The sequence below is a fragment of the Pseudophryne corroboree genome, chromosome 10, assembly GCF_028390025.1.
Source record: "Pseudophryne corroboree isolate aPseCor3 chromosome 10, aPseCor3.hap2, whole genome shotgun sequence".
Taxonomy (NCBI): Eukaryota; Metazoa; Chordata; class Amphibia; order Anura; family Myobatrachidae; genus Pseudophryne; species Pseudophryne corroboree.
In genome coordinates this window covers 40,263,388-41,416,820 of record NC_086453.1, presented here as the reverse complement: position 1 = coordinate 41,416,820, position 1,153,433 = coordinate 40,263,388, and the positions used below count along the sequence as shown (strand labels likewise).

Genomic DNA, 1,153,433 nt, shown 5'->3' with positions numbered 1-1,153,433 from the left:
AATGGTGATTTCTTATAATATTAGAATTTCCTAATAATGGATCTGATTCTGAGTTGGGGGCAGTGGTAGCCAGGCCCAGTGACAGGAGGGGTCAAAGGGGACTCTCATACTGGCCCCCAAGGGTCAGAGGGGCCCCAAGGATCAGGGGCACAAAAAATGGGGCCTCAGCGCCTAAGAATGTGTTTTAAACTCTGCGCTCCAGGCCACCGACAAAAGAATAAAAAAACTATTAACATGCGCACCAACGCTCCCTCCCTCTGTGTGCATATACAATATATACTGTATATATATAAAATATGGGGGGGGGGGGGCAGAGATATCAGTGTACCGAGTCCCAAGATTTCTGTTGCCGCCCCTGGTGGTGGCTGCAGCCCGTGGTCTGTAGCTCAGACTACATATAGCGCGGGGGACGGAGGGGGTTAATACTCCTATATAAGCTGTATAGAACCTTTAGAGTGTGATATAAAATGTGTGCTGGCTCCCGGGAATCCGCAGCGCCGCAATGTGTATCTCAGCCATTGCTGCACGGGCTGGGAGACAGGTCTCCGCTTCTGCTTCCTATATGACCCACCCCCTGACTCTTGTGCAACAGGCCAATGGGAGTCTGGGGGCGGGATAAGTGGTAGGAGAAGCTGAGAGCTGTGTCCTGGCACGTGCAGCGGTGGCTGTGGTACACTGCTGATCCCCAGGGAGTGCCTGCACACCATGCTCCCCCCATTATGTACTGTATGGTCTTAGCCACAGCCCACGGGCAGCAGCCACCACTGGTTGGGAGTAAAGCAAGTAGTTGTGCACATGGACAAACCATGCTGCAATGCAAGGGATGTTGAAAACCAAACACACCTTGAACTTTGGGAATCTGAGTAGACCAAGTACTGAGTCAGGTCTTCCCTTGAGTATGGAACTCCGATTTAAAAACCAAATCTTGGGTTTTGGATTGCATGTATGTAAGTACCTCCCTCGTGATTTCAGGTGCCATGTCACTCAGGAGAGTGTATAGGGAGGTGGGCAAAATTGACTGGAAATAACTGGAACAGAGGTTCCCAAACTGTGTGCCGTGGCTCCCTCTGGTGCCTCGGGACAACTTGGGTTGGTGGTCCAGGACCAATTCAAATTATTCATGGTCAATATAATAGGCAAAACCAGTGCTGGTGGCTGCCAGTCATAAAACATGTGGTCAAACAGAAGCAAATCTTGTCCCTCATTCAAAAAAGTTTGGAATCCACTGAACTGGAAAGTAATGTTATTGACAATAATACTATAGGAACAAAATCAGGTCCACGATTTTTGCTGTTTTCATTGATTTTTAGAGATACAGTATTTAAAGAGACCCAGATTCAAAACCAAACCTAAAACACTTGAGAATGGATTTGCAAAACCAGTACACAGTGATGATTTAGAACCAGACCCAAAACCCAAATACGGGGTCTGCACACATCTCTAGTGCAAATACATTTATTATTTTGCATGCAGGGTTAATACAGGCTGCTTTTGCATGTAGCCCACAGATGCTGGACTGCTATTTTTTACAATTTGGAATTCAGTATTGGCACTCCAGATCCAAATCTAGAAATATGTGCATATTTTACATACCCCCACTTCTGTAACGCTGCCTATTGCCACCCCCACTCCGCCCCCAAATGGTCAGAGCTTGTCAATCAAGCTGCGGCGTATTGGGCACTGAGGGCGTTCTTGTAGAATGGGATCTGCACATTCACAGATCTCATACCATCAGAGATGTACATAAACCATCGGGGGAGTGGGGAATTGGGGGGTGGACTCAGAGGGAGGTGGGGCAAAGACAGGTAGGGCTGGTCCAAGTTTCGATGATGCGACCGATGGTGCGTCTAAAGACAATTCAAATGGAAATGCATCCTAAAGACGTTGAAAAGTAGCATCTCAGCTCTTTACAGATCAGAGGCAGTATTACCATAAAGACGTAGATACTGTGTGATGGCGCCAAAAGAGGCTGCCACCGCTTCTGTGACCACATTAAAATAAGGCTCAAAGGGGGCATTAGTTGCGGTAATTTACCGTGGGTTATTTTACCCCCCCCCCCCCCCGCCTCAGGTCTATCCAATGTGCCCTGAAGTGCAGCTATTATCAGGGAATTTTTTTTCAGAACCCCAGTAGGCTCAGAAAAAAGATCACTGATAATTAGTCAGTTTTCGGGAAGCCGGCAGCAAAAACACATGATGTAGGCCCATGAACTTATCCTGGATTCTGTTTTTTCTCCCAAAAACAGCAAATTTACGGGGCCTTTAAAACAGGCTGTAATTAAATTGTCCTAAAATGAATTGTGAAAAAGTAGTAATTTTTTTGCGCGACAAAATAAATATCGGGTCTAATTGAATTACCCCTTAAGGCTCTTATCCTGGATATCGCTGATTTTTCATGCACCACCTTATCATTTTGTTCTTATATTTCTTTGCTCTTTTTATTACTCCGGAACTGGAAGCAAGTGGGCGTAAAAGTAGAAGGAGAAAAGGGTGAAGAAGAAGAGGACGAAGAAGAAAAGGGCGAAGAAGAAGAAGAGGGGAAAAAAAGAGAAAAGCGAAGAAGAAGAGAATGAAGAAGAAGAAGGCGAGTAAGAGGTCGAAGAAGAAAAGGAAAAAGAAGAAGAAGAGGGAAAAAAAGAAAAAGAAGCAAAAAAAGTTTCCTTAGATTTTTCACACTACTACAAAATAAAGAAACCGGAAACATTGGTAGAAGATATATTATTGATCACTTAAGATCAGTGTGACTTTAATTAAAAATCACTTTCACACACGGCTAGTCAGGATGTCTGGATTATACATGGGGAAGCACATGAAAAAAATCCCTTAAAGGTTCTGTTGAAATGTAAATACAAATGTGCTGAGAATGTTATTTTTTAATAAGCATTCCATTGTCAAATGAAGCATATGGATAGTAATTGCCTATGTGGGTGGTTATTATTTCCAGCTTCTATAGGGCATATAAACGTCTAGATTCTGTTCCCGGCAATAAGAGTGCACCAGTGGGTGTAATTTCGGTGGGTGGAGGGGTATTTGCATGCACGACACGTAAGAACAGTATAGTAAGTCATGGGTGAGATACAAAGAACAAAATCAGTGTTCTGTAATAATTCAATTAAAATGAAGTGAAGACAAGAATAAGGTGACTTCATGTTTGAGACGTCTCACACACTAAATTGGGAGACCGGCTCCTGTGTATCTTAAGGTGACTACAAAGTGTATTGAAATGTCTGAGTTGTGTCCTTTCAGCTTTGTAAAAGTTAGTTTCTGCTGCACATATATTTCAGACCTAATATACTGGCTGCGGGATTCATACATTGTATGGGACAAAGAAAAATAAGGGTATTAAAGGTCTGATTCTGCATCGCATGCAATCTGCTAATGTTCACATACTTGTGCGATTATTTGCAACTGCACGTGTGAAATATTGTGACATCTACCACAGCATGTGTTACCCCAGTATATGCAAAAACGTGCTGCTACAACCGGGTCATACGGTGACAGAATTGTGGCGGAACAGTGATGGGCGCACCTGCAAGCGGTTGCGTTCCCAAACTCACAGCTGCAGGCATAGGAGGCTGATTCTGAGTCACATATAATGTGTCGCAGTTCCGGGTGCTTTCTGTAATTGTAAGTCCCATGCCAACATTTGCCCCCAGCCCTCCACTTCCAATAACAATCAGTATCACTATAATAAGCATCTGCCCCATCCTTAGTGCAGGAGATACTGAAATCGTACGGATCTCTGCGTATGCTGAGCTCACAATAGGACGCAACTCTGTGCACACGCCACGTCAAATGTATCCCAAATGCAAATGCCACAATACCGCCATACTGCCATCCAGTAATGCCCACCAGAAGTACTTTAAGGTGTGAATGTAGCCCCCGACATATGGGCAGCTTGCTAAAAATCGCTCAACAACAGGGTTGCCATCAGAAATTGTGGGGCCCGGGATTGAGCTCACAGACCAGCAACCAATCAGGAGCTGCCGCTGCAAATTCAAAATGCCACTGGCCCTGCCCCTCTATGACAGACTGCGGTTTGCTCAAATCCACACCGCTGCCACGCAGACCCCCTTTGCAGAGTCCCAGCAGTCCCCCCCTGATGGCAGCCCTGCAAGGGACAGGAAACACACGAAACAGTCCTGCTCCTTCACACACGCAGCTGCAATCACGGGGCTGTTGAATCATATTACAATGGTAACGTGAGCACGCACTCTATATACAGTAAGCTATACGCTAATACTCTGAAAATGCAAATCTCACATTAGGTGAGGAATAGCTCTCCATTACCACTGTAGTTAATAAACAGTTTTAAGCATCTCAGAAAATGCAGCTTCCAGTCACTGAAGTACCGCACCTGTGAAATCTGACGGTAGAAATAAATAAAATGTTAACGAGCAAAACGGCACATGTCACTGAGACCAGCTTAGTCATACTCGTTCCTTATATACTGTATCCTTCCTTACCAAAGCAATTTAAACCCATTTTGGACTTATCCATATGATTTCACACCAGGGCATATTCTATAGCCAGTTTTTGTGTTGAGATCTTGTTGATCTTTTGTTGATCTATATGTACTTACATTTGCCCTTTACTTTGCAAGCTATTTATTTTGCTAAACTGACTTTACTACCTAATTATTCTTTACTACTTATTTTAACAGTGAGAACAGTGTTTAAGAAGGTATTGACGGGTGTAATTAATCATATAGAGGGTAATTCAGAGTTGATCGCAGCAGCAAGTTTGTTACCAGTTGGGCAAAACCATGTACACTGCAGGTGGGGCAGATATAACATGTGCAGAGAGAGTTAGATTTGGGTGGGTTATATTGTTTCTGTGCAGGGTAAATACTGACTGCTTTATTTCTACACTGCAATTTAGATTTCAGTTTGAACACATCCCACCCAACTCTAACTCCTTCTGCACATGTTACATCTGCCCCCCCCTGCACTGCACATGGATTTGCCCAACTGCTAAGAAATTTGCTGCTGTGATCAACTCTGAATTAGGCCCATAGACCCTTAACCTGATTAAGGCCGCAAAGGGCCCCTGGGGATACCGCTGCTTGGGCGCACTTATCCCCCTATGTAATAGAAGCAGACATAAAAACAGCACAGAGTATCCCGTTGGGCCCTAGAGTCTGTATAGGACAACGCTGATCCTATAGACAGATGGTATATACGGGTGTGGATTGTTGGGGCGACAGTAACTAGGTCGACAGCCATTAGGTCGATCACTGTTGCTCGACAATGACTAGGTCAACACCTGAAACAGGTCAACACGCTCATTAGGGCAACATGGGAAAAGGGTGACATGAGATTTAAAAAAAAATGCCGGGTGTCGTTTTCTTCGTAAAGTGACCGGGAACCCCACGTCGACCTAATGCATGTCGACCAATAGTGGTCGACCTAATAAGTATCGACCTAAGTGACGTCGACCTAAAGACCGGATACCGGTATATATAAGTGGAGATGTAAATATCTCACTTATAATCACACTGTGAGATATCCTGGATTCCCGCTTGTCGTAGCGATGCAAGATGACCTACAATAGCAATGTATGGAAAAGAAAGTTAGTTGCTATGTGTTACGGTAACCCCGCCCCCTCTGGCGACCTCTGATTGGTTGTGTTATATCAGTGCTGATGTGATATGTAATAACTCCAACCGTTAGCCCCGTAATCAGATGGGGCAATACGTTATTAGTAAGCGGCCCACGCGGTCAGCTCTGCAGGTGAGAGATGCTGTAATTAGGGGGACATTTACTAAGCAGTGATAAGAGCAGAGAAGTGAGCCAGTGGAGAAGTTGCCCATGGCAACCAATCAGCACTGAAGTAACATCTATAATTTGCATACTATAAAATGATACAGAGCTGCTGATTGGTTGATGGGGAAATTTCTCCACTGGCTCACTTCTCCGCTCTTATCATTGCTTAGTAGATGTTCCCCTTAGTCACATATAGGACATGTTTTTCCTGGGGGAGATGTACAGTATTAAAGCTTGGAGAGAGATAAAGTAGACATAGATAAAATAGTAGCCAATCAGCTTCTAACTGTTCATTTGCAGGCTGTGTTTGAAGAATGACAGGAGCTGACTGGTCGGCACAGCACTTTATCTCTCTCTCCACTTTATCTCTCTCCAAGACTTGATAACTCTCCCCCACATTGAGGTTTCTCTCTCCGACAGTGATGGAGTTGCTGAGACGTCTCTGCCTCTCTCCATCGGTTCCCGCTTCTTTCCTGCTTCCCTCTCTCCACTCTCTCGCTCTGGGAGTGGTCTCTGCAGACCTGACAGTCTGCCAGCCACCATATTTCAGCCGGACAGAGAAAATGAATATTGATTTTATGTTTCTTTTATGCTGGTTAATGCTGCGGCATGCATAGGCTCTCACCTCAGCGTACTTGCCAGCAAACTTACAGCCATTAGGGATTTGGTACAGTGCAGGTTTTAACTCTATTTTCGAAATCTTCCAGGATCTGCTGTCTCTTTACATTGAGAAGTGTCTGGGATGAGGGTTCCGCAGGCGACATTGCGACCAGCAGCTGAGTTGTCTGGAACGAGCCCAGCTGCAAATAATCTGTGTATAATGGGCAATTGGAAGGGGTCACAGGGACAAACTTAAAGAGGAACTCGCCATAGACTTTTGTTTCACAACTGTTACTTTTTACCCGGTGTAACGGCGGATTTACCTGTTCCAGGGCTCACCAGATCTGACTCGCTTCCAGGCAACTACTAAAGTGCACATTGGTCAGATCACCCTTCCTTCTGTTAATAATGTATGATTTTGACCCCCACCCTACCCCTTAGCATGTACCAGGCAGAGATTCAGTTTATGACATCATAGTTTTTATAATACAGCAAGGGGGACATTTACTAAGCAGTGATAAGGGCGGAGAAGTGAGCCAGTGGAGAAGTTGCCCCATCTACCAATCAGCAGCTCTTTATCATTTTATAGTATGCAAATTACAGATGCCAACTTCTCCACTGGCTCACTTCTCCGCTCTTATCACTGCTTCATGAATAGACCCCAAAGTCCTGTTCAACAAGTCAAGAAAACTTTACCGAAAATGAAGCTTCTATCCCAGTTTATTAAAGCTTTGTTGCACATAAAATCCAGAATCTGTAATACATCTCTATGAAAGAAAATGTAATACATCCTTTCTACTTTTTTACAGATCTTCAGGTCTATTTATCAACTTACTGTATCCAGTGCTGTGGCAGCGACAAACTCGGGGAGTGCCCACAACTATGGCGGCTGTTCCTTCACAGAAGTTATGCAAGTGCTGCACGTGCCACCACCGTGACTTCTCAGAACAACCTCATGTGTCAGGAAGATGCAGCATCGGATCAATATTGGGAACATCGCATGGACCAGCAGACATCTGAGATTCCATAAAGCTACGGTACTCAAAATGTCCAACTAAGCCGCCAAGACCAGTGGATATGAGTCTCTGGCTTCGTCATGCCCTCAAAATTGCTGAGAAACTCCTCCATTTTCATCAACACTTCCCGTCACCGTCCTCAAGGGCTTACAGCCTCCCAACATAAGCCGTGCTGGTCGGTCAATAATGCATTTGATTACATATTGACTCCAATGATCAATAAAAATTAGCACCATTTCGTTTTATCCATAAGGGTAATGTTAGCCCTCAGCAGATTTACCCAGAGGTGTGTAATGTGGTATCTGTGGGTTCTGTTGCTGCTGATGTCTTCTGTTCCACCGGGTGTGGTTCATCAAATCGACAGTGTCTAGGTCGACAATGTTTAGGTCGACCACTATAGGTCGACAGTCACTAGGTCGACATGGAAGGTCGACAGGGTTTCTAGGTCGACATGTGCTAGGTCGACAGGTCTAAAGGTCGACATGAGGATTTTTTTTTTGGTGTCGTTTTCTTCGTAGAGTGACCGCTTCGCTCGCCATGCTTCGGGCGAGCGAAGCGGTCACTCTACGAAGAAAACGACCGCCATGCTTCGGGCGAGCGAAGCGGTCACTCTACGACGAAAACGACTGCTTCGCTCGGCACACTTTACCGTTCCAATTGTAGTCCACGTGGATCGTTAAGTATGAAAAAATAAAAAAAAATAAAAAAATGTGAAAAACTCATGTCGACCTTTAGACCTGCCGACCTAGCACATGTTGACCTAGAAACCCTGTCGACCTTCCATCCATGTCGACCTAGTGACTGTCGACCTATAGTGGTCGACCTAAACATTGTTGACCTAGACACTGTCGATCTTCAGACCGGATCCCGTTCCACCACCCAGGTCCAATCTGAGTGAACTCTGTGCAGGTAGCAGACAGGTGCTTACCTCACACAGGTCAACCAAGAACTCCGACCTATCTCGCCCAAGAAACAGCGCAGCCAAACAGGATGAGAACAGGGAAAACTCGGACAGGTCAATTGGATAAACAGAGAGAGAGAGAGATAGAGGAAAGAAATTGACAAAAGCCAATATAAGGGCAGTGCGAAGGTGATAAATGATATTAACAATTCTTCTGAGTAAATGTAACAGAAAAATTAAAACAAGGGGGGTCATTCCGAGTTGTTCGCTCAGTAATTTTCTTCGCATCGCAGCGATTTTCCGCTAACTGCGCATGTGCAATGTTCGCATTGCGACTGCGCCAAGTAAATTTGCTATGCAGTTAGGAATTTTACTCATGGCATTACGAGGTTTTTTCTTCGTTCTGGTGATCGGAGTGTGATTGACAGGAAGTGGGTGTTTCTGGGCGGAAACTGGCCGTTTTATGGGAGTGTGCGAAAAACCGCTACCGTTTCTGGGAAAAACGCGGGAGTGTCTGGAGAAACGGAGGAGTGTCTGGGCGAACGCTGGGAGTGTTTGTGACGTCAAACCAGGAACGACAAGCACTGAACTGATCGCACTGACAGAGTAAGTCTCGAGCTACTCAGAAAATGCACAGAGAAGTCTTTTCGCAATATTGCGAATCTTTCGTTCGCAATTTTGATAAGCTAAGATTCACTCCCAGTAGGCGGCGGCTTAGCGTGTGCAAAGCTGCTAAAAGCAGCTTGCGAGCGAACAACTTGGAATGAGGGCCAAGGTACTGTATTTAACGACATTATATAGACATATGCATAATGCAACTATTGTAACCTAACATTAATTAGCAATTATGAAAAGCCCTGGGCTAAACCCTAACTAACAGCAAAGCGTAACGCCAACAATTTTGACTAGCAATAATGGGGGTCATTCTGACCCGTTCGCACGCAGCGGTTCTTCGCTGCGGTGCGAATGGGTCGGGACTGCGGCTGTGCGGCGCCTGCAATGCGTACGTGCGTCGTTGCCTGGCGACGGTCGTCGCCGGGCAGCAACTGCGCCAGCGCTGAAAGTGATCGCAGCGGCGATCGCAAGAAGATTGATGGCGGGGAGGTGTTCTGGGGCGTCTACTCACCGTTTTCCAGGCTTGGAGATCCGAACGCAGGTGTGTCCCGGCGTTTGGAGGGCGGATGTCTGACGTCAATCCCGGGACTTTCGTCGCTGGATCCATCGCACAGGGTAAGTAGGTCTGACCCTGGTCTTGTTTTGCAGGAAACTTTTTTAGCATAGCAAGGCTGCACAAGCGATCGCAGCCCTGCTATGCTAAAATACACTCCCCCATAGGCGGCGTCTAGTTGATCGCATGAGCAGCAAAAAGTTGCTACATGCGATCTACTCGGAATGACCACCAATATACAATAACAGTGTCAATGGTACAGTAAGTGGCACAGACTATCTCAATCTACATAAAAATAGCGAATGTATGCCAATCACAAACTGCAGGCCTGGGACTGACTAAACAGGCAGCCCACCCACACTCCTCCGCCCCACACACACATATTCTGCTGTTGCATAGCTGGATGCATCTTGCAAATTGGCTTACACAGGGCTGTCACCAGGGGGAGACCGCTGGGACCTGAGTCCCGAGCCAAGACAGAAAGGGGGGCGGGTGGCAGAGTTCTGGATTGGCACCGTGCAATGAGCTGGTTACAGTTGGCGGACAGGCAGGTAGCCATGGAGAGACAGCGCTGGCGACATTTCAATTTGGCACTGACCAATTGGAGCTCACAGATCAGGAGCCACTGATTGGATGCTGGTCTGCAAGCTCTGATTAGCCCACGTGCGGCACCAAATTTGAAATTACATGCGGCACCAAATTTGAAAATGCCGTCGGCACTGTCAGCCAGCTGGCAGCCTGGTGTAGTGCCAATCCACACTGCTGCCACCCAGCCTCCCTCTCTGTCTAGGCCTGGGACTCCTGTCCCGGCAGTCCCCCCTGATGGTGGCCCTGTGTAAGACAATCTGCAAAACACATCAAGAAGCATACATATGCACCGGTAAAATCGGTGTCATAAGACACGCCCCAGTTTCCAGGAACACTGCCTGGCGCCACCGCCTCCCTGCCCCCCAAGCAGCGGCAGCCCGTCAATCACACAACTCACCCTACATATGCGCTGTATTGGTCCTGCGTATGCACAGTACCCCGTCCATCGGAGTTGTACCATCAGCTTTGCGTACAACTCTGAATCAGACCCGTAGTTGTGTCCTGCAGCCAAATAACCAGACACAGAGGATCACTATACAGAAAATCCTCGAGTACACAGGTTCTCAAACTCGGTCCTCAGGACCCCACATGGTGCACGTTTTGCAAGTCTCACAGAATCCCAAGTGAAATAATTAGCTACACCTGTGAACCTTTTAAAATGTGTCAGTGAGTAAGTAATACACCTGTGCTCCTGCTGGCTTACCTGCAAAACATGCACTGTGTGGGGTCCTGAGGACCGAGTTTGAGAACCTGTGCTCTAGTAGTACATGCTGACCATGGCCATCACTTAGCTAATTATATTGATGACCTGCTGTGTGTAAGTGGCGGCACACTGATCTCTTAACCCTGCACTGTGCAGAAAACGGATTTGGAGAACAGTGCTGTCACCAGGGGTGTAATTTGGGGTGTGCGGGATAGACCTTGGCTGCCGCCCACGCCCTCCTCCGGCTCATGGCACCTGCACCATATGGGGATAGACACTACAGATGTGGCCGCTGTCAGCTTACCCATGAGCAAGACACACGTGCGGCCGTATCGTGATTGAGTTTGGGCGTGCCAACGTGCAACCCGTTCGTGGGAGCGTATGCCCCCATTCAATCCTGTGGATCGCTTATGCATACACAGTGCAAACGCACAGGCATGCTAATCGCGGAAAATTATTTGCATTTGCCGGAGCTGGCGGCTAAGATAAGAGCGGATAGATGTGTACGCCTTCTCCCCTAGTGCCGTGGGAGCTGTTCTGCTGCTCAGAGCGTCTGAGCAGCAGCAAGTGAGCCGATGCAATGGGACCACCCACCCACCCCCTGGGGCGATTAGTTATGACGACTTAAGCGCCGTTCAGGGGGCGGGTTGTCGCGCCTGTAAATCATTACTCGGAGAGCAGTGATGCCGGTGAAGTCATACTGAATGTGCCACATACTGTAGTCTTCTAAAAGGAATAATGTGTTTTTTCCCACCCATAAGGATGTTATTTTCAACAGAACGTCTTTTGCACCAGCCAAAGCCCCTCTCCCAGCACAAACACCGCGTAATATGTACTTGGAGAAAATGAAAAGTGCAAACGAGACACATGAAATACAGACAGTCACTTGTTCGGTTCAGAAATGTGGCTTCATAGCGTAATGGAGTTCTCTTGGGCGCAGGTATAACAGCTACATGAGGTTCTTGAGTTTAATGGAACTATTTCCACTCTGAGATAACGAAAGCAGCTCCTCCCATCTTATTCCAGACACTTATCGGATCCCATGTCCTGGCAAGAGAAACTTAGTAAATTTGCAAGAAAATATTCATTTTCACTTTACGAATTTATGCGAAAAATATTTATCACATCCGCATTAAAACTACGGATTGTGATAAATATGGCCCATTATAAAATGGAAGCTGCTTAATCAAGTCAATAGTTCCCTTCAGGTGCATAAAAGGTGAACGTTTTCCCCCAGCACACCAAAAGGTATCAGCAATAAAACGTGAACACTACATGATAATAATAGATTCAGAGATCTTAGTTGCATATATTTGCAAAAATATGGTTAAGCTGCCAGGCCTTTGCAAGGCTTCTCTGATATTTGCGGTTTCCAATGCTACATGATAATAGCACCCCGCCCCCTGGGTCATATAATTGCTTATTGTTATGCTACATGATCATAACACATACAAAAATATATCTTAATTGAGATCCATCTAATGTGGAGTCCCCGCTAGAGCCTCCAAATGGCACTACAAGAACCAGCATGCCCTCCAACTGCTGATCCCATCTATGCCTCAGAACAGCAATATAAAATGATAGTTGCTCAATCAGGATCCGGTCAGCCGGGATCCCGATTGACTGACGGAGAGAATTCAAAACTTCGGGATGCAGCGGTCAGTATTCTGACCACCAGTATTCCGCCCGTCGGTATTTAAGTCCCGACCCCCTCAATCAATTCAATAAGACTTTTCAGGTGCCTGAAAGGGAAGGGTAATACTAAACAAGAAATGCACCAGAATGTGCCGGGCCTCAGCGTTTGGCTAAATAATCCGCACTTCTTCCATATACTGTATGCAACCTGCTTATATATTTCTTTCCCATAAGTGCATTGCCTTTAATGACTGATCCCTTACAGATAAGATGCTTACAGGGGTTCTGTATTGGCATCCCCGCTGGTCTGTCCCTTTGATGTGCTGCACGATGACACAGAGACACCTTGCAGAGCTGTGAGGCTATAGAGTCCCCAGCTAGTGGCGGTTAGTGCTGAGTGATGGTGTGGTCGGGCGGCTGTGGATATGAATTAGGTTCTGGGCTGCCCAAGACAAACCGCTTGCAAGCAGTCCTCGCTTGTAATTGCCATGCTGAGTATCAATTATGCCTAGTGAGGGCTATCTGTGTGTAATCACATCCACAGCGGTGACAGAGGCCGTAGATATATGCCGGTGACGCTACACCGTGTCCACTTCTGCTGTAATCATGGGGTGCTGATTAGGATGATTAGCGGCTGACTTTACAATGACATTGAGAACATTTAAGGACTTACATTGGCCTCAGTAAATGTACTAGGGAATCTGTCACTGCCAGGAGGCAGGTCTAGTGATAAGGAACAGGCAGATACATTTCTATAGGCTGTCAGACAGTAATTGGAGTCACATATATAGGACAGCAAGGAGAAATGCACCTCGGAAGACTCAGTTATTATTATTAACCAATGCAGGAAAGGGTAAAAGCATGGCAGCTATGGCGTTTGGCTGGGGTAGTTGACACAGTGATTTGCATTTCTGTCTAGTGTTCAGATCTGACTAGCAGTCCTGTATATATATTTACTGTAGTCCCTATGTTTGTGCGGCTGTCCTTACGGAGCTTTGCTTCCCTACAACAGTCTAAGGGAGGAGATGTACTAAGCAGTGATAAAAGTGGAGAAGTGAGCCAGTGGAGAAGTTTCCCATGGCAACCAATCAGCATTGATGTAACATTTATAATTTGCATACTATAAACACATACAGAGCAGCTGATTGGTTGCCATGGGCAATTTCTCCACTGGCTCACTTCTCCACGTTTATCACTGCTTAGTACATCTCCTCCTAAGAGCCTAATTCAGATCTGATCGCTGGGCTGCGTTTTTTTTCTGCCCTGCGATCAGATAGTCGCCTCCTACAGGGGGAGGATAAATTTGCTGTGCAAGTGTGTGATCGAAGCCGTTAGCAGAGCTGCACAAAAATCAGTTTGTTCAGTCTCTGCGCAGCCCAGGACTTACTCAGCCGCTGCGATTGTATCCTGCTGATCGGGGCCGGAGCTGACGTCAAACACCCTCCCTCAAATCGCCCGAGCCCATCTGCGTTTTTCTGGACACTCCCTGAAAACGGTCAGTTACCACCCACGAATGGCCTCTACCTGTCAATCACCTTGTGAACGCATGTGCGAATGGATTCCTCGCACCATCTCGTCACTGACCGGCGATGCCCATTGTAGCCGTCCGACGCACCGGCATATATGCATGCACAGTTCGGATCTGATCGCCAGCAGCGCTCAGATCTGAATTAGACCCTAAACCCACAGACCATACAGTAGCTGTCAATGGTTCCTCATTTTAAGGCCCGTCCGTGGATATGCCCCAATTTACACTATCTGACAGCTCCACAATGAGGGGCTCTTCAGAGTTGATCGCAGTGTCCCGAAAACCACATACGGGCAATTTTTAGGTACACTGCGCACACTGCCTCAGTGTGCCTGCGTGGCCAATCATTATGTGGGCGTCTAGGGGCGGCAACGTGGCGTTCAGGTGGAGGGCAGCGGGAAACGCAGGCATGCCATGGCCGTTTTTGGGGGCGGCCGATGAGGTCGCCTACATTTCTTGTGACCAGAAACATGGCAGCGGTGTCTTTGCCTACACAGCCATGCTGCGTAGGCGGGGGTCAACCTCTATTTGAGGTTTCTGCGATGCGATCGCAAATGCATACCTTCCAACTTTCCCGCATCTAGCGGAATAGTCATGTTTTCCAGGGATAGTCCTGCTTTACCACCCGCAGCCGGCAGTGTCCCGCGGCGTGCACGCGCGGGGGGGGGGGTAGTTGGGGGGAGCGCAGGAGATGAGGAGAATAGTACTGGGGAGAGCATGGGGTCAGTCCAGCATCTCTGAGAGTTCTGGGCATGTTCCCACAGTGACGCGATCGGGGGGGGGGGGGAATACAAGCCCCCCCTCCTTTACTAAGCTCCACCCCTTTTATGAAGCTCTGCCCCCTTTCTGGAGTGTGGGCGCCTTCGGCGTCTGAAGGGTCCCGCGTAGATGAGCCGCAAAGCTGGGAGGTATGCAAATGAACTGCGATTGCATCGTAGGGCGCAGCCACACATGCTAGGCGGCCTCACCCTTTGCTGGGCTGCTCCCAGCGTGTGATTTTAGTGGTCACAGATTTTGGTAAAATTGCAAAATTTGCGGCCAACTCTGAATAACCCCCTGAAATCCATCTTTTTCTGTATATTATATATGTTCTATACAGCTCTTACCATTTATGGTTAATCTGTCGTCTCTGTAAGTTTATATTCAATGAAAAGGAGTTTTTCAAACACAGTAATGTTTCCAATGATCACCTGCAGTATACATGATATGGGTTATGGTCATTATGTCGACAGCACTATTGGTCGGCAGTCATTAGGTCGACCACTATTGGTCGACATGGTGAATAGGTCGGCATGTACTAGGTCGACATGGAAACGGTCGACATGAATTTTTCACATTTCTTTTTTTCATTTTTTTAACTTTTTCATACTTGACGATCCACGTGGACTACAATTGGGAACGGTAACCTGTAACCTACTGCATGTCGACCAATGGTCGACCTAATGACTGTCGACCTAAGTGTGGTCGGCCTAGTGCCCCATACCCCATGATATGATGGGGGATGCAGTGGTATCAGGTCCACAGAATATTTGTGCTTCCAGTCTATGCATATACTGTACTGTATAATTATAAACTGTGAATCATCGATGGCTCAACAAGCAGAGTAGTAGGGAAATAGCAGAACGACAGATTTCTCTCCCAGGAGGAGGCCGCACGTGTCCACGTGAATATACTCAGAGACTTTCTAGGCTTCATTCAGAGTTGCACGCAATGGCATGTGCTGCTGCAGTCAGGGCTGTAGTGACCAAGGTACTGCAAAGGGGTGTGGTCTATTAATGGGGCGTGGCCACACCTCATACAAATATATATATTACACATGTAATGTCAAAGTAGGATAAATAAGGAACAGTATATCTTACAGAAAATACTGTATATCTACATTTCTCCATCATATCTCTCAATTACTTACTGTATTACAGTATCAAATAAGAAATATCCATACATGGTTTGATACACAACAATATAAGTTGCGGTGGGATATGTTTCCCTTTAAATGATTCATGCTTCATACTGTGGGTGGGATGTACTAAAGGGAAAATGCGGTAAAAAAACCCTTTTTTGGGGGGTTTTATTTCATTTTCGGATATGTACTAACCCCTGTCCGCCGCGTTTTCCCCCAAGAGGGTATCACCATCTTTGGATGGGGATACCCTATAGAAGCCTATGGGCTTCTTAATGCCTGCCGCTGCAACCCGCCGCCTCCGTCGCCCCCCGCCACAGACGCCAACCCCTTCCCCCCGGCATTACTTCTTCCAGGCAGCCCCGGTCAAGGAAGCTAAACTCCTCCTCCCCCTAGCAACACAGCCGGAGGTCCTTCCGGCTGCAGGGAGGAGGAGGAGGCGCCGGGAACAGCCTGCTGCTTGCTTCATGGCAGGTGAGCAGATGTAGACCCAGGGATGTGACGGAGACCTTCTCACAGGTATGTTAGTACATAATATGCGATCTACATCACTGCGATGGGTGGCGAGGGGCGGCGGTGTATATTAATACATCCCGCGCTGTAGCTCTTGTTTTTGTAAACCTGAAACACGTCTGTATCTTATAAAATAGACGAGGGTAACTGAAATATGTTTTATAGACAAATTGAGCAATAGCAACATCTTACAAGGAGAAGCCACAAGAATTTCTATCGTATTGCCAGGAAGGAATAACTATTTTGGGGAAGAACATTGGCGAGAGGGATGGACGCTATAGCTGTCCAGGCCAAATGTCAGACTTGTTTACGCCAAAAATATAATACTTGCACAACAGTTTGTTGCATAAGATGTTTGATGTATTTGGGTGGGGTGATGTTTTTTTGTCAAGAATGTAAAAAAGTATAGTGACAATCATTGTTATTTGCATTCTAACTAGACATGAGCGGGTTCGGTTCTCAGAGAACCGAACTCTACCGAACTTCACGTCTCAAGCCCAGATCTGAGTCAGGCTCGGGTTTTCCTGCCTGACTCGGAAACCCGAACGCAGCAAAACGTCATCATCCCGCTGTCGGATTCTCGCGGGATTTGGATTCCATATAAGGAGGCGCGCGTCGTGGGCCATTTTCACTCCAGTCTCGGAGAGAGTATAGAGAGGACGTGTCCTCAGTGTTCAGTGTCTGTGTGTTGGGGCGGGAAAGTGGGGTGGTAAGTGAAAGGCCGTCTTTTTGTATTGGCTCAATGGGCTCTTGCCCAAGGGCCCCAGGAGTATAAGGGCCTTAGACTGATAGCTGAGGGTCCTCTCTTTCCAGGGGTACCAGATTTTTGAAAATCAGCCCTGAGGAACTGGAGATATCTGACTTGAAAGCAGTGGTCCCCATCTGAGTCTTTTAATTGCTCTTCTCAGCCAGATATCTGGGGTTCTGTCTGACTTAGAATTTTCTGAGGGTATACTCCAAAAGCTGGGACTCTCCCCTTTTGGTGGCAGTTTGTCTCTACTATGCCCAGAACCAGAGATATCAGCCTTCCAGCAGCTGGTCCCTGCTCCAGCTACACACGCCTAATATGCAGTTTTAGATTTTTGTTGGTGAATTGCTCTGGCTCCTGAACTCTGATCCCCAAGTCCCCAGTCCTTCCTGAAAGGTGGGAGACTCTAGTTTTAATCCCATTCAAAGCTAATAAATATATTTTCAGAAACTTGAGATTTCTGCAGTCAAGCAAGCAGCCCTCCCACCGGAAAATAATAAATATTAAGCCCACTCCACTATCCACCCCTCCCCTACATATTAAACAACCTCTACCACCCTGGAAGTCATATACCAGGGCTTCTTCATTCAGCCAAATTGCCCCTTTCTACAGTTTAGCCCCATCTGTGCAGTAAAGGAGTAATTAGCAGAAATTACTGCTCCAGATCCTACATGCTGAGCGGAAGATAGAACACCGCCCGCAGGACAGTAAAGCTGCCGCTGGAGGATGGGTAGGGGCCCAGTGCATTGCTGTGCCCAGGGCCTACACTGCTGTTAAGATGGCCCTGGGTAAGTGTTGTCCAGTTCAGTGTAGTCACTCAGTGTATTGTGCTGCATCAGTCCAGCCAGTCACAGTGTTGGTGTTCTCTGCTGCCATATATCCAGTGTAGCTGTATAAAGTGGTGCTGTGTTGTGCAGACCAGTGGTAGTGTCCTGTCTCATCAGTCATTCCAGTGACGATATACGCTCCTGCTATATGTCCACTGCTGCAGTATAACAATTATAACAACAACCTGTTGTGCTGCATCAGACCAATGGTAGTGTCCTGTCTCATCAGTCATTCCAGTGACGATATACGCTGCTGCTATATGTCCACTGCTGCAGTATAATAATTATAACAACACCCTGTTGTGCTGCATCAGACCAGTGGTAGTGTCCTGTCTCATCAGTCATTCCAGTCATTCCTGTGCCGCATATTGGGGGTAATTCTGAGTTGATCGCAGCAGGAACTTTGTTAGCAGTTGGGCAAAACCATGTGCACTGCAGGGGAGGCAGATATAACATGTGCAGAGAGAGATAGATTTGGGTGTGGTGTGTTCAATCTGCAATCTAAATTGCAGTGTAAAAATAAAGCAGCCAGTATTTACCCTGCACAGAAACAAAATAACCCACCCAAATCTAATTATCTCTGCACATGTTATATCTGCCCCCCCCCCCTGCAGTGCACATGGTTTTGCCCAACTGCTAAAAACTTTCCTGCTGCGATCAACTTGGAATTACCCCCATTGTCTCATATAACTCCCAAAAAATAATGGTGAACAAAAATTTTGAGGAGAAAATAGGGAAAGATCAAGAACCACTTCCTCCTGGTGCTGAAGCTGCTGCCACTAGCCATGAAATAGACGATGAAATGCCATCAACGTTGTCTGCCAAGCCCGATGCCCAATGTGATAGTAGAGGGCATGTAAAACCAAAAAGCCAAAGTTCAGTAAATAGAACCAAAAAAAGAAATTTAAATTGTCTGAGGAGAAACGTAAACTTGCAAATATGCCATTTACGACACGGAGTGGCAAGGAACGGCTGAGGCCCTGGCCTATGTTCATGACTAGTGGTTCAGCTTCACATGACGATGGAAGCCCTCATCCTCCCGCTAGAAAAATTAAAAGAGTTAAGGTGGAAAAAGCACAGCAAAGAACTAGAGATGAGCGGGTTCGGTTTCTCTGAATCCGAACCCGCCCGAACTTCATGGTTTTTTTCACGGGTCCGAGCAGACTCGGATCCTCCCGCCTTGCTCGGTTAACCCAAGCGCGCCCGAACGTCATCATGACGCTGTCGGATTCTCGCGAGACTCGGATTCTATATAAGGAGCCGCGCGTCGCCGCCATTTTCACACGTGCATTGAGATTGATAGGGAGAGGACGTGGCTGGCGTCCTCTCCATTTAGATTAGAAGAGAGAGAGAGAGAGAGAGATTGACCTGATTTACTGGAGCTTAGGAGTACTGTAGAAGTGTAGAGAGTGCAGAGTTTACTAGTGACTGACCACAGTGACCACCAGACAGTGCAGTTTTGTTTTATTTAATATATCCGTTCTCTGCCTGAAAAAAACGATACACACAGTGACTCAGTCACATACCATATCTGTGTGCACTGCTCAGCCCAGTGTGCTGCATCATCTATGTATATATATCTGACTGTGCTCAGCTCACACAGCTTATAATTGTGGGGGAGACTGGGGAGCACTGCAGTGCCAGTTATAGGTTATAGCAGGAGCCAGGAGTACATATTATATTAAAATTAAACAGTGCACACTTTTGCTGCAGGAGTGCCACTGCCAGTGTGACTGACCAGTGACCTGACCACACTGACCACCAGTATAGTTAGTAGTATACTATATTGTGATTGCCTGAAAAAGTTAAACACTCGTCGTGTGACTTCACTTGTGTGGTGTTTTTTTTTTTATTCTGTAAAAAACTAATTCTGCTGACAGACAGTGTCCAGCAGGTCCGTCATTATATAATATATACCTATCCGGCTGCAGTAGTGATATATATATATTTTTTATATCATTATTTATCATCCAGTCGCAGCAGACACAATACGGTAGTTCACGGCTGTAGCTACCTCTGTGTCGGCACTCGGCAGTCCATCCATAATTGTATACCACCTACCCGTGGTTTTTTTTTCTTTCTTCTTTATACATACATACTACTACATCTCTTTATCAACCAGTCTATATTAGAAGCAGACACAGTACAGTACGGTAGTTCACGGCTGTAGCTACCTCTGTGTCGGCACTCGGCAGTCCGTCCATAATTGTATACCACCTACCCGAGGTTTTTTTTTCTTTCTTCTTTATACATACATACTACTACATCTCTTTATCAACCAGTCTATATTAGCAGCAGACACAGTACAGTACGGTAGTCCACGGCTGTAGCTACCTCTGTGTCGGCACTCGGCAGTCCGTCCATAATTGTATACCACCTACCCGTGGTTTTTTTTCTCTTTCTTCTTTATACATACATACTACTACATCTCTTTATCAACCAGTCTATATTAGCAGCAGACACAGTACAGTACAGTAGTCCACGGCTGTAGCTACCTCTGTGTCGGCACTCGGCAGTCCGTCCATAATTGTATACCACCTACCCGTGGTTTTTTTTTCTTTCTTCTTTATACATACATACTACTACATCTCTTTATCAACCAGTCTATATTAGCAGCAGACACAGTACAGTACGGTAGTTCACGGCTGTAGCTACCTCTGTGTCGGCACTCGGCAGTCCGTCCATAATTGTATACCACCTACCCGTGGTTTTTTTTTCTTTCTTCTTTATACATACATACTACTACATCTCTTTATCAACCAGTCTATATTAGCAGCAGACACAGTACAGTACGGTAGTCCACGGCTGTAGCTACCTCTGTGTCGGCACTCGGCAGTCCGTCCATAATTGTATACCACCTACCCGTGTGTTTTTTTTCTTTCTTCTTTATACATACATACTACTACATCTCTTTATCAACCAGTCTATATTAGCAGCAGACACAGTACAGTACGGTAGTCCACGGCTGTAGCTACCTCTGTGTCGGCACTCGGCAGTCCGTCCATAATTGTATACCACCTACCCGTGGTATTTTTTTTCTTTCTTCTTTATACATACTACATCTCATTATCAACCAGTCTATATTAGCAGCAGACACAGTACGGTAGTCCACGGCTGTAGCTACCTCTGTGTCGGCACTCGGCAGTCCATCCATAATTGTATACCACCTACCCGTGGTTTTTTTTTCTTTCTTCTTTATACATACTACATCTCATTATCATCCAGTCTATATTAGCAGCAGACACAGTACAGTACGGTAGTCCACGGCTGTAGCTACCTCTGTGTCGGCACTCGGCAGTCCATCCATAATTGTATACCACCTACCCGTGGTTTTTTTTTCTTTCTTCTTTATACATACATACTACATCGCTTTATCAACCAGTCTATATTAGCAGCAGACACAGTACGGTAGTTCACGGCTGTAGCTACCTCTGTGTCGGCACTCGGCAGTCCGTCCATAATTGTATACCACCTACCCGTGGTTTTTTTTTCTTTCTTCTTTATACATACATACTACTACATCTCTTTATCAACCAGTCTATATTAGCAGCAGACACAGTACAGTACGGTAGTCCACGGCTGTAGCTACCTCTGTGTCGGCACTCGGCAGTCCATCCATAATTGTATACTAGTATCCATCCATCTCCATTGTTTACCTGAGGTGCCTTTTAGTTGTGCCTATTAAAATATGGAGAACAAAAATGTTGAGGTTCCAAAATTAGGGAAAGATCAAGATCCACTTCCACCTCGTGCTGAAGCTGCTGCCACTAGTCATGGCCGAGACGATGAAATGCCAGCAACGTCGTCTGCCAAGGCCGATGCCCAATGTCATAGTACAAAGCATGTCAAATCCAAAACACCAAATATCAGTAAAAAAAGGACTCCAAAACCTAAAATAAAATTGTCGGAGGAGAAGCGTAAACTTGCCAATATGCCATTTACCACACGGAGTGGCAAGGAACGGCTGAGGCCCTGGCCTATGTTCATGGCTAGTGGTTCAGCTTCACATGAGGATGGAGGCACTCAGCCTCTCGCTAGAAAAATGAAAAGACTCAAGCTGGCAAAAGCATTAGCACCGCAAAGAACTGTGCGTTCTTCGAAATCCCAAATCCACAAGGAGAGTCCAATTGTGTCGGTTGCGATGCCTGACCTTCCCAACACTGGACGTGAAGAGCATGCGCCTTCCACCATTTGCACGCCCCCTGCAAGTGCTGGAAGGAGCACCCGCAGTCCAGTTCCTGATAGTCAGATTGAAGATGTCAGTGTTGAAGTACACCAGGATGAGGAGGATATGGGTGTTGCTGGCGCTGGGGAGGAAATTGACCAGGAGGATTCTGATGGTGAGGTGGTTTGTTTAAGTCAGGCACCCGGGGAGACACCTGTTGTCCGTGGGAGGAATATGGCCGTTGACATGCCTGGTGAAAATACCAAAAAAATCATCTCTTTGGTGTGGAACTATTTCAACAGAAATGCGGACAACAGGTGTCAAGCCGTGTGTTCCCTTTGTCAAGCTGTAATAAGTAGGGGTAAGGACGTTAACCACCTCGGAACATCCTCCCTTATACGTCACCTGCAGCGCATTCATAATAAGTCAGTGACAAGTTCAAAAACTTTGGGTGACAGCGGAAGCAGTCCACTGACCAGTAAATCCCTTCCTCTTGTAACCAAGCTCACGCAAACCACCCCACCAACTCCCTCAGTGTCAATTTCCTCCTTCCCCAGGAATGCCAATAGTCCTGCAGGCCATGTCACTGGCAATTCTGATGATTCCTCTCCTGCCTGGGATTCCTCCGATGCATCCTTGCGTGTAACGCCTACTGCTGCTGGCGCTGCTGTTGTTGCTGCTGGGAGTCGATGGTCATCCCAGAGGGGAAGTCGTAAGACCACTTTTACTACTTCCACCAAGCAATTGACTGTCCAACAGTCCTTTGCGAGGAAGATGAAATATCACAGCAGTCATCCTACTGCAAAGCGGATAACTGAGGCCTTGGCATCCTGGGTGGTGAGAAACGTGGTTCCGGTATCCATCATTACTGCAGAGCCAACTAGAGACTTGTTGGAGGTACTGTGTCCCCGGTACCAAATACCATCTAGGTTCCATTTCTCTAGGCAGGCGATACCGAAAATGTACACAGACCTCAGAAAAAGAGTCACCAGTGTCCTAAAAAATGCAGCTGTACCCAATGTCCACTTAACCACGGACATGTGGACAAGTGGAGCAGGGCAGGGTCAGGACTATATGACTGTGACAGCCCACTGGGTAGATGTATGGACTCCCGCCGCAAGAACAGCAGCGGCGGCACCAGTAGCAGCATCTCGCAAACGCCAACTCTTTCCTAGGCAGGCTACGCTTTGTATCACCGCTTTCCAGAATACGCACACAGCTGAAAACCTCTTACGGCAACTGAGGAAGATCATCGCGGAATGGCTTACCCCAATTGGACTCTCCTGTGGATTTGTGGCATCGGACAACGCCAGCAATATTGTGTGTGCATTAAATATGGGCAAATTCCAGCACGTCCCATGTTTTGCACATACCTTGAATTTGGTGGTGCAGAATTATTTAAAAAACAACAGGGGCGTGCAAGAGATGCTGTCGGTGGCCAGAAGAATTGCGGGACACTTTCGGCGTACAGGCACCACGTACAGAAGACTGGAGCACCACCAAAAACTACTGAACCTGCCCTGCCATCATCTGAAGCAAGAAGTGGTAACGAGGTGGAATTCAACCCTCTATATGCTTCAGAGGTTGGAGGAGCAGCAAAAGGCCATTCAAGCCTATACAATTGAGCACGATATAGGAGGTGGAATGCACCTGTCTCAAGCGCAGTGGAGAATGATTTCAACGTTGTGCAAGGTTCTGCTGCCCTTTGAACTTGCCACACGTGAAGTCAGTTCAGACACTGCCAGCCTGAGTCAGGTCATTCCCCTCATCAGGCTTTTGCAGAAGAAGCTGGAGACATTGAAGGAGGAGCTAACACGGAGCGATTCCGCTAGGCATGTGGGACTTGTGGATGGAGCCCTTAATTCGCTTAACAAGGATTCACGGGTGGTCAATCTGTTGAAATCAGAGCACTACATTTTGGCCACCATGCTCGATCCTAGATTTAAAGCCTACCTTGGATCTCTCTTTCCGGCAGACACAAGTCTGCTGGGGTTGAAAGACCTGCTGGTGAGAAAATTGTCAAGTCAAGCGGAACGCGACCTGTCAACATCTCCTCCTTCACATTCTCCCGCAACTGGGGGTGCGAGGAAAAGGCTCAGAATTCCGAGCCCACCCGCTGGCGGTGATGCAGGGCAGTCTGGAGCGACTGCTGATGCTGACATCTGGTCCGGACTGAAGGACCTGACAACGATTACGGACATGTCGTCTACTGTCACTGCATATGATTCTCTCCCCATTGAAAGAATGGTGGAGGATTATATGAGTGACCGCATCCAAGTAGGCACGTCACACAGTCCATACTTATACTGGCAGGAAAAAGAGGCAATTTGGAGGCCCTTGCACAAACTGGCTTTATTCTACCTAAGTTGCCCTCCCACAAGTGTGTACTCCGAAAGAGTGTTTAGTGCCGCCGCTCACCTTGTCAGCAATCGGCGTACGAGGTTACATCCAGAAAATGTGGAGAAGATGATGTTCATTAAAATGAATTATAATCAATTCCTCCGCGGAGACATTGACCAGCAGCAATTGCCTCCACAAAGTACACAGGGAGCTGAGATGGTGGATTCCAGTGGGGACGAATTGATAATCTGTGAGGAGGGGGATGTACACGGTGATATATCGGAGGATGATGATGAGGTGGACATCTTGCCTCTGTAGAGCCAGTTTGTGCAAGGAGAGATTAATTGCTTCTTTTTTGGGGGGGGTCCAAACCAACCCGTCATATCAGTCACAGTCGTGTGGCAGACCCTGTCACTGAAATGATGGGTTGGTTAAAGTGTGCATGTCCTGTTTTGTTTATACAACATAAGGGTGGGTGGGAGGGCCCAAGGACAATTCCATCTTGCACCTCTTTTTTCTTTTATTTTTCTTTGCGTCATGTGCTGTTTGGGGAGGGTTTTTTGGAAGGGACATCCTGCGTGACACTGCAGTGCCACTCCTAAATGGGCCCGGTGTTTGTGTCGGCCACTAGGGTCGCTTATCTTACTCACACAGTCAGCTACCTCATTGCGCCTCTTTTTTTCTTTGCGTCATGTGCTGTTTGGGGAGGGTTTTTTGGAAGGGCCATCCTGCGTGACACTGCAGTGCCACTCCTAAATGGGCCCGGTGTTTGTGTCGGCCACTAGGGTCGCTAATCTTACTCACACAGCTACCTCATTGCGCCTCTTTTTTTCTTTGCGTCATGTGCTGTTTGGGGAGGGTTTTTTGGAAGGGACATCCTGCGTGACACTGCAGTGCCACTCCTAGATGGGCCAGGTGTTTGTGTCGGCCACTAGGGTCGCTTAGCTTAGTCATCCAGCGACCTCGGTGCAAATTTTAGGACTAAAAATAATATTGTGAGGTGTGAGGTATTCAGAATAGACTGAAAATGAGTGGAAATTATGGTTTTTGAGGTTAATAATAATATGGGATCAAAATGACCCCCAAATTCTATGATTTAAGCTGTTTTTTAGGGTTTTTTGAAAAAAACACCCGAATCCAAAACACACCCGAATCCGACAAAAAAAATTCGGTGAGGTTTTGCCAAAACGCGGTCGAACCCTAAACACGGCCGCGGAACCGAACCCAAAACCAAAACACAAAACCCGAAAAATTTCAGGCGCTCATTACTACAAAGAACTGTGCGTTCTGAGATGGTATCACAAATCCCCAAGGAGAGTCCAAGTGTGTCGGCGGTTGCGATGCCTGACCTTCCCAACACTGGACGAGAAGAGGTGGCTCCTTCCATCATTTGCACGCCCCCTGCAAGTGCTGGAAGGAGCACCCACAGTCCAGTTCCTGATATTCAAATTGAAGATGCCACTGTTGAAGTACACCAAGATGACAATATGGGTGTTGCTGGCGCTGAGGAGGAAGTTGACGATGAGGATTCTGATGGTGATGTGGTTTGTTTAAGTCAGGCATCGGGGGAGACATCTATTGTCCTTGGGACGAAGAAGCCCATTGTGATGCCTGGGCAAACTACCAAAAGAGCCACCTCTTCGGTGTGGAATTATTTCTCCACAAATCCGGACAACAGGTGTCAAGCCATCTGTTGCCTCTGTCAATCTGTAATAAGTAGGGGTAAGGATGTTAACTACCTAGGAACATCCTCCCTTATACGTCACCTGCAGCGCATTCATCAGAAGTCAGTGTCAAGTTGTGAAACTTTGAGTAAGAGCATAAGCAGTCCACTGACACCTAAATCCCTTCTTCCTCCTGTACCCAAGCTCCTGCAAGCCACACCACCAACTCCCTCAACGTCAACTTCCTCCTCAGTCAGGAACGTCTGTAGTCCTGCAGGCCATGTCACTGTCAAGACTGAGGAGTCCTCTCCTAACCGGGATTCCTCCGTAGGATCCTTGAGTGGTACTCTTGCTGTTGCTGCCGCTGCTGTTGTTGCTGCTGGGAGTTGATCGTCATCCCAGAGGGGAAGTCGGAAGACCACTTGTACTACTTCCAGTAAGCAATTGACTGTCCAACAGTCCTTTGCGAGGAAGATGAAATATGACAGCAGTCATCCTTTTGCAAAGCGGATAACTGAGGCCTTGACAGCTATGTTGGTGTTAGAGGTGCGTCCGGTATCCACCATTAGTTCAGTGGCACTTAGAGATTTGATGGAGACAGTGTGTCCCCGGTATCAAATCCCATCTAGGTTCCACTTCTCTAGGCAGGCGATACCGAGAATCTACACAGACGTCAGAAAAAGATTCACCAGTGTCCTACAAAATGCGGTTATATCCAGAGTCCACTTAACCACGGACATGTGGAAAAGTGGAACAGGGCAGACTAAGGACTATATGACTGTAACAGCCCACTGGGTAGATGTATGGCCTCCTGCAGCAACAACAGCAGCGGCACCAGTAGCAGCATCTTGCAAACGCCTACTCGTTCCTAGGCAGGCTACGCTATGTATCACTGCTTTCCATAAGAGGCACACAGCTGACAACCTCTTACGGAAACTGAGGAACATCATCGCAGAATGGCTTACCCCAATTGGACTCTCTGGGGATTTGTAAAAATCGGACAACGCCACTAATATTGTGCGTGCATTACATCTGGGCAAATTCCAGCACGTCCCATGTTTTGCACATTCAATTAATTTGGTGGTGCAACATTTTTTTAAAAAAATGAGAGGAGTGTGCAGGAGATGATGTTGGTGGCCCCGAAAAATTGCGGGCCCCTTTCAGCATTATGTCACTGCGTGCCGAAGACTGGAGCGCCAGCAAACACTTCTGAACCTGCCCCGCCTTCAACTAAAGCAAGAGGTGGTAACGAGGTGGAATTCAACACTCTATATGCTTCAGAGGATGGAGGTGCAGCAAAAGGCCATCCTAGCCTATACATCCACCTACGATATAGGCAAGGGAGGGGTAATGCACCTGACTCAAGCGCAGTGGAGAATGATTTTCGTCTTGTGCAAGGTTCTCCAACCCTTCGAACTTGCCACACGTGAAGTCAGTTCAGACACTGCCAGCTTGAGTCAGGTCATTCCCCTCATCAGGCTTTTGCAGAAGCAGCTGGATAAATTGAAGGAGGAGCTAAGACAGAGCGATTCCGCAAAGTATGTGGGACTTGTGGATGGAGCCCTTCATTCGCTTTGCCAGGATTCAAGGGTGGTCAATCTGTTGAAATCAGAGCACTACATCTTGGCCACCGTGCTCGATCCTAGGTTTAAAGCCTACGTTATATCTCTCTTTCCAGCAGACACAAGTGTGCAAAGGTGCAAAGACCTGCTGGTTAGTAAATTGTCAACTCAAGCGGAACGTGACCCGTCAACAGCTCCTCCTTCAATTTCTCCCACCACTGGGGCTGCAAGGAAAAGGATAACATTTCCTAGCCCACCCGCTGGTGGTGATACAGGGAAGTCAGGAGCGATAGCTGACATCTGTCCGGACTGAAGAACCTGCCAACGATTACTGACATGTCGTCTACTGTTACTGCATATGATTCTGTCACCATTGAAAGAATGGTGGAGGATTATATGAGTGACAGCATCCAAGTAGGCATGTCAGACAGTCCGTACGTATACTGGCAGGAAAAAGAGGCATTTTGGAGGCCCTTGCACAAACTGGCTTTATTTTACCTAAGTTGCCCCCCCCCTCCAGTGTGTACTCTGAAAGAGTGTTTAGTGCAGCCGGTAACCTTGTCAGCGATCGGCGTAGGAGGTTACTTCCCCTAAATGTGGAGAAGATGATGTTCATCAAAATGAATTATAAATTCCTCCGGGAAGACCTTTACCAGCAATTACCTCTAGAAAGTACACAGGGACCTGTGATTGTGGATTCCAGTGGGGACGAATTAATACTCAGTGAGGAGGATGTACACGGTGAAAGGGGTGAGGAATCGGAGTATGATGATGAGATCGACATCATGCCTCTGTAGAGCCAGTTTGTGCAAGGAGAAATTGATTGCTTCTTTTTTGGTGGGGGCCCAAACAAACTAGAGATGTGCGGCTGGCACATTTCGTGTTTTGTGTTTTGGTTTTGGTTCTAATTCCATTTGCGTGTTTTGGTTTTGGCTTGGTTTTGCCAAAACCACCCATTCATGTTTTGGTTTTGGTTTTGGATCTGGATGATTTTTGGGGGGGAAACATAAAAACAGCTAAAATCACAGAATTTGGGGGTCATTTTGCTCTTACAGTATTATTAACCTCAATAACAATCATTTCCACTCATTTTCAGTCTATTCTGAACACCTCACACCTCACAATATTGTTTTTAGGCCTAAAAGTTGCACGGAGGTGACTGTATGACTAAGCTAAGCGACACAAGTGTGCGGCACAAACACCTGGCCCATCTAGGAGTGGCACTGCAGTTACAGACAGGATGGCACTATTCAAAAACTAGTCCCCAAACAGCACATAATGCAAAGAAAAAAAAAGAATTGCAATGAGGTAGTTGTATGACTAAGCCAAGCGACACAAACAATTAGGCCCATCTAGGCGTGGCACTGCAGTGGCAGACAGGAGGGCAGATATAAAAAAAAAGGCCCCAAACAGCACATGATGCAAAGAAGAAAAAGAGGTGCAATTAGGTAGCTGGATGGCCAAGCTAAACGACACAAGTGTGCGGCACAAACACCTGGCCCATCTTGGAGTGGCACTGCAGTTACAGACAGGATGGCACTTAAAAAAACTAGTCCCCAAACAGCACATGGGGGATAATTCTGAGTTGATCGCAGCAGGATTTTTGTTAGCAGTTGGGCAAAACCATGGGCACTGCAGGGGAGGCAGATATAACATGTGCAGAGAGAGTTAGATTTGGGTGGGCTATTTTGTTTCTGTGCAGGGTAAATACTGGCTGCTTTATTTTTACACTGCAATTTAGATTGCAGATTGAACACACCACACCCAAATCTAACTCTCTCTGCACATGTTATATCTGCCTCCCCTGCAGTGCACATGGTTTTGCCCAACTGCTAACAAAAATCCTGCTGCGATCAACTCAGAATTACCCCCATGATGCAAAGAAGAAAAAGAGGTGCAAGATGGAATTGTCCTTGGTACCCTCCCACCCACCCTTATGTTGTATAAACAGGATATGCACACTTTAACAAACCAATCATTTCAGCGACAGGGTCTGCCACACGACTGTGGCTGAAATGACTTCAGCCACAGTGGTTTGTTTGGGCCCCCACCAAAAACGAAGCAATCAATCTCTACTTGCACAAACTGGCTCTACAGAGGCAAGATGTCCACCTCATCATCATCCTCCGATTCCTCACCCCTTTCACCGTGTACATACTCCTCACCAAGTGTTAATTCATCCCCACTTGCAGGGAGAGTGCAAATGGTGGAAGGAGCCACCTCTTCCCGTCCAGTGTTGGGAAGGTCAGGCATCGCAACCGCCGACACACTTGGAATCTCCTTGGGGATTTGTGATACCATCTCAGAGCACACAGTTCTTTTCTGTGCTCTTTCCAGCTTAACTCTTTTAATTTTTCTAGCGGGAGGATGAGGGCTTCCATCGTCATGTGAAGCTGTACCACTAGCCATGAACATAGGCCAGGGCCTCAGCCGTTCCTTGCCACTCCGTGTCGTAAATGGCATATTGGCAAGTTTACGTTTCTCCTCAGATGATTTAAATTTCTTTTTTTGTTTTTTTTTACTGAACTTTGGCTTTTTGGATTTTACACGCCCTCTACTATCACATTGGGCATCGGGCTTGGCAGACGACGTTGATGGTATTTCATCGTCTATGTCATGGCTAGTGGCAGCAGCTTCAGCACTAGGAGGAAGTGGTTCTTCTTGATCTTTCCCTATTTTCTCCTCAAAATTTTTGTTCTCTATTATTTTTTGGGAGTTATAAGAGACAATATGCGTCACAGGAATGACTGGAATTACTGATGACACAGAACACAACCACTGGTCTGATGCAGCCCAACAGGTTGTTATAATTGTTATACTGCAGCAGTGGATATATAGCAGCAGCGTATATCGCCACTGGAATTACTGATGACACAGGACACACACTATCACTGGTCTGACGCAGCCCAACAGCTTTTTAATAATAATATAATTGTAAGTAATTTTTTATACTGCAGCAGTGGATATATATAGCAGCAGCGTATATCGTCACTGGAATTACTGATGACACAGGACACTACCACTGCTCTGATGCAGCCCAACAGGTTGTTATACTGTAGCAGTGGATATATATAGCAGCAGCGTATATCGTCACTGGAATTACTGATATATATTAGTGATGAGCGAGTTCGGTTTCTCTGAAACCGAACCCCCCCGAACTTCACCTTGTTTACACGGGTCCGAGGCAGGTTAGAACCTACCCGCCTTGCTCGGCTAACCCGAGCGCGCCCGAACGTCATCATCCCGCTGTCGGATTCTCGCGAGATTCGGATTCTATATAAGCAGCCGCGCGTCGCCGCCATTTTCTCACTCGTGCATTGGAGATGATAGGGAGAGGACGTGGCTGGCGTCCTCTCCGTTTATTGTAGAACTAGAAGTTGATTGGTTTATTGCTTTTGCTTGTGGGGAGGATTGGGGAGCAGCTGTTAGGAGGAGTACAGTGCAGAGTTTTGCTGATAAGTGACCACCAGTTTTATCTGTTCTCTGCCTGAAAAAAACGCTCAATACCATATCTGTGCTCAGTGTGCTGCATAATATATCTGTGCTGAGTGCTCACACTGCTTAATTGTGGGGACTGGGGAGCAGCTATAGCAGGAGTACAGTGCAGAGTTTTGCTGACAGTGACCACCAGTATACGTTGTCTGCCTGAAGAAAAACACTTCATATCTGTGCTCAGTGTGCTGCTTTATTGTGGGGACTGGGGACCACCAGTATAATTAATATTAGGAGGAGTACAGTGCAGAGTGCACTGCTGTACCTACCTCTGTGTCATCATCCATTAAGTATACTATCCATCTACATTCTATACCTGTGGTGCATTTTAGTTTTGCAGTTTGCTGACAGTGTCCACCAGTATACTATATATAGCAGTACGGTAGGCCACTGCTGTACCTACCTCTGTGTCGTCACTCGTCATCCATTAAGTATACTATCCATCTACATTCTATACCTGTGGTGCATTTTAGACAGTTTTGCAGTTTGCTGACAGTGTCCATCAGTATACTATATATATACTTATAGCAGTACGGTAGGCCACTGCTGTACCTACCTCTGTGTCGTCACTCGTCATCCATTAAGTATACTATCCATCTACATTCTATACCTGTGGTGCATTTTAGACAGTTTTGCAGTTTGCTGACAGTGTCCACCAGTATACTATATATATACTTATAGCAGTACGGTAGGCCACTGCTGTACCTACCTCTGTGTCGTCACTCATCATCCATTAAGTATACTATCCATCTACATTCTATACCTGTGGTGCATTTTAGACAGTTTTGCAGTTTGCTGACAGTGTCCACCAGTATACTATATAATATACTTATAGCAGTATGGTAGGCCACTGCTGTACCTACCTCTGTGTCGTCACTCGTCATCCATTAAGTATACTATCCATCTACATTCTATGCCTGTGGTGCATTTTAGACAGTTTTGCAGTTTGCTGACAGTGTCCACCAGTTTATTATATATATACTTATAGCAGTACGGTAGGCCACTGCTGTACCTACCTCTGTGTCGTCACTCGTCATCCATTAAGTATACTATCCATCTACATTCTATACCTGTGGTGCATTTTAGACAGTTTTGCAGTTTGCTGACAGTGTCCACCAGTTTATTATATATATACTTAAAGCAGTACGGTAGGCCACTGCTGTACCTACCTCTGTGTCGTCACTCGTCATCCATTAAGTATACTATCCATCTACATTCTATACCTGTGGTGCATTTTAGGCAGTTTTGCAGTTTGCTGACAGTGTCCACCAGTATACTATATAATATACTTATAGCAGTACGGTAGGCCACTGCTGTACCTACCTCTGTGTCGTCACTCGTCATCCATTAAGTATACTATCCATCTAAATTCTATACCTGTGGTGCATTTTAGACAGTTTTGCAGTTTGCTGACAGTGTCCACCAGTTTATTATATATATACTTATAGCAGTACGGTAGGCCACTGCTGTACCTACCTCTGTGTCGTCACTCGTCATCCATTAAGTATACTATCCATCTACATTCTATACCTGTGGTGCATTTTAGACAGTTTTGCAGTTTGCTGACAGTGTCCACCAGTTTATTAAATATATACTTATAGCAGTACGGTAGGCCACTGCTGTACCTACCTCTGTGTCGTCACTCGTCATCCATTAAGTATACTATCCATCTACATTCTATACCTGTGGTGCATTTTAGACAGTTTTGCAGTTTGCTGACAGTGTCCACCAGTTTATTATATATATACTTATAGCAGTACGGTAGGCCACTGCTGTACCTACCTCTGTGTCGTCACTCGTCATCCATTAAGTATACTATCCATCTACATTCTATACCTGTGGTGCATTTTAGACAGTTTTGCAGTTTGCTGACAGTGTCCACCAGTATACTATATAATATACTTATAGCAGTACGGTAGGCCACTGCTGTACCTACCTCTGTGTCATCACTCGTCATCCATTAAGTATACTATCCATCTACATTCTATACCTGTGGTGCATTTTAGACAGTTTTGCAGTTTGCTGACAGTGTCCACCAGTTTATTATATATATACTTATAGCAGTACGGTAGGCCACTGCTGTACCTACCTCTGTGTCGTCACTCGTAATCCTTTAAGTATACTATCCATCTACATTCTATACCTGTGGTGCATTTTAGACAGTTTTGCAGTTTGCTGACAGTGTCCACCAGTTTATTATATATATACTTATAGCAGTACGGTAGGCCACTGCTGTACCTACCTCTGTGTCGTCACTCGTCATCCATTAAGTATACTATCCATCTACATTCTATACCTGTGGTGCATTTTAGGCAGTTTTGCAGTTTGCTGACAGTGTCCACCAGTATACTATATAATATACTTATAGCAGTACGGTAGGCCACTGCTGTACCTACCTCTGTGTCGTCACTCGTCATCCATTAAGTATACTATCCATCTAAATTCTATACCTGTGGTGCATTTTAGACAGTTTTGCAGTTTGCTGACAGTGTCCACCAGTTTATTATATATATACTTATAGCAGTACGGTAGGCCACTGCTGTACCTACCTTTGTGTCGTCACTCGTCATCCATTAAGTATACTATCCATCTACATTCTATACCTGTGGTGCATTTTAGACAGTTTTGCAGTTTTCTGACAGTGTCCACCAGTTTATTATATATATACTTATAGCAGTACGGTAGGCCACTGCTGTACCTACCTCTGTGTCGTCACTCGTCATCCATTAAGTATACTATCCATCTACATTCTATACCTGTGGTGCATTTTAGACAGTTTTGCAGTTTGCTGACAGTGTCCACCAGTTTATTATATATATACTTATAGCAGTACGGTAGGCCACTGCTGTACCTACCTCTGTGTCGTCACTCGTTATCCATTAAGTATACTATCCATCTACATTCTATACCTGTGGTGCATTTTAGACAGTTTTGCAGTTTGCTGACAGTGTCCACCAGTATACTATATAATATACTTATAGCAGTACGGTAGGCCACTGCTGTACCTACCTCTGTGTCATCACTCGTCATCCATTAAGTATACTATCCATCTACATTCTATACCTGTGGTGCATTTTAGACAGTTTTGCAGTTTGCTGACAGTGTCCACCAGTATACTATATAATATACTTATAGCAGTACGGTAGGCCACTGCTGTACCTACCTCTGTGTCATCACTCGTCATCCATTAAGTATACTATCCATCTAAATTCTATACCTGTGGTGCATTTTAGACAGTTTTGCAGTTTGCTGACAGTGTCCACCAGTTTATTATATATATACTTATAGCAGTACGGTAGGCCACTGCTGTACCTACCTTTGTGTCGTCACTCGTCATCCATTAAGTATACTATCCATCTACATTCTATACCTGTGGTGCATTTTAGACAGTTTTGCAGTTTTCTGACAGTGTCCACCAGTTTATTATATATATACTTATAGCAGTACGGTAGGCCACTGCTGTACCTACCTCTGTGTCGTCACTCGTCATCCATTAAGTATACTATCCATCTACATTCTATACCTGTGGTGCATTTTAGACAGTTTTGCAGTTTGCTGACAGTGTCCACCAGTTTATTATATATATACTTATAGCAGTACGGTAGGCCACTGCTGTACCTACCTCTGTGTCGTCACTCGTTATCCATTAAGTATACTATCCATCTACATTCTATACCTGTGGTGCATTTTAGACAGTTTTGCAGTTTGCTGACAGTGTCCACCAGTATACTATATAATATACTTATAGCAGTACGGTAGGCCACTGCTGTACCTACCTCTGTGTCATCACTCGTCATCCATTAAGTATACTATCCATCTACATTCTATACCTGTGGTGCATTTTAGACAGTTTTGCAGTTTGCTGACAGTGTCCACCAGTATACTATATATATACTTATAGCAGTACGGTAGGCCACTGCTGTACCTACCTCTGTGTCGTCACTCGTCATCCATTAAGTATACTATCCATCTACATTCTATACCTGTGGTGCATTTTAGACAGTTTTGCAGTTTGCTGACAGTGTCCACCAGTATACTATATAATATACTTATAGCAGTATGGTAGGCCACTGCTGTACCTACCTCTGTGTCGTCACTCGTCATCCATTAAGTATACTATCCATCTACATTCTATGCCTGTGGTGCATTTTAGACAGTTTTGCAGTTTGCTGACAGTGTCCACCAGTTTATTATATATATACTTATAGCAGTACGGTAGGCCACTGCTGTACCTACCTCTGTGTCGTCACTCGTCATCCATTAAGTATACTATCCATCTACATTCTATACCTGTGGTGCATTTTAGACAGTTTTGCAGTTTGCTGACAGTGTCCACCAGTTTATTATATATATACTTAAAGCAGTACGGTAGGCCACTGCTGTACCTACCTCTGTGTCGTCACTCGTCATCCATTAAGTATACTATCCATCTACATTCTATACCTGTGGTGCATTTTAGGCAGTTTTGCAGTTTGCTGACAGTGTCCACCAGTATACTATATAATATACTTATAGCAGTACGGTAGGCCACTGCTGTACCTACCTCTGTGTCGTCACTCGTCATCCATTAAGTATACTATCCATCTAAATTCTATACCTGTGGTGCATTTTAGACAGTTTTGCAGTTTGCTGACAGTGTCCACCAGTTTATTATATATATACTTATAGCAGTACGGTAGGCCACTGCTGTACCTACCTCTGTGTCGTCACTCGTCATCCATTAAGTATACTATCCATCTACATTCTATACCTGTGGTGCATTTTAGACAGTTTTGCAGTTTGCTGACAGTGTCCACCAGTTTATTAAATATATACTTATAGCAGTACGGTAGGCCACTGCTGTACCTACCTCTGTGTCGTCACTCGTCATCCATTAAGTATACTATCCATCTACATTCTATACCTGTGGTGCATTTTAGACAGTTTTGCAGTTTGCTGACAGTGTCCACCAGTTTATTATATATATACTTATAGCAGTACGGTAGGCCACTGCTGTACCTACCTCTGTGTCGTCACTCGTCATCCATTAAGTATACTATCCATCTACATTCTATACCTGTGGTGCATTTTAGACAGTTTTGCAGTTTGCTGACAGTGTCCACCAGTATACTATATAATATACTTATAGCAGTACGGTAGGCCACTGCTGTACCTACCTCTGTGTCATCACTCGTCATCCATTAAGTATACTATCCATCTACATTCTATACCTGTGGTGCATTTTAGACAGTTTTGCAGTTTGCTGACAGTGTCCACCAGTTTATTATATATATACTTATAGCAGTACGGTAGGCCACTGCTGTACCTACCTCTGTGTCGTCACTCGTCATCCATTAAGTATACTATCCATCTACATTCTATACCTGTGGTGCATTTTAGACAGTTTTGCAGTTTGCTGACAGTGTCCACCAGTTTATTATATATATGCTTATAGCAGTACGGTAGGCCACTGCTGTACCTACCTTTGTGTCGTCACTCGTCATCCATTAAGTATACTATCCATCTACATTCTATACCTGTGGTGCATTTTAGACAGTTTTGCAGTTTGCTGACAGTGTCCACCAGTATACTATATATATACTTATAGCAGTACGGTAGGCCACTGCTGTACCTACCTCTGTGTCGTCACTCGTCATCCATTAAGTATACTATCCATCTACATTCTATACCTGTGGTGCATTTTATACAGTTTTGCAGTTTGCTGACAGTGTCCACCAGTATACTATATAATATACTTATAGCAGTATGGTAGGCCACTGCTGTACCTACCTCTGTGTCGTCACTCGTCATCCATTAAGTATACTATCCATCTACATTCTATGCCTGTGGTGCATTTTAGACAGTTTTGCAGTTTGCTGACAGTGTCCACCAGTTTATTATATATATACTTATAGCAGTACGGTAGGCCACTGCTGTACCTACCTCTGTGTCGTCACTCGTAATCCTTTAAGTATACTATCCATCTACATTCTATACCTGTGGTGCATTTTAGACAGTTTTGCAGTTTGCTGACAGTGTCCACCAGTTTATTATATATATACTTATAGCAGTACGGTAGGCCACTGCTGTACCTACCTCTGTGTCGTCACTCGTCATCCATTAAGTATACTATCCATCTACATTCTATACCTGTGGTGCATTTTAGGCAGTTTTGCAGTTTGCTGACAGTGTCCACCAGTATACTATATAATATACTTATAGCAGTACGGTAGGCCACTGCTGTACCTACAGTACCTCTGTGTCGTCACTCGTCATCCATTAAGTATACTATCCATCTAAATTCTATACCTGTGGTGCATTTTAGACAGTTTTGCAGTTTGCTGACAGTGTCCACCAGTTTATTATATATATACTTATAGCAGTACGGTAGGCCACTGCTGTACCTACCTTTGTGTCGTCACTCGTCATCCATTAAGTATACTATCCATCTACATTCTATACCTGTGGTGCATTTTAGACAGTTTTGCAGTTTTCTGACAGTGTCCACCAGTTTATTATATATATACTTATAGCAGTACGGTAGGCCACTGCTGTACCTACCTCTGTGTCGTCACTCGTCATCCATTAAGTATACTATCCATCTACATTCTATACCTGTGGTGCATTTTAGACAGTTTTGCAGTTTGCTGACAGTGTCCACCAGTTTATTATATATATACTTATAGCAGTACGGTAGGCCACTGCTGTACCTACCTCTGTGTCGTCACTCGTTATCCATTAAGTATACTATCCATCTACATTCTATACCTGTGGTGCATTTTAGACAGTTTTGCAGTTTGCTGACAGTGTTCACCAGTATACTATATAATATACTTATAGCAGTACGGTAGGCCACTGCTGTACCTACCTCTGTGTCATCACTCGTCATCCATTAAGTATACTATCCATCTACATTCTATACCTGTGGTGCATTTTAGACAGCTTTGCAGTTTGCTGACAGTGTCACCAGTTTATTATTTATATACTTATAGCAGTACGGTAGGCCACTGCTGTACCTACCTTTGTGTCGTCACTCGTCATCCATTAAGTATACTATCCATCTACATTCTATACCTGTGGTGCATTTTAGACAGTTTTGCAGTTTGCTGACAGTGTCCACCAGTATACTATATATATACTTATAGCAGCACGGTAGGCCACTGCTGTACCTACCTCTGTGTTGTCACTCGTCATCCATTAAGTATACTATCCATCTACATTCTATACCTGTGGTGCATTTTAGACAGTTTTGCAGTTTGCTGACAGTGTCCACCAGTTTATTATATATATACTTATAGCAGTACGGTAGGCCACTGCTGTACCTACCTCTGTGTCGTCACTCGTCATCCATTAAGTATACTATCCATCTACATTCTATACCTGTGGTGCATTTTAGACAGTTTTGCAGTTTGCTGACAGTGTCCACCAGTATACTGTTAGGCGCCGAGGGTCCGCTCGTCAGTGCGGCCCGGCGCCTAGCAACCAGGGACGCCGTACGCGGACAGCCGCCGGCTCCCTGGCAACGCTAGACGCCGGGCGCACGGAGCCGCACAGACCCTAGCAACGGGGACGCCACTGTCGGACCGCGTTCCCCGTTGCTGGGTCCAAAGTTAATTACCACACTTGTTTCCTGGCCGTGCAGTATGGCAGCTGCACGGCATGTTTGTAATTAGCCCTGTCTGGCACCTGATTGGAGGGCTTCCATTTAAAGGCACTCTCAGGACTTCTCACAGACGCCGGTAATAGCTTCCTGTTTGCTGTATCTGTTGCAGAGAGTGTTTCCAGTCCTGCTCTTTCCGGTCGTTCCTATCCTCAGTGGTCCAGTACTCGGAAGTTGTCATCTGTTCCTGGAGTCCTGACCGAGCACCTTTAACATCCTGTGGTGTCCGTGAGTCGCGGCGTAGCCGTGTGTTGCGGCTTGACCGCTTACTATTTATTATTTGTTATATTGAGTCTCGGAGCTTTTGCGGAGGATTCCGCTCCCACAAATCCACTCTGGTATCCAGCGGTGCTGGGTAGGAGTAACGGATTAGTGGATTTTGGTTGTCCTTTTCCCTGGCGGTTTGTCCGCACATACTTCTGGTTTAAGTTTAGTTAGCTTGTAGCCCCTGGCCTGGTTGTTTAGTTAGAGGGCCCCTTGTTATCACCCTGTCTCGGATTTCCCTTTGTCTCCCATTAAGACCTGAGGGGGCATCGGAGTTGGGCAGACATAATCCGCCCTTCAAACGCGGCTGCCATGGGCTCAAGCAACCATAGTCTCGCAGGGGATTTCTGATAACACGGGCGAGACAACGGAGTTAGGGCGCCATGGGTTACTAGGCTTTCCTGCTCCCGTAACCAGCATTCCCTTCCAGTACTCTTGCCTTTGTCATAAGATCTCCTCTGGTCAGAAGTACTGGAATCATAACATTATTACCGGCCACACCAAAACTTAAAATTAAACAAGGTTTGATTTTTTCCCTTATTTCAGTTTGGAAGATTTGTCGGCCTCATGAATCCCACTGGTTTAGGGCCAAATCCTGGCAAGCTTCTAGTTAGCCAGATTCAAGAACTTACTCAGATGGTTCAGGATCTTTCCCTTCGGGTGAAGTCGCAGGAAGATCTTTTACGGACTTCCCCGAGGGTCGTCCCTGAACCGAAAATGCATTTGCCTGACCGTTTTTCTGGTGATAGGAAGCAGTTTTTTAATTTTAAAGAGTCTTCTAAACTTTATTTTCGCTTAAGACCAATCTCCTCAGGTACGGAATCTCAGAAGGTCGGAATTATTATTTCTTTACTTCAGGGGGATCCCCAGACCTGGGCTTTTGGTTTAAGAACAGAGGCATCCGCCGAGAGTCAGTTGCGTGCTCTCAGACAGGGTAGGAATCCCGCAGAGATTTATTGTACGGAGTTTCGCCGTTGGTCGAACGACTGTGGCTGGAATGACCCCGCCCTGCGCAGTCAGTTTCGCCTCGGCTTATCTGAGTCTATAAAAGACAGTCTCCTTCAGTATCCCGCTCCTGAGACTCTCGATAAACTCATGGAGCTTTCTATTAAGATTGATCGTCGTCTCAGAGAGCGGAGGGCTGAAAAAGGAGCACCTGTCGGGTCTTCTCCTTGTGTTTTTTCCATTCCTGTGGACTTAGAGGAGCCCATGCAGATGGGTCTCTCCAAGCTGTCTCCTGAAGAAAGAACCAGAAGGCAAAATTCTGGTCTTTGTTTGTACTGTGGGGGTAAGGGACATTTTGCCCGTAATTGTCCGAACAAGTCGGGAAACGCCTCGACCAAGTGAATTGTGAGGGGGTTCACTTTGGTCTGCAGCTTATCTCCTCGAATAATTCCCTGTTAGTCCCAGCTAAAGTTTCCTTTGGCAGCCTCTGTTCTTCGGTGTCGGCTTTTGTTGACAGTGGAGCTGCAGGGAACTTTATGGACTTAACGTGGGCCAAGGCCTTAGGTATTCCTCAGTTAACCTTGGGTAGGCGTATCACCATGCATGGTTTAGATGGGAGTCCCTTGTCCAATGGGGTTATTTCCCTCTGTACACCCCCTGTTCTACTTTCGGTAGGAGCTCTTCATTCCGAAAAGATTGAATTTTTCCTTACCCATTGCCCTGCAGTTCCAGTGGTTCTGGGTCACCCTTGGCTGGCCTTTCATAATCCCATCATTGATTGGCAGTCAGGGGAGATCTCACAATGGGGTACCATCTGTAATAAGGAATGTATTACGTTTCCCATCAGAATAGCTGCTGCCATTCCCGAACCCATTCCTGTGGAATACCAGGATTTTGTTGATGTATTTTCCCAGGGCAATGCAGACATTCTGCCTCCCCATCGGCCTTATGATTGTGCTATTGAGCTAATTCCTGGTGCCACATTGCCAAAGGGAAGGTTATATGCATTGTCCGGACCAGAAACTGTGGCCATGAATGAGTATGTTAAAGAGAGCCTAGGGAAAGGATTTATCAGGCCATCTAAATCCCCGTTAAGTGCAGGCTTCTTCTTTGTGGAGAAGAAAGATGGATCACTCAGACCTTGCATTGACTTTAGAGCCTTGAATAAGATCTCAGTAAAAAATACTTACCCTTTGCCGCTGATTTCTGTCCTCTTTGATCAGCTACGTTCGGCTGTGATTTTTTTCTAAGATTGACCTGAGAGGAGCATATAACCTCATCCGAATCAAGTCAGGAGATGAGTGGAAAACGGCATTCAGTACTCAGTCGGGTCACTACGAGTATCTGGTTATGCCATTCGGCCTGTCTAACGCTCCTGCAGTTTTCCAGGATCTCATTAACGACGTGCTCCGTGATTTTCTTGGAAGATTCGTGGTCGTTTACTTAGACGATATCTTGATCTATTCTGACTCTATTGAACAACATGTTACCCAGGTGCGTCAGGTTCTTCAAAAATTACGTGAAAATAACCTATATGCCAAGCTGGAGAAGTGTGAATTTCATGTCACGGAGGTATCCTTTTTGGGGTACATTATTTCCCCTCGGGGATTCTGTATGGAACCAAAGAAGCTCCAAGCCATCCTTAGTTGGGCGCAACCCACCAACTTAAAAGCAATTCAGCGCTTTTTAGGGTTTGCGAATTATTATAGAAGATTTATTCATTCTTTTTCCGACCTGGTTGCTCCCATTGTGGCACTTACTAAGAAGGGAGCGGATCCAACCAGTTGGTCTCGTGAAGCTGAGTTATCTTTTCAGGCCTTGAAACAAGCCTTCGTCTCAGCCCCAGTCCTCAGACATCCCAACCCAGAATTGCCTTTCATTGTTGAGGTTGATGCCTCGGAGGTTGGAGTAGGGGCTATCCTGTCTCAGAAGGATCCGGACTCTCTAGAATTACATCCTTGTGCCTTTATGTCCAGGAAATTCTCATCTGCTGAATCCAACTACGATGTTGGTAACCGGGAATTACTGGCTATTAAATGGGCTTTCGAGGAGTGGAGGCATTGGCTTGAGGGAGCAACACATACCATTTCAGTTTTGACTGATCACAAAAATCTTCAGTACATCGAATCAGCTAAACGGCTGAATGCCCGGCAGGCTCGTTGGGCTTTATTTTTTACTCGTTTCAAGTTCATTATCACCTTCAGGCCAGGTTCCAAGAATACCAAGGCGGATGCCCTATCACGCAGTTTTCTTCCAGTTCATGATAACAGTCCTGTTACTCCCATACTTCCGTCTTCAGTCATTCGGGCAGGCCTCACACAAGATTTATTTACCCAGTTAAAGCAGTTTCAACATCAAGCTCCTGGAAATACTCCTGCTGGTCGTCTTTATGTCCCTGAGTTTTTGAGAGCAACTGTTTTGACTGAGTTTCATGATAGCAAAGTTGCCGGGCATCCGGGGATCTCTAAGACTTTGGAATTAGTCTCCCGCTCAGTATGGTGGCCTGGTCTTTCTAAAGACATTAAGGAGTTTGTTTTTTCTTGTCAGGTCTGTACACAGCATAAAGTTCCCCGTTCCTTGCCTATCGGGCAACTTATGCCCTTGAATGTTCCTCTCAGGCCATGGTCTCATATTTCCATGGATTTTGTGGTAGACCTCCCTCTGTCAGCCGGATGCCGAGTCATGTGGGTAGTAGTGGACCGTTTTAGCAAGATGGCCCATTTCATTGCTCTTCCCCGACTGCCATCTGCCCAGGGATTGGCAGTTTTGTTCCTCCGTCATGTATTCAGACTCCATGGGTTACCTACTGATATTGTTTCTGATCGGGGTCCACAATTCATTGCACAATTTTGGAAGTCTTTTTGTGCCTCATTAAAGATGAAATTGTCTTTGACGTCTGGCTACCATCCCCAATCCAACGGGCAGACTGAGCGAGTTAATCAATCATTAAAACAGTATTTGCGTTTGTACTCAGCCAAACTCCAAAATGATTGGTCTGAGTTTCTTCCTTTGGCGGAGTTTGCTTACAACAATTCCTGTCATTCCTCCACCAATGTGTCTCCATTCTTTACAGTTTTTGGTTTTCACCCCAGAGCTAATTCCTTTTTTCAACATTCCTCTGTCTCCTCGATAACCTTAACCTCTCATCTCAGACTCATTTGGAGAAAAGTGCACCTTGCTCTCAGAAAAGCGGCATTTCGGGAGAAAAATTTTTCTGACAGGCTCCGGCGGCCTTGCACTTTTAAGGTAGGAGATAGGGTATGGTTGTCGACTCGCAACATTAAAATTCGACAAACCTCAGCCAGATTGGGTCCCAAATTTATTGGACCATTTCATATTATTAAAAAAATCAATCCAGTTGCTTTCCGGTTACGTTTACCAAGAGCTCTCCGGATCGGAAATACGTTCCATTGCTCCTTGTTGAAACCATACGTTTCTTCCAGTAGATTTCCTCGAAAGATCTCTCAGGGGAAATCACCAGTAGATGTACAGGGTCATCAGGAGTTCTTGGTGGAGAAGGTTCTTGATTCCAAGTTGTCCCGGGGTCGGCTTTATTTTCTGGTACACTGGAGAGGTTATGGTCCAGAAGAAAGGTCTTGGGTCCTTGATAAGGATCTCCATGCCCCGAGGCTCAAGAGGGCATTTTTTCGAGAATTTCCTCGGAAACCTGGCTTTAGGGGTTCCTTGACCCATCCTCAAGGGGGGGGTACTGTTAGGCGCCGAGGGTCCGCTCGTCAGTGCGGCCCGGCGCCTAGCAACCAGGGACGCCGTACGCGGACAGCCGCCGGCTCCCTGGCAACGCTAGACGCCGGGCGCACGGAGCCGCACAGACCCTAGCAACGGGGACGCCACTGTCGGACCGCGTTCCCCGTTGCTGGGTCCAAAGTTAATTACCACACTTGTTTCCTGGCCGTGCAGTATGGCAGCTGCACGGCATGTTTGTAATTAGCCCTGTCTGGCACCTGATTGGAGGGCTTCCATTTAAAGGCACTCTCAGGACTTCTCACAGACGCCGGTAATAGCTTCCTGTTTGCTGTATCTGTTGCAGAGAGTGTTTCCAGTCCTGCTCTTTCCGGACGTTCCTGTCCTCAGTGGTCCAGTACTCGGAAGTTGTCATCTGTTCCTGGAGTCCTGACCGAGCACCATTAACATCCTGTGGTGTTCGTGAGTCGCGGCGTAGCCGTGTGTTGCGGCTTGACCGCTTACTATTTATTATTTGTTATATTGAGTCTCGGAGCTTTTGCAGAGGATTCCGCTCCCACAAATCCACTCTGGTATCCAGCGGTGCTGGGTAGGAGTAACGGATTAGTGGATTTTGGTTGTCCTTTTCCCTGGCGGTTTGTCCGCACATACTTCTGGTTTAAGTTTAGTTAGCTTGTAGCCCCTGGCCTGGTTGTTTAGTCAGAGGGCCCCTTGTTATCACCCTGTCTCGGATTTCCCTTTGTCTCCCATTAAGACCTGAGGGGGCATCGGAGTTGGACAGACATAATCCGCCCTTCAAACGCGGCTGCCATGGGCTCAAGCAACCATAGTCTCGCAGGGGATTTCTGATAACACGGGCGAGACAACGGAGTTAGGGCGCCAGGGGTTACTAGGCTTTCCTGCTCCCGTAACCAGCATTCCCTTCCAGTACTCTGGCCTTTGTCATAAGATCTCCTCTGGTCAGAAGTACTGGAATCATAACATATACTATATATATACTTATAGCAGTACGGTATGCCACTGCTGTACCTACCTCTGTGTCGTCATTCGTCATCCATTAAGTATACTATCCATCTACAATTTATACCTGTGGTGCATTTTAGACAGTTTTGCAGTTTGCTGACAGTGTCCACCAGTATACTATATATATACTTATAGCAGTACGGTAGGCCACTGCTGTACCTACCTCTGTGTCGTCACTCGTCATCCATTAAGTATACTATCCATCTACATTCTATACCTGTGGTGCATTTTAGACAGTTTTGCAGTTTGCTGACAGTGTCCACCAGTATACTATATATATACTTATAGCAGTACGGTATGCCACTGCTGTACCTACCTCTGTGTCGTCACTCGTCATCCATTAAGTATACTATCCATCTACATTCTATACCTGTGGTGCATTTTAGACAGTTTTGCAGTTTGCTGACAGTGTCCACCAGTATACTATATATATACTTATAGCAGTACGGTAGGCCACTGCTGTACCTACCTCTGTGTCGTCACTCGTCATCCATTAAGTATACTATCCATCTACATTCTATACCTGTGGTGCATTTTAGACAGTTTTGCAGTTTGCTGACAGTGTCCACCAGTTTATTATATATATACTTATAGCAGTACGGTAGGTCACTGCTGTACCTACCTCTGTGTCGTCACTCGTCATCCATTAAGTCTACTATCCATCTACATTCTATACCTGTGGTGCATTTTAGACAGTTTTGCAGTTTGCTGACAGTGTCCACCAGTTTATTATATATATACTTATAGCAGTACGGTAGGCCACTGCTGTACCTACCTCTGTGTCGTCACTCGTCATCCATTAAGTATACTATCCATCTACATTCTATACCTGTGGTGCATTTTAGACAGTTTTGCAGTTTGCTGACAGTGTCCACCAGTTTATTATATATATACTTATAGCAGTACGGTAGGCCACTGCTGTACCTACCTCTGTGTCGTCACTCGTCATCCATTAAGTATACTATCCATCTACATTCTATACCTGTGGTGCATTTTAGACAGTTTTGCAGTTTGCTGACAGTATCCACCAGTATACTATATAATATACTTATAGCAGTACGGTAGGCCACTGCTGTACCTACTTCTGTGTCATCACTCGTCATCCATTAAGTATACTATCCATCTACATTCTATACCTGTGGTGCATTTTAGACAGTTTTGCAGTTTGCTGACAGTGTCCACCAGTTTATTATATATATACTTATAGCAGTACGGTAGGCCACTGCTGTACCTACCTCTGTGTCGTCACTCGTCATCCATTAAGTATACTATCCATCTACATTCTATACCTGTGGTGCATTTTAGACAGTTTTGCAGTTTGCTGACAGTGTCCACCAGTTTATTATATATATACTTATAGCAGTACGGTAGGCCACTGCTGTACCTACCTCTGTGTCGTCACTCGTCATCCATTAAGTATACTATCCATCTACATTCTATACCTGTGGTGCATTTTAGACAGTTTTGCAGTTTGCTGACAGTGTCCACCAGTTTATTATATATATACTTATAGCAGTACGGTAGGCCACTGCTGGTGTACCTACCTTTGTGTCGTCACTCGTCATCCATTAGGTATACTATCCATCTACATTCTATACCTGTGGTGCATTTTAGACAGTTTTTCAGTTTGCTGACAGTGTCCACCAGTATACTATATATATACTTATAACAGTACGGTAGGCCACTGCTGTACCTACCTCTGTGTTGTCACATGTCATCCATTAAGTATACTATCCATCTACATTCTATACCTGTGGTGCATTTTAGACAGTTTTGCAGTTTGCTGACAGTGTCCACCAGTTTATTATATATATACTTATAGCAGTACGGTAGGCCACTGCTGTACCTACCTCTGTGTCGTCACTCGTCATCCATTAAGTATACTATCCATCTACATTCTATACCTGTGGTGCATTTTAGACAGTTTTGCAGTTTGCTGACAGTGTCCACCAGTATACTATATATATACTTATAGCAGTACGGTAGGCCACTGCTGTACCTACCTCTGTGTCGTCACTCGTCATCCATTAAGTATACTATCCATCTACATTCTATACCTGTGGTGCATTTTAGACAGTTTTGCAGTTTGCTGACAGTGTCCACCAGTATACTATATATATACTTATAGCAGTACGGTATGCCACTGCTGTACCTACCTCTGTGTCGTCACTCGTCATCCATTAAGTATACTATCCATCTACATTCTATACCTGTGGTGCATTTTAGACAGTTTTGCAGTTTGCTGACAGTGTCCACCAGTATACTATATATATACTTATAGCAGTACGGTAGGCCACTGCTGTACCTACCTCTGTGTCGTCACTCGTCATCCATTAAGTATACTATCCATCTACATTCTATACCTGTGGTGCATTTTAGACAGTTTTGCAGTTTGCTGACAGTGTCCACCAGTGTATTATATATATACTTATAGCAGTACGGTAGGCCACTGCTGTACCTACCTCTGTGTCGTCACTTGTCATCCATTAAGTCTACTATCCATCTACATTCTATACCTGTGGTGCATTTTAGACAGTTTTGCAGTTTGCTGACAGTGTCCACCAGTTTATTATATATATACTTATAGCAGTACGGTAGGCCACTGCTGTACCTACCTCTGTGTCGTCACTCGTCATCCATTAAGTATACTATCCATCTACATTCTATACCTGTGGTGCATTTTAGACAGTTTTGCAGTTTGCTGACAGTGTCCACCAGTTTATTATATATATACTTATAGCAGTACGGTAGGCCACTGCTGTACCTACCTCTGTGTCGTCACTCGTCATCCATTAAGTATACTATCCATCTACATTCTATACCTGTGGTTCATTTTAGACAGTTTTGCAGTTTGCTGATAGTGTCCATCAGTTTATTATATATATACTTATAGCAGTACGGTAGGCCACTGCTGTACCTACCTCTGTGTCGTCACTCGTCATCCATTAAGTATACTATCCATCTACATTCTATACCTGTGGTGCATTTTAGACAGTTTTGCAGTTTGCTGACAGTGTCCACCAGTTTATTATATATATACTTATAGCAGTACGGTAGGCCACTGCTGTACCTACCTCTGTGTCGTCACTCGTCATCCATTAAGTATACTATCCATCTACATTCTATACCTGTGGTGCATTTTAGACAGTTTTGCAGTTTGCTGACAGTGTCCACCAGTTTACTATATATATACTTATAGCAGTACAGTAGGCCACTGCTGTACCTACCGTTGTGTCGTCACTCGTCATCCATTAAGTATACTATCCATCTACATTCTATACCTGTGGTGCATTTTCGACAGTTTTGCAGTTTGCTGACAGTGTCCACCAGTATACTATATAATATACTTATAGCAGTACGGTAGGCCACTGCTGTACCTACCTCTGTGTCGTCACTCGTCATCCATTAAGTATACTATCCATCTACATTCTATACCTGTGGTGCATTTTAGACAGTTTTGCAGTTTGCTGACAGTGTCCACCAGTTTATTATATATATACTTATAGCAGTACGGTAGGCCACTGCTGTACCTACCTCTGTGTCGTCACTCGTCATCCATTAAGTATACTATCCATCTACATTCTATACCTGTGGTGCATTTTAGACAGTTTTGCAGTTTGCTGACAGTGTCCACCAGTATACTATATATATACTTATAGCAGTACGGTAGGCCACTGCTGTACCTACCTCTGTGTCGTCACTCGTCATCCATTAAGTATGCTATCCATCTACATTCTATACCTGTGGTGCATTTTAGACAGTTTTGCAGTTTGCTGACATTGTCCACCAGTATACTATATCTATACTTATAGCAGTACGGTAGGCCACTGCTGTACCTACCTCTGTGTCGTCACTCGTCATCCATTAAGTATACTATCCATCTACATTCTATACCTGTGGTGCATTTTGGTTTTGCGCAGTAAATATAGTAATAGGCCATTGCTATTGATACTGGCATATAATTCCACACATTAAAAAATGGAGAACAAAAATGTGGAGGTTAAAGGGAAAGATCAAGTTCCACTTCCACCTCGTGCTGAAGCTGCTGCCACTAGTCATGGCTGAGACGATGAAATGCCATCAACGTCGTCTGCCAAGGCCGATGCCCAATGTCATAATAGAGAGCATGTAAAATCCAAAAAACAAAAGTTCAGTAAAATGACCCAAAAATAAAAATTAAAAGCGTCTGAGGAGAAGCGTAAACTTGCCAATATGCCATTTGTGACACGGAGTGGCAAGGAACGGCTGAGGCCCTGGCCTATGTTCATGGCTAGTGGTTCAGCTTCACATGAGGATGGAAGCACTCAGCCTCTCGCTAGAAAAATGAAAAGACTTAAGCTGGCAAAAGCACAGCAAAGAACTGTGCGTTCTTCGAAATCCCAAATCCACAAGGAGAGTCCAATTGTGTCGGTTGCGATGCCTGACCTTCCCAACACTGGACGTGAAGAGCATGCGCCTTCCACCATTTGCACGCCCCCTGCAAGTGCTGGAAGGAGCACCCGCAGTCCAGTTCCTGATAGTCAGATTGAAGATGTCAGTGTTGAAGTACACCAGGATGAGGAGGATATGGGTGTTGCTGGCGCTGGGTAGGAAATTGACAAGGAGGATTCTGATGGTGAGGTGGTTTGTTTAAGTCAGGCACCCGGGGAGACACCTGTTGTCCGTGGGAGGAATATGGCCATTGACATGCCTGGTGAAAATACCAAAAAAATCAGCTCTTCAGTGTGGAAGTATTTCAACAGAAATGCGGACAACATTTGTCAAGCCGTGTGTTGCCTTTGTCAAGCTGTAATAAGTAGGGGTAAGGACGTTAACCACCTCGGAACATCCTCCCTTATACGTCACCAGCAGCGCATTCATCATAAGTCAGTGACAAGTTCAAAAACTTTGGGTGACAGCGGAAGCAGTCCACTGACCACTAAATCCCTTCCTCTTGTAACCAAGCTCCTGCAAACCACACCACCAACTCCCTCAGTGTCAATTTCCTCCTTACCCAGGAAAGCCAATAGTTCTGCAGGCCATGTCACTGGCAAGTCTGACGAGTCCTCTCCTGCCTGGGATTCCTCCGATGCATCCTTGAGTGTAACGCCTACTGCTGCTGGTGCTGCTGTTGTTGCTGCTGGGAGTCGATCGTCATCCAAGAGGGGAAGTCGGAAGACCACTTGTACTACTTCCAGTAAGCAATTGACTGTCCAACAGTCCTTTGCGAGGAAGATGAAATATCACAGCAGTCATCCTGCTGCAAAGCAGATAACTCAGGCCTTGGCAGCCTGGGCGGTGAGAAACGTGGTTCCGGTATCCATCGTTAATTAAGAGGGAGTTATAGACTTGATTGAGGTACTGTGTCCCCGGTACCAAATACCATCTAGGTTCCATTTCTCTAGGCAGGCGATACCGAAAATGTACACAGACCTCAGAAAAAGACTCACCAGTGTCCTAAAAAATGCAGTTTACCCAATGTCCACTTAACCACGGACATGTGGGCAAGTGGAGCAGGGCAGACTCAGGACTATATGACTGTGACAGCCCACTGGGTAGATGTATTGCCTCCCGCAGCAAGAACAGCAGCGGCGGCACCAGTAGCAGCATCTCGCAAACGCCAACTCGTTCCTAGGCAGGCGACGCTTTGTATCACCGCTTTCCAGAATAGGCACACAGCTGACAACCTCTTACGGCAACTGAGGAAGATCATCGCAGAATGGCTTACCCCAATTGGACTCTCCTGGGGATTTGTGACATCGGACAACGCCAGCAATATTGTGCGTGCATTACATCTGGGCCAATTCCAGCACGTCCCATGTTTTGCACATTCATTGAATTTGGTGGTGCAGAATTATTTAAAAAACGACAGGGGCGTGCAAGAGATGCTGTCGGTGGCCCGAAGAATTGCGGGCCACTTTCGGCATTCAGGCACCGCGTACAGAAGACTGGAGCACCACCAAACATTCCTGAACCTGCCCTGCCATCATCTGAAGCAAGAGGTGGTAACGAGGTGGAATTCAACCCTCTATATGCTTCAGAGGATGGAGGAGCAGCAAAAGGCCATTCAAGCCTATACATCTGCCCACGATATAGGCAAAGGAGGGGGAATGCACCTGACTCAAGCGCAGTGGAGAATGATTTCAACGTTGTGCAAGGTTCTGCAACCCTTTGAACTTGCCACACGTGAAGTCAGTTCAGACACTGCCAGCCTGAGTCAGGTCATTCCCCTCATCAGGCTTTTGCAGAAGAAGCTGGAGACATTGAAGGAGGAGCTAAAACAGAGCGATTCCGCTAGGCATGTGGGACTTGTGGATGAAGCCCTTAATTCGCTTAACCAGAATTCACGGGTGGTCAATCTGTGTTAGGGTCTCCTGCTCTGTGCTGCCACGTCGTCATGGCAACCGGGAGACAAGTGCTAGCGGAGTAACCTGAGCGTAGGTGATACTCCGGTTCGGGTCTTTTGCTGTGCAGTGGTTACAGGCTCTGTGCACGGCAGGGGATCCGGTGCTGGTTTTTGTGCTCACAGTCTGTGAGGTCTGAGTGGGGCATGGACAGCACCTGCTATATAAACCCTCTTCTCAGGTTAGGCAGATGCTGCTGAATCTTTGTTGGTTAGTCAGTTCCTGAAAGCTAGCTAGTACTGTGTAAACTTTGTATTTGTTTGTTGCTTACTGCAAATAGGCTTTGGGATTTGGTATTACACTCTGCCAATCCAGACCTAGCAGTAAGACTGGAGTCAGTCGTTTAACCTGCTGGGGTTCTTTTGCTACTCTGTGAACCTAGCAAGTTTGCGGCTGTATTCTCAGACTTGCCTGCCAAAATCCTTTCTCACTGTGCAAGGTGTTTAGGTGTCAGTTTAGTGGCAGTAAGCTGAACCAGTGCACTGCAAGTGAGGACTAGGATTGTGGAGACTCTCCTTGTGTCTATTATTCCATCTCTGACCAAAAAGTTTACTGCCACACCCGTTGGTAACCCTTTAGGTTTTGCTGTTGCCCTTAGCAACAGCATTTCGGGTTCTCTACGTATTAAATCACTACATCTCGCTTCTTTCCATCTGAGCATTCCTAATACTAGGGAGACACCCAGTTTCTTAGCCTTTGGGCTTCTCTGTTCACTTTGTGTTTATTTTGTTACCCTATCACCTTCTGTGTATGTAATGTCATATTCCCCAGTCTGTCTGTGAGTTCATTTGCTTTGCATCCCTCACCGTTCAGTCACCAGTACATTCCTGCTGGCACTGGTGTGCATAACAATCTGTTGAAATCAGAGCACTACATTTTGGCCACCGTGCTCGATCCTAGATTTAAAACCTACGTTGTATCTCTCTTTCCGGCAGACACAAGTCTGCAGAGGTTCAAAGACCTGCTGGTGAGAAAATTGTCAAGTCAAGCGGAACGTGACCCGTCAACATCTCCTCCTTCACATTCTCCCGCAACTGGGGGTGCGAGGAAAAGGCTAAGAATTCCTAGCCCACCCGCTGGCGGTGATGCAGGGCAGTCTGGAGCGAGTGCTGACATCTGGTCCGGACTGAAGGACCTGCCAACGATTACTGACATGTCGTCTACTGTCACTGCATATGATTCTCTCACCATTGAAAGAATGGTGGAGGATTATATGAGTGACCGCATCCAAGTAGGCACGTCAGACAGTCCGTACGTATACTGGCAGGAAAAAGAGGCAATTTGGAGGCCCTTGCAGAAACTGGCTTTATTCTACCTAAGTTGCCCTCCCTCCAGTGTGTACTCCGAAAGAGTGTTTAGTGCAGCCGCTCACCTTGTCAGCAATCGGCGTACGAGGTTACTTCCAGAAAATGTGGAGAAGATGATGTTCATTAAAATGAATTATAATCAATTCCTCCGTGGAGACATTCACCAGCAGCAATGGCCTCCACAAAGTACACGGGGACCTGAGATGGTGGATTCCAGTGGGGACAAATTAATAATCTGTGAGGAGGGGGATGTACACAGTAAAAGGGGTGAGGAATCGGAGGATGATGATGAGGTGGACATCTTGCCTCTGTAGAGCCAGTTTGTGCAAGGAGAGATTGATTGCTTCTTTTTTGGTGGGGGCCCAAACCAACCAGTCATTTCTGTCACAGTCGTGTGGCAGACCCTGTCACTGAAATGATGGGTTCGTTTATGAGCGCCGGAAATTTTTCGGGTTTTGTGTTTTGGTTTTGGGTTCGGTTCCGCGGCCGTGTTTTGGGTTCGACCGCGTTTTGGCAAAACCTCACCGAATTTTTTTTGTCGGATTCGGGTGTGTTTTGGATTCGGTTGTTTTTTTCAAAAAACCCTAAAAAACAGCTTAAATCATAGAATTTGGGGGTCATTTTGATCCCAAAGTATTATTAACCTCAAAAACCATAATTTACACTCATTTTCAGTCTATTCTGAATACCTCACACCTCACAATATTATTTTTAGTCCTAAAATTTGCACCGAGGTCGCTGTGTGAGTAAGATAAGCGACCCTAGTGGCCGACACAAACACCGGGCCCATCTAGGAGTGGCACTGCAGTGTCACGCAGGATGTCCCTTCCAAAAAACCCTCCCCAAACAGCACATGACGCAAAGAAAAAAAGAGGCGCAATGAGGTAGCTGACTGTGTGAGTAAGATAAGCGACCCTAGTGGCCGACACAAACACCGGGCCCATCTAGGAGTGGCACTGCAGTGTCCCGCAGGATGGCCCTTCCAAAAAACCCTCCCCAAACAGCACATGACGCAAAGAAAAAAAGAGGCGCAATGAGGTAGCTGACTGTGTGAGTAAGATAAGCGACCCTAGTGGCCGACACAAACACCGGGCCCATCTAGGAGTGGCACTGCAGTGTCACGCAGGATGTCCCTTCCAAAAAACCCTCCCCAAACAGCACATGACGCAAAGAAAAAAAGAGGCGCAATGAGGTAGCTGACTGTGTGAGTAAGATAAGCGACCCTAGTGGCCGACACAAACACCGGGCCCATCTAGGAGTGGCACTGCAGTGTCACGCAGGATGTCCCTTCCAAAAAACCCTCCCCAAACAGCACATGACGCAAAGAAAAAAAGAGGCGCAATGAGGTAGCTGACTGTGTGAGTAAGATAAGCGACCCTAGTGGCCGACACAAACACCGGGCCCATCTAGGAGTGGCACTGCAGTGTCACGCAGGATGGCCCTTCCAAAAAAACCTCCCCAAACAGCACATGACGCAAAGAAAAAAAGAGGCGCAATGAGGTAGCTGACTGTGTGAGTAAGATAAGCGACCCTAGTGGCCGACACAAACACCGGGCCCATCTATGAGTGGCACTGCAGTGTCACGCAGGATGTCCCTTCCAAATAACCCTCCCCAAACAGCACATGACGCAAAGAAAAAAAGAGGCGCAATGAGGTAGCTGACTGTGTGAGTAAGATAAGCGACCCTAGTGGCCGACACAAACACCGGGCCCATCTAGGAGTGGCACTGCAGTGTCACGCAGGATGTCCCTTCCAAAAAACCCTCCCCAAACAGCACATGACGCAAAGAAAAAAAGAGGCGCAATGAGGTAGCTGACTGTGTGAGTAAGATAAGCGACCCTAGTGGCCGACACAAACACCGGGCCCATCTAGGAGTGGCACTGCAGTGTCACGCAGGATGTCCCTTCCAAAAAACCCTCCCCAAACAGCACATGACGCAAAGAAAAATAAAAGAAAAAAGAGGTGCAAGATGGAATTGTCCTTGGGCCCTCCCACCCACCCTTATGTTGTATAAACAGGACATGCACACTTTAACCAACCCATCATTTCAGTGACAGGGTCTGCCACACGACTGTGACTGATATGACGGGTTGGTTTGGACCCCCCCCAAAAAAGAAGCAATTAATCTCTCCTTGCACAAACTGGCTCTACAGAGGCAAGATGTCCACCTCATCATCATCCTCCGATATATCACCGTGTACATCCCCCTCCTCACAGATTATCAATTCGTCCCCACTGGAATCCACCATCTCAGCTCCTTGTGTACTTTGTGGAGGCAATTGCTGCTGGTCAATGTCTCCGCGGAGGAATTGATTATAATTCATTTTAATGAACATCATCTTCTCCACATTTTCTGGATGTAACCTCGTACGCCGATTGCTGACAAGGTGAGCGGCGGCACTAAACACTCTTTCGGAGTACACACTTGTGGGAGGGCAACTTAGGTAGAATAAAGCCAGTTTGTGCAAGGGCCTCCAAATTGCCTCTTTTTCCTGCCAGTATAAGTACGGACTGTGTGACGTGCCTACTTGGATGCGGTCACTCATATAATCCTCCACCATTCTTTCAATGTTGAGAGAATCATATGCAGTGACAGTAGACGACATGTCCGTAATCGTTGTCAGGTCCTTCAGTCCGGACCAGATGTCAGCATAAGCAGTCGCTCCAGACTGCCCTGCATCACCGCCAGCGGGTGGGCTCGGAATTCTGAGCCTTTTCCTCGCACCCCCAGTTGCGGGAGAATGTGAAGGAGGAGATGTTGACAGGTCGCGTTCCGCTTGACTTGACAATTTTCTCACCAGCAGGTCTTTCAACCCCAGCAGACTTGTGTCTGCCGGAAAGAGAGATCCAAGGTAGGTTTTAAATCTAGGATCGAGCACGGTGGCCAAAATGTAGTGCTCTGATTTCAACAGATTGACCACCCGTGAATCCTTGTTAAGCAAATTAAGGGCTCCATCCACAAGTCCCACATGCCTAGCGGAATCGCTCCGTGTTAGCTCCTCCTTCAATGTCTCCAGCTTCTTCTGCAAAAGGCTGATGAGGGGAATGACCTGACTCAGGCTGGCAGTGTCTGAACTGACTTCACGTGTGGCAAGTTCAAAGGGCATCAGAACCTTGCACAACGTTGAAATCATTCTCCACTGCACTTGAGACAGGTGCATTCCACCTCCTATATCGTGCTCAATTGTATAGGCTTAAATGGCCTTTTGCTGCTCCTCCAACCTCTGAAGCATATAGAGGGTTGAATTCCACCTCGTTACCACTTCTTGCTTCAGATGATGGCAGGGCAGGTTCAGTAGTTTTTGGTGGTGCTCCAGTCTTCTGTACGTGGTGCCTGTACGCCGAAAGTGTCCCGCAATTCTTCTGGCCACCGACAGCATCTCTTGCACGCCCCTGTCGTTTTTTAAATAATTCTGCACCACCAAATTCAAGGTGTGTGCAAAACATGGGACGTGCTGGCATTTGCCCATATTTAATGCACACACAATATTGCTGGCGTTGTCCGATGCCACAAATCCACAGGAGAGTCCAATTGGGGTAAGCCATTCTGCGATGATCTTCCTCAGTTGCCGTAAGAGGTTTTTAGCTGTGTGCGTATTCTGGAAAGCGGTGATACAAAGCGTAGCCTGCCTAGGAAAGAGTTGGCGTTTGCGAGATGCTGCTACTGGTGCCGCCGCTGCTGTTCTTGCGGCGGGAGTCCATACATCTACCCAGTGGGCTGTCACAGTCATATAGTCCTGACCCTGCCCTGCTCCACTTGTCCACATGTCCGTGGTTAAGTGGACATTGGGTACAACTGCATTTTTTAGGACACTGGTGAGTCTTTTTCTGACGTCCGTGTACATTCTCGGTATCGCCTGCCTAGAGAAGTGGAACCTAGATGGTATTTGGTAACGGGGGCACACTGCCTCAATAAATTGTCTAGTTCCCTGTGAACTAACGGCGGATACCGGACGCACGTCTAACACCAACATAGTTGTCAAGGCCTCAGTTATCCGCTTTGCAGCAGGATGACTGCTGTGATATTTCATCTTCCTCGCAAAGGACTGTTGGACAGTCAATTGCTTACTGGAAGTAGTACAAGTGGGCTTACGACTTCCCCTCTGGGATGACCATCGACTCCCAGCAGCAATAACAGCAGCGCCAGCAGCAGTAGGCGTTACACGCAAGGATGCATCGGAGGAATCCCAGGCAGGAGAGGACTCGTCAGAATTGCCAGTGACATGGCCTGCAGGACTATTGGCATTCCTGGGGAAGGAGGAAATTGACACTGAGGGAGTTGGTGGGGTGGTTTGCGTGAGCTTGGTTACAAGAGGAAGGGATTTACTGGTCAGTGGACTGCTTCCGCTGTCGGCCAAAGTTTTTGAACTTGTCACTGACTTATTATGAATGCGCTGCAGGTGACGTATAAGGGAGGATGTTCCGAGGTGGTTAACGTCCTTACCCCTACTTATTACAGCTTGACAAAGGGAACACACGGCTTGACAAATGTTGTCCGCATTTCTGGTGAAATACTTCCACACCGAAGAGCTGATTTTTTTGGTATTTTCACCAGGCATGTCAACGGCCATATTCCTCCCACGGACAACAGGTGTCTCCCCGGGTGCCTGACTTAAACAAACCACCTCACCATCAGAATCCTCCTGGTCAATTTCCTCCCCAGCGCCAGCAACACCCATATCCTCCTCATCCTGGTGTACTTCAACACTGACATCTTCAATCTGACTATCAGGAACTGGACTGCGGGTGCTCCTTCCAGCACTTGCAGGGGGCGTGCAAATGGTGGAAGGCGCATGCTCTTCACGTCCAGTGTTGGGAAGGTCAGGCATCGCAACCGACACAATTGGACTCTCCTTGTGGATTTGGGATTTCGAAGAACGCACAGTTCTTTGCGGTGCTACTGCTTTTGCCAGCTTGAGTCTTTTCATTTTTCTAGCGAGAGGCTGAGTGCCTCCATCCTCATGTGAAGCTGAACCACTAGCCATGAACATAGGCCAGGGCCTCAGCCGTTCCTTGCCACTCCGTGTGGTAAATGGCATATTGGCAAGTTTACGCTTCTCCTCTGACAATTTTATTTTAGGTTTTGGAGTCCTTTTTTTACTGATATTTGGTGTTTTGGATTTGACATGCTCTGTACTATGCCATTGGGCATCGGCCTTGGCAGACGACGTTGCTGGCATTTCATCGTCTCGGCCATGACTAGTGGCAGCAGCTTCAGCACGAGGTGGAAGTGGATCTTGATCTTTCCCTAATTTTGGAACCTCAACATTTTTGTTCTCCATATTTTAATAGGCACAACTAAAAGGCACCTCAGGTAAACAATGGAGATGGATGGATACTAGTATACAATTATGGATGGACTGCCGAGTGCCGACACAGAGGTAGCTACAGCCGTGGACTACCGTACTGTACTGTGTCTGCTGCTAATATAGACTGGATGATAATGAGATGTAGTATGTATAAAGAAGAAAGAAAAAAAAAACCACGGGTAGGTGGTATACAATTATGGATGGACTGCCGAGTGCCGACACAGAGGTAGCTACAGCCGTGGACTACCGTACTGTGTCTGCTGCTAATATAGACTGGTTGATAAAGAGATGTAGTATGTATGTATAAAGAAGAAAGAAAAAAAAACCACGGGTAGGTGGTATACAATTATGGACGGACTGCCGAGTGCCGACACAGAGGTAGCTACAGCCGTGGACTACCGTACTGTGTCTGCTGCTAATATAGACTGGTTGATAAAGAGATGTAGTATGTATGTATAAAGAATAAAGAAAAAAAAACCATGGGTAGGTGGTATACAATTATGGATGGACTGCCGAGTGCCGACACAGAGGTAGCTACAGCCGTGGACTACCGTACTGTGTCTGCTGCTAATATAGACTGGTTGATAAAGCGATGTAGTATGTATGTATAAAGAAGAAAGAAAAAAAAACCACGGGTAGGTGGTATACAATTATGGATGGACTGCCGAGTGCCAACACAGAGGTAGCTACAGCCGTGGACTACCGTACTGTACTGTGTCTGCTGCTAATATAGACTGGATGATAATGAGATGTAGTATGTATAAAGAAGAAAGAAAAAAAAACCACGGGTAGGTGGTATACAATTATGGATGGACTGCCGAGTGCCGACACAGAGGTAGCTACAGCCGTGGACTACCGTACTGTGTCTGCTGCTAATATAGACTGGTTGATAATGAGATGTAGTATGTATAAAGAAGAAAGAAAAAAAATACCACGGGTAGGTGGTATACAATTATGGACGGACTGCCGAGTGCCGACACAGAGGTAGCTACAGCCGTGGACTACCGTACTGTACTGTGTCTGCTGCTAATATAGACTGGATGATAATGAGATGTAGTATGTATAAAGAAGAAAGAAAGAAAAAACCACGGGTAGGTGGTATACAATTATGGATGGACTGCCGAGTGCCGACACAGAGGTAGCTACAGCCGTGAACTACCGTACTGTGTCTGCTGCGACTGGATGATAAATAATGATATAAAAAATATATATATATCACTACTGCAGCCGGACAGGTATATATTATATAATGACGGACCTGCTGGACACTGTCTGTCAGCAGAATGAGTTTTTTATTTTATAGAATAAAAAAACACCACACAAGTCACACGACGTGTGTTTAACTTTTACAGGCAGACATTCACAATACAATATAGTATACTATATACTGGTGGTCAGGTCACTGGTCAGTCACACTGGCAGTGGCACTCCTGCAGAAAAAAAGAGTGCACTGTTTAATTTTAATATGTACTCCTGGCTCCTGCTATAACCTAAGTGCTCCCCAGTCTCCCCCACAATTAAGCTGTGTGAGCACAGTCAGATATTATACATAGATGATGCAGCAGCACACTGGGCTGAGCACAGATATGGTATGTGACTGAGTCACTGTGTATCGTTTTTTCAGGCAGAGAACGGATTATATTAAATAATATAAAACTGCACTGGTGGTCACTGGTCAGTCACTAGTATAACTAACTAATACTATCAGCAAAATTCTGCACTCTCTGTCTGAGTACTCCTCCTAAGCTCCAGTAAATGAAGTGTCACTGTCTCACTCTGTCACTAGTATAACTAACTAATACTATCAGCAAAATTCTGCACTCTCTGTCTGAGTACTCCTCCTAAGCTCCAGTAAATGAAGTGTCACTGTCTCACTCTCACTCTCCTATCTATTTCTTCTCTAAACGGAGAGGACGCCAGCCACGTCCTCTCACTATCAATCTCAATGCACGTGTAAAATGGCGGCGACGCGCGGCTCCTTATATAGAATCCGAGTCTCGCGATAGAATCCGAGCCTCGCGAGAATCCGACAGCGTCATGATGACGTTCGGGCGCGCTCGGGTTAACCGAGCAAGGCGGGAAGATCCGAGTCGCTCGGATCCGTGTAAAAAAAGCTGAAGTTCGGGCGGGTTCGGATTCCGAGGAACCGAACCCGCTCATCTCTAGTTCGTTAAAGTGTGCATGTCCTGTTTATACAACATAAGGGTGGGTGGGAGGGCCCAAGGACAATTCCATCTTGCACCTCTTTTTTCTTTCATTTTTCTTTGCATCATGTGCTGTTTGGGGACAATTATTTTGAAGGGCCATCCTGCCTGACACTGCAGTGCCACTCCTAGATGGGCCAGGTGTTTGTGTCGGCCACTTGTGTCGCTTAGCTTAGTCACACAGTGACCTTGGTGCGCCTCTTTTTTTCTTTGCATCATGTGCTGTTTGGGGACAATTTTTTTGAAGGGCCATCCTGCCTGACACTGCAGTGCCACTCCTAGATGGGCCAGGTGTTTGTGTCGGCCACTTGGGTCGCTTAGCTTAGTCACACAGCTACCTCATTGCGCTTCTTTTTTTCTTTGCATCATGTGCTGTTTGGGGAGTATTTTTTTGAAGTGCCATCCTGTCTGACACTGCAGTGCCACTCCTAGATGGGCCAGGTGTTTGTGTCGGCCACTTGTGTCGCTTAGCTTAGTCACACAGCGACCTTGGTGCGCCTCTTTTTTTCTTTGCATCATGTGCTGTTTGGGGAGTATTTTTTTGAAGGGCCATCCTGCCTGACACGGCAGTGCCACTCCTAGATGGGCCAGGTGTTTGTGTCCGCCACTTGCGTCGCTTAGCTTAGTCACACAGCGACCTTGGTGCGCCTCTTTTTTTCTTTGCATCATGTGCTGTTTGGGGACTATTTTTTTGAAGTGCCATCCTGTCTGACACTGCAGTGCCACTCCTAGATGGGCCAGGTGTTTGTGTCGGCCACTTGTGTCGCATAGCTTAGCCATCCAGCGACCTCGGTGCAAATTTTAGGACTAAAAATAATATTGTGAGGTGTGAGGTGTTCAGAATAGACTGAAAATGAGTGGAAATTATGGTTATTGAGGTTAATAATACTATGGGATCAACATGACCTCCAAATTATATGATTTAAGCTGTTTTTTAGGGTTTTTTGAAAAAAACACCAGAATCCAAAACACACCCGAATCCGACAAAAAATTTTCATTGAGGTTTTGCCAAAACGCGTCCGAATCCAAAACACGGCCGCGGAACCGAACCCAAAACCAAAACACAAAACCCGAAAAATTTCCGGTGCACATCACTAATTTTAACCTCTTGTTTTAAGTACTGTACGGTTATACAGTAGGTCTTCACCAATAACACCATGACTACAACCAGGGTCCTAGTACAGCATAGCTGCTATTACAGCTTGTATGTGCGCCGATTAGTACCGTGGCAGCTGCTGGGATTTGTAGACTTACTCTGTGATTTGCACTCTCTAAATAGTGTGAAACGTGTATCCGTTTCAAACTACAATTCCCGACAACCTTCAGAACTTCTCTTTGTGAGCCTGAGAGGGCCCCTGCTGTGAAAGATAGACATTACAAGAGCCAGGTGGGGGGATGGGGCAGTAACCAGACTTTCGCCCTGTCACCCACCACATCTGCCTCCACAGACTCTTACCGTGCCAAATGACTGACCTGTCCCTGCAGACACAGGCTGGTGGGAAGGGGCTCACTGTATGGCCCACTTTCAAGTACTCCATCTCACCTACCTGCTCTATGCCATTTGGGCCTCGAGGTCCTTGCAAGGGCAGCAATGCCCTTTGGACCTTGTTGGATGTTGCCCTATTGTTGCTGGTTGCGAATGGGCCCCCATAGCAGTTCAAGCTTCAGGGCCTCAAACATGTAGGTCCACCACTGCACAGTCCAGGTGTGTATCTCTGCTGAGTACCCTCATTAGACTCTTGTCAAGTTATTTTAGAACCAGAGAGACGAAGCCTGAATTGTGTTCCAGAGGGTTGACTCCAGGTAAGCGCTTCCTTTCTTCGCTTACCTCATCTTGTCAGTGCAGTGCGGTCAAACAGATGAACACGCGCCCATAAAAGTTTCTTTCCTCCAGGAAAAACCATAAATAATGGATCACTCAGAAAGCCTACGTTAGCATTAAAAACTGCTTACCCCTCACTCCCAGTCCATCAGTACCAGACTAACGAGCTTAATTAATTAAACGACTGATTCTCAATGCCATATCCAGCTTTAGACGTCCTGGCGTTTGCTGCTTTCTGAGATGTCTCTGTTTTGCACTCGCCTCTCAGGAGTGTGCTGCTTCCATACAGAGGCGCGGTGTCTGTCACTTGGATTATGCATACAAATAAGTGCGCCGTTTGTTTGGGGTTTTTAAGATTCATATATCTTGAAAGTAATTCACAGCCAATGCTTAGTGTGAATGAGATACCGGAGATTATTTGATTAGCCTATAGATCAACATTGAAATCCTTCCGTAAAATATAATCTGTGTGGCTGCAATAGCAAATGAATTTGTTTTGTTCCAATTACCGTGGGGGTATTTAATTTCTTTTCCTCATTCAAATTCATATTAACTCTTCTCTTCCCAAACAACCAGACTCTGTGGGTACTTTTCCATAAGCATTTAGGTTTGGCCGGCACTCTGAATGCAGCAGTTGTACACTGTGCGTTGGCTGCAGCATGAAGGGATGATCTCTATGGTAGATACAAAGACAGATTGTGGTTCAGTCATTTTGTGCAAAAGTGTCACTGTGTACTGACCCCAAAGTGACCTCTTGACAGTTGTACTCGCATGAACTGTTGTGGGGCTCAGAAGCACAGGGGTCCTGTCCAAGAGCAAAAATGTGCTTTACAGTGCTCACCGAGGTATGCGGTCAGCATCACTGGCGTCCAGGGAGGCCCACTCCGCACACATTACATCCATTTTATCACTTACCTATCCGGAGTCCAGCGTCGGGAGCTGCGATCGCGGCAGAAATCGCAGCCAAAATGGCCGCCGCACATGCGCGGTAGCCAAATCCGTACAGAGGAGGGGACCCACCCGGGGGGTGCACACGGGCCCCCTCCTCTGTTGAAACACCCCTGGTCAGCATACTGCTTGTCGGGATCCTGGCTGTCACAATACCGACGTCGGGATCCCGACTGGGCACCATACCACCGCACCACCGCTGGTATAGCGGCGAGGTAGGTGATTCCCCCTCTATGCGTGTCCACGACACCCAAAGAGGGAGAATAGAATCTGTGCTGAGGCCGCAGCATGGCAAGCGCAGCGAGCCTGCAAGGAGCTTTGTTGTGCTCGCTCAACTGCCGGCATTCCACCCCTTGGGGTGCGGAAACTGACCATCGGCATCCCGTGCGGTGGGATACCATACCGATCCTCTCACTAAATATGGATGCATAATTGCATACCGACTGTGGGCACCACAACCTTTTTGGTTGGGGAGCAGTGGCGCACCCAGGGGGGGTTTCCGAGCACCCAGAAACCCCCCTCCACTAAAGAAAAACATTTTTTTTTTTTTAGCTGCATGAGTATTATTAATGGCTGTCTAGCGTCCTCTGCAGCCTGCTGTCTTCCTGGTGGCACTTGTAAGTGCAATAAAAGTTTACTTTATTTTAATTATAATACATATATATCCATTTGCATACATATATACACATGTATATACGTACATACATACATATAAACACACACACACACATATGATATATATATATATATATACATGTGTATATATATGTGTACTGTATGTGTGTGTACATATATATATATATGTATGCATGTTTAATATGCTATGTATATGTGTATATGTATGTGTGTGTATGTATATATATATATATATGTATGTATATGTATATATATATATATGTGTAGATATATGTATATATATATATATATATATACACACACACACACACACACACACACACACAGACACACTAGTTTTACGGACCCAGCATATACTGGGTCACCTCAGTCCCCACCCCCGTGATTGGCTCCGCCCAGTTCTGGAAACCCCCCATGCAAATCCTGTGTTTGCCACTGGGGAGGGGGGCAAGATGTCATTTCATTTTGGCGCCCCTAATTTGCTGAATGTTTCCCCCTCAAGGGCAGTTGAGCCACCTACCTGATGACAGAGAAATCTATCTATCTATCTATCTATCTATCTATCTATCTATCTATCTATCTATCTATCTATCTATCTATCTATCTACCTTATTCAGGCAATAAGAAATACATTTCCGCCCAGATGCTTTAAAAATGACATCAGCTCTGATGGGAGCCGATCCTAACAATGTGTAAGCTAAAGTTATTGCATCAGGGATCACTTTACTTTATGCTGCAGACCTACTGCGTATGCGTGGTCATTAGACAGTGCATGTACAGTAACCGGAGAGGGAGCCGGACAATCCCTTTCATGCAGTAGCGGCTTTTGACCGGGGCGCCGCTGTCCCGAGGGCGCCACAGCCGTGGCAAGAGCCGCTACTAACTGGGGTGGCGGCGGTTAGGAAAAGGTCCTCTCAGCGAAGGGAAACTAGATGTGCAGTGAGGTAGCATCTGGTTTCCCTTCGCGGAAAGGACCTCTCCCTGCTACTGGTGCCTCCCATGCGGTGCGCCTGACGTCACGGCAGTTTAGAACAGCCATAGTAGCTAGAGGTCATAATTGACCTCTAGTGTCTGTGCGCTCCTATGGGAGAGACATCATCACGTCTCTCCCATAGATCTGAGGAGCGGAGCTGGGCTGGCTGCCGGAGACGGAGGGCAGCAGCGGTCAGGAAACAGGAACAGGGCTGGTGAGTATTCTTTATTTTTGTACTAGAGGCACAGCTACTGGTGGGCACAGTAATGGGGGCACAACTACTGGGGGCAAAACTACTGAGGGCGCGGTACTGGGGGCAAAACTACTCGGGGCACAGCTGCACGGGGCACAACATCTACTGGGGGCACAACAGCCATTGGGGGCACAACTCTACAGGGGGCAAAAGTACAGGGATGAAAACTGACCACGCCCCTTCCCTATGAAGCCACGCACCTGTATTTGCCGCACGCCTGCGGCGCGCACTAACCCTATTTCACCTGTCGGTGGGGGGTCGCCAAAGGAAACTTTCGCCCTGGGCGCCACAAGGTCTAGAACCAGCCCTGCTTTCCTTGTAAAATGTGCAATATGTAGCCCAGACACTACAATGGCTAACGCCAGGGAAATGGTTTCAGGGGATACTTATATTTTAAAGATATCCTGATTTCCCACAAAATGTGTATAATAAATATGTCCTAAAAATATAACGGTAACATGTGAGTGGCTTTCTGTAGAAGACGAAGAGACAGGATTCACTTATACACTCTGACTGAGGCTGTGAATGGATGGTAATGAGACTTTACAGGTCACATTTTCAGCTGAACCCAATTGGAAATGGGGGAGGTCAGGGGGTGCCTCGAGGAAACGGGGTGGAGGGCAAAGGGAAGCAGAGGGGAGGGACATATGAAGTGGGAGGTGAGAAGGGCACAAGGATGGGCCCAGAGGAGGGGCCAGCCCACAGTAAATAGCCACACACTATAGGGGTTGGAGTTGGGTGCAGAGGGAGCAGAACCCTGGAGGTGGGTGGAGAAGGTAGATGCTAGAATCAAGTGGGCTAAGGGACCTTTTCCGTCTGGGGGAGGAGTTACGATACAAGGGGGAGGAGCTACGCCAGCGGGATAGTTCCTCTACTATCCACGCCACCAACTATTACCTTTAGTAATCAGGTGGTGAGCGAAGCGGAGCGAGCCAATGAGCCCGAAGCGTGGCGAGCGAAGCGAGCCCGCGAGGGTACTTTTCGGGTACCCTGTTCGCCCGTAGCTCCTCCCCCTGGTGACGTTTCTCCTCCCCTAGATACGTCAGAAGGTCCCTTCTCCCACTCCGAAATAGAATCAACGGGGTGGAGAAGGGCTGTGGGGAGGGAGGAGGTGGAGTAGCCAGAAAGAGGATTATCTCTGTCCTGACACTGTCCATATTAATTGCACCACCTAGTGCTTTGGCTTTTGCCTCTCAAATATATATTTTTTGGGTGGGGGTGAGCTGCCCCCTTGCATCCCCCACAGGGCTCTAGGAGGTGCGTAACAGAGAGTCCCTGGGTGCATCTAACAAGCATAAAAGTAGGCATCTTAGAGAGGAACGCCCTTGGCTAACGTTACCGCTATGCTTCTTTGCATCACAAGAGAAATGAGCAATGGCATTAAACAAATCACATTGTGCCGCATTCTCTTATCTCAGCACAACGTTGGAAGGAATGGACCAAGACCTGCTTCCATGACGTTTTTCTAACTTCAGGACTGAGATGGGTGATCAAATAGCACTGCATCCGTTTCTGCAATTAATTCTGTAAATTGGGTTGTTGAGTAATGCATTGTAATTTACTGCAGACTGAATACTGACATCATTCACGGGGTCAGACCTGGACCATACAGCATGAGAAATAGTTTGCTTAATGTGCGATGCATCAGAACTGCCCTACTCTTAGTGACGTGCATTCCTCCAGATGTTTGCCTGATAACTCATGCTAAAAAGACCTCATGTAAATAGGCCCATTATGTACTTGTCACAGATAACACCACATAACTATTACTCTACATCACAGGCCAGGAACCTGCCATTCTCTAACAAATGTACAACTACAAACATGAGCAAACTCTTTCATTTTCTTCTGCATTCTATATAAATATTGTTATTTTGCATGATCTAGTGATGAGCGGGTTCGGTTTCTCGGAAACCGAACCCCCTCGAACTTCACGCTTTTTACACGGGTCCGAGGCAGACTCGGATCTTCCCGCCTTGCTCGGCTAACCCGAGCGCGCCCGAACGTCATCATACCGCTGTCGGATTCTCGCGAGGCTCGTATTCTATCGCGAGACTCGGATTCTATATAAGGAGCCGCGCGTCGCCGCCATTTTCACACGTGCATTGAGATTGATAGGGAGAGGACGTGGCTGGCGTCCTCTCCGTTTAGAATAGAAATAGATAGTGAGAGTGAGACACTTGATTTACTGGAGCTTAGGAGTACTCAGAGAGTGCAGAGTTTACTAGTGACTGACCAGTGACCACCAGAGCAGTTTTATTATTATTTAATATAATCCGTTCTCTGCCTGAAAAAAAACGATACACAGTGACACAGTATACCATATCTGTGCTCAGCCTCAGTGTGCTGCATCATCTATGTATATCTGACTGTGCTGAGTGCTCACTGCTCACACAGCTTAATTGTGGGGGAGACTGGGGAGCAGTTATAGCAGGAGTACATATATTTAACAGTGCACACTTTTGCTGCCAGAGTGCCACTGCCAGTGTGACTGACCAGTGACCAGTGACCACCAGTATATTGTGATTGTCTGCCTGAAAAAGTTAAACACTCGTCGTGTGGTGTTTTTATTCTATAAACGCATTCTGCTGACAGTGTCCCGCAGGTCCGTCATTATATAATATATACCTGTCCTGCAGTAGTGATATATATATATTTCTCTAACGTCCTAGTGGATGCTGGGGACTCCGTCAGGACCATGGGGAATAGCGGGCTCCGCAGGAGACAGGGCACATCTAAAAAAGCTTTTAGGTCACATGGTGCGTACTGGCTCCTCCCCCTATGACCCTCCTCCAAGCCTCAGTTAGGTTTTTGTGCCCGTCCGAGAGGGTGCAATCTAGGTGGCTCTCCTAAAGAGCTGTTTAGAAAAGTTTTTTTTTAGGTTTCAATCTCAGTGATTCCTGCTGGCAACAGGATCACTGCATCGAGGGACTTAGGGGAGAGATTTCCAACTCACCTGCGTGCAGGAGGATTGAAGTCTTAGGCTACTGGACACTTAGCTCCAGAGGGAGTCGGAACACAGGTCAGCCTGGGGTTCGTCCCGGAGCCGCGCCGCCGATCCCCCTTACAGACGCTGAAGAGACGGCAGAACGGAGGTCCGGAAAACAGGCGGCAGAAGACTCCACAGTCTTCATGAAGGTAGCGCACAGCACTGCAGCTGTGCGCCATTGTTGTCACACGGCTCACTGACTCAGTCACGGAGGGTGCAGGGCGCTGCTGGGGGCGCCCTGGGCAGCAATATAATTACCTTTAGTGGCAAAATAAATACATCACATATAGCCATTAAGGCTATATGTATGTATTTTAACCCAGGCCAGTTTCTTAAAAACCGGGAGAAAAAGCCCGCCGGAAAAGGGGCGGAGCTTATTCTCCTCAGCACTCAGCGCCATTTTCCTGCTCAGCTCCGCTGGTGAGGAAGGCTCCCAGGACTCTCCCCTGCACTGCACTACAGAAACAGGGTAACAAAGAGAAGGGGGGCATAAATTGGCGATATTTATATATTAAGAGCGCATATATAGTAAACAACACCTTCTAGGGTTGTTTATATACATTTATAGCGCTTTTGGTTAGAGATGAGCGCCTGAAATTTTTCGGGTTTTGTGTTTTGGTTTTGGGTTCGGTTCCGCGGCCGTGTTTTGGGTTCGAACGCGTTTTGGCAAAACCTCACCGAATTTTTTTTGTCGGATTCGGGTGTGTTTTGGATTCGGGTGTTTTTTTCCAAAAACACTAAAAAACAGCTTAAATCATAGAATTTGGGGGTCATTTTGATCCCAAAGTATTATTAACCTCAAAAACCATAATTTACACTCATTTTCAGTCTATTCTGAATACCTCACACCTCACAATATTATTTTTAGTCCTAAAATTTGCACCGAGGTCGCTGTGTGAGTAAGATAAGCGACCCTAGTGGCCGACACAAACACCGGGCCCATCTAGGAGTGGCACTGCAGTGTCACGCAGGATGTCCCTTCCAAAAAACCCTCCCCAAACAGCACATGACGCAAAGAAAAAAAGAGGCGCAATGAGGTAGCTGTGTGAGTAAGATTAGCGACCCTAGTGGCCGACACAAACACCGGGCCCATCTAGGAGTGGCACTGCAGTGTCACGCAGGATGGCCCTTCCAAAAAACCCTCCCCAAACAGCACATGACGCAAAGAAAAAAAGAGGCGCAATGAGGTAGCTGACTGTGTGAGTAAGATTAGCGACCCTAGTGGCCGACACAAACACCGGGCCCATCTAGGAGTGGCACTGCAGTGTCACGCAGGATGTCCCTTCCAAAAAAAACCTCCCCAATCAGCACATGATGCAAAGAAAAAGAAAAGAAAAAAGAGGTGCAAGATGGAATTGTCCTTGGGCCCTCCCACCCACCCTTATGTTGTATAAACAAAACAGGACATGCACACTTTAACCAACCCATCATTTCAGTGACAGGGTCTGCCACACGACTGTGACTGATATGACGGGTTGGTTTGGACCCCCCCCAAAAAAGAAGCAATTAATCTCTCCTTGCACAAACTGGCTCTACAGAGGCAAGATGTCCACCTCATCTTCACCCTCCGATATATCACCGTGTACATCCCCCTCCTCACAGATTATCAATTCGTCCCCACTGGAATCCACCATCTCAGCTCCCTGTGTACTTTGTGGAGGCAATTGCTGCTGGTCAATGTCTCCGCGGAGGAATTGATTATAATTCATTTTAATGAACATCATCTTCTCCACATTTTCTGGATGTAACCTCGTACGCCGATTGCTGACAAGGTGAGCGGCGGCACTAAACACTCTTTCGGAGTACACACTTGTGGGAGGGCAACTTAGGTAGAATAAAGCCAGTTTGTGCAAGGGCCTCCAAATTGCCTCTTTTTCCTGCCAGTATAAGTACGGACTGTGTGACGTGCCTACTTGGATGCGGTCACTCATATAATCCTCCACCATTCTATCAATGTTGAGAGAATCATATGCAGTGACAGTAGACGACATGTCCGTAATCGTTGTCAGGTCCTTCAGTCCGGACCAGATGTCAGCATCAGCAGTCGCTCCAGACTGCCCTGCATCACCGCCAGCGGGTGGGCTCGGAATTCTGAGCCTTTTCCTCGCACCCCCAGTTGCGGGAGAATGTGAAGGAGGAGATGTTGACAGGTCGCGTTCCGCTTGACTTGACAATTTTGTCACCAGCAGGTCTTTCAACCCCAGCAGACCTGTGTCTGCCGGAAAGAGAGATCCAAGGTAGGCTTTAAATCTAGGATCGAGCACGGTGGCCAAAATGTAGTGCTCTGATTTCAACAGATTGACCACCCGTGAATCCTTGTTAAGCGAATTAAGGGCTGCATCCACAAGTCCCACATGCCTAGCGGAATCGCTCCCTTTTAGCTCCTTCTTCAATGCCTCCAGCTTCTTCTGCAAAAGCCTGATGAGGGGAATGACCTGGCAAGTTCAAAGGGCATCAGAACCTTGCACAACGTTGAAATCATTCTCCACTGCGCTTGAGACAGGTGCATTCCATCTCCTATATCGTGCTCAATTGTATAGGCTTGAATGGCCTTTTGCTGCTCCTCCAACCTCTGAAGCATATAGAGGGTTGAATTCCACCTCGTTACCACTTCTTGCTTCAGATGATGGCAGGGCAGGTTCAGTAGTTTTTGGTGGTGCTCCAGTCTTCTGTACGTGGTGCCTGTACGCCGAAAGTGTCCCGCAATTTTTCTGGCCACCGACAGCATCTCTTGCACGCCCCTGTCGTTTTTTAAAAAATTCTGCACCACCAAATTCAAGGTATGTGCAAAACATGGGACGTGCTGGAATTTGCCCATATTTAATGCACACACAATATTGCTGGCGTTGTCCGATGCCACAAATCCACAGGAGAGTCCAATTGGGGTAAGCCATTCCGCGATGATCTTCCTCAGTTGCCGTAAGAGGTTTTCAGCTGTGTGCGTATTCTGGAAAGCGGTGATACAAAGCGTAGCCTGCCTAGGAAAGTGTTGGCGTTTGCGAGATGCTGCTACTGGTGCCGCCGCTGCTGTTCTTGCGGCGGGAGTCCATACATCTACCCAGTGGGCTGTCACAGTCATATAGTCCTGACCCTGCCCTGCTCCACTTGTCCACATGTCCGTGGTTAAGTGGACATTGGGTACAACTGCATTTTTTAGGACACTGGTGAGTCTTTTTCTGACGTCCGTGTACATTCTCGGTATCGCCTGCCTACAGAAGTGGAACCTAGATGGTATTTGGTAACGGGGGCACACTGCCTCAATAAATTGTCTAGTTCCCTGTGAACTAACGGCGGATACCGGACGCACGTCTAACACCAACATAGTTGTCAAGGACTCAGTTATCCGCTTTGCAGTAGGATGACTGCTGTGATATTTCATCTTCCTCGCAAAGGACTGTTGAACAGTCAATTGCTTACTGGAAGTAGTACAAGTGGGCTTACGACTTCCCCTCTGGGATGACCATCGACTCCCAGCGGCAACAACAGCAGCGCCAGCAGCAGTAGGCGTTACACGCAAGGATGCATCGGAGGAATCCCAGGCAGGAGAGGACTCGTCAGACTTGCCAGTGACATGGCCTGCAGGACTATTGGCATTCCTGGGGAAGGAGGAAATTGACACTGAGGGAGTTGGTGGGGTGGTTTGCGTGAGCTTGGTTACAAGAGGAAGGGATTTACTGGTCAGTGGACTGCTTCCGCTGTCACCCAAAGTTTTTGAACTTGTCACTGACTTATTATGAATGCGCTGCAGGTGACGTATAAGGGAGGATGTTCCGAGGTGGTTAACGTCCTTACCCCTACTTATTACAGCTTGACAAAGGGAACACACGGCTTGACACCTGTTGTCCGCATTTCTGGTGAAATACCTCCACACCGAAGAGCTGATTTTTTTTGGTATTTTCACCTGGCATGTCAACGGCCATATTCCTCCCACGGACAACAGGTGTCTCCCCGGGTGCCTGACTTAAACAAACCACCTCACCATCAGAATCCTCCTGGTCAATTTCCTCCCCAGCGCCAGCAACACCCATATCCTCCTCATCCTGGTGTACTTCAACACTGACATCTTCAATCTGACTATCAGGAACTGGACTGCGGGTGCTCCTTCCAGCACTTGCAGGGGGCGTGCAAATGGTGGAAGGCGCATGCTCTTCACGTCCAGTGTTGGGAAGGTCAGGCATCGCAACCGACACAATTGGACTCTCCTTGTGGATTTGGGATTTCAAAGAACGCACAGTTCTTTGCGGTGCTTTTGCCAGCTTGAGTCTTTTCAGTTTTCTAGCGAGAGGCTGAGTGCTTCCATCCTCATGTGAAGCTGAACCACTAGCCATGAACATAGGCCAGGGCCTCAGCCGTTCCTTGCCACTCCGTGTGGTAAATGGCATATTGGCAAGTTTACGCTTCTCCTCCGACAATTTTATTTTAGGTTTTGGAGTCCTTTTTTTACTGATATTTGGTGTTTTGGTTTTGACATGCTCTGTACTATGCCATTGGGCATCGGCCTTGGCAGACGACGTTGCTGGCATTTCATCGTCTCGGCCATGACTAGTGGCAGCAGCTTCAGCACGAGGTGGAAGTGGATCTTGATCTTTCCCTAATTTTGGAACCTCAACATTTTTGTTCTCCATATTTTAATAGGCACAACTAAAAGGCACCTCAGGTAAACAATGGAGATGGATGGATTGGATACTAGTATACAATTATGGACGGGCTGCCGAGTGCCGACACAGAGGTAGCCACAGCCGTGAACTACCGCACTGTACTGTGTCTGCTGCTAATATATAGACTGGTTGATAAAGAGATAGTATACTCGTAACTAGTATGTATGTATAAAGAAAGAAAAAAAAACCACGGTTAGGTGGTATATACAATTATGGACGGGCTGCCGAGTGCCGACACAGAGGTAGCCACAGCCGTGAACTACCGCACTGTACTGTGTCTGCTGCTAATATATAGACTGGTTGATAAAGAGATAGTATACTCGTAACTAGTATGTATGTATAAAGAAAGAAAAAAAAACCACGGTTAGGTGGTATATACAATTATGGACGGGCTGCCGAGTGCCGACACAGAGGTAGCCACAGCCGTGAACTACCGCACTGTACTGTGTCTGCTGCTAATATATAGACTGGTTGATAAAGAGATAGTATACTCGTAACTAGTATGTATGTATAAAGAAAGAAAAAAAAACCACGGTTAGGTGGTATATACAATTATGGACGGGCTGCCGAGTGCCGACACAGAGGTAGCCACAGCCGTGAACTACCGCACTGTACTGTGTCTGCTGCTAATATATAGACTGGTTGATAAAGAGATAGTATACTCGTAACTAGTATGTATGTATAAAGAAAGAAAAAAAAAACCACGGTTAGGTGGTATATACAATTATGGACGGGCTGCCGAGTGCCGACACAGAGGTAGCCACAGCCGTGAACTACCGCACTGTACTGTGTCTGCTGCTAATATATAGACTGGTTGATAAAGAGATAGTATACTCGTAACTAGTATGTATGTATAAAGAAAGAAAAAAAAACCACGGTTAGGTGGTATATACAATTATGGACGGGCTGCCGAGTGCCGACACAGAGGTAGCCACAGCCGTGAACTACCGCACTGTACTGTGTCTGCTGCTAATATAGACTGGTTGATAAAGAGATAGTATACTACTAATATTATATATACTGGTGGTCAGGTCACTGGTCACTAGTCACACTGGCAGTGGCACTCCTGCAGCAAAAGTGTGCACTGTTTAATTTTAATATAATATTATGTACTCCTGGCTCCTGCTATAACCTATAACTGGCACTGCAGTAGTGCTCCCCAGTCTCCCCCACAATTATAAGCTGTGTGAGCTGAGCAGTCAGACAGATATATAATATATATAGATGATGCAGCACACTGGCCTGAGCCTGAGCAGTGCACACAGATATGGTATGTGACTGACTGAGTCACTGTGTGTATCGCTTTTTTCAGGCAGAGAACGGATATATTAAATAAACTGCACTGTGTGTCTGGTGGTCACTCACTATATAATATATTATGTACTCCTGGCTCCTGCTATAACCTATAACTGGCACTGCAGTAGTGCTCCCCAGTCTCCCCCACAATTATAAGCTGTGTGAGCTGAGCAGTCAGACAGATATATAATATTATATATAGATAATAGATGATGCAGCACACTGGCCTGAGCCTGAGCAGTGCACACAGATATGGTATGTGACTGAGTCACTGTGTGCTGTGTATCGCTTTTTTCAGGCAGAGAACGGATTATAAATAAAAGTGGTGGTCAGTCACTGGTCACTATCAGCAAAACTCTGCACTGTACACTACTGAGTACTCCTAATGCTCCCCAAAATTAGTAAATCAAGTGTCTAAACGGAGAGGACGCCAGCCACGTCCTCTCCCTATCAATCTCAATGCACGTGTGAAAATGGCGGCGACGCGCGGCTCCTTATATAGAATCCGAGTCTCGCGATAGAATCCGAGCCTCGCGAGAATCCGACAGCGTCATGATGACGTTCGGGCGCGCTCGGGTTAACCGAGCAAGGCGGGAAGATCCGAGTCGCTCGGACCCGTGAAAAAAAACATGAAGTTCTGGCGGGTTCGGATTCAGAGAAACCGAACCCGCTCATCTCTACTTTTGGTGTGTGCTGGCAAACTCTCCCTCTGTCTCCCCAAAGGGCTAAGGGGTCCTGTCTTCGATTAGAGCATTCCCTGTGTGGCTGCTGTGTGTCGGTACGTGTGTGTCGACATGTATGAGGACGATGTTGGTGTGGAGGCAGAGCAATTGCCGATGATGGTAATGTCACCCCCTAGGGAGTCGACACCGGAATGGATGGCTTTAGTTATGGAATTACGTGATAATGTCAGCACACTACAAAAGTCAGTTGACGAAATAAGACGCCCGGCAAACCAGTTAGTACCGGTTCAGGCGTCTCAGACACCGTCAGGGGCTGTAAAACGTCCTTTACCTCAGTCAGTCGACACGGGTACCGACACAGATGAATCTAGTGTCGACGGTGAAGAAACAAACGTATTTTCCAATAGGGCCACACGTTATATGATCACGGCAATGAAGGAGGCTTTGCAGATCTCTGATACTGCTGGTACCTCAAAAAGGGGTATTATGTGGGGGGTGAAAAAACTACCTGTATTTTTCCCAGAATCAGAGGAATTGAATGATGTGTGTGATGAAGCGTGGGTTACCCCCGATAGAAAATTGCTAATTTCAAAGAAGTTATTGGCATTATACCCTTTCCCACCAGAGGTTAGGGCGCGCTGGGAAACACCCCCTAGGGTGGATAAGGCGCTCACACGTTTATCAAAGCAAGTGGCGTTGCCGTCTCCTGATACGGCCGCCCTCAAGGATCCAGCAGATAGGAGGCTGGAAACTACACTGAAGAGTATATACACACATACTGGTGTTATACTGCGACCGGCAATAGCCTCAGCCTGGATGTGCAGTGCTGGGGTAGTGTGGTTGGATTCTCTGACTGAAAATATTGAGACCCTGGATAGGGACAGTATTTTATTGACTCTAGAGCAATTAAAGGATGCTTTTCTTTATATGCGAGATGCTCAGAGGGATGTTTGTACTCTAGCATCAAGAGTAAGCGCGATGTCCATATCTGCCAGAAGAAGTTTATGGACGCGACAGTGGTCAGGTGATGCGGATTCCAAGAGGCATATGGAAGTATTGCCATATAAAGGAGAGGAATTGTTTGGGGTCGGTCTTTCGGACCTGGTGACCACGGCAACTGCCGGCAAATCCACCTTTTTACCTCAGACCCCTTCACAACAGAAAAAGACACCGTCTTTTCAGCCGCAGTCCTTTCACTCCTATAAAAAGCGACCAAAAGGACAGTCTTATCTGCCGAGAGGCAGAGGAAAGGGTAAGAAAGGGCAGCAAGCAGCCCCTGCCCAGGAACAGAAGCCCGCCCCGGCTTCTACAAAGTCATCAGCATGACGCTGGGGCTTTACAAGCGGACTCAGGAACGGTGGGGGGTCGACTCAAGATTTTCAGCAATCAATGGGCTCACTCACAAGTGGACCCGTGGGTCCTGCAGATAATATCTCAGGGTTACATGCTGGAGTTCGAAAGGTTTCCCCCTCGCCGGTTCCTAAAGTCTGCTTTACCAACGTCTCCCTCAGAAAGGACGTCGGTTTTGGAAGCCATTCACAAGCTGTATTCTCAGCAGGTGATAGTCAAGGTACCCCTCCTACAACAGGGAAAGGGGTATTATTCCACTCTATTTGTGGTACCGAAACCGGACGGTTCGGTAAGGCCTATTCTAAATCTGAAATCCTTGAACCTGTACATACAGAAATTCAAGTTCAAGATGGAGTCACTCAGGGCAGTGATAGCGAATCTGGAAGAAGGAGACTTCATGGTGTCCTTGGACATAAAAGATGCTTATCTACATGTCCCGATTTACCCCTCACACCAAGGGTATCTCAGGTTCGTGATACAAGACTGTCATTATCAGTTTCAAACACTGCCGTTTGGTTTGTCCACGGCCCCTCGGGTCTTTACCAAGGTAATGACCGAAATGATGGTTCTTCTACGAAGAAAAGGCGTATTAATTATCCCTTACTTGGACGATCTCCTGATAAGGGCAAAGTCCAGAGAACAGCTGGAAGTCGGTGTGGCGCTAACACAAGTAGTGCTTCAGCAACACGGGTGGATTCTAAATCTTCCAAAATCTCAATTGACCCCGACAACGCATCTGCTGTTCCTGGGTATGATTCTGGACACGGTTCAGAAAAAGGTATTTCTCCCGGAAGAGAAAGCAAGGGAGTTATCCGAACTTGTCAGGAACCTCCTAAAACCAGGAACTGTGTCAGTACATCAATGCACAAGAGTCCTGGGAAAGATGGTGGCTTCGTACGAAGCGATTCCATTCGGCAGATTCCATGCACGGACATTTCAGTGGGATCTGCTGGACAAATGGTCCGGATCGCATCTGCACATGCATCAGCGGATAACACTGTCACCGAGAACAAGGTTGTCTCTCCTGTGGTGGTTGCAGACTGCCCATCTGTTAGTGGGCCGCAGATTCGGCATACAGGACTGGGTCCTGGTGACTACGGATGCCAGCCTACGAGGTTGGGGAGCAGTCACAAAGGGAAGAAACTTCCAGGGCGTGTGGTCAAACCTGGAGACGTCTCTTCACATAAATATACTGGAGCTAAGAGCGATCTACAATGCTCTAAGTCTGGCAAAACCGCTGCTTCAGGGTCAGCCGGTGTTGATCCAGTCCGACAACATCACGGCAGTCGCCCACGTAAACCGACAAGGCGGCACGAGAAGCAGGAGTGCAATGGCAGAAGCTGCAAGGATTCTGCGCTGGGCGGAGAATCATGTCATAGCACTGTCAGCAGTGTTCATCCCGGGAGTGGACAACTGGGAAGCAGATTTCCTCAGCAGACACGACCTTCACCCGGGAGAGTGGGGACTTCATCCAGAAGTTTTCCACATGATTGTGAACCGTTGGGAAAAACCAAAGGTGGACATGATGGCGTCTCGCCTCAACAAAAAATTGGACAGGTATTGCGCCAGGTCAAGAGACCCTCAGGCAATAGCTGTGGACGCTCTGGTAACACCGTGGGTGTACCAGTCAGTGTATGTGTTCCCTCCTCTGCCTCTCATACCAAAGGTACTGAGAATTATACGGAAAAGAGGAGTAAGAACAATACTGGTGGCTCCGGACTGGCCAAGAAGAACTTGGTATCCGGAACTTCAAGAGATGCTCACGGAGGATCCGTGGCCTCTACCTCTAAGAAGGGATCTGCTTCAGCAGGGACCTTGTATGTTCCAAGACTTACCGCGTCTGCGTTTGACGGCATGGCGGTTGAACGCCGGATTCTAAAAGAAAAGGGCATTCCAGAGGAAGTTATTCCTACCTTGATTAAGGCTAGAAAGGAAGTGACTGTACAACATTATCACCGCATTTGGCGGAAATATGTTGCGTGGTGTGAGGCCAAGAAGGCTCCAACGGAAGAATTTCAATTGGGTCGATTCTTACATTTCCTGCAAGCAGGATTGTCTATGGGCCTAAAATTGGGGTCCATTAAAGTTCAAATTTCGGCCTTATCAATTTTCTTCCAGAAGGAATTGGCGTCAGTGCCTGAAGTACAAACTTTTGTCAAAGGTGTACTACATATACAACCCCCAATAGTGCCTCCAGTGGCACCGTGGGATTTGAACGTGGTTCTAAATTTTCTCAAATCTCATTGGTTTGAGCCTTTAAAATCGGTAGAATTAAAATACCTTACATGGAAGGTAACCATGCTGTTGGCCCTGGCTTCAGCCAGGAGAGTTTCAGAGTTGGCAGCTTTGTCATACAAGAGCCCATATCTGATATTCCATTCGGACAGGGCAGAATTGAGGACACGTCCTCAATTTCTCCCTAAGGTGGTTTCGGCATTTCACTTGAACCAGCCTATTGTGGTGCCTGCGGCTACTAGCGACTTGGAGGACTCCAAGTTACTGGACGTTGTCAGAGCATTAAAAATATATATTTCAAGGACAGCTGGAGTCAGAAAATCTGACTCGTTGTTTACATTGTATGCACCCAACAAGATGGGTGCTCCTGCGTCTAAACAGACGATTGCACGTTGGATCTGTAGCACAATCCAACTTGCACATTCTGTGGCAGGCGTGCCACAGCCTAAATCTGTAAAGGCCCACTCCACAAGGAAGGTGGGCTCATCTTGGGCGGCTGCCCGAGGGGTCTCGGCATTACAACTTTGCCGAGCAGCTACGTGGTCAGGGGAGAACACGTTTGTAAAATTTTACAAATTTGATACTCTGGCTAAAGAGGACCTGGAGTTTTCTCATTCGGTGCTGCAGAGTCATCCGCACTCTCCCGCCCATTTGGGAGCTTTGGTATAATCCCCATGGTCCTGACGGAGTCCCCAGCATCCACTAGGACGTTAGAGAAAATAAGAATTTACTTACCGATAATTCTATTTCTCATAGTCCGTAGTGGATGCTGGGCGCCCATCCCAAGTGCGGATTGTCTGCAATGCTTGTACATAGTTATTGTTACAAAATCGGGTTATTACTGTTGTTGTGAGCCATCTTTTCAGAGGCTACTTCGTTTTGTTATCATACTGTTAACTGGGTTCAGATCACAAGTTGTACGGTGTGATTGGTGTGGCTGGTATGAGTCTTACCCGGGATTCAAGATCCTTCCTTATTGTGTACGCTCGTCCGGGCACAGTACCTAACTGAGGCTTGGAGGAGGGTCATAGGGGGAGGAGCCAGTACGCACCATGTGACCTAAAAGCTTTTTTAGATGTGCCCTGTCTCCTGCGGAGCCCGCTATTCCCCATGGTCCTGACGGAGTCCCCAGCATCCACTACGGACTATGAGAAATAGAATTATCGGTAAGTAAATTCTTATTTTTTTATATCATTATCATCCAGTCTATACTAGCAGCAGACGCAGTACGGTAGTCCACGGCTGTAGCTACCTCTGTGTCGGCAGTCGCTCGTCCATAATTGTATACCTACCTGTGGTGGTTTTTTTTTTTTCTATCTTCTTCATACTAGTAGTTAACTTTAGGAGTCTGCAGTGCTGACAGTGTCCAGCAGGTCCGTCATTATATAATATATACCTGTCCGGCTGCAGTAGTGATATATATATATAGTTTTTATATCATTATCATCCAGTCTATATTAGCAGCAGACGCAGTACGGTAGTCCACGGCTGTAGCTACCTCTGTGTCGGCAGTCGCTCGTCCATCCATAATTGTATACCACCTACCTGTTGTGTTTTTTTTTTCTATCTTCTTGATACTAGTAGCTCACTTTAGGAGTCTGCAGTGCTGACAGTGTCCAGCAGGTCCGTCATTATATAATATATACCTGTCCGGCTGCAGTAGTGATATATATATATTTTTTATATCATTATCATCCAGTCTATATTAGCAGCAGACGCAGTACGGTAGTCCACGGCAGTAGCTACATCTGTGTCGGCAGTCGCTCGTCCATCCATAATTGTATACCACCTACCTGTTGTGTGTTTTTTTTTTCTATCTTCTTGATACTAGTAGCTTACTTTAGGAGTCTGCAGTGCTGACAGTGTCCAGCAGGTCCGTCATTATATAATATATACCTGTCCGGCTGCAGTAGTGATATATATATATTTTTTATATCATTATCATCCAGTCTATATTAGCAGCAGACGCAGTACGGTAGTCCACGGCTGTAGCTACCTCTGTGTCGGCAGTCGCTCGTCCATCCATAATTGTATACCACCTACCTGTGGTGTGTTTTTTTTTCTATCTTCTTGATACTAGTAGCTTACTTTAGGAGTCTGCAGTGCTGACAGTGTACAGCAGGTCCGTCATTATATAATATATACCTGTCCGGCTGCAGTAGTGATATATATATATTTTTTATATCATTATCATCCAGTCTATATTAGCAGCAGACGCAGTACGGTAGTCCACGGCTGTAGCTACCTCTGTGTCGGCAGTCGCTCGTCCATCCATAATTGTATACCACCTACCTGTGGTGTTTTTTTTTTCTATCTTCTTGATACTAGTAGCTTACTTTAGGAGTCTGCAGTGCTGACAGTGCCCAGCAGGTCCGTCATTATATAATATATACCTGTCCGGCTGCAGTAGTGATATATATATATATTTTTTATATCATTATCATCCAGTCTATATTAGCAGCAGACGCAGTACGGTAGTCCACGGCTGTAGCTACCTCTGTGTCGGCAGTCGCTCGTCCATCCATATTTGTATACCACCTACCTGTGGTGTTTTTTTTTTTTCTATCTTCTTGATACTAGTAGCTCACTTTAGGAGTCTGCAGTGCTGACAGTGTCCAGCAGGTCCGTCATTATATAATATATACCTGTCCGGCTGCAGTAGTGATATATATATATTTTTTATATCATTATCATCCAGTCTATATTAGCAGCAGACGCAGTATGGTAGTCCACGGCTGTAGCTACCTCTGTGTCGGCAGTCGCTCGTCCATCCATAATTGTATACCACCTACCTGTGGTGTTTTTTTTTTCTATCTTCTTGATACTAGTAGCTTACTTTAGGAGTCTGCAGTGCTGACAGTGTCCAGCAGGTCCGTCATTATATAATATATACCTGTCCGGCTGCAGTAGTGATATATATATATATTTTTTATATCATTATCATCCAGTCTATATTAGCAGCAGACGCAGTACGGTAGTCCACGGCTGTAGCTACCTCTGTGTCGGCAGTCGCTCGTCCATCCATAAGTATACTAGTATCCATCCATCTCCATTGTTTACCTGAGGTGCCTTTTAGTTGTGCCTATTAAAATATGGAGAACAAAAATGTTGAGGTTCCAAAAATAGGGAAAGATCAAGATCGACTTCCACCTCGTGCTGAAGCTGCTGCCACTAGTCATGGCCGAGACGATGAAATGCCATCAAAGTCGTCTGCCAAGGCCGATGCCCAATGTCATAGTACAGAGCATGTAAAATCCAAAACACCAAATATCAGTAAAAAAAGGACTCAAAAATCTAAAATAAAATTGTCGGAGGAGAAGCGTAAACTTGCCAATATGCCATTTACCACACGGAGTGGCAAGGAACGGCTGAGGCCCTGGCCTATGTTCATGGCTAGTGGTTCAGCTTCACATGAGGATGGAAGCACTCAGCCTCTCGCTAGAAAAATGAAAAGACTCAAGCTGGCAAAAGCACAGCAAAGAACTGTGCGTTTTTCGAAATCACAAATCCACAAGGAGAGTCCAATTGTGTCGTTTGCGATGCCTGACCTTCCCAACACTGGACGGGAAGAGCTTGCGCCTTCCACCATTTGCACGCCCCCTGCAAGTGCTGGAAGGAGCACCCGCAGTCCAGTTCCTGCTAGTCAGATTGAAGATGTCAGTGTTGAAGTACACCAGGATGAGGAGGATATGGGTGTTGCTGGCGCTGTCGAGGAAATTGACCAGGATGATTCTGATGGTGAGGTGGTTTGTTTAAGTCAGGCACCCGGGGAGACACCTGTTGTCCGTTGGAGGAATAGGGCCATTGACATGCCTGGTGAAAATACCCAAAAAATCAGCTCTTCGGTGTGGAAGTATTTCAACAGAAATGCGGACAACATTTGTCAAGCCATGTGTTGCCTTTGTCAAGCTGTAATAAGTAGGGGTAAGGACGTTAACCACCTCGGAACATCCTCCCTTATACGTCACCTGCAGCGCATTTATCATAAGTCAGTGACAAGTTCAAAAACTTTGGGCGACAGCGGAAGCAGTCCACTGACCAGTAAATCCCTTCCTCTTGTAACCAAGCTCACGCAAACCACCCCACCAACTCCCTCAGTGTCAATTTCCTCCTTCCCCAGGAATGCCAATAGTCCTGCAGGCCATGTCACTGGCAATTCTGACGAGTCCTCTCCTGCCTGGGATTCCTCCGATGCATCCTTGCATGTAACGCCTACAGCTGCTGGCGCTGCTGTTGTTGCTGCTGGGAGTCGATGGTCATCCCAGAGGGGAAGTCGTACTCGTAAGACCACTTTTACTACTTCCACCAAGCAATTGACTGTCCAACAGTCCGTTGCAAGGAAGATGAAATATCACAGCAGTCATCCTGCTGCAAAGCGGATAACTGAGGCCTTGGCATCCTGGGCGGTGAGAAACGTGGTTCCGGTATCCATCATTACTGCAGAGGCAACTAGAGACTTGTTGGAGGTACTGTGTCCCCGGTACCAAATACCATCTAGGTTCCATTTCTCTAGGCAGGCGATACCGAAAATGTACACAGACCTCAGAAAAAGACTCACCAGTGTCCTAAAAAATGCAGTTGTACCCAATGTCCACTTAACCACGGACATGTGGACAAGTGGAGCAGGGCAGGCTCAGAACTATATGACTGTGACAGCCCACTGGGTAGATGTATGGACTCCCGCCGCAAGAACAGCAGCGGCGGCACCAGTAGCAGCATCTCGCAAACGCCAACTCTTTCCTAGGCAGGCTACGCTTTGTATCACCGCTTTCCAGAATACGCACACAGCTAAAAACCTCTTACGGCAACTGAGGAAGATCATCGCAGAATGGCTTACCCCAATTGGACTCTCCTGTGGATTTGTGGCATCGGTCAACGCCAGCAATATTGTGTGTGCATTAAATATGGGCAAATGCCAGCACGTCCCATGTTTTGCACACACCTTGAATTTGGTGGTGCAGAATTATTTAAAAAACGAGAGGGGCGTGCAAGAGATGCTGTCGGTGGCCAGAAGAATTGCGGGACACTTTCGGCGTACAGGCACCACGTACAGAAGACTGGAGCACCACCAAAAACGCCTGAACCTGCCCTGCCATCATCTGAAGCAAGAAGTGGTAACGAGGTGGAATTCAACCCTCTATATGCTTCAGAGGTTGGAGGAGCAGCAAAAGGCCATTCAAGCCTATACAACTGAGCACGAAATAGGAGGTGGAATGCACCTGTCTCAAGCGCAGTGGAGAATGATTTCAACGTTGTGCAAGGTTCTGCAACCTTTTGAACTTGCCACACGTGAAGTCAGTTCAGACACTGCCAGCCTGAGTCAGGTCATTCCCCTCATCAGGCTTTTGCAGAATAAGCTGGAGACATTGAAGGAGGAGCTAACACAGAGCGATTCCGCTAGGCATGTGGGACTTGTGGATGGAGCCCTTAATTCGCTTAACAAGGATTCACGGGTGGTCAATCTGTTGAAATCAGAGCACTACATTTTGTCCACCGTGCTCGATCCTAGATTTAAAACCTACCTTGGATCTCTCTTTCCGGCAGACACAAGTCTGCTGGGGTTCAAAGAACTGCTGGTGACAAAATTGTCAAGTCAAGCGGAACGCGACCTGTCAACATCTCCTCCTTCACATTCTCCCGCAACTGGGGGTGCGAGGAAAAGGCTCAGAATTCCGAGCCCACCCGCTGGCGGTGATGCAGGGCAGTCTGGAGCGACTGCTGATGCTGACATCTGGTCCGGACTGAAGGACCTGACAACGATTACGGACATGTCGTCTACTGTCACTGCATATGATTCTCTCCCCATTGAAAGAATGGTGGAGGATTATATGAGTGACCGCATCCAAGTAGGCACGTCAGACAGTCCGTACTTATACTGGCAGGAGAAAGAGGCAATTTGGAGGCCCTTGCACAAACTGGCTTTATTCTACCTAAGTTGCCCTCCCACAAGTGTGTACTCCGAAAGAGTGTTTAGTGCCGCCGCTCACCTTGTTAGCAATCGGCGTACGAGGTTACATCCAGAAAATGTGGAGAAGATGATGTTCATTAAAATGAATTATAATCAATTCCTCCGTGGAGACATTGACCAGCAGCAATTGCCTCCACAAAGTACACAGGGAGCTGAGATGGTGGATTCCAGTGGGGACGAATTGATAATCTGTGAGGAGGGGGATGTACACGGTGATATATCGGAGGATGATGATGAGGTGGACATCTTGCCTCTGTAGAGCCAGTTTGTGCAAGGAGAGATTAATTGCTTCTTTTTTGGTGGGGGTCCAAACCAACCCGTCATTTCAGTCACAGTCGTGTGGCAGACCCTGTCACTATGGGTTGGTTAAAGTGTGCATGTCCTGTTTATACAACATAAGGGTGGGTGGGAGGGCCCAAGGACAATTCCATCTTGCACCTCTTTTTTCTTTCATTTTTCTTTGCGTCATGTGCTGTTTGGGGAGTAGTTTTTGGAAGGGCCATCCTGCGTGACACTGCAGTGCCACTCCTAGATGGGCCAGGTGTTTGTGTCGGCCACTTGGGTCGCTTATCTTAGTCACACAGCTACCTCATTGCGCCTCTTTTTTTCTTTGCGTCATGTGCTGTTTGGGGGGTGTTTTTTGGAAGGGCCATCCTGCGTGCAGTGCCACTCCTAGATGGGCCAGGTGTTTGTGTCGGCCACTTGGGTCGCTTATCTTAGTCACAAAGCTACCTCATTGCGCCTCTTTTTTTCTTTGCATCATGTGCTGTTTGGGGGGTGTTTTTTGGAAGGGCCATCCTGCGTGACACTGCAGTGCCACTCCTAGATGGGCCAGGTGTTTGTGTCGGCCACTTGGGTCGCTTATCTTAGTCACACAGCTACCTCATTGCGCCTCTTTTTTTCTTTGCGTCATGTGCTGTTTGGGGGGTGTTTTTTGGAAGGGCCATCCTGCGTGACACTGCAGTGCCACTCCTAGATGGGCCAGGTGTTTGTGTCGGCCACTTGGGTCGCTTATCTTAGTCACACAGCTACCTCATTGCGCCTCTTTTTTTCTTTGCATCATGTGCTGTTTGGGGGGTGTTTTTTGGAAGGGCCATCCTGCGTGACACTGCAGTGACACTCCTAGATGGGCCAGGTGTTTGTGTCGGCCACTAGGGTCTCTTATCTTAGTCACACAGCTACCTCATTGCGCCTCTTTTTTTTCTTCTTTGCGTCATGTGCTGTTTGGGGAGTAGTTTTTTGAAGGGCCATTCTGCGTGACATTGCAGTGCCACTCCTAGATGGGCCAGGTGTTTGTGTCGGCCACTTGGGTCGCTGAGCTTAGTCATCCAGCGACCTCGGTGCAAATTTTAGGACTAAAAATAATATTGTGAGGTGTGAGGTGTTCAGAATAGACTGAAAATGAGTGGAAATTATGGTTATTGAGGTTAATAATACTTTGGGATCAAAATGACCCCCAAATTCTATGATTTAAGCTGTTTTTAGGGTTTTTTGAAAAAAACACCCGAATCCAAAACACACCCGAATCCGACAAAAAAAATTCGGTGAGGTTTTGCCAAAACGCGTTCGAACCCAAAACACGGCCGCGGAACCGAACCCAAAACCAAAACACAAAACCCGAAAAATTTCCGGTGCTCATCACTAGCATGATCTAAGCAATTCCGCAGACTGAAAGATGGAGGGGTGTACAGTATGATTGGCCTAAAATATATGAACACGACCAATGGGAGTGCCTCAAGTTTGCTCATTGATATTTTCTTGAATTATTTATGGTTGGATGTGCACCTCCTTTTTAGGTACATGTTTGGTATAGAATAAAGCTTCCCAAACTCAGTCCTCAATGCACCCAAACGGTGCTGGCTTTAAGGATAACCTTGCTTTGACACAGGTGACTCAATTAGTACCTCTTGATTTAACCATCTGTGCTCAGCCACGGATATCCTTAAAACCTGGTCTGTTAGAGTGACTTGAGGACCAAGTTGGGAACCACTGGTATCGTATCAATGATATTTTGGACAATTAGTTGGCTTTTTATCTAAAGTGGAATGAAGAGTGCAGTCTCATACCACTTTTACACTCGCACTCCCGGGTCACTCCCGGGATGCTTCCCGGGATGCATCCCGGGATGCATTCCCGGGACTGACCCCTTTCACACTGCATTAAGACCTGGGATCGACCCGGGACAGCCCCATTTACACTGATCCCGGGATATCCCTGCAAATGCATTAGTATGTCATTAGAAATGGCCTTGGGCTCAGAAAAGATGACATCAGCTTTTCTGAGCCCAAGAAAGCTCCAATCCGAGTCCTTTTAACAGTCCCGGGATAGTGAATCCCGGGACGGACCCTTTCACACTACCCAGCTTCCCGGGACGGTCCCGGGACCAACCCTGCTTTTGACCTGGGATGAAATCCCGGGATGCTCGTCCCGGGAAATTGTCCCTGTACCCATTTACACTGAGAAGAATCCCGGGATGATGCGCGTTCACGTGCAATATCCCGGGATTTTTCTGCGAGTGTAAAAGGGGTATTAGTGGATCGACACTAGGGTAAAGGCAAACGCAGGGGAGTTTCTGGTTGCCTGGAAACCCCCCTTCTCTTAGCCACCTATAGTATATAATACAATTGCAAGAGTTGCCACCACAACATGCAGTTTAAGGGACAGAACAAAGCTGTGGTACATGGTAGCAGCTTCTTCTACCAGGTTTGTTGTGTTTGTGGATCTGACTACTCAATCAGTGCACTGGACCAGAGAGCATCTGCGATGAAGAAGAGAAAGGCGCCTTACCCTGAGGAGGGAGAATGTGTGCTTATAAAAGTGTAGTTGTCTCCTACTGGTTCTATTATGTAATTGTATTTATTTATTTTGTTTATTATGGGATGTTTAACCTTTCCTGACCATGCATGTTATTTATGTGAATGAACTATGTTTTATACAGCTGTACTATGAACTATCTATAATGTTATTTATTAATACTGTATCCCATACACTATCTAGTGTATTAAAAAAAGCTAATGTGTATATACAGTATATATATATCCAGGGTCGGTACTAGGTTCTTCTACCGCTTCCCCAGACTCTTGCACTTGCTCTACTGTTCCGCAGAGAAGAAGAAGGTGGATTGCATTCGGAAAAAAACCTCTGGAAATCCTGCAATTGCCATAGCAGGGGGCATTTTTATATTGTTTCTTTGTGTGGAAGAAGAGGGTGCAGGAGCAGGGAGAGGAGAAGGATGTCACTGACTTAATATTGCCCCTTTAATAAAAGTAAATAATATTACTGTCTTAATAAAATTAAGCAATAGTTGTTCCACTAATATATTTAATGTATGTGCCCACTGGACAGCTGCCCATGGGCCACTAAAATATAGGGGCCTTTGAGCAGGTATAGGATGGGCCATTGGCATTTGCCTCCTGGGCCGGTGCTTCTTGGGTGTCAGGTAGAGAATGCTGCCTGGCTGATCTGATTGTGATTTACACAAAGTGGCCAGGCAGCATTCTCTACCTGCCTCCCAGCCTGCAGCCAGGCAGTGAATGGCTGTTACCATGCTGATTGGTGTATGGATGGTTGGAGCAATCAACCAATCAGAGTGCAGCATTCTCTTCCTGCCTCTCAGCTTGCAGCCAGACAGTGAATGGCTGTTAGCATGCATATTGGTGGATGGCTGGAGTTATCCACCAATTAGAGTACTTACAGCCATTCATTGTACGGACGCTTGAGAAGAGACGCAGTCTGTGGCTTCCTGCTGCCTCCATGCCCCCACATTGCCAGATATGCCCACACATTGCCAGATACACCTGCTACCACGGTGCCAGATATGCCCTCATAGTGCCAGATATGCCCCCACGGTGCCAGATACACATATGCCCCTATAGTGCCAGATAAGCCCCCACATTCATATAGTCATAGTCCCCATCCCCCTCCCAGAACATAGCCGTAGTCCCCTCCCAGCTAATAGCCATAGCTCCCACCTCCCCAAGCAATAGCCGTAGTCCCCCCAGCACATAGCCGTAGTCTCCACCTCTCCCACACGGTCATACAGTAGTCCCCACCCCCCTCCCATCACATAACAATAGTTCCCTGCCAGCATAGATAGCCATAGTCCCAGAGCCGGCCCTAACCAATATGATGCCATAGGCAAGATTTTGGCTGGTGCCCCCTAGAACCCCTGCTAGTTCCGCCTCTGACACTGCACCCCATTCCCAGCACCATCACCCCTCACCCATAGCAGTCCTTATTTGAAGTTTTCCTACCCCTATATTTTAAATAGGAACAGTGTGCACATTCGGCGCACAGCCCACAAAGAGGTGTGTTTTTGCTGGCAAGGAGCATGGCCACACAATAGTACCCCCAATTCAAATTACACTACACAGTACTGCAACTTTATTCATATTTATTTATCACATGATAGTGTCCCTAATTCACGTTACATCATACAGTAGTACCACTATACCTTATATATATTACTCCGCAGAGTAGTACCCCTTATTCACATTACACCACACTGAATTGGTCCTTATTGACATTATACCACACCATATTGCTCTTTATTCACATTAGACCACACAGTAGTGCCCATAATGTCCCTTACACATATGCCGCACATTATTAATGCCCTGATACACGCAATGACACACATAGTGCCCCTTACACATTTGCTGTACATTATTAATGCATTTTACACATGACACACATGATGCCCCTTACACATATGCCGAAGACTACTGCACAACCAACCCACTCACACACAGCACTCACACTGCCTCTAACACTGTGACCTCTGCCTCTGCTTGGATACAGATGTGTCCTCATAAATCTTGCCTCAATGCTAACGTCGGGCGCCTTTTTTTGATGAAAATTCATTTTATTTGCATTGCTATGTGGCTATGATGCACAAGCAGCTTCTGCTGATTAAAATAATATGCAGCATTCCTATATACTGTGTGAGACTGTGGCTGTATCTGCATATGAAATGCTACACACAGAATATAAGCATGCCGCATATCATTTTAATCAGCAGAAGCTGCTGGTGCCCCTAGGCATTTGCCTAGTTTGCCTGTGCCTAGGGCCGGCTCTGCATAGTCCTCCTCCCTGCACATAGCCCCTCACCTCCCCAAGCACATAGCCATAGTCCCCATCCCCCTCCCAGCACATAGCTGTAGTCCGCCCTTAGCACATAGTAGTAGTCTCCCTCACTCCCAGCACATACATAGCCTGCCCACACAGCACATAGCCCTAGTCCCCATCCCCCTCCCAGCACATAGCTGTAGTCCGCCCTTAGCACATAGTAGTAGTCTCCCTCACTCCCAGCACATACATAGCCTGCCCACACAGCACATAGCCCTAGTCCCCATCCCCCTCCCAGCACATAGCTGTAGTCCGCCCTTAGCACATAGTAGTAGTCTCCCTCACTCCCAGCACATACATAGCCTCCCCACACAGCACATAGCCCTAGTCCCCATCCCCCTCCCAGCACATAGCTGTAGTCCGCCCTTAGCACATAGTAGTAGTCTCCCTCACTCCCAGCACATACATAGCCTCCCCACACAGCACATAGCCCTAGACCCCACCCCACAGCATCCCAGCACATAGCCGTAGTGTCTGGCAATACCTGTTGTGCCGAGCTGCCTGGGATGGAGGACGAGGATCACTCAGCAGACAGGAGCTGGCATCAAACTACTTGAAGAAACTGAAAATAAACTACATCTTCCAGCAGCCCTTGCCGTTGGGAGCTCCCGACTGTAAGGGTTGCTGGGAGATGTAGTTTATTTTCAGTTTCTTCCCTGTAGTGCATTGCAGTGCCGGACTCCAGTGCCAGCTCCTGCCTGCTGAGCGATCCACCACCCTCCATCCCAGGCAATGCACAGGCAGCTCGGCACAGCAGGTATTGCCAGACACTACGGCTTAAGGGATTCCACCCATTGGCCGAGGGTGTCACCGTCAGGTGGCACCCCCTGCTCAGCTGGCGCCCCTGGCGAGTGCCATCCTGGCCAATGGGTAGATACGCCCCTGCCTTCCGAGTCCAGGGCCACCTGGAGGAAGGTATGCCGGGGGGAGGCGGAGGCGGCAGGTTGCGGCGGTCGGCGATAATAAGCCCAATGGCTCCTATAGGGAATCGCCATCCAGAGATGGCGATACCCTGGACGGCGAAAACTCGGCGGTAGGGTCTTAGTATATTTGAAAATGCGGTAAAACCCCCGTTTTCGGGGCGTTTACCGCATTTTTCCTTTAGTACATACCGCCCTGTGTAAATTAGCCATTTGCAAAACCACCGGAAAACATGTTCATGTAGGTAAGTGCAGTAGGTGATTGTAAAATTGTCAGTGTCCTGCTTAGATGTTGCCCCAGGTGTTTTCTGCAGTCACGTTGCGGATGCAGATCGCCGTGTCAGTGACACTGAAACACTTCTCAGCGAGGCAGATAAAAAACTGAACGCTCTGTGGGAAAATGAAGGTATTTTGCAGCTACGAAACTGGCATATACCTCTGATATTTGTTTTTTTTTTTTAGTCCCTGTAGACCAAGCTGTTCAGCAATAGAAGCTACTTAGCTATGATGGGAATAATATATCACAGCTGGTTCTCTCTCTTACTCGCTGTGAGAGCCAGACCACTATCTCTTCAGTGGCCAACTCCTGCAACGAGCAGGAGCCACATTACAGATACATTGATCAAGGTCTGGCAGGGAACATCTCCAAATTTGTAGAGTAATTTAATGATAATCAGTCTAGTTTGAACTTTACTTGTGTTGTGAATAATAAAGCCATTAATATCTGGAAATGGCGGGGAACAATGGATCATCCATTCTGGCACTTACAGGAAGACCAGTTCGGGTGACACCATGATAGTAGATGATCGCTGCTCTTGGGACCTATTTACTGGTGGTGACCCAATCCAACAATTTCACAGAGTGTTTAAGTGTTTCTACCAGGAGAGAATGCTGGCTGGGAACAGGTGTACTGTATAAAACAAAAAATGTATCATTATCCCAATCCAGGGCTCCTAAAGAGCACTATGAAAACAATGTCGCCTAAAGGATTTAGAAAATGCAGTACTTTGTCTTCACTTTAACAGAGACTTTCAGGCAAATTCACCTATTGGTGCAAATTTTTTTACATTATAATTTTTTTATGGTTTGGACACACAGGAACATCTCAACAATTTGCAGGCTTTGGTCCAAGGTACAAATTATTAATATCAGTAACACAGTAACAAGCTACAAAGATGTGCATTTGACACCACAATCTCCCTGCATCAGTTTGATATGACCAATTTAGCATGACTACTTGTACTCCTACTGAGGATCCTGCTCCTTCTACTATGTATTGCTCAGTCTGTGGCTTCCTGCTGCCTCCATTCCCCTCCTCACATCATGTCACTGCCCCTGTCACATGCAGCCCTGTCCTCACTGACACATCACTCATCTCCTGATATACTCTGTGCTCCTGGGGTTCCTGCTCCTCCCACTATATAACTCTCAGTCTGTGGCTTCCTGCTGCCTCCATTCCTCTCCTCACATCATGTCACTGCCCCTGTCACATGCAGCCCTGTCCTCACTGACACATCACTCATCTCCTGATATACTCTGTGCTGCTGGGGACCCTGCTCCTTCCACTATATAACTCTCAGTCTGTGGCTTCCTGCTGCCTCCATTCCCTTCCTCACATCATGTCACTGCCCCTGTCACATGCAGCCCTGTCCTCACTGACACATCACTCATCTCCTGATATACTCTGTGCTGCTGGGGTTCCTGCTCCTCCGACTATATAACTCTCAGTCTGTGGCTTCCTGCTGCCTCCATTCCCTTCCTCTCATCGTAACACTTCCCTGACACATATAGCCCTGTCTTCACTGACACATCACTCATCTCCTGATATACTCTGTGTTGCTGGGGTTCTTGCTACTCCCACTATATAACTCTCAGTCTGTGGCTTCCTGCTGCCTCCATTCCCCTCCTCACATCATGTCACTGCCCCTGTCACATGCAGTCCTGTCCTCACTGACACATCGCTCATCTCCTGATATACTCTGTGCTGCTGGGGGATCCTGCGGCTCCCACTATATAACTCTGTCTGTGGCTTCCTGCTGCCTCCATTCCCCTCCTCTCATCATGTCACTGCCCCTGTCACATGCAGCCCTGTCCTCACTGACATCACTCATCTCCTGATATACTCTGTGCTGCTGGGTACCCTGCTCCTCCCACTATATAACTCTGTCTGTGGCTTCCTGCTGCCTCCATTCCCCTCCTCACATCATGTCATTGCCCCTGTCACATGCAGCCCTGTCCTCACTGACACATCGCTCATCTCCTGATATACTCTGTGCTGCTGGGGTTCCTGCTCCTCCGACTATATAACTCTCAGTCTGTGGCTTCCTGCTGCCTCCATTCCCTTCCTCTCATCGTAACACTTCCCTGACACATATAGCCCTGTCTTCACTGACACATCACTCATCTCCTGATATACTCTGTGCTGCTGGGGTTCTTGCTCCTCCCACTATATAACTCTCAGTCTGTGGCTTCCTGCTGCCTCCATTCCCATCCTCACATCATGTCACTGCCCCTGTCACATGCAGCCCTGTCCTCACTGACACATCACTCATCTCCTGATATACTCTGTGCTGCTGGGGGATCCTGCTGCTCCCACTATATAACTCTGTCTGTGGCTTCCTGCTGCCTCCATTCCCCTCCTCTCATCATGTCACTGCCCCTGTCACATGCAGCCCTGTCCTCACTGACACATCACTCATCTCCTGATATACTCTGTGCTGCTGGGGGATCCTGCTGCTCCCACTATATAACTCTGTCTGTGGCTTCCTGCTGCCTCCATTCCCCTCCTCACATCATGTCACTGCCCCTGTCACATGCAGCCCTGTCCTCACTGACTTCACTCATCTCCTGATATACTCTGTGCTGCTGGGGTCCATGCTCCTTCCACTATATAATTCTGTCTGTGGCTTCCTGCTGCCTCCATTCCCCTCCTCTCATCATGTCACTGCCCCTGTCACATGCAGCCCTGTCCTCACTGACACATCACTCATTTTCTGATATACTCTGTGCTGCTGGGGACCCTGCTCCTCCCACTATATAACTCAGTCTGTGGCTTCCTGCTGCCTCCATTCCCCTCCTCACATCATGTCATTGCTCCTGTCACATGCAGCCCTGTCCTCACTGACACATCACTCATCTCCTGATATACTCTGTGCTGCTGGGGACCCTGCTCCTCCCACTATATAACTCTCAGTCTGTGGCTTCCTGCTGCCTCCATTCCCCTCCTCACATCATGTCACTGCCCCTGTCACATGCAGCCCTGTCCTCACTGACACATCACTCATCTCCTGATATACTCTGTGCTGCTGGGGACCCCGCTCCTCTCACTATATAATTCTGTCTGTGGCTTCCTGCGGCCTCATTTCTCCGCCCTGTCCTCACTGACACATCACTCATCTCCTGATATACTCTGTGCTGCTAAAATAAAGTCCCAAAGAGTAAAGACGCTGTGATCAACAAAGGTGAACTCTGTGCAGAACTCAGGTGAAAGGGCTGCGCTGTCTGATCAGAACTGGTTCAGATAAAGATGGCCGGAGATGTAGAGCCAGAGTGAGGACCTTGAATAATACCCACTTTTTTTCTGCCTTATTAGGTGGGCAATAGGTCTGAGGGGATGCTAAAACTAGGCCCTTATAATAAGTAGTACATCCCAGAAGTGGTTAGACGAGTACTAGGCCTGGGAGAACGCTAGGCACTAGGCATTAATCAGTAGGACAGCCCTGACGTGATTAGGTGGGCACAGACCTATTGGATAACTGGACACTATGCCCCTGGGCTATAACATACAACATTTTTATAACCCTGTTTGCCTAATTAACATTGGTGCACATACAGTAGTTGGAGATTTAACAGCGAAAGGATCGTCCCTCAGATAAATATCAGTTTTACCTGAGTAGCTCCCTATTGATCCACAAACCTTGGAGCTAGTAATGGAACTGTAAATTGGTACCTTCTGGCCATAATAATTCTCCTGTAGCAAAAATGGACACCCAGATGCGGTATTTATGGGGTTCTTAAACTCCTGGAGGATTTGTACTGAATGCTGGAGCCTTCCTTTGTATATAGCATCGCTGAGGTACCATAACCTTCATGCATTGTATACATACGTACCGTATAGTCAAGTTAATGTCTCACTAGGAAATGGCAGATGAAATCCTCTATCTCTTGATGGGCAGGCTTGAGAAGTGAAGAGCCTAATGCATACCTCCCAACTTTTTAAAAGTCCAAAGAGAGCTTGGCGCGCGCGAAGCCCAAAAGGGGGCGTGGTCTATACAAAAGGGGTCGTGGCCTCACGGCAGAGGTACGATCGCGAGTCACGCCCCCCTTTTACCGTCACTGAGGGGCATGCCCAGCGCTCTGTGAGCTGTTGGCATGCCCCCTCTCCCTCTGTCACCTGTGAATAGACTAAGCAGAGCAGCAGTGACAGAAGCCTCCCAACTACCCCCCCCCCCCCTTCACTGCGGGACGCTGCGGCCCGCGGGTGGGACAGCGGGACAGTCCCAAAAACACGGGACTGTCCCGCGAAATTGGGAGGTATGCCTAATGTACAGCTTCCTAACTGATGGCTCTCACCGAGTAGCATTGGCATTCATATAAAGGGTGCAATGTGTGCGGAGCACACGCGCCCCTGGGACCCATGTTTAATGACAGTACTTACCTTTCTGCAGATCCCACTTGGAGCCTCCTCTGACAGGATAATACAGCTGGCCTCCTGTGACATCTCCTGACTCCCGTCGCCCGTCCACACAGTGCCGAAGAAGCAGCCATCAGATATCTCTATTGGCGCCGCCACTCAGTCTCCTCAGGTACCGGCAGCCACACATGAGCGACAGGTGCAGGCCCGGCTCCTGACCAGTTTCATCAGTCTGCACTGCAGCTGTAACATCTCTTTTCTTTTTCTCTCAGCTGCCTGCCACAAGCCGCCTCCTCTCCTGCTCAGACATGGGGATGTCAGGGGTTGTTTTTTTTTTGAGTCCCCATCGCATCAGTCATGGCTCCTCTGCAACTGCAGCCTGCTATCTAAGGGTAGCTCTGTGAGCGATATCTCGTGCAGTGGGGTATCACACACATGCGCATGGACACTGCTCCCACCATGCGCAAATCGATGCCTCGCAACTAACGCTCCACAGCCACTCTATACGTACAACTCTCACCACTTTTCCAAGAGAGCGCAAACACTTGTACCCTACAGGAGCCACAATCTGTCCCACAAATCTATGAGGTTTTTTTCTTGTGTGTGTAAAATTTGGGGGCATTTGCGCAGCTGGATTACACGTTTGCACTGATAATGCATCGTCACCTACAGTACTTACCTGCTTTTAGCTCTGGAGGAACTCTTTATTGAAGTCTTGTCGGGACAGCTCTGCGATATCAAACTGTCCCGGCAATGGGCCTAATTCAGACCTGTTCGCGCGCTGCGATCAGATAGTCGCCGCCCATAGGGGAGTGTATTTTCGCTTTGCAAGTGTGCGATCGCATGTGTAGCAGAGCTGTACAAACAGATCTTGTGCAGTCTCTGAGTTGCCCAGGACTTACTCAGCCGCTGCGATCACATCAGCCTGTCCGGGACCGGAATTGATGTCAGACACCCGCCCTGCAAACGCTTGGATACGCCTGCGTTTTTCCAAACACTCCCAGAAAATGGTCAGTTGCCACCCACAATCGCCTTCTTCCTGTCAATCTACTCGCGATCGACCGTGCAAATGGATTCTTCGCACAAACCCATGGCTGAGCGGCGATCCGCTTTGTACCTGTGCAACACACATGCGCAGTTCTGACCTCCTCGCAGCGCTGCAAAAAACGCTAGCGAGCGATCAGGTCTGAATTACCCCCAATGTCATCACTTCTGGGTGTATGATTAGGCTAATGTGATAGGCATGCGCGGCCATCGGGCTGCAGATGTGCTATAGTGCTCACTGATGTATCGCAGACTCCGGATCAGTGTGCAATATTGTCGCTATCAAACTACAATAGCTAACGCAATCTTAAGAAGCTGCTCTTTCCAGAGCTTGAGCTTCTAGAGCTTGGTACATGCGACCAGGGTGCCCGATTCAGAGAAGTACGCTATGGCAGCTGCAAGTGCAACGCAGCTGCAAGTGCAACGCAGCTACAGATATCAGCAAGTGGAGCTGCTGCTCAGAAGTGAAGAGACGCCCACCGGAGCTACCATAACTCATTCACAATTGTGTACACATACGCAGCCTATACGCAGGAACAAGGAACATCTGGCTGAAGGGTAGTCCTATGGCTACGCAGAGTGGACCCGGAAGTAGTCCTGCAGGCGCCATGTTTTTGAACGTTCGGGCTCGCAGCTGACATCAAATACACATCCTGAAAACGGCCACAACACGACTGCGTTTTAACAGCCACTCCCCATTAACACCATGTTAACACCCCCATTTGGTCACTTCCTGTTTGTGAAGAAGTCCTCATTGTGGGCAGGTTTGCAGCGGCACCTTGACACATGCGCAAAGCAAATTAAATACAACAACATCTTTAAACAAGCAGGGAAAAGAAAAACTGCGTATGTGAATAAAATGGAACAATATCTTACTGGGAGATGAAAGTGATCTCTGACTGTACTTTACTGTACTGAGTGACCCCGGTTTGGGATGGCCCGAGGACTTGGCTTCTAGTAGACTGGTGCAATGTTCATATGTAACTCCATATTTGTTGTACAGTCCGGATGGATTCATTCTACAAAGAAAAAAATTAGCCTAGGAATCTGTGGTGTAAAGGCGGCATAAAGAGGCACCAATGTGTAACCACAAGTTTTCCTGTCAAATAAAATCACAACCGTTAATCCAGTATCTGTATATTGTAGACGTAGACAAAAATCTATCTCTTTTTCAAGATGCAATCCCATTTAATCCATATGAAGTCATTTGGCAAATATTTTTGAAAACAGCGGCAGAGCAATATTTCCTAGTACAAGTGGGTCATAGGCGTAGCTACGGGATGCAGTCAGTTTACCTCCAATCAAAATCCCGACATTCAAAATCCCGACACCAATTGACCGATGGTCAAAATCCCGACAAGGTCAAAATCCCGACATGGACACAATGCCGACATTTAAAATAGCGATAAGGTCAAAATACCGACATGTAAAATGCCGACAGGTCAAAATACAGACATGAGTTTTTCATGATTTTTTTCATTGAAACCGACTTGTTCATACTTTACCATCCCAGTGGACCTGGAGGGGGAATATAATAGTGTGCCGAGCGCAGCGAGGCACCGTGCCCGAGGCATGGTGAGCGCAGCGAGCCATGCGAGGGGACGCGGTACACTTTATATGGTGTCCATGTTGATTTATGTCGACATACACACACAAAAACAACAAAAATGCATGTCGGTATTTTGACCTGTCGGCATTTTACATGTCGGTATTTTGACCTTGTCGGTATTTTAAATGTCAGTATTTTGTCCATGTCGGGATTTTGACCTTGTCGGGATTTTGACCATCGGTCAATTGGTGTCGGGATTTTGAACGTCGGGATTTTGATTGGAGGTATTTCATACCGATCCCGTAGCTACTTATGGGGAAGCTGAGCACCCAATCTAGCAGCGGACATCGTCTTAGACCAGAGATGATCCTGCCTAGTAACAGCAGTTTGATAGTAATAAATCTGCAGGATGCTGCTATAGGTATTACAGTTCAGGCCGAGCGTGGAACCTCGCATGTGACAAGGATAAACTGTCCTGGTCAGGATGTGGTTCTACACCAGAACTTCTGTATAGTTGCTGAATGTTACATAATACACAAAGGAAAATCTGCATTACTGTCTGAGGGAGGGGAGAGAGGGGAGGGGGGGGGGGGGGGGGCGCTAGTTGTCCAGTTTTAAACCTGGTTCTTTTGTTATTTGGAGACCAGAGATGTTCACAGATCTCCTCGCGCTCAACGGGTACGATTTTTCTGCCTTCAGAGCTGGTATCAAAAGTAGGCCAGTGTGTTGAGAATTTGTGCTTACGTTTGGAAAACCATCCTCAGACGCTTCTGTGAAATCCACAGTCCTGGAGGGTCTTTAATCAAATCTGAACAACATGGAAAAGGAGGAGTTTAATGCAGATCCCAAGGTTCTCCCTGGCTTTATTATGAGAGTATGATAATACACACCGCTGCACCTGCTCAGTGATATATATTAATGTGTGACTTGATATTAAAATAACAGTGATATAGGCTATAGTATAAGTGTAATGACCCGCTCTTCTTTACCATGGGAGTTTATGTATTCAAAAAAGCAGCTGGTAGGACACATTGTTTCAGCGAGAGGAAGGAAATTAAAAAGAAGAACCTGAGAGAGGGAGAGAATGAAAGAAAGACAGAGAGAAAGAAAGAAAGAAAGAAAGAAAGAAAGAAAGAAAGAAAGAAAGAAAGAAAGAAAGAAAGAAAGAAAGAAAAAAAGAAAGAAAGAGAGAGAGAAAAGAAAGAAAGAAAGAAAGAAAGAAAGAAAGAAAGAAAGAAAGAAAGAAAGAAAGAAAGAAAAAGAAAGAAAGTGGGAGTAGAAAGAAAGAAAGTGAGGAAGAGAGAGAGAGAGAGAGAGTAGAGAGAGAGAGAGAGTAGAGAGAGAGAGAGAGAAAGAGAGAGAGGTAGATAGAAGTAGAGGAGATAGAGGGAGAGAGGACAGATAGAGAAAGAGGAGGAGAGGGGAGAGAGAGAAAGGGTGAGAGAAGGAGAGGAGGGAGTGGGGTGAGGATGGGAGCAGGATCACCGCCGTAGGAAGGCTCTGAGACTCTGTATGCATTCCTACATTACACACGTACTGTAATAATAAATTGTGTGGGCAGCCCATGAAACTGAGTAATATACACATAGAGCAAGAGATATATTATTTTCATATCCTAATTGCATCCACAAATTTCCCCATTCAGATCCCCGTAGTTCCTCTTTTTTTTTTTTTTTTTGAAAATCAGTTAATTATTCAACTAACTTCTCCAGAGTGTGGCAGATCATCCCCTGCTTCCAATTACCCTTTGACATGCACCAATCAATAGACAGTATTTATGAAGCCCTCCAATCCCAGCCAAGGCAGACTCACTATGGCCACGGCACGCTGAAGGAGATGGATCTGTGACAGGGTTATACCTCAGGGGCCCTTTAGTGAAGTCCTTTTAGATTTGCGGCATGTGCAGATGGAGCAGCTATTGTTGTAAAAGAGCACAGAATATGAACTGTAGTTAAATATGTTCCCATAAAAACTGATCAGAGATCTGTCCCAATTTACAGTAGCAAGAAAGAAAGACCACTGAGACACCAAGCCGTGCAGCAAGGTAAGTCTCTCTATTGGCCCTTCCACTGGCCCTCACAACTTACTCTAAGAAATGAGGTGACCAGAAATGATACTCGACTCTGGAGCACAAGAACTCACAACCTAGTACCCAACAGCCGTGCGTGTCCACTGCTGCACCATAAAGCAACGTGACACAGAGGACCATCAATTCTTTCACCACCAATTACACAGAGCATTGCTGAACTGCGGAACCACCACCAACATCTGGATGGACTTGAACCCTTGATGGATAGGAGTCTCAGGGTCCCCTTACCCTTACACCAAAATTCTGTATATTCTTTTTTCAATTGCAAATGTTTTATTTTAAATTACACATATAACTCATTTGATATAATATCTGTTACCAGTGACCCATTTTGCTTGTACCCAACTGTCCCTAAAATGTGGCGACCATCTTCAGGCAATAACAGAAAATTGCATGTCGGTGAAAGTAAGACGCTCACATGTAGATTCATGAAGCGGTGAAAAGAGCGGAGAAGTGAGCCAGTGGAGAAGTTGCCCATGGCAACCAATCAGCTGCTACGTATAATTATATAGAATGCTCTTGATAAATATTACTTCAAAGCTGATTGGTTGCCATGGGCAACTTCTCCACTGACTCACTTCTCCACTCTTTTTACTGCTTCAAGAATCTACCCGACAATGGGGGTAATTCAGACCTGATCGTAGCAGCAAATTTGTTAGCAGTTGGGCAAAACCATGGGGGGTCAGCAACTTTTTGCTGCTCGTGCGATCAACTAGACGCCGCCTATGGGGGAGTGTATTTTAGCATAGCAGGGCTGCGATCGCTTGTGCAGCCCTGCTATGCTAAAAAAGTTTTGTGCAGAACAAAACCAGCCCTGCAGTTACTTACCTTGTGTGATGGATCCAGCGATGAAGGTCCCGGAATTGACGTCAGACAACCGCCCTCCAAATGCCTGGACATGCCTGCATTCGGATCTCCACGCCCGGAAAACGGTGAGTATCCGCTCCAGAACGCCTCCCCGCTGTCAATCTTCTTACGATCGCGCTAGCGATCACTTTCTTCTTTCTTCTAGTCGTTGCCCGGCGACGGCTGTCGCTGGGCAATGATGCACGTGCGCATTGCGGGTGCCGCGCATGCGCATTTCCAACCCGTTCGCACCGCAGCGATGAACCGCTGCGTGCGAACGGGTCGGAATGACCCCCCATGTGCAGTGCAGGGGGGGCAGATATAACATGTGCAGAGAGAGTTAGATTTGGGTGTGGTGTGTTCAATCTGCAATCTAAATTGCAGTGTAAAAATAAAGCAGCCGGTATTTACCCTGCACAGAAACAAAATAACTAGAGATGAGCGGGTTCGGTTTTACTCGGATTTACTTGGTTCTCAAAGCGGCATCTTATTGGCTCACGGACGTCACGTGTTTTGGATAGCCAATAAGAAACATCTGGATAAAACCGAACTGGCATTAATTCTGGCGTTACATTTGAACCCGCTCATCTCTAAAAATAACCCACCCAAATCTAACTCTCTCTGCACATGTTATAACCCAACTGCTAACAAATTTGCTGCTACGATCAGGTCTGAATTCCCCTATAAACTGAATACTGTAGATCTCTCAGCGTCCACTCTATTCTGTGTACAGGGAGGCAGGGTCGGACTGGCCTACAGGGGAACAGGGGAAACCACCGGTGGGCCCCACGGCCTGTTGGCCCTCCTCTTCCTCTAGGGATCAGCTTCCAGTCTCTATCCTAGTGCACTTGAATTATGCATTATACATATGTTACACTATACTTCACAAGAATATGTTTTATTATATATTTACCAAGGGGATCAGAACATGTACTCTGTAATGGTTAGCCAAACGTCTGTGGTGGCTGGCCACGCCCCCAGTGGAGCCTGGCCACACCCTTAAACATGGGCCCCTACAACATCATCCCCCCGGTGGGCCCTTCATGCCCCAGTCCGACACTGCAGGGAGGCTGTATGGCTGCAAAAATGCTTTATTTTTACATTCCTATAGGCAAAATAAGTGAAGTGAAAGAGAAATACCTGTATAATGGTGACAGAATATACTGATAACAAGGCCGCCAAGACAAACTGTGGGCCCAGGAAACACGGGGGTGTGTGGCCAAATTCTGGGAATGCCATCGCACACTTAGGTTCACATATGAGCAGTAATGGCAGTGGAGTTTCTATAATGAATGCAGTGTGTGTGTGGTACACACGGGCCCCTAGTTCCAGGGGGGGCCACAACACCCACGCTGCAGCCTTTTATTCAGTACTTACCTCTCCAGATTCAGGCGTCAACAAGGGCAGCATTGTGGCCATTTTTTCCTGCATTTTCCGCATGTGCATTAGGAAAATCGCCCAATAGACTCTAGCACTGGGCACCCTCCTCTCTTAATACGCCCCCAAGTAATGGTTTTACTAGACTTTTTAAGCATGCACAGTGGGAGAAAATGTCTCAGCTGCGCAATAATTGGCACTGCATTGCATTCACCTATGAAACAGGCCCTCTGTGACTCTCCTACTAACATAATTGCTGAAACAATTTCAATGTGATTGACACTCAGTGAGTGTGGTGACTGCAGCGGGATGACAACTGCACGAGAGAGGGAACTGGGATGACGGTTAACCCTGCGATTCCTCTAGGGGAGACGGAAGAGATTTTTCCTTGCTCATTCCAGACCCTGGCCATTTCAGACAACAGGCCCAACACACACAGCCAAACGGGAAACTACTGAATTAAATGCCAGAGGGGAAATGTATGCATTACATGGAAGTTGGTTTAAGCGTTAATTTTTTTTTTTTTGCCATGCATTAATAATACATAGCCACGGTCCAACCTGCATAATAGCCGTACAGTGCCACATTATCCCGCATTTTAAGATTCCTATCAGCCAACGCGTATCATTTCACAGGCAGACGTGCTGCTTACAGGAACAAGAGAGGACGAGGAGAAGCACACTGTAATAAGATAATTGTATCAATGGGAAAATGAATAAGATACAAAACAAAATCCATACACTGCATTCTCTGATCCCAGGACTGAGCCACCCCACCCCCCCCTTTTTCTTTTTTATCTCTGAAAGGCAAGACGGGACAGAGGGTTAAGGCGTCTGGCAGAGGATTGATCGCATCCTCCAACCGACCGTCCGTCTTCACAGAGAAAACTTTCAGGCCGCATGGGATCAATGGCATTATAAATTGGGGCATTGATTTCCTATAGTAATGGCAGAGGTGGTTACACACACAAGCCTGCAGCCAAGGCCTGTGTCCAGAGAATCTCTAAGTAGGCCGTCATTGACCCTGACAGACTGATGTCTCCCATCCTGTCAGATTTATGAGCGCATATATTTTTTATTGTGCTTGGATCCTATGCGATATCAGTAGCGGATCTTACAACGGGCAAGCAGGACTTTTGCCCGGGGCGCCGCCTTCCGGAGGGCGCCGCACCATGGCAAGATCCGCCACTGATGTGCTCTCCGCTGCCCGCTGTGTCCCCCGTCTGTGCCTCCTGTGAAGGGAACTAGACGCATAGCGTCTAGTTTCCCTTCGTGGAGAGGACCTTTGCTGAGCGGTGCGCGATGATGTCATCGCGCACCGCACAGCAAAGGTCCTCTCCACGAAGGGAACTAGACGCATAGCTTATAGTTTCCCTTCGTGGAGAGGACCTTTTGCTGTGCGGTGCACGATGACGTCATCGCGCACCGCTCAGCATTTAAGCGGCGCTACTACTGTACAGGGGGCCCCTGTATTAAGCCACGCCCCTTTTCGTGCCCGGGGCGCAGAGCGGGCTTGAACCTGCCCTGTGTGATATACATAGCTCTCAGTGGGGCAGATGTATTAAGCCTGATGAAGTGATAAAGCAGTGATAAGTGCAAGGTGATAACGCACCAGCCAATCAGCTCCAATATGTAAATTGACAGGAAGTGATTGGCTGGTGCATTACCACTTTCCACTTATCACTGCTTTATTACTGCTTTATCACTTCTTCAGGCTTAATACATCTGCTATTCTCTCTCTTTACCTCTCTCTCTCTTTCACTCTCTCTCTTTCACTCTCACTCTTTCTTCTCTCTTTCTTTTTCTCTTTCTCTCATCCCGCTGCCACAGACTGACGGCAGGCACCTTCTCTTTCTTCCGCTCTCAGAGACAATTATCTCTGACTCTCCGCCGTGACACACACGCACAGCTCTCTCCGACACATCCACCCTTTAGCACAGTCACAGCTGTCTCTCCATCTGCCGTCGTCCTACTGTGATCTACACGACTATCTGCGTCGCGACTCTCCCTGACAGTCACGGCGACATCGTTCTAGCGCGCTCATTGTGATCACATACAACTCTGTCCTCTATCCTCCTCCCGGCGCTCGCTTCCTGCCAATCAGCCGCGTTATCTCGCTGCGACATGCACAAGCCCGAATGACAGGCAAGAAGAATCAGGGGCGCAGATAGACAATGACAAAACCGTAAAAAAATAAAATAAAGTGCAGAGTAAAAACGTTGGGAATAAAAGACAAACACGGGGCTGTGTCTGAGGCGCTGGGAAAGGAAACAAGCCCATCAAAGTGTCAGTGTTACTGATGTGTAAGGCGGTGGAGAGAGGGGTAGAGAACCTGTTGAGAGGCACGAGATGCAGCAGATCTTCTCTTATCTGCAGTGTTTTGTGTCAGCTCATCCTGACGCTACTTATTCATGGGGAAAACAGTCAAATAAAGACACCAGATTTTATGCGTTCTAGTGTAAAGCTGGAAAACATTAAAGGTTTAAGGGGCCTATTCGTCACCGGGGGCCATCCGGATAACTACAGGGCTGTACACAACTCGTTGTGAGTTGTCGCAATGATGGCATTGGCTCCCGTGGGCAAGTTTTGAGTTTTCAGAGTTTGCTGAAGACTAGGCAGCCCCATCAGGCCTCTGATAATGAATGAGCTAATTACTAAAAACATGCGGAAACTAGCATTCCACAGGTGTAACGGGCCCATAACAGATGCTGACTAGGGTCCTAAGTGTAATACCACTCACCTATTTACTGCACCACAAAATACTGAATTTCCCATATATCGATTACCACGCTCACATGACATCGGCTGACATATCAGTCACCTGGTCATCATCCCTCACCTACGTACACATCAGTCACCTGATCCCCATCCCTCACCTGCTTACACATCAGTCACCTGATCCTCATCCCTCACCTACGTACACATCAGTCACCTGATCCCCATCCCTCACCTGCTTACACATCAGTCACCTGATCCTCATCCCTCACCTACGTACACATCAGTCACCTGATCCCCATCCCTCACCTACGTACACATCAGTCACCTGATCCCCATCCATTATCCACATACACATCAGTCACCTGATCCCCATTCCTCACCTACTTACACATCAGTCACCTGATCCTTATCCCTCACCTACGTACACATCAGTCACCTGATCCCCATCCCTCACCTACGTGCGTGTCAGTCACCTGATCCCCATCCCTCACCTACTTACACATCAGTCACCTGATTCCTATCCCTCACCTACTTACACATCAGTCACCTGATCCCTATCCCTCACCTACGTACACATCAGTCACCTGCTCCCCATCCCTCACCTACTTACACATCAGTCACCTGATCCCCATCCTTCACCTACGTAAACATCAGTCACCTGATCCCCATCCCTCAACTACGTACACATCAGTCACCTGATTCCTATCCCTCACCTACTTACACATTAGTCACCTGATACCTATCCCTCACCTACATACACATCAGTCACCTTATCCCCATCCCTCACCTACGTAAACATCAGTCACCTGATCCCCATCCCTCAACTACGTACACATCAGTCACCTGATCCCCATCCCTCAACTACGTACGTGTCAGTCACCTGATCCCCATCCCTCACCTACGTACACATCAGTCACCTGATCCCCATCCCTCACCTACTTACACATCAGTCACCTGATACCTATCCCTCACCTACATACACATCAGTTACCTGATCCCCATCCCTTACCTACATACACATCAGTCACCTGATCCCCATCCCTCAACTACGTACACATCAGTCACCTGATCCCCATCCCTCACCTACGTACGTGTCAGTCACCTGATCCCCATCCCTCACCTACGTACACATCAGTCACCTGATCCCCATCCCTCACCTACATACACATCAGTCACCTGACCCCCGTCCCTTATCCACATGCACATCAGTCACCTGATCCCCATCCCTCACCTACGTACGTGTCAGTCACCTGACCCCCATCCCTCACCTACTTACACATCAGTCAACCTGATCCCCATCCCTCACCTACTTACACATCAGTCACCTGATTCCCATCCCTCACCTACTTACACATCAGTCACCTGATCCCTATCCCTCACCTACTTACACATCAGTCACCTGATCCCCATCCCTTACCTAATTACACATCAGTCACCTGATTCCCATCCCTCACCTACTTACACATCAGTCACCTGATTCCCATCCCTCACCTACTTACACATCAGTCACCTGATCCCTATCCCTCACCTGCTTACACATCAGTCACCTGATCTCCATCCCTCACCTACTTACACATCAGTCACCTGATCCCCATCCCTTACCTACATACACATCAGTCACCTGATCTCCATTCCTCACCTACGTACACATCAGTCACCTGATCCCCATCCCTCACCTACTTACACATCAGTCACCTGATCCCCATCCCTCACCTACGTACACATCAGTCACCTGATCCCCATCCCTCACCTACGTACGCGTCAGTCACCTGATACCCATCCCTCACCTACTTACACATCAGTCACCTGATCCCCATCCCTCACCTACGTACACATCAGTCACCTGATTCCCATCCCTCACCTACTTACACATCAGTCACCTGATTCCCATCCCTCACCTACTTACACGTCACCTGATCCCTATCCCTCACCTGCTTACACATCAGTCACCTGATCCCCATCCCTTACCTACTTACACATCAGTCACCTGATCCCCATCCCTCACCTACTTACACATCAGTCACCTGATCCCCATCCCTCACCTACGTACACATCAGTCACCTGATCCCCATCCCTCACCTACGTACGCATCAGTCACCTGATACCCATCCCTCACCTACTTACACATCAGTCACCTGATCCCCATCCCTCACCTACGTACACATCAGTCACCTGATCCCCATCCCTCACCTACTTACACATCAGTCACCTGATTCCCATCCCTCACCTACTTATACATCAGTCACCTGATCCCTATCCCTCACCTACTTACACATCAGTCACCTGATCCCCATCCCTCAACTACGTACACATCAGTCACCTGCTCCCCATCCCTCACCTACTTACACATCAGTCACCTGATACCTATCCCTCACCTACATACACATCAGTCACCTGATCCCCATCCCTCACCTACGTACGCGTCAGTCACCTGATCCTCATCCCTCACCTACGTACACATCAGTCACCTGATCCCCATCCCTCACCTACTTACACATCAGTCACCTGATCATCATCCCTCACCTACGTACGCGTCAGTCACCTGATCCTCATCCCTCACCTGCATACACATCAGTCACCTGATCCCCATCCCTCACCTACTTACACATCAGTCACCTGATCCTCATCCCTCACCTACGTACACATCAGTCACCTGATCCCTATCCCTCACCTACTTACACATCAGTCACCTGATCCCCATCCCTTATCCACATACACATCAGTCACCTGATCCCCATCCCTCACCTACGTACACATCAGTCTCCTGATCCCCATCCCTTATCCACATACACATCAGTCACCTGATCCCCATCCCTCACCTACGTACGCGTCAGTCACCTGATCTCCATCCCTCACCTACGTACGCGTCAGTCACCTGATCCCCATCCCTCACCTATTTACACATCAGTCACCTGATCCTCATTCCTCACCTACATACACATCAGTCACCTGATCCCCATCCCTCACCTACTTACACATCAGTCACCTTATCCCTATCCCTCACCTACGTACACATCAGTCACCTGCTCCCCATCCCTCACCTACTTAGTACTTACACATCAGTCACCTGATTCCTATCCCTCACCTACTTACACATCAGTCACCTGTTCCCTATCCCTCACCTACGAACACATCAGTCACCTGCTCCCCATCCCTCACCTACTTACACATCAGTCACCTGATCCCCATCCCTCACCTACGTAAACATCAGTCACCTGATCCCCATCCCTCAACTACATACACATCAGTCACCTGATTCCTATCCCGCACCTACTTACACATTAGTCACCTGATACCTATCCCTCACCTACATACACATCAGTCACCTTATCCCCATCCCTCACCTACGTAAACATCAGTCACCTGATCCCCATCCCTCAACTACGTACACATCAGTCACCTGTTTCCCATCCCTCAACTACGTACGCGTCAGTCACCTGATCCCCATCCCTCACCTACGTACGTGTCAGTCACCTGATCCCCATCCCTCACCTACGTACACATCAGTCACCTGATCCCCATCCCTCACCTACGTACACATCAGTCACCTGATCCCCATCCCTCACCTACTTACACATCAGTCACCTGATCCCCATCCCTCACCTACATACATATCAGTCACCTGATCCCCATCCCTTACCTACATACACATCAGTCACCTGCTCCCCATCCCTTATCCACATGCACATCAGTCACCTGATCCCCATCCATCACCTACGTACGTGTCAGTCACCTGACCCCCATCCCTCACCTACGTGCGCGTCAGTCACCTGATCCCCATCCCTCACCTACATAAACATCAGTCACCTGATCCCCATCCCTTACCTATGTACACATCAGTCATCTGATCCCCATCCCTTACCTACATACACATCAGTCACCTGATCCCCATCCCTTATTCACATGCACATCAGTCATCTGATCCCCATCCCTCAACTACGTACACATCAGTCACCTGATCCCATCCCTCACCTACTTACACATCAGTCACCTGATCCCCATCCCTCACCTACTTACACATTAGTCACCTGATACCTATCCCTCACCTACATACACATCAGTCACCTTATCCCCATCCCTCACCTACGTAAACATCAGTCACCTGATCCCCATCCCTCACCTACATACACATCAGTCACCTGACCCCCGTCCCTTATCCACATGCACATCAGTCACCTGATCCCCATGCCTCACCTACGTACGTGTCAGTCACCTGATCCCCATCCCTCACCTACGTACACATCAGTCACCTGATCCCCATCCCTCACCTACTTACACATCAGTCACCTGATCCCCATCCCTCACCTACATACATATCAGTCACCTGATCCCCATCCCTTACCTACATACACATCAGTCACCTGCTCCCCATCCCTTATCCTCATGCACATCAGTCACCTGATCCCCATCCATCACCTACGTACGTGTCAGTCACCTGACCCCCATCCCTCACCTACGTGCGCGTCAGTCACCTGATCCCCATCCCTTACCTACGTACACATCAGTCACCTGATCCCCATCCCTCACCTACATAAACATCAGTCACCTGATCCCCATCCCTTACCTATGTACACATCAGTCATCTGATCCCCATCCCTTGCCTACATACACATCAGTCACCTGATCCCCATCCCTTATCCACATGCACATCAGTCATCTGATCCCCATCCCTAACCTACATGCACATCAGTCACATGATCCTCATTCCTTACCTACATGCACATCAATCACATGATCCTCATTCCTTACCTACATGCACATCAGTCACATGATCCTCATTCCTAACCCACATGCACATCAGTCACCTGATCCCCATCCCTCACCTACAAACATGTCAGTCACCTGATCCCCATCCCTCACCTACATACACATCAGTCACCTAATCCTCATCCCTTACCTACTTACACATCAGTCACCTGATCCCCATCCCTCACCTACATACACATCAGTCACCTAATCCTCATTCCTTACCTACATACACATCAGTCACCTGATCCCCATCCCTTACCCACGTGCACATCAGTCACCTGATCTCCATCCCTCACCTACATACACATCAGTCACCTGATCCCCATCCCTCACCTACTTACACATCAGTCACCTGATCCCCATCCCTCACCTACTTACACATCAGTCACCTGATCCCCATCCCTTACCTACATACACATCAGTCACCTGATCCCCATCCCTTACCCACATGCACATCAGTCACCTGATCTCCATCCCTCACCTACATACACATCAGTCACCTGATCCCCATCCCTCACTTACTTACACATCAGTCACCTGATCCCCATCCCTTACCCACATGCACATCAGTCACCTGATCTCCATCCCTCACCTACATACACATCAGTCACCTAATCCCCATTCCTCACCTATGTACACATCAGTCACTTGATCCCCATCCCTCACCTACATGCACATCAGTCACATGATCCTCATTCCTTACCTACATGCACATCAATCACATGATCCTCATTCCTTACCTACATGCACATCAGTCACATGATCCTTATGCCTCACCTACAGTATGTACACATCAGTCACCTGATCTTTTCTTGTCCCTGTCTCTCCAACAGTCCATAACCACTAGGACCATATTAATGTATAGGCACAGTGGGCAACTGTGAGCAGAAATAGTCTGGATTGGGGACATCTCTACCAGACTGGTGCCTCCAGACATTCTTGAGAGGCAGTAAAGAATGATACAGTATAATGCACAATTGGTGAAGGCAGCATCATTATCTACCTGCCTCCCAGCCAGCAGCCAGACAGTGAGTGGCAGGAGGGGTAAGTAATGACTGTTATTTTTTATTTATTCCCGTGAATGGGTGGGTAGTGGCACCAGTGCAATACCTTTCACAAGGTCTACAATGCTTTTAAGACAGCCCTGATAACCACCATAACTACTTGCCAAAACTTCCACTGTCCTCCATCTATACAAGTAACCATCATCTCTCAAACTGGTCATCATAACTTCAACTGTCCAAGTTTGGTACAAACGCCTCTTATATCACCAATGCCCACCATCACTCTCACTGCCTGTCTTTACCCTAACTATCACTGCAACTGGACATCCCCACTGCAGCTACTTTCATCACTCTAGCTTCCCATGACCACTGCCCATGCCCACTGCAGCTACCTTTCATCGCTTCATCTGCCTATGACCACTGCCATTCTCCACTTCAGTTACCTTTCATCACTCCAGCTGCCCATGACCACTGCTCATCCCCGCAGCAGTTACCTTTCATCGCTCCAGCTGCCCATCCCCACTGCAACTTCCTTTCATCACTCCAGCTGCAAATCCCCACTGCAGTTACCTTTCACCATTACAGCTGCCCATCCCCACTGCAACTACCTTTCATTACTCCAGCTACCCATCCCCACTGCAACTTCCTTTCATCACTCCAGCTGCCAATCCCCACTGCAGTTACCTTTCACCATTACAGCTGCCCATCCCCACTGCAACTACCTTTCATTACTCCAGCTACCCATCCCCACTGCAACTTCCTTTCATCACTCCAGCTGCCAATCCCCACTGCAGTTACCTTTCATCATTACAGCTGCCCATCCCCACTGCAACTACCTTTAATTACTCCAGCTACCCATCCCCACTGCAACTTCCTTTCATCATTACAGCTGCCAATCCCCACTGCAGTTACCTTTCACCATTACAGCTGCCCATCCCCACTGCAACTACCTTTCATTACTCCAGCTACTCATCCCCACTGCAACTTCCTTTCATCACTCCAGCTGCCAATCCCCACTGCAGTTACCTTTCATCATTACAGCTGCCAATCCCCACTGCAGTTACCTTTCATCATTACAGCTGCCCATCCCCACTGCAACTACCTTTCATTACTCCAGCTACCCATCCCCACTGCAACTTCCTTTCATCACTCCAGCTGCCAATCCCCACTGCAGTTACCATTCACTATTACAGCTGCCCATCCCCACTGCAACTACCTTTCATTACTCCAGCTACCCATCCCCACTGCAACTTCCTTTCATCACTCCAGCTGCCAATCCCCACTGCAGTTACCTTTCATCATTACAGCTGCCCATCCCCACTGCAACTTCCTTTCATTACTCCAGCTGCCCATCCCCACTGCAACTACATTTTATCACTCCAGCTGCCAATCCCCACTGCAGTTACCTTTCATTACACCAGCTGCCCATGACCAATGCCCATACTCACTGCAGTTATCATTCATCACTCCAGCTAACACTCTAAGTGGGAGATGTATAAAAAAATCACTAATACATTGTGAGCTCCTCCAGTCATCACTTGTGAACCAGCATTTTTGGTTGCCAATATACAGGATTACTTACCCAGCCCCATGTAGAGCTGTCCTGGCGGGGTGTATAGCTGGTGGTTGATGCATGTGGGCAATCCTATTGTTGCAGTAAAACCTCAGAAGACTATTTTAGATGGCGTCAGCTATAGAAGTCTGCAGCGGTGTATCTACTGTATAACGGGTGCAGGATGTGCAGTGCACACATCACACTCATATCTTCAACAATCACCTCTCCGGAGCCCCATGTCAGCAGCTCCAGCGAAAAACCCAGAAAAAATGGTGCGGTGGACATTTTCCCGCCATTTTGTGCATGAGCAGTAGAAAAAGTCTGTGGGCGGAATGTAATTAAGTCTGGGTTCGGCGACCATGCGGGATACCGGCCATACTCGTAAATATTTTAAAGGGGCAATCCAGGGCCGGTGCAAGGTCTCACTGCACCCTAGGCAAAACTTCAGCCTAGCGCCCCCAAACCTGCAATCCCCACCACCACCACCACCACCTCTCAGAGGGGAGATGCAGGTGGCATTGGTGCGCTGGGGTGAATTGCATCATTACTATTATACAGAGAAAAGGGACAACACTCGAGGACTTTTAAAGTGAAAAAGCCACGTAATTTGGTGACTTTGTTCACAATATACTTTCACTTTCGAATCGTTGAGGGATGACCATTCTTTCTGCCTATGTATACACGCTAGCAGACATGTTAGGATTTGTATAGGACCCTGAGGCTGTGGTTGAGGCCATGGGGGCGCCCCATGATGTTACATGTGTCAGCACGGAGGAATCGCTGTGACACTATGGTACAGCCTGATAGCGGCGGCTGCATCTGATTAAACCTGCAGCAGCAGCCATCGCATTGTAAAAGGTGAGGCCGCATACAGAGACATCCTTCAGTTTTTTGTTAGATAAGTTCAGTGGTGCCCTCCAGGGACTGGCGCCCCTAGGCAGCTGCCTAATGGTAGAACCGGCCCTGGGGCAATCATGTATCTTTGTAAATGTTTGCCCTTTTAAAAAAACTTCAGGGTTTGCCCAGTATCCCGCACGCCGCCGAACTCGGACTTCACAACTTGTGCATGCCCATGCTAATATACGCACATGCACATTTCAAGTACCAGGTCCAAAAGTGATTATATCGCAAGAAGGTAATATGCATACCGGTGACCCCAATTGCCGCTATGCCTTCGGTGAGACGGGAGATGATGGCAATATATTTGTACTGAATGATACATCACCGCCCTAAATGAGAATTCCACCACCATACACCGCTCCATTACCTTAACATCCAGAAAACAGCTGGCAATTGCTATTTCCAGCTTTGCAGCAAGAAGCCAGCGCAGGAGTTATTATTTTTTTGTTATTTTGTGCTTTGTATTACCACGCTTCCATATACAGTTCCCGCTGCCCCCAGCTTCCACGCCGGCTCACTCTTTAATCCCGTCCAGCACATGCAGTTCAAGAGAACTTCCACATAAATTGCTTTTTCTCCATTTCAGTCCGATCACACACACGCGCCGCACTCTGAAACATTTCTACCTCCCACCGAAAAATAGAAGTTTGACAGATGTACTGGCCGATCCTTTGAGATATGCAAAAATAGTTTATAAACGCTGTAACATTATTAATTCCGGAGTGCTTAGCATGTGAGGTTTTTTTTTTTCTTTTGCTAATTATCTAATAAACTGATTACAGAAATTCCTAATAATACATACTCATTTTACTTCGTAGTGTTTAAAACTCCAAAAGCTCTAGAGACGCCCGAAGGGCCTGTAATCCCTTTCAAGATATGTTCCTGTTCAAAACAGCTTAAAAGCAGCCAGTGAAAAACTCTAACTACAGTAAGAAGGAACTGGAACAGAAGAAAATGCAAGAGTGGAGGTATAAGGGGCTCTTCTGGTCAGGTACCCAATGGGTTAACAGACGGGGGGAAAAAGAAGAGAAATGCAATCAAATAAAGTGAGAGGGAGATAGAAGGTGCACTGATATTTTTCCCAGATATGAATGGCCAAGCAGTGAGCCCTGTCAAGGCTCTGCCGTAATCAGACGGGTACCTCACATACCGATACAGAGAGGTGTCAGTGTTACTCACAGTTCCAGATAAACTACAACCTTAACTGTGCTGCGGGGAGGGGGAGTCGGGGAGATAAACGCAAGGAAGGAATCAGAAGGAAAGAGGAAAAAATGTCAACCTGTTTGCCAAGCTCACAGTTTGCTGTCATTTACAATTTTGCCCTTAAAGCAGATGCACAATGCAGCCTTAGATGACATAGCAATTACATATTGGGCTTGCTAAATAATGAGACTGGCTATGGAGATGCTACCAATCTGAAGACAGAGGGAAGCACAGAAGCATTACCAGGAGTAAAATTATTTTGACATTTGTATACATCATTACAGTATTGATGCAGATTAAACACATGTTCAGTGCTGCTTGAGAAAGAAAAAAGACAACCCACGTTCACAGGGTGATAAAGAGAAGAAAATAGAAAGGGACATGTTTGTTTTCCTTCACAGCAGAATGAAAGGAAATGGAAAATGCTTCAATTCTATACAAACAGAGCTGGATGCCAGACATCTGAATCCAGACCAATCTGGCAAAAATAGGCTCAGCACATCACACCCTCCCCTAATGTTGTTTTATTTTCTGCACAGAGAAACTGAGATCATGGGGGTCGTGTAAGAGGTTCTGAGATTACAGAATCGTCGTCATTTTGGCGAGTTCACTGCTAAATTTAAAGTGATGATCAGTTATGACTTATAAGGCAGAACCATTGTTATAACTGGTTCTTATAACAGATAGTTGCTTTAAATTTAGCTGCGAACTTGGTGAAATCACTCCGATTCCGTAACATCAGAACCTATTACATTACCCTCACAATGTTGAAAAATAAGATTAATCTTTAAGGACAGTGTTAGGCGCTGAACCTAAAACTAATGTGTTTTAGGCAGAAACTAAGCTGTAGTATTTTGGCACAATCCAATGACACACCGTATACTGTATGCTACAAACATCATTGCTAAAGTACCAAAAGTCATGAGATAGGTGCTTTGTATTGTGTAGGATCCCCCATAGCCTGACAAAGTGCAGCAACGTGACATGGCAGCGATTCCACAAGTGATCGTAAAGGCCTCTGGAGTGATGTTGGACCATGCCGCCTGGGTAGCTTCCCACAGCTCCTTGATATTTGAACTGTAGGTGCAGGATCTTTAGTGCAAATGGACCTCTCCACCATGTCCAATAAATGCTTGATTGGGTTCATTTCGGGAAAATGTGGTGGTTACGCCATTTGTTGGAACTCTCCAGAATGCTCTTTGAACCAATTCTGGATAACTTGGGACCGATGACATGGTGCATTACCCTACTGGAATACTCCATCATTGTGGAGGTATATGAAGACCATGAAGAGCTGCAGATGATCATCAAGCAATGTTGTTACCATTCAATGATGTGTTCAGGAAGACCAGCAGACACAACCTAAAGCCAAGTGAACACAGCCCACCCCATTATGAAACCACCACCAGCCTGCACGTTCCTTGTTGACAACTGGGATCTGTGGTCTCATGGGGTCTGTGCCACACCCAAACCCTACCATCAATCCGAAACAACTAAAACCATGACTCACTCATCAAACCACGCCACCTGTTGCCAGTTCTTCAGGGTACAATTAGCGACATCACAATCCCAGATGAGGCACTGTGTTGAGTGTCGTAATGTTAACAGGGGCACTCTGGTGGGTCTTCTGCTCCTATATGCCTAAACAAAGCTGAACGGAACCAATGAATATGCATCTGGTACCTCCTGCATTGAATGTGATTGTGATTTGAGCCAATGTCACTTGTGTCACCATTTCTGGCCAGACGCCGCATGTCACGATCATTAAGCACCTGTAGTTGGCCACTGCACTATCCACAGTGGGTGGTAATGCCTTCTATGAGATGCATACTGTACGTAATGCCTTGAGTGAGGTATTCCTGGTACACACATCACCGTAGATCGAGGAATGTTGAATGACAGCAATGTCCCATCCGTCGGGCACTGTCATGCCCCGCACAAACTCTAATAACTCACATCACCTTGCTATGAGCAGCCCAGCTGGTTTTCAAACTGACTCACGAGATGTCAGAGTACAACTGATGCAGGCCTGTCCATTTCCAAGATATCACAGTACGGTGGCGCCGCCTACCATTACCTTTACGTACTGCTATATCATGACATTTAGCTTATTTGTGTGTCCTGCTGTCCACCTCCAATCTCAAACTTTCCAATGAGTCACTCCAATTAGTACCGCATGCAGTGGTTAATCTGGAACTAGACCCACATGCCAGAACCACACCTAAGTGACATATTGTATTAATACAATAAATACATTAGGATTAAAAACTCATACTTGATAAAAGACATATGAGTCATAGAATTCAGAGCCATACACAATGCTGATGTGCATAAAATTCAGAAAACCCTGCAACACATGCATTACCCAGCTAATATGCACATAGGTGATGTTGCGATTGGACAGACAGCATCAGAAACGAGGTAACAAATTGATGGAGGATGAATATAGGGGGTGTGGATCATTAGATCAACAGTATCTAGGTCGTCAATGTTTAGGTCGACCACTATAGGTCGACAGTCACTAGATCGACAGGGTCTGAAGTTCGACAGGGTTTCTAGGTCGACATGTGCTAGGTCGACAGGCCAAAAGGTCGACATGAGTTTTTCATGTTTTTTTGGGTGTGGTTTTCTCCGTACAGTGACCGGGAACCCCAATTAGTGCACCGTGTCCCCTTGCATGCTTCGGGCAAGGTGCCTCGCTCTGCTACCGCTTCGCTCGGCACAGATTACTGTTCCAATCGTAGTCCACGTGAATCGTTAAGTATGAAAAAGTTCAAAAAAAGAAGAAAAACGTGAAAAACTCATGTCAACCTTTTGACCTGTCGACCTAGTACATGTCGACCTAGAAACCCTGTCGACCTTCAGACCCTCTCGACCTAGTGACTGTCGACCTATAGTGGTCGACCTAAACATTGACGACCTAGACAGTGTCGATCTTCAGACCGGATCCCGAATATGGGGTGGCTAGAAGTAACACAAAAAAGAGGGGCTTGCTATGGGAGTGTTGCCAGCGTGCCAGTGAAAGCACAGCTTTTCCCAGATCAGGTCCATAGTATCTGAATAATGGTCTAAAAGCAGTCTCAGGTTAGGAATATACCACACCTTAACAGCATAGTTTATTACTGGAGTCAGTGGGGTCATTAGAAAAGACACAATGGCGGATCATTTGGACATGGAAAAAAAACATTTTCTCCTTGTGTGAGATAACATTTCCATACTGCACATGCACGCAAAAATATATACACATAGGTCCTCACTCAGCCATCATTAAAATGCATGAAATGGACTTAAACTATAGTACTATACACAATAATAGCTTAATACAAACTTGCAGTTTATGTGGCGGCTTTATTTACTCTTCTGAACATGAACCAACTTCTTGGTCATAAAAAGCTTTCCCCTTCCGCTATAAGAAAAACTCTTAAAAGTCCATTACTTTGCTACTTCACAGTAAAGTACAAAGCTTTTACAGTAGCTTCTTTCGTGATATATGGGGTGATGTATAAAACCGTGGAGAGACTAAGAGTAGAGAGATAAAGTACCAACCAATCAGATCCTGTCATTTTTCAAACACAGCCTGTACATGATAGTTAGAAACGGATTGGTCAGTACTTTATCTCTCTCCAAGGTTTGATACATCTCCTCCATTATATTATTGTACATCTATCCTGGTCATCTGTAGAGCAGAACTGAAAGGGGCAAGGCACATCTGTCTGGTGCACAAACAAGTCTACGGAGGCTTCACCCTTTCTGTATGCTGTGTGATAATATGGTCCTGTAAATTACTGCCAGAAGACCTTTCGTTCTACTCTACAAGTCAGTATCCATCTTTACCATTCAGCAATTTTGACTGCTAAATAAGTATTTAAACAACAGGAAAGGAGGGCGTCATTAATGAGGTGTTAGCTTTTCCACCACACCCGAGTAATATAACCAGTCCCAATTCCCCATTTACCAAACATTGCACTTAATCAGGAATCCCACTGAGTAACTAGAGCCAATGGCATTTCCAGTCTGCTGGTTTTACCCAGTGCAACTGCAGCTCACGGCTGTGTACTGCAACCCATTCCATTCTCTTTCTTCTTCATTTCTTCTTCATTATGAAGATATAAGAAGAGGACGGGATGGATTAAGCCCTCCAGCTGTATTAGCTGCAACATCCTGGCATCGTGCCTGACTTAAGTCTAACTCCCCTATCCAATTTATTACATGATGGTATATTAAAAGGAACTCGTCCACCAGTGGATTGTATCAGACAATTGTACTAGAGAGAAGAACAAGAAGAAAAAAGAAGAAAAAGAAGAAGAAGATATAAAACAAAAACACATAAACAAAGTTTATTTTTCCGGATTCTTCACCCAGAGTATCTAGTTAATATGTTAGCATTACTTACTAGCCATTAACTCCTTTCATGCCTTGTATGTTGCGATTTATTAATTGATATATTTACTTAGTTTGGTGTTACATGATTTAAATGTGTTTTACACTTTGTTTGTTATTAATACTTTAGAGATTTTCTTTTCAGGTTTGGTTTGCATCAGGAAATGTCCATGCATTATGGAAGGTGCATTTTCAAGTGAGAAGGCGGTTCTTAAATTCTTACATTTACATGTACTGTTGGAGCAGAGTTTATTGCAGTAAGACATGTGCCACAGTTAAAGGTTGGGTGGAGGATCTGTGACATGCTTTGACACATCTACCATTAGGTTAGCTGTAAACAGCACGAGCCCATCAGGTTAATTGCAAAAGAAGCAAAAAGGCATTCTGTGCACGGTGCTATTTCCAGTGCAATTACCTCTGCTCTACCTGTATTAGCTGCATTAGCATTGGTGAAATAATGAATGTGTTAGTGGGAATTGTCTAGAATAATGACATGAGACAGTAGTGACAGAACAAGGTTAATCTTAGGAGACACAGAAAGCAATCACTTCCACGCTGGTTTCCCTCTGGTCTGATTCATCCCCTCAGTGCAGTATTTGGTAGGCCCTCCAATACCACAAGTCGTATACTAGAAGATTGAGAAGTGTGATGTCAGAAGGTACTGCATCAGCTTCAGCACCATGGACAGAGCAATGTAACAGCAGGGGAATCTGTGCAGCCTCTCTGAGGATCAGCACCTTGGACAGAGCAATGTGACAGCAGGGGAATCTGTGCAGCCTCTCTGAGGATCAGCACCTTGGTCAGAGCAATGTAACAGCATGGGAACCTGTGCAGCCTCTCTGAGGATCAGCACCTTGGACAGAGCAATGTGACAGCAGGGGAACCTGTGCGGCCTCTCTGAGGATCAGCACCTTGGACAGAGCAATGTGACAGCATGGGAACCTGTGTGCAGCCTCTCTGAGGATCAGCACCTTGGACAGACCAATGTGACAGCAGGGGAACCTGTGCAGCCTCTCTGAGGATCAGCACCTTGGACAGAGCAATGTAACAGCATGGGAACCTGTGTGCAGCCTCTCTGAGGATCAGCACCTTGGACAGAGCAATGTAACAGCAGGGGAACCTGTGCAGCCTCTCTGAGGATCAGCACCTTGGACAGAGCAATGTGACAGCAGGGGAACCTGTGCAGCCTCTCTGAGGATCAGCACCTTGGACAGAGCAATGTGACAGCAGGGGAACCTGTGCAGCCTCTCTGAAGATCAGCATCTTGGACAGAGCAATCTAACAGCAGGGGAACATGTGCAGCCTCTCTGAGGATCAGCACCTTGGACAGAGCAATGTAACAGCATGGGAACCTGTGTGCAGCCTCTCTGAGGATCAGCACCTTGGACAGAGCAATGTAACAGCAGGGGAACCTGTGCAGCCTCTCTGAGGATCAGCACATTGGACAGAGCAATGTAACAGCAGGGGAACCTGTGCAGCCTCTCTGAGGATCAGCACCATGGACAGAGCAATGTGACAGCAGGGGAATCTGTGCAGCCTCTCTGAAGATCAGCACCATGGACAGAGCAATGTAACAGCAGGGGAACCTGTGCAGCCTCTCTGAAGATCAGCATCTTGGACAGAGCAATCTAACAGCAGGGGAACATGTGCAGCCTCTCTGAGGATCAGCACCTTGGACAGAGCAATGTAACAGCAGGGGAACCTGTGCAGCCTCTCTGAAGATCAGCATCTTGGACAGAGCAATCTAACAGCAGGGGAACATGTGCAGCCTCTCTAAGGATCAGCACCTTGGACAGAGCAATGTAACAGCAGGGGAACCTGTGCAGCCTCTCTGAAGATCAGCATCTTGGACAGAGCAATCTAACAGCAGGGGAACATGTGCAGCCTCTCTGAGGATCAGCACCTTGGACAGAGCAATGTAACAGCAGGGGAACCTGTGCAGCTTCTCTGAGGATCAGCACCTTGGACAGAGCTATGTGACAGCATGGGAACCTGTGCAGCCTATCTGAGGATCAGCACCTTGGACAGACCAATGTGACAGCAGGGGAACCTGTGCAGCCTCTCTGAGGATCAGCACCTTGGACAGAGCAATGTGACAGCAGGGGAACCTGTGCAGCTTCTCTGAGGATCAGCACCTTGGACAGAGCAATGTGACAGCAGGGGAACCTGTGCAGCCTCTCTGAGGATCAGCACCATGGACAGACCAATGTAACAGCAGGGGAACCTGTGCAGCCTCTCTGGGGATCAGCACCTTGGACAGACCAATGTGACAGCAGGGGAACCTGTGCAGCCTCTCTGAGGATCAGCACATTGGACAGAGCAATGTGACAGCAGGGGAACCTGTGCAGCTTCTCTGAGGATCAGCACCTTGGACAGAGCAATGTGACAGCAGGGGAACCTGTGCAGCCTCTCTGAGGATCAGCACCATGGACAGACCAATGTAACAGCAGGGGAACCGGGGAACCTGTGCAGCCTCTCTGGGGATCAGCACCTTGGACAGAGCAATGTAACAGCAGGGGAACCTGTGCAGCCTCTCTGAGGATCAGCACATTGGACAGAGCAATGTGACAGCAGGGGAACCTGTGCAGCCTCTCTGAGGATCAGCACCTTGGACAGACCAATGTGACAGCAGGGGAACCTGTGCAGCCTCTCTGAGGATCAGCACCTTGGACAGCTCCTGGTGTAGTTCCACATAAGAGGAGTCAGTTTTTCTACCCACTCTGCCACCAGTAGATATAAAGTGACAGATTAATTCACTAAGTAATAAAAAAAAGGAAAGTAAAGAGAACAAAGGAAAGTAAAGAAGGGTTATACTGTATGATATAAAAAAAAAACCCATCTATTAAAAATATCAAAACCATTAACATTTGTGCAGCTAATCGGATTTACAACATGAGGGGGTCACAAACATTTCTATCTGATTATCGCAACTCTTTTATGTCATGCATGCTTCTGGGTATTAAACTGTGCTATTAGAAATATTTATATAACACCTATAACTTCATATCAAACACCTACAGTGCTATAGTTATCTACAAGAGACCATATTACTCTTACTAATTCACACCGACTGTACAGCTGATAACATGCCTGACAGTTAATTAACAAAGTAGAATAATAGGGTCATATATATATATATATACATATATATATATATCCCAAATGTGAAGGCGGCACTCTGAGACTTCCATACAACACATAAGTATGTCTGTGAGTGCACACTAGCATGCATGTGTGAGTGTATGTGTGTGCGTGTGTGCGTGTGTGTGTGTGCGTGTGTGTGTGTGCGTGTGTGTGTGTGTGTGTGTGTGTGTATATATAGAGATATAGATAGATCGATATCTAGATATAGATATGAATGTATGTATGTATATATATATGTAAAGACTCCATTTGGCAGCACTCAGGAATAAACAGTCAATACAAGTTTTTGCCTTATCAACGTTTCAATGTCCTGTGTATATATATATATATATATATATATATATATATTTATATATATATATATACATATTAAAGTTTCATTATATTAGTCTAAGCATAGGTGTGCACAGGGGGGGTGCCTGGTGCGCACAGGCACCCCCTAATGTCTGGCACCCCGATCTCACATGCCTGATGCAGCGATCGCCGAGCAAGCTGATTACTGTCCCCTCTGCGCTGCACCCTGTCAGGAATGCATTACTGACTGGACGCCTGGGTTAATCAAGGGTGCCACTGACACAGGCTTTCAAATTCCCAGCTCCACCTCCATGTACAAAAACAGTGTGATGTGATGTGATTACGTCATGCTGCTCGCATGCCCACCCGTCACACCCGCCACATACACACCTCTCTCCTTGTATGCTATGCCAACGCCAGCCACTGATGAGGAGCAGCATGCAGCCAGCGTTCCTCTTAGGGCTTGTAGGGGAAAGAGAGGGGCAGCAAGACCAGGCTGAGGAGGAGCAGTGTAATTGCAGTGAGTGCCATCAGTGGTGTTTGTTTGGTGCACACCACAACATCTGACAATGTATCTGCTTTATTAGGATTGGTACAAAGATGGATATTTTATATGTGTTGACCATCAATAGATGGTACTCTACACGCCCAAAAGGCGGTGCTAGACACACCCCTCCGACGGTGCACCCCCTAATAAAATGTGCTGCGCACGCCAGTGAGTCTAAGAGAGGGCAAGTAATACTTCTTGTAGCAGTCTGGGTTATTATATCCAAGGCTAATGTATTTGGCAAATTTATAATATTTCCAGTTACCACACTCAGGGCAGGATTGGCCACTACATAAGCAAAACAAACTGACCAGGATAGGAGGTGGAGAGTGGTAGATCCCGAGGCCGCCCGCTGGTGAAATCTACTGTATGAATGACTACCAAGATATCACTGGCATTGACGACACTGACATCAAAACTTGTACCAGAACCGTGATATTGTGTTGTTTACAATCTATCAGGAGGTGGTTGGAATTTCACCATTAACGGTACACCTCCAATTCACTAGGGTGTTATTGAGGGTGAAGGTCACCTAACGTCTATGATATCACACTAGGAGCGCCTATTTTCATTTATTATTTTCAGATTTTGTGAAGGTCTGTTAGAACAGCAAACCACTTGGAAAAAAGGGCTGACACCCCGGAAAGAAAGGGGGAGTGTGTTGGAAGACTTACTTTGAACTCTTATATATTAACGGGACGTTCCTGCTGTAAATGTTTTGTGCCTGTTATCACTTTGATGATATCTATCTATCTATCTATCTATCTATCTATCTATCTATCAGATAGATCTATCTAAGCAAAATAAACTGACCAGGATAGGAGGTGGAGAGTGATAGATGCTGAGGCCGCCCGCTGGTGAAATCTACTGTATGAATGACTACCAAGATATCACTGCAATTGACGACACTAACATCGAAACTTGTACCAGAACCGTGATATTGTGTTGTTTACAATCTACTACATAAGCAAAATGGGCATCAAGGGATGGAGCACCACAGAAATTGTTCATTGCTGGATTTACCATGGACCATATGATGAAAAACTGCAAATGGTGATGCTGAACCAGGTTCCACAAAAAGGGGCTCCTGCAATAAATGAAATATATATATATATATATATATATATATACACAGTATATTTGCAATATATACAAAAATATAAATATAATAATAATAATACTACTACTACTACAGTAATAATAAAGCTTAATGATATACAAAAGTAAGATTAGTTTTGTGTATATGATCAAAGACTTTGCAATTAGAAAAAGTAGAAGAAAAGTTTTCAAATATAAAGTGGAAGTATATACAGTATGTATCCATGCTCATCGTGGCTACATCTGCTGCAGACGGGCATTCTCGGCGTGGATGTGCCTAGCCACCGAGCTGTGTATTTAGCCTTCCCATTCAGTGCGAATAAGTTGAGCGCGCACCTAAGATGCACACGCTGTAGGTGAGACTGCGTCGAGATGTAGCCACAACGAGCGTGGCTACATCTGTTTACAACAACAAACGTTATTTTTAATCGTACTGTAAGTTTCATTTAAAAAAATTACATTTTATTTTACAGTGTATTATTGTTGACCACACTAAGAAGATGTACAGTTCCATGCATGTGTGCCTTGATCAGTAAGTGCATTTAGTTGATCACACAGAAGCCGCATCAATATTAATTAGCTTTTTAAAAAAGTTTTTTTTATTTTCTTCCAAACTCCATATTCTCATACTTAAACAGATCGGGGGATTTTCAAAAACCTTTAAAAGAATTTAAATGTCACAAAAAAAAACCCAACAACACACACTCTGGAAGAGCTAAATATGTTTGTACCGAACAGCAAATAAACTACCTGGGGTGTGAATTTTGCAAAATCAAATTGTATTACCTAAAATTAGGTATGGCTGTAAATGTCACATGTTACTTCTTTAATGGCTTGAAATAAATCTATGTACCTGTGTATCGCTATTTAGCAGTAATTCAATAATATTATCAGGTGTATCCTGTGTCCAAAAGCCATTGTGTCCCAACCATCTCTGTCTTATCGGCCAATATTTTCCTCTCTGAAACTTATGTGATGTTGGAAGACAATATAATGGTCTGGGCGGGGGTTAGACAACCTGGGGCCTAATTCAGACCTGATCGCTGCTCTGCGTTTTCGCACAGCGGTCGATCAGGTCTGAACTTGCGCATGTGCCGGTGACGCAGTGTGCCAGCGCATGCCAGAGATGCGATCGGCATCTATGCCCAGTGATCGCCTCTGCCTGATTGACAGGCGGTCGCTGGGCAGGAGGGGGCATTTGGCCGGCGCTTTGGGGGCACGGTCCAGGCAATGCAGGCGTGCCTGGACTGTGTGGGGGGCAGGCCGCGGCGGGGGGCAGGCCGCGGCGGCTGCACAGCAACGGGTAGCCCCCTGCCAGCACGCAGGAGCTGCGCTGGTAGGAAGCTATTCATCAAGTACAAAAGCATTGCCGCTGCGCGATGCTTTTGTACTTGTGCGGTGAAGGGGGGGGGGGGTAGGGCCAGACATGCGGGGCGGACTAGCATGTCAGGTTGTCTGATCGTAGCTGTGCACGGCTACGATCAGGTCTGAATTAGGCCCTTGGATCTCTCAATTATGTTGTGGGTTGTCAAAGACTATCTGATTAAGAAGAATTAAAATATGTTTATGGAGGTTGATGGTTTTTAAGGACATTCATTATTAAAAAGCAAACTGTCCTGAAAGATGTTTAACCAACTGTAACATATAAACCGACAACTCACTCAGGGGTCTATTCATGAAGCAGTGAAATCTGTGGAGAAGTGAGCCAGTGGAGAAGAGCCAATCAGCACTGAAGTAACATTTATAATTTGCATACTATAAAATTATACAGAGAAGCTGATTGGTTGCCATGGGCAACTTCTCCAGTGGCTCACTTCTCCACTCTTTTCACTGCTTCATGAATAAACCCCTAAAGGCTTAATTCAGACCTGATCACTTTGTGCGAAATTGCAAGGTGAGTGATTATCGAACGACTGCGCATGCGTACGGATCGTAATTTTTTTTATTGCTAGGCGAACTCAGGTTGATTGACAGGAAGAGGACGTTTGTGGGTGGTAACTGGACGTTATCTGGTAGCGTCAGGGAAAACGCAGGCGTGCCCAAGCATTCTCAGGGCGGGTGTGTGACGTCAGCTCCGGGCCCCGATCAGCCTGTTTGTATCGCACTGTAGGACTAAGTCCTGGGCTACGCACAGACTGAAAAAAATCATTCGATGGTGAGTGAGTTGCGAACGGATTTGCAGCTGACCGCCATTTGCAAAGCTTTTCGCATGGCGTACGCAGACTTGCACGGGGCAGATTTTCACTCTGTCTAAGCGGCATCTATCCGATCGCAAACCTCTGCAAATGAGGAGCCATCAGGTCTGAATTAGGAACGAAATGCCGCGGCTCGTCGTATTTATTTTGCACAAACACTTTTTTTTCTTTGCAATAATGGAAGAATGAAATCACAAGTATAAATTTCCGCCTCTGGTTCCCTTTGGCTGAGTGCGGAGGACATGATCTCCTCTTAGACATAAGCTGGGCACTGAGAGAACTCTCTGAGCGATGTCAGTGTTTGTGATGTAACATACAGCACACGTCCTATTAGATTTGTCCTGTGTGTATTTATGTAGCCTTCTTAAGTGCTATTTAACCCCTATACTCTGGAGAGTCCTGCAGATGAACATTAAACAAAGCACAGCTCCCCCTTCTGGTGGAAAAGGAGAGGAACACGTCAAAATCATTTGTATAATTGATTCCCTCTTGCAAAGCACTACAGCAGGCATGTCCAAACTGCGTCCCTCCAGCTGTTGAGAAACTACACATCCCAGCATGCCCTGACACAGTTTTAACATTCTCGGACAGCAAAACTGTGTCAGGGCATGCTGGGATATGTAGTTTTGCAACAGCTGGAGGGCCGCAGTTTGGACATGCCTGCACTACAGTATCTTCACTTGTGGTAGCGTTATCACAGCTTTGTCTCTCTGTAGTGCTTACAAACTCTATGCTGTTAGTTGCTGTCACACAAAATAGGCCGGATTTCTTAATTGACGCTGCAGTTTTAATTTCCGCAGCCTTTAGCCCCTCATCACACCCCTTTGCGACGGGCATTTATAGTAACACTGGGGGTAATTCAGAGTTGATTACAGCAGCAAGTTTGTTAGCAGTTGGGCAAAACCATGTGCACTGCAGGGGGGGCAGATATATCATGTGCAGAGAGAGTTAGATCTGGGTGCGTTATTTTGTTTCTGTGCAGGGTAAATACTGGCTGCTTTATTTTTACACTGCAATTTAGATTTCAGTTTGAACATACCCCACCCGAATCTAACTCTCTCTGCACATGTTACATCTACCCACCTGCAGTGCACATGGGGGGTCATTCCAAGTTGATCGCTTGCTGCCGATTTTCGCAGCGCAGCGATCAGGTGAAAAAACGGCATTTATGCGCATGTGTATGGGCTGCAATGCGCACGTGCGACGTACGGGTACAAAGCACGTTGTGGTTGTGCACAGGTTCTAGCGAAGTTTTTGTTTGCACTGACGGGCGCAAGAAGATTGACAAAAAGGGGGCGTTTCTGTGTGTCAACTGACCGTTTTCAGGGAGTGTTTGTAAAAATGCAGGCGTGGCTGGGCGGGTGTATGATGTCAAATTCGAACACGAATAGGCTGAAGTGATTACAAGCGCTGAGTAGGTTCAGAGCTACTCTGAAACTGCACAAAGTGTTTTTGCAGAGCTCGGCTGCACAGGCGTTCGCACTTCGGCTAAGCTAAAATACACTCCCCAGTGGGCGGTGGCCTAGCGTTTACACGGCTGCTAAAACTAGCCAGCGAGCGATCAACTCGGAATGACCCCCCATGGTTTTGCCCAACTGCTAACAAATTTGCTGCTGCGATCAACTCTGTATTAGGGGTGTAGTATGGTATGACGGCGGTCGGGCTCCCGGCGACCAGCATACCGGCGCCGGGAGCCCGACCGCCAGCATACCGACAGTGTGGCGAGCGCAAATGAGCCCCTTGCGGGCTCGCTGCGCTCGCCACGCTGCAGGCACGGTGGCTATTTTATTCTCCCTCCAGGGGGGTCGTGGACCCCCACGAGGGAGAATAAGTGTCGTATGCCCGCTGTCGGGATTCCGGCGCCGGCATACTGTGCGCCGGGATCCCGACAGCCGACATACTGAAGACCACCCCTGAATTAGGCCCACAGTTCTTTAAAAATATATATAAAAAATAGATTTAGTTACAGTATATTGCTAGAATAAATAGTCTGCCATTCATTTTACTTCAGTAACATTATTATTTGTTAAGAAATGGCAATAGTTTAAGCAGGGTTAATGTATCAAGTAGGGAGGCCAATCCCGGGACTTTTTTTCAATCCCATGTATCAGGATTGAAAAAAGGTCAGTCCCAGGATACATGGGATTGGGTTGAAGATCGTCCCAGCTCACATCGCGGGTGGGAACTGGGCTTGCGAGCAGCGATGTGCGGTTCAGGCGGAACCAGCGGCTGGCTTCAGATTCACCATTGTGCGAGGAAGGGCTTGCGGGTGGCGTGGTGTGGCCGCAGATGGCGTGGGCGACTAGCTTCACACTGCACAGCGTGACCTCTAACATCGTGTTATGTATGCACTACAAGGGCAGGAGAGAGTCGGGCAGTGTCTTAGCCTCCTGAGGAAACTCAACACTGCCCGGTATTAAAAAAAACAATGGGCAGGTAAGGTTAATCCCGCAATCCCCGGGATTGGAGCTTCCAATCCTGGGATTGAATCCCGGCCATTTTTTGGCCTAAATCCTGGGGTCCCGCCGATCCCGATCCCAGGATTGGCCTCCCTAGTGTCAAGCAGTGAAAAGAGTGGGGAAGTGAGCCAGTGGAGATGTTGCCCATGGCAACCAATCAGCCGCTACCTGTCATTTTAAATGCTTCCTCAAAGCTGATTGGTTGCTATGGGAAACTTCACTGTTCCACTCTTTTCACTGCTTGATACTGTGCATCTCCCCCTAGACTGTTACTCCAGGGGGCAGTTACAGATATAAATGATTACACACTCTGAAAGGATCCATATAAAATACAGCCTTATACTGTAACAATTGTAATGCCAACAAGGGAACAACAAATTCACCCCAATTCACCCCAAAATCACATTTTTGTTTGCAGTCTCTTTGGGGTGTGTACAATATAGATGCAGCACATGCACTCACCGGATCGCGGGCTTCATAGCCCTCTGCAAAAAGGGGACGTGGGTGGTGTCTATTAAGTTTACGCAAGAGAGAAAATGTCTTGTCTCGGGGATAATTCAGAGTTGATCGCAGCAGCAAATTTGTTATTATTACTCTGCAATTTAGATTTTAGTTTGAACACACCCCACCCAAATCTAACTCTCTCTGCACATGTTACATCTGCCACGCCTGCAGTGCACATGGTTTTCCCCAAGTGCTAACAAATTTGCTGCTGCGATCAACTCTGAATTAGGCCCTCTGTGTGAAAGCTTATTACATTACTGAATTATGTGGAGGTACAGTAGGATGAGAGCCCTGTTTGGGTAGTGATACTTTTAGATCTTCAATTATATATACAGTATAGGACTTAAGGCCAATACACACTAGAAGACTTGAAAGATGTGAAAGATTAACAATTTGGAAGGTGAGCGATTTTCCTTGAACTTCCTGACAAACGAGATTGAGTGTACACACTGAGCAATTTTACAAAACGATCTGAACGAAGAACGATCTGCTCTGCTGGGATTAAAGGGATTGAACTGCATGCATGCAAGACTGGCAACCCGCTTCCAACGACCACGGGTGCGCGCATCATTTGCTGTGTACACACTAGACGATTTGAATGATAGATTGTGCAAAACCAACGTTATCACTCAAATCAATGGAAAAAATCTTTCAGTTTGTATGGGCCTTTAGAGTTGGATATGGTTTTGAATCATACCAGGGGGTAAATTTACTAAGATGGGAGTTCTATTTAAGATGGGATTTTGCCCATGGCAACCAATCAGATTCTACTTCTCATTTATCTAGCACCTTCTAGAAGATAATACCTGAAATCTGATTGGTTGCTATTGGCAACATCCCATCTTAAATGGAACTCCCATTTTAGTAAATTTACCCCCAGATCTAAGATTAAAGATTAGGGTAAATTCAGTGTGGCCATTTGGGCCGATAGTTGGGCTTTGTAAGGCCAAGCAAGGGATTGTCTAATTGTGAGTGACTAGGGCATGAAGTGCCCACCTGGGGAATGCAGTGGTAGGGACTGGTGCTCTCTTCGTGTCTCGCGCTTATGATATGTATTTGCTATTGTATCTTGAGAGAGGTTTTATCAGTTGTATTGAAGCCGAAGAACGATGCGAATTTCGATAGCAAACCAAATGGTTAAAAGCATGGGTGTAAGCATACGCGATGCACGCCTAACCTAAACTTGGAGCACATGCTACAAGTGCAAACCTGACCGCATCTTTCTGCAGTTTCAATTTCGCCTAAGCACGCAGCCGTGGCTTTTTATAGTGAACCCATTCTCCGTTTGCGATTTCCAGTGCAAAGCATGCGCCATTACTAGGAAATTTAGTGGCGGGTTCACTGTCCTGGGTGGCTAAGCAAAATGCCCTTACAGTATGTATAACTGGTACCAGGTGTAATAGAAAAGGACACTAGTGAGACTAAACGGCTCACACCATGGTACTAAACTCAGGCCTACTTCTACAGTAATAACAAGAATTAGCATTAAATCATATAATTCCCCACAAAATAAACCATTGCCCTTCTTCCCGACCTCGGAAATAGTAAACGTTCAATGACCATTGCTGTCGCTGAGTCCCTAGACAGCAGAATACCCATATCTCACTTCCTCAATGATTTACTTAAGCTCCTCTGTCGTTCTATTTAATTATGCAGAAGACAGATGCGGTGAGGAAAAGTCCAGCTTGTCACAGGACAGGATTGAGCTGTAAGTAATAGGGGTCGTGTCCAAAGTGCTGAAAGGAGCTGGGATACTACTGGCGCGCTAGGAAAGACGAAGACGCGTCGAATTTAGTTTCTAGATATGATGGTAAATATATCAGCGAGCATCTGAGGACAAATTGGTGGGACGGAGCAATGTCCTGCAGATCTCTAGAGGTCAACAAATATTGTGTACAGCATTAGTGGAAATCGTTAAAGAGATGAAAAAGAGGGATTTTAAGATTCAGGATTCTACACGCGTCTAGTTCTGCTCGCACCCCTGGCTGTAAGGAGGACATTTGCAATGGAATTGGGTTGGGTAGCAGCTTCTGCGCGTGTTCATGGAAGGTTAATAATGGAACAGGGGAATGAATTGTGTATGCAGTAATTGAGCCATGTGTTTGTACTGAGGGCCACTAATGGAATAGCTGCAATAGTTGTAGGGTAGAATTAAGTGGCGGAAGCATCGTAGCATGAAGGGGTTTGGTAGTGAAAGGTCAAGGGTTGCTCGAGGATATAATTAAAACCCAATTCCACTAAGGCACCCAGGATGTGTTTCCTAACCCGCCCGCTTCTACAGCACGCTCTGTTCTTCCGCTCAGTGGGAAATCCTGCAGCGGGCTCTGTGTGTCTAGGATTTGGTCTGACAATGAATCTCTTCATTGCAAATGAGAGAGCATGCGAGAAAAGGATAAAGACATAAAACTAAACTAACAGTATTTTGTTTACTGTATTCAATTGCTTAAAGGAGATGCCTTCTTCTCATTTATATAATGTATCTGAAAACTACAGCAAGGGAGGAATAGGATTACTGGCGATGGGCTTGCAGGTGATGCTGAGTTGGGCACATACTGTATCAGCCAGTTGCGCTAGGCCCTGCATTACAAGAATTCCTGTGTACCTCTATCGGGTGCGAGACAAGATATATAATGTACTGTACATGGATGCGATTTTCCATTTTGGAATGGCAAACTGCCTCCATCATACTGAATTGAACTCCAACCTAAGTGTGTTCTTCTTCTTCTTCTTCTTTTTATTCTTCTTCTTCTTCTTCTTCTTCTTCTTTTTCTTTTTTCTTCTTCTTCTTCTTCTTCTTCTTATTATTATTATTATTATTATTATTATTATTATTATTATTTTTATCAATTATTTATTTAGTACAACAAGGGTTCTTCATCACTTTACAGAGTACATAAACAAATGAGCAAAACAAGAAAACAGCGACTTACAGTACAAGACAATGTAGGACAAGTACATGGTATATAGACATTTCTGCATCAGAGGACAGGACACTGAAATAAGCATTATGGTGGCAGTAACCAAGGGTTAGGTGCCGTTGTACGGTGTATGGAGTAGAAGATAGTCTAAGTAAGAGAAGGAAAAGCACATGAGAGAAAAAAACCCTGCTCGTGAGAGCTTACATTCTAAAGGTGGTGGGCCAGATAGACAGGGGTGGCACAGATGGGGTAGACAGTGAGCATGGAATAGAGGGTTAGGATGAGAGACGGCCGGGTTTGGTGAAGAAGAGGGTCTTGAGAGCCTGTTTGATGTTTTGTAGAGAGGTGGAGAGTCTGATGAGGAGAGGGAGAGAGTTCCAGAGATAGGGAGCAGCACGTGCAAAATCTTGGAGGCAGGAATGGAAGGAGGTAATGAGTAGGCAGGAGATGCGCAATACACACAATACACATTGATAGTGTATTTAAGTCCACAAATCCTTATTCTATGATTCATTTGTAAAATTGGGGGGGGGGGGGGGGTTGGAGCAATGCATAGTGGAAACAAGGTCGGCCGTAATTACACCAGCATTGCATTGTATTTACATGTATACAAACTTATATACATCAATACAACAGCGCTGCTTCTATCCGTATACTGTAATTACCCTCCTGGCCATTATTATTAGCAGTGCGCACTTGCAGCTGGTGCAAGTGTTCATCTGAAAATGAGCGTACCGGCACAGGCCGCAATCCTGCAGCAGGCTATCATTACACACGAGTACCCCATTACCGCCCAGCGACGCACTGTCAGCCACAAGTGGAGGTATGACTGGGAAGCGTACAGCTCAGCATCACCCCTAGATGTGTACGCACTGTGTCCCTGCATTAGACTCTATGGGGTACATTTACTAAGGTGTTTTTTTTTTTTTTTATAAATGGTGATGTTGCTCATAGCAACCAATCAGATTCTACATAACATTTATCTAGCTGCTTCCTAGAAGATAATAGATGGAATTTGATTGGTTGCTATTGGCAACATCTCCAGTTCTAAAAAAAACCTAGTAAATTTACCCCCATGTGTCAGAGCTGGCCGCAAACAGCTGCGATTTCTCACAGAACCTCCAGTGCTAAGACATACAGATGTCAGATGGAGCGTTCCTCCTGTGCACCTCTGTGCTATGGGTTGAGCGGACCCTGCAGTGCGCAGATCCGATCTTTCCACCTTCAACACACCATCGGTCCCAGCATCGACTCATTCAGCACCGACCCCGCCTGGCATGCAACCTCCCATGTAATTTTCACATATATGGCCACTGTGTGCCTAAACATGCCCTTGGCGCCCCCATATAGCAGCCATGACTCCTCCTCTTTGCAGTGACTTCAGGTCACCTCCCAGCCTCCACCTTGGAAGTCCGATGGATCACAGACCCCATTTCACGTCAAAGTGATATTGAACGTGAATGCCTATACGCATTGGTACATGCGCGTGCAGTAAGGGTTCCTAGACTTCTTGCGTATGCACAGTAACAAAAATTCACTCAACTGCGCAATCATCAGGACTGAGTACATTTCCAAATCAGGCCCTATATTCTTCTGAAAGGATCTATCAAAATATTCATCGTGATGGGGTGAAAACTCTTTATCTAAATTGTGCAGATACAACGGGTGGAGGGGCCACCTTGGGATCACTGGGTTATATGTAGTGATGTCATCACCATTATACTGTACCTCTATCCACCCTATCTCACAATCCAGTGGTCTAATAAGGCCAGGGAGGAGCTTTAGCTGCACACAGAGGAAGTCATGAAGTAGAAGCTCTGTGCACCGCAGAACACACAGATGTCTCACCTGAGCGCTCTCCCAGATGAACCACCACCCGCCACTCTCAGAGATACTGCTGCAAAAGAAACGTGTCTCTGGGTCTGATTCAGAGATTTGCGCAAATGCTGCTGCAGCAGAAGATTTAGAACTCAGAAGCTGTGCAGAAATATGCAGATGTGGCAGCCCCCCCAGGATTTGTACTGAGACGCCCCCTGGAGTACAACAAGGGAACTAGGCAAAAATGTAAATGTCCCATCAATGGGCCTAATTCAGATTTGATCGCAGCAGCAAATTTGTTCTCTAATGGGCAAAACCATGTGCACTGCAGTGGGGGGCATATGTAACATGTGCAGAGAGAGTTAGATTTGGGTGGGTTATATTGTTTCTGTGCAGAGTAAATACTGGCTGCTTTATTTTTACACTGCAATTTAGATTTCAGTTTAAACACACCCCACCCAAATCTAACTCTCTCTGCACATGTTACATCTCCCCCCCCCCCCCCTCGCCCCCGCCTGCAGTGCAGCATGGTTTTGTCCATTAGAGAACAAAGTTGCTGCTGCGGATCAGGTCTGAATTAAGCCCAATGGCCCTCATTCTGAGTTGATCGCTCGCTAACTGTTTTTAGCAGCAGTGTAAACGCTAAGCCGCCGCCCTCTGGGAGTGTATCTTAGCTTAGCAGAAGTGCGAACGAAAGGTCAGCAGCGCTGCTACAAAAAAAGATTGTGCATTTTCAGAGTAGCTCGAGACTTACTCCTAGATTGCGATAACCTCAGCCCATTTCGTTCCTGGTTTGACGTCACAAACACGCCCTGTGTTCGGCCAGCCACTCCCCCGTTTCTCCAGCCACTCCTGCGTTTTTATCTGGCACGCCTGCGTTTTTCAGCACACTCCCTGAAAACGGTCAGTTACCACCCAGAAACACCCACTTCCTGTCAATCACTCTGCGGCCAGCAGTGCGACTGAAAAGCGTCGCTAGACCTTGTGTGAAACTATGTCGGCTTTTGTGAAAGTACGACGCACGTGCGCACCATACGCATGCGCAGAAGTGCCGATTTTTTGCCTGATCGCTGCGCTGCGAACAACGGCAGCTAGCGATCAACTCGGAATTACCCCCAATGTCTAAACTTCTTCTCCTATAGTAAATCTCAATATACTGTAGTCAAATAAACTTTACGTGTTTCTCTCCTGTATTAGTGCTCCATTTAGCCTCATTACAGCTTGTATTAATCATTATTGTAGGTGATAATTAGGATAATACAGGTGCCAATTTTATTTATTTTCTGTAACTTCTTTAATTCCGTATTATAGATCCATTATAGTTCAATTAAAGAGGAAAAGAAGACTCGTGTCCATTTGGACTAAAATGGTAATGGAAAAATATAGGATTGTACGTTTTTCTTTAATAAGGAGGTGGGGAAGAGTTTTGTGGAGTCCAATTATTCAATTACAAAATTGGGACAGTCAATACCCTATTGGAGCTTATAAGCTAAATTCCCTAACATAGACTAGAGTTTATTTTTATCAGGACCCATTTAACCTAGCAATATGCTTTTGAAGTGTGGGAGGAAATTGGAGCACACAAACTTGACGATGGAGAACATATACAAACTCTGCCCAAATTGGGAGAGCCCTTGTAGGACTTGAACTCCTTACCCTAATGCAGTAATGCTAACCACTGCACCGCTGTAACCATTTATGCCTCTGGGGTCCCAGTCTGGTTTATTACCCCAGCCCTCACAGACCTGTTTCATCTGGAACATTGAGGGCTGGTAACCAGTGAGTTGCATGTTGTATTCTTCACCTCCACCCCACCCTTACCTCCACCCCACGTTGGCACCAGACCTGAGGCTGCTTATCACTACAGCTGGGGGACTCCACTCTCCTGCCAGCAAACAGGCCCTGCTCACTTGCATTGAGGCTGGTTGGAGATTTTGGGAGGACTATGGTGCCCGTTTCTTAATTTACCCAGGGGACTATACAAGTGACGTAGCCATCTACAAACCTGCTACTCTGCTATACAGCGCTTATTATTTGTAGGAGAACCTACTCCTTTCAATCTCATGATTTATTTCACCTATAAATTAAACTGGACCAAGCTGAATTGTAGGGCAGAAATTAAACACTTTATTTAATCAACAAGAAAGACATAAAAGGCAAATTGAAAGCGATTAAGGTTAGGCAAGGGCTCTGCCGGCCCCACCCCTCAAACAAATGACATCACAATGAGGAGCCAGTGCCGCTGAGACAAAGTTGGCTTTATATGTAAGGGGCACTACTACTGTGGGCATTATGTGTATAAGGGGCACTACTGTGTGACATACGTGTATAAGGGACACTACTCTGTGGTGTCATATGATTAAGGGGCACTACGAGCAGTGTAATGTAAATAAGATTGCGCTACTGTATTTGAATTGGGGAACTATTGTGTGGCCACACCCCTTCCTTGTGAAACCACAAACCTTTTTGCAGTATGCCTTCGGCACGCAGTGCGCACTGTTCTTTTTCAAAGTATTGGAGGTAGGGCACACATTTTAGTTTGCAGGGGGGGCACAAAACACCCTAACACCGGAACTGGCACCACCTAATGGGGGGAGGGGGTTGGAGGGGGAAATGAGTTCCACCACCTCTCCAGGGCCACTCTAAGCCCTGGTTAACACTGCTGCCACTTGCTGTTAGATTAGTCGTTTTTCATCTACTTAATCAGTGGTGTTGCATGTGCTGTATACCATTACAATACCTGCAAAAATAAAAAGTTTTATTTCTTTAAATAAAGCATTGTATATATTTTTTTAATTATTCATTGTAATCTTATTTCCTTCACTTTTTCCATCCATCCAGATATGGACTGTCAGCTTATCTACACGGACTGGCCGGTAAAGTGGCAAGATAGCCCTCACCATTCTTTGCTAATATTGCAGAGATATCTGAGAAGCGCTCTGCTGTCATGGCGACAGTTGTTTGTTACATTGATGACAAATAAATAAACAAAAAATCAACTGTACGGAATCTGTGCCCACAATGCTGTAAAACCACCTTAATTGAGCGCTCGCGTCCTATCTAAAAGGTGGTAAAAACGAGTGGCGGTTTTCCATCAGCAGTCTAAGTGTAAACAGATATCCAACTAATAGTGTATGTATACAGCGATGGTGGTTTATACTGAAGAATACAGTATGTGATATGAAAAAAAAAACCTTTTTAATAAATATATAAGAATTTTCAAGCATCTATTTGTCTTGTCACTGTAGGGTGCACATCTGGTACGAGGGTATATCACAGGAATCATCACGCCAGTGATTCTAAAGAGGATATTTAAGTTCCTGAGATATCCATCAATACCACATTCTGGGAAATTTACATTTTCTTTATATATGAACTAATGACAGATCTTTGGGCTGATATCACAACTGTGGACTTTTATATTTGAGATAAGACATTTGTGTCTATCAGAGGACCTCTTGAATTGATCTGAGTGTATGCATTATTTGGTGAAACCTTTGCTGGTGGGTTTTATTTGAGGGATGCTGCCACATCATTCAGATATGGTTGGAAGAGCAATCACTGCTGCTTATATAGAAGCAGCAGTGATAGCACCAGTATGGTAACGCAGCAGGGGGCATTACACCTCCTGCTGCGTTAGTGAAGTGCGCCTTATCCATTGTGTCACACCATCAGGGAGGCATCTGATTGGCTCTGAATTAATTCTACAGCAGAACAACGACCCCAAACATACAACCAATGTCACTAAGAGCTATCTTCAGCGTCAAGAAGAACAAGGAGTCCTGGAAGTGATGATATGACCCCTACAGAGCCCCGATCTCAACATCATCGAGTCTGTCTGTGATCACATGACGAGACAGAGGGATGTGAGCAAGCTACATTCACAGAAGATCTGTGGTTGGCTCTCAAAGATGTTTAGAACAACCTCACTGACGAGTTTCTTCAAAGACTGTGTGCAAGTGTACCTAGGAGAATTTATGCTATTTTGAAGGCAAAGGGGTGGTCATACTAAATATTCATTTGTTTTAGATTTCTCATCTTTTCAATCACTTTGCAATTTGTTAAAATAAAAATAAACTATTAACACTTCTACAGTATTTTTTAAGCATTCTTACTTTGTAGCATTTTTTCCACACCTGCCTAAAACGTTTGCACAATACTGTGTATATATATATATATATATATATATATATATATATATATTAGTGATGTGCACCAGAAATTTTTCGGGTTTTGTGTCTTGGTTTTGGATTCGGTTCCGCGGCCGTGTTTTGGATTCGGACGCGTTTTGGCAAAACCTCCCTGAAAATTTTTTGTCGGATTCGGGTGTGTTTTGGATTCGGGTGTTTTTTTTCACAAAAAAACCCTCAAAAACAGCTTAAATCATAGAATTTGGGGGTCATTTTGATCCCATAGTATTATTAACCTCAATAACCATAATTTACACTCATTTCCAGTCTATTCTGAACACCTCACACCTCACAATATTATTTTTAGTCCTAAAATTTGCACCGAGGTCGCTGGATGACTAAGCTAAGCGACCCAAGTGGCCGACACAAACACCTGGCCCATCTAGCAGTGGCACTGCAGTGTCAGACAGGATGGCAGATTTAAAAAATAGTCCCCAAACAGCACATGATGCAAAGAAAAAAAGAGGCCCAATGAGGTAGCTGTGTGACTAAGCTAAGCGACCCAAGTGACCGACACAAAGACCCAAGTGGCCGACACAAACACCTGGCCCATCTAGGAGTGGCACTGCAGTGTCAGACAGGATGGCACTTCAAAAAAATAGTCCCCAAACAGCACATGATGCAAAGAAAAAAAGAGGCGCAATGAGGTAGCTGTGTGACTAAGCTAAGCGACCTAAGTGGCTGACACAAACACCTGGCCCATCTAGGAGTGGCACTGCAGTGTCAGACAGGATGGCACTTCAAAAAAATAGTGCCCAAACAGCACATGATGCAAAGAAAAAAAGAGGCGCAATGAGGTAGCTGTGTGACTAAGCTAAGCGACCCAAGTAGCCGACACAAACACCTGGCCCATCTAGGAGTGGCACTGCAGTGTCAGACAGGATGGCACTTCAAAAAAATAGTCCCCAAACAGCACATGATGCAAAGAAAAAAAGAGGTGCACCAAGGCCGCTGGATGGCTAAGCTAAGCGACCCAAGTGGCCGACACAAACACCTGGCCCATCTAGGAGTATCGTAAATGGCACATTGGCAAGTTTACGCTTCTCCTCAGACGATTTTGATTTAGATTTTTGGGTCATTTTACTGAGCTTTATTTTTTTTTATTTTACATGCTCTCTACTATGACATTGGGCATCAGCCTTGGCAGACGACGTTGATGGCATTTCATCGTCTCGGCCATGACTAGTGGCAGCAGCTTCAGCACGAGGTGGAAGTGGTTCTTGATCTTTCCCTATTTTACCCTCCACATTTTTGTTCTCCATTTTTTAATGTGTGGAATTATATGCCAGTATCAATAGCAATGGCCTACTACTATATATACTGCGCACAACTGAAATGCACCACAGGTATGGATGGATAGTATACTTGACGACACAGGGGTAGGTAGAGCAGTGGCCATCCGTACCGTACTGCTATATATTATATACTGGCGGTCAGCAAAATTATGCACTGTCCTCCTACTATATATATACTGTGCAAAACTTAAATGCACCACAGGTTTGGATTGATAGTATACTTGACAACACAGAGGTAGGTAGAGCAGTGGCCTACTGTACCGTACTGCTATATATTATATACTGGTGGTCAGCAAAATTATGCACTGTCCTCCTACTATATATATACTGTGCAAAACTTAAATGCACCACAGGTATGGATGGGATAGTATACTTGACGACACAGAGGAAGGTAGAGCAGTGGCCTACTGTACTGTACTGCTATATATTATATACTGGTGGTCAGCAAAGTTATGCACTGTCCTCCTACTTTATATATACTGTGCAAAACTTAAATGCACCACAGGTATGGATGGGATAGTATACCTGACGACACAGAGGAAGGTAGAGCAGTGGCCTACTGTACCGTACTGCTATATATTATATACTGGTGGTCAGCAAAATTATGCACTGTCCTTCTAATATATATACTGTGCAAAACTTAAATGCACCACAGGTATGGATGGGATAGTATACTTGACGACACAGAGGTAGGTAGAGCAGTGGCCTACTGTACCGTACTGCTATATATTATATACTGGTGGTCAGCAAAATTATGCACTGTCCTCCTACTATATATATACTGTGCAAAACTTAAATGCACCACAGGTATGGATGGGATAGTATACTTGAAGACACAGAGGTAGGTAGAGCAGTGGCCTACTGTACCGTACTGCTACATATTATATACTGGTGGTCAGCAAAATTATGCACTGCCCTCCTACTATATATATACTGTGCAAAACTTAAATGCACCACAGGTATGGATGGGATAGTATACTTGACGACACAGAGGTAGGTAGAGCAGTGGCCTACTGTACCGTACTGCTATATATTATATACTGGTGGTCAGCAAAATTATGCACTGTCCTCCTACTATATATATACTGTGCAAAACGTAAATGCACCACAGGTATGGATGGGATAGTATACTTGACGACACAGAGGTAGGTAGAGCAGTGGCCTACTGTACCGTACTGCTATATATTATATACTGGTGGTCAGCAAAATTATGCACTGTCCTCCTACTATATATATACTGTGCAAAACTTAAATGCACCACAGGTATGGATGTGATAGTATACTTGATGACACATTGGTAGGTAGAGCAGTGGCCTACTGTACCGTACTGCTATATATTATATACTGGTGGTCAGCAAAATTATGCACTGTCCTCCTACTATATATATACTGTGAAAAACTTAAATGCACCACAGGTATGGATGGATAGTATACTTGACGACACAGAGGTAGGTAGAGCAGTGGCCTACTGTACCGTACTGCTATATATTATATACTGGTAGTCAGCAAAATTATGCACTGTCCTCCTACTATATATATACTGTGCAAAACTTAAATGCACCACAGGTATGGATGGATAGTATACTTGACGACACAGAGGTAGGTAGAGCAGTGACCTACTGTACCGTACTGCTATATATTATATACTGGTGGTCAGCAAAATTATGCACTGTCCTCCTACTATATATATACTGTGCAAAACTTAAATGCACCACAAGCATGGATGGATAGTATACGTGACGACACAGAGGTAGGTAGAGCAGTGGCCTACTGTACCGTACTGCTATATATTATATACTGGTGGTCAGCAAAATTATGCACTGTCCTCCTACTATATATATACTGTGCAAAACTTAAATGCACCACAGGTATGGATGGGATAGTATACTTGATGACACAGAGGAAGGTAGAGCAGTGGCCTACTGTACCGTACTGCTATATATTATATACTGGTGGTCAGCAAAATTATGCACTGTCCTACTATATATATACTGTGCAAAACTTAAATGCACCACAGGTATGGATGGGATAGTATACTTGACGACACAGAGGTAGGTAGAGCAATGGCCTACTGTACCGTACTGCTATATATTATATTCTGGTGGTCAGCAAAATTATGCACTGTCCTCCTACTATATATATACTGTGCAAAACTTAATGCACCACAGGTATGGATGGGATAGTATACTTGACGACACAGAGGTAGGTAGAGCAGTGGCCTACTGTATCGTACTGCTATATATTATATACTGGTGGTCAGAAAAATTATGCACTGTCCTCCTACTATATATATATACTGTGCAAAACTTAAATGCACCACAGGTATGGATGGGATAGTATACTTGACGACACAGAGGAAGGTAGAGCAGTGGCCTACTGTACCGTACTGCTATATATTATATACTGGTGGTCAGCAAAATGATGCACTTTCCTCCTACTATATATATACTGTGCAAAACTTAAATGCACCACAGGTAAGGATGGATAGTATACTTGACGACACAGAGGTAGGTAGAGCAGTGACCTACTGTACCGTACTGCTATATATTATATACTGGTGGTCAGCAAATTATGCACTGTCCTCCTACTATATATATATACTGTGCAAAACTTAAATGCACCACAGGTATGGATGGGATAGTATACTTGACGACACAGAGGTAGGTAGAGCAGTGGCCTACTGTACCGTACTGCTACATATTATATACTGGTGGTCAGCAAAATTACGCACTGTCCTCCTACTATATATATATACTGTGCAAAACTTAAATGCACCACAGGTATGGATGGGATAGTATTCTTGACGACACAGAGGTAGGTAGAGCAGTGGCCTACTGTACCGTACTGCTACATATTATATACTGGTGGTCAGCAAAATTATGCACTGTCCTCCTACTATATATATACTGTGCAAAACTTAAATGCACCACAGGTATGGATGGGATAGTATACTTGACGACACAGAGGTAGGTAGAGCAATGGCCTACTGTACCGTACTGCTATATATTATATACTGGTGGTCAGCAAAATTATGCACTGTCCTCCTACTATATATATACTGTGCAAAACTTAATGCACCACAGGTATGGATGGGATAGTATACTTGACGACACAGAGGTAGGTAGAGCAGTGGCCTACTGTACCGTACTGCTATATATTATATACTGGTGGTCAGAAAAATTATGCACTGTCCTCCTACTATATATATACTGTGCAAAACTTAAATACACCACAGGTATGGATGGGATAGTATACTTGACGACACAGAGGTAGGTAGAGCAGTGGCCTACTGTACCGTACTGCTACATATTATATACTGGTGGTCAGCAAAATTACGCACTGTCCTCCTACTATATATATATACTGTGCAAAACTTAAATGCACCACAGGTATGGATGGGATAGTATTCTTGACGACACAGAGGTAGGTAGAGCAGTGGCCTACTGTACCGTACTGCTACATATTATATACTGGTGGTCAGCAAAATTATGCACTGTCCTCCTACTATATATATACTGTGCAAAACTTAAATGCACCACAGGTATGGATGGGATAGTATACTTGACGACACAGAGGTAGGTAGAGCAATGGCCTACTGTACCGTACTGCTATATATTATATACTGGTGGTCAGCAAAATTATGCACTGTCCTCCTACTATATATATACTGTGCAAAACTTAATGCACCACAGGTATGGATGGGATAGTATACTTGACGACACAGAGGTAGGTAGAGCAGTGGCCTACTGTACCGTACTGCTATATATTATATACTGGTGGTCAGCAAAATTATGCACTGTCCTCCTACTATATATATATACTGTGCAAATCTTAAATGCACCACAGGTATGGATGGATAGTATACTTGACGACACAGAGGTAGAGCAGTGGACTACTGTACCGTACTGCTATATATATACTGGTGGTCAGCAAAATTCTGCACTGTCCTCCTACTATATACTACAATGCAGCACAGATATGGATCATTTTTCAGGCAGAGAACGTATAATACTGGTGGTCACTGGTCAGCAAAACTCTGCACTGTCCTCCTACTATATAATACTGCTGGTCCCCAATCCCCACAATAAAGCAATTAGCACACTAGGCACAGATATTTGCAGCACACTGAGCACAGATATGGAGTGTTTTTCAGGCAGAGAACGTAGATATTTGCAGCACACTGAGCACAGATATTTGCAGCACACTGAGCACAGATATTTGCAGCACACTGAACATAGAAACTGAGAGGACGCCAGCCACGTCCTCTCACGATCATCTCCAATGCACGAGTGAAAAATGGCGGTGAAGCGCGGCTCCTTATGTAGAATACGAAACTCGCGAGAATCCGACCGCGGGATGATGACGTTCGGGCGCGCTGGGGTTAACCGAGCAAGGCGGGAGGATCCGAGTTGCTCGGAACCGTGTAAAAAAAAGTGAAGTTCGGGCGGGTTCGGATCCCGAGGAACCGAACCCGCTTATCACTAATATATATATATATATATATACATACATCTAGATAGATAGATAGATAGATAGATAGATAGATAGATAGATAGATAGATAGATAGATAGATAGATAGTTGGATGGATAGATAGATAGATAGATAGATAGATAGATAGATAGATAGATAGATAGATAGATAGATAGATAGATAGAAAGATAACATCTTTAAGATTGAATTGCACTGGATGGACACCTGACAGACAATGGTTTCACCTCCAAAGTTGCCTTCCAGAGGTCTCTTTCCAGAGGAAGTCTTTTCCATCGTACCATGTCTAATCGGCAGCAGCAGTAATACAGAGTCCAGGAACGAGGACCGTATATCACTGGCCGAGCTGAGAGGTGTCTCACACAGCTGTTCTGCTACTGCTGATATGGCCCTAAATGTTCTCTGATAAACATCTTGTTAGCTTTTCTCGCCCCGGCTTTTAAATACATGCTAAATTATTAAACACAAGTTAAACATGCTGGACAGGTTGCCGCATGGCTGAGCGCTACTGCATTATGGAAAATCCAATAGTCTCTTTTAAAAATATAAAATAAAACGTATCAAAGTTTAACCGGATGGTTGCCAGATATATAGTCCACCAGCTTGCATAGTCCCACCAATTATAAAGTAACTACAGGATCTCGAATAAAGAACGGCGCAATTCAGTTTAAAGAGTCCATCCATCCACTAGCTGTTGCTAGGTGGTAATCCTAATTTCCGATAACAAATAAAGTTTGCATATCATAAACTCCTTTACAATTCTTTTTTGATGTATTGGGTGATCAGGGACATCCCAACCTGCCAGGCCTGTGTCCGATGGTGTCACATGGTGTCCTCCATCACCAGCATGCCTCTTGAGCGTTCATGACATGATGACATCACAGAAGAAGGGGCACTCTCCAGGCACCGCGCAAGTTTGAGACAAGAGTTACCGGGCCAGTAACCATGCCACTCCCTTGGCCCTTCAAGCTGGTTTCATAGCCTGCGGTGTAACCCTTTATGGCATGCTTAGGGTTAAATGGCCTGAAGGCTGACATGGGTGGTCGGTTGTTCCATTAGTCCCAAAGTAACGTGTTTCCCCTCTGTTGCTCCTTGAACCCCTGTTGAACCCCTGTTCCACGACAGTTAAAGTTATTAGGGAAGTAGGAAAATAATTTTGTTCTTGCTGCAGCTATTACATTTATGCTGTGCCTCTGAATTTTTTTTTACATTTTCTTTCCCAGACAGTATTTGCTGACCCAATTATTATGTGGTTGATGTGCAGGAGCCTTAAGCCACTGTGGTAATCCAATCTTGGTGCGAGGGCAGATTGGGGACCGGTGGCCCAGAATTGCGTATACGCACTATGCAGCTGATATAATACAACCCAGAGAACATTTCAGCTCACACCAGTCTCTCAGCTCCTTAACGGAGGGACAGAATTCATTTTTTTTTTGTGTGACAGTTCCCAGCTTAATATACGATGTTTCTGTCATTCTGCTTTATGTTGTGTTTGGGTAATTTGCTGTATCTTTTGCAATTTACACCCCAAGAGTAACGAGCTCATTTTTTAATGCACTTTAAAATGCAAGCGATTAGATGGAACAGACCGTGTCCTATTTATTTATTGACTGTGCTGGAGAAACTGATCTAATAAGAAATCTTTTACAACGCTGCGTCTTGGATAGTTTGGTGGGGCACCTCGTAGTGGGGTTGGAAGCTTTCTACATGGCGTTGACAGTTTCATGGGTTTTTGTTCTCTGGCAGGAAGCTGCATTTTTTTTATCTGGCAAGCTGGAAGAACAATGCAGATTATGTACTGTAGTTTGCTTACACACAATGGAGGTCCTAGTAATGTAGGCTAAGATGCTCTTTGTGACAATGCGCCCTATTCATTTATCAAGAGCAGGTGACCTCAGTTATGATACATACACAACATTCAAATTGGATTGTTGCTTTAATTCGTTAGAGGACTTTTAGGGGCAAGGAGAAAAGTTTTGATTTTGCAGTGCATTTGGGGCAACATACTAGGGGGGTCATTCCGAGTTGATAACTCGCTAGTTACTTTTAGCAACCGTGCAAACGCATAGTCACCGCCCACAGGGGAGTGTATTTTCGCTTTGCAAGTGTGCGAAAGCCTTTGAAGCCAAGCGCAGCAAAAACATTTTGTGCAGTTTCAGAGTAGGTCTGGACTTACTCAGTCTTTGCGATCACTTCAGTCTTTTTGCTGCCGGAATTGACGTCAGACACCCGCCCTGCAAACGCCTGAACACGCCTGCGTTTTCCCAAACACTCCCAGAAAAAGGTCAGTTGACACCCATAAACGCCTTCTTCCTGTCACGCTCCTTGCGTTCGGCTGTGCGAATGGAATCTTCGCTAAATCCATCACCCAGCACCGATCCTCCTTGTACCCGTATGACGTGCCGCAATGGTGCATATGCATGCGCAGTTTTGCCTTTTTTTTACCTGATTGCTGCGCTGCGAAAATCGTCAGCGAGAGATCAAGTCGGAATGAACCCCTAGTTGCAGTAATATGGATAAGGATTTATTTTTGGTGCCTTAAGTTCGGTCAGCCAGTAGCTTACTATTAGCCTAATAAAAAATGTAAACTCCAATAAACGTATATATAAACATTATACATTTGCATTGGAAATGTAGTCCACATATGTCAATTGCATGTGGTGGACACACTGACATGCATTTGCAAATCTGTTGCAAGCAGCACAGATTTTTCATTTTAACAGCCCATTCATTATAATGGGGTTTCCTGGATATGCAAACCCCATTGAAATGAATGAGAAATTGGAATAAATGGAGGAAGCTCTTCTATTTAATAAATAAATAAATGATAATTAAAAAAAAAAACAGCCTAGACTGGATTCCAGTAAAAGAGGAAGACACCCTTATACCGCATTCACATCGCAAATGCCGGATCCTACCCGGTAAGACAAACGTGTACTTACCGGGTGGGATCCGGCATTTGCGCTCCTCTGCTGGCTTTCCGACCCGGCAATATACCGGGTCGGTTGCCATAGCAGCAGAGGGAGCAGCAGGGGCGGGGGTGGAGGCGGCGCCGGGAGATGAGCTCATCTCCTGCGCCGCCTCTGCCTATGCTGTGAATGGGAGCCGATTCGCATCGGAACGGCTCCCATTCACACTGCGCCTGACCCGGTAATCAACCCGGTAAGAACCCTTCTTTTTTACCGGGTTGAATTACCGGGTCAGGCGACCCGCTAATTCACAATTGGACCTTTCACATCGCACACGGACCCGTTTCGACACGGCAATATGCCGTGTCGGTACCGGGTTTTCAGTGCGATGTGAAAGGGGTATTAGTGAAAGCCAACACCAGGTTATAGTGGAAAGCCACGGATTCCCACTGTGTAGCAGTGAGATCTAGCTTCACCCTGGCCAGCATGAGGTTTAATTCTTTAAGATATGGGGGTATTAAAAATATGAGACCCCCCACAAACTGTAAAGTGCTGGGGTTCTTTCTAACACCTCTGGATCAAGGGGCTAGCAGTGCCCTATGGGGGTAATTCAGACCTGATCACTCGCTAGCATTTTTTGCAGTGCTGCAATTAAGTCACAAATGCGCTTGCGTATGCACCGCAATGCGTAGGTGCATCGCACGGTAACAAAGCTGATCACCGCTCAGCGATGGGTTTGTGCGAAGAATCCATTTGCACGGTCGTTCCCCAGGAGAGTTACAGGAAGAAGGCGTTTGTGGTTGGCAACTGACCATATTCAGGGAGCGTTTGGAAAAATGCAGGCGTTCTCAAGCGTTTGTAGGGAGGGTTCCTGACGTCAATTCCGGTCCTGGACAGGCTGATGTGATCGCAGCGGCTGAGTAAGTCCAGGGCTTTGCAGAGACTGCACAAGGGTGGTCATTCCGAGTTGTTCGCTCGCAAGCTGCTTTTAGCAGCTTTGCACACGCTAAGCCGCCGCCTACTGGGAGTGAATATTAGCTTATCAAAATTGCGAACGAAAGATTCGCAATATTGCGAAAAGACTTCTCTGTGCAGTTTCTGAGTAGCTCCAGACTTACTCTACCAGTGCGATCAGTTCAGTGCTTGTCGTTCCTGGTTTGACGTCACAAACACACCCAGCGTTCGCCCAGACACTCCTCCGTTTCTCCAGCCACTCCCGCGTTTTTCCCAGAAACGGTAGCGTTTTTTCACACACACCCATAAAACGGCCAGTTTCCGCCCAGAAACACCCACTTCCTGTCAATCACACTCCGATCACCAGAACGAAGAAAAAACCTTGTAATGCCGTGAGTAAAATACCTAACTGCATAGCAAATTTACTTGGCGCAGTCGCACTGCGGACATTGCGCATGCGCATTAGCGACTAATCGCTCCGTTTGCGAGAAAAAAATAACGAGCGAACAACTCGGAATGACCCCCAAGATCTGTTTGTACAGCTCTGCTACACATGCGAGCACACACTTGCACAGTGAAAATACACTCCCCCTGTAGGCGGCGACTATCCGATCGCAGCAGTGCAAAAATCGCCTGCTAGCGGTCAGGTCTGAATTAGGCCCTATGATCAGTGTGGAGGCTGCTGCTCATAAAACTAGGGTGCTGAGTCCATACAACAAAGACAAAATACATAAATAAGATTTCTAAGGAGAGAACTTTAGACGGAAATGGTCACAATTACTACGTTTTATTAACCTGTTAGCAATGGCATAGCAGTGCCTAAGATTATAAGAGAATGGTATTAAAAGTTTTTAATTAATAATGTTTTATATGGTCAATAAAACATAATAATTGTTCTCAGTTTGGTCTCAGGCACTCTCCATATATAGATCGTTTATATAATCTGGATCTCTGCTGCATAATGGGAACAGTGCCTGTAAACCAACAATTCAATTTAAAAAAGTGTAACGAAGTAAAGACACACAAAAGTTTTATTTAAAAACAACTCTCTCCGATTCCCTAGTTCAAAACTTTATTGCACTGCCATTATCCAATGGGAACGCTTGCTGTTTATAATAAAAAATTCAACTGTCCTTAATTTGTAATCCAAAGTGGAATGTGGCAGAAATTTTTTTTGTTATCCATGGAAATTTTAACATCTTGTAAAGCAACATAACAGATGGTTCTGATTTGCCTCGCCACAAAACTGCCCCCCCCCCCCCTCCCCCCTGCTCAGCCAATGCCAAACACTTTCTGTGATGTGATTGGATGCTGATAAAGGGCTTGGAGACCACATTATTACAAATGTATTGTGGAAAAGAGATTATAAGTGACGTGCAGCTTCATTGATGTCAATGGCACATTCATTTCTGTAGACTGTGTAAGTGTATTTCTACATGTAGCGCACAACTCCTTTAATAATGGTACCAAAATAAGCAGAAAACAAAGCTTATGTGTAAATGTACTGCAAAGGTCCTAGATGGTCATCCCTCTTAGGAGGTCCTTCCTGTAGCCTCCAAACAAGAACAGCGACAAACACAAACAAACCTCAAAAATAGTGTCGTAAGTTTTACAGAACATGTATATTAAAGTATATCTTCAAACTCTGCACCAAATACAGCTAAGTTACAGCTTATTCAGATGCAGCGTTAGTCACACAAAAACACACAAATTCTGACAGCTCATCTGCAATATCTACAGGATATTGTCAACTTAATAAACAGGAAAGAGTTCCTAAAAACCATGGAAATGGTTCAACTCAGTAGATCCAATAAAACTGAGGTTATATGAGGTTTCAACAATAGTAGTTAAAATAAATCTCTCTTCTCTTTCTCTCTCCCTATATACTGGTATAATGGTATCTGCACATACAGTATATATATATATATATATATATATATATATATATAGTCTTCACGCTATGAAGATTATATATCTGACTCTACACACCGCAGTGTGATGTCAGGCTAGGACCATCTGTGAAGATGTCAATAAGTATTTAAGCCGTGTCCAAATACAAGAGTCTAATAACATTTACAAGTACAAACATCATTATTGGTTCATTAAAACCATGCTTTGTGTTAATAGTAATGCAGTATTTAATACAAATTCTATAAAACAATGGAAACACTAGTTATCTGCTTAATTAACTGATTAATAATGCATCTGAGGCAGATTCTAATGGTAGATAACAGTGACCTGGTAAACTGGTGGTCCTCTCATATCTGCTGCTGGTGGTAATTGTTTCTACAGTATGGGAAAACCTACAGCCATGCATAGGTAAACAGTAGTGATGGGGGGGTTTACAGTTGCCCAGATGTCACAATCCAGTCCAATTTACTGATTACAATACACTGTCCTGTAAGTTTGTATGATTTATATGCTTATCTAGTTCTAAAAATATGCAATTTGTTTTCTACCTATAGTGTAGGTATAATTTGTGCAGTAAATATATATATAATACACAAACAAACACGAAGAACAACTGCACTCGCCATTCCCAGGGGTTGGGGTGCGGTGGGCTGTGACCACCGAACTCAAATATACCAAACAGAAAACCCAGCACTCTCCTAAGCAGCTTCATTCACCTTAATTCACTTTAATATACATCTAAATAAACAATGGGGTTTTGGTTTATGAATTGTACAATGTATGTAAGCTTGCGGCCCACTCCACGGGACCCCATTTCACCACAAGTCCTACTCTGCTTAGGAGAGTGCTGGGTTTTCTGTTTGGTATATATATATATATATATATATATACGTATATAAATATACATTTATCTGTGATTGGTTGATAGCTCCAGCCATCCGCCAATCAGCATGCTGAAAGCCATGCACTGCCTCGATGCAGACTGGGAGGAAGGTAGACAATGCTGCCTGACATCCATGATGCCTTCTCGGAGGCCCATGGAATTGTGGGGCCCTGGGCAGCTGCCCCATGTGCCTATATGTTACGAAGGCCCTGCTTGGTGCATTATCCGTCTTAATATAGCCTATGTGTAACTAGACACATGCCATTGCTATATCCCCGGCAGGACAAATCGCCCAGTCCCAGAGGACAGGAATGCGCCTTAAAGAACAATTTTCATTTGGTTTTATAATACATTTATGCAGGCAGTTTTATGATTGGGAAAATAATGAAGATAAAATGACTGTTTGGATCCTCGCTTTTGTAGTTGAAAATAAATTGCATATAAATGACTATCAAAAGAATTTGATACAAAAGATTAACATGAGGATGAACACAATGGAATAACAATTGTACATGGCTAGGCGCAATGGTCAGCAGAAGTATTAGATGTGGAAAGATCTCAGCTCTCTATAAATAACAGTGGCCAATATTATACAGTATAATGCTACAGGGCTGATTAGTAATCGCTTGATGCGTTGAATGCTTTAGCGCCGTTTGCTGCAGCCGCATCTGCATCTTTATGGTGCACAGCCGTGTGTCTGAATATGCAGACGCTGCAATACCGCTCGGTGCATCTTCAGGCGCAACATCCGTCGCACCATTGAAACAAGCAGCGGCCCTGTGGTAAGTACAGATCAGAGTGCAGCCTGCATTGTGAATGATTAAGTGTCTGTGCACGCATCCACTTCAGCGACACGCCCATAACACGCCCATAGGTCATATAAACTCCATGCAGCTGTATAGCCACCATCCAGCACATTTCCAAGACATTGCTGATACCGTGTGTCTAATCGCTGCGGGGCCTCAGTGTGTACAGGCTGCAGGACACAACTACGCAAACATCGCCACTGCATGCAACAGAAACAGAAAAACCTACAAGTGGTACTATCAATACAATTATTAGAACCCCCCCACGTAGTACGCAAAGATTTGTGCCACGTGCTGTGCCTGATAGGGGCAGTATTCCAGCCAGACCTACTGTCACGCGCACTGAGCGGGATACCGGCATGTACGTGCTTACAACGCCATCTAAAGATATCGCACTCCGGAGCTTGGTGCATATGAGAAAAGTAACAAAACTTCCAAAAATTACATTTCTCTAACGTCCTAAGTGGATGCTGGGGACTCCGTCAGGACCATGGGGTTTAGCGGCTCCGCAGGAGACAGGGCACAATAATAAAAGCTTTAGGATCAGGTGGTGTGCACTGGCTCCTCCCCCTATGACCCTCCTCCAAGCCTCAGTTAGATTTTTGTGCCCGGCCGAGAAGGGTGCAATCTAGGTGGCTCTCCTGAGCTGCTTAGAATAAAAGTTTAAGTTAGGTTTTTTATTTTCAGTGAGTCCTGCTGGCAACAGGCTCACTGCTACGAGGGACTTAGGGGAGAGAAGTAAACTCACCTGCGTGCAGGATGGATTTGCTTCTTAGGCTACTGGACACCATTAGCTCCAGAGGGAGTCGGAACACAGGTCTCACCCTGGGGTTCGTCCCGGAGCCGTGCCGCCGACCCCCCTTGCAGATGCCGAAGTTGAAGAGGTCCAGAGGTCCAGAAACAGGCGGCAGAAGACTTTCAGTCTTCATAAGGTAGCGCACAGCACTGCAGCTGTGCGCCATTGTTGTCAGCACACTTCATACCAGCGGTTACTGAGGGTGCAGGGCGCTGGGGGGGGCGCCCTGGGCAGCAATGTATTATACCTTTTTTATGGCTAAAATACATCACATATAGCCCTTGAGGCTATATGGATGTATTTAACCCCTGCCAGATCTCACAAACTCCGGGAGAAGAGCCCGCCGTTTTAGGGGGCGGGGCCTATTCTCCTCAGCACACGGCGCCATTTTCCTGCTCAGCTCTGCTGTGAGGAAGGCTCCCAGGCTCTCCCCTGCACTGCACTACAGAAACAGGGTTAAAACAGAGAGGGGGGGCACTTATTTGGCGATATGATTACATATGTGAAAATGCTATAAGGGAAAACACTTGTATAAGGGGTTGTCCCTGTATAATTATAGCGTTTTTGGTGTGTGCTGGCAAACTCTCCCTCTGTCTCCCCAAAGGGCTAGTGGGGTCCTGTCCTCTATCAGAGCATTCCCTGTGTGTGTGCTGTGTGTCGGTACGTGTGTGTCGACATGTAGGAGGACGATGTTGGTGAGGAGGCGGAGCAAATTGCCTGTATTGGTGATGTCACCCTCTAGGGAGTCGACACCGGAATGGATGGCTTATTTAGGAATTACGTGATAATGTCAACACGATGCAAGGTCGGTTGACGACATGAGACGGCCGTCAAACAAATACCTGTCCAGGCGTCTCAGACACCGTCAGGGGCTTGTAAAAACGCCCATTTACCTCAGTTGGTCGACACAGACACAGACACGGACACTGACTTCAGTGTCGACGGTGAAGAAACAAACGTATTTTCCTTTAGGGCCACACGTTACATGTTAAGGGCAATGAAGGAGGTGTTACATATTTCTGATACTACAAGTACCACAAATAAGGGTATTATGTAGGGTGGGAATAATCTACTTGTAGTTTTTCCTGAATCAGATAAATTAAAGTGTGTGATGATACGTGGGTTTCCTCCGATAGAAAATTATTGGAGGTATACCCTTTCCCGCCAGAAGTGAGGGCGAGTTGGGAAACACACCTTAGGGTGGATAAGGCGCTCACACGCTTATAAAAACAAGTGGCGTTACCGTCTCCAGATACGGCCGCCCTCAAAGAGCCAGCTGATAGGAAGCTGAAAAATATCCTAAAAAGTATATACACACATACTGGTGTTATACTACGACCAGCAATCGCCTCAGCCTGGATGTGCAGCGCTGGGGGGGCTTGGTCGGATTTCCTGACTGAAAATATTGATACCCTTGACAGGAACAATATTTTATTGACTATAGAGCATTTTAAGGATGCATTTCTATATATGCGAGATGCGCAGAGGGATATTTGCATTCTGGCATCAAGAGTAGATGTGATGTCCATATCTGCCAGACGATGTTTATAGACACGACAGTGGTCAGGTGATGCAGATTCCAGACGGCACATGGAAGTATTGCCGTATAAAGGGGCGGTCCATCGGACCTGGTGGCCATGGCAACAGCTGGAAAATCCACTTTTGTTACCCCAAGTCACATCTCAGCAGAAAAGGACACAGTCTTTTCAGTCTCAGTCCTTTCGTACCCATAAAGGCAGGCGGGCTAAAGGCCAGTCATATCTGCCCAGGGTTAGAGGAAAGGGAAGAAGACTGCAGCAGGCAGCCCATTCCCAGGAACAGAAGTCCTCCACAGCTTTTGCCAAGTCCGCAGCATGACGCTGGGGCCATACAAGCGGACTCAGGTGCGGTGGGGGGTCATCTCAAGAGTTTCAGCACGCAGTGGGCTCACTCGCAAGTGGACTCCTGGATCCTACACGTAGTATCCCAGGTGTACATTGGAAATTCGAGACGTCTTCCCCTCACAAGTTCCTGAAGTCTGCTTTACCAACGTCTCCCTCCGACAGGGAGGCAGTATTGGGAAAAAAAATTCACAGGCTGTATTCCCAGCAGGTGATAATCAAAGTACCCCTCCTACAACAAGGGAAGGGGTATTATTCCACACTATATTGTGGTACTGAAGCCAAACGGCTCGGTGAGATCTAAAAGATTTGAACAATTACATACAAGGGTTCAAATCAAGATGGAGTCACTCAGAGCAGTGATAGCGAACTAGGATGATATGGTGTCACTGGATATCAGGGACGCTTACCTACATGTCCAAATTTTGCCCTTCTCACCAAGGGTATCTCAGGTTCGTGGTACAGAACTGTCACTATCAGTTCAGAAGCTGCCGTTTGGATTGTCCACGGCACCCCGGGTCTTTACCATGGTAATGGCCGAAATGATGATTCTTCCTAAAAGAAATATGGACGCTTTCCTGATAAGGGCAAGGTCCAGAGAACAGTTGGCGGTCGGAGTAGCACTATCTCAAGTAGTTCTACGACAGCACGAGTGGATTCTAAATATTCCAAAATCGCCGCTTTTTCCGACGACACGTCTAATGTTCCTAGAAATGATTCTGGACACAGTCCAGAAAAGGATGTTTTCTCCCGGAGAAGAAGGCCAGGGAGTTATCCGAGCTAGTCAGGAACCTCCTAAAACCAGGAAAAGTATCAGTGCATCATTGCACAAGGGTCCTGTGAAAAATGCTGGTTTCTTACAAAGCGATCCCATTCGGTAGATTTCACGCAAGAACCTTTCAGTGGAATCTGCTGGGAAAATGGTCCGGATCGCATCTTCAGATGCATCAGCGGATAACCCTGTCTCCAAGGACAAGGGTGTTTTCTTCTGCGGTGGCTGCAGAGTGCTCATCTATGAAAGGGCCGCAGATTCGACATTCAGGACTGGGTCCTGGTGACCACGGATGCCAGCCTGAGTGGCTGGGGAGCAGTCACACAAGGAAAAAATTTCCAGGGAGTGTGATCAAGTCTGGAGACTTCTCTCCACATAAATATACTGGAGCTAAGGGCAATTTACAAGGCTCTAAGCTTAGCAAGACCTCTGCTTCAAGGTCAGCCGGTATTGATCCAGTGGGACAACATCACGGCAGTCGCCCACGTAAACAGACAGGGCGGCACATGAAGCAGGAGGGAAATGGCAGAAACTGCAAGGATTCTTCGCTGGGCGAAAAATCATGTGATAACACTCTCAGCAGTGTTAATTCCGGGAGTGGAAAACTGGGAAGCAGACTTCCTCAGCAGGCATAACCTCCACCCGGGAGAGTGGGGACTTCAGCGGGAAGTCTTCCACATGATTGTAAACCGTTGGGAAAAACCAAAGGTGGACATGATGGCGTCCCGCCTGGACAAAAAACTAGACAAATATTGCGCCAGGTCAAGGGACCCTCAGGCAATAGTGGTGGACGCTCTGGTAACACTGTGGGTGTACCAGTCAGGGTATGTGTTCCCTCCTATGCATCTCATACCAAAAGTACTGAGAATCATAAGAAGGAGATGAGTAAGAACGATACTCGTGGTTCCGGATGGGTCAAGAAGGACTTGGTACCCGGAACTTCAACAGATGCTCACGGAAGAACCGTGGCCTCTACCTTTAAGAAAGGACCTGCTCCAGCAGGGGCCTTGTCTGTTCCAAGACTTACCGCGGCTGCGTTTGACGGCATGGCAGTTGAACGCCGGATCCTGAAAGGGCATTCCAGATGAAGTCATCCCTACCCTGGTCGAAGCCAGGAAGGATGTAACCGCAAAACATTTTCACCGCATTTGGCGAAAATATGTTGCGTGGTGTGAGGCCAAGAAGGTCCCTACAGAGGAATTCCAACTGGGTCGTTTCCTACATTTCCTGAAAACAGGACTGTCTATGGGCCTAAAATTAGGGTCCATTAAGGTTCAAATTTCGACCCTGTCGAATTTCTTCCAGAAAGAACTGGCTTCAGTGCCTGAAGTTCAGACGTTTGTAAAAGGGGTACTGCATATACAGCCTCCTTTTGTGCCCCCAGTGGCACCTTGGGATCTCAATGTTGTTTTGAGTTTCCTAAAGTCACATTGGTTTGATCCACTCACCACTGTGGAATTACAATATTTCACATGGAAGGTGAAGATTCTATTAGCCCTGGCTTCAGCCAGGCGTGTGTCAGAATGGGCGGCTTTATCATATAAAAGCCCTTACTTAATTTTTCATTCTGACAGGGCAGAATTGAGGACTCATCCTCAATTTCTCCTTAAGGTGTTTTCTGTTTTTCACATGAACCAACCTATTGTGGTACCTGCGGCTACTAGGGACTTGGAGGACTCCAAGTTACTTGACGTTGTCAGGGCCCTGAAAATATATGTTTCCAGGACGACTGGAGTCAGAAAATCTGACTCGCTGTTTAGCCTGTATGCACCCAACAAGATGGGTGTTCCTGCTTCTAAGCAGACGATTGCTCGCTGGATTTGTAGTACAATTCAGCTTGCACATTCTGTGGCAGGCTTGCCACAGCCAAAATCAGTAAAAGCCCATTCCACAAGGAAGTGGGCTCATCTTGGGCGGCTGCCCGAGGGGTCTCGGCTTTACAACTTTGCCGAGCTGCTACTTGGTCAGGGGCACACCCTGACTGAGGAGGACCTGGAGTTCTCTCATTCGGTGCTGCAGAGTCATCCGCACTCTCCCGCCCGTTTGGGAGCTTTGGTATAATCCCCATGGTCCTGACGGAGTCCCCAGCATCCACTTAGGACGTTAGAGAAAATAAGAATTTACTTACCGATAATTCTATTTCTCGTAGTCCGTAGTGGATGCTGGGCGCCCATCCCAAGTGCGGATTGTCTGCAATACTTGTACATAGTTATTGTTACAAAAATCGGGTTATTCTTGTTGTGAGCCATCTTTTCAGAGGCTCCTTCGTTGTTATCATACTGTTAACTGGGTTCAGATCACAGGTTGTACGGTGTGATTGGTGTGGCTGGTATGAGTCTTACCCGGGATTCAATATCCTTCCTTATTATGCACGCTCGTCCGGGCACAGTATCCTAACTGAGGCTTGGAGGAGGGCCATAGGGGGAGGAGCCAGTGCACACCACCTGATCCTAAAGCTTTTATTATTGTGCCCTGTCTCCTGCGGAGCCGCTAAACCCCATGGTCCTGACGGAGTCCCCAGCATCCACTACGGACTACGAGAAATAGAATTATCGGTAAGTAAATTCTTATTTTTCTATTCAAACAGGGATAGCGTGCACCACAGGCGCGCATCTAAAATAAAGGGGTGTGACTTTGTGGGGAAGGGGCATGACTTTGTGGGGAAGGGGTGTGGCCACAGAATAGTACCAATTCACTTTACACCGCACAGTAGTGTCCATTACTCATATTACACCGCACAGTAGTGTCAATTACTCACATTACATCGCACAGTAGTGTCCATTACTCACATTACACAGCACAGTAGTATACATTACTCACATTACACCGCACAGTAGTGTTAATTACTCACATTACATCGTACAGTAGTGTCCATTACTCACATTGCATCGCACAGTAGTGTCAATTACTCACATTACATCGCACAGTAGTGTCCATTACTCACATTACACAGCACAGTAGTGTCAATTACTCACATTACATCGTACAGTAGTGTCTATTACTCACATTGCACCACACAGTAGTGTCAATTACTCACATTACATCGCACAGTAGTGTCCATTACTCACATTACACAGCACAGTAGTGTCCATTACTCACATTACACCGCACAGTAGTGTCAATTACTCACATTACACCGCACAGTAGTGTCCATTACTCACATTACACCGCACAGTAGTGTCAATTACTCACGTTACACCGCACAGTAGTGTCCATTACTCACATAACACCACACAGTAGTGTCCATTACTCACATAACACCGCACACAGTTTGTTATTCACATTACACATTTGTAGTGACCCTCTACTGGACCCCTTACATGTGGCTAGCCTGGGGGAGTTGTACTAAGCAGTGATAAGAGTGGAGCAGTGAGCCAGTGGAGAAGTTGCACATGGCCACCAATCAGCTGCTCTGTATACTTTTATAGTATGCAAATTACAGATGTTACGTAAATGCTGATTGGTGGCCATGGGCAACTTCTCCACTGGCTCACTTCTCCACTTTTATCACTGCTTAGTACATCTCCCCCTAGTGTCCTATGACCTACCACCAACAGAACTACTGCCTAGAACCTCTCATCTTAACGACACCTGGAGCTCCGTGGTCACCAGACTGCTGTGGCGACTGTGTCGGTGTCTAGCTGGCGAGACCTGCCTGCTGCTGCTTGGGACTCCTGCTGGTTGCCGTGGACACCAGCTCCCCCTCGGCGGCTGGATCTCTTGCATGCCCGTCTCCTCCTGCTCATCCACATGTGCAGCTCTCTCCCTGGCCTGAATACAGACCTACTTCCTCCGAACGCTTTTGTGACTGCCTGACCTGCAGTGCCCACTCGCAAATGCACTGTGTGCTGCGCACTGTCCGCACCACCTTAGTTACGGCCCTGGAAACAGACATTCCACTGAAGTCAGCCGATGCACCCAATGAGATAGGATTCGTTCCCTGCAATCTCATGGCCATCTCCCAATTGCTGCCCAGACACGCCCATTTCCAGCACATCTACGATCAGTTACTCTGACATGCGGGGGGACGCCCAGCACAGGGCTAGTCCGCCCCGCATGACTGGCCCTACCCCACCACACAGATACAAAACCATCGCACGGTGGCGATGCTTTTGTACCTGGTGAGTAGCTCCCTTCCAGCGCAGATCCTGCGCGCTGGCAGGCCGCTACTCGCTGCATCCCAGGTCGCAGCGGCTGCGTCTGACGCCATTAGCACGCCCCCTCCCACAGCGCAACCACCTCCACCTGTCAATCAGGCAGAGGCGATAGCAGCCCTGCGATGCTTTTAGCATCTCACTGGGCACACGGGTTGCGCACGCGCAGGGTGAATGCTGCGTGTGCGCACTCCACAAAAGGATTCAGACCACGATCGCTGCCGCCGCAGCGATCCAGTCTGTTTTAGCCCCTCTTGTCCAAGTGTTTAAACCTGATTTGGAGCATTTGCAGTTGTCGATTGCTGGGCGTATTGCAATAAGCACACACACCAGTTATTACAGATATATTATTTGGCTTATTAATACACACGCTTTCACATATGTTAATGAAAAGTGTCTGTATTAGCTCTTTACACAGTGTCGGGGATTGTAAACACAAATAAATCCTAGTGTCGTTTATTACTTAGATAGAGACAAATTCACTAAAAACTGAAATCGTTAGGGAAAAAAAAAAAAAACACTTATTTGTTAATGTGATGTTTTTAATGTGACAGGCAGCAAATCTGTATACCCAGCAAAGTTTTAATATCCCTCCTGGTCTTTATACAGAACACAATATTCCAGTCGAGATCTCACCAGTGATTTATAAAGTGGTATTACAAGCCTCCGTCTCTCTGCCTACTGCTAATAACCCATTTTATGCAGCCGGGAATCCTGCAGTGTGTCTGCCCAGTTGTGCTACATTACCTGCTTAACTTTGAGCTACAGTATCACACAAAGATTCATTTCTGTAACTCTTGTTGACAGTATAAAATGGAACAGGACATGGAAAAAAGTAATACATACGTATATTATTAATACACCATACAAGGGACATTTAATAACAGGGGTCAGCGAAACACTGTTATGTGAAATTTGTTCCTGCTTCGGCATTAAGCCAAAAATTGTTGCATGTTTCATGACCAGGATATGGCCCATAAGTGTTCCCAGGTCTACCTCTACCACACCACAAGGCAGAATGTTCCAGCTGAATTCACAAAATATATATTACTAATTAGAAATGCACTGTGAGTGCAAGGGGGAAACAAAAGTGAGAACTATATCACTGGAATACTATTGTTATGTTGTTATTATTATTATTATTATTATTATTATTATTACTACCAGTTATTTATATAGCGCATACATTGGACCCGATTCAGTAAGGATTGCAAAGTCTGCTAAGTAGCAGAATTTGCAATCCTTGTGATTGCGTGCTGGGGGCCACCAATCGCAGGGCAAGGCAACCCAGCATGCTAACCGCCGCCTCCCACCCCTCCCCTCTTGAGCACGTTGGAAATGCGGTCGCACTGCAATTTCAGTGTGATTTCTAAAAATAGCGTGGCCTCCTGCCACCACAGCCTGGCTGCACCCCAGGAGGCCCGCAGACATTTTTGTGATCGGAGCGGCTGCGTCTGATGTCACGCAGTCACCCCAATCACGCCCATGCCACACCCCCTGTCCGACTACCGACACCCTCGTTTTCTATGCCGCGCCCCAACAACGCTCCGTCTCCGCCTAGGAAACACAGAGCGTTGCCCCCCCCCCCCCCCCCCCACACACACACACACCCCCTGCGTACTCCTCTGCCTGACTGAGAGGCAGAAGCATTCGCATTTTCTGTGGGGCGCCAGCAGTAACTGCGGACGTATGTGCAGAACGGCCATTTGCTATCCAACCTTAGTTAGCCCCATATTCTGCAGCGCTTTACAGAGAATATTCGGCCATTCACATCAGTCCCTGCCCCAGAGAGGCACCAGTCTGGGCCTGGAATATTACCGCATGTTACGCTCTCCTCTCCACACAGAGGCACCAGTCTGTGGCTGGAATATTACCTCATGTTACGCTCTCCACACACAGAGGCACCAGTCTGTGGCTGGAATATTACCTCATGTTACGCTCTCCTCCACACACAGAGGAACCAGTCTGGGGCTGGAATATTACCTCATGTTACGCTCTCCTCCACACACAGAGGAACCAGTCTGGGGCTGGAATATTACCTCATGTTACGCTCTCCACACACAGAGGAACCAGTCTGGGGCTGGAATATTACCTCATGTTACGCTCTCCTCCACACACAGAGGCCCCAGTCTGGGCCTGGAATATTACCGCATGTTACGCTCTCCTCTCCACACAGAGGCACCAGTCTGTGGCTGGAATATTACCTCATGTTACGCTCTCCTCCACACACAGAGGCACCAGTCTGTGGCTGGAATATTACCGCATGTTACGCTCTCCTCCACACACAGAGGCACCAGTCTGGGGCTGGAATATTACCTCATGTTACGCTCTCCTCCACACACAGAGGCACCAGTCTGGGGCTGGAATATTACCTCATGTTACGCTCTCCTCCACACACAGAGGCACCAGTCTGGGGCTGGAATATTACCTCATGTTACGCTCTCCTCCACACACAGAGGCCCCAGTCTGGGGCTGGAATAATACCTCATGTTACGCTCTCCTCTCCACGCAGAGGCACCAGTCTGGGGCTGGAATATTACCTCATGTTACGCTCTCCTCCACACACAGAGGCACCAGTCTGGGGCTGGAATATTACCTCATGTTACGCTCTCCTCCACACACAGAGGCCCCAGTCTGGGGCTGGAATAATACCTCATGTTACGCTCTCCTCTCCACGCAGAGGCACCAGTCTGGGGCTGGAATATTACCTCATGTTACGCTCTCCACACACAGAGGCACCAGTCTGGGGCTGGAATAATACCTCATGTTACGCTCTCCTCTCTACATAGAGGCACCAGTCTGGGGCTGGAATATTATCTCATGTTACGCTCTCCTCTCCACACAGAGGCACCAGTCTGGGGCTGGAATATTACCGCATGTTATGCTCTCCACACACAGAGGCACCAGTCTGGGGCTGGAATATTACCTCATGTTACGCTCTCCTCTCCACTCCACATAGAGGCACCAGTCTGTGGCTGGAATATTACCTCATGTTACGCTCTCCTCCACACACAGAGGCACCAGTCTGGGCCTGGAATATTACCGCATGTTACGCTCTCCTCTCCACTCCACATAGAGGCACCAGTCTGGGGCTGGAATATTACCTCATGTTACGCTCTCCTCCACACACAGAGGCACCAGTCTGGGGCTGGAATATTACCTCATGTTACGCTCTCCTCTCCACACAGAGGCACCAGTCTGGGGCTGGAATATTACCTCATGTTACGCTCTCCACACACAGAGGCACAGGGGCGGATCCAGAAGAAAATGATAGGGGGGGCACCATAGAAGGGGCAAGTACATTTGTGTGCGGCTTCGGTGCATGTGAGGTGGCGCTTCTTATACAATGCCCACAGTTGTAGCGCTCATTATGCAATGTCCACTGTACTGGTAGTGCCCCTTATATAGACCCCATAGTAGTGGTGTCCCTTATGCAATGCCCGTATTGCCCCCAGTAGTAATGTTGCCTGTAGTAATGCCCCCAGTCATTATGCCCCCAGTGGTAATGCCCCTGCAGTTATGACCCCAGTAGTTTAGCCACCAGTAGTAATGCCCCCCTATAGTTTGCCCCATTGTAGTTTAGCCCCTGTAGTTATGCCCCCCTTATAGTTTAGCCACCAGTAGTAATGCCCCCCTGTAGTTTGCCCCATTGCAGTTTAGCCCCTGTAGTTATGCCCCCCTTATAGTTTAGCCTCCAGTAGTAATGCCCCCAATAGTTTGGCCCCTGTAGTTATGCCCCCAGTAGTTTGGCTCCCCCTGTAGTTTAGCCCCCAAGTAGTAATGCCCCTGTAGTTTAGCCCCCAAGTAGTAATGCCCCCAATAGTTTGGCCCCTGTAGTTATGCCCCCAGTAGTTTGGCTCCCCCTGTAGTTTAGCCCCCAAGTAGTAATGTCCCTGTAGTTTAGCCCCCAAGTAGTAATGCCCCCTGTAGGTGCCCCCCAGTAATAATGCCCCCAGTAGCTGCCCCCCCAGTAATAATGCCCCCAGTAGCTGCCCCCCCAGTAGTGATGCCCCCAGTTATAATGCCCCCAGTAGTAATGCCCCCCCTCAGTAGTAATGCCCCTTGTTGATGCCCCCCCCAGTAGTAATGCCCCTTGTTGGTGCCCCCCCCCCAGTAGTAATGTCCCCCCGTAGTTTCCCCCAGGAGATGCCCCCGCTGCATTAAGGAAGAAAAAAACATAACACTTACCGAGCCCCGTTCCCGCGCCGCTGCAGTCCTCCTTCTGGCTGGCGTCCTCTCCTCAGTACTATGAGAGAGACGTCATGACTGACGTCTCTCCCATAGCGCACGGCGCAGTGACAGCGCCGGAAGCCGGAGCTCAGTACTGAGCTCCTGCCTCCGGCTACCGCTGTGAAGGGAGACGGGCGCCCGCTGGTAACACAATCTCAGCGGGCGCTCGTCATCTCCCTGTGCGGCGCTGACGCCGCGGGGGGGGGGGGGGGGGGGGGGGGGAAAGCCACAAATGACAGGGGGGGCACGGGCCCGAGTGGCCCCCCCTGGATCCGCCACTGCAGAGGCACCAGTCTGGGGCTGGAATAATAGCTCATGTTACGCTCTCCTCTCCACTCCACATAGAGGCACCAGTCTGTGGCTGGAATATTACCTCATGTTACGCTCTCCTCTCCACACAGAGGCACCAGTCTGGGGCTGGAATATTACCTCATGTTACGCTCTCCTCCACACACAGAGGAACCAGTCTGGGGCTGGAATATTACCTCATGTTACGCTCTCCTCCACACACAGAGGCACCAGTCTGGGGTTGGAATATTACCTCATGTTATGCTCTCCTCCACACACAGAGGCACCAGTCTGGGGCTGGAATATTACCTCATGTTACGCTCTCCTCCACACACAGAGGCACCAGTCTGGGGCTGGAATATTACCTCATGTTATGCTCTCCTCTCCCCTCCACATAGAGGCACCAGTCTGGGGCTGGAATATTACCTCATGTTACGCTCTCCTCCACACACAGAGGCACCAGTCTGGGGCTGGAATAATACCTCATGTTACACTCTCCTCTCCACACAGAGGCACCAGTCTGGGGCTGGAATATTACCTCATGTTACGCTCTCCACACACAGAGGCACCAGTCTGGGGCTGGAATAATACCTCATGTTACGCTCTCCTCTCCACATAGAGGCACCAGTCTGGGGCTGGAATATTACCGCATGTTATGCTCTCCACACACAGAGGCACCAGTCTGGGGCTGGAATATTACCTCATGTTACGCTCTCCTCCACACACAGAGGCCCCAGTCTGGGGCTGGAATAATACCTCATGTTACGCTCTCCTCTCCACGCAGAGGCACCAGTCTGGGGCTGGAATATTACCTCATGTTACGCTCTCCACACACAGAGGCACCAGTCTGTGGCTGGAATAATACCTCATGTTACGCTCTCCTCTCTACATAGAGGCACCAGTCTGGGGCTGGAACATTACCGCATGTTATGCTCTCCACACACAGAGGCACCAGTCTGGGGCTGGAATATTATCTCATGTTACGCTCTCCTCTCCACACAGAGGCACCAGTCTGGGGCTGGAATATCACCTCATGTTACACTCTCCTCCACACACAGAGGCACCAGTCTGGGGCTGGAATATTACCTCATGTTACGCTCTCCTCTCCACGCAGAGGCACCAGTCTGGGGCTGGAATATTACCTCATGTTACGCTCTCCACACACAGAGGCACCAGTCTGGGGCTGGAATAATACCTCATGTTACGCTCTTCTCTCTACATAGAGGCACCAGTCCGGGGCTGGAATATTACCGCATGTTATGCTCTCCACGCACAGAGGCACCAGTCTGGGGCTGGAATATTACCTCATGTTACGCTCTCCTCTCCACACAGAGGCACCAGTCTGGGGCTGGAATATTACCTCATGTTACACTCTCCTCCACACACAGAGGCACCAGTCTGGGGCTGAAATATTACCTCATGTTACGCTCTCCTCTCCACACAGAGGCACCAGTCTGGGGCTGGAATATTACCTCATGTTACACTCTCCTCCACACACAGAGGCACCAGTCTGGGGCTGGAATAATACCTCATGTTACGCTCTCCTCCACACACAGAGGCACCAGTACTGCTGACCAGTATTGAAGAACATGGGTGTGTGGTGTGGGTTCCTCTGGATCCAGTGGCTTGAGGTCACTGCTGACCAAGCACCCATTATAGATGTGCCACTGACATCAGCAGTTGTGCTAAAGGGGTAGGGGTTTGGACTGTGGTGTCACGTTTACACTCTTACACAGTGTGCCTCCATACCACACACTGTGGAGGGGCTGCTGGAGAAACCTTCCAGGCACCTCTGCAAGGTTCTATGCAATGCGCCTCAGTTTCGCATTGAACTCCCTCACTCACAACTGCAGGTTTAATGAAAAGCTACTCAGATTGTTTTATACACTGACCTTGTACAGGAAATATTAGAATATAGTCATTGCTCTTTAAACATTTTATTTTTATATGTTTATGAAAAATATATGAAAAAAAGGCCTATGTATAAATGGAGCACACTAATTCAGAGCATTAGTGTGTTCTTTGCCGGATGTTTCTGTACAGTGGTGCCGGATGTTTCTGTACAGTGGTGCCGGATGTTTCTGTACATTGGTGCCCTCATGCTCCACTTCTTTCCTTACTTCTCAGGTTACATGGATCACACTGCTCTAATAAATGGGGAACTTTATTATTTTCCCTCCTGAAAAAAAAATACACTCACAAGAACTAAAGAAATAAAAGACGATGACTTTCCTACTCAAATCTAGAACGTTATCCAGCATTAGGGAAAGTAAATATCTGGAGTTGAAGAGCCGCTTTCTCCGTCTGCTGTTATTGTTCCAGTGTGATAATCTCGCCAGGAGTCGACAGAGTTTTTCGCTGCTCCCGTAAGGCCCAAAAGGAACCTCAATCTGCCATTACAGAGCCCCAGTATAATCTGAATTTTTATTTATTTACTTTATAAAATGATTTCCATTTTGGAAATAACAGAAGTTATTTTGCACATAGAGGGTCATTCTGAGTTGATCGCACGTAGCTGCTTTTTGCAGCCCGTGTGATCAATACTCCGCCTATGGGGGTGGTTTTTTCCCCATAGCTAGGCTGCGTTCGCTTGTGCAGCCCTGCTATGAAGAAAAAATTTGTGCAGTTCCTATGTAGGTCTAGACATACCAGCTGCAACGTTTTCAGCCTGTTCGCTCCTGGCTCTGACGTCAAACACCCGCCCTGGACACGCCTGCGTTTCTTCAAACATGCCTGCGTTTTTCTTACCACGCCCAGAAAACGTGTCCGAACGCTGTGTTGCCACTCAGGAACGCCCACCGCCTGTCTACCTTCAAGCGATCGCCGCTACAATCGCTTTCTTCGTTCCCTTCGTCGTTGCCCGGCAAAATCCGTCGCCGGGCAACGACGAGTGTGCGCAACACGGTCCACCGCGCGTACGCAGTAGTGACTCGTTCGCAGCTGTGCGAGCAAAAGCACGCTGCGATCGGGTCGGAATGACCCACATAGAGTAGCTGATTCTGGGTCCACACAAAGCGGATGCCAGATTTACTATGGTCAGGGCCAAAACTAAGGGTGTGTTTGAGCTGCGGCTTGTGCGCACACTTAACAGGGCTTCTGTATGGAACACTGCTGCAGCAGCATTCCATGCTGAATTAGGTTTTTAGCCCTTGGGCTCCACATAAAGGAACCTCAGGTGATGGACAGTACCTTGGTACTGCGCAGTGGCGTAACTACTGCCCCCGCAGTCCTCGCGGTGGCTTGGGGGCGAGGGGCTGCGGGGGCGCCACTGATTACAGCAGACTGACATGCGGACGAGCGCCCGCATGTCAGTCTGCTTTCTCCTTCCCGCCGCCGCTTGTTGGAGGGACACGGACGGCACAGCGTGTGCCTCTCCTGTGTCCCTCCTGCATCATCTCCGGCGGCCGCGGATCTAATAGGGGGAAGTGCCGTCCGTGAGCTCTAATTGGCTCACGGACGGCACTTCCCCCTATTAGACCCGCGGCCGCCGGAGATGATGCAGCAGGAGGGACACAGGAGAGGCGATCTGTGCCCTCCGTGTCCCTCCAATAAGCGGCGGCGGCGACGGCGGCACTGGGGGGAATATCTGGCACTGGGGGGGGGGGGATGTCTGGCACTGGGGCATATATGGCACTGGGGGGGAGATGTCTGGCACTAGGGGGGATATCTGGCACTGGGGCATATATGGCACTGGGGGGGGGGATGTCTGGCACTGGGGGGGATATCTGGCACTGGGGGGGGGGATGTCTGGCACTGGGGCATATATGGCACTGGGGGGGAGATGTCTGGCACTAGGGGGGATATCTGGCACTGGGGCATATATGGCACTGGGGGGGGATATCTGCACTGGGGGGGGAATGTCTGGCACTGGGGGGGATATCTGGCACTGGGGGGGATGTCTGGCACTGGGGCATATATGGCACTGGGGGGGGATGTCTGGCACTGGGGCATATATGGCACTGGGGGGGGGGGGGTGTCTGGCACTGGGGGGGATATCTGGCACTGGGGGGGGATGTCTGGCACTGGGGCATATATGGCACTGGGGGGGGGGATGTCTGGCACTGGGGGGGGATGTCTGGCACTAGGGGGGATATCTGGCACTGGGGGAATATCTGGCACTGGGGGCATATGTGGCACTGGGGGGGAATATATGGCACTGGCGGCATATCTGGCACGGGGGGAATATCTGGCACTGGGGGCATATGTGGCACTGGGGGGGAATATCTGGCACTGGGGGCATATGTGGCACTGGGGGGGGGGTATATGTGTACCTGGCACATGGGGGGGGCTATATTTGGCACCGGGGGCATGTGAGTACCTGGCACCGTGGGGGAATATCTGGCACTGGGGTCATATGTGGCACTGGGAGCACAGCCCTAGCAACAAGGACTACCTCCTAGCAACGAGCATGACACCCAGTGCATGAAACACCTGACAACGAGCATGACACCCAGTGCATGAAACACCTGGCAACGAGCATGACACCCAGTGCATGAAACCCCTGACAACGAGAAGGTAATTGAAAAGTAATTAGAAGCCTTACTGTAGGACTTAATGTGTAATGGGCACTACGGTGTGTGGCATAATGTATCACGGACATTGCGGTGTGTGTCATAATGTGTCACAGGCATTACAGTGTATGGTATACTATATCGCGGGCATTGTGATATGTGGTATATGATATGGCATAATGTATCACGGCATTGCGGTGTGTGTCATAATGTGTCACAGGCATTACGGTGTATGGTATACTATATCGCGGGCATTGTGATATGTGGTATAATGTCTCAGGGTCATTGCAGTGTGTGGCATAATGTATCACGGACATTGCGGTATGTGTCATAATGTGTCAGGCATTACGGTGTGTGGTATACTATATCACGGGCATTGTGGTATGTGGTATAATGTCTCAGGGTCATTGCAGTGTGGCATAATACATAACGGGCATTGCGGTGTGTGGCATAGGGTATAACGGGCAGGGCATTGCGGTATGTGTCACAGGCATTACGGTGTATGGTATACTATATCACGGGCATTGTGGTATAATGTCTCAAGGTCATTGCGGTGTGTGTCATAATGTGTCACAGGCATTGTATGTGCTATAATGTATCAGGGGCATTGCAGTGTGTAGCATAATGTATAACGGGCATTGCGATTCCTGTCATAATGTGTCGGGGGCATTACGGTGTGTGGCATAATGTGTCACAGGCATTACGGTGTGTGGCATAATGTGTCACAGGCACTACGGTGTGTGGCATAATGTGTCGGGGGCATTATGGTGTGTGGCATAATGTGTCATGTGCATTATTGTGTGTGGAATAATGTCTAAGGGCCATTGCAGTATGTGGCATAATGTATACTGGGCATTACTATAAGGAGGAAAAATGACAAATAATGTAAGGGGCATGAATCAGGATTATTTTTCTTTCCTGTGGTGGCTAACGTCTGGGCGTGCAGGTTGCAAAACTGGGGTATAAGGTAGTCTTTTCCTGCAATACCACGCCCCTTTATGAGAAACCACGCCCATTCCAACAAAACCACGCCCCTTTTTTGCAGCAGGTGGGCGCCAAAGAATTTTTTGGCTTGGGGGAGAAAAATTTCTAGTTACGCCACTGGTACTGCAGAAAAGGTCCGAATGTCTCCAAAAGTGATGACAGCCCGTGAAGTATTCTCCTGTTTTCTAAATATTGCTCACTGGAGTTTGTAAAAGCATAACTGCAGTTATCAGGTGAGATATAGCAGCAGAATAAATGAAACTAATATTATTTGAAAAAAAAAATGTTCAGAAAAATTAGATTTACTGCAGTTAATCACAAAACATTATCAAATACTAAACTAAACAGTAGAGATGAGCGGGTTCGGTTCCTCGGAATCCGAACCCCGCCCGAACTTCAGTTTTTTTTACACGGGGCCGAGCGACTCGGATCTTCCCGCCTTGCTCGGTTAACCCGAGCGCGCCCGAACGTCATCATCCCGCTGTCGGATTCTCGCGAGGCTCGGATTCTATCGCGAGACTCGGATTCTATATAAGGAGCCGCGCGTCGCCGCCATTTTCACACGTGCATTGAGATTCATAGGGAGAGGACGTGGCTGGCGTCCTCTCCGTTTATAGAGAAGAGAGTGAGACAGTAGAGAGAGACACAGTAGTAATTTTGGGGAGCATTAGGAGGAGTACTAGTTACTTGCTGAAGTGATAGATAGTGTGACTGTATATTATCTGACTTGTGGGGGAGACACTGACAGTGGGGAGCAGTTAGAGTCTGAGAGCAGGACTCAGGAGTACATATAACGTACAGTGCACACTTTTGCTGCCAGAGTGCCACACTGCCATTGTGACCACACTGACCACCAGTATAATATATATTGTGATTGTCTGCTTAGGAGTACTACTTGCAAGTTGCTGATAGTGTGACCAGTGACCTGACCACCAGTTTAATAATCACCACCAGTGAGTTTAATATATATATATATATATATAATTGTATATAATATATAATATTGTATACCACCTACCCGTGGTTTTTTTTTTTTTTTTTCTTCTTTATACATACTACTATAGTAGCTTACTGTAGCAGTCTGCGGTGCTGCTGAGCTGACAGTGTCCAGCAGGTCCGTCATCAGTCATTACATAATAAATATATCTACCTGTCCGGCTGCAGTACTAGTGATATTATATATATATATATATATATATATATATATATTGATTTCATCTCATTATCATCCAGTCTATATTAGCAGCAGACACAGTACGGTAGTCCACGGCTGTAGCTACCTCTGTGTCGGCAGTCGCTCGTCCATCCATAATTGTATACCACCTACCCGTGTTTTTTTTCTTTTTCTTCTTTATACATACTACTATAGTAGCTTACTGTAGCAGTCTGCGGTGCTGCTGAGCTGACAGTGTCCAGCAGGTCCGTCATCAGTCATTACATAATAAATATATCTACCTGTCCGGCTGCAGTACTAGTGATATTATATATATATATATTGATTTCATCTCATTATCATCCAGTCTATATTAGCAGCAGACACAGTACGGTAGTCCACGGCTGTAGCTACCTCTGTGTCGGCAGTCGCTCGTCCATCCATAATTGTATACCACCTACCCGTGGGTTTTTTTTCATTCTTTCTTCTTTATACATACTACTATAGTAGCTTACTGTAGCAGTCTGCGGTGCTGCTGAGCTGACAGTGTCCAGCAGGTCCGTCATCAGTCATTACATAATAAATATATCTACCTGTCCGGCTGCAGTACTAGTGATATTATATATATATATATATATATATATATATATATATATTGATTTCATCTCATTATCATCCAGTCTATATTAGCAGCAGACACAGTACGGTAGTCCACGGCTGTAGCTACCTCTGTGTCGGCAGTCGCTCGTCCATCCATAATTGTATACCACCTACCCGTGTTTTTTTTCTTTTTCTTCTTTATACATACTACTATAGTAGCTTACTGTAGCAGTCTGCGGTGCTGCTGAGCTGACAGTGTCCAGCAGGTCCGTCATCAGTCATTACATAATAAATATATCTACCTGTCCGGCTGCAGTACTAGTGATATTATATATATATATATTGATTTCATCTCATTATCATCCAGTCTATATTAGCAGCAGACACAGTACGGTAGTCCACGGCTGTAGCTACCTCTGTGTCGGCAGTCGCTCGTCCATCCATAATTGTATACCACCTACCCGTGGGTTTTTTTTCATTCTTTCTTCTTTATACATACTACTATAGTAGCTTACTGTAGCAGTCTGCGGTGCTGCTGAGCTGACAGTGTCCAGCAGGTCCGTCATCAGTCATTACATAATAAATATATCTACCTGTCCGGCTGCAGTACTAGTGATATTATATATATATATATATATATATATATTGATTTCATCTCATTATCATCCAGTCTATATTAGCAGCAGACACAGTACGGTAGTCCACGGCTGTAGCTACCTCTGTGTCGGCAGTCGCTCGTCCATCCATAATTGTATACCACCTACCCGTGGTTTTTTTTTCTTCTTCTTTATACATACTACTATAGTAGCTTACTGTAGCAGTCTGCGGTGCTGCTGAGCTGACAGTGTCCAGCAGGTCCGTCATCAGTCATTACATAATAAATATATCTACCTGTCCGGCTGCAGTACTAGTGATATTATATATATATATATTGATTTCATCTCATTATCATCCAGTCTATATTAGCAGCAGACACAGTACGGTAGTCCACGGCTGTAGCTACCTCTGTGTCGGCAGTCGCTCGTCCATCCATAATTGTATACCACCTACCCGTGGTTTTTTTTTTTCTTTCTTCTTTATACATACTACTATAGTAGCTTACTGTAGCAGTCTGCGGTGCTGCTGAGCTGACAGTGTCCAGCAGGTCCGTCATCAGTCATTACATAATAAATATATCTACCTGTCCGGCTGCAGTACTAGTGTGATATAATATATATTGATTTCATCTCATTATCATCCAGTCTATATTAGCAGCAGACACAGTACGGTAGTCCACGGCTGTAGCTACCTCTGTGTCGGCAGTCGCTCATCCATCCATAATTGTATACCACCTACCCGTGGTTTTTTTTTCTTTCTTCTTTATACATACTACTATAGTAGCTTACTGTAGCAGTCTGCGGTGCTGCTGAGCTGACAGTGTCCAGCAGGTCCGTCATCAGTCATTACATAATAAATATATCTACCTGTCCGGCTGCAGTACTAGTGATATTATATATATATATATATATATATTGATTTCATCTCATTATCATCCAGTCTATATTAGCAGCAGACACAGTACGGTAGTCCACGGCTGTAGCTACCTCTGTGTCGGCAGTCGCTCGTCCATCCATAATTGTATACCACCTACCCGTGGTTTTTTTTTTTTTTTATCTTTATACATACTACTATAGTAGCTTACTGTAGCAGTCTGCGGTGCTGCTGAGCTGACAGTGTCCAGCAGGTCCGTCATCAGTCATTACATAATAAATATATCTACCTGTCCGGCTGCAGTACTAGTGATATTATATATATATATATTGATTTCATCTCATTATCATCCAGTCTATATTAGCAGCAGACACAGTACAGTAGTCCACGGCTGTAGCTACCTCTGTGTCGGCAGTCGCTCGTCCATCCATAATTGTATACCACCTACCCGTGTTTTTTTTTTTTCTTTCTTCTTTATACATACTACTATAGTAGCTTACTGTAGCAGTCTGCGGTGCTGCTGAGCTGACAGTGTCCAGCAGGTCCGTCATCAGTCATTACATAATAAATATATCTACCTGTCCGGCTGCAGTACTAGTGATATTATATATATATATATATATTGATTTCATCTCATTATCATCCAGTCTATATTAGCAGCAGACACAGTACGGTAGTCCACGGCTGTAGCTACCTCTGTGTCGGCAGTCGCTCGTCCATCCATAATTGTATACCACCTACCCGTGGTTTTTTTTTCTTTCTTTCTTCTTTATACATACTACTATAGTAGCTTACTGTAGAAGTCTGCGGTGCTGCTGAGCTGACAGTGTCCAGCAGGTCCGTCATCAGTCATTACATAATAAATATATCTACCTGTCCGGCTGCAGTACTAGTGATATTATATATATATATATTGATTTCATCTCATTATCATCCAGTCTATATTAGCAGCAGACACAGTACGGTAGTCCACAGCTGTAGCTACCTCTGTGTCGGCAGTCGCTCGTCCATCCATAATTGTATACCACCTACACGTGGGTTTTTTTTTTCTTTCTTCTTTATACATACTACTATAGTAGCTTACTGTAGCAGTCTGCGGTGCTGCTGAGCTGACAGTGTCCAGCAGGTCCGTCATCAGTCATTACATAATAAATATATCTACCTGTCCGGCTGCAGTACTAGTGATATTATATATATATATATATTGATTTCATCTCATTATCATCCAGTCTATATTAGCAGCAGACACAGTACGGTAGTCCACGGCTGTAGCTACCTCTGTGTCGGCAGTCGCTCGTCCATCCATAATTGTATACCACCTACCCGTGGTTTTTTTTTTCTTTCTTCTTTATACATACTACTATAGTAGCTTACTGTAGCAGTCTGCGGTGCTGCTGAGCTGACAGTGTCCAGCAGGTCCGTCATCAGTCATTACATAATAAATATATCTACCTGTCCGGCTGCAGTACTAGTGTGATATAATATATATTGATTTCATCTCATTATCATCCAGTCTATATTAGCAGCAGACACAGTACGGTAGTCCACGGCTGTAGCTACCTCTGTGTCGGCAGTCGCTCGTCCATCCATAATTGTATACCACCTACCCGTGGTTTTTTTTTTCTTTCTTCTTTATACATACTACTATAGTAGCTTACTGTAGCAGTCTGCGGTGCTGCTGAGCTGACAGTGTCCAGCAGGTCCGTCATCAGTCATTACATAATAAATATATCTACCTGTCTGGCTGCAGTACTAGTGATATTATATATATATATATATATATATATATATTGATTTCATCTCATTATCATCCAGTCTATATTAGCAGCAGACACAGTACGGTAGTCCACGGCTGTAGCTACCTCTGTGTCGGCAGTCGCTCGTCCATCCATAATTGTATACCACCTGCCCGTGGTTTTTTTTTTTTCTTCTTTATACATACTACTATAGTAGCTTACTGTAGCAGTCTGCGGTGCTGCTGAGCTGACAGTGTCCAGCAGGTCCGTCATCAGTCATTACATAATAAATATATCTACCTGTCCGGCTGCAGTACTAGTGATATTATATATATATATATATATATTGATTTCATCTCATTATCATCCAGTCTATATTAGCAGCAGACACAGTACGGTAGTCCACGGCTGTAGCTACCTCTGTGTCGGCAGTCGCTCGTCCATCCATAATTGTATACCACCTACCGTGGTTTTTTTTTTCTTTCTTCTTTATACATACTACTATAGTAGCTTACTGTAGCAGTCTGCGGTGCTGCTGAGCTGACAGTGTCCAGCAGGTCCGTCATCAGTCATTACATAATAAATATATCTACCTGTCCGGCTGCAGTACTAGTGTGATATAATATATATTGATTTCATCTCATTATCATCCAGTCTATATTAGCAGCAGACACAGTACGGTAGTCCACGGCTGTAGCTACCTCTGTGTCGGCAGTCGCTCGTCCATCCATAATTGTATACCACCTACCCGTGGTTTTTTTTTCTTTCTTCTTTATACATACTACTATAGTAGCTTACTGTAGCAGTCTGCGGTGCTGCTGAGCTGACAGTGTCCAGCAGGTCCGTCATCAGTCATTACATAATAAATATATCTACCTGTCCGGCTGCAGTACTAGTGATATTATATATATATATATATATATATATTGATTTCATCTCATTATCATTTAGTCTATATTAGCAGCAGACACAGTACGGTACTCCACGGCTGTAGCTATCTCTGTGTCGGCAGTCGCTCGTCCATCCATAATTGTATACCACCTACCCGTGGTTTTTTTTTTCTTTCTTCTTTATACATACTACTATAGTAGCTTACTGTAGCAGTCTGCGGTGCTGCTGAGCTGACAGTGTCCAGCAGGTCCGTCATCAGTCATTACATAATAAATATATCTACCTGTCCGGCTGCAGTACTAGTGATATTATATATATATATATTGATTTCATCTCATTATCATCCAGTCTATATTAGCAGCAGACACAGTACGGTAGTCCACGGCTGTAGCTACCTCTGTGTCGGCAGTCGCTCGTCCATCCATAATTGTATACCACCTACCCGTGGTTTTTTTTTTTTTTCTTTCTTCTTTATACATACTACTATAGTAGCTTACTGTAGCAGTCTGCGGTGCTGCTGAGCTGACAGTGTCCAGCAGGTCCGTCATCAGTCATTACATAATAAATATATCTACCTGTCCGGCTGCAGTACTAGTGATATTATATATATATATATATTGATTTCATCTCATTATCATCCAGTCTATATTAGCAGCAGACACAGTACGGTAGTCCACAGCTGTAGCTATTAAAATATGGAGAACAAAAATGTTGAGGTTCCAAAATTAGGGAAAGATCAAGATCCACTTCCACCTCGTGCTGAAGCTGCTGCCACTAGTCATGGCCGAGACGATGAAATGCCAGCAACGTCGTCTGCCAAGGCCGATGCCCAATGTCATAGTACAGAGCATGTAAAATCCAAAACACCAAATATCAGTAAAAAAAGGACTCCAAAATCTAAAATAAAATTGTCGGAGGAGAAGCGTAAACTTGCCAATATGCCATTTACCACACGGAGTGGCAAGGAACGGCTGAGGCCCTGGCCTATGTTCATGGCTAGTGGTTCGGCTTCACATGAGGATGGAAGCACTCAGCCTCTCGCTAGAAAAATGAAAAGACTCAAGCTGGCAAAAGCACCGCAAAGAACTGTGCGTTCTTCGAAATCCCAAATCCACAAGGAGAGTCCAATTGTGTCGGTTGCGATGCCTGACCTTCCCAACACTGGACGTGAAGAGCATGCGCCTTCCACCATTTGCACGCCCCCTGCAAGTGCTGGAAGGAGCACCCGCAGTCCAGTTCCTGATAGTCAGATTGAAGATGTCAGTGTTGACGTACACCAGGATGAGGAGGATATGGGTGTTGCTGGCGCTGGGGAGGAAATTGACAAGGAGGATTCTGATGGTGAGGTGGTTTGTTTAAGTCAGGCACCCGGGGAGACACCTGTTGTCCGTGGGAGGAATAGGGCCGTTGACATGCCTGGTGAAAATACCAAAAAAATCAGCTCTTCGGTGTGGAAGTATTTCACCAGAAATGCGGACAACATTTGTCAAGCCGTGTGTTGCCTTTGTCAAGCTGTAATAAGTAGGGGTAAGGACGTTAACCACCTCGGAACATCCTCCCTTATACGTCACCTGCAGCGCATTCATAATAAGTCAGTGACAAGTTCAAAAACTTTGGGCGACAGTGGAAGCAGTCCACTGACCAGTAAATCCCTTCCTCTTGTAACCAAGCTCACGCAAACCACCCCACCAACTCCCTCAGTGTCAATTTCCTCCTTCCCCAGGAATGCCAATAGTCCTGCAGGCCATGTCACTGGCAATTCTGACGAGTCCTCTCCTGCCTGGGATTCCTCCGATGCATCCTTGCGTGTAACGCCTACTGCTGCTGGGGCTGCTGTTGTTGCTGCTGGGAGTCGATGGTCATCCCAGAGGGGAAGTCGTAAGCCCACTTTTACTACTTCCACCAAGCAATTGACTGTCCAACAGTCCTTTGCGAGGAAGATGAAATATCACAGCAGTCATCCTGTTGCAAAGCGGATAACTGAGGCCTTGACAACTATGTTGGTGTTAGACGTGCGTCCGGTATCCGCCGTTAGTTCACAGGGAACTAGACAATTTCTTGAGGTAGTGTGCCCCCGTTACCAAATACCATCTAGGTTCCACTTCTCTAGGCAGGCGATACCGAGAATGTACACGGACGTCAGAAAAAGACTCACCAGTGTCCTAAAAAATGCAGTTGTACCCAATGTCCACTTAACCACGGACATGTGGACAAGTGGAGCAGGGCAGGGTCAGGACTATATGACTGTGACAGCCCACTGGGTAGATGTATGGACTCCCGCCGCAAGAACAGCAGCGGCGGCACCAGTAGCAGCATCTCGCAAACGCCAACTCTTTCCTAGGCAGGCTACGCTTTGTATCACCGGTTTCCAGAATACGCACACAGCTGAAAACCTCTTACGGCAACTGAGGAAGATCATCGCGGAATGGCTTACCCCAATTGGACTCTCCTGTGGATTTGTAGCATCGGACAACGCCAGCAATATTGTGTGTGCATTAAATATGGGCAAATTCCAGCACGTCCCATGTTTTGCACATACCTTGAATTTGGTGGTGCAGAATTTTTTAAAAAACGACAGGGGCGTGCAAGAGATGCTGTCGGTGGCCAGAAGAATTGCGGGACACTTTCGGCGTAGAGGCACCACGTACAGAAGACTGGAGCACCACCAAAAACGCATGAACCTGCCCTGCCATCATCTGAAGCAAGAAGTGGTAACGAGGTGGAATTCAACCCTCTATATGCTTCAGAGGTTGGAGGAGCAGCAAAAGGCCATTCAAGCCTATACAATTGAGCACGATATAGGAGGTGGAATGTACCTGCCTCAAGCGCAGTGGAGAATGATTTCAACGTTGTGCAAGGTTCTGCAACCTTTTGAACTTGCCACACGTGAAGTCAGTTCAGACACTGCCAGCCTGAGTCAGGTCATTCCCCTCATCAGGCTTTTGCAGAAGAAGCTGGAGGCATTGAAGGAGGAGCTAAAAGGGAGCGATTCCGCTAGGCATGTGGGACTTGTGGATGGAGCCCTTAATTCGCTTAACAAGGATTCACGGGTGGTCAATCTGTTGAAATCAGAGCACTACATTTTGGCCACCGTGCTCGATCCTAGATTTAAAACCTACCTTGGATCTCTCTTTCCAGCAGACACAAGTCTGCTGGGGTTCAAAGACCTGCTGGTGACAAAATTGTCAAGTCAAGCGGAACGCGACCTGTCAACATCTCCTCCTTCACATTCTACCGCAACTGGGGGTGCGAGGAAAAGGCTCAGAATTCCGAGCCCACCCGCTGGCGGTGATGCAGGGCAGTCTGGAGCGACTGCTGATGCTGACATCTGGTCCGGACTGAAGGACCTGACAACGATTACGGACATGTCGTCTACTGTCACTGCATATGATTCTCTCACCATTGAAAGAATGGTGGAGGATTATATGAGTGACCGCATCCAAGTAGGCACGTCAGACAGTCCGTACTTATACTGGCAGGAAAAAGAGGCAATTTGGAGGCCCTTGCACAAACTGGCTTTATTCTACCTAAGTTGCCCTCCCACAAGTGTGTACTCCGAAAGAGTGTTTAGTGCCGCCGCTCACCTTGTCAGCAATCTGCGTACGAGGTTACTTCCAGAAAATGTGGAGAAGATGATGTTCATTAAAATGAATTATAATCAATTCCTCCGTGGAGACATTGACCAGCAGCAATTGCCTCCACAAAGTACACAGGGAGCTGAGATGGTGGATTCCAGTGGGGACGAATTGATAATCTGTGAGGAGCGGGATGTACACGGTGATATATCGGAGGATGATGATGAGGTGGACATCTTGCCTCTGTAGAGCCAGTTTGTGCAAGGAGAGATTAATTGCTTCTTTTTCGGTGGGGGTCCAAACCAACCCGTCATTTCAGTCACAGTCGTGTGGCAGACCCTGTCACTGAAATGATGGGTTGGTTAAAGTGTGCATGTCCTGTTTATACAACATAAGGGTGGGTGGGAGGGAGGGCCCAAGGACAATTCCATCTTGCACCTCTTTTTTCTTTCATTTTTCTTTGCGTCATGTGCTGTTTGGGGAGTGTTTTTTGGAAGGGCCATCCTGTGTGACACTGCAGTGCCACTCCTAGATGGGCCAGGTGTTTGTGTCGGCCACTAGGGTCGCTTAGCTTACTCACCCAGCTACCTCATTGCGCCTCTTTTTTTCTTCTTTGCGTCATGTGCTGTTTGGGGAGTGTTTTTTGGAAGGGCCATCCTGCGTGACACTGCAGTGCCACTCCTAGATGGGCCAGGTGTTTGTGTCGGCCACTAGGGTCGCTTATCTTACTCACACAGCTACCTCATTGCGCCTCTTTTTTTCTTCTTTGCGTCATGTGCTGTTTGGGGAGTGTTTTTTGGAAGGGCCATCCTGCGTGACACTGCAGTGCCACTCCTAGATGGGCCAGGTGTTTGTGTCGGCCACTAGGGTCGCTTAGCTTACTCACACAGCTACCTCATTGCGCCTCTTTTTTTCTTCTTTGCGTCATGTGCTGTTTGGGGAGTGTTTTTTGGAAGGGCCATCCTGCGTGACACTGCAGTGCCACTCCTAGATGGGCCAGGTGTTTGTGTCGGCCACTAGGGTCGCTTAGCTTACTCACACAGCTACCTCATTGCGCCTCTTTTTTTCTTATTTGCGTCATGTGCTGTTTGGGGAGTGTTTTTTGGAAGGGCCATCCTGCGTGACACTGCAGTGCCACTCCTAGATGGGCCAGGTGTTTGTGTCGGCCACTAGGGTCGCTTATCTTACTCACACAGCTACCTCATTGCGCCTCTTTTTTTCTTCTTTGCGTCATGTGCTGTTTGGGGAGTGTTTTTTGGAAGGGCCATCCTGCGTGACACTGCAGTGCCACTCCTAGATGGGCCAGGTGTTTGTGTCGGCCACTTGGGTCGCTTAGCTTACTCACACAGCTACCTCATTGCGCCTCTTTTTTTCTTTGCGTCATGTGCTGTTTGGGGAGTGTTTTTTGGAAGGGCCATCCTGCGTGACACTGCAGTGCCACTCCTAGATGGGCCAGGTGTTTGTGTCGGCCACTAGGGTCGCTTAGCTTAGTCATCCAGCGACCTCGGTGCAAATTTTAGGACTAAAAATAATATTGTGAGGTGTGAGGTATTCAGAATAGACTGAAAATGATTGGAAATTATGGTTTTTGAGGTTAATAATACTTTGGGATCAAAATTACCCCCAAATTCTATGATTTAAGCTGTTTTTTAGGGTTTTTTGAAAAAAACACCCGAATCCAAAACACACCCGAATCCGACAAAAAAAATTCGGTGAGGTTTTGCCAAAACGCGGTCGAACCCAAAACACGGCCGCGGAACCGAACCCTAAACCAAAACACAAAACCCGAAAAATTTCAAGTGCACATCCCTACTAAACAGCTGTGTTTTAAATACATTTATATTGTCTTAGGGAATCCTCCCTTAAGGCGAATATTTAAATATCTGTCCTTCATAATATCTGGAGTGAAATATGTGTTTATCTTTTCGAAGGCATCTTGCACACTCTGCATCTCACAATCCGAGGTGTCAGTGTAAATGAGGTCATTATCGTTACCAAGAAGTGGATCGTTAGCGGATAAGAGAATCTCAAGTTGTTGGCTAAACCGTAGTAACACCCTATCCGTGTATAACGCGCTGTAAGATGAAGTTTGCTTTCACATTCATGTTGCGAGTAAATGTCAGTTTTGTGATATACAGTATTTTAAGACGTTAGGGACAGATAAACTAATGCATGATTTACATTAGAAGTGAACGCCACTGGACAAGTGTGTCAACGCCTCTAACATGCAGTGGCTAATTAGCCGTTTACTTGTTTCATTGAAGGTCACCCTGCTGACCTCAATGTGTTTAATTTGTGTCCAGCGCATTGAATAAAACAGGAAGTATTGTGAATACGACACTGCAATGTTATTCCAGCACAACCAAACGCAAACACAATATACAGTATGTGGCGGATCCGACATTGGGGACTTGTCGCTGTGGCTTATTAGCATTAAAATGCACAGGTAATATCAGAGGCAGATTTAGGGGTCTGGCCGCCCCTAGACACATCATTCTTGGCCGCCCCCTCCCTCCAAAACACATATAGTATACAATAGAGATGAGCGGGTTCGGTTCGTTGAGATCCGAACCCCCCCGAACTTCACCTATTTTACATGGTTCCGAGTAGTGATGTGCACCGGACATTTTTCGGGTTTTGTGTTTTGGTTTTGGATTCGGTTCCGCGGCCGTGTTTTGGATTCGGACGCGTTTTGGCAAAACCTCACCGAAAATTTTTTGTCGGATTCGGGTGTGTTTTGGATTCGGGTGTTTTTTACAAAAAACCCTAAAAAACAGCTTATAGCATAGAATTTGGGGGTCATTTTGATCCCATAGTGTTATTAACCTCAATTACCATAATTTCCACTCATTTCCAGTCTATTCTGAACACCTCACACCTCACAATATTATTTTTAGTCCTACAATTTGCACCGAGGTCGCTGGATGGCTAAGCTAAGCGACACAAGTGGCCGACACAAACACCTGGCCCATCTAGGAGTGGCACTGCAGTGTCAGGCAGGATGGCACTTCCAAAAAATAGTCCCCAAACAGCACATGATGCAAAGAAAAAAAGAGGCGCACCAAGGTCGCTGTGTGACTAAGCTAAGCGACACAAGTGGCCGACACAAACACCTGGCCCATCTAGGAGTGGCACTGCAGTGTCAGGCAGGATGGCACTTCAAAAAAATTGTCCCCAAACAGCACATGATGCAAAGAAAAAAAGAGGCGCACCAAGGTCGCTGGATGGCTAAGCTAAGCGACACAAGTGGCCGACACAAACACCTTGTCAGGCAGGATGGCACTTCAAAAAAATTGTCCCCAAACAGCACATGATGCAAAGAAAAATGAAAGAAAAAAGAGGTGCAAGATGGAATTGTCCTTGGGCCCTCCCACCCACCCTTATGTTGTATAAACAGGACATGCACACTTTAATGAACCCATCATTTCAGCGACAGGGTCTGCCACACGACTGTGACTGAAATGACTGGTTGGTTTGGGCCCCCACCAAGAAAAGAAGCAATCAATCTCTCCTTGCACAAACTGGCTCTACAGAGGCAAGATGTCCACCTCATCATCATCCTCCGATTCCTCACCCCTTTCACTGTGTACATCCCCCTCCTCACAGATTATTAATTTGTCCCCACTGGAATCCACCATCTCAGGTCCCCGTGTACTTTCTGGAGGCAATTGCTGCTGGTGAATGTCTCCACGGAGGAATTGATTATAATTCGTTTTGATGAACATCATCCTCTCCACATTTTCTGGAAGTAACCTCGTACGCCGATTGCTGACAAGGTGAGCGGCTGCACTAAACACTCTTTCAGAGTACAAACTGGAGGGAGGGCAACTTAGGTAGAATAAAGCCAGTTTGTGCAAGGGCCTAAAAATTGCCTCTTTTTCCTGCCAGTATACGTACGGACTGTCTGACGTGCCTACTTGGATGCGGTCACTCATATAATCCTCCACCATTCTTTCCATGGTGAGAGAATCATATGCAGTGACAGTAGACGACATGTCAGTAATCATTGGCAGGTCCTTCAGTCCGGACCAGATGTCAGCACTCGCTCCAAACTGCCCTGCATCACCGCCAGTGGGTGGGCTCAGAATTCTTAGCCTTTTCCTCGCACCCCCAGTTGCGGGAGAATGTGAAGGAGGAGATGTTGACGGGTCACGTTCCGCTTGACTTGACAATTTTCTCACCAGCAGGTCTTTGAACCTCTGCAGACTTGTGTCTGCCGGAAAGAGAGATACAACGTAGGTTTTAAATCTAGGATCGAGCACGGTGGCCAAAATGTAGTGCTCTGATTTCAACAGATTGACCACCCATGAATCCTGGTTAAGCGAATTAAGGGCTCCATCCACAAGTCCCACATGCCTAGCGGAATCGCTCTGTTTTAGCTCCTCCTTCAATGTCTCCAGCTTCTTCTGCAAAAGCCTGATGAGGGGAATGACCTGACTCAGGCTGGCAGTGTCTGAACTGACTTCACGTGTGGCAAGTTCAAAGGGTTGCAGAACCTTGCACAACGTTGAAATCATTCTCCACTGCGCTTGAGTCAGGTGCATTCCCCCTCCTTTGCCTATATCGTGGGCAGATGTATAGGCTTGAATGGCCTTTTGCTGCTCCTCCATCCTCTGAAGCATATAGAGGGTTGAATGCCACCTCGTTACCACCTCTTGCTTCATATGATGGCAGGGCAGGTTCAGGAATGTTTGGTGGTGCTCCAGTCTTCTGTACGCGGTGCCTGAATGCCGAAAGTGGCCCGCAATTCTTCGGGCCACCGACAGCATCTCTTGCACGCCCCTGTCGTTTTTTAAATAATTCTGCACCACCAAATTCAATGTATGTGCAAAACATGGGACGTGCTGGAATTTGCCCAGATGTAATGCACGCACAATATTGCTGGCGTTGTCCGATGTCACAAATCCCCAGGAGAGTCCAATTGGGGTAAGCCATTCTGCGATGATCTTCCTCAGTTGCCGTTAGAGGTTGTCAGCTGTGTGCCTATTCTGGAAAGCGGTGATACACAGCGTAGCCTGCCTAGGAACGAGTTGGCGTTTGCGAGATGCTGCTACTGGTGCTGCCGCTGCTGTTCTTGCTGCGGGAGGCAATACATCTACCCGGTGGGCTGTCACAGTCATATAGCCCCGAGTCTGCCCTGCTCCACTTGTCCACATGTCCGTGGTTAAGTGGACATTGGGTACAACTGCATTTTTTAGGACACTGGTGAGTCTTTTTCTGAGGTCTGTGTACATTTTCGGTATCACCTGCCTAGAGAAATGGAACCTAGATGGTATTTGGTACCGGGGACACAGTACCTCAATCAAGTCTATAGTTGCCTCTGAATTAACGATGGATACCGGAACCACGTTTCTCACCGCCCAGGCTGCCAAGGCCTGAGTTATCTGTTTTACAGCAGGATGACTGCTGTGATATTTCATCTTCCTCGCAAAGGACTGTTGGACAGTCAATTGCTTACTGGAAGTAGTACAAGTGGTCTTCCGACTTCCCCTCTGGGATGACGATCGACTCCCAGCAGCAACAACAGCAGCGCCAGCAGCAGTAGGCGTTACACTCAAGGATGCATCGGAGGAATCCCAGGCAGGAGAGGACTCGTCAGACTTGACAGTGACATGGCCTGCAGGACTATTGGCTTTCCTGGGTAAGGAGGAAATTGACACTGAGGGAGTTGGTGGTGTGGTTTGCAGGAGCTTGGTGACAAGAGGAAGGGATTTAGTGGTCAGTGGACTGCTTCCGCTGTCACCCAAAGTTTTTGAACTTGTCACTGACTTATGATGAATGCGCTGCAGGTGATGTATAAGGGAGGATGTTCCGAGGTGGTTAACGTCCTTACCCCTACTTATTACAGCTTGACAAAGGCAACACACGGCTTGACACCTGTTGTCCGCATTTGTGTTGAAATAATTCCACACCGAAGAGCTGATTTTTTTTGTATTTTGACCAGGCATGTCAATGGCCATATTCGTCCCACGGACAACAGGTGTCTCCCCGGGTGCCTGACTTAAACAAACCACCTCACCATCAGAATCCTCCTTGACAATTTCCTCCCCAGCGCCAGCAACACCCATATCCTCATCCTGGTGTACTTCAACAGTGACATCTTCAATTTGACTATCAGGAACTGGACTGCGGGTGCTCCTTCCAGCATTTGCAGGGGGCGTGCAAATGGTGGAAGGCGCAAGCTCTTCCTGTCCAGTGTTGGGAAGGTCAGGCATCGCAACCGACACAATTGGACTCTCCTTGGGGATTTGTGATTTAGAAGAACGCACAGTTCTTTGCTGTGCTTTTGCCAGCTTAAGTCTTTTCAGTTTTCTAGCGAGAGGATGAGTGCTTCCATCCTCATGTGAAGCTGAACCACTAGCCATGAACATAGGCCAGGGCCTCAGCCGTTCCTTGCCACTCCGTGTCGTAAATGGCATATTGGCAAGTTTACGCTTCTCCTCAGACGATTTTAATTTTGATTTTTGGGTCATTTTACTGAACTTTTGTTTTTGGGATTTTACATGTTCTCTACTATGACATTGGGCATCGGCCTTGGCAGACGACGTTGAATGCATTTCATCATCTCGGCCATGACTAGTGGCAGCAGCTTCAGCACGAGGTGGAAGTGGATCTTGATCTTTCCCTATTTTAACCTCCACATTTTTGTTCTCCATTTTTTAATGTGTGGAATTATATGCCAGTATCAATAGCAATTGCCTACTACTATATTTACTGCGCACAACTGAAATGCACCACAGGTATGGATGGATAGTATACTTGACGACACAGAGGTAGGTACAGCAGTGGCCTACCGTACTGCTATATATAGTATACTGGTGGTCACTGTGTCAGCAAACTGCAAAACTAAAATGCACCACAGGTATAGAATGTAGATGGATAGTATACGTAATGGATGACGACACAGAGGTAGGTACAGCAGTGGCCTACCATACTGCTATATATAGTATACTGGTGGTCACTGTGTCAGCAAACTGCAAAACTAAAATGCACCACAGGTATAGAATGTAGATGGATAGTATACTTAATGGATGACGACACAGAGGTAGGTACAGCAGTGGCCTACCGTACTGCTATATATAGTATACTGGTGGTCACTGTGTCAGCAAACGGCAAAACTAAAATGCACCACAGGTATAGAATGTAGATGGATAGTATACTTAATGGATGACGACACAGAGGTAGGTACAGCAGTGGCCTACCGTACTGCTATATATAGTATACTGGTGGTCACTGTGTCAGCAAACTGCAAAACTAAAATGCACCACAGGTATAGAATGTAGATGGATAGTATACTTAATGGATGACGACACAGAGGTAGGTACAGCAGTGGCCTACCGTACTGCTATATATAGTATACTGGTGGTCACTGTGTCAGCAAACTGCAAAACTAAAATGCACCACAGGTATAGAATGTAGATGGATAGTATACTTAATGGATGACGACACAGAGGTAGGTACAGCAGTGGCCTACCGTACTGCTATATATATAGTATACTGGTGGTCACTGTGTCAGCAAAACTCTGCACTGTACTCTTCCTATATAATATTAATCATACTGGTGGTCCCCAGTCCCCACAATAAAGCAGCACACTGAGCACAGATATGGAGTGTTTTTCAGGCAGACAACGTATACTGGTGGTCACTGTCAGCAAAACTCTGCACTGTACTCCTGCTATATAATACAGCTGCTCCCCAGTCCCCACAATTAAGCAGTGTGGGCACAGATATATTATGCAGCACACTGAGCACAGATATGGTATGGAGCGTTTTTTTCAGGCAGAGAACGGATAAAAACTGGTGGTCACTTATCAGCAAAACTCTGCACTGTACTCCTCCTAACAGCTGCTCCTCAGTCCTCCCCACAATTAAGCAATAAAGCAATCAACTTCAACAATAAACGGAGAGGACACCAGCTACGTCCTCTCCCTATCATCTCCAATGCACGAGTGAAAATGGCGGCGACACGCGGCTGCTTATATAGAATCCGAATCTCGCGAGAATCCGACAGCGGGATGATGACGTTCGGGCGTGCTCGGGTTGGCCGAGCAAGGCGGGAAGGTTCGAACCTGCCTCGGACCCGTGTAAAAAGGGTGAAGTTCGGGGGGTTCGGTTTCCGAGAAACCGAACCCGCTCATCGCTAGTTCCGAGGCAGCCTCGGATCTTCCCGCCTTGCTCGGTTAACCCAAACGCGGCCGAAGGTCATCATCCCGCTGTCGGATTCTCGTGAGATTCGTATTCTAATGTGCTGCGTTATTGTGAGCAGTATATAGTAGGACAGTGCAGCATTTTGGTGACCAGCAGTATACATATAGTACATTACAGTAGGCCATTGCTGTATCTTGCAGCTCTGTGTCAAGTATACTATCTCTGTGCTGCATTATTGTGAGCAGTATATAGTAGGACAGTGCAGCATTTTGGTGACCAGCAGTATACATATAGTACAGTACAGTAGGCCATTGCTGTATCTTGCAGCTCTGTGTCAAGTATGCTATCTCTGTGCTGCATTATTGTGAGCAGTATATAGTAGGACAGTGCAGCATTTTGGTGACCAGCAGTATACATATAGTACAGTACAGTAGGCCATTGCTGTATCTTGCAGCTCTGTGTCAAGTATACTATCTCTGTGCTGCATTATTGTGAGCAGTATATAGTAGGACAGTGCAGCATTTTGGTGACTAGCAGTATACATATAGTACAGTACAGTAGGCCATTGCTATTGATATATTACTGGCATATAATTCCACACATTAAAAAATGGAGAACAAAAATGTGGAGGGTAAAATAGGCAAAGCTCAAGATCCACTTCCACCTCGTGCTGAAGCTGCTGATACTAGTCATGGCCGAGACAATGAAATGCCATCAACGTCGTCTGCCAAGGCCGATGCCCAATGTCATAGTAAAGAGCATGTAAAATCCAAAAAACAAAAGTTCAGTAAAATGACCCAAAAATCTAATTTAAAAGCGTCTGAGGAGAAGTGTAAACTTGCCAATATGCCATTTTACGACACGGAGTGGCAAGGAACGGCTGAGGCCCTGGCCTATGTTCTTGGATAGTGGTTCAGCTTCACATGAGGATGGAAGCACTTAGCCTCCCACTAGAAAACTGAAAAGAGTTAAGATGGCAAAAACTGGGATTCCTCCGATGGATCCTTGAGTGTAACGCCTACTGCTGCTGGCGCTGCTGTTGTTGCTGCTGGGAGTCGATTGTCATCCCAGAGGGGAAGTCGGAAGACTACTTGTACTACTTCCAGTAAGCAATTGACTGTCCAACAGTCCTTTGCGAGGAAGATGAAATATCACAGCAGTCATCCTGTTGCAAAGCGGATAACTCAGGCCTTGGCAGCTGTGTTGGTGTTAAACGTGTGTCCGGTATCCACCGTTAATTCACAGGGAATTGGATAATTTCTTGAGGTAGTGTGTCCTCGGTACCAAATACCATCTAGGTTCCACTTCTCTAGGCAGGCGATACCGAGAATGTGCACAGACGTCAGAAAAAGAGTCACCAGTGTCCTAAAAAATGCAGTTGTACCAAATGTCCACTTAACCACGGACATGTGGACTAGTGGAGCAGAGCAGACTCAGGACTATATGACTGTGACAGCCCACTGGGTAGTTGTATTGCCTCCCGCAGCAAGAATAGCAGCGGCGGCACCAGTAGCAGCATCTCGCAAACGCCAACTCGTTCCTAGGCAGGCTACACTTTGTATCACCGCTTTCCATAAGAGGCACACAACTGATAACCTCTTACGGAAACTGAGGAACATCATTGCAGAATGGCTTACTCCAATTGGACTCTCCTGGTGATTTGTGACATCGGACAACGCCACCAATATTGTGCGTGCATTACATGTGGGCAAATTCCAGCTCGTCCCATGTTTTGCATATACATTGAATTTGGTGGTGCAGAATTATTTAAAAATGACAGGGGCCTGTAAGAGATGCTGTCGGTGGCCCGAAGAATTGCGGGCCACTTTCGGCATTCAGCCACCGCGTGCCGAAGACTGGAGCACCTGCAAACACTCCTGAACCTGCCCCGCCATCATCTGAAGCAAGAGGTGGTAACGAGGTGGAATTCAACCCTCTATATGCTTCAGAGGATGGAGGAGCAGCAAAAGGCCATTCAAGCCTATACATCTGCCTACGATATAGGCAAAGGAGGGGGAATGCACCTGACTCAAGCGCAGTGGAGAATGATTTCAACGTTGTGCAAGGTTCTGCAACCCTTTGAACTTGCCACACGTGAAGTCAGTTCAGACACTGCCAGCCTGAGTCAGGTCATTCCCCTCATCAGGCTTTTGCAGAAGCAGCTGGAGAGATTGAAGGAGGAGCTAAAACGGAGCGATTCCGCTAGGCATGTGGGACTTGTGGATGGAGCCCTTCATTCGATAAACCAGGATTCATGGGTGGACAATCTGTTGAAATCAGAGCACTACATTTTGGCCACTGTGCTCGATACTAGGTTTAAAGCCTATGTTGTATCTCTCTTTCTGGCAGACACAAGTCTGCAGATGTTCAAAGACCTGCTGGTGAGACACTTGTCAAGTCAAGCGGAACGTGACCCGTCAACAGCTCCTCCTTCACATTCTCCCGCAACTGGGGCTGCGAGGAAAAGGCTAAGAATTCCGAGCCCACCCACTGGCGGTGATGCAGGGCAGTCTGGAGCGAGTGCTGACATCTGGTCTGGTCTGAAGGACCTGCCAATGATTACTGACATGTCGTCTACTGTCACTGCATATGATTCTGTCACCATTAAAAAGAATGGTGGAGGATTATATGAGTTACAGCATCCAAGTAGGCACGTCAGACAGTCCGCACGTATACTGGCATGAAAATAAAGAGGCAATTTGGAGGCCCTTGCACAAACTGGCTTTATTTTACCTAAGTTGCCCCCCCTCTAGTGTGTACTCCGGAAGAGTGTTTAGTGCAGCCGGTCACCTTGTCAGCGATCGGCGTACGAGGTTACTTCCACAAAATGTGGAGAAGATGATGTTCATCAAAATTAATTATAATCAATTCCTCCATGGAGACATTCACCAGCAATTGCCTCCAGAAAGTACACAGGGACCTGAGATGGTGGATTCCAGTGGGGACGAATTAATACTCTGTGAGGAGGGGGATGTACACAGTGAAAGGGGTGATGAATCAGACGATGAGGAGGAGGTGGACATCTTGTAGAGCCAGTTTGTGCAAGGAGAGATTGATTGCTTCTTTTTTGGTGGGGGCCCAAACCAACCAGTCATTTCAGCCACAGTCGTGTGGCAGACCCTGTGGCTGAAATGATGGGTTTGTTAAAGTGTGCATGTCCTGTTTATACAACATAAGGGTGGGTGGGAGGACCCAAGGACAATTCCATCTTGCACCTCTTTTTTTTTTTTTATTTATCTCTGCATCATGTGATGTTTGTGTCTAATTTTTTTAAGTGCCATCCTGTCTGACACTGCAGTGCCACTCCTAGATGGGCCAGGTGTTTGTGCCGCCCACTTGGGTCGCTTAGCTTAGTCATCCAGCGACCTTGGTGCAAATTTTAGGACTAAAAATTATATTGTGAGGTGTGAGGTGTTCAGAATAGACTGGAAATGAGTGGAAATTATGGTTATTGAGGTTAATAATACTATGGGATCAAAATGACCCCCAAATTCTATGATTTAAACTGGTTTTGAGGGTTTGTTTGTTTTTAAAAACCACCCTATTCCAACAAAAAATTTTCAGGGAGGTTTTGCCAAAACGCGTCCGAATCCAAAACACGGCCGCGGAACCGAATCCAAAACCAAAACACAAAACCCGAAAAATTTACGGTGCACATCTCTAGTATACATAATAATAATGTGTGGCCAGAGACTAAGGGGGACATTTACTAAGCAGTGATAAGAGCGGAGAAGTGAGCCAGTGAATATATTGCCCATGGCAACCAATCAGCACTGAAGTAACATCTATAATTTGCATACTATAAAATTATACAGAGCTGCTGATTGGTTGATGGAGCAACTTCTCCACTAGCTCACTTCTCCGCTCTTATCATTGCTTAGTAAATGTCCCCCTAAATTACAGGATTAGGTCATTTAAAATTGTACATATATGAGCTCATTTAAGATACCCAGCAGGGCAAAATAAAATGCAGTGCTGGCAAAGAGGGGAAGGGGAGGGGGCGAGCAAGAGGGGAGGACGGCCAGGGGTTCTTAGATGGAGTGAGGGGGTTGGAGGTGTCCCGCAACGGGGGGAGATGAGAGGGATCGGAGATGCCGCGATGAGGGGGGGGGGGGTGACTCAATGGTAAGGGCATACGGGGGTTCTGCGGTGGTGTGGGGATCGAAGGAGACGCAATTAGATGGCGAATAGGGGAGGGTCGGGAGTGCTGCGACGGGAAGGGTGTTTGAGGGGGGTCAGGGGTTCGGCGTTGGGGGCGACCTTATGAAGCAGGGACAGGGGGGAAAGCCGATGGGAGGAGAGAGAAACTGGAAGATGTAGGGCGATGTGTGTGTCCAGTTGCTGCCACCCCATATCTCCCTGGACCGCTGCCTCTTTGATGCCCCCCTGTCCGGTCTGACCCACAGCTGAATCTTACCTGCTGGCTGGCTTTGCAGGGTGTGAGTTCCATGTGAAGAGAGCTAGCATCTTGGGGGGAGAGACCTGCTGTGCCGCACCAGGTAGATGCCGCCCATAGGAACATGCCTTAAGTGCCTAGTGGGAAATCTGGCACTGGGTAATATAATGCTAGGGCAGGCATGTCCAAACTGCGGCCCTCCAGCTGTTGTGAAACTACATATCCCAGCATGCCCTGATACACTTTTGCTGTCAGAGAGTGCTAAAGCTGTGTCAGGGCATGCTGGGATGTGTAGTTTCTCAACAGCTAGAGGGCCGCAGTTTGGACATGCCTGTGCTAGGGGGTTTCACGTTTACAAGCAGTATTTTATTTTTTATCTTTACAGATGTGTCCTCATTTACTTGTCCGTAGGCCATATGGCCTACGCACCTGCTAGTCATTGCAAGTGATGCAGCTGCCCAAAGAACAACAGAGACACCCACCTGGAACCATCGCAAAGTCCTCAGCAACTAGGTACACATACCCAGCACTGAGGCAGAAAGGAGGAACACTCACTTCCTGGGTGAACCTGTGGACACGCCCATTTACCCATGGACACGCCCCCTTTTCTAATTTGTACCGATTTTTATGTGCATAATGTTGGAGGGTATGCAAGCTGCATCAAAAAGGTACTGTACCTTGGCGCGCACGTGGTGTGATCATGATGCGTGTGCGATCTCCTAATAATCGCTTATTTGCGTGAACATCGCCATTGCGTACAAATCGGAATCAGGCCCACTGTATACTAGAGACGCCACCGCACAGGAATTAGTGTTACACACGTACAAGGTCACAGACGAAGCACAACGGAACTCGGCATGAGCAAAACCTGCGACTGCTGCATCAGAGCCCGTCTTATACAGACGCAGACTCAGTCGCACACAGATGTACAAATGTCGCACATCACACTGATCGGCGGAATCTAGCAATGTAGCTTATTTAATTTCTAATTGGTTTAAATATGCAAATGAGATGCACATTTAGAGCAAAAAATTATGCTTGGTGCGAGAGAGTCACGCAGGACCTGAGCCAAGAGAGGCTATTAGGAGTGACGCAACAGTAAGATGGACAGATCTATATTATTATTATTATTATTATTATTATCATAATTGTGATGTTAGTGTATTAGAATGCTTAATATTTGTAGACACTCCCTTACTAATCTGTGTAAGCCTGAATCTTCAGTGATGGTCCCTGGGACCAGGGGGATGCTGGGAAATGGGTGGTCCAGTGTGCCTAGAGTTGGTGATGGAATAAAACAGCACAGCAGTGAACTCACATGTCTCTGTGTCTTTATGACTGGATTTACAAACATATGAACAAAACATGGTGTCAGAAGAAGTTTAACTTGGACTGCTAGTGCTCTCAGAGTGTGAAAGAATCCTGCAGAAGTCTGTAAGGCTGTGATATTCAGTGTCTGCAAAGCCTGCCGTGTGCTCCTCTCTTCAAACAGTGAGTAACCATGGATAAACTAGCTCCTCCAACCGGCATGCTGATGTCTGGTAACTTGTCTGAAAACTGGAAAAGATTTAAGCAAAGGTTTAATATATATCTTGCTGCATGTGGAGCTGATATAGAGGCTGACAAAACTAAGGCATCCATTTTCCTCCATGTGATAGGAGAGGATGTGTTATGCACACCAGTGCCTGCAGGAAAGTACTGGTGTCAGAACTGTTATGCACTCCAGTGTCTGCAGGAATGTACTGGTGTTTGAACTGTTATGCAAAACAAATGGACTCACAGACAAACTGGGGAATATGACATAACGTACACAGAAGGTAATAGGGTAACAAAATACACACAAAGTGAACAGAGAAGCCCAGAGGCTAAGGAACTGGGTATCTCCTTTGTATTAGAACTGCACAGATGGAAAAAGCAAGATGTTGTGTTTTAATACATAGAGAACCCGAAATGCTGTTGCTAAGGGCAACAGCAAAACCCTAAAGGGTTACCAACGGGTGTGGCAGTAAACTCCTTGGTCAGAGATGGAATGATAGACACAAGGAGAGTCTCCACAATCCTATTTCTCACTTGCAGTGCACAGGTTTTAGCTTACTGCCACTAGCACTTGTCTCCCGGTTGCCATGACGACGTGGCAGCACAGGGCAGGAGACCCTAACAGTACCCCCCCTCTGACGAGGGGTCAAAGAACCCCTACCACCGGGTTTATCGGGGAACTGCGAGAAGAAAGAGCGTATCAGTCTGGGGGCATGAAGATCACAACTGCGCACCCACGACCGCTCCTCCGGGCCATACCCCTTCCAGTGCACCAAAAATGACAGCCGACCCCGAACCACCTTGGAGTCAAGAATCCTTTCAACAACAAACTCCCTCTGGCCACGTATCAGAAGAGGGGAAGGTCTTCCACTGGAAGAAGGATTACTAATCGCCCGTTTTAAAAGGGAACAATGAAATGTTTTATTGATACCCAAAGAACGGGGCAGATCTAACTGAAATGCCACCGGATTGATAACCCTGGTGATCTTATAAGGGCCGATGAACCGGGGCCCTAACTTATGAGATGGCTGTCTCAACTTCAAATTCTTGGTAGACAACCAGACGAAGTCTCCTAATTTGAAGCTGCAGGGTCTTTTCCGCTTATCAAAAACCCTTTTGGTCACTAATGACACAGACACAAGGGCTTTCTTCACTTTCCGCCAAATACCTCTAAGGACCGAAACCACAGAGGAACCACCAGGCGTGGAGTCCAGGGGGTCAAAAGAATTGGCCTTAGGATGATGCCCATACACACAAAGGAAGGGAGAGATCCCTGTAGCAGAGTGAGCCGCGTTGTTATAGGCAAACTCCGCCATGGACAGATGAGCAACCCAGTCAGTCTGACACTTAACACCTGAGGAACTGCTCCAAGGACTGGTTCACCCTTTCAGTCTGCCCATTAGACTGCGGATGGTAGCCTGACGACAAGCTGACAGAAATCTGGAGATCGGAACAAAATGTCCTCCAGAATTTGGCCACAAACTGGGATCCGCGGTCAGAGACCACATCAAGTGGCAACCCGTGGAGACGCACAACATGCAGCATAAATAATTCAGACAGGCGTCTGGCTGATGGCAGCCCAACCAGTGGAACGAAGTGCGCCATCTTCGAAAACCTGTCAACGACAACCCAGATGGCTGTCATCCCCGAGGATTTGGGCAAGTCCACCACAAAATCCATTGAAATGTGGGTCCATGGCTTAGATGGGATAGAGAGTGGATGTAATGGGCCAACAGGAACCCCTCTAGGAGTCTTATTTCGGGCACAGATGTCACATGCCCGAACCCACTGATCCACATCCTTAGCCACCGAGGGCCACCACACCGCCCTAGATAGCAACTCCCGAGTTCTGGCAATACCCGGGTGACCTGCCGACTTCTTGGCATGGAATTCCAGGAACACTCGCTGTCTTAACCTAGGAGGCACAAACAAAAGACCTACCGGAAGGTCTGGAGGAGCCTGCTCCTGTGCTCTAAGGACTAATGATAAGAGGTCCTGGGTAATGCCCACTTTAATACACGATGGGGAAACAATGGGCAACGGCTCCTCGGTGGTCTCCTGGATTGGAGCAAAACTCCGCGAGAGCGCATCAGCCTTGATGTTTTTTGACCCAGGGCGATATGTTATCAAAAAATTAAAGCGAGCAAAAAACAAAGCCCATCGTGCCTGCCTGGCATTGAGACGCTTCGCTGACTCTAAATATGCCAGATTCTTATGGTCAGTGAGAATTGAGACCACAAACTTAGCCCCCTCAAGCCAGTGTCTCCACTCCTCGAGTGCATCCTTAAATGCCAACAATTCCCGGTTACCCACGTCATAATTCATCTCGGCAGGCGAAAATTTACGGGAAAAGTAAGCACAGGGATGAAGGCGATTATCAGACACTCCCATCTGAGAAAGCACTGCCCCAATACCCATCTCAGAGGCATCCACCTCCACCACAAAAGGACGCTCTGGATCTGGGTGTCGCAGCACCTTGGCCGAAACAAATGCCCTTTTGAGACGGGCAAAAGCCGCTTTAGCCTCACAAGACCAGTGAGCAACATCCGCCCCTTTCTTAGTGAGTGCCACCAAGGGCGCCACTATAGACGAAAATCCAGCGATAAATCGTCTATAAAAATTCGCAAAGCCCAGGAAACGCTGAAGCGCCTTCAAACTAGTGGGCTGCACCCAATCCAGGACTGTCTGTACCTTGGAACCCTCCATTTGGAAACCTTCTGGGGAGATAATATATCCTAGAAATGCGATTTGCTGAACTTCAAATTCGCACTTCTCCAGCTTCGCCCCAAGCCGGTGGTCTCTGAGTTTCTGGAGGACTAAGCGTACATGCTTCCGATGTTCCTCCAGGGAATGGGAGAAGATTAGGATGTCATCTAAGTATACAACTAAGAATCTATCCAAATATTCCCTGAGCACATCATTCATGAAATCCTGGAAGACTGCCGGGGCATTACAGAGCCCAAAAGGCATCACCAAATATTCATAATGCCCTGAGTGGGTATTAAAGGCAATCTTCCATTCATCCCCCTCTCTTATTCGGATTAGATTGTACGCACCGCGTAGGTCAATCTTAGAAAAAATGGTGGCAGTACGAAGCTGGTCAAACAAGACCGAAATGAGAGGCAGTGGGTATGAGTTTTTAATCGTGATACGGTTCAATTCCCTGAAGTCGATGCAGGGTCGCAACGAACCGTCCTTTTTACCCACGAAGAAGAACCCCGACCCAACTGGAGACTGTGAAGGTCTGATAAATCCCTTAGCCAAGTTCTCCTGAATGTACTCTGCCATAGCCTGAGTCTCAGGACGTGACAGGGAGTACAACCTGCTCTTGGGAAGCTTAGCATTTGGCAACAAATCAATGGCACAGTCATAGGGGCGATGGGGAGGTAGTACCTCTGCAACTTTTTTGGAGAACACGTCCGCAAAATCTGCATAACACCCTGGCAATCCTGGCAAACTTAGCTGCGAGAGCCTGACTGGAAGGCTCAAGCAACTCCTGAAACAATCAGTGCCCCAACTAAGAATCTCCCTAGAGACCCAGTCAAATTGAGGATTGTGGGCCCTTAACCAGGGTAACCCCAACACCAATGGGGCAAAAGTACAGACAGTCACATAAAAGGACAATTTTTCAGAGTGTGTGGCTCCAATAAACAAAGAAATCTGGCTAGTGCAAGAGGTAATTTTACCTTGGGATAATGGTTCCCCGTTTAACCCACAAATCTCAATTTCCGATGCCAAGGGTACTAAGGGAACAGAGTGTTTCAGGGCGAATTGGCGGTCCATAAAAACCCCGTCGGCCCCACTGTCCACAAAGGCCTCAGTCTTGACAGTTTGACCGAGGATCTTCAAGGTCACCGGAATGATAAAAGTCTTCTTGGGAAATTCTGACTTCTGGCCTGACAGGATATTTCCCATCACCCTCCGGCCCTGAAGTTTTCCGGCTTTTCTGGGCATGATACTACCACATGACCTTTATTCCCACAGTACAAACACAACCCCTGCTGTCTCCTCCGCGTCTTCTCACGCGAGGAGAGGCGGGTAGCCCCAATCTGCATAGGCTCCTCAGAAAATTCCTCAGAGTCTGAGGTTCCCTTGGGAAGGAAGGAAATCTCAGTCTCCCTTTCAAGCCTACGCTCTCTCAGCCGTCTATCCACCCGGATGGATAACTGCATGAGCTGATCCAAGCTATCAGGCAAGGGATATTGTACCAGTTGGTCCTTTATCTGGTTAGAAAGACCTCTTCGGTACTGGTGTCTCAGGGCTGGGTCATTCCACTGGGTATCATGGGCCAACCTCCGAAACTCCGTACAGTAAACCTCAACTGGCCTTCGCCCTTGCTTAAGGATCGAAATCTGAGCCTCGGCTGAGGCCGTCTTGTCAGGGTCATCATACAACATGCCCTGTGCCGTAAAAAAAGCATCAACACTTTTAAGCGACGGACAGTCAGGCTGCAACCCATATGCCCAGACCTGTGGGTCTCCTTGTAGCAAGGAAATCACTATGCCCACCCGCTGAATCTCCGACCCAGAAGACTGAGGCCTAAGCCGGAAGTATAGCTTGCAGCTCTCCTTGAAACAAAAGAACTGCGAGCGATCTCCAGAAAAACGATCCGGGAGATTTACTTTCGGCTCCTTAACCCCTGCAGGTGCTGCTGCTGCGGGAGCTCCACCAGCAGCCTGGGAGGTGTGCATTTTAATGGACAAATCATTAAATTGTCGAGTCAGGACCTGCACCTGATCGACCACCTGTTGCAACGTATTTTGAGGGGTATGCTCCATATTCCCACAAAATTTCAACAGGAGTATTAGGCTGCTGAATATGTTATGCACACCAGTGCCTGCAGGAAAGTACTGGTGTCAGAACTGTTATGCACTCCAGTGTCTGCAGGAATGTACTGGTGTTTGAACTGTTATGCAAAACAAATGGACTCACAGACAAACTGGGGAATATGACATAACGTACACAGAAGGTAATAGGGTAACAAAATACACACAAAGTGAACAGAGAAGCCCAGAGGCTAAGGAACTGGGTATCTCCTTTGTATTAGAACTGCACAGATGGAAAAAGCAAGATGTTGTGTTTTAATACATAGAGAACCCGAAATGCTGTTGCTAAGGGCAACAGCAAAACCCTAAAGGGTTACCAACGGGTGTGGCAGTAAACTCCTTGGTCAGAGATGGAATGATAGACACAAGGAGAGTCTCCACAATCCTATTTCTCACTTGCAGTGCACAGGTTTTAGCTTACTGCCACTAGCACTTGTCTCCCGGTTGCCATGACGACGTGGCAGCACAGGGCAGGAGACCCTAACAGGATGTTCTGGACATTTATAATAGTTTTCAGTTTGATGAGGGGCAGAATATGGTGCTATCTTCTATAATGCAAAAGTTTGAAGATTACTTTGTGCCAAGGAAAAATGTGACATATGAAAGATATGTTTTTCACATGAGATCAGAAGTCTGTAGATGGATTTGATCAGTATGTTACAGAGCTGCAATCACTCAGTAAAACCTGTGAGTTTGGTGATTTCAAGTATTCACTGATTAGAGATCATATTGTCTGTGGAATACCTGATAATGGACTCGGAGAGAGATTGCTGAGAGAGCAAGACCTAACACTAGAAAAGGCAGTTATTATGTGCAGATCTGCGGAAACATCTAGATTTCAAGCCAAAAAGTTACACAAGAAACCTGATGGTGCTGTACAAGTAGTGCAGAAAACAGAGCCAAGCAAACCTCCATTCTCAAGAATGAAGCAGTCTAAGCCACAGTCTATCAAGGAAATGTGTAGTAGATGTGGAAATGCTCACAATCCTAAAATGTGCCCTGCTTATGGTAAAACCTGCATAAAATGTGGTAGACTTAATCACTTTACCAAATGCTGTAAAATGAAAAGTGAAACAACCAAAGTGCATGCTGTTAAACAAACAGGAATTATTTGTGGATTGCATTGTCTTTGCAGTGTAGATAAGAAAGAATGGATTGTTCCTTTAACTGTGAACGAGATTGTTAGCTTGATACTGGCGCGCAGGTGAATTTAATATCGTTTCAAGACTATAAGACTTTTAGAGTAAAACCTAAAATTCATCCAGCCAAAGTGAAAGTTACAGGGTACACTGGGGGAGGAAATTCCTGTGAACAGGGCCGAATTATCAATGGGGCGGGTGGAGCTGCAGCTCCAGGCCCCCCCATGAAAATAGGCCCAGACAGTCCTGGTAGATATTGGTGACAAGAAAAAAATATTTTTTTTCTGTCACCATCTGCGGCTGTCCAATGCCCCACTCACTCTCTCCCCCTCACCTCTATCTAGTACACATATACACTTACTAGTGCAGCGCAGTGCACTAGAACACACTCCATGTGCCTCGGTGCGGATCCAGTGCTAAGAGGCTGGCCGAGGCAGTCCAGCCTTTTCACTCTTGGTTCCTCCCCCTCTTCTCACCTTCTTCCCTCGTGCGCTGCTTGCTGTTGCCGGGGATCAACAGCGCTATAACCAAATAACGGGACTCACTGCTGCCAGCGCTAATGATGGGGACCCGCCGCACTGCTGCCGGGGGCTAATAACATGGACCTGCTGCTGTCAAAGGTACAAGGGGGGGGGGGAGATGGAGTTTGTACACAGTGCTGCCTGTGTGGGATGGGGGTTTGGTACTCAATGCTGCCTGTATGAGGTGTGTGTGTGTGGGGGGGGTTTACACAGTGCTGCCTGTATGGGGTGGGTGTACACAATGCTGGCTGTATGAGGGAGGGGGGGGGTACACAGTGCTGTCTGTATGTGGTGGGGAGATAGGTACACGGTGCTGCCTGTATGGGGCGGGCAAAAGGTACACAATGCTGCCTGTATGGGGTGGGGGAGGGGAGGTACACAGTGGTGCGTGTATTGGGTGGGGGGGGGGTACACAGTGCTGCCTGTATGGGGTGGTGGGGAGGTATACAGTGCTGCCTGTATGGGGTGGGGGGGAGGTACACAATGCCGCCTGGATGGGGTGGGGTGGGGTGGGAGGGTACAGAGTTCCGCCGAGGTGGGGTGGTACACAGTGCCGCCTGTATGGAGGAGCTACACAGTGCCGCCTGTACGAGGGGGAGGAGGTACACAGTGCCACCTGTGAGGGAGGAGGTACACAGTGCTGCCTGTAGTGGAGGAGGTACACAGTGCTGCCTAGAGGGAAGGAGGTACACAGTGCTGCCTGTAGTGGAGGAGGAACACAGTGCTGCCTGTAGCGGAGGAGGTACACAGTGCTGCCTATAGGGAAGGTGGTACACAGTGCTTCCTGTAGCGGAGGAGGTACACAGTACTGCCTGTAGGTAAGGAGGTACACAGAGCTGCCTGTAGGTGGGTTAGGGGATGCCTATTTCAACCCTTTATTTCTCTGTCTCCCCCTCTCTCTTTCTCTCTCTCTCTCTGTATCCAACTTTTTTCTCTCTCTCTGTGTCTCCCCTTCTCTCTCAGGATGTATACATCGCCGCCCATCACAGGGATGCTAATCGCATATTTACTAACATATGCAATTAACATTGCAATATGGTGACAGAGGCCCCCTGCGATACCTGTGAGAAGGTTTGCAGGAGATCTCTGTGGGGTCTGTCACCTCCCAGCCAGGGAGGTGACATGTGCTGGGAGTCCCTGGGCTCCTCCTCCTTGCAGCCAGAAGGAGACATGGCTGTGATGTGGGGAAGAGGAGGTGGGGGATCGCGGAGCCGGTGAGTGGGGGTCGGCGTAAGCGGGCAGTGTGGTGCTGTGCGGCTGGTTGCGGAAAGAAGGCCGGGTTTACTACATTTGAAAATGCGGGGGTTTCACCACATTTTTTACTTAGTACATCCCGCTGTAAGTGTGTGTCTCCCACCTTTCTCTCTCTGTCTCCCCCTTCTCTCTCCCATCTTTCTTTCTCTCTCTCTCTCTCTCTCTCTCTCTCTCTCTGTCTTCCACCCTTCTCTCTCTCTCACCTTCTCTTTTTTCTTTCTCTCTCTGACTCCCCCATTCTCTATCACTCTCCCCCCCCCCTCTCTCACATCCCCCTTTTTCTCTCTCCCCTCCCTCTCTCTCTCTCTGTGTCTCCCCCTTCTGTCTATCTCTTTATGTCTCCCCCTTCACTCTCTCTCGGTCTCCACCTCTTCTCTTTCTCTCTGTCTGTCTATCTCTATGTCCCTCCTATCTTTCTCCCCATCCCCCTTTATCTCTCCTCGCCCTCCCCCTATCTCTCACTGTCTCTCCCTTCTCTCTCTATCTCTCCCCTTCTCTCTCCCCCTTTTCTCTCCTCTCTCACCCTCACCTCTCTCTCTGTATCTTCCCCCTTCTCTCTCTCTCTGTCCCCTTCTCTCTCTGTCTCTTCCCCCTTTTCTCTCATCCTTCTCTCTCACCCCATATCTCTCTCACTCTCTGTGTCCCCACTCTTTTGTCTATATGTCTACCCCACTTCTCTCAATGTGTGTGCCCCCCTCTCTATCTCTCTCTGTCCCCTTCTCTCTCTCTCCCCCTTCTCTTTTTTTTCTCTCTCTTACTCCCCCACTCTCTCTCCCCCTCTCTCTCACCTCCCCCTTTCTCTCTCTCTCCCCTCCCTCACATTCTCTCTCTGTGTCTCTCCCTTCTGTCTATCTCTTTATGTCTCCCCCTTCACTCTCTCTCGGTCTCCACCTCTACTCTTTCTCTCTGTCTGTCCCTCTCTATGTCCCTCCTATCTTTCTCCCCATCCCCCTTTATCTCTCCTCGCCCTCCCCCTATCTCTCTGTCTCTCTCTATCTCTCCCCTTCTCTCTGTCTCCCCCTTTTCTCTCCTCTCTCACCCTCACCTCTCTCTCTGTATCTTCCCCCTTCTCTCTCTCTCTGTCCCCTTCTCTCTCTGTCTCTTCCCCCTTTTCTCTCACCCCATATCTCTCTCACTCTCTGTGTCCCCACTCTTTTGTCTATATGTCTACTCCACTTCTCTCAATGTGTGTGACCCCCCTTCTCTCTCTCTCTCTCTCTGTCCCCTTCTCTCTCTCTCCCCCCTCTTCTCTTTTTTTTCTCTCTCTTACTCCCCCACTCCCTCTCCCCCTCTCTCTCACCTCCCCCTTTCTCTCTCTCTCCCTCACATTCTCTCTCTGTGTCTCTCCCTTCTGTCTATCTCTTTATGAATCCCCCTTCACTCTCTCTCGGTCTCCACCTCTTCTCTTTCTCTCTGTCTGTCTCTCTCTTTGTCCCTCCTATCTTTCTCCCCATCCCCCTTTCTCTCTCCTCGCCCTCCCCCTTCACTCTCTCACTGTCTCTTCCTTCTCTCTCTATCTCTCCCCTTCTCTCTCTCTGTCTCCCCCTTTTCTCTCCTCTCTCACCCTCACCTCTCTCTCTGTATCTTCCCCCTTCTCTCTTTCTCCGTCCCCTTCTCTTTCTGTCTCTTCCCCCTTTTCTCTCATGCTTCTCTATCACCCCATATCTCTCTCACTCTCTGTGTCCCCACTCTTTTGTCTATATGTCTACCCCACTTCTCTCAATGTGTGTGCCCCCCTCTCCCTCTCTGTCCCCTTCTCTCTCTCCCCCTTCTCTTTTTTCTCTCTCTTACTCCCCCACTCTCTCTCCCCCTCTCTCTCACCTCCCCCTTTCTCTCTCTCTCCCCTCTCTCACGTTCTCTCTCTGTGTCTCTCCCTTCTGTCTGTCTATTTCTGTCTCCCCCTTGACTCTCTCCCCTTCTCTTTCTCTGTCTGTCTCTCTCTATCTCCCTCCTATCTTTCTCCCCCAGCCCCCCTACTCTCTCCTCTTCCTCCCCCTCTCTCTCACTGTCTCTTCCTTCTCTCTCTCTGTCTCTCTCTCTCTCTCTGTCTCCCCCTTCTCTCTTTCTCCCCCTTTTCTCTCTCTTCCCCTCCTTTCTCTCTCTCTGTATTTTCCCCTTCTCGCTTTCTCTCTCTGTCCCCTTCACTCTCCCCCCTTCTCTCTTTCATCCTTCTCTCTCCCCTTTCTCTCTCTTACCTCATCTCTCTCACGCTCTCTGTGTCTATCTGTCTACCCCACTTCTCTCACTGTGTGTCTCCCCCCTTCTCTATCTCTCTCTCTCTCTCTCTATGTCCCCTTCTTTCTTGTCTCTCTTTGTTTCTCCCCATTTCTCTGTCTCCCACCGTTCTCTCTCTCCCCTTCTCTTTTTTTCTCTTTCTACTCTCTCTCTCTCTCTCTCTCCACCCTCTCTCTTTCTCTTTCTCTCTCTCTCTCTGTCTGTCTCCCCTTCTCTCTAAGTATGCCAGGCAGGGTTAGGGTTAGGCTGCAGGAGGGGAGGTTAGGCACTAGGGTGAAGGTTAGTGTTAGGTTGTGAGAAGGGAAGGTAAGGGTTAGGCTGCATGAAGTGAAGGTTAGGCTGCATGAAGTGAAGGTTAGGATGCGGGAGGGTTAGGGGTAGGGTTAGTTTACTTACCAAGAATTGTCAGTATTCTGACCAACGGCATCCTCACTGTCAGGATCACGAACCCAACCCGTAGAGTGACACATATAGATATAGGTACATACGGACATAGCGGAGCACATACAGACATAGGTACATAAGGACATACAGGAGCACATTCAGGCATAGGCACATAAAGACATAGAGGCACACATATAGGCATACTACAGGCACATATGGACATACAGAAGCACATAAGGATGTAGAGGAACAAATACAGACAGGCACATACAAACATAAAGGGGCACATTGGGACATAGAGAAGCACATATGGACATAGAGGAGCACGTACAGACATAGGCACATACAGACATAGAGGAGCACATATGGACATAGAGGAGCACGTACAAACATAGGCACATACAGACATAGAGGAGCACATATGGACACATGGGAGGGAATTCAAATGTTTGAAAAGTCAGTTGGGTGTCTGTTTTTTTCTAATAGACAGGAAAAAACAGAAACCCAACCGACTTTTCAAACATGAATTCCCCACATCGGGTCATGTACAGACATAGAGGAGCACATGAGCACCAAATTCTAACTTGCCACTGGAATGACTATATACTCCTGGATGCCGCCCCACAGCACAACCCCACATCACTTACACCATCACAGCACACAATAGGCCCTTCAACAATTTCAGCTCCAGGCCCATGTGGACCTTAATCTGGCACTGCCTGTGAAAGGTACATGCTTAGTGACACTGAAATATAAGGGACAACAGTTTAAAACATCTCTACTGATTGTGCATAAAAATGTGCAACCGATTCTAGGATTAAGTTCCTGTGAGGAACTAAGCTTGCTAAAGAAAGTTTTTATGGTGACATCACAAGTAGAAGATGACTGCAAATCGATGTTTACAGAATACAGACTAGGTTGTTTGCCTGGAGAGCATAAAATAAATATAGACACGCAAGTTTCTTCAGTGATACACCCCTGTAGAAAAGTGCCGTTTGCGCTGAGAGAAAAACTGAAACAAGAGTTAAATCGCATGGAAGCCTTGGGTGTGATACAGAAAGTTGATGAGCCTACTGAATGGGTAAGCTCCTTAGTAATTGTTGAAAAGAAAAATGGACAACTCAGAATATGTCTAGACCCCAGAGATTTAAACAAAGCTATTAAACGAGAAAATTTCAAACTACCAACCAGAGATGAAATCATGTCGCAATTTGCAGGAGCAAAATGGTTCAGTAAATTGGACGCATCTTCAGGATTCTGGCAAATGAAGCTAGGTGAGGCCAGCTCAAAGCTTTGTACATTTAATACACCAGAAGGTAGATACAGATTTCTTCGACAATCATATGGAATATTGCCTGCTCCAGAAGTATATCACAAAAAGATACACATGATTTTTGAACATATTGCAGGTGTTGATACAATGATGGATGACATTATTGTCTGGGGATCTACAAAGGAAGAACAGGATTCTAGATTGAGACAAGTAATGGAACTTGTCAAGAAAGTGAATCTAAAGCTAAACAAGGACAAATGTGAATTTGGCGTGAATACACTTACCTTTATGGGCGACGTGGTCTCGGATCAAGGTGTAAAACTAGCCCCAAGGAAAATATCAGCCATAGTGAACATGGAACGTCCTAACAACAAAGACGAAGTCAGAATATTCCTAGGAATGATTACTCACTTAGGAAAGTTTATTTCTCAACTCTCTGAATGAACAGCCTCTCTTAGATGGTTGTTGGACAAAGATAACGAGTGGATGTGGTCACATGAACAAGAAGAAAGTTGGCAAAACTTGAAACAGATAATTACAGAGCAACCAGTGCTAAAATTCTTTGATCCTGCGAAAAGAATAAGAATTTCAGCAGATGTTTCGCAATTTGGCCTAGGCTCAGTGCTGTTACAAGAACATGAGGATACATGGCAATCAGTAATCTATGCATCAAGAGCACTGACAAGTGCTGAAACAAGGTATGCTCAGATAGAAAAAGAACTTCTAGCGATCACATATGCATGTGAGCGATTTCATCAGTTTGTGTATGGTCAAACATTTACAGTGGAAACTGACCACAAGCCATTGATAGCTATCATGACTAAATCATTACATGACTGTCCCATGAGAATTCAAGGAATGCTTTTCAGACTACAGAAATATGATGTACACTTGCTGTACTGTCCCGGCAAATACATGTACATTGCTGATACACTTTCTCATGCTGTGGACAAAAGTGAAGGTTCCAAAAGTCTGATGGATGAAGAGATAGAAGCCTATGTTAATTTGATCATAGCTTCTCTACCAGTGTCTCTTGCAAGACAAGTACAGATTAGGAAAGAAACTGAGACAGATGACACAATGAAAGTGTTAAAAGATATCATTCTGAAAGGTTGGCCAGCAGAAAAACATGCGTGCCCGCTGTCTATCCATGATTATTGGATGTTCCGCAGTGACCTTACAGTTGCCGATGGTATTATTTACAAAGGTTTGTCATACCTGCACGACTAAGAAAAACTATGCTGTGCAAGATACATAAAGGCCATTCAGGAGAAGTAAAATGTAAGCGGAGAGCGCTTGAAGTTATGTATTGGCCAAGAATGAACCAAGACATAGCACAGACTACAGCTACATGTGAATTATGTCTTACGTATAGACCGAAACAACAAGTCGAGCCACTGAGTCCTCATGCAGTGCCAGAGAGACCGTACCAGAAAGTTGGCGCAGATTTGTTTGATTGTAATGGGAAAACGTACATTTTCGTGACTGATTATTACTCTAACTACCCTAGGGTGAAGACACTACATACAACTACTAGTAAAGCCGTAATCAATTGCATGAAGTCAATCTTTGCAAGGCATGGTGTTCCTATGGAAGTGTTCACTGACAATGGTCCTCAGTTTTCCAGTGCTAATTTAGACAATTTGCTGGTGAGTGGGAATTTGTCCATACTACGTCAAGTCCCCACTATCCCCGCTCAAATGGGTTGGTGGAAAGTTCAGTAAAAACTGTAAAGAGTCTCATGAAAAAAGCTCAAGAAGGTAAAGAAGATTTCTACAAAAGTCTTTTAATCTACTGCAGTACACCTTTACAGAATGGACTTTCTCCTGCACAAATGCTGATGGGAAGGAGGATTAGAGCAAATCTCCCGATACATGATGAACTGCTTAATACACATAAGTCAGCGTTGGTCAGACTGAGTAAGGAACGTCAACAGGCGAAACAGAAACTGTTCCATGACAAGCGAACAAAAAGCTTATCTGATCTAAAATCGGGTGAACAAGTCCATCTCAGAGATCACGAGAAAGGTATTTGGGTGCAGAAAGGTATTGTGCAAGCACAAGTAGCACCAAGATCTTATACTATACGTACAGAGCGTGGAGCGGAAGTAAGAAAAAAACAGGTGGATTTAAGATCTCAACCTAACCATAATGAAGACAACATGACTGAAGAATACCCTTCATCTGACATGTATGATGATCCTCATAATGGTGAACAAACCACGCTTCTAGAAAGGTCCAACATGGTGGATGAAACACAGACTGTCTATGAAAGACCCAAAAGGGAAATACGCAGACCTGAGAGACTCATTGAAATGTGTTAGATGATGTTCTTAATATGACGTTGTTAATTGTTGCATTGAAGCGTACAGGGCTTATCTTTAAAGAAAAGAGGATGTGATGTTAGTGTATTAGAATGCTTATATTTGTAGACACTCCCTTACTAACATGTGTAAGCCTGAATCTTCAGTGATGGTCCCTGGGACCAGGGGGATGCTGGGAAGTGGGTGGTCCAGTGTGCAGTGTGCCTGGAGTTGGTGATGGAATAAAACAGCACAGCAGTGAACTCACATGTCTCTGTGTCCTTATGACTGGATTTACAAACATATGAACAAAAAAATAATGTGTTAACTATTCTGATGAAGTGTAACTTGAGAAAAGCCTCACTTCAGTTCAGTTAATTTTCTTCTTCAAGATATGGAAAACAAAGGTTACCATACTTCCTACACACCATACATACAGTATCATAGATATGTAACATATGCACCATGTTCCCATAATAGTAGTGCGTGCCGTTGCTATGGGGCCCATAGTTGAGTGGAGGGGGGCCCATAATATGACTTCAGGAATACATATGATTCCATCATGCTGTATTTTGGAGGGAAAAGCTGAATGTAATTGATTGTCCAAAAGACTCTAGGTGACATTTCTGTTTTTGACTGATTCATTGATCCAATAATCGGCCAAGAGGAAAAGCCAATATGGCGCACAACAGAGCGATTGTGTGCACGAACAGCAGATAAATCGGCACATTTTGGCAAATAAAACCCACTTTTTCTCTGGATTGCAGATGAGCCCAATCAGCATCAATACATAGTGTTACACAACCATCAAACACCAGGGCCGGATAGAGGGTCACCTTGGCCTGAAAAAGCCCAAAGGCCAATACTGAGAAGGGGAGGAGCTGTGACTGATAATGTGTGGGTGTGGCCAGAGCCTCGTTAGTGGTACACCCCATACACTATCAGTCCCAATGTTCATTTTGTGAGAAATGCAATTTTCATACTATTGAGGATGGTCCTGGTTTATGTGGAGGCCCTAAACTGTAGCTCCATTAGCCCCATCATTGCTTACCTGGTCCTGTCAAAACAAAGACATAGGGGAGCTATCCGTTAATACTGGAAGCCAGGGTTGGACTGGCCCACAGGGGTACAGGGGAAACCACCGGTGGGCCCTACTGCCTGGGGGCCCACCCCCTCCTCTAGGGATCAGGTTCCAGACTGTGCTATTACTGATCTAATACATTATTATGCATGCACTACAGTATTTACTGTATATATTTATCTAGGGGACCAACACTTGCAAAATGGTTAGGCAAACCAATGTGGTGGCTGGGCACACACCCTCTAGAGACTGACCACACCCCTAAACATGGGGCCCTACCACTGTATTTCCCCGGTGGGCCCTACATGCCCCAGTCCAACACTGCTGGAAGCTTAAGATTATTAAACCTTTCCGTCTGTGTGGATGGGTTCACAGTTCCTTAACATTATTGAGTTATACTGAGAAATTATCTGGGGATGTATTCTAACCATCACGTTATCTCACATAGTTATCACTGAAGCTGTATTGCTAAAAACCATAGCTCAGGAGAGCTAATGGGATTACAATATCTCCAGATAAGTGGAATTATAGATATTGTTATGATTTATACCACTCACCAGCGTATGTCGGCACACATCAGTACATGGCATCAGCAATCTTATAAGTTACTAGATACTATACTGTAGTAGCATTTGCAGTTTCACAATCTGCTGCATTTTCAAAAAGACAGAGAATATTCCTAACTTTTTGCTATCCAGGGGTTAGCTGCAAAGTGCAGCAGCTGCGGCTGCCTCCCATTCATGCACATCTGCGGCAGCTGCAGCTGGAAATGCGACTAGAAGCCTATCTACACCATGCACGCACAGTATAGTTAATGGCCATATGGTGCAGATAATAAGTTGCCAACTGGTTTGGAGCAAATGAAATACAAAGTAAACCAGATGTAAACATTACTTTTTTTATGACAACACTTAGGGGGTTATTCAGGTTTGTTAGCACACCGAAAAACCACACTACTGGGCAAAACCATGCTGCACTGCAGGTGGGGCAGATGTAACATATGCAGAGAGAGTTAGATTTGGGTGGGGTCAGGGGCGGTTTAACGCCTTTTTGCGCCCCGGCGGGTAGTAGGGGCGTGGCTTCATACAGGGGACGTGGTCAGTTACGCCCCCTGTACAGTAGTAGCTCCGCTGAAATGCTGTGCGGTGCGCGATGATGTCTTCGCGCACCGCACAGCAAAGGTCCTCTCCACGAAGGGAAACTAGACGCTACGCGTCGTTCCCTTCACAGCGGGACGGCCTTCACAGCGGAACGCAGCGACAGCGGGCAGTGGGGGGCACAGCAGTAGTGGATCTTGCCATGGTGCGGCGCCCTCCGGATGGCGCCGGCGCCTTCCGGAAAGGCGGCGCCCCGGGCAAAAGTCCTGCTTGCCCGTGGCAAGATCCGCTACTGGGTGGGTTATATTGCTTCTGTGCAGGGTAAATACTGGCTGATTTTGCATGAAGCCATAAATGTTAGACAGCTTTATTTTTACATTGCAATATAGATTTCAGATTGAACACACCCCACCCAAGTCTATCTCTCTCTGCACATGTTACATCTTTCCCACCTGCAGTGCACATGGTTTTGCCCATTATTGTGCTTTTTTGGTTTGCTAACAAACCTGTATAAGGCCCTTAAAATTCTAAATTATGTGAAGTGAGCGATGTAGTCAGGATTTCGGCGGTCAGGACACCGATGTTCACAATACCCGCAGCGGAATTCCGACAGTCACAATCCTTACAGATGCCGATGGTGAGTATTAGGGTTACGTTAAGGGTTGGGGTTACGCACTAGGGGGACGGTAAGGGTTAGGCTGCAAGAGGGGTGGGTTAGGGTTACAGTATTCCCTGAAATTCATCAGGATTGTGTCCGCCGGGATTCCGCGGCCCGTGCAGGGTTACCCTTCCCCAACTGAGTGTGGAGCATTTTTTTTATTTGTGTACAAACTTGTTTTTGTTTAATGGAGTGTGTATTTTAACGTTTGTGACAAATCAGACGCAGTCATCATCATTATCAGTAGCACCCACAAGTCAGACCCCTCCAGCCAGCAACGTTTCCATCACAATGCATGACTGCACATCCACACTATGCACTAACTTACTTTGGCGGCATTAGCACGCCCACTGCCCGTTTCTGCGCGACCATTCCAGCCCCCTAGCCATACGCTGTATTCCAGAAAAAAGACATGCATTGCAAAAATGGGTGCTATTAAGCTATACGGCTCTGAGCTGGTGCCCAAATACTTGTTCTGTTATTAAAGATAGTGAACACACAAGTAAATAAGTGAAAACTTTTTATTGTTTCAATAATATTTTGTTATTGATAAATTGCAACTAGAAGCGATTTTTTTCATCGCTATTGTTGCTCCTAAATTTAAAAGTCCCTGAATCTTGGTTAGTCAGACTTACACTTCCTCTATTGTCAGCCCAGTAACGTGAAATGGTCACATGCGCTAATGATACATAAACTAACATCTAGCATTTTATTCCTCATTTGTGAATGCAGATGAAATATACATATTTACTGTAAATCTCGGACCTTTTCTTTCACTTCTACAGTCAATTTCCTACATTATCATTTTGCTGTCAAGAATGATTTTGTCCACTTCTCCAATTTGTTAGAAGTTTTCCTTTACAGAAATATTTATATCAATGTTTGTTCTCAAAAACTTTAGAATGGTAGAGGGTGGGAGAGTGCGATGGAGAGAGAGGTAGAGAGGGAGGGAGAGTGCGATGGAGAGGTAGAGACGGAGGAAGAGTGCGATGGAGAGAGAGGTAGAGAGGGTGGGAGAGAGGTAGAGAGGGTGGGAGAGTGCGATGGAAAGAGAGGTAGAGAAGATGGGAGAGAGAGGTAGAGAGGGTGGGAGAGGGAGATGGAGAGAGAGGTAGAGAGGGTGGGTGAGAGAGATGTAGCGAGAGGTAGAGAGGGAGGGAGAGTGAGATGGAGAGAGAGGTAGAGAAGGTGGGAGAGTGAGATGGAGAGAGAGGTAGAGAAGGTGGGAGAGTGAGGTGGAGAGTGGGGTAGAGAAGGTGGGAGAATGAAATGGAGAGAGAGGTAGAGAAGGTGGGAGAGTGAGAAGGCGAGAGAGGTAGAGAAGGTGGGAGAGTGAGATGGAGAGAGAGGTAGAGTGGGTGGGAGAGGGAGATGGAGAGAGAGGTAGAGAGGGTGGGAGAGGAAGATGGAGAGAGAGGTAGAGAGGATGGTAGAGTGAGATGGAGAGAGAGGTAGAGAGGGTGGGTGAGGAAGATGGAGAGAGAGGTAGAGAGGATGGTAGAGTGAGATGGAGAGATAGGTAGAGAGGATGGGAGAGGGAGATGGAGAGAGAGGTAGAGAGGGTGGGGGAGTGAGATGGAGAGAGAGGTAGAGAAGGTGGGAGAGTGAGATGGAGAGAGAGGTAGAGAAGGTGGGAGAGTGAGATGGAGAAAGAGGTAGAGAGGGTGGGAGAGTGTGATGGAGAGAAAGGTAGAGAGGATGGGAGAGGGAGGTGGAGAGAGAGGTAGAGAGAATGGGATAGGGAGGTGGAGAGAGAGGTAGAGAAGGTGGGAGAGTGAGATGGAGAGAGAGGTAGAGAAGGTGGGAGAGTGACATGGAGAGAGAGAGGTAGAGAGGGTGGGTTAGAGAGATGGAGAGAGAGGTAGAGAGAATGGGATAGGGAGGTGGAGAGAGAGGTAGAGAGGGTGGGAGAGGGAGATGGAGAGAGAGGTAGAGAGGGTGGGAGAGTGTGATGGAGAGAGAGGTAGAGAGGATGGGAGAGAGAGGTAGAGAGTGTGGGAGAGGGAGATGGAGAGAGAGGTAGAGAGAGTGAGATGGAGAGAGAGGTAGAGAGGGTGGGAGAGGAAGATGGAGAGAGAGGTAGAGAGGATGGTAGAGTGAGATGGAGAGATAGGTAGAGAGGATGGGAGAGTGAGATGGAGAGAGAGGTAGAGAAGGTGGGAGAGTGAGATGGAGAGAGAGGTAGAGAGAATGGAATAGGGAGGTGGAGAGAGAGGTAGAGAGGGTGGGAGAGGGAGATGGAGAGAGAGGTAGAGAGGGTGGGGGAGTGAGATGGAGAGAGAGGAAGAGAAGGTGGGAGAGTGAGATGGAGAGAGAGGTAGAGAAGGTGGGAGAGTGAGATGGAGAGAGAGGTAGAGAGGGTGGGGGAGTGAGATGGAGAGAGAGGTAGAGAAGGTGGGAGAGTGAGATGGAGAGAGAGGTAGAGAAGGTGGGAGAGTGAGATGGAGAGAGAGGTAGAGAAGGTGGGAGAGTGAGATGGAGAGAGAGGTAGAGAGGATGGGAGAGGGAGGTGGAGAGAGAGGTAGAGAGGATGGGAGAGTGAAGTAGAGAAGGTGGGAGAGTGAGATGGAGAGAGAGGTAGAGAGGATGGGAGAGGGAGGTGGAGGGAGAGGTAGAGAGAATGGGATAGGGAGGTGGAGAGAGAGTTAGAGAAGGTGGGAGAGTGAGATGGAGAGAGAGGTAGAGAGGATGGGAGAGGGAGGTGGAGAGAGAGGTAGAGAGGATGTGAGAGTGAAGTAGAGAAGGTGGGAGTGTGAGATGGAGAGAGAGGTAGAGAGGGTGGGTTAGTGAGATGGAGAGAGAGGTAGAAAGAATGGAATAGGGAGGTGGAGAGAGAGGTAGAGAGGGTGGGAGAGGGAGATGGAGAGAGAGGTAGAGAGGGTGGGAGAGGGAGATGGAGAGAGAGGTAGAGAGGGTGGGAGAGTGAGATGGAGAGAGAAGTAGAGAAGGTGGGAGAGTGAGATGGAGAGAGAGGTAGAGAGAATGGAATAGGGAGGTGAAGAGAGAGGTAGAGAGGGTGGGAGAGTGAGATGGAGAGAGAGGTAGAGAGGGGAAGTGGAAAGAGACTTAGGGGGGCATTTATCAAGGATTGCATTTTCAATGCGAGCTGGGCGGGATCTTACCACCCAGGGTCACATTGCAATATGCAATCCTATTGGGAGTGTTTATCACAAGGCACAGGCAGGGACAGGAGTTCCAAAAAGATCACGTCCCTTCGATGCGTCGATTGCGGTGTCCAGTCCTCTGCGCATGTGCACTCACTCTCCACTGTGCACAAGGGCCATTTCCAATAGAGGAATCCTGGGAAACCCTGCCAGAACTACTTACCATGAAGTGTAACCCATAGGCTACTACGGGCTTCGCATTCCCGATATTGAAACATCAGGCAGCATCACATCACCCATAGAAACCTATGGGGGATGCGGCTGCGGGCTACAATGGTAGGATCACAGCTGGTATCAGATCACCTGCTGTGATCCCTCCTTCATACATTGCAGGGATGCACAGTATTTGCGGCTAGCCCCCGAAAACAGACATTTTCGCACACATAGCCACAAATACTGTTTGATAAATGAACCCCTTAGAGATGGAAGAGAGAGACATAGAGAGAGAGGTATAGTAGAGAGGGAGATGGAGAGGGGGGAGAGAGATGTATAGAGGATGGGAGAGTGAGGCGGAGACTGAGGTAGAGAAGGTGGGAGAGAAAATCAAACAGAGATGTAGAGAAAGTGGGAGTGAGAGACAGAGAGAGAGAGAGGTAGAGATGGTGGGAGAGGGAGACAGAGAGAGAAGTACAGAGAGTGGACAGGACAACAGAGAGAAAGGTAGAGAAGGTGTGAGAGGGAAATGGACAGAGAGGTAGAGAAGATGGAAGAGGGAGACAGACAGAGAGGTAGAGAGGGAGATAGAGGTAGAGAGGGTGGGAAAGGAAGACAGAGAGAGAGGTAGAGAGGGTGGTATAGGAAGACAGAGAGAGGTAGAGAAGGTGGGAGAGGAAGACAGAGAGAGGTACAGAGGGTGGGAGAGTGAGGTTGAGAAGGTGGAAGAGGAAAACGAACAGAGAGGTAGAGAGGGTGGGAGAGGGAGACAGAGAGTTACATAGAGTGGAGAGGAAGAGTGAGAGAAAGATAAAGAAGGTAGGAGAAGGAAACGGACAGAGAGGTAGAGAAGGCGGGAGAGGGAGACAGAGAGTTACATAGAGTGGAGAAGAAGAGTGAGAGAAAGATAAGGAAGGTAGGAGAAGGAAACGGACAGAGAGGTAGAGAAGGCGGGAGAGGGAGACAGAGAAGTAGGGAGGGTGGGAGAGCGAGACAGAGGGAGAGGTAGAGAGTGTGGGATAGGAAGGAAGACAGAGAGAGAGGTACAAAGGGTGGGAGAGGAAGACAGAGAGAGGTAGAAAGGGTGGGAGAGGAAAATGTAGAGAGGTAGACAGAGAGTGAGGCAGAGAAGTTAGGAGAGGGAGACAGAGAGAGAGGTAGAGAAGGTGGGAGAAGGAGACAGAGAGTGGAATAAAGTGGGTGAGAAAGGGAGATGGAGAGTGAGGTAGAGAAGTTAGGAGAGTTAGAGAGAGGGGTAGAGACGGTGGGAGATTGAGTGAGAGAGAGAGATGTACTGTACAGTAAGAAAGGAGATGGAGAGAGAGAGAGAGGTAGGGTGGAGGAGGAGAAGAGAGAGAAGGGAAAAAGAGACGTAGAGAGGAAGGATTAAAGAGAGTGGTAGAAAGAGAGTGTGTGTGTGTGTGTGTGTGTGTGTGTGTGTGTGTGTGTGTGTGTGTGTGTGTGTGTGTGTTTCTGTATGAGAGAGAGAGAGAGAGAGAGAGAGGGAGAGAGATGGAAAGGGAGAAAGAGAGGTAAAGGTAGAGGGAGTGCTAGAGAGAGAGTGAAAGAGATGGAAAGGGAGAAAAAGAGAGTGAGAGAGATGATGATGAGAAAGAGACTGAAGGGACAGCATCACACGCAGCAATGCTGCAGAACCAAAACCCTTCAGGATGCATGAAGCAAAACTATCAGAAAGACCCCCTCACCATGCCTCCCATTCCAACCAAAACCTCAACACCTTCTTATTGGCTCAGCAACCTGTCATTTGAAAGGCAAGCCCCTGCCCAGCACAGGCCCTGATTGGCTCTCTTCTGCTGCCACTCAACTTCCATCTGTCAGAAATCCCATATGGTTTGCAGAAGGCGAGGGAAGTGTGTGTGTGTGTCTGTTTGTATGCGTGTGTTAAAGGGGGGTGAAAGGGGAACAGAAGAAGGAGGGGGCACTGGAAGAGAGAGAGAGAGAGAAATAGGAGAGGCAAAGAAGGAGAGCGAGAGAGAGAGAGAGCGGGAGGAAAGGTGGGGGCTGCTTGATAGAGATTCCCAATCCAGAATTCCTCCTTCTGTCCTCCTCCATCGCCGCTCTACACTCTTCTCCATCCTTTGCTTGCCATCGCTTAGAACAAGCGTACTGGAACATACTGCGAGCCGGGAGGGAGGGGGGAGAGGGTTAAACAGGAGAGACCTAAAAAAGAGACAGAAAGAAGAAAATAAAAGCAGAGAGCAGAAGAAGGAGAGCCGGAAGACGGAGAAGGGGATGAAAATGAAGGCACCACTTCAGAGGGTGAGCCTGGCCAGCCTGGTGGTCACAGCGGTGCTGACACAAGGTACCCAATTCTAATGACCCTTCTCATGCCATGTACTAGATGTTTATCCTTATTGATCACTCAGGGATTCCCATCTCACTGCAGATCCCAGTGAAGCCCAGGTTGTAGCATCTTCTGACGTCTATAGGGTTAACTCTTCCAGACTCATGAATGAAATAGTTCCAAGCGATAGTTAAATAATTTGATGATTGAAGGAGGACACACTGTGATGGGGAAGGGGGGGGGGGGGGATGGACGGGGGATCCTGATTTCCTAGCCGTGTCTGATATAATCATTTTGTGTTCAGTTGGAAAGTTGAGCAGCACAAGGAAGGTGATGGCTATCTAAGAGTGACTTCATCAGGTCTATGTGTGGTGACCACAGCTTTCAGGTCCTCAGGGTTTTGGTACTGCACTTTATCAGTCCATGGGATTATGAAAGACTGGATAGTTTATGCAGTCAATGCTGAGGTAGATCCATCATCTAGAATTCCAGCACTGCTTCACCAAGTGACTATTCTATTGGGGTTCTTGTGGGTAATTGTTTAAGAACTGTGGACAGCTCCTGAGGCTTCCACTCATCAGTTCAGTGCTTTTGAATGCGTGATTGGAAGTCAGAGGTTAATCAAATGAAACATATGGAATGAAGTCATAAGAGGAAGGGGGGTCTGAAAATATGCTGCAGGAAAAGGGGGTCTCTGCAGTCATGATCATCTCCCTCCTTCTTCTGTGACACCCTGATTATCCTTTCCCTATCCACTGGGCACAGAGCTTGTTGCAGAGCGGCCACCGGCAGCCTGATGGTTAAATCAATATATGCCTGGTCCCGGTGGAAATTCCATATTGCTGGCTCATTGAAGCAATGTATACAAAATGGGTAGAGGGTCTGCACTGACCTCTGCTCCCCTCCTATAAGACCCCAGCCCTGGGACTGGGAAGGGGGGATTGTGGTGTTCTCGCAGCTGCCTGCAGAACCTGCTGTGTACAGCATCTGTTCTAGTGAGGAAGCACTAATGGCTGGCGTGTATATATATGTATATTGCTGTATAGTAAACATCTGCAAGTGCAATCTGTGTATATACATTACCCGGTATTTAGAGTTACGTCTCTGCCTGACGCCTGCTTGTGTGTGTCCGCAATCACACTACCTCTTTCATATGATCTTTTTACGAACGTTGCATGTACTGGAATATGTGGCCTGCTGGGTGACATGTGAACATCCCTGACCTATACGTAGATATCCAGCTTATCTGTCTACCTGGACAAAATGACAAACGCGTGTGTGTCGGTATTGTTTTGTCTGCGCCTGTGTGCGTCGGTGCTGGGAATATAGATGCCTCACCGGATATGTTTTCATTTTGTGCAGTGCTGGTTAATTAACATTTTCTGATCTCTTAACCCTCACCCTGCTGGAGGCATCTGAAAATTGGAAAATTCAGTGTTAGGTATTTTGTGTGATTGCCAGGGCATGGGGCAATTGGATTTAACCCGTCTCATGCTGGAAGGATGCTTTTCACAGATCATAACATTGTCTTGTACACAGGCAGCTGTTCTTATTTCTGCACCAACGCTCCTGCTACTCCAAGAGAGGAACAAGGATGTATCCCTAATTTGCAAAGAGATCAAAACTGTCCCTCCAAGCCCCCCCCCGCCCCCCTTCATATTAACCCTATGCAGGCCATGAGAGCTGATGTTATCTACCTACATGATTCTTGGGGCTGTGTTAAGATTAACCCTTTCATTGCCGCAACAGTACATATCATAAAGCACAATTTCTCTTTCCTATTCCCCCCCACTCTTCTACCATTTACAATTCAGACTATTTTGGAGTTATCACCGCTCTGATGTTACTTCGGAGAGCCGTGCAAAGCGATGTTCCTTTCATTTGCGAAAAGCGCTGTGTGCGCTCTGCGATTGCCTAGGATGTGCGCCGATTTGCCTGGAGGGGCCACCCAGCGCACTCCGAAGTACACGCCTATGTTACGCACTCAGGAGGTTCCGCTGTACACTAGAAGTTCACCCAGGTTTCCAGTTGGGGGGGACGAAGTAGGAGGGCTGGAAACATTTTCTAATTGGAGCCTTGAGCAAAAGTGTAAACACCACTTGTAAGAACAACCTCCAACCACTACTCTTCTCCTAAAATAGTGCCTCCTTATGGCCTAAATGAAGCATGAGAATGAGGGGACCTCAGGGCTGGGTTACATGTGACACTGAAGGGGGTTCAATTCGGTGAAATGTGCCCCCCAGAAAGAAAGAAATCACCGCAATAATATCAGGCTATGCACATTGCTGCTTAATGTGCCAGCCAACCTGCGTACCTCTCTGGATAAGCAAAGTGCATTCTCCCGACAGTTCGAGGGAGGACTCTTGAGTACTACACCATCAATTGAATTACCCACCTAAATTACCTTTTTCACATTGGGCAAAGCACTCCTAGAAATGTAATGATCTGCCAGCGTATAAGATGGTAACGGCGTAATGATGCGTCCTCTTCACCCCTTTATCTCATTCCAGTAGTGTTACATTAAACCTTGTTTTTGCACTTCTCAATAAAACTGGGTGCACTAATGCATCCACTCTGCAAAGTAACACACGCACTCTGTGCCACTCCTCCTATCCGCCGCTGCAAACTTCTGCCGCTCCGCCGACATGTTGTTCCCAATCTTTCCATATAAATGCAGGAGACTGCAATAGGAACTGTGTACCCCTAGCCTCCGCCATCTGTACCATCTATAGGTCAGCGGTATGTAACAGCCACCTGGCACGGAAAGAGTTACGTTATACTCATACTATAGAGTATATATCAGTGTTGTAAACAATTGCAAAAGTGTTACCACTTATAACACTGCACACTGTGACATAATGTAACCCTTTCCTTCCCAGTAACTTGTTACCACTGATAACACTGCACACGGTGACATAATGTAACCCTTTCCTTCCCAGTAACTTGTTACCACTGATAACACTGCACACTGACATAATGTAACCCTTTCCCTCCCAGTAACTTGTTACCACTGATAACACTGCACACTGTGACATAATGTAACCCTTTCCCTCCCAGGAGCTTGATACCACTGATAACACTGCACACTGTGACATAATGTAACCCTTTCCCTCCCAGGAGCTTGTTACCACTGATAACACTGCACACTGACATAATGTAACCCTTACCTTCCCAGGAGCTTATTACCACTGATAACACTGCACACTGTGACATAATGTAACCCTTTCTTCCCAGTAACCTGTTACCACTGATAACACTGCACACTGACATAATGTAACCCTTTCCTTCCCAGGAGCTTATTACCACTGATAACACTGCACACAGCACACTGTGACATAATGTAACCCTTTCCTTCCCAGTAACTTGTTACCACTGATAACACTGCACACTGTGACATAATGTAACCCTTTCCTTCCCAGTAACTTGTTACCACTGATAACACTGCACACTGACATAATGTAACCCTTTCCTTCCCAGTAACTTGTTACCACTGATAACACTGCACACTGACATAATGTAACCCTTTCCTTCCCAGTAACTTGTTACCACTGATAACACTGCACACTGACATAATGTAACCCTTTCCTTCCCAGTAACTTGTTACCACTGATAACACTACACACTGACATAATGTAACCCTTTCCCTCCCAGGAGCTTGTTACCACTGATAACACTGCACACTGTGACATAATGTAACCCTTTCCCTCCCAGTAGCTTGTTACCACTGATAACACTGCACACTGTGACATAATGTAACCCTTTCCCTCCCAGGAGCTTGTTACCACTGATAACACTGCACACTGTGACATAATGTAACCCTTTCCTTCCCATGAGCTTGTTACCACTGAGAACACTGCACACTGACATAATGTAACCCTTTCCCCCCCAGGAGCTTGTTACCACTGATAACACTGCACACTGACATAATGTAACCCTTTCCTTCCCAGGTGCTTGTTACCACTGATAACACTGCACACTGACATAATGTAACCCTTTCCCCCCCCCAGGAGCTTGTTACCACTGATAACACTGCACACTGACATAATGTAACCCTTTCCTTCCCAGGTGCTTGTTACCACTGATAACACTGCACACTGACATAATGTAACCCTTTCCCTCCCAGGAGCTTATTACCACTGATAACACTGCACACTGACATAATGTAACCCTTTCCCTCCCATGAGCTTATTACCACTGAGAACACTGCACACTGTGACATAATGTAACCCGTTCCTTCCCAGGAGCTTATTACCACTGAGAACACTGCACACTGTGACATAATGTAACCCTTTCCTTCCCAGGAGCTTGTTACCACTGATAACACTAAACACTGACATAATGTAACCCTTTCCCTCCCAGGAGCTTGTTACCACTGATAACACTGCACACTGACATAATGTAACCCTTTCCTTCCCAGGAGCTTGTTACCACTGATAACACTACACACTGACATAATGTAACCCTTTCCCTCCCAGGAGCTTGTTACCACTGATAACACTGCACACTGACATAATGTAACCCTTCCCCCCCCCAGGAGCTTGTTACCACTGATAACACTGCACACTGACATAATGTAACCCTTTCCCTCCCAGGAGCTTGTTACCACTGAGAACACTGCACACTGACATTATGTAACCCTTTCCCTCCCAGGAGCTTATTACCACTGATAACACTGCACACTGTGACATAATGTAACCCTTTCCTTCCCAGGAGCTTATTACTACTGAGAACACTGTACAATGTGACACAATGTAACCCTTTCCTTCCCAGGAGCTTATTACTACTGAGAACACTGCACAATGTGACACAATGTAACCCTTTCCCTCCCAGGAGCTTGTTACCACTGATAACACTGCACACTGACATAATGTAACCCTTTCCCTCCCAGGAGCTTGTTACCACTGATAACACTGCACACTGTGACATAATGTAACCCTTTCCCTCCCAGGAGCTTATTACTACTGAGAACACTGTACAATGTGACATACAGTAATGTAACCCTTTCCTTCCCAGGAGCTTATTACCACTGAGAGCACTGCACAATGTGACACAATGTAACCCTTTCCTTCCCAGGAGCTTATTACCACTGAGAACACTGCACAATGTGACATACAGTAATGTAACCCTTTCCTTCCCAGAAAGTTGTTGTCGCTGAGAACACTGCACACTCAGGGCTGGGTTAAGCCTTTACGGGGCCCAGGGCACTTAAGACAGAGGGGAATCGCCGTCATGTCAGCACCGCAACCCCACTGTGACCCCTCCCCATGTGCAGGTCACATATATATATATAACCAGCTCCTCGTGTCTGGCACTCACACATGGTGACAGATATATTTGCTGCGGTGCCCTCCTAGGGTTGGTAGACCCAATAGATGCATAGAGATGACAGGCGGTTCTCTGCAGACTTGTTAATAGTTTAAAAATCTCCTTTACTCCTAGGATTCAGGCTTGATTATATTATAATAATAATAATGTGCCTGACGACAGGTGCAAGCCCGAATCATAGGAATATAGGAAGTCTTCCAACCTGTTAACAAGTCTGCATAGTGTCGTCTGTCATCTCTATGCGCATATATATATATATACACTATGTGTAGTAAATGTGCCCACCCCTTCCTTTATCTATCTATCTATCTATCTATCTATCTATCTATCTATCTATCTATCTATCTATCACACAACATCTCCTTCCCCCTCCCAGCAACTATCACATCCACCCCTTATATAATATAATATATTTAATGATCCCCCCTTGCCCCCACCTGTTATATATGAACCCCCACCCCTTAAATATTTAATAATCCCCCCATGCCCCCCCAATATCTTTACACCCTGACCGCTACTGATTGGAGCGTCCCATAGTCAGGCAGCATCCCACCAACCTCCCACTCCTCGTTGCCGCAACCCCAATGTCAGATGCGCAGTACCGGCATCTGCTAGTAGTCACCAGCGCTGCAGAAGTAGTGGGGTAGCAAGCAGCCCCAGGGCCCGCGGATACAGACCCAGGAGCAGGCATTGGGACGATTCTACTTCTCTCCAGGTTCCGCTGTCCGTAGCAGCTCTTCCAGCAACTGCTGCCTGGAGGCGGGTAGAATCGTCCCTGTACAGCAGGCCCCGGGGTACTTACCCCCTTAATCCGGCACTGTGACATAATGTAACCCTTTACTTCCCAGTAGCTTTTTAGTACTGAGAAGACGTTGGGCCTGATTCAGAGGTGTTTGGAGGAGCCATGGCTGCTGCTTACATAGAAGTAGCAGTGACAGTACTAATATGTTAATGCAGCAGGGGGCGCCACGCCTCCTATATGCATTACTGCTCCGGGCTGCATTCTAAGACGTAGCATTGGATCATCAGTGAGACCGTCGTCTGTTTGCATGATCCATGGAGTCATGAAAGCCCGCCCGGCGCAGAAATAACAAACAGGCCAGGTTATCGCCGTCCTCTAGCGGAGATCCTGGCCTCGTCCCTCCCTCACAATGGCGGCAACATGCCTCCATTGTGGGAAACAGAGCCCATCACCACCCCATCCCCACCTTCAAATTACTGTAGCCTGCTGCCGATCTGTGCCCTGCGTCGCAGTACGGGTTCGGCACGTGCGCCGTACCGAACATCTGTACCTTGCAGTATGGGCTGCTACTCCGTCCATATCTGGATTAGGCCCACTGTGACACCCTTTACACCCCATGACATTGCTACCAAGAGAGCATTACACATTGGGGGTCATTCCGAGTTGATCGCTCTCAGCCGTGCAAACGCATAGTCGCCGCCCACGGGGGAGTGTATTTTCGCTTTGCAAGTGTGCGATCGCATGTGCAGCAAAAACATTTTGTGCACAACAAGACCAGCCCTGTAGTTACTTATCCTGTGCGATGGTTGCAGCAACGAAGGTCCCGGAATTGACGTCAGACACCCGCCCTGCAAACGCCCGGACACGCCTGCATTTTCCCAAACACTCCCAGAAAACGGTCAGTTGACACCCAGAAACGCCCTCTACCTGTCAGTCTCCTTGCGATCGGCTGTGCGAATGGAATCTTCGCTATATCCAGTGCACAGCAGCAATGCTCTTTGTGCCCATACGACGCATGTGCGCATTGCGGCGCATGCGTAGTTTTGCCGTTTTTTTACCTGATCGATCGCTGCGAAAATCGGCAGCAAACGATCAACTCGGAATGACCCCCGCTGTGACATAATGTAACCCTTCCCAGGATCTTGTTACCTCTGAGAACACTGCACACAGGCCCTCATTCCGAGTTGATCGCTCGCTAGCTACTTTTAGCAGCCGTGCAAACGCTATGCCGCCGCTCACGGGGGAGTGTATTTTCGCTTTGCAGGAGTGCGGACGCCTGTGCAGCGTTCACCAGTGCGACTGAAAGCGTTGCTAGAACCTGTGCAAAACCACAATGCAGGGGAGGCAGATATAACATGTGCAGAAAGAGTTAGATTTGGGTGGGGTGTGTTCAATCTGCAATCTAATTTGCAGTGTAAAAATAAAGCAGCCAGTATTTACCCTGCACAGAAACAAAATAACCCACCCAAATCTAACTCTCTCTGCACATGTTATATCTGCCTCCCCTGCAGTGCACATGGTTTTGCCCAATTGCTATCAAAAATCCTGCTGCGATCAACTCAGAATTACCCCCAATGAGAGGAATATTGTAGCCCTTTTTATCATCTATAGGAATAATATCACCTCTTCTGTGCTAGAAGCTCGATGTTACGGACTCGTGACATCACTTATAGCCATTCCTCATCACTAGTATCCACAGCGGTGTACGGCAGCATGTAACCCCTCATGTGCCACAAGACTCCCTGTACAGAGCACATCCATGTCACATGCCAGTGACTGTATGTATCTTAGGGACTAATTCAGACCCGGTCGCTGTAGTGCGAAATCGCACAGCGGACAATTATCGATTGTGTACGGATCGTAATGTACAGGCACGAGGCCAAACTGCGATAAAATCCTGCGTCTTTTTTGATTGTTAGGCGTACGCAGGTTAATTGACAGGAAGAGGACGTTTGGGGGTGGTAACTGGCCGTTCTCTTGGAGTGTCAGGAAAAACGCAGGAGTTCCCAAGTGTTTTCAGGGAGGGTGTGTGACGTCAGCTCCAGCCAGATCAGCCTGTTTGTATCGCACTGTAGGTGTAAGTCCTGGGCTGGGCACACAGGGCTGGTTCTAGACCTTGTGGCGCCCAGGGCGAAAGTTTCCTTTGGCGCCCCCCCTTCTCCCCCCCTGACAAGCAAAACAGGGCTAGTGCGCGCCGTAGGTGCACAGCAAAAAATAGGGGTGTGGCTTCATATGGAAGGGGTGTGGCCACTGTTATGCCCCCTGTAGTTGTGCCCCCTTTAGTTGTGCCCCCTGTAGCTGTACTCCCAGTAGAGTTGTGCCCCCTATAGCTGTGCCCCCTGTAGAGTTTTGCCCCCTGTAGCTGTGCACCAAGTAGAGTTTTGCCCCCTGTAGCTGTGCCCCTAGTAGAGTGGTGCCCCCTGTAGCTGTGCCCTGTAAAGTTGTGCACTCTGTAGAGTTGTGCCCCCTGTAGCTGTGCCCCTAGTAGAGTTGTGGCCCCTGTAGCTGAGCCCCCAGTAGAGTTGTGCCCCCTGTAGAGTTTTGCCCCCTGTAGCTGTGCCCCTAGTAGAGTTGTGCCCCCTGTAGAGTTGTGCCCCCTGTAGAGTTTTGCCCCCTGTAGCTGTGCCCCTAGTAGAGTTGTGCCCCCTGTAGAGTTGTGCCCCCTGTAGAGTTTTGCCCCCTGTAGCTGTGCCCCCAGTAGAGTTGTGCCCGCTGCAGCTGTGCCCCTTGTAGAGATTTGCCCCCTGTAGCTGTGCCCAAAATAGAGTTGTGACCCCTGTAGCTGTGCCCCCAGTAGAGTTGTGCTCCCTGTAGCTGTGCCCCTAGTAGAGTTGTGCTCCCTGTAGCTGTGCCCCCAGTAGAGTTGTGCTCCCTGTAGCTGTGCCCCTAGTAGAGTTGTGCTCCCTGTAGCTGTGCCCCTAGTAGAGTTGTGCCCCCTGTAGTTATGCCCATAGTAGCACCGCTTACAAAAAATTAATAATAAAAAAAATTCAAAAATACTCACCATCATGACGTCTCTCCCATAGCGCCGCACAGACACTAGGACCTCTAGCGTCTGCGGCCGCTCCCACAATGCCGCGCGGTGCGCGATGACGTCAGCTGCACCGCACGGACGCACGTGGGAGCTGGGAGGGTCAGGCGGTGCAGCAGCGGCAGCGCCCTTCAGGATGCTTGCCTGTGGCAAGAGCCGCTCCTGTGCGCACAGACTGCACAGCATGGAAACATCATTAGATGGTGAGTGAGTTGCGAATGGATTTGCAGCTGGCTGCTGTTCGCAAAGCTTTTTGCAGGGTGTACGCAGACTTGCACGGGGCGGATTTTCACTCTGTCTAGAGTAGACGGCGATTATCTGATCGCAAACCTCTTCAAAATTGCAGCCCTAAGTTGTCTCACGATGCCTATTTGGTTCCGCATGCTCTTGAACAGTGAGAGGTGTATATTGTACACTAGTGATAATTCAGGTAATATGTGTGACTTCTAGGAAAATCTGTATTCCTTCAAAACTATACTGACATCCTCACTGACAGTTCTCACTGCTCACAGGAGGAACATTTGGCCAACACTTTAAAGGGCTTGTTTATGAATAGGCCCCTTTCTCGGGCGATAAGGCCGGCATTTTATTGGCCATAAAAAATCCCTTATTGACACAATTTACCAAAGAAGAAGTAAACATCCAGTCACCGCAGATGCTTTCAGTTTCCCTGAAATAAAAAAAAGGGAAAAGAAAAATTAGACACAAAACATTAAAAACATCTAAAAGTAAAAAAAAAAATAACTTCTAAATAATTTTCATCTGTTCCACTCTGAGAATGGCGAAAACAAAAGTGACGTATATTAATTAGGCTTCCCCATGCGAAGGCCCACAAATCACAGCCACCGATTACACTATAGTGGCCTATATATCATTGGCGATACCGCCCATTACTGCTCACCTGTCAGTCAGCTCATAGTGACGGGCGTCATGGTGAAAGCGTTCTCCTTATCTGAGGTTATTCAGGTATAGAAGCCTAATTTGCATAACAATTATTACCTTATACTGCTAAGCTTGCAGCCTCATAGTCTGAGTCATTGACTAGAGGACCGATTTAGAGTATAGACGCAATAAATTAAGTTCCTTCTCCTAACAGTTTGTCATCTAGCTACGTGAGGGATTATCTTCTCAAATCCTGCTCGGATACAAGTTAATAATATACCAGATACCAGCCTGCCAAAATGACGGAACTACATAACAGTAATGTCTGCGCCATCAACTGTGCGCGCCCGAACGGAGCACCACTTGAATTGCTCCATCAGGCGCCATCTAGTGGCTGCTGGTGTGCAAAACCCTTGAATTCCTCCCATAGAGGTGAGGAACAGCAGTAGCCTTTTATTATATAGATTTTACTTGCCAATACTGTCATATTAGCAACATCAAAATCTATGGTGGTCATTCCGAGTTGTTCGCTCGCTAGCAGTTTTTAGCAGTCGTGCAAACGCTATGCCGCCGCCCACTGGGAGTGTATTTTAGCTTAGCAGAAGTGCGAACGAAAGGATGGCAGAGCGGCTACAAAGTTTTTTTGTGCAGTTTCAGAGTAGCTCAAAACCTACTCAACGCTTGCGATCACTTCAGACTGTTCAGTTACTGTTTTGACGTCACAAACACGCCCTGCGTTCGCCCAGCCACGCTTGCGTTTTTCCTGGAATGCCTGCGTTTTTCCAAACACTCCCTGAAAACGGTCAGTTGACACCCAGAAACGCCCACTTCATGTCAATCACTCTGCGGCCAGCAGTGTGACTGAAATGCTTCGCTAGACCCTGTGGGAAACTACATCAATCGTTGTAATAATACGACACACGTGCGCATTGCGCCGCATACGCATGCGCAGAAGTGCCTTTTTTTGCCTCATCATTGCACAGCGAACGAATGCAGCTAGCGATCAACTCGGAATGACCACCTATGACAGGCGAACGGGGGGTGCACATAGTTACAGGCAGATTAGAAATATTTACATTAGAGATATGTGTGTAGCCCTGTGCTTTGGTTTTGGTTCTGATTCATCATCGTGTTTTGGTTTTGGCAAAGCCCCCCTCAAGTGTTTTGTGGATTTCGGTTCAGTCCTCACACAAACATGCACTTTGTTGGCAGCCAATGTAGTAGTGTGGCTTTTTATATTTTTAACCAGCCAATTGGAGAGGGATCCGTTTCATTTAAAAAGGAGGAGCGACGGGAAAGGAATGTTTTCCACATGTATTTCTCAGAGTTCTACTAAATACAATAGTTCCGTTAAACTTTACCATTTAACTGGGTGTGATCCTTCAAGTTTTAGTTATGTACAAAAGTAACGTCTTGCCCCTAGATTACAGGAAAATTTACACAAAGCATATTGGGGGGCATTCTGAGATGATCGCTCGCTAGTTTTAGCAGCCGTGCAAACACTATGCCGCCGCCCACTAGAGAGTGTATTTTAGCTTAGCAGAAGTGAGAACGCCTGTGCAGCCGAGCTCTGCAAAAACTGTTTGTGCAGTTTCTAAGTAGCTCTGAACCTACTCAGCGTTTGCGATCACTTCAGCCTATTCGTGTCCGGATTAAACGTTATACACCCGCCCAGCGAACGCCCAGATACACCTGCGTTTTTTCAGACACGCCTGCATTTTTGCAAACACTCCCTGAAAACGGTCAGTTGACATTCAGAAACGCCCCCTTCCTGTCAATCTTCTTGCGGCCGTCAGTGCGACTGAAAACTTTGCTACAACTTGTGCACAACCACAACGGGCTTTGTACCCGTTCGACGTGCGTGCACATTGCGGCCCATACGCATGCGCAGAAATGCCGATTTTTAGCCTGATCGCTACGCTGCGAACAACGGCAGCTAACGATCAACTCGGAATAACCCCCACTGATCGCTCTAACACCATGAGCCAGTAAAACTAGGAAGATTAGATGACATTCATCAATGCAATATTTTGTCTTCATAAATAGCAATGACACAATGGTTTGTTGCACCATAAAATAAATCACTCTGTATCTCAAACTAATTTTTGTAATACAAAAGTTATTCAGATGCACAAAAGCTGGATTTGGCTATGAGAAATCAGATTCTGTACAACAAAATATGTTTGTTATCAGAGTTTTTGCATATGAAAATATTTGAAAACTAATTTTGGGCTGGAAACATGAAATAGACTGTGGGGGAAATGTACTAAGCCTTGGAGAGAGATAAAGTGGAGAGAGATAAATTATCAACCATTCAGCTCCATACTTACCTATTTTTTCTTCCTCTCCAGGAGAAGCCTGAAGAGGAGATGTAGGTGGGCTGCAATGGGGGTGGGGCCAAGCTGATTGCACAGTTAAGCCCCACCCCCTTGTGGGGAAATTGCAGTGATTGGTGCACATTTCATAGAACAGTGTCACTAGGCACCACCCCCTCCTCGAGAACCCCAGTCATTCCCTATGTTAATCTCTCCATTCTGCCCACTTCACTAGGAAATGGGCAGGATGTGGGAGGGGTGCCCACTCTTCCAGGGCTGTGGGAGACTACCCGAAAAAACATGTGTCTCCCGCAGGATCTGGGAGAGAAGACAAGTATGATCAGCTCCTGTCATATTACAGGCTGAGTTTGAAAAATGACAATTAGAAGATGATTGGCTGGAATTTTATCTCTCTCCACTTTACCTCTCTCCAAGGCTTAGTACATCTGCCCATGTGAGTGATAAGTTAAATGAACTCGAGCACGCTGTGAGTCCGTCTTCCCTTGCATCGTGATGCTGCTGGCCGCTGGTCTTCTGTGTCAGTGGTCGGCTGGGCGTTGTGGTGCTGGGCTGTGATTCCGCACTCCCGGTTTGTCACTGATATGGAGACGCAGCAGCTCCATTGTGTCATTTGAGCAATAAACGAATGCTTGTATCACATCAATTTGACACAATTGATTTTGTGTCACTTTATCATTTTGTTATGACAACGCTGGTTTTGTGGTTAAATTAATTTTGTAGATGCAAAATTGATTTTGTCCTATAAACTGAAGGGGAGATGTACTAAGCTTTGGAGAGTGATAAAGTGGAGAGAGATAAAGTGCCAGCCAATCAACTCCTGGCTGCCATGTTACAGGCTGTGTTTGAAAAATGACAGTTAGGAGCTGATTGATTGCCAGTTTATCTCTCTCCACTGTGTCACTCTAGCAAGGGTTAGTATATCTGCCCCTGAATGTCTTACATTTGCGTGACAAGTTTGGTGTTGTGGCCCAACCCTAAATGTTTGTCAGACTTGCCTACTCTTCCGGATTCTGCGGGAGACACCCGGTTCCTCTGGTAGTCCCCCACAGCCCCGGAAGAGTGGGCACCCCTCCCGCATTCTGCCCACTTCCTAGGAAAGTGGGCAGAATGGGGAGCTAAACAGTGCTGAATCGAGGACCAGGCGGAGGGGGCGGGGCTTAATGATGCGATTATATACTAATCGCGTCATTGAAGCTCCACCCATATGCAAATACCGCCCAATCGCGGTGATGACGCCTGATGACGTCATTGACCCGGCCCCACCTCCGTCGCCGCCCACCTGCTTCTCCTCTCCGAGTATCTCCCGGAGAGGAGAGAAGAAAAGTAGGTAAGTATGATGTTTGTACATCACACCCTTCTACAGTATTCAACTATAAGGACTCTCTGATCTCTATGTCACACCAAAGATATATAGGGGTCTATTTACTAAGCCTTGGATGGAGATAAAGTACCAGCCAATCAGCTCCTAACTGTCATGTCACAGACTGGATTTGAAAAATGACAGGAGCTGGTTTGGTTGGGACCAAGGCTTAGTAAATAGACCCCTTAGTATACAGACTATAGTAGGTATATTTACTAAAGTGCGGGATTATAGTAGTAGAGATGTTGCCCATAGCAACCAATCTGATTCTACTTATCATTTATCTAGCACCTTCTAGAAGATAATAGCTAGGATCTGATTGGTTGCTATAGGCAACAGCTCCACTTCTACTGTATAAACCTGCACTTTAGTAACTACTGTATACCCACAGAACTATGATTCATAGTTGCCCACAAGTCCAGTTGGATCTTTTGATTGTTAGCGCTGTGCATGCTCTGCAGATGAGCAGAAACAGCAATGAGCAATTGCAGATGAGCCATACACACATTTACCGCTGAATGGGCGTCAACTGGCACATCGGCCAAGTGTCATGATGGCGTGTTATAGACCGGTAGGCTGTATTGATTCGTAGGTAGAAATTCATCTAAAATTAGATGGATCTCTTACACAAGGTATAAGACTGGAGCATGGTTGGCAACTTGGCGTAGTGGTTAGCTTTACTGCCTCACAGCACTGAGGTCTTGTGTTTGATGCCCATGAAGGACTTATCTGTTTTGGAGTTTGTATGTCCCCCAGTGTTTGCAGGCATTTCCTCCCACAGTCCACAAACATAGGTTAATTGGATCCTGTCAAACGGGTTACCCTAGTGTGTGTACATGTGGTAGGGAACATTGGGGGTCATTCCGAGTTGATCGCTCGCTGGCTAGTTTTAGCAGCCGTGCAAACGCTATGCCGCCGCCCACTGGGGAGTGTATTTTAGCTTAGCAGAAGTGCGAACGCTTGTGCAGCCGAGCTCTGTAAAAACAGTTTGTGCAGTTTCAGAGTAGCTCTGAACCAACTCAGCGCTTGTAATCACTTCAGCCTATTCGTGTCCGGATTTGACGTCATACACCCGCCCAGCGAACGTCCAGCCACGCCTGTGTTTTTTCAGACACGCCTGCGTTTTTGCAAGCAGTCCCGGAAAACGGTCAGTTGACACCCAGAAACGCCCCTTTCCTGTCAATCTTCTTGCGGCTGTCAGTGCGACTGAAAACTTTGCTAGAACCTGAGCACAACCACAAAGAGCTTTGTACCCGTACGTCGCGCGTGCGCATTGCGGGTCATACGCATGTGCAGAAATGCCATTTTTTCACCTGATCGCTGCGCTGCGAAAATCGTCCGCTAGCGATCAACTTGGAATGACCCCCATAGAGTGTAAGCTCCACTGGGGCAGGGACTGATGTGAATGACTGCAATATTCCCCATAAAGCTCTGCAGAATATGTGTGCGCTATCGGCTTTCCGCTTTATTTATAGCTGGTTACGGAGGGTGGGGAAGCAATTTCGGAACACTAGTTATGCATCAGATATCCCGAGTTGTTTTATTGCTTGACTCTGACCTGGTGTCCTGCGTATATCTTTATTCAATTCCAGGTCTCTCTTGGATTCTGCACTGACCACAAGAATATATCCTACTACCCGACTTCCCCAGTGTGTCATCTGCTACAATTTACACTGTAGCTGATATCCCCCCTGTGTGTCCTACATATAACTCAGGGCTGAGCCACATATCTTACCCAGACAACCTGTCGCTGTTTATTGCATTGCGCTGACAATTCTTAGACTAAGAACCAGCAGCCATGGAAAGGCTAAAGTCAGCTGAGCACTTTGCCAGCTGAAAGATGCAGGAAACAGGAGGGGACAGGTGGCTCAAAGACCCATTAACTTACACTAATTATCTCACAATCCCTGTACAGCTTGAATGTTGGCATTACTGATCTTGCAGGTCTCTCTCTCTCCATTGCCGGAATACGTAATGGGCCAATTACTGAATGGGGCATGGCGGCAGCACCGTAAGCCTCTCGGCCAGATGTAGCATGCACCTGTCTGACATTACAGATGTGCACTTGCAATCCAATCAGAGCTGACATGGTTTGGCTCCCGGGGACTTTGGGCCTGTGAGAAGATGCCTCTTGTAAATTGGCTCTTGCGCCATGCCTACTGTTCCCCACACGTGTCGGGGGAGGTGGTAGAGGAGCTCAGTGGATGAATTCCCAGTTCCTGCCCCCTGTGACCTCAGACGAGTCAGTCTTCTCCCCCTTTTCCTAGACACTAAAAATAAATATTAAGCCTGAGCGAGTAGGCATACTAAATAGTTTTGTGTATAGTGCCACATAAAGGTTTATGTGCTGTATATGAGTTGGAAAAACTAAATAGATGAACAGCCTTACAGCTGCATAGCTTCCAACTCTCATGGACCCACCGATAAGTAACCTTGTGGTTTGAGATGTCATACTTGGGAGGGGGAGGAGTATCAAACCTTGGAGAGAGATAAAGTTGAGGCATTGCCCATATTACAGACTGTGCTAGATAAATGACAGGTAGAATCGGGTTACTTCGGGCAACTTCTCCATTTAAATTCTCTTGAAGCTTTGATACTTCTCCTCTTAGGTCACAATTGTCAGACAGCTTCAGTTGTGCACTTGTGGGGGGAGTCCCATTGCCCAGAACTATTCTCCTCCCTCCTGCCTGAACTCCAGTTTTGCAGCTCAATCCAATACTAAAGGAACAGGTGCACATAACGTCCAATGATTTTCCCTGCTTCCACATTGGCAGTTGCACACCCTTGGTGGATACTGAGGACACCAAGATACGAGCCTCAGCTACAAGCATGATATCGTGACTTCTACAGATATTTTATTCCCAACTGCCCACTTTACTTCCTACTAATTGGGCTAAGTGGTTACTGAATCTTAGGTGGAAGATATATAAAGATTTGGTGTGATGCATCAAAGATAAAAACAGGGTCAAACCCCTGAATATTCCGTATTCAGAGGTTTGGCCGCATTACTCAAAAGCTCCAAACTCGGGAATGTTATTCAATCTGGAGCTTGGACCCGATAGGCAACGTCATCTGTAGATGGCATTGCTTAAAAGAAGCCTATGGCCTTCTCATTGCAAAGTTCACTAATCCCTGCCTCCAACTGTCCTCTGTGGCACATGTGACGCCAATGCATGCACAGATGGACTTCCGGGTCCCAAACCTGGAAGTAGCAACACTGCGACGGATAGATCTTTTTGCAATTTTATTCAAGCATATGGTGTTACTTGCAATGAATGGTATCATGCATCGGAAGTGGTGCGTGATGCATCCAGCCCTTGCAGAGAGATAAAGTGTCAACCAGTCAGCTTCTGACTGCCATGTAACAGGCTGTGTTTACAAAAATGTCAGGAGCTGATTGGTTGATACATTGTCTCTCTCGACTTTAACTCTCTCCAGGCATTGATAAATTACTCCCTTGTCTTTCACTGTATGTGCGGGGTACATGCAATATCTAAATTGGAAGGAATGCATAATATTACTGTATTTATTAAGAATATATACATCTAACCATCATAAATTATTAGTCTGTGTTTTAACTACAACTTCCACCATCCTCCTGAGTTACAATTTGAGAAGCTACAGTTGTTATGCTGAGCATCCAGTTATCCAGATACATCTATATGAGTTTGCTGTGTAATCCTGTATTTGACTAGTGCACAAGTAACCATGCAAGAAAAGGAATATATCTGTCAGCAGATAAAGATGTGTGACAGCATAGAACGGAATCATTTTACAACACCACAGAATTTTATACCTTTATGCACTTGGTAATTCTGCAATTTCCCCGTTAACAGCACCGGCTCCTTCATACAGATCTAGGAGGCAGCTGAGCCTTGTAAGGTACCATGTAATATACACCCTTTGAGATATATGGATATACCTCCAAACAGTGTCGGACTGGGGCATGAAAGGCCCACCAGGGTAATGCAGTGGTAGGGGCCTATGCTTAGCGGTGTGGTCAGTCTCCAGAGGGGGTGTGACCAGCAGCCATAGAGGCTTGGCTAACCGTTAGAGAGTGTATGGTCTGGGCCCCTTGAATGGTCTGGGCCCCTTGATAAGTATATATAGTAAGTACTGCATGCATGATAATGTACGAGATTAATAACAGCAATGCAGTGTAGAGAATACGCCACAGGCCTGTGCAGTATAATGTAACATATGCATAATATTCTGTATAATTCAAGTGCACAGTCTGGAACCTGATGCCTAGAGGAGGAGGTGGGCCCCCAAGCAGTGAAGCCTACCGGGGGTTTCCTCTGTACCCCTGTGGCATACTTGCCTACTCTCCCGGAATGGCCGGGAGGCTCCCGAAAATCGGGTGACCCTCCCGGCCCCCCCGGAAAAGCAGGCAAGTCTCCCGATTCTTGCGCTCACCCCTGCCCGGCCGCCCACTTAGTGAGTAAAGTGGGCAGTCCGGGCAGTCGATGACGCGATTCTTGTTGAATCGCATCATCTTAGCCATACCCCTACAGTATAATGCCTGTAATAGCGGCATTATGCAGTGGGGGGGTGGCTTAAGTGATGCAATACCTCAGCCACACCCCCACCCTGCCTCTGCCATGCTCCATCCCGCCCCTGCCACGCCCCTGTCCCGCCTCTGCTCCGCCCCCTCTCCTCATCACTACCAGTCCCCACCCCCTGCTGATCCGACCTGGCTGCTCTCTCCCGGAGACAGCAGCTGAAAAGTCGGTAAGCATGCCCTGTGGGCCAGTCCAACCCTGCCTCCAAAGACTTACAGCTGCTGCAGCAACTTTTTAGGCAAGTAGTTCAGGGTATGTTGTCCAATACACTAAGGGGCATATTTATCAATATTATTCACATTATTTTAGTATCAACTAAATATACTAAAGGGGAATTTGGCAAATTCTCCTTCTACCACTTAATATCACATATTTTTAGTAACCAGATCGCATTTTTTATACTTAAATGGGAAATGCAATCTGCCCGAATTTACAAAAAAATAATAATATTTTTTAAATACCGTAGGGAGCCCTGTGATAATAACGCTATCTTGAGGCAGCGTTATCCAGGTTCCCTTTGGTTCCCCATCTCCTGCACAGCCTTCTCTGCCTGCTGGCAGTGAAAGCTGAGCTTGATCCAGCCCATGTGATCAGCCATGTAATACTGAGTGCAGGTAAGTGTGAGAATTTCAGGGGGTCATGGTAGCTGAAGGCGGGAAACATGTATGGTTACACTCATGAAAAATACCATGAGAAATTTGGGGAGAGGATATACAGGACAGAGGCTGCATGCGGTAATTAATACATCCCTGTGATATACTCAATTATCGCAATATGTATATTAGGTGAATTTATCACTTCCCATCATCCAGGGTCGGACTGGCCCACAGGGGTACCAGGGAAACCACCGGTAGGCCCCACTGCCTGAGGGCCCACTCCTTTCTCCAGGGATCAGGTTCCAGACTGTGCACTTGTATTATACATGGTAGATATGTTGCATTACACTGCACTAAACTATTGTGTATTTCAAGCCTCTGTGGTGGCTGGCCACACCCCCTTTGTAGGCTGGCCACACCCCTACGTATGGGCCCCTATAACTGCATTCCCCCGGTGGGCCCTTTATGTCCCAGTCCGACACTGCCACTATCTTCTGAGATGCGGATTGTGATACATATGCCCCTAAATGACTCCCAATATTGTGACCTACTGGGACTCCATTTTGCTGAATATAAACAGAAGAGGGGCAAGGGTAACAGACAGAGACCTACAAGAGATGCAACAGCTATCATCTCTGTCTAGGTCATGGGTTAAATGACATGGCCATATTGGGTATTTAGGGGAATATAGGATGCAATGGTATATTGGTTATATACTGGCATGAGAGCATATGTAGAGGTACTATATGATTGTCTGGTGGTGTGTAAGGGTATATGGAGGTATACTGGCTGTGTAGTGGTGTGTGAGGGTTTATGGAGGTACAGTTTTCTGGCTGTGTGGTGGTGTGTGAGGGTATATGGAGGTATACTAGCTGTGTAATGGTGTGTGAGGGTATATGGAGGTATAGCTTTCTGGCTGTGTGGTGGTGTGTGAGGGTATATGGAGGTATACTAGCTGTGTAATGGTGTGTGAGGGTATATGGAGGTAGAGTTTTCTGGCTGTGTGGTGGTGTGTGGGGGTATATGGAGGTATACTAGCTGTGTAATGGTGTGTGAGGGTATATGGAGGTACAGTTTTCTGGCTGTGTGGTGGTGTGTGGGGGTATATGGAGGTATACTAGCTGTGTAATGGTGTGTGAGGGTATATGGAGGTACAGTTTTCTGGCTGTGTGGTGGTGTGTGGGGGTATATGGAGGTATACTGGCTGTGTAGTGGTGTGTGAGGGTATATGGAGGTACAGTATTCTGGCTGTGTTGTGGTGTGTGGGGGTATATGGAGGTATACTAGCTGTGTAATGGTGTGTGGGGGTATATGGAGGAGGTATAGTTTTCTGGCTGTGTGGTGGTGTGTGGGGGTATATGGAGGTATACTGGCTGTGTAGTGGTGTGTGAGGGTATATGGAGGTACAGTATTCTGGCTGTGTTGTGGTGTGTGGGGGTATATGGAGGTATACTAGCTGTGTAATGGTGTGTGGGGGTATATGGAGGTACAGTTTTCTGGCTGTGTGGTGGTGTGTGGGGGTATATGGAGGTATACTGGCTGTGTAGTGGTGTGTGATGGTATATGGAGGTACAGTTTTCTGGCTGTGTGGTGGTGTGTGGGGGTATATGGAGGTATGCTGGCTGTGTAGTGGTGTGTGAGGGTATATGGAGGTACAGTTTTCTGGCTGTGTGGTGGTGTGTGGGGGTATTTGGAGGTATACTGGCTATGTGGCACTGTGTGAGGGTATTGTCTTTAAATGCCTGAAAGTAAATCTGCAATTGATTGGCAATCCTGCCACAGATGTGATATTAGGTGGCAGTGATTCGTGTCTCGTCTCCCTCTCTCTGGCGCTTTCAATGTGTGAATACTTTGGCGCCACAGTTAATTACACACCTTGTTTGGATTTGTGAAAGGGTCGCCAGTGAGTGCTCAAATCAGCAAAATGTAAACTCGCAAGTTCCAATGTTCTATTGTACTAGACTATTTGGTGATAATTTATTTTTATTTGGACTGACAGTTCATATTTCACAATAAAACTATCGCGGCTCGTATCGGATGAATGCAAAAGAGGGTAGCTGCTGGAATATTTATCTTTCAATTGCGAGGGTTTAGTCGGCCTGCCGGGTGGAAGAAATGAAGGGACAATGCTGTGACATCATCGTCCTTTCACCAAGGGTCAGTGGGGTGAAGGGGGCCGAGCTCTTAGAGAAATGGGACTATGGAGAGAACAGAATGGGGGGGCTCATTCAGAAAGATAAAAGGCGGAGGATGGGAACTGGCAGATCTTTCCACTTTAGATATAAACAAGTGGCTGTCAAGGTTCCCGACATACGAGGGGTAGTATGGGGGAGGGGGGTCTGCATATACTGTGTACATGCGGAGAGTTACCTTTTAAACCACAGATACTTTGAAAAAGCCACTAGGTAGAAAATGAAATATGAATGAGATGCAGCAAGGGTCGTAACTAGGAGTGTGTGCGGGCAGTGCTGCAGCAGGGCGCAGAGGTTTGTGGGCTCTGCAGCAGAGCGCAGAGCTTTGTGGGTGTCACCCCAGCTGTCCCACAGCCCTTACTTGTGGCTAGCAGGGTGGAACGGTATCCTGTCCCCCATATCGCTGCGGCAGTGACCCCGTGGCGGGTACACGTCCCTGCAGCAAGACTGCCCCCACTCCTCCTCTTGGTCGGTTACCCATTTCAGCAGCAGGGCTTGCTCGTCCCAGTCTGTTGTAGGCAGGGGCTGGCCGGGTAGGGGGGCAGGGTGCCATCTGCCCCCTGGGCCAGTGCAATTTAGGTGTTCCAGGGCCACACGACTGCAGATTCCCTGAGAAAAACTGGGCATGCTTGCTTGAGTCTGCCCCCCAGGCTGAAAGTTGCCAGCCAGCCCGGTTGTAGGTGCAACAGATGCATCTGACGGTGGCGTATTTACACTTTGTAAAATTCTGCCTTAGCCGTATCTCCATCAACGCACCATCGGTGTACTCTCCCCATGTGACAACACCGCATACAGCCCAATTACATCCCTCCAGCCGCAATCGGTGGCTCTGCATAGCCGCGGTTGCATACACTTGGTTGCAGAGCACCCTCAGTGCACAAAGATGCAACATACGCTCCACAAACGGACTTACCTTTAACTCAACTTTGGCCCCAAGGTGTGGCGAATGTGTTCCTATGTGCTTGCCTTTCCGTACACAAATGAACATAAAATTACAGATGAGCAAATTGAAAATTAAAAATTTGATTGAATGTTCATTGCAACAAATGGGATCGGCAACAAGCTTAATACATTTGCAAAATCACACAAAGGGTATTTGTTATGGTAACATGCGTCCCAACATTTACACATGCAAAATCAGGACCGACGTGGCTCTACCCCTGCTCCGCCCACCAAAAAAATAACCACTTACATCATGTGATGCGACCCCTATGTTCTTATAATCGCCGACCCTTTCATGATCTGTCAGTCAGGGTTGACTAGTCGCAGGGAAATCGAGACAGTTGGGGGGAATGCTTACATCACACAGAGCTAAAGATTTGTTTTCAGTTTATTTTATTTATCGACACCTATTATATATATATATATATATATATATATACAGTGTATATATATATATATATATATATATATATATACACATTATATACAGATACATATATTATACATATATATATATATACATTTAATTTTATATATATATATATATATATATATATAATGGAATATACTGTATATATATTGGAAGGAAAGAGGGATTTCCATAACAAGTGTCCCCCTGTCTGATGTCTAGGTACACTAGGAGATTGCAATGTTGCATACTGTATCTTATTAAATCGGAATGTAAATGGGATACAGAGCCGCTGTACATATGTTAATGCCTGTCTGTTCTGCTGTGGGAATAAGTGCGTGGGTATTTGTCATAGTACTTAAGGGAACATTTGCTCTTGAAGGTTGTCCTGTTTCACTAATGGAAAAGGGTAATCATAAAACACAATGAAGGCGCTGTGACAGTTTTGCTGTTGCTTGGGGTCACACTGACAACTTTATAATTTAGCTGTCCGCGTTTTGCATCACATGAATTAAAAAAAAAAATAGTTTATGTTCTTAAGGGTGTAATCATTTTTAGATGTTGTATAAACATGTAGAGCCTGACGTAGACTTGCAAGCAGATAGGGCGTACGGAAAATTGTGTATTCACTAGTATGCCGATCGCCACGTGCAGAGTCTAATTTACTGCTCGTCTTTATCATCAGCACGCACTTACATCTGCATTATACCAGGGGCCTGATTGGGAGTGGCAACGCAAGAATTTATCAAATTGCGTATGAGCAGCAGCAGAAACGATCAACTCAAGAGTAGCTATGAGCGACGGCTGAGCGTAACCGGCTGGCAACGTAGCTTTCGCATGTCCCGTGAGTGTGTCATGGCCATAAATGCCACTTTTTGTACAGGCTGTGGGTCTAATTCAGACCTGATTGGTGCTTTTTTGCACATCAGCCGATCAGGTCTGAGGTGCGCATGCGTCGACGCCGCAGTGCTCCAGCGCATGCCAGACAGCCCTGCGATCACCTCTGCATGATTGACAGGCAGAGGCGGTCGCTGGGCGGGAGGGGACTGAACGGCGGCGTTTGGCTGCCGTTTAGGGGGCGCGGTTCGGGCAATGCAGGCGTGCCCGTACCGATGGGGGGGGGGGACGTGGCTCACTGCGACACTCAGAGCGTCGAGTAGCTCCTGGCAGCACGCAATAGCTGCACTGGCAGGGAGCTACTCCTAAAGTACAAAAGTGTGGTCTTTTGTTTGCCGGCGGCCGGGCTCCCGACACCCAGCATGCCGGCGCCGGGAATCCCGACTGCCGGCATACCGACATCTTTTCTCCCTCTTGGGGATCCACGACCCCCCTGGAGAGAGAATAGATAGCGTGGCGTGCGTAGTGCGCCACCGTACCCGCAGTGTGGCGAGCGCAGCGCATTGTGTCGAGCGCAGCAAGCCCGCAAGGGGCTCACTTGTGCTCACCCAGCTGTCGGTATGCCGGCGGTCGGGATTCCGGCACCGGTATGCTGGTCGCCGGGAGCCCGGCCGCCGGCATACCCTACTACACCCGTACAAAAGCATTTCTGCCGTGCGATGCTTTCGTACTTGTGCAGGGGGGGTGGGCTGACACGCGGGGCGGCTAGCCCTGTGCTGGGCGTACCCCCGCATGTCTGTGTGACTGATCGTACATGTGCTAAATTTAGCACATCTACAATCAGGTCTGAATCAGGCCCCGCATCTTCTGCACCAATCACAGACTATGCGTAAGTACTGTTACTAGTCATGGTGACCGATGTCGAAGCCGGAGGGATGGGGGTGATGCAATCGCATAGATATGCACAACTCAGTCGTATAGGACCGGAGATGGACTGGGGCTGCTTTTCAGCGACTGGCATGTGATCGTGTGCGTGCACCGCAAACGCTTGTCAGCTACATTGCACAGGTGCCGGGACATAGGACTCCTCCCCGAAGTGGGTAGCAGCAGCCTCCCTACCTAAAATATGTAGGAGTCGCCTACATATTCTCCTGCTTACTATTCTCTTCCGGCTCTTGTTTGGGCATCGCGGTCACTGACTGCAGCGAGTGGACAACTAGCGATAAGACTGTGTGCGGTAGAAGTAGCCATGATTGCTCTCCCTGGCAGTCTGTAATGTTCCCTAGCCTCATGACTGTTTTAAAATCTAATTTACAATGTCTCCCTTAAGATTAATTTCACGCCAAACCAAAGGACTAGAAGTTGATGTCTGGTGTCCAACTCGGGGCAAATCTGATTAATTTCAAAGTTTGATGAATTGTTTTCCTAATTTCTGCACAAAACACAACTTGCAAACATCAGTAAAGAGCAATGAGTCTTATTTAATAAATAAAGAGCTGGCGGTTAAGAGCCAGGAACGACTGTTTGATTAAAGGTCGCATCTGAAAAGTCTGATGGACCTACTCTAGAAGTTACCTAGCTCCAATTATTTTTTATTTACTCCTCATTAATAATGTGTTCACTGCAGAGGAGTTTTTTTTTTTTTTTTTCAAAGTCGGTGGCGAAATTGTTTCATGAACTGATCTCTCTTTTTCCAAAATACTAAAAGCGGCAGAGGTCTTCAAAGAGCTTGGTGGGTCTAGATTTTGTTGGAGCTTAACTCCTTCTGCAACGCTGTGAGTAATAATCACAAAGGTTGGAGTGAGGATATAACCTGGCAATTCCGGGTCTCCCTACGGTAGCCCTTCGGTCTGTTCTTAGAAGAGTACAGGAGGGGCGTATTCTGATTATATGTGAGCTTGGTGCATGTGCCGTGAACTCCCTGATTGAGAGCACAGACATCTGCTGTGGCCAGTGGTGCCGAGAGAGGGAGGGAGAGGGTACAAATTACCTGGGCCCAGGTCTGAAGGAGGGGCCCAGTGGGGGCCTACGTCTCCTTTGATTAGGCCATGCCCCCTAAAAAGTACCTGGGCCCAGTCAGGCTCTTTACTGCCCGAGAAAATACACAAATGAAGTGCGCTGTCAGCGGCAGCCTGTACAGGGAAGGTCAGTTCCCTAAACAATACAGGTACGAGGAGAAATAAGTACTGGCGCCGGCTGAGATCGAATGTGAGATAAATAACTCAATTAGTAAAGTTTAAAAAATTATTATTATATTTAATAAACATTCATCAAATAGAGGGTATCTCACCCCTCAAAAGATAAAACACAAGCAATTGCTGTACAAGATAATAAGCGCTTTGTAGGATCCCACTATGTTAGCTCTTTTAAATATGATGTCCACAATTCCTGGCTAGGACACTATTCCACATTTGCCCACAAGTTCAGTTAGGTATAAGATGATTTACAAGACTGGATTCCAGATAAGTCCCCTAGGTCTCATTAGCAGTTGAGAACCAAATGGCAGTGAGGGGATGAGTCCAAGTCAAACAAGGAACTTGTGTCGGAATTTCATCCTAGTGGAAGCTTGATAGGTCCAAAATTTGCCAGGAGGTGGATTGGAGTGCTGGTATTTGTGGTCCTACAGGCTGAAGCTCAACGCGTTTCGCTGGTCTAATGGATGCCAGCTTCCTCAGGAGCATTTTTATCTTGTACAGCAATTGCTTGTGTTTTATCTTTTGAGGGGTGAGATACCCTCTATTTGATGAATGTTTATTAAATATAATAATAATTTTTTAAACTTTACTAATTGAGTTATTTATCTCAAATTCGATCTCAGCCGGCGCCAGTACTTATTTCTCCTCTTTACTGCCCGAGCTGGGAGGCATGCCATGCCAAAGAGGTGTTGCATGCCCCCTGCATGCTGTGGTCTCACCCTCTCCAGGGGGCCCAGAAAGTTGTTGTTCCGGGGCCCAGGATTTCTCTTGGCTGCCCTGGCTGTGGCACGTGAGCTGCTCCACCCCTGAACACCTGATACTGTATGTCATAGAAAGGTACTATAATATTGAATAAAAGTGCTCACATCACAGCAGATTTTGCAATATCAATTGTCAGCACTAAAACATATAAAACTGTACAGGCAGGGGCATAACTACTGTTGGGGCAGCCTAGGGGGTGGATGGGGTAAGGGGTGCCCGGAGATATGTGTAGGTACAAGCGGTGGGGTATCCGGTACCAAGGGTGAAAGTTAGAGGGAGGCACAAGTGTTTACCGCGGGTATGTTGAGAGGCGCAAAGGCTGCCCAGAGAGGTGCCAACTGTGATCTTAGACTTGGGGGGATATTTATCAAAGCTTGGCTAGAGAAGTGCAGAGTTAAAGTACTAACCAATCAGCTCTTGGCTGTGTTTGAAAAATGTTAGTTAGGAGCTGATTGGTTGGTACTTTATCTCTCTTCAAGCGCTGATAATATTCACCTAGGTCTTGCGTCAGGCTTTCTGCGCCTGGTCTTTTCTTTGCAGTGCACCTGACGCTATAATGTCAATGGCGCTGGGGGAGGGGTTGCAGCGGGGGCCTTCCCAGTTGAGCAGAAGTACCCTGGCTTTGCACTGCCTTTTACCTGGGGAGGGATAAGTTATTCAGGTAATGGCACTATATTCTCTGTACAATAAGGGGCAAGGCTAAAGAATGGCCAGTGCAAAGGCAGCGGTTAGTGGATCTGGAAGGGTTTACTGCCCCCATAGGGGTAAATCCTGTATGCAGACCTATAGATTAGTCCCACAGGCTGGAAAGTTTGGAAGTACTGTCACATGGGCTAAGATGGTTTGTGCTTATTATTACCAGACCCTGAAACAGTATAGTAGGCTTGATGCCTCTATTGGACTATTCTCTATAATATGGCAAGTTCAGTGTCATTAGTTAATATCAGTATAATTAGATACCAGGGGGTATATTTACAAAGATTCGTGTTTTGGCCGTTTTGAAGGGTGTTTGAACTCGAATGGTATCGGGTGCATTTTACTGCAACTTTTTGAATCCTGATACGGTCATTCACTAAGCTGCCGACTTTTCACAATTCGTATTTTCCGATGTCGATGTGATTCGTAATATCAGGCAGTGTTTTACGGGAGTGATGAGTAAAACACTGCCTGACAAAACACAAGGAATCCCGGCCGAATCTGTGAGATCCGTGCAGGGCTTCATTGTGTACCTTAAAATGGTTTTTAAAGTGTTTAAGAATCTGGAAAAAATTGTGTGGGGTCCCCCCTCCTAAGCATAACCAGCCACGGGCTCTTTGAGCCGGTCCTGGTTGAAAAAATATGGGGGGGAAATTGACAGGGGTTCCCCCATATTTGATCAACCAGCACCGGGCTCTGCGCCTGGTCCTGGTGCCAAAAATACGGGGGACAAAAAGCGTAGGGGTCCCCCGTATTTTTTGAACCAGCACCGGGCTCCACTAGTCAGAGAGATAATGCCACAGCCGGGGGACACTTTTATATAGGTCCCTGCGGCCCTGGCATTAAATCACTAACTAGTCACCGCTGGCCGGGGTACCCTGGAGGAGTGGGGACCCCTTAAATCAAGGGGTCCCCCTCCAGCCACCCAAGGGCCAGGGGTGAAGCCCGAGGCTGTCCCCCCGATCCATGGGCTGCGGATGGGGGGCTGATAGCCAAGTGTAAAATAAAAGAATATTGTTTTTTGCACAAGAACTACAAGTCCCTCCAAGCCTCCCCCGCAAGCTGGTACTTGGAGAACCACAAGTACCAGCATGCGGGGGTTAAACGGGCCCGCTGGTACCTATAGTTCTTCTGCAAAAAAAATACCCAAGTAAAAACAGGACACACACACCTTGAAAGTACAACTTTATTACATACATTCTGACACACACATACTTACCTATGTTCACATGCCGACTCGGCCCACGTCTCGACGGCGATTCCAGGGTACCTGAAAATAAAATTATACTCACCTAAATCTTGTGTGTCGTGTCCTTTTGTAATAATCCACGTACTTGGCAAAACAAAAAAACGGAAACCCGACCACGCACTGAAAGGGGTCCCATGTTTACACATGGGACCCCTTTCCCCGACTGCCAGGACCCCCCCTGACTCCTGTCAAAGAGGGTCCCTTCAGCCAAACTTTGCGGTCAGCGGTAAGGTTACTTTCGGTCAACCGCTGACCGCAAAGTTCCCACCATTGGCTACAATGGAGCGCATAGGCGCTACATTGTATCTCTGCCGTGTGCTGCCTCACAGACACTACAGGAGCACACAGCCAATCAGGAGAGTGCCACGACGTGGCACTCCCTGATTGGCTGAAGGGACCCTCTTTGACAGGAGTCAGGGGGGTCCTGGCAGTCGGGGAAAGGGGTCCCATGTGTAAACATGGGACCCCTTTCAGTGCGTGGTCGGGTTTCCGTTTTTTTGTTTTGCCAAGTACGTGGATTATTACAAAAGGACACGACACACAGGATTTAGGTGAGTATAATTTTATTTTCAGGTACCCTGGAATCGCCGTCGAGACGTGGGCCGAGTCGGCATGTGAACATAGGTAAGTATGTGTGTGTCGGAATGTATGTAATAAAGTTGTACTTTCAAGGTGTGTGTGTCCTGTTTTTATTTGGGTATTTTTTTTGCAGAAGAACTATAGGTACCAGCGGGCCCGTTTAACCCCCGCATGCTGGTACTTGTGGTTCTCCAAGTACCAGCTTGCGGGGGAGGCTTGCAGGGACTTGTAGTTCTTGTGCAAAAAACAATATTCTTTTATTTTACACTTGGCTGGGGGGGACAGCCTCGGGCTTCACACCTGGCCCTTGGGTGGCTGGAGGGGGGGGACCCCTTGATTTAAGGGGTCCCCACTCCTCCAGGGTACCCCGGCCAGGGGTAACTAGTTAGTGATTTAATGCCAGGGCCGCAGGGACCTATATAAAAGTGTCCCCCGGCTGTGGCATTATCTCTCTGACTAGTGGAGCCCGGTGCTGGTTCAAAAAATACGGGGGACCCCTACGCTTTTTGCCCCCCGTATTTTTTGCACCAGGACCAGGCGCAGAGCCTGGTGCTGGTTGATCAAATATGGGGGAACCCCTGTAAATTTTTTCCCATATTTTTTCAACCAGGACCGGCTCAAAGAGCCCGAGGCTGGTTGTGCTTAGGAGGGGGGACCCCACGCAATTTTTTTTCCTGTTTTTACACTAAACAGACCCTTTCCCATAGATAACCATGCACAGATCTCACTGATCCGTGCATGGGCCCTCATTCCGAGTTGATCGGTCGCAAGGCGAATTTAGCAGAGTTACACACGCTAAGCCGCCGCCTACTGGGAGTGTATCTTAGCATCTTAAAATTGCGACCGATGTATTCGCAATATTGCGATCACAAACTACTTAGCAGTTTTAGAGTAGCTCCACACTTACTCTGCCTGTGCGATCAGTTCAGTGCTTGTCGTTCCAGGTTTGACGTCACAAACACACCCAGCGTTCGCCCAACCACTCCCCCGTTTCTCCGGCCACTCCTGCGTTTTTTCCGGAAACGGTAGCGTTTTCAGCCACACGCCCATAAAACGCCGTGTTTCCGCCCAGTAACACCCATTTCCTGTCAATCACATTACGATCGCCGGAGCGATGAAAAAGCCGTGAGTAAAAATACTATCTTCATTGTTAAATTACTTGGCGCAGTCGCAGTGCGAATATTGCGCATGCGTACTAAGCGGATTTTCATTGCGATGCGATGAAAAATACCGAGCGAACGACTCGGAATGAGGGCCATGGTTATCCAAACTCGACTGGAAAAAGCAGGTTTATTTTTTTGCTGCTTTTTTTAACGAATCGTAAAAAAATAGACCCGTACTTGAGCACTCAGAGACTAACACCCAAATACGAATGAATAGTGAATGCCCGTATTGTATGAAATAACAGCCGCGTTTGACCGATGGTCTATTCATTCGTATTTCAGAACTTTGCCAATCAAACCATTACGAATAGTCCAGACACTGCCGAGTTTTCTGCTTAGTGAATTCCCGGATTGGGAACACAAATCGGCCAAACTCGGATTTTTAGTAAATACTGGCCCAGTTTTTAGTTGTAATCAACTGCATCAGCAGCAGACATTCAGGTGATAATTAGACACATAGGAGATGCAGTGTCCTAGGGATCTCTATCCCTATGTATCACAGTATGACCCTAATAACAGGCCAGAATATACAGTGACACAATCACTGTTTCCCACATAAAAGGGATTATCTGGATGTAGTGACACTTAGATCATGCCTGACACCGCGACCCCTATTGCCAGAACCTGTGACTGTGACATCAGCCTATGATATTACAGTACATGGTAATATATATTTTACCAGTCTCTAGTTTATTAAAAATATTAACGTTGTAAAACAAAGAACTCATTAAAGTAAAAAAAAAATTCTATTGCTGTAATAGTTAGAAAATAACAGCTTTAAAAAAAAATAGACGTGAGCTATACAGGGCCATCTTAACGTATAGGCAGGCACACGGGGCAGCTACCCAGGGCGCCACAATTCTGGGGGCCTCCAGGCAGGATCAGATGGTGGTCACACAACCATAGCAGCGAGATAGTATTCTATACCTGCCTCACAGCCTGCAGCAAGACAGTGAATGGCTATTAACATGCTGATTGGTGGATGTCTGGAGATATCCACCAATCAGAGTGCTGACAGCCATTCACTATATGGAAGTATGTGGAGAGATGCGCAGGACCGCAGCATTTTAGGTAGACAATGATCATTAGAGGTGATTAGATGTTTTGAGGTCTATTGATTAGTATGAGTTTCTATGCCACGATAGATAACTTTCACCATAATTTATCATTAATATCTCACCCTACGTTCCTGAGCTGTAATCAGCTGCTGGGAGATACTGGCCATTTAATCTGGTCAGTCTCAGGGGATCTGAACACACACGTGTCCCAGCTACCAGCTACAGGCAAGCCCAGGAACTTCACGTCAACTTAGGTAATAAAAAACAAAAAACTGGTGCGTAAATGCATAAATTAAAAATCTAAAAAAAAATAATATATATATATATATATATATATATATATATATACACACAAGATACTCCTGCTACGCCACACCTGAAACCACTGGAAAAGCATCAATTACCAATAAAGGTTTGAGAAATCCAGAAAACCTGTACCGGTTTTAACAGAATATACTTCATCTAAAGTTGACCAGTACCCAAAATTTCTAAATTGGATTTGAGTAAAATATAAAGAAGGAATTTTGTGGTGGAGTTAAAATAATTGGGAGAATTCCGTGGAGTTCCTCAGGTCATATTTTGATGGAGAAATGTGCAAAATTCTGCTCCCAAATGAGGAATGAAGGGAATAGTCCATACAACAGATTTCAGAATGTAGTTTGTTTCGACAATGCATGTTTTTTACCCAGGGCCAGAATAGTATTAGTGGGAACGCAAATGTAGCATCTGTTCTCTCTCACAATACAATCAATTGATCCTGCCATGTACAACACATAGCACTTGTTGTTCTTAGCAATCCCATCTGAAGAAGTGACACAAGGTTCTCATCACTACTCAGTGCTGAAGGCTACGGGTCATTAGGGCGACCACACTTAGGCCGACAGTCATTAGGTCGACCATTATTCATTACTATTAGTCATTAGGTCAACAGGAACAAGATCGAGATGGAAAAAGGGTAGATGCTAGATTCTAGTGGCCTAAGGGACCTTTTACGTCAGGGGGAGGAGCCACGACACAAGGGGGAGGAGTTAGACGAGCGGGATAGTTCCTCTACTATCCACACCACCAACTATTACCTTTAGTAATCAGGTGGCGAGCGAAGCCACGCTTCTGGCTCGGTAGCTCCTCCCCCTGGTGACATGTCTCCTCCCCTAGTGACGTCAGAATGTCCCTTCTCCCACTCCGATTTAGAACCAACCATGGAAAAAGGTCGACATGAGGTTTTTTTACTTTTTTTGGTGTCGTTGTCATCGTGAAGTGACGGGGAACCCGAATTAGCGCACCGTGTCCCCTCGCAGGGCTCGCTTTGCTCGCCATGCTTCGGGCAAGGTGCCTCGCTCCGCTACTGCTGCGCTCAGCACAGGTTACCGTTCCCTATTGTAGTCGATGTGGATCGTAAAGTGCGAAAAAGTTCAAAAAATGAAGAAAAAAGTGAAAAAACGCATGGCGACCTTTTTCAATGTCGACCTAGTACACGTCGACGTAATGCACGTCGACCAATAGCAGTCGACCTAATAACTGTCAACCTAAGTGTGGTCGACCTAATGACTGTAATCCATGCTGCGGGGATATCCATTTGGGCTTCTCTCAAGAGGAAAAAGTAATCATCTATTTAAAGGGGATATTTATGAAAAAGTCTAATGAGGAAAGTTGGGATGTCGTCTGTAGCAACCAGGGGTGTCGAGAGAGGGGGGGAGTGGGTACAAATTACCCGGGCCCAGGTCTGATGGAGGGGCCCAGTGAGGGCCCAGTGGTTGCTTGGGCCCCCTTCCCCTTGCCTGGCAGCAGCAGCTGCAGCCTGCATCTCTCCTCCTCAGCCCAGAACACGCCGCTGTGTGCTGGGCTGCAGTGTGGCCATGGCGGCGCTTAAAATACAATTTGTTTCAGATTTTCCCCCCCCAAAGGGTGTATGACCACGCCTCCTGTGATTAGGCCACACCCCTTGAAAAGTACCTGGGTACTGCCCGGCTCTCTACTGCCCTGGTAACAACCAAGCGGATTCCAGCTAATAGTACATTCTAGAGAATTATAGCGAGAATCATCACAACTTCTTCCTTTCTTTGAAGGTCCAATAAATACTGTAGAAAAGACGATGAAATCTGAAATCCGGTGCCTGTGACACTGGATTTTGAAACAGAAATCAGGAGAGTTGTGTGAGATGTCAGGGCAGCACTATCGCTTAGTGGCTAGCTTGCTGTCTCACAGCACTCATGTCTTGGGTGTGATTCTCACCAAGGCCCTTGGGTGTGGAGTTTGTATGTCCCCCCTGTGCTTGCTGTGGTTTCTTCCAACAATCCAAAAATATACTGCTAGGTTGATTGGCTTCTAGCAAAAAAACATGACCCCTAGTGTATATGAGCATCCATGGGGTAGGGAATATAGAGCCTGATTCAGACCTGAGCGCTGCTGTGCATTTTCACACAGCGGGCGATCAAGTCATAATTGCATGCGTATGCCCCGCAATGCTCACGCGCGCCGAACAACAACGGGCATCGCCGGTCAGCGACAGGATGGTGCGAAAATTTCATTGGCACCAGCATTCGCAAAGGTGATTGACAGGAGGAGGCCGTCTGTGGGTGGTAACTGACCGTTTACTGGGAGTGTTCGGAAAAACGCAGTCGTTCTCAAGCGTTTTCAGGGAGGGTGTGACGTCAGCTCCGGCCCCGATCAGCCTGTTCTCATCACACTGTAGGAGTAAGTCCTGGGCTGCGCAGAGACTACACACACTGGATTTTTGCAGCTCGGCGTACACATAGCATCGCACACTTGCACGGTGAATTTACACTCCCCCTGGAGGCGGCGACTATCTGAACGCAGGACAGCAAAGTTAGCAGCCCAGCGATCAGGTCTGAATCACCCCCATAGATTGTAAGCTCTGACGCATCAGGGTCTAAATGTTCTCTGTAAAGTACTATGGGGGTCATTCCGAGTTGATCGCCAGCAAAAAAAAAATGTTCGCTGTGCAGCGTTAATGCAAAAAAACTGCACTTCTGTGCATGTGTATGTGGCGCAATGCGCAAGCGCGACGTACTTTCACAACGGCCGATGTAGTTTCACACAAGGTCTAGCGAAGCTTTTCAGTCGCACTGCTGGCCGCAGAGCGATTGACATGAAGAGGGGTGGCAACTGACCGTTTTCAGGGAGTATTCGGAAAAACGCAGGCGTGGCTGGGCGAACGCAGGGCGTGTTCGTGACGTCAAAACAGGAACTGAACGGTCTGAAGTCATCGCAAGCGCTGAGTAGGTCTGAAGCTACTCTGAAACTGCACAAAATTATTTTGGAGCCACTGTGCGATGATTTCGTTCGCACTTCTGCTAAGCTAAAATACACTCCCAGTGGGAGGCGGCATAGCGTTTGCACGGCTGCTAAAAACTGCTAGCGAGCGAACAACTCGGAATGACCACCCATATGTAAAATATACACTATACAGATAACTTTTAGTAAATAGACTTTCCCATTATAGATTCCTATCTTATTCTTCACTAATCTTATCTATCTATCTATCTATCTATCTATCTATCTATCTATCTAATGACAGTAATATCTGTAGTGCCAACAGAGATAATTGTGATGGGTACAAGATATGCAGTGTGGACCCCATATATATACAGTATATAATTATATACAAACATATGTGTGTGTATATAATGTACATCAGGCCAAAATTCATTAAGAATTGATGTGCATCCTCTAATAGAAACTTATAGATCCAAACATAACTAGGAGGAGGAGGAGGGGAGCAACGGATGAGTCTATAGACCTATTTAACAGAATCTTATAACTGCGGCTATTAATCACTTACAGAAATATATAAACATGAAGTGATTCCATTGCAAACTATTTATTATCTTTGCTCGTTATGTCTCTCGATTGAATGAAATTGCCAGAGGTTTAGATGTCTCTCTTGCGAGTGATTATCTGGAGGGGGTTATGCAGGCGCTGGTGGGAATAGCGCCCAGGAGGCGAGGGGCTCTCCGGGGAGGGAAGGGGTTACGTGACTGACCTGCTTACTAGCTGTATTGTCTGCGGATGCGGATGGAGGCTTTCATTATTCATGTCCTCAATCTCTCAGTCAGTAGCGAGCGTTGTGCTTAATCAGAAGATTTTCAAAGCTCTGCAGGTACAGAGGTGGCAGCAGGGCCCGAGTCCCTGGACTAGCCCTTTGGCGATGTAGTCCTGAGGGCATCATTGTCTATCTCCGCTGTGCTGTCATTGTCACTGGATAATCTTAGAAATATAAAAAGATCTATTCCTGAGTCCTGACCCATTCTGGGCTGTGCTGCTGAACAGAAGAGAACTGGTGAAGTTAGAGGGAAGTTGGCAATCTTTGAGGTCGGTTCAATTCACTGACAGTTGAATAGGTCCGGGAGTTAGCTCCCGGCGCTATTCAATACAGCGACAAGTGACACTCAATTGTCGGGGATTCTTCTCTCACCCCCGGGGGACGAGAGAAGAAACCCGACAAAAGTGCTGCCGCGCGGCCGGCGCGAGGCTGATTCAATCGGGAATCAGCATCGCGCCAGGGAGTTAAGTCGGAGAATGCCCGTTTTCCCGACAATTCAACCTGTTAAGTCGGCGAGAACGGGCCTTCGCCGACTTAACTGGAGTTGAATTGAATAGCGACGGGAGCAAACTCCCGGCGCTATTCAACTGTCAGTGAACTGAATCGACCCCTTTGTGGCCAAACACTAATGTTCATTATAGAGACATAGGGGGCCATTCCGAGTTGATCGTAGCTGTCGTAGCTAAATTTAGCACAACTACGATCAGGCACTCAGACGTGCAGGGGGACGCCCAGGACTAGGGCTAGTCCGCCCCGCATGTCAGTGCCGCCCCCCCCTCCCCCGCAGAAATACAAAAGCATCGCACCGCGGCATGCCCCCCCAACGCCCCCTAAATGGCAGCTTAGCGCTGCCGTACAGCCCCCTCCCGCCCAGCGACCGTCTCTGCCTCAGAGGCGATCACTAGGCAACAACGGACTTTGGCCGTCTGGCATGCACCGGCGCACTGCGTCACTGGCGCATGCGCAGTTCTGACCCGATCGCTGCGCTGTGAAAAACTGCTGCGAGCAATCGGAATGACCCCCATAGTGCTAAAAGTAGGTTGGTATGGGGTGGTACGGTATACCATTAATAAATATGGTGCTGGTGCTCAGTACCACCAGCCCACAGCTGGGGCATAATTTATAAGGGGCATTTTTGTAAAATGGTGTCAGTGGCATAACTGTGTGTGGCATAATATGTTATAGGCATTACGGTATGTGGCATAATATGTAATAGGCATTACGGTGTGTGGTATAATATGTAATGGGCATAACTGTGTGTGGCATAATGTGTAATGGGCATTACGGTGTGGGGTATAATATGTAATGGGCATAACTGTGTGTGGGATAATGTGTAATGGGCATTACGGTGTGGGGTATAATATGTAATGGGCATTACGGTGTGGGGTATAATATGTAATAGGCATTACGGTGTGGGGTATAATATGTAATGGGCATTACGGTGTGTGGTATAATGTGTAATGGGCATTACGGTGTGGGGTATAATATGTAATAGGCATTACGGTGTGTGGCATAATGTGTAATGGGCATTACGGTGTGGGGTATAATATGTAATGGGCATTACGGTGTGGGGTATAATATGTAATGGGCATTACGGTGTGGGGTATAATATGTAATGGGCATTACGGTGTGGGGTATAATATGTAATAGGCATTACGGTGTGGGGTATAATATGTAATGGGCATTACGGTGTGTGGTATAATATGTAATAGGCATTACGGTGTGGGGTATAATATGTAATGGGCATTACGATGTGTGGTATAATGTGTAATGGGCATTACGGTGTGGGGTATAATATGTAATGGGCATTACGGTGTGGGGTATAATATGTAATAGGCATTACGGTGTGGTGTATAATATGTAATGGGCATTATGGTGTGTGGTATAATATGTAATAGGCATTACGGTGTGGGGTATAATATGTAATGGGCATTACGGTGTGTGGTATAATATGTAATAGGCATTACGGTGTGGGGTATAATATGTAATAGGCATTACGGTGTGGGTATAATATGTAATGGGCATTATGGTGTGGGGTATAATATGTAATGGGCATTACGGTGTGGGGTATAATATGTAATGGCCCTTACGGTGTGTGGCATAATGTGTAATGGGCATTACAGTGTGGGGTATAATATGTAATGGGCATTACGGTGTGAGGTATAATATGTAATGGGCATAACTGTGTGTGGCATAATATGTAATAGGCATTACGGGGTGGGGTATAATATGTAATGGGCATTACGGTGTGTGGTATAATATGTAATGGGCATTACGGTGTGAGGTATAATATGCAATGGGCATAACTGTGTGTGGCATAATATGTAATAGGCATTACGGGGTGGGGTATAATATGTAATAGGCATTACGGTGTGTGGTATAATATGTAATGGGCATTACGGTGTGAGGTATAATATGTAATGGGCATAACTGTGTGTGGCATAATATGTAATAGGCATTACGGGGTGGGGTATAATATGTAATAGGCATTACGGTGTGGGGTATAATATGTAATAGGCATTACTGTGTGGGTATAATATGTAATGGGCATTACGGTGTTGGGTATAATATGTAATGGGCATTACAGTGTGTGGCATAATGTGTAATGGGCATTACGGTGTGGGGTATAATATGTAATGGGCATTACGGTGTGAGGTATAATGTGTAATGGGCATAACTGTGTGTGGCATAATATGTAATAGGCATTACGGGGTGGGGTATAATATGTAATAGGCATTACGGTGTGGGGTATAATATGTAATGGGCATTACGGTGTGTGGCATAATGTATAATAAGCATTACGGTGTGGGGTATAATATGTAATGGGCATTACGGTGTGTGGCATAATGTGTAATAAGCATTACGGTGTGTGGCTTAATGTGTAATGGACATTACGGTGTTTGGCATGATGTGTAAGGGGCATTACTGTCTGTGGCATAATGTGGCCATGCCCGTATTGTCCTGTAGCCACTCCCCTAGTTTTGTGTGACCACGCCCCCTCATGACACGTGACTACGCCCATTTTTACTATCAGTACCACTAAGAAAACATTGCTACTTGCACCACTGTAGAGAGTGAGACACATGTAGGTCAGATCACGGGCCCTGTCCTCCAAAACAAGTTATGGGTAATTTATCTCCAGGAGCGGACACTCCCTGGGACTCATCGGTGTATGCCATGGAGACAGATACTGGAGCTCCTCTGATGCACAGGGGAGGCCTCAGTGATAAGTTGCAGATTATTTAGTGACTACATTTGTGCTATTCCATCTATAGTGACTTATTTGTAGTTGAGGGCCCCAATTTAGCAGAGAGAGAGCAGCACCGAGACGTGCAGCACAAAGAGAAATGATCTTGCACAGACCATACATAAAAATGTGTACGTTTGTAGCATTGGTAGCAACATACATGAACATTAAACTTATATAAGAGACTCAGTAACTCAGCTTTATAGATTAACCCTTCCCAGCACACACTGTCCACATCGCTGTCTGACAACGTAGTGACCAACATAACAACCTCAAGCCAGATATATACAGTCACACATTCCTCGTGCCCATTATACAGAGGTCCAAGTTCACCATATACAGGCCCATGCTGACCACTTGCAGCCGCAGTGTCCAGCATATACAGTTCCACCTTCAGTATCTATAGGGTATGCGGTTAAAATAGCGCCCGTCGGGATCCTTGCTGTCTCAATACTACTATACCGTCGCTGGAATACCGGCAAAGTAAGTGTCTCCCCCTCTGTAGGTGTCCACGACACCCATAGAGGGAGAATAGTACCTGTGGCGAGCTAAGCTTGCCACCAAGCCCGCAGCGGGGGGAGCGCAGCGAGTCCGCAAGGAGCTTCGTTGCGCTCGCCTAGCTGCCAGCATTCTGGTGCACGGGATGCAGATGTCGGTATACTGACATTTGGCATCCCATGCGCCGAGGATCTCATACCGATCCCATCTATAGGTCCATCCTGACCACCACATGCAGCCTCAGTGTCCAGCATATACAGTTCTACATTCAGCATCTATTGGCCCATCATAGGGGGTCATTCCAACCCAATCGCTCGCTGCATTTTGTCGCAGCGCATCAATCGGGTCGGAACTGCACATGCGCCGGCCCCGCAGTGCGCCGACGCATGGCAGCCGTCGTTACCTAGCGATCGCCTCTGAGACAGAGGAGGTCGCTAGGCGGGAGGGGGCTGAACGGCGGTGTTAAGGGGGAGCGGTCCAGCCAACGCAGACGTGGCTGGACCGTTCGGGGTGCGGACCGCGGCCAGCGGGAGCGACGAGTAACTCCCGGCCAGCCGCAGAAGCTGCGCCGGCCAGGAGCTACTCCTCAAATACAAAGGCATCACCTCTGTGCGATGCTTTTGTATTTGTGCGGGGGGGGGGGGGGGCGGCAGCTACAATCAACTCGGAATGACCCCCATAATCACCACTTGCAGCCTCAATGTCCAGCATATATAGTTCCATATTCAGCATCTCTAGGCCCATCCAGACCACCGCTTGCTGCCTCAGTGTCCAGCATATACAGTTCCACATTCAGCACCTATGAGCCCATCATAATCACCACTTGCTGCCTCAGTGTCCAGCATATACAGTTCCACATTCAGCACCTATGAGCCCATCATAATCACCACATGCAGCCTCAATGTCCAGCATATACAGTTCCATTCCCATCACACACAACACACTGGGCTTTCTTTGGCCTCCCGCTTAGACTGGAAGCCACTAGTAAGTCTTAGGGAGCAATGTCCCAGGTCACACAGTTACATGCGTCCAACTTCACTGTCACTATAGGAAGCGCAATGCAAGAGATGTCATTAATACAGCGCAGGTTGTACTCCTTCCGCCTCTAGCAGAGAACCTAGCGTCGGAACAACATCTGTCCAGGGGATGGACCTCACCATCTGACAAGTAACCTGGTACTTATAATTACCTATTACTAATTATCCGCAGGGCATGTCATGATCCGTGTCTCGTGTCATTAGCCTCAAAGAATCATGCTGCACCTATAAGGGGAATTGTGCTGCACAGTGGTCAGTGTTGAAAGAAATAAACCATTACCACCTGGGAATTTATTTTATACTGCTGGTAATTATGGGTAAAGTCTCCCACGTGGCGTGTACAGATTCACCATCGTCCATGGCACAAACTGATATGTTGGTGAATGTTTTATACCCATCCTCTGTCAGATAACCCGTTGGAAGCCAGCCTGCTATAGACCTTTCTATAAATAGGGAATACTGCTCCCCTGACGCAGGGGCGGTCAGCTATCGAAGTGCTGTAGGCATACTGTATGCTGAAAAAGCTCTCTTATACCTGGGGACCAGCAAATCACATTCAAGGTAATGTCCAACTAGGGAAGGCCTTTCACATTTGGCACTCCACAATTTCCCATTAGAAAACATCATGAGACAAGAATGTAAGAAGCAAAGTGGATATATTTTATCCCCCGCCAGATTATCTATACAGCCTGGATTCCTTCCACCGTGATCACACCACTGGAGGCTGGACGTAAATTGAAATTATAATGTTTATTGTGTCTTCTTCAATGTACATAGAATGTGACTTGTAGAATTATGGCCCTCATTCCGAGTTGTTCGCTCGCAAGCAAGCTGCTTTTAGCAGCATTGCACACGCTAAGCCGCCGCCTACTGGGAGTGAATCTTAGCTTATCAAAATTGCGAACGAAAGATTAGCAGAATTGCGAATAGACACTTATTAGCAGTTTCTGAGTAGCTCCAGACTTACTCGGCATCTGCGATCAGTTCAGTGCTTGTCGTTCCTGGTTTGACGTCACAAATACACCCAGCGTTCGCCCAGACACTTCTCCGTTTCTCCAGCCACTCCCGCGTTTTTCCCAGAAACGGTAGCGTTTTTTCGCACACACCCATAAAACGGCCAGTTTCCGCCCAGAAACACCCACTTCCTGTCAATCACATTACGATCACCAGAACGAAGAAAAAACCTCGTAATGCCGTGAGTAAAATACCTAACCGCATAGCAAATTTACTTGGCGCAGTCGTACTACGGACATTGCACATGCGCATTAGCGACTATTCGCTCCGTTGCGACAAAAAAATAACGAGCGAACAACTCGGAATGACCCCCTATATTCAGACTCACGATGAAGCTCAGTCGCATCTGAACCAGCCTAAGTATCCGCTTACTCTCCTATTGACGTCAGCTACCAATTATTTCCCAAATGGCCATCTTAGAGTTTATCGAACTATAAGTTGTCAAATAAAACAATACAGCCCTGTATTTATTGTCTCTGCTACCTGGTGTGTCTAAGGGCTACTTTCTGTTACTATTCTGGTTTATTTTATTACTGGTATGACATTCTACTTGTCATTTTCTGATATGTCCTGTAGAAGAAACACACACATATTATCATTGCTGTAAAATAGTATGGGGGACTATAACACACCTAGGAACTATAATTATATTGCACATAACAAAAACTGGATTTTGTTAGCGCTTAATGACCAAAAACGGAAAGCAGCATCGACGTATACATTTGTACAATCTACTCAGGGGACTGAGAACTCTGCAATTTTCTTCCCCGACTCACAGCAATAAGTAAATGCCAATCTGGCAGCGAATCAGGAAGCAGTTTAGCTGTGGTTTGATTCACTGACGCACTGTCTCCTACTGATTGCTGTGACGAATAACATGCACCCACCTCTGCCCCCCGCAGAGTCCCGGGAGAGCTTCCAATACCGACCAATGGACTGCGTAAGAAGTGGTGTATGTTTTGCTGGTGAAATTTTGGCAAAACTTCCCAGCACTACCCCAACCACACGATACTTCATAACGAATCGACTGCCGCCATCCCAGCTGCTTTCACAGACTAAAAAGCATAAGACACTTTGCCTAGGGAATTTGGGACTTCATTGCACGCAACCCGTTCCCAGCCGCAGCACGCAATAACAGAATAAGTACGCCATTGTTATACCAGTACTGTTCATGGAATTTAAATTCAGCAACATTTGAATTTACAGATACAGTCCCTTATTCAGCTTCGGTTGCAAAATTGCAAAATTTGCTTATTTTTGCCGATTATTGGATGACTGTGCGTTCGCTGCGACCACACTGCGATGCATTTGTATGTGTGATCACATAGCGATTGCCAGGAAGTTATAATTTGTGGGAGGTTACATGGTGTTTGTGGGGAGTGGTTGGGAAAATGCAGCGGTTTTCGGTGCGTGCCTCTGACGTCAGCTGCGATTGCTGCGATTAAAAACATGGCACCACTGCGACTACAGCGGCATATATCCTGCATAGGCATAAGTCAACCGGTAAATTTCCATGGTATGCGATTTCTGAGTATGAGTCACAATTATGCGAATGCATACGCAAATTGGCAAATGCATCGGTGGACGTCTTCTACCTCTTCACATGAGTTTTTTTCAGCAGAAGCAGGACCGAGAAAATCACAATTTCTGTCTTACTAGTGATCCAATCTGAATGAGTCCCACAGTGCACAATGGGGGTCATTCTGATTTGATTGCACGCTGCATTTTATCGCAGCGGTGTGATCGGGTCAGAACTGCGCATGTGCCGCAGTGCGCCGACGCATGCCAGACGGCCGAAGGCAGTCGGTCTGCTACGATCGCCTCTGCCTGATTGACAGGCAGAGGCAGTCGCTGGGCGGGGGGGCGGAACGGCGGCGTTTGGGGTGCCGTTTTGTGGGCGCGGTCCGGCCAACGCAGGCGTGCCCGGACCAAACGGGGAGCGGGCTGCAGCGGCTGCGTGATGTCACACGCAGCCTCTGCGGGCCGGGGAGCGATGAGTAGCTCCCGGCCCGCACTGACATGCGGGGAGGACTCCCCACATGTCAGTGTGAATGATCGTAGCTGTGCTAAATTTAGCACATCTACGATCATCTCGGAATGACCCCCAATAGCGGACCAGAAGTGTGGTTTCAAAAAATTCTATTGGCAGAGCCTTAGGCCTCTGTGAAACAGCCTGTTCCACTGCAGGACTCAAAGGGAATATAGATTGTAAGCTCCACTGGGGCAGGGACTGATGTGACTGGCCAAAATATTCTCTGTAATGCGCTGCGGAATATGTGTGCGCTATTGAACTATATAAAAAAGTAATAGGCTGTTTCTACGTGAGCAAAGTACAGTGAGGGCGTGCCGTGGATGTAATGAGGGCTACGCTTCTTTTGAGCAATAGATGCCCAACTTACTTCCGACTCCAAATAAAAAAAGGCGTATAATGGTACATGACTAGTAGGGAAAGGACTATGGTGTCTAATCGGCTCACAATAGTAGAGTTAAGGGGGGGTCATGAATTTTGGAATAAATGATAGAGAAAGCATTGACGTGCTCAAGGACTATGAAGTGAGGGTGAACAAGGAGCTGTATGGGAGACGTTCAGTGGTCTACTCTTCACCCTGCAGATGCTTGATTGAACGTGTGGCCTCTCTTGTGGAGGGAGAAAAATGTTTCATCCATGGCCGCTATGTCCCAAATTTTCATATAAAGTGCCGACAGGGTCGGTAGACATGGGATTATCCAGTTTTTGGCTAATAGACGCTGCTATAATGTGTGTACCAATGTCCTAGGGAATTTACTGAGTTCTTGGGGCGATGGTATAGAAAGTAGTCACAAGGCTAATACTTTTCATTGGTCCAATATCCCTATAATGTACAGAAGGGGTTTAATGACCCCTATACTGATAACACAAATGTCAAGTGAGGTGCTTTTGATTGGAACGATTGACACAATCAAGTTTGGTACGGGTGCTGACTGCAGCGGGCACCATTAGACCTGCCCCTCCAATAGGATTATAGGAGTATATGAGGCCACCACGGCTCACTCCAGTACATTGTTATTGTTTAGACAAGTGCGGATGTGTGATGTTAGTCTCCAAGGAAAGTGGGCCGCTGTGTGTCTGCTGGCCAGCATGCAAGGCAATAACGAAGCCTCTGGACAGTGGTCTGACATTGCTGGGCCCCACACAGCTCCGGACCCACTATATGTATATATTACAGAACTCGGTCACACACTTATGCTTACATCGCCGGTTCTGGTGCATCTGCAGCTGTACCCAGCTCCTCAGCAGCGATACTTTGCAGATGGGAGTCCATAAGTATTTCCTCTGGAAGAGCCGGAGATGCTGACTGCTGCAATTCTACAGCCTGATTCCTTAACTACACAGCAGGGAAATCAATAGGGCAGAATGAAAAGGAAGAGGGGGGGAGACAGCGGCAGTGAAGCAGACACAACATGAAGTATGATGCAAACAGACCATGGGCAGCCAAAACCCAGAGACTCAGGATAGCTTACAGAGCGCTACCAAAACCAAGCCCCAAATGTGTCCGAATTATAGCATCAACCACATACAATGGGAGTGGTGTGTTCCCAGCCCTGTGTATGCGTCTGTCTAGGTCACTGCGTGCTGAAAATAGAAAGGGAAGTCTGTAATCTTTTCACACATCATCCCCCATATACAAAGGCCTGCATTCTTTCTACACATTTAGTAGATATACAGAACCTGTACCTTCCCTTTCCTTCCCTTCTCTACCCTTCCCTACCCTTCCCTACTCTTCCCTTTCCTTCCCTTCTCTACCCTTCCCTTTCCTACCCTTCCCTTCCCTACCCTTCTCTTCCCTACTCTTCCCTTCCCTACTCTTCCCTTTCCTTCCCTTCTCTATCCTTCCCTTCTCTACCCTTCCCTTCCCTTCCCTACCCTTCGCTTTCCTTCCCTTCTCTACCCTTCCCTTCCCTACCCTTTCCTTCTCTTCCCTACCCTTCTCTACCCATCCCTACTCTTCCCTTTCCTTCCCTTCTCTACCCTTCCCTTCCCTACCCCTCCCTTTCCTTCCCTTCTCTTCCCTACTCTTCCCTTCCCTACCCTTCCCTACTCTTCCCTTTCCTTCCCTTCTCTACCCTTCCCTACCCTTCCCTTTCCTTCCCTTCCCTACCCTTCGCTTTCCTTCCCTTCTCTACCCTTCCCGTCCCTACCCTTTTCTTCTCTTCCCTACCCTTCCCTTCCCTTCCTTATTCCATAGAATGTAAAACACCAGTAAACAATTTAATATCTATAGTAGGGATTATTGAAGTCAATGGTTCCTATAAGAGTAGCAGTTGATTTACCGACGGACACAATACCAACGGTCATAATCCCTACACCCATTGGCCGACAGTCAAAATACTGACATGTTCAAAATTCCGACATTCGTTATGCCGACATGTTCAAAATGCCGACATAGCCAGAATGCCGACATTTGAAATGCAGACATGTCAAAATGCCGACATGCGTTTTTAAGGAATTTTAGCCCAAAAACAGACTCTTCATACTGTACCATCCTAGTGGACCTGGAGGGGGGAATATAATAGTGCCAAAAGCATGGCGAGCGCCGTGTACACTTAGACGGTGTCCATGTCAACCTATGTCGACATAGACACCCAAAAAAAAACAAGAAAAACTCATGTCGGTATTTTGACTATGTCAGCATTTTGAGCGTGTCGCCATAATGAATGTTGGCATTTTGACTGTGTCGGTATTTTTACTGTAGGCCAATGGCTGTCTGGATTATGACCGTCAGTTTTGTGTCCGTCGGCAAATCATACTGAACCCCGTATAATGTTTGCCTCATTTGACCAGGAAATTCTGCCCGCCAGTCCCACGCCAGGGACACTAAATAATAATATTCTGAGGAATGACGACATAAATGCAGAACTCAAAGGAACCTCGCACCTCGGCTGTGACATATTACCGCTCTTTCCCCCCATCTTCCATTTACCTTAAGTGTTTCTGAAACAAATGGATAGAATTACATACAGATAGCTTGCGATATACTTTCAAGCTTCATGGTGACTGATCAGTTTTAATAAGGGCATTAAAATCCTTTTTAATTGCTGGGAAACCGACCTGTTAAGGGAAATTTATGAGACGCAAAGTCGTCAAACACTTGTGCAAGCTGCCTATTCCCTATAAAAGCATTGTATTATGCTTTACGCTGACAGACCTGCTTTCCTAAGGGTTAGGCAGCAGCTACAGGCAGTATCCTCTATACTGTTTAATAAGGACTGCCTAAGCTACACGATATAAGAAGCCCATAGACAAACGCAAGGTATGGGGGGGTTTCCAGTTGTCCAGAAACTCCCCTCCTCTTGGCCAGCAGCTCAAATTATGACCAATATAGCAAAAGTATATATAACGATTAATAGAGCTGGCTCTACAACATTCCGTTTTAAGAGACAGAGCGGAGCTGCTGCACATGTCCAGTGGTAGCAGCTTCTTCTGTCAAGTTTGCTGTGTGTGTGTGTGGATCGGAGCCCTGAATCAGCACACCAGACAAGAGAGCACCTGCCAGGAAGCAGAGACAGGAGCCTTACCATGAAGGGGGAGAATGTGTGCTTACAAAGTGCTGTTCTTTCTCCTACTGGTTCTTCTATTATGTTTGTGTGTTCATTTATTATGGGATGTTTAACATTTTCCTGAACACTTATGTTATTTATATTAGTTAAATACTGTATGTTTGATACAGCCTATACTAAAGACCATCTACAGCCTATACTGTAGTGTTAATTATAATAAATATCGTATTCCCTACAATATCCAGTGTATAAAAAGACCAATATGTTTATATATGTCCAGGGTCGGTACTAGTTTGGTCTACCATTTCCGCTCTTGCTCCAATGTTCCCCAGGGTGGGAGATTGTGGATTGCATTTGGAAACACCCCCCCCCCCCCCCCCCCTCTGGAAATCCTGTAGTTGGAAATTCACAGGAACAATATGGGAAAACTGTCCCCTGTTTTACAGAAAAAAAAACAAATTCAGTCACATTGTGAAGGTTTTCAGAATTTTTCAGCTATCAGCAGGATTTTCTGACCAGCGCCAGTTTTCTGTGAGGCTTTACCAACCACAGCCCCGCACCGTATGCCCTGCACCCAGAGTACACTTAGAGTGTGGCGACAAGTGGGTCCCTCCTCCTCCTCCGCTGTGCCATCTTCCCAGTGACATCTTCGGGAAAATGGTGCCGCACAGTGACAGCAAATTCTGGTACTGAATTAGAGCCCTTGTTGTCACTGTGCACATGTTCCCTCTTACCGAATATCAATAGGAAGATGGCGCGGCAGAGGAGGGGGGTACCTGCTTGTCGGCACAAGGTAAGTTGTGGGGCTTGAGGGGACCCATGCTCAGAGGAGGGGCCCTGCTGCACACAGACCCCCTGGGGCTTTAATAAGCTCCAAACAGGTAAGTGTAGAAATAGGGTATTTACACTCAAATACTGAGGCAAAATGCGTCCAGTCTCGCATTAGTAGCCCCGTCATATATCCATCAAATACACTTACTATACCAACAACGAGGTCATAAGCACATAGAATATGACGGCAGATAAGAACCACTATAAAGCCATGGCTATTTGCACTTTTCCTATGTTCTGAATTTCTCTGACAAAGCGTTAGGGCATGGTGCAGTAACATGGGCTGTGGACAGACAGCGCTTGGACAAGATTTGACTGGAGAAACCTAAAATCACAAACGCAGGCAGAGGAGGAAGCAATCACAGATCCCAGTTTGCTCATAGGGGGTCATTCCGAGTTGATCGTAGCTGTGCTAAATTTAGCACAGCTACGATCATTCACACTGACATGCGGGGGGATGTCCAGCACAGGGCTAGTCCGCCCCGCATGTCAGTGCTGGCCCCCAACCGCAGAAGTGCAAAGGCATCACACAGCGGCGATGCCTTTGCACTTCAAGAGTAGCTCCCGATCAGCGTAGCTTTAGCGTGCTGGCCGGGAGCTACTCCTCGCTCCCCGGCCCGCAGCGGCTGCGTGTAACATCACGCAGCCGCCGCGTGCCGTCCCCCCCCAACGGTCCGGCCACGCCTGCGTTGGCCGGACCGGGTCTATCCTGGTTGTGGTACCCGGGAATCTGACCCTGGTACTGTAGCTATCAAAGTCGAATCTGGCTCCGACCCGGGTAGCCTGCGGTGTGAACAGTGTGACCCTGGTCACGCTAAAAGCATACAGAGAGCTGGGTCATATGACGTCATCTCCAAGCACCAGCACAGGGAAGACCCGGCAATAACTTCATGACACATACAGATAGTATAATATTTCCTCTTCTGTATGAAGAAAAGTAGCAAAAAAAATAATAATTCTAACATCCACCCACAAAATCATATAATAGATTTGCGATCAATGAAGAGAGCACCAATCAGTGTCAGGGATGAATCCACAATCAGCCAATCAGAAGCAGCTGTGTTGTATTGGCGATCGTTATACATAATGTGTTTTTGCACCTGCCTTGAGGCATTCACAATCTTCCCTGTGATCCCTATGGCCAATCCGCCTGTCACTGTACTACCATACATCCTCGTCCCATACAGGGAACGCCATTCTCAGGTACAGTATTGCCCATTGCTTTCACACAGCAGACGCTGTAACTGTGGACTGAATCTGTATATGGAAGCATGCAGGTAGCAACTAGTAACCCCACTAAAGTGATGGCCTCTGCATTACACTCATTCCTCTGTGATGGCGCTAGTTCCTGGTAACTGATAGGCCGTGAAAATCCCTTCATCCCCCATGACGTGTATAAGCCATAACTGCTCTCTAGACCCCAAAGAGTTAAATACAGTTCTGCAATGATCAGCCTAATTTATTTACCGTCCTGCCTGGTAGTATTTTAGCAGAAGCCCCTCCATCCTTCTCCAGTATTTGTCATGCACCAGCCTGCTGTAGCTAGTACGCCAGATCTAACCATTTGGAGAAACACTTTCCGCATCCAAACTAATCTGTGCTAAAATGTGATATTTTCCTATTAACAAAAATACTTTCTAAACAGCAAACTACGCATTGTGGGGGGAAGAGCTCGGTCTTTATTGCAGCAGGGGGGAATTAGGTCACATTGCCAGAGAGAGAGAGAGGAAGAGGAGGGGGGGGGGAGGCTTGTAGAAGAGCAGCCCGATCTGACGGACGTAGCAAGCAATGTGTTGCAGCAGAGAAAGGGTTAATAGACGACGAGGAAGATGAGTGCCTGTCTGTCATCTATCCTCGTCGTCAACTGTCACTCAGTCTTAAAAATCCGGCGAAGAGATTCGCCCCAGTCACGGCACACAAAACCCCAGCCTGGCCTCCCTGCCAAGTATGCTAAGGTTCAATGTCATTGTGTTTTTGGTTCAGCGGTCACCAGTGTGTGAAGGGATTCATCTGGCAGGGGATATGTGACTGGACAACGCATGAATAATTTGTGTGCATACGTGAGCGAGGAGATCTGCATACGCAGCGGCAAATGCACTGGATGATGGCTGCTGACAAAGGATACCTGCGCTTGCTGGTATTCAACATTTGGGACACATTTGTATGTCTCTGGGGGCAGTGGGAGCCAGCCAGGCAGAAAATGAGAACCTGAGAAACAGCCCCGAGCTAGGCGCACTCTGTCTCTTCCCCGTGTACGCACGTTGCTGCGTGTTGTTTGCCGGGCCCACTGTGCAAACCCTTGCTTTGCATCTGAATTGTCTTCGTGAAACGATGGAAGACTAAACGCTGTTTGATCAGTCAGGGGACGTCGGATGGGCAAGGCACTGGGAACAGAATGCAGAAAGGCTGCCGTGCAATTGTCATTGCGTTTCTTAAAAGAATATTAATATATCAACGTACATATGTCATTACAGAGGCATACAGTATCTATTACTGTGCACCGATAACTGACAACTCTAACAGCTGCTATTGCCAGTGAGAAGAGACGTTGGTGTCTATTGGGTCTATTTACTAAGCCTCAGGTGGAGATAAAGTGGACTGAGGTAAAGTACCAGCCAATCAGGTCCTGTCATTTTTCAAACCCAGCCTGTGACATAGTAGTTAGGAGCTGATCGGCTGGTCCTTATCTCCAGCCACTTTTGTCTCCACCTGAGGCTTAGTAAATAGACCCCATATTAAGCCTCGGAGAGAGATAAAGTGGATGGAGATAAAGTACCAACTAATCAGCTCCTGTCACGTTACAGGCAGGCCTGTTTGAAAAATGACAGTTAGGCTAGTACTTTATCTCTCTCCACTTTATCACTATTCAAGGCTTAGGGGGAGATGTACTAAGCAGCGATAGTACGGGTTTTGGCATATAACAGGACAACTTGAATAAACTGATAAATTGCCACAAAAATAAGGGGTCTTACCTAGATTCTAAGCAGCGAAAAGAATTGAGCAAGTGGAGAAGTTGCCCGTGGCAACCAATCAGCTGCTCTGTATAATCTTATAGTATGCAAATTATAAATGTTACTTCAATGATGATTGGTTTCCATGGGCAACTTCTCCACTGGCTCACTTCTCCGCTCTTTTCACTGCTGAGAACCTAGTACCTCAACCCCTTATTTTTGTGGAAATTTATCAGTTTATTCAAATTGTCCTGGTAAATGCCAAACCCATTGATCACATCCATTGATGTATCTATAATGAGTGCAGACGGGCCCCTTTGTTCGGGGAACGTGGCCCAGGCGTCATGTTCCCGGAGACCTTACGCGTGTGTGGTAGACTCTGTCACAATGCTAGAGCCTACCACACGGTGCTGCTGAGAACGGGCTCCTGATCAGCTAATTATTACACTGCTACTCGCTGTCTCGGCGGTACTCCTGTTGAACCTTCAGCCACATATACACATAATAAATCCAGAAGGAGTGGCAGTATCTTCATACTGTGAGATGTCTTTCCATTGGAAAGCTATTAATGCAATCTGAAGATGGCATTTGTTATAGCAGAAATGCTCGGAAAAGCTGCAGTAAGCTTTTTGGAGCTTGTTAAATTGGAGAACACCATTATCCCCATATAAGACAATGGAGGTGGCGGAATTCCAAAGTAGAGATATGTCCATGTACACCTATCCTCAAATCGCACCACATCAGACAAAGTGGTGTGCCACAGCTTTTGTGCCATAAGGTGGGTACACACTGGCCAATATATCGTCCGTTCTATTGAACGGGCGATAAATCGCGGGTCCGTCGGCCAGTGTGTACGGGCGATATGTCTGTAAACTCCGTCGTTCACAGCCATATCGCGTCGGCCCCGTTGCACAGCCAACGGCCAATATATCTACCGATATATTGGCGCATCGCTGTGTGTGTAGTATGGGCGACCAGCCGGTCGCCCGTACACATGCTGCGGCGGCCGGCGGTGATTGACAGCTGAACTGGGCGGGCGTGTGTACACGCCCGCCCAGTTTGTGACGTCAGTCCCCGACGGATCAGGCAGTGTGTATGCACAGCACACTGCCCGATCCGTCCATAGATATACCTGCAGATCAATTGATCGGCAGATATATCTACCAGTGTGTACCCACCTTAAGCCGTGCCATACGTCCAGCCACATGGTTTTGTACGGAATGTATGTCTTATAGGCCCTACACACTGGGCGATATGAGTGAAAGATATGAATGATCTCGTTCATGAATGAACGAGATACCGTTCATATCTTTCAGTGTGGAGGCACCAGCGATGAACGATGCGCGGCTCCGCGCTCGTTCATCGCTGGTGCCCCGTCGCCTGTACATGCAGGCCAATATGGACGATCTCGTCCATATTTGCCTGCACTGCTATGGAGCTGGGTGATGGGGGGAGTGAATAAACTTCACTTTCCCCGTCACTGCCCCCCGCACTGGGTCGCCTGTCGGCCATATCCACCGTCGGGCCGCATGGTGGTGGATCGCGCAGTGTGTACGGCCCATTAGTCACATTGCCAATGTGGCATAAGCACAATGCACATGAATCCTGGTTACCGGTATAAAAGGCAAAAGAACAAGGACCAATACAAGTGCAATCCCCCCATGCAGTGGTGTTGGTAATCCAACCTCATTAATACTGCTTCCGGTATGAATGGTCGACAACGTTAAGGTCGACATTCACTAGGTCGACCGTTATTGGTCGACATTGACATGGTCGATATGGACAAATGGTCAACACATGAAAATGATCGACACGGGACAGGTCAACACCTGCAAAGGTCAACATGGGATTTTGAACTGTTTTTGGTGTCATTTTTTCTGTAACATGGCCAGGAACCCCAATTAGTGTACCGCGTCCCCTGCATGGCTCTCTTCGCCCGCCATGCTGCAGGCAAGGTGCCTCGCCCCACTACCGCTGCGCTCGGCACAGGTTGCTATTCCCAATCATCGTCCACGTGGATGGTAAAGTGCGAAAAAGTAAAAAACATCTATTTTTTTTTTTTTAAAAGACGTCGACCTTTTCATGACTTTTCAAACAATTGAATATCCCCCTATGAGTCTCACACCACATGGGACTAAAAGGATGGGTGACCAGGGTCACATCTGTATATGGGCTAGACACAAGAGATAATGGGGACTATTCATGAAGCAGTGAAAAGAGTGGAGAAGTGAGCCAGTGGAGAAGTTGCCCATGGCAACCAATCAGCACTGAAGTAACATTTATCAAGGGCATTCTATAAAATTATAAGGAGCAGCTGATAAAGTGGAAAGAGATAAAGTACCAGACAATCAGCTCCTAACTGCCATCTTACAGGCTGTTTGAAGAATGAGAGTTAGGAGCTGATTAGCTGTGACTTTCTCTCTCTCCATAGTTCGCTAAATCTCCCCCATAGTCTTCCCACATTTCAAAGCTATTTTCAAAATGCAATTGTTTAAATCATAATGTCCGGCTAAGGCCACGAGGGAACCTATTTATTAAGTAAACAAATGTGATCAATTCTTGATGCCGCATTTTACAATATCAAAGCCATTTAAAAAGGGATCCTTTTATTCATTTATTTACTTTTATTTTTAGTATAAAGCTTTTTAAAGAAACTATTTAACTCCAAATTAACATTTTAAAAGATTTTCTCCTAATTCCAAAAACATTATGCAGCATAATCTTTCTAAACTGTAAAAAGTAAAAACACTAAATTAGCAAAACTGTTTTGCACATCTCTACCTGCAAGAATATATTTACAGCCAGGTCTTCAGCATCCTGCGGCTCTTGATCTGTCAGGGATAAGTACAAGTGTTTAGTTCCACAACAGGAGAGTTTAGGTTGTAGTTAGTAATTTCAGCATGAATGTGGTACAGAACTTGAGAGATCACAATATCACAATTCACCAATAATGGATTTTCGTTAAGGGGAACAGATCAAAACTGTAAAATGGATCCATTACTCCCAGGAATCATGCTTTATTTTAGCCATCCATTTACACGCAACTGATCTTGTGCATCAATTGGCTGCCTAATATGTTTGCCGGCAGAACTCATTTGAAAATGCCTACACACTTGTGACATCATATTCAGTGGATTCTGTGGCCGAAAAATATAGTTTGGTTGGTTGGACACCTGTACACACCAGCAGAACTGCTGTGCTGCACAAGACTTGATATATAATGTAGTCCACAAATATATCCAGTGTACAAATGGCCAATGGTCCAACCTATATACTGTATGAACAATTGCGTCTTCATCTTCTTCTTCTTCTCCTCCTCCTCTTCTTCCTCCTCTTACTTTTCTTCCTCTACTTCTTCATCCTCTACTTCTTCCTGTTCTTCATCGTCTTTTTCTTGCTCTTCTTCCTCTTTTTCTTCCTCTTCTTCTTTTTCTTCTACTTCTTCCTCTTCTTCCTCTTGTTCATCCTCTTTTTCTTCTTCTTTTTGCTTCTATTTATTTATTTATTTAATTATTTATAAAGGTGCAAATCTGTACTGAAGCCATACAGGCATTTGCTTTCATTGTCTAATATACACAATGCTGTTTGAGGCCACGTAACCACTGTAATTGTGCTGTAAATGTTCTAACGCATTTAAAAACGCTTGCGCTAGTTGTTACTAGCATTTACACTAAAGATGAGACGCTCACTGTAGGCATCCCCAATGTGCGTACCTGCAAATATATGAAATATCTAATTAAATGCCAATGTGACTGTGCCCTGCAGATAATGGTGTATTGCTTGCAATGGTTTTAGTACAGGCATCCTTTACATTATAGAATGTTACCCCATTATTTGTATAAAACCAACTTAGCACAGTATTTATGCCATTTTATTATCCAGTATGTTGTAAATGAATCTGAAAGAACATGGGAAAAGCAATTAATTTGTCAAGTAGAAAAACCTGCCTGCTGAGGTGCATTATGGAGCAGAGTCACACAGATCTCTGTGCAAGGACGCAGACAGTGGGTTTTTGCATATAGCCTTGGTGCGAATTCACAGAGTTTTGCATATGTCTATAATAACTCGGCTTTCAGTGAAATATGGCGTTTTTCTGGTGACAACCGGGCGGCAGCAATTTAAGCCCCCAGAACAGCCATGTCTTCCTGGGAGTCGTGCTTAGGGGGAAGGGAAACCTTTTCCTAACTGATCCCTTGGATGGAGCAGGTGCAAATGTTTATACTACTCCACGGGTTCTCAAACTCGGTCCTCAGGACCCCACACAGTTCATGTTTTGCAGGTCACCTGTAGATTTCTGAATTGTGACAGTTGGTGATACACAGTGCAGCTGCTGGGTGACATGGAAAAGATGAAATGTGTGGGGTCCTGAGGACCGAGTTTGAGAACCACTGTACTACTGTAATGATGACAGTGGGCAATACCAAATTGGTGTGTCTTTAGAAACTTGCAGCTGGCCTCTTGTATAATGAGTCTACAAGCAGTACACGGGCCCTAGTAATGTAGAGGACGTGTCTATGCCCTCCCAAAACAAACCATTAAATTAATAATTAATTGCAGGGCTGCAAAGCGGCGCTCCATGGGGGGCACCATTTATTCAAAGGTGGGCAGGTTGGGTGCGGGGAAGGGCACCCTCTTCCTAACTTGCTTGCTCGGAAGTAAGTCCATGTGCATTAGAGAGCAAAGACTCTGGCACAGTACCAGAGTCTTTGCTTTCAATGTGCGGCGGCCATCTTTCCGAAGTTTTCACTGGGAAGATGGCAAGCAGTAATTATATTTGTGGAGGAAGGAGGCGGACCCGGCCCCTGATTATTACTCGCTCCCTCCCTTTCAGCGACAATAACAGGCCCATAAGATGGACGATCTCCGCGCATCCATTTAGCCAGCTCCCAGTCACCAATCAGGAATGGCCACAAAATTTTCAAGACATTTCAGATACTGTGTATTTCTAATCAAACAGCAACTTTGTGTGCGCGGACTCTGGGCGCACGCGCAATAGCAAGAAAATCGGTCAACTGCTTCCAACATCGACATGTCGTGCAACTCTAAATCAGGCCCGAGGTAAATAATAAGACACTGCGTTGAGGAATATCCATGCCGTACTGATCTACCAGTGGTGAAACATTGCTAGACAGTGTTCTATGTGCAGATGGACAGCTCCCGGTGCGACAAGCCCCGTTAGGCGACCAGCCAGAGCTATCCTTAGGGACTGGTCTGCGTAAATATGATATTTCTTGCACAGAGACAGGGATTGGCTACAGTGAATAGAGACAGTTCTCATTATCCATTCCTAGAACTCGCTGGTACATTACAGTGTAAGATTTACACCTGGGAGGTAGAAAAGTCAGGGTCTTTCCGTAGCAAAGATATATGGGAGGGGTTGAACACTAAGGACAGTCACAGGATGAGATGTTAGAGAAGCAGAACACATTACATGTCAGCTGGTGGGCACAGCACGGTGAGGAATGAGAGCATGTGAATGGAATGAGGATTCCATAGCCGATGCAGTGCAATAAGCAGAGGATTGGGGTGGAGAGTGGGATTGAGGTATCCTGTGGGGGATATGAGGAGACAGGAGACAGACAGGCAGATATTTGGCAGTGTGGAGGAATCTGTGCCTCAGACAGGAGACGGGCCGGGAGCAGTACAGCAGAGCGCACAGCTGTGGGGATGTGAGAGGAATAAGGATGAGGGATGGAGAGAGAGACTCTGCCCTCCAGGGAGGAGGGAGCTGCGGTATTCTGCTAACTCCAAATCTTCCATACAGAAGCATGAGAGTCAGCCAACTGCCTGCTAAATCCGGCTGATTACAGGGCACTGATGTGACACTGGTATTAATATGTCACTGCATTTTCCTAATACAGTGCACATCAAAAACATTTAATCACCCAGACCTGTGATAAACAGCTAATTACCCCGCACTGCTCCAGTGATAAACATCTAATCATCCTGCACTGCTCCAGTGATAAACATCTAATCATCCTGCACTGCTCCAGTGATAAACATCTAATCATCCTGCACTGCTCCAGTGATAAACATCTAATCATCCTGCACTGCTCCAGTGATAAACATCTAATCATCCTGCACTGCTCCAGTGATAAACATCTAATCATCCTGCACTGCTCCAGTGATAAACATCTACTCACCCTGCACTGCTCCAGTGATAAACATCTACTCACCCTGCACTGCTCCAGTGATAAACATCTAATCACCCTGCACTGCTCCAGTGATAAACATCTACTCACCCTGCACTGCTCCAGTGATAAACATCTAATCATCCTGCACTGCTCCAGTGATAAACATCTACTCACCCTGTCCTGCTCCAGTGATAAACATCTACTCACCCTGCACTGCTCCAGTGATAAACATCTACTCACCCTGCACTGCTCCAGTGATAAACATCTAATCACCCTGCACTGCTCCAGTGATAAACATCTAATCACCCTGCACTGCTCCAGTGATAAACATCTAATCATCCTGCACTGCTCCAGTGATAAACATCTAATCATCCTGCACTGCTCCAGTGATAAACATCTAATCATCCTGCACTGCTCCAGTGATAAACATCTAATCATCCTGCACTGCTCCAGTGATAAACATCTACTCACCCTGCACTGCTCCAGTGATAAACATCTACTCACCCTGCACTGCTCCAGTGATAAACATCTAATCACCCTGCACTGCTCCAGTGATAAACATCTACTCACCCTGCACTGCTCCAGTGATAAACATCTAATCATCCTGCACTGCTCCAGTGATAAACATCTACTCACCCTGCACTGCTCCAGTGATAAACATCTACTCACCCTGCACTGCTCCAGTGATAAACATCTAATCACCCTGCACTGCTCCAGTGATAAACATCTACTCACCCTGCACTGCTCCAGTGATAAACATCTAATCACCCTGCACTGCTCCAGTGATAAACATCTAATCACCCTGTCCTGCTCCAGTGATAAACTTCTAATCATCCTGCCCTGCCCCAGTGATAAACATCTAATCATCCTGCACTGCTCCAGTGATAAACATCTACTCACCCTGCACTGCATCAGTGATGAATATCTATTCGCTCTGCAGTGCTCCAGTGATAAACATCTAATCACCCTGCACTGCTCCAGTGATAAACATCTAACCACCCTGCACTGCTCCAGTGATAAACATCTAATCACCCTGTCCTGCTCCAGTGATAAACATCTAATCACCTTGTCCTGCTCCAGTGATAAACATCAAATCACCCTGCACTGCTCCAGTGATAACATCTAATCACCCTGTCCTGCTCCAGTGATAAACATCAAATCATCCTGCACTGCTCCAGTGATAAACATCTAATAGCCCTGCCCTGCTCCAGTGATAAACATCTAATCATCCTGCACTGTTCCAGTGATAAACATCTAATCGTAATCACCCTGCACTGCTCCAGTGATAAACATCTAATCACCCTGCACTGCTCCAGTGATGAACATCTAATCACCCTGCACTGCTACAGTGATAAACATCTGATCACCCTGTCCTGCTCCAGTGATAAACATCTAATCACCCTGCACTGCTCCAGTGATAAACATCAAACCACCTTGCACTGCTCCAGTGATAAACATCTAATTGCCCTGCACTGCTCCAGTGATAAACATCTGCTCACCCTGCACTGCTCCATGATGAACATCTAATCATCTTGCCCTGCCCCAGTGATAAACATCTAATCATCCTGCACTGCTCCAGTGATAAACATCTAATCACCCTGCACTGCTCCAGTGATAAACATCTAATCATCCTGCCCTGCCCCAGTGATAAACATCTAATCATCCTGCACTGCTCCAGTGATAAACATCTAATCACCCTGCACTGCTCCAATGATAAACATCTACTCACCCTGCACTGCTTCAGTGATGAATATCTATTCGCTCTGCAGTGCTCCAGTGATAAACATAAATCACCCTGTCCTGCTCCAGTGATAAACATCTAACCACCCTGTCCTGCTCCAGTGATAAACATCAAATCACCCTGCCCTGCTCCAGTGATAAACATCTGCTCACCCTGCACTGTTCCAGTGATAAACATCTAATCACCCTGCACTGCTCCAGTGATGAACATCTAATCAGTCACCCTGCACTGCTCCAGTGATAAACATCTAATCACCCTGTACTGCTCCAGTGATGAACATCTAATCACCCTGCACTGCTACAGTGATAAACATCTGATCACCCTGTCCTGCTCCAGTGATAAACATCTAATCACCCTGCACTGCTCCAGTGATGAACATCTAATCAACCTGCAGTGCTCCAGTGATAAACATCTAATCACTAGAGATGAGCGGCTTCGGTTTTACTTGGATTTACCCGAATCTCCTTATTAGCTCATGGACGTCACGTGTTTTGGTTAGCCAATAATAAAAATCCAGAAAAAAAGAACTTGCGATAATTCTGGCGTTAAGAACCGAGTAAATCCGAACCCGCTCATCTCTACTAATCACCCTGCACTGCTCCAGTGATAAACATCTAATCGTCCACCACTGCTCCAGTGATAAACATCAAATCACTCTGCACTGCTCCAGTGATAAACATCTATCCGCTCTGCACTGCTCCAGTACTAAACATCTACTCACCCTGCACTGCTCCAGTGATTAGCATCTACTCATCCTGCACTGCTCCAGTGATAAACATTATATCACCCTGTCCTGCTCCAGTGATAAACATCTAAACACCCTGCCCTGCTCCAGTGAAAAACGTCTACTCATCCTGCACTGTTCCAGTGATAAACATCTTATCACCCTGCACTGCTCCAGTGATAAACATCTAATCACCCTGCACTGCTCCAGTAATAAACATCTAATCATCCTGCACTGCTCCAGTGATAAACATTATATCACCCTGCACTGCTCCAGTGATAAACATCTAATCACCCTGCACTGCTCCAGTGATAAACATCTAATCATTCTGCACTGCTCCAATGATAAACATCTAATCACCCTGCACTGCTCCAGTGATAAACATCTAATCATCCTGCACTGCTCCAGTGATAAACATCTAATCATTCTGCACTGCTCCAGTGATAAACATCTAATCATCCTGCACTGCTCCAGTGATAAACATCTAATCATCCTGCACTGCTCCAGTGATAAACATCTAATCATTCTGCACTGCTCCAGTGATAAACATCTAATCATCCTGCACTGCTCCAGTGATAAACATCTAATCATCCTGCACTGCTCCAGTGATAAACATCTAATCATTCTGCACTACTCCATTGCACTGGCGTTTCTATCATGTGTGCATTGTGTGGAGTGCACGCGGGCCCCTGGGTCCAGGGAGGGCCCACACAGCACACATTGCACCCATATTTTCATACTCACCTTTCCGAAGTCCACCACCGGGCACTGCAGCAGCAGCCGTTGCAGCAAAAAAAAAAAAAAAAAAAAACACATCAAAAATGGACTCCGCGCATGCGCAGTTCGACTTTTGTCTCCAAAACATGGCAGGCGCCATGTTTTTGGGAGACCTGCGCATGTGCAGTAGACTCCGGCATATTGCCAGAGCCCACGGTGCCGTGGAGAGGAGGGGTCCCACCAGGAGTGTGCACACGGCCCCCTCCTCTCTTAAGACGCCCCTGCTCCAGTGATAAACATCTAATCACCCTGCACTGCTCCAGTGATACACATCTAATCACCCTGCACTGCTCCAGTGATAAACATCTAATCACCCTGCACTGCTCCAGTGATAAACATCTAATCATCCTGCACTGCTCCAGTGATAAACATAAAATCACCCTGCACTGCTCCAGTGATAAACATCAAATCACCCTGCACTGCTCCAGTGATACACATCTAATCATCCTGCACTGCTCCAGTGATAAACATCTACTCATCCTGCACTGCTCCAGTGATAAACATCTAATCACCCTGCACTGCTCCAGTGATACACATCTAATCATCCTGCACTGCTCCAGTGATAAACATCAAATCACCCTGCACTGCTCCAGTGATAAACATCTACTCATCCTGCACTGCTCCAGTGATAAACATCTACTCATCCTGCACTGCTCCAGTGATAAACATAATATCACCCTGCACTGCTCCAGTGATAAATATAAGTACTTTGTACCTTTCCTGGGAAAAGCAGTGCTCCAATTATTTGCAGCCAATCTCCTTGGTCATTAGAATCTACAGTAATTATCCTGCACTACTGAAGTGGTAAACAATTTATCACCCTGTACTGCTCCAGTCACTAATCTGCGTTTCTCCTGTGATAATCAGCTAATTATTTTTCACTGTTCCAGGAGTGTACATCTAATTGCCCCGCGCAGCTGCAGATATGTACAATTAATTACCCCGAATTCCTCCAGTGATAGAAATGAAATTACTCGGCACTGCTACATTAATATGAATTTAGATGTCCTGCACTTTTCCACTGATAAACATCTAATTACCCTACTCTACACCAGTGATATAAATGTAATAACTCAGCACAGCTCCAGTGATGAATATCTCATTCCTGTATTTCTCCAGTGAGAAGTGCTGAACTGTATTATGCAACTAATCGCCCTGCAGTAAGACGCATCAGATCACCATATAATTCTTCAATGTACTGTTCTCATAATATCACCTTGTATTAGTAAGCTGCCATTAAACTCTGCAGCGCCAAATAGTCAGAGTTACAAAGCATGCAACATACTGCACAATCACACCTAAAAGAGATGAAGAAAAGGCAAAGGTATAGACTTCAGTGAGAGGGTCGATCAGATCCTGGTCATAAGAGCTTGCAATCTAGTGGGAGAGGGAAATGCTGAGACACTAGGAGTCAGTGGCGCAGGACAGGGTATGAGACTGTACAGTAGCTGGTAGAACACTCAGGGTGGTTTGGGGTAGGATCTAGGGAAGAGAGGAGAGAGCACTTGAAAGATTTGATCAGGCTGGGTAAGGAGCTCCATAAGTGAGGGGCAGCGCAAGAGAAGTCTAGGAGGCGTTAGTGAGCAGTGGTTACCTGAGAAGAGATGAGCAATAGGTTAGAGGCAGATCACAGAAGGTGCAAGGGTGTGAGTCTCGGTCACAAAGAAGTCAGAGATGAGTGTTTTGAAAGTGAGTTTGAGAAGCTTGAATTTAATTTGGGAGGGAACAGAGTGCCAGTACTGGGATTTGCAAAGCTGCATAATGTATGGAGAATAGTGAAAAAGGGATTTCAGCCTCACTGTAGTATTTATAGTAGGATGGATTGTATGGGGGACAGATGGGGGAGGGAAAGGTTTGCAAAAGTTTGCAACAGCCAAGACTGGAGAGAAGCAAAGTGTTGTACTGTCATCCTCATCCACCACCGCAGCTCGCAGCGAGTAGGATACGTCATTATTGTGGGCCAATCAGACTTCGATATTGGATAGGTCCATGTGTGTCTGACCATCGTAAAATGCACCAGTGATAAATCTCTAGATACCCTGAACTGCTCTAAAACTGTATGCACCTAATCACCCGACGCTACAAAAGTCATGAGTATATATATATATATATATATATATATATCCAGCAGCAGTATATACCTAATCAAACTACATTGCTCCAGTTATAAATACGGAATTATGCAACTACTTTCAATGGTCCAGTTACACTTGTCAAATTACCCTTCACTGTTCTATACATTTAATTACACATCGCTGCTGCATTTGCATAAATGTAATTGTCATGTGATTTACATGTAATTTCCCTGCACACTGCATCAGTTACAGACACACGTGGTGCAGTGCTTCTATAATTAGGCTGGAAGTCCTGTTACATAATAGCTGCTGTATGTAGAGGTTCTGTAACGAACTGTAACAGAAAATATTCCTAATTTCCATCTATAACAAGTGCAGCACCACACTGCCTATGTAACTAGATTTTGTATATAGAAGTCTATAGCCAATACAAGTCTTCCTGTGCTAATAGTGAAAATGTTGGGGCCTTCCAGAGCGTTGTGCGGCTTGTCCTTGTATGACAGAAAGCCGAACAAATGTCAGCAGAAGCTGAAACATTATTGTACTATAATTCTGTAATGGCCGCAACGCATGTACGAAACGTAATAAATACAATATTAAATGCACCTCCTTGTTGGGCCCCAAGTCTTCCTCAGTCCACGCAAGGCCACCCCTCAAAGGCAGATATGGAGGTCAGACCGTAAATGGGTCACTCTATACAGCACATTTGACGCATGAGAACTCTTATGACACATTACTACATTATAGATTTGTGTGAACGTCACGTCATCAGTGGAGTAAATGCTTCCTGTTGCTCACATCCAGGGCCGTACAGAGGGATGTGCGACCGGCGACGCTGACCAGGGGCCCAAGGCCGAGGGGGGGTGCGTCGTCACTTCCCAGATGCTCATCGCTAGTACCTGTGTGATGTCATGACATCACATGCGGCAGAAATGGGGCTGTGGGACCGGAGCGCACAGGCCGTCCTGCTACAGTATTTCCCACAAGTAACATCCAGTGTTGGGCAGGGGCAGGAAGGGCCCACCAGGGGGGAAAAGCAGTGGCAGGGGCCTATACTTAGCGGTGAGACCAGCCCGCACAGCGGCTTGGACAGCCATTAAAGAACAAGGGGTATATTTACTAAAAGTTGATTTGGGTTGATTTTTGATCAAATTTTTGTTTCAGGGTCTAAATTACACATTTACTAACAGAGGATTTTTTACATCATTAAAAAAAATATATGTCTAAAATCATCTGTTAGCAAATGTGTGATTTTAGATCCTGAAACACAAAATCGATAAAAAAAATCGACTACACATCGACCATAAATCAATCAAAATCGACCTAAACCAACTTTTAGTAAGTATACCCCCGAGTATGACCCTCTAATAGAGTAACAATGTGTAATTTGAGAGTACTGGGAGGAACCTGACATTAGAGGAAGGGGTAGGGCCATCAGGCAGCGGGGCCCACTGCATACTTACTTGTCGACTCTCCCGGAATGGCCGGCAGTAGACCCAAAATCGGGTGGCCCTCCCGGAAGAGTGGACAAGTCTTCCAGGCACAAGCCCTATCAAACTCAAGGCCTCCACATAAAAATAGGCATATCATCATGACAGCACATTGGGGGTAATATTGAGTTGATCGCAGCAGGATTTTTGTTAGCAGTTGGGCAAAACCATGTGCACTGCAGGGGGGGCAGATGTAACATGTGCAGAGAGAGTTAGATTTGGGTGGGGTGTGTTCAATCTGCAATCTAAATTGCAGTTTAAAAATAAAGCAGCCAGTATTTACCCTGCACAGAAACAAAATAACCCACCCAAATCTAACTCTCTCTGCACATGTTATATCTGCCTCCCCTGCAGTGCACATGGTTTTGCCCAACTGCTAACAAAAATCCTGTTGCGATCAACTCAGAATTACCCCCATTCCCCAAGGCTGACGATGAGTAAAGACCATCCGTTCCCAGCGATATTTTAATCATTAATTGTGACGGTAAATCATTTTCTACCGCTGTGGTAAACGATGGAAAATCAGCCTTCTCGCCGCAGATTAATATATTGCTCTTTCTCCACCAGCTGCACAAAACACATTGAAATGCCACAGCTGACATCATTCTACATATAATAATCAGGAAACACGGGTCATGACTTGTGATGTCACCGAAACACAGAACTGATCGTTATTACAAGTAATTGCCTCCTCCCAAACCCCCAGACTCCTTTGGTGCATGGCCAATACCTACTCTTCTGTACCTACTGCAGATATAAAAGACTTTATAACCCCAGTCCACTTCTTTTATTTAAATCCGACTTTACTATTAATTTCATGTACATTGAACTCATTACATGCTGTACATATTAGAACTGAACCCAGGGCGCCAGCGGTAATTATGCGGCTCTGCTCCTGTCCTGTGTATCTGATTAACCCTGAACTGGTCCCATTTTACCCACATAATTACGTCTCTCTGCCGCTGTACTGCACATGTAACCATACGGCCCGTAATTGCAGCACGCTGATCACTCCCAACACATATAATAATTATACGTTGCTGCCGCAATACAGATGTGATATAACCGTACTGCTCGGGCAATAACACTGTCTCCTAATGTTATGTATATTTAAATGCCACCGTGCCGCGCTCCGCTCAGGAGACAACTGCACAGCTCACTTACAGGGAAAATAAGCCCTACAAATAGGGCTTATTTATCCTTAAATAGGCAGTAAAACATATGGGCGTCTGTTATTAGGTGAAGGGAAAAGTATGTCTCTGCATATTTGCATTCATACATATGTATACGCAGCCTGCTGTGAGCTGCCATATTAGAAATCTGTCAGAACCAAAACTTGAAAAGTACCAAGAACAAAGACTATCCTATCCGCGGCGTACGCATTAGAGGGGTTATAGCTATACAAAATACAGTATATCGCCTGTTTTGCTCTAGCAGTCTGTTTGTTCTTTAGGCATGACATATAAACAGGTACAGGAGGAAATATAAGCCTGTTTAAACATCATCGCCTGGATTGGTGGTGGGGGGGCGGTCTTTGAGGGAAATATGGCAGCAGGCACCGAACAACTTTAAGAAGAATTCTTGAAGACGGAGAGCCGTTCTCACACTTTAAAGCAGAGGCCGAACAATACGGCTCACTTTCTTCCGTAACAACCCAAATGTATTATTTACGTGCTTAGGTTTCACATTAATGCTGCGCAGCCACCTACTGGAGCAAGCTTTAATGTTTCCCACTTTAACGTGTCTGCAGAACATGGGTGTGTGACCGGAAGGATTAATAAGATGAGAAGCCGTAATTTCTTGTGGAACTTTCCTCTCCCTCGTCCTATAAAAATGTCACATGGACCCAGTCTTCAGCCACAAATGTTAGGCTAACTATGGGGCCCGGGAGGAAACGTGGGCACAAATATGCCCCAGAGCTCAGGGGAGGGGGCAGAGCTATAACGCTTTATTTTTAGGTGGTAGTGCAGCTTTAAATGGCCTTAGAAGGAAAAAAAAACTTTTATAGACTGGAATAGCAACAGTGCCACCAACAAGTGAAGACTGAGCCCCACTTATAATCAAGTGCATAAGTCTACTATGCTTCGCTGTACGGAGGGCTTGACAAAAGCAGTTATGCTCTGTCTTTGCTCAGGGACCTCGGGGAGGTTTCGGAGAAGTGTCACTATTTTGGGGTAGTTAAGTCCTATCATTAATTATTTCCTGTTCCTGCATATTTCACTGTCCCTGTATATTTGCCAGAGTTCGTTCTCTTGCCAGTACGCCTATGAAGATTGAGCTATGCTGCTTTAATAACCCACTCTCTGACAATTAGATGCCTTGGCATGCCACCATTGTTCCTATTTGACCTGGCATTGACAGTAATGACGGGGTTAAGACACGGGCTTGGATTTTTTTTTTCCTTCCCACACAAAACCTTCTTTATGGAACACAAGTGGTACTTGGGAACACGTGACAGAAAGGGTCTCCATGGAGACTGGGCCCAGCCTGACTGGAATTAACTATTCGATGCTTTTGCTTGACATGCCTGCGGAATCTGCAATTAGCAGTTAGAGAAGTAGTAAAGCGTTTGAAACTTCATTAAACATTATAAGCAGAGATGAGCGGAGTTGCAGCAGAATTTCTTGCAAATATCGGGGTGGAGCCAGGGGGGGTTTACAGAGGTGAGGAGTACCAGGGACTTCATCTTCGACTTATCGTACCCCGATTTAAAGTTAGACATAAAATTGTGACTCTTACGTAGACACAGATATATGTCCCTAAAATATTTTCTGCAGCTAATGTATATTTTGAGTTGCACCTACACGCCCAACGCCCGGAATGCATCTGTCAGTAATTCGCACTTGCACCAGGACTATCCCTGGCAGGGGGCCATAGACCAAATGTTGTTCCAGGCCCAAAGGCCCATTTGCTACTGCAGAAATACTTTCCATCCTTCACTTGTTGACTAGTCTGTATCATTCTAGTTTTTAAGGTACCAATACACAAGAAGGACCACCCTCTGATGATGTCACCAAGCACAGCTCCTGGACCACTGGGAAAGCCTCCAGTGTGACAAAAAATTGGGGAATGGCTTGTGGCCACACTCCCCAAATAGCACACACTGGGGGATGTGGCCTTGCTTGAACAAGGCCATGCCCCCTTTGAGTAAGAGGACTTCAGTGGCGCATCGGGTGTCACCAACCTCAGTGAAGCCATTGGCTGGGCAAACTAGCTACTCGGCCTGATCACCGGGCGTATGGATCTCTGTCTGTTCTTCTGTATTTATTGTCAACTCTGACAAGTCACAGGGAAAATGCTGCCACAGGCATTGTCACGGTGATTTGCGCACGGGCAGTAGGTGATTCCCTGTAAAAATGGCCAATGCGCCATTTTCCCGGAGACCTGTGCATGCGCAGCAGACTCTGGTGCCGCACCGGAGTCTGACCATTTGCACCCCCAGCTAGAGAGAAGACTGCACACGAGCCCCCTCTTCTCCTATTGTGCCCCGCCCCCTGGTCACAAGTAACAAAATCCTAAAAACTCTAAATAATGTGGAAAAATGGTTGTGTTTTTATTTAGGAGTCAAAAGGCATTCCGTCGCTGTGAGGAGTCAATCAATCTAATAGGGGGACAACAATGCGGAGGGAGGAGGAGGCGTGGGAATTACGTGCCGCCTCTTCAAAACATAATTGAAAAGTAAAATGATGAGGCATGTGAAGTTGTGAAAGTGTATTCCTGAGTAGACACATTGAGCTTCGATGGAGCTACGGAGCTAAAAGCACAAAGTCACGTGGCCTAAGCAAATTCATAATGTCTCTCTCACTAATGCAATATTTTCTTGGTAGATTTCCATGTTTTGGCTCATTACTCACTCTTTATGTCTCTGAACACTCCATCTTTGCTTCATTTCCATTTTTGTTTTCAACAAGAAGCAAGTATGATATGTAGACTGACACACAGTTCTGGTCGTATAGGAGAGTTCCAGCTACTAGTTTTCTCTTACCAAATGGATCTCAAACTCAGTCCTCAGCGCATGTTTTCCAGGTCACCTAGCAGGTGCACAGGTGTAGTCATTACTCACTGACATGTTTTAAAAGATTGACAGGTACAGCAAATTGTTTCACTTGCGATTTCTGTAAGGAGACCTGGAAAACATGAACTGTTTGGGGGTCCTGAGGACCAAGGTTGTGAAACTATGGTCTAACCCAGAGTTTCCCAAACTTTGCCATTACAGTATAGGTTTTAAGTAGAGATGAGCGGGTTCGGTTCCTCGAGATCCGAACCCCCCCGAACTTCACCCATTTTACACGGTTCCGAGGCAGCCTCGGATCTTCCCGCCTTGCTCGGATAACCCGAACGAGGCCGAACGTCATCATCCCGCTGTTGGATTCTTGCGAAATTCGTATTATATATAAAGAGCCGCGCGTCGCCGCCATTTTCACTCGTGCATTTGAGATTGAACGGAGAGGACGTGGCTGCGTTCTCTCCCTGAAAAGTTCCATAATCTGTGCTCAGTGTGCTGCAAATATCTGTGCTCAGTGTGCTGCAAATATCTCTGCTCAGTGTGCTTAAAAGTTAAAATATCTACATTCTCTGGCTGAAAACGCTCCATATCTGTGCTCAGTGTGCTGCAAATATCTGTGCTCAGTGTGCTTTATTGTGGGGACTGGGGACCACCAGTATATAATTAATTATACTTATAGTAGTACAGTACAGTAGGCCATTGCTGTATCTTGCAGCTCTGTGTCACTGCAAGTATCCATTCCATATCTGTGCTGAATTTTTGTGAGCAGTATATAGTATTACAGTGCAGCATTTTGGTGACCCAACAGTATATAGTTGTGTACAGTAGGCCATTGCTGTATCTTGCAGCTCTGTGTCACTGCAAGTATCCATCCATTCCATTTTCTTCCAGTGATTTGGACCAATAATACCATTGATTAGAACAAATAATTCCAGTGATTTTGTCATTTTCTTCCAGTGATTTGGACCAATAATACCATTGATTAGAACAAATAATTCCAGTGATATTGAGGTGTTTGTATCGCTTAGCCTAGCCGTCCAGCGACCACAGTGCACCTCTTTTTCTCTTTTCTTTGCATCATGTGCTGTTTGGGGCCAATTTTTTTAAGTGCCATCCTGTCTGACACTGCAGTGCCACTCCTAGATGGGCCAGGTGTTTGTGCCGCCCTCTTGGGTCGCTTTGCTTAGTCATCCAGCGACCTCGGTGCAAATTTTAGGACTAAAAATAGTATTGTGAGGTGTGAGGTGTTCAGAATAGACTGGAAATGAGTGGAAATTGTGGTTATTGAGGTTAATAATACCATAGGATCAAAATTACCCCCAAAGTCTATGATTTAAGCTGTTTTTGAAAAAAAAGACTCCAAATCCAAAACACACCCGGATCCGACAAAAAATTTTCAGGGAGGTTTTGCCAAAACGCGTTCGAATCCAAAACTAGAGATGAGCGCCGGAAACTTTTCGGGTTTTGTGTTTTGGTTTTGCGTTCGGTTCCGCGGCCGTGTTTTGGGTTCGACCGCGTTTTGGCAAAACCTCACCGAATTTTTTTGTCGGATTCGGGTGTGTTTTGGATTCGGGTGTTTTTTTCAAAAAACCCTAAAAAACAGCTTAAATCATAGAATTTGGGGGTCATTTTGATCCCAAAGTATTATTAACCTCAAAAACCATAATTTCCACTCATTTTCAGTCTATTCTGAATACCTCACACCTCACAATATTATTTTTAGTCCTAAAATTTGCACCGAGGTCGCTGTGTGAGTAAGATAAGCGACCCTAGTGGCCGACACAAACACCGGGCCCATCTAGGAGTGGCACTGCAGTGTCACGCAGGATGTCCCTTCCAAAAAACCCTCCCCAAACAGCACATGACGCAAAGAAAAAAAGAGGCGCAATGAGGTAGCTGTGTGAGTAAGATAAGCGACCCTAGTGGCCGACACAAACACCGGGCCCATCTAGGAGTGGCACTGCAGTGTCACGCAGGATGTCCCTTCCAAAAAACCCTCCCCAAACAGCACATGACGCAAAGAAAAAAAGAGGCGCAATGAGGTAGCTGACTGTGTGAGTAAGATAAGCGACCCTAGTGGCCGACACAAACACCGGGCCCATCTAGGAGTGGCACTGCAGTGTCACGCAGGATGGCCCTTCCAAAAAACCCTCCCCAAACAGCACATGACGCAAAGAAAAAAAGAGGCGCAATGAGGTAGCTGACTGTGTGAGTAAGATAAGCGACCCTAGTGGCCGACACAAACACCGGGCCCATCTAGGAGTGGCACTGCAGTGTCACGCAGGATGTCCCTTCCAAAAAACCCTCCCCAAACAGCACATGACGCAAAGAAAAAAAGAGGCGCAATGAGGTAGCTGACTGTGTGAGTAAGATAAGCGACCCTAGTGGCCGACACAAACACCGGGCCCATCTAGGAGTGGCACTGCAGTGTCACGCAGGATGGCCCTTCCAAAAAACCCTCCCCAAACAGCACATGACGCAAAGAAAAATAAAAGAAAAAAGAGGTGCAAGATGGAATTGTCCTTGGGCCCTCCCACCCACCCTTATGTTGTATAAACAGGACATGCACACTTTAACCAACCCATCATTTCAGTGACAGGGTCTGCCACACGACTGTGACTGATATGACGGGTTGGTTTGGACCCCCCCCAAAAAAGAAGCAATTAATCTCTCCTTGCACAAACTGGCTCTACAGAGGCAAGATGTCCACCTCATCATCATCCTCCGATATATCACCGTGTACATCCCCCTCCTCACAGATTATCAATTCGTCCCCACTGGAATCCACCATCTCAGCTCCCTGTGTACTTTGTGGAGGCAATTGCTGCTGGTCAATGTCTCCGCGGAGGAATTGATTATAATTCATTTTAATGAACATCATCTTCTCCACATTTTCTGGATGTAACCTCGTACGCCGATTGCTGACAAGGTGAGCGGCGGCACTAAACACTCTTTCGGAGTACACACTTGTGGGAGGGCAACTTAGGTAGAATAAAGCCAGTTTGTGCAAGGGCCTCCAAATTGCCTCTTTTTCCTGCCAGTATAAGTACGGACTGTGTGACGTGCCTACTTGGATGCGGTCACTCATATAATCCTCCACCATTCTTTCAATGTTGAGAGAATCATATGCAGTGACAGTAGACGACATGTCCGTAATCGTTGTCAGGTCCTTCAGTCCGGACCAGATGTCAGCATCAGCAGTCGCTCCAGACTGCCCTGCATCACCGCCAGCGGGTGGGCTCGGAATTCTGAGCCTTTTCCTCGCACCCCCAGTTGCGGGAGAATGTGAAGGAGGAGATGTTGACAGGTCGCGTTCCGCTTGACTTGACAATTTTGTCACCAGCAGGTCTTTGCACCCCAGCAGACTTGTGTCTGCCGGAAAGAGAGATCCAAGGTAGGTTTTAAATCTAGGATCGAGCACGGTGGCCAAAATGTAGTGCTCTGATTTCAACAGATTGACCACCCGTGAATCCTTGTTAAGCGAATTAAGGGCTGCATCCACAAGTCCCACATGCCTAGCGGAATCGCTCCCTTTTAGCTCCTTCTTCAATGCCTCCAGCTTCTTCTGCAAAAGCCTGATGAGGGGAATGACCTGACTCAGGCTGGCAGTGTCTGAACTGACTTCACGTGTGGCAAGTTCAAAGGGCATCAGAACCTTGCACAACGTTGAAATCATTCTCCACTGCACTTGAGACAGGTGCATTCCACCTCCTATATCGTGCTCAATTGTATAGGCTTGAATGGCCTTTTGCTGCTCCTCCAACCTCTGAAGCATATAGAGGGTTGAATTCCACCTCGTTACCACTTCTTGCTTCAGATGATGGCAGGGCAGGTTCAGTAGTTTTTGGTGGTGCTCCAGTCTTCTGTACGTGGTGCCTGTACGCCGAAAGTGTCCCGCAATTCTTCTGGCCACCGACAGCATCTCTTGCACGCCCCTGTCGTTTTTTAAAAAATTCTGCACCACCAAATTCAAGGTATGTGCAAAACATGGGACGTGCTGGAATTTGCCCATATTTAATGCACACACAATATTGCTGGCGTTGTCCGATGCCACAAATCCACAGGAGAGTCCAATTGGGGTAAGCCATTCTGCGATGATCTTCCTCAGTTGCCGTAAGAGGTTTTTAGCTGTGTGCGTATTCTGGAAAGCGGTGATACAAAGCGTAGCCTGCCTAGGAAAGAGTTGGCGTTTGCGAGATGCTGCTACTGGTGCCGCCGCTGCTGTTCTTGCGGCGGGAGTCCATACATCTACCCAGTGGGCTGTCACAGTCATATAGTCCTGACCCTGCCCTGCTCCACTTGTCCACATGTCCGTGGTTAAGTGGACATTGGGTACAACTGCATTTTTTAGGACACTGGTGAGTCTTTTTCTGACGTCCGTGTACATTCTCGGTATCGCCTGCCTACAGAAGTGGAACCTAGATGGTATTTGGTAACGGGGGCACACTGCCTCAATAAATTGTCTAGTTCCCTGTGAACTAACGGCGGATACCGGACGCACGTCTAACACCAACATAGTTGTCAAGGCCTCAGTTATCCGCTTTGCAGCAGGATGACTGCTGTGATATTTCATCTTCCTCGCAAAGGACTGTTGGACAGTCAATTGCTTACTGGAAGTAGTACAAGTGGGCTTACGACTTCCCCTCTGGGATGACCATCGACTCCCAGCAGCAACAACAGCAGCGCCAGCAGCAGTAGGCGTTACACGCAAGGATGCATCGGAGGAATCCCAGGCAGGAGAGGACTCGTCAGAATTGCCAGTGACATGGCCTGCAGGACTATTGGCATTCCTGGGGAAGGAGGAAATTGACACTGAGGGAGTTGGTGGGGTGGTTTGCGTGAGCTTGGTTACAAGAGGAAGGGATTTACTGGTCAGTGGACTGCTTCCGCTGTCGCCCAAAGTTTTTGAACTTGTCACTGACTTATTATGAATGCGCTGCAGGTGACGTATAAGGGAGGATGTTCCGAGGTGGTTAACGTCCTTACCCCTACTTATTTCAGCTTGACAAAGGGAACACACGGCTTGACAAATGTTGTCCGCATTTCTGGTGAAATACTTCCACACCGAAGAGCAGATTTTTTTGGTATTTTCACCAGGCATGTCAACGGCCATATTCCTCTCACGGACAACAGGTGTCTCCCCGGGTGCCTGACTTAAACAAACCACCTCACCATCAGAATCCTCCTGGTCAATTTCCTCCCCAGCGCCAGCAACACCCATATCCTCCTCATCCTGGTGTACTTCAACACTGACATCTTCAATCTGACTATCAGGAACTGGACTGCGGGTGCTCCTTCCAGCACTTGCAGGGGGCGTGCAAATGGTGGAAGGCGCATGCTCTTCACGTCCAGTGTTGGGAAGGTCAGGCATCGCAACCGACACAATTGGACTCTCCTTGTGGATTTGGGATTTCGAAGAACGCACAGTTCTTTGCGGTGCTTTTGCCAGCTTGAGTCTTTTCAGTTTTCTAGCGAGAGGCTGAGTGCTTCCATCCTCATGTGAAGCTGAACCACTAGCCATGAACATAGGCCAGGGCCTCAGCCGTTCCTTGCCACTCCGTGTGGTAAATGGCATATTGGCAAGTTTACGCTTCTCCTCCGACAATTTTATTTTAGGTTTTGGAGTCCTTTTTTTACTGATATTTGGTGTTTTGGATTTGACATGCTCTGTACTATGACATTGTGCATCGGCCTTGGCAGACGACGTTGCTGGCATTTCATCGTCTCGGCCATGACTAGTGGCAGCAGCTTCAGCACGAGGTGGAAGTGGATCTTGATCTTTCCCTAATTTTGGAACCTCAACATTTTTGTTCTCCATATTTTAATAGGCACAACTAAAAGGCACCTCAGGTAAACAATGGAGATGGATGGATACTAGTATACAATTATGGATGGACTGCCGAGTGCCGACACAGAGGTAGCTACAGCCGTGGACTATTGTACTGTACTGTGTCTGCTGCTAATATAGACTGGATGATAATGAGATGTAGTATGTATGTATAAAGAAGAAAGAAAAAAAAACCACGGGTAGGTGGTATACAATTATGGATGGACTGCCGAGTGCCGACACAGAGGTAGCTACAGCCGTGGACTACCGTACTGTACTGTGTCTGCTGCTAATATAGACTGGATGATAATGAGATGTAGTATGTATGTATAAAGAAGAAAGAAAAAAAAACCACGGGTAGGTGGTATGCAATTATGGATGGACTGCCGAGTGCCGACACAGAGGTAGCTACAGCCGTGGACTACCGTACTGTACTGTGTCTGCTGCTAATATAGACTGGATGATAATGAGATGTAGTATGTATAAAGAAGAAAGAAAAAAAAAACCACGGGTAGGTGGTATACAATTATGGACGGACTGCCGAGTGCCGACACAGAGGTAGCTACAGCCGTGGACTACCGTACTGTACTGTGTCTGCTGCTAATATAGACTGGATGATAATGAGATGTAGTATGTATGTATAAAGAAAAAAGAAAAAAAAACCACGGGTAGGTGGTATACAATTATGGATGGACTGCCGAGTGCCGACACAGAGGTAGCTACAGCCGTGGACTACCGTACTGTACTGTGTCTGCTGCTAATATAGACTGGATGATAATGCGATGTAGTATGTATAAAGAAGAAAGAAAAAAAAAACACGGGTAGGTGGTATACAATTATGGATGGACTGCCGAGTGCCGACACAGAGGTAGCTACAGCCGTGGACTACCGTACTGTGTCTGCTGCTAATATAGACTGGATGATAATGAGATGTAGTATGTATAAAGAAGAAAGAAAAAAAAAACCACGGGTAGGTGGTATACAATTATGGACGGACTGCCGAGTGCCGACACAGAGGTAGCTACAGCCGTGGACTACCGTACTGTACTATGTCTGCTGCTAATATAGACTGGATGATAATGAGATGTAGTATGTATAAAGAAGAAAGAAAAAAAAACCACGGGTAGGTGGTATACAATTATGGATGGACTGCCGAGTGCCGACACAGAGGTAGCTACAGCCGTGGACTACCATACTGTACTGTGTCTGCTGCTAATATAGACTGGATGATAATGAGATGCAGTATGTATAAAGAAGAAAGAAAAAAAAACCACGGGTAGGTGGTATACAATTATGGATGGACTGCCGAGTGCCGACACAGAGGTAGCTACAGCCGTGGACTACCGTACTGTGTCTGCTGCTAATATAGACTGGATGATAATGAGATGTAGTATGTATAAAGAAGAAAGAAAAAAAAACCCACGGGTAGGTGGTATACAATTATGGACGGACTGCCGAGTGCCGACACAGAGGTAGCTACAGCCGTGGACTACCGTACTGTGTCTGCTGCTAATATAGACTGGATGATAATGAGATGTAGTATGTATAAAGAAGAAAGAAAAAAAAACCCACGGGTAGGTGGTATACAATTATGGACGGACTGCCGAGTGCCGACACAGAGGTAGCTACAGCCGTGGACTACCGTACTGTACTGTGTCTGCTGCTAATATAGACTGGATGATAATGAGATGTAGTATGTATAAAGAAGAAAGAAAAAAAAAACACGGGTAGGTGGTATACAATTATGGATGGACTGCCGAGTGCCGACACAGAGGTAGCTACAGCCGTGGACTACCGTACTGTACTGTGTCTGCTGCTAATATAGACTGGATGATAATGAGATGTAGTATGTATAAAGAAGAAAGAAAAAAAAACCACGGGTAGGTGGTATACAATTATGGATGGACTGCCGAGTGCCGATACAGAGGTAGCTACAGCCGTGGACTACCGTACTGTGTCTGCTGCTAATATAGACTGGTTTATAATGAGATGTAGTATGTATAAAGAAGAAAAAAAAAACCACGGGTAGGTGGTATACAATTATGGACGGACTGCCGAGTGCCGACACAGAGGTAGCTACAGCCGTGGACTACCGTACTGTACTGTGTCTGCTGCTAATATAGACTGGATGATAATGAGATGTAGTATGTATAAAGAAGAAAGAAAAAAAAAACCACGGGTAGGTGGTATACAATTATGGATGGACTGCCGAGTGCCGACACAGAGGTAGCTACAGCCGTGAACTACCGTACTGTGTCTGCTGCGACTGGATGATAAATAATGATATAAAAAATATATATATATCACTACTGCAGCCGGACAGGTATATATTATATAATGACCGACCTGCTGGACACTGTCTGTCAGCAGAATGAGTTTTTTATTTTATAGAATAAAAAAACACCACACAAGTCACACGACGTGTGTTTAACTTTTACAGGCAGACATTCACAATACAATATAGTATACTATATACTGGTGGTCAGGTCACTGGTCAGTCACACTGGCAGTGGCACTCCTGCAGAAAAAAAGTGTGCACTGTTTAATTTTAATATGTACTCCTGGCTCCTGCTATAACCTAAGTGCTCCCCAGTCTCCCCCACAATTAAGCTGTGTGAGCACAGTCAGATATTATACATAGATGATGCAGCAGCACACTGGGCTGAGCACAGATATGGTATGTGACTGAGTCACTGTGTATCGTTTTTTCAGGCAGAGAACGGATTATATTAAATAATATAAAACTGCACTGGTGGTCACTGGTCAGTCACTACTAGTATAACTAACTAATACTATCAGCAAAATTCTGCACTCTCTGTCTGAGTACTCCTCCTAAGCTCCAGTAAATGAAGTGTCACTGTCTCACTCTGTCACTAGTATAACTAACTAATACTATCAGCAAAATTCTGCACTCTCTGTCTGAGTACTCCTCCTAAGCTCCAGTAAATGAAGTGTCACTGTCTCACTCTCACTCTCCTATCTATTTCTTCTCTAAACGGAGAGGACGCCAGCCACGTCCTCTCCCTATGAATCTCAATGCACGTGTAAAATGGCGGCGACGCGCGGCTCCTTATATAGAATCCGAGTCTCGCGATAGAATCCGAACCTCGCGAGAATCCGACAGCGTCATGATGACATTCGGGCGCGCTCGGGTTAACCGAGCAAGGCGGGAAGATCCGAGTCGCTCGGATCCGTGTAAAAAAAGCTGAAGTTCAGGCGGGTTCGGATTCCGAGGAACCGAACCCGCTCATCTCTATCCAAAACACGCCCGCGGAACCAAATCCAAAACCAAAACACAAAACCCAAAAAATTTCCAATGCACATCTCTAGTTTTAAGGATATCCAAATCAGAGGTAACGCAATCAATTTGATTTGACCATCTAGACTCAAGCATAGATATCCTTAAAACCTGGACTGTAATGGAGCAGTTTTGGAAACTCAGGTCAAACCCATTTGTTTTTTTCTTTAGCAGTGGTGTCCCAACCAGTATCTTGCCTAGGGATCTTAATTAAAGATATCTGTTTACCTCGTGATTTGGTTTTGACAAAACCACCTCCAATTTTTTTTGTTTTTAGGTGTTTTGCCAAAACCACCCTCAAGTGTTTTGGTTCGGATTTGGTTTTGGAATTTTTGAAAATGTATTATGTACATCAGTAACATTCATTTCCAGCAGTCAGTTCTGACCACAATCTCCTGTGTGAAATGGCACCTGAAGTCACGAGGGTGGGACTTACTACCCAAAACCCAAGATTCAGATCTTAAATCCGAGTTCCAACATGAGGAAAGCTCTGAATCGGGAATCGGATCCCCTAAATTCAGGTGAAAAACCAAACTGCACATCTCTAATCTCAATCAGGTTCTTTCAGTGGTATAAACAACCAATCAGGAGTTCATCAAAAACAGGATTTCTGTCAACTGTCCAATCAGTTCTCTGCGTTGCACTCGAGGGTTCCTTAGGGTCTTAGTGGCAATGTGTTCCATAAACCTCACCTCCTATTGAAATTATTCAGACAATGAAGCCCATAGAACACATTTTTCCACAGCCTGTGTTTCGGGTGACGTTGCAGAACCCAGCAGCTGCCATTCTGTTAATCGTGGACAAGAAAATATTTAAGAAAAACACAAAACCGTTGTTGATTCATCCAAAAAGCATCTATCCCCCGTGATAACTACCACGGCACTGATGATTCGTTGCTAACTAGTAGCGGTGGCATTTTACTCCGCCGGGACTGACCCAGCCGTATTAGTGCATGAACAGCTTCCTCAGGACCTGTGACCCATCTGCTGGAGGGGAAGCAGAGCCAGAGAGGGCCGAGTTCTGTGATTGGATGCCTCTTCGCAACACGGACCTTCTTCCCATATGAAGGGATGGGGTTTCGGGAACCAACACCATCCTACGTCGTACGTGTGCAAAGCGGATTGTTGCTGTGCGATGGGTTTTATGAAGAATCCATTCGCACAGCCGATCGCAAGGAGATTGACAGGAAGAAGGCGTTTGTGGGTGGCAACTGACCATTTTTCTGGGAGTGTTTGGAAAAACGCAGGCGTGTCCAAGCGTTTGCAGGACGGGTGTCTGACGTCAATTCCGGGACCTGACAGGCTGAAGTGATCGCAGCGGCTGAGTAAGTTCTGGGCAACTCAGAAACTGCACAAAACTTTTTTGTAGTGCTCTGCTGCACATGCGATCGCACACTTGCAAAGCAAAAATACACTCCCCTATGGGCGGCGACTATCTGCTCGCAGCGCTGCAAAAAATAACTAGACAGCGATCAGGTCTGAATTAAGCCCATTGTGCTTAGTAACTACAGGGCGCGTTGGTGACGGCACGCGCTTGTGAAAATAAATGATATGTCCTAAAAGAGGAGAAAAGTGTTATCCAGCAAAGGAGAACTGGAGAAATAAGAATTTTGTATGTTTAATAAATAGTTCCCTAAACATGCAGATATAAAGCTAAATGATATATATTCATGTTTGGGCCTACCTGTGGAGCACATCGTCAGTCAGATCCCTGGGAGGCCATACAGCCATATGGAGCAGCCTCTCTCTTTCCTCCTCATTTCCTCCTCTAGAGTGTCAGAGACATTAAGAGAAAAATAAAAGCAGATGGGGGCGTTAGGACTTTAATAAGTTTTGAATGATGCTACTCCCTAAGGTCTGAATATCTCCCTAAGGTCTGAATATGTACTTTATGCTTTAGAAACAGCATCAATTTAAAGAGGCTTGTCTCTAGGAAAAAAATTGTGTTCCAAAGAAGCCACTGAAACTGTGGTGGGTGCTGGGTCCACTCCCAACCCTAGAGTGCAACTGCTAGACATACAGTATATATGTCTATATATTATATGTCATATATATGGATTTGTTTATTAAAAGAACTTTGAATAAGACACGTGGGCACTCGCTGAGGCTAGAGGAGGGAAAATTCCGTACACTACTTAGGAAAGGGTTCTTCACAGTAAGGACAATAAAGATTTGGAACTCCCTGCTGAGACAGGTAATAATGGCGGACTCTGTAAATTCATTTAAAAACGGATTGGACAAATTTCTAACTGGAAAAAGTATCCAGGGCTATAGCATCTAACATATTGACATTATATATCTGGGAGTGGTAAGAACCATAGTTGTCAATAGATACGAAACAATTACTTCAGCAGGTGCATTATAATATGCACAGCTTAAAACAGAATACAGGTTGAGCCCGATGGGCATTTTGCCTCTTTTCAACCTCACTAACTATGTAACTATATATATATATATATATATATATATATATATATGTATGTATATAAAATTATTATTATTATTATTATTAATATTATATTTGTTTCTAATGCCCTTCAAAAGTTCTTTGGTGGTAAACCCTCTCCACATTAGGCCGTCCAACCACTATTTGTTGTTACTGAGCAGACTGCCGCGTTGAGATTGGAGAAGCACCTAACAATTCAGAAGTTGATCACTGCACGTTGCTATATTTCTGTGAAGGTGCATACCACATAACTGACTTGGAGCGTTGCCTTTTACAAAGCGTTTCCTTTGAGTTATTGTTACATAGCACTATAGCTGTCACTTTAGGAGAGTTCATCATGGCAGTTTCCAGTCAGCAAAAAAAGGAGACAGTAGAACTGATGGAGATCAAAAAAATCTAGTTTATTTCTGACTTTCAGAGACATGAATAGATGCTGTGTTCGTGCAGGTTTGATCTATGCTTTTGTTTGGTTCCACTTTTGCATCAAATGTTCTCCTATTTCTCTCTGCTTTGACCCATATTGAAGCTGATGCAATTTTCGGCTATATCAAAGGAGAGCAAAATTTACAAACACTAACAATATTTAATTCAGCGTGACGTTAGCTTCTACAGTTATCAGCAAAGTTCTGTATCCATGCATATGGTATATCTATGGAACCCATGCTAGCAGAGCCGGGCGGGCCAATTGCCACTTCTGACAAAGGTCAGAAGGGCCAACAAGCACTTCTGGTAAATGCCAAAATGGCCGATAACCAGATGAGCCAGTGTGGATGTTGGAAAGCCTTGCCGAGTATTGGAGCGGCTCAGTCAGAATACAGGGATATGGGATATGCCACATTAACATGCCACATGTCCGCTTGTAGGGGCTGGGTGGACAGGGGGGCAGGGTGCCATCTACCCCCCGGGCCAGTGCATTTTAAGTGTTCCAGAGCCACCTGACTGTGAATTCCCTGTGAAAAGCTGGGCCACTTACTTGTATCTGCCCCCCAAGCTGAAAGTTGCCAACCAACCCCTGTCCGCGTGACTCTTTTCCACATTCGTATACTTGCTAACAATGGTGGTCATTCCGAGTTGATCGCAGCCAGCAACTTTTTGCTGCTGCTGCGATCAACTAGTCCACACCTATGGGTATTTTAGCTTAGCAGGGCTACGATCGCTTGTGCAGCCCTGCTAAGCTAAAGAAATTTCAAGCAGAAGTAGAGCAGCCCATGACATACTTACCCTGTGCGACGATCCCTACGATGCTGGAGCCGGCATTGATGTCAGACATCAGCCCTCCGTTCTGCTGGACACGCCTGCGTTTTCCTTACCACTCCCCGAAAACGTCTGGAAACGCTGCGGTGACACCTAGGTCCGCCTTCTTCCTGTCAATCTTCTTTGCGGTCGGCTCTGCGACCGCTTTTTTCAGTAGACGCGTCGCAACTTGGCGACCCCTGTCGCCGGGCAACGTCGCACACGCGCACTACAGCCGCCGCGCATGCGCATTCTGGATCCGTTCGCACCGCAGCGATAAACTACTGCGTGCGAACGGGTCGGAATGACCCCCAATGTCGGTGCCACAAATCGGCCACAGCCTAATGCTGCATGCTAGAGATATCAAGCGATAGATTTACTAAGCGACAGTTGTGCTGTGGTTCTATATTTACTATTCGGCGGTCTTGGTGGGTTTTTTTTTCAAAACAACCGTAGATTTCCATCTGTTTTACTGCGGTTTTAGGATGGTTTTTGTCAAAAGTTCATGGAAAAAAAACACACCCTATGTATGTAGCAGTTTTTAAACCTGATGCTTAGTCAATCTGGATTTTCTATTCTTGTAATGATTAAAACACTGATGGTCATTCAGGGGCAGATGTATTAAGCCTGGAGAAGACATAAAGATGTAATAAAGCGGTGATAAGTGCAAGGTGATAACGCACCAGACAATCAGCTTGTAACTGTCAATTTACATATTGGAGCTGATTGGCTGGTGCGTTATCACCTTGCACTTATCACTGGTTTATCACTTCTGTATACCTTCTCCAGGATTAATACATCTGCCCCTCAATTTTCTGTTCTATTACTAAATGTAGAGGGTTTCAGCTTAGTAAATCTGCCGGATCAAATCTCAACTGTAAACTGCAGCAAAACCACCGGGATTTCAAACGCAGTAGTAAGAGTGTGGTACTGTATGTTATATCGGCACTTAGGACGGGATGTACTATACATTGCATTTAGGATTCTGCCACTTACTGGCTCACTAACATGTATACTGTATGTAAAAAATAATAAACAGCACCCCAAGGTACTAGTGGTCGAGTGGTGCTTTTATATATATATATATATATATATATATATATATAAAAGTTAGCTCCCTACATAGAGTAAAGCCTATACGTGAGTGTACATAATGCAATCTTAACCTAGACAACTATTTCACTAGGCCTCAATAAGGATTTAAACACAAAACAAAAAAAATGATTAAACAGCGCTATAGAGTCACAACTGAAAAAATGATTCTGAATGTGCACTTAATAACTGCAATATAATAATAAATGATACAATTGGATACAGCAAATCCAACACATCCTCTTAGATAGAGTGATGACTATACGAAGTGTACATAATACAATGTGAGTCTAGGCAGCCGATTCACTAAAACCTCTATTAAACACAAAACAACTAAAGAAAATGATTAAACAGCGCTATAGATTCACAATTGAAAAGATGATTCTGAATGTGCGCTTAATATAAACTATTTAATAAAAAAAAAATTATACAAGTGGATACAATAAAAACCAAAGCATAAAGAATCTGGAAACTAACACTCTACTAGAGTCAGATATATTGTTTCCAGGGATAAATCCCAAACTGGGTGTCGCTGGGAAATCTCAGCGGGATACGGCCAATTGGCCAATAGTGGTCGACCTAATGACCCATAACCCCCTCGACGATCTCCTTCCCTGCGCCTGCAGAGGCAATAGGTTGATGAAGTATTGCAGCTACTTGGCTGGAGGTAATGAACCCATACGATACACCGTCAAGTAAAGTTTAAAACTTATTTTCCTCGTGACTCGGGACAAGAAGCGTTTGTGCACCGGTGACTGGGAGCCTAGGCAGTAAATGGAGGTGTTTCACCGGGAAGCGGGCATGTAACCGCCGCACGCCGGAATCCCGAGCAAACAAATGGCGGCAGACACAGTGCCGACCCACAGGGACTATTCTCATGACACCCATAGAGCGGGAATAGAACCTGTGGTGAGCCACCGGGCCCGCAAGGGACTTTGTTGTGCTCCCCCCCCCCCCCCCCGCACCGGAATTCTACATAATCAGCATGTAACACAGACGTATTTTCAGCTTTAGTACATCCCACCCGTAGTATGTTGACAGTAGAATGTCGACACCAGAATGTTAACATGGTCAGAATGTTCACATTGGGCTGTCAACATAGCATTTTTTTAGAGCACTAAACTTAACCCTATCTCTAACCCTTACCCTAAAAATATACTGTCAACATTATGGCTGTCAACATGTACAGTATATCATCCACATTCTGGTATCGACATAATGACTACATATGCTTAGAAAATATACCCTCAAACATCAGTATCATTAATTGTGCCTAATGCCTCAGTTATGTCAATATTTCCATGCATATGGGCATGCAGAATTCTCAGAGTATGGACCACAAAATGGCTGCCTCCGCTCTGTCCAGGTGATGTGGTAGCATCTGGAAAAGGGCACACGGCTCCAGAAAATACATTTCCGCCTGGCTCCGCTGCCATGTCTTCCCTTGCACCAGGAGATTTTCATACAGCAGAGACGGTGTACACACAGCAGAACTAGTTAGTGTTGACACGACACACGGAAAAGACGGTCATTTATTGCTCCCTGTGTGCATGTATGTCCCAGCGTGCTTACTCCCAGCGCGGCTGTGTGCCATCAGCAAAAACAACATACTCTCATCTCGTTATTCCCCTGGTGCTCTGAGCTGATCACATACTCTCAGTGATTGCTCTGAAAGCGTGCAGGCCAGGCCGCAGCACAACTCTTGACAGAAATCTTTGGCCGAAATGGAGTTTTGTTAAAAAACCTGTGCAGATAGCAATAATTCATACAGGGCGGGATGTACTTCACATCGCATCGCGGATGCGATACATCCCGTCACTTATCAGGTACATACCGACATTAATAATACAGTACATCTGCCGCTTTAAAATAGCTAAAAAAAAAATGGCTACAGAAAAAAAGTTAGGGAGCTGATACAACTATCACATGCGTCCAGGTATACTGAAAGGAGTCTTGGACTCCAATATGGCGTCTTCATAGCGCCTTCTCTTGGGCAGGAATTCTGGCTTGCCAAAGGCAGGGACTAATCGAAGCTGTTGGTTTATCCAGGCACCTTTTCCTGCCTGGATGGGTATATTGGTGCGTGCCCTAGAGATGTGCACCGGAAATTTTTCGTGTTTTGTGTTTTGGTTTTGGGTTCGGTTCCGCGGCCGTGTTTTGGGTTCGAACGCGTTTTGGCAAAACCTCACCAAATTTTTTTTGTTGGATTCGGGTGTGTTTTGGATTCGGGTGTTTTTTTCAAAAAACCCTAAAAAACAGCTTAAATCATAGAATTTGGGGGTCATTTTGATCCCAAAGTATTATTAACCTCAATAACCATAATTTCCACTCATTTTCAGTCTATTCTGAACACCTCACACCTCACAAAATTATTTTTAGTCCTAAAATTTGCACCGAGGTCGCTGGGTGACTAAGCTCAGTGACCCAAGTGGCCGACACAAACACCTGGCCCATCTAGGAGTGGCACTGCAGTGTCACGCAGGATGGCCCTTCCAAAAAACACTCCCCAAACAGCACATGACGCAAAGAAAAAAAGAGGCGCAATGAGGTAGCTGTGTGACTAAGCTCAGCGACCCAAGTGGCAGACACAAACACCTGGCCCATCTAGGAGTGGCACTGCAGTGTCAGGCAGGATGGCCCTTCCAAAAAATACTCCCCAAACAGCACATGACGCAAAGAAGAAAAAAAAGAGGTGCAATGAGGTAGCTGTGTGAGTAAGCTAAGCGACCCTAGTGGCCGACACAAACACCTGGCCCATCTAGGAGTGGCACTGCAGTGTCACGCAGGATGGCCCTTCCAAAAAACACTCCCCAAACAGCACATGACGCAAAGAAAAAAAGAGGCGCAATGAGGTAGCTGTGTGTGTAAGCTCAGCGACCCTAGTGGCCGACACAAACACCTGGCCCATCTAGGAGTGGCACTGCAGTGTCAGGCAGGATGGCCCTTCCAAAAAATACTCCCCAAACAGCACATGACGCAAAGAAAAAAAGAGGCGCAATGAGGTAGCTGTGTGACTAAGCTCAGCGACCCAAGTGGCCGACACAAACACCTGGCCCATCTAGGAGTGGCACTGCAGTGTCACGCAGGATGGCCCTTCCAAAAAACACTCCCCAAACAGCACATGACGCAAAGAAAAAAAGAGGCGCAATGAGGTAGCTGTGTGACTAAGCTCAGCGACCCTAGTGGCCGACACAAACACCTGGCCCATCTAGGAGTGGCACTGCAGTGTCACGCAGGATGGCCCTTCCAAAAAACACTCCCCAAACAGCACATGACGCAAAGAAAAATGAAAGAAAAAAGAGGTGCAAGATGGAATTGTCCTTGGGCCCTCCCACCCACCCTTATGTTGTATAAACAGGACATGCACACTTTAACCAACCCATCATTTCAGTGACAGGGTCTGCCACACGACTGTGACTGAAATGACGGGTTGGTTTGGACCCCCACCAAAAAAGAAGCAATTAATCTCTCCTTGCACAAACTGGCTCTACAGAGGCAAGATGTCCACCTCATCATCATCCTCCGATTCATCACCGTGTACATCCCCCTCCTCACAGATTATCAATTCGTCCCCACTGGAATCCACCATCACAGCTCCCTGTGTACTTTGTGGAGGCAATTGCTGCTGGTGAATGTCTCCATGGAGGAATTGATTATAATTCATTTTAATGAACATCATCTTCTCCACATTTTCTGGAAGTAACCTCGTACGCCGATTGCTGACAAGGTGAGCGGCGGCACTAAACACTCTTTCGGAGTACACACTTGTGGGAGGGCAACTTAGGTAGAATAAAGCCAGTTTGTGCAAGGGCCTCCAAATTGCCTCTTTTTCCTGCCAGTATACGTACGGACTGTCTGACGTGCCTACTTGGATGCGGTCACTCATATAATCCTCCACCATTCTTTCAATGGGGAGAGAATCATATGCAGTGACAGTAGACGACATGTCCGTAATCGTTGGCAGGTCCTTCAGTCCGGACCAGATGTCAGCATCAGCAGTCGCTCCAGACTGCCCTGCATCACCGCCAGCGGGTGGGCTCGGAATTCTGAGCCTTTTCCTCGCACCCCCAGTTGCGGGAGAATGTGAAGGAGATGTTGACAGGTCGCGTTCCGCTTGACTTGACAATTTTCTCACCAGCAGTTCTTTGAACCCCTGCAGACTTGTGTCTGCCGGAAAGAGAGATACAACGTAGGTTTTAAATCTAGGATCGAGCACGGTGGCCAAAATGTAGTGCTCTGATTTCAACAGATTGACCACCCGTGAATCCTTGTTAAGCGAATTAAGGGCTCCATCCACAAGTCCCACATGCCTAGCGGAATCGCTCTGTGTTAGCTCCTCCTTCAATGTCTCCAGCTTCTTCTGCAAAAGCCTGATGAGGGGAATGACCTGACTCAGGCTGGCAGTGTCTGAACTGACTTCACGTGTGGCAAGTTCAAAAGGTTGCAGAACCTTGCACAACGTTGAAATCATTTTCCACTGCGCTTGAGACAGGTGCATTCCACCTCCTATATCGTGCTCAGTTGTATAGGCTTGAATGGCCTTTTGCTGCTCCTCCAACCTCTGAAGCATATAGAGGGTTGAATTCCACCTCGTTACCACTTCTTGCTTCAGATAATGGCAGGGCAGGTTCAGGCGTTTTTGGTGTTGCTCCAGTCTTCTGTACGTGGTGCCTGTACGCCGAAAGTGTCCCGCAATTCTTCTGGCCACCGACAGCATCTCTTGCACGCCCCTCTCGTTTTTTAAATAATTCTGCACCACCAAATTCAAGGTATGTGCAAAACATGGGACGTGATGGAATTTGCCCATATTTAATGCACACACAATATTGCTGGCGTTGTCCGATGCCACAAATCCACAGGAGAGTCCAATTGGGGTAAGCCATTCTGCGATGATCTTCCTCAGTTGCCGTAAGAGGTTTTTAGCTGTGTGCGTATTCTGGAAAGCGGTGATACAAAGCGTAGCCTGCCTAGGAAAGAGTTGGCGTTTGCGAGATGCTGCTACTGGTGCCGCCGCTGCTGTTCTTGCGGCGGGAGTCCATACATCTACCCAGTGGGCTGTCACAGTCATATAGTCCTGAGTCTGCCCTGCTCCACTTGTCCACATGTCCGTGGTTAAGTGGACACTGGGTACAACTGCATTTTTTAGGACACTGGTGAGTCTTTTTCTGAGGTCTGTGTACATTTTCGGTATCGCCTGCCTAGAGAAATGGAACCTAGATGGTATTTGGTACCGGGGACACAGTACCTCAAACAAGTCTATAGTTGGCTCTGCAGTAATGATGGATACCGGAACCACGGTTCTCACCGCCCAGGATGCCAAGGCCTCAGTTATCCGCTTTGCAGCAGGATGACTGCTGTGATATTTCATCTTCCTCGCAAAGGACTGTTGGACAGTCAATTGCTTGGTGGAAGTAGTAAAAGTGGTCTTACGACTTCCCCTCTGGGATGACCATCGACTCCCAGCAGCAACAACAGCAGCGCCAGCAGCAGTAGGCGTTACACGCAAGGATGCATCGGAGGAATCCCAGGCAGGAGAGGACTCGTCAGAATTGCCAGTGACATGGCCTGCAGGACTATTGGCATTCCTGGGGAAGGAGGAAATTGACACTGAGGGAGTTGGTGGGGTGGTTTGCGTGAGCTTGGTTACAAGAGGAAGGGATTTACTGGTCAGTGGACTGCTTCCGCTGTCGCCCAAAGTTTTTGAACTTGTCACTGACTTATGATGAATGCGCTGCAGGTGACGTATAAGCGAGGATGTTCCGAGGTGGTTAACGTCCTTACCCCTACTTATTACAGCTTGACAAAGGCAACACACGGCTTGACAAATGTTGTCCGCATTTCTGTTGAAATACTTCCACACCGAAGAGCTGATTATTTTGGTATTTTCACCAGGCATGTCAATGGCCATATTCCTCCCACGGACAACAGGTGTCTCCCCGGGTTCCTGACTTAAACAAACCACCTCACCATCAGAATCCTCCTGGTCAATTTCCTCCCCAGCGCCAGCAACACCCATATCCTCCTCATCCTGGTGTACTTCAACACTGACATCTTCAATCTGACTATCAGGAACTGGACTGCGGGTGCTCCTTCCAGCACTTGCAGGGGGCGTGCAAATGGTGGAAGGCGCATGCTCTTCACGTCCAGTGTTGGGAAGGTCAGGCATCGCAACCGACACAATTGGACTCTCCTTGTGGATTTGTGATTTCGAAGAACGCACAGTTCTTTGCTGTGCTTTTGCCAGCTTAAGTCTTTTCATTTTTCTAGCGAGAGGCTGAGTGCTTCCATCCTCATGTGAAGCTGAACCACTAGCCATGAACATAGGCCAGGGCCTCAGCCGTTCCTTGCCACTCCGTGTGGTAAATGGCATATTGGCAAGTTTACGCTTCTCCTCCGACGATTTTATTTTAGATTTTTGAGTCCTTTTTTTACTGATATTTGGTGTTTTGGATTTTACATGCTCTGTACTATGACATTGGGCATCGGCCTTGGCAGACGACGTTGATGGCATTTCATCGTCTCGGCCATGACTAGTGGCAGCAGCTTCAGCACGAGGTGGAAGTGGATCTTGATCTTTCCCTATTTTTGGAACCTCAACATTTTTGTTCTCCATATTTTAATAGGCACAACTAAAAGGCACCTGAGGTAAACAATGGAGATGGATGGATACTAGTATACTTATGGATGACGAGCGACTGCCGACACAGAGGTAGCTACAGCCGTGGACTACCGTACTGCGTCTGCTAGTATAGACTGGATGATAATGATATAAAAAATATATATATATCACTACTGCAGGACAGGTATATATTGTATAATGATGGACCTGCTGGACACTGTCAGCACTGCAGACTCCTAAACTACTAGTATGAAGAAGATAGAAAAAAAAAAAACCACCACAGGTAGGTATACAATTATGGACGAGCGACTGCCGACACAGAGGTAGCTACAGCCGTGGACTACCGTACTGCGTCTGCTAGTATAGACTGGATGATAATGATATAAAAAATATATATATATCACTACTGCAGGACAGGTATATATTGTATAATGACGGACCTGCTGGACACTGTCAGCACTGCAGACTCCTAAACTACTAGTATGAAGAAGATAGAAAAAAAAAAAAACACCACAGGTAGGTATACAATTGTGGACGAGCGACTGCCGACACAGAGGTAGCCACAGCCGTGGACTACCGTACTGCGTCTGCTAGTATAGACTGGATGATAATGATATAAAAAATATATATATATCACTACTGCAGGACCGGTATATATTGTATAATGATGGACCTGCTGGACACTGTCAGCACTGCAGAGTCCTAAACTACTAGTATGAAGAAGATAGAAAAAAAAACCCACCACAGGTAGGTATGCAATTATGGACGAGCGACTGCCGACACAGAGGTAGCTACAGCCGTGGACTACCGTACTGCGTCTGCTAGTATAGACTGGATGATAATGATATAAAAAATATATATATATCACTACTGCAGGACAGGTATATATTGTATAATGACGGACCCGCTGGACACTGTCAGCACTGCAGACTCCTAAACTACTAGTATGAAGAAGATAGAAATATAATGAATGACGGACCTGCTGGACACTGTCAGCAGAATGCGTTTATTTATATATAGAATAAAAAAAAAAAACACCACACGAGTGTTTAACTTTTTCAGGCAGACAATATACTGGTGGTCACTGCTGGTCAGTCACACTGGCACTCTGGCAGCAAAAGTGTGCACTGTTAAATATGTACTCCTGCTATAACTGCTCCCCAGTCTCCCCCACAATTAAGCTGTGTGAGCAGTGAGCACTACTCAGCACAGTCAGATATACATAGATCAGTGGTGGCCAAACAGTCGATCGCGATCGACTGGTCGATCGCGGACATGCGACCAGTCGATCGCGATACGCCGCCCAGCCACCCGAAGCCGCGCCTCTCCTGCCCTCCGCTCCCGCTCTGTCTCCTCACAGTCTGACGGCCGAGTGTATAGCTCAAATCAGGTGCCGGTTCGTTAGCCAATGAGAGCTCGCGGACCGGCACCTGATTTGAGCCATACACGCTGCCGTCAGACTGAGGAGGCAGAACGGGAGCAGCAGGCAGGAGAGGCGCGCGCTGCGCTCACCACACACCAACGGTGAGCTGTTCTATAATCTATACATGTCTGGCACTGGGGGAATATCTGGCTCTGCAGACACATGGCACTGTGGGGGCATATCTGGTACTGTTGGGGCATATCTGGCACTGTGGGGCATGTCTGGCACTGTGGGGTCATGTGTGGCACTGGGGGCATATCTGGCTCTGCGGGCACATGGCACTGTGGGGGCATATCTGGCACTGGGGGCATATCTGGCACTGTGGGGCATGTCTGGCACTGTGGGGTCATGTGTGGCACTGGGGGAATATCTGGCTCTGCGGGCACATAGCACTGTGGGGGCATATCTGGCACTGGGGGCATATCTGGCACTGGGGCATGTCTGGCACTGCGGGGTCATGTGTGGCACTGGGGGCATATCTGGCTCTGTGGGCACATGGCACTGTGGGGGCATGTCTGGCACTGTGGGGTCATGTGTGGCACTGGGGGAATATCTGTCTCTGCGGGCACATGGCACTGTGGGGGCATATCTGGCACTGTGGGGCATATCTGGCACTGTGGGGCATGTCTGGCACTGTGGGGTCATGTTTGGCACTGGGGGCATATCCGGCTCTGCGGGCACATGGCACTGTGGGGGCATGTGTGGCACTGTGGGGTCATGTGTGGCACTGGGGGAATATCTGGCTCTGCGGGCACATGGCACTGTGGGGGCATATATGGCACTGGGGGCATATCTGGCACTGTGGGGCATGTCTGGCACTGTGGGGTCATGTGTGGCACTGGGGGCATATCTGGCTCTGCGGGCACATGGCACTGTGGGGGCATGTCTGGCACTGTGGGGTCATGTGTGGCACTGGGGGAATATCTGGCTCTGCGGGCACATGGCACTGTGGGGGCATATCTGGCACTGGGGGCATATCTGGCACTGTGGGGCATGTCTGGCACTGTGGGGTCATGTGTGGCACTGGGGGCATATCTGGCTCTGCGGGCACATGGCACTGTGGGGGCATGTCTGGCACTGTGGGGTCATGTGTGGCACTGGGGGAATATCTGGCTCTGCGGGCACATGGCACTGTGGGGGCATATCTGGCACTGGGGGCATATCTGGCACTGTGGGGCATGTCTGGCACTGTGGGGTCATGTGTGGCACTGGGGGCATATCTGGCTCTGCGGGCACATGGCACTGTGGGGGCATATCTGGTACTGTGGGGGCATGTCTGGCACTGTGGGGTCATGTGTGGCACTGGGGGAATATCTGGCTCTGCGGGCACATGGCACTGTGGGGGCATATCTGGCACTGGGGGCATATCTGGCACTGTGGGGGCATGTCTGGCACTGTGGGGTCGTGTGTGGCACTGGGGGCATATCTGTCTCTGCGGGCACATGACACTGTGGGGGCATGTCTGGCACTGTGGGGTCATGTGTGGCACTGGGGGAATATCTGGCACTGCGGGCACATGGCACTGTGGGGGCATATCTGGCACTGTGGGGGCATATCTGTAATCTGGCGCTGTGGGGGCATATCTGTATCTGGCACTGTGGGGTCATATGTGGCACTGGGCATATCTGGCTCTGTGGGCACATGGCACTGTGGGGGCATATCTGTATCTGGCAGTGTGGGGGCATATCTGGCACTGTGGGGTCATATGTGGCACTGGGCATATCTGGCTCTGCGGGCACATGGCACTGTGGGGGCATATCTGGCACTGTGGGCACATGGCACTGTGGGGGCATGTGTATCTGGCACTGTGGGGGCATATCTGGCACTGTGGGGGCATGTGTATCTGGCACTGGGGGCATATGTGTTTGAGGTTTTTACCTGTGGGGGCCAATGTGTTATTTTGCGTGAGGTAGTCATTACACTCTGCGCAGCAAGGCTACGTCCCTTTTTTTTTGTTATACCACGCCCATTTTTAGTTATAGCACGCCCACTTTTTGTTATGCCACACCCCTTTTTTTGCGCGCGCGCCTGCGGCGCGCGCTATTATTCCTCCTAGGTAGATCACAAAAGCTTTTTAGCTTTCACAGTAGATCACCGACTCCAAAAGTCTGGCCACCCCTGACATAGATGATATTATCATGCAGCACACTGAGGCTGAGCACAGATATGGTATGTGACTGTGTATCGTTTTTTTTCAGGCAGAGAAAGGATTATATTAAATAATAAATAAAACTGGTGGTCACCACTAGTATAACTATCAGCAAAACTCTGCACTCTCTGAGTACTCCTAATGCTCCAGTAAATCAAGTGTCTCACTCTCTATCTAAACGGAGAGGACGCCAGCCACGTCCTCTCCCTATCAATCTCAATGCACGTGTGAAAATGGCGGCGACGCGCGGCTCCTTATATAGAATCCGAGTCTCGCGATAGAATACGAGCCTCGCGAGAATCCGACAGCGGGATGATGACGTTCGGGTGCGCTCGGGTTAGCCGAGCAAGGCGGGAAGATCCGAGTCTGCCTCGGACCCGTGTAAAAAGCGTGAAGTTCGGGGGGGTTCGGATTCCGAGGAACCGAACCCGCTCATCTCTAGCGTGCCCATAATAATCTACCTTGCCAAACCCTCACCATTTACCGGACACCACCCTTTAGGTGGCCTTGGAGACGTCTGGAGTTATCACTAAACTAAAATGGCAATACATAGTTTAACAGCTTAATTGTTTTCACCCCAGGACCTGTATTTAATATGGGAGTGCACTTTAGGAGGCATGGTTTAATTTTCAATTAATAATGTATTTCGTGTTTAATGATTTTAGACTACAGTTTTGTTCATTTTCCTTTTATTAAAATATAATTATTGGGATAATAGGAACTTGCAGTAAATGTTAAATATAATTATTAATTAATCAGTAGCTTAGCAATACAGGATTATTGAGACTCACCATAAATGATACGAGGACGTTTACCAGCACCTTTGTACATACACCTCAGCAACCTCACCTAATTGCTGTATCAAAACTAAGGGGTACATTTACTAAGCAGTGATAAGAGCGGAGAAGTGAGCCAGTGGAGAAGTTGCCCATGGCAACCAATCAGCAGCTCTGTATACATTTATAGTATGCAAATTATAAATGTTACGTCAATGCTGATTGGTTGCCATGGGCAACTTCTCCACTGGCTCACTTCTCCACTTTTATGACTGCTTAGTACAGTGGTGGCCAAACAGTCGATCGCGATCGACTGGTCGATCGCGGACATGCGACCAGTCGATCGCGATACGCCGCCCAGCCACCCGAAGCCGCGCCTCTCCTGCCCTCCGCTCCCGCTCTGTCTCCTCACAGTCTGACGGCCGAGTGTATAGCTCAAATCAGGTGCCGGTTCGTTAGCCAATGAGAGCTCGCGGACCGGCACCTGATTTGAGCCATACACGCTGCCGTCAGACTGAGGAGGCAGAACGGGAGCAGCAGGCAGGAGAGGCGCGCGCTGCGCTCACCACACACCAACGGTGAGCTGTTCTATAATCTATACATGTCTGGCACTGGGGGAATATCTGGCTCTGCAGACACATGGCACTGTGGGGGCATATCTGGTACTGTTGGGGCATATCTGGCACTGTGGGGCATGTCTGGCACTGTGGGGTCATGTGTGGCACTGGGGGCATATCTGGCTCTGCGGGCACATGGCACTGTGGGGGCATATCTGGCACTGGGGGCATATCTGGCACTGTGGGGCATGTCTGGCACTGTGGGGTCATGTGTGGCACTGGGGGAATATCTGGCTCTGCGGGCACATAGCACTGTGGGGGCATATCTGGCACTGGGGGCATATCTGGCACTGGGGCATGTCTGGCACTGCGGGGTCATGTGTGGCACTGGGGGCATATCTGGCTCTGTGGGCACATGGCACTGTGGGGGCATGTCTGGCACTGTGGGGTCATGTGTGGCACTGGGGGAATATCTGTCTCTGCGGGCACATGGCACTGTGGGGGCATATCTGGCACTGTGGGGCATATCTGGCACTGTGGGGCATGTCTGGCACTGTGGGGTCATGTTTGGCACTGGGGGCATATCCGGCTCTGCGGGCACATGGCACTGTGGGGGCATGTGTGGCACTGTGGGGTCATGTGTGGCACTGGGGGAATATCTGGCTCTGCGGGCACATGGCACTGTGGGGGCATATATGGCACTGGGGGCATATCTGGCACTGTGGGGCATGTCTGGCACTGTGGGGTCATGTGTGGCACTGGGGGCATATCTGGCTCTGCGGGCACATGGCACTGTGGGGGCATGTCTGGCACTGTGGGGTCATGTGTGGCACTGGGGGAATATCTGGCTCTGCGGGCACATGGCACTGTGGGGGCATATCTGGCACTGGGGGCATATCTGGCACTGTGGGGCATGTCTGGCACTGTGGGGTCATGTGTGGCACTGGGGGCATATCTGGCTCTGCGGGCACATGGCACTGTGGGGGCATGTCTGGCACTGTGGGGTCATGTGTGGCACTGGGGGAATATCTGGCTCTGCGGGCACATGGCACTGTGGGGGCATATCTGGCACTGGGGGCATATCTGGCACTGTGGGGCATGTCTGGCACTGTGGGGTCATGTGTGGCACTGGGGGCATATCTGGCTCTGCGGGCACATGGCACTGTGGGGGCATATCTGGTACTGTGGGGGCATGTCTGGCACTGTGGGGTCATGTGTGGCACTGGGGGAATATCTGGCTCTGCGGGCACATGGCACTGTGGGGGCATATCTGGCACTGGGGGCATATCTGGCACTGTGGGGGCATGTCTGGCACTGTGGGGTCGTGTGTGGCACTGGGGGCATATCTGTCTCTGCGGGCACATGACACTGTGGGGGCATGTCTGGCACTGTGGGGTCATGTGTGGCACTGGGGGAATATCTGGCACTGCGGGCACATGGCACTGTGGGGGCATATCTGGCACTGTGGGGGCATATCTGTAATCTGGCGCTGTGGGGGCATATCTGTATCTGGCACTGTGGGGTCATATGTGGCACTGGGCATATCTGGCTCTGTGGGCACATGGCACTGTGGGGGCATATCTGTATCTGGCAGTGTGGGGGCATATCTGGCACTGTGGGGTCATATGTGGCACTGGGCATATCTGGCTCTGCGGGCACATGGCACTGTGGGGGCATATCTGGCACTGTGGGCACATGGCACTGTGGGGGCATGTGTATCTGGCACTGTGGGGGCATATCTGGCACTGTGGGGGCATGTGTATCTGGCACTGGGGGCATATGTGTTTGAGGTTTTTACCTGTGGGGGCCAATGTGTTATTTTGCGTGAGGTAGTCATTACACTCTGCGCAGCAAGGCTACGTCCCTTTTTTTTTGTTATACCACGCCCATTTTTAGTTATAGCACGCCCACTTTTTGTTATGCCACACCCCTTTTTTTGCGCGCGCGCCTGCGGCGCGCGCTATTATTCCTCCTAGGTAGATCACAAAAGCTTTTTAGCTTTCACAGTAGATCACCGACTCCAAAAGTCTGGCCACCCCTGGCTTAGTACATCTCCCGCTTAGTGAGAGATGCAGTACCAACCAATCAAATTCTGTCATTTTACAGGCTGTGCGCAATTTCATTCAGTTTACCTATAACCGCTAAGGGCCAGTACCACTGCGGCACTTGAGTATCGACCAGCTGACCCTGCTCTGTGGCAATTGGTGGGTTTTCTTTATTGCCGTGAAAAATAACGCTATAATAAAAGAATATCAGCCTTGTTGTGAGATTAGTAAATAGACCCAATAGAGTCCTATAGTGGACCAGTGTCGGACTGGGGCATGTAAGCCTTGGCCCACCGGGGAAATGCAGTGGTAGGGGCCCATGTTAGGGGTGTGGCCAGTCTGCAGAGTGGGTGTGGTCTGCCACCTCATTGGTTTGACTAACCATTAGAGAGTGCAGCGTCTGGACCCCTTCATAAATATATACAGTAAATTAAGATGCTGCATCAATGATAATGTGCCAGGTTAATAACAGATTAATAACAGCAATGCACTGTAGAAAATACACCATAGTCCAGTATAATGTAACATATGTATAATGTATAATTCAAGTGCACAGTCTGAAACCTGATCCTTAGAGCAGGAGGAGGGCCCCCAGGCAGTGGTGCCCACCGGTGGTTTCCCCTGTACCACTGTGGGCCAGTCCGAGCCTGTAGCAGACGGATCAGTGTCCCCAGTATAGCACAGGGTTGTGTTGTGCAGTACATATCACAGTACAGTATGTACACGTCTGATGTGTGTGTCATACAGACCGTTCCTGATTACTATATGTGACAGTCAATCATCACATTCGTTGGGGCACAATGCAGAGTGCTTACTACTCACTGCACATCTGCCACTGAAACCTTAATTGCTGTAATCCCGGGGGTTATTTATTCTCTATGGGGCAACTCTTTAATTGCTTGAGTGAAACACATTGGTGCAAATGTTGTCTTGTTGTTAGGAAAAGATAAATAAATTATCCGTGGTAAAATAATAAAGGAATAACAGGAATAATACTTGTAGCGGGCTGGATGATGTGCATGTAATGGAATCAAGTCACGCTCTTCTAAACAGCGACTGGCACGTTTCTTATAAAATATGAGTTTATATTCTGCCGGCATAATTACTGAAGGGATGATGTCAGTGCTATTATTTATTTAGGGGCATATTCCATTCTACAAGGCAGCACAATGAGATCATAAATAAAATAACAAGTGGAATAAAGTGGGGCTGGTAATGTGGGTTTCCAATTTCCCGTGGTGGAGGCTTCTGCATATGTTCCATGATGGCCGAGGCGAGGCCAGATTCTTAACTCGATTCAGCAGGGATGAGCCAAGCACTTATTTAGTCATTAGGATTTTCTTCTGATAAAAGAAAGAGATGCTTAATGACCTGACCTGCCAAGAGCCTTAATTAAACTTTCTACCCCTGTATAGCAAATTGAGGGGGGTTCCTGCCTCTCTTAAATTATACAGTTTATATGACATTTTCTATCCGTATCCACTTTTCTCAGTTTTACTTCAAGAAAAAGTTCAAACAATTCGGCTTTCGATTAATCGGGGCTTTCCCAGCCAATCAGCTAACTGCCATGCTACTTGCTGTGTTTGAAAAATGACAATTAGGAGCTGACTGGCTGGTACTTTATCTCTCTCTTCAGTGCTTACAAGGTATTCTTATAATATCCTCACCATGACAAACAATCTCTAGAATTGTGGTGTCGTTTGCTTTTGGGGAAACCCTGCTCAATCAAACATGCTCTGCGGGGGCGGATCACAGTATCGCTGTGATTAGGACATTCCCGGAGCTCCGCTTCCTACTCCTGGCGCCACTTTCTGTGATGTCATGACTTTGCGTGGCCATCATGTGTTGTAACTGTCCTCATTCTTCATAATGGATATGATTGTCACAGTAACACATTGGGTACTATTTACTATTGTACAGAAAGAAACAACACCGATTTTGGCTGCTGGATCAACTTTTTAAATAATAATAAAAAAGGGTTTAAAATAACATATTATAAAAAAATAACAAAAATGTTAACATTCCAAATTGAAAGAAAAAAAAATTGTTTTAAGAAGCCAGAAATCTTTATAATTCCTTATTCCCTGTTATCCCAGGGCTAAGACGATAGTGAAAGCATATTTGCAGGGATCTTTGCTAAATAGACTCCCCCATGCAAAATGGGGAAAACTATGGGGGTAATTCCAAGTTGATCGCAGCAGGAAATTTTTTTGCAGTTGGGCAAAACCATGTGCACTGCAGGGGAGGCAGATATAACATGTGCAGAGAGAGTTAGATTTGGGTGGGGTGTGTTCAATCTGCAATCTAAATTGCAGTGTAAAAATAAAGCAGCCAGTATTTACCCTGCACAGAAACAAAATAACCCACCCAAATCTAACACTCTCTGCACATGTTATATCTGCCTCCCCTGCAGTGCACATGGTTTTGCCCAACTGCTAAAAGATTTCCTGCTGCGATCAACTTGGAATTACCACCCACGTGCACTGCAGGGGGGGGGGGCAGATATATCATTTGCAGAGAGAGTTAGATTTGGGTGGGTTATTTTGTTTCTGTGCAGGGTAAATAATACTGGCTGCTTTATTTTTACACTGCAAATTAGATTGCAGATTGAACACACCACACCCAAATCTAACTCTCTCTGCACATGTTATATCTGCCCCCCCTGCAGTGCACATGGTTTTGCCCAATTGCTAACAAACTTGAAGCTGCGATCAACTCAGAATTACCCCCTATGACTGGAGATTGTCGGGTGCCAGCTGGCCAAGAGCTTTGTCACCTATCTACAGCGATAGGAAATCTCCAGTTTCCAGAGAATTAGCTGAATGACTATTGATCAGCCCAAAAAGTACCTCAGTCTTCAGAAATCATCAGACCAGGAGACAGCACCAGGTAACGGTATACTGCTGCCATTTTGACTCTGCACCTGAAAATGTGGCAAAACTCAGGCATATCGATAGTTTTGTTTCCTCCCATTGCAATTGTTTGCATAACTACTCTAACTTTTCTTCTCGGAAAATAATAATCCCCGGTTATGCAAAAAGGTTTGAAATATAACTTCAAATCACAGCGGAGACCAGATTTTGCTGTTTTGTCAATATGGGGGCCATTTTGTAAACAGGAGGCGAAGTGGAGAAGGCATTTATCAAATGGAAGCCAAGCTGTGTTTGTATTTTACTGCCTAGGTGATATATGCGCAGGACACCCACGGCTGTCTGGCAGGCAATTATGTAAATTGGGTCTAATTATCTCATTAATATGCATGCATGCAAGACGTCTCGCCTGTATAGGTAATTTATAGGTAGATTTCCTGCGTTAACTATTTTGCATCTCACGCACTATGACTAAGGCTTGAGGCGCGGTGGCAGTACCGGAGATAAAGTGTAGCACTGTGGTCCGTAGCCTCTCTGGAGGATGGAGGGTAAAATGAGCTGGTACAATCAGCAAACACATTTGTAGTTTACTTTTGCCAATTAGTGCGCAGGAAGAAAAACAGCACTTGGCTTACTTTATAGCCAAGAGTCTCTGCTGGCGTAAACAGGCCCCCACCTACGGTTGGTTGCTCTAGCTCTTCTTCAACTCCTTGTCACCGCAGAACTCTGTGGCTCCAAACCAGCCGCTGGCAGCAATTTAAAATTATTATGCATTGTTATGTCATACTGGCATTGCGCTATAACACCATAGTCTAGGGAAACGCTCCCTCACTATCACCAACATCAGGAAGCAGCCTTTAGCAACTCCGTAGGTAAGAGGTCAGCTGCTGTTCCTCCATGTCAGCGGCCGATACTATGTCTCTCATTCAGTGTTTGAGGTACCACCGAATATGTGGCGCACATGGCCTCAGATCACCTAGGGGTGGCCCCTGTTCTGACTGGCAGCCATATGTATGAAAATATTGGACCTCATATAGAGTTGGGTAAGAACATAATAAGAGCCTGGGAAATATATGGGTCTTTAAAAAAAAATGGTCTTGTTTACCTTTTAGATTGAAAATACATTTTCCAGAAACCATGAACTTTGTTGTCTGCATCCTAGTCCTAACTAGAAAGATACACAGAACAGGTTTCCCCAACACACAAAGTGGCATTAGCAATAAGATTTGAAAAACGACATGGCAATTTAGTTACATATATTTGCAAAGATATGGTAAGCCTCCAGGCCAAACATCAAGGCTTCTCTGATACTGGAGGTCCCTACACTGCATGATAGCAGTACCCACTCTGAGCCACATAATTGTCTATTGTAAGGCTACATGATAATAGCACATGCAAAAATATATCTAAATTGAGAGCCAGCTTACCAGAAGTCACCCCTAGGTCCCCAAAATGGTACCACAGGAACCAGCATGCTCTCCAAATGCAGGTCTCATCTATGCCTGTCTAAAGTGAAGTTAAAATGGAAGCTGATCAGTCAAATTAGTAATGCCTCTCAGGTTCTGAAAGGGAGGAGTTGTTCCAAGCTGCAAAGATACACAAAACAGATTTTCCCTAGCGCACCAAGAGGCATTAGCAATAAGATTTGAAGAACTACATGGGAGCAGATAATTCAGAGATCTTAGTTACATATATTTGCAAAGATATGGTAAGTCTCCAGGCCAAACATCAAGGCTTCTCTGAAACGGGAGGTCCTTACACTGCATTATAGCAGTACCCACTCTGGGCCACACATTTGTATACTGTAAGGCTACATGATAATAGCAAATACAAATATATCTAAATTGAGAGCCAGCTAACCAGGAGTCACCCAAAGGCCCCCAAATGGCACCACAGGAACCAGCATGCTCTCCAAATGCAGGACCCATCTATGCCTGTCTACTCTAAACTGAAGTTAAAAAGGAAACAATTCTTATATTATGTCCCTGGCTTTCCATTCAAGGCAGAAGAAAAACAATTCAAGGACCAGTCTAGTAACTTGAATATGCCCCTTGGAGACAGATAAAGTGGAGAGAGATTAAGGGGTCTGTTCATGAAGCAGTGAAAAGAGTGGAGAAGTGAGCCAGTGGAGAAGTTTCCCATGGCAACCAACCAGCTGCTCTGTATAATTTTATTGAAGGTCGACCACTCTTAGGTTGACAGTGTCTAGGTCGACCACTATTGGTCGACAGTAAGTAGGTCAACAGGGATTGTAGGTTGACAGGGTCTCTAGGTCGACATGGTCCTTTTTGACAGGTCAAAAGGTTGACATGAGATTTTTTTTTTTTTTTAAATTGTAATTTTCGCCTGACAGTGATCGGGAAGCCCAATTAGTGCACCATGTCCCCTCGCATGGCTCGCTTTGCATGCCATGCTTCGGGCCAGATGCCTTGCTGCGTTCGGCACAGGTTACCGTTCCCAGTCATAGTCCACGTGGATCGTAAAGTATGAAAAAGTTCAAAAAGAGAAAAAAAATTGAAAAACTCATGTCGACATTTTGACCTGTTGACCTAGAACATGTCGACCTAGAGACCCTGTCGACCTAGTTACTGTCGACCAATAATGGTCGACCTAGACACTGTCAACCTAAGTCTTGTCGATCTAGAGACTGGATATCGCAAATTATAAATGTTACGTCAATGCTGATTTGGTTGCTATGGGCAGCTTTTCCGCTGGCTCACTTCTCCACAAATTTCACTGCTTCATGAATAGACCCTCAAAGTACCAAACAATCAGCTCCTAACTGTCATTTTTCAAAAACAGCCTGTAACTTGGCAGGACCTGATTGTTTGGTACTTTATCTTTTCTCCACTTTATCTCTCCACAAACTCTGATAACTCTGATAACCTCCCTCTATAAGTGGAACTGGGGTGAATAGTCCGATAGTTTCACAGAATTCTGCACATCTCTTGCAAATAGTAATGAATAAAAAAACAACGTTTTGTCTCCATTTTAAGCTCTGGCATAATGTGTCAAGATGTTGTCATGTACTTTTGTAGAATGCATAATCGGCAAATAATAAAATATATTATGGCTTTATCGCCGTCCTTTCAAAATCCATCTACAAACCTACCCCATTTAATCCCACGTGACAAAAGGCTCCTAGCTTTGTATATCATGTCATATCTTTTCTTAAATGCTAAGGCAGCTGTATACTCAGATAAATACGGTATGGGGAAAAATGTCTGTTTTGAAATCCTGTTTCTACGCAGATTGTTTGGGAAAATATCAGATACGGTATTTGTGCAGGAGAGTCGTTAGCTAAATTCCAAATGTCAACCTGATTTTGATCTTATTATTATCTTTTATTTATAAAGTGCTGGGATAAAAAAAAATCCATCCAGGAAGGTATTAGCCTGGCGGAGAGATCTAACATTTACATAGCTCTCGCTGGTATTGATCTTGGGGAAAATTACATTTTTTTTGCAGCTGGCCAGGGGAAGGGCCGCAAGGTGACAGGAGAGTGCAGTAAATGCTTGCCTACCCTGTTCTAACACAAACGGAGAAACACTAACATTTTAGAAGGGGTGCATGTACACAGAGCCGGCCACAGGCATAGGCAAACTAGGCAATTGCCTAGGGCATTTGATATGCCTAGGGGCATCAGCAGCTTCTGCTGATTAAAATGATATGCAGCATGCTTATATTCTGTGTGTAGCATTTCATATGCAGATACAGCCACAGTCCCACACAGAATATAAGCATACTGTATATCATTTTAATCAGCAGAAGCTGCTTGTGCATCCTAGCCACATAGCAGTGCAAATAAGATGCATTTTCATAAAAAAAGGTGCCCGACGTTAGCATTGAGGTAATATTTATGAGGACACCTCTGTATCCAAGCAGAGGCAGAGGTCACAGTGTTAGTGGCAGTGTGAGTGCTGTGTGCATGTGAGTGGGTTGGTTGTGCAGTAGTGTTCAGCATATGTGTAAGGGGCACTATGTGTGTCATTATGTGTATAAGGGCATTAATAATGTGCGGCATATGTGTAACAGGGTACTACTGTATGTGTGTCATTATGTGCATAGGGGCACTAATAATGTGCAGCAAATGTGTAGGGGGCACTATGTGTGTCATTATGTGTATAAGGGCATTAAAAATGTGCGGCATATGTGTAAGGGACATTATGTGTAAAAGGGCATTAATAAAGGTTGTCATAATGTGTAAGGCGCATTATGTTTATAAGGACATTAATAAGGTCTCTCATAAGTGTAAGGGGCATTACTGTGTGGAATTATGTGTATAAATGCATTACTAATGTGTGGCATTATGTGTATAAGGTGCTCTACTATATGGCGTTGTGTATAGAAAGGGCACTACTGTGCCGTCTAATGTGAATAAAGAGCAATAGAGTGTGGTGTAATGTGAATAAGGAGCAATTCAGTGTGATGTAATGTGAATAAGGGGCTCTACTGTGAGGAGTAACGTTTATAAGGTAAAGTGATACTACTGTGGGATGTAATATGAATTATGGACACTATCGCATGATCATATGTGAATAAAGTTGCAGTACTGTGTGGCGTAATTGGAATTAGGGTTATTGTGTGGCCATGCCCCTTGCCAGCAAAAACACACCCTTTTTTGGGCAGTACGCCAAATGTGCGAACTGTTCCTATTTAAGATATAGGGGGTACAAGGTCAGAGGTGGAACCAGTGGTCGTGCTAGGGGGCACCAGCCAAAATCTTGCCTAGGGCATCATATTGGTTAAGGCCGGCTCTGCATGTACAGAGGAGGAGGCCCGTGTGCAGACTACGTCTGGGCCTCTTCCTCTCTTGCCAGCAGCGCTGTATACTGTGGGCACTAGGATCACTAGGGGACCCTAGCGCTGTCCCAGAGTCTAGTGCACAAGTGCAGATCTCCGGGAAAATGGCGTGGTGGCCATTTTTGCAGTGATTTCCGTAGTGTGCCTGTGCGAAACGCCGGAAAAATGCACACCATACTATTTTCCTGGTGATTTCTGCCGACGTGGGACTCTGGAGGGTAAGTATTGGAAAAAAATGGGTGCAGGGTGTGCAGTGTGGGCCCACCTGAGTCCCAGGTGCCCGTGTGCACTGCATACACTGCACCCATTATAAATATAAATACACCCATGCACTTTAGCCACTAGCAAGGAGAGAATTTTTTGGGTAGCCCATGGCACCAGCACTCTGCTTTTGGACATCAAGGCCGGTATTTATCAAAGCTTGGATAGAGATAAAATTGTGAGAGATAAAGTACTAACCAATCAGCTCATAACTGTCATTTTTAAAACTGGGGTCTATTTACTAAGCCTTAGTGGTCTATTTATCACCATCCGCATCTGATGATGCGGATGACAGGTGATAAACACGACCAAACTTGCACTACGATAATTGAGTACATCGCATGAATGTATCAATTTTATCGCATGCAGGGACAGAGCTCGTGGGCAAATTCTGTCCCTGCGATGCCTCTTCGCAGCATCATCAGGGTATTTTTCTTGAAAAATAGTTTGTTTTATATATATTGTTATAGTTGTTTTATATGTAACACTTTCACATAATTTTCTTTCACTCCTCACATCACTCACACATGCAGCAGCAGCTGCTCCTACCTCTTTAACCCTTTATTTGTATCACTCTTGCGGTGCCCTGGGGTTGTCTGGCTGGGTGGCTCTGGGGTGTCCTGCCCCCCAGACCTGAGCCCCTATAGTTAGTTAGTGCTAGGGACTTACCCAATGAGAGGCTACCCTGGCGCGGTGGGTAAGCTCATAGCCTTGGCCAGGATTATGCTAAATACAGGTTGAGCTGGTGTGAGATAGTGCACCTGCACCTCTTTTTCCTTGTATACTGTATCAAGTCTCAAGCAGAGTAGCACCTCATTGCCTAATTATGGTGTGCAAACTAGGGCCCCCCCTCCTTCTGTTTAATTTTATATTATGCAAATTATAAATGTTACTTCAATGCTGATTGGTTGCCGTGGGCAACTTCTCTACTGGCTCATTTCTCCACACTTTTCATTGCTTCATGAATAGAGCCCTAAGTTATGTAAAGAGAAGAGAGCCAATACGTACTCTAAAAGGAGCCTATTTATGAAGCCCAAAAATGTTAAGGCTCCACAAATGGTCCCATTTCCTTGCGCTTTTGAGAGCTTGGCCCCCTTAGCTAATTCCATCTTCAGCCATACCGGGCCAGGTACTTTTCGGGGGGCGTGGCCTACTCTACTCATAGGAGGCGTGGCCATGCACACTTAGACAAAGGTACAAAAAATAGTACTGTACGTGCCTCCTTGTTCACACTGCAACCTAGCATACAGCAGCATGAGCTGGGCTGAGGAGAAGATTTCCCCCCACCCCCCTCTTGACATCAGGCCTGGTTCCCAACCCCTCTCGTCACCAGAGAACCACTACAACCACTTGGCTCTTATTTGCAGCCCATTTTCCCAGCTTCTAAATCATGATAATCCCCCCCCCCAAAAAAAAAATAATAATAATCCCATTTCACCACGATGTGGATGTGCCCCCACGAGGAACTCTAGATGTCAGGGCTTTACCGCCATATTTTCTAAATATGCCCCTGCGAGACTGTAATACTGTAATGTGTATAAAATAATGCCAGCTGATATATGGAATGCTATTGTCATGTGAGCATCTGGAAATACAGGAACATTTGCATATGTATGCGGTTAATTGCAGATTAGGCCCAATGTTTTTCCCTAGTCCCATTTATGGAGCAACTAGTTCTCTCATCTGTTCCACTCGTCACTCTCCCTTTGCACCCTAGATATATAATCCCTGGTGTATCATTTCTCAGAGTGTTCTGGCTGAATTACCTGGCAGAACCTTCAACTAAAAATCCAATTTGATTTAATGTCAATATTTCCCCGTGACAGAAACCGGCAGAGTTTGCCAACATTCTGCAAGTGAGCGATGATAGCGGGATTCACACTGAGCTCAGCTCTCCTAGCACCAACAACGGCGTCTAGTAAACACGTTTAGGCGAGAACGCTCTCCAAAATGTTTTCTCTTCAAATGTGTAACATTTAATTTACTGTAATTAAACTTTGTAATTTACTTAATTAGAAAAAGCGTGCTCTTTTGATTATCTTTAGTGTAATGTTGAGTGTTTTGCTATCCTTTGAAAGAATCTAAACTCAGGCCAAATGGGTGATTTGCTAAAAGAGCAACGTCAGTCACTTTCCAATTTCTGTTACATTTTATATATACAGTATATAGTAATGTGCAATATATACAGTGTATATTAGAGAGAGAGAGAGAGAGAGAGAGAGAGGGAGGTGAGTAGTTGGTCTCCACTCAGCAGATGCATCAAGGTATATTATATATATATATATATATATATATATATAGATATATATATAGATATATAGATATATATATAGATACTGTGTGTGTGTACATATACAGTATATTGTGACAAGCAGGGTGGTTTGTACCAGTGTGTTGTGGAAGAGACTAATGCTTTCTCTGGGAGACTGCAGTCTTATTATAATAAAAAGACAGGGTCAGTTTCCCATATATTACTATACACAGCACACCTTAACAGGTGCATCACATGGGTGTGACTAAATACTGGGGAAGTATCTGGGAAGCTTAAACAGCTGTTTATGTTTGGATCAGGGCAACGGATGCTGGATGGTTTGGCCAGTGACTAGCTACAGTAGGTGACCAGTATAAATATGTAGACACACACACAACTAAAATACTAAATCATGAAGAAGTTAAAATCATAACTAATATAAAAAGTTGCCCTGCACTTTTGTTGCTGCCCAGGGATTTGTAATCCTAGGTCAATAGTCAGTGAATTGATTAGCAAATATTTATTTTATTAATGCTTAAAGTAACATTTTAAAATGTATTTTCTATATATATATATATATATAACATATATATATATATATATATATATATATATACACACACATGTATAATCTATTTTTAACTTAAATTGCAACATTTGATTAGATTTAATTTTATGGAGCGGTAAACAAAACAGCGTGTATTCTTATAAGATCTATTGGAGAAATTCAAAACATGTCTTGATTTTTCTGTTTTATATTAAGAATTTCATCGTTTTATAATTCACCCGAATCCTTCTGGGATTTTCATTTTATGATAGAATTTCCCTTTATAGGGAAATGTTCAGACAGAAACGGCCGTCTCTTATAAGTCAGTCACACTAGGGGAGATCTGCGTTTCCTGTCAGGGTGAAGAGGGAAGGTGGCTGAATTATGGATCTCAATTATAGATCTGAGGATCAGTTAATTATTATGATTCACTGACTTCTCACCGACATTGCAACGTTCCATAACTCAAACCCATTTCTCCTTTTCATCCGCGCAACGGATTATATTTATAATACTTTTCAGCCGTAAAACTCCGAGACATTATAAACGCAAACAGCCCAAAGGGCATTTTACCCCCCTGCGAGTCTATTGCCTCAAACCGTGTACGAGGAGATCGTAATCAATACATACATTAATTAGGTTCTGATTATCTTAAAGGGAATTAAAGTCAATTGTAGTTTTCAATACATAAAAATAATTGCACTTTGAAAGGAATTCCATTAGGACAAAATATATTATTCTGTTGTTTGTTATTTTTTAATAACTTTATACCATAGAACAGAGGTTGCTTTCTAATTGGTTGAGCTGCCTGTCTCAGGGGCTCAGCCTGAAATTGGCAGGGCATTGTAGTACCTGTAGTTCTTCAACATCCAACTAGATATGAAAGCAGTGCATTCACTCCCCATTTATCTTAAGTTGTATTGGGGGTCATTCCGAGTTGATCGCACGCTGCAACTTTTTGCAGCCCGTGCGATCAACTAGACGCCGCCTATAGGGGAGTGGATTTTTGCATAGCAAGGCTGTGAACGCTTGTGCAGCCGAGCTATGCAAAAAACATTTTGTGCAGTTTCTGAGTAGCTCAGGACTTACTCACCCACTGCGATCACTTCAGCCTGTCCGATCCCGGAACTGACGTCAGACACACGCCGCTTGCGTTTTCATCACCACTCCCAGAAAGCGGTCAGTTGTCACCCCGGAACGCCTTCCTCCTGTCAATCTCGTTGCGATCGCAGCAGCGATGATTTTCTTCTTTAATTTCATCGCTGCCCTGCGTTCCCCGTCACCAGCCAGCGACGCGCCTGCGCACTGTGCCCGCTGCGCATGCGCATTCCGGACCCGTTCGCACGGCAGCGAAAAAAAGCAGCGTGCAAACAGGTCAGAATGACCCCATTTGCCGTATTTGATTACTGGTTATGTCTTTGGTGTGTGCATCATTATTTCGGTGTATTTAGCGCAGACCAGCACAGGTTGAGTCTATGTAGCCGAAAATCCGATATCTGGAATATTCCAAAATAAAAAACGTTTTATGCAATAGTGCCATTTTTAATTTCTTACGGTTCAATGTATCAAACTTTGCACACAATTATTACAAATATTGTACAAAATTACCATCAGGCTGTGTGTATATGAAACATCAATTATTTTTGTGTTGTAATGCCATGTGGGATGCTGGCCGAACGCTGACTTTTTTTTAAAGAAAGGGGCATTCACTTATAAAGCATGTTTTTTTCTTGTAAGCGATTGCCCCTTTAAAAAAATGTCCGAGTTCTGCCGGCACCCCGCACGCCCGCCAAACTCGGGCACCATTATATACCGCCCAGTTTTTTATTTAGACTTGGCTTTCATCCCCAAGATATCTCATTATGGGATGCTAATATTCCAAAACACGGAGAGATCAGAATTCCAAAATACTGGTCCCAAGCATTTTGGATACGGAATCTTAGGGTCGAACTACTGTAGTTAGTATTGTTAACCTCATCCAGACACTCCAACTCTTGTTGACAATTTTTAAACACACAAATCATAACATGTAATTGATAATAATTGCTACATTTTAATAGTTGATACTGTAGATTTCATATTACACTGGTGGGAACCATCTGTCTTGCACATAGGTGTGCCAACGAGATTTTTCCTATTACCGATATACTTTTGTCATCGACCTTCAGTGGCTAGCTCTAATCGATGGTTTGGCACCAATGGTCCATGGTTTTGCTCCCGATGGTAAAGATCAGTCAATGGATGTGTTTTCCCTCAATGCAGGGGGCACAGGGCATACCTGTCCCACAATCTGCAGCTTGACCCCATCCTAATTGGACGCCATTTGCCCAGTCCTGCCTCCTACTATGTCAGCGCTTCCTGCATTGTGCATGTTTGATGGCCATCGATGGTGCACTCCATTGATGGCTCACTTTTGATGGTTTCCTGCCATCGATGTAAAACACTGATGCCTACTCTTGTGACAGGTATGGCAGGGATTTCCATGAGTGGTAAGCAGCAAGGGTTGTAGGCGGGTATGAAAGAGGCAAGGCACTGGCCAGTGGCAGATCTAACATGAAGGGACAGAGAGTAGGTCATTATATGTCTGCGATGTATGAAAAGTTGCTGTTACTTAGTGCTGTATGGATGACCATCGGGCTGTGAGTTGGATCCTGGAAGATACAGGGAGCAAGTGTAGGGATTTGCAGAGAGTTGCTGCTCATATGGAATGCCAAGAGAGGAAGCCTGGCTGCGGCAGGAGTAAATGAGAGATGAAGAGAGAACGGACAAGGGTTTTGTTTGCAGCTTGGGTAAGAAAATACAAATGTTTATGTCTTTGGACCAGTCTTGGACAAACTAATGGGTTGATTATATCTGTCAGTAAAAAGCTTGGAGAAGTGGATCGGTGGAGCGTTTTGCCCATAGCAGCCAATCAGCTGCTACCTATCATCTTATAGAATGTACTTGATAAATGCTACCTCGAAGCTGATTGGTTTTGCTGTGGGTAATATCTCTACTTGTTCACTTCTCCGCTCTGCTTAATACATCAACCCCCTAAGTCACAATGTTCATTTTCATTTTAAAACGTAAGCTGTTTTGCCTCTAAGTTTATTACAGGTAGCTCCGTCTCATAAATGTGCCCTGGGCCCCCCTCTGTCAGGGGGCCCCCCTGGCCGGAGCACATTGAAATCACTACAAAACTTTATAAAATATTTGACTCTCAATTAGGTGGCGCTATAAACAGTGTCCATGCATAATTAAATTATTAGTTTAAAACTAATATACACCATTGGTTTAAATTTAATATACACAATACATACCTCCCAACATGACCCATTGCCATAGGGATAAAATGCTCTCTTGCTGGAAGTCCTCTTAATTTATGATTGCAATCACCTTTGTTGAACTACCTTTCCTATCAAATAAATAGTTCAACACAGGTGACGTCAATCATATAGTAAGAGGGATGTCTAAGTCGAGAGCATTGTATCCCTACTGCAATGGGAGGTATGTACTATTTAATATACACCCCTCCTTCCGCTGGGTCCTTCTGTTTTAAGTACCCTGTCTCTACCCAAGGCTTAATCCAGCCCTGCATAGGAGAGGTTTATAAAACACCTGTTTCCTTCATTTAATATAAAACTTAATTGATCCATATTATTTTTCATCAGCTTGGAATCGGAATGCCATTATCAGCCACTATACTATTACCTTATATTCGGATGGTTTCATAGTGATTGCTATTCACGGTGCCGTCACAGCGGCTTATGTGACTTGTGAACCATCTCCAGAATGCTCTACAGGTGAAGGTCACAGATTGACTCTCGGCCGCTGCATTAGTGAAAGCCCCTGACGAAGTCTCTAACGTGTCCCGGGCTCATGTTTATGTCCTTGTCCTCTTTTGCTATGTTGCTGTTGTCTGAGCGTTTTATCACTTGACCAGTTCTGCGCTGAATTTGCCCTTTGTAATGTTTGTATAACATATTGTTTTCAAGAGCTGTGAAGGAGCGCTAATATTTTTCTGGCTCAACGACTCGGGATGTTCTGTTTGCTTTTTGTGGTGAACACAAAAGCCCAATAATGAGATCATACCATGAACTTAACAGATCTAATTAGAAAGAGTGGAGATGCAAGTGGTAAACAGGCAACATTTTCTGCAAAGTGTACAGTACGTCACCGTGTGGCGAGGAATCCTTTTACAGGAGAACCAGAATTCAGTGGTTACAAATAACATTAAGGGGGGAGACTAATCAAAGCTTGGAGAGAGATCAAACTAATATGCAAATCCAGAAACATTATAACAACTGCCCAGTGGAAGGACGGGTGTCGCGGTGACTGTGCACGGGGCTGGTGCACAGTTGAATGTTTTCTGTCGTCATAGTGATAGGACACGGGTCCTGAACCCGGAATCCCATCTATCGCAAAGAACAGCTGATGTGATATTTTTTTAAAGCATACGGTGTTATGTTTGGAAAATGACAGTTAAGAGCTGATTGGTTGGTGCTTCATCTCTCTCTATTTTATCTCTCCCCAATCTTTGATAAATCTCCCCCTAAATATTTAGATTTATAGTTTTTTTTCCATGCGAACAGCTAGCAAGCATTGGGATATAGGGCCTAATTCAGCAGGGATCGCTATTCGGAGAACCTGCAGTTGTCTGCGAGTAGAAAGGCGCCACCCCGGGCAGGAAGAAAAAACGCCCTGTGCAAAATACATCGCAGTTCGCTATCCACTCGCAGATGCATACGTAATTCCCGGAACATCGAAGAGTCTTTGCCGTCTGAGCAAATGTGAGTAGGTTTGAGGCTGCCATTAATCTGCGACTGAGACGGCCTGGAAGTGGTCTGCGCTGGCGTCAGAGACCCTCCCCAAAAATGCCTGGGCATGCCTGTGTTTTCTTTCTTTTTTTACACACCCCGAAACTGGCAGGTTTTTCTGCCCAGAAACGTTGGCTTCCTGTCAGTCAAACAGCGGCTACATTGCGATTAAGATCTGTACGCAATTTCTGTCGCTATTACCCATCGCGTGTGCGTAATGCGAATGCTATGCATGCGCAGTCATTCGATAATCGCTCTATTTGCGATCCGTGCTGAATGAGGCCCATGTTTAGCTGAGAGGAGACAGCCTGGTGCGTGGTGCAGTACCAATGCTAAATCATACCTAGTAATAACATTAAACAACCATGAAAAACTAGGACCCAATAAGACCCAACCATCTGCCCGGATCTGCTCCAATAGGCCCAATTTGGCTGAAACTCCACCCATTTTCATGCAAGCTTCACCTCTTTTAATGTTCACAAATCAGGATGCTCCAGCCAAAATCGGGACAGTTGGGAGTCCAGTTGCCCCCTAGGGATGTAATTGTGCTGCTGATTGGGAGAACAAGCCACATGTGGAATACTTTGTTCAGATGCGTCTCCTCTTCTTGTTTTTGTTTTTTTTCCAATGGACTGCCACTTGCAGAGAGCCGTTCTGCCTCATTCACAGCAACAGTGGCATCTGCAACAGATATATCGGAGTGGGGGAGGGGGCATCACCCAGTGGTGCAAGTAGAAATATTTTCTTAGTGGTACTGAGTGCCGAAAAATGGGCGTGGTCATGTGTTGTGAAGGGGCGTGGTCACATGCTGCTAGTGGTAGTGGCTACATGACACTAGCGGCGTGGCCACACAACAACCCCCTTTTTGGGGGGAATCTGGAGACAAGGCTAAAAATATATAGTAATGTCTCCAGTATAATAGAAATATATAGTGATACCTCCAGTATAATACAAATATATAGTGATACCTCCAATATAATAGAAATATATAGTGATACCTCCAGTATAATAGAAATATATAGTAATGCCTCCAGTATAATAGAAATATATAGTAATGCCTCCAGTATAATAGAAATATATAGTGATACCTCCAGTATAATACAAATATATAGTGATACCTCCAATATAATAGAAATATATAGTGATAACTCCAGTTTAATAGAAATATATAGTGATACCTCCAGTATAATAAAAATATAAAGTGATACCTCCAGTATAATAGAAATATATAGTGATACCTCCAATATAATAGAAATATATAGTGATACCTCCAGTATAATAGAAAGATATAGCGATACCTCCAGTATAATAGAAATATATAGCGATACCTCCAATATAATAGAAATATATAGTGATACCTCCAGTATAATAGAAATATATAGTAATGCCTCCAGTATAATAGAAATATATAGTAATGCCTCCAGTATAATAGAAATATATAGTGATACCTCCAGTATAATAGAAATGTATAGTGATACCTCCAATATAATAGAAATATATAGTGATACCTCCAGTATAATAGAAAGATATAGCGATACCTCCAGTATAATAGAAATATATAGCGATACCTCCAATATAATAGAAATATATAGTGATACCTCCAGTATAATAGAAATATATAGTAATGCCTCCAGTATAATAGAAATATATAGTAATGCCTCCAGTATAATAGAAATATATAGTGATACCTCCAGTATAATAGAAATATATAGTGATACCTCCAGTATAATAGAAATATATAGTGATACCTCCAATATAATAGAAATATATAGTGATACCTCCAGTATAATAGAAATATATAGTAATGCCTCCAGTATAATAGAAATATATATAGTAATGCCTCCAGTATAATAGAAATATATAGTGATACCTCCAGTATAATACAAATATATAGTGATACCTCCAATATAATAGAAATATATAGTGATACCTCCAGTATAATAGAAATATATAGTGATACCTCCAGTATAATAAAAATATAAAGTGATACCTCCAGTATAATAGAAATATATAGTGATACCTCCAATATAATAGAAATATATAGTGATACCTCCAGTATAATAGAAAGATATAGCGATACCTCCAGTATAATAGAAATATATAGTGATACCTCCAATATAATAGAAATATATAGTGATACCTCCAGTATAATAGAAATATATAGTAATGCTGGAGGCATTATAATATAATATAATAATAATAATAATAATAATAATAATAATAGAAATATATAGTAATGCCTCCAGTATTATAGAAATATATAGTGATACCTCCAGTATAATAGAAATATATAGTGATACATCCAATATAATAGAAATATATAGTGATACCTCCAGTATAATAGAAAGATATAGCGATACCTCCAGTATAATAGAAATATATAGCGATACCTCCAATATAATAGAAATATATAGTAATACCTCCAGTATAATAGAAATATATAGTAATGCCTCCAGTATAATAGAAATATATAGTAATGCCTCCAGTATAATAGAAATATATAGTGATACCTCCAGTATAATAGAAATATATAGTGATACCTCCAGTATAATACAAATATATAGTGATACCTCCAATATAATAGAAATATATAGTGATACCTCCAGTATAATAGAAAGATATAGCGATACCTCCAGTATAATAGAAATATATAGCGATACCTCCAATATAATAGAAATATATAGTGATACCTCCAGTATAATAGAAATATATAGTAATGCCTCCAGTATAATAGAAATATATAGTAATGCCTCCAGTATAATAGAAATATATAGTGATAACTCCAATATAATAGAAATATATAGTGATACCTCCAGTATAATAGAAATATATAGTGATACCTCCAAAATAATAGAAATATATAGTGATACCTCCAGTATAATAGAAATATATAGCGATACCTCCAATATAATAGAAATATATAGTGATACCTCCATTATAATAGAAATATATAGTGATACCTCCAGTATAATAGAAATATATAGCGATACCTCCAGTATAATAGAAATATATAGTGATACCTCCAGTATAATAGAAATATATAGTAATGCCTCAAGTATAATAGAAATATATAGTGATACCTCCAGTATAATAGAAATATATAGTGATACCTCCAGTATAATAGAAATATATAGTGATACCTCCAAAATAATAGAAATATATAGTGATACCTCCAGTATAATAGAAATATTTAGCGATACCTCCAGTATAATAGAAATATATAGCGATACCTCCAGTATAATAGAAATATATAGTGATACCTCCAGTATAATAGAAATATATAGTAATGCCTCAAGTATAATAGAAATATATAGTGATACCTCCAGTATAATAGAAATATATAGCGATACCTCCAGTATAATAGAAATATATAGCGATACCTCCAGTATAATAGAAATATATAGTGATACCTCCAGTATAATAGAAATATATAGCGATACCTCCAGTATAATAGAAATATATAGCGATACCTCCAGTATAATAGAAATATATAGTGATACCTCCAGTATAATAGAAATATATAGTAATGCCTCAAGTATAATAGAAATATATAGTGATACCTCCAGTATAATAAAAATATACAGTGAAACCTCCAGTATAATAGAAATATATAGTAATGCCCCCAATTTAATAACAATATATAGTAATGCCTCTAGTATAACAGGAAAATACAGCCACTGTGACACTCCCAGTAACCCTGACAAAGTGGGAGGAGCCGTCATTCTGCCAAGCACCATGGTCTTGCTGCTTTGTGGCGCATTATAATTGTGGTAATGGCAAAGTGTGTGGCAGGTGGTACTGCGTACTCACTGCCGAATTCTTAAGGGTACTCCAAACCCGAGCGTACCCGCATACTTGCACCGCTGGCATCAACACAAATCCATAGATAAAATTAAACCTATATCTTCTTTCTAATAAAAGAGTCCAATTATGTTTTATTTTATGCAACATAGTAAAAAAAAAAAATGATCGTTCCCCTCAAACGCTGGCTCTATAATCATTGCTCCTGATGAAATAAAGGTCTCCATTGTAGCAAGGACATAAAAATAAGAAGATATGTTCCTATGGATGTAGGGACACAATCAGGCTGGATGTGTGATCACAATGGGAGGAAAAAAAAAACGTTAAGCAGATAATTAATTGCTTTGAGATTAAACACATCCCTTTCATACAGATTCCTATCTGTGATTTAACCTCATTTATTATTTTCAGGGCAACAGGAATAAAATTGTCAGATTGCCCACGCATTCAGCCAAAATAGAATCTTCATCATTGAGGTTAAAGATAGATGAATAGTCACACAGACATAGAGGCTTATTTAATAATGACATGGTGTAAAGAGCAATAGTGTACTGTAACCCATAGCAACCAGATAGCAGTCACTTGTGGTATGACTGATGTATGAAATATCTGATTATTTGCTGTGACTAAAGTACATGTGTTCCGCCACTTTGTGAAATAAGGGACTCTATTTATTAAAACGTGGCGATGCGGCTGATTATCTCCTCTTTTCTCTCATCGCCACCATTTGCTATACAAATCTCAGCAAGGCTTTCGGCGACTCTGGCCCAGAGCATTAAGGGTTAATGTACCACGTTGCCACTTGCCAGACCAGTCTGATCACGTATATGTCCCTACTTATGTTCTCAGTACAAACAAAAAATATATATAACTTAGAAAATAGAATAATATGTAATAATAGTTATACATACATACTGTACATACATACTGTAGAATCTGGAATGATCATTGAAAATGCTTTAGTTACAAACTTCTGTTATTGCAATTCTGGGGCCTGATTCAGTATGATTTGTACGTGGTTGGGCGATTTTTGGCCCACTGCGCATGCGTCTAAGGGTGGGTACACATTTGTTAGGTGGGCATTCAAGCCGATTGTCAGGCTGAATTCCTTCGGCCTGGACCTTGCTAGATTGCCCAAACATTTTAGATGATGCAATGAGGGGCGGAGCGACATCTCGTTCCATCCATCAATAGAGTGCACTGGGTCGCACACGATATCTTGCAGTTGGCCGTGTAGCACAGCTGACTGGACGATGTCACATACGATCCACGGGTACACACTGTGCGACGTAGACGATATGTCGTGCCTACATCGCACAAGTGTGTATCCGCCCTTAGGATCTTATTTAGTAAGGATTGCAGATTCTGCTTTTTAGCAGAATTTGCAGTCCTTTCAGTCGCATGCTGAGGGCTGCCCATTTCAGGGCAAGGCTTCCCAGCATGCTACCCACGGCCCACCCACTGTGGTCACGCTCTAATTGCGATCGCAACGCAATTAGGGGGACATTTACTAAACAGTGATAAGAGCAGAGAAGTGAGCCAGTGGAGAAGTTGCCCATGGCAACCAATCAGCACTGAAGTAACATCTATAATTTGCATACTATAAAATGATACAGAGCTGCTGATTGGTTGATGGGGCAACTTCTTCACTGGCTCACTTCTCCGCTCTTATCACTGCTTAGTAACTGTCCCCCAAAGAGCATGGTCACAGAAACTATGGTAGCCTCCTACCGACACAGCCTGGCTGCGACGGCAGGAGTCCCGCCGCCATTTTTTCAATCGGAGCGGCAGTTGCCCGAAAACACTGCTGCCGCCCCAAAAATGCTCAGTCGCCGCCCCCCGCCCGCCCTGCGAATGCCTCAGCCTGTCAGTCAGAGGCATTTATAGTTAATGCGGGCCGGTCGCATTAATTTCGCGCGCAAGCACAGGGCAGGACCTGTGCATGCGCACGCGGGGCCCATCATTGAAAACCTGAATTAGGCCCTTAGTGGGACATGTACTAAGCAGTGATAAAAGTGGAGAAGTGAGCCCATGGAGAAGTTGCCCATGGCAACCAATCAGCATTGATGTAACATTTATAATTTGCATACTATAAAAGCATACAGAGCAGCTGATTGGTTGCCAAGGGCAACTTCTCCACTGGCTCACTTCTCCGCTTTTATCACTGCTGAGTACATGTCCCCCTTAGTCCCTTTGTGCAATGTGTTGTAATGGTCTTGCAGCCATCAATCGCAGAGAATATTTAATTGCAAAGTGATTGACAATCAGGAACTGTCTGAGGACAGAATATACTATGGAGCAGCACTGACTGGAATCTTGGAACGTGGAGCTAACATTTAAAAAAAAAAATTCTGACCAATTCACCAGCTCTTTCAATAGCCCTTGTGTCGCTTTTTTTCGTGTTTACGCCAATTTTATGACAGAGATTTTTTTGCCGTAATGATCCAAAATGTTTTTAAGTTGTTAAACTAATCTCAGAAGAGGTGTAAAGGCCTTTAACAGGGAATTTGACGGTATGTGTCATTTCCATTAGATTCGGCTGCGAAATCCACTCAGAGCTCATAAACCTTTGTTAACGTCGATATATAAGGCTTACGTATATAATATTTTCACCTTGTAGCTGACTGGAGGTGGGTCTAACAATATATTGACATAAGTGCCCCAGTGACAGATGTTCTCCACACTTCTGCAAGGTGAATTTTATCCGTCAATGTGAGAAGTTCTTGCTTGCCGGAGGCCATTGCTTTGGGGTGAGAACACAGAAAATGATTTGTACGGCTCTAATCATTTTATTGCAGGGTTGGTGAATAGAAACAAGAAGGTTTTATTTCTTCTTAAATCAGCGTTAAAAGCACGAAAGCTTAGTTTATTCTTTGTATACTCCCGTGTATGCATATTTATAGTCTACAAGTTGTGTGGGGGCTGCCAAGTTGGTTTAGAGTTTAGACAAATCAAAACTGCCCCCTCAATGAAGATAACTCAGTCAAGATGCAGCAAGATGTGAAGTCAATGTGTTGCTTGCTGAGGCCTGCCACAACTACCCCTCCTGGGTGTAGTACTCGCTTCATCAGCGATTGCCAGCACATTGGATAGAGAGATCCCACCACTTCAGTGTCAGGATTACTTTTACTAAAGAGAGAAATTGGCCTTTCATCTTTTTTATCTGTTTTAAATTACTTAGCAAAGTAAAGCCTCCAGGGAGGCTTCATGCCCTATCCCAAGATGGCCATCAAGACCGCAACTGAGCATGTGCAGAAACCATCTTGTCTTTACTGTGTAGAGTGACATAATGGGATATAGAGTTCTCCTGCTTAGCTCCTGTGAGAGAACTGGTTAATAATACCTGCTATAAAGCCGCTGCAGCATCCCTGCACAACTACCTGTTTGCAGTATACAGTCACTGGCTGGTGATCTGTATGAAACCCCACTCCACTAAAGCTCCATTACCAGTGTACATGTAACAGTGAGTACGGCTGTACCTACTATCTAAAAATATACCAACACCACTGGTTAAGTAACTTGGCTGTTCATAGTTTGAGTCGTCTAATGGTGGATGTCTATATACCTCTGCAATATCAACAACTGCACACACATAATTTCCAACAGGATCATACATTAGGCAACCTAGTCACCTGTCAAGGGTTAAGTGGGCACTGGGAACCCCAGATTATCCTAACTTTTCTTTTTTTTTTCTTCTTTACATATTAAGTGGAGGAGGGGCCCTTGCCAGGATGTGGCCTAGGGTCCTGCTTGGCAGCAGCCATTTTGTTACTGGCATTTCAGACTTCTGCTGAGGTGAAGTTATTCTGTAGTGCCAAGTTTGCAGGGATCACCCACTACATGAATAATAAATGAGTACAGAATATCATCTTTTCCTTGAAAAATACAGAATTATAGTGATTTATTTATGCCGGGTGGTGGGCAGGGGGCTAGTATTTTATACTATCAGCACTGAGAAATCATCTTGTCTCTGTCATGCAGGGCAGCATTTATCTGTGTATGTACAGTATATACTCCCCTACCAGGGAGACACTCCTATCATGAATGCCCAGAAACCGGTGCCAGTTTACTGATGAAACTGCTGCGAAACCAAATATTTTTGGCAAGAGCGAGGATTCTGTATACTGTTTAGTTTACAGTTTTCCTGGCCAGCTTGTCGCAATACATATGTAAACATGTTGCTATAGTTGCACTTGGGAGTGTGATATAACCGGAGGGGGCAATAAGGGGCATTTTATATAACTGCAGTGTACCTCATTATGTGGCACAAGGCATTTTATGAATTGCCTTTTTAAATGTGGAAACACTATCGTTATAGGGCATGTGCTTGCTGCAATGAGCGTGTGGATAGCATGGGTATACAACATAACTGCTTGACACCTCAAACCCATCCTACCTCCCTTAGTTTGCCACTTGGAAAAGCTGATAACCAAACTGAATAGCGAACCATTGCTCTGATGGCCTGAGTTATAACCCCCCTTTTTATTTGACCATTACATCTGTTAGGGGTGCTTGAACCAAAATCCTTGACAATCTTAGTAAACATAATGACAATACTCATATACCAGTGAGAGATGTTGGGGGGGAAGGGGGGGGTTCTGTGGGCCCTGCACAAACAAAATGGATGCTTCATTGTACCAGCAATGTGCTCAGCCTCTTCTATAATCTATTCAATCAATTTAGCAATGCAGAATGAACCACTGTCATAACTCCATGTAGTGCCATACTCCCTGGTGCTCAGTGGCGTAACTACGGCTTCCGCAGCCATCTTGTGCTGATCTCTATTTCTGACTCTTTCCTCAGACTCTCCACCTTTCTGCAAAACTTCAAATGGGCCCTCAAGATACCAAACCCAGCCAACATCCTAAACCTCTTTCCCACGCTCACTGTATACCCTATCTGTGTCACCTGTCTGTCTGCCCCTCCCCTTTAGAATGTAAGGTCTCACGAGCAGGGCCCTCTTCCCTCATGTGCATTTCCTTATCTTACTTATCATACTCCCTTTGACGGCACCTTGGTTTTCTGCACTTATTGCAGGGTCATCTGCTGTGTTTATATACCCTGTACTTGTCTTATATTGTTTTTAACCATAAGTCACTGTTTTCTTGTTTTGCTTATTTCTTTGATCCCTTGTGGCGCCATATAAATAAAGAATAATAATTATAAAACGTTACCTTTTTAAAAAAAATTCTTTACCAAGTTGCCTGTATCTTTTGCCATGTACAGCGCCTTATGAATAAATGCTAAGAAGAAGAATAATAGCTAGTCTTTGCTATGCTCCTATAGGTTTTAGTGTTCTAATACTTTGCTAACAAACCTTGTGGACACTAAAAAGAATGATGACCAGTAAATGGCACATTAATGGAATATAATTAAGCCTCAGCTCCTTTTATTGCCACACATTAGTAGATGTTATTGATATTATGATACCCAGAATAGTAGTTGCGCAAATAAATGTATTGGTCCATCACAGGTACATGTAAGGGAGGGGTTAATCTAGACTACAAAACACAAATTCCCCAGCACACCATAATGGACCAGCAAAAGAGGCATGTACCCTACATGATAATGGTAATGAAGAGATCTCTGCTACATACAGTACATTTGCAAACATATGCTAATTCACCAATTGCAGCAAGGAGTCTCTGCTCTGGTGGTCCTTCTCTACGTGTAAGGGAGGGGTTAATATAGACTAAAAAATACAAACAAATTCCCCCAGTACACCATAATGGACTAGCAGAAGAGACATACACCCTACATGATAATAGTAATGCAGAGATCTCTGCTACATACATTTGCAAACATCTGCTAATTCACCAAATGCAGCAAGGAGTCTCTGATCTGATGGTCCTTCTCTACGTTTAAGGGAGGGGTTAATCTAGACTAAAAAATACAAATTCCCCCTGTCCACCATAATGGACTAGCAGAAGAGACATACACCCTGCATGATAATAAAACAAAACAACCCAACCCTCCAAGCGCTGTGATTGATCAGATGAAATGTTGCAAATCTCAAGGGTAATCGTTTGAAACCCGTTAACGTTTAAAGCAAGAAAAAAAAAATTGTTGCACAAAACAATGAGAATGCGCTACTTCAATCTGATGTAGATTTTAATACAGTTATATATTCACACACATCACATTGATGCCGTCCAGTATCATATAAACCACTATAAAAACATACACATATAATAAAAGGTAATACATTTCTCCTCTTATAAAAAGATATGAAATGTATCCATATCTATACTTAATAACTGATGTTAATACTGAGGCAGTCCATGCACTTTTATTATTAGCCAAGCAGTTCATGCATTGATTATTAGATGTAGTAACAGTCCATGACTTCTCACACTTGTGAGTATTCAATTAGCATTCATTGACTCTTTGCAACACTGTATTCCTCCCATATGTAGAAGTCCTTGTTTTACTGCACCATGTAGCTAATGAGCTGATTTATAGTTACCATGTAACAATTTCGCTTTGCCCGTATTCCTTTCAGGCTTCTCTCTGTTCCCCTCCCAGCTGGTGCTCTTATCTGCAGCCTTATCTGGAGATCCGTTGGTACTTTAAACAACGTGCTCACCCGTTCCCCCTTAGCACTGGGGTTTCAGATGTTTATGCCGGACAATGTATAATGGTGCTGTATATCGAGCTGCACTCCGTGAGTGGAGATCCTAACAGACAGACGCGTTTCTCCGCCTACTCTCATGCGTCAGCGGCTTCCTCAGTGTCTACATGATAATAGTAATGCAGAGATCTCAGTGGCATACATTTGCAAACATATGGAAAGCCACCAGCCATGGCAAGGAGTCTCTGCTCTTGTGGTCCTACACTACATGATAAGATCACCTACTTTGCTAAGGGTATTATATATGCCACTAAGGGGGACATGTCCTAAGCAGTGATAAAAGTGGAGAAGTGAGCAAGTGGAGAAGTTTCCCATGGCAACCAATCAGCATTGACGTAACATTTATAATTTGCATACTATAAACACATACAGAGCAGCTGATTGGTTGCCATGGGCAACTTCTCCACTGGCTCACTTCTCCACATTTATCACTGCTTAGTATATGTCCCCCTAAGAGTGAAAAGGGTTTGCATAGTGAAAGAAGTATTAGTTTTCTACATAAAGGTGTGTATTTTGTTGGTGTTCGCACAATATAGCGGCAGCATCTCTTGCTTAGCGGTTGAGAGCTCATTTAGGCGACATATGCTTTATCAGGCTTGCCTAGTGCCACTTCCATTATGCTCTGTGTTACATTGGGTGCAATTACTGGTATCTAATGTGATCTGTATGCTGGATTTAACCACTTCTGTTTGTTTGTTTGTTTGTTTGTTTGTGTAAGTAAGGAAAGATGCACAGTACCACTTCTCCTTTTCTGCGTGTGGGGTAGAATTCCCAGCTTATTATTTTCTTCTTTTTGTACGTGCAACTGCTCAGTACCTCTTATGTTGCTCTGTACACTGGCTGTCATTCAAAGTATACAGTGTTCCATTTCATCCTTCTTTGGAGTGTCTGTAATTATAGCTAATTATAGTAATTATAGTATTAAATATATTAGTATTATAGTCTTAATTCTAGGCTATAAAACTGGTCTGGACCGTGGCCTCTGAGCAATCAAAATCTTACTTTTGTTTTTTTCTCTTCCCCACCTGGCAAATATTTTCCACCACCCACATATGAGCGGGCAGCTAAGGGGTGTAATAGAACAGTATTCTACATAGGTTCGTTATAGAGAAGCAACAAATATTTGTAAAAATGTAAAACTCGGCAAACGATCTGAGCCGCTATCTGCAGATGGGTCCTGGCTAGAGATGCGTGGAGGGCACTTTTCGTGTTTTGTGTTTTGGTTTTGGTTCTAATTCCCCGCTCGTGTTTTGGTTTTGGATTGGTTTTGCCAAAACCACCCTTTTGTGTTTTGTTTTTGGATCTGGATGATTTTTGAAAAAAAACATAATAATGGCTAATATCATTTTGATCCTACAGTATTATTAACCTCAATAACATTAATTTTCACTCATTTCCAGTCTATTCTGAACACCTCACACCTCACAATATTGTTTTTAGGCCAAAAGGTTGCACCAAGGTGGCTGGATGACTAAGCTAAGCGACACAAGTGGCCGACACAAACACCTGGCCCATCTAGGAGTGGCCATGCAGTGCCAGACAGGTTGGCAGATTTTAAAAAATAGGCCCCAAACAGCACATGATGCAAAGAAGAAAAAGAGGTGCACGCAGGTTGCTGTATGACTAAGCTAAGCGACACAACCACCTGGCCCAGCTAGTGGTGGCATGCAGGGGCTGAATGTCGAAAGTGGCCCGCAATTTTTCAGTCCACTGAGAGTATCTCCTGCATGCCCCTGTCATTTTTCAAAAATTCTGCAATTGGTGGACTTATACGGCAGTACCCCTGGCCTAATACAGCAGTACCTCTGGACTTATACGGCAGTGTCAGACAGGATGGCACTTTTAAAAAAACATGCCCCAAACAGCACATGATGCAAAGATGAAAAAGAGGTGCAATGAGGTAGCTGTATGACTAAGCGAAGCGACACAAGTGTGCGGCACAAACACCTGGCCCATCTAGGGTTGGCACTGCAGTCCCACTGCACTAATGACGGATACCGGACACACGTGTACCGCTGGACATATACGGCAGTATCAATGGACATATACGGCAGTACCACTGGTCATATACAGCAACATAGGGACACCACCACTGGACTGATGCAGGATAGCACAGCACCACTGCAATGGACCGGACTTATACAGCAGCACTGGACATATGGCAGCAGAGGACACCACCACTGTGACTGAACTGATGCAGCACAATACACCAGCATTGAACTGATGCAGCACAACACAGAACCACTGGACTGGACTTATACAGCAGCACTGGACATATGGCAGCAGAGGACACCATCACTGTGCTGGACTGATGCAGCACAAGACACTATGCTGGACTGATGCAGGACACTGATGATGGAGACACGTCCTCCCTATACACTCTCCAATGCCGGAGTGAAAATGGCGGGGAATCGCGGCTCCTTATATGGAATCCAAACCCCGTGAGAATCCGACAGCGGGATGATGACGTTTTCCCTCGTTCTGGTTTTCCGAGTCAGGCGGGAAAACCCGAGCCTGACTCAGATCCAGGCTCGTGACGTGAAGTCCGGGGGGGTTCGGTTCTCTGAGAACCGAACCCGCTCTTCTCAAGTCCTGGCCTCCCACCGTAACTTCTTCTCACAGTGCTTTCTAGTGTCCCTATCTATGGACTCTGTCCTTAGGTCCCGACTGGGAAAAGTTTAAGTCATGTGTCAGTCACTAACATGAGTGCATGTCATTTGGCAGGACATGCACCAGGGAATTCCTACAGGAAAACCTTGAAGGTACTGTATAGTATGATTACCCACATGGGCCGTAAGTAAGGGTGTGCAAGTGTTCCACCGCCCAGGGATCAAAGCAGAGAGGGTGGCCTAGTTCATTTACAGGTCCCACCCATACTTGTCTACCCTCCCGGAATGGCTGGTAGGCTCTTGAAATCCAGTGCGCTCCTGGCCTACCAGAAAAATGGGCAAGCCTTCCGGAGTGTGCTGCTTATCGAGTGAAGTGGGTGGTCCCAGTGGCCAATGATGTCATTCACGCTGAATCATGTCTTCATAGCTACACCCCCTGCTGTACAATGGCGGAAACCTCAGGATTGTTTAGCAGGGCATGGCCACGACGGTGCAATCGCAGCCACCACACACCAACGGAGCGATTAGTCGCAAACTGCGCATGCGCAATGTTCGGAGTGCGCCTGCGCCAAGTAAATTAGTACAAAGTTTGGTATTTTACTCACGGCCTAACGAAGTTTTTTCATCGTTCTGCTGATCGGAGTGTGATTGACAGGAAGTGGGTGTCTCTGGGCGGAAACTGGCCGTTTTCTGGGAGTGTGCGGAAAAACGCAGGCGTGTCAGGGAAAAACGCGGTAGTGTCTGGAGAAATGGGGGAGTGTCTGGGCGAACGCTGGGCGTGTGTGTGACGTCAAACCAGGAACGAAACTGACTGAACTGATTGCAGTGTAGGAGTAAGTCTGGAGCTACTCAGAAACTGCTAAGAAATTTCTATTCACAATTCTGCTAATCTTTCGTTTGCAATTCTGCTATGCTAAGATTCACTCCCAGTAGGCGGCGGCTTAGCGTGTGCAATGCTGCTAAAAGCAGCTAGCGAGCGAACAACTCGGAATGAGGGCCACTGTGCTAACCTGGCTGCCCTCTTATGGAGGGTTTGTAGGGTGTCTAGACCACACCCTGCAGGACGACCAGTATAGGATGCAGAAATGCCCTTCTACTGCCTGCCCTGGTTACCTATACTGAATTAGCTAATTGGTTTATATAATAATAATAATAATAATAATAATAATTAATAATAATAATAATATTATTATAAAATAAATAACAATAAAAAAAAACCCAGAAACAATACATTCTTAGATTAATTCGTTTGGTACAGGTAATTGCAATAATCAATTATGCAGAGAATTTAGGATACGGGCATTTGTATTGGTGGAAGGGCTCACATCGCAGGGTATATGATAATTTTATACTATATTTCTCTTCCGTGGGAAGGGAAACTATAATAACCGACACGGAATGTATTGTCTATTTCTAAATGAAACTGTTTTTGTTCTGCTTTGAACAAACCCTACAATGTAATGCTGCATTCACCGTGTTCAGAGACCCGGCCGTGGCTGAGCACACCCTGCAAGCCGGCAGAATCACCCTCACGTGTCCTCAGCGTCGGTACTTAGCAGTGGTCAGCTGTACATTATGATCATTTTAGTCTGCATTGTGCTTAATGTTGTGAGAAATGAAGAGCCGTGCGCTTCCATGCTGTTTATTTTACTAGACAACAGGAGAAATGAATCAAAGTTTTACTGCACATGAGTCCTCAGCCGGGAGAAGTGACAGACTCATCAGTGGGCATGGCTCCATGTAAAGGTGCAAGACAGGGCAACAAAGCAGCTACTAACAGTGACTAGTAAACCCTCTATCCATATATACGCAAGAAAGAAGCTCCACCCATTTGCTGTGTAGCGCCATAAAAGTGTTTTATGGGAAAAAGTAGCCAGTTCCTGTTCGGGAGAGAGTCGCAGCACTTGTCTCATTGACATTTAGGAAGTAGGCAAGTATGCGTCTGAGAGAGTCCTAGAGATGAGCGGATTCGGTTTTACTCGGTTTTACTCGGCTCTCAAAACCGACCCTTATTGGCTATCCAAAACACGTGACATCCGTGAGCCAATTAGATGCCGTTTTGAGAACCGAGTAAAACCGAGTAAAACCGAACCCGCTCATGGGAGACCCGGAGAAAAGGTGCAAAAAGAAGAGCAGACCATGGGGGTAATTCAGAGTTGGCAGCAGCAAATTTGTCAGCAGTGGGCCAAAGCATGTGCACTGCAGGTGGGGCAGATGTAATGTGCAGAGAGAATTAGATTTGGGTGGGGTGTGTTCAAACTGAAATCTAAATTGCAGTGTAAAAATGAAGCAGCCAGTATTTACCCTGCACAGAAACAATATAACCCACCCAAATCTAACTCTCTCTGCACATGTTACATCTGCCACACCTGCAGTGCACATGGTTTTGCCCAACTGCTAACAAATTTGCTGCTGCGATCTACTCTGAATTACCCCCCATGACTTGGTGACACCGTTGATGACATGACATGGGTGGGGTAAAGCCTATGATGACACTAATTTCATGTTTACGCCCCTGTACACTAAGTGTACACTGAGGTGGACCGATATGCGATATTACAGAACGTCCCGCCAGGTTTACATTCTGATATAGTAGAAGTCCGGAGTGCTAAGATAAAGTGGAGAGAGATAAAGTACCAACCAGCTCCTAACTGTCATTTTTCAAACACAGGGGCATATCTACTAAACCTAAGGGGGAAATGTACTAAGCAGTGATAAGAGCGGAGAAGTGAGCCAGTGGAGAAGTTACCCATGGCAACCAATCAGCATTGAAGTAACATTTATAATTTGCATACTTTCAAATTATACAGAGCAGCTCATTGGTTGCCATGGGCAACTTCTCCACTGGCTCACTTCTCCACACTTATCACTGCTTGGTACATTTCCCCTTTACAGAGAGATAGAGTGGAGAGAGATAAAGTAATAGCCAATCAGCTCTTAACTGCCATGTTAAAGGCTGTGTTTGAATAATGACAGTTAGGAGCTGGTTGCAGGCAGTTTGGGGTCTATTTACTAAGCCTTGGTGGGAGATAGAGTGGACAGAGATAAAGTACCAGCCAATCAGCTTATTTTTCAAACCCAGCCTGTGACATGGCACTTAGGAGCTGATTGGCTGGTACTTTGGGGGACATTTACTAAGCAGTGATAAAAGCGGAGAAGTGAGCCAGTGGAGAAGTTGCCCATGGCAACCAATCAGCAGTGAAGTAACATCTATAATTTGCATACTATAAAATAATACAGAGCTGCTGATTGGTTGATGGGGCAACTTCTCCACTGAATCACTTGTCCGCTCTTATCACTGCTTAGTAAATGTCCCCCTATATCTCCGTCCACTTTATCTCCATCCAAGGCTTAGTAAATAGACCCCTTTATCTCTCTCCAAGGCTAAGTACATCTCCCCTATAGACCCATATGACTTTTCATAAAACACCTCCTATGAATATGTGCTAAAATTGCTGACCCTACCTCTATGAACACTGTTTCCCTTCTATAACGCGGGTAGCAGACATTTGTTCCCAGGGAAGGATGATTTGTGGGAAAGGAGAGGAGTAGGGGAGCAGATCAGGGAGGACCTTTTTCAGCACCTGTCGTCTCCCAGATAAACGTCTTTGCTGAAGACGGTTGCATTCCGCGATTACCAACAGACTGCGCAACAAGTGCTGAAGAAAGGAAGCATAGACTGCACCATGTATACACACCTTCACAGAGGATATGAGAGCGGATTGTTTGTTCATTGTGCGGATGTTTCTCTATGTCCCTGAAACGGGCCTTCCTGGGGGACAACAGTACGGTTAATGCGCGGACACACAGAACCAGTGACATAAACAGGGCGGAAGTGTGCCCTGTGCCGCCCCTGAGCGCATGACATCATGACATCGTGCCAAGTGGTCGGGGGCCACCAGTACTGGGAAGCATTGTCACTTCCCGGCGCATCCTTCTGACAGGCTCTGCTGCCTCACAGCCGCCTGCAGTATTCAGAAGATGCTCTGCGCAGCACTGCAGCAGCGATCCTGGCTGCAGGGTGCCATTCCAGCACCTTACTAGCCAAATGCAAAGGCCGAGTGGCAGCGATAGTCCTGCCCAGTGGCGGATCTAACCTATGGGTTGCAGGACTGCACCACCCACCCTCCGCCTAGTAAAATCCGCCACTGCAGGGAGTGAGCCAGTTGCAGTCTGTAACTGCGCTGGCTACACAGTGACTGGCAGTGATGACTTCTATTAGAAGTCCTTCCTGCCAGTCAACCCCAGTACAGGCAGTCCCATTGGGAAGTGTTTGCTCCTTCCGGGACTGCCAGACCGGGCTGTAATCCCCTCGGAGAGATCGGCACATGCGCAGTCAAGTGGCTGCTTGACTGCGCATGCACTAACCCCTGCATCTATGGACTGCAGCAGATACAGTCCATAGCTGCCAGGACTTGGCTGGCAGCGGCTCACTCATCTCCCGGGACCTGACCAGCGACAGTAGCGGGGCTGTCATTTCCCGGGACCTGGCCAGCGGCAGCCACCCTCCTACTCAAAGGTAGGAGCCTCCGCTTGTACTGCCCCAAGGCCATACCGCCCAACTTTTGATGGTGGGTGGTCGTGGCCACGGCTGGAAAGAGGGTGGGGCCTCAATTGGAGGGGTCTTGAGTGGAGGGGGCAGGGCCTAGCTCTGCGACCCCCGTTTTCATCATTTTGGGGCGTGCCCAGCGCTCCCTGAGCGGCTGGGCAGCCCCCGACTCCACTCCTCACACTGATGGATGCCGTGCTCATACGCACGGTATCTATTAAGTGATCACTGGCTAGATTGCAGTGCAGAGCAGTAGGTGATCACTGGGTCTCCCAATCGGCACCCCTGCCTGCGGGACACTGCGACCTGCGGGAGGGACAGCGGGACAGTGTCCAATTAGCAGGACAGTGTCCAATTATTAGGGACAGTTGGGAGGAATGTCCCAGGCCCCTGCAGTCCGGGAGACACCACTGCTTGCACAACCCTAGCTAACAGGAACTGACGTGTCAATCTGCATTCTCCATAAAGCGTTGCATAATATGTTTTGATGTTACCTAAATAGTCGTTAATAAATAAAAATTTACCTCCCTGCAAACAGCACAAATCAAGACTAATTCCGAGGTTAGTGTCTCTTTAAGCAGTCCTGGCCTTTCCTTTCTAATATTCTCCCAGTAAGCATAGTTTCAATTTTCTTATAACATCAGGTCAGAGTTTAGTACACACAGTCTGCATATATGTAATTAAAAAGATAAGAGCTCGTTTGAATACAATTTAATGACTATGTTGTTGAAGCTAACTATGATTATGAGATTACCTCTACTGCGCACCATCTCTGTCGTCTCATTCAGCGTCAGCAACAGAAAGACCGCGTAGGGAACATAATGTGACCACAGCGGCATAAACGCACCGTCCAGGGCCTCCGCAGCGCCGCTCGAGGCATCACCTGGCCTGTGAGGGGTTAATGTTTTTTGGCTGGGAGGAACTCAGAGAGTGGGCCGGGGGGCCCATTGGCTGCAGCATGAGAGGGGGCTGGCCTGTCATGCATATATGCAGCTGGCAGGATACTTCCTGCCTCTCTTCAGCCTTTTCGTTAGGACTGCAAGTATCACCCTCCTTACATTTAAATAATCTCCTTATTCTCTGCTCACATCTCATTTCATACTTTATATTTCCCTTTCCTCTGATCTTTAACCCCTTTTGCTTTTTCCTATCCTTATAATCCTCTACTTTCTCTCTTTTTCTATCCTCACTACTCTTTGTATTTTATACTGATCCTCCCTCCCCCATCGCCCCAGCCGCTCCGCTGGCCCCCCCGCCCGGCTCATGGACGCGTCTGATGTCCAGCCGGCACGGGGAAGAAATGCGGCGGCGGCCGTACAAGAGCCCCAGGGCGCGCGCGGCCGGGCTCGGCCGCCCGCCCGGGCTCCCCCGCGCGTGCGCTCTCCGTCCCCGCTGCTAGCCGCGGCGGGGAACGGAGCGCTGGGCGGCCGGGGAGGTACGCGGCAAAGGGCCAAGGATGGTGTCCTGCCGTCCCTGAGCTCGCCGCTCGCTACCCGCGGCTGCCCTGATCACGTGGGGCCGGGACAGAGCTCCCGGCCCGCGGATCAGCAGCCGCATACTAGAAGACAAAATGTGGCAAGTGGTGGGCGGGAAGGGGGTCGTGCGGCTGCCAGACCTGCACAGGCCAGGCAGCGCGCGCGTGGCACAGGGGATACTGCCGCTAGGGGGGCCCAGATGAGGCCTGTCCCCGCTGTTCAGCCCTCCCCCTCATCCAGTCAGGTCCAGCCTGCGCCCCCCCCCCCCCCCCCCGACAGGGAGGGGCGTCGCCCCCGCCCCGCTACTGCACACCCTCCTCTACCTATCTCCGCTAGGGAGGGGCCCATACGGCGGGGGCGTTCTGCGTCCGCCCGCGGCGGCGTGCCCCACTGGGCCTCTCCTACCGGGGGTGGCCCTGTGGCGCCCCTCCCCTCCAGGATACCGCGTCTGGCTCGAGGCGCTGCGGCCGCCGTCCACGGCCATGCGCCTCCGACGGGGGTTCCTCACCCCAGGGGGCGGCGTGCGCAGTCGGGGGGTGTCCGTTCCGCACCTCCTCGCGGCCGGTCATCTCCTGCCAATGTGGATACGGAGGGGTCACATGCCTACATTGCGCCTCCTCCTTCCAGTAGCGACGACTCTTCAGTTTCTCCTTCTGTGGCCAATACGCGGGATCGGAGAAGATCGCGGCGGGAGCAATTGGCGCGGGATTTCTCCCAGCGGGACGGCGATACCGTGACGCCCGACAGTGAGGGATCATCGGGGTCCTTGCTCCCAACGGGGGGTTTACGATCCTCCCATGGGGAGCACGACCCGCGTGGCGGCTCTGATTTTCCTACGCACGCCACGTCAGCGGCACCCTTGGTGGACACCACCGTTCTGTCCGCCATTTGTGCGGCTGTTGTGTCGGCAGTGGCGCCCTTGTTATCCCCCGTACCCGGGGGACTTGGGCGGTCCTCCACTTCTTTGGCAGATAGCATTGCGCATGCTCTTGCCCCGCTTCTGTCCTCTGGCGCGACGGTTCCCCCGCCTGCCCCGCTCCCGGCTGCGGCAAGCCCGGTGGAGGAGCGGGAAAACCATGTCTCTTTTGTCCCCCCGGCCGCGGACGTCAGGAGAGAAATGGAGTCTGTCGGTGCATCCGCGAGTCGACCAGTGGCCGTCGGGACGGACGGTGTTCCCTCTCGTGCAGGTGAGTCTTCATCGGACCCCGACTGGTCCCGGGGAAGCGCGGTTACACCCCTTAGCGGCTTGGGATCGGTTTCTCACTCCGGCTCCTCTAGTGCTGGCGGCAGGGTGCGTAAGGTTTCTAGCAAGCGCAGCAGGCGCAGCCGCAGGCGTCGGTACACGGACTCTTCCCTTGCCTCCACGTCCTCGGAGGGCCTGTCCTCCTCTGATGGCGGACTGCACAGGGTTAAGCGCCGCAGACGACGCGAGCGTCGGTATTCAACCTCGTCCGCCTCCCAAGTCTCGGTGGAATCGGACACCGTGCACTGCGCTAATACGGCGGTGCAACGTGGTCTTAGGCCCCGGGTCCGGGATCGAATCCGTAAGGGCCAATATGTGAATATTTTCGCTCTTACTAGTGACGATAGAAAAGCCTTACTTTCCGCCAAGAAAAAGGGGCAGGGCAGCGAGGACGCTCTGCGCTCCTACCCGAATTGGGTACGCTGCATGTTGATATTTGCGGCATGTTATCTAGAGACCCGCCCGGACGAACATATGAACATAGTTCGATATCAATTCCTCATACATGTTCTGTACCACAAGTATAAAGGGTCGGCCTGGCGTCGTTATGACGAGGATTTTCGCCGAAAACAACACGGGCGGCAGATCCATAACTTCGGCAAGAAAGATGTGGAACTTTGCTCGGAACTGACCCAGGGTTCGGCCGGCGCTGAGGAGAGCGGCACAGATAAGAGATGGGCTAAGCGTCCCACCCCTCGTTCTGCCGGCTTTCGCGGCGGTTCAGGGCGCGCGGGGCATGGAAAATGCTTCGCTTTTAATAATGCACAATGCGACTTAGGCAGCCGCTGTCGTTTTCGTCACTCCTGTATCCGATGTGGGGGGGGCCACGGGATTAAGGACTGTCCCAGTCCTGGGGTCGGAGGTGCGTCCGGTCCGCAGACCCGGCAGAGTCGCGCGCCCGCGGCCTCTGGCGTTGGCCACAGCCCCCACCCCAATTAGTCTTCGGGCACTCCTTCCCTGGCTGCGACGGTACCCGCGGCCGGCAGACGCCCATTTCCTACACTCGGGATTCGCGTCGGGCTTCCCTTTACCTATACATGGGCGTGTGGGCCCCGGGACGGGCACGAACCTGCGCTCGGCCAGGGAATTTCCGGAAGTGCTCCGCCAGAAGGTCGAGGCCGAGGTGGCGCTAGGTAGGATGGTTGGCCCTTTCCGGGAACCCCCCTTGCCAGACCTCGTATTGTCCCCCGTTGGCATAGTGCCCAAAAAGACCATGGGAAAATTTCGCCTTATCCAGCATCTGTCCTGCCCTCCAGGGTCATCGGTTAATGATGCCATCCCTCCGGATCAGTGTCGGGTTGTTTATCTATCTTTTGACTCGGCCATCGACACCATCCGGTCCTTTGGTCCTGGGGCAGTGATGTGTAAATTGGACATCCAGTCAGCGTTCCGCCTCCTCCCGCTGCACCCGTCCGCCTTTCGGTTTATGGGTTTTAAGCTGGACGATGGTTTTTACATCGATCGGTGCCTCCCTATGGGGTGTTCCATCTCTTGCGCCTACTTCGAGCGTTTCAGTTCTTTCCTCCACTGGTGTCTCCAGCAGGAGACGGGCGAACGGGGCATTTCGCACTACTTAGACGATTTCCTTTTTATCGGCCCTTCAGACTCGGATCGCTGCGTCCGCTTGCTGCAGGGGGCTCTCGCCCTCTTCGCGCACTTTGGTGTTCCGGTGGCACCTGAGAAGACGGAGGGTCCCTCCGCCTCCTTGGTTTACCTCGGGATTCAGATTGATACGGTCGGTGGCCTGTGCCGGCTCCCTGCGGACAAGGTGTTGCGTTTACACGATGGTATCCTATATGCGCTGGCGGCGGGCAAGCTCACGCTCAAACAGGCTCAATCCTTATTGGGCCTATTTAACTTTGCTTGCAAGGTGATACCCATGGGTAGAGTCTTCTGTAGAAAATTGAAACGGGCTACCGTGGGGGTTAGACGCCCACATCATTTTCTTCGATTGTCTCTTGAAATCCAAAGTGATTTGCGCATTTGGGACGAATTTCTTGTTCGTTTCAACGGCATCTGTATTTGGCAGGAGGCGGCTGTGTCTGGCCCAGCCCTGGAGCTTTTCACGGACGCCTCTGGCGGTTACGGGTTCGGAGCTTATTTTGCAGGCCGTTGGTGCGCGTGTCCCTGGCCTCGGGCCTGGCTTAGCGGGGGCCTTACGACAAACATGCTGTTGCTGGAAATATTTCCCATTCTAGTCGCTCTGGAATTGTGGTGCGCGGCCCTGCGGAACAAACAGGTTATCTTCTGGTGCGACAATTTGGGCGTGGTTTTTGCCATAAACCGGCAAAAATCTACGTCCTTGCCGGTTCTGCGGGTCCTTGCACAGATAGTCTTGCTATGTTTGGTGAACAACATTACGTTGCGAGCAAAACATGTCCCTGGCGTGCGTAACGAAATTGCGGATGCCCTGTCGTGGGGTGATTTGCAGCGGTTTCGGCGCTTGGCTCCTGCAGCGCTACTCCATGGGGAATTATGTCCTGCTTATGTGTGGCAGGTCATCCACCCGGATTGGAGGAGTTAGCACACAGATCGTTGGCCCCTGCTACGTTTGCGGCCTATCGTGCCGCCTGGGAACGGTGGAGTCGCTTCCTCCTGGAGCGAGGCCAGAGTGGTAAGACCTCTCACACTTTACTCTTAGAATATATCTGGATGCTGTACTCCGACGGGATTTCGCGGGCGTCTGTTAACAGGATTCTGGCGGGTATATCATACTTTCTGCAGCTGCGGGGGGAAGCGGATTTTACGAAGTCCTTTTTCCTCCGGCGGGTGTTGAAAGGTTGGGCGCGGGCGTCCCCGCCCCTCCCAAATACTCGTCTGCCGATCACTGGTGCTTTGCTGCGGCGGATTTTGGGATCCCTCCGGAGTATTTGCTCCTCGGGATACGAAGTTCGCCTCTTCATGGCGGCCTTTACGATGGCCTTCCACGGCGCGTTCAGGGTGGGCGAGCTGGTGGCCGTCTCTCGGACTTCTGCCTCGCCCATGCTGGCGGCCCACGTCGTCATACGTCCCGACGGTTTGTGGTGCAGGATTCAGCGCTCCAAGACTGACGTAGCCGGCAGGGGGCAGTGGGTTCGAATGGGCCGGGCCAGTTCGCGGGGCATTTGTCCGGTTGCCGCGGCCCTAGCTTATTCGTCCCTTCGGCCTCCAACGCCCACCGGGTGGCTCGTCCATAGCGATGGTTCCCCGTTGACCAGATATCAATTCCGGTCGGTTTTGGGGCGTTGTATCTTGTACCTGGGTCTATCTCCGGCCGACTATGGGACTCACTCTTTCCGCATCGGCGCTGCTTCAGCAGCTGCTGCGGCGGGTTGGTCCGAAGTCGAAGTCCGGGCACTGGGTAGGTGGAGGTCTGGTGCAGTCAGACGCTATATCAGGCCTTTTCCTCACAGTGCACCCATTTGAGGACTAGCCGCTCGTCGCAACTGCATTTTGCGGTTGTGGGGGCCTTGAGGAATTTTTGTTTTATCGTTGGTTTTACTACGGCTTTTGCCGGCTAACGAAGTTTTGTTTTTGCCTCAAGTCAAATTGGGTGGCCCAACTCCCCCCTTTCCACTCCCCGTTAGGGACGCAGATAGGTTCCCCATTTAGCAATGCTATATTTTATGTAATTTACTAACCTTCATCACACCCTTCTTTTACAGGACGGCGGTTAGATCCGCACTTTATATGGTTTGTCGGCCATTCATACATCTATTGGCTGTCCGTGTCGGCTCTGGCCTGCGACACAACCCGTTTTCCAGAGCTGCGGGCCATGCGCTGGTTGGGGCGTAGAGGCCTCCGCTGGGACGGCCTGCGGGACTGGCTTAGGGCGGCAGTTGGCCGTTTTGGATATCCGCTGTTCTTGGTGCTACATCTCGGGGGCAATGATTTGGTACGCCGCACGGGCCTTGACATTCGCCTTGAGATCCGGCGCCAGCTGCTGGCACTTATGGCTGAGTGGCCGTTTTGCCTGATCCTCTGGTCGGACATGGTCCCCCGGCGATCTTGGCGTGGAGCCTTTAACCCCGGGGTGATTGACTTGGTTCGGAGACGGGTCAATTCGGTTGTCGGTAGTGCTGTCCTCCAGCATGGTGGCCTGGTCGTGCTGCACAGTGGTATCTCTTTCCGGGATCCGACCCTATACCGGTCTGACGGGGTGCATTTGTCGCCAGCTGGCATGGCGATCTTCTTGGATGACTTTATGCACGTCCTTCGGTCCCCTTCGGTAGTTGTTTAGGTTTTAGTTGCATTAGTTAGTGTTTAGTCGTTCATTAGTGTCTAGTTAGTTTTGTCGGTTTTTAGCCCCTCCTCTAGTTAGTTGTTAGTTCGGTGGCGGCGGCAGGTTGGTAACCTGGCAGTTGGCCGGTTTATGAACGGTTACTTAATTTTTAACCATGACTTCAAGGTGAGAAGTTTGGGTGTGTTTTTAGAAACATTTTTCTTAGTCGTTTGAATTAGTTTTCGGGCATCACTTTACCAAGTGGAGCCCATTAATTGGTAAAAACATATGTGGATGGCGGGGCTGGTGGCCCGAATTTTTACCTCATAGGGGCGGAGCGTACCTCCGTCCCTACAACTGTTGGTGGGCAGGGGTAGTGGCAGAAGGTCGACCCCTGTCCTTGGATTTTTGAATTTTTAATGTCCGGGATGTAGGCAGGAGGCCGATCCCGGAACATTGGGGGCAGAAGGCTCCCTCACACATATGTTTTTATTGCTTACTTTTTATGTATTACAATGTTTTTTCACCCATGTTACTTTATTATGTTAACCGTTCTTCTCCCCGCCACCTTAGTTAGAGAGGGAAGTCTACATTTTAGTTTTAGCATTTAATAGGCCTTCCTCTCAGTCAGAAAATAAAAGCTGACCCCTTTCACGCCAATTACAGTTGTGGTGTCTTTATTTTATAGAATAAGTGTGCTTGAGTGGCGAGTGGATGCATCTGACGTGTGGGGTTTAAGATATATGTTTGAAAAACTGCAGATTATAGAAACTGTGAGCACTTACTGACTGCTGACAGCCTGGCAGGTTACGGGAGAATTTCAATGAGAACAAGCATAGCAATATTATTTTTTCTGCACATCATGTAAAATTAAGTTCGGCATGAAAACTGCGATCCATTTAAACTGAAAACTTGAATTTGTTTTAATAATGTTTTTTAACTGACGCTTATCCTTCTGAGGCTGCACACAACACACTGAATTTTGAAATGTGCTGTTCACCGCAACTTAAACCGTGAATGAAGACGCGTACAGCACATATCGCATTTGGTATGATTTTGATATGTGTTTTTTACAAGTATGTTCAATCTGTGTTTATAGATATGCGTCTATAGCAAAACAGGACGATTCATTTCACAGTGAAATTCAATAAGAAGCTGCACCCTGCAGCATAATGCTTGTATATGTACATTGTAATTTGGTGCAATGATTTTTATTGATATTTGCTTAAAAGTAACGGAAGGCTGAAGTAAGACTGACGTTCTTTAAATCCCAAGACTGTGACAGATGGTGAGCTAAATGACAATGGGTATTCTGGTTCCCATTGTGTGTTTGATGCGTGTGTGACATTTTAATCGTCCTATAGCTGTGGGTGGGTGGAGTTTTGGGTGAGTTTTTTACGCTTATAGCGGACGGATGGTATTAGGCCAGCCTCTTCATTTTCAGTTTTTTTCCCACTTTCTCCATTTGCTATTTTATCAGCTTTTTATGAGTTTTGTAGGAAAAGACAGCATTGTTGCACTAGTGAGGTGTGCTCCACCTGAATTCACTGGGTAACAGAAACATAGGGCGTTATTCAATTGTTTTGCGCAGCCAGTCTCCCATCTAAAGTGATGGTAGATCGCGGGATGCAATTCAATTGGTTTTTTTTTCTCCCCGTGCCCATAGTGGTCGGTTTTAGCCGCATAAAGCAGCTAAACCTGACCAAAGTGCTGGGCGCGATCGTGAAAAGTGCCGTGGGTGCGAGCTGAAATGCAGTGGCGGCAGCGATCGTGCCCAAACAGAGGAACAATTGAATTGCTCCATTGGGCACCATCTAGTGGCAGCCGGCGCACGCCACAATTGAACATTGCCCATAACATTTGACTGCAGATAAAAACCACTTGGCCCATCTAGTCTGTCCTTTATTTAACCTCATTCCTCAAACCCTCTTTGTAAGGAGATCTTTATGTCTATCCCAAGCATATTTAAATTGCTCTACTGTCAGTCTCTACCACCTCTGATGGGAGGCTATTCCACTTATCCACTACCCTTTCTGTGAAGTAATTTTGCCTTAAATTCCCCCAGAATCTACCTCCCTCCAGTCTCAGTGTATGTCCTCGTGTTTTAATACTTCTCTTCCTTTGAAGAATGTTTCCCTCCTGTACCTTCACTGCTCCAAACTATACATATTGAGGTCTATTAGTATTTCCGGGTAAGTTTTGTGATGTAGGCCATGCACCATTTTAGTTGCCTGTCTTTGTACAGTCTCTAATGTATTAATAGCCTTCAGGAGATACAGTATGGCTGATTTCACCTTATTTGAGTCAGCATTTGCCTGCATCACAAACACGTCTTAAATGCATAATTTTAACGCCAGTCTGGAGATCTCATGGCGGCCTTGGACATCACATCCCAAAACAACTCCCCTACTTCCCCAACAAAAAAACAACAAAAAAAAATTATTATATAGACAGATTTATATTTGTCCCTGGAGCTTACTAGAAATATTGTAATATTGACCAACTGTACAGCATGGCACCTCTTATTTTGTATCGTAGATACCATTCTAACAAACTTAGGGGTCTATTCATGAAGCAGTGAAAAGAGTGGAGAAGTGAGCCTGTGGAGAAGTTGCTCATGGCAACCAATCAGCTGCTCCGTACAATTGTATAGTATGCAAATTATAAATGTTACTTCAATGCTGATTGGTTGCCATGGGCAACTTCTCCACTGGCTCACTTCTCCACTCTTATCACTGCTTCATGAATAGACCCCTTATTCTCTGGTCTTGACTCTTTATCAGAAATGTTTATAAACTGAAGAGTATAACCAAGATTAGTAAATAAGTCATGGCGATGCGGATTATGGCGCACCAAAACCTATCTGGTGAGAGGGTTAATCACATGTGCCCAGTAACAAAGTGCCCCTGGAAATGATTTTGAGACGATAGCAAGTACATAATGCGACAGGCGCCGGGGAGTTATAATTTAACTATCGGCAGAAGATTTGTTCAATTATAGCAGATGGAAAACTGTACCGTAGGTGATGAATTGTGATGCTCTGCAGCAAAGTGCGGAGCTACTGCGGGAGTTAATTTGACGTCTCGTGATAAACATTTGTGAGTAATTTGCGAAATGATTGCACATTATGATAAGTGAGCATTAGAGATCATTGCTTGTGCCAAGACCAGTCTTATATTGCCCCTCTTAAATAGAGTCAGACTCAGCCATTTTGAAACTATTAAAAAATATTGCTGTTCATATTTCACCCTAATCGATTTACCTGTTTAGTAAATTGTTGCTACAGTGGAAGTAAACGGTCTGCTATTCAGATTTTTTAATCTTCCAAACTCTTGAGTCCGCTCGTGAAAGAGCTGGTGGAATGCCAATGCCCTTTGGCTTGAACCTGTTAGCTTGACCTTGATGGCAATCAATGGCAATCGGGTCTCCATGTGCAAGGGCTGTAGCAGAGCCGGCCCTAACCAATATCATGCCCTAGGCAAGATTTTGGCTGGTGCCCCCTAGCACCGCCGCTAGTTCTGCAGGAGATGCCTGGCATGAGTCAGCTGGCAGCTCTGTTAACGTCGGGCGCCTTATGTTTATGAAAATGCATCTTATTTGCATTACTATGTGGCTAGGATGCACAAGCAGCTTCTGCTGATTAAAATTATATGCAGCATGCTTATATTCTGTGTGCGACTGCGGCTGTATCTGCATACGAAATGCTACATTACAGTGATTTCCAGGAATACACTGCAACGTAGCATTTCGTATGCAGATACAGCCGCAGTCACACACAGAATATAGGCATGCCACATATCATTTTAATCAGCAGAAGCTGCTGGTGCCCCTAAGCATACCAAATGACCTAGGCATTTGCCTAGTTTGCCTATGCCTAAGGCCGGCTCTGGGCTGTAGATTGTTATTGGTAAAATAATGAGTTAGCAGTGATGTAGTAAGTGTGAGCCTATAGAAAAGGCTTTTAGGAAGGAGGTAATATCAGAAGAAGCTACATAGCATAACTTATTTAAGGGGCCATAAGGTTCTTGAAGCGCAATCAATTGGGTAACCTTTGGATTCTTGCTCAAAGTCAACCAGGCGACAATATATCGCCAGTCGTAGCCGAACCTCCAACGTACTAGATGGTCTGTGCTCACTAGGCAACAGGGAAAACCGTCAGGGGGCTGAAGGCAGAAAGTAAACGTGGTCAAGAGAGAGATGCATGTGACTCTTGGAGAGGTCACCTATTATCCACTACTGCTGTTCACTAATTATCCTCTCACAGTATTCCTCTCATTATATTGTTTCTTATGTGTCAACTTCGTATAAGCGGAGTTGGGACATCCACAATTCTCTGCTTAAATGCAAACAGTTTATTACAGTATGTTGTGAAATGCTAAAGTTTTTGGATATTGCTATACAAAAAATAAATAAATTAACAGTTCTAATTAGGTTTAAATCAGGAATGAAGCGGATGCCACCAGGAACTACTGAGGCATGTGAAGATGTCAAATGTTTAAGAGATGATTTACACAGAATCATAGAATTTTTTGATAGCAGATACAGAACCAGTTGTCCCATCTAGTCTGCCCTTAACACATGTGTAAGATCCCATAGGGTTCATTTTTGTTGGGACCAATTAACCTACCAGTATATTTTTGGATTATGGGAGGAAACCGGAGGACCCTGAGGAAACCCATGCAAAAACGGGAAGAATATACTAGAGATGAGCGGGTTCGGTTTCTCTGAATCCGAACCCGCCAGAACTTCATGGTTTTTTTCACGGGTCCGAGCAGACTCGGATCTTCCCGCCTTGCTCGGTTAACCCGAGCGCGCCCGAACGTCATCATGACGCTGTCGGATTCTCGCGAGACTCGGATTCTATATAAGGAGCCGCGCGTCGCCGCCATTTTCACACGTGCATTGAGATTGATAGGGAGAGGACGTGGCTGGCGTCCTCTCTGTTTAGAATTAGAATAGATTAGAGAGACACTTGATTTACTAATTTTGGGGAGCATTAGGAGTACTCAGTAGTGTACAGTGCAGAGTTTTGCTGATAGTGACCAGTGACCACCACTTTTATTTATAATCCGTTCTCTGCCTGAAAAAAGCGATACACAGCACACAGTGACTCAGTCACATACCATATCTGTGTGCACTGCTCAGGCTCAGGCCAGTGTGCTGCATCATCTATTATCTATATATAATATTATATATATCTGTCTGACTGCTCAGCTCACACAGCTTATAATTGTGGGGGAGACTGGGGAGCACTACTGCAGTGCCAGTTATAGGTTATAGCAGGAGCCAGGAGTACATAATATATTATATAGTGAGTGACCACCAGACACACAGTGCAGTTTATTTAATATATCCGTTCTCTGCCTGAAAAAAGCGATACACACAGTGACTCAGTCAGTCACATACCATATCTGACTGTGTGCACTGCTCAGGCTCAGGCCAGTGTGCTGCATCATCTATTATCTATATATAATATTATATATATCTGTCTGACTGCTCAGCTCACACAGCTTATAATTGTGGGGGAGACTGGGGAGCACTACTGCAGTGCCAGTTATAGGTTATAGCAGGAGCCAGGAGTACATAATATATTATATAGTGAGTGACCACCAGACACACAGTGCAGTTTATTTAATATATCCGTTCTCTGCCTGAAAAAAGCGATACACACAGTGACTCAGTCAGTCACATACCATATCTGTGTGCACTGCTCAGGCTCAGGCCAGTGTGCTGCATCATCTCTATATATAATATTATATATATCTGTCTGACTGCTCAGCTCACACAGCTTATAATTGTGGGGGAGACTGGGGAGCACTACTGCAGTGCCAGTTATAGGTTATAGCAGGAGCCAGGAGTACATAATATATTATATAGTGAGTGACCACCAGACACACAGTGCAGTTTATTTAATATATCCGTTCTCTGCCTGAAAAAAGCGATACACACAGTGACTCAGTCAGTCACATACCATATCTGTGTGCACTGTGCAGTGCACTGTGCAGTGCACTGCTCAGGCTCAGGCCAGTGTGCTGCATCATCTATATATATTATATATCTGTCTGACTGCTCAGCTCACACAGCTTATAATTGTGGGGGAGACTGGGGAGCACTACTGCAGTGCCAGTTATAGGTTATAGCAGGAGCCAGGAGTACATATTATATTAAAATTAAACAGTGCACACTTTTGCTGCAGGAGTGCCACTGCCAGTGTGACTGACCAGTGACCTGACCACACTGACCACCAGTATAGTTAGTAGTATACTTATATTGTGATTGCCTGAAAAAGTTAAACACTCGTCGTGTGACTTCACTTGTGTGTTTTTTTTTTTTTATTCTATAAAAATAAAACTCATTCTGCTGACAGACAGTGTCCAGCAGGTCCGTCATTATATAATATATAATATATACCTGTCCGGCTGCAGTAGTGATATATATATATTTTTTATATCATTTATCATCCAGTCGCAGCAGACACAGTACGGTAGTTCACGGCTGTGGCTACCTCTGTGTCTCTGCACTCGGCAGGCAGTCCGTCCATAATTGTAATACCACCTAACCGTGGATTTTTTTCATTCTTCTTTATACATACATAGTTACATAGACATCTTCTCTTTATCAACCAGTCTATATTAGCTGCAGACACAGTACAGTACGGTAGTTCACGGCTGTGGCTACCTCTGTGTCTGCACTCGGCAGGCAGTCCGTCCATAATTGTATACCACCTAACCGTGGTTTTTTTTCATTCTTCTTTATACATACATAGTTACATAGACATCTTCTCTTTATCAACCAGTCTATATTAGCTGCAGACACAGTACAGTACGGTAGTTCACGGCTGTGGCTACCTCTGTGTCTGCACTCGGCAGGCAGTCCGTCCATAATTGTATACCACCTAACCGTGGATTTTTTTCATTCTTCTTTATACATACATAGTTACATAGACATCTTCTCTTTATCAACCAGACACAGTACAGTACGGTAGTTCACGGCTGTGGCTACCTCTGTGTCTGCAGTCGGCAGGCAGTCCATAATTGTATACTAGTATCCATCTCCATTGTTTACCTGAGGTGCCTTTTAGTTGTGCCTATTAAAATATGGAGAACAAAAATGTTGAGGTTCCAAAATTAGGGAAAGATCAAGATCCACTTCCACCTCGTGCTGAAGCTGCTGCCACTAGTCATGGCCGAGACGATGAAATGCCAGCAACGTCGTCTGCCAAGGCCGATGCCCAATGTCATAGTACAGAGCATGTCAAATCCAAAACACCAAATATCAGAAAAAAAAGGACTCCAAAACCTAAAATAAAATTGTCGGAGGAGAAGCGTAAACTTGCCAATATGCCATTTACCACACGGAGTGGCAAGGAACGGCTGAGGCCCTGGCCTATGTTCATGGCTAGTGGTTCAGCTTCACATGAGGATGGAAGCACTCAGCCTCTCGCTAGAAAAATGAAAAGACTCAAGCTGGCAAAAGCAGCACAGCAAAGAACTGTGCATTCTTCGAAATCCCAAATCCACAAGGAGAGTCCAATTGTGTCGGTTGCGATGCCTGACCTTCCCAACACTGGACGTGAAGAGCATGCGCCTTCCACCATTTGCACGCCCCCTGCAAGTGCTGGAAGGAGCACCCGCAGTCCAGTTCCTGATAGTCAGATTGAAGATGTCAGTGTTGAAGTACACCAGGATGAGGAGGATATGGGTGTTGCTGGCGCTGGGGAGGAAATTGACCAGGAGGATTCTGATGGTGAGGTGGTTTGTTTAAGTCAGGCACCCGGGGAGACACCTGTTGTCCGTGGGAGGAATATGGCCGTTGACATGCCAGGTGAAAATACCAAAAAAATCAGCTCTTCGGTGTGGAGGTATTTCACCAGAAATGCGGACAACAGGTGTCAAGCCGTGTGTTCCCTTTGTCAAGCTGTAATAAGTAGGGGTAAGGACGTTAACCACCTCGGAACATCCTCCCTTATACGTCACCTGCAGCGCATTCATAATAAGTCAGTGACAAGTTCAAAAACTTTGGGTGACAGCGGAAGCAGTCCACTGACCAGTAAATCCCTTCCTCTTGTAACCAAGCTCACGCAAACCACCCCACCAACTCCCTCAGTGTCAATTTCCTCCTTCCCCAGGAATGCCAATAGTCCTGCAGGCCATGTCACTGGCAATTCTGACGAGTCCTCTCCTGCCTGGGATTCCTCCGATGCATCCTTGCGTGTAACGCCTACTGCTGCTGGCGCTGCTGTTGTTGCCGCTGGGAGTCGATGGTCATCCCAGAGGGGAAGTCGTAAGCCCACTTGTACTACTTCCAGTAAGCAATTGACTGTTCAACAGTCCTTTGCGAGGAAGATGAAATATCACAGCAGTCATCCTACTGCAAAGCGGATAACTGAGGCCTTGACAACTATGTTGGTGTTAGACGTGCGTCCGGTATCCGCCGTTAGTTCACAGGGAACTAGACAATTTATTGAGGCAGTGTGCCCCCGTTACCAAATACCATCTAGGTTCCACTTCTCTAGGCAGGCGATACCGAGAATGTACACGGACGTCAGAAAAAGACTCACCAGTGTCCTAAAAAATGCAGTTGTACCCAATGTCCACTTAACCACGGACATGTGGACAAGTGGAGCAGGGCAGGGTCAGGACTATATGACTGTGACAGCCCACTGGGTAGATGTATGGACTCCCGCCGCAAGAACAGCAGCGGCGGCACCAGTAGCAGCATCTCGCAAACGCCAACTCTTTCCTAGGCAGGCTACGCTTTGTATCACCGCTTTCCAGAATACGCACACAGCTGAAAACCTCTTACGGCAACTGAGGAAGATCATCGCGGAATGGCTTACCCCAATTGGACTCTCCTGTGGATTTGTGGCATCGGACAACGCCAGCAATATTGTGTGTGCATTAAATATGGGCAAATTCCAGCACGTCCCATGTTTTGCACATACCTTGAATTTGGTGGTGCAGAATTTTTAAAAAAACGACAGGGGCGTGCAAGAGATGCTGTCGGTGGCCAGAAGAATTGCGGGACACTTTCGGCGTACAGGCACCACGTACAGAAGACTGGAGCACCACCAAAAACTACTGAACCTGCCCTGCCATCATCTGAAGCAAGAAGTGGTAACGAGGTGGAATTCAACCCTCTATATGCTTCAGAGGTTGGAGGAGCAGCAAAAGGCCATTCAAGCCTATACAATTGAGCACGATATAGTAGGTGGAATGCACCTGTCTCAAGCGCAGTGGAGAATGATTTCAACGTTGTGCAAGGTTCTGATGCCCTTTGAACTTGCCACACGTGAAGTCAGTTCAGACACTGCCAGCCTGAGTCAGGTCATTCCCCTCATCAGGCTTTTGCAGAAGAAGCTGGAGACATTGAAGGAGGAGCTAACACGGAGCGATTCCGCTAGGCATGTGGGACTTGTGGATGGAGCCCTTAATTCGCTTAACAAGGATTCACGGGTGGTCAATCTGTTGAAATCAGAGCACTACATTTTGGCCACCGTGCTCGATCCTAGATTTAAAGCCTACCTTGGATCTCTCTTTCCGGCAGACACAAGTCTGCTGGGGTTGAAAGACCTGCTGGTGACAAAATTGTCAAGTCAAGCGGAACGCGACCTGTCAACATCTCCTCCTTCACATTCTCCCGCAACTGGGGGTGCGAGGAAAAGGCTCAGAATTCCGAGCCCACCCGCTGGCGGTGATGCAGGGCAGTCTGGAGCGACTGCTGATGCTGACATCTGGTCCGGACTGAAGGACCTGACAACGATTACGGACATGTCGTCTACTGTCACTGCATATGATTCTCTCAACATTGATAGAATGGTGGAGGATTATATGAGTGACCGCATCCAAGTAGGCACGTCACACAGTCCGTACTTATACTGGCAGGAAAAAGAGGCAATTTGGAGGCCCTTGCACAAACTGGCTTTATTCTACCTAAGTTGCCCTCCCACAAGTGTGTACTCCGAAAGAGTGTTTAGTGCCGCCGCTCACCTTGTCAGCAATCGGCGTACGAGGTTACATCCAGAAAATGTGGAGAAGATGATGTTCATTAAAATGAATTATAATCAATTCCTCCGCGGAGACATTGACCAGCAGCAATTGCCTCCACAAAGTACACAGGGAGCTGAGATGGTGGATTCCAGTGGGGACGAATTGATAATCTGTGAGGAGGGGGATGTACACGGTGATATATCGGAGGGTGATGATGAGGTGGACATCTTGCCTCTGTAGAGCCAGTTTGTGCAAGGAGAGATTAATTGCTTCTTTTTTGGGGGGGTCCAAACCAACCCGTCATATCAGTCACAGTCGTGTGGCAGACCCTGTCACTGAAATGATGGGTTGGTTAAAGTGTGCATGTCCTGTTTTGTTTATACAACATAAGGGTGGGTGGGAGGGCCCAAGGACAATTCCATCTTGCACCTCTTTTTTCTTTTCTTTTTCTTTGCATCATGTGCTGATTGGGGAGGGTTTTTTGGAAGGGACATCCTGCGTGACACTGCAGTGCCACTCCTAAATGGGCCCGGTGTTTGTGTCGGCCACTAGGGTCGCTAATCTTACTCACACAGTCAGCTACCTCATTGCGCCTCTTATTTTCTTTGCGTCATGTGCTGTTTGGGGAGGGTTTTTTGGAAGGGACATCCTGCGTGACACTGCAGTGCCACTCCTAGATGGGCCCGGTGTTTGTGTCGGCCACTAGGGTCGCTAATCTTACTCACACAGCTACCTCATTGCGCCTCTTTTTTTCTTTGCGTCATGTGCTGTTTGGGGAGGGTTTTTTGGAAGGGACATCCTGCGTGACACTGCAGTGCCACTCCTAGATGGGCCCGGTGTTTGTGTCGGCCACTAGGGTCGCTAATCTTACTCACACAGCTACCTCATTGCGCCTCTTTTTTTCTTTGCGTCATGTGCTGTTTGGGGAGGGTTTTTTGGAAGGGCCATCCTGCGTGACACTGCAGTGCCACTCCTAGATGGGCCCGGTGTTTGTGTCGGCCACTAGGGTCGCTAATCTTACTCACACAGCTACCTCATTGCGCCTCTTTTTTTCTTTGCGTCATGTGCTGTTTGGGGAGGGTTTTTTGGAAGGGACATCCTGCGTGACACTGCAGTGCCACTCCTAGATGGGCCCGGTGTTTGTGTCGGCCACTAGGGTCGCTTATCTTACTCACACAGCGACCTCGGTGCAAATTTTAGGACTAAAAATAATATTGTGAGGTGTGAGGTATTCAGAATAGACTGAAAATGAGTGTAAATTATGGTTTTTGAGGTTAATAATACTTTGGGATCAAAATGACCCCCAAATTCTATGATTTAAGCTGTTTTTTAGTGTTTTTTGAAAAAAACACCCGAATCCAAAACACACCCGAATCCGACAAAAAAAATTCGGTGAGGTTTTGCCAAAACGCGTTCGAACCCAAAACACGGCCGCGGAACCGAACCCAAAACCAAAACACAAAACCCGAAAAATTTCAGGCGCTCATCTCTAGAATATACAAGCTCCACACACTTAGGACCATGGTAGGAATTGAACCCATGACCTTAGTGCTGTGAAGCAGTAATGCTAACCGTTACACCACCTTCTCTTAACTGTTGGTTCACCTAACAAAATGTCTGCCTCAGCTATTTGAGAGGACATCACCATCCGGATACTGTTCTGGTTCATTTTCAAAACCAGCATAATGGCTGCCCCCACTACATGAGAGGACATCACCATCTGGAAACTGTTCTGCATTATTTCCTAACACGAAAATTTCTGCCACCACTATATGAAAGGACATCACCATCCGGATACTGTTCAGAGTCATTTAGTAACAAGAAAATGGCTACTTCTGCTATATAAGAGGACACCACCACCCAGAAACAGTTCTGAGTCATTTCCCAACAACAAAATGGCCGCCTCCACTTTATGAGAGGACATCACCATCCGGAGTCAAAACAACAACAAAAAGTCAATAGACTATTTAGTATGAATTGCTCAGTTTCTCCTGAGTGGCTGCCATGACTTCAGCTAATTATGATAATAGTTCCTGAAAACTCCACTGCTGCCGCTTCTCTTATTTCTCAAGGTTAAGTACAGAAAACAACATAGTGCGCTGGGAGCATTCTACACACACAACACATCCCCAACTTTGTCAGTCTTACCTCATAAAATAATGCTGCAATTTACTAACGCATAGTTTGCCTACAATATGTAATATGTGACTTCATCTAATATATAAAAATGAAAATGTGTCCTTCTGTCCTTCTATACAAATCCACAGTTTACAAGCGAAGATCGTGAAATTTGACATACGAGCGTATTAAAACACAGCGGAGGCAACTAATACAATTTGAAATCCCTAGCACCCCTAGGGGGGCAGACAGCAGCACAGAGTATATCAGGAGACAGCATAACTTTGGAATTGCTGGAGCAATGTACTCAAAAATTGGTACACATATGCCTTACAATCTGGGAACAAACACTGGGAGGGGGAGACACCCCTAGCACCCCTAGGGGTGAGGCAGCAGCACTGAGTATTTCAGCAGACAGCATAACTCTGAAATGCCTGCAGCAATTTACAACAAACTTGTTAAACATATGACTCACACTCTGGAAATAAACACTGTGAAGGTCAGACACCACTAGCACCCCTAGAGGTGGGACAGCAGCACAGAGTATGTCAGCAGACAGCAAAACTGTGGAAGGCCTGGAGCAATTTACACCAAACTTTGTAGACACCCCTTGAACCCCTAGGGGTGGGACAGCAGCACAGAGTATTTTAGGAGACAGCATAACTCTCGAATGCCTTGACCAATTTACACCAAACTTGGTACACATCTGACTTACAAGCTGGGAACAAACACTGTGGGGCTAAGACACCCCTAGCACCCCTAGGGATGAGGCAGCAGCACAGAGTTTTTCAGCAGACAGCATAACTCTGGAATGCCTGAAGAAATTTACACCAAACTTGCTACACTTATGACTTACACTCTGGGAACAAACACTGTGGGGGTAACACACCACTAGCACCCCTAGGGGTGGGCCAGCAGCACAGAGTATATCAGGACATGCATGATATGTCAGTGATGTCAGGGCTGCATGTGACAGGGACAGGGACATAATGTGAGGAGGGGAATGCAGGTAGCACAAACCCACACACTGAGTGTTATATAATGGAAGTAGCACGGTCCCCCAGCAGCACAGAGTATATCAGGAGATACGTAACGTGCGGTGCTATATAAGAAACTGTAAAAAAACTAATTTCTCCCCCAAGCCAAAACATTCTCTGGCGCCCCCCCCCCCCCCCCCCTTCCCATAATTGCCACTAGCAAAGTGATGAATCTGCATGCGCAGAAGTCGCGCAGCTGCAAAAGGGAATGTGGCCTTGTTGAAAATGGGTGTGGCTTTGCACAAGGGGGCGTGGTATTGCAAGAAAGGACTACCTTATACCCCAGCTTTGCAACCTGCACGCCCAGATGTTGGCCACCACAGGAAAAATAATAATCCTGATTCATGCCCCTTACATTTGTCATTTTTCCTCCATATAGTATTGCCCAGTATGCATTATGCCACACACTGCAATGGCCCTTAGACATTATGCCACACACAATAATGCCCATTACACAATATGCCACACACCGTAATGCCTGTGACACATTATGACACACACCGCAATGTCCGTGATACATTATGCCACACACCGCAATGTCCGTGATACATTATGCCACACACCGCAATGTCCGTGATACATTATGCCACACACCGCAATGTCCGTGATACATTATGCCACACTCCGCAATGCCCATTACACATTAAGCCCTACAGTAAGGTTTCTAATTACTTTTAAATTACCTGCTCATTTCCAGGGGTTTCATGCTCTTGGTTCCATGATGGTGCCAGGGGTTTTCATGCTCAGGGTCTCATGCTCATTGCCAGGGGTTTCATGCGCTAGGTGTTATGCTTGTTGCCAGGGGTATCATGTGCAGGGTATCAAGCTCATTGCTAGGAGGTAATGCTTGATGCCAGGGATTCCCCCAGAGTGCCAGATAAAAATATACCCCAATAGTGCCAGAAACACATATGCCCCCAGTGCCCCATATGCCCCCCCAGTGCCTGCTATACATATGCCCCCAGTGCCACATATGCCTCCCCAGTGCCAGGTAAGCACCCTCCCCCCACTGCTGTCCGGGAAAGAGGGTACAGTCTGTGAGTCCAGGAAGGAGTGAGGTGTCTGTCAAATGAAGTGCCAGTTCGTGAGCCAATCAGAGCTCACGGACCGGCAGCTGCGGCTCCTGATCGTCTGCCGGTCCATGAGATCTGATTGGCTCACGAACCGGCACAGGAGAGGTGCATGCTGTGCCCTCCGGCTCCTTCCTGAACTCACAGCAACAATCAGTGGCAGTGCCCCCGCAGCCCTGCACCTCCAAGCCTCCGCATTGGCTATGGGGGTGGGAGCTACGCCACTGACTGACCGATGTATATCATCCGTTCTACTGAACGGCCGACATATCGCTGGCCCGTCGGCCATTGTTTACCAACAATATGGCTGTGAACGCCGTAGTTCACAGACATATCGGGTCGGCCCAGCAGCACACACGACGTATATATATCTACAGATATACTGATGCACCGTTGTGTGTGTGTACGAGCGGTCAGCCATAAATCCCTAAATAATCATTCAGATGGCGCCATCTATAGACTTATAGCAAGTACTGCAAGCCAGTGAAATCGCAGCCAAACCCTCGCTGTTCATGCAATAACTTTGAACTGTACATCCTCCTGTTATGGGAATGCTCTCATTGAAGCGTCAGGAAGTTTCCAAATGGTAATGTCTGCAGTAAGTGACGCTTGCCCTTTAAACATGCGCACCACAGTACTCCATTTATTCAGAGCTGCAGAAATAGCTCTGCTCTGCTTGACTGCCTGTACGGCTGCTGGCCTCCTCTTATTTCCAAATCTGACTTCTTATTTGTGACACGAAATGTGGCTAAAGCTGTACTTCCAATTTGGGAGGCGTCAAGCCTTAGGCACATGCACCCCCGTATACTCAGCAGTGAGCCCATAGACATCAAAAAAGTCACATATGGCTAAAATCATACCACTCACGGGAAATAAAGGAATTAGGAGGGAACGTTGCCAGCTACCCTTAGGCGCTGAATTTGCTTGGCTTTCTGCTGCGATGTAAACTTTTTTCAGCTAAATTAACACTGGCTCCTATTTCCCCGCGGTTACTTACAAGAAAATACATCACATTTTAATGTGTACATTTGTTTGTGTGCAAATGTCCATATTTGAATGTGTTTGCGTGGCTATTGTGCCTGTGAACGTCAGGGTGGATGTAGTGGGAGGAAATTTGTCCACCTCGCCTCAGTTTGGTAGACTGTGAGAGGTTGCAGGGCTGGGAGGAGGCATCGTTTTTGTAGTTTGTTTTATTACAAATCTAGAACTTTGGACCAGATTTATCAAGCCTTGGAGAGTGATAAATTGCACGGTGATAAAGTACCAACCAATCAGCTCCTAACTGTTGTTTTTAAAACACAGCCTGTAACATGGCAGTTAGGAGCTGATTGGCTGGTATTTTATCACAGTGCTATTTATCACTCACCAAGGCTTAATAAATATGGGCATTTATTTTTTCCGTTTGGTTTCATGTTATTCGTCTTCCGCGTGCATCTCTGTGATGTGTTTGCCAATGATAGGCAACTGGGAAAGAGTCGGCATGTAATACCCCTTTCACACCGCACAAATAACCCGGTATCAACCTGGCATATTGCCGGGTCGACACGGGTCAGTGTGCGGTTTGCAAGCGCCAACTTCGAATTCCCGGCTCGCCGTAATTCAACCCGAGTTATCTCCCAGCGCCGCCTCCACCTCCGCCCCAGTCGCTATGGCAACCGACCAGGCATATTGCCGGGTCGGACCGCCAGCGAAAGGGGTAGGAGAGTCTCCAATGCCGGACCCCACCAGGAAAGGACCCGTTTCCATTTCCCGGGTGCTATCCAGCATTGGAGACATGAAAGGGGTATTAAGAGAGACTGCTGGTTAAAATTACTTATTTCCCCCGCAGTACCGAGCGTAGCATGAAATTGTGCATGTGCAGCAAATCTAAATTATATATTTTAATGTTCACTAAATATATATATATATGTATATATATATATATATATATATATATATATACACAGCAAGCTATAATTACGATTCAGTCTAGAGCGGTCGCGGAGAACGCAAGTCAGAACATATCATTTCATACTGAACACAATCACAGTATAGAAAAGCGACATTAGAGGAAAACAGACAATTCTGGAGCTGGTTTGCAGCTCTTAGCGCCTGTGAAATGACAGTAAATTGGCGTATTTATAATAATCACTGAAATCTATTTAAGTAGTTCTTGTGAATGGGTAATTATAAGGCCGAACCATTGAAGTGATTCCACCCGAAGGTGTTTTTTTTTTAGGTTTGATTTAAAAAATGGAGAAAAGGCTGGTTGGTGCAGGATATTGCTGGGAATGCATGTGAAAGATTAGGAGACAAAATACGGTCGGGGGAACAAGTCGCTACGTTGTGAAGGCATTTTAGAAGGGATTGATCATTTGGGCAACTATCCAGGCTACGTAGAGATATGAAACATAACTAAATGCATTTCATTTGAAGCACTCGTGTGACTGGCAGAAATTCTCCGTACAGGGCTGAGCAACATGAAGGCGCTATATAAATAAACGCTAATAGAAAATAATGCAGAATTCTCATCTTATTGCTTTACTCCTCTTCTGTGCATCGTTGTTTTTAAATAGAATGCAGTAATTATCTTCATCCTGCAGATGTTATTGGTCTAATTACTCTTTGTAGAACTAGCTCTGTCTGTATAGTCTACACTGGAAACGGGTTCTGGCCTAGGGTGGCACAATAGCACAATGGGCTGTGCATCAAATTCCCAGAGAATAATACAGCTGTGGCAGCAGGAGGGCAGCAAAAGTACCACAAGGTCAGGCAAAAAATAAATTAGATGCAAGCCTAAGGACTTGTTCAGATGGGTTGGGTACAAGTACAGTTGGGATCCCAACAGTCAGCAGACCGACAGCGGGATCCAGACAGACAGAATCCTGACACATCCTGGTAAGTATTTCCCTCCCCTTCCACAGCCTAACCCTACCCCTCCCCTCCTGCAGCCTGACCATAAACCTACCCTCCCACAGCCTAATATAACCCACCCCTCCTGCAGCCTAACCCTAACCCTTCCCTTCCGTAACCTAACCCTACCCGCCAACAGTCTAACTTAACCCAGACCTCCTGCAGCCTAACCCACACCTCCCACAGCCTAACAGTAAGCCTACCCTCCCACAGCCTAACCTAATACACCCCTCCTGCAGCCTTACCCTAACCTCCGCCTGCTGCAGCCTAACCCTAACCCTCCCGCTGCCTAATTCTAACCCTCCGCTCCTGCAGCCTAACCCCAACCTCCCCCTCCCGCAGTCTAACCTCCCCTCCCTCAATTTATCCCTAACCCTTCACTCCCGCAGCCTAAGCCTAACCCCCCGGCAACCTAACCCTAACCCACCCCTACCGCAGCCTAACCCTAACCTCCCCCACTCCCTCAACCTAACCCTCTCGCAGCCTCACCCAAACCTCGACCAGCCTAACCCTACCACTAGTGCCTAACCCCAATCTCAACTCTGGTACTAACTTAAGTGATGTGTAGGAATTCTGTCCGTCGGGATCCTTACTGCTGATATTTTGCCCGCATCCCATTCAGACATATACGCTGTTACTAGCACAGGGCACAGTGGTTAGCATTACTCCACCACGGGACTGGGGTCATGGAATCAATTGCGATCTGGTGTTGAGTTTGTACGTTCCCATGTACTGGTGTGGGTTCCACCCAGTTTCCTCCCATACTATGTGCTCAATTTAACATCAAAACTATTTGATGGCGGCATATTTTTGCTTAGTAACTATCTCTGCTTTTGATGCCTCCAGTATTCAACATGACTTACCTGCCCGACAAGGTCCAGTAGTGTCTCCCTCCCTTGCTGCATCATCATCTGCTTCGCCGACATCCTAACCCTGCCGGCTGTGAGTTACTGACATGTGTGTGTCGGCTAAATGCATGCAGATAGTTCTTCCACCTGTCAGTGACTCAACAAAGCCTGGATGGCTATGCTCAATCCAAAAAGGAGTTAGTGGGCCCCATAGCCGGCAATGGGACTGTACTGAAAATGTTTACTGAATATTGAACTGACGCCGTAAGCCCTACATCATCATAACCGAGTGCTGAAGGGGTTATGGCTCGTTCTTAAATGGAGCCCTGTAGATTATAAGTGCCGCAGGCGCAGGGGCTGACGTGAATAATGAAACATTCTCTGAAGCGCTGCATAATCTGTAGGTGCTACATTAAGAACTGGCAATAAAATATCTAACAATTACATTTTCCACTGTTAATACCTGAAAAGCCCATAATTCATTGGAGAAGGATTTATTATGCAACCACAATGTTAGAACACAGCACACCATCTCAGTACAATCACTTGGCTTGGTAGATGTATGGAAAGTACAGTAAAAATAAAAACACTTAACCAAAATATTAGTGATGAGCGGGTTCGGTTCCACGGAAACCTAACCCCCCCGAACTTCACCCATTTTACACGGGTCCGAGGCATACTCGGATTCTCCCATATGGCTCGGTTAATCCGAGCGCGCCCAAACGTCATCATCCCGCTGTCGGATTCTCGCGAGATTCGGATTCTATATATAAGAGCCGCGCGTCGCCGCCATTTTCACTCGTGCATTGGAGATGTTAGGGAGAGGACGTGGCTGGCGTCCTCTCTGTTTATTAATGTTGCTGCAAGTATTTGTACTTATTGCTTAATTGTGGGGACTGGGGAGCAGCTGTATTATATAGGAGGAGTACAGTGCAGAGTTTTGCTGATCAGTGACCACCAGTTTTATCCGTTCTCTGCCTGAAAAACGCTCCATATCTGTGCTCAGTGTGCTGCATATATCTGTGCTCACACTGCTTTATTGTGGGGACTGGGGATCAGCAGTATTATATAGGAGGAGTACAGTGCAGAGTTTTGCTGACAGTGACCACCAGTATATATAGCAGTACGGTACGGAAGGCCACTGCTCTACCTACCTCTGTGTCGTCAAATATACTATCCATCTAGATTCTATACCTGTGGTGCATTTTAGTTTTGCAGTTTGCTGACAGTGACCACCAGTATATATAGCAGTACGGTACGGAAGGCCACTGCTCTACCTACCTCTGTGTCGTCAAGTATACTATCCATCCATACCTGTGGTGCATTTCAGTTGTGCGCAGTATATATAGTAGTAGGCCATTGCTATTGATACTGGCATATAATTCCACACATTAAAAAATGGAGAACAAAAATGTGGAGGTTAAAATAGGGAAAGATCAAGATCCACTTCCACCTCGTGCTGAAGCTGCTGCCACTAGTCATGGCTGAGACGATGAAATGCCATCAACGGCCGCGGAACCGAATCCAAAACCATAACACAAAACCCGAAAAATTTCCGGTGCACATCTCTACAAAATACCCTGTTAGTTTTCCTGTATTTTTACTCTGCTTTTTAGTGGAACCGATGCTCCTCAAGATGCAGCCTATCCCTTCGCTAGGAACCTAATAATTATCGGTCAGTCATGTGACTTGGAGAAGAGCGCTCTGCACTGTCTCTACTCTTGAGTCCCCAGTACCCCTTACTGCGCGGAGGTGCGCAGTTGTTACAGCGCGACATCTGACCCCAATGTTATAAATTGTATTCAAGACTTGCACTGGTGGGTGCTAGAGCAGCTCCAGTTAGGTTGCTCATGGAACTGTTGTCAAAACTTAGCCCTATGTGCAGGGCCGGTGCTAGGGTCCCCCTGCGAACTGTACATTTGCGCCCTCCCTACTGTACTGTATAAAGGGACGGTGCAGGCCTTGCTCAGAGGGTAACACCGGCCCTGCCTATCTGCGTATTTACTGTAGCAATAACATGTTAGCTTGTGTTAACAAGCAATAAATCAATTAATCAATAGAACATTAAAATTAGCACTAAAAGTGAATAAAATCAATTTTAGTTGCTGATTAGTGATAATGTTATAGCTCTTTTTCGAGATTTTCAGCACCTCTAAGAAGCCATGTGAGTTCGGGCAAGGGTGTAGCTACCATAGGTGCAAGCAGTGCAGCTGCTATGGGGCCCAGAGCTGAGAGGGGCCCACCTTCCCTGTCACAGTTACATGTGTTATATACAGGGTGTAGCTACCATAGGTGCAGGGAGTGCAGCTGCTATGGGGCCCAGAGCTGAGAGGGGCCACCTTCCCTTTCACAGTTACATGTATTATATACAGGGTGTAGCTACCATAGGTGCAAGCAGTGCAGCTGCTATGGGGCCCAGAGCTGAGAGGGGCCCACCTTCCCTGTCACAGTTACATGTATTATATACAGGGTGTAGCTACCATAGGTGCAAGCAGTGTAGCTGCTATGGGGCCCAGAGCTGGGAGGGGCCCACCTTCCCTGTCAAAGTTACATGTGTTATACTCATATTTTTGCCATTGGATGGTTCATAGGGATCCTTTCAAACTTTTTTCTTGGGTCCTGCAATATATCTAGCTATGCCCCTGGACCTGCTCATTGTAGTGTGGCATAAAATGAACTGGAGGGCATTTTAATGTTAAATAATATGAACCGGGGCTCTGTAATGAGGCACAATAAGAACAGGGAGCACTATATATCATAATGTGAATTGGGGCACTGTGCGGCATAATGTGTATTGACAGCTCTGAAATGTGACATAGGGTTATCTTAAGCACTACTACGATTCATAAAAGAAACTAGGGCACTACTATGGGGCATAACATTAAATAAGGCTCTACTATGGTTCAGAAAATGAACTAGCAACTATTACATGGCATTCAATTAACAACTGCTGCAGAGAAGTGTCTCTCTAGAAGCATTGGGATGGGGACACCTTCAAAATGTTGACCCACAAAGTTCTGGCTACGCCCCTGAGTTCGGGAATAGGTTATTAATGGCTGGAAAGCCTCCGTTCATTATACTTTCCTCCAGTTCTTCTGTAGTGCCGGTGGTCTGGCTTCTCTGCTGATGTCTACAGTCTCAGGAGCTGGGGTTAGCCCCAGTGTGTTTCAGACTTGGGAGGCCGGATGGTTAGCCCCAATGTGTTTCAGACTTGGGAGGCCGGATGGTTAGCCCCAATGCGTTTAAGACTTGGGAAGCCGGATGGTTAGCCTCAATGCGTTTCAGACTTGGGAGGCCAGATGGTTAGCCTCAATGCGTTTCAGACTTGGGAGGCCGGATGGTTAGCCTCAATGCGTTTCAGACTTGGGAAGCCGGATGGTTAGCCTCAATGCGTTTCAGACTTGGGAGGCCAGATGGTTAGCCTTAATGTGTTTCAGACTTGGGAGGCCGGATGGTTAGCCCCAATGTGTTTCAGACTTGGGAGGCCGGATGGTTAGCCCCAATGTGTTTCAGACTTGGGAGGCCGGATGGTTAGCCCCAGTGTGTTTCAGACTTGGGAGGCCGGATGGTTAGCCCCAATGTGTTTCAGACTTGGGAGGCCGGATGGTTAGCCTCAATGCGTTTCAGACTTGGGAGGCCAGATGGTTAGCCTTAATGCGTTTCAGACTTGGGAGGCCGGATGGTTAGCCCCAATGTGTTTCAGACTTGGGAGGCCGGATGGTTAGCCCCAGTGTGTTTCAGACTTGGGAGGCCGGATGGTTAGCCTCAATGCGTTTCAGACTTGGGAGGCCAGATGGTTAGCCTTAATGCGTTTCAGACTTGGGAGGCCGGATGGTTAGCCTTAATGCTTTTCAGACTTGGGAAGCCGGATGGTTAGCCTCAATGCGTTTAAGACTTGGGAGGCCAGATGGTTAGCCTTAATGTGTTTCAGACTTGGGAGGCCGGATGGTTAGCCTCAATGCGTTTAAGACTTGGGAGGCCAGATGGTTAGCCTTAATGTGTTTCAGACTTGGGAGGCCGGATGGTTAGCCCCAATGTGTTTCAGACTTGGGAGGCCGGATGGTTAGCCCCAATGCGTTTAAGACTTGGGAGGCCGGATGGTTAGCCTCAATGCGTTTCAGACTTGGGAGGCCAGATGGTTAGCCTTAATGCGTTTCAGACTTGGGAGGCCGGATGGTTAGCCTTAATGCGTTTCAGACTTGGGAGGCTGGATGGTTAGCCCCAATGTGTTTCAGACTTGGGAGGCCAGATGGTTAGCCTTAATGCGTTTCAGACTTGGGAGGCCGGATGGTTAGCCTTAATGCGTTTCAGACTTGGGAGGCTGGATGGTTAGCCTTAATGCGTTTCAGACTTGGGAGGCTGGATGGTTAGCCCCAATGTGTTTCAGACTTGGGAGGCCAGATGGTTAGCCTTAATGCGTTTCAGACTTGGGAGGCCGGATGGTTAGCCTTAATGCGTTTCAGACTTGGGAGGCTGGATGGTTAGCCCCAATGTGTTTCAGACTTGGGAGGCCAGATGGTTAGCCTTAATGCATTTCAGACTTGGGAGGCCAGATGGTTAGCCTTAATGCATTTCAGACTTGGGAGGCCGGATGGTTAGACTCAATGCATTTCAGACTTGGGAGGCTGGATGGTTAGCCCCATTGCGTTTCAGACTTGGGAGGCCGGCTGGTTAGCCCCAATGCGTTTCAGACTTGGGAGGCCGGATGGTTAGCCCCATTGCATTTCAGACTTGGGAGGCCGGATGGTTAGCTCCAATGCGTTTCAGACTTGGGAGGCCGGATGGTTAGCCCCACTTGGGAGGCCGGATGGTTAGCTCCAATGCGTTTCAGACTTGGGAGTCCAGATGATTAGCCCCAATGCATTTCAGACTTTGGAGGCCGGATGGTTAGACTCAATGCATTTCAGACTTTGGAGGCCAGGTGGTTAGCCTCAAGGCGTTTCAGACTTGGGAGGCCGGATGGTTAACCCCATTGCATTTCAGACTTGGAAGATTGGATGGTTAGTTCCAGTGTGTTTCAGACTTGGTGTCATTTATCACTGTATTTATTGCTCATTTGCACAGGCTAACATGTTATTGCTACAGTTAATTAACCCACACATACTGTAGCGCTAATTTTGCACATTGCGTCTCTCTATAACGGACACTGATTGCCTACATAAGTTGCGCTATTCCACCACTGGCCCTCATTCCGAGTTGATCGCTCGCTAGCAGCTTTTAGCAGCAGTGCACACGCTAAGCCGCCGCCCTCTGGGAGTGTATCTTAACTTAGCAGAAGTGCGAACGAAAGGTTAGCAGAACAGTGCTGAAATTTTTTCAAGCAGTTTCAGAGTAGCTCCAGACCTACTCCTTCCTTGCGATCACTTCAGTCTGTATAGTTCCTGCTTTGACGTCACAAACACGCCCTGCGTTCGGCCAGCCACTCCCCCGTTTCCCCAGGCACGCCTGCGTTTTTACCTGACACGCCTGCGTTTTTTAGCACACTCCCGGAAAACGGCCAGTTACCTCCCAGAAACACCCACTTCCTGTCAATCACTCACCGATCAGCAGTGCGACTGAAAATAGTCGCTAGACCTTGTATAAAACTGCATACTTTTGTGTGAAAGTACGACGCGCATGCGCACTGCGGCCCGTACGCATGCGCAGTTTTGCCGTTTTTTTACCTGATCGCTGCGCTGCGAAAATCGGCAACGAGCGATCAACTCGGAATGAGGGCCACTGTTGGGTACTATATCCATTTACTAGTACTACCACTGACACCACTGGCTATACTGAATATCCATTAACCCTGCATATACCCTATATGCTCCGTTATGCATCTGCATATGTCTGCTGCATACATCTGTTATATACCTGCAATAACCCTAGGTTATCCTGTAGACCTTATCTGCTCTGTGGACTGACGTCCATCGCACACTGCTGCCACCGATCAATACCTTAGGTTCTACTAGTTCATTGATAGGCCATTAACGAATACTGATTCAGCCTCTTGCCTTTGGGATGTCTCAGGTGCATTGATTGGCTGAAGTCTCATGAATATTGCTTCAGTCCAGAGGAGTCACTTGGTCTGGTGTACACAATGGAGTCCCCGAAAAGGGGCATGACCTTGAGGAAAAGGGGCATGACCTTGAGGAAAAGGGGCATGACCTTGATGAAAAGGGGCATGGCATTTGGGAAGAGGGGCATGACCTTGAGGTATAGGGGCATGACCTTGAGGAAAAGGGGCATGGCCTTGGGGAATAGGGGCATGACCTTGAGGTATAGGGGCATGACCTTGAGGTATAGGGGCATGACCTTGAGGAAAGAGGCCATGGACTTGTGGCAGGGCACCGTCTTCATCACTCTAGGGGTATGACAGTAGCTGGGTGCTACACAGTAGCTGGGTGCTACACAACAAAATCACAGTGCAGCAACCGGCTCTTGCAGTCACTGCGGAGGAGCCGGCATTTTGGTGTCGCTACCCTCCAGTCCATACTCCCCGCAACCCCCACAGCGACGCCTCTGCTTCAGTCCCCAATGTAATTGATGTAGGCACAGATACGCATTAACTGCTTGGTGGATGGATGGCGATGGCGCAGAAAGCCGGCAAGTCCTACAGTAGGTACATCTACATGCATCAGCGTATGAGCTAAATGAAATACATTAGAGAGAGCTGGAATCTGTTGACTTGGCCCCGAGGAGCAGCCAAAGGCTCGGAAACCTATAATGTTTTAAACCTCAGGACATTATTCAACAAAAATTGCAAAGATTATTGCTCAAGTGTAAAACTCTTTACAACAGCTTCGCCCTCTGTGCTCCATTTACCATTAAATCCCGAGTGGAAACCTCCGTGTACGGCTTAAAGGGGAAGCCAAGGCCCTAATCTATTTTATATCATATTTTACTATTACTGAGCAGAAGAGTATACATGTAATAATAAGTGGAGTGTTTATAGCTAAGTGATCATGTACGCAGTGCTTTCTATCACTCCTCGGCGGCAAATTACACTACATTATCTGATTAGCGATGGCCTTGTCTGACCTTGGGCTTAGGGTATTTATGGGAGACCTGAGCTGGGGAATTACACGGAGGCAATAAGGCACCGCAATATCAGGAGCCGCTGTATGCAGCTGCAGAGATACTGACTTTTATCCTAATGATTTATTTATAGGAGATGAATATATTCTAGGTCTCAGTGGAAAGTAATGATAAAGCCTATGATGATAATACAGTAACATAAGATATATTAGAGAGAAACCTAACATGTTTTGCTACAGCGGCGTGGGAGTCCACTTGTTGTTCTTCCGAACATGAAATTCTATATATATTATCAAGTGTGCAGGAGGATACGTATCTCATTATTACACTATGTATACTGCCCGGCTTCAGAGCTACATCCATGAAATATCATCAAAATGACTTAATAACTCAGATCCCAGTAGACCTAGGTTTCAGGGTCCAAACTGGGTGAGTTACGAAATTTGCTGTAGGGTGCTGAGAAATATAAGAAGTGTGGGCAAGGGGAGAAAGATTATTATATCCTAATTTTGTGCAGTGTAGTGTTGAGTGGTACAAAATTTAACATGAAAAAAATGTGACTTAATTTTGCAGGATATATTGAAATTAGTTTCAGGGAGTTTCCGGGTCTGGTGGGCTGCAGGAACCCTTTCTCTTCACCAAAGGATTTTCATTGGAAGTTATGGAAACCAGATCTTTGCTAATACTTCCAATGAGATGCTTTATGTACCCTACACTTGCACAATATATGGAAAGCTACATCTGTCACAGTATATCCCCTCAGTGTCATCACTGTATATTCCATCTGTGTCACCTGTGTCTGTCTGCCTCGTCACTTAAGATTGCAAGCTCTAACGAGCAGGGCCCTCTAGCCTCATGTTATTTTCCTTTCCTCACATATACCATCATCTTCTTCCCTTTGCCAACAGTGACACCAAACCTTTGGGTTCAGCCAGGAATTATGGGTAATCTGGCTTGTGGGTGCGGCATTTTCCAGTGAGGCCACGCCCCCTTTGCCATGAGGCCATGTCTCCTATGGTGTGCAAATGTCCTGAACATTACTTCAAGAAAGTTGGGAGGTATGGGATAGAGACCATCTTCTTTCATTTTTCAAACACAGCCTTTAACATGGCAGTTACGTAGGAGCTGATTGGGTGGTACTTTCAGGGGTGCAGAGAGCCACGCCTGGCCCCGGTGAGGGGGTATAACTTAATAAAGTGGGTGTGAGGATGTCTGTTAATATTAAATTATGTTAAAAATAAAATAATTGCGTGCCGCGAAATGCTTTCCATGGGGGGGGGGGCATTTTAACACAGGGGTGCAGGGGGGGTGCGGGGGGGGGGGGGGGGCTCCTGCATCCTACCTTTCTTGATCAGGAAGCGGGTCCCTCCTCCCCGGCCAGCGCCATCTTGCCAGTGATATTTGAGAAGATGACGATGGTCACTACAGAACACAGGCTCTGGCACAGTGCCAAAGTCTTTGCTTTCAATGTTGATGCCATCTTCCTGAAGATATCACTGGAAGTTGACACTGGCCACAGGTATACTCCTGGTGGAAGGAGTATTCTGGAGGGGCAGAGGACCAGGGTCTCCCGCTTGGCCCCTCCAGCAGCCCAGGCTCGGCTAATTAGTACCCACCCCCACCACCCCTCTCGGAGGGGTGGACTTCAGTTTGCCGGCTGTTGGGATCCCGGCGCACAGTATACCGGAGCCGGAATCCCGACACCCGACATACCGACACCTTTTCTCCCTCTTGGGGGTCCACGACCTCCCTGGAGGGAGAATAGATAGCGTGGCGCGTGCAGCGCGCCACCGTGCTTGCAGCGGTCGGGATTCCGACGCCGGTATGCTGGCCGCCAGGAGCCCAGCCGCCAGCTTACCATACTACACCCCTATCGGAGCCACTGAATACTTTAGTACAGTATTTGCACTGACAACAATTAAAAAGAATAGAATTTGAAATGACATAAGTGTAACATGTGTACTAAGCACTTCTGCATGTATGAGGCTGGGTTAGAACACAGAACAGGAGCCAGGAATGTCCCTCTCACTCGTGAAGACCCTCTAGACTACCAGTCACTTATGTCTAATTAACAGCCAATAAATCTAACGTCAGTCCTGCATTAATTGTCCATAGGCCACGACTTGGGCAACCCTGCAGCAAGTTAATTTGGGGTTGTCCACTCTGATGCTTTAATATATAACTTATTCATGGGAAATTAATTAATTATGTGCTGTGTTGTTTGCTAATTACATTTTTTGACCTGAACAAGACAGGTTGGACAGAAAAAAACAACTTGACCATGAATTACAGATTGCAGCTCGCAGTTACAGCACGTATATAGCGTGGACATAGTGAATGATCACTGATGACTGAAGGCTCACCGGCCTGTTATATTATAGGTACAGAGGATCAGAGGTTGCGTCGTTCACAAAACAGAGACCCGAATAGTCGCATCCTTTGGGGAGCAATCATCATTATCAGTCAGTGGCAATCGGCAGATGTCTACTAGGGAGTGAGTGCTTATTGGTCGGGAAAATCAGAAGCCCATTCACTAGTTCCACACCACCTGCAGACTTGGTAGGGCAATAGCGGTAGACTGGCAGGGCATGCTGAGACTTGTAGTACCACAGTGGCTCAGGTCCTCTGTCTCTGATCTACATGCTTGTTGTTCTCTGCTTGTCTGGCACACTCATTTTCACTCTTTATTTAAATGTCACTTTAAACTCTTTTTTTGGGGTTTTTTTTTGTTACGCTTAGCACTATTGCGCGGTGTCAAGTCCTAGAGGCATTGAGGAAGGTAATTGTTTTATGCAGTGTCTGGTTCTAGAGGTTCCAGGATCTGTATTCAGGCCCAGTACAATTAGATGATTGAATCTGACTGTGTAATCGCATTTGCAGGGATGGTAAAATAATGGGTCTCATCCCAATATATCACTTAACCTCCGTGCTGTGATATGGATTGGGGCAGTTTCTCTAATCCCCTATATGCTATCAGTACATTATGGCGTGGGCAGAAGAAGCCAACCGAGAAATTGTACTGCGGTCTAATGTTAATCTCTTCGGTTATCAGATTTTTGCCTTTCCAGACAAATGGGTAAGGTCTTAAGCGATTGTTTCCCTGTGTATTTTCACATCCTTAAGGTAAAAAAAAAAAGAGGCTTTAACCAATTTTCTGCTAGAGAAACTTTAGGTTCCTTTTCGCTTTGCATGAAAATGGCAAAAAACACATAACATATCCTCTTGGGGCATGACATGACAGACGTACTCCATGTTAGATGAAAGGGAAAATGATTTCACATGACAATCGCCATATACCCCATTGACTTCAAACATATGAACGGTTATTCAGCAAAGGGTCTTTAGTACGAAGCTGACGTTAAATAATTTTCTTTCCAATTTCTCACTTAATAAAAGGTGGCCACTGGTGGGAACAAAAATGTATTGTTATCTTTTTAGTAAATGAAGGGCTGCACTATTGAATAAGACACGGGTGGGGTCAGGATTAGGTCTTGTCAGGTGTTTAGATTTATTCAATTGTTTTAGAACTGTTTTAGAAGGGGTAAATTCCTTTGGGTAGTGTATGTAAGGCGGGTGCAGCAAGGCCTAAGCCTCTTTGGTGATTTTTCTCCTCCCATCCCCTTATTTTTGGTTTTCTGCTTTGTTTTTCTTTTAAATATATTAAGGCACCCATTTATAAACGAGTGATAAAACTCGGGAGTGATAAAACTTGTTGTGTATGTATGATAAATGGAACTCCTGTCAATCCGCTTCCAACTGTCATTTTTCAAACACATGACAGTTAGGAGCTGAACACATGGCAAGAGCTGATTGGCTGGGCACCATTTATCATATGCAACTAGTTTTATCATTCACGACGAGTTTTATCACTCGTTGATGAATGAACCCCTAGATTGGCTATTTTGGGCATGAAAGAACAGTAGACAGTCAGTATGGGTGCAATGAAATACATTTTGGGGGCACTCACCTTCATTGACTGGTAGTTGGTTGAACGACCCTAACGGGGGCAGCATCATCGCCCTCACGGGTGGGTAGTCAAGGTTGAACGTTGTGTGGGATGCCCTTGGTGTGTGGTTTGTTAGTGTTAAGACACCCCTGGGCAGGATGTAATCAACTGAGGTGCATTGATAGATTGCTGTGGTTCGGCCCGTCCTTTCGTTGTCACTCTACAGGTTCTCAGTGGCAGCACCAGACTAATAGCCCTCCCATGTGCTAAAAGGGGGCATGGCCCTGTGGGAAGGGGCGTGGCCTTATGTGAAGCCTGTGTTTACATCACTGTGGAGGTGTGCCCAGCATTCCCGGAAATGGTGGGCTTACCCGGAGACTGCACTGTTGGCTCCTCCTCAGTGTCAGGAGCCGGGGGCGATGCACGAGACAATGCAGTACCCATCTCCCGGACACTGAGGAGGAGCAGGCATTTTGGTGTCACCCCCTGGAAGGGTGGCACTTGGGTGCGGTGACTCCTCTGCAGGTACTCTTTTATTTAAATGGCAAACTTTTCTGCCAAAACTTACGCCTCTGAAGGGTAGATTTACTGAAAGTTTAGTAAATCTACCTTTTGAAATTTTGGGGGTCATTCCGACCCGATCGCTCGCTCCAGTTTGTCGCAGCGCAGCGATCGGGTCGGAACCGCGCATGCGCCAGTGCCGCAGTTCGCCGGCACATGGCAGTCGCCGCTGCCTACCTATCGCCTCTGAGACAAAGGCGGTCGCTGGGCGGGAGGGGGCTGAACGGCGGCTTTAAGCCGCCGTTTAGGAGACGTGGTCCGGTCAACGCAGGTGTGGCCGGACCATTGGGGGGGCGGACCATGGCAGCGACAAACAACTCCCGGCCAGCAGGAGCTGCGCTGGCTGGGAGTTAATCCTGAAATACAAAAGCATTGCCGCTGTGCGATGCTTTTGTATTTGTGCGGGGGGGGCGGCACTGACATGTGAGCGGACTAGCCCTGTGCTGGACGTCCCCCCTCATGTCAGGGAGGATGATCGTAGCCCTTTGTTTTTTTTATTTTAGTTTGTATATGGTTTAAGGTATAACAAGCGCATATCATGGCCCCGTATATTAATTTCAGCCTTAATTATACAGCACATTATACACCAAAATAGCCTAAAAGTATACTAAAATGAAACTTTATTAAATATGCCTTATAGTTTACTGTCTACAGGTATTTACTAAAAACGTACATGTACAGAAACCGATTGCTGACATTTGAATTAATTGCCCACCTCTCACTAGTTTAATCACAGCCGGTTGCTATGGCTTATGGTGCATTTAGGCTGGCAGTACATAACTCCTACAGAAAATGACACACGGCCGCCTGTCGCCTCTGCTGAGTCTTGCGACAGTGATCGCCATGTTGTCTCTGAAAGTATATCAGTCATAAAGCAGCATGTGTCTATCATGTGTTTTGTAAAACTAAATATAGATGAACTTTAAAGTTACCGTATCCCTCCTATTATCTCTCTGTTTATATAGAGACTCTGTTCCGACATAATAATATTCCTATTGCAGGATGTTATCTGGCACCCACAGAGGTGTTACTAAATTTCCTTGCAGAATTCTTCATGCACTGAGAACCGTTGTTTTTGTCTCTATCCCATAATTATCGCATGCCTCAGCCTTCCGCCTGTATTATCCGTTTGTGATAAGCCTCGCAAGGTAGGTGCCTACCAGCCAGTGCATGAACCGACATCTGGATATGTTACGGCATCATTAGGGGTGTTGAAATCTCAGGAAGTACTGCACCAAAAAGCAAAGAGGAGGTAGATGCAAAACCATAAGAGGGAGATGTATCCAGAGGTGTAGCTAGGCGCCATGGTGCCTGGAGCAAGGGTATGATTCGGCGCCCCCTCCCCTGTACTGAATTGGGGGCCTGGCCAACATGGTTCCGGTACAAATGGTCGACCATGTTATGGTCGACAGTCATTAGGTCGACCACTATTGGTCGACATTGACATGGTCGACATGGTCGACATTGACATGGTCGACACGTGAAAGGTCGACACGTGAAAAGTGTTTTTTTTACTTTTTTTGGTGTCGTTTTTTTGCGTAAAGTGACTGGGAACCCCAATTAGTGCACCGCGTCCCCTCGCATGGCTCGCTTCGCTCGCCATGCTTCGGGCATGGTGCCTTCGCTTCGCTCGGCACAGATTACCGTTCCAATCGTAGTCCACGTGGATCGTAAAGTATGGAAAAGTTCCCCAAAAGAAAAAATAGTTAAAAAACTCATGTCGACCTTTTCATGTGTCGACCATTTTCATGTGTCGACCATGTGTCCATGTCGACCATGTCAATGTCGACCAATAGTGGTCGACCTAATGACTGTCGACCATAACATGGTCGACCATGTGACCGGATACCGGCCAACATGTGGTGGCATGTTACATTTGAAAATAAAAAAATATTTAAAAATTCTAAATTGGTGACAGGACCTTGTAGAGCTCAGGGTGAAAGTTTCCTTTGGGCACTGCCCCCTTTCTCCCCCCCCCCCCCTCCCTTCCTTACCAAGTTTAAAACAGCCTTGTGGATTCATGGGGAAGGGATGTGACCACATAGTAGTACCAATTCACATTATACCGCACAGTAGTTTCCATTAATAACTCTACATCACACAATAGAGACGCTTATACATGTTACACCCCAAAAGAACCATTAATACACATTATGCCACAGTAGAGCCCCCTATACACGTTATGCCACAGTAGAGCCACTTATACACGTTATGCCACAGCAGAGCCCATTATACACGTTACACCACAAAAGAGCCATTTATATATGTTATGTTGCAGCTTCTAATACAGAGAGAGGTGCTGCAGCATCAATGTAGAGAGAGATTCTGCAGCAGCCGGGGCAGAGAGGGGTGCTACAACAGTCGGGGCAGAGAGAAGTCTGCAGCAGCAGAGGCAGAAAGTGGTGCTGCAGCAGCTGGGGCAGAAAGAGGCGCTACAGCATCCGGGGCAGGGAGAGGTGCTGCAGCAGTGAGGGCTGCAGGACAAAAGTAACCCAGCTGCACAGCTACAAGCAGACAGTTGACATATAAAGAGGGTGGGCAGAGCTCCGGCATGTGCTGGATGTCAGTGTCTTCTGCTGTCAACACTGGCCTGACCTGATCACCACCTAGTCTCTGAGTCGCTACACCCCTGGATGTATCATACCCTCCAAGAGGTAACAGGGGATATTTATCAAAGATTAGAGAGAGATAAAATGGACGGAGATAAAGTACCAACCAATCAGCTCCCAACTGCCATGTTAAAGGCTGTGTTTGAAAACTGATAGTTAGGAGCTGATTGGTTGGCACTTTATCTCTCTCCACGTTATCTCCCTCTCCAAGCTTTGCTCAATCTCCCCAATAGTGTAGAAGCTGCCCATAGAAACCAATCAGCTTCTGTCATTGGATTGACTGTGAAAGGTAAATGATAGCCAGCAGCTGATTTGTTGATATGGGGAACTAATCCACTTTATCTAATTTGAAGTGTTTGGTACATGACTCCCTATGTGTGTTCATAGCCTGTACAGAGGGTTAAACAGAGGCAAAACTACCACGGTGGCAGAGGACACAGGCACAGGGGTGCAGCTGGTGGAACGCTCTCCCTCTGAATGCCTTGTGCCATATTGGAGCTGCTTACTGAAGCTCCCTCCGGAGATCAGGCTGTGACATTGGTCATAGTAAACAAAAGGAAGCCTGTGATTGGCTACCAATGTGGGCTGCTTCCAGTTGGTTGCTATAACAGCAGACTGATCAGTCGGGGGAACTTCAGTAAATTGGGCCCTTTGAAGAACTTTGCAGAGAGGGGGAACTGTAATGGGCCCTACACATTGGCCGATCCGCCGTCGAGCTGCCAGACGGCGGATACGGCCGACGGGCGACCCGGCGGCGGAGGGGCAGTGGCGGGGGGAGTGAAAGTTTCTTCACTCCCCCCGTCACCCGGCCGCATTGAAGTGCAGGCAAATATGGACGAGATCGTCCATATTGGCCTGCATGTACAGCCAACGGGGGACCAGCGATGAACGAGCACACTCAAAGATATGAACGGTATCTCGTTCATTTATGAACGAGATCGTTCATATCTTTGACTGATGTCGGCCAGTGTGTAGGGCCTATAAGAGACGGACTGCCTTCACCTGTCCCTCCTCTGTCGTCTGTCTCTCTGAGAGTCTGTGTGAACATTCAGTAAATGTTCTATATATAAAATCATAGAATAAATAAATAGGATGTTTGAGATAATAAGTAAGTCTTGATATCCCATAGCTTTCCCTGAGTCCAGTAATAGCTGCTGTAAATGAGGGTCAAGCTAGCCGTACAGTGAAAGCATAAAAGGAAACGTTAAACGTAATGGGGTGAGAGGGAATACGCAGTTATTTTACTTTAGCTCATTTTTTACATCTCATCTCCTCTGGATTTCCTGCAAACACAGCACAATGTGCACGCATGTGTCTAGGAGGGCAATTCTCCTGGACTGTGGGACCATAGGCAGACAGTTCTAAATCATCAGCGTGTTTTTGTTTTGGCTCAACCGCCCTCAAGTGTTTTGGTTTTGCATCTGGATTTCTTTCCAAATTGACAAAAACAGTTAAAATCATGTAACTTGGACACGTTTTCGTTCATATAATATTATTAACTTCAATGGCATTCAATTTTGGCACTTGAAGTCAAAAGGGAGGGACGTAGACAAAATCCAAAACATGCTAGAGATGTTTTTGAGTTCCAAGATCTGAACTTGCTGGAAGACTGAGCCGGGACTCCGTTCTACTCGGAAGGAACCCCAAAGTGACCCGAGCCGGGTTCAGTTTGACTCTGAATCTTAAAGTTCGGGTGGGTTTGGTTTTCAGCTAAAACTGAATCGCTCATCTTTAGGTAAATTTGCAAACTATCACTGGTTTAATTATCTCGTTATAACTATGCTTGCATGTCATTATTTGGTGCATAGGGCACAATTCAAAACACTTAAACCTCCTAATGATAATGTGTGGACCTCCATTCTAAAAGTAAAACATTTCATACCCTTAATACCATGAAATAATTACACGGAGACTTGAATTTGGCAGAAAATTGTTAGCTATTTATTGTACTCTAACCATTAGAAAAAACCTGTAAAGTAAAAATTAAGTTAACATGCAGATTCAACCGGCATATGGTGGCAGAAAAAAGAACGGCTATAACCCACTGAAGATAACCTCAGAAACATTAAAAACCCAAACAATCCTAATCTACCACTAACCATACATAGGTAATAGGTGCCCGACTCAGACCTCCACGCTGACTGCCCACCCTGATGGGTAATGACGCTGCCCCCTGTTGGGTGATCTAGCGGCCTTAAAAGTCAATGGAGGTGAGTGCACCTAAACCACACCAATACTGTAAAAAACTGTGACTATCAAGTCAAACTATAACCTGCCGTTCTTTTCCGCCAACAAATAGCCAACGATAAACTACAACTAACAATCCAGAGCCAAGAAACTCTGCGCCAAACTATCTACCTAATGGGGTGGGAGGGCGGGAAGGCAAACTAGAAGAGAGAGACCCCTAGATGACCTATACATCCCTATATATGCTGATCCCTCCCCTATCTACCATTGGCTGTACTTTTCATAACAATTATGTCCACACCCATCACAGGAGGTTTAACTCTCTCCATTCCTATGCCTGTCATTTTGTTCTCCATATATCCCAAGCTAGGAAACACAATGCATGGCTTTTGCATACAACACTGGACCATTGACTGTCATTGACTGTTGGATCTAGTGATGGTGGATTAAGTTATATATAAGGTGTAGTGAGAACCTCCAAGCTTAACAATGACCTTTGCAACCATGGATGTGATATTTTGTAGTACGAAAAATTATCTGGTATTAATCAGCAATAAAGGGTATATTTATAGCTGTTCCCTGTAGTTTTCTCTAATTATCATTCCTCTGGGAATGATAATGTGAAATTATGCTTTCCCTATGGAATAAAGGTTATCTCAAATAGCGTTGAGGTTAAATCCATGCTAAAGAAGTTCGATACGGGATGTAGTTATTTGACCGACGGTCACTTTTAAGAAGTGTAGCTGGCCGATTTATTGCGTCAGATTTTGATTGAGGGGTTAAAAGTGGGTGTGTTATGTTTATTTATACACCGCTGTTTGCTGACCACTCTCCCTCTTTTTCTTCTGGCAATCCCTCCCTCCCTTTTCGTCTTTGTTCTTGGGATTGCACGGTGGCGGTAGAACGGCTGCATGTTCTTTTTTTATTTGTTTTTTTAGATTAGTGTAGGCGTTCTCCTATGTTTTTATGATGGCCAGTCCAAGGTCCCCAGTGGGAATTTATCACAAACCCGTCCGGGTGTGTTAAGCAATTGCGGACAGTTGAGCACCAATGTTTGGTGTTATGTATTGCTAATTTGATATTATAATGTCACCCGTTCTTAAATAGTAAAATTCATTGAATTGGCATTAAATAATTCTGACCTGAAATTTGAAATGCCAACTTATATGTTAGTTGTAAAGTTGTATTACAGGGGGTAAAGTACTATGCCAGGAGGTATCTCATAGGGGGTTTAATAATAGCAGGTCCCAGCTGTGGTGGTTAGTTCCGCATAGATGAGATCTCCGCCACCACCCAACTTTTGCTCAACATCACTGGGTTTCAATTGCGCTGTCTGTATCGCTTTCCCGGAGCCCGGTATGGCACTTAGAAAGTGTTTACGTGGAACCTGATGCTTTCTAGAAATTATTCGATCTGTCTTGAAATTGCATTGAATTTGACTGGTTCGAAGGCCTTTAAACTTGATCCAGTGCAATTGTAATATTTGGGCAGGATCGTTGTGGGTGAGGCTACGTCAGTGGAGAAATTGGGTGCCACCCACCTGTTTGTTGCCCGGCTCTAGCAGATGGATCACTTTTCGGTTACGTTAGGACCTGTTTGTGTGGTTGGAAAATCACCTAGGCATCTGTGTTACCCAGGCAGCACTGTTTGCATACATTGCCCTGGAGTGGAACATTAGACTGTTCTGTGAATACAGCCGCTTCACTGGAAAAAAGGGGGAAAAAATCAATAGTAAACAAATACACAACCTGATAGATATAAAGACCTTGGTTCTTGAAACGGTAGGATGTCGGAGAAATCATTAGTTTAGTAAAAATTGCAGTAGGGGATGTTGTAATTCCTGAAATATTTACATTGTTTAAGCCGGTATTAATAGGAACAGTTTCATATAGCATTTTCTATTACCAGTGTTTAATGCAGACTGCAATGACAGTGCCACACATATAAACAGAATATCAGTGATAAGTAGTGTGACAGCATTCTTTCTGAGTGGCATATCTGCCAGTATCCGCTCTGTCCTTCTCTCGTGGTCTCTATTAGAATGTCCTTCTGCTCTTTTTGTCTTACATTGCCTGATATTCCTTTTCTCCCCCTCCCCGCTACCTCTCCCCTGCTTATCTCCCCCTTGCCATACCTTGCACTACTCTTTATCTTGACAAGTCTCTGATGTTCCTATTTTTCCTTATCACCCGTGTTTACATGACCCAGCAGCTAGCACTGCATTGCGGATAGGGAGTTCTTTAACCCGTCACTCCTACACTCCCTCTACCCGTTATACGGTAAAGGGACACCCAGGACCGGCTAGCACCCACCTTGTGACGCCTGCCTATGGCAGGTCCAGTTTCTCTGTCATAGTAACATAGTTTCTGAGGTTGAAAAAAGACCATCAAGTTCAGACTGTTAGTGGTCTCCTACACTGACTAAAATACTTTTTTTTAAATGTTTTATTTTAATACTATAGTACATGATTTACCCACCGTAACCCTGTATACCCTTATACATTAGGAATTTATCTAGCCCATTCTTAAAAGTAATGACCAAGTCCGCCATTACTACTCTCTCAGGCAGGGAATTCCAAATACGTATTATCCTTACTGTGAAGAAACCTTTCTGTCTCTGTGTGCGAAATATCCTCTCCTCTAACCTGAGAGGGTGTCCTCGTGTCCTGTGTGATGATCTTACCAAATACAAATCCCCCACTAGCTCTGTGTATTGACCCCTTATATATTTGTAAATGTTAATAATGTCCCCTCTTAATCTCCTTTTTTCCAGTGTAAACATGTCTAACCTAGCAAGCATTTCCTCGTAATCTAGTGTTTCCATCCCCTTAATCAATTTGATTGCCACTCCCCTGTTACCTTCCAATCAGCATCCAGGAACGCCCCTCACATTTCCTATACCGTGAATCTATATTTAATCTGCTACTCTGTACATACAAAATTGCGTTGCAGGCGCAAAAGAAAGACATTGCCCGATTCCATTTGTGTTACTTGTCATTTTTTTTATACGCATCCTTAATTTTACCACCACAAAATATATTTAGCTTTCCTGCGTCATCTCATAGGAATAACTAACTGAACAGGTGCATAAACGGGGGTTGGCGCAATCTATTTCCACCAAGGAGATATTGACTTTGACATGCAGGTAGTCCCAACCAAAGCATACCCATAGAACTGATGGTTGTGCTGGACAATTAGATCACAGTGCTTATGGACCCAACAAGACAGATGATCTCAATTAACGCTAGGAATCAGCAGAGGACTGCTAGTCAATAACAGCGGTTATGAAATCCATGAATGGTATCTACAGGAGCTAGCTTGAATAAATAGTGAGCGTACGTTGGACTCTCATGCTGAGTCAGGCGATCAAGGGGCTGGATTCAGATGTCGTTGGAGGAGGCATTGCTGCTGGTTCCTTGGAATGCATAAGTAGCTGCCTCCTGTTGCATTATGGATCTGTGTTGCATCCTAGGACATAGCATTGAGTCACTTGCAACATCATGGCCATCTGCGTGACCCATGGGATTGTACGAAGAGGCCAGGAATTCTCTGTCTTCTGATAGAGATCTTGGCCTCATTACTCCACCAGAACAGCAGCGTCCCAGCACGGTACTTTGTGCTATGTGCTGCAGATTCAAAAGGATCTGAATGAGGCCCAAGGAACATAATAAAGGATGAAGAAGCCAGACAGGTTTGAAGTTACTTAGGGCCAAAACAAATGATAGGTCTGAAAGCAGACCAAGGTCAAGAATCCAAGGCAGGCAAATAGAAAGGCTCAAACCCTAAATAGATACACTTGCGGGCCACAGTTCAGAACCACAATGTTATCAGGAAAACAAATAAATCACAGACACAGCAAGGGTTAACAAGCAAGACGGATGCAGGATGACGCAGGATCTGGATAAGGCGAACAACTTGACACTCAAGCACCTGGTGGCCCCAGAATTCTTGATATCCACCAGTGGAGGTCAAGAAGGAGAAGACAAATACATGACCTGCTCTATTATCCTAACCTAAGGGCACTGGAATGGATTAAAACTCAGACGCTAACAACTGACCAGGATCTAGAAGGCATCAGGTCTTGTGTTGGTGGTCACCATCCAGCCATGGTTAGGGAGGCCAATCCCGGGATCGGCGGGATCCCGGGATTTGGGCCCAAAAATGCCGGGATTTGAATCCCGGGATTGGAGCATCCAACCCCGGGATTCACGGGATTACACTGCGCATGCGCGGGAGGGTGGGTGTGTAAGTAATACTACTTACAATTAGGCGGGCGGCAGCCATAGACAAACGCTGAACATGGCGGCACTTCAAATGTGGCGCCGGCCGCCAGCCAATCAGAGCTGGTGGACCGGCAGCCAATCAGGGAAGCTGCCGCAGCAGCGGCAGCCAATCAGGAGCGACTGCTGCGGCCGCTTCCCTGATTGTCTGCCGTTTCGCCAGCTCTGGTTGGTTCACGGCCGGCGCTTCATTTCAAATGCCGCTGCGTTCAGTGTGTCCATGGCTGCCACCCACCTAATAGTAAGTGGTATTACTTACACCCACCCTCCCTCCGTGCAGTGCTAACAGCCTCCCTCCCGCACTGCTACCTACACCCTCCCGCACCGCTACCTACACCCTCCCGCACCACTACCTACATCCTCCCGCCCAGCTACCTACACCCTCCCGCACCGCTACCTACATCCTCCCGCCCAGCTACCTACACCCTTCCGCACCGCTACCTACAGCCTCCCGCCCAGCTACACCCTCCCGCACCGCTACCTACACCCTCCCGCACCGCTACCTACATCCTCCCGCCCAGCTACCTACACCCTCCCGCACCGCTACCTACATCCTCCCGCCCAGCTACCTACACCCTCCCGCACCGCTACCTACACCCTCCCGCACCGCTACCTACATCCTCCCGCCCAGCTACCTACACCCTCCCGCACCGCTACCTACATCCTCCCGCCCAGCTACCTACACCCTCCCGCACCGCTACCTACACCCTCCCTACCTTCCGCACCGCTACCTACACCCTCCCGCACCGCTACCTACCCTCCAGCGCTGCTGCCTACACCCTTCTTCACTGATCCCTACTGCAATCCCGGGATCCCAGGATTGATCGTTTTTCAATCCCGAATCCCGGGATTGAAAAAACGGCCCGGGATTGGCCTCCCTAGCCATGGTAAACGTGTGACCTGAGCACCAGAAGGTCATATCTGACAGATTTGAGGCCAAATCAGAAATAAATCTAGCCGCTATGTGCTTAGATCATGTAACTGAATCTGACATTTTATAAGCATAAATAATTGCCCCAGGTGCTAAAGTGCCTGCCATATACCCTTTTCCTCTAAACTCCTGGGTCCCACCTAGATTTTGGAACACAGTTGCAACCCGGTTCCGACCCTTTACCCACCACAGCTCCAACCTAGTCCCGGGTCGGCCTCTTTCACACCGCGCAGGGGCATTGGTAACTGATCTGTCAGCGCTTGGAGATTACATATATACAAGCGCCAGTGGGCCGGCTCTTACTATGCTGTTCACAGGACCTTCCTGGGTCCAACCCTGCTCACTTCCCTGGGGTGGATTTTCAGGTCTCTGGACCTGGGTTATTTTTTGGGGACCCTTTTCCACTGAGCCTTGGCCCGGGTTAACCTGCCAACAATGGATATTGTGGCAGTGGATGGGCTGGGGTTACGTTGCACAGGATACTAGCAATCGGCATATTGACGCCGAGATCCTGGCCGCCAGAATGCTGCCAGGGGGGGGGGCTCACTGCGCTCGCCACAGGTTCTATTCCCGCTATATGGGTGTCCTGGACACCCACGAGTGGGAATAGACGCAGTTAGCCGGTATTGTTGCTGGTGACATTGTGAGTCTTTGGGATCCCGGCGTCAGTATGCTGACCGCCGGGGTCCCGTGCGCTGGCCACGTAACCGCATCCCCAGTGGATAAGGGTTAAACAGGGAAATTAGATTGTAAGCTCAACTGGGGAATGGAGTGTAGTGTCCAAATAAAGTAGTTTTATACTACAGTGCTGGATAATATGTTTGTTAAATGAAAAAGTAATAATAACAGGAAAAAAAACATAATACATGAGAGTGGTATTATATTATTATCACGAGATATCTCTCTGGGCGTAAGCTGTGTAATATTGATCAGCCTGGGCACTCGCTACAATATATCTATATGGATATTCCCCCCACCCTCTTTTAGGCTGCGATACGCTGACCCGGTGTTCTCTGAAGGCTGATAAATGGAATATTACAGTACTTGCTGTCCTGTATGTCGATTTATTTACTGAGCCAGTAACCCATTACCGAGTGATTAAAGTCTTTTCAAGGCGGTATTTTCATGACATTTTCATTGTAGACATATGCAAATACAACATTAATAATGATGAATCATACATATGCCCAGTGCTGCCGTGTATCAGGGCACGAACTACAAGGTCCAGCTAGGAACCTATTCCAGCATCTGCTCCCTTTAGTGCAATGTGTGCAGCATTTTGTTGCTCCATGGGGGGTAATTCTTAGTTGATCGCAGCAGGAACTTTGTTAGCAGTTGGGCAAAACCATGTGCAGTGCAGGGGGGACAGATATAACATGTGCAGAGAGAGTTAGATTTGGGTGTGGTGTGTTCACTTCAAACTGAAATCTAAATTGCAGTGTAAAAATAAAGCAGCCAATATTTACCCTGCACCGAAACAATATAACACACCCAAATCTAACTCTCTCTGCACATGTTACATCTGCCCCACCTGCAGTGCACATGGTTTTGACCAACTGCTAACAAAGGGGGTAATTCCAAGTTGATCGCAGCAGGATTTTTGTTAGCAATTGGGCAAAACCATGTGCACTGCAGGTGGGGCAGATGTAACATGTGCAGAGAGAGTTAGATTTGGGTGTGGTGTGTTCAATCTGCAATCTAATTTGCAGTGTAAAAATAAAGCAGCCAGTATTTACCCTGCACAGAAATAAAATAACCCACCCAAATCTAACTCTCTCTGCACATGTTATATCTGCCTCCCCTGCAGTGCACATGGTTTTGCCCAATTGCTATCAAAAATCCTGCTGCGATCAACTTGGAATTACCCCCAAAGTTCCTGCTGCGATCAACTCAGAATTACCTCCCATGTTATTAGTATCAGTCCCAAAAGACCTTGATACTTGATACTTTCCACCTAACGAACTTCTCTCCCCTACCCGTCGTTGCCGAGTGATTGTTAATTTTATTTAATGATGCAGAATGATGTCAAATTTATTTTTGTTTTCTTATTGTTTCCCAATTTCCTCAATCTATAAATACTTCGATGTCAACCATATTACCGGCGGGATGTAATGGAGTCCAAGATCGCCAGAGGCTGACCGATCTTGGATGTTTTTTTAAAGGGGCAATCACATACCAGGCAAAACCATGCCTTGTGATTGCCCCTTTAAAAAGAAACAGCCAGCATCCCGCGCCTTCGGTAATCTCGGACTCCATTACATCCCGCCGCAAGAGTCTTATTATTGTCATCAGTTATTATTTTAGCAGTGAAATATGGTTGAAAAATAAAAAGTGCAAAGATGTCGTAATATGAAAATTCATAAGGCGCCCATAATTTTATTGCGATTGACATAAACACTTCTATAAGATAGCTTACCACTAAAATAACGACACACTAAAATAACGACACGGACACGGTTAGCTGTAGTTAAAGGTCAGACGATATTTATTGATCACTGACCTGTTCTTTAAACTATAATTGTAATTGAATTGATTTTATATTGGAGGATTGCAAAGGAAAAGTCGCTACCAGACACCAGCTCCAGTCATTTAGATTGAAACACAAAAACTGAGGAGGGGACTAAACCACAACACCGCCTCCTCCCTGCATAACCCGCATTGTGCAGGACTCACCACTCTTTTCTCTGGCAAACGTTCGGTTCCCGCAGGGGAACGTCTAAATGTCCAACCGCAAGGTAAGGACACAGCTGCCGTCCTTCTAAAGAGGGTGCCCCACAATGACCGCTTATGCCCATCTGACCGCTGGTTGGTAGCGACTTCCCGCCAATCTGGCTGTCAAGAGCCCACCGAGAAAGACAAGATGCAGGAAAAAATATAGTCAGGGCGGGCGGGAGGGCATTCCAAAATGGCAAGAGGAAGTCTGAGGCACATGACTATGGCTTATATATTATTCCGAGACCAACCCCTAAACCCTTGACGGACAGCCCTATAATCCTATAGGAAAAATACCAGAGAAAAAACTAATCTACCTAGCAACTGCTTAGTCATAAACAACCAATCACAAAAGATTGGGTTCTCTTATATGGCCTCAGGCTTATGCAGCCTTCAGCTAATCTAAAGATCGCATGGACACGTCCGACGCATAAGGAGCCCGCTTGTTCGCAGAGAGCGCTATAGACGTAGACTTGAGATTGTCTCACTTGCACACACGTTTCATTTTATCGGGTGTGTTTTGGTAGTGATGCGGCAACAACGTACACGTGCACAGGCGGATTCAAGGGGAGGCGTGCCCACCCTGTCATTTAGGAATTTTTGCTTGCAGCCCTCCGGGACTGTAAACAAAACCCTGTGGGTCAGTGGTACCGTAAGTGCGGCTTACTTACACCCGCTGATACATCACAGGTAATTGGATTCATCCCGTAGTGGCTGTATTTATTATTACAAATTGTGGCTGTATTTGTTATTAAAAATTGCATGAGCGGGGCCCTTTTATCAATCTTACCATTTCACAGAGATTGAGCAATTTTAGGGCCTACTACAGACCTGATCGCAAAAGCAAAATCTTTCTCTAATGGGCAAAACCATGTGCACTGCAGGTGGGGCAGATGTAACATGTGCAGAGAGAGAGTTAGATTTGGGTGGGTTATTTTGTTTCTGTGCAGCGTATATACTGGCTGCTTTATTTTTTACACTACAATTTAGATTTCAGTTTGAACACACCCCACTCAAAACTAACTCTCTCTGCACATGTTACATCTGCCACCTGCTTTGCACATGGTATTGCCCATTAGAGAAAAAGTTTGCTGTTTTGATCAGGTCTGAATTAGGCCCTTAGTCATCTCCACTTACCACCATAAACTCCCTGACTGCCTGAGGCCAAGTCACCGGATCCTGCCCTGAGGGACTCAAGATGTCCTTTATAGCAGGCTAGATGGATAGCAATACTTACCGTATCTTGGAGCTGCAGCACAGCTTCTCGCTTCAAGCCACATGGGGCGTCACTACATAGAGAGTCACTATGAGAAGCTGTTATATTATATAGGGCGCAGGATATACTAAAGGGGTGGTTCTGCAAATAGGAATAACTCCCTTAAGCCTTGTTGTAGGTATATATTAAGACAGGACACAAGAGAGACTCAGTGTATGAAGAAGGAGCTATAGGAGAGAATGGTTGTCATCATATAAAGTGACTTTGTTTTTGCAGTTCACTCAAATTGCCCAAGCTGTGCACACTGTACAAAAGGGTCTATTTACTAAGCCTTGGATGGGGATAAAGAACCAGCCAATCAGCTCTTAACTGTCAGTTTTCAAACCCAGCCTGTGACACGGCAGTTAGGAGCTGATTGGCTGGCACTCTGTAATTGGGCGCTGCGGAACCCTTGTGGCGCCATATAAATAAAGGATAATAATAATAATAATAATAATAATAATAAAATATCTCCGTCCACGGCTTAGTAAATAGACCCCTTAGTCCAAAGACATGGAGCCCTGGTCACTGCAAACGCAATACATTCTTTTCCATCCGTAAAATGTGACGTTTTGTGTAGACGCGCCGTTAGGTTTTTTTTCTCTCTGGGTTGTAGAAAAGGAAATAAAAGGCTGGATGGAACACAGAGATCATCATTGTAATACACTTTAACTGATTGCAATTTATGATGATTTCGGCGATTGCTTGATCATTTCACCTGCTATCTCCTGAGAGCATTGCGCTCTTTATTCAATAATTAGTCTCCAGATAATAGGGATTACAATGTTTTGTTTTATAAAACAGAAAATCAGGACAACTTTGATTGTGACTGTATCAGACGATCCAGGGATAAAGCAGACCTATAAGCTATATTTTGTAACCCAATAATGACATTAAGTTATCACGTTCTGAAGCAGAACATAAATTCCATGTTATTCATCTAAATACTGTAACTCATTTTTTCCTTTTTTTTTTTTAAATACCCATTATTGGCATACTGTATTATCCTTCCTTTTCTTACCTGTCAAAAAAGCTTGAAGTGAAGCAGTTATAAGTTGCTTAACACACGCTGCCATATATATATTTTTTAACAATAATCAGCGCACCTATTTAAGTGTGTATGCTATTAGGATGTTGCTCTACGGTGAGTCATGTGACTGTGTTGCAAGCTGGACCACTTTTTGGGGCTCAACATCTCCCTCACGAGATAGGTAGTCCAGTTTAGGAGGAGGAGCTGAATACCCAAGTTCTTGTGGTTGGAACCTCTTGGTGGTCTTCACCTGCAATGTGTGTTTTTGTTCTCATTTGCTGCACATTGTATGGTCTTACTGTGTTCTGGATGTCCTTTCTTTGCTGCCATATATTTAATTAGCTTATTTAATTGCCTGCTCTCGGTTCCTCTCCGTGACAGATATCATGATGCTGAGACATCTGCATTGCTGTGGCTGGCTGTCTGCACCTGGCTCCTGACTGACTCTGCAGGAAGCCAGGGGACGGATAGGACATCCCCAGACTGTTCAGCGAAGCAGGGGTATAACAGGAGAGCACACTCTCCTCCCCTTGCTCTCTTGATTGGCTGCGGCACATCCCGGAACAGGGGAAGGGGTGGGCTGGGTGATAGTGGGAAAGCACACTCTCCTCCCCTTGCTCTATTGATTGGCTGGAGCGCATCCCGGAACAGGGGAAGGGGTGGGGGTAACGGGAAAGCAATGTCTCCTCCCCATGCTCTATTGATTGGCTGGAGCAAATCCCGTAACAGGGGAAGGGTGGGTAGCAGGAAAGCACACTCTCCTCCCCTTGCTCTGTTGATTGGCTGGAGCACATCCTGGAACAAGGGAAGGGGTGGAGGAGGGGGTGGAGAGGGAAAGCACACTCTCCTCCCCTTGCTCTGTTGATTGGCTGGAGCACATCCCGGAAAAAGGGAAGGAAGGGGGGGGACGGGAAAGCACACTCTCCTCCCCTTGCTCTGTTGATTGGCTGGAGCACATCCCAGAAAGTGGAAGGGGGGGGGGGAGCGGGAAAGCACACTCTCCAACCCCTTGCTCTGCTGATTGGCCGGAGCGCATCCTAGATCAGTGGGTGAGGTTAGGAAAGTACACTCTCCTCCCCTTGCTCCGCTGATTGGCCAGAATGCATCCTGATGCAGCGGGGGTGAACGGAAAGCTACACTCTCTTCCCCTTGCTTTGCTGGTTGGCCAGAGCGCGTTATGCAGGACCCAAACCCTTTAAATGTAAGCTGGTAATAAAGACAACTTCTGACAGAACTACATTTCACATAGCTGTCACACCATCTGTGCTTTTCAGTCTGAAAAGGGCTCGATACATTTACTTCCAGTCCCAGATCCCTTTTTATGTCTATACTGTATTTATATTTTTTAAAGTTATTTATGATGTTAATCCAAATACTGGTCATCAGTTAAGTAAGTAAGTCAGACTTTTAAAGTTCCATTATACCCTTACACATCCATGTAATGGTGTCTCGCATTAGGAAGTGTTATAGAATCTGGGCCATATTGTTCTTTGATGCTTTTCCCTTTGATCCACTAAATCTATAGTTAGACTTCTTTATCACTCCAGGCTTGTTGTATTACTTTCTTGGTGGTGCTTGTGGTGCCCAACATCACACTTTTAGGCTGATTTAGAGAGTCCACAGAAGCAACAATTACCTGCTGGATTCACAAATCTCAGTACATCAGACTGACCAATTCCGCAGTGGAATTTTGCACTACTCCTTCCTGATTAGCTGAGATTCAATGTGTAGGTTTATCCATCTGTCATCACGGTGTATACAGTCTAAAGTGCCTGAAGAGATAGGAGATGCTGTGTGCTGGCCTTTGGTTACAATTACTGGATGGAGATGTGGAGCTATAAGGATGACCGAAGCCTGAAGACTATTAGATCCTGAGGTTGAGACACAATTTGCCTATATGTCACTTTTTCAAATAGAGGTAAGAGGCCAGATATAATAGCGGTCGAGTTTGCCGGACGTACGGAATGACGTCCGAACTTGGACATTTTTTTAAAGGGGCAATCATTTACAAGGTGAAACCATGCCTTGTAATGAGTGCTTCTGAGTTTGGCAAGCATCCCGCACCTATGGCAAACTCGCCCACTATTACATCTGGCCCATGTTGTCTGGTTGGTTTTGTTCAATGACAGGCTGCAGAGTAAATGTATTTTGTCTAGGAGTGGTTTTGGGGGTCTGGGAGTGTCTACATAATCTGGGTATGCATAGTTTAAGGCCTAGTTTATCATGTACATTTAATTAACATCCACCCTCTCTTCATTGTCTGGGTTGGCATTGCTTTGTAGTTGTTTATTGCATTTCTTAGTTCCTTATGGACAAAAAATACAGATTAGCGGCCATCTTGGTGAAGTACAGTAGCTGGGTGTACTCTCCTTCATACTATGGCTTGGGCTGATACCACCCTACCGGGAGTCAGTGACATCACCCTGATGTGTGAGTCCACCAACGGACGTGAATTGAAGCTGTTGGAACAAATTGTTTGATTTAATGTTTAATATTTGAATGACAAGAGGTCACAAAGTGTCATCAACCATTACTGGTTTATACTGCACAGTCCCCCACAGCCCACATTGCATTAGCTACCTCACACAACCCTATCTCACATTACACAGCCTTGCCCCCTACTTAAAGGGCAGGTTAAAACAATGGCATATGATTTCCAACAATATGATTAAACCAAAATCAAACAAAATTCCATTCATTCATCCTTCCTTTGAGCGGTGCAACCAAACCCCAACTGGGGTCTGCATCTAACAAAGGAGAGTACACTCAACTAACATCAACAAACCTCAACACAGCCATTCTTAACCAACACTAACAACCAATCAACCAACACCTAAGCAAAACACACCATAACAAACATGCATAAACCTTTAGTACATACTGTAGAGGATAGACAAAAAGTTGAACACCCTAGTTAAACAGTTAAGCCATCTCCATCAACCATGTAATCGTCCAATAGCAACACAAGATAATCTGACCTCCAAAATTATACAACGTGTAAAATCCTTGCAAACCAAATCAAGACAAACACAACTCACAAGTCACAACCTCTGAGTTTAAACCCCCTCATATTTAAATCAACCTTCAGTTGTCCTGAACAGTCCACATGAGACTTCAGGTGAACGTTCCAGAAGATCAACTGCATAGAAAACCAGCTACATATATATCGATGTCAAGCATACAACTGACAGCAACACATATTTTATTATCCGTCAGTGAATAATAAATGGAATGGGATCGCAAAAGCATACGGGTCATGAGTTTTTAAATGGGTGGGACTTCTGGGCAAGTGGGTGGAATTTTTCATTCAGACACATATCAAAAATATCCCGCCTCAATCTACAGACGGGATTTATCAGAAAACGACGCAGCGTGTAACAGATGTGGGCGGGGCTTGGACACATCATGGTCTGGCTTATTCTTTTCTGATTTTTACATTGGACTAATATTTCCACGGTTTAGCGATCCTGTTCCTAAGGAATGTAGAATTTATTTCCGGCGCCACACAGACATCGTTCTGTAGTTATGATAAATGTTCCTTCAAGACACTTTGTTTATCTTCCAACAGTAATATCGTCCATTCCTGTTAAGCCATTCGGAAGCTACATGGGTGGAAATAAATAACACGGATTTCTGCGTGAGACAGAGTGATGCTGATTTCGGAATGAGGACAAAAAAACATTATACCCGGGACTTATCTCTCACAAATAAATGACACATTAGGAGCACGTATAGCGGAGCTATTACCTGGGCTCTAGCTTTCCTGCGGGATTCAAGTGAAATAACAAAGAATATCTTCTTCTTATCCAGTGTATTTTCCATCACTGCGAGGATCTAGAGTCAGTGTTGTACTTGGTCGGAGAAGCAGATTCAGCTGTTGCTTATGCTGCTGTTATTCTGTGACAGTCATTCTCCAAATACGTTTATTGCCTCTACACAGAGGTGGAACTACCATTGGTGTAGCAGGTGCATTGCACCGGGCCCCTGAGGACTAGAGGGCCCACTGCTGCCCAGACCAGCAATGAGTTATTCCCTACCCCTCCACAGACCATTTTGAACAATGTTGGATGAATGGCCCAGTGCGGAGAGCAGGGTGGGCTCCACTACCTGAGGGACATGTTCCTTACGTTAGGGAGGCAGGGCTGACCTTGTGTGTGCCGGACAAATAGAGGAGCCCTGCCACCTATCAGCGCTGATGATGACAGCCACATACTGCCTCTAATTAACAGACAGCTGTACATTTATTCTGCTTCTACCCTCGTCACCCACTGTCTCTCCCTGTCAACCACTGCCTCCCCCTGTCCCCAACTGTCTCTCCCTGTCACCCACTGCCTCCCTCTGTCACCACCTGCCTACCCCTGTCACCCACTGCCTCCCCCTGTTGCCACCTGCCTACCACTGTCACCCACTGCCTCCTCCTGTCACCACCTGCCTACCCTTGTGACCCACTGCTTGTCCCTGTCCCTCACAGTCTCTCCCTGTTACCCACTGCTTGTCCCTGTCCATGACTGTCTCTCCCTTTTACCCACTGCCTGTCCCTGTCACCACCTGCCTCCCCCTGTCACCACCTGCCTACCCCTGTCACCCACTGCCTCCCCCTGTCACCACCTGCCTACCCCTGTCACCCACTACCTGTCCCTATCTCCCAATGTCTTTCCCGGTCACTGCCTCCCCCCTGTCACCCTCTGCCTTGTGGCATTTTGTGGGTGGAGGAGGGGGGCCCAAATTATATTTTTGCACCTGTGCCCACCACTCACAAGTTCTCCCACTGCATCTACAGTATATTGTTTTGATAAATGAGTAGAATTCAATTTACATTATTTTGTCATCTACTCCAAAGAGGAGGAGCTTAAAGTGAAGTGGAGTTTTGCACAAACTGCCCTTTTCGGAGAAGGGGAGGACAACGGGACAAGGGCAGGGGGCATGAAGGCTCAATTTATTGTTGGAAATATGTATGTACAGGCATGAGCAGGGCCGGATTAACAATGGGGCGGATGGAGCTGCAGCTCCAGGCCCCCCATTGAAAATAGGCCCACAGCAGTGAAACCCCATAACCGCCGGCATTACAATGAGTCACAGTGACTCATTGTATGTCGCAGTTGCCGCCAGCAGTGCACCTCGCCCGACGCCAGAGAAGGTACCGTAGTCTCTGTATACATAGAAATCCCGGCTGAAGTGCGTGGATGGAGTGGTCGCTCTCCTCTCCCTAGACTAGTAGCGGACAGCGGTGCTTCTGTCTGTGTTGAGTGACTAGACTGCCCGGCTGCCAAGGTGGAGGAGGAGCCACTCTCGTCTCTACTCACAGCTCCTCCCCCTCCAGACTAAGTGCAGTGAAGAAGACGGGCCGGACGGATGGGGAGGAGGGGCCTCTCTTAATTCCTCCCCTTTCCCACAAGGGCTCAAGGAGCTGGCTGGCCTCTGCCCCCCCCCCCCCCCCATCCTCCCAGCCAGGCAGTTTAGGGTCCAGGCACACAGCAGCGTAGTCACAGGGGGCGGGGTTATAGCTGGGGGCGGAGCCATCCGGATCACAGTTGACAATGCTAAATTCCTTGTCGTATAAACAACCCTTTATGAAGCTAAGAACACTGTACGCTGTTTGCTCAAGAAGTACCGTAATGGTACGCTATTGGCGTAGCGATCGCTCAGCCGTAGGCGAGACGCTCAAGCGTCACGTTCGCTCGCGGCCCAGTGATCACAGGACACGTTATTGGTTATGTCTAGGGGAATGATTCGCTGTAGCGTAGCTTACGCTCGAGACCACGAGGAGGTCACCAGCGATGCAGACGCTTACAACACTATACCTTTATGTTAAAACCTTATACCAATGAAATACACAGAATACCTTAATGTGAGTACAGGGTGTAAGTGCAACCTTGTGTAACCTGACTATCTACAAAGCTGCTTGAGCGTCACCGACGCTCAAGTGAACACTTAACACTATAGAAAATACACAGATACTGGTTTAGGTTCCAAGGCCTATTAACTGTATTATATCTAATATACTTGTAAAAAGGGGGTAACAGTACAAATGATACACTACAATATAACAGAGACTTCCTAACCACAGATCTAAACAATAAATACAAAAAGACAATACTACACTGACCCAAATGCAATACAGTACAATACTATAATACTATGAGAGATATAAGAGAAAAGAGGAGAGAGAGAGAGAGAGAGAGAGAGAGAGAGAGACGGAGAGACGGAGAGAGATGAGAGAAATTGGCTCACAATAACATTAAAAAAACAATATGGTTGCAGCGAAGCTTACACATGTGAGGAACAATCGCTGCGCAGTTAATAAATGCTGAGAATCTTTGTTTAGAAAGTACTTGAGCTTACCCATGCTGCCTGTCCCTATATACACAACACCCAGCTACACAATCGTCCCTACAATGCCGCATGGGGCAGAAGCTAGACTCCATTTTATTCCAAAATGTCCAAGCCTCAAAACAATGCATATGTTCTGATTTTACAATTCCAAACAATCTAAATCACCTTTCACAATGTAATCCAACTTCCTAGAACCATCTCATAATTTCACATCCCAAACAACTTCAGTATCTCTATAACCAGAGCATATGAGTTATCACAAGACCAGACCACCAGGTACTCACAAGTATCAGCCTGCCATTGCTACCAGCACATATTCAAAAGTACTGCATGGTGGTATTTATGATTAACAAGATCCCAGCTACCATCACAGATTCCACAGGGCACCAACACAAACACCCAACAATCATACAACCAAGTTACAATATCCTATTTAAACCAGAAAGCAATCTATCTGTTTCCTTATCTAGCCATGTGAAGTTCAATACTTAGCCTTTGGGAAGGAATTCTGTCCTGGGGATGTAGCCGCCATGCTGCTTGATGCTAGCTTAGTCCTGAGTGAGAGAGTCAGCCCTGTGATCTCCAGTGGGTATATCATACCTGCATTCCAGCTGTGGGGGTGTGTCAACCACAAGAAGTGTGTGTCCCTCCCAGCATGTGAGCCAGCTGCATCAGTGGCCTTGGTTATGTAACACAATGGGTGATGACCAACACATTCCTGTCTAGTGAGAAGCTATTGTTTGGCGAATACAAACCCAGAATCCTGTCTGGGTTTTGTTCTATATTCATGATGTCCACTTTCAGTTGAGACAATGACATCTCAGCCCTTATTTTCCTGTATACAAATCCAGCCCCATTTGTAAACACAGGTGTTGGTCTTCTCCATTGAGTCTCAAAGCTCAGTGTAATTAAAGACTATTGCACTCCGTCTGCGGGAAAGATACTGATTTGGAGTACAATTGATCTTCAATTACTATTCTTGTGATTACCTTATGCATGTGTAGATATGAGGCCCTCTTAACATGCAAACTATTGTTTGGGGGATCTCTGAGGTCAAAGAGCCATTTGAGACCCACTGATGCATGACTCCAACTGTTCAGATGCATGACTAAGTAAGGACAAATAAATAAATGGACATAACTTCTTATGTCCATAACTATTCGCACGAGCGATTAATCTGCTCCAAACCAACACCGGAATATTGCTATTTAAATACTCTTCCGATGGGTACCAAACACTGCTGTATGATTCCTGTTAGACCCTTCGCACAATACAAAGAGGGATTCCTCCGTTCAGGGACATTCTATATTAACCAAACTTTCAGAATCTATCAAAGGGACCATAATCTATAAACTACATTAATTGTGAACATTTGTAACGAATGAGTCGCACGCTACGATCACATAAACTCTACCGTAAATGCGCATACCGCGCCTGCGTGTGCACGCTATTGCGGGTATGCGCCTCCACGGGAGAGCGTACGCACGCGCAGCACGGACCAGTGTGCGGTGCAAATATGGCAGTGTGCATTGAGACATTTTTCTGACTTTGACAGTCCACCCTTTGGCAGTCAATAATAACTGCCACAAAATATTTAAGGAGAAAAATGTAAGTCAGGGGTTAATTGATTTCCATGGTGGGGTAAGGAAGAAGAGAGGAGTAGGTGTGAAAAGGGTATGACCTAGTGAGAGAGTAGGAGCATGTGTGTATGAGTCCATGTTTGGAGGGTCATGTATCATCGTGCCGTACGTGTGGTAAATCAAGCTTCGAGGTATTGCGAAGTATACATTTGAATTCCTTCTTATCCTGTGGTACAGGTCTGTGGATGGGCTGTCAAACTCTACCGAGCTCATTTCGGCTGTGGTTGTAACAAAATGGGGATGCACATTTTAGTTGATGATACATGAATGGGGGAGGTATGTGGTTGCTGCTATCTGTGCCTGTATTCCCTATCGTCTATGTGTGTCGTTACCTGAGGGTTGTAGAGATGAAGATAAAGAACACTTATGGAAAATGCAATGATATTCTATGTCAGGGAAATGTACATCTGTCGTCGAAGTCGTTTTCGGTATCTGTTGAGAGTCGTCTTCTTTGCGCTGTTTTGCTCCTTAAGCATGAGCAAATAGCTTTGTCTAAGCCATCAGATTTACAAAAAATGTTGGGCTAGCGTGAATTTAAAAGTACTAGGGAAACTGGGGATCCATGGCAAAGTTCATCAAGTGTCCATATTTAAAGTTGTCAAATCTTCTTCATCTTTGGTCTTGTCTGTGGTCTTTGTCTGTATACCGTCTCGTCAACTTCCTCGTCCAAGGGGGTCTTTGTATCTTGGGGAAAAGCAGAAAAACAGGTGAAAGAAACGGACCGTATAATCGCATTTTCATCACATTCTGGTTTCTATCATTGGGTCATAAATCAAATCCAGGTTAATTACAGTTTCCTCACTCCTCAAGCTCATCACTTTTGTACTTTGTTTGCACCTCATTAAAGCCTGCCCGCATCTAAATATCAATCCAATCGATATAATGACACCCAAGATACATAGTAGAAACTTTCCAACATCCATTATGACTCCTTGAGCCCAGTCTCCCAAACCGGAGAACCAATTTCGCGGGTTCAACCATGACACCCAACCAGTCAGCTCATTACCTACAGCAGCAAGGGTGAGATTGTGTTTTCGACGAAATTCCCGCTTCAATTGGAGAATATCGTCCATCTTTTGGTCTATGACCTCTACCGGATCCTCGGTGCTATTTGTGATATACGTGCAACACTTTATGCCGTACTGTGTTGCCAATGTAACACAATATCCGCCTGTTACTGCTGTAAGGTAATTAAGAACCATCCTATGCTGAACTAGTTCTGTTTTGTAAGCTTGCAGTTCTCTTCCAGTGTATCTAAACGTGTCATCATACATTTCAGTGATATTATCTAACAAATTGGCGAGTGCGGAAATGTATCTATAATTCATCACTCCTCGAGCGGTACGAGTGAAATCTAACGCTACCAGAACCTGAATCCCGGTGGATTCATGGATAAGATCAGAGGCCGGATGCTCTAACCTTTCTGACAGTTGTCTTTTAACTCGGTGCTCGTAATGAGTGTGAGTATAAGGAGCTTGGGCACCACGGTGTATGTCCTTCATTTTGTCATGTGTTACAGTCATCACTTCAGGCAATCCTTTTCCAATATAACACAATCCTTCAGAGTTTGGGGCAAGCCACTTGTACGCCTTTCTCCCGCATATGAAATATGCATCATCGGGGAGAACATATGGGACGGAGAAGGACATGACCATGTTACAAACCTTCCAGGTGAAATCTCCTGACCCTAATTCTTCCATCTGTCTAATGCACGTATCAGTTTGTACGATATGTGCACAGTATCCTGGTGATACCTCTCCAACTCTAGTAATCCTATTCCCTAAGGTATATCGATACCGGAAAGATTTTCCTCTACTGGCTATGTGGCGTACGAGCTCTGTATCTGTAGGCATTCTATCTGCTCTGTGTGAAAAGGTCATGGTAAGGTTGCTCCATGACACTTCCCAATTTCCCGGCTTACGGGGATTGGAGATATTAAAACATAAGAGGGACCTATCCACATGGTATTGGTGGAGCTTCAAACTAGGAGGGCTGGAGATGTTAAACCTCCGGTCCACCGGTCTCCCACCACTTAGCTCAAGTACCTCCCCTAACGTTAAAGGAAATGGTACTAGCCCTGATTTGCTGTGTCCCTGAGGTACTTGAGAGCATACCCAACAATCGGTCTTGTTTAATACGTTACCCACTAAGGAGTGATAGTCACTCAATGGATGCCGATCCATATGGATATTAAAACTAGATTGGCATTTCTTTGTTACAGAGCCTACAGATACAACTTTCTTTTTGAACTAACATTCCTTCACAGTTGTTTACAAATAACATGGTTGTTAGATCGTGCCCGGTACTCGCCTTTGCTTGGTGATTGGGTTGCTATTGGAAATTTACACCTCCGTCTCAGTCATCAGGACCTTTCTGGATCCTTTCTCGACCTCACTGGTACTCTCACCGAAACAGACTGCTCTGGTCAACATCATGGTCAACAGGAAAATCCATATCACAGTCTCTTGGGGCAAGTCCATCTTACAGGAGGAGAAAAGAAGAAATTTGTAAAGGGGGTATAAGAAAATCAGTTTGAGGGGGAGAGAACTCGTTACGATAATAAGTTCTCTCGTTTTGTTGTTCTTCTTGTTCTGCTGTCCTCTCAAAAGGTGCTGTCTCTCAGTCTTCCAAACGAACATTCTGGTGATGCAATATTCCTTCCTAACCGGCGATCTTTCTGTAAGGAGAAAAAAAAAATCTGGCATTACCATTGGTCCAACTGAGGGGTGACATACCATCTTTAAACCATGGAAACATGAGTGAGAAGAGAGAGAAAATAAAAAAAACAAAAGAGATAGAGAACAATTCATGTGCATATATACATTACATAACTCGACAATAACCATCAATAAGAAAAGAGAAACAAAGCATTTTTAAACATTGTAAGAAAACATTGTTAGCATTAGAAAAACATTGTCAGACTTATTAGGCTGTCATATCTATGTATCTACTGGTCTCCTTGAGCAGTCCCTCCCCACCAGCACTTGCATTACTCCACTGTCTGTATCTGGCCAGAATACATAGTGGCGGATAGGTCATGCTGGGGTTTGGTAGACTTCTGCAAGGACCAAGTGGGTATGCAATGTGTGAATTCTTACCAATACTCGTCAGAGATGGGGATAGAGAGTGAGAAAAGAGAAAAAGATTTTCACAAATACATTTACAACTTTTCACCCGGTCATTCCTGTGTCTTCAGGGAATGACCTCCCACTACATTAACCGTTACCTCAGGCTTACCATCAGTCCTAATGATCACCTTTCCTGACCACGTATCATGGGTGTGGCCCAAAATTCTTCCTATGTGATCCCTGCTTGTAATTTGGTGTGTCATAACTTTTGCTCATTTTCATGTCTAGGGGGTTGGTATGCCTTCTGTGAATCTTTGATCATACAGTTAGATCTTTCCTAGGATCTGGGTAATCAGACATGATTGATCTCAATTCTGTCCGGGACCAGGGATGGCGCATTGCACTGTCCTTGACGGGAATGGTTCCCTGATCATCAGTCTTCCCATTGGGGACTGTGATCACCCTGACAGGACTAAACTCAATCACATCACCTTGTTTTGGTCTTACAATATGGGGTACATTTGTTTGTGCGTGATATAAAACATTGTACGTACCTGTGGACACGACCTCACCTGACCCTCCGTTAGGGGGTTTGATTATTGCCTTTACCAATTTGGTCGCGTCCACCTGGATGTCTTGTAGGATGGCTTCTGGAAGAGGTGCCGACATCGTTCTGGGCTCACTTTCTTGTTTGTATTCCTGAGGAAAGTTTAACATGGGGTGCGACTTGCATGGGTTAATAGTTGTACATTCAACAGTATTACAATAATCATTGTTACATTTATTACACTTATTCTTATAATCTATATTACAGTTGCTAAGAGCGTTTTTATTGTTCCACCTTTGTGCTTTTCTCTCCGCAATCAACTCCTCTCCTGCTGCCATATCTCTCCTCTCAAGATAAGAGTCAGAAAAGTCAATAGACTCTTTTTGTAATTCACTTTCCTGTTGCCATAACTGTAAACAATCATCATGTTTAACTCGTTGTTTCCAGGATTTTATGAGACTGATCCTTTGCCTTAAATTATGCAACACCTCTGAGTCAAAACTACCTATCCCGGGAAATGGTGCCTTATCCCCCGCAGTCATTCGTGTCCATTCATCACAAAAGGTCTCAGTGTGGGGACCATATTTCCCCCACATTACTAACCGAGCAGACCCTCGGTGTCTGCAAGCCTCTGGAGTCTGAATCCTGACCTCCGACCGTCTCTGTGTTGTGCACTTGGCTGCCATTGTGGACCTTTTTAACACAGAAAAACTTCCTAAAATGCACCAAACACAGAACTTCGTTGGAAATCCTTAAAGCTCTTCCACTGAACTTCTTCTGCTCCGGGTATCCCCGTTCCGCCTTCTAGCAGACACGTGTAGCCGTTGCAGGCCCTATCTCTAGAGATTTTCCTGAGAAAATTCCCTTCCTTTTTCTTTACACAAATCACGCTTGCATGTGCTCCCTACAACACGTATGAGGGCAAGATTTACGCATGGATATACGACCTCATATCACGTTGCGTTATTGGTCACACATACAACCGTGCGGTCCAATCGTACCACTTATAGACACTTGTTGCCCATAAATGGTAGGATCATTGGAGTCTCCCTACTGTGCTCCAAAACAGCCAGAGCGTAATACAACGAAAACTTTATCACACTCTGTTGCACGTTTTCACTCAGATCGTGCTCATCACGTTCCACATAGATCACACAGATCACAAAGTCCACAAAGCGGAATTCAATACCGTTTTATCACATAGATCACAAAGTCCACAAAGCGGGATTCAATACACTCATACCGTTTTCAACCCACTATCATTCTTATAGTTTTCTGATCAGAAAAATCATTTCCCGTAGTCTGATAGCTCTCCCCAGAGGCGTTACAGTAAAGTAAGGTATTTAAACTAAATTTTGGAAACTGAACAAATGTGTGCTATTGTCTTGTGGCTTCTGTATCGCCTTACTATAAGCGATATTTCACTATATAAACGCTTACCAAACACCACACAGTATCTTCTATGCTGTGTGCTTGTTTTTTCTCAGCACGTTATCAATGCAAATGGCAAACAGGAAGGTGAGATGTGAAACTTACACAGATAAAAATGCAATTCTAAATTTAATCTAATAACATACATTGATGTAAGCACACGCATATGAAATTACATATAAGTACCAATCACTATTACTTATGATTGACTATGATATAGATTAAATAAATGCATAAAAAAAAACTCATTAAATGATGATTTCTTTTTGACAGTGGATGGCTGATTGTTTCCTGAGTCAACTGAAAACCAGCCGCTCAGAAAAAAAAAAAAATTTGACCTTCCCAAAATGGCCGCTGCTCCTCCCCCTTCCACCTCCATGAGGGTCACACAAAATGGTGGACAGACCATGCGGCCTCTTGTCACAAAGAAAGTCATCATTCAAAACTCCTAAAGTTATTCTAGGCCTGAGTGTGTAGTTGGCACCAAATTGAAATAAAAACCAGATTTTCAAAGACAATAGCGTACTGTTCTTACCTCCGGTTACCGGGTTCCTTCAGCACTCTTTATCTAAGCGAAGCAGACGCTTATCCCGTCAGCACTGTGAGACAACCTCCCACCCTTTGCTGGAGGGATAATGTCTGCTGATCTACCTAGTGCAGATATGAGAAGTATAGGACGAGCCCGCAATTGACAATGCTAAATTCCTTGTCGTATAAACAACCCTTTATGAAGCTAAGAACACTGTACGCTGTTTGCTCAAGAAGTACCGTAATGGTACGCTATTGGCGTAGCGATCGCTCAGCCGTAGGCGAGACGCTCAAGCGTCACGTTCGCTCGCGGCCCAGTGATCACAGGACACGTTATTGGTTATGTCTAGGGGAATGATTCGCTGTAGCGTAGCTTACGCTCGAGACCACGAGGAGGTCACCAGCGATGCAGACGCTTACAACACTATACCTTTATGTTAAAACCTTATACCAATGAAATACACAGAATACCTTAATGTGAGTACAGGGTGTAAGTGCAACCTTGTGTAACCTGACTATCTACAAAGCTGCTTGAGCGTCACCGACGCTCAAGTGAACACTTAACACTATAGAAAATACACAGATACTGGTTTAGGTTCCAAGGCCTATTAACTGTATTATATCTAATATACTTGTAAAAAGGGGGTAACAGTACAAATGATACACTACAATATAACAGAGACTTCCTAACCACAGATCTAAACAATAAATACAAAAAGACAATACTACACTGACCCAAATGCAATACAGTACAATACTATAATACTATGAGAGATATAAGAGAAAAGAGGAGAGAGAGAGAGAGAGAGAGAGAGAGAGAGAGAGACGGAGAGACGGAGAGAGATGAGAGAAATTGGCTCACAATAACATTAAAAAAACAATATGGTTGCAGCGAAGCTTACACATGTGAGGAACAATCGCTGCGCAGTTAATAAATGCTGAGAATCTTTGTTTAGAAAGTACTTGAGCTTACCCATGCTGCCTGTCCCTATATACACAACACCCAGCTACACAATCGTCCCTACAATGCCGCATGGGGCAGAAGCTAGACTCCATTTTATTCCAAAATGTCCAAGCCTCAAAACAATGCATATGTTCTGATTTTACAATTCCAAACAATCTAAATCACCTTTCACAATGTAATCCAACTTCCTAGAACCATCTCATAATTTCACATCCCAAACAACTTCAGTATCTCTATAACCAGAGCATATGAGTTATCACAAGACCAGACCACCAGGTACTCACAAGTATCAGCCTGCCATTGCTACCAGCACATATTCAAAAGTACTGCATGGTGGTATTTATGATTAACAAGATCCCAGCTACCATCACAGATTCCACAGGGCACCAACACAAACACCCAACAATCATACAACCAAGTTACAATATCCTATTTAAACCAGAAAGCAATCTATCTGTTTCCTTATCTAGCCATGTGAAGTTCAATACTTAGCCTTTGGGAAGGAATTCTGTCCTGGGGATGTAGCCGCCATGCTGCTTGATGCTAGCTTAGTCCTGAGTGAGAGAGTCAGCCCTGTGATCTCCAGTGGGTATATCATACCTGCATTCCAGCTGTGGGGGTGTGTCAACCACAAGAAGTGTGTGTCCCTCCCAGCATGTGAGCCAGCTGCATCAGTGGCCTTGGTTATGTAACACAATGGGTGATGACCAACACATTCCTGTCTAGTGAGAAGCTATTGTTTGGCGAATACAAACCCAGAATCCTGTCTGGGTTTTGTTCTATATTCATGATGTCCACTTTCAGTTGAGACAATGACATCTCAGCCCTTATTTTCCTGTATACAAATCCAGCCCCATTTGTAAACACAGGTGTTGGTCTTCTCCATTGAGTCTCAAAGCTCAGTGTAATTAAAGACTATTGCACTCCGTCTGCGGGAAAGATACTGATTTGGAGTACAATTGATCTTCAATTACTATTCTTGTGATTACCTTATGCATGTGTAGATATGAGGCCCTCTTAACATGCAAACTATTGTTTGGGGGATCTCTGAGGTCAAAGAGCCATTTGAGACCCACTGATGCATGACTCCAACTGTTCAGATGCATGACTAAGTAAGGACAAATAAATAAATGGACATAACTTCTTATGTCCATAACTATTCGCACGAGCGATTAATCTGCTCCAAACCAACACCGGAATATTGCTATTTAAATACTCTTCCGATGGGTACCAAACACTGCTGTATGATTCCTGTTAGACCCTTCGCACAATACAAAGAGGGATTCCTCCGTTCAGGGACATTCTATATTAACCAAACTTTCAGAATCTATCAAAGGGACCATAATCTATAAACTACATTAATTGTGAACATTTGTAACGAATGAGTCGCACGCTACGATCACATAAACTCTACCGTAAATGCGCATACCGCGCCTGCGTGTGCACGCTATTGCGGGTATGCGCCTCCACGGGAGAGCGTACGCACGCGCAGCACGGACCAGTGTGCGGTGCAAATATGGCAGTGTGCATTGAGACATTTTTCTGACTTTGACACAGTATAAGGCAATACACGTATGTATATTGGCCCTCATTCCGAGTTGATCGGTCGCAAGGCGAATTTAGCAGAGTTACACACGCTAAGCCGCCGCCTACTGGGAGTGAATCTTAGCTTCTTAAAATTGCGACCGATGTATTCGCAATATTGCGATTACTAACTACTTAGCAGTTTCTGAGTAGCTCCAGACTTACTCTGCCTGTGCGATCATTTCAGTGCTTGTCGTTCCTGGTTGACGTCACAAACACACCCAGCGTTCGCCCAGGCACTCCCACCGTTTCCCCGGCCACTCCTGCGTTTTTTCCGGAAACGGTAGCGTTTTCAGCCACACGCCCCTGAAACGCCGTGTTTCCGCCCAGTAACACCCATTTCCTGTCAATCACATTACGATCGCCGGAGCGAAGAAAAAGCCGTGAGTAAAATTACTTTCTTCATAGTAAAGTTACTTGGCGCAGTCGCAATGCGAACATTGCGCATGCGTACTAAGCCGATTTTCACTGCGATGCGATGAAAAATACCGAGCGAACAACTCGGAATGAGGGCCATTGCCTTATGCTAATGCCACTACAGCTGCTGCTGGCATTAGGGCTGTACAGAGGCTGCAGCTGATGTACTGTGAGTGTGTGAATGGTGATTGTACCATTCTGTAGCTGTAGCCTCTCACTGCTGTCACTCTGCTGCTGCTGTTCTCCAGGATTACATGGACAGCTAATACTGTAGCTGGCCACTCCCCTGGGAACAGCCACCAATGCTCTGAGTCCTTTCCAGGCTAGTCCCTCCCCTATACTGTCTCCCAACCTCCAGTCTCCTCCCTATTCTGTGCCAGCCCAGTGCCCTCTGACATCTTTTCCCTCCACTGCTCTATAAGGTGCAGAAACCAGGTAAGTGGATTGTGGGGGAGGTAAAGGTTACAAGAAAAAAATAATCTGTTTATTATATATGTATATACAGAAATATAAAATCCCTTCCTCTCTCACTCCATCCCATTCCACACTTTGTTGTTCAACCCCCCGGAATTGGTCGTATCCCCGACAGTCGAAACACCGACACCAGAATCCCGACACTCCGGCATCCCAACTGGGATCACAATCCCAGCGCCATCATCCCAAATGACTGACTGCCAGACAGCCAGAAAGGTAAGCCAGCGGGGACATTTGGGGGGTTGTTGGGGAGGTTAGGTTTAGGCTGTGGGAAGGGGGGTTAAGTATAGGTATCACCAGGGATGATTAGGCGCCAGGCTGGGGACGGTTAGGGTTAGACTGTGGGAACAGAGGGTTAGAGTTTGGGGGGCATTGGGGAAAGGTCAGTATACTTAACTTCCCCTGTCTGGATTCTCACCATCGGGATGCCACGGTCGGTATTCTGACCCCCGGCATTTCAAACCGGGTGGTCTTCAGTATGCCGGCTGTTGGGATCCCGGCGCACAGTACACCGGCACCGGAATTCCGACAGCCGGCATACTGACACTTTTTCTCCCTCTTGGTGGTCCACGACCCCCCTGGAGAGAGAATAAAGAGTCTCATTTGCGCTCGCCCAGCTGTCGGTATGCCGGTGGTCGGGATTCCGGCGCTGGTATGCTGGCCAACAGCCGGCATACCCTACTACTCCCTTTCAAACCCAACCCCTCCACATATATATATATATATATATATATAAGACTGGCGTGGTACGGCACTCAGACGCTGATGGACGAACTGAACGGGAGCCCTTGACAGCTACCCAGGGCTCCCGTTCAGTTCGTCCATCAGCGTCTGAGTGCCGTACCACGCCAGTCTTGTCTACATCTTCCTGCACACGGGGGATCAGTAAGGGCACCGGACCAAATTGCCACCTCCATCAGTGAGTGCCAGATCACCACACCATATATATATATATATATATATATATATACTTTAACATTAGATACTATCGCTCCAAGGGGGTTAAACAAGAGCATTAATTATAGATGCTTTCTGTGATAAGATTTTTATGTGAATACTGACCAATTAGCTTGTTATTTATGTAATATTTATTGTTTATTTTTATTTTTTAGGTTGTGTCATTTTGCATTAGTGGCATATAGTAGGGCAGCAGATTGGGATTCGGTATAATATATTGTTGGACGGGATGCCGGCGGTCAGAATACAGACAGCGGCATGCCAATCATCAGAATTCCTTCAGCCCCCCCAGAAAGTACTTTAACCCTCCCCTATCCTAACCATAACCCTCCCTGCTGGCTAAACCTATCCCACCACGCTTGGTGCCTGACCCTAAACTCCCCTTCTAAGCACCTAAACCTAACTCTCCCTCCCCGGTACCTAACCATCTCCTTCCCGTCCCTGCACCCTAACACTAAATCTCCTTCTAATGCCTAAACCTAACCCCCCCCCCCCCTTCCCCAGGACATGATCATGCCTCGCTAAAAGTACATTCAAAATTTTGATGCCGGTATCCCGAGCTCCTTCGAGATTTTGATGCCAGCTTTATGTTGCCGTTCGGGATTCCGGCATCGGTATTTTAGCCGCCGGGATTCCATGTGACACTATTTTAACTACATCCCGCAGATTGTAACACTATGAAGTGCAGTGTGCATAATACAATAAGTGTAAACATACTTATTGTTTTATGTACACTGCACTTCACAATGTTACTTATACCCCTTTTACACCGCCAGCATATAACACGGGTTATTGCAAATGAAGGTGCATAACCCGTGTTGCTGCTCGGTGTAAAAGAGTCGAGTTGGAATAGTCCGGGTCGAGTGACCTGATATTCCAACTCGGGAAGTTTGCGGGGTTGAACACGTGTTCAACCCGGCAAACTGTGCAGTGTAAATGGGAGCCGGGTCGATGCGATCTGGCTTCCCGTTTACAGTCTTTGTGCGGGCGGCGCTTGGAGATCATGTAATCTCTAAGCGCCGCCCCCGTTGCATCACCGGCAACGTCACCAACCCAGCAATATGCCGGGCTGATGACTCCGGTGGGAAAGGGGGCTCTGATGCGGGTCGCAGCCGGGTAGCACCCGTGTCAGGCTCCTGGCTGCGACCCGCGATTTGTGATGTAAAAGGGTGTATAACTCTCTGAGCAGCTGGATGTGAGTCTAACAGTTATTAGATATGTATAGTAGTGAGGAGGAGCAATGGCACTGGAACGCACTAGGGAATGTAACACCGGAAGTGCAGATGAGCATGCGCATTATGGTGGAATGCATGACGTTCCCATAGGATATAGGAAGTGCTGGTGAGCATGTGCAGCGCGATGGAGTGCACACTCGGACCCCCGGCTGCCAGGTGTATGATTTGATTAGATTGAGATGGCTTAAGTGGTGTCCTGCGCACAAGTCACTGTTTTACTGACTTCTGATGCATGGCTGAATAACACTCTGTTACATGTCTCTAGCGGCCCAGGAGGGGACCGAGGTTGACAAACTAATCTAAGTATAAGGATGAGATGGCATTGATATGCATATTGGTTTTATGGTTGCTATGATAATTATTGGATATCAGAAGCTTGCAGTTTCTTTTACTGGTTGATGATGAAGACAAGTTGATGTAGTTTTGTGTAAAGCAACTTTTGGAGAGTGCCCTCTTGATTTAATCTGTTCTGCGGCTGCGATGTCGTTTTTCAGTGAGCATTTTGAAGGCTGTAAATGAAGGAGGAGTGCATCTTTTTTGAGAAACACACACACACACACACACACCCATGGCACAGGCCACACCCCTATTTAGACCACCCCCACCGCAGCATTTGTCACACCTCCTACCAAGGCACACAATAGGCCCTTCATAAATTTCAGCTCCAGGCCCATGTGGACCTTAATCTGGCACTGGGCATGAGGATGTAGCAGAGCTTCTGTACACACTAGCGGATGCCTTACAACTATGGGTCTCATTCCGAGTTGTTCGCTCGCTAGCTGCTTCTAGCAGCTTTGCACATGCTAAGCCGCCGCCCTCTGGGAGTGAATCTTAGCTTAGCAGAATTGCGAACGAAAGATTAGCAGAATTGCGAATAGAATAGCGAATAGAAATTTCTTTGCAGTTTCTGAGTAGCTCGAGACTTACTCTGCCACTGCGATCAGTTCAGTCCTTTTCGTTCCTGGTTTGACGTCACAAACACACCCAGCGTTCGCCCAGCCACTCTCCCGTTTCTCCAGACACTCCCGCGTTTTTCCCTGACACGCCTGCGTTTTTTCGCACACACCCATAAAACGGTCAGTTTCCGCCCAGAAACACCCACTTCCTGTCAATCACACTCCGATCACCAGAACGATGAAAAATCTTCGCTAAGCCGTGAGTAAAATACCAAACTTTTGTGCTAATTTACTTGGCGCAGGCGCACTGCGAACATTGCGCATGCGCAGTTTGCGACTTATCGCACCGATGCGAAGAAAAAGAACGAGCGAACAACACGGAATGAGGGCCCATAAACAGCCCAGTAACTTAGCCAGTAGAGTGACTTTATTGAATATAAAGCAGATACAACCATACTCACTGTTCTACACACTCATTGTTATACATACACATCAGAGCAGAGCTTGAGCGGAGCAGGGTGTCATACAGCTCACCAGCCAGGGTGCTGGAACAGCAACTAAAAAAAAGGTAATTGCAGGTCTCACTTGAGCTAGGTGAAGACTACTGTCTCCCACTGTAGGACTCTCACACCGTTCCAAGATGGCTCCGCACATGCTCAGTAGAAGCCAGGGCCGTAGGGCCCAGGTACTGAGTCTCTGGCATTGTGAGGTGCCATTTTCCCGAGATATCACTGGGAAGATGGTGCCACGTAGGAAACATGCTTGCTGGAGCCAGGTAAGTATATTTGGGGGGATCGAGGGTGCCGGACCTGGACCCCTGCCAAGCCTCTCTAATAAGCCCGGTCCCGGGTAATTAGTGCCCGCTCTCCCCCTTATCGGCAGCACTGGTAGTAGCCTCGATGGCCATCTTGGTACATGGAATGAAGCTAGGTTGCGGGAGGACAGGGTTAGGGTTAGGCTGCATGGAAGGAGGGTTAGGTCTTGGGAGGAGAGGGTTAGGGTTAGGCCAGTGGTTCTCAAACTCGGTCCTCAGGACCCCACATGGTTCACGTTTTCCATGTCACCTAGCAGCTGCACTGTGTATCTCCAACTGTCACATTTTAAAAATATACAGGTGACCTGCAAAACATGAACTGTGTGGGGTCCTGAGGACCGCGTTTGAGAACCTGTGGGATAGGCTGTGGGGAGTGAGGGTTAGGATTAGGTTGCGGGAGGAGAGGGTTAGGGTTAGGCTGCATGGAGGGAGGGTTAGGTGGCGGGAGGAGAGGGTTAGGGTTAGACTGTGGGGAGTGAGGCTTAGGATTAGGTTGCGGGAGGAGAGGGTTAGGATTAGGCTGCATGGAGGGAGGGTTAGGTTGCGGGAGGAGAGGGTTAGGGTTAGGCTGTGAGGAGTGAGGGTTAAGGTTAGGCTGCGGGGAGTGAAGGTTAGGGTTAGGCTGTGGGGAGGGAGGGATTAGGGTTAGGCTGAGGGGGGAGGGTTAGGATTAGGCTGAGGGAGGAGGGTTAGGTTGCGGGAGGAGAGGGTTAGGGTTTGGCTGCGGGGAGGGAGGGTTAGGCTGTGGGGAGGATTAGGGTTAGGCTGTGGGGATTGAGAGTTAAGGGGAGCGGGAGGATTAGATTAGGGTTAGTTTGCTGGTTGTTGGGATGCCTGTGTCTGTATCCTGACTGTCGGTATCCCATACCCAATCCCTCTGAAGAACTTCCAGTACTGTTCTTTTCTTATAGCCACTAACAGCCCACTCTATGGCCATGCTACCACAGTATATCTCAGTTGTTACTTTTTGGGGGCCCAGGATGGTTTCCCCACTTTTTCATACACTTCTCCCAGGTGACTTTTTGTAGAAAAGTTTTGCAACTTCACCACAGTTACCGCCATTTTTAAAATGTATTATTGGATCTGACATTTCATGGGTGCGCACATTACAGCAATGTACAGTATGTGCGTTTCATGATGCAAGCTCACAAGTACCACTTACAGTAACTGGATTGCCCCTCTTGTCTGTGGTTATATTGCAATACTGGTATTTCTGCTTTGAAACGTTCACTGTTGGGAATTGTATTTATGCTGTCTACTTCATTGGTTCTTATGTGACGTTTTGTACTGCGCTGCGTACACCCTGTGGTGCCCTAATATTAATAATGATAGTAATCATCAATAAAATGGCGGGTGATGACCACATCGCCTACTCTTTGATCTGTATGAAATTACTTACCCAATAAGTGCAATGAGCATTATTAGCTGGTGTCATGTGAATGCGGCAGGCCAATCAGAGGAGGAAGGTGGGGCTAAGTGAGGCATGATGGAGGCGGGGCTAAGCATTGAGCAATGGGATGAGGGGTGGGGGGGGAGGGGTGCAACCACTGCCATGCCACATCAATGGCATAACCCTCGACTAGCTCTACCCTGTACAGTTGCAGAGGTAAAATAAATACATAATCCCATAAGCAGTTGATAGAAGTATTGCTATTTAATTGCAAAGGTGTTCAGTGGAGTGTCACATTAATAAAGGAGAGTGCATCACATGCAGCTGTCCGTGTGCTCTGTTATAGCACCGGAATAAGGTTAATATAGGAAACAGCACAATCTGTTTAATTTTTTTCCCCTTAAAGGGCAGCAGTAACTGGTTTAACATTTTAATTAATTTTCTCTTTTCTGCTGAATGGTCTTTTCCAGCCGCCCGCTAGTCCAGTCAGGGTGACAATTACAAATACAGAGCATATTAATGATGTCTCGGGCAGTTCACACCATAAATGCAACTCTGATGATATATTAGTTATCACTAAATCCATATTCTCCCCCCCCCCCGCCCTCCCGCCCCAACCCCCGACCCCTCCTCCCAGCTGTCTTTGCTCTTAAATTGCCTTCTGGGCCTGTTTAATAGAGAGGCGTGCGAAAAATCCAATTTTTTATTTTTTACTATTATTATATATCGTCTTTCTATGTCAGTGTGTACCACGGAGAAACGGGCATATTATCAGCAGATATCTTTATGCCATGTATTGCAGAGATCTGTAGGAGCAGGCAGTATTACTAGTGGCATTCCTTTGTATTCCGAGGCATAAAGAGGCCTTTCTTCTTTGCGCTGTACCCTGATTGCACTTGATTACTTCTCCGCCAAGACTGTCTGATTAGTCTGTAAAATATTTCAGACAGCCGATCGAACCTCGCACAGGCCTGTTAGCTTATTTCAGCTCTCTGATTTAATTTAATTGGGGAAAGAGAACAGGTAATTTTGGCAAACTTTTAGCATAGCCACTAACTTTTATTGGACGTGACGCCCCCTTCAAATGAGCCAGCCAAACCGTTGTGTGAATGCCACTAAAAAGACCGGTAACAAATTCATGGTGTCCTTTTGACATTGGGACTGTTCATGTATTAAATTGCTACGATGAGCCTATATTTTAAGAGCTCAGTCATACAAGTCTATACAGTATTTGTGCCAGTTCTATATTTTTGGAAAAAGATTAAGTTCTATCTATCTATCTATCTATCTATCTATCTATCTATCTATCTATCTATCTATCTATCTATCTATCTATCTATCTATCTATCTATCATCTGTTCAGTTGAGGAGTGATACAAATTATGGCCCAGATTTATCAAGCCTTGAAGAGAGTTACATTTCACGGTGATAACGTACCAGTCAATCAGCTCCTAACTGTTATTTTTCAAACACAGGGGGAGATGTACTAAACAGTGATAAAAGTGGAGAAGTGAGCCAGTGGAAAAGTTGCTCATGGCAACCAATCAGCATTGATGTAACATTTATAATTAGCATACTATAAAAGTATACAGAGCAGCTGATTGGTTGCCTTGGGCAACTTCTCCACTGGCTCACTTCTCCATTTTTTTTATCACTGCTTAGTACATGTCCCCCACAGCCTGTGACATGGCAGTTAGGAGCTGATTGGTTGGTACTTTATCGCCGTGAAATGTATCACTCTCCAAGGCTTGATAAATCTGGGCCACAGTTTGATAAATAGAACCCTAAATGACAGTTAGGGGTCTATTCATGAAGCAGTGAAAAGTGTGGAGAAGTGAGCCAGTGGAGAAGTTGCCCATGGCAACCAATCAGCATTGAAGTAACATATATAATTTGCATTCTATACAATTGTACGGAGCAGCTGATTGGTTGCCATGGGCAACTTCTCCAGAGGCTCACTTCTCCACTCTTTTCACTGCTTCATGAATAGACCTCTTGGGATGAAGTCTGGCCCCTCCTATCAGTGTAAGTGATATCACTCACAAGGCGAGATGTATCAAGTTTTGGAGAGAGATAAAGGGGAGAGAGGGTCCCCCCCCTCCCCCCCGCCCCACCCAAAAGGGCTATGGATTCTGATAACTGTCTTCTATAAAAACCACTCTCTGTGTACTAAGAGTTGACGGCAGCATTATGTTGTTAGCGGATTTCTCATTGACAGCACTGACTAAGTCGCTGCTCATTTATAGCTTAATTTACAAAGAAAGATTTACCCTGTGGCAGCGTGCAAATTCTCACCGCTTCTGAGTTGCTGACAAACCCTCCTCTATCAATTGTTTTTCTCACATCTGGGAATGTGAACAACAGAATTCTCTGTGAGAGTAAACAATTGCTTATTAATTACAGGCGGCAGAGAGTTCCTCTTGCTGGAGTACAACACTAACGATAGTGCTGGCGATTGCGGATCGATACAGGGCCCCTTCTCCATCTGCTCACGCTGTAACTGCTGGACACTGGTTAGGACTGTCAGACAATGGTTCCATACCCTCCAACTGTACCTTTTTAATAGGTACAGTACCTTTTTTTTATGGTCTGTACCGATTTTTGGCTCTCCAAACTTCCATTGAAAGTATAGGAAAAGGGGTGTGGCCACGCCCCCCTTTACACTCGGCCACGCCCCTTTTTCGGATTTGTACCGATTTTTATGTGTAAAATGTTGGAGGGTATGTGGTTCTCACTGGGAGGCATCCTGGACCGTGACGGCCGCACATACAACCAGTATCATAGGAAACCGGAAGTTGTTGTAAAAGGGAAACTAGTAGCTCACCGCAGAGAGAGGTGGAAGCTGGTGCTACACCGATGTTGGCGCTATCCATGGTGGGACCCAAACATAGTGCCCTAGGGTTGCTGGGAGGCAGGAAGCTGTTGCAAATTAATGGTGCCTGTTGCATTGTAAATTCTGTAGGCATGTAGCCTGCATCCAAACTTACTGCATCACTTGTATTTCAATGCTCGGCCTTGCAGACCTCATTGATGGGTGCCGAACAGGAGCATACAGTGCTGGAACCCCTTCAGCATTGTGCACAACACAGAGAGGTTCAATTGAAAAACTCCCCCTCACCCCCCCCTCCATAAGGCGCACTGTCCCCCCTCGCCCCCCACTGCCTACTGTCAACTGAGGAAGTCCAAGGTGTTTCTACACCAGCATGGCTTATGACAAAGTGTCAAAACAATCAGTACAAAACTTGTAAAAAAAAACTTTTTATGAGGATTTTTGAAATATAATTTAATAGTTGTGAATTTTTTGGGCAACCCTGTGGCCAGCTGGACAGCTAGTACTAACTATGCTTTTGTGATGATGGGCCTATTTCATGTGGAGGCCTGGAGCATTAGTTACATCTGCCCCATTGTTACTCTGGCTTTGCTGACTGGGAGTGGCCACCAGAATGGAGAACCTATCTTCACCCAGGCCTGAAATGTACCATATAATTTCTCCCAAAGCCTAACAAGCACTCTAGTAGACCAATAATTAGGTTTACTCTCTGCCTTCCAGCCCCTAGAACCCCATTGATCTTACTGAGTGACCAGGAACAGAGCACATTGTCTTATGCAGCATGTGTGCCTGGCTGCGAGACTCTACTTCTCATCTTCTCGGAACTGGCCTTGACTTATGTTTCTCTAGAGTCAGGATTCAAGAGAACTATATCATATGTCATGAACAGATGATTTCCACATATATCCCTTACCTCTATTCATGCACATTTGGCGTCCCTAGCAAGAATATTGGACCAGGAATGGTGAAACGCGTATCCCACAAGGCACTTGCAAAGCATTATTCTTAGACTTGACATCTTTGCAATGGTTCCATCATGAAAAACCCTTTTCGCTATTACTATGACATTTCTGCCCCATCATCCCTATTTATTATATGTTACTCCAGAAAAAATTGCTTAATAGAACTGATGAGTACTTAAAATAAAAAACAAATAAAAAACAGCAACAATCTGCAGAGGTACAAAAAGAGACAAAAACATTGCGTCACTACAAGTTTGTTATTTGGCGTTTCCCAACTGTGTCTGCACTAATACACTGGTTCCTCTAATCCAGAGGTTCTCAAACCTGGTCCTCAAGGCACCCCAACGTGACAGGTTTTAGGTATATCCATGGTTCAGCGCAGATGGTTAAATCAAATTAACTAAGGTGCTAATTAAGTCACCAGTGGCCAAGTTTGATAAACTTAAAACCTGGACCATTGGGGTGCCCTGAGGACTGCGTTTGAGAACCTCTGCTCTAATCCAGAAACGCGACGTGCCTGCACTGTGATTCCATAAAAGTTACATGTACAGTACACGGAATTGCTTTGCTGTACTCTCGTTTTCCTCCTCCACAAATCCAGAACTGATGCAAAGGTCACGCGGAGGAATAAAATGATGCTGCTAGCACGCTGTCACTTTTTACGTATGATGGCAATAGAACGTTGCCACATAAATGGGCTCCTTTCAATCCCCACAGGACTTACTGTTCCAGCCGGGCTGGAACCTTCAGGCATGGCTGGATGTATTAATCAGCCAGGTTGAGTCTTTACAAGAGGGAAAGCTCCGCATACCTCTGACAGCCGAGGGATTAGGATACGGCATGTTGAGGCTTTTTCTATGGGAAGATTATTCCCCTTTGAGTCAGGCATGTTGGGATGAGAAGTGATTATTAAATAAGGTAGTATTCTTGTATCGCCCGGTAGATGCAACTGCGCGGTTTAGCGAGAATTGATCTCCTTCTAGCAGTAATACAGCCATGTACTGGTATTGTAAAAGAAGATATTTATCTAACGATCCTTCTTCTCTTTCTTAAAGATACCCCTACATTTAAAAGATTAGCATTATCTCCAGATTAAAATGCCGCATTAAAAGTCAGGATAATTTATTTTACAGTATAGGGTTTTTTTTTTCTTCACACATGAATACGGTCTACACATAGGAGCAGAATCCTATGGAAACTGGGAACATAAAAATAGAACCGCAGTTAGCGTGCAACACCTGCAATGCTAATTCAGTATTTTTATGCAATTTTGGTTCATCAATGTTACAAGAATATGAATATACAGCATACGGCTTGTTCAACTTTTCTGAAAACCGTTTCAGTCTTTTACCCTTGATAATGACTATGATGTCTTCAATTTATTACTTGTGTGCGCCCTCTTGCGACTTTTACTTATTGTTTAATGTTTTCTTTTTGAGTATTATTCTGGTTTCCAACTGTGCTTTTAAGACATTTTCATATCAACAGAGTTATTTTCATTGCCCTGGGAAACCTCACATCTGCTTTCTCCAAACAATTGTTTCAGGCTGCATAAAAACGCCTTCTACATTGCAGTGTGCCAATAAATTACATTTTCAAGTCTACCCATTTAAAAAAAAAAAAAATCATATCCAGTTGAGTAGTACGATTAACAAACCATTGTTAGTCATTTGTATGGTGGCATGTGCATACAATAAAGCACTTGTTAAGGACATACAGGTATATGTTTTTGTGATTCTGCTTTACAAACCTGACATTGCTATTCTGTTAATGGCACCCTGCTCAATTCACTATATAGTGCTCAGTCTATGGCTTCCAGATCTCTCCTTACTCATATCATGTAACTTACCCTGTCCTCGCTAACAAATCACTCATCTCCTGATATACTCTGTGCTGCTGGAGACCCTGCTCCTTCCACTATATAACTCTCAGTCTGTGGTTTCCTGCTGCCTCCATTCCCCTCCTCACATCATGTCACCGCCCCTGTAACATACAGCCCTGTCCTCACTACACATCACTCATCTCCTGATATACTCTGTGCTACTGGGGGACCCTGCTTCTTGCATTATATAACTCCCAGTCTGTGGCTTCCTGCTGCCTCCATTCCCCTCCTCACATCATGTCACTGCCCCTGTCACATGCAGCCCTATCCTCACTGACACATCGCTCATCTCCTGATATACTCTGTGCTGCTGGGGACCCTGCTCCTCCCACTATATAACTCTAAGACTGTGGCACCCTGCTGCCTCCATTCCCCTCCTCACATCATGTCACTGTCTCTGTCACATGCAGCCCTGTCCTCACTGACACATCACTCATCTCCTGATATACTCTGTGCTGCGGGGGACCCTACTCCTCCTACTATATAACTCCCAGTCTGTGGCTTCCTGCTGCCTCCATTCCCCTCCTCACATCATGTCACTGTCCCTGTCACATGCAGCCCTGTCCACACTGACACATCACTCATCTCCTGATATACTCTGTGCTGCTGGGGACCCTGCTCCTCCCACTATATAACTCTCAGTCTGTGGCTCCCTGCTGCCTCCATTCCCCTCCTCACATCATGTCACTGTCCCTGTCACATGCAGCCCTGTCCTCACTGACACATCACTCATCTCCTGATATACTCTGTGCTGCTGGGGACCCTGCTCCTCCCACTATATAACTCTCAGTCTGTGGCTCCCTGCTGCCTCCATTCCCCTCCTCACATCATGTCACTGTCCCTGTCACATGCAGCCCTGTCCTCACTGACACACCACTCATCTCCTGATATACCCTGTGCTGCTGGGGGACCCTGCTCCTCCCACTATATAACTCTCAGTCTGTGGCTTCCTGCTGCCTCCATTCCCCTCCTCACATCATGTCACTGCCCCTGTCACATGCAGCCCTGTCCTCACTGACACATCACTCATCTCCTGATAGACTCTGTGCTGCTCGGGACCCTGCTCCTCCCACTATATAACTCTCAGTCTGTGGCTTCCTGCTGCCTCCATTCCCCTCCTCACATCATGTCACTGCCCCTGTCACATGCAGCCCTGTACTCACTAACACATCATTCATCTCCTGATATACTCTGTGCTGCTGGGGCCCCTGCTCCTCCCACTATATAACTCTCAGTCTGTGGCTTCCTTCCTCACATCATGTCACTGCCCCTGTCACATGCAGCCCTGTCCTCACTGACACATCACTCATCTCCTGATATACTCTGTGCTGCTGGGGACCCTGCTCCTCCCACTATATAACTCTCAGTCTGTGGCTTCCTTCCTCACATCATGTCGCTGCCCCTGTCACATGCAGCCCTGTACTCACTGACACATCATTGATCTCCTGATATACTCTGTGCTGCTGGGGACCCTGCTCCTCCCACTATATAACTCTCAGTCTGTGGCTCCCTGCTGCCTCCATTCCCCTCCTCACATCATGTTACTGCCCCTGTCACATGCAGCCCTGTCCTCACTGACACACCACTCATCTCCTGATATACTCTGTGCTGCTGGGGACCCTGCTCCTTCCACTATATAACTCTCAGTCTGTGGCTTCCTGCTGCCTCCATTCCCCTCCTCACATCATGTCACTGTCCCTGTCACATGCAGCCCTGTCCTCACTGACACATCACTCATCTCCTGATATACTCTGTGCTGCTGGGGACCCTGCTCCTCCCACTATATAACTCTCAGTCTGTGGCTTCCTGCTGCCTCCATTCCCCTCCTCACATCATGTCACTGCCCCTGTCACATGCAGCCCTGTCCTCACTGACACATCACTCATCTCCTGATATACTCTGTGCTGCTGGGGGACCCTGCTCCTCCCACTATATAACTCAGTCTGTGGCTTCCTGCTGCCTCCATTACCCTCCTCACATCATGTCACTGCCTCTGTCACATGCAGCCCTGTCCTCACTGACACATCACTCATCTCCTGATACACTCTGTGCTGCTGGGGCCCCTGCTCCTCCCACTATATAACTCTCAGTCTGTGGCTTCCTGCTGCCTCCATTACCCTCGGTCCTCACTGACATAATCATATTAGAGTGCAGGTCACTGACTGAGCTGATGGGCTCTGCTGTAAATATACTCATGGTGTGAGACATTGCAGAGGATCAGCAGAGTCAAACTATAGTAGGGAGCTTATAGCCACTCCCAGTGCATCTTAACACATGGTCAAAAAATCCTTATTAATTTTGTTTTTTATTTGTTCTTCATTACTTTCTGTAGCACAGTGGCTTGAAACCGAGCTATTCACACAAGAGGGATTTTTAAGAAGATATAAATGAAAAAATGATTATTATAAAAAAAAATATCCAAAGACACTTTTCTTGCAGGAAGGAATCAGGATCATATGCATTAATATCCCCCAATTTCCCTGAAGGGGTGTCTCCATACACATAGCAGCCTCTGTAGCTGAAGCCCGTGCTAATGAGGGTTTAGGAATTGATATTGCCTTCCATGAAGTTATCACCGCGAAATTCGCCTCTGCAAAAGTCTTCCTTTCCCCCAGTTACTTAAATTAAAAGTCTGATATTCCAGATCCTTTTAACGTCTAGTGTCCTCATTAATTTTTGAGTATATTAAAACACAGAAAGTAATATAATAAGCACACACTTTGCCTTATAATCTGCAAATGTGGCCTAGAATCCTATTTCAGCCCAGGGAACGTTTTTATTACAATAAAGAGGCACAAGTGTGCTTAAAGGCCTGTAAAAGTATTAAGTGTTTATTACGACTTGATAATTTTGCACAGTACTGCCGCCGTATTTGGAGCGGAGCGGAAGGTGGATAAAACAGATAAGGGGGGATTTCTGTAATGTAAAAGCCAACCCCCTCCCCCTTCCCCTAGCTAGGTAGATTTCGTCTTAGAGTACATTAATGTAGTCTAAATCTTCCTAAGGACAGTGCAAACGAGTCGTAGGACTTCATGTTTGGGATGCAGCCTGGGTAATTTCCATGTATTTGATATCCGCTTTACACGACATGTCGGCTCTTTGCGTTCATATTTATAGGAAGGCTATGCAATTTAATAAATACTCCCCACTAATCTGCTGCTGCTAACACAAGTTCAAAGTATTGCCCCGCAATTCTAGCACCACAGGGAGAAGCAACTTCCCTTTACATTTCTTACTGTTGTCGGCACTTACAATTCTGTGAATACTTTGCGTCGGCTGCACAAACTCCCTGCTCATACAGACGTCGTTGATTCGCTAGGCGTTTGTTTTACTGTCGGTTTCCTTACAGCTGTGTAACTAAGGGGTCCTTTTGTCAATATGCAGCAAAAAACGTTTTTTTTTGTTGCCGCCTATTGCGTCGATAGGAAATCTATTGCTGCAAGAATAATTGTTTGCCATTCTCAGCTGGCCAACGATACTTGCTGGAAGCAGGCAGCACCATTGAGCTTTTGGGGTATATTTGGGGTCGATTTCTTTGATCAATTTTGTGTTTCAGAGTCTAAAGGGTCTATTTACTAAAGCTTGGATGAAGATAAAGTGGACGGAGATAAAATAAAAGCCAATCAGCTCCTAACTGCCATGTCACAGGCTGTGTTTGGAAAATGTCAGTTAGGAGCCGATTGGCTGGGACTTTGGGGGTCATTGCGAGTTGATCGTAGCTGTGCTAAGTTTAGCACAGCTACGATCGTTTACTCAGACATGCGGGGGGACGCCCAGCACAGGGCTAGTCCGCCCCGCATGTCAGTGCCGCCCCCCCCCCCCCCTGCACAAATACAAAAGCATTGCACAGCGGCGATGCTTTTGTATTTGAGGAGTAACTCCCGGCCAGCGCAGCAGTTACTCATCGCTCCCGCTGGCCGCAGCAGCTGCGTGACACGTCACGCAGCCGCCGCGGCCCACCCCCCAACGGTCCGGCCACACCTGCGTTGTCCGGACCGCTCCCCCTAAACGGCAGCTTAACGCCGCCGTTCAGCCCCCTCCCGCCTAGCGACCGCCTCTGTCTCAGAGGCGATCGCTAGGTAACGAAAGCTGCCATGCGCCAGCGCACTGCGGCACCGGCACATGCGCAGTTCCGACCCGATCGCTGCGCTGCGACAAACTGCAGCGAGTGATCGGGTCGGAATGACCCCCTTTATCTCCAGCGACTTTAACTTCATCCAAGGCTTAGCACATAGACCTCTATATCACACAAATACTAACAGATGATTTTTTACATCGTTTAAAAAAGAATATATCAAAATCGTCTGGAAGTAAATGTGGGCTTTACACCCTGAAATACAAAATCGATCAAAAATCGAACAAGCATCGACTCAGATCGATTTTTAGTACATATACCCCCTTGGGGGTTTACCGTTCCAGTTTCGTAGGACTTTAAATTAATAAGTAGGAAATGATAATAAGTTTATAAATAGTTGTGCTGGGTTCGGCAGAGCCTGAATGAGCTACTTTATGGGAAAATAATTGTTTCTTTGTTTATGTGTTTGTTTGTTTGTTTTTGTCACTTAAAATGTACTCAGCAGTGTTACATATTAGTCCTACTTGTCCATTAACAAACTCCTAATGCAGATTGAACTAACGGCATTACAAGTGATTGCTTGTTTGCATACCCCACCCTATGGTCACAAACGATGCATCAGATATTCTCTTTATTACTTTAAATTGCACTTAGCTGATTAAATGTAACCTAATGTAATATGCTTTGTGCCCAGTGGGGTCACTAGTTCTGGCCACTTTCCAATCCGTATATCGATCCATTGGCCAATATGGCCGCCTCCTCAGTGCATAGCTGACAGGTAGGGTGTTTACTGGTTGCCAAGCAACAGCACGTAATAGTCTATGGTTCACTGGAAAGCGGCAGACAAACATCTCTGTTGTTTTCAGTGGAGGAAGATAATAAAACCACAAAAACAACATAAAATAATGTCGCCTGTGCGGCAAATTGGTTGATCTACCGAATTAAGCAGCCTATCTAGCCAACAACAAAGCAGTAATAAGAGGCTAGCTACCTCAGTAACGCTGTAATTGTAAACCAGATGCTAATTATTTATTCCCTACTTTCAGATTCTTTATGATCTTGCTAATTATATCCAAAAGAATCATTTTGCTACGAAATGTCCAATACAGAATAAAGCCATCAAAATAACAGCAATTTGCTGCCTTTCATGTCAGACAATAGGATCAGTCAGGACTCAGGATCATGCACCTACAGGATATATCTAGTAAATGAGCGATAGATTGGGGTGGGGGCAAGTGCAGCTAAGACCTGGAGCTCCCGGCTGCCTTATGTAACCTACATTAGGGGCCTATTTATTAAACAGAATAGATCATTTTGATTTTCTATTGCCGCTTAATGCAGCGATAGAAACCTGTTAGTGACGCCAAAATCGCAGAGGCAGCTGAGTGATAGGGGTATTAGCCGGGATCAATTATACCCCTTCAGATTTAGGGCCTAATTCAGACCTGTTCGCTCGCTAGGTTTTTTTTTGCAGTCCTGCGTTCGCATAGTCACCGCCCATAGGGGAGCGTATTTTCGCTTTGCAAGTGTGCGAATGCATGTGCGGCAGAGCTGTACAAACAGATCTTGTGCAGTCTCTGAGTAGTCCAGGACTTACTCAGCCGCTGCGATCACATCAGCCTGTCCGGGACCGGAATTGACGTCAGGATCCCTCCCTGCAAACGCATGGACACACATGCGTTTTTCCAAACACTTCCAGAAAACGGTCAGTTGACACCCACAAACGCTCCCTCCCTTTAATCTCCTTGCGAATGGATTCTTCGCACAAAACCATCACTGAGCGGCGATCCGCTTTGTACCCGTGCGACTCGCCTGCGCATTGCGGTGCATACGCACGCGCAGTTTAGACCTGATCGCCCGCTGTACAAAAACGCAGCCTAGCGATCAGGTCTGAATTAGGCCCTTAGAGCCAGAAATTAGCCGGGTCTCAGCCCCAACCCTGGTAAAGAGCTGTTTGCGTTCAGACCTACCAAAATCCCGGGATGTTGCGCATTCAATATTTAGGTGCTAGTGTGAAAAAGGGTATTAGATCCCACCAGTCTAAATCACGACTCTGTAATCCCGAGACTGCTCGGAATTCTGGTGCCGGCATCCTTACGAGGTTAACACCTCCAGGATCCAGAAAGCCTGGATCCTGAACAAGCATATGCCGGGCTGCGGGAGAGATAAGCCATGTGGAGGAGGAAGGAGGAAGGGGGGGGGTGTAAAATTTAGGCTGCGGGCAGAGCCGGCCTTAGGCATAAGCAAACTAGGCAATTGCCTAGGGCATTTGGTATGCTTAGGGGCACCAAGAGCTTCTGCTGATTAAAATGATATGCAGCATGCCTATATTCTGTGCGTGACTGCGGCTGTATCTGCATATGAAATGCTACGTTGCGTGTATTCCTGGAAGTTACTGTAATGTAGCATTTCATATGCAGATACAGCCACAGTCGCACACAGAATATAGGCATGCTGCATATCATTTTAATCAGCAGAGGCTGCTTGTGCATCCTAACCACATAGCAATGCAAATAAGATGCATTTTTATAAACAAAAGGCGCCTGACATTAGCAGAGCTGCCAGCTGACTCATGCCAGGCATCTCCTGCAGAACTAACGGTGGTGCTAGGGGGCACCAGCCAATATCTTGCCTAGGGCATCATATTGGTTAGGGCCGGCTCTGGCTGCGGGGGAGAGAGGGTTAGTTCAGGCTACGGGAAGGGGGGTTAGGTTTAGGCGCCACAGGGAAGGGTTAGGGTTAGGCTGTGGGGGGGAGGGTTCGTTTTAGGCTGCAGGTAGGGAGGATTAGGTGAGTATTGGAGAAAAGTAAGTATACTTACCGTTCCCCTGTCGGGGATGCCCTGCTGTCCGGCACTGCAGAGGTCTTTCATCTTGCAGATCTTCAATCGTTATCATCCTCATCATCATAATAAGAGAACAGAGTCTTCGGAGGAAAAGTCTTGCGTGACAAGTGCTTTTATTTGGGTTACTGTGTTCAGTGTTGTAATAATAAGGAATCCTTCACATACTGCTGCTAGTTAAGAGATATTAAATATTTATAAGCAGAGATAATATGGCGATATGAATGATACTAATGTGTTTATGCAGTGGACCAGCGTTGCTTGTTGAGATTTACATAGCAGAAGGACAGGACAGTGTGGAGTAGGTGAGAGAAACATTTGTCACCCCCTGAAACGCCAGCGTCTATATCCTACATTTCAAAGCTCTTCTGATGTAAAGATTCCGTATAGAACTTTTAGCTGCAGAAATATTTCTTAGTGACGGGAATGCGGGCTAAGCAAGAATACACCGATATGGAGATATACAGTATCTGTTACACCCAGTACAGGATAAGGGGGGCGAGTGTGCAACTGATGGTGATGACTAGTGCCAATCCAAGCGGGTACATAGGAGCGGGCACATCGCCAGGTGCGTGTAACTCTGTATTCCAAGCGTGCACATAGGGGCGGGCACATCGCCAGGTGCGTGTAACTCTGTATTCCAAGCGTGCACATAGGGGCGGGCACATCGCCAGGTGTGTATAACTCTGTATTACAATCGTGCACATAGGTGCGGGCACATCGCCAGGTGCGTGTAACTCTGTATTCCAGGTGTGCACATAGGGGTCGGGCACATCGCCAGGTGTGTATAACTCTGTATTCCAGGTGTGCACATAGGGGTCGGGCACATCGCCAGGTGCGTGTAACTCTGTATTCCAAGCGTGCACATAGGTGCGGGCACATCGCCAGGTGCATGTAACTCTGTATTCCAGGTGTGCACATGGGGGTCGGGCACATCGCCAAGTGCGTATAATTCTGTATTACAAGCGTGCACATAGGTGCGGGCACATCGCCAGGTGCGTGTAACTCTGTATTCCAGGTGTGCACATAGGGGTCGGGCACATCGCCAGGTGTGTATAACTCTGTATTCCAGGTGTGCACATAGGGGGCGGGCACATCGCCAGGTGCGTGTAACTCTGTATTCCAGGTGTGCACATAGGGGTCGGGCACATCGCCAGGTGTGTATAACTCTGTATTCCAGGTGTGCACATAGGGGGCGGGCACATCGCCAGGTGCGTGTAACTCTGTATTCTAGGTGTGCACATAGGGGCTGGGCACATCGCCAGGTGTGTATAACTCTGTATTACAAGCATGCACATAGGTGCGGGCACATCGCCAGGTGCGTGTAACTCTGTATTCCAGGTGTGCACATAGGGGTCGGGCACATCGCCAGGTGTGTATAACTCTGTATTCCAGGTGTGCACATAGGGGGCGGGCACATCGCCAGGTGCGTATAACTCTCTATTCCAAGCGTGCACATAGGGGCCGGGCACATCGCCAGGTGCATGTAACTCTGTATTACAAGCGTGCACATAGGGGCGGGCACATCGCCAGGTGCGTATAATTCTGTATTACAAGCGTGCACATAGGGGCCGGGCACATCGCCAGGTGCATGTAACTCTGTATTACAAGCGTGCACATAGGGGCCGGGCACATCGCCAGGTGCGTATAATTCTGTATTACAAGCGTGCACATAGGGGCCGGGCACATCGCCAGGTGCGTGTAACTCTGTATTCCAAGCGTGCACATAGGTGCGGGCACATCGCCAGGTGCATGTAACTCTGTATTCCAGGTGTGCACATAGGGGTCGGGCACATCGCCAAGTGCGTATAATTCTGTATTACAAGCGTGCACATAGGTGCGGGCACATCGTCAGGTGTGTATAACTCTGTATTCCAGGTGTGCACATAGGGGGCGGGCACATCGCCAGGTGCGTGTAACTCTGTATTCCAAGCGTGCACATAGGGGCGGGCACATCGCCAGGTGTGTATAACTCTGTATTCCAGGTGTGCACATAGGGGCCGGGCACATCGTCAGGTGCGTGTAACTCTGTATTCCAGGTGTGCACATAGGGGCGGGCACATCGCCAGGTGCATGTAACTCTGTATTCCAAGCGTGCACATAGGAGCGGGCACATTGCCAGGTGCGTGTAACTCTGTATTCCAGGTGTGCACATAGGGGCGGGCACATCGCCAGGTGTGTATAACTCTGTATTCCAAGCATGCACATAGGGGCCGGGCACATCGCCAGGTGTGTATAACTCTGTATTCCAGGTGTGCACATAGGGGGCGGGCACATCGCCAGGTGCGTGTAACTCTGTATTCCAAGCGTGCACATAGGGACGGGCACATCGCCAGGTGTGTATAACTCTGTATTCCAGGTGTGCACATAGGGGCCGGGCACATCGTCAGGTGCGTGTAACTCTGTATTCCAGGTGTGCACATAGGGGCGGGCACATCGCCAGGTGCGTGTAACTCTGTATTCCAAGCATGCACATAGGGGCCGGGCACATTGTCAGGTGTGTATAACTCTGTATTCCAGGTGTGCACATAGGGGCCGGGCACATAGTCAGGTGCGTGTAACTCTGTATTCCAGGTGTGCACATAGGGGTCGGGCACATCGCGAGGTGCGTGTAACTCTGTATTCCAGGTGTGCACATAGGGCCGGGCACATCGCCAGGTGCGTATAACTCTGTATTACAAGCGTGCACATAGGGGTCGGGCACATCGCCAGGTGCGTATAACTCTGTATTACAAGCATGCACATAGGGGTCGGGCACATCGCCAGGTGCGTATAACTCTGTATTACAAGCGTGCACATAGGGGCGGGCACATCGCCAGGTGCGTATAACTCTGTAATCCAAGCATGCACATAGGGGCGGGCACATCACTAGGTGCGTATAACTCTGTATTCCAAGCGTGCACATAGGGTCGGGCACATCGCCAGGTGCGTATAACTCTGTATTCCAAGCGTGCACATAGGGGTCGGGCACATCGCCAGGTGCGTATAACTCTGTATTACAAGCGGGCACATAGGGGTGGGCACATCGCTAGGTGCGTATAATTCTGTATTACAATTTACAAGCGTGCACATAGGGGCGGGCACATCGCCAGGTGCGTATAATTCTGTATTACAAGCGTGCACATAGGGGTCGGGCACATCGCCAGGTGCGTATAACTCTGTATTACAAGCGTGCACATAGGGGCGGGCACATCGCCAGGTGCGTATAACTCTGTATTCCAAGCATGCACATAGGGGCGGGCACATCACTAGGTGCGTATAACTCTGTATTCCAAGCGTGCACATAGGGTCGGGCACATCGCCAGGTGCGTATAACTCTGTATTCCAAGCGTGCACATAGGGGTCGGGCACATCGCCAGGTGCGTATAACTCTGTATTACAAGCGGGCACATAGGGGTGGGCACATCGCTAGGTGCGTATAATTCTGTATTACAATTTACAAGCGTGCACATAGGGGCGGGCACATCGCCAGGTGCGTATAATTCTGTATTACAAGCGTGCACATAGGGGTCGGGCACATCGCCAGGTGCGTATAATTCTGTATTACAAGCGTGTACATAGTAGGGATGAGCGGGTTCGGTTCCTCGGAATCCGAACCCGCCCGAACTTCAGTTTTTTTCACACGGGGCCGAGCGACTCGGATCTTCCCGCCTTGCTCGGTTAACCCGAGCGCGCCCGAACGTCATCATCCCGCTGTCGGATTCTCGCGAGACTCGGATTCTAAATAAGGAGCCGCGCGTCGCCGCCATTTTCACACGTGCATTGAGATTCATAGGGAGAGGACGTGGCTGGCGTCCTCTCCGTTTATAGAGAAGAGAGTGAGACAGTAGAGAGAGACACAGTAGTAATTTTGGGGAGCATTAGGAGGAGTACTAGTAGTTACTTGCTGAAGTGATAGATAGTGTGACTGTATTATCTGACTTGTGGGGGAGACACTGACAGTGGGGAGCAGTTAGAGTCTGAGAGCAGGACTCAGGACTCAGGAGTACATATAACGTACAGTGCACACTTTTGCTGCCAGAGTGCCACACTGCCATTGTGACCACACTGACCACCAGTATAATATATATTGTGATTGTCTGCTTAGGAGTACTACTTGCAAGCAGGGCCGGATTAACAATGGGGCTGATGGAGCTGCAGCTCCAGGCCCACCCTCTAAAATAGGCCCACAGCATTGTTCCGCAGTAGACAGGAAATAAAATTTCCTTCTACAGCAGCCTCCTAGGTAGGCATTGCCCACTCCGCCCTCAACACCCTAGGCCCCCTTCTCGTGGCCGCATTGCTGGTGGATCAAAAGGTGCCGCTGACAGAGACCGTATAAGGCTTTACTTGCCTTCCATGCCCTGCATATACAATGTGTCTCGGCAGCGCTTCCTCCACGCCTGGTGATGTGAAAGCATGTTCAGGGCCAGCTCGCGGGCTGCTCCAGCTGAGCAGCCGCGTGGGCGCTATCTCATAGGGGGAACTGTGCTGCAATAAGAACTAGTGCGCTGCGCTGCTGAATCCCTCCTCCGCCCTGTTAAAAGCAGCTGCAGGGACTGATCGCACAGCTGTCACTCCCACAAATACCAGCCCCCTGCCAGCCTCACTGGAACTGTGTGTGCTTCCTGGTTGCTGGTCCCTCCCCCGGGCCGGCAGCCACCAATGACGTGCTGTGAGGAGGCTTCCCTTCCTGTGCTGCAGCTGCACACTCAGAAGAGGCTCAAAGCTAAAGACAGACTTGTTCAAGAATTGTGGTATGTACAGTACGTAACTGCAGTGGGTTGATGGTGTATAAAGCAATCTGTGGGTGGGGTAGTGGTTTATTAAAGTTATAGAAGTGTAAAAAAGTTATCCTGTGTTGTGTGTTATTTATGTAGGGGGTATATTATTTTGGGGTGTGGTATGATATCTGTGGGGTGTATTATTGTGTGGGGGTGGGGTGTGTGTAAATGATATCTGTGGGGTGTATTATTGTGTGGGGGTGGGGTGTGTGTAAATGATATCTGTGGGTGTATTATTGGGTGGGGTGTGTGTAAATGATATCTGGGGGGTGTATTATTGGGTGGGGTGTGTGTAAATTATATCTGTGGGGTGTATTATTTGGTGGGGTGTGTGTAAATGATATCTGTGGGGTGTATTATTGTGTGGGGGTGGGGTGTGTGTAAATTATATATGTGGGGTGTATTATTGTGTGGGGGTGGGGTGTGTGTAAATGATATCTGTGGGGTGTATTATTGTGTGGGGGTGGGATGTGTGTAAATGATATCTGTGGGGTGTATTATTGTGTGGGGGTGGGGTGTGTGTAAATGATATCTGTGGGGTGTATTATTGTGTGGGGGTGGGGTGTGTGTAAATGATATCTGTGGGGTGTATTATTGTGTGGGGGTGGGGTGTGTGTAAATGATATCTGTGGGGTGTATTATTGTGTGGGGGTAGGGTGTGTATAAATGTTATCTGTGGGGTGTATTATTGGGTGGGGTGTGTGTAAATTATATCTGTGGGGTGTATTATTTGGTGGGGTGTGTGTAAATGATATCTGTGGGGTGTATTATTGTGTGGGGGTAGGGTGTGTATAAATGTTATCTGTGGGGTGTATTATGTGGGGTGCATTATTATGTGGTGTAGGAGTATATAAATGTGAAGAGGGTTGGAATGTATTATATGGGGTGGGTGTTTATTAATATGATTTGAGGGATGTGGGGTGTATTATTATGTGGGATGGGTGTGTATTAATGTTACCTGAGGGTTGATGTGTTTAAACACTATCTGCAGGGTGGATCATTTTGAGGGATGGGGTGTATTTAAGTTTTGGTGTGTGTATATTAATGATATCTTGGAGGAATAGTGGTATTGCTACAGTGGAGTAGTGGGAATACATATGATATCCCGGCGCTCGGGATGCTGGCAGTTAAAATACCGACTGCTGCATCCCGGCGCTGGGAAACCCGACACCTTTGGGATAAGGTACCTAACCCTAATCCCTAACCCCCCTATGCCTCCCTCCCCTGCAGCCTAACCTTAACCCTCCCCGGGGGTGCCTAGCCCTAACCCCCCTCCCTGCATTCTAAACCCAACCCGCGTAGCCTAACCCTAGCGGGTTAACATGGTGCTAGCTGACCTGGGGCCGGCCCTGACATCAAAAAGCTGCCACCCCGCCACTACAGCACCCAGACTCCAAAATACAGCCCAGTCAAAGCAGTATATATATGTTCATATTCATCCAGGAGAATGCCAGCACTCACAATATCAATGGCAGCTTGCCCCAGTGCGTAATTATAATAAGACATACAGATGTAGCCACAAAGTACTAATCACATCATGTGTGCCCGTGAATGGCTGTACGTGTGCATATGCATGTGCGTGGCCATAGAGAATACATTAACTCAGCGCTGGGTGCGAATAGTTGCAGTTAGGCGCATCAAATTTCACCCGCGATATGGACAAGGCTTTCTACATCAGTATCTTTCCAATAAACAGGCAAATAAGTATATTCCACAATCAGTCTTTCGGGACGTACGCACTGTCGTCAGAACCACATACAATGCATTGTGGTCCTAATGATGGTGCGGATGCCCTGAAACGTTGATCATGTAATATACTTGTTTGCCAGTATATACGTGTGTGTGTGTGTGTGTGTGTGTGTGTGTGTGTGTGTGTGTATATATATATATATATATATATATATATATATTTATTTGAGAGAGAGTACATCCGTAAAGTAGTATATATAGGGAATTTGTAAATTGAAGGTAGGTGGCTAGCTATGCCCTCACCTATATCAGTAGTCACACCCCCGCCATGCTGGTCACACCCCCTGTGCCAGCGCACAATAGGCCCTTCATAAATTTCAGCTCCAGGCCCATCAGGATCTTAATCTGGCACTGCTTGCAAGTTGCTGATAGTGTGACCACTGACCAGTGACCTGACCACCAGTTTAATAATCACCACCAGTGAGTTTAATATATATATATATATAATTGTATATAATATATATATAATATTGTATACCACCTACCCGTGGTTTTTTTCTTTTTCTTTCTTCTTTATACATACTACTATAGTAGCTTACTGTAGCAGTCTGCGGTGCTGCTGAGCTGACAGTGTCCAGCAGGTCCGTCATCAGTCATTACATAATAAATATATCTACCTGTCCGGCTGCAGTACTAGTGTGATATAATATATATTGATTTTATCTCATTATCATCCAGTCTATATTAGCAGCAGACACAGTACGGTAGTCCACGGCTGTAGCTACCTCTGTGTCGGCAGTCGCTCGTCCATCCATAATTGTATACCACCTACCCGTGGTTTTTTTTTTTCTTTCTTCTTTATACATACTACTATAGTAGCTTACTGTAGCAGTCTGCGGTGCTGCTGAGCTGACAGTGTCCAGCAGGTCCGTCATCAGTCATTACATAATAAATATATATACCTGTCCGGCTGCAGTACTAGTGATATTATATATATATATATATATATATTGATTTCATCTCATTATCATCCAGTCTATATTAGCAGCAGACACAGTACGGTAGTCCACGGCTGTAGCTACCTCTGTGTCGGCAGTCGCTCGTCCATCCATAATTGTATACCACCTACCCGTGGTTTTTTTTTTTCTTTCTTCTTTATACATACTACTATAGTAGCTTACTGTAGCAGTCTGCGGTGCTGCTGAGCTGACAGTGTCCAGCAGGTCTGTCATCAGTCATTACATAATAAATATATCTACCTGTCCGGCTGCAGTACTAGTGTGATATAATATATATTGATTTCATCTCATTATCATCCAGTCTATATTAGCAGCAGACACAGTACGGTAGTCCACGGCTGTAGCTACCTCTGTGTCGGCAGTCGCTCGTCCATCCATAATAGTATACCACCTACCCGTGGTTTTTTTTTTTCCTTTCTTCTTTATACATACTACTATAGTAGCTTACTGTAGCAGTCTGCGGTGCTGCTGAGCTGACAGTGTCCAGCAGGTCCATCATCAGTCATTACATAATAAATATATCTACCTGTCCGGCTGCAGTACTAGTGTGATATAATATATATTGATTTCATCTCATTATCATCCAGCCTATATTGGCAGCAGACACAGTACGGTAGTCCACGGCTGTAGCTACCTCTGTGTCGGCAGTCGCTCGTCCATCCATAATTGTATACCACCTACCCGTGGTTTTTTTTTTTCTTTCTTCTTTATACATACTACTATAGTAGCTTACTGTAGCAGTCTGCGGTGCTGCTGAGCTGACAGTGTCCAGCAGGTCCGTCATCAGTCATTACATAATAAATATATATACCTGTCCGGCTGCAGTACTAGTGATATTATATATATATATATTGATTTCATCTCATTATCATCCAGTCTATATTAGCAGCAGACACAGTACGGTAGTCCACGGCTGTAGCTACCTCTGTGTCTTTTAGTTGTGCCTATTAAAATATGGAGAACAAAAATGTTGAGGTTCCAAAATTAGGGAAAGATCAAGATCCACTTCCACCTCGTGCTGAAGCTGCTGCCACTAGTCATGGCCGAGACGATGAAATGCCAGCAACGTCGTCTGCCAAGGCCGATGCCCAATGTCATAGTACAGAGCATGTAAAATCCAAAACACAAAATATCAGTAAAAAAAGGACTCCAAAATCTAAAATAAAATTGTCGGAGGAGAAGCGTAAACTTGCCAATATGCCATTTACCACACGGAGTGGCAAGGAACGGCTGAGGCCCTGGCCTATGTTCATGGCTAGTGGTTCAGCTTCACATGAGGATGGAAGCACTCAGCCTCTCGCTAGAAAACTGAAAAGACTCAAGCTGGCAAAAGCACCGCAAAGAACTGTGCGTTCTTCGAAATCCCAAATCCACAAGGAGAGTCCAATTGTGTCGGTTGCGATGCCTGACCTTCCCAACACTGGACGTGAAGAGCATGCGCCTTCCACCATTTGCATGCCCCCTGCAAGTGCTGGAAGGAGCACCCGCAGTCCAGTTCCTGATAGTCAGATTGAAGATGTCAGTGTTGAAGTACACCAGGATGAGGAGGATATGGGTGTTGCTGGCGCTGGGGAGGAAATTGACAAGGAGGATTCTGATGGTGAGGTGGTTTGTTTAAGTCAGGCACCCGGGGAGACACCTGTTGTCCGTGGGAGGAATATGGCCATTGACATGCCTGGTGAAAATACCAAAAAAATCAGCTCTTCGGTGTGGAAGTATTTCAACAGAAATGCGGACAACATTTGTCAAGCCGTGTGTTGCCTTTGTCAAGCTGTAATAAGTAGGGGTAAGGACGTTAACCACCTCGGAACATCCTCCCTTATACGTCACCTGCAGCGCATTCATAATAAGTCAGTGACAAGTTTAAAAACTTTGGGCGACAGCGGAAGCAGTCCACTGACCAGTAAATCCCTTCCTCTTGTAACCAAGCTCACGCAAACCACCCCACCAACTCCCTCAGTGTCAATTTCCTCCTTCCCCAGGAATGCCGATAGTCCTGCAGGCCATGTCACTGGCAATTCTGACGAGTCCTCTCCTGCCTGGGATTCCTCCGATGCATCCTTGCGTGTAACGCCTACAGCTGCTGGCGCTGCTGTTGTTGCTGCTGGGAGTCGATGGTCATCCCAGAGGGGAATTCGTAAGCCCACTTTTACTACTTCCACCAAGCAATTGACTGTCCAACAGTCCTTTGCGAGGAAGATGAAATATCACAGCAGTCATCCTGTTGCAAAGCGGATAACTGAGGCCTTGACAACTATGTTGGTGTTAGACGTGCGTCCGGTATCCGCCGTTAGTTCACAGGGAACTAGAAAATTTCTTGAGGTAGTGTGCCCCCGTTACCAAATACCATCTAGGTTCCACTTCTCTAGGCAGGCGATACCGAGAATGTACACGGACGTCAGAAAAAGACTCACCAGTGTCCTAAAAAATGCAGTTGTACCCAATGTCCACTTAACCACGGACATGTGGACAAGTGGAGCAGGGCAGGGTCAGGACTATATGACTGTGACAGCCCACTGGGTAGATGTATGGACTCCCGCCGCAAGAACAGCAGCGGCGGCACCAGTAGCAGCATCTCGCAAACGCCAACTCTTTCCTAGGCAGGCTACGCTTTGTATCACCGGTTTCCAGAATACGCACACAGCTGAAAACCTCTTACGGCAACTGAGGAAGATCATCGCGGAATGGCTTACCCTAATTGGACTCTCCTGTGGATTTGTGGCATCGGACAACGCCAGCAATATTGTGTGTGCATTAAATATGGGCAAATTCCAGCACGTCCCATGTTTTGCACATACCTTGAATTTGGTGGTGCAGAATTTTTTAAAAAACGACAGGGGCGTGCAAGAGATGCTGTCGGTGGCCAGAAGAATTGCGGGACACTTTCGGCGTACAGGCACCACGTACAGAAGACTGGAGCACCACCAAAAACGCCTGAACCTGCCCTGCCATCATCTGAAGCAAGAAGTGGTAACGAGGTGGAATTCAACCCTCTATATGCTTCAGAGGTTGGAGGAGCAGCAAAAGGCCATTCAAGCCTATACAATTGAGCACGATATAGGAGGTGGAATGTACCTGTCTCAAGCGCAGTGGAGAATGATTTCAACGTTGTGCAAGGTTCTGCAACCTTTTGAACTTGCCACACGTGAAGTCAGTTCAGACACTGCCAGCCTGAGTCAGGTCATTCCCCTCATCAGGCTTTTGCAGAAGAAGCTGGAGGCATTGAAGGAGGAGCTAAAAGGGAGCGATTCCGCTAGGCATGTGGGACTTGTGGATGGAGCCCTTAATTCGCTTAACAAGGATTCACGGGTGGTCAATCTGTTGAAATCAGAGCACTACATTTTGGCCACCGTGCTCGATCCTAGATTTAAAACCTACCTTGGATCTCTCTTTCCGGCAGACACAAGTCTGCTGGGGTTCAAAGACCTGCTGGTGACAAAATTGTCAAGTCAAGCGGAACGCGACCTGTCAACATCTCCTCCTTCACATTCTCCCGCAACTGGGGGTGCGAGGAAAAGGCTCAGAATTCCGAGCCCACCCGCTGGCGGTGATGCAGGGCAGTCTGGAGCGACTGCTGATGCTGACATCTGGTCCGGACTGAAGGACCTGACAACGATTACGGACATGTCGTCTACTGTCACTGCATATGATTCTCTCACCATTGAAAGAATGGTGGAGGATTATATGAGTGACCGCATCCAAGTAGGCACGTCAGACAGTCCGTACTTATACTGGCAGGAAAAAGAGGCAATTTGGAGGCCCTTGCACAAACTGGCTTTATTCTACCTAAGTTGCCCTCCCACAAGTGTGTACTCCGAAAGAGTGTTTAGTGCCGCCGCTCACCTTGTCAGCAATCTGCGTACGAGGTTACTTCCAGAAAATGTGGAGAAGATGATGTTCATTAAAATGAATTATAATCAATTCCTCCGTGGAGACATTGACCAGCAGCAATTGCCTCCACAAAGTACACAGGGAGCTGAGATGGTGGATTCCAGTGGGGACGAATTGATAATCTGTGAGGAGCGGGATGTACACGGTGATATATCGGAGGATGATGATGAGGTGGACATCTTGCCTCTGTAGAGCCAGTTTGTGCAAGGAGAGATTAATTGCTTCTTTTTCGGTGGGGGTCCAAACCAACCCGTCATTTCAGTCACAGTCGTGTGGCAGACCCTGTCACTGAAATGATGGGTTGGTTAAAGTGTGCATGTCCTGTTTATACAACATAAGGGTGGGTGGGAGGGCCCAAGGACAATTCCATCTTGCACCTCTTTTTTCTTTCATTTTTATTTGCGTCATGTGCTGTTTGGGGAGTGTTTTTTGGAAGGGCCATCCTGCGTGACACTGCAGTGCCACTCCTAGATGGGCCAGGTGTTTGTGTCGGCCACTAGGGTCGCTTAGCTTACTCACACAGCTACCTCATTGCGCCTCTTTTTTTCTTCTTTGCGTCATGTGCTGTTTGGGGAGTGTTTTTTGGAAGGGCCATCCTGCGTGACACTGCAGTGCCACTCCTAGATGGGCCAGGTGTTTGTGTCGGCCACTAGGGTCGCTTATCTTACTCACACAGCTACCTCATTGCGCCTCTTTTTTTCTTCTTTGCGTCATGTGCTGTTTGGGGAGTGTTTTTTGGAAGGGCCATCCTGCGTGACACTGCAGTGCCACTCCTAGATGGGCCAGGTGTTTTTGTCGGCCACTAGGGTCGCTTATCTTACTCACACAGCTACCTCATTGCGCCTCTTTTTTTCTTCTTTGCGTCATGTGCTGTTTGGGGAGTGTTTTTTGGAAGGGCCATCCTGCGTGACACTGCAGTGCCACTCCTAGATGGGCCAGGTGTTTGTGTCGGCCACTAGGGTCGCTTAGCTTACTCACACAGCTACCTCATTGCGCCTCTTTTTTTCTTCTTTGCGTCATGTGCTGTTTGGGGAGTGTTTTTTGGAAGGGCCATCCTGCGTGACACTGCAGTGCCACTCCTAGATGGGCCAGGTGTTTGTGTCGGCCACTAGGGTCGCTTAGCTTACTCACACAGCTACCTCATTGCGCCTCTTTTTTTCTTTGCGTCATGTGCTGTTTGGGGAGTGTTTTTTGGAAGGGCCATCCTGCGTGACACTGCAGTGCCACTCCTAGATGGGCCAGGTGTTTGTGTCGGCCACTAGGGTCGCTTAACTTAGTCATTCAGCGACCTCGGTGCAAATTTTAGGACTAAAAATAATATTGTGAGGTGTGAGGTATTCAGAATAGACTGAAAATGAGTGGAAATTATGGTTTTTGAGGTTAATAATACTTTGGGATCAAAATGACCCCCACATTCTATGATTTAAGCTGTTTTTTAGGGTTTTTTGAAAAAAACACCCGAATCCAAAACACACCCGAATCCGACAAAAAAAATTCGGTGAGGTTTTGCCAAAACGCGGTCGAACCCAAAACACGGCCACGGAACCGAACCCAAAACCAAAACACAAAACCCGAAAAATTTCAAGTGCACATCCCTAGTACATAGGGGCGGGCACATCACCAGGTGCGTATAACTCTGTATTCCAAGCGTGCACATAGGGGTCGGGCACATCGCCAGGTGCATATAACTCTGTTTTCCAAGCGTGCACATAGGGCCGGGCACATTGCCAGGTGCATGTAACTCTGTATTCCAAGCGTGCACATAGGGGTCGGGCACATCGCCAGGTGCGTATAATTCTGTATTACAAGCGTGCACATAGGGTCAGGCATATCGCCAGGTGCGTATAATTCTGTATTACAAGCGTGCACATAGGGGTCGGGCACATCGCCAGGTGCGTATAATTCTGTATTACAAGCGTGCACATAGGGGCCGGGCACATCGCCAGGTGCGTATAACTCTGTATTCCAAGCGTGCACATAGGGGTCGGGCACATTGCCAGGTGCGTATAATTCTGTATTCCAAGCGTGCACATAGGGGTCGGGCACATCGCCAGGTGCATATAACTCTGTATTCCAAGCGTGCACATAGGGGTCGGGCACATCGCCAGGTGCACACTGCATATAACTCTATTTTCCAAGCGTGCACATAGGGCCGGGCACATCGCCAGGTGCATGTAACTCTGTATTCCAAGCATGCACATAGGGGTCGGGCACATCGCCAGGTGCGTATAACTCTGTATTCTAGGTGTGCACATAGGGGCTGGGCACATCGCCAGGTGCGTATATCTCTGTATTACAAGCGTGCACATAGGAGTGGGCACATCGCCAGGTGCGTATATCTCTGTATTACAAGCGTGCACATAGGGCCGGGCACATCGTCAGGTGCATGTAACTCTGTATTCCAAGCGTGCACATAGGGGCCGGGCACATCGCCAGGTGCATGTAACTCTGTATTCCAGGCGTGCACATAGGGGCCGGGCACATCGCCAGGTGCGTATAATTCTGTATTACAAGCGTGCACATAGGGGCCGGGCACATCGCCAGGTGCGTATAATTCTGTATTACAAGCGTGCACATAGGGGCCGGGCACATCGCCAGGTGCATGTAACTCTGTATTCCAGGCGTGCACATAGGGGCCGGGCACATCGCCAGGTGCGTATAATTCTGTATTACAAGCGTGCACATAGGGGCCGGGCACATCGCCAGGTGCGTATAACTCTGTATTCCAAGCATGCACATAGGGGCCGGGCACATCGCCAGGTGCGTATAACTCTGTATTCCAAGCGTGCACATAGGGTTGGGCATATCGCCAGGTGCGTATAATTCTGTATTACAAGTGGGTACATAGGGGTCGGGCACATCGCCAGGTGCGTATAACTCTGTATTCCAAGCATGCACATAGGGGTGGGGCACATCGCCAGGTGCGTATAACTCTGTATTCCAAGCATGCACATAGGGGTCGGGCACATCGCCAGGAGCGTATAACTCTGTATTCCAAGCATGCACATAGGGGTCGGGCACATCGCCAGGTGCGTATAACTCTGTATTCCAAGCGTGCACATTGGGTCGGGCACATCGCCAGGTGCGTATAACTCTGTATTCCAAGCGTGCACATAGGGGTCGGGCAAATCGCCAGGTGCGTATAATTCTGTATTACAAGCGTGCACATAGGGGTCGGGCACATCGCCAGGTGCGTATAACTCTGTATTCCAAGCGTGCACATAGGGGTCGGGCACATCGCCAGGTGCGTATAACTCTGTATTCCAAGCGTGCACATAGGGGTCGGGCACATCGCCAGGTGCGTATAACTCTGTATTCCAAGCGTGCACATAGGGGCCGGGCACATCGCCAGGTGTGTATAACTCTGTATTCCAAGCATGCACATAGGGGCCGGGCACACCACCAGGTGCGTATAACTCTGTATTCCAAGCGTACGCATCGCCAGGTGTGTGTAACTCTATATTCCAAGCATGTCATCAGGAAAATCGCGGCCACGCCCGCAGCTGTGTGCGAATCAGGACTTGTGCTTCTGTTTCTTTAAGACACTGCTTCATTCACATCTCGGAGAAGTGCAGAGAACTACAATTCCTCCCTCCCTCCTCCCTTTCTTCCTCCTTCTACATACAACCAACTTGAAAGTCTTTATGTAGCAAGCTGATTGGTGATTTGTGATGGAATTAATTCAATTAAAAATAACTTTATCCTAAACGACAGGCTAGAAGACGGGATATGACTGACAAAGGGGTCCTGGCTAATTGAGTATTAAGAAAAAGTCTCAAAGTAATTAGCTGAGATTAGGGGAAAGGAATCCAAGACAAAATGCGGAGACCGAGATGGAGGAAAGCAGCGCCGAGAAGGGAGGGAAAGAAGTGAAGTAATTGCTTGAAAAGAAAAGACAGTCTTTAATTAGAGTGCAAGCTCTTCAGGCCAGAAAAAAAGAAAGAAAGAAAGAAATTAACATTTGTACTATGTCATTTATTTCATGACATAATAAACAATAAACCAGTGACCTGAAAACATTGGATCGGCCGTGACCTGGGCTGACGTACCATTCATCTGACTTCAGCCAATCAACTTACAGGGAACTAATGATCTCACTGACATTCTGTATGAGGCAAATTCGGTCTCTGCCTCTGTGATGTCATTAGTTCCTAGTGTATTGATTGGTTCAATATTGGGTTTGTCTACACAATGTAGATAATAGCCTATGTAGAAAAGCATTTTATGTAAGGAGGGCGCCCATGCACAATATCCTTGCGAACTAGCACATGATGCCCAGTGAAGATTTTACCATTGTGCCAGCGTCTACTGCACAAATATGTATGTCTGGTGCTCCCGGGCTGGCTGGCAACTTTCAGCCTGAGGTGCAGCAGACTCAAGCAAGTGGCCCCTTCTGCAGGACCGTTCTCTGCATGCCAGGCAGCCCTGGAACACTTAAATTGCACTGACTGGGGGAACAGAGGGCACCCTGCCCAGCCAGTCCTTAGTCCTTACATCACCCGTGCACATTTTTCAATGCATTTTCGGACTCCACTAGATGGAACCATTGTAATCTGTTCATTATTGTTCGTTATACAACTTTATTATATACAGTATAAAACAACTCTGAATATCATCATGGTATATATAAATCAATAAACTACAGTAATCTGAAGGCAGGCTTGGACTGGCCCAAAGGGGTACAAGGGAAACCAGCGGTGGGTCCTACTGCCTGGGGGCCCTCCTCCTGCTCTAAGGATCAGGTTCCAGACTGTGCACTTGAATTATACATGATACATATGTTACCTTATACTGGACTATGGTGTATTTTCTACAGTGCATTGCTGTTATTAATCTGTTATTAATCTGGTACATTATCATGCATGCAGCAGCTGAATTTACTGTATATATTTATGAAGGGGCCCAGACGTGGCACTCTCTAATAGTTAGTCAAACCAATGAGGTGGCAAGCCACACCCTCTCTGCAGACTGACCACACCCCTAAACATGGGCCCCTACCACTGCATCCCCCCGGTGGGCCCTACATGCTCCAGTACGACACTGTCTGAAGGTGTACAACCTCTTTATAGCTGCAGCTGGTGTTCGTGGTGAAACAGATATTCGTGGACAGGTCTGTCTTGCTTTTTAGTACTGCAGAATATCAATTTAGTCTGTCTCCTCCTTGTCACTAATATAGAGTTGCTGTCCGTACAGAAAAGATGCAGTAAAGGATCATTAAAAGCTACAGTTTGATACATACCAGAGGTCAGTGTTTCCCAAACTGTGTACTCATGCCTCCCCTAGCAGTCCAGGTGTTAAGGATATCCATGCTCCAGCCCAGATGGATACATAAAAAATGACTGAGGTACTAAGGGGTATATTCAATTGGTGTCGAAACTGCCGTCTTGTCGAAAAGATGGCAGTTTTCGACTTTTTCAGGTCGGAAGGGGTTCCGACCTATTCAGTCCCCAGCTTTTTTATCCGACAAGTCAGGGAATAGCTGCTGATCCGCGCGCTTCTGTTGGAAACGGGGCCAAATCCGACAGGTTTTGGCCCCGTTTCCGACCATCTTAATCCAACTTTAAAAAAAGACGGATTGAGATGAGGGTGCTGAGGGAGAGCAGCGGCGAGACGGGGGTAAGCAGCGGGGAGACGGGGGTAAGCAGCGGCGAGACGGGGGTAAGTAGCGGGGAGACGGCGGTGAGCAGCGACTATAGCAGCGCAGCTGTAGGATGGGGCACCACCGCTAGACATCATGGCAGCGTCCTCCTGGCTCCAGCAAGCGAGGTCCCGCTTGCTGGAGCCGGGTGGACGCTGCGGTGAGGTCTGGCGACAGTGCCCCATCCTCCGGCTAACCTGCTATAGCCGCTGCTCACCGCCGTCTCCCCGCTGCTTACCACTGTCTCCCCGCTGCTTAGCCCCGTCTCCCCGCTGCTTACCCCCGTCTCCCCGCTGCTTACCCCCGTCTCGCCGCTGCTTCCCACTGTCTCCCCGCTGCTTACCGCTGTCTCCCTGCTGCTCACTCCCGTTTCCCCGCTGCTTACCTCCGTCTCCCTGCTGCTTACCCCCTTCTCCCCGCTGCTTACCGCTGTCTCCCCGCTGCTTACCCCCGTTTCCCCGCTGCTTACCCCCGTTTCCCCGCTGCTCACTCCCGTCTCCCCGCTGCTCTCCCCCGTCTCCCCGCTGCTCACTCCCGTCTCCCCGCTGCTTACCCCCGTCTCCCCACTGCCTACCGCTTTCTCCCCGCTGTTTACCCCCATCTCCCCGCTGCTCACTCCCGTCTCCCCGCTGCTCTCCCCCGTCTCCCCGCTGCTCACTCCCGTCTCCCCGCTACTTACCCCCATCTCCCCACTGCCTACCGCGGTCTCCCCGCTGCTCACTCCCATCTCCCCGCTGCTCACTCCCATCTCCCCGCTGATTACCCCGTCTCCCCGCTGATTACTCCCGTCTCCCCGCTGCTTACCCCCGTCTCCCCGCTGCTTACCCCCGTCTCCTCGCTGTTCTCCCTCAGTACCCTCACCTCAATACGACTTTTTTTACAGTCGGATTGAAATGTCAGGAACGGACAAATCCGCCATTGAATAGGTTGGAATGGATCCGTTTTTCATTGAATATACCCCTAATTGAGTCACCTGTGCTCAAGCATGGATATCCTTAATATCTGGACTGTTAGGTGGGGCATGAGGAGAGAGTTTCGGAAACACTGCCTTAGGTGGTTGTGCTGCCCTACTGGATCAGAACATGGGCTGTCATGGTGAGGAGAGCGCCGGACTCATATACTTGTGCTGGAGTATTGGAGAGGCTCCGGGTGATGTGCACAGAGGGGGGATAGCAGCCATGCAGCACAGAGTGATGTCAGCAGAGGGGAGACTTACAGCAGGTGTAAACAGCATGAGGGAGAGGATGGGGAGGGAGGAAAATAGAGTGGGATGGAGGAAGAAGAGGAAACAGACAAACAGAAAGTGATTGCAAAGAAATGAGACTTTAATGGTGGAAGTAATCATCCTGACATTCCCTTTAGTGCTCTGTGTGACGGTGATGTTACACATCCTCCCCTGTGCTGCACGGCCTCGGCCTCCCTGCGCCTTGCGGCCTCATCCGCAGCTGATTGGAGATAAGAGTAAAACGCTCTCATCTGCTCCGTGTCAGCCTGTTTCAGTCAAATGACCTTTGCTTTCTCCCTCTAGTCTCCGCTCGGTCCCCACCGCACTCCTATCCTCTCCATTTCGCTCAATCACCCCCCCCCCCTCCCCTATTCCTTGCTCCCCCAGGCCTCCCCTTTGCCAGCACTGAGAGCGCAAGGGGACGCTCCATTAAGCAGTAATTGAAGTGGTGACGTGACTCTGAAGCTGCGTACGTACTCCACAGCACTCACCCGAGGGGCAAGAAGAGGCAGCACCATGGGGGGGAAGTTTAGATTAAATATCCAGAATCACCGGAGTACAAAAAAAAACGGGAAAGGGGGGGACGGACGCTCTACTCCAATAAACAGAGCCATGCGTTAATCTTTCAGTCCGACCACACCGCGCGTCCTCCAGGTCCCGGACCCGGAGGCCTCCCTGGCAAAGAGCGGGTTAATCTATCATTTTAAAGTCTTCAGTCTCTCGCCGTTTTAAAGCCTGCCTTATTTTAGCACTACATCAATCACCCGCCATTGTTTCTTGATTACTTTTGAAATATGACTGCAATATAAAAACCCCGCGTATAAAAATATTGTAAAATAAAACGGCCTTGATTATGAAGACAAGAAGGATTGATTCCCATTAAAAATGATATGGCCTTATAATAATAATCAGGCGGATATGGTTAATGCTATTGGAGAGCTGTAGGTTTTAGTGGTTTTGACACTCGCTTCACGGTTTAAGGCCTAAGTTGCTCGGCTAATAAGCATTCGGCTTCCGAGGATCCTGCAAGGGGGGGAAAAAAAGTGGAGATAATTTGTTGCTTGGCTGAGTGCTTTTAATGTGCAGCAGATTCAATGTACAATGTTCATATTTAATAGCCTTAAGTGGTTAACACATCTTCTAATACCTTGTCGCACCGGATACATTCGACGCGCTGCTTAGTGAGAGACAGATACATGACGGCGCGCCGTTACAAAAACATAATAAATCCGTTAACACCGGGAAAAAAAAGGAGAATGCGATCTATCGGTAATTTGCGCATAATCCCGGGATTTCTCCTCCGCAGACAAGCGGCTAATGAGATAAATGTAAATGGTAAAGGGTAAGAAATATGCAGGAAGAGGTTAAAAGTAGAGGTGCGAAAATAGGTTCATTTGAGCTGTTCATGCATTAACTAATGCCATTTCCCCAACGTACGACGTGTCAATCACTGCAGGTGGGAGTGTGTCGCTACAGCTAAATTTAGTTCAGTATAACTTAGACTTGTGGTATATACAGTATATATGGTGTTACGGGAATGTAATTTTGCATAGTGTTAATAGCAGTTTAGCCCAACTTGCTGGTTATGACCTATTGGTTTAAATAGGATCTTGCACCTAGACAGGGTGAGGCTGGTACAGAGCTGAAAATAAGCTGGCGGGAAAATGTGTTTATTCACCCGCGTGCGGCCGAACTGTCCATCTGCACATGCTTGGTTGGTGTCATGGCCGTCAGTATTATCAGTGCACACTTACACCAGACTAATACTTGGTGCCATAGGCGTGCATAGACTCTGGGCATGGGGCTGTACAACAATACTAACCCAAGCCAACCAGTCATTAGCTGCAGGAGTAATTCCAGAGGACTGGAAAAGAGCGAACGTAGTCCCACTGCACAAAAGTGGAAGCAAGGAAGAGGCAAACAACTACAGACCAGTGAGTCTTACATCAGTAGTAGGGAAATTGATGGAGACACTCTTAAAAGAAAGAGTTGTAGATTATCTCAAATGCAGCAATTTACAGGATCCCAAACATCATGGATTCACTGGGGGGAGATCATGTCAAACAAATCTTATTGACTTTTTTGACGGTGTGACTAAAGTGATGGATAAAGGTGGAGCCGTGGATATACCTTATTTAGACGTTAGTTAGGCTTTTGACACTGTTCCACATCACAGACTGCTAAATAAACTTGGAAATTTGGGATTGGATATTAGGATTATTGAATGGATAAGATCTTGTTTGCAGGATAGAAAACAGAGAGTTGTGGTAAATGGAGTGCATTCATATGAGGGAAATGTTACCAGTGGAGTACCCCAGGGATCTGTACTTGGACCAGTGCTTTTTAATATCTTTATTGGTGACATTGCAAATGGCATTAAAGGGAAAGTATGCCTTTTTGCAGATGACACAAAGGTATGCAACAGGGTAGACACACCAGGTGGGGTAAAACAAATGACTGAGTATCTAGGTAGACTAGAGGAATGGTTAAGAGTCTGGCAATTACAGTTTAATGCCAAAAAATGCAAAATCATGCACTTGGGTCTCAAAAATCCAAAGACTAAATATAGTATTAATGGCACTATACTGGAAACTACTGAGGAGGAAAGGGATCTAGGAGTCACTATTTCATGTGACTTAAAGGCAGGTAAGCAATGTAACAAGGCAATGAGGAAGGCTAGTCAGATGCTTGGCTGCATTGGGAGAGGAATCATCAGCAGAAAGAAAGAAGTAAGAATGCCACTGTATAGATCATTGGTACGGCCTCATCTAGAATACTGTATTCAGTTCTGGAGGCCATATCTTCAAAAGGATATTAATACATTAGAGCAGGGGTGGCCAATCGGTCAGCGACAAAGAGCCAAGAAGAATCTTTGGGCATGCCAAAGAGCCGACACCATGTGCACGCCAAAGGCACGTGTGCAAAAATGGGGTGTGGTCTTGTGCCCGCTAGGCCACGCCCGTTATAAAATACATTGAAAAAGTCAGATCCAAAATAAAATACATAGAAAGGGACAAATCCACATAAAATACATTAAAAAAGCCAGAGCCAAATAAAATACATTTAAAGCAAGATTAACATAATACATTCCAGTTCCTCCATGTGTCACTCCAGCCCCTTATGCCACTGTAGTAGCCCTTCATGTGTCAAGTAGCCCCTGCTCCAAACTTCAGGTGGTCCATGCTGAGGTAGCTGTAGTCCCCCTTTGCTTGCAAGTGGGTTCTCACCTAGTATCCGGCTCCCTCAGTCCACTTAGTGACGCTGGCACTGCGTGCCTGGCTGGAGCACAGTGGTTTCTGGATCTTTTGCGGTCACCTGACCTCAAGTGTCAGGAGCCGCATCTGAATGAAGAAAGAGCCGCATGTGGCTCAAGAGGCACAGGTTGGCCACCGCTGTCATTAGAGACTGTACAAAGAAGGGCAACAAAAATGGCGCATGGCCTACATCACAAAACATACCCAGAAAGACTAAAAAAAATCTCAATATGTATAGTTTGAAGCAGAGAAGGGAAAGGGGAGACAGGATAGAAAAGTTCAAATATATCAAGGGTTTTAACAAAGTCCAGGAGGGAAACATTCTCCAAATGAACAGAAGCAATAGGACACGAGGACATGCACTGAGACTGGAGGGGGGAGGTTCAGGGGAAATTTGAGAAAAAATAACTTCACTGAAAGGGTAGTGGACAAGTGGAATAGCCTCCCATCAGAGGTGGTATAGGCTAAGACGGTAGAGCAATTTAAACATGCATGGGATAGACATAAGGATATCCTTACAAAGAAATAAGGTTCAAATAAATTTTGAGATAAAAATATGGTTAAAAAAAGGGGCAGATTAGATGGGCCAAGTGGTTCTTTTCTGCCGTCAAATTCTATGTTTCTCCCATCCCAGTGTGCAGGTTCAAGACAACACCTGCCAGGACATATAGGCTACTAATCCTAACCACTCTCTCCTCCTATAGGCTGCACGCCCTAATGGTCTAAACAACCCCCTCCACCTACACGGTACATAGGCTACCCAGCCATACCTTCCCTCCCCCTACCTGAGAGTTCCTGCTTTTGTCTCCTCTCCACATCTCAGTAGGCCGACGTGGAAGAGGCAGCCTCATTCTGAATCCAAGATGGCCGATGTGAAACTACTCTTTTCAGATACTTCAATTTCACATTGACCATCTTGGATTCAAAAAGTGGCTGCACACTACACAACCCATGTGCACACACATGCTTGGTGCAAGGGATCCATCTGAATGTAGGCCTAGTTACACACAGCTCTACATAGTCCAAAGATTCGCCAACACACCCTCTCTGAATTTGCCTACATGTGAATGCCCCATTTGCCACATGTGGAAATGTGACTATGGGGTCTATTTACTAAGCCTTGGATGGAGATAAAGTACCAGCCAATCAGCTCCTAACTGCCATGTCACAGGCTGTGTTTGAAAAATGACCGTTAGGAGCTGATTGGCTGGTACTTTATCTCCGTCCAAGGCTTATTAAATAGACCCCTTAGTCGCGTACTCCGTGCCACCCACAGTTGCGTATGTTTAGCTCTAGTCAGGGAAGGACCGGGGTTATACTTCAGTTTCAGCATCTCCGTTGTGCGCACACCGCAGGTGCATGGGAAGGTGGGCATGCCGCAAGAAAAGGGGCATGGCATCGCAATCATAACCCGTCTGATGCCGGTCGAGCAGAGCGCTGGGAGATATTTACACTGCTGTTCCAGCCCTTCTGGCCATGGGCTCTTCTGGCGTTTGCCCAGATGGCCAGTCCAGCCGCAGCTCTGGAGTAGGCGCAGCGTGAAAAAATGCAAGATACGTCCGCAAAACTCTCTGTCATTCAACTCTACGTCACCTCCAGTGACACCTGGTGACATTTAATATCTGATGAGATCCAGAGGTGCAGTGTTCCGTCCTTGCCAGGGGGCGTCTTAAGCGCGGAGGGGGCACGTGTGCAGACTCCAGGTGGGCCTCCTCCACTCCACGGCGCTGTAGGCTCCGACACTGTGCCGGACCCTACTGTGCATGCGCAAGTCTCCGGAAACATGGTGCCCGCCATGTTCCGGAGACAAAATTCAAACTGCAGCCATTTTGGAAGGGATTTTTTGCGCGACGGATGCGGCTGCAACGCCCGACACTGGACTCCGGAGAGGTGAGTACTAAAACATGGGTGCAGTATGTGCGGTGTGGCCCTCCCTGAAGCCAGGGGCCCGCGTGCACCGCACAAATTGCACCCATGACAGAAACGCCAATGGTCCTTGCTCCTATGTGACATATTTTGTGCTTATATTGTTTTATTGCTATAGAGCTACAGTATAGTAATGTGTTCTGCAATACGATACCTGGGTTTGAAGGAGTTAACGCATGATAATTTGCTATGTCTTCCTATATGATTCCACGTTCCCTTACATCTGCATGAAGTCCTCACATTTCCGCATTGTTTGGAGCAGAATCAGCAAGCCTCCCGTGTACTGTAAAACTGACAAGAATTGTTGCACTTGACAAACAAAGGAAAGATCCCCAGTAAATTGGCCTCGTTCTGCTGTCAATGCTTACGCACGCAAGGCGTTGATTCTGGAAGGGCCAATAAAAGATCTGCTTAGTATAACTTATAAATCGTCTCCAATAGAGTACATGACAATACACTGACCCCTCTATTTCTGTATACTAAGGACTCTTAAAGTGTTGTGGAACTACTATTCCCAGCATTCCATTCCAGCCACTGGCTGTTGAAACATGATGTCGATGATCGCATACAGCCGGATGCCTCTTTTATACAGTCCTCTGAAAACGTTCTCCTACAATCAATGCCTAATTGGTTTATAATGCAGTTTACTTAACTTGCTGTCATTTCTTAGCGTCTGGTATCGGTATAATCTATTTATGAATTTAGCACTTCATTCTCAGTGACATAATGACCGGGATCTGAACCTAGGTCCGTGAGTAAAGATTCAGAACGCATTTAGTCCCCTTTATGTGCACGCAATAAATAGTTTAATTCTCTGAGTAGCAATTATATTATATGGAATGCCTGACGTCAAAACCGCAACATGCGTTTATAACCCTGCATGGATTGTGGGGGATTTTTACACTCCTGAAAAGATATACAGGTTGAGTATCCCTTATCCAAAATGCTTGGGACCAGAGGTATTTTGGATATCGGATTTTTCCGTATTTTGGAATAATTGCATACCATAATGAGATATCATGGTGATGGGACCTAAATCTAAGCACAGAATGCATTTATGTTACATATACACCTCATACACACAGCCTGAAGGTTATTTTAGCCAATATTTTTTATAACTTTGTGCATTAAACAAAGTGTGCCTACATTCACACAATTCATTTATGTTACATATACACCTTATACACACAGCCTGAAGGTCATTTAATACAATATTATTAATAACTTTGTGTATTAAACAAAGTTTGTGTACATTGAGCCATCAAAAAACAAAGGTTTCACTATCTCACTCTCACTCAAAAAAGTCCGTATTTCGGAATATTCCGTATTTCGGAATATTTGGATATGGGATACTCAACCTGTATATCATTTTATATAACTGGGGGCAATTCAATTCCTTGCAATGGCCGCAAACGGTCGGGCGAAGCCTCGGGGACAATGCGCTTTACCATTTGCGAATGCATGCATATTTAGCATCCATCCGAATGGTTTTGCCACCGCACTAAGGGGCTCATTCTGACCCGTTCGCACGCAGCGGTTCTTCGCTGAGGTGCGAATGGGTCGGGACTGCGGCTGCGCAGCGCCCGCAATGGGCATGCGCGTCGTTGCCCGGCGACAGTGGTCACCGGGCAGCGACGCCGCAGCGCAGAAAGTATTCGCAGCGGCGATCACATGAAGACTGACAGGTGGGAGGCGTTCCGGGGCGGATACTCACCGTTTTCAAGGCGTGGTGAGGCGAACGCAGGCGGATCCAGGTGTTTGGAGGGAGGATGTCTGACGTCAATCCCGGGACCTTCGTCGCTGGATCCGTCGCACAGGGTAAGTAACTCATACCCTGGCCTTGTTTTGCAGGAAACTTTTTTAGCATAGCAGGGCTGCACAAGCGATCGCAGCCCTGCTATGCTAAAATACACTCCCCCATAGGCAGCGTCTAGTTGATTGCACGAGCAGCAAAAAGTTGCTACGTGCGATCAACTCGGAATGAGGGCCTTTTGGTTTGAATAACCCCCAAAGTTAGCATTATAAAATAACTCCTATTATATTGGACTTCAACATTGCAAAATGGTTTTGTACCCCCCTTTGGGACCTATGTACTAAGCCTTGGAGAGAGATAAAGTGGAAGGAGGTAAAGCACCAACCAATCAGCTCCTGACACTTTTAAAACACCGCCTGTAACATGGCAGTTAGGAGCTGATTATCTGTTACTTTATCTCTCTCCAAGGCTTAGTAGCACATAGACCCCCTCAGTGTTACAAGTCTCAACCTTCGCTCTACGCAGGCTATTGCAATTAAATTGTCAGCTCCCCCGGACAGAGAAGCACATTTTTGTAACTCGGCTCTCCGGAGATTACGCTAGTTTGCTGGCTTCATGTAGATCAGATATGCATGAAAATTGATGTAATTATAATATGGTGAGTGGCAGCAAACATTTAAAGGGATTATATGGAACAGTGATTTGCCAAAATTCACATGGGAGAGCAGAAAGGATAAGACGGGGCGGGAGAAAGGATAAGGGAGGCTTGCTGCTAAACGCTGGCTGGATCCAAAACGCAGAGATTATGATTTATTCCCACTTTGTATGGAAGTCATTGTCAGGGCTGCTATTGTTGGACCAGAATACAGGACAGTGTTTGCAGACAGTAAAGTGTTGCAGGATGAGAATACAGAGGACGTCGCTCAGTAAGATGCGAGGAGTGTAACGCACGGCTAATGACGCGGCATCATGTATCGCTGTGAATGGGATCAGCTACATATTAGCTATGGATTATTCTGTGTCACGGTGAATGTGATGTAGGGGGCCGGCTATAAGGACAGATGGAGGACTATGGTGAGTAGGAAGAGACAGGCAAGATGGTGGGAAGCAAGCAGAGAGGGAGGGTGGCGAAAAGAGCCGTGAGTCTTAGCTGAGATAAAACGATTTCATTTCCACCGTGATTGGCTTTAAAAAAAAAAACTAAAAAAAAAACTTATCTGCTCCAGTGAGCAGGAAATCAATAGAGAGGCTTTATCTGCGCTTCCTGCGGACTGAGGAATCTCGCTGTATGCAAGTAGGACCAGCAGGGAGACAAGGAGAGATGGGGGACCGGCAAGGACAGAGCGGGGTGCACCCTACATGGACAGTGCAGGACCATCTAAAGATTAAACACTAGGGGGCGCATCTATCAGTTATCTAGTTTTAAAGGGTTATTCAAAATAGCAAGCAACTGGGCAACACCATGCTGCACTCCAGGTGGGGCAGATGTAACACGTGCAGAGAGAGTTAGATTTTCGGTGGGGTGTGTCCTAACTGAAATCTAACTTGCAGTTTAAAAATAAAGCTGTCTAACATTTGTGGGCTACATGCAAAAGCAGACTGTAATTACCTTGCACAGAAAAAATATATACATGTATTTCTTCCCCTTGCATTGCAGAATGGTTTCCAAATCCGAATCAGACCCATAGACCCTATAACTGTCATTTCGCTGGAACATACTAATATAGACATACAAGTAGAGGGGCTCAGAAAGGAGCCTATCCCTGCAATGAGCAAGAAGTGAGAGGATCACTACGGAACCCTCTCCTGGTAATTTGTGCAAAGTGTAGCCCATAGGCTACAGTGACTAACGGCATCTGAAGCTTGGTACGTCTGACAGCCTAAAAGCCCAGATACGGGGGGATGGAGAGACCGCCCCCAGATGGAGATATCTGCTGCGGTTCCCCCTTATGAGCTGAGGTTATCCCAGATATATTATTATTAAATAGGTCCCAAAGGGGGACTTTTATCAAACCTACTAAAGAAGACAAGTGGAGGCATTGGGGGGTCATTCAGACCTGATCGCTCGCTAGCGTTTTTTGCAGCGCAGCGATCAGTTCAGAACTGCGCATGCGTATGCACCGCAATGTGCAGGCGCGTCGTACGGGTACAAAGCGAATCGTTGCCGTGCGATGGGTTTTACGAAGAATCCATTCACACAGCCGATCGCAAGGAGATTGACAGGAAGAAGGCGTTTGTAGGTGTCGACTGACGTTTTCAGGGAGTGGTTGGAAAAACGCCGGCGTGTCCAAGCGTTTGTAGGGCGGGTGTCTGACGTCAGTTCTGGCCCTGAACAGTCTGAAGTGATCGCAGCAGCTGAGTAAGTTCTGGGCTACTCAGAGACTGCACAATGTTTTTTTGTAGCGCTCGGCTGCACATGCGATCGCACACTTGCAAAGCGAAAATACACTTCCCTATGGGTGGCGACTATCTGCTTGCTGCGCTGCAAAAAAAAAACCCTAGCGAGCGATCAGTTCTGAATGAGGCCCATTGGCCATTGCAACCAATAAAGTTTTGGTTATCACTTTATAGACTGTAAAACACTAATGGAAGCTAAAATGGTGCTATATTTTGTAATATATTATTCCTGTTCAGTCACTTTTCCCCACCCAGGTCAGGTGGCCAAAGCCCCAACCAACCCCCCACAGTGGCCACCACTGGTCCCTCATAGGAAGGCCCAGATCCAGGTACCTGCCCAACCCCCATCTTCACACCCCTGAATATGAAGACATCCTTCAGCCTTTAAAAAGACAAGGCATAAAGCTGAAACAACAAAGCATAGCATGTCAGTTACTGTGATATCACTGTCCTCAAATCCTGCGAGTAAAATCCACTGGTTGACCATTTAAAGCTAAGGGGGTCTATTTACTAAACCTTGGATGGAAATAAATGGACAGAGATAAAGTACAGTACCAACCAATCAGCTTCAAACTGCCATGTTACAGGATGTGTTTGAAAAATGACAGTTAGCAGCTGATTGGCTGGTACTTTATCTCCATCCATTTTATTGCTAACCAAAGCTTAGTAAATAGACCACTAAATAAATGAAACCACAAAAAAAATGCAATATTCCTAAAATATTTTGCTCCAATGATGAAATAAAACGAATGGAGGAGGTTATATATATAGCTGTTAATCCGCTATGTAATGTCAGCATGTCATCTGCGGCGACAGGCCCACTGTACAGTAAGTGTTTCATCCCTACTCCCTGCTCCATCTGCCGGCCAGCAGCAAACCACTCTTGCCGCAGGCCTATATACCATCACCACGACGCGCTGTACAGTATGATAAAGGCTTTGTGTCCTATCACAGCTGTCGCAGCTGGAAGTGACACATCCGTACACAGGGGGACAGTGCCGTGATCTCCCCGCGCAGGGAAGGGCAGGCTGCAGCTCCACAAACGCAGCTGGGGGAGCAGTCAATACCAGGATGACATGGGAGGCAGGGCCCGAGCAGGAGTAATGCGCAGAGAATGAGGGCAGGGAGATCAATACTCTCACATCTTAAAGGCCGTTCGGGCTATTACTGCTGGTAAACACTGCATCATACACAAAGTGATCACTGTTCAATGAGGATTAAAATTACCCTCAATAGAGATATACTGTCAAATAAAGAGATGACTCTGCCCTATAGACTGCTAAAAGGAGTCATTATGCGTTCCTGCTCTTATCCCACCAGGAGCCAATGTATGTTATAGGTGTAACGCATGGTGTAGGCTCACACTGGACTCTGCTCCCCCATACAGTAGCGTTTTCTGTGTCACTGGAAGACGTTAACCTCGTGTGCCCTTTTCTCAGTCTATAAAAGCCAGTAAAAGTGCTCTGAGTATAATTGCCAATGAGGCGGTTATCTAGGTCTTGGCAGTAATGAAGGCCGAGGGTCCCCGACGTGGTTATTTTTGAGTCTCTGCCTCGCTTTCGCTAACGCTTTTTGAGCCTGCGCTGCATGCCAGTGTGGGCTTACAAATCCCAGGTACGGAGTCGCTTAAGGTCAAACCTATAACTGCTCGCAAGTGAACTGTTGTAAAGGTGCGTTGGCCTTCCCGCGGCAGATCATTGGAAAGGGTTACAGAAGCACAGATTATTTCAGGAGGTGAGTGTGTTGATCTTCCGTGAAGATCTGTTGGCTCGTGTGAGTATGTAAGTGATGACAAGGTTACGTGCGACCGGAACAGCGTGGTTATTTAAGGAAAATGATGTAAGAATTAGATTCCCCAATTCATGCTGAATTTTCAGCTAAAAGTTGACTTGTAGGCAAATTTTATTTGTTTTTTTTACATCCAAAACACAATTTGCACCAGTCCCCTCCGACGTGCTAGCTCTCTGCTCCGGTGCACCCCTGCAGCTATTTATTTAGACTTTTTATCAGCACATCAAACAGTCTCCGCTTTGGCTATATAATAATGGCGACTAATAACCGCCTATTTCGGTCCTGCGGCACTGCCTCCCCAGTATGGCGCAGATTTTGCAAACTTGAACAGAATTCCTTCTAAAGCTCTTGCCTCTGCCTATTGTGCATTTAGGGAGAGTGTCGCAGAAAAGCCCTGCTGTGCTTTGGTTACATCGAACCGGTTTAGCATCTTTTAATGTAGTGGCAACTGCAACGTTAATCTAATGTAATTAAAAGCGCAGGGAGGGGCGGGTACTAAGGGCTTGGGCCCTTTGTGGAGGAGCGGGCTTGCCACTGCTAGAGGTGCAGCCACGCTCTCAGTGAGCATGGTCAGGTGCAGCCACGCCCCCCAATGAGCATGTCTAGGTTCAGCCACGCCCCCTATGACCATGTATCCTTCATCTGTACCATTTTCGGAGATGGTATGATAGGCTCAGTAATGCATGGCCACCTACACGCACACCTCTGTTAGTACCAGGGTCCACCACTTCTAATGGCAGCCCCGATTGTTTTTGGCTTTATCTTCTATGGGGTCTAAATACATAAACACAAATCCAAAGTTTGACCACAGTTCATAATGGGACAAATCTATTGGCCCATCTCCGAGAATAGAGGCAAGCGGGAAGTTAAAAAGTGCATCGAGCAGGGTCCTCCAACAGCACCAGGAAGTGATATGAAGCACCAGTACCTCTGCTGCAGGAAGATCAAAAGGGGATATGTATCAAACCTTCCAGAGAGATAAAGCATAGAAGTTGCCCATAACAGCCAATCAGCTTACAGCTATCATTTATCTAGCACAGTTTAAAAATGACAGTCAGAAGCTGATAGGCTGCTTTGGGAATCTTCTCTGCTTTATCTCTCACCAAAGTTTGATACATCTCCCCCTAACTCCCCTCAGTGGCTTCCCACACCCTCCTCTTTCACCATTATTGTCGCATCTCTACCCTGCATGTTTTGTCAAAAGCAGAATCACTTGCCACCGGCCGGCTTAGACAATCTGTGCTGCACCAGCTGTTGCGGAAATACAAAATCCCAGCCCAGTTTTCTTATTTTATTTTATATTATTCCCTGTGCCTATTTATTTTACAATGCTGTTTAATGCATGAACTATAGATTTTCCCAGCAATTTATAGGTTTGTTTGTTTTTCGCACAATATCTGTATTTACATTGGCATCTCGGTGTCCACAAACTTTCTATCGGCTTGGCAGGAAAACGTAACTGAACAAATGCGGAGTTGGCCGGCGCTGTCTATAGACATTACAGGGCGCTTACAAAGCAGAGAAGAGTCTGTAAGAGCGTCGTCCGTTTTCTTTACAGATGCGTCTTTATGACAGTTATTACATGTCATGTGACATGACCGATTTTCCCTGTGCATGAGGAAGGTATAAGCAGCGCTTAGAGTCACAGGTTCAGCAGCAAAGTGTACCTGAAAATGATTATAAAATACAGTATTCATTGGCAAGTTACATGTATGACTTAGATGTGTTACAGATCTCCACCAATAACAGTTATAGGGCCTAATTCAGCATGGATTGCAAAAGCAAATTTTTTTTCTAATGGGCAAAACCATGTGCAGTGCAGGTGGGGCAGATGTAACATGTGCAGAGAGAGTTAGATTTGGGTGGGTTATTTTGTTTTTGTGTAGGGTAAATACCGCCTGCTTTATTTTTACACTGCAATTTAGATTTCTGTTTGAACATACCCCACCCAAATCTAACTCTCTCTGCACATGTTACATCTGCCCCACCTGCACTGTGCATGGGGAGTCATTCCGAGTTGATCGCACATAGCAACTTTTTGCTGCTGGTGCGATCAACTAATCTCCGCCTATGGGGGAGTGTATTTTAGCATAGCAGGGCTGCGATCGCTTGTGCAGCCCTGCTATGCTAAAAAAGTTTCAAGTAAAACAAGACCCGAGTTGCAGTTACTCACCCAGTGCGACGGATCCAGCGATGAAGGTCCCGGTCCTGACGTCAGACATCCGCCCTCCAAACGCCTCGACACGTCTGCGTTGGACTCATCACGCCTGGAAAACGGCCTCCCGCCTGTCCGTCTTCTTGCGATCGCCGCTGCGATCACATTTCTCCCTGGCGGCGGCGTTGCTCGGCGACGAACGTCGCCGGGCAACGACGCGCGTGCGCATTTCTGACCCGTTCACACCGCAGCGAAGAACCCCTGCGTGCGAATGGGTTGGAATGACCCCCATGGTTTTGCCCATTAGAGAAAGATTTTGCGTTTGCGATCCATGCGGAATTAGGTCCATAGAACCAGGGTATATTACACTTTAGCGAAAAACAAATGACAAACGGCATGAATGTTTATTATTTATTAACAGTTATTTGTCAACATCTGTAAACATAGAAACAATCTGCAGTTCGCAGCTGGTTTCCAGAGTTACAAATATTACTAAGGAAGACCAGCTGTTCACACTCAGCCAAATGTCAGCAACAGTATGTTTCTCGGTTTTTAACAGCCGATTTCAGGCAGAGCTGGTACTTCACGTATCCTGTTTCAGTAAATTGTTGTACCCAGTGTGTGTTTATGTTAAATAACACAAATACAACCCAGCGCTCTAGATTAAATCAATAGAATTTTAGATATTATTGGAATCTGGGATATTCTATAAGCTCCGCCGCTGCCCTTAGTTAATTCTGAGTTTATTTTAAATACCTGTAGATAAAAAATCTTTTGGCGTTACCCTTTTCAGCACCTTCCTAACCAAAATTTTTTATATAAGCCTCTCCATTTCTGAAGCATTGACTTCTAGGGCTGACACTTACAGTACATTGCAGTATTTTTAGCTAGTGATTTGCAACCCAAACAGAAATGATTTGTGCTACCAGGATGCGTTTGACCGACACTGGAATCCCGACACTGCTCAGAAGACCAGTGTCGTGACACAGGCAGCCGACATCCCAAAGGTAAGTATCGAGAGGAATGGGGTTAGGGTTAAGTGCATGGGGGGAGGAGGGTTAGGCATTAGGGGAGGGATAGGATTAGGCACTAGGGGGGTGGATAGCTAGAGCCGATACCCCCCGAAATTTAGTCCTACCCGCCACTAAGGGAGGGTTAGGGTGGGGGGGGGGAGGGTTAGGGAGGTTAACCCCCAAACCTGTCGGCATTTTTTAACATTCGGGATGCCAGGGTCGGTCATGTGATCGCCGGCATCCTGAATGCCGACATACTGTATCACACCTGTGCTACCTGCAGACTAATGAAATAATTGGCCAGGATAGGGATCTGTTATACTACGACAGAGCTAAATGTGATGACAGTGCATTGTACTCTAGATTTCTATAACTCTTTTACTGGTGAGTTTTATTGCTGGCGAGATGTTCACATTTCAGGCTCTACGTTTTCTGCGGTTCTCATTTATGGAACCTGTAAGCCTAGAGCCAAAGCCGTGTCAGTCTTCACGTTAATTCAGTTCTGAATATCTATTAATCCGGATAGAAAATGCATCACCATTTTAGCAATTGCTGTTTTGTGGGTTGAACAGCAATGAAAAAGATCCCACTAGCAGAAAAGTCTATACATTTTATAGATAGATAGATAGATAGATAGATAGATAGATAGATAGTCTGCTTCTTTTATATGTATGTATATATATAAATATATATGTATATATATATATATACACGAAAGCCATTGAAGGGAAAATGCTTTCTGAAACCTGTTTATTCTTATTATTAGGAAATAAGCTGCTCTAACATGGAGCAATACCCTTCTTTAAATGTATCTCTGTCAAGCTCAGGAGTTATCATTGCTGTTTTGATGTTTAGCACAGAGAAAATTCTATTTTCTATTTCTTTAACTCTGTATAAGGGATTTAAATATCGGGATAAATTAGATTTTTTTTGGAGGTGAATATGAAGCGCTCCGCACGCAACCTCTATAGTTATTCTTGACACGTCTCCTGACATTGCAGATTAAACAAATTCAGCCCTAGCGAATTTACAATGTTTCCTGCACCCTGCTCTGTGCAGGGAGAATCTATTAATGCGCCATTCACAATAACAAAGCCATGGATCGTTGATTGAAGAGAGCAAGCTAAATATTTTCGCCACCCGTCCTGTTAGAAATAGGAGAATGCTGCCGTTTTTACACAGCCAACTATAAGTGTTTGTAAACCATTTTTTGACTTTTAATGTCTCCGTACTAACCAAGTGCTTTCAGAGAAGGTTTTTTTTTTTTTTTTACATCCTTTAGTTAATCTCCTTTATTATGAAACAGTTTTTAAGCTGCCATCGTGAACTTATGTCTCATTTGATGGCATAATAATTTTCAAAGAGATAAAACGAAAAGGCCTGGAATTACCAAGGGAAGTTATTGTTACATGAACAAATGCGACAAAAAAAAAAAAGATTTTCCTGAGCACAGGAAAGAAGTCAGTTCTAAAAGTTAGAATCCATTGGAACTTCCACATAGTGTGAAACGCGTTGTACAGTTGTTTGAATAGATGTATTAAGCCTGGAGAAGTGATAATGAAGTGATAAGTGGACGGTGATAACGCACCAGCCATTCATTACGGTTTTGGAAAATGACAGTTAGGAGCTGATTGGCTGGTGCGTTATCAGCTTCCACTTATCACTGCTTTATCACTTCTCCAGGCTTAGTACATCTCCCCCATGTGGTTTGTTAAGGTCCTCTTCCTTTAATCAGTTTTTGCATCCCGAAAACGAAAACGTTCTACGCGTCATGTATTCTTTTCTTGCCTGCTGGGTGGATGATTTGCTCTTAGGTATGTTTAATGATGACTTGATGATTTGCTCGATATGGTACTTGTAGTGCACTTATATACATTTGCACTTAACCGTAAGCAATTTCAGATTAATCTGTAATAACTAGTGATGAGCGGGTTCGGTTCGTCGGAATCCGAACCCCCCCGAACTTCACCCATTTTACACGGTTCCGAGGCAGATTCGAATCTTCCCGCCTTGCTCGGTTAACCCGAGCGCGCCCAAACGTCATCATCCCGCTGTCGGATTCTTGCGAGATTCGGATTCTATATAAGGAGCCGCGCATCGCCGCCATTTTTCACTCGTGCATTGGAAATGATAGTGAGAGGACGTGGCTGGCGTCCTCTCAGTTTTATTCAGGTGGCTGCAATTATCTGTGCTCACTGCTTTATTGTGGGGACTGGGGACCAGCAGTATTATATAGGAGGAGGACAGTGCAGAGTTTTGCTGACCAGTGACCACCAGTATTATACGTTCTCTGCCTGAAAAACACTCCATATCTGTGCTCAGTGTGCTGCATATATCTGTGCTCACACTGCTTTATTGTGGGGACTGGGGACCACCAGTATTATATAGGAGGAGTACAGTGCAGAGTTTTGCTGACCAGTGACCACCAGTATTATACGTTCTCTGCCTGAAAAACGCTCCATATCTGTGCTCAGTGTGCTGCATATATCTGTGCTCACACTGCTTTATTGTGGGGACTGGGGACCACCAGTATTAATAACCCAATTTGTTCCTAACAATCCGTGTTGTTTATCATAAGAAATCTGATACTGAATGGAATTATTAGGAGGTAAATCACTGAGGACACACCAGTAAAAACACCTTGATTACACACTAGAGTCCACTGGCCCATTTCAGGGGTTCCATAAAGAACAGTGTATCGCTCTGTTACTCTTCTTTCATTTCTTTGACTAGAAAAGCCTGCTTTATGTATTCTCCTAAGTTATTTAAGCAGAACACAGCAAGTAAAGCACTGCCTTTTACACTTCAGGCCTAAACACTTTTGGAAGCGCCAGGTTTTAGTAAATAAACTCCTGGGTGACTGTCTGTACCTCTTTCCAGGGTAACCTCCACCTCTGCCAGTGCTGGGTACGTCCACTGTTTATACATTATACATTTAATATACTGGCTGTTGGGATCCTGGCAGCCGAAATACCGACGCCGGAATACCGACACCCGCCAGAACACCGATGCTGAATAGTTCAGGATCCTGAAGCCGGAATCCCGACAGCCAGAATCCCGAAGGTAAGTATAGCTGGGGGGCGGGTGGTGTTAGGGTCTGGCCATGGGGGGGAGAGGAGGTGGCGTGTTTTAGGTTTAGATGCCACCTGGGGGGGGGGTTAAGTTGCGGGGGAGGGGAGATAAGGGCTAGGCTGTGGGGAGGGGGTGGGTTAGGGTCAGGCACCACTGGGAGGGTTAGGTTTAGGCACTAAGGGGGGAGGGTTAGGACTAGGCTGCGGAAAGGGGGGTTAGGTTTAGGCACTAAGGGGGGAGGGTTAGGGCTAGGCTGCAGAAAGGGGGGTTAGGTTTAGGCACTAAGGGGGGAGGGTTAGGGCTAGGCTGCGGAAAGGGGGGTTAGGTTTAGGCACTAAGGGGGAGAGTTAGGGCTAGGCTGCAGAAAGGGGGGGTTAGGTTTAGGCACTAAGGGGGGAGGGTTAGGGCTAGGCTGCGGAAAGGGGGGTTAGGTTTAGGCACTAAGGGGGGAGGGTTAGGGCTAGGCTGCAGAAAGGGGGGGTTAGGTTTAGGCACTAAGGGGGGAGGTTAGGATTAGGATACGGTAACGGAGGGTTAGGGGGTGGGGGTGTTAAGTACTTACCTCATCTCTGTCCTCTGTCGGTATCTTCACCATTTGGATGCTGGCGTTGGTATTGTGACCGCCGGCGCCCTGTCCGCCGGGATCACATACAGATCCCATTTATACCAATGTTCTTATGAGCTTTTCTGGCAAACATCATCACTCGTTATCTTGTATCCCTTATGTAGACTGTAAGCTCTTCAGAACAGAGACTCTCCATTATATGTTGCTTGTGCCTTGAAATTTGGTAAGGCAATGTACACATTGTTGGGTGTTCTATACATGCACACACACATACAACTGCCCCACTTATAATATTATTCAAAACTGTTTAGATTCCTGGTTTGGATATATAGATGTGTTAGGTTAGACTTCACCATAGGTTCTGAAAGATAAGCATTTGGCTCTGTAAAGTAAAATATTACTTGCACTGCATTTTATTATGTTTTGGTGATGATGGTGTTTGTAGCTGTGTACTGTATAGAAAGTTGTGTTTCATTATAATTTACTCATGTTTGCTGATATTTAATGCTTTCCCTCCTGGAGATCCCTCCGGGGAAGGTCCTGGTGGATACGAGGGCAGTGTGGTGCGAAATGCGTCAGCAGGCCCCCAGCATCCAGGAGACTTCCCTACTCTTCTGGGAAAGCTTCCTGACATTCAGGAATTAATTACCCTCATGTATGAAGGTAATTAAGAATACTGATACTATGGGGGGAATTCAAATGTTTGAAAAGTCGGTTGGGTGTCTTTTTTCCCCCCTGTCTATTAGATAGGAAAAAAAACAGACACCCAACTGACTTTTCAAACAATTGAATATCCCTTTATGTGTCTTTGTACTTTGTGTGTTGTTCTATAAAAGACTGAAATTTGTATAGTAGGAGAGTGTGTATATGTAAATGGAATCCTAAGGGGTTTTAGATGGGTGGTATCGGATGAACATTTGAGACCCTCCTTCCAAACCCCATCCTCCTCCCCAGAAATAGTACAAATCAATCCCTAAAGATAAGATTTTTAAGCTTCTCCACCTAGTTTAATATGTAAAATTATTACTAATATCCAGCTTTGAATGCACCAGTCAAAAGAACTTGGTATTCAATTGAGTCCTAATATCTGCAATTCGTACATCTCTAATGACTGCACTACAGTTCATGTCTGGTTTTTAACACATAGCCAAGTAGACAAATCCGGTTTTGATTTTTCAGAGACGGCAGTGTGGATTTATGTGTAGATGACAGGCTCATTTTAATCCTCTTAAATCTTTACTCCTCCTGAGGAGTGTATAACTAGTGTTACTTCTAAGACATTCACTGGCACAGGGAATTCAGAGAAGACCCTTATGAGGAATGTATATTATAGGCCGGCTTTGAGTTTACTTCCCTTAAAATGCTAAACTTGCAACTTTACTTCCAGAGGGACATGTGATGTGGAAATGTGTTTATGCTTATCGATGGATAGAAGGAATATGGGGGGCACCTGTGTTGTGGTGAATTGGCATGATAGGAGTTGTTGAGTCCTGAAGAAGAGATCAGTTATTTAATTCATTTTTCTCTGGACAGTTTGTGGGACAGAGATGAGGACTCATTATAAACATCCTATCAGGGGAAGCCATATAACGTGTCACTACATATCCATGCCAGTTCCCCGTTCTCTATTCTCTCTTAACTTCCAGTAATGGTCCTGGAACTTCTGAAACCTTTGTCCCACCACAGGCCTAGAACACACCACACCTCCTTACCTCACAATTTTCCTTATTATTCAATCGGGAATGTGGCAAACATTATATCTGACCAAACCACGCAAACTATGCACCCAGGTCTTGTTAGGCACCATGTTGCTTTCCCAGAAGGCCACACTCCTTCTCACCTTTAGGAGTCAGGACTGTCCCATTAAAACCAGGACTGCTGTATGGAATACACTGCCCCATCCTTGAGAATGGAACTGACCATGAGCTATGCTCTGCAGTAAACCTATATATTGGGCTCGCAAAATATAGGGACATTAATGAAACACAATATATCTCAGTCTGAATTGCCATCCCAAGGGGGAGATGTATCAAGTCTTCTAAAGAGTGGAGAAGTAGAGAAGTGAAGAAGATGCCCATAGCAATCAGTAATCAGCTTCTAGCTAGCATTAATCAGGTACTTCCTTTAAAATGAAATAAAATAAAAGTCTGGAGGAGGGGCAAAGAGGGAGGTAGACGATTGGTAGCTATGGGCAACGTCTTTTATCTACTTTCTACTCTTTAGAAAACTTGATACATCTTTCTCTAAGTATCTGTTTGGAATCACATGCTGTAAAGTTATCAGATCTTATCTGGTCCAATTAATTTAGAATGATCAGGAGTTCATTGTGAGATAATGATTTCCAGGTGCAAAATCCAGGCCTGGGGTAAAACAGGGACATGAGAGCATAATGTTGCACATTGATAACTGGGCCAACCCCTTGTCTGACCTTAAGGCATGGGATTGGTCAGTCATATCACATGGTACAAACTATCCAACCAGACCCACCCTATCGTGCCGCCACCCTTCAGTAAGAGGTATGGGCTAAATGAGGCATGATGACTTACCTACTTAGCCACATGCTACTTTTTCCAGCTCAAAGTGTACTAGTTATCTACAGAGACATGGAGCATGCCAGTTTGAGCTGTCCAGCCTCTCAGTCCACTAAGAGCAAGAGGCAGCTAGTGCCTCGTGCCTCGGTAATGTCACTACTTCCTAGTGAAGCAATTGGCTGCGTTGCTTTGGACTTTGATCCAGACCAAAAATTGGCTTCCTATACTGTGCTTGTCGGTGACTGGGTAGACATTGAGGGTTTGTTACATGTACATGTGAACTTCTACTTTTCCTCTTTGCTCTTCCACAAGGTGATGGCTTGTGCAGAGTCCATGAATTCTATGGAAATTACTGGTTATAAATATGAATGTGTCCATGAGCCGCTTCTCTCGCCTCATCGCAGTTGAGCAGCAGATGTTCAAAGTTAAGTAGCCAATTACGAGCAGCGGGTCGGGAAGCAATGAATTATTGTATGTGCATAGCGTGCAGCGGCTTATCTGGACATAAATGAAATATTTCCCCACTCTCCTAAAAATATTATTTATTACTATATCCCATCAATGGGTAGTGTCCGTTTACGTCACTTGATTAAATAAACTTTTTAAGGGCCTGATAGTGTATGCGTTACGCACAAAGGCGCAGTTGCAGTAGCGTATCGATAATGGGTGCAACATGTGTGGTGCACATGGGCCCCCCAATACAGGGGGGCCCACAGTGCCCACCCTGCACCCATATTCTGTAATACTTCCCTCTCCGGAAGCCCGTGCCGGCAGCGGCAGCTCTATAAAATCACCGGACACTTGACGTGGTGGCACATCGCTAGAGTCGATTAGTGCTCAGCGCTGCTATCAGCCGCCTGGAGAGGAAGGGGCCTATAAGGAGGTAGCGCATTGGCCTCTTTCTATCTTAATACACCCCTGCGCAGTTGCGATTGAGGCGCACGCTATCAGAGATGACTTGGAAAAGTGCTGTGTCGCAGGCGTGTCGCTGATGCGTTTGCATACACAGCCGCTTCATCTACTGATGCTCTGGGGCAAGTTTGGATGGTGGGACCGATGGTGGCATCTAAAGATGTACCGGGCGGTATTACAGCATCTACAGATGCTCAAAGTGGGCATCTCAGTCATTGCACGTTCACATGCACGGATGTACTCCGTGGAAGGGCATTGTACCGGCATTCGCATAATGTCACAGACGGGCCACTGCCAACAGACCCAGCTGCGGCCCTAAATGTATTATTTTGTTGTTGCTGTTGTTGTTCTTTTTTTTTTCCTGCTACAAGAGCCGTCGTCGTCAGCATCCAAATTACAGCCTAAAAATATTTCAGTCCAAAACTATTTTCAAACACGGAAGCATCAATAGGTCGGCTCTGCGGTCCTGGGAGACATGTTTCGTTTTTAAAGTAAAGAGTAAGTTCTGTGTGAAGGCCGACATATAAAAATGTCAGCGCACATCCTGGCCGGCTCAGAATAGACACAATTTTGACTTTGATGCAACAAGACACATCAAAGGATGCTGAGCTGGCTCTAAATGGATGATGTAAAAAGCTGCGGACTGAGATTCAGCCTTTTCCAGTGAGTACCTCTGCCGCTCATGAATTATGGATGGATGTGCATATTATGTTCTGATATATGAATTGTTAATATCTATTGATCTGATCCAACAAGTATTTTTTTTAACCAACTACACATAAACATTAAAAGTAGTTTTTCTATCAAGGCTGAGATTGTCCTTTGCCTGTATACATTCAAAGTGCTCTTGGCTCTGACTAAAACAGTCTTACAGTATATGTTAGATACAGATGGAGCCACATTTATCTTGACTTCTTTGCTGCGCCTAGGCACACCATGGTTTATTAGCATAAGCCTTTCATCTATTGTTCTCAGCTGCAATACAATAAAAGTGAACAATACAGCAGGGGATTAAGGGGTCTATTTATTACAATTATTTTTACTAAAATAATGTGAAAAGGGTGAAAACACATTATTTTAGTATCACCTGAATGTATTAAAGGGCATTTGGAGCAGTTTTCATGAAAAACTGCTTCAAACCCTTTCATTCACTTTTTTTTAGTAACCCACATCGCATTCCCCATACTTACAATGGGAAATGTGATGTGGCCGAATTTACAAAAAAAAATGTTTTTTTAAAATACCGCATTGTGCCCTGTGATAAACTTGCCAGCTCAGGCTGGCGAATTCACAGGGCAGCACTGCGAAAAGCACCATTTTGCCCAGCTTTCTCTGCCCCTGGCAGGGAGAGCTGAGCGGGGACCCGGCAGAGTGATCAGCTATGTGTGTCCGATGGACACACTAGCTGATCACAGTGTAAAAATAAAAAAAAAACATACTCACCTGTCCAGGGAGCCAGTGTCCGCTGCCCCGGTGAGCGCTGCCGGGCGCCGGGACCCCCACTTGCTGCACCAGGGGTCACCGCAGCGCACAGGATCCGGCGCCAGGGGGGGGGAGTCCACGGCACGCAGGAGTAGTCACGACGGACGGACGGGTCGACCAGGAGTGGCAGCGGTAGAGGCGATATCGGCGGGGGTGGCACATACGCAGCAGGACATCGGGGTATTTTTTCCAAAAAATATCCCGATGATGCTGCGGAATATCATCGCATGGACAGAGCTTGACCGCAAGCTCTGTCCCTGCATGCGATAATAGATACATCCCTGCGATGTAGCCAATTATCGCAGTGCGAGTTGGGGCGATTTTTTCACCTGTCATCCGCATCCTGCATGCGGATGGTGATAAATAGGCTTCTTAGTCATTACTTAGAAGGAAGGTTATCCAGCGCTCATGTATTTGAGTATTTAGATTGTCCTAAGGCTGCTACCTATTTTCAGAAGTACCTCAAGCTTCAATATAGAATAGTACAATACAGGGTTAGGTGCGCCAAATGGACAATTTCTTTTGGTGCAAAAAGGATGATGTTGTTATAATAACACTCAGACTAATTATTTTAAATGTCAAAAATGTATTTTATTTAGGCTAAAAATATGTCTTCATTTACTGCACGCACTAAGAACTTATGCAGTTCTATGACGGGTTGTGATATTAGAGATTGGGGAAGGGGACTGGATGGTGAGGGATGTTGGAGGGGGGGGGGAAGAAGAAAGAGATATCCGTGTGCTTTGGATATATAACAAGTCTGTTACTGTAAAGGAGTGGAGGCACTCAGGTCGGTGGCGTCCCACCTCTGTAGTGCCTATAGGAATGTCCAGAGCCTATGATCAGTATTTATGATTTGTCCAATTGGAAGAGGTTTCGAAACAAAAGGGGTACCCCCGGAGGGTCGGTGCGGCAAGGGATCCTAATGGTTGCTAATAGCAGGTAGTGAGGGCTCCGGACATACCGTCCACCCCTGTGCTCTGACAGTTCACGGTGTCGTTCTTCTGAGCGCACCGTGGTTGTCTGTGCGAATGGGGAAGCGGTCACCGTCTTGGAGATTGAGAAATACAGCTGCTTCTAGCCCTGCTGGGCTGCCTGCCGTGTCTTTTCCTCTCCTACAGAGTCCCTTACCATATCCTCGTAGCTCCATCTTGTACCCTCTTGCCGGCGGCCTGCTCCGTTCTCCTTCAGCGGCGCTGTCCTCCTCTTGCTTCCGGGTTGTCCTGATCACGTGTTTAGGTTACGAGGTTGTGACGTTCTCCTTCAGTGAAGCGGCTGTTCTCCCTCGTCCGTCTTCGTTTCTATGTCTCTTAAGGCTCTGATTGCAGTCTTGCCAGAGCTACTTGAGGACCTGGCCGCAGCGGCTAGGTCAAAGTCAACACAAGCAGGAAGAGGAGGAGGAAGGTCATAGGCTCTGGACATTCCAACAGGACTATAGGCACTACAGAGGTGGGACGCCACCGACCTGAGTGCCTCCACTCCTTTACAGTAACAGACTTGTTATATATCCAAACCACACGGATATCTCTTTCTTCTTCCCCCCCCCCTCCAACATCCCTCACCATCCAGTCCCCTTCCCCAATCTCTAATATCACAACCCGTCATAGAACTGCATAAGTTCTTAGTGCGTGCAGTAAACGAAGACATATTTTTAGCCTAAATAAAAGAAATTTTTGACATTTAAAATAATTAGTCTGAGTGTTATTATAACAACATCATCCTTTTTGCACCAAAAGAAATTGTCCATTTGGCGCACCTAACCCTGTACTGTACTATTCTTAGTCATTACAGCAGGGGATTAAGTCTGACTGCCCTGGTTCAATTAATCCTATTAAAGGCCAAGATAAAGATGGCTCTATCTGTAGCTTGCAGAACTGATACTACGGGTATATTTACTAAAGTGCGGGTTTTTAGAAGTGGAGATGTTTCCCGTAGCAAGTTGCAACCAACCAGATTCAAGCTATTACCTTCTAGAAGGTGCAAGATAAATAAGTAGAATGTAATTGGTTGCCATGGCAACATCTCCACCCGCACTTTAGTAAATATACCCCTTCTTCTTTTGCTACCTTGTAAATGATTTCTAACTGAATTAAAGGGCCCCTCCCCTTAACAGCAGAGATAAATGAATTTTTACGTCATGTGATTGCTCTGGCCTGTCCAATCGCACCTCAGGGCTTGGAGGTAAAACTTGACCAGGTGTCCGGTTGCATCATGTGTAGTCCCGTTTCGACAAAATGAACATTAAATACATTTTAATGCAATCAACTCTATCAAGGTGATAAATCGGGTTGGCCAATGGCCTTCACTGGCCATGTGTGAGATCACTGGCCACCTCCTAAAGTGAAAGGTAGCATGTGGAAACTGGTCAGAGCAACTAGGGTGCCTACCATGATGCACCATTGACCTGGCCTGTGCTATTTGGCCAAACGCTTGTGTGGTTTGCACCTCGGGTGGGCACTGGCCAGTTACTGTTGCCTAATGCGTGCTGGGCATGCTGTGTGTGTAATTCCTTCTGCGGATGGATCTCAACATTTTTAGCTAAATGATAATGCGTTGGGGCCTGCAAACTCAACTTTACGGGCAACTCAGTGTCGCATGAATCCCACTGGTGGCTGAATGGTTGGAACTGGGCAGCAGCAACGTGTTTGCACGTGGGAGCTTTAGTGTTGACGGAACTGCGGACTATTCAGAAGTGAATGTACGTAGAGATCCATCCGACGTCACCTCTGCACCAAGGATAGGGCTGAAGTAAATGCATGCTGATAATGATAAGATTATGTCTACTGGATGAATGGGAGTGGTTGCATAGATGAAATAAATACAGATTTCTGGCTATAGTCAGATTCGGACCATATATGAGTACAGGCGGAAATCCGTATTTATTTCTGGATGCAGAAAATGGGCGAAACTGCATCCACTGTATGTGCGACTGTGAATCAGGCCTAACCCAACTGACCAGTCGCCACACCATGTGAGAGCTAGGCATAACCAATCAAAATTTGAGATGTGATCATGTATGGAAGAAAACTGCATTTAAAGATGACCCCGTATGATCAGGGTGACCGTTTTCACTTGTAAATGCGGACAGTGAAACGGGGTTATTTGGTAAGGCATTTTTCGACTTCATAAGTGAGTAGGCCAGTGCTAGAAAAGAGCAGTGCCAAAGGACATTGGTGAGAGCATGGTAGTGGCCAGGAAGTGTGTGGCTCTTTCCCGGGCCGGTAAGTTCTGCCTCCCCCCCTCCCTCAACTCTGCAGTCCCTCCGAAGCAATGTTATTTGGTAAGCTGCAATGACATGTCAAAACATGAATGCAAATCCCTCGTCAGCCTTGTGAATATGATCTGAACAGGCTTTTATTCCTCAGATTACTGGAAGAAAATGAATCAATAATTTAGGCAAGACGTCACCCGCTCACTTCAATCATAAACTCTTAATGCCACAGAAAAAAAAAATCCTTTTCCGAGCTCTGAGAGACACGACGTTGCATTAGTGTTCCAAATATGAAATGTCTTGATATTGCTGTAATCTGCTGGATGAGATTTTCCTGGTAGGAAATACAGTTCTCAGCCTGATATAATCATTTTAATAGTCTTCCATCGCTATCTTGCACACAGGTCTTTCTATGACCCCGGACTTTACAGCCAGAAACATTTCTTACAGGCTTATATATGTCCCCATATGGGGTTAGCTGTATCTTATGTACAAATTAGGATTCTAATCATCTTTATGACTTTGCTTAGGCTGGGCCAGGTGCTCCATGCCACCGTTATTCATGTATCCAATAAACTTAGGCTAAGAAGAGATTTAAGATGGCTGCTCACTGCGTGAGAATTGCGCAAACCAAATGCATCATCTGATTATCATTCAGTGGCCCCCATTTATCAAGCCTTGGAGAGTGATAAATAGCACGGTGGTGGTAAAGTACCAACCAATCAGCTCCCAACTTCCGTGTCACAGGGTGTGTTTGAAAAATGAGTTATGAGCTGATTGGCTGGTACTTTATCACCATGCAATTTATCACTCTCCAAGGCTTGATAAATCTGGACCAGTGTATTTTACTGAAGGACGATCGCGTGCAGGCTGGGAAACAGCTGGATCATTCGTTTGGTTTTCAAACATGTCCAATCCACCCAACATCTGTTCAGCCAACGTTAGGCTGTGAGTGGATGTTGCCTCCATACATTCTGTAGTTTACAGCGGCCCTCTGATTATCCGGCAGCCGCTCCTGCCCTCTTCCCTATCAGCTGGTTGGCTGCACGGTCATGCAGTGTATGACCACTTTAAGAAAGTGGCTGTTGCCACCACCATATTGTATTCCAAAAAACCTATTTAATTTCCTTGGGAGAAGAGAAACACCTGAGATCAGTCCGGATCTCAGAATATGCCCAACATTATTTCTCAACAACTATCACAGACGTGTGCTATAAATTCCGGACAAATAAGTATAATTTAAAGTTCTATAAATCAAACCAAAAGAGGAAATAAAGCAGTTGTACTTGTCCATAGCAACCAGCTACTAGCTATCTAGGGCAGTCTAAGATGATAGTTAGAATTTGATCAGTTGCTATGGGCAACACCTCCATTTGAATCTCCTTTGTGACAAATTCCCAACTGACAGCTAAAGAAATCCATAGAAAGACTCTCTTAGAATGTCCGGGAGACTTCTGAAACAGTTGGTCATCTCCCAAACACCTGTGAACATCTGCCAATCCTCGAGCTAGACAGTGAAGTAGAAGGTGGAACCCAGCATCATGACACACACTCTGCCCAATAAGTGGTGAGTGGTGCAATTCCCGCTTATCATGGCATGATGATGATGTGATGATGATGTCATCATCACACTTTGGCCTTCAGAGCATTAGAAGATAAGTAACTCCTTTGAGTCCCGCTCGTTCCTGACTGCACAGGCCTACCATTCGCCTTTCTCAGAGGGCAATTAGCAAGGTCACCAGATATGGTTTGAGACTGCTAAAAGCATCTTCTTGTTTGGCATTTATCCAAACATTCACTTCAATTTTCAAGTCTAACTAGAGCAAAATGAGAGCATGAGTATGATTGGTTGGTGTAGAGCACCTTCTGCGCAACGTTATCTGTGCAGCAGTTTTCGTACATGTCCTCCATTGTCTCTCTACAAAGCCCAACATATCCCTATCTAGCTGCACGAGACTGATTCCTCTTGGTAGAAAATCCCAAGAGTTTCCAAAACTCCTCTCAGATCTTATTAAATGACAAGGTTCGCTTGGTACTAGCTCCCGAGAGGCCCATCCCTTCTGCTTTTCTGTGGTCTCTGTCTTCTCTGTACCCTTCGCTGTACACCTGCATGCCCACCTTCAGATGGCTCACAGGAGGCAGTAAGACGGCAGATGTTCCATTCCCGTCCCCCAGGCTCGCAAGACGGGTTATAAACTTCTTCCGATAGAGATGAACCTGCTGTTGCTTTGCTCATAGGTAGGGAACCCCATGGTTCTATTGCTCACAGATGTTGTTTATGTCTAAAAGCTTTTAAATGCTTTCAGCCTACGAAAGTTAGACCGCTAACTTTTTTTTTCCTTCTACTTTTTAACCCTTTTTGTCACTAGTTGAGCGGTGTAATGCTATCTTGTGTTGCAAGGTGATTCCAAGCTAGACGGTAAGGGTTAATATATACCTCCTACCATTAACCGCCTCTCACCCATTACTGAGATACAATGGAGCTGTGACTCCCTTAGTAATTCCAGCCCCGTGTTGGCTGCCATAATTTCCTTGCCTCTAAAACGGTGCAATTTCGGACCTCCGCTGTAAACTCTCCTGTTGCTTTTTTGCAGTTTCAATTTTATTTTGATTGGGAGGAGCAATTACTGCAATTGGAAAGGATGGAAGCTCCAGTTTATTTTTATTTTACCAGTAACAATGAAAAGTGATTGAGCGATAAGTAGTTTATAAAAAAAAGATCAAAAAACAAAACAAACTGAGTGAAACTAAATGAGATAACGAATGCTGAGGGCAAACTGCATTATCTGGTGTATAGGTAGATCGGCTGAATTCAGAAAATAGGCATCCAAATCTATGTCATTTATCATTTATTTTTGTTTCTTAAAAAATAATGCTATTTCTACAAAATGATTTCAAAGTGCTTGTCTGCAATCCTCGTATTTCCCAAACTTCAACACTTTCCTGTTAAGCAAAATTAAACTGTATGAGTTGTGTGTGTTCAATATTCCATACAGGCTTAGGACACTATGGGGTCTAGTTACTAAGTCTTGGAGAGAGATATATGGCGGAATCGAATTGCACGCGGGAAATTAAAAACAAACCTATATAGACATAGGACACTACACCCCCAACATGGCCTGACCACTGGCCATGACCATATACATCTATTACACCCTATACAGACATAGGACTCTACACCCCAACATGACCTGACCACTGGCCATGACCATATACATCTATTACACCCTATACAGACATAGGACTCTACACCCTCAACATGACCTGACCACTGGACATGACTATAATACATCTATTGCACTCTATACAGACATAGGACACTATACCACCAACATGGCCTGACCACTGGCCATGACCATAATACATCTATTACACCCTATACAGACATAGGACACTACACCCCAACATGACCTGACCACTGGTCATGACCATAATACATCTATTACACCCTATACAGACACAGGACACTACACCCCAACATGACCTGACCACTGGACATGACCATAATACATCTATTACACTCTATACAGACATAGGACACTACACCCTCAACATGACCTGACCACTGGACATGACCATAATACATCTATTACACCCTATACAGACATAGGATACTACACCCCAACATGACCTGACCACTGGCCATGATCATAATACATCTATTACACCCTATACAGATATAGGACACTACACCCCCAACATGACCTGACCGCTGGCCATTACCATAATACATCTATTACACCCTATACAGACATAGGACACTACAACCCCAACATGACCTGACCACTGGCCATGACCATAATACATTTATTACACCCTATACAGACATAGGACACTACACACCCAACATGACCTGACCAATGGACATGATCATAATATATCTATTACACCCTATACAGACATAAGACACTACACCCCAACATGACCTGACCACTGTACATGACCATAATACATCTATTACACCCTATACAGACATAGGACACTACACCCCCAACATGACCTGACCACTGGACATGATCATAATACATCTATTACACCCTATACAGACATAGGATACTACACCCCAACATGACCTGACCAGTGGACATGACCATAATACATCTATTACACCCTATACAGACATAGGACACTACACCCCCAACATGACCTGACTGCTGGACATGACCATAATACATCTATTACACCCTATACAGACATAGGACACTACACCCCCAACATGACCTGACCACTGGACATGACCATAATACATCTATAACACCCTATACAGACATAGGACACTACACCCCAACATGACCTGACCGCTGGACATGACCATAATACATCTATTACACCCTATACAGACATAGGACACTACACCCCCAACATGACCTGACCACTGGACATGACCATAATACATCTATTACACCCTATACACACATAGGACACTACACCCCCAACATGACCTGACCACTGGACTTTATTGAACTACAATTCTAATCTATGATCTGCCTATGACACAGGTGTCAGCAAAGTGTAATAAATGCTCAGACATGGGCGCGCAGTATAAGCCTATGCACACGCGCTGTCTGACTAGGGGTGCCAAGTGTGCTCACAGTGGGCAGCACATATGCCCTGTGGGCGGTGAACCGGCTGCACCCCCGCATCCACCTAGACCATCTAGACCCAGGCAGGCACTCCACACAGGTGATAATGAAGACACCAAGGGGGTGCTGATGTCCACGGCAACCAGCCGGGGTCCCAAGCAGCCACAGGCAGATATATCTGATGAGACCCCGAAACAGCCGCCATAGCGGTTTGGTGACCGCTGAGCTCCAGGTGTCAATGAGTTGAGAGGGCCGTAGTGTCACTTTTCTGTGTGTGTGTGTGTGTGTGTGTGTGTGTGTATATACTATACAGTATGTGTGTGTATGTAAATGTGTGTGTGTAGGCCTGTGATGGATGTTTAGTTACACCATTTGGTTAAAGCTACAAATGCTTTGCCTCTGGTATGTAGTTAGGGAGTGTTCTGCATAGACACTGCTAAGTGGGCATAACGTGTGTAAGGGCACTAGTACTCTGTGGGCATAACGTGTGTAAGGGGCACTAGTACTCTGTGGGCATAACGTGTGTAAGAGGCACTAGTACTCTATGGGCATAACGTGTGTAAGGGGCACTAGTACTCTGTGGGCATAACTTGTGTAAGAGGCACTAGTACTCTATGGGCATAACGTGTGTAAGGGGCACTACTCTGTGGGCATAACATGTGTAAGGGGCACTAGTACTCTGTGGGCATAACGTGTGTAAGGGGCACTACTACTCTATAGACATAACATATGTAAGGTGCACAATTACTGTGTGGGCATAATTTGTGTAAGGGGCTTTATTATTATGGGGGCATAAAGTGTGTAAGGGACACTTTTGTGTGGTGTAACCTATATGAGGGCCACTATTGTGCGGTGTAATGTGACTAATGGACACTACTGTCAGGTGTAATGTGACTAACGGACAATACTGTGCGGTGTAATGTGAATTGGTACTGGTCTGTGGCCACGCCCCTTCCCCATGAAGCCACACACCCCTATAGTTTCCTTATGGGGGGGGGGGGGGGGGTTTACCAAATCTCTTTCTGGCACCGGGCATCAAAATGTCTAGTTAGGGCTCTGCTGTCTAGCGTTCTCTTTACACTGTGTCCTGATAAAGCCTACATAGAAACCCTTAGTTCTCTGTAAAATATTATATATTCTAACAGTATTGCCATTTAGCGCCTGTTAAAGTGCTGTAGTACTGTACATCAGACACGTTAATGAATTAACTACGCTTCAACGAGTATAGTTTCTTTTCCAACACCCGTGTGTACGCAGCCTCAGTGCTACTGTATTAATTCACTTTGCATGCTGCATAACAAGAAATGGCTGCGGCTCGTTATCGATTCGCCCCGCAGCGAGTCTCTCACATATGTGTCCTGTGACCTTACAACTGATGCTCTGCAATGTGAATTGAAAGCGAAATGGTCCTGTTTGTGGTAATTTACTCTGCTGACTCACAAGGTAGATGTGTTTTTTTTGTGGGCGAAATGAAACACGCGTCTGTGCATAGTCGCACTGATATAGGACCTGTGGGAAATCTAATTGTTGGAGGCCCACTGCTGAGATGAAATTAGTAGCTACTAGCTACATAAACACAAATTGCATTGCATTATACATATAAATATATCGCAGACAACGTCTGATACATCCCAGCACTCAATCTGCCGCTGAAATACTGTTCCAATTAAAAAAGACAATCCAAGAACAAATACGTTTAAGCCAGCAACAGTCCCCTCCTGCCAACTAGCAGGATGGTGGGGTGGCATTTTGGGGACCTACTCCCTCTGCTTTTTTAGTTACTCACCCTCAACTCCATAGATTTGCTAGCCAGAAAGGGTAAAATCGTTTAGAATGTGATTGCGTTGGTCGCATCCGATTGGATGGCAGCCCATCGAGGATAATCATAACACAGTTACCCAATGAGTGAAGATCTTGATCACTGGAGCTCTGTGGTTCTTCTAGATACCGGTTGACCTTATTTGTTCCAGGACATCATTCATCTCAGCCGATGCTCCTGTTGAGACTTTGTGAATGGCTGAAACGGATTGGCGTAGGGGTTGTATTTATGGATCCAATACTCTAGTTAGTTCATTATTATTTTATTGTAAAATCACAAAGTATCAATTATGATTCAAAACAACTAAGGAATTTGGTCAGAAGAGCTTTCTGTCTAAATACCAATTTTCCAGAGATAACATAAGTGTAGGCCTCTTTGCTAAATCTGAGCAGTGGCACCCATCACAAATAAATCACCTTTCTTGCACCCTTTCACTCCTGTTCTCCACCCCTTTGTCTCTCGTCTACCACCCTCTGACCTGTTGTTGTCTGCCGCTATTAAATGCAAACTGCAATGTTCAGTACGGTACAGCTTCCCTGACAAAGGCACCTCTCGGATAGCAAATACGGAGGATATGGTTTCATCAAGTACGGAACATCGGATAGATAGAGCAAAATCAGCTTTGGGCCCGACTTGCGCCATGACTTGCAGAAATGCGCCTACATTTCGGACAAATTGTCTAGGTTTGCAGAACAAAATGTTGATATTGGCGTAGAGGCAGAGGTTTGCAAATTTCCGCTGTATGGGGTCGGTGCAGCGGTGCTCCTAGTTTTCCAAAGCAGGGAAAATTCCATTTTACGGAGCATGATTGGTGTACTGAGAAAAAGTTGTGCCATTATTTTGGGTTGGCGGTGGTATCTTGCAGTTTACTAAAGTGGTAGTCAGGCTTTGATGTGACAATTGTACTTTTGCAAATAGACACCTTGAGGCTCCCCTACGTTTGTGAAGGTATCTCCTGAGAGCAGAGGACAGCCATATCCTGATGTGTATAAAGCAGGACATCCATGCACACCAGAGTAAGATCAAAGCATTTAGCGGGGAAAATTAAAAATGAGGCCCTAGGCGTGAGGAAATATATTGTATCACTCATCCATTACTGTACTTTCATTGGAAGTAGAGGTGAGCTACATTTTCCAAAATGTTTTGTGAAATACCCCTCCCCCTCCTCTGCCCCACCCCTATTTTAGATTTAAGTGTCTCCAATGCTAACCCAACCACCTATTCATAGCGCACTAACGCTGCGAAATGCGAGTTCAGAGGTGGAAGCTGCAGCACAGCCACAGGGGGGGTCTTAAGTAAAAAGTCGCCAACTGGAGCATCTGATTAACTGTGTGACCATCGGATATCTGAATAACTCTCAGGCTACTCAGAATGTCTAGCTAAATCACTCTGCCAGGGCCAGTGCAATCGCATCCGAGGATGCGGCCACGGTTGATGCTAGATTCAAGTGGCCTAAGGGACCTTTTACATCAGGGGGAGGAGCCACAACACAAGTGGGAGGAGCTAGGCCAGCGGGATAGTTCCTCTACTATCCACGCCACCAACTATTACCTTTAGTAATCAGGTGGCGAGCAAAGCGGAGCGAGCCACCGAGCCCGAAGCGTGGCGAGCAAAGCGAGCCTGGGAGGGTACTTTTCGGGTACCCTGTTCGGCCATAGCTCCTCCCCCTGGTGACGTGTCTCCTCCCCTAGTGACGTCAGAAGGTCCCTTCTCCCACTCCGATTTAGAACCAACCATGCTGGCTTCGACACGCCCAGAAAAACTGGGCCTACTGTTTTCTGAAATGCTCCCTGTCATTGACTCTATATACCCTTCAATGAAAGGACCCGGATGTGACATCAGGTGAGGGCGGAAGTTCTGTTATGTCCTTACAGCATTTTTATTTTTTCTCCAAACTAGGTTAGTTGTAGCTTATTTTCTTGCAGTTATCCTCCATTGTACCCTCGCAGCCTCTCTTCGTTCGACGCGCTTCGGGCCTGGTATCTCGCTCCGCTCTGCTTAGCTCACCACAGGTTACTATTCCCAATAGGTGTTGATGTTGACCCAGTGCATTATGGGATAGGTCCTTTCGGCGAAGGGGTTCTAGGACCTACCTCCTGGGTAATTCTGCGGACTGGCGAATTAAAGATTAACTCCTCTCCAGTTGGTTAGGAATATCTATCAACTCATGCTTCGGCCTGCCACTGTTTGCAGGTACCACGGATATCAATTTTAGGGTGTAGCAGGCAAGTCCAGGCCCGCATGCTATACAGATTAGGTAATGCACACGCAGGATGCAATAACATTGTTTCAACTCCGAAATGAAACTGTGCAGTCTCCCTGTGTATTTATAGCACTGTGAATTGGCAGAAGAGATCTGATGTGATGCTTCCCCTCTCCTGCAGAACCAGGCCCCTAAGATTAACCAGGATATCTGCAGGCTTTTGGAAGTAGAATTATGTTAAGGACGTGGCCAGTCCTGTACTGATGTTCTACTGTGTAACAGATTTGGATAAGTCTTTCCTTTTCTTTTTTGGCGTGTAACAAAATAATCTTGATTTGTTTGTCTATTTTGGACAGCACCGGTACCCAAGTTTCATGAGTATTTAATACGTTACACATATATCATTATATTTGGCGTCCAGTGGCCCTCCACCCATCCCCCATACACCCTCATGACTACTTTTGAAAGCGTCTTGCGATGTGATGTATAACTGTCAGTGAAGACGTAACTCCCAACGCTCCTGGTCTTGCAGTGGCCATGCTGATTTGCGCACTTGGGAAGGGGAGGAGTTGATACAAAGTACTTGGTCTTTTATCGTAAAGTGGGCGGATAGGGTCGAGATTTGGACGGATCCGCATCCCCTCAATAGACTTTTACATAGAGGTAAAACTACCGCCACAAATGCGCCTTTAATCAAAGGACATGATTCAGGGATAGACCGTTTTGCAAAAGCCGCTGCATCCTCGTATAATATGGTGATGCTGCAGGAGGCGTCTTGTGTGAATAGACCCCTCCTTTTCGGCTTCTCTGATCTGCTGCTGGGACAGAGGACGCAGCATCGGATCATGTGTGCGAACATCGGTCATCAAAGTAACCCTTTAGTTTCGCAGGATGCCTGGGAAATTTGCACTGCTGAAGCTGGGTCCAAGGATGCAGCCTCTTGATCCCGTATGCCCAGAGGCGACACTTCTCCGACTTTTGTAACGCCGCTTGATGCCAAGGAAATAATAATTCGGAATACAGCAAATAAATCACAGGAATATCACATGTGATGCTTCTGTGTCGCACCTTATAAATATTGCCCACCACAAGCAGTGTCTTGCCCTAGCATGTAAGTCATGGTCATGGCTCAGCTCTTGATGTTTCTTGATCCACGGAGTATGAAACGCAACGTCCTCACCATGTTCCGCTAATGAGCGATAACACAGCCGCCATTGTCTCACTTAACTGGTGGAATAATCCCCAAGTCTGAATAGCAATGTAAGAATGTACCTTTAGGATACAAACAACAAGATTGTGGAGTTCTATGCTAATTTTATCTTTATGGAACAGAGAACTACTCTACACCACCCAGGGCAGTTCTTAAACATAAATACCATTATGTAAAGAAACGTGATGATCGCTTGAGTCTAAATGTCTGAGGATGATCATGAACAGCACGCAGCCATTCCGGGACTCAGCGCAAGGCCAGCCAACCGTGCCACAGTAGATGCAATCCACTAAAGCGAAGAGTCATATAAAGATAGGTATTGAAACATCTTTTAAATCAGTCGAATGAACTTGGAAGCAGTCACAGCACGTAAACATACCATATAAACATTATATTAGCCTGAAAATTGTACAAAAGTGCAACAGACTTTAGGGGCCTTGAATATACATAGAATCAAGTTTTTGTTTGTTTTTCAAGATATATGTTCACCTACGGCCTAATTCAGACCTGATCGCTAGCAGGCGTTTTTTGTATCCCTGCGATCAGGTAGTCGACGCCTACAGGGGGAGGGGGAAATCGCTGTGCAGGGGTGCGATCGCATTTTGTGCAGTCTTGGCACAGCCCAGGACTCATGGGGACATTTACTAAGCAGTGATAAGAGCGGAGAAGTGAGCCAGTGGAGGTTTCCCCATCAACCAATCAGCAGCTCTGTATATTTTTATAGTATGTAAAAGGGATTTATGGTAAGAACTTACCGTTGTTAAATCTCTTTCTGCAAGGTACGCTGGGTTCCACAGGGAATAACATTGGGGTGTAGAGTAGGATCTTGATCTGAGGCACCAACAGGCTAAAGCTTTGACTGTTCCCAAGATGCTCAGCGCCGCCTCCTCTATATCCCCGCCTCCGTGCACAGGAGCTCAATTTATAAGTTGGTGCAGTCAGTTAAGAGGCAGCCCTGAAAAGAGCTTTTTAAAGTGAAGAAAGAAGACTTCAAGGGCTGCAGCAGAGGTACTGTATGTGCTAGATGTCATTCTGACATCTCCTGCTGCAGCTCCATCACCTCCCCCAGTGGCGTTGTATACTCCCGTGTCCCTGGTTGCCGTGTACTTACAGCGGAGGCTCCGGTTCTCTTCATCAGGCACACATACCAGCCGCAGCTCTCCGGGATCGCGTGGCCGCACTCAGGGAGGAGGTAAGAGGGTCCCCCAGGCGGGACCTGCTGGAAATCGCGATCCAGCGCCGCCGGTGGGAGGCGGGCCATGCGCGCTGGCGTGGACACTGTGGTAGTACAGGGACCCCACTAGACCACCAGGGCAGGGGCACAGGTCGGTTTAACGAAAAACCGTTTACATATGGCCCACAGTACCCGGTGGTGAAGTCCAGCAAGAGGAAAAGGCTCTGACCTGTAGCCCCTCCCCCAGCCCCAGGGCGCCATTTAGAGTAAATGTTCCCACCCTGGAGCTGCATCTCTCTCTCTCTCTCTCCCTCACTCCCGGTCACCGTTTGGGCGCCATCTTCACATGCTGAGCTGATCCTGGGACTGTTTGGGCAAATCCTCCTCTGTAAAGCCACCTGCATGTCAGCGCTGTGCATTACAGGACACTTAAGTATTCTACATGTCTGCTGACAGTGTTAATTAAGAAACAGTACCAAAAATGCACAGCAGTAATCGGGTCTGAATTAGGCCCCTAGTCTGAAAAATTGGACGGTCATGATGCCGACATTCGTTGTGTCAATATCAGAATGTCGACCAGGGGCGTGTTAATAGGGGAGAGGGCTCATGCGCAGTCTCCGTCAGGTCCAGCTCCTCTCTAGCGGGCAGCAGCAGTGACTCTGACTGAGCACTAGGTGGTGCACAGGTCTCCGGGAAAATGGCGCAGCTAAAATGCTAAATAAAGCATTTTTCACACAGGAATTATTTATAAATATGCACAGACTGTAGGTAGGTACGTTGGTAGGTTACAGTAGCTCTGTTCACTGCTGTCCAGTAGTGTGATGCAGGTGAGTGCTGCTCAGACGCCCTGTGATATCCTATTCACACAATGATGGAGAAACAGGAACATGGAATTAGATACCATTCACCTACCATATTAGACGTAAGATAAACGACGTTAATACAAATGGATTCTTCCTTCTCCCGGGGCCGCTGCAGAAAGCCGGAATCTCCGGTGTGTAATACATTCCTGTGCGTATAATGGTGGTCATTCCGAGTTGTTCGCTCTGTAATTTTCTTCGCATTGCAGCGATTTTCCGCTAATTGCGCATGCGCAATGTTCGCACTGCGACTGCGCCAAGTAAATTTGCTATGAAGTTTGGTATTTTACTCACGGCATTACAAGGTTTTTTCTTCGTTCTGGAGATCGGAGTGTGATTGACAGGAAGTGGGTGTTTCTGGGCGGAAACTGGCCGTTTTATGGGAGTGTGTGAAAAAACGCTACCGTTTCTGGGAAAAACGCGGGAGTGTCTGAAGAAACGGAGGAATGTCTGGGCGAACGCTGGGTGTGTTTGTGACGCCAAACCAGGAACGACAAGCACTGAACTGATCGCACTGGCAGAGTAAGTATCGAGCTACTCAGAAACTGCAAAGAAGTCTATTCGCAATATTGCGAATCTTTCGTTCGCAATTTTGCTAAGCTAAGATTCACTCCCAGTAGGCGGCGGCTTAGCGTGTGCAATGCTGCTAAAAGCAGCTTGCGAGCGAACAACTCGGAATGAGGGCCTAAGTCTTTGTGAGGACTTCACAGTATATCTGCTATGCGTCACATCTCACCTATATAACAGGTGGGTGTTAGTCCACCTGTCATTGCCCAGAAAATGTTGTTTTCTATATAGGAAGCTGTAAATGTAGTTTTTCTTTACAATATCACACATGGAAAAGGAGCGAATTTCTGTTACCGATGTTTATCTCACCTTTAATAGGTTAATGTCACTTATTTCAGAGAGCAACACAGCAGAGCAGTCTCTAACAACAGCATAGTAATCTATCTATCTATCTATCTATCATTATAATATATATATATATATATATATATATATATATATATCTCCAGGGTTGAATCACATTATTATGCCCACCAGGTAATAGTCAGAGTAACCGCCATGTGCGGCACGGACAGCAGCTAGACGGGGGAACTGTCGTTTTACACACACGTCTGGGGTAGCCCCCAGGTTCATTGTGACGGTGAGCTGCTCCACTGTAGCGTATCAGTCGGCCCTCACGCACCTTCATAGCCGACGTTCACCTCTCACATCAATGGCACGTGGTGCTCTGCAGTTTCCAGTTTGGTTATTCACAATGGGGCCATTTGTCCAGTCACGATACGCCTTCACCGCAGCAGCACGCGGACAGTTCTACAGACTGCACTGTGCCAGAGATACCGCCACCCTTGGCCTGAAAGCCGATAATCATCCCTTTTTGCAACTTGGATAAATTGCCCCTTTTACCCATGACAGCGACGAGTGATATGTGTGACTGCAGACGTCCTATCGCACACCTTATATACCCACCAAGCCAGCGCCTGACAAGTGACATGACACAATAATGTGACTTGACCATGTATGTATGTGTGTGTATATATATATATATATATATATATATATATATATAAAGCAACAGAAATACTCAGTCTTTGCGCAACAAGTCCATCCGGAGTTTAACTCTGTGTATTCTCCCACAGTGCAGCTCAATCCTACTCCGAGCCACCGGAGTGTACTGGAAGGTACTATGCAAAGAAAACGTAGAGCGCACAAATCAATGTATAATTTGGTAACTTTTATAAAGGTAGTAAATATCCACATACATTATAGTTTAAAATCATCTGTTTCGGCAACACTCTGCCATGAATAAAACCATCAGTCCTCTGATCTGGTTAAATATCCTCTCGCACCGGCTCCAGACCCAGCGGGTGACGTCACAATGCCCACGTCGTTTTGCTATGTCCAACGCGTTTCGTCCAATGGGGGACTTCGTCAGGGGTTTTTATATATATATTTTTTTTCTTTCCCTACTGTATTTGTGAGGATGTGTGTGAGTATGTGTAATATTTGTTGTATGTCTCTGTTTGCTTCTGTTGCAGCAGATTGTCTATTTAATATTTCATGAAGCCTCGTTTTGTAACTCTGCAGTTGTCAGCCATTTGTGGTATGAAGCAGGGAAAATAAGTGGATTGAAAGGGTAAATATATATATATATATATATATATATATATATATATATAGTATGTATATCTTTAATAATGACTAGTATTAGATATGATATATTATATACTATTATACTATTGATTAGATGTACAGTTACAGCGATCCACCAGGTGGAAAGGAATTATCAGTGTGCAGACAGCAGGTAAATCACAGTGCACACAGGAGGAAGGGGTGGGAGTGGGGATGATGTGTGAGCAGTGGAAGGTATGGTCGTGTGATAAAATCCAGGGTGTGGTGTCAGGAGAGATACATGAGGGGTGCGATGGCAATCAGCTTCCAGGTGATGAATTCCTTCCCCGATGATGCTTTGTGCATCAGACTGACAGTCCACTCTCGCACGCCGGTGATTTCAGAATCTCCTCTGGTTTGTCACGTCTGCCTCTCTGATGCACGGGGAGAAAACAGGACAAGTGATTCTGACAGCACAGGTATATAAGCACCGTCTCAGAACTGCACTATGGCTGATATGCCCGAAATCTAAGGCTGGGAGAATATATGTGTGATCTGGAAGGGAGGGGGAAAACTTTGCACCCTGTGATGGCTGAAACTGGGAGAATCCAGGCATGCATTGCGGTGGCAGAGGTAGAGAGAGCTGATTTAGAGCGCCGTCAGCTGGGCGGGATCAGTATGATTTGCCAATGGACGGGATGCCGGCGGTTAGAATACCGAAAGCGGCATCCCATCCATCAGAATCATGAGACCACCTCATTAAGCCCCCTAACCCTCCTCTGCCCCCTGCCCTATCCCTCCCTTGTGAGTGCCTATCCCTAACCCTCCCTTGTGGGTACCTAACCCTGACCCTTCCCGATGGTGCCTAACCCTAACCCTCCCTTCCCTGCTGCCTAAACCTAACCCTCCCCACTTGATGCCTAACCCTAACCTCCCCTTCTATGTGCCTAACCCTAACCCTCCCTCCCCGGTCCCTAACCCTAACCTTCCCGGCCCTGCAGCCTAACCCTAACCCCCCCTGCTCCTGTTTAAACCTCCCCCCCCCTCCCCCCCGTCTCGGGATGCCGGCTGACGGTAATGTGACGCCGGTATCTCGTGCGGCGTCGGTATCTCGACATTGGCATTGCCTCCTGCTTTGGGACCCCGGCGTCGGTATATCGACCGATAGGATCCCGTCCGTCAGGAAGCTAACTGCTTCCTAGCTGGGCTATTGTCACTTACCCCCAAAAGCACTGGAGGATTTGACATCCATTTAGGTGGCAGAGATCAGGAATCTTTTGCACATTTGCACCTTCCAGGGTCACTTCATACGGGAGGTTAAGTGCATTAATTTTAAATAATAAAAATGTAATAAAAAACATTAACCAGTAACAAAGTGACTCCTGATGCCACCTGCCTAAGACCACTCACCTACCCACCCAATGAGGCTGCAGTAAGCACTATGTAAAATGTGTTAAAAGGTTTATTTATTGATTTTTGAATTATCATTTATTCCTACGAATGGGTGGGTAGGGGTCCCGGCTAATTGCTTTGCCCAGGGCCTACAATGCTGGTAAGACGCAGTCTTACCAGCATTGTAGGCCCTGGGCAAAGCAATTAGCCGGGACCCCTACCCACCCATTCGTAGGAATAAATGATAATTCAAAAATCATTACTAACCCCTCCTGTGGTCCCATGCAAGTTTCTACAGTGAATGGCTGTCAGAACTCTGATTGGTGGATAGCTCCAGACATCCACCAATCATCACGCTGACATTCGGTGTCTGGCTGCAGGCTGGGAGGCAGGTATAGGATGCCTCTATAATCGTGAGGCCCTGGGCAGCTGCCCAATGTGTATATAAGTAAAGAGGGCCCGGAGTTTATTATACATATAAATACTTCTCCATGTGTTAGTAGACAAACCAAGTAAATTTAAACTTAATTTGAAGAAAAAAATCCATCGTTATTTTGATCTCTCTGGCCCCTTCCCTATTGCATCCCCATCATTTCCTTATACAACCCCCATTACTGATTTCCCAATTTAATGCTCGCTGCTTCATACAGCTCTCTTCAGAAAGTGCTTTCAGAAAATATACTTAAAAAATATATTTGCATAATTTTTTTTTAATGTCATTATTCATTAAATATTCAGCAAGACACACGGACATTGGTTGTTATCACAGTCCTTATGCCGTTTCCAGCCACATTCACAATCGCCAACATCTGACAATCTGCCATCGTGTTTACTCTGCTGAAGTAAAATAAATATTGTTCACACGCAATATGTATATAGTGCCACCTAGTGGTCACGCGGACATGAAATATTGTAAAATTATACTAGGAGGTAGTTTGACTAAAGTTTAGAAAAAATGGTTACCCACAGCAGCCAGATTCTAGGTTTAATGTCTCTGTTGCACTCAAGTAAATATTAGATTGAATCCTGATTGGTTGCCATGGGAAACAGCATCACGTCTGTTTTAGAAGCTTCAGTGACTCTACCCCTAGATTTGAACCCAGAAGAAAGATACATTTTAGGGCAGCCCACCCTTCTCCACAAGTTGTTGCATGTTTTTAGCTATTGAACATTAGTTTTTGCAAAGTAGCAAAAACATACTTTTCTGTGTTTACTTCCCTTGAGTGATACAATATAAATGAATAAAAAAGGAACGCCAGTAAATCATTCTACTCACAACGATGTTTTGTTGTCTAGACCAGAGGTAAATGCTTGTTTTCTGGCTATTTTCCATACTACTCATAACTATCATTCAGTGCATCTTTCTGTCTGGCAAATGATTGATTTCTTCTTCTGGGAATAGTATTGTATGCATGAACCCACGGTACGTTTCAGCACTATCCCTGCTTTCCATCAGGTGTGATTGTTGGTGCCTGATGCAATGACTCCGTTGTTTACATTTCGGAAGTTGGCAGTCGCAAAGAATTGTCTTGTCTTGTCCTAGCAACGGTTAACTGCAACCCTGCTGGAATCCCACCTCTATCCGCCTCCATAAGCTGAGCAAACACAGCCAGAATGGATTCAGCTGAGAGCAAACACACTGCGCAAAATGGCTTGTCGAAAAGCTCAAGTTTTATATAGGGCGAGCGCAGATTCAATAACGGGATTGGAGGCTTGTCCGTGGCTGTCAGAGGAAATGATAGAGATTCTTTATCTGGGAGGCGAGAACTGACTGACATAGACATGTACTGAATAACACAGAACTTGCGCTAGAGTTTTAAGAGGAGCATGACTGGAGAATAAATATTCTAGCATTGAACTTTTATAGTTTGCGCCTTTCCTGGATGTAACTGTAATATAGCATATGCTTTTTTTGCACTGAACCCAGTGGAGAGTACTGCTATAATGGGTGCAACGGGTGCCGTGCACACGGGCCTCTGGGTCCAGGGGGGGCCCACACCGCACTCATTGCACCCATTTTAACACTTACCTTTCCGGAGTCCTGCGCCAGGACCTGCAATCGCGGCGGAAATTGATGCCAAAATGGGCGCCGCACATGCGCGGTAGCCAAATTGGTCTCAGGATCATGGCGGGCGCCATCTTTCCGGAGACCTGAGCATGCGCAGTAGACTCCGGTACAATGCCGGAGTCTACAGCGCCATACAGAGGAGGGGGCCCATCCGGAGGTGCATACGGGCCCCCTCCTCTGTAGAAACGCCCCTGAACATACTGATAGGTTCATTGGAGTATAACAAAATAAAGCCGGGTGTTTGCGCTTTTTCTGTGTTAGGGAATTTAGGGGGAGATGTATCAAAGCTTAGAGAGAGATTTAGGGAGTCTATGTACTAAGCCTTGGAGGGAATCAAAGTGGATGGGGATAAAGTACCAGCCAATCAGCTCCTAAGTGCCATGCTACAGGTTGTGTTTCAAAAATGACAGGAGCTGGTTGGCTGGTACTTTATCTCCGTCCACTTTATCTCTCTCCAAGGCTTAGTATATAGATCCCAAAGTGGAGACAGATTCAGTACTGACCAATCAGCTCATAACTGTCATTTTTTCAGACACAGCCTGTCATATGGCAGTTATGAGCTGATTCCAGTGGTACAGTGGTTCCCAAACGCGATCCTCGAGGCACCCCAGCAGTCCAGGTTTTTAGGATATCCATGCTTAGGCATAGGTGACAATTTGTACCTCACTCAGTCTGATTATACCATCTGTGCACAAGCAGGGATATCCATAAAAGACCTGGACTGTTGGGGTGCCTTGAGGACCATATTTGAGAACCACTGGATTACCACTTTATCTCTCTCCAAACTTAGATAAATATCCCCTCTTAGTTTGTAAAATCCAGGGGGCATGATGTACTAAAGCAGAAAATGTGGCCCAAACTCAAAACACGCAGCAGTTTTCAAAGTTTTGGCTGCATTCCCATATGTACTAAGACCCAGTTTACCTACTTACCGTTGCATTTCAGTAAGCACCAGTTGCACCTGTACAGTGGGCTTCCCCATATTTTAGGAATGGTCACAACGGAAGCGGCATTCCACGGATGGCATTCTACTTAAAAAACATTTTGGGGCTATTATCCGTTTTTATTGATATATTATAAATTAACAATGTTTGCAGCAAGGTCCTGGATTATATTTGGATTCGGTATGAAATCCTGACTGTTGGGATCCCGGCGGTGAAAATACCAACGTTGTAATCCCGACAGTTGGAATCCCGACCTCTAGCGCAGCGTGTCCCCTTGTGGCCTCGCTGCGCTCACCACCCCCATGGGTGTTGGTGTGGACCACCACCCAAGTGGCGGTGGTCGGGATCATTTTAACGGGCGTCAGGATTCCAGCATTGGTATTTCAACCGGGATCCGGTCTGAAGATCGACAGTGTCTAGGTCGACAATGTTTAGGTCGACCACTATAGGTCGACAGTCACTAGGTCGACATGGATGGAAGGTCGACAGGGTTTCTAGGTCGACATGTGCTAGGTCGACAGGTCTAAAGGTCGACATGAGTTTTTCACATTTTTTTTCTTTTATTGAATTTTTTCATACTTAACGATCCACGTGGACTACGATTGGAACGGTAAAGTGTGCCGAGCGAAGCGGTAGCGGAGCGAAGGCACCATGCCCGAAGCATGGCGAGCGAAGCGAGCCATGCGAGGGGACGCGGTGCACTAATTTGGGATCTCGGTCACTCTACGAAGAAAACGACACCAAAAAAAAAAAAATCTCATGTCGACCTTTAGACCTGTCGACCTAGCACATGTCGACCTAGAAACCCTGTCGACCTTCCATCCATGTCGACCTAGTGACTGTCGACCTATAGTGGTCGACCTAAACATTGTCGACCTAGACACTGTCGATTTGATGAACCACACCCAAATGGGGTTCGTACTATAAGTAGAGGAAGCAAGGGGATATGGGATAACGAAGAGTAGAACAATGTATAGATGAGACAGACCTTTTTTTCTGGTTAAGTAAATTGTCCTGTTTAATTTCTACAGTATAACATGTATTTTTTATTGTAATACTTCCTGCGGCCTCCTTCCTATAATTTAATGCCCAGGACATAGAGTGAGTTTTCTTGGCGCGTGAAGAAGAAAAGTTATAGAAAAAAAAAGATGGGAGTAGTAAGTGATGTAAATGGGCCTCCGTGCGCAATGTCTCCCAGCAGATCAGGAGCGGCGCTGGAGGTGGGGCACTGTAGTTGGGAGCTACCGCTGAGACGTGAATTGTCAGGAGATGTGTGTGTGGGGAAAAGGGCTTTGTCTGGAGCAGAACAAAGGTGTTATTGTTCGTTATAAAACCTTGCCGTATCAAGGCCGGGATAGCAATATGAGCGGGGAAATTCTAGTCTCTCAGAATTGAGAGGTCTGGTAACTCTGTGTGTCTGCACATTAATCGCTACTTGGCAGTCAGGAGAACAGGTAAGGAGAAATAGAAAGGCGTGCACAGAATATGACATAAAGATGTGCAGGTTACATATAGACTGAAGCGGTGTCATAACGTAGAAAAATTAAGTATATATCAAAACGGTGGACAGTAACCGGTACATTGGAAACGAAGGGGTTAATCTAGTATCTTTATATATATCTTTTTTTTCTTAATAAAAAAGTACAGTTTAAATATTTTTTTCTTTATTAAAGCTACAATCGCGCGCAGAATATTTTTCTCCCCTAAGCTACAAAGTGTTGTCTCCTTGTCAAAGTATCTCTGGTTGGCAAACAAAAATGGCTTCCAAACAGTCTGCACCGCAGACCCAGGCACATAGCTGTCATGTTACTGCAAAGGAAAGCATGTCACATTCAGACAGAGCTCAGAGGAGCATTAAAAAGCCTCTCTGCTCACATATGCCAATTGACTGTGGTTGCCATGGTAATCCACAAGTATCATTTAAAAGCAGCCGGAAGGAACAAAACAGGGGGAAATTGTAAATGCTATCATTCTTTTTCTAACACATCTGATTTATTCCATAGGATTGCTGCTTTAATATATTTAAAAAAAATATATGCAGTAGTTTAATTTCAGAAATAAACAACGTTACATATAAGACATATATAATGGTATGTGCTCAATCAGCTTAATGATATCATTCAGCTGCTCGAAAGGGAGGGGTATTTCTAGCAAGAAAAAAAGAGAGACATTGTTTCCCCCAGCACCCTGAATGATAACAGTAACCAGATATAAAATAAATCCCACATAATATTAGAATTCAGAGATCTTGGTTACACATATTTGCGCAAATGTGTGAATAAGCCCCAAAGCCGCATCAAGGCGTCTCTGTATATTTGGGGTCCCTAGCGCTATATCTAGGTGCAGGGTGTGGCACCCCAAAACACCAGCATAAGCCAGAAAGCCCAGCGTAGCATACCAGTTACATATAAGATGATTATTACATATAATACTGCTATTGCGTTTATGTGGGTTTCATTTTCTTCAACAGGTACAAACAATTTTTACAGCTGCGAATTAGATCTTTCAATCATTTTTTGTGTTCATTATAATTATGTCATCTTACCTCTTTATTTTATGGACAATGGATTTTTTATGCATGGCATGGACATTTAATTGAAGGCACTGTCCCCTCGTGGTATAATTAATCTCTGCCCCAGTGATTTTAGACTGACAGTCAGGACGTATATAATACGCTATCAGGATCATGTGTTGTGGATGAAATATATATTTTTTATTTTTTAATTGACAGCACTTTCGAACTCATACTGTGTTAGTAATATATCAACAGCATCTTAGAATCATTATCTGATATAGAGGGTTTTTTAATACAAATATGTTGCTCTTTTGGGTACAGTTCTGAATAGCTCTATATTCGATGCTATGATGTAATACTGAGGACACCCCCAGTGCTTGTGTTGCCGCCAGTCAATGCATGTCATTCTACAGCAATATGTGGGAGGGGTGGGAGGGAAGCGCCCCACACATTTTCAGTTGGCTCCTGTAATTGGAATAATTTATTGGACGTCTTCCTACATAATTTTTTTTTTTTCTTTTTTAAATAAAGTTGTTATTTATTATAGCCGGGTTATGATTACTGAATTGTTTTGGATATAATCCTGCTATTTATGTCACTTGGATCTAACGATGACTTAATCATTTAATGTATAAAAGTAATTACATTTTTTATATACTTCTACCACTGCGGTTTTCTCAGAGTCCCAGCTAGTTAGCACGGCGTTCTGCACTTAAATCTCCGGTCGTCTCAGCAGTTCTGCCCTAGAATTGGTATCTGGATGATAGGTCGACAGTATCTGTCTAATACATGTCGACCATATGGGGTCGAGCGAATGACTGTCTACCTAGACACTCTCCACAGCGCAGTAAGCTTTGGCATTGTTCCGGGGAGTCTGCTGAACATGCGCATGTCTCCGGAAACATGGCGCTCGCCATGTTCCAGAGACTAATTTCACTGCTGCGCATGCGGCGGCGGCCTTTTTGGCTCTGATTACTGCTGCGGCTGCAGCACTTGACGTGGAACTCCGGAAAGGTATTAAGACATGGGCGCAGTGTGGGGGTGATTCTGAGTTGTTCGCTCGCTAGCTGCTTTTAGTAGCATTGCTCACGTTAAGCCGCCGCCCTCTGGGAGTGTATCTTAGCATAGCAGAATTGCAACGAAAGATTCGCTAATTTTCTCGTAACGATTACCCCGCAGTTTCTGAGTAGCTCCAGATTTACTCTGCCATTGCGACCAGCTCAGTCCTTTTCGTTCTTGGTTTGACGTCACAAACACACCCAGCGTTCGCCCAGACACTCCCCCGTTTCTCCAGACACTCCCGCGTTTTTCCCTGAAACGCCTGCGTTTTTCCGCACACTCCCAGAAAACGGCCAGTTTCCGCCCAGAAACACCCACTTCCTGTCAATCACACTACGATCAGCAGAACGATGAAAAAACTTTGTTACGCCGTGAGTAAAATACCAAACTTTTGTGCTAATTTACTTGGCGCAGGCGCGCTGCGTACATTGCGCATGCGCAGTTTGCGACTAATCGCTCCTCAGCGGAAAAAAATAGCGAGCGAACAACTCGGAATTACCTCCTGTGTGCGGTGTGGACCCCTCCTGGACCTAGGGGAAAACATTGCACCCATTATACTGTAGAAACGTCAAAGTAAACCCGCTAGATTTATAGGATACAAATGTAATACAATAAAAAAAATTTTATAACCCAATTAACAGTCTTTTGTTAATTGCCACAAAACTTGATACATTGGGGCAGATTTAGTTACACATCAGCTGCCGCCGGATTGGCGCCCCCGGGATGGGCCTCTTGCTCATTTCTGCTTTCCCCTTAATGGGTAGGACTGCTTTCCGCAATTGCAGTTATATGTGCGGCGCGCCTGCCTTATCCACTGGCGCCAGTGCCAGGGGCTTATTCCTTTTTCATAAACATGTCTCTCAGTGGTCTTGTGGCATTTTTATTACATATCATATGTTCTGCACATTCTGTACTGGCAGTGAAATAGTTACCCTAGAGGCGGATCTAGTGACACGGACGCGAGTAACACTGGGGTCAATTCACTTAGGAGCGGTGGCGGCAGTGTGCCATTGTGATGGAGTCTGACTGCCGGCAACAGCCTATATTTCCCGTGCATTGCAGCTATTGTGCATTTTATTTTCGCAACCCTATAATGCGCCGCGATGCGTGGCCCTGTGCACTTTTGTTGATGGCAGTAAGTATAACATCACTTATCTTTGCTTACACCTCTATGGGGGGGGGGGGGGGGAGGGTCAAGTAATAATACTTAAGGGGGTATTTATAAAAATATGGAGAGATAAAGTAGAGAGAGAGATAAGGCCCCAACCAATCAGTGTCTAACTCTCATTTTTCAGGATGGTGTTTGAAAAATGACAGTTAGGAGCTGATTGGTTGGCAATTTATCTCTTCACGTTTTCTCTCTCCATGCTTTGATAAATACCCCCCTTAATGTTAATTACTGGAAACAACCCGTAGAGTCTCATCCTCCTCATTCCTACAAAGCTCACACTGAATCACCGCCAAAGAGTGAACTAATGCCCTTATTTATCAATGAGTGATAAATTTCACTGTGAGTAATAAATTGCACCAGCCAATCCGCTCCTAACTGTCATTTTTCAAACACCGTCTATAACATGGCAGCTAGGAGCTGATTGGCTGTTGCAATTTATCACTCACAGTGAAATTTATCACTCGTTGATAAAATAAGGGCATAAATTTGGCAGGAATCGAGTTTCACGGCGGGATTTTTTCCGCCAAGTTCCAGCGTAACCATCTTTGCGCTCCACTTTAGCATTGTATTATGGTCTGTGTAAAGACTTTAGGCGATAGCAGTGAATTCATCCTGCTCTTCAGTGTGTTTGGGGTAGGATTGCGGACACCTATGGCCTAGCCAACCGAATATTTTGGAAAGCAGTTCCCTAACTACATGCGACTGGGAAGAGAATTCTTTCATGTCCTGATTTCTCCGTCACATTCTTCCTTCCACTCACTGTCGCATGTCTCCTCTTTCTTTCCACATTAATTCCCAGAAAGAGGATGGGCTGTGTCCCCCCCTGTGAGAGCTCTGGAGGCTCCGCTCACACCCCCAGATAGGTTTGGGAGAGGGAGTAATTGGTTGAGAGGGGGAGAATGCAGGTTCTGTGAGCTGGAGGTGACCCAGATTCTGGCACGTAGAAACGCTGATTTTGTATTCAGTGTCCATCCCATCAGGAGCTTAAACTGTTTAGTTAACGAGGTGGGGAGCCGGCAGCAGGAAAATCCGTTACTGTTAGAGCCCTTTAATCCTGCCCTGCTGAGCCCCTGCTGTTTCTGCAGTACTGAGTCTACACGCATAGCTCTGCACATCAGTACAGGCCAAAAATAAACCGCACAGCTCTGCAGCTCAACATTACCGTGCAGAACATAGTCTACACACAGATCTGCACCTCAAAACTGTCTGGCATCCAGCCTACACACTCACACACAGCTCTGCATCTCCCTGCAGAACCCAGCCTACACAGACAGCTCTGCATCTTAATACTGACTGGCAAACCAGCCTACATACAATGCTCTGCAGAGCCCAGCCTACACACACAGCTCTGCACCTCAATACTGCCTTGCAAACAGGGCCGGTTCTGGGGCTTTTAGCGCCTCGGCCAGGCAATAGGGGTGTGGCTTCATACAGGGGGCGTAGTCAGTTACGCCCCCCTGTACAGTAGTAGCGCCGCTGAAATGATGTGCGGTGCGCGATGACATCATCGCGCACCGCACAGTAAAGGTCCTCTCCACGAAGGGAAACTAGATGCTACGTGTCTAGTTCCCTTCACAGCGGGGGGCAGCGCAGCGGGACAGAGCGGGCAGCGGGGGGCACAGCAGCAGCGGATCTTGCCATGGTGCGGCGCCCTCCGGACGTAACTCACCTTTCCATGCTGAACACAGCCTACTCTAGCATCTGTACACCTTTGGCCGGACAGCGCCCACAAAACGGCGGCCAAACGCTGCCAGGCAGCCCCCTCCCACCCAGCGACCGCATCTGCCTGTCAGTCAGAAGCGATCGCTAGGGAACAACGGCCTTCGGCTGTCCTGCATACGCCTGCGCACTGCGCAGTTCCGACCCGATCGCTGCACTGCGTACAACTGCAGCGAGCGATCAGGTCGGAATGATCCCAATAGCATACCACCCAACATGACCCTCTACAGGAGGGACGGAATGCTCTGCTACTGGACTTCCCTCTTAATTTATGATTGCCATCACCTGTGCTGAAACATCTTTCTTATCCAGTAACCTGTTCCAAACAGGTGCCGGTGATCATACATTAAGAGGGAAGTCCAGAAGCAGAGCATTCTGTTCCTCTTGGAATGGGTCGTGTTGGGAGGTAAGAAGCACAGCTCTGCACTTCAACTCTATGCAGAACATAGATCAGCAACGTCCTGCAGATTCTAATCTACATATGCAGCTCTGCAGCTGAACCATACCCTGCAGAATCCAACCTGCACACAAGTTCTGCACCTCTGCTGTACTGTGCAGAACCCAGCGTATACGCTTACAGCTCTGCACCTCACCTCTGCTGCCCCGCAGAACCCAGCTTACAGACACCACATTGCGCACTTATCCTCCAAAACCCCACTGTTTTTCTAGGATTTAGCCTACAAACCTGTACCTCAGCATTGTCCTCTACCAGAGCCGACCCTAACCAATATGATGCCCTATTCAAGATTTTGACTGGTGCCCCCTAGCACCACCGCTGGTTCTGCCTCTGACAGTGCACCTCTTTTCAGCATCAACACCCCTCACCCATAGCAGTCCTTATTTTGGTGTTCGTACCCACTATATTTTAAATACACATTTGGCGCACAGCCCAAAAAGGGGTGTGTTTTTGCTGTCAAGGGGCATGGCCACACAATAGTAACCCCAATTCCAATTACTCCACACAGTACTGCAATTTTATTCACATTTGATCATGCGATAGTGTCCATAATTCATATTACATCCCACAGTAGTATCACTTTACCTTATAAACGTTACTCCTCACAGTAGAGCCCCTTATTCACATTACATCACACTGAATTGCTCCTTATTCACATTACACCACACCCTATTGCTCTTTATTCATATTAGATGACACAGTAGTGCCCTTTCTATACGCAATGCCACATAGTAGAGCACCTTATACACATAATGCCACACATTAGTAATGCATTTATACACATAATTCCACACAGTAATGCCCCTTACACATTATTAATGTCCTTATAAACATAATGCGCCTTACACATTATGACAGCCTTTATTAATGCCCTTTTACACATAATGTCCCTTACATATATGCCGCACATTATTAATGCCCTTATACACATAATGACACACATAGTGCCCCCTACACATTTGCTGCACATTATTAGTGCCCCTATACACATGACACACATACAGTAGTACCCTGTTACACATATGCTGCCCATTATTAATGCCCTTATACACATAATGACACACATAGTGCCCCATACACATATGTTGCACATTATTAATGCATTTTTACATGACACACATAATGCTCCTTACACATATTCCCAACACTACTGCACAACCAACCCACTTACATGCACACAGCACTCACACTTCCACTAACACTGTGACCTCTGCTTGGATACAGATGTGTCCTCATAAAACTTGCCTTAATGCTAACGTCGGGCACCCTTTTTATGAAAATGCATCTTATTTGCATTGCTATGTGGCTAGGATGCACAAGCAGATTCTGCTGATTAAAATGATATGCAGCATGCCTATATATTGTGGGAGACTGTGGCTGTATCTGCATAAGAAATGCTACACACAGAATATAGACATGCTGCATATCATTTTAATAAGCAGAAGCTGCTGATGCCCCTAGGCATATCAAATGCCCTAGGCAATTGCCTAGTTTGCCTATGGTTGGCTCTGTCCTCTACAACCCCAAACTGCAGAACCCAGCAGACCAATACAGCTCTGCACCTTAATTCTGCCCTTCAGAACCTATTTTTTTTATTGCACTTCCGAGTAAACTGCCTCCAGCTTTTCTGTAACATTTCCTTGGCTTTTGCTAGTTCTTCTTCTTCTTCTTCTTCTTCTTCTTCTTCTTATCTTCCTGTCTGCTCATCTTCTCTTACATAACATTAATTGCACAGGCCTCCTGCCTCTATCTTATGCATCATCACCACAGAGTTTCAAGCCGAGGCCACAAACCGGACATAATATTCTAATTTAATGCTGAGCCACCGTTCTCCGGCAACCAGTCTGCAAATCTCTGCGTGACAGCCGGGTTCATCCAGGAGTGAGTGCAGACTCACCAGAAATGGACTCTGGGGTCTATGAATCAAGGGTGAAATACCAGCGCACGATACGATTTACTAACTAGCTCACTATTGGGCGGTGTGGGTCTTACATTCACCCTGTGACACCATACCCAATAACTAATATGTGGCTTTATATGACTTCTGGCTTTATCATACGATAACGCTAAGTGCCAGGCCTCTGCAACCTATTTCTGCCTTACCCATCATCTCTGCATTGGCCCGTATGTACCTGGAATTAGGGATTGCCATCGACCACCGATGATTCCTAATCAATGATGGTTTACGTCTATGTCGAATGCTTTTGCCATCAATGTGAAAGAACCAGATGGATTACCTCCATCGATGGCACAGCATTAGGGATGGCTATGATGGATAAAAACATAGATGGTCTATGGACGTTGTCAAAAACTTTAGCCATTGATGGTGGAGAACCACATGGTTTCCTACCATCGATGGTAAAGACGAACCAAATAGTCGTCCCCCCCCTTTACAATGTGTCTGGACACGGAGCATAGCTCTGCCCCCTGACACTCATGAAGCCCCGCCCCAGGCACTGATTGGCCCACAGCCCTCCTTATATTAAAGTAGGGATAACCATCAATGGGTGAAATCATCAATGGCTCCCTAGCAGCTAGTTCTATGCCATCGATGGTTGCCATCAATTGAACCATCAACGGCAATCATTGATGGATAACCCACTGATGGCCATCCCTACACAGCAAAAACAAATATACTTTTATTTATTTATTGTGCAAGGTGCCAGGACTCGGAGCATTTCTCCGCCTCTGACACCCACGAAGCCCCGCCCCATGGCTGTAATTGGCCCGCGGGTCATTCACTAAAATAACCATCGATGGTCTCCCATTACATAGTTGATGATAATCGATGGCCACTCACAGTTATGCCATCGATGGCAACCATCAATGGCGAACACACCAATGGCCATTCCTACCTGTAATTGGTGTCTTTCCAATCTGTAAATATTTTGTGTGCAAGGACGTGGGGAGATCTGGGGACTTTAGGGTAAATCTAATAAAGTGCATTTACCGATATGATGTTGAAGCTCCTGGTTCCCAGTTTTTCGAGGTGAAACAGGAAGCGATACCGCAGAGATGTACTAACATTTTATCTGCCTGAAAACTCTATCCCCTGCTATCTCAGATCCCGATGCACACCAGATCTCATTATCAGTGAACCATGTATGAGCGCGGGAAGTACGGGGCCGGCGTCAGGAATGTGTAGGTACAGATAGTGCCATTCTCAGATGGCGCTATGCGTTAGGGGACAAGATCAGCTGTCTATTGCTTTGCAGGTGCCCAACAATGCTTTACTGACATAGGGGCTGATTCAGGCGTGGGCGTCTTTTGCAAGCGTTTCGGCGGCGCAAAAATATGCAAAAGCAGCAAGAGTCATCTGTAGTTAATAGATGGCCCGCTGCAGGCTTCAGTGATCTGCTGCTGCGTTCCAGAACGCAGCATCAGATCATCGGCGTAACCATCGGACATCCGAGTTACCGATTAAATCACGATGCCTGTCTCCACCCCCCAAATGCCAGCTGGGGCGTTTTGGGACATCGCAGTGGGGCTTCGGCGCATTCACAGTTCTAAAAACATCGGAGATTTATGTGCATCCCTAAATTAGGCCCATAGTCGGCTTTAGCGCCAGCGTTGCGAAGGCGCCGCTGGACAGAACACCGCTTTCTCCATGTTTGTTATTACATTCTAGAGAACCGGTAATAAACCCTTATTATTATTTTTTTGGGGGGGGACAAAAACAACAAAAAAGAGGTTATCACCGCTTGATACATGTGCCCCCCATGTATTCAGATCACCAAGACCTAGACAGATCAAAGTATGTATTCAATACACCTGGCTGCAGTTGCCAGAACAGGGTACGTTTATTCTGAGAGCATCTGGATCCGTTTGCCTATGAAGCAGGATTTCTCCCCCTACGGTGTACTGCAGGAAGGATGTTCCCGGTACACCATGTTACATTATTATTATTCTTATGTTCTATGAATTCTGTTCGCCTCCAGTCACGCTCAATGCTCGTTTGTTGTTCAAAGGGTTAAGTCATCCGGCCGGCGCCGCTGCGCAGCCAGCCTGTCAGGCTGCAGCCCCCTGCATGCAATCTGGGCTCCACCTCTGCACTTGGTGCAGCATATTAAAGTACTGCAGCTCTCGGCTGGTTGCGGAAGCTAAAGGGTTCTGAACGTCGGCTGCGGCACAGAGTCCTGGATTTCATTTCACAGTCCGATAGTCCCGTTCCTCTCCTTTTGTTTCGCCCTTTTTATTGCTATTAATTCCTTCCCTCTTTCTCTCCCTGCTTGGAGAAGGGTGGAAAAAAGGGAGGAGGGAGGGAGGGCAGGAGATGCAGTTAATTTCTTTGCCCGTCCGCGGTGAGAAATATGGTCTAGCTCACTGCAGCAGCGCTCTGCAGGCTCTGTCACAGCAAGAAAATGAGGCACGGCGAAGCGGGGAAGGGGGGGGGGGGGGTGATGTCACTGTGAATTTCCCTTTGTCTTGTCTGTTTTAGCACCTGCATCTCTCCCTCCGTATCCTAGGATGTATTGCTTTTCTAGAGGTCCTCAATAGGCAAGAGGCCCGGTGTCAACATAACAATAGAGGACACAAGGGCGGCCCGTTACGTCCTGGCTGAATATTGATGCAGAAGGCCTTGATGTACATGTTGGAGAAAATTGCCAATGTCGGATTTAGCTCGATCTCGCTAAGAGGCCGACATATGAATACTAATTCCAGGGGGAAAAAAAAAAAACATTCTGTTCAGCGGCGCATCCAAATACTTCTGGGTGTATGTACTTAAAAAGTGCGGTGTGGCCCTGAAATTAGGATTCCCCGTTGCCGCATATAGCGGCAGTAAGGAATATATTTTGGGGGGTCTGTATAAGGCCGGTGCACGATCTGCAATAGGATGATTTCGAAATAAACTGATCGCACTCGAACTTGCCCTACAACTGCAATGGACATCGCAACGACCTCGCAACGTTCTCGAGCTTGCTACCTTTCCCCATACCCTCCTTCCATGGTTGGCTGGTACTTTGTCTCTCACAATTTTATCTCTCTTCAAGCACTGATAACTACCCCCCTTAGGCTACAGGGTCGACAGACATTAGGTCGACACCTATTGGTCGGCAGTGAATAGGTAGACACCAGAAATAGGTTGACACTGCCATTAGGTTGAAATGAACATGGTCGACATGGAAAAAGGGCGACGTGAGTTTTTGATGTTTATTTGGTGTCGTTTTCTTCGTAAAGTGACCGGGAACCCCAATTAGTGCACCGGGTCCCCTTGGATGCTTCGGGCTGGTTACCGTTCCCAATCATAGTCCACGTGGATCGTAACGTATGAAAAAGTTCAGAAAATATTTTTTTTTAAAACACAGGTCGACCTTTTTCCAGGTCGACCGTGTTCATGTCGACCTAATGGTTGTGTCGACCTATTTCTGGTGTTGACCTAGTCACTGTCAACCAATAGGTGTCGACCTAGGTGCTGTTGACCTAGAGTCCGGACACCGGATGGGCAGTACGGATGGTGTAATGGTTAGCATTACTGCCTCACAGCACTGAGGTCATGGGTTCAATTCCCACCATGGCCCTAACTGTGTGGAGTTTGTATATTCTCCCCGTACTTACATGGGTTTCCTCCCACACTCCAAAAATATACTGGTAGGTTAATTGGCTCCTAACAAAATTAACCCTTGTGTGAATGTGTGTACATGTGGTAGGGAATATAGAGTGTAAGTTCCACTGGGGCAGGGACTGATGTAAATGGCTGAATAATCTCTGTACAGTGCTGCGGAATATGTGTGCGCTATATAAATAACTGGTAATAATAATACCAGTCTACAGAGGTGCACCAGTAGTGCTCATGCAGAGATTGTAACCGGGGACAGTCACCACTATCCAGTTCCGAGTGTGCGATGCCTGCAGCATGTATTTAAAGTTCTCTACCACCATTGGTTGCAGAGATTTGCATAAAACACATCTTCACCAAATAAGCAGCCTCCAAACAAAACTGACCCTCAGCTGTAGGCAGGGCAAATGCCGGGATAGCTGCTGTTTATTAGCATAATTTAGGATGAGACTAATGAAAACTCCTCCATTACCAGTTGTGCTGGCCGCGGTGGCCTCTTCCACCATTAGTTCAGTGCTATAGGGTTCCGGCTATTGTGGATCTCTGCTGGAATATTACAGTCACAATGCACAGGATGACCGCAGAAGGTCCTGACATATGGTAAGAAATGACAGCCAGCTTCTGATTGGATACCAGTGGCACTCTTCCAGTTAGGAGATGGCCATTACTTCTCCCCATACTTCAGGGTGTAGTATGGCTGACCGGCGGTCTCCTGACCGCCAGTCAGCTTACCGACGCCGGGATCCCGGCAGCATACCGACGCCGGGATCCTGACGGGGAGGGGCGAGTGCAGCAAGCCCCTTGCGGGCTCGGTGGCGACCTGCGGTCGCCACGGGTTCTATTCCCACTCTATGGGTGTCGTGGACACCCACGAGTGGAAATAGTCCCTGTTGGTCGGCATGCCGACCATCGGGATAGTGAGGGGTCGGGATGGTGGAGGAGGTCATGTGACTGTCGGTCTCACGACCGCCGGTCACATGAATACCACCCCATACTTCGTATCTCTTCTGACTTCTGGTTGCCATACATCAACACCTAAGCCCAGTTTAGGCAGAGGCAGGGGGGGTTTTAAGAGAGGAGGAGGCCCGTAGGCAGCCTTCCGCATCAGGGGCCCCCTCCTCTCTGACGGTGCACAAGGATTTAATACATGCCTCCTCTGAGTTCCCTGGTGGTGCCATCCTTCGCAGCGGCAATAGAGTCTGAGCACAGAATCTATTGCGCATGCGCAAACCTCCAGGAAAATGGAACGGCGGCCATTTTCCTGAAGATTTTCCTAATGCAAATGTGTAAAACTCCGGAAAAATGGCCGCCACGCCATGATTCCGGAGTTTTCAGCAAGCACAATAGAGTTTGTTCCCCCTAGTGTTCAGACTCTGCCGGGAAGTGATGTCGCCAATGGGCAGAGGTCCCCTTTAATAGTCTGTATAGGACCTGACAGATTTGAGAAAGAAAGTGACCATATACAAAAGTGGGGGCAAGTGGTGAAGATGCTGCCAGCCGGCATCCTGACTGTAAGTATAGTCCAGAACTTTACCCCGGTACCTTTATTTTTATACCGCTTGGAATACTTATTAAAGATCAAAAACATGTAATTTTCAGAACCATTTTGCCACGTACAGTACTTCATCATTCATAACCTACAGTACTTATCCCTTTAAGGGCTCTAGTTTCCATCCATCAAGTGGTGAAGAGCCATTGTGCCAGTGTAAACTCCAGCAAACATGCTTAATGATGGCATCTCCCTATGCAAGAAAGTGTTAGCGCAGGTGGTATAAGTTATTTCTTCGGCTTTACCCTATGTTGCGCTCTCTACTGCCATCTGCATATACTCAATGGGGGCAGAGCCTAAACTCTGTCAAGTTTTTTGCCACTTGGCAGTGTCATCTTCAGAGGGTGTTACCTGAGGTAACTTACCTCTACTCTCCCTTTAGACTGTAAGTTTTGTGATCAGGGCCCTCCTCCCTCCTGTCCTGCTTCTCTTACACACCAGCTACACTCTACACCTCCTCCCTGGGCTCTCTGCCCTCGGACTCCTCTATTTATTGGTTTTCATTTCCTCTGACAACCTAAACCCGTTATCTGCGCCCATGCTAAAGGGTACAGGCTTCAGCTTATGCTGAATTTCTCTATCGTCCTAAGTGGATGCTGGGGTTCCTGAAAGGACCATGGGGAATAGCGGCTCCGCAGGAGACAGGGCACAAAAAAGTAAAGCTTTACTAGGTCAGGTGGTGTGCACTGGCTCCTCCCCCTATGACCCTCCTCCAGACTCCAGTTAGATTTTGTGCCCGAACGAGAAGGGTGCAATCTAGGTGGCTCTCCTAAAGAGCTGCTTAGAGAAAGTTTAGTTTAGGTTTTTTTCTTTACAGTGAGTCCTGCTGGCAACAGGATCACTGCAACGTGGGACTTAGGGGGAAAGTAGTAAACTCACCTGCATGCAGAGTGGATTTGCTGCTTGGCTACTGGACACCATTAGCTCCAGAGGGATCGAACACAGGCCCAGCCGTGGAGTCCGGTCCCGGAGCCGCGCCGCCGACCCCCTTGCAGATGCTGAAGCGTGAAGAGGTCCGGAAACCGGCGGCTGAAGACTCCTCAGTCTTCATAAGGTAGCGCACAGCACTGCAGCTGTGCGCCATTTTCCTCTCAGCACACTTCACTGGGCAGTCACTGAGGGTGCAGAGCGCTGGGGGGGGGCGCTCTGAGAGGCAAATATAAACCTTATACAAGGCTAAAAATACCTCACATATAGCCCATAGGGGCTATATGGAGATATTTAACCCCTGCCTGACTGGAAAAATAGCGGGAGAAGAACCCGCCGAAAAAGGGGCGGGGCCTATCTCCTCAGCACACGGCGCCATTTTCTGTCACAGCTCCGCTGGTCAGAACGGCTCCCAGGTCTCTCCCCTGCACTGCACTACAGAAACAGGGTAAAACAGAGAGGGGGGGCACATTAATGGCTATATATATATATATATTAAAGCAGCTATAAGGGAGCACTTAATATAAGGATATCCCTTGTATATATAGCGCTTTGTGGTGTGTGCTGGCAGACTCTCCCTCTGTCTCCCCAAAAGGGCTAGTGGGTCCTGTCTTCATTAGAGCATTCCCTGTGAGTTTGCGGTGTGTGTCGGTACGTGGTGTCGACATGTATGAGGACGATATTGGTGTGGAGGCGGAGCAATTGCCAAATATGCAGATGTCACCCCCCAGGGGGTCGACACCAGAATGGATGCCTTTATTTGTGGAATTACGGGATGGTTTATCTTCCCTTAAACAGTCAGTTGAGGACATGAGGCGGCCGGACAATCAATTAATGCCTGTCCAGGCGCCTCAAACACCGTCAGGGGCTGTAAAACGCCCTTTGCCTCAGTCGGTCGACACAGACCCAGACACGGGCACTGATTCCAGTGACGACGGTAGAAATTCAAACGTATTTTCCAGTAGGGCCACACGTTATATGATTTTGGCAATGAAGGAGACGTTACATTTAGCTGATACTACAGATACCGTAAAACAGGGTATTATGTGTGGTGTGAAAAAACTACAAACAGTTTTTCCTGAATCAGAAGAATTAAATGACGTGTGTGATGAAGCGTGGGTTGCTCCTGATAAAAAGTTGATAATTTCAAAAAAGTTATTGGCATTATACCCTTTCCCGCCAGAGGTTAGGGCGCGCTGGGAAACACCCCCTAAGGTGGACAAGGCGCTCACACGCTTATCCAAACAAGTGGCGTTACCCTCTCCTGAGACGGCCGCACTTAAGGATCCATCAGATAGAAAGATGGAAGTTATTCAAAAGAATATATACACACATGCAGGTGTTATACTACGACCAGCTATAGCAACTGCCTGGATGTGCAGTGCTGGAGTAGTTTGGTCAGAATCCCTGATTGAAAATATTGATACCCTAGATAGGGACAATGTTTTACTGTCGTTAGAACAAATAAAGGATGCATTTATCTATATGCGTGATGCACAGAGGGATATTTGCACACTGGCATCTCGGGTGAGTGCTATGTCCATTTCAGCCAGAAGAGCCTTATGGACACGACAGTGGACAGGCGATGCGGATTCAAAACGTCACATGGAGGTTTTGCCGTATAAAGGGGAGGAGTTATTTGGAGTTGGTCTATCAGACTTGGTGGCCACGGCTACTGCCGGGAAATCCACTTTTTTACCTCAAGTCACTCCCCAACAGAGAAAGGCACCGACCTTTCAACCGCAGCCTTTTCGCTCCTACAAAAATAAGAGAGCAAAGGGCTTGTCGTACCTGCCACGAGGCAGAGGAAGAGGGAAGAGACACCAACAGGCAGCTCCTTCCCAGGAACAGAAGCCCTCCCCGGCTCCTGCAAAAACCTCAGCATGACGCTGGGGCCTCTCAAGCGGACTCGGGGACAGTGGGGGGCCGTCTCAAAAATTACAGCGCGCAGTGGGCTCACTCGCAGGTAGACCCCTGGATCCTGCAGATAATATCTCAGGGGTACAGGTTGGAATTAGAGACGGATCCTCCTCATCGTTTCCTGAAGTCTGCCTTACCAACCGTCTCTTCCGAAAGGGAGAGGGTGTTGGAAGCCATTCACAAGCTGTACGCTCAGCAGGTGATAGTCAAAGTACCCCTATTACAACAAGGAAAGGGGTATTATTCCACTCTATTTGTGGTACCGAAGCCGGATGGCTCGGTAAGGCCTATTCTAAATCTGAAGTCCTTGAACCTCTACATAAAAAAGTTCAAGTTCAAGATGGAGTCACTCAGAGCAGTGATAGCGAACCTGGAAGAAGGGGACTTTATGGTATCCTTGGACATCAAGGATGCGTATCTACACGTTCCGATTTACCCCGCACACCAGGGGTACCTCAGGTTCATTGTTCAAAACTGTCACTATCAGTTTCAGACGCTGCCGTTCGGATTGTCCACGGCGCCTCGGGTCTTTACCAAGGTAATGGCCGAGATGATGATTCTTCTTCGAAGAAAAGGCGTATTAGTTATCCCATACTTGGACGATCTCCTAATAAGGGCAAGGTCCAGAGAACAGCTGGAGACAGCTTTAGCACTATCTCAAGAGGTGCTAAGACAACACGGGTGGATTCTGAATATTCCAAAATCCCATTTAATCCCGACAACTCGTCTGCTGTTCCTAGGAATGATTCTGGACACGGTTCAGAAAAAGGTTTTCCTTCCAGAGGAAAAAGCCAAGGAGTTATCCGATCTGGTCAGGAACCTCCTAAAACCAGGAAAAGTGTCAGTACATCAATGCACTAGAGTCCTGGGAAAAATGGTGGCTTCTTACGAAGCAATTCCATTCGGCAGATTCCATGCAAGAATATTCCAAAGGGATCTGTTGGACAAATGGTCAGGGTCGCATCTGCAGATGCACCTGCGAATAACCCTGTCACCAAAGACAAGGGTGTCACTTCTGTGGTGGTTGCAGAAGGCTCACCTATTAGAAGGCCGCAGATTCGGCATTCAGGATTGGATCCTGGTGACCACGGACGCCAGCCTGAGAGGCTGGGGAGCAGTCACACAAGGAAGAAACTTCCAGGGAGTATGGACGAGTCTGGAAAAGTCTCTTCACATAAACATTCTGGAACTAAGAGCAATCTACAATGCTCTAAGCCAGGCGGAACTTCTCCTGCAAGGAAAGCCGGTGTTGATTCAGTCGGACAACATCACGGCGGTCGCCCATGTAAACAGGCAGGGCGGCACAAGAAGCAGGAGTGCAATGGCAGAAGCTGCCAAGATTCTTCGCTGGGCGGAGAATCACGTGATAGCACTGTCAGCAGTGTTCATCCCGGGCGTGGACAACTGGGAAGCAGACTTCCTCAGCAGACACGATCTTCATCCGGGAGAGTGGGGTCTACATCCAGAAGTCTTCAACATGTTAATAGACCGTTGGGAAAGACCAATTGTAGACATGATGGCGTCTCGCCTCAACAAGAAACTGGACAAATATTGCGCCAGGTCAAGAGATCCACAGGCAATAGCTGTGGACGCACTGGTAACTCCTTGGGTGTACCAGTCAGTGTATGTGTTTCCTCCTCTGCCGCTCATACCAAAGGTATTGAAGATCATACGGCAAAGAAGAGTAAGAACAATACTAGTGGTTCCGGATTGGCCGAGAAGGACTTGGTATCCGGAACTTCAAGAGATGCTCACGGACGAACCGTGGCCTCTACCTCTGAGAAGGGACCTGCTACAGCAGGGTCCCTGTCTTTTTCAAGACTTACCGCGGCTGCGTTTGACGGCATGGCGGTTGAACGCCAGATCCTAAAAGGGAAAGGCATTCCAGAAGAAGTCATTCCTACCTTGATTAAGGCACGGAAGGAAGTCACCGTGAAACATTATCACCGCATTTGGCGAAAATATGTAGCGTGGTGCGAGGATCGGAGGGTTCCGACGGAGGAATTCCAACTGGGTCGTTTCCTACATTTCCTGCAATCAGGATTATCTATGGGTCTCAAATTGGGATCCATTAAGGTTCAAATTTCGGCCCTGTCAATATTCTTCCAAAAAGAATTGGCCTCTGTCCCTGAGGTCCAGACTTTTGTCAAGGGAGTACTGCATATACAGCCTCCTGTGGTGCCTCCGGTGGCACCGTGGGATCTAAATGTAGTTTTAGATTTCCTCAAATCCCATTGGTTTGAACCATTGAAAAAGGTGGATTTGAAATATCTCACATTGAAAGTGACTATGTTACTAGCCCTGGCCTCTGCCAGGAGAGTATCTGAATTGGCGGCTTTATCTTATAAAAATCCTTATCTAATCTTCCATTCGGATAGGGCAGAACTGCGGACTCGTCCGCATTTTCTCCCTAAAGTGGTATCAGCATTTCATCTGAACCAACCTATTGTGGTGCCTGCGGCCACTAGCGACTTGGAGGACTCCAAGTTGTTGGACGTTGTCAGAGCCTTAAAAATATACATTGCAAGGACGGCTGGAGTCAGAAAATCTGACTCGCTGTTTATATTGTATGCACCCAACAAGTTGGGCGCACCTGCTTCTAAGCAGTCGATTGCTCGTTGGATTTGTAACACAATTCAACTTGCACATTCTGTGGCAGGCCTGCCACAGCCTAAAACTGTAAAAGCCCACTCCACAAGGAAGGTGGGCTCATCTTGGGCGGCTGCCCGAGGGGTCTCGGCATTACAACTCTGCCGAGCAGCTACGTGGTCGGGGGAGAACACGTTTGTAAAATTTTACAAATTTGATACCCTGGCAAAGGAGGACCTGGAGTTCTCTCATTCGGTGCTGCAGAGTCATCCGCACTCTCCCGCCCGTTTGGGAGCTTTGGTATAATCCCCATGGTCCTTTCAGGAACCCCAGCATCCACTTAGGACGATAGAGAAAATAAGAATTTACTTACCGATAATTCTATTTCTCGGAGTCCGTAGTGGATGCTGGGCGCCCATCCCAAGTGCGGATTATCTGCAATACTTGTACATAGTTATTGTTAACTAATTCGGGTTATTGTTAAGGAGCCATCTTTAAGAGGCCCTTTCTGTTGTCATACTGTTAACTGGGTTTAGATCACAAGTTGTACGGTGTGATTGGTGTGGCTGGTATGAGTCTTACCCGGGATTCAAAATGCCTCCCTTATTGTGTATGCTCGTCCGGGCACAGTACCTAACTGGAGTCTGGAGGAGGGTCATAGGGGGAGGAGCCAGTGCACACCACCTGACCTAGTAAAGCTTTACTTTTTTGTGCCCTGTCTCCTGCGGAGCCGCTATTCCCCATGGTCCTTTCAGGAACCCCAGCATCCACTACGGACTCCGAGAAATAGAATTATCGGTAAGTAAATTCTTATTATTTCCATTGTACCCCTCGCATCCGTGGCTGTGTTGAAAGCTGTAATGTTTTATTGTTACTTGTCTACTGTATTGTACTGTTCTCTGTACTTTACCCCATAGTGGTTTATTGCTTTCCTGTGTGCGATGCTGCAAACCAGTTGTGGGGTCCTATAAATAATATTCTTCTTCTTCTTCCGCTTCTTCTTCTTCTTCCGCTTCTTCTTCTTCTTTTCCTTCTCCTTCTTCTTCTTCTTCTTCTCCTCCTTCTCTTTCTTCTTCTCCTTCTCCTTCTCCTTCTCCTCCTGACTATAGCCAGCAATGGGGCCCAGCAAACCATTTCCAGTAGTGTTTTATCCTTGGTGGTATAAATAGCGGGTTACAGTCGTTAGGTCAACACTCATTAGGTCGACCACTGAAGGTCGACAATGCCAGGTCGACATGGCCATTGGGTCGACGTATACTAGGTCGACAGTTCAAAAGGTCGACATGAGTTTTTCACATTTTGGGGATTTTTTTCATACTTAACGATCTCCGTGGACTACGATTGGAATGGTAATCTGTGCCGAGGAAAGCTGTAGCGGAGCGAGGCACCTTGCCCGAAGCATGGCGAGCGAAGCGAGCCATGCGAGGGGACACGGGGCACTAACTTGGGTTCCCCGTCACTTTACGGAGAAGACGACACCAAAAACAGTCAAAAACCTCACGTCGACCTTTCGACCTGTCAACCTAGTACATGTCGACCTAATGCATGTTGAGCTAATGGCAATATCGACCTAATGAGTGTCGACCTAAGTTGGGTCAACCCAACGACCCATACCCTAAATAACAATGCATATGTACGAATATCTGAAGTGCATGTTCATTTCACGTTAACCCAACGCTGCCTGTGACTGTGAAAAGGAAAGCGCTGAGGAGAGAGGAGGAGAAGAGCAATGACATCGCCGAGGGAACCAAGGAGGGTAAATATTGACAAATGCTGGTGGCATCCACATTTGTAGAACTGCTCCTTGCAGCTGTGCGTATTAATAATAAGGTATGCGAGTATTAATAACTAGACACCTTATAAGTATAGAACCTGACGTCAGACACAGCAAAAAGCTCATTTACTTTGACAGTGTGAAGCGTTAATGAAAATATAATCTTTCGTTAAAGAGGGTGAAAAAGAACCAAAATAATAAAAAAAAAAGCAACTAAATTAACAATAAAGAAGCCTCTGAACGGAAATTAGTTTCCATTCTACCATGAAAGTTACTGCGCTGACTTCAATTAACTCTCTTTCCCAATCCTTCAATTATAGCGGTTTCCCATAGGATGTATTGGATAATTCCTGGTGTGAGCAGCCAAATTCTTCCTTGAACGTAATGGTAAAGGAGCGGCATTAAAGACACATCAATGCTTTATAATTAGAGTGATATAGGCAAAGTATACCTGACTTATTACGCTATGTCGGCGAAAACCGTAAAGCCTGGAGGGTAAATAAAATCACTTAAAGAAAAAAATTGCAGGTGTTAAAGGCTTTATTGCCTGATAAAAATCTATTTCCATTCATTCTGGTAGTCGAGATGAACTATGAGTACAAATTGTGAGCCGATTTCCAGTGACAGTCTATGAAACGCGTGGGTTTGACCACAAAACAAGAGAAATGGTTTTTGTTTACAAAAACGTTTATAGACCAAAACAACAGAATAGCTGCACGAACACTGTATCTTGTTACGGTGAGTTTCTCAGTGTTTATATTATTACACGTCTATCTCTTCACGGACAGGAAAATTACATTCACCAAATTAATGCAGACCTGGTGCTAGCATGGCGCAGAAATAGGTATAGAGCTGCGCCATGTCATCCAGTCGTACATTACTCCCAAAAGATAATCCGTTGTAGTTATTGTAGACTGACGCCTAGGACTGTGCGGCAAGATTTAGGTAGTGTGTGAATTTGACACAAGGGGTCATTCCGAGTTGATCGTAGCTGTGCTAAATTTAGCACAGCTACGATCATTCACACTGACATGCGGGGGGAAGCCCAGCACAGGGCTAGTCCGCCCCGCATGTCAGTTCGGCCCACCCCGCAGAAGTGCAAAGGCATCGCACATCGGCGATGCCTTTGCACTGCAAGAGTAGCTCCCGACCAGCGCAGCTTTAGCGTGCTGGCTGGGAGCTACTCGTCGCTCCCCAGCCCACAGCGGCTGCGTGTGACGTCACGCAGCCACCGCGGCCCACCCCCCCAATGGTCCGGCCATGCCTGCGTTGGCTGAACTGCGCCCCCTAAACGGCGCCGCCCAGCCACCTCCCGCCCAGCGATCACCTCTGCCTAAGAGGCGATCGCTAGGCAACGACGGCTGGCATGCGCCGGCGCACTGCGGCGCTTGCACAGTTCCGACCCAAATGCTGCGCTGCGAGAAACTGCAGCAAGCGATCGGGACAGAATGACCCCCAATATAAGTTGTATATAATAGCTGTTAAACAACATTGTGATAAAATTGTCTCATAGGGATACGTATATATATATATATATATATATGTAAAAGCAGGAAATTTGTGTGAAAATAGAGCTGCATCAAAAAAGTGGTCAAAATTCCTTCACATTTATCATTACGAATTTATGGGGGAATTCAGATGTCCACAAACTTCTGCCGCCATATCCAGCTTTCTAACTAATTTTTGTTACTTTTCCTGGGCTTCTCTATGGGAATGCGGTCAAAATTCCGGCAGTTGGGATTCCGACAGGCAGAAGACCGACAGCGGGATCACCACAGATAGAATCCCGCCGGTTAGTAGTGGAGTTAGGGTTAGGCACTAGGCAGAGATTTAGGGTTAGGTTGCGGGGGTGGGGGTTGTTAGGGTTAGGCTGCGGGGGAGGGAGTTAGGGAAAGGGGTAGGGTTAAAATACCGGGATGTGTCTGAATTGTGTCCATCGGGATTCTGTTGGTCATCTGCATCTGTCAGGATTACGTACCCAATCCCCTCTATGGGGCGCAAGGAAAACTGAGAGTAGATACATCACCGCAGAGGGCCTTCACGACTGTACCGGAGGTGCATGATCAGCATCACGGTGAATTGAATCGCCCTCTGATAGTTTTTATAAAGTGTCACAAATAGCACCTAGCACTTGACCTATGCTAGGTCTGACCTGCCATTGTAAATACTGCGCATTGGTTTTGGTTATTTTATGGGGATGCTATTCCCTATTTTCCAAGCAAAGGCTCCGGAAATGAAGATTTCATTCTATGGTTTATACCAGCATTGCCTAGTACAGTGGTTTCCAAACTTTTTTGAATCACGGCGCCCTAGAATATCAGAATTTTTTTCACGGGACACCCCTAGGCCAAAAATTTCTTATTGAGAAATGTAGAAAGAAATATTACATTAAGTAGATGGCGTTTATATGTCATCCTTAGGGTCAGTTGTGTGGGGAGGGACAGGATTTGCTTCTGTTTGGCCACATATTTTATGACTGGCAGCCACCAGCACTGGTCTTGCCTATTATATTGACCATGAATAATTTAAATTGGTCCTGGACCACCAACCCAGGGCACCCCTGCAAGTGTCCTGTGGCACCACAGGGAGCCATGGCACACAGTTTGGGAACCTCTGGCCTAGTATAATTGCCGCTAATCATAACCTATCCCCGCCCCTTAGTGAGCTACTGTACTGTATTACATAGTAAAAATGTGGACCAAGCTGAGCAGTAAAGCTCACATAAATAATCGCATTGCCCAGAAATAAAATAGTTTATCAATAAACGTCTCCAGACTCCAAACTCACAGTGAGGGCCATTAATCTAAAAGCAGTACAGAGCAGCAGATATTTAAGCATGAATAAAAGCACCAACAGATACACTCCCGTGAAGGCAAGATCAGATATTGGAAAGCTGTATGTGTATAAGTATAGGAGAATGTCTCGTGCATTGTATAACAATGTAAGTTTGCTCTTTGGTTTTGACCTACTATTCTGTTTTTTTTTCTGTATTGTTCAGCAGTATTTAATAGCGCTCTGCATATAATGATTGGGATGAGCTGCGATTGGTTGTGGCACAAGTGCTCATTTGCATGTCCCCCGGGTGCTCAGTCTGTTTTACCGTTACAGTGAATCACACCAGGTGAAGAGCTTACCGTATAAACTGTAATAGATATGACTGCGAATCGGCAGAACCTCTATGCCCCTCTCTCCAGTTAATTAAATTCACTGTACAAATTACATTGATTGAATTCTTTTGCAGTCCACACACATATATCAAATGAACGGCATCATAAAATGTAAAACAGCCAAAGCCGGAGTGAGATTGGATGGTGAATAGATTTGAATAGATCAAAACAGGATAAAATGTAACAAAGTAATTTTGTGATCCACAATTTCTTAGCAGTTAACTCCTTTGGGCTCCTCCAGTAAAATGCCTTTTAAGGGGATTGTGACTAGGATCTACTGTCTGGGTGGGTGTGGTCAGGGCGGATTGGCCATATGTATTACCAGGAAGATTCCTGGTAGGCTGATGTGCCTATGGGGCCTGTTTTGTGTGTTATCATGTGACCCCACCCCCACATGACAGGCAGACCACCGCACTCAGTACATTGCGTTGTCCCCATTCATTCTGTTATTCTATCTCTGCAGTGCAGCCAGGCCCGGCGTTACCCGCTCAGCGAAGGGATGCAGTGCAGGGAGGCGCTGGGACGGAGAGGCGCTCCCCCTGCTCTGCATTCCTTCCCTGATGCGCCGTCCTGTCCCCACTGCTGCTGCTGCTGCTGCCAGTGCTGTGTCTGTCACTGTATGACAGGCACTGGCAGCGGGCACCTGCAGCATGAAAAGCTTCCTTCCTCCCTTCCCCTCCCCTCACCTGTGACAGCGCCGAGTACGGGACACAAGGGGGCGGAGCTACATGGGCCGGAAGGGGGCGGAGCTACACGGACCAGGCTGCTGTACAGAGGGAGACTGGCTTAGGTAAGTGGAGGGTGAGAGAGAACTTGAAGTGTGTGTATATGGTGGGTGTATATATGTGTGTGTGTGTGTGAGGTATGTCTGTGCGCGCGCTTTATGGACGCTACTACTGGGGGGGCATTACATGTAAGAACGCTACTACTGGGAGGGGCATTACATATAAGGACGCTATTACTACAGGGGTGCACTACGTATAAGGACGCTACTACTACTGGCGGGGCATTACGTATAAGGACGCTACTACTACTGTGGGGGGCATTACGTATAAGAACGCTACTACTACTGGGGGGCATTACGTATAAGGACGCTACTACTACTGGCGGGGCATTACGTATAAGGACGCTACTACTACTGGCGGGGCATTACGTATAAGGACGCTACTACTACTGGCGGGGCATTACGTATAAGGACGCTACTACTACTGGCGGGGCATTACGTATAAGGACGCTACTACTACTGGCGGGGCATTACGTATAAGGACGCTACTACTACTGTGGGGGGCACTACGTATAAGAACGCTACTACTACTGTGGGGGGCATTACGTATAAGAACGCTACTACTACTGGGAGGGGCATTACATATAAGGACGCTATTACTACAGGGGTGCACTACGTATAAGGACGCTACTACTACTGGGGGTGCACTACGTATAAGGACGCTACTACTACTGTGGGGGGCATTACGTATAAGAACGCTACTACTACTGGGAGGGGCATTACATATAAGGACGCTATTACTACAGGGGTGCACTACGTATAAGGACGCTACTACTACTGGCGGGGCATTACGTATAAGGACGCTACTACCACTGTGGGGGGCATTACGTATAAGAACGCTACTACTATTGGGGGGCATTACGTATAAGGACGCTACTACTACTGTGGGGGGCATTACGTATAAGAATGCTACTACTACTGGGGGGCATTACGTATAAGGACGCTACTACTACTGTGGGGGGCATTACGTATAAGGACGCTACTACTACTGTGGGGGGCATTACGTATAAGGACGCTACTACTACTGGGGGTGCACTACGTATAAGGACGCTACTACTACTGTGGGGGGCATTACGTATAAGGACGCTACTACTACTGGGGGCATTACGTATAAGAACGCTACTACTACTGGGGGTGCACTACGTATAAGGACGCTACTACTACTGGGTGGCATTTTGTATAAGGATGCTACTATTACTGGGGTGCATTACATATAAGGACGCTACTACTACGGGTGGGGCATTACGTATAAGATTAATAAGATTGTACTACATTGTGGCGTAATTTTAAACGGGGGTACTACTGTGTGGCCATGCCCCTTACTTGTGAGACCACACCCCTTTTCCCGGCGCGCGCTAAAGGAATATTGGAGGGCGCAAATTTATAGTTTGCAGGGGGGCGCCGAACACCCTAGCACCGGCCCTGAGTGCAGCAACTCTGCCATCCAGTGATGGTGCCACGGCTACACCGTATGTTACACCTCTTGTGCTGCCCATGTCGGGTCACTTCTACACAATGGGGGTAATTCCAAGTTGATCGCAGCAGGAAATTTTTTAGCAGTTGGGCAAAACCATGTGCACTGCAGGGGAGGCAGATATAACATGTGCAGAGAGAGTTAGATTTGGGTGGGTTATTTTGTTTCTGTGCAGGGTAAATACTGGCTGCTTTATTTTTACACTGCAATTTAGATTGCAGATTGAACACACCACACCCAAATCTAACTCTCTCTGCACATGTTAAATCTGCCTCCCCTGCAGTGCAAATGGTTTTGCCCAACTGCTAACAAAAATCCTGCTGTGATCAACTTGGAATTACCCCCAATGTTACAGGGCCACTTTTAGTTCCCAATCCGTCCCTGGTCTCAGACTCAACTGCAGCAAAAGACGTCTGGAAGGCCCTATGAGGAGGGATCCCGCCCCCTCAACAGACCCCACCCCCTCATCAGACCACATTCCTATTAGGGCTGCATACATAAATATACCAGGCTGGTTTCAATCCCAATCCACCCTTGGTTGTGGTAAAGAAGATCTACAATGTCTAGGTCGAGAGTCATTAGGCCGACCCCATATACTGGAAAAGGTCGACATTGACAAAAGGTCGACACTTTTTTTTTTTGCATTTTTCGGATTATTGTGGATGGGTTTGGTTTGGGATACGGCACTTGGAATGCCGGCTTTCAGAATACCGACACCAGCATCCCGACAGGGACACAGAAGGTAGCTAACCCTAATCCACACCCTCACCCTAACTGTCCCTCCCCGAAGCTTAAACCTAAGACTCCCTTCCCACAGCCTAATAACCCTCCTCCCGCAGCCTAACCTCCCCTTCCCACAGCCTAACCCTCACCCTCCCCTGCCTGCAATGTGACCCAAACCCTCCCTTCCCATAGCCTAACCCTCCTCCCGCAGCTTAATCCTAACCCTCCTCCCGCAGCCTAACCCTAACCCTCCCCTGCCTGCAATGTGACCCTAACCCTCCATTCCCGCAGCTTAATCCTAACCCTCCCCTGCCTGCAATGTGACCCTAACCCTCCCTTCCCGCAGCCTAACCCTAACCCTCCCCTGCCTGCAATGTGACCCTAACCCTCCCTTCCCGTAGCCTAACCCTCCTCCCGCAGCCTAACCTCCCCTTCCCACAGCCTAACCCTCCCCTGCCTGCAATGTGACCCTAACCCTCCCTTCCCGTAGCCTAACCCTCCTCCCGCAGCCTAACCTCCCCTTCCCACAGCCTAACCCTAACCCTCCCCTGCCTGCAATGTGACCCTAACCCTCCATTCCCGCAGCCTAACCCTTACCTGCCAGCAATGTGACCCTAACCTTCCCTTCCCACAGCCTAACCCTAACCCTCCCCTGCCTACAATGTGACCCTAACCCTCCCTTCCTGCAGCCTAACCTTCCTCCAGCAGCCGAACCCTAACCCTCCCCTGCCTGCAATGTGACCCTAACCCTCCATTCCCGCAGCCTAACCCTAACCCTCCCCTGCCAGCAATGTGACCCTAACCCTCCCTTCCCACAGCCTAACCCTAACCCTCCCCTGCCTGCAACCTAACCCTAACCCTCACCTTCCACAGCCTAATCCTAACACTCCTCCCGCAGCCTAACCCTAACCCTCCTCCCGCAGCCTAACCCTAACCCTCCCTTCCCGCAGCCTAACCATAACCCTCCTCCCGCAGCCTAACCCTAACCCTCCCTTTTCACAGCTTAATCCTAACCCTCCCCTGCCTGCAACCTAACCCTAACCCTCACCTCCCACAGCCTAATCCTAACCCTCCCCGTAGCCTAACCCTGACCCTCCCTTCCCGCAGCCTAACCCTAACCCTCCTCCCGCAGCCTAACCCTAACCCTCCCTTCCCGCAGCTTAACCCTAACCCTCCTCCCGCAGCCTAACCCTCCTCCCGCAACCTAACCCTCCCCTGCCTGCAATGTGACCCTAACCCTCCCTTCCCGCAGCCTAACCCTAACCCTCCTGCCGCAGCTTAACCCTAACCCTCCCCTGCCTGCAACATGACCTTAACCCTCCCTTCCCACAGCCTAACCCTAACCCTCCTCCCGCATCCTAACTATAACCCTCCCTTCCCGCAGCCTAATCCTAACCCTCCTCCTGCAGCCTAACCCTAACCCTCCCCTGCCTGCAACCTAACCCTCCTCCCACAACCTAACCCTCCCCTGCCTGCAGCATGACCTTAACCCTCCCTTCCCGCAGCCTAACCCTAACCCTCCTCCTGCAGCCTAGCCCTAACCCTCCCCCGCCTGCAACCTGATACTAACCCTCCTCCCGCAGCCTAACCCTAACCCTCCTCCCGCAACCTGACCCTAACCCTCCCTTCCCGCAGCCTAACACTAACCTCCCCGGGATCTCGTCGTCGCCATTCTAGCAGTCTATTGACTGTTGACCTAGACATTGTAGATCTATAGTCCGGATCCCTGTCTGGACACCCTATTGCATATAGTACAATCTTAAAATTCTGCTTGTCCTGTATTCTGACAGTTTTAAAGTTATGAAGGAATAGAGGAATGTACAGCCATATGTCATATTATTGGGATGTTCCCAGCAGCGCAGAGTATTTCAGCGACTGTACTGCTTTTTTTTTTTTAATACATATACTCAGAAGTATTTACTTAGGATTGGTTTTTGAAAGCCTGCGATTCTTGTCAACTGCGTGGTCTGGATTTAAAAGGGCAATATTGCTACACACAAAACAAGCCTGATTTTGTGCGGCTTACCATTGCCCTTGTAAATAAGCGGCTTTGGATTATCTTTAATAAACATACCCCATTAGACCCATTTTTGTGTGCATCTGTCGTAGTGACATTTGGCTTCAACAAAATGGCTGACATTTTGTTCTTACTTATTTTTGCGACTCTAGAGTATTGTTCTTATGTTTTGGCGCTTGTGTTTCTGTGGCATGACATAATTGGTGCTATTCTGGAGTTTTCCAGCAGCTGAGAGGCATGTGGCTCGAGGCACTGGGTGACGAACTGTAAGACTAATTGTCTTTTTTTTTTTTTATAGAATTGATGTGAAGCGTGATTAATATTCATTTTGTAGAGTTGAATTAATTTACAAGATATTATATTAATTTGCTAAGACTGATTTATTGAAAAGAGAGTAATATTAATGCGAATCTTTTAACACCCAGCGTACTTTATACCTCACTCTAATTTTCTTTACATGTTACATTTCTAAACACTGTACTTTTTGAATTGTATTGTTGGTGTGTTTATATTTATATATATTTGATCTGTGTATATATATATATATATATATATATATATATATACTGCAGCGTCCTATGTCCTGCTGCCAGTCCGTCTGCCCCCTCCGGCATCAGCAATCCCCACTCCCTAGCCGCGGCGCAGCTATGTGTATGAAAGTGGCTCAGCGGAATGCTTTCATAGCCCTCCCTGCACTGCATACTCTCTGAGCCCCGGAGCCTCCTCTGCGCGTGATGTCAAAGAAGTGCCTCCCCACCACATCCGCGCCCAGATCCCCAGAGGCCCTGACTCCACAACATAGCACCTGGCCTGCCGGCCTTGAAGCCCCGAGATGGCTAATGTAACGGATAGAGTGGGTGATATCGCGGAGGGTAATGTCTGGACGCTGAATCAGTGTAAAAGGTGACAGTGCTGTGCAGTGCAGTGGGCGTGCAGTGTCACTGACACTGTACAGCACTCTCACCTTTTACACTGATTCAGCGAGTCAGTCAGTTCTGCCAGCCAGTCACTATTGTTAGCGCCGGTGTCCCAAAGCGCAGCATTACAGGGAAGTAGACGCAGTACATAAACTACAGCTCCCAGTAGCCCTTAGCGCCGAAGCATTGCGGCCCTTAGGGCTGCTGGGAGCTGTAGCTTATTGCGTACATCTTCTTCCCTGTAATGTGGTGTGTTGGGAGACTGCCTCTAACAATAGTGATTGGCTGCTGTGCGAGTCTCCGGGAGAGCCACTGAGCCACTGCCAAAGGGAGGACAGCAGCTTAGCTGCTTCCAGGAGGAGAAGCAGGAGAAGCATTACCCGCCCCTCCCCCACTCACAGTACCTCCGCGCCCCATCCGCAGCACCCAAACACCCCCTCCACCACCTGCAGTGTCTCCAAACCCCCACCCGCAGCACCCCCGCACCCGCCCCTACCCCACCCATGGCACATCCACAACCGCTCCTCCCCCACCTGCATCTCCCCTGGACCCCCTCCCCCATCTGCATCTCCCCCGCACCCGCCACTCCCCCAACCACAGCACCTACTAGGTGATTCATCAGGCCCTGCGTGCGCTGTTCACGCTGTTGCAAGGGGCTACGACCCCTTAACCATCGCACGCCCTTTGTCCGTGCAATATTTAACCACTCACACAATTATGATTGGAGGTAATACTCCATATAATAAAAAATTGCACGCCACAAGGGCATGCAAGGGTTAAGGGGGCGTGGCCCCTTACGACAGTATGAAGAGCTCCCGTAGGGCACGATGAATCACCTAGTGTATATATATATATATATATTTGATTTGGCCTTTGTTTGGACACAGACTGGTGTGTCTTAAGATGCCAGCATCGGTTGGACCATCAAAACATAAACCTGCCCCATACTAACTACAGTATGGCCGCCTATGTGAGCAACTGGGCGCCTTTGGAAGCAATCTCCCAGGAATACAGGTTCAAAACACTTCTGGGACCATCCGTCTTCCATAGGCCTCAATCGCAACTTGGACTCCGTTTGCACGCTATGCTATACACTGTACTTAATTTACACATACACAGAAGAAAGAAAATGCTCCAGGGCACCATGTGAAAGAGAAAGAATTGTAATGTGGAGGAAGGGGGGGGGGGGGGGGGGGGGGGGTTGAAACAGCAGGAAGCCACAGAGTAGCAGAGTGAGAAGAGCAGAGTCCCCAGCAGCACAGAGTATATCAGGAGATCAGTGATGTTTCAGTGAGGACAGGGCTGCATGTGACAGGGGCAGTGACATGATGTGAGGAGGGGAATGGAGGCAGCAGGAAGCCACAGACTGAGAGTTATATAGTGGGAGGAGCAGAGTCCCCAGCAGCACAGAGTATATCAGGAGATGAGTGATGTGTCAGTGAGGACAGGACTGCATGTGACAGGGGCAGTGACATGATGTGAGGAAGGGAATGGAGGCAGCAGGATGCCACAGACTGAGTTATATAGTGGGAGGAGCAGGGTCCCCAGCAGCACAGAGTATATCACAAGATGAGTGATGTGTCAGTGAGGACAGGGCTGCATGTGACAGGGGCAGTGACATGATGTGAGGAGGGGAATGGAGGCAGCAGGAAGCCACAGGCTGAGAGTTATATAGTGGGAGGAGCAGGGTCCCAAGCAGCACAGAGTATATCAGGAGATGAGTGATGTGTCAGTGAGGACAGGACTGCATGTGACAGGGGCAGTGACATGATGTGAGGAAGGGAATGGAGGCAGCAGGAAGCCACAGACTGAGTTATATAGTGGGAGGAGCAGGGTCCCCCACCAGCAGCACAGAGTATATCAGGAGATGAGTGATGTGTCAGTGAGGATAGGGCTGCATGTGACAGGGGCAGTGACATGATGTGAGGAGGGGAATGGAGGCAGCAGGAAGCCACAGACTGAGAGTTATATAGTGGGAGTAGCAGGGTCCCCAGCAGCACAGAGTATATCAGGAGATGGGTGATGTGTCAGTGAGGACAGGGCTGCATGTGACAGGGGCAGTGACATGATGTGAGGAGGGGAATGGAGGCAGCAGGAAGCCACAGACTGAGAGTTATATAGTGGAAGGAGCAGGAACCCCAGCAGCACAGAGTATATCACAAGATGAGTAATGTGTCAGTGAGGACAGGGCTGCATGTGACAGGGGCAGTGACATGATGTGAGGAAGGGAATGGAGGCAGCAGGAAGCCACAGACAGAGTTATATAGTGGGAGGAGCAGGGTCCCCCAGCAGCACAGAGTATATCAGGAGATGAGGGATGTGTCAGTGAGGACAGGGCTGCATGTGACAGGGGCAATGACATGATGTGAGGAGGGGAATGGAGGCAGCAGGAAGCCACAGACAGAGTTATATAGTGGGATGAGCAGGGTCCCCAGCAGCACAGAGTATATCACAAGATGAGTGATGTGTCATAGTGATGAGCACCGGAAATTTTTCGGGTTTTGTGTTTTGGTTTTGGGTTCGGTTCCGCGGCCGTGTTTTGGGTTCGAACGCGTTTTGGCAAAACCTCACCGAATTTTTTTTGTCGGATTCGGGTGTGTTTTGGATTCGGGTGTTTTTTTCAAAAAACCCTAAAAAACAGCTTAAATCATAGAATTTGGGGGTCATTTTGATCCCAAAGTATTATTAACCTCAATAACCATAATTTCCACTCATTTTCAGTCTATTCTGAACACCTCACACCTCACACCTCACAATATTATTTTTAGTTCTAAAATTTGCACCGAGGTCGCTGGATGGCTAAGCTAAGCGACCCAAGTGGCCGACACAAACACCTGGCCCATCTAGGAGTGGCACTGCAGTGTCACGCAGGATGGCCCTTCCAAAAAACAATCCCCAAACAGCACATGACGCAAAGAAAAAAAGAGGCGCAATGAGGTAGCTGTGTGAGTAAGCTAAGTGACCCTAGTGGCCGACACAAACACCTGGCCCATCTAGGAGTGGCACTGCAGTGTCACGCAGGATGGCCCTTCCAAAAAACACTCCCCAAACAGCACATGACGCAAAGAAAAAAAGAGGCGCAATGAGGTAGCTGTGTGAGTAAGCTAAGCGACCCTAGTGGCCGACACAAACACCTGGCCCATCTAGGAGTGGCACTGCAGTGTCACTCAGGATGGCCCTTCCAAAAAACACTCCCCAAACAGCACATGACGCAAAGAAAAAAAGAGGCGCAATGAGGTAGCAGTGTGAGTAAGCTAAGCGACCCTAGTGGCCGACACAAACACCTGGCCCATCTAGGAGTGGCACTGCAGTGTCACGCAGGATGGCCCTTCCAAAAAACACTCCCCAAACAGCACATGACGCAAAGAAAAAAAAAGAAAAAAGAGGTGCAAGATGGAATTGTCCTTGGGCCCTCCCACCCACCCTTATGTTGTATAAACAGGACATGCACACTTTAACCAACCCATCATTTCAGTGACAGGGTCTGCCACACGACTGTGACTGAAATGACGGGTTGGTTTGGACCCCCACCAAAAAAGAAGCAATTAATCTCTCCTTGCACAAACTGGCTCTACAGAGGCAAGATGTCCACCTCATCATCATCCTCCGATATATCACCGTGTACATCCCCCTCCTCACAGATTATCAATTCGTCCCCACTGGAATCCACCATCTCAGCTCCCTGTGTACTTTGTGGAGGCAATTGCTGCTGGTCAATGTTTCCACGGAGGAATTGATTATAATTCATTTTAGTGAACATCATCTTCTCCACATTTTCTGGATGTAACCTCGTACGCCGATTGCTGACAAGGTGAGCGGCGGCACTAAACACTCTTTCGGAGTACACACTTGTGGGAGGGCAACTTAGGTAGAATAAAGCCAGTTTGTGCAAGGGCCTCCAAATTGCCTCTTTTTCCTGCCAGTATAAGTACGGACTGTCTGACGTGCCTACTTGGATGCGGTCACTCATATAATCCTCCGCCATTCTTTCAATGGGGAGAGAATCATATGCAGTGACAGTAGACGACATGTCCGTAATCGTTGGCAGGTCCTTCAGTCCGGACCAGATGTCAGCATCAGCAGTCGCTCCAGACTGCCCTGCATCACCGCCAGCGGGTGGGCTCGGAATTCTGAGCCTTTTCCTCGCACCCCCAGTTGCGGGAGAATGTGAAGGAGGAGATGTTGAAGGTCGCGTTCCGCTTGACTTGACAATTTTGTCACCAGCAGTTCTTTGAACCCCAGCAGACTTGTGTCTGCCGGAAAAAGAGATCCAAGGTAGGTTTTAAATCTAGGATCGAGCACGGTGGCCAAAATGTAGTGCTCTGATTTCAACAGATTGACCACCCGTGAATCCTTGTTAAGCGAATTAAGGGCTCCATCCACAAGTCCCACATGCCTAGCGGAATCGCTCTGTGTTAGCTCCTCCTTCAATGTCTTCAGCTTCTTCTGCAAAAGCCTGATGAGGGGAATGACCTTACTCAGGCTGGCAGTGTCTGAACTGACTTCACGTGTGGCAAGTTCAAAAGGTTGCAGAACCTTGCACAACGTTGAAATCATTCTCCACTGCGCTTGAGACAGGTGCATTTCACCTCCTATATCGTGCTCAGTTGTATAGGCTTGAATGGCCTTTTGCTGCTCCTCCAACCTCTGAAGCATATAGAGGGTTGAATTCCACCTCGTTACCACTTCTTGCTTCAGATGATGGCAGGGCAGGTTCAGGCGTTTTTGGTGGTGCTCCAGTCTTCTGTACGTGGTGCCTGTACGCCGAAAGTGTCCCGCAATTCTTCTGGCCACCGACAGCATCTCTTGCACGCCCCTCTCGTTTTTTAAATAATTCTGCACCACCAAATTCAAGGTATGTGCAAAACATGGGACGTGCTGGAATTTGCCCAGATTTAATGCACACACAATATTACTGGCGTTGTCCGATGCCACAAATCCACAGGAGAGTCCAATTGGGGTAAGCCATTCTGCGATGATCTTCCTCAGTTGCCGTAAGAGGTTTTTAGCTGTGTGCGTATTCTGGAAAGCGGTGATACAAAGCGTAGCCTGCCTAGGAAAGAGTTGGCGTTTGCGAGATGCTGCTACTGGTGCCGCCGCTGCTGTTCTTGCGGCGGGAGTCCATACATCTACCCAGTGGGCTGTCACAGTCATATAGTCCTAAATCTGCCCTGCTCCACTTGTCCACATGTCCGTGGTTAAGTGGACATTGGGTACAACTGCATTTTTTAGGACACTGGTGAGTCTTTTTCTGAGGTCTGTGTACATTTTCGGTATCGCCTGCCTAGAGAAATGGAACCTAGATGGTATTTGGTACCGGGGACACAGTACCTCCAACAAGTCTCTAGTTGCCTCTGCAGTAATGATGGATACCGGAACCACGTTTCTCACCGCCCAGGATGCCAAGGCCTCAGTTATCCGCTTTGCAGCAGGATGACTGCTGTGATATTTCATCTTCCTCGCAAAGGACTGTTGGACAGTCAATTGCTTGGTGGAAGTAGTAAAAGTGGTCTTACGAGTACGACTTCCCCTCTGGGATGACCATCGACTCCCAGCAGCAACAACAGCAGCGCCAGCAGCAGTAGGCGTTACACGCAAGGATGCATTGGAGGAATCCCAGGCAGGAGAGGACTCGTCAGAATTGCCAGTGACATGGCCTGCAGGACTATTGGCATTCCTGGGGAAGGAGGAAATTGACACTGAGGGAGTTGGTGGGGTGGTTTGCGTGAGCTTGGTTACAAGAGGAAGGGATTTACTGGTCAGTGGACTGCTTCCGCTGTCACCCAAAGTTTTTGAACTTGTCACTGACTTATGATGAATGCGCTGCAGGTGACGTATAAGGGAGGATGTTCCGAGGTGGTTAACGTCCTTACCCCTACTTATTACAGCTTGACAAAGGCAACACACGGCTTGACAAATGTTGTCCGCATTTCTGTTGAAATACTTCCACACCGAAGAGCTGATTTTTTTGGTATTTTCACCAGGCATGTCAATGGCCCTATTCCTCCCACGGACAACAGGTGTCTCCCCGGGTGCCTGACTTAAACAAACCACCTCACCATCAGAATCCTCCTGGTCAATTTCCTCCCCAGCGCCAGCAACACCCATATCCTCCTCATCCTGGTGTACTTCAACACTGACATCTTCAATCTGACTATCAGGAACTGGACTGCGGGTGCTCCTTCCAGCACTTGCAGGGGGCGTGCAAATGGTGGAAGGCGCATGCTCTTCACGTCCAGTGTTGGGAAGGTCAGGCATCGCAAAAGACACAATTGGACTCTCCTTGTGGATTTGTGATTTCGAAGAACGCACAGTTCTTTGCTGTGCTTTTGCCAGCTTGAGTCTTTTAATTTTTCTAGCGAGAGGCTGAGTGCTTCCATCCTCATGTGAAGCTGAACCACTAGCCATGAACATAGGCCAGGGCCTCAGCCGTTCCTTGCCACTCCGTGTGGTAAATGGCATATTGGCAAGTTTACGCTTCTCCTCCGACAATTTTATTTTAGATTTTTGAGTCCTTTTTTTACTGATATTTGGTGTTTTGGATTTTACATGCTCTGTACTATGACATTGGGCATCGGCCTTGGCAGACGACGTTGCTGGCATTTCATCGTCTCGGCCATGACTAGTGGCAGCAGCTTCAGCACGAGATGGAAGTCGATCTTGATCTTTCCCTATTTTTGGAACCTCAACATTTTTGTTCTCCATATTTTAATAGGCACAACTAAAAGGCACCTCAGGTAAACAATGGAGATGGATGGATACTAGTATACTTATGGATTGACGAGCGACTGCCGACACAGAGGTAGCTACAGCCGTGGACTACCGTACTGCGTCTGCTGCTAATATAGACTGGATGATAATGATATAAAAAAAATATATATATATCACTACTGCAGCCGGACAGGTATATATTATATAATGACGGACCTGCTGGACACTGTCAGCTCAGCACTGCAGACTCCTAAAGTAAGCTACTAGTAGTATCAAGAAGATAGAAAAAAAAAAAAACACCACAGGTAGGTGGTATACAATTATGGATGGACGAGCGACTGCCGACACAGAGGTAGCTACAGCCGTGGACTACCGTACTGCGTCTGCTGCTAATATAGACTGGATGATAATGATATAAAATATATATATATCACTACTGCAGCCGGACAGGTATATATAATATAATGACGGACCTGCTGGACACTGTCAGCTCAGCACTGCAGACTCCTAAAGTAAGCTACTAGTATCAAGAAGATAGAAAAAAAAAAAACACCACGGGTAGGTGGTATACAATTATGGATGGACGAGCGACTGCCGACACAGAGGTAGCTACAGCCGTGGACTACCGTACTGCGTCTGCTGCAGTGCTAATATAGACTGGATGATAATGATATAAAAAATATATATATATCACTACTGCAGCCGGACAGGTATATATTATATAATGACGGACCTGCTGGACACTGTCAGCAGAATGCGTTTATAGAATAAAAACACCACACGACGAGTGTTTAACTTTTTCAGGCAGACAATCACAATATACTGGTGGTCAGTGGTCACTGGTCAGTCACACTGGCAGTGGCACTCTGGCAGCAAAAGTGTGCACTGTTAAAATATGTACTCCTGCTATAACTGCTCCCCAGTCTCCCCCACAATTAAGCTGTGTGAGCAGTGAGCACTCAGCACAGTCAGATATACAGTATTACATAGATGATGCAGCACACTGAGGGCACACTGAGGCTGAGCACAGATATGGTATGTGACTGTGTCACACTGTGTATCGTTTTTTTTCAGGCAGAGAACGGATTAATTAAACTGGTGGTCACTGGTCACACTATCAGCAAGTAGTACTCCGTCCTAATATGCTCCCCAAAATTAGTAAATCAAGTGTCTCTACTCTCTACTACTCTCTAGTCTACTCTAAACGGAGAGGACGCCAGCCACGTCCTCTCCCTATCAATCTCAATGCACGTGTGAAAATGGCGGCGACGCGCGGCTCCTTATATAGAATCCGAGTCTCGCGATAGAATACGAGCCTCGCGAGAATCCGACAGCGGGATGATGACTTTCGGGCGCGCTCGGGTTAGCCGAGCAAGGCGGGAAGATCCGAGTCTGCCTCGGACCCGTGTAAAAAGCGTGAAGTTCGGGGGGGTTCGGTTTCCGAGAAACCGAACCCGCTCATCACTAATGTGTCAGTGAGGACAGGGCTGCATGTGACAGGGGCAGTGACATGATGTGAGGAGGGGAATGGAGGCAGCAGGAAGCCACAGACTGAGAGTTATATAGTGAGAGGAGCAGGGTCCCCAGCAGCACAGAGTATATCAGGAGATGAGTGATGTGTCAGTGAGGACAGGACTGCATGTGACAGGGGCAGTGACATGATGTGAGGAGGGGAATGGAGGCAGCAGGAAGCCACAGACTGAGAGTTATATAGTGGGAGGAGCAGGGTCCCCAGCAGCACACAGTATATCAGGAGATGAGTGATGTGTCAGTGAGGACAGGGCTGCATGTGACAGAGATAGTGACATGATGTGAGGAGGGGAATGGAGGCAACAGGAAACCACAGACTGAGAGTTATATAGTGGGAGGAGCAGGGTCCACAGCAGGACAGAGTATATCAGGAGATGCGTGATGTGTCAGTGAGGACAGGGCTGCATGTGACAGGGGCAGTGACATGATGTGAGGAGGGGGATGGGGGCAGCAGGAAGCCACAGGGTGAGAGTTATATAGTGGAAGGAGCAGGGTCCCCAGCAGCACAGAGTATATCAGGAGATGAGTGATGTGTCAGTGAGGATAGGGCTGCATGTGACAGGGGCAGTGACATGATGTGAGGAGGGGAATGGAGGCAACAGGAAACCACACACTGAGAGTTATATAGTGGAAGGAGCAGGGTCCCCAGCAGCACAGAGTATATCAGGAGATGAGTGATGTGTCAGTGAGGACAGGGCTGCATGTGACAGAGACAGTGACATGATGTGAGGAGGGGAATGGAGGCAACAGGAAACCACAGACTGAGAGTTATATAGTGGGAGGAGCAGGGTCCACAGCAGCACAGAGTATATCAGGAGATGAGTGATGTGTCAGTGAGGACAGGGCTGCATGTGACAGGGGAAGTGACATGATGTGAGGAGAGGAATGGTGTCAGCAGGAAGCCACAGACTGAGAGTTATATAGTGGAAGGAGCAGGGTCCCCAGCAGCACAGAGTATATCAGGAGATGAGTGATGTGTCAGTGAGGACAGGGCTGCATGTGACAGGGGCAGTGACATGATGTGAGGAGGGGAATGGAGGCAACAGGAAACCACAGACTGAGAGTTATATAGTGGGAGGAGCAGGGTCCACATCAGCACAGAGTATATCAGGAGATGAGTGATGTGTCAGTGAGGACAGGGCTGCATGTGACAGGGGCAGTGACATGATGTGAGGAGGGGAATGGAGGCAACAGGAAGCCACAGACTGAGAGTTATATAGTGGGGGGATCAGGGTCCCCAGCAGCACAGAGTATATCAGGAGATGAGTGATGTGTCAGTGAGGACAGGGCTGTATGTGACAGGGGCAGTGACATGATGTGAGGAGGGGAATGGAGGCAGCAGGAAGCCACAGGGTGAAAGTTATATAGTGGGAGGAGCAGGGTCCCCAGCAGCACAGAGTATATCAGGAGATGAGTGATGTGTCAGTGAGGAAAGAGCTGCATGTGACAGGGGCAGTGACATGATGTGAGGAGGGGAATGGAGGCAACAGGAAGCCACAGACTGAGAGTTATATAGTGGGGGGATCAGGGACCCCAGCAGCACAGAGTATATCAGGAGATGAGGGATGTGTCAGTGAGGACAGGGCTGTATGTGACAGGGGCAGTGACATGATGTGAGGAGGGGAATGGAGGCAGCAGGAAGCCACAGGGTGAAAGTTATATAGTGGAAGGGACAGGGCACTGACCTGTACTGCTGTCACAATGATACAGGAAGATTGTGGTGTCAAATGTACCTGTATATAAAACATAGTTCATATATAACATACTAAAATTTCTGTGTTCTGCTTTCCAAAGAGGACACAGTTGTAAATAGCTAGCATTATGGGTAAATAATTGTCCAATATACTGCAGTTTAGCGAGGCATAATTGGTTTGTAGTAATAATGCTGTAACTGGCAACATTGGTAATCTGTATGCAAAATACCACAGTAAATACATGTAAACAGAATAAGAGCACATTAAAGCCTACATGAGCACAGAGGTGAGTTCAGTAAAAAATGAAATACCACTGTACAGTTCTGTGTGCAATTTCTGATGTCAATTATCTTTACAGAACATGTGTCCTTGTAAACATTGTTCCATGCAATTCAAAACAAGTTTGGTGAGTGAGATTTTCCCACAGTCCTCTGCTTCTGCATGCAGCACTTACCCTGAGGCAGTGAAAGCGTCCAGTCCATGCAGGTTCCCTGTTAGAATGCATACAAGAGGTCAGTGGTTCCTAGAAGGTGGGCAGGGGAATTTGGGCAATGTTCCTGCTTCGTGTCCTTGCAGCGTCCCACCTACTGCTCCTTGCTGCTTGAGATGTTGCTGGTAAGTAGGCCTACCTGTGTTGGTGAAACCTTGTCCTATACGCTTTGTCTGCTAGGTGGCCGCACTCTGTCAAGGACTCTTTGAAGTAAGTACCATGGGCTGCCAGGTTATTAGCTCCGGGAATCTTTGCATTCACCACTTCCAGGATGGTGCGGCTGTAAACAGTGTTTAACATCTACAAAGACTCAGGGGCTAATAACCTGACAGCTCAACCTGATAATTTCAAGAAAGTGCCCCATGTGAAGTTGAGCCCTATAGCAGACGAAATGCATAGGACAAGAAATTGCCACTTCACACTACATGCAGGAAGGTTGCCTTTCCCAGTAAGAGCTCAAGCAGCAACAGGTGTGGAAAACAGGCAGCAGCATTGCAGAACGTCCCCTGTCCATCTTCCAGGCCCCTGTGCTGCATTACGCACTTTCTCTACCTCAAGGTAAGCACTGCATGCAGATGCACAGGACTAATGAGTAATGTCACTCACCAGGCTGGCTTTACATTGTATGGAACAGCATTTACTTAGAACCATGCGGGTACTTACTCTGGGGAGCCAATAAGCTTTACCATTTTCACACAGCATTATGGTCCTAATTCAGACCTGATCGCAAAAGCAAAACCGTGTGCATTGCAGGTGGGGCAGATGTAACATGTGCAGAGAGAGTTAGATTTGGGTGGGTTATGTTGTTTCTGTGCATGGTAAATACTGGCTGCTTTATTTTTACACTGCAATTTAGATTTCAGTTTGAACACACCACACCCAAATCTAACTCTCTCTGCACATGTTACATCTACCCCACCTGCAGTGCACATGGTTTTGCCCATTAGTGGAAAATTTTGCTGCTGGGATCGGTCTGAATTAGGCCCTATATTTGCTGGACTCACCTTTATGCTCATACATCTATTTCTCTGTATCTGTATTTACTGTATACAATATTGCAAGTTATTCTATTTATCACAAACCAATTCTGCTTCAATAAACTGCAGGTTTGTTTGTTTTTTGTAGAATCTTATTTTTTTCCATTTATTTCTATTGCGTGTTTTTATTGATTCATCTCCAATATGTGTTTTAGAATAAATATGGGGGTCATTCCGAGTTGTTCGCTCGCAAGCTGCTTTTAGCAGCTTTGCACACGCTAAGCCACCGCCTACTGGGAGTGAATCTTAGCATATCAAAATTGCAAACGAAAGATTAGCAGAATTGCGAATAGACACTTCTTAGCAGTTTCTGAGTAGCTCCAGACTTACTCTGCCACTGCGATCAGTTCAGTCAGTTTCGTTCCTGGTTTGACGTCACAAACACTCCCAGCGTTCGCCCAGACACTCCTCCGTTTCTCCAGACACTCCCGCGTTTTTCCCAGAAACGGTAGCGTTTTTTCACACACACCCATAAAACGGCCTGTTTCCGCCCAGAAACACCCACTTCCTGTCAATCACATTACGATCACCAGAACGAAGAAAAAACCTCGTAATGCCGTGAGTAAAATACCTAACTGCATAGCAAATTTACTTGGCGCAGTCGCACTGCGGACATTGCGCATGCGCATTAGCGACTAATCGCTCCGTTACGAGAAAAAAATAACGAGCGAACAACTCGGAATGACCCCCTATGTACGTGATAATACATTTGACCGTAGAAGCATTTCTGTAAATCCCAGAACACTGCCTCCACCCCATAACAGCTTGTTTGCCTTTCCAACGCCCCGCTGTTCCTACATTAATATCGTGCTTAGGGACTAAAGGCCTGATAAAGCGACAGACGCTAAATGCGCAGCAGCTGCGTCTTTTTGCAGCTCGAAACCACAGATTTCTTCACAGTAATTGACAGCGTGCATTATCAATAGGTCAGAAGACACTTCAGTCACATGACCTATCATTCGAATGAGGTCTCCCGATTCTATGCGGTTTATCTACGAAGCGTCAGGTTGTAAAACACGGAACTTCCGCTCGTGTTTATGCCCGATATTTAACAGGGTAATGCTTTTACTAGCCGCCTCTTTATTGGGCATAAACACGATGACAAGCACCAGGCTTGTAAATAAATCCATATACATCCAATTTCCTGTCTCAGTATCTCACATCATCTTCATTTAGTAGCCTGTATCATGTATAGTTCTAGGGGCATAATTCATTGGGTTTTTGGGGTTATTCAGTATTGTTAGCAAACCAAAAAGCAAGCAACTGGGTAAAACTATGTTGCACTGCAGGTGGGGCAAATGTAACATGTGCAGAGAGAGTTAGATTTGGGTGGGTTATTTTGTTTCTGTGCAGGGTAAACACTGGATGCTTTATTTTTACACTGCAATTTAGATTTCAGTTTGAACACACCCCACCCAAATCTAACTCTCTCTGCACATGTTACATCTGCCCCACCTGCAGTGCACATGCATTTGCCCAGGTTCCTGCTTTTTTGGTTCGCTAACTAACCTGAATACGGCCCTGAGTGCATAATTCTTTCAGCCGTGTGTATAATTCTTTCGTGTCAAGTGCATTTTCCCGACTATTCTTGTTGGAATGTAGAAACTTACTGTGGGTGTGACTATGCCCACATATGGTCATAACCAATAAGAAATCATGGATCGCGTGAATGTAAGATACTATTACATACTGTATACTATATATGTATATATTTTTATTTACAAACACCATTTACCTTAGTAGCACTGTAATTGTGTTACCTTCTGTATATATTTGCAAATATTTCTGGAAGCTCCTGTTTTGCTTTTATAATAAGAATTACACCTGATACTTTTTCATACGTAACAGAAATCCCGGCATCACTTGTAGAGACTCTGTAACAGACAAGCGATGGCAATATTTGTATAAATTCCTGTAAATAATATCTGCCTACAGGGTGAGTTCAGCCGTCATCTGTTGTTATCAGGGATTTCTTGTGTTGTCATCACTTCAGTTTGTTTTAGGGTCAGTGGCATCACTAGGGTTGGTGTCACCTGGTGCCGACTCCAGGGGGTGGGGTGGGGCGGGGGAACATGGCCTCAAGTCCACGATTACATTCCCCCCTGGTGTTTTATGTCTTTGGGGCGTGACCCCTATACCGGCACAGTGTGGATGATGCGCACTCACCATCCATCACTGCTGCACTACTATTTTGGTGTCACTTCCTCGGATGGTGACACCCCAGCGCATTCTGCACCCGCCACACAGTAAGAAATACAACCACTACATTGCAAGCTGCCTAACACCTTGATGCACTAACTTGTCATAAGATTTTGACTATATAGTCAAAATCTTACAGATTTATCTCACCGTGTGTACACACCTGATATATTAGAAGAGTTTCCCCACATTCAGGAGTCTCCTGGAAATCCCAGGTGAGTGGTCACAAATGGGGTGATTGGGAAACCTGGAGTGACAACTTTGCAGTATAAGACTGCTGCTCATTATACTAAAAGATTATAAATACAATAGTAAAACCACACACATTTCACAGACTCATTTGTATAACAGACTCCCCAATACGCTACTGTACTAAGTCTTGGAGAGTGATAAAGTGGAGAGAGAGATAAAGTACCAGCCAATCAGCTCCTAACTGTGTTTGAAACATGACAGTTAGGAGCTGATTGGTTACTGTACTAAGCCTTAGCGAGAGATAAAGTGGAGAGAGATAACGTACCAGCCAATCAGCTCCTAACTGCCACCCCACAGGCTGTTTGAAAAATGACAGTTATGAGCTGATTGTGTGGTACTTTATCACTCTCCACTTTCTCATTCTCCGAGGATTAGTACATCTGCCCCCCACTCTAGGTAACATTAATGCTTTGCAATACGGGCGGGCCATTGAGGTACGCAATTGCAAAACTAAGATATTTTGACGTTTGATCAGAGTCTGGCCGCTATACCTCTAGGTCACAGGTTCTCAAACTCGGTCCTCATGACCCCACACAGTGCATGTTTTGCAGGTCTCCTCACAGAATCACAAGTGAAATAATTAGCTCCACCTGTGGACCTTTTAAAATGTGTCAGTGAGTAATTAATTAATACACCTGTGCACTTGCTGGGTTACCTGCAAAACATGCACTGTGTGGGGTCCTGAGGACCGAGTTTGAGAACCACTGCTCTAGGTCAGTGTTTCCCAACCACGGTCCTCAAGGCACACTAACAGTCCTGGTTTTAGTGATATCCAGGCTTGAACACAGGTGGCTTAATTAGTACCTCAGTTATTTTGATTTAACCATCTGTGCTGAAGCCTGGATATCACTAAAACCTGCACTGTTGGTGTGCCTTGAGGACCGCGGTTGGGAATGCCTGCTCTAGGTGAATGAGGAACTATAAAGTAAAATTGGTTGTGGGTAGGTTATAAGATAAAATTAATTCTGCAAAGGTTAAAAGCGCGAAGTGTAGTTAAACCACTGTATAATGCTCCCGCCAAACATCGATATTAAACAAGGCCTCGGCTGAAGCTCTCCCATGCGAGCATTCGGTGTGAAGGTGAAAAGACTTATTGGGTCAAAAACCTCTTCTCTCCCGGGTGTCAGTTTGTCACTTGCAGAGGGAAGGGTGGAACTAATGAGCCTATCTTCTCTCTTTGTCCCTGCGTAAGCGCTATACTGCTGTGGGAGGGAAGAATCCCGCCGAGTTGTAGGTTTTAGGGATAATAGACCAGAGATTTAGCTGCGTCATTCCATCACCCAACTGATGGGAGAAGTAGGCGTCATGGGAGGTACAACTTTCACTTAACTGGGATTGGGAAACCGTAACGGAGGAGAGTGGTACATTTACTGCTTAACCCTTTGTGGGCTGCGCAGCTCGTTTCCCTGCGATGAGCGCCTCTCTTCATTTCACAGACCATCGAGTAAACATGTGTCTGTGATTTCTGGCTAAGCAGGCCCTGGCGGCCGGCCGTTTACACGCAGATGCTCGGACATAACAGTTGCTTTCATGCTGTATTAACAAGCCGGCATGGTTTTACGTTACAGAAGGTTTATGTCTAAAGGTTTCCAATTTTATATAGATCTTTATGTGATGCTACGCAGGCTGTGTTTTGCATTAGGCCCAGATTTTTCAAGCCTTGGAGAAGTGATAAGTAGCACGGTGACAAAGTACCATCCAATCAGCTCCTAACTGTCAATTTTCAAACACATCCTGTAACATGACAGTTGGGAGCTGATTGGCTGAGGCTTTATCACCGTGCTATTTATCACTCTCCAAGGTTTGATAAATTGGGGCCTAAATGTTTTAATAAACTTGAGTTTACTTTTGAATAATCATTATTTTATATATATATATATATATATATATATATATACACACCAAATCTGAGGGCGCTAATGACTTCTTAATCTATTACAGACAGTCACAATAATTTAAAAAATTTATTCATAAAACACAATGTTATCTCCATTTCATAGTGTCAACAACATTATCATCATACAGGATGGATTTTCAATCTGACATATATAGATTTCAATATACACCAATTAGGTTAGATAAAATACAAAACCCAATTTCAATATAAACCAATTAGGTTTAATCAGATGTAGAACCCGACGCGTTTCGTCCCTTAGGACTTCCTCAGGGGTATTAGATCAAAATATGTCGGAAGCTAATAACTCCAGACGAATTCCATATTTATAAAATCAAGATAAGCCTACACCAATAATAGACCAATCAAACTCATAGACTGATACCAAAGTGACTTATTCCTTTGACCATTATTTATGAAAATGGTCAATAAGAATGGAGTGGGTCTAAACGTTTATATCAGACCCATATACTGTGTGTTTTCACGCAACACTGGATAAATGTAAATTTTATTGGCCTCAAATCATGTAGATTGAGTGCTTCAATGCTGCCTCCTCTCTCAAAATCCAGTGAATGACCATATATATATATATATACATACACAGGCTTGGACTGGCCCACACGGGTACAGGAGAAACCACCGGTGGGCCCCACTGCCTGGGGCCCCACCTCCTGCTCTAAGGATCAGGTTCTAGACTGTGCACTTGAATTATACATTATATATATGTTACCTTATACGGGACTATGGTGTATTTTCTACAGTTTATTGCTGTTATTAATCTGGTACATTATCATTGATGCAGCAGCTGAATTTACTGTATATATTTATGAAGGAGCCAAGACGTTGTACTCTCTAATGGTTAGTCAAACCAATGAGGTGGCAGACCACACCCCCTCTGCAGACTGGCCACACCCCTAATATGGGCCCCTACCACTGCATTCCCCCGGTGGGCCCAACAAGCCCCAGTCCAACACTGTGTATGTATATATATATATATATATATATATATATAGATACGTTGAAGATGGTTCCCTGGGTCAGACCCACTAGTCATCTCCTAGAGTAGGAGCCAGGCGGCACTCCACGGATTTTCAAATAAATCAAACTTTTATACTTCCATAAAAGAATGCAGTTACATTATGTGCAACCAAGCATAGTGCAAAAAAAGTCCGACGTTTCAACACCCACAGGCGTTCTTCTCAAGGTGCATTTATATATATTATATTTATAGCTTTTCTTTTTGCTAAATCTCATGCCAGTGCCTTCTGATACACTGTGCATTGTGTGTTCTGTCTCTCCTTCTCCTGCAAATGGGCATATGCCCAGAAACTAGCCCACTGAGGGGGCAATTTACGGCTCCAGACAGTACTGCCAGGGCTGCAGTGTATAGCTCAGCTGCTTTACAGTATTTGGATAAATAGGGGCCATAGAGACAGAGGGAATGATTCAAATATGACGCTGTAGCCCATGCGCTGCGACTTTGTATGCAGCACCTGTGCAACTATGGCGGTAATTCAAACCTGATCGCTAGGCTGCGATTTCTTACAGCGGGCCATCAGGTCTATACTGTGCATTCACCATAATGCGCAGGCGCGTCGCACGGGTACAAAGCGGATCGCCGCTCAGCGATGGGTTTGTATGAAAGATCCATTCGCACGGATGTTCGCAAGGAGATTGACAGGAAGAGGGCGTACTGACCATTTTCTGGGAGTGGTTGAAAAAATGCAGGCGTGTCCAAGCGTTTGCAGGGCGGGTTCCTGACGTCAATTCCGGTCCCGGACAGGCTGAAGTGATCGCAGCGGCTGAGTAAGTCCTGGGCTGCGCAGAGACTGCACAACATCAGTTTGTACAACTCTGCTACACGTGTTCACACACTTGCACAGCGAAAATACACTCCCCTATGGGCGGCGACTATGTGATCGTAGCAGTGCAGAAATCGCCTGCTAGCAGCAATCAGGTGTGAATTAGCCCCCATATGCTATTTGCTGCATATTATTGCGCACCGGATGGATGGTGTTTTTTAGGCTGCTGATGCCAGTGATGCTGCGTCCGAGGAAGCAGCCACTGACCTTGGCACACCCAGAAAGCGGGACAGACGTGAACCTGTTCTCTGAAAAGCGGCCCATCGCTGCCCTTGTCCTGCCCGCAGATGGCCACAGCATGTCATCATGCTTAGGGGGCACAGTGACCGTCGCTACAGAAACAGATCTGCACCTGCGCAGTCCAGATCCCGCGCAGATCGTCTAACATCGCAGATGTAAGTAAACCATCAGATTTCAAAAGCATTTTTCATCCTTTACTGGAGTTGTCTATAGAAACACGAGCGCTTGCCATTTGTGTGTGGCGCCTGTGGTAACGTGACATTTACAAGTAGAGTAGCGCTGTAACCCATATTTTATAGGTGACTGCAACCCATAACTATTGTTCTAGATGATAATAGGGTTCTCCCTTTGGTTCCTAAACCTGTTATTAGATAACCCTTGCCGTTAGCCTGTCCGTGTTCTTCTCCCCACAGCTGACGGGAAGATTTTAGCTCGTTTAGGCATCGGAATGATAGAGTGCGGGGAGGAAGTGCAGATGTGGCTGGGGCTATTACGTGTCATCGGAAGCGGTATTGTTGTGATATAACGGTGCACGTTGCGGGCCAGCATCTGATTTGGCAGTAAAGCAAACAAAGCACGTCATTTTGTATCTGGAAAAAAACATGCAAATACATTTAGATTATTTCTGTGCAGGGTAAATACTGGCTGTTTTTGCATGTAGCCCACAAATGTCACACAGCTCTATTTTTACACTGCGATTAACGTTTCAGTTTGGACACCCCCCACCCAAATCTAAATCTCTCTACACATGTTACATCTACCCCACCTGCAGTGCAATACAGTTTTGCCCAGGTGCACAGTTGCTTATTTATTTATTTTTTCTGTACTTACAAATCAGAATCAGGCTCTCTGTTAGGTAACTACTGTATACAGTATATGAATTAAGGCTGCCTATAGTATATACGTTTAAAAAAAAGTTTCATTGCGGTCTGCGGACCATGGGGGTCATTCCGAGTTGATCGCTAGCTGAATTTGTTCGCAGCGCAGCGATCAGGCTAAACAACGGCAGTTGTGCGCATGCGTATGTGGCGCAATGCGCACGCACGACGTACTGGCACAACGAACGATATCGTTTTGCACAGGGTCTAGCGATGCATTTCATTCGCACTGGCTGCCGCAGAGTGATTGACATGAAGTGGGCATTTCTGGGTGGCAACTGGCCATTTTCAGGGAGTGTGCGGAAAAACGCAGGCGTGGCTGGGCGGGTTTGTGATGCCAAATCCGGAACTGAATAGTCTGAAATGATCGCAAGCGCTGAGTAGCTTTTGAGCTACTCTGAAACTACACAAAGATTTTTTGCAGGCGCTCTGCGATACAACCGTTCGCACTTCTGCTAAGCTAAAAAACACGCCCAGTGGGCGGCGGCATAGCGTTTGCACGGCTGCTAAAACTAGCTAGCGAGCGATCAACTCGGAATGACCCCCCCCCATGTTGGGACCTGGTCGTAAAGGGATAGAAAAAAAAAAAAAAGAGGCACTTTTCCTCTGGTTTAATGAGTGAGACGTAAACTAAAGCGACCTGACAATTATACTGCTCGTGCGCGGTCTTATATGGCAGTGTCAGAACTAGAAGTACAGAGATAGCGATAACTACCACTTTACTGCCAACCTCTTTGCAGGGACATTCCACCGATCTGAGCCCCTGTTCTGCAAAGGCATTTTTGATAAATAACCCTGAAAGATGGATCATTCCTTATCTCCGTGATATCTCAGCATTCTCATTTTCCCTATATAACCTTATGGCCCAATACGGTGGCTTGCGTTCCGGAGCCTGGTAACATCCACATAATGCGGCTAATTCAGGTTGGATCACAAAACGCGATCCAACCGCAAAAATTGCTAAAGGGATGTGGGCGCATGCGCACGCATTTTCTGCAGGTAGCCGCAGAAAATTCAAACGCCTCTGCCTGTCAATCAGGCAGAGGCGTTTGTGTGGCGGGGATGGCAACGCTCCGTTTCCTAGGCGGAGATGGAGCGTTACGGAGGCGGGTAAACGGGGCGGAGGCGGGCAAACGGAGCAGCATCGTGGAAACATGGGGCATGGCGTGGTGTGGGCGTGATCGCGGTGCCTGCATCACGTCACATGCAGCCGTCCCCATCAGTAAGATGGCATCGGGCCTCCTGTGGGTGTAGCCAAGCTGCGCCGGCAGGAAGCAACCTTAATTTCTATGATGAATAATTCTGATGCGATGGCAATTTCTGCTTCATCAAGGGGAAGCGGGGGGGAGTAGGGCGGTCCGCATACTGGCATACTGGGCGGCATTGCACTGCGACCCCCAAACATGCGTTCAGAAGGATAGCAAATTCTGATAATTAGCATAATTTACAATCCTTACTGAATTAGGCCCAAGGTCCAGAGGTCCAGAGCGTGTGCAGCTACGTATCACTGAGTGGGATAGTAATGGAGGGGCAATCAGAGAGTGATTGTGGGGAGGAGGTGACAGCCGATAGATAAAGGGTTAGACACTGTGACAGCAGAAGGACTGGAACGGGGGGGAAGGTGATGCTGTTCGGTCCCTGAGTGCCTTAGGTTATAAATCCTGCTCCAGATGGTACTAAATTTTAAGGTTTGATGACGGCACAATTCCTGATTCCCACTCCACCACAGCTGGCAGACAGGTCACATGACCCTGCGCCGCTTCCCCTCGGAGGAAGTGGTGACGCAGTCAGTGCTGTTCTCGGGGGCTCGGTGTCAGGACCTCTTCATGCATCCATTATAGACAGGGAGAAAAAAAACTTCCATTAGGAAACGCAGCGTTATCTGCCTATCGGCCGCTGCCTGGTGGTGACAGCGCCGTCTAAATCTCTATCTGGTTCCCCTCTCGTGTATTACATCCGCAGTCCCGTTTTATATTTTCTTCCTCCCTGACGGACTGTCACAGCTCTCTTGCTTTCTCTCCCAATTCAAAGCCACCTCTTCCGGAACACGCACATCAATCACTGGCTGCGCTCCCTCAACCTATTATGTACATGGTACACTTGGCTCCTCTCTCAGTGTGACACCACCTATACATCTCCCGCTCCCACCTCTTCTTCAGTCTTACTGCGCCACGCACAACTACCTGTGAATCTGCTCCCATTCCGTGATGTAACCTCATTTGGAATTACACACCATGGGGAAATTGCCGCACTGATGTGTTCCTCATGGGAAGGCAAGTGCGAAAAGTTCATTTTTCTCTTTGCAAAATCCTTAGTGACATTTTCTACCGTCTCACAAAACCTTTCATCTCTACGAACAAATAGAACTTTTTTTTTCTTCTTTTTTTCTTCAAGTGAGAAAGGTCTCAGACGCTGTTAACTTCTCTGAAAAGAACACAGGTTTTTTTTTTTTCTGGTGTTTTTTTTTTCTTGCTAAAAGTAAGTGCAGGGACATTGAGAGAAAGAAGGAGAGAGGCAAGTGAGGACAAAGGCCAAGAGGGTAATAGAAGAGGGAGAGAGGCGAGGGAGGATAGGCAACCAGGTAAGCAAGGAGGCAGAGGGAAGTGAGAGCATTGGGCAAGAAGATAGATCATCTAAGAGAGAAAAGCAAAGTAGGACGTAGTTCAAGAGTGTAAGCGAATATATATGAGTCTATATGAGTCGCAGGAGGACACGGGGCAAGAAGATAGGAGGTATAGCATAGGCGGATAGGAGAATGAGGCTAGTGAGAACAGAGGGCAAGAAGATAGGAGGTATAGCATGGGCGGATAGGAGAATGAGGCTAGTGAGGACAGAGGACAAGAAGATAGGAGGTATAGCATGGGCGGATAGGAGAATGAGGCTAGTGAGGACAGAGGACAAGAAGGAAAGAGAAGGGACACAGGGAAAGCATGCAGCACGGGTATCATTTACTACTCAGAGGAGGACATGGGATAGGCGAATAAGAAGGAGACATACTGTAGAAAGGAGGACATAGGGCAGGAGGATAAGTAAGAGACATAGGAAAGGAGGACATGGGGCAGGAGGATAAGTAAGAGATATAGGAGAGGAGAACATGGGGCAGGAGGATACGTAGGAGACATAGGAGAGGAGGACATGGGGCAGGAGGATAAGTAGGAGACATAGGAAAGGAGGACATGGGGCAGGAGGATAAGTAGGAGACATAGGAAAGGAGGACATGGGGCAGGAGGATAAGTAGGAGACATAGGCAAGGAGTACATGGGGCAGGAGGATAAGTAGGAGACATAGGAAAGGAGGACATGGGGCAGGAGGATAAGTAGGAGACATAGGAAAGGAGGACATGGGGCAGGAGGATAAGTAGGAGACATAGGAAAGGAGGACATGGGGCAGGAGGATAAGTAGGAGACATAGGAAAGGAGAGCATGGGGCAAGAGGATAAGTAGAAAACATAGGGAAGGAGAACATGGGGCAGGAGGATGAGTAGGAGACATAGGAAAGGAGGACATGGGGCAGAAGGATAAGTAGGAGACATAGGAAAGGAGGACATGGGGCAGAAGGATAAGTAGGAGACATAGGAAAGGAGAATGTGGGGAAGGAGGATAAGTAAGAGATATAGGAGAGGAGGACACGGGGCAGGAGGATAAGTAGGAGACATAGGAAAGGAGGACATGGGGCAGGAGGATAAGTAGGAGACATAGGAAAGGAGGACATGGGGCAGGAGGATAAGTAGGAGACATAGGAAAGGAGAGCATTGGGCAAGAGGATAAGTAGGCGACATAGGGAAGGAGAACATGGGGCAGGAGGATGAGTAGGAGACATAGGAAAGGAGGACATGGGGCAGGAGGATAAGTAGGAGACATAGGAAAGGAGAACGTGGGGAAGGAGGATAAGTAAGAGATATAGGAGAGGAGGACACGGGGCAGGAGGATAAGTAGGAGACATAGGAAAGGAGGACATGGTTCAAGAGGATAAGTAGAAAACATAGGGAAGGAGAACATGGGGCAGGAGGATAAGTAGGAGACATAGGAAAGGAGGACATGGGGCAGGAGGATAAGTAGGAGACATAGGAAAGGAGGACATGGGGCAGGAGGATAAGTAGGAGACATAGGAAAGGAGAGCATGGGGCAAGAGGATAAGTAGAAAACATAGGGAAGGAGAACATGGGGCAGGAGGATGAGTAGGAGACATAGGAAAGGAGGACATGGGGCAGAAGGATAAGTAGGAGACATAGGAAAGGAGGACATGGGGCAGAAGGATTAGTAGGAGACATAGGAAAGGAGGATATGGGGCAGGAGGATAAGTAGGAGATATAGGAATTGGGAACATGGGGAAGGAGGATAAGAAGGAGACATAGGTAGGAGATCATGGGGCACGAGGATAAGTAGGAGACATAGGAAAGGAGGACATGGGGCAAGAGGATAAGTAGAAAACATAGGGAAGGAGAACATGGGGCAGGAGGATAAGTAGGAGACATAGGAAAGGAGAACGTGGGGAAGGAGGATAAGTAAGAGATATAGGAGAGGAGGACACGGGGCAGGAGGATAAGTAGGAGACATAGGAAAGGAGGACATGGGGCAGCAGGATAAATAGGAGACATAGGAAAGGAGAACGTGGGGAAGGAGGATATGTAAGAGATATAGGAGAGGAGGACACGGGGCATGAGGACAAGTAGGAGACATAGGAAAGGAGGACATGGGGCAGGAGGATAAGTAGGAGACATAGGAAAGGAGGACATGGGGCAGGAGGATAAGTAGAAGACATAGGAAAGGAGGACATGGGGCAGGAGGATAAGTAGGAGACATAGGAAAGGAGGACATGGGGCAGGAGGATAAGTAGGAGACATAGGAAAGGAGGACATGGGGCAGGAGGATATGTAAGAGATATAGGAGAGGAGGACACGGGGCATGAGGACAAGTAGGAGACATAGGAAAGGAGGACATGGGGCAGGAGGATAAGTAGGAGACATAGGAAAGGAGGACATGGGGCAGGAGGATAAGTAGAAGACATAGGAATGGAGGACATGGGGCAGGAGGATAAGTAGGAGACAGAGGAAAGGAGGACATGGGGCAAGAGGATAAGTAGAAGACATAGGAAAGGAGGACATGGGGCAGGAGGATAAGTAGGAGACATAGGAAAGGAGGACATGGGGCAGGAGGATAAGTAGAAGACATAGGAAAGGAGGACATGGGGCAGGAGGATAAGTAGGAGACATAGGAAAGGAGGACATGGGGCAAGAGGATAAGTAATAGACATGAGAAAGGAGGACATGGGGCAGGAGGATAAGTAACAGACATGGGAAAGAAGGACATGGGGCAGGAGGATAAGTAAGAGATATAGAAGAGGAGGACATGGGGCAGGAGGATAAGTAGGAGACATAGGAAAGGAGGACATGGGGCAGGAGGATAAGTAGGAGACATAGGAAAGGAGGACATGGGGCAGGAGGATAAGTAATAGACATGGGAAAGGAGGATATGGGGCAAGAAGATAAGTAGGCAACATAGGAATGGAGGACATGGGGCAGGAGGATAAGTAGGAGACAAAGGAAAGGAGGACATGGGGCAGGAGGATAAGTAGAAGACATAGGAAAGGAGGACATGGGGCAGGAGGATAAGTATGAGACATAGGAAAGGAGGACATGGGGCAAGAGGATAAGTAGGCGACATAGGAATGGAGTACATGGGGCAGGAGGATAAGTAGGAGACATAGGAAAGGAGGACATGGGGCAAGAGGATAAGTAGGCGACATAGGAATGGAGTACATGGGTCAGGAGGATAAGTAGGAGATATAGAAAATGAGGACATGGGGAAGGAGGATAAGAAGGAGACATAGGTAGGAGATCATGGGGCAGGAGGATAAGTAGGAGACATAGGAAAGGAGGATATGGGGCAGGAGGATAAGTAGGAGATATAGGAATTGGGAACATGGGGAAGGAGGATAAGAAGGAGACATAGGTAGGAGATCATGGGGCACGAGGATAAGTAGGAGACATAGGAAAGGAGGACATGGGGCAGCAGGATAAATAGGAGACATAGGAAAGGAGAACGTGGGGAAGGAGGATATGTAAGAGATATAGGAGAGGAGGACACGGGGCATGAGGACAAGTAGGAGACATAGGAAAGGAGGACATGGGGCAGGAGGATAAGTAGGAGACATAGGAAAGGAGGACATGGGGCAGGAGGATAAGTAGAAGACATAGGAAAGGAGGACATGGGGCAGGAGGATAAGTAGGAGACATAGGAAAGGAGGACATGGGGCAGGAGGATAAGTAGGAGACATAGGAAAGGAGGACATGGGGCAGGAGGATATGTAAGAGATATAGGAGAGGAGGACACGGGGCATGAGGACAAGTAGGAGACATAGGAAAGGAGGACATGGGGCAGGAGGATAAGTAGGAGACATAGGAAAGGAGGACATGGGGCAGGAGGATAAGTAGAAGACATAGGAATGGAGGACATGGGGCAGGAGGATAAGTAGGAGACAGAGGAAAGGAGGACATGGGGCAAGAGGATAAGTAGAAGACATAGGAAAGGAGGACATGGGGCAGGAGGATAAGTAGGAGACATAGGAAAGGAGGACATGGGGCAGGAGGATAAGTAGAAGACATAGGAAAGGAGGACATGGGGCAGGAGGATAAGTAGGAGACATAGGAAAGGAGGACATGGGGCAAGAGGATAAGTAATAGACATGAGAAAGGAGGACATGGGGCAGGAGGATAAGTAACAGACATGGGAAAGAAGGACATGGGGCAGGAGGATAAGTAAGAGATATAGAAGAGGAGGACATGGGGCAGGAGGATAAGTAGGAGACATAGGAAAGGAGGACATGGGGCAGGAGGATAAGTAGGAGACATAGGAAAGGAGGACATGGGGCAGGAGGATAAGTAATAGACATGGGAAAGGAGGATATGGGGCAAGAAGATAAGTAGGCAACATAGGAATGGAGGACATGGGGCAGGAGGATAAGTAGGAGACAAAGGAAAGGAGGACATGGGGCAGGAGGATAAGTAGAAGACATAGGAAAGGAGGACATGGGGCAGGAGGATAAGTATGAGACATAGGAAAGGAGGACATGGGGCAAGAGGATAAGTAGGCGACATAGGAATGGAGTACATGGGGCAGGAGGATAAGTAGGAGACATAGGAAAGGAGGACATGGGGCAAGAGGATAAGTAGGCGACATAGGAATGGAGTACATGGGTCAGGAGGATAAGTAGGAGATATAGAAAATGAGGACATGGGGAAGGAGGATAAGAAGGAGACATAGGTAGGAGATCATGGGGCAGGAGGATAAGTAGGAGACATAGGAAAGGAGGATATGGGGCAGGAGGATAAGTAGGAGATATAGGAATTGGGAACATGGGGAAGGAGGATAAGAAGGAGACATAGGTAGGAGATCATGGGGCACGAGGATAAGTAGGAGACATAGGAAACGAGGATAAGTAAAGTAGGAGACATACTGTAGGAAAGGAGGACATGGGGCAAAATAATACATTTGGAGACCTAAAAGGATAATGTGGGGCAAGATAGAAGCTTAAAAAAGTGACAAGTCAAATGAAGATATGGGGCATAATAGATTGTCATGAAACAAATGTAAAAATGCGTAGTCAACAGAGAATTTACATTGCACATGTAACCCATCCTAATTGCAGATGTCCATCACATACAATGGAGAGAGAATGCTGTATCCACTGAGAGAGGGGTAATTTAGGGCACACCACTTTGCTAGCTCTACATTTATGCCCCTGGACGGTCCGCCCAGCGCTCTGCATTAGGAAGTCCTCTTTCTGCTGTTTCTCCTCCTTCTTGCTCTACAAACCTCCACGCAGTTGCGTAAATTGAAAGGCGTCTCTCACCCTTTATAAACGACCTGCAGAATGCACCAAGCCGTAACACCAGGAAGTTAGGGATCGGCTGGCTGGGACATGGCGCATCTAGATTTGCTGACTGACAGCTCATTAGTGCTAATCTTTCCCGGGAAAAGAGAAGTCAACTTCAGTCTTTTCATGTTCCAAGCAGATTTATTTACTTTGTGTTGCCCTTGGATATAAAAACAGATAAGCTCAGGTCTGTGCATTCGATACAGCCTTATCTATACAGCAGATCTGCCAAGCTACCCAACGGCAACGGAAATAATCAAATCCGACTGCAAGACAATGTGGCGTGATGGCGGAGTTCCTCTTTAACCTTTTTTATTTTTTATGGACCAACTCAAACATGGGAAGTCTGAATTCAGAAGTATATTTACCCTCGTACGTTTAAATTTGCAGTGGAAATTACATTGAAGAGATTATATTCGCTATGCGTCTGATTGATGGCGTGACATAAAACGTTAAATTAACTGTATACCCTGATACTCTATGACAGCCGGTTTACGCAAGAAGCAATAATTCTGGCTGCATGGGTCCCTTATGTGATATGAGGAAAAAATAGATAGATGATGTTACATTAAGTGACTACAATTTACAGTAATATATTTAACGAAATGCTCTACGAGGATGAGAATTCCTATGGATTTCACTAATGATCAACAATGTGATGAAAAGTTAGGATATCTGGAAAATTTTTGTAGTTTTCCTGTTACAAAATATTTACATTTACAAGGTATTTTTGTTTTGTTCTACGGTTCTACCTAAGAATGACCTTACCCATAGTCCAAATAGTTGCTGCAGTGTTCCGTGACAATAGGTTACGTAGCAGATGCAGTGAAATGTTTATCATTATCCTCATCATCGTTTATTTCCTACCAATCTGAAATATGGACATTGGTAACGTATAATAAAGACACAGGAGGATATTCAGAAATGGACGCAGGTGGTGCTTCCGCAGCAAAATCTGCGTCCATGTACTCACATGATGGGGGCCTCCCAGCACACGGCAAAGCCGCCAAGTATGTGTGGCGCCGCCTGGCTGCGTAGGCAGGGGTCCCGCCTCCATGCCTCCATATGCAGGAATCACAGGCGACATCATAGGCCGGCCCCGAAAATGGCCATGACATGCCTGCGTTTTCTGATCGCTGCCCCCCCCCCTCCCCCCAATGACGCGTCGCCACCTCCGAGCGCCCATCGCCTATCAATCGCCAAGCGCTCGCATCCTTCCAGGATGTGATTGCATGTTGAAGGGTCATGTACATGTGCCCACTATGGCCTGTGCGCGTGCACAGGCCCTAGGGACGAGGCCGCTGCGTCCATCTCTTAATAATGCTCACAGTGAGGGTACCTGGGTTAAAAAGAAAGTATTTAATTTTGTACTAGGTGCAAGTATTAGGTAAAGTGCCTTTTCTAGGGTGTTAATATTTAGTGGTCTATTTATCAACTTTTGCAAATGTACCCGCTGACCAATCATTTCTTATCACGTTAATGAAAAATATGTATTTGTTGTTCTGAGTTATCAAAAAGGCTCAGCCTGGACACGACATCAGATAAGATGGAACAGAAATCAGTCTAGTGATCACTTTCGCTATCATTATACCGGTGGGTACAGATCCGCCATGTGTAAATGCCCTTCAGGAAGGGGAGGAGCCATAACCCAACAGAAGGGAACTTACATGTCTTCCAATTTCCAAACACAAACGCAATTATGTAGAGTACGATGCGGAGATGAACACCAGTTACTTTAGTGTCTTAGGGGTCTATTTACTAAGAATTGGATGGAGATAAAGTGGGCGGAGATAAAGTACCAGCCAATCAGGTCATAACTGTCATATTTCAAACCCAGCCTGTGACATGGCAGTTAGGAGCTGATTGGCTGATACTTTATCTCCATCGACTTTATCTCCATCCAAGGCTTAGTAAATAGACCCCTTAGGATTTTAGGGAATTGGAATACAATATACATTGTCTAATCCAGGTGATGTGGGGGTCTATTCATGAAGCAGTGAAAAGAGTGGAGAAGTGAGCCAGTAGAGAAGTTGCCCATGGCAACCAATCAGCTGCTCCGTACAGTAGTATAGTATGCAAATTATAGATGTGACTTCAATGCTGATTGGTTGCCATGGGCGACTTCTCCACTAGCTCACTTCTCCACACTTTTCATTGCTTCATGAATAAACCCCTAAATCAGACACAGCGAGTCACCCTGTTTGGCCAGATTTGGAACAAAGGAGGGGGACACTGTACCCAACTAGATCTCCTGTGGTTTGGGTAAACAAAGATCGCTTCTGTTGAACAATAGTCTGGTCTACCTGACCTGATATTCTAATTATTGATGTATGGTTTACATAGATCTAGAATACACATAGATTTATACCCTTGGCATAAGTAAACAATAGGAACCTCTAAAACACCCACATACAGTGTAACAGATAACTGAAAGCTGGTTCAAACACAGTATGGGGGTGAACAATAGCATGCTATGGAGACAGGGCTGCCCCCAGGGGTGGACTGCCAGGACTGGAGTCCCAGGCCTGGACAGAGAGGGGGGCCCACCCAGATCACGCTGCTTGCTGACCCGGCCTAATCCAAAAGTCTGTCGGCCAACTGCTGTGCCCCCATGATTTGGAACACAAACCAGAATCAATGGCTAGCGGGCACTTCTGAGTGCGTTAACCGGGATCAGAGCAGTGGCTATTAGCATAAAGCATTTACCCTGCCCCCCAGCTCCCAGTCCATGCAGTATGGACTACCTCAGGAGCCAGGAGGTTAGGGTGGCCCCTGCCTATTTTGTCAGTCCTGGGACCAACAATTTCTGATGGCAGCCCTGTATTGGGGACATGGGGATAAAAAGTAAATATTCAACTGGTTTTGTTTCAAATACCCAATATGGAGCACAAGAGTCAAGGCACTGGTCATTATTAAATTAAAAGAAAAAATGTGAAGGCTACTAGTGCCCTGGGGCAAATCTTAAAAACCAGGGATAAATGGTAGGTAGTCTTGTCAACATTCCGGTTCGCCATTTTGCTGGCAAAATGCCATGGCAGTGGGCAAATATTGCTGCATGCCAGACGTCTTTAAATGCCAGCTGTAAAAAGGGATAGTGTTATGATTCAGCCACCAAATAAATCATTTAGTAAAATGTGCAATAAAGAACCCAGCCAGAGATAACGACTTTGTCCTTAAAAGAATCTGGCGAGCCAGCCAGGTCCGTCTCTATGGCAATCACCTCTGAACATTGTACTACATCATTTTGTGCCTTAACCCACGCACACATTGTGCACAATACTAATTGATGTTAATAATATTTACTGGTTCTCTTGTTTATGAGAAGGTTTGCGGCACCTAATGAGAAATGTAATGAACCTTGCATTTTATGGTTCTGTAAAAGTAAAAATAAATAGTTTTGAAAATATATCGGGGAAATCAATTAATTCACATTAAAACCCAATTAGAATCCTTCATTTACATTTTTCGCAGAGTTATTACGTCTTTTGCTGCTTATGCTCCTAGTGCCAGGAACTGCTGATGAGTCTCCCCGCTACAGGTTGAACTACAGACCCCATCATGCTCTCCAGCTGTCACAATTTTTTTGCCAGAATCGCCAATCCTGCTAAAAAGCCCATATGTAACATGGCAGTTAGAAGGTAAATAGCTGGTACTTTAGCTCTCTCCACTTTATCACTCTCAAAAGCTTAGTACATCTCCCTCATCGTCTATTAATCTAATAGGAACCAGTGACAGCAGACCCCAGTAAATGGCCCTTATGCGGAGATCAACACAACTCGGTGGCAGGTGCTCCCGTTTTGTTGCTTTCTGCCCGCCCCTATCCCAAACTTCCCAACTGTCCGAAAAGTAGGACTATCCTGCCTTCCCACCCATTCCGAGTTGATCGCTCGCTAGCAGTTTTTAGCAGCCGTGCAAACGCTATGCCGCCACCCACTGGGAGTGTATTGTAGCTTAGCAAAAGTGCGAATAAAAGGATTGCAGAGCGGCTACAAAGTTTTTTTGTGCAGTTTCTGAGTAGCTCTAAACCTACTCAGCACTTGTGATCACTTCAGACTGTTCAGTTCCTGTTTTAACGTCACAAACACGCCTGCGTTCGCCCAGTCACGCCTGCGTTTTTCCTGGCAGGCCTGCGTTTTTCCGAACACTCCTTGAAAACGGTCAGTTGCCACCCAGAAACGCCCACTTCATGTCAATCACTCTGCTGCCAGCAGTGCAACTGAAAAGCTTCGCTAGACCCTGTGTGAAACTACATTGTTCATTGTAATAGTACGTCACGCGTGCGCATTGCGCCGCATACGCATGCGCAGAAGTGCAGTTTTTTTTGCCTCATCGCTGCACAGCGAACGAATGCAGCTAGCGAACAACTCGGAATGACCCTCTCAGTGTCCTGCAGGTGGGAAAAGGTTGGTATGCCAGCCGCTTTGCATAGTAGAACAGCAGTGGATGAAAGCCACGCAATCAGCTTCCAACTGTCATGTGTTTGAAAAACGACAGTTGGGAGCTGATTGGCTGGAGCACCATTTATAATATGCAAAGAGTTTTAAACAGCTAAAACTCGTTGATAAATGAGCCCCTAGAGCTATTAAATAAGTAGATAATTCTTTTGTTTGATCACTAAATATTTCCAGTGCTTCCAGTGCCGTATTACGGCTTGTTAATATTGTTAATTGACTTCTATGCTCCACAGGGTGTCAGTCGGTTTTATGTGCCGTGCAGGATGAATGCGTATGATTTGGTATATCGGTAGTGGAGATGTGCAAGAAAACGTCAATGGAATCAGCATGGAGCCGTCTGAGATTTGTCCGCTTTTCTCTGACCTGACCTTCTGTTTGTATTAGACTGGCTCTATTTACTTCTCAAATAGAAGGAAATTATGTGTGATGGGGGAGGTAAGGCGGAGAGATTACAGGAGACGGAGAGTACAGTACAGACGCACAAAATCCATATTCTAACATTTGTGGCAGTAGAGAATAATGTTGGGTGTTAGGATAAAAAGGATGAGAGATGATCACAGGATACCTTGCAGTTCTGCAATCCAAAATCCCCACCGTAGTCACAGCCGGTCTCCACGTTCTTCCTTAAAGCAAAACTGCTTATTCTCCAGGAGAGGCCGGAAGCCTCCCAAATCAGCCTACAGAATCTCACCCACTTCCCCAGTGGAGCGGGTGGTCCGGTGGCTTGACACAAGTGGTGGCAAACTACGTCATTATGAAATAGTGTTGCAGATGATCTGATATTGAATACTAAGACGCAACTCAGAGCAATAATGCACACAGGGGGCGTGACTCCTCCTACTAGTACATTACCATATTAGTGTCATCACTGCAGCGATAGCTCCACCGCCTACTGAATCAGGACTACAAATCACAATATCATGGTGATAAAGCTGTGACTGGCCATCGACTGTCATAAGGTGACCACTTATGTGGCGTGGCCTAATCATAAGGGTGTGGCCATGCCACACACATTGCACCCATATTTTAACACTTACCTCTGTGGAGTCCCGTGCCAGGCGCTCTAGCCACGGCGAAAATCACAGCCAAAATGATCGCTGCAAATGTGCAGTTGGTAAATCGGTCTCCGGAACATGGCGGGCGCTATGTTTCTGGAAACCTGCGCTTGTGACTATTGCGTCATGCAGAGGAGTTGGCCCACCATGAGTCTGCACAGGGACCCCCTTCTCTGTTAAAATGCCCCTGGAACGTACATAGGGGGTAATTCTGAGTTGATCACAGCAGCAAGTTTGTTAGCAATTGGGCAAAACCATGTGCAGTGCAGGGGGGGCAGATGTAACGTGCAGAGAGAGTTAGATTTTTATTTATTATTTATTTTAAGGCCAAAGGAGTTAATGGGTGCGCTCATTAACTCCTTTGGCCTTCAATACCACCTCTATGCTGATGACACACAACTCTACCTCTCCTCTCCTGATCTGTCCCCCTCTGTCCTCTCTCAGGTCTCCAGCTGCCTCTCTGCCATCTCCTCCTGGATGTCTGAGCGCTCTCTGAAGCTCAATATGGATAAAACTGAACTTATTATCTTTCCCCCAGCCAGAGCAACACCCCCTACAAACATCTCTATCACTGTTGACAACACTATCATCTCCCCCGTTCCCCAACTCCGCTGCCTGGGCGTCACTCTTGACTCCTCCCTCTCCTTTGCACCCTACATCCAAGCTCTGGCGCAATCTTGTCGGTTCCAGCTACGCAACATTGCTCGCATCAGGCCATTTCTCTCCCAGAGTGCAACTAAACTAATCATCCACTCACTGGTCATCTCACGACTTGACTACTGCAATGTGCTCCTCACTGGCCTCACTTGCTCCCACATCGCTCCCCTCCAATCTGTCCTCAACTCTGCAGCTAGGCTCATCTTCCTCTCCCGCCGCACCACTTCTGCCACTCCCCTTCAACAAAATCTACACTGGCTCCCATTCCCCTACAGAATCCTCTTCAAACTCCTCACCCTCACATACAAGGCCATCTCTAATTCCACTGCTCCCTACATCTCCAACCTCCTCTCCCTTCATACTCCCTCCCGCCCACTACGGTCGGCTGATGACCGTCGCCTCTCCTCTGCCTTGGTCACTGCTTCCCATGCACGAGTTCAGGATTTTGCCCGTGCTGCACCCCTTCATTGGAATGCGCTCCCCCGCTCCATTAGACTCTCCCCGACCTTGCAAAGCTTCAAACGGGCATTGAAAACCCACCTATTCATCAAAGCGTACCCCTCCAATGCATAACCTAGTCCTTAGGTTGCTCCTCCATCCCCCTGCCCCATGCCTTGGACATCTCTGCTTTGCTCGCATACCACCATCAGGCTTACCTGCTTGCACCTCATGTCATCTGTCTGTTGCCCCTCCCCACTAGATTGTTAGCTCTTCAGAGCAGGGCCCTCTTTCCTCTTGTCTAAACCCTCTTCTTGACACATTTCACTCAGCGACCATCTTTACCTGCTTTTGGATTGTGGGAGGAAACCGGAGTACCCGGAGGAAACCCACACAAGTACGGGGAGAATATACAAACTCCGCACAGTTAGGACGATGGTGGGAATCGAACCCATGACCTCAGTGCTGTGAGGCAGTAATGCTAACCATTACACCGTCCGTACTGATTTGGGTAGGTTATTTAGTTTCTGTGCAGGGTAAATACTGGCTGCTTTATTTTTACACTGCAATTTAGATTTCAGTTTAAATACACCCCACCCAAATCTAACTCTCTCTGCACATGTTACATCTGTCCCCCCTGCAGTGCACATGGTTTTGCCCAACTGCTAAAAAATTTCCTGCTGCGATCAACTTGGAATTACCCCCACGGTTTTGCCCAATTGCTAACAAATTTGCTACTGCGATGAACTCAGAATTAGGCCCATAGCACAAACCCCTCTTCTCGCTAATTCCTGGGACCCTTTCAGATCTGCATTATCCTATGTTTTTTATTCAGTAAGCCCACATGTAACAGGTAAAAGACAACAAAAGTTGCCAGAAAATACATTTATATTGATTTGCAACCCTGCGCCCAATTCCATTATACAAGTCACGGAGGCCACTGAGCTGAGATATGTTTGGGTGTCTTTTCCTTACCTTTCCGGGTCATGGATTGCGCTGATCTAAGTTCTCGTTTGTCTCCGGTGAGACTGACATCAGAGGTTCTTTTCCCAGTCCTAATTCAGCAGGATGTGTGGTGCACTAGTATGACTGATGACTGCGTTCAGGCAAGGTCAGAGGATTGATTGCCTCTCACTCACCGGTGTGCCGCCATCTGAGAGAGATAAGGTCGACCTTAGTTAAGGTATAGCCTGAAAGTCATTTGTGATCAAATACGCATATCCCATTTAGGGAATCGGCTCGACATCCCGTGATAAAGAACACGCCGGGCACACGTCTTCCTCTTTTCTTCGTGAATATTTACTGAGCTAAGAATACATTTGGCTCTTACAGTGTGATGGTATCATATAGTAAAGTGGAAAATAAAATATGATAGCTCTCTCTAGACACTGCACTCCTTTTCCAGAACATTGGTGGAGACTACTAGAGGCTTTGGATCCCATGTGTGAAGCCCCCACTATAGCCGGACTGAGCCTTAATGGAAGAGCTCAACAAAGCAATAGCCTTTCATGTTACAGGGAAGGGGGTTTACCAGTTTTATAATGCTCAGCATCCTGGATCAAAATTCATACTTTAGCTCTAGGCTGTACATGACAGGATAAGTCATTTGCATCGTACAGGTTGAGTCTCCCTTATCTGAAATCCTTGTGACCAGAAGTATTTGGATTTCAGATTTTTCTGTATTTTGGAACGTGCTTACCATATCTTGGGGATGGAACCCAAGTCTAAACACAAAATGCATTTACTGTACGTTTCTTATACACATAGCCTGCAGGTCATTTTGTACAATGTTTTTAATAATTTGGTGCAGGAAACAAAGTTTTTGTACATAGGGCGTGATAAGTGTTTGTAAGTAAAGCAATAAAGTAACTCTGCGTCTGGAACAAACCACGTGGCCATGCAAGGGGAGCAAATGCATTTATACAGTTTCTATGCAGAGTAAATACTGGCTGCTTTTGCACGTAGCCCACAAATGTTAGACAGCTTTATTTTTACACTACAGTTTATATTTCAGTTTGAACACACCAAATCTAACTCTCTCTGCACATGTTACATCTTCCTCACCTGCAGTGCAATATGGTTTCGCCCAGTTGCTTGCGTTTTTTTTGCAATCATTCATCAGGCCCAATGAACCCTCAGAAAGCACAGGTGTCACTACATTATATCAGTCGCGCTTAAACAAAAATATATTTTGGATATCGGATTTTCGGATATAAGAGACTCAACCCATAATTTATTTTGTAAAAGGAAATACATGAAAGTTTGATTAAATGCTGTTAGCTCTTTATTATGTCAATGTCATTCTTATTCTTAATATTTATATTGCGTCAGTATACTCTTAGGAGCAAAACAAGCAGTAATTATATCTTGCATGTACTTGTAGTATATACACCTTAGCATCGGATATAGCTAAATGATGTGTCAGAATATCGAGACAAATTCTTACTTTAAAGAGTTGTAAATATTGGGGGTCATTCCGAGTTGATCGCTCGCTGACGTTTTTCGCAGCGCAGTGAACAGGTTACTACTGCGCATGTGTATGCACCGCAATGCGCATACGCATCGTACAGGTACAAAGCAGATCGTTGCTGGGCGATGGATTTAACGAAGAATCCATTCGCACAGCCAATCGCAAGGAGATTGACAGGAAGAAGACGTTTATGGGTGTTTTCTGGGAGTGTTTGGGAAAACGCAGGCGTGTCCAAGCGTTTGCAGGGCGGGTGTCTGACGTCAAATCCGTCACCAAAAAGACTGACGTGATCGCAGCGGCTGAGTAAGTCCAGAGCTACTCAGAAACTGTGCAACATTTTTTCGTCCCGCTCGGCTGCACAGGCATTCGCACACTTGCAAAGCGAAAATACACTCCCCTGTGGGCGGCGACTATACGTTTGCACGGCTGCTAAAAGTAGCTAGCGAGCGATCAACTCGGAATGACCCCCTATATGTCAGCCGCACCAACACCCATAGGGGGTCATTCGAAGTTGTTCGCTCGTTATATTTTTCTCGCAACGGAGCGATTAGTCGCTAATGCGCATGCGCAATGTCCGCAGTGCGACTGCGCCAAGTAAATTTGCTATGCAGTTAGGAATTTTACTCACGGCATTACGAGGTTTCTCTGACGTCCTAGTGGATGCTGGGACTCCGTAAGGACCATGGGGATATAGCGGCTCCGCAGGAGACAGGGCACAAAATAAAAGCTTAAGGATCAGGTGGTGTGCACTGGCTCCTCCCCCTATGACCCTCCTCCAAGCCTCAGTTAGATTTTTGTGCCCGGCCGAGAAGGGTGCAATCTAGGTGGCTCTCCTGAGCTGCTTAGAATAAAAGTTTAGTTAGGTTTTTTTATTTTCAGTGAGTCCTGCTGGCAACAGGCTCACTGCATCGTGGGACTAAGGGGAGAAGAAACGGACTCACCTGAGTGCAGAGTGGATCGGGTTTCTTAGGCTACTGGACACTAGCTCCAGAGGGACGATCACAGGTTCAGCCTGGATGGGTCACCGGAGCCGCGCCGCCGTCCCCCTTACAGAGCCAGAAGAGACGAAGAGGTCCGGTGAAATCGGCGGCAGAAGACATCCTGTCTTCAGACTAAGGTAGCGCACAGCACCGCAGCTGTGCGCCATTGCTCTCAGCACACTTCACACTCCGGTCACTGAGGGTGCAGGGCGCTGGGGGGGGAGCGCCCTGAGACGCAATATAACAGAATACCTTAGGTGGCAAAACAGAATACATCACATATAGCTCCTGGGCTATATGGATGTATTTTAATCCCCTGCCATTTTACACAAAAAAGCGGGAGATAAGGACGTCGTGAAGGGGCGGAGCCTATCTCCTCAGCACACAAGCGCCATTTTCCCTCACAGCTCCGCTGGAAGGACGGCTCCCTGACTCTCCCCTGCAGTCCTGCTTCAGAATCAGGGTAAAAAAGAGAAGGGGGGGCATTGTTGGCAGCAAATAACAATAATTAACAGCAGCTATAAGGGAATAACACTTATATAAGGTTATCCCTGTATATATATATAGCGCTGGGTGTGTGCTGGCAGACTCTCCCTCTGTCTCTCCAAAGGGCTAAGTGGGGTCCTGTCCTCTATCAGAGCATTCCCGGTGTGTGTGTGCTGTGTGTCGGTACGCGTGTGTCGACATGTATGAGGAGGAAAATTATGTGGAGGCGGAGCAGTTGCCTGCGTTGGTGATGTCACCCCCTAGGGAGTCGACACCTGACTGGATGATTGTATTTAAACAATTAAGTGATAATGTCAGCAATTTGCAAAAAACTGTTGACGACATGAGACAGCCGGCAAATCAGTTAGTGCCTGTCCAGGCGTCTCAGACACCGTCAGGGGCGCTAAAACGCCCGTTACCTCAGTGGGTCGACACAGACCCTGACACAGATACTGAGTCTAGTGTCGACGGTGACGAGACAAACGTAATGTCCAGTAGGGCCACACGTTACATGATCACGGCAATGAAAGAGGCATTGAACCTTTCTGACACTACAAGTACCACAAAGAAGGGTATTATGTGGTGTGAGAAAAAACTACCAATATTTTTTCCTGAGTCAGAGGAAATAAATGAGGTGTGTGAAAAAGCGTGGGTTTCTCCCGATAAAAAACAGCTAATTTCTAAAAAATTATTAGCATTATATCCTTTCCCGCCAGAGGTTAGGGCGCGTTGGGAAACACCCCCTAGGGTAGATAAGGCGCTCACACGTTTATCTAAACAAGTAGCGTTACCGTCTCCTGATACGGCTACCCTCAAAGAACCAGCTGATAGAAGGCTGGAAAATATCCTAAAAAGTATATACACACATACTGGTGTTATACTGCGACCAGCAATCGCCTCAGCCTGGATGTGCAGTGCTGGAGTCGCATGGTCGGATTCCCTGACTGAGAATATTGATACCCTGGATAGGGACAATATTTTGTTAACTATAGAACATTTAAAGGATGCATTATTATATATGCGTGATGCACAGAGGGATATTTGCACCCTGGCATCAAGAGTAAGTGCTATGTCCATCTCTGCCAGAAGAGCGTTGTGGACGCGACAGTGGTCAGGGGATGCGGATTCCAAACGGCACATGGAAGTATTGCCGTATAAAGGGGAGGAGTTATTTGGGGCTGGTCTATCGGACCTGGTGGCCACGGCAACGGCTGGAAAATCCACCTTTTTACCCCAGGTCACTCCACATCAGCAGAAAAAGACACCGTCTTTTCAATCTCAGTCCTTTCGTTCCCATAAGTACAAGCGAGCAAAAGGCCACTCCTTTCTGCCCCGGGGCAGAGGAAGAGGAAAAAGACTGCACCATGCAGCCGCTTCCCAAGAGCAGAAGCCCTCCCCTGCTTCTGCCAAGTCTTCAGCATGACGCTGGGGCTTTACAAGCAGACTCAGATATGGTGGGGGCCCGTCTCAAAAATTTCAACGCGCAGTGGGCTCACTCGCAAGTGGATCCCTGGATTCTACAGGTAGTATCGCAGGGGTACAAACTGGAATTCGAGGTGTTTCCCCCTCATCGTTTCCTGAAGTCTGCTTTACCAAAGTCTCCCTCCGACAGGGAGGCAGTTCTAGAAGCCATTCACAAGCTGTATTCCCAGCAGGTGATAATCAAGGTACCCCTCCTGCAACAAGGAAAGGGGTATTATTCCACGCTGTTTGTGGTACCGAAGCCGGACGGCTCGGTGAGACCAATTTTAAATCTGAAATCCTTGAACACTTACATAAAAAGGTTCAAATTCAAGATGGAGTCACTCAGAGCAGTGATAGCGAACCTGGAAGAAGGGGACTATATGGTGTCTCTGGACATCAAAGATGCTTATCTCCACGTCCCGATATACCCTTCTCACCAAGGGTACCTCAGGTTTGTAGTACAAAACTGTCATTATCAGTTTCAGACGCTGCCGTTTGGATTGTCCACGGCACCTCGGGTCTTTACCAAGGTAATGGCCGAAATGATGATTCTTCTACGAAGAAAAGGCATTTCAATTATCCCTTACTTGGACGATCTCCTGATAAGGGCAAGATCCAGGGAACAGTTAGAAGTCGGAGTAGCACTATCTCAGGTAGTGTTACGTCAGCACGGGTGGATTCTAAATATTCCAAAATCGCAGCTGATTCCAACGACACGTCTACTGTTCCTAGGAATGATTCTGGACACAGTCCAGAAGAAGGTGTTTCTCCCGGAGGAGAAGGCCAGGGAGTTATCCGAGCTAGTCAGGAACCTCTTAAAACCAGGACAGGTCTCAGTGCATCAGTGCACGAGGGTCCTGGGAAAAATGGTGGCTTCTTACGAAGCGATTCCATTCGGAAGATTCCATGCAAGAACATTTCAGTGGGATCTACTGGACAAATGGTCCGGATCGCATCTGCAGATGCATCAGCGGATAACCCTGTCGCCAAGGACAAGGGTGTCTCTCCTGTGGTGGCTGCAGAGTGCTCATCTACTAGAGGGCCGCAGATTTGGCATTCAGGATTGGATCCTGGTAACCACGGATGCCAGCCTGAGAGGCTGGGGAGCAGTCACACAGGAAAGGAATTTCCAGGGCCTGTGGTCAAGCTTGGAAACGTCTCTTCATATAAACATTCTGGAACTAAGGGCCATTTACAATGCCCTAAGTCAAGCAAAACCTCTGCTTCAGGGTCAGGCGGTGTTGATCCAATCGGACAACATCACGTCAGTCGCCCACGTAAACAGACAGGGCGGCACGAGAAGCAGGAGGGCAATGGCAGAAGCTGCAAGGATTCTTCGCTGGGCGGAAAATCATGTGATAGCACTGTCAGCAGTATTCATTCCGGGAGTGGACAACTGGGAAGCAGACTTCCTCAGCAGACACGACCTTCACCCGGGAGAGTGGGGACTTCACCCAGAAGTCTTCCACCTGATTGTAAACCGTTGGGAAAAACCAAAGGTGGACATGATGGCGTCACGTCTAAACAAAAAACTGGACAGATATTGCGCCAGGTCAAGGGACCCTCAGGCAATAGCAGTGGACGCTCTGGTAACGCCGTGGGTGTACCAGTCAGTGTATGTGTTCCCTCCTCTGCCTCTCATACCAAAAGTACTGAGAATCATAAGAAGGAGAGGAGTAAGAACTATACTCGTGGTTCCGGATTGGCCAAGACGGACTTGGTACCCGGAACTTCAAGAGATGCTCACGGACGAACCGTGGCCTCTACCTCTAAGAAAGGACCTGCTACTGCAGGGGCCTTGTCTGTTCCAAGACTTACCGCGGCTGCGTTTGACGGCATGGCGGTTGAACGCCGGATCCTGAGGGAAAAAGGCATTCCAGAAGAAGTCATCCCTACTCTGGTCAAAGCCAGGAAGGACGTAACCGCAAAACATTATCACCGCATTTGGCGTAAATATGTTGCGTGGTGTGAGGCCAAGAAGGCCCTTACAGAGGAATTTCAACTGGGTCGTTTCCTTCATTTCCTGCAAACAGGACTGTCTATGGGCCTAAAATTAGGGTCCATTAAGGTTCAAATTTCGGCCCTGTCGATTTTCTTCCAGAAAGAACTGGCTTCAGTACCTGAAGTTCAGACATTTGTAAAAGGGGTGCTGCACATACAGCCTCCTTTTGTGCCTCCAGTGGCACCTTGGGATCTCAATGTGGTGTTGAGTTTTCTAAAGTCACATTGGTTTGAACTAGAGATGAGCGGGTTCGGTTTCTCTGAATCCGAACCCGCCCGAACTTCATGTTTTTTTTCACGGGTCCGAGCGACTCGGATCTTCCCGCCTTGCTCGGTTAACCCGAGCGCGCCCGAACGTCATCATGACGCTGTCGGATTCTCGCGAGGCTCGGATTCTATCGCGAGACTCGGATTCTATATAAGGAGCCGCACGTCGCCGCCATTTTCACACGTGCATTGAGATTGATAGGGAGAGGACGTGGCTGGCGTCCTCTCCATTTAGATTAGGGTTGAGAGAGAGAGAGAGAGATTGACCTGAGGCTGTGATACTGTAGAAGAGAGTGCAGAGTTTAGTGACTGACGACCACAGTGACCACCAGACAGTGCAGTTGTTTGTTTTATTTAATATATCCGTTCTCTGCCTGAAAAAAACGATACACACAGTGACTCAGTCACATACCATATCTGTGTGCACTGCTCAGCCCAGTGTGCTGCATCAATGTATATATATATCTGACTGTGCTCAGCTCACACAGCTTATAATTGTGGGGGAGACTGGGGAGCACTGCAGTGCCAGTTATAGGTTATAGCAGGAGCCAGGAGTACATAATATTATATTAAAATTAAACAGTGCACACTTTTGCTGCAGGAGTGCCACTGCCAGTGTGACTAGTGACCAGTGACCTGACCACCAGTATATATAATATTAGTAGTATACTATCTCTTTATCAACCAGTCTATATTAGCAGCAGACACAGTACAGTGCGGTAGTTCACGGCTGTGGCTACCTCTGTGTCGGCACTCGGCAGCCCGTCCATAATTGTATATACCACCTAACCGTGGTTTTTTTTTCTTTCTTTATAGTCATACTAGTTACGAGTATACTATCTCTTTATCAACCAGTCTATATTAGCAGCAGACACAGTACAGTGCGGTAGTTCACGGCTGTGGCTACCTCTGTGTCGGCACTCGGCAGCCCGTCCATAATTGTATATACCACCTAACCGTGGTTTTTTTTTCTTTCTTTATACATACATACTAGTTACGAGTATACTATCTCTTTATCAACCAGTCTATATTAGCAGCAGACACAGTACAGTGCGGTAGTTCACGGCTGTGGCTACCTCTGTGTCGGCACTCGGCAGCCCGTCCATAATTGTATATACCACCTAACCGTGGTTTTTTTTTCTTTCTTTATACATACATACTAGTTACGAGTATACTATCTCTTTATCAACCAGTCTATATTAGCAGCAGACACAGTACAGTGCGGTAGTTCACGGCTGTGGCTACCTCTGTGTCGGCACTCGGCAGCCCGTCCATAATTGTATATACCACCTAACCGTGGTTTTTTTTTCTTTCTTTATACATACATACTAGTTACGAGTATACTATCTCTTTATCAACCAGTCTATATTAGCAGCAGACACAGTACAGTGCGGTAGTTCACGGCTGTGGCTACCTCTGTGTCGGCACTCGGCAGCCCGTCCATAATTGTATATACCACCTAACCGTGGTTTTTCTTTCTTTCTTTATACATACATACTAGTTACGAGTATACTATCTCTTTATCAACCAGTCTATATATTAGCAGCAGACACAGTACAGTGCGGTAGTTCACGGCTGTGGCTACCTCTGTGTCGGCACTCGGCAGCCCGTCCATAATTGTATATACCACCTAACCGTGGTTTTTTTTTCTTTCTTTATACATACATACTAGTTACGAGTATACTATCTCTTTATCAACCAGTCTATATATTAGCAGCAGACACAGTACAGTGCGGTAGTTCACGGCTGTGGCTACCTCTGTGTCGGCACTCGGCAGCCCGTCCATAATTGTATATACCACCTAACCGTGGTTTTTTTTTCTTTCTTTATACATACATACTAGTTACGAGTATACTATCTCTTTATCAACCAGTCTATATTAGCAGCAGACACAGTACAGTGCGGTAGTTCACGGCTGTGGCTACCTCTGTGTCGGCACTCGGCAGCCCGTCCATAATTGTATATACCACCTAACCGTGGTTTTTTTTTCTTTCTTTATACATACATACTAGTTACGAGTATACTATCTCTTTATCAACCAGTCTATATATTAGCAGCAGACACAGTACAGTGTGGTAGTTCACGGCTGTGGCTACCTCTGTGTCGGCACTCGGCAGCCCGTCCATAATTGTATATACCACCTAACCGTGGTTTTTTTTTCTTTCTTTATAGTCATACTAGTTACGAGTATACTATCTCTTTATCAACCAGTCTATATTAGCAGCAGACACAGTACAGTGCGGTAGTTCACGGCTGTGGCTACCTCTGTGTCGGCACTCGGCAGCCCGTCCATAATTGTATATACCACCTAACCGTGGTTTTTTTTTCTTTCTTTATACATACATACTAGTTACGAGTATACTATCTCTTTATCAACCAGTCTATATTAGCAGCAGACACAGTACAGTGCGGTAGTTCACGGCTGTGGCTACCTCTGTGTCGGCACTCGGCAGCCCGTCCATAATTGTATATACCACCTAACCGTGGTTTTTTTTTCTTTCTTTATACATACATACTAGTTACGAGTATACTATCTCTTTATCAACCAGTCTATATATTAGCAGCAGACACAGTACAGTGCGGTAGTTCACGGCTGTGGCTACCTCTGTGTCGGCACTTGGCAGCCCGTCCATAATTGTATATACCACCTAACCGTGGTTTTTTTTTCTTTCTTTATACATACATACTGGTTACGAGTATACTATCTCTTTATCAACCAGTCTATATATTAGCAGCAGACACAGTACAGTGCGGTAGTTCACGGCTGTGGCTACCTCTGTGTCGGCACTCGGCAGCCCGTCCATAATTGTATATACCACCTAACCGTGTTTTTTTTTTCTTTCTTTATACATACATACTAGTTACGAGTATACTATCTCTTTATCAACCAGTCTATATTAGCAGCAGACACAGTACAGTGCGGTAGTTCACGGCTGTGGCTACCTCTGTGTCGGCACTCGGCAGCCCGTCCATAATTGTATATACCACCTAACCGTGTTTTTTTTTTCTTTCTTTATACATACATACTAGTTATGAGTATACTATCTCTTTATCAACCAGTCTATATATTAGCAGCAGACACAGTACAGTGCGGTAGTTCACGGCTGTGGCTACCTCTGTGTCGGCACTCGGCAGCCCGTCCATAATTGTATATACCACCTAACCGTGGTTTTTTTTTCTTTCTTTATACATACATACTAGTTACGAGTATACTATCTCTTTATCAACCAGTCTATATATTAGCAGCAGACACAGTACAGTGCGGTAGTTCACGGCTGTGGCTACCTCTGTGTCGGCACTCGGCAGCCCGTCCATAATTGTATATACCACCTAACCGTGGTTTTTCTTTCTTTCTTTATACATACATACTAGTTACGAGTATACTATCTCTTTATCAACCAGTCTATATTAGCAGCAGACACAGTACAGTACGGTAGTTCACGGCTGTGGCTACCTCTGTGTCTGCACTCGGCAGGCAGTCCATAATTGTATACTAGTATCCATCTCCATTGTTTACCTGAGGTGCCTTTTAGTTGTGCCTATTAAAATATGGAGAACAAAAATGTTGAGGTTCCAAAATTAGGGAAAGATCAAGATCCACTTCCACCTCGTGCTGAAGCTGCTGCCACTAGTCATGGCCGAGACGATGAAATGCCAGCAACGTCGTCTGCCAAGGCCGATGCCCAATGTCATAGTACAGAGCATGTCAAATCCAAAACACCAAATATCAGAAAAAAAAGGACTCCAAAACCTAAAATAAAATTGTCGGAGGAGAAGCGTAAACTTGCCAATATGCCATTTACGACACGGAGTGGCAAGGAACGGCTGAGGCCCTGGCCTATGTTCATGGCTAGTGGTTCAGCTTCACATGAGGATGGAAGCACTCAGCCTCTCGCTAGAAAAATGAAAAGACTCAAGCTGGCAAAAGCAGCACAGCAAAGAACTGTGCATTCTTCGAAATCCCAAATCCACAAGGAGAGTCCAATTGTGTCGGTTGCGATGCCTGACCTTCCCAACACTGGACGTGAAGAGCATGCGCCTTCCACCATTTGCACGCCCCCTGCAAGTGCTGGAAGGAGCACCTGCAGTCCAGTTCCTGATAGTCAGATTGAAGATGTCAGTGTTGAAGTACACCAGGATGAGGAGGATATGGGTGTTGCTGGCGCTGGGGAGGAAATTGACCAGGAGGATTCTGATGGTGAGGTGGTTTGTTTAAGTCAGGCACCCGGGGAGACACCTGTTGTCCGTGGGAGGAATATGGCCGTTGACATGCCAGGTGAAAATACCAAAAAAATCAGCTCTTCGGTGTGGAGGTATTTCACCAGAAATGCGGACAACAGGTGTCAAGCCGTGTGTTCCCTTTGTCAAGCTGTAATAAGTAGGGGTAAGGACGTTAACCACCTCGGAACATCCTCCCTTATACGTCACCTGCAGCGCATTCATAATAAGTCAGTGACAAGTTCAAAAACTTTGGGTGACAGCGGAAGCAGTCCACTGACCAGTAAATCCCTTCCTCTTGTAACCAAGCTCACGCAAACCACCCCACCAACTCCCTCAGTGTCAATTTCCTCCTTCCCCAGGAATGCCAATAGTCCTGCAGGCCATGTCACTGGCAATTCTGACGAGTCCTCTCCTGCCTGGGATTCCTCCGATGCATCCTTGCGTGTAACGCCTACTGCTGCTGGCGCTGCTGTTGTTGCCGCTGGGAGTCGATGGTCATCCCAGAGGGGAAGTCGTAAGCCCACTTGTACTACTTCCAGTAAGCAATTGACTGTTCAACAGTCCTTTGCGAGGAAGATGAAATATCACAGCAGTCATCCTACTGCAAAGCGGATAACTGAGGCCTTGACAACTATGTTGGTGTTAGACGTGCGTCCGGTATCCGCCGTTAGTTCACAGGGAACTAGACAATTTATTGAGGCAGTGTGCCCCCGTTACCAAATACCATCTAGGTTCCACTTCTCTAGGCAGGCGATACCGAGAATGTACACGGACGTCAGAAAAAGACTCACCAGTGTCCTAAAAAATGCAGTTGTACCCAATGTCCACTTAACCACGGACATGTGGACAAGTGGAGCAGGGCAGGGTCAGGACTATATGACTGTGACAGCCCACTGGGTAGATGTATGGACTCCCGCCGCAAGAACAGCAGCGGCGGCACCAGTAGCAGCATCTCGCAAACGCCAACTCTTTCCTAGGCAGGCTACGCTTTGTATCACCGCTTTCCAGAATACGCACACAGCTGAAAACCTCTTACGGCAACTGAGGAAGATCATCGCGGAATGGCTTACCCCAATTGGACTCTCCTGTGGATTTGTGGCATCGGACAACGCCAGCAATATTGTGTGTGCATTAAATATGGGCAAATTCCAGCACGTCCCATGTTTTGCACATACCTTGAATTTGGTGGTGCAGAATTTTTTTAAAAACGACAGGGGCGTGCAAGAGATGCTGTCGGTGGCCAGAAGAATTGCGGGACACTTTCGGCGTACAGGCACCACGTACAGAAGACTGGAGCACCACCAAAAACTACTGAACCTGCCCTGCCATCATCTGAAGCAAGAAGTGGTAACGAGGTGGAATTCAACCCTCTATATGCTTCAGAGGTTGGAGGAGCAGCAAAAGGCCATTCAAGCCTATACAATTGAGCACGATATAGTAGGTGGAATGCACCTGTCTCAAGCGCAGTGGAGAATGATTTCAACGTTGTGCAAGGTTCTGATGCCCTTTGAACTTGCCACACGTGAAGTCAGTTCAGACACTGCCAGCCTGAGTCAGGTCATTCCCCTCATCAGGCTTTTGCAGAAGAAGCTGGAGACATTGAAGGAGGAGCTAACACGGAGCGATTCCGCTAGGCATGTGGGACTTGTGGATGGAGCCCTTAATTCGCTTAACAAGGATTCACGGGTGGTCAATCTGTTGAAATCAGAGCACTACATTTTGGCCACCGTGCTCGATCCTAGATTTAAAGCCTACCTTGGATCTCTCTTTCCGGCAGACACAAGTCTGCTGGGGTTGAAAGACCTGCTGGTGACAAAATTGTCAAGTCAAGCGGAACGCGACCTGTCAACATCTCCTCCTTCACATTCTCCCGCAACTGGGGGTGCGAGGAAAAGGCTCAGAATTCCGAGCCCACCCGCTGGCGGTGATGCAGGGCAGTCTGGAGCGACTGCTGATGCTGACATCTGGTCCGGACTGAAGGACCTGACAACGATTACGGACATGTCGTCTACTGTCACTGCATATGATTCTCTCAACATTGATAGAATGGTGGAGGATTATATGAGTGACCGCATCCAAGTAGGCACGTCACACAGTCCGTACTTATACTGGCAGGAAAAAGAGGCAATTTGGAGGCCCTTGCACAAACTGGCTTTATTCTACCTAAGTTGCCCTCCCACAAGTGTGTACTCCGAAAGAGTGTTTAGTGCCGCCGCTCACCTTGTCAGCAATCGGCGTACGAGGTTACATCCAGAAAATGTGGAGAAGATGATGTTCATTAAAATGAATTATAATCAATTCCTCCGCGGAGACATTGACCAGCAGCAATTGCCTCCACAAAGTACACAGGGAGCTGAGATGGTGGATTCCAGTGGGGACGAATTGATAATCTGTGAGGAGGGGGATGTACACGGTGATATATCGGAGGGTGATGATGAGGTGGACATCTTGCCTCTGTAGAGCCAGTTTGTGCAAGGAGAGATTAATTGCTTCTTTTTTGGGGGGGTCCAAACCAACCCGTCATATCAGTCACAGTCGTGTGGCAGACCCTGTCACTGAAATGATGGGTTGGTTAAAGTGTGCATGTCCTGTTTTGTTTATACAACATAAGGGTGGGTGGGAGGGCCCAAGGACAATTCCATCTTGCACCTCTTTTTTCTTTTCTTTTTCTTTGCATCATGTGCTGATTGGGGAGGGTTTTTTGGAAGGGACATCCTGCGTGACACTGCAGTGCCACTCCTAAATGGGCCCGGTGTTTGTGTCGGCCACTAGGGTCGCTAATCTTACTCACACAGTCAGCTACCTCATTGCGCCTCTTTTTTTCTTTGCGTCATGTGCTGTTTGGGGAGGGTTTTTTGGAAGGGACATCCTGCGTGACACTGCAGTGCCACTCCTAGATGGGCCCGGTGTTTGTGTCGGCCACTAGGGTCGCTAATCTTACTCACACAGCTACCTCATTGCGCCTCTTTTTTTCTTTGCGTCATGTGCTGTTTGGGGAGGGTTTTTTGGAAGGGACATCCTGCGTGACACTGCAGTGCCACTCCTAGATGGGCCCGGTGTTTGTGTCGGCCACTAGGGTCGCTAATCTTACTCACACAGCTACCTCATTGCGCCTCTTTTTTTCTTTGCGTCATGTGCTGTTTGGGGAGGGTTTTTTGGAAGGGCCATCCTGCGTGACACTGCAGTGCCACTCCTAGATGGGCCCGGTGTTTGTGTCGGCCACTAGGGTCGCTAATCTTACTCACACAGCTACCTCATTGCGCCTCTTTTTTTCTTTGCGTCATGTGCTGTTTGGGGAGGGTTTTTTGGAAGGGACATCCTGCGTGACACTGCAGTGCCACTCCTAGATGGGCCCGGTGTTTGTGTCGGCCACTAGGGTCGCTTATCTTACTCACACAGCGACCTCGGTGCAAATTTTAGGACTAAAAATAATATTGTGAGGTGTGAGGTATTCAGAATAGACTGAAAATGAGTGTAAATTATGGTTTTTGAGGTTAATAATACTTTGGGATCAAAATGACCCCCAAATTCTATGATTTAAGCTGTTTTTTAGTGTTTTTTGAAAAAAACACCCGAATCCAAAACACACCCGAATCCGACAAAAAAAATTCGGTGAGGTTTTGCCAAAACGCGTTCGAACCCAAAGCACGGCCGCGGAACCGAACCCAAAACCAAAACACAAAACCCGAAAAATTTCAGGCGCTCATCTCTAGTTTGAACCACTTTCCACTGTGGACTTAAAATATCTCACATGGAAGGTGTCGATGCTGTTAGCCTTGGCTTCAGCCAGGCGTGTGTCAGAATTGGCGGCTTTATCATATAAAAGCCCTTACTTGATATTTCATTCTGACAGGGCGGAATTGAGGACTCGTCCTCAATTTCTACCTAAGGTGGTTTCTGCATTTCACATGAACCAACCTATTGTGGTACCTGCGGCTACCAGGGACTTAGAGGACTCTAAGTTGCTTGACGTTGTCAGGGCCTTGAAAATATATGTTTCCAGGACGGCTGGAGTCAGAAAATCTGACTCGCTGTTTATCCTGTATGCACCCAACAAGCTGGGTGCTCCTGCTTCTAAGCAGACGATTGCTCGTTGGATTTGTAGTACAATTCAGCTTGCACATTCTGTGGCAGGATTGCCACAGCCAAAATCAGTAAAAGCCCATTCCACAAGGAAGGTGGGCTCATCTTGGGCGGCTGCCCGAGGGGTCTCGGCTTTACAACTTTGCCGAGCAGCTACTTGGTCAGGGGCAAACACGTTTGCTAAATTCTACAAATTTGATACCCTGGCTGAGGAGGACCTGGAGTTCTCTCATTCGGTGCTGCAGAGTCATCCGCACTCTCCCGCCCGTTTGGGAGCTTTGGTATAATCCCCATGGTCCTTACGGAGTCCCAGCATCCACTAGGACGTCAGAGAAAATAAGATTTTACTTACCGATAAATCTATTTCTCGTAGTCCGTAGTGGATGCTGGGCGCCCATCCCTAGTGCGGATTGTCTGCAATACTTGTATATAGTTATTGTTACAAAAATTCGGGTTATTATTGTTGTGAGCCATCTTTTCAGAGGCTCCTTTGCGTTTATCATACTGTTAACTGGGTTCAGATCACAAGTTGTACGGTGTGATTGGTGTGGCTGGTATGAGTCTTACCCGGGATTCAATATCCTTCCTTATTATGTACGCTCGTCCGGACACAGTATCCTAACTGAGGCTTGGAGGAGGGTCATAGGGGGAGGAGCCAGTGCACACCACCTGATCCTTAAGCTTTTATTTTGTGCCCTGTCTCCTGCGGAGCCGCTATATCCCCATGGTCCTTACGGAGTCCCAGCATCCACTACGGACTACGAGAAATAGATTTATTGGTAAGTAAAATCTTATTTTTTTCTTCGTTCTGGTGATCGTAATGTGATTGACAGGAAGTGGGTGTTTCTGGGCGGAAACTGGCCGTTTTATGGGTGTGTGCGAAAAAACGCTGCCGTTTCTGGGAAAACCGCGGGAGTGGCTGGAGAAACGGAGGAGTGTCTGGGCGAACGCTGGGTGTGTTTGTGACGTCAAACCAGGAACGACAAGCACTGAACTGATCGCAGATGCCGAGTAAGTCTGGAGCTACTCAGAAACTGCACAGAAATGTCTATTCGCAATTCTGCTAATCTTTCGTTCGCAATTATGATAAGCTAAGATTCACTCCCAGTAGGCGGCGGCTTAGCTTGTGCAAAGCTGCTAAAAGCAGCTTGCGAGCGAACAACTTGGAATGAGACCCATAGTTCAGAATATTGTTGTAGTCTCCATTCTCTTCACTTGTATTCTCTTCCCACCAGTGTCTGTTGCCTAGTTTCTAATGCTAATTTCCTTTGATTAGATAGCAGTCAGTCTCCCTTATTTAATTTACCGATTATAACTTCATGTCGAGTAATAAGTCATTTTATTTAGCAAGACTTTAGCTGCAGCTGGTACACAGCGTGTCACAGATTGAGGGCCTGATTCAGACCTGTGCGTTTTCGCCCAGCGGGCAACCAGGTCATAACTGTGCATGCGTATGCACGGCAATGCGCACGCACGTCGGACAACAACAACGGGCATCGCAAGTCAGCGACAGGATGGTGCGAAAATTTCATTCGTACGACGTTCACAAGGTGATTGACAGGAGGGAGCCATTTGTGGGTGGCAACTGAACATTTTCTGGGAGTGTCCGGAAAAACGCAGGCGTGCCCAAGCATTTTCAGGGAGGGTGTCTGACGTCAGCTTCAGCCCCGATCAGCCTGATGTGATCGCACTGTAGGAGTAAAGGGCCCCATACACTACTGCAACATGTCCGTCTGTCATGTCGCGGGCGATCACCCAGGCAGCCTCCCGGGGGGGCAGGATCACCCAAGATACATCGTATGCTGTCCTTTTGCACACGATGTATCCTGGGCGATCCCAGCCATGCCCCCAGGTCGGACCAGATTGAATGTGCAGCACATTCAATCTGGAGGATCCGATCCGATGCTCACGGGAACGCGCATCGGGTTGGAAACGCCTCCAAAATGCCCGATTTAATCCGATATATCGGGCCGAATGCCTGGACATTATCGTCCTAGTATATGGAGCCCTTAAGTCCTGGGCTGCACACACACTACACACACTGGATATTTGCAGCACGGCGTAAACATCGGATCGCATACTTGCACGGCGAATTCACAAACTCCCTGGAGGCGGCGACTATCTGAACGCAGGACAGCAAAATTAGTGGCCCACCAATCATGTCTGAATCACCCCCTGAGACTGCAATCCTGTATAATGGCTCCGGCGTCTTACTTCTAGCAGCCAGGCTGCACGATCACAGAATTACGCGTCGATGTTTGCCTGATGGGGGTCATTCCGAGTTGATCGCTCGCTGGCTAGTTTTAGCAGCCATGCAAACGCTATGCCGCCGCCCACTGGGGAGTGTATTTTAGCTTAGCAGAAGTGTGAACGCATGTGCAGCCGCGCTCTGCAAAAACACTTTGTGCAGTTTCAGAGTAGCTCTGGACCTACTCAGTGCTTGCGATCACTTCAGCCTATTCGTGTCCGGATTGGACGCCATACACCCGCCCAGCGAGCGCCCAGCCATGCCTACGTTTTTTCAGACACGCCTGCGTTTTTGCAAACACTCCCTGAAAACGGTCAGTTGACACCCAGTAACGCCCCTTTCCTGTCAATCTTCTTGCGGCCGCCAGTGCGAAGGAAAACTTTGCTAGAACCTGTGCACAACCACAAAGGGCTTTGTACCCGTACGTCGCGTGTGCGCATTGTGGGGCATACGCATGCTCAGAAATGCCATTTTTTGACCTGATCGCTGCGCTGCAAAAATCGGCAGCGAGCGATCAACTCAGAATGACCCTCGATATGCGCTCGATGGTTGCATCTTTGTATGCAACCAGAGGATTAGAAACTCCAATTATGGAGTCTCTACTCAACTCCTGGCGGCTGCGATACTTGCATATTTTCACACGCCCACAGCGTACACATTCGTAGCTGCGTTTGCATATATCTCGGAAGCAGGCCCTAAATTATTAGTGTGTACACTCTAAATATGATGTTCTCAAGATTATTTAGTCAGTCTAAAAAATGGTAAAATACTGGTCGGATCGTCAGTGAAATTGCTGATGTGTGGACCCTAGCTTTGCAGTATATGCTCGTTACTAAAATTATACCGTATTTGGTTATAGATTACAAGCATTAATCGGCCTTGTTATATTACATGATCGGGAAAACCATTAAGCTGCTTCACGTGTAATAATTTGCCACGCGTGTTTCATCTCTACAGCTGTGTGATTGATGATTGCTTTAAAAAAAGATTCATTTTTTTTTTACTTTGCCAAAGGGTCCGTTGTTAGTTGTTCGTTAATTTACTGCCATTAATTTACCAATATTTAAAATGTGACTCTGTCAGTAAGAGCAGGTAGAGGTCAGTCAATACTTGTCCTTTTATAAATGCATAGACAATAGCTTATCTAATACTGAGATGTGTCTGTACAAAGGGGGTCATTCCGAGTTGATCGCTCGCTAGCAGTTTTTGGCAGCCGTGCAAACGCATAGTCACCGCCCACGGGGGAGTGTATTTTCGCTTTGCAGGAGTGCGAACGCCTGCGGAGCTGTGCGCCTGCAAACACATTTTGTGCAAAACAAGACCAGCCCTGTAGTTACTTATCCTGTGCGATGATTGCTGCGACGAGTGACACGATAATGACGTCAGATACCTGCCCAACAAATGCCCAGCCACGCCTGCATTTTCCCAAACACTCCCAGAAAACGCTCAGTTGACACCCATAAACGCCCTCTTCCTGTCAATCTCTCCTGCATTCGGCTGTGTGATTGGAATCGTCGCTAGAACCAGTGCAAAACCACAATGGACTTCGTACCCGAACAACGGCAGCTAGCGATCAACTCGGAATGACCCCCCAAGTGCTGGACTCACGGTGTCAATGGTGGCTCATTCACACTTGGGAATCCAGGAATTGTGGCTCCTTCACACTTAGGAATCCAGGAATTGTGACTGATTCATACTTGGGATCCTGGAATGGTGGATCATTGACACTTGAGATCCTGGAATGGTGGATCATTGTCACTTGGGATCACAGAATGGTGGCTCATTGGCACTTGGGATCCCAGAATGGTGGCTCATTGACACTTTGGATCCTGGAATAGTGGATCATTGATACTTGATACCTGGGATCTCCAAATGGTGGTTCATTGACACTTTGTATCTCGGAATGGTGGCACACTGATGCTAGTGATCCCAAAATGGTGATATATTGACACTAGGAATCAGAAGGGTGGTAAACTGACATTTGGGATCCTGGAATGGTGGCTCATTGATACTTGGGATCCCAGAATGGTGGGTCATTGACACTTGAGATCTCAAAATGGGAACATACTGACACTAGGGTTCTCAGAATGGTGGCTCATTGACACATAGCATAAGAGAAGTTTGAGCATCACTTTTCAAAGGCATGACTCCACTGGCCTGCCACACTCCACTCCTGAGGGATATAGCTGGCGATATCAGAACTAAAACTCTGATCAAAATGCCACCATGTATGTAATTCTGATATGCAGTTGAGTGTAAGCATTGAGTGTAAGAATTGATCCTGGGCCACCAATCCAAGGCACCCCTGCAAGCGTCCTGAGGCACCCCAGGCAATATATGGCTTCTAGTTGTTGAGACACAGGTTCTGGTCTGGTATAACATAGCTTAAGGGGTATTTTTTGGTGTACAATCACACCACCACCCTTCCGCCCCTTACAAAAAGAAAGACCTTTGCATGTCAGGGCATACTGGTACTGATAATACTCATACCTAGTGAACCACAAGATTCCTACAAGAAATGGGAGCCCTGAAGGGTGGATATTATGCATTTTGGGTGCAATGCGGCTTTGTATATTTTGGTCGACATTCATCATGTGGAAATAAAAAAAATGATATCCTGATGACTTTCGACAGGTCCTGCAGCGCATACAGTAGTAAATATAACTAACCACTAATCTCTAACTCTCCCCCTATGTCTAACCCTACCATCCCCTGTCATAGCCTAACACTCCGTCCTGGTGCCTAACCCTAACCCTCCACTGCAGGTCCGTGCACAATATTGCCATTTCACATGATGACATTTCACATGTTGACGCTGTGAACATGACGACCTTCTGCAGATGCCAACATGGTCAACGTCAACATTACCTCAATGTCAACATCACAATCGTTGACTTTGTGGTGTCAACATTGGCAATTTCGACTATGACTGGATCCTCTCTAATTTCTAGGGTCATCTTGGTGCTTCCAATTCCCCTCTTCAGGGTGGACTGAGGCTCATTCAAAGTTGTAAAGGAACAGATTACCTGGCCGACACAAAAAGAAAAAAAAGAAAAAAACATTTGTTGATGTTTTTTCCAAAACGTTTATATTGGCAATCATGCTGCGAGTGAAATAATAATCCGGGTGTCGACGTCTGGGGCTTCTGCCTGATTAGTTTTCTATGGGGATAGTTTTCTCAGCTGGGAACTGTTGGGAAATTTCTGATAGATGTTGCTGTATGTGGGCATTGAAAGCATCTCTCTGTTGCATTGAAAGCTCATTTAAGGTCTTAAAATATCAGGCATAGCATTTGTATAGGGCGCTGGTGTTGATGCATTGATGAGTATTACAACCTGCTATACTGTATTAGCAGCAGGTCCCCGGGGACTCGGGAAAGGCTTCGTCCTCAGCCCTCAGCTTCTAATAAAAGATAGCGAATGCTGAATATGATTTGAAAGTTAATGCAGGAGACACTCTCTGCTGAAGGATGAATATTCCTGTATATAAAATAACAGAGAACCTTGAAACGTCAAGTCAATGGAGTGACAGTAGACGTAAACAGGATTGGGGTCATGGAAACTGTTCTTCCTTTGTTAATGAATTAATTGGTTCATTTGTTTATTAATTTATCACAGATGTAAAAAAAACAGTATATCTATCAATATATATATATATATATATATATATACATATACAGTATATCGATAGATAGATAGATAGATAGATAGATAGATAGATAGATAGATAGATAGATAGATAGATAGATAGATACCGCTCAATGCTGGATTGTAGCCATTCAGACTATATTGCTGAAATAGGTGGATTTTGATTGTTAAAGAATTTCTCTAAAATCCTTGATGCCCCGTTACGTATCAGTAATTGGATATTCATTGCTTGACAGGCGTTGAAGGTTTGAAGCCCTTTACCAAAAAGGCCATAAAGGCAACTAAGGAAAACTTTCAAATAAAAGCTCATAGAAACCAAGTGTGGGACTTAATGGATATCCCTTCCAAATGAGAATATAGAGATGAACCCCTGAGGAAGTCTCAGAGGAGATGAAACGCGTAGGGTACCTATGTTCTAAACCTACTCGGTAATAACATCACTATGAATTCTGTACTTCTGTGAAGGGTGACTATCCACATCCAGAAGTGGAACCTTGTGAATTGATTTAACCATACAGAATTGTATCAGCACCGCACCAATCAATTTTATTGTAATCAATTGTACTATGGTGGTCATTCCGAGTTGTTCGCTCGTTGCCGTTTTTCGCAACGCAGCGATTAGGTGGAAAATGCGCATGCGCATGGTACGCAGCGCGCATGCGTTAAGTAATTTAACACAAAACTTGAGATTTACACAAGCTCGAGCGACGTTTTTTCAACACTCCAGTGATCGTAGTGTGATTGACAGGAAGTGGGTGTTTCTGGGCGGCAACTCGCCGTTTTCAGGGAGTGTGCTAAAAAACGCAGGCGTGCCAGGTAAAAACGCAGGAGTGGCTGGAGAAACGGGGGAGTGGCTGGCCGAATGCAGGGCGTGTTTGTGACGTCAAACCAGGAACTAAACGGACTGAGCTGATCGCAATCTAGGAGTAGGTCTGGAGCTACTCAGAAACTGCAAAGAATTATTTAGTAGCTGTTCTGCTAATCTTTCGTTCGCAATTCTGCTAAGCTAAGATACACTCCCAGAGGGCGGCGGCCTAGCGTGTGCAATGCTGTTAAAAGCAGCTAGCGAGCGAACAACTCGGAATAACCCCCTATGTTTTTCTAAAAGTGTCAACAGATTTCTTATGTATTTTAAATTTTTATATATATATATATATATATATATATATATACAGCTTTTGCCAATTTAAATAATTTTAAGCAAGCGCCCTTATATATATATATATATATATATATATATATATATATAAAAGCAGTTATTCCTATGTGCCATAAGCGGATGGTACTTGGTGAGCACTAGATCGTGTGGCCACTCTCTGTTGCGCTACATTTCCTGCTAGTTAATAATCTTCTTCCCATCTGTAATATAACTGTATAACACAGAACGCGGCTAATGTGATTGTTTTGCAGCATTCCCATTAATAATATTGCTATTAAGCCTTGTATGATGATCAGTACAATATACCGCTAGTACAAGAGCAATGAATACATTAACATCCCTCGCTGCAGTAGGTAAGAGGGGTGCTGCTTTTACCCATATAGCTTTTATCCATATACAATCACTGCCTCGGTGTGGAAAGATGAATGTGATGATTGAAAGTCACGTAACAATACAGAGGAAACCCCTGTATCAGTCCTGCGCACGGCTAAATGCGGAGGTCTCCACTCTACAAGCTGACAATACAACGCAATACAGGGGGCAGGTGGCGTCATTTCAATTACCAGACTCAGGCACTCTCGTTCCGTACAGTATCTTACCCTCTGATATAATCACAAGGTCACTATTTCCATCTCAATCCTCTTTACATACACGCTGCATCCAAGCTGCTGTCAGTCACCCTATCTCCCGCTCGCCGTCCTATAGCCATTAAGTGTGCAGGCCGAAGCCTTATTCCATTCGTGCTGGGGTTTTTTTTTTTTTCATCTCTCAATCATTGTTTAGTTGACTGCTTTGTTATGCTCTCGGCGGCTCAAGCCTCAGTTCTAGTCATCCCTGTATCTCTGTACAATTTAACTCGGCGACCTCATTAACCGTCTCTGCTTTGTGCATCGGATCCACGATCCCAGCATTTTATCTGATTTTACAGATTGGGCGACCTTGATGGGTGAATACTTCTTATTTAAAGAGAAGCCGTCACTTATACACCGTGTGTGCTGAACCAGTATTCCTGAGAAGGCAGCTTATCAATTATGTGCCTCATACATGTCACTAGTCCAGGGCTGGCTCTACCACTACGCAGCTTTAGGCAGCTGCCTCTGGTGCCAGGATATGGGGGGGCAGCCTTGAGTCTGCTTATCACAAAATGGAGGATAACTGAGCTTAGCACACATGGTTTAGCACAGATTGAATCAAATTGACTGAAGTGCTAATTAAGTCACCTGTGACCAAGCATAGGTAAACTAGAAACCTGAGACTTTGGGGTGCCTTGAGGACCGCGTTTGAGAATCTCTGCACTAGTGTATACACTACAGGTAAGGTACAGTACATGGCTGAGAATTTGTTTAGTATTATGATAGCAGCAGTATGATCATAATGCAGTTAAAGATACTCCACCTTAGTTAAGCCATCAATGAGGCAGAGTGGGGGTTTGAGAGATCAGTGGAGGACCTGACGGTATAAAGCCTGGTTATATAGTCAGTCCCCACCATGTCCCTTGCCCACATGGGACTGCAGGACTGGAAACAGAACGTCCATTTTTTTTTCTGCCAGATTATTTACGAATCAGCTAGTGCGTTGGGAGCTGCCAGCGGGATGTTAGTAACAGGCCCCTTTTATCTTCCCTCCAAATATAGAACATGCAGCAGTCTAGCGGATGAGGAGTACATCCAAGGTGCTGAAGTATACTAGCAGCTAGACTGGAGTTCCTGCCGTGTGCTAGCCAGCAAGATCTGGAAAGTGCCAGTGTAGTAGAACGATGTTTATGTACGTACTTAGGTACAGTGTGACTACAGTGTTGTACGTGTTTTGTTGTCAATAAAGTTGTTTTTTTTAAAGTTATTGAGAAATGGAACCTAGAGACTGACAGTTGACTAAAGGCCCGTACACACTGGTCGATATATCGGCCGTTCTCTTGAACGGCCGATACATCGCGGGACCGCCGGCCAGTGTGTACGGGCGGTACGTCTGTGAACTCCGTCGTTCACAGACGTATCGCGTCGGCTGCGCAGCACAGCCGACGGCCAATATATCTAACGATATATTGGCGCGTCGCTGTGTGTGTACGGGGCGGTCGTCCGACCGCCCGTACACATGCTGCGGCGGCCGGCGGAGATTGACAGGTGAACTGGGCGGGCGCCCAGTTCATGACGTCAGTCCCCCGACGGATCGGGCAGTGTGTATGCACAGCACACTGCCCGATCCGTACATAGATATATCTGCAGATCAATTGATCTGCAGATATATCTACTAGTGTGTACCCACCTTAAGCCAATTGTTGATGCAGTTTAAGAGGCAGTTTGTAAGTTCTGCTCCTTGGGGGTTAATGTAATCGGTTTGACTAGGCCACTCTGAGATGACTGGATAGAGGAAGTTCAAAAAGATCAAACAGCCCAAAGTGCCATCTCCCTGAGCCTAGCTGGTGATCAAACAGTGCTCCTATGGGAAGAATCTCCGCAATATACAGCCGTTACTCAGAGAGCGCCCCTTAGAAATGGTTATGGAGTGGGCATTTAGAAGCATTGCAACTCTGTTGTCTCTCATCCATCTATGAAAGGATTATGACCACATTTGATGCTTGATAAGCTCAAATGCCAAAGGCAGGCTGCCACAGACACAAGCCATGACATTGCGCTTAGAGTCGAATCGGCTTTAAACACACAAGATTGGGTTAAGAACACGTAAATGTTTTATATGCAAGAAGAACATGGTCACCTAAAAGTCATCTGCTGAATTTGGGATGCAAGAGTGAGTCAGCAAAGTGATCAGCTAAAGGCCAACACTGCTATAAAGCTATGATAGTGCAGGTGCGGAGGAGGCTTCCTATAGCACCGGTGAGGATGGCTCTGTGACAAACGATGCAATGCATCGGCATCAGTGTGGGTCAAGTTACCCCGTTGCCACCTTCATCAAAGGGCACACTGCCCAATGTTGTATCTGCAGTTTATTTTAGTTCCTAGATTCCTCAGAAACTCCCCAGATAACCGTTGTGTGTACTCAGTTGTTTCTCCGTTGCCCTGAATTTACCGTGAGTCTACCTACATTTGCTTTGTGTCTTCTGCATCTGTATTTGTTACTAGGCAAAGCATTACGTTTATGTCTACCTTGCCTGGAATGGGCTGCATCTCCTTCCTAATGTCCCATCATTCCCAAATGCCATTAAACAAACTCCGTGGAGCAAGTCCAAACAAAAGAGATGGATAAGAACATAGTTACATATGGTCACATCATCTTGTTCAGTATTGGCCCTTTCTCAGCATGGGAGAACGGTTGGGTTTAAAAGGGCTGGACCTAGTAGAGGATGAAGAATGTTGCTGTGGTATCCTGAGGAAGGAGACCATGGTCTGTGGCACCGCCTGGCTGGAGTTACAGGAGTTTTTGCATTAGTGAGTTAGGAGCTTTGGTCCTGCCCAGCTGACTTTGTATGTTTTAGAGCAGTGTAGACCCTGCTGGATGGATTGAATGTCAAGCTCCGAGTGGTGATGCCTGGGGATACAGTTCCTACTTGACCAAGTATTAGGAAGGTACACAGTTGGCTTAGTGGCAGCCATGAAAAGACAAAACTAGTGTGTGGAATAGGCTCTGCTTCCAGCGGTGGGACTTCCAAAACTCGGTAAACTCATGGGCTGAGCTGCTGCCAGCTGTTTAGGATTGCTGGCTCGTCATGAGGGTAATAATGGCAGTACTTCCAAATCGGGATGAGACTACAAATGACTGAACCACTGTTGATTACTGATTCGTGGAACTACAGATGGAGCCATCTTTATCTTGGCATTTAATAGAATTAATTGAGCCAGGGCAGTCAGACTTAATCCCCTGCTGTATTGTTCTCTCTGTATTGTATTGCATCTGAGAACAATGGATGAAAGGCTTATGCTGATAAACCATGGTGTGCCTAGGCACAGCAGAGAAGCTAAGATAAATGTGGCTCCATCTATAAGTTTTCCTTACTGGGCATTGGCGCAAAAACATCAAAACAATCACATGCATGTATGGACTCCGGAGCCACTGATCATCTGACTAACGGCAAAGGCTTCTTCTCTCACCTTAACCAAAATGAAGAGTTACCATATCTACCTGACCTCAGAAGGCGCAGTGGAAGGTAACATTCACTGGCTGGTCAACACTACACTGACTATAAAGATAGTATACCAGTAACTAATTTATTATATATACCTAGGGGCTGATGTACAAAGCCTCAGAAAGGGATCAAGTGGAGAGAGATAAAGTACCAACCAATCAGCTTCTAACTGTCATTTTCAAACACAGCCTGTAACACGACAGTAAGGAGCTGATTGGCTAGTACTTTATCTTTCTCCAAAGCTCACCCCTAGTCTTTGAAGCAGGGGTGGGGAACCTCAGGCCCGAGGGCCGTATATGGCCTGCAGAGTCACTTGATCTGGCCCGGCCAGGCTCACCTAGCCGGGCGCCCGCTGAGATTTTGTTACTAGTGGCGCCTGGCTTCTTACCCTCAGTTGCAGCCGGAGGCAGGAGCTCACTCCTGAGCTCCAGCTTCCAGCTCTGGCAGTATGCGTGTGCTACTGTGCGGTGTTATGGGAGAGATGTCATGACTTCTCTCCCATAGTTCTGAGGAGTGAGTGGCCAGGCGGAGGGCAGCGGTCCAGAAACAGGAGCGGGGCTGGTGAGTATTGTGGGGTTTTTTTCTTTTAATGTGGGTGTGTAAGCGGCACTACTAGGGGCATATCTAATGGGGCATAACAACTGACTGGGGGCATATCTAATGGGGCATAACAACTGACTGGGGGCATATCTAATGGGGCATAACAAGTGACGGGGCATATCTAATGGGGCATAACAAGTGAATGGGGGCATACTTACTTTGGGCATATCTACTGGGGTATAACAACTGACTGGGGGTATATCTACTAAGGGCATAACTACTGACTGGGGGCATAACTACTGACTCGGGGCATAACTACTGACTGGGGGCATATCTACTGGGGCATAACTACTGACTGGGGGCATATCTACTGGGGCATAACTACTGACTGGGGGCATATCTACTGGGGCATAACTACTGGTGGCATATCTACTGGGGGCAGGCTCATTTTTAAGTTGATAATTTTTGTATGGTCCCCGAAGGATTTTATAAATATCCAAATGGCCCTTGGTAGAAAAAAGGTTCCCCACCCCTGCTTTAAAGGAACCTGTTGTCAGTGAAGAAATTAATAAGACAAAACAATGACATAACCAAGGGACAATGGGGAGACTTTCACTCTTGCAGAAGGAACAATCACTGGTTAATTGTAGCAGCTGAAGTATAAAGCAGCAGCCAACACCGCCAAGCATGACTGGCAAATGAACTGCACCCATACGTGGGACTGACATCTAGGTTAGAGGAACCCTACAGCAATGAGCAAGCTAGCTAAAGAACAGCTCACTAACAGTATCAGGATTGATCAGTGCAGCCAGATGATGAAATGCTTTTAGCTGCTTGAAAGGGAAAATGTCAAGGAAATCTTTAAAAAAAAGAAAAACAAAAGCTGTATCAGAGCTGGGAAGCCTCTGGACCTGATACACAGACACGTGGGCCGATGAACATTCAGATCCCGGAAAAGAAGAAGACGAAGCATTTTCTCAAGTTTATCTCTGATCGGTCTACATGCTTCACAGTGAAGATGACGTACTGGAGAAATTCAAAGGGTATCAAGTTGACAACAAGTTTGGCAGTATACCAAAGATACTGGATTGTAACTGCATATACCAGTGGTAAGACACAAGCCCTTTTGAAAATGTAAAATTGTGTTCTAGACTGCAGTACCGTCTAAATATAATGTTACGGCAGAGACAAAGAACCGTACTGTTTGTTACAGCAGGTGAAGCATGCTCTTTGTCACGGACACATATTGTGGTGAAGCATTCACGACATCCTTTTAACTCCTAGTAAAAGTTCTAGGGAGAATGCAACATAAGCAGCAGAAAAGAAAGAAATCTGAGCTGCAACAGATATTTGGAAGCAATGCCTATGCACATGTTCCAAAAGAAAAGTGTACCAAATGGGAAGTTCATGCAAAGGACAGCTTTCTGTTAGGCTACAACTGAAATCACATAGATTTCTGCACCAAGGGGGTCATTCCGAGTTGATCGCACGCTGCAACTTTTTGCAGCCCGTGCGATCAACTAGACGCCGCCTATGGGGGAGTGTATTTTTGCATAGCAAGGCTGCGATCGCTTGTGCAGCCCTGCTATGCAAAAAAAGTTTTGTGTAGAACAAGACCAAGGTAAGAGTTACTTACCCCGTGCGATGAATCCAGCTTTGCAGGTCCCGGAATTGACGTCAGACATCCGCCCTCCAAACGCCTGGACACACCTGCGTTCGCCGCACCACTCCCAGAAAACGGTCAGTTGCCACCCACATACGCCCTCTTCCTGTCAATCTCCTTGCGATCGGCTGTGCAAATGGATTCTTTGTTAAATCCATCGCTCAGCAATGTTCCGTTTTGTAGCCGTACGACGCGCCTGGGCATTGCGGTGCATGCGCAGTAGTAACCTGTTCGCTGCGCTGCAAAAAACAGCAGCGAGCGATCAACTCGGAATGACCCCCCAAGGCACCAACAAGATAATTGATAGATTGGCTGCTATCAAATTACATAATATGTTAAAAAGAGATCAGCTGCAGCCATCCGCTCAATCAGAAAAATCACAAGCAAAGTGATATTGAATTTAAATCTTAATTCTCATTTCATGTAAGACTTCTGAGAAATGTATTTATTTAGAAAAGTGTCACTGCGGCACTGCATGTTAGTCTGGAAACAAAAATAGTTCTGGGATCTCCAAAATGTAGTATTGTCCTCGGAAATTAAGGACAATCCATCTCAATGATTGTGTTGACTATTCATGGAGCTGTAAGGGTTACTATCTATACAGGTAGTACCAACGCATCCAGAAATATGAAATACATGCAAGAAAGCGCAAATTCAGCAATCAATGCCAGAAAGCTATTAAACATAACAGTTTTATACTAAAGAAGCACATAAAAATTAACATGCAGTCAGTGCGGTAAATAAAACAAGAAGACACAAAGGTTAACACTGATGTCCATATAAATATTCGTCGGGTGGGATATGAATGGACTCCACCAGAAATATAGATACTGTGTAAACCGTCGTTGGGGACGATGTTTTCTCTTCTTCACTTTCCATATGTCAGTAACTGGATTTGTATACAGAAGAAAATTTGTAAAACATTTGCTTTATCGAACAGTGGCGTTAGTAGGAAGGTTTGTTAATAAGTGTTACTGAGTCAAGGTGTGAGACAGATACACTGATAAATATGGCATTATGTATATAGCAACTCATAAAGGAATTAAAAGTGAGGTCATGTGAGGAGGTATGTGGTATCTGTCTGTGGGCAATATCCAATTTTCCTGCTGTTATGACCAATATATTTTGGAATGTCCAAATTATTCATTTGAAATGTTGCAAAATCCACTTTACCACTTCGTTCTGCAAATAAACAAATTATACTGTAATCCAAGATTCTCTTCGAGTTATGAAACATCGAGCTCTCTGCCCAGTGTTGGCTGGTGGGAAACTTCTTCCAGTTACATTATACCTACCTATGGAGATCTCCCTGTATGATGGGGGTCATTCCGAGTTGATCGCTCACTAGCAACTTTTTGCAGCGCTGCGATCAGGTTAAAACTCGGCAAAACTGTGCATGCATATGCACCGCAATGCGCATGCGCGTCGTTCGGGTACAAAGAGGATCGGTGCTGGGCGATGGATTTAACGAAGAATCCATTCGCACAGCCGATCGCAAGGTGATTGACAGAAAGAGGGCGTTTGTGGGTGTCAACTGACCGTTATCTGGGAGTGTTTTGAAATACGCAGGCGTGTCCAAGCGTTTGCAGGGCGGGTGTCTGACGTCAATTCCGGGACCGAACAGGCTGAAGTGATCGCAGCGGCTGAGTAAGTCCAGAGCTACTCAGAAACTGCAAAAAAACTTTTTTGTGCCATCGGCTGCAAAAGCGTTCGCACACTTGCAAAGCGAAAATACACTCCCCATAGGCAGCAACTATCTGATCGCAGCACAGCAAAAAGTTGCTAGCGAGCGATCAACTCGGAATGTCCCCCATTGATATATGTTCTACAATCTACTGGGCTGACTTCTCTGTCACTGTTTCCTGTTACTCAAAGGCATCCAATGAACGCCATTAAAAACATTGCATTCTGGGTCATTCCGCGCAAATACATGGACAATTGGAAAGAGGATTCTGCGTTCTCAGTGTGTCACAAATACCACTGCGATATGATCCAAACAAACAAAAATTACACTGTGCAGTTTTATACAATATAAATTATAATAGTATGGTATAAAACCTATTTACTTCTCATACTATTGTCATGTAGAAAGTAGACTGTTATTTTTTTATTATTACCGCCTGAGTACGTACAGCCTGTATTTTGTTACATGTCATGAACATATTTGTAATTTAAATACCTTGAAGTTAGTTGTGCCACCTACACACCGTGCATGCAGCCATTTTCTATTAATACGCTTGACCCCTCCCCAATAGCTTCAGGAAATAAATCTTCAGCAGCGGTCAGAATTAATATTGATCTAGACTGAGGTCTCTCTGTTGGTTGATATAGAACGAAGTCGCATGATCTGCTGAGTCTATGGTTACTCCTTTGTCGATCCCGTAAGTATGACATGCAATATTGGTACTCTTGACCAATCTGAATGGCCGTCATATAATGTGTACTGTTTGTGCAATTTGGAGTTCTCTGCTGCTGGATGTGCTGCAGGTCCAGTGGGACGTTTCCACGGCTGATGCAGTGTTGTTACATACAGCATATAACGATACATTGTGCAGTTGTACAATGCATTGTGTAGTATGTACGTCGGTGCAATGTATTGTTACATTGCATCGTCGTGTCACTGGGTCGCACACTCTTTTCCAATCAGGTGCAAGCTTTACGCTCCACGACCTGCTTGTAGTTCCCAGAACACCAGTGGTGACTTCACAACTCCATATGCGAGGGAGTTACCTGTACTGCATTGTTGGTCCCGTACAGCTATCTTTCATGGCTGTCTCAGACAAGCTTATACGTTTCAGGGGCTGCACCTTACACTTCATCTGGGTATATTTGTTAAAGCAATACATTCGATGGAAAAGGAGACTTATCTGTAGTCACACCCTGTATCAACAGGCTTTTTTTTACACAGTATTACAAGCTATAACAAACAGTAAACTAGAAAGGAGGTGGGGGCGGTATGTGAAGTCTCGGGGGGCTTCATGTGGCCCTAGGGCCGCACGTGGCCCATTACTGTTTTATGTGCATCGCTTGGTAGCTCCATATATATATATTGGTTGCAATTTAGGAAACTGCAGCGAAAACTGATTACTAGGAAGCGTTATGCTATAAAGCTGTCTCCGGGAGATTTGTGGCACTCTTTAGGCTTGTGTTGCTGTATAAACTCTCCCTAATGTAAACAGCATACGCTTGTTTACACCTCTTGTGCAGCACAGAAAGAGAGCCCCCACTGCACGGTGTTCCCCACTCAGCGCTCAGAGCGTCACAGTGTTCTGCCCTGGCCTTCCTACCATCATCTCTCTGCTATGCTACGCTGCATCCTGCTGTACTGTAAACACCCACCGCCTTTGTTATAGGTTCAAAATGAATGGTTTTGGCCCTGATATATTGAATATTCAGCACGAGAGGGCTCAGAGAGAATTGTACTAATTATATCCTGTCATTGGATTCTCATAAACCATGTCTGAGGGTGCTGAGTACATTACTATGCAAACAAACCTATGGGGCTGTGTAATAGAGGGAGTTGCGATGAGGTGGTGATGGGGGGGGGGGGGGATTTAGGAAGGAAAAAGGAGAGAAAGACAAAAATATGCAGAAACAAGTTCTGAGAACTGGAGGATGAAAAGGAGAGCGTGGGAAAGAGAGCAAGGTGGAAGCGTAAACTAGCCTTTAAATATGTTAGTTGTGACACAACGTTGCACCACATTCCACCCGGGATCGGTATGAAATACCTACAATCAAAATTTTGACGTCGAAATCCCGACAGCAATTGACCTACGGTCAAAATCCCAACATGGTCAAAATCCCGACATGGACAAAATACCGACAATTAAAATACAGACAATGTCAAAATACCGACATGTGAAGTGTCGACAGGTCAAACTGCTGACATGAGTTTTTAATTGGGTTTTTTGTGTGTATGTTGACATAGGTTGACATGGACAACATACACACAAAAAACTATTATATTCCCCCTCCAGGTCCACTGGGATGGTAAAGTATGAACAAGTCGGTTTCAATGAAAAACTTATGAAAAACTCATGTCAGCATTTTGACCTGTCAACATTTTACATGTCGGTATTTTGACCTTGTCGGTACTTTAAATGTCGGTATTTTGACCATGTCGGGATTTTGACCTTGTCGGGATTTTGACCGTCGGTCAATTGCTGTCGGGATTTTGACCGTCGGGATTTTGATTGTCGGTAAATTGACTGCATCCCCGTCTGGACTTGTATACGATGTCATGTGTTTGCAGATACTGAATACTCTATTACACTAAAGGGGGTATTTATCACAGCTGGGAGAGAGATAAAATGGGTGGGGAGAGATAAAGTACCAACCAATCAGCTCCTAACTGTCACGTTACAGGCTGTGTTTGAAAAATGACTTGAACTTGAAATAGGGACATATTCCCAGAGACAAATATATGAAAGTTGGGACTGTCCTTAGAAAATGTCTAATTAGGGATTATTGATGACAGCGATATTGCAGAAAGATTAACCTGACCCATTTCATCAAGGAGGCGAATGTCTGCTCCTGGACGCAGCTCTGACTTTCCGTGATTTAACCTTGGCTTAGTTAATTAACTGATATAAAAAAACAAGCATATTACATGTATTAATTCATTCAGTCCAGGTTAGTTCAGGAAGAGAGTCGGTGCTGAAATGCGGGAGCAGACAATTATCACCCGGATGGGCTGTCAGGTTGACGTCTGTGATAAGGGACATTTGTGGAATCTAATAAGACCACATTGCAGTGCAATTTATATGCTGAATAGGTAATGCGGGACAGCCGAGTGAGGTACAGTAAGGCTTTCACACTACCTTATGCTAGTCACAGGTGTCTTCTTCTTATACACTGAGACAGTTCTAGGTGGCTTAGGCCACTGGTAGCGTTTCACCTGTTGTAGTACTGCAAATCCCAGCTCGCTGTTTCTCAGTTACAGGTTCATATTGCATGGTATGTTGGTACGTGTAGTGCCACAATCAGGGCTGCATGGACAAAGCAATGTACTGCGGCCCTACAAACTCGTTCATGCAAATAAAATAAAAAAATAAGAACTTACCCCTCCTGCAGTCCCGCGTCGTCAGTCCACATGCTTCCATACAGTGAAGAGATGTCAGCACTCTGATTGGTGCATAGCTCCACCCATCCACCGATCAGCATGCAGACAGCCATTCACTGTCTGGCTGCAGGCCTTAGAGGAAGGTAAACAATGCAGTAATTTACAATCAGAGCGGCCTCCCAAGAAGCTCTGGCGGCACCAGCCCAGGGGGCAAATGCCCTCCAGTCAAGAATGCCCCCACTAGAATCATGGGGCCATGGGCTGCTGGCCAGTATACCCATTACGTTAAAATGGCCCACAATACCTAGACACAGGGGCATCACCAGGTGTGGTGACACCCGGTGCGCACCCTTCATATGCCAGCGTGCCAGAGGCGCGCTCGCGTCAAAAATGGGGTGTGACTGCACATAAAGGGGGTCTGGCCTCACGGATCGTCACTCCTGCGGCATGCCCAGCATCTCCGGAGATGCTGGGCTGTACTGGGCTGACCCTGGAGACTGTCTGCAGCGTGTCGGCTCCTCTGTTATGACAGGAGCCGGCTGCTGTAGCAGAATTTCACACCGCAGCACCTGGCCCCTGTCAGTGTGGAGGAGCCCACAGTGTGGTGTCACCCCTTCTAGGCGTCACACCCGGATGCGTGCCGCACCCCCCGCACCCACCTTGTGACATCACTGCTTAGACACCATCAGGTCACCTACTCTAACTTCTAGATTCTATGCAGTCCATGCTGAAACTTATAATTCTACTAAAAAGTAACATGTGCAGCCACCATGTAACAGCATAGGGGGGTAATTCAGAGTTGATCGCAGCAGCAAATTTTTTAGCAGTTGGGCAAAACCGTGTGCACTGCAGGTGGGGCAGATGTAACATGTGCAGAGAGAGTTAGATTTGGGTGGGTTATTTTGTTTCTGTGCAGGGTAAATACTGGCTGCTTTAATTTTACACTGCAATTTAGATTTCAGTTTAAACACACCACACCCAAATCTAACTCTCTCTGCACATGTTACATCTGCCCCCCCCCTGCAGTGCACATGGGGGATCATTCTGACCCGTTCGCTCGCTGCGTTTTAACGCAGCAGAGCGAACAGGTCCCTGCTGCGCATGCGCCGGCACCATAGTGCGCCGGCACATGCCAGACGGCTGAAGGCCGTAGCAGGGATGCGATCGCCTCTGCCTGATTGACAGGCAGAGGCGATCGCTGGGCGGGAGGGGGCGGAACGGTGGCGTTTGGTCCGGCCAACACAGGCGTGGCCGGATCGAACAGTGGCGAGCCACAGCGGCTGTGTGACGTCACACGCAGCCGCTGCGGGCCGGGGAGCGACGAGTAGCTCCCGGCCAGCACGCTAAAGCTGCGCTGGCCGGGAGCTACTCTTGAAGTGCAAAGGCATCGCCGCTGTGCGATGCCTTTTCACTTCTGCGAGGGGGGGGGGGGCGGAATGACATGCGGGGCAGGATAGCCCTGTGCTGGGCGTCCCCCCCGCATGTCAGGGTAGAAGATCGTAGCTGTGCTAAATTTAGCACAGATAAAATCAACTCGGAATGACCCCCCTTGGTTTTGCCCAACTGCTAACAAATTTGCTTCTGCGATCAGATCTGAATTACCCCCCATGGTTTCTTAAACGGTTTTAATGTTAATTCACTATGAAATGTAAATACAGTATAAGCTTTCCTCTGCTAGGAAAATTGGATGTACAGTACTGGGAGGAACATATGTGGACTGTGTCTAAAATAAAGCACAGAGTAATTGGTTCCAGGTTCTTCAGGTTCTAAATAATATAAAGTAACAACTAGTGACCAGCCCGTCAAAATGACAGAACATAACAGTAGTGTCAGCGCTGGGGGCTGTGTGTGCCCGAACAGAGCAACACTTGAATTGCTCCATCGGGCACCATCTAGTGGCCGCTGGTGTGCAAAACATTTGAATTCCCCCATAGAGGTAGGGAGCAGCCTCACAACAGAAATTAGGCCAAATGATAGGGTCTGCTTACCAGTAGGGCTGTGCTGAAAGAGGTGTATAACCTTCCGTTCTGCCACTTATTGCAGTGCTACTGAGTGTTCTACAGCCAGAATGCATCGACGCAGATCACCCTTGCTATGCCTGGCTTAATTGGTGGTCCATGTGAAGCATGAAATGTCCTTTGCCTGTACAGTAATGCTCCAGTGAACAGCTGTATAATATTCATGTTGCTATGGTTTACTGCGCAAGCCGCAGAGGCCGGCCGTGATAGGAGGGTGGCATGAAGACGTGAGTGGGCCGGTCGCAGAGATGAACACTAATACATTCTCATCTGCGATCCCGCACGCAGTCAGTGTGCGAAAACACGCTGACGCTGATGCCGCCTGGAAATGTTTCAGTCAATTTGTAAATAATCCTCAGTGCGAGGGACTTTGCTATGGTACCGTGGTGCGTGTGCAGTGCGGCGGTCACGTATGCGCAGCCGGTCAATATTCGCTCAACTGCTTAATTATCACCATTGCATACAGCTGTGAGTGAGGCCCTGTGTCGCCTGTCCGGTGGCTACTTTTGATTATACCGTCTGTCTGAGACGGCGTTGTTATCATCATTTAATATTCGTGGCGGTCCCCATAGCAGTGGTTATAGGGGATCATTCAGACGCGATCGCAGGTGAGCGCACTGTGTGTGCACACACAGTGAAGGCCAATGAGATGCGAAAGCCTGTCAATTAGGCAGAGACGGTCGTGGGGCTGGAGGGGGCGTGCCAACGGTGTTAGAACGCCGTTGGTGGGGTGCAGTCCGGACAAAGGCATGTCCGGACCGTTGCGGGGCAGGCTGCGGCCGCTGCGTAATGTAACACGCAGCCGCTGCGACCAGGGAGCTACTTGGCGGGTGCAAAAGCACGTCTGAATAACTGAGCAACATGTCTGAGTAACTGATTGTAGATGTGCTAAATTTAGCACATCTACGAACAGATCTGAATCCCCCCCATAGAGGGGCCGCAGGAGAAATCTATGCTTTTTCAGTGATATCGCTCTTGTTAAATAGGACGATGCAGGGATAACTCTTTTCTCCATCTAAAAATCCTCCGAAAGTTGTTACCGCTGCTTCATATATTGATTTTTCTAATACTTTACATACTTTTTTTTTTCCCCTCTAAAAGTCAGGATTTTCCCATGCTAATAGGGACTGTAGTACGATATGTATTTTGGGAATTGATCCGACTCTGATGATCATTGATGACTTTAACAGAACCCATTTTTATTACTCATTGGGAAGAGAAAAAAAATGTGTCAAAACATTACATAAGTAATAATAATAATAATAATAATAATAATAATAATAAAATAATATATTTGGTGACGGAGGCATTCAGTATAAAAAAATAAAAGCACAACAAAACATAAACTGTAAGCTCAAGGGGATACTTGTGCATTAAACGTGTTCACAAAGGGGTTAAAGATTTAGGTGATTGGGACTCCCAGTCTCCCCCAACCTGCAAACCAGCTCTCCCCATTTCGCTGCGGTCCCTCCAGGCAGAGCGAGCGTCACACTCTAACAGAAGACCCTACCATGAGAAATGCTGCAATTTGCAGGACATTTATCAGCCAGATATCCGTGCCTCCCCCGTGCTGGCACAGGGGCTCTCTGTGAAGATATATCATTGAATGCTCATAAACAACACAGACCAATACAAGGAAAAATGATTTTTCGCTTACGTTTTCAAGCAAAGTATTTATTACAAGGCGCCGGGATAAGATTGTACTTACACCAGATACAATATACAACTCCTGAAATATGGCAAATAAACGTTGCATGGATCGAAATAGACGCACGGTTTTATTATTAATACTTATTTATGTCCTGGATGATGCATTGGAAGAATTGTGTTATTGTGTAAGGGCTGGGGGGCTGGGACCTATTACCACAGCGGCTTGTGAAGGCAGCTGCCTAGTACAGCGCTCTTCAGGGGGCACCTAAGACATTTCTTCTTCATATTTGGTTTAATAAAGCTTTTCCCCCTTTTTTTTCCCCAACCCATGGCAGAGCCGGCCTTAACCAATATGAATGATGTCCTAGGCAAGATTTTGGCTGGTGCCCCCTAGCACTGCCGCTAGTTCTGCAGGTGATGCCTGGCATGAGTCAGCTGGCAGATCTGCTAACGCTGGGCGCCTTTTGTTTATGAAAATGCATCTTATTTGCATTACTATGTGGCTAGGATGCACAAGCAGCTTCTGCTGATTAAAAAGATATGCAGCATGCCTATATTCTGTGTGCGACTGTGGCTGTATCTGCATACGAAATGCTACGTTACAGTGTTTTCCAGGAATACACTGCAATATAGCATTTCGTATGCAGATACAGCTGGAGTCACACACACTATAGGCAAGTCGCATATCATTTTAATCAGCAGAAGCTGCTGGTGCCCCTAAGCATACCAAATGCCCTAGGTATTTGCCTGGTTTGCCTATGCCTAAGGCCGGCTCTGACCCATGGAATAGGTTGCAGCCGTCCTTGTGTCTTTTGCTGCATTCCCTCTCTGTGACTGCAGAATAAGAATCAGACCCATAATGTAGGAGATACCATCTCTGCTGGCAGGGCCGGCTCTACCATTAGGCAGTTTTAGGCGGCTGCCTAGGGGCACCAGCTCCTGGAGGGCGCCACTGAATTCATCTAGCAAAAAACTGAAGGATGTCTCTGTATGCGGCCTCCTCCTTTTACACTGCGCTGGCTGCTGCTGTGGGTCTAATCAAGTGCAGCTACCACTATCAGGCTGTACCACATAGTGTCTCAGTGCTTCCTCTGTGTTGACATGAGTAACATCAAGTCATGTGAAGGGACATAGGAGGCGGATGTAACTATGGTTCCCGAGGGGCACCCCCACTGCTGCTCCTCATAGCTCTGATGCACCTCCTGCAGGTGGGTTGCAGGTTAGCGGGCACCGGGTTGAAGCTTTGCCTAGGGTGCATAGAGACCTTGCACCGGCCCTGTCTGCTGGTGTTCTAGAACAGTGGTTCTCAACGTCGGTCCTCAAGTACCTCCATTGGTTCATGTTTTCCAGGTCACCTAGCTGGTGCACAAGTGTATTCATTACTCACTGACACATTTTAAAAGACCCACAGGTGGAGCAAATTATTTCACTTGCAATCCTGTGAGGAGACCTGGAAAACATGAACTGTTGGGGGTACTTGAGGACCGCTGTTGAGAGTCACTGTTCTAGACCAGTGGTTCTCAAACTCGGGACCCCACACAGTGCATGTTTTGCAGGTAACCCAGCAGGTGCACAGGTGTATTAATTACTCACTGACACATTTTAAAAGTTCCACAGGTGGAGCTAATTATTTTTATTTCACTTGTGATTTTGTGAGGAGACCTGCAAAACTTGCACCGTGTGGGGTCCTGAGGACCGAGTTTGAGAACCTGTGTTCTAGACCATGACCAGCTCTGAGTAGCTCATATGTCATTATGAGATGCCATGGCGAGGGATTGTGAGGAGGCAAAAAGTATGACATTCATTTAAATACCAAAACTGTTGCTGCAAAAGTGAGGGGAATATTAATTAAACAGTGAAAAGCTCTCGGCAACAATGGGTGTTGAAGCTGGAGATAGGGCTTGCCGCTACCCATCAGGCTATCATCACTGTTGTCATTAGCCATAGGGCTGTAACACACACTCCGGTTTTTCCCGGATGGCAAAAAGCCGGACAAACTTTGTCCGGCTTTTTGCCATCCGGGAGAAACCGGCAGTGTCTGTCACACAGGACGGCTTTGAGCCGTGTGTGATGCTGTGCGCATGCGCAGCATCAGACACGGCTTCAGAAAAAACCGTTGTGTGTGAAAGCTCCCCTTCACACACACGGTTTACTGGCTCCAAAGACGGCCCGGCGGCCGCCCGGCCGCCGGACCTTCCAGTGGTGAGACCCGGCTGCAACCCGGCAGCCGGGCCGGGGCCGTGCAGTGTGAAGGCACCCTAGCCCTCACACTGTTAACTACAATGCCGGCACGGGAAAAAGCCGTCCGGCTTTTTCCCGGCCGGCAAAAACCGTGTAGTGTGTTTCAGCCCTTAGGCAGTGGTTCTCAAACTCGGTCCTCAGGACCCCACACAGTGCATGTTTTGCAGGTAACCCAGCAGGTGCACAGGTGTATTAATTACTCACTGACACATTTTAAAAGGTCCACAGGTGGAGCTAATTATGTCACTTGTGATTCTGTGAGGAGACCTGCAAAACATGCACTGTGTGGGGTCCTGAGGACCGAGTTTGAGAACCTGTGGCCTAAGGCATGGGTCTTCAACCTGCGGCCCTCCAGCTGCTGTGGAACTACACATCCCAGCATGCCCTGCCTCAGTTTTAGCATACCTTAATAGCAAAACTGGCATGGCATGCCTGGATGTGTAGTTTCACAGCAGCTGGAGGGCCACAGGTTGAAGCCCCATGGCCTAAGGTGAGAGTTTCTAGAAGTGGAGTAGTTGCCCATAGCAACCAATCAGATTCTAGTTTTTCTCTCCTAGAAGGTGCTAGATAAATGAGAAGTAGAATATGATTGGCTATTGGCAACATCTCCACTTTTATAAACCCGCACTTTAATAAATATATCTCTTAGTGTGCCTTGAGGACCAAGGTTGGGAAACACTGGTACAGTCATTGTAAGATAGATACACTGGCATCAGCCGACAACCACTAGGGGGCGCTGCAGCATGTCTCATAACTGGGCTTGGTCGGCAAGTGTAAATGTCACTGGAATAGACTCTCTGCTCTCCGAACAGCCCGCTGTAATATGTCCCGTCCCAAAAGTATACTGTAGTAGCATATTCACCATCACCAAGGCCTAAGGTATATACCATATATATATTGCTCAGTATCTGCCAAACACATTGGTGGTCATTCCGAGTTGTACGCTCGCAAGCTGCTTTTAGCAGATTTGCACATGCTAAGCCGCCGCCTACTGGGAGTGAATCTTAGCATAGTAAAATTGCGAACGAAAGATTAGCAGAATTGCGAATAGACACTTCTTAGCAGTTTCTGAGTAGCTCCACACTTACTCAGCCATTGCGATCAGTTCAGTCAGTTTCGTTCCTGGTTTGACGTCACAAACACTCCTAGCGTTCGCCCAGACACTCCCCCGTTTCTTCAGACACTCCCGCGTTTTTCCCAGAAACGGCAGCGTTTTTTCACACACACCCACAAAACGGCCAGTTTCCGCCCAGAAACACCCACTTCCTGTCAATCACATTACGATCACCAGAACGGAGAAAAAACCTCGTAATGCCGTGAGTAAGATACCTAACTGCATAGCAAATTTACTTGGCGCAGTCGCAGTGCGAACATTGCGCATGCGCAATTAGCGGAAAATCGCTGCGATGCGAAGAAAATTACAGCGCGAACAACTCGGAATGAGGGCCATTGTCCACATACATACTGATGGGATCCTTGACGTATAATATCGTATAGGACTGGGCAATTAACATCCCAGATCTGCTTTACTGACTGTTAATGCTATTGTACCACTACCCATTAAACAGGGACTCCTCTAACTGAAATTCATAGAAATTTAGGGGACTATGTACTAAGCCTTGAAGAGAGTAAAAGTGGACGGAGATAACGCACCAGCCAATCAGCTCCTAACTGCCATGTTACAGGCTGGATTTGAAAAGTGACAGCTAGAAGCTGATTGGTTGCTACTATATCTCAGTCCACCTTATCTCCAAGGCTTAGTCCATAGGCCCTGCCTGGAAGTAACTGTGTGCTCAGTTTTGTATGGTATTGAGTTTATGTCAAAGCTATGTTGTATATTAAATTATTCAGCTAAGGCTGCCATATGCCAATATAGGATTTATTCAACTGAATAAAAAACAGAGAAGCCATGGGTTCTAAATTTAGCACAGCTATGATCATTTACACTGACATGCGGGGGGACGCCCAGCACAGGGCTAGTCCACCCCACATGTCAGTGCCGCCCCCCCCCCCCCCCCGCAGAAGTGCAAAGGCATCGCACAGCGGCGATGCCTTTGCACTTCAAGAGTAGCTCCCGACCAGCGCAGCTTTAGCGTGCTGGCCGGGAGCTACTCGTCGCTCCCCACGCCCGCAGCGGCTGCATGTGACGTCACGCAGCCACCGCGGACCGCCCCCCCCCCCCCCTCCAACGCTCCAACCTCAGAGGCGATCGCTAGGCAATGATGGCTGCCATGCACCGGTGCACTGCGGCGCCGGTGCATGCGCAGTTCCGACTCGGTCGCTGCTCTGCAAGAAACTGCAGCGAGCGATCGGGTCGGAATGACCCCCTTTATCTTTATCTGTTGTGTCCGGGGAAAATGGAAGCGTTACGTGATAAATATGTAAATGTTACATGATCACTATTGCATAATGCATTAATGAGAATGTTAGCTGTGTTGGCCTATAAAGGAATTGCTGTAAGTAGCATCAGAGCCGGCCATAGGCATAGGCAAACTAGGCAATTGCCTAGGGCATTTGGTATGCCTAGGGGCATCAGCAGCTTCTGCTGATTAAAATGATATGCAGCATGCCTATATTCTGTGTGTAGCATTTCTTATGCAGATACAGCCACAGTCTCACACAATATATAGGCATGCTGCATATCATTTTAATCAGCAGAATCTGCTTGTGCATCCTAGCCACATAGCAATGCAAATATGCATTTTCATAAAAAAGGTGCCCGACGTTAGCATTGAGGCAAGATTTATGAGGACACATCTGTATCCAAGCAGAGGCAGAGGTCACAGTGTTAGTGGCAGTGTGAGTGCTGTGTGCATGTGAGTGGGTTGGTTGTGCAGTAGTGTTCGGAATATGTGTAAGGAGCATTATGTGTGTCATGTAAAAATGCATTAATAATGTGCAACATATGTGTAAGGGGCACTATGTGTGTCATTATGTGTATAAGGGCATTAATAATGTGCGGCATATGTGTAACAGGTTACTACTGTATATGTGTCATTATGTGTATAGGGGCACTAATAATGTGCAGCAAATGTGTAGCGGGCACTATGTGTGTCATAATGTGTAAGGCGCATTATGTTTATAAGTACATTAATAATGTGTAAGGGGCATTACTGTGTGGAATTATGTGTATAAATGCATTACTAATGTGTGGCATTATGTGTATAAGGTGCTCTACTATGTGGTGTTGCATATAGAAAGGGCACTACTGTGTCATCTAATATGAATAAAGAGCAATAGGGTGTGGTGTAATGTGAATAAGGAGCAATTCAGTGTGATGTAATGTGAATAAGGGGCTCTAATGTGAAGAGTAACGTTTATAAGGTAAAGTGATACTACTGTGGGATGTAATATGAATTATGGACACTATCGCATGATCAAATGTGAATAAAGTTGCAGTACTGTGTGGCGTAATTGGAATTGGGGTTACTATTGTGTGGCCATGCCCCTTGCCAGCAAAAACACACCCCTTTTTGGGCTGTGCACCAAATGTGCGAACTGTTCCTATTTAAAATATAGGGGGTACAAATACCAAAATAAGGACTGCTATGGGTGAGGGATGATCGTGCTGGGAAAGAGGTACAAGGTCAGAGGCGGACCAGCGGTGGTGCTAGGGGGCACCAGCCAAAATCTTGCCTAGGGCATCATATTGGTTAGGGCCGGCTCTGAGTAGCATATAGAACAGGAAGAATGAGGCTTTCAGGAAACGTAGCAAGATGTGATGGACGTGTTGTATTCTCCCTGTCAGTACCTGCTACAAATGTCTGTATTTCTACGATGTGTCAGAGATTACAATGTTTGTAACGATGTCTTTCTCTTTCTCTCTGTCTTCTTTCCCCGTCTCCCCTTTCCTGCTACCGTCCTCTTTTTCACCATCTGCATCTCATTCCCTCTCATGACTTCTTTGCCATGCCCTTCCCACCTTCCTCCTTTCCCTCCTGCATCCCTTTATTTGGCCGGTCAGTGCTCCTCGTGGAATGCTTGGAGTTTGTCCCTCCGGATGGTAACTACACGGCCTGTCAAGGGGACACCATCACTCTCAGGTAAGTGTGCACACCCTCTGCAAATTCACAGAGGAGGGAGCAGGTCTGAATTAGACCCTAAATCTTCCATTTAGACTGCAGTGTGTAAACTCTTGGGCTGCTGAATACTAGAGATGAGCGCCTGAAATTTTTCGGGTTTTGTGTTTTGGTTTTGGGTTCGGTTCCGCGGCCGTGTTTTGGGTTCGAACGCGTTTTGGCAAAACCTCACCGAATTTTTTTTGTCGGATTCGGGTGTGTTTTGGATTCGGGTGTTTTTTTCAAAAAACACTAAAAAACAGCTTAAATCATAGAATTTGGGGGTCATTTTGATCCCAAAGTATTATTAACCTCAAAAACCATAATTTACACTCATTTTCAGTTTATTCTGAATACCTCACACCTCACAATATTATTTTTAGTCCTAAAATTTGCACCGAGGTCGCTGTGTGAGTAAGATAAGCGACCCTAGTGGCCGACACAAACACCGGGCCCATCTAGGAGTGGCACTGCAGTGTCACGCAGGATGTCCCTTCCAAAAAACCCTCCCCAAACAGCACATGACGCAAAGAAAAAAAGAGGCGCAATGAGGTAGCTGTGTGAGTAAGATTAGCGACCCTAGTGGCCGACACAAACACCGGGCCCATCTAGGAGTGGCACTGCAGTGTCACGCAGGATGGCCCTTCCAAAAAACCCTCCCCAAACAGCACATGACGCAAAGAAAAAAAGAGGCGCAATGAGGTAGCTGTGTGAGTAAGATTAGCGACCCTAGTGGCCGACACAAACACCGGGCCCATCTAGGAGTGGCACTGCAGTGTCACGCAGGATGTCCCTTCCAAAAAACCCTCCCCAAACAGCACATGACGCAAAGAAAAAAAGAGGCGCAATGAGGTAGCTGACTGTGTGAGTAAAATTAGCGACCCTAGTGGCCGACACAAACACCGGGCCCATCTAGGAGTGGCACTGCAGTGTCACGCAGGATGTCCCTTCCAAAAAACCCTCCCCAATCAGCACATGATGCAAAGAAAAAGAAAAGAAAAAAGAGGTGCAAGATGGAATTGTCCTTGGGCCCTCCCACCCACCCTTATGTTGTATAAACAAAACAGGACATGCACACTTTAACCAACCCATCATTTCAGTGACAGGGTCTGCCACACGACTGTGACTGATATGACGGGTTGGTTTGGACCCCCCCCCAAAAAAGAAGCAATTAATCTCTCCTTGCACAAACTGGCTCTACAGAGGCAAGATGTCCACCTCATCTTCACCCTCCGATATATCACCGTGTACATCCCCCTCCTCACAGATTATCAATTCGTCCCCACTGGAATCCACCATCTCAGCTCCCTGTGTACTTTGTGGAGGCAATTGCTGCTGGTCAATGTCTCCGCGGAGGAATTGATTATAATTCATTTTAATGAACATCATCTTCTCCACATTTTCTGGATGTAACCTCGTACGCCGATTGCTGACAAGGTGAGCGGCGGCACTAAACACTCTTTCGGAGTACACACTTGTGGGAGGGCAACTTAGGTAGAATAAAGCCAGTTTGTGCAAGGGCCTCCAAATTGCCTCTTTTTCCTGCCAGTATAAGTACGGACTGTGTGACGTGCCTACTTGGATGCGGTCACTCATATAATCCTCCACCATTCTATCAATGTTGAGAGAATCATATGCAGTGACAGTAGACGACATGTCCGTAATCGTTGTCAGGTCCTTCAGTCCGGACCAGATGTCAGCATCAGCAGTCGCTCCAGACTGCCCTGCATCACCGCCAGCGGGTGGGCTCGGAATTCTGAGCCTTTTCCTCGCACCCCCAGTTGCGGGAGAATGTGAAGGAGGAGATGTTGACAGGTCGCGTTCCGCTTGACTTGACAATTTTGTCACCAGCAGGTCTTTCAACCCCAGCAGACTTGTTTCTGCCGGAAAGAGAGATCCAAGGTAGGCTTTAAATCTAGGATCGAGCACGGTGGCCAAAATGTAGTGCTCTGATTTCAACAGATTGACCACCCGTGAATCCTTGTTAAGCGAATTAAGGGCTGCATCCACAAGTCCCACATGCCTAGCGGAATCGCTCCCTTTTAGCTCCTTCTTCAATGCCTCCAGCTTCTTCTGCAAAAGCCTGATGAGGGGAATGACCTGACTCAGGCTGGCAGTGTCTGAACTGACTTCACGTGTGGCAAGTTCAAAGGGCATCAGAACCTTGCACAACGTTGAAATCATTCTCCACTGCACTTGAGACAGGTGCATTCCACCTCCTATATCGTGCTCAATTGTATAGGCTTGAATGGCCTTTTGCTGCTCCTCCAACCTCTGAAGCATATAGAGGGTTGAATTCCACCTCGTTACCACTTCTTGCTTCAGATGATGGCAGGGCAGGTTCAGTAGTTTTTGGTGGTGCTCCAGTCTTCTGTACGTGGTGCCTGTACGCCGAAAGTGTCCCGCAATTTTTCTGGCCACCGACAGCATCTCTTGCACGCCCCTGTCGTTTTTTAAAAAATTCTGCACCACCAAATTCAAGGTATGTGCAAAACATGGGACGTGCTGGAATTTGCCCATATTTAATGCACACACAATATTGCTGGCGTTGTCCGATGCCACAAATCCACAGGAGAGTCCAATTGGGGTAAGCCATTCCGCGATGATCTTCCTCAGTTGCCGTAAGAGGTTTTCAGCTGTGTGTGTATTCTGGAAAGCGGTGATACAAAGCGTAGCCTGCCTAGGAAAGAGTTGGCGTTTGCGAGATGCTGCTACTGGTGCCGCCGCTGCTGTTCTTGCGGCGGGAGTCCATACATCTACCCAGTGGGCTGTCACAGTCATATAGTCCTGACCCTGCCCTGCTCCACTTGTCCACATGTCCGTGGTTAAGTGGACATTGGGTACAACTGCATTTTTTAGGACACTGGTGAGTCTTTTTCTGACGTCCGTGTACATTCTCGGTATCGCCTGCCTAGAGAAGTGGAACCTAGATGGTATTTGGTAACGGGGGCACACTGCCTCAATAAATTGTCTAGTTCCCTGTGAACTAACGGCGGATACCGGACGCACGTCTAACACCAACATAGTTGTCAAGGCCTCAGTTATCCGCTTTGCAGTAGGATGACTGCTGTGATATTTCATCTTCCTCGCAAAGGACTGTTGAACAGTCAATTGCTTACTGGAAGTAGTACAAGTGGGCTTACGACTTCCCCTCTGGGATGACCATCGACTCCCAGCGGCAACAACAGCAGCGCCAGCAGCAGTAGGCGTTACACGCAAGGATGCATCGGAGGAATCCCAGGCAGGAGAGGACTCGTCAGAATTGCCAGTGACATGGCCTGCAGGACTATTGGCATTCCTGGGGAAGGAGGAAATTGACACTGAGGGAGTTGGTGGGGTGGTTTGCGTGAGCTTGGTTACAAGAGGAAGGGATTTACTGGTCAGTGGACTGCTTCCGCTGTCACCCAAAGTTTTTGAACTTGTCACTGACTTATTATGAATGCGCTGCAGGTGACGTATAAGGGAGGATGTTCCGAGGTGGTTAACGTCCTTACCCCTACTTATTACAGCTTGACAAAGGGAACACACGGCTTGACACCTGTTGTCCGCATTTCTGGTGAAATACCTCCACACCGAAGAGCTGATTTTTTTGGTATTTTCACCTGGCATGTCAACGGCCATATTCCTCCCACGGACAACAGGTGTCTCCCCGGGTGCCTGACTTAAACAAACCACCTCACCATCAGAATCCTCCTGGTCAATTTCCTCCCCAGCGCCAGCAACACCCATATCCTCCTCATCCTGGTGTACTTCAACACTGACATCTTCAATCTGACTATCAGGAACTGGACTGCGGGTGCTCCTTCCAGCACTTGCAGGGGGCGTGCAAATGGTGGAAGGCGCATGCTCTTCACGTCCAGTGTTGGGAAGGTCAGGCATCGCAACCGACACAATTGGACTCTCCTTGTGGATTTGGGATTTCGAAGAATGCACAGTTCTTTGCTGTGCTGCTTTTGCCAGCTTGAGTCTTTTCATTTTTCTAGCGAGAGGCTGAGTGCTTCCATCCTCATGTGAAGCTGAACCACTAGCCATGAACATAGGCCAGGGCCTCAGCCGTTCCTTGCCACTCCGTGTGGTAAATGGCATATTGGCAAGTTTACGCTTCTCCTCCGACAATTTTATTTTAGGTTTTGGAGTCCTTTTTTTTTCTGATATTTGGTGTTTTGGATTTGACATGCTCTGTACTATGACATTGGGCATCGGCCTTGGCAGACGACGTTGCTGGCATTTCATCGTCTCGGCCATGACTAGTGGCAGCAGCTTCAGCACGAGGTGGAAGTGGATCTTGATCTTTCCCTAATTTTGGAACCTCAACATTTTTGTTCTCCATATTTTAATAGGCACAACTAAAAGGCACCTCAGGTAAACAATGGAGATGGATACTAGTATACAATTATGGACTGCCTGCCGACTGCAGACACAGAGGTAGCCACAGCCGTGAACTACCGTACTGTACTGTGTCTGCAGCTAATATAGACTGGTTGATAAAGAGAAGATGTCTATGTAACTATGTATGTATAAAGAAGACTGAAAAAAATCCACGGTTAGGTGGTATACAATTATGGACGGACTGCCTGCCGAGTGCAGACACAGAGGTAGCCACAGCCGTGAACTACCGTACTGTACTGTGTCTGCAGCTAATATAGACTGGTTGATAAAGAGAAGATGTCTATGTAACTATGTATGTATAAAGAAGAATGAAAAAAAACCACGGTTAGGTGGTATACAATTATGGACGGACTGCCTGCCGAGTGCAGACACAGAGGTAGCCACAGCCGTGAACTACCGTACTGTACTGTGTCTGCAGCTAATATAGACTGGTTGATAAAGAGAAGATGTCTATGTAACTATGTATGTATAAAGAAGAATGAAAAAAATCCACGGTTAGGTGGTATTACAATTATGGACGGACTGCCTGCCGAGTGCAGAGACACAGAGGTAGCCACAGCCGTGAACTACCGTACTGTGTCTGCTGCGACTGGATGATAAATGATATAAAAAATATATATATATCACTACTGCAGCCGGACAGGTATATATTATATATTATATAATGACGGACCTGCTGGACACTGTCTGTCAGCAGAATGAGTTTTATTTTTATAGAATAAAAAAAAAAAAACACACAAGTGAAGTCACACGACGAGTGTTTAACTTTTTCAGGCAATCACAATATAAGTATACTACTAACTATACTGGTGGTCAGTGTGGTCAGGTCACTGGTCAGTCACACTGGCAGTGGCACTCCTGCAGCAAAAGTGTGCACTGTTTAATTTTAATATAATATGTACTCCTGGCTCCTGCTATAACCTATAACTGGCACTGCAGTAGTGCTCCCCAGTCTCCCCCACAATTATAAGCTGTGTGAGCTGAGCAGTCAGACAGATATATAATATATATAGATGATGCAGCACACTGGCCTGAGCCTGAGCAGTGCACACAGATATGGTATGTGACTGACTGAGTCACTGTGTGTATCGCTTTTTTCAGGCAGAGAACGGATATATTAAATAAACTGCACTGTGTGTCTGGTGGTCACTCACTATATAATATATTATGTACTCCTGGCTCCTGCTATAACCTATAACTGGCACTGCAGTAGTGCTCCCCAGTCTCCCCCACAATTATAAGCTGTGTGAGCTGAGCAGTCAGACAGATATATATAATATTATATATAGATAATAGATGATGCAGCACACTGGCCTGAGCCTGAGCAGTGCACACAGATATGGTATGTGACTGACTGAGTCACTGTGTGTATCGCTTTTTTCAGGCAGAGAACGGATATATTAAATAAACTGCACTGTGTGTCTGGTGGTCACTCACTATATAATATATTATGTACTCCTGGCTCCTGCTATAACCTATAACTGGCACTGCAGTAGTGCTCCCCAGTCTCCCCCACAATTATAAGCTGTGTGAGCTGAGCAGTCAGACAGATATATATAATATTATATATAGATAATAGATGATGCAGCACACTGGCCTGAGCCTGAGCAGTGCACACAGATATGGTATGTGACTGAGTCACTGTGTGCTGTGTATCGCTTTTTTCAGGCAGAGAACGGATTATAAAGTAAACTGCACTGTCCTCACTAGTAAACTCTCTCCACTCAGTCTCTACACTTCTACAGTAACAGTACTCCTCCTAGTCAGCTCCAGTAAATCTCTCTCAGTCTCTTATAATCTAAATGGAGAGGACGCCAGCCACGTCCTCTCCCTATCAATCTCAATGCACGTGTGAAAATGGCGGCGACGCGCGGCTCCTTATATAGAATCCGAGTCTTGCGATAGAATCCGAGCCTCGCGAGAATCCGACAGCGTCATGATGACGTTCGGGCGCGCTCGGGTTAACCGAGCAAGGCGGGAAGATCCGAGTCGCTCGGACCCGTGAAAAAAAACATGAAGTTCTGGCGGGTTCGGATTCAGAGAAACCGAACCCGCTCATCTCTACTGAATACTGTAGTTTTCATCTGTTTTAGGTTTTTTTAAGATAACAATACATTACTAATAACCACCAACAATAACAGCTGCGAAGGCACATCCTCTCCCCCCCCCCCCCCCCCCCATTTAATGCTCTCTATACAGCCACACAAAAGGCCGTCTGGCTTTGTTTCCGGTTTTTGATGGCACATCTGAGATGACAGCTGAAAACTACAATATAATAGGATTTCCTTGTCTACAAAAGACATTTCATCCCAACGCCTCCTAGTGACCCAGAATTGTCCTGCCAGTCCGCTCGGCCTGTGGATAGCATGCAACCGGGAGGTCTGCATTACAGGTCGTTGCTCACCAATGATCTTGCTGATGACGGGTAGTGCGGGACTGCGATGAAGTGACCCGTAGCTGCCTCTAATGAACCTCATTGACAGCTCTTGTCCCACCATCTGTACGTAGATGTCCATTCATTGACACCAATGTACACAATCAATTTCATGTAAACATTCCCTTCACGCTTAATTCTAATTAATTTGATTCATCTTTGCGCTGTATGAGGGATCGGGGAAGCTTCGGAAGGGCGGCTAATGAACAAGTGACTCACATTAGCTGCATTTCCATGATTAACTATCAACGGCTGATTTATGGAATGGTTCTGCCCGCCGGTTTTATACATACATGTCATTGAAATCAATGGGCAAATGAACAAATCAATGTTTTTAGGGATCACCAGCTAGCACATTGACTGGAATTACCAGTGCCAGGTTTGGTAAGATAGTGGCACCTTTGAGTATTATGGTTATGGTATGATCACTGGTTTTTAAATGGTCGTTGCCTTGAAAGAAAAAAATGGTTTAGGATTTTAAGTGGGGGATCTATCGTAAAATCAAAATAATTGATTACATTGAGCATAGCCAATAAAAACCCGCCTCTTTTAATTTGATGGTTGTTTAATGTCTTAAATGGAAAATCTGGCTTCGCAACAAATGCATTGCCAAGTGTAACGTGAGTCGACAATGTGTTTGCCGTTCAGGTTAAATACATATATATTGAATAAAGTGTCTCTCAGCCTTGATGTGCTAGTGGCTTATTCAGAAGCAGTACCTCTCTATAGGCTGTAAATTAAGTTCCAGTATTATATAGACATCTCCCATGATGCTGAGCCATCCAGTGTCTATCTCCTGACAAGATTTACTTGGATATTCAATTACCCCGACTTGCTGTCTGGTGTAATGTATCGCCGGGGGGGGCTATCTAATTAGCCCTGATAAGCCAGCGCGTGCCGCGGCTTATCAGGGATTTTGTTTCAACTGCCTTCGGCAGGCGAAGCAAAATCCCCAATAACAACCCCGTTTTCATCCGAAAACGGGGCTATTTCACCCGAAAACACACAGGTTTCACTGAACCTGTGAGTTTACGGGTGTAAATGCACTTGTTACCGGTCGAGCTAATCGAATAGGCCGACCGCAACACCTGAAGAAACATTGGGGGTTTTTACTCCCGATGTCTCTTCGGGGCAAATTGAATATCCCCGTTAATATTTTAGGATGAGATGTAACTTTGTATTGTGCATCCAACATGCAACATAAGGGGTAATTCAGACTTGGGGGGTCATTCCGAGTTGTTCGCTCGTTATTTTTTCTCGCAATGGAGCGATTAGTCGCTAATGCGCATGCGCAATGTCCGCAGTGCGACTGCGCCAAGTAAATTTGCTATGCAGTTAGGTTTTTTACTCATGGCATTACGAGGTTTTTTCTTCGTTCTGGTGATCGTAATGTGATTGACAGGAAGTGGGTGTTTCTGGGCGGAAACTGGCCGTTTTATGGGTGTGTGTGAAAAAACGCTGCCGTTTCTGGGAAAAACGCAGGAGTGTCTGAAGAAACGGGGGAGTGTCTGGGCGAACGCTGGGAGTGTTTGTGACGTCAAACCAGGAACTAAACTGACTGAACTGATCGCAATGGCTGAGTAAATGTGGAGCTACTCAGAAACTGCTAAGAAGTGTCTATTCGCAATTCTGCTAATCTTTCGTTCGCAATTTTGATAAGCTAAGATTCACTCCCAGTAGGCGGCGGCTTAGCGTGTGCAAAGCTGCAAAAAGCAGCTTGCGAGCGAACAACTCGGAATGACCCCCCTGATTGTAGCAGCAAATTTGTTAGCAGTTAGGCAAAACCATGTGCACTCCCGGGGGGGGGGATATAACATTTGCAGAAAGTTAGATTTGGGTGGGTTATATTGTCTCTGTGCAGGGTAAATACTGGCTGCTTTATTTTTACACTGCAATTTAGATTTCAGTTTGAACACACCCCACCCAAATCTAATGGGCCCTACACACATGCCGATATCACTGCACGATATGAACGATCTCGTTCATTAATGAACGAGATAACGTTCATATCGTGCAATGTGGAGGCTCCAGCGATGAACGATGCGCGGCCCCGCGCTCGTTCATCGCTGAGGCCATGTCGGCTGTGCATGCAGGCCAATATGGACGAGATCGTCCATATTTGCCTGCAAGTCTACGGAGCTGGGTGTCGGGGGGAGTGAAGAAACTTCACTCCCCCCGTCACTGCCCCCCTGCCGCCGGGTCGCCCGTATCGGCGGTCGGGCAGCTCGGCGGCACATCGCTGAGTGTGTAGGGCCTATTACTCTCTCTGCACATGTTACATCTGCCCCCCCCCCTGCAGTGCACATGGTTTTGCCCAACTGCTAACAAATTTGCTGCTGCGATCAGATCTGAATTACCCCCATAGCTGTGTCCAGCTGCCTGAAATCAAGCAATTGGTCAATACCCTCCCGTCATTTATGCTTCCCTTATACTGTGTCCCCAGCTGACTGAGTATCACTCCGTGGTTTCCCCAGTCTGTTGTGCTATAGATGTGACTCTCACCTCTACTCACTGGGGCATATGTATTAAAGATATGTTGAGGAAAGTCCTCAGATGTTTTCAATGGATTTCAGCATAAATAAAGGGGTCTATGTACTAAGCAGTGGCAAATTTTACTTATGGGCTGCAGGACTGCAGTCCCCACAGGGAAAATCCGCCACTTCAGCTCAGTGACAGTGAAGCCAGATGTAGTCCGTGAGACTGTACTGACTTCACTGTGACTGGCAGTGACTTCCTATTGGAAGTTCTGCCTGTCCGTCACTGACACTGCAGGCAGTCCCATTGGGAGCTATTTCCTCCTTCTGGGACTGCCAGACCGGGCTGCGATCAGCAGAGAGCTGGCTTCCTGTAGAAAGCCACTCCCTTGCTTTCGCGCTGCCCAATCCGGCATTTGTGGGCTGCAGCCAATGCAGCCCATAGAAATCAGGGGTTTGCAAATGCGCACTCAAGCCGTTGCATGTGTCCCAGCACCTGTCAGCTCCATTGCGCAGGTGCTGAAACATCGGACTCTCCTCTTCTGAATGGATAGCGGCAGCTGGCTTAGCTTGGCCAAAGTAGCCTATCGGGTAATGAGAAGACCAGATCCGGTAGTTGTCACTTTACTTTGTGCTTGCATAGAGCAGGGTATATCACATATACTATGCAACATCCCACCCCCTATTGCATGCATACCGGTGTTTAATAATTGCAATATACATGAATACTTACCTCCCGGGACAGCTCTTCTGATGGGTGAGATGCCTCTGTATTGATACATCTCACCACAGGCTTTTAGCAGAGCCAATACCCCTGCAATTAAATATTAATACTTTACTAGGGGAAATAACGGTGTCATAATCATCGGCCCCCAGGGGTCACTACTGAACGTCTAAACGTTCAATGATTTTTACGCAAATGCACCTGAGTTTACAGACAAGCACGCACCCTTCCCATTTACAGAAAATTTTACTGACAGCATCCACTTACTGACATCTATACTGACATTTTCATTGCAAGTTAGTTCCTTTCTTGGATTTAGCAAAAAGTTCTTCTTATTCACTTTTTTTCCAGTCACTGACCACTTAATTGCCACGTTACAGACGTTTGTCCCAGTTGCTGGGTATGTGCTGCTCACCAGTGATTCATGCGAGTGACACTAGTAGGCGCTACAGTGCAAGGGTATTTTTGGGTAAAGGAAGGGAATTGGGCAGCCATGCCCACTCCTTGAGATGTGCCCCCCCCCCATCCCCATTCCAAAGGTTGCAGTATTACGAGATATCAGGTTAGATATTGCTCTGATATAGAGTATGCTAATTTATTGCTAGCTAATTAGCTTAGATATTTAATTAACTGCTTCTAACTGTGAGTGAAAACCTGGGACACAAATCTGGTCGTGAACGGATCACTGTCCAACTCCTGACAGCAGCGAGTGAGAAGATATTGCGTGTGCCCTGCCCACGTCCGGCGGACTAGTCTACTGCTGTCTCCCTTAGTTACCTTCCAAATCAAAAGACACATGTTTTGCGAAATGAATAATGAATACGTCCCCTGGCCCCGTAGAAGTTACAGTATTGGAACTGGAATAAGGCGAGAGGTCTTTTCAGCTGCCAGGAACTAGCCTGTGGTCAATTCAATATATCTTTCTTTATCCATTATGAGAAATAGCGCAGGTGGCTAAAAATAACCCAGTCCGGCTTCACTGGGAAGTCACAAAGCAACGGGCCACGGGGAGCGAGCCGCAGTACAGAGACTGAGAGAATGAGAGCTGGAGGCTTAGGGCTCCATTGTGAGGCAGCAGAACTGTTCAGCAGGTTGGAAAGCACTAGAAACAAGGGAATTAAAGGGCGGACACATGCAGCTGCAAATCCACTTGGATGTGGAAAGGGAAGATTAACCTTTCAGGCACAGGCTGCACTCAGTAGGTGTCGCTGCTCTCCAGCACTTACGTGGGTTAATCAGGGCCCCTCTGTACCAGTGTTAAAGTCTTTATTCGGGTTTCTATAACAGTCTAAACAGCATCATTCCAATGCATGTTTAGGACTCCTGCATGCTAAATGAATGTTGTATATTTCCACAGAATATTCAACGCCTGCCCCCTGCTGTTAGTGATTGGCAGAGCAATTTGCACATTGTGGATTTTTTTCTATGGTTCGTTCATTTGGCGGTGCTTGTAGCATGTTTGTGTTTTGAAAGGCAAGGAAATGAAACGGGACTAGATATCACTGACGTACTGTACACTTGTGTCTGTACTGAGGAATGAAAAATGCATGCTGATCGCTGACATTTGTATATAAGAAATGTAATATGCACAGATATTGGCTTGTGTTTGCACCTGAGTAAGCATAAATACTCCAGTCTAGGGAAGACAAGAGGGTGTATATATATATATATATATATATATATGCCTGAACACATTGCGCATACCTCCCAACTTTCACATTAGCGAAGGAGGGACACCATCGTGCGCCGAAGGCGCCTGCCCGATTTTAGGGGGTGTGGCCTCGCGGGAAGTGCCGCAATGGCAAGCCACGCCCCTGTTTTCATCATTATGGGGGCATGTGCAGCGCTGTGACAGCTGCTGGTCATGTCCCCCTGTCCCTCTCTGCCGTGAATAGACGCTGTGCGCATGCGCACCGCATCTATTCACCACTGCTCTCCTCAGAGCCGCGAGTGACAGGGAGGGATCTCCCAACTGTCCCCCCACCCGCGGGACACTGCGACCCGCGGGTGGGACAGTGGGACTGACCATGAAAAACGGGACTGTCCCGCCAAAATCGGGACAGTTGGGAGGTATACATTGCGGCTGACTCAGAACTCGAGCAGATCTCTTTTCACCACCAACGTGGGCTAAACTAATATTCATTACAATGGGGCAGAGGTACTAAGCCTTGAAGAATGATAAAGTGGAGAAAGATGAACTACCAACCAATCAGCTCCCAACTGTCATTTTTCAAACACAGCCTGTAACATGGCAGTTAGAGAATGATTGACTGTTACTTTGACTTGCCTTGAAGAAGAAAAAGTACCAACCAATCAGCTCCCAACTGTCATTTTCAAACACAGCCTGTAACATGGCAGTTCGGAGCTGATTGTCTGGTACTTTATCTTTCTCCACTGTATCACTCTTCAAGGCTTGGTACCTCTCTCCACCAATGAATTTATTAATATTTATTATATAGCGTCAGTATATTTTGTTGCACTTTACACCTGGGAACACAGTAATAAAATGAGACTGGGTAATAAAAGGCAAATGAGGAGGCAAGAGGTTCCCGGCTCGCAGGCTTACAATCTATAGGGAAATCAGCATTTGATCCATGAGATCTGAAAACGCAATTGATGCGCTCATTTCTATCGCATGTTGATCGCACAGAACCATAACTGTAGGGATTGGTAGCACTGGCTTGGCTCCCGTGGCCTGTAGGAAGACAGAATGCCGTGGCCCACTGTATACTCCCACGTGGATGCTGGGAGCTAGTGATGATTTATTGTATGCCTATAAAATGACTGGAAAACACACTTTCTAGGAAACAGTCATTTTGAAATGATTTATAATGTTTATTTATATACTTTGTCATCTTTAATACGCTATTCTATTTTTCCCTTAAAGCGGTTGTTACATAGCAATTGTCCCTTCCTATATTCATTGGGCATCATACCATTTTGATATACGGTATAAACATGTTAATTTGTGTCCATCTGGATCTTAATTTATGGACACATACAATTTATAAGTCAAAGATTTGGGGTGGGGAAAAATCCTGGAAAAACCTTTGCACATGGGCACCTAGACAACTATCCAACCAAGGAAGAATGCATAGGAAAATATGTTTTTGGGACAGTAACTGTGACCTGGTGGTTGTTTTACCACATGGGCCGGTAGGTGATGAAGTCTGAGTTCGGCGGCCGTACAGGATGCCGGCCGAACGTAGTCATTTTTTTAAAGGGGCAATTTTGTACAAGGCTAAGCCATACTTTGTACATGATTGCCCCTTTAAAAAATGTCCGAGTTCAACCGGCATTCCGTGTGGCCGCCAAACTCGGACTAACTTTTTTCATTAACGACCTAACAGAAGGTCTAGAGAGCATGGTGTCAATTTTTGCAGATGATACCAAATTGTGTAAAGTTATAAATGCAGAGGGGGATGCTGATTCGCTTCAGAATGACTTAGTTAAATTAGAAGCTTGGGCAGCGAAATGGAGAATGCGCTTCAACACAGACAAGTGTAAGGTAATGCACTGTGGTAACAAGAACAAAAATAACACCTACCTACTAAATGGGGTAAAATTAGGGGATTCTGTACTGGAAAAGGACTTAGGTGTCATCATAGATAGCAAACTAAGCAGTAGTACCCAAAGTAGGACTGCAGCAAAGAAGGCTAATAAGATATTAGCATGCATAAAACGGGGAATTGATGCTAGGGACGAGAGTATTATACTCCCGTTATATAAATCACTTGTGAGGCCACACCTTGAATACTGTGTACAATTCTGGGCACCTTACTGCAAAAAGGATATCCTGGAGCTAGAAAAGGTTCAGAGGCGAGCGACCAAACTAATTAAGGGTATGGAGACGCTGGAATACAAGGAAAGGCTTGCAAGACTAGGCATGTTTACACTGGAAAAGAGGAGATTAAGAGGGGACATGATCAACATTTACAAATATATAAGGGGACAATATACATATCTTGCGCAGGACCTGTTTTTGGTTAGATCAACACAGAGAACTCGTGAACACTCGCTCAGGTTAGAGGAGAGGAGATCCCGCACAATACGGCGTAAAGGCTTTTTTACGGTAAGGACGATACGTGTTTGGAATTCCTTGCCTGAGGGAGTTGTAATGGCCGACTCAGTCAACACCTTTAAGAATGGGTTAGATAAATTCCTAATGGATAAGGATATCCAGGGTTACGGGGCATAGTCATGCACTATGGTTATTATAAAAAACAGGGGTAAAACGTAACGGCAGTAATCAACATCAGTCAAAATTTTATACAAAATAATCGTGCATAGGAGACCACAAATAGGTTGAACTCGATGGACAATTGTCTTTTTTCAACCTTATATACTATGTTACTATGTAACTAATCCTTGTGCAATTTGCTCAGCTCAGCATTGATGTTAATATTATTATACTTTGTTATATCTGGTATGGTAACTAGTTGTAAGCCAGTCGGACTAGTGGTAGACATCCAGGCCGGGATGTACCAACCTGTTGCGCCTCACATTGTGCCGACACTAATCGCAGTCCATCTGCGCATGTGCAGACCAGCGATGGCCGCTGGGGGGGGGGGGGGGGGGGTGCTGGGAGGGTTCTGTGTTGGAACGCACTCCACATCGCCTTGCTGAAAAAGCTGGCGTTACCCTGCACGGTGGAGACCCAGCGGACAGAGGTAAGTACACATGAAAATGCAGTAACCACATATGGGGGTAGATGTATTAACCTGTAGAAGGCATAAGGAAGTGATAAAGCAGTGTTAAGTGCAAGGTGATAATGCACCAGCCAATCAGCTCCTAACTGTTAATTTACATATGGGATCTGATTGGCTGGTGTGTTTATCACCTTGCATTTATCACTGGTTTATCACTACCTTATGCATTCTCCAGGTTAATACATCTGCCCCCCAGTATCTAAGTAGTTCCTGATCACTTAGGGGTCTATTTACTAAGCCTTGTATAGAGATAAAATGGAGAGAGATAAAGTACCAACCAACCACTGGAACAACAGTTAGAAGCTGATTGGTTGGAGCACGATGTAACATTCGTAACGAGTGATAACAAGAATATCACTTGTTATTAAATCGGCCCCTTTACCTCTCTCCACTTTATCTCTTGCCAAGGTTTAGTAAATAGACTGTAAGCTCCACTAGTTCTCTGGCTACTTAGTAAATATCCCTCATCGCTTTGGGAATTATCTTAGAGTCATCTCTATGAAACAGTTCGGCTTGTGGGGCTCCATGAATGCAGTAAGAGGCCGCTGAAGGCAGACCCAGTCGTTTGGGTGATTGGCATAGAGAGAGCTGTACTTGTGGCATTCACAGTGTAGAGACGCAGGTACAGTATCTCTGGAATACTGGGAAAATGTGTGAATGAAGTAATCAGTTTTCACAGACTTCGCTTCCCTGATATATATATATTTTTGCTACGGACCTCATTGGAATGACCTCTCGTTGCATCAACACGTACGGATCACAGGCAAATGCATTTGCGTACCCAGTTGTCCCACAGGAGCCCAGAAACAGACGTAACCTCCTTATCCAATGTGCGAGCTTCCAAGCCCACCGCAAATGAGCTAACTCAATTATTCCACTGCTATGTGTCCGACAGATGTCAGACGGGAGGGAAAATGCCAACGGATATACCCACGGGAAAGCGGATCAGCTAGACAGCTCTGCAGGAAAGCCCATTCACTGCCAGAGGGGCTGACATGCAAAGCAACACACGGCCATTACAGTGTGCCCACCATCCCCTCCTCATCACGATGCCCAGATTAACCCTTCTACCTCGGGGGAGCTCAGAATGGCTTCGGGGGAGGATATAAATGGCTCCTTTCAAAAGATGCAAGCTGATGACACTAAAGAGAGGGACGTTTGCCTCATCGTTCCATAATGGCTCCTTTGTCAGCCCGTGGAGCAGAAACACTACGGCAGGTGTCAGAATTGTGAAGCGAGAATCACAAGAAATGACACCCCTTTGTCATAGAAATCAATGTCGTTCGTTCTGAGGAAAGGGACTGTGGAAGGATGAGCGCTGCCTAACGACACTCTTTACGCTTGATATGTGTGGCGCTACCAGCTATATCTTATGAGGGAACATTGATCAGGCCTTTATGCGGCTTGGACTGGGCCTACACATGATGCCCTTCCTCCAGTGGTAGCAGAATCTATCCGAAGCCTCCATGTACAGGCCAAAGTTACTGCTAATCAAAACATCTCCAACTTTATTTTATTTTTTTACACACTGCTTGGAAGACATATATATTATATATACGCTCCGGCAAAGAGGAAGGAATGAATACATTGCCGTAAAATCAGACGATAGCTTTGAACGACACTGTAAACTGGAGGAGGCTAAGTAACCGGGTTGGGGGGTGACAGGTTTATGGGGCTGTACGAGAGCAGCACATGGAGGCGGCAGAATGCAGAAAGCATAGGTCATTCTCCGTGAAGACAAATGGTTATTTATTCTTTGGTTACATGAGCAGCTGTGCAGCAACCTATATAAAACCCTGAGAGGAGAAACATTTATGTCCTAAGGCCTTAAACCTGTACTGCTCAAGATTAACGCACAAATCATATAGACACCGCCACACGACGCGTTTCACACAGTAAACAAAGTTCCACTCCTGTTTATTTCCCTATTACAGTAAGCTGCGGTGAAATACCGGTTGCTGCTCGGCGCCGCGTAGTCAGACATTTTGCCCGCTGAACCAAAATTCGTAAGATTACTGCCAATCGCTCAGCTGTGATCATGTGACTGAAGTCCGCACTGCGGTGGTATATCGTGATTATTAGCGAATGCATGAGCAACTTTGAGCAACTACGGGAGATTAATATTAATTAATTGATTCATTTTTAATTAATTAATTGTTTCAGACTGATCTCTTGCACTAGTTGCAGCGAAACTACACTCAGCGACTCTTTAATGGACAAACACCCAACACACTGGTCCTTATTGACTATGGGGGTCATTCCGAGTTGATCGCTCGCTAGCTAGTTTTAGCAGCCGTGCAAACGCTATGCCGCCGCCCACTGGGGAATGTATTTTAGCTTAGCAGAAGTGCCAACGCCTGTGCAGCCGAGCTCTGCAAAAACAGTTTGTGCAGTTTCTGAGTAGCTTTAAACCTACTCAGCGCCTGCGATCACTTCAGCCTATCGTGTCCGGATTTGACGTCATACACCCGCCCAGCGAATGCCCAGCCACGCCTGCGTTTTTTCAGACACGCCTGCGTTTTTGCAAACACTCCCTGAAAACGGTCAGTTGACACCCAGAAATGCCCCCTTCCTGTCAATCTTCTTGCGGCCGCCAGTGCAACTGAAAACTTTGCTAGAACCTGAGCACAACCACAACGGGCTTTGTACCCGTACGTCGCGCGTGCGCATTGCGGTGCATACGCATGCGCAGAAATGCAGATTTTTAGCCTGATCGCTGCACTGCGAACAACGACAGCTAGCGATCAACTCGGAATGACCCCCTATATCAGACTAGTTTTATATTTTCCCCAGACCAGCAAAGCAGACATTTATACGGACAATTTATCGGATTCGGACAAAGCAAGTTTGTCTCTTTCTCAAACCTCAATATTAATTTAGAAAGTCTGTTTCCAATTGTGAAGAATAATCATTTAATCATAAATAATCATAGGTTTTTCACCTTCAGACGACTTTAATTATCTCTCTGACGTCTGAGGGTCTGTGTTCTTCATGAATTCCTTTACATCCTCTAGTCTGGTATGATGTGTGTTGCCCTTGGATATGATATGTATACAGCTCTGTGCACTGGATATTATTGCGTACGCAAGCAATTCTGTGTTGTATACAAAGGGCTATGGAGATGATTTAAAAAAAAGATTTCATTTTGTATTGGTCATGCATGTAGCACTGTGCAGAAACAATAAAGTTAAGTAAACTGTATGAGATGTTGTCAAACTTTTTCCCTGAGCACACAGCTAACAAAATCCCCCAAAAACTTTACAGTATGTACCCAAAACAGTTAAGGTACCCCAGTGACTCATAGGGGCCTATTTATCATTGTTACAGAGGGTAACATTGTGTACCAACACTGTGTTGCGATGCATAATAATGTACTGCAACAATTTACCAAGCCAGGCCTCTGAGAGCAACACCCCCCCCCCCTTCCCCCTGCAGCCGAATGCTGACGGTGACAAGTAGTAATATGCGCATTCATGGCTACCATCGGCACATGAATATAGGGCCTTATTCAGACTTGAACGCAGAATGCAGCGGCCGCATTCAGAGTGTCTGCGTGCGTTCAGCAGCTACGATGCCTTGCTGTGTAATCAGGAGTCTACCTCTATTTGATGCGATCGGAATTGAATTGTGATCACATTGCGGGGTGGGGCCACACATGCTGGGCAGCCTTGCCCAGTGCTAAATCTGCGACCAACTCTAAATAACCCCCACAGTCACTTCAGACGGCTTTGCTGGACACCATTACCAGGCACAGCGGGGTTAGTGTGTTTCACCACTTGATAAATTGTCTGTTTGCGCGTCCTCATGTATAGGGACTGGTGGGTGTAATTGCCGGCAAATATTGTATGGTTAAAGAAGTCAGTGTTAACAGCCTAAACGTAACCCCTAATTGCAGCCTAACCCTAAAACTAATTGCAGAATAACCATAATCCTAATTGCAACCTAATCCAAACCCTAACTTTAGCCTAAACCTATTACTGTAACCTAACTCTAATTGCAGCCTAGCCCTAACTGCAGCCTAACCCTACATTTTATCCTAACCCTAATTGCAGCCTAACCTTAACTCTAATAGTAGCCTAACCCTAACACTAATTGTAGTTTACACTTAACTCTAACTGTAGCCTAACTCTAATTACAGCCTAGCCCTAACTGCAAACTAACCCCAGCCCTAACCATAATTGCCGCCTTACCCTACCTGTAGCCTAGCCCTAGTACTAACCCTAATTGTAGCCTTACCCTAACCCTAACTGCAGCCTATCCCTAATTGCAGCCTAATCCTAATTGTATCCTGACCCTAACTGCAGCCTAACGCTAACCCTAATCCTATCCGAAGCCAAATCCTAACCCTAATTGCACGTGTTCCGCCGACATCCACCATTTTGCCATTTTGAACATGTCAACATTATAATGACGTGACTGTGAATATCGACATGTCATCTGTCAAAATTCTAAACGCGTAGACATCCTGAATGTCGACATAGTGACTGGAACCCGTCTTCAGACGTGGGTGGAAAGTAAGAGGGTAGGCATTTTCCTGGTGGTTTCCAGGGCTTCTCCCATGCTACATTCCCCTCCATAGTAATAGGATACTTTTTTATTTCCATCGAAACCTAATCGCAACATGAAGTACATTTTGAAATATTATAACATGGATCAACTTTAGATGGCGTTATGGGGGTTTCTCCGCTTGACGGACAGCGCTAATGTGTTGTGTTTCTCCTGCTCTGTCTGTCAATGTCAGTATCGCCATGGGGGAGTGCGGTCCTTAGAGACATTTCTCTGCGACGGCTGCCGCTTTCACATTCTTTGTGCATCAACAGCATTGTTAAGAAGTTGAGCAGAGGAACATGTTCATTTCCAAACCCCCGGAACCTTTGTCTTGAGTGAATCGTGTACATGCTAATGGGAAGGTTTCTCTGCAAAGATTCATGTCAGCGGCAGAACACACAGATGTCTGCACAACTCTACCCTGAATGACAATGCGTTCTGTTGTAGAAGACTAGTTACATTCTCGTCACCATTGTGTTGGCTCAGGAAGCTGCAGTAATGGGAGATGTACTTACCTCTGGTTGTGCTTCCCAACCACAGTAGAGATAGGAGGGTGGGTAGAGCTCTAAGTGTCCCAGGGATCCCAGCTTCTCCCCCTTACCTGTGTTAAAAAGGAGATTTATGGTAAGACTTACCATTGTTAAATCTCTTTCTGCGAGGTACACTGGATTCCACAGGGAATAACATCGGGGTGTAGAGTTGGATCTTGATCCGAGGCACCAACAGGCTAAAGCTTTGACTGTTCCCAGGATGCACTGCACCGCCTCCTCTATATCCCCGCCTCCAGCCACTGGAGCTCAGTTTTGTTAACCAGTCCAATGCAGTAGCAGGTAAAAGAGACGACAATAGTTAGTAGCCACAGATAACCACATTCTCACGACAGGAGAAGGGACTAGCGGCTAATGCCATATAAGCCCAAAGAAGCTAAGTGCGTCAGGGTGGGCGCCCTGTGGAATCCAATGTACCTCACAGAAAGAGATTTAACAATGGTAACTCTTACCATAAATCTCCTTTTCTGCAGCGGGGTACACTGGTATTCCACAGGGAATAACATCGGGGATGTCCTAAAGCAGTTCCTCATTGGAGGGGACGCACTGTAGTGGGCACAAGAACCCGGTGTCCAAAGGAAGCATCCTGGGAGACGGAAGTATCAAAGGCATAGAACCTGATGAACGTGTTCACTGAGGACCACGTAGATGCTTTCAGGGGCGAATTGGGAACAAAAAGCGTCCCTGGAAAAATTTGTACTAGTGGCCCCACATGGGCAGCACCAGAGGTGTAAGGTCATACATGGGCCATGGCAGCAGCACCCTCCCCCCAAGACTTTCCAGATAGTGGGCATGTCCAGCATCAAGGGGGAAGTTAAAAGGAAATAAAATTAAATATTATGAGCACATTATATGATACACCTTCAGAATTTAGGAAACTATGTAATTCTTTCGAAAGATATATTTTCTTGCTTATTGCACCAACCGTATCCCAATCACTATTCACTCAATCTTATATGTCGGCCAAGCAGGCAGACAGAGCATACACTAGATCATTTGCAATCACAGGCTAAGTGGCAAAGTCATTTTCATATATGCAAATGATTTTGCATCTTATTCATTATGTCTATAAAAAGGACCACATGTCCTCAAACAAAACAGGCCCCGCGGGTGCGTCGGCCCACCGGGAAGAATTAGCCTATCCGCCTCTGGATGCTTTGCACAATTGTTTTAGAGAGGCGCCATGGCGGGACGCCCAAGAAAGTCCAACAGACAGAGTAGAATGGGCCTTGATAGCAGCAGAAGCCGGGAGCCCAGCCTGTACATAAGCTTGTGCAATCACCATTCTAATCCATCTGGCCATAGTCTGCTTATTCGCAGGCCAGCCACGTTTGTGAAAACCAAAAAGGACAAAGAGAGAATCAGATCTCCTAAGAGAGGCGGTTCTCTTCACATATATACGGACAGCCCGTACCACATTCAAAGACCGTTCTTTGGAGGACAAACCAGGAGAGATAAAGGCCGAGACCACAATCTCTTGGTTAAGGTGGAAAGACGACACCAACTTAGGCAGATAACCAGGGCGAGTTCTAAGAACCGCACGGTCACGGTGAAAAATCAGAAAGAGTGACCGACAGGATAAGGAACCCAAGTCTGAAACCCTTCTAGCAGAGGCAATAGCCAGCAAAAATAAGACCTTAAGTGTAAACCATTTAAGGTCTACAGACTCAAGAGGTTCAAACGGAGACTCTTGTAGGGCATCCAGAACAACCGACAAATCCCAAGGAGCCACAGGAGGAACATAGGGGGTCATTCCGAGATGTTCGCTCGTTGCCGATTTTCGCTATACTGCGATTAGTTGCTTACTGCGCATGCGCAAGGTACGCAGAGCGCATGCGCTTAGTTATTTTACTAAAAACTTAGCTGTTTTGCTGTGGCTTCTGCGGTGCTTTTCAGTCGCACTGGTGTTCGGTAAATGATTGACAGGAAAGGGGCGTTTCTGGGTGGTAACTCAGCGTTTTCCCGGCATTAGCTAAAAAACGCAGGTGTGTCAGGGAAAAACGCGGGAGTGTCTGGAGAAACGGGGGAGTGGCTGGCCGAACGCAGGGCGTGTTTGTGACGTCAAACCAGGAACGAAACGGCCTGAGCTGATCGCAGTGTAGGAGTAAGTCTCGAGCTACTCAGAAACTGCTAAGAATTTTCTATTCGCAATTCTGCTAATCTTTCGTTCGCAATTCTGCTATGCTAAGATACACTCCCAGAGGGCGGCGGCCTAGCGTGTGCAATGCTGCTAAAAGTAGCTAGCGAGCGAACAACTCGGAATGACCCCCATAGGGAGGTTGAATCCGTAAAACGCCCTGAGTGAAAGTATGAACGTCAGGCAGAGTTGCAATTTTTCTCTGAAACCATACCGACAAGGCTGAAATATGAACCTTGAGGAAAGGCCAGACGAAGGCCTAAATCCAGGCCCTGTTGCAGAAAAGCCAAAAGTTTGGCAGTACTGAACTTGTACGCATCATAATTCTTAGCCGCACACCAGGGGAAGTAAGAATTCCAGACCCTATAATAAATCCAAGCTGAAGCCGGTTTACGGGCTTTCAACATCGTTTGAATGACCACCTCAGATAATCCCTTGGCCCTCAGAACTGAAGCTTCAAGAGCCACGCCGTCAAAGGTCTGGGCATTGCGGAAGTAGAAGAGGACGCTCTATCGAGAGACCCTGCATGTCTGAGAACCAATGCCGTCTGGGCCACGCTGGAGCGATTAAAAGTAGTAATCCTCCTTCTTGCTTGAACTTCCTTATAACCCTGGGCAGGAGTGACACTATAGGGAACATGTATGGCAGCCGAAAGTTCCATGGAATTGCCAGGTCGTCCACAAACGCTGCTTGACGATCCCTTGTCCTTGCTCCGAAGACTGTAACCTTGTGATTGTGTCAAGACGCCATCAGGTCTACATCTGGTAGGCCCCACTTGTCCACTAAGATTTGAAAGACTTCCGGATGAAGACTCCACTCTCTGGCATGTACGTCCTGACTACTGAGGAAGTCCGCTTCCAGGTTGAGGACCCCCGGAATGAACACTGCCAATATGGCTGGCAGATGGCGTTCCGCCTATAGAAGAATCTTTGACACTTCCTGCATTGCCATGCGGCTTTGAATGCTGCCTTGATGATTTATGTACGCCACCGTGGTGGCGTTGTCCGACTGTACTTGAACAGGTCTGTTCTGTATCAGAGGCAGGGCCAGTTTCAGAGCATTGAACACTGCCCATAACTCCAGAATGTTTATCGGGAGGAAAGATTCCTCCCTGGTCCACTGACCCTGAAGAGAGTGTTGCTCCAACACCGCGCCCCAGCCCCGCAGACTGGCATCCGTCGTTAGGAGGACCCAGTTGGAGATCCAGGAGGGATGGCCCCTGCTCAATCGTTGGTCCTGGAGCCACCAGCTCAGAGCCAGACGAACTTCCGGAGTCAAGGAAATCATGTGAGACCTGATCCGGTGAGGCAGGCCTTCCCACTTGGAAAGGATTAACCGCTGCAGAGGGTGAGAATTAAATTGAGCGTACTCTACCATGTCGAAAGCCATCACCATGAGGCCCATACTTGCATCGCCGAGTGTATCGACACACAAGGGCGAGAGAGGAAGCATCGTATCTTGTCCTGAAGTTTAAGGCCCTTCTCCAGAGACAAGAACAACCATTGGTTGTGTGTGTCCAGTAACGCCCCCAGGTTACCATGCTCTGAGCAGGAACCAGCGAGGATTTCTTCCAGTTGATGAGCCACCCATGGCTTGCAGGAATTGTACCGTCAGTTCCAGATGATGGAGGAGAACCTCTGGGAAGTTCGCCAGGATCAACAAGTCTTTCAAATACGGAAGGATCCTGATACCCTGACGGCGGAGAAGGGCCGTCATGACCGCCATGACCTTGGTGAAGATTCGCGGAGCCGTGGTCAGTCCAAAATGCAAGTCCTGGAATTGATAATGTAGGTTGTCAATACCAAACCGCAGATATTGCTAATGTGACATGGCAATAGGTATATGTAGGTATGCATCCTGTATGTCCAGGGATACCATATAGTCCTTGGGCTCCAAGGCCAGAACAATAGAGCGAAGAGTTTCCATACGGAATTTGGATACCTTCACAAATTTGTTTAAAGACTTGAGGTTGAGAATGGGCCGTGAGGATGCATTCGGTTTCGGAACTAGGAACAGCGGTGAATAGTACCCCCTGCCTCTCTGAGCCAGAGGCACCGGCACTATCACTCCTCTGTCCAGGAGGGATTGTACCACCAAATGTAGAGTTTTTGCTTTCAACGGATCCGAAGGGATATTTGTCGAGCAAAACTGGCGAGGGGGACATTTCTTGAAAGAGATGGCGTATCCGTGAGTGACGACTTCCCTCACCCAGGCATCTGAAGTGGTCTGTAACCATACCTGGGTGAACTGCAGAAGTCGGCCTCCCACCCTGGGGTACCCCAGGGGGAGACCCGCCCCATCATGCAGCAGGCTTGTCTGGTTTGGAAGCAGGCTGATGGGCTGCCCAGGAACGTTTAGGTTTGGGCTTAGAGGTTTTGGAAGTGCGAGCCTGTTTTGGGTACGCCTGACCCTTTGCTTTAATTGGAGGTCGAAAGGAATGAAAGGTGGTACTCTTAGCCTTCGGAGCCGAAGGATTAGTACTCGGCAGACATGCAATTTTAGCAGACGCTAAGTCAGCAGCAATCTTGTTCAGATCTTCCCCAAAAAGGATGTTTCCCTTAAAAGGAATCACCTCCAAGGTCTTTTTAGAGTCCAGATCCACAGACCAGGACCGCAACCACAGAATTTGGTGCACACTGGCATCAGAGGCCGCCTCCTGAATGTAATGAGAGGCTGTGGTAATATATGAAAGACACTCTCTGGCATTATCAGAAAAATTTAGAGGTAGCTCCGCTTCAACTTCTTGAACCCAGGCTTCAATAGCTTTTGCAGCCCAAGAAGCCACTATAGTAGGTCTATGCACAGCACCCGCAAGAGTGTAAATAGACTTCAAGCAACCCTCCACACGCTTATCCGTTGGTTCATTCAGAGAGGTGACGGTAGTGATAGGCAGAGTAGAAGACACCACCAGACGTGCAACATGTGAGTCCACTGGCGGCAGTGTTTCCCAATTTTTACTTAATTCTGCAGCGAGGGGATAACAAGGTAGCATTTTTTTAGACAGGGAGAATTTCATTCCTGGAGACTCCCAGGATTCCTTACGTATGTCAACTAAATGGTCGGAATGTGGCAAAACTAATTTAGTAACCTTCTGATGTTTGATCTTATCAGGTTTCTTAGACGTATCTGGAGGTTCCGTTTCATCATCGATCTGAAGAATCAGTTTGATAGCCTCCAAGAGGTCAGGAACATTCGCCTGTGTTGTAGATTCCCCATCAGAAGCATCTGTATCAGTGTCTGATGGATACAGAGGGAAAAGGTAGCAGGTGCACTATCTCACACTAGCTCAACCTGTAGTAACCAGAGGCACTTAGCATATTCCTGGCCAGGGCTATGAGCTTACCCACCGCATCAAGGTAGCCTCTCATTGGGTAAGTCCCTAACACTAACTATAGGGGTTCAGATCCGGGGGGCAGGCTACCTTGATGCGGTGGGTAAGCTCATAGCCCTGGCCAGGAATATGCTAAGTGCCTCTGGTTACTACAGGTTGAGCTAGTGTGAGATAGTGCACCTGCTACCTTTTCCCTCTGTATACATTACTAAGTCTCAAGCAGAGTAGCACCTCACTACCTAATTAAAGTGTGCAAATTAGGGCCCTTTTCCCTCAGTGTCTGATGGGTCAGAATATATACGCCATCTTCATCAGATGAAGTATCCGAAACATGTGTGGATTGTGAGGAAGAAATGGCCCGCTTAGATGACCCGTTGGTTCTAGGGGGGCGAGGGTCAGGCTTTTGTTTAACCAAAGACTGATTTAACTGCTGTAACTGAGTCGACAGAGTCCACCCATGGTGGATTTACTACAGGACAATATGTGCAAGTCTTGTTACTAGCGTAGTCAGTATATTAGAAAAAGCAGCCCAAGGTGGGTCTTGGTGTGCCACCGGTGCTGCAGGCTGACTAAGGGGTACAGAACCCCCAATACTTGGACCCTCAGCTGGAATATTTTCCTCAGATAAAGCCACGGCGTCAGCACTACATGACGCAGGATCAGCCACGGATCTCCCGCCCTGTGATGCAGACATTATTGGAGAATTTAGCTCTAGGGCGTAACAATACAATATAGCCAGACACAGTACCTGACAAAAAAACCCTGTGGAGTGTGATTGTAATGCAGATCACTAACAGAGGATTTAAGTGGTATAAGGTGACTGAAATACACAGAGAAAAATACCAAACAGTATATCCTGTGACACACTATATCATATGAGAACCCTGATGCACTTCGCCCCCGTCAGGGTACAGAATATAGGGATAGCAACATGTGTGAGATACACGGAATAGGAACCACACAGCAGCTATTGGCACACACAGTCACATGTACAATGCAGAAATTATTACAAACAACAATAAAACTGCACTGGACTAGCAATACTAAGTAAAACTATGTATGTATACAGATATAACAATGCACAGTAAATACTGGATGTATATCACAGGATACTTGTACTAAATATCCCTGTAGTTATGCACTTGTTCATAACTAACACTGTCTAAACGACATGTAGAATACTTAAGAGTCGTGTAAATGCACAGCGCTGATGAGGCAGGCGGCTTTACAGAGGAGACAGTACCCAGCAGTCCCAGAATCAGCGCAGCTCTGTGTAATTGCGCCCAAACACTGACAGGGAGAGAAAGATGCAGCTCCAGGGCGGGAACATCTGCTGTATATGGCGCCTGGGGCTGGGGGAGGGGCTACAGGTCAGAGCCTTATCCCCTCTGCTGGACTTCACCACCGGGTACTATGGAGCCTGTACTAAGTGGCTTTTAGTAAATCCGACCTGTGCTCCTTGCCCTGGTGGATATAGTGGGATCCCTGCACGGCCACAGTGTCCACGCCAGCAACGCGGTCCGTCTCCGGAGACCGCGGCCGGATCGCAATTTCGCCACGCGATCCAGGTGAGCAGGGGCGGTATGTGTGCCTGATGAGACCGGAGTGCCTCCACTTTAAGTACCCGGGCAACCAGGGCGTGGGAGTATGCAGCGCCGCTGGGGGAGGTGAGTGAGCCGCAGCACGATATGTCAGTATGACATATAGCACCAAGTGCCTATGCTGCGGCCCTTGAAGTCTTCTTTCTTGTCAGAAAAGCTCTTTTCAGGGCTGCCTAGCGCAGACCATCCTGTTAGCTGCCTGCACTGCAAACTTACAAACTGAGCTCCAGTGCCTGGAGGCGGGGATATAGAGGAGGCGGTGCAGTGCATCCTGGCAACAGTCAAAGCTATAGCCTGTTGGTGCCTCGGATCAAGATCCAACTCTTCACCCCGATGTTATTCCCTGTGGAATACCAGTGTACCCTGCTGCAGAAATACCTTTCTTATCAATTAAATAGTTCAACACAGGTGACGCCAGTCCAGGAGCAGAGCATCTAGTCCCTCCTGGAATGGGTCACGTTGGGAGGTATACATAATATACACACCCACTTCCCCAAGGCCCTCCTGTCTTAAGTGCCCCGGGCCCGCCCAAGGCTTAATCCGACCCTGATTTCAAGTTATTTTCACACAATGACGTAGATATGCATGATATCATCATAGACCTACTGTAGACATTAATCAGCCCAGCTGTAGATTCCTATGACTTACTAATAAAGGGGTTATAGCAGTTTCTTATAGCTTAGGATATGACCCTGCTTCCTGGGTCCACTGCGGGTAAAGCACACAAGCGGCCGACACATGCATCATTGGGGAGCCTCTCCGGTAACATCCGCAACACGGTAGACCATCCTAAGCTACAGTACTATTGGCTAACACCCTCTTCAGATGGCATTAGCTCCAGGGACCAAGCTCCAATCCGGCAACATGCAACCGCTTTGCGGTCAGAAATGGAGGGGCCGCGGCAGACATTGGAGATATCTGCTGCCGTCCCTCTATAGACCTATTTATAATAGGTGCAGGGTCCAGGGGGGGCCAAACCGCACACACTGCACCCATATACTGTATAATTACTTACCTCTCCTGAGTACCGCATCAGTTGTGATGATCCTGGAAAAAAATCACTTGGAAAATGGCGCTGCACCCATTTTCCTGGTGGCGCTGCACCCATTTTCCTGGTGATCCAAATCAGTCTTCGGGAACACGGTGGGCGTCATGTTTCTGAAGACCTGCACAGAGTCTACAGAGACTTCTGGTTGGGTTCTAAAAAGCACTGAGAAAGGTCGCCCCGCCCTCCTGTGTTGTGGGCACCTGGGTTGATGAAACATGGTGGTCCCCTTGAACTGCAGGACAACTAGAGGCTGCTCAAAGCTACATGCAAAAGTCTCCCAATTACCATTTTTTGCATCAGGTCCATCAAAGAGTTCGTTCCTTTGTATTGGGTTATACTTTAAGCCGAGCTATGGGGGTCATTCCGAGTTGTTCGCTCGTTGCAGATTTTCGCTATGCTGTGATTTGTTGCAAAATGCGCATGCGCAAGGCACGCAGGGCGCATGCGCTTAGTTATTTAACTAAAAGCTTAGCAGTTTTGCTGTGGATCCTGCGGCGCTTTTCAGTCGCACTGCTAATCGGTGAATGATTGACAGGAAAGGGGCGTTTCTGGGTGGTAACTGAGCGTTTTCCGGGAGTGTGCTAAAAAACGCAGGCGTGTCAGGAAAAAAACGTGGGAGTGTCTGGAGAAACGGGGAAGTGGCTGGCCGAACGCAGGGCGTGTTTGTGACGTCAAACCAGGAACTAAACGGACCGAGCTGATCGCAATCTGTGAGTAGGTCTGGAGCTACTCAGAAACTGCAGGGAATTATTTAGTAGCAATTCTGCTAATCTTTTGTTCGCTATTCTGCTAAGCTAAGATACACTCCCAGAGGGCGGCGGCCTAGCGTGTGCAATGCTGCTAAAAGCAGCTAGCGAGCGAACAACTCGGAATGAGGGCCTATGGGTAGTAATTTACTATCGGTGAACATGGCAAAAAGGTGTCAAGTTTGTTAGCATACCAAAAAAGCACACTAATGAGCAAAATCATGTGCACTGCAGGTGGGGCAGATGTAACATGTGCAGAGAGAGTTATTAAGGCCCAGAATTAGCAAGAGAAAGCTGACACATCTACTGTACACCACTCATCATGTAGAGAGGTCCCCTTTAGCACAAAATGCCCTTTATGGAAACAACCCCTGAATATCCTTAAAACATCCCTCTGAGCGATTGCTCAGGATTGCAGTAATCCCTACTCCTTTTATCCAAATGATGACACCAGCAGTCTACGGCGACGGCACGATCAGGTCTTGTCTGAGAACAGACGGTTGTGGACCTCTCCCATCATATTACTGAATGACAGAAATGTGCCAGTGAAGGAGCTGAGGCAGGCGATTAGAGCGCAATACTTAGTAATGCGAGAAAGGGGATTCATTTATATTGAAGAATCATTGTAGGTTTTGAAACTTTTTGCCGCATCGTTATTTATAGAAGAAATTAAAGAGTGGCGAGCTGTCAAATTCTAATACGTTTTCTTTCCCATGTGCTGCTTACACTGTAATTTAACCAAGGAAGTGTCTCAACGCGGGCTGCCGAGAGCAGTTACCGTGAGTCTCAATTTCTACTGAACCAACATGGAGACGAGAAAAACGTGACGCACATTTGTAGTGCCTGGACCTAACAGGACAAGACGTACAGTATATACTGCATTAATTAATTGTTTCTTAGCATATTCCGTTGTGCTTTACAAGTAAAACACAGTAATAGAACAAAACTGGTCAAAAACAGACAGACATAGAGGTAGGAAGGCCCTGCTCGCAAGCTTACACTCTATAGCAGGCTTTTTCAACCAGTGTGCCATGGCACACTAGTGTGCCGCGACCAGTTGCAAGGTGTGCCGCGGAGCCAGAGCCGCTTTGTGCACCTTCAGAGTGAACTGTTGGCCCGGGCTCTTCTTAGAGGAGCTGCCGTGCTCCGGACATGACCTGTGCCTTGAAGACGCGGCGGTGTGATATCCTAGGTCACGGCCGCCGCTTCTCACCACCCAGTCAGCCCACCCGCCTGCACGCAATCTTCCAGTTCCCGCCTGCATCCACAGCTTTCCTTGCCCACCCACATCCACAACTGCCCGACCGCCTGCTGCTCAGTATACGCACTTACGCAGCACTCCACTATGGACAACCCCCGCCACTGAGGGACTGGAAGGAGGACAGCTGACCGGTAGGGGTTAATATTTGTTGTTTTATTTCTCCTGTGGGGAACAATAGGACTTATGTGGGGAGAATAAGGATTTATGGGGGGAACAATGTGAATAATTTATGTGGGGAGCAATTTTTTTTCTGTGTAGGTTAATGTATGTGTGGATTTCTTTTTTTATTGTGAGGGCCAATGTGTGGGGTTTTTTTTGTTTTTTTTTGTGGGGAACTGATGGTGTGCCTTGGCAATTTTAAAATACCGTTCGGTGTGCCGCGAGTTAAAAAAAGGATGAAAATCACTGCTCTATAGGTACAATCTGTGTGGGTGCAGTAGGGGAAGCTTGCGCTTTGCATGTAAACGTGGAGAGGCGCAGTCCCGTCAAATCCCTTTCGGCTCGTTTAGAAACAGGATTTACTAGATCTGTTTATGGCGGCTTTATTGGCGAACATGAGAAGAGGGCAAATAAGGTGACTGTCTGCAAATTGGGAGCGCAGTCATTTTGTGAATGCCTGTTTAGTGCGAGAAATAGGACATTCTCAGTCTGCAGCCGGAGTGAAAACTGCTATTATGTCTGTGTAATGAGGCTTTCTATATTAAACTAAAATTACCATCTGTCTTAGAAATAATCAGCGAAGTTTCCCGGCACAAAGAGGGTTAAATATTATACGCGGCAGAAAACACTCGAAACTTCTTTATCGGCGTTGGTGTAATGACACAAATCTACTGTAACCATTGGCAACAAATTATATTAGAGGTGTCATTTTTCCAGTACAGTGCACTTAATAAAATGAAAGCAAACATCGGATTGGTTGCTTGCTACTGGGTTACATCACACTAGTCATACCTCCAAACATTATGAAAGTCTAAATGGGGTCATAGGGACATGACCGCAGCACACTGGGGGGCGTGGTTGCATAGTAGTAGGTGTGGCCACATCCGCTAGTGGGTGTGCTCAGTCCTTCTGTAATGCTACGCCACGCTCAGGTGATTACACAGATATGCACCCCTCTACACATGCCTGGTTAGGAACAAGGGGCCTGGCACGGCACCCTGCAGCCAGTGGCACTACTGCTGAGCTCTGTCCAAGTCTCCCTACCGGGCAGGCACCCTGCATCCTTAGGACCCTCCAAACAGAGCGGTACTTCCCAGAGCCAGAGGCCCATTCTCCCTAGACTTGACGTCATGGGTTTAGGGGGCCAAGATGGCACAGGGTGCAGTACCATCTTGTTTTGGCATCTGTGCATCCATGCAGGGCCAGTTCTTGCCCTTGTGGTGCCCCGGGTGAAAATAGGGGTGTGGCTTCATAAAGGGGCGTGGTCAGTTATGCCCCCTGTAGAGTTGTGCCCCGTTTGTGCCCCCAGTGGTATTGCCCCCAGTACAGTTGTGCCCTGTTTGTGCCCCCAGTGGTACTGCCCCCGTTTGTGCCCCCTAGTTGCGCCACTTAAAAAAACAAAAATAAATGTTTTTGTTTTTTTTAAATTAATACTCACCATCCCCGCTCCTGATTCCCGACCGCTGCTGCCCGCTGCCCCCTATGTCTGTCTCCGGCCGCCGGCGTCGCTCCTCTGATCTATGGGAGAGAGACGTCATGACGTCTCTCCCATAGCACCGCATAGACACTAGAGGTCAATCATGACCCCTAGTGTCTATGTTCCGTTCCACAATGCTGTGCGGTGCATGATGATGTCATAGCGCACCGTACAGCAGTGACAGCCAGCACCGGGGGGCACCACCAGTAGCGGATCTTGCCACGGCGGCGGCGCCCACCGGAAGGCGGTGCCCCGGGCAAAATTCCTGTGTGCCTGTAGCAAGATCCGCTACCTCATCCACCACTCAGAGGTGTCACTCATACATATCCCTACAAGGGGCGTTACAGTACATAAAAGTATACACAGCTGCCAACATCTCTATGTACAAAAATTCCAGGGGCTCTTCTCTAACCATGGGGATCACCAACACACATCTCGCATGGTCCTGCCTGGGCAAATGTTGGTGAGACGCAACTTCCATTACTAAACCAGGAGCCTAATTCAGACCTGATCATTGTCGTGGGAATTCGCATAGTGGCCGATTATCGAATGACTGCGCGTGTGCATGGATCGTAATGCACAGGTGCGACGCCAAACTGCGTTTTTTTATCGATAGGCGAACGCAGGCTGATTGACAGGAAGCGGACATTTGGGGGTGGTAACTGGCCATTTTCTGGGAGCGCCAGGAAAAATGCTGGTGTTCCCAAGTGTTTTCAGGGAGGGTGTGTGACGTCAGCTGCGGCCCCCATCAGCCTGTTTGTATCGCACTGTAGGAGAAGGTCTTGGGCTACGCACAGACTGCACAGCCCGGAAAAATAATTTGATGGTGAGTGAGTTGCGAATGGATTTGCAGATTTCTTCTGTCTGGCGAAGTTTTCGCACGGCGTACGCATGCATTCGCACACTTGTACGGGGTGGATTTTCACTCTCTATAGGCGGCGGCTATCTGATCGCTGATCGCTGCAAAAACGCAGAGGAGCGATCAAGTCTGAATTAGGCCCCACATCTCTTCATTAAATACTTACTTATGATGTTCTAGATATAATTGTTGTATTCAGTATACCGAGCATGTATAATGTCATTGTACAGTTGGCCACTATTGAATAATAGGAACATTTGAAAAACACTGGACACCTTGGACAGGTAACTATCGGTAGTTATGATTTTCCACTAAAAGACAGCAGAAGAGAATGGTAATAAGAAAATGTTCCACACTGGGTTTCTGATTGGTGGGTACTCTAAAAGGCATGATATCTGATCTGATCTGATCGGTATTGCTCCCTCTAGCTGGAGCCCAAGGGGCTAAATTTTTGATGGGCCTCTTTCTACAGACCCAATCGAACTAAGAGGAAAGGTGAGGACCAATCAAAAGGTACAGTCAAGAGATTGCGGCCTACTCTACCCCACCACCAGGGTTACTGGCTCTCTGCGTCCAGGGAGAAACCGTCTGTATTCACCCACTAGTCCGGCCTGGTATAGGAGAACCTTAGGAAAAATCTTTTCCACAGCTTTGAGTCAATTTGGCCTATGCATCCACCCGGTAGTGAGGAGGTTAAGAGACAGCTTGACAGAGCCGGAGAACAAGCTTGTCCTTGTGTATATTAAGTGGAACGGCAACACTGCTGCCTGTCAACATTGGAGCACAACTGGCAATGAATCCAGACCCTCCTCTGGGAACCGCTCCTCGGAATTTCATTCCAAACCGTCCTCTTATTAAACCGTCATTTTCCTAACTACGGGGTAGAAATGTTGAATCTATTTACGGCGCGTTTCTACTCAATACTTCAGTGCATTGAGTGCGCCTGTGAATCAGAAAAGGATATTGCTTGGTATGTCTGACATCAGTATACTGAATATTTTTCATTTCATTTACATAATCGGGAATCCATCTTTTCGCGCTGAGAGACTCAATGAAATGATAAGGATCTGATCGGTGAGTCCCATGGAACCAGCGTTTGCCCCTTATCATCATGTCCCCAGTGACACCTGGCTGTTGGACAAGTGAATTTATATACAAACTGAGAAGACTATGGGAGTGATTCTGAGTCAGGTGCGGCACGGTCCTGTCCTCGTCTTTTGGCGATATTGCTTCTGCGACTTTATACAATTGCGGCTACAAGCCATCCCCTGGTGTACAGCCTTGTGTCTGCATGGGCTAGGACTGAGACCTCCACTGTCTGCAATTGCGGACGCTCAGATACAGCTTGGCGCATCTTTAGGCGCCACCATCGGTCACCTCTTAAAAACTTGTTCTAGTTCTATAGCAGGTGCAGATTATCCTTCTGAATATGGGCCCTCATTCCGAGTTGTTCGCTCGGTATTTTTCATCGCATCGCAATGAAATTCCGCTTAGTACGCATGCGCAATGTTCGCACTGCGACTGCGCCAAGTAACTTTGCTATGTAGAAAGTAATTTTACTCACGGCTTTTTCATCGCTCCGGCGAACGTAATGTGATTGACAGGAAATGGGTGTTACTGGGCGGAAACACGGCGTTTCAGGGGCGTGTGGCTGAAAACGCTACCGTTTCCGGAAAAAACGCAGGAGTGGCCGGAGAAACGGTGGGAGTGCCTGGGCGAACGCTGGGTGTGTTTGTGACGTCAACCAGGAACGACAAGCACTGAACTGATCGCACAGGCAGAGTAAGTCTGAAGCTACTCTGAAACTGCTAAGTAGTTAGTAATCGCAATATTGCGAATACATCGGTCGCAATTTTAAGAAGCTAAGATTCACTCCCAGTAGGCGGCGGCTTAGCGTGTGTAACTCTGCTAAATTCGCCTTGCGACCGATCAACTCGGAATGAGGGCCATGGCCTCCTATGGAAGTGATTCTGCATCTCTGTATGCAGCCACGATCAGCGACACACATGGGACACGCCCATTTCACGTCCATAGGAACGACGTCTGTATATAGCCACCTCCCAGTCACCAGGAATGCCCAATACATTTTCAAAATATATCATGTGTGTCTTCTGTGCGCCTCAATCGCAACTGCGACATTTGTGTGTATGGAATCTGACGCCACTGCTAAGATGGAACATTACCAAAGGATCTGCGTCTTTGTGCGCATCTGCTGAGATCAGGAAAGTCGCCAGGGGGCGTACATATCTTGCCGGCTGAGGCATTTGCGGATTCCTTCCCACACAGTATCTACGTCGATTGCCCGTGCTTGTCACCATTCATCCATGCATAGTGTATTTCTTCACGTTTGCATTCAAACATCTTATGAGCAGCCATACTGTATATAACATGACAACTAACAGGAAGGACACACCTGTTGGGGAGATGTACTAAGTAGTGAAAAGAGTGGAGTAGTGAGCCAGTAGAGAAGTTGCCCATGGCAACCAATCAGCATTTAAGTACCATCTATAATTTGCATACTATAAAATTATACAGAGCAACTGATTGGTTGCCATAGGCAACTTCTCCACTGCCTCACTTCTCCTGGTATTTCCTATTAGTTACTGGGACAGCCTTGAGTCCATGTGACTCCGCCAAATGGCGTGTCACATGACAGACGAATCATGTGAGTTGTCAGGTCTGCCTAGCAACCAATGAAATGTCAGCTTTCATTAAGTCTACTGATAATTTAAGAACACAGCTTGTGATGGGATAAAGTGTATATTTGTACCGTATATTGGGGGACAGGGTCTCAGGCATATATGTTTTTTATCTTTTGCAATTCCATGTTTCCTGCTTTTCTCACATTTCCACCTATTTCCCACCTCACCTCCTGCATTGCTATCTTCTACTCTTTAATGGAATCCTCATTGTTCAGATTAATTTGCATCAGTCAGGACACAGGACACAAACCCACAGCATCTGAGCAGGGAGCGGAGTGCACATATCCTTTTCTATGGCAGATGCTTGACGTGACCTTCCAGGGGTCGATAACAAAGGAACGCGATGTTGTACAGCTGCACAATGGGCGCATTTCATGACGGCTTCGCCTTAATAATGCCTGACCTGATTTGTCAGCTGGCAGCGTCTATGTATATGCATTGCTTTACAGTGATGATAGGGTTAACTAAGACACAAAGTAGAACTCCGGCGATACATACTAAAAACCCAGCTATCCCCCCTTATCACAGGAGAGGCCGCCATTTTGGCAGCTCAACAAATATTCTTTCGAATGCATCTTATCAGCTCGCTAGTTCCTGTAGACATTAATGAGGCGCGATACGTAATGTTCTCTGCCCAGCTGACGCCGAACTCCGAGATGACTTATAACGAAGCAGATAATCAGAGAGTATTGTTCATAGACACCTACTCTGCAGTTTTCCGCTGCCGTTTGATTGAGGATGAGCGGAATGATGTATAGAGGCTGCGGCTATTGTTCTACTTTGCACTCTCAGGAGACCCTTCCACAAACTAGAGGTTAGCAATGCATCAGGAAATGATGAGCTGCATTGCATTAAGACTATGGAGCGTATTTATTAAACAATAAGGTCTATTTACAAAGCCTTGGATGGAGATAAAGTACCAGCCAATCAGCTCCTAACTGCCATGTCACAGGCTGTGTTTGAAAAATGACAGTTAGGAGCTGGTTGGTTGGGACTTTATCTTCATGCACTTTATCTCCATCCAAGGCTAAGGGAGACATGTACTAAGCAGTGATAAAAGTGGAGAAGTGAGCCAGCGGAGAAGTTGCCCATGGCAACCAATCATCATTGACATAACGTTTATAATTTGCATATTATAAAAGTATACAGAGCAGCTGATTGGTTGCCATGGGCAACTTCTCCACTGGCTCACTTCTCCACTTTTATCACTGCTTAGTACATGTCCCCCTTAGTAACTAGACCCCAATATTTGCAGGATATCTCCTGAAAAGACCCGTTTTCTGGGGGTACCTGCAAGTATTAAGGATCCCCCGAATCTACGACTGCAGCAGATATGTCCAATATCTGCCGTGGTCCCTCCATTTCCAACAGTAAAAGCAGCTCCCACAGGTTGCTAGCGCACAGGGGTCCCGCGCAAAAGATCACGTTAGCCCGCCGGCTGCATTGCGCGACAGCGGTGTAGCAAGGGAAAGTACTGCATTGCGGTACTTTCCCTTGCTACACCGGCCCTATCCATCCAGTTGTGAAAGTACTGTAGCTGACGTCACTCGCGGACCTATACCTGGTGCAATACATCAGTCTGACATCAGATGGATCTCTGAGTATGGTTACCTCTGAATAGCTCAGAGCTCCGCCTACATGCCCTGGACACGCCCTCAGAGCACTTCGCCTCCTGAAATCTTTACCCCTAGAAATGTCACTGGTCAGTATTAACCAGTCGCCCAGTATAACTCCTGACAGCCTCCATACTGCATGTAATTCTCACTATTGCTCCTCATTTACTCCTCCTTATTCAATCCTGCTCCTTACGTACAGTAAACAGGGGAGCCCCCATCCAAGCTTGTATTGCAGAGCCAGCCCGCTGCTTTTGGTGCATGGTACTTTGTGCTGACACTGTCCAACCGGCTGCAATGGGCTGTATTGAATATATCGCCTTCCATTCAATTAACACATAGGGTTCTGGGGAGAGTATATGGTCGACTGGTCAATATTCAGTTTGTCGACACCAGAAAGTCATCAAGGTCTGAATGTCGACAGTCAGAATGTTAACACAGTCACTACGTCGACAACCAATATGTAGACATGTCTTAAGGTTGACATGGTTAAAAGGCCAACACATTCAAAATGTTGACATTTAAGATGTCGACACAAAAAATGTTGACATACAATTTTTTTGGTTGATTGTTAGGTTTAGGGTTAGGTTAAAATAAGCAAAGAATCATATCTTGACAGTATGGTGTCAACATGTTAAATGTTGACGTTTTGAACATTTCAGAACGTGTCGATGTACTGAGTGGCGATGTACTGGAGGGCGACATTCTGAATGCCGACCAGTTATACCACAGCTCCGGGGAGGGACCTTTAACATTTTAGTATAGGAGAAGCGTAATAACATTATTATTATCAATATCAGTCAGCATAATTTGTTAGGTGGACCTACAGATGTATCCGCATAACGTAGAATCTATACCCCATACAGTGCGCAACGACTGACACGTGCCAAGAGGTGAAATGTACCGACGTTTTCATTTTGCTTCTAAGTTGCACTGCAAATCCACTGAAACAGCGCTCCCAGGGCCTTATTCAAAAGCACACTAATGGACAAAGCATGCTGCACTGCAGGTGGGGCAGACGTAACATGTGCAGAGAGAGTTAGATTTGGGTGGGGTGTGTTCAAACTGAAATCTAAATTGCAGTGTAAAAATAAAGCAGCCAGTATTTACCCTGCACAGGAACAATAGAACCCACCCAAATCTAACTCTCTCTGCACATGTTACATCCGCCCCACCTGCAGTGCAGCATGCTTTTGCCCATTAGTGTGCTTTTTTTGGTTTGCTAACAAACCTGAATAACCCGCACAGTGTGCCGGAGACGCTGGTCTGTGACTGCAGCCGCACAGGAAGTGGTTTTACACATGTACAAAGTCCAGACGAAGCACAACGGAACTTTGTGCGAGAAATACCTGCGTCCGCTGCATAATGGCACTTCTTACACAGATTCAGACTCAGTCGCACACCGATGTCTAAATGTCGCACATTAAAAAGGGTCAGTGTAATCCAGCAGGGTATTTCTTTTGTTGCTCCAACTTGTGACTATGATGCACATTTTGAGTGAGAAAGACGCTCAGTTCAGCCAAGTCGCCCGGGACCTGGTGCTCCGAGGGGGGCTGTTTGTCAGGACTTGTCCAACACTGTATGAGGAATACATCCGCACAGTGGGGGTCATTCCGAGTTGATCGCTCGCTAGCAACTTTTTGCAGCGCTGCGATCAGGTTAAATCTCTGCAAAACTGAGCATGCGTATGAACCGCATTGTGCAGGCGCGTCGTACGGGTACAAAGAGGATCGGTGCTGGGCGATGGATTTAACGAAGAATCCATTCGCACAGCCATCGCAAGGTGATTGACAGAAAGAGGGCATTTGTGGGTGTCAACTGACCGTTTTCTGGGAGTGGTTGGAAAAACGCAGGCGTGTCCAAGCGCTTGCAGAGCGGGTGTCTGACGTCAAAAAGACTGAAGTGATCGCAGCGACTGAGTAAGTCCAGAGCTACTCAGAAACTACAAAAAATGTTTTTGTGCCGTCGGCTGCAAAAGCGTTCCCACACTCGCAAAGATAAAATACACTCCCCCATAGGCGGCGACTATCTGATCGCAGCGCTGCAAAAAGTTGCTAGCGAGCGTTCAACTCGGATTGACCCCTGTGACAGAACCACTCAAGACCAGCTTACATGCCCACGTATACCAGTTTTATAGATTAGCTAGTCATGCGCCTCACAATCTGTTGTAGTCTGCAAAGTTCCATCATGTCCATGTTAGGGCATGCTGAGACTTGTAGTTACACAGAATATTGAGAACCGCAGGTGACCTCTATTACTGCGGTCCAGAGGAAACCCAGAGGATTTAAAAAAATGTTTGTTTTTTTAAAAAGTAATTACTGCAGTGGCCACTGCGAGGTTAGTTCCCCCCGGCTATATGTCGGGGCGGTAGTAATGAACGTAGATCTGAGAGCGCTCAGGCCGAGGAAGGGTTAGCCGCGTTCTCCCTCCACTGATTCATGTGTCCGTCTCACAGTAATCATAACTACATTATGATCTCTCCATGGGCGGCAGTACAGATCAATCCTGACATGTTGAGACTGTGATGTCTTATCAGGGGAGTATTATTATAGGGAAAGGTATTCCTCCCTGAGGAGCACTCACAAGGCAGACGACAAAATGCTTAGGGTTGCACCGGGATCTTGCTCATGTAGACTTAAGAGGTGGTGTGGGGGAGGGGGTTCCTTAAAATATGGCTTCATTAAAAAAGTACAAATTAATAAATAAAAAATAATAGATCGCTCTTATAAACCTGGATGATTAACATGCAGACTCTAATTAGGAGCTATCTCTGAGGAATATCGCTGGGGAGCAGCTCAGACGAGGAAATTGTTGTAAGCAAATAAATCTATATCATTACCGATGTTCTGCGCTGAGCTATCCCGCTCGCTTTCTCCACACCAATTGGCAGACTTGGCGTTCATTCATTTCACCGGCGTCCCTTGCTCCGACTGAGGGGCTAATTCAGACCTGATCACTGGGCAGCGATTTTTACACCGCTGCGATCAGATAGTCGCCGCCTACAGGGGGTGTATTAGATGTGCAAGTGTGCGATCGCATGTGTAGCAGAGCTGTACGAACTGATCTTGTGCAGTCTCTGCGCAGCCCAAGACTTACACAGCCGCTGCGATCACATCAGCCTGTCTGGGACCGGAACTGACGTCAGACACCCGTCCTGCTAACGCTTGGACACACCTGTGTTTTTCCAACCACTCCCTGAAAACGGTCAGTTGACACCCACAAACGCCCTCTTCCTGTCAGTCTCCTTGCGATCGCCCGTGCGAATGGATCCGTCGCACAAACCCATCGCTGAGCGGCGATCCGCTTTGTACCCGTGCGACATGCCTGCACATTGCGGTGCATACGCATGCGCAGTTTGTGCCTGGTCACCCCCGCTGTGTGAAAACGCAGCCTAGCGATCAGGTCTGAATTACCCCCTAAGTGCACACAGAGCTATTTCTTTTAGTATACATGCCAGTCATATTGTCGGCATGCAGCATGTCAACTTGCTTGGCAAGTCGACATTAACCACGTCCACATTAATGTTGACACTGATTAGAAGGTCCCTGGTGGTGACATACCTGCTATGGCAGTTCCAGTGGCTCCAGCAGTGTCTTCCCAGTCCAGCGGTGATGTGAGGCTACCCTTTAACCCTAACCCTCCCCCTAGCGCCTAACCCTAAGCTACCCACCCATAGCTTAACCCTAAGCTCCCCCTAGCGCCTAACCCTTACCTACCCACCCATAGCCTAACCCTAACCTCCCCCTAGCACCTAACCCTTACCTACCCACCCATAACCTAACCCTCAGCTCCCCCTAGCACCTAACCCTTACCTACCCACCCATAACCTAACCCTAACCTCCCCCTAGCACCTAACCCTAAGCTACCCACCCATAACCTAACCCTAACCTCCCCCTAGCACCTAACCCTAAGCTACCCACCCATAACCTAACCCTCCCCCTAGCGCCTAACCCTAAGCTACCCACCCATAACCTAACCCTCCCCCTAGCGCATAACCCTAAGCTACCCACCCATAACCTAACCCTAACCTCCCCCTAGCGCCTAACCCTAAGCTGCCCACCCATAACCTAACCCTAACCTCCCCCTAGCGCCTAACCCTAAGCTACCCACCCATAGCCTAACCGTAAGCTCCCCCTAGCACCTAACCCTTACCTACCCACCCATAGCCTAACCCTAACCTCCCCCTAGCACCTAACCCTTACCTACCCACCCATAACCTAACCCTAACCTCCCCCTAGCACCTAACCCTTACCTACCCACCCATAGCCTAACCCTAACCTCCCCCTAGCACCTAACCCTTACCTACCCACCCATAACCTAACCCTAACCTCCCCCTAGCACCTAACCCTTACCTACCCACCCATAACCTAACCCTAACCTCCCCTAGCACCTAACCCTTATCTACCCACCCATAACCTAACCCTAAGCTCCCCCTAGCACCTAACCCTAAGCTACCCAACCATAGCCTAACCCTAACCTCCCCCTAGCACCTAACCCTTACCTACCCACCCATAACCTAACCCTAAGCTGCCCCTAGCGCCTAACCCTAAGCTACCCACCCATAGCCTAACCCTAACCTCCGCCTAGCACCTAACCCTAACATACCCTCCCCTAGTGCCTAACCCTCACCCTCCCCTCCTACAGTCTAACCCTAACCCTACCCTCCCATAGCCTAGCCCCCCAGTGCCTAACCTAACCTCCCCTCCCACAGCCTAACCGTAACCTTCCTCCTAGTGCCTAACACTAACCCTTCCCTCCCATAGCTTAACCCTAACACTCCCTTCCCATAGCCTAACCCTTTCCCTAGTGCCTAACCCTCACCTCCCATAGCCTAACCTCCCCCTAGCACCTAACCCTACCCTACCCACTGATAACCTAACCCTAACCTTCCCCTAGCACCTAATCCTAACATCCCCTCCCCTAGTGCCTAACCCTTCCACAGCCTAACTCTAACCCTCCCCTCCCATAGTCTAACCCCCCGGTGCCTAACCCTAACCTCCTCTCCCACAGCCTAACCCTAACCTCCCCCTAGCACCTAACCCTTACCTACCCACCCATAACCTAACCCTAAGCTCCCCCTAGCGCCTAACCCTAAGCTACCCATCCATAGCCTAACCCTAACCTCCGCCTAGCACCTAACCCTTACCTACCCACCCATAGCCTAACCCTAACCTCCCCCTAGCACCTAACCCTTACCTACCCACCCATAGCCTAACCCTAACCTCCCCCCAAGCACCTAACCCTTACCTACCCACCCATAACCTAACCCTAACCTCCCCCTAGCACCTAACCATAGCCTAACCCTCTCCCTAGTGCCTAACCCTAACCCTCACCTCCCACAGCCTAACCCTCACCTCCCACAGCCTAACCCTTACCTCCCACAGCCTAACCCTCACCTCACACAGCCTAACCCTCACCTCACACAGCCTAACCCTCACCTCACACAGTCTAACCCTCTCCCTAGTGCCTTACTCTAACCCTCACCTCCCACAGCCTAACCCTCACCTCACACAGTCTAACCCTCACCTCACACAGTCTAACCCTCACCTCACACAGTCTAACCCTCACCCCCCACAGCCTAACCCTCACCTCCCACAGCCTAACCCTCACCTCCCACAGCCTAACCCTCACCTCACACAGTCTAACCCTCACCTCCCACAGCCTAACCCTCACCTCACACAGCCTACCCTCACCTCCCACAGTCTAACCCTCTCCCTAGTGCCTAACCCTAACCTACCACAGCCTAACCCTCACCTCTCACAGCCTAACCCTCACCTCCCACAGTCTAACCCTAACCTCCCACAGCCTAACCCTAACCTCCCACAGCCTAACCCTCACCTCCCACAGCCTAACCCTAACCTCTCACAGCCTAACCCTAACCTCCCACAGCCTAACCCTAACCTCCCACAGCCTAACCCTCACCTCCCACAGCCTAACCCTAACCTCTCACAGCCTAACCCTCACCTCCCACAGCCTAACCCTCACCTCCCACAGTCTAACCCTCTCCCTAGTGCCTAACCCTCACCTCCCACAGCCTAACCCTCACCTCCCACAGCCTAACCCTCACCTCCCACAGCCTAACCCTAACCTCCCACAGCCTAACCCTCACCTCCCACAGCCTAACTCTCACCTCCAACAGCCTAACCCTAACCTCCCACAGCCTAACCCTCTCCCTAGTGCCTAACCCTAACCCTCACCTCACACAGCCTAACCCTCACCTCCCACAGCCTAACCCTCTCCCTAGTGCCTAATCCTAACCTACCACAGCTTAACCCTCACCTCCCATGGCCTAACCCTCTCTCTAGTGCCTAACCCTAGCCATCACCTCCCACAGCCTAACCCTAGCCATCACCTCCCACAGCCTAACCCTAACCCCCCTTTCCCACAGCATAACCTCCCCTCCCACAGCCTAGCCCTAACACTCCCCCTAGTACATTTCAGCAATGTTTACACCACAGCTGTTGACACTGTAGTGTGGACATTATGAGTGGCAGCACTGTAAATGGTGACAGTGTGACCAAATGCCTTTGGAATGCACAGTCACCAAGTTATTATGTTCCATTTCCTAGTGCAATGCCGCTCCTACATACAGTCGGGGGCGGGCGTGCTGCAGACTCTGCATAAATACATCTGGGAAATCCAATATGTCTAACAAGCAAAATTAAAGTATTGGTCAGTCAGCACTGGGGCAGATCCGGATGTCGCCTTCAATGAAAAATAAATGAGGGGCAATCAACACTGTATCGGAGATGTAGATGTGCGACCAGACACAGGGCCTAATGCTGAGTCCCGCGCAATTCAGCCCCAACATCAGCCGCTTTCCGTGTTTAGTAATCAATGGCCACATATTGGCGTCATGCACACAGGGCACACTTATTCTATGTACCACTAAGCTACAAGTAGAGTTCTGGCTATGGGTGTTATTCACAGTTTTTAGCAAACCAAAAAAGTTGGCAATTGGGCAAAACCATGTGCTCTGCAGGTGGGGCAGATGTAACATGTGCAGAGAGAGTTAGATTTGGGTGGGTGTGTTCAAACTGAAATCTAAATTGCAGTGTAAAAATAAAGCAGGCAGTATTTACCCTGCACAGAAACACTAAAACCTACCCAAATCTAACTCTTTTTGCACGTGTTACATCTGCAGTGCACATGGATTTGCCCAATGGCTAACTTTTTTGGTTTGCTAACAACTCTGAATAACCGCCTGAGATCCACACAACTGTAATCCCCCCGTGGTTGCACACAGTTGCGTATGCATCCTCCGATATTTGCACAGCTGCTAACAGTCATGAGAACCGTCCGCAGTTGACGTGCATGTGAATCTGCATTACTTACAATGTCCTCCTTTTCAAAAATAAGCCGTAATGTATTCAGTAATAATAATATTTTTTTTATGTTTAGAATAATGTTTATGTCCATAGCACTTTTCTCCAGAGGTGACTCAAAGCGCTTTGCATTTTCAGGAAATGAATCATATTATAAAGGGGGCAGCCATCTTGGGTGCGCTACAGTGGCTACAGGCGGTGAATACAAAATATGAAATACAAACCGAGAGTTACTCACAAAATAATCAGTTTTGCAGACTATTCATCCCATCCAAGAAAGTTCCGGATGAGGCAGCCATCTTGGGTGCGCGACATAGGTTGCAATGTACAAGAATAGCAATATGCGGAGACGTGATTGCACTTTGGGGAGATGCAAAGTACGAAATACAACATGCAAACAACATAATGCTCACAGAATACGTTCCGTGAATTGTGTATCAAAACCACAAAGTACCTGGCGAGTCAGTTATCTTGGGAATACTACATAGGTCACAACGAGGGGCAGGATAAGTAATACGTGGAGATATGTGACACTTTTAGGGAGATACAAAGGGGTCTATTCATGAAGCAGTGATAACAGTGGAGAAGTGAACCTGTGGAGAAGTTGCCCATGGCAACCAATCAGCTACTCCGTACAAATGCATAGTATGCAAATTTTAAATGATACTTCAATGCTGATTGGTTGCCATGGGCAACTTCTCCACCCTTTTCACTGCTTCAATGATAGACCTAAAAGTATGAAATATAACATGTCAACAATAAGATATAAATTGGATGATAACAGACAGAAACTTGCACTCTACTGCTTAATAACGATTGGAGAACATTTACACGGATATTTGTGAATGACACTGGCAGTGTCGGACTGGAGCATGAAGGGCCCACCGGGGGAATGCAGTTATAGGGGCCCATACTTAGGGGTGTGGCCAGCCTACAAAGGGGGTGTGGCCAGCCTTCACAGAGGCTTGAAATACACAATAGTTTAGTGCAGTGTAATGCAACATATCTACCATGTATAATACAAGTGCACAGTCTGGAACCTGATCCCTAGAGGAAGGAGTGGGCCCTCAGGCAGTGGGGCCTACCGATGGTTTCCCTGATACCCCTGTGGGCCAGTCCGACCCTGGATACTGGTTTGGATTTTGACCTTCCATTGGCCAATGCTGTCAGGTCTCTGATCTAAGCATGGATGGTATATGTAGTTCCACATTTGCCTCCGGTGTTGGCGAAAGCCACACATGTTCCAGTGTATTAATCAGACACGGGCTAGATGCATCATCGCTTAGAAAGTGATAAATTGGAGAGTGAAAAAGTGCCAGCCAATCAGCTCCTAACTGCCATTTTTCAAACACAGCATGTGACATGGAAGTTAGGATCTGATTGGCTGGTACTTTTCCACTCTCCAATTTATCACTTTCCAAACGATGATGCATCTGGGCACCTATCTGAAATCTGTTACAGCCCTGCGTCCATTGAAGGCTCAACCTGGGCTACTGTGTTCGGGATTAAAGAGCTCTCGGATCCTATGGAGGTTATGGAAAGTCCTTTCAAGTACAGAAATATAATGGTGCTGTTGGATATGACTTCATACCAAGTGCTATAAATGTTGAATCTGTGAAGAGCTGTCTTTGTGAAAGGGACATGATATCACAGCTGGAAGGCGATGTATTATATTGTAGAGAAAAAGAGATGGTGGAGATACGTCTATCAATGGAGACTGTGTAGGCTTTCAGAATGTAACCTTCCATGACAAGAGTCCCCTTGATTGCTCTGCGCTTGGGTTTGATGGAGATAAAGTTGAGAGCTGACCTTCTGGCGCTTGATGTGAGGGGGTGAAGCCGTTATCAATGCAGATAATAGATGTTTAAACATAGGGCTACTGTGTAAAGGGAAATGATAACATATCATGAGAGTTCATTATAATGACCAAAAACTAATTATAGCATAGGATGAGTCACTTACTAATCAGCACCTTGGTGATGCAATAACACCATAGGAGGACGTTCTAGATAAAACACGTTTATATATGCTCCTGCGCAGTACTGATGATCTTCTATATTTCTATAGAAGCGAACTAAGCACACCTGTTTATCAGTGGTCCTGTTCCACCGGGTAACTGACCCTCAAGTAGAGTAACAATGTAACACTTGAGTGCAAAGCCTGGAACCTGACCCCTAGGGGAAAGGGTGGGCCCTCAAGCAGTGGGGCCCACTGGGGATTTTCCTTGTGTCCCCGTGGGCCAGACGGCCTGTAAGTAAGAATTCATTCTGAGAATTGTTCTACATAATGTTTTTAATATCACGTGTGCAAAGCCTGGTCTGAGAGGGGATGTCCTATAGATGGCATGTCCCACGATTTAAGTGGAGAGAGATAAAGTACCAACCAATCAGTTCCTAACTGTCATTTTTCTAACACAGCCTGTAACATGGCAGTCAGGAGCTGATTGGCTGGCACTTTATCTCTCTACACTTTATTTACTCCAAGGTTTAGTACTCTACCCCTAATACTCATTGTTTATGGCCTACCGTCTGGCCAGCTATCTATCATCACACTATCATGATGATGGGCCTATATATATGTGGAGGCCTGGGGCTGTAGTCCCATCAGCCCCATAGGTAATCTTTCCCTGGCTGAATGAGAGTTACACATTGGGCCTAATTCAGAGTTGATCGCAGCAGCACATTTGTTAGCAGTTGGGCAAAACCATGCAGTACTGCAGGTGGGGCAGATATGACAGGTGCAAAGAGAGTTAGATTTGGGTGGGGTGTGTTCAAACTAAAATGTAAATTGCAGTGTAAAAATAAAGCAGCCAGTATTTACCCTGCACAGACACAAAATAACCCACCCAAATCTAAAGGTGCATACACACGGAGCGATATAACTGAGCGATTTTGACTATATAGTCAAAATCGCTCAGAAAGTTAGTACATATCTCTCCATGTGTACACAGCCAGCGATAGTGATGCGCGTCCCCGCCAGGTCGCTATCGCTGCTAAAAATAGACTGTGCAGGCAAGTCAATTTTGGCTAGGTCGCTGGAAAAGAAAAAGCATCTCCTTGCTTGAATGAGTTAGCCAAAATCGCCCATAGCCAAAATCGCTGGAAAAGTTAGTCAAAATCTCTGGTAAAGTTAGTCAAAATCTCCTACTGCCAGTTCAAGGGAAATCGCTCAGTCAAAATCTCTCATAGTCAAAATCTCTCTGTGTGTATGCACCTTAACTCTCTTTGCAAATGTTATATCTGCCCCACCTGCAGTGCACATGGTTTTGCCCAACTGCTAACAAATTTTCTGCTGTGATCAACTCTGAATTACCCCCATTGTCTCTTGGGTTTTACATAAGCAACCAAGTTCTTACCGTGTTTTTTTTGTTCCCCTTTCGCCAGCTGCTCCATCGATGACCAAGTGACACGAGTGGCGTGGCTAAACCGGTCCAACATTCTGTACGCAGGCAACGATAAATGGTCCATCGACCCCCGAGTCCAGCTACTGAACTACAACAAGACTGAATTCAGCATCTTGATAACCCAGCTGGATGTGGCAGACGAGGGTCTCTATACCTGCTCCTATCAGACGCAGGATAAGCCACACACCACGCAGGCCTATCTCATTGTACAAGGTAGGACGCTAACAACTGCTGCTTAACCTCCGAACCGTGGCCTTCAGCGCCATCCAGCTGTCCGCCATCGGCCATCTAATCCATTTATTAGGCATAAATACACTGCGGCGAAAATGGCACCTGCAAAGATAATTACCTATTAATTAGAGCAACCCAAGGCCTCTGGCCCATAGCCGTCTATACTGTGCTTAGCTTCTATGTTTTATAACCAATATCCACCCTACAAAGATGTGTACTAAAATAATACATTTGCATCCAGAACTACCAGAAAGGAGGAACGCATCGTATTTCTGCCTGTTGTCCGGACAGCAGACGCCTTCGTTGTCGGCTGCAGCCGCTAAACATCCAGTTTTGATGTAAAAAGTGTAATTACGGGTTGTTGCTTTTAGTTATTATCAAAGGTTCCCTGAATTGGCAGTTAAGTCCAATAACGAGTCGGAGAATTACAAGACACTCTCCAAAGCACACCGGGGGGAACGAGTGGCACTAACGAAGGAGAATGATACAGAGTCTGGGTTTTAGAGCTGCTGCAGAATATTTATGGACCTTCTGCAGTGCTGACTGTTATTACGTGTCCTCGTCCACAGACCTTTTCCCCTAGTACGGAAGACATGTTTCCTAAGGCTAGCACATGGCACATTTGATCCGGATTCCTCCCAGCTATCCCCCCACGCGGTCCTTGCATCATAGGCACTTGCGCAGATGTACTCCTGAGTCATAAACTCCCAAGTCCTCACACCATAAAGGACAGCTCTCACTGGGAGTTAATCAACGCTGATACGCAGGTGATGCAGCGACTATAGTTTATCTTATGACTTGTTTTATGTGTTCATGTGTTTTTTGTTGATTAAAGTGTGACTGGTTTGAACTTGCAGGAGATGTCCCACCTACAAGTGCCTGCCTGTCTTGGGGCAGTTACGTGCTCTGTACCAACTCACTAAGGGGGGGATTCAGAGTTGATCGTACGATCAGGCACACTGACATGCGGGGGGGGGACGCCCAGCACAGTGCTAGACCGCACCGCATGTCAGTCCCTGCCCCGACGTAAAAGTACAAAAGCATCGCACAGCGGCGATGCATTTGTACTTCAGGAGTAGCTGCCAGCAAGCGCAGCTCCTGCGCGCTGGCAGGGAGCTATTCATCGCTGCCCGGGTCGCAGCGGCTGCGTGTGACATCACGCAGCTGCAGCAGCCCGCCCACCCAATTGTACGGGCACGCATGCGTTGCCCGGCCTGCGCCCCCTAAATGGTGGCTAAATGCCGCTGGCTCGCCCCCTCCCGTCTGTCAATCAGGCAGAAACGATCGCTGGGCTACGACAGCTGTCGGCTATCTGCAGTGCGCTGGCCCACTGCAGCACCTGTGCATGCACACTTCAGACCTGATCGCTGCTGTGCGAACAGTACTGTATATTTGTGTAGCAGTGCAGCACTGTATATTTGTGTAGCAGGCAGTACTGTATATTTGTGTAGCAGGCAGTACTGTATATTTGTGTAGCAGGCAGTACTGTATATTTGTGTAGCAGGCAGTACTGTATATTTGTGTAGCAGGCAGTACTGTATATTTGTGTAGCAGGCAGTACTGTATATTTGTGTAGCAGGCGGTACTGTATATTTGTGTAGCAGCACAGCACTGTATATTTGTGTGGCAGTGCAGTACTGTATATTTGTGTAGCAGGCAGTACTGTATATTTGTGTAGCAGGCAGTACTGTATATTTGTGTAGCAGGCAGTACTGTATATTTGTGTAGCAGGCGGTACTGTATATTTGTGTAGCAGCACAGCACTGTATATTTGTGTGGCAGTGCAGTACTGTATATTTGTGTAGCAGTGCAGCACTGTATATTTGTGTAGCAGTGCAGCACTGTATATTTGTGTAGCAGTGCAGCACTGTATATTTGTGTAGCAGGCGGTACTGTATATTTGTGTAGCAGGCAGTACTGTATATTTGTGTAGCAGACGGTACTGTATATTTGTGTAGCAGGCAGTACTGTATATTTGTGTAGCGGGCAGTACTGTATATTTGTGTGGCAGTGCAGCACTGTATATTTGTGTAGTAGCGCAGCACTGTATATTTGTGTAGCAGGCAGTACTGTATATTTGTGTAGCAGTGCAGCACTGTATATTTGTGTAGCAGTACAGCACTGTATATTTGTGTAGCAGGCAGTACTGTATCTTTGTGTAGCAGGCAGTACTGTATATTTGTGTAGCAGTGCAGCACTGTATATTTGTGTAGCACACAGTACTGTATATTTGTGTAGCAGTGCAGCACTGTATATTTGTGTAGTAGTGCAGTACTGTATATTTGTGTAGCAGTAAAGCCCTATATATTTGTCTAGCAGTGCAGCACTGTATATTTGTGTAGCAGTGCAATACTGTATATTTGTGTAGCAGTGCAATACAGTATATTTATGTAGCAGTGCAGTACGGTATATTTGTGTAGCAGTGCAGTTCTGTATATTGATGTAGCAGTGTAGCACTGTATATTTGTGTAGCAGGCAGTATTGTATATTTGTGTAGCAGCGCAACACTTTATATTTGTGTAGCATTGCAGTACTGTATATTTGTGTAGCAGGCAGCATTGTATATCTGTGTAGTAGGCAGTACTATATATTTGTGAAGGAGGCAGTACTGTATATTTGTGGAGCAGTGCAGCAATGTAGATTTGTGTAGCAGGCAGTACTGTATATCAGTGTAGCAGCACAGCACTGTATATTTGTGTAGCAGCACAGCACTGTATATTTGTGTAGCAGTGCAGCACTGTATATTTGTGTAGCAGTGCAGCACTGTATATTTGTGTAGCAGACGGTACTGTATATTTGTGTAGCAGGCAGTACTGTATATTTGTGTAGCGGGCAGTACTGTATATTTGTGTGGCAGTGCAGCACTGTATATTTGTGTAGTAGCGCAGCACTGTATATTTGTGTAGCAGGCAGTACTGTATATTTGTGTAGCAGTGCAGCACTGTATATTTGTGTAGCAGTACAGCACTGTATATTTGTGTAGCAGGCAGTACTGTATCTTTGTGTAGCAGGCAGTACTGTATATTTGTGTAGCAGTGCAGCACTGTATATTTGTGTAGCACACAGTACTGTATATTTGTGTAGCAGTGCAGCACTGTATATTTGTGTAGCAGTGCAGTACTGTATATTTGTGTAGCAGTAAAGCCCTATATATTTGTCTAGCAGTGCAGCACTGTATATTTGTGTAGCAGTGCAATACTGTATATTTGTGTAGCAGTGCAATACAGTATATTTATGTAGCAGTGCAGTACGGTATATTTGTGTAGCAGTGCAGTTCTGTATATTGATGTAGCAGTGTAGCACTGTATATTTGTGTAGCAGGCAGTATTGTATATTTGTGTAGCAGCGCAACACTTTATATTTGTGTAGCATTGCAGTACTGTATATTTGTGTAGCAGGCAGTATTGTATATCTGTGTAGTAGGCAGTACTATATATTTGTGAAGGAGGCAGTACTGTATATTTGTGGAGCAGTGCAGCAATGTAGATTTGTGTAGCAGGCAGTACTGTATATCAGTGTAGCAGCGCAGCACTGTATATTTGTGTAGCAGTGCATCACTGTATATTTGTTTAGCAGGCAGTACTGTATATTTGTGTGGCAGCGCAGTACTGTATATTTGTGTAGCAGTGCAGTACTGTATATTTGTGTGGCAGTGCAGTACTGTATGTTAGTGTGGCAGTGCAGTACTGTATGTTTGTGTAGCAGGCAGCAATGTAGATTTGTGTAGCAGGCAGTACTATTTATCTGTGTAGCTGTGCAGTACTGTATATTTGTGTAGCAGTGCATCACTGTATATTTGTGTGGCAGTGCAGTACTGTATATTTGTGTAGCAGTACTGTATATTTGTGTGGCAGTGCAGCACTGTATATTTGTGTGGCAGTGCAGTACTGTATGTTTGTGTAGCAGTGCATCACTGTATATTTGTGTAGCAGGCAGTACTGTATATTTGTGTGGCAGTGCAGTACTGTATATTTGTGTAGCAATGCAGTACTGTATATTTGTGTAGCAGGCACTGGCAGTACTGTATATTTGTGTGGCAGTGCAGTACTGTATGTTTGTGTGGCAGTGCACTACTGTATGTTTGTGTAGCAGTGCATCACTGTATATTTGTGTAGCAGGCAGTACTGTATATTTGTGTGGCAGTGCAGCACTGTATATTTGTGTAGCAGTGCAGTGTATATTTGTGTGGCAGTGCAGTACTGTATATTTGTGTATCAGTGCATCACTGTATATTTGTGTAGCAGGCAGTACTGTATATTTGTGTAGCAGTGCAGTACTGTATATTTGTGTAGCAGTGCAGTGCTGTATATTTGTGTAGCAGTGCAGTACTGTATATTTGTGTAGCAGGCAGCACTGTATATTTGTGTAGCAGGCAGTACTGTATATTTGTGTGGCAGTGCAGCACTGTATATTTGTGTAGCAGGCAGTACTGTATATTTGTGTGGCAGTGCAGTACTATATATTTGTGTAGCAGTGCGTCACTGTATATTTGTGTAGCAGTGCAGTACTGTATATTTGTGTAGCAGTGCGTCACTGTATATTTGTGTAGCAGGCAGTACTGTATATTTGTGTGGCAGTGCAGTACTGTATATTTGTGTAGCAGTACAGTACTGTATATTTGTGTAGCAGGTAGTACTGTATATTTGTGTGGCAGTGCAGTACTGTATATTTGTGTAGCAGTGCTGTATATTTGTGTAGCAGTGCAGTACGTGTGGCAGTGCAGTACTGTATATTTGTGTAGCAGTACAGTACTGTATATTTGTGTAGCAGGTAGTACTGTATATTTGTGTAGCAGTGCTGTATATTTGTGTAGCAGTGCAGTACGTGTGGCAGTGCAGTACTGTATATTTGTGTAGCAGTACAGTACTGTATATTTGTGTAGCAGGTAGTACTGTATATTTGTGTAGCAGTGCTGTATATTTGTGTAGCAGTACGTGTGGCAGTGCAGTACTGTATATTTGTGTAGCAGTACAGTACTGTATATTTGTGTAGCAGGTAGTACTGTATATTTGTGTAGCAGGCAGTACTGTATATTTGCATACCTCCCAACTGTCCCGATTTTTGCGGGACAGTCCCGTTTTTTTTGGTCTGTCCCGCTGTCCCTCCCACGGCCTGCAGTGTCCCACGGTGGGGGGGGGGGGGGGGGGCAGTTAGGAGGCTCCAGATCACTCACTGCTCTGCTCAGTTGAGAGCAGAGCAGCGTTAAATAGATGCTGTGCGCATGCGCACAGCGTCTATTCCAGTGAGTTAGAGGGAGAGGGGGCATGCCAGCAGTGGCCATGCCCCCTCAGTGACGAAAACGGGGGCGTGGCTGGCGATCGCGGACCCTCTCACGAAGCCACGCCCCTTATACACAGGCCACGCCCCTTTTCGGTAGCGAGTGCGCAACGCGCGCCAAGATGTCCCTCCTTCCTCTACTTCAATGTTGGGAGGTATGTATTTGTGTAGCAGTGCAGTGCTGTATATTTGTGTAGCAGTACAGTACTGTATATTTGTGTAGCAGGCAGCACTGTATATTTGTGTAGCAGGCAGTACTGTATATCTGTGTAGCATTGCATTTGAGTTCCTCCCCTCCCCCTCCCCCTCCCCCTCCCCCTCCCCCGCGGAACTACCTCCTTCACCTATAAAGATTCACTCTCGCCTACACCCATCATGGAAGAGAATAGGCAGCAGTCACCTACTCCCGACACCCATTTGAAAATACTGCAGTTGGAGGTGTGTAGTAACTGTGACACTTGATTGGACAGGAGCTATAACCAATCAGGGGCTGCACTCACTGCTGCCTCAATAGCTAGGGCTGGTTACATCCACTGTCATTGATAGAGCTCTCAGTGGGGGGTCATTCCGAGTTAAATTTAGCACAGCTACGATCATCCTCCCAGACATGCGGAGGGACGCCCAGCACAGGGCCAGTCCCCCCCCCCCCCCCCCCGACCCCTCTGCACAAGTACAAGAGAGCATCGCACAGCGGTGATGCTTTTGTACAGGAAGAGTAACTCCCGGCCAGTGCAGCTCCTGCGGCTGGCTGGAAGTTACTTGACGCTGCCCCAGTCACGCCTGCATTGGCCGGACCGAGCCCCAAAAAATGGCGGTCAAATGCCGCCGTGCCGCCCCCTCCCGCCCGGCGACCGCCTCTGCCTGTCAATCAGCATGCGTAGTACCGACCCGATCGCTGTGCTGCGAACAACTGCAGCGTGCGATCGGGTTGGAATGACCCCCACTGTCAGTTGCGGTTGGCCGTTGCTTTGGTACATGTACAGGTGGCTGAGGGCTATATTTCACTACAATCTAGCTGCACCATATCTAGGAGTCTGGGTGCCCCAGGCAAAGTGAAGGACTAACTTCAGCGTCCACTCAGATGTGCACGCAGCAACTCTGAGCCGCCACGACATCATGGCGGCTAAGTGACAGAACCCAGAGCCAGCTGCTCGGACCAAATGGCAATGCTGGGGTAATTTGTGGAGAGCCTTCCCTGATGTTGCACGGCCGTGGGGAACCCACAGGTGTTAAAAGTTGTGAGTGGCTGATCATTGCAGAACCTCCTTCCTCGACTGCACCCCACCCCCCTCGACTACACCCCACCCCCCTGGCGAGTGCCACCCTTGCTGACATCCTGCAATTACGTTCCTGCAATCTAGACCAAATTCCATGAAGAACTACTACTTCCAGCAAACAATACGTAAAATGCAGTAATCACCAGTCAGTCAGTAATAGTCAGTGGATAAAGCAGAGCAGAGTAACCTGGCGCTGTCATTTTATAAACTATGAGACGCACATGTGGCATTTACATAGGAAGATTATGGGCCTAATACTGAGTTGGACGCAAGTCCATCAGAGGGCGTGTCCCGCGGTTATCAGAAGGCTGCGCATGTGCCGTAGAGTACAACTGCATTCTGTGCATGATCCGCACCTTGCATATACGCACGGAGTACAGGAGGGTGGCCGACTCCCTCCGCGTGAGGCCGTATCTCTCCGCCCAAGAAGCGGGTGTTTCAGTGCAGCTGCCGCGCCAACAGTTCCATCTGGCGGGAGTATCGTGGGCCCGTGGCCGGATTTCCGTGCATTTTCGGGGTGTGCTGACGGAGACGGGACGCCTGAGACAAATTTATCATACACAACAAGTTTTATCATTTACAAAGCGTTTTATCACTCGTTGATAAATGGGCCCCATACAGTAGTATCTCACCTCTGGGAAACATCGACAACAAAATTCCGCTTTTGAGAAATTTCGACTTGTAGCTTTGTTCAATTCCAGGGATAGCAAATGAGGAACAAAAGCAGCAAATTGCACCCAGGGGGCTGAGCGATGCGGCCCATGTGCTACGTTATTGCGGGTACATGAACTGGACTTAATGCCGGAGCTGTTTCCTGCCAGCAGCGCTCGGATCTATAGGAAAGCATCAGCCGAATGGTTAAATACTGTAGCTGTCCCTTTATAATCAGAATTATGTCCCCGTCTCCTGCTACCCTCATGTGCTGCAGTGACACGTGCGGTGTGGAAGTGCTGTAGCCAATTGCGAGGCGGCTTTTCATTTGGCCAGCTTCATAATGGCTGCCATTGTGTGCCTGTGGGGGCCCCATCTGGAATTGTGGGAGAGAATCTGTCAGTCACAGAACTCACAGCCCTCCCCCCTCCTCTCTCTTACAATCAGCCGCATTGTCAGGGCTCTGAAAGCCTTGCTATTGTGGGATGGGGGATAATTACAGCCTGACTGTGGTTTTTTGGAATGAAAAAAACCCCGCAAGTCTGGGGAAGGGCCCCGTTCAGCAGAAACCAACAAAGCAAAGGAAAAGAAAGGGGGAAAAAAATCTAAACAAACACTCCAAACTTTTACGGAGATGTCAGCAGTTTGTTTCCCGCTGAGTCCCGCTGAAATGTATAGCTGTGCGTGAACCATTTATGATGTGTGCGGAATGGCGCTGCCTCCGCTCAGCGACACCCCTGTTTAAGGTGTCCTTGTGACCGTAAACTGTCACTGCACATGCGGAGGAGATGGAACCGTACTGCGATTTATTTCTTTTAAATGTCAGAACAACTTTAATCAGAAAGCGATTCGCTGACTTGCTCAATGCACACTGTCATATTTCTGTGAAAGTTTATCTCGCACCTCTAGCCACGGTGGGGAGATCCTTATTTTCAGGAAGGAAGTTAATGCATATCTATATAGGGGTAAACTTTCAACTTGACCCACGCTAAGGATGATGAGGCTTTCATATAGGAGGCCACATTCAGATGGATAATCTGCAGCTGCCGTAGGGCAGGGACAAGTTTCGGTGGTGCAATACCGTTTGGTTGCGTGTTTAGAGTAGATACATCATGTATCTATCTACTCTAAACACGCACCAAGCGGTATTTCATCATATACGGACACTGACGGCGGGCTTCTCAGTCCCTGCACATTCGGACACGCGGATGCAAAACAGGGAATGGCTGTGTGGTGGCATTTGCATAACGTCGCAGATGTGCGACCGGCAACAGACGCAGACTAGGCTGCGCCCAACTCACAATCAGCCCCTTAATGCGGTAGGCTTTCAAGTTTAAAACATGGTAGGCCTTGTCAGTACCATACTGTATTACTCTTACATATTGTGGGCCTGGTGCTAAGGTAGAAGTAAACTAAAGCAAACAATAGCAAGTAAGTGGGCACCTGGGAGAATCCATGTTGCAGTGCAGGGGCAGATGTAAAATACACAGATGTGAGAGGGATGCATCCAAACTCAGATTTTAACTGCAGTGTAAATATAAAGCTGCCCAGCATTTGTGGGCTACATGCAAACACAGCCAGTATTTACCCTGCATGCAAAAACAATACATGTATTTACACCCCTAGTATTGCAATACGGTTTATACAAATGCGAGTCACTTGCTGTTTGTTTGTTCTTTTTGCTTTACTCCTAACTTATAATAACGCCCTGTAAGCATAGATTTTTCTATGAAACAATCAGTATAGAATCCTGCTTTATTTATTTATTTATTTATTTATTTATTTATTTGCTGCTTTGGAACAGTGGATTAGCACCACAGCTAGAACCAAAAATGCTATTTTTAGAATTTTTTTGGCAACTTTGGTTACGTTTCATTTGCCGCATTAGTAGGAGGAAAAAGACTTGTGGGGAGCCATTCCGTCCCGATCACTCGCTGCAGTTTCTTGCAGCGCAGCGATCGGGTCGGAACTGAGGCATACTTACCTACTCTCCCGGTAGCTGCGGGAGGCTCCCGTTTTTTGGGGTAGCCCCCCGCACCCCCGGAAGAGTGGGCAGGTCTCCCGCATCCTGCTCGCACCCCAGTGATGCGAGCAGGATGGAGAGATAACCTCCCGCATTCGTGGGTCCGTCGGCTGGAGAAGGGGTTAAAATGACGCAAATCGCGCCATTTTAGCCCCGCCCCCGCTGGTCGTTTAGGGGGCGCAGTCTGGCCAACGCAGGCGTGGCTGGACTGTTGGGGGGGGGGGCGGTCCGCGGCGGCTGCATGACGTCACACGCAGCCGCTGCGGGCCGGGGAGCGATGAGTAGCTCCCGGCCAGCACGCTAAAGCTGTGCTGGTCGGGAGCTACTCTTGAGGTGCAAAGGCATCGCCGCTGTGCGATGCCTTTGCACTTCTGCGGGGGGGGGCACTGACATGCGGGGCGGACTAGCCCTGTGCTGGGCGTCCCCCCCGCATGTCAGTGTGAATGATCATAGCTGTGCTAAATTAAGCACAGCTACGATCAACTCGGAATGACCCCCATGGTGTTTACAGAAAACACAAAAGGTATAATCTGTGTGGGCACTGCATTATAATCAGTGATATGAAAACCAGTGCAGTGTGGGTGGGGCCAGTACTGTGCAGGTGTAACCAGTGCGGTGTGGGTGTGGCCAGTACTGTGTAGGTGTAACCAGTGATGTGTGGGTGTGGCCAGTGTGGTGTGGCTGTGGCCAGTACTTTGTGGGTGTGGTCAGTGCTGTGTGGGTGTGGCCAGAGTCCTGTGGGCATGTACTCCTCCTATACTATCAACACCACTGTCTCCCTACAGTAAATACATAAACATACCCTTAATGACCCATTCCAGTCTATTTACTAAACCTTGGAGAGAGATAAAGTGGAGAGAGATAAAGTACCAGCTAATCGGCTGCTAACTGCCATGTTACCGGCTGGATTGGAAAAATGACAGCTAGGATCTGGTTGGCTGGTACTTTATCTCCGTCCACTTTATCTCTCTCCAAGGTTTAGTACAGATGTAGCCACCCTCATCTAGCCTGCAGTTTGCCGTATTCGCAGCGAGCCAGGTGCGGCAAGTGTGCCCGCGACTAGGACACGCACGTTTGTCTAATTACGCACACCCATAGAAATTCATAGGTGGGGCACTAAGGTACGGCTCGGCGTAATAAGGGGGTTTTACAGAGATGGGCGCAGATCTTCCTTCCGCAGCAAGATCTGCGTCTATATACTCACATGCTGGGGTCCGTCCACCACAGGGCAAATATAGAGGTTGACCCCTGGCTGCACAGCATGGCTGCGTAGGCAGGGGTCCCATCGCCATGCAGGAAACGCAGGCAATGTCATAGGCCGTCCCCAAAATGGTCAAGACAAGATGCGTTTGCAGTTTCCACCTCCCCCAACCGCCGCATCCTCTTGATTGCCTGGCAATCACCATCCAATCGCATTCTTCCAGGATGCAATTGCATGGTGAATGGTTGCACACGTGCACTATGGCCCTCATTCCGAGTTGTTCGCTCGCAAGCTGTTTTTAGCAGATTTACTCACGCTAAGCCGCCGCCTACTGGGAGTGAATCTTAGCAACTTAAAATTGCGAACGACGTATTCGCAATATTGCGATTACACCTCTCTTAGCAGTTTCTGAGTAGCTCCAGACTTACTCGGCATCTGCGATCAGTTCAGTGCTTGTCGTTCCTGGTTTGACGTCACAAACACACCCAGCGTTCGCCCAGACACTCCTCCGTTTCTCCAGCCACTCCCGCGTTTTTCCCAGAAACGGCAGCGTTTTTCCACACACACCCATAAAACGGCCAGTTTCCGCCCAGAAACACCCACTTCCTGTCAATCACATTACGATCGCCTGAACGATGAAAAAGCCGTGAGTAAAATTCCAAACTTCATAGCAAATTTACTTGGCGCAATCGCAGTGCGAACATTGCGCATGCGCACTAAGCGGAAAAACGCTGCGATGCGAAGAAATTTACAGAGCGAACAACTCGGAATGACCCCCAATGGACGGTGTGCATGCAGCCGCTGCGTTCATCTCTGAATAAGGCCCTACATCCAGGGCCGGCAACAGAAATCTTGGGGCCCCATACAGTGATATCTCTGGGGCCCCTTAAGATTATTATTTATATATACATACATATATATATACATACGCGCAACAGAATTTGCTGTTAATAAATATATATCTATATCTATATGTGTGTGTGTGTGTGTGTGTGTGTGTGTGTGTGTGTGTGTGTGTGTGTATTTATACAAATATATCAATATGTATATCTCTCCTTCCTCCCCTATACACACCACAATCTGTGTCTCCCTCTCTCATTCCTCCCACAGACCCCACACTCTGTCTCTCCCTATTGACTCCATGCTCCATTCCAAGCTCCTCACCCCATCCCAAAGCTCTGTATCCCCTCACCAAGCCACTCTTACCCCGGGGACAGACTCACCTGCACTGCACTCGTATCCAGATCCGAACGCCGCACACCAGGTACCATTCGGCCCTCACACCCCACCAGAAGAGGCCGGCGCAGGGCATTGCAATCCTTGTCAGCGGAGTGGCTGCCATGTCCTGTAACTGCCGGCAACAGAGCTGGACCCTGAAGAGCGAGCGCACACTCACACCGCACCGTCACTGTGTGACTACAGCTTGCTGCCATATTTGGACAAGATGGCTCTCATCCCATCCGGGCATTAAATGATATATATTTGGGGCCCCTCTGAACCTTGGGGCCTGGTACAGGTGTCCCCTTTGCCCCCCCCCCCCCCTGTCGCTGGCCCTGCCTATATCACCTCGGTGCAACGCGTGTGCCCATGTAGCTGTGTCACAGGCTGGTTGAGCACGGCTACATCTGTACATAGATCCCTTTAGTAAATAGACCCCAATATGCTCTGTTCATGGACTTCCTTGCCAGTGGCAGTTGCAGAGATGGGGCCTCTAATTCCATAATGGAATGGGTCGTTCTGAAGTCTAGGCATAAATATAGAAACATTGGCCCTCATTCCGAGTTGTTCGCTCGCAAGCGGATTTTAGCAGATTTGCTCATGCTAAGCCGCCGCCTACTGGGAGTGAATCTTAGCATCTTAAAATTGCGAACGATGTATTCGCAATATTGCGATTACACACCTCGTAGCAGTTTCTGAGTAGCTCCAGACTTACTCGGCATCTGCGATCAGTTCAGCGCTTGTCGTTCCTGGTTTGACGTCACAAACACACCCAGCGTTCGCCCAGACACTCCTCCGTTTCTCCGGCCACTCCTGCGTTTTTTCCGGAAACGGTAGCATTTTTTCCCACACGCCCATAAAACGGCCTGTTTCCGCCCAGTAACACCCATTTCCTGTCAATCACATTACGATCGCCAGAACGATGAAAAAGCCGTGAGTAAAATTCCTAACTACATAGCAAATTTACTTGGCGCAGTCGCAGTGCGGACATTGCGCATGCGCATTAAGCGGAAAATCGCTGCGATGCGAAGATTTTTACCGAGCGAACAACTTGGAATGAGGGCCCTTGCATCATCTTGTGAGAGAACTAGTAATACAGGGGCAGATGTATTAACCTGGAGAAGGCATAAGGAAGTGATAAACCAGGGATATGTGCAAGGTGATAAACGTACCAGCCAATCAGCTCCAAATATGTAAATCAACAGTTAGGAGCTGATTGGCTGCTGCCTTTATCACCTTGCACATATCACTGGTTTATCACTTCCTTATGCCTTCTCCAGGTTAATACATCTGCCCCACAGTTTTAATACTAATGATTTATGGCAGACTGTGTGGCCAGCTCGGCAGCTGGTCACCGTCATGCTTTCATGGCGATGGGCCTAATTTCATGCGGAGGCCTGGATCTGTAGCTCCATTCACCCCATTCTTTACCTAGCCCTGAATGTAGCAGATCCAGAGTTGAGCAGGAGAAACGCTAGTGCCTTTCCTAATGGCCTCTCAGCCAAGTGCATGACGTCACCAGGCTTCTATCACTGCCACAGGTCCAAAGTTTAAGTGCTGAGGGAATAGCATGGGGGGAACTGCAGATCTCATTACCGGAGCAATTATGTCTCCAATGGGGATAGTTACAGAGTTCATAATACAGTCCTGAGAAGCCGCTTACCGCAGAGACAGACGACTGCCGTGATAACACCCCACTCACAGCACGCCCTGCGGCCGAGAACACGCCGCTGTTACATTTAACTCACTTCTAGCTGGGATTAACCCCTGCGGCAGCTTGATGGCGCTGTCCTTTAATAACGCTCATTTTTAATATGGTGCAATCAAACATAGAAAAGTGGGGGAGGGGGACAGTCTAGACTAAAACTATTTGAGTTCTGGAATAAAATATTTTACAGCGCTAAAGCTTCATCTGCTGAAATCTCCTGCTGTTTTGTGTGTTGTTTTTGCTCATCTATATATATTTTATAATCCATTTATTATGCAATGTATGAGCCAAGCAATAAAAGTTATATAGTAATAGTACAGATCGCTTAGAAACATTTTTCAAAAGGAAACAAATTTGTGGTTGTTTATCACGGTACAACAGAGGTACAAAACTGTAATAAAAGTAACGTACTGTTATTAATACCATGTAGCTTCTTTTTGTATTAGCAACAAAAGTACAAAATAAATAAACAAATAAACAAACAAACATACACTGTTTCATTGCTTCTACACATAGTAACATACGGGCCAAATGAGGCCATATTTAGAATTTAGAGGAGTCCAATGTAGTACAGAAAGGATAAAAAAAGCAAAAGGAAAATGATTTAACTTTAATTGGAATCAAATTAGACTATTAAGGCAAAGAAACTAAACATTTCAAGGTGTTCAGAGGGAGCACAGCAACCAATGAGATTTGACCAATAGGGGGTAATTCCAAGTTGATCGCAGCAGGAATTTTGTTAGCAGTTGGGCAAAACCATGGCCCTCATTCCGAGTTGATCGGTCGCAAGGCGAATTTAGCAGAGTTACACACGCTAAGCCGCCGCCTACTGGGAGTGAATCTTAGCTTCTTAAAATTGCGACCGATGTATTCGCAATATTGCGATTACTAACTACTTAGCAGTTTCAGAGTAGCTTCAGACTTACTCTGCCTGTGCGATCAGTTCAGTGCTTGTCGTTCCTGTTTGACGTCACAAACACACCCAGCGTTCGCCCAGGCACTCCCACCGTTTCTCCGGCCACTCCTGCGTTTTTTCCGGAAACGGTAGCGTTTTCAGCCACACGCCCCTGAAACGCCGTGTTTCCGCCCAGTAACACCCATTTCCTGTCAATCACATTACGATCGCCGGAGCGATGAAAAAGCCGTGAGTAAAATTACTTTCTACATAGCAAAGTTACTTGGCGCAGTCGCAGTGCGAACATTGCGCATGCGTACTAAGCGGATTTTCATTGCGATGCGATGAAAAATACCGAGCGAACAACTCGGAATGAGGGCCCATGTGCACTGCAGGTGGGGCGGATGTAACGTGCAGAGAGAGTTAGATTTGGGTGGGTTATTTTGATTCTGTGCAGGGTAAATACTGGCTGCTTTATTTTTACACTGCAAATTAGATTTCAGATTGAACACACCACACCCAAATCTAACTCTCTCTGCACATGTTATATCTGCCCCCCCTGCAGTGCACATGGGCCCTCATTCCGAGTTGTTCGCTCGGTAAAAATCTTCGCATCGCAGCGATTTTCCGCTTAATGCGCATGCGCAATGTCCGCACTGCGACTGCGCCAAGTAAATTTGCTATGCAGTTAGGATTTTTACTCACGGCTTTTTCATCGTTCTGGCGATCGTAATGTGATTGACAGGAAATGGGTGTTACTGGGCCGAAACAGGCCGTTTTATGGGCGTGTGGGAAAAAACGCTACCGTTTCCGGAAAAAACGCAGGAGTGGCCGGAGAAACGGAGGAGTGTCTGGGCGAACGCTGGGTGTGTTTGTGACGTCAAACCAGGAACGCCAAGCACTGAACTGATCGCAGATGCCGAGTAAGTCTGGAGCTACTCAGAAACTGCTACGAGGTGTGTAATCGCAATATTGCGAATACATCGTTCGCAATTTTAAGATGCTAAGATTCACTCCCAGTAGGCGGCGGCTTAGCATGAGCAAATCTGCTAAAATCCGCTTGCGAGCGAACAACTCGGAATGAGGGCCATGGTTTTGCCCAACTGCTAACAAAATTCCTGCTGCGATCAACTCAGAATTCCCCCCCATTGTTTGATAGAATGTATTAATTAACTAATTAATAGCCAGAACCTGATTGGTTGCTATAGGCAACACTGCTACTTGTCCTTTTTAGAAGGTTAGAGAAGTCTCCCACTTGGTTCCCCTCGTCAGGCGGAGAGTGATCTATTAAGATTACCCCAAAACAGACTGTTGCCAGGAGTGTACTCGTGATCGCATTGCTACAGCGCCTGATAATTGTTCATTGTAATATATATAGGGGCTCATTTATCAAAGAGTGATAAAACTCATTGTGAAGGATAAAACTCGTTGAGTATGATGAATGGGGCTCCAGCCAATCAGCTCCCAACTGTCATGTGTTCAGCTCCTAGCTGTCACATGTTTGAAAAAAATGACAGTTAGGAGCTGATTAGCTGGAACACTTTCTGAATGTTCCTAAACACACAAAGGGGGAGATGTATCAAAGACTGGAGAGAGATAAAGTACCAAACAATCAACTCCTGATATTTTTTTCAACACAGCCTGTACTATGGCAGTTTGATTGGCTGCTACTTTATCTCTCTCCGCTAGGTCTCTTTCTGAGTTTTGATAAGTCTCCCCCAAAGTCATGTAATAAATATCAGCCCGTGTCTTTCTCTCTTTTTCTTAGTGCCAGCCAGAATAGTCAACATCTCCTCCAGTGTCATTGTCAACGAGGGCAGCAACGTCAATCTCATGTGTCTGGCAGTGGGAAAACCCGAGCCAACCGTCACCTGGAAGCAGATGAGAGGTAAGGTTATCCGTGTACTCGTTCTACACGTACTGGAACCAGACACATATGTTCATTTACAGCATTCAGTGTGCGCTGCTAGCTGGGAAGTGCCCCTGTGGGATTGCTTGTAGGAGGCAATATAAACGCAGAGAGTGCGCAATGGACAGTTGCCGAAGTGCCGGATTGCAGCGAGGAAGCTACAATGTAAGTATTGTTTCTTATTAATTTTTTGCAGCGCAGAGGAGACTACGCAAATTATGGGGCTCATTTATCAACGGGTGATAAAACTCGCTGTGAGAGATAAAACCTTTTGCGTATGAAGAATTGTGCTCCAGCCAATCAGCTCCTAACTGTCATGTGTTCCTCTCCTAACTGTCATGTGTTCCTCTCCTAACTGTCATGTGTTCCTCTCCTGTCATGTGTTCCTCTCCTGTCATGTGTTCCTCTCCTAACTGTCATGTGTTCTTCTCCTAACTGTCATGTGTTCCTCTCCTAACTGTCATGTGTTCCTCTCCTAACTGTCATGTGTTCTTCTCCTAACTGTCATGTGTTCCTCTCCTAACTGTCATGTGTTCCTCTCCTAGCTGTCATGTGTTCCTCTCCTAGCTGTCATGTGTTCCTCTCCTAACTGTCATGTGTTCCTCTCCTAGCATGTGTTCCTCTCCTAGCTGTCATGTGTTCCTCTCCTAACTGTCATGTGTTCCTCTCCTAACACATCATGTGTTCCTCTCCTAACTGTCATGTGTTCCTCTCCTAGCTGTCATGTGTTCCTCTCCTAACTGTCATGTGTTCCTCTCCTAACACATCATGTGTTCCTCTCCTAACTGTCATGTGTTCCTCTCCTAACTGTCATGTGTTCCTCTCCTAACACATCATGTGTTCCTCTCCTAACTGTCATGTGTTCTGCTCCTAACTGTCATGTGTTCTGCTCCTAACTGTCATGTGTTCCTCTCCTAACTGTCATGTGTTCCTCTCCTAACACATCATGTGTTCCTCTCCTAACTGTCATGTGTTCCTCTCCTAACACATCATGTGTTCCTCTCCTAACTGTCATGTGTTCCTCTCCTAACTGTCATGTGTTCCTCTCCTGTCATGTGTTCTTCTCCTAACTGTCATGTGTTCCTCTCCTAACACATCATGTGTTCCTCTCCTAACTGTCATGTGTTCCTCTCCTAACTGTCATGTGTTCCTCTCGTAACTGTCATGTGTTCTCCTCTCCTAACTGTCATGTGTTCCTCTCCTAACTGTCATGTGTTCTGCTCCTAACTGTCATGTGTTCCTCTCCTAACTGTCATGTGTTCCTCTCCTAACACATCATGTGTTCCTCTCCTAACTGTCATGTGTTCCTCTCCTAACACATCATTTGTTCCTCTCCTAACTGTCATGTGTTCCTCTCCTAGCTGTCATGTGTTCCTCTCCTAACTGTCATGTGTTCCTCTCCTGTCATGTGTTCTTCTCCTAACTGTCATGTGTTCCTCTCCTAACTGTCATTTGTTCCTCTCCTAACTGTCATGTGTTCTTCTCCTAACTGTCATGTGTTCTTCTCCTATAACTGTCATGTGTTCTTCTCCTAACTGTCATGTGCTCCTCTCCTAGCTGTCATGTGTTCTTCTCCTAACTGTCATGTGTTCCTCTCCTAACTGTCATGTGTTCCTCTCCTAACACATCATGTGTTCCTCTCCTAACTGTCATGTGTTCTTCTCCTAACTGTCATGTGTTCCTCTCCTAACTGTCATGTGTTCCTCTCCTAACTGTCATTTGTTCCTCTCCTAACTGTCATGTGTTCCTCTCCTAACTGTCATGTGTTCCTCTCCTAACTGTCATGTGTTCCTCTTCTAACTGTCATGTGTTCCGCTCCTAACTGTCATGTGTTCTTCTCCTAACTGTCATGTGTTCCTCTCCTAACTGTCATGTGTTCTTCTCCTAACTGTCATGTGTTATTCTCCTAACTGTCATGTGTTCCTCTCCTAACTGTCATTTGTTCCTCTCCTAACTGTCATGTATTCTTCTCCTAACTGTCATGTGTTCCTCTCCTAACTGTCATGTGTTCCTCTCCTAACTGTCATGTATTCTTCTCCTAACTGTCATGTGTTCCTCTCCTAACTGTCATGTGTTCCTCTCCTAACTGTCATGTGTTCTTCTCCTAACTGTCATGTGTTCCTCTCCTAACTGTCATGTGTTCCTCTCCTGTCATGTGTTCCTCTCCTAACTGTCATGTATTCCTCTCCTGTCATGTGTTCCTCTCCTAACTGTCATGTATTCTTCTCCTAACTGTCATGTGTTTGAAAAATGACAGGATCGACCACACTTAGGTTGACAGTCATTAGGTCGACAATTGTTGGTCGACAGTGACTAGGTCGACACCTGAAATAGGTTGACACAGTCATTAGGTCGGGTGGTATTCATGTGACCGGCAGTCGGGAGACCGATGGTCACATGACCTCCACTGACATCCCGCCCCCTCACTATCCCGATGGTCGGCATGCTGACCTACAGGGACTATTTCCACTCGTGGGTGTCCATGACACCCATAGAGTGGGAATAGAACCCGTGGCGACTGCAGGTCCCCACCGAGCCCTCAAGGGGCTTGCTGCACTCGCCCCTCCCCGCCGGGATCCCAGCGTCGGTATGCTGCCTGGATCCCGGCATCGGTATGCTGACCGGCAGTCTCCTGACCGCCGATCAGCCATACTACACCCATTAGGTCAATATGAACATGGTCAACAGGGAAAAAGTTTGACATGAGCTTTTTTCATTTTTTGGGTGTTGTTTTCTTTCGTAAAGTGACCGGGAATCCCAGTTAGTGCACCGTGTCCCCTCACACGGATCGCTTCACTCCCCGTGCTTTGGACAGGTTACTATTCTCATTCGTAGTCCACGTGGATCGTAAAGTATGAAAAAGTTAAAAGAAATAAAAAAAAATGTGAAAAAACTTATGTTGACCTTTTTCCACGTGAACCTAGAACATGTCGACCTATAGGTCATGTCGACCTATAGGTCATGTCGACCAATAGTTGTCGACCTAATGACTGTAGACCTAAGTGTGGTCGACCTAGAGACCGTGGGGGTCATTCCGAGTTGATCGCTAGCTGCGATCAAGCTAAAAATCGGCATTTCTGCGCATGCGTATGCACCGCAATGCGCACGCGCGACGTACGGGTACAAAGTCCTTGGTGGTTTTGCACAGGTGTTAGCGAAGCTTTAAGTCGCAGGAAGGGGGCGTTTCTGGGTGTCAACTGACCGTTTTCAGGGAGTGCTTAGAAAAACACAGGCGTGCCGGAGAAAATGCAGGCGTGGCTGTGCGAACGCTGGGCGGGTGTGTGACGTCAAAAGCCAACCCTCCATCGTTAGAATCAACGCACACGAAGAGTAAGTTCAGGGCTGGTCTTGTTTTGCACAAAATGTTTTTGCAGGCGCTCTGCTGCACAGGCGTTCGCACTTCTGGAAAGCGAAAATACACTCCCCGGTGGGCGGCGACTATGCGTTTGCACGGCTGCTAAAAACTGCTAGCGAGCGAACAATTCGGAATGACCTCCCCGTATTCCCTAGTGCAGGGTGCACACAGAAAGCACATCACTGGCATTCAATGAGTTCTAATATATACAGTCATTTATAACATTACATTATTAAAGCATTCATGGACAGATGTATACACAATGTCGGCGAATGTGACGGCGGAGGCAGCGAATAACTGCTAGACATTAGCTACGTGTAGATGTAATGGATACATACAGTACTGTACATGCAGACGCATACTATCATTGCATAAACAGTGCAGTATTACATTACCAGCCTGGTAAATTACAATGCCATCAATTCATACAGCTGCTTAGAAATCCATGACAGCTGCTGCAGACAGTACATGTACAGCATCACTGATACTCAGTACTGGGATTTCACTACCCGAGATCTGATTGGTCAGTGACAAGGGGGGTCATTCCGAGTTGTTCGCTCGTTGCCGATTTTCGCAACGGAGCGATTAATGCGAAAATGCGCATGCGCATGGTACGCAGTGCGCATGCGCTAAGTATTTTAGCACAAAACTTAGTAGATTTACTCACGGCAGAACGAAGAATTTTCATCGTTGAAGTGATCGGAGTGTGATTGACAGGAAGTGGGTGTTTCTGGGCGGAAACTGACCGTTTCCTGGGAGTGTGCGGAAAAACGCAGGAGTGCCAGGATAAAACGCGGGAGTGTCTGGAGAAACGGGGGAGTGGCTGTCCGAACGCAGGGCGTGTTTGTGACGTCAAACCAGGAACGAAACGGCCTGAGCTGATCGCAGTGTAGGAGTAAGTCTCGAGCTACTCAGAAACTGCTAAGAATTTTCTATTCGCAATTCTGCTAATCTTTCGTTCGCAATTCAGCTAAGCTAAGGTACACTCCCAGAGGGCGGCGGCCTAGCGTGTGCAATGCTGCTAAAATCTGCTAGCGAGCGAACAACTCGGAATCACCCCCAATATTCCTGTGTTGTTTTTATTAATCAAAAATGTGTCAGTCCCTGTTCCTAGTTGCACTTGCAGGACTGAGTTCTGATGTTACGCTGCAATATGTGCTAAAATGTGCCAGATACAGTATTTTATTTATTTGAAATATAACTGTGCCATAGTGTATGTCTATAGAAGACATGTATATAATAATGTGTAAGAGAATTTTGCTATAGTCATGTCCAGTGATCAGGTCATGTTGGGGGTGTAGTGTCCTATGTCTGTATAGGGTGTAATAGATGTATTATGGCTATGTCCGGTGGTCAGGTCATGTTGGGGTGTTGTGTCCTATGTATGAATAGGGTGTAATAGATGTATTATGGTCATGTCCATTGGTCAGGTCATGTTGGGGTGTAGTGTCCTATGTCTGTATAGGGTGTAATAGATGTATTATGGTCATGTCCAGTGGTCAGGTCATGTTGGGGGTGTAGTGTCCTATGTCTGTATAGGGTGTAATAGATGTATTATGGTCATGGCCAGTGGTAAGGTCATGTTGAGGGTGTAGTGTCTTATGTCTGTATAGGGTGTAATAGATGTATTATGGTCATGGACAGTGGTCAGGTCATGTTGGGGTGTAGTGTCCTATGTCTGTATAGGGTGTAATAGATGTATTATGGTCATGTACAGTGGTCAGGTCATGTTGGGGTGTAGTGTCCTATGTCTGTACAGGGTGAAATAGATGTATTATGGTCATGCCCAGTGATCAGGTCATGTTGGGGGTGTAGTATCCTATGTCTGTATAGGGTGTTAATAGATGTATTATGGTCATGTACAGTGGTCAGGTCATGTTGGGGTGTAGTGTCCTATGTCTGTATAGGGTGTAATAGATGTATTATGGTCATGTACAGTGGTCAGGTCATGTTGGGGTGTAGTGTCCTATGTCTGTAAAGGGTGTAATAGATGTATTATGGTCATGTCCAGTGGTCAGGTCATGTTGGGGTGTAGTGTCCTATGTCTGTATAGGGTGTAATAGATGTATTATGGTCATGTCCAGTGGTCAGATCATGTTGGGGGTGTAGTGTCCTATGTATGTATAGGGTGAAATAGATGTATTATGGTCATGTCCAGTGGTCAGGTCATGTTGGGGTGTAGTGTCCTATGTCTGTATAGGGTGTAATAGATGTATTATGGTCATGTACAGTGGTCAGGTCATGTTGGAGTGTAGTGTCCTATGTCTGTATAGGGTGTAATAGATGTTTCTCTATCGTCCTAGTGGATGCTGGGGTTCCTGAAAGGACCATGGGGAATAGCGGCTCCGCAGGAGACAGGGCACAAAAAGTAAAGCTTTAGGATCAGGTGGTGTGCACTGGCTCCTCCCCCTATGACCCTCCTCCAAGCCAGTTAGATTTTTGTGCCCGGCCGAGAAGGGTGCAATCTAGGTGGCTCTCCTAAAGAGCTGCTTAGGAAAGTTTAGCTTAGGTTTTTTATTTTACAGTGAGTCCTGCTGGCAACAGGATCACTGCAACGAGGGACTTAGGGGAGAAGAAGTGCCCCCTTGCAGATGCTGAAGTAAGAAGAGGTCCAGAATCGGCGGCAGAAGACTCCTCAGTCTTCTAAAGGTAGCGCACAGCACTGCAGCTGTGCGCCATTTTCCTCTCAGCACACTTCACACGGCAGTCACTGAGGGTGCAGGGCGCTGGGAGGGGGGCGCCCTGGGAGGCAAATGAATACCTATTTTGGCTAAAAATACCTCACATATAGCCTCCGGAGGCTATATGGAGATATTTAACCCCTGCCAGAATCCGTTAAGAGCGGGAGACGAGGCCGCCGAAAAAGGGGCGGGGCCTATCTCCTCAGCACACAGCGCCATTTTCCCTCACAGAAAGGCTGGAGGGAAGGCTCCCAGGCTCTCCCCTGCACTGCACTACAGAAACAGGGTTAAAACAGAGAGGGGGGGCACTAATTTGGCGATATGCTTATATATATATATTAAGATGCTATAAGGGAAAACACTTATATAAGGTTGTCCCTATATAATTATAGCGTTTTTGGTGTGTGCTGGCAAACTCTCCCTCTGTCTCTCCAAAGGGCTAGTGGGTCCTGTCCTCTATCAGAGCATTCCCTGTGTGTGTGCTGTGTGTCGGTACGTGTGTGTCGACAGGTAGGAGGACGATGTTGGTGAGGAGGCGGAGCAATTGCCTGTAATGGTGATGTCACTCTCTAGGGAGTCGACACCGGAATGGATGGCTTATTTAGGAAATTACGTGATAATGTCAACACGCTGCAAGGTCGGTTGACGACATGAGACGGCCGACAAACAATTAGTACGGTCCAGACGTCTCAAAAACACCGTCAAGGGTTTTAAAACGCCCGTTTACTTTAGTCGGTCGACACAGACACAGACAGGGACACTGAATCCAGTGTCGACGGTGAATAAACAAACGTATTCCTTATTAGGGCCACACGTTAAAGGCAATGAAGGAGGTGTTACGTATTTCTGATACTACAAGTACCACAAAAGAGGGTATTATGTGGGATGTGAAAAAACTACCATAGTTTTTCCTGAATCAGATAAATTAAATAAAGTGTGTGATGATGCGTGGGTTCCCCCCGATAGAAAATTATGGGCGGTATACCCTTTCCCGCCAGAAGTTAGGGCGCGTTGGGAAACACCCTTTAAGGTGGATAAGGCGCTCACACGCTTATCAAAACAAGTGGCGGTACCGTCTATAGATAGGGCCGTCCTCAAGGACCAGCTGACAAGGCTGGAAAATATAATAAAAAGTATATACACACATACTGGTGTTATACTGCGGCCAGCGATCGCCTCAGCCTGGATGTGCAGAGCTAGGGTGGCTTGGTCGGATTCCCTGACTAAAAATATTGATACCCTTGACAGGGACAGTATTTTATTGACTATAGAGCATTTCTATATATGCGAGATGCACAGAGGGATATTTGCACTCTGGCATCATGAATAAACGCGATGTCCATAACTGCCAGAAGATGTTATGGACACGACAGTGGTCAGGTGATGCAGATTCCAAACGGCACAGTATGGCCGTATACAGGAAGAGGACTTGTTTGGGGTCGGTCCATCGGACCTGGTGGTCACGGCAACTGCTGGAAAATCCACCGTTTTTTACCCTAAGTCACATCTCTGCAGAAAAAGACACCGTCTTTTCAGCCTCAGTCCTCTCGTCCCTATAAGAACATATCTGCCCAGGGATAGAGGAAAGGGAAGAAGACTGCAGCAGGCAGCCCATTCCCAGGAACAGAAGCGTTCCACCGCGTCTGACAAGTTCTCAGCATGGCGCTGAGACCGTACAGGACCCCTGGATCCTACAAGTAGTATCCCGGGGGTACAGATGGGAATGTCGAGACGTTTCCCCTTCGCAGGCTCCTGAAGTCTGCTTTACCAAGTCTCCCTCCGACAAGGAGGTAGTATGGGAAAAAATTCACAAGCTGTATTCCCAGCAGGTGATAATTAAATTACCCCTCCTACTACAGAAAAGGGGTATTATTCCACACTATATTGTGGTACTGAAGCCAGAAGGCTAGGTGAGACTTATTCTAAAAAAATTTTTTTGAACACTTACAAAGGTTCAAATTAAGATGAAGTCACTCAGAGCAGTGATAACGAACCAGGAATAAGGGGACTATATAGTGTCCCGGGACATCAGGGATGCTTACCTCTATGTCCCAAATTTGCCCTTCTCACTAAGGGTACCTCAGGTTCGTGGTGCAGAACTGTCACTATCAGTTTCAGACGCTGCCGTTTGGATTGTCCACGGCACCCTGGGGTCTTTACCAAGGTAATGGCCGAATTGATGATTCTTCTTCGAAGAAAAGGCGTCTTAATTATCCCTTACTTGGACGATCTCCTGATAGGGGCATAGTCCAGGGAACAGTTGGAGGTCGGAGTAGCACTATCTCGGATACTGCTACAATCAGCACGGGTGGATTCTAAATATTCCAAAATCGCAGCTGATCCCGACGACACGTCTGCTGTGCCTAGGGATGATTCTGGACACAGTCCAGAAAAAGGTGTTTCTCCCGGAAGAGAAAGCCAGGGAGTTATCCGAGCAAGTCAGGAACCTCCTAAAAACAGTGCATCATTGCACAAGGGTCCTGGTAAAAATGGTGGCTTCCTACGAAGCAATTCCATTCGGCAGATTTCACGTAAGAACTTTTCAGTGGGATCTGCTGGACAAATGGTCCGGATCGCATCTTCAGATGCATCAGCGGATAACCCAATATCCAAGGACAAGGGTGTCTCTCCTGTGGTGGTTATAGAGTGCTCATCTTCTAGAGGGCAGCAGATTCGGCATTCAGGATTGGATGCTGGTAACCACGGAGCCCAGCCTGAGAGGCTGGGGAGCAGTCACACAAGGAAAAAATTTCCAGGGAGTGTGATCAAGTATGGAGACTTTTCTCCACATAAATATACTGGAGCTAAGGGTAAATTTATAATGCTCTAAGCTTAGCAAGACCTCTGCTTCAAGGTCAGCCGGTATTGATCCAGTGGGAAAAACATCACGGCAGTCGCCCACGTAAACAGACAGGGCGACACAAGAAGCAGGAGGGCAATGGCAGAAACTGCAAGGACTTTTCGCTGGGCGGAAAATCATGTGATAACACTGTCAGCAGTTTTTCATCCCGGGAATGGAAACTGGGAAGCAGACTTCCTCAGCACGACCTCCACCCGGGAGAGTGGAAACTTCATTGAGAAGTTTTTTTCCACATGATTGTAAACCGTTGGGAAATACCAAAGGTGGACATGATGGCGTCCCGTCTGAACAAAAAACGGGACAGGTATTGCGCCAGGTCAAGAGACCCTCAGGCAATAGATGTGGACGTTCTGGTAACACCGTGGGTGTACCAGTTGGTGTATGTGTTCCCTCCTCTGCTTCTCATACCTAAGGTGCTGAGAATTATAAGACGTAGAGGAGTAAGAACTATACTCATGGCTCCGGATTGGCCAAGAAGGACTTGGTACCCGGAACTTCAAGAGATGCTTACAGAGGTCTTATGGCCTCTGCCGCTAAGAAGGGACTTGCTTCAGCAAGTACCATGTCTGTTCCAAGACTTACCGCAGCTGCGTTTGTCGGCATGGCGATGGAAAGCCGGATCCTAAGGGAAAAAAGGCATTCCGGAAGAGGTCATTCCTACCCTGGTCAAAGCCAGAAAGGAGGTGACCGCACAACATTATCACCACGTGTGGCGAAAATATGTTGCGTGGTGTGAGGCCAGGAAGGCCCCACAAAGAAATTTCAACTCGGTCGTTTCCTGCATTTCCTGCAAACAGGAGTGTCTATGGGCCTCAAATTGGGGTCCATTAAGGTTCAAATTCGGCCCTGTAAATTTTCTTCCAGAAAGAATTGGTTTCAGTTCCTGAAGTCCAGAAGTTTGTCAAGGGAGTATTGCATATACAAACCCCTTTTTTGTGCCTCCAGTGGCACTGTGGGATCTCAACGTAGTTCTGGGATTCCTCAAATCACATTGGTTTAAAACCAGTCAAATATGTGGATTTGAAGCATCTCACATAAAAAGTGACCATGCTCTTGGCCCTGGCCTGGACCAGGCGAGTGTCAAATTGGTGGTTTTTTCTCAAAAAAGCCCATATCTGTTTGTCCATTCGGACAGGGCAGAGCTGCGGACTCGTCCCCAGTTCTCTCCCTAAGGTGGTGTCAGTGTTTCACCTGAACCAGCTTATTGTGGTGCCTTGCACCTACTAGGGACTTGGAGGACTCCAAGTTGCTAGGAGTTGTCAGGGCCCTGAAAATATGTTCCAGGACAGCTGGAGTCAGAAAATCTGACTCGCTGTTTATACTGTATGCACCCGACAAGTTGGGTGCGCCTGCTTCTAAGCAGGCGATTGCTCGTTGGATTTGTAACACAATTCAACTTGCACATTCTGAGGCAGGCCTGCCACAGTCTAAATCGGTTAAGGCCCATTCCACAAGGAAGGTGGGCTCATCTTGGGCGGCTGCCCGAGAGGTCTCGGCATTACAACTCTGCCGAGCAGCTACGTGGTCAGGGGAGAACACGTTTGTAAAATTCTACAAATTTGATATCCTGGCAAAAGAGGACCTGGAGTTCTCTCATTCGGTGCTGCAGAGTCATCCGCACTCTCCCGCCCGTTTGGGAGCTTTGGTATAATCCCCATGGTCCTTTCAGGAACCCCAGCATCCACTAGGACGATAGAGAAAATAAGAATTTACTTACCGATAATTCTATTTCTCGGAGTCCGTAGTGGATGCTGGGCGCCCATCCCAAGTGCGGATTATCTGCAATACTTGTACATAGTTACAAAAATCGGGTTATTATTGTTGTGAGCCATCTTTTTAGAGGCTCCGCTGTTATCATACTGTTAACTGGGTTTAGATCACAAGTTGTACGGTGTGATTGGTGTGGCTGGTATGAGTCTTACCCGGGATTCAAAATTCCTCCCTTATTGTGTACGCTCGTCCGGGCACAGTACCTAACTGGCTTGGAGGAGGGTCATAGGGGGAGGAGCCAGTGCACACCACCTGATCCTAAAGCTTTACTTTTTGTGCCCTGTCTCCTGCGGAGCCGCTATTCCCCATGGTCCTTTCAGGAACCCCAGCATCCAATACGGACTCCGAGAAATAGAATTATCGGTAAGTAAATTCTTATTATTATAGTCATGTCCAGCGGTCAGGTCATGTTGGGGTGTAGTGTCCTATTTCTGTACAGGGTGAAATAGATGTATTATGGTCATGCCCAGTGGTCAGGTCATGTTGGGGGTGTAGTGTCCTATGTCTGTATAGGGTGTAATAGATGTATTATGGTCATGTACAGTGGTCAGGTAATGTTGGAGTGTAGTGTCCTATGTCTGTATAGGGTGTAATAGATGTATTATAGTCATGTCCAGCGGTCAGGTCATGTTGGGGTGTAGTGTCCTATGTCTGTACAGGGTGAAATAGATGTATTATGGTCATGCCCAGTGGTCAGGTCATGTTGGGAGTGTAGTGTCCTATGTCTGTATAGGGTGTAATAGATGTATTATGGTCATGTACAGTGGTCAGGTCATGTTGGGGTGTAGTGTCCTATGTCTGTATAGGGTGTAATAGATGTATTATGGTCATGGCCAGTGGTAAGGTCATGTTGAGGGTGTAGTGTCTTATGTCTGTATAGGGTGTAATAGATGTATTATGGCCATGGCCAGTGGTCAGGTCATGTTGGGGGTGTAGTGTCCTATGTCTGTATAGGGTGTAATAGATGTATTATGGTCATGTCCAGTGGTCAGGTCATGTTGGGGGTGTAGTGTCCTATGTCTGTATAGAGTGTAATAGATGTATTATGGCTATGTCCGGTGGTCAGGTCATGTTGGGGTGTTGTGTCCTATGTATGAATAGGGTGTAATAGATGTATTATGGTCATGCCCAGTGGTCAGGTCATGTTGGGGGTGTAGTGTCCTATGTCTGTATAGGGTGTAATAGATGTACTATGATCATGGCCAGTGGTCAAGTCATGTTGGGGTGTAGTGTCCTATGTCTGTATAGGGTGTAATAGATGTAATAGATGTAGGGTGTAATAGATGTATTATGGTCATGTCCAGTGGTCAGGTCATGTTGGGGGTGTAGTGTCCTATGTCTGTATAGAGTGTAATAGATGTATTATGGCTATGTCTGGTGGTCAGGTCATGTTGGGGTGTTGTGCCCTATGTATGAATAGAGTGTAATAGATGTATTATGGTCATGCCCAGTGGTCAGGTCATGTTGGGGGTGTAGTGTCCTATGTCTGTATAGGGTGTAATAGATGTATTATGATCACTGCCAGCGGTCAGGTCATGTTGGGGGTGTAGTGTGCTATGTCTGTATAGGGTGTAATAGATGTATTATGGTCATGGCCAGTGGTCAGGTCATGTTGGGGTGTAGTGTCCTATGTCTGTATAGGGTGTAGTAGATGTATTATGGTCATGTCCAGTGGTCAGGTCATGAAGGGGTGTAGTGTCCTATGTATGTATAGGGTGTAATAGATGTATTATGGTCATGTCCAGTGGTCAGGTCATGTTGAGGGTGTAGTGTCCTATGTCTGTATAGGGTGTAATAGATGTATTATGGTCATGGCCAGTGGTCAGGTCATGTTGGGGTGTAGTGTCCTATGTCTGTATAGGGTGTAATAGATGTATTATGGTCATGGCCAGTGGTCAGGTCATGTTGGGGTGTAGTGTCCTATGTCTGTAAAGTGTGTAATAGATGTATTATAGTCATGTCCAGCGGTCAGGTCATGTTAGGGTGTAGTGTCCTATGTCTGTACAGGGTGAAATAGATGTATTATGGTCATGCCCAGTGGTCAGGTCATGTTGGGGGTGTAGTATCCTATGTCTGTATAGGGTGTAATAGATGTATTATGGTCATGGCCAGTGGTCAGGTCATGTTGGGGTGTAGTGTCCTATGTCTGTATAGGGTGTAATAGATGTATTATGGTCAGGTCCAGCGGTCAGGTCATGTTGGGGTGTAGTGTCCTATGTCTGTATAGGGTGTAATAGATGTATTATGGTCATGTACAGTGGTCAGGTCATGTTGGAGTGTAGTGTCCTATGTCTGTATAGGGTGTAATAGATGTATTATAGTCATGTCCAGCGGTCAGGTCATGTTGGGGTGTAGTGTCCTATGTCTGTACAGGGTGAAATAGATGTATTATGATCATGCCCAGTGGTCAGGTCATGTTGGGGTGTAGTGTCCTATGTCTGTATAGGGTGTAATAGATGTATTATGGTCATGTACAGTGGTCAGGTCATGTTGGGGTGTAGTGTCCTATGTCTGTATAGGGTGTAATAGATGTATTATGGTCATGTCCAGTGGTCAGGTCATGTTGGGGTGTAGTGTCCTATGTCTGTATAGGGTGTAATAGATGTATTATGGTCATGGCCAGTAGTCAGGTCATGTTGGGGGTGTAGAGCCCTATGTCTGTATAGGGTGTAATAGATGTATTATTATTTACTGCCAGTGGTCAGGTCATGTTGGGTGTGTAGTGTCCTATGTCTGTATAGGGTGTAATAGATGTATTATTATTTACTGCCAGTGGTCAGGTCATGTTGGGTGTGTAGTGTCCTATGTCTGTATAGGGTGTAATAGATGTATTCTGGTAATGGCCAGCGGTCAGGTCATGTTGGGGGTGTAGTGTCCTATGTCTGTATAGGGTGTAATAGATGTATTATGGTCATGTCCAGTGGTCAGGTCATGTTGACGGTGTAGAGTCCTATGTCTGTATAGTGTGTAATAGATGTATTATGGTCATGTCCAGTGGTCAGGTCATGTTGAGGGTGTATTGTCCTATGTCTGTATAGGGTGTAATAGTTGTAATATAGTCATGTCCAGCGGTCAGGTCATGTAGGGGTGTAGTGTCCTATGTCTGTATAGGGTGTAATAGATGTATTATAGTCATGTCCAGCGGTCAGGTCATGTTGGGGGTGTAGTATCCTATGTCTGTACAGGGTGAAATAGATGTATTATGGCCATGCCCAGTGGTCAGGTCATGTTGGGGGTGTAGTGTCCTATGTCTGTATAGGGTGTAATAGATGTATTATGGTCATGTACAGTGGTCAGGTCATGTTGGAGTGTAGTGTTCTATGTCTGTACAGGGTGAAATAGATGTATTATGGTCATGCCCAGTGGTCAGGTCATGTTGGGGGTGTAGTGTCCTATGTCTGTATAGGGTGTAATAGATGTATTATGGTCATGTACAGTAGTCAGGTCATGTTGGGGTGTAGTGTCCTATGTCTGTATAGGGTGTAATAGATGTATTATGGTCATGTCCAGTGGTCAGGTCATGTTGGGGTGTAGTGTCCTATGTCTGTATAGGGTATAATAGATGTATTATGGTCATGGCCAGTGGTCAGGTCATGTTGGGGGTGTAGTGCCCTATGTCTGTATAGGGTGTAATAGATGTATTATGATTACTGCCAGTGGTCAGGTCATGTTGGGTGTGTAGTGTCCTATGTCTGTATAGGGTGGAATAGATGTATTCTGGTAATGGCCAGCGGTCAGGTCATGTTGGGGGTGTAGTGTCCTATGTCTGTATAGGGTGTAATAGATGTATTCTGGTAATGGCCAGCGGTCAGGTCATGTTGGGGGTGTAGTGTCCTATGTCTGTATAGGGTGTAATAGATATATTATGGTCATGTCCAGTGGTCAGGTCATGTTGAGGGTGTAGTGTCCTATGTCTGTATAGGGTGTAATAGATGTATTATGATCATGTCCAGTGGTCAGGTCATGTTGAGGGTGTATTGTCCTATGTCTGTATAGGGTGTAATAGTTGTATTATAGTCATGTCCAGCGGTCAGGTCATGTAGGGGTGTAGTGTCCTATGTCTGTATAGGGTGTAATAGATGTATTATGATCATGTCCAGTGGTCAGGTCATGTTGGGGTGTAGTGTCCTATGTCTGTATAGGGTATAATAGATGTATTATGGTCATGTCTAGTGGTCAGGCCATGTTGGGGTGTAATGTCCTATGTCTGTATAGGGTGTAATAGATGTATTATGGTCATGTCCGGTGGTCAGATCATGTAGGGGTGTAGTGTCCTATGTCTGTATAGGTGTAATAGATGTATTATGGTCATGTCCGGTGGTCAGGTTATATTGGGGGTGTAGTATCCTATGTCTGTATAGGGTGTAATAGATGTATTATGGTCAGGTCATGTTGGAGGTGTAGTGTCCTTTGTCTGTATAGGGTGTAATAGATGTATTATGGTCATGTCCAGCAGTCAGGTCATGTTGGGGGTGTAGTGTCCTATGTCTGTATAGGGTGTAATAGATGTATTATGGTCAGGTCATGTTGGAGGTGTAATGTCCTTTGTCTGTATAGGGTGTAATAGATGTATTATGGTCAGGTCATGTTGGGGTGTAGTGTCCTATGTCTGTATAGGGTGTAATAGATATATTATGGTCATGTCCAGTGGTCAGGTCATGTTGGTGTGTAGTGTCCTATGTCTGTATAGGGTGTAATAGATGTATTATGGTCATGTCCAGTGGTCAGGTCATGTTGGGGGTGTAGTGTCCTATGTCTGTATAGAGTGTAATAGATGTATTATGGTCATGTCCAGTGGTCAGGTCATGTTGGGGTGTAGTGTCCTATGTCTGTATAGGGTGTAATAGATGTATTATGATCATGTCCAGTGGTCAGGTCATGTTGGGGTGTAGTGTCCTATGTCTGTATAGGGTGTAATAGATGTATTATGATCATGTCCAGTGGTTGGGTCATGTTGGGGGTGTAGTGTCCTATCAGTAGCGGATCTTGCCACGGGCAAGCAGGACTTTTGCCCGGGGCGCCGCCTTCCGGAGGGCGTTGGCGCCTTCCGGAGGGCACCGCACCATGGCAAGATCCGCTGCTGCTGTGCCCCCCGCTGCCCGGTCTGTCCCGCTGCCCCCCGCTGTGAAGGGAACTAGACGCTACGCGTCTAGTTTCCCTTCATGGAGAGGACCTTTACTGTGCGGTGCGCCATGACGTCATCGCGCACCGCACAGCAAAGGTCCTCTCCACGAAGGGAACTAGACGCGTAGCGCACGTCATCGCGCACCGCACATCATTTCAGCGGCGCTCATACTGTACAGGGGGCGTAACTGACCACGCCCCCTGTATGAAGCCACGCCCCCATTTCCTGCCCGGGGCGCTGCAAGCGCTCCAACCGGCCCTGTGTCCTATGTCTATATACTGTGTCATAGAATTGTACTATCATTATATCCGGTGGTCAGCTAATGTTGTACTTGTGTAAAATTCAGAGTACAGGAGAAGTAATACCTTTTATTTCTGAGCTCTATATGTGCATTAATATCCATGCTGAAAATATAGAGCACTTCTGAATAGTGTAAATCTATGGCATATTGTTTGCACATCTGGTTTCTGGATTAATACAGGATATTGCTGCGTGATACAATATGTTTGGATTTAGAGCACGACGCTTGCTGATTGCAGCTGTGATCCTGTCTAGTAGGGGATATTAGCACTGCACAATATTTAAGCAGTACAAGACATACATCTAGAGTACTACATATATTGGGTTTTGCACATTCCGGATGGAGTAAAGCTGGGTTTAGATTAATTAATAATATTATTATCTGTATAAATCAGTGAGTCTTGTCATGCTACATCCTGGTGTATAACACCCTGATTGTATACAGCATTACACAATGGATTAGTGCAGCACACTGGAGCATCACCAGCTCTTGCACAGAGTTGTGGACTAGGGCCCTCTTTCCGAGTTGTTCGCTCGCTAGCTGCTTTTAGCAGCATTGCACACGCTAAGCCGCCGCCTACTGGGAGTGAATCTTAGCTTAGCAGAGTTGCGAACGAAAGATTAGCAGAATTGCGAATACAATAGCGATTAGAATTTTTTTTGCAGTTTCCGAGTAGCTCGAGACTTACTCTGCCACTGCGATCAGTTCAGTCCTTTTCGTTCCTGGTTTGACGTCACAAGCACACCCAGCGTTCGCCCAGACACTCCCCCGTTTCTCCAGCCACTCCCGCGTTTTTCCCAGAAACGGCAGCGTTTTTCACACACTCCCATAAAACGGGCAGTTTCCGCCCAGAAACACCCACTTCCTATCAATCACACTCCGATCACCAGAACGAAGAAATTTCTTCGTTAAGCCGTGAGTAAAATACCAAACTTCTTAGCAAATTTACTTGGCGCAGGCGCGGTGCGAACATTGCGCATGCGCAGTTTGCGGAAAATCGCTGCGATGCGAAGAAAAATAACGAGCGAACTACTCGGAATGAGGGCCTAGATCAGCACAGGGTGTGTACAGAGTGGTGTCTGGATCAGCGCAGGGTGTGTATAGAGCGGTATCTGGATCAGCCCAGGGTGTATACAGAGCGGTGTCTGGATCAGCGTAGGGTGTGTTCAGAGTGGTGTCAGGATCAGTACGGGGTGTATACAGAGCGATGTCTGGATCAGCACAGGGTGTATACAGAGCGGTGTCTGGATCAGCGCAGGGTGTGTACAGAGTGGTGACTGGATCAGCACACGGTGTGTACAGAGTGGTTTCTGGATCAGCACAGGGTGTATACAGAGCGGTGTCTGGATCAGCGCAGGGTGTGTACAGAGTGGTGACTGGATCAGCACACGGTGTGTACAGAGTGGTGACTGGATCAGCACAGGGTGTATACAGAGCGGTGTCTGGATCAGGACAGGGTGTGTATAGATCGGTGTCTGGCTCAGCACAGGGTGTATACAGAGCAGTGTCTGAATCAGCACACGGTGTGTACAGAGCGGTGTCTGGATCAGCACAGGGTGTGTACAGAGTGGTGACTGGATCAGCACAGGGTGTGTACAGAGTGGTGACTGGATCAGCACAGGTTGTATACAGAGCGGTGTCTGGATCAGCACATGGGGTGTATACAGAGCGGTGTCTGGATCAGCACAGGGTGTGTACAGAGCATTGTCTGGATCAGCACAGGGGGTGTATACAGAGCGGTGTCTGGTTCAGCACAGGGTATGTACAGAGCGGTGTCTGGATCAGCACAGGGGGTGTATACAGAGTGGTGTCTGGACCAGCACAGGGTGTGTACAGAGCGGTGTCTGGATCAGCACAGGGGGTGTATACAGAGTGGTGTCTGGACCAGCACAGGGTATGTACAGAGCGGTGTCTGGATCAGCACAGGGGGTGTATACAGAGTGGAGTCTGGACCAGCACAGGGTATGTACAGAGCGGTGTCTGGATCAGCACAGGGGGTGTATACAGAGTGGTGTCTGGACCAGCACAGGGTATGTACAGAGCGGTGTCTGGATCAGCACAGGGGGTGTATACAGAGTGGTGTCTGGACCAGCACAGGGTATGTACAGAGCGGTGTCTGGATCAGCACAGGGGGTGTATACAGAGTGGTGTCTGGACCACCACAGGGTGTGTACAGAGCGGTGTCTGGTTCAGCACAGGGTGTGTACAGAGCGGTGTCTGGATCAGCACAGGGTGTGTACAGAGTGGTGACTGGATCAGCACAGGGTGTGTACAGAGCGGTGTCTGGATCAGCACAGGGTGTGTACAGAGCGGTGTCTGGATCAGCACAGGGTGTATACAGAGCGATGTCTGGATCAGCACAGGGTGTGTACAGAGCGGTGTCTGGTTCAGCACAGGGTGTATACAGAGCGATGTCTGGATCAGCACAGGGTGTATACAGAGCGATGTCTGGATCAGCACAGGGTGTGTACAGAGCGGTGTCTGGATCAGCACAGGGTGTGTACAGAGCGTTGTCTGGATCAGCACAGGGTGTGTACAGAGCGATGTCTGGATCAGCACAGGGTGTGTACAGAGCGGTGTCTGGATCAGCACAGGGTGTGTACAGAGCGTTGTCTGGATCAGCACAGGGTGTGTACAGAGCGTTGTCCGGATCAGCACAGGGTTTGTACAGAGTGGTGTCTGCATCTGCACAGGTTGTGTACAGAGCGGTGTCTGCATCAGCACAGGGTGTGTACTGAGCGGTGTCTGGATCAGTGCAGGGTGTGTACAGAGCAGTGTCTGCATCAGCACAGGAGGTGTACAGAGTGGTGTCTGCATCAGCACAAGGTGTGTACAGAGTGGTGTCTGGATCAGTGCAGGGTTTGTACAGAGCTGTGTTTGCATCAGCACAGGAGGTGCACAGAGTGGTGTCTGCATCAGCACAGGGTGTGTACAGAGTGGTGTCTGGATCAGTGCAGGGTGTGTACAGAGCAGTGTCTGCATCAGCACAGGAGGTATACAGAGTGGTGTCTGCATCAGCACAGGGTGTGTACAGAGCGTTGTCTGGATCAGTGCAGGGTGTGTACAGAGCGGTGTCTGCATCAGCACAGGAGATGTACAGAGTGGTGTCTGCATCAGCACGGAGTGTATACAGAGCGGTGTCTGGATCAGCACGGAGTGTATACAGAGCGGTGTCTGGATCAGCACAGGGTGTATACAGAGCGGTGTCTGGATCAGCACAGGGTGTATACAGAGCGGTGTCTGGATCAGCACAGGGTGTATACAGAGCGGTGTCTGGATCGGCACGGAGTGTGTACACAGCGGTGTCTGGATCAGCACAGGGTGTGTACAGAGCGGTGTCTGGATCAGCACAGGGTGTGTACAGAGTGGTGTCTGGATCAGCACAGGGTGTATACAGAGCGGTGTCTGGATCAGCACAGGGTGTGTACAGAGTGGTGTCTGCATCAGCACGGAGTGTATACAGAGCGGTGTCTGGATCAGCACAGGGTGTGTACAGAGTGGTGTCTGCATCAGCACGGAGTGTATACAGAGCGGTGTCTGGATCAGCACAGGATGTATACAGAGCGGTGTCTGGATCAACACGTTGGTGTGCAGAGTGGTGTCCTGTAGATTACTTGCCCATATGCTGAGCAGGGTTCCTGATGGGAGGTGCAACGTGTAGTCATTCTCACACAATGATGTCTGTGCTGAGGTTAGTTGTAGCCGGCCAGAGCTGGAGAATTGCTGGTGGCCGGATGATAACTATAGCACTGTAATAATAGCACAGCGAGATACTGGGAGCTCGATCTGGCCTGGTTACACACCACACACTGGGCCTGGCTGCAGTCGGAGACACCTGTAGATGAATGGAGTACAGGAATGGATGTGAAGAGCGGCTCTCAGACATAGTCATCCCCCAGCAAAGACGGAGGGCTGCTGAAACCATACATCAGGAGACAGACAGCGGCAGGGTGATGCATTATATTCATACATTATCAGCCAGCCATCTCTTTCTTGATGTATTAGTGTAATGCATTAAACGTATACATCATCCCAGGCCGCTGACATTGATGTATGGAGTAAGAGGTTTGCCAGGAAGTTGGGAGAGCCAGTTACATGTAGGCCAAGAATACAGGAGGCTTTCCCATTTATTTTAAGATACTGCATAGGTATAATTAACACTTTCGCTGCCTCTCCTTATGTAAACGCTGTGGCGGACGGGGCTGACTGTGTCCATTGCAGACAATACAATCATGAATCCTGGAGCGTAAGGCTTTATAGATGCTTCTGCCACTTTCTGCTAATACTAGTAGCAGCCCTTTAGTTGGCGTACAAGCCTGCGTCTGACTGTGCAAGCACTAAGGGGTCTATTCATGAAGCAGTGAAAAGTGTGGAGAAGTGAGCCAGTGGAGAAGTTGCCCATGGCTACCAATCAGCATTGAAGTAACATTTATAATTTGCATACTATACAATTGTACGGAGAAGCTGATTGGTTGCCATGGGCAACTTCTCCACAGGCTCACTTCTCCACTCTTTTCGCTGCTTCATGAATAGACCCCTCTGTCCAGGGTTGGACTGGCACTTTGGGGAAATATCCGGTGGGCCCCGCTGAATGAGGTCCCCACATCCTCCTCCAGGTATCAGTAATTTGGTGGTGCAGGAACATGGATGGACTTGGGTGCTTGGTTTGTTTCTATGGAAACTACACCAAGAGTAGCCCTCCGGCCAATCAAAGTGTGTGATCCTGACACACTCCTATCCCTTTATATAGCGACTCTGGGGCAGATGTATTAAGCCTGGAGAAGTGATAAAGAAGTTATAAGTGGAAGGTAATAACGCACCAGCCAATCAGCTCCTAACTGTCATAATTATTGGCTGGTGCACGCTTTATCATTTCTCCAGGCTTAAAACATCTGCCCCATTTTCATTACATGTCCTCCTTATTGGATAGTCAAGTCTCTCTTTGGCGAATGGACCCCCCCCCCCCCTTTCTGGCTGACCACACCCATTAAGCCTACCTACCTATTAAGCCTACCACTGCATTCCCTGGTGTGCCCTTCACGCCCCAGTCCGACACTAAGTCGCAATTGCGCCTCTGTGGGTACATACTGTGAGACGCATGGGCTGTATAAGTGTTCCGCATTGCATGAACATTGGCATTGCTTGTGCCTCAGGAGGATCAGGCCCAAACTTTTATGAAGAAACAGCAAACAAGAAACAACTCTTCTCTGTGGGGGGGGGGGGGGTGTTAAAGTACAAGAAATTCTATTACATACATCAGTCACTTTCCTTAGCTGAGAAGAAAAGAAAACCAGGTCGTTCTTTGCTTTCATATTCTTCTGTTGTCACACTCTGCTTTAGAACTTTTCATTGTGCCAACTCCAGCAACAATAAATCTGATTTCTAATGGACGCTGCGAGAAATGCACAGATTTTGCCGTTCCCTAAGTGTGTCATTCAGGTTATCAGTTTGGTGTGACGGAACTTGGATGGGTGGCCCCTCCTTAAGATTTATAGCCACAAGCATGTTTTCAGGCTTCTATACAGCTATATTTATAGGCACACAGGGGCCTGTTCATTAAGTAGCAGCCAATTCGTCACTCGTGGTCTTGTGTGGCTGCCGCATTTTCATCAAGCTCCGAAAACGGAACATTTTCAGGGTACGAGTGCTTGAACTGAGGTCATCTTCTGGGAACACATGTCTATCTTGAACCCACATCATTACTATCCAGTGATTATTTAATTAGGCCACATGTATGTGTGGAGGAACGTAGTGATAAGTGGCTTTGTCCAAACTCTTGTAGTTTTCTCTGACGTCCTAGTGGATGCTGGGAACTCCGTAAGGACCATGGGGAATAGCGGCTCCGCAGGAGACTGGGCACAAAAGTAAAGCTTTAGGACTACCTGGTGTGCACTGGCTCCTCCCCCCATGACCCTCCTCCAAGCCTCTGTTAGATTTTTGTACCCGGCCGAGAAGGGTGCACACTAGGGGCTCTCCTGAGCTTCTTAGTGAAAGTTTAGTTTTAGGTTTTTTATTTTCAGTGAGACCTGCTGGCAACAGGCTCACTGCATTGAGGGACTAAGGGGAGAAGAAGCGAACCTGCCTGCTTGCAGCCAGCTTGGGCTTCTTGGCTACTGGACACCATTAGCTCCAGAGGGACCGAACACAGGCCCAGCCTCGGAGTCCGGTCCCAGAGCCGCGCCGCCGTCCCCCTTACAGAGCCAGAAACAAGAAGATGGTCCTGGAAATCGGCGGCAGAAGACTTCGGTCTTCAACAAGGTAGCGCACAGCACTGCAGCTGTGCGCCATTGCTCCTCATACACACCTCACACTGCAGTCACTGAGGGTGCAGGGCGCTGAGGGGGGGCGCCCTGAGCAGCAATAAAAACACCTTGGCTGGCAAACATACATCACATATAACCCCCAGGGCTATATGGATGTATTTTAACCCCTGCTAGAATCCATAAAAATGCGGGAGAAAAGTCAGCGAAAAAGGGGCGGAGCCTATCTCCTCAGCACACTGGCGCCATTTTCTCTCACAGCTCCGTTGGAGGGAAGCTCCCTGGCTCTCCCCTGCAGTTACTACACTACAGAAAGGGGTTAAAAAAGAGAGGGGGGCACTAATTAGGCGCAGTATTAATAAAACAGCAGCTATAAGGGGAAAAACACTTCTATAAGGTTATCCCTGTATATATATAGCGCTCTGGTGTGTGCTGGCATACTCTCCCTCTGTCTCCCCAAAGGGCTAGTGGGGTCCTGTCCTCTATCAGAGCATTCCCTGTGTGTGTGCTGTGTGTCGGTACGATTGTGTCGACATGTATGAGGAGGAAAATGGTGTGGAGGCGGAGAAATTGCCTGTAATGGAGATGTCACCCCCTAGGGAGTCGACACCTGAGTGGCTGAGCTTATGGAAGGAATTACGTGACAGTGTCAGCTCTTTACAAAAGATTGATGACATGAGACAGCCGGCTACTCAGCCTGTGCCTGAGCAGAGGCTTCCTCAGCAGGCTTCCTCAGCAGACTTCCTCAGCAGGCACGACCTCCACCCGGGAGAGTGGGGACTTCACCCAGAAGTCTTCCACATGATTGTAAACCGTTGGGAAAAACCAAAGGTGGACATGATGGCGTCCCGCCTAAACAAAAAATTGGACAGGTATTGCGCCAGGTCAAGGGACCCTCAGGCAATAGCTGTGGACACTCTGGTAACACCGTGGGTGTACCAGTCAGTGTATGTGTTCCCTCCTCTTCCTCTCATACCAAAAGTACTGAGAATTATAAGACGGAGGGGAGTAAGAACTATACTCGTGGCTCCGGATTGGCCAAGAAGGACTTGGTACCCGGAACTTCAAGAGATGCTCACGAAGGACCCGTGGCCTCTACCTCTAAGAAGGGACCTGCTCTAGCAAGGACCCTGTCTATTCCAAGACTTACCGCGGCTGCGTTTGACGACAGGGAGGTTGAACGCCAGATCCTAAAGGAAAAAGGCATTCCGGATGAAGTCATCCCTACCCTGATCAAGCCAGGAAAGATGTAACCGCAAAGCATTATCACCGCATTTGGCGAAAATATGTTGCGTGGTGCGAGGCCAGTAAGGCCCCGATGGAGGAATTTCAACTAGGTCGATTCCTGCATTTCCTGTAAACAGGAGTGTCTATGGGCCTAAATTTGGGGTCCATTAAGGTTCAAATTTCGGCCCTGTCAATTTTCTTCCAGAAAGAACTAGCTTCAGTTCCTGAAGTTCAGACGTTTGTAAAAGGGGTACTGCATATACAGCCTCCTTTTGTGCCTCCAGTGGCACCTTGGGATCTCAATGTAGTTTTGGGGTTCCTAAAGTCACATTGGTTTGAACCACTTGAATCTGTGGAGTTAAAATATCTCACATGGAAAGTGGTCATGTTGTTGGCCCTGGCCTCGGCCAGGCGCGTGTCAGAATTGGCGGGCTTTATCCTGTAAAAGCCCTTATCTGATCTTCCATTCAGACAGGGCGGAATTGAGGACTCGTCCTCATTTTCTCCCTAAGGTGGTATCAGTGTTTCATCTGAACCAACCTATTGTGGTACCTGCGGCTACTAGTGACTTGGAGGACTCCAAGTTGTTGGACGTAGTCAGGGCCTTGAAAATATATGTTTCCAGGACGGCTGGAGTCAGAAAATCTGACTCGCTGTTTATCCTGTATGCACCCAACAAGCTGGGTGCTCCTGCTTCTAAGCAGACTATTGCTCGTTGGATTTGTAATACAATTCAGCTGGCGCATTCTGTGGCAGGCCTGCCACAGCCAAAATCTGTAAAAGCCCATTCCACAAGGAAGGTGGGCTCATCTTGGGCGGCTGCCCGAGGGGTCTCGGCTTTACAACTTTGCCGAGCAGCTACTTGGTCAGGGGAAAACACGTTTGCTAAATTCTACAAATTTGATACCCTGGCTGAGGAGGACCTGGAGTTCTCTCATTCGGTGCTGCAGAGTCATCCGCACTCTCCCGCCCGTTTGGGAGCTTTGGTATAATCCCCATGGTCCTTACGGAGTTCCCAGCATCCACTAGGACGTCAGAGAAAATAAGAATTTACTTACCGATAATTCTATTTCTCGTAGTCCGTAGTGGATGCTGGGCGCCCATCCCAAGTGCGGATTGTCTGCAATACTTGTACATAGTTATTGTTAACTAAATCGGGTTATTGTTGTGAGCCATCTATCCAGAGGCTCCTCTGTTATCATGCTGTTAACTGGGTTCAGATCACAAGTTGTACGGTGTGATTGGTGTGGCTGGTATGAGTCTTACCCGGGATTCATAAATCCTTCCTTATTGTGTACGCTCGTCCGGGCACAGTATCCTAACTGAGGCTTGGAGGAGGGTCATAGGGGGAGGAGCCAGTGCACACCAGGTAGTCCTAAAGCTTTACTTTTGTGCCCAGTCTCCTGCGGAGCCGCTATTCCCCATGGTCCTTACGGAGTTCCCAGCATCCACTACGGACTACGAGAAATAGAATTATCGGTAAGTAAATTCTTATTTTCCGGAACGTTGCACCACTGTGGATCGGCCTCTTCTTCTGCAAAACTCGACTTGCAATTGCAACACATGTCATTGCAGCTTCACTCATTCCTATACAAACCACTTTGCCTAGACACAATGACTGCAGCTCTCAGGGCCCTAGCAGGGTGTAAGGTTACCCTGGGCCAGCACCCACCACCCATGGCGCATAGAAGAGCACCGGAGAGCAGGATGGTGCTGTGGCAGCGGCTGTCTATGTAGCAGGGTGCCCGGATGCTGTAAAAGGGCTCCCTGGGTAGCAGCACTGGTCACACATCCCTCATTATGCCTCTGGTAGCACCAGTCCACATACTGTAAGTACATAATGACGGGAAGGTGCACAGAAGAAGCCGCCAGTACTGAGCAGTTGTGCTCAGCCGGTACTTGTTACATAGATGCTTTGCAGCGTGGAGGGCACCATCGCTATCTGGATCTCTGTTGCAGCATCAGTTGTAGCCTGGGGGCATTTGCCTTCTCCCTCACTTGCTACTCCTCCCCTTCAGTCAGAGGTTCCAAAGCCACTGATACCCCTCTCCCTCTGTGCATTAAACAGGGGGACATGAGTATGGTGGAAAGAGTCAGTGCTTCATCTCAAGGGGTGTAGTATGGTACGCCGGCGGCCAGCATACTGGCGCCGGAATCCCAACCATTCTCCCTCCGGGGGGGTCGTGGACCCCCAAGAGGGAGAAAAGGTGTCGGTATGCCAGTTGTCGGGATTCCGGCGCTGGTATACTGTGCGCCAGGATCACGCCAGCCGGCAAACTGAAAACCACCCCCACCTCAAGGCAGAGCTGGATTATCCTAGGGGCGACAAGGGCGGCCGTCCCGGGCCCCCACACATTAGGGACACCCACAGACTGCTTTATATATCGTAGCAGTCTCTGTCAGCAGCCGCCGAGGAGCTCCGTGTACAGAGTGTACATAGAGCTTCTCGGCGGCAGCTGACAGAGACTGCTCCGATTTAAAACGCAGTCTGTGGGGGCCCCTAACGTGTGACTCAGTAACGCACGCCGGCGGCTCAGTCAGTGTCTCGCGGGATTTCACTTCACTACCCCGCGAGACACTGACTGAGCTGCCAGCGTGCGCTGCTGTAAAGCTGCTGCTCCGTATGTGGGTGAGTATGTGTGTGTGAGTCATTGTGTGTGTGAGTGAGTGAGTGAGTGTGTATGTGAGTGTGCGAGTGCCTGCCGACCCTCCCGCGCACGCAGGGGGTTTTCTTTGGCCACAATTTTTAGTGGTGGAAGACCCACATGTTTGTTGCCCGGGGCCCACACCAGCCTTAATCCAGCCCTGTCTCAAGGTGAGTCGCTTGAATGTCGGCAAAACACACTGCACCACTGGGGGGGGGGCACTGGTACTCCTCAACCAGCAATAATACAAAGCCGCAGAAGCACTACTCTTCAGTGCTTGTCATGGGCAACTTCTCTGCTGGCTCACTTCTCATCTTTTATCACTGTTTAGTACATGTCCCCCTTAAGGCATAGAAAGGACTTTTGAAGTGCCATTGTAGGTTAAGTCAAACTCTATCACTGGGGCCCTAGACCAGGCCCTCATCCTATCATGTACTGTACCTAGACAGTCTTTAGGGGTCTATTCATGAAGCAGTGAAAAGAGTGGAGAAGTTGCCCATGGCAACCAAATAGCTGCTCTGTACAATTGTATAGTATCCAAATTATAACAGATACTTCAATGCTGATTGGTTGCCATTGGCAACTTCTCCACAGGCTCACTTCTCCACACTTTATAAGAACTTGAATAGACCCCTGAGCAGTCTCCTATACGACAGCTTCTGTCTGGCCGGCGATAGGGCATTCTAGTCTGCAGCTTTCTCTTCAGCAGACGGTAAATAGGGTTATAAGGTCTCCAGAAGGCCAGTCCGCCGTCCACTGTGATGCCATTTTGTGTCTCTCCTCGTTACACACCGTGTCATTTACTTCCCCTGAATGCGCAGCTTTCTGTGCAGTCATTCCTCATCCTCTCTGTGTTGTCAGATACCGGCTTTGTTGTCTGTGTGAGTAGCAGTCATTGTTAATCTCAATTTATCCCTCCTGCGCACAGGATCCGGCGCGAACTGCGGATAGACTCTGCTTCCATTACTGATAACAGCTCCACCTACCATATTATACACTTGGTTGTGCCCCGTTCCCTGCTCCGCAGGCTCACACAGCGTCCTTACGACAATCACAACCGCGCCATAGCGTCTAATCTCTCTTGTTTACTAAAACATCCGTGCGTGCCCTGGCTTTCCCTCTGCAGAATGCCAGGACCGGGGACCGGCCGGCTTATCGCATGTTAATGACAGATTACAGGGAGACAGAAATGGCCGCACGCACATTCTCTGCCTGGGTACGCTTACTCCATCTGAATTGATTTTTCTCTTGTTTTATGCCTGTCTTCTTTCACTTTCTGTCTCGTTTATCTCTGTGGGGGGAAATTTATACCCACCGGTGCCCCAGTGACAATGCTAACACAGATGCTGCACCACACAGCATAATGTCCTAGCATTTCTCTAGTACAGCCTATAAAATGAGGGCAGGTTGCTATAGGTTATAGAACACGTGCGCCAGTATTTTATGGCTGCTCCCACTTTTCCTGTGTTCACCGTCTATCTTTGTATTGTCGGCGATTCTCAGAGAGGCTTTGGTTTTGCCTTTTAAATGATTGCCTCTTTAAAACATTTGGGCGGACTCGCTGGGATCTTGCCAATTCCTGCAAGTCGCAGGCTATTACACTCCCCGTGTCACCTATTGTCCCAAATCATCATACCTACCTTCAAGGAGAAATTGTGGGCGGGGCTTGATTACATGATTTGCATCATCAAGTGGGTATGACTATGCCGCAGACATACTTCCAACAATAGCACGCGGTACACAGTCTGTGTCTGATTCAGAGGTGGACCCAGTACACACAGCAGCTGAGTCTTTGTATGGAGCAGCAACGTGAAAATATGCTATTGCCACAGGAGGCTTTTTCTGTACATGGGGCGTAATTCAGAGTTGATCGCAGCAGCAAATTTGTTCACTGCAGGGGGGGGGGGGGGGGGGGAGATATAACATTTGCAGAGAGAGTTAGATTTGAGTGGGTTATTTTGTTTCTGTGCAGGGTAAATACTGGCTGCTTTATTTTTACACTGCAATTTAGATTTCAGTTTGAACACACCCCACCCAAATCTTACTCTCTCTGCACATGTTACATCTGCCCCCCCCCTGCAGTGCACATGGTTTTGCCCAACTACTAACAAATTTGCTGCTGCGGCATTCCCAGAAAACAGGGGCAACACGCTCCTGGTTATTTGAGTGCTGGCCACTCCCGGCCCACCACCAAACGGCCGCAACCCATCAGTCAGGCTGCTGCTTTGTGGAACTGCAAGAGATCTCACAGTAGAACTCCGGCGCATGGGCGGTACAGGTCCTGCACATGGGGGATGATTCCGAGTTGTTCGCTCGTTATTTTTTTTCGCTACGGAGCGATTAGTCACAAACTGCGCATGTGCAATGTACGCAGCGCGCCTGCGCCAAGTAAATTCGCTCAAAAGTTTGGTATTTTACTCACGGCGTAACAAAGTTTTTCCATCGTTCTGCTGATCGGAGTGTGATTGACAGGAAGTGGGTGTTTCTGGGCGGAAACTGACCGTTTTCTGGGAGTGTGCGGAAAAACGCAGGCGTGTCAGGGAAAAACGCGAGAGAGTCTGGAGAAACGGGGGAGTGGCTGGGCAAACGCTGGGCGTGTTTGTGACATCAAACCAGGAACGAAAAGGACTGAACTGATCACAGTGTAGGAGTAAGTCTCGAGCTACTCAGAAACTGCTAAGAATTTTCTATTCGCAATTCTGCTAATCTTTCGTTCGCAATTCTGCTAAGCTTAGATTCACTCCCAGTAGGCGGCGGCTTAGCGTGTGCAATGCTGCTAAAAGCAGATAACGAGCGAACAACTCGGAATCACCCCCCATGGTGCCAACATTGGAGCAGTACACAAAGCACCGGATTTACGTACTACTGGATCAGGCACATAGGGGGTGATTCCGAGTTGTTCGCTCGCTAGCTGCTTTTAGCAGCATTGCACACGCTAAGCCGCCGCCCTCTGGGAGTGAATCTTAGCTTAGCAGAATTGCGAACGAATGATTAGCAAAATAGCGAATAGACACTTCTTAGCAGTTTCTGAGTAGCTCGAGACTTACTCCTACACTACGATCAGTTCAGTCCTTTTCGTTCCTGGTTTGACGTCACACACACGCCCAGCGTTCGCCCAGCCACTCCCCCGTTTCTCCAGACACTCCCGCGTTTTTCCCTGAAACGTCTGCGTTTTTCCGCACACTCTCAGAAAACGGTCAGTTTCCGCCCAGAAACACCCACTTCCTGTCAATCACACTACGATCAGCAGAACGATGAAAAAACTTTGTTACGCCGTGAGTAAAATACCAAACTTTTGAGCTAATTTACTTGGCGCAGGCGCGCTGCGAACATTGCGCATGCGCAGTTTGCGACTAATCGCTCCGTAGCGAAAAAAAATAACGAGCGAACAACTCGGAATGACCCCCATAATAAGGGAGTGTAGCCATGCCCAGTTAGGGTTGGAAATCAAATGGTTTACCATCGATGACAGAAAACCATCAACAGAAAACCATCAAGAGAAAATCAATTACAGTTTGAACCATCGATTGGCATCACTACGATGGGTAACGTGGATGTGTCTGGCCAATCAGAAAAGAAGAGTGGGGGTAATAAGGGTGTGATGGGCCAGGGCTAAGCACTGTGCAACGGGGGGGACCATGATATCTCTGAAGAAGAAACTGCAGCCGCCACCATCGATAGCAAAACCGTCAACCATTGGTGACAAACCATCAATGGTTGCTAAGCATTGATAGTCAATAGCCATCCCTACTATGAAGAGCAGCAGTGCACCTGACATTGGGGGTAATTCAGACTGGACGGCAGCGATCGCAGTCTTAATCTTTTTGTGGAGTGCGCACGCACGGCGGCCGCACTGCACGTGCACACCCCGGGAGCCCAGTGAGATCCTATCAGCTTCTCACTGGTGCGATCGCCACTGCCTGATTGACAGGCAAAGACGGCCGCGGGACGGGAGGGGGCGAGCCAACGGCATTAGACCGCTGTTGGCGGGGCGCGGCCCGGACAACGGAGTCATGTTCGGACCATTGGGGGGGGCGCTGCGGCTGCGTGACTTCACACACAGCCGCTGCGACCCAGAATGCGGCAAGTAGCTCTCTGCTAGTGCGCAGGAGCTGCTCTGGTAGGGAGCTACTCCTCAGGTACAAAAGCATCGCCGCCACTGATCGTAGATGTGCTAAATTTAGCACATCTGCGATCAACTCCGAATTACCCCCTTAGCCAGACCGCGCAACTGTGCCGATCAGCGAGACCGTTCTGTTCATTACTGCTCTGCACAGGAGATCAGCACTGAATAGGTGTAGACCTGTCATTGTGTGCTTGGTAGTCAGAGGGATAGATACGGTCCACCAATGCCCCACAAGTGCTACCACTTCCAGAATTGGTATACAGTAAGGATGTATACGTAAATCGCACCATGGCTCATTCATTGCTCACTAAAGTCGGATTTGGTGATGTGATTTGTGTCATTACGACACGTTTCATCCTACTTCCAGGGAGCAGTCTTCAGAAAAAAAATTGTATTAGGTTCCCCCTAAACCTGCATTTCAGGTGCGTTTCTAAAGCAAAATAAGCGCACGCATAAAGGGACATGAAAGTAAAAATTGGTATGGGCATTGAGGCTGGACATAGGGGGTCATTCCGAGTTGATCGCTAGCTCCATTTGTTCGGAGTGCAGCGATCAGGCTAAAAAAACGGTAGTTCTGCGCATGCGTATGCGGCGCAATGCGCACGCGCATCGTACGGGCACAACGAACGATGTAGTTTTGCACAGGGTCTAGCGAAGCATTTCAGTCGCACTGGTGGCCGCAGAGTGATTGACATGAAGTGGGCGTTTCTGGATGTCAACTGACCGTTTTCAGGGAGTGTTTGGAAAAACGCAGGCGTGCCAGGAAAAACGCAGGCGTGGCTGGGCGAACGCTAGGCGGGTTTGTGACGTCAAAACAGGAACTAAACAGTATGCAGTGATCGCAAGCGCTGAGTAGGTTTTGAGCTACTCTGAAACTGCACAAAAAAACTTTGTAGCCGCTCTGCGATCCTTTCGTTCGCACTTCTGCTAAGCTAAAATACACTCCCAGTGGGAGGCGGCATAGCGTTTGCACAGCTGCTAAAAACTGCTAGCGAGCGATCAACTCGGAATGACCCCCTTAGTTGTGTTATATTATGTGCGTTTTATAGCAGAGCAGGTGTTTTTTTTCTCTTGTTCCATTTCAGTGCATCTGTCTTGGTAACAAAATTGATCTGTTCTATTCCTTTCCATGGGAATGCAGTGTAAATGCAGTGAGATGCCGTTAACACTTATTTCCACTTGCATTTAGCGTTTACAAGATAACAACTGAGTCGGGGCAAACGCTGCGGCTAATTTTCAAGTAATGCGGCGTAGGGGGGAAGGCTATTCTATTAAATTAAATTAAATAGCCTTTTTCCACCGCACCTAAAATCTGGGATTACTGCGCAGAAACTCGCTGATTTTGCATAAACTGTGAACCAATGACTTATCCACATGCATCAACCCCTTTTCTCTTGGATATTTAGCCGCAGCTCCTGAAGCTGTGAGGAAAAGTACGCCCTCAGGGATTCACGCGTCGGTGATTCCCCACTAATTGAATTGCGCTGCCCCTGTAATTATCCGTGGTGGTTTATATGCATTACTGCTTTCCTTTGCAAGCAAATATATAGACAAATGGCGTAGGATGTTCTACACGGATGACATATGTTTTACCGGTGGACGGGATGCTGGCTGTCAGCATCCCAAGAGTGGCATCCCACCCGCCAGCATGGCGGCAGCGGGGCAAGCGATGAGTCCCCTTACGGACACGCTGCGCTCACTGCGTTCGCCATAGGATCTATTCCCACTCTATAGGTATCATGGACACCCACGAGTGGGAATAGACCTGGTGCGCTGGATTCCGGATGTCGGCATTGTCGGCTGTTGGGATTTTGACGTCGGTATCCTGAACACCGGGCTCCTGACTGTCGGCAAATTAACTGCATCCCGTTCGACACAGCTGTATGTCATTACAAAGTTACAGTACAATGGAAAAATGCCCATATAAGAGATTACACCCAGGTTAGACATTGCAAACATCTGATTACAGTAACCATTCTTTGCTATGTACTAATACTGTGTATTGGTTATGTACTGTAGGCAGGGCTGCCAAGAGATATCCTGTGCCCCGGTACAACAACTTCCTGGGCCCCCCTGCCCCCACTGAAGGGAGTGTGACCACAGCATGCTGAGGGCATGGCCACTCCTCTTTGGGGACGATCTAGAACACAGGTTCTCAAACTCGGTCCTCAGGACCCCACACGGTTCATGTTTTGCAGGTCACCTGTGGATTTTTAAAATGTGGCAGTTGGTGATACACAGTGCAGCTACTGGGTGACATGGAAAACGTGAACCGTGTGGGGTCCTGAGGATCGAGTTTGAGAACCACTGATCTAGAACATCAGAAGAACCCACTCACAGGAACATGGCATGCCTCCCAGCCAGGGCAGTAGAGCGCTCGGTTGGGCCCAGGTACTTTTCAGGGGCATGGCCTAATTTAAAGTATAGTGGACCTGGGCCCCTCTATCAGACCTCGGCCCAGGTAATTTGTACCCTCTCCCCCCCTCTCATGGCGCCACTGACTGTAGGTGAGTACAGGAGTTAACTATGGCACTGAAAACCGCATGGCCACTGTACATGACCAGAATTCCAGTGTTTTATATCTGAAGTGTGTTCTTATTATTATACAACATGTTGTATGGGAGCTGATATTGAAAATGTTATCAAACAGACAAAAACTAAGGTTGCATTTGTGCAATATTAAATACGGGGACTACAACTGGGATTGCCTCAGAGGTAATGGAAAGTTATTATTACATAGCAAGACTTTATTTCCACTAAGCTAGAATTCTCATCCTCTTATTTATAAGTGGGTTGAACAGCAGGTGATATTCCCTCGAGGACTCCGTTTTGCCTGCTGCAACAATAGGACTCCGGATAAATGGCCGCAAATGATGTCTTATAAGTATTTTTAGCATGTCCTTTATCTTCGTTGTGAGCAGTTCTTCAAACTAAAGTTATTTAACTCTTTGAATCCCAACATCGTGACATTGTGAAGACAAAACGTTGCGCTCTAATATCACCATATTTCAAATCATTTCAGTATTTCAAACATTTCCAATTCCTTTACAAGTTCTGTACTGTTTGTAACATATTTCTGAGTCGTGAATAGTGATATGAAACTAACAACAACCAGTTGTAAATGTTCTTTGAACCCTAGCTATGCTGGACTTTATGTTGGTAGGCAGGGGCGGAACAGTGTGTCACCGGGCCCCACAGCAAAATTTGGGTCAGGGGTCTAGTGCAGCCATTCTTGCCTCTCAGGCAACCTGTCTCTACTCTCAATACATCAGCTCTTGAGCCAGATTATTTAAAACCCAATGGCATACTTGCCGGTTTTTGAGAGGATACCTCCGGAAGATTCTGGAGCTGGGAGGGGCAAAGTCTTGGCCTCGGGAATAGCATCATGGCTGTACATCTGCGAAATTCTGTAATTTGTAGCTTTTAAAAGCTTGGGGCAGGCCAATGACAGCGCCAAATACAGCAAAGGTACGCCATCAGACCGACCCACTGTACTGGAGTGCTGAAAAACTCAAGTTTGGCAAACATTCAAGAAGAGTAGGTAAGCATGCTCCGTGAAGACCTAGGCAACATACTGGTTTGGACATCTTCACACCTACCAGGGTAATCTGAGTACTTTAGTACCCAGTGAGTGCCCAAGTTGACTAATGGATGATCTGGCTATGAGTAGAGTAAGGGCCTAATCTCAGCTTTGGAAGTAGGGGCAACCCATCCCAACATTGTCAGGCCCCTCTATCCTCCAGGCCCCTTAGCTCCCTCACCTTCAGGCTTCTTATAGTTCCGCCCCTGTTGCTACAGTATGGTCAGCAAGCCTTACCAACAGCTTGGCTGGAGTTTAATAGGTAGACTCCACATATTTTAATAGCTCCTAATGGTTCCGAAACAGTAAGGAAATAGTAAATGTAATATAGAAAATATTTTCAAATATATTATATATTTTCAAAATTTGGTAACGGTGATTTGGGTAGCCATACTTTTTTTTTATATCTTGTCGGTGGCAAAAATAAACTATAAGCCAATTCAAATCAATGACTTCCTGACCGCCCCTCATCTAGAGGTATAGGAAACTTATTATCTATCTTCGGCTAGAAAGTTGCTGCCCCTTCACTTGAGTTGATAACTTTCATGTTGTGTTTCTGTGTTGTAAGTGTGTGTTTGTCTCTCATTCCTACCCGACAACCCTCACTCCTTCCCTCCCCCCGACCCTTCCCTTCCCCCCTTCCCCACGCAGAGGGCTTCTCCAGTGAGGGCGAGCTGTTGGAGATCACCGAGATAAACCGGCAGCAGGCGGGAGAGTACGAGTGCATCACGTCTAATGGAGTGTCCGCACCTGACAGCAAGAAGGTGCTGATTACCGTCAACTGTGAGTGCTGGTGGAAGGTGACACGCTGATTATAACATGTATGGTAAAACGCAACATCACCGTCATTTCTCACGATGCAGGGAATTATGTATTGTTGTCAATAAGCTCCATCTCCCACAGCTCAATGAACCCGGAACTCCAACGGTGTCGGTGCTACTTGCACTCACTGACATTGGTTCCTTCTTCAGCCATAAAAGCCTGGAGAAGTTGGTTGGCCAAGTAGATGTAATTCTATACTTTCAAGATAGGACTTAGTTACACTTTCAAACTTTTCCAAGTTTTTATGGCTGGAGAAGTGACTATTACTGGTGCCAGGCCAGCACAGCTATATAATGGCAGGGTTTGCAGGCACCAGTCCCCATAGTTGTAGAAGAGAGGGCATCAGTAGAGGTTAGAATTAAGTGTCCTTCATGGTGATCCTAAACTCTACCCCAACCACACCCATGACTAGAATGAATTAACACTGACCACATCCCACCTTGATTTATAGACACTGTCTGTCTCTCTTGCTCCCAGTACTTGTGCGACCAGAGGTATGCTGGCCCGCTCACATTGTCCAACAGATGAGGGGAAGAGAGTGACACACTCAGTGTGGAAGTTAAGAAACGGATCTCTAGATCCATTCCTTTCAACAGTAGATTTGGCTTCCAACAACATAGGGTGGCTGGCCCCAGGGATTGGTCCCACTGGTTACCAGTCAAAAGATCCATGCATGGCCTCCTGCGGCACGCATGCCGTGGTTTGCCGATGCCTGGTATAAATGTTTTTGGTGACGCTTTAAAACTGGCAATAAACCTAGGAAGTTGGCACCTTTGAGATGGGCCTGTTAATTTGATTTTAGTATGACTTGAAGCTTCCACCAGCTGAATGGGTGACCAGATAGATAAGAACCATCCATCTGACGCTCAGGCCCAAAATGCCCAATCATGTCTGACTTTGGCAGGAGGAAGACAGCCGCACACAAAGGACAATAGTAGTCATATTCCAATTGTAGTGTTCAACAACACCCATGATCAGTGGCGCCAAGAGGGGTGGGGAGTGGGTACTAATTATCCGAGCTGCTGGATAATTATATACCTATACTTAAGGCCTGCACCATCTTCACAGTGATAACTTCGGGGCTAATTCAGACCTGATCGTAGATGTGCTAAATTTAGCACATCTACGATCAGTCACACTGACATGCGGGGGGACGCCCAGCACAGGGCTAGTCCGCCCCACATGTCAGTCCCTGCCCCGTCACACAAGTACAAAAGCATCGCTTTTTGTACTTCAGGAGTAGCTCCCCACCAGCGCAGCTCCTGCACGCTGGCAGGGAGCTATTTGTCGCTGCCCGGGTCGCAGTGGCTGCGTGTGACGTCACGCAGCCACCGCGGCCCACCTCCCCAACGGTCCAGGCATGCCTGCGTTGCCCGTACCGCGCCCCCTAAACGTCAGCTAAATGCCGCCGGCCCGCCCCCTCCCGCCCAGCAACCGCCTCTGCTAGTCAATCAGGCAGAGGCGATCGCAGGGCTATCACAGCACCGATCAGGTCTGAATCAGCACCATTGAAAGTGAAGATCTTTGCTCTCTAGTGCACTGCACATGCGTCATCTTCTCAAATATCGCTGGGAAGATGGTGCTTCCTGCAAGCAAGGTAGGAAGCCGATGCCTTCCCCTCCTGCCCCCTGCATTAGAATGGTGCCCCCTGTGGAGCGTGCAGGGCCACAAGTTATTTTTAACATTCTGTTATTTTTAGACCACACCACCCGTTCATTACCGGGGCCCGGCGTGGCTGTCTATGCCCCTGCCAATTGAAACCCATGCAATGCCGGTTTGATTCTCACCTGGCATTCCGCCGGTTTAGCAGCTGCACTTGCTGCAGTTGCAGCACGTGTTGCAAACTTATGTCTGAAACAGGTTGGACAGGTTGCTAACGACTGGGCGCCGATGTGATGAGATTTGAACAAGAGATGTGAATGCGTTCAGATACAGCAGCTGACAAACCCGCTGCATATAGGGGGTGACTCAGAGCTGATCGTAGATGTTCTAAATTTAGATTCTCAGACATGCGGGGTGACGCCCGGCACAGGGCTAGTCTGCCCCGCATATCAGGCCCTGCCCCCCCCTTCCCACGTGCGCTAACAGGCGGCTACCCGCCGTATTCCGGTTTGCAGCGGCTGCGTGTGACATCACGCAGCCTACGCGGCACACCCATGCAACGCAGCCTCCGCACCCCACCAACGGCGTTCTAATGCTGTTGGCACGCCCAGTCCCGCCCTGCGACCGCCTCTGCCTGTCATTCAGGCAGAGAAGACCGCAGCCCTGAGACGCTATCGCATCTCACTGGGCTTCACAGGGCGCACTCCTCAAAGGGCTTCAGACTGCTATTGCTGCCGTTGCAGCGATCGGGTCTGAATTAGGCCCTTAATACATTGCATACCAGCAAAAGTCTCTGGTCAATTGCATACTTCTTTTTAAGGCCAGATATTATCCCAGATAGTTCCATAAAAAATAAAAGAGATTATTTATTTATGGAAGGGACACATTTTTGCTTGCCCGGAATCATGAAACAAAAGTTAATGCTGGCTAAACAGCGGGCATAGAGCACATAAGATGTAATTTTACAATAACTAGGTGAAATGCCCAGCTATATCATTCATAGGAAGTGCAGGAAGGCGGCTGTTTTCTAGCAATCCGGGCAGAGCTGAATGGGCTCCTTCTTATATTTGTCTCTATATCAGAAGACGGAATGCAGCAATCAGATGTGATCCCGGCAGAGAGAGAGCAGTCTGTAACTCCAAGCAAAGAGGGAAACACGTTATGTGCGTTAAGCAAATAAAAATAAAAAATCAGAGTTACATTGTAAATATAATATTTTTACCTCGGTAATAACAGAGTCTGAACAACGCGCAAACATGCTCAAATCAATGGGTCTATCCGCGCCAATCTGTAATCTTACATCTACTGTATAATTTAACAGCCAATTAAAATGTTCTCCATTGAAACAATAACATAAGGGTTTAAAGGAACACTGCCTTAAACACTGTGTATCATTTACATAAATGTTTAAACATAACCTTTAGTTGCGTACTCATGATTGCATCCTCTAGATGTTCCCAGAGAACTTTCAGAGCAGGGGAAGAGATGCAGGCATCGATATCTGTAGAAAATAACTCCAAAAAAAGTGAAAAAAGCACATTGTGACCCCAGGACTTTTTACTTATTACTACCTGGGGATAAATCCAATTAGCTACGGGGTAATTACTGGCGGCCGCAGATTCAACTAGCGGCAATTAACCCATGCATTAAAGTACAGAGGGGGACTGCGAGGAAAAGTCAGCGAGAAAAGGCACGTGGAATTCATGGATTAGCACGTGTTAACCCTGTGTTTACCATGCAGGGAAAATGTTGTTTTATTGAATAGCTCTGGGCATGATACCTGAAGCAATTCCCCGCCCAGTAAACAATGTGGCTATTTGGCAGGGATGGCATTTGACCATCGATGATTCAAAATCATTGATGGTTTATGGCCAATGTAGAATATGTTTGCCATCGATGGGGGAGACCACATTGGTTTCCCTCCATTGATGGCAAGGCATAACCATTGTTTGTTTATTTTTACGAGGTGCTGAGACATGGAGCATAGCTCTGCCCCCCAACACCCACAAAGCCCCTGCCCCTTGTTCTGATTGGCACATGTGCCAGTCAGTGAAATAACAGGGATGACCATCGGTTGTGGAAACCATCGATGGTCATCCACTGCATAATTGGCAGCCATTGATGGTTACTTGTCATATCATCATTGATGATAACCATCAATGGCCATCCCTACTAACTAGTATGTTTTGGACTGATCGCATCAGTCTCAGGACAGACCATAGCACATTAATCTGCATTAATCTAATTATACTGCAGATATTAACTTTAAGTGCAAAAAAATCACAGACAGGTACAACAGGTCGCCATATAAAAGGTCAACAGTGCTTAAGGTTGACAGGTACAAAAGATAGACAGATTCAAATAGTTGACATGAGTATGGTCAACAGAAATACATTTTTTCCATTTTTTGCAACTTATTCATTCTTTACCATCCACGTGGACTACGACTGGGAATAGTAACCTGTGCCGAGCGCAGCGGTAGCGGAGCGTGGCCCCTTGCCCAAAGCATGGCGAGTGAAGTGACCCATGCAAGGGGACGCGGTACTCTAATTGTGGTGTCACATGTGGTTAAACATACAAAATGGGCCCTAAATGCAAAAAAATGTGTCAACTTTTTTGTGTAGACCATTTTCATGGTGACCTTTTTACTGTGTGAACCTTTTCTACATGTTGACCTTTTCAGGTGTCTACCTTTTTCACTGTCAACCTATTGACCCTGTCAACCTTTTGACCATGATGGCCATGTGCATGTTGGCCATATGGGGTTCACATACAGTAGTAACTGTGAACCAAATATTGGCCAACCTAATGATCCACGGACGTTTCACCGACCTAATGAATTACGTCCGTTTCACTTGCATAGGGCAGGTAAAAGGTCATCGCTGATTAGCTGCCATTCAGTGCGAGTGTCGCACCTTGATCTCCATTGTGTGTGTTTGTTTCTGATACATTCATTTTTTGTTTTTATGCGCATATCAAGCTCACGATATTATAGGGAAACCAAGAAACTGAAGACGTCAGTACTAGTGTTAATTAGTGACTGCAGTTTTCACAAATGAGATCTTTCAGCTCATTCATGAACCATCCATTAACATGTTTTCTTTAACTCCTTCGTTTTCTCAGACCCCCCAACCATTGCGGATGCGAAGAGCGCCAAGACACCGGTGGGAAAACCGGCGGTACTCCGCTGTCAGGCCATGGCCGAGCCACCTGCAGAGTTTGAATGGTTTAAGGACGATAAGCGGTAAGTACCAGGATGACACAGAGCGGCGCAGTGGTTTGCCCTGCACCGCCGGATGCCCAGGCTGCTGTCACAGGGAACACATTGCTGGGCAGAGTCAGCAAGGGATTTGTTTTTTAAAAGTGACTGTTTTCCTTATACAGTGCAGAGATCTAAAACTAAATGTCTGGAGGATAGAGGTAATAGTGCTTAGATGCACACGATACTTGTGCTCACGACATGTAAGCAAATGCTGTTGGTAAGAAACCAGAAGGGGTTGCCAGTAGCAGAACGACTAGGGACTCCGCTGATTATCACCAACACGGAGCAACACAGTTATCACTAAGGGGGGAGATTATCACACCGTCCATAGAGAACAAGTGGAAGTCACACTCTAGCTATCGTCTATCTTGTACATTCTATAAAAGGATGGCTGCAATCCGATTGGTTGATGGGGAATATTTCAACAGTCACATAGAGGAACTGACCTTGTTGCCTACAAACTGTTTCCAGCCAACATATCTTAGTTTTGCAAGAAGTTTCTGGGTCTGCGCAGGCACAAGACCGTGCGTTATCGCTCGCAGCTCCTGACAGCTGCAGCAAGATTGACAGGCTGCAGAGTTTTTTTTTGGGGGGGGCGGAGCGGGCGGTGGCACCGTTCTTCAAAACGGGATTGTGACATCCCTGTTTTGAAGGCGAGATGGTTACAGGGTCTGTGTCGGCAGACGCAGACTTCCTGGACCCTGGTGCCCGGATCCTACAGCCAACCTGCGTAGGCTTCAGCCGATTCAGGTTGGCCTGTGCCTGAAACCGATGGTCATGATGGTGATCCAAGACAACGTCCTCAGATCTCGTAAATGCTAACAGGAGCAGTCTATCTCCTACAGACGCCTCCTGTTGCATTAAAATTTTAATAACATGGAATAGCTTCTTGCGGCTGTGCAATTCTGTACAATCATGAATTAGGCCCAGTGAGTCAAGACGGCAAACAAACCGCGGGCTGCTGACCAATCTCAGCAACACTCATTCCATCACCAGCTCAGTGGCAACTACCGGTATCCAGCAAGCCAGGAACTCCTGAAACTGCTGCAGACCAGAGACCATTCCCATGTTCCCACCTGCTAATCACAGATACTAAGGACCTGAATCCTGAGTCTGACACAAGTGGGAATGCCGACATGAGCATATTGCGCTTTCTCTGACTGCATGTGCAGAATGAGGCGTACGCGCGCAGAAGGAGGTCGCCAGTGCGGGCGCTCTATTCCATGAAAGGAGTGACTCTGGTCCACATGTATTAAGCCTTAAAAAGTGATGAAGAGGAGACGGATAAAGAGAGATAAAGTACCAGCCAATCAGCTCCTAACTGCCATGTTACAGACTATGTTTTAAAAATGACAGTATCTGATTTGTTGGTAGTTTATCACTCTCCACTTTATCACTTTTAATACATTTGGGCCTCTGGGAGGTAACTGGGTGGCGACCGTACAAACGGTTTAGTCTTGTGGGGGTATCTTTGGAGTGTTGTAGCCGAGTCCCGCTCTGGACTGTAGCGCGTTGCCCAACGTTGGACGGGAGCAAGTCCAGATACTAGTGATGATCGCTGCAGATGTAAAAACTGTGGGTGGGATGGGCTTCCATATTCAGCGGCATGGATCATTGGCATAAATGGGAGGAATCTCACATTTACATAAAGCGGCAGTAAGTAGGCTGCAGCGATTGTACAGAAAAGCGCCCAACTCAAAATCAGCCTTTAATCGAGTATATATCCCATATCCATATATCATTTATTTCACCCTTTCCCGAGATCTAGTGGGTCTTAGTTTGTGACGGGGGCACCGTATTGCACACAGTACACAGAATACAGCACTTTAGTTTTGCAATGAATAATACCCTGAGACAGCTGTGATGGGGCCTGCTGCTGAAATGACTTCTCTTCCCTCTTTGTGTCTCCTGTCTGCTGTCCTCGGCAGGCTGACCGCAGGAATTGAAGGCTTAAAAATCCAGAACGAGAGGACTTGGTCCGTGCTCCTGTTTTCAAATGTCACCTCGAGGCATTATGGGAATTACACATGCCTGGCATCTAATAAACTCGGCTCATATAATACCAGTTTGCGACTACAAAGTAAGTATAGTAATGGCACTTTTGCTTTTTATTGCACCGGTTCTGCTTTCCAACCTTGGAGCGCGGAGGCATCAGTAGCCAACACAATTCAGAGAAAACAACCTGCGGGGCTCTCATTAGTCTAGCACTTAAGGTAATTCACTCATCTGAATGGTATGGAAACGTCTCTGCCTGCAGAATTTTTTAACCATTTAAAACAGCGAGGACGGTGCAGGTTGTAAAACGTGTCCAGCTTTATATGTCAGGCCTGCCGCGTCTACAGCTGGTCAGGTGGTGCGGAAAATAATTAATTTAGTCCCTTTGTACATCATAGCTGAGGCAGTTACATTTTCACAAAATAGAAAAGAAAGAAAGAAAGATTGATTTCCAAAATTACCTTTACAGTAGAGAAGATACAATCAGTTTTGCTGTGTATATAAATATATTATTGGTTGATACTTGAGACATAAAATTCTGTGAATACCTCTTAAATGTAATTGCCTCGCAAGGGGTATGAGGTCACTCCCTGCAGCTGGAAGAAAGGAGGTTTAATCATCATCAGCAGAAAGGATTCTTTGCAGTTAGAGCATGAAACTGACTGTGCAATGTGTTTATTTGCAAATTGAAATTCAATACACATGGGGGGTAATTCCAAGTTGATCGCAGTAGGACATTTTTTAGCAGTTGGGCAAAACCATGTGCACTGCAGGTGTGGCAGATATAACATGTGCAGAGAGAGTTAGATTTGGGTGGGTTATATTGTTTCTGTGCAGGGTAAATACTGGCTGCTTTATTTTTACACTGAAATTTAGATTGCAGATTGAACTCACCACACCCAAATCTATCTCTCTCAGCACATGTTATATCTGCCCCCCCTGCAGTGCACATGGTTTTGCCCAACTGCTAAAAAAATTCCTGCTGCGATCAACTTGGAATTACCCCCATTGTTAATCTTCCCAAAACAAACAAATCAGGCCATTTACTGCTTCAGGAAAATTGTTTGCTGTTCCAAGGAGCTTACTGTCTAGAAATGTATAATCTGCAGAGGCAGTTTCTGTACCTAGAATAGTATATGGGTAAATTCCATCTATTTTTTATTTTATTTTACTGCTTGTCATAATTTGCACATATACATTGTGCTTCCAGCCTTCCACCCGACGGACATTCAGCAAAAGGCTTTGTGAAGCCAGAAAGGCTTTTGCTGAGTACCTACTGTCAATGGAAACCGTACAATGGGGACATCATCTACACTATAGACGGCATATTCTGTGCAGCCATAAACATTACTGCTGTTTGCTAAACACAGAACGGAGAGCTAAAGGGGTTATGTCTCTGTTATATGGAACCCTTAATATGAAATGATCAAAAGCTTTACTACCCTTTGTCATCAGCCAATCACAAGCAGCCAGGTGAGGAAGCGCTTCTGGTTGGCTGGCAGTGATGGTCTATGTTGTTCATAGTGCAAGTGAGGGGGGGGGGGGTTGTGTGTTTTTTTTATTTAAAGTGATTTCTCTATTGGTGGTGGTGGGGTGTTATTATTTGGACTACCTTTATATGAAAAAGAGAAAAGTGTTTTGGGGTTTTTTTTTGGACTTTAATGGACTATGATATACAGTAGATATAAATGTATTTTAATTGATTCATTTTGTCACCAAGGGTTTGGGGGAGTACACGTTGAAAATTATGTTTATTTTAAAAAAAAAGAAGGAAAATAATGGTCAGGGGCTTTAGTGACCCCAGAGGCCACTGAGGTGGCAAGTTGGCTCTCTGTCCTGACAATCAGTCCAGCAAGCAAGAGAAGAACCCAAATGCTTTTCTAGATGGTAAGCACTGGGTGTGTTTTACTATGGTTTGTAATGACAGTGGGATCCCACCAGTGTTCTTCTGGCACTTCTGGCAAATGCCAGGCTAATGGCCTGCAGGGCCAGGCCGGTAACATAGAGTGCTGGCCTTGCCGACTAGCGCAGTCTTCCGGCTCGCAGCTCAACCACCCTCCCGCTTGTCTGCGTTGGGCACACAGATAGATGGGGGTGTGCCGCAAGGCCAGGCTCCCCTGACTCATGGCACGCCCCCCCCCCCTCAGCTGTGACCACGCCCCCTTGTCGTACATGCACTGTGAAATTCAAGGGCTCCTTCACGGCCCCATTCCGTCCCTGAACCCCACACATGTGGCCTAATTCTGGGGCTTGCTGAGAATTAAGACTGTGATTTTATATATGTGCATTTACGATAAATTAGGTATCCAGTCTGTAGGTCGACCTCCCGTAGGTTGACAGTCATTAGGTCGACCACTATTGGTCAACATGCATTAGGTCGACATGGTGTTTATGTTGACATGACCAGTAGGTCGACACATGAAAAGGTCGACATGAGGTTTTGTTTTTAAAAAAAAAAAATGAAACTTTTTCTTACTTTACTATCCACGTGGACTACGATCGGGAATAGTAACCCGTGCTGGGCGCAGCGGTAGCGGAGTGAGGCACCTTGCCCGAAGTCGCTCGTCATGCGAGGGGACATGGTGCACTAATTGGGGTTCTCCGTCACTTTTTTCGAAGAAAACGACACCACATTTTAAAAAAAACAACTCATGCCAACCTTTTTCCATGTCGACCTTTTCCGTGTCAGCCTCATGGCCATGTCGATCTATTCCAGGTGTCGACCTACTCACTGTTGACCGATAGTGGTCGACCTAATGACTGTCGACCTAGTTAGGGTCTACCCAATAATCCACAACCAATAGAGTAATAGATAGACAGAGGTGAAGTACCAGCCAATCAGCTTCTAACTGTCATTTTTTAAACACAGCCTGTGACACGGCTGATTGGCTGCCACTTTATCTCCGGACACTTTCTCTCCATCCAAGGCTTAGTAAATAGGCCCCTCAGCCCAGGTAAGAAACGTGTGTATTTCAGCAACCAGCATTGTTATAATATAAGTTAGGTTATATTTATTATAGCAGCTATGAGTAACCATTGCGCAACAGCCTTGGTTAAAGAAACTAAACATGGGGATAAGTGTTATAAAGAGATCCTGAGTCATAAAGAGAAACATTTGTTCATTTGCAAATGAAACCGTATTTTAGTAAGAGAATGCTGTGAACGTTCTCGGTGTCACAAGTCTGGAGTGTCGGGCGGATTACCCAGACTCTGTCGCTTGCCTGCAATGTGTGACTGACTCCCTGCACCATATGCTCAGACTCCTGTCCTCCTGTTCAGCCGTTCGCGGAACCTCCACAGACTCAGTTTCATTTCAAGGGGGGGTTTTATAGATTTTTTTTCCTATTTCGTGTTCCTGCAAATCCCCTGTGCTGAGACAGATCCAATTGTAGGGATTGTTCTCCTGCCGACTCCTAGCGCCGCACCCCGCCGTATGCGCCTTTTGTGTGCTCAGCTTTCATTTTCATTCTGAGCGGAGATCAAAGAATTCCCCCCAGATCCTAATTTTATTTATTTTCATGCGGAAGATTTGTTTCATCAGTTTTAGGAAACAATAGACAGTAATGCAACCTGAACAGGACCCAGCGATCCATGAAAGTCAATGACGTGATTCCCATTACTCAAGTTGATAGTGAGAAAGTTTCTTTTCGGCATAGGGAGAAGATGTAATACTAGTAATACACATATATACACATAGAGACGTACAGGCAGGTGATTGGTGGCTGCTCATTTTGCTGCAGTCTCTTCTTGCAGATGCTGCTGCAGAGCTTCCCTGGTGCAGATCTGTGCATTAGATTGTGTAAGGACTATGATGCCCATTGTCAGCACCCGTAGGCACTGAAACACCACTTGGTGCGTCTTTAGATGCCATCATTGGCCACACCATCGTATGGTCTGCAGTGTGAGCGGTTGATGATTGTTATACGCAGTTGCTTGCAGTGACACGCCTAAACCATGCTTACCGACATTCTGGCTGCTCTCTGCAGGAGAGAGCAGCCAGGTCGGCTCAGAGGGCGGGTAGGGGAGGCTGTGACGTAGAGGAGGGGGCGGGGTGGAGCAAGGGCGGGGTCACGGTGATGCCTCCTTTAAGCCACGCCCCCGTTCTGTAATGCCACGATCACCGGCATTACACTGCAGGGGGCATGGCTATGATGAGGCGATTCAGCAAGAATCACGTCATCAACTGCCCGGACCGCCCACTTTACACACTAAGTGGGCGGCCGGGCAGCTGGGACCCCGCAAATCGGGAGACGTGCCTGCTCTTCGGGGGGTCACCCGATTTTCGGGAGCCTCCCGGCCATTCCGGGAGAGTAGGCAAGTATGGCCTAAAGCATTTCCTGTAAAGGGCCTTACACACTGCGGGATCCGCCGCCGAGCTGCCCGACGGCGGATATGGGCGACGGGCCACCCGGCGGTGCACGCGCGGGGGGGGGGGGGGGGCAGTGATTGGGGGAGTGAAGTTTCTTCACTCCCCCCGTCACCAGGCTCCATAGCAGTGCAGGCAAACATGAACGAGATCCTCCATATTGGTCTGCATGCACAAGCGACGGGGCACCAGCGATGAACGAGGGCGGGGCCGCGCATCGTTCATCGCTGGTGCCTCCGCACTGAAAGATATGAACGGTATCTCGTTCATTAATGAACGAGATTGTTCATATCTTTTAGTATTATCGCCCAGTGTGTAGGGCCTATAAGAGAAACAGAGCAATTGCATGACAGCGGAGTGGGTTAAACGTCAAGTCTGGGGGCTGTCTTGTGGGACCCCATGTTATTGGCTTGTCTAATGTGGGTTAGGGTTGTGTAGTTATGTAATATGCATAGGCAAACGCAGGGGGGTTTCCAGTTGCACAGAACCACCCCTTCTTCCCCACAGCCTTGCCAGCGGCCACCACATGCAGTATAAAGGGTGGAATAGAGGAGCTGCACATGCCCAGTGGCAGCAGATATTCCCACCAGGTCTGCTGTGTGTGTGACTGTGGATCTGAGAGCTCAATCACCTCAACAGACAGAGAATCTGGTAAGTGACTTACTGTGAGCATTGGGCATGCATCTGTCTGATGTGCTGTATTACCTAAACTGCATTGTGTTTGGGGCAGCCTATAGCTCGTTAGCGTTACATGCTAATTATGCATCCTTCATGGGCTAAAAGACAATTGTCTACGATCAAACATTTGGAAATCCCCACCCCAGAAATCCTGCATTCTCCCCTGGTGCATGCATGATAATATACCAGGATAATATCATCAGGACTGAAACTAGGGGGGGAGCTAAGAGGACACGTGCCCTGGGTGGCAAATTACTGCCTTGCCCCAGGAGACCAAAATCCTCGTTTTGGCCCTGATAACATCAGTGCACTGTAGAAGATACACCATAGTCCTGTGCAGTATAAAGTAACCTAGTATGTATAATGTATAATTCAAGTGGACAGTCAGGAACCTGATCCCTATAGGAGGTGGTGGGCCCTCAAGCAGTGGGGCCCGTACCCCTGTGGGCCAGTCCAATCCAGGCCACGTCCCCTGTCTGGTGTGGCTGCGCCCCTCTTCAGCGTGGCATTACAGAGGGCCCCGCTATTCCCAGTGGGGTGTGACCATGCAAACCACACCCCTTACCACTGAGGACAATTGGCCCTAGCCAGCCCCCTCTCTCCAAAACAATTTCTACTCTATATTATTAATGAAGGATTCAGAAAGAAACAAGCAATTGGTTTCTAGTACATGTACTGTAACCGTAGCGACTGACACCCTCACAAATGTATTTACAATGTTATTTAGATCCTTATTTGGACAACATTTTAGTAACAGGGTTAAATAGTAACTCCCCGCTGTCCCTGTGTTCCTGTGCAACTGTTAAACGAATGCAGTCTCCCTCCCTTCATTACATGACAGATCCTTACCCCAGGCCCCTGCAGCGGAGTGTCAGTAACCTTGCTTATCGAAACAGCAGCGGCAGAAGCTGAATTGAAGTCAGGAAATTGGGACCCTCCAGGCGCATACTTCTGCTAGACCAATCCACGTCGGAATGTTTCCTCCATCCAATCACTCATTTATGGGCCTTCTTTTTTTTTTTTTTCATTACTTTTTTTCTTCCCCCCTCCTTTAAAATGTGAAAAATTCTCCTTCTGTGATTACTCAGCGAGCGGAATTTGTGGCAGTAATAACATCTCCTTTGCCATTCATTAGGACGGCTAATAGCCTGCTCTGTGCAGTGCGAGTCGGTGCCCGCGGGGTGCCAGACGCTCTGCTTGTACCGTATTTATTACGTTGTTATACTTCCACTGTCACTGCGAATTGCAGCAAGATACAGGGTGTGAGCATTAGAGATGAGCGCCTGAAATTTTTCGGGTTTTGTGTTTTGGTTTTGGGTTCGGTTCCGCGGCCGTGTTTTGGGTTCGAACGCGTTTTGGCAAAACCTCACCGAAAAAAAAACACTAAAAAACAGCTTAAATCATAGAATTTGGGGGTCATTTTGATCCCAAAGTATTATTAACCTCAAAAACCATAATTTACACTCATTTTCAGTCTATTCTGAATACCTCACACCTCACAATATTATTTTTAGTCCTAAAATTTGCACCGAGGTCGCTGTGTGAGTAAGATAAGCGACCCTAGTGGCCGACACAAACACCGGGCCCATCTAGGAGTGGCACTGCAGTGTCACGCAGGATGTCCCTTCCAAAAAACCCTCCCCAAACAGCACATGACGCAAAGAAAAAAAGAGGCGCAATGAGGTAGCTGTGTGAGTAAGATTAGCGACCCTAGTGGCCGACACAAACACCGGGCCCATCTAGGAGTGGCACTGCAGTGTCACGCAGGATGGCCCTTCCAAAAAACCCTCCCCAAACAGCACATGACGCAAAGAAAAAAAGAGGCGCAATGAGGTAGCTGTGTGAGTAAGATTAGCGACCCTAGTGGCCGACACAAACACCGGGCCCATCTAGGAGTGGCACTGCAGTGTCACGCAGGATGGCCCTTCCAAAAAACCCTCCCCAAACAGCACATGACGCAAAGAAAAAAAGAGGCGCAATGAGGTAGCTGTGTGAGTAAGATTAGCGACCCTAGTGGCCGACGCAAACACCGGGCCCATCTAGGAGTGGCACTGCAGTGTCACGCAGGATGTCCCTTCCAAAAAACCCTCCCCAAACAGCACATGACGCAAAGAAAAAAAGAGGCGCAATGAGGTAGCTGTGTGAGTAAGATTAGCGACCCTAGTGGCCGACACAAACACCGGGCCCATCTAGGAGTGGCACTGCAGTGTCACGCAGGATGTCCCTTCCAAAAAAACCTCCCCAAACAGCACATGACGCAAAGAAAAAAAGAGGCGCAATGAGGTAGCTGTGTGAGTAAGATTAGCGACCCTAGTGGCCGACACAAACACCGGGCCCATCTAGGAGTGGCACTGCAGTGTCACGCAGGATGTCCCTTCCAAAAAACCCTCCCCAAACAGCACATGACGCAAAGAAAAAAAGAGGCGCAATGAGGTAGCTGACTGTGTGAGTAAGATTAGCGACCCTAGTGGCCGACACAAACACCGGGCCCATCTAGGAGTGGCACTGCAGTGTCACGCAGGATGTCCCTTCCAAAAAAACCCTCCCCAATCAGCACATGATGCAAAGAAAAAGAAAAGAAAAAAGAGGTGCAAGATGGAATTGTCCTTGGGCCCTCCCACCCACCCTTATGTTGTATAAACAAAACAGGACATGCACACTTTAACCAACCCATCATTTCAGTGACAGGGTCTGCCACACGACTGTGACTGATATGACGGGTTGGTTTGGACCCCCCCCAAAAAAGAAGCAATTAATCTCTCCTTGCACAAACTGGCTCTACAGAGGCAAGATGTCCACCTCATCTTCACCCTCCGATATATCACCGTGTACATCCCCCTCCTCACAGATTATCAATTCGTCCCCACTGGAATCCACCATCTCAGCTCCCTGTGTACTTTGTGGAGGCAATTGCTGCTGGTCAATGTCTCCGCGGAGGAATTGATTATAATTCATTTTAATGAACATCATCTTCTCCACATTTTCTGGATGTAACCTCGTACGCCGATTGCTGACAAGGTGAGCGGCGGCACTAAACACTCTTTCGGAGTACACACTTGTGGGAGGGCAACTTAGGTAGAATAAAGCCAGTTTGTGCAAGGGCCTCCAAATTGCCTCTTTTTCCTGCCAGTATAAGTACGGACTGTGTGACGTGCCTACTTGGATGCGGTCACTCATATAATCCTCCACCATTCTATCAATGTTGAGAGAATCATATGCAGTGACAGTAGACGACATGTCCGTAATCGTTGTCAGGTCCTTCAGTCCGGACCAGATGTCAGCATCAGCAGTCGCTCCAGACTGCCCTGCATCACCGCCAGCGGGTGGGCTCGGAATTCTGAGCCTTTTCCTCGCACCCCCAGTTGCGGGAGAATGTGAAGGAGGAGATGTTGACAGGTCGCGTTCCGCTTGACTTGACAATTTTGTCACCAGCAGGTCTTTCAACCCCAGCAGACCTGTGTCTGCCGGAAAGAGAGATCCAAGGTAGGCTTTAAATCTAGGATCGAGCACGGTGGCCAAAATGTAGTGCTCTGATTTCAACAGATTGACCACCCGTGAATCCTTGTTAAGCGAATTAAGGGCTGCATCCACAAGTCCCACATGCCTAGCGGAATCGCTCCCTTTTAGCTCCTTCTTCAATGCCTCCAGCTTCTTCTGCAAAAGCCTGATGAGGGGAATGACCTGACTCAGGCTGGCAGTGTCTGAACTGACTTCACGTGTGGCAAGTTCAAAGGGCATCAGAACCTTGCACAACGTTGAAATCATTCTCCACTGCACTTGAGACAGGTGCATTCCATCTCCTATATCGTGCTCAATTGTATAGGCTTGAATGGCCTTTTGCTGCTCCTCCAACCTCTGAAGCATATAGAGGGTTGAATTCCACCTCGTTACCACTTCTTGCTTCAGATGATGGCAGGGCAGGTTCAGTAGTTTTTGGTGGTGCTCCAGTCTTCTGTACGTGGTGCCTGTACGCCGAAAGTGTCCCGCAATTTTTCTGGCCACCGACAGCATCTCTTGCACGCCCCTGTCGTTTTTTAAAAAATTCTGCACCACCAAATTCAAGGTATGTGCAAAACATGGGACGTGCTGGAATTTGCCCATATTTAATGCACACACAATATTGCTGGCGTTGTCCGATGCCACAAATCCACAGGAGAGTCCAATTGGGGTAAGCCATTCCGCGATGATCTTCCTCAGTTGCCGTAAGAGGTTTTCAGCTGTGTGCGTATTCTGGAAAGAGGTGATACAAAGCGTAGCCTGCCTAGGAAAGAGTTGGCGTTTGCGAGATGCTGCTACTGGTGCCGCCGCTGCTGTTCTTGCGGCGGGAGTCCATACATCTACCCAGTGGGCTGTCACAGTCATATAGTCCTGACCCTGCCCTGCTCCACTTGTCCACATGTCCGTGGTTAAGTGGACATTGGGTACAACTGCATTTTTTAGGAGACTGGTGAGTCTTTTTCTGACGTCCGTGTACATTCTCGGTATCGCCTGCCTAGAGAAGTGGAACCTAGATGGTATTTGGTAACGGGGGCACACTGCCTCAATAAATTGTCTAGTTCCCTGTGAACTAACGGCGGATACCGGACGCACGTCTAACACCAACATAGTTGTCAAGGACTCAGTTATCCGCTTTGCAGTAGGATGACTGCTGTGATATTTCATCTTCCTCGCAAAGGACTGTTGAACAGTCAATTGCTTACTGGAAGTAGTACAAGTGGGCTTACGACTTCCCCTCTGGGATGACCATCGACTCCCAGCGGCAACAACAGCAGCGCCAGCAGCAGTAGGCGTTACACGCAAGGATGCATCGGAGGAATCCCAGGCAGGAGAGGACTCGTCAGACTTGCCAGTGACATGGCCTGCAGGACTATTGGCATTCCTGGGGAAGGAGGAAATTGACACTGAGGGAGTTGGTGGGGTGGTTTGCGTGAGCTTGGATACAAGAGGAAGGGATTTACTGGTCAGTGGACTGCTTCCGCTGTCACCCAAAGTTTTTGAACTTGTCACTGACTTATTATGAATGCGCTGCAGGTGACGTATAAGGGAGGATGTTCCGAGGTGGTTAACGTCCTTACCCCTACTTATTACAGCTTGACAAAGGGAACACACGGCTTGACACCTGTTGTCCGCATTTCTGGTGAAATACCTCCACACCGAAGAGCTGATTTTTTTGGTATTTTCACCTGGCATGTCAACGGCCATATTCCTCTCACGGACAACAGGTGTCTCCCCGGGTGCCTGACTTAAACAAACCACCTCACCATCAGAATCCTCCTGGTCAATTTCCTCCCCAGCGCCAGCAACACCCATATCCTCCTCATCCTGGTGTACTTCAACACTGACATCTTCAATCTGACTATCAGGAACTGGACTGCGGGTGCTCCTTCCAGCACTTGCAGGGGGCGTGCAAATGGTGGAAGGCGCATGCTCTTCACGTCCAGTGTTGGGAAGGTCAGGCATCGCAACCGACACAATTGGACTCTCCTTGTGGATTTGGGATTTCAAAGAACGCACAGTTCTTTGCGGTGCTTTTGCCAGCTTGAGTCTTTTCAGTTTTCTAGCGAGAGGCTGAGTGCTTCCATCCTCATGTGAAGCTGAACCACTAGCCATGAACATAGGCCAGGGCCTCAGCCGTTCCTTGCCACTCCGTGTGGTAAATGGCATATTGGCAAGTTTACGCTTCTCCTCCGACAATTTTATTTTAGGTTTTGGAGTCCTTTTTTTACTGATATTTGGTGTTTTGGTTTTGACATGCTCTGTACTATGCCATTGGGCATCGGCCTTGGCAGACGACGTTGCTGGCATTTCATCGTCTCGGCCATGACTAGTGGCAGCAGCTTCAGCACGAGGTGGAAGTGGATCTTGATCTTTCCCTAATTTTGGAACCTCAACATTTTTGTTCTCCATATTTTAATAGGCACAACTAAAAGGCACCTCAGGTAAACAATGGAGATGGATGGATTGGATACTAGTATACAATTATGGACGGGCTGCCGAGTGCCGACACAGAGGTAGCCACAGCCGTGAACTACCGCACTGTACTGTGTCTGCTGCTAATATATAGACTGGTTGATAAAGAGATAGTATACTCGTAACTAGTATGTATGTATAAAGAAAGAAAAAAAAACCACGGTTAGGTGGTATATACAATTATGGACGGGCTGCCGAGTGCCGACACAGAGGTAGCCACAGCCGTGAACTACCGCACTGTACTGTGTCTGCTGCTAATATATAGACTGGTTGATAAAGAGATAGTATACTCGTAACTAGTATGTATGTATAAAGAAAGAAAAAAAAACCACGGTTAGGTGGTATATACAATTATGGACGGGCTGCCGAGTGCCGACACAGAGGTAGCCACAGCCGTGAACTACCGCACTGTACTGTGTCTGCTGCTAATATATAGACTGGTTGATAAAGAGATAGTATACTCGTAACTAGTATGTATGTATAAAGAAAGAAAAAAAAACCACGGTTAGGTGGTATATACAATTATGGACGGGCTGCCGAGTGCCGACACAGAGGTAGCCACAGCCGTGAACTACCGCACTGTACTGTGTCTGCTGCTAATATATAGACTGGTTGATAAAGAGATAGTATACTCGTAACTAGTATGTATGTATAAAGAAAGAAAAAAAAACCACGGTTAGGTGGTATATACAATTATGGACGGGCTGCCGAGTGCCGACACAGAGGTAGCCACAGCCGTGAACTACCGCACTGTACTGTGTCTGCTGCTACTATATAGACTGGTTGATAAAGAGATAGTATACTCGTAACTAGTATGTATGTATAAAGAAAGAAAAAAAAACCACGGTTAGGTGGTATATACAATTATGGACGGGCTGCCGAGTGCCGACACAGAGGTAGCCACAGCCGTGAACTACCGCACTGTACTGTGTCTGCTGCTAATATATAGACTGGTTGATAAAGAGATAGTATACTCGTAACTAGTATGTATGTATAAAGAAAGAAAAAAAAAACACGGTTAGGTGGTATATACAATTATGGACGGGCTGCCGAGTGCCGACACAGAGGTAGCCACAGCCGTGAACTACCGCACTGTACTGTGTCTGCTGCTAATATATAGACTGGTTGATAAAGAGATAGTATACTCGTAACTAGTATGTATGTATAAAGAAAGAAAAAAAAACCACGGTTAGGTGGTATATACAATTATGGACGGGCTGCCGAGTGCCGACACAGAGGTAGCCACAGCCGTGAACTACCGCACTGTACTGTGTCTGCTGCTAATATATAGACTGGTTGATAAAGAGATAGTATACTCGTAACTAGTATGTATGTATAAAGAAAGAAAAAAAAACCACGGTTAGGTGGTATATACAATTATGGACGGGCTGCCGAGTGCCGACACAGAGGTAGCCACAGCCGTGAACTACCGCACTGTACTGTGTCTGCTGCTAATATATAGACTGGTTGATAAAGAGATAGTATACTCGTAACTAGTATGTATGTATAAAGAAAGAAAAAAAAACCACGGTTAGGTGGTATATACAATTATGGACGGGCTGCCGAGTGCCGACACAGAGGTAGCCACAGCCGTGAACTACCGCACTGTACTGTGTCTGCTGCTAATATAGACTGGTTGATAAAGAGATAGTATACTCGTAACTAGTATGTATGTATAAAGAAAGAAAAAAAAACCACGGTTAGGTGGTATATACAATTATGGACGGGCTGCCGAGTGCCGACACAGAGGTAGCCACAGCCGTGAACTACCGCACTGTACTGTGTCTGCTGCTAATATAGACTGGTTGATAAAGAGATAGTATACTCGTAACTAGTATGACTATAAAGAAAGAAAAAAAAACCACGGTTAGGTGGTATATACAATTATGGACGGGCTGCCGAGTGCCGACACAGAGGTAGCCACAGCCGTGAACTACCGCACTGTACTGTGTCTGCTGCTAATATAGACTGGTTGATAAAGAGATAGTATACTCGTAACTAGTATGTATGTATAAAGAAAGAAAAAAAAACCACGGTTAGGTGGTATATACAATTATGGACGGGCTGCCGAGTGCCGACACAGAGGTAGCCACAGCCGTGAACTACCGCACTGTACTGTGTCTGCTGCTACTATATAGACTGGTTGATAAAGAGATAGTATACTCGTAACTAGTATGTATGTATAAAGAAAGAAAAAAAAACCACGGTTAGGTGGTATATACAATTATGGACGGGCTGCCGAGTGCCGACACAGAGGTAGCCACAGCCGTGAACTACCGCACTGTACTGTGTCTGCTGCTACTATATAGACTGGTTGATAAAGAGATAGTATACTCGTAACTAGTATGTATGTATAAAGAAAGAAAAAAAAACCACGGTTAGGTGGTATATACAATTATGGACGGGCTGCCGAGTGCCGACACAGAGGTAGCCACAGCCGTGAACTACCGCACTGTACTGTGTCTGCTGCTAATATATAGACTGGTTGATAAAGAGATAGTATACTCGTAACTAGTATGTATGTATAAAGAAAGAAAAAAAAACCACGGTTAGGTGGTATATACAATTATGGACGGGCTGCCGAGTGCCGACACAGAGGTAGCCACAGCCGTGAACTACCGCACTGTACTGTGTCTGCTGCTAATATATAGACTGGTTGATAAAGAGATAGTATACTCGTAACTAGTATGTATGTATAAAGAAAGAAAAAAAAACCACGGTTAGGTGGTATATACAATTATGGACGGGCTGCCGAGTGCCGACACAGAGGTAGCCACAGCCGTGAACTACCGCACTGTACTGTGTCTGCTGCTAATATATAGACTGGTTGATAAAGAGATAGTATACTCGTAACTAGTATGTATGTATAAAGAAAGAAAAAAAAACCACGGTTAGGTGGTATATACAATTATGGACGGGCTGCCGAGTGCCGACACAGAGGTAGCCACAGCCGTGAACTACCGCACTGTACTGTGTCTGCTGCTAATATATAGACTGGTTGATAAAGAGATAGTATACTCGTAACTAGTATGTATGTATAAAGAAAGAAAAAAAAACCACGGTTAGGTGGTATATACAATTATGGACGGGCTGCCGAGTGCCGACACAGAGGTAGCCACAGCCGTGAACTACCGCACTGTACTGTGTCTGCTGCTAATATAGACTGGTTGATAAAGAGATAGTATACTCGTAACTAGTATGTATGTATAAAGAAAGAAAAAAAAACCACGGTTAGGTGGTATATACAATTATGGACGGGCTGCCGAGTGCCGACACAGAGGTAGCCACAGCCGTGAACTACCGCACTGTACTGTGTCTGCTGCTAATATAGACTGGTTGATAAAGAGATAGTATACTCGTAACTAGTATGACTATAAAGAAAGAAAAAAAAAACACGGTTAGGTGGTATATACAATTATGGACGGGCTGCCGAGTGCCGACACAGAGGTAGCCACAGCCGTGAACTACCGCACTGTACTGTGTCTGCTGCTAATATAGACTGGTTGATAAAGAGATAGTATACTCGTAACTAGTATGTATGTATAAAGAAAGAAAAAAAAACCACGGTTAGGTGGTATATACAATTATGGACGGGCTGCCGAGTGCCGACACAGAGGTAGCCACAGCCGTGAACTACCGCACTGTACTGTGTCTGCTGCTAATATATAGACTGGTTGATAAAGAGATAGTATACTCGTAACTAGTATGTATGTATAAAGAAAGAAAAAAAAACCACGGTTAGGTGGTATATACAATTATGGACGGGCTGCCGAGTGCCGACACAGAGGTAGCCACAGCCGTGAACTACCGCACTGTACTGTGTCTGCTGCTAATATAGACTGGTTGATAAAGAGATAGTATACTACTAATATTATATACTGGTGGTCAGGTCACTGGTCACTAGTCACACTGGCAGTGGCACTCCTGCAGCAAAAGTGTGCACTGTTTAATTTTAATATAATATTATGTACTCCTGGCTCCTGCTATAACCTATAACTGGCACTGCAGTAGTGCTCCCCAGTCTCCCCCACAATTATAAGCTGTGTGAGCTGAGCAGTCAGACAGATATATAATATATATAGATGATGCAGCACACTGGCCTGAGCCTGAGCAGTGCACACAGATATGGTATGTGACTGACTGAGTCACTGTGTGTATCGCTTTTTTCAGGCAGAGAACGGATATATTAAATAAACTGCACTGTGTGTCTGGTGGTCACTCACTATATAATATATTATGTACTCCTGGCTCCTGCTATAACCTATAACTGGCACTGCAGTAGTGCTCCCCAGTCTCCCCCACAATTATAAGCTGTGTGAGCTGAGCAGTCAGACAGATATATAATATTATATATAGATAATAGATGATGCAGCACACTGGCCTGAGCCTGAGCAGTGCACACAGATATGGTATGTGACTGAGTCACTGTGTGCTGTGTATCGCTTTTTTCAGGCAGAGAACGGATTATAAATAAAAGTGGTGGTCACTGGTCACTATCAGCAAAACTCTGCACTGTACACTACTGAGTACTCCTAATGCTCCCCAAAATTAGTAAATCAAGTGTCTAAACGGAGAGGACGCCAGCCACGTCCTCTCCCTATCAATCTCAATGCACGTGTGAAAATGGCGGCGACGCGCGGCTCCTTATATAGAATCCGAGTCTCGCGATAGAATCCGAGCCTCGCGAGAATCCGACAGTGTCATGATGACGTTCGGGCGCGCTCGGGTTAACCGAGCAAGGCGGGAAGATCCGAGTCGCTCGGACCCGTGAAAAAAAACATGAAGTTCTGGCGGGTTCGGATTCAGAGAAACCGAACCCGCTCATCTCTAGTGAGCATGTGAGCTTACACTCTATACATTACATGTTGCACCTGTCACCGCAACGGAACAGAGAATGTAGAAACATGTTTTAGTCCGTGATGGCTGAAAGTTTACAAATTCTAGTTTGTGGGGCTTTTTTTAAGGGTGATAGAGTAAAGGATCTGGGTTTTTTTTTTTTTTTTTTGAGAAACCACACTCTGAACATGGGGGGTCATTCCTACCCGTTCGCACGCAGCTGTTCTTCGCTGCGGTACGAACGGGTCGGAACTGCGCATGCACGGCGTGCGGATTGCCCACGTGCGTCGTTGCCTGGCGACGGACATCGCCAGGCAACGGAGCGCCCAGCGGGAAAAAAAGACGCAGCGCTGGACGGAAAAAGATAGACAGCGGAGAGGCGTTCCGGGGCGGATACTCACCGTTGGAGGCCGTTTTCGAGGAGTGCTAAGAAGAACGCAGGCGTGTCCAGGCGATCGGAGGGCGGATGTCTGACGCCAGGACCGGGACCTTCATCGCTGGATCCGTCGCACTGGGTAAGTAGGTCTAGGGCTAGTCTTGTTTTGCAAGAAACTTTTTAAGCATAGCAGGGCTGCACAAGCGACCGCAGCCCTGCTATGCTAAAATACACTCCCCCATAGGCAGAGATTAGTTGATCGCACGGGCAGCAAAAAGTTGCTGGCTGCGATCAACTCGGAATGCCCCCATGGCCCCTAACAGAGCTTATCTAGACCTGTGTTAACTACAAAGTTTTCATCGTTGACGGTTTGGGTTTATACTGTCCTCTGTCTGCGTCCAAACCCAATGAGCGTGTTGGGTTCAAACTGAATGGTTCATACACGGTAAGTACTCCTGACTTGGGCCAGGAAGCAAGACAGTGAATCCAGGCACAATATGCGGTTAGCATACCGCCCATCATGATCCCGGTTGTCACAATACCACCGCCAGAATCCCGACAGGGCCACCATACCGCTGCCGGTTTACCGGCGAGGTAAGTGATTGCCCCATGACACCCATAGAGGGAGAATAGAAGCTATCGCGTGCGTAGCTTTGTGGCGCTTGTCCCCCCCGCCCCCCGCCGACATTCCGCCGCTCAGGATGCCGATGTCGGGCTAATGACAGGCACAGTATGCGGTCACAGACAGCAACCCTTGGTAGACAAAGAAATATGGCGTGATTCAGAGATAGGCGGTTTTGCGCAGCAGCTGCGTCTTTGGATGAAATTGCTGCTGTGCAAAAATATTCTAAAGCTGCAGGAGGCGTGTGACGGAAAAAGACGGCAGCATCTCAGATCCGAGTGCTGCGGAGGCCAGTAAATCTGTGTCGGCAGATGCAGACTTTGGCCCCGACCACTCCCAGAAAACGTGTCAATCATGCTGCGCTTTTGTTGAGATTGCGTGCGATCTGGCAAGACTCGTTCAAATGTACATTTGGGTGGTCTGCGCAGGCGCACTGGCCACAGTGCACGTGTGTGACCTTACACATTGCAGCTGCATCCCGGAAGGATGTGGCCGCAGTGTGATTGGCGGCGGCAGGTGTCCACGAGGCGGCAATGCGGTGTTGTGGGGGGGGGGGGGGGCGTGGTGTAACGAACGGGGGCGGGCCAGTGGCGCTTTCGGGGCAGCTGCGTGACGTCACGCAGCCGCTCTGATTTAAAAAATATCGGCGGACCGCCTGACAGCCAGAGGTCGATCTTAATTCGATGTTTCGGATGGTGGCCTATCACACATGCTTGGCAGCCTTACCCTGTGCTGGGCAGCCCACAGCATGTGGAAAGACGGACGCAGACATGGCTGCGTATATAGTGATCTGTGTCTATCTCTGATTAAAATGCTTCCCCCACCAGATCACGCCATTATACGTGAGATATTAAGGCTAATATCACCCATTAATGTAATGCTATAAGCAATGCAGATTTAATAGGTCTTTAAGAGTTAGGGGTCTACTTATTCAACTGGGATCAGCCACAAATGCCGCATTCTCCAGAGACGGGCTATTGCAACTTCTTGTCCGATTTAGGAAGGGGTTAGTGGTGGAGAAATCTGGACAGTGCATCACTTAATTTATCAAGCGGTGAAAAGTTTTTCTTTTTCACAGCAAAGTTTTCATAACCCTCTTATGGTCTGAGGGGTCCCCTGTGCCGATCGCATAATTTATCTTAGAACCCTAATAAGCTCATTACACTAAAATAAAGACACAGGGGAAATTTACTAAAGAGCTATTTTAGATCAATTTAAAAACAATCTAAAATTGATCAACATGGACAGGGTGTTTTAGGGACATATATATAGGGACGATATATATAAAAAAAAATCGATGCTGGACGTTTTTTTAAAGTCTAAAGTCAGTCAGTTTTTGTCAGTTGCATTCAAAATCGTCAAAAATTGACTACCACTTCCTGTTGATTTTCTATTGGACAAAATGTACCACATGCAAGAAGCTGCTGTGGTTCCTCTAATTCTGGTGTGTGTGCATCTCCGATGGTGGGGTGCCTGCACATGCGCAGGACAGAATGGGTCCTGCTTCGTCCCACGCAGTGCCTCCAAAACCGCAGTCTGTCACCGCTTGGGGGTGGGGAATCCTAAGACGCAGGAGTGATGTGCCCAGCATCCATCTGTGAATGAGGCCCATAATTCCTACAGCCACAGTGAACCACATTATTATTATTTTTTTATTTTTGGTCAATTTTGAGTCGATTTTCAAACTGACTGCTGGTAAATGAAAGATTTATATAGACGTCAGTGGAAAAGTACTGATGGTGTGTTTGATGACCTGTTTTAGTCTAACACGCCTTCGTTACTTTTTAAAGTAGGTTTTTCAGTCGATTTTCAGTCTGATATAGGGGGTTAGCTCTGATTTGCAAAATGAAAATCGAGCTTTAGTAAATTTATCCCACAGAGACAGCTTTGGCAAAAATTGATAGGCCACAGAACTGAGCAAAATCCAACAAAGCACAACTAACAACAGCAAACAAATGCATTGAAGGGGTATACTGCCTGTGGTGCCTATAGCGACACAAAATTACGGTATCCAACTCCCGCTTCTAAACGCAACCATGAGGGAGGTGTCGCCACTCCCGTAAGGGTGGTGCAGTTCACTATATAGTCATGAAGAGGAGTGCACCCCAAAACAATTAAAATCGAAACCACTGAGCACCAAGCAATAGGGAAGGTAAGGTGGGAAATGCTGCACCAGCCAAAGAGGCATGGATCTATGTAACACTGCAGTAAATAATACCGCCTAACACTCCCCCTAAGGCGCAACCTTGGGCCCACCACCAGAACCAGCCTCTAGCCTTGTGGTTCAAGCCACATCAGGCATATGCTGCCTTCTGTTCTTCATTTACTTGGGGTGAGCATCGCCGGACATGAAGCTCCCTCCAATCCTAGAACCAGAGGTTACTACTGGGGGCATAACTACAGGGGGCATATCTACTGGGGGCATATCTACTGAGGGGGCATATCTACTGGGGGCACAGCTACTGAGGGCATAACTACAGGGGGCATATCTACTGGGAGCATATCTACTGGGGACATAACTACAGGGGGCATAACTACTGGGGGCATAACTACTGGGGGCATATCTACTGGGGGCATAAATACTGGGGACATATCTACTGAGGGCATAACTACTGGGGGCATATCTACTGGGGGCATATCTACTGAGGGCATAACTACAGAGGGCATATCTACTGGGGGCATATCTACTGAGGGCATAACTACAGAGGGCATATCTACTGGGGGCATATCTACTGGGGGCATAAATACTGGGGACATATCTACTGAGGGCATAACTACTGGGGGCATATCTACTGGGGGCATATCTACTGAGGGCATAACTACTGGGGGCATATCTACTGGGGGCATATCTACTGAGGGCATAACTACAGAGGGCATATCTACTGGGGGCATAGCTACTGGGGGCATAAATACTAGGGACATATCTACTGAGGGCATATCTACTGAGGGCATATCTACTGGGGGCATAACTGCACGGCATATCTACTGGGGGCATAACTACAGGGGGCATATCTACTGGGGGCATAACTACTGAGGGCATAACTACAGGGGCACATCTGTTGGGGGCATAACTACTGGGGGCATAACTACTGGGGGCATAACTACAGGGGCATATCTACTGGAGGCGTATCTACAGGGGGCATATCTACTGGGGGCATAACTACAGGGGGCATATCTACTGGGGGCACATCTACTGGGGGCATAACTACTGGGGGCATATCTATTGGGGGCATATCTACTGGGGGCATGACTACTGGGGGCATAACTACAGGGGCATATCTACTGGGGGCATAACTACAGGGGGCACAACTACAGGGGGCATATCTACTGGGGGCACATCTACTGGGGGCATATCTACAGGGGGGCATATCTACTGGGGGCATATCTACAGGGTGCATAACTACAGGGGACACATCTACTGAGGACATAACTACAGGGGGCATATCTACTGGGGACATAACTACAGGGGGCATATCTACTGAGGGCATAACTACTGGGGGCATATCTACTGGGGGCATAACTACAGGGGGCATAACTACAGGGGGCATGTATACTGAGGGCATAACTACAGGGGCATATCTACTGAGGGCATATCTACAGGGGGCATATCTACTGGGGACATATCTACTGGGGTCATATCTACTGGGGGCGCATCTACTGCGGCATAACTACAGGGGGCATAACTACAGGGGGCATATCTACTGGGGGCATAACTACAGTGGGCATATCTACTGGGGGCATAACTACAGGGGCATGTCTGCTGGGGGCATATCTGCTGGGGGCATATCTACAGGGGGCATATCTACTGGGGGCATATCTACTGAGGGAATAAGTACTGGGGGCATATCTACTGAGGGCATATCTACTGGGGGCATAACTACTGGGGGCATATCTACTGGGGGCATAACTACAGGGGGCATATCTACTGGGAGCATAACTACAGGAGGCATATCTACTGGGTGCATAACTACAGGGGGCATGTCTACTGGGGGCATAACTACAGGGAGCATGTCTACTGGGGGCATAACTACAGGGGCATATCTACTGGGGGCATAACTACAGGGAGCATTTCTACTGGGGGCATAACTACAGGGGCATATCTACTGGGGGCATAACTACAGGGGGCATGTCTACTGGGAGCATAACTACAGGAGGCATATCTACTAGGGGCATATTTACTGGTGGCATATCTACAAGGAGCATAACTACTGGGGGCACATCTACTGAGGACATAACTACAGGGGGCACATCTACTGGGGGCATATCTACTGGGGACATAACTACAGGGGGCATATCTACTGGGGGCATATCTACTGAGGGCATAACTACAGGGGACATATCTACTGGGGGCATACCTACAGGGGGCATGTATACTGAGGGCATAACTACAGGGGCATATCTACTGGGGGCATAACTACTGGGGGCATAACTACTGGGGCATATCTATCTACTGGAGGCATATCTACTGGGGACATAACTACAGGGGACATATCTAATGGGGGCATATCTACTGGGAGCGCATCTACTGGGGGCATATCTACTGGGGGCACATCTACTGGGGGCATATCTATTGGAGGCATATCTACTGGGGGCATAACTACAGTGGTCATATCTACTGGAGACATAACTACAGGGGGCATAACTACATGGGGCATATCTACTGGGGGCATAACTACAAGGGGCATAATCTACTGGGGACATAACTACAGGGGGCATATCTACTGGGGCATATCTACTGGGGGCATAACTACAGGGGACATAACTACTGGGGGGCATTACTACTAGGGGCAATACTACACGGGGGCATTGTATAGGGGGCATTTAATAAGGGGCATCACTCCTGGGGACATAAGGGGCACTACTACTGAGGACACTGTAAAAGGAGCACCAATACTATGTGCTCTACATAAGGGGCACTACAATTGTGGGCACTACCACTACACTGAGCATTGCATAAGGTGCACTACTACTGAGGGCATTGTATAAGGGGCACTACTGCTGTGGGCATTATATGTATTAAGGGTGCTACTACTGTGGGCTTTGTGTATAAGGGGCACTAATGTGTGTCATACCATGAATAAGAGACACTACTATGTGGTGTAATGTGAATAAGATTGTGCTACTGTGCGGCGTAACAGGGGATGGGGGGTGGAGGGCGAGTTCCACCACCTCTCTAGGACCACTTTAAGCACTGCCTAGAATGCCTTCTTCTGCAAGGTGCGTCCAAAAGCCGCCTCGCCACACGCAATAAATATTGGGGAACTTAAATGTTCTGTATATATACATAAAGGTCTTTGTAGCCGTTCACTGAATATTTGTCTTGTAGCTTATGGCACTGTTGCTATTACAGTCTACGGCAATACTTCATGTTTACCTCCAACATACATACATTTATATGTATAGAGATATGCAGAATAGGAGTGCGCCCCTTTGTATACCACCCCTTATCAACAGCGCAAGTGATTCAATTTTACCATAAATATGTTGATTGTTTATCTTTTTAAACATATGTGAGTAATAAATCATTATAGTAACTCCATTCTCATTACAGTTCTTATAGCCCATAAATTACTAATTAGTCATCATGTTGTCGATGAAATTATTATAACATATGGAATAAAACTGAAGCACTTGGAAAAATACCAGCCGACTTCTTGTGATTCATAGGGGAGAATTTAAATCCATATGGTTTAATTGATTATTCTGATGTTTAGGGCTGGAAATTCCCAGCAGTCTGTGTCTAGCAAAAAAATAATGCACGCAGACAAGTAAAAGGAAGTTTACTGGCAATCGTAGAGGGAGTTCCTAGAAACTTTTGAACCAGCACCAAAATTCTATAGACTGTGGCCTCCTGGCTGGGCTCAGTCATATCCATTGTACAATAGTCAACTCGTCCCAATTCCAAATTGTGTTTCAAATACTGCAGATCAGGTATGACCTTTTAGGAGTTTGTTTGTCTCAGTTTGTGGTTCACGGTTTGCATTTGAGGTTTGCATTCACATTAAAGTTCTTACGGATTTTTATGTTTAAACACCAAATAAGTTTTTTTAAATGGTTAATGGCGAGACGCATTAATGATCACATTTATAATGCGATCATTAACGTCCATCTTTGCCTGCTTACTTGCGGTAACATCATTCTTATCCTTGCCGGGACATCTGCGCAGTAACCAGCTGTCCTGACGATGTCTTAACTTCAGAGTTTCTGATCCGGGCGGCTGACGGCCATCGGCACAACAAACAAGTAATGGAAAGGGATCCATTGGATCTCTCTCCTATGAATTTTGTGGAAATTAGCCCACAGACTACAGTAGCCAACACCATCTAGAGATGACGTTAATTATCGGGCACAAGCTCCAGAAAGCATTGCAGCACCGTAGAAAGTGAAACCCATTGGGTTTGCTTAGGCTTACCTTACTACAGGGTGATACAAAAGTCGCAGTCATAGGCGTGCGCAGCACATTTTATTAGGGGGTGCACCGTCGGAGGGGTATGTCTAGCACCACCTTTTGGGCGTGTCTAGCACCATCTATTGACGGTCATCGTAATATAAAATATCCACCCTTGTGCCAATCCTAATAAAGCAGATACATTGTCAGATGTTGTGGTGTGCACCAGACAAACACCCCTGATGGCACTAACTACAATTACACTGCTCCTCCTTAGCCTGGTCTGGCTCCCCCTCTCTTTCCCCTGCAAGCTGCAGCAGCTTACTTACAAGTCAGTCACTCACTGACACTGACAGTCGCAGACTAGTACTGCTGCTGCTGGAAAAACGAATGACGCGTCAATGCTGCTGCCGGCCGCCTGCCAGTATTGAATTTGTCTTCCTAAGAGGAACGCTGGCTGCATGCTGCTCCTCATCAGTGTCTGGCGTTGGCATAGCATAGAAGGAGAGAGGTGGGAATGTGGCGGGTGTGACGGGTGGGCGGTGGCATCCTTGATTAACCCAGGCGTCCGGTCAGTAATGCAGTCCTGACAGGGTGCAGCGCAGAGGGGACAGTAATCAGCCTGCTCGGCGATCGCTGCATCAGGCATGTGAGATCGGGGTGCCAGACATTAGGGGGTGCCTGTGCGCACTAGGCACCCCCCCTGCGCACACCTATGGTCGTAGTACACCCTTTAGTTCCAAAAACTGTGCAGGAAATGGGAAAACTGAATACTCAAGTAAGGTATGGGTGAGGTGGGCTATCTTTTAGGGAATGTACCGAACATAGGCGCCATCTTGAAATCTGACATTTTGAATCTAAGTCAGTTTTTTCAAACGGAAAGGGAGTCGTGTAACATGTCAAACAACACCTCAACAATGGTTTTGGCATCCTTTGTGAAGAGCCAAAACCATTGTTGAGGTTGTCTCGTCAGTAGCACTCTTTAGACGACCACTCCATAACTTGTCAGCCACAGTCCCAGTTTCCCGGAATTTTAAAATTAGGCAACTGACAGTGTTATGTGAAATCGGAGGTCTTTCTGGGAGCCGGTTGTTAAAATCTGCAGCTATGACACGGAAACTTAGTTCTCCAGACGTCAAAATAACCTAAATTCTCTCCTCTTTTGTCAAAGCATCTTCAGTTGCCGGCAACAAAAAAAGGGTTGTAACTTTTGAACCATAACTACTATTTCAAATCTGTTTGCAGCAATACACTTTTCATCAAATTCTGATGTTGCCTGACATGTTACACAACCCCACTTTCCATTTGAAAAAAACTGACTTAGATTCAAGATGGCCAATTTCAAGATGGCGCCCATGTTCGGTGCATACCCTAAAAGATAGCCCACCTCACCCATACCTTACTGGAGTATTCAGTTTTCCCATTTCCTGCACAGTTTTTGAAACAAAAGGGTATACTGCAACTTTTGAATCACCCTGAATATCTTTAAACAAGGACACTCATGGATTACACAGGTTCTCTAGCTGATTAAACTGTGTGAAATGCAGGTTTGAAGTCAGCAAACCACAGAACCTGTGTAATTCATGAGTGTCCCGGTTTAAAGGGATAGCATGGTAAGCCTAGGTCCGCTGAGCCATGGGATCACAGAAGATATCGGAGATGCCTGCTGGGGACCCTAGTTATACATTATGGGGATCCATAAGTGATGCAGAAGCCCTCTGTTAACTGCAGCTTTGAGAGAATTTACTACTTTGATACATCTCACTAGACTCCTTCATAGCTGCACAATGATGGAATCATTATGAAACTACCCCGGCTGGTGGTTCTCCTAATTATACTGCAGAAATGCTGTATTGCATTGTATGGGCGGATATTACTAAGTACATTTGAAAGGTCCTTTACTAAAGTGGAAAAGCGTACTTCAAATGCAGTCTCATCATGTGGTCTCCATATAACTCAGAGGGGCTATGTTCTCCTGAGATCAGTGAGGACCTGCCATCTGCACCACCCTCCTTTCTCTGCAGTATAGAGCTATATTATTCCTGCTCTCTTCATTACAGCAAAGCAAGGGCTTTTATACCACAATTATATTACTCAGTAGAGTACTAGTGGGTCACTAACACTCCCAGTGAGGGGTGGGTGGGAATTTGAGGTGTGTTTTCTATGAAGCCTAGAGCAAGCTAACGCAGGCAGCATACAGGGCAACAACCTAATAGTTTAATTATCGTTATTCACAAGCGCGTTTCGCATTTTCAACTAACGCATTTTGCAGTCCCGCAAAGTTATTTAAAAGGCAAGAGCCTAGCTTAGATTATGTCTATATAATGCCCAGCTTTGTATTGCAGCTTCTTCCGCATAAGTCCTTTATTCCTATAGTCATCTACTGTATACATTGCGGTTTAGTTTAACCTATAATATTTTCGAATTGCTCTTTACAACGCATTCCAATAGCATTGATGCCATTGCTGGTTTAAGTGACTGCACCAACGACCATGGGAAGTGACCACATATATTACACCCACTTATCTGACCTTAGTTCTAGAGTAAAGGATCCAAGTATTCCACAATCTGATTGCATGGAAGGGACGACGTATAGATTTCTGTATAGGCCATTAAATCGGAATTACTTCCCTAAATTAACCAATAAATCTGGGCTATATCCTCATCAATTATATCGCCGCGAAATGCCACCACTGAAAGAATTACTGTAAACATAAAATTTTAATGAACGGCATCAGTCATTTCACATGCAAAAACATTAGCATAAATCAATTTATATCAATGAAAACATCTATACTTGTCCAATACAATATAACAGCGCATGTAGAAATTATTGCAGCGTTGACACAATTGAGACAGCATGAAAGCAGTCACGCAGACTCTTGTCCCGTAACGCTCAACAGAACCGGGTTTTAAGATCAGTAGCGTAAAACAGGTCTCTAAAGCAAATACGTATAGCAACGCCTGTTCCATGCCAAGTACGTATAGCAACGCCTGTTCCATGCCAATAGCTAAATTTACAAACTACAGGAAATAAGGAACGGTGCGGAAACATAACAATAGATTTTAAATAACTTCTCCAGTCTTATTGTGGGGTGGGAAACAAGACACAATGTTTCAGGGCTACAAATTACCCATCGTCAAGATAGGATCCCAACCATTCTTGCCTAACGCTCGACCAAAACATTGTTTTCCCAACCGTCCAATAAATATGGTGAGGTCCAGAAAACTCACGTTAATGTTGCAAGTGCAACTCCTGTTTTTTGGGTTTCCCAAATGGGGGGAGCGAGATTTCCATTCGGGACACTATGTCTATATAAGTTGAGCAAGCTTTAACTTGTATAGACATATATTAAGGACTGACCAAGACATAATAGGGTTTGAATTAACTTTTTCACATTTTGCTATGTTACAGCCTTATTCCAAAATGGAATAAATTCATTTTTCCTCTCAAAATTCTACACACAATACCCCATAATGACAACGTGAAAAAAGTTTTTTTTGTGATTTTTGCAAATGTATTAAAAATAAAAAACTAAGAAATCGTATGAACATAAGTATTCACAGCCTTTGCCATGAAGCTCAAAATTGAGCTCAGGTGCATCCTGTTTCCAATGATCATCCTTGAGATGTTCCTACAACTTAATTGGAGTCCACCTGTGGTAAATTCAGTTGATTGGACATGATTTGAAAGGCACACACCTGTCTATATAAGGTCCCACACTTGACAGTGCATGTCTGAGCACAAACCAAGCATGAAGCCAAAGGAATTGTCTGTAGATCTCTGAGACAGGATTGTCTCAAGGCACAAATCTGGGGAAGGGTAAAGAAAAATATCTGCTGCTTTGAAGGTCCCAATGAGCGCAATGGCCTCCATCATCTGTAAATGGAAGAAGTTCGGAACCACCAGGACTCTTCCTAGAGCTGGCCAGCCATCTAAACTGTGCGATCGGGGGAGAAGGGCCCTAGTCAGAGAGGTGACCAAGAACCCGATAGTCACTCTGTCAGAGCTACAGCATTCGTCTGTGGAGAGAGGAGAACCTTCCAGAAGGACAACCATCTCTGCAGCAATCCACCAATCAGGCCTGTATGGCAGAGTGGCCAGACGAAAGCCACTGCTTAGTAAAAAGCACATGGAAGCCCGCCTGGAGTTTGCCAAAATGCACCTGAAGGACTCTCAGACCATGAGAAACAAAATACTCTGGTCTGATGAGTCAAAGATTGAACTCTTTGGCGTGAATGCCAGGCGTCATGTTTGGAGGAAACCAGGCACCGCTCATCCCATGCCAATACCATGCCTACATTGAAACATGGTGGTGGCAGCATAATGCTGTGGGGATGTTTTTCAGCTGCAGGAACTGGGAGACTAGTCAGGATAGAGGGAAAGATGAATGCAGCAATGTACAGAGACATCCTGGATGAAAACCTGCTCCAGAGCGCTCTTGACTTCAGACTGGGGCGACTGTTCATCTTTCAGCAGGACAACGACCCTAAGCACACAGCCATGATATCAAAGGAGTGGCTTCAGGACAACTCTGTGAATGTCCTTGAGTGGCCCAGCCAGAGCCCAGACTTGATTCCGATTGATCATCTCTGGAGAGATCTGAAAATGGTTGTGCACCGACGCTTCCCATCCAACCTGTTGGAGCTTGAGAGATGCTGCAAAGAGGAATGGGCGAAATGGCCCAAAGATGGGTGTCCCAAGCTTGTGGCATCGTATTCGAAAAGACTTGAGGCTGTAATTGCTGCCAAAGGTGCATCAACAAAGTATTGAGCAAAGGCTGTGAATACTTATGTACATGTGATTTCATAGTGTTTTATTTTTAATAAATTATCAAAAATCTAAAAAAAAAATTTTTTCACGTTGTCATTATGGGATATTGTGTGTAGAATTTTGAGGGAAAAATGAATTTATTCCATTATAGAATAAGGCTATAACATAACAAAATGTGGAAAAAGTGAAGCACTGTGAATACTTTCCGGATGCATTGTATTGCATATCCTTGGTGAGGCCACGCATTTCACCCCCTTACTTACAAGCCAGACACACAAGCATCAAAGGTAAGTGTACTAGCGTAATTCATTTAGTTTCCACATTTCTAAAAATGTGACTGTAGATAGAGGCGGCTTCCAATATAGAAAATATTTTCTTTTATGGGGAACAGATAAAACATAAAGCAGATAATTGCTGTGAGATTACACTTATCCCTTGTCTTCCCGCCATGGCAATTTTATTTGTAGTGTTTCTGTTTACCCAATTATGCTTATCAACAGTTATAAGTTAGGTAAAAGTTCCCATGGGCCTAGCTACGACTTATTAAGAAAAGCTGTACGACACTACGTTGCAAATTGGGGAGATAAGGCCTGGTATTGGTAATAGTGTGGTCAACACAGAGGAGCTATTTTTTCACCATGGCTTTTGTAGAACTTTAATGTGCCACCTTTTTCCCATTATTATATAATTAAATTAGAACATATATCAGCCCTTGACGTGATAAGTCGTTTACACTGGGAATCAAAGCAGGGTTGGAAGACCATCAGCCTTCTATCAGTCATATGTAAACCAAAATGACCTTTACAAACAGTGAAACGTATAAAGCTAATCGACAGCTAAGAGCATTTTATGCATTATAGCAGGAATTAGTAACATTTGGACTTCCAGATGCTGTAGAACTACAAATGCCAGAACGCCATGCTATCACAGGTTGTTTGCCGACTTTATAAATTGACATTAACTCAGAAATATATCTCTAGAGAACAGTATATAAAACAGCCATGAATAGCTGGTTGCTATGTTATTGATTAAACCTTCATTGGTTAACTGACACTAGATCAATAGAAGCAAATTGCTGATTGGCTGCCTCGGCTGTAATGCAGATGTGTGCCTTTGAGCAATGTCACTAAATAAGCCTTAGTCCGTGCATGCAGATATTTATGTGGCCCGTCGTGCGCTGCGGATCACATAGCCACAATCCATTACTCTGCTGCGCAGAGAACTAACTGCAGGCACAGATTCTCCAAAATGTCACCACTGTGCACCTTTCCTTGGGGGTAATTCAGGCCTGATCACTAGGCTGCGTTTTCTTACAGCGGGCGATCATGTCTAAACTGCGCATGGGTATGCACGGCAATACGCAGACGCGTCACACGGGTGCAAAGCGGATCGCCGCTCAGCGATGGGTTTGTGTGAAGAATCCATTCGCACGGGCGATCGCAAGGAGATTGACAGGAAGAGGGTGTTTGTGGTGGCAACTGGCCGTTTTCTGGAGTGTTTGGAAAAACGCAGGCGTGTCCAAGCGTTTGCAGGGCGGGTGTCTGACGTCAATTCTGGTCCCGTACAGGCTGATGTGATCGCAGCGGCTGAGTAAGTCCTGTGCTATTCAGAGACTGCACAAGATCTGTTTGTACAGCTCTGCTACACATGCTTTCGCATACTTGCAAAGCAAAAATACACTATGCGAACGCAGGACTGCAAAAAAAAAACCTAGCGAGGAAACAGGTCTGAATTACCCCCCTTGTCATTCATAGATAGCGAACTCTAGCAGTCACTGCCCAACAAGGAAGGACAGTATACAGGGAGAGACTATAAGAAAACAAACCTTCTGTATCAAACATATTTACCTCAGATAAATAATGCGAGTGGCTAGAAAAAGGTGGACCAACCCTCAATAAAAATATATACATAGTTTAACCAGTAGTAGACCGGACTGAGCATTGTAAGCACATTTTCTCCCGCCTCGTGCCTGTCTCTTCTTGCTGGTAGCTGCTCTCTGGTCAGATGTGCTGATTAAGGGGCAGATTTATTAAGCCTGGTGAAGTGATAAGTGGAAGGTGATAACGCTCCAGCCAGTCAGCTCCTAGCTGTCATTTATCAAACCCAGCCTGTGACATGGAAGGTAGGAGCTGATTGGCTGGTGCGTTATCACCTTCCACTTTATCACTTCACCAGGCTTAATAAATCTGCCCCTAAGTGCTCAAATCCACATACTGTACACACACAGTAGACTTGGTAGGAGAAGCTGCTGTCACTGGGCATGTGCAGCAGCTCTGCTCTGTCCCTTATATTGCATGTTGTGGATGCAGCTCTGGTAAAATCATATAATATACCACTGCTATTGTGGTCATGATCTGAGCCTCTGACTGGGTGGATTTCCAGAAAACGTAAAACCCGTCCTGCATTTGTCTATGGAATAGACTTAAACCCAGTTCGGTTCATCTGTCTACAGTATAATGGTTAAATCGGGGTGGTCGTCGGTGGGGTAGAGGTCTGAGGAGCCACCTAACCCTTCTTAAAAGTCTGATGGAACGTTAAGAGCCCTAGAGGAGTGACAGTGACTTTCTAAAAGGACACATTTATTAAATCACGACGGTGGCTGCGCAAATGTCAGCTGTGATTAATAGTTTTTGAAGAAATGCTTTGTGTGATCCACATAAAGTCATCATGGAACTCATCCCAGCAGACCTTGTGATGTCTCCTTTCTAGAGTCGGTCACCACTGACTGAACATGATAGCTATTTCAGGGGGGTGCAAAGTCTCCCTTATCTAATGTACAGTAAGTACAGCATGGGCTGCATTTCCAATGTGCAATACCTGGATTGATAAAGCCCCAAAAATTCCTCAGTGAAATGAAAAATAAATGAAATTCTCCATCCTGGCAGTAACTGCACATATTAACAGCGCAGTTGGCAGAGTGGTTAGCATTAATGACTACCAGCGAGGAGGTCATGGTTACGTGTAAATCGGAATCAGGCCCTAGCTGTGTAAACTTGGTGTAGTTTCTGTGCATTTCAAAACTGCCTCCCTCTGTTCAAAAAACATGCGGAAGGTGACTTGTCTACTGACAATGGGGGTCATTCCGAGCTAATCGCTCGCTGGCTAGTTTTAGCAGCCGTGCCAACGCTATGCCGCCGCCCACTGGGGGGAGTATTTTAGCTTAGCAGAAGTGAGAACGCCTGTGCAGCCGAGCTCTGCAAAAACACTTTGTGCAGTTTCAGAGTAGCTCTGAATCTACTCAGCGCCTGTGATCACTTCAGCCTATTCCTGTCCGGATTTGACGTCATACACCCGCCCAGCGAACGCCCAGACACACCTGCGATTTTTCAGACACGCCTGCGTTTTTGCAAACCCTCCCTGAAAACGGTCAGTTGACACCCAGAGACGCCCCCTTCCTGTCAATCTTCTTGCGGCCGTCAGTGCGACTGAAAACTTTGCTAGAACCTGTGCACAACCACAACGGACTTTGTACCCGTACGTCGCGCGTGCGCATTGCGGGGCATACGCAGAAATACTGTTTTTTAGCCTGATCGCTGCGCTGCGAACAACGGCAGCTAGCGATCAACTTGGAATTATTTTATTTATTTATTAACAGTTTCTTATATAGCGCAGCAAATTCCGTTGCGCTTTACAATTTGAAATAACAATAACAAACTGGGTGATAACAGTCATAGAGGTAGGAAGGCCCTGCTCGCAAGCTTACAATCTATAGGGAAATGACCCCCAATATGGACCCAAGTCCACACTGATGTGTGAGTAAGGAACTAATGTACTGGAAACGATTAAGGGGGAGATATATTAATCCTTCTAAAGGGGACTGCTGAAGAAGCAACCAATCAGCTTGTACCTATCCTGAATTTTAACCCTCCCCTACCCCTCACCTAACCCTCTGGGTGTGGCAGCTATGGCTAACCCTCCGGTGATGGCGGCTAGGGCTAACCAACATCCCTAATCCCTAGTGCCTAACCCTAAACCCCCCTAGTGCCTATCCATAACTCTCACCCCCCCCCCCCCCCCCCCCGCTTTATGCATATTCCAGAATCTGCGCAGTCCCTCGGAGGAGTCTTTCACAAATGTGATCTAATTTGCAGAGACTGCAGTTATCGCTACCACTATCCCTGTAAGTTACACTTAGGCCCTCATTCCGAGTTGTTCGCTCGCAAGCTGCTTTTAGCAGCTTTGCACACGCCAAGCCGCCGCCTACTGGGAGTGAATCTTAGCTTAGCAAAATTGCGAACGAAAGATTCGCAATATTGCGAAAAGACTTCTCTGTGCAGTTTCTGAGTAGCTCGAGACTTACTCTGCCAGTGCGATCAGTTCAGTGCTTGACGTTTCTGGTTTGACGTCACAAACACACCCAGCGTTCGGCCAGACACTCCTCCGTTTCTCCAGCCACTCCCGCGTTTTTCCCAAAAACGGCAGCGTTTTTTCAAACACTCCCATAAAACGGCCTGTTTCCGCCCAGAAACACCCACTTCCTGTCAATCACATTACGATCACCAGAACAAAGAAAAAACCTCGTAATGCCGTGAGTAAAATACCTAACTGCATAGCAAATTTACTTGGCGCAGTCGCAGTGCGAACATTGCGCATGCGCTGTTAGCGGAAAATCACTGCGATGCGAAGAAAATTACAGAGCGAACAACTCGGAATGACCACCTTAGTACATAGGGGGTCATAAACATCCTAGTGACATTTGGTGGACCCGTTCATTCCAAGTAAAGCATTCGTTACCTCTAAACCCAATAAATAAAGACACGGAGACTTGAATTTGGCAGAAAAATTGCTAGCTATTTATTTGCCCCTAACCATAGCAAACCTGTAAATGAAAACTTTGTTAAGATGCCGATACAGCCGGCATATGGTGGCAGCAAAAAGAACGGCTCTACTAACCTAAATTAACCGTAAAATACTAAAAATTCGAAACCATCCTAATTGTACTACAACTATCAAAAACCGGTAATAGGTGACAACTCCACCCCCACAGTGACTACCCACCGCTCCTGGGTGCCCTGCCGCTGCCTTCCCGGACGGGTGGTCAAGCGGTCAATAAGTCGATGGAGGTGAGTGCACCTAAACCAAATCAAACTGTAAATCACTACAGCTTACCATACAACCACCAACTGCCGTTCTTTTCCGCCAATAAATAGCCAACGATAAAACCAGCCAACAATTCAATGCCAAGGCACTCCGTGCCAGAAACCTTTACCAACAGGGCGGGAGGGCGGGAAGGCAATTTCACCAACAAGAGAGAGACAAGATGTCTGTCCTTCCCTATATATACTAACCCTCCCCTTTTCCCAAAGGGCTGTACTTTCCTTCCAGCTAGGTCCACCCCTCACAAGATGTTTAACTCATTCCTTTCCTATGCTGTCAATTCTCTCTCCTAAACATCCTAGTGACATTTGGTGGACCCGTTCATTCCAAGTAAAGCATTCGTTACCTCTAAACCCAATAAATAAAGACACGGAGACTTGAATTTGGCAGAAAAATTGCTAGCTATTTATTTGCCCCTAACCATAGCAAACCTGTAAATGAAAACTTTGTTAAGATGCCGATACAGCCGGCATATGGTGGCAGCAAAAAGAACGGCTCTACTAACCTAAATTAACCGTAAAATACTAAAAATTCGAAACCATCCTAATTGTACTACAACTATCAAAAACCGGTAATAGGTGACAACTCCACCCCCACAGTGACTACCCACCGCTCCTGGGTGCCCTGCCGCTGCCTTCCCGGACGGGTGGTCAAGCGGCCAATAAGTCGATGGAGGTGAGTGCACCTAAACCAAATCAAACTGTAAATCACTACAGCTTACCATACAACCACCAACTGCCGTTCTTTTCCGCCAACAGCGAAAGACTCCTTCCCAGAGTCTTCGCACCGCCACCATAACCTCACCCTAACTCCAGCAACACTAGGAACAGATCCTCCAGGAAAAAACATCATCCCCTCATTGGATAGATGCACACCATCAGGCCGAAAAAGGTGACTTTGTCTCCGAACCGCATCCTAGGGTGGCGAACCACTTGGCCTCCGTGGGACAACCCACTTCACCACCGCCCCATTCACCTTCTGCCTGGCCTCCTCAATTTCGCGACCGTCCGTCACACCTTGCCAACTCAACCTTGGCACCATCAAGAAGAACACCGATATATACAAGTGGTCCATTCCCCTTCTGCGTGGCCTCCTCAATTTCGCGACCGTCCGCCACACCTTGCCAACTCAACCTTGGCACCATCAAGGAGAACACCAATATACAACTGGTCCACTGCTGCGGCCAAAATTGCCAGATCCTGTATCATGGCCCACCGCATCTCCAAAGAAGTCCTCTTCCCCAGGTCGTTGCCACCTAAATGGACAACCAACACCCTAGGGCTAACATGCTTGCTGGCCTGACTCACTAGTCTACTTCTCCACTCCGTCCACATCATCCCTTGCCAACCAAGCCAACTAACTTCTCGAGCCCTAGGAAACATCTGTGCCCCTTGCGAGGCCAAAACTGGGCGGCCCAATACACATAAGAGTGGCCAACCACCAAAATAGGCAAGTCATCTTCCAACCAACCTGAAGAGGAGGAAAAGGGGGTAAAAGTGGTTACTAATCATCTATACCATTGTTTAATTTACTGTATTAACCTGAAGGATCTGCCAAAAAGAAAAATTTTGCTGTCGTAAATTGCAGCAGTCTCGGCCTAGCCGATCTGCATGAGCAATCAGACAATTTGAAGCCTAACATGAACACACAAATGGGAAAGATGAAAATAACAAACAAAAATGGGGGGGGGGGGGGGGAAGGGGTAAAACATGTAATAACTCAGCTGGAGGTGAAAGCATAAAGACCTGTTGAGGGACTCTGATTAAAACAGATTAGCCGAATTGTGGATTAGAATTCAGTCCGTCAAGTCAGGCAAAAAATTGCAAAATAACTCCAGACCCCCACTGCCGGCTCATGCCAGCAACGGCGAGTAGCTAATCCCTGAGTAGGATAAAAGGGGGAAGACAAACAAACGCACAACACCATAACGTACTGAACTGTAATAACATGATTAAACGACTGGGATTGACACACAAGTACGCGCGAGCTAACATCTCATGCAACGGGGCGCATATACCGTCTGTAACTTGACGACTTCCATCGCCCCACCGCCTGGATCTCAGCCATGTAAAATCCCGTCGTCGCAGCCCCTATGCGGAAGGAATGCGTCCCGAACGCAGCGGGTGGAAGGCCCAAGCTCGCAAGACAGCGACCCATCATCCCATGAAATAGATACTTCGTCACCGGCAGCCCGTATAGTGCAGCGGCTATGACCCCCGACCGTCGGGTCGTACTGCCTCATATTGCACTGCCAACCTCACTGGGCAAATGCTCTCCTCAAGAGCCGGAACCCAGGTGACCCATTGACCTCTCCCCACTTGGTCCGTCTTAGAGCGCCGCAATCTGCAAAGCAAGGACTTATCACCCACCACCACGTCCCCGACCAGCATGCGCGAATCCTCTCGCTTAGAAGGCGCTACCAGTTCCGAAACCCTAAAAGCCCCGTGGTAAGCCATTGAGCACGCCAAAATGAAGAACAACCGTAATTCGAAACATGGATGACGCGACACCTGTAACCGCCCTGATGACATCCAGCAACAAAGCCGCCTCAATGGGCATCCTCCTGTCAGCCGGCGTCTGCGCGACTCGCGCCCATCCTTTCATCGCCTTCAACAGAATCCCGCTCTTAGCCACGTCGGGGACGCCCTTTATTCTGCTGAAAACGAAATCCTGGCTAAGTACCGGGATACCACCGCTCTGGACCTACCCGAAGCATACAGCTGACAAATAAAAAAAAAAAACATCCTCCGATGCCCGCTCTTACCTTGCTGAATTCGTCCTTAAACAAACTCCACCTACTCGCTCCAAGCTAGCGGCTTAAGCGTGGCTGGCGCGACTGACCGCAACGCAAGACCCTCCAATCCGTCCCGATCACCTCCCAACATAACCGGGAAACTGAACACCATGTTCGTCGGCCTCCGGTGCCTACAAACAAATACTTTCCCACTGCCCTCGTGACAGAGCGTTGGAAATTCCGTTATCCAGCCCAGGCACATGCTGTGCGCGGAACCACACGTTCCGACGTAGGCCTGCCAACGGCAAATGCCCCAGCACCACAGAAACTACCAGCGACTTCGCCTCTGATTAATTATCGCATGCGCCACTGCAGGATTGTCACATCTAACCAAGATGCTGCGATGGGCCAGCCGATCGCCCCATACCTCCAGCGCCACGATAATGTGGAAAAGCTCCAGCAGCAAAGGTCCTTCGTTAAACCTTCTCGATGCCATTCCGCCGGACACGGAGGCCGCGCACCAAAATCCCTCCAGATAGCAATCGAAACCAGAGGCACACGTTGCATTGGTGAACAGCTGCAACCTAGCGCTGCCTACTATAGGGGCCTGCCATATACCCGCCCCGTTGAAGTCCTCCAGGAACGAGGCCCATACGGCCAAATCCCTCTTAATCTCTTAGTACAATTGCACGAAACGGGTGGTCTGGCACACCCCGCAGTAGCCTTTTCTAACTTCCGTCAGAAAACCCTCGCCCATCGGGATTACGCGACAAGCAAAGTTCACCATGCCCAGCAAGGACTGCGCCTGCCACAGTGTGACCTAACGCGACCCCTCAAACCAGCAACTAGCGTCGCGGAGCTTCACCCCTTGCTCCGAGGCTGCCGACACGATCCTGCCACTGTGTCAATCTCCATCTCCAAAAAAGGACAAACAGGAGGCCGGGCCCTCTGTTTTATCCTCGGCCACAGGAACGCCGAAGTTGAAAAACCGCGCTCGGATGCTGAAGAGCAAGTCACCGCACTGTAAGGAATATGCCGGACCCTTGCACTGTAAGTCATAGAGGTAATGGGCAACCCCCTGACCCACCGACGACGACTGCACGCACCAATGTACAACGTACTAAACCGCTCGAAAATTGAGCATGAAACGAAACAACCATCGGCAGACCTTTGCCAATGAAATACTCCGCCCCTATCCGGCAACCCATAAAACGGAGGTTCCACTGGGCCCACACCGCACCTCGCTCGCAACAGGCAAGCGAAACCAAACGAACACCGGAAACAAAAATCTTGTATCCGCCCTATTTGGATACCAATCCAACCACCGGCCCATCGCCTCCAAATTAATTTGCGTTGGAGCTCTGCGGAGCGCTCCCGCCCTAGGCCTGTCTCGGGTAAGTTTGCTTACCCCAGGCCCCCTGACGCCTGCCCTTGAAACCAGAGGAGGCTGGGTGGGATCCGCCACATTGCAAGCACGAGTGGCGAAAAATGACGCTGCTTGCCGAAGGAATAGGCCGCGTTGTTAAACGCGAAACATTTCCTTGATGCGCGTCTTGCCCCCCTGCACGGCGGCCGACCTACCTGGCTTGGCCGAACCGCCGTCTGCGCCGGACCCCAGGGCAGGCGACCCTGCGCGGTGCCCGTCCGCCTCCGCGTTCCGTGGCTCCTTAGCCTGTTGCGAAGCCCGAGTGACCTTGAGCCTCTTCCCCACAGACTTCCACGTCCTTACACCCAAAGTCCATGACTTGCAACCCGTCCTGCTTCTCCCTGAATTCGTGGACATATCGACGCCACTCGGAGCCCGAAGATGTGCGTTGCATGCCGTGTATGAGATGCAGGTACCGAACTATGTTCATGCACTCGTCCGGTCTATACCCCAGGTAACAAGCCGCGAAGACCCCGCTGCCCGTCTTTGCTGCCGCCGCCCTATACTCCCTCTTCGCATCCTTTGCCAAAACAAACACAAAACAAAATCCCCGTAAATCTACCTACGGCAGCTATCCTTCAGCCCACGCATAACTGCCGTGTAGTCGCAGCGAACCCCCGGGGAAATCACGGCGTTTCTTAGCCCTGCGAGCTTCCTCGCTCAGCCGTCTGCGCATCCTCCGCCTCTTCTGCCGTCCCGCCGGCCGCTTGGCGAATTTCGTCGCCCGCTTCTTCGCCCCAGTCGTAATACTAACGTCAGACGCCGGCGACGACAGAGAAGCCGAAGAGGAGGAAGAAGCAGAACTACGAGGACTAGAGCTCGTGTAGGAGTCCGATACCGACCGTACCACCTCACCTGATATCGCCGACTGCCCCGACATGGTATCCTTCGGCGTGGCAAAACCGACGTCGTCTTCTTCGGACTCCGCCATCTCCACTTCACCGCGATCCCCTGCAGCAGAGAAAGGAGCGAAGGACCCAGAAGGCACTCACGGTGTATGCCGAGCAACTCGTGAGGAGGGCGTATCTGCCGCGCATCCCTGCCCGACCCGTCCGGGACAATGATCAAGGTCCGCATCGCCCGCCCAGAGCTCCCTGCAGGCGCGGGCAACCCGCTGCGCCGCCCGCACACCGGACGCACCTGCCACTGCCGGCGTGCTAGAGCTTGCAGCTACCCCCGACAAACGGAACCTGGGACCCCGACGCCTGCCGTCCCGTCTTCCTTGGCGGGGAAAAGGGGTGCGCCCCTGAACTATGGCGAACCCATCCCCCCCCAAACTTCGCCTCTATCGGAGGGCTGGCAGTAGGTGCCCTCGCTTCCTGAAGCTACGCTCGCCCCCTCCCCCCGCAAACCGGAGCCACTCCGCCCGCTGGGAGGGAGCTGCGGCGAGACCGGTTAGCGGCCGCAGCAGCCCTGCGGCCGCTAACCCATTCCCTGTCCCCCCACGAGCCGCTGGATTCCTGCTCTAGGGGAGTGCCCTGAGGGGACAGAGAGACGTGCGGCGCTGCTGCGCGCGCACGAGCGCGAACGGCGCCACCGTCGTGAGCACGGGCTCGCGCGCACCTCATGTGCGCTCCCCGACTCTTTGCCCCGCTAATTCTCTTTGAAATACTCCGCCCCCCCACTTGTACCTGCTGCCCGCCCACACAGGCCTCTTGGGTACTGCCTCATGCCAACAAGCGGGGGGGGGGCTGCCTCCCCTCCCTCCCCCGCCCCCCGCCGTACTCCGGCTGCAGGGAAGCGAGTTGGGGAGAAAGGGAGGCTGGCGGCGCCGCTGCGCGCACTCGTGCGCGAACGGTGCCGCCAGAAGCGAGCATGGGTGCGCGCGCCTCTCGTGCGCGCGACCCGCCGCTTGACCGCCCGCGAGCTCCCGGCTGCATGCACTGTTTAACCGCCGCGCGAGGCCCAGTGACAGACCTCGCGCGGCTCTCAGCCGTCTCCTGCCTGGCCCCTCCACACTGCGAGAGGGACATAAAGGAAGCCGAGAGCGGCTACACCGACGGGCGCATGCGCGCCCTCACCTGCCAGCGAACGCCCGACACCCACACCTCATATGCCGCGCTCAGAGGTGAGGGCTGTGCCCTCCCACCTCCGGGCGGCCTACCCGAACCTCCGGCCTACCACCCGAGCCTGTGGAGGCCCCAGGGGACGGGGCCCCATCCCCCAGGCCATCCACCCCTTCCCCGGGCCCAGCCCCACCGCCAGGTGCGCGGTGCCGGGCTGGGATACCGGCGGAACGACGAGGGCGGGCACAAGAGAAGGCTGAGGTGATCTAAAGGAGAATCACCTTGCAATGCAGGGGAGAGCTCGCAGTCTAAATTAAATGGGAAACAACAATTACAATTGGGAAGCCTGCTATGCAGCACTCACCCAACTCAATAAGGCAATTTCACCAACAAGAGAGAGACAAGATGTCTGTCCTTCCCTATATATACTAACCCTCCCCTTTTCCCAAAGGGCTGTACTTTCCTTCCAGCTAGGTCCACCCCTCACAAGATGTTTAACTCATTCCTTTCCTATGCTGTCAATTCTCTCTCCTTCCGAGTTGTTCGCTCGCAAGCGGATTTTAGCAGATTTGCTCATGCTAAGCCGCCGCCTACTGGGAGTGAATCTTAGCATCTTAAAATTGCGAACGATGTATTCGCAATATTGCGATTACACACCTCGTAGCAGTTTCAGAGTAGCTTCAGACTTACTCGGCATCTGCGATCATTTCACTGCTTGTCGTTCCTGGTTTGACGTCACAAACACACCCAGCGTTCGCCCAGACACTACCCCGTTTCTCCAGCCACTCCTGCGTTTTTTCCGGAAACTGTAGCGTTTTTTCCCACACGCCCATAAAACGGCCTGTTTCCGCCCAGTAACACCCATTTCCTGTCAATCACATTACGATCGCCAGAGCGATGAAAATGCCGTGAGTAAAATTCCGAAGTGCATAGCAAATTTACTTGGCGCAGTCGCAGTGCGGACATTGTGCATTAAGCGGAAAATCGCTGCGATGCGAAGATTTTTACCGAGCGAACAACTCGGAATGACCCCCATAGCAAGGATTTTTCCATTAAAAATTAAAATATCCGTCGTAACACTGGTCGTTAGTATTCGTGGCAGTGCTGTGATTATCAATATGTACATAGGTCACCTGATCATTTATTTTGTATGGCACTATGACATTACCTTTTTTTAGGTTAGTCAGTTTTGACATATCATATTCATTTGCGTCCCTGTGGTGTGTTTTTTTTTTTTTTATGACAATTTTCCTTACCAGTGCTTTTAGCTGAAGCTCATCTCATTTATTTCTGAGTATACTATTCCTTCGCAGATTATCATACAACAGCAACAACAAAATCATTTTTTATTTCTTTCGATTTTTTTTTTTTTATCTCCTCTACACAGCCTACGCCGAAAGGCTCCCAGGGCGCATACAGAGAGAGAGAAGGGCCGACAGCCTCACCAGAATCCGCCGTTTCTCCGGTATCACGTCGTCTGCCAGCACTTTTGCAATCTCACTCCTCCCCCTCCTGCCTCCGAGGCCGGTTGTGGATTGTCAATCCGCATCTGAAATGCTGTCACTGCGGCAGAGGGTCAGCGCGTCGCACCTGCAGCCACCGAAGACTTTTTAAGGTCTCCGTCTGGTCCTCATTTGTTCCTATCGGCTGAGCTCCAGCGAGAAACTCCTCGCGGAAAGTGAGATATTCATCTTTTGCAATCAAACAACTGCCTCTACCTTTGGGGTTAAGTCCCATGATTATATGACTTTAATAATTACTTCCTTAATTACCTTGTGTAGAAGAAAACAAACTGGCTTCTTCATGGAGACAGTAACTTCCAGGGGAATATCTATCAGCCCAAACGCATGCTTCACAGCTTTAATCAGATTCCTTCAATCCGCTTTAAAAAGGCGCTGTTGTTTTTTATTTTCGATTTCCCTGAATGGGGCCTTTATCTCTCGCTGTCCTAGACCTATTATTGGATTGTGACGCTTCTGTCACACTTTATTTAACTGCCAAACAAATGCAATCACATTTAAAGCGCTCAATACGCTCGCTGCTAAACGGTTAACAAACGATTCCCTTTTGTTACCAATTTACTTTTGTTCATTCCTTATAGGTACGGCCACTGTTCTAGTCTATTTCTGTTTAGTCCAGCCGGAAATAACTAGAGATGTGCGGCGGACACTTTTCGGGGTTTGCGTTTTGGTTTTGGTTCTGGTTCCATGCTCGTATTTTGGATCTGGATTGGTTTTGTCAAAACCACCCTTTCGGGTTTTGGTTTTGGTTTTGGATCTGGATGATTTTAAAAAAAAACATAAAAACATCTAAAATCACAGAATTTGGGGGTAATTTTGAGCCTACTGTGTTATTAACCTCAATAACATTCATTTCCACTAATTTCCAGCCTATTCTGAACACCTCACAATATTGTTTTTAGGCTAAAAGGTTGCACAGAGGTAACTGGATGACTAAGTTAAGCGACACAAGTGGGCGGCACAAACACCTGGCCCATCTGGGAGTGGCACTGCAGTGGCAGACAGGATGGCAGTTTTAAAAACTAGGCCCCAAAGAGCAGATCATGCAAAGAAAAAAAAAGAGGTGCAGCGAAGTCGCTGGATGACTAAGCTAAGCAACAGAAACGGGCGACACAAACACCTGGCCCATCTAGGAGTGGCACTGCAGTGGCAGACAGGATGGCAGTTTTGAAAACTAGGCCCCAAAGAGCACATCATGCAAAGGAAAAAAAGAGGTGCAAGATGGAATTGTCCTTGGGCAAGGACAGGCACACTTAAACCAATAATTTCAGCAACATGGTCTGCCACATGACTGTGGATGAAATGATTGCTTTGTTTGAGCCCCCACCAAAACAGAAGCAAACTGGCTCTACAGTGGCAAGATGTCATCCTCAGATCCCCCCCCCCCCCCCCCACGCCGCCTTTCAGTGTTTACATCTCATCCTCACAGAGGAATAATATTCAAACAAAACCACATCATTTAGGTGTCAGTGGACTGCTTACGCTATTACCCAAAGTTTCTGAACTTGACAATGACTTATGATGAATGCGCGCAGTGGCGTAACTAGAAATTTCTCTGACGTCCTAAGTGGATGCTGGGGACTCCGTCAGGACCATGGGGATTAGCGGCTCCGCAGGAGACAGGGCACAAAACTAAAGCTTTAGGATCAGGTGGTGTGTACTGGCTCCTCCCCCTATGACCCTCCTCCAAGCCTCAGTTAGGTTTTTGTGCCCGTCCGAGCATGGTGCAATCTAGGTGGCTCTCTTAAGGAGCTGCTTAGAAAAAGTTTTTAGGTTTATTATTTTCAGTGAGTCCTGCTGGCAACAGGCTCACTGCATCGAGGGACTTAGGGGAGAGAAGTTCAACTCACCTGCGTGCAGGATGGATTGGCTTCTTAGGCTACTGGACACCATTAGCTCCAGAGGGAGTCGGAACACAGGTCTCACCCTGGGGTTCGTCCCGGAGCCGCGCCGCCGACCCCCCCTTGCAGACGCTGAAGATTGAAGGTCCAGAAACCGGCGGCAGAAGGCTCTTCAGTCTTCTTGAAGGTAGCGCACAGCACTGCAGCTGTGCGCCATTGTTTGTCACACACTTCTCACCAACGGTCACGGAGGGTGCAGGGCGCTGCTGGGGGCGCCCTGGGCAGCAATGTAAATACCTTTTATGGCTAAAAAATACATCACATATAGCCCTTGAGGCTATATGGATGTATTTAACCCCTGCCAGATATTACAAACTACGGGAGAAAAGCCCGCCGGAATAGGGGGCGGGGCTTATTCTCCTCAGCACACAGCGCCATTTTCCTGCTCAACTCCGCTGTGAGGAAGGCTCCCAGGACTCTCCCCTGCACTGCACTACAGAAACAGGGTAAAACAGAGAGGGGGGGCACTTTTTATGGCGATATTTTATATATTTAAGCTGCTATAAGGATACAACACTTATATAAGGTTGTTCCCATATATATTATAGCGCTTGGGTGTGTGCTGGCAAACTCTCCCTCTGTCTCCCCAAGGGCTAGTGGGGTCCTGTCTTCGATAAGAGCATTCCCTGTGTGTCTGCTGTGTGTCGGTACGTGTGTGTCGACATGTATGAGGACGATGTTGGTGTGGAGGCAGAGCAATTGCCGGTAATGGTGATGTCACCCCCCAGGGAGTCGACACCGGAATGGATGGCTTTGTTTATGGAATTACGTGATAATGTCAGCACATTACAAAAATCAGTTGACGACATGAGACGGCCGGAAAACCAGTTGGTACCTGCCCAGGCGTCTCAGACACCGTCAGGGGCTGTAAAACGCCCTTTACCTCAGTCGGTCGACACAGACCCAGACACGGACACTGAATCTAGTGTCGACGGTGAAGAAACAAACGTATTTTCAAGTAGAGCCACACGTTATATGATCACGGCAATGAAGGAGGCTTTGCATATCTCTGATACTGCAAGTACCACAAAAAGGGGTATTATGTGGGGGGGTGAAAAAACTACCTGTAGTTTTTCCTGAATCAGAGGAATTGAATGATGTATGTGATGAAGCGTGGGTTAACCCAGATAGAAAAGTGCTAATTTCAAAAAAGTTATTGGCATTATACCCTTTCCCGCCAGAGGTTAGGGCGCGCTGGGAAACACCCCCTAGGGTGGATAAGGCGCTCACACGCTTATCAAAACAAGTGGCGTTACCGTCTCCTGATACGGCCGCCCTCAAGGATCCAGCTGATAGGAGGCTGGAAACTACCCTAAAGAGTATATACACACATACTGGTGTTATACTGCGACCAGCCATCGCCTCAGCCTGGATGTGCAGTGCTGGGGTGGTCTGGTCGGATTCCCTGACTGAAAATATTGATACCCTGGATAGGGACAGTATTTTATTGACTATAGAGCAATTAAAGGATGCTTTTCTTTATATGCGAGATGCTCAGAGGGATATTTGCACTCTGGCATCGAGAGTAAGTGCGATGTCCATATCTGCCAGAAGAAGTTTATGGACGCGACAGTGGTCAGGTGATGCGGATTCCAAACGACATATGGAAGTATTGCCGTATAAAGGGGAAGAATTATTTGGCGTAGGTCTATCGGATCTGGTGGCCACGGCAACTGCCGGAAAATCCACCTTTTTACCTCAGACCCCCTCCCAACAGAAAAAGACACCGTCTTTTCAGCCGCAGTCCTTTCGGTCCTATAAGAACAAGAGGGCAAAAGGACAGTCATATCTGCCCCGGGGCAGAGGAAGGGGTAAGAGAGGGCAGCAAGCAGCCCCTGCCCAGGAACAGAAGCCCTCCCAGGGTTCTGCAAAGCCCTCAGCATGACGCTGGGGCTGTACAAGCGGACTCAGGAGCGGTGGGGGGTCGACTCAGGAATTTCAGCGCACAGTGGGCTTGCTCACAGGTGGACCCTTGGATCCTGCAGGTAGTATCTCAGGGTTACAGGTTGGAATTCGAGAAGTCTCCCCCTCGCCGGTTCCTAAAGTCTGCTTTGCCAACGTCTCCCTCAGACAGGGCGACGGTATTGGAAGCCATTCACAAGCTGTTTTCTCAGCAGGTGATAGTCAAGGTACCCCTCCTACAACAGGGAAAGGGGTATTACTCCACGCTATTTGTGGTACCGAAGCCGGACGGCTCGGTAAGACCTATTCTAAATCTGAAATCTTTGAACCTGTACATACAAAAATTCAAGTTCAAGATGGAATCACTCAGAGCAGTGATAGCGAATCTGGAAGAAGGGGACTTTATGGTGTCCCTGGACATAAAGGATGCTTACCTGCATGTCCAAATTTGCCCTTCACATCAAGGGTACCTCAGGTTCGTGGTGCAAAACTGTCATTATCAGTTTCAGACGCTGCCGTTTGGATTGTCCACGGCACCTCGGGTCTTTACCAAGGTAATGGCCGAAATGATGATTCTTCTGCGAAGAAGAGGCGTATTAATTATCCCTTACTTGGACGATCTCCTGATAAGGGCAAGGTCCAGAGAACAGCTGGAGGACGGAGTAGCACTAACCCAAGTAGTGCTGCAACAACACGGGTGGATTCTGAATTTTCCAAAATCTCAATTGACCCCGACAACACGTCTGCTGTTCCTGGGAATGATTCTGGACACGGTTCAGAAAAAGGTGTTTCTTCCGGAGGAGAAAGCCAAGGAGTTATCCGAACTTGTCAGGAACCTCCTAAAACCAGGAAAAGTGTCTGTGCATCAATGCACAAGAGTCCTGGGAAAGATGGTGGCTTCTTACGAAGCAATTCCATTCGGCAGATTCCACGCACGAACTTTTCAGTGGGATCTGCTGGACAAATGGTCCGGATCGCATCTGCAGATGCATCAGCGGATAACCTTATCGCCACGGACAAGGGTGTCTCTTCTGTGGTGGTTGCAGAGTGCTCATCTGTTAGAGGGCCGCAGATTCGGCATACAGGACTGGGTCCTGGTGACCACGGATGCCAGTCTGAGAGGCTGGGGAGCGGTCACACAGGGAAGAAACTTCCAGGGAGTATGGTCAAGCCTGGAGATGTCTCTTCATATAAATATACTGGAGCTAAGAGCAATTTACAATGCTCTAAGCCTGGCAAAACCCCTGCTTCAGGGTCAGCCGGTGTTGATCCAGTCGGACAACATCACGGCAGTCGCCCACGTAAACAGACAGGGCGGCACAAGAAGCAGGAGAGCAATGGCAGAAGCTGCAAGGATCCTTCGCTGGGTGGAAGATCATGTGATAGCACTGTCAGCAGTGTTCATTCCGGGAGTAGACAACTGGGAAGCAGACTTCCTCAGCAGACACGATCTACACCCGGGAGAGTGGGGACTTCATCCAGAAGTCTTCCACATGATTGTGAACCGTTGGGAAAAACCAAAGGTGGATATGATGGCGTCTCGCCTCAACAAAAAACTGGACAGGTATTGCGCCAGGTCAAGAGACCCTCAGGCAATAGCTGTGGACGCTCTGGTAACACCGTGGGTGTACCAGTCAGTGTATGTGTTTCCTCCTCTGCCTCTCATACCCAAAGTACTGAGAATTATACGGCAAAGGGGAGTAAGAACGATACTCGTGGCTCCGGATTGGCCAAGAAGAACTTGGTACCCGGAACTTCAGGAGATGCTCACGGAAAACCCGTGGCCTCTACCTCTAAGACGGGACCTGATTCAGCAGGGACCGTGTCTATTCCAAGACTTACCGCGGCTGCGTTTGACGGCATGGCGGTTGAACGCCGAATTCTAAAGGAAAAAGGCATTCCAGAAGAGGTCATTCCTACACTGGTTAAAGCCAGGAAGGAGGTGACTGCACAACATTATCACCGCATTTGGAGAAAATATGTGGCGTGGTGTGAGGCCAGGAAGGCCCCCACGGAGGAATTTCAACTGGGTCGATTCCTACATTTCCTGCAAACAGGATTGTCTATGGGCCTCAAATTGGGGTCCATTAAGGTTCAAATTTCGGCCCTGTCGATTTTCTTCCAGAAAGAATTGGCTTCAGTTCCTGAATTCCAGACTTTTGTAAAAGGAGTACTACATATACAGCCCCCGGTTGTGCCCCCAGTGGCTCCGTGGGACCTGAATGTAGTTTTGGATTTTCTCAAATCCCATTGGTTTGAGCCACTCAAATCGGTGGATTTGAAATATCTTACATGGAAAGTAACCATGCTACTGGCCCTGGCTTCAGCCAGGAGAGTATCAGAATTGGCGGCTTTATCGTATAAGAGCCCATATCTGATTTTCCATTCGGACAGGGCAGAACTGCGGACGCGTCCTCAGTTTCTGCCTAAGGTGGTGTCAGCGTTTCACCTGAACCAGCCTATTGTGGTGCCTGCGGCTACTAGCGATTTGGAAGATTCCAAGTTGCTGGACGTTGTCAGGGCATTGAAAATATACATTTCAAGGACGGCTGGAGTCAGAAAATCTGACTCGCTGTTTATACTGTATGCACCCAACAAGCTGGGTGCTCCTGCTTCTAAGCAGACGATTGCTCGTTGGATTTGTAGCACAATTCAACTTGCACATTCTGTGGCAGGCCTGCCACAGCCTAAATCTGTCAAGGCCCATTCCACAAGGAAGGTGGGCTCATCCTGGGCGGCTGCCCGAGGGGTCTCGGCATTACAACTCTGCCGAGCAGCTACGTGGTCGGGGGAGAACACGTTTGTAAAATTCTACAAATTTGATACCCTGGCTAAAGAGGACCTGGAGTTCTCTCATTCGGTGCTGCAGAGTCATCCGCACTCTCCCGCCCGTTTGGGAGCTTTGGTATAATCCCCATGGTCCTGACGGAGTCCCCAGCATCCACTTAGGACGTCAGAGAAAATAAGATTTTACTTACCGATAAATCTATTTCTCGTAGTCCGTAGTGGATGCTGGGCGCCCATCCCAAGTGCTGATTGTCTGCAATACTTGTACATAGTTATTGTTACAAAAAAATCGGGTTGTTATTTGTTGTGAGCCGTCTGTTCAGAGGCTCCTACGTTTGTCATACTGTTAACTGGGTTTAGATCACAAGTTATACGGTGTGATTGGTGTGGCTGGTATGAGTCTTACCCGGGATTCAATATCCTTCCTTATTGTGTACGCTCGTCCGGGCACAGTATCCTAACTGAGGCTTGGAGGAGGGTCATAGGGGGAGGAGCCAGTACACACCACCTGATCCTAAAGCTTTAGTTTTGTGCCCTGTCTCCTGCGGAGCCGCTAATCCCCATGGTCCTGACGGAGTCCCCAGCATCCACTACGGACTACGAGAAATAGATTTATCGGTAAGTAAAATCTTATTTTTTCTCCCCCAAGCCAAAAAATTCTCTGGCGCCCCCCTGCCCCCCCATATTTGGCACTAGTAAAGCAATGAATCTGCGCGCGCCGGAAAAAGGGGTGTGGTTTTGCTGAAATGGGCGTGGCTTTACATAAAGGGGCTTGGCATTGCAGGAAAAGACTACCTCATACCCCAGTTTTGCACCCTGCACGTTCAGACGTTGGCCACCACAGGAAAGAAAAATAATCCTGATTCATGCCCCTTACATTATTTGTCATTTTTCCTCCTTATAGTAATGCCCAGTATACATTATGCCACATACTGCAATGGCCCTTAGACATTATGCCACACACAATAATGCACATGACACAATATGCACACACCATAATGCCCCCGACACATTATGCCACACACCGTAATGTCTGTGACACATTATGACAGGAATCGCAATGCCCGTTATACATTATGCTACACACTGCAATGCCCCTGATACATTATAGCACATACAATGCCTGTGACACATTATGACACACACCGAAATGACCCTGAGACATTATACCACATACCACAATGCCCGTGATATAGTATACCACACACCATAATGCCTGTGACATACCGCAATGCCCGTTATACCCTATGCCACACACCGCAATGTCCGTTATACATTATGCCACACTGCAATGCCCCTGAGACATTATACCACATACCACAATGCCCCGTGACACATTATGACACACACCGCAATGTCCGTGATACATTATGCCACACACCGCAATGCCCATTACACATTAAGTCCTACAGTAAGGCTTCTAATTACTTTTAAATTACCTGCTCATTGCCAAGGGTTTCATGCTCTTGGTTCCATGCACGGTGCCAGGGACTTTCATGCTCAGGGTGTCATGCTCGTTGCCAGGGGTTTCATGCACTGGGTGTCATGCTCGTTGCCAGGGGTTTCATGCTCTTGGTCATGCTCAGGGTGTCATGCTCGTTGCCAGGGGTTTCACGCACAGGGTGTCATGCTCGTGTCCAAGGGTTTCATGCACTGGGTGTCATGCTCATTGCTAGGGGGTAATGCTTGTTGCTAGGGCTGTGCTCCCAGTGCCACATATACCCCCAGTACCAGATATTCCCCCACAGTGCCAGGTACGCACATGCCCCCAATGCAAAGATGCCCCCCCCCCAAGTGCCAGGTACACATATACCCCCCAGTGCCACATATGCCCCCTCAGTGCCACATATGCCCCCCCAAGTGCCAAATATGCTCCCCCTCCCCCAGTGCCAAATATGCTCCCACAGTCCCAGTTACAACTCACCCCCGCTCCCCCGCTGTTTTGTGATGGAGGGACACGGAGGGCACAGCGCACGCCTCTCCTGTGTCCCTCCTGCGTCTCCGGCGTGTCTGTTAAATGAAGTGCCCGTTCATGAGCCAATCAGAGCTCACGAACGGGCACTTCATTTAATAGACCCGCCGGAGATGGAGGAGGAACACAGGAGAGGCGCGCGCTGTGTCCTCCGTGTCCCTCCTTCACAGCAGCGGCTAGGGCGCCAGTGGAGGGAAGGAGGGAGACAGCAGATTGACATGCGGACGGCTCATCCGCATGTCAATCTGCTCTGCGCTAAATCAGTGGCGGCGACCCCCGCAGCCCTGCGCCTCCAAGCCACCGCGAGGGCTGCGGGGGCAGTAGTTACGCCACTGAATGCGCTGCAGGTGACGTATAAGGGAGGATGTTCCAAGATGGTTAACATCCTTACCCCTACTTATTACGGATTGACAAAGGCAACAGATGGCTTGACACCTATTGTCCAGATTTGTGGAGAAATAATTCCACACTGAAGTGGTGGCTTTTTTGGTATTTTGCCCAGGCATGACAATGGACTTTTTCATCCCATGGCCAACAACTGTCTCCACTGGTGCCTTATTCAAACAAACCACATCACCATCAGAATCCTCATTGTCAACTTCCTTGGCAGCGCCAGCTACACCCATATCCTCCTCATCCTGGTGTACTTCTACAGTGACATCCTCAATCTCAATATCAGCAACTGGACTGGCGGTGCTCCTCCAATCACTTGCAGGGGGCGTGCAAATGGTGGTAGGAGCCTCCTCTTCCCATACAGTGTTGTGAAGGTCAGGCCTAGACATCGCAACCGCAGACAGTGCCAGCACCCCTGTATTTTCCAACACCCCTGTAATTTTACAGCATACAAGACAGGGTCAGTGTACATTGATTTTCACTGCACCCTAGAATAATTACAGCATACTGCACCCCTGAATTTTTACAATATATAGGGCCAGGAGCATCCTTATATTTTCCAGCATACAAGAGGATAGTGCCCCCGCACCCTGTACAACACAGTGACAGCCAGGACAGCCACACCCATGTACAGCTGCAGCACATGAAACACCAGTGACAGCCAGGACAGCGCCCCTAACACAGCACAGATACACCACAGTGACTGCAGCAGAACCCCTACAGTACACACTAACCCCACCCGACACCACCACCCACAGAGAGAGACAGAGGTCTGTCTCCCTCACTCTCCAAGTCCGTAGTGAAAATGGCGGTGACGAGCGGCTGTTTATATTGGTATCCAAAACCAGCGAGATTCCGACAGCGGGATGATGACATTTGCCCCGTTCTAGTTTCTGGTGGGAAGTCCCGAGTCAAACTCAGATCCGGGCTTGGAGCATGAAGTTCGGGGGGGTGCGGTTCTCAGGGAACCGAACCCGCTCATCTCTAGAAATAACCGTTATTTAATGTAGTTTACAGAATCTTTTTCTTGGACGTCGGAAAGTGACAGTTCCATTTAACCCATTAAAAAACGTTTTGAGATTTGCCTGCAGCCCATGGCCAATGGGCTGCTGACAGCCAATCAGGGATGGGTGCAATGTCAACGTTGTATGCAGTGGAGCAATAATTTTCCAATGTTAATGCATATAAGGCGCAAGGTGGTTGCGGTGAGGATTTATTTGCAAATTCCAGCTGCTGAAGCATTTGCGCACACCAGGCCCACAGTTAGGACGCAGTTTACTTGCGTCTACGATTATTCCGAAGACGTGGTAACACAGAAAACAAAATTGAGAGATTGTGCTGTGATGTCACTGCTGTGCTGTGATGTCACGTGGCCACTTATGAATGAATTCCCGCGTTCTGATGGTTAAACGCATGGATTTGCAAGCCAAGATGGCAGCATCTGTGAGGTACAAATAGGCATATCATCCTGCGGGAGGACTTACATAAGGTAGAGCCATGCGGCCGTTGCTTATTACAGATTGGGCATATGAGTACTGCACATGTATTTTTTTAATACACATGCAAATACGAGATTTCTGGAGATGCAAGTATCAGAATTAAGCAAAAGGATGCAGATGGTGCATTGAGGGGCGTGGATTCTAGATTGTTGCACATTTTGTGCTTCCCCAGAAAAGGGGGCAGAGATCGGGCTTCAGTCACTGCTTTCTACCTTCCGGCCGCTCTTTATCTGTCATGCATACTGTACGTCACAGCTCTCCCAACTGTGACAGGACAGATCCGATTTCAGTGGACTGTCCTGCAATCCCAAATCCAATAATTGGGAGGTATGGCCCACTGTTGGATGCCCTTACAATGCCATATATACCAGCATCAGAGGGGCAGGGCCTGGCTCTACCATGAGGCACTTTTAGGCAGCTGCCTAGGGTGCCGGGATCTGGAGATGGGGCACCACTGAGTCTGCCTATCACAAAATTAAGGCTGTCTCTGAAAGAAGCATCCTTGTACCAAATGCCAGTGGTGGCTGTGGAACTTTAATCTGAAGGGTTGGGAAGTGGGTATGGTGGTGGCTGGGTGCAGAAGGCTGAAGTTTTGCCTAGGGTGCCAAGAAATCTTGCACCGGCCCTGCAAAGGGGTGTTTTAAACTCTGTTAAAATATTGCATAAATATTGCATCCCCGTTGTGGCAGTTACATCACATATGTGGAGAATTGTCCTGTCTTATAATTGTCCCAATTGACCAAAAAAAATTGGCAAATGAGCATGGCTTTATGGTAAGCTTGGACTGACTGGTCCTGGTTGTGGTGGAGGAGGCACGGTTTTGTAAGTATTTTAGAACAGATATCCGAGCTCAGCCTTACCTGCCTTCCAGGGCCATCTTAACGTGTAGGTACACTGGGCAGCTGCCTGGGGCCTCACAATTCTAGGGGCCTTTGAGGACGAGTGGGCTGGGCAGCTGTCTCCAGAACTTCATGGGCGTCAAGTAGATAATTCTGCCTGGCTTCTGTGATTGTGAATTATACATAGTTAGACTGGCCGGGCAGCATTCTCTGTCTGCAACCTTGCCTGCAGCCAGACAGTGAATGTCTGTCAGCTTGCTGACTGGTAGATGGCTGGGGTGCTGACACCAATTCACTGTATGGAAGCATATGGAGAGATAGCGCAAGACCTCAGGGGCGGTAAGTAATCTTTTTTTTATTATTCCAGTGAATGAGTTGGTAGGGCCCCCCCCCACCCCCACCCCTCACCCCCCACGCACTGCTTTGATCATGGACTACAGTGCTGTTAAGAAGGGGTCTGGGACTCAGGGTCGACACCAATTAGGGCGACACCACTTAGGTCGACACCAATTGGTCGACACACCTTAGGTTGATACCTGAAATAGGTCAACATGGTCAAAATGTCGACATGAACAAGGTCGACATGGAAAAAGGTCGATATGAGTTTTTTTTTATGGTTTTTTGTGTGTAATTTTCTTCATAATGTGACCGGGAACCCCAATTAGTGCACAATGCACAGGTTACCATTCCCAATTGTAGTCCACGTGGATCGTAAAGTATGAAAAAGTAAAAAAAAGGTGAAAAAAGCATGTCGACATTTTTTCATGTCGACCTTTTGCCTGTGTCGACATATTTCAGGTGTCGGCATAAGGTGTGTCGACCTAAGTGGTGTCGACTTTATTGGTGTCAACCTGGAGTCCGGATACTGTTAAGAAGGCCCTGCTGCCAGCAGGCAGAGAAGGCTGAGCTAGAGTAGGGGGACAAGAAGGAAACCTGTTAACACTATCTGAAGATAGCGTTATTATCACTGGACTCCCTTTGGCAAAAAATGCAAATTCTCCTCCAATTCCCATTAGTACAGGACGGTGATACTAAAATAATGTGAAAAGGGTGTGAAAACACCTATTTTCACATTATTCTAGCAAAAATCATATTGATAAATATGCCCATAAGACATACAGTTATCCACCAATGTGCTACTGGAAGGTGCATCATGTGTCCCATGATGAAAGTATAAGCTGAGGCCAGAAGCCAGTTTCGAGCTGGTGGAAAATTTCCATTACACAGTGTTTACCCCGTACTTTGCGCCCCAGCTGTTTTGCGCTACATAAGTGACCTGCTCTGTGTCCAAAGAGGAATTTTATGCCATTACTCGGGGGCAGTGTCGGACTGGGACATGTAGGGCCCACCGGGGGAATGCAGTGGTAGGGGCACATGTTAGGGGTGTGGCCAGTCTGCAGAGGGGGTGTGGCCTGCCATCTTATTGGTTTGACTAACCATTAGAGAGTGCAGCGTCTGGGCCCCTTCATAAATATATACAGTAAATTCAGCTGCTGCATCAATGATAATGTGCCAGATTGATAACAGATTAATAACAGCAATGCATTGTAGAAAATACACCATAGTCCAGTATAAGGTAACATATGTATAATGTATAATTCAAGTGCACAGTCTGGAACCTGACCATTAGAGCAGGAGGTGGGCCCCCAGGCAGTGGGGTCCACCGGTGGTTTCCCCTGTACCACTGTGGGCCAGTCCGAGCCTGCTCGGGGGCCGCGTATAATAACTTCACCGGTTATATAAACACATGAATGCTTAAATAGCAGTGCATCTAGTAAAAGTAATGTAAAGGAGGAAAACCGCCATGAGCAAAATATACAGTAACATCCTTTAATCTGTAAGCACCGGCGGGGCAATTTCGGTAATGTAGCCATTACATTTAAAGCAATAATTTGTTTTTAGGCAAAACCAACCTGGTTCTGCCTTAGAACAAATTGGCGCTTGAAATCAGGCAGATATATCAATAACAAAATCGAAAGCTATTACATTTGGGTCTTTGCCTGTGTTATAAACTCTACTTTGGTCCATATTTCACTGTCCTAAAGTGAATTAAAAAAAATGTCTGATCTCCACTAAACGTGGAGTCAGATATTGGTTTCTGCTCACTGCCAGCAGCGATTGGAAATATTAATTATGGTACACATGTATTTCAGAAGTCCTGACGACAGAATAATGAGTTTCACTGGGAGTTATTCTCTCTTGTTGTTATGGAACTTTGTGCTATTTACTGTGTCCTACTTAAAATAAATTCTCCTAATCACCAGCATGAGATCCTGCAGTCTTTACGTATTCAAATTATTATTAGCAAATCCGTGTCCACTCTCACACACGGCGGCGTGCGGTCGGCAGGTTCTCAGAGAAAATATAGACACCCCGAAGATAAATAGCCTCATAAAGAAGCTGCGGAAATAATTTTGGAGCCGAGAATACAAACAGCGTAAAAATTAAGATCACAGCAATTAATTATGTCCGAAAGGGACGTATGAGAAGTTATGATGCAATATGCAGTCTTGTTCTAACAGAATAATTCTCTTGCGGCTACTTTGCTGCTGCTGATGAACACTGAGGAGCTTATTCGGAGCTGCACGTGAAGCGGACGCAACTGTGGCTGATTTACGCCTTTGGCGCAGTTACTGCCAATATCCGCCTCTGTTCAGAATCAGCCGCAACTCTGTCATTGACCCTCCCCCCACCATTCGCCGGTGAACTTAGCCGACATCACTCCTCTGCATCAACCATCAGCAGTTTATCCTACGTGTGATTTCCTTGTTACCACCCACCTCAGTCCGAGAGAACCGACTTACTTTATGTTGCCTAGAAGTATGCGCAGTGTCCTAAAAATTGCATATGAATAATACTAATGAGTGGAGCGTGGGATCTAGTGAAAGACAATTTGCAGAAATAGTGATAAAAATTGAAAGCAAATCGATTTCCTAACAACTAAGGGGCATATTTATTACCAACAGGGCCGGTTCGAGGGCCCTCTGCGCCCCGGGCAGGAATTGGGGTGTGGCTTAATACAGGGGGCGTGGTCTGCCACGCCCCCTGTACAGTAGTAGCGCCGCTTAAATGCTGAGCGGTGCGCGATGACGTCATCGCGCACCGCACAGCAAAAGGTCCTCTCCACGAAAGGAAACTAGACGCATAGCGTCTAGTTCCCTTCGTGGAGAGGACCTTTGCTGTGCGGTGTGCGATGACGTCATCGCGCGCCGCTCAGCAAAGGTCCTCTCCACGAAGGGAAACTAGTCGCTACGTGTCTAGTTCCCTTCACAGGGGACACAGCAGCGGAGGGCACAGCAGTGGCGGATCTTGCTATGGTGCGGCGCCCTCCGGAAGGCGCCAGCGCCCTCCGGAAGGCGGCGCCCCCGGCAAAAGTCCTGCTTGCCCGTGGCAAGATCCGCAACTGATTACCAACTAAGGGGTTTATTTACTAAGCCTCGGATGGAGATAAAGTAACAACCAACCAGCTCCTAATTGTCACTTTTCAAACATAGGGGTCTATTTACTAAGCCTTCAATGGGGATAAAGTGGACAGAGATAAAGTACCAGCCAATCAGCTCCTAACTGTCAGGTCAAATGCTGGGTTTGAAAAATGACAGGAGCCGCTTGGCTGGTACTTTATTTCCAGTCACTTTACCTCACACCAAGGCTTAGTAAATAGACCCCTATGTTTGTAATGCGGTTGTTAGGTAATTATTGCTCCCCAACTGGCAATGCGGTACTGTAAATTACCACTTTCGTTTATTATAGTTGGGGCACCAACACAGAACTTCCAAAAAACTTACTATCCCAGTGAAGAGCTATAAGCAAAACATTAGCTGGCGCTATCACTTTGCGGGATGCAAGTCTACAGTCACTATGCCTACAGTGTCTCTGTAGACAGGAAAAAGCCAGTGCCCAGGATCTCTCTCTAAAAATACACAGTAGGGTAGCCCATATATGCCAAACTTGTGTGTTACTACTTACTATAAGCCATGAGTGGTGTGACTGAAACATTTTTCAATTATCTATCCTGGATTTGGTATGTTGAATTATATTGATAAAGTTACACAATCTGTGCTGCATATTATGGAAACAAGGTCCAAAACACAAACCTACGAGTGCCCAGTTCAGTCTTCCATATATACAGATAAAGCAGATTGACATGACAGTACAGATGCCAATTTCTATGGGGTCTATGTACTAAGCCTTGGAGAAAATTAAAGTGGATGGAGATAAAGTGGTCTATTCATGAAGCAGTGAAAAGAGTCGAGAAGTGAGCCTGTGGAGAAGTTGCCCATGGCAACCAATCAGATGCTCCGTACAATTGTATAGTATGCAAATTATAAATGTTACTTTAATGCTGATTGGTTGCTTCTCCAATGGCTCACTTCTCCACCCTTTTCACTGCTTCCTGAATAGACCCCAAAGTACCAGCCAATCAGCTCATAGCTGCCATGTTACAGGCTGTGTTTGAAAAATGACGATTAGGAGCTGATTGGTTGGTAATTTATCTCAGTCCACTTGATCTCTCGCCAAGGCTTAGTACATAGGCACCTATATCTGGAACCATCCTGGCTAAATATGGTCCAAAAAACACGGTTGCCTGGTTGCATGCTGGCCGATTCCAGTCACCAGCCCACCAGATGTCCACCAGGCCCAGGGCCGTCTTAACAGCAGTGTAGGCCCCTGGGCACAGCAATGCACTGGGCACCCTACCCATCCTCCCGCGGTAGGGGTGGGCGGTGCTATCAGCGGCAGCTTTGAGGTACCGCGGGCGGTAGGGGGTTTTCTATCTTCCACTCAGCCTGTAGGACTTGGAGCAGTAATTTCTTACACTTACTCCTTAACTGCACAGATGGGGCTAAACTGTAGAGGAGGCATTGGGCTGAATGAAGAAGCCCTGGTACATGACTTCCAGGGTGGTAGGGGGTGTTTAATACGTAGGGGAGTGGATAGTGGGGTGGGCTTAATATTTATCATTTTCCGGTGGGAGGGCAGCTTGCTTGACTGCAGATGTCTCAAGTTCCTGAAAATATATTTCTTAGTTTTGAATGGGATACAAAACTAGTGACTCCCACCTTTCAGAAGGTTCTGGGGATTTGGGGATCAGAGTTCAGGAGCCAGAGCAATCCACCAATGAAAATCTAAAACTGCATATTAGGCGTGTGGAGCCGGAGCAGAGACCAGCTGCTTGAAGGCTGATATCTCTGGTTCTGGGCATAGTAGAGACAAGCTGTCAGTGTCCACCAAAAGGGGAGAGTCACAGCTTTTGGCTTATACCCTCAGAAAAATTCTAAGTCAGACAGAACCCTAGATATCTGGCTGGGAATAGCAATTAATAGGCTTGGATGGGGACCACTGCTTTCAAGTCGGATATCTCCGGTTCCCCAGGGCGAATTTTCAAAAATCTGGTACCCCTGGAAAGATTGGACCCTCAGCTATCAGCCTAGGTCCCCTATACTCCTGGGGACCTTGGGCAAGAGCCCATTGAGCCCATACGAAAAGACGGCTCTGACCAGGCCTGACTGACAATCGTTCAATAACGATAAGATGATCAATGCGGTTGTCAGTAGTTTGGTGGCTGCTCAAGGTGAAGAACTTTGGAGCACATTATACCGTACTATCCAAATTACTGTGTGTTGTATGAGTCATGGTGAAGAACAAAATCTTGACTGTTTCTTTAATTGCATGCACATTTTAAATGCACAACAGATTAAAATTACAAATCCAAACAGAAACATTTCAAGGCTGAAGTAGCTAAAAATATATTGTAAACATCACAAAAATTGCCTTCTTTTGATTTCTACATCTTTCAAGGCCAGTAATGCCTTCAGGCAAATTGCCATCCTCAGTGAACTAGCATTCAACTTCTTAAGTTCAGAAATCTGATGCTGTCTTATCTTAAAATGTGTTTAATGTGTTGGCTTTTTTTCTGCCATATTCTGAGATTGTATTTTTTTTCTCTTCCAGAACCCGGTTATTCCAACAACCACAGTGTGATGAACACAGTGTCTCCTCTTCTTCTTGTCATCTTGCCTTTCACGTTAGTCTCCCTCTTACGTACAATCTAAAATTAAAAAAATAAAAGTGGATATCCAGAAATAATTCTCAAAGCAGAAGTGGAAAAAACAAACAAAAAGTTAACACAACAACAAAAACAAAAACACAACAACAAAACACAATTATTTTTTTTAGATGGAATCCAACACTGTGAGGGAACAAATTTATGCATTTTTGAAAAAGAGGATCATTGACTTTTTTGCACCTTCTAGAAGGAGAAGGGAGAAAGAGAGAGGCAGTTTTGGTCATTGACATTCGGTAAATAAGGGACATTGGGTGGGAATGACTTTGGAGAAGTTGAGAACCTGGATACAATTAAGGAAAATCATGGAAAGAGATTAGAGTGTCGGAAAGAGAAGACAGTGATCTCAAATCAATTGAACCTCGCTAGTGTTCTAGAAGACATTAATTTACAATTTTTGCCCCTTGCAGTGCTGAAGCAGCTACAGAACCCTTCAGCTCTGGGAGGAAGTCTCAATGTACTGTAGTTGCCCTACGTACCTCATTCCCATTCATCAAGGGATCTTCTCCAAACATCTTAATTGTTATGACTCCTCTGCCTGGCCCTGTGTCTGGTTCAACATTACTGTGTACATTACCCCTGACCCCGTACCATCTCACCAAAACGAGCGCCAATACTTCCAGTTTAGTATGCGTGGATTTTATACCTGTATTTAGATGACAGTGGACGTCGGATGACTACAACTCTACAACTAAAGTCGTGTTTGGAAATATTCGTTGAAAACATGAACTGAATGTGGAAACATAGTACAGTCGATATCCTACTGAATAAGGTCTTCTTCGTAATTTACTAGGATGCCTTGTGGATCTTCAGCCTACAAAAAGGCACGTATAATTAAGGTTCGGTGGGTTGTCCTAGTTTTGAACCTGCATCTCCTGCCCTCCAGACCACATTGTGGACATCTCAAGACCAGAACGGAGGCTGCTTTTCCATTGTGGCATAAAGTCAACGATTTGGAGATCCATAGCTATAGACTGGAAAGATGGGTGATAAAGGATATTGTGCCACCATATCAGGGACAGCAGGGAGAGTATGCAACTAGTAAATAAAGTATGAGAACATTGGGATACGTAAGGGATAATGCACAGTCCCTTCTAGTTTCATATGCCTGTCATTCATCACCAGTGTCTGTGACATTCTTGTGGGTATTATACAGACCCTATTCCCCTTTCATAGATGAAAAAGAAGGGGAGCAAAGGGCCTTGAGTATTGTCTGACTGTTAGCTGTCTGTCTGCATGGTCCTATCACTGATTGCAAGCCCCTGTGTCCGCTCTTACTACTCATTGCGTTATACTGACATGCAAATGGACTCAATCCTTTCGGGCTGTTAATGTTTGTAATTTTCACTGTGTGGAGATTGAAGGATTCTTAGGTTAGCAAAATTATCAAAGCTTCTGTTGCCCACATGTTTCTTCCTACTGGGGCCTATAACTCATTGGATGCCCTCCAAAATATATCACCTATCTCCCACCGATATGGCAACTAACAAGGGAGACTCCACTTGACCCACCAACCCCACTCAAAGTAGCAAAATAGCGGGCCTGCCCTAAGCGTGTCTTTGTCCTGGCGTCTGTTTGTCCATTCACCTATTCATGACAGATACACATGAGGCCGGAGAACAAAAAGAAAAAAAAAACGGTCCTAAACGAGCTTCCAAGCTGTGCGTCAAAGCAATGCATTCTGGGATTTCACATTCTGCATTCCTGTGTGTGCGGGAGGGACGGGGTGGGAGGGGGCTACGTTTCCGTTGGGGCACCTTATGGCTCATCACTGAAAATTCAAGGCATTTGTTTCATTTATTGGGGAATATTTTTGTTTCTTTTTGCAAAAAGATAAAAAAAAATACTTGTGAATATTGGCAACAAATGTATAAAGTGTTATAATATAACAGAAAGAAAACTCTACGTTAAAACGTTGGTGATGTTTCTTTGCAGACTCCCGTGTGTATATCTGTCGTTCGTTCTCTTTCCGAGCTAAAAAACCTGCATTTCCGTTGAGAACTCTACATTCTCATGTATCAGGTTCACATATCATCAAATCTGCTGTATAAATGATTAACATATGATTAACATATGCAATGGGTAGAAGCTAAGATAGCCGTTACTCAATGTACCCAATGCGCATCCTACTAGAGCTGGCTATAAACTCTGATATTGGGAATGGGGCCCGAAATAGCACTATGCGCAACCCAAAAATTACCCTGAGCGCGCAGAAATGATTCAATAGCAACTAATAGGATGTGAACAGAATATGTCCTCAGATGACCCCTACCAACTACTGTCTACGGTCGCCTTCTGACAGCATTAACGCGCCCAAGTGATGCTGAAAGTGATACTGCTGCTAAGCCAGCATGTGACCAGCTAAAGGCATCGCAAACAAAAATAACATTTTAAACAACATATCATGACAATGATAGTCAATCAGCATATTGTATCTACATTTGTGGAATCCATTGGTTCAAATAAAAGACTGTTTGACCAATACACCATGCGACATTTCCAGTAACAATGATTGCGCCACTCTGTAGTAGGACATTAAACCAAGATCCCATCTCTTAATGAAGAAGAGCAGCTAGTGTCCCCCTATCACCACAGCTTAGCAGCCAGTGTCCCCTGTCCCCACAATATACATACCAGGCCCCCCTTCTTACAGAATAGCAGCAAGTGCCCCCCCCCCCCCCACCCCAATACAGCAAGCCTCTATTATTCCAGTATAACATCCTGAGCCTCCCTTACCCAAGAGTTCAGGGTCTTCATCCCCCACAGTATAACAACCAGTCTCCCAAGTATGCTAGCTAGAGTCACAACTGTCCCAAAGCATAGTAGCTATGGCCAGGGCTTAAAGTGGTCCTGGTGAGGTGGTGGAACTAATGGAGGAGGACCGTGGAGGCACCAGGACCTGAGGAAGGCGTAGGTGGCTGCAGCTCATCAGTAACACTAGTGCCGCCTGTGTCATCAATTGACGCAGATGATGGGGTGGGCTTTTCTGTTGGAATTACTGTGCAGGGCAATGGAGATGGTGGAACTAGTTCCCCCTACCATTACAGGTGGTGGAACTCACTTCCACCTCATCCCCCCCACTTTAACCCCTGGCCATGGCCCTTCTCTTCCACAGAATATGTGACAGGGTCACCCCTTGTAATGTAGTCCCCAGTATACAGTTACACAGTGACCTCCCTACACTGAACCTGCTGGTGATGGGACACTAACTTTCTAATATTCAGCAAATGTTCAGGACAGCTCTTGGCATTAAGCAGCACCAACTGGTCATGTCAGGGTGTTGGCATCAACCGCTAGTCACATAACTGCATCCTGTCAGCATCACCCTGCTGATGATCCTAGGAGCACTCCTCGAAACGGGTCAGCAATGCTTTGCCTCCATGCCTCTGGTCACCAGGACTCAATATAGCAGCCAAGGGAGCAGTATTCACCCCTATTTGGTGTATGGAGTTTTGTTTTGTTTTTTTCAATACATTTTTTCATATACACAATATAGAAACATGTACGTAGCTGGTTGTTGTGCGCCAAAGCAAATCTATCTGTGTCACAAGTTTATTTCGTAACATAAATTATTCCTGATCTGCAAAATCCAGCATTCTTCTGCTACTTAGGAAGCTTCTCCCGTACTTTAATTTTGTAAACCTGCAATTGAATTGTACAAAGAAACTATTATTATTCTGTCCATTTTTTAAGGTGATACTGGATGGCTACAAATAACTGTGAAAACTACACACACACACACACACACACACACACACACACACACACACACATTGGCCCCCACAGAAAACAAAAACACATGCATTGGCCCCCACAGGGGAAAAACACACACATTGGTCCCCACAGGAAAATAAATAAAACACATTTATTGTCCCAGCCCCCTACAGAAGACTGTGCTGACCTGTCAAACTCTCACAACAAAACTATCTTGCAGCTACTTCATCTTGTAGATGCAGTGGAAGCAGAGAGTAGATCCGAGTCCCTCCCTTCCCTCAGCCACCTCCATGACCCTCCCCTGTGTTTACACTCACTGTAAACCAAAATATTCTTAGCACTGGAGACCCTGCAGACGTTAGGCTGCCATGGAAGACTTAACAGCTGCCAATAGGTGTGGAGCACTAGATGAGACACTATCTAGTGACATTTCATTTTCAGTGAGTAGTTTGTATAGTGAACTCTACAATGTTCAGTGGGTTACATGTAGTGGTTGTTATAATGTACAAGGGTAATGTGGTATAATATGAAGTGGGGGCATTACAATGTGGCATAAGTTGAACATGGGCTACTGTGTGGTATAATGTGAACTGCAGCACTACTTGAGGCATACAATGAACTAGGGCACTACTATGAGGCATGCAATAAATTAGGGCACTAATATGAGGCACACAATAAAGTAGAGCACTACTATGAGGCATACAATAAATCAAAGCACTACTATGAGGCATACAATATGCTATGGCACTACTATGAGACATACAATGAGCTATGGCACTACTATGAGGCATACAATGAGCTACGGTACTACTATGAGGCATACAATAAACTAGGACACTACTATGAGGTATATAATGAACTAGAGAACTATTGTGAGACATACAATGAACTAGAGCACTACTATGAGGCATACAATGAACTAGGACACTACTATGAGGTATACAATGAACTAGGGCATTACTATGAGCTATACAATTAACTAGAGCACTACTATGAGGCATACAATGAACTAGGGCACTACTATGAGACATACAATGAACTAGAGCACTACTATGAGGCATACAATGAATCAGAGCACTACTATGTGGCATACAATGAACTACGGCACTACTATGAGGCATACAATAAGCTACGGCACTACTATGAGGCATACAATGAACTAGGACACTTCTATGAGGTATACAATGAACTAGGACACTACTTTGAAGTATACAATGAACTAGTGCACTACTATGAGGCATACAATGAACTAGAGCACTACTATGAGGCATACAATGAGCTACGGCACTACTATGAGGCATACAATGAACTAGGACACTACTATGAGGTATACAATGAACTAGGACACTACTTTGAAGTATACAATGAACTAGAGCACTACTATGAGGCATACAATGAACTAGAGCACTACTATGAGGCATACAATGAGCTACGGCACTACTATGAGGCATACAATAAACTAGGACACTACTATGAGGTATATAATGAACTAGAGAACTATTGTGAGACATACAATGAACTAGAGCACTACTATGAGGCATACAATGAACTAGGACACTACTATGAGGTATACAATGAACTAGGGCATTACTATGAGGTATACAATGAACTAGAGAACTACTATGAGGCATACAATGAACTAGGGCACTACTATGAGGCATACAATGAACTAGGGCACTACTATGAGGCATACAATGAACTAGAGCACTACTATGAGGCATACAATGAATCAGAGCACTACTATGAGGCATACAATGAATCAGAGCACTATTATGAGGCATACAATGAACTAGGACACTACTATGAGGCATACAATGAACTAGAGCACTACTATGAGACATACAATGAACTAGGGCACTACTATGAGGCATACAATGAACTAGAGCACTACTATGAGGCATACAATGAACTAGGGCACTACTATGAGGCATACAATGAACTAGAGCACTACTATGAGGCATACAATAAATCAAATCACTACTATGAGGCATACAATATGCTATGGCACTACTATGAGACATACAATGAGCTACGGCACTACTATGAGGCATACAATGAGCTACGGCACTACTATGAGGCATACAATGAGCTACGGCACTTCTATGAGGCATACAATGAGCTACGGTACTACTATGAGGCATACAATAAACTAGGACACTACTATGAGGTATATAATGAACTAGAGAACTATTGTGAGGCATACAATGAACTAGAGCACTACTATGAGGCATACAATGAACTAGGACACTACTATGAGGTATACAATGAACTAGGGCATTACTATGAGGTATACAATTAACTAGAGCACTACTATGAGGCATACAATGAACTAGGGCACTACTATGAGACATACAATGAACTAGAGCACTACTATGAGGCATACAATGAATCAGAGCACTACTATGTGGCATACAATGAACTACGGCACTACTATGAGGCATACAATAAGCTACGGCACTACTATGAGGCATACAATGAACTAGGACACTACTATGAGGTATACAATGAACTAGGACACTACTTTGAAGTATACAATGAACTAGAGCACTACTATGAGGCATACAATGAACTAGAGCACTACTATGAGGCATACAATGAACTAGGACACTACTATGAGGTATACAATGAACTAGGGCATTACTATGAGCTATACAATTAACTAGAGCACTACTATGAGGCATACAATGAACTAGGGCACTACTATGAGACATACAATGAACTAGAGCACTACTATGAGGCATACAATGAATCAGAGCACTACTATGTGGCATACAATGAACTACGGCACTACTATGAGGCATACAATAAGCTACGGCACTACTATGAGGCATACAATGAACTAGGACACTACTATGAGGTATACAATGAACTAGGACACTACTTTGAAGTATACAATGAACTAGTGCACTACTATGAGGCATACAATGAACTAGAGCACTACTATGAGGCATACAATGAGCTACGGCACTACTATGAGGCATACAATAAGCTACGGCACTACTATGAGGCATACAATGAACTAGGACACTACTATGAGGTATACAATGAACTAGGACACTACTTTGAAGTATACAATGAACTAGAGCACTACTATGAGGCATACAATGAACTAGAGCACTACTATGAGGCATACAATGAACTAGGACACTACTATGAGGTATACAATGAACTAGGGCATTACTATGAGCTATACAATTAACTAGAGCACTACTATGAGGCATACAATGAACTAGGGCACTACTATGAGACATACAATGAACTAGAGCACTACTATGAGGCATACAATGAATCAGAGCACTACTATGTGGCATACAATGAACTACGGCACTACTATGAGGCATACAATAAGCTACGGCACTACTATGAGGCATACAATGAACTAGGACACTACTATGAGGTATACAATGAACTAGGACACTACTTTGAAGTATACAATGAACTAGTGCACTACTATGAGGCATACAATGAACTAGAGCACTACTATGAGGCATACAATGAACTAGAGCACTACTATGAGGCATACAATGAACTAGGGCACTACTATGAGGCATACAATGAACTAGAGCACTACTATGAGGCATACAATGAATCAGAGCACTACTATGAGGCATACAATGAATCAGAGCACTACTATGTGGCATACAATGAACTAGGGCACTACTATGAGGCATACAATGAACTAGAGCACTACTATGAGGCATACAATGAACTAGGGCACTACTATGAGGCATACAATGAACTAGGACACTACTATGAGGCATACAATGAACTAGGGCACTACTATGAGGCATACAATGAACTAGAGCACTACTATGAGACATACAATGAATCAGAGCACTACTATGATACATACAATGAATCAGAGCACTACTATGAGGCATACAATGAATCAGAGCACTACTATGTGCATACAATGAACTACAGCACTACTATGAGGCATACAATAAGCTACGGCACTACTATGAGGCATACAATGAACTAGGACACTACTATGAGGTATACAATGAACAACGACACTACTTTGAAGTATACAATGAACTAGAGCACTACTATGAGGCATACAATGAACTAGATCACTACTATGAGGCATACAATGAACTAGGACACTACTATGAGGTATACAATGAACTAGGGCATTACTATGAGGTATACAATGAACTAGAGCGCTACTATGAGGCATAAAATGAACTACGGCACTAATATGAGGCATACACTGAACTAGGACACTACTATTAGGTATACAATGAACTAGGGCAACTTACAGTTGAAGACAATATAGGACAAGTACAGGGAAAATAAAAATAGCTACATCAGCAGATGACACTGAAATAAGTATCAGGTGGCAGAAAACTGCGGTATTTGGTGGTCAAAGATTATTAAAGCAAGAAAAGGATAAGCACGTGAGGGAAAAGGGTCCTGCTCATGAGAGTTACATTCTAAAGGTTCAGCTTTTCCAGTCCCTGAGTGTCCTTTACAGAAGCTCACAGCTGTGTCATATTCTCACCATGGGGAAATGAACACATCAAGCAGTGTGGAGAGTGGAGAAGTTACCCACAGCAACCTATCAGCTTGTACCTATCATTTTATAGCATGTACTTGATAAATGCTACCTCACTGCTGATTGGTTGCTATGGGCAACTTTTCCACTGATCTGCTTCTCCCCTGGTTTGATACATCTCTCTGCACGGAATCTATTTACTAAGCATTGGAGAGACATAAAATGGAGAGATAAAGTACCAGCCAATCCGCTCCTAACTGCCATGACAGTTAGTAGCTGGTTGGTTGGTAATGTGGAGTCTATGTACTATGTACTTTGAGTTCTATGTACTCATGGGCTGGTACTTTATCTCCGTCCACTTTATCTCTCTCCAAAGCTTAGTAAATAGACCCCTACAGTATGTCTATACCTCCAAACTTTTGTCCACAGTGACCCAGGACATTTGCGCGGGATAGCCGCGCGCGACCCGTAAAGGACAGTGGCCCCGTGTGTGGTGGGCGTGGCCTCAACTGAGTGGTCGTGGCCTTGTGGCACAGACCCGTTTTCTGCATTTTGGGGGCATGCCTCCCTGAGCAGCTGGGCAGCCCCCAGCTCTTTTCCCTCACCGAATAGCATCTATTCAGTGATCACTCACTGATCAAAGGATCTTCTAACTGTGCCCCCCTGCCCGCGGGACACTGCTGCCCGTGGCTGGGACAGCGGGACAGTGTCCAATTAGCGGGACTGGGTTGGGAGGTATAGTATGTCTTTAAGATGAACTTGTTTTTCGGTGAAAGTCCTTGTAATCTTTTTACCACCTTACTCTGATTGGTGGTCTTCAATGATCTTTTCTCAAATTAGTTTTCAATGCTTTTTCATTCTTTTTTCTTTCCATAATGGCTTCCATATTACAGACGGGATGTATGACCTGTTGCGATGCATCCCGCCACTCATTGCATACACTCGTGTTGGCATTTATTAACGATGTATGCATGAAGATTTTAGCAAAGGCTCGCTCTCCCTATAAGAGCTGTCCTGTGGGGTGTGGGGCTTCCAGGTTTAGGGCTCCAGAGTCCGTCTGACCATGAATCTATTACATTCCGGGGTTTGGTGCATATACGGTAAGTGGCCAAACCTCCTAAAACTGCATTTTCTGAGGTTTATCTGCAAAATCTGGTGTTGCTGCATCTCACCCTATTTCTGTCTCCAGTTTTATTTTATTTGTTAGATTCACTTTCCAGCATATTTATATATCCAACATATGTGCAGTATAAAGGTTCATTTAACGGTATCCGGACTCCAGGTCGACACCAATAAGGTCGACACCACTTATGTGGACGCCAATTGGTCGACACACCTTAGGTCGACACCTGAAATAGGTCAACATGAACAAGGTCAACATGAGTTTTTCAAATTTTTATTTTTTTGAAATTTTTCATACTTTACGATGCATGTGGACTACGGGGTATAGTCAATAACTGTCGGAAGCTGCCGTCTTGTCGGAAAGACGGCAGCTTCCAACAGTTTTAGGTCAGAAAGGGTTCCGACCTATTCATTACGGCCCTATGTTTTCCGACAAGTCGGGAAACCCGACTTGTCGGAATGCTGTCGGAATGCACGCTGATCGGCAGCTTCAGCCGACGATCAGCGTGCATTGTCGGAAACTGGGCCAAACCCGACAGGTTTTAGCCCTGTTTCCGACAATCTCAATCCGACTTTAAAAAAAGTCGGATTGAGATATATGATCTGAGAGAAGGAGATGGGGCAGCAGCGGGGAGAGCCGGAACCCAGCGGCAGTGTCCATCCAGCTCCAGCAAGCGACGTTCCGATTGCTAGAGCCGGGTGGATGCTACCGTGAGCCTCTACTGCTGCAGCTGCTGCTCCCCCGTCTCCTCCGCCATCCGCTATGTCTCCTCCGCTCCTCACCCCCGCCGGGGGCCGCAGACATCACCTCAGCTGCGGCGCCGCATCCCGCTTTCCCCTCAGCGCCGGAGCCCGCTCCCCCCTCACCCCCGGCGCCGCTGATTGCTCCCCTCTACCCCCGGCGCCGCTGACAGCTCCCTCTGCCGCTGCTGTCAGCGCACCCGCAGCGCTGACAGCAGCAGCAACAGCAGGACACGGCAGCGGCCAAATCCGACAGTCGGATTTGGCCGCTCTTTTGAATAGGGGTTGTCGGGGTCCATTCCGACAACTGCATGTCGGAATGGACCCGACTTTTATTGAATATACCCCTACAATTGGGAACGGTAAACTTGCCCGAAGCATGGCGAGCCATGCGTGGGGACACGGTGGACTAATTAGGGTTCCCGGTCACATTGCGGAGAAAATGACACCCAAACCCCCCCCAAAAAAAACTCATGTCGACCATTTTCCATGTCGACCTGGTGCACGTCAACTTTTTTCCATGTCGACCAATTTCAGGTGTCGCCCTAAGATGTATCGACCATTTGGTGTTGACCTAAGTGGTGTCGACCTAATTGGTGTCGACCCTGAGTCCCAGGCCCTCATTCATTTTGCAGTATAAAGGTTCACTTCCAACCTCCTCACCTTCCACGTAACCGGGACAATTTCTGTAGGTCTCCGTATCATTATCATGGTAATTCTTGGTTACATACCTGAACACACTGCTTCTCCTCTAAGCTAAGGGAACACAGAAGCTGAGAGCATGAATTAATTTACAGTAATAAATATGCAGAGACGGCATCCTGTCTCTGCATAAGAAATGATTTCCATATATTTTGTCGCTAATTCCAAGGACAATATGTTTCTGCTTAACGTTTGTTTTTTAATATACTATTTTATTTGAATATATTCTTTAATTTGACAAATTACTTTCCCATTAAACACGCGTACGTTTCCGCTAACAGACTGGCAAATGCCACCACATTTACGGTTTTCACACACAGTAACATATTGAACAGGACGATTACCATGAAATTAAAAATAAAATGTGAGATCGTTTGGAGAGCTGGGAAAATATTTCGCTAATACATTTATTTTTGAATCTCCTTTATAAAAATAGATTTAGAATTTATTTTACAAAGTTATCTTTCACCCATTTAGCTCCTGAGTCAGGTGTCAGTGTCTGTCCTGTCTCACTGAGCCGAGTATCAGTGTCTGTCCTTGTCTAACTGAGCCGGGTGTCAGTGCCTGTCCTGCATCACTGAGCAGGGTGTCAGTGTCTGTCCTGTCTCACTGGGTTGGGTGTCAGTGTCTGTCCTGTTTCACTGAGTTGGATGTCAGTGTCTGTCCTGTTTCACTGAATTGGGTGTCAGTGTCTGTCCTTGTCTAACTGAGCCGGGTGTCAGTGTCTGCCCTGTCTCACTGAGTCGGGTGTCAGTGCCTGTCCTGCATCACTGAGTCGGGTGTCAGTGCCTGTTCTGTCTCACTGAGTTGGGTGTCAGTGTCTGTCTTTGTCTCACTGAGCAGGGTGTCAGTGTCTGTCCTGTCTCACTGAGTTGGGTGTCAGTGTCTGTCCTGTCTCACTGAGCCGGGTGTCAGTGTCTGTCCTTGTCTAACTGAGCTGGGTGTCAGTGCCTGTCCTGCATCACTGAGTCGGGTGTCAGTACCTGTTCTGTCTCACTGAGTTGGGTGTCAGTGTCTGTCCTGTCTCACTGAGTCGGGTGTCAGTGTCTGTCCTGTCTCACTGAGTCGGGTGTCAGTGTCTGCCCTGTCTTACTGAGCTGGGTGTTAGTGCCTGTCCTGTCTCACTGAGTTGGGTGTCAGTGTCTGTCCTGTATCACTGAGTCGGGTGTCAGTGTCTGTCCTGTCTCACTGAGTCGGGTGTCAGTGTCTGTCCTGTCTTACTGAGCTGGGTGTTAGTGTCTGTCCTGTCTCACTGAGTCGGGTGTCAGTGTCTGTCCTAGTCTCACTGAGCAGGGTGTCAGTGTCTGTCCTGTCTCACTGAGTTGGGTGTCAGTGTCTGTCCTGTCTCACTAAGCCGGGTGTCAGTGTCTGTCCTTGTCTAACTGAGCCGGGTGTCAGTGTCTGCCCTGTCTCACTGAGTCGGGTGTCAGTGCCTGTCCTGCATCTGCATCACTGAGTCAGGTGTCAGTGTCTGTTCTGTCTCACTGAGTTCAGTGTCTGTCCTGTCTCACTGAGTCAAGTGTCAGTGTCTGTTCTGTCTCACTGAGTTGGGTGTCAGTGTATGTCCTGTCTCACTGAGTCGGGTGTCAGTGCCTGTCCTGCATCACTGAGTCGGGTGTCAGTGCCTGTCCTGCATCACTGAGTCGGGTGTCAGTGTCTGTTCTGTCTCACTGAGTCAAGTGTCAGTGTCTGTCCTGTCTCACTGAGTTGGGTGTCAGTGTCTGTTCTGTCTCACTGAGTCAAGTGTCAGTGTCTGTCCTGTCTCACTGAGTTGGGTGTCAGTGTCTGTCCTGTCTCACTGAGTTGGGTGTCAGTGTCTGTCCTGTCTCACTGAGTCGGGTGTCAGTGTCTGTCCTGTCTTACTAAGCCGGGTGTTAGTGTCTGTCCTGCCCTAAAGTATGGTATTCTCATACTTGGGAGTACTATTTTCTTTTTTTGTGTGTGGCTGCCCTCTATTTTCCCTCCTTCTTTTACCTGTGTCCCTATTAAACCTCTTATTATATCTGCCCCCCACCTAATTCTAACATTTATCCCCCACCACCCATCATTCCCCTGTGTTCTTTATAACCACTTTTCCTCTTGCCACGTCCCTCATCTCTGGCAGGGGGATCCCTGCCTGTTTTGTCAGTCCCGGGCATCACAGTATCTGATGGCAACACTGCCAACCCGGGTAACTGAACACGGATTTCAAGCCGTGTCACAGTGTCCCAAAACCCCATTCACACCGTAGGCTTGACCCGGGTTAGTGGTGAGTCTTCCCTCCACCGGTGCTTGGAGATGACATAATCTTCCAATAGAGATGTGCACTGGCCCATTTTAGATGGATTTGATTTTGGTTCTTATTCGTTGGAGGGTTTTGGTTTTGCATAAACCTCCTCACTGGTTTTGGTTTTGGATCTGGATTTAAAAAGATTTTTTTTTTTTATAATAACAGCTAAAATCATGTTACTTTTGCAATCCAAACCGAAACCAAAAAAAACTAAATTCAGATTTAAAATCTGAATTTTGATTGGTGGGAAGATTCGAACTGGGACTCCTCTGGAGAGCTGGGCCGAGTTTTGGTTTAGATCCAGAAAATTCAGGTGGGCTCTTATTTCTGTAAAACCAAACTGCGCATCTCTACTTTCCAAATTCTTTTTTTAGAGCTAGTGTGGCCAGCACATGATGGAGGCATACTTAGCACTTCATACAGCTCCCAAAAATTGGGTTGTGCTTCCGGCCCCCCAGAATGGTAGGCAAGTCTCCCGAAGGTGGCATCCCCCTTCCCCCGCAGCCTCCCCTTAGCCGTCCTTCACTGAACTGCGTCATCGTAGCCACCCCACCCTCCGCTTTTCAATGGGCTTTGAATAGCGGGGTGGCTGCTCCGCCCACCGAGGCTGAGGCCAGGCCCCCTGCTGTACCTACCTGGCTGTCTCATCCCGCATGGGGCAGCCAGAAAGTCAGTAAGTATGAACTGTATCCATTCCTTGTACCTCTCTGAAATGTTTGTAAAAACTTCAGTATGGCTCAAAATGCAATAGTAGAACAAACAAAATCAAATGTAGTTATTCACTTACAGGAGCAACTTCTGAAAATGGATTTATATGAAGACAGAAATACTGAAGCTTATGGGCCGATTCAGGTTACATCATAAAACTTGCAATTCGCAATCTGTGCGCTTATCGAATGACTGCACATGCGCTAGCAAAAACAGCGACAGAAAATACGTACACATTGTGATCACAATGCAGCCGCTGTTTGACTGACAGGAAGCCGGTGTTTCTGGGCGTAAACCTGCTGTTTTGTGGGTGTGTCTGAAAAAACACAGGCATTCCCAGACGCTTTTAAGGAGGGTCTTGCGTCGTAAGCATTGTGGACGACCTTGCCGGCACAGATAAGAAAAATCTTCGATGTTCCGGTAATTGTGTATGGTTTTACAGTCAGCCCGCATATTGCGTTGCATTCGCAATTTTTACGATGGGTGTTTTTTCTCTATTTCTGGGCAGAAACTGCTTTTTAGCAGAAACTGCAATCCTTACTGAATCAGATCCTATAATCCATATTCCATACTATACAAATTTAGCTAGAAGCTATTTCATGTATTGTATGTCTTTTGGGGGCAGTGTGGCGATTTATTTATCTGCGATGGCAGCAACGTCCCTCCAGGAACGGTTATGTGGAGGCGCTAGTGTTACTTTCCTCCCACCCCCCAGAGGTACACAAGGAAATTAGAGATCGATGGTTACCATAATACAGTATATAATGAGGAATTGCAACTTTTGATTGTGCTAAGAATCGCACAAAAACATTAGTAGAACATACAAACTCCACACAGATGAGTAACTGTTCAGAAACACACCCAAGACCCCAGTGATGTGAGGCAGCACCGACAGCCTCTGTACCATCGTCCATTATATGAAAATTATTATTAACAACAATTGTTTTTTATAGTATAGGGCACTGTGAATCTCTTGGAGGGTCTGATCAGGCCCGAGGGCCCACATTTGGACAGATCTGACCTATATTACACATACTGTACTAGGGCCCTCATTCCGAGTTGTTCGCTCGTAAGAATTTTTCGCAACGGAGCGATTAGTCGCAAACTGCGCATGCGCAATGTACGCAGTGCGTCTGCGCCAAGTAAATTTGCAAAAGAGTTTGGTTTTTTAATCACGGCCTAACGAAGAAATTTCATCGTTCTGGTGATCAGAGTGTGATTGACAGGAAGTGGGTGTTTCTGGGCGGTAACTGGCCGTTTTATGGGTGTGTGCGAAAAACGCTTGCGTTTCTGGGAAAAACGCAGGAGTGTCTGAAGAAACGGGGGAGTGTCTGTCTGGGTGAACGCTGGGTGTGTTTGTGACGTCAAACCAGGAACGAAACTGACTGAACTGATCGCAGTGGCAGAGTAAGTCTCGAGCTACTCAGAAACTGCAAAGAAATTTCTATTCGCAATTCTGCTAATCTTGCGTTCGCAATTCTGCTATGCTAAGATTCAGTGGCGTAAGTTTGTCCCAGTTGCCCGGAGGCAAGAAAAATATTGGTGCCCCCCTATAAATATATATATATAAATATTTATTTGCTCCTACATAGCAAGCCTGCAGATTCTAACTACATGAAGCTACTACAAAACCGTTGCAACTAGGCAGATTTATGTAGGGGTCCAGCCACACACTACATAGATCTGCTCAGTCACTCACAATGCTGATTATTTCTCTGACAATTAATTTGCAAGTGTCATACCCAGGATTAGAACCCACAACCTATTAATCTGGAAGCATGCACCTTATTGATGGAGATATCTGCTATTGCATAGGAAGAATGAGAATTCTAACTACATGAAGTTACTTGTAATTGTCAGAGAAATAACTTCATATAGTTAGAATTCTCATACTTCCTTTATAGGAGCAAATAGCTTCATCAGTAAGGTGTCTGCTTCCAGTGTATCTATAATAAAGAGGGTGTGATTTGTAAGGTGCAGTGACTAGTGGGGAAGTCAGCTACGGAAGAGGTACCGGCTGCTGTCAATTAACTTAATTGTTTAATGTAGCTGAACACATGGAACAAGAGGTGAGCTGCCCCCCTTCAAAGCAGGAGCCCGGCGGCAGCTGACTCCGTTGCCTCCCAGAGTTCTGCCTCTGCTAAGATTCACTCCCAGTAGGCGGCAGCTTAGCGTGTGCAATGCTGCTAAAAGCAGCTAGCGAGCGAACAACTCGGAATGAGGGCCTATATGAATTCCTCATGACGGTCATATTAGATGTTTCACAGCAGAAACAGTCCGCTGAAAGCAACAATTACATTTAGAAAATTCTACGACTCAATGGGCAAGTAGCAAACATAATGGAATGGATTTCTTCTTCAATGGTAACACAGACTCTCTGCAGCGCTAATCCGCATACAGTATGTTCCATTTGCTGCAGATGACAGCAATCACACCTGTGGATAACAATCTCAAAAGTGGCGTAAAGTGGAAATGGTTTAAAATTCTCCAGAACTACAAAAATAAATATTTTCAGAGCCTAGACACAATTACAATTTCTCTGTCATCTGTCTGACAGATTACACTGTCAGCATATACGAGCTTGTCCAAGTTACCTCAGTATTCTAAAAACAATTCTCTTCAAGCTGTCTTTTTTAGACAAAGGAAGACATAAAAATAAAAAGGTATCCATAATTTTGAAGTAACAAGCTCTAGTCACCACAACATTGTCAATACGCAACAACTATACTAACAGTATACTGCATCATCTCCGCGCCCCCCGGGACATGCACGCGCCCAACGTCACACATGTCAGGGCCGATTCTGAACCCCAGTCCGTCCCTGGTGGGGAAGGTACAGCTGCAGTCATCTTGCCAGTGCTATACAAGCCTGTTACTGTGGGTGTGACTAGTGTTGTGTGGGTGTGGCCAATGATGTGTGGGTGTGGCCAGTGATGTGTGGGTGAGTACACTCCTACACTATTAGCCATAATGTCTCTCTAATTACGTAAAAGAGAAAAATAGAAATACAATTTTAATACTTATGATTTGTGGTCAGTTGGTTATCTTTACGCTATCATGACGATGGGACTATTTTATGTGGAGCGCTGGAGATGTAGTCCCATATTTCCCATTCTTAATCTGGCCATGAGTCTATTAACTACAATCTGACACCACCAGAGAAGATTTGACTTCCAGGCTTAGACCTCATCCTTGGCATAGCTATGACCCACCGGTAAGAAGGTGTATAGAGGAGGTGCGGGACTCCACCCCCTGTATATACCCAATTTCTCATCCCAATTTACACCTGCAATCAGACTGCTGAACATAGATTACTGAGTAAAGAAGTTGCTTTACACACTCTATCAATGGACCTACAGTAGTACCTACCAGAGAATGGCCATATTGCAGGGGCCCTTGTACTACTGTATATGTACTTTCAGCTACACTATTACAGAATTTTAGCTAGTAAACAGTTTGGCCATATCTTCTTTTTTCTCATTATTGATAACATTGATACTAGAGGTGAGCAGTTTGGTTTTGTTGAGTACCGAGCACACCCAAACTTTGTGGTTTTGAGTCGAACCAAGTCCCGGATCGGGTCACTTGTGTGTGTTTGATGGCATGTCCCTCAATTGGGATTTAAGATGCCATTTCACACTGGAAAATACTGGAAATTAATGTTTTTGATGTTAATAATACTGAAGGAATAACAGCAGGTCCAACAATTACGTGGTTTGAGGCTTAGAGCTGTTTTTATCAATTTTAGAGAAATCCAAACCTGAAACTGAACTATGGGGGTCATTCCGAGTTGTTCGCTCGCAAGCGGATTTTAGCAGATTTGCTCATGCTAAGCCGCCGCCTACTGGGAGTGAATCTTAGCATCTTAAAATTGCGAACGATGTATTCGCAATATTGCGATTACACACCTCGTAGCAGTTTCTGAGTAGCTTCAGACTTACTCGGCATCTGCGATCAGTTCAGTGCTTGTCGTTCCTGGTTTGACGTCACAAACACTCCCAGCGTTCGGCCAGACACTCCTCCGTTTCTCCGGCCACTCCTGCGTTTTTTCCGGAAACGGTAGCGTTTTTCCCCACACGCCCATAAAACGGCCTGTTTCTGCCCAGTAACACCCATTTCCTGTCAATCACATTACGATCGCCAGAACGATGAAAAAGCCGTGAGTAAAATTCCTAACTGCATAGCAAATTTACTTGGCGCAGTCGCAGTGCGGACATTGCGCATGCGCATTAAGCGGAAAATCGCTGCGATGCGAAGATTTTTACCGAGCGAACAACTCGGAATGACCCCCTATAACTCTTGAGGGTGGTTTTGCGAGAACCAAACCAAACACGGGGTCCATGCAATTCATACACACCATAGGGTTTAGAATTAGCATATTTCGGTAGATGTTGGGAGGCACCAAAGGAAATTTTTTACCCTGGGCTCCAGATGGGACCTCATTCAGCAAGGATTGCAGTTTCTGCGATGAAGTAGTTGCCGCCCCGAAATAGATAAAAAACGCCCATTGCAGAAATTGTGAATGCATTGCAATATGCGGGCTGATTGCAGAACCATATGCAATTACCGGAACATTGGAGAATTTTCCTACCTGCGCCAGGCAAGGTCGTCTCTAATTATTGCAATACAAGAGGCTGGAAGTGGTCATTGCTGATGTCAGGGGCCCTCATTAAAAATGCCTGGGCACGCTTGCGTTTTTCAGACACACCCAGAAGAACAGGGCAGGTTTCCTCCCAGAAACGCCGGCTTCCTGTCAGTCAAACAGTGGTTGCATTGTGATCACAATGTGTACGCATATTCTGTCGCTATTTTTACTCGCGCGTGCGCAATGCAAACGATGCACATGCGCAGTCGTTCAATAATCGTCTGGATTGTGATTTGTAATTTTGCAATCATTACTGAATGAGGTTCGTGGTCTACAACATCCCTGCTTCTGGGTCTAACAGTGGTAAGTCACTATTTCTGGCTCTCTTATGTTTGTAAAGGACTACTTCTAGCTCTTATGGTAGTTAGAGACTACGGGGTCTATTCATGCAGCAGAGAAAAGCCCTGTTTTGCGTTAAACAGGGCTTTTCTCTGCTTACCGCAATTCACAGAGCGGGTTACCGTGGAGAAGTCCCTGACTTCCCCAGCGGCACCCCCGCTCTGTGGCTGAATCGCATCACCATACCTTTGTATGGTGAGTGCGATTCATGAAGGTGCGGAAAGCTCTGCTTTCCGCTTCTCCATGGAGTTCAGGTTCGCCATCTCAGGACGGCGTAACCTGAACTGTGGTGCGGAGACATCAGGGAAGCTCAATGCTTCCCTGATCGCTGCTCTGCACCTCGCGCTGGCTCCGCCCCCCGACCTCCCAGCAATCACTGCGGCCGGCCGGGAGGTCAACAGCCTGCGCATGCGCAAAGGGACCCGCCGCTGGACCCCGCGCATCGCTGGGAAGGACCGCTGGAGATGACCTCACCGCAGGAGCCCCAGACACCGCAGCGCATCGTCGGAAGGGTGAGTATACATGAATTGCTACTTATCACAGCTATACATCGCATCGAAGCGATGCGATGTATAGTGATAAGTAGAGATGAGCGGGTTCGGTTTCTCTGAATCCGAACCCGCCAGAACTTCATGGTTTTTTTCACGGGTCCGAGCGACTCGGATCTTCCCGCCTTGCTCGGTTAACCCGAGCGCGCCCGAACGTCATCATGACGCTGTCGGATTCTCGCGAGGCTCGGATTCTATCGCGAGACTCGGATTCTATATAAGGAGCCGCGCGTCGCCGCCATTTTCACACGTGCATTGAGATTGATAGGGAGAGGACGTGGCTGGCGTCCTCTCCGTTTAGAATTAGAATAGATTAGAGAGACACTTGATTTACTAATTTTGGGGAGCATTAGGAGTACTCAGTAGTGTATGTACAGTGCAGAGTTTTGCTGATAGTGACCAGTGACCACCACTTTTATTTATAATCCGTTCTCTGCCTGAAAAAAGCGATACACAGCACACAGTGACTCAGTCACATACCATATCTGTGTGCACTGCTCAGGCTCAGGCCAGTGTGCTGCATCATCTATTATCTATATATAATATTATATATATCTGTCTGACTGCTCAGCTCACACAGCTTATAATTGTGGGGGAGACTGGGGAGCACTACTGCAGTGCCAGTTATAGGTTATAGCAGGAGCCAGGAGTACATAATATATTATATAGTGAGTGACCACCAGACACACAGTGCAGTTTATTTAATATATCCGTTCTCTGCCTGAAAAAAGCGATACACACAGTGACTCAGTCAGTCACATACCATATCTGTGTGCACTGCTCAGGCTCAGGCCAGTGTGCTGCATCATCTATATATATATTATATATCTGTCTGACTGCTCAGCTCACACAGCTTATAATTGTGGGGGAGACTGGGGAGCACTACTGCAGTGCCAGTTATAGGTTATAGCAGGAGCCAGGAGTACATAATATTATATTAAAATTAAACAGTGCACACTTTTGCTGCAGGAGTGCCACTGCCAGTGTGACTAGTGACCAGTGACCTGACCACTAGAGATGAGCGGGTTCGGTTCCTCGGAATCCGAACCCGCCCGAACTTCATGTTTTTTTTCACGGGTCCGAGCGACTCGGATCTTCCCGCCTTGCTCGGTTAACCCGAGCGCGCCCGAACGTCATCATGACGCTGTCGGATTCTCGCGAGGCTCGGATTCTATCGCGAGACTCGGATTCTATATAAGGAGCCGCGCGTCGCCGCCATTTTCACTCGTGCATTGAGATTGATAGGGAGAGGACGTGTCTGGCGTCCTCTCCATTAGAATAGAGATAGATTAGATAGAGAGAGAGAGATTGTGCAGAGTCGCAGACAGAGTTAGTTTACCACAGTCAGTGACCAGTGCAGTTGCTAGTTAACTTTTATTTAATATAATATATCCGTTCACTTCTCTCTGCTATATCCGTTCTCTGCCTGAAAAAAAAACCGATACACAGCACAGTCAGTCACACAGTGTGACTCAGTCTGTGTGCACTCAGCTCAGCCCAGTGTGCTGCACAGTCATCAATGTATAAATTAAAAGCTTATAATTAATTGTGGGGGAGACTGGGGAGCACTGCAGGTTGTTAGCAGGAGCCAGGAGTACAATTATATTAATTAACAGTGCACACTTTTGCTGCAGGAGTGGTGACCAGTGCCTGACCACCAGTATAGTATTGTTGTATACTACTAATATCTCTTTAAATATCAACCAGTCTATATTAGCAGCAGACACAGTACAGTGCGGTAGTTCACGGCTGTGGCTACCTCTGTGTCGGCACACGGCAGGCAGTCCGTCCGACCAGAATTGTATTATTTATTATTATATACCTACCACCTAACCGTGGTTTTTTTTTCATTCTTTATACCGTCATAGTGTCATCCTAATTGTTACGAGTATACTACTATCTCTTTATCAACCAGTGTACAGTGCGGTAGTTCACGGCTGTGGCTACCTCTGTGTCGGCACACGGCAGGCAGTCCGTCCGACCAGAATTGTATTATTTATTATTATATACCTACCACCTAACCGTGGTTTTTTTTTCATTCTTTATACCGTCATAGTGTCATCCTAATTGTTACGAGTATACTACTATCTCTTTATCAACCAGTGTACAGTGCGGTAGTTCACGGCTGTGGCTACCTCTGTGTCGGCACACGGCAGGCAGTCCGTCCGACCAGAATTGTATTATTTATTATTATATACCTACCACCTAACCGTGGTTTTTTTTTTCATTCTTTATACCGTCATAGTGTCATCCTAATTGTTACGAGTATACTACTATCTCTTTATCAACCAGTGTACAGTGCGGTAGTTCACGGCTGTGGCTACCTCTGTGTCGGCACACGGCAGGCAGTCCGTCCGACCAGAATTGTATTATTTATTATTATATACCTACCACCTAACCGTGGTTTTTTTTTTCATTCTTTATACCGTCATAGTGTCATCCTAATTGTTACGAGTATACTACTATCTCTTTATCAACCAGTGTACAGTGCGGTAGTTCACGGCTGTGGCTACCTCTGTGTCGGCACACGGCAGGCAGTCCGTCCGACCAGAATTGTATTATTTATTATTATATACCTACCACCTAACCGTGGTTTTTTTTTCATTCTTTATACCGTCATAGTGTCATCCTAATTGTTACGAGTATACTACTATCTCTTTATCAACCAGTGTACAGTGCGGTAGTTCACGGCTGTGGCTACCTCTGTGTCGGCACACGGCAGGCAGTCCGTCCGACCAGAATTGTATTATTTATTATTATATACCTACCACCTAACCGTGGTTTTTTTTTTCATTCTTTATACCGTCATAGTGTCATCCTAATTGTTACGAGTATACTACTATCTCTTTATCAACCAGTGTACAGTGCGGTAGTTCACGGCTGTGGCTACCTCTGTGTCGGCACACGGCAGGCAGTCCGTCCGACCAGAATTGTATTATTTATTATTATATACCTACCACCTAACCGTGGTTTTTTTTTCATTCTTTATACCGTCATAGTGTCATCCTAATTGTTACGAGTATACTACTATCTCTTTATCAACCAGTGTACAGTGCGGTAGTTCACGGCTGTGGCTACCTCTGTGTCGGCAGTCGGCAGGCAGTCCGTCCATCCATAATTGTATTATTATTATAATATATACCACCTAACCGTGGTTTTTTTATACCACCTAACCGTGGCAGTCCGTCCATAATTGTATACTAGTATCCAATCCATCCATCTCCATTGTTTACCTGAGGTGCCTTTTAGTTCTGCCTATAAAATATGGAGAACAAAAAAGTTGAGGTTCCAAAATTAGGGAAAGATCAAGATCCACTTCCACCTCGTGCTGAAGCTGCTGCCACTAGTCATGGCCGAGACGATGAAATGCCAGCAACGTCGTCTGCCAAGGCCGATGCCCAATGTCATAGTACAGAGCATGTCAAATCCAAAACACCAAATATCAGAAAAAAAAGGACTCCAAAACCTAAAATAAAATTGTCGGAGGAGAAGCGTAAACTTGCCAATATGCCATTTACCACACGGAGTGGCAAGGAACGGCTGAGGCCCTGGCCTATGTTCATGGCTAGTGGTTCAGCTTCACATGAGGATGGAAGCACTCAGCCTCTCGCTAGAAAACTGAAAAAAGACTCAAGCTGGCAAAAGCACCGCAAAGAACTGTGCGTTCTTTGAAATCCCAAATCCACAAGGAGAGTCCAATTGTGTCGTTTGCGATGCCTGACCTTCCCAACACTGGACGTGAAGAGCATGCGCCTTCCACTATTTGCATGCCCCCTGCAAGTGCTGGAAGGAGCACCCGCAGTCCAGTTCCTGATAGTCAGATTGAAGATGTCAGTGTTGAAGTACACCAGGATGAGGAGGATATGGGTGTTGCTGGCGCTGGGGAGGAAATTGACCAGGAGGATTCTGATGGTGAGGTGGTTTGTTTAAGTCAGGCACCCGGGGAGACACCTGTTGTCCGTGGGAGGAATATGGCCGTTGACATGCCAGGTGAAAATACCAAAAAAATCAGCTCTTCGGTGTGGAGGTATTTCACCACAAATGCGGACAACAGGTGTCAAGCCGTGTGTTCCCTTTGTCAAGCTGTAATAAGTAGGGGTAAGGACGTTAACCACCTCGGAACATCCTCCCTTATACGTCACCTGCAGCGCATTCATAATAAGTCAGTGACAAGTTCAAAAACTTTGGGTGACAGCGGAAGCAGTCCACTGACCAGTAAATCCCTTCCTCTTGTAACCAAGCTCACGCAAACCACCCCACCAACTCCCTCAGTGTCAATTTCCTCCTTCCCCAGGAATGCCAATAGTCCTGCAGGCCATGTCACTGGCAAGTCTGACGAGTCCTCTCCTGCCTGGGATTCCTCCGATGCATCCTTGCGTGTAACGCCTACTGCTGCTGGCGCTGCTGTTGTTGCCGCTGGGAGTCGATGGTCATCCCAGAGGGGAAGTCGTAAGCCCACTTGTACTACTTCCAGTAAGCAATTGACTGTTCAACAGTCCTTTGCGAGGAAGATGAAATATCACAGCAGTCATCCTACTGCAAAGCGGATAACTGAGGCCTTGGCATCCTGGGTGGTGAGAAACGTGGTTCCGGTATCCATCATTACTGCAGAGCCAACTAGAGACTTGTTGGAGGTACTGTGTCCCCGGTACCAAATACCATCTAGGTTCCATTTCTCTAGGCAGGCGATACCGAAAATGTACACAGACCTCAGAAAAAGAGTCACCAGTGTCCTAAAAAATGCAGCTGTACCCAATGTCCACTTAACCACGGACATGTGGACAAGTGGAGCAGGGCAGGGTCAGGACTATATGACTGTGACAGCCCACTGGGTAGATGTATGGACTCCCGCCGCAAGAACAGCAGCGGCGGCACCAGTAGCAGCATCTCGCAAACGCCAACTCTTTCCTAGGCAGGCTACGCTTTGTATCACCGCTTTCCAGAATACGCACACAGCTGAAAACCTCTTACGGCAACTGAGGAAGATCATCGCGGAATGGCTTACCCCAATTGGACTCTCCTGTGGATTTGTGGCATCGGACAACGCCAGCAATATTGTGTGTGCATTAAATCTGGGCCAATTCCAGCACGTCCCATGTTTTGCACATACCTTGAATTTGGTGGTGCAGAATTTTTTAAAAAACGACAGGGCCGTGCAAGAGATGCTGTCGGTGGCCAGAAGAATTGCGGGACACTTTCGGCGTACAGGCACCACGTACAGAAAACTGGAGCACCACCAAAAACTACTGAACCTGCCCTGCCATCATCTGAAGCAAGAAGTGGTAACGAGGTGGAATTCAACCCTCTATATGCTTCAGAGGTTGGAGGAGCAGCAAAAGGCCATTCAAGCCTATACAATTGAGCACGATATAGTAGGTGGAATGCACCTGTCTCAAGTGCAGTGGAGAATGATTTCAACGTTGTGCAAGGTTCTGATGCCCTTTGAACTTGCCACACGTGAAGTCAGTTCAGACACTGCCAGCCTGAGTCAGGTCATTCCCCTCATCAGGCTTTTGCAGAAGAAGCTGGAGGCATTGAAGGAGGAGCTAACACGGAGCGATTCCGCTAGGCATGTGGGACTTGTGGATGCAGCCCTTAATTCGCTTAACAAGGATTCACGGGTGGTCAATCTGTTGAAATCAGAGCACTACATTTTGGCCACCGTGCTCGATCCTAGATTTAAAGCCTACCTTGGATCTCTCTTTCCGGCAGACACAGGTCTGCTGGGGTTGAAAGACCTGCTGGTGACAAAATTGTCAAGTCAAGCGGAACGCGACCTGTCAACATCTCCTCCTTCACATTCTCCCGCAACTGGGGGTGCGAGGAAAAGGCTCAGAATTCCGAGCCCACCCGCTGGCGGTGATGCAGGGCAGTCTGGAGCGACTGCTGATGCTGACATCTGGTCCGGACTGAAGGACCTGACAACGATTACGGACATGTCGTCTACTGTCACTGCATATGATTCTCTCAACATTGATAGAATGGTGGAGGATTATATGAGTGACCGCATCCAAGTAGGCACGTCACACAGTCCGTACTTATACTGGCAGGAAAAAGAGGCAATTTGGAGGCCCTTGCACAAACTGGCTTTATTCTACCTAAGTTGCCCTCCCACAAGTGTGTACTCCGAAAGAGTGTTTAGTGCCGCCGCTCACCTTGTCAGCAATCGGCGTACGAGGTTACATCCAGAAAATGTGGAGAAGATGATGTTCATTAAAATGAATTATAATCAATTCCTCCGCGGAGACATTGACCAGCAGCAATTGCCTCCACAAAGTACACAGGGAGCTGAGATGGTGGATTCCAGTGGGGACGAATTGATAATCTGTGAGGAGGGGGATGTACACGGTGATATATCGGAGGGTGAAGATGAGGTGGACATCTTGCCTCTGTAGAGCCAGTTTGTGCAAGGAGAGATTAATTGCTTCTTTTTTGGGGGGGGTCCAAACCAACCCGTCATATCAGTCACAGTCGTGTGGCAGACCCTGTCACTGAAATGATGGGTTGGTTAAAGTGTGCATGTCCTGTTTTGTTTATACAACATAAGGGTGGGTGGGAGGGCCCAAGGATAATTCCATCTTGCACCTCTTTTTTCTTTTCTTTTTCTTTGCATCATGTGCTGATTGGGGTGGGTTTTTTGGAAGGGACACCCTGCGTGACACTGCAGTGCCACTCCTAGATGGGCCCGGTGTTTGTGTCGGCCACTAGGGTCGCTAATCTTACTCACACAGCTACCTCATTGCGCCTCTTTTTTTCTTTGCGTCATGTGCTGTTTGGGGAGGGTTTTTTGGAAGGGACATCCTGCGTGACACTGCAGTGCCACTCCTAGATGTGCCCGGTGTTTGTGTCGGCCACTAGGGTCGCTAATCTTACTCACACAGTCAGCTACCTCATTGCGCCTCTTTTTTTCTTTGCGTCATGTGCTGTTTGGGGAGGGTTTTTTGGAAGGGCCATCCTGCGTGACACTGCAGTGCCACTCCTAGATGGGCCCGGTGTTTGTGTCGGCCACTAGGGTCGCTAATCTTACTCACACAGCTACCTCATTGCGCCTCTTTTTTTCTTTGCGTCATGTGCTGTTTGGGGAGGGTTTTTTGGAAGGGACATCCTGCGTGACACTGCAGTGCCACTCCTAGATGGGCCCGGTGTTTGTGTCGGCCACTAGGGTCGCTTATCTTACTCACACAGCGACCTCGGTGCAAATTTTAGGACTAAAAATAATATTGTGAGGTGTGAGGTATTCAGAATAGACTGAAAATGAGTGTAAATTATGGTTTTTGAGGTTAATAATACTTTGGGATCAAAATGACCCCCAAATTCTATGATTTAAGCTGTTTTTTAGTGTTTTTTGAAAAAAACACCCGAATCCAAAACACACCCGAATCCGACAAAAAAAATTCGGTGAGGTTTTGCCAAAACGCGTTCGAACCCAAAACACGGCCGCGGAACCGCACCCAAAACCAAAACCCGAAAAATTTCAGGCGCTCATCTCTACTGACCACCAGTATATAATATTAGTAGTATACTATCTCTTTATCAACCAGTCTATATTAGCAGCAGACACAGTACAGTGCGGTAGTTCACGGCTGTGGCTACCTCTGTGTCGGCACTCGGCAGCCCGTCCATAATTGTATATACCACCTAACCGTGGTTTTTTTTTCTTTCTTTATACATACATACTAGTTACGAGTATACTATCTCTTTATCAACCAGTCTATATATTAGCAGCAGACACAGTACAGTGCGGTAGTTCACGGCTGTGGCTACCTCTGTGTCGGCACTCGGCAGCCCGTCCATAATTGTATATACCACCTAACCGTGGTTTTTTTTTCTTTCTTTATACATACATACTAGTTACGAGTATACTATCTCTTTATCAACCAGTCTATATATTAGCAGCAGACACAGTACAGTGCGGTAGTTCACGGCTGTGGCTACCTCTGTGTCGGCACTCGGCAGCCCGTCCATAATTGTATATACCACCTAACCGTGGTTTTTTTTTCTTTCTTTATACATACATACTAGTTACGAGTATACTATCTCTTTATCAACCAGTCTATATATTAGCAGCAGACACAGTACAGTGCGGTAGTTCACGGCTGTGGCTACCTCTGTGTCGGCACTCGGCAGCCCGTCCATAATTGTATATACCACCTAACCGTGGTTTTTTTTTCTTTCTTTATACATACATACTAGTTACGAGTATACTATCTCTTTATCAACCAGTCTATATATTAGCAGCAGACACAGTACAGTGCGGTAGTTCACGGCTGTGGCTACCTCTGTGTCGGCACTCGGCAGCCCGTCCATAATTGTATATACCACCTAACCGTGGTTTTTTTTTCTTTCTTTATACATACATACTAGTTACGAGTATACTATCTCTTTATCAACCAGTCTATATATTAGCAGCAGACACAGTACAGTGCGGTAGTTCACGGCTGTGGCTACCTCTGTGTCGGCACTCGGCAGCCCGTCCATAATTGTATATACCACCTAACCGTGGTTTTTTTTTCTTTCTTTATACATACATACTAGTTACGAGTATACTATCTCTTTATCAACCAGTCTATATTAGCAGCAGACACAGTACAGTGCGGTAGTTCACGGCTGTGGCTACCTCTGTGTCGGCACTCGGCAGCCCGTCCATAATTGTATATACCACCTAACCGTGGTTTTTTTTTCTTTCTTTATACATACATACTAGTTACGAGTATACTATCTCTTTATCAACCAGTCTATATATTAGCAGCAGACACAGTACAGTGCGGTAGTTCACGGCTGTGGCTACCTCTGTGACGGCACTCGGCAGCCCGTCCATAATTGTATATACCACCTAACCGTGGTTTTTTTTTCTTTCTTTATACATACATACTAGTTACGAGTATACTATCTCTTTATCAACCAGTCTATATATTAGCAGCAGACACAGTACAGTGCGGTAGTTCACGGCTGTGGCTACCTCTGTGTCGGCACTCGGCAGCCCGTCCATAATTGTATATACCACCTAACCGTGGTTTTTTTTTCTTTCTTTATACATACATACTAGTTACGAGTATACTATCTCTTTTTCTTTGCGTCATGTGCTGTTTGGGGAGGGTTTTTTGGAAGGGACATCCTACGTGACACTGCAGTGCCACTCCTAAATGGGCCCGGTGTTTGTGTCGGCCACTAGGGTCGCTAATCTTACTCACACAGCTACCTCATTGCGCCTCTTTTTTTCTTTGCGTCATGTGCTGTTTGGGGAGGGTTTTTTGGAAGGGACATCCTACGTGACACTGCAGTGCCACTCCTAGATGGGCCCGGTGTTTGTGTCGGCCACTAGGGTCGCTAATCTTACTCACACAGCTACCTCATTGCGCCTCTTTTTTTCTTTGCGTCATGTGCTGTTTGGGGAGGGTTTTTTGGAAGGGCCATCCTGCGTGACACTGCAGTGCCACTCCTAGATGGGCCCGGTGTTTGTGTCGGCCACTAGGGTCGCTAATCTTACTCACACAGCTACCTCATTGCGCCTCTTTTTTTCTTTGCGTCATGTGCTGTTTGGGGAGGGTTTTTTGGAAGGGACATCCTGCGTGACACTGCAGTGCCACTCCTAGATGGGCCCGGTGTTTGTGTCGGCCACTAGGGTCGCTAATCTTACTCACACAGCTACCTCATTGCGCCTCTTTTTTTCTTTGCGTCATGTGCTGTTTGGGGAGGGTTTTTTGGAAGGGACATCCTGCGTGACACTGCAGTGCCACTCCTAGATGGGCCCGGTGTTTGTGTCGGCCACTAGGGTCGCTTATCTTACTCACACAGCGACCTCGGTGCAAATTTTAGGACTAAAAATAATATTGTGAGGTGTGAGGTATTCAGAATAGACTGAAAATGAGTGTAAATTATGGTTTTTGAGGTTAATAATACTTTGGGATCAAAATGACCCCCAAATTCTATGATTTAAGCTGTTTTTTAGTGTTTTTTGAAAAAAACACCCGAATCCAAAACACACCCGAATCCGACAAAAAAAATTCGGTGAGGTTTTGCCAAAACGCGGTCGAACCCAAAACACGGCCGCGGAACCGAACCCAAAACCAAAACCCGAAAAATTTCAGGCGCTCATCTCTAGTGATAAGTAGCAATTCTGTTTTCGTTTTCTACATGAATAGACCCCTACATCTGATTGTTATAGCGGTAAGAGTCTACGGGGTCTATACATGAAAAAAAAAATGAAAAAAATGAATTGCTACTTATCACTATACATCGCATCAGTTTGATGCAATATATAACTGTAATAAGTAGCAATTCATGTATACTCACCTCTCCGGCGATGCAATCCGGGTCCAGCGGTGAGGTCCTCTCCAGATGCTCCACTCTGCGATGCGCGGAGTCAGCCGGCGGGTCCGTCTGCACATGGGCCAACATCTGTGGTCCTGGGAGGCTGTAGGGGCTGCTAGGAAGTCGGGGGGGGGGGGGGGGGGGGGGTGCGGAGCTAGCACAGGTAACCGGCAGAGAGCATTGAGCTTCCCCGCCGTCTCCGCTCCGATGTTCAGGACATCATGGAGAAGTATGGATATAAAGTATGGTGATGCGATTAAAGTATGGTGATGCGATTCAGGTGCGGTTCGGGGATGCCGCTGGCGAAGTCAGGATTAACTCCACGGTAATCTGCTCCGTGAATAGCACAAAGCAGAGAAAAGCCTTTTTTTCCGCAAAACAAGGCTGCGTTATAAGAAGACCCCTAGTTCTGGCTCTTATGGTAGTAAGTTACTATAGTGCTTTTGGTTCTTTTGGTGATAAATTACCACTTCTGTAATGATGACTACTTCTGGATGCCTGACGGTAGTGGCAATTTTTGGTTCTTATGTTTATGACTACTTCTACGGCGGTAAGTGACTACTTCTGGCTCCTTTGGTGGTGGTAAGGTCTACATTTGACACTTATGGCTGTACATGACTGCTGCTGACATTTATGGTGGTATGTGACTACTTCTGGCACTTAAGTCAGTAAATGACTACTTCTGGCTCTTATGGCATTAAGTGACTACTTCTGGCTCTTATGGTGGTAAGTGACTACTTCTGGCTCTTATGGCGGTAAATGATTACTTCTGGCTCTCATGGCGGAAAGTGACTACTTCTCACTCTTATGGTGGAAAGTGACTACTTCTGGCTCTTATGGCAGTGCATGATTACTTCTGGCATTTAATGCTGTAAGTGACCATTACTGGCTCTTATGGTAATAAGTGACCAGTTCTGGTTCTTATGATGGTGACTATTTTTGGATGTTATGGAGGTGACTACTTCTTATGGCGGTAAATGACTACTTCTGGCTCTTATGGCAGTTAGTGAATACTTCCGGCTCTTACGATAGTTAGTGACTATTTCTAGCTTTTATGGTAGTTAGTGACTACTTCTGGCTCTTATGGTAGTTACTAGTTAGTGGCTACTTCTGGCACTTACGGTAGTTAGTGACTACTTCTGGCTCTTATGGTAGTTAGTGACTACTTCTGGCTCTTATGGTAGTACGTGACTACTTCTGGCTCTTATGGTAGTTAGTGACTACTTCTGGCACTTACGGTACTTAGTGACTACTTCTGGCTCTTATGGTAGTTAGTGACTACTTCTGGTTTTTATGGTAGTGACTACTTCTGGCTCTTATGATAGTAAGTGACTACTACTGCATACGGTGTCATGTTTCGGAGAGACAGCTGGGTGCGGAGTGATCAGAGAGACAGCTGCATACGATTTAATGTGTTGCATTGATCACAGACAGTGAGTGCTGCAGTGGAGGTATATAGACTGCACACAGAGTGTTAATAAATGTTTGGTTCTTATGTTGGTGACTACTTCTGTCTCTTATGGTGGTAAGTGACTACTTCTTGCTCTTATGGCAGTAAATGAGTACTTCTGGATCTTATGGTGGTAAGTGACTACTTCTGGCACTTACGGTAGTTAGTGACTACTTCTGGCACTTACGGTAGTTAGTGACTACTTTTGGCTCTTATGGTAGTTAGTGACTACTTCTGGTTTTTATGGTAGTGACTACTTCTGGCTCTTATGATAGTAAGTGACTACTACTGCATAGTGCATACGGTGTGATGTTTCGGAGAGACAGCTGAGGGCGAAGTGATCAGAGAGACAGCTGCATACGATTTAATGTGTTGCATTGATCACAGACAGTGTGTGCTGCAGTGGAGGTATATAGACTGCACACAGAGTGTTAATAAATGTTTGGTTCTTATGTTGGTGACTACTTCTGTCTCTTATGGTGGTAAGTGACTACTTCTGGCTCTTATGACAGTAAATGAGTACTTCTGGATCTTATGGTGGTAAGGACTACTTCTGGCTCTTATGGCAGTACATGACTACTTCTGGCACTTAATGCTGTAAGTGTCCATTAGTGGCTCTTATGGTAATATAAGTGACTACTTCTGGTTCTTATGTTGGTGACTATTTCTGGTTGTTATGGAGGTGACTACTTTGGATCTTATGGCAGTAAATGACTACTTCTGGCTCTTACGGCGGTAAGTGACTACTTCTAGGTTCTTATGGCGGTAAGTGACTACTTCTGGCTTTTATGGTAGTTAGTGACTACTTCTGGCACTTACGGTAGTTAGTGACTACTTCTGGCTCTTATGGTAGTTAGTGACTACTTCTGGCTTTTACGGTAGTAAGTGAATACTGCTGGCTCTTACGGTAGTAAGTGACTACTTGTGGCTCTTATGGTAGTACTTGACTACTTCTGGCTCTTATGGCAGTACATGACTACTTCTGGCACTTAATGCTGTAAGTGACCATTAATGGCTCTTATGGTGTAAGTAGAGATGAGCGGGTTCGGTTCGTCGAGATCCGAACCCCCCCGAACTTCACCGATTTTACACGGGTCCGAGGCAGCCTCGGATCTTCCCGCCTTGCTCGGTTAACCCGAACGAGGCTGAACGTCATCATCCCGCTATCGATTCTCGCGAGATTCGTATTCCATATAAAGAGCCGCGCGTCGCTGCCATTTTCACTCGTGCATTGGAGATTGAACGGAGAGGACGTGGCTACGTTCTCTCCCTGAAAAGCTCCGTATCTGTGCTCAGTGTGCTGCAAATATCTGTGCTCAGTGTGCTGCAAATATCTGTGCTCAGTGTGCTGCAAATATCTACGTTCTCTGCCTGAAGAGCTCCATATCTGTGCTCAGTGTGCTGCAAATATCTACGTTCTCTGCCTGAAAAGCTCCATATCTGTGTTCAGTGTGCTGCAAATATCTGTGCTCAGTGTGCTGCATTGTGGGGACCACCAGTATATAATTATAGTAGTACAGTACAGTAGGCCATTGCTGTATCTTGCAGCTCTGTGTCAGACTCAGTTCTAGACAGTATCCTGATCATCAGTGCTCAATATCTGCTGCATTGTTGTGTGACCAGTATATACTATATATATATTAGAGATGTGCACCTGAAATTTTTCGGGTTTTGTGTATTGGTTTCGGATTCGGTTCCGCGGCCATGTTTTGGATTCGGACGCGTTTTGGCAAAACCTCCCTGATAATTTTTTGTCGGATTCAGGTGCGTTTTGGATTCGGGTGTTTTTTTTTTTTTAAAAACCCTCAAAAACAGCTTCAATCATAGAATTTGGGGGTAATTTTGATCCCATAGTATTATTAACCTCAATAACCATAATTTCCACTCATTTCCAGTCTATTCTGAACACCTCACACCTCACAATATTATTTTTAGTCCTAAAATTTGCACCGAGGTCGCTGGATGACTAAGCTAAGTGACCCAAGTGGGTGGCACAAACACCTGGCTTATCTAGGAGTGGCACTGCAGTGTCAGACAGGATGGCACTTAAAAAAATTAGCCCCAAACATCACATGATGCAAAGATAAATAAAAAATAAAAAAGAGGTGCAAGATGGAATTGTCCTTGGGCCCTCCCACCCACCCTTATGTTGTATAAACAGGACATGCACACTTTAACAAACCCATAATTTCAGCGACAGGGTCTGCCACACGACTGTGGCTGAAATGACTGGTTGGTTTGGGCCCCCACTAAAAATAGGATTTTGGTACTTACCAGGTAAATCCTTTTCTTTGAATCCATAGGGGGCACTGGAGTACTCTTGGGATATGGACGGTTCCGCAGGAACAAGGCACTGAATAAATTCAAATTTGGAACTACTCCTCCCCTCGATATCCCAGAGTACCTCAGTGTTTTTTTACTGAGCCGAACAGGAGCTATAGAGAGGTGGAGAATTACATATAACAAAACGGACAACAATAAAGTTGACACATAACGTTACTGACAACTAACAGTTGACACCATAACCGATAGAACTTAATAATTTGAACCAGTCGGTGAGAGTGTGTTACCATAAGATTCTCTGAACTTACCACAAACCAGGTAAAACTGCTCTGGGTGGGCGTCCAGTGCCCCCTATGGATTCAAAGAAAAGGATTTACCTGGTAAGTATCAAAATCCTATTTTCTTTTTCATCCACTAGGGGTCACTGGAGTACTCTTGGGACGTACCAAAGTTTCCCCCATGGGCGGGAGAGCTGTTTGGCACCTGTAACACTAGGCGGCCAAAGCTAGATGCTGATGCCGCAAAAGTATCAAACTTGTAAAAGCGCAGAAACGTGTACACTGAAGACCATGTAGCCGCACGGCAAAGCTGTGTCGTAGAAGCTCCACGACCAGCTGCCCATGACGTTCCCACAGAACGTGTGGAATGAGCTGTTACTGATGTAGGTGGCTGTAACCTAGCATGAAGGTAAGCCTGACGTATGGTCAGTTTTATCCATCTGGATAAGGTCTGCTTAGAAGCTGGCCAACCCATCTTGGCAGCATCGTAGAGAATAAACAACGTATCCGTCTTACGAACTGTAGACGTTCGGGATACATAAACGCGTAGTGCGCGTACCACATCCAAGTTTCCAGAATCTCCTGTTAACACAGGAACTACTATTGGTTGATTGATGAAAAAAGGACACTACTTTTGGTAGGAAAGCGGGATTCGTCCGAAGTTCCGCTCTGTCATCATGAAACACTAAATACGGTGGCTTGCATGACAAGGCACCCAAATCTGAAACACGCCTTGCCGAAGCTAAGGCTAGGAGAAAAATTGTTTTCCAAGTGAGAAACTTAATATCCACTTGTTGTAAGGGTTCGAAATATAAAGACTGTAAGAAATCTAAAACCAGATTCAAGTCCCATGGCGCAGTAGGTGGAATGAATGGAGGCTGTACTCTGAGGACACCTTGCAGAAAAGTGTGTACCGACGGCAATAGAGCCAATCTTCTTTGAAAGTAAATTGACAACGCAGATATCTGCACTTTTAGTGTGGATAAACGCAGACCTCCATCTAACCCCATCTGTAGAAATAACAAAAGACGGGATAACTTGAAAGATGAAGTTGGAAACTTCCTAGCTTCACACCAACCTATATAGTCACGCCAAATTCTGTAATAATGAGCTGCCATAACCAGCTTCCTAGCTCGTAACATGGTTGGTATAACCGATTCTGGAATGCCCTCTCTTCTTAAGAGGGCTGTCTCAACAGCCACCCTGTCAAACGCAGCCGAGCTAAATCGGGGTAAAGGAACGGACTCTGTTGTAACAGGTCCGGACGTAATGGGGGCGGCCAAGGATCGTCTGCGAGTAGTCCGCGGAGATCTGAGAACCAAGCTCTCCGGGGCCAATGAGGCGCCACTAGTATGACTGTGACAGACTCTCTTTTGATCCGTTTTAGCAACAGAGGGAGCAGCGGAAACGGTGGAAACAGATACACGAGGTTGTACGGCCACGTGATTGTAAGAGCATCCACCGCCACTGCCTTTGGATCTCTCGTTCTGGACACGTTCTGGGGCGTTTGGTGATTGTGGCGAGATGCCATCAGGTCCACTTGAGGGTAACCCCACCTCTGGACCAGCATGTGAAACACCTCTGGATTTAATGCCCATTCTCCTGGATGAAAATCCCGACGGCTGAGATAATCCGCCTCCCAGTTGTCCACTCCAGGAATGAATGCCGACAATATCACTTGGTGATACTCGGCCCAATTGAGGATTCGAGCTACTTCCCGCATTGCCATGCGGCTTTTCGTTCCTCCTTGTTTGTTGATGTATGCGACCGCCGTCGCATTGTCTGGCTGCACCTGAACAGTCTGAGCCCGAAGCATGTGCATTGCTTGTCGTAGCGCATTGTAATTGCCCGGAGTTCCAGGACATTTATAGACAGCAATCTTTCGTTATCCACCCAGAGACCCTGGAGCTGATAATTTTGAACTACAGCTCCCCAACCTCTGAGACTCGCGTCCGCCGTGAGAATTAACCAATTCCAGGCGCCGAACCGTTTCCCTGCAGTTAGATTCTGTACTTTGAGCCACCAGAGTAGAGACACTCTGGCCCGAGGAGACAACCTCACCCTGTGGTGAATCTGCAGATGCGAGCCCGACCACTGTGCGAGCACATCCAGTTGAAAAGGACGTGAGTGAAGTCTTCCGAATTGAAGTGCTTCGAAAGCCACCACCATTGTGCCTAAGAGGCGAATGCACAAATGAACCGAGACTGTGCGTGGCTTGAGCACTAATTGTACCAGATGACGAATGACCTGTACTTTCTGTTCTGGTAGGTAAATTCTTTGATTTACCGTATCGAGAATCATACCTAGGAATTGAAGTCGTTGAGACGGAATTAGATGTGATTTTTTTAAATTGACAATCCAACCGTGGTGAACCAGTACATTGTATGTTAGCAACACCTGTTGGAGGAGGATTTGTTGAGACGGAGCTTTGATGAGCAAATCGTCTAAGTACGGAACTATTATCACTCCCAGGGATCTGAGATGAGCTATCATCACAGACATCACTTTGGTGAATACCCGAGGCGCTGACGCGAGGCCAAACGGTAAAGCCTGAAACTGGTAATGGTTCTGCCGTATTGCAAACCGCAAGAACCTCAGATGAGGTGGCCAAATCGGAATGTGTAAGTACGTATCCTTGAGATCCAGTGCAATCATGAATTCCTGTGGCTCTAGACCTGCAATTACTGACCGCAGAGATTCCATCTTGAATCTGTAGTAAGTGACGTACTGATTGAGATCCTTTAAGTTCAATATTGGCCTGACCGAGGCATCTGGCTTTGGTACCACAAACAGACTGGAATAATAACCCTGACTCTGTTGGTGTACAGGGACCGGAATTAAAACTGCTGCATCCAGCAGAGACTGAATGGCAATCTGCAGAACCGCCTTCCTGTCGTCCGACACAGGCAGTCCTGTCTTGAAAAACCGCATTGGCGGGAGACAGTCGAACTCTATTTTGTAACCTTTAAGACTAAATTGCTGATCCACCCATCTGTGGACGTCTGAAGCCACGCCAACTGGAACGTCTGAAGGCGTGCTCCCACAATTGGAGATCCGAGATGGGCTGGGAGCCCGTCATGCCACTGGCTTGCCGGTGACCTTAGAGTCCTGACGAATGGTGTTGGTTTGTTGGAAACCACGTCCCCGACCTCGTCTACCAGGTGTGGCCGTTCCTCTGCCACACCCGCGAAAGGACTGGGGTCTAAAGGATTTGAACGCAGGTCCAGAATGCCTCCTTCTAAGTACTGTTGGACACAATGGTAAGAAACAGACTTTCCTCCCGTGGCCTCAGAAATCCATTTGTCCAATCAGGACCAAACAACTTCTCGCCACCGTAAGGTAACGCTTCTATACCTCTTTTGACCTCCGCTTGCCAAGAACGCAGCCAGAGCACTCGTCGTGCTGTAACTAGCAATGATGAAAGGCGAGAAGTGAGCTGACAGACGTCAGTAGAAGCTGTACATAGATAGTCAGCAGCTTCCCAGATTTGATCAGCGAGAAGTATAAGGTGATCATCAGTTAAGGCAGACTTGAGTTCTGTTATCCATACCATTAGCGCCTTAGTTACCCAAATGCCAACCAACCCAGGTCTAAGCAACACCCCTGCTGCTATATACATGGACTTTAGCATAGCTTCTATTTTACGGTCCGAAGGGTCCTTAAGCATAGTAGCAGTTGGTACTGGTATGGTTAATTTCTTTGTAAGTTTAGACACAGACGAATCCACCAGTGGCGGATTCTCCCATGTAGCTGTTACAGACTCTGGAAACAGGTAACTAGACTTAAATCTGTGAGGTATAGAAAACCGTTTATCCGGATTCTTTCGTGTTTCAAGTAACATTTTATTAAGAGATTCCGAAACAGGAAAACACATTGGAGTTCTCTGTCGTTTAGTAAAGACGACCTCATCATTTGTCAGAGGCTCCTCAGTTTCTGTAAATTTCAGAGACTGACGCACCGCTCTGATGAGATTATCAATGCCCGGGTTGTCAAAATCGTCACCATCTCTGACTGCTGGTCTACTTCGCCCTCCTCACCCTCATCTTGCACAGTGAGGTCTGGCATAGAATCGTCAGAAAGCAACATAGCAGAAACTGGTAAATTATAAGACAAATGAAACTTATCCCTTCTACCTAAAGAGGATTTGGACTTTTGGTAAGGCTGAGACCCCTCCGGTAGTTCTAGTGGTCTCACCCTAAACTCCGATCTTGCCGAGTGGCGGACAATTCTGATTGCAATCCAGCCAGGACCTCTGCTAGCATAGCCCATGGAGGGTCCGGGGTTGAAATCGGCTTTGAACCCGGAGCGGAAATTGTAACTCATTATGCCGACAGACAATACAAAATACAAAGACAGACAACTTGCGCGACTCAGTAAAATAGCACTAAGGTGTCTCTATAAATATATATTTGGCCAAGTGCAGTGCACGCCAGCAATATGAAATCTGATCCCAAAATCCCCCTACAACCCCTGCGCCTTCAATGGAGTAGAGATGTAGTACAGGAAATTCTGGAAACACAACAGAAAAAAACAGGAAGCATGGTTAAATACAGTGATGAGCGGGTTCGGTTTCTCGGAAACCGAACCCCCCCGAACTTCACCCTTTTTACACGGGTCCGAGCCATATTCGGATTCTCCCGTATGGCTCGCGTAACCCGAGCGTGCCCGAACGTCATCATCCCGCTGTCGGATTCTCGCGAGATTCGGATTCTATATAAGCAGCCGCGCGTCGCCGCCATTTTCACTCGTGCATTGCAAATGTTAGGGAGAGGACGTGGCTGGCGTCCTCTCCGTTATTGTTGAATTTGATTGTGCGTTATTGCTTAATTCATTGTGGGGAGGACTGGGGAGCAGCTGTATAATATAGGAGGAGTACAGTGCAGAGTTTTGCTGATCAGTGACCACCAGTTATCCGTTCTCTGCCTGAAAAAAATGCTCCATATCTGTGCTCAGTGTGCTGCATATATATCTGTGCTCACACTGCTTAATTGTGGGGACTGGGGAGCAGCTGTATTATATAGCAGGAGTACAGTGCAGAGTTTTGCTGACAGTGACCACCAGTATACGTTGTCTGCCTGAAAAACACTCTATATCTGTGCTCAGTGTGCTGCTTTATTTTAATGTGGGGACTGGGGACCACCAGTATAATTAATATTATATAGGAGGAGTACAGTGCAGAGTTTTGCCGACAGTGACCACCATTATACGTTGTCTGCCTGAAAAACACTCCATATCTGTGCTCAGTGTGCTGCTTTATTGTGGGGACTGGGGAGTCGGGACCACCAGTATATTATATATGAGGAGTACAGTGCAGAGTTTTGCTGACACAGTGACCACCAGTATACTATATATAGCAGTACGGTACAGAAGGCCACTGCTGTACCTACCTCTGTGTCGTCAATTAGTATACTCTCCATCTACATTCTATACCTGTGGTGCATTTTAGTTTTGCAGTTTGCTGACACAGTGACCACCAGTATACTATATATAGCAGTACGGTACGGAAGGCCACTGCTGTACCTACCTCTGTGTCGTCATTAAGTATACTATCCATCTACATTCTATACCTGTGGTGCATTTTAGTTTTGCAGTTTGCTGACACAGTGACCACCAGTATACTATATATAGCAGTACGGTACGGAAGGACACTGCTGTACCTACCTCTGTGTCGTCATTAAGTATACTATCCATCTACATTCTATACCTGTGGTGCATTTTAGTTTTGCAGTTTGCTGACACAGTGACCACCAGTATACTATATATAGCAGTACGGTACAGAAGGCCACTGCTGTACCTACCTCTGTGTCGTCATTAAGTATACTATCCATCTACATTCTATACCTGTGGTGCATTTTAGTTGTGCACAGTATATATAGTAGTAGGCCATTGCTATTGATACTGGCATATAATTCCACACATTAAAATATGGAGAACACAAATGTGGAGGTTAAAATAGGGAAAGATCAAGATCCACTTCCACCTCGTGCTGAAGCTGCTGCCACTAGTCATGGCCGAGACGATGAAATGCCATCAACGTCGTCTGCCAAGGCCGATGCCCAATGTCATAGTAGAGAGCATGTTAAATCCAAAAAACAAAAGTTCAGTAAAATGACCCAAAAATCAAAATGAAAAGCGTCTGAGGAGAAGCGTAAACTTGCCAATATACCATTTACGACACGGAGTGGCAAGGAACGGCTGAGGCCCTGGCCTATGTTCATGGCTAGTGGTTCAGCTTCACATGAGGATGGAAGTACTCATCCTCTCGCTAGAAAAATGAAAAGACTTAAGCTGGCAAAAGCACAGCAAAGAACTGTGCGTTCTTCTAAATCACAAATACCCAAGGAGAGTCCAATTGTGTCGGTTGCGATGCCTGACCTTCCCAACACTGGACGGGAAGGAGCACCCGCAGTCCAGTTCCTGATAGTCAAATTGAAGATGTCACTGTTGAAGTACACCAGGATGAGGATATGGGTGCTGCTGGCGCTGGGAAGGAAATTGACAAGAAGAATTCTGATGGTGAGGTGGTTTGTTTAAGTCAGGCAACCGGGGAGACACCTGTTGTCCGTGGGACAAATATGGCCATTGACATGCCTGGTCAAAATACAAAAAAAATCAGCTCTTCGGTGTGGAATTATTTCAACACAAATGCGGATAACAGGAGTCAAGCCGTGTGTTGCCTTTGTCAAGCTGTAATAAGTAGGGGTAAGGACGTTAACCACCTCGGAACATCCTCCCTTATACGTCACCTGCAGCGCATTCATCATAAGTCAGTGACAAGTTCAAAAACTTTGGGTGACAGCGGAAGCAGTCCGCTGACCACTAAATCCCTTCCTCTTGTAACCAAGCTCCTGCAAACCACACCACCAACTCCCTCAGTGTCAATTTCCTCCTTACCCAGGAAAGCCAATAGTCCTGCAGGCCATGTCACTGGCAAGTCTGACGAGTCCTCTCCTGCCTGGGATTCCTCCGATGCATCCTTGAGTGTAACGCCTACTGCTGCTGGCGCTGCTGTTGTAGCTGCTGGGAGTCGATCGTCATCCCAGAGGGGAAGTCGGAAGACCACTTGTACTACTTTCAGTAAGCAATTGACTGTCCAACAGTCCTTTGCGAGGAAGATGAAATATCACAGCAGTCATCCTGCTGCAAAGCAGATAACTCAGGCCTTGGCAGCCTGGGCGGTGAGAAACGTAGTTCCGGTATCCACGGTTAATTCAGAGGCAACTAGAGACTTGATTAAGGTACTGTGTCCCCGGTACCAAATACCATCTAGGTTCCATTTCTCTAGGCAGGCGATACCGAAAAGGTACACAGACCTCAGAAAAAGACTCACCAGTGTCCTAAAAAATGCAGTTGTACCCAATGTCCACTTAACCACGGACATGTGGACAAGTGGAGCAGGGCAGACTCAGGACTATATGACTGTGACAGCCCACTGGGTAGATGTATTGCCTCCCGCAGCAAGAACAGCAGCGGCGGCACCAGTAGCAGCATCTCGCAAACGCCAACTCGTTCCTAGGCAGGCTACGCTTTGTATCACCGCTTTCCAGAAGAGGCACACAGCTGACAACCTCTTACGGAAACTGAGGAAGATCATCGCAGAATGGCTTACCCCAATTGGACTCTCAAGGGGATTTGTGACATCGGACAACGCCAGCAATATTGTGCGTGCATTACATCTGGGCAAATTCCAGCACGTCCCATGTTTTGCACATACATTGAATTTGGTGGTGCAGAATTATTTAAAAAACGACAGGGGCGTGCAAGAGATGCTGTCGGTGGCACGAAGAATTGCGGGCCACTTTCGGCATTCAGCCACCGCGTACAGAAGACTGGAGCACTACCAAACAATCCTGAACCTGCCCTGCCATCATCTGAAGCAAGAGGTGGTAACGAGGTGGAATTCAACCCTCTATATGCTTCAGAGGATGGAGGAGCAGCAAAAGGCCATTCAAGCCTATACATCTGGCCACGATATAGGCAAAGGAGGGGGAATGCACCTGACTCAACGTTGTGCAAGGTTCTGCAACCCTTTGAACTTGCCACAGGTGAAGTCAGTTCAGACACTGCCAGCCTGAGTCAGGTCATTCCCCTCATCAGGCTTTTGCAGAAGAAGCTGGAGATATTGAAGGAGGAGCTAAAACAGAGCGATCCGCTATGCATGTGGGACTTGTGGATGGAGCCCTTAATTCACTTAACCAGGATTCACGGGTGGTCAATCTGTTGAAATCAGAGCACTACATTTTGGCCACCGTGCTCGATCCTAGATTTAAAACCTACGTTGTATCTCTCTTTCCGGCAGACACAAGTCTGCAGAGGTTCAAAGACCTGCTGGTGAGAAAATTGTCAAGTCAAGCGGAACGTGACCCGTCAACATCTCCTCCTTCACATTCTCCCGCAACTGGGGCTGCGAGGAAAAGGATAAGAATTCCGAGCCCACCCGCTGGCGGTGATGCAGGGCAGTCTGGAGCGAGTGCTGACATCTGGTCCGGACTGAAGGACCTGCCAACGATTACTGACATGTCGTCTACTGTCACTTCATATGATTCTCTCACCATTGAAAGAATGGTGGAGGATTATATGAGTGACCACATCCAAGTAGGCGCGTCAGACAGTCCGTACGTATACTGGCAGGAAAAAGAGGCAATTTGGAGGCCCTTGCACAAACTGGCTTTATTCTACCTAAGTTGCCCTCCCTTCAGTGTGTACTCCGAAAGAGTGTTTAGTGCAGCCGCTCACCTTGTCAGCAATCGGCGTACGAGGTTACTTCCAGAAAATGTGGAGAAGATGATGTTCATCAAAATGAATTATAATCAATTCCTCCGTGGAGACATTCACCAGCAGCAATTGCCTCCACAAAGTACACAGGGACCTGAGATGGTGGATTCCAGTGGGGACGAATTAATAATCTGTGAGGAGGGGGATGTACAAAGTGAAAGGGGTGAGGAATCGGAGGATGATGATGAGGTGGACATCTTGCCTCTGTAGAGCCAGTTTGTGCAAGGAGAGTTTGATTGCTTCATTTTTTGGTGGGGGCCCAAACCAACCAGTCATTTCAGTCACAGTCGTGTGGCAGACCCTGTCGCTGAAATGATGGGTTCGTTAAAGTGTGCATGTCCTGTTTATACAACATAAGGGTGGGTGGGAGGGCCCAAGGACAATTCCATCTTGCACCTCTTTTTTCTTTCATTTTTCTTTGCATCATGTGCTGTTTGGGGACAATTTTTTTGAAGTGCCATCCTGCCTGACACTGCAGTGCCCCTCCTAGATGGGCCAGGTGTTTGTGTCGGCCACTTGTGTCGCTTAGCTTAGTCACACAGCGACCTTGGTGCGCCTCTTTTTTTCTTTGCATCATGTGCTGTTTGGGGACTATTTTTTTGAAGTGCCATCATGCCTGACACTGCAGTGCCACTCCTAGATGGGCCAGGTGTTTGTGTCGGCCACTTGTGTCGCTTAGCTTAGCCATCCAGCGACCTCTGTGCAAATTTTAGGACTAAAAATAATAGTGTGAGGTGTTCAGAATAGACTGGAAATGAGTGGAAATTATGGTTATTGAGGTTAATAATACTATGGGATCAAAATGACCCCCAAATTCTATGATTTAAGCTGTTTTTTAGGGTTTTTTGAAAAAAACACCCGAATCCAAAACACACCCGAATCCGACAAAAAATTTTCGGTGAGGTTTTGCCAAAACGCGTCCGAATCCAAAACACGGCCGCGGAACCGAATCCAAAACCAAAACACAAAACCCGAAAAATGTCCGGTGCACATCACTAGTTAAATAGGTCACTTTTGCTTACAGTATAACACAAAGTGCAGACTTATAACTTATCCAAGCAGATTTAAATAAAAACATACATATGCTGTATTTAAACCTTTAGTGTAAGACCTACACTCCCATCTGCATCTATAAGTGAAAACCTGTTAACAAAGGGCTTAATAGCCTATTCTGATAACATATGCAGCACAGCTGCTGCTAAGACACACTTCTCCTCTTGCTGTGTGCTTCCCCCCCCTCCCCCTGTCAAAGTCAGAAAACTGTCAAAGTCAGAAAAATATCACTATGCACACTGCCATATTTGCACCTCATGCGAGCTCCCGCTGCGCGTGCAAGAGCTCTCCCGTGCGTGCGCATACTCGCCTTTGCGGGCACCCGCAGGCGCACGATATGCGCATTTACGGTAGAGTTTGTATGCGTCTAGCGGGCGACTCAATCGATATATATTTTAACCATATAATGTATTTTGTAGATCATGGTCCCTTTGATAGATTCTGAAAGTTTAGTTAATGTAGCATGTTCATGGACAGAGAGATCCCTCTTTGTCTGATACAAAGGGTCAGACAAGGATTATACAGTGGTGTTTAGTATCCATCGGAAGAGTATTTAATTAGCAATATTCCGGTGTTGGTTTGAAGCGAATTAATCGCTCGTGCGAATAGTTATGGACATAAGAAGTTTATGTCCATTTACTATTATTTGCACTTACTTATCCATGCGGCGGGAAACCCAGTTTCCCACCCTCCTGAGCAGTTGGAAGTAGTCACAGCCCACCTGTATGAACCAACCTATGACCTTTTGTTTTAGTGCGAAGATGAATTCCTGTGTCCAATGAACAATGAGATTGTAGGGACCATTGAATTGTATTGTGTGTGGGACATAAATAGACAAGCCGATCACATCCAGCTCTCACTCTTCAACGGTTCTCATTGCTGATAATCGGGAGCTGGATGTCCAGAGGCGAATGCGATCGTTCCCCTTTGTGCGTAAGTTTTCTCCGCAATCATATTGTCTTTCCTTGTTATTCTGAGCCATATCTCTCTCTCTCTCTCTTCTCTTTCTCTCTCGTTTCTCTTATATAGTTATTGTACTGATATTGTATTTCCTGTGTAGTTATCTGGTTAGGTAGTCTATGTTATATTGGTAGTGTATGACTTGTATTGTATTATTCTTTTTGAACGTTCATTCATTTCCTTAAAAGGCGTTAGACCCTTAGACCGGTATTGTGTGTTTATTGCAGTGGGTAATAGGAGCGTCTCTATCGCTCAAACAGCTTTAGTGTAAACCAGCTTACACTGTGTTGCATTTTCACCTTATCACTACAAAAGGGTTTACAGTATAAGAATATCATTTCTGTGTGTTACATTCAAGGCCTACTGATTGTTATCTTGTGAGCGTCTGCGCCGCTCGTGATCTCCTCGTGGTCTCGAGCGTCCGCTACGCTGATAGCGTAGCATTACGGTAGTCGCTCACCTATAGTGTGCCCGATACCAACAGCGTATTCTCGCGAGCGTTTGTGTCGCTCGAGCGGCTCGCTCCCGATACAGCGTCCGCTACGCTAAGAGCGTACCCTTACGGTACCTCGTGCGCCAGTTGCGTACAGTGTTTCTTAACCTCTGTATAGTGTGTTATATAGGATAAATATCTGGCTTTATCTAGTCGGCAGCCTATAGCGTGCCTGCCTGTGATCCCTTGGCCGTAAGCGAACGTGACGCTCGAGCGTCTCGACTACGGCTAAGCGATTGTTATGCAATGTGCGTACCCTTACGGTATACCATACGTAAATAGCGTACTGTGTTCTTAGACCTCTTAAAGGGTTTTAAGTAAGATAAATATTTAGCTTTATCACCCCCCTCCGTGCTCCGTGTACCGCTCTCTATTACACGGAGCCGGGCTTACATATGCTGAAGAGGGAGCCGGGAAGCGGTAGCGGGAGCCGGGGAGTGCGCTGCATAGAGCCGTGGAGCGGCCTATGCATGAAGAACGTGGCTGGCGCGGCTCAGTGAGCGGCAGGAGGCAGCGGTAATCGGGTAGCGGAGGCGGGCGCTGGAAGTAGCGGCGGGCGGCTCGCACACACACAGTGTCCCCACACAGCGGGGCGGCAGCATGAGCTGACCGCCCCGTCCCAACATACCTGGACCCTGTGGTGAGGGCTATGACGGGGCTTCTTCTTTAAGCTCCGTCCAGCCTTTCCTGCAGGTAGTCCTGCACGTGGTTGTGAGGGAGCTCTTTCAGAGAGGCCCGACATGCCACAGCTGCTTGTAGCAGCTTCCACTATCCCGGACCCACGCCTATTGGAAGGGGGGAAGGGATGTGGAACAGTCGAAAAAATAAAAATAAAAATAAATAAAAAAATCCAATAAGTGTGGATCAGCTCCACACAAGCCTTGCTACTGTGAGCACCAAAAAAACACTGAGGTACTCTGGGATATGGAGGGGAGGAGTAGTTCCAAATTTTAATTTATTCAGTGCCTTGTTCCTGCGGAACCGTCCATATCCCAAGAGTACTCCAGTGACCCCTAGTGGATGAAAAAGAAAAAGAAGCAGTCAATCTCTCCTTGCACAAACTGGCTCTACAGAGGCAAGATGTCCACCTCCTCCTCATCGTCCGATTCATCACCCCTTTCACTGTGTACATCCTCCTCCTCCTCACAAAGTATTAATTTGTCCCCACTGGAATCCACCATCTCAGGTCCCTGTGTACTTTCTGGAGGCAATTGCTGGTGAATGTCTCCACGGAGGAATTGATTATAATTCATTTTGATGAACATCATCTTCTCCACATTTTGTGGAAGTAACCTCTGTCAAAGTCAGAAAAATATCTCTATGCACACTACCATATTTTGCACCTCATACATGTCCGCTCTGCGCATGCGTACACTCTCCCGTGCGTGCGCATACACGCAGTCGCGTGCACCCGCAGGCGCACGGTATGGGCATTTATGGTAGAGATTGTATGCGTCTAGCGGGCGACTCTTTCGTTACATATTTTCACCATATAATGTATTTTGTAGATTATGGTCCCTTTGATAGAATCTGAAAGTTTGGTTAATGTAGAATGTTCATGGACAGAGAAATCCCTCTTTGTTTGATACGAAGGGTCAGACAGAAGTAATACAGTGGTGTTTAGTATCCATCGGAAGAGTATTTAATTAGCAATATTCCGGTGTTGGTTTGAAGCGAATTAATCGCTCGTGCGAATAGTTATGGACATAAGAAGTTTATGTCCATTTACTATTATTTGCACTTACTTATCCATGCGGCGGGAAACCTAGTTTCCCACCCACCTGAGCAGTTGGAAATCGTCACAGCCCACCTGTATGAATCAACCTATGACCTTTTGTTATAATGCGAGGAGGAATTCCTGTGTCCAATGAACAATGAGATTGTAGGGACCATTGAATTGTATTGTGTGTGGGGCATAAATAGACAAGCCGATCACATCCAGCTCACTCTTCAACGGTTCTCATTGCTGAAAATCGGGAGCTGGATGTCCAGAGGCGCATGCGATCGTTCCCCTTGTGCGTAAGTTTTCTCCGCAATCATATTGTCTTTCTTGTTATTGTGGGCCATATCTCTCTCTCTCTCTCTTCTCCTCTTTCTCTCGTATTCTCTTAAACGTAATAGTATTGTATTGTATTTCCTGTGTAGTTATCTGGTTAGGTAGTCTATGTTATATTGTAGTGTATGACTTGTATTGTATTAATTCTTTTGCAAGTATAACATTCATAATAATTCATAATTAATAATAAGGCGTTGGACCCTAAGCTCAGGTATCTGTGTATTTCTTATAGTGTTAAGTATTCTCAGAGCTTCGGTGACGCTCAAACAGCTTTTAAGTTAATAAGGTTACACTGTGTTGCATCTACACCCTATCTCTACACTAAGGTTTTTACAGCATATTACATTGTTTATGGTTTAGATATAAAGGTTTAACATTGTGAGCGTCAGCGCCGCTGGTGATCTCCTCGTGGTCCCGAGCGTCCGCTACGCTATAGCGAATCATTACGTTAGTCGGCAGCCAATAGCGTGCCTGCCTGTGATCTCTTGGCCGTGAGCGAACGTGACGCTTGAGCGTCTCGACTACAGCTAAGCGATTGTTACGCAACGAGCGTACCCTTACGGTACTCCATACGTAAATAGCGTACAGTGTTCTTAGACCTCATAAAGGGTTTTATATAAGATAAATATTTAGCTTTATCAATTGGCGGCTCGTCCTGTCCTTCACATATCTCTGCTAGGTAATTTCAGCAGACATTATCCATCAGCAAAGGGCGTGAGATCATATTCTTCGCAGTGCTGACGGGATAAGCGTCTGCTTCGCTTAGTAAAGGGTGCTGAAGGAATCCGGAACCGGAGGTAAGAACAACACGCTAGTGTCTTTTAAAACTGTTTATTTCTGTCTTGCGTACACACGCACATATCTGCATTTCTTTTTCATTCGTGTATTTTCATATCACTCTCCTGTTTGCCATTTTATAATTGATAAAACGTGCTAAGAGAGATTTGTCGCTATTTCATAGTTAAAGTGTAAAAGTAATGCGTTAAGGGATAAAGTGTAAAGCACACACACAGCTCTACCTAAAGAGACAAGGAGAGATTGGTGTGGGGTTCAGTAGAGGATCGAGGATCATCTACATTGATAAACGTGTTAGTTGTGTTACGGTGGACATTGGTTTTGTGTACACGTGTCTCTAACAAAGGGCTGAGACTCGCGTACGCAAAGGCCGACGCACGCAGCGTAAATTACGCAACGGAGCGTCTGGGTACGCCCACGTAACTCAAGTCACATGATAGTGTTGATTTTCAACAAGCGATAAATAGCGCAACAGGCGATAAATAGCGCAACAGGCGATAAATAGCGCAACAGGCGATAAATAGAGCAAATCTATTTTTAAATCCGAAATTTAAATTAACAGATCCTTCTCCAAATTTACAACACATCTGGTCTAAAGAAAAATTTCTGCGCAGAAATAGAAATAGAAACAAAAGTGTACATGTGATGAGTGAGTGTTTTTAAGTTTTACAATTTTGGGGATTGAACCACAGAAATCACCAAGTTCTCGTGAAGGTACATACGTGTAAGTGACATACATGGTGGCTAGGGAGGCATCTCTAGTTAAACATAAAATTTGAGCATTAGAGTGTAGCAGACCAGGAGGTCATACTGTAACAGACCAGGAGGTCAGACCAGGAGGTCGCATAACAGACCAGGAGGTCCAGGTACAGCAGACAAGGAAGTCCGCTATAGAGACAAGGCACAACACCAAAAAAGGTTGGTGCAACACCCATATAGGACAATAAAGCTCAGGCTGAAGGAATTCGCAGCTGCCGAATGTCGATTCCACTGGTCGCTCCGTACATAAGATTAGTTGCTTATGTACTGAACGATTGTACCGCACGTAATTGTGTGCATTAGTAACCTGACCAGTACCATTTGTGTACGAACCCGGTCATAAACGCTATTTGTACATTCTAACGTGATTTGTGTAATTTTTTATTTTAACCAAAAAGGGAAGTTCTCTGGTCACTCAGGAATTATCCGACAACCCCACCTTTACTGGAAAGGGTCAATGCTCTGCGGATCACACCCACATGTTCCAGTAAACGAAGGTTCATAGGGGCCCTGGGTCGAGTACGCCAGCACTATATCAGTGTGTGGGCATATTGGTCGGCGTGGGCGAGTGAGTGAGGTGCTCGGTAAACTTCACCGTCAACCTATCTTTGAATATTTTGGTTTTTTGTAAGGGTTCGCTGAACACCCTGATATAAAGGTCAGAGGTAGAACAAGCAACACCTGCAAATTATGGGGGCCAGTTGTTCAGGAAGGGGGCGATCAACCTCGGTTCGGGTTGATTCTGTAAACCGACCAGTCGGGTCGGCAAGGTATGTAATGTGTGAAAAATACGGAAGACACACAGAAATTTTATGTGATGAATGGGAGAAAATGACTGTACATGACGGGGAGAAATTCCCAAGAGTAGGTAGCTTCAGCCCAGAAGTGTTAATGAATTTAAGGAGAAGGATATGTCTCATTAAATCAGCAAAGAGACGAATCCAACATTATGATTATTTGCAGTTATGGCAACAGGAGGGTGAAATACAGAGAGGATTGGCTCAGGCGGCGGGATCTGGCCCTATCAGAAAACTGATAGCCACGGCCCCGCCGCCACCATACATATCAGGAGAGAAATTGGTTGCGGAGAATGACGCATCAGGGGGTAACAAACAGGCACTTAGCAACTGTATAAATGTTAAGGATAATGTTAATAAGTTAACCAATGCAAGTATTAACCCGTGCAAGTTGTACCCTGTTTTGAACTTTCCCCAGGAGTGTGATCAAGAGGACGAATCGGCTACAATATCGGCGCTCTCTCTAGCAGCCACCATATCAGAAACAACAGTAGGCACGGCCCAACCCATAAGATTAGTAACAAAGCCCCCTAGCGGAGGGACAGGTGAGGTCGTATCAACGGGTAAGTACGGCACCATACACTATGCTGAGACTATTTCACCACAGGCTGTAGAATCTACACAGAATGATGTTGTTAGAATTAATCCTGTTAAGGTAATAGTAGTGCCAAATGGGAAAACGGACACTTCAGGAGTCACTCCTGTTAGGAACATTGCCATGTACAGCCCGTTTTCCCGAATGGAATTAAGGACCATAGTGTCTGAATTCCCTGACCCCAGAAAAGACTTAGTTGCTAGCCAAAAATACATCAGAGACCTAGGAAACACTTTAGAGCCCAATAACAAAGATTGGCAGGTATTGCTGAGGGCTTGTTTACCCTCCAATGTCGACGCAGCTCAATTTTTAGCTGACTGTGGACTGGATCAGGATGTACCTCTTACAGATGTGTACAACAAAGACAATGTAAAAAGAATAAATTTACAGTTAAAGGAGTATTTCCCAGCTGTAGCCAAATGGAATAGAATTTTTTCCATTAAACAAAAAGAGTCAGAAACAGCTGCTGAGTATTTTCACCGGGCATTATTAGAAATGGCAAAGTACACTGGCATAGAGGACATTAGGACCAATGCAAACCATCAAGAAGTAGCAGTATCTGTGCTAATGGATGGTTTAAAAGAGGCATTAAAGACCAGGGTACAGACCACACAACCATGTTGGCGAGGTCTGTCGGTGGCTACTTTGAGAGAGGCTGCTATTGATCACGACCGGAATATCACCAGACACAGGGAGTCGCAAGGTGATAAGTTAATGTCAGTAAGTATACAGGCCCTGACCACAAAACAGCCTGTGTTTATATCACCAAACCCTGTGGGTAAGTCAAATGTGGTAACATGTTATTTTTGTCATAAACAGGGACACATAGCACGAGACTGTAGAGCGAAAAATTTGCAAAGATCATACCAACCCCCTAGACAACGACACGACACACGACATTGGGAGCAAGGTCCGCAGAGACGGAGTTATGAGCCACATGCAGGGGAAACAAAAAGATACCCCCCGAACAGAGACTGGCAAGCCACTGGTAGTTCCCATTTAACCCCTTCACAAGTAGTTGCTGCCAGCGGGATTCAGGGAGGTCACCATACCCAATAGGGGTGTGGCCATACCTGGAATCTGCAGCCAGTAAAATTGATTGCAAATCTTGGAAGTGAACCCGAAATTGCAATCAATGTAGCCGGTAAATCATTAAACTTTCTTGTAGATACAGGGGCGGCCAAATCAGTGATAAATTCGACAGTGGGCATGAGAACCACTGGTAAGACAATTCCAGCCATAGGGGTAACAGGAGTAGTCCAGCACTACCCTGTTAGCAAACCAGCCGAGATTACAGTAGGGCCGTTACATACCAAGCATTCCTTTTTGCTGGCTACATCGGCACCAACTAATCTCCTGGGAAGAGACTTATTGTGCAAAATGGGGTGCGTCATTTATTGTACTCCTGAAGGTGTATTCTTGGACACGCTCAGGAAGTGCGAGACATGTTAGACTCCCCATCAAAATTAATGTCACATACCATTATGACAAATAGGACTCCATCCCAAGTAGAGGAAATGACATCCCAGATACCAGAGTCACTTTGGACTAAAGATGGACAGGACACTGGATTAATGGCAAACGTAGCTCCAGTAGTTGTACAAGTAAAAGATGGTAGGATAGCTCCAAAAATCCCACAATACCCTCTGAAGCCAGAGGTGGAGTTAGGAGTGTACCCCGTAATAGAGCGCTTGCTACAACAGGGCATTCTGGTAAGAACGTCCAGCACTGCCAATAGTCCCATCTTCCCTGTGAAAAAGAGTGGGGGGAGGGGTTACCGGCTAGTGCAGGATCTAAGGGGGATTAACAAAATAGTTGAGAGTCAGTTCCCCGTAGTGCCAAATCCAGCTGTCATCCTTATGCAAATCCCTCCCACTGCGAAATTTTTCACTGTTATTGACCTCTGCTCCGCTTTCTTTTCGGTACCTCTACACCCTGACAGCCAATATTTGTTTGCATTCACATACAGAGGAGTCCAATACACATGGACTCGATTACCACAAGGTTTCATAGACAGTCCAAGTATATTTTCCCAGGCTTTGCATGATTGTTTACAGTCTTTCCAACCAGAGAGTGGATCAGTATTAATACAGTACGTGGATGATCTACTACTGTGTTCTGATTCAGTGGAAGCATCCCTGAAGGATACGAAACAGCTCCTGTTTCATCTTTCAGACACAGGACACAAGGTTTCCAAAGACAAGTTGCAATTATGCCAAACTAAGGTAAAATATTTGGGACACTGTCTAACACAAGGACTGAGACACCTGACCGCTGATAGAATTCAAGCAATTAGAGACATGACTCTGCCAAAAACCAAGCAACAGATCAGAACATTTTTAGGAATGTGTGGGTATTGCCGTAACTGGATCCCAGGGTTTTCCATTCTAGCGTTACCTTTGCAGGAGATGGTCTCCTCAAACAAACCTGATCGGATTTCGCATACAGACGAGTCCGAGATGGCATTTGAGAGACTTAAACAGTGCCTAACGCAGGCACCAGCATTAGGTATGCCAGACTATGGGAAACCCTTTGAGCTGTACGGAACAGAAAGTGCTGGTTGCGCGGCAGGCGTCTTAACCCAAAAGCACGGTGATGCCAGCAGGCCAGTAGCATACTACAGCGCTCAGCTAGACACGGTAGCGCGATCCCTCCCCACATGCTTGCGAAGCGTTGCTGCGATAGCATTGCTAGTAACGAAAAGCGAAGATGTAGTGCTAGGTCACAACCTCACAATTCATACACCACATGCAGTATCAGCCTTGCTAAATTCTGCCCAAACCAGGCACGTCTCATCAGCGCGGTTTACAAGATGGGAATTGGCACTAATGGCCCCCGTAAACATCACCATAAGGAGATGCAGTGCATTAAATCCTGCAACATATCTCCCAGGTGTGCCTGGACAGGCACAAAGGGTGGAGGATGAGAGTGGTGGGGAAGGAGAATTTAACACAAAGGAAGACACACATGATTGTATGGAATATTTGACCCAAAATTTTACCGCAAGGCCTGACATCAGTGACAACCCACTGGAAGATGTAGATCTAACTTTCTACACGGACGGTAGTTGTCACAGACAGTCAGACTCGGGAGACTTGTGTACTGGATACGCAGTCGTAGATGACCAAGGCACCATAGAAGCGGAACCGCTAGGCCCACCTCACTCAGCCCAGGTTGCTGAACTGGTCGACCTAACCAGAGCATGTGAATTGGCTAAGGGCAAATCAGCCAATATCTACACCGATTCTAGATACGCATTCGGGGTAGTCCATGATTTCGGAGCCCTATGGCGCCTCAGAAATTTCATGACGGCAGCTGGTACACCGATAGCGCATGCAGCTCACATCAAAAGGCTTCTAACAGCGATACAGGAACCCGACAGAGTGGCTGTTATCAAGTGTAAAGCACACACATATAGCCAGGACCCAGTATCACTTGGTAACAGCCGAGCAGATGAAGCTGCTAAGTTAGCAGCTGGTACCCCCAGACAGACAGACACCACACAACTGATGGTATTTAATACCATCAACACACAGAAGTTGTGCGAAATGCAAAATTTGTGTTCCACACAGGAAAAGGCAGTCTGGAAGGCAAAGGGATATGGCCAGGAGTCCTCAGGACTCTGGACGGATGGACAAGGTAAACCGGTGGCCCCCAGAGCATATCTTCCATGTTTAGCTGAGGCAGCACACGGGCTGACTCATCTGGGCAAGGAGGGAATGTGCAAGTTGGTAAGAGCATATTGGTGCGCCCCAGGATTTTCATCTCATGCAGGTAAGAGAGCAATGTCATGCCTTACCTGTTTGAGAAAGAACATCGGAAAGGCAATACCAACAGAACCATCTCATATCCCACCTGCAGGCGGTCCTTTTCAGGTAATACAGATTGACTTTATTCAATTACCCCCTTGTCGAAATTTGAAATATGTACTTGTTTGTATAGATGTGTTCTCAAATTGGGTCGAAGCATTTCCTGCGGCCACAAATACCGCTATGTTTACTGCTAAGAAAATTGTGCAGGAATTTGTATGTAGATATGGTATCCCTAGAATAATCGAAAATGATAGGGGTACCCATTTTACAGGTGATGTCTTTCAAGAAATGTGTAAATTGATGGGAATTGATAGCAAGCTGCACACTCCATACCGTCCACAGGCGAGTGCGAAGGTGGAAAGAGTGAACAGCACTATTAAAAATAAACTGAGCAAAGTTATGGCAGAGACAGGATTGACATGGCCAGAAGCTTTACCCATTGTACTGTACAGCATCAGAACCACTCCCAGGTCCCCTCTTAATCTGTCTCCCTTTGAAATCTTGTTTGGTCGACAACCGCATGTTATGATTAACCCTCAGGATGATTTGAAGTGTAACAATGAAGTGACTGTAAAGTACTTGATTAACACGAGTAAACAGCTAAGGAATCAAAATGATAATTTGAAGTTAGTGATTCCTGATTTACCAGATAGTAATTGTCATGACATTGAACCTGGGGATTATGTAATGATACGGAATTTTCTACGCTCAGGTTGCCTTATTGACAGATGGGAAGGACCATACCAAGTCTTATTGACTAGCACTACAGCATTGAAGGTTGCCGAGAGAGAGACTTGGGTTCATTCGTCCCACTGTAAGAAGGTTGCTGATCCAGAGAGGTCCCGTGATAAGGAACAGATGGTAGAGGAAGTTGTATCACTGGAGTGTCTGTTCCAGGAGGACTGAGGCGGCACCTGAGCATCAAGAATCACAAGATCAAAAACAGTTGTCGATCCCCCGTTTCCCTTTTATTGTTTTTCTCCACTTCCCATCCCCTCTCCCTCAAATTATTTTTTCCCCCTTTTCATTCTTCTTCGTTTCCTCCTAAGATGGACTTGCCTCAAGAGACTGTGATCCGGATTTTCCTGTTGACCATGATGTTGACCAGAGCAGTCTGTTCCGGCGAGAGTACCATGGAGGTCGAGAGAGGTTCTGGAATGGGTTCTGATGACAAAGATGGAGGCGTAGTTTTCCAAGAACAACTTAACCAACAAGCAAAGGCGAGTATCAGAAAACGATCCGATAGCATTGACCATAGAAGGAATTGTGAAGGATTGTTAGCTGAAGAAAACTGTATCTGTAGGCTCTGTGACAATGTAGTTGAGGATGGGTGCATCAAGAAATGCCAATCCAGTTTTAATATCCACATGGACCGGCATCCCTTGAGTGACTATCACTCCTTAGTGGGTAGTGTGTTAAATCAGACAGATTGTTGGGTATGCTCTCAAGTACCTCAAGGTCATAGCAAATCAGGACTAGTACCATTTCCTTTAACGATAGGGGAGGTACTTGAGCTAAGTGGTGGGAGGCCGGTGGACAGGAGGTTTAATATCTCCAGTCCTCCTAGTTTGAAGCTCCACCAATATCATGTGGATAGATCCCTCATATGTTTTAACATTTCCAATCCCCGAAAGCCGGGAAATTGGGAAGTGTCATGGAGTAACCAAACCATGACCTTTTCATATAGAGCAGATAGAATGCCTACAGATACAGAGCTTATACGCCACATAGCCGATAGAGGAAAATCTTTCCGATATAGGTATACCCTAGGAAATAGGATTACGAGAGTTGGAGAGGTATCACCAGGATACTGTGCACATATCGTACAAGCTGATACGTGTACTAGACAGATGGGAGAATTAGGGTTAGGAGATTTCACATGGAAGGTGTGTAATATGGTCATGTCCTACTCCGTCCCATATGTTCTCCCCGATGATGCATATTTCATATGCGGGAGGAAGGCGTATAAGTGGCTTGCCCCAAACTCTGAAGGATTGTGTTATATTGGAAAAGTACTGCCTGAAGTAATGACTGTATCACATGCCAAAATGAAAGATATCCACCGCAGTGCCCAAGCTCCTTATACTCATACCCATTACGAGCACGTAGTTAAACGGCACCTGATAGAAAGAACAGAGCATCCGGCCTCTGACATGATCCATGAATCCACCGGGATTCAGTTTCTAATCGCGTTAGACATCACTCGCACCGCCAGAGGAGTGCTGAATTATAAATACATATCTGCGCTCGCAAATTTGTTAGACAATATCACAGAAATGTATGATGACACGTTTAGGTATACTGGAAGAGAACTTCAAGCTTATAAAACAGAACTAGTTCAGCATAGAATGATTCTCAATTATCTCACAGCAGTAACAGGTGGATATTGTGTCACACTGGCAACGCAGTACGGCGTGAAATGTTGCACATATATTACAAATAGTACCGAGGACCCGGTCGAGGTCATAGACCAAAAGATGGACGATATTCTCCAATTGAAGTGGGAATTTCGCAGGAGACACAATCTCACCCTTGCTGCTGTGAGTAATGAGCTGACTAGTTGGGTGTCATGGTTGAACCCGCGAAATTGGTTCTCCGGTTTAGGAGAATGGGCTCAAGGAGTCATAATGGATGTAGGGAAGTTTCTCCTATGTATCTTAGGTGTTGTCATATCGATTGGCTTGATATTTAGATGCGGTCAGGCTTTAATGAAGTGCAAACGTAGTACCAGAGTAATGAGTCTAAGGAGTGAGGAAATTGTAATTCCAATGGATTTGATTTATGACCCAAATGTAGAAACAAGGATGTGATGAAAATGCGATTTCTACGGTCCGTTTCTTTCACCTGTTTTTCCGTTTTCTCCAAGGTAAAAAGACCCACTTGGATGAGGAATTTGATGATCCTGTATACAGACAACTGATGGATTAAAGAAGAAGTTCTGACAACCTTATACACAGATATTTGATGAACTTTGCCATAGACCCCCAGTTTCCCTAGAAATGTTAAAATTACGCTAGCCCAACACTTTTGTAAGTCTATGGACATTGACAAAGCTTTTTGCCCACACGCCTTTTGGCAAAAGCACAAAGAAGACTGCATTCAACAGACACCGAACAAGACTTCAACCGACAAATGTTCATTTACCTGACATAGAATACCACTGCATTCACCGTAATTATGTCTTTTCTTCATCTCTACAACCTTCAGGTAATTACACACATAGTATAGGGAACACAGGCACAGATATCAGCAATCACATATTCCCCCATTCATGTATCATCAACTAAAATGTGCTCCCCATTTTTGTTACAACCACAGCCGAAAAGAGCTCGGTAAAGTTTGACAGCCCATCCACAGACCCGTACCACGGGATAAGAAGGAATTCAAATGTATACTTCGCAATGCCTCGAAGCTTGATTTAAAACACGTACGGCACGATGATACATGACCCCCAAACACGGATTCATACACACATGCTATTCTATCTCACTAGGTCATTCCCTTTTCCTACCTTCTCCTCTCCTCCCCTACCCAACCATGTAAATGTATTAACCCCTGACATATATTTTTCTCTTTTTGAAATGTTTTAGGAAGTGGCAGTTATTGTTGACTGCCAAAGGGTGGACTGTCAAAGTCAGAAAAATATCACGATGCACACTGCCATATTTGCACCTCATACATGTCCGCTCTGCGCATGCGTACACTCTCCCGTGCGTGCGCATACACGCAGTCGCGTGCACCCGCAGGCGCACGGTATGGGCATTTACGGTAGAGATTGTATGCGTCTAGCGGGCGACTCTTTCGTTACATATTTTCACCATATAATGTATTTTGTAGATTATGGTCCCTTTGATAGAATCTGAAAGTTTGGTTAATGTAGAATGTTCATGGACAGAGAAATCCCTCTTTGTTTGATACAAAGGGTCAGACAGAAGTAATACAGTGGTGTTTAGTATCCATCGGAAGAGTATTTAATTAGCAATATTCCGGTGTTGGTTTGAAGCGAATTAATCGCTCGTGCGAATAGTTATGGACATAAGAAGTTTATGTCCATTTACTATTATTTGCACTTACTTATCCATGCGGCGGGAAACCTAGTTTCCCACCCACCTGAGCAGTTGGAAATCGTCACAGCCCACCTGTATGAATCAACCTATGACCTTGTGTTATAATGCGAGGAGGAATTCCTGTGTCCAATGAACAATGAGATTGTAGGGACCATTGAATTGTATTGTGTGTGGGGCATAAATAGACAAGCCGATCACATCCAGCTCACTCTTCAACGGTTCTCATTGCTGAAAATCGGGAGCTGGATGTCCAGAGGCGCATGCGATCGTTCCCCTTGTGCGTAAGTTTTCTCCGCAATCATATTGTCTTTCTTGTTATTATGGGCCATATCTCTCTCTCTCTCTCTCTTCTCCTCTTTCTCTCGTATTCTCTTAAACGTAATAGTATTGTATTGTATTTCCTGTGTAGTTATCTGGTTAGGTAGTCTATGTTATATTGTAGTGTATGACTTGTATTGTATTAATTCTTTTGCAAGTATAACATTCATAATATATATATAAGGCGTTGGACCCTAAGCTCAGGTATCTGTGTATTTCTTATAGTGTTAAGTATTCTCAGAGCTTCGGTGACGCTCAAACAGCTTTTAAGTTAATAAGGTTACACTGTGTTGCATCTACACCCTATCTCTACACTAAGGTTTTTACAGCATATTACATTGTTTATGGTTTAGATATAAAGGTTTAACATTGTGAGCGTCAGCGCCGCTGGTGATCTCCTCGTGGTCCCGAGCGTCCGCTACGCTATCGCGAATCATTACGTTAGTCGGCAGCCAATAGCGTGCCTGCCTGTGATCTCTTGGCCGTGAGCGAACGTGACGCTTGAGCGTCTCGACTACGGCTAAGCGATTGTTACGCAACGAGCGTACCCTTACGGTACTCCATACGTAAATAGCGTACAGTGTTCTTAGACCTCATAAAGGGTTTTATATAAGATAAATATTTAGCTTTATCACCTCGTACGCCGATCGCTGACAAGGTGACTGGCTGCCAGTGGCGTAACTAGAAATTTTTCTCCACAAGCCCAAAAATTCTTCGGCGCCCCATCCCCCATAATTGGCACTAGTAAAGGGATAAATACACATGCGCCGCAAAAAAAGGCGTGGCTTCGTTGAAATGGGCAAGGCTTCGTATAAAGGGGCGTGGCATTGCAGGAAAAGACTACCTCATACCCCAGTTTTGCAACCTGCATGCCCAGACGTTAGCCACCACAGGAAAGAAAAATAATCCTGATTCATGCCCCTTACATTATTTGTCATTTTTCCTCCTTATAGTAATGCCCAGTATACATTATGCCACATACTGCAATGGCCCTTAGACATTATGCCACACACAATAATGCACACACCGTAATGCCCCGACACATTATGCCACACACCGTAATGCCTGTGACACATTATGACAGGAATCACAATGCCCGTTATACATTATGCTACACACTGCAATGCCCGATACATTATAGCACATACAATGTCTTTGACATATTATGACACACACCGCAATGACCCTGAGACATGATTATACCACATATCACAATGCCCGTGATATAGTATACCATACACCGTAATGCCTGTGACACATACCGCAATGCCCGTTATACCCTATGCCACACACCGCAATGCCCTGATACATTATAGCACATACAATGTCTGTGACACATTATGACACACACCCAATGACCCCGAGACATTATACCACATACCACAATGCTCGTGATATAGTATACAACACACCGTAATGCCTGACACATTATGACACACACCGCAATGTCCGTGATACATTATGCCACACACTGCAATGACCCTGAGACATTATACCACATATCACAATGCCCGTGATATAGTATACCATACACCGTAATGCCTGTGACACATACTGCAATGCCCGTTATACCCTATGCCACACACCGCAATGCCCGTTATACATTATGCCACACTGCAATGCCCCTGAGACATTATACTACATACCACAATGCCCGTGATATAGTATGCCACACACCGTAATGCCTGTGACACATTATGACACACACCGCAATGTCCGTGATACATTATGCCACACACCGTAATGCCCATTACACATTAAGTCCTACAGTAAGGCTTCTAATTACTTTTAAATTACCTGCTCGTTGCCAGGGGTTTCATGCTCTTGGTTCCATGCATGATGCCAGGGGTTTTCATGCTCAGGGTGTCATGCTCGTTGCCAGGGGTTTCATGCACTGGGTGTCATGCTCATTGCTAGGGGGTAGTGCTTGTTGCTAGGGCTGTGCTCTCCCAGTGCCACATATGACCCCAGTGCCAAATATTCCCCCATGCCCCCAGTGCCAAATATAGCTCCCCCCATGTGTCAGGTACACATATACCCCCAGTGCCAGATATTCCCCCACAGTGCCAGGTACTCACATGCCCCCAGTGCCAAATACAGCCGCCTTCCCCCCCCCCCCTATGTTCCAGGTACACATATACCCCCCCAGTGCCCCATATGCTCCCAGTGCCACATAAGCCCCCCTCCCCCTGTGCCACATATGCCCCCAGTGCCACATAAGCCCCCCTCCCCCTATGCCACATATGCCCCCAGTGCCACATAAGCCCCCTCCCTGTGCCACATATGCCCCCAGTGCCACATAAGCCCCCTTCCCCCGCTGTTTTATGTTGGAGGGACACGGAGGGCACAGCACGCGCCTCTCCTGTGTCCCTCCTAGGTCTCCGGCGGGTCTGTTAAAGGAAGTGCCGGTTCGTGAGCCAATCAGAGCTCACGAAGGCACTTCCTTTATTAGACCCGCCGGAGACCCAGGAGGGACACAGGAGAGGCGCGCGCTGTGCCCTCCGTGTCCCTCCTTACAGCAGCGGAGGGAAGGAGGAGACCGCAGATTGACATGCGGACGCTCGTCCGCATGTCAATCTGCGCTAAATCAGTGGCGCCCCCGCAGCCCTGCGCCCCCAAGCCACCGCGAGGGCTGCGGGGGCAGTAGTTACGCCACTGCCGGCTGCACTAAACACTCTTTCGGAGTACACACTGGAGGGGGCGCAACTTAGGTAAAATAAAGCCAGTTTGTGCAAGGGCCTCCAAATTGCCTCTTTTTCCTGCCGGTATACATACGGACTGACTGACGTGACTACTTGGATGTGGTCACTCATATAATCCTCCACCATTCTTTCAATGGTGACAGAATCATATGCAGTGACAGTAGACATGTCAGTAATCGTTGGCAGGTCCTTCAGTCCGGACCAGATGTTAGCACTCGCTCCAGACTGCCCTGCATCACCGCCAGCGGGTGGGCTCGGAATTCTTATCCTTTTCCTCGCAGCCCCAGTTGCGGGAGAATGTGAAGGAGGAGCTGTTGACGGGTCACGTTCCGCTTGACTTGACAAGTGTCCCACCAGCAGGTCTTTGAACATCTGCAGACTTGTGTCTGCCGGAAAGAGAGATACAACGTAGGCTTTAAACCTAGGATCGAGCACGGTGGCCAAAATGTAGTGCTCTGATTTCAACAGATTGACCACCCGTGAAGGGTGGTATTCAGTATGCCGAATGTCGGGATCCCGGCGCACAGTAACCGGCGCTGGGATCCCGACACCCGGCATACCGACAGCTATTCTCCCTCGTGGGGGTCCACGACCCCCCTGGAGGGAGAATAAATAGCGTGCCACCGTGCCAGCAGCGTGGCGAGCGCAGCGAGTATGCAAGGGGCTCCTTTGCGCTCGCCACACTGTCGGTATGCCGGCGGTCGGGCTCCCGGCGCCGGTATGCTGGTCGCCGGGAGCCCGGCCACCGGCATACCATACTACACCCCCCGTGAATCCTGGTTAAGCAAATTAAGGGCTCCATCCACAAGTCCCACATGCCTAGCGGAATCGCACCGTTTTAGCTCCAATCTCTCCAGCTGCTTATGCAAAAGCCTGATGAGGGGAATGACCTGACTCAGGCTGGCAGTGTCTGAAGTGACTTCACATGTGGCAAGTTCAAAGGGTTGCAGAACCTTGCACAACGTTGAAATCATTCTCCACTGCGCTTGAGTCAGGTGCATTCCCCCTCCTTTGCCTATATCGTGGGCAGATGTATAGTCTTGAATGGCCTTTTGCTGCTCCTCCATCCTCTGAAGCATATAGAGGGTTGAATTCCACCTCGTTACCACCTCTTGCTTCAGATGATGGCGGGGCAGGTTCAGGATTGTTTGCTGGTGCTCCAGTCTTCGGCACGCGGTGGCTGAGTGCCGAAAGTGGCCCGCAATTCTTCGGGGCACCGACAGCATCTCTTGCACGCGCCTGTCGTTTTTTAAATAATTCTGCACCACCAAATTCAATGTATGTGCAAAACATGGAACGTGCTGGAATTTACCCACATGTAATGCACGCACAATATTGGTGGCGTTGTCCGATGTCACAAATCCCCAGGAGAGTCCAATTGGGGTAAGCCATTCTGCGATGATGTTCCTCAGTTTCCGTAAGAGGTTGTCAGCTGTGTGCAGAGTGAGGTGTCGCAGAGACAACTGGGTGCAGAGTGATCAGAGAGACAGCTGCATATGGTGTAATGTGTAGGAGAGACAGCTGCATACGGTGTGATGTGTCAGAGAGACAGCTGGGTGCGGGTGATCGGAGAGACAGCTGCATATGGTGTGATGTGTAGGAGAGACAGCTACATACAGTGTGATGTGTAGGAGAGACAGCTGGGTGCAGAGTGATATATTGCAGAGACAGCTGGGTGCGGAGTGATCGGAGAGACAGCTACATGCAGTGTGATGTGTAGGAGAGACAGCTGGGTGCAGAGTGATATATTGCAGAGACAACTGGGTGCGGAGTGATCAGAGAGACAGCTGCATACGGTGTGATGTGTAGGAGAGACAGCTGCATACGGTGTGATGTGTAGGAGAGACATCTGCATACGGTATAATGTGTAGGAGAGATAGCTGCATACGGTGTGATGTGTAGGAGAGACAGCTGCATACGGTATAATGTGTAGGAGAGATAGCTGCATACGGTGTGATGTGTCGGAGAGAAAGCAGGGTGCGGAGTGATCAGAGAGACAGCTGCATACGATTTAATGTGTTGCATTGAGATCAGAGAGACAGCTACATACAGTGTGATGTGTAGGAGAGACAGCTGGGTGCAGAGTGATATATTGCAGAGACAACTGGGTGCGGAGTGATCAGAGAGACAGCTGCATATGGTGTGATGTGTTTGGAGAGACAGCTGCATACGGTGTGATGTATCAGAGAGATAGCTGGGTGCGGAATGATCAGAGAGACAGCTGCATACGGTGTCATGTGATTGGAGAGACAGCTGCATACGGTGTCATGTGTATGAGAGACAGCTGAATACGGTGTGATGTGTCGGAGAGATTGCTGGGTGCGGAATGATCGGTGAGACAGCTGCATGCGGAGTGATGTGTAGGAGAGACAGCTGGGTGCGTAGTGATGTATCGGAGAGACAGCTGCATACGGTGTTATGTGTAGGAGAGACAGCTGGGTGCGGAGTGATCGCAGAGACAGCTGCATACTGTGTAATGAATAGGAGAGACAGCTGGGTGCGGAGTGATCGGAGAGACAGATGCATACGGTGTTATGAATAGGAGAGACAGCTGGGTGCGGAGTGATCGGAGAGACAGATGCATATGGTGTGTTGCATTGATCACAGACAGTGAGTGCTGCAGTGGAGGTTTATAGACTGCACACAGAGTGTTATTAAATGTCCGGGAGATCGGACAGATTTATCTCTCACATTTCCGAGTTTCCCTATTAAACTGCCGCAGATCAGCCATCTCCCACCTCCGCCGTCAGCTCTATTTATTACGAATTAACAGATTGCAGCTAAATGAACGGTTAACATACCCCCTTTATATTTACTGCCTGTCATCAATGGCTAATAAAGTAACTCATACATAACAGGATTATTTACATAAACTCATTTATTTGTGTGCGATATAAAACAATTCTAACGGCTCCTGTCCTGGAAAGTTACAGAGAGGAGGAATCAGATTCATGAGACGGTTCTGTACTGCAGGAAACACGCCACCTATGTGGGCCCAAAGCCGCTGCTAGACATCTTAGTGCCCTGGGTGGGAGAGAGACAGCATCCCCCAACAATCTCACGCCGTTGTGGGAGTGATAGTACGGTATGCACCACCTTGCTACGGCTTGTTATTGTTAGTATACAGTATTATGGGTTCTATCTTACTTTGCTTTTGGAGCAGACTTGGCTATCCTCCAGGAATGTCCAGGAGGGCTCCCGAATCTCGGGTGGCAGTGTCCAGCAGGTGCGGGTGGCTCACATGATCGTAGCTCTGCCACCCACTTTACAGGGCAGGTATTCTCGACCTGCCACTGGTGTGTGCAGCATAAAAAATGTGGTAGGAGGGGGACGAGAGAAATCGATGGATATCCCTGTCCTCTCTCTTCCCTCCCCTTAAACAGCCGCGACACGCCTCCGTTTCCTCAAACCGATGCCATCGCTGCCCTGTCCTTGCCCACCAAATGGCAGCAGACTGTCAATCCCGGGGGTAGCGAGCTAAAATTATGATATCATGCCCATTGGCAGAAACAATTGAATAGCTGCCGTCGGGCATGAACAGGTGCAAGAGGGGGCGCAAACATTTGAATACCGCCCTTAGTCTATCACGTGCATCATTCTTGGCTATTGCCATGAAAGTAAAAGCTACAGAATATAGACTCCAAATACCAGAAAGCTTGTCAGGTCAAGAGATGTCATAATTAAAAAAACAACTAAAATTACAGAAAAGCTGGAATTTGAAACACAGGACAAGCATTAACACAGGACAAGCATTTGTCACTGGATATGCCAGCAGCTGGAGACATATCTGAAGTGAACCAGAGGCTACCAGCATGGATATTCAACCACAGAAAATAATTTCTACAAGCTCAAACATTGGAAAAATACCAAAGAGATACGATGAGGAGTTCACAGACATTGCGTTCAGTAAACCTCAAGACATCCAGAAACCAAAGTCAAAATATAACTGGTGTGAGTGGAAATCCAAAATAGGCAAAGAGACTTTGCATAATTTATATTCAGAATCAGAATAAATGTATTGGCCAGGTGTACTTCTGCACATCCAGAATTTGCCTCTGGTCAACTGCGCGCTACAGGAATTTACACAAATACACCAGAAACATTCTTTAAAAAACAATCAAATAAAAAAATAAACAACAGACAAATGCATAATTCAACATTTATTTAACAAACTAATTGCCTGCGGGAAAAATATATTTTTGTGTCTAATGGTTTTTACAGGGTGAGCTCTGTAATGCCTACCTGATGGAAGCAACTGAAACAAGGGCCAACCAGGTTGTGTCTGGTCCTTTACTATATTGCTGGCTCGTTTCTTCACCATAGATAAGTACAGCTCCTGAACGGATGGCAGACCTACCCCAATAATCCTTTCTGCAGTTCTCACTATTTTTTGGAACCTAAGCCTGTCACGTTCAGTTGCTGAACCAAACCAGACCATAACCGACGAACATAACACAGACTCAATTATGGGCGAAGTAAACAAGATCAGCAACTCGCGAGGGAGGTTAATTTTTTTCAACTGCCGTAGGAACAGTCTTCACTGAGCTTTTTTGACAGTAGCGTCAATATTAGGTCCCCACTTAAGGTCACAAGAGATTCTTGACCCCCAAGAACTTAAAGGAGTCCACTACAGACACAATATTGCCAGCTATTGTAATTCACAAGTATGGAAGACATCGACGACCATGAGAGTAAAGGCAGTCATGAGTTTCTGAGTAAAGAGACCGCACAGTCAGTGAGAGGAGACTTGCTAACAATATTTCCAGATGTGGACTAAATGTTGAAATGTTGAAACTAACTTGAAATGTTGATGTTCTCTTGTTTGTCTAAGCCTGATATTTTTTTGTTAGGTTGCTACATGAAAGCTTTAAGTAAATGTTTGTGTAACATGGAGAAGCTTGTAGTGAGGAGGGGTGTTGAAGTTGGAGAGCACGTACTCCATGGGTTCCTACAGGGAGGCTTCAAATCTCTAACCAAGATGGCCACCTACCTTACTTCTGCGCATGTGCAGCACCTGTCACTGTATTAGAGTTGCACAGTGGGAAACTGACGTGTTCCATTTAGCTCCAGGAGATCCTCCACTTACCGCATTCCATGACACTGATCAACATGCTGTTACTGCTGGTACAGCTTCTATCATGCACCCTAAGTGCATCAAGGGAATGGGACACCAAAGAAACTTTCCATTGTTGGATTTACCATGGGCCATATGGTGCAAACTTGCAAAAGGTGCAGCTGAACCAGGTTCTACAAAAAGGGGCTCTCACAATAAATGAAAAAATTACATACATATCTATAAATAATAATAATAATAATAATTTAAAATAAAATAGTATAATAGTATAATCATTTTCTTAGTTGAAGTACAGTGGGGATCGAAAGTTTGGGCACCCCAGGCAAAAATTAATTTTAATGTGCAAAAAGAAGCCAAGGAAAGATGGAAAAATCTCCAAAAGGCATCAAATTACAGATTAGACATTCTTATAACATGTCAAAAAAAGATTGATTTTATTTCCATCATTGTTATGCACACCAGTGCCTGCAGGAAAGTACTGGTGTCAGAAATGTTATGCACTCCAGTGCCTGCAGGAATGTACTGGTGTTTGAACTGTTATGCAAAACAAATGGACTCACAGACAGACTGGGGAATATGACATAACGTACACAGAAGGTGATAGGGTAACAAAATACACACAAAGTGAACAGAGAAGCCCAGAGGCTAAGGAACTGGGTATCTCCCTTGTATTAGAAATGCTCAGATGGGAAAAGCAAGATGTTGTGTTTTAATACGTAGAGAACCCGAAATGCTGTTGCTAAGGGCAACAGCAAAACCCTAAAGGGTTACCAACGGGTGTGGCAGTAAACTCCTTGGTCAGAGATGGAATGATAGACACAAGGAGAGTCTCCACAATCCTAATTCTCACTTGCAGTGCACAGGTTCAGCTTACTGCCACTAAACTGACCCCTGACACCTAGCACAGTGAGACAGGATTAGACAGGCAAGTCTTAGAATACAGCCGCAAACTTGCTAAGTTCACAGAGTAGTAGCAGAACCCCAGCAAGCTAAACGACTAACTCCAGTCTTACTGCTAGGTCTGGATTGGCAGAGTGTAATACCAAATCCCCAGGCCTATTTGCAGTAAGCAACAAACAAATACAAAGCTGCACAGTACTGGTTAACTTTCAGGAACTGACTAACCAACAAAGATTCAGCAGCATCTGCTTACCCTGAGAAGAGGCCTTATAAAGCAGGTGCTGTCCACGCCCCACTCAGACCTCACAGACTGTGAGCACAAAACCCAGCACCGGATCCCCTGCTGTGCACAGAGCCTATAACCACTGCACAGCAAAAGACCCGAACCGGAGTATCAGCTGCGCTCAGGTTACTCCGCTAGCACTTGTCTCCCGGTTGCCATGACGACGTGGCAGCACAGGGCAGGAGACCCTAACAGTACCCCCCCTCTGACGAGGGGTCAAAGAACCCCTACCACCGGGTTTATCGGGGAACTGCGAGAAGAAAGAGCGTATCAGTCTGGGGGCATGAAGATCACAACTGCGCACCCACGACCGCTCCTCCGGGCCATACCCCTTCCAGTGCACCAAAAATGACAGCCGACCCCGAACCACCTTGGAGTCAAGAATCCTTTCAACAACAAACTCCCTCTGGCCACGTATCAGAAGAGGGGAAGGTCTTCCACTGGAAGAAGGATTACTAATCGCCCGTTTTAAAAGGGAACAATGAAATGTTTTATTGATACCCAAAGAACGGGGCAGATCTAACTGAAATGCCACCGGATTGATGACCCTGGTGATCTTATAAGGGCCGATGAACCGGGGGCCTAACTTATGAGATGGCTGTCTCAACTTCAAATTCTTGGTAGACAACCAGACAAAGTCTCCTAATTTGAAGCTGCAGGGTCTTTTCCGCTTATCAAAAACCCTTTTGGTCACTAATGACACAGACACAAGGGCTTTCTTCACTTTCCGCCAAATACCTCTAAGGACCGAAACCACAGAGGAACCACCAGGCGTGGAGTCCAGGGGGTCAAAAGAATTGGCCTTAGGATGATGCCCATACACACAAAGGAAGGGAGAGATCCCTGTAGCAGAGTGAGCCGCGTTGTTATAGGCAAACTCCGCCATGGACAGATGAGCAACCCAGTCAGTCTGACACTTGGAGACATAACACCTGAGGAACTGCTCCAAGGACTGGTTCACCCTTTCAGTCTGCCCATTAGACTGCGGATGGTAGCCTGACGACAAGCTGACAGAAATCTGGAGATCGGAACAAAATGCCCTCCAGAATTTGGCCACAAACTGGGATCCGCGGTCAGAGACCACATCAAGTGGCAACCCATGGAGGCGCACAACATGCAGCATAAATAATTCAGACAGGCGTCTGGCTGATGGCAGCCCAACCAGTGGAACGAAAACCTGTCAACGACAACCCAGATGGCTGTCATCCCAGAGGATTTGGGTAAGTCCACCACAAAATCCATTGAAATGTGGGTCCATGGCTTAGATGGGATAGAGAGTGGATGTAATGGGCCAACAGGAACCCCTCTAGGAGTCTTATTTCGGGCACAGATGTCACATGCCCGAACCCACTGATCCACATCCTTAGCCACCGAGGGCCACCACACCGCCCTAGATAGCAACTCCCGAGTTCTGGCAATACCCGGGTGACCTGCCGACTTCTTGGCATGGAATTCCAGGAACACTCGCTGTCTTAACCTAGGAGGCACAAACAAAAGACCTACCGGAAGGTCTGGAGGAGCCTGCTCCTGTGCTCTAAGGACTAATGATAAGAGGTCCTGGGTAATGCCCACTTTAATACATGATGGGGAAACAATGGGCAACGGCTCCTCTGTGGTCTCCTGGATTGGAGCAAAACTCCGCGAGAGCGCATCAGCCTTGATGTTTTTTGACCCAGGGCGATATGTTATCAAAAAATTAAAGCGAGCAAAAAACAAAGCCCATCGTGCCTGCCTGGCATTGAGACGCTTCGCTGACTCTAAATATGCCAGATTCTTATGGTCAGTGAGAATTGAGACCACAAACTTAGCCCCCTCAAGCCAGTGTCTCCACTCCTCGAGTGCATCCTTAATAGCCAACAATTCCCGGTTACCCACGTCATAATTCATCTCGGCAGGCGAAAATTTACGGGAAAAGTAAGCACAGGGATGAAGGCGATTATCAGACACTCCCATCTGAGAAAGCACTGCCCCAATGCCCATCTCAGAGGCATCCACCTCCACCACAAAAGGACGCTCTGGATCTGGGTGTCGCAGCACCTTGGCTGAAACAAATGCCCTTTTGAGACGGGCAAAAGCCGCTTTAGCCTCACAAGACCAGTGAGCAACATCCGCCCCTTTCTTAGTGAGTGCCACCAAGGGCGCCACTATAGACGAAAATCCAGCGATAAATCGTCTATAAAAATTCGCAAAGCCCAGGAAACGCTGAAGCGCCTTCAAACTAGTGGGCTGCACCCAATCCAGGACTGCCTGTACCTTGGAACCCTCCATTTGGAAACCTTCTGGGGAGATAATATATCCTAGAAATGCGATTTGCTGAACTTCAAATTCGCACTTCTCCAGCTTCGCCCCAAGCCGGTGGTCTCTGAGTTTCTGGAGGACTAAGCGTACATGCTTCCGATGTTCCTCCAGGGAATGGGAGAAGATTAGGATGTCATCTAGGTATACAACTAAGAATCTATCCAAATATTCCCTGAGCACATCATTCATGAAATCCTGGAAGACTGCCGGGGCATTACAGAGCCCAAAAGGCATCACCAAATATTCATAATGCCCTGAGTGGGTATTAAAGGCAGTCTTCCATTCATCCCCCTCTCTTATTCGGATTAGATTGTACGCACCGCGTAGGTCAATCTTAGAAAAAATGGTGGCAGTACGAAGCTGGTCAAACAAGACCGAAATGAGAGGCAGTGGGTATGAGTTTTTAATCGTGATACGGTTCAATTCCCTGAAGTCGATGCAGGGTCGCAACGAACCGTCCTTTTTACCCACGAAGAAGAACCCCGACCAACTGGAGACTGTGAAGGTCTGATAAATCCCTTAGCCAAGTTCTCCTGAATGTACTCTGCCATAGCCTGAGTCTCAGGACGTGACAGGGAGTACAACCTGCTCTTGGGAAGCTTAGCATTTGGCAACAAATCAATGGCACAGTCATAGGGGCGATGGGGAGGTAGTACCTCTGCAACTTTTTTGGAGAACACGTCCGCAAAATCTGCATAACACCCTGGCAATCCTGGCAAACTTATCAGCGAGAGCCTGACTGGAAGGCTCAAGCAACTCCTGAAACAATCAGTACCCCAACTAAGAATCTCCCCAGAGACCCAGTCAAATTGAGGATTGTGGGCCCTTAACCAGGGTAACCCCAACACCAATGGGGCAAAAGTAGAGACAGTCACATAAAAGGACAATTTTTCAGAGTGTGTGGCTCCAATAAACAAAGAAATCTGGCTAGTGCAAGAGGTAATTTTACCTTGGGATAATGGTTCCCCGTTTAACCCACAAATCTCAATTTCCGATGCCAAGGGTATTAAGGGAACAGAGTGTTTCAGGGCGAATTGACGGTCCATAAAAACCCCGTCGGACCCACTGTCCACAAAGGCCTTAGTCTTGACAGTTTGACCGAGGATCTTCAAGGTCACCGGAATGATAAAAGTCTTCTTGGGAAATTCTGACTTCTGGCCTGACAGGATATTTCCCATCACCCTCAGGCCCTGAAGTTTTCCGGCTTTTCTGGGCATGATACTACCACATGACCTTTATTCCCACAGTACAAACACAACCCCTGCTGTCTCCTCCGCGTCTTCTCACGCGAGGAGAGGCGGGTAGCCCCAATCTGCATAGGCTCCTCGGAAAATTCCTCAGAGTCTGAGGTTCCCTTGGGAAGGAAGGAAATCTCAGTCTCCCTTTCAAGCCTACGCTCTCTCAGCCGTCTATCCACCCGGATGGATAACTGCATGAGCTGATCCAAGCTATCAGGCAAGGGATATTGTACCAGTTGGTCCTTTATCTGGTTAGAAAGACCTCTTCGGTACTGGTGTCTCAGGGCTGGGTCATTCCACTGGGTATCATGGGCCAACCTCCGAAACTCCGTACAGTAAACCTCAACTGGCCTTCGCCCTTGCTTAAGGATCGAAATCTGAGCCTCGGCTGAGGCCGTCTTGTCAGGGTCATCATACAACATGCCCAGTGCCGTAAAAAAAGCATCAACACTTTTAAGCGACGGACAGTCAGGCTGCAACCCATATGCCCAGACCTGTGGGTCTCCTTGTAGCAAGGAAATCACTATGCCCACCCGCTGAATCTCCGACCCAGAAGACTGAGGCCTAAGCCGGAAGTATAGCTTGCAGCTCTCCTTGAAACAAAAGAACTGCGAGCGATCTCCAGAAAAACGATCCGGGAGATTTACTTTCGGCTCCTTAACCCCTGCAGGTGCTGCTGCTGCGGGAGCTCCGCCAGCAGCCTGGGAGGTGTGCATTTTAATGGACAAATCATTAAATTGTCGAGTCAGGACCTGCACCTGATCGACCACCTGTTGCAACGTATTTTGAGGGGTATGCTCCATATTCCCACAAAATTTCAACAGGAGTATTAGGCTGCTGAATATGTTATGCACACCAGTGCCTGCAGGAAAGTACTGGTGTCAGAACTGTTATGCACTCCAGTGCCTGCAGGAATGTACTGGTGTTTGAACTGTTATGCAAAACAAATGGACTCACAGACAGACTGGGGAATATGACATAACGTACACAGAAGGTGATAGGGTAACAAAATACACACAAAGTGAACAGAGAAGCCCAGAGGCTAAGGAACTGGGTATCTCCCTTGTATTAGAAATGCTCAGATGGGAAAAGCAAGATGTTGTGTTTTAATACGTAGAGAACCCGAAATGCTGTTGCTAAAGGCAACAGCAAAACCCTAAAGGGTTACCAACGGGTGTGGCAGTAAACTCCTTGGTCAGAGATGGAATGATAGACACAAGGAGAGTCTCCACAATCCTAATTCTCACTTGCAGTGCACAGGTTCAGCTTACTGCCACTAAACTGACCCCTGACACCTAGCACAGTGAGACAGGATTAGACAGGCAAGTCTTAGAATACAGCCGCAAACTTGCTAAGTTCACAGAGTAGTAGCAGAACCCCAGCAAGCTAAACGACTAACTCCAGTCTTACTGCTAGGTCTGGATTGGCAGAGTGTAATACCAAATCCCCAGGCCTATTTGCAGTAAGCAACAAACAAATACAAAGCTACACAGTACTGGTTAACTTTCAGGAACTGACTAACCAACAAAGATTCAGCAGCATCTGCTTACCCTGAGAAGAGGCCTTATAAAGCAGGTGCTGTCCACGCCCCACTCAGACCTCACAGACTGTGAGCACAAAACCCAGCACCGGATCCCCTGCTGTGCACAGAGCCTATAACCACTGCACAGCAAAAGACCCGAACCGGAGTATCTGCTGCGCTCAGGTTACTCCGCTAGCACTTGTCTCCCGGTTGCCATGACGACGTGGCAGCACAGGGCAGGAGACCCTAACAATCATATACACTTTCAAAAGAACAGAAAACAAAAAATGGCATCTGCAAAAGTTTGGGCACCCTGCAGAGTTAATACCTTGTACTGCCCCCTTTGGCAAGTATCACAGCTTGTAAACGCTTTTTGTAGCCAGCCAAGAGTCTTTCAATTCTTGTTTGAGGTATCTTCGCCCATTCTTCCTTACAAAAGTCTTCCAGTTCTTTGAGATTCCTGGGCTGTCTGTGACGCACTGCTCTTTTAAGGTCTATCCATAGATTTTCAATTATGTTGAGGTCAGGAGATTGTGAAGGCCATGGCAAAACCTTCAGTTTACGCCTCTTGATGTAATCCACTGTGGATTTTGAGGTGTGTTTAGGATCATTATCCATTTGTAGAAGCCAGCCTCTCTTTAACTTCAGCTTTTTCACAGATGGCATCAAGTTAGCGTCCAAAATTTGCTGGAATCTTATTGAATCCATTTTTCCTTCTACTCGTGAAATGTTCCCTGTGCCTCTGGCTGCAATACAGCCCCAAAGCATGATTGATCCACCCCCATGCTTAACAGTTGGACAGAGGTTATTTTCATTAAATTCTGTGCCCTTCCTTCTCCAAACGTACCTTTGCTCATTCCGGCCAAAAAGTTCTATTTTAACCTCATCGGTCCACAGAACTTTATTCCAAAATGCATCAGGCTTGTCTATATGTTCATTTGCAAACTTCAAACGCTGATTTTTGTGGTGAGGACGTAGAAGAGGTTTTCTTCTGATGACTCTTCCATGAAGACCATATTTGTACAAGTATCTCTTTATACTGGAATAGTGTACCACAACTCCAGTGTCTGCCAGATCTTCCTGGAGGGATCGTGCAATCAAACGTGGATTTTAACTTGCTTTTCTCACAATCCTGCGAGCTGTTCTGTCTGATATTTTTCTTGGTCTTCCAGATCTTGCTTTAACTTCCACTGTTCCTGATGACTGCCATTTCTTAATTACATTTCGAACAGAGGATACGGGCATCTGATAACACTTTGCTATCTTCTTATAGCCTTCTCCTGCTTTGTGAGCGTCAACTATTCTCAGTTTCAGTGTTCTACACAACTGCTTAGAGGAACCCATTGTGATTGTTGGAGCAAGGTCAGATGAGTCTGGGCTTTTAAAACCTTTGAGATTGACATCACCTGGTCTTTCCAGACGATGATTGAGAACAATCCATGACACTGCCAGGTCTCAGCTGTCCAAAGGGGGCAGTACAAGGTATTAATTCTGCAGGGTGCCCAAACTTTTGCAGACGCCATTTTTTGTTTTCTGTTCTTTTGATAGTGTAAATGATGGAAATAAAATCAAACTTTTTTTGACATGTTATAAGAATGTCTAATCTGTAATTTGATGCCTTTTGGAGATTTTTCCATCTTTCCTTTGCTTCTTTTCGCACATTAAAATGAATTTTTGCCTGGGGTGCCCAAACTTTCGATCCCCACTGTATATCAAAAATCCCAACAGAACAACTATGCAACAAGGCAGGCTGGAAGCCTTATCTCTACTAAGTATACAAGCAGATGTGTTACGTGAGATTAGTTTAGAGGATCTGATCAAAGACTTTGCAATTAAAAAAAGTAGGAGAAAACTTTTCAATTATAAATAAAGTGGAAGTATACAAAAATAAACATTATTTCCATCTTACTGTAAATTTTGTTTCATTTAGAAAAAGAAAAATAGGATTTTAATTACCTACCGGTAAATCCTTTTCTCGTAGTCCGTAGAGGATGCTGGGGTCCACATTAGTACCATGGGGTATAGGCAGGTCCACTAGGAGCAATGGGCACTTTAAGAGTTTAATAGTGTGGGCTGGCTCCTCCTTCTATGCCCCTCCTACCTGACTCAGTCTAGAAACTGTGCCCGAGGAGACGACATACTTCGAGAAAAGGAATTTACACAGATAGTGGTGAGATTCACACCAGCTCACACATAACACACATACAAGGCAAACCAAGCTAACCAGCTAGACAACTCAGTAACTGCTGAATAACATCACTTAACCAAGTAACAACAGTACTAAACCAAGAACAAAGCAGTACTGAATTAACCACAGCAGGATAACGAAGTGCTGGGGGGGCGCCCAGCATCCTCTACGGACTACGTGAAAAGGATTTACCGGTAGGTAATCAAAATCCTATTTTCTCTTACATCCTAGAGGATGCTGGGGTCCACATTAGTACCATGGGGATGTACCAAAGCTCCCAGTATGGGAGGGAGGGCACGGAGGCTACTGCAGAACTGATTGACCAAACTTTAGGTCCTCAGAGGCCAAAGTATTGAACTTGTAGAACTTAGCAAATGTGTTTGACCCAGACCAAGTAGCAGCTCGGCAAAGCTGTAAAGCCGAGACACCCCGGGCAGCCGCCCAGGAAGAACCCACCTTACGAGTAGAGTGGGCCTTAACAGATTTTGGACACAGCAAGTCTGCCATAGAATAAGCATGCTGGATAGTGAACCTGATCCAGCGAGAAATCGTCTGCTTAGAAGCAGGACATCCAATCTTGTTGGAATCATAAAGGACAAACAGAGAGTCCGACTTTCTGTAACGTGAAGTCCTCTTCACATAAATCTTCAAAGCCCTCACAACATCCAAGGACTCTGAGGGAATTGAGGAGTCAGTAGCTACTGGCACGACAATAGGTTGGTTGATGTGAAAAGCAGACACAGCCTTTGGAATAAATTGTTGACGCGTCCTGAGCTCAGCTCTATCTTCATGGAAAATCAAGTAGGAGCTTTTGCAGGACAAGGCCCCCAATTCAGACACACGCCTAGCCGAAGCTAACGCCAACAGTATGACCACCTTCCAAGTGAGAAACGTAACCTCAACCTCCTGTAGATGCTCGAACCAATCTGATTGCAGGAACTGCAACACCACGTTAAGATCCCAAGGTGCCTTGGCAGGCACAAAGGGAGGCTGGATGTGCAACACCCCTTTCAAGAAAGTCTGAACCTCAGGGAGGGAAGCCAATTGTTTCTGTAAGAAAATGGATAAGGCCGAAATCTGGACCTTTATGGAGCCCAAACGTAGGACCACATCCACACCTGCTTGCAGGAAGAGAAAAAACCGACCAAGTTGAAACTCCACCGTAGGAACCTTCTTGGATTCACACCAAGATACATACCTTTTCCAAATGCGATGGTAGTGCTTAGACGTTACTCCTTTCTTAGCCTGTATCAGGGTAGGAATAACTTTGTTCGGAAAGCCCTTCCGAGCTAAGATCTGGCGTTCAACCTCCATGCCATCAAACGTAGCCGTGGTAAGCCTTGATAAGTGAACGACCCCTGTTGTAGAAGGTCCTCTCGAAGAGGAAGAGGCCTCGGATCTTCCAGTAGTAAATCCAGAAGATCCGCATACCAAGCCCTTCTTGGCCAGTCTGGAGCAATGAGGATCGCCTGAACTCTTGTTCTCTTGATCAATTTGAGAATCCTTGGAATGAGCGGAAGTGGAGGGAACACATACACTGACTGAAACACCCACGGAGTTACCAAGGCATCCACCGCCACTGCCTGTGGGTCCCTCAACCTGGAACAATACCTCCGAAGCTTCTTGTTGAGGCGTGAGACCATCATGTCTATTTGAGGTACGCCCCAAAGACTTGTCACCTCTGCAAACACCTCTGGGTGGAGGCTCCACTCTCCTGGATAGAGATAGTGTCTGCTGAGGAAATCCGCTTCCCAGTTGTCTACTCCCAGAATGAAGATTGCTGACAGCGCCACTGCGTGCTTTTCCGCCCAGAGGATGATTCTTGTTACCTTTGTCATTGCAGCTCTGCTCTTCATTCCGCCCTGTCGGTTTATGTAGGCCACTGTCGTTACATTGTCCGACTGAACTTGAATGGCCCGATCTTTTAGAAGATGAGCCGCCTGTAGAAGACCGTTGTATATGTCTCTTAGTTCCAGAATGTTTATCGGAAGGCTGGATGCCAGGCTTGAACTGGCTTCAAGACAACCCGTACCATTGATTGGATCACCAATGCTTTCTCCACCGGCAGAAACACCCTCTGCACTTCCGTGTCGAGAATCATTCCCAGGAAGGACAGTCTTCTCGTCGGCTCCAAATGTGACTTTGGAAGATTCAGGATCCAACCATGATCCCGGAGCAGTCGAGTCGTGAGAGCAATGGACTGCAACAACTTCTCCCTGGATGCTGCTTTTATCAGCAGATCGTTCAGATACGGGATTATGTTCACACCCTGTTTTTGGAGTAGAAGCATCATCTCCACCATTACCTTGGTGAACACCCTCGGAGCTGTGGATAGGCCGAATGGCAGCGCCTGGAACTGATAGTGACAGTCCAACAGTGCAAACCTGAGATAAGCCTGGTGTGGCGGCCAAATAGGAATGTGAAGGTCAGAGCCGGCCATAGGCATAGGCAAACTAGGCAATTGCCTAGGGCATTTGATATTCCCTGGGGCATCTGTAGCTTCTGCTGATAAAAATGATATGCGGCATGCCTATATTCTGTGTGTAGCATTTCATATGCAAATACAGCCACAGTCTCACACAGTATATAGGCATGCTGCATATCATTTTAATCAGCAGAAGCTGCTTGTGCATCCTAGCCACATAGCAATGCAAATAAGATGCATTTTCATTACAAAAATGTTCCCGACGTTAGCATTGAGCCAAGCAGAGGCAGAGGTCACAGTGTTAGTGGCAGTGTGAGTGCTGTGTGCATGTGAGTGGGTTGGTTGTGCAGTAGTGTTCGGAATATGTGTAAGGAGCATTGTGTGTGTCATGTAAAAATGCATTAATAATGTGCAACATATATGTAAGGGGCACTATGTGTGTCATTATGTGTATAAGGGCATTAATAATGTGCGGCATATGTGTAACAGTGTACTATTGTATGTGTGTCATTATGTGTATAGGGGCACTAATAATGTGCAGCAAATGTGTAGGGGGCACTATGTGTGTCATTATGTGTATAAGGGCATTAATAATGTGCAGCATATGTGTAAGGGACATTATATGTAAAAGGGCATTAATAAAGGTTGTCATAATGTGTAAGGTGCATTATGTTTATAAGGACATTAATAATGTGTCTCATATGTGTAAGGGGCATTACTGTGTGGAATTATGTGTATAAGTTGCTCTACTATGTGGCATTGCGTATAGAAAGGGCACTACTGTGTCGTCTAATGTGAATAAAGAACAATAGGGTGTGGTGTAATGTGAATAAGGAGCAATTCAGTGTGATGTAATGTGAATCAGGGGCTCTACTGCGAGGAGTAACGTTTATAAGGTAAAGTGAATATGAATTATGGACACTATCGCATGATCAAATGTGAATAAAGTTGCAGTACTGTGTGGCGTAATTGGAACTGGGGTTACTATTGTGTGGCCATGCCCCTTGCCAGCAAAAACACACCCCTTTTTGGGCTGTGCGCCAAATGTACGAACTGTTCCTATTTAAAATATAGGGGGTACAAACACCAAAATAAAGACTGCTATGGGTGAGGTGTGATGGTGCTGGGAAAGAGGTGCAAGGTCAGAGGCGGAACCAGCGGTGGTGCTAGGGGGCACCAGCCAAAATCTTGCCTAGGGCATCATATTGGTTAGGGCCGGCTCTGGTGAAGGTAAGCATCCTTGATGTCCAAGGACACCAGGAATTCCCTTTCCTCCAGACCTGAGATCATCGCTCTCAGAGATTCCATCTTGAACTTGAATTCCCTCAAATATGGATTTTTAACGATTTGAGGTTCAGTATTGGTCTGACCGAACCGTCCGGCTTCGGTACCACAAAAAGGTGTGAATAATAACCCATGTTTTCCAGCTGAGATGGAACTGGAACAATGACATTTGCCCTTTCCAATTTTAGAATGGCTTCTTGTAAGATAGCCCTTTCTGTCAGCAAAGCTGGTAAGCCTTACTTGAAAAATCTGTGAGGTGGGAGCACTTGAAACTCCAGTCTGTACCCCTGAGATACAATATCTAGTACCCAGGGGTCCAGGCCTGAGGTCGCCCAGACCTGACTGAAATTTCGTAGACGTGCTCCCCACCTGCCCGACCTCCAGGCTGGGAGGTCCACCGTCATGCTGAGGATTTTGAGGAAACAGAGCTTGGCTTCTGTTCCTGGGAACCTGTCGGTGCACGTTTTCAGGATTTTCCCCGACCCCCTCTGAAGAAGGTGGTCGGGGATTTGGACTTCTTAACCTTTGCGGTCCAAAAGGACTGCATTGTAGATGCAGAAAAGGATTTCTTTGGCGTCGGAGTGGCTGAGGGAAGAAAGGATGACTTACCCGCGGTTGGCGTGGAGATCCACGCATCCAAAGCCTCCCCAAATAGAGCCTGACCTGTGTAGGGTAGGTTCTCCACACTCTTCTTGGATTCTGCATCCGTAGACCATTGGTGTAGCCAGAGTCCCCTACGTGCCGACACAGCCATGGAAGACGTCCGTGCAGTCAGATTACAAGGTCCTTCATGGCCTCTACCATGAAACCCGCAGAATCCTGTATGTCACGTAAAAACAATTCAGTGTCACTTCTATCCATAGTATCTAAATCCTCTAGTAACGTCGCTGACCACTTTACTATAGCTTTAGAATATATGCACAAGCAATAGTGGGCCTAAAAACAACTCCTGAAGCAGTGTATATGGAATTGAGCGTAGTCTCAATTTTGCGGTCTGCCAGTTCTTTCAGAAACAGAAGCGTCTACTATAGGAGGGTTTTCCCACTTTTTCCTATCCTCTTCAGAGAAAGGAAAAGCAACCAGAATTCTCTTTGGGATCTGGAATTTTTTTTCTCTAGGTTTTCCCAGGACTTTTCAAATATAGCGTTTACTTCCCTAGATGCAGGAAAGGTAAGGGATACCTTCTTATTGTCAGAAAAATAAGCCTTCTCGACCTGTTCAGGAACTTTGTCAGTAATGTGTAAAACATCCCTAACGGCCTCAATCATTAGTTGTACCCCTTTAGCAAGGGATGCCTGCCCCTGCAGTATGTCCCATCACCGTCACCCATATCAGAGTCGGTATCCGTGTTGACTTGCATTACTTGGGCAAGAGCACGCTTTTGGGGGTATAAACCAGGGGACTTAGATGAGGTAGTGGGAGCTGAATATGACAAAACCTCCACAGATTGTTTTAAAACCTGTGTTTCAGTCTCATAATGAGCTGTCCTAGATGAAATCTGGGATATCATACCCTTAATAGAAGCCACCCACTTGGTTCGGGTTCAGTGGTCTAAGACAGCGTATTGCATTCCTGAGTACATGGAATAGACTCTTCTGGAGTAGATACGTACTCTGCAGCACAAGATACATGGTAATGTGGGTTATATAGCATACACACACACAGAGGCGGAACTACCGGCAGTGCAGGCAGTGCACTGCACTGGGGCCCGCCTCTGTCCAGGGGCCCAAGCATGTTGAGTCAAACTGACTCATTACATGCCGCTGTGCGCTGCGGGCAACCGCTGCCCGCAGCGCACAGCCGCCCGGCGAAGAGAGGAGAGGAGAGGAGCAGCGGTACTACAGACGGGGGAAGGAGGAGGAGGGAGGCTGAGAAGGGAGCCGCAGCAGCGCTTTGTTACTGGTGGAGGCGCTGCTGCTGCTGCCCCTCTGCTTCCCTATAGGCTGTCTTCCGAGAACAGCCTATAGGGAAGCAGAGGGGCAGCAGCAGCAGCGCCTCCACCAGTAACACAGCGCTGCTGCGGCTCCCTTCTCAGCCTCCCTCCTCCTCCTTCTCTCCAGCCCGGGAATCGTCTCTGACGCTGCACCGAGGAGCCTGAGCCAGCGGAGAGGGTAAGTATAATTCTTCTTTCTTTCTTTCTTTCTCTTTCTTTCTTTCTTTCTTTCTTTCTTTCCTTCTTTCTTGTGCCTGCCTGCCGCAATGTGTAAAAATGGGGGACTACCTGCCGCACTGTGTAAAAATGGGGGACTACCTGCTGCACTGTGTAAAAAGGGGGGACTACCTGCCGCAATGTGTAAAAAGGGGGGCATACCTGCCGCAATGTGTAAAAAGGGGGGACTGCCTGCAGCAATGTGTAAAAAGGGGGGACTGCCTGCCGCAATGTGTAAAAAGGGGGGACTGCCTGCCGCAATGTGTAAAAAGGGGGGACTGCCTGCCGCAATGTGTAAAAAGGGGGGACTGCCTGCCGCAATGTGTAAAAAGGGGGAATCAGCCTGCCGCAATGTGTAAAAATGGGGGACTGCCTGCCGCTATGTGTAAAAAGGGGTAATCTGCCCGACGCAATGTGTAAAAAGGGGAATCTGCCTGCCGTAATGTGTAAAAAAGGGGGACTGCCTGACGCTATGTGTAAAACAGGGGGACTGCCTGACGCTATGTGTAAAAATGGGGAATCTGCCTGCTGCTATGTGTAAAAATGGGGAATCTGCCTGCCGTAATGTGTAAAAATGGGGACGCTGTCTGCCGTAATGTGTAACAAGGGCACGCTGTCTGCCGTAATGTGTAAAAATGGGGACGCTGTCTGCCGTAATGTGTAACAAGGGCACGCTGTCTGCCGTAATGTGTAACAAGGGCACGCTGTCTGCCGTAATGTGTAACAAGGGCACGCGGTCTGCCGTAATGTGTAACAAGGGCACGCTGTCTGCCGTAATGTGTAAAAAGGGCACGCTGTCTGCCGCTATGTGTAACAAGGACACGCTGTCTGCTGTAATGTGTAAAAAGGGCACGCTGTCTGCCGTAATGTGTAACAAGGGCACGCGGTCTGCCGTTATGTGTAAAAAGGGCACGCTGTCTGCTGTAATGTGTAAAAAGAGGAATCTGTTCGCTGTAAGGTGTAAAAGGGTCTCTACCTGGTGTAGTGGTGCTACTGTGCGGCGTAATTTGAATAATGGAGACTACTGTGTTGGTATTATTTTGTGGCCACACCCCTTCCCCACGAAGCCACGCCACTATGTATTTTTGCGCGCGCCTACGGCGCGCACTGCCCCTGGGGTGGACTTGGATGGGGGGGGGGGGGCCCAAAGCATTTTGTCGCACCTGGGCCCACCGCTTGCTTGTTCCGCCACTGCACACACACATACACACACACACAGAAAATTGTCAGACACAGTTTCCCCCAGTACCTTCAGAGAGACACAGAGTTATGGAGCCAGCCCACACAGCGCCCCAGTAGACAGATATATAATAAATGCCTGGTGCTGACTGTGTAACTTTATTAAACTACACAGTAATGTGAATAACAGTCTCCTCCCCCTTCTACATCCCCCTGGTACCGCACAGGATAGCTGTAGTTATGTGGAGGGTCAGCACTCCCTGTCAGCATCTCTGTAGTGTGATCTGCAGGGAGAAAATGGCGCTGGATCCGCTCTGAGAAGCTCCGCCCCCTAAAATGGCACGTCTTTCCGCACTTGCAGAGATTATACTGGCCTGAGGTAAATGATGCTAGCAGAAGCCCAATGTGCCTGATAGCTGCTGTGACCAGTTTTAAGGGTGCCTGCGCCGGCCCAGGGCGCCCCTCACAGCACCGCACTTTGTACCTCTGAGCCTTCTGGAGCGCAGCCACAGCGCTGCGCTCCCACCCTGATGCCGCCATTCTTACCGGATCCCCACTTGTCGGGTCACCGGCGTTCAACTCACCACCGACGTCTTCTGGCTCTGTTAAGGGGTGGCGGCAGTGCTGCGGGAGCGAGCGGTCGCCTCGGGGGCTTGCGAAGTTGCGATCGACACCCTCAGGAGCTCAGTGTCCTGTCAGCGGAGCTAGTGGCCATTAACCTCTGAGGGTTGGACACTACTCTCCCCCTAAGTCCCACGAAGCAGGGAGGCTGTTGTCAGCAGCTTCCCTGTACCTAACTCTAATAAAAAATAAGAAAACTAGAAAAACTCCTATGGAGCTCCCCTAGCTGTGACCGGCTCCTCCGGGCACATTTTCTAAACTGAGTCTGGTAGGAGGGGCATAGAGGGAGGAGCCAGCCCACACTATTCAACTCTTAAAGTGCCCATAGCTCCTAGTGGACCCGTCTATACCCCATGGTACTAATGTGGACCCCAGCATCCTCTAGGACGTAAGAGAAATAAAAAAAATTACAATTTATTTTTGTTTTGTATTATGAATTAGATATAAATGGGGGCACCAAAGTGCTTGTGGCCTCTAAAGGTGTTTGGGGCCGATTCAGCATGGAACACTGCTACGACAGCGTTCCCATGCTGAATCCTGCCGCAGTGTGCGCACACGCAGAAGCCGCACTGCGCATGCGCACACAGTGAGATGCGACGGCATCTCACATGTGAGAACGCCTCTGTCTGATTAACAGGCAGATGCATTTGCGGGATGGGAGGGGGCGATGCTGTGGCATTGTTAGGGGCGCAGTCCGGACAACGCAGGCGTGTCTAGACCATTAGGCTGCGTAGGCAGAGGGCAACCCTAAACAAGCAGGGGCATCGCTGTCGTGCAATGCTTTCTCATGTTTGTGAGGGGGCAGAATGCAGCATGCGGCGTGGACTTGCCCTATGCTGGGCGTCCCCCCGCATGTTAGAGAAAAGGATTGTAGAGGTGCGTTTTTTCACACATCTACAACTCATGCTGAATCAGGCCCTTAATCCGAACCTGCCTGCACCACTCTCCTGACACAGCGGCTGGTGACCTGTAAGCTCCGCCCCATGCGTAAGAGTCTGTGCATGTATAACTGTGATTACAGCTCTATACTTCACGTTACTAAACAACCCCACTGTCTACGATCTGGGCTGTACACTGACTGACTTATAATATTATATAGTATTAATGGTTTGTTTCAAGGTTCCTCTGATAGAGAACGGGTGGGATGCCTGTAATAGCAGCTGCCTTTCCTTTGTGTGAGTGGATGATTGTGGTTGCATTATGCATTCCCAGCATCCCTTGCTCCTGGAGACCAGACGTTTTGCTCACCCACCGAGTAATGGTGCAGTAATATACTGTAAAAAAAAAATTTGGTTCAGGCGGGCTTGTGGGTTCCCCAGTAGTGCTAGGCCCGCCTGCTACGCTCCCCTGGACTTTCAATGTTACACTGGCTCTGAGTAACCCCCCCTTTCCCTCCTTCGCTTTAAGTATGTGGCTCTGCCACCTCCCTTACACTTCAGCACCTGAATCATGGCGCTCCCTCCTGCTCTGGTCATCAAACCAGGTTACTTTTCAACTTTTTGAATGCATATTAAATCTTCTGATTGGCTATTCAAGGAACGTCAATCCAATATAACACTCCGCACCGCACAACATATATAGGCATGTTGTTTTCTGCTTCCAAGGTTTCGGTTGCAGCTTTTGTCGGGCGCGTTGCCTTTCATCAGATAACTATTACTTCTGCGCTTTCATGAGGGAAACAACAATCTGCGGTTTCTTGATAGATCTGTGTGATGGGAGACAGAGAGATCTGCAAACCCCGCCATCTGTAGAAAGAGAGAAAGATGAGAGCAGGAGGACTACAGAGGAAACGTGCGGATAACAGACATGGTCTATTGCTAGCTGTACGCCTGTCGCCCCCTCCTATGGCAGCCAGCAACTGAATCATTCATTTCGGCTCGCCAGAGAGCACGGTGTCACGCAAGGAAGATGAGGGGAAGACCAAATGAAATATCAAAGAGGGGTTTCTGTAGCCAGATGAATCGCTGGACTCTCGCTGGTGATTTGGGGGCTGTTGCCTAGCAACCCGGCCCAAATTTTTAATATAGGAGGCGGAGCTGTATCTGGGAGCCATATTCATTTCTGTACCTGTGCTCTAAATAAATGATCAGCTGTATGAGGCCACCTGTTAAAGATAATAGTAAAATAGTGATAATGGTCTAACAAGAAATCACCATGGAAACGCAGTGTGATGTCATGGTCATTCAGTCAATCTGCTGTGGGAATCTTTGTGTCTCATTTAAGACTTGGACCCTCTTCAGCTTCAGTTGCAGTTTTGCTAAATTAGCAAAACTGCAACTGCTTGCGATCGCATGCTGTGGGGCCGCCCAGAACAGGGCAAGGCCGTCCATCAAATGCTAATGTCCGCTAGCGATGCGATCGCAATTCAATTATAATTCGGGTACATCCCGCCGCTTACCGCATCTATCTATACTACTTACATACATATGAGATTAGTATCGCAAAGGACAGCTCTCCTGATAAGAACTATCCTTTGCGATGATGGGACTTCCGGGTTTCGGGCCAGGGAGTTCCACTGCGCATACGCAGACGGACATGGCGGCCACAGGGAGTGCTAGGAGGGATCCAATTGGAGTCAAATGAGGAAAGGAGTCCATAGGCTTCTATAGGGTAACGCACCGAAGTACCGGGATGCGGGGCTTAATGCATATGGGAAATGCGGCCAAAGCTACGTTTTTGGTTTTTTTACCACATTTCCCCTTTAGTACATCCCTCTGTGCGGTCATATATCATACAGCATCGATAACACAGCCATGCGACTTTCCCTCTAGTGACAAATCACAATCATGATTATGTGCACTGTATAACCTACTATTGGGTCCTAGAGTAAGAATACATTAGGAGACACTGGTCTTCTTATACACATAACATACTGTATATGGGGCTAGAGTATGTGCAGTTCTAGTAACCTGCATAGCCACAGAGCATGCAGTCTCCCCCGAAGTACAGTTGTGATGTCAGAGTGTGGCAGAGAAGGGCAGGGATGGCTGTGCAGCAGTCAGGATATCTAGAGATGAATGAAGAAAAGAATAGCAGCCCCAGAGGCCCATTAAGAAATGGATGAGGTCAGTGTGCACTTAGCCCAGCAATTAATCAGCCATCTATATGTTAAACTCTACAGGTCATGGTGATAAGCCAGATGGCTGAGTCACTGGGGAATGGAAGCGGAACCTCTGGACCTTCCAGCAGATGCAGTCATCTTTTGGAGAGCGAGGGTAAAACAAAGTAGTGTTATTTAAAGCAACATCGTCGTAGCTACTTTATCATATTACACCGGTACATGCCACGGAACAAGGACACACAAAACTTCTAGCCACCAAACTGGGCCACAGGAGGGGACTTCTGTCTCTAGTTTCATTTGGGACATCAGTTTCCACGCTGGAGTCCTAAGGTTGGGTAACAAAGTTGTTCTTTCCATGAATGCACAAAAAGAGTAACACCGTAATTTTATGTGGCCTTACAGAACTAAACAAAGGGCAATAGCGAAGAGCTGGTTAGGATCAATTGAGACAGCCCACGCTACGGTTTATCTGCACATCAGCTTTGGGAGCCTGACTGTATGGGTGCCAATATGCAGGGCCATTTTAACGTATGGGCTCACTGGGCAGCTGCCCAGGGCCCCACGATTCTAGGGCCTTCAAGCAGGGGCGTGCTGGGTCGGGGGCAGTTAATAGGAAGGTAGAAAATGCTGACCCTCCGCTCTGATTGTGATTGTGGTGTGCACGGCGGTGTAAAGCACATTTTTTAACACCGGTCAAGCAATATTAGTGTTTTGTGCATAAATGGGCGTGTTTTAAATGTCCTGTGACCAATTAGATGCAGTCGTCATGGTCCTGTGTGCAACTTACACCTGGGCTGCAGCGCGCACACGTCAGACCCCTCCACAGAGCTACAGACCTTGACTACATTTTTTGCCGCCATTTTAATTGTCATTCGCGAACACACCCTACGCCACAGCGTTGTTGGAGAGTGGCAGCGTCTGCATGCCCATTCTATTGCCCATCCTGGCCCCCTAGTTGTACGTGGTCGCAAGTCACCTTTATAGCTGAAAAAATACAAATCGCCGGACAGGCACACAGAAACAGCGCAGGCACGCCACTGATAGCGCCGCAAATCGCATTTACGTCTGACTGAGTAAGGCCCATTGTAATCACATGTTTTATTGCAAGTGAACGTGCTTTAGAGGTGACTTGTGCAAAGTGGGGCGGAAAAAGGAACAGTGACTTGTGCCACAAAAGTCTACTCCATCTGTATATTGGTGAAAGAAATGTGCCACAAATACATGATATAGGGGCTAAATCAGACTGGATCGCTGCAGTGGCAGCGATCGCAGTCTGAAGCCCTTGCTGGAGTGCGCCCGCGCAGTGGCCACACTGCGCGTGCGCACCCTGGGAGCCCAGGTGTTAGGACGCCATTGGCTGGGCGTGGCCTGCGGCAGCTACGTGACGTCACACGCAGCTGCTGCAACCTGGGAAGTGGCTTTTGCACCTGTGCGGTGGGTAGGGCCTGTCCTCCGCCCCCCATGATCAGATCTGAATGACCCCCATAGAGAGATACATTTGTATGTAAGAGCTGTGCTGCATTTAAGCAATGGAGGTGCTCTTATGCATTTGCTCATGTCATACACAGTACACGTTGTTACACCCAGCTACAGTCACCATGCCACACTAATTCTTACCCACACCTATGTTCCTGCAGACTGGGCGGATGATAATGAGTTCTTGACCTCATTCCACATCTGCCTGCCGAATTCTCCACATCTCCCATGTAGCATTGTGCAGGGCTGTCTAACTTCTCTGTAAGTCTCCCTCGTCTCACTTCCTGCCTCATGACATTTGGGTTCTATGGAGGTCATTCCGAGTTGATCGCTCGCTAGCAGTTTTTAGCAGCCGTGCTAACGCTATGCCGCCGCCCACTGGGGAGTGTATTTTAGCTTAGCAGAAGTGTGAACGCATGTGCAGCCGAGCTCTGCAAAAACAGTTTGTGCAGTTTCTGAGTAGCTCTGAACCTACTCAGCGCTTGCGATCACTTCAGCCTATTTGTGTCCGGATTTGACGTCATACGGGTCTGGGACTGAGGATCGACAGCACAAAGGTCAACCCACCTTAGGTCGACATGGACAAAAGGTCGACATGGACAAAAGGTCGATAGGAGCAAGGTCGACATGGAAAAGGGTCGACATGAGTTTTTTATGTTTTTTTGGTGTCGTTTTCTTCGTAGAGTGACCGGGAACCCCAATTAGTGCACCGCGTCCCCTCGCATGGCTCGCTTCGCTCGCCATGCTACAGGCATGGTGCCTTCGCTTCGCTCGGCACACTTTACCGTTCCAATCGTAGTCCACGTGGATCGTTAAGTATGAAAAGGTTAAAAAAAAAGAAAAAAATCGTGAAAAACTCATGTCAACCTTTTTCCATGTAGACCTTGTTCCTGTCGACCTTTTGTCCCCGTCGACCTTTTGTCCATGTCGACCTAAGGTGTGTCGACCAATTGGCGTCGACCTAAGGTGTGTTGACCTTTGTGCTGTCGACCTGGAGTCTGGATACCCGTCATACACCCGCCCAGTGAACGCCCAGACACGCCTGCATTTTTGCAAACACTCCCTGAAAACGGTCAGTTGCACCCAGAAACGCCCCCTTCCTGTCAATCTTCTTGCGGCCGTCAGTGCGAAGGAAAACTTTGCTAGAACCTGTGCACAACCACAAAGAGCTTTGTACCCGTACGTCGCGCGTGCACATTGCGGGGCATATGCATGCGCAGAAATGCTGTTTTTACACCTGATCGCTGCGCTGTGAAAATCGGCAGCGAGCTATCAACTCTGAATGGCCCCCTATATACTAAGCTTTGGAGAGTGATAAAGTGGAGAGAGATAAACAGCCAACCAGTCAGCTCCTAAGTGAGGAGCTAATTGGCTGGCACTTTATCACTCTCCAAGACTTAGTACATCTGCCCTTATATGAGGGAGAGAATGAAATACAGAAATAGACACAAGATAATTATGCACATGGATTGAATGATGCAATTGAAGATTTGGATGCTATATAAAGAAGAGCCTGTCATCTAAATGTCTGAATGTCCGCATTTACATTCTGCCAAATATGCAGAACATTTACAGATGGAGCAACCTTTATAGAAACGTTGCTCATTTAATACCGATTATAGAAACCGGCGTCACACCTTTTCCATTGTATAATAATAAGTGGGATCATGTAACTGGGACCTGGCCTGTAACGACAAATACAATATAGGGGATGTTTAACATTTAAAAACAAACAACCAACCACAAACATCCAAAATGAATTCCATTGTAAAATGTTGTTTTATATAAAACATAGATTATGAAACTTTATATAAATTTGTATTACGGTACGTAGATCATTGATAAAAAAAATTGTTCAACAATTGCTCCATTTGGCAAAGTATAAAGATTTAGTAGTCAGGACAGATGATGGAGAGTAGGAGGATTTCCTATAGTAATACAACATTCTGTAAATAAAACTGTTGCACGGCCATCGCTAGCACGGCACAGATATTTACACTGATTGCCCTTTCGGGGCAGTGTAGTGTGTAGGCTTTACCAAAGTATGACAAGTGTGTAATCTATACAAAGTGAGTCTCGTACAGAGTCGGCTGGAAAATGGGTGTCAATTGCTAAAAGAAAATGAAAAAAAAAAGTAAAGACAAAAAATAAGATTTTACTCACCGATAAATCTATTTCTCGTAGTCCGTAGTGGATGCTGGGGACTCCGTCAGGACCATGGGGAATAGCGGCTCCGCAGGAGACAGGGCACAAAAAGTAAAAGCTTTTGGACCTAGGTGGTGTGCACTGGCTCCTCCCCCTATGACCCTCCTCCAAGCCTCAGTTAGGATACTGTGCCCGGACGAGCGTACACAATAAGGAAGGATTTTGAATCCCGGGTAAGACTCATACCAGCCACACCAATCACACCGTACAACTTGTGATCTGAACCCAGTTAACAGTATGATAACAGAGGAGCCTCTGAAAAGATGGCTCACTACAACAAAAACCCGATTTTGTTAACAATAACTATGTACAAGTATTGCAGACAATCCGCACTTGGGATGGGCGCCCAGCATCCACTACGGACTACGAGAAATAGATTTATAGGTGAGTAAAATCTTATTTTCTCTAACGTCCTAAGTGGATGCTGGGGACTCCGTCAGGACCATGGGGATTATACCAAAGCTCCCAAACGGGCGGGAGAGTGCGGATGACTCTGCAGCACCGAATGAGAGAACTCCAGGTCCTCCTCAGCCAGGGTATCAAATTTGTAGAATTTAGCAAACGTGTTTGCCCCTGACCAAGTAGCTGCTCGGCAAAGTTGTAAAGTCGAGACCCCTCGGGCAGCCGCCCAAGATGAGCCCACTTTCCTTGTGGAATGGGCTTTTACAGATTTTGGCTGTGGCAGGCCTGCCACAGAATGTGCAAGCTGAATTGTACTACAAATCCAACGAGCAATAGTCTGCTTAGAAGCAGGAGCACCCAGCTTGTTGGGTGCATACAGGATAAACAGCGAGTCAGATTTCCTGACTCCAGCCGTCCTGGAAACATATATTTTCAGGGCCCTGACTACGTCCAGCAACTTGGAGTCCTCCAAGTCCCTAGTAGCCGCAGGCACCACAATAGGTTGGTTTAGGTGAAACGCTGAAACCACCTTAGGAAGAAATTGAGGACGAGTCCTCAATTCCGCCCTATCCGAATGAAATATCAGGTAAGGGCTTTTATAGGATAAAGCCGCCAATTCAGATACTCGCCTGGCAGAAGCCAGGGCCAACAACATTACCACTTTCCATGTGAGATATTTTAATTCCACCGTGGCAAGTGGCTCAAACCAATGTGATTTTAGGAATCCCAAAACTACATTGAGATCCCAAGGTGCCACTGGGGGCACAAAGGGAGGCTGTATATGCAGTACCCCTTTTACAAAAGTCTGAACTTCAGGAAATGAAGCCAATTCTCTCTGAAAGAAAATCGACAAGGCCGAAATTTGAACCTTAATGGACCCTAACTTTAGGCCCATGGACAGTCCTGTTTGCAGGAAATGTAGGAAACGACCTAGTTGAAATTCCTCTGTCGGGGCCTTCTTGGTCTCGCACCACGCAACATATTTTCGCCAAATACGGTGATAATGCTGTGCGGTTACATCCTTCCTAGCTTTAATCAGGGTAGGAATAACTTCATCTGGAATGCCTTTTTCCTTCAGAATCCGGCGTTCAACCGCCATGCCGTCAAACGCAGCCGCGGTAAGTCTTGGAACAGACAGGGTCCCTGCTGAAGCAGGTCCCTTCTTAGCGGCAGAGGCCACGGGTCCTCTGTGAGCATCTCTTGAAGTTCCGGGTACCAAGTCCTTCTTGGCAAATCCGGAGCCACTAGTATAGTTCTTACTCCTCTCCGTCTTATAATTCTCAGTACCTTGGGTAAGAGAGGCAGAGGAGGGAACACATACACCGACTGGAACACCCAAGGTGTTACCAGAGCGTCCACAGCTATTGCCTGCGGGTCTCTTGACCTGGCGCAATACCTGTCTAGTTTTTTGTTGAGGCGTGACGCCATCATGTCCACCTTTGGTTTTTCCCAACGGTTCACAATCATGAGGAAGACTTCCGGATGAAGTCCCCACTCTCCCGGGTGTAGGTCGTGTCTGCTGAGGAAGTCTGCTTCCCAGTTGTCCACTCCCGGAATGAACACTGCTGACAGTGCTATCACATGATTTTCCGCCCATTGCAGAATCCTTGCAGCTTCTGTCATTGCCCTCCTGCTTCTTGTGCCGCCCTGCCTGTTTATGTGGGCGACTGCTGTGATGTTGTCCGACTGGATCAACACCGGCTGACCCTGAAGCAGAGGCTTTGCTAGGCTTAGAGCATTGTAAATTGCCCTTAGTTCCAGTATATTTATGTGAAGTGAAGTCTCCAGGCTTGACCACACTCCCTGGAAGTTTCTTCCTTGTGTGACTGCTCCCCAGCCTCTCAGGCTGGCATCCGTGGTCACCAGGATCCTGTCCTGAATGCCGAATCTGCGGCCCTCTAGGAGATGAGCACTTTGCAGCCACCACAGAAGAGATACCCTTGTCCTTGGAGACAGGGTTATTTTCTGATGCATCTGAAGATGCGATCCGGACCATTTGTCCAGCAGATCCCACTGAAAAATTCTTGCGTGGAATCTGCCGAATGGAATCGCTTCGTAAGAAGCCACCATTTTTCCCAGGACCCTTGTGCATTGATGCACTGACACCTTTCCTGGTTTTAGGAGGTTCCTGACTAGCTCGGATAACTCCCTGGCTTTCTCCTCCGGGAGAATAACCTTTTTCTGGACTGTGTCCAGAATCATCCCTAGGAACAGCAGACGTGTCGTCGGAATCAGCTGCGATTTTGGAATATTTAAAATCCACCCGTGCTGTTGTAGTACTTCTTGAGATAGTGCTACTCCGACTTCTAACTGTTCTCTGGACCTTGCCCTTATTAGGAGATCGTCCAAGTAAGGGATAATTAATACGCCTTTTCTTCGAAGAAGAATCATCATTTCGGCCATTACCTTGGTAAAGACCCGGGGTGCCGTGGACAATCCAAACGGCAGCGTCTGAAACTGATAATGACAGTTCTGTATTACGAACCTGAGATACCCTTGGTGAGAAGGGCAAATCGGGACATGGAGATAGGCATCCTTGATGTCCAGAGACACCATATAGTCCCCTTCTTCCAGGTTCGCTATCACTGCTCTGAGTGATTCCATCTTGAATTTGAACCTTTTGATATAAGTGTTCAAAGATTTTAGATTTAAAATCGGTCTCACCGAACCGTCTGGTTTCGGTACCACAAACAGTGTGGAGTAATATCCCTTCCCTTGTTGTAGGAGGGGTACTTTTATTATCACCTGTTGGGAGTACAGCTTGTGAATGGCTCCCAATACCGCCTCCCTGTCGGAGGGAGCTATTGGTAAAGCAGACTTCAGGAACCGGCGAGGGGGAGACGTCTCGAATTCCAATTTGTACCCCTGAGATACTACTTGCAGGATCCAGGGGTTCACTTGCGAGTGAGCCCACTGCGCGCTGAAATTTCTGAGACGACCTCCCACCGTACCTGAGTCTGCTTGTAAGGACCCAGCGTCATGCTGAGGACTTGGCAGAAGCGGAAGAGGGCTTCTGTTCTTGGGAAGAAGCTGTCTGCTGCAGTCTTTTTCCCCTTCCTCTACCCCGGGGCAGATATGACTGTCCTTTTGTCCGCTTGCCTTTATGGGAACGAAAGGACTGATGCTGAAAAGACGGTGTCTTTTTCTGTTGAGAGGTGACTTGAGGTAAAAATGTGGATTTCCCAGCCGTTGCCGTGGTTACCAGGTCTGATAGACCGACCCCAAATAACTCCTCCCCTTTATACGGCAATACCTCCATGTGCCGTTTTGAATCCGCATCACCTGACCACTGTCGCGTCCATAACCCTCTTCTGGCAGAAATGGACAGCGCACTTACTCTTGATGCCAGAGTGCAAATATTTCTCTGTGCATCTCGCATATATAAAAATGCATCTTTTAATTGCTCAATAGTCAATAAAATACTGTCCCTATCCAGGGTATCAATATTCTCAGTCAGGGAGTCCGACCACGCCACCCCAGCACTGCACATCCAGGCTGAGGCGATTGCTGGTCGCAGTATAACACCAGTATGTGTGTATATACTTTTAAGGATATTTTCCAGCCTCCTATCTGCTGGCTCCTTAAGGGCGGCCGTTTCTGGAGACGGTAACGCCACTTGTTTTGATAAGCGTGTGAGCGCCTTATCTACCCTAGGGGTTGTTTCCCAACGAGCCCTAACCTCTGGTGGGAAGGGATATAGTGCCAATAATTTTTTAGAAATTAGCAGTTTTTTGTCGGGGGTAACCCACGCTTCATCACACACTTCATTCAATTCATCTGATTCAGGAAAAACTACGGGTAGTTTTTTCACACCCCACATAATACCCCTTTTCGTGGTACTTGCAGTATCAGAGATGTGCAAAACCTCCTTCATTGCCGTGATCATGTAACGTGTGGCCCTACTGGAAAATACGTTTGTTTCTTCACCGTCGACACTGGAGTCAGTGTCTGTGTCTGGGTCCGTGTCGACCCACTGAGGTAACGGGCGTTTTATAGCCCCTGACGGTGTTTGAGACGCCTGGACAGGCACTAACTGAGCTGCCGGCTGTCTCATGTCATCAACAGTTTTCTGTAACGTGCCGACACTGTCACGTAATTCCTTAATTACGGCCATCCATTCAGGTGTCGACTCCCTAGGGGGTGACATCACCATTATAGGCAATTGCTCCGCCTCCACATCATTTTCCTCCTCATACATGTCGACACACACGTACCGACACCCAGCACACACACAGGGAATGCTCTGATAGAGGACAGGACCCCACTTAGCCCTTTGGGGAGACAGAGGGAGAGTTTGCCAGCACACACCAGAGCGCTATATATGTATAGGGACAACCTTACAATAAGTGTCTATCCCTTATAGCTGCTTATATCTGTTATTTTGCCAAATAAGTGCCCCCCTCTCTTTTTTACCCTGTTTCTGTAGTGCAGGATGCAGGGGAGATTCTGGGAGCCTTCCTACCAGCGGAGCTGTGTGGGGAAAATGGCGCTGTGTGCTGAGGAGATAGGCCCCGCCCCCTTCACGGCGGGCTCTTCTCCCGCTTTTTTCTGGAAAACTGGCAGGGGTTAAATAAATACATCCATATAGCCCAGGAGCTATATGTGATGTATTTTTTGCCAAATAAGGTAAATTCATTGCTTCCCAGGGCGCCCCCCCCCAGCGCCCTGCACCCTCAGTGACCGAAGTGTGAAGTGTGCTGAGAGCAATGGCGCACAGCTGCAGTGCTGTGCGCTACCTTATGAAGACAGGAAAGTCTTCTGCCGCCGATTTATGGACCTCTTCTTGCTTCAGCATCTGTAAGGGGGCCGGCGGCGCGGCTCCGGGACCCATCCATGGCTGGGCCTGTGATCGTCCCTCTGGAGCTAATGTCCAGTAGCCAAGAAGCCCAATCCACTCTGCACGCAGGTGAGTTCGCTTCTTCTCCGCTTAGTCCCACGCTGCAGTGAGCCTGTTGCCAGCAGGACTCACTGAAAATAAAAAAACCTAAGTATACTTTTACTTCTAAGCAGCTCAGGAGAGCCACCTAGATTGCACCCTTCTCGGCCGGGCACAAAGATCTAACTGAGGCTTGGAGGAGGGTCATAGGGGGAGGAGCCAGTGCACACCACCTAGGTCCAAAAGCTTTTACTTTTTGTGCCCTGTCTCCTGCGGAGCCGCTATTCCCCATGGTCCTGACGGAGTCCCCAGCATCCACTTAGGACGTTAGAGAAATACAGGGTGTCAGGACTTGTACAAAGCCGTACACGTCCATATTATCAGCATATGTGCCTGGTTTACGACAAGTCATGATCAGAGTGTGTCGGATCTATGTAATAAGCCTTGGAGAGTGATTTAGTGGAGAGAGATAAAGTACCATCCAATCCGCTCCTAACTCCCATATTACAGGCTGTGTTTGAAAAATGACAGTTAGGAGCTGGTTGGTTGGTAGTTTATCTCTCTCCCCATCATCACTCTCAGATGCTTAGTACATCTGCCCCTGCATCTGTTTGCCCTGTAGCAGGTGTAACTAGGGATGGCCATCGACGATTCTAAATCATCGATGGTCTATGACCGATGGTAACTACTTTTACCATTGATAGGGGAGAACCAGATGGTTTCCCACCATCGATGATGAAGAGCTATCAAATATTTTTATTTTTCTCCAGGTTGTAAGGAACATGAAGCATAGCTCCACCCACTGACACCAGCGAAGCCACGCCCAAGGGCCCTGATTGGCCCGCGGCTAGCTCAATACTAAAGTAATGGTGACCATTGATGGTCAAAACCATCAATGGTTCCCTTACAGATGGTTTCCCACCACCATCGAGGTTATCCACCGATGGTACCATCGATGAATAACCCACCGATGGCCATCCCTAGGTGTAACACTCCGTCACATCAGCCCCAGTGTATGCAGGATGTGTACATTATACATAGAACATGAATATGATGGTAAGAGGCAAAATTAAAATCCCCCTAATAAAAAAGTGCTTGCCCCGATTTATGCAAAGTGGATCACAGCGGTTTTCTTTGTGACAAGATAGCACTACATCCTGGCATGTACAGGGCCAAGTTAGTGTCATGGCCATAATGCGGATTACAGCGCACCTGTTCACTTTCGCTGTGTCTGAGTTTGGGTGTTCCGGGGGCTTCCAAGTGAATGTGAAGAAAAGGAGGATATGTGAGAAGTTTCCATCTGGCAAAAATATAAGAGTAAAATCCGTCTGACACTCCTGTTTCGTAGGGTCCGCTGTTCCTGCACATTCCCTATTGTCAAACGGTCAAGAAATGTGTGTTATATGGCCGTAATGAACCATACCGGGGGGAAGGGGAGGGGGGGTATAAAGGAAGGAATGGAAAAGGTTCAAAGTTGTCAAAGTGAACCAAATAATTGAAATTCTATAAAAAAAATGGAAAAATTGCTCATCTGTATTCCCACCTGACACATCTGTAGGAGATGTCAGACCGGTCAGGGAAAAATGGGAAGAGCCTGTATTTGTACAGCTCACTGCACCCATGCAAAAGAGGATTCAGTTGTACAGTACTGTCCTGTACAAAAGCCTGTGTGTTGTGAAGCATCAAAAGAGCCAGCTGGGAGGAGAAGACTGATGTGTCACGCATGGTCATTGATGGTGGACTCCATCTCACAAAGACATCGTTCTCCTTGTGAAACTCATCTGCGATCTGTCCATTCTACCTGGAACCTTTGAGGATGTGACTGCAAACAGGTTTAGCTGAGATACACAGCTGAGCTGGGCAGTAGAACGACCTGAGCTCCATGATGAGGTCCACGTTTTGTCCAGATGTGAAGGTCAGGCCACTTGTGCTGCTCAACAGCTTCGGAGTTTAGCCCGGTTCCTCATGGACACATGACATTTGGCCGCCAGAATGGTTCTGTGAGTTCAGTGGGATTATTACACTTGTGTAGCATGTTTTATTCTGGGTGGGCTTGACGGGGTGGGCGAAGGATCGTTGTTGTTCTTCGACGTGTAATCACTTGCGTTCTGCAAAATACCAGAAACATAGATTACTACGGTTACTATGTGCAAATTTCGTTTTTCATGAAATTTTGTTATTGCATCACATATGACAGATCTAGCGCAGGAGATATTTCAAATATCTACTGAATTAATACTCCTGCAATAATAAAAGAATGGGAAATGATTGCATAACATCGCTGCAACCATTGAACCCTATAGTAATGCTGACATTTTTTTAAATGTATCAAGCTCCCCCCCCAAAAAAAAATCCCGAGTTTTATTGATCTAATTAGTGCCATGTTGAGGTGGGCCTTCTGGGCATGTACTTGCAAACCCTGTGGAGATAAGGGTGTAAAAAAAGGAGAACAGACCTCTTTTTTGAGACGATTGTAAAAGCCGCCACAGCTGCATCACTGTACGTAGATACTGTGTGGAAATATGTAAATATTGCAGCCACCGGGATTTGGCCTGAGATGCCCACTGGCGGCTATGCAGATCTGCCCATAGGTGTATCTATAATGTCTGCAAGGTGTGTGGTGCACACGGGCCCTTGGGTCCAGGGGGCCCCACATACCCTGCACCTATATAATTATACTTAGCCCTCTGGAGTCCATTTGCCCAGTGATGTCCCCGGGAACAAGGTGCAGGCGCCATTTTTCCAGAGACCTGTGGATGAGCTGTAGACTCTGGCATAAGGGCTGCCAGAGAGGAGGGGGCCAGCATGGAATCTGTTTGCAGGCCCTCTTCTCTCTTAAATGCCCGTGGATCCGCCACTTGTGTAGAAAGACGCAAGCATCCATCGCACCATCCGTCACCCCAACGGCTCAGATGCATGTCATTACAAAAAACGCCACACTTTTGCATAAACATTGGCATCGGGATGCTGAGATATGAGGAGTGAGGTAAATGCGAATGCACTTACTGTATTCTGACCCGTGCATGCGCAAATAAGACTATTGGGGAGATGTATCAAGCCTTGGAGAGCGATAAAGTAGAGAAGTTGCCCAAAGCAACCAACCACCAGTAAGCTTCTGTCATTTATCTAACGCAGTCTATGAAATAACAGTTAGACGCTGGTTGGCTACTTTGGGCAACTCCCCCACTTTATCTCTCTCCAAGGCTTGATATATCTCCCCCTGAATTATTTCATAAGTTGTTTTTTATTTTTTCATTACATCTTTTTTTTATATACAGTATCAGGAGTCTGAAGAGACACGGGCACTTATCGCAAACGCTGTCCCACCCACTCGAGGTTCATATATTTGGATGAAAATACATTTATTAACATCATAATTAATTAGTGGTGATAAGAAAATATATATTTCAGGTAAAAAATAAGATTATTCATATTCTGGCCCCTTACATCTTCTTCAAGAACTTTGATCAACCAGTCAATTCCACTAGCTGCTAAATACTGATTTCTGATTGGCAGCTATGGGTAACAGCATATTAAATGTCCCTCCCCTCCTTTGGGATGACCATTTACTATACATTATACTTAATCTACGTGCTAAGCCAGCACCTATGGAATATGCTGTCCTCAGTATTTTGTCTATGTAGCCACTTCAGACAATGTGGTGAGTCTGGAGACTGGGGTCTATGTACTAAGCTTTGGATTAAGATCAAGTGGAGAGAGATAAAGTACCAACCCATCAGCTCCTAACTGTCATTTTTCAAACATAACCTGTGACATGACAGTTAGGAGCTGATTGCCTGTACTTTATCTCTCTCCACTTTATCTCCATCCAACGCTTAGTACATATAGACCCCCATATGACGCATCTGGAAGATCTGAGGAGACCCCATGACTGAACTTACCATGATGTAGGAGCCCATAGAGATGGATGAATTACGGTACATGATGTTATTCAAGGTGAAGTAAGCCGGGTCATCGGGAGACAGTGTAGTTCCGGATACCTAGAGCAAGAGATAGTGGTCAGTGAAGGAGGGAAGGTGGACTGGGAATGAAGGACACAGACAGGAGGACAGAGAGCAGACGAGGAGATACAACAGATAGCGGGAAGTGCGGAGAGGACTTACTGTGCGTATAACTTCCTTATGCGGAGGACCGGCTGCACTCTTCTTCTTCTTCTCTTCTACTGTGAACAGAAGTGACAAGTAATTGACAAAAAGAAAATTGGACATTTCCTGCGGCTACAACTGTATATTTGTAATAACCTCAAATCACACCAAACTTATTTGGGAAGTAAATAATAAGAATTTACTAGAGATGAGCGCCTGAAATTTTTCGGGTTTTGTGTTTTGGTTTTGGGTTCGGTTCCGCGGCCGTGTTTTGGGTTCGAACGCGTTTTGGCAAAACCTCACCGAATTTTTTTTGTCGGATTCGGGTGTGTTTTGGATTCGGGTGTTTTTTTCAAAAAACACTAAAAAACAGCTTAAATCATAGAATTTGGGGGTCATTTTGATCCCAAAGTATTATTAACCTCAAAAACCATAATTTACACTCATTTTCAGTCTATTCTGAATACCTCACACCTCACAATATTATTTTTAGTCCTAAAATTTGCACCGAGGTCGCTGTGTGAGTAAGATAAGCGACCCTAGTGGCCGACACAAACACCGGGCCCATCTAGGAGTGGCACTGCAGTGTCACGCAGGATGTCCCTTCCAAAAAACCCTCCCCAAACAGCACATGACGCAAAGAAAAAAAGAGGCGCAATGAGGTAGCTGTGTGAGTAAGATTAGCGACCCTAGTGGCCGACACAAACACCGGGCCCATCTAGGAGTGGCACTGCAGTGTCACGCAGGATGGCCCTTCCAAAAAACCCTCCCCAAACAGCACATGACGCAAAGAAAAAAAGAGGCGCAATGAGGTAGCTGTGTGAGTAAGATTAGCGACCCTAGTGGCCGACACAAACACCGGGCCCATCTAGGAGTGGCACTGCAGTGTCACGCAGGATGTCCCTTCCAAAAAACCCTCCCCAAACAGCACATGACGCAAAGAAAAAAAGAGGCGCAATGAGGTAGCTGTGTGAGTAAGATTAGCGACCCTAGTGGCCGACACAAACACCGGGCCCATCTAGGAGTGGCACTGCAGTGTCACGCAGGATGTCCCTTCCAAAAAACCCTCCCCAAACAGCACATGACGCAAAGAAAAAAAGAGGCGCAATGAGGTAGCTGACTGTGTGAGTAAGATTAGCGACCCTAGTGGCCGACACAAACACCGGGCCCATCTAGGAGTGGCACTGCAGTGTCACGCAGGATGTCCCTTCCAAAAAACCCTCCCCAATCAGCACATGATGCAAAGAAAAAGAAAAGAAAAAAGAGGTGCAAGATGGAATTGTCCTTGGGCCCTCCCACCCACCCTTATGTTGTATAAACAAAACAGGACATGCACACTTTAACCAACCCATCATTTCAGTGACAGGGTCTGCCACACGACTGTGACTGATATGACGGGTTGGTTTGGACCCCCCCCAAAAAAGAAGCAATTAATCTCTCCTTGCACAAACTGGCTCTACAGAGGCAAGATGTCCACCTCATCTTCACCCTCCGATATATCACCGTGTACATCCCCCTCCTCACAGATTATCAATTCGTCCCCACTGGAATCCACCATCTCAGCTCCCTGTGTACTTTGTGGAGGCAATTGCTGCTGGTCAATGTCTCCGCGGAGGAATTGATTATAATTCATTTTAATGAACATCATCTTCTCCACATTTTCTGGATGTAACCTCGTACGCCGATTGCTGACAAGGTGAGCGGCGGCACTAAACACTCTTTCGGAGTACACACTTGTGGGAGGGCAACTTAGGTAGAATAAAGCCAGTTTGTGCAAGGGCCTCCAAATTGCCTCTTTTTCCTGCCAGTATAAGTACGGACTGTGTGACGTGCCTACTTGGATGCGGTCACTCATATAATCCTCCACCATTCTATCAATGTTGAGAGAATCATATGCAGTGACAGTAGACGACATGTCCGTAATCGTTGTCAGGTCCTTCAGTCCGGACCAGATGTCAGCATCAGCAGTCGCTCCAGACTGCCCTGCATCACCGCCAGCGGGTGGGCTCGGAATTCTGAGCCTTTTCCTCGCACCCCCAGTTGCGGGAGAATGTGAAGGAGGAGATGTTGACAGGTCGCGTTCCGCTTGACTTGACAATTTTGTCACCAGCAGGTCTTTCAACCCCAGCAGACCTGTGTCTGCCGGAAAGAGAGATCCAAGGTAGGCTTTAAATCTAGGATCGAGCACGGTGGCCAAAATGTAGTGCTCTGATTTCAACAGATTGACCACCCGTGAATCCTTGTTAAGCGAATTAATGGCTGCATCCACAAGTCCCACATGCCTAGCGGAATCGCTCCCTTTTAGCTCCTTCTTCAATGCCTCCAGCTTCTTCTGCAAAAGCCTGATGAGGGGAATGACCTGACTCAGGCTGGCAGTGTCTGAACTGACTTCACGTGTGGCAAGTTCAAAGGGCATCAGAACCTTGCACAACGTTGAAATCATTCTCCACTGCACTTGAGACAGGTGCATTCCACCTACTATATCGTGCTCAATTGTATAGGCTTGAATGGCCTTTTGCTGCTCCTCCAACCTCTGAAGCATATAGAGGGTTGAATTCCACCTCGTTACCACTTCTTGCTTCAGATGATGGCAGGGCAGGTTCAGTAGTTTTTGGTGGTGCTCCAGTCTTCTGTACGTGGTGCCTGTACGCCGAAAGTGTCCCGCAATTTTTCTGGCCACCGACAGCATCTCTTGCACGCCCATGTCGTTTTTAAAAAAATTCTGCACCACCAAATTCAAGGTATGTGCAAAACATGGGACGTGCTGGAATTTGCCCATATTTAATGCACACACAATATTGCTGGCGTTGTCCGATGCCACAAATCCACAGGAGAGTCCAATTGGGGTAAGCCATTCCGCGATGATCTTCCTCAGTTGCCGTAAGAGGTTTTCAGCTGTGTGCGTATTCTGGAAAGCGGTGATACAAAGCGTAGCCTGCCTAGGAAAGAGTTGGCGTTTGCGAGATGCTGCTACTGGTGCCGCCGCTGCTGTTCTTGCGGCGGGAGTCCATACATCTACCCAGTGGGCTGTCACAGTCATATAGTCCTGACCCTGCCCTGCTCCACTTGTCCACATGTCCGTGGTTAAGTGGACATTGGGTACAACTGCATTTTTTAGGACACTGGTGAGTCTTTTTCTGACGTCCGTGTACATTCTCGGTATCGCCTGCCTAGAGAAGTGGAACCTAGATGGTATTTGGTAACGGGGGCACACTGCCTCAATAAATTGTCTAGTTCCCTGTGAACTAACGGCGGATACCGGACGCACGTCTAACACCAACATAGTTGTCAAGGACTCAGTTATCCGCTTTGCAGTAGGATGACTGCTGTGATATTTCATCTTCCTCGCAAAGGACTGTTGAACAGTCAATTGCTTACTGGAAGTAGTACAAGTGGGCTTACGACTTCCCCTCTGGGATGACCATCGACTCCCAGCGGCAACAACAGCAGCGCCAGCAGCAGTAGGCGTTACACGCAAGGATGCATCGGAGGAATCCCAGGCAGGAGAGGACTCGTCAGAATTGCCAGTGACATGGCCTGCAGGACTATTGGCATTCCTGGGGAAGGAGGAAATTGACACTGAGGGAGTTGGTGGGGTGGTTTGCGTGAGCTTGGTTACAAGAGGAAGGGATTTACTGGTCAGTGGACTGCTTCCGCTGTCACCCAAAGTTTTTGAACTTGTCACTGACTTATTATGAATGCGCTGCAGGTGACGTATAAGGGAGGATGTTCCGAGGTGGTTAACGTCCTTACCCCTACTTATTACAGCTTGACAAAGGGAACACACGGCTTGACACCTGTTGTCCGCATTTCTGGTGAAATACCTCCACACCGAAGAGCTGATTTTTTTGGTATTTTCACCTGGCATGTCAACGGCCATATTCCTCCCACGGACAACAGGTGTCTCCCCGGGTGCCTGACTTAAACAAACCACCTCACCATCAGAATCCTCCTGGTCAATTTCCTCCCCAGCGCCAGCAACACCCATATCCTCCTCATCCTGGTGTACTTCAACACTGACATCTTCAATCTGACTATCAGGAACTGGACTGCGGGTGCTCCTTCCAGCACTTGCAGGGGGCGTGCAAATGGTGCAAGGCGCATGCTCTTCACGTCCAGTGTTGGGAAGGTCAGGCATCGCAACCGACACAATTGGACTCTCCTTGTGGATTTGGGATTTCGAAGAATGCACAGTTCTTTGCTGTGCTGCTTTTGCCAGCTTGAGTCTTTTCATTTTTCTAGCGAGAGGCTGAGTGCTTCCATCCTCATGTGAAGCTGAACCACTAGCCATGAACATAGGCCAGGGCCTCAGCCGTTCCTTGCCACTCCGTGTGGTAAATGGCATATTGGCAAGTTTACGCTTCTCCTCCGACAATTTTATTTTAGGTTTTGGAGTCCTTTTTTTACTGATATTTGGTGTTTTGGATTTGACATGCTCTGTACTATGACATTGGGCATCGGCCTTGGCAGACGACGTTGCTGGCATTTCATCGTCTCGGCCATGACTAGTGGCAGCAGCTTCAGCACGAGGTGGAAGTGGATCTTGATCTTTCCCTAATTTTGGAACCTCAACATTTTTGTTCTCCATATTTTAATAGGCACAACTAAAAGGCACCTCAGGTAAACAATGGAGATGGATGGATTGGATACTAGTATACAATTATGGACGGGCTGCCGAGTGCCGACACAGAGGTAGCCACAGCCGTGAACTACCGCACTGTACTGTGTCTGCTGCTAATATATAGACTGGTTGATAAAGAGATAGTATACTCGTAACTAGTATGTATGTATAAAGAAAGAAAAAAAAACCACGGTTAGGTGGTATATACAATTATGGACGGGCTGCCGAGTGCCGACACAGAGGTAGCCACAGCCGTGAACTACCGCACTGTACTGTGTCTGCTGCTAATATATAGACTGGTTGATAAAGAGATAGTATACTCGTAACTAGTATGTATGTATAAAGAAAGAAAAAAAAACCACGGTTAGGTGGTATATACAATTATGGACGGGCTGCCGAGTGCCGACACAGAGGTAGCCACAGCCGTGAACTACCGCACTGTACTGTGTCTGCTGCTAATATATAGACTGGTTGATAAAGAGATAGTATACTCGTAACTAGTATGTATGTATAAAGAAAGAAAAAAAAACCACGGTTAGGTGGTATATACAATTATGGACGGGCTGCCGAGTGCCGACACAGAGGTAGCCACAGCCGTGAACTACCGCACTGTACTGTGTCTGCTGCTAATATATAGACTGGTTGATAAAGAGATAGTATACTCGTAACTAGTATGTATGTATAAAGAAAGAAAAAAAAACCACGGTTAGGTGGTATATACAATTATGGACGGGCTGCCGAGTGCCGACACAGAGGTAGCCACAGCCGTGAACTACCGCACTGTACTGTGTCTGCTGCTAATATATAGACTGGTTGATAAAGAGATAGTATACTCGTAACTAGTATGTATGTATAAAGAAAGAAAAAAAAACCACGGTTAGGTGGTATATACAATTATGGACGGGCTGCCGAGTGCCGACACAGAGGTAGCCACAGCCGTGAACTACCGCACTGTACTGTGTCTGCTGCTAATATATAGACTGGTTGATAAAGAGATAGTATACTCGTAACTAGTATGTATGTATAAAGAAAGAAAAAAAAACCACGGTTAGGTGGTATATACAATTATGGACGGGCTGCCGAGTGCCGACACAGAGGTAGCCACAGCCGTGAACTACCGCACTGTACTGTGTCTGCTGCTAATATAGACTGGTTGATAAAGAGATAGTATACTCGTAACTAGTATGTATGTATAAAGAAAGAAAAAAAAACCACGGTTAGGTGGTATATACAATTATGGACGGGCTGCCGAGTGCCGACACAGAGGTAGCCACAGCCGTGAACTACCGCACTGTACTGTGTCTGCTGCTAATATATAGACTGGTTGATAAAGAGATAGTATACTCGTAACTAGTATGTATGTATAAAGAAAGAAAAAAAAACCACGGTTAGGTGGTATATACAATTATGGACGGGCTGCCGAGTGCCGACACAGAGGTAGCCACAGCCGTGAACTACCGCACTGTACTGTGTCTGCTGCTAATATATAGACTGGTTGATAAAGAGATAGTATACTCGTAACTAGTATGTATGTATAAAGAAAGAAAAAAAAACCACGGTTAGGTGGTATATACAATTATGGACGGGCTGCCGAGTGCCGACACAGAGGTAGCCACAGCCGTGAACTACCGCACTGTACTGTGTCTGCTGCTAATATAGACTGGTTGATAAAGAGATAGTATACTACTAATATTATATATACTGGTGGTCAGGTCACTGGTCACTAGTCACACTGGCAGTGGCACTCCTGCAGCAAAAGTGTGCACTGTTTAATTTTAATATAATATTATGTACTCCTGGCTCCTGCTATAACCTATAACTGGCACTGCAGTAGTGCTCCCCAGTCTCCCCCACAATTATAAGCTGTGTGAGCTGAGCAGTCAGACAGATATATAATATATATAGATGATGCAGCACACTGGCCTGAGCCTGAGCAGTGCACACAGATATGGTATGTGACTGACTGAGTCACTGTGTGTATCGCTTTTTTCAGGCAGAGAACGGATATATTAAATAAACTGCACTGTGTGTCTGGTGGTCACTCACTATATAATATATTATGTACTCCTGGCTCCTGCTATAACCTATAACTGGCACTGCAGTAGTGCTCCCCAGTCTCCCCCACAATTATAAGCTGTGTGAGCTGAGCAGTCAGACAGATATATATAATATTATTTATATATAGATAATAGATGATGCAGCACACTGGCCTGAGCCTGAGCAGTGCACACAGATATGGTATGTGACTGAGTCACTGTGTGCTGTGTATCGCTTTTTTCAGGCAGAGAACGGATTATAAATAAAACTGGTGGTCACTGGTCACTATCAGCAAAACTCTGCACTGTACACTACTGAGTACTCCTAATGCTCCCCAAAATTAGTAAATCAAGTGTCTCTCTAATCTATTCTAATTCTAAACGGAGAGGACGCCAGCCACGTCCTCTCCCTATCAATCTCAATGCACGTGTGAAAATGGCGGCGACGCGCGGCTCCTTATATAGAATCCGAGTCTCGCGATAGAATCCGAGCCTCGCGAGAATCCGACAGCGTCATGATGACGTTCGGGCGCGCTCGGGTTAACCGAGCAAGGCGGGAAGATCCGAGTCGCTCGGACCCGTGAAAAAAAACATGAAGTTCTGGCGGGTTCGGATTCAGAGAAACCGAACCCGCTCATCTCTAGAATTTACTCACCGGTAATTCTATTTCTCGTAGTCCGTAGTGGATGCTGGGTACTCCGTAAGGACCATGGGGAATAGACGGGCTCCGCAGGAGACTGGGCACTCTTAAAAGAAAGATTAGGTACTATGGGGGTAATTCCAAGTTGATCGCAGCAGGAAATTTTTTAGCAGTTGGGCAAAACCATGTGCACTGCAGGGGAGGCAGATATAACATTTGCAGAGAAAGTTAGATTTGGGTGGGTTATTTTATTTCTGTGCAGGGTAAATACTGGCTGCTTTATTTTTACACTGCAAATTAGATTGCAGATTGAACACACCACACCCAAATCTAACTCTCTCTGCACATGTTATATCTGCCTCCCCTGCAGTGCACATGGATTTGCCCAATTGCTAACAGAATTCCTGCTGCGATCAACTTGGAATTACCCCCTATATCTGGTGTGCACTGGCTCCTCCCTCTATGCCCCTCCTCCAGACCTCAGTTAAGGAAACTGTGCCCGGAAGAGCTGACATTACTAGGAAAGGATTTGGAATCCAGGGTAAGACTCATACCAGCCACACCAATCACACCGTACAACTTGTGATAACTATACCCAGTTAACAGTATGAATAACAACTGAGCCTCATGTAATAGATGGCTCATAACAATAACCCTTTAGTTAAGCAAAAACTATATACACGTATTGCAGAAAGTCCGCACTTGGGACGGGCTCCCAGCATCCACTACGGACTACGAGAAATAGAATTACAAGTGAGTAAATTCTTATTTTCTCTGACGTCCTAGTGGATGCTGGGTACTCCGTAAGGACCATGGGGATTATACCAAAGCTCCCAAACGGGCGGGAGAGTGCGGATGACTCCGCAGCACCGAATGAGCAAACTCAAGGTCCTCCTCAGCCAGGGTATCAAACTTGTAGAATTTTGCAAACGTGTTTGATCCCGACCAGGTAGCAGCTCGGCAAAGTTGTAAAGCCGAGACCCCTCGGGCAGCCGCCCAAGAAGAGCCCACTTTCCTTGTGGAATGGGCTTTGACTGATTTAGGATGCGGCAGTCCAGCCGCAGAATGTGCAAGTTGAATCGTGCAACAGATCCAGCGAGCAATAGTCTGCTTTGAAGCAGGAGCACCCAGCTTGTTGGGTGCATGCAGGATATTTTCAGGGCCCGGACTACGTCCAGCAACTTGGAATCCTCCAAGTCCCTAGTAGCCGCAGGCACCACAATAGGTTGGTTCAAATGAAACGATGATACCACCTTAGGGAGAAATTGGGGACGAGTCCTCAATTCTGCCCTTTCCATATGGAAGATCAGATATGGGCTTTTACATGACAAAGCCGCCAATTCTGACACACGCCTAGTCCAAGCTAAGGCCAAAAGCATGACCACTTTCCACGTGAGATATTTTAGCTCCACGGTCTTAAGTGGCTCAAACAAGTGGGATTTTAGGAATCCAACACAACGTTAAGATCCCAAGGTGCCACTGGAGACACAAAACGGGGCTGAATATGCAGCACCCCTGTAACAACGTCCGAACTTCAGGCAGTGAAGCCAGTTCTTTTTGAGAGAAAAAGGGATAGGGCCGAAATCTTGGCCTTTATGGATCCTAATTTTAGGCCCATAGTCACTCCTCACTGTAGGAAATGCAGGAATCGACCCCGCTGGAATTCCTCTGTAGGGCCATCCCGGCCACACACCAAGCAACCTATTTTCGCCATATACAGTGAAAAAGTCTTGCTGTCACGTCTTTCCTAGCCTTTATCAGCGTAGGAATAACTGCATCCGGAATGCCCTTTTCCGCTAGGATCCGGCGTTCAACCGCCATGCCGTCCAACGCTGCCGCGGTAAGTCTTGGAACAGACAGGGCCCCTGTTGCAACATGTCCTGTCTGAGAGGCAGAGGCCATGGGTCCTCTGAGAGCATTTCTTGCAGTTACGGGTACCGAGTCCTTCTTGGCCAATCCGGAGCAAAGAATATTGTTCACACTCCTCCTTTTATTACAATTCTCAGCCCTTGGGTCTGAGAGGAAGAGGAGGGAATACATAGACCGACTGGAACACCCACGGTGTTACTAGTGCAACCACAGCTATCGCCTGAGAGTCCCTTGACCCAGCGTAAAACCTTTTTTTATCTTTTTATTGAGGTGGGACGCCATCTAGTCCACCTGAGGCAGTTCCCATCAATTTGCAAAACTGCGTGAAGACTTCCTGATGAAGTCACCACTTTCCCGGGTGGAGGTCGTGCCTGCTGAGGAAGTCTGCTTCCCAGTTGTCCACTCCCGGAATGAACACTGCTGACAGTGCGCTTACTTGATTCTCCGCCCAGCGAAGAATTCTGGTGGCTTCTACCCTCGCCAGCCTGCTCTTTGTGCCGCCTTGGCGGTTTACATGAGCCCCTGCGGTCTGACTGGATCAGAACCGGTTGGTCGCGAAGCAGGAAGTCCGCTTGACTTAGGGCGTTGTATATGGCCCTTAGTTCCAGGATATTGATGTGAAGGCAAGTCTGTTGGCTTGACCACAAACCTTGGAAATTTCTTCCCTGTGTAACTGCCCCCCACCCTCGGAGGCTTGCATCCGTGGTCACCAGGACCCAGTCCTGAATGCCGAATCTGCGGCCCTCGAGAAGGTGAGCACTCCGCAGCCACCACAGGAGAGACACCTGGCCCTGGGGGATAGGGTGATTAACCGATGCATCTGAAGATGTGATCCGGACCACTTGTCCAGTAAGTTCCATTGTCCTTGCATGGAACCAGCCGAAGGGGATGGCCTCGTATGATGCCACCATCCTTCCCAGGACTCGAGTGCAGTGATGCACTGACACCTGTTTTGGTTTTCAATAGATTCCTGACCAGTGTCATGAGCTCCTGAGCTCTCTCTATCGGGAGATAAACCCTTTTCTGGTCTGTGTCTAGGATCATGCCTAGGCGAGGCAGATGAGCTGTAGGAACCAACTGCGACTTCGGAATATATAGAATCCAGTCGTGTTGCCGTTTCACTTCCAGAGAAGGTGATACGCTGTCCAGCAACTGCTCTCTTGATCTCGCTTTTATGAGGAGATCATCCAAGTATGTGATAATAGTGACACCTTGCTTCCGCAGGAGCACCATCATATCCGCCATTACCTTGGTGAAATTGGTAATGACAATCCCGTACCGCAATTCTGAGGTACGCCTGATGAGGTGGATAAATGGGGACATGAAGGTATGCATCCCTTATGTCCCGATTCACGATAAAGTCTCCCCCTTTTCAGGCTTGCAATGACCGCTCTTAGCGATTCCATCTTGAACTTGAACCTTTTCAGGTATATGTTCAGGGATTTTAATTCAATATGGGTCTAACCGAACCGTCTGGTTTCGGGATTATAACATGGTCGAATAATAACACCCTCTTGTTGAAGGAGGGGACCCTTGACCACCACCTGTTGAAGATACAATTTACGAATTGCAGTTAACACTGGCTCCCTCTCGGGGGAAAGCCCGCCGGGTCCTCGGTGAGGGGGCATCTTCTCACAGTCCAGCCTGTATCCCTGCGATACAATTTCTATTGCCCAGGGATCTAACAGGGAGTGAACCCACTTGTGGCTGAACTTACAAAGGCGTGTCCCCACCGGGCCTAGCTCCGCCTGTGGAGCCCCAGCGACATGCGGTGGATTTTTGTAGAGGCCGGGGAGGACTTCTGTTCCTGGTTACTAGCTGTGTTGTACAGCTTCTTTCCTCTGCCCCCGGCTCTGACAAGAAAGGACGCGCCTCAGACTTTCTTGTTTCTTTATTCGAAAAGCTGCATTTAATAATGTCGTGCTTTCCTAGGCTGTGCAGGAATATAGGGCAAACTAGCAGAATTACCAACTATAGCTGTGGAGACCAGGCCCGAGAACCTTTCTCCACACAATCCTCAGCCTTCCATATGCCTCTTAAGTCGGCATCATCTGTCCAATGTATATTCTACAGGACACGTCAAGCAGAAATCGACATAGCTTTTGACTCTAGGACCCAGTATACTCATGTCCCTTTGGGCATGCTTTATAATTATATATCTATCACTTAAGACAGCATCTTAAATTATTTATATGCATACTAGGGTCTCAATCTCTGCTGATAAGGTACCTGTCCACGCTGCCACAGCGCTATAAACCCATGCCGACACAATCGCCGGTCTGGGTAGTATACTAGAATGTGCACACTATCTGCAGGATCCCTGAGAATAGCTAGTGCAAACAGGACACCCAAGGGGAAGATTCTCAACACATCCTGGCCCTAGTAGGGAAAGGATACAGCCTGAGAATTCTCTTGTGGGAAGCTGCCGTCTCTTGTCTGGAGATTCCCGCTCTTTTTCCTCATGAGAGGAGGGAAATTTACCTCAGCATTCTTCCCCTTAACATGTGTACTTTCGTGTCAGGGACAGATGAGTCATCTGTGATATGCAAATCATCTTTTATTCCAATAATCATATATTGAATATCTTTTAGCCCTCTTGGCTGTAACTTTGCATTATCGTAGTCGACAGTGGAGTTAAACTCCGTGTCGTTTGTTATTTTGGATAGTGAGCATAGAGAGACTCTGAAGGACTCTGTGACATAGGGACAGACCAGGGTAGATATCCTTTCTGTTCCCTAACCTTTTGTGCAATAATTTTACCTCAGCACTTACACATATCCAAACAGGTGTCGGCGTTGTCGACGGAGACACCCTCCCACACACATATCCGCTCTATCACCTCCTTAGAGGAGCCTTTTACCTCAGACATGTCGACACACGCGTACCGACACACCACACACACAGGGGATGCATACCCTCCAACATTTTGCACATAAAAATCGGTACAAATTAGAAAAAGGGGCGTGGTCACGGGTAAAGTGGGCGTGGCCACGCCCCTTTTCCTATACTTTCAATGGAAGTTTGGAGAGCCAAAATTCGGTACAGACCTTAAAAAAAAGGTACTGTACCTATTAAAATGGTACAGTTGGAGGGTATGGGGATGCTCTATTTGAAGACAGTTCCCCCACCAGGCCCTTTGGAGAGACAGAGAGAGAGTATGCCAGCACACACCACAACGCTATATAATACAGGGATGTACACTATACTGAGTGATTTTTCCCCTATAGCAGCTTATATACACAGTTTTGCGTCTAAATTTATGTGCCCCCCCTCTCTTTTTTACCCTTTGTGTACCAGGATACTGCAGGGGAGAGCCTGGGGAGCTTCCTTCCAGCTGAGCTGTGAAGAGAAAATGGCGCCAGTGTGCTGAGGAAGAAGGCCCGGCCCCCTCAGCGGCGGGCTTCTGTCCTTTTATGTACTTTAATGGCGGGGTTTTTTACACATATACAGTACTAGACTGTATTATGTGTGTTTTTATTGCCAAAAGGTAATCTAATTGCTGCCAAGGGCGCCCCCCCCCCCCCAGCGCCCTGCACCCATCAGTGACCGGAGTGTGTGGTGTGCTAAGGGAGCAATGGCGCACAGCTGCAGTGCTGTGTGCTACCTTAATGAAGACTGGAGTCTTCAGCAGCCGATTTTCAAATTCTCTTCGGTTCTTCTGGCTCTGCAAGGGGGACGGCGGCGCGGCTCCGGGACCGGACGACCGAGGACTGGGCCTGTGTTCGATCCCTCTGGAGCTAATGGTGTCCAGTAGCCTTAGAAGCCCAAGCTAGCTGCAAGCAGGTAGGTTCACTTCTCTCCCCTCAGTCCCACGTAGCAGTGAGTCTGTTGCCAGCAGATCTCACTGAAAATAAAAAACCTAACAAATACTTTCTTTTCTAGGAAGCTCAGGAGAGCCCCTAGGGTGCATCCAGCTCTGGCCGGGCACAGATTCTAACTGAGGTCTGGAGGAGGGGCATAGAGGGAGGAGCCAGTGCACACCAGATATAGTACCTAATCTTTCTTTTAAGAGTGCCCAGTCTCCTGCGGAGCCCGTCTATTCCCCATGGTCCTTACGGAGTACCCAGCATCCACTAGGACGTCAGAGAAAATAATTTTTTACATTTAGTACATCCACACAGAATATCTTAATCTCATTAGACTTTGTATGGCCTCCTGAATTACATTCAGTATACAGCTCTTTAAACCATACTATACAGATTAATTTTACATATATTTTTGTCAATGTGAAACTATCTATATCTACAAGTGGAGCTTTCTCCTAATACTAAACCACCCGTCGGTGCACCGATTAACATTAGTTAGAGAGACAGCATCATCATCACTATTAGTGTTACTTCTAGCACTCAGCGCCTGTCACATCCCGCGCAGTACTTCTTTCCGGCCTGGGGTGTCGCTCTCTGCTCTGGTGCTTCTAGCACACTCTGGTCTGTAGCTCAGTGCACTACGGACTCTGAGCTGCGACATTAACCGCACAGGAGTTCATTTTAAACACAAGTTTATAAACCTGATACCGCTGGATCACAGCACTTCGTGCACAGATTCAGTCACGCACAGATGTACAAATGTTGCACATCACATTGATCAGTTTAATCTAGCAGAGAAGTTTTGTCACTTCCAGTTTTATTTATGCGAATAAAATGCACATTTTGAGCGAGAAAAACACTCGGTGCTTAAATTAATATTTACTTCTAAATTTCTCAATAAGAAACTTTTGGCTAAAGGGCCCGGTGAAAAATATTCTCTAGGACGCCATGATTAAAAAAAGTTTGGGATCCACTGCAGTAGACCAATCAAAATGCTGACTTTCCAGAAAGACAGGCCAACTGTTTGGAAAAAATGGTTCTTCGAGCCTCCTACACAGTAACACTGCTCTATGACCTGGCTTAATGTATATCATATATTACAGTTTAAAGTTTAAATACTAATGGGATATTATTGCTCACAAGTAGGGTGGCAATCCCGGGCCATTTTTTCAATCCCGGGAATCAAGATTGGCCGGGATTGGCTGCTTTTCAATGTGTCCCACCACCCTGCCCTGACCAATCAAGATAACTTACTGCAATCTGGACGGGAGGGTGGGGTGGGACACTTTCTGTGAGATTCGGTGGCCGGGAAGTGTAGGGTGGCAGTGAGGTCCAGCAGTTAGGCGGGCGGCTGGTTGCACAGCGTGACCTCTGACTTCAGGATACACCTCGCAGTGCGCCCAGCAGGAACCAGAGGGAGGTGAGCAGGGGGAGCCGGGCAGCGTCTAAGCATCCTGAGGACGCTCAACGCTGCCCGGCATATAAAAAACAAAATTGCTGGCCAATCCCGAAATCCCCTGGGACTGATGTGTGGCATAATGCGAAGTGAAGCCATTACAGTGTTCAACACATTTAGCGCCAGGAGGGTGTAAAATAATCTGTTACGTTTGTAATGTGAATGTTCTGTTGTGAAACATATGTATCTGGTGCAGTTGATAATGATACACTGGATGTACGCTGCTTTAAATTAGAGATGAGCGGGTTCGGTACTCAGAGAACCGAACCATACCGAACCTCCCTACCCGAGTCCGGATCAGAGTCAGGCTCAGGTTTTCCCGCCTGACTCGTCGGAAACCAGAACGAGGCAAAACGTCATCATCCCGCTGTAGGATTCTCGCGGGATTTGGATTCCATATAAGGAGCCACGCGTCGCCGCCATTTTCACTCCGGCATTGGAGAGTGTATAGAGAGGACGTGTCTCCGTTCTCTCAGTGTCCTCAGTGTCCGTGTCTTGTGCTGAATCTGTTCAGTCACAGTGTTGTGTCCTCTGCTGCCATATGTCCAGTGCTGCTGTATAGGGTGCTGTGTTGTGCTGCATCAGTTCAGGGTGGTGTAATTTGTGCTGCATCAGTCCAGTCACAGTGGTGGTGGTGTCCTCTACTGCCATATGCCCAGTGCTGCTGTATAATTAGCTGCGTTGTTCTGCATCAGACCAGTGCTAGTGTCCTGTGCATCAGTCAGTCCAGTGACAAGACACAGTGGTGGTGTCCTCTGCTGCCATATGTCCCGTGCTCCTGTGCCGCATATTGTGTTATATAATTCCAGAAAAATAATGGAGAACAAAAATTTGGAGGATAAAATAGGGAAAGAAACACTTCCTCCTAGTGCTGAAGCTGCTGCCACTAGCCATGACATAGACAATGAAATGCCATCAACGTCGTCTGCCAAGGCCGATGCCCAATGTGATAGTAGAGGACATGTAAAATCCAAAAAGCCAAACTTAAGTAAAAAGCCTTCCCAACACTGGACGGGAAGAGGTGGCTCCTTCCATCATTTGCACGCCCCCTGCAAGTGCTGGAAGGAGCACCCACAGTCCAGTTTCTGATATTCAAATTAAAGATGTCACTGTTGAAGTACACCAGGATGAGGATATGGGTGTTGCTGGCGCTGAGGAGGAAGTTGACGATGAGGATTCTGATGGTGATGTGGTTTATTTAAATGAGGCACTGGGGGAGACACCTGTTGTCTGTGGGATGAAGAAGCCCATTGTGATGCCTGGGCAAAATACCAAAAAAGCCACCTCTTCGGTGTGGAATTATTTCTCCACAAATCTGGACAATAGGTGTCAAGCCGTGTGTTGCCTCTGTCAAGCTGTAATAAGTAGGGGTAAGGATGTTAACCACCTAGGAACATCTTCCCTTATACGTCACCTCTAGCACATTCATCAATAGTCAGTGTCTGACAAGTTGTGAAACTTTGGGTAAGAGCGTAAGCAGTCCACTGACACTTAAATCTCTTCTTCCTCCTGTACCCAAGCTCCTGCAAGTCACACCACCAACTCCCTCAACAACAACTTCCTCCTCAGCCATGAACGTCAGTAGTCCTGCAGGCCATGTTCCTGGCAAGACTGAAGAGTCCTCTCCTAACCGGGATTCTTCGGGAGAATCCTTGAGTTGTACGCCTGCTGCTGCTGCTGTTGCTGCCGCCACTACCGTTGTTGCTGCTGGGAGTCGATGGTCATCCCAGAGGGGAAGTCGGAAGACCACTTGTACTACTTCAACTAAGCAATTGACTGTCCAACAGTCCTTTGTGAGGAAGATGAAATATCACAGCAGTCATCCTGCTGCAAAGCGGATAACTGAGGCCTTGACAACTATGTTGGTGTTAGACGTGTGTCCGCTATCCGCCATTAGTGCAGTGGGATTTAGACAATTGGTGGAAGTATTGTGTACCAAATCCCATCTAGGTTCCACTTCACTAGGCAGGCGATACCGAGAATGTACAGAGAAGTCAGAAAAAGTGTCGCCAGTGTCCTAAAAAATGCGGTTGTATCCAGTGTCCACATAACCACGGACATGTGGACAAGTGGAACAGGGCAGACTAAGGACTATATGATTGTGACAGCCCACTGGGTAGATGTATTGCCTCCAGCAGCAACAACAGCAGCAGCGTCACCAGTAGCAGCATCTCGCAAACGCCAACTCATTCCTAGGCAGGCTACACTTTGTATCACCGCTTTCCGTAAGAGGCACACCACTGACAACCTCTTATGGAAACTGAGGGACATCATCGCGCATTGGCTTACCCCACTTAGACTCTCCTGGGGATTTGTGATATCGGACAACGACACCAATATTGTGCGTGCATTACAACTGGGCAAATTCCAGCATGTCCCATGTTTTGCACATACAATTAATTTGGTGGTGCAGAATTTTTTGAAAAATGACAGGGGCCACTTTCGACATTCTGCCACTGCATGCCGAAGATTGGAGCACCAGCAAACACTCCTGAACCTGCCCTGCCATCAACTGAAACAAGAGGTGGTAACGAGGTGGAAATTCAACACTCTATATGCTTCAGAGGATGGAGGAGCAGCAAAAGGCCATTAAAGCCTATACATCCACCTACGATATAGGCAAAGGAGGGGGAATGCACCTGACTCAAGCGCAGTGGAGAATGATTTCCGTCTTGTGCAAGGTTCTCTAACCCTTTGAACTTGCCACACGTGAAGTCAGTTCAGACTGCCAGCTTGAGTCAGGTCATTCCCCTCATCAGGCTTTTGCAGAAGCAGCTGGAGAAATTAAAGGAGGAGCTAAGACGGAGCGATTCCGCTAAGTATGTGGGACTTGTGGATGGAGCCCTTCATTCGCTTTGCCAGTACTCAAGGGTGGTCAACCTGTTGAAATCAGAGCACTACATTTTGGCCACCGTGCTCGATCCTGGGTTTAAAGCCTACGTTGTATCTCTCTTTCCGGCAGACACAAGTGTGCAGAGGTGCAAAGACCTGCTGGTGAGTAAATTGTCAACTCAAACGGAACGGAACCCGTCAACAGCTCTTCCTTCAATTTCTCCCACCACTGGGGCTGCAAGGAAAAGGATAAGATTTCCTAGCCCACCCGCTGGTGGTGATGCAGGGCAGTCAGAAGCGAAAGCTGACATTTGGTCCGGACTGAAGGACCTGCCAATGATTACTGACATGTCTACTGTCACTGCATATGATTCTGTCACCTTTGAAAGAATGGTGGTGGATTATATGAGTGACAGCATCCAAGTAGGCACGTCAGACAGTCCGTATGTATACTGGCAGGAAAAAGAGGCAATTTGGATGCCCTTGCACAAACTGGCTTATTTACCTAAGTTGCCCCCCCCCCCCCTCCAGTGTGTACTCCGAAAGAGTGTTTAGTGCAGCCGGTAACCTTGTCAGCGATCGGCGTAGGAGGTTACTTCCAGAAAATGTGGAGAAGATGATGTTCATCAAAATAAATAATAAATTCCTCCAGGAAGACCTTGACCAGCAATTGTCTCCAGAAAGTACACAGGGACCTGTGATGGTGGATTCCAGTGGGGACGAATTAATACTCTGTGAGGAGGGGGATGTACACAGTGAAAGGTGTGAGGAATCGGAGGATGAGGATGAGGTGGACATCTTGCCTCTGTAGAGCCAGTTTGTGCAAGGAGAGATTGATTGCTTTTTTTTTTGGTGGGGTCCCAAACTAACCAGTCATTTCAGCCACAGTCGTGTGGCAGACCCTGTCGCTGAAATGATGGGTTTGTTAAAGTGTGCATGTCCTGTTTATACAACATAAAGGTGGGTGGGAGGGCCCAAGGACAATTCCATCTTGCACATCTTTTTCTTCTTTGCATCATGTGCTGTTTGGGGACTATTTTTTTAAAGTGCCATACTGTTAGGATCTCCTGCTCTGTGCTGCCACGTCGCCATGGCAACCGGGAGGCAAGTGTTAGCGAAGTAACCTGAGCGCAGCTGATACTCCGGTCCAGGTTTTTACTGTGTAGTGGTTACAGGCTCTGTGCACGGCAGGGAATCCGGCGCTGGTTTTGTGCTCACAGTCTGTGAGGTCTGAGTGGGGCGTGGACAGCACCTGCTATATAAACCATCCTCTCAGGCTAGGCAAATGCTGCTGAATCTTTGTTTGTTAGTCAGTTCCAGAGAGTTAGCTAGTACTGTGTGACTTTGTATTTACTTGTTGCTTACTGCGAATAGGCCTTGGGATTCGGTACTTCATTCTGCCAATCCGGACCTAGCAGTAAGACTGGAGTCAGTTGTTTGACCTGCTGGGGTTCTTTTGCTATTCTGTGAACCCAGCAGGTTTGCGGCTGTACTCTCAGACCTGCTTGCTTAATCCTCCCTCACTGTGCAGGGCGTCCAGGTGTCAGTTTAGTGGCAGTAAGCTGAACCTGTGCCCTGCAAGTGGGGGTTAGGATTGTGGATACTCTCCTTGTGTCTATATTTCTATCTCTGACCAAGGAGTTTATTCCCACACCCGTTGGTAACCCTTTGGGGTTTTTTCTGTTGCTCTTAGCAACATCATTTCAGGTGCTCCACATGTTAAATCACTACACATCGCTTCATTGTCCGCTCTATTCCATCTGAGCATTCCTGACACTAGGGAGACACCCAATTCCTGAGCCTTTGGGCTTCTCCGTTCACTTTGTGTTTATTAGTTATTCCATCACCTCCTCTGTATGTTATGTTATACTGTCTGTGAGTTTGTTTGCTTCGCTTCCCTCTCTGTTCATACACCGGTATACTCCTGTTAGCACTGGTGTGCGTAACAAATACTGTCTGACACTTCCGTATATGTCCAGTGGTACTGACATATAATTTCAGTGATATTGCCGTATAATTCCAGTGATGTTGCTGTATAATTCCAGTGGGAATTGTTTGTGTCGCTTGGCTTAATCATACAGCTACCTCGGTGCAACTTTTAGGCCTAAAAACAATGGCCCTCATTCCGAGTTGTTCGCTCGCAAGCTGCTTTTAGCAGCTTTGCACACGCTAAGCCGCCGCCTACTGGGAGTGAATCTTAGCTTATCAAAATTGCGAACGAAAGATTAGCAGAATTGCGAATAGACACTTCTTAGCAGTTTCTGAGTAGCTCCACACTTACTCGGCATTTGCGATCAGTTCAGTCAGTTTCGTTCCTGGTTTGACATCACAAACACACCCAGCGTTCGCCCAGACACTCCTCCGTTTCTCCAGCCACTCCCGCGTTTTCCCCAGAAACGGTAGCGTTTTTTTACACACTCCCATAAAACGGCCAGTTTCCGCCCAGAAACACCCACTTCCTGTCAATCACATTACGATCACCAGAACGAAGAAAAAGCCTCGTAATGCCGTGAGTAAAATACCTAACTGTATAGCAAATTTACTTGGCGCAGTCGCACTGCGGACATTGCGCATGCGCATTAGCGACTAATCGCTCCGTTGCGGAAAAAAAATAACGAGCGATCAACTCGGAATGACCACCTTTGTTAGCAATTGGGCAAAACCATGTGCACTGCAGGGGAGGCAGATATAACATGTGCAGAGAGAGTTAGATTTGGGTGGGTTATTTTGTTTCTGTGCAGGGTAAATACTGGCTGCTTTATCTTTACACTGCAATTTAGATTGCAGATTGAACACACCACACCCAAATCTAACTCTCTCTGCACATGTTATATCTGCCCCCCTGCAGTGCACATGGTTTTGCTCAACTGCTAACAAAGGCCCTCATTACGAGTTGATCGCTAGCTGCTTTCGTTCGCAGCGCAGCGATTAGGCAAAAAAACGCCAGTACTGCGCATGCGTATGCGGTACAATGCGCACGTGCGTCGTACTATTACAATGAACGATGTCGTTTCACACAAGGTCTAGCGAAGCTTTTCAGTCGCACTGCTGACTGCAGAGTGATTGACAGGAAGTGGGTGTTTCTGGGTGGCAACTGACCGTTTTCAGGGAGTGAGTGAAAAAACGCAGGCGTGCCAGATAAAAACGCAGGTGTGACTGGTGAAACGTAAGCGTGGCTGGCCAAACGCAGGGCGTGTTTGTGACGTAAAAACAGGAACTAAATAGTCTGCAGTGATCGCAAGCTAGGAGTAGATCTGGAGCTACTCTGAAGCTGCACAAAATTATTTTGTAGCCGCTGTGCGATCCTTTCGTTCGCACTTCTGCTAAGCTAAGATACACTCCCAGAGGGCGGCGGCTTAGCGTTTGCACGGCTGCTAAAAGCAGCCAGCGAGTGAACAACTCGGAATGAGGGCCAAAGTTCCTGCTGCGATCCACTCAGAATTACCCCCATTGTGAGGTGTGAGGTGTTCAGAATAGACTGGAAATGAGTGAAAATTAATGTTATTGAGGTTAATAATACCGTAGGATCAAAATGACCCCCAAATTCTGTGATTTTATCTGTTTTTATGTTTTTTTCAAAAATCATCCAGATCCAAAACCAAAACACGAAAGTGGAATTAGAACCAAAACCAAAACACAAAACATGAAAAGTGCCAGCCGCACATCTCTACTTTAAATGTAAGCAACCAGCTTCCTCTTCTCACTGCAGCACGATCACTTACAGCCCGGAAGCTTTCTGCCCTGATCAGTCTATTTTAGCTACAGTAAGTACATGAGACATTTTAAATATATGTTTTTAAAAGTTACAAATCAATACCACAATGTAAAGCACACATGCCTTTCTGGCCTTACTGTCCTTTAATAAAGCCCTGATCTATTTTTGTTGTACCTATTTGTCTTATTTAATAAATGGCAATCACGATAAAAAAAATAAAAATCCTCAATTATTATTTTATAACAAATATTTACTCTAACAAATAAAAACCCTTTTGATTTCATGCTATGGCCCAGATTTATCAAGCCTTGGAGCGTGATAAATTGCATGGTGATAAATTACCAGCCAATCAGCTCCTAACTGCCATGTTACAGGCTGTGTTTGAAAAATGACAGGAGCTGATTGGTTGGTACTTTATCACCGTGTAATCTATCACTCTCCAAGGCTTGATAAATCTGGGCCTATTTACTAAATATCTCCGTCGTTAATTTCTCACTCACCGTTCTTTCTTTTCCGTATACAAAGCACGAGGAGGAGGATCAAAGCGATGAGCAGTATTGCGCCCAGTATTGAGCCAATCACAATCCCAGCTATGGCGCCGGCAGTCAGTGAAGCAGGTTTAGCTGAGTCTGCAAAGCGTAGAGGAAGAAATGAGATGCAGACGACACAGATCTATCCTGTGTGATGTCCTGGTGAAACGCGTAAGGTCTATCTGTATTATAAACACAAAGAGATCTCTTACAGGTTAATAAAAATACAGTTTAGATAATTATTCGGATTACCGAGTGATATTATTATTCTAAGAGTCAGGGCGGCATCCGGTGAGCAGAAGGAAAAACATAGAGTTCATACACGATTTTGAAATAAATCAAACATTCATCCAATATATGTTAATGTTATCTAGTTTTTCATGTTTCTTAGCTCTTTGGTTTACTGTAGTTAGCCAGAGATTTACACCAACTGCAAATCAGGTGTTAGGTGTATACTTCCAATTTATACATCTGATCATTTGTTTGTTTGGTGGCATAAATAATAAATATACAGATTTCCGTACTGCCCTTTGCTTACCAAACTGTGCCCGTGTCTAGACTTGTGCACATTTTGCAGCCTCTTATGCATGGAGAGGCGGACAATCACAACACACACTTTCCGACTTCTCCAAGTTCCTCTCTGGGAGTTCCCAGGAGATGGTGGTCGCGGCGGGCAGAACGGAATGGGGCCCCGCAAATTGCAGCATCACAGTGTGTAAATAAATGAATGCAGAGGTTCCCAAACTCAGTTCTCAAGGCACCCTAACAGTCCAGGTTTTAACTTAAGTATATCCATGCTTGGCCGCAGGTGACTTAATTGGTACCTCATTCCATTTGATTTAACCATCTGTGCCGAGCAATGGATATCTTGAAAACCTGGACTGTTAGGGTGCCTTGAGGACCGAGCTTGGGAACCAATGGTTCAATGCAAATATCATATATAGCATTAATATCATCAAGCTACATCTCTATGCTATTTTTGGGTATATATATATATATATATATATATATATATATACTGCTCAAAAAAATAAAGGGAACACTAAAATAACACATCCTAGATCTGAATGAATGAAATATTCTTATTAAATACTTTGTTCTTTACATAGTTGAATGTGCTGACAACAAAATCTCACAAAAAATAAGATTTTAAACCTACCGGTCAATCTTTTTCTCCTAGTCCGTAGAGGATGCTGGGGACTCCGTAAGGACCATGGGGTATAGACGGGCTCCGCAGGAGACATGGGCACTCTAAAGACCTTTTATGGGCGTGAACTGGCTCCTCCCTCTATGCCCCTCCTCCAGACCTCATTTATAGAACTGTGCCCAGAGGAGACGGACAGTACGAGGAAAGGATTTTTGTTAATCTAAGGGCGAGATATATACCAGCCCACACCATACACACCGTACAACATGGTATATACTAAACCAGTTAACAGCATGAACAAAACAGTATCAGCCAGAGACTGATCGCAACTGTAACATAACCCTTATGTAAGCAACAACTATATACAAGCCTTGCAGAATTTGTCCGCACTGGGACGGGCGCCCAGCATCCTCTACGGACTAGGAGAAAATAAGAATTTACTTACCGATAATTCTATTTCTCATAGTCCGTAGTGGATGCTGGGAACTCCGTAAGGACCATGGGGAATAGCGGCTCCGCAGGAGACTGGGCACAAAAAGTAAAGCTTTAGGACTACCTGGTGTGTACTGGCTCCTCCCCCTATGACCCTCCTCCAAGCCCCAGTTAGGATACTGTGCCCGGACGAGCGTACACAATAAGGAAGGATTTATGAATCCCGGGTAAGACTCATACCAGCCACACCGATCACACCGTACAACCTGTGATCTGAATCCAGTTAACAGCATGATAACAGAGGAGCCTCTGGAAAGATGGCTCACAACCACAATAACCCGATTTTTGTAACAATAACTATGTACAAGTATTGCAGACAATCCGCACTTGGGATGGGCGCCCAGCATCCACTACGGACTATGAGAAATAGAATTATCGGTAAGTAAATTCTTATTTTCTCTGACGTCCTAGTGGATGCTGGGAACTCCGTAAGGACCATGGGGATTATACCAAAGCTCCCAAACGGGCGGGAGAGTGCGGATGACTCTGCAGCACCGAATGAGAGAACTCCAGGTCCTCCTCAGCCAGGGTATCAAATTTGTAGAATTTAGCAAACGTGTTTGCCCCTGACCAAGTAGCTGCTCGGCAAAGTTGTAAAGCCGAGACCCCTCGGGCAGCCGCCCAAGATGAGCCCCTTTCCGTGTGGAATGGGCTTTTACAGATTTTGGCTGTGGCAGGCCTGCCACAGAATGTGCAAGCTGAATTGTGCTACAAATCCAACGAACAATAGTCTGCTTAGAAGCAGGAGCACCCAGCTTGTTGGGTGCATACAGGATAAACAGCGAGTCAGATTTTCTGACTCCAGTCGTCCTGGAAACATATATTTTCAGGGCCCTGACTACGTCCAGCAACTTGGAGTCCTCCAAGTCCCTAGTAGCCGCAGGTACCACAATAGGCTGGTTCACGTGAAACGCTGAAAACACCTTAGGGAGAAATTGAGGATGAGTCCTCAATTCCGCCCTGTCTGGAAGATCAGATAAGGGCCTTTACAGGATAAAGCCCCCAATTCTGACACGCGCCTGGCCGAGGCCAGGGCCAACAACATGACCACTTTCCATGTGAGATATTTTAACTCCACAGACTCAAATGGTTCAAACCAATGTGACTTTAGGAACCCCAAAACTACATTGAGATCCCAAGGTGCCACTGGAGGCACAAAAGGAGGCTGTATATGCAGTACCCCTTTTACAAAACGTCTGAACTTCAGGAACTGAAGTTAGTTCTTTCTGGAAGAAAATTGACAGGGCCGAAATTTGAACCTTAATGGACCCCAATTTTAGGCACATAGACACTCCTGTTTACAGGAAATGCAGGAATCGACCTAGTTGAAAATTCCTCCATCGGGGCCTTACTGGCCTCGCACCCCGCAACATATTTTCGCCAAATGCGGTGATAATGCTTTGCGGTTACATCCTTCCTGGCTTGATCAGGGTAGGGATGACTTCATCCGGAATGCCTTTTTCCTTCAGGATCCGGCGTTCAACCGCCCTGCCGTTAAACGCAGCCACGGTAAGTCTCGGAAGAGACAGGGTCCTTGCTGGAGCAGGTCCCTTCTTAGAGGTAGAGGCCACGGGTCCTCCGTGAGCATCTCTTGAAGTTCCGGGTACCAAGTCCTTCTTGGCCAATCCGGAGCCACGAGTATAGTTCTTACTCCCCTCCGTCTTATAATTCTCAGTACTTTTGGTATGAGAGGAAGAGGAGGGAACACATACACTGACTGGTACACCCACGGTGTTACCAGAGCGTCCACAGCTATTGCCTGAGGGTCCCTTGACCTGGCGCAATACCTGTCCAATTTTTTGTTTAGGCGGGACGCCATCATGTCCACCTTTGGTTTTTCCCAATGGTTTACAATCATGTGGAAGACTTCTGGGTGAAGTCCCCACTCTCCCGGGTGGAGGCCGTGCCTGCTGAGGAAGTCTGCTTCCCAGTTGTCCACTCCCGGAATGAATACTGCTGACAGTGCTATCCCATGATTTTCCGCCCAGCGAAGAATCCTTGCAGCTTCTGCCATTGACTGCTTCTTGTGCCACCCTGTCTGTTTACATGGGTGACTGCCGTGATGTTGTCCGACTGGATCAACACCGGCTGACCTTGAAGCAGAGGTCTTGCTAAGCTGAGAGCATTGTAAATGGCCCTTAGCTCCAGGATATTTATGTGAAATTATGTCTTCAGGCTTGACCATAAGCCCTGGAAATTTTTTCCCTGTGTGACTGCTCCCCAGCCTCGCAGGCTGGCATTCGTGGTCACCAGGACCCAGTCCTGAATGCCGAATCTGCGGCCCTCTACAAGATGAGCACTCTGCAACCACCACAGGAGGGGCACCCTTGTCCTTGGTGACCGGGTTATCCGCTGATGCATCTTAAGATGCGACCCGGACCATTTGTCCAGCAGGTCCCACTGGAAAGTTCTTGCGTGGAATCTGCCGAATGGCTTTGCTTCGTAGGAAGCTACCATTTTTCCCAGAACCCTTGTGCATTGATGCACTGAGACTTGGCTCGGTTTTAGGAGGTTCCTGACTAGCTCGGATAACTCCCTGGCTCTCTCCTCCGGGAGAAACACCTTTTTCTGAACTGTGTCCAGAATCATCCCTAGGAACAGAAGACAAGTCGTCGGAACCAGCTGCGATTTTGGAATATTGAGAATCCAATCGTGCTGTCGCAACACTACCTGAGATAGTGCTACACCGACCTCCAACTGTTCCCAGGATCTTACCCTTATCAGGAGATCGTCCAAGTAAGGGATAACTAAAACTCCCTTCCTTCGAAGGAGTATCATCATTTCGGCCATTACCTTGGTAAAGACCCGGGGTGCCGTGGACCATCCAAACGGCAGCGTCTGAAACTGATAGTGACAGTTTTGTACCACAAACCTGAGGTACCCTTGGTGAGAAGGGTAAATTTGGACATGAAGGTAAGCATCCTTGATGTCCAGAGACACCATGTAGTCCCCTTCTCTTGAATTTGAACCTCTGTATGTAAGTGTTCAAAGATTTGAGATTTAAAATCGGTCTCACCGAGCCGTCCGGCTTCGGTACCACAACAGTGTGGAGTAATACCCCTTTCCCTGTTGCAGGAGGGGTACCTTAATTATCACCTGCTGGGAATACAGCTTGTGAATGGCTTCCAACACTGCCTCCCTGTCTGCTTGTAAAGCCCCAGCGTCATGCTGAGGGCTTGGCAGAGGCGGGAGAGGGCTTCTGTTCCTGGGAACTGGCTGATTTCTGCAGCCGTTTCCCTCTCCCTCTGTCACGGGGCAGAAATGAGGAACCTTTTGCCCACGTGCCCTTATGGGAACGAAAGGACTGCGCCTGATAATACGGCGTCTTCTTATGTTGAGAGGCGACCTGGGGTAAAAACGTGGATTTCCCAGCTGTTGCCGTGGCAACCAGGTCTGAAAGACCGACCCCAAATAACTCCTCCCCTTTATAAGGCAATACTTCCATATGCCATTTGGAATCCGCATCACCTGACCACTGTCGTGTCCATAACCCTCTTCTGGCAGAAATGGACTGCGCACTTACTCTTGATGCCAGTCGGCAAATATCCCGCTGTGCATCACCCATATATAGAAATGCATCTTTTAAATGCTCTACAGGCAATAATATACTGTCCCTATCTAGGGTATCAATATTTTCAGTCAGGGAATCCGACCACGCCAACCCAGCACTGCACATCCAGGCTGAGGCGATTGCTGGTCGCAGTATAACACCAGTATGTGTGTAAATACATTTTAGGATACCCTCCTGCTTTCTATCAGCAGGATCCTTAAGGGCGGCCATCTCAGGAGAGGGTAGAGCCCTTGTTTTGACAAGCGTGTGAGCGCTTTATCCCCCCTAGGGGGTGTTTCCCAACGCACCCTAACCTCTGGCGGGAAAGGATATATGCCAATAACTTTTTAGAAATTATCAGTTTTTTTATCGGGGGAAACCCACGCTTCATCACACACCTCATTTAATTTCTCAGATTCAGGAAAACTACAGGTAGTTTTTCCTCACTGAACATAATACCCCTATTGGTGGTACTCGTATTATCAGAAATGTGTAAAACATTTTCCATTGCCTCAATCATGTAACGTGTGGCCCTACTGGAAGTCATATTTGTCTCTTCACCGTCGACACTGGAGTCAGTATCCGTGTCGGCGTCTGTATTTGCCATCTGAGGTAACGGGCGCTTTAGAGCCCCTGACGGCCTATGAGACGTCTGGACAGGCACAAGCTGAGTAGCCGGCTGTCTCATGTCAATCACTGTCTTTTGTAAAGAGCTGACACTGTCATGTAATTCCTTCCAGCAGTTCATCCACTCAGGTGTCGACCCCCTAGGGGGTGACATCCCTATTACAGGCAATTTGCTCCTCCACATCATTTTCCTCCTCATACATGTCGACACAAACGTACCGACACACAGCACACACACAGGGAATGCTCTGATAGAGGACAGGACCCCACTAGCCCTTTGGGGAGACAGAGGGAGAGTTTGCCAGCACACACCAGAGCGCTATATATATACAGGGATAACCTTATATAAGTGTTTTTCCCCTTATAGCTGCTGTATTGTTTATACTGCGCCTAATTAGTGCCCCCCTCTCTTTTTTAACCCTTTCTGTAGTGTAGTGACTGCAGGGGAGAGCCAGGGAGCTTCCCTCCAACGGAGCTGTGAGGGAAAATGGCGCCAGTGTGCTGAGGAGATAGGCTCCGCCCCTTTCTCGGCGGCCTTTTCTCCCGTTTTTCAGTGTAATCTGGCAGGGGTTAAAATTCATCCATATAGCCCTGGGGGCTATATGTGATGTATTTTCGCCAGCCAAGGTGTTTTTATTGCTGCTCAGGGCGCCCCCCCCTAGCGCCCTGCACCCTCAGTGACCGAAGTGTGAAGTGTGCTGAGTAGCAATGGCGCACAGCTGCAGTGCTGTGCGCTACCTTGGTGAAGACAGGATGTCTTCTGCCGCCGATTTTCCGGACCTCTTCTTGCTTCTGGCTCTGAAAGGGGGCCGGCGGCGCGGCTCTGGGACCGGACTCCATGGCTGGGCCTGTGTTCGATCCCTCTGGAGCTAATGGTGTCCAGTAGCCTAAGAAGCCCAATCCACTCTGCACGCAGGTGAGTTCGCTTCTTCTCCCCTTAGTCCCTCGATGCAGTGAGCCTGTTGCCAGCAGGTCTCACTGAAAATAAAAAACCTAAAACTAAACTTTTCACTAAGCAGCTCAGGAGAGCCCCTAGTGTGCACCCTTCTCGTTCGGGCACAAAAATCTAACTGGGGCTTGGAGGAGGGTCATAGGGGGAGGAGCCAGTGCACACCAGGTAGTCCTAAAGCTTTACTTTTTGTGCCCAGTCTCCTGCGGAGCCGCTATTCCCCATGGTCCTTACGGAGTTCCCAACATCCACTAGGACGTCAGAGAAAAAGATTTACCGGTAGGTTTAAAATCTTATTTTCTCTTACGTCCTAGAGGATGCTGGGGACTCCGTAAGGACCATGGGATTTATACCAAAGCTCCAGACCAGGCGGGGAGAGTGCGGATGACTCTGCAGCACCGATTGAGCAAACATGAGGTCCTCATCAGCCAGGGTATCAAACTTGTAGAACTTTGCAAAAGTGTTTGAACCCGACCAAGCAGCTGCTCGGCAAAGCTGTAATGCCGAGACGCCTCGGGCAGCCGCCCAAGAAGAGCCCACCTTCCTAGTGGGATGGGCCTTTACCGAATTTGGTAACGGGAATCCAGCCGTAGAATGAGCTTGCTGAATCGTGTTACAGATCCAGCGCGCAATGGTCTGTTTAGAAGCAGGAGCGCCAACCTTGTTGGCTGCATACAGGACAAACAGTGCCTCTGTTTTCCTGACCCGAGCCGTTCTGGCTATATAAATTTTTAAGGCCCTGACTACATCAAGGGGCTTGGAATCCTCCAAGGCACCCGTAGCCACTGGCACCACAATAGGTTGGTTCATGTGAAACGACGAAACCACTTTAGGCAGAAATTGAGGACAAGTCCTCAACTCTGCTCAATCCGCATGGAAAATCAGATAGGGGCTCTTGTGAGACAAAGCCGCCAATTCGGACACCCGCCTTGCAGACGCCAAGGCCAACAACATGACCACTTTCCAAGTGAGAAACTTCAATTCAACTGTTTGAAGAGGTTCAAACCAGTGCGATTTAAGGGACTGTAACACCACGTTAAGGTCCCACGGTGCCACTGGGGGCACAAAAGGAGGTTGGATGTGCAACACTCCCTTTACAAAAGTCTGGACTTCTGGGAGAGAAGCCAATTCCTTCTGAAAGAATATAGATAAGGCCGAAATCTGCACCTTAATGGAGCCTAACTTTAGGCCCATATCCACACCAGTCTGTAGAAAATGGAGAAAACGACCCAGCTGAAAATCTTCCGTAGGAGCATTCTTGGCTTCACACCAAGACACATATTTCCTCCAGATACGGTGATAATGCTTCGCCGTTACCTCCTTCCTAGCTTTAATTAGAGTAGGGATGACTTCACCCGGAATACCTTTCCTAGCTAGGATTTGGTGTACAACCGCCATGCCGTCAAACGTAACCGCGGTAAGTCTTGGAACACACAGGGCCCCTGTTGTAATAGGTCCTCCCTGGGAGGAAGAGGCCACGGATCTTCTGTGAGCATTTCCCGAAGATCTGAATACCAGGCCCTTCGAGGCCAATCTGGAACAATGAGTATTGTCTGCACTCTTGTTTGTCTTATGATTCTCAATATTTTTGAGATGAGTGGAAGTGGAGGGAACACATAGACCGACTGAAACACCCACGGTGTCACTAGGGCGTCCACCGCCACTGCCTGAGGGTCCCTCGACCTGGAACAATACGTCCGAAGCTTTCTGTTGAGGCGTGATGCCATCATGTCTATTTGAGGGAGTCCCCAACAACTTGTCACCTCTGCAAATACTTCTTGATGAAGTCCCCTCCTGGTGGCTTCTGCCATTGCTGCTCTGCTCCTTGTCCCGCCCTGGCGGTTTACATGCGCCACGGCTGTGACGTTGTCTGACTGGATCAGAACGGGTAGGTTGTGAAGAAGATTCTCCGCCTGTTGCAGGCCATTGTATATGGCCCTTAATTCCAGCACATTGATGTGTAGACAAGCCTCCTGGCTTGACCATACTCCCTGAAATTTTTTTCCTTATGTGACTGCTCCCCATCCTCGGAGGCTCGCGTCCGTGGTTACAAGAACCCAATCTTGAATGCAGAACCTGCGACCCTCGAGAAGGTGAGCACTCTAGAGCCACCACAGGAGAGAGACCCTGGCCCTGGGGGACAGGCGTATCCTCCGATGCATCTGTAGATGGGACCCTGACCACTTGTACAGAAGGTCCCACTGAAAGGTTCTTGCATGGAACCTGCCGAATGGAATGGCCTCGTAGGCCGCCACCATCTTTCCCAACACTCGAGTGCATTGATGAACTGACACTCTTTTTGGTTTCAGCAGGTCCTTGACCATGCTCTGGAGTTCCTGGGTCTTTTCCATTGGGAGAAAAACCCTCTGTTTTTCCGTGTCCAGAATCATGCCCAAAAACGACAGCCGAGTTGTCGGAACCAACTGCGACTTTGGTAGATTTAGAATCCAACAATTTAGCGGGAGAAGATGCTCGTATAAGCGCTCAATAGTAGGTAAATGAATAATACATTCCTTATATATCCACAATAATGTTCCTTAATCCTTCTTTCTTCAATATTATGGTTGAAATTGATTCCGCTCCAGTCCGATGTATGAAAAACAGAGAGAATACAAAATGTGTAGAAATGCTTAAAGTCTATTTCGATACATATAGCCCACTGGACCCACGGAGAGGGAATTTTTGAGAATCTGTGGTTCGTACCCAACTCACAATAGAGTATCATAAACTGTACATGTAGCAGTTTCTTTATCCTAGACCTCGTATACCCTTCACCAGAGGATCCCGACTCTCAATACTTTATCCCAGAATTTATACCAAATAATAATATCACATGGGGCATCAACCAGACGTTTTATGTGAAAAAATGCGTACCCAACTCACTTGAGAGAAGGGAGGAGACAAGCCTCAAAAGGTTTCTTTGACTCGGGCCCAATAACGGCTCCACCAGTATTTCCTGCTCTTCAATCACTCCTTTTATTCCTCCCAAAGTTCTCAAATCTCGTGAGTATGTGGAAAGAGAATAACATACAATGTGTAGAGCTGTTTTGTGGCCGTGTGTTGGTCAACCCTCAAACTCCCAAACGGAAACGAAGGAAGTATATAGGGCGTACCCTGACTCACAGTACGGAACCACACCACATGTGCAAAGCGATTTCTTTACAACAGAACCCAGTAGGCCTCCACCAAAGTGTGTATAAAAGGAGTGAGTACCCAACTCACTTCTAAACAATGGGTTATCAAGAGAGACACGCTTTTTTGTAACTGTTCTCTTGATCTTGCTTTTATCAGGAGATCGTCCAAGTATGGGATAATTGTGACTTCCTGCTTGCGCAGGAGCACCATCATTTCTGCCATTACCGTGGTGAAAATTCTCGGGGCCGTGGAAAGCCCAAACGGCAACGTCTGAAACTGGTAATGACAATCCTGTACAGCGAATCTCAGGTACACCTGATGAGGAGGATATATGGGGACATGAAGGTATGCATCCTTTATGTCTAGTGACACCATAAAATCCCCCCCTTCCAGGCTGAAGATCACTGCCCGGAGAGATTCCATCTTGAATTTGAACCTCTTCAAATATAGGTTTAGGGATTTTAGATTCAGAATTGGTCTGACCGAGCCATTCGGCTTCGGGACCACAAATAGGGTTGAATAAAACCCCTTCCCCTGCTGCACTAGGGGAACCTTGATAATCACTTGCTGTTGACACAGCTTTTGTATGGCAGCTGAAACTATTGCCCTCTCTGGGGGAGAAGCTGGCAAGGCCGATTTGAAAAATCAATGTGGAGGCACATCTTCGAACTCCAGTCTGTAGCCTTGGGATACAATTCCGACTACCCAAGGATCCAAATCCGACTGAACCCAGACCTGGCTGAAGAGTTGAAGACGTGCCCCTACCGGTGCGGACTCCCGCAGCGGAGCCCCAGCGTCATGCGGTGGATTTGGTAGAGGCCGGGGAGGACTTTTGCTCCTGGGAACTAGCCGTAGCTGGTGTTCTTTTCCCTCTATCTCTACCTCTGGCGAGGAAAGACGAGCCACACCCCCTTCTGAACTTATGAGACCGAAAAGACTGCATCTGATATTGAGGTGTTTTCTTTTGCTGTGGGGGAACGTAAGGCAAAAAAGAAGACTTACCCGCGGTAGCTGTGGAAACCAGGTCCGCGAGGCCGTCCCCAAATAACACTTCACCCTTGTAAGGCAAAGCCTCCATATGTCTCTTTGAGTCAGCATCACCAGTCCATTGACGGTTCCACAGGGACCTTCTAGCAGAAACTGCCATGGCATTTGCTCTTGAACCCAAAAGCCCAATATCTCTCGCAGCTTCCCTCATATATAATGCTGCATCTTTCATGTGACCCAAGGTCAACAAAATGTTATCTTTATTTAGGGTATCAATGTCAGATGACAAGTTATCTGCCCAAGCTGCAATTGCGCTACCCACCCATGCCGACGCTACTGCAGGTCTGAGCAGAGCTCCCGTAGTCGCATAAATTGATTTTAAGGTCGTTTCCTGCCTGTGATCCGCAGGATCCTTTAGGGTTGCCGTGTCCGGCGACAGTAGGGCCACCTTCTTGGACAAGCGCGTTAAGGCCTTGTCCACCGTTGGCGAGGATTCCCACCGTAACCTGTCCTTTGAGGGGAAAGGATACGCCATAATAATTCTCTTGGGAACCTGCAGTCTCTTGTCTGGAGTTTCCCAAGCTTTTTCAAATAAAGCGTTCAGCTCATGAGATGGGGAAAACATCACCTCAGGTTTCTTTTCCTTAAACATGCAGACCCTTGTGTCAGGGACAGAGGGGTCCTCTGTGATATGCAAAACATTTTTTATTGCAATAATCATATATTGAATACTCCTGGCCACCCTTGGGTGCAACCTTGCATCATCATAGTCGACACTGGAGTCGGAATTCGTGTCGGTATCAGTGTCTGCTATTTGGGTAAAGGGACGTTTATGGGACCCTGAAGGGTCTTGTGACACAGTAAAAGCCATGGATTGACTCCCTGCTTTGTCTTTGGACTCAGCTTTGTCCAATCTCTTATGTAATAAAGCCACATTAGCATTCAGAACATTCCACATGTCCACCCAATCAGGTGTCGGCTGTGCCGACGGAGACACCACCATCTGCTCCGCTTCAGACATGTCGACACACACGTACTGACACCCCCACACACACTGGGATATATGGATATGGGAACAGGCCCACAATAAGGCCCTTTGGAGAGACAGAGAGAGAGTATGCCAGCACACACCCAGCGCCACCGGACACTGGAATAAAATCCCAGTCAAATCCTACGTTCTGAAACAAAGTCCCAGACCTGTACAGCGCTTTTATAATAAACTTTTGCACCAAATAAACGTGCCCCCCCCCCTCGTTTTTGCCCCCTGTTACTTGTACAGCAGGGGAAGAGTCCGGGAGCAGCTTCTCTGCAGCATGCTGTGGAGAAAATGGCGCTGGTTAGTGCTGAAGGATCAAGCTCCGCCCCCTCGTCGGCGGGCTTCGGTCCCGCTATTATTCTTTATACTGGCGGGGTTTTTAATATATACTGCCTCCGCAGTATCTAGATATCTGCCAGTCTGAATCTGAGGCCATAATTGCTGCCCAGGGCGCCCCCCCCTGCGCCCTGCACCCTTGCTGTACCTTGTGTGTGTGTGTGTGTGTGTGTGTGGGAGCAATGGCGCGCAGCGCGACCGCTGCGCGGTACCTCATGAAGATCTGAAGTCTTCTGCCGCCTTTGAAGTCTTCTTGCTTCCTATACTCACCCGGCTTCTATCTTCCGGCGCTGTGAGGAGGACGGCGGCGCGGCTCTGGGACGAACAGCAAGGACGACACCTGTGTTCCGACCCTCTGGAGCTAATGGTGTCCAGTAGCCTAAGAAGCAGAGCCCATCAGTCCAGGAAAGTGGGTCTGCTTCTCTCCCCTCAGTCCCACGAAGCAGGGAGCCTGTTGCCAGCAGTGCTCCCTGAAAATAAAAAACCTAACAAAAGTCTTTTCTAGAGAAACTCAGTAGAGCTTCACTAGTGTGCATCCAGTCTCCTCTGGGCACAGGATCTAACTGAGGTCTGGAGGAGGGGCATAGAGGGAGGAGCCAGTTCACGCCCATAAAAGGTCTTTAGAGTGCCCATGTCTCCTGCGGAGCCCGTCTATACCCCATGGTCCTTACGGAGTCCCCAGCATCCTCTAGGACGTAAGAGGAATTATCAATGGAAATCAAATTTATTAACCCATGGAGGTCTGGATTTGGAGTCACACTCAAAATTAAAGTGGAAAAACACACTACAGGCTGATCCAACTTTGATGTAATGTCCTTAAAACAAGTCAAAATGAGGCTCAATAGTGTGTGTGGCCTCCACGTGCCTGTATGACCTCCCTACAATGCCTGGGCATGCTCCTGATGAGGTGGCGGATGGTCTCCTGAGGGATCTCCACCCAGACCTGGACTAAAGCATCCGCCAACTCCTGGACAGTCTGTGGTGCAACGTGGCGTTGGTGGATGGAGCGAGACATGATGTCCCAGATGTGCTCAATTGGATTCAGGTCTGGGGAACGGGCGGGCCAGTCCATAGCATCAATGCCTTTGTCTTTCAGGAACTGCTGACACATTCCAGCCACATGAGGTCTAGCATTGTCTTGCATTAGGAGGAACCCAGGGCCAACCGCACCAGCATATGGTCTCACAAGGGGTCTGAGGATCTAATGGCAGTCAGGCTACCTCTGGCGAGCACATGGAGGGCTGTGCGGCCCCCCAAAGAAATGCCACCCCACACCATTACTGACCCACTGCCAAACCGGTCATGCTGGAGGATGTTGCAGGCAGCAGAACGTTCGCCTTGGCGTCTCCAGACTCTGTCACGTCTGTCACATGTGCTCAGTGAGAACCTGCTTACATCTGTGAAGAGCACAGGGCGCCAGTGGCGAATTTGCCAATCTTGGTGTTCTCTGGCAAATGCCAAACGTCCTGCACGGTGTTGGGCTGTAAGCACAACCCCCACCTGTGGACGTCGGGCCCTCATACCACCCTCATGGAGTCTGTTTCTGATCGTTTGAGTAGACACATGCACATTTGTGGCTTGCTGGAGGTCATTTTGCAGGGCTCTGGCAGTGCTCCTCCTGTTCCTCCTTGCACAAAGGTGGAGGTAGCGGTCCTGCTGCTGGGTTGTTGCCCTCCACGGCCTCCTCCACGTCTCCTGATGTACTGGCCTGTCTCCTGGTAGCGCCTCCATGCTCTGGACACTACGCTGACACAGCAAACCTTCTTGCCACAGCTCGCATTGATGTGCCATCCTGGATGAGCTGCACTACCTGAGCCACTTGTGTGGGTTGTAGACTCCGTCTCATGCTACCACTAGAGTGAAAGCACCGCCAGCTTTCAAAAGTGACCAAAACATCAGCCAGAAAGCATAGGAGCTGAGAAGTGGTCTGTGGTCACCACCTGCAGAACAACTCCTTTATTGGGGGTGTCTTGCTAATTGCCTATAATTTCCACCTGTTGTCTATTCCATTTGCACAACAGCATGTGAAATTGATTGTCAATCAGTGTTGCTTCCTAAGTGGACAGTTTGATTTCACAGAAGTGTGATTGACTTGGAGTTACATTGTGTTGTTTAAGTGTTCCCTTTATTTTTTTGAGCAGTGTGTATATATATATATATATATATATATATATATATTCGTACATGTGACGCAGAAATAGCTTTCTTGATCTGGAATTTCACCTGATGCCTATCTACACTATCTTTGAGTCATAGAAAGCATCACAGGGCGAGATGCAGCACTGACGAAAATGCGGCCAAACTTCCAAAAATGCTGTTTCCGGAGGTTCGGCCGTGAACTGCATATGCACCAAGCCCCGGAATGTGACAGAATCCGGGGCTTGGATGTGGTGGACACTGCCATCTTTAGATGGTGTTGTCCTATAGAAACCTATGGGCTTCTATCGCTCAACCCCTTCTGAGAGGGATCCAACAGGACCCTCCCAGCAGCCCCTTCGGCACGTGTGTCACTCGATGCATGCGCAGTTAGGACGCTGGGTCACAAACCCAGAAGTCCTATCATCGCAAAGGACAGCTCTTCTAGCAAGAGCTGTCCTTTGTGTTTTTCTTCATGCATTCGGCGTTGGTAAACGCAGATATGCATTCGGAGAGTGGCAGGAGGCATCGCAAGCAAAATGCAACGCTTGCTGCATCCCGCCCACTGCCTTAAATGAGGCCCATGGATGGAATGCATCAAACCTCATTTAGCAGTCAATCCTCCGAAAATGCTTTTCACATACGCACCGTGCGCTGGAATGGGATGTATGGCGTTACCCGATAGAAGCCTATGGGCATCCTGAGAGCTGTCCTTTGCTGAAGTCTTCATGTATGCAATGAGTGGTGGGATTTATCCCTTTAAAAAATGCTTAAGCTGAGAATTATCCCCAAAGCTCAGTTTTGTTCCAAAATCTAAACCTCATCTGCGGAACTAGTCTAGCAATTGTTATACAGGGAATCGTCTGAGTACAGAGATAGGGCGAATTGCTTACTTACTGGCAGAGCCGTAACTACGTGTGTGCCAGGTGTGCCTGGCACACAGCGCAGTTGCCCTGAGGCCGCAACGGCCAGCGGCTTGTAATGAGTCAAACTGACTCATTACAAGCCGCCTGTGCTGTGCTGTGTGTGCCGCGCTGGAGAAGAGGGGAGGAGCAGCTCCGGAGGCAGCGGAGAAGGAGGAGGAGGAGGGAGGGGGACTGGAGCCGCAGCAGCGCTATGTAATTGGTAGTGGCGTCGCTGCAGCAGTCCCTCTCCTTCTGCATTGGCTGCCCGGCGCTGCTGTGAATGCTGGAATGCGCTTCCCTCATCCCAGCAATCACAGCGGCGGTGGGCAGCCAATGCGGAAGGAGAGGGACAGCTGCAGCGGCGCCACCAACAATTACACTACGCTGCTGCGGCTCCAGTCCCCCTCCCTCCTCCTCCTTCTCCCCTGCCCGGGATCTGCTGCGTGAAGCCTGCACCGAGGAGCCTGAGCCAGCGGGGAGAGATGGTAAGTATCTATCTATCTATCTGTCTGTCAAAAAGGGGGACTGGCTGCCGTAATGTGTAAAAAGGGGACGCTGTCTGCCGTAATGTGTAAAAAGGGGGATTAGGTCTGCCGTAATGTGTAAAAAGGGGACACTGTCTGCTGTACAGTGTAAAAAGGGGGATGCTGTCTGCCGTAATGTGTAAAAAGGGGACGCTGTCTGCCGTAATGTGTAAAAAAGGGGACTGTCTGCTGTAATGTGTAATAAGGGGGAATGGCTGCCGTAATGTGTAAAAAGGGGGACTGGCTGCCGGAATGTGTAAAAGGGGGACGCTGTCTGCCGTAATGTGTAAAAGGGGCTCTACCTGGTGTAGTGGCGCTACTGTGCGGTGTAATTTGAATAATGGAGACTACTGTGCACCGTAGTATGAATTGGTATTATTTTGTGGCCACACCCCTTCCCTATGAAGCCACACCCCTATATATTTTTTGCGCGCCTACAGCGCGCACTGCCCCTGTCTTGCATGGGGGGGGGGGCGCCAATGCCATTTCTTGCACACAGCGCTGAAATGCCCAGTTACGGCACTGCTTACTGGCAACACACTGTCTGTGGCAATGTACAGAAGTGAAAGAAGCTGTAGCATCCCCGCCTAGGACATCAGAGGTCCAAAAGATGCTCCTACATGCAGGAAATCCTGTTAGGGCCAAGTGGGCATTAAGCGGCCCTGGATTACTGTAACCTATTTTATGTGCGTTCTTTCAAGCATCTTACCCAGGGCCCCATTGCGTCTTACTAAACCTCTGCCTAAATGTGGAATCCCATCAATAGCACTTTGGGGATCAGGGGTAAAGGATATTCCACCCAAAAGGAAATAGTCAGTTTTGGGCCATTTATGAAAGCACAGAATGTTCCGGTTCTTCTCAGGCATCCCACACATTATATGTAGGTAGGTTATATTCCATGTTTTCTCAAACAGAGATATCCTGAAAACATGGCCTGTTGGGAAAACATGTTAGTCACAGAAGGATCAGACGTCACAATAACCATATTCGTAATTATTCCCGGTCATGTAACCCTCCCAGCAGTGGTCTGCCAGCTCTCACTGGTCCAACAACAGCTATGCTCACTGCACTCACATGAAACATTGAGTACGTAGAATGTGTAATCCCAGGAGACTGGATTAGATACGTTGCAGCTATAGTTTCCTGCGGATGTCATGTTTGGGTGGTTTATCTGTAGGGTCTGGTTCCCATTCAACAAAACGTAGCTGTCGTTATAACCCACAGATTGTCCATCTTTCTCCCATGTCACCATCTGAATCCCACTGGAGGCATTACAGGTCAGGTTAACAAGGGGAGTGCCCTCATTCACTGCTTGGGGTGACTGAACCACTGTTACGTTCGTTACTGCATCTGGGAAAGAGAGAGAAGAAAGAAGTGAGACAAGCGAGTCTGCTGATTCTAGATCTGTTTGTCTTGTGTCATCAAGTCCCTACACCATGCACGTAATGAGAGTTTGTGGTTTAAGCCAGCATATCACTGTGTGACCAAACACGACTTCATTTTAAAAACAAAAGAGATTTAAACCTAAACTTGTACATGAAACAATGTAAGTAAGGAGTGACCTGATGAAATCTACAGTGAAACGCGTAGTGTTGCATTACTTGTTGAGAGTAGCACAGAGTAAACGGGCCTACACATCTATTGTGCAACTATTAAAGCCGTAATAGCGCCACTTTTGCAAGCTCGCACCCTGTTGCATTTTTGTTTAAAGCCAATGGCCCACGTTGACAGAAATAATTGCTAGCAATAAATCAGAGCCATGTAAATTGATTTTTAATGATATAATTTATATGTCAATAAAGAAAATCAATCTGCATACATTGTGGGATACACTTATCATTGCTGTCTTGTACTTACCATAGAATGTGACTGGAAAATTCCGGGTCACATACGGCTCCCCACCTATATTCGCAGTGACAGTGTAATTCCCCGCATTGGATTTGGAAGTGTTGGTTACAAGTAGTGAACCATTACCAATGATCTGTATATTGTTTAAGAATGAGATACTAGATCCAGTGTTAAACCAGGATGCCACTAATAAGGTATTGAAAGTCCAGGAAATTGTTACAACATTAGGGGAATTATAAGAGATTATTAAAGTAATGTTGTCACCAGTGAGGAAGCTGTCAGTAGATGGGCTTGATATAACTGTCGTCGCTCCTTCTCCTCTACCTGTAACACATAACAATTCATCAATATTAGCACAAATAGGGAATACTTCACTCAGTGCCGTCACTAGGCGTTTTAGCACTGTGTGCAAGAAACGGCATTGGCGCCCCCCTTATGCAAGATAGGGGCAGTGCGCGCCGCAGGCGCATGAAAAATATATAGGGGCGTGGCTTTGTGGGGAAGGGGCGTGGCCATAAAATAATAACAATTCATACTACGGTGCACAGTAGTCTCCATTATTCAAATTACGCTGCACAGTAGTGCCACTACACCAGGTAGAGCCCCTTTTACACATTACGGCAGACAGCGTCCCCTTTTTACACATTACAGTAGACAGTGTCCCCTTTTTACACATTACGGCAGACAGCGTCCCCTTTTTACACATTACGGCAGACAGTCCCCCTTTTTACACATTACAGCAGGCAGCGCTCCCTTTTTACACATTACGGCAGACAGCATCCCCTTTTTTACACATTACGGCAGACAGCGTCCCCCTTCTTACACATTACGGTAGACAGCATCCCCCTTATTACACATTACGGCAGACAGCGTACCCCTTATTACACATTAAGGCAGACAGCGTCCCCCTTTTTACACATTATGGCAGACAGCGTCCCCCTTATTACACATTACGGCAGCCAGTCCCCCTTTTTACACATTACGGCAGACAGCGTCCCCCTTATTACACATTATGGCAGACAGCGTCCCCCTTATTACACATTACGGCAGACAGCGTCCTCCTTATTACACATTACGGCAGCCAGCGTCCCCCTTTTTACACATTACGGCAGACAGCATCCCCCTTTTTACACATTACGGCAGCCAGTCCCCCTTTTTACACATTGTGGCAGACAGAATAGAGAGAGAGATAGAGAGAGATACTTACCATCTCTCCCCGCTGGCAGTCAGGCTCCTCGTGCTGGCAGATCCCTCGGTGCAGGCAGGGGAGAAGGAGGAGGAGGGAGGGGGACTGGAGCCGCAGCAGCGCTTTGTAATTGGTAGTGGCGCCGCTGCAGCTGTCCCCTCTCCTTCCGCATTGGCTGCCCGCCGCTGTGAATGCTGGGATGAGGGAACTGCATACCAGCATTCACAGCAGCGCCGGGCAGCCAATACGGAAGGAGAGGGGATTGCAGCAGCGGCGCTACTACCAATGACATAGCGCTGCTGCGGCTCCAGTCCCCCTCCCTCCTCCTCCTCCCCTGCCTCCGGCGCTGCTGCTCTCCTCCAGCGCGGCGCACGGCACAGAACAGGCGGCATGTAATGAGTCAATTTGACTCATTACAAGCCGCTGGCCGTGCACCCTCAGGGCAACTGCGCTGTGTGCCAGGCACACCTGGCACACAAGTAGTTACGGCTCTGACTTCACTTTGCTTACATCAGGTCTATGTGGTTCTGTCACAACTGTTGAGAATCACACAGCAAGAGCCGCCCAGCATGATAAAAGTCCACCCAGCGCCAAATCAGCCACCCACCAATGCGATCACAATTCTGAGTATGCATCAGCAGAAATGTGTGCGAACGCAAAAAAAATATCAACAGTTGCGGATGTCCCAGGGCTGCTCAGAATACTGAGAATACAATCGCACCAGCGCCATGTTTTTAGTCAGACGGGTTTCCGTGTGTGTGTGTATGTACATATATATGTATGATATATATATATATATATATATATATATATATAATATAGATATATAATTACATATATATATATATATATATATATATATATATATATAGCACACAAATTCATACATACATACACACATACATACATATATACATACACAAGCACGCAAACTTCATATACAGTATACATACTGTATATGTTATACATACCAGGCACCAGGGCCTGGGAGGCAGGAGCAGACTAGCGGCAGTCACTGTGAGGATGGAGGGAGATGCTACGGCTGAGCATGCGCAGCCAGCAGCTCCCCCTGGACATCCTCTATGCAGAGAGCTACTGTACGTAGCTCTCTGCTGCAGGAGCAGTTCCGTGATCGTGATTCCGGTTGCGATCGCGGCTTTTACTTAGACGGAGACACTGCTGTCTCCGTCTCAAAAATACAAAGTTTGGCTCATCAGGGGGGGTTTCCAGGTACTCAGAAACTCCCCCTGCATGTGCCACTGGCTGCGATCGCATTTCGGACTTCGCGCACGTGCGATGCTTTTGCAGTCTGTCGATAATCGCCCGATTTACAATTTTGCAACTGAAGATGAATAAGGCCCATAGTCCATAGATTGTTCACCTTTGTCTTTCCTTACTGATTGGGACGGCTGCCAAATGGGCAGAAAGGGTTGCGAAGCAAGTCCTTGTTATTTATGTCCTGCATAGAACAGCAGTGTTTTAGAGGTCACTGGGATGCTCTTTGTATAGTATAGCAGTCAATAGCATGGCCGCAACTAGGGGGGAGCTAAGGGGGCACGTGACCCGGGCGCCAGATCAAAGGGGGCTCTGACAGAACTGCCGCAAGTGACAGCATGCAATGCTGAACGGCGCCGGATCAAAGGGGGTGCTGACAGTGCTGCCACGAGTGGCACCGGCGCCATCCCCACTCCGCCAGCGACAGCTGATCTGCATCTGCCTGACAGGCAGGAGGCTCCCGGCTGCTCTGGCTGCAATTACATGTCAATCAAAAGCAGCGTCCGCGCTGCCTCCTCTTTATGCTTCCCGGCCATCGCTGTCATAGCCACGATCCGGCATGTAGTGGGTGGAACGAGTGGATGTGCTACTAAGAAGTCTGCTAGAATGCTGATTGGTGAATAGTACCAATCACAGTGATGAGAGGGCTACACGCTGATTGGTGGATGGCTTGTGCTATTCACCAATCAGAGGGCAGTAAGATGAAGAGCTCAAGGCAGGCCGCTGGAGAGCTCGACTGCAGAAAGGGTGAGTTATGTGATTGGGTCGTCCCATAGATCTGAGGTCTGATTAACATTGTGAAAAGAATTACATTCAGTTGTTATTGGGGTGTTGATCTGACTATACAGGGCACATCCTTGCTTTGTGGAACTAAATAACTTTGCTTGAGGGTTTAAATAGGGGATCAACAGGCACAGAGAGAAGTGTGTGTGTTGGAGCCGTTCAGTGTAACCCAGTGTGTGTGCTGGAGCAGTGCAGTGTAACCCAGTGTGTGTGCTGGAGCAGTGCAGTGTAACCCAGTCTGTGTGCGCTGGAGCAGTGCATTGTAACCCAGTGTGTGTGCTGGAGCAGTGCATTGTAACCCAGTGTGTGTGCTGGAGCAGTGCAGTGTAACCCAGTGTGTGTGCTGGAGCAGTGCAGTGTAACCCAGTGTGTGTGCTGGAGCAGTGCAGTGTAACCCAGTGTGTGTGCTGGAGCAGTGCAGTGTAACCCAGTGTGTGTGCTGGAGCAGTGCAGTGTAACCCAGTGTGTGTGCTGGAGCAGTGCAGTGTAACCCAGTGTGTGTGCTGGAGCAGTGCAGTGTAACCCAGTGTGTGTGCTGGAGCAGTGCAGTGTAACCCAGTTTGTGTATGTACTGGAGCAGTGCAGTGTAACCCAGTGTGTGTGCTGGAGCAGTGCAGTGTAACCCAGTGTGTGTGCTGGAGCAGTGCAGTGTAACCCAGTGTGTGTGCTGGAGCAGTGCAGTGTAACCCAGTGTGTGTGCTGGAGCAGTGCAGTGTAACCCAGTGTGTGTGCTGGAGCAGTGCAGTGTAACCCAGTTTGTGTATGTACTGGAGCAGTGCAGTGTAACCCAGTGTGTGTGCTGGAGCAGTGCAGTGTAACCCAGTGTGTGTGCTGGAGCAGTGCAGTGTAACCCAGTGTGTGTGTTGGAGCCGTTCAGTGTAACCCAGTTTGTGTATGTACTGGAGCAGTGCAGTGTAACCCAGTGTGTGTGCTGGAGCAGTGCAGTGTAACCCAGTCTGTGTGCGCTGGAGCAGTGCATTGTAACCCAGTGTGTGTGCTGGAGCAGTGCAGTGTAACCCAGTGTGTGTGCTGGAGCAGTGCAGTGTAACCCAGTGTGTGTGCTGGAGCAGTGCAGTGTAACCCAGTGTGTGTGCTGGAGCAGTGCAGTGTAACCCAGTCTGTGTGCGCTGGAGCAGTGCATTGTAACCCAGTGTGTGTGCTGGAGCAGTGCAGTGTAACCCAGTGTGTGTGCTGGAGCAGTGCATTGTAACCCAGTGTGTGTGCTGGAGCAGTGCATTGTAACCCAGTGTGTGTGCTGGAGCAGTGCAGTGTAACCCAGTCTGTGTGCGCTGGAGCAGTGCATTGTAACCCAGTGTGTGTGCTGGAGCAGTGCAGTGTAACCCAGTGTGTGTGCTGGAGCAGTGCATTGTAACCCAGTTTGTGTATGTACTGGAGCAGTGCAGTGTAACCCAGTTTGTGTATGTACTGGAGCAGTGCAGTGTAACCCAGTGTCTGTGTGCTGAAGCTGTTCAGTGTAACAAGGTGTGTGTCTCTGTGTGTGTGTGTGTGTGTGTGTGTGTGTGTGTGTGTGTGTGTGTGTGTGTGTGTGTGTGTGTGTGCTAGAGCAGTGCAGTGTAACCCAGTGTGTGTGCTGGAGCAGTGGAGTGTAACCAACTTTGTGTATGTGCTGGAGCAGTGCAGTGTAACCCAGTTTGTGTATGTGCTGGAGCAGTGCAGTGTAACCCAGTTTGTGTATGTGCTGGAGCAGTGCAGTGTAACCCAGTTTGTGTATGTGCTGGAGCAGTGCAGTGTAACCAACTTTGTGTATGTGCTGGAGCAGTGCAGTGTAACCCAGTTTGTGTATGTGCTGGAGCAGTGCAGTGTAACCAACTTTGTGTATGTGCTGGAGCAGTGCAGTGTAACCCAGTTTGTGTACGTGCAGTGCAGTGTAACCCAGTTTGTGTATGTGCTGGTGCAGTGCAGTGTAACCCAGTTTTTGTATGTGCTGGAGCAGTGCAGTGCAACCCAGTGTGTGTGTGTGTGTGTGTGTGTGTGTGTGTGTGTGTGTGTGTGTGTGTGTTGAAGCTGTTCAGTGTAACAAGGTGTGTGTATGTGTGTGTGCGCGCTAGAGCAATGCAGTGTAACCCGCTGTGTGTTTATGTTGGAGTAGTGCAGTGTAACAAAGTGCCATTGTGTGTATGTGCTGGAGCAGTGTGGTGTAACATTTGGTACCCAGGGTGGGTACTTGGGGCAGTGTATATTATCACAGTATATTGGGGGGAGGAGTATATGTATATACAGGAGCATGTATGTTTATTGGAGGGGAATATGTATATTCAGGGGTTGTGTATATATGTACTGTATTGTTTATTGATGGTGTGTTAACTAAACCACTTCAGAACACCCTCGCCACACTTGCACCAAAGGGCACTGCTATTGTCTGGCATTATGTGTATAATGTGCATTACTACCGTGTGGCGTAACATGTATACGGAATACTGCTTTGCGGCATAATGTGCTATAAAGGGCATTACTACTGTGTGGTATATTGTGAATAAGGGGCTCAATTGTGTGGTATAATGTGTAGAAGGGGCACTACTGTGTGGTGTAGCGTGAATAAGGGGCATTTCTGTGTGGTATAACATTTATATGGGGTACTGCAGTGTGGTGTAATGTGAAAAAGGGTGCACTATTGTGTGGCGTAATTTAATTTTTGTTTTATTTTATATATTATATACTGTGTGTGTGTATATATATATATATATATATATATATATATATAGTTGGAGAAAAGCTGGCGGCACTCTCAGGACTTTGTAAATAATAGTAATATAAAGGCAATCAAAGCCTATAAAGCATCAACGTTTCAGTTTTATTTGAAAAACTTTCGTCAGGATGACGAAAGTTTTTCAAATAAAACTGAAACGTTGATGCTTTATAGGCTTTGATTGCCTTTATATTACTATTATTTACAAAGTCCTGAGAGTGCCGCCAGCTTTTCTCCAACTGTAAATTTCACTTTTAGTGGTAAGGAGGGCACCCAGGCCATTACGCTGCAACAAACGGAGTGCCGGCCACCACTGCATCTATCTATATATATATATATATATATATATATATATATATATATATATATAGAGAGAGAGAGAGAGAGAGAGAGAGAGAGAGAGAGAGAGAGAGAGAGAGAGAGAGAGAGAGAGAGAGAGAAAGAGAGAGACAAATAGAAACAGGAGGGCGCTATAATTAAATCTGATTGTCCATAATAAAGTCCGTAGTCAATTCCAAGACGGTAGGTAAACTGATAGTAGTTCACAGATGTTCTATATGGGACTTGATTAGATCCCCAACCAGGGGTATACCTGGAAGTTTCTAAATCGCCACTTTGTAGCACTCTGTTGGATATTTTGTTGCTCCTGAAAAACACTAGAGATGAGCGCCTGAAATTTTTCGGGTTTTGTGTTTTGGTTTTGGGTTCGGTTCCGCGGCCGTGTTTTGGGTTCGAACGCGTTTTGGCAAAACCTCACCGAATTTTTTTTGTCGGATTCGGGTGTGTTTTGGATTCGGGTGTTTTTTTCAAAAAACACTAAAAAACAGCTTAAATCATAGAATTTGGGGGTCATTTTGATCCCAAAGTATTATTAACCTCAAAAACCATAATTTACACTCATTTTCAGTCTATTCTGAATACCTCACACCTCACAATATTATTTTTAGTCCTAAAATTTGCACCGAGGTCGCTGTGTGAGTAAGATAAGCGACCCTAGTGGCCGACACAAACACCGGGCCCATCTAGGAGTGGCACTGCAGTGTCACGCAGGATGTCCCTTCCAAAAAACCCTCCCCAAACAGCACATGACGCAAAGAAAAAAAGAGGCTTTTTACTGATATTTGGTGTTTTGGATTTGACATGCTCTGTACTATGACATTGGGCATCGGCCTTGGCAGACGACGTTGCTGGCATTTCATCGTCTCGGCCATGACTAGTGGCAGCAGCTTCAGCACGAGGTGGAAGTGGATCTTGATCTTTCCCTAATTTTGGAACCTCAACATTTTTGTTCTCCATATTTTAATAGGCACAACTAAAAGGCACCTCAGGTAAACAATGGAGATGGATGGATTGGATACTAGTATACAATTATGGACGGGCTGCCGAGTGCCGACACAGAGGTAGCCACAGCCGTGAACTACCGCACTGTACTGTGTCTGCTGCTAATATATAGACTGGTTGATAAAGAGATAGTATACTCGTAACTAGTATGTATGTATAAAGAAAGAAAAAAAAACCACGGTTAGGTGGTATATACAATTATGGACGGGCTGCCGAGTGCCGACACAGAGGTAGCCACAGCCGTGAACTACCGCACTGTACTGTGTCTGCTGCTAATATATAGACTGGTTGATAAAGAGATAGTATACTCGTAACTAGTATGTATGTATAAAGAAAGAAAAAAAAACCACGGTTAGGTGGTATATACAATTATGGACGGGCTGCCGAGTGCCGACACAGAGGTAGCCACAGCCGTGAACTACCGCACTGTACTGTGTCTGCTGCTAATATATAGACTGGTTGATAAAGAGATAGTATACTCGTAACTAGTATGTATGTATAAAGAAAGAAAAAAAAACCACGGTTAGGTGGTATATACAATTATGGACGGGCTGCCGAGTGCCGACACAGAGGTAGCCACAGCCGTGAACTACCGCACTGTACTGTGTCTGCTGCTAATATATAGACTGGTTGATAAAGAGATAGTATACTCGTAACTAGTATGTATGTATAAAGAAAGAAAAAAAAACCACGGTTAGGTGGTATATACAATTATGGACGGGCTGCCGAGTGCTGACACAGAGGTAGCCACAGCCGTGAACTACCGCACTGTACTGTGTCTGCTGCTAATATAGACTGGTTGATAAAGAGATAGTATACTACTAATATTATATACTGGTGGTCAGGTCACTGGTCACTAGTCACACTGGCAGTGGCACTCCTGCAGCAAAAGTGTGCACTGTTTAATTTTAATATAATATTATGTACTCCTGGCTCCTGCTATAACCTATAACTGGCACTGCAGTAGTGCTCCCCAGTCTCCCCCACAATTATAAGCTGTGTGAGCTGAGCAGTCAGACAGATATATAATATATATAGATGATGCAGCACACTGGCCTGAGCCTGAGCAGTGCACACAGATATGGTATGTGACTGACTGAGTCACTGTGTGTATCGCTTTTTTCAGGCAGAGAACGGATATATTAAATAAACTGCACTGTGTGTCTGGTGGTCACTCACTATATAATATATTATGTACTCCTGGCTCCTGCTATAACCTATAACTGGCACTGCAGTAGTGCTCCCCAGTCTCCCCCACAATTATAAGCTGTGTGAGCTGAGCAGTCAGACAGATATCTAATATTATATATAGATAATAGATGATGCAGCACACTGGCCTGAGCCTGAGCAGTGCACACAGATATGGTATGTGACTGAGTCACTGTGTGCTGTGTATCGCTTTTTTCAGGCAGAGAACGGATTATAAATAAAAGTGGTGGTCACTGGTCACTATCAGCAAAACTCTGCACTGTACACTACTGAGTACTCCTAATGCTCCCCAAAATTAGTAAATCAAGTGTCTAAACGGAGAGGACGCCAGCCACGTCCTCTCCCTATCAATCTCAATGCACGTGTGAGAAAATGGCGGCGACGCGCGGCTCCTTATATAGAATCCGAGTCTCGCGATAGAATCCGAGCCTCGCAAGAATCCGACAGCGTCATGATGACGTTCGGGCGCGCTCGGGTTAACCGAGCAAGGCGGGAAGATCCGAGTCGCTCGGACCCGTGAAAAAAAACATGAAGTTCTGGCGGGTTCGGATTCAGAGAAACCGAACCCGCTCATCTCTAAAAAACACCCTCACACCAAGAACGTAGACACCCAGACAATGGCACAAAACCCACAATTAATAAAACGTCTGATGTTTATTGTAACATCCACTAAAATTGTACAGTAAAACAATTATATCACAGATGAGGTGTTCTATAGGAACCCATTATTACACCGGGACAGATGTATCACCACCTCAAGATGTAAACTCAGTGGTGGGAAAATCTCCGAATGTAAAACAGAGTCCCTATTAACCCTACGCGTTTCGTCCTTTATCGGGACTTCCTCAGGGGTATATTCTACAGATTTGGTAAAGGCAAATGCCTATGATTTCTACCAACCAAAGGGACTGTAGTTTAGGCACAGTCAATGTCGCCAGATTCGGATTGAACAATTTTACTGGCCAAACAGATTTTTTTATATGGGATGTATGATACCAATTAATAGAAGGATATTAGAAACCATAAAGTAGTCACTGGTCAAACATGTCACAGAGAATCAGGAGGCACCTGCGTTTAAAATTACCTATAGAGGTGTATATATCCTTAATGATCCTATCTCTTCAGTGTCTGCAGTGCCGACAACCATGTGTGGGGGGAGGGGGGGGGCAGGGCCTGACATGCGGGGCGGACTAGCCCTGTGCTGGGCGTCCCCCCGCATGTCAGAGTAACTGATCGTAGATGTGCTAAATTTAGCACATCTACGATCAGATCTAAATTACCCCCACAGTACTAAATAATGAGCCCCGGTCCATCCTGTACAGGTGGTTTTAGGTATTGGACACAGGCTGAATTAACAAAGGGCAAAATAAGCTTTTAACTAGGGCAAGTAGGTGTTATCAGCGAAATCGTTTGTTTGCTTTAGCCAATATATTATTAATGGGTTTAGTGCGAGCGATTAACCCTTTTTGTGGAGCTTTTCTATCATGCATTGCAGTGGCGTAAGTTCGTCCCAGTTGCCTGGAGGCAAGATAAATATTGGTGCCCTCCCCCATGTAGAGATAGCAGTTATATACAGGATTAGAACCCATGACCTGTTATACGAAAGGCAGACACCTTAATGATCAAGCTACTTGATCCTGCGCAGCAAGGCTGCAGATTCTAATTATATGAAGCTACTGTACTTAGGGCCTAATTCAGACCTGATCACAGCAGCAAATTGGTTAGCTAATGGGGAAAACCATGGGCCTAATTCAGACCTGATCGTAGCCGTGCAAAATTTTGCACGGCTACGACCACCACCCTGACATGCGGGGGGACGCCCAGCACAGGGCTAGTCCGCCCCGCATGTCTGGCTCTCCCCCCGCCGCAAAGGTACGGCGGCGGCGATTCTTTTGTACCTGAAGAGTAGCTCTCTACCAGCGCAGTTCCTGCACGCTGGCAGGGAGCTACCCATCACTCTCTGGGTCGCAACAGCTGTGTGTTGCCCGGACCACACCCCCAAAATGGCGGCCCAATGCCACTGGCCCGTCCCCTTCCGCACAGTGAACGCCTCTGCCTGTAAATCAGACAGAGGCGATCGCTGGGCTGAGATGCAATTATATATATTATTTTTATTGATTTCTAAATTTTAAAAAATGTCCCTGCGTCCACATACTGTAAAAGGACCAAAAGAAAAAAAAAATATTCATTTAAATAAGCTTAATTTAAGTTAAAAAAAAAAACAAACAAAAAAAAAAAACATTTCATGTAAGTTATATATTTAAATATTCTGCAGCTGAACAAATGAATGCAAACTGATTGGGAGTGTAGCTCCGGTGACAGATGTGTTATGGGAAGAGTAATGAGACTGTATGTAGATCTCAAGTGTGAACGCTACAGTATATGCAAATGCTGAAGAACAGTCTAGCTATGAATCCCTGTCGCATTAATGAATAGTTCATGTTTTTCCAATCCCTAACCGACCTCAGAATCTCACATACGCCAGGAACAGAATCTGGGGTCTAATTACTAAGCCTTGGATGGAAATAAAGTGGAGAGAGAGATAAAGTACCAGCCAATCAGCTCCTAACTGTCATTTTTCAAACACAGCCTGTAACACGACAGTTAGGAGCTGATTGGGACTTTATCTCTATCCAAGGCTTAGTAAATAGACTCCTCTGTGCTGCTGTGAAAGTTAGAGGCAGCCCCCCCCCCCCTGTTACATGATTACCAATAACACTGGTACCCTTTTGATTTATTTCTGTTTTGTAAAAGTACTGGGATATAGTTATTGCCCTCCCTCCATATCTGAGGGTTTACAGGGGTAGTTCAGACTCATATCATATATACTGACACTGTAATGATGTATGCAATTGCTATACAAAAAGGTCACATGATTTATATATTAGCGCAGTTGATATTGTATTGATTACCATATTTATTTTGCTTTATATAATCATATTTTGGAAGAGATGTGAAACAAATATGAACTGTGTATTAATCTGATGCTGATTTATGTCCAGATAGTTCTTTACCATTCACATGTAACATTCCCACCTTGGGTCTCTCATCACTAATCTCATAAGACTTATATCACAAGAACTAAACTCCCAGAATTAAGTTACAATCATTGAGGGTGCCCCATGGGGGGTCATTCAGATGCGGTTGGAGTCAAGGCCATCTTTTCATATGGGCTCAATGGGCTCTTGTCTAAGGACCCCAGGAGTATAGGGCCTTTCCAGGGGTACTAGATTTTTGAAAATCAGTCCTGGGGAACCGGAGATATCCGACTTGAAAGCAGTGGTCCCCATCCAAGCCTGCTAATTGCTCTTCCCAGCCAGATATCTTGGGTTCTGTCCGAGTTAGATTTTTTCTGAGGGTAAACTCCAAAAGCTGGGACTCTCCGCTCTCAGTGAACACTGGCAGCTTGTCTCTACTGTGCCCAGAACCAGAGATATCAGCCTTCAAGCAGCTGGTCCCTGCTCCAGATCCACCCGCCTAACATGCAGTTTTAGATTTTCGTTGGTGGATTGCTCTGGCTCCTGAACTCTGGTCCCCAAGTCCCCAGAACCTCCTGAAAGGTGGGACTCTCTAGTTTTTATTATCCCATTCAAAGCTAAGAACATAAGATTTTACTCGCCGGTAAATCTATTTCTCATAGTCCGTAGTGGATGCTGGGGACTCCGTAAGGAACATGGGGAATAGCGGCTCCGCAGGAGACTGGGCACAACTAAGAAAGATTTAGGACTACCTGGTGTGCACTGGCTCCTCCCTCTATGACCCTCCTCCAGACCTCAGTTAGGATACTGTGCCCGGAAGAGCTGACACAATAAGGAAAGGATTTGGAATCCCGGGTAAGACTCATACCAGGCCAGCCACACCAATCACACCGTATAACTCGTGATATTATACCCAGTTAACAGTATGAAATATAACTGAGCCTCTCAACAGATGGCTCTCAACAATAACCCTTTAGTTAAACAATAACTATATACAAGTATTGCAGACAATCCGCACTTGGGATGGGCGCACAGCATCCACTACGGACTACGAGAAATAGATTTACCGGTGAGTAAAATCTTATTTTCTCTAACGTCCTAAGTGGATTCTGGGGACTCCGTAAGGACCATGGGGATTATACCAAAGCTCCCAAACAGGCGGGAGAATGCGGATGACTCTGCAGCACCGAATGAGCGAACTCTAGGTCCTCCTCTGCCAGGGTATCAAACTTGTAGAATTTTGCAAATGTGTCTGACCCCGACCAAGTAGCTGCTCGGCAAAGTTGTAAAGCCGAGACCCCTCGGGCAGCCGCCCAAGAAGAGCCCACCTTCCTTGTGGAATGGGCTTTCACTGATCTAGGATGCGGCAGTACAGCCGCAGAGTGTGCAAGCTGAATCGTGCTACAGATCCAGCGAGCAATAGTCTGCTTTGAAGCAGGAGCACCCAGCTTGTTGGGTGCATACAGGATAAACAGCGAGTCAGTTTTTCTGACACTAGCCGTCCTGGAAACAAAGTTTTAGGGCCCTGACTACGTCCAGCAACTTGGAATCCTCCAAGTCCTTAGTAGCCGCAGGCACCACAATAGGTTGGTTCAAATGAAAAGCCGATACCACCTTAGGCAGGAATTGGTAACGAGTCCTCAATTCCGCCCTATCCATATGAAAAATCAGATAAGGGCTTTTACACGACAAAGCCGCCAATTCTGACACACGCCTGGCCGAGGCCAAGGCCAACAGCATGACCACTTTCCACGTGAGATACTTTAGCTCCACGGTTTTAAGTGGCTCAAACCAATGCGACTTTAGGAAATCCAACACCACGTTGAGATCCCAAGGTGCCACAGGAGGCACAAAAGGAGGCTGAATATGTAGCACTCCTTTAACAAAAGTCTGAACTTCATGCAGTGAAGCCAGTTCTTTTTGGAAGAAAATCGACAGAGCCGAAATCTGGACCTTAATGGAACCCAATTTGAGGCCCATAGTCACCCCTGACTGTAGGAAGTGCAGGAATCGACCCAGCTGAAATTCCTCCGTTGGGGCCTTCCTGGCCTCACACCACGCAACATACTTTCGCCATATGCGGTGATAATGTTTTGCGGTCACATCCTTGCCGGCTTTGATCAGCGTAGGAATGACTTCCTCCGGAATGCCCTTTTCCTTTAGGATCCGGTGTTCAACCGCCATGCCGTCAAACGCAGCCGCGGTAAGTCTTGGAACAGACAGGGCCCCTGCTGCAGCAGGTCTTGTCTGAGCGGTAGAGGCCATGGGTCCTCTGAGATCATTTCTTGAAGTTCTGGGTACCAAGCTCTTCTTGGCCAATCCGGAACAATGAGTATAGTTCTTACTCTTCTCCTTCTTATTATCCTCAGTACCTTGGGTATGAGAGGAAGAGGAGGGAACACATAAACCGACTGGTACACCCACGGTGTCACTAGAGCGTCCACCGCTATCGCCTGAGGGTCCCTTGACCTGGCGCAATATTTTTCTAGCTTTTTGTTGAGGCGGGACGCCATCATGTCCACCTGTGGCCTTTCCCAACGGTTTGCAATCAGCCGGAAGACTTCTGGATGAAGTCCCCACTCTCCCGGGTGGAGGTCGTGCCTGCTGAGGAAGTCTGCTTCCCAGTTGTCCACTCCCGGAATGAACACTGCTGACAGTGCTAACACGTGATTTTCCGCCCATCGGAGAATCCTTGTGGCTTCTGCCATTGCCATCCTGCTTCTTGTGCCGCCCTGTCGGTTTACATGGGCGACCGCCGTGATGTTGTCTGACTGGATCAGTACCGGCTGGCTTTGAAGCAGGGGTCTTGCCTGACTTAGGGCATTGTAAATGGCCCTTAGTTCCAGAATATTTATGTGTAGGAAAATCTCCTGGCTTGACCATAGTCCTTGGAAATTTCCTCCCTGTGTGACTGCCCCCCAGCCTCGAAGGCTGGCATCTGTGGTCACCAGAACCCAGTCCTGTATGCCGAATCTGCGGCCCTCCAGAAGATGAGCACTCTGCAGCCACCACAGTAGAGACACCCTGGTCCTTGCAGACAGGGTTATCAGCCGATGCATCTGAAGATGCGACCCGGACCACTTGTCCAACAGATCCCACTGAAAGATCCTTGCATGGAACCTTCCGAATGGAATTGCTTCATAAGAAGCTACCATCTTTCCCAGGACTCGCGTGCAGTGGTGCACCGACACCTGTTTTGGTTTTAGGAGGTCTCTGACTAGAGATGACAACTCCTTGGCCTTCTCTTCCGGGAGAAACACTCTTTTCTGGTCTGTGTCCAGAACCATCCCCAGGAACAATAGACGCATTGTAGGAACCAGCTGCGACTTTGGAATATTCAGGATCCAGCCGTGCTGTTGTATCACTTCCCGAGCTAGTGCTACTCCGATCAACAACTGTTCCCTGGACCTCGCCTTTATAAGGAGATCGTCCAAGTACGGGATAATTATAACTCCCTTTTTCCGAAGGAGTATCATCATTTCGGCCATTACCTTGGTAAATACCCTCGGTGCCGTGGACAGACCAAACGGCAACGTCTGGAATTGGTAATGACAGTCCCGTACCACAAATCTGAGGTACTCCTGGTGAGGAGGGTAAATGGGGACATGCAGGTAAGCATCCTTGATGTCCAGTGATACCATGTAATCCCCTTCCTCCAGGCTTGAAATAACCGCCCTGAGCGATTCCATCTTGAACTTGAATCTTTTTATATAAGTGTTCAAGGATTTCAAATTTAAAATGGGTCTCACCGAACCGTCCGGTTTCGGTACCACAAACATTGTGGAATAGTAACCCCTTCCTTGTTGAAGGAGGGGCACCTTGACTATCACCTGCTGCGAATACAGCTTGTGAATTGCCTCTAGCACTGCCTCCCTGTCCGAGGGAGTTGTTGGCAAGGCAGATTTGAGGAAACGGCGAGGGGGAAACGTCTCGAATCCCAGCTTGTACCCCATGAGCAAGCCCACTGATCGCTGAAGTTCTTGAGACGGGCCCCCACCGCACCTGACTCCACCTGTGGAGCCCCAGCGTCATGCGGTGGATTTAGAGGAAGCGGGGGAGGACTTTTGTTCCTGGTAACTGGCTGTATGTTGCAGCTTTTTCCCTCTACCTCTGCCTCTGGGCAGAAAGGACGCGCCTCTAACCCGCTTACCTTTCTGGGGCCGAAAGGACTGTACCTGCTAATACGGTGCTTTCTTTGGCTGTGAGGGAACATGGGGTAAAAATGCTGATTTCCCAGCTGTTGCTGTGGAAACTAGGTCAGAGAGACTATCCCCAAACAACTCCTCACCCTTGTAAGGCAAAACTTCCATGTGCCTTTTAGAATCTGCATCCCCTGTCCACTGCCGAGTCCATAAACCCATCCTGGCAGAAATGGACATTGCATTTATTCTAGATGCCAGCCGGCAAATATCCCTCTGTGCATCTCTCATGTATAAGACTGCGTCTTTTATAAGCTCTATGGTTAGCAATATAGTGTCCCTGTCTAAGGTATCAATATTCTCTGACAGGGAATCTGACCACGCAGCTGCAGCACTGCACATCCATGCTGAAGCAATAGCTGGTCTCAGTATAATGCCTGAGTGTGTATAAACAGACTTCAGGATAGCCTCCTGCTTCCTATCAGCAGGTTCCTTTAGGGCGGCCGTGTCCGGAGACGGTAGTGCCACCTTTTTTGATAGACGTGTGAGCGCCTTATCCACCCTAGGGGACGTCTCCCAACGTAACCTGTCCTCTGGCGGGAAAGGGTACGCCATTAGTAACTTTTTTGAAATCACCAGTTTCTTATCGGGGGAAGCCCACGCTTCTTCACACACCTCATTTAATTCATCAGATGGGGGAAAAACCACTGGTAGTTTTTTCTCCCCAAACATAATACCCTTTTTTTGTGGTACCTGGGGTAATATCAGAAATGTGCAACACATTTTTCATTGCCGCAATCATATAACGGGTGGCTCTACTGGAATGCAGAGCCGGCCTTAGGCATAGGCAAACTAGGCAAATGCCTAGGGCATTTGGTATGCTTAGGGGCACCAGCAGCTTCTGCTGATTAAAATGATATGCGGCATGCCTATATTCTGTGTGTCACTCTGGCTGTATCTGCATACGATAGGCTACGTTGCGTGTATTCCTGGAAATCACTGTAATGCAGCATTTCGTATGCAGATACAACCGCAGTTGCAAACAGAATATAGGCATGCTGCATATCAGTTTAATCAGCAGAAGCTGCTTGTGCGTCCTAGCCACATAGTAATGCAAATAAGATGCATTTTCATCAAAAAAGGCCCCCGACGTTAGCAGAGCTACCAGCTGACTCATGCCAGGCATTTCCTGCAGAACCAGTGGCGGTGCTAGGGGGCACCAGCCAAAATCTTGCCTAGGGCATCATATTGGTTAGGGCCGGCTTTGCTGGAATGTACACTAGTCTCATCGTTGTCGACACTGGAGTCAGTATCCGTGTCGACATCTGTGTCTGCCATCTGAGGTAGCGGGCATTTTAGAGCCCCTGATGGCTTTTGAGACGCATGGGCAGGCACGGGCTGAGAAGCCGGCTGTCCCACATCTGCTATGTCATCGAACCTTTTATGTAAGGAGTTGACACTATCACGTAATTCCTTCCACATGTCCATCCATTCAGGTGTCGACCCCGCAGGGGGTGACATCACATTTATCGGCACCTGCTCCGCCTCCACATAAGCCTCCTCGTCAAACATGTCGACACAGCCGTACCGACACACCGCACACACACAGGGAATGCTCTGACTGAGGACAGGACCCCACAAAGCCCTTTGGGGAGACGGAGAGAGAGTATGCCAGCACAAACCAGAGCGCTATATAATACAGGGATTCACACTACACTCAGTGATTTTTCCCCTATAGCTGCTAATATTATACAGATTGCGCCTAAATTTAATGCCCCCCCCCCCCCCCCCCCCCTCTCTTTTTTACCCTATGGAGTCTGGAAACTGCAGGGCAGAGCCTGGGGAGCGATCCTTCCAGCGGAGCGGTGAGGGAAAATGGCGCCAGTGTGCTGAGGGAGATAGCCCCGCCCCTTTTTCGTCTGACTTCTCCCGCTTTTTTATATATAGTTATGGCAGGGGATTTTACACAAATATAGTCTTAATGACTATATTATGTGTTAATTTGCCAAGTAAGGTACTCTTATTGCAGCCCCCACCCCCAGCGCCCCCACCCCCAGCGCCCTGCACCCATCAGTGACCGAAGTGTGTGGTGTGCATGGGGAGCAATGGCGCACAGCTGCAGTGCTGTGCGCTACCATAATGAAGACCGAAGTCTTCTGCCGCCGATTTCCAGGAACGTCTTCTTGCTTCTGGCTCTGCAAGGGGGACGGCGGCGCGGCTCCGGGACCGGACGACCGAGGCTGGGCCTGTGTTCGATCCCTCTGGAGCTAATGGTGTCCAGTAGCCTAGAAGCCCAAGGTAGGTTCGCTTCTCTCCCCTAGGTCCCTCGTAGCAGTGAGTCTGTTGCCAGCAGATCTCACTGAAAATAAAAAAACTAAATATTACTTTCTTTTCTAAGAGCTCAGGAGAGCCCCTAGTGTGCATCCAGCTCGGCCGGGCACAAAATTCTGTGGTCTGGAGGAGGGTCATAGAGGGAGGAGCCAGTGCACACCAGGTAGTCCTAAATCTTTCTTAGTTGTGCCCAGTCTCCTGCGGAGCCGCTATTCCCCATGCTGTTTCCCCAGCATCCACTTAGGACGTTAGAGAAATATATTTTAAGGAAATTGAGATATCTGCAGTCAAGCAAGCTGCCCTCCCACTGGAAAATGATAAATATTAGGCCCACTCCTCTATCCACCCCTCCCCTACGTTCTAAACTCCCCTAGCACCCTGGAAGTCATGTACCAGGGCTTCTTCATTCGGCCCAATGCCCCCTCTATAGTTTAGCCCCATCTGTGCAGTAAAGGAGTAATTAGCAGAAATTACTGCTCCAGGTCCTACATGCTGAGTGGAAAATAGAACACCCCTTACCGCCCGCGGGACATCAAAGCTGCCGCTGATAGCACCGCCCACCCCTACTGCTGGAGGATGGGTAGGGGGCCCAGTGCATTGCTGTGCCCAGGGACCAACACTGCTGTTAAGATGGCCCTGGTTGGAGTTGCTATCGCTGCTGCTTACATAGAACGGGTCCTGCAGATGTGCAAAGTATTGATTATCTGTACTTTGCTACAGAGGTAGCGACTCCAATCACATCTGAATGACCCCCAACATGGAGCGTGACTTCCTCATCGCACATGATGACTCAATGGGGGGAATTCAAATGTTTAAAAAGTCGGTTGGGTGTCTGTTTTTTCCTGTCTATTAGATAGGAAAAAACAGATATCCAACTGATTTTTCAAACAATTGAATTCCCCTCCTTTTTGTCTGTTTCCTTTTTGCTATTTTCCCACTTTGACGTCCCCATCCCATCCCCCCTCTTTGTGTTGCACTATTGGGAGCCTTGTACTGCAACTAAGGGGTGTATTTACTAAGGTGCTGGTTTTTAGAAGTGGAGATGTTACCCATAACAACCAACTTAACTTATTTATCTAGCACCTAGGAGATACAAACTAGAATCTGATTGGTTGCTATAGGCAACATCTCCTCTTCTAAAAACCTGCACCTTAGTAAATATACCCCCCAAGACTCCCACTTAAATGATTTGGGTATTACAGACACAGCATCTGCCCGCGTCAGTCACAAAGTTGGTTTGTGCTCTGTCAATGATGAAGCCGCAGTGCCAGGGCAGGGCGAGGGGGCAGGACAGCTGGCACCAGGAAGTACAGCACTGTCTGGAGAATACTTAGGACACTTGGGGCAGACATAAATGCTTCGGCAGCGCCAGTGCCGACCCTAGGACCCTGCACGTCAGCATATCTTGCACACCCTAGGTACGGCACTGTGCAACCACATAAAGTATGACCAGGCCGGTCGAATGCCAGCCCAAAGAATTCAACTGGGAGCCCACATGTGCAGCGTAAGCCCCTCCACCTGCCTTGGGCCGCTTCTATGTAATAGGTCACTGTAATGCTCTCTGCATTGTATACAGGTCATTAAAATGGCCTCTGCATTACATATGGGTCAGGGTATCCGGTCTTTAGGTTGCTAGTCGATAGATTGACCACTATGGGTCTACATGCATTAGGTCAACATGGTCAAAGGGACGACACAGCATATGGTCGACGTGAGTTTTTCCCACAAAAATTTTTTTTTTACATTTTTATTACTTTTTCATACTTTACCATCCACGTGGACTACAATTGTGAACGGTAACCTATGCTGAGTACAGCGGAGCGAGAAACCTTGAAGACATGATACACTAACTGCGGGTCCATGTGCTAAAAGCTAAAACTTGATACCCCAAAAACCTAAAAAAACTCAAGTCAACCTTTTCATGTGCCAACTATTTTCACATCACGGCAATGTGCAGAATTTGGGAAGAATCTTCTCTTGTCAAAATATGTTTGGAAACTATTAGCCTACAGATGATTAGTACATAACAGGAAAAGCATGCTCTACATAGGACAGGCTATTCTGGATATTACCAGTATATTGGTACATTCACCTCCTCCAACCATCCCAGGGCAGAATAGCTGCATACTGTACTAGAGACAACCATCACAGAGAGGCCATTCACTGCAATATTATAATAGGTGAAACACATTTGAAAATGGGTGCTTTGTTTTGTGTGTGTGTGTGTGTGTGTGTGTGTGTGTGTGTGTGTGTGTGTGTGTGTGTGTGTGTTTGATTATATATATATATGTATATATATATAGAATGCTTGGATAGGCGGCCACTCTGGAGACTGGATAGAATGCAAAAGTTTTATTGCGTCACAGTCCATATATGTGTATATATATATATATATATATATATGCTTGTGTGTGTATACTGTGTGTGTGTGTGTATACTGTGTATAAGTGTGTGTGTATACTGACTGTATGAATTCCTGCGCTATAGGAAGATGTGATTATCGTGTGTTGGCGCTGTCCTGTACCCAGTAATGTCTCAGCACTGTGTGCAGTGATGTAATATACAGAATAAGGTGCCAGGTACTCACCGTAGAGGAGCAGGAGGTAGAGGGCACAGACCAGGCTGCCATAGCTGCCCATATCCTGGGGAACTCTGTACAGCTGTAACATCAGAGCGGGGATTGGAGAGCCGCAGGCATCTCACAGGTGACAGGTGTGTTTCCTGTGGTCACCTGGAAGACGTAGGAGACAGAGGAGGGGGCAGAGGGGGAGGAGGGAGGGGAGAGTGTAACAGGTACATGACACACCTCCACTCCACACTCTGCCAGTTCCTGCAGCGGAGTTACACAGCTCTGATATATAAAACACCCTGCACACCTGACTCATACCTGTCACCTAGTGTCACCTTATTCTTCTGTATGTGTCTATAAATACACACTGCCACCTAAGTGCTGTGTATGCTGGACACTTTCTGTATACACAGCTGTGCCACTTGTCTTGATATGTACAGTATACTGCCATTCCCAGTCTCTATGAGTATACGGGATGAGTATACAGAAGCTCAGCATCACTACTCTTGTTATGTATATTGTCATTCACAGTCTCTATGAGTATATACTAGAGATGAGCGGGTTCGGATTTACTCAGGTTCGTAACGCCAGAATTATCGCAAGTTCTTTTTTTCTGGATTTTTCTTATTGGCTAACCAAAACACATGGCGTCCGTGAGCCAATACGGAGGTTCGGGTAAATCTGAGTAAATCCAAGTAAAAGCGAACCCGCTCATCTCTAGTATATACAGTATGATTATACAGCTGCACAGCACCACTACTCTTGTTGGGTATACTGGATGCCATTCTCAGTGTCTATGAGTATACAGTATGTACATATATAGCTGCGCAGCACCACTTGTCCTGTTGAGTATACTGAATGCCATACTCAGGCCCAGATTTATCAAGCCTTGGAGAGTGATAAATTGCATGGTGACAAAGTACCAACCAACCAGCTCCTAGCCTAACTGTCATTTTTCAAACAGAGCCTGTAACATGACAGTTAGAAGCTGATTGGCTGGTGCTTTATTACCGTGCTATGTATCACTCTCCAAGGCTTGACAAATCTGGGCCTCAGTGTCTATGAGTATACAGTATGTATATGCAGCTGCACAGACCCACTTTTCCTTTTGGGTATAATGAATGCCATACTCAGTGACGAAATTCTCAGTGTCTATGAGAATACAGTATGTGTATACAGCTGCACAGCACCACTTGTCCTGTTGGGTATACTGGCTGCCATACTGAGGGGTATATTTACTAAGGTCCCGATTTTGACCGAGATGCCGTTTTTTCTTCAAAGTGTCATCTCGGTAATTTACTAAGCAAAAATCACGGCAGTGATGAGGGCATTCGTAATATTTTGGAAGTCCTAGGAAAAAATCACGAATCAATACACCATCGGTCAAATACGCCTGCAATTTGGTAGAAATCGGGAATTTACTAAAAAGTGCAAAACACAAACACTGCCGACAATAGCCAAACACTGCCGTAATGAAATACAAATCGTGAAAAAGTGCTAAAAAAAAAACAGACCTGCTTTTTTATCCCGTGTTTGTATAGGCATGCACGGATCCATGAGATCCGTGCATGTTTTTCAGTGGGAAGGGGTGGGAAATGTTATAATTTTTCCAAAAAAAAATGCGTGGGGTCCCCCCTCCTAAACCAAACCAGCCTCGGGCTCTTTGAGCCGGCCCTGGTTGCAAAAATATGGGAAAAAAATTGACAGGGGTTCCCCCATATTTAAGCAACCAGCACCGGGCTCTGCGCCTGGTCCTGGTTCCAAAAATACGGGGGACAAAAAGCGTAGGGGTCCCCCGTATTTTTTAAACCAGCACCGGGCTCCACTAGCTGGACAGATAATGCCACAGCCGGGGGTCACTTTTATACAGTGCCTTGCGGCCGTGGCATCAAATATCCAGCTAGTCACCCCTGGCCGGGGTACCCTGGGGGAGTGGGGACCCCTTCAATCAAGTTTCAGGTCAGCGGTGAGGTCACTTTCGGTCAACCGCTGACCTGAAAGTTCCCACCATTGGTTACAATGGAGCGCATAGGCGCTACATTGTAACACTGCCGTGTGCCGCCTGTCAGACAGTACAGGAGCACACAGCCGATCAGGCTGCAAGGCACTGTATAAAAGTGACCCCCGGCTGTGGCATTATCTGTCCAGCTAGTGGAGCCCGGTGCTGGTTTCAAAAATACGGGGGACCCCTACGCTTTTTGTCCCCCATATTTTTGGAACCAGGACGAGGCGCAGAGCCCGGTGCTGGTTGCTTAAATATGGGGGAACCCCTGTCAATTTTTTTCCCATATTTTTGCAACCAGGGCCAGCTCAAAGAGCCCGAGGCTGGTTTGGCTTAGGAGGGGGGACCCCACGCAATTTTTTTTTTAAGTTTAAACATTTTTTCTTTTTTTAACAAGGTGCACAATGAAGCCCTGCACGGATCTCTCAGATCCGGCCGAGATTCATTGTATTAAAGTCGGCAGTGTTTTACAAGTCACTCACGTAAAACACTGCCTAAAAAAACGAATGACATCGACATCGGAAAAACCGAAAATGCAGAATACGGCAGCTTAGTAAATTAGTCGTAATCAATTCAAAAAGTTGCATATTTACACTTTCGATGTCATTCGTGATTGAACTTTGACCTCAAACGGAAAATTACGAATGTGAGTAAATTTACCCCTAAATGTGTCTATGAGTATATGGTATGTGTATACAGCTGCACAGCACCACTAGTCCTGTTTGGGTATACTGGCTGCCATTCTCAGGGTCTGTGAGTATACGGTATGTATATACTGTACAGCTGCACAGCATCATTTGTACTGTTGGATATACTGGATGCCATACCGAGTGTCTATCTATGAGTATACGGTGTGTGTATACAGCTGCACAGCACCACCTATCCTGTTAGGTATAATGGATGCCATTATCAGTAAGGCCATTTTCAATGTCCCTGAGCATACGGTATGTGTATACAGCTGCACAGCACCACTTGTACTGTTGGGTATACTGGATGCCATTCTCAGTGACTAAGTATACAGTATGTGTATACAGCTGCACAGCACCGCCTATCCTGTTAGGTATACTGGATGCCATTATCAGTGAGGCCATTCTCAATGTCCGTGAGTATACGGTATGTGTATACAGCTGCACAGCACCACTTGTACTGTTGGGTATAATGGATTCTATTCTGAGTGCCTTTGAGTATACGGTATGTGTATATAGCTGCACAGCACCACTTGTCCTGTTGAGTATACTGAATGCCATACTCAGTGTCTATGAGTATACGGTATGTATATACAGCTGCACAGCACCACTTGTACTGTTGGGTATAATGGATTCTATTCTGAGTGCCTATGAGTATCCGCTATGTGTATACAGCTGCACAACACCACTTGTCCTGTTGGGTATACTGGATGCCATACTGAGTGTCTATGAGTATACGGTATGTGTATACAGCTGCACAGCACCACTTGTTCTGTTGGGTATACTGGATGCCATTCTCAGGGTATGAGAGTATACGGTATGTATATACTGTACAGCTGCACAGCATCACTTGTACTGTTGGGTATACTGGATGCCATACCGAGTGTCTATCTATGAGTATACGGTATGTATGTACAGCTGCACAGCACCACTTGTCCTGATGGGTATAATGGATTCCAATCTGAGTGTCTATGAGTATACGGTATGTGTATACAGCTGCACAGCACCACTTGTCCTGTTGGGTATACTGGAAGCCATACTGAGTGTCTATGAGTATACAGTATGTGTATACAGCTGCACAGCACCACTTGTCCAGTTGGGTACACTGCATGCCATTCTCAGGGTCTGTGAGTATACGTATGTATATACTGTACAGCTGCACAGCATCACTTGTACTGTTGGGTATACTGGATGCCATACCGAGTGTCTATCTATGAGTATACGGTATGTGTATACAGCTGCACAGCACCACCTATCCTGTTAGGTATACTGGATGCCATTCTCAGTGAGGCCATTCTCAATGTCTGTGAGTATACGGTATGTGTATACAGCTGCACAGCACCACTTGTACTGTTGGGTATACTGGATGCCATTCTCAGTGTCTGAGTATACGGTATGTGTATACCAGTGGCTTGCGGTGGGGTGAGGCAGAGCCTTTCCCGTCATACTATCGTTTGTCCCAGAGTTTTAACTGTATAAAATATATGAAAAATACAAATAATTTGTTTGAAATAATGAGATTTTAAACCTACTGGTAAATCTATTTCTCCTAGTCCGTAGAGGATGCTGGGGACTCCGTAAGGACCATGGGGTATAGACGGGCTCCGCAGGAGATAGGGCACCTAAAAAGAATTTTACTATGGGTGTGCACTGGCTCCTCCCTCTATGCCCCTCCTCCAGACCTCAGTTAGAGACCTGTGCCCAGAGGAGATGGACAATACAAGGCAGGATTTAGCAATCCAAGGGCAAGATTCATACCAGCCCACACCAATCATACCATGTAAACTGGAACATACATAACCAGTTAACAGTATGAACAAACAACAGTAACGGTCCAAGACCTATTCCAATTGTAACATAACCCTTATGTAAGCAACAACTATATACAAGTATTGCAGAGTTTCCGCACTGGGACGGGCGCCCAGCATCCTCTACGGACTAGGAGAAATAGATTTACCGGTAGGTTTAAAATCTTATTTTCTCTTACGTCCTAGAGGATGCTGGGGACTCCGTAAGGACCATGGGGTTTATACCAAAGCATCCAATCGGGCGGGAGAGTGCGGATGACTCTGCAGCACCGACTGAGCAAACGCTAGGTCCTCATCAGCCAGGGTATCAAACTTGTAGAATTTAGCAAAAGTGTTTGACCCCGACCAAGTCGCCGCTCGGCAAAGCTGTAACGCCGAGACGCCCTGGGCAACCGCCCAAGAAGAGCCCACCTTCCTAGTGGAATGGGCTTTAACCGAATTTGGTACCGGCAATCCAGCCGTAGAATGAGCCTGCTGAATCGTATTACAGATCCAGCGAGCAATAGTCTGCTTCGAAGCAGGTGCGCCAATCTTATTAGCATACAGGACAAACAGAGCCTCTGTTTTCCTAATTTTAGCCGTTCTGGCTACATAAATTTTTAAGGCCCTGACTACATCCAGGGATCTGGAATCCTCCAAGTCACGTGTAGCCACAGGCACCACAATAGGTTGATTCATATGGAATGAAGAAACCACTTAGGCAAAAATTGCGGACGTGTCCTCAATTCAGCTCGATCCACATGAAAAATCAAGTAGGGGCTCTTGTGTGACAAAGCCGCCAATTCAGACACTCTCCTTGCTGATGCCAAGGCCAACAGCATGACCACCTTCCAGGTAAGATATTTCAACTCAACCTTGTTAAGCGGTTCAAACCAGTGTGATTTTAGGAACTGCAACACCACGTTCAGGTCCCATGGTGCCACTGGAGGCACAAAAGGGGGCTGGATATGCAGCACTTCCTTTACAAACGTCTGAACTTCTGGCCTAATTTCAGGCCCATGTCCACTCCTGTCTGTAGGAAGTGGAGAAAACGACCCAGATGAAAATCTTCCGTAGGTGCATTCTTGGTCTCACACTAAGACACATACTTTCGCCAGATACGGTGATAATGCTTAACCGTCACCTCCTTCCTAGCCTTTATTAAAGTAGGGATGACCTCTTCCGGAATCACCTTTTTCGCTAGGATTCAGCGTTCAACCGCCATGCCGTCAAACGTAACTGCGGTAAGTCTTGAAATACACAGGGCCCCTGTTGCAACAGAGGAAGAGGCCAGGGATCTCCTGTGAGCATCTCTGGTAGATCTGAGTACCAGGCCCTTCGAGGCCAGTCTGGGACACCGAGTATTGTCTGTACGTTTCTTTTCCTTATGATCCTCAACACTTTTGTGATGAGAGGAAGAGGAGGAAACACGTAGACCGATTTGAACAGCCACGGTGTTATCAGAGCATCTACTGCCACTGCCAGAGGGTCCCGAGACCTGGCACAATACCTCCGAAGCTTTTTGTTGAGGCGTGACGCCATCATGTCTATTTGAGGAGTTCCCCAAAGACGTGTTATGTCTGCAAAGACTTCTTGATGAAGTCCCCACTCTCCTGGATGGAGATCGTGTCTGCTGAGGAAGTCTGCTTCCCAGTTGTCCACTCCCGGAATGAAGACAGCCGACAGAGCGCTTACATGATTTTCCGCCCAGCGAAAAATCCTTGTGGCTTCCGCCATCGCGACTCTGCTTCTTGTCCTGCCTTGGCGGTTCACATGAGCCACTGCTGTGACATTGTCTGATTGAATCAGAACCGGTAGGTTTCGAAGAAGACTCTCCGCTTGTCGAAGGCCGTTGTAAATGGCCCTGAGTTCCAACACATTGATGTGTAGACAGGACTCCTGGTCTGACCAAAGACCCTGAAATTTTTTTCCTTGTGACCGCTCCCCATCCTCGCAGGCTCGCGTCCGTGGTAACCAGGATCCAATCCTGAATTACGAACCTGCGACCCTCCAGCAGGTGAGCACTTTGCAACCACCACAGGAGAGACACTCTGGCCCCTGGGGACAGAGTTATTTTCCGATGTAAGTGCAGATGGGACCCGGACCACTTGTCCAGAAGGTCCCATTGAAAAGTCCTTGCATGGAACCTTCCAAAGGGAATGGCCTCGTAGGCCGCCACCATTTTTCCCAGAACTCGAGTGCATTGGTGAACTGACACCCTTTTCGGTTTTAGCAGGTCTCTGACCATGTTCTGGATGTCCTGGGCTTTCTCTATTGGGAGGAAGACCTTCATTTGTTCCGTATCCAGTATCATACCTAGGAACGGTAGTCGAGTTGTCTGAATCAACTGTGACTTCGGTAAATTTAGAATCCAACCGTGTTGCTGGAGCACTCTCAGAGAGAGCGCCACACTGCTCAGCAATTTCTCCCTTGACCTCGCTTTTATCAGGAGATCGTCCAAGTATGGGATAATTGTGACTCCATCATCATTTCCGCCATTATCTTGGTGAAAATCCTCGGGGCCGTGGAAAGTCCAAACGGCAACGTCTGAAATTGGTAATGACAATCCTGTACAGCGAATCTCAGGTATTCCTGATGGGGGGCATAGATGGGGACATGAAGGTACGCATCCTTTATGTCCAGAGACACCATAAACTCCCCCTCCTCCATGTTGGCTATTATCGCTCTGAGTGATTCCATTTTGAATTTGAATCTTTTTATGTACAGGTTTAGGGATTTCAGATTCAAAATCGGTCTGACCGAACCGTCCGGTTTCGGGACCACAAATAGGGTTGAGTAGTAACCTCTTCCCTGCTGGTGCAGGGGAACCTTGATTATTACTTACTGTATACACAGCGTTTGAATTGCAGCTAACACTATATCCCTTTCCGATGTTGAAGCTGGTAGGGACGATTTGAAAAATCGGCGCCGGGGCACCTCCTCGAATTCCAATTTGTAACCTTGGGAAACTATTTCCAACACCCAGGGATTCAGGTCTGAACTGACCCAGGCCTGACTGAAAAGTCGAAGACGTGCCCCCACCGGTGCAGACTCCCTCAGCGGAGCCCCAGCGTCATGCTGTGGGTTTTGGAGCAGCCGGGGAGGACTTTTGTTCCTGGGCACCTGTCGAAGCAGGTGCTCTTTTGCCTCTGCTCTTACCTCTGGCGAGGAAAGAGGATCCCCGACCTCTTCTGGACTTGTGCGACCGAAAGGACTGCTTCTGATAGGGTGTTACTTTCTTTTGCTGTTGGGGAATATATGGTTAAAAAAATAGATTTACCTGCTGTAGCTGTGGAAACCAGGTCCGTCAGCCCATCCCCAAACAATACATCCCCCTTATAGGGTAGTACTTCCATATGTTTTTTGGAATCCGCATCACCCATCCATTGGCGAGTCCATAAGGATCTTCTCGCTGAGATAGACATGGCATTGGCCCTAGAAGCTAGGAATCCAATTTCCCTTTGAGCATCCCTCATAAATAAGACTGCGTCTTTTATATGGGCTAGAGTTAAGAATACAGTATCCTTATCCATATTATCAAATTGATCTGTCAGCTCATCTGTCCAAGCTGCAATTGCGCTACACACCCATGCCGACGCAATTGTCGGTCTTAGCACAGCACCCGTATGAGAATAAATACACTTTAAGGTAGTTTCTTGCCTGCGATCTGCAGGGTCCTTAACGGCCGCTGTCAGGAGACGGTAGCGCCACTTTCTTGGACAAGCGTATCAGGGCCTTGTCCACAGTGGGGGATGATTCCCAAATCTCCCTGTCCTGCTTAGGGAAGGGGTATGCCATATAAATTCTTTTGGGGATCTGCGGTCTCTTTTCCAGAGTCTCCCAAGCATTTCCAAAGAAATCATTTAATTCATGAGATGCGGGAAAATTAATAATCTGTTTCTTTCCCTTAAACATGTGTACCCTTGTGTCGGGGACCGAGGGTTCATCCTCAATATGCAACACATCCCTTATTGCTACAATCATACACTGAATGGTTTTAGTCACCATAGGGTGCAATTTTACTTCGTCGTAGTCGACACTGGAATCAGAATCCGTGTCGGTAGTAGTGTCTTGTGTTAAGGGACGCTTTTGAGACCCCGACGGGCCCTGTGAGTCGGTCCAATCCGAGGATTGATCCCCTGATGTCCCCCCTAATTCAGCCTTATCAAGCCTTTTATGTAAAGATGCCACACTTGCATTCAACATATGCCACATGTCCATCCAATCCGGAGTCGGCACAACCGACGGGGACACACCACTCATTTGCTCCACCTCCTCCTTGGAGAAGCCTTCTGCCTCAGACATGTCGACACACACGTATCGACACCCCACACACACAGGGATTAACCTATAAAGGGACAAAACCCCAACCAGGCCCTTAGGAGAGACAGAGATAGAGTATGCCAGCACACACCAGCGCTGAAAAACACTGGAAAAAATATAACCAGATAGCGCTTTTTTATATATAATATACCAATTCCCACTCACTGCGTCGCTAATGTGCCCCCCTCCTCTTTTTTCCAGCCTGTGAAGTTCAGCAGGGGAGAGACCAGGGAGCCAGCGTCCTGCATGCAGCTTCTGTGGAGAAAATGGCGCTAGTTAGTGCTGAGGATCAAGCCCCGCCCACCCGACGGCGGGCTTCGGTCCCAGTGACTTTTCTATTAAAATGGCGGGGGATCTTATATTTACTGCCTCCGCAGCCTAATCTATCTGAATTTGCTCAAAAGTGAGGAATATTGCTGCCCAGGGCGCCCCCCCCCCCCCCCCCCCCCCCCCCCCCCCTCCCCCCTCCCCCCCCTTGCGCCCTGCACCCTTCAGTGCTGCTCTGTGTGTATAGTGGGAGCAATGGCGCGCAGCGGTACCTCATGAAGATCTGATGTCTTCTGCCGCCTGATGTCTTCTTTGCCTTCTCATACTCACCCGGCTTCTATCTTCGGCATCTGTGAGGAGGACGGCGGCGCGGCTCCGGGATGAACCCCAGGTGAAACCTGTGTTCCGACTCCCTCTGGAGCTAATGGTGTCCAGTAGCCTTAGAAGCAGTGCCCAACTTGACAAGCCAGCTCTGCTTCTCTCTCCTCAGTCCCACGATGCAGGGAGCCTGTTGCCAACAGGACTCCCTGAAAATAAAAAACCTAACAAAATTCTTTTTTTAACAGAAAACTCTGGAGAGCTCTCTGCAGTGCACCCATTCTGCTCTGGGCACAAGATCTAACTGAGGTCTGGAGGAGGGGCATAGAGGGAGGAGCCAGTGCACACCCATAGTAAAAGTTCTTTTTAGGTGCCCTATCTCCTGCGGAGCCCGTCTATATCCCATGGTCCTTACGGAGTCCCCAGCATCCTCTAGGACGTAATATAAATCTTCTTTGCATTATTCTAATGATTTTTATAGCCAAAACTCTGGAGTAAAAAGTCTATGGCAGGAGAGGCAGTGCAAAACTAACCAAATTTCCAGGAGTTTATACTGCTGCTGCACCTGTGCATACTGCCCAGATGTACACTTTGGCTTATATATTGCGTGCAAATCTGTCTTTGGGGCCTGCCAGTGCCTCTTGAGCCATTTAGCTCACCGCACGTCCCTGGTGTATACAGCTGCACAGCACCACCTATCTTGTTAGGTATACTGGATGCCATTCTCAGTGAGGCCATTCTCAATGTCCGTGAGCATATAGTATGTATATACATCTGCACAGCGACACTTCTGCTCTGAACGCTGTGCTGGTGTACAATAACAAACACTCTCTCACTAAGGAATATGTTTACTGCAATTCAGCAATAAAGATTTTCCATGGCATTTATGCATACTTGCCTATCCCGAAAATAGGGTGGCACTCCCGCCCCCACCCCCACCTCAACCCCCGCTCACGGACAAAAGTGGGCAGGGTGATGTTGTGATTTGTGCCAAATCGTGCCATTGTAGCACATCCCCCGCTTGACGATGCTAGTAACGTGGGCATAGTAAAGCACACCTCCGGACTGCCCCTTTTTGTTAACCGTGCTCCGTTCCTCTGTGACCTGGCTGCTCCCTCCCGAAGGAAGGTAGGCAAGTATGCACCTATGGAGATGATAGAAAATTAGTTATTCCCGCAACATATTAATAAAATGTCGCTGGAACAGCAGAATGGTACAGCGATACCCCTTCCAGGCCGCATATCATGGGTCGCACCTAGGAGCCGTACACGGGTGTGACCCGCTGAGGCCCCTTATTCACACTGGCGTCTCCAACCTGGTATATTGCCCTGAATATATCTCAGATGTATGGGGGCCATTAGTGTTATGTTTTTTGACCTTTCAACCTTTCCCAGGTAACGTACATTTTAGTCAGATGGTACTATAGAAGCTATAAGGGGATTTCTAATGTTTGTGTTACCAATTAATTAGAACAGAAGAACAGTCCAGGACTAAAACGTCTCCACTTGTCTGTGTTAGAAACTTTAGTAAATCAACCTCTTGATCATATATCTTACTGTTCCATAGAGCCTTCATACACTGGATCTATTCATCCACGGCCATTACACTTAAATAGCAGCGCGCATGGGGTCTGATTTATGTAAGTAAAGCAATAAAGCAAATACCTGGGCAAAACCATGCTGCACTGCAGGTGGGGCAGATGTAACATGTGCAGAGAGAGTTAGATTTGGGTGGGGTGTGTTCAAACTGAAATCTAAATTGCAGTGTAAAAAGAAAGCAGCCAGTATTTACCCCGCACAGATACAGTATAAATGTGTTTGCTCCCCTTGCATAGCAGCATGGTTTGTTCCAGACACAAAGTTACTTGCTCTTTTTACTTTACTTACAAACATGAGTCAGGCACATTGTGCCCAGTGTAACGTGCGGAAGACGCAGGAGTCCCGCACCTGTCGGTAGCAGGTTACATGGGGAGCTCTCAGGCAGGGCCGGTGCTAGGGTGTTTGGCGCCTCCCTGCAAACTGTAAATTTGCACCCTCTCTCCCATACTTAAGAGAGGGACAGCGTGCCACCGAAGGCGCATGCAGCATAAAAGGATTGTGGTTTCACAAGGAAGGGGTGTTCCCACACAATTGTACCCCTAATTTGCGTTACGCCACACAGTAGCACAATCTAGTTCACATTACACTGCATACAGTGCTCTTGATTCATATCATACTACTTTACAACATACAGTAGAGCCTCTTCTTCAGGGCTTAAAGTGGTCCTGAAGAGGTTGTGGAACTCATTTCCCTCGCCACCTACTCCCTTCCTATTAGTTGTGTCAGGGCCGATAGTAGGGTGTTCAGCGCCCTCTGCAAACTACAGTGCCCTAACCCCCATACTGTCTAAAGGAACAGTTGCACGCTGAAGGCACACGCTGCAAAAAACAGGTGTGGTATCACAAGGAAGGGGCATGGCCACACAATATCAGTGCCGCTTATACACATACCCACGGTGGCAGTGCCATTTATACACATAATAATGCCCAGGGTAGCAGTGCTGCTTATATACATAATAAAGTCCATGATGGCAGTGGTGCTTATACACATGCCCACAGCATTAGTGCCTCTTGTACACATGCCCACGGTATCAGTGCCGCTTGTACACATGTCCACGGTATCAGTGCTGATTATTCAAATTGCCACGGTATCAGTGTTGCTTATACACATGCCCATGGTCACAGTGGCGCTTATACACATAATAAATGCCAACCTCCACTTGCCTCGTGTGTCACTGGTGTTTCCTATCAGCGTCCGCGCGGGTCCTGTCTCCTAGGTGTGTCGCTGGCTCCTCTTCACATGGTCTCATTCACGCTGCAGCCTAGTGCATCGGAGGTGGATTAGGGAAGGCGGGCTGAGAGAGTCTGTCAAAATTTAGAGCCACCTACCCCCTGATCTATTAGTATGGCAGCCACAGCTCACATTTAGGAGGCAGTGACTGGTAATCACTGTAGAAAACAAGGTTTTTAAAGAGTTAAACTCACTGTTGTGAGTGTCAGGCTGCCCTGAACACAGACAGCTCCTATTCATCAGCATGTAGAGGGGGAGTGTCCAGAAACCCGAGTGCACTGCAGGGAGAAAGGTTCCTTGCTATGATCACCAGAAGGGACAGCAAGCATCAGAGAGGGGGATACTTCCGACAGCCCGTGCGGACGGACAACGGAGTTTCAGGCTCTAAGTGAAACTCCTCCTGTGTGTGCTACTGTGTCCTGTGTGTGCTACTGTGTAGGAGGGAGGGGTGGGGAGAGCAGTAGGTGAATAGGAGCTTCATGCTGCCGTCCAGACGCTGCTGCCTGTCTGACAGGAGCAGTGGCGTCCGGCAGCAGCAGGGATACAGAGAAAGCAGGGAAAGCGCCTCATATGCCCGGCGCCTACCTGCTTTGCAGACTCTGCTGAGCGGGTAGCGCCGGGCCTGCTCTCAGGCAGATAACTAGCCGAGCAATGTGGAGGAAGTCAGTCGGGGAGTGGTCAGAACACACTCTATGGGGTATATGCAATTGCGGTCGAATTCCCGAAATTGTCGAATTTCGGGTCATTTTCGCCCAAAAAAAAAATTCGCCTATGCAATTCAGTGCTTTCCGACCAAAAAACGGACTTTCAAAATTCGACTTTTTGAAATTCGAATTTTTGCAAATTCGACTTTTCTGCAATGATACAAGTGCTGCAATTCGACCAAAGCATATTCAATTCAAGTTTGGAAATTCGACAGCAGTGCTTTTAGACAGCAAATTCGTCATTTTCAATCCGCCACACTTTGGAGGGTGAAAACAATAAAAAAAAATTTAAACATGTTTTTTTTGGTGTTTTTTTTTTTTAGGAATAGCATATCTATTTATATTAGAAGGGATTAGGTACTTTTTTTTTTTTTTTTTGGAGGCACAAATATTATTTATATATTTTTTAAAATATTATTTTTTTTTATTATTTTTTTTTTATTGCTGGAACGGTAAAATCCTTTAAAAAAATGGCGTGGGGTCCCCCCTCCAAAGCATAACCAGCCTCGGGCTCTTCGAGCTGGTCCTGGTTCTAAAAATGCGGGGGAAAAATTGACAGGGGATCCCCCGTATTTTTAAAACCAGCACCGGGCTCTGCGCCTGGTGCTGGTGCAAAAAATACGGGGGACAAAACGAGCAGGGGTCCCCCGTATTTTTCACACCAGCATCGGGCTCCACTAGCTGGACAGATAATGCCACAGCCGGGGGTCACTTTTATGCTGTGCTCTGCGGCCGTGGCATTAAATATCCAACTAGTCACCCCTGGCCGGGGTACCCCGGGGGAGTGGGGACCCCTTCAATCAAGGGGTCCCCCCCCCCAGCCACCCAAGGGCCAGGGGTGAAGCCCGAGGCTGTCCCCCCCATCCAATGGGCTGCGGATGGGGGGGCTGATAGCCTTTTGTGATAATGAAAAGAATATTGTTTTTTCCAGCAGTACTACAAGTCCCAGCATGCCTCCCCCGCAAGCTGGTACTTGGAGAACCACAAGTACCAGCATGCGGGAGAAAAACGGGCCCGCTGGTACCTGTAGTACTACTGGGAAAAAAATACCCAAATAAAAACAGGACACACACACCGTGACAGTAAAACTTTATTTCATACGTCGACACACACATACTTACCTATGTTCACACGCCGACATCGGTCCTCTTCTCCATGTAGAATCCACGGATACCTGAAAATAAAAGATCAATATACTCACCTCAGCCATGGTCCAGAGATACATCCACGTACTTGGCAAAAAAAGAAAACGAACACACGGGCCACCGGACTGAAAGGGGTCCCATGCTGACACATGAGACCCCTTTCCACGAATGAGACCTGTCAGTGACAGCTGTCACACAAAGGTCTCTAAAGCCAATCAGGAAGCGCAACTTCGTGGCGCTCACCTGATTGGCTGTGCGCTGTCTGTGCTGTGACAGCGCATCGCACAGCCCCGTCCATTTTATTCAATGGTGGGAACTTAGCGGCTAGCGGTGAGGTCACCCGCCGGTCAGCGGCTGACCGCGGGTAACCCCACCGCTAGCCGCTAAGTTCCCACCATTGAAACTAATGGAGCGGCTTTGCGATGCGCTGTCACAGCACAGACAGCGCACAGCCAATCAGGTGAGCGCCACGGAAGTAGCGCTTCCTGATTGGCTGAAGGGACTTCAGTGACAGGAGTCACGTGATGTCCTGGCATTCGGGAGAAAGGGGTCTGATGTGAAAGCATGGGACCCCTTTAGTCCGGTATGGAGCGGGTGTTCGGTTTGTTTTTTTAACAAGTACGTGGATTTATATCTGGACGTGGATGTACCTCTGGACGCTGGAAGGTGAGTATAATTTTTTCACAGGTACCCTCGGATCGTCGGAGACCGTGGCAGTCGGCGTGTCAACATAGGTAAGTATGTGTGTGTCGGTAGTGTGTAATAAAGTTTTACTATCAAGGTGTGTGTCTCCTGTTTTTATTTGGGTATTTTTTTCCCAGTAGTACTACAGGTACCAGCGGGCCCGTTTTTCTCCCGCATGCTGGTACTTGTGGTTCTCCAAGTACCAGCTTGCGGGGGAGGCTTGCTGGGACTTGTAGTACTACTGGAAAAAACAATATCTTTTTATTATCACAAAAGGCTATCAGCCCCCCCATCCGCAGCCCATTGGATGGGGGGGGACAGCCTCGGGCTTCACCCCTGGCCCTTGGGTGGCTGGGGGGGGGACCCCTTGATTGTAGGGGTCCCCACTCCCCCAGGGTACCCCGGCCAGGGGTGACTAGTTGGATATTTAATGCCACGGCCGCAGGGCACGGCATAAAAGTGACCCCCGGCTGTGGCATTATCTGTCCAGCTAGTGGAGCCCGATGCTGGTGTGAAAAATACGGGGGACCCCTGCTCGTTTTGTCCCCCGTATTTTTTGCACCAGCACCAGGTGCAGAGCCCGGTGCTGGTTTTAAAAATACGGGGGATCCCCTGTCAATTTTTTCCCCGCATTTTTAGAACCAGGACCAGCTCGAAGAGCCCGAGGCTGGTTATGCTTTGGAGGGGGGACCCCACGCCATTTTTTTTTCCGGGTTTTTCCCGTTTTTTCCCGTTTTTTAAAATCGCGGCAAAATCCGCCAAATCGGCCGATTTTCGCCCGCGGGTCTGTCGAATCCGTTTTGCATTGAATATGGTGAATTCCAGCAGCCACCTGCCGGAATTCACCTGTCGAATTGTGTCGAATTTAAAAACGGCGATAATTTGCCGCGATTCGCCGTGAATTGCATATACCCCTATGAAATGCGCTGTCCCCGGCCAACAGAATCGTAGGAAACCCAGTTTCTGTTTGCCTATTACATAGAGCTCACAGTGTCTGTGATAAGCAAATAAAAGAGCAGAGGTGTCGGCAGGTGCCATGGATTCAAGCTATTCATCACAAGCACAGCGAGCCTGAGACAGGCAAGTTATCACTATTATTACTATTATTTATTTAGCGCCAGCTTATTCCGTGCGCTTTACAATTGGGTACAAAACACTGGTAATACAAGACTGACTAATAACAGACAGGCAAAGTGGAAAGAGGGCCCTGCTCACAAGTGCAATCTATAGATTGGGTCACAGGTAGTTCTGTAACAGGATTGGTCAATGCCTCGTGCAGGCCACACCCCTTGACCAATGACATCACGACATTGGGGCAGGTTCCCCAGTGCAGCATTGGGCGTAACGTCCTGAGATTGCACCGGGGGGCTGCACACATTGCAGGGTGCCTGCCCTGCGCGGGGACACTGCTCGCACCCCCCCCCCCCCCCTAGTTACAGCCCTGTGTCACAACCAATAAGATAAAGAACACGTGCTACTGGGCATAATGTGGCCTTATTCAGTGTCTGTGGATTACGGCACAGTACATACTGTAGGCAGACTCTAAGTACTTGGATAATAAGACAACTCGTATACAGTAATATAAAGGCTTAAGGTGTGTACACACGGTGAGACCCTTGCTATGTCCTATTTTTACTTGCGATTTCCCTTGAACTCCCCGGAGCCCAGATAGGACAGATTTTGACTAACTTTTCTTGAGATCTGTACTATGTGTGCTTACGATTTTGGCTTATGTGAGATTTTGGCTTATGTGAGATTTTGGCTTATGTGAGATTTTGGCTTATGTGAGATGTCATTGACATGTGAGAAGAACTAGATAGTACACCGATCTAGCAAGGGTTGACTTGCCTGCACAGTCTATCTTTTCTTGCGATGCCGACCTGGCGGGACCGCGCATCGGGATCGCAAGGTGACTTTCACCTAGCGATCTGCACTAACTTTTCTTACGATTTTGACTATATAATCTCACCGTGTGTACACGCCCTTAGTCATTATAGATTGTACATAGTGTGTTTGCTGTTCAGGTGCTGACGTAGAGATGACGGTAGCTATTCCCGGAATGCTGACGGCTGTACCTAGGGGTGTGTAGGGCGCACTCTCTGCTCCGCTGCATTCTATCTCTCACAGAAATGCCCAACAGGAAAAACATGAATATATTTAAATGTATACAGGTCGTAAATAAACCAGGTACTGTACACGGGGCTTAATCAGGAGACAAGATCACATGTTACAGTGCACAGAGAGAAGGGATTTTTTCCTCACCTTGTACCCATAAATACATTTAAAACAAGGATTGCCACATTGTTAAAAGGGAATATAGGTGCTTTATCCAGAGATGTAGGCTACTACCTCTGCAGCAGCGTACATGTACGTAGTGACTGTGCAGATAAATGCAAATGCTGCAGCTGCCTGGATTTGTGGTAGTTGCAGAACAGAAGTTCTAAGTATCCCTATGAACGCGCAGCATGGGCGCATGAAGTAAGACGCAAGAGCCATTGCAGTCACATTCGGGATTGCAAACGCAGGCTGAGGCATGCCGCAAAAACAGTCAGAGATCGCCTGTGCTTTTGCAGCCATTCCTCATCACCTCCCACAAAAGCTCCCTGACTGTCAATCACTTTACAAATAATTTGTCACTGCAAGCGCCGTTGCAAGATCACTGCGCCAAATGCACAGAGCAAACTAGACACATGCGCAGTCGGACGATAAACAATGAACTGCGTAAAAAATCGGGCTTGCATCCATTATTGAATCAGGCCATCTGTGTTGATCGGCCATCAAATTTCCTTATCGTCAGTGCTCCCTAAATGACAAAGGGAAAGCAGGGCTGTGTAATGATACAGGACTTATTATTCAACATGTTTCACTGAGATATAACGAGTTTTATGGTAAGAACTTACCTTTGTTAAAACTCTTTCTGCGAGGTACCCTGGGCTCCACAAGGAAACACATAGGGGTGTAGAGTAGGATCTTGATCCGAGGCACCAACAGGCTCAAAAGCTTTGACTGTTCCCAGAATGCATAGCGCCGCCTCCTCTATAACCCCGCCTCCCTGCACAGGAGCTCAGTTTTTAGTTAACCAGCCCAATGCAGTAGCAGGAAAAGAGACGACAACGGTTAGTAGCCACATACACCACACCCTCACGACAGGAGAAGTGTCAGCGGCAAATGCCATACCAACCCAAAGAAGCTAAGTGCGTCAGGGTGGGTGCCTTGTGGAGCCCAGGGTACCTCGCAGAAAGAGTTTTAACAACTGTAAGTTCTTACCATAAAACTCGTTTTCTGCTGCGGGGTACACTGGGCTCCACAAGGAAAGACATAGGGGATGTCTTAAAGCAATTCCTTATGGGAGGGAACGCATTGTAGCGGGCACAAGAACCCGGCGTCCAAAGGAAGCATCCTGGGAAGAAGCAGTATCGAAGGCATAGAACCTTATGAACGTGTTCACTGATGACCACGTAGCCGCCTTGCACAATTGTTCAAGAGTCGCACCACGGCGGGCCGCCCAAGAAGGCCCAACAGACCGAGTAGAATGGGCCGTAATGTGAGCAGGAGCTGACAGACCAGCCCTCACATAAGCATGTGCAATCACCATTCTAATCCATCTGGCCAAAGTTTGCTTGTGAGCAGGCCAGCCCAGTTTGTGAAATCCAAACAGCACAAAGAGAGAATCAGATTTCCTAATAGAAGCAGTTCTCTTAACATAGATACGGAGAGCCCGTACCACATCCAAAGATCGCTCTTTGGGAGACAGAAAAGGAGAACCAATTGCCGGAACCACAATCTCCTGGTTAACCACCTTAGGTAAATATCCGGGACGAGGCCTAAGAACCGCCCGGTCACGGTGAAATATCAGATATGGGGAACTACAAGACAAGGCACCCAAATCCGACACTCCTCTAGCTGAAGCAATAGCCAGCAGAAACACCACCTTAATGGAAAGCCACTTAAGACCAGCTGAACCAAGAGGTTCAAATGGAGACTCTTGTAACGCCTCCAAAACCACCGACAAGTCCCAAGGAGCCACAGGCGGGTCATAGGGAGGTTGGATACGCAACACACCCTGAGTAAAGGTATGCACATCAGGTAAGGTCGCAATCTTTCTCTGAAACCACACCGACAAGGCAGATATTTGAACCTTGAGGGAGGCCAGACGCAGGCCTAAGTTCAGGCCCTGCTGAAGAAAAGCCAACAACCTGGTCGTACTAAACTTGGAAGCGTCATAATCGTTAGACGTGCACCAAGCAAAGTAAGTATGCCAGACCCTATAGTAACTCCGAGCAGAAGCCGGTTTCCGGGCCAGCAAAATAGTTTGAATGACCACCTCAGAAAACCCTTTAGCCCTTAAGACGGAAGCATCAAAAGCCACACCGTCAAAGACAGCCGGGCTAGGTCCTGGTAGACACAGGGGCCCTGAACGAGAAGGTCTGCGCATTGTGGAAGTAGAATTGGACGCTCTGACGATAGGCCCTGCAGGTCTGAGAACCAGTGCCGTCTGAGCCACGCTGGAGCTATGAGAAGCAGAATTCTTCTTTCTTGTTTGTACTTCCGAATTACCCTGGGCAGGAGTGACACCGGAGGGAACACGTATGGCAGTTGAAACCTCCACGGCACCGCCAGCGCATTCACGAATGCTGCTTGAGGATCCCTCGTCCTTGTTCCAAAGACCGGAACCTTGTGATTGTGTCGAGATGCCATCAGATCTACGTCTGGAAGGCCCCACTTTTCCACTAGGAGTTGAAACACTTCTGGATGGAGGCCCCACTCTCCGGGGTGTACGTCCTGACGACTGAGAAAGTCCCATTCCCAATTCAGGACCCCCGGAATGAATATTGCCGATATGTCCGGTAGATGGCGTTCCGCCCAATGTAGAATCCGTGAGACTTCCTTCATTGCCAAACGGCTTTGAGTGCCGCCTTGATGATTTATGTAAGCCACTGTGGTGGCGTTGTCCGACTGAACCTGAACAGGATGGTTCTGAATTAAATGCTGGGCCAGGTTCAACGCATTAAAGACCGCCCACAATTCCAGAATGTTGATCGGGAGGAGAGATTCCTCCTTGGTCCACCGACCCTGAAGGGAGTGTTGCTCCAGCACCGCTCCCCAACCTTTTAGACTGGCATCTGTCATCAACAGGACTTAGTCGGATATCCAGAAGGGACGGCCGTTGCACAATCGTTGGTCCTGGAGCCACCAGTGCAGCGACAGACGGACCTCCGTAGTCAATGAGATCATGGTTGACCTGATCCGGTGAGGCAGGCCATCCCACTTGGCTAGAATCAGCCTCTGGAGGGGGCGAGAATGGAATTGAGCATACTCCACTATGTTGAATGCTGATACCATGAGGCCCAGCTCCTACATCGCCGAATGTATCGACACTTGCGGACGAGAAAGGAAGCAACGAATCCTGTCCTGAAGCTTCAGGACTTTCTCCTGAGACAAGAGCAACCGCTGGTTGTGAGTGTCCAATAGCGCTCCCAGGTGCACCATGCTCTGAGCAGGGACAAGGGAGGATTTCTTCCAATTGATGAACCACCTGTGGGCTTGTAGAAACTGGACAGTCATATCCAGATGACGTAGGAGAAGTTCTGGGGAATTTGCCAGGATTAACAAGTCATCCAGATACGGCAGTATCCTGGCCCCTTGACGGCAGAGTACCACTGTCATCACCGCCATAACTTTGGTGAAGACTCGCGGAGCCGCAGTTAAACCAAACGGTAACGCCCGAAACTGGTAATGGAGGTTGCCAATCGCAAACCTCAGGTATTGCTGATGTGACACTGCTATAGGAATATGCAGGTAAGCATCCTGTATGTCCAGGGAGACCATGTAGTCCCCAGGTTCCAAGGCCAGAACTATAGAGCGAAGGGTTTCCATACGGAACTTGGAAACTTTCACAAACCTGTTCAATGCCTTGAGGCTGAGAATGGGCAGGGAGGACCCATTCGGTTTCGGGATCAGAAACAGCGGAGAATAATACCCCCGGCCCCTCTGAGCAAGAGGCACCTGTACTACGACTCCTGTATCCAGGAGGGTCTGTACCACCGAATGTAGAGTGTTTGCCTGTGTCTGGCCCAACGGTACGTCTGTCCGGCAAAATCGATGAGGGGGTCGGTGTTTGAAGGCTATGGCGTAACCTCGAGTGACGACTTCCCGTACTCAGGCATCTGAAGTGGTCTTCAACCATTCCTGGGTATACCCTAGAAGCCGGCCCCCCACCCTGGGATCCCCCAAGTGGAGGCCCGCCCCATCATGCGGCAGGCTTATCGGTCTTGGAAGCTGGCTGGCGGGCAGCCCAGGCTCTTTTGGGCTTCGGCTTACCAGGATTGGAAGTGCTGGCCTGCTTGTTGTACGCCTGACCTTTTGTTTTACCTGAAGGACTAAAAGGGCGAAAGGAAGTACCTTTAGCCTTCGACACAGAAGGAGCGGTACTTGGCAGACAGGCAGTTTTGGCAGTAACCAAGTCAGCCACAATCCTATTTAAGTCCTCCCCAAACAGAATATTTCCCTTGAAAGGGAGTACCTCCAGGGTTTTTCTAGAGTCCAGATCCACAGACCAGGATCTCAGCCACAATATCCGGCGAGCCAGGACTAATGCAGTAAAGGGCTTGGCTGCCAGGATACCGGAATCAGAAGCCGCCTATTTAATATAGTGAGAAGCTGTGACAATATATGACAAGCATTGTCTACCATGGTCAGAAGAGATTTCAGCTTCTAATTCTAGGGCCCATGCTTCAATAGCCTCTGCAGCGCATGTTGCTGCAATAGTGGGCCTTTGTGCAGCACCCGTGAGGGTGTAAAGCGTTTTCAGACAACCCTCCACACGTTTATCCGTAGGCTCTTTTAGAGACGTGACGGTAGTGACAGGTAGAGCTGAGGAAACCACCATCCTAGCCACATGTGAGTCTACTGGAGGAGGCGTTTCCCAATTTTTAGACAGCTCTGGTGCGAGGGGATAGCGAGCCAGCATCTTCTTTTGAGGCACAAACTTCTTACCCGGGTTTCCCCAGGGTTCCTGACGTAAATCCACTAGGTGGTCACAGTGAGGCAAAACCTATTTAACCATCTTCTGACGCTTGAACCTATCTGATTTCTTAGGAGGGTCGGATGGCTCGGGATCATCCGTAATCTGTAAAAATAAGATTTTAAACCTACCGGTAAATCTTTTTCTCGTAGTCCGTAGAGGATGCTGAGGACTCCGTAATGGACCATGGGGTATAGATGGGCTCCGCAGGAGACATGGGCACCTATAAAGAACTTTTAGTATGGGTGTGCACTGGCTTCTCCCTTTATGCCCCTCCTCCTCCAGACCTCAGTTAGAGAACTGTGCCCAGAGGAGATGGACAATCCGAGGAAAGGATTTTGTAAATCTAAGGGCAAGATTCATACCAGCCCACACCAATCATACCATATAACCTGGAATACACATAACCAGTTAACAGTATTAACAAATAACAGTATCAGTCAAAGACCGATTCCAACTGTAACATAACCCTTATGTAAGCAATAACTATATACAAGTCTTGCAGATCCAGTCCGCACTGGGACGGGCACCCAGCATCCTCTACGGACTACGAGAAAAAGATTTACCGGTAGGTTTAAAATATTATTTTCTCTTACGTCCTAGAGGATGCTGGGGACTCCGTAAGGACCATGGGGTTTATACCAAAGCTCCCAATCGGGCGGGAGAGTGCGGATGACTCTGCAGCACCGACTGAGCAAATGCTAGGTCCTCATCAGCCAGGGTATCAAACTTGTAGAATTTAGCAAAAGTGTTTGAACCCGACCAAGTCGCTGCTCGGCAAAGCTGTAAAGCCGAGACGCCTCGGGCAGCCGCCCAAGAAGAGCCCACCTTCCTAGTGGAATGGGCCCTTACTGAATGTGGTAACGGCAATCCAGCCGTAACATAAGCCTGCTAAATCGTGTTACAGATCCAGCGAGCAATAGTCTACTTCGAAGCAGGCATGCCAATCTTGTTGGTTGCATACAGGACAAACAGAGCCTCTGTTTTCCTAACTCTAGCCGTCCTGGCTACATAAATCTTTAAGGCCCTGACTACATCCAGGGACATGGAATCCTCCAAGTCACTCGTAGCCACAGGCACCACTATAGGTTGGTTCATATGAAATGAAGACACCACCTTAGGTAAAAATTGAGGATGAGTCCTCAATTCAGCTCTATCCACATGAAAAATCAAATAGGGGCTCTTGTGAGACAAGGCCGCCAATTCAGACACCCGCCTTACCGAAGCCAAGGCCAATAACATGACCACCTTCCAGGTGAGAAATTTCAACTCAACCGTTTTAAGGGGTTCAAACCAGTGTGATTTAAGGAACTGCAACACCACGTTCAGGTCCCATGGTGCCACTGGGGGCACGAAAGGAGGTTGGATGTGCAGCACTCCCTTCACAAAAGTTTGGACTTCTGGGAGAGAAGCCAATTGCTTCTGGAAGAATATAGATAGGGCCGAAATCTGTACTTTAATGGAGCCTAACTTCAGGCCCATATCCACCTCTATCTGCAGGAAGTGGAGAAAACGGCCCAGATGGAAGTCTTCCGTAGAAACTTTCTTGGCTTCACACCAAGAGACATACTTCCTCCAGATACAGTGATAATGTTTCGCCGTCACCTCCTTCCTAGCCTTTATTAAAGTAGGTATGACCTCCTCCGGAATACCTTTCCCAGCTAGGATCAGGCGTTCAACCGCCACGCCATCAAACGTAACCGCGGTAAGTCTTGGAACATGCAGGGCCCCTGCTGTAACAGGTCCTCCCTTAGAGGAAGAGGCCAAGGATCTTCTGTGAGCATCTCCTGAAGATCTGAGTACCAGGCTCTCCGAGGCCAGTCTGGAACAATGAGTATTGTCTGTACTCTTTTTTGTCTTATGATCCTCAACACTTTTGTGATGAGAGGAAGAGGAGGAAACACATAGATCGACTGAAACACCCATGGTGTTACCAGGGCGTCTATTGCTATTGCCTGAGGGTCCCAGGACCTGGCACAATACCTCCGAAGCTTCTTGTTGAGGCGTGACGCCATCATGTCTATTTGAGAAACTCCCCAGAGACCAGTTATCTCTGCAGAGACTTCTTGATGAAGTCCCCACTCTCCTGGATGGAGATCGTGCCTGCTGAGGAAGTCTGCTTCTCAGTTGTCCACTCCCGGAATGAATACAGCTGACAGACCGCTTACGTGATTTTCCGCCCAGCGAAGAATCCTGGTGGCTTCCGCCATCGCGACTCTGCTCCTTGTCCCGCCTTGACGGTTCACATGAGCCCCGGCTGTGACATTGACTGACTGAATCAGAACCGGTAGGTCACGAAGAAGACTCTCCGCTTGTCGAAGGCCGTTGTATATGGCCCTTAATTCCAGCACGTTGATGTGCAGACAGGACTCCTGGCTTGACCATAGTCCTTGAAAATTTCTTCCTTGGGTGACTGCTCCCCAACCTCAGAGGCTCGCGTCCTGAATGCTGAACCTGCGACCCTCCAGAAGGTGAGCACTTTACAGCCACCACAGAAGAGAGACCCTGGCCCTGGGAGACAGTGTTATTTTTTTATGTATTTGTAGATGGGACCCCGACCACTTGTACAGAAGGTCCCATTGAAACGTCCTCGCATGAAACCTGCTGAAGGGGATGGCCCCGTAGGCTGCCACCATTTTCCCCAGAACTCGAGTGCATTGATGAACTGACACTCTTTTTGGCTTTAGCAGGTCTCTGACCATGTTCTAGAGGTCCTGGGTTTTCTCCAACGGGAGAAAAACCTTCTTTTGTTCCGTATCCAGTATCATGCTTAGGAACGATAGTCGAGTTGTTGGAACCAATTCCGACTTTGGCAGATTGAGAATCCAACTGTGCTGTTGGAGCACTCTCAGGGAGAGCGACACATTTTTCAGCAATTGATCTCTTGATCTTGCCTTTATCAGGAGATCGTCCAAGTGTGGCCGGAAAGCCCCAGCCACGAGGGAAATGGCCGCCGCAGCACTGAAGGGGTTAACCCCTAGTGCCCGGTGCCATTTTAAGAGACAATGGGCGCTTGGCGCCAGGTTTAAATAGTGTGGGCGCTAGGCGCCGTGTTTATAAAATCTGTCAAAATGTTTAAATAAATGTCCTTTATATGTGCCGTGGTCCCGGACCTCTCCGGAGACCACGGCAGTGAGGTCAGCCCCCGGCGCGCTCAGCAGTGTGTGTGCGCCGGGGGAGAGGGAGCCGCTGACCGCCGGAGTCCGGGAGCTCCGCTCCCGGCAGCGGTCGGTGCAGCCCCGGGCGCACTGGAGTGTGCGCGCCGGGGAGAAGGGAGAGCCGCCGCTGGGGGCCGTCGGAGGTTGCCAGCCGCGGCAGCCGGGACGGACGTCCCGGGCTGCTGGGCGGCAAGGGGGGTGCGCCGCATCCCGGCTCCCCGCCGGACGCTGCGGAGAGACACTGATCTGAGCGCCGCATACAGGGGACCGGGCTAGCCGGCTCCCTGCACGGCGAGGCCACCACAGTGCGCCGCTCATGGGGGACCGGGCTAGCCGGCTCCCTAGCGGCGGGGGTGAGCAGGATGGTGAGCGCTGGGGTCCGGGAGCTACGCTCCCGGCACCTCAGCGCTGCAACAGAGCCAGAGTCACGGCGGCCGGGACAAGTGTCCCGGGCCGCCGGGCTTCAGTACAGGGGGGTGCGCCGCTGTGTGCGGCGAGGCCACAAAGGTAGTGCCACACTGGGGGGACAGGGAGAGCCAGCTCCCTGGACCCCAGTGGCAGGCAGGCAGGCTGGAGGGTGGGGGAAGCCAGCCCCATACCTCCAGCACTGAGAGAGCCCTAGCAGCCAGGCTGCAGGGCTAGGACACAGTATTCCACAAACCAGACAGTGTATATTTAAAGGAGAAAGTACAGTGTGTTGTAAGGCACTGCAGTGCCTAGGTATGTGGAGCCTGTGCAGGCTCAGAGTGTATTTAAATGTATAACATGTACAGTGTGATTTGAATGTAATGTATTTAAAGGTAAATTGCACTTACTTGGTTGTGTGTCCCAGGAGGGGGGAATCCATGGCTGTGCAGGCTGATGGATTCTCCCAGACCTTTTCTCCAAAAACGGAATGCTTTCCCATCCAGCCTCACACTTCCAAGGGGCACAGGGAGAGAGAGAAGCAGCTCAGCTATGAAACAAGCTGAGTGGTTTCTTGGAGCTCCATGGAGATCACCCGTAGTGGCATAGAAACCTGGACCGGGGAGCCAGGCTGCCCAGCTCTAGAGCCCAAATCCAGGCTGCAGCCAGTGGGCTGGGTCCCGGGCAGGTTTCTGGAAGTCAGTTTAGGATGGAAAACTTTCACCCAGCCAGACTGAACGGCACCGGGGAGTATCCTGATCCTCCAAGATGGGAGAGTCAAAGGAGACCGACCACTCCCCACTGTCCATAGGGGACAATGTAAGCTGTGCATGAGACCAAGGCATGCACAGCTCATGGGTAAACATTGATTGGTTGTGCACCACAGGGCGGGCTTACCCCCTGTGGTAAGGGGTCTTGGAGAGGGATAAAAGGAGGGCAGTTGGCCCATAGGATTGTGTATTGTAACATCTTATTCTGCTGAAAACATCTGATTGTATGCTGTTGCCCCTAGCAATAGGGAGGAGCCTTTTTAAAGGTTATTGAGCAATAAACATCATTGCCTCAAGAAGACTGCTTCATCTTGTGACCAACAGGGTTAGGCCAAACCTAGCCCCGTCCTCCGGCTGTCCAGGGAAGCACCTAGCGTCTCCAAGCTCCGCCTTCCGCCAGCTACCGGTAGAGGCCTAGCAAGTGGCTAGTGGGGATTCGTCAGCACCACACAGCTGTGGTAAGGCAGTGCGTCGGCACATACAGAGCAGAACCGTGGTTCCAAACGCCACGGCAGGTTAGGAGTTTGGTGGTGGCAGCGAGAACCCGCCCACAGCGCAGTGGGTGGAGTCAGTAACAGGCGGTTACTGACGGTAAGCGGGAATCCCCTATGTGGTCAGGCCTCGTGTGACTTGACCTTCCAATCTGTGCGCAGTCAACGGGACGCGAGAGCGGCAAGTGCTTTCGTACGGTACCGTCCTGTCACAGAAATTGGTGGCATAGTGGTGGGATATTCCCAGGCGGCTTTTCATCACCCGATTGGAGAAGCCGAGTTACTCAGGAGAGGAGTAACTGCAGCGCAGGAGAACGCACAAGATGGCGGAATTCAGCGGAATGTCCAAGGAGGATCTTGAGATCGTATGCCAGGGGAAGGGTTTGGATATCCCTTCCAACGCGTCCAGAAGCGTCATGAAGGCGGCACTCAGGAGCGTGGAGGAGTCTCATCGGGCGGAGGTGGAAAGCACTGACGGCGTCAGCATCGCAGAGGACGGCCCAACAGTGGACCTTCGTAAGGAACCGGTGAGAACCACAAGCCCCGCCCTCTCTCACAGCAGCAATGTTTCCCAGCAATCCCTAGCAGGGCCAGGATCCCAACGTCCCAGGGGGGGCGGCCCGGATACCCTAGCAGATCGGCTAGCGGAATTGGGGGAAAGGGCAACGGAGCAAGAGCGCTTGATCATCATCCAGATGTGGCGTGATGAGCGGGCACCACAGGCCGTGGTACCCCGGGAGCCGTTGTCAGCTGTTGTACACAGATCAGGACGAGTTCAGTTTGCCAAGTTTGCAGACAGTGATGGGGACATTGATGGACATTTGCAAGTTTTTGAAAGGACTTGTAAACTACACGATCTACCCAAATCAGAGTGGGTGAGACACCTGGTGCCCACTCTGCATGGAGAGGCCTTGGAGGCCTATCGAGGAGTGGCGACGGAGGACTGTGGGAACTACGACGAAGTCGCGAAGGCCCTCCTCCAGCGATTCTTCATCACTCCAGAGTCTTACAGGAAGAAGTTCAGAGACATGCCCAAGAATCCTAGCAGCACCCATGAGCAGTTCGCCACCCAGCTGCGGCAGTACGTGGTGAAGTGGGTGAAGGATTCGGAAGCCACTACATGGGACGCACTGATCGACCTGATCTGCAGGGAGCAGTTCTACCGCCGGTGCACCCAAGAAGTGAAGGAGTGGGTGCTAGATCGGGAGCCACCCAGCTTAAAGATGGCTGCCCAGTAAGCAGACAAGTATGTGGCAATTCGGCCACAGGGGCAGAAGCGCCCAGCCAGCAGCCAGCTCCAAAAGACTGCACCACCAAGGGGACCCCCCTCTTCAGCTCATCACCCCCAAAGACAAGCATCTTCCAACCCGGGTGCTCTTGGCCAGCAACCGCACCGCAGCGTCCCTGCAACTGATCAGAGATCATCGGTGCCACGACTGGAGAAGAAGTGCTACGGCTGTGGAAAAATCGGACATCTGAGGATGAACTGTCCTGCATCCCCAGCACCCCAGACTCGTGCCCCAAATCCGAGTGCTGGAGCCCGGCTCGCTTGTTTGACGAGAGGAGATGAGCCTACAGAGACTGTTCCCCCTCCAGTCAGTCCGATGGAGTGTGGCGAGAAACAGGTGCACTCTGCGGAGAGAGTCACCTGCATGGCCAAACAGCCCCTACACAACATGTGGAGGCACCTGCAGCCAGTCCACGTGGGACCCCTGCAGGGAGAAGGCCTAAGAGACTCTGGGGCCTCAATCACTGTGGTGAGCCCCCACCTTATAGATCCTGCTGCAGTATTGCAGGGTCGCACTGCCACGGTCACCCTGGCAGAAGGAACAGAGAAAGCGGTTCCCATGGCAAGAGTCTACCTGGACTGGGGAGCTGGACCAGAGTTGCGAGAAGTTGCCGTCATGGATGGTCTCCCAACTGATGTGGTCCTAGGAAATGATCTGGGTGGTGGGATCGTCACTACGTTTGTTGGCGCCATTCCCCGGAGTCAAGTTCCAAACCCACCGTTGACATCAGCTACTCCAGCACAGCCCAGCCCAGAGGAAAAGACTACAGCTGCTAGACAACTGCCAGCACAGCCAACCACAGCATCAACCAGCCCAGAGGAAAAGATTACAGCGGCTAGATCAGCACATCGACCCCGCATGCCTTTTGCCTCTGGTATGCCCACGTCCACTAGCAACGCAGAGGATGTCGGTTCCAGCTCGTTTGATCCTGTGGGGGTGCCCAATGATGCTCCTGACCCAAGTGGTTTGCCAACTCCGGCGGTGAGTATGAGAAACCACACTGACTTTTCCATGACTGACCCCTACCAGACTGACCCTAGTAGTCCCCACCTAGATCCCCTGTAGAGTGTCCCAATTTAGGAGAGATTGAGGGCCACAGGCAGGAGTTTAGGGAGGCTCAACTCTCTGACCCATCCCCGAAAGGCATGAGGCGCCACTCTGGCAGCGGCCTTGACAGGGTTGGGGCAGGAAGTTTGACCTGGCGGGAAGGGTTAAGGTACAGGGTAGACCGGAAAGTGGGAGGGGATAGACCAGATAGAGAATGTGTCCAACTGGTCCCCTCAGGGAACGTTCCTGCGCAACCGGTGTCGGTTGCCAGCGAAACCCCTTTGGACAGTAACCCGGAGACAGACCGTACCCTGAAGTGCCTGACACGGTGCTTACCCTGGTCTGGAATGTCGGATGACGCCCAGACCAACTGTAAGGCTGGTGCCATGCGTTGGCAGCCGGGGCACTCCAGCGGTTGTGTTGTCTCTGGGCCTCTGCCCATAGGAGAACCCTTGCAGCAAGTTGCTGTGGACATAGCAGGTCCCCTGCCTGTGCGCAGTAGATCGGGGAAGACACGCAGCCTCCCTGTAGTGGATGCCACACAGGATCCAGAGGCTGGTGGTCTGGCCGCCATCACTGTGGCACAGGTAGGGGACGAGGAGGAAGGAGTAGGCCTAGGTGACAGGGTAGGTTTCCCGAGTCATAGGTCGACGGAGGAGGATTGGAGGGCAGGTCTGACCGTTAGGGCAGACAGTTGCCAGTTAGGTATGACGGAGGTGCAGTGCCTGGGGCACCATGTGGAAGGAGACAGGGGTAGGCCCAAACCAGAGGGGGTGGAGGCAACCAGAGGCTGTCCCCGACCCACATCACCCAGACCGGTACTGACCTTAGAACCTGTAAGGCCCTACGGACATGTTGTCATTGACTTTAGTCCTGTAGTGAACCCCTTGACAGAGATGGCTAGGAAGGGCATTCCCAAGTCAGTGGACTTTGCACCCGCTTGCGAGTTGGCATTCCAGTCATTGAAGGAGGCTCGGGTACCCGCTCCAGTGCTGATGGCGCCCATTCTTGACCAGGACTGTGTGTTACGAACTATTGCGCCACTGCACGGACTGGGAGCAGTACCGAGCCAGAAAGAGCCATATGGGCAGGAGCACCCTGTGGCCTGGTTGAGCAGTATACTGCTATTGTGGGAGGTGGGGTATGCCACAATTGGGACACCGTGGGTGGCACTTGTTTGTAACCGGCCTCCCACCGTGGTAACTTACCACCTACCTGTTAGGTGGCTGCAACCTACCTTGGGGGAATTGGACAGACTTTTGTGGTGGCGCCTTGAACTTGGACTTCAGGTGGACTATTTGAACATTGTGCACCCACGAAGAGAGGCCCACTACACTATGGATGAACTGTCTAGGCCAGAGCCTACACCCCCCAGGTAGCGTCCCCTTCACCCCAACGGACTGCGGGACCAGGACCCAAATCGTTGGGACATGGGTCTCTGGTTGACCCGCTTGAATGGGGAGGGGGGGGGGAGTGTGGCCGGAGAGCCCCAGCCACGAGGGAAATGGCCGTCGCGGCACTGAAGGGGTTAACCCCTAGTGCCCGGCGCCATTTTAAGAGACAATGGGCGCTTGGCGCCAGGTTTAAATAGTGTGGGCGCTAGGCGCCGTGTTTATAAAATCTGTGAAAATGTTTAAATAAATGTCCTTTATATGTGCCGTGGTCCCGGACCTCTCCGGAGACCACGGCAGTGAGGTCAGCCCCCGGCGCGCTCAGCAGTGTGTGCGCGCCGGTGGAGAGGGAGCCGCTGACCGCCGGCGTCCGGGAGCTCCGCTCCCGGCAGCGGTCGGTGCACCCCCGGGCGCACTGGAGTGTGCGCGCCGGGGAGAAGGGAGAGCCGCCGCTGGGGGCCGGGAGCTCTGCTCCCGGCGCCTCAGCCCGTCGGAGGTGGTCAGCCGCGGCAGCCGGGACGGACGTCCCGGGCTGCTGGGCGGCAAGGGGGGTGCGCCGCAGCCCGGCTCCCCGCCGGACGCTGCGGCGAGACACTGATCTGAGCGCCGCATACAGGGGACCGGGCTAGCCGGCTCCCTGCGTGGCGAGGCCACCACAGTGCGTCGCTCATGGGGGACCGGGCTAGCCGGCTCCCTAGCGGCGGGGGTGAGCAGGATGATGAGCGCTGGGGTCCGGGAGCTACGCTCCCGGCACCTCAGCGCTGCAACAGAGCCAGAGTCACGGCGGCCGGGACAAGTGTCCCGGGCCGCCGGGCTTCAGTACAGGGGGGTGCGCCGCTGTGTGCGGCGAGGCCACAAAGGTAGTGCCACACTGGGGGGACAGGGAGAGCCAGCTCCCTGGACCACAGTGGCAGGCAGGCAGGCTGGAGGGTGGGGGAAGCCAGCCCCATACCTCCAGCACTGAGAGAGCCCTAGCAGCCAGGCTGCAGGGCTAGGACACAGTATTCCACAAACCAGACAGTGTATATTTAAAGGAGAAAGTACAGTGTGTTGTAAGGCACTGCAGTGCCTAGGTATGTGGAGCCTGTGCAGGCTCAGAGTGTATTTAAATGTATAACATGTACAGTGTGATTTAAATGTAATGTATTTAAAGGTAAATTGCACTTACTTGGTTGTGTGTCCCAGGAGGGGGGAATCCATGGCTGTGCAGGCTGATGGATTCTCCCAGACCTTTTCCCCCAAAATGGAATGCTTTCCCATCCAGCCTCACACTTCCAAGGGGCACAGGGAGAGAGAGAAGCAGCTCAGCTATGAAACAAGCTGAGTGGTTTCTTGGAGCTCCATGGAGATCACCCGTAGTGGCATAGAAACCTGGACCGGGGAGCCAGGCTGCCCAGCTCTGGAGCCCAAATCCAGGCTGCAGCCAGTGGGCTGGGTCCCGGGCAGGTTTCTGGAAGTCAGTTTAGGAGGGAAAACTTTCCCCCAGCCAGACTGAACGGCACCGGGGAGTATCCTGATCCTCCAAGATGGGAGAGTCAAAGGAGACCGACCACTCCCCACTGTCCATAGGGGACAATGTAAGCTGTGCATGAGACCAAGGCATGCACAGCTCATGGGTAAACATTGATTGGTTGTGCACCACAGGGCGGGCTTACCCCCTGTGGTAAGGGGTCTTGGAGAGGGATAAAAGGAGGGCAGTTGGCCCATAGGATTGTGTATTGTAACATCTTATTCTGCTGAAAACATCTGATTGTATGCTGTTGCCCCTAGCAATAGGGAGGAGCCTTTTTAAAGGTTATTGAGCAATAAACATCATTGCCTCAAGAAGACTGCTTCATCTTGTGACCAACAGGGTTAGGCCAAACCTAGCCCCGTCCTCCGGCTGTCCAGGGAAGCACCTAGCGTCTCCAAGCTCCGCCTTCCGCCAGCTACCGGTAGAGGCCTAGCAAGTGGCTAGTGGGGATTCGTCAGCACCACACAGCTGTGGTAAGGCAGTGCGTCGGCACATACAGAGCAGAACCGTGGTTCCAAACGCCACGGCAGGTTAGGAGTTTGGTGGTGGCAGCGAGAACCCGCCCACAGTGCAGTGGGTGGAGTCAGTAACAGGCGGTTACTGACGGTAAGCGGGAATCCCCTATGTGGTCAGGCCTCGTGTGACTTGACCTTCCAATCTGTGCGCAGTCAACGGGACGCGAGAGCGGCAAGTGCTTTCGTACGGTACCGTCCTGTCACACCAAGTATGGGATAATTGTGACTCCTTGCTTGCGCAGGATCACCATAATTTCTGCCATCACCTTGGTGAAAATCCTCGGGGCTGTGGAAAGCCCAAACGGCAACGTCTGAAACTGGTAATGACAATCCTGTACAGCGAATCTCAGGTACTCCTGATGAGAGGGATATATGGGGACATGTAGATAAGCATCCTTTATGTCCAGTGACACCATAAAATCCCCCCCCTTCCAGGCTGGATATTACAGCTCAGAGCGATTCCATCTTGAATTTGAATCTTTTCAAGTACAGGTTTAGGGATTTTAGATTTAAGATGGGCCTGACCGAACCATCCGGCTTCGGGACCACAAACAGGGTCGAATAGTACCCTTTTGCCTGTTGGCTCAGGGGAACCCTGATAATCACTTGCTGTTGACACAGCATTTGAATTGCAGCTAACACTACTTCCCGCTCTGGGGTAGAAGCTGGTAAGGCAGACTTGAAAAATCGGCGCGGGGGCACCTCTTCGAATTCCAGCTTGTAGCCCATGGAAACTATTTCCAGCGCCCAAGGATCCACATCTGACCGAACCTAGACCTGGCTGAAGAGTCGAAGGTTTGCCCCCACCGGTGCGGACTCCCGCAGGGGAGCCCCAGCGTCATGCAGTGGATTTTGTATAAGCCGGTGAGGACTTCTGTTCCTGGGAACCAGCCGAAGCAGGTGTTCTCTTTCCTCTACCCTTACCTCTGCCAAGGAAGGAGGAGCCCCGACCTCTTCTGGACTTTTGCGACCGAAAGGACTGCATCTGAAACTGTGGAGGTTTCTTTTGCTGTTGGGGAACAAAAGGTAAAAAGGTAGATTTACCCGCGGTAGCTGTGGAAACCAGGTCCGCGAGCCCATCCCCAAACAACACGTCACCCTTATAGGGTAAAACCTCCATATGCTTTTTTGAGTCCGCATCACCCATCCATTGGCGGGTCCAAAAGGATCGTCTCGCTGAAATAGCCATGGCATTGGCTCTGGAACCCAGCAACCCAATGTCCCTTTGAGCGTCTCTCATATACAAGACTGCGTCTTTAATATGGGCTAAAGTTAACAAAATAGTATCTCTATCTAGGGTATCAAGGTCAGCCGACAGGGTATCTGTCCAAGCTGCAACTGCGCTACATACCCATGCCGACGCGATTGCCGGTCTGAGCAAGATACCAGTATGTGTATAAATAGACTTTAATGTAGTCTCCTGCCTGCGGTCCGCAGGATCCTTGAGGGACGCAGTTTCTGGAGACGGCAGCGCCACCTTCCTGGACAGGCGTGTTAGAGCCATGTCCACTGTGGGAGAGGATACCCAACGTACCCTGTCCTGTGTAGGGAAAGGGTATGCCATAAGAACCCATTTAGGGAATCTGCAGTCTCCTATCTGGAGTTTCCCAAGCTTTTTCAAATAACTCGTTAAGTTCATGAGATGGGGGAAGTTTATTATCTGCTTATTTCCTTTAAACATGTGTACCCTCGTGTCGGTTACAGAGGGTTCATCAGTGATATGCAAAACATCCTTTATTGCAATAATCATACACTGAATACTTTTTGTCACCCTAGGGTGCAATCTAGCTTCATCATAGTCGACACTGGAATCAGAGTCCGTGTCAGTATCTGTGTCCACAATTTGTGACAAGGGACGCTTTTGAGACCCCGACGGCCCTGTGAGTCGGTCCAATCTGAGGATTGACCCCCTGATGCCTCCCTGGATTCTGCTTTGTCCAGCCTCTTATGCAATGATGCTACACTTGCATTTAACATATGCCACATATCCATCCATTCCTGAGTCGGCACCACCGACGGGGACACACCACTCATCTGCTCCACCTCCTCCTTGGATAAGCTCTCCGCTTCAGACATGCCGACACGCATGCACCGACACCCCACACACACAGGGATATACCTATAAGGGGACAATTCCCCAACCAGGCCCTTTGGAGAGACAGAGAGAGAGTATGCCAGCACACACCCAGCGCCAAACTGACACTGGAAAACCCAGATAGCGCTTTTATATGAAAAGTCAATGATATTCCCACTCACTGCGCCTGTAATGTGCCCCCCTCCTCTTTTCCAGCCCTCTGATGCGTTCAGCAGAGGAGAGTCCGGGGAGCCAGCGTTCTCTGCAGCTTCTGTGGAGAAAATGGCGCTGATTAGATGCTGAGGGATCAAGCTCCGCCCCCTCCAGCAGTGGGCTTCGGTCCCGCTTCAATTTTCAGAAAAATGGCGGGGGATTATCTATTTGCTGCCTCCGCAGCCTAATATATACAATTTTGGCAAAAACTAGGTTTATTGCTGCCCAGGGCGCCCCCCCTGCGCCCTGCACCCATCTGTGCCTGTGTGTGTGTGTGTGGGAGCAATGGCGCGCAGCGTTACCGCTGCGCGCTTACCTCAGGAGGATCTGAATCTATCTTCCGGTTCTGTGAAGAGGACGGCGGCGCGGCTCCGGGACAAACTCCAAGGCGAGACCTGTGTTCTGACTCCCTCTGGACCTAATGGTGTCTTGTAGCCTAAGAAGCAGAACCTATCTTCAGTGAGTAGGGCTGCTTCTCTCCCCTCAGTCCCACGAGGCAGGGAGCCTGTTGCCAGCAGTGCTCCCTGAAAATAAAAAACCTAACAAAATTCTCAGGAGAGCTCCCTGTAATGCACCCTATATCTCCTCTGGGCACAGTTCTCTAACTGAGGTCTGGAGGAGGGGCATAGAGGGAGGAGCCAGTGCACACCCATACTAAAAGTTCTTTATAGGTGCCCGTGTCTCCTGCGGAGCCCGTCTATACCCTATGGTCCTTACGGAGTCCCCAGCATCCTCTAGGACGTAAGAGAAATTAACTTAATAGCCTCCAAAAGATCAGGAACATCCACATGTGAACTACCCTCCCCATCAGCAGTATCTGTGTCAGAATCTGTGGGGTCAGTGTAAGCGCCATCTTCATCAGACGAGGTGTCAGTGACAGTAGTGGATTGTGAGGAGACAAGCGCTCGCTTAGAGGACCCCTTGGTCTTAGGCGAGCGAGTCAGACTTTTTATTAGTCAAGGACTAGTTCAACTTCTTCAATTGAGCAGATAAAGTATCCGCCCACGGCGGGTTAGCTGCAGAGACTACATACGGTTGCACCGGCATAGGAGGTCCCATAGGCGGTGTTAGCTTAGTAACTAGCGTATGTAGAAGCGTGGAGAAAGTAGCCCATGGTGGGTCCTTATGTACCCCCATTGCCACAGTCCCACTGGGGGGCAAGGAGCCCCCACAACCAGAGCCCACAGCTGCTATATTCTCCTCATATGGATCTGTGGCTTCAGCAACACCTGCAGTGTGTTCCGCCCCAGAACCGTTACCCTCAGAAGCAGACATGATATAACTAGAGATGAGCGCCTGAAATTTTTCGGGTTTTGTGTTTTGGTTTTGGGTTCGGTTCCGCGGCCGTGTTTTGGGTTCGAACGCGTTTTGGCAAAACCTCACCGAATTTTTTTTGTCGGATTCGGGTGTGTTTTGGATTCGGGTGTTTTTTTCAAAAAACACTAAAAAACAGCTTAAATCATAGAATTTGGGGGTCATTTTGATCCCAAAGTATTATTAACCTCAAAAACCATAATTTACACTCATTTTCAGTCTATTCTGAATACCTCACACCTCACAATATTATTTTTAGTCCTAAAATTTGCACCGAGGTCGCTGTGTGAGTAAGATAAGCGACCCTAGTGGCCGACACAAACACCGGGCCCATCTAGGAGTGGCACTGCAGTGTCACGCAGGATGTCCCTTCCAAAAAACCCTCCCCAAACAGCACATGACGCAAAGAAAAAAAGAGGCGCAATGAGGTAGCTGTGTGAGTAAGATTAGCGACCCTAGTGGCCGACACAAACACCGGGCCCATCTAGGAGTGGCACTGCAGTGTCACGCAGGATGGCCCTTCCAAAAAACCCTCCCCAAACAGCACATGACGCAAAGAAAAAAAGAGGCGCAATGAGGTAGCTGTGTGAGTAAGATTAGCGACCCTAGTGGCCGACACAAACACCGGGCCCATCTAGGAGTGGCACTGCAGTGTCACGCAGGATGTCCCTTCCAAAAAACCCTCCCCAAACAGCACATGACGCAAAGAAAAAAAGAGGCGCAATGAGGTAGCTGTGTGAGTAAGATTAGCGACCCTAGTGGCCGACACAAACACCGGGCCCATCTAGGAGTGGCACTGCAGTGTCACGCAGGATGTCCCTTCCAAAAAACCCTCCCCAAACAGCACATGACGCAAAGAAAAAAAGAGGCGCAATGAGGTAGCTGACTGTGTTGAACAGTCAATTGCTTACTGGAAGTAGTACAAGTGGGCTTACGACTTCCCCTCTGGGATGACCATCGACTCCCAGCAGCAACAACAGCAGCGCCAGCAGCAGTAGGCGTTACACGCAAGGATGCATCGGAGGAATCCCAGGCAGGAGAGGAATCGTCAGAATTGCCAGTGACATGGCCTGCAGGACTATTGGCATTCCTGGGGAAGGAGGAAATTGACACTGAGGGAGTTGGTGGGGTGGTTTGCGTGAGCTTGGTTACAAGAGGAAGGGATTTACTGGTCAGTGGACTGCTTCCGCTGTCACCCAAAGTTTTTGAACTTGTCACTGACTTATTATGAATGCGCTGCAGGTGACGTATAAGGGAGGATGTTCCGAGGTGGTTAACGTCCTTACCCCTACTTATTACAGCTTGACAAAGGGAACACACGGCTTGACACCTGTTGTCCGCATTTCTGTTGAAATACCTCCACACCGAAGAGCTGATTTTTTTGGTATTTTCACCTGGCATGTCAACGGCCATATTCCTCCCACGGACAATAGGTGTCTCCCCGGGTGCCTGACTTAAACAAACCACCTCACCATCAGAATCCTCCTGGTCAATTTCCTCCCCAGCGCCAGCAACACCCATATCCTCCTCATCCTGGTGTACTTCAACACTGACATCTTCAATCTGACTATCAGGAACTGGACTGCGGGTGCTCCTTCCAGCACTTGCAGGGGGCGTGCAAATGGTGGAAGGCGCATGCTCTTCACGTCCAGTGTTGGGAAGGTCAGGCATCGCAACCGACACAATTGGACTCTCCTTGTGGATTTGGGATTTCGAAGAATGCACAGTTCTTTGCTGTGCTGCTTTTGCCAGCTTGAGTCTTTTCATTTTTCTAGCGAGAGGCTGAGTGCTTCCATCCTCATGTGAAGCTGAACCACTAGCCATGAACATAGGCCAGGGCCTCAGCCGTTCCTTGCCACTCCGTGTCGTAAATGGCATATTGGCAAGTTTACGCTTCTCCTCCGACAATTTTATTTTAGGTTTTGGAGTCCTTTTTTTTCTGATATTTGGTGTTTTGGATTTGACATGCTCTGTACTATGACATTGGGCATCGGCCTTGGCAGACGACGTTGCTGGCATTTCATCGTCTCGGCCATGACTAGTGGCAGCAGCTTCAGCACGAGGTGGAAGTGGATCTTGATCTTTCCCTAATTTTGGAACCTCAACATTTTTGTTCTCCATATTTTAATAGGCACAACTAAAAGGCACCTCAGGTAAACAATGGAGATGGATACTAGTATACAATTATGGACTGCCTGCCGAGTGCAGACACAGAGGTAGCCACAGCCGTGAACTACCGTACTGTACTGTGTCTGCTGCTAATATAGACTGGTTGATAAAGAGATGTCTATGTAACTATGTATGTATAAAGAAGAAAGAAAAAAAAACCACGGTTAGGTGGTATACAATTATGGACGGACTGCCTGCCGAGTGCAGACACAGAGGTAGCCACAGCCGTGAACTACCGTACTGTACTGTGTCTGCTGCTAATATAGACTGGTTGATAAAGAGATGTCTATGTAACTATGTATGTATAAAGAAGAAAGAAAAAAAAACCACGGTTAGGTGGTATACAATTATGGACGGACTGCCTGCCGAGTGCAGACACAGAGGTAGCCACAGCCGTGAACTACCGTACTGTACTGTGTCTGCTGCTAATATAGACTGGTTGATAAAGAGATGTCGTAGTAGTATGTATGTATAAAGAAGAAAAAAAAACCACGGTTAGGTGGTATATACAATTATGGACGGGCTGCCGAGTGCCGACACAGAGGTAGCCACAGCCGTGAACTGCCGCACTGTACTGTGTCTGCTGCTAATATATAGACTGGTTGATAAAGAGATAGTATACTCGTAACTAGTATGTATGTATAAAGAAAGAAAAAAAAACCACGGTTAGGTGGTATATACAATTATGGACGGGCTGCCGAGTGCCGACACAGAGGTAGCCACAGCCGTGAACTACCGCACTGTACTGTGTCTGCTGCTAATATATAGACTGGTTGATAAAGAGATAGTATACTCGTAACTAGTATGTATGTATAAAGAAAGAAAAAAAAACCACGGTTAGGTGGTATACAATTGTGGACGGACTGCCTGCCGAGTGCAGACACAGAGGTAGCCACAGCCGTGAACTACCGTACTGTGTCTGCTGCGACTGGATGATAAATGATATAAAAAATATATATATATCACTACTGCAGCCGGACAGGTATATATTATATATTATATAATGACGGACCTGCTGGACACTGTCTGTCAGCAGAATGAGTTTTATTTTTATAGAATAAAAAAAAAAAACAACACACAAGTGAAGTCACACGACGAGTGTTTAACTTTTTCAGGCAATCACAATATAAGTATACTACTAACTATACTGGTGGTCAGTGTGGTCAGGTCACTGGTCAGTCACACTGGCAGTGGCACTCCTGCAGCAAAAGTGTGCACTGTTTAATTTTAATATAATATTATGTACTCCTGGCTCCTGCTATAACCTATAACTGGCACTGCAGTGCTCCCCAGTCTCCCCCACAATTATAAGCTGTGTGAGCTGAGCAGTCAGACAGATATATAATATATATAGATGATGCAGCACACTGGGCTGAGCCTGAGCAGTGCACACAGATATGGTATGTGACTGAGTCACTGTGTGTATCGCTTTTTTCAGGCAGAGAACGGATATATTAAATAAACTGCACTGTCTGGTGGTCACTCACACTATATAATATTATGTACTCCTGGCTCCTGCTATAACCTATAACTGGCACTGCAGTGCTCCCCAGTCTCCCCCACAATTATAAGCTGTGTGAGCTGAGCAGTCAGACAGATATATAATATATATAGATGATGCAGCACACTGGGCTGAGCCTGAGCAGTGCACACAGATATGGTATGTGACTGAGTCACTGTGTGTATCGCTTTTTTCAGGCAGAGAACGGATATATTAAATAAACTGCACTGTCTGGTGGTCACTCACTAGTAAACTCTCTGCACTCTCTACACTTCTACAGTACTCCTCCTAGTCCTAAGCTCCAGTAAATCTCTCTCTTTTATAATCTAAATGGAGAGGACGCCAGCCACGTCCTCTCCCTATCAATCTCAATGCACGTGTGAAAATGGCGGCGACGCGCGGCTCCTTATATAGAATCCGAGTCTCGCGAGAATCCGACAGCGTCATGATGACGTTCGGGCGCGCTCGGGTTAACCGAGCAAGGCGGGAGGATCCGAGTCTGCTCGGACCCGTGAAAAAAACCATGAAGTTCGGGCGGGTTCGGATTCAGAGAAACCGAACCCGCTCATCTCTAGATATAACTTGCAGTATCAGGTAACACAGTACAATTGTCAGCAGCACAATACCTCTTACCCAAACCCCTGCGCAGTGTAGTCAGCACCAGCAGAGATACAGGAGAGATATAGTGACTAAATCACAAAGAAAAATACGTATTAAAGTATATCTTGTGAAAATCCTATATCAATATAAAACCTGACACACCAGGTTATCGAATATAGGGATAGCAAGTTGAGTGAGAGACACGAAATGGAAATCACTCAGCAAGCTAATGCACACACAGATAGTTACAGTTATACAATGCAGAGGTTATTACTAACAATAATACTGCACTGGACTAGCTTATTATATTATGTAGTCAATAGATATTACACTGCATAGTAAGAATTGGATGTATATCACAGGGTAATTGTACTAGAAAACCCTGACTAAATGCACTCTTTCTTAACTAGCACTGTCTAACTGACATGTAGAATACTTAAGTGTCATGTAAAGTCACAGCGCTGACAACCAGTCGGCTTTACACAGGAGGATTTGCCCAAGCAGTCCCAGGAGCAGTGTAGCTGAGAGAAATGGCGCCCAAACACTGACAGGGAGTGAGGGAGAGACAGATATGCAGCTCCAGGGGGGAACATTTGCTAGAAATGGCGCCCTGGGGCTGGGGGAGGGGCTCCAGGTCTAAGCCTTATCCCCCTGCTGGCAAAACCACCAGGTACTGCGGACTACACAAAAAGGGTTTAAGGGAAAACCTGACCTGCACCCATGCCCTGGTGATCTAGTGGGATCGCCTGTACTGCCAGTGTCCACCGCCAGCGCGCGCGGCCCGCCTCCCACCGACCGCGCCGGATTGCGATAAAGCACGGGTCCCGCGAGCGGGACCCACTCACCACCTCCCGAAGCGCGGCCACGCGATCCCGGAGAGCCCCCGTTGTGTGTGCCTGACCAGAAGAAAACCAGAGACTCCTGCTGTAGTTACCCGGCAACCAGGGCTCGGGAGTGTACAGCGCCGCTGGGGAGAGATGGAGCTGCAGCAGTGAATGTCTTCTGACATGTAACACTGCTGCTGCCCTTGAAGTCTTCACTTTTCTTCAAAAAAGCTCTACTTAGGGCTGCCCAGAGCAGCCCCTCTGTTATGTGCCTGCTATCTGCGGCACCAACTACAAAACTGAGCTCCTGTGCAGGGAGGCGGGGTTATAGAGGAGGCGGCGCTATGCATTCTGGGAACAGTCAAAGCTTTTGAGCCTGTTGGTGCCTCGGATCAAGATCCTACTCTACACTCCTATGTCTTTCCTTGTGGAGCCCAGTGTACCCCACAGCAGAAATAATAATTTTTTAATTTGCTACAGGAACTGGTGCAACAAGAGTCAGTTCTGCTGTTAAAAGTCCAGGACTTGGGGTGTTGGAGGCTGTCATAGTTACTGTACCTCTGGCCAAGAATTATCATCACTGTGCCAAGTGTCAGTGTACTTTCGTGTGTACAGTACTTCCTGCGGTCACCGCAGAGGGGAAGAGAGCAACCAGCGTGACTTCTCCCAAAAACCACCGGAGGCTGGCAAGAGTTACACCGTTACTGTCCTGGCACCTTAAGCTGTATTTATAGAATAATTTAGTACTTTCATCGGTTCTATAGTCTCCTTTGATTGTGTCAGTATTTGAAAGAGAAAATTTGGAAACAATTGCAAACATTATATGAGGCTGCCATTCATAAGATATATATTTTTACTCATTAGTTTAAGGCATAGGATATATATTTTTATTTATTACCAGTTATTTATATAGTGCACACATATTCCGCAGCGCTTTACAGAGACTATTTGCCCATTCACATCAGTCCCTGCCCCAGTGGAGCTTACAATCTATATTCTCCACCAAATGTACACACAGACACATATTACTACTTAACCCAGGCATGTCCAAACTGCGGCCCTCCAGCTGTTGTGAAACTGCATATTCCAGCATGCCCTGACACAGTTTTGCTGTCAGAAAATGCTAAAGCTGTGTCAGGGCATGCTGGGATGTGTAGTTTCTCAACAGCTGGAGGGCCGCAGTTTGGACATGCCTGACTTAACCCTTTACAGACAACACGCAGTATGCAGGTTCATATTATATTAGTGTGGGTATGAAAGTCACGTGTCACCGTTTGGGGATCGCTGCAGAATTCACAGATCAGAGGATATGTTTACTAAAGTTCGATTAGGGATTCATTTTTATGAATCTTAAAAATCAACTGAAATCGATTCTGTTGAAACTGAAAAATCCCTTAAAAAAATCCTTAATTTACTAAAAATCGATTTCGCATTCGATTTTTAAATTAAATTCGATTTTGATTCATGTTTAGGAGGGATTTTGTGTTAAGATTTTGAAATCCCTTCCAAAATCAAACCTCAAATCCCCATGAAAATCCCCAACAAAATTGAATAGAACTTCTATTGTTTCCTATTAGTCTACATGTATCACATGCACACTAGGAAGCTCTCTTTTTACACTGTTTTATACATGAAAACCTACCTGATGATTAAAATTGTGTTTTTCTTTTTTAAATACTTACATCTGAAATAGTTGGCAATAAGTTTAGCCCTAATCTGCCTTTTACTTTCTGCACTCACATAGGCCCTCATTCCGAGTTGTTCGCTCGCAAGCTGCTTTTAGCAGCATTGCACACGCTAAGCCGCCGCCTACTGGGAGTGAATCTTAGCTTATCAAAATTGCGAACGAAAGATTCGCAAAATTGCGAATAGACACTTCTTAGCAGTTTCTGAGTAGCTCCACACTTACTCGGCATCTGCGATCAGTTCAGTGCTTGTCGTTCCTGGTTTGAGGTCACAAACACACCCAACGTTCGCCCAGACACTCCTCCGTTTCTCCAGCCACTCCCGCGTTTTTCCCAGAAACTGTAGCGTTTTTTCACACACTCCCATAAAACGGCCAGTTTCCGCCCAGAAACACCCACTTCCCGTCAATCACATTACGAACACCAGAACGAAGAAAAAACCTCGTAATGCCGTGAGTAAAATACCTAACTGCATAGCAAATTTACTTGGCGCAGTCGCACTGCGGATATTGCGCATGCGCATTAGCGACTAATCGCTCCATTGCGAGAAAAAAACACAGAGCGAACAACTCGGAATGACCCCCATAGTCAGTTGCGCTTTTAAAACCGCTGCCTGCTCCCTGTTTATTGCATCATCTGGAGAGGGTGGTTTATTTAATGCGCAATTATGCAATGGACAGCAGCAGAGCACAATATCGGCCACGATTTCCAAATCATATAATAACATAGGCCAAAGGTGTATTCTGTCATGGATTTGGTGGCTATATGTGCCTCTTTATGCCTATGCTCAGCAGGAGTTTGATGATTTGCAATGAAGTCAGAAGCAACAGGCACTGCCTAAATCACCTGTTGGGGGGGAGAAGAGAGAGTGTGTGTGTGTGTGTGTGTGTGTGAGTGGGTTGGGGGGGGGGGGGGGGGTAGGCAGGAGAATTAGAACAATATACTAACAACTACTATTAGTTGCTTCATTAACACATATAGGTAGCTTATCCAACAACCATCCCTCTGACATTTCACTCCCCTCAAATTTTGCAGACAGGGAAGATTTGCTGAGGATGTAGGCACCGGGATAGCCAGTTATAACACTCATGAATTTAAGATTCATTATATCATCTGCTATGCTGCTATCTATTGTACATTCTTGGACTAGGTATGATTATCATTTGTATAAACAGGTGCAGTATTCAACTCATGAAGATGCTGATGTTGCTCTGATTAATGCTCCTGGGTTCTCTCAATCAGGTGGTGATTTGCATACTGCAGGTAGGTGCACAACATACCATAACCTCGGACAGCCACTATTCCTACAGCCACACTACTCCACACGCTTTTGGGTACTTTAAAAGTCATCACAATCAATTTCCTACCAATAAAATGGATTTTAGAAGCACAAATTGAATGTTGAATATAATTCAATTAGTTTGAGGATTCGAAGTTCGACTTCAATTTTAATAAATGAGGGGATCTTATATTAAACTATGGGAAAACATCAATGTTTTTCAGAAATTGGATTTTGAGTGGGATGAGAGTTGAATTTGGTTTTAGAATCGAAATGACATTCTGTTTTACCTTTAGTAGATCTCTTCAATCAAAATCAAATGGAAATTGAATGTCAAATCCCTAGAAAATAAAAATCGAAATGTACCACAAGGTAATAACATCTAATTAGTAACACCGGGGAGGGGGAGAGGGGTGGGCAGGGGGGGACAATACATCATGGCACCCTGTAACAAAGTTGGGGGAAGTGTGTGTATATGTGGTGGGGGTGTTTGCAATCAGTCTGATTTGGGGATGGCAGCCAGAAATGAATGGTGCAGCAGACACCAGGAAGGTACAAAACATTTGATAGCCCCCTTCTGATGCCCATCCCTGGGTTCCTCTGACCAGGTGTGGTGACCTGGGATGGTCTGTCTGGGATTTACTGTGTGTTGCATATAGGACATCTGACATCCAGGCCCCATAGCCACAGCACCCGCTGAAACTATGTACTTATGAGCAGGTACAGGGAATAAATACACAACTACATTATATAATTCCGGTGTATAGATACTACATATACTTAATGCTAATAATATTCTGAAAGCGTAAACGTTGTCCACGATTTTTACATTTATATGTCATTATTAGGGTTGGGTTTGGGTCGTGGGACTCCCTGGGTTGGAATGGCCGGGCTGCTTACTGGCATCATATTGTAACACTTAATCTAGCACTTAAATTTATTTTTACCAACACTTTTTATCACCTTAAAAATGTACATTTTACTCCACAGTATGTTAGACTGCAGAGTCTATTATCCGATTACCAATGCTCTTAGTGTTTAGAATGTGCGCCTGAATTTTCTATTTTTTTTCTTGCGTGGCACAACAAGTCTCAGCATGGTGGCAACGCCCCCTCCCCCCAATATACTTAATGCTTGTAGTATTCTGACAGTGTAACACTGTCCACAATTTATTTTATTTCCCTTAGAGGCTTTTGATCATAGTGGGATTATTCATTAAGCAACCCAACTTTCGACTTAGGGTCTAGAGGGAACTTACCATGTTGTGTTTTTTTTGACAAGTGTGGCCCAAAGACGTATATTGCCTAGGGCAGTGGCTCCCAATCTGGGCGTTGTTGCACCTTGTGGTACCAGAGAACACCCAAAGGGTTGAAGATTGGTATCTGTGGTGGTGTGGATTTCTGGATCTTTACCTCATCTAAAAGGAACTTAGCTTAATATATATCCATGACACTTTCAATCTTATCCAGCCACACTGTGACTCCCTGTTGTTTTGGTCTTACATGTGAAATTTATTGAGACATTTGAAAAGAATTGTGTGAAGAGATAAAGTGGGCTTTGGAGCAAAAGAAGGTTGAACTGTGCATCTTCTGTAAAACCTTTTATTATTGCTTTGCTGTCTCAGCGGAGTGCAGGAGAAAACTGGCATCAAAGCATCAGATAGAATCATTAGCATCAGGGCCCCCATGGCAGCCGGGCCCCCTACAAGTGTATCCCCACCCCACCCATACCGTGATTGCGGAATTGGGCAATCAAGTCTAAAATCTACACACTACTTTCCATCTCATTATCTATGCGGCGTATCACAAACTTTGGTATTTTTTTGTAGGATTGGAATTCCCCAGTTATATATGGCAGCAATTCACTAACGGACCACCCTGATAAATCACACACTGTAGTGAGCGCGGGTTCCCTACACCTTGTCTATACAGTACGCATAATACACAAGGTTACAGTAAAGACTGTACTCATGTTTTCCGGGGGATCCGGTCTCTAGGTCGACAGTAACTAGGTTGACAGTCGACATGTTCTAGGTCAACGAGTTTTTCACAATTTCTTTAAAAACTTTTTCATACTTAACGATCCACGCGGACTACGATTGGGAATAGTAACCTGTGCCGAGAGGAGCGGTAGCAGAAGTATGGCGGGTCATGCGACGGGACATGGTGCACTAATTGGGGTTCCCGGTAACTGTACGGAGAAATCGACAGCATAAAAAAACGCATGTCGACCTTGAGACCCTGTCGACCAATAGTGGTTGACCTAGTTACTGTCGACCTTCCATACCACACCCATTTTCAAGCACCCATGTGTACAAACCCGTTTTGTGTAACACGGTTACAATCGGGGGAAAGATGGTGGTAACACCCATTGGGTGGGAAGGTATTGCTGGCTTTAAAACGGTAGTTACTGTTACTCAAACATACAGATCGACGTGCTTCAGAATTCCTTCCATTATCAGTCAGCATTCACAGACTGAGTGCAATACAGGCATAACAACAGTACTGCAGAAATGTGGTGAGGAAAGCTCTGCAGTTACCTAAAACAACAATAAGTGGTAAGAAATAAATGGCCTATTCTGCTAATTGTTTTTACTATTTCATAGCTTACTTTCGATTGCATTGCAAATAACGTGAAAGGTAAAGATTGACCCTGTCAAGTCTTGAAATCAGTTTTATCTAGGGAAATACCTGCTGTCCACTGTATGTAATGGGGGAGTAATGCAGAGTGAATTTTGTTGAGACCTGCAGCTCATGTTGATTTATAGGTCCGATTTCTCACTCTGTCTCAGGCACTTACGCTTTCATTCCACTAAACTAAGTCTATTTCTCCGGACAATAACCAGAAAAGAGCTTGAAGTTCTCCCCCCTTGAGGTGTTCTCCCCTTAATCAGCGTTGACCCAAGGTCTACTCTTCATGGATATCACTTGTGAGTAGGGGTGTAGTACGGCTGACCGCCGGTCAGCTTACCGACGCCGGGATCCCGGCAGCATACAGACGCCGGGATCCCGGCGGGGAGGGGCAAGTGCAGCAAGCCCCTTGCGGGCTCGCTGCGCTTGCCACGCTGCGGGCTCGGTGGCGACCTGCGGTCGCCACGGGTTCTATTCCCACTCTATGGGTGTCGTGGACACCCACGAGTGGAAATAGTCCCTGTTGGTCGGCATGCCGACCATCGGGACAGTGACCCGTTGGGCTGGTGGAGGAGGTCATGTGACTGTCGGTCAGCTGACCGGCGGTCACATGAATACCACCCGTGAGTAGAGACATATTCCGCAGCGCTTTACAGAGAATATGTGGCCATTCAGTCCCTGCCCCTTTTTGAGAGCCAATGAACCTGTCAGTATATTTCTGGATTGTGGGAGGAAACCCACGCAAGCACGGGGAGACTATATAAACTCCACACAATTAGGGCCATGCTAGGAATTGAACCCCTGACCTCAGCGCTGTGAGGCAGTAACCATTACACCATCAGAACTATGGGATCTAGTCATCATTCAATCGTAGACATGGAGAACTGACTTTCTGTGTGTGTAACGCACATTGGAGACACGGAGCTGTTCATTGCACAGGTAATACAGGACATTTCACTGGATTAAATGACAGCTCTATAGCGGAATGCAGTCCCCATACAACAGTATAGGCACAGAAATTCACCAAGCTCTGAAAAATTAAACATTTTTTAAGTTTGATTACGGGAACAGATACCAACATTGGATGGCGCTAGTTCCCAGAGCCGCACTATGGGAAGGAGGTTCCGTTGTGAATTGGTTACAGCTTGTAACACTTGTTTATCTTATATTACAATGCCCGCTAATGTTGTTATATGTAGGTGTCAGATTAGTTCCGGAACTTAAGGGTAATGTGTTTCATGTATATCCGATGCGGCTGCTTTAATTTAAACAGGTTTTTTTTCTCCAACTGTTTGCCCAACTTTAATGATGTAAATAAATAGGAATGTCCCTTTATTGCACCAGCTTCTGGAAACTACTGTACCTTCCAGGTCTGGGCTTAATGTAATATATGCATAGCCATCCCTTTCTAATGGGCTACTACTCTACAGAAAGCCTGCAGCTAGTCTGGAAGCTGGGATAATTTAACTGTTTAAACAAAAAACTTTCCAGTAAGTAATTAAAGAATGTTATTCCGTAAAGGTGATGTGTGCAGCTATTGAGCTATAGGTAAAATAATGGTATTTCTTATTTTAATGCAAAGGCTTCGGACAAAAAATAAGAATAATTGTGTGTGATGAGCCCAAACTACTGTACGCTCTGCCCAGCTGTGACAGCAGCAAAAGGGTTATGGAATACTCCAACAAGCAAAATCCTTTGTCTTGCTGTTCTCTCTCTCTTTCCTCTTCTCTGCCTACTGGGAATAGTAAGGTGCTGTCTTCCTACGTCCCAGTACGTGGGAGGGGTGGAAGATATCTGGCCTACAGGACTTTGCTAGGTACCATCATGCACCTTATGGCACAGAATCCACAGGGGAGCATCTGCCAGATGCCGTCAGGTAAAGACAAAGCCCTGACAATGCAGTTACAAGAACAATACAATAAATACAGAATATTGATTGTAGATAAGTACCGATTGCTCCTTGCAGGCCGTATGTTATTATTAGGGGATAGACCGTGAAACGCACCACGTATGGTACAGCTGCTTAGTGATACAAATGTTTCCAATGAACTGCACAGATATTGCCTTATGTATCAACAGCAAGCAAACATCTCTTAACTATAAATATCGGTTTGGGATGGGTGATTTTGATTATTTGTACAGGAGGACCAGCGTCAGAGTTGCAGGGATTTATTTTTCTCAAACGAATAAATGATGGGGGCTGCCCGGGCTCACATGGCCATAAACCATTCGGAATAGGCAGACTGGCAGGCAATTGGATGTTATTGCAGAGCATGGCACGCATATCCTGCTCATTGTAAAGGAAATGTACACCTTAAGAAACATCCTTGTTACTGTTTTGCAGCACACTTATATACAGGGGGCAAGAAACGGCTGCTGCGGTACAGTTCCCTCTGTATTGTGTGAAGGAGACAAGGGATGCTCTCTGTATGGCGTAGCATTTTCCAAACAGGCCCTAGCAATCCCGGATCCAGACAAGAAACCAGCTGCAGGATGTGAAGAGAGCAACACAGGCCTAGAACAGCCTTATACTTTATCCGATTTTTGGGGGTAAGTCAGACCTGATCGCTAGGGTGCGTTTTTTGCATCCCTGCGATCAGGTAGTCACCGCCTACAGGGGGAGGGTATTGTGTGTGCGCAGGTGTGTGATCCCATTTGTTGGAGAGCTGCACAAACATGAGTTTGTGGAGTCTCTGCACAGCCCAGGACTTACTCATCCGCTGCGATGATCGGGGCCGGAGCTGACGTCAGAAACCCTCCCTCCAAACGCCTGGTCCCTCCTGCGTTTTCATGGACACCCCTACAAAACGGGCAGTTGTCATCCACGAACGGCCGATTCCTGTCAGTCACCATGGGCGATTGATTTTTTCGCACCATCCCGTCACTATGCACCTTTGCCGGTGCACTCAGCCGACGCGCCGGCGCATTGCGGTACATACGCAGTACAGACCTGACCTGAACCCCCTTTGTTCACTCCTCTATCATGTTCTCTCTTACCTTTGTGCTCATTGTTTCTGTTATTGGAAGGATAACCCCACTATTAATGGAGACTTCCCTCCCTCCCAGGAAAAAAAACCCTCAAACCAAAGTAAACAGGTAGCTATTCATACATATAACCAAGAGAAGACGCAATAATATTAGTAAAATAGTATCTAAGGTTGAAAAAAAGACGATTATCCATCGAGTTCAACCTATTTATGGTCTCCTATGCAGGATTAATGGTCTAAAATTTTGGCTGATGTTGATGTCAGCCGTCGAGTTTTATCCCTCTTTTTATAGTAACTATAGTGCGTGACTATGCACCATAACCCTGGATATCCTTATCCATTAGGAATTTATCTAACCCATTCTTAAAAGGTGCTGACTGAGTCCGCCATTACAACTCCCTCTGGCAGGGAATTCCAAACACGTATTGTCCTTACTGTGAAAAAGCCTTTACGCCGTATTGTGCAGAATCTACTCTCCTCTAACCTGAGCGAGTGTCCACGAGTCCTCTGTGTTGATCTAACCAAAAACTGGTCCCTCCCAAGCTCTGTGTACTGTCCCCTTATATATTTGTAGATGTTGATCATGTCCCCTCTTCGTTTCCTCTTTTCCAGTGTAAACATGCCTAGTCTTACAAGGCTTTCCTCGTCTTCCAGCGTCTCCATGCCCTTGATTTGTTTGGTTGGTTGCCCACCTCTGAACCTTTTCTAGCTCCAGGATATCCTTTTTGTAGTATGGTGCCCAGAATTGTACACAGTACAGTATATTAGGAATATGTTCTGTGTCCATATTTTCCAGTTAATAAGCCACGAAGAATTACTAGGCTAATTGTTTTATACCTTAAGTTGGTTCACACTTGTAAAGTTGTAAGACACAGATATCTGGCTGTTCCTTTCATCACGGTGGGAAGCACTGTGCAATGTCATGGCATCTCGTTACCTTCACAATGCTTCCCTACTAGGAGATCCCTGACTGGGTGCTTGCACAAGTCCAGCAGTTAGCCTAGACGCCGGTACATTGACGCACCAAGACAGCAGACAAACAGGGTGGACCTCTTAAAGAAGCAAATGTATCTGGGAGTAAAATAAATAAAATCCTGTTCTTCAATTGCAGATAGATAAAAACAAACAAGTAAATGATCGGGGCCGAAGCAAATATTGTATAAAGCAAATATTGTATAAGTCACATTAGGAAAAGATAGAATACAGTATATAGAAAGATTCCTATTTTTGTTTATATCAGTTACCTAAACAAATTAATTAAAATGCCCCATAGGGGTTTACTGGATGACACGGGGGAGGGGGTCACCATTACAAATAAATGGACTAGCTAAAGGTTTCTCTCCCTGAGACTCAAGACGACGCTGAAATCACGCGAACAAGGTTTTTTTTTTTTCTTTCTTCCAAAATTCACCAATAAATTTTGTTCTCTGCGAATTAAAGGAAAATTTTTAAAGACCAAATTTAAAGTGAACATAACGTTTCTCGCTAATTAGGTTAAGTGTCTGGGCGCACCATATCTTACTCTCTGAAAAGGTCACATAGCAATGTCTAAATAGTCACGGAGAGCTCCCTTTGTCTCCGCTGCGCATCGACGCTCCCATACAAGTGACAAAACCTTCGGCAGCTTTAGTGAAATTAAAACCTGTGAAATGTTGTGACCGTTATCAGGGAATAGTAGTGGTGGCGTAACAAGTAGACTGAAAAGCTGATTATCTCGCACATACACAACCTTTTACAAGTTTGCTTCTATACTCCGGAAGGCGGCAGTCGTTACGCCAATTTTGAAACCATTTATCCAATAACCAATAAAGTATTTTGCAGACCTTACTAAGCACATTCTACGTAATAAAACGTTACAAACTGCATCATGGTGCATTAAAAGACCACAGATCACATCAAAACCCTACTTGAAGTTTTCATTTTATATAGACGCACACACAAAAAGTTTCTGGTCAACCCATCATATTACAGAAACAATTATATCATTGTAAGATTAGAGATCGAAAACCCGGAAGGCCAAACCTAACATCAGATTGCAGATAGCACGCTCTAATTACAGATAGCAGGACGGCACTGGAATATCTACCGACCACTTTGCTGAAGACTAATAATCTGGTGGAAAGTACTGAAGTTCCCGGAACTTCCAGAGAATGTCACACATGGTTGCTCTCTTATTGTAGCTCATTTATAATGCTCTGCGTGGCTTCATCTGTCCCCCACAGTGCCCTATTATTAAATAATCACTAGGAAACTCCAGTCCGGACGTACAAAGGAGAAACGTTTATTTATAGACGTAGCTTAATTACAGTGGAAAAAAACAGCCAGCACAGTTTGATTTCAGGTTTTCTCCTCCACCAGTCTTCCTCTTATACAAGTAGTAGCTGGAGAGGATTGTACAATCGTGATCGGTGGCTGGCAGTGTTTTCCCAGAAGGCACCGACTGGCGACTGGACGGCACAGCCGGGAGGTGACAGGCCCGCACCTTCGATATCTGCCAGGGAGACAGGTCGATCCTGGGATTTGAACATCATAAAGAGATGGTTAAAATGTAGCTTGTATATATTTACATAAGACAGATACTTATGTAATATATATATATATGATAGATAGATAGATAGATAGATAGATAGATAGATAGATAGATAGATAGATAGATAGATAGGATAGATAATTTCTCTCTAAGTGAAAACGTACTTAAATTTATGCAGACCAAGTATTTTGTTTTCCAAACTTTAATTAAACATAAAGACGCCTTTTCTGCCACTGTTTTCTATTGACGTATACAAAGTCTGACACAATTTTAGGATCCAGGAAAATAAATAGACGCCTTCATTTTAATTTGCAGAAATTCTGAAATGACCACAAAATCAGGAAACTGAAACCTGTAGCTGTCACTCAAACACTGCCTGCACGGCATACATATACGTGTCATCATACATTATTGCCGTTCTCTATGCGCCGGGCCCTGTGCGACTGGCTTGTGCGAAGCTTCTTATTTGCAATTTTTTCCCTCGAATATGCATCTTAGTCGCAATTTGAGGTGACAAAATCGCTTTACGAGACTGCACTGATCTGCACAGTAAATGCTGCGATGCAGCAGCTGCGGCTTTTTCTCTCGCCAAGTTCCGTTGCGCTTCATCTGAGACTTTGCACAGATTTACAACTAACTCCTGTGCGGTTAAAGCCTTAGCCCATGTCTCTGGTACACACTGAGTGGTGTTTCGCTGTATGAGAACACATCTGTACTAGCTGGGGGGAACTCCAGAACTATTAGGTGATCTCCCCAACTCCTATGAGAGGCCAGCATTCTCCCTGAGCTCCTTCTTATTCATCTCCTTTGTGTTTCTGATTGAGCGGAACAGATGTCGTCATCGCTCTCCACCCGCCACAGAGAAGAAAAAGAAGAATAAGGAGGATGTGTGCTACAAGAAAATGGCTGCCGCTCTCTAGTACACTGATGGCGACATGTGTTGCCGAGTATCCAAATATGGTGTGCTGAAATACAGGTGATGTGCGCCAAAGGAGGCGTGCTGAATTACTGGAGGCGTACTATACATTAATGTAGATATGTGCTGCATTAAAGGGAGATGTGCTCCGTTGGGTTAACTGCTTTAAGAGCAAACTTACTGGCCCATCTGTGCAGACACTTTCGTCGACCATTGTGTTTTTTATTTTTACTGTGACACCTGCGCACAGTTTGCAAAACTAAAATACTTTATTCAACGCACAACAGCCTGTCACATGTGTACCTTACCCAGCGGTTGTATAACTTGGAAAAAAAAAAAAAACATCTAAGCAGCTTTCATTTATTTACAATTTATTATATGTACAGATCTATGTAATTGCGTTGGGGCTTATTTACAGCCGGACACGAGTCAATTGTATGACATGCCTCACGGATGAAGCAGCACACACAGTCTGCAGTGGTCTCCCGCCTGCACAGTTGCTGTTTGCACAATCTCGCAGCGGATTAGAATGTAACCTCTTTTGCAAGTTTCTTCATAATGGGCCTAATTCTGAGTTGATCGCAGCAGCAAGTTTGTTAGCAATTGGGCAAAACCATGGTGGTCATTCAGAGTTGTTCGCTCTGTAAATTTCTTCGCATCGCAGCGATTTTCCGCTTAGTGCGCATGCGTAATGTTCGCACTGCGACTGCGCCAAGTAAATTTGCTATGAAGTTAGGAATTTTACTCACGGCTTTTTCATCGTTCAGGCGATCGTAATGTGATTGACAGGAAGTGGGTGTTTCTGGGCGGAAACTGGCCGTTTTATGGGTGTGTGAGAAAAAAACGCTACCGTTTCTGGGAAAAACGCGGGAGTGGCTGGAGAAACGGAGGAGTGTCTGGGCGAACGCTGGGTGTGTTTGGGACGTCAAACCAGGAACGACAAGCACAGAACTGATCGCAGATGCCGAGTAAGTCTGGAGCTACTCAGAAACTGCTAAGAGAGGTGTAATCGCAATATTGCGAATATGTCGTTCGCAATTTTGAGATGCTAAGATTCACTCCCAGTAGGCGGCGGCTTAGCGTGAGTAAATCTGCTAAAAACAGCTTGCGAGCGGAACAACTCGGAATGACCACCCATGTGCACTGCAGGGGGGACAGATATAACGTGCAGAGAGAGTTAGATTCGGGTGGGGTGTGTTCAAACTGAAACCTAAATTGCAGTGTAAAAATAAAGCAGCCAGTATTTACCCTGCACAGAAACAAAATAACCCACCCAAATCTAACTCTCTCTGCACATGTTATATCTGCCCCCCCCCCCCCCTGCAGTGCACATGGTTTTGCCCAATTGCTAACAAACTTGCTGCTGCGATCAACTCAGAATTACCCCCAATGTCATTTCTTGCAATAATTGCCACTACCAACCAATCAGCTCCTTACTGTCATTTTTCAAACACAGACTGTAAGACGGCGGTTAGGAGCTGATTGGCTGGTACTTTATCTCTCTCCACTTTATCACTCTCCAAAGGTTGGTACCTTTCCCCCTACAGTGAGGTGCATTATCCCGTATCCATACAGGCCACAGAACAGCCTAGGCCGGATGACATACAGTCACGTTACTCACTATTGTGTGCGGTCGCTAATCAGATGCGTGACTGAGGTTCTCTTACCCACCGAGCCGTGATAGCACATTGATAAATATGCAGCAAACTGACAGCTGACAACAGAACGTCCAACAAACCCACGAAACGTAAACAGTTTAATTAACAAGATGATCACGGAAACGTGTGTGCTCGTCAAATGCCACCTTTCCCCCTTACCAACGTGGAGCTGGAACGCTGACACAATGCTAATAGTCGACACATCAAACTGTCACGGTGTAGCAGGAGGCAGTGACACTTGTGTTACATGAAACAGGTGAATGATACAACAAGTCACTGATGAGGTTCCCCGCTTGTCTCAGGCACAGCAGGACAGCCTTCAATAATTATATTAACGCAAATCATTTTGTTACTGATGTTCGTATGACAATATAAATATTAAACATGATTTGAATTGCACGTATGATTGACGGGTGATGTCTGGCGCTTCTCACAGGGGAGCTCAGCTGGTCTGCTCGGATATTACATTAACTGTCAGGGACAATGAGGATCCCTATAAAACACAAGTAAACAGATGTATAAAATCCTTTGTTATCTGCATAAGCAGCGGGTTTTGATGGCGCCACGTCAGTGTTACTGCAGAAGGAATAATGGCGGTAACAGAGGTGCGAAATTCCTGCGATACAGCCTCACCGTTCTAATTCTCATTTCCCAGTCTGTATTCATAGGCCGGGATGTAATGAAGTCCAAGTTTGGCGCCCGTGCGGGATGGCGGCTGAACTCTCTCTTTTTTTTAAAGGAGCAATCATTTACAATGCTAAACCACGTCTTGCACGTGGTTGCCCCTTTAAAAAATAAAAAACCATCTGAGATCGGCCGGCATCCTGGGCGGCCGCCAAATTCGGACTTCATTACATCCCGCCCATAGATTCTGCGTCTCACAGATAGTCTGCGGTCCATAAACAGAGCAGGGACAGCCGTCCATTCATTCTGCTCTGTGTCGTTGGGGAGTGGCGGTTCCACAAGGAGCGACTCTGCTGGAGAAATGGGCAGAATTTCACACCCAAATCTGGAATGAGCTGAACATTTCGTGGGGTAATTTAAAACCTTTCGCTCATCTATAGTAAGACATGTTGCAAGCAACATAAACTGTAGTATACGATTCAGCTTCCAAACATATGTTTGGTCATTTTGGACTGCATCTCTTACAGAGGGCCTGATTCTAAGACGGCCGCCGATCGTTTTTGGACGCAGCCGCTGTACGAAAATATGCAAAAGCAGCAAGAGGACCTTGTGTAAATAGATACCTACTGCAGGCTTTTGCGGTCAGCTGCTGCGACCAAAGACTCATCTGCGTGAACACTGGCCATATGAGTAAAGGGCCCCATATACTACCGTGACATGTCCGTCTAACATGTCGCGGGCGATCACCCCCAGCAGCTTCCCGGGGGGCAGTATCGCCCAAGATACATCGTATGCTGGGCGATCCCCCAGCCATGCCTGCGGGGTCGCACCAGATTGAATGTGCAGCACATTCAATCTGGAGGATCCGATCTGATGCTCAAGGGAACACGCATCGGATCGGAAACGCCTCCAAAATGCCAGATTTCATCCGATATATCGGGCCGAATGCCCGAAATCGGATGAAATTGGGCATTATCGTCCTAGTGTATGGGGCCCTTAACCCTCGGGTTACGCAGGATGGCCGGGCTGTTCACCCCATTGGGGCCAGGAAATCTGCATCCAAAGACGCAGACCCTGGCCTCGCCACTCCCAGAACACGGAGGCATTTTCAGGAACGATGCCCAGCTCCGCCTACCCCCCCCCCCCCCGCCCCCAAATATTAGATGAATGTACAATTCTGTTCCTAGCTTCCCCCCTTCTAGAAAGATGTTGGCACTGGTCCAGCCTTTTATTTTTGTTCTTCTTTTCATCCTGTCCCATGAGTCAGAGTGACAGCGATAGAGAAAGAGGGGATAAGACGTGTTGGGGAAGAGGACGACTTGGCGCATGTGACTCGGATTGCAGCGCCGCTGGAGCAAAGCTTTTCCGATTGCTTTTCTTTCACCGCTACATTGATGTATTATGGTAAATGTAATAAAAGCAGTCCTGCAAAGTCCTTCTAGTCGCTGAAGACCAATTACACAGACCGTGGGGGTGGTGAGCAAGCTCCAGAACGTATCAAGTAGATCGCATTCATTTACACATCAAAAGGGAAATCCGTGCCCCACTGTATAAAGCAACTTTCCACAGCTTTAGTCTTCCGATACCCAGACACAAAGAGAGAGAAACACTATCACACACGCTCTGTTCCCCATTGCTGAGCCTGGCACTCCGCAGTGTAACGGGTTAAGCAGCTGCCAGGATTTGTATTTCTATATCCTCTCTGACTCTCTGACAATACTGCACAGCCTGGAGGAGCAGTCATGTTGGGTCATGCTAAGCGGTGGGGAAACAGCTGTGACAATCGTTCCCTGGTTGTTATCACACAGTGTTCACTGCCATAGAATCTCCTATCTGTGCTTCAGCCTGACAGGTGACAAATAAGGGTGCACCGCGTCCTTCCATCCACAAGCCGCAGACAGGAGGAAGGGCGCGGGCGGAGGTGTAGTCTCTGCGTGAGGACGTCCGGGGTCTGAGTGGCCCGCAATGCCATTCCTGCAAACGGTCGATGTTTTACACCTGCGCTGGGGTCTAAGTCACCTAAATGTCGCGGGGCGTGTACACACGGAGGTGGGGTAGCGATTGAAATGCGGTCTCTGAAATCTGCTGGGCGGTGGCTGTTCACATCCATATGGGACATCATGCGACTGCCACCTGAGTGCTGCATGATGGGAGGGACACGGAGGAAAATTATATAGGGGAAGGGGGGGGGGGGGTTGTAAAATGTTTTTCTGATTTTTTTTTTTTTTTTTTTTACCAGAAAGTCCCCTTTGATGGAGAAAGGGGGGTGGGGTTGTTAGTGGTAAACTAACATCGGAGCTGTCTAAGTGGCCTGTAAACGCACGTCAGCGCGCTTTAACAGTCAGACTGCAGTGATTGTCGCTGAGGCCGCCGTAAGCCTGACGCGATATAGCCTCTGTAAACAAAAAACATAATTAACACATATTTATCAAAATATTGACGGCATTTCCTAGTCACCCATGGCAGGCGGCACTTCACATCGCAAGATGACAACTTCAATTAACCAGTTAGATTAATTAATTGCCTAATTGGTGAGGAGAGGTAGAGCTGCCGAGGAGCGATACTCACTACTGCAGGTCTATAGGATTATCAGCGCAGCCTCTGTGCACAAAGTTCTTAGGATTTTAGGGCTTGCGACCTTTATTTTATTGGAATATTGCGTAATATGCAGGTATTACACTACTAGCACAATGAGCTGTATTGCCGGTACGTAGTACACAATAAGTCACGTTTAAGCCTAACTAAGGATTATAACAAAATTGCCCATTGTTTACTTTTAATCATCTTAAAACCTAAAACCTTTGAAGTATTGATTTTTATTGGGTTTTATAGAAACAGAGGCCCAAATGTATTGAGCCTTAACAAGAGATAAAGTGGAGACAGATAGGGGGGATATTCAATTGTTTGAAAAGTCAGTTGGGTTTCTGTTTTTTCCTGTCTAACAGACAGGGAAAAACAGACACCCAACCGACTTTTCAAACAATTGAATTCCCCCCATTGAGTGATAAATGACCAGTCAATCAGCTCTTAACTGCCATGTTACAGGATGTGTTTGAAAAATGACAGTTGGGAGCTGATTGTCTGGTACTTTATCACTCTTTATCCGTCTCCACTTTATCGCCTTGTAAAGGCCCAGGGAAACAAAAAGGAAAGAAGATGTAGGTGTAAGAATCTCTCCCGGACTTCAGGGTCAGTACTGTCCCATGTATAGGAGCCCGTTCTGTAAGCCGCATTGGTACAGAACTCGCCACCCCCTGGCACACGCCTGCGCAGATCCCTATTTCATCCCATCCCACTGTCATGATCAGTCATTTTTCCAGGCAAAACTCACTGAATTCAGATGGGTTTTAGACTTCCCAATATCAGAAATGACCGCCGTCATATTTATAACCCGAGACCAGAAAGCACATTTATTTTTAGAAAGACCCGCCCCTCCCAATCTCTGGCATTTAAATCACTCCCTGCCTTGGGGCACTACATTCACCTGACTGCAAGCATAAAATCCTGCTGCAGCATTGCAAGAAAACCCGCAGGTCAGAGGTGATTGGTGGGTTTTCTTCTAACCATTTAACTGCAGACCAGGTGGGACTTATTCCACTATATACAGTAGTAACGTGCGACAATGCACCTGACTGACTAGCTCAGGGCTGACCATTAGCCGCAGGGTTTAATTGAATCTGCCCCCATACGTTAGATGTAACACCACCACACCTGGGAGGCTACTGCGTCTGCATCACTTAAGAGTACAGTGTCCACAGAACATCACTTCTATTCAACCGGCTGCATTTTAAGAGACTCCCAGTTCTCACGAGTCTGCGACTCCGGGTGTGCCTCAGAAATACAAACAGTAAGAATGATGTAATATAATTTACAATAAAGGACTCTCAGCTATCGGCCATTACATCTTTCCTGACCCCCTACCATAACCATTTTTTCTGACCCCAACCTAACCATTACGGATGCTTACCCAGAAAAAATAAGATTTTACTCACCGGTAAATCTATTTCTCGTAGTCAGTAGTGGATGCTGGGTACTCCGTAAGGACCATGGGGAATAGACGGGCTCCGCAGGAGACTGGGCACTTCTTTAAAGAAAAGATTAGGTACTACATCTGGTGTGCACTGGCTCCTCCCTCTATGCCCCTCCTCCAGATCTCAGTTAGAGAAACTGTGCCCGGAAGAGCTGACATTACAAGGAAAGGATTTGGAATCCAGGGTAAGACTCATACCAGCCACACCAATCACACCGTACAACTCGTGATAACTATACCCAGTTAACAGTATGAACAACAACTGAGCCTCATTAAACTGATGGCTCAGAACAAAAAAACCCTATAGTTAAGCAATAACTATATACAAGTATTGCAGAATTCCGCACTTGGGACGGGCTCCCAGCATCCACTACGGACTACGAGAAATAGATTTACCGGTGAGTAAAATCTTATTTTCTCTGACGTCCTAGTGGATGCTGGGTACTCCGTAAGGACCATGGGGATTATACCAAAGCTCCCAAACGGGCGGGAGAGTGCGGATGACTCTGCAGCACCGAATGAGCAAACTCAAGGTCCTCCTCAGCCAGGGTATCAAACTTGTAGAATTTTGCAAACGTGTTTGATCCCGACCAGGTAGCAGCTCGGCAAAGTTGTAAAGCCGAGACCCCTCGGGCAGCCGCCCAAGAAGAGCCCACCTTCCTCGTGGAATGGGCTTTGATTGATTTAGGATGCGGCAGTCCAGCCGCTGAATGTGCAAGTTGAATCGTGCTACAAATCCAGCGAGCAATAGTCTGCTTAGAAGCAGGAGCACCCAGATTGTTGGGTGCATGCAGGATAAACAGCGAGTCAGTTTTTCTGACTCTAGCCGTCCTGGAAACATAGATTTTCAGGGCCCGGACTACATCCAGCAACTTGGAAGCCTCCAAGTCCCGAGTAGCCGCAGGCACCACAATAGGTTGGTTCAAATGAAACGCTGATACCACCTTAGGGAGAAATTGGGGACGAGTCCTCAATTCTGCCCTGTCCATATGGAAGATCAGATAGGGGCTTTTACATGACAAAGCCGCCAATTCTGACACACGCCTAGCCGAAGCCAAGGCCAAAAGCATGACCACTTTCCACGTGAGATATTTCAACTCCACGGTCTGAAGTGGCTTAAACCAATGTGATTTTAGGAAATCCAACACAACGTTGAGATCCCAAGGTGCCACTGGAGGCACAAAAGGAGGCTGAATATGCAGCACTCCCTTAACAAACGTCTGAACTTCAGGCAGTGAAGCCAGTTCTTTTTGAAAGAAAATAGACAGGGCCGAAATCTGGACTTTAATGGATCCCAATTTTAGGCCCATAGTCACACCTGACTGTAGGAAGTGCAGAAATCGACCCAGCTGAAATTCTTCTGTTGGGGCCTTCATAGCCTCACACCAAGCAACATATTTTCGCCATATGCAGTGATAATGTTTTGCTGTCACATCCTTCCTAGCTTTTATCAGCGTAGGAATGACTTCAACCGGAATGCCCAGTACCTTTGGTATGAGAGGAAGAGGAGGGAACACAAACCAATTGGTACACCCACGGTGTCACTAGAGGGTCCACAGCTATCGCCTGAGGGTCCCTTGACCTGGCGCAATATCTTTTTAGCTTTTTGTTGAGGCGGGACGCCATCATGTCCACCTGTGGCCTTTCCCAACGATTTACAATCAGCTGGAAGACTTCTGGATGAAGTCCCCACTCTCCCGGGTGTAGGTCGTGTCTGCTGACGAAGTCTGCTTCCCAGTTGTCCACTCCCGGAATGAACACTGCTGACAGTGCTATCACGTGATTTTCCGCCCATCGGAGAATCCTTGTGGCTTCTGCCATCGCCATCCTGCTTCTTGTGCCGCCCTGTCGGTTTACATGGGCGACCGCCGTGATGTTGTCTGACTGAATCAGCACCGGCTGGTTTTGAAGCAGGGGTTTTGCCTGACTTAGGGCATAGTAAATGGCCCTTAGTTCCAGATTATTTATGTGTAGGGAAGCCTCCTGACTCAACCATTGTCCTTGGAAGTTTCTTCCCTGAGTGACTGCCCCCCAACCTCGGAGGCTTGCATCCGTGGTCACCAGGACCCAGTCCTGTATGCCGAATCTGCGGCCTTCGAGAAGATGAGCACTCTGCAGCCACCACAGCAGAGACACCCTGGCCCTCGGGGACAGGGTGATCAGCCGATGCATCTGAAGATGCGATCCGGACCACTTGTCTAACAGATCCCACTAAAAGATCCTTGCATGGAACCTGCCGAATGGAATTGCCTCGTAAGAAGCTACCATCTTTCCCAGGACTCGCGTGCAGTGATGCACCGACACCTGTTTTGGTTTTAGGAGGTCTCTGACCAGAGATGACAACTCCTTGGCCTTCTCCTCCGGGAGAAACACCTTCTTCTGTTCTGTGTCCAGAATCACACCCAGGAACAGCAGACGCGTCGTAGGAACCAGCTGCGACTTTGGGATATTCAGAATCCAGCCGTGCTGTTGTAGCACTTCCTGAGATAGTGCTACTCCGACCAACAACTGCTCCCTGGACCTTGCCTTTATAAGGAGATCGTCCAAGTACGGGATGATTATAACTCCCTTCTTCCGAAAGAGTATCATCATTTCGGCCATTACTTTGGTAAATACCCTCGGTGCCGTGGACAGACCAAACAGCAACGTCTGGAATTGGTAATGGCAGTCCTGTACCACAAAACGGAGGTACACCTGGTGAGGTGGGTAAATGGGGACATGTAGGTAAGCATCCTTGATGTCCAGTGATACCATGTAATCCCCCTCTTCCAGGCTTGCAATAACCGCCCTGAGCGATTCCATTTTGAACTTGAACTTCCTTATATAAGTGTTCAAGGATTTCAAATTTAGAATGGGTCTCACCGAACCGTCTGGTTTCGGTACCACAAACATTGTGGAATAGTAACCCCGTCCCTGTTGAAGGAGGGGAACTTTGATTATCACCTGCTGGAGGTACAGCTTGTGAATTGCCGCCAGTACTACCTCCCTGTCCTGGGGAGTAGCTGGCAAGGCTGATTTGAGGTAACGGCGAGGGGGAGACGTCTCGAACTCCAGCTTGTATCCCTGAGATACCACTTGTAGAACCCAGAGATCCACCTGTGAGCGAGCCCACTGGTCGCTGAAGTTCTGGAGACGAGCCCCCACCGCACCTGGCTCCACATGTGGAGCCCCAGCGTCATGCGGTGGACTTAGTGGAAGCAGGGGAGGATTTTTGTTCTTGGGAACTGGCTGTATGGTGCAGCTTTTTCCCTCTACCCCTGCCTCTGGGCAGAAAGGACGCGCCTCTAACCCGCTTGCCTTTCTGAGGCCGAAAGGACTGTACTTGATAATACAGTGCATTCTTAGGCTGTGAGGGAACCTGAGGTAAAAAAGTCGACTTCCCAGCTGTTGCTGTGGATACGAGGTCGAAAGACCGTCCCCAAACAATTCCTCACCCTTATAAGGCAAAATTTCCATGTGCCTTTTAGAATCAGCATCACCTGTCCACTGCCGAGTCCATAATACTCTCCTGGCAGAAATGGACATTGCATTAATTCTAGATGCCAGCCGGCAAATATCCCTCTGTGCATCTCTCATATATAAGACTACGTCTTTAATATGCTCTATGGTTAGCAATATAGTGTCCCTGTCAAGGGAATCAATGTTATCAGACAGGGAATCAGACCACGCTGCTGCAGCACTACACATCCATGCTGAAGCAATAGCAGGTCTCAGTATAGTACCTGAGTGTGTATACACAGACTTCAGGATAGCCTCCTGCTTTCTATCTGCAGGCTCCGTTAAGGCGGCCGTATCCTGAGAAGGCAGTGCCACCTTTTTTGATAAGCGTGCGAGCGCCTTGTCCACCTTAGGGGATGTCTCCCAGCGTAACCTATCCGTTGGCGGGGAAAGGGTACGCCATTAGTAACCGCTTAGAAATCACTAGTTTCTTATCTGGGGAACCCCACGCTTCTTCACACAATTCATTTAACTCATCAGATGGGGGAAAAGTCACTGGCTGCTTTTTCTCCCCAAAAACAATACCCTTTTTTGTGGTAACCGATTAATGTCAGAAATGTGCAACACATTTTTCATTGCCGTAATCATGCATCGGATGGCCCTAGTGGATTGTATATTTGTCTCATCCTCGTCGACACTGGAGTCAGACTCCGTGTCGACATCTGTGTCTGCCATCTGAGGTAGCGGGCGTTTTTGAGCCCCTGACGGCCTCTGAGATGCCTGGGCAGGCGCAGGCTGAGATGCCGGCTGTCCCAAAGCTGCGTCATCGAACCTTTTATGCAAGGAGTTGACACTGTCGGTTAATACCTTCCACATATCCATCCACTCAGGTGTCGGCCCCGCAGGGGGCGACATCACACTAATCGGCACCTGCTCCGCCTCCACGTAAGCGTCCTCATCAAACATGTCGACACAGCCGTACCGACACACCGCACACACACACAGGGAATGCTCTGACTGAAGACAGGACCCCACAAAGTCCTTTGGGGAGACAGAGAGTATGCCAGCACACACCAGAGCGCTATATAACAGAGGGATATACACTATACACAAAGTGAATTTTCCCCCTATAGCTGCTTATATCACAATTTTGCGCCTAAATTTATGTGCCCCCCCTCTCTCTTTTTTACCCTTTCTGTAGTGTATACTGCAGGGGAGAGCCTGGGGAGCGTCCTTCCAGCGGAGCTGTGAAGAGAAAATGGCGCTGGCTGTGCTGAGGGAGATAGCCCCGCCCCTTCAACGGCGGGCTTCTCCCGCTTTTTATAACGTTAATGGCGGGGGTTTCTGCACATATACAGTGTTAAACAATGTATTATGTGCTTTTTATTGCCAAAAGGTATATTAATTGCAGCCCAGGGCGCCCCCCCCCCCAGCGCCCTGCACCCACCAGTGACCGGAGCGTGTGGTGTGCTGTGGGAGCAATGGCGCACAGCTGCAGTGCTGTGCGCTACCTTATTGAAGACTGAAGTCTTCAGCCGCCGATTTCCTCCGGTTTCTTACGTCTTCTGGCTCTGCAAGGGGGACGGCGGCGCGGCTCCGGGAACGGACGATCGAGGTCGGGCCCTGTGTTCGATCCCTCTGGAGCTAATGGTGTCCAGTAGCCTAGAAGCACAAGCTAGCTGCAAGCAGGTAGGTTTGCTTCTCTCCCCTAAGTCCCACGTAGCAGTGAGTCTGTTGCCAGCAGATCTCACTGAAAATAAAAAACCTAACAAATACTTTTCTTTTTAGTGAACTCAGGAGAGCCCACTAAGTGCATCCAGCTCAGGCCGGGCACAGATTCTAACTGGGGTCTGGAGGAGGGGCATAGAGGGAGGAGCCAGTGCACACCAGATGTAGTACCTAATCTTTTCTTTAAAGAAGTGCCCAGTCTCCTGCGGAGCCCGTCTATTCCCCATGGTCCTTACGGAGTACCCAGCATCCACTAGGACGTCAGAGAAATGTATGCCTCTGGAAAACTATGAAAAGTAAAGCAGATTACAATAATACCCATTTTACACCGCTGCAATAGCCCCGGCCACTGCTCGGTGTAAAAGGGTGTCTGAAAAATAACCCAGGTTCAGTGACCCGGGACTCCAATCCGGGTTAGCGGGCAGGGTTGAACTCAGGAAGGACCATGGTTACGGGTCAGTGTAAACTGGTGATCTGGGTCTTCCGGCCCAGGTCCCATTACAAGCCTATGGAGAGCCGGCTCACAGGCGCTTGGAGATGATGTCATCTCCAGTCGCCAGCAGAAGGAAGCCCCAGCAATAACCAGGGTCCAGCTTGCGGTGTAAACAGGGTTTCAAGCCGCTGTGACACTGCTTGAAACCCCTGTTCAGTGACCCGGGCTGGCGTTGTAAAAGGGGTATTACTGGTAGTCCTGTTTATCCGTTGGAACATAATATTCACATTTAATCTTTGTACCCAATTATTGATCTTTCTGCACCGGGTAAAGGGAGGTTCATATTCCCTTTCCTCCTAGAAAATGTGGATCAGTGCTGCACATCGGCGTACGGACCGCATACTCCGTCTGATTTGCTTTAATAGCCATCAGTCAGGGTGTGTGTTTCCGTACATGCTGTCAGGCAACGCTCCGCCATAGCGTGAAGCAGAGCCACTCAGTCGGCTCGGCCGCCCATCAGTATGGAGACGCTACAGTAAGGTCAGGAAGAGGCGCTGTACTGCCACGACAACTGTGCACTGCTGTCTGCTCCTGATAAGAAACGTCACCGAGATGTGCGGCTGCAGGGCGACGAGATCTAAGATCTAAGTTCTCATTGTTGGGAGAGGGGAAGGAATATGCATAATAACAGCATGCGTTGTGTGTAAGAGAATGGATGCAGATGTTACACACAGGAGGACGCGCGTCAGCGGGTGCACAAGAGACAATGGAACCACTGATTGGATGAGCTCACCAGTTACTGACAATGTACCATAGCACTTAGAACAATACAACTTATTTCTACATCCTGGATTGTTGCTGAGCGAGGGTGTGACTGACCTGTCAGGTTAGATACTCCCACTCTCCTTCAGCTTATTTACTAGATCCTCTACGGTCTCCACTTTCACGCCGGCCTCTCTCTGCGGTGGGTCTTCCACACTCAAGATGTGTATACGGCTGGAGACGTCCACCCCCAGGTCTGTTGGCTTCACCGTCTCAATCTTCTTTTTCTTGGCTTTCTGGAAAGAAACATCCGGGAGAGAAGGAGAGTGAGCTGAGTGAATATAAGTTAGCGAGCAGCAGCTGTACAGATCAAGGATGGGGCAAATTCACCGCAGTCTAATTAGTGCTTCTGTAAACGCAGCGTTTGATCGCGTGAGTGGTACACGGATCCCCGGATAAAGATCATGGTAGAGTAATTCCTGCTTAGTGTGCCTATCACCACCGTCAGAAGCCACACAGCGCGTTATTCCTAACTGCCCACCCACGTGTGCCATAAACCCCGGCCTCACCATGATGTTCGGTAAAGTGGCGTAACGCGGCTCATTTAGCCGTAGGTCGGCGGTCACTACGGCCGGCAGTTTCATGCTGATCGTCTCTAGGCCACCGTCGACCTCCCGCAGCACCGTCAGCTTCTCCCCTTCCACTGTGACCTCTGATACAAACGTAGCCTAGATAGGAACAAAGACACCAACGCAGGGTCCTTAATACTGCAAAGGCTTGTACAGTATCCCTTATTTAAATCACTGATACCTAATTATACACTAGAACTCAATACTGTACAGAAGTAACATAAGAAAGATGATAACGCTGATGCTACTAAACTATACCTGTACAAGCAGCGTTCTGACGTCAGCATTTCAGTGTTCGTCAGGACACGTATGTATCATAGAAATCAAATTATTATTGCCCATTCCATTCAGATCGGTGCAATTGCCCTGTATTTGTCGTCATCTGCCGAGGGGCTGAACATCCTGATCTTAAATCGGACATGGGTCCTGCTACCCAGCACCGAGCAGCTGCTCCAGCCCATATACAGCCCTTCTTTACACTACTCCCATTTAAACCTCACAACAGCAGCTCCTTCCGACACTGCACCTGCCTGTACACATCCGGCCAGAAGGGGGCTCCTCTACACAGAGGGAATGATGCAGCTTTGCCTGTGCAGAAATCTTTACCAATAACCCGTTTTCGGGTGTATAATAATCTCACAGGAACGTGGCCTATTACTTGTCAGGCATGGCGAGTTGATATTTGCCGTAACAGGGCCTGCTGGTCCATACCACCAAATAGACGTTTCCGCTGTATATGCAGGAGACAGGTTCTCTCTTTAACTTACGCCCCACCTCCGAGATTTCCACAACTACAAATCTTTACTATAACGTGTTCATTATTTATATTTTTAAATTTCCCCTCAGTCTTTATAGAAATATTAAGGCATAATTGTACGAAAATATCATTAGGGGGGAGTTACCTAATTTCTAGGATGTTCGTAAACCTGCATACAGAGATCACTATCCAGTATAGATGCCATTGCTGCTATTCTCTTCCCTGCAATCCCGTTCTCTTCTCCCAGAGCTCATCTGTCTTACTGAGTGGACAAACCCCTGTCCGTGCAATATGCGTGGGTGCTAGTAACAAGGAATACATGTGACATCAGGGCTGGGCGTGACATCACTGGGGAAGTGGCGAGGAATAGGGAGCAATGAATATAGGACTGAGAACAATGGTAATATAAAACCCCTTCTGTCTACCATAGAAATGGCGCTTCGCTAGGCACAATTATGCAAAGAAAAATAGTGAGATCCTAGTTGCTAAAAACAAGATAGGAGATGCCGCAGTCTTCACCTATGGATGACATGATCTGGTGAGCCCCGTTCCACACCTGGAGTCATGCCCCCAGTAATTGCAGCAAGCACACCAAGCATCCCACTGTGCATTTCCCTGCTACAGTACATACTGTGATAGTTGGGGTGGTCAACCCTACAGCTGCTGACTCCGTGGCAGAAAGGCAACCGGGCTGGGAGCCGAAGAATAGAAGACGTATCGCTTAGTCACAATAAGGCGATTGATCCTGATCTATACTGGCATCCCATTAATCACAAAGTCAGACTTGTATACTGTTTGTAGATATTTGAAAGTGCAAATGATGTTCAATATCTATGATGGGAAATTACATCTCTAGTGTTTAATCCCAGTATCCAGCAGTACCACATCGCTCAGCCAGTACTCGGTACGTCAGCTGCAAACCCTGCGCCCTGCTCCATGCGTTAAACCAGAGGTAATTCTCTCATTTTCCGGAAAATAACACAGAGCCGGGGAGGATCGGTACCTGAGGCCAGTCAAGCAGAGCAGCGGTCATCTGTCCGGTCTGATTACAGTCATCATCAATGGCCTGCAAGGAGAGAGCGGAGAAAGTGCTGAGCTGGGGGGCAGCTAGGAAGAAGGTTATCTGGGACGTGCCCTGGGGAGGGAAGGCTGCAGGAGGCGATTCACAGGGAACAATAAAGCAATCACAATGCAGAGTGAAGAGGTAAAATACACATAATCTACATGTGCACAGGGACACAGAAAATAGGATTTTAATACCTACCGGTAAATCCCTCTCTCTTAGTCCGTAGAGGATGCTGGGGACTCCAAATGGACCATGGGGTATAGACGGGATCCGCAGGAGACATGGGCACTTTAAGACTTTAAATGGGTGTGAACTGGCTCCTCCCCCTATGCCCCTCCTCCAGACCTCAGTTATAGGAACTGTGCCCAGAGGTGACGGACATTGAGGAAAAGGATTTTGTTAACGAAGGGTGAGACACATACCAGCTCACACCACAACACACCGTACAACATGGCATTTAACTAAAACCAGTTTACCGTGTGAACCAAAAGAGATCAGCAACAGGCTGACCTTAACTGAAACACCACCTTTGTGTAACATAAGCAATAACTATTTACAAGTACTGCAGATAGAGTCCGCACTGGGACGGGCGCCCAGCATCCTCTACGGACTAAGAGAAAAGGATTTACTGGTAGGTATTAAAATCCTATTTTCTCCTTCGTCCTAGAGGATGCTGGGGATCCAAATGGACCATGGGGTTTATACCAAGCTCCAGACCGGGCGGGAGAGTGCGGATGACTCTGCAGCACCGATTGAGCAAACATGAGGTCCTCCGCAGCCAGGGTATCAAACTTGTAGAATTTTGCAAAAGTGTTTGAACCCGACCAAGTAGCTTCTCGGCAAAGCTGTAAAGCAGAGATGCCTCGGGCAGCCGCCCAAGATGAGCCCACCTTCCTAGTGGAATGGGCTTTCACCGATTTCGGTAACGGCAATCCAGCCGTAGAATGAGCCTGCTGAATCGTATTACAGATCCAGCGTGCAATCGTCTGCTTAGAAGCAGGAGCGCCAACCATGATGGCCGCATACAGGACAAACAGCGCCTCTGTTTTCCCAACACGAGCCGTTCTGGCTACATACATTTTCAAAGCTCTGACCACATCAAGAGACTTTGAATCCGCCAAGGCTTCAGAAACCACAGGCACCACAATAGGTTGGTTCATGTGAAACGACGAAACCACCTTAGGCAGAAATGGTTGACGAGTTCTCAATTCCGCTCTATCCACATGGAAAATCAGATAGGAGCTTTTGTGAGATAAAGCCGCCAATTCGGACACCCGCCTTGTGGACGCCAAGGCCAACAGCATGACCACTTTCCAAGTGAGAAATTTCAACTCAACCTTTTGTAAAGGTTCAAACCAATGTGACGTAAGGAACTGTAACACCACGTTGAGGACCCACGGTGCCTTTGAAAGAAAATTGATAAGGCCGAAACCTGCACTTTAATGGAGCCTAACTTCAGGCCCGCATCCACACCTGCTTGCAAAAAGTGGAGAAAACGACCCAGCTGAAATTCTTCCGTAGGAGCCTTCTTGGATTCACACCAAGACACACATTTTCTCCAAATACGGTGATAATGCTTCGCCATTACCTCCTTTCTAGCTTTAAGTAGAGTGGGGATGACTTCCCCGGGAATACCCTTTCTAGCTAGGATTTGGCGTTCAACCGCCATGCCGTCAAACGCAACCGCGGTAAGTCCTGGAACACGCACGGCCCCTGCTGTAACAGGTCCTCTCTTAGAGGAAGAGGCCAGGGATCTCCTGTGAGCAATTCCTGAAGATCCGGATACCAGGCCCTCCGTGGCCAATCTGGAACAACGAGTATCGCCTGAACCCTTGTTCTTCTTATGATCCTTATCACCTTTGGGATGAGTGGAAGTGGAGGGAACACATAGACCGACTGAAACACCCACGGTGTCACCAGTGCGTCCACTGCTGTTGCTTGAGGGTCCCTTGACCTGGAACAATATGTCTGAAGCTTCTTGTTGAGGAGAGACGCCATCATGTCTATTTGAGGAAGTCCCCAACGACTTGTCACTTCTGCAAAGACCTCTTGATGAAGACCCCACTCTCCTGGATGGATATCGTGTCTGCTGAGGAAGTCTGCTTCCCAGTTGTCCACTCCTGGAAGGAAGACCGCTGACAGAGCGCTTGCATGTTTTTCCGCCCAGCGAAGAATCTTGGTGACCTCCGCCATCGCCGCTCTGCTCTTTGTTCCGCCCAGGCGGTTTATGTGCGCCACGGCTGTAATGTTGTCCGACTGAATCAGGACGGGCAGGTCGCGAAGAAGATGTTCCGCTTGCCGAAGGCCGTTGTAGATGGCCCATAACTCCAGCACTTTTATGTGCAGACAAGCTTCCTGGCTCGACCATTTTCCCTGGAAATTTTGTCCCTGTGTGACTGCTCCCCAACCTCGGAGACTCGCGTCCGTGGTCACCAGAACCCAATCCTGGATCCCGAACCTGCGACCCTCTAGAAGGTGAGAACTTTGGAGCCACCACAGGAGAGAAACCCTGGCGCTGGGGGACAGGTTTATCTTCCGGTGCATGTGCAGATGGGACCTGGACCACTTGTCCAGCAGGTCCCACTGAAAAGTTCTTGTATGGAATCTGCCAAACTGAATGGCCTCGTAGGCCGCCACCATTTTCCCCAGCACTCGAGTGCAGTGATGAATCGACACTCTTGGCGGTTTCAGAAGTTCCTTGACCATGTTCTGGAGTTCCTGAGCCTTTTCCAACGGGAGAAAGATCCTCTGCAGATCAGTGTCCAGAATCATGCCCAAAAACGACAGTCGAGTTGTCGGAATCAACTGCGACTTTGGTAAATTTAGGAGCCAGCCATGTTGTTGCAGCACCTTCAGGGAGAGCGCAACGGTTTTTAGAAACTGCTCCTTTGATCTCGCCTTTATCAGGAGATCGTCCAAGTATGGGATAATTGTGACCCCTTGCTTGCGCAGGATCACCATCATTTCCGCTATTACTTTGGTGAAAGTCCTCGGGGCCGTGGAAAGACCAAACGGCAACATCTGAAATTGGTAGTGACAATCCTGAACAGCGAACCTCAGGAACGCCTGATGAGGAGGATATATGGGGACATGTAGATATGCATCCTTTATGTCGACTGACACCATAAAATCCCCCCCACCAGACCGGAGATCACAGCTCGGAGACATTCCATCTTGAATTTGAATCTTTTTAAATACAGGTTGAGGGATTTTAAATTCTGAAATCGGTCTAACCGAGCCATCCGGCTTCGGGACCACGAACAGGGTTGAATAAAACCCTTTCCCTTGTTGTAACAGGGGAACCGTGACAATGACTTGCTGTTGACACAGCTTTTGTATTGCAGCACACACTACCTCTCTCTCCGGATGAGAAACTGGTAAGGCCGATTTGAAAAATCGGTGCGGAGGCACGTCTTGGAACTCCAGTTTGTATCCTTGGGTCACAATTTCCAGCACCCAAGGATCCAGGACCGAGCGAACCCAGACTTGACGGAAGAGCTGAAGACGTGCCCCCACCGGTGCAGACTACCGCAGCGGAGCCCCAGCGTCTTGCGGTGGATTTGGTAGAAGCCGGGGAGGACTTCTGCTCCTGGGAGCTTGCCACAGCCGGCGATCTTTTTCCTCTTCCCTTACCTCTGGCCGCGAGGAAGGAAGATCCACGTCCTTTCCTGAATTTATGAGACCGAAAGGACTGCATCTGGTAGTGAGGCGTTATCTTTTGCTGTGGAGCGACAAAAGGCAAAAAAGAAGACTTACCAGCGGTAGCTGTAGAAACTAGGTCCGCGAGGCCCTCACCAAACAAAACTTCACCTTTGAAGGGCAGAGCCTCCATAGCCTTTTTAGAGTCAGCATCACTATTCCATTGATGAGTCCACAACGCCCTCCTAGCCGAGATTGCCATGGCATTGGCCCTTGATCCCAAGAGGCCAATATCTCTCGTCGCCTCCCTTAGATATATCGATGCGTCCCTGATGTGACCCAGCGTCAAAAGGACGTTATCCCTATCCAGGGTGTCTATGTCAGATGACAAGTTATCTGCCCACCTTTCAATAGCGCTACTCACCCATGCCGATACCACGGCCTGCCTGAGCAGCGTACCCGTAGTAACAAATAGATTTTAAGGTAGTTTCCTGCTTACGATCCGCAGGGTCCTTTAGGGTCGCCGTGTCAGGGGACAGTAACGCCACCTTCTTGGACAAACGCGCCAGAGCTTTGGCCATCGTGGGTGAGGATTCCCACCGTAACCTATCCTGCGAGGGAAAAGGATACGCCATAGCAATTCTCCTAGGAATCTGCAGTCTCTTGTCAGGAGACTCCCAAGCTTTTTCAAAAAGAGCGTTCAGTTCATGAGAGGGAGGAAACATTACCTCAGGTTTCTTTCCCTTAAACATACAGACCCTTGTGTCAGGGACAGTGGGGTCTTCTGTGATATGTAACACATCTTTAATTGCCACAATCATGTACTGAATACTCTTAGCCACCTTAGGATGTAACTTGGCATCATTATAGTCGACACTGGAGTCAGAATCCGTGTCGGTATCTGTGTCTGCTATCTGGGTAAATGAACGTTTTTGTGACCCTGAGGGGGTCTGAGATTGTAACAAAACATCTCCCATGGATTGTCTCCATGCTTGGTTCTGAGACTCAGAATTGTCTAACCTCTTATGCAATACAGCCACACTTGCATTTAAAACACTCCACATATCTACCCAATCAGCAGTCGGCGGTGCCGACGGATTCACTCCCACATTCAGTTCAGCTCCCACACCAGTCTCCTCCTGGGAAGAGCCTTCTACCTCAGACATGTCGACACACGCGTACCGACGCCCCCAAACACACTGGGCTATAGGGGACAGACCCACAGTACGGTCCTTCAGAGACACAGAAAGAGAGTTTGCCAGCTCACAACCAGCGCCTCACCGGTCTGAAGGGATTAAATAATGCCCCAGACCTGTAAGCGTTTATACCAAGCAATCAACACCAAATTCTCGTGCCCCCCCCCCCCGCTCGTTTTGTGCACCCTGTTACTTGTGTACAGCAGTGAAGGGCCAGGAGCAGCGTCTCTGCAGCAAGCTGTGGAGAAAATGACGCTGGTTAGAGCTGAAGGAGGAAGCCCCGCCCCCTACATGACGCGCTTCGGTCCCGCTTTTATTTATACTGGCGGGGGTCTGTATACATTGCCTATGCAATGTATACTGTCATGCCAGTCTCAAAAGTGAGGTTTTATTGCTGCCCAGGGCGCCCCCCCTGCGCCCTGCGCGGTACCTCAGGAAGATCCGAAGTCTTCTGCCGCCTTTGAAGTCTTCTTGCTTCTACTACTCACCCAGCTTCTCTCTTCAGGCTCTGTGAGGGGGACGGCGGCGCGGCTCCGGGAACGAGCAGCTAGGCGCACCAAGTGATCAGACCCTCTGGAGCTGATGGTGTCCAGTAGCCTAAGAAGCAGAGCCTTTGTAGGTCTGCTTCTCTCCCCTCACGATAAACCTAACAAAAGTCTTTTTTAGAGAAACTCAGTAGAGCTCCCCAAGTGTGCAACCAGTCTCCTCTGGGCACAGAATCTAACTGAGGTCTGGAGGAGGGGCATAGGAGGAGGAGCCAGTTCACACCCATTTTAAGTCTTAAAGTGCCCATGTCTTCTGCGGATCCCGTCTATACCCCATGGTCCATTTGGAGTCCCCAGCATCCTCTAGGACGAAGGACAAATGAAAAATACGGCAGGTATTATTTTCTGACTGTAATCAATTACCCAGCATCTGGAACCCCCCCCCCCCCCCCATCTAGGAGACTAGATGTACAGGATATCTGAACCACGATCTACATAACAATGTGCAATACACAGGATGCTGGATCCTGGTGGCCTGCGTGACTGACTGATGCTATTCCCGGGACCCATCCCACAACGGCACATCCCCATCACTCACCTGCTTTCCCAGGAGCACAAGGTTCACGTTCTCCTTCTTGGCCAAAGCGGCTAGGATCTTGGAGACCTGGAATGGTCCGAGGCTTTCGGCATCCTTGGCGGACACTTCTACATGGACGCCGCGGTCAGCTCCCATCGCTAAGGCAGTTCTGATGGTCTCCTGAAAAGAGGGAGAAGTGTGAGGCCATAGAGAACCAGGAAATATATGGTAACACTCACCGGCAGAAGATAATGGGACATGGGAGCGCCTGCAAGGGAGAAAGTGACGGTCATACAGTTCTAACGCCCCTTTAGCATGGCTGGTTTGTTAACACTACACTTGACTACCCCGGCAACAAACGTTCGTTCATACTGGAACAGATCAATGTAAACACTGTGATCCTCACGGGTAGCTCCTGGAGACACAACTAAGGATTAAGAGACAAATAAGGGGGAATTCAAATGTTTGAAAAGTCGGTTGGGTGTCTGTTTTTTCCTGTCTATTAGATAGGAACTGACTTTTCAAACATTTGAATCTCCCCCATAGAAGGAGTTGAAGCAATTTGTTTATTACAGTATGTTCAATTCTTTCTCTTCTCTACTTCTGTTATCCCTGAAAATGATACACATCCCATACACATAACATCAGCGCCCTGTTGTATCGGCTGAATGATTATTCTGCGTACAGTAGGGGGTGGGGGAAAAATCAGGAGAAAATCGTTCAATGGAGATGCCAGTGACACCTCACTAGAATGGTCATTAATTATTATAATCTCAGACTGTAAGAGCGTTAGGGCAGGGCCACCTATACCCACGGTTTTAATTTTATCATAATCGCCTCAATGTACAACGCTGCCTATTGCATCGATGTTTTATAAATAAAGGATGATCACAGTAATAACAGTAGGAAAGACGACAACATTAGCTGTGTGGGATTTATTCAGCGCTGTATAATACCTATTAGGGAAGCCAATCACGGAAGTTCTGACTTCCAATGGGGTTTATAAGCATTAAATCCCGGGTATTATGGAATGAAAACACATATTGGATTGGTTAGGGGGCAGTGGGATAATACTTACCTTCTCGGTTCCGGTCACATTATCCGGTCCTCTCAGGTTCTCCCAGCTGTCTGTAGAATAGATGGAGGCTCATGATGCAGATGCTCTTAGTCACCAATAGGCTAGGAGAGCAATGTGCGGTGACATCATCACTGTGCGTCGTACTTCCAGCCAATCAGTGACTGAGAGCAGCCATATCACAGGACTCCAGCTCTTGAACTTCAGCAGAGCCTGGGAGAGGACCGGATAACACGCCTGCCGTCAAGAGAAGACCCTTCTGATCACCGCTGTGTGACTAAAGGCCGCTATATATCACCGGCAGACTGACGCAATTTCTACATCCTCTGACCGCCGGATCGGAGAAATGGGAATACTAAACATTTGTAAAAAATGTCAATTCCCCCATCCTGACCAAAAGCGGTCGGAACTGGAAAATCGGGTATTTTTAAAACAATGAATTTCCCATATTCTCCGGGGCTCTGATGCATTGGGGAGCTTAAGGAAGGGGGTAGAGGAATGTAAGGTGGGACGAGGGAGAATGAAAACATGGAGCTGGGGGTAGTGGGGGGGTTGTATCAATTATGAGGATACAATGGTACATTAGTAGTCTGTGTCACAGTAGAAAAAAAAACGGGATTATTATAATGTATTTATGTTTTTACTATACATATATCCTTCAGCGCTATTCTCTTATAACAGTATGGATCGCTACCTCCTTTTAGGGAGCATGTAAGACAGACTGAGATTTACAACGGAGGATGGTCAGGCAGCTAACTATCCGGATTCCCTTCTGCATAACATCAAAACCCTGTAACAAATACACTGACAATTTCCCAGGAGTCAGGTAACAGGATTAGACAGGCGTGCTGCCTGAACACAGGAGAAAAAGGAGCCCACAGGCAATGTCACTGCACAGGAACCAGGCTAACGCCAGTGTGCGCTCCTAGTACTATATACAGGAGTCACTTCAGCCCCACTCCAGACTGTGCGCAATCTCTCCTTTTCTTCCTCGCACAGGGAAAAATCCTGATCACTATGAAATGACAACGCAAAGCCCCAGGCACGGGGGACTATGGCGTTCAAGGTCAAAAATTCCTGTGCAGGAATAACCGTCTGGCACTTGGCGTAATCAGCTTTCATACGTCTGCAGTGTATACGGTGCCAGGGCAATAAGATGCAGGGCTTGATTGGTATTGCTTAACGTGACAATGCTGAATGCAGGATGTACTAATCGGCACCCTGTCCAAGAGCATCGCACTCTCGGGGAGACGTCCGCTCGCCGCACTGACATTTAAAAGGCGGGGGAGGCGGAGGGAGCAGCAGATAGCATCTGAATCAGGCTTTCTGTATCATTAACCATAGGAGGGAGGCAGGAGAGATGCAGAGGGAGAAGAAAATTGAGTTATGAGATGGGGCTGGGTGAAAAAGAAAAGGACGATATTGGTGACGGACAGGCAGTGAAGCTGCGGCCACCACCAAGACAATGACCAGGGACAGATGAAAGTAAAACCAGGCTGCGATGGGCCGGGCGCTGGGCTAGGTTAATAAGAGGGTGGTGAACTGGGCTTGTGCATAACCAAGGAAATGTTTGCAGCATCAGTATAAAAGGCCGATCGCCCCATCCTATATGGATTTGAGGAAAGGCAGCAAAAAAAAAAACAACAACAAGGTAATAATTAAAGATAAAGCAAAGTGCGGACAGCTCCCTGCTAAAATTACTAGAGCGGAAAAGCAGAAGTGACAGGCCTGTGGATTGGATGCGGGGGCCAGGGGGTGGAGGCCGGGGTGAGGGAGGAAGGGCTTGCCCTGTGAATAAAGCAGGCATCTGCGCCCACGTTCAGATGAAACGATAATGCAGCCAGTGGGTAGGAAACGCAGGGCAGGAGGGGCAGCTCTCTAGGCACGTCCAGGTCTGCACAATATGGATCGCTATTGTGCTTGTTGTACGGACAGCTGTGGAATGAGTAACATTGTGTTCCGCTAATAACTTACATTGTATCAATCTCAGCAGATAGATGTTCCCTGACTTTCCAGTTCACAAGACGTCCCTACCTTACAAAGAGCTGAGCGGCTTCCTTTATAACGCCTTTCAGGAGCGCCAGTCTCCCTTAATCCCAGCTTTGTTCCTTCCCAATCGCCTTCAGCGACCGAGGTTGGAGCTGGGCCGCCCACGGCAACTCTTACAGGATTAGATTTTAGGGTGCAGCAAATAGGGTCACCCACCACAACAAAGGTGTTTCTCAGAGCTCAAAAGGGAACGTCCCAGAAAATCAGTCCGGTCTGTGTGTAATTTATATATGTGTAACGGACTGAGAGCACAAGTGATCACAAACAGGGTTACGCTATTCTACTACTGCATGTCAGTTGTGTCACACTGCAAAAGATTACGGATATAAAGACACCTAGCAACCTAAACACACACTGCTCACTGTGTGCAGGGTACAGCACTCAGGCAGCAGGCCACATCTGCCGCAGATTGGGAGAGGAGGGGGGGGGGGGGGGATGTAATACTCTCCAAATTTTGGAAAGTGCCAATTTTCCAGCGAGACTGAAATCACTGTATGTAATAGAATGTGGGTACACGTAAACTAGCCAGAATTTTGCTCCACCCATCTTTGGGACAACACAACACGACCTCCGCATTAAACATACAACTCACCAGATGTCACAGTCAGCGTACTGAAAATTGTCAGTGTTCATGCCAAAATAACTTGCCAAACCATAGATGGCCAGCGGCTTTTAGCAGCTATCTTCAGGTGCTCCATCTATTTAAGATGGTTCCCCCACTTCTAGACATCAACTAGCAGCAGCGGCTATAGCTAGTAAATATCAGGGGGGGGGGGGGCGGACGACAAACAGCATTGGGACCCCCTAGTTTTTCAATTACTAGCATAAGGTGTGACCAGCCGGGGCTAGTGGGACCTCAGAGAGGAGACCCGCACACACATATAGGTATTTCATATGGATACCATGCGGTACATTTACTATAGCTTCTAAAACAGACAATTGGTGGTGTTGCTGATCCTCCATGATAGAATATAAATCATAACAAAAATATAAATGAAAAAGATTAAAAGCTGCAATACCAACCGGTTCTACATGTTCCTATCTGGGTCTGCAGCTTCTGATTGGTCTGCCAGTCCAAAACCTCCTTCCGCAGTGATGGAATCAGAGTAGAGTGGTGTGCATCGGCGATTGGATCAATGTATGTGGGGGACACAAGGTGGGGAAATCGGTGATGAGATCGATGCAAGAACCCCACACACTCTGTGGGTAACCCTACTGTGTTGTGACCCTAATCTGCAAGCTCCAGTGAGACTCACACACACATTGCAGTATGTTCCACATAAGCTGCCTCACTCACATCCCCCCCCCCACCATGTACACCCATACATACACCCTAGCCTGGCAAGTCTTTATGCCACTAGCAATGGCTTGGACGGTTTTGCAGTGTGCTCTACGTGGCAGTGCGAGGTTCCACTGTACTGTGTAAAGATTGGGAGCAGGCTACAGTATGTGGGCCTAATTCAGACATTGATCACAGCAGCAAATTTGTTAGCTAATGGGCAAAACCATGTGCACTGCAGGGGGGGAGGGGGCAGATATAAACATGTGCAGAGAGTAATGGGCCCTATACACTTGGCGACTGGGCGCCGAGCTGCCCGACAACCAATACGGCTGACGGACAACCCGGCGGCAGGGGGGGGGGGGGGGGGGGGGGGGGGGGAAGCTGGTGACGGAGGGAGTGAAGGTCCTTCACTTCCCCCGTCACCCAGCTCCATAGCCCTGCATGCTAATATGGACGAGAATGTCCATATTGGCCTGCAGGTATGAACGAGACGGCACCAACAATGAACGAGCGCATCATTCATCGCTGGTGCCTACACACTGAAAGATATGAACGGTATCTACTGTAGTTCATTCATGAACGAGATCGTTCATAGCTTTCAGTGACATCTGTAAGTGTGTAGGGCCCTTTAGATTTGGGTGGCGTGTGTTGAAACTGAAATCTAAATTGCAGTGTAAAAATAAAGCAGCCAGTATTTACCCTGCACAGAAACAATATAACCCACCCAAATCTAACTCTCTCTGCACGTTACATCTGCCCCACCTGCAGTGCACATGGTTTTGCCCAATGGCTAACAAATTTGCTGCTGCGATCAGATCTGAATTAGGTTCCGTGTACCTACAGAAGCATCACCTCCTTTAACACGCAGGCTAAGGGGTGAGCAAGAATGCATGGAAATCTTCTGTATGCTATTTACTAAAGAAAAAAAGACCAAGATGGCCACAAAATGCAGGGAAGGATAATATATTGCTGGAGAATACCCTTTAGTCTGAGAAGCGCGGACACCAAGCACAAGCACTGACCTATTTCAGGATAACAAGCTACAAATGATGAGGGTAGGTACCTAAGTGGACAGAAGTTTCAGACTAGCGAGCAAAGTAGCAAAGAGAGTTTAGATCTTGAAGACACCTAAATTATTTTTCTGGAAGCCAAGAAATGTGGAGAATCAATTCTGTTTTCCAGTGTGGCGCTCTCAGCTCGCTGAAGCTGTGCTTTGCAGTCTGGAACCCGGCCAGTTCGTTAAGGGAGCTGAGCCCACAGGGAGCCTGTATTGCTTGAGGTCACGAAAACTCAACCAAAAAGCGCAGACCTCCAGTGAGTGCTTTATCCACCGGCGCGGGGGCACCGGGAAAGCCGTGGGTCACAGCCGTGGCTGGGAAGGGAAAGGCTCCCGAATGGATGAGAGGATTTATAACCTCTATTACGGAGAAAGCAGAGCGGCCGTAATGATTTAACCCCTTATAGCGCTGCAATGTCTAGTAAATCACGTTTTTTGCAAGCAGTCGCCTTACTTGTGTGCAATTTACAGGCGAGCGGACAGGAAGAAACTTTAATTGCGACATCCCAGGATAAATAGGAGTCACCCGCACAGCAGGCCGCACACAATTAGGGTAGCTGACAAAATATTTCATTAGCAGTCTATTAAAAGAATGTATTTTACTTGTGCAGTGTGCACAACAAAAAGGTATACAATAAAAATGCATTTATCTGGAATTTACATGTCCTATATTATGGTCTTAAGTAAATGCACTTATTTCTGTATAAAAATGAGTACTCAGCCTGTACGCTTCAATAATTACATGTTCCCCCACACCCCCAAAAAGCCCATTCTGTACTTGGGGTCTGCTTTAGAGCTGGGTAGAATTTTAAAGACATGCACCTGAAAATAGAGCCGACAGACACCCAGAACGCACACATGGATATTATCAGAACACTGCAGGATTTTTAGGTTTTACAGTAAGAATTAAGCACCAGTACAACAGCCTGAGCTGGCTACCTCTAAAGCAGAAGGGGGAGGACAACGAGCTTGGGGTCGTCCTACAAAAGTGGCAGCCTTTGCCAGGCAATGCCAGTCTGTGACAGTCAACAGTACAAGCAGTCCTGCAGCAATGTGGTGCCCATTCTCATATGGTGAAACCAGACCCAGACCAGGCAGCATATGGCAGTACTTTTTAACGAGCCGGGTAGTCTCTAGTGGATTTTGCGCCACTACAACACGGCGGTGCCACGTTGTGTATCTGCCTCTTCTAATGTGAGTGTACCATCCTGGCATAGCCTGGTGCTCGCTGCCACTCTCACTGTACACATGCTTTGCCAGTGACCAGACCATCCACAGTACTGTTGGTGGTTACGGATTTAGAAAGAAGTGGGGCCAGACTTTTTTTTTTTCCAATCATTCTTGAAATATCAAAAATAAAACAACCACCCACTAAAGATAAATCAGGATGACACCCGTCTTTACAGAAGGCCTTTCCGGAATGTCATTGGATATACTGTACCTCCGAAACAGCTGGAGATGTCGCCAATTCCAAGGCTTACGTCATTTGGTCAAGACTTAGGTCGACAGCCACTAGGTCGACATGCATTAGGGCGACATGGTCACTAGGTCGACATGGAAAAAGGCGAGTTTTTCACTTTTGTTTTTTAATTTTGCTACTTTTTTCATACTTTACAATCCACGTGGACCACAATTGGGAACGGTAACCTTGCCCAAAGCATGGCGAACGAAGCGAGGGGACACGGGTGGTCATTCTGAGTTGATCGCTCGCTAGCAGTTTTTAGCAGCCGTGCAAACGCTATGCCACCTCCCACTGGGAGTGTATTTTAGCTTAGCAGAAGTGCGAACGAAAGGATCGCAGAGCGGCTACAAAATAATTTTGTGCAGTTTCAGAGTAGCTTCAGACCTACTCAGCGCTTGCGATCACTTCAGACTGTTCAGTTCCGGATTTGACGTCACAAACACGCCCTGCGTTCGCCCAGCCACGCCTGCGTTTTTCCTGGCACGCCTGCGTTTTTCCGAACACTCCCTGAAAACGGCCAGTTGACACCCAGAAACGCCCACTTCCTGTCAATCACTCTGTGGCCACCAGCGCGACTGAAAAGCTTCGCTAGACCTTGTGTGAAACTACATCGGCCGTTGTGAAAGTACGTCGCGCGTGCGCATTGCGCCCCATACGCATGCGCAGAAGTGCCCTTTTTTTTTGCATCATTGCTGCACAGCGAACATTTTCTGCTAGCGATCAACTCGGAATGACCCCCACGGTGCACTAATTGGGGTTCCCCGTCACTTTACAAAGAAAACGATACCCCAAAAAAAACAACCTCATGTCGACCTTTCAATGTCGACCTAGTGACCCCGTCGACCAATAGTGGTCGACCTAAGTCTTGTCGACCAAATGACCCATACCCTGTTCCAATAAGGATGCAGCTACAGGGGTATATTATGGGGATGGGCCCCTACACTGAACTTACCCTGACCCGCTTAGTCAGGCACAGAGGCAGTAAGTCCTAGTTACGTTACCGTTCTATCCGTGCTCGTATTCCGGCGCATGAACAGTAGAGCAAAGCAGATTTCTGTGGGCTCCAGCTTTACTTACACTAAATCTGGACTTTGGTGCGCATATCAGCAAAAACGTAATTGTGGCATACATCGACGCCAAGGTTCCCTTCACATGCCTCAACACCCGAAATCAGTACCCAGGGCACTCAGTCCAAAGCCCACCATATTCGTGTGCAGTGACCACTACACTCCAGTCATATTTTAGCATTTGACCAACTTCACAATGTGAAGGATACTCGTGTTTGTACGTGTAACCGCGTACGGCGGCCACAACCAGCAAGGCGCGCTCTAGGTACAACCTGCAAAGAGACTTTGAAATCTTCGAAGTATCTGGGAAAACTGCTCACGTAAATCGGCTCAAGTTATAAAACTTTGATTAAACGTAAAACGAGGGGAAACATCTTTTCAACGAACATGTACTGATAGGATAAAAGGGTTTGCTGTAGAATACGTTGCGCTGAACAGGAGAGATATCGATCGGAGCACTGGAATATGAAATAAGGCAGAGATGTTTTTACATCCACCATAAAGAGCCGCCCGGTTTGCTCTTCTCCCCGATATGGTATATTTGTATTCTCTCCATTAGGGAAGATGCCGTGGAGTGCTGGAGTACATGCAGGTCACGTGGACCCTTTTAACGTGGGATTGGTGTGCATACGAAGCCAGACGGTGCAAGGTAGGCACCGTAAGGAGTCTGTGAGCTGTGTGATTAATATGTACAGAGCCATGGTGTAATGTATCTGGAGCCGTGTGTTACATTTCCAGCGGTGAATGGTTTCAGCCCCAGGACTCTCTGTTCTCCGACTGATCCTCAGACAAATCCATCAATAATGCCAATTACTGCCCCATTCCACCACCAGGGAGCCTGTAAAGTCCTTCCCGGTAACAAGAAGTGACAGTCCTCCCCCCACCTCCCACGTTCCCCTGCTCCACGCACACCTTTAAGTCCAGCTTCTGGGACAGAGCATTTCTCAGCCAAAGTGACAGCCAGGTTCATTTCCAAACCCTAGGTAGCGAAGCAGGCCCCGGAGCATGTTTAAAAGAACATTACTGTGGAAGGAAGATTAAATTAGCTTATGCTTCTGATTCCTGCGCGGCTGGAAGGCCTCGCTGCCTCTCTACCAGGTGCTGGAACGGCCGGATCTGCAGGAGTACGGTTCAGAAGTTCTTTATCAGCAGCCACCATGTAAAGTTCCCAGATTGCTCCTCCCACACTCATCTCTCTGCAGAGATGCCCAAATACACATTCAATTAGCAGCACAGAGTCATCCTATAGGACGCTACTGTAACATCCCTTCCTATATCCCAGGGATGCACCTGAGCCATACATCAGGAAAGGCCTGAATAACTACCCCTGCTACAGAGAATTCTATTGGACAAAAACTGGACCAGCAACGGCCCCAATAATAACAAAAAATTTTGAGGAAATCAAAAAGGGAATAATCAGTATTTGTATGGGCCTTATTATTAAATTAGCAAAATTGCAACTGCTTGCGATCGCATGCCGCGGGACGCAAGCACAGGGCAAGGCCACCCAGCATGCAAATGCCAGCCAGCGATGCAATCGCAATTCAATTGCGATCACATTGCCGAATAAGGGACGCCCCTCCTGCCTGCGAGTCTGGCTGCGAAGGCAGGCGCAGGGTGTCAATGTTTTCTGTTGCAGTGGCTGTGTGTGTAGTCATGTGGCTGGCCCAAAAGAAGGACATCACACCATTTTTCGCAGCACCACCCACACGACGCCTCCACCCCTGCGAATGCCTCTGCCTGTCAAGCATTGGTCGCATGGCACCAGCGTATGCTGATGAATAAAATCCAATTTACATAAGATTTGGTGGCACCCTAAAGGAAATCCTGAAATCGGAGCATTTTTAATATTCCCAGGAAGATTATTTGAACGCAAAACAACGCTGGAAGATATACAAGAAAAGAGCTTGGAGATATTATTGTGATGGATTTCAGTGTATTATTATTGTGAAGGATTCTGTAGCCAGAACTCTGAGTCCCATAGCACCATTCTGATGAAGTGGCCCCTGTCCCAATGCTTCTAAAGAGATACCTCTCCACAGCAGTTAATTTTCTGAACCATACTAGTGCCCTCGTTCATTTTCTGAACCGTACTAGTGCCCTCGTTCATTTTCTGAACCGTACTAGTGCCCTCGTTCATTTTCTGAACCGTACTAGTGCCCTCGTTCATTTTCTGAACCGTACTAGTGCCCTCGTTCATTTTCTGAACCGTACTAGTGCCCTCGTTCATTTTCTGAACCGTACTAGTGCCCTCGTTCATTTTCTGAACCGTACTAGTGCCCTCGTTCATTTTCTGAACCGTACTAGTGCCCTCGTTCATTTTCTGAACCGTACTAGTGCCCTCGTTCATTTTCTGAACCGTACTAGTGCCCTCGTTCATTTTCTGAACCGTACTAGTGCCCTCGTTCATTTTCTGAACCGTACTAGTGCCCTCGTTCATTTTCTGAACCGTACTAGTGCCCTCGTTCATTTTCTGAACCGTACTAGTGCCCTCGTTCATTTTCTGAACCGTACTAGTGCCCTCGTTCATTTTCTGAACCGTACTAGTGCCCTCGTTCATTTTCTGAACCATACTAGTGCCCTCGTTCATTTTCTGAACCATACTAGTGCCCTCGTTCATTTTCTGAACCATACTAGTGCCCTCGTTCATTTTCTGAACCATACTAGTGCCCTCGTTCATTTTCTGAACCATACTAGTGCCCTCGTTCATTTTCTGAACCATACTAGTGCCCTAGTTCATTTTCTGAACCATACTAGTGCCCTAGTTCATTTTCTGAACCATACTAGTGCCCTCGTTCATTTTCTGAACCGTACTAGTGCCCTCGTTCATTTTCTGAACCATACTAGTGCCCTAAGTTCAGTTTCTGAACCATACTAGTGCCCTAGTTCATTTGCTGAACCATGCTAGTGTCCTAGTTCATTTTCTGAACCATGCTAGTGTCCTAGTTCATTTTCTGAACTATAGTAGTGCCCTAGGCCATTTTTTGAACCACAGTAGTTCCCTAGGTAATTTTCTGAACCACAGTAGTGCCCCCTAGGTCATTTTTTGAACCATAGTAGTGCCCTAGTTCATTTTCTGAACCATAGTAGTGCACTGTAGTTCATTTTCTGAACCATAGTAGTGCCCTAGGCCATTTTCTGAACCACAGTAGTGCCCTAGGTCATTTTTTTAACCATAGTAGTGCCCTAGGCCATTTTCTGAACCATAATAGTGCCTTAGTTAATTTTCTGAACCATAAGCCTTAGTTAATGTGATGCCCCATAGTAATGCCCTAGTTCACACGATGTCACACTGCAGGCCTGACAAGACACATTATGCAACACAGTATCCCCAATTCACATTATGACATCCAGAGACCCCAGTTCATATAATGCCACATTATAGTGCCTCCATTTCATACTGTGTCACATTACAATGCCGTCAGTTCTCATCATGGGACATTATAATGACGTTAATTAGGTACTTTGTACACTCAGTGTCGTCACTGGTTCAGCTCAACAAGTGGCAGCTTCCACTATAAGCAGCTCAACTTTGTGGAGTTTGTATGTTCTCCACGTGCTTGCATGGGTTTCCTCCCACACTCCAAATATATACTGGTAGGCTAACTGTCTCCTAGCAAAAAAAAATTAACCCTAGTCCATGGATCCCAAACCTTTTTGAATCACGGCGCCCTAGAGTATCCAAATATTTTTCACGGCACCCCTAGGACAAAAGTTTCTTATTAAGACATTTAGAAAAAAATATTACATTAAGTAGATTATGTTTATATGTCCTCCTTCGGTCCAATTATGTGGCGAGGGACAATAATCGCTTCTGTTTGTCATATGTTTTATGATTGGCAGCCACCAGCACTGGTTTAGCCTTTTACATTGACAAGAAATAGTTTGAATTGATTCTGGACTACCAACCTGAGGCACCCCTGCAAAAGTCCCGCAGCACCCCAGGGTGCCACAGCACACAGTTTGAGAACCACTGCCCTAGAGTATGTGTGTGTACATGTGGTAGGGAACATATAGGGTGCAATTCAATTGTTTGAAAAGTCGGGTCTATCTATTAGATAGGAAAAGACAGACACCCAACTGTCTTTTCAAACAACTGAAACCCACCATAGAGTGTAAGCTCCACTGGGGCAGGGACGGACGTGAATGGCCAAATATTCTCTACAAAAGCACAGCAGAATAAGTGTGCACTATATAAGTAACTTATAAATATAAAAGTGCTGTTCGGGGCAATAGTTCTACATCTGCTTTTGTGACATTAGGGCAGAGCTTGACACATTTTTCTAAAATCTAGGAGCCAGGATGAAAGTGTATGATCCACCGACTCTTCCCCCCCCCCCCCCCAAAAAAAAAAAAACCCCATGATCCCCCACATTACTGAGCAGCTTCCCCCCAAAACCCCCCACAGCCACACAACTAAGGCACAGCAGTCAGCGCAGGCTGGGACTGACAGGCACAGCAGTCAGCGCAGGCTGGGACTGACAGGAGGATTCAGCGCAGGCTGGGACTGACAGGAGGAGTCAGCGCAGGCTGGGACTGACAGGAGGAGTCAGCGCAGGCTGGGACTGACAGGAGGAGTCAGCGCAGGCTGGGACTGACAGGAGGAGCCAGCGCAGGCTGGGACTGACAGGCACAGCAGTCAGCGGCACATGCACGCCTGTGCATGAACTGGCCGCCGCAAAACAGGCATGCCCACGACTCTCCGCTGGGGCTGACGAGGATCTGCTTCCTCCAGCCCTGCATTATGTGGTCGCCAGGCAGCAAAATCTAGGGGCCGTAGAGACCTGGACCCTGGGATTTGTCGAGCCCTGAATTAGGGCCAAGTCTCTCAGTAGCTAAAGAAATATTAAGACACCTGGTCATGTGACCTTATGAAAAAAAAGGTCCATTTATCTCCACTTGTCCCATTATTGTACTCGGGAATCACTCGGTGCTCTAGTGAGTGTAACACTGTAAATATTGCAGAACATTTTCCCTCCGGGTTATTTGGCGGCAGAGCTCCTCCCGCAGATCTTAATTTCGAGCGGTTGGCACAGATTAATGGCAATCTGACAAGCCCTGGACAATAAGATGTACCAATCGCAGCAATCTGTTCCTATACTGCTGTTGTGTTGCTTCTATAGTAGATTATACTCAGCATTCTGTAAAGAACAACGCTAGGAGACATGCATTTTAATTACCATCCTTCACTCAGCGATGGGGGGGTGGCATGACTCTACCCACAGACGTCAATGTCCTGACACTTGGGTCCTGAGATCTGACAACTGTGATTGGCGAATTTCTCCAGAGACTCTGAAGGAACAGTCACCAAAATAACAACTGAATGCGTAGCATGTAAAGTGGCTTTTATACTGCCCCATCCCATGTGTTCTGAGTAAGCCATCGCTTATTTCTATAATCCTATTATGCATACTATGCTTTTGAGCGGTGATGGGAGGAGGATAACAAACGGGAACATTATTATTACCAGTTATTTATATAGCGCACACATATTCCGCAGCGCTTAGCAGAGAATATTTTCGCCAGTCACGTCGGTCCCTGCCCCAGTGGAGCTTACAATCTATATTCCCTATAACCTGGAGGAAACCCACGCAAGCCCGGGGAGAATATACAAACTCCACACAGTTTGGGCCATGGTGGGAATTGAACCCATGACCTCAGTGCTGTGAGGCAGTTATGCTAACCACTACACCATCCGTACTGCCCAACACAGTGACACAAACATGTATGACCCTGGCATTTATTACACCCACCTGGCCCTCTGTGAAATAGTATTTGCCACTTCATTACACCTCTCTGTGTATCCTTGCCCAGACTATAACAAATCTTTCCGAGATCACAGTATCTATTCACGGGTATCCTGGCATTACTGCTTCCATAGTGTTCTACATTGTTAACCTCTGGGAAAGTATATAAGTAGCTAGGGTGTGCAGTCCAGACCCCTCCCCCTAATATAACCTCTGGGAAAGTATATAAACAGCTAGTGTGCGCAGTCCAGGCCCCTTCCCCCTAATACAATCTCTGGGAAAGTATATGGGGTATATGCAATTGCGGTCGTAATTCGACCGTTTTTAAATTCGACACAATTCGACAGTCGAAAACCGGCCGCCGGGGCCGGAATTCGACATATTCAATAAAAAACGGATTCGACAGTCCCGCTGTCGAAAAACGGACCAATTGACGGATAAGTGCGTCCTGGATTCGACTTTTTTCGGACGGCACAAAAATGGTTAAAAAACCCTAAAAAAAATTGCGTGGGGTCCCACCTCCTAAGCATAACCAGCCTCGGGCTCTTTGAGCCGGTCCTGGTTGTAAAAATACGGGGGAAAAATGGACTGGGGATCCCCCGTATTTTTAGAACCAGTACCGGGCTCTGCGTCCGGTCCTGGTGCAAAAAATACGGGGGATAAAAAGCGTAGGGGTCCCCCGTATTTTTAACACCAGCACCGGGCTCCACTAGCTGGAGATAATATGCTACAGCCGGGGGACACTTATACCGGTCCCTGCGGCCGTGGCATTAAATCCCCAACTAGTCACCCCTGGCCGGGGTACCCTGGAGGAGTGGGGACCCCTTAAATCAAGGGGTCCCCCCCCTCCAGCCACCCAAGGGCCAGGGGTGAAGCCCGAGGCTGTCTTCCCCATCCATGGGCTGCGGATGGGGGGCTGATAGCCTTGTGTAAAATGAAAGAATATTGTTTTTTGCAGAAGAACTACAAGTCCCAGCAAGCCTCCCCCGCAAGCTGGTACTTGGAGAACCACAAGTACCAGCATGCGGGGGTAAAACGGGTCCGCTGGTACCTGTAGTTCTTCTGCAAAAAAATACCCAAATAGAAACAGGACACGCACACCGTGAAAGTAAAATAAGATTTTACTTACCGATAAATCTATTTCTCATAGTCCGTAGTGGATGCTGGGACTCCGTAAGGACCATGGGGAATAGCGGCTCCGCAGGAGACAGGGCACAAGAATAAAAGCTTTAGGATCAGGTGGTGTGCACTGGCTCCTCCCCCTATGACCCTCCTCCAAGCCTCAGTTAGGATACTGTGCCCGGACGAGCGTACATAATAAGGAAGGATATTGAATCCCGGGTAAGACTCATACCAGCCACACCAATCACACCGTACAACTCGTGATCTGAACCCAGTTAACAGTATGATAACAACGAAGGAGCCTCTGAAAAGATGGCTCACAACAACAATAACCCGATTTTGTTAACAATAACTATATACAAGTATTGCAGACAATCCGCACTTGGGATGGGCGCCCAGCATCCACTACGGACTATGAGAAATAGATTTATCGGTAAGTAAAATCTTATTTTCTCTGACGTCCTAGTGGATGCTGGGACTCCGTAAGGACCATGGGGATTATACCAAAGCTCCCAAACGGGCGGGAGAGTGCGGATCACTCTGCAGCACCGAATGAGAGAACTCCAGGTCCTCCTCAGCCAGGGTATCAAATTTGTAGAATTTAGCAAACGTGTTTGCCCCTGACCAAGTAGCTGCTCGGCAAAGTTGTAAAGCCGAGACCCCTCGGGCAGCCGCCCAAGATGAGCCCACTTTCCTTGTGGAATGGGCTTTTACCGATTTAGGCTGTGGCAGGCCTGCCACAGAATGTGCAAGTTGAATTGTGCTACAAATCCAACGAGCAATAGTCTGCTTAGAAGCACGAGCACCCAGCTTGTTGGGTGCATACAGGATAAACAGCGAGTCAGACTTTCTGACTCCAGCCGTCCTGGAAACATATTTTCAGGGCCCTGACAACGTCAAGTAACTTGGAGTCCTCCAAGTCCCTAGTAGCCGCAGGCACCACAATAGGTTGGTTCATGTGAAAAGCAGAAACCACCTTAGGGAGAAATTGAGGACGAGTCCTCAATTCCGCCCTGTCAGAATGAAAAATTAAGTAAGGGCTTTTATATGATAAAGCCGCCAATTCTGACACACGCCTGGCTGAAGCCAGGGCTAACAGCATCGTCACCTTCCATGTGAGATATTTTAAGTCCACAGTGGTGAGTGGTTCAAACCAATGTGACTTAAGGAACCTCAAAACAACATTGAGATCCCAAGGTGCCACTGGAGGCACAAAAGGAGGTTGTATATGCAGTACCCCTTTTACAAATGTCTGAACTTCAGGTACTGAAGCCAGTTCTTTCTGGAAGAAAATCGACAGGGCCGAAATTTGAACCTTAATGGACCCTAATTTTAGGCCCATAGACAGTCCTGTTTGCAGGAAATGGAGGAAACGACCCAGTTGAAATTCCTCTGTAGGGGCCTTCTTGGCCTCACACCACGCAACATATTTTCGCCAAATGCGGTGATAATGTTTTGCGGTTACATCCTTCCTGGCTTTGACCAGGGTAGGGATGACTTCATCTGGAATGCCTTTTTCCTTCAGGATCCGGCGTTCAACCGCCATGCCGTCAAACGCAGCCGCGGTAAGTCTTGGAACAGACAAGGCCCCTGCTGGAGCAGGTCCTTTCTTAGAGGTAGAGGCCACGGGTCTTCCGTGAGCATCTCCTGAAGTTCCGGGTACCAAGTCCTTCTTGGCCAATCCGGAACCACGAGTATCGTTCTTACTCCTCTCCTTCTTATGATTCTCAGTACTTTTGGTATGAGAGGCAGAGGAGGGAACACATACACTGACTGGTACACCCACGGTGTCACCAAAGCGTCCACCGCTATTGCCTGAGGGTCCCTTGACCTGGCGCAATATCTGTCTAATTTTTTGTTTAGACGTGACGCCATCATGTCCACCTTTGGTTTTTCCCAACGGTTTACAATCAGGTGGAAGACTTCTGGGTGAAGTCCCCACTCTCCCGGGTGAAGGTCGTGTCTGCTGAAGAAGTCTGCTTCCCAGTTGTCCACTCCCGGAATGAACACTGCTGACAGAGCTATCACATGATTTTCCGCCCAGCGAAGAATCCTTGCAGCCTCTGCCATTGCCCTCCTGCTTCTCGTGCCGCCCTGTCTGTTTACGTGCGCGACTGACGTGATGTTGTCCGATTGGCTCAATACCGCCTGACCCTGAAGCAGGGGTTTCGCTTGACTTAGGGCATTGTAAATGGCCCGTAGTTCCAGAATGTTTATATGAAGAGATGTTTCCATGCTTGACCACAAGCCCTGGAAGTTTTTTCCCTGTGTGACTGCTCCCCAGCCTCTCAGGCTTGCATCCGTGGTCACCAGGATCCAATCCTGAATGCCGAATCTGCGGCCCTCTAGAAGATGAGCACTCTGCAACCACCACAGGAGAGACACTCTTGTCTTTGGTGACAGGGTTATCCGCTGCTGCATCTGAAGATGCGAACCGGACCATTTGTCCAGTAGATCCCACTGAAACGTTCTTGCATGGAATCTTCCGAATGGAATTGCTTCGTAAGAAGCCATCATTTTTTCCCAGGACCCTCGTGCACTGATGCACTGACACCTGGGCTGGTTTTAGGAGGTTCCTGACTAGCTCGGATAACTCCTTGGCCTTCTCCTCCGGGAGAAAAACCTTCTTCTGGACTGTGTCCAGAATCATTCCTAGGAACAGAAGACGTGTCGTTGGAATCAGCTGCGATTTTGGAATATTTAGGATCCACCCGTGCTGACGTAACACTATCTGAGATAGTGCTACACCGACTTCTAACCGTTCCCTGGACCTTGCCCTTATCAGGAGATCGTCCAAGTAAGGGATAATTAATACGCCTTTTCTTCGAAGAAGAATCATCATCATTTCGGCCATTACCTTGGTAAAGACCCGAGGTGCCGTGGACAACCCAAACGGCAGCGTCTGAAACTAATAATGACAGTCTTGTACTACAAACCTGAGATACCCTTGGTGAGAAGGGTAGATTGGGACGTGGAGATAAGCATCTTTGATGTCCAGAGACACCATATAGTCCCCTTCTTCCAGGTTCGCTATCACCGCTCTGAGTGATTCCATCTTGAATTTGAACCTTTTTATGTAAGTGTTCAAGGATTTCAGATTTAAAATTGGTCTCACCGAGCCGTCCGGTTTCGGTACCACAAACAGTGTGGAATAATAACCCTTTCCTTGTTGTAGGAGGGGTACCTTGATTATCACCTGCTGGGAATACAGCTTGTGAATGGCTTCCAGAACTGCCTCCCTGTCGGAGGGAGACTTTGGCAGAGCAGACTTCAGGAACCGGCGAGGGGGAAACGCCTCGAATTCCAGTTTGTACCCCTGCGATACTACCTGTAGAATCCAGGGATCCACTTGCGAGTGAGCCCACTGCGCGTTGAAATTCTTGAGACGGGCCCCCACCAAGCCTGAGTCTGCTTGTAAAGCCCCAGCGTCATGCTGAAGACTTGGCAGAAGCAGGGGAAGGCTTCTGATCCTGGGAAGCGGCTGCATGGTGCATTCTTTTTCCCCTTCCTCTGCCCCGGGGCAGAAAGGAATGGCCTTTTGCTCGCTTGTATTTATGGGAACGAAAGGACTGAGTTTGAAAAGACGGTGTCTTTTTCTGTTGATGTGAAGTGACCTGGGGTAAGAAGGTGGACTTTCCAGCCGTTGCCGTGGCCACCAGGTCCGAAAGACCAGCCCCAAATAACTCCTCCCCTTTATACGGCAATACTTCCATATGTCGTTTGGAATCCGCATCCCCTGACCACTGACGCGTCCATAACGTTCTTCTGGCAGAGATGGACATGGCACTTACTCTTGATGCCAGGGTGCAAATATCCCTCTGTGCATCACGCATATATAGTAATGCATCCTTCAAATGCTCTATAGTTAACAATATATTGTCCCTATCCAGGGTATCAATATTTTCAGTCAGGGAATCCGACCACGCGACTCCAGCACTGCACATCCAGGCTGAAGCGATTGCTGGTCGCAGTATAACACCCGTATGTGTGTATATACTTTTCAGAATATTTTCCAGACTTCTATCAGCTGGTTCTTTGAGGGTGGCCGTATCAGGAGACGGTAACGCTACTTGTTTTGATAAACGTGTGAGCGCCTTATCTACCCTAGGGGGTGTTTCCCAACGTGTCCTAACCTCTGATGGGAAAGGATATAGTGCCAATAATTTATTAGAAATTAGCAGTTTTTTGTCGGGAGAAACCCACGCTTTATCACACACCTCATTCAATTCATCTGACTCAGGAAAAACTATTGGTAGTTTTTTCACCCCCCACATAATACCCTTCTTAGTGGTATTTGTAGTGTCAGAAATGTGCAATGCTTCTTTCATTGCCGTGATCATGTAACGTGTGGCCCTACTGGACATTACGTTCGACTCATCACCGTCGACACTAGACTCCGTATCTGTGTCTGGGTCTGTGTCGACCCACTGAGGTAACGGGCGTTTTAGGGCCCCTGACGGTGTCTGAGACGCCTGGACAGGCACTAATTGATTTGCCGGCTGTCTCATGTCGTCAACAGTTTTTTGCAAAGTGTTGACATTATCACTTAATTGTTTGAACACGATCATCCAGTCAGGTGTCGACTCCCTAGGGGGTGACATCACTAACGCAGGCAATTGCTCCGCCTCCACATCATTTTCCTCCTCATACATGTCGACACACACGTACCGACACACAGCACACACACCGGGAATGCTCTGATAGAGGACAGGACCCCACGAGCCCTTTGGAGAGACAGAGGGAGAGTCTGCCAGCACACACCCAGCGCTATATATATATATATACAGGGATAACCTTATATAAGTGTTATTCCCTTATAGCTGCTGTTTATATTGTCATTTGCTGCCAATAGTGCCCCCTCTTCTCTTTTTTACCCCGATTCTGAAGCAGGACTGCAGGGGAGAGTCAGGGAGCCGTCCTTCCAGCGGAACTGTGAGGGAAAATGGCGCTTGTGTGCTGAGGAGATAGGCCCCGCCCCTTCACGACGTCCTTATCTCCCGCTTTTTTGTGTAAAAATGGCAGGGGTTAAAATACATCCATATAGCCCAGGAGCTATATGTGATGTATTCTTTTGCCACCTAAGGTATTTGTCATCTATATTGCGTCTCAGGGCGCTCCCCCCCAAGCGCCCTGCACCCTCAGTGACCGGAGTGTGAAGTGTGCTGAGAGCAATGGCGCACAGCTGCGGTGCTGTGCGCTACCTTAGTCTGAAGACAGGATTGTCTTCTGCCGCCGATTTCACCGGACCTCTTCGTCTCTTCTGGCTCTGTAAGGGGGACGGCGGCGCGGCTCCGGTGACCCATCCAGGCTGAACCTGTGATCGTCCCTCTGGAGCTAATGTCCAGTAGCCTAAGAAACCCGATCCACTCTGCACGCAGGCGAGTCCGTTTCTTCTCCCCTTAGTCCCACGATGCAGTGAGCCTGTTGCCAGCAGGACTCACTGAAAATAAAAAAACCTAAATTAAACTTTTATTCTAAGCAGCTCAGGAGAGCCACCTAGCCTGCACCCTTCTCGTTCGGGCACAAAAATCTAACTGAGGCTTGGAGGAGGGTCATAGGGGGAGGAGCCAGTGCACACCACCTGATCCTAAAGCTTTTATTCTTGTGCCCTGTCTCCTGCGGAGCCGCTATTCCCCATGGTCCTTACGGAGTCCCAGCATCCACTAGGACGTCAGAGAAAACTTTATTACATACATGCCGACACACATACTTACCTATGTTCACACGCCGACTCAGTCCACGTCTCCAAGTAGAATCCGGGGTACCTGAAAATAAAAAATTATACTCACTTAAATCCAGTGTGTCCTGTTCTGTTTTTGTAATCCACGTACTTGGCAAAAAAACAAACCGCATACCCGATCCACGCACTGAAAGGGGTTCCTATGTTTACACATGGGACCCCTTTCCCCGAATGCTGAGACCCCCCGTGACTCCTGTCACAGACGGTCCCTTCAGCCAATCAGGGAGCGCCACGTCGTGGCACTCTCCTGATTGGCTATGCGCGTCTGAGCTGTCAGACAGCGCATTGCACAGCCGCTCCATTATCTTCAATGGTGGGAACTTTGCGGTCAGCGGTGAGGTGACCGTGGGTAACCTCACCGCTGACCGCAAAGTTCCCACCATTGAAGATAATGGAGCGGCTGTGCAATGCGCTGTCTGACAGCTCAGACGCGCATAGCCAATCAGGAGAGTGCCACGACGTGGCGCTCCCCGATTGGCTGAAGGGACCCTCTGTGACAGGAGTCACGGGGGGTCTCGGCATTCTGGGAAAGGGGTCCCATGTGTAAACATGGGACCCCTTTCAGTGCGTGGATTGGGTATGCGGTTTGTTTTTTTGCCAAGTACGTGGATAACAAAAAAGAAAAGGACAGCTACACTGGATTTAGTAGAGTATAATTTTATTTTCAGGTACACCCTGGATTCTACTTGGAGAAGTGGACAGAGGTCGGCTTGTGAACATAGGTAAGTATGTGTGTGTCGGCATGTATGTAATAAAGTTTTACTATCACGGTGTGCGTGTCCTGTTTTTATTTGGTTTTTTTTTTTTTGCAGTAAAACTACAGGTACCAGCGGCCCCTTTTCCCCCCCGCATGCTGGTACTTGTGGTTCTCCAAGTACCAGCTTGCGGGGGAGGCTTGCTGGGACTTGTAGTTCTCCTGCAAAAAACAATATTCTTTTATTTTACACAAGGCTATCAGCCTCCCATCCGCAGCCCATGGATGAGGGGGGGGGGGGGGGGGGGGGGGGCAGCCTCGGGCTTCACCCCTGGCCCATGGGTGGCTGGAGGGGGGACCCCTTGATTTAAGGGGTCCCCATTCCTCCAGGGTACCCCGGCCAGGGGTGACTAGTTGGGGATTTAATCCCACGGCCGCAGGGACCGGTATAAAAGTGTCCCCCGGCTGTGGAATTATCTCTCCAGCTAGTGGAGCCCGGTGCTGGTGTAAAAAATACGGGGGACCCCTATGCTTTTTGTCCCCCGTATTTTTTGCACCAGGACCGGACGCAGAGCCCGGTGCTGGTTCTAAAAATACGGGGGATCCCCTGTCCATTTCCCCCCCGTATTTTTACAACCAGGACCGGCTCAAAGAGCCCGAGGCTGGTTATGCTTAGGAGGGGGGACCCCACGCATTTTTCCCCCCGGGATTTTAACCCATTCCCTTAAAAAAAAATAAAAAAAATATTCTTTTAAAAATTATATAAATAATACTTGTGTCTCCTAATAGACAAACCAAGTACATAATCCCTTCTAATATAAATAGATATGCTATTAGCAATAAAAAAACCACAAAAAAAAAAACATGTTTTAAATTTGTTTTATTAGATTCCGCCAGCAAAGTGAGGCGGAATAAAATTGTCGAAATTACTGTCGAAAAGCACTGTTGTCGAATCGACATTCTTCAATTGAATATACTTTTGTCGAAAAGCCGCATTTTTAACAGTGCAGACATGTCGAATTTGACAACTGTCGAATTTGAAAAAGTCGAATCTGAAACGTCCTTTTTTTGTTGAAAAGTACTGTATTGCATTGTCGAATCCAATTAGACATGTCTTTTTGTCGAAAATGCCCCGTTTTTCGACTTTTGCGGCAATTCGACCGCAATTGCATATACCCCAATTAGTAGCTAGGGTATGCAGTCCAGACCCCTCCCCCTAAAATAACCTCTGGGAAAGTACATAAGTAGCTAGGGTGTGCAGTCCAAGCCTCCTCCCCCTAATATAACCTCTGGGAAAGTATATAAGTAGCTAGGGTGTGCAGTCCAGACCCCCTCCCCTAACCCCCTCCCCACACCTCTGGTGTGACTTGAGCAAGAACCAAAATACGATCAATGTCCAACATTCAGTAGATTTGGTCTAAAACTACAACCAACCAGGAAGGTCAGTGAACACCTGCCATTTGCAAGTGGCACAAAAAACAAACCTGAACTCGTTAGGCTGGCAATGAACAAGATTTAGGACATGGAGGACAAGAGTAAAGGCCAGTACTCACGGCCCGATGCGGGAGAGATATGTGCTGAGCGAACTGCTCAGCACACATCTCTCCCGCCGCTTAGCACAGCGCGATCTGTGCTGAGCGTGCGGGGGGAGACGGGGGGGGGCGCTCATTTCACCCAGCGGGTGAAGTGAGCGACCCGCTAGATTGGCCTGCATGCAGGCCAATCTAGCACCAGCGATAGCGATGCGTGGGGCTGCGCATCACTATCGCTGTAGGGGCTACACACAGAGCAATCTTGCTGAAAATCTAAGCAATCTAGTCAGATTTTTAAATTATCGCTCCGTGTGTACCCCCCTTAACTTTGCACCTAAACAAAGCATGTAGCAATGCAAGAGATGCAAATACATTGGTTTTTGCATGCAGGGTAAATACCGGCTGCTTTTGCATGTAGCCCACAAATGCTGGACAGCTTTATTTTGGCACTGCAATATTCTGTAGATCTCAGTTTGACATCCCGTCTCACATCTCTGCACATTTGGTTTGTCCAGGTGCAAAGCTACTTGCCCTCTCTCTAATACCCCTTTTCCACTAGCTTTTTAGAACACGGGTAAATGCGCGGGGGCGCGCATTTACCCGTGTTTTTCCCTAGTGGAAAAGGGTTCCCTGGCAAATTCCCGGATCAAGTGATCCGAGAATCCTACCCGGGTAGCTAGCCGGGTTGAACACGTGTTCAACCCGGCTAGCTGTCTAGTGTGAACGGGAGCCGTGTCGAGGCGACACGGCTCCCGCTCACTGTGTATGGGAGGGCGGCACTGGGAGATAATGTGATCTCCCAGCGCCGCCCCTGCCGCGTCACTAGCCGCGTCACCAACCCGGCAATTGCCGGGTTGGTGAGCGCCGTCATTAGGGGGGTGTAGCACGGGTCGCAGCCGTGTCAGGCGACACGGCTGCGACCCGTGCTACAGTAGTGGAAAAGGGGTACTAATCAGCCCCACAGTGCGGTGCAATGCAGGGAAGCAGCACCTGTTATTACTCTGCAATGGGGAGCGGTCAGAGCTGCACAAACTAGCAGGCTCCTATGATGTATCTGAGCTGCTGACCAATAGGAGGCCAGTGATTGTGGAGCACTATCCCTACTGATCACGCCCATACCAAGCTACCCAGCTATGTCGTCACTTTTTGTTTGGTTCTTTGCTAAATATTCCCGACGTACGCTAGGGGATACCATAACTCCTAACTGTCCTACATTCAGTTTAATTTTATTAATCCCAAGCTCTACTGACCTTACAAGTGTTCCGTGCATTCCCTGACTGCTGCGAATTTAAACACTCTCCTTGCCCTTTAGTGGGCGAAGCCATTGAACTAAATCTTCAGAGTGCTACTATGCTAAGCTGATGTCACACCTATCGGCCTAACCACAGGGCGGGTTCCCACCACGCTGGGGAGAGCTGGCAGCCCATCAGATGCATTTGTGGCCATTAATGCTTCATATGAATGCTATTAAGGCTGGTTTTACAGCACTGTCCTCCTGCTGCCTGTACACCATGAGAAGAGTGCTTTAGATATGAAATACATTGCTCTACTTAGTGGCAGCTTATCAATACTTGCATCTATGGCCCTTTGTGGGCAAGATCTGTACAGCAGCCAGACAGAGAGGCTTCTGGGAGCTCTGGGCGAGAATGAAACAGTTTATTAACATGTTCTAAAACAGAAAAATAAGATTTTACTTAACGGTAAACCTATTTCTCGGAGTCCGTAGTGGATGCTGGGGACTCCGTAAGGACCATGGGGAATAGACGGGCTCCGCAGGAGACAGGGCACTTTAAGAAAGAATTAGGAATACTGGTGTGCACTGGCTCCTCCCTCTATGCCCCTCCTCCAGACCTCAGTTAAGGAAACTGTGTCCGGAAGAGCTGACATTACAAGGAAAGGATTTTGGAATCCAGGGTAAGACTCATACCAGCCACACCAATCACACCGTATAACTCGTGATAAACTTACCCAGTTAACAGTATGAACAACAACAGAGCATCAGACCAACCTGATGCAACCATAACATAACCCTTATGTAAGCAATAACTATTGCAAGTATTGCAGAAGAAGTCCGCACTTGGGACGGGCGCCCAGCATCCACTACGGACTACGAGAAATAGATTTACCGGTAAGTAAAATCTTATTTTCTCTAACGTCCTAGTGGATGCTGGGGACTCCGTAAGGACCATGGGGATTATACCAAAGCTCCCAAACGGGCGGGAGAGTGCGGATGACTCTGCAGCACCGAATGAGCAAACACAAGGTCCTCCTCAGCCAGGGTATCAAACTTGTAGAACTTTGCAAAAGTGTTTGAACCCGACCAAGTAGCTGCTCGGCAAAGCTGTAATGCCGAGACCCCTCGGGCAGCCGCCCAAGAAGAGCCCACCTTCCGTGTGGAATGGGCTTTTACCGATCTTGGAGGCAGCAATCCAGCCGCAGAATGAGCCTGCTGAATCGTGTTACAGATCCAGCGAGCAATAGTTTGCTTTAAAGCAGGCGCACCAAGGGGGTCATTCCGAGTTGTTCGCTCGCAAGCGGATTTTAGCAGATTTGCTCATGCTAAGCCGCCGCCTACTGGGAGTGAATCTTAGCATCTTAAAATTGCGAACGATGTATTCGCAATATTGCGATTACACACCTCGTAGCAGTTTCTGAGTAGCTTCAGACTTACTCGGCATCTGCGATCAGTTCAGTGCTAGTCGTTCCTGGTTTGACGTCACAAACACACCCAGCGTTCGCCCAGACACTCCTCCGTTTCTCCGGCCACTCCTGCGTTTTTTCCGGAAACGGTAGCGTTTTTTCCCACACGCCCATAAAACGGCCTGTTTCCGCCCAGTAACACCCATTTCCTGTCAATCACATTACGATCGCCAGAACGATGAAAAAGCCGTGAGTAAAATTCCTAAGTGCATAGCAAATTTACTTGGCGCAGTCGCAGTGCGAACATTGCGCATGCGCATTAAGCGGAAAATCGCTGCGATGCGAACATTTTTACCGAGCGAACAACTCTGAATGAGGGCCCAAGCTTGTTGGAAGCATACAGGATAAACAAAGAGTCTGTTTTCCTGACTCCAGCCGTTCTGGCTACATAAACCTCCAAAGCCCTGACTACATCTAGTAACTTGGCATTCTCCAAGTCACGAGTAGCCGCAGGCACCACAATAGGTTGGTTCAAATGAAAAGATGATACCACTTTTGGCAGAAATTGCGGACGAGTCCGTAATTCTGCCCTGTCCATATGGAAAACCAGATAGGGGCTTTTATGTGACAAAGCCGCCAATTCTGACACACGCCTAGAAGAAGCTAAGGCCAATAGCATGACCACCTTCCACGTGAGATATTTTAACTCCACGGTTTTAAGTGGCTCAAACCAGTGTGATTTCAGGAAACTCAACACCACGTTAAGATCCCAAGGTGCCACTGGTGGCACAAAAGGGGGGCTGAATATGCAGCACTCCCTTTACAAACGTCTGAACTTCAGGAAGAGAAGCCAGTTCCTTTTGAAAGAAAATGGATAGGGCTGAAATCTGGACCTTAATGGACCCCAATTTTAAGCCCAAAGTCACTCCCGACTGTAGGAAGTGAAGGAAACGGCCCAGCTGGAATTCCTCTGTAGGGGCATTCCTGGCCTCACACCAAGCAACATATTTTCGCCATATACGGTGATAATGTTTAGCCGTCACGTCCTTCCTAGCCTTTATTAGCGTAGGAATAACCTCATCCGGAATACCTTTTACTGCTAGGATCCGGCGTTCAACCGCCATGCCGTCAAACGCAGCCGCGGTAAGTCTTGGAACAGACAGGGCCCCTGTTGCAACCGATCCCGTCTGAGAGGCAGAGGCCATGGGTCCTCTGTGAGCATTTCTTGCAGTTCCGGATACCAAGTTCTTCTTGGCCAATCCGGAACAATGAGTATTGTTCTCACTCCTCTTTTTCTTACGATTCTCGGCACCTTGGGTATGAGAGGAAGAGGAGGAAACACAAACTCACTGGAACACCCACGGTGTCACTAGTGCGTCCACAGCTATCGCCTGAGGGTCTCTTGACCTGGCGCAATACATTTGTAGCTTTTTGTTGAGGCGGGATGCCATCATGTCCACCTGTGGCAGTTCCCAACGACTTGTAATCTGTGTGAAGACATCTTGATGAAGTCCCCACTCTCCCGGGTGGAGGTCTTGCCTGCTGAGGAAGTCTGCTTCCCAGTTGTCCACTCCCGGAATGAACACTGCTGACAGTGCTTTTCCGTGATTCTCCGCCCAGCGAAGAATTCTGGTGGCTTCTCTCGCCATCGCCAGCCTGCTCCTTGTGCCGCCTTGGCGGTTTACATGAGCCACTGCGGTGATGTTGTCTGACTGAATCAGCACCGGTTGGTTGCGAAGCAGAGGCTCCGCTTGACTTAGGGCGTTGTACATGACCCTTAGTTCCAGGATATTGATGTGCAGACAAGTCTCCTGACTTGACCACAGACCATGGAAATTTCTTCCGTGTGTGACTGCCCCCCACCCTCGGAGGCTTGCATCCGTGGTCACCAGGACCCAGTCCTGAATGCCGAACCTGCGACCCTCGAGAAGGTGAGCACTCTGCAGCCACCACAGAAGAGACACCCTGGCCCTGGGGGATAGGGTGATCAGCCGCTGCATCTGAAGATGCGATCTGGACCACTTGTCCAACAAATCCCACTGAAAGGTCCTCGCCTGGAACCTGCCGAAGGGAATGGCTTCGTATGACGCCACCATCTTTCCCAGGACTCGCGCGCATTGATGCACCGACCCCTGTTTTGGTTTAAAGAGGTCTCTGACCAGAGTCACGAGCTCCTAAACCTTCTCTGCCGGGAGAAAAACCTTCTTCTGGTCTGTGTCCAGAATCATGCCCAGGAAGGGTAAACGCGTCGTAGGAATCAGCTGCGACTTTCGAATATTCAGAATCCAGCCGTGCTGTTGCAACACTTCCCGAGAGTGTGCTACGCTGATCAGCAACTGCTTTCTGGACCTCGCCTTTATGAGGGGATCGTCCAAGTATGGGATAATTGTGACTCCTTGCTTTCGCAGAAGCACCATCATTTCTGCCATTACCTTGGTAAATATTCTCGGTGCCGTGGACAGACCAAACGGCAACGTCTGGAATTGGTAATGACAGTCCTGTACCACAAATCTAAGGTACTCCTGATGAGGTGAATAAATGGGGACATGCAGGTAAGCATCCTTTATGTCCAGAGACACCATAAAATCCCCCTCCCTTGCGATGACCGCTCTGAGCGATTCCATCTTGAACTTGAACTTTTCAAGTATACGTTCAGGGATTTTAAATTCCATATGGGTCTGGCCAAACCATCTGGTTTCGGGACTACAACATGGTCGAATAATACCTACCTCCTTGTTGAAGGAGGGGAACCTTGACCACCACCTGTTGAAGATACAATTTGTGAATTGCAGTTAACACTGTTTCCCTCTCGGGGGGGGGGGAGCCGGAAGGGCCGTCAGTGAGGAGGCATCTTCTCAAAGTTCAGCTTGTATCCCTGAGACACAATATCTATTGCCCAGGGATCTAACAGGGAGTGAACCCACTTGTGGCTGAACTTACGATAGCGTGCCCCCACCGGGCCTAGCTCCGCCTGTGGAGCCCCAGCGACATGCGGTGGATTTTCGTAGAGGCCGGGGAGGACTTCTGTTCCTGGGAACTAGCTGTGTTGTGCAGCTGGTTTCCTCTGCCCCCGCCTCTGGCAAGAAAGGACGCACCTCGGACTTTCTTGTTTCTTTGTTCGAAAGGCTGCATTTGATAATGACGTGCTTTCCTAGGCTGTGCAGGAATATAAGGCAAAATATCAGAATTACCAGCTATAGCTGTGGAGACCAGATCCGAGAACCCTTCTCCACACAATCCTTAGCCTTCCATATGCCACTAAATTTGGCATCATCTGTCCATTGCATATTCTACAGGATACGTCAATCAGAAATCGACATAGCTTTGCCTCTAGGACCCAGTATACTCATGTCTCTTTGGGCATGTTTTATGATATATATCTCTTAAGACAGCATTATGGTCCGGCTCTCCCAGTAGTAGAAACAAAAGCGATGGGTGCCTCCACAGAAACTCAAATACAACCAACAGCGGGTGCGGCACTCCGTGCGACGAGATCAACAGGACACTTACTTCAAAAGTGGTGACAAAGTTTCAATGCGGTTTATTAGTGCATTTTGATCTGACCTGATGAAAATGCACTAATAAACCGCATTGAAACTTTGTCACCACTTTTGAAGTAAGTGTCCTGTTGATCTCGTCGCACGGAGTGCCGCACCCGCTGTTGGTTTTATATATATATATATATATATATATATATATATATATACATACATACACACACACACACACATACATACATACTAGGGTCTCAATTTCTGCTGATAAGGTACCTGTCCACGCCGCCACAGCGCTATAAACCCATGCCGACACAATCGCCGGTCTGAGTAGTGTACCAAAATGTGCACGCTATCTGCAGGATCCCTGAGAATAGCTAGGGCTACCTTTTGGGCAAACGTGACACCCTAGGGGAAGATTCCCATCACATCCTGGCCCTAGTGGGGAAAGGATACTGCCTGAGAATTCTTTGTGGGAAGCTGCAGTCTCTTGTCTGGAGATTCCCGGTCTTTTTCCTCATGAGAGGAGGGAAATTTACCTCAGCTTTCTTCCCCTTAAAATGTGTACCCTTGTGTCAGGGACAGATGAGTCATCAGTGATATGCAAATCATCTTTATAACAATAATCATATATTGAATACTTTTCTGCCATTTTGGCTGTAACTTTGCATTATCGTAGTCGACACAAGAGTCAAACTCTGTGTCGATATCAGTGTCTATTATTTTGGATAGTGAGCATTGTGAGACTCTGAAGGTCTCTGCGCCATAGGGACAGACATGGGTAGATTTCCTGTCTGTTCTCTACTCTTTTGTGCAATAAATTCACCTTAGCACTTACACATATCCAAACAGGTGTCGGCGTTGTCGCACACATATTAGCTCCATCTCCTCCTTAGGGGAGCCTTTTACCTCAGACATGTCGACACACACGTACCGACACACCACACACACAGGGGATGCTCTATTTGAAGACCGTTCCCCCACAAGGCCCTTTGGAGAGACAGAGAGAGAGTATGCCAGCACACACCCCAGCGCTATATGACCCAGGAATCACACAGTAACGTAGTGTTAACCCAGTAGCTGCTGTATACATTGTTTTTACGCCAAATTTATGTGCCCCCCCCTCTCTTTTTCACCCTCTTCTATCGTGCTTCTGCAGGGGAGAGCCTGGGGAGCTTCCTCTCAGCGGAGCTGTGGAGAGAAAATGGCGCTGGTGAGTGCTGAGGAAGAAGCCCCGCCCCCTCAGCGGCGGGCTTCTGTCCCGCGATTTTGTGTAAAATAATGGCGGGGGCTCATGCATATATACAGTGCCCAACTGTATATATGCTCTTTTATGCCAAGAGGTACTTAATTGCTGCCCAGGGCGCCCCCCCCCCCTGCGCCCTGCACCCTACAGTGACCGGAGTGTGCGGGTTTAATGTGGGAGCAATGGCGCACAGCTGCAGTGCTGTGCGCTACCTCATATGAAGACTGGAGTCTTCTGCCGCCGCTTTCGAAGTCTTCTTGCTTCTCACGCCGGCTTCTGGCTCTGCGAGGGGGACGGCGGCGCGGCTCTGGGATCGGACTGTGTTCGATCCCTCTGGAGCTAATGGTGTCCAGTAGCCTAAGAAGCATGACCTATCCGCAGTTAGTAGGGCTGCTTCTCTCCCCTCAGTCCCACGTAGCAGAGAGTCTGTTGCCAGCAGATCTCTCTGAAAATAAGAAATCCTAACAAAATACTTTCTCATCAGCAAGCTCAGGAGAGCTCACTAAAGTGCACCTGTGACAGGACGGTACCGTACGAAAGCACTCGCCGCTTTCGCGTCCCGTCGACAGCGCACAGAATGGAAGGTCAAGCCGCACGAGGCCTGACCACATAGGGGATTCCCGCTTACCGTCAGTAACCGCCTGTTACTGACTCCACCCACTGCGCTGTGGGCGGGTTCTCGCTGCCACCACCAAACTCCTAACCTGCCGTGGCGTTTGGAACCACGGTTCTGCTCTGTATGTGCCGACGCACTGCTTTACCACAGCTGTGTGGTGCTGACGAATCCCCACTAGCCACTTGCTAGGCCTCTACCGGTAGCTGGCGGAAGGCGGAGCTTGGAGACGTTCGGTGCTTCCCTGGACAGCCGGAGGACGGGGCTAGGTTTGGCCTAACCCTGTTGGTCACAAGATGAAGCAGTCTTCTTGAGGCAATGATGTTTATTTGCTCAATGATAACCTTTAAAAAGGCTCCTCCCTATTGCTAGGGGCAACAGCATACAATCAGATGTTTTCAGCAGAATAAGATGTTATAATACACAATCCTATGAGCCAACTGCCCTCCTTTTATCCCTCTCCAAGACCCCTTACCACAGGGGGTAAGCCCGCCCGGTGGTGCACAACCAATCAATGTTTACCCATGAGCTGTGCATGCCTTGGTCTCATGCACAGCTTACATTGTCCCCTATGGACAGTGGGGAGTGGTCGGTCTCCTTTGACTCTCCCATCTTGGAGGATCAGGATACGCCCCGGTGCCGTTCAGTCTGGCTGGGGGAAGTTTTCCCTCCTAAATCTGACTTCCAGAAACCTGCCGGGGACCCAGCTCACTGCCTGCAGCCTGGATTTGGGCTCCAGAGCTGGGCATCCTGGCTCCCCGGTCCAGGTCTCTTGGCCACTACGGGTGATCTCCATGGAGCTCCAAGAAACCACTCAGCTTGTTTCATAGCTGAGCTGCTTCTCTCTCCCTCTGTGCCCCTTGGAAGTGTGAAGCTGGATGGGAAAGCATTCCGTTTTTGGGGAAAAGGTCTGGGAGAATCCATCAGCCTGCACAGCCATGGATTCCCCCCTCCTGGGACACACAACCAAGTAAGTGCAATTTACCTTTAAATACATTACATTTAAATCACACTGTACATGTTATACATTTAAATACACTCTGAGCCTGCACAGGCTCCACATACCTAGGCACTGCAGTGCCTTACAACACACTGTACTTTCTTATTATTTTCTACACAATGTCTGGTTTGTGGAATACTGTGTCCTAGTCCTGCAGCCTGGCTGCTAGGACCCTGTCTGTGCTGGCTCCCCTAGCCCTGCAGCCTGGCTGCTAGGGCTCTCTCAGTGCTGGAGGTATGGGGCTGGCTTCCCCAAGCCTCCAGCCTGCCTGCCTGCCACTGGGGTCCAGGGAGCTGGCTCTCCCTGTCCCCCCAGTGTGGCACTAACTTTGTGGCCTCGCCGCACCCCCCTGTACCGAAGCCCGGCGGCCGGGACAAGTGACTCTGGTTTGTTGAAGCGCTGAGGTGCCGGGAGCGCAGCTCCCGGACCCCAGCACTTACCAATCTGATCATCCCCCCCGCCGCTAGGGAGCCGGCTAGCCCGGTCCCCCATGAGCGGCGCCTGTGGTGGCCTCGCCGCACAGGGATCAGGATCCGTGGTGTCTCCCCGCCGGACGCTGCGGCGCACCCCCCCCTCGCCGGCCAGCAGCCCGGGACGTCCGTCCCGGCTGCTGCGGCTGGCCACCCGTGCTGGGCTGAGGCGCCGGGAGCCCCCAGCGGCGGATCTCCGTCTCCCCCCCCCCCCGGCGCACACACAGCTCAGTGCGCCGGGGGGCTGTGCTCACCGCTGCCGGGAGCGGAGCTCCCGGACTCCGGCGGCGCACACCCGACGGCTGCAGCGGGAGCTGATCTCCCGGCTGCAGCAGTCCCCTTCTCCCCCGGCGCGCACACTGCTAGTGCACCCGGGGTTGCACTGACCGCTGCCGGGAGCGGAGCTCCAGGACTCTGGTGGTCAGCGGCTCCCCTCTCCCCCGGCGCGCACTCTCTGATCAGCGCGCCGGGGAGCTCCCTCACTGCCGTGGTCTCCGGAGAGGTCCGGGACCACGGCACATCATAAAAAAGTACAGTATTTTTAAACATATTTCTAAACACGGCACCTAGCGCCCAATACATTTAAATCTGGCGCCAAGCGCCCATTGTCTTTTAAAATGGCGCCGGCCACTAGGAGTTAACCCCTTCAGTGCCACGGTGGCCATTTTCCGCGTGGCTGGAGCCTCTCCGGCCACACTCCTCCCCCCCCGTTCAAGCGGGTCAACCAGGGACCCATGTCCCAACGATTTGGGTCCTGGTCCCGCAGTCCGTTGGGGTGAAGGGGACGCTACCTGGGGGTGGTAGGCTCTGGCCTAGACAGTTCATCCATAGTGTAGTGGGCCTCTCTTCGTGGGTGCACAATGTTCAAATAGTCCACCTGAAGTCCAAGTTCAAGGCTCCACCACAAAAGTCTGTCCAATTCCCCAAAGGTAGGTTGCAGCCACCTAACAGGTAGGTGGTAAGTCACCACGGTGGGGGGCCGGTTACAAACAAGTGCCACCCACGGTGTCCCAATTGTGGCATACCCCACCTCCCACAATAGCAGTATACTGCTCAACCAGGCCACAGGGTGCTCCTGCCCATATGGCTCTTTCTGGCTCGGTACTGCTCCCAGTCCGTGCAGTGGCGCAATAGTTCGTAACACACAGTCTTGGTCAAGAATGTGCGCCATCAGCACTGGAGCGGGTACCCGAGCCTCCTTCAATGACTGGAATGCCAACTCGCAAGCGGGTGCAAAGTCCACTGACTTGGGAATGCCCTTCCTAGCCATCTCTGTCAAGGGGTTCACTACAGGACTAAAGTCAATGACATGTCCGTAGGGCCTTACAGGTTCTATGGTCAGTACCGGTCTGGGTGATGTGGGTCGGGGACAGCCTCTGGTTGCCTCCACCCCCTCTGGTTTGGGCCTACCCCTGTCTCCTCCCACATGGTGCCCCAGGCACTGCACCTCCGTCATACCTATCTGGCAACTGTCTGCCCGAACTGTCAGACCTGCCCTCCAATCCTCCTCCGTCGACCTATGACTCGAGAAACCTACCCTGTCACCTACGCCTACTCTTTCCTCCTCGTCCGCTACCTGTGCCACAGGGATGGCGGCCAGACCACCAGCCTCTGGATCCTGTGTGGCATCCACTACAGGGAGGCTGCGTGTCTTCCCCGATCTACTGCGCACGGGCAGGGGACCTGCTATGTCCACAGCAACTTGCTGCAAGGGTTCTCCTATGGGCAGAGGCCCAGAGACAACACAACCGCTGGAGTGCCCCAGCTGCCAACGCATGGCACCAGCCTTACAGTTGGTCTGGGCGTCATCCGACATTCCAGACCAGGGTAAGCACTGTGTCAGGCACTTCAGGGTACGGTCTGTCTCCGGGTTACTGTCCAAAGGGGTTTCGCTGGCAACCGACACCGGTTGCGCAGGAACGTTCCCTGAGGGGACCAGTTGGACACATTCCCTATCTGGTCTATCCCCTCCCACTTTCCTGTCTTCCCTGTACCTTAACCCTTCCCGCCAGGTCAAACTTCCTGCCCCAACCCTGTCAAGGCCGCTGCCAGAGTGGCGCCTCATGCCTTTCGGGGATGGGTCAGAGAGTTGAGCCTCCCTAAACTCCTGCCTGTGGCCCTCAATCTCTCCTAAATTGGGACACTCTACAGGGGGATCTAGGTGGGGACTACTAGGGTCAGTCTGGTAGGGGTCAGTCATGGAAAAGTCAGTGTGGTTTCTCATACTCACCGCCGGAGTTGGCAAACCACTTGGGTCAGGAGCATCATTGGGCACCCTCACAGGATCAAACGAGCTGGAGCCGACATCCTCTGCGTTGCTAGTGGACGTAGGCATACCAGAGGCAAAAGGCATGCGGGGTCGATGTGCCGATCTAGCCGCTGTAATCTTTTCCTCTGGGCTGGTTGATGCTGTGGTTGCCTGTGCTGGCAGTTGTCTAGCAGCTGTAGTCTTTTCCTCTGGGCTGGGCTGTGCTGGAGCAGTTGATGTCAATGGTGGTTGTGGAACTTGACTCCGGGAAATGGCGCCAGCAAACGTGGCGACGATCCCACCACCCAGATCATTTCCTAGGACCACATCAGTTGGGAGACCATCCATGACGGCAACTTCTCGCAACTCTGGTCCAGCTCCCCAGTCCAGGTAGACTCTTGCCATGGGAACCGCTTTCTCTGTTCCTTCTGCCAGGGTGACCGTGGCAGTGCGACCCTGCTATACTGCAGCAGGATCTATAAGGTGGGGGCTCACCACAGTGATTGAGGCCCCAGAGTCTCTTAGGCCTTCTCCCTGCAGGGGTCCCACGTGGACTGGCTGCAGGTGCCTCCACATGTTGTGTAGGGGCTGTTTGGCCATGCAGGTGACTCTCTCCGCAGAGTGCACCTGTCTCTCGCCACACTCCATCGGATTGACTGGAGGAGGAACAGTCTCTGTAGGCTCATCTCCTCTCGTCAAACAAGCGATCCGGGCTCCAGCACTCGGATTTGGGGCACGAGTCTGGGGTGCAGGACAGTTCATCCTCAGATGTCCGATTTTCCCACAGCCGTAGCACTTCTTCTCCAGTCGTGGCACCGATGATCTCTGATCAGTTGCAGGGACGCTGCGGTGCGGTTGCTGGCCAAGAGCACCCGGGTTGGAAGATGCTTGTCTTTGGGGGTGATGAGCTGAAGAGGGGGGTCCCCTTGGTGGTGCAGTCTTTTGGAGCTGGCTGGGCGCTTCAGCCCCTGTGGCCGAATTGCCACATACTTGTCGGCTAATTGGGCAGCCATCTTTAAGCTGGGTGGCTCCAGATCTAGCACCCACTCCTTCACTTCTTGGGCGCACCTGCGGTAGAACTGCTCCCTGCAGATCAGGTCGATCAGTGCGTCCCATGTAGTGGCTTCCGAATCCTTCACCCACTTCACCACGTACTGCCGCAGCTGGGTGGCGAACTGCTCATGGGTGCTGCTAGGATTCTTGGGCAAGTCTCTGAACTTCTTCCTGTAAGACTCTGGAGTGATGAAGAATCGCTGGAGGAGGGCCTTCGCTACTTCGTCGTAGTTCCCACAGTCCTCCGTGGCCACTCCTCGATAGGCCTCCAAGGCCTCTCCATGCAGAGTGGGTACAAGGTGTCTCACCCACTCCGACTTGGGTAAATCGTGTAGTTTACAAGTCCTTTCAAAAACTTGCAAATGTCCATCAATGTCCCCATCACTGTCTACAAACTTGGCAAACTGAATGCGTCCCGATCTGTGTACAACAGCTGACAACGGCTCCCGGGGTACCACAGCCTGTGGTGCCCGCTCATCACGCCACATCTGGATGATGATCAAGCGCTCTTGCTCCGTTGCCCTTTCCCCCAATTCCGCTAGCCGATCTGCTAGGGTATCCGGGCCGCCCCCCCTGGGACGTTGGGATTCTGGCCCTGCTAGGGATTGCTGGGAAACATTGCTGCGGTGAGAGAGGGCGGGGCTTGTGGTTCTCACCGGTTCCTTACGAAGGTCCACTGTTGGGCCGTCCTTTGCGATGCTGACGCCGTCAGTGCTTTCCACCTCCGCCCGATGAGACTCCTCCACGCTCCTGAGCGCCGCCTTCATGACGCTTCTGGACGCGTTGGAAGGGATATCCACACCCTTCTCCTGGCACACGATCTCCAGATCGCCCTTGGACATTCCGCTGAATTCCGCCATCTTGTGCGTTCTCCTGCGCTGCAGTTACTCCTCTCCTGAGTAACTCGGCTTCTTCAATCGGGTGATGAAAAGCCGCCTGGGAATATCCCACCACTATGCCACCAATTTCTGTGACAGGACGGTACCGTACGAAAGCACTCGTCGCTTTCGCGTCCCGTCGACTGCGCACAGAATGGAAGGTCAAGCCGCACGAGGCCTGACCACATAGGGGATTCCCGCTTACCGTCAGTAACCGCCTGTTACTGACTCCACCCACTGCGCTGTGGGCGGGTTCTCGCTGCCACCACCAAACTCCTAACCTGCCGTGGCGTTTGGAACCACGGTTCTGCTCTGTATGTGCCGACGCACTGCTTTACCACAGCTGTGTGGTGCTGACGAATCCCCACTAGCCACTTGCTAGGCCTCTACCGGTAGCTGGCGGAAGGCGGAGCTTGGAGACGTTCGGTGCTTCCCTGGACAGCCGGAGGACGGGGCTAGGTTTGGCCTAACCCTGTTGGTCACAAGATGAAGCAGTCTTCTTGAGGCAATGATGTTTATTTGCTCAATGATAACCTTTAAAAAGGCTCCTCCCTATTGCTAGGGGCAACAGCATACAATCAGATGTTTTCAGCAGAATAAGATGTTATAATACACAATCCAATGGCCAACTGCCCTCCTTTTATCCCTCTCCAAGACCCCTTACCACAGGGGGTAAGCCGGCCCGGTGGTGCACAACCAATCAATGTTTACCCATGAGCTGTGCATGCCTTGGTCTCATGCACAGCTTACATTGTCCCCTATGGACAGTGGGGAGTGGTCGGTCTCCTTTGACTCTCCCATCTTGGAGGATCAGGATACGCCCCGGTGCCGTTCAGTCTGGCTGGGGGAAGTTTTCCCTCCTAAATCTGACTTCCAGAAACCTGCTGGGACCCAGCTCACTGCCTGCAGCCTGGATTTGGGCTCCAGAGCTGGGCAGCCTGGCTCCCCGGTCCAGGTCTCTTGGCCACTACGGGTGATCTCCATGGAGCTCCAAGAAACCACTCAGCTTGTTTCATAGCTGAGCTGCTTCTCTCTCTCCCTGTGCCCCTTGGAAGTGTGAGGCTGGATGGGAAAGCATTCCGTTTTTGGGGAAAAGGTCTGGGAGAATCCATCAGCCTGCACAGCCATGGATTCCCCCCTCCTGGGACACACAACCAAGTAAGTGCAATTTACCTTTAAATACATTACATTTAAATCACACTGTACATGTTATACATTTAAATACACTCTGAGCCTGCACAGGCTCCACATACCTAGGCACTGCAGTGCCTTACAACACACTGTACTTTCTTATTATTTTCTACACAATGTCTGGTTTGTGGAATACTGTGTCCTAGTCCTGCAGCCTGGCTGCTAGGACCCTGTCTGTGCTGGCTCCCCTAGCCCTGCAGCCTGGCTGCTAGGGCTCTCTCAGTGCTGGAGGTATGGGGCTGGCTTTCCCCACCCTCCAGCCTGCCTGCCTGCCACTGGGGTCCAGGGAGCTGGCTCTCCCTGTCCCCCCAGTGTGGCACTAACTTTGTGGCCTTGCCGCACGCAGCGGCGCACCCCCCTGTACCGAAGCCCGGCGGTCCGGGACACTTGTCCCGGCCGCCGAGACTCTGGTTTGTTGCAGCGCTGAGGTGAGGACCCCAGCACTTACCAACCTGATCATCCCCCCGCCGCTAGGGAGCCGGCTAGCCCGGTCCCCCATGAGCGGCGCCTGTGGTGGCCTCGCCGCGCAGGGGGGCGGCTAGCCCGGTCCCGTGTATGCGGCGCTGGATCCGTGGTGTCTCGCCGCAGCGTCCGGCGGGGAGCCGGGCTGCGGCGCAGCCCCCCCTCGCCGGCCAGCAGCCCGGGACGTCCGTCCCGGCTGCTGCGGCTGGCCACCCGTGCTGGGCTGAGGCTCTCCGTCTCCCCCCCCCCCCCCCCCCCCCGGCGCGCACACAGCTCAGTGCGCCGGGGGGGCTGTGCTCACCGCTGCCGGGAGCGGAGCTCCCGGACTCCGGCGGCGCACACCCGACGGCTGCAGCGGGAGCTGATCTCCCGGCTGCAGCAGTCCCCTTCTCCCCCGGCGCGCACACTGCTAGTGCACCCGGGGTTGCACTGACCGCTGCCGGGAGCGGAGCTCCCGGACTCTGGCGGTCAGCGGCTCCCCCCTCCCCCCGGCGCGCACTCTCTGATCAGCGCGCCGGGGAGCTCCCTCACTGCCGTGGTCTCCGGAGAGGTCCAGGACCACGGCACATCATAAAAAAGTACAGTATTTTTAAACATATTTCTAAACACGGCGCCTAGCGCCCAATACATTTAAATCTGGCGCCAAGCGCCCATTGTCTTTTAAAATGGCGCCGGGCACTAGGGGTTAACCCCTTCAGTGCCGCGGCGGCCATTTTCCGCGTGGCTGGAGCCTCTCCGGCCACAGCACCCAGCTCGTCCGGGCACAGATTCCAACTGAGGTCTGGAGGAGGGACATAGAGGGAGGAGCCAGTGCACACCAGTATTCCTAATTCTTTCTTAAAGTGCCCTGTCTCCTGCGGAGCCCGTCTATTCCCCATGGTCCTTACGGAGTCCCCAGCATCCACTAGGACGTTAGAGAAAATGGCAGTGCTAGGAAATCCACCCCGCCCTCCTTACAGCGCTAGGAGATACAACCTGCCCTCCAAACAGCACTATGAAACCCCCCCTCCCCCGCCTTACAGCGCTAGGACCCCCCCCCCCCGCCCTCTAAACAGCGTAGGAAACCCCCTCCGTGTCCTCCTTACAGCGCTAGGAGATGCACCCTGCCCTCCTTACAGCGCTAGGAGATCCACCCTGCCCTCCTTACAGCGCTAGGAGATCCACCCTGCCCTCCTTACAGCGCTAGGAGATCCACCCTGCCCTCCCTACAGCGCTAGGAGATCCACCCTGCCCTCCTTACAGCGCTAGGAGATCCACCCTGCCCTCCTTACAGCGCTAGGAGACCCACCCTGCCCTCCTTACAGCGCTAGGAGATCCACCCTGCCCTCCTTACAGCGCTAGGAGATCCACCCTGCCCTCCTTACAGCGCTAGGAGATCCACCCTGCCCTCCTTACAGCGCTAGGAGATCCACCCTGCCTTCCTTACAGCGCTAGGAAATCCACCCTGCCCTCCTTACAGCGCTAGGAGATCCACCCTGCCCTCCTTACAGCGCTAGGAGATCCACCCTGCCCTCCTTACAGCGCTAGGAAATCCACCCTGCCCTCCTTACAGCGCTAGGAGATCCACCCTGCCCTCCTTACAGCGCTAGGAAACCCCCCTGCCCTCCTTACAGCGCTAGGAAACCCACTAAACCCTTAGGTATACTGTGCAGTGTCCCATGCAACAGAAGCAGCTAATGTATTAAAATAATACCCCTCCACCCCAACCCCCTCCGTCAGCACGAAACCATATTTCCCTACGTACCCAGGAAGCTACTCATTACTTATGCAAATGCGCTGGGCCAGCTATCAGTACAGTCTATTCTATGTAATTATGTCTTACAGTGTACCTTACATAATGGTTCTTATTCTGATCTCCGCATCCAGCATAAATCTGAGCTCTGCGTAGTCAGCACCTCTCCCTATACGTACGTTACATTATCTACCGATGCTCCGACGTGTGCTCGGCATCTCCCGAGTGCACACTCGCCTGGACTCTTGTTTGTTGTTGAACAGGTAATTCGTTTTTCTTTATCTTTATTTTGATGAACAGCTTTCCTTAAAGGCGATTTTACTTCTTCAGATGATTTAGTTATTGGTTTGTGCAATCCCTCTTGCAATTTGTGGTAAATATACAGAATTATACGCCAGGCTTCCTCCTGAGTTTCCTAGCCATTTATGTGTATCGGGGATAGAGGGAGGACTTTCACTGAAAAAATAAGATTTTACTTACCGATAAATCTATTTCTCGTAGTCCGTAGTGGATGCTGGGGACTCCGTCAGGACCATGGGGAATAGCGGCTCCGCAGGAGACAGGGCACAAAAAGTAAGCTTTTAGGATCACATGGTGTGTACTGGCTCCTCCCCCTATGACCCTCCTCCAAGCCTCAGTTAGGTACTGTGCCCGGACAAGCGTACACAATAAGGAAGGATCTTGAATCCCGGGTAAGACTCATACCAGCCACACCAATCACACCGTACAACCTGTGATTTGAACCCAGTTAACAGTATGATAACAACGAAGGAGCCTCTGAAAAGATGGCCCACAACAATAACAACCCGATTTTTGTAACAATAATTATGTACAAGTAATGCAGACAATCCGCACTTGGGATGGGCGCCCAGCATCCACTACGGACTACGAGAAATAGATTTATCGGTAAGTAAAATCTTATTTTCTCTAACGTCCTAGTGGATGCTGGGGACTCCGTCAGGACCATGGGGATTATACCAAAGCTCCCAAACGGGCGGGAGAGTGCGGATGACTCTGCAGCACCGAATGAGAGAAACTCCAGGTCCTCCTCAGCCAGGGTATCAAATTTGTAGAATTTTACAAACGTGTTCCCCCCTGACCACGTAGCTGCTCGGCAAAGTTGTAAAGCCGAGACCCCTCGGGCAGCCGCCCAAGATGAGCCCACCTTCCTTGTGGAATGGGCATTTACAGATTTTGGCTGTGGCAGGCCTGCCACAGAATGTGCAAGCTGAATTGTACTACAAATCCAACGAGCAATAGTCTGCTTAGAAGCAGGAGCACCCAGCTTTTTGGGTGCATACAATATAAACAGCAAGTCAGACTTTCTGACTCCAGCCGTCCTGGAAAAATATATATATATATATATATATATATATATATATATATATATATATATATATATATATATATATATATAATTCCAGAAAGAAACAGCGGCACTCGAGGATTTGGTAAACAATACAAAGTGTATTCAAAAAAAGATTACAAGAAGCCGACGTTTCGGGGCTCACATGCCCCTTTGTCAAGGTGTGTAACACCTTGACAAAGGGGCATGTGAGCCCCGAAACGTCGGCTTCTTGTAATCTTTTTTTGAATACACTTTGTATTGTTTACCAAATCCTCGAGTGCCGCTGTTTCTTTCTGGAATCCTGCATCTACTTCACAGAAGGCACCGAGGTCCCTGACGCCTGACAGGAGAGTGCCAGTCCCATCTGGGATAGAGAGATAGAGAGATAGAGAGATAGAGAGATAGAGAGATAGAGAGATAGAGAGATAGAGAGATAGAGAGATAGAGAGATAGAGAGATAGAGAGATAGAGAGATAGAGAGATAGAGAGATAGAGAGATAGAGAGATAGAGAGATAGAGAGATAGAGAGATAGAGAGATAGAGAGATAGAGAGATAGAGAGATAGAGAGATAGAGAGATAGAGAGATAGAGAGATAGAGAGATAGAGAGATAGAGAGATAGAGAGATAGAGAGATAGAGAGATAGAGAGATAGAGAGATAGAGAGATAGAGAGATAGAGAGATAGAGAGATAGAGAGATAGAGAGATAGAGAGATAGAGAGATAGAGAGATAGAGAGATAGAGAGATAGAGAGATAGAGAGATAGAGAGATAGAGAGATAGAGAGATAGAGAGATAGAGAGATAGAGAGATAGAGAGATAGAGAGATAGAGAGATAGAGAGATAGAGAGATAGAGAGATAGAGAGATAGAGAGATAGAGAGATAGAGAGATAGAGAGATAGAGAGATAGAGAGATAGAGAGATAGAGAGATAGAGAGATAGAGAGATAGAGAGATAGAGAGATAGAGAGATAGAGAGATAGAGAGATAGAGAGATAGAGAGATAGAGAGATAGAGAGATAGAGAGATAGAGAGATAGAGAGATAGAGAGATAGAGAGATAGAGAGATAGAGAGATAGAGAGATAGAGAGATAGAGAGATAGAGAGATAGAGAGATAGAGAGATAGAGAGATAGAGAGATAGAGAGATAGAGAGATAGAGAGATAGAGAGATAGAGAGATAGAGAGATAGAGAGATAGAGAGATAGAGAGATAGAGAGATAGAGAGATAGAGAGATAGAGAGATAGAGAGATAGAGAGATAGAGAGATAGAGAGATAGAGAGATAGAGAGATAGAGAGATAGAGAGATAGAGAGATAGAGAGATAGAGAGATAGAGAGATAGAGAGATAGAGAGATAGAGAGATAGAGAGATAGAGAGATAGAGAGATAGAGAGATAGAGAGATAGAGAGATAGAGAGATAGAGAGATAGAGAGATAGAGAGATAGAGAGATAGAGAGATAGAGAGATAGAGAGATAGAGAGATAGAGAGATAGAGAGATAGAGAGATAGAGAGATAGAGAGATAGAGAGATAGAGAGATAGAGAGATAGAGAGATAGAGAGATAGAGAGATAGAGAGATAGAGAGATAGAGAGATAGAGAGATAGAGAGATAGAGAGATAGAGAGATAGAGAGATAGAGAGATAGAGAGATAGAGAGATAGAGAGATAGAGAGATAGAGAGATAGAGAGATAGAGAGATAGAGAGATAGAGAGATAGAGAGATAGAGAGATAGAGAGATAGAGAGATAGAGAGATAGAGAGATAGAGAGATAGAGAGATAGAGAGATAGAGAGATAGAGAGATAGAGAGATAGAGAGATAGAGAGATAGAGAGATAGAGAGATAGAGAGATAGAGAGATAGAGAGATAGAGAGATAGAGAGATAGAGAGATAGAGAGATAGAGAGATAGAGAGATAGAGAGATAGAGAGATAGAGAGATAGAGAGATAGAGAGATAGAGAGATAGAGAGATAGAGAGATAGAGAGATAGAGAGATAGAGAGATAGAGAGATAGAGAGATAGAGAGATAGAGAGATAGAGAGATAGAGAGATAGAGAGATAGAGAGATAGAGAGATAGAGAGATAGAGAGATAGAGAGATAGAGAGATAGAGAGATAGAGAGATAGAGAGATAGAGAGATAGAGAGATAGAGAGATAGAGAGATAGAGAGATAGAGAGATAGAGAGATAGAGAGATAGAGAGATAGAGAGATAGAGAGATAGAGAGATAGAGAGATAGAGAGATAGAGAGATAGAGAGATAGAGAGATAGAGAGATAGAGAGATAGAGAGATAGAGAGATAGAGAGATAGAGAGATAGAGAGATAGAGAGATAGAGAGATAGAGAGATAGAGAGATAGAGAGATAGAGAGATAGAGAGATAGAGAGATAGAGAGATAGAGAGATAGAGAGATAGAGAGATAGAGAGATAGAGAGATAGAGAGATAGAGAGATAGAGAGATAGAGAGATAGAGAGATAGAGAGATAGAGAGATAGAGAGATAGAGAGATAGAGAGATAGAGAGATAGAGAGATAGAGAGATAGAGAGATAGAGAGATAGAGAGATAGAGAGATAGAGAGATAGAGAGATAGAGAGATAGAGAGATAGAGAGATAGAGAGATAGAGAGATAGAGAGATAGAGAGATAGAGAGATAGAGAGATAGAGAGATAGAGAGATAGAGAGATAGAGAGATAGAGAGATAGAGAGATAGAGAGATAGAGAGATAGAGAGATAGAGAGATAGAGAGATAGAGAGATAGAGAGATAGAGAGATAGAGAGATAGAGAGATAGAGAGATAGAGAGATAGAGAGATAGAGAGATAGAGAGATAGAGAGATAGAGAGATAGAGAGATAGAGAGATAGAGAGATAGAGAGATAGAGAGATAGAGAGATAGAGAGATAGAGAGATAGAGAGATAGAGAGATAGAGAGATAGAGAGATAGAGAGATAGAGAGATAGAGAGATAGAGAGATAGAGAGATAGAGAGATAGAGAGATAGAGAGATAGAGAGATAGAGAGATAGAGAGATAGAGAGATAGAGAGATAGAGAGATAGAGAGATAGAGAGATAGAGAGATAGAGAGATAGAGAGATAGAGAGATAGAGAGATAGAGAGATAGAGAGATAGAGAGATAGAGAGATAGAGAGATAGAGAGATAGAGAGATAGAGAGATAGAGAGATAGAGAGATAGAGAGATAGAGAGATAGAGAGATAGAGAGATAGAGAGATAGAGAGATAGAGAGATAGAGAGATAGAGAGATAGAGAGATAGAGAGATAGAGAGATAGAGAGATAGAGAGATAGAGAGATAGAGAGATAGAGAGATAGAGAGATAGAGAGATAGAGAGATAGAGAGATAGAGAGATAGAGAGATAGAGAGATAGAGAGATAGAGAGATAGAGAGATAGAGAGATAGAGAGATAGAGAGATAGAGAGATAGAGAGATAGAGAGATAGAGAGATAGAGAGATAGAGAGATAGAGAGATAGAGAGATAGAGAGATAGAGAGATAGAGAGATAGAGAGATAGAGAGATAGAGAGATAGAGAGATAGAGAGATAGAGAGATAGAGAGATAGAGAGATAGAGAGATAGAGAGATAGAGAGATAGAGAGATAGAGAGATAGAGAGATAGAGAGATAGAGAGATAGAGAGATAGAGAGATAGAGAGATAGAGAGATAGAGAGATAGAGAGATAGAGAGATAGAGAGATAGAGAGATAGAGAGATAGAGAGATAGAGAGATAGAGAGATAGAGAGATAGAGAGATAGAGAGATAGAGAGATAGAGAGATAGAGAGATAGAGAGATAGAGAGATAGAGAGATAGAGAGATAGAGAGATAGAGAGATAGAGAGATAGAGAGATAGAGAGATAGAGAGATAGAGAGATAGAGAGATAGAGAGATAGAGAGATAGAGAGATAGAGAGATAGAGAGATAGAGAGATAGAGAGATAGAGAGATAGAGAGATAGAGAGATAGAGAGATAGAGAGATAGAGAGATAGAGAGATAGAGAGATAGAGAGATAGAGAGATAGAGAGATAGAGAGATAGAGAGATAGAGAGATAGAGAGATAGAGAGATAGAGAGATAGAGAGATAGAGAGATAGAGAGATAGAGAGATAGAGAGATAGAGAGATAGAGAGATAGAGAGATAGAGAGATAGAGAGATAGAGAGATAGAGAGATAGAGAGATAGAGAGATAGAGAGATAGAGAGATAGAGATATAGAGATATAGAGATATAGAGATATAGAGATATAGAGATATAGAGATATAGAGATATAGAGATATAGAGATATAGAGATATAGAGATATATAGATATATAGATATATAGATATATAGATATATAGATATATAGATATATAGATATATAGATATATAGATATATAGATATATAGATATATAGATATATAGATATATAGATATATAGATATATAGATATATAGATATATAGATATATAGATATATAGATATATAGATATATAGATATATAGATATATAGATATATAGATATATAGATATATAGATATATAGATATATAGATATATAGATATATAGATATATAGATATATAGATATATAGATATATAGATATATAGATATATAGATATATAGATATATAGATATATAGATATATAGATATATAGATATATAGATATATAGATATATAGATATATAGATATATAGATATATAGATATATAGATATATAGATATATAGATATATAGATATATAGATATATAGATATATAGATATATAGATATATAGATATATATATATATATATATATATATATATATATATTTCAGGGCCCTGACAACGTCTAGCAACTTGGAGTCCTCCAAGTCCCTAGTAGCCGCAGGCACCACAATAGGTTGTTTCAGGTGAAACGCTGACACCACCTTAGGAAGAAACTGGGGACAAGTCCGCAGTTCTGCCCTGTCCGAATGGAAAATTAAATATGGGCTTTTGTAAGACAAAGCCGCCAATTCTGACAATCGCCTGGCCGAGGCCAGGGCCAACAGCATGGTCACTTTCCATGTGAGATATTTCAAATCCACAGATTTGAGCGGTTCAAACCAATATGATTTGAGGAATCCCAACACTACGTTGAGATCCCACGGTGCCACTGGAGGCACAAAAGGGGCTGTATATGCAATACTCCCTTGACAAACGTCTGGACTTCAGGAACCGAAGCCAATTCTTTCTGGAAGAAAATCTACAGGGCCGAAACTTGAACCTTAATGGACCCCAATTTGAGGCTCATAGACACTCCTGTTTGCAGGAAGTGCAGAAATCGACCTAGTTGAAATTTCTTCGTGGGGCCTTCCTGGCCTCACCCACGCAACATATTTTCACCACATGTGGTGATAACGTTGTGCGGTCACCTCCTTCCTGGCTTTGACCAGGGTAGGTATGACCTCTTCCGACATGCCTTTTCCCTTAGGATCCGGCGTTCAACCGCCCTGCCGTCAAACGCAGCCGCGGTAAGTCTTGGAACAGACATGGTACTTGCTGAAGCAAGTCCCTTCTTAGCTCCCGAGGCCATTAGTCCTCTGTGAGCATCTCTTGAAGTTCCGGGTACCAAGTCCCTCTTGGCCAATCCGGAGCCACGAGTATAGTTCTTACTCCTCTACGTCTTATAATTCTCAATACCTTGGTTATGAGAAGCAGAGGAGGGAACACATACACCGACTGTTACACCCACGGTGTTACCAGGACGTCCACAGCTATCGCCTGAAGGTCTCGTGACCTGGCGCAATACCTGTCCCGTTTTTTGTTCGGGCGGGACGCCATCATGTCCACCTTTGGTCTTTCCCAACGGTTCACAATCATGCGGAAAACTTCCCGATGAAGTTCCCACTCTCCCGGGTGGAGGTCGTGCCTGCTGAGGAAGTCTGCTTCCCAGTCGTCCACTCCCGGAATGAACACTGCTGACAGTGCTATCACATGATTTTCCGCCTAGCGAAAAATCCTTGCAGTTTTGCCACTGCCCTCCTGCTTCTTGTGCCGCCCTTTCTGTTTACGTGGGCGACTGCCGTGATGTTATCCCACTGGATCAATACCGGCTGACCTTGAAGCAGAGGTCTTGCTAAGCTTAGAGCATTATAAATTTGCTCTTAGCTCCAGTATATTTATGTGGAGAGAATTCTCCAGACTTGATCACACTCCCTGGAAATTTTTTCCCTGTGTGACTGCTCCCCAGCCTCTCAGGCTGGCCTCCGTGGTCACCAGCATCCAATCCTGAATGCCGAATCTGCGGCCCTCTAGAAGATGAGCACTCTGTAATCACCACAGGAGAGACACCCTTGTCCTTGGATATAGGGTTATCCGCTGATGCATCTGAAGATGCGATCCGGACCATTTGTCCAGCAGATCCCACTGAAGAGTTCTTGCGTGAAATCTGCCGAATGGAATCGCTTCGTAATAAGCCACCATTTTTACCAGGACTCTTGTGCAATGATGCACTGACACTTTTCCTGGTGTTAGGAGGATCCCGATTAGCTCGGATAACTCCCTGGCTTTCTCCTCTGGGAGAAACACCTTTTTCTGGACTGTGTCCAGAATCATCCCTAGGACCAGCAGACGTGTCGTCGGAACAACTGCGGTTTTGGAATATTTAGAATCCACCCGTGCTGTCGTAGAACTACTTGAGATAGTGCTACTCCGACCTCCAACTGTTCTCTGGACCTTGTTCTTATCAGGAGGTCGTCCATTTTCTTTGAAGACGAATCCTCATTTCGGTCATTACCTTGGTAAGGACCCGGGGTGCCTTGGACAATCCAACGGCATCGTCTGAAACTGATAGTGACAGTTCTGTACCACGAACCTGAGGTACCCTTGGTGAGAAAGGCAAATTTTGGGACATGGAGGTAAGCATCCCTGATGTCCCGGGACACCATATAGTCCCCTTCTTCCCGGTTCGCTATCACTGCTCTGAGTGACTGCATCTGGATTTGAACCTTTGTAAGTGTTCAAATATTTCAGATTTAGAATAGGTCTCACCTAGCCTTCTGGCTTCAGTACCACCATATAGTGTGGAATAATACCCCTTTCCTTGTTGTAGGAGGGGTAATTTTATTATCACCTGCTGGGAATACAGCTTGTGAATTGTTTTCAATACTGCCTCCCTGTCGGAGGGAGACATTGGTACAGCAGACTACAGGAACCTGCGAGGGGGAAACGTCTCGACATTCCAATCTGTACCCCTTGGATACTACTTGTAGGATCCAGGGGTCCTGTACGGTCCCAGCGTCATGCTGAGAACTTGGTAGAAGCGGTGGAGGGCTTCTGTTCCTGGGAATGGGCTGCCTGCTGCAGTCTTCTTCCCTTTCCTCTATCCCTGGGCAGATATGATTCTTATAGGGACGAAAGGACTGAGGCTGAAAAGACGGTGTCTTTTTCTGCAGAGATGTGACTTAGGGTAAAAAACGGTGGATTTTCCAGCAGTTGCCGTGGCCACCAGGTCCCATGGACCGACCCCAAATAATTCCTCCCCTTTATACGGCAATACATCTTTGTGCCGTTTGGAATCTGCATCACCTGACCACTGTCGTGTCCATAAACATCTTCTTGCAGATATGGACATCGCATTTACTCTTGATGCCAGAGTGCAAATATCCCTCTGCGCATCTCGCATATATAGAAATGCATCCTTTAAATGCTCTATAGTCAATAAAATACTGTCCCTGTCAAGGGTATCAATATTTTTAGTCAGGGAATCCGACCAAGCCACCTCAGCTCTGCACATCCAGGCTGAGGCAATCGCTGGTCGCAGTATAACACCAGCATGTGTGTGTATACTTTTTAGGATATTTTCCAGCCTCCTATCAGCTGGCTCCTTAAGTACGGCCCTATCTGTAGATGGTACCGCCACTTGTTCTGATAAGCATGTGAGCGCCTTATCCACCCTAAGGGGTGTTTCCCAACGCGCCCTAACTTCTGGCGGGAAAGGGTATACCGCCAATAATTTTCTATCGGGGGAAACCCACGCATCATCACACACTTCATTTAATTTATCTGATTCAGGAAAAACTACAGGTAGTTTTTTCACATCCCACATAATACCCTTTTTTGTGGTACTTGTAGTATCAGAAATATGTAACACCTCCTTCATTGCCCTTAACGTGTGGCCCTAAAGGAAAATACGTTTGTTTCTTCACCGTCGACACTGAAATCAGTGTCCGTGTCTGGGTCTGTGTCGACCGACTGAGGTAAATGGGCGTTTTACAGCCCCTGACGGTGTTTGAGACGCCTGGACAGGTACTAATTTGTTCGCCGGCCGTCTCATGTCGTCAACCGGCTTGCAGCGTGTTGACATTATCACGTAATTCCATAAATAAGCCATCCATTCCGGTGTCGACTCCCTAGAGAGTGACATCACCATTACAGGCAATTTGCTCCGCCTCCTCACCAACATTTTCCTCATACATGTCGACACACACGTACCGACATACAGCACACACATAGGGAATGCTCTGATAGAGGACAGGACCCACTAGCCCTTTGGGGAGACAGAGGGAGAGTTTGCCAGCACACACCAAAACGCTATAATTATACAGGGACAACCTTTATATAAGTGTTCCTCCCTTATAGCATTTTAATATATATTCATATCGCCAAATCAGTGCCCCCCCCTCTCTGTTTTAACCCTGTTTCTGTAGTGCAGTGCAGGGGAGAGCATGGGAGCCTTCCCACCAGCATTTCTGTGAGGGAAAATGGCGCTGTGTGCTGAGGAGAATAGGCCCCGCCCCCTTTTCGGCGGGCTTCTTCTCCGGAGTCTGTGATATCTGGCAGGGGTTAAATACATCCATATAGCCTCAAGGGCTATATGTGATGTATTTTTCGCCATACAGGTATTATACATTGCTGCCCAGGGCGCCCCCCCCCCGCGCCCTGCACCCTCCGTGACCGCTGTGTGAAGTGTGCTGACAACAATGGCGCACAGCTGCAGTGCTGTGCGCTACCTGATGAAGACTGAAAGTCTTCTGCCGCCTGGTTCCGGACCTCTTCAATCTTCAGCATCTGCAAGGGGGGTCGGCGGCGCGGCTCCGGGACGAACCCCAGGGCGAGACCTGTGTTCCGACTCCCTCTGGAGCTAATGGTGTCCAGTAGCCTAAGAAGCCAATCCATCCTGCACGCAGGTGAGTTCACTTCTCTCCCCTAAGTCCCTCGATGCAGTGAGCCTGTTGCCAGCAGGACTCACTGAAAATAAAGAACCTAAAAACTTTTTCTAAGCAACTCTTTAAGAGAGCCACCTAGATTGCACCCTGCTCGGACGGGCACAAAAACCTAACTGAGGCTTGGAGGAGGGTCATAGGGGGAGGAGCCAGTACACACCATGTGATCCTAAAAGCTTACTTTTTGTGCCCTGTCTCCTGCGGAGCCGCTATTCCCCATGGTCCTGACGGAGTCCCCAGCATCCACTAGGACGTTAGAGAAATAACTGGATAGGGTAGCTCCTCTTCCAACATAAAGGTGCCTGATTACAATAATTAATCTGGGTGAGAACAAGCTACTAGAATTAATTCCTATAGGTCTGAAAATGTTTGCTCATCACGGAGATGGTCCGTCTTATGGGAAATCCATTGCATAGGACCTTTATGTTACTGCAAGCATCTAATCAGCCAATCATGTAGCAGCAACTCAATGCATAAAAGCATGCAGACACGGTCAGGAGGTTCAGCTGTTGCTCAAACACCAGAACGGGGAAGAAATGTGATCTAAGCGGCTTTGACCATGGAATGATTGTTGGTGCTGGGCTGGGGGGGGCAGAGTATCTCAGAACCTGTTGATCTCCCGGGATTTTCATGCACAACGGTCTATATAGAATAGTGTTCATTCTAGCACCCTGCACCTTTCAAAAAATGTGCAGTTCCCTCTTTCCTGCCTGGGGTGTCGCACACTGCTCTGGTGTTTCTCAGAACACTCTGCTCTGTATTCTCAGCACTAAAATACAGACCAGAATGTGCTGAGAAGCACCAGAGCAGAGTGACAACCCAGGCGTTTTTTGAAAGGTGCAGGGTGCTAGAATGAACACTATAGAACACGCCATGTCATCTCACAGTGGTTCCACAACCAGGACAAAGAGCTCAGTGTACTCCAATGGCCTCCGTAGTCACCAGGGCTTTGCTCATTACTTGCACAAAGTGGAAGAAAAGGAGAACTGTAGCAAAACTGTGCAGCCGCCTAATCTGCAGCAAGTGTGCAATGCTATAATGTCACTGTGAACCTCAATCTATAAGGGGTCTTTCTAGCTCCTTGTTTAAGCCAGGTCACAAAGAATTCAGGGAGTTCTGGGGGCACACTGAGAACCTACCCAGTACTAGAAAGCGGTGCTTAATAAAATGCCAACTACGTCTGAATATACTGTAACTGTAGTATAATTGTCCGTTACCAAAGAACCCCTGATTGGGTTAAAAACTTGTGATTATTGCAATATAGCAAAAACCACTTTGCGATTGTAAATCACTGTATGAATGATAAAAATATAGGTAAGAATTACACATCTTTACAACTATAATAGGCAGAGGGAAGATAAAACGAGATGAGACAAGCTCTCCGCACTAAAAGAGCGACAAGCAATGAAGCCGTTCCAGGCTAATGACACTTACCTCTGAATATCTCTTAGCTGAGAAAATAGCCTTTATATCTAAATCACCCATAACACGCATTGCCACTCATCAGATAGATGGAACGATGTCTGTTGTACCGGGGCCTCTCATTTCCTCTATCTCTCAGTAACAATGCCAACAGAACATTGCATTACCAGGTACCAGTTATCCGCTGTTGCGGATCTGCAGTCAGGGTTAACCCTACACATCACAGTTTGTTTTCCTTTTACTTCGGCAACATTTGGATGGTTCAAAAGACAGGGGATAAGGAATTATTAGGAACGTGGGCACATGTTTTAGCATTAACATCTCCTGTTATGCTCTGCACAGCAAAACTAAAAGGTGGCCACTTGACACAACAGTATTACTAACAGCGGCTAGCGCAGAGGTGGAGTTGGCGAGAGTCCCGGGCGGCGAGTGTTGGATATCTGCATGCACGACTAGGCTGAGTGCCCAAGTCTAGTCAGTAGGACAGGAACAGCAGAAGCTCATTGGTAAAGATACAGAGAGAACAGGAAATTCAGTAACAAAAGCACTGAAATATAAGAACTGAAACAAAGTTACAGCAAAACAATGTCCCCTGAGAAGATCAATAATCGGAACCCTTGTGCACTTTCCATACCAGACATTGCAGGGAAGAGGTGGGGTGCACATCTAACATCATTAAGGAGTGACGTGCAATCTACTGTACATACCATCACTGCAGGGGCCACAGATAAGATCAATGGTTACTAATTATGTGCAATCTACACACCGGACACTGTGGGGGGCCACAGATAATGTCCCCGATTATATGCAATCTACTGTACATACCAACATTGCAGGGGCCCCAGATAAGATCAATGATTATTAATGATGAGCAATGTAATGTACACAATGGTGACAGCCGGGGGGCCCCCAGATAATAGCAGCAATTAGAGACGCTCTGCGGTCTTGTTACCTGACATTGCTGAGGGCCACAGCTGACTGCGATAATTTCACTGACTATCTTCTTCTCCTTTAGCCTGACAGCCTCTTCCACGGCAATCTCGCAGAACGGATTCATGGAGTGTTTGACGCCATCGGTCACCACTCCTGTCTTATCAGGCTTCACTCGCACCTGCAAAGAGACAGGAAATAAGAGGGTAATTATCCCAGGTCTGCAGCCCGCGCTCCCTTCAGCTGTACACACTGCACAATACAGATAGGACTGTGCAGGGGGGGAGCGCATTAGATAAGGAATCAAGAGAAAAGATTTCATGTAGGTTTTGCTCAACTAAAGCCCCATCAGCGATGTTCATTAGTTCTTAGGTCCATTTATCTAGGAAGAGAGTGCATATTTTTCAAAACACATGAAAGCAAATACTGGGCGTGTATACAACAGCCTAGAACATTATAATTGTGCCAGACGCACAAAGTATTTCAGCTCCTCCAACCTCTGGGAGGCTGTGTGTATCCAAGTTTGAAGTGGTAGTAGACGTAGGACACTCTTGGGGGTATATTCAATTAGGGTCAGATCCATTCCGACATGCATTTGTCGGAATGGATCCGACAACCCCTATTCAATCTCATCTCAATTCGACTTTTAAAAAGTCGAATTGAGATGAGGGACCGGAGAGGGAGGAGAGGGGGGAGACCAGCGGGGAGAGAATCGGGCAGACGGAGGAAAGCAGCGCTGCAGAAGGGTGTCTCACAGCCGCCAGACCTCACGGCAGTGTCCACCCGGCTCCAGCAAGCGTGACCTCACTTGCTGGAGCCGGGTGGATGCTGCCGTGAGCGGCGCGGCTGTGAGACATCCTGCTGCAGCGCTGCTCACCCCTGTATGCCTGCGGCTCTCCCCCCCCCCCCCCCTCCTCCTTCTATGGGTCTAATGTCGGACTGAGATGATCGTACTATTCGACAAGTCGAATTCCACGACTTGTCGAATAAAAACTGCAGGGACTGAATAGGTCGAATCACTATTCGACCTTAAAAAGGCGAAAACTGCCGTCTTTTCGACAGACGGCAGTTTTCGACCCTAATTGAATATACCCCTTGGTACACTGACGGAATGTTGTGACACTTATCTCTATATGAAACGCCGTTCAGCCATCCAACGTGTTAAAGGCTCTGATACGACTCAGATGGAATTCCTCTGCATTTATTCTCTCCATAAAACCACAACTCTCATCTAAGAGCCAACGCGGACCTGGAAAGTCCCATAAGAACTGGTATTTTTAAACTCACGGATGGTGGCAGATGGCGTCTAGTCGCATGTGGTCTTCCCTGGCAAAAAGCTAAAAGCCTAAAATATTGGTAAAGTATTACAATCCACAAGAAATGTTCTGCGTACCCAGGGGGTGAGATTCAGACCTGATCGTAGATGTGATAAATTTAACACATCTACGATCAGCTTCCCTGACATGCGGGGGGACGCCCAGCTCAGGGCTAGTCCACCCCGCATGTCAGGGACGACCCCGCACACGTACAAAAGCATCGCACAGCAGCGATGCTATTGTACTGGAAGAGTAGCTCCCTGCCAGCGCAGCTCCTGCCCGCTGGCAGGGAGCTACTCGTCGCAGCCCGGGTCGTAGCGGCTGCTGTGATGTCACGCAGCCGCCGCGCCCCCCCTCCCCCCAACGCTGCCGCGCCCCCCCCTAAACGCCGCCATCCCGCCCCCTCCCACCTCTGCCTGTCAATCAGGCAGAGGTGATCGCAAAGCTAAGACAGCCGTCGGCTGTCCGCCATGCGCCGGCGCATGCACAATTCAGACTTGATCGCTGCTGTGCGTTTATCAGGTCTGATTCAGCCCCCCCCAGTACGGCGGTCGAATTCCATTCCGCAGATTTCTTAGAAGCCTTTGTTTGTGGGGAGACATTATGGGGTCAATTCAATTAGCTGTGATGTGCCATCCATCTTCCACATCCCCGGTTACTTCTCACACCCACAGAGGCCCACAGGAAAATCAATGATGCAATGGCTGCCGTCACTGGCAAACAGGTGCGCAGCCGGGCATGAGGCACATCACGCCTAATTGAATTGACCACTAATAGCATTTGGTTTCACTCCACCAGGACACTCCGTTTGGTGGATCCCACTTCCCATTAACTTATAACAATACGTTTTGGTGCCCAAAAGGTAAGATAATGCGCCTGACGCAGAACTGGAAGTAAACTGGGCGCACGTTGCTCAGAAGAAAGGACGCATTAGCTCACTGGTGATAGCGCCCAACCGCACCCACATTCTGCTATCCAGTCGTAAGCGCAAAAAAGTGCCTGAAATGCGCATGACCCATAGGCGGTAGCTGCGTGCGCCCATCTTTGGCGCATGCGCAGTGCGAATTCGATCAAGATACCGGACGCACTCTCAACTCTGCAGCAGCCCCAATGAGCCCCTATTAATAAATGACATTACTTTTCCCAGGTTAATAAATACAACTGGGAGAAATGTAATGTTTGCGCATATCATTTACCGCCTGCGCATGAGAAACACGCTGGACTGCGGCACAGAAAGGGTTAGCAGTCCTCCATCCCACCCCAGCAGCCTGCAATGTGATTAGAGAGCTGGAGCCGCTTCCTTGCCTCCCACCTGCAGTGGAGGTTAAACATTCATTCAATCTGGACACTGAAGTGCATCTCAAGGACACAGCTTGTTGTGTGCCTTGAACGGATGCCAGGAGGGGAGGCAGCCTGCTACCACTGCAGAGCCGTGCCGCACTGGACCGATCAGACAGGAAGGGAGAACACCTTTCCTATCACACTGCTCGCAACCTTCCCTGATAGCAGCAAAAACCAGATAAGGAATATGTAAGGCAAATGGCATTTGTGCAATCAGGAGAGACAGCAATAGTCTCATTCCTAGACTGTCTGAGCTCCCCCTAGTGGGCACAGTGTTAATTGCAGTTTACCAGGAATTTCTGTGTTTTCAGCCTACTGTATAGTGGATTGAAAACACAAACAACTAAAACTAAAGGGTCATTGGCACTATGAGGCCCAGAGCAGACAATAAGCAAAGTAAAATGATCACGGGGAACACAAGCAGCACCAAGAACAGCGTCAGACGTCGGCGATTTTCTGTGAAGCGCTCTAAATGGATGGTTCGCCCCGTCAGTGCCAATGCTGTCCTGTCCCACCATAGTGGTTCTGCTATTAACCAATGAAACTGCTTCACTGTGACGGGGAAATAATAGGATTTTAATTACCTACCGGTAAATCCTTTTCTCGTAGTCCGTAGAGGATGCTGGGGTCCACATTAGTACCATGGGGTATAGACGGGTCCACTAGGAGCCACTGTGGGCTGGCTCCTCCCTCTATGCCCCTCCTACCAGACTCAGTATAGAAACTGTGCCTGAGGAGACGGACATCTTCGAGAGAAGGATTTTACACAGATAGTGGCGAGATTCACACCAGCTCACACATACAAGGCAAACCAAGCTGACTAGCTTGAAACATCAGCAACGGCTGAACAAGATTACTTAACCAAGTAACAAAACAGTACTGAACTAAGTAACCACTGCAGGATCACGAAGCGTCCTCTACGGATTACGAGAAAAGGATTTACCAGTAGGTAATTAAAATTCTATTTTCTCTTACGTCCTAGAGGATGCTGGGGATGTACCAAAGCTTTGATATGGGGGGAGGAAAGGGATGGGGGAAACTTGAGCACAGGTGGTGAGATATAATATACCGCTGAATGAATTGGAAAAACCACAACAGTTTGAAATTACGTCCTTCACTGAAGGGTACTATAACAATAACTCATGTGGAGGTGCACCCCTGAGAGTAAGCAATAGTGTACCAAAAAAGAAGAATAAGACTCTCGTTTTCAATGAGTGCCCCCCAAAAAACGAGTCTCTTTTTCTTCTTTTTTGATGTACCAAAGCTCCCAGAATGGGAGGGAGAGCGCGGAGGCTCCTGCAGAACCGATTGACCAAACTTAAGGTCCTCAGAGGCCAAAGTATCGAACTTGTAGAACTTAGCAAACGTGTTCGACCCAGACCAAGTAGCCGCTCGGCAAAGCTGTACAGCCAAGACACCCCGGGCAGCCGCCCCAGAAGAACCCACCTTACGAGTAGAGTGGGCCTTAACCGATGTAGGACATGCATGCTGGATAGTGGACTTGATCCAGCGAGAGATAGTCTGCTTGGAAGCAGGACACCCAAGTTTCTTGGGATCATACAGGACAAAGAGTCCGATTTTCTGTGATGAGCGGTCCTCTTCACATAGATTTTCAGAGCCCTTACAACATCCAAGGACTTTGATGAAATTGAGGAGTCAGTAGCAACTGGCACCACAATAGGTTGGTTGATATGATATGCCATCACAACCTTTGGAAGGAACTGCTGACGTGTCCGGAGCTCAGCTCTATCTTCATGGAAGATCAAGTAGGGGCTCTTACAAGACAAAGCCCCCAACTCCGACACACGTCTAGCAAAAGCTAAGGCCAACAAAGTGACAGCCTTCCACGTGAGAAACTTGACATCAACCTCCGGTAGAGGTTCGAACCAATCTGATTGGAGGAAGTGTAACAGCACGTTAAGATCCCAGGGTGCCGTAGGTGGCACAAAGGGAGGCTGGATGTGCAGAACCCCTTTCAAAAAGGTCTGAACCTCAGGGAGGGAAGCCAACTATTTCTGGAAGAAAATGGATAGGGCCGAAATCTGGACCTTTACGGATCCCAACCGCAGACCCATATCCACACCTGCTTGCAGGAAGAGGAGAAAACGGTCCCAGTTGAAACTCCACCGTAGGAAACTTCTTGGATTCACACCAAGAAACATACTTTTACCAAATGCGGTGGTAATGTTTAGACGTTACTCCTTTCCTAGCCTGTATCAGAGTAGGAATAACCTTGTTCGGAATGCCCTTCCGAGCTAAGATCTGGCGTGCAACTTCCATGCCATCAAATGTAGCCGCGGTAAGTCTTGATAAGCGAACGGCCACTGTTGCAGCAGGTCCTCCCGAAGAGGAAGAGGCCTCGGCTCTTCTAACAGTAGATCCAGAAGATCCGCGTACCAAGCCCTTCTTGGCCAGTCCGGAGCAATGAGGATTGCATGAACTCCTGTTCACCTTATGAGCTTTAGGATTCTTGGAAATAGTGGAAGTGGAGGAAATACGTACACTGACTGGAACACCCAGGGAGTTACCAGGGCATCCACCGCCACTGCCTGCGGATCTCTTGACCTGGAGCAATACCTCCAAAGTTATTTGTTGAGGTGGGATGCCATGTCTATTTGAGGAACCCCCAAAGATTTGTCACCTCCGTGAACACCTCTGGATGGACACCCCACTCTCCTGAGGAAGTCTGCTTCCCAGTTGTCCACTCCCGGAATAAAGATTGCTGACAGCGCCACCGCGTGCTTTTCCGTCCAGAGGATGATTTTTGTTACCTCTGACATTGCAGCTCTGCTCTTCGTTCCGCCTTGTCGGTTTATGTAAGCCACTGTCGTCACATTGTCCGATTGAACCTGAATGGCCTGATCTTCCAGAAGATGTGGCGCTTGTAGAAGACCGTTGTACACGGCTCTTAATTCCAGAATGTTTATTGGAGGACCGGATTCCAAGCTTGACCACCTTCCTTGGAAGGTTTTCCCCTGAGTGACTGCGCCCCAGCGACTTGCATCCGTGGTTAGAAGGATCCAGTCCTGAATCCCAAACATGCGGCCCTCCAGAAGGTGAGGCATTTGTAGCCCCCCCCCCTCGAGGAGTGAAATCCTTGCTTTTGGCGACAGACGTATCCTCAGATGCAAGTGTAGCTAAGAACCCGACCACTTGTCCAGGAGATCCAATTGGAAGGATCGAGCATGGAACCTTTCGAACAGCAGAGCCTCGTAAGAGGCAACCATCTTACCCAGAATACGAATGCACTGATGAATCGATACCCGGGCTGGCTTCAGGACATCCCGGACCATTCATTGTATCACCAACGCTTTCTCCACTGGCAGAAACACCCTCTGCACTTCTGTGTCGAGGATCATCCCCAGGAAAGACAATCTCCTTGTCGGCTCCAAATGTGACCTTGGAAGGTTCAGGATCCAACCATGGACCCTGAGCAGATGAGTCGTGAGAGCAATGGACTGCAACAGCTTCTCCCTGGACGACTCCTTTATCAGCAGATCGTCCAGGTATGGAATTATGTTCACTTCCTGTCTGCAGAGAAGAACCATCTCTGCCATCACCTTGGTTAACACCCTCGGTGCCGTGGAGAGACCGAATGGCAGCGCCTGAAACTGATAGTGACTGTCTCACAGTGATAATCTGAGATAAGCCTGGTGCTGAGGCCAAATTGGAATGTGGAGATATGTATCCTTGATATCTAAGGATACCAGAAACTCCCCCTCCTCCAGACCTGAGATCACAGCTCTCAGAGACTCCATTTTGAATTTGAACTCCCTTAGATAAGGGTTTAACGATTTCAAGTTCAAAATTGGTCTGACTGAACCATCCGGTTTCGGTACCACAAAAAGCTTTGAATAGTAACCCACGTTGTGCCTATGAGGTAGAACTGGGACAATGACCTCTGACCGTTCCAATTTCTGGATAGCTTCCAGTAGGACAGCGTCTGTCAAGCCTGATTTGAAGAATCGGTGAGGTGGGGTCTCTTGAAACTCCAGTCTGTACCCTTGGGACACAATATCCTGTACCCAGGCCGGACGACATCCAGACGTGGCTGAAACGTCTGAGTCTCGCCCCCACCAGCCCGTCCTCCAGGCTGTGTGGTCCACCGTCATGCTGAGGATTTTGAGGTACCAGAAGCAGGCTTCTGGTCCTGGGAGCCTGCGGGTGCAGGCTTTTTGGATTTTGCCCGTCCACCTCTAAAGAAGGTGGTAGTAGGCTTGGACTTTTTTGTATTAGCGGTCCAAAAGGACTGCGATGCCGATGAAGAAAAGTGTTTCTTCATAGAAGGTGCAGCTGAGGAAATCCACGCATCCAACGATTCCCCAAATAGAGCCTGACCTGTGTAGGGTAGGTTCTCCACACTTCTCCTGGATTCCACATCTGCAGATCATTGGCGTAGCAAGAGTCCCCTGCGAGCCGAGACCGACATGGAAGATATCCTTGCAGTCAGCGTACCCAGGTCCTTCATGGATTCCACCATGAACCCCGCAGAATCCTGTATGTTACGTAAAAATAATTCAATGTCACTTCTATCCAGTGAATCCAAATCCTCCAGTAATGTGCCTGACCACTTTACTATAGCTTTAGAGATCCATGCACAGGCAGTAGTAGGCCTCAACGCCACCTCTGAAGCAGTGTTTATGGATTTGAGTGTAGTGTCCATCTTACGATCCGCCGGTTCTTTTAAAGCGGTAGATCCAGGGACAGGTAAAACCACTTTTTTCGACAGTCTGGAAACAAACGCGTCAACTATGGGTGGGTTTCCCCATTTTTTCCTATCTTCCTCAGGGAAGGAAAACGCAACCAGAACCCTTTTTGGGATCTGGAATTTTTTCTCTGGGTTTTCCCAGGATTTTTCAAATAAAGCGTTTAATTCTTTAGACACAGGGAAGGTTAGCGAGGCTTTCTTATTGTCTGAAGTAAGCCTCCTCAACCTGCTCAGGTATTATGTCAGTAATATTAACACATCTCTAATGGCCTCAATCATGAGCTGCACCCCCTTAGCCAGGGATGCCGCCCCCCTCAGCCCATCCCTGTCACCAACTGCCGTGTCAGAGTCGGTATCTGTGTCATCTTGCATAATCTGGGCAAGTGCACGGTTTTGTGGGTATATATTCTAGGGGATTTTGAAGGAATAGGGACAGAACCTGACCAAACCGCCATAGATTTCTTTAAAACCTGAGTTTCAGTCTCAGTATTAGCTAGAGATCTGACAGTTCATACCCTTAAGATTGGTCAACCAATCAGGCTCATTAATAGGGATCTGAGATAATACATTACATTCCTGGCACATGGAATGGACTCCTCTGGAGAAGAAATGTCCTCTGCAGCGTAGGAGACAGAGTCCCTAGACATGGCTATGTGAGACAACAAACACACACACACACACACACACAGGGAAATGTCAGACACAGTTTCTCCCCAAGCATGCCACAAAGAAACAGAGATTGGAGCCAACCCACACACAGCGCTTTCTTAGGTAGATACAATACCACTACTTGGCACTTACTGTGTACCTTAATAGACTACACAGTATTTACACAGCCTCACCCCCCCCCCCCCCCTTCTACAATTCCCTGGTACCGCACAGGATAGCTGGAGTTGCTTGAAGGGACAGCTCTCCCTGTCAGCATGTCTGTAGGGGATCTGCAGGCAGGAAAATGGCGCTGAACGCTGCTGGGTCTGCTCTTCAGTGCTTTATACTGGCCTGAGGATTGTTGCTGGCAGTGTGACCGCAGTCTCTGAAAGGCTTGCGACCAGTGTAGGGCATAGGCGCTGGCTCAGGGCGCCCCTCACAGCGCCGCACTATGTACCGCTGAGCCTCCGGAGCGCAGTTAATACTGCGCTCCTTCCCTGTTGCCGCCATCTTCACACCGGCTTCCCGCTTGTCAGGGGGGCCGGTGACTCACTCGCCACCGGAATCTTCTGGCTCTGTTAGGGGGTGGCGGCATGCTGCAGGAGTGAGCGGTCGCCTGGGGCTGCTAACGATCATCACCCTCAGGAGCTCAGTGTCCTGTCAGCGGAGATAGTGGCTCAGACCTGCAGGGCAGACACTACTCCCCCCCTAAGTCCCACGAAGCAGGGGGGCTGTTGCCAGCAGCCTCCCTGTGCCTAAATAACTCTTAGAAAAAAATAAAACTAAAGAAGCTCTAGGAGCTCCCCTAGCTGTGACCGGCTCCTCCGGGCACATTCTCTAAACTGAGTCTAGTAGGAGGGGCATAGAGGGAGGAGCCAGCCCACACTCTCAAACTCTTAAAGTGCCAGTGGCTCCTAGTGGACCCGTCTATGCCCCATGGTACTAATGTGAACCCCAGCATCCTCTAGGAAAACCAGTTTCACAAATTGTAGCTGACTTGAAAAGGCAAAAGGTCATCTAGACAAGGTCTGCCACACAACCTGTAATAGTGCAAGTTCCCCCCAAGCACCTCTTCCTCCCATCTATTAGTAATACGCAGCCTTCAGTTCCTTGTGTCTGGCAGATCTCACCCATCACACCAAACGTTATACTAACACATAGACACACAGTACTAAGCTGTCAGACAGTCTTCAGGTTGCCTGACCAAGCCTAGCTCATGGACGAAAAAAAGAGCAAAGGGTGGACCGTATCAGTGCACATGTTCACTACCCTTTCCCCCCCGTTTCCTGCTATGTATAGTATGGTAGGAGGTAACCCCTCTCAACAATAATTTCAGATATTCCAAATTGGAGAGGGTATCCGACTAACACTGTGCAGTTGGCTATCCCATTACTAGAAACCTAGCTACTGGATACATGTCGCTATTGTGGGGCCACAAAATAGACGCTGTATATTGAATTATGAAGGGAATCTCCAAATACAGATTCTGGGAGATCACTTGCATTTCTCACCGCACAGGCCTCTGTTCTAACAAATTCCAAACTATTAAGGCCCCATACACTAGTACGATTTGGCCCTTTTCTACATGATTTTGACCCACCGGGTGAAAAGTGTCAAATCTTGTGTCCTTTACTTCCGATTCTGACCCGATGTGCGGTCTCATGCGCATCGCACTGGATCCAGAGATTGTCACTGCTGCACCAAGGATACATTGTATCCCGGAGCACTGAATGGGAGCGCATGTGAAACATTGTATGCAAAAATAGGATTTTAATACTTACCGGTAAATCCTTTTCTCTTAGTCCGTAGAGGATGCTGGGGATGCTTCAAGAACCATGGGGTATAGACGGGATCTGCAGGAGACATGGGCACTTTAAGACTTTAAATGGGTGTGAACTGGCTCCTCCCTCTATGCCCCTCCTCCAGACTCCAGTTATAGGAACTGTGCCCAGGGAGACGGACATTTCGAGGAAAGGATTTATTTAACGTTTTAACTAAGGTGAGATACATACCAGCTCACACCTCAAACCACGCCGTACAACATGGCATTCAACAACAACGCATGCAACGGCGTGACCAACAGTAGTCACGGACTGACTGAACTTAACTCAACATGAGCGTAACTACAACCAACTGCAGGTACAGGCCGCACTGGGACGGGCTCCCAGCATCCTCTACGGACTAAGAGAAAAGGATTTACCGGTAGGTATTAAAATACTATTTTCTCATACGTCCTAGAGGATGCTGGGTATGCTTCAAGAACCATGGGGTTTATACCAAAGCTCTAGAACGGGCGGAAGAGTGCGGATGACTCTGCAGCACCGATTGACCAAACAAGAGGTACTCCTCAGCCAGGTATCAAACTTGTAAAACTTCGCAAAGGTGTTTGATCCCGACCACGTAGCCGCTCGGCAAAGCTGTACTGCCGAGACCCCATGGGCAGCTGCCCAGGATGAGCCCACCTTCCTAGTAGAATGGGCCTTCACAGATTTTGGTAACGGCAATCCTACCGTAGAGTGAGCTTGCTGAATCGTATTACAGATCCAACGAGCAATAGTCTGCTTGGAAGCAGGAGCCCCAATCTTGTTGGGAGCCCACAGGACAAACAGAGCCTCTGTTTTCCTAATTTGAGCTGTTCTGGCGACATAGATTTTCAAAGCTTTGACCACATCGAGGGACTTAGATTCCATCAAAGCGTCAGTAGCCACAGGTACCACAATAGGCTGGTTTACGTGAAACGATGAAACCACCTTTGGCAAAAATTGCTGACGAGTTCTCAACTCCGCTCTATCAGCATGGAAGATTAAATAGGGACTTTTGTGAGACAAAGCCGCCAATTCAGAGACCCGCCTTGCGGACGCCAAGGCCAACAACATGACTACTTTCCAAGTAAGGAACTTAAACTCAACCTTACGCAAAGGTTCAAACCAATGAGATTGCAGGAACTGCAACACCACATTCAGATCCCATGGCGCCACAAAGGGAGGTTGGATGTGTAGTACGCCTTTCACGAAGGTCTAAACTTCTGGAAGGGAGGCCAATTCTTTCTGAAAGAAAATTGATAAGGCCGAAATTTGTACTTTAATTGAGCCCAACTTTAGGCCCGCATCCACACCAGCTTGTAAAAAATGAAGTAAACGCCCCAGCTGAAATTCCTCCGTAGGAGCCTTCTTGGATTCACACCAAGACACATATTTTCTCCAAATACGGTGGTAATGCTTTGCCGTTACTTCTTTTCTAGCCTGAAGAAGTGTGGGAATGACTTCACTGGGAATACCCTTCCGGGCTAGGATTTGGCGTTCAACCGCCCCGCCGTCAAATGCAGCAGCGGTAAGTCGTGATACACGCACGGACCCTGTTGTAACAGGTCCTCTCGTAGAGGAAGAGGCCAGGGATCTTCTACGAGCAACTCCTGAAGATCTGGATACCAGGCCCTCCTTGGCCAGTCTGGAACAATGAGTATCGCCAGAACCCTTGTTCTCCTTATGATCTTTATCACCTTTGGAATGAGTGGAAGTGGAGGGAACACATATCGACGGAAACACCCACGGTGTCACTAGGGCGTCCACAGCCATCGCTTGAGGGTACCTTGACCTGGAACAATATCTCTGAAGTTTCTTGCTGAGGTGGGACGCCATCATGTCTATTTGAGGTATTCCCCAACGACTTGTCACTTCTGCAAAGACCTCTTGATGAAGACCCCACTCTCCTGGATGGAGATCGTGTCTGCTGAGGAAGTCTGCTTCCCAGTTGTCCACTCCTAGAATGAACACCGCTGACAGAGCGCTTGCATGTTTTTCCGCCCAGCGAAGAATTCTCGAGGCCTCGGCCATTGCCGCTCTGCTCCTTGTTCCGCCCTGGTGGTTTATGCTTAATTCCAGAATGTTTATGTGAAGACAAGCTTCCTGGCTTGACCATTTTCCCTGAAAATTTCTCCCCTGTGTGACTGCTCCCCAGCCTCGGAGACTTGCATCTGTGGTCACCAGGATCCAATCCTGAATCCCGAACCTGCGTCCCTCCAGAAGGTGAGAACTGTGCAGCCACCACAGAAGGAAGATCCTGGTTCTGGAAGATAGGAATATTTTCCGGTACATGTCCAGGTGAGACCCGGACCACTAGTCCAGCAGGTCCCACTGAAACACCCTGGCATGGAACCTGCCATACTGAATGGCCTCATAGGCCGCCACCATCTTCCCCAGCAACCGAGTGCATTGAAGAATCGACACTCTTGCCGGTTTCAGAATCCGTTTTACCATGTTCTGTATTTCCAGAGCCTTTTCCACTGGAAGAAAAATTCTCTGTAATTCTGTATCCAGAATCATACCCAGGAACGACAACCGTGTCATCGGAACCAACTGTGATTTTGGCAAGTTTAGGAGCCAACCATGTTGTTGCAGAATCGTCAGAGAGAGTGCAACGTTTTTCAGCAATTGTTCCTTGGATCTCGCCTTTATCAGGAGATCGTCCAAGTACGGGATAATTGTGACTCTCTGCTTGCGCAGGAGAACCATTATTTCCGCCATAACCTTGGTGAAAATCCTCGGAGCCGTGGACAGACCAAACGGCAACGTCTGAAATTGGTAATGACAATCCTGAACAGCAAACCTCAGGTATGCCTGATGTGGAGGATATATGGGAACGTGTAAGTAGGCATCCTTTATGTCGACCGACACCATAAAATCGCCCTCCTCCAGACTGGAGATCACTGCTCGGAGAGATTCCATCCTGAATTTGAAACTTTTTAGAAAGAAATTGAGAGATGTTAGGTTCAGAATCAGTCTGACCGAGCCATTCGGCTTTGGTACCACGAACAGACTCGAATAAACCCCCCCCCTGTTGTGACGGGGGTACCGTGACAATGACTTGATTTTGACACAGCTTTAGTATCGCAGCGCATACCACCTCTCTTTCTGGAAGAGAAGCTGGCAAGGCTGATTTGAAAAATCGGTGAGGGGGCATGTCCTGGAACTCTAATTTGTACCCCTGGGTTACTATTTCTAATACCCAAGGATCCAGGTCCGAGTGCACCCAGACCTGACTGAAGAGCCTCAGACGTGCCCCCACTGGTGCGGACTCCCGCAGAGGAGCCCCAGCGTCATGCGGTGGATTTGGTAGAAGCCGGAGAGGACTTCTGCTCTTGGGAACTTGCCACAGCCTGTGACCTTTTTCCCCTTCCTCTCGCAGCAAGGAAGGAGGACCCTCGTCCTTTCCTATATTTATTGGGCCGAAAGGACAGCATCTGATAGAGGGGCGTTTTCTTCTGTTGTGCAGCAACATAAGGTAAAAATGTCGCCTTACCCGCGGTAGCCGTAGATACCAGGTCAGTGAGGCCGTCACCAAACAAGACACTACCGTTAAACGTTAACGACTCCATCGCCTTCTTAGAGTCAGCCTCAGCATTCCATTGATGAATCCACAATGCTCTTCTTGCTGAGACTGCCATGGCATTGGCCCTTGATCCCAAAAGGCCAATATCCCTTACAGCTTCCTTTAAATATGCTGCAGCATCCCTGATATGACCCAGAGTCAAAAGCACATTATCCCTGTCTCGGGTATCTACCTCAGATGACAAGTTATCTGCCCACTTTTCAATAGCGCTACTCACCCATGCCGAAGCAACGGCAGGCCTGAGTAGCAAACCCGTAGTGACATAAATGGATTTTAGTGTATTTTCCTGCTTACGATCCGCAGGATCCTTTAGGGCTGCCGTGTCAGGAGACGGAAGCGCCACCTTTTTGGATAGACGCGATAAAGCTTTGTCTACCGTGGGGGTTGACTCCCACTTTTCCCTGTCCCCAAAAGGAAACTGATATGCCACTGGAATTCTTTTGGGAACCTGTATCTTCTTGTCAGGATTTTCCCAAGACTTTTCAAAAAGAGCGTTCAGTTCATGAGAGGGAGGAAATGTTACCTCAGGTTTCTTTCCTTTATACATACAGACCCTAGTATCAGGAACAGCAGGGTCCTCAGTGATATGTAACACTTCTTTTATTGCCTCAATCATGTACTGAATGCTCTTAGCCAGTTTTGGATTCAATCTGTCATCACTATAGTCGACACTGGAATCAGAGTCCGTGTCGGTATTTGTATCTGCTATCTGGGTAAAAGCACGTTTCTGTGACCCCGAAGGGGTCTGAGCTTGAGACAATGCATCCTCCATGGATTTTCTCCATGTCTAGTTCTTAGACTCAAATTTATCAAACCTCTTAGACAACCGAGTCACATTTGCATTCAAAACACTCAACATATTTACCCAATTGTCCGTCGGCGGTGCCGACGCGGTCACTCTCAGTCTTTTCTGTCCCCACTCCAGCCTCCTCCTGGGAAGAGCACTCAGCCTCAGACATGTCGACACCCACAACCACACTGGGGCTATAGGAGACAGACCCACAACAAAGCCTGTTAGAGAGACACAGAGGGAGTTCTGCCAGCTCACAACCCAGCGCCTATCCCGGTACTGAAGCGAGTAAAAACACTGCCCAGACCTGTTAGCGCGCGCAATATATATATATATATATATATATATATATTATATTATATTTATAATAAGATTTTACTCACCGGTAAATCTATTTCTCGTAGTCCGTAGTGGATGCTGGGAACTCCGTAAGGACCATGGGGAATAGACGGGCTCCGCAGGAGACTGGGCACTCTAAAAGAAAGATTAGGTACCATCTGGTGTGCACTGGCTCCTCCCTCTATGCCCCTCCTCCAGACCTCAGTTAGGATACTGTGCCCGGAAGAGCTGACACAATAAGGAAGGATTTTGAATCCCGGGTAAGACTCATACCAGCCACACCAATCACACCGTATAACTCGTGATACTATACCCAGTTAACAGTATGAAAATAAGAATTTACTTACCGATAATTCTATTTCTCATAGTCCGTAGTGGATGCTGGGAACTCCGTAAGGACCGTGGGGAATAGCGGCTCCGCAGGAGACTGGGCACAAATAGAAAGCTTTAGTACTACCTGGTGTGCACTGGCTCCTCCCCCTATGACCCTCCTCCAAGCCTCAGTTAGGATACTGTGCCCGGACGAGCGTACACAATAAGGAAGGATTTTGAATCCCGGGTAAGACTCATACCAGCCACACCAATCACACCGTATAACTTGTGATCTGAACCCAGTTAACAGTATGATAAACAGAGGAGCCTCTAGAAAAGATGGCTCACTACAACAATAACCCGATTTAGTTAACAATAACTATGTACAAGTATTGCAGACAATCCGCACTTGGGATGGGCGCCCAGCATCCACTACGGACTATGAGAAATAGAATTATCGGTAAGTAAATTCTTATTTTCTCTGACGTCCTAGTGGATGCTGGGAACTCCGTAAGGACCATGGGGATTATACCAAAGCTCCCAAACGGGCGGGAGAGTGCGGATGACTCTGCAGCACCGAATGAGAGAACTCCAGGTCCTCCTCAGCCAGGGTATCAAATTTGTAGAATTTAGCAAACGTGTTTGCCCCTGACCAAGTAGCTGCTCGGCAAAGTTGTAAAGCCGAGACCCCTCGGGCGGCCGCCCAAGATGAGCCCACTTTCCGTGTGGAATGGGCTTTTACAGATTTTGGCTGTGGCAGGCCTGCCACAGAATGTGCAAGCTGAATTGTACTACAAATCCAACGAGCAATAGTCTGCTTAGAAGCAGGAGCACCCAGCTTGTTGGGTGCATACAGGATAAACAGCGAGTCAGATTTTCTGACTCCAGCCGTCCTGGAAACGTATATTTTCAGGGCCCTGACTACGTCCAGCAACTTGGAGTCCTCCAAGTCCCTAGTAGCCGCAGGTACCACAATAGGCTGGTTCAGGTGAAACGCTGAAACCACCTTAGGGAGAAATTGAGGACGAGTCCTCAATTCTGCCCTATCCGAATGAAAAATTAGGTAAGGGCTTTTATAGGATAAAGCCGCCAATTCTGACACGCGCCTGGCTGAAGCCAGGGCCAATAGCATTACCACTTTCCATGTGAGATATTTTAAGTCCACAGTGGTGAGTGGTAATGTGATTTTAGGAACCCCAAAACCACATTAAGATCCCAAGGTGCCACTGGAGGCACAAAAGGAGGCTGTATATGCAGCACCCCTTTGACAAACGTCTGAACTTCAGGAACTGAAGCCAGTTCTTTTTGGAAGAAGATCGACAGGGCCGAAATTTGAACCTTAATGGACCCTAATTTTAGGCCCATAGACAGTCCTGTTTGCAGGAAACGACCCAGTTGAAATTCCTCTGTAGGGGCCTTCCTGGCCTCGCACCACGCAACATATTTACGCCAAATACGGTGATAATGCTGCACGGTTACATCCTTCCTGGCTTTGATCAGGGTAGGGATGACTTCATCTGGTATGCCTTTTTCCTTCAGGATCCGGCGTTCAACCGCCATGCCGTCAAACGCAGCCGCGGTAAGTCTTGGAACAGACAGGGTCCCTGCTGGAGCAGGTCCCTTCGTAGAGGTAGAGGCCACGGGTCCTCCGTGAGCATCTCTTGAAGTTCCGGGTACCAAGTCCTTCTTGGCCAATCCGGAGCCACGAGTATAGTCCTTACTCCTCTCCTTCTTATGATTCTCAGTACCTTGGGTATGAGAGGCAGAGGAGGGAACACATACACTGACTGGTACACCCACGGTGTTACCAGAGCGTCCACAGCTATTGCCTGAGGGTCCCGTGACCTGGCGCAATACCTGTCTAGTTTTTTGTTGAGGCGTGACGCCATCATGTCCACCTTTGGTTTTTCCCAACGGTTCACAATCATGTGGAAGACTTCTGGGTGAAGTCCCCACTCTCCCGGGTGGAGGTCGTGCCTGCTGAGGAAGTGTGCTTCCCAGTTGTCCACTCCCGGAATGAACACTGCTGACAGTGCTATCACATGATTTTCCGCCCAGCGAAGAATCCTTGCAACTTCTGCCATTGCCCTCCTGCTTCTTGTGCCGCCCTGTCTGTTTACGTGGGCGACTGCCGTGATGTTGTCTGACTGAATCAGCACCGGCTGACCTTGAAGCAGAGGTCGTGCTAGGCTTAGAGCATTGTAGATGGCCCTTAGCTCCAGGATATTTATGTGAAGTGATGTCTCCAGGCTTGACCACAAGCCCTGGAAATTTCTTCCTTGTGTGACTGCTCCCCAGCCTCTCAGGCTGGCATCCGTGGTCACCAGGACCTAGTCCTGAATGCCGAATCAGCGGCCCTCTAGAAGATGAGCACTCTGCAACCACCACAGAAGAGACACCCTTGTCCTTGGAGACAGGGTTATCCGCTGATGCATCTGAAGATGCGATCCGGACCATTTGTCCAGCAGATCCCACTGGAACGTTCTTGCGTGGAATCTGACGAATGGAATCGCTTCGTAGGAAGCTACCATCTTTCCCAAGACTCTTGTGCATTGATTCACTGAGACTTGCCCTGGTTTCAGGAGGTTTCTGACCAGTTCGGATAACTCCCTGGCTTTCTCCTCCGGAAGGAACACCTTTTTCTGGACTGTGTCCAGAATCATCCCTAGGAACAGAAGACGTGTTGTCGGAATCAGCTGCGATTTTGGGATATTTAGAATCCAGCCGTGCTGCCGTAGCACTACTTGAGATAGGGCTACTCCGACTACTAACTGTTCTCTGGATCTTGCTCTTATCAGGAGATCGTCCAAGTAAGGGATAATTAAAACGCCTTTTCTTCGAAGAAGAATCATCATTTCGGCCATTACCTTGGTAAAGACCCGAGGTGCCGTGGATAATCCAAACGGCAGCGTCTGAAACTGATAGTGACAGTTTTGTACCACAAACCTGAGGTACCCTTGATGAGAAGGGTAAATGGGGACATGGAGGTAGGCATCTTTGATGTCCAGAGACACCATATAGTCCCCCTCTTCCAGGTTCGCGATCACTGCCCTGAGTGACTCCATCTTGAATTTGAACCTCTGTATGTAAGTGTTCAAAGACTTCAGATTTAAAATTGGTCTCACCGAGCCGTCCGGCTTCGGTACCACAAACAGCGTGGAATAATACCCCTTCCCTTGTTGCAGGAGGGGTACCTTGATTATCACCTGCTGGGAATACAGCTTGTGAACTGCCTCCAATACTGCCTCCCTGTCGGAGGGAGACGTTGGTAAAGCATACTTCAGGAACCGGCGAGGGGGAGACGTCTCGAACTCCAATTTGTACCCCTGAGATACTACTTGCAGGATCCAGGGGTCCACTTGCGAGTGAGCCCACTGCGCGCTTAAATTTTTGAGACGGGCCCCCACCGTGCCTGAGTCCGCTTGTAAGGCCCCAGCGTCATGCTGAGGACTTGGCAGAAGCGGGGGAGGGCTTTTGTTCCTGGGAAGTGGCTGTCTGTTGCAGTCTTTTTCCCCTTCCTCTGCCCCGGGGCAGAAAAGAGGAACCTTTTGCCCGCTTGCCCTTATGGGGACGAAAGGACTGAGCCGGATAAGACGGCGTCTTTTTATGTTGAGAGGCTACCTGGGGTAAAAATGTGGATTTCCCAGCAGTTGCCGTGGCCACCAGGTCCGATAGACCGACCCCAAATAACTCCTCCCCTTTATAAGGCAATATTTCCATATGCCGTTTAGAGTCCGCATCACCTGACCACTGTCGCGTCCATAATCCTCTTCTGGCAGAAATGGACAGCGCACTCACTCTTGAAGCCAGAGTGGAAATATCCCTTTGTGCATCTCGCATATATAGAAATGCATCTTTTAAATGCTCTATAGTCAACAATATACTGTCCCTATCCAGGGTATCAATATTTTCAGTCAGGGAATCCGACCAAGCCACCCCAGCGCTGCACATCCAGGCTGAGGCGATTGCTGGTCGCAGTATAACACCAGTATGTGTGTATATACTTTTAAGGATATTCTCCAGTTTTCTGTCACCTGGTTCCTTGAGGGCGGCCGTATCAGGAGACGGTAACGCCACTTGTTTTGATAAGCGTGTGAGCGCTTTATCCACTCTAGGGGGTGTTTCCCAACGCGCCCTAACCTCTGGCGGGAAAGGGTATAATGCCAATAACTTTTTAGAAATTATCATTTTTTTATCGGGGGAAACCCACGCTTCATCACACACCTCATTTAATTCGTCTGATTCAGGAAAAACTACAGGTAGTTTTTTCACACCCCACATAATACCCTTTTTAGTGGTACCTGCAGTATCAGAAATGTTTAACACCTCTCTCATTGCCGTGATCATGTAACGTGTGGCCTTACTGGAAGTCACGTTTGTCTCCTCACCGTCGACACTGGAGTCAGTATCCGTGTCGACGTCAGTATCCACCACCTGAGGTAACGGCCTTTTTAGAGACCCTGATGGTTTTTGAGACGCCTGGACAGGGACTAGCTGATTAGTCGGCTGTCTCATGTCATCAACCGTCTTTTGTAAGGAGCTGACACTGTCACGTAAATCCTTCCATAAAGCCATCTACTCAGGTGTCGACTCCTTAGGGGGTGACATCTCTATTATAGGCAATTGCCCCGCCTCCACATCATTTTCCTCCTCATACATGTCGACACAAACGTACCGACACACAGCACACGCACAGGGAATGCTCTGACAGAGGGAGAGTATGCCAGCACACACCAGAGCGCTATATATAGATATAGGGACAACCTTATATAAGTGTTTCTCCCTTATAGCTGCTGTATTGTTAATAACCCGCCAATTAGTGCCCCCCTCTCTTTTTTACCCTGTTTCTGTAGTGCAGGACTGCAGGGGAGAGTCAGGGAGACGTCCTTCCAGCGGAGCTGTGAGGGAAAAAAGGCGCCTGTGTGCTGAGGAGATAGGCTCCGCCCCCTTCTCGGCGGCCTCCCGCTTTTTGTGAAAATCTGGCAGGGGTTAAAATTCATCCATATAGCCCAGGAGCTATATGTGATGTATTTTTAGCCAGCCAAGGTGTTTCTATTGCTGCTCAGGGCGCCCCCCCCTAGCGCCCTGCACCCTCAGTGACCGGAGTGTGAAGTGTGCTGAGAAGCAATGGCGCACAGCTGCAGTGCTGTGCGCTACCTTGTGGAAGACAGGATGTCTTCTGCCGCCGATTTGCCGGACTCTTCTTGCTTCTGGCTCTGTAAGGGGGCCGGCGGCGCGGCTCCGGGACCGAGCTCCAAGGCTGGGCCTGTGAGCGGTCCCTCTGGAGCTAATGGTGTCCAGTAGCCAAGAAGCCCAATCCACTCTGCACGCAGGTGAGTTCGCTTCTTCTCCCCTTAGTCCCTCGATGCAGTGAGCCTGTTGCCAGCAGGTCTCACTGAAAATAAAAAACCTAAACTAAAACTTTCACTAAGAAGCTCAGGAGAGCCCCTAGTGTGCACCCTTCTCGTTCGGGCACAAAAATCTAACTGAGGCTTGGAGGAGGGTCATAGGGGGAGGAGCCAGTGCACACCAGGTAGTACTAAAGCTTTCTATTTGTGCCCAGTCTCCTGCGGAGCCGCTATTCCCCATGGTCCTTACGGAGTTCCCAGCATCCACTAGGACGTCAGAGAAATATAACTGAGCCTCTCAACAGATGGCTCAACAATAACCCTTTAGTTAGGCAATAACTATATACAAGTATTGCAGACAATCCGCACTTGGGATGGGCGCCCAGCATCCACTACGGACTACGAGAAATAGATTTACCGGTGAGTAAAATCTTATTTTCTCTGACGTCCTAGTGGATGCTGGGAACTCCGTAAGGACCATGGGGATTATACCAAAGCTCCCAAACGGGCGGGAGAGTCCGGATGACTCTGCAGCACCGAATGAGAGACATCAAGGTCCTCCTCAGCCAGGGTATCAAATCTGTAGAATTTTGCAAACGTGTTTGCCCCTGACCAAGTTGCAGCTCGGCAAAGTTGTAAAGCCGAGACTCCTCGGGCAGCCGCCCAAGATGAGCCCACCTTCCTTTGTGGAATGGGCTTTTACTGATTTAGGATGCGGCAATCCAGCCGCAGAATGCGCCAGCTGAATTGTGCTACAAATCCAGCGAGCAATAGTCTGCTTAGAAGCAGGAGCACCTATTTTGTTGGGTGCATACAGGATAAAAAACGAGTCAGTTTTCCTGACTCCAGCCGTCCTGGAAATATAAATTTTTAAGGCCCTGACTACGTCCAGTAACTTGGAATCTTCCAAGTCCCTAGTAGCCGCAGGCACTACAATAGGTTGGTTCAAGTGAAAAGCTGATACCACCTTAGGGAGAAACTGGGGACGAGTCCTCAATTCTGCCCTATCCATATGGAAAATCAGATAAGGGCTTTTACATGACAAAGCCGACAATTCTGACACACGCCTGGCCGAAGCCAAGAACATGACCACTTTCCACGTGAGATATTTCAGATCCACAGTTTTAAGTGGCTCAAACCAATGTGATTTCAGGAAACTCAACACCACGTTGAGATCCCACGGTGCCACAAGAGGCACAAAAGGGGGCTGAATATGTAGCACTCCCTTTACAAAAGTCTGAACTTCAGGCAGTGAAGCCAGTTCTTTCTGGAAGAAAATCGACAGAGCCGAAATCTGGACCTTAATGGAACCCAATTTTAGGCCCATAGTCACTCCCGACTGTAGGAAGTGCAGAAAACGACCCAGCTGAAATTCCTCTGTTGGGCCTTCCTGGCCTCACACCACGCAACATATTTTCGCCAAATACGGTGATAATGGTTTGCGGTTACTTCTTTCCTGGCTTTTATCAGCGTAGGAATGACTTCCTCCGGAATGCCCTTTTGCTTTAGGATCCGGAATTCAACCGCCACGCCGTCCAACGCAGCCGCGGTAAGTCTTGGAACAGACAGGGCCCCTGCTGTAGCAGATCCTGTCTGAGCGGTAGAGGCCATGGGTCCTCTGATATTATTTCTGTAAGTTCTGGGTACCAAGCTCTTCTTGGCCCATCCGGAACCACGAGTATCGTTCTTACTCCTCGTTTTCTTATTAATCTCAGTACCTTTGGTATGAGAGGCAGAGGAGGGAATACATAAACCGACTGGTACACCCACGGTGTCACTAGAGCGTCCACAGCTATTGCCTGAGGGTCCCTTGACCTGGCGCAATATCTAGTTTTTTGTTTAGGCGGGACGCCATCATGTCCACCTGTGGCCTTTCCCAACGGTTTACCAACAGTTGGAAGACTTCTGGATGAAGTCCCCACTCTCCCGGGTGTCGGTCGTGTCTGCTGAGGAAGTCTGCTTCCCAGTTGTCCACTCCCGGAATGAACACTTCTGACAGTGCTAAGACATGATTTTCCGCCCATCGGAGAATCCTTGTGGCTTCTGCCATCGCCATCCTGCTTCTTGTGCCGCCCTGTCGGTTTACATGGGCGACTGCCGTGATGTGGTCTGATTGGATCAGTACCGGCTGGTTTTGAAGCAGAGGCCTTGCCAGACTTAGGGCATTGTAAATGGCCCTCAGTTCCAGAATATTTATGTGTAGGGACGACTCCTGACTTGACCAAAGTCCTTGGAAATTTCTTCCCTGTGTGACTGCCCCCCAGCCTCGAAGGCTGGCATCCGTGGTTACCAGGACCCAGTCCTGTATGCCGAATCTGCGGCCCTCTTGAAGATGAGCACTCTGCAGCCACCACAGTAGAGATACCCTGGTCCTTGGAGACAGGGTTATCAGCCGATGCATCTGAAGATGCGATCCCGACCACTTGTCCAAGAGGTCCCACTAAAAAGGTTCTTGTATGGAACCTGCCGAATGGAATTTTGCTTCGTAAGAAGCTACCATTTTTCCCAGGACTCGTGTGCAGTGATGCACCGATACCTGTTTTGGTTTCAGGAGGTCTCTGACTAGAGATGACAGCTCCTTGGCTTTCTCCTGCGGGAGAAACACTTTTTTCTGTTCTGTGTCCAGAACCATCCCCAGGAACAGTAGGCGTGTGGTAGGAACCAGCTGTGACTTTGGAATGTATAGAATCCATCCGTGCTGTTGTAGCACTTCCCGAGATAGTGCTACTCCGACCAACAACTGCTCCTTGGACCTCGCCTTTATAAGGAGATCGTCCAAGTACGGGATAATTAAAACTCCCTTTTTTCGAAGGAGTATCATCATTTCTGCCATTACCTTGGTAAAGACCCCCGGTGCCGTGGACAGTCCAAACGGCAGTGTTTGGAATTGGTAATGGCAATCCTGTACCACAAATCTGAGGTACTCCTGGTGAGGATGGTAAATGGGGACATGTAGGTAAGCATCCTTGATGTCCAGGGATACCATGTAATCCCCCTCCTCCAGGCTTGCAATAACCGCCCTGAGCGATTCCATCTTGAACTTGAATTTTTTTATGTATGTGTTCAAGGATTTCAAATTTAAAATAAGTCTCACCGAACCGTCCGGTTTCGGTACCACAAACAGTGTGGAATAGTAACCCCGTCCTTGTTGAAGTAGGGGCACCTTGACTATCACCTGCTGGGAATACAGCTTGTGAATTGCCTCTAGCACAGCCTCCCAGCCTGAGGGAGTTGTCGGCAAGGCAGATTTGAGGAAACGGCGGGGGGGAGACGCCTCGAATTCCAGCTTGTACCCCTGAGATACTACTTGAAGGATCCAGGGATCCACCTGTGAGCGAGCCCACTGATCGCTGAAATTTTTGAGGCGGCCCCCCACCGTACCTGGCTACGCCTGTGGGGCCCCCGCGTCATGCGGTGGACTCAGAGGAAGAATTTTGGATTCTGGGAACTGGCTGACTGGTGCCGCTTTTTCCCTCTTCCCTCGTCTCTGTGCAGAAAGGAAGCGCCTTTGACCCGCTTGCTTTTCTGAAGCCGAAAGGACTGTACCTGATAATACAGTGCTTTTCTTAGGCTGTGAGGAAACCTGAGGTAAAAAATTTTCTTCCCAGCTGTTGCTGTGGATACGAGGTCCCAGAGACCATCTCTAAACAATTCCTCACCCTTATAAGGCTCTATGTGCCTTTTAAAGACAGCATCACCTGTCCAGTGTCGGGTCTCTAATACCCTCCTGACAGAATGGACATTGCATTAATTCTGGATGCCAGCCGGCAAAATATCCCTCTGTGCATCCCTCATATATAAGACGACGTCTTATGTTCGCAAAATAGTATCCCTGTTTGACAGGGTTACAGACCACGCTGCAGCAGCACTATCTGCAGGTCTCAGTCTAGTACCTGAGTGTGTAAATACAGACTTCAGGATAGCCTCCTGCTATTTATCAGCAGGTACCTTCAAAGTGGCCGTATCCTAAGATGGCAGTGCCACCTTTTTTGACAAACGTGTGAGCGCCTTATCCACCCTAGGGGATATCTCCCAGCGTAACTTATCCTCTGGCGGGAAAGGGTACGCCATCAGTAACTTTTAGAAATTACCAGTTTCTTATCGGGGGAACCCACGCTTTTTCACACTTCATTCACTCATTTGATGGGGGAACAAAACACTGCCTGCTTTTTCTCCCCACACATAAAACCCTTTTTTAGTGGTACTTGGGTTAATGTCAGAAATGTGTAACACATTTTTTATTGCCGGGATCATGTAACGGATGTTCCTAATGGATTGTGTATATGTCTCAACCTCGTCGACACTGGAGTCAGACTCCGTGTCGACATCTGTGTCTGCCATCTGAGGGAGCGGGCGTTTTTGAGCCCCTGGTGGCCTTTGAGACGCCTGGGCAGGCGCGGGCTGAGAAGCCGGCTGTCCCATAGCTGTTACGTCATCCAGCCTTTTATGTAAGGAGTTGACACTGTCGGTTAATACCTTCCACCTATCCATCCACTCTGGTGTCGGCCCACAGGGGGCGACATCCCATTTATCGGCATCTGCTCCGCCTCCACATAAGCCTCCTCATCAAACATGTCGACACAGCCGTACCGACACACTGCACACACACAGGGAATGCTCTGACTGAGGACAGGACCCCACACAGCCCTTTGGGGAGACAGAGAGAGAGTATGCCAGCACACACCAGAGCGCTATATAATGCAGGGATTAACACTATAACTGAGTGAATTTTCCCCAATAGCTGCTTGTATAAACAATATTGCGCCTAAATTTAGTGCCCCCCCTCTCTTTTTAACCCTTTGAGCCTGAAAACTACAGGGGAGAGCCTGGGGAGCTGTCTTCCAGCTACACTGTGAAGAGAAAATGGTGCCAGTGTGCCGAGGGAGATAGCTCCGCCCCTTTTTCGCGGACTTTTCTCCCGCTTTTTTATGGATTCTGGCAGGGGTAATTATCACATATATAGCCTCTGGGGCTATATATTGTGATTATTTTGCCAGCCAAGGTGTTTTTATTGCTGCTCAGGGCGCCCCCCCCCAGCGCCCTGCACCCTCAGCGACCGGAGTGTGAAGTGTGTATGAGGAGCAATGGCGCACAGCTGCAGTGCTGTGCGCTACCTTGGTGAAGACTGAAGTCTTCCGCCGCCGATTTTCCGGACCATCTTCATGCTTCTGGCTCTGTAAGGGGGACGGCGGCGCGGCTCCGGGAACGAACACCAAGGACGGGTCCTGCGGTCGATCCCTCTGGAGCTAATGGTGTCCAGTAGCCTAAGAAGCCCAAGCTAGCTGCAAGCAGGTAGGTTCGCTTCTTCTCCCCTTAGTCCCTCGTTGCAGTGAGCCTGTTGCCACCAGGTCTCACTGTAAAATAAAAAACCTAACATATACTTTCTTTCTAGGAGCTCAGGAGAGCCCCTAGTGTGCATCCAGCTCGGCCGGGCACAGAAATCTAACTGAGGTCTGGAGGAGGGGCATAGAGGGAGGAGCCAGTGCACACCAGATAGTACCTAATCTTTCTTTTAGAGTGCCCAGTCTCCTGCGGAGCAGTCTATTCCCCATGGTCCTTACGGAGTTCCCAGCATCCACTAGGACGTCAGAGAAATATATATATACAGGTTGAGTATCCCTTATCCAAAATCACAAATTTTTTGTTCCCCTGCTGAGATAATGACACATATAGGTGTATCTTATCTTATTTATCTATATAATATATCTATATGTACACATAATATATAAGTCACTATCTCAGTAGGGGACCCAAAAATGTGGAATTTTGAATAAGGGATACTCAACCTGTATATATTATTTATATATATATATATATATATATATATATATATATATATATATATATATATATATATATATATATATATATATATATATATATATATACACACACACATACATACATACACACACATCAATTTAGCACCAAATCACTTGTCGTCCCCCCGTTTTGCACCCTGTTACTTGTACAGCAGTGTGGAGGTCAGGGCCAGCGTCTCTGCAGCTTTTGTGAAGAGAAAATGGCGCTGGTCAGAGCTGTGTGGGCTAAGCCCCACCCACTACATGGCGCGCTTCAGTCCCGTTTAAATTTATATTTATACTGGCGGGGGTCCCTTAACTAGTGCCTAGGCACTGTTTTAACGTATGCCAGTGCTGTTTAAGGTATTCATGCTGCCCAAGGCGCCCCCCCCTGCGCCCTGCACCCTGCAGTGTCGTGTTATGTGTGGGAGCATGGCGCGCAGCGCGGTACCTCAAACGCTTCTACTGCCGTCACTGAAGTCTTCTGATCTTCTCATACTCACCCGACTTCTGTCTTCTGGCTCTGTGAGGGGGGTGACGCCGCGGCTCCGGGAACGAGCAGCTAGGCGTACCAAGTGATCAGACCCTCTGGAGCTATTGGTGTCCAGTAGCCTAAGAAGCAGAGCATTGAAACTCAGAGAAGTAGGCCTGCTTCTCTCCCCTCAGTCCCACGATGCAGGGAGCCTGTAGCCAGCAGGTCTCCCTGAAAATAATAAACCTAACAAAAGTATTTTTCCGAGAAACTCACTAGAGCTCATCAGTGTGTGACCAGTCTCTCTGGGCACAGAATCTAACTGGAGTCTGGAGGAGGGGCATAGAGGGAGGAGCCAGTTCACACCCATTTAAAGTCTTAAAGTGCCCATGTCTCCTGCGGATCCAGTCTATACCCCATGGTTCTTGAAGCATCCCCAGCGTCCTCTAGGACGTATGAGAAATGACCGTATACTATGTATCATAGGCGATATAGCCGCCGGCAGGGAGTTGCCGAGGTATGGCCACCTTTAGAGAACTCAGAGGCCAGACCAGCAAACAAACATCCAAGGTGGGGATAGGGTTAGAATAAGGCTTCTGAGGGAGCTAGGGTTAGGGATAGGGGCACAACACTCATCCGGGAATACCGCTCATCAGATGTCTCCTCACGCAACTGGAAGACGCCGCTGTGGAATCCACTGCTGCCTGGTAAAGATAACGCATCGCTAGACCACAAGGTTTGTGAATAGTCTATCATGCCTGTCATCTGTGTAGACCTGATGCATGTCATCATAACTTTTGACCGAACAGCCCAGACACTCCCAGGGAAGCCAGCCCAAAAAGATAACAGCTTGCCAACATCAGTTTGAAACGTTCCCTGAAAACACAGCTGTTCATCAAAGCCTATCTGCTCTCCTCTCACTCATGATGCGGGCCAGGTCCGTAGAGGTGTGCATGACGCGGGCCGGGTCCGTAGAGGTGTGCATGACGCGGGCCGGGTCCGTAGAGGTGTGCATGACGCGGGCCGGGTCCGTAGAGGTGTGCATGACGCGGGCCGGGTCCGTAGAGGTGTGCATGACGCGGGCCGGGTCCGTAGAGGTGTGCATGACGCGGGCAAGGTCCGTGGAGGTGTGCATGATGCGGGCAAGGTCCGTGGAGGTGTGCATGATGCGGGCAAGGTCCGTGGAGGTGTGCATGATGCGGGCAAGGTCCGTGGAGGTGTGCATGATGCGGGCAAGGCCCGTGGAGGTGGATTGATGGGACGGGGATTTTAGAACTTACAGATGAGAGCCAAAAGGGTTTATTCCAACTTATTACAAACATAGACACAGAGAAATCCCTATAAAGACGTTTTCTGTACCCAGAAATACTGGAATGACTTTCATTTGATGAAAGAAACTTACCGACTAACATTTTTCCACCATTAATAACATTTTAAGTACCTCCAATACTTTCCTTATGACCACAAAGCCTTCTATGGGTGGAATTCAATTGTTTGAAAAGTCGGTTGGGTGTCTTCCTGTTTATTAGATATGAATAAACAGACACCCATTTGACTTTTCAAACAATTGAAAATCCCCCTATATGTTCCGGCTATCTCAGTTGACACATTTTTGGGGTTTTGGATGGTTTAGTTACTTTTTGCTTTTCTCGTTCGCTATTTGCAGAAAAGTTGCGCAAGCTCGCCGCAGGTACAGAAAATGGGCATTTCTAATTGAATATTGCTTTTTGTGGGTGCACGCAATTACGCAATGTATGAAAGTTTCATGGAACAAACTCACTCCTAACTGAATTGATCCCCAAGACTCTCTTAGGGGTATAGTAACTCAGCTGCATTTTTCCAAATCCACTGATCATTGGCGGCTTTGCCCGATAGTTTTAAAAGGGCCTAATTCATATCTGACCGCAGCAGCAAATGTGTTAGCAAATGGGCAAAACCAAGAGCACTGCAGGTGGGGCAGATGTAACATGTGCAGAGAGAGTTAAATTTGGGTGGGGTGTGTTCAAACTGAAATCTAAATTGCAGTGTCAAAATAAAGCAGCCAGTATTTACTATGCACAGAAACAATATAACCCACCCAAATCTAACTCTCTCTGCACATGTTACATCTGCTGCCCCCTGCAGTGCACATGGGCCCTCATTCTGAGTTGATCGCTCGCTAGCTATTTTTTGCAGAGCAGCGATCAGATAGTTGCCGCCTATGGGGGGAGTGTATTTTCGCTTTGCAAGTGTGCGAACGCTTGTGCAGCAGAGCGGGACGAAAACGTTTTTGGCAGTTTCTGAGTAGCTCAGGACTTACTCAGTCCTTGCGATCACTTCAGCCTGTCCGGTCCCGGAATTGACGTCAGACACCCGCCCTGTAAATGCCCAGACACGCCTGCGTTTTCCCTACCCCTCCCAGAAAACGGTCAGTGGACACCCATAAACGCCCTCTTCCTGTCAATCTCCTTGCGATCGGTTGTGCGAATGGATTCGTCGCTAGAAGCATTGCACAGAAACGATGCCGTTTGTACCCGTACGATGCGCGTGCGCATTGCGGAGCATACGCATGCGCAGTAGTAACCTGATCGCTGTGCAAAATGGCAGCGAGCGATCAACTTGGAATGAGGGCCATGGTTTTGCCCATTTGCTAACAAATTTGCTGCTGCGATCAGATCTTAATTAGACCCTTACGCATGGATCTCTCTGTGTGTATGCCCCACAGCGAGAGCGATGCGCGGCGCTATCGCCGGTACTAGATTGGCATCACGCTGTGTGCTGAGCGGGGGAGAGATGTGTGCTGAGCGGTCTGACCTAGATCGCCCAGCACACATCTCTCCCCGTGCTCTCCCGTGTGTACTGGCCTTAAGTCTATAAGTTCTCATGAGCAGGACCCTTCACCCTCTCCCTGCACTATCCGCCACTTCCAGTGCCCTCCCAATCAGTCGATGTCGATGATCCTGTCTGCCCATAATCCTGTTTAATGTCACTTTGTTCTTTTGTTATTATTAACTCACTGTTTAAATTGAGATTCATTTGGTGTGATGTGCTGTTCCAGAATATTGCAAGCGTTGAGGGTACAGCAACTGGAAGACACGAGGGCAGCTGAGCATCGGCAGTACATGAATCCAATCCAACTTGGTAGTGCCACAGAAATAAATGATAATAGTATCCCCTCGGTTTTATACCCTTTTAAGATATAAACCTCGGCTTGGACGCTGGACACAGAATACAGGTTGAAGCCAGGGTTTCAGTACTCAGTTATTCCCGGGCCGTTACCCTTCACACCGGACTCGATTCTTCCGTCTAGCAGTGGACGCTTAAAGATGATGTCATCTCCAAGTGCTACTGTCCCCACCAATGAACTCCTTTTAGGCATGTCTAGAGTACCGGGTTAAACCTTTCACACATAAACCGGGGCACTGACCAGAGTTGGAGTCCTGGGAATAATCCTGGTTGCGGAACCAGGACTGACAACCCAGGTCTGACCCTTAGACTTAAGCAGGACCTGGGTCTTCTCGCCGTCCCCCGCCAATACCCTGGGTTTTCGCTTATGTCTGAAAGGGGTATTAGAGGGAATAAGTTCAGCATTAAGACCAACAGGAAATAAATGTCTGTGTACGTCTCACACTGGTACAGAAAGTAAGCCTCTGTCTCTTCAGAAAGAATATCTGGCGATTCTTCCCACTAGAAACGTGTCTCAGAAGTGAGGGATTGAAAGCAGCAACTGATCTGTCTCCGCTCAGTCATTTACATACAAATCATCTGCTTCTAGTGACAGCTGCTTCTTATTCATCATCACAGACGACACTTCATCTGCAGAGCGATCAGAGAAGGAAGCAACAGATAAGCCAGCGCCACAAGTGATTTACAGCTCAAGTCACCTCATTAGTTCCTAAAAGTCAAAGACCCAAAGAGATTTTCCGCCAAAGTACAGAGAAAAAAAATGAATAAATAAAAATTGTGTATTTCTATTATGCTCATAAAACACAGCAGTTCGTATAATGGTACGGTGTTACTGCGAGATATAAGGACATCGGAGGTGTACGGACTGTGGGACATCAGACGGCAAGCTCTTTATACTGTTACCACAATCTAACTGTGTGCCATAAACTGAGCCACTATTTATTAAATGACATTTTATGACTACACTGCAGAAGCTGCAATTGTCCCTTCATACAATGTACTAATAAAAATGTAGTTATTTGTAGAGAACGCTGAAGACATAAAAATGAAATGTATTAATAAAAAATGAACCGCAATTCATCAGCTGGTTTACAGACAATTTGTTCTCCGACCGGAAAAAAAAATTAACAATGTCTGGTATAAATGTATGAGGTCTCTAACAGCAGCACTAATGATTTAAACTAGCAAATATATTATCCGGTTATTGAGCACAAGATTTAATAAAAAGGAAAATAAACATGGGCATACCATAAAAAGATAAAAGTAGCCTCCATCTCCCCTGTGCTTCAAATCGGCTCCACTGCTTTCCTCGGCAACTCAACCACCACCGCTGAACCCAATACTTCTCCTAGACACCGCTACCACCACTGCTCTCCCGGACAACCTCTACCACCAACATCTCCACTAGTCTCCCCAACACCTCTACCACCAATGCTCTCTCAGACACCTCCACTGCTCTCCCGAGCAACCTCTACCACCACATCCGCCATTTACCCAACACCTCTCAAGACAGCTCAACTGCTCTTCCCTATCACCTCTACCACCACAACTCTCCCAAACAACCTCTACCACCACCATTCTACCCAACACCTCCACTACTCTCCCAAACATCTCTACCACCACTGCTCTCCCAAAAACTTCTACCACCACGTTCACTGTAACCAACACCTCCACCACTCTACCTGACACCTCTTCCACCACTGCTCTACCACTCTCCCTAACCCCACCACCCCTCTTTCAGACACCTCTGCTACCACTGCTCTCCTTTACACCTCATAATGCTCTCCCAAGCACTTCCACCATTCTCCCCAAAACCTCTGCCACCACCACCGCCGTTTTCCCAGACACCTCTACTCCCATCATTCTTGGACACTGCTCTCCTAGACCCACTCCTCTCCTTACGCTGTCCCAGGCACATCCCATTGCTCTCCCCGACACCTACTTCACCACCACCCCCATATCTCATTGTTCTTCCCCACCACCATCCCCTGCTCTACTCCTGCTTTCCCAATCATCAATCACTGCTTCGACATCTCACCCTCTTCTCCCTCTCTCCTTCCATCTCATCCCATGAACAACTGATCCTTCTCATCCCCGGCCAACTCCCCAGCTCTTATTTACCCCCCCCCCCCCCCCCCCCCTCACCATTTTCCACCCCAATCCGCCTTCCTCTGCTCTCCGACAGCTATCTCCAAGTACACTGCCCCACATCTACTGCTGCTCTCCCAGCCATCATCCTTGCTCTGTCCCCACTGAACTACTTCCCACCGCTCTACCGCTCTCTGGCAGGACCCTACATCACCTGCTGCTGCCCCTCTTCATGGATCTCCATCTTGCCATCTCCCACTGCAGTGCCAGTTTTTCCAGCAACAATCTCCCTCTGCATGAGCACCAACTCAACTGCTTCCTTATCTCCCGCCGCCCTCACTGCTCTACCAATCACCTGTCTCTCACCCTGCCATCTCCCAGTGCCCTCGCCACCTCATTCTCTGCACTATCCTGTACCACCAGCTGTCATGACCCCATCATCTTCACTGTACAGCCCCAAGCTCGCATTGCCTTATACCCACTACTACTCTCCCTCATCAATATACTGTCCTCCCCATCCAAAATTCCTCTCCATACACCCCCTCCCATCATCTCTCGGAGATATATCCTAACTCCCCCACCCCTCGTCATCGCTCAGTGCTTTTTTCTACACCAACCACCCCCAAATTATCGCCTGCTGCCCCGGTCTATGCCCAGACACCAGTTGCTCCTTTCTCGACCACTCTGTCATCGCCGGATGTCTTGCCCCCCTGTGCGATCTCTTGCTGCTCAGCCCCACAGTCTTCCTCATCTACCCAGCTGCACTTCCCCCCGACGACGAGTTGATAACCCCACATAAAAAGAATGTAACACTGGTGCAATATACACATTGCTGGGCAATCGCTAGTTAATGGGGACAGCCCAGTTGGCACAGTGGTTAGCATTACTGACTCACAGAACTAAGGTGATGTGTGTGGGGTTTGCATGTTCTTCCTGTTACCTCCCACACTACAAACACATACAGGTAGCTGGCAGACATCACCCTAGTGTGCCCCTGTGGTAGGGAATATAAACTGCAAGCTCCACTGGGCAGCACTTTCCCCTGACACAGAGCCCCAGCCCCGTACCGTGCACTCTCCGGGCACGGATTATCCACCCTGATCCCAGTCTCACCTTCACCGCGTAGTCTATGACCCTTTTGACACCGACCAGAGCCCTCAGCGCCATGTTTCCAGCAGCCTCAGTGTCTCAGGTGAAGGTCTCCCAGCAGCCGGCCGCCAGCCAATCACATCACGCGGCCGAGCTTCAGCCAACCGGCCGCCGGTATAGTCACCCAATCACAACCAAGGGCGCCGGTGACGGCAACGCGTTTCCACGCGCCGACCAATCCCTGTGACAGACGTCACCCGCCAGCGAGTCACTAGAGGGCAGCGTGGGCTGCCGGGGCCGCCATGTTTGATTTGGGCACAAAAAGGGTATCTTTAGGACGTCTGTGGGGTATATGCAATTGCGGTCGAATTCGCGGCAATTTTCGCCGTTTTTTAATTCGACCAAATTCGCCAGGTGAATTCCGGAAGGTGGCTTCCGGAATTCACCATATTCAATGAAAAACGGATTCGCCAGAATCGCGGGCGAAAATCGGCCGATTTTAAAAAACGGTAAAAACGGGAAAAACCCGGAAAAAAAAATGGCGTGGGGTCCCCCCTCCAAAGCATAACCAGCCTCGGGCTCATCGAGCTGGTCCTGGTTCTAAAAATCCGGGGAAAAATTGGCCAGGGATCCCCCGTATTTTTAAAACCAGCACCGGGCTCTGCGCCTGATGCTGGTGCCAAAAATACGGGGGACAAAAAGAGTAGGGGTCCCCCGTATTTTTAACACCAGCATCGGGCTCCACTAGCTGGACAGATAATGCCACAGCCGGGGGTCACTTTTATGCCGTGCCCTGCGGCCGTGGTATCAAATATCCAACTAGTCACCCCTGGCCGGGGTACCCTGGGGGAGTGGGGACCCCTTCAATCAAGGGGTCCCCAGCCACCCAAGGGCCAGGGGTGAAGCCCGAGGCTGTCCCCCCCCATCCAATGGGCTGCGGATGGGAGGGCTGATAGCCTTTTGTGATAATAAAAAGATATTGTTTTTTCCAGTAGTACTACAAGTCCCAGCAAGCCTCCCCCGCAAGCTGGTACTTGGAGAACCACAAGTACCAGCTTGCGGGAGTAAAACGGGCCCGCTGGTACCTGTAGTACTACTGGGAAAAAAATACCCAAATAAAAACAGGACACAGACACCTTGACAGTAAAACTTTATTACACACTACCGACACACACATACTTACCTATGTTGACACGCCGACTGCCACGGTCTCCGACGATCCGAGGTACCTGTAAAAAAATTATACTCACCTTCCAGCGTCCAGAGGTACATCCTGGTCCAGAGAGATAATCCACGTACTTGGCAAAAAAAAAAAACGAACACCGATCCAGCGGACTAATGAAAGGGGTCCAATGCTTTCACATTAGACCCCTTTCCCCGAATGCCGGGACATCACGTGACTCCTGTCACTGATGTCCCTTCAGCCAATCAGGAAGCGCTACTGCCGTGGCGCTCACCTGATTGGCTGAGCGCTGTCTGTACTGTGACAGCGCCTCGCAAAGCCGCTCCATTACTTTCAATGGTGGGAACTTTGCGGATAGCGGTGGGGTCACCCGCCGGTCAGCCGCTGACCGGCGGGTGACCTTACCGCTAGCCGCTAAGTTCCCACCATTGAATATAATGGAGGGAGCTGTGCGATGCGCTGTCACAGTACAGACAGCGCTCAGTCAATCAGGTGAGCGCAACGAAGTTGCGCTTCCTGATTGGCTTAGAGACCTGTCTGTGACAGCTGTCACTGACAGGTCTCATTCGTGGAAAGGTGTCCCATGTGTCAGCATGGGACCCCTTTCAGTCCGGTGGTCGGGTATTTGCGGTTTGTTTTTTTGCCAAGTACGTGGATGTATCTCTGGACCATGGCTGAGGTGAGTATATTGAACTTTTCTTTTCAGGTATCCGTGGATTCTACATGGAGAAGAGGACCGATGTCGGCGTGTGAACATAGGTAAGTATGTGTGTGTCGACGTATGAAATAAAGTTTTACTGTCGACGGTGTGTGTGTCCTGTTTTTATTTGGGTATTTTTTTCCCAGTAGTACTACAGGTACCAGCGGGCCCGTTTTTCTCCCGCATGCTGGTACTTGTGGTTCTCCAAGTACCAGCTTGCGGGGGAGGCTTGCTGGGACTTGTAGTACTACTGGAAAAAACAATATCTTTTTATTATCACAAAAGGCTATCAGCCCCCCCATCCGCAGCCCATTGGATGGGGGGGGACAGCCTCGGGCTTCACCCCTGGCCCTTGGGTGGCTGGGGGGGGGGGACCCCTTGATTGAAGGGGTCCCCACTCCCCCAGGGTACCCCGGCCAGGGGTGACTAGTTGGATATTTAATGCCACGGCCGCAGGGCACGGCATAAAAGTGACCCCCGGCTGTGGCATTATCTGTCCAGCTAGTGGAGCCCGATGCTGGTGTTAAAAATACGGGGGACCCCTACTCTTTTTGTCCCCCGTATTTTTGGCACCAGCACCAGGCGCAGAGCCCGGTGCTGGTTTTAAAAATACGGGGGATCCCCTGTCAATTTTTCCCCCGCATTTTTAGAACCAGGACCAGCTCAATGAGCCCGAGGCTGGTTATGCTTTGGAGGGGGGACCCCACGCCATTTTTTTTTTAGATTTTACCGTTCCAGCATAAAAAAAAAAAAAAAAATATTTTAAAAAATATATAAATAATATTTGTGCCTCCCAAAAAAAAAAAAAAAGTACCTAATCCCTTCTAATATAAATAGATCTGCTATTCCCAAAAAAAAAAACACCAAAAAAAACATGTTTAACATTTTTTTATTTGTTTTCACCCTCCAAAGTGTGGCGGATTGAAAATGACGAATTTGCTGTCTAAAAGCCCTGCTGTCGAATTTCCAAACTTGAATTGAATATGCTTTGGTCGAATTGCAGCACTTGTATCATTGCAGAAAAGTCGAATTTGCAAAAATTCGAATTTCAAAAAGTCGAATTTTGAAAGTCCGTTTTTTGGTCGGAAAGCACTGAATTGCATAGGCGATTTTTTTTTTTGGTCGAAAATGACCCGAAATTCGACAATTTCGGGAATTCGACCGCAATTGCATATACCCCTGTGAGTTACATATCACGGATATAACGCAGCCAGTGTGATACAGTGAGCGGACTTGCGTGTATTTGCGGCAGCTATATAGGTAGAGTGACCATATTATCCCTTTTACCTGGGACGCTCATGAATTACACAGGTTCTGTGGCTGGCTGACTTCAAGCCTACATTTCATCTGGTTTTAATCTGCCACAGAACCTGTGTAATCCATGAGCGTCCCAGGTAAACGGGATAATATGGTCACTCTAAAGGTAAATAACAAAATGTACATTATACAATAATTGTCATGGTAATAAAATGTAAACTGTACATGTGAGCATGTGTATATGTACCATAATGTACCCTATATTACTGTCCCTGATACCAGCCCACCATGTCCCCTATATCACTGCACCTGATATCAGCCCGCCATGCCCCTCCATATGACTGCCCCTGATACCAGCCCGCCATGTCCCCTATATCACTGCCGCTGATACCAGCCCGCCATGTCCCCGTATATCACTGCACCACCATGTCACCTATATCACTGCCCCTGATACCAGCCCGCCATGTCCCCTATATCACTGCCGCTGATACCAGCCCGCCATGTCCCTTATTTCACTGCACCACCAGCCCGCCATGTCCCCTATATCACTGCCCCTGATACTAGCCCGCCATGTCCCCTATATCACTGCTGCTGATACCAGCCCGCCTTGTCCCCTATATCACTGCCCCTGATACCAGCCCACCATGTCCCCTATATCACTGCCCCTGATACCAGCCCGCCGTGTCCCCTATATCACTGCCCCTGATACCAGCCCGCCGTGTCCCCTATATCACTGCCCCTGATACCAGCCCGCCATGTCCCCTAATATCACTGCCACTGATACCAGCCCGCCATGTCCCCTAATATCACTGCCGCTGATACCAGCCCGCCGTGTCCCCTATATCACTGCACCACCATGTCACCTATATCACTGCCCCTGATACCAGTCCGCCATGTCCCCTATTTCACTGCACCACCAGCCCGCCATGTCCCCTATATCACTGCCACTGATACCAGCCCGCCTTGTCCCCTATATCACTGCCCCTGATACCAGCCCGCCTTGTCCCCTATATCACTGCCCCTGATACCAGCCCCCCGTGTCCCCTATATCACTACACCACCAGCCCGCTATGTCCCCTATATCACTGACGCTGATACCAGCCCGCCTTGTCCCCTGTATCACTACCTGATACCAGCCCGCCGTGTCCCCTTATATCACTGCCGCTGATACCAGCCCGCCTTGTCCCCTATATCACTGACGCTGATACCAGCCCGCCATGTCCCCTATATCACTGCCCCTGATACCAGCCCGTCATGTCCCCTTATATAACTGCCCGCCATGTCCCCTATATCACTGCCCCTGATACCAGCCCACCATGTCCCCTATATCACAGCCCCTGATACCAGCCCACCGTGTCCCCTATATCACTGCCCCTGATACCAGCCCACCGTGTCCCCTATATCACTGCCCCTGATACTAGCCTGCCATGTCCCCTTATATCACTGCCCCTGATACCAGCCCGCCATGTCCCCTATATCACTGCCCCTGATACCAGCCCGCCATGTCCCCTATATCACTGCCCCTGATACCAGCCCGCCATGTCCCCTTATATCAGTGCCCCTGATACCAGCCCGCCATGTCCTCTTATATCACTACTCCTGATACCAGCCCGCCGTGTCCCCTATATCATTGCTCCTGATACCAGCCCACCGTGTCCCCTATATCACTGCCGCTGATACCAGCCCACTCACCACAGGTTACTATTGCATATAGTTAATGACGTGGACCCATTGCATTATGGGAAAGGTACTCTCCATGAAGGGAAACTAGACACTACCCTGCTGGCAGTGAGGCAGGGATGTGCTGCTGTCAGTGAAGTAGAGATGCACTGCTGTCAGTGAGGCAGGGATGTGCTGCTGTCAGTGAGGAGGATATGTGCTGCTGTCAGTAAGGCAGGGGATGCGCTGCTGTCAGTGAGGCGGGGATGCGCTGCTGTCAGTGAGGAGGAAATGTGCTGCTGTCAGTGAGGTGGGGATGTGCCGCTGTCAGTGAGGTGGGGATTTGCCGCTGTCAGGGAGGCGGGGTTGTGCCGCTGTCAGTGAGGTGGGGATGTGCTGCTGTCATTGAGGCAGGGATGTGCTGCTGTCAGTGAGGCAGGGATGTGCTGAGTGAGGCAGGAATGTGCTGCTGTTCTGCTGTCAGTGAGGGAGGGATGTGCTGCTGTTGGGGAGGGAGGGATGTGCTGAGTGAGGCAGGGATGTGCTGCTGTCCTGCTGTGAGGGAGGGATGTGCTGCTGTCAGTGAGGAGGGGATGTGCTACTGTCAGTGAGGAGGGGATGTGCTGCTGTCAGTGAGGCAGGGATGTGCTGCTGTTAGTTAGGAGGGGATGCGCTGCTGAAAGCGATGGAGGGATGTGCTGCTGTCAGTGAGGCTGGGATGTGCTGCTGTCAGTGAGGCGGCGATGTGTGGCTGTCAGTGAGGCGGGGATGTGCTGCTGTCAGTGAGGCGGGGATGTGCTGCTGTCAGTGAGGCTGGGATGTGCTGAGTGAGGAAGGGATGTGCTGCTGTCAGTGAGGCGGCGATGTGTGGCTGTCAGTGAGGCGGGGATGTGCTGAGTGAGGAAGGGATATGCTGCTGTCAGTGAGGCAGGGATGTGCTGCTGTCAGTGAGGCGGGGATGCGCTGCTATCAGTGAGGCAGGGATGTGCTGCTGTCAGTGAGGCGGGGATGCGCTGCTGTCAGTGACGAGGGGATGTGCTGCTGTCAGTGAGGCTGGGATGTGTTGCTGTCAGTGAGGCTGGGATGTGCTGCTGTCAGTGAGGCGGGGATGCGCTGCTATCAGTGAGGCAGGGATGTGCTGCTGTCAGTGAGGCGGGGATGCGCTGCTGTCAGTGACGAGGGGATGTGCTGCTGTCAGTGAGGCTGGGATGTGTTGCTGTCAGTGAGGCTGGGATGAGCTGCTGTCAGTGAGGAGGGGATGTGCTGCTGTCAGTGAGGCTGGGATGTGTTGCTGTCAGTGAGGCAGGGATGTGCTGCTGTCAGTGAGGCTGGGATGTGCTGCTGTCAGTGAGGCGGGATATGCTGCTGTCAGTGAGGCAGGATGTGCTGCTGTCAGTGAGGCGGGGATGCGCTGCTATCAGTGAGGCAGGGATGTGCTGCTGTCAGTGAGGCGGGGATGTGCTGCTGTCAGTGACGAGGGGATGTGCTGCTGTCAGTGAGGCTGGGATGTGTTGCTGTCAGTGAGGCTGGGATGTGCTGCTGTCAGTGAGGAGGGGATGTGCTGCTGTCAGTGAGGCTGGGATGTGTTGCTGTCAGTGAGGCAGGGATGTGCTGCTGTCAGTGAGGCTGGGATGTGCTGCTGTCAGTGAGGCGGGATATGCTGCTGTCAGTGAGGCGGGATGTACTGCTGTCAGTGAGGCGGGGATGCGCTGCTATCAGTGAGGCAGGGATGTGCTGCTGTCAGTGACGAGGGGATGTGTTGCTGTCAGTGAGGCTGGGATGTGCTGCTGTCAGTGAGGAGGGGATGTGCTTCTGTCAGTGAGGCTGGGATGTGCTGCTGTCAGTGAGGCGGGATATGCTGCTGTTAGTGAGGCGGGATGTGCTGCTGTCAGTGAGGCGGGGATGCGCTGCTATCAGTGAGGCAGGGATGTGCTGCTGTCAGTGACGAGGGGATGTGCTGCTGTCAGTGAGGTGGGGATGTGTTGCTGTCAGTGAGGCAGGGATGTGCTGCTGTCAGTGACGAGGGGATGTGTTGCTGTCAGTGAGGAGGGGATGTGCTTCTGTCAGTGAGGCTGGGATGTGCTGCTGTCAGTGAGGCGGGATATGCTGCTGTCAGTGAGGCGGGATGTGCTGCTGTCAGTGAGGCGGGGATGTGCTGCTGTCAGTGAGGCTGGGATGTGTTGCTGTCAGTGAGGAGGGGATGTGCTGCTGTCAGTGAGGCAGGGATGTGCTGCTATCAGTAAGGAGAGGATGCGCTGCTGTCAGGGAGGGAGGGATGTGCTGAGTGAGGAGGGGATATGCGCCACTGTCCTGCTGTCAGTGAAGGAGGGATGTGCTGCTGTCAGGGAGGGAGCGATGTGCTGCTGTCAGAGAGGCGGAGATGTGCTGCTGTCAGTGAGGCAGTGATGTGCTGCTGTCAGTTAGGGATGTGCTGCTGTCAGTGAGGTGGGGATGTGTTGCTGTCAGTGAGGCGGAGATGTGCTGCTGTCAGTGAGGCGGAGATGTGCTGCTGTCAGTTAGGGATGTGCTGCTGTCAGTGAGGCGGGGATGTGTTGCTGTCAGTGAGGCGGGGATGTGTTGCTGTCAGTGAGGCGGGAATGTGCTGCTGTCAGTGAGGAGGGGATGCGCTGCTGTCAGTGAGGCGGCGATGTGTTGCTGTCAGTGAGGCTGGGATGTGCTACTGTCAGTGAGGCTGGGATGTGCTGCTGTCAGTGAGGCGGGGATGTGCTGCTGTCAGTGAGGCGGGGATGTATTCCTGTCAGTGAGGCGGGGATGTGCTGCTGTCAGTGAGGCGGGGATGTACTGCTGTCAGTGAGGCGGCGATGTGTTGAGTGAGGAGGGGATGCACCACTATCCTGCTGTCAGTGAGGGAGGGATGTGCTGCTGTCAGTGTGGCAGGGATGTGCTGCTGTCAGTGAGGCGGGAATGCGCTGCTGTCAGTGAGGCGGGGATGCGCTGCTGTCAGTGAGGCTGGGATGTGCTGCTGTCAGTGAGGCGGCGATGTGTGGCTGTCAGTGAGGCGGGGATGTGTTGCTGTCAGTGAGGCGGGGATGTGCTGAGTGAGGAAGGGATGTGCTGCTGTCAGTGAGGCGGGGATGTGCTGAGGCGGGGATGCGCTGCTATCAGTGAGGCAGGGATGTGCTGCTGTCAGTGACGAGGGGATGTGCTGCTGTCAGTGAGGCTGGGATGTGTTGCTGTCAGTGAGGAGGGGATGTGCTGCTGTCAGTGAGGAGAGGATGCGCTGAGTGAGGAGGGGATATGTGCCACTGTCCTGCTGTCAGTGAAGGAGGGATGTGCTGCTGTCAGGGAGGGAGCGATGTGCTGCTGTCAGTGAGGCGGAGATGTGTTGCTGTCAGTGAGGGAGGGATGTGCTGCTGTTGGGGAGGGAGGGATGTGCTGAGTGAGGCAGGGATGTGCTGCTGTCCTGCTGTGAGGGAGGGATGTGCTGCTGTCAGTGAGGAGGGGATGTGCTACTGTCAGTGAGGAGGGGATGTGCTGCTGTCAGTGAGGCAGGGATATGCTGCTGTTAGTTAGGAGGGGATGCGCTGCTGAAAGCGATGGAGGGATGTGCTGCTGTCAGTGAGGCAGGGATGTGCTGAGTGAGGAGGGGATGCACCACTATCCTGCTGTCAGTGAGGGAGGGATGTGCTGCTGTCAGTGAGGCGGGGATGTGCTGCTGTCAGTGACGCGGGAATGCGCTGCTGTCAGTGAGGCGGGAATGCGCTGCTGTCAGTGAGGCTGGGATGTGCTGCTGTCAGTGAGGCGGCGATGTGTGGCTGTCAGTGAGGCGGGGATGTGCTGCTGTCAGTGAAGCGGGGATGTGCTGCTGTCAGTGAGGCTGGGATGTGCTGAGTGAGGAAGGGATGTGCTGCTGTCAGTGAGGCGGCGATGTGTGGCTGTCAGTGAGGCGGGGATGTGCTGAGTGAGGAAGGGATGTGCTGCTGTCAGTGAGGCAGGGATGTGCTGCTGTCAGTGAGGCGGGGATGCGCTGCTGTCAGTGAGGCGGGGATGCGCTGCTATCAGTGAGGCAGGGATGTGCTGCTGTCAGTGAGGCGGGGATGCGCTGCTGTCAGTGACGAGGGGATGTGCTGCTGTCAGTGAGGCTGGGATGTGTTGCTGTCAGTGAGGCTGGGATGTGCTGCTGTCAGTGAGGAGGGGATGTGCTGCTGTCAGTGAGGCTGGGATGTGTTGCTGTCAGTGAGACTGGGATGTGCTGCTGTCAGTGAGGAGGGGATGTGCTGCTGTCAGTGAGGCTGGGATGTGTTGCTGTCAGTGAGGCAGGGATGTGCTGCTGTCAGTGAGGCTGGGATGTGCTGCTGTCAGTGAGGCGGGATATGCTGCTGTCAGTGAGGCGGGATGTGCTGCTGTCAGTGAGGCTGGGATGTGTTGCTGTCAGTGAGGCTGGGATGTGCTGCTGTCAGTGAGGAGGGGATGTGCTGCTGTCAGTGAGGCTGGGATGTGTTGCTGTCAGTGAGGCAGGGATGTGCTGCTGTCAGTGAGGCTGGGATGTGCTGCTGTCAGTGAGGCGGGATATGCTGCTGTCAGTGAGGCGGGATGTGCTGCTGTCAGTGAGGCGGGGATGCGCTGCTATCAGTGAGGCAGGGATGTGCTGCTGTCAGTGAAGAGGGGATGTGTTGCTGTCAGTGAGGCGGGGATGTGCTGCTGTCAGTGAGGAGGGGATGTGCTTCTGTCAGTGAGGCTGGGATGTGCTGCTGTCAGTGAGGCGGGATATGCTGCTGTCAGTGAGGCGGGATGTGCTGCTGTCAGTGAGGCGGGGATGCGCTGCTATCAGTGAGGCAGGGATGTGCTGCTGTCAGTGACGAGGGGATGTGCTGCTGTCAGTGAGGCGGGGATGTGTTGCTGTCAGTGAGGCAGGGATGTGCTGCTGTCAGTGACGAGGGGATGTGCTTCTGTCAGTGAGGAGGGGATGTGCTTCTGTCAGTAAGGCTGGGATGTGCTGTTGTCAGTGAGGCGGGATGTGCTGCTGTCAGTGAGGCGGGGATGTGCTGCTGTCAGTGAGGCTGGGATGTGTTGCTGTCAGTGAGGAGGGGATGTGCTGCTGTCAGTGAGGCAGGGATGTGCTGCTATCAGTGAGGAGAGGATGCGCTGCTGTCAGGGAGGGAGGGATGTGCTGAGTGAGGAGGGGATATGCGCCACTGTCCTGCTGTCAGTGAAGGAGGGATGTGCTGCTGTCAGGGAGGGAGCGATGTGCTGCTGTCAGTGAGGCGGAGATGTGCTGCTGTCAGTGAGGCAGTGATGTGCTGCTGTCAGTTAGGGATGTGCTGCTGTCAGTGAGGTGGGGATGTGTTGCTGTCAGTGAGGCGGAGATGTGCTGCTGTCAGTGAGGCAGTGATGTGCTGCTGTCAGTTAGGGATGTGCTGCTGTCAGTGAGGCGGGGATGTGTTGCTGTCAGTGAGGCGGGGATGTGTTGCTGTCAGTGAGGCGGGAATGTGCTGCTGTCAGTGAGGAGGGGATGCGCTGCTGTCAGTGAGGCGGCGATGTGTTGCTGTCAGTGAGGCTGGGATGTGCTACTGTCAGTGAGGCTGGGATGTGCTGCTGTCAGTGAGGCGGGGATGTGCTGCTGTCAGTGAGGCGGGGATGTGCTGCTGTCAGTGAGGCTGGGATGTGCTACTGTCAGTGAGGCTGGGATGTGCTGCTGTCAGTGAGGCTGGGATGTGCTACTGTCAGTGAGGAGGGGATGTGCTTCTGTCAGTGAGGCTGGGATGTGCTGCTGTCAGTGAGGCGGGATGTGCTGCTGTCAGTGAGGCAGGCATGTGCTGCTGTCAGTGAGGAGGGGATGTGCTGCTGTCAGTGAGGCGGGGATGTGTTGCTGTCAGTGAGGCGGGGATGTGCTGCTTTCAGTGAGGCGGGGATGTGCTGCTGTCAGTGAGGCGGGGATGTGCTGCTTTCAGTGAGGCGGGGATGTGCTGCCGTCAGTGAGGCGGGAATGTGCTGCTGTCAGTGAGGCGGGAATGTGCTGCTGTCAGTGAGGAGGGGATGTGTTGCTGTCAGTGAGGCGGTGATGTGTTGCTGTCAGTGAGGAGGGGATGTGTTGCTCTCAGTGAGGCGGGGATGTGTTGCTGTCAATGAGGCGGGGAGGTGTTGCTGTCAGTGAGGCGGGGATGTGCTGCTGTCAGTGAGGCGGGGATGTGCTGCTGTCAGTAAGGCGGGGATGTGTTGCTGTCAGTGAGGAGGGGATGTGCTGCTGTCAGTGAGGCGGGGATGTGCTGCTGTCAGTGAGGCGAGGATGTGTTGCTGTCAGTGAGGCAGGGATATGTTGCTGTCAGTGAGGAGGGGATGTGCTGCTGTCAGTGAGGCGGGAATGTGCTGCTGTCAGTGAGGAGGGGATGTGTTGCTGTCAGTGAGGCGGGGATGTGTTGCTGTCAGTGAGGCAGAGATGTGCTGCTGTCAGTGAGGTGGGGATGTGCTGCTGTCAGTGAGGAGGGGATGTGCTGCTGTCAGTGAGGCGTGGATGTGTTGCTGTCAGTGAGGCGGGGATGTGTTGCTGTCAGTGAGGTGGGGATGTGCTGCTGTCAGTGAGGCGGGGATGTGCTGCTGTCAGTGAGGAGGGGATGTGCTGATGTCAGTGAGGCAGGGATGTGCTGCTGTCAGTGAGGCGGGGATGTGCTGCTGTCAGTGAGGAGGGGATGTGCTGATGTCAGTGAGGCAGAGATGTGCTGCTTTCAGTGAGGCGGGGATGTGTTGATGTCAGTGAGGAGGGGATGTGCTGCTGTCAGTGAGGCGGGGATGTGTTGCTGTCAGTCAGGCGGGGATGGGCTGCTGTCAGTGAGGCGGGGATATGCTGCTGTCAGTGAGGCGGGGATGTGCTGCTGTCAGTGAGGAGGGTATGTGCTGCTGTCAGTGAGGCGGGGATGTGTTGCTGTCAGTGAGGCGGGGATGTACTGCTGTCAGTGAGGCAGGGATGTGCTGCTGTCAGTGAGGCGGGGATATGCTGCTGTCAGTGAGGCGGGGATGTGTTGCTGTCAGTGAGGCGGGGATGTGCTGCTGTCAGTGAGGCGGGGATATACTGCTGTCAGTGAGGCGGGGATGTGCTGCTGTCAGTGAGGAGGGTATGTGCTGCTGTCAGTGAGGCGGGGATGTGTTGCTGTCAGTGAGGCGGGGATGTACTGCTGTCAGTGAGGCGGGGATGTGTTGCTGTCAGTGAGGCGGGGATGTGTTGCTGTCAGTGAGGCGGGGATGTACTGCTGTCAGTGAGGCGGGGATGTGCTGCTTTCAGTGAGGCGGGGATGTGCTGCTGTCAGTGAGGCGGGGATGTGCTGCTGTCAGTGAGGCGGGGATGTGCTGCTGTCAGTGAGGCGGCGATGTGTTGCTGTCAGTGAGGCGGGGATGTGCTGCTGTCAGTGAGGCGGCGATGTGTTGCTGTCAGTGAGGCTGGGATGTGCTGCTGTCAGTGAGGAGGGGATATGCTTCTTTCAGTGAGGCTGGGATGTGCTGCTGTCAGTGAGGTGGGATGTGCTGCTGTCAGTGAGGCGGGGATGTGCTGCTGTCAGTGAGGCGGGAATGTGCTGCTGTCAGTGAGGCGGGAATGTGCTGCTGTCAGTGAGGCAGGGATGTGCTGAGTGAGGACGGGATGCGCCACTGTCCTGCTGTCAGTGAAGGAGGGATGTGCTGCTGTCAGTGAGGAGGGTATGTTCTGCTGTCAGTGAGGCGGGGATGTGTTGCTGTCAGTGAGGCGGGGATGTGCTGCTGTCAGTGAGGCTGGGATGTGCTGCTGTCAGTGAGGCGGCGATGTGTTGCTGTCAGTGAGGCGGGGATGCGCTGCTGTCAGTGAGGAAGGGATGTGCTGCTGTCAGTGAGGCTGGGATGTGCTGCTGTCAGTGAGGCGGCGATGTGTTGCTGTCAGTGAGGCGGGGATGTGCTGAGTGAGGAAGGGATGTGCTGCTGTCAGTGAGGCGGGATGTGCTGAGGCGGGGATGCGCTGCTATCAGTGAGGCAGGGATGTGCTGCTGTCAGTGAGGAGGGGATGTGCTTCTGTCAGTGAGGCTGGGATGTGCTGCTGTCAGTGAGGCGGGATGTGCTGCTGTCAGTGAGGCAGGCATGTGCTGCTGTCAGTGAGGAGGGGATGTGCTGCTGTCAGTGAGGCGGGGATGTGTTGCTGTCAGTGAGGCGGGGATGTGCTGCTTTCAGTGAGGCGGGGATGTGCTGCTGTCAGTGAGGCGGGGATGTGCTGCCGTCAGTGAGGCGGGAATGTGCTGCCGTCAGTGAGGCGGGAATGTGCTGCTGTCAGTGAGGCGGGAATGTGCTGCTGTCAGTGAGGAGGGGATGTGTTGCTGTCAGTGAGGCGGGGATGTGTTGCTGTCAGTGAGGAGGGGATGTGTTGCTCTCAGTGAGGCGGGGATGTGTTGCTGTCAATGAGGCGGGGAGGTGTTGCTGTCAGTGAGGCGGGGATGTGCTGCTGTCAGTGAGGCGGGGATGTGCTGCTGTCAGTAAGGCGGGGATGTGCTGCTGTCAGTGAGGAGGGGATGTGCTGCTGTCAGTGAGGCGGGGATGTGCTGCTGTCAGTGAGGCGAGGATGTGTTGCTGTCAGTGAGGCAGGGATATGTTGCTGTCAGTGAGGAGGGGATGTGCTGCTGTCAGTGAGGCGGGAATGTGCTGCTGTCAGTGAGGAGGGGATGTGTTGCTGTCAGTGAGGCGGGGATGTGTTGCTGTCAGTGAGGCAGAGATGTGCTGCTGTCAGTGAGGCGGGGATGTGCTGCTGTCAGTGAGGAGGGGATGTGCTGCTGTCAGTGAGGCGTGGATGTGTTGCTGTCAGTGAGGCGGGGATGTGTTGCTGTCAGTGAGGCGGGGATGTGCTGCTGTCAGTGAGGCGGGGATGTGCTGCTGTCAGTGAGGAGGGGATGTGCTGATGTCAGTGAGGCGGGGATGTGCTGCTGTCAGTGAGGCGGGGATGTGCTGCTGTCAGTGAGGAGGGGATGTGCTGATGTCAGTGAGGCAGAGATGTGCTGCTTTCAGTGAGGCGGGGATGTGTTGATGTCAGTGAGGAGGGGATGTGCTGCTGTCAGTGAGGCGGGGATGTGTTGCTGTCAGTCAGGCGGGGATGGGCTGCTGTCAGTGAGGCGGGTATATGCTGCCGTCAGTGAGGCGGGGATGTGCTGCTGTCAGTGAGGAGGGTATGTGCTGCTGTCAGTGAGGCGGGGATGTGTTGCTGTCAGTGATGCGGGGATGTACTGCTGTCAGTGAGGCAGGGATGTGCTGCTGTCAGTGAGGCGGGGATATGCTGCTGTCAGTGAGGCGGGGATGTGTTGCTGTCAGTGAGGCGGGGATGTGCTGCTGTCAGTGAGGCGGGGATATGCTGCTGTCAGTGAGGCGGGGATGTGCTGCTGTCAGTGAGGAGGGTATGTGCTGCTGTCAGTGAGGCGGGGATGTGTTGCTGTCAGTGAGGCGGGATGTGCTGCTGTCAGTGAGGCAGGCATGTGCTGCTGTCAGTGAGGCAGGCATGTGCTGCTGTCAGTGAGGAGGGGATGTGCTGCTGTCAGTGAGGCGGGGATGTGTTGCTGTCAGTGAGGCGGGGATGTGCTGCTTTCAGTGAGGCGGGGATGTGCTGCTGTCAGTGAGGCGGGGATGTGCTGCTTTCAGTGAGGCGGGGATGTGCTGCCGTCAGTGAGGCGGGAATGTGCTGCTGTCAGTGAGGCGGGAATGTGCTGCTGTCAGTGAGGAGGGGATGTGTTGCTGTCAGTGAGGCGGGGATGTGTTGCTGTCAGTGAGGAGGGGATGTGTTGCTCTCAGTGAGGCGGGGATGTGTTGCTGTCAATGAGGCGGGGAGGTGTTGCTGTCAGTGAGGCGGGGATGTGCTGCTGTCAGTGAGGCGGGGATGTGCTGCTGTCAGTAAGGCGGGGATGTGTTGCTGTCAGTGAGGAGGGGATGTGCTGCTGTCAGTGAGGCGGGGATGTGCTGCTGTCAGTGAGGCGAGGATGTGTTGCTGTCAGTGAGGCAGGGATATGTTGCTGTCAGTGAGGAGGGGATGTGCTGCTGTCAGTGAGGCGGGAATGTGCTGCTGTCAGTGAGGAGGGGATGTGTTGCTGTCAGTGAGGCGGGGATGTGTTGCTGTCAGTGAGGCAGAGATGTGCTGCTGTCAGTGAGGCGGGGATGTGCTGCTGTCAGTGAGGAGGGGATGTGCTGCTGTCAGTGAGGCGTGGATGTGTTGCTGTCAGTGAGGCGGGGATGTGTTGCTGTCAGTGAGGCGGGGATGTGCTGCTGTCAGTGAGGCGGGGATGTGCTGCTGTCAGTGAGGAGGGGATGTGCTGATGTCAGTGAGGCAGGGATGTGCTGCTGTCAGTGAGGCGGGGATGTGCTGCTGTCAGTGAGGAGGGGATGTGCTGATGTCAGTGAGGCAGAGATGTGCTGCTTTCAGTGAGGCGGGGATGTGTTGATGTCAGTGAGGAGGGGATGTGCTGCTGTCAGTGAGGCGGGGATGTGTTGCTGTCAGTCAGGCGGGGATGGGCTGCTGTCAGTGAGGCGGGGATATGCTGCTGTCAGTGAGGCGGGGATGTGCTGCTGTCAGTGAGGAGGGTATGTGCTGCTGTCAGTGAGGCGGGGATGTGTTGCTGTCAGTGAGGCGGGGATGTACTGCTGTCAGTGAGGCAGGGATGTGCTGCTGTCAGTGAGGCGGGGATATGCTGCTGTCAGTGAGGCGGGGATGTGTTGCTGTCAGTGAGGCGGGGATGTGCTGCTGTCAGTGAGGCGGGGATATACTGCTGTCAGTGAGGCGGGGATGTGCTGCTGTCAGTGAGGAGGGTATGTGCTGCTGTCAGTGAGGCGGGGATGTGTTGCTGTCAGTGAGGCGGGGATGTACTGCTGTCAGTGAGGCGGGGATGTGTTGCTGTCAGTGAGGCGGGGATGTACTGCTGTCAGTGAGGCGGGGATGTGCTGCTTTCAGTGAGGCGGGGATGTGCTGCTGTCAGTGAGGCGGGGATGTGCTGCTGTCAGTGAGGCGGGGATGTGCTGCTGTCAGTGAGGCGGCGATGTGTTGCTGTCAGTGAGGCGGGGATGTGCTGCTGTCAGTGAGGCGGCGATGTGTTGCTGTCAGTGAGGCTGGGATGTGCTGCTGTCAGTGAGGAGGGGATATGCTTCTTTCAGTGAGGCTGGGATGTGCTGCTGTCAGTGAGGTGGGATGTGCTGCTGTCAGTGAGGCGGGGATGTGCTGCTGTCAGTGAGGCGGGAATGTGCTGCTGTCAGTGAGGCGGGAATGTGCTGCTGTCAGTGAGGCAGGGATGTGCTGAGTGAGGAGGGGATGCGCCACTGTCCTGCTGTCAGTGAAGGAGGGATGTGCTGCTGTCAGTGAGGAGGGTATGTTCTGCTGTCAGTGAGGCGGGGAAGTGTTGCTGTCAGTGAGGCGGGGATGTGCTGCTGTCAGTGAGGCTGGGATGTGCTGCTGTCAGTGAGGCGGCGATGTGTTGCTGTCAGTGAGGCGGGGATGCGCTGCTGTCAGTGAGGAAGGGATGTGCTGCTGTCAGTGAGGCTGGGATGTGCTGCTGTCAGTGAGGCGGCGATGTGTTGCTGTCAGTGAGGCGGGGATGTGCTGAGTGAGGAAGGGATGTGCTGCTGTCAGTGAGGCGGGATGTGCTGAGGCGGGGATGCGCTGCTATCAGTGAGGCAGGGATGTGCTGCTGTCAGTGAGGCGGGGATGTGCTTCTGTCAGTGAGGCTGGGATGTGCTGCTGTCAGTGAGGCGGGATGTGCTGCTGTCAGTGAGGCAGGCATGTGCTGCTGTCAGTGAGGAGGGGATGTGCTGCTGTCAGTGAGGCGGGGATGTGTTGCTGTCAGTGAGGCGGGGATGTGCTGCTTTCAGTGAGGCGGGGATGTGCTGCTGTCAGTGAGGCGGGGATGTGCTGCCGTCAGTGAGGCGGGAATGTGCTGCCGTCAGTGAGGCGGGAATGTGCTGCTGTCAGTGAGGCGGGAATGTGCTGCTGTCAGTGAGGAGGGGATGTGTTGCTGTCAGTGAGGCGGGGATGTGTTGCTGTCAGTGAGGAGGGGATGTGTTGCTCTCAGTGAGGCGGGGATGTGTTGCTGTCAATGAGGCGGGGAGGTGTTGCTGTCAGTGAGGCGGGGATGTGCTGCTGTCAGTGAGGCGGGGATGTGCTGCTGTCAGTAAGGCGGGGATGTGCTGCTGTCAGTGAGGAGGGGATGTGCTGCTGTCAGTGAGGCGGGGATGTGCTGCTGTCAGTGAGGCGAGGATGTGTTGCTGTCAGTGAGGCAGGGATATGTTGCTGTCAGTGAGGAGGGGATGTGCTGCTGTCAGTGAGGCGGGAATGTGCTGCTGTCAGTGAGGAGGGGATGTGTTGCTGTCAGTGAGGCGGGGATGTGTTGCTGTCAGTGAGGCAGAGATGTGCTGCTGTCAGTGAGGCGGGGATGTGCTGCTGTCAGTGAGGAGGGGATGTGCTGCTGTCAGTGAGGCGTGGATGTGTTGCTGTCAGTGAGGCGGGGATGTGTTGCTGTCAGTGAGGCGGGGATGTGCTGCTGTCAGTGAGGCGGGGATGTGCTGCTGTCAGTGAGGAGGGGATGTGCTGATGTCAGTGAGGCGGGGATGTGCTGCTGTCAGTGAGGCGGGGATGTGCTGCTGTCAGTGAGGAGGGGATGTGCTGATGTCAGTGAGGCAGAGATGTGCTGCTTTCAGTGAGGCGGGGATGTGTTGATGTCAGTGAGGAGGGGATGTGCTGCTGTCAGTGAGGCGGGGATGTGTTGCTGTCAGTCAGGCGGGGATGGGCTGCTGTAAGTGAGGCGGGTATATGCTGCTGTCAGTGAGGCGGGGATGTGCTGCTGTCAGTGAGGAGGGTATGTGCTGCTGTCAGTGAGGCGGGGATGTGTTGCTGTCAGTGATGCGGGGATGTACTGCTGTCAGTGAGGCAGGGATGTGCTGCTGTCAGTGAGGCGGGGATATGCTGCTGTCAGTGAGGCGGGGATGTGTTGCTGTCAGTGAGGCGGGGATGTGCTGCTGTCAGTGAGGCGGGGATATGCTGCTGTCAGTGAGGCGGGGATGTGCTGCTGTCAGTGAGGAGGGTATGTGCTGCTGTCAGTGAGGCGGGGATGTGTTGCTGTCAGTGAGGCGGGGATGTACTGCTGTCAGTGAGGCGGGGATGTGTTGCTGTCAGTGAGGCGGGGATGTGTTGCTGTCAGTGAGGCGGGGATGTACTGCTGTCAGTGAGGCGGGGATGTGCTGCTTTCAGTGAGGCGGGGATGTGCTGCTGTCAGTGAGGCGGGGATGTGCTGCTGTCAGTGAGGCGGGGATGTGCTGCTGTCAGTGAGGCGGCGATGTGTTGCTGTCAGTGAGGCGGGGATGTGCTGCTGTCAGTGAGGCGGCGATGTGTTGCTGTCAGTGAGGCTGGGATGTGCTGCTGTCAGTGAGGAGGGGATATGCTTCTTTCAGTGAGGCTGGGATGTGCTGCTGTCAGTGAGGTGGGATGTGCTGCTGTCAGTGAGGCGGGGATGTGCTGCTGTCAGTGAGGCGGGAATGTGCTGCTGTCAGTGAGGCGGGAATGTGCTGCTGTCAGTGAGGCAGGGATGTGCTGAGTGAGGAGGGGATGCGCCACTGTCCTGCTGTCAGTGAAGGAGGGATGTGCTGCTGTCAGTGAGGAGGGTATGTTCTGCTGTCAGTGAGGCGGGGATGTGTTGCTGTCAGTGAGGCGGGGATGTGCTGCTGTCAGTGCGGCTGGGATGTGCTGCTGTCAGTGAGGCGGCGATGTGTTGCTGTCAGTGAGGCGGGGATGCGCTGCTGTCAGTGAGGAAGGGATGTGCTGCTGTCAGTGAGGCTGGGATGTGCTGCTGTCAGTGAGGCGGCGATGTGTTGCTGTCAGTGAGGCGGGGATGTGCTGAGTGAGGAAGGGATGTGCTGCTGTCAGTGAGGCGGGATGTGCTGAGGCGGGGATGCGCTGCTATCAGTGAGGCAGGGATGTGCTGCTGTCAGTGAGGAGGGGATGTGCTTCTGTCAGTGAGGCTGGGATGTGCTGCTGTCAGTGAGGCGGGATGTGCTGCTGTCAGTGAGGCAGGCATGTGCTGCTGTCAGTGAGGAGGGGATGTGCTGCTGTCAGTGAGGCGGGGATGTGTTGCTGTCAGTGAGGCGGGGATGTGCTGCTTTCAGTGAGGCGGGGATGTGCTGCTGTCAGTGAGGCGGGGATGTGCTGCTGTCAGTGAGGCGGGAATGTGCTGCCGTCAGTGAGGCGGGAATGTGCTGCTGTCAGTGAGGCGGGAATGTGCTGCTGTCAGTGAGGAGGGGATGTGTTGCTGTCAGTGAGGCGGGGATGTGTTGCTGTCAGTGAGGAGGGGATGTGTTGCTCTCAGTGAGGCGGGGATGTGTTGCTGTCAATGAGGCGGGGAGGTGTTGCTGTCAGTGAGGCGGGGATGTGCTGCTGTCAGTGAGGCGGGGATGTGCTGCTGTCAGTAAGGCGGGGATGTGTTGCTGTCAGTGAGGAGGGGATGTGCTGCTGTCAGTGAGGCGGGGATGTGCTGCTGTCAGTGAGGCGAGGATGTGTTGCTGTCAGTGAGGCAGGGATATGTTGCTGTCAGTGAGGAGGGGATGTGCTGCTGTCAGTGAGGCGGGGATGTGCTGCTGTCAGTGAGGAGGGGATGTGTTGCTGTCAGTGAGGCGGGGATGTGTTGCTGTCAGTGAGGCAGAGATGTGCTGCTGTCAGTGAGGCGGGGATGTGCTGCTGTCAGTGAGGAGGGGATGTGCTGCTGTCAGTGAGGCGTGGATGTGTTGCTGTCAGTGAGGCGGGGATGTGTTGCTGTCAGTGAGGCGGGGATGTGCTGCTGTCAGTGAGGCGGGGATGTGCTGCTGTCAGTGAGGAGGGGATGTGCTGATGTCAGTGAGGCAGGGATGTGCTGCTGTCAGGGAGGCGGGGATGTGCTGCTGTCAGTGAGGAGGGGATGTGCTGCTGTCAGTGAGGAGGGTATGTGCTGCTGTCAGTGAGGCGGGGATGTGTTGCTGTCAGTGAGGCGGGGATGTACTGCTGTCAGTGAGGCGGGGATGTGCTGCTTTCAGTGAGGCGGGGATGTGCTGCTGTCAGTGAGGCGGGGATGTGCTGCTGTCAGTGAGGCGGGGATGTGCTGCTGTCAGTGAGGCGGCGATGTGTTGCTGTCAGTGAGGCGGGGATGTGCTGCTGTCAGTGAGGCGGCGATGTGTTGCTGTCAGTGAGGCTGGGATGTGCTGCTGTCAGTGAGGAGGGGATATGCTTCTTTCAGTGAGGCTGGGATGTGCTGCTGTCAGTGAGGTGGGATGTGCTGCTGTCAGTGAGGCGGGGATGTGCTGCTGTCAGTGAGGCGGGAATGTGCTGCTGTCAGTGAGGCGGGAATGTGCTGCTGTCAGTGAGGCAGGGATGTGCTGAGTGAGGAGGGGATGCGCCACTGTCCTGCTGTCAGTGAAGGAGGGATGTGCTGCTGTCAGTGAGGAGGGTATGTTCTGCTGTCAGTGAGGCGGGGATGTGTTGCTGTCAGTGAGGCGGGGATGTGCTGCTGTCAGTGAGGCTGGGATGTGCTGCTGTCAGTGAGGCGGCGATGTGTTGCTGTCAGTGAGGCGGGGATGCGCTGCTGTCAGTGAGGAAGGGATGTGCTGCTGTCAGTGAGGCTGGGATGTGCTGCTGTCAGTGAGGCGGCGATGTGTTGCTGTCAGTGAGGCGGGGATGTGCTGAGTGAGGAAGGGATGTGCTGCTGTCAGTGAGGCGGGATGTGCTGAGGCGGGGATGCGCTGCTATCAGTGAGGCAGGGATGTGCTGCTGTCAGTGAGGAGGGGATGTGCTTCTGTCAGTGAGGCTGGGATGTGCTGCTGTCAGTGAGGCGGGATGTGCTGCTGTCAGTGAGGCAGGCCTGTGCTGCTGTCAGTGAGGAGGGGATGTGCTGCTGTCAGTGAGGTGGGGATGTGTTGCTGTCAGTGAGGCGGGGATGTGCTGCTTTCAGTGAGGCGGGGATGTGCTGCTGTCAGTGAGGCAGGGATGTGCTGCCGTCAGTGAGGCGGGAATGTGCTGCCGTCAGTGAGGCGGGAATGTGCTGCTGTCAGTGAGGCGGGAATGTGCTGCCGTCAGTGAGGCGGGAATGTGCTGCTGTCAGTGAGGCGGGAATGTGCTGCTGTCAGTGAGGAGGGGATGTGTTGCTGTCAGTGAGGCGGGGATGTGTTGCTGTCAGTGAGGAGGGGATGTGTTGCTCTCAGTGAGGCGGGGATGTGTTGCTGTCAATGAGGCGGGGAGGTGTTGCTGTCAGTGAGGCGGGGATGTGCTGCTGTCAGTGAGGCGGGGATGTGCTGCTGTCAGTAAGGCGGGGATGTGTTGCTGTCAGTGAGGAGGGGATGTGCTGCTGTCAGTGAGGCGGGGATGTGCTGCTGTCAGTGAGGCGAGGATGTGTTGCTGTCAGTGAGGCAGGGATATGTTCCTGTCAGTGAGGAGGGGATGTGCTGCTGTCAGTGAGGCGGGAATGTGCTGCTGTCAGTGAGGAGGGGATGTTTTGCTGTCAGTGAGGCGGGGATGTGTTGCTGTCAGTGAGGCAGAGATGTGCTGCTGTCAGTGAGGCGGGGATGTGCTGCTGTCAGTGAGGAGGGGATGTGCTGCTGTCAGTGAGGCGTGGATGTGTTGCTGTCAGTGAGGCGGGGATGTGTTGCTGTCAGTGAGGCGGGGATGTGCTGCTGTCAGTGAGGCGGGGATGTGCTGCTGTCAGTGAGGAGGGGATGTGCTGATGTCAGTGAGGCAGGGATGTGCTGCTCAGAAACCTAGGGCGATCCGGCACCGGATGGACTAATCAGGAAAAATGCTAGCATTAGAGAAGAGAAAACCAAATTTGGACAATAGGTTACCTTAAGAAAATAGGGGAGAAAAGGGGCAAAAAATTAGCCCTTTCAATATTGTATGAAATATACGTGTAGATGTTAATTTAGTCCTAGTTGGTGGTGCACCCAGAGCCAGAAAGTATGCGAACTTTAATACAATGGGGAGAGAAAAGAAGGCTCTTGTGTGGGCGCACTCTTGTAGAAAAAAATTTATTTGATGAAATAATTAAGATTAAATATTTAAAACATAACTTTTATTGGCTTTTATTACAAAAAAGGTTATTACCGGAGATCTATCCTTCAAAATGCAACATAGAAAGCATCTTGGTAAAATAAAATGTTCTGGTCTCTTATTGGTAAAGAGTGTGTGAAAGGGTGGTAGACATTAGTTGGTCATACCCCCATTCCCCTTGACCAGTACAGGCTTGCTGTATTGATGGAACCACAGGGTGGTCGAGACACAAAATTAATAGCTATGCTCTTATGGCTTATAGAAAATTAGAGAAATGATCAGAAGTCACTCCTCTGGGTATAGTACAGGAAAAAAGACGACATGCACCTATCTGAATTCAAGACAATGATAACGGTGGAGGCAGGTATGGCACCTCAAGTAGATGGTGCCCGTGACCGATAGGTTATTGGATAGAAAAAAGTGGTGATACTGCTGTTGGTGTTACTGCCACATAAGTGAGGAAAATCCTACTCTACAACACCAGGTATTCACAGGTGGTCTCCCTTCCTGGTACTGACCTGGCCCAACGCTGTTTAGCTTCCAAGATCAGACGAGATCGGGCGCTGGCAGCGTGGTATGGTAGTAGAGAATTTTGTGTGAACACCAATGAGAGTGCACCTATATATGAATAATGAAAATTAGGACTGACAGAGAAGAAATAGATAGAAGATCGTGTAAATAGGTGGATCTGCTTTTCACGTTAGACCCGATCCGAAATTCCCACTCACGTGGTGCAGTGTACCGGGAATCGTGAATGAGAGTCCACGAAAAAGTGGTGATCTATCGAAGATTGGACTTGTGAGAATTGATACTAGAATTCTCAGACAGAGAAATCCCTGACTGCTGGTATATTATGATTGTCCAAACAGATAGTATATAAGAAGAAATGCTGGTGAAACCAGGTGAATATGTGGTCACTCAGGTAACTCAGGTAATGTGTTACTGCCACATAAGTGAGGTGTCAAATTCACCAAAACTGCACAAACATATATCTGTTGACCAAATGTATCATAGGATATTTGCCTTGCAACCCCAGATAGGATATAGAATGATATAATAGATATATGTTAATTCTATGCATGCATCAATTGCTGTGAGGAGGCAGGAATAGAAATAGATGGAAACCAACACATTCATAAATATAACAGATATATTAGTCATATGTGTGAACTGGTAACGCTTTAAAATATAAGCTGATTTCCAATAGTATGCTAGATGCTAGATAAATGCTAATGCAGACCTCTGATCAATCACCCCTATGCTGTACACTCAATGCAAGATAATTAAGACAGTGCTGCTGAGAATTGCAATAGGAGTTGCTATCCGTGGCATGCAGCCACTGGATAGTGGGGCTTACGGTTTCACCAGAGATATGAGGAAGCCAAGAGAGCAAGAAAGGTAAATATGGCTAAATGCCAAGATGCGGTAGTGTCGACGAGACCCCTGTGCCTGGATGCGGAAGACGCGTTTCGCCCTGGGGCTTGTTCACTTCCGGGTTCCGTGCTGTCCAGTGTGGGGAGAGGGCTTTTATGTCCGCCCCTGTTAGAGCTTGGCCAATCCGGAGATGTCGTCTGGTGGGTGTGATCTCCCCATGTGTGTAGTTGCTAGGAGACCGCAGTAATGAAGACGTCAGATCGGGAGGCGGAAGATGCGTCACCCATCGCGAGATCGCGGACGCCATCTTGGATATGGGAAAAATACCCTTACAATTAGGATTTGTGTGGGCGGTTGCTAAGAGACTACAATAGCGAAGCTAAGACGTCAGATCGGGAGGCGGGAGATGCATCACCCATCGCGAGATTGCGGACGTCATCATGGATATGGGAGGAATACCATTGAGATCAAGATTAGTGTGGACGGTTGCTAAGAGACTACCATAGCGGAGCTGAGACGTCATACCCGGAGGGCTGAAAACATTTGGTGATAGTAGATCGCTATTTTAGATGTGGGAAATAATAGGCCGTAAATAGGTGGCAAATGCCCTTCTTACATAGCTTCACTGTAAAAATGCTAATCTTACAGATTGATAATGACAGGCGATATGATTAAAAGAAAAGTACAAGAGAAATGAGAAAAGGGGGATGAAAGATTATAATGCATTAAAATAAATTAAATGAATAAAATACATGTGAATAAATATACATAATGATGATGTAAATAATGATAAAACTGCTGGATTCAAGGGGGTATGTGGAATAAGGATAGGATAGGCCTAGTGGAAATTAGTGGAAATTAGTGAGGGATAAGCTGTGCGTGCCTCGAGCAATGGTGAGTGGAAGGTGAATGCAGGAGTAGAGGGGTCAAGGGATAGCTATTATGGTACCTGAGGAAATAAATGTAGGTGTATGTGGGGAAACCAATAAATGTGTGCAGTGAAGAAACCACATGATAGGGGAATAATTGAAAACGGGGATTAGTTGTGGGTGCATTGGTGTGCAGTGACCACGGGCAAAAATTTTTGCCCGTGGTCACTGCACACCAATGCACCCACATCCCTTGACCCCTCTACTCCTGCATTCACCTTCCACTCACCATTGCTCGAGGCACGCACAGCTTATCCCTCACTAATTTCCACTAGGCCTATCCAGCCTATTCCTTATTCCACATACCCCCTTGAATCCAGCAGTTTTATCATTATTTACATCATCATTATGTATATTTATTCACATGTATTTTATTCATTTAATTTATTTTAATGCATTATAATCTTTCATCCCCCTTTTCTCATTTCTCTTGTACTTTTCTTTTAATCATATCGCCTGTCATTATCAATCTGTAAGATTAGCATTTTTACAGTGAAGCTATGTAAGAAGGGCATTTGCCACCTATTTACGGCCTATTATTTCCCACATCTAAAATAGCGATCTACTATCACCAAATGTTTTCAGCCCTCCGGGTATGACGTCTCAGCTCCGCTATGGTAGTCTCTTAGCAACCGTCCACACTAATCTTGATCTCAATGGTATTCCTCCCATATCCATGATGACGTCCGCAATCTCGCGATGGGTGATGCATCTCCCGCCTCCCGATCTGACGTCTTAGCTTCGCTATTGTAGTCTCTTAGCAACCGCCCACACAAATCCTAATTGTAAGGGTATTTTTCCCATATCCAAGATGGCATCCGCGATCTCGCGATGGGTGACGCATCTTCCGCCTCCCGATCTGACGTCTTCATTACTGCGGTCTCCTAGCAACTACACACATGGGGAGATCACACCCACCAGACGACATCTCCGGATTGGCCAAGCTCTAACAGGGGCGGACATAAAAGCCCTCTCCCCACACTGGACAGCACGGAACCCGGAAGTGAACAAGCCCCAGGGCGAAACGCGTCTTCCGCATCCAGGCACAGGGGTCTCGTCGACACTACCGCATCTTGGCATTTAGCCATATTTACCTTTCTTGCTCTCTTGGCTTCCTCATATCTCTGGTGAAACCGTAAGCCCCACTATCCAGTGGCTGCATGCCACGGATAGCAACTCCTATTGCAATTCTCAGCAGCACTGTCTTAATTATCTTGCATTGAGTGTACAGCATAGGGGTGATTGATCAGAGGTCTGCATTAGCATTTATCTAGCATCTAGCATACTATTGGAAATCAGCTTATATTTTAAAGCGTTACCAGTTCACACATATGACTAATATATCTGTTATATTTATGAATGTGTTGGTTTCCATCTATTTCTATTCCTGCCTCCTCACAGCAATTGATGCATGCATAGAATTAACATATATCTATTATAGCATTCTATATCCTATCTGGGGTTGCAAGGCAAATATCCTATGATACATTTGGTCAACAGATATATGTTTGTGCAGTTTTGGTGAATTTGACACCTCACTTATGTGGCAGTAACACATTACCTGAGTTACCTGAGTGACCACATATTCACCTGGTTTCACCAGCATTTCTTCTTATATACTATCTGTTTGGACAATCATAATATACCAGCAGTCAGGGATTTCTCTGTCTGAGAATTCTAGTATCAATTCTCACAAGTCCAATCTTCGATAGATCACCACTTTTTCGTGGACTCTCATTCACGATTCCCGGTACACTGCACCACGTGAGTGGGAATTTCGGATCGGGTCTAACGTGAAAAGCAGATCCACCTATTTACACGATCTTCTATCTATTTCTTCTCTGTCAGTCCTAATTTTCATTATTCATATATAGGTGCACTCTCATTGGTGTTCACACAAAATTCTCTACTACCATACCACGCTGCCAGCGCCCGATCTCGTCTGATCTTGGAAGCTAAACAGCGTTGGGCCAGGTCAGTACCAGGAAGGGAGACCACCTGTGAATACCTGGTGTTGTAGAGTAGGATTTTCCTCACTTATGTGGCAGTAACACCAACAGCAGTATCACCACTTTTTTCTATCCAATAACCTATCGGTCACGGGCACCATCTACTTGAGGTGCCATACCTGCCTCCACCGTTATCATTGTCTTGAATTCAGATAGGTGCATGTCGTCTTTTTTCCTGTACTATACCCAGAGGAGTGACTTCTGATCATTTCTCTAATTTTCTATAAGCCATAAGAGCATAGCTATTAATTTTGTGTCTCGACCACCCTGTGGTTCCATCAATACAGCAAGCCTGTACTGGTCAAGGGGAATGGGGGTATGACCAACTAATGTCTACCACCCTTTCACACACTCTTTACCAATAAGAGACCAGAACATTTTATTTTACCAAGATGCTTTCTATGTTGCATTTTGAAGGATAGATCTCCGGTAATAACCTTTTTTGTAATAAAAGCCAATAAAAGTTATGTTTTAAATATTTCATCTTAATTATTTCATCAAATATATTTTTTTCTACAAGAGTGCGCCCACACAAGAGCCTTCTTTTCTCTCCCCATTGTATTAAAGGGATGTGCTGCTGTCAGGGAGGCGGGGATGTGCTGCTGTCAGTGAGGAGGGGATGTGCTGATGTCAGTGAGGCAGAGATGTGCTGCTTTCAGTGAGGCGGGGATGTGTTGATGTCAGTGAGGAGGGGATGTGCTGCTGTCAGTGAGGCGGGGATGTGTTGCTGTCAGTCAGGCGGGGATGGGCTGCTGTCAGTGAGGCGGGGATATGCTGCTGTCAGTGAGGCGGGGATGTGCTGCTGTCAGTGAGGAGGGTATGTGCTGCTGTCAGTGAGGCGGGGATGTGTTGCTGTCAGTGAGGCGGGGATGTACTGCTGTCAGTGAGGCAGGGATGTGCTGCTGTCAGTGAGGCGGGGATATGCTGCTGTCAGTGAGGCGGGGATGTGTTGCTGTCAGTGAGGCGGGGATGTGCTGCTGTCAGTGAGGCGGGGATATACTGCTGTCAGTGAGGCGGGGATGTGCTGCTGTCAGTGAGGAGGGTATGTGCTGCTGTCAGTGAGGCGGGGATGTGTTGCTGTCAGTGAGGCGGGGATGTACTGCTGTCAGTGAGGCGGGGATGTGTTGCTGTCAGTGAGGCGGGGATGTGTTGCTGTCAGTGAGGCGGGGATGTACTGCTGTCAGTGAGGCGGGGATGTGCTGCTTTCAGTGAGGCGGGGATGTGCTGCTGTCAGTGAGGCGAGGATGTGCTGCTGTCAGTGAGGCGGGGATGTGCTGCTGTCAGTGAGGCGGCGATGTGTTGCTGTCAGTGAGGCGGGGATGTGCTGCTGTCAGTGAGGCGGCGATGTGTTGCTGTCAGTGAGGCTGGGATGTGCTGCTGTCAGTGAGGAGGGGATATGCTTCTTTCAGTGAGGCTGGGATGTGCTGCTGTCAGTGAGGTGGGATGTGCTGCTGTCAGTGAGGCGGGGATGTGCTGCTGTCAGTGAGGCGGGAATGTGCTGCTGTCAGTGAGGCGGGAATGTGCTGCTGTCAGTGAGGCAGGGATGTGCTGAGTGAGGAGGGGATGCGCCACTGTCCTGCTGTCAGTGAAGGAGGGATGTGCTGCTGTCAGTGAGGAGGGTATGTTCTGCTGTCAGTGAGGCGGGGATGTGTTGCTGTCAGTGAGGCGGGGATGTGCTGCTGTCAGTGAGGCTGGGATGTGCTGCTGTCAGTGAGGCGGCGATGTGTTGCTGTCAGTGAGGCGGGGATGCGCTGCTGTCAGTGAGGAAGGGATGTGCTGCTGTCAGTGAGGCTGGGATGTGCTGCTGTCAGTGAGGCGGCGATGTGTTGCTGTCAGTGAGGCGGGGATGTGCTGAGGCGGGGATGCGCTGCTATCAGTGAGGCAGGGATGTGCTGCTGTCAGTGAGGAGGGGATGTGCTTCTGTCAGTGAGGCTGGGATGTGCTGCTGTCAGTGAGGCGGGATGTGCTGAGGCGGGGATGCGCTGCTATCAGTGAGGCAGGGATGTGCTGCTGTCAGTGAGGAGGGGATGTGCTTCTGTCAGTGAGGCTGGGATGTGCTGCTGTCAGTGAGGCGGGATGTGCTGCTGTCAGTGAGGCAGGCATGTGCTGCTGTCAGTGAGGCGGGGATGTGCTGCTGTCAGTGAGGCTGGGATGTGCTGCTGTCAGTGAGGCGGGATGTGCTGCTGTCAGTGAGGCAGGCATGTGCTGCTGTCAGTGAGGCGGGGATGTGCTGCTGTCAGTGAGGCGGGGATGTGCTGCTGTCAGTGAGGCGGGGATGTGCTGCTGTCAGTGAGGCGGGGATGTGCTGCTGTCAGTGAGGCAGGGATGTGCTGCTGTCAGTGAGGCGGGGATGTGCTGCTGTCAGTGAGGCAGGGATGTGCTGCTGTCAGTGAGGCAGGGATGTGCTGCTGTCAGTGAGGCAGTGGCTTTGGGTACCTGTGGGAGTATAAAACAGATACATGTGCATGCGCCAATCTTGTAACTTCGGAGTAGTGCGCACAGCATAGGCTTTGTGTACTACTTTCTAATCAGGCCTACAGTGCGGGACAGTGAGAGACAGTGGGAGGGAGGACTGAGATGCCCAGTGTAGACAGCCCAGGTGCTGCTATCTTGCTTGCTTTGCGTTTAGACACCACCATCGGTTGCACCAGTGAAACTTGCAGCAGCCCTATGCTACAGATGTGGCAGTGTTCATCGTTGTTGTGATGTGTACACATGTGCATGTGCATTGCAGCAATGACTAGCTGCGCCGGGCTGCGACTATTTGCACCCACCACTAGGCAGTGTGATGCCTGTGGATCGCAGGTGGAAGTATGTGCATCGCACCCGCAGCTTGTCGCAGCCACAACCAGCGTGGCTACATCTGTAGGTTATCTGGCCAACAATATAAGAGATTAAACGCCTGTGTACGTAAGCACTGCAGCAACACGCCTGCAACACTCCCATAACAGACCATGGTCTCAATGTAATAGCCTGCGAGCTGCCGGAGGTGTTGGGACTTTGGGGGTGATTCAGATCTGATCGCTGGGTTGCTAATTTTGCTGTCCTGCGATCAGATAGTCGCTGCCTCCAGGGGGAGTGTATTTTCGCCGTGCAAGTGTACGATGCTATGTGTACGCTGAGCCACTGAAATCCAGTGTGTGCAGTCTCTGCTTAGTCCAGGACTTTCTCCTACAGTGTAATGAGAACAGGCTGATCGGGGCCGGAGCTGACGTCAGACACTCTCCATGAAAACTCTTGGGAACGTCTGCATTTTTCCGAACACTCCCAATAAACGGTTAGTTGCCACCCACATACGGCCTCTTCTAGTCAATCACTTTGCGATCGCCCGTGCGAATGGAATTTTCGGACCATCCCGTTGCTGACCGGCGATGTCCATTGTTGTTGTCCGACACGTGTGCGCATTGCAGTGCATACACATGCGCATTTAGTACCTGACGTATGTATTCACATTGAAATCCTGTGTGTCACTGGCCGGATCCTGTTCTGCGGCATCTCGCAGAACAGGTTCCGTGTGAACACAGAACCCTCCTCCCAACCAAACGGGTCCCATTCAGCGGAACTCGCTTAGCCGCTATATGTGGCCTTAGCCTTACACTGCATGATGTGGCAGCAGCTCTAGTAATCATATTATATACCCAGTAGCGGATCTTGCTACGGGCACACAGGATTTTTGCCCTGGGCACCGTTTTCCGGAGGGCGCCGCCGCCATGGCAAGATCCACTACTGGTGGTGCCCCCCGGTGCTGTGCTGTCGCTGCTGCGCGGTGCGCGATGACGTCATCACATACCACGCGGCATTGTGGGACCGGCACATAGAAGCTAGGGGCCATAATTGACCTTTAGTGTCTATGCTGTGCTATGGAAGAGACATCATGATGTCTCTCCCATAGATCAGAGGAGCGGCACCGGCGGCCGTAGACGGAGGTCAGCAGCGGTTGGGAATCAGGAGAGGGGATGGTGAGTATTAATTAATTTATTTTATTTCTTTTTTGTAAGCGGCACAAACTAGGGGGCACAAACGGGGGCACAACTCTACAGGGGGCGCAAACAGGGGCACAACTCTACAGCGGGCACAAACAGGGGCACAACTCTACAGGGGGCATACCTGACCACGCCCCTTTATGAAGCCATGCCCCTATTTTCGCCCACAAGGGCTAGAACCGGCCCTGTATATGCCATTGCTATTATTGTAATAATTTGAGCCACTCGCCAAGAGGAGGGGTATTTTCGGGCAACCGGAAACCCCCCTGCATTTGCCTATGCCAATGGGATTTCAGGCCATATTGACAAACTTTGGGAATGCTAATAATAAGAGCTTCCTGTGCTCTTAATTGTAGAAAGGCTTTTCTCTATCGTCCTAAGTGGATGCTGGGGTTCCTGAAAGGACCATGGGGAATAGCGGCTCCGCAGGAGACAGGGCACAAAAAAGTAAAGCTTTTACCAGATCAGGTGGTGTGCACTGGCTCCTCCCCCTATGACCCTCCTCCAGACTCCAGTTAGATTTTGTGCCCGAACGAGAAGGGTGCAATCTAGGTGGCTCTCCTAAAGAGCTGCTTAGAGAAAGTTTAGCTTAGGTTTTTTACTTTACAGTGAGTCCTGCTGGCAACAGGATCACTGCAACGAGGGACTTAGGGGAGAAGTAGTGAACTCACCTGCGTGCAGAGTGGATTTGCTGCTTGGCTACTGGACACTAGCTCCAGAGGGACGATCACAGGTACAGCCTGGATGGTCACCGGAGCCGCGCCGCCGGCCCCCTTGCAGACGCTGAAGAGAGAAGAGGTCCAAAATCGGCGGCTGAAGACTCCTGAGTCTTCATAAAGGTAGCGCACAGCACTGCAGCTGTGCGCCATTTTCCTCTCAGCACACTTCACACAACAGTCACTGAGGGTGCAGAGCGCTGGGGGGGGCGCTCTGAGAGGCAAATAAAAACCTTATTAGAGGCAAAAAATACCTCACATATAGCCCACAGAGGCTATATGGAGATATTTAACCCCTGCCTAACTTCAAAAATAGCGGGAGACGAGCCCGCCGTAAAAGGGGCGGGGCCTATCTCCTCAGCACACAGCGCCATTTTCTCTCACAGAAAAGCTGGAGAGAAGGCTCCCAGGCTCTCCCCTGCACTGCACTACAGAAACAGGGTTAAAACAGAGAGGGGGGGCACTGATTTTGGCGATATTGTATATATATAAAAGATGCTATAAGGGAGAAACACTTATATAAGGTTGTCCCTATATAATTATAGCGTTTTTGGTGTGTGCTGGCAGACTCTCCCTCTGTCTCCCCAAAGGGCTAGTGGGTCCTGTCCTCTGTCAGAGCATTCCCGGTGTGTGTGCTGTGTGTCGGCACGTGTGTGTCGACATGTATGAGGACGATGTTGGTGAGGAGGCGGAGAAATTGCCTGTAATGGTGATGTCACTCTCTAGGGAGTCGACACCGGAATGGATGGCTTATTTAGAGAATTACGTGAGAATGTCAACACGCTGCAAGGTCGGTTGACGACATGAGACGGCCGACAATCTATTAGGACCGGTCCAGGCGTCTCAGAAACACCGTCAGGGGTTTTAAAAACGCCCATTTACCTCAGTCGGTCGACACAGACACAGACACGGACACTGAATACAGTGTCGACGGTGAATAAACAAACGTATTTCTCATTAGGGCCAAACGTTAAGGGCAATGAAGGAGGTGTTACGTGTTTCTGATACTACAAGTACCACAAGAAAGGGTATTATGTGGGAGTGGAAAAAACTACCTGTAGTTTTTCCTGAATCAGATAAAATAAAATGAAGTGTGTGATGATGCGTAGGGTTACCCCGATAGCAAATATTGGCGTTATACCCTTTCCCGCCAGAAATTAGGGTACGTTGGGAAACACCCCTTAGGGTGATAAGGCGCTCACACGCTTATCAAGTGGCGTTACCGTCTCCAGATACGGCCGCCCTCAAGGAGCCAGCTGATAGGAAGCTGGAAAAATATCCTAAAAAGTATATACACACATACGGTGGTTATACTGCGACCAGCGATCGCCATCAGCCTGGAGATGCAGTGCTGGGTTGGCTTGGTCGGATTCCCTGACTGAAAATATTTTATTCATGTAGAGCATTTAATAGGATGCATTCTATATATATGTATGTGAGATGCACAGAGGGATATTTGCTCTCTGGCATCAAGATAAGTGCGTTGTCCATATCTCCCAGAAGATGTCAGGGACACGACAGTGGTCAGGTGATACAGATCCCATACGGCAGATGGAAGTATTGCTGTATAAAGGGAAGGAGTTATTTGGGGGTCGGTCCATCGGACCTGGGGACCACAGCAACAGCTGGGAAATCCAACCTTTTTTACCCCAAGTTACATCTCAGCTAAAAAAGACACCGTCTTTTCAGCCTCAATCTTTCCTTTCCCATGAGGGCATGCAGGCAAAAGGCCAGTCATATCTGCCCAGACATAGAGGTAAGGGAAGTAGACTGCAGCAGGCAGCCCTTTCCCAGGAAAAGAAGCCCTCCACCGCGTCTGCCAAGTCCTCAGCATGACGCTGGGGCCGTGCAAGCGGACTCAAGGTGGGGGGGTAGTCTCAAGAGTCTCAGGGCGCAGTGGGATCACTCGCAAGTTGACCCCTAGATCGTACGAGTATTATCCCAGGGGTAAAGATTGGAGAGTCGAGACATCTTCTCCTCGCAGGTTCCTGAAGTCTGCTTTACCAACGGCTCCCTCCGACAGGGAGGCAGCATTGGAAACAATTCACAAGCTGTATATCCAGCAGGTGATAATCAAAGTACCCCTCCTACGACAAGGAAAAGGGTATTATTTTTCCACACTATATTGTGGTACTGAAGCCAGACGGCTTGGTGACACATAGTCTAAATCTAAAATGTTTTGAACACTTACATAAAAGGTTCAAATCGAGATAAAGTCACTCAGAGCAGTGATAGCGAACCGGAAAAAAGGGGACTATATGGTGTCCCTGGACATCAAGGATTACCTCCATGTCCAAATTTTGTCCTTCTCATCAAGGGTACCTCTGGTTCGTGGTACAGAACTGTCAATATCAGTTTCAGACGATGCCGTTTGAATTATCCACGGCACCCCGGGCCTTTTTACCAAGGTAATGGCCGAAAAGATGTTTCTTCAAAGAAAAAAGGCATCTAAATTATCCCTTACTTGCACGACCTAAAAAGGGCAAGTTCCAGAGAACAGTTGGAGGTCGGAAGAGCACTATCTAAAGTAGTTCTTCGACGGCACGACTGGATTCTAAATATTCCAAGAATCGCAGCTGTTTTCCGACGATACGTCTGCTGTTCCTAGGGATGATTCTGGACACGGTTCAGAAAAAGGTTTTTCTTCCCGAGGAAAAAGCCAAGGAGTTATCCGACCTGTCAGGAACCTCCTAAAACCAGGAAAGGTGTCTGTACATCAATGCACAAGAGTCCTGGGAAAAATGGTGGCTTTTTACGAAGCAATTCCATTCGGCAGATTCCATGCAAGAATTTTCCAAAGGGATCTGTTGGACAAATGGTCAGGGTCGCATCCTCAGATGCACCTGCGAATAACCCTGTCGCCAAGGACAAGGGTATATCTTCTGTGGTGGTTGCAAAAGGCTCATCTATTGGAGGGCCGCAGATTCGGCATACAGGATTTGATCCTGGTGACCTCGGACGCCAGCCTGAGAGGTTGGGGAGCAGTCACACAAGGAAGAAACTTCCAGGGGGTATGGACGAACCTGGAAAAGTCTCTTCACATAAACATTCTGGTACTAAGAGCAATCTAAAATGCTCTAAGCCAGGCGGAACCACTCCTGCAAGGAAAACCGGTGTTGATTCAGTCGGACAACATCACGGCGGTCGCCCATGTAAACAGACAGGGCGGCACAAGAAGCAGGAGTGCAATGGCAGAAGCTGCCAAGATTCTTCGCTGGGCGGAGAATCACGTAATAGCACTGTCAGCAGTGTTCTTCCCGGGCGTGGACAACTGGGAAGCAGACTTCCTCAGCAGACACGATATTCACCCGGGAGAGGGGGGTCTTCATCCAGAAGTCTTCCACATGCTAATAAACTGTTGGGAAAGACCAATGGTAGACATGATGGCGTCTCGCCTCAACAAGAAACTGGACAAGTATTGCGCCAGGTCAAGAGATCCACAGGCAATAGCTGTGGACGCACTGGTAACACCTTGGGTGTACAAATCAGTATATGTGTTTCCTCCTCTGCCTCTCATACCAAAGGTATTGAAGATTATACGGTGAGGAGGAGTAAGAACAATACTAGTGGCTCCGGATTGGCCAAGAAGGACTTGGTACCCGGAACTTCAAGAGTTGGTCACGGACGACCCGTGCCCTCTACTTCTGAGAAGGGACCTGCTACAACAGGGTCCCTGTCTCTTTCAAGACTTACCGCGGCTGCGTTTGACGGCATGGCGGTTGAACGCCAGATCCTAAAAGGGAAAGGCATTCCAGAAGAAGTCATTCCTACCTTGATTAAGGCAAGGAAGGAAGTCACCGCGAAACATTATCACCGCATTTGGCGAAAATATGTCGCGTGGTGCGAGGATCGGAGTGTTCCGACGGAGGAATTTCAACTGGGTCGTTTCCTACATTTCCTACAATCAGGATTGTCTATGGGTCTCAAATTGAGATCTATTAAGGTTCAAATTTCGGCCCTGTCAATATTCTTCCAAAAAGAATTGGCCTCAGTTCCTGAGGTACAGACTTTTGTTAAAGGAGTACTGCATATACAGCCTCCTGTGGTGCCTCCGGTGGCACCGTGGGATCTAAATGTAGTTTTAGATTTCCTCAAATCCCATTGGTTTGAACCATTGAAAAAGGTGGATTTTAAATATCTCACATGGAAAGTGACTATGTTACTGGCCCTGGCTTCCGCCAGGAGAGTATCTAAATTGGCGGCTTTATCTTATAAAAGCCCTTATCTAATCTTCCATTCGGATAGGGCAGAACTGAGGACTCGTCCGCATTTTCTCCCTAAGGTGGTATCAGCGTTTCACCTGAACCAACCTATTGTGGTGCCTGCGGCCACTGGCGACTTGGAGGACTCCAAGTTGTTGGACGTTGTCAGAGCCTTAAAAATATACATTTCAAGGACGGCTGAAGTCAGAAAATCTGACTCGCTGTTGATACTATATGCACCCAACAAGTTGGGTGCCCCTGCTTCTAAGCAGACGATTGCTCGTTGGATTTGTAACACAATTCAACTTGCTCATTCTGTGGCAGGCCTGCCACAGCCTAAATCTGTTAAGGCCCATTCCACAAGGAAGGTGGGCTCATCTTGGGCGGCTGCCCGAGGGGTCTCGGCATTACAATTCTGCCGAGCAGCTACGTGGTCGGGGGAAAACACGTTTGTAAAATTCTACAAATTTGATACCCTGGCAAAAGAGGACTTGGAATTCTCTCATTCGGTGCTGCAGAGTCATCCGCACTCTCCCGCCCGTTTGGGAGCTTTGGTATAATCCCCATGGTCCTTTCAGGAACCCCAGCATCCACTTAGGACGATAGAGAAAATAAGAATTTACTTACCGATAATTCTATTTCTCGGAGTCCGTAGTGGATGCTGGGCGCCCATCCCAAGTGCGGATTATCTGCAATACTGTACATAGTTATTGTTAACAAATTCGGGTTATATTGTTAAGGAGCCATCTTTAAGAGGCTCTTTCTGTTATCATACTGTTAACTGGGTTTAGATCACAAGTTGTACGGTGTGATTGGTGTGGCTGGTATGAGTCTTACCCGGGATTCAAATTGCCTCCCTTATTGTGTACGCTCGTCCGGGCACAGTACCTAACTGGAGTCTGGAGGAGGGTCATAGGGGGAGGAGCCAGTGCACACCACCTGATCTGGTAAAAGCTTTACTTTTTTGTGCCCTGTCTCCTGCGGAGCCGCTATTCCCCATGGTCCTTTCAGGAACCCCAGCATCCACTACGGACTCCGAGAAATAGAATTATCGGTAAGTAAATTCTTATTATTGCAGTAACACAGGTGGTCACTAGATGGCAGCACAGTCACATGAAGAATCACAGTTGAATTTACTGTATTTACGCCAATTCATCTCCGTGCTATAAACTGCCCCATTGTGATTACAAGCGCATTTGGCTGAAGACAGAGTTCCACATGCACAGTGGACAGTAGATGGAGTTGAGCAAGTGCACTGATCACTTTCAGGATTTGTCTATATGAATTTTACATACGTGACCAGGCCTCGCGGTACAGCTAATTCGATACAAGGTTTTTGAATGCTTTGTATCGTTTGTTGCTAATACAGGGTCAGCAGGTATGAATGTAACCACGTAATGTTCACTAGTGGGAATGAATAATATAACTTTATATAACTGATAGGTTTCTGTACTTTGGAGTATGACTACTTCTGTTGGTATACAGATGAAGTCATATACTCCTAGAAATAAAGTAAAATCAGTATTAATGAAATTGCGTGTAGAAAATTTGGTTACCCAAGGGTACTCGGGCGCTTTAGGTAGGAGATATTTCACCGAGCTGCAGTCTCAGGAAAGGGGAAGTCACTCCCGTATACAATGCACAGAAAAGAGGTAGTGAGGCTGCGCTGAATTTGATGAATATAACAATAATAATGTAATAAGTAAAACACAATTTTATTCCTAAAATAGGTACAATAGGTACGCGTTTCGCTGCAGTCAACTAGCAGCTTTATCAAAGGTTTGATAAAGCTGCTAGTTGACTGCAGCGAAACGCGTCAGGTGTACCAGGGACCCCCGCCAGGAATTGTTCTGAAGGAGGACCGAACCATTCCCCGAACTTTGTCCAGACGGCCTTACCAAATTCTCAGACTGCATACAGCAATAATTGCATAAAGGACTGTACCAACCGTAACGCATGAGGAGCTCTCCACCAAAGAATCTGGAGCACACTACCCTCTAACGGTAATTAGTCCACCCATTGGATATTGCTTATTTCTGAGACTGTTGTCTATGCTGGACTGTAACACTACAGGGGAAAACATCTTGGAACGGTCACTGCAAAAAACTCCACAATTCCACACTTTCTACCTGGCGAATAGGGTTACCCTTTAGAAATGTTTTTCGAAACATAGAAAATATACTATTTGTTTCTGATATGCATTTTATGTATTTAGTTTTTAATATATACCTATTGTACCTATTTTAGGAATAAAATTGTGTTTTACTTATTACATTATTATTGTTATATTCATCAAATTCAGCGCAGCCTCACTACCTCTTTTCTGTGCATTAATGAAATTGCGTCCTGGGCAAAATCCCTTTATGTTGACACCTAAATAAATAAAATAAATATCATTTTCAGAAGATCAATAACAACCCACAAAAAAATCACAGTAAAAAACATCAAAACGGCAATTGATGAGAGATAAAAGAAAATAGGTATGTACAATAAAGCATTTTGAACAAAATAAATGAGAATGAAATGTAAAAATACTAAAAAAGAAAGTAATTATCACTGCAATCGGTCCAAAAGGCGACGCGTTTCGTGGACAACGTCCTCAGTATCTTCTGAAACTGATATTCAATTTTTTTTACTAAATATAGGGTTTTTTTCCCCAGGAAACATTTTCAACGGTAAGCTCCTACTCCCCAAGGCTGCAGTCAGATAAACCCACAAACTTACCCTTAAGGCGCCCGCCTGTATCTATTGTTCCCTGATATATTTATTAGTGTACACTTTAGAAATAAAAAACCCTTTTATATAAGCATCTTGTTTAATCTGCTTTTAATAGGCTTAGTGTGACTTAGGTACTTTCCTGCCATATACTGTAAGGTGTATGAATTAAGTACTGTGTTTTGATTTATCCTTTGATTATATATTGGTCATAGGCAGGGGCGCCATCAGGGGGGTACAACATATTTGCCAATTCTCTCTGATTGTGAGGGAGACCCCCTGAAATAGTAGCAATCTCCCTGATTGAGTCTAGCAATCTCCCTGATTGCACCTTACCCCCATTATGTAACTGTTATATTCTTGGGGGAAAAGTAAATCAGAGATACATACATTCAAATGGGATCATCAGTGCCATTCCCCTGCAGGGCTGCCATCATAAATTGTGGGTCCCGGGACTGGCAAATAGGCAGGACCCCCCCACCTACCCCCGTCATGATTCCGATGGGGGGGAGGGATGAATCGAGAGCAAGAGTGAGAGAATAAAGAGAAGGAATAGAGGGACATGGTAGAGAGAAACAGATGAAATAGGTGGGAGAGAGAGAGAGGAAGAATAAGGGGAGATTCTATTTCACTCTATTACTTGTAGGAGCCAGGCTGGGCCCCCTTTTCTGTCTGGGCCCAGGATTCCAGTACCGGCAGTTCCCCCCTGGTGGCGGCCCTGTTCCTCTTTATTGGTTATAAGGCACAGTGATCCCTATGGCTACATACATTTTTAAATAGGATTTATTGTGGCCACTTATATGGAACCACTTGTAAAACAGTAAGTACAGGAGCAAACCCTGAGAAGTATCAGTGTCTTTTCATCAACAAATAGATCTTACTAACGGGTTTGGGACTCATTTACATTTGTGTGTAAATCGTTTTTGTTACAATCCTCTCAGATGTAGCAGTACACGTCCACACTTACAGGTGTTAAGGCCCATACACACTGGGCGATCTTGAGCTCAAAGTAGCTCACTTTTGTCATTTTGAGCTACTTTGAGCTCAAACTCGACCAGTGTGAATGGCCGGGCAATGGGGGTCATTCCGACCCGATCGCACACTGCACTTCTTCGCAGCTGTGCGATCGGGTCGGAACTGCGCATGCGCCGCAGTGCGCCGGCGCATGGCAGTCATCGTTGCTTAGCGATCGTCTCTGAGACAGAGGCGGTCGCTAGGCGGGACGGACGTTTAGGGGGAGCGGTCCGGCCAACGCAGGCGTGGTCGGACCGTTTGGGGGGCGGGCTGCGGTGGCTGCGTGACGTGTCATGCAGCCGCTGCGGCCAGCGGGAGCGACGAGTAACTCCCGGCTAGCCGCAGGAGCTCATGCTGGCCGGGAGTTACTCCTCAAATACAAAGGCATCGCCTCTGTGCGATGCTTTTGAATTTGTGCGGGGGGGCTGGCACTGACATGCGGGGTGGGCTAGCCCTGTGCTGGACGTCCCCCAGCATGTCTGAGTCAAGGATCGTAGCTGTGCTAAACTTAGCACAGCTACGATCAACTCGGAATGACCCCCAATGAGCGGTGGGAGCTGATGCGCGCTCCCGCATCATCGCCAGCCGCCGTCGTCCGTCAGGCTGTTTGAACAGCCGAGTGAAGCACTTTCCACAGACTCCTACTGTGGAAAGTGCTCCCCCTCCATCGCTGGGCACAGGAAAATAGCTCAGTGTGTATGCATTGAGTTATTTTCCTGCCAGCGATGTTCACGATAATCGCTCTGCATACACGCTGGGCAAAAACGCTGAGTGTGTATGCACCTTTACTTTCACAATCTCTCTGAAATGCTTTTTTTTACAAGTAGGCAAGTATGACGGTACGGTCTGTATTAATGTACCAGGCCTGGGCTCAGAGTGGGGCCTGCAGCACCTCTTGGTCGGCTCCATCACAAAAAAACTTAACTATGGTAACGTTTATTTTGCCCCTTTGCTGTCCTGCTGAACATGTATAAATATCACGTTATTATTGTGGGGTGAATAGGTCCTGCAGCTACATTGGGAATGCCCATAAATGCGTATTCACTACTCCTTAAAGTGCATTAAAATATCTGTTTACATTTCGGTGCAGAATTAGGAACACTCCTGTACATTGATTTTGTTTGGACCAATCACAAGACAGCATAGAAAAACAATGCTCAATCACTGGAAGAGTTTTTGTATTGATAAAAATGTATTTATTAGACATCAATAGTTAGAGTGGTATGTAAGATTGTTAGCAATCTGCACCAATTCAGGAAACATAGGGGGTAATTCCGAGTTGTTCGCTCGTTATTTTTTTCCGCCACGGAGCGATTAGTCGCAAACTGCGCATGCGCAATGTACGCAGCACGCCTGCGCCAAGTAAATTAGGTCAAAAGTTTGGTATTTTACTCACGGCCTAACCAGGTTTTTTCATCGTTCTGCTGATCGTAGTGTGATTGACAGGAAGTGGGTGTTTCTGGGCGGAAACTGACCGTTTTCTGGGAGTGTGCGGAAAAACGCAGGCGTGTCAGGAAAAAACGCAGGAGTGTCTGGAGAAACGGGGGAGTGGCTGGCCGAACGCTGGGCGTGTGTGTGACGTCAAACCAGGAACGAAACTGACTGAACTGATCGCTATTTGTGAGTAGGTCTGGAGCTACTCAGAAACTGCTAAGAAATTTCTATTCACCAAATTCTGCTAATCTTTCGTTCGCAATTCTGCTAAGCTAAGATACACTCCCAGAGGGCGGCGGCTTAGCGTGTGCAATGCTGCTAAAAGCAGCTAGCGAGCGAACAACTCGGAATCACCCCCATAGAAGGGATTCCTGCGTTATTTTATCCTATTTAAAAAAAAAGAACTTCCCAGCACTAACACTTACCAAGAATTCTGCCATCCAGTCAGGACCCTGCTCTCATTACTTTCTGGTATTCCATATCCCGCCCTCCTTCTCCCTCCATCTAAAATCTATCTGGAGTGGTATGCACTGATGATAAGTATTTGGACCCGATGAATTGAACAGATGACACACAATAAGTTCCAAAGCGGTTGGGACTGGCATAGATTAACCATTGCTTTACAGACTACACTACTTACAGTACCAATTGTTGTATGGAATTTTATATATCTTAGCAGTTCTACCAATAGAATCCCTCCCCCATTTCTTTTACCTTTCAAATTACAGATACTGGGGGTCATTCCGAGTTGATCGCTCGCTAGCAGTTTTTAGCAGCCGTGCTAACGCATAGTCTCCGCCCACTGGGGAGTGTATTTTCGCTTTGCAGAAGTGCGAACGCGTGTGCAGTAGAGCGCCTGCAAAATCATTTTGTGCAAAACAAGACCAGCCCTGTAGTTACTCTTCGTGTGCGTTGATTCTAACAACGGAGGGACGGCTTTTGACGCCACACACCCGCCCAGCGAACAACCAGCCACACCTGCGTTTTTTCTGCCATGCCTGCATTTTTCTAAGCACTCCCTAAAAATGGTCAGTTGACACCCAGAAACGCCCTCTTTCTGTCAATCTCCTTGCGGCCGGCTGTGCGATTGATATTGTCGCTAGAACCAGTGCAAAACCACAATGGGCTTTGTACCCGTACGACGCGCGTGCGCATTGCGGAGCACACGCATGCGCAGATTAGCCGGGTTTTTCACTGATCGCTACGCAGCGAACAACGGCAGCTAGCGATCAACTCAGAATGACCCCCACTGGTAGGTACCTTTAACAGTGGAAGTTAGCATAAAAGAGGAAAGGCCGCACAAGATACAGAGCTTTCTCTGGTGTTCTGCGGCAGCTTGGACTTCTGCAGGTGTCTCTCTGAACCCGGGACCTTTAAAGGAGGTTGATGGGGACAGTCTGTGAGTTAGGTTTTGAGCAATATTATACTAAACATGAATAAATAGCAGAGTTAGCCCACTAAAGAATCATTTAATTTTGGGTGGAATATCCTAATTAAAGTCTGTCAATCCTGACGTTCACCAAACAGCGACTTTCTACTGTAGTGTAGCCATCTGCGTGGTGTGACTGTTCTCCGCTCGGGACAAGGGGCTGAACCAGACAAGAATGCTCTACACACAGAGTGATTGATAGTGGCAGTCTGCCAACCACATATAGGGGGTCATACCGAGTTGTTCGCTCGTTGACGATTTTCGCAACGGAGCGATTAAGGCGAAAATGCGCATATGCATGGTACGCAGCGCGCATGCGCTAAGTATTTTAACACAAAACTTAGTAGATTTACTCACGTCCGAACTAAGAATTTTCATCGTTGAAGTGATCGGAGTGTGATTGACAGGAAGTGGGTGTTTCTGGCCGGAAACTGACCGTTTTCAGGGAGTGTGCGGAAAAACGCAGGCGTGCCAGGATAAAACGCGGGAGTGTCTGGAGAAACGGGGGAGTGGCTGGCCGAACGCAGGGCGTGTTTGTGACATCAAACCAGGAACGAAACGGGCTGAGCTGATCGCAGTGTAGAAGTAAGTCTGGAGCTGCTCAGAAACTGCTAAGAATTTTCTATTCGCAATTCTGCTAATCTTTCGTTTGCACTTCTGCTATGCTAAGATTCACTCCCAGTAGGCGGCGGCTTAGCATGTGCAATGCTGCTAGAAGCAGCTAGCGAGCGAACAACTCGGAATGAGGGCCATACTGCAAGAACATATTAATAAGGACCCATTTGAGATCAGTCGGTTCATTCTTGTACATTTGGTAATTTTAGGGGCCACATGTATGACTTTATAGGACCAGTGTATTGATATCATTGTGATGTGGGGGAGATGTATCAACGCTTGGAGAGAGATAAAGTACCAACCAATCAGATTATGTTATTTTTAAACGCAGCCTGTAAAGTGATAGTAAGAAGCTGAATGGTTAGTATCTCTATCCACTTTATCTCTATCCAAGCCTTGATACAGCTCCCCCTTAAACTCTTAAGTAAGTAGTTTTATCAACCTGGGCCAGAAAATGCAAACACAATAGGGGGCGACAGACGTCATCTATAAGAAGTATAACGGGCTCATCCCAGTTACAGGCGAGACGAGAGATCTGGATTCTGTGATAATTCCCCCGGAGAAGCACTGTCATGTAAGTACCGGATACTGGATATTTTTGTTGATGGAGATGATGTTGGTGTTTCACATAGACTCATATCCAGGTAAGTGTAATGACTTGTGGGCCAGGAGGTGGAATATCGCTGCGGAGAGAAGGACCAAGGTTAGGCAATGCTTTAGTGAAGTCAATGGTTTACTCATCAAAGTCACTCACAAACTCTTCTCTGTTACGGAGCAAGCTCTCCACCACAGTACACAAGAACCCAACCCTTCATAGTTACTGTCTCTTAGGTCTCTGTTCCTGGCCCGCTCCTTTCCTCTCTGTACACTTCCACCCTTGCCATGCTCTATTCTAGCTCCCCTTCCCCTACAGAGTCCAATTCAACCTCTTCACAGCCACCTACGAGCTATCACACAATCTTCTACCCCCTACATCTCTAACCTCACCCCCTCCACACTGCCTCTGAGACTTCTCCTACGTTTCTCCTCACCGCTGATACTCACTCCTTATCCCTAACAATCTCCACCTCTATCCAAAGCTCCAAAAATTCACATCTACCAGCGCTCCTCCTAACCCACACACACCTCTCACCCATGTCCGAATGTCCCTCCCCTATAGAGTGTAAGCTCTCCTCTAGTTTGCTGAAATTTGATGGCCTGGACAAAGGTCCAAAAAGTATACAGGTTGAGTATCCCATATCCAAATATTCCGAAATACGGAATTTTTTGAGTGAGACTGAGATAACGAAACCTTTGTTTTCTGATGGCTAAATGTCCACAGACTTTGTTTAATACACAAAATTATTAAAAATATTGTATTAAATGACCTTCAGGCTGTGTGTATAAGGTGTATATAAAACATAAATGTATTCTGTGCTTAGACTTAGGTCCCATCGCCAGGATCTCTCATTATGGTATGCAATTATTCCAAAATACGGAAAAATCCGATATCCAAAATACTTCTGGTCCCAAGCATTTTGGATAAGGGATACTCAACCTGTAGTAAAAAAAATAGGGGGAAAAAAATTATTGTTTTAGTACCATTTACTGTGGAAAAAATAATGTATTTTTGTTCATTGCTGGGCGGCAGCTTCAGTTGCTGAGATCAGCAGTTCTGTAGCCTAGAGAGTTGCAGTTGCAATTGCATTAGTGTAAAACTCAAAATCAGGCCCTAAGTGCGGCGTACTACAAACTCATAGAAGGTGTAATATTCTGATATGTTTTATGCTCATGCCTGATTCATACTCTGACAATGGAGCGATTCGCTCGCAGCTGTCTGACAGGTTGTGCAATGTGCATGTCCACGTGCCACAACGGTGCTGGTCACAGGGGGGCGGCACCGGCATTTTAGGGACATGCCAAAGCCAGCAACTGAGTCTTTAGACGAATATTCAATGGCTTAGTTGCTATGTACTTTCTGAGCAACCTAAGGCTTGCTTAGATGTCCGATGTCGCCGCGATGTTGCCAAAGGTGATCCGATGCTGAGTTTTTCGGATGCAGGCAGCGGATCACAGTAGCTGGAGGTGGGCGTCTCATTAAACAAGACGCCACCTTCAGCATTACATAACTTCACCGCTCTGCTGTGTCAGAAGACGCTGCACCAACACTGCTTGAACAATTACTTGGTCCTTTTTGCTTTACTGCACTTCCACCTCAGAACCAGGCCCATAGGCAGAGCAGGCAGAGGCAGCAGAGCCAAGCTGAATCACTTGAATCAGGCCTATTGTCCCTAGGTCCTTGGCTTGGTGAACTCTGACACCCGATAATAAACTTTTCACACCCCAGAGTGAAACTTTTTGCCTTCCTGGGATCCTGGATGTCAATAGACAAAGAAATGGGCGACAAACCTACCTGCAACGATCACAGTCACGTTAGACGTCCAGCAGAGGTAGAAGGACCACTGGTAGTTGTAAGAACTGTTCATAACTGTGTAGCAAGTCTCAGCTGTGTAGACAGACATCCCGATGAGAAGGAAGATTGCTGCAGATTGTAACAGAAATAAGTCTTTATTTTCTCCTAGACTAGTTACAGCATAGGATGTTATATGGAGAGCAGTTACCCCCAGGCTTGGACTGGCCCACAGGGGTACAGAGGAGGAGCCTGGGGACTCCTCCTCCTGCTCTAAGGATCAGGTTCTAGACTGTGCACTTGAATTATACATTATACATATGTTACCTTATACTGGACTATGGTGTATTTTCTACAGTGCATTGCTGTTATTAATCTGTTATTAATCTGGTACATTATCATGCATGCAGCAGCTGAATTTACTGTATATATTTATGAAGCGGCCCAAAAGTTGCACTCTCTAATGGTTAGTCAAACCAATGAGGTGGCAGGCCACACCCCCTCTGCAGACTGGTCACACCCCTAAACATGGGCCCCTACCACTGCATTCCCCCAGTGGGCCCTACATGCCCCAGTCCGACACTGGTTACCCCCAACCCCTGACATGAATAATAACTAAGATGTATAATTATTGCTCCCACCCTTACTTCCGACTCTCACCACAACCCATCTATATAAAATAAATGAATGGAAAAAATAAACCCCTAATTCAGCCTGCAGCTAAATATCCACAGTACTTAAATAATGCATTAAATTCTAACTATCCAAAAATAAATAAAAATGTTAAAAACATTTTCAAAATGTGTGCAAAGTGATCAGTCCGTCCGTGCACTTCTAATCCCCTGTGCCTGTGGTTATGTGGCATTTCCTAAATATATAGGCGGCCTGTACGCTGCATAATGACAACATAAAACGGTCATGTCTCAGGTCACCTACCTGTTGAACATTCTATGGAGGCAGCCACCAGAGAGGCTGTGATATTTCCGATGCGTTTGTTGATTAGCGCAAGGCAAGAAAACAGCATTGCAAACATCAGGAGGGAGGTGGACCAGATCAGCAAAGCTCGGGTGGCCTCAATATATCCTGCAGGATAAGGGATGAAAGCCTGGTCATACGTCTGAACCGCTGGGAGACACCTACTAAATATAGGTTTCCTGTAGAATACCATTTACACATGCACAGGTCCATAGGGACACCTATACTGAGCCTTGGCGAGAGATAAAGTAACAGCCAGTCGGCTCCTAACTGCCGTGTTCCAGGCTGCATTTGAAAAATGACAGGAGCTGATTGGCTGGTACCTAAAACCTCCCTCCACTTTATCTTTCTCCAAGATTTGATGACTCTTGGCCTAAGTATTTCAAGAGATGAGTGAGGTAATCTTGTGGGGCAGAGGGACCCCCGAGTAAGTTTCCGAGGACAGGGTGGCCTGTGACAATCGCAGTAACATTGGTGGTCATTCCGAGTTGATCGCTAGCTGCATTCGTTCGCTGTGCAGCGATGAGGCAAAAAAATGGCACCTCTGCGCATGCGTATGCGGCGCAATGCGCACGCTCGTCGTACAATTGCAACGAACGATGTCGTCTCACACAAGGTCTAGCGAAGCTATTCAGTCGCACCGCTGGCCGCAGAGTGATTGACAGGAAGGGGGCGTTTCTGGGTGTCAACTGACCGTTTTCAGGTAGTGTTCGAAAAAACGCAGGCGTGCCAGGAAAAACACAGGCGAGGCTGGGCGAACAAAGGGCGTGTTCATGGCGTCAAAACAGGAACTGAACAATCTGAAGTGATCGCAAGCGCTGAGTAGGTTTTGAGCTACTCTAAAACTGCACAAAAAAAGTTTGCCGCCGCTCTGCGATCCTTTCATTCACACTTCTGCTAAGCTAAAATACACTCCCAGTGGGAGGCGGCATAGCGTTTGCACGGCTGCTAAAAACTGCTAGCGAGCGATCAACTCGGAATGACCCCCATTATGTAATAAAGGTTACGGAGGTGAAAGTCGCACAGACTGACTGCGATATTGGCCGATGCTGGGAAGACCAGCATCAGTGTAGTGATATCGGCCTCTTGGCGCAGTGTAAAATGAAACTTGATGCATAACAACATTTAAAAACCCACCTTGGTTTGTTTCATCTGCAAATCATATAAACCGGATGATAGAAAACAATATAAAAATAAAAGTAGTGTGGTTAGTGGATGCGTTAGTCTTCGGGCACCGAGGGCATTGTCCAAACAGGATCCAGTGAGGAATAAATGCCACTGCCCAAAGGGTATATTTTTGCAAGGGATCCGTTTAGGATCCCGGCAGTCAAAATACTGTCGTCGGGGATCCCGAATAGGGGAGGGGGCTAGGGCTAGGGCTAGGCTATGGGGTGGGGAGGGTTAGGTTCAGGCACCCCCTAAGGAGGGGTAGGGTTAGGCTGCGGGGGGTGGGGGTTTAAGTTTAGGCTGCGGGAAGGGGGGGTAGGTTTAGGCACTACCACGGAAGGTTAGGGTTAGGCTGCGGGAGGAGGGGGGGGGGGGTTAGGCACCACCGGAGAGGGTTATGGTTATGCTGGTGGGGGGGTAGGTTTAGGCTACTAGAAGGGAGGGTTAGGGGGCCATTGGGGGAAGGTAAATATACTTAACTTCCCCTGCTAGGATTCTGAGCATCGTTTCTTTTTGTAAATAACATTGGTTAGATATATTACATATACCGTATGTGCCTTGAAAAACATACTAATGAGTGTTTCAAGGAATAGTGGGGACAAAGCATTTCTCTGTTGATTATTTTAGTTTATCAGCAATTACACCAGAGTTGCCTACCCTCCCTCATTCTGCAGGAGACTCCCTGAAATAGTAGCAATCTCCCTCACTCCCTGAATAGACCAGCAATCTCCCTGATTTTACTTTACATTCTTGGGGTAAAAAAATAAATCAGAAATACATACATTCAAATTAGTTCATCAGTGCTATTTCCTGCATTGTTATAAGGCACATTGGGGTCTATTTACTAAGCTTTGGATGGAGATAAAGTCACCGGAGATAAAGTACCAGCCAATCGGCTCTTAACTGCAATGCCACAGGCTGTGTTTTAAAAATAACAGTTAGGAGCCGATTGGCTGGTATTTTATCTCCAGCGATTTCATCTCCATCCAAGACTTAGTAAATAGACCCCTAATGATTCCTATGGCTACATGCATTTTAAATAAGGTTTCTCTTGGCCACTTACAGCATATGGAAGCTCGTCTAAAACACAATACACGAACAATTCCTGAAAAATATCAGTGTCTTCTCTTCAACAAGTAGATCTTACAAACTGTGGGGCTCATTTACATTTAAGTTTTATGACACACCTCTTAGATGTAGCGGTACACGTCTGCGCTGATAGATGTTACTTTCACAATCTCCCTGAAATGCTTTTTCAAAAGTAGGCAAGTATGAATTACACACTGCATGGATGCTCTGTGGAAGGGGACATGTGCAGAAATAACAAGACTCACCTTTCTCTGTGACCTTATGGCATATGTTTTTGGTGCAGTTTTGCCAGAGTCCTGTGTGGAACAAGTCTGAGCCAAAACTGACGAACCAGAAGTCGCTGAGGAGCCCTGTGAGCAGCAGAACGAAGCTGAGACATGAGCAGGAGATCCCGACAATGTTCTTATACACCATTTCCTTCCACAGAGCCGACACCGCCGGACAGCTAGCAGATAACTGGGAAGAGAGACCATAGGTGTTGTCCTGTATTCTCATAACCAGACAGTGTTGGGATGGCACAGTATTCTCTATATAAATCACAGCGATGGCTGCCATTTTGTGAGCTGAATCATTATACAGGAGAAGGCAGCCAATGAATTTGCTAGGAACTAGATGTTGGGAATGATGTGTGTTCAGGTGTTGCTATTGCAGAGTTATATAGGCACACACCAGCAGATGACTCAAACTATGAACTGCCCAGGGATTTAAACAGTGATGTTGGTTTATTGATAGATAGCAGGTACAGTCGTACTCACTGTTACATGCACACTGGTGATGGGGTGGAGCTTGAGCAGAGTGTGGTTTCGTACAGCTCACCAGCCGGCGAGTATATACTGCAAACAGGAAGTGATGCAGGGATGTTGAAACAGCTTTATAGCAGGTAACAACCAAGTCTCTCATAGAAGCAAAGCAGGAGGAATCTGTCTCCCACCATGTCACTCTACACAGTAAAGATAAGGTGGCCCCTGCACATGCTCAGTAGTGACCTTGGTAGCCATCTTGGCACAGAGCATGAAGCGTCCCTGGAGAACAGGAAGACTGGAGTCTGGACAGTACTACACCCCTCTTTCAACACTAGATACAATCCCAAAGAGTCTCGGTGATGTCACTGGATCCTAGCGAAGGGGAAGCATCCATTAAGAAAAAGCTGTCTCCAGGATAACATCATGTTCAAACATCAAAGATGGGCTTGTCTTACTGACTGCTAGAAGCAGAGATACATTTTTGTCATTGCTTGATACCTACTTTAGGTAGAAGTTAGGGTGCTATAGCTCATGTAAACAAGTAAACTGACTGGTGAATCGTCTTCCCTTACATCACATTGACTCGTCATCCTACAGACCTGCATATTGGTTGACAGATGCAAGCATAATAGAACATTGCACTCAGTACTAAGGGGTAACAACAACCACAGCAGCAGGAGTCGCAGCTGGGGGACACGGGGGCAGGTGTTTTATTATATAGTCTGCAAATGCCACACACCCAATGTGCCTGTGACAGTCTGCGGCAGCTACACCCAATGTGCCTGTGACAGTCTGCGGCAGCTACACCCAATGTGCCTGTGACAGTCTGCGGCAGCTACACCCAATGTGCCTGTGACAGTCTGCGGTAGTTACTCCCAATGCGCCTGTGACAGTCTGCGGCAGCTACACCCAATGCGTCTGTGACAGTCTGCGGCAGCTACACCCAATGCGTCTGTGACAGTCTGCGGCAGCTACACCCAATGCGCCTGTGACAGTCTGCGGCAGCTACACCCAATGTACCTGTGACAGTCTGCGGCAGCTACACCCAATGCGTCTGTGACAGTCTGCGGCAGCTACACCCAATGTGCCTGTGACAGTCTGCGGCAGCTACACCCAATGTACCTGTGACAGTCTGCGGCAGCTACACCCAATGCGTCTGTGACAGTCTGCGGCAGCTACACCCAATGCGCCTGTGACAGTCTGCGGCAGCTACACCCAATGTGCCTGTGACAGTCTGCGGCAGCTACACCCAATGCGTCTGTGACAGTCTGCGGCAGCTACACCCAATGCGTCTATTACAGTCTGCGGCAGCTACACCCAATGCGTCTGTGACAGTCTGCGGCAGCTACACCCAATGCGCCTGTGACAGTCTGCGGCAGCTACACCCAATGTGCCTGTGACAGTCTGCGGCAGCTACACCCAATGCGTCTGTGACAGTCTGCGGCAGCTACACCCAATGTGCCTGTGACAGTCTGCGGCAGCTACACCCAATGTGCCTGTGACAGTCTGCGGCAGCTACACCCAATGCGCCTGTGACAGTCTGCGGCAGCTACACCCAATGCGTCTGTGACAGTCTGCGGCAGCTACACCCAATGCGTCTGTGACAGTCTGCGGCAGCTACACCCAATGCGTCTGTGACAGTCTGCGGCAGCTACACCCAATGCGTCTGTGACAGTCTGCGGCAGCTACACCCAATGCGTCTGTGACAGTCTGCGGCAGCTACACCCAATGCGTCTGTGACAGTCTGCAGCAGTTACACCCAATGCGTCTGTGACAGTCTGCAGCAGTTACACCCAATGCGTCTGTGACAGTCTGCGGCAGCTACACCCAATGCGTCTGTGACAGTCTGCGGCAGTTACACCTAATGCGAAGGATTTACATGAGTACTGTATATATTGCAGGCGCTCCCTATTAGTTGTTTCAATAAAGCAGCCATATATTAGGAGCTAGTTACTCTCCCAGAACAAAATATAATGCAGAGAATGATCCAGCTTTAAATGTTACCGGTAATGTGCTGTATGGGTACAGTTCTTTTAGCGATGGTCTAGGACTCACTGCGTCTGTGCCAGCGTGCAGCAGTTACACCCAATGCGTCTGTGCCAGCGTGCAGCAGTTACACCCAATGCGTCTGTGCCAGCGTGCAGCAGTTACACCCAATGCGTCTGTGCCAGCGTGCAGCAGTTACACCCAATACGTCTGTGCCAGCGTGCAGCAGTTACACCCAATGCGCCTGTGCCAGCGTGTGGCAGTTACACCCAATGCGCCTGTGCCAGCGTGTGGCAGTTACACCCAATGCGCCTGTGCCAGCGTGCGCCAGTTACACCCAATGTGCCTGTGCCAGCGTATGCCAGTTACACCCAATGTGCCTGTGCCAGTCTGCTGCAGTTACACCCAATGTGCTTTGGTCTGCATAAATGATGGTTAGAGCCTGGCTTTACCTGTGCCACGCTGCTTCTTGTGTCTGTAGTTCGAGCTAAGCGTCTATTATATCTGCACGTGGATGGCCCTGATGGGGGGGCTCATGTGAAAGGTCAGTGCAGTAAGGCAGTGTGGAGATACACATTGATTTTGACTTATGCGTATCTGTGAAACGCACCTTTTAGGAGGCCAGAGGTGCACGTCCCACATTGGCCTGGGGCACGTCTCTGAGTTGATGATGATGATGATGATGATGGTAATGATGACAGCCTTATATTTGCGCCAGACATATCTATACACTAGATTTAATCCTGCATATAGGGATATTTTAACTAAAGTGCGGGTCTTTAGAAGTGGAGATGTTGCCCATAGTAACCAATCAGATTCTAGCTATTATCTTCTAGAAGGTGTTAGATAAATAGTATACTAAGTACAATCTGATTGGTTGCTATGGGCAACATCTCCATTTCTAAACACCGACACATTAGTAAATATACCCCTAAGTGAGGTTATATTCCGCTAATCCTAGCAATATAGTACTGGGAAGAAACAGGGTGAGGGAACCCACCTAAGAAGCTATATGAAGGGGTAAGATAAAACAGAGCATGTTGTAGTGAGCACACTCCCCTGTAAGACCTAATAATGCAGCACAATGTTTCTGGTGGTCATCGTATCAGTGGAATAGCACGTGGTGGCTTGGATGCGCTGGGTGGCTTGTGGGTGCTGGGGGTCTGCGGGGGTAATTGCTACGTCACTGCCTGCACCTGCTGATACTTATCTGCGGTCCCATCGTGCCTGCCTACATTGAAAATGTCCCTCACAAAAAGGCCGCCACCTCAGAGGAGACAGTTATTAAGGATACTAGAGGAGGCGGCGGCCATTTTGGGAGGGACTTTTTTAATGGGGACAGGCGTGACAGGACCGCAGATCCATGGCGGTGGAGGCTGGAGGGGGGATCCCCTGACTGAGCAGAACCCCTGACAATGAGCAGGACATTTTCAATAGGGGCAGGCATGACAGTCCCAGCGGTAGGGGGATATCCCCTGATAACGAGCAGAACCCCTGACAACGAACAGGTACAATTGAAAGGGGGGTAAAACTTTTTGGGTGGGGGAGCCCAATTTATATTTACGCCACTGCATCATAGTTGTAAGTGCTAAAGTATATGACCCAGCCTAGAAACATGACAGACTGAAGTAACTGGCATTTTAGAACTCAAGTCCCGTCAAAGAATATTTATCACATGTTTGTGGTCTGCGCACGTATGACCACGTTTTTCTGCTGAAGACCTAGCTAAAACCACGTACGAGATCTACTACAGAAAGCCACACAGGATGTTCCCCTGCACAGCGCTCTGTCACAGGCTGACGGCTTCCTCCTCTTTCAGTCACATCTTTATCTAAAAGAAATATGCAAAGGTGCTATAGGGCCAAATTTACTAAAGCTTCTAAAACAGAGAATTGATTATGTTGCCCATAGCAACCAATTAGTAAATTTACCCTGTAGTATTGTACACATGGGATTTAATTAAATAAAATATTACAAAAAGGTTTAGAGCTTACTGGTAGATGTATGAAGCAGTGAAAAGTGTGGAGAAGTTGCCCGTGGCAACCAATCAGCTGCTCTGTATAATTTTATAGAATGCACTTGATAAATGTTACTGCAAAGCTTATAAGATTATACATAGCAGCTGATTGGTTGCCATGGGCAACTACTCCACTGGCTCACTTCTCCACTTTTATCACTGCTTAGTACATCTACTCCAACAGTCTCACACAGTTCAATGGAAGCGCCTATTCTCTGGACCTTGTGAGCATCTCTGAGCGGTGATACTGTACCAAGTACATAACCTGATACAGCAGGGCCGGCCATAGAGGGAGTACAGGGAAGACACATGTTGAGGGCCCGGGGAGGGCGGGGGACTGTGTGAGCAGACAGTCCGGTGATAATAAAACATATCCGAATTCCGGAGGTAATACATTTCTGGAGTCATATGTCCAGGAATGTATGTGCAGCCGACGTTGGTATGTCTATCCTCCACAGAACTGCTTCTTTGGGCTGAGGCAGCAGTATGTCCCAGGGTGACGCGCAGGTCACTTGGCAGTTTAGGCCGATGCCAGGCAGAGGAGGAGCAGCCGCTTGCATTGTGCACTGGTGTAATGGAAGCGCCAAGCAGGTGGCTGGGGACAGGGCCGGCAACAGAAATCTTGGGGCCCCATACACTGATATCTCTGGGGCCCCCCACCCCCTCAGTCTGTAAATGCACTGTCACACACCTGTGCCCAACACTGGCAGGAGGCTGTGCTGGTTCAGGCATGCTCCTCAATGGCAAGAGACATGGAAGGCGATGCAGCGTCATAGTCATGATGGCTGCATGCACCACTGGGACGGGACCAAGTGAGGGGGGAAGGGAGGACTCTGCGGCCAGACACTTTAGCCCCATACACACTAGACGAGAAAGTGAGAGATCTCGCTCAGAAGGGCTGATTTGAGCAAGATCTTTCACAATATCGCCTAGTGTGTACTGTACACTCAATGTCGCTATCGATGCGCACATCGTTAACGCCCCCCCTCCCTCGTCTGAACTTGTACAGACGAGGAAGGTCCTCGTTAACGACAGCCATGCTGCCGTTGTTCCCCCCGCCATCGCTCCCTTCCTCACCGGCATCGGCAAGTGTGTATGCACTTGCCAATGCCGGCACCTGGCCGGGTCCCCGCCGCCGCCAATGTCGGCGGGGATCGCCTAGTGTGTACTAGGCTTTAGTTAACTAAATTGGTGACAGACAGGCAGTTAGTTGTAAAAGCACTAAAAGTACTCTGACCCTCGGGGCACGGTAAGGGTGTCCCCTTTGACCACCCCCCTTTCGCCAGGCCTGCATTCATGCATCTATGACATGTGCCCAAACCCAAAGCCCCAAAATCCAGAAGAGCGCACACTTACCAGCACACAGCCGCCGCTATTCAGACCAGTCTCCCCACAAGCTGCTAGCCTGCCTGCCTCCGGCTGTTTTATTCTGTATATTCGCCAGCCTGGCAGTCATTTTAATTGCAGTCCTGCTTCTGCAGACTGCACGGCCGCTCCTCTCAGGTAGTTGCCACAGCAGAGACAGGGCGGGCCGGGAGGAGAGCGACGTCATTGCACAGCTGACCTTGGGGCAGAGGGGGGTTACCACAGGGGTGCCGCTGTTCTTGTAGTGCTGGCTAATTATATACATTGCGGCAATGCGATGCCGCGCTAGCCGCCCGCTGTATAGTTAATAGCAGCATCATGCTGCTATTAACTACACAGCGGGCGGCCGGTGCGGCGGCTCATTGCTGCGATGTATATAATTACTTCCATCCATGATGAGCTTGCAGCCGCCACACTGCCGCAGCCGGACCTCGGGGCCCCTCACAACGTTGGGGCCCGGGACGATTGTCCCCTTTGACCGCCCCTGTCGCCGGGCCTGGCTGGGGATGGAGCAGTGAGTGCATGTATTGACCTTACTATCCGCTACTACAGCCCACCTGACTACACATTCATTATCACCCTCAGGTTCCTGACCCTCTAATGCTGTTATCTGGATGCATCAGGCTGTGGCATATTAAGACTTTATTTATAGATACCTGTGAAGTGCTTTGAATCAGCTGCAGATTGCCATTGGAAGGGGGTAATCCAATGGGGTTTTAGACAGACAAAAATTTGATGGACATCGCATTGGGACTTCTATTGGTGCTGGTTAGTAAAAACTGGATTTTTAGACAGCAATCTGACGGCGATGTCCAGCGGATTGCAAAAGACGGCAACACCAATCCTTATTGAATCTAACCCTGGGTTACGTTTGAGGGTAGTAGTATTAACTATTACTATTTATCCAGTATATCTCAAGTTGGTCAATTCCCCAAGAGACGAGAGTCTTCTTTTTGACACTCAAGACCTCTTATCTTTCTAGGACACCAGCGGGGAGATAGAAGCTCTTCATGGACTTTCCTACCCATTACTACAAGGTGAGCCCTTCATCTGGTTGACCCTGGACAAATGCTTGTTTTCCATTAAAAGAGTTTCACATTTTGGTACAGTCTATGGAATAGGTGCACCACCAGTGCTAAGCTGAGGTGTACCACCACTGCCCTGTTGTGGTTTTTGGAAGAGTGAAGGCTTGTACTGGGTCATCACCTATTTGGACCTTTGAAATCACCTATTATTAGGAATGTAGAGATAGTTCATTGGCCCTCATTCCGAGTTGATCGCTCGCTAGCTGCTTTTAGCAGCAGTGCACACGCTAGGCCGCCGCCCTCTGGGGGTATATCTTAGCTTAGCAGAAGTGCGAACGAAAGGTTAGCAGAACTGCGTGTAAAAATTTTCATGCAGTTTCTGAGCAGCTCGAAACTTACTCCTACCTTGCGATCACTGCAGACAGTTTAGTTCCTGGTATGACGTCACAAACACGCCCTGCGTTCGGCCAGCCACTCCCCCGTTTCTTCAGCCACTCCTGCGTTTTTATCTGGCACGCCTGCGTTTTTCAGCACACTCCCTGAAAATGGTCAGTTTCAGCCCAGAAACACCCACTTCCTGTTAATCACTCACCGATCAGCAGTGCGACTGAAAAGCGTCGCTCGACCTTGTGTAAAACTGCATAGTTTTGTGTGAAAGTACTTCGCGCGTGCGTACTGCGGCCCGTATGCATGCGCAGAAATGCTGCTTTTTCAACTAATCGCCGCGCTGCGAACGAAAGCAGCTAGCGATCAACTCGGAATGAGGGCCATTGTTCCCTCTGCTGGTGGAGTAATCAGTCACAGGAGCATAGCACCCCACCCCCACTTCCCCCATGAACCTGATTGTTTTACTGGTATAGTACACCGGTGTCCAGGACCTAGAGGTGGGCTCTGTAGATAAAGATAGTAACAGCTGCTGCATATAAATGTTTTTGTAATAGCTTTTTAAAGGTACGATATTCTGCAATGCTCTGCTGGTTAGTGCATTATTAGACAGCAAACCATTATTACCAAGCATCGTAGACACTTTTCCAAATAGGAATTATGGGGCTATGGTCAGAGCAGGCTTATAAATGGTATACAGCATTTTCTGGTAAAGGCTTTGTGTGGTAAGTACTCAAGTCATTGGACTGGATACCACAATGATATATTTAGTCAGAAGCGCAGAGCCATTTTCAGAAGTAATCTATATAGATTATATAAAGTGGTGGATTTTGCCTATGGGCTGCAGGACTGCAGCCCCCCTATCCCCTCAAAAAAATTAACTTCTGCCACCTCAGCTCAGTGTCAGTGAGCCAGATGTAGTCCATGACTGCACTGGCTTCACTGTGAATTGCAGTGACTTCCTGTTGGAGGTCCTAGCTGCCAGTCACAGGCACTACAGGCAGTCCCATTGTGAGGTGTTTCCTCCCCCTGGGACTGCCAGACTGGACTGCGATTACCAGAGAGCATGCTTCCTGTAGGAAGCCACTCCCTGTCTTTTGTGCAGCCTAAGCCGTCTTCTATGGGCTGGAGCTGATGCAGTCCATAGCAGCCGGTGTTTTTTGCATGTGCAGCCTGGCCACCGCTTGTGCGTATGTGCCGGTCTCAGCACCTGCCAGATCCATTGTGCAGGTGCTGAGACCCAGCTGACAGGGGCTGACTGCCACCTCCTCTCCTCTTCTCGGGGCACAGGTAGCGGCAGCCCCCCTACCACAGGCAGATAGGAGCTGCCACTGATTATAACAGCATGTAGTTAGAGTATGGCATTCTGGTATATGAGCAGAACAGACGGCTCGGAATGTGGCATAATATATGGCAGTTATTTTCTTGAATGGATCTACACTGACATCAATACAATCCCCATATCTGAAATATGTTACCATAGCTGATGAAGTGGTCCGCAACCCATGAAACGCAACATATTGGTGTGAACAGCAACAAGCGTTGCTGGAATATATATATATATATATATATATATGAAATATAAAAAAGGAAGAACAAAAGAGCGCCTATGGTGTAGTAATTCTCAGATGGTTCTGTCACACGCAAGAAATAATATTGCGTACCGGGTTACGGCTTGACACAAGGCTTATCAGTCTCCTGTCCTTTAATGCGGATATCCACCAGGATCTATGTATATAGTTGACTCATCACGAAATCTCTTAAACCACAAGGCCTACAATCTTGAAACTTGGCAGGTAGCTTCTTCTTGGGTCCCAGGTGCTTACTAAGAACCAGTTTTACAAATGTCACTCTGTGCTAAATCTGTAATGAGTAGGATGACAGCAAAACATCTAACACAGCTATTGTGACCAATAGCAATTACTATATATATGTTGCAAGCCCGTCCCAACAAGGACACTATTTCTTGCAACCCCAGCACTGAGCTCCTCCCCATCCTATACCTCCCAGAACTGTCCCCCTGTCCCACCCATGACCGTGCAGGTCCCGAGCTGGATGCTCCAGAGTTGAGAGGTATGCCATCTTGCGTAAACCTCCAATATTTTGTGATCTGCACACATGCGCAGATCTGTTTCTGCAACGGTGCTCGCAGTGTCCCAAAAGCCGCAGCACGATTGACATGCAGATGGCGTTTGAGGGCGGCAACAGGCAGCGTTACAGAAAACGGGGGCATATCAGCCCTGTTTTCTAGGCATGCTGAAGCCAGTGGCTGCATCCTTGGATGCAGCTTCACTGGCCCAGCAGCGTGCCAGGGGTTCCTCAGATGCTCAGGCAGATGATCCGGACGCAGAAGCGGATAAGAGAGGCAGGCAGGGGGCATCTTTTTACTTAAGACGCCTCCTGCGGCTTTTGCATTTTTTTACACAGCCGATGCCTACAAAGACGCAGCGGCTGTGCTATTAGTGTCCACCTCTCAATCAGCTACTCTGTTAAAAATTTTAATGATATTTAATTATCATAGGAAAATGACATCACAGTCACAGCAAATAGACACATCATGATCCGGCTGCATGGCGATGCACTGGGAGTGCAGCAAGCACGAGCTACCTACAGACTGGCAGCAATGTGTCTCTGACAGTAATACGCAAATGGTTGGCCCCCACAGAGCCTGCACGTGGCTCAGACATAGGGGGTAATTCCAAGTTGATCGCAGCAGGAATTTTGTTAGCAATTGGGCAAAACCATGGCCCTCATTCCGAGTTGTTCGCTCGGTATTTTTCATCGCATCGCAGTGAAAATCCGCTTAGTGCGCATGCGCAATGTTCGCACTGCGACTGCGCCAAGTAACTTTACTATGAAGAAAGTATTTTTACTCACGGCTTTTTCTTCGCTCCGGCGATCGTAATGTGATTGACAGGAAATGGGTGTTACTGGGCGGAAACACGGCGTTTCAGGGGCGTGTGGCTGAAAACGCTACCGTTTCCGGAAAAAACGCAGGAGTGGCCGGAGAAACGGTGGGAGTGCCTGGGCGAACGCTGGGTGTGTTTGTGACGTCAACCAGGAACGACAAGCACTGAAATGATCGCACAGGCAGAGTAAGTCTGGAGCTACTCTGAAACTGCTAAGTAGTTAGTAATCGCAATATTGCGAATACATCGGTCGCAATTTTAAGAAGCTAAGATTCACTCCCAGTAGGCGGCGGCTTAGCGTGTGTAACTCTGCTAAATTCGCCTTGCGACCGATCAACTCGGAATGAGGGCCCATGTGCACTGCAGGGGAGGCAGATATAACATGTGCAGAAAGAGTTAGATTTGGGTGGGTTATATTGTTTCTGTGCAGGGTAAATACTGGCTGCTTTATTTTTACACTGCAATTTAGATTGCAGATTGAACTCACCACACCCAAATCTAACTCTCTCTGCACATGTTATATCTGCCTCCCCTGCAGTGCACATGGTTTTGCCCAACTGCTAAAAAATGTCCTGCTGCGATCAACTTGGAATTACCCCCATAGTACAATAAGCTTGCTTTGCGGGCAGTTAGCATCTACCTCTGAATAAAGCTCTCCCTCGCTCGCTCTCCTGTGTGCACTAGTGGTATAATTGTGCTAATTAGACATTTCCACGTGCGTCAGTGCATGGCTTAGATGCATGTTAGCTGTGCAGAAGACTCAAATGCTTATCAATCACTGTAATTGACGGTAAATATTATATAGTACATCACACATACCTACTCTCCCAGAACGGCCGGGAGGCTCCCTAAAACCGTGTGGCGTTCCTGCCATCCGACAGAGTTGACAAGCGTCCTGGATCCGGCCTTCACCCGCTGCCCAGCCACCCACTTGCCGAGTGACCCGGCGGGCAATAACGCTGAATTGCTTCATTGTAGCCATACCCCACACTTTGCAATGCCGGTAATCTCAGTATTGTATAATGGGAGGCATGGCCACAATGACACAATTGCGCTGTCTCAGCATCCTTGTCCACATCACACTCCTCAAACCCTCCCCCCCAAATCAAAGCCACCCCCCTGCACCCCCACCCCCTATGAGCCGACTTGGTTGCCCCCTCCAAGAAGGGGCAGCCCGAAGGTCAGCAACTACAGTATGTGGTACATTCAGCTATACAGACACCAGGCCTGATTTTGATTTGGAAGTAAAGCAATAAAAAAAAGCAAGTAACTGTGCTCTTGGGCAAAACCATGCTGTACTGCAGGTGGGGCAGATGTAACATGTGCAGAGAGATATAGGCCGGAATGTAATGCTGCCCTAGTTCGGCCGATGTGCAGGATGCCGTTTTTTTTAAAGGGGCGATCACTTACAAGGCAAAACCATGCCTTGTGATCGCCCCTTTAAAAAACGTCCAAGTTTGGCCGCCATCCTGCACTTCGGCCGAACTTGGGTGGCATTACATCCTGCCCATAGACTTGGGAGGGTCGTGTCCAAACTGAAATCTAAATTACAGTGTATAAATAAAGCTCTCCAACATTTGTGGGCTACATGCAAAAGCAGCCAGTATTTACCCTGCACAGAAAATATATAAATGTATTTGCTCCCCTTGCATGACAACATGGTTTGTTCCAGAGGGTATGGGACTCAGGGTCGACAGTGTCTAGGTCGACACCCATGAGGTCGACACCTATTGGTCGATAGTGGCTAGGTCAACACTAGAAATAGGTCGACACGGCTATTAGGTCAACATGAAAAATGGTCGACATGAGTTTTTCATGTTTTTTTGGTGTCGTTTTCTTCGTAAAGTGACCGGGAATACCAATTAGTGCACCGTGTCCCCTCGTATGGCTCGCTTGGCTCGCCATGCTTCGGGCAAGGTACCTCGCTCCGCTACCACTGGTTACCGTTCCCGATTGTAGTCCACGTGGATTGCAAAGTATGAAAAAGTTTTTTTTTTTAAATTGTAAAAAAAACCTCACGTCGACCTTGTTCGTGTCGACCTAATGGTCACGTCGACCTATTCACTGTCGACTAATGGGTGTTGACCTAAGTGGTGTCGACCCAGAGTCCGGATACCGTTCCAGATACAAAGTTACTTGCTTTTTTTTTTTTGCTTTACTTCCAAATCAGAATTAGGCCCAATGATACAAAAGAAACGGTTCATACAAGAATTCTGTTCAGTGTATTGTTATGACGCCAGACCATGTCAGCCTAACAAAGTTTATGAAATTACTACTCTCTCAATTTACTCACTCACTCACTCACTCGCTGACTCACTCACTCACTCACTCACTCACTCGCTGACTCATCACTAATACTCTTGCTTCCCGATATGTTAGGAAGCTGACATTTAACATAGATATTTTTCAGATGGGAAATAGGAAAACTACGTAATTAGAATTTTAATAAACCTCCCCTATTGGATGAAAAAGGGGCTGACATAATGACATCATTACTGATGCATGGCTTGTGGTGTGTGAACGATAACGCCCAAACGGTCAATCGGATCAAAATTTGGATTGCTCCTCCAGTGTGTAGAATGTAATAGACTACAAAAATGGTCCTGTCACTTTTTACCGTATCTGCTATGGCTTCTCCTCGGGTAACGCCAAGAACCATGGCTTAATATTTACTTACATTAAGACGTCTCTAATTTACATTAATAACACTCATTTATATGTACAACAGTGAAAATCAGAAACTCCCGTGTGAAGAACGGGTAGAACAGCTAGTGACTTAAAAGGAATAAAACTCAACTCTATTTAATGTAATCATTTTACTTAAGCAATAATGCAGAGGTAAGCATCCAATGGCTCTGCAATGTCTGTGCTGAGACTTGTAGTTCCACAGCAGCTGGCACGTCACCTCTAACGCCGCAGTAACCCTCCTGCATGAAAATAGACTGTGATGCTTTTAATTATCTATCAATTTAAGGGCAGTAAAGTCTACACAATGGGCCTGATTCATATGTGTAAGTAAAGCAAAACCATGTTGCACTGCAAGGTGGGGCAGATGTAACATGTGCAGAGAGAGTTAGATTTGGGTGGGGGTCAAACTGAAATATAAATTGCTGTGTAAAAATAAATCTGTCGAACATTTGTGGGCTAATTTAGATTTAAGTTTGAACACACCCCACCCAAATCTAACGCTCTCTGCACATGTTACATCTGCCCCACCTGCACTGCACATGGTTTTACCCATTTGGGGAAAATTTTGTTTTGCAATCAACCTTGAATTAGGTCCTGTGTACATACAGTAATACATACATCTGCTGTCCGTTCAGCTATGATAATGGAAAAGCGTAGATACTGTATGATAAATACCTTGTCGGGGTCAGAGCTGGTACTGCTGCCTTGGCTTCCTGAGTGGTATGGTTGCTGAACGTGTCATGTCACACTCTCAAATAAGGGGGGGAGGCTGTGAATGAATGTACTAAGATTACCAAAAGTGGTGAGAAACATCACACTACTCCTAGAGATCACTATGACTCGCACTTATCACACTTATAGCACTTACAGAAATGGGGGGGGGGGGGGGGGTTTGCTGGTAAAGATCTCACACCTTGTAAAGGGGAGATGCTTCCTGTGAACGTATTTTGCTCAGTTATATCCTAGGACCTGATTCACCAGAGGCTGATAGAAACATTGGTAGGGACCCCTGACGCATTCTTTGCTGGCGTGGTTTGTCCTACTTACACTTACTCATACTATTACAAGTCATACTATATAACTGCGCTGAGGAGAACAGTACATATGACAAAAAATAAAAACTACAATTAGAAAACAAATTAAACTGTATAAAACGGACACGGAGGCCATACCTTGAATTCATATTCATCAGTGCATTTCCCGCAACTGAAATTAACATTTATTTTTCGATTTACAGTAAATATGTTTTCAGCTGCCCTCTGACGGATGGATAAGCGTTGATAATAGTAGTGACCTTATAACATTCCTTATATCTAACTGGTATCAGACCGATTAGTGGGTGGAGTTAGAATGACCTTAAGCCCCTATACCATTAACATTTTAACAGCAGCACAGAATATTTCAGCTCACCAATATTCTGTATTGCAGGGTATTATAAACACTAGATGAATGCCATTATGTGCTGTTATTGCGTTTGATGCAAGGACGGCTGTGACTGCATCCGAATCAGCCCCATGATGTCATCAATTATCATACTTTTACCAATTCTCTTCTATTGTAATTACTGTGAGTACTGTGATTAAGGTGAGTTTAGTTTACTCTGCAAATATTTATTAGATCTTTGCTTAAAACAAGTGAATATGTAGGTGTAACACTGTAGGGGAACAGGGTGCCATCTCCTGGGGTAGATGGCAGCAAGCAGCAGCTGAGAAATCATACAAGTCGAGTTTTGTGGTGCAACTGGCCGCAACCAGTTTTATTAAGCAGAAAATAAAATTAACATCAAAAAGAAAATACCTTGCCTGTCCGGCACTAACTATACACAAGACGTTCCTGACTGTCTCTAAACAAAACACAGAGTTTTCCAGTAAATACTGTATGGCTCACTTGTATAAGGAAGCATGTTTTTCCCACAGAGGTTTTGCAGTTTCTCCCCAGGCAGCCTGCACACACTGATCAGGCTAGCAACCCTATAACACTCTTACACAGCTGAAAGCCCTGATTAGCCCTCTGTGAGGCCAAAGACCCGAACTGGACCCAATGTCTAGAACCTGCCCTCTCTCTCTCTCGGGCCCTTATCCAGCTTTTCCAACTGCCTGAAAAGCTGCTAACAAAACAAAACATTTTCCTGGAAGTTTTCCTTTTACTAAAACATGTAGGACAAGAACCTGGGACAAACATACCTGCCCTCAAACACTATTCCAGTGTTCCTGTCACAGTAGGAAAGTGATTACCCCATACACAACATGCAATAAATCCATCTGAGAGCAAAGGATCTTTCCCAGCGCTATCCGGATGGTAGGTCGACAGTACTTGGGTTGACAGTCAATAAGTCGACCACTATTGGTCAACTTGGACAAGGTCGACACAGGAAATTGTCGACACAGTGAAAAGTTTGCCACGAGACCGGTCGACACATGCTACGTTTTTTACCATTTTTAATTTTCACTTTTTTATAGCGCAGCGACGCACCTTGCCCGCAGAAGGGGACGCAGTGCACTAATTGCAGTTCCTGGTCATGTTCTACAAAAAAAAAAGTAATCAAAAACATTTAAAAAAACTCATGTCGACCTTTTCACGTGTCAACATGCTCTGCATCGACCTCACTGTGTCGACCCTTTCACCATGTCGACCAAGTCCATGTCAACCTATTGACCTTATCCAGGTCGACCCATTGATCCATGACCTCTCCCAGCAGAGTCGCCCTTTGTCCATCCAACTATAGCTTAATAAGATGATGAAATGTAAAATATATCCAGCAATTAGGAGTTGTGTTTCTTGGTATAGAATCAGGCTGATATACACTATTTTGTAGATATTCATCATGCCGAGATTCATCATTGTCAACACTGATGAAATGTCAACAATATAGAATGTCAACATATGTCCCCAAAGGGCCAGCTGTCACTTATCTGATCCCGCAGTGGCCTCTGTGTCCCGGTGGTCATGTGACCATCAGTTCTGGAGGCGTCATCTGAAGTGTCAGCTTTATAGTAAGTACAGCGATTAGAATGTTGGGAAGAAAAGCAGTGTTACCTGGTTCGGCTCCATCAGTGTCTTCCGGGTCCAGGTGTTCCTGCAATGGTTCCGACAGTGATTATCACTAACCCCTAACCCTCCCCATAGTGCCCAATCCTAAACCATCCCTTCTCATAGCCTCACCCTAACCTGCTGCCGCAGCCTAACTCTCCCCTACCCTAGCCTCACCCTAACCTTTTGCTGCTGCAACCTAACTCTCCCCTCCCATAGACTCACCCTATCCTTTTGCTGCTGCAGCCTAAACCCATACCTCCCGTAGCCTTACCATTACCTTCTGCTGCTGCAGACTAATCCACCCCTCCCTTAGCCTCACCCTAAGCTTCCGCTGCCGCAGCTTAACCCTCCCCTCCCATAACCTCACCCTAACCTTTCGCTGATACAGCCTAACTATCCCCTTTCATAGACTTAACCCAACCTTCTGCTGCCGCAGCCTAACCCGCCCCTCCTGTAGCCTCACCCTAACCTTCAGCTGTTGCAGCCTATCGGTCTTCTCTCATATCCTCATCCTAACCTTATGCTGCTGCAGCCTAACCCACCCTCCCGTAGCCAAACCCTAAACGTATGCTGACACAGCCTAACCATCCCTTCTCAAAAACTCACCCTAACTTTATGCTGCTACAGCCTAACCCACCCCTCCTGTAGCCTCACCCTAACCTTATGCTCCCGCAGCCTAACCCTAACCATTCGGTCCCTGCAGCATTTAACACATTAACATTGAGACCATGTCGACATTCCGCAGCTGTTGATGTTCCATGTCTACATTTCAACAATGTCTACATCATAACTGTTGACATTATAGGGTTGACAATATAATTGTGTATGTCATCCCATTGATGTGGGATAATGCAGATTTATGCAATGTGAAATACAATGGGAGCGTTATCTGAACGGAGGGTCATGGGAAACTCGGAATTAGGAACAACACAATGACAAACCACCACAATAAGCCTACAAGAGACACTTATGTAGTTATATTATACTTGATACTTATAAGGGGTGTGGTATAATAGATGTACACTGTAGACAGTCAATAGGTCAACCACATACGGTCCACATGCATTAGGTCTAAAGGTACAAAAGGTCACTAGATGAAAGGCCGACAGCGGGCAAGATCTAAAGGTACAAAAGGTTGACACAGTAAACAGGTTGATATGACAATGGTTGACACACAAATGGTCTGTGACCACCATCAGTAAAAATGTAGATCCTCGCGGGCTAGCCTTGCTCGCCACACTTCGGATGAGGTGGCTCACTGCGCTTACCAATCCCAATCGTAGTCCACATGGATAGTATATCAAGCAAATATTAGGAAATCGTGATAAATAAAAACAAAAAGTGTCGACAATTTGTGTGTGAACCATTGTCATGTCGACCTTTTGAACCTATCGCCCTTAAGCACTGTTGACCTTTTGTACATGACAGGACTGAAAGACAGACTGACAGTACAAACTCACAGATAGGTCTGGGAATAGGCAGACACTCTGACACTGGTGTCAAAAACAAACTGACAGGGGACATTCAGACTGACAGGGGACATTCATACTGACGGGAGACATTCATACTGACAGGAGAGACATTCAGACTGACAGGGGAGACATTCAGACTTTCAGGGAAGATATTTATACTGACAGGGGAGACACTCAGACTGACGGGGGACATTCGGACTGACAGGGAAGATATTTATACTGACAGGGGAGACATTCAGACTGACAGGGAAGACATTCAGACTGACGGGGAAGACATACTGACAGGGGAGACATTTATACTGATAGGGGAGACATTCAGACTGACAGGGAAGACATTGAGACTGACAGTGGAGACATTCATACTGACAGGGGAGACATTCAGACTGACAGGGAAGACATTCAGACTGACAGGAAAGATATTGAGACTGACAGGGGAGACATTTAGACTGACAGGGGAGACATTCATGCTGACAGGGGAAATATTTATACTGACAGAGTAGACAATTACACTGACAGGGAAGACATTCAGACTGACAAGGAAGACATTTAGACTGACAGAGAAGACATTCAGGCTGACAGGGAAGACATTTAGACTGACAGGGGAGACATTCAGGCTGACAGGGGAGACATTTATACTGACAAGAAAGACATTCAGGCTGACAGGGGAGACATTCAGAATGACAGGGAAGACATTCAGAATGACAGGGAAGACATTCAGACTGACAGGGAAGACATTGAGACTGACAAGGGAGACATTCAGGCTCACAGGGGAGAAATTTATACTGACAGGGGAGACATTCAGGCTGACAGGGGAAACATTTATACTGACAGGAGACATTCAGACTGACAAGGAAAACATTCAGACTGACAGGGAAGACATTTATACTGACGGGAGACATTCAGGCTGACAGGGGAAACATTCAGACTGACAGGGAAGACATTCAGACTGACTGGGGAGACATTCATACTGACAGGGAAGACATTCATACTGACTGGGACGACATTCAGGCTGACAGGGACGACATTCAGGCTGACAGGGACAACATTCAGACTGACAGGGAAGACATTCAGGCTGACAGGGAAGACTTTCAGACTGACAGGGGAGACATTTAGACTGACAGGGGAGACATTCAGGCTGACAGGGGAGACATTCAGGCTGACAGGGGAGACATTAAGACTGACACGGATGACATTTAGGCTGACAGGGAAGACATTCAGACTGACAGGGAAGACATTCATACTGAAAGGGAAGATATTCAGACTGACAGGGAAGACATTTAGATTGACGGGAGACACTCAGGCTGACGGGAAATATTTATACTGACAGGGGAGACATTCAGACTGACAGGGAAGACATTCATACTGACAGGGGAGACATTCAGACTGACAGAGAAGACATTCAGACTGACAGGGAAGACATTCAGGCTGACAGGGAAGACATTCAGGCTGACAGGGAAGACATTTAGACTGACAGGAAAGACATTCAGGCTGACAGGGAAGACATTTAGACTGACAGGGAAGACATTCAGGCTGACAGGAGAAACATTTGTACTGACAGGGGAGACATTCAGACTGACAGAGAAGACATTCAGGCTGACAGGGAAGACAATCAAACTGACAGGGAAGACATTCAGACTGACAGGGAAGACATTTAGGCTGACAGGGGAGACATTCAGGCTGACGGGAGACATTTAGACTGACAGAGGAGACATGTAGACTGACAGGGGAGACATTCAGGCTGACAGGGAAGACATTCAGGCTGACACGGAAGATATTCAGACTGACAGGGGTGACATTCAGGCTGACAGGGGAGACATTTAAACTGACACAGGAGACATTTAAACTGACAGGGAAGAGATGTAGACTGACAGGGGAGACATTCAGACTGACAGGGAAGAGATTCTGGCTGACGGGAGACATTTAGACAGACAGGAGACATACAGACTGACAGGGGAGACATACTGACAGGGGAGACATTCAGACGGACAGGGGAGACATTCAGACGGACAGGGAAGACATTCAGACGGACAGGGAAGACATTCAGACTGACGGGGGAGACATTCAGACTGACGGGGGAGACATTCAGACTGACGGGGAAGATATTCAGGCTGACGGGGAAGACATTCAGGCTGACGGGGAAGACATTCAGGCTGACGGGGAAGACATTCAGGCTGACGGGGAAGACATTCAGGCTGACGGGGAAGACTTTCAGACTGACTGGGAAAACATTTAAACTGACAGGGGAGTCATTCAGACTGATGGGGGAGACATTCAGACTGACGGGTAAGACATTCACGCTGACAGGGAAAACTTGCAGACTGACAGGGAAGACATTTAGGGCCTATTTCAGACTTGATCGTAGCAGCAAATTTGTTAGCAGATGGGCAAACCCATGTTCACTGCAGGGGGGAGGGGGTGTTGCAGATTAAACATGTGCAGAGAGAGTTAGATATGGGTGGGGTGTGTTCAAACTGAAATCTAAATTGCAGTGTACAAATAAAGCAGCCAGTATTTACCCTGCACAGAAACAATATAACCAGTGGTGTAACTTCATACCAGGTGCCCGGAGGCAAAAGAGATGATGGTGCCCCCCCCCCCCCCCCCCCCCAGTGGCTCCGCCCTAACACAATCTCCTTAACGAACCCTAACACATACAGTACTTGCCTACTCTCACGGAATGGGCGTAAGGCTCCTGAAAATCGGGTGCCACTCCTGGCAGCCCAGTAAAGTAGGCAGGTCTCCTGGAGCCGGTTTACACCCACCACCTTCCCCCGCAGTCTCCTGCACCATCCCCCTTGGCTGCCCACTCACCCCCGTAGCCAGCGCATACGGAGAAAAAGTAATGTGGGCATTGCAGAGCGAGGAATGGGGATGCAATGAAGTGATCGCATCTCCATTCCTCCGTACCGCCACTCCATGCCAGAACCATAATCCCTTTTGTGCGGACCTGGCTGCCCCCTCCCGGAAAGTGTGCATGTATGCCCTAACCCTATACAGCTCATTCGACCAATCACAATATTACATCAGTTTAAAACACGGTTTTAAGAACCAGGCAGTGGCTGGTAAAATGCATCCATACAATTTTAATTATGCTATTCCACAAATTATAGCTCTGAGAAGGGTCCATTTTTGAAAGAAAATATTTAAAAACGAATCAATACACATTTCAATAAACTCAGCGCAGCCGTTGACATTCAGACTTTTAATTAAAGAGATATACCAACAGTATTTAAATATATCACAGCCACAATACAGAGGTATAGTGTTTAACATAATCATTTAGTACACACAATAGCTAACATATATAACATCAATTTATATAGCCCGAATACATTAAAAATACGACAACGGTAAATAACATGGCAAACTATAAATACAAGTATACAGACTCTTATGCTGCATTCAGATCGCAAATGCCGGATCCTACCCGGTAAGAGAAACGTGTACTTACCGGGTGGGATCCGGCATTTGCGCTCCGTTGCTGGCTTTCCGACCCGGCAATATACCGAGTCGGTTGCCATAGCAGCGGAGGGCGCAGCAGGGGCGGGGGTGGAGGCGGCGCTGGGAGATGAGCTCATCTCCTGCGCCGCCTCTCCCTATGCTGTGAATGGGAACCGTGTCGCATCGGAACGGCTTCCATTCACACTGCGCCTGACCCGGTATTCAACCCGGTAATAACCCTTCTTTTTTACCGGGTTGAATTACCGGGCCAGGCGACCCGCTAATTCTGAAAAGGAGCTTTCACATCGCACACTGACCCGTTTCGACACGGCAATATGCCGTGTCGATACCGGGTTTTTAGTGCGATGTGAAAGGGGTATTATATTCATGACAGCAACATGAATATTCCTGTAGAGGTTGAGACCAGACAGATGGTGGGTGATTATTACTAGATACTTTTAGTAGAAGCAACATTGTTGCCATTTCTGTTACAACCGATCTTCAGTGCAGGAAGCATTCTACACTATTATACGGCTGCAGTGTTTTACATATAGATGTTCACGTATTACCACATTCATCTGCTACTGCTCTTCTGGCTCCCGTCCGCTCTCCTCTCTGCACACCCGCCCCGCATACCGCACTTTTACCGGCTCCTGGCTCCTCTGCCAGGCCCAATCAGGGTCGCAGACGCATGTTTGGTGACGAACACTGAGCCCAGGTCACTGGATTGGAGCACCACTTATGACGATTGATGCTCCTCTGTAAAAGCAGGAAGGACACAGCACTGGGAGGCCAGGTGCCCCTTTCAGGACTGGAACCCGGCGGCAACAGACTCCATCGTCTCCGGCAGTTCCGCCCCTGAATATAACCCACCCAAATCTAACTCTCTCTGCACATGTTATATCTGCCCCACCTGCGGTGCACATGGTTTTGCCCATCTGCTAACAAATTTGCTGCTACGATCAAGTCTGAATTAGGCCTTTAGACTGACAGGGGTGAAATTTAAACTGACAGGGAAGACATTGAGACTGACAGGGGAGACATTGAGACTGACAAGGGAGACATTCAGACTGACAGGGGAGACAGGCTGACAGGCCTGGGAGACAAACATACTCACAGGACTGGAGGGCAGACTGACAGAAAACAGAGACTGGGAATCAGGAATAGCAGACGGACCCTGTGACACTGGACTGGGTTGCAGACTGACTGGATGGGCATACAGAATGACAGGACAGAGAAATACTATGGTACTGGACTGGAAAATAGACTGATGGGACAGACATACAGACTGACAGGGCAGACATGCTGACTGACAGGACAGGCATACTGTTAGGCCTGGGGCGTAAATACATTGACAGGACTGAGAGACAGATTGAGGGAAAGGCTAGACTTACAGACAGGACTAGGCAGTGGCGGAACAACTGCCAGTGCAAGCAGTGCCTTGCACTGGGGCCCGCCACTGTCCAGGGGCCCAAAGCCAGCGCTGTAACTGACTCATTACATGCCGCTGTCCGCCGCCGGCCGAGGAGAGGAGCGCTGTGCCAGATCCAGACAAAGGCGGAAAGGGCGATCGCCCCCCCTAAACATGCCCCCGCACATTTGAGAAGCCGGCGTCGGGACCCGTTCCCATACAGTACTTCCGCCCTGCGCTCGCAGTGGCCGCGATGATCATGATCTGCGGCAGCCAGCCGCAGGGAGCACTGACAGCCCGCTGCCACTGAAAGTCTGAAACTGGAAGGCGCAGCGCCGGGGGCAGAGTGTGTTAGCGTGGTGATCATGATCTGCGGCAGCTGCAGGCAGCCTGCTGACAGCCCGCCCCCGCTGCCGAGAATCTGAACTTGCAAGACGCTGAGTCGGGGCCGGGCTGAGGCAGTGCGTCATCACTCACTGTCTTTTCCGTGACCGGCTCCCCTCCCCTGGCCCTTTCCGCGTGGAGACGTCACTGTGTGATGGGCACACCCTCATGGCGGCGCCACCGGTCATTATAATACAAGGTGCACGGGAAGGGGGGATAGAATAATTAATTGCTGGAGGCGGTATATCAGGATGTTACCAGGGTGGCATAAGGGACAGAGCTGTAGGCCTATGGGGTAATTAATATATATATATATATATATAGCATATATATATATATGTATATATATATAGTATAGTATATAGTATATATATATAGTAATATGAGGTAATGTGTAAAAAGGGGGACGCTGTCTGCCGTAATGTGTAAAAAGGGGGACGCTGTCTGCCGTAATGTGTAAAAAGGGGGACGCCGTCTGCCGTAATGTGTAAAAAAGGGGGACTGGCTGCCGTAATGTGTAAAAAAGGGGGGCGCTGTCTGCCGTAATGTGTAAAAAGGGGGACGCTGTCTGCCGTAATGTGTAAAAAGGGGGACGCTGTCTGCCGTAATGTGTAAAAAGGGGGACGCCGTCTGCCGTAATGTGTAAAAAAGGGGGACTGGCTGCCGTAATGTGTAAAAAAGGGGGGCGCTGTCTGCCGTAATGTGTAAAAAGGGGGACGCTGTCTGCCGTAATGTGTAAAAAGGGGGACGCTGTCTGCCGTAATGTGTAAAAAATGGGACTGGCTGCCGTAATGTGTAAAAAAGGGGGACGCTGTCTGCCGTAAAGTGTAAAAAAGGGGGACTGGCTGCCGTAATGTGTAAAAAAGGGGGACGCTGTCTGCCGTAATGTGTAAAAAGGGGGATGCTGTCTGCCGTAATGTGTAAAAAAGGGGACGCTGTCTGCGGTAATGTGTAATAAGGGGGACGCTGTCTGCCGTAATGTGTAAAAAGGGGACGCTGTCTGCCGTAATGTGTAAAAAGGGGGATTGGCTGACGTAATGTGTAAAAAAGGGGGATGCTGTCTGCCGCAATGTGTAAAAAGGGGACGCTGTCTGCTGTAATGTGTAAAAAGGGGATGTTGTCTGCCGTAATGTGTAAAAAAGGGGACGCTGTCTGCCGTAATGTGTAAAAAAGGGGGATGCTGTCTGCCTTAAAGTGTTAAAAGGGGACGCTGTCCGCCGTAATGTGTAAAAGGGACTCTAACTGGTGTAGTGGTGCTACTGTGCGGCGTAATTTGAATTATGAGACTACTTGCACCGTTATATGAATTGGTATTATTTTGTGGCCACGCCCCTATATTTTTTGCGCGCGCCTAAGGCGCGCACTGCCCCTGTTTTGCATATATGGGGGGGCTCCAATGCCGTTTCTTGCACACAGTGCTAAAATGTCTCGTTACGGCACAGTTGCTAGGTATCCATTTTCCTGGCCCTGAGCAGGTCCCCCTAACCAGATCCTCTCCAGGGGTGAGGGGGTGGACTTGGATGGGATGGGGGGCAAAGCATTTTGTCGCACCTGGGCCCACCGCTCACTAGTTCCGGCACTGGGACTAGGAATAGACAGGCTGACACTGGATTGGGAAACAAACTGACAGAAAAGACATACAGACTGACAGGACAAACTGACACACTGACAGTGCTCACCCTTCTTCACCTGTGGACAGACTTGGACTGGCCCACAGTGGTACAGGGGAAACCACCGGTGGGCCCCACTGCCTGGGGGCCCACCTCCTGCTCTTGGATTATACATTATACATATGTTACCTTATACTGGACTATGGTGTATTTTCTACAGTGCATTGCTGTTATTACTCTGTTATTAATCTGGTACATTATCATGCATGCAGCAGCTGAATTTACTGTATATATTTATGAAGGGGCCTAGATGTTGTACTCTCTAATGGTTAGTCAAACCAATGAGGTGGGAGGCCACCCCCTCTGCAGACTGGCCACACCCATAAACATGGGCCCCTACCACTGCATTCCCCCGGTGGGCCCTACATGCCCCAGTCCAACACTGCCTGTGGATCAGGCTTCTACAGATTCCCCTCCTCCCTGAGCAGTGTGCTGGGAGCCTCTCCATGGTATAGAGCAGACACTCAGTACACAATTTGTAGGCTCTGCAGCTTCTTGAATGAGTCCCGCCCCTCTAGAGATGAGCGGATTCGGTTTCTTTGAATCCGAACCCGCACGAACTTCACTTTTTTTTTCACGGGTCCGAGCGACTCGGATCTTCCCGCCTTGCTCGGTTAACCCGAGCGCGCCCGAACGTCATCATGACGCTGTCGGATTCTCGCGAGACTCGGATTCTATATAAGGAGCCGCGCGTCGCCGCCATTTTCACACGTGCATTGAGATTGATAGGGAGAGGACGTGGCTGGCGTCCTCTCCATTAGAATAGATTAGAAGAGAGAGAGAGAGAGAGAGATTGTGCAGACAGAGTTTACCACAGTGACCAGTGCAGTTGTTGTTAAGTTAACTTTTATTTAATATATCCGTTCTCTGCTATATCCGTTCTCTGCCTGAAAAAAACGATACACAGCAGTCACACAGTGTGACTCAGTCTGTGTGCACTCAGCTCAGCCCAGTGTGCTGCACATCAATGTATAAAAGCTTATAATAATTGTGGGGGAGACTGGGGAGCACTGCAGGTTGTTATAGCAGGAGCCAGGAGTACATAATATTATATTAATTTAAAATTAAACAGTGCACACTTTTGCTGCAGGAGTGCCACTGCCAGTGTGACTAGTGGTGACCAGTGCCTGACCACCAGTATAGTAGTATATTGTTGTATACTATCTCTTTATCAACCAGTCTATATTAGCAGCAGACACAGTACAGTGCGGTAGTTCACGGCTGTGGCTACCTCTGTGTCGGCAGTCGGCACTCGGCAGGCAGTCCGTCCATCCATAATTGTATAATTATATACCACCTAACCGTGGTATTTTTTTTTCTTTCTTTATACCGTCGTCATAGTCATACTAGTTGTTACGAGTATACTACTATCTCTTTATCAACCAGTGTACAGTGCGGTAGTTCACGGCTGTGGCTACCTCTGTGTCGGCAGTCGGCAGGCAGTCCGTCCATCCATAATTGTATTATTATAATATATACCACCTAACCGTGGTTTTTTTTTCATTCTTTATACCGTCATAGTGTCATACTAGTTGTTACGAGTATACTACTATCTCTTTATCAACCAGTGTACAGTGCGGTAGTTCACGGCTGTGGCTACCTCTGTGTCGGCAGTCGGCAGGCAGTCCGTCCATCCATAATTGTATTATAATATATACCACCTAACCGTGTTTTTTTTTTCATTCTTTATACCGTCATAGTCAGTCATACTAGTTGTTACGAGTATACTACTATCTCTTTATCAACCAGTGTACAGTGCGGTAGTTCACGGCTGTGGCTACCTCTGTGTCGGCACTCGGCAGGCAGTCTGTCCATCCATAATTGTATTATAATATATACCACCTAACCG

At 47.4% G+C, this 1,153,433-nt stretch overlaps 4 protein-coding genes and 2 non-coding genes across 7 annotated transcripts; 2 read left to right on the top strand and 4 right to left on the bottom strand.

The window, feature by feature from the left end:
* Positions 1–213,287: 213,287 nt before the first annotated feature.
* IGLON5 (IgLON family member 5) lies at positions 213,288–763,548 on the top strand. Of its 2 annotated transcripts, none has more exons than XM_063942317.1 (8): positions 213,288–213,739; positions 598,097–598,175; positions 645,659–645,891; positions 661,928–662,047; positions 696,650–696,781; positions 701,546–701,666; positions 703,613–703,764; positions 761,718–763,548. In XM_063942317.1, exons 1-8 carry the CDS (start codon positions 213,310–213,312, stop codon positions 761,816–761,818), a joined length of 1,368 nt encoding a protein of 455 aa, XP_063798387.1. In that variant the 5' UTR covers positions 213,288–213,309; the 3' UTR covers positions 761,819–763,548. The 2 variants fall into 2 exon arrangements, with proteins under 2 accessions (XP_063798387.1, XP_063798388.1); XM_063942318.1 differs by lacking the exon at positions 213,288–213,739 and adding an exon at positions 582,266–582,607.
* A 92,579-nt stretch (positions 763,549–856,127) lies between these two features.
* Positions 856,128–919,731, bottom strand: LOC134966980 (carcinoembryonic antigen-related cell adhesion molecule 1-like). Its single transcript, XM_063943986.1, has 7 exons — positions 919,619–919,731; positions 899,092–899,406; positions 898,309–898,584; positions 881,381–881,509; positions 859,924–859,982; positions 859,702–859,800; positions 856,128–857,907 (listed from the first exon to the last, which is right to left on the bottom strand). The coding sequence occupies exons 1-7, from the start codon at positions 919,698–919,700 to the stop codon at positions 857,818–857,820; spliced, it is 1,050 nt and encodes a 349-aa protein (XP_063800056.1). The 5' UTR covers positions 919,701–919,731; the 3' UTR covers positions 856,128–857,817.
* A 51,749-nt stretch (positions 919,732–971,480) lies between these two features.
* On the bottom strand, positions 971,481–1,079,363 carry ETFB (electron transfer flavoprotein subunit beta). The gene is made up of 7 exons (XM_063942316.1): positions 1,079,246–1,079,363; positions 1,046,439–1,046,597; positions 993,713–993,871; positions 987,732–987,794; positions 985,912–986,070; positions 985,460–985,638; positions 971,481–971,736 (listed from the first exon to the last, which is right to left on the bottom strand). Exons 1-6 carry the CDS (start codon positions 1,079,297–1,079,299, stop codon positions 985,468–985,470), a joined length of 765 nt encoding a protein of 254 aa, XP_063798386.1. The 5' UTR covers positions 1,079,300–1,079,363; the 3' UTR covers positions 971,481–971,736; positions 985,460–985,467.
* A 22,122-nt stretch (positions 1,079,364–1,101,485) lies between these two features.
* Positions 1,101,486–1,101,604, bottom strand: LOC134967260 (5S ribosomal RNA). The gene has a single exon (XR_010188777.1). It is a non-coding gene; the product is annotated as a 5S ribosomal RNA (ribosomal RNA).
* A 3,619-nt stretch (positions 1,101,605–1,105,223) lies between these two features.
* Positions 1,105,224–1,105,342, top strand: LOC134967248 (5S ribosomal RNA). The gene has a single exon (XR_010188776.1). It is a non-coding gene; the product is annotated as a 5S ribosomal RNA (ribosomal RNA).
* A 13,827-nt stretch (positions 1,105,343–1,119,169) lies between these two features.
* Positions 1,119,170–1,140,910, bottom strand: LOC134965916 (protein NKG7-like). The gene is made up of 5 exons (XM_063942315.1): positions 1,140,849–1,140,910; positions 1,127,302–1,127,512; positions 1,124,762–1,124,908; positions 1,123,829–1,123,957; positions 1,119,170–1,122,119 (listed from the first exon to the last, which is right to left on the bottom strand). Exons 2-5 carry the CDS (start codon positions 1,127,468–1,127,470, stop codon positions 1,122,061–1,122,063), a joined length of 504 nt encoding a protein of 167 aa, XP_063798385.1. The 5' UTR covers positions 1,127,471–1,127,512; positions 1,140,849–1,140,910; the 3' UTR covers positions 1,119,170–1,122,060.
* Positions 1,140,911–1,153,433: the final 12,523 nt, after the last annotated feature.

Coding starts and splice junctions, on each gene's coding strand:
- IGLON5 (XM_063942317.1), top strand. CDS start 213,310: ATGCGTGTGTTAAAGGGGGGTGAAAGGGGAACAGAAGAAGGAGGGGGC. Junction 213,740..598,096: donor CACAGCGGTGCTGACACAAG/GTACCCAATTCT, acceptor TTGGCCGGTCAG/TGCTCCTCGTGGAATGCTTG. Junction 696,782..701,545: donor GGTGCTGATTACCGTCAACT/GTGAGTGCTGGT, acceptor TCGTTTTCTCAG/ACCCCCCAACCATTGCGGAT.
- LOC134966980 (XM_063943986.1), bottom strand. CDS start 919,700: ATGTTACAGCTGTACAGAGTTCCCCAGGATATGGGCAGCTATGGCAGC. Junction 899,407..919,618: donor CTACCTCCTGCTCCTCTACG/GTGAGTACCTGG, acceptor TATGTGTTACAG/GTAGAGGAGAAGGAGCGACG. Junction 881,510..898,308: donor CTACGTACTCAATGTTTCAT/GTGAGTGCAGTG, acceptor TACGCTTTGCAG/ACTCAGCTAAACCTGCTTCA.
- ETFB (XM_063942316.1), bottom strand. CDS start 1,079,299: ATGGCGCTGAGGGCTCTGGTCGGTGTCAAAAGGGTCATAGACTACGCG. Junction 993,872..1,046,438: donor GTGGCCCTCAGCAATGTCAG/GTAACAAGACCG, acceptor CCCTCTTTTCAG/GAGACCATCAGAACTGCCTT. Junction 987,795..993,712: donor TTGTGCTCCTGGGAAAGCAG/GTGAGTGATGGG, acceptor CTCTCCTTGCAG/GCCATTGATGATGACTGTAA.
- LOC134965916 (XM_063942315.1), bottom strand. CDS start 1,127,470: ATGGTGTATAAGAACATTGTCGGGATCTCCTGCTCATGTCTCAGCTTC. Junction 1,124,909..1,127,301: donor CCATAAGGTCACAGAGAAAG/GTGAGTCTTGTT, acceptor CTTATCCTGCAG/GATATATTGAGGCCACCCGA. Junction 1,122,120..1,123,828: donor CGTGACTGTGATCGTTGCAG/GTAGGTTTGTCG, acceptor TTCTCTCCGCAG/CGATATTCCACCTCCTGGCC.